The sequence below is a fragment of the Pleurodeles waltl genome, chromosome 1_1 (genome assembly GCF_031143425.1).
Source record: "Pleurodeles waltl isolate 20211129_DDA chromosome 1_1, aPleWal1.hap1.20221129, whole genome shotgun sequence".
NCBI classification, from domain to species: domain Eukaryota; kingdom Metazoa; phylum Chordata; class Amphibia; order Caudata; family Salamandridae; genus Pleurodeles; species Pleurodeles waltl.
Window position 1 is genome coordinate 663,624,229 of NC_090436.1, and position 1,051,434 is coordinate 664,675,662.

Genomic DNA, 1,051,434 nt, shown 5'->3' on the forward strand with positions numbered 1-1,051,434 from the left:
CATCATCCTACATCAGCTATACAAGCTATATAAGCCCCTTTCAGGCTTTTTGTACTATGGGAAGTAGCGTGTGTACATTTTCTTTCATAGTTACCGTATTGTACAAAGATTGTCCTGTAATGAATACTACTTCTCACCACCCAAACATCATCATAGAACTGTAGCCGTCTCTTGGAGAAGGGTTTCATTGGTGCCAATGCTGCCAGAATTAAAACAGTAGGCTTAAAATATATACTCTCTTGCATATGCCTCGGATGTCATGTGTACAGCCTATCAGTGAATAGTACGTGCACCTTGGTTTCCAAATTACAACAGGGGATAAGATTCCAAATGTCATTCACTCTTCAACTATTTTGTGCTTGGAAGTTGTGTTTTCTTAGTCTATCCTCTTTTTTCTACTGTTGTTTATCTAATAAGGATAATCAAGTTTAAAAGATAATACCTTCTTTTTAGGTCTTGCTTCACAGCATAGCTGTCAAAATACCTACTGTTACAATTCCTTCAAAATATACACATTGGATTTTGGTTTCGCTCAGAGAAGGATTTACTTCCTCTCATGCTATTGGCTATTTGGTACATCATCCCTCCTCCTAAAAAGTGGTTACATTTCAATGCACGAAGGACTATTTTACATATCATCAGTACAGTGAATCACCACACATTATGGGGGTCATTACGACTCTGGCGGTCGGTGGTAAAGCGGTAGTAAGACCGCAAACAGGCCGGCGGGAAAAAAAATGGAATTAAGGTCATCCGCCACTTCACCATTCCGACCGCCATGGCGGTGATGACCGCTGGGCTGGAGATTTCGCTCTCCAGCCCGGCTGCCGTCACTAGACCGTCAACGGTATCAGGACCCTGCATACCGCCATGGATTTCGGCTGATTGGAAACCGCCATGAGATCCATGGCGGTAGGCACTATCAGTGCCAGGGAATTACTTTCCTGGCACTGATAGGGATCTCCCCACCCCGCTACCCCCCACGAGTCCTCCCCCCACCTCCACCCCCCTGCCACCCCCCCAAAGGTGGCACAACCCCCCTCTCCACCCTCACCCCAACATGCACATATACACACGCCTACACGCACACACCCCCAACATGCACATACATGTATCCCTACATGCACACATACATCACAACAACACATACCCGCACACATACAAACAGACATGCACACCGACCGACCCGCACACATTTCCCATACACACAGCACCCCCGCACGCATACACGCACCTACACACCCCCTCTACACACTCACACACATACCCCCATGCACGCACACAACACACATCACCCACCCACCCCCTCCCCTAACCGACGATCAACTTACCTTGTCCGTTGGCCCTCCGGGAGGGGACGGGATCCATGGGGGCAGCTCCGCCACCAGCACACCGTCACCAGAACACCGCCACACCGAATCATGGGACGTGATTCTGTGGGCGGTGTTCTGTTGACATGGCGGTGGAGGTTGAGCAGCCTCCACTTTCCCACAGACCGCCAGTATGGCTGCTGGCGGTTTTCCATACGGAAAAGGACGGAGGACTGCCAGCGGTCATAATATGCGGCGGGGAAGACCGCCACCACTGGCGGTCTTCAGCACGGCAGTACCTCGGCGGTCTTGCGAAAAGACCGCCAAGGTCGTAATGAGGGCCTATGTTTTTATCTCATAAATGCATTGTCTACATAAAGCATTATATTTTTTGTACTGCAGATCTACTGCTTATGGCAGTATTTGATAGATAGATAGATAGATAGATAGATAGATAGATAGATAGATAGATAGATAGATAGATAGATAGATAGATAGATAGATAGCTAACCTGGGCTACAAACAAGACAATTCATTTGTGAATTGTCAAGTCCACCTGCCACCCAAAACTTTAAAATATATTTATTTTTTGAAATGTAAAGCTTTTCATGGACTATTTAGAACAAAATGCACTTGGTTATTGAAATTGGTCAAGAGAAAATCACAAATCATGGATGTCATTGTTATCACTACTATCCCACCAAAATCATGTTAAAGAAAAATGATAGTGTAGATTATCTAAGTGTCTTTCTTATTTCTAATAACACTTCTATTAGATATACTATTTAAATATAACCTCAGTAAATGTTTACATCATTATGAGAAACAGTTGGATACTCCTAAATACTTATAAGAAGATAAGAAACATATTCTGCACTTGAATGCTCCTGGATTCCTCCTGGAACCAGGACTAACCCTAGAGTACACATATGTAAATCACAGCAGCACCTTTGTGACTCAGTCATATATATAAATAATCAAATGCATGTGTACCATTTCTGTGTTTGAAGATTGCTGTCTGTGCAGAGAGGTTTAGAAGACTTATTATAGTCCACCTTATCCTGCCAAGTTAGGTGATTTCCTAACTCTGAAAATTATTCTTTTAACAATCACTCTGCATGTATACTGAATTTTAAACACAGACTTCATACCTCTGTTGCTGCGGAAATTAGTGTTGACAAATTTGAAGGAAATTTATTCGATCAAGGATTACAGCAATTGTCATCTACAGTTGGAGGCAACAGATAAACAATGGTTACTGCTTACAAGAATTCTGCAGCCTGTAAGGGGCTATTTATTCACATGGAACTTGACAACCGCTTGTCTCTCATCAAAAAGTGAATAGCACTGGTATATTGCCAGGTTTAAAATGTCAGTGTTTTTTTGGAAAAAAGTAGGCTTGAAGTGATTAAGATGCTTGTTTTAAACATTGTATTTGAGAAACTGCAAAACAGAAAATCTTTCTGCTGCAGTGTATCATAAAGCGCTTGTTGTTTGCAAATAATTATACATATAAATGTACCCTTGTAACACATACTCTACTGAAATGAAAAGGGTGGGAGCAGATTAGTTCGTCTAAATTCTGAAGGACGTAGTCTATATGTAGAGACCAGGACACTTTTGCACACTGTCATGACCACAAATTCATTTCGGGGGAAGTAGTGGAAGTAGGGTATGGTTCCATGTTTATAGATTTTTTTATATTTCCACTGTGATTGTGCTCAAGGGGTAGTATCCATCCGGGGTGTGTCTGAGCTGCTGGATGCAAGTGCTTGTATGGAGCTGAACTGTGCTGCTGCTGATGCCACAACAAAAAGTTCAGTGTGAAGCTGTTTGTGTGATTGAGATTCTTCATAGCCGTAGGGGCGTTGAGGAAGGAGCAGTGCATGCAAAGATGCATAATCTTGTCAGACATCCTCTGCGTTCCTCATTTGCTGAGCCCACATACCAACCATACTCTACACAAATGAGTCTCATAAACCAAGTAGGTGCATCTACATTTCTTAAACATACATTTCAGTTCACTATGACAATAACAGTACCCTTTGGTCCCACATTGGTATGTTATCAATAAATTAATCAAATTGAATTGTATTCAAACTTTTCATCCTTACCATTAACTTTGTCAGCAACAAATTTTGCAGAGAGATTTTGTAGATTAACTCCTGTCTTCAATATGTGGTTTACAGCATATGATAGTCCAGACAAGTCACTCTAAAAAAATAGATGGAATATGTATGGGATACATTGGTGAAATCTAGGGTCCTCTGAATATAATCTAGTTGACCTGTATTCAGCTGCTGATATTTGTACGGCCACCTACTCGAGTTGGAAATAGTTATGGAAAACAGCAAGTCTCTAAACTTTTCTCCCACACATTCAATAGAGCTCCCTTTGTTTGCTTCATTTGATAGAGATCAATAGCTTCACCAATAACGTCTTTTGAATTAAATGGATGGATACTATAGTGTTCATCATTTTTTCTGATTTGGTTCCATCCAATTTTTCAATCTGTCCACATGATGGTAACATATCATCCTCCATACATGTTCCATCTCCAACAACGACATTTTTGTAATAAATATTATTTTGTTTCAGTTATAATGTAGCTTTTTAAACTTTATTAACATGCACTAGCTCCTGACAGATTTTTTTTTTTCGGTAGGCACACCATTCACTAGACTAATAAGTAGTTCATCAATATCTCTTTCTACACCAATAGTTTCAATATTCTGTTTAAAATCTAAAGCTAAGTAGACAACTCTTCCTTTAAGGCCTTTCTGTAGCTCTGTCGGTGGTAGTTTCCCAGTCTTTGGTTCCATACGAACTATTGCTTGAGAAGGGTGTATAGATTGCATGGAAATTGATTCATACATATTTAATTCTCGAACTTCTTCTGGAAATGATACCAATTCTAACTTGCTATGTATTGCTTTGGCTGACATTTTGCTATCCTCCATCTTATCATAAGCAATACTTACATTTAATTTTCTGTGTTGACAAATCAAAGTGTTCCTCCACAAAATGTACATAGCAAATTCTTGCAACTTAGCTCTGTTCTCTTGTTCAGTTTTGAGAACAAAACAACATTGCGAGTTTGGCTTTTGTAGTGAGTGCATCGACAACAAATACAGCTTGGTTTCTCTAAAGAAACTGTGTTAATCTTTGCAATCTTTTGTGTAAAATTATCCATACTAATAGCTGTATCCTGTTCTTCTGCACTAACACATATCAACTCCTATTTTTCCCTAAAAGAAACAAAACTGAACATCTTCACAAACATTTTCTACCTCTGCCATTGTACTATGCAATGGAGCTCTATTAAGTTCTCCTAAACATAAGGCATTAGTTTTCACAAGGTAAAGTCTCCTAACTAAATTTTGCATTTCAGAGTGATGAACAGCTAACATTCTGAAGTGATGAATGGTGCTTGTGTACACTTTCTTGGATAGATGTGCTGGTAAATGTCCCTGTAAATGATTATACTTCCTCATTTTGCACGGATCTAATCCTTGTAAAATTCCAATTTTCTATTTCACACTTTGCATGGAAATTCATATAGGAATGTTCTCAATGTATCAAATTATTCCTGACAAACACTGCAAATACTGCTACAGTTCCATTTGTATACAGGGGCCTGTCTATGTCTTCCTTGTACCTCTTCAGCTACCACTTCCTCTGCATTCATAGGAACCATCTCCTCTTTTACAATGGGAGTACCATCTTTTACCTCATAACAGCGACCAGTTGTATCAACTGCAAGCAGTAATGTGTTCTTTTACAAGTAGCTTTTTTCATTAAAAAGGCTCTGTATTAGGCATGTGGTACCATTCACTTTTAAAAATCTTGCAAAACATTAGTTTTATTAGTAAGCCCTTCTTTAGGATTTTTTCCCCATAGAATCTAGTAGCTTCATTGTGTCTAGTATCAAGATAAATCGTTTCCTCTTCACATCAAACGCTTTGTCAACTACACTCTCAATACATTGCTTTTGCTTAAGTGCAGCACCTCTCCTCTTATACTGCTTCATGTTTCGTAGCAAATTCTGTATTACTCTATTTTGAAACAGTTGAACTTGTATCACTTTAAATTGAATCTGCCTCCATGTCAAATTACCTGTTTTCTTATAACATTTCATACTTTCAAATTCACATGCTCCTTGTCCTTTCTGAATTGATTTCAAACATAGCTTTTTATTTGGAACTTTTCCCTCATTTTTCATTTTTCAACATATGTTTTTCAGAAACTCCTTAGTACTCTTACCAGCTACTCTTTTTTTCTCTGCACATTCTCCACCTTATCTTTCTTTTCACTCTCAGTTTTAAGCAGGTAGTACTGTTGCACATCTGTTTCTTTCTTCTTTGTCTCCTATCAGGCATTGTAATTTTTCTTCTTTAAGTACAAGTGGATATCTGGAGAGCAAATAAAGAATATATTCACCTCTACAGAACATAGTATTAAATTAGGTACTATAAGCAATTAATTAAATAAGTGGTCACTTCAGTAATGTTCTATGAGCCTCTCACTATAGAACTATAAAAGCATATATTAGTTACTGTATATATAAAAGACTGGGGCCATATTTATGATGCAGTTTGCATTGCTCTTGCACCACGCAAACCTTAAGTGAGATTTATGAAGCCACACAAGATCACTTTGCATGGCCCTGCGGGGCTTCATAAATTTCATGTAATGTAATGTAGCACAAATTGCTGCATTACATTACTCTGCATCAGAGAGGCATTTCCATAGGTGTTGCCTGGGTGTTCCCACGCAACATCCATGGATTTTAACACATTCCCAGATTTACAAGAACTTGTGAACCTGGGAATGCACCAAAAAGATATGCATCTCCAGGAGAGGGGCAATACGGAGAAATATGTTTATTTCTTCACATTTTTTCCTCTCGCTGTGTGTGCTGCATGTTGCAGCACATTTAGAAAGAGGAAAAAGCTTCTAAGGATTGTTTTTGTGCAGGAAAGTGCCCCTTCCTGCACAAAACAATCCTGCTTGCAACACAGTCTCCCTTGCATCCTGGCGCATGGGTGCCTGTGTTGTTGCTAGGCTTCTTAAAGGGCACCAGGCAGGGCAAAGGACAGGGATGTGTGGTATTCGTTCAAATAGTACACATTCCTGCTCTTTCACCTGTGCCTCAGGGCTGCGCAGCAAGGTGAATTGCTGTGCTGCCCTGTGCCATAAAGCCTATAAAGCCTATAAATATGGACCTATGTGTTCCAGTACTTAAAAATATATTGAGTCAGGATATCAGTGATTTCCTCAGTGTCTCACTGAATATATAATGAACTATGTTGATCTGTAACTGGCTGTCTTATTAACTAATTGAGTTTGTAAATAGTAGAAGTATGGTTTAAAGATGTCCGCCACCATTTTGAGTTATATTTGTGGTAAGGCATGAATTATTGTCCTTTGTCTATGGTATTAAATGTGTAATGGAATTCCAACTCCATCCGTGAGCAAGGCTACAGCCAAAACACGTTGGAGGGGAAACTGTTTTCTGTGAACAAGGTTCAATAAATACACAGCAGCACAATGGCGTCCCAGCTTTTCTTCGAACAAAAGGATTTGGTATAATATATTAGGAGTTTCCAGAACCCGGCGGAGACTGCTGCATCAGAGGTTTCTCAATCCACATTACGAAGGAAAATATATATATATGTATATCACCTGCTGGTGATAACTACCTACTGGCATTCGCCAGTAGATAATATATATATATATATATATATATATATATATATATATATATATATATATAGAGAGAGAGAGAGAGAGAGAGAGAGAGAGTAGGCAGTTGTAGTTAGGCCCTACTTACAATAGAAAAGGCATTTTTTGTTTTTCCTTAAACCTTGGCGCCTTTTGATGAAGATTCTGACCCTAAGACATTCATGTGGGGATCCAGAGGGGCCAGAAATTATAATTAAAAAAAATGTACAGCAGGTACCATGGTACTCCAGTGGGACCCAACATGGACCTCTTGTGAGGTGCACAGTACTCCAGCAGGACCCCGTACTTCCCTTCTGTGAAGCACCACAGAACTCTTGCGGGTGTTCCACCACAGAACTGAGGTGATGCTTGGTTACAGTACTGTGTGTGTACAGAGGTACTTTGGCAAAACATAAGAAAATAAATAAATGGCAAAAATATGGGTTGGGGTTTTGTAGGGTATCGCGGGGGTCCCTGTGGTCAACCCATAGCTTTGTTGTATAGCCATTTTTATGATGCCTCTGGGAACGTTATTTCAGCAACTAGACCCGCCTCTTGTGCCCCTTAGCCCAGTTACATTTTATTCTGCTTCATTTTTATTATTTCAGAATAGACCCCATTCATGGTGTTGTTTTTTTTTTTTAATCTAGTTGTTCTTTTGCCTAGGAAAGCATTGCGTTTCTTAGCAAGACATTGTTTTAACTTTTTTTTGCTTTTGTCAGGGTTGCAGCAAGATAGAGTTGCATGCACAAGTGGTACCCTGCGTCTCCAATATTCACAGAAACGCACACATCCTTACATGGGGACATTTTCTCAGAACATCAGCTGTTGTATTATAGAAATACTTCCCTGTCCCATGCATGTTAGAGGGAGATTCCAGCCAGTTGACCACAACCGCAAGCTGATTGACTTTGCTACAGCTGCTTGCTGAGACTACCGGTTCCCAGGCCTACATGGGGATGGTGTCTCTATGGACAACAGGCTTCCTTGCTCAGGTATGGGGGATGATGTCTTCCCAGTGGGGAATCCTGAAGGGCGGATTAGGGCTTGTCATGATGTGCTCTAACATAGCTTAGGTAGGAACAGTATATATTACGCATAGTGACAGTATGGTGGGACCTTTCCTGTTTCACTTTTCTTGTCACCATTTTGCTTCTATTATGTTTCATCATTCTAATTATTTCAATTCATGCCATTCTATCTAAGATGCAGTTGTTTCATTAAATCTTTTTGAACCATTTGGTGACTCTGTTTGTCTTTGCATGTGTGAAACTAATGCAACAGAGAGAAAAGGATGAGATCTGATTTCCCTGAGAAGTCATCTTCTCATGCGTCCGGTTGCCACAAATCATCCCGGCTGTTGGCCAGAGATGGGGCACTGTTAGCTGGCCAGAAACAGATTAGGCCAACAGTTGTCACATTGTGGGGGTATGTGATAAAGGCCTCTCAATATTATATACAGAGACATCCATGGTGTTGAGGGTCTCCTCCTCAGCTTGGTAGGTAGTACCTATCCGATGCTGTAGGTTTTTCAAGCTTGAACCTTAAAAGGATCTATCCCCTTTGGTATCCTTATCTCTGAACAGGTTTTTCCACCATGGTGAACCCACAACTGGTGTTAATAGCAGTAAACATGCAACCTCTTCTCACTACTCATTTGCTAGCAAATGGCCTCACAGTCCAGAAGGTCCTGTAACGTTTGTAGTTGAGGCACATCCAGCCCACAGAACAGAAATATTCTATTTTTGGGTCACCTTTCCAGCAGTTGATGGGAACACTAATACATTTCATCACTACACACCTGCGAACACAGCTGCACAATACAGAGCTTATGCATATTTAGAGATACCTCTATCTTTTCAAGGCCATAATAACTGGCTTGATGGCACCATACTACACACAATAGTACACGTTAGGTTAGGTCCTTTAAGCAATGATGGTCCTAATTGGCCTTTATTGGCTACATATACACCGCATACTGAGGCAGCCACCTTGGCGGCAGCTGAGGTACACCACTTGTACACTGAGCTTACAGCAATATACAGACAGGCATTAACCCTGTGACCGTACATTCGATCATGGGTAAAGTACCCGCCAAACAGGAGGAGATTCCATTTTGATTGGCTCAAAAAATAAATGCACTGGAAGCAGTTTTTCCCCATACGGGACCTCAGAATAAATATAGAATACTCACTAATACTTGGAGCATGGTATTTGCCACACTCTATACTACCGCACACGGTACACCAACACTTGCCAATCTTCGGTAAGTGGTAAAACAAATTCAAGATGAATACGGGGCTGCCCCGGCCCTGGATTTGGGGATGCAATTAATGGGCAATTTTGCCATTGTATCTTCAATGATATTAAGTAACCTAAAAGGGGAAGCAGTTAAACTAGCCGTGGGCATGCGTTCCTGTACAGGATCAAGAACACAAGCTGCCAAAGATTATCGCTGAAACTTACGCTAGTAGTGGTCGAGATAGTCTGGGAGCCAGACCAATTAAACCAAAGTTACAGGGTAAATCCAATAAGGATTCTATCAAGCAAGCACCTGAGGGTTCTAAAAACACTGAGATAAACAAACACCTAAAAATGAAATGGGAGAATCTCCGCATTCGGAGACGCCTCAAAATCGCTATTATCTTAGAAATAGAGATAAGAAAAAAAAACGCCTGATAGATATCAATATACTGATACATGCCAATCTTGTTCATTTCAGGACTCACCGGATAAACGCAGTGAGAGAGGTGGGCAGTCAGAGCAGCAAACTGAGTACAGGAAACCGAGAAAGGACTCACAACGCTTGTCAGAAGTTTCTGTTAAAAAAGAAGAGAAACTTTCCCAACAAAAACCCTAATTCAAAAAGAAAAAAATGGTAGCGATTTCTATACGAAATGCCAATCAGGATGAGCGCTTTGCTGAAGAACAGGAAGTGGGCACTGGCACTGCTAGACAGCGCAGTAGAGGTCACAACAGTTCACTGGAATCTTCAAAAGCACGTGGAGGTGAAAGCACCTGATGACTTCTTACAAGATGAGATTGCGGAATGCGCATCTCCACACCCGATAGGGTGTATAAACTAAAAATACAATTAAAAGGAGACATTAAGGGCACAATAGACGCCATCTTTAGGGATCGCGTCGTTATTATTTATGATATCTTATTGGCCGAAAAAGATTGGCCACCAGATTTTGTCCGTAATCTCCCCTATGGGGAAGAGGTAATTGAACCCTATTTCTCACCCCACGTTCTCAGAGAGCTCAGGGAGGCTCACCCCATTGATTGGGCGAAGGCGTAGGCACCCAAGTTATGGTGCAACAATGTAGGGTGGGCTGAAGATTCCACCTATCATATAATACCAATTAGATCCCAAACTCAACCCCAATACTCAATAAAGCATGAAGCTAGGGCCCTTGTGAGGGAAATCCTCACACAGCTAGAGTACCACGGCGTAATTGAACCCTATGTCTGACCAATTAACAATCCATTGTTCCCTGTAGCCAAACCAGACCACTCATATTGGATAGTCTTAGACTACAGATATTTAAATAGTCATACACGCATATTTGCCATTCAAAACGCATACAGTACAGCACTTATTAACAATATAGCGCACAAAAAATAGAAAACAACCTTGGAGATTTCCAATGTTTTTTTCTGCCAAAATATAGTGCCCGAAAGTAGGGACTTAACAAGTTTTAGCATCTTAGACTCACAGAAAAAACAATTCGGACTCCCACAAGGGTATAAAAACAGTCCAGGATTATTTTTAGCTCACGTTACTTCAATTTTACACGACATTGACCTTGAGGCATTGTCCTATGTAGAGGATATCTACCTTACGGATGATGGTGATCTCGTTCAAAATGCAAGACGGGTGGGCCACATTGTTGTGGGATTTGCCCAAAAAAGCCACAAATGTAATTTCAGAGAAACAAAAATAGCCTTCCTCAGTGTCCAGTTTTTGGGATACGAGCTATCAGTTGAAGGCAAGAGCCTAGCGCCCCAATTTTTAGAAAAATGCACACAACTACAAACACCAAACACTATAAAAAAACTCCAGTCATTGTAGGGCTTTTTAAACTTTAGCAGAGCACACATTCCAGAGTATGCACAACACATTAAACCATTATACGACTTAATACGTCCTGACCTTTCAAGCAAATATTGGACAGTCAAACACAAAAGCATTCTCAGGGTATTGCAAAAAGACATGCTTACAGCTAAAACTTACATACAAGAGACAACAAAACACACTTAATCATCAGAGTAATTGCTGGTGCCACTGGCTTCACCTATGTAACATTCAATGAGGGTGATACAGTCACTATTGCATACAAATCACATCTGTATTCCACAGCTGAACAGCACTTTTCTCCCAAAGAAAACATTCTGACTGCTGTTTAGATGGCTGCCATTAAAGAGAGACCTCTGGCCCAGAGGAAAAGCATTATTGTTGTATCTCCGATCCCAGCCTTTGAGGCAGTCACCAAAGCCAGCATTCCAAATGCTAAAGCACTACATCCACATTGGATTCAATGAGCGACGTCTCTGACGGCGACTGATGTTGACTATGTTTTTGACCCGAAATTACAAACTCAAAATTTTTACAATATGAACTTGAATATCCAGTTCCAGCAAACACATTGCCCATTGAACAATATCAAATAATAATGTACATTGATGGCTCAGCCCAGCCCACAGTAGGCACTAAACAGCAATACTCCCCTGCATATGCAGCCACATGAAAAATGGGGAATTCCATCCACTTTACACTTACATGCAGACTTTAGGGGACTGCACTGCACAATTAGCAGAGCTCAAGATTCTGTTGATGGCACTGGAACACACAGATCCAGGACATTATTCATCTGTGATTCGTACTACTGTGTCCAATCCTTCAATTAATATCTCCATTATTAGTGCCAGAATGGGTTCAGAGATTCAAAAGGCAACATGCTCAGACAAAAACTCCTGTGAGGGAAAGTAGCAGATCTGAAAGAAATGCTACCCAATGTCCACGTAGTTCATACATTGGGGCATCAACATGTTGGAATACACGTTACTGGCAATAAGTTGCCTGATGAAGTGGCCAAGTCAGCCGTAGCTATGGTGTCTGTTGCTGCAATAACTCATTCACAGACAAGGGTGGATGATGAAACACTGTCTGCAGTGAAAGCTTCAGCTGAAGGCAAGCCCATGCCAAAGGCATATACTGCTAGATATTCCTACCACATATTTAACCTCAATACTGCCCTAGTAACAATACCAGGGGTGGGTGATCGTGTGATCCCAATGAAGATCAAAGACCAGAGTTGATTAAAGCAGCTCACAAGAGAGTTGCTTCTGCCCATGTTGATGTGGCGGCTACTATTTCATTGTTACTAGCATGCCACTGGTGGCCAGCTCTATACAAACAGACCGAGCAGTATGTCTTTGCTGTGATATCTGTCAGCAAATAAAAAGGTCCACTGTTAAACACCCACTGCAGACACCCCTCTCAATTTCCCACAAACCTTTACAATGTGTGTAACTGGACCACTGTGGTCCCCTGACACCTGATGGTGCATACAAATACATCTTAGTTGCTGTTGACTCATGCTCCAGATTTCTATGGGTATGGCCACAATGCTCTGCTGACACTCGAACTTTTATTAAAGATTTGCAAGTCTTTGTCGGCACATATGCAGTTGCGACTTTCCACTCGGACTAAGGCCCTGCTTTCATCTCAAGGTCATTCAGGGACACTATGGCCCCCTTAGGGGTCAAACTTTTATTATTTGTCTCCATATCTTCCTGAGGGAAGTAGTGGAGTGGAGTGAAGAAACATGGATTTAAAGCAATCCTTAACAGCTAGAGTACTAGGGACGGGGGTAGTTGGTTTAATCACCTGTATGTAGTCCAGAGAGCACTTAATAATCTGCCCAGATGGTCCCTGGGAGGGTGTACCCAATATGAATGCCTATTCAGAACACAAATGTATGATTTAGATCTTGATGGTCATGGCGCAAAGGCACCAGATACCCCTTTTGACAGAAATGAACATGTCACTGTCTTGCAGGACATACAATAGTTCCATGACGACTATGCATCTGCCAGTGCCACCTCCTTGGGAATAGGGGATGCACCACTAGCACCAACCAGCTGGATTCCAAAAGTTCAGGATCTAGTACATGAAAAGATTGCTGTAAAAAAGGAGTTTGGTCCTTCTTATTGTGCACCAGTTCCAGTCCTGGGAATACACGGTACCAGAACTGTGATTCTACTGCTGCTACCTGGCTCTAAAGAAAATTACTTTGTCTCCATCGACAATGTCAAGTTACACCACATGGCCGATCCTCCACAGCAGACCTAGATGACTCCTGGGTAGTATCCAAATCCCTCTAACTACAGACCAGGATGTTCCTCTTCAGGTTTTGAGCAGCAACCCAGACACCTCTCCGAGCTTGGGGAGGGTGGAAAATAATCTTTCATTAGTACCGTTAACTTCTTCTGCGACAAGCAATGTCAACAGTATTGAGCGATTCTATTCAAATTCTACACAAACGGATGGAACAGTCTGCTATGAACCACCAAGGGAGATTTCTGCCAGTTATTTTCTCCTAAACACAGCTCCAGTTTTTGCACAAGCTGCTTCCGGATACTTTGCCGACGTCTATGACACTTTTACCGACTCATCTGCCTCTTCTGCAACAGAACTGTCAAGCGCATGTAAGCTGGCAAATTGGCTCAATATTAACTATTTAATTCTTCCATGGAACTATCTGTGGCTTTTATTAACTGTACTTGCCTTCCTTCTTTGAATTGGGTTTGTCATCATCTTTTTCCTACTAATACATGGTCATTACCTTCCTAAACGTTCTACAGTTGAACTGTTGGATGAGGTCCTAAAACCACATTTTTCTTCCTATAAGGTCCATAAAGTCTTGTGCCTAGTGAACATTTCAGCTATACCAATTCCTGATGGGATTGTTTGGGATAATGTACCCTTTGATAAATAGGTGGTCCAACAAAGGTTATTCGAATTCCATATGTTGTTGAACTTTCCATGAATTATGTAATAACACCTGGAGTTGTTTCTGATGATTAGGATGTAAAAACAGTTGATTCTATGCTAGCTGAATTAGAATAGTTTATTATGTTTGAAAGTGAAGATGTTTATCAATCAAAAGAAAATTATGAAGATATGTTCTGTTATAATTGTTATGGACTCATTGCATTTACAGAGCAAGTACCCCAAATACTCTTTTTAATTACACACAATGGGAACATTGTCCAACTCCCCCAATGGGGAGTTTGAAAACATATTCTGAAAAGTTTGCATATTTTTCTGGGCACAATGTTAAAAATGCTGAGTCATATTATTTTAAATTGCCAGTCATGGAAATGCGACATATCTTATTAACTGTTACCAAAATTATTTATTCTGATTCCTTTGTTTCCCGGTTGGCTTTAGGAGGCTATGAATATTGGCTGAAGTTGATTGATTTGAAAAGCATATGGGGAACTAACAATTAACAAATAAGGGAAAAGTTAGCTTTATTTAGAGCATGCTTGATACCTGTTCAAATTATATTTGTAAATGAAACTGTACAACAGACAAGTTGTTTAGGCTTGGCAAAAATTAATACTTGAATGCTCCCATTTTTCTTCCCTGCTAAATTTGACAAATGTCAAAAATATATCAATGCAAATGAAGATCAGCTCGATGAATGGGTCCAAAATGGAGCATTTAATACATCACTTTCACATCCTGGTGGGTGGTTATTGTGGCCACTAGGCACAAATGGTTGTCCTGCACGTTTTGTAAACTCCACAGGGGTTTTTAGAACAAATAGGCCAGACCCTCGCTATGTGTCATCAGAGCATTCAGGTTTAATGACAACATTTAGTGTAGGGAAATTATGCCAGCAGTGGTTAAAACGTTCCTCACTAGATGCTGTTAAAGAACACCTCAGTCTCATGTCTAACGACAAACATTTGCATGATTTCCTATTAGGTTCCAGAAGACAACGTAAAGAGCCCTTCTTATATGCAGTCTGTAGCAAAATTTAGAAATTTTCCCAACAAGAAGCTGCTGCCCCGGCAAAGGCAAATCGATCAGGAAAATTGACAGAAACCATTAGCCGTCATAGATAATGGGATTAACATCTTGTCCGACCCCATATACACTTTAAACAACACAGTTTCTCCTGTAATAGACATTGTACAAAGTGACATGTAATTCTTACAACATGGACACAGTCCGCTAAGGACCATTATGTAGTTGGGTTGGACACTACAAATGGTGAAATCAGGTCACGTTCCCTGGCAACATGTCAGCAGGAGGGATATATTTTCTGCATTTATTTGACACAACAGCAATAAGTAATGGCTAAGAAGGAAGCAATTTGTGTTATGCTAAGCACTGAGAAGTTACTGTGGCTGAAATACTATCTGCTGAATGGTTAATACACAGGGTTATAATTCTGCCTATATCAATACTGCAATTCATGTTCTGCTTGAAACACATTCCAGAAGGCAGATATGAAAGGCTAGGAGATAGTTACATCCATGAGGTGTGGGAGATTATCTTTTCGCACAAATATTTCACTGGCATAAAAGAGGTCTTTCTTAGCAGCAGTGAATGAGAGACTTCTGTGAGCCATTCGATGGTTTGTAAGTAGCTGTTCTTGCACGGGGCATGTAGAGCTCCGGCAGCAGACTTAGCTTGCTATCTAAAGAGAGTTCCAGTCCCCTTGATTAGAGCTGCGTTCCAGGTGATCTCTAATGGAAGCTATGTGCCTCTTAACAGTGAGAGCTGTTGTGTAATGCGAGCCGAATAGCTTACGTCGTTTCGGTCTCCCAAATTGTTACCTGTAGAGGAAATGCACTTTTTCCTACTACACAACAGACGAAAGTAGCAGATATTTGGCCTCACATTGCTACTTCAAATATGAGTTTTGACAAGTTGAGCAGACTGAAGGCTTTATTGTTTCACAAACATGTGGCGCTGACATCTGCACGTGAGACCTGTGTGCTCCAAGTGGTGAGATCATCTGCAGAAATTCAGTCCCTTTTAAATACAAACTTTCTGAGACACTTTGGTGAACTTGTGGGACAAATATCTAATTCATCCAGTACTACTGGGATTGCAGATTTCTTTAAGGCTGTTGGTTCTGGTTTTGTTCACACTTTCTCCTATATATTTGCCTTAATACCTTCAGCCATTCGATCAATATTTTCAAGTATTTTGGGGGATTTCCAATTACTTTGGTATAATAGGTGGCATCTTGCTGTTGCTATTTTTTGTTTGCAAGGGCTGTCCCTTTACAACAAGGAGGACTGAAAGCGCTTCCACCAGCGCAACTGTGTCATGAACGCATGATGCAGTATTTCAGAGCACTACTTCTGGAAGAACTGGAGAGCAACTGGTCTCTGTCATTTAGACCAGGTTTGGACTGTGTGCACCCAGTGTTTCGATGCCTCTGGTGCCTTTTTGAATGTGCACTGAAAGTTTGTCTTTCCACGTGGCGCTTACTTTTATTGGATGCTGATCTGTTCATGTTCTTGTTGAGGGCTCATTACCAGACATGCGCATTGAGGGTGCATTTGCTACGGGAAGCCGTCTATGAGCCCCCCTTCGTGGATCATGCGGCTCTTGACTCAACATTGGGCACAACATGGAATGCTGCTGCCTCAGCTGGAGCTCAGGCTTTGAAACATGAGTGCTCTTTGGTTTTCCTTGGTGACGATTTGTTCACCTGCCGAAGTGAAATATTTCCTTTCTTCAGTTGTCCTGGCTGTAACTGGAGATTTTAAAAGAGACATTGACTTTTAAATTTAGTTTTATTGGCACCACTGTTGACATTTTTAATTGCGCCTTCCAGTATTTCACATGCTCATGTTTGTTTTAGCTTGTCATCCTTAACATTTATGTATATATATTTTATAGAATAGCATTTAAATTGCTTTTATATTTTTAATGTTAGGCTTCTTAACCACTTCTGAACCGGCGAGGGGAGGGTGTTGTATAGCCATTTTAGTGATGCCTCTGGGCACATTATTTTAGCAACTAGGTCTGCCACCTGTGCCCTTTAGCCCAGTAACATTTTATTCTGCATCATTTTTATTATTTCAGAATAGGCAACATTTGTAGTGTTGTTTTATTTTCTTTATCTAGTTGTTCTTCGCCTAGGAAAGCATTGTGTTTCTTAGCAAGACATTCTTTTCACTTTGTGCTTTCGTCAAGGCTACAGCGAGATAGGGTTGCCAGCACAATTGGTGCACTGCATCCCCAATGTTCACAGAAACACACACACATCCTTACTTGGGGGCATTTTCTCAGAACATCAGCTGTTTTATTATAAAAACACTTCTCTGTCCAATACATGTTAGAGGGTGATTCCAGCCAGATGACCACAACTGCATGCTGATTGACTTTGCTACAGTTGCTAGCTGAGCCTACATGTGGATGGTGTCTCTGTAGACAACAGGCTTCCTTGCTCAGATATCGGGGGTGATGTCTTCCCAGAGGGGAATCCTGAAGGACGTATTAGGGCTTATCACGCTGTGCTCTAACATAGCTTAGGTAGGAACTGCATATATTACGCATAGTGAAAGTATGGTGGGACTTTTCCTGTGTTTCACTTTTCTTGTCACCATTTTGCTTCTATTACATTTCATCATTCTAATTATTGCAATTCATGCCATTCTATCTAAGATTCAGTTGTTTCAATAAATCTTATTGAACCATTTGCTGCCTCTGTTTGTCTTTGTATGTGTGAACCTAATGAAACTAGGAGAAAAGGATGTGATCTGATACACCACAATTTCCCTGGGAAGTCATCTTGTCATGCGCCCGGATGCCACAAATCATCCCTGCTCTTGTGCAGAGATGAGGTGCTGTTAGCTGGCCGGAAACAGATTAGGTCGACAGTTTCATGGTGTGGGATTGGAATCAGTTCCCCACAATTCAGGTGATGCTGCCACCTGAACCCAGCAGCCTCATTAGGATAGCGAGAGCCCACACAACTGCTTCACGTGGCCAAAGGCTACACATGGCAGAGGTTTGGGCCACCCACCCAAGGCCAAAGGGCCTGGTCTCAGGTCAGACCAAATTGCCAACCCCACCCCACATGGTCAAAGGCTTCGCGTGGGTTGCTTGCGAGGGGTTGGGTGAGGACACTGTGGCATAATCCCTCAACTGTGCATGATCAAAGGCTGTGCATGGCAGGGGGTTGTCTGCTCACCAGGGGGGAAGGTTAAGCACAAGGCCAGAGGTCAAGCCCTGCAGCCATCCTCCTGTCATTCATGGGCAAAGGTCGTGCCCGGAATGGGGATGTCATTCCATAGGGGATTGGGCAGCAGGGCCTGGGGTAGGCCAGATCCTGCGGCCAACCCCTGACACACACAGCCAAAGACTGTAAACAGTGGGGGGGGGGTGTGGCCGTCCTCAGAAGGCTGAGCCCAGGGCCTGGCCGCAGGTTAGATCCAAAACAATATACTAAGCATCCAATTACAGGTATAGGTGCTATTTAACACACCTGATAAATAACAATGTCACAGGGTATGTTATTTATTGTGCATTATAATTAGCACCCATTAGGAGGTTCTGGGGAATGATACGTAAACACTGTATGCTTTTCCCCTATCCAATTTCTACAGGTTTAACCGGCTGAAATTGAATGAAGGCTGAGGTAATGAACACGTCTGATAATTATTGGATGTGTTAAATACACTCAACTCATGATTTCAACAGCTGCGCAAACAGGAGTTTACGCAAGGGTCAGAAAATAATGACCCACTCATAATCAAGCCCTTAAAGGTACCCATGGGCAGTATTTAGGGAGGTATAATGTTAAAAATGCAGATCTATACAATGGATCTCAAACAGAATTAGAATATGCAGAAAAACCTAGGATATTTGAATGAAAGTAAAATCCATTATTTCAGAGAAAACAGCATTTCTTCAATTTTTCCGAAGTTAATTTCCAAAAGTATTCTGGTACTTGATAGCAACCTAACACCAGCACATCTTCAATGGCGATTGTGATGAGCTATAAGAAGGAATGTTGCGGTTTACTGTTTGCCCAGGGAACAGAGACCGTGACATCACTCAGGTTTTCTGACATTTATGTAGAGAAGTCGAACCTCACTACATGTAAGTCAATGTTAATAAAAATATTCCATGCATTCCATAAAGCTACATCAGACACATTTTGGCTCAAGCTTCTCTACAACTTCCCCGGTGTTCAAGCTCCAATGCATCGACATTCTATGACATACCTCCCTTTCTTCCTGTATATTCCACATACAACATTAATAAAACAGTTCTTGTTACATATATGAGGAGGAAGGCTCTAACCGCATTCCTCCTCAATGGTTTATCTCTCTAATTCACAGTCTAGAAGATATAACTATGAACACAACACATTGACACGAGATTCAGACGCAACACACCTTCCCCATCACACAAACAACAAACACACCCCCTCACCACTAATTAAAGCAATGCCAATAATACAGTATATAGTAAACAACACTTAACTCCTTAACAGGCACGATCTAGATCATAAAGCTAAATATTTCTTCCAATCAGGATCCTTCTGAGGATGACTGAAGTGAAAAACTTTTGCAAAGCACCTATTGATGCCATACACTCCAGAGGAGAATCCAGTAGTCCACCTTGTTCCACAGTCATCAATTTGTCTGCTGCTGCCATAGGACCTTTTATCTAATACACATTCTATATCTCGCCTCACTCCCCTGTGCTTCCTTCCTGAAACACTTACTCCAACACTTCCACAGCAATTCATTACATACACTTCTCTGCTATTGACCATTAGTTGTTAGCTCTTGTTAGTGCTTGTCAGCACTGTTGAATTAGACACATCCTTTTTCATTTGTGGTGCTCCAAAACCCCAATCTCCTTTACAAGTCAGTCTTCTGGGTAACATCATTCTCATAATATCACCAACACTCCCTTTCAGATCCTTCACTCTCTGTCTCATTATAACGTTGCTTGTTTTTCATTTGCTCCACCTGCACATTCCTTTTGATGTCCTGCGAAACATATGCCTGACAATGCTCAATATTGTAATTGACAGACATGCAAGATGGAACCAACTCTTTCTAACTGTAAGAGCTTGGAATGGCACTATAATAGCTGTAGCTTCTCCTGAATTTCTTTTTTTTCTGTACATTTTATAAGTATTTCTCAAAACATTGTTGTCTCCCCCATTGAGGAGACTAGGTTTCAATGGGTGTAGACCAGCATTTTATTATTTGCAATTTTTCTCGATGCCTGGAGTTTGTTGAGCTCTGGAACATTTGAAAAGAATTGTCATCCTGTATCGTGATTCTTTGATTTTGTTTTAAAACTGTTTTATATTTGTTATGTTATGCAATGGTATTATCAAAGGATGCACTGCATGTTCTTAATTATTATATGAATTATTCTGAACTTTTAAGCACTTGTATTTTTAATTCTTGTATGTACTTTTATCATTATTAGTAATCGAACAAAGTTAATTGAATGCTTGATTGATTGATAGGTGTAAAGTGAGGAGTATTGGTATATGATGTCAGCATTTCCCTCATGCACTCCTCTACCCTCTGTTATATTCAGCCACATATAATGGCCAAACAGCCTATTGGCTCTTTTCATTAACACATTCCCCTGAGGACGATATCAACTACATCTCATATGACCCATAGAATACTTATTAAAAATTGTCCATCTCACTGACAAAAAGTGCACACCATTATCAGATACTAATTCTTTTGAGGGCCCTCATTAGCAGCCAATTTGTCCAAAAATGTTGCCATAGCCCAAGTATTCAGCTCAGAAACAAACGCCATGTGAAGCCACTTGGAAAAATAATCTACTAAGGTAAACTTCTTCCTTTAATCAGGTACCTCCAAATAAACTCATTGACAATTTGATTACTGCACACAAAGCCCTTACCATCTATAGACAAATTCTGACAATTGCCAGACTTTAAACTCCATATCAATGTCTAACAAAACGATTATCTCATTGTATGCTTGCATCAAGTCATGTCTGGGTGACCTGCAGGAACTAAATCTAACATCCACGGGCAGATCAAGATGCTTCAGTGTTACTGATTATACTGGATCTACTAGCAACGTATGACACTGTAGACCACCAGACCTTGTTAGATTAATGGATGCGTTCGGTGTTGGTGACATAGTACAGAGCTGGTCAATAGTTTTCAATCTGAGAGATCCATCCAAGTGGAACTAGATGTGAAACTTTCAGATCTAAGACAACTACCACATGGGGTTCTACAAGATTCTGTTCTGTGCCCTTTATTGTTGTTGGCCAATGTCATTTAAGCATTTGGTTTGTCGACTATTATTATGTATATAGATGATGCTCAAATTATTTTGATAGTTTATGATAAACTAAGAGAGAGTGCACTGAGTTGGTAGATTAAGGTGTAAACCTTGATGACATTGAAAACAAATTTAAAATGAATGGGAACAAAACAAACATTCTCTTATCTTTACATTTACTCAATTCTGGAATTAGACAATGACGATTGTGATGAGCTACAAGAAGGAATTATGTGGTTTACTGTTTGCCCAGGGAACACAGACCGTGACATCACTCAGGTTTTCTGACATTTATGTAGAGAAGTCGAACCTCACTACATGTAAGTCAATGTTGATAAAAATATTCCATGCATTCCATAAAGCTACATCAGACACATTCTGGCTCAAGCTTCTCTACAACTCCCCCGGTGTTCAAGCTCCAATGCATCGACATTCTATGACATACCTCCCTTTCTTCCTGTATATTCCACATACAACATTAATAAAACTGTTCCTGTTACATATATGAGGAGGAAGGCTCTAACCGCCTTCCTCCTCAATGGTTTATCTCTCTAATTCACAGTCTAGAAGATATAACTATGAACACAACACATTGACACGAGATTCAGACCCAACACACCTTCCCCATCACAAAAACAACAAACACACCCCCTCACCACTAATTAAAGCAATGCCAATAATACAGTATACAGTAAACAACACTTAACTCCTTAACAGGCACGATCTAGATCATAAAGCTAAATATTTCTTCCAATCAGGATCCTTCTGAGGATGACTGAAGTGAAAAACTTTTGCAAAGCACCTATTGATGCCATATACTCCAGAGGAGAACCAAGTGGTCCATCTTGTACCACAGTCATCAATTCGTCTGCTGCTGCCATAGGACCTTTTATCTAATGCACATTCTATATCTGGCCTCACTCCCCTGTGCTTCCTTCCTGAAACACTTACTCCAACACTTCCACAGCAATTCATTAAGCACACTTCTCTGCTATTGACCATTAGTTGTTAGCTCTTGTGAGTGCTTGTCAGCACTGTTGATCAAGACACATCCTTTTTCATTTGTGGTGCTCCAAAACCCCAATCTCCTTTAGAAGTCAGTCTTCTGGGTAACATCATTCTCATCATATCACCAACACTCCCTTTCAGATACTTCACTCTCCGTCTCTCATTATAACGTTGCTTGTTTTTCATTTGCTCCACCTGCACATTCCTTTTGATGTCCTGCGAAACATACGCCTGACAATGCTCAATATTGTAATTGACAGACATGCAAGATGGAACCAACTCTTTCTAACCGTAAGAGCTTGGAATGGCACTATTATAGCTGTAGCCTCTCCTCCATTTCTTTTTTTTCTGTACATTTTATAAGTATTTCTCAAAACATTTTTGTCTCCCTCATTGAGGAGACTAGGTTTCAATGGGTGTAGACCAGCATTCTATAATTTACAATTTTTCTCGATGCCTGGAGTTTGTTGAGCTGTGGAACATTTGAAAAAAATTGTCATCCTGTATCATAATTCTTTAATTTTTGTTTCTACTGTTTTATATTTGTTATGTTATGCAATGGTATTATCAAAGGATGCATTGCATTTTCTTAATTATTATATGAATTATTCTGAACTTTTAAGCACTTGTATTTTTAATTCTTGTATGTACTTTTATCATTATTAGTAATCGAATAAAGTTAATTGAATGCTTGATTGATTGATAGGTGTAAAGTGAGGAGTATTGGTGTACGGTGTCAGCATTTCCCTCATGCACTCCTCTACACTCTGTTATATTCAACCACATATAATGGCCAAACAGCCTATTGGCTCTTTTCATTAACACATTCCCCTGAGGATGATATCAACTACATCTCATATGAAACATAGAATACTTACTAAAAATGTCCATCTCACTGACAAAAAGTGCACACCATTATCAGATAATAATTCTTTTGAGGGCCCTCATTAGCAGCCAATTTGTCCAAAAATGTTGCCATAGCCCAAGTATTCAGGTCAGAAACAAACTCCATGTCAAGCCACTTGGAAAAATAATCTACTAAGGTAAACTTCTTCCTTTAATCAGGTACCGCCAAATAAACTCATTGACAATTTGATTACTGCACACAAAGCCCTTACCATCTAGGACACATTCTGACAATTGCCAGACTTTAAACTCCATATCAATGTTTACCAAAACGGTTAACTCATTGTATGCTTGCAACAAGTCATGTCTGGGTGACCTGCAGGAACTAAATCTAACAACCACGGGCAGATCAAGATGCTTCAGTGGTACTGAATATACTGGATCTACTAGCAACGTATGACACTGTAGACCACCAGACCTTGTTAGATTAATGGATGCGTTCAGTGGTGGTGGCATAGTGCAGATCTGGTTCAATAGTTTTCAATCTGAGAGATCCATCCAAGTGGAACTAGATGTGAAACTTTCAGATCTAAAACAACTACCCTATGGGGTTCTACAAGATTCTGTTCTGTGCCCTTTATTGTTGTTAGCCATTGTCATTTAAGCATTTGGTTTGTCTGCTATTATGTATATAGATGATGCTCAAATTATTTTTAGAGTTTATGATAAACTAAGATAGAGTGCACTGAGTATGTAAATTAAGGTTTAAACCTTGATGACATTGAAAACAAATTTAAAATGAATGGGGATAAAACAGACATTCTCTTATCTTCACATTTACTCAATTCTGGAATTAGACCTTTTCGGCTTCTTCAAAAGGAGAGAAACATGTACATGTTTAAAAAGTAAAAAACCTCAGGATCAAAATTGACTCTAGTTGTCATTATATGAGCAAATAATGTATGTGAAGAAATGACTTTTCATCTACGAGCATAGAGGAGAATTTTCCACTTATATAACTTTTTTCAAAGGGCCAAATTCTGAATGTCTTTGTTTCACAAAGCTTAGACTACCCTAAAACAATTTATCCTGGCTTGCCTGTTAAATCTTTAGGGAAATTATAATTAGTCAAAAGTTCTTTGGCCAGGTTAACTGTCAGCCCTAAAAACAATCTGAATCTATTGCCTCTGGTATAGCGAAAATAGACTGCCTGCAGGTTCATCAAAGGATTAAAGACCTTATGCCAAGTTCATAAATGTGTATATGGTGGAAAGATTAGTCCTTTGTCTGGTAAAATTTCATTCTATAATCCATGACATGACCTGAGATTAGCAAATGTCTGTAGGCTCAATGCATCTAGTTTTAAACAATTCACACTAGGAGGCAGATCTTTTTCTGTGGCAGCAGCTAAGTTGTGGAACACACTTCCTTTTGTGCTTAAAAGTGAATCTAAACTGATGGAGTTTAGGAAACAGTTAAACATTTGATAGTTTCTCCTATCATAAGCCTCCAATACAAGACGGACTTAGAGCAGCCTGTTGGAATTACTTTGGTTTCTGATTTCTAATAGCTAGAAACCTTTGGTTGATTGTGCACTTTCAAAATACTACAAAATAAAATACATAAATCTTCCTCTAATTGAACTTAGCACCACCAATTTGTCTGTTCTAACTAATAAATCACCTTCCAAGGACACCTTGGCTAGGCAACCATATGAAATTCTTCAGATAAGTTCCTCTCACTTGGCCACCCAGTAAGAATAAATAAAATAACCTACTTTAAGATGTAATCATCTTTCAATTCCTGTAACTCTTCTTTCTCTGTAAAACAATTTCCATGACATTCCGTTTCACTTGTCTCTCTACATCCTCCATATCCTTATCCACATCCTAGTCATTCCCAAGTGAAAGACAAGACATGCAATGTGCTCTTTATTCTTGTTACCCAAATTGCACTCACCTTCAAAATTGTACTTCAGTAAACTGGTGCTTAAAATAAGAATTCTAGTCGTAGTCTCAGAAGGATGAAAGTTTTTTCCACTTAAAATGTACATAAGCAGACTGTGCTGTTTTGACGGTGAACCTTTTCCTACAGATGTAAAGTTTTAGCCTATTAACAGCCCACATAAAGCTAAAAGCTCTTTTATCAATCACTGATTAATGCACAAGATGCAAACACTACTGTTGCTTCATCACTACAGCAATAATCAGGGTTCAGTGGTCCCTGAAGGCCTTCGGACCCCAGTGCCACTGAACCTTCTGCACTAATGGAAGCTGCGCCCCTTAGCTTTATAGAAAATGTGTACTGTTGAAAAATGCTTAAAGTTGGGTCGTGTAGTACATCTTGCCACAGTAGTCATTGTTCTTGCACGGATAAATGCCAGAACCCTCCCGAGTCCCACGTGGGAGTGATAAACTAGCTCACATTGGTTCCTTGCAAAGTGGAATTCCTGATGGATCGTTTTGACTCACCAATTAAACATTTCAACAGCCGTCACTGGATACCACTATATGGAGATTTGATTCTTAATCATTATTAGTCTCCATAAGTCTCAATACGTAAAATGAGTCTGATCCAGTGACAATTCAGAAAGACAAACTTTTTTTTTTTTTTATTCTTATTCCAGCGCACTTCCGGTGATTTTTGGCACATCTGCATGAATCCTCATTTACTCGCAATGAGACTATTCTGTGTCAGCTCCTGCATCATAGTTTAGTCCTAGCTGCATGGCAGCATCCATGGTAGTGTAGAAAATGGTGAAGTCCACAACATGTGAATTGGTACACTTCCTGTCCCAGCTTGTTCTGGTGATGTCTCATCTCTTGCCTCACGTAGTTGATTAAAAGACTATTTCCGGTGACATTGGTCCTCTCTCTCAAATTACTATCTCTGGTGACGTCAGACCTCCTCCTCCATGCTCTCCTTTTGCTCATCAACAGTAGGCCCCATGGGGTGGTCGCACGGACGTCCACACCCTGGGTTTTTTCGGGTAGGTGAGGCAGTCGAGACCTCGCCTCGTCTGTGATTGGTAAGTTTAGAAGAATGGAGGGGCTGGGTTGTGGAAGCGCACTTTACCTCAGGTGGCAAGTTTCAGTCACAGCAAGTACATTGTGATCCTGTCAGGTAGGGAATTTCACAGCGGGTATTAGTGACATATTTTTGATGAGTGAGGCCGGTATAAAGTAAACTTTGTCTACTGAGGTCAGAGTAAAAATGTCAAGTGACAGTGTAGCGATGAGGGATGCGTTAAAAACATTAATGCAGGCCGGCAGAGAAGATTTAATTTGCCCCGGGGTTTTGTCTGAGGCATGAGTAGGTCTCTAACATCCACGAAGGGAAGCAGCGAGGTGGGGAGTGGAGGGGGATAGCAACGGCTGTCGTAGCCTGCTCAGCCAATGGGGGAAAAGGTTTTAACGTGAACACTGTGAAAGTCAGTTAGAGGGTGGCGAGTACACGTTTGAAAGAGGATTAGCAGAAAAATCATGCACGTTACCTGGTGAAGAGAAGGCCCGGTGAGAGCGTCCCTCCGATGACAAGCTCATAAAACAGCACCGGGAGCAGCTGAGGGACTTCCGAGGAAGACGCTAAGAAGGAGGGTGTAGTTTCGTGCACACACCTCTGGACGGAGCCAGAGCCTGGGAGACGAGGTTCTATCATGGGGTGGGGGCGAGTGAGGGCTATGACACAGTTTAAATCGCCTGGAGCAGGTTTATTATAATAGGGACAGCACACTTCGCCTAAAGTGGTTCAGGCTATTAACATGGTAGGGAAAACGTCTTTTGCAGACTGGGAACATTGTACAAAACACAATGGGTAACCAATTGGGTAACACAGGGTTGCAGGATGCCGCAGACTTATGTAATATGAGAAGAGATGCCCAGCAAGTGTTGGTTCATGGTTTAAGCTATAAGATGTTGGATCTAGAGACAGGGAGGGCAATAGCAGGGCAGCCACATGCTTTGGTTAAGAATAGTAAGGATATGGGGCAATGGGTTTGGGAGCCAGGGGAAAAGGATAGGTCAGGGGACAATGTCAGGAGTATACGGACAGCACAGAGAACCACAGTCATTTCAGGTTCGGGTGACCTGAAGAGCAACAATGGGAAGATGCTGGTTTTGCAAACCAAGTGAAATGAGCAGACACTGGTCAGGCATGAGGTGACCTGTCAGCGCCGGGCTGAAGAGAAGGAGAGGTCTAGCGCAGCTGAGGTTGAGGGAAAAAATAATCACAAAACAGGGCTTTGATGACAAAGCTATTGATTGGAATGAATTTGATGGTGGCATCGGTGATGGTGAAAGACTGAGTGGTATTAAGAGTACGGATTTTGAATGGGATGATGAGGTTGAATTGAATTGCGAAGAGGATGAGGAAGAATTAGAGGAATATTATATCCCACATGGGCAAGAAGTTGAGAATCCTAAGAATCTACTCTCTAAGGGGAGGGGAAGGGATTGGATAACTTGTCCACACAGAATTCTGTCTTGTAGGTAACAGAGCATCCTAGCATTAAGCCTATACAAGAGCATATCTGAAGAAAGTGAAAAGTTGAAATGGGTAAAGGAGATCAGGCAACAGACAAAACACAAAGGAGATATCAACCAGGTGAGCTAGGCTGGTGGAAATGTTGGGATATAGAAGAGAGGTGCAAGGTTGTAAAGACTGTGGACAAAAGTGTGGGTGTAGAGTTGGTGGACAAGGGTGTGGGGCGCAGGGGAACTTGGGTGAACAAATTCAAGAAACAAGTAAGGTTCCTGCTGAAGAAGGCAACAGAGCTGGTAATGATAAAGAAAGCATGAAAGTAAATAACAGAGTAGGTACAAAGGACATGGAAGAGGGGTCATCCACTTCCGGGATTCTCAAACGATTGCCATATATGGGTTTAGCCATGCCTTTCTGTGCACACTTTTCAACAAAAACTAAAGAAAACGTATGGAAGGGTGAATTTGTAGATGTCTATATACTTTTGCTCAGAGAAATACGGGCTAAGAAAGAGTCTTGGGAGTTAGCAAAGCACTCACGAGTGCCTACAATCATCGATATATGGGTGTCTGCTTTTCTTATATACGCAAGTTTCCATTGTGAGAAATATCTGGATAGATCAGTTTCCATATTTAAATACATGGACATTATTAGAAAGGTGAAGGTGGATTTTTGGGGTTGTGCCTGGCTTCACTACAATGAGGAGTTCAGGGCCAGGTGGAGTTTACATATGGATAAGCCATGGGAGGAGGTAGATATTGAGTTGTGGGCCCAATGGATATACCCGGCACATCCCCTACAACATTGCATATGACTAGTGGTTTAGCAGTTCACTGCTGGCCTTTTCCTAACAGACCCACTCCTGGGCCTGTTTGAGTGTTTACAGGGGTTATTGCTAAAAAAACTCTTGGAAATACAAGCACACGTATACTTAATGCCATGGGAAACATGCAGTCCTCCAGTGCTTTGGGGAGCAGGCATCTAATGCAGGCACCTTATGGACTCTGAGGGCAAGGGAGAGGAGGTTACAACCAATCTGGTCAAAAGGGCTTTTATTCCAAGTAAACTAGATGTTTTAAGTGCTTGCTTAGGTGTCCACTCAAACAGGCAAGACACGTCAACGATGGAGTGGGGTGATAAGACAGGCTTCACGTTGGGTTATGAAGGTCCTAGGCAATGCAGATTTGCAGAAATTTGAAATCGGCAAAATAATTCACTCAGGTGATTTGTGAAAAACTGCACGCTGGGGATTGTACCTAAGAAAACCACAGGGGAATACAGAATGATTCATCATTTTTGATGGACAGAAGGCCAGTCTTGGAATGATTTTTTCTCTAGAAAGGATGCAGTAGTACAGTTCACGTCAGTTAATGAAGGCATGCAATTAATCAGACACTGTGGCCTTGACTCTCAATTAGCCAAATGTGATGTAAAATCTGCATTTTGACTCCTTAGGGTTCACCCCCCTTGATTTCTGACTGCTAGAAATACAGTTTGATGGCCAAATTTATATGGTTAGGGTTTTGCCCATGGGCTGTACAGTTTCATGCAGATTGTCTGACTGTTTTAGTACTTTCTTGCAGTGGGGTTTTACAGCCAAGACAAATTCTGAACGAATAACTCACTTTTTGGATGATTTTTTGTTTGTGGGTTCTGCAGGATCTGAGCAATGCAGTTGGTCTCTCCAATAATTTAAAAAATTGGCAATGGCGCTAGGGGTACCGTTAGCACCTGAGAAAACCAAGGGCTCCAGCACCACGTTGGTATTTCTAGAAAATGAACCAGATACAGTCAAAATGGAAGCCAGATTGCCTCAGACTATAATTGAAGAACTACTCCAGTTATTAGATGAATCAATTTTGACAGTTGAGGCAAATTTAAAAGTTGATGGGTCATCTCAACTTTGCGTGCAAAGAAGTATGTGCTGGTAGATCCTTTTGCAGGAGACTTGGTTTTGCCCTGGCTGGAGCCTAGTTACTTCATCCCAGGATCAGGATATCTGCCTCAGTAAGAGCTGACTTGGAGCTATGGCAAATATTGCTAAGAAGTTTTAATGGCCACGTGGTTAGCTGAAGAAGATTTCCATTGGCAAACTGAAATATTTTCAGATGCAGTGTGCGCAGATGGTTTTGGACTTTTTTGGGAAGTACGATGGGGCTCAGAAAGGTGTCCCGCTCATTGGATCCAACAGGGTAGAAGCATTGCATTCTTAGAGTTTTTTCCTCCTTTGGTTGCATTAGCTTTATGGGGGGGGAAGAACTGGTGCACAAAACAGTCACTTTCCAAGTTATTGCTATCACTGTAGTGTCCCTTGAGAATGGTCAGAAAGCAAGACAAAAATTTATTAAAATGCCTACAGCGATTCATATTAGGGTGCCTAATGTTTAATATTGTTTTCAGAGCTACATTTTTCCCAGGAAAGTCTAACTTAATTGCTGATGACCTATCTCATTCACAGTGGCTGAAATTCTGTGGTTTGGTACCCGGAGCAGCTCGACAGAAAACAGAGGTACCCAAGGAGATATGGGAACAAGTAGACAGGGGAGGCTTCTCCATAAGGGTGGACGAGCGTTGCTCCCCCTCCCACCAGCAGCAGAAGTTGAAACACTTTCACCCCAAAGGAATAATAAACCATGTTTATAATTTTTTTGGTGTGAAAGGGGCGGGGCACAGGGGATGACAACCCCAGAGGGGAGTGCACAGAGCACTCCCCTCAGAGCGCATGTGTGCTTGGCCTGCTGTCTGGGGCCAGTCAAACACACATGCACTGTAGGCTCTCTTCAGCCCAGCAACACAGTTGCCTTTCCCCTTGCGCCGCACTTGCTCCGCCCCATCCCACCCTTTTAAATAGGAGTGAGCCGTGACTGCTAGTAGATTGAGAATTTCCAGTTTACTTAAGAAGTCTGTGGCTCAGAGTACAAGATCTGCATATAGACAGGCATGAGTAGAATTCCAAAACAGTGGAGCTGTAAGATGTGCGCAGGAGCTCTGGTATTTGGAAAGGAGACATCAAGATATTATCAATTTCATTACAATCAATATTGACCAGGGGATTTCTCCCACTACCTTTGCTGGGAAACTGGCAGGAATACAATTTTATGGCAAATTCTTTTGGGCATATGAACCGTCTGTCGGGTAAATAGCATGTAAAAGTCTGCAAGGGTGAGCAAAAGAAAAAGATTTGCCCCAGAAAGAGAGAACCTATAAATTATCAGAGGTTAATTGATCTGTTAAGAACCCAACATGATTTCTGTTGGTCAGATTTTGTGTTGCAACTTTTGAAGCTATGTATGTTATGACTATTTTTTGGTGCCTTTCACATTTCTGAGCTCTTGGGCAAAGGTACTAAACAAGGGATGAAAGTAGAAGATGTAAAAGACTGTGTAGATCATTTATGTCTGCGCCTAACATAGTCCAAGACAGACAAGGTAGGAAAAGGAGCAAGCATTCCTCCTCATAAAATATCTAATAGCATCTGCCCGGTTGAGGCTTGGAGAAAATTCAAAGAAATGGGGAAGCGCCAATTTAGTTTTTTCTTTTACACATAGGGATGTAGGAAGCCTATGTGTCATCAAGCAATAATGAGGAAAGGTTTATCTAAAATGGGGGATAAGCAGAGAGAATTTGGAACCCATTCCTTTAAGATTGGTGCTGCATCTGAAACAAACAGGCTGGGTTTCTCAATCAATCAATCAATCAATCAGGGGATTTGTAAAGCGCACTACTCACCCGTGAGGGTCTCAAGGCACTGAGGAGGGCAGGGGGACAAAGAGGGGGGCGTGCTGCTACTCCTCGAACAGCCACGTCTTGAGAAGTTTCTTGAAGGTAAGGTGGTCTTTGGTCTGGTGCAGGTGGGTGGGAAGAGTGTTCCACGTTTTGGCGGCGAGGTGTGAAATGATCTACCACTGGTTGTAGTTCTGCAGACGCGTGGGACGGTTGCGAGGGCGAGCTCAGTGGAATGGAGATGCTGGGTCGGGGTGTAGAAGGAGAGTCATTTGTTGAGGTATTCTGGTCCGGTGTTGTGCAGTGCATTGTGAGCGTGGGTGAGGAGTTTGACAGTGATTCTCTTGTTGACTGGGAGCCAGTGGAGGTCTTTCAGGTGGTCTGTGATGTGGCAGTGGTGGGGGATGTCCAGGATGAGGCGTGCGGAGGCGTTCTGGATGCGTTGCAGCCTCTTCTGTAGTTTGCCCATGGTTCCTGCATAGAGGGCATTGTCGTAGTCCAGTTTGCTGCTTACGAGGGCTTGGGTGACTGTTCTTCTGGTTTCAGTGGGTATCCGTTTGTAGATCTTTCGGAGCATGCAGAGGGTGATGAAGGAGGAGGTGGCGTTGACTTGCTGGGTCATGGATAGTGAGAGGTCCAAGATGAATCCTAGGTTGCGTGCGTGGTCGTGGGAGGCGGAGCAGTTCTGAGAGTGGCAGGCCACCAGGAGTCATCCCATGCGGAGGGGGTGGAGCCGAAGTTAGGACTTCCGTATCACTTCAAGAAGTTGTGAAATTGGGAAGGTGGTCATCTGCCTGCTGTAAACGTTCTATTAGGGACATTGAACTGCAATTTTGCATTACAGGATGTATATCAAAGGCCAGTCTGTCTCCCTTTTCATTGTTGATTACTGGACATTCATTTGAAAAATTGGCAGCTAAATAAGCAGCAAACCATCCCTTTAGTAAAAATTTAGGTTTTCACTCCAAAGAGGTGATGATCTAATAGTGGGGAAGGAGGGATGATAAGGGGACAATTGTTACCATGCCTTTCTTCTTTATTGCTTGGGAGACACTATTCAGATGTGTTACTCATTCACTTTGGGGAAAATGATCTTTTTCAACTTTCAGGCTTGTGGCTATTGAAAGAAATGAAAAAAGATATGGAGCCGATTCAAAACAGGTGGGCTGGCATCAAGAAGAGTGTGGCGGGCCAATGAAATATACAGCAGTTGAAAGAGCAAGGAGGAAGGTATATCAGGAGATGAGGGATTTCTGCATGTAAAACAACTGTGGGATGGTACAGCATAGTGATATAAGAAGCGAGGATTTCATGTTCTGCAGACAAGATGGGGTACATCTTTCTTTCATGGGAAATTAATTGTATCTGTTGACACTGAGAGAAGTTTTGATGGCTACTCTCTCAGAATCTCCTTGGTGCTAACCAAGCTGAATTTATTTTTTGGCTGTTCTAAGTTTTTTAGCCGAACATAAGTAATTTAACCGGTTTCTGAACTTTAGGGCAACAGACCCACACCTTTCTAGTATACAATTTGTTATATCCACAGTGCCATTTTAGTGATGGCGTGTAGATTCTTTTTGCTGAGATCTATGAAAAGATTTTTAAAAATTCTGACATGCACATGTACAGCTGTCTCTCATGAGCAAAAAAGGGGAGATAGGAAAAACGCCTATTCACGTTTTTTTCCTGAGTGGCAGGAAAGCTGAAGGATCACACAATGGGTCGGAAGAGTTGGGTCAGGGCAGGGCGGACCTTGGGTAGAGGGAACACAGGGGAGAGATGGATGGGGCAGGCGTGAGTGTGCGGTGAAATGAGAGGGGATGGTGAGAAATGTTTGGATGATTTGTTGGGTTGTTTATTGTTGGGGGTGCTTGAGGGATGACTGTTTTAACCTTCTTTTAGTGAAGCTGGAGACATTTAACATATGTTAGATGTTTTAAGCTTTGCCTGTTTCACCTTTCCTAATGAAGCTGCATTTTGCTCTAAACTGTATCATGGTCTTTATGCATCATTATTCCCTGAAGGCATACTGAAGCGCACAGAGCCTATCCAATTTGCAGTAAGGCTCATCAATAAGGCAAGGGTTCTGGACACGGCCACAGATGCTTTCAAGCAAAATGTTCCTGAAGACTTGCAGGACTTCTCCCAACACCAAGAATACGCACAAGCAGTTCAGTAAAAAGCACATGCATGAGTCAATATCTCCTCGCCAACCTTAACAAAAAAGAATCAGTCATGTAAGTCAAATTAAATTGAATCTGAACTCACGAGCACAACTAGCTACCAGCAGGGTCAACTGCGTTTCACGCTAATGGCACCTCTCTAACTCCCCCTTAAGAAGTTAGAACTGGTTCTTGTTTTGTCTTGTTTTGTGTTTCATGCCTGTAGTACAATCCTGTGAGGTCATATTTTGGAAAGTGTAATTTATTGTAATATACATTCTGAAATGTGTGGTAGTTTACTGAGAGTGGAACTGTACGTGATACTGTCAGCCGTTTTATATAATGCTATAATGCTATCATTGTGGGCTGCAAAAAAGGAATTTTGACTCACAGTCTCTGGCCCTCATTATGACATTGGCGGTAAATGCCGCTTACCGCTGTGGCGACGGCAGCCAACATACCATCGCGGAGGCGAACATCAGCTTGCCATATTATCACATACACACACACACACACACACACTAAACTGACAGAATACTGCAAGAAACACATACCTGCCAGACCAAAGGTTAGTGTTAGTACGAACACCCATACCATTACGCCAACATAACAACGCCCACCACATTATGACCCACGAATTATCAGAGCGGACATTCAACGGCGGTAAATGATTGGTGGTACACACCGGCCATCCAGAGGACTGGTGGTGGACCCCCACCTCCTTCCCCACAGCTGACAGCATGGGAGGAGCAAGTCTTGGCAATACTGCATCCTGAGGGACTCACTGGAGTAGCCGGAGGACTGGACACTGGTGAGTCAATATTTACAACCTATCACCCCCATACCTGCATGCCATCTCACCCCCTCATCCTGACTCCCATCACTCCACTCCATCCCACACAGTGCACCTGCACATTTGACCAACCCCAATGCCAAGCCCTGCATGCCATACCAATGCATGCACAGCCCTGCATGTACACCCACCACCAATGCATGCACAGCATGGAAAACAAACAATCCCACAGTTCATCACCATACACAAACAAAGGTGGCAGAGCAACAGCAACGATATAGGGGAAGCTAGGGATGTAGAATATGTCACAGACATGAAGCATAATACATCACTTACATCTCCACAGGTGCCCAAGCCAATCCCAGTGGTGAGGAGGTGCCACCAATATCCAGTCCCCAACAGAAGATGCCCCCAGTGATGACAGTAACTCTGGACTTCTGGATCTGGATGAACTACCTGGCCGATCAGGGACCATTGGTAAGTCAGCCACCCCAGCCCACTCCGTGTCCACCACAGAGCCTCCCCCCTCAGTATCCAACACCACAGCACCCACCAAACGTTCCACTCTTCTGTCCCCAGGACACGTCAATCAGCAGTGTGCCCACCTGTACAGGGACCCCAGTCCACACCTCACAGTGAAGACAATCAGGGTTCTGGGGTCAGTGGCAGTGGGCACACTGTTCAGGGGACAGAGGCACAGGGGGACAGAGACACTCGGAGGACAGCTGTGCGCCGGGGAGGACAGGTTCAGGGAACTGACTGTCCAGGAGGCACTCACTAATGTCCTGGGGGCTTACCAACAATCCCAGGTCAAGATGGGCCAGATTCTTAACAACATGCAGGAGAACCAGCAGCTGCAGGAGGTACACCATTATGAGACCAGGAAAGATTTGCAGGCCCACAACACCACCATGGTCTCCGTGGCAGGGGTGCTGGCTGATATGTCCAACATCATGAGGGAATATACAGCACACCAGTGGGCCCCTTCCAGTAGCCAGTCAACTGAACAGCCTACCACATCCGCAGCAGCTAGTGGACAGGAGGCCTTGGAACAGGACCCACAGGCCACCAGCACCCCTCCCCTGCAGAAGGTGAACCACCCCGCAAACATTCCCTGTGACCCAGACAGATGCCAGATACACTTGCCAAGACCAAGACCACCGCCAGGAAATTAGACCCTTCCTGAATGTCCCCCTTATGTTCCACTGTCTCACCTTGTCCACTTTGAACTGCCATTGCTCCCCTTTTTATGTACACTGGACTTGTGCTACAAACAGACTAGACCAATACCCTGGACTTACCTCTACCATCACCCCATCCCATTTCACTATTCCTTCTATAAATTTCACTACAATAAACACCCTTGAATACAACTCGAGTGATAGTGCTTTATGTGATGAAAATGTGCAACTATGTTAACAGTTACATCTTGTGCAATTGACATGAACTTTGGTATAGTATACAAATAATGAGCTGTAGCTGTCTGTAGTCATCACATCAGTACACATTTGTAGTAACACCAACATCTGCAAATAGAGAAGGCATAGCTGACAGTCAGTTGAGATGCAAAGGAAGTGACTGCCATCCTGCCACAGCAACACTGAAAACATAAATAATTAGAGGAATGGTCAGTTCTACTGTCTTACCTGTGCGTCATTGCAAGTACTGACGTATTATTTATGTTTTGTTGTCCACATCTTCATCCTCTGCCTCCTCATCCTCACTGTCCTCAGTGTCCACTGCTGCCACAGGGGCATTTCCATTCTCCTCCTCCTGTAGATAAGGCACATGTCTTCTGAGTGCCAGGTTGTGCAACATGCAGCATACTACAAATATCTGGCAGACCTTCTTAGGGGAGTAGCACAGGGATCCACCTGTCAAATGGAGGAATCTGAACCTGGCCTTCAGGAGGTACGCTCCTTGATCCGCCTGGTTTGCCCATTTGCATCATTATACTGATTCTCAGCCCCTGTCCTGGCATTCCTGACAGGGGTCAGGAGCCACAACAGGTTTGGGTAGCCAGAGTCACCTGCAAGAATTGAGGGACAAACAGTAGCCTTAAACAATGGCTTGGGAATGACTCCAGAAGGCATACACTGACATATATTGGGTAGGGACTCAGGCTCACCTATTAGCCACACCCTGTGCCTCTGTAATTGTGCCATCACATTTGGGATGCTGCTATTCCTCTGTACGAAGGTGTCATGCACTGACCCAGGACACTTGTCAGTGACGTGGGAGATGTACTGGTCCGCCCGGCACACCATTTGCACATTGAGTGAGTGGAAACTCTTCCAATTTCTGAACACCTGTTCATTGTGGCAGATGGGACAAATGCAATATGTGTTCTGTCAATCGCCCCAATAATATTAGGAAAATGTCCCATTGCATAGAATCCAGCCTTCACAGGCGCCAAACCTTCCACTTGGGGGAAAGCTATGTAGCTGCACTTGCCAGCACTATTGGCCTTGCCAAAACCCTTGCCAGCACTATTGAGAACAGTGGTTGTGACATTCCTGCTGCTGCCAAGCCTACTGCCACTTGGAAAGAACCAGTAGCCAGGGGAAATGGAGCACTGATAGAACTTGCACAAGAGGGGGGATCCCAGGGGGATGACGGATAGCTGATATCAAATCAGGCTCCAATTGAGTACACAGCTCTGTGATTGTGGCCCTGTCCAGTCTATAGGTCAGTATTATATGCCTGCCTCCAGTGTAGCCAAGTCCACAAGGGGTCTGTACACAGGGTCTTGCCTCCTCCTCCTATTCCTCCACAGTTGTAGGTATCTAAGGGACACAAGAGTGAGAAGGGTGTCACAAACTGAAAAATGGAACCACCACCCCAGTGTAACTGAGCATGTATGTAATCGGCCTGTGTGAATGGCAATGTATGTACAATTCACAGCAATGACGCAGTTTCCAACTTCTGATTGTTGTCCACCACCATAAAATGGCGACTGCCTGTCCTGTAAGTATGGAAAGGTGGAAGTGATGTAACTCCGCTGGCGTTGGGCATCATTGCGGAAGGCGGTCTTGCACCCCATGCTATTCCTCATTGGCTAAAATGGGGCTTTATGGAGTACAGTGTCCAATGGGGATCACCGGCGGCGGTGACAGTGTATACCGCCGCCGACGTGACCACCATTTTCTATCTATGACCTCACTTGATTCCTGACTTTCCACAGGACAACACCTACACTGCGTGTGCTGCTGTGACCTGTGTCTGGATCCTGCCATGGCCCATGTGACAGAGGAAAGGGCCCCTGCCTTCACTTCGGAGGAGTTAGAGCACCTATTGGATGGGGTCCTACCCCTGTATGAACAGCTGTATGTGCCTCCAGATTAACAGGTGAGTACACCATGGGGACGATGCATGCAACAAGGTTGCATGGAGATGTGTGTGTGCTGGCAATGTGTCATTTGGGTGGGGGGTATGTCTGGTGGTAGTGTATATGCAGGGCTCCGGGTGATGTGTATGCCAATGGAGATGGAAATGTAATTGTGGGCCATACGTGTGACAGGCTGGATTGTATGGTTAATGGTGCTCTCCTGTCTGTTTTACCTCTGCAGGTCAGCACCCATCAGAAGAAGGGATTGTGGCGTGTCTTCGTCAAGGAGGTGCCGACCCTGGGGGTCTATAGCAGGCGGAGCACCCACTGCTGGAAAAGGTGGGAGGACCTGAGATTCTGGGCCTGGAAGACTGCGGAGGCCAGCTGGTGATGGCCTCCCAATGAGGGCGGGGTACCTGTCGGAACCTGATCCCCCTGATAGCACGCATACTGGCGGTGGCCTACCCAGAGCTGGATGGGTGCTTGAGGGCAGCACAGCAGCCACATGGGGGTGCATATAGTGAGCATGACAACCATTTTTGTTGGCTGGCCTGGAATCCTGGTGGTGGGTTTCAATTAGTGGGTGCCGCTTAATGCTAGCTCAGACATTGCTGTGTGGTCCAGCTCAAGGTAAATGGGTGTATAGCAAAATCTTGAAACCTAACTAGGTGGCATTCCATGTCAGACAGGGCTTAGTGGGTTCCAGGAGTGGTGCAGTTGGCGGTGGTTGGCTCACATCTTGCTATGGTACCTAGCCAATGGAATGCCACTGCGATGCTTAGTGCTCAATCCTGATCCCTGGGTGTGATGGTAATATGTATGCCATCTGTGGTGTTGGTGCTGTAATTGACCCAGTGCTCCCTTTCTCCCCCCCCCATTTTCTTTTGTCATCCTGTCCTTGTGTGCATTAGCCTTATCTGGCAGAGGAGCAGGGACACCAGCGACTGAGGGAGCTGCATCCCACAGGACCCAGGAAGCAGAGTCTGCCGACGCCGAGGGGACCAGTGGGACAGAGAATGAGGGGAGCACCACGGTGGAGACAGGAGGTGACAACACGACTCTGATTCCTCCTCCGTTGGGAGTTTCCTGTTGGTGGCAGGCACCTCTGGAACCACCCCAGCTACAGATATAGCCGCTACCTCATACCAGTACCACCCTTCCAGTAGCCCCCCACAGAGTTGCCCGTGCCCGCTCACCCAGGAGGGTGGGCATCTCCTTCACCCCAAGCACCTCAGGCCCTGCCCCAGTGAGCCCTGCTGTCCTCAGTGAGGAGGCTATTAACCTCCTGATATCCATCTCTGTAGGGTAGTCAACCATAGTGAATGCCATCCAGGGGCTGGTATCCCAGATGAAGCAATGCAATGCATACCTGGAGGGCATCCACGGTGGGTTGGCGGCCCTACAGAGATCGTTTCAGACTCTGGCCTTCTCTCTGCTGGCAGCCAGTGTACCAGTTCCTACCGTCCCCCCTCCAACTACCACTTCCCAGTCCCAGTCTCCCCAACCCCAACCCATCCCATGCATACATACAGACAAGCATGCAAACAAAACATCACACAAGAGTAGCAGAGTCAAACACAGGCAGCACACTTCAGGCCACAAGCACTCACACAAACAACAGACAGTTGCACACACAACAACATCCACTGCCTCTAATGTTCCTCCTCCCTCACAGTCACATCTGCACTCACAACTGCATGCACTGCATCAGCAGTCACCATCACCACATCAAGCAGCACACACACCTCACTTGTAGACACCTCCACAACATCCATCCACGCATCCCCTTTGTCCTCTCCCACCCCATCTGCCCCCTCCTAAGAGATACAAACGCACGCACTCAGACTCCTAACAGCCATCCACCTCACAAACGCACACTGCCCATGCACCTGCACCCAAGTCCAGCAGACCTACACCTCCGACAACCACTCCCTCAACCTCTACTCCCATCCTTCCTCCCACATCCCACCCCAATGTCCCTAAGAAGTTTTTCCTTGCACATCTTGACCTCTATCCTACCCCTCTACCCCCCCATCCTGCCCGTAAGTGCAGGGTCCCAACGACCCAGCACAGCACCTCAGCCAGTCTTCCACTGCTCCCATTAAATCATCAGCTGCTGGCACAAAGGGGCCCCAGAGTGTGACGGCTGCCACTCCTACTGTGAGCACACCTCCGCCTCAGAAAGGGAGGACGAGGGTGGTGAAAAGCAAGGGACATGGACGGGGACAGTGGAGGCACCTCCTAGTCCTGGAGGCAACGACACAAGTGACATGTCAAATGCCAAGGGGACACGTCACAAGAGGGGACACATGGATCCCACTCCACCACCAAAGAAAGGTAAGGTTCCCACTCCACCACTAAAGAGAGGCAAGAGGCCCCCTCCACCAGCAGGGAGCAAGGAGCCCCTAACTCCAGCAGAGGCAGCCAGGGTTACACCTCCACCAGCAGTGGGCAAGGAGCCCTCACTTCCAGCAGAGGCACAGCAGCTCTCAACTCCAGCAGAGGCACGGCAGCCCTCACCTCTAGCAGAGAGCATGTAGGCCACCCTCCAGGGACTATTGTGCAAGGAGCCCCCTCCAGAACCAGTGGGCATGTTCCCCACTTCAGAGACTGTGGCCTTACACTCCCCACCAGAGAGAATTTGGCAAGGAGCCCCCTCCAGAACCAGTGGGCATGTTCCCTACTTCGGAGACTGTGGCCTTACACTCCCCACCAGAGAGAATTGGGCAAAGAGCCCCTTCCAGAACCAGTAGGCATGTTCCCCACTTTGGCTGAGGTGCTCCCCCTCCCCCCTGAGGTGCCTGCCCATTTCCAACATGATGCCCCTGCACAATGGATTCCAGATTGTGTCAGGGGTCAAGTTGGGGCTTGTTTGATCTATGCCCTGTGGCCATGTAGGCCTTTTGTACTTTGGAATGGCCATTGGCCCTTCCTGGACATTGACGCCTGCATTTGCTTTCGAATGGACAATATGGTGGTTGTTGGCATCAAATTAGTGTTCGTTAATTCTCAATGTGGTCCTTGTTTTAATTATACTTGGGTCCTGTGACATTGGTTTTACTCTGCAGCTGGTTCTGTGTATGGTGTGTGTGTATGAATGATGTGTGTTGTGCGTGTGTGTGTGTCACTCTCCTTTTCCTCCCTCCCTCAATCCCTGGTGTGGTAGGCGGCTTTACTCACCGTTGTTGTCTTCGGTGTTGTTGTTCCAGGAGGGCCACGGTGTAGAAAAGCATCGGGAAGACTTGAAGTTCTGGTTCCATGGCGGCGGCGGTCTCCTCTATGTCCTTGAAGGCTAGTCTTTTGTCTTGTGTGCAGTGTTTCCACCAGGCTTTCGATGGTGTTGGCACCACCTGGAGATCCTGGCGGTTTGCTATGTCATAATATGTGGGCGGTACCTTGACTTCCGCCTGACTGTTGATGGCTACCGTTGTGGTAAGTGGTGTTAACTCCTTGGCGGTTGGTGTGGTACACTGGCTTACTATGGGTGGTATCACCACCATGGTCATAATTTGGCAGTAATTACCGCCAGACTGTTGGCAGTATTACCGCCACTTTAACAATCACTGCCAATGTCTTAATAAGGGCTTCTGAGTCTTTCCCTTTCCAGAGCAGTACCTTTCCACTGTCACAGATGCAGAGCAAATTCTGCATTAAAATTGACTGAAGAAATATCAGACTGAAGTGTCAGTAGCTTAATTAGTGGCATTGAACATATTTTAACTTTATAAATGAAACAGCTCCTTTTGGATGCATGAATTATTTACTTTCAATAGAGGCTACTGTTGACTTTGAAAGAGCATTATAAATACCTTAACAGAAAACGACCCACTATTTCACGCCTAAGGGGCATGCTTAGAACAATAAGGAAGTCTAAGTCACGGGGAACGAAAGGACCGGATAAATGCATTTGCAGTGATCCAAATTCAAGAGAGATCATGTTCTGCAACACAGAAACTACACTCAAATTGATGACTAGACAACACTCTCGGTTACGTTTTTAAAAAAAAAAGTTGTATTATATTATCTTATAACTGTGTAGTGCACATTTATGTGCTGAAGAGAAATAACACATGAAAAGACCTGCATGCCTAGATCATATGATACCATGAAAACCCAGGTTGTAAGGCTGAGGGTCCGAGGCCTCAGACACAACAGATGTGTCTACAAACCCAGAAGCTAAAGACTGATGTGGAAGGGCACAGATAACCAACGAAGTTCATGCAAGATGGAAATTGTCTTGCATCTAAATTTCATCCTTCTTCAGTAAGGTCAAATTGGTCCTCCACTGCCTTGACTAAGGAAGCTTAAGTCAGATTTTCATTGAATATAGGCTTTAGTGTATGATCAGCACGAAACTGACATCATCTAAATTTTCCCCCGACCAGATAATCTGCCCTGCAGATACCAAGTAATGCACCATTCACCACTGCAGTGATGTCTCCCAGAACAGAGCATTAGCTGCATCCAAGAAAGTGTGGCACTGAGATCTGATTAGGTGTTCTTAAAATGAGCTCCAATGTTAGGGTGGTTGGCGAGCAACTACTACTGAGAAACGGAGGAACGTTGGAAAATATTAGTCCAAAAGCAGAAAAAAAGAAGCATCCTTGTGGAATATTCAGATGGTCACATGAGTATTTCAAAATGTAGCACTAACCCACACTTGGTTTTCCATAACTAAAAAAAAAACTATTCCAGGAAAAGAACTAAAGGCAACCGTATTTACGTGATGAATTCTCGGACCAGTCATATAAAAAAAAATAGCCTAGCGGGCTATGGAAAACATTCTATGTATCCTTTGAAAGCATCTCTCTGCCGTGCATCAAACGATGGTTTGGCTTCAATCCACAACAATGTTTGAGAGAAAACAAACTCTTCTTGTATTTTTTCGCTGTGGTGATGGCACTTGATTTATATTTCCAGCCTCAGTTTTATTTCTTTAAGAAGCTTTTACCGACCTTTAAATCCAGTTTTATGAGTTTCTAATTTTGACACAATAAGCAGAACCTAGAAAGTGACATTGTTACCATTTAGTGCAAATATATACTACATTCATCTTCACAGTGGGAATGGTAAACCACGACTGCAGTAAAGGATTTTAACCCTCGATGGTGGATTTAGGTTTTGCATGTGAGTGCTGTGATTTTTAGCATTCAGTCACCTTTGTGTGCCACTCAGCCCCATGCAGTACCGTCAGCATTAAAAAGCCCCACAGGGTCTTTTCGTGGTTTTCATAAAAGTTGACATTGCACTCTTAAATCCATGTACTCAAGCATGATATAACCCCATGACTGTATAATAAGAAAGATGTTTTTCTTGTTACAACGGCAATGAGTGAAGGCTCTATGGAGTGGGTGGCCTGGAAAATGTGTAAACACTTAACTGGGGTCATTTGTAAACTTTTCAGGACCCATTACCACCCAGGAAACCATCAGAGATTTATTCCGACTAAGGGCAGGAGTAAATCTATTTTCAGGATCGAATTAGGTTTGTAACACCTTCAAAATTAGCAGAGTTTGGGGTAAAGGTTTTCTCCATGGGACACATATTTTTCCCCAAGGTGAAAAAGTGCCATTGCAAATGTGATGGCATTTCCCATTGCACAATTGTGCACTACATACAATTGAGCATGTGGAAATGCCTCTTTGTAATCACACATTAGAATTCACAAACATTTTCCAGGAGCATTCCTGCAAACCTGCGACTGTCGCAGGTATCCGAAACTGTTGTAAATCACTTAAATTCAGCAGTCGGCACCGAAACGAGATCACGAATAAGTAGCTGCAGAGTTCCTATTTTTTCTGTGAACCTGGTGCTTATTGCCTGAGGCCCATTAACCCAGATTTGGGAACGTGTTTTCCAAGCGCTGCTATATTTTAGGTCATGTACACCACTGGGGCAGTTCAGAGCTCCCCGGCTTTTTTCACTTTTGACTCCTTGGAAAAGAGAAATTCTTTAAGTACAGAGAATTTACAAATGATATGAAGCCTGTGTCCGTTTTCAGGCTATAAAACTATGTTTAATGTTTAATAGAAAGCGGGCATGTATTTGTACACGGCGGTTTATGGTCTCCATCAGGCTGATGTTTTAACGAGAAGGGAAATGCCACCAGCTTGCCTCCTGCCAAGCACATATCTCTTGCTAAGACTCGCCTGGACATATTTTGGCTGTACCCATAAACATATCCCTGACACTTCTAGCTCAAACAAGATCAGTTCACTATACAAGGGAAGATGAAGTGGGAATTAAACCGAGTCATTTCAGAACCGAAGAAATGACTGTTATTTGTTGCACCGAATGACAGAAAACTTTTACTTTTCAAGAAATCGAGTTAAGTAAGGTAAATACTTCAGAATTCAAATATACTGTATGTTGTCGCCATATTATCTTCAGGAACTTTATATATTAGCACTCAAGCTAGAAGGCATAAACGGTCATATTTCTGGGTGCTGTGAAATGGTCATCACAACATGGCAAAACTTTTTTATACCACTCAGGGATAACAAGCACTCGCAAAGCCAGTCGGTCTCGCTTGTAAATGTTCAGCGAGAAACGCGACTGGATTTGCCACTGCATGAGCAGATATACCAAAAGCATAGAAACAAATGAAAACATTGCTCTCCTTATTTTCAAGATAGACACCACGTTGCATGAAGCAACATGGATTGTGTCGTCACATGCGTGACAGATTGTGACGATGCAAAGCATGTTGCATCATACAAAGTGGCGGCCACTTTGAAAGTATTTAAAATAATGTTTCATTGCTTTTTATACCTTTACCCTAGCCAGTCACAGTCACATAGCTTTTAGAGGGAGGGAGTGTAATAGGTGATGTATTGATATATTCTGTTCTTAGGTTCTTTTGCTATGTAATCTTAGAATCTCTTTTCATTGGTGGAATGCTGGGGATTCTGGAGCTTCAGTCACGACGGCCATTTGACCGTTGTTCCTGAAGCTGGAGGCAGCAGTTTCTATTGTGGGTCTTTCTTTGTGGGATTAAACTACAATCTGCATAATTTACCTTCCTGTGTCCGAGTTCGCTCTTTTCCCCACACTACAATTTGGTACCAAGTGTGGGGTTGACCTCTGATGACTGGCTACTCAAAGGCCCACTGACAGATTTCTACATGGAGCGGAAGCACGTTTCCAGAAAAGTCTCCATTTTGCTTGGACGCCTCCTTTGGCTTCGCTTCCTGTGCCTGGTGAGCCCGCTTTATGGTTCACTTTATTTATTCGTGGTCAGAGACTCTGCATGCGTTGACGGCGCTCGCTCACGTTGTTTAGCAATGCAACACGTGCTGTTGTTTCGCTTTGGAATTGCACTTTGGACCTCCCGCAAGTTGCTTGGCAATGCGTGCCTCTTCTCACACGCATATCTTGCTACGTATTATGCCTGTTGCCTGGCAACATGTGCTGCGCGCATTGGGCTCCAAGTACTGTTGTTTTTGCTGCTTGGCAACGTGGTGTACGCTGCTGCTTATTGAAATTGAAGGCGCTAGTTTTTTTTTCTCTCTTGGACGTGCCACAGCTACTGTTACGAGCAACTTCAGAGTTTCGCTGGGTGTTTAAATATACCAACTTCTTCAAGCGGAACCGTTTTTTGATTGGTGTTGCTTTTGTAACATCCAAATTAAACGTTCTTTGTCATACTATGAACAAATACGACCACAGCACTCAACAATGTACAGATTAAGAAAGTATAGGTGAAAGCTTGCGTGTAGCAGCTTTGTTAATAAATTGTTTGGTATTCTTCTTGGTGTTCCAGAAGGTCGTTTATTAGGATTAATTTTCGTAAATCCAGAAATACAGTCAAACAGGCACAGCCAACACGTGTTTCGTCACAACAGTGACTTCATCAAGGCTCCAATGGTAGTATAAGGATGGAAAATCCAAAGAAGGTGAGTTACGGTGGCACCTGGGGAACTGTATTGCTTTAAAAGGTAGAAAGAGGGAGTCCGATCCTGTGTGTCAATCCGCAGATAAATGTATATAGATGTGGTATCGTCCAAGAGTACAAGGTGAGTATATTACGGGCACGCAGAAGGTTGGTAGGACCTTGGTAAGTCTGATAGAAGGTGTATGGGAGCTCGTTGCTGTGTTAAAAATGAAGTTCTTTGTCATACTATTGTAACATCCAAATTAAACGTTCTTTGTCATTCTTTTTTTGTTACTACACTTATGGCTGCTGCTCAAGGTATAGTGCAACCTCCAGCATTTTTACAGAAAGCAGAGAAACCAGATATTAAATGGACAGAATGGCTACGCATTTTTGAAAATTATTTAATGGCCGTTGGTGCAAATTATTTTCCTCCTGATAGGAAATTGGCTTTGCTTTTTAATCACCTTGGGCTTGCAGGTCAACGCATCTTTGACAACTTACCAACAATTGCTCCACTGGGCGGAGGTGATATCGCATGGAACTGCTACATCGAAGGAGTGGAAAGAATGAAAAACTGTATTCTGATGAATCCAGTGTTTTACTAGAGAGATTCAACTTTGCGATGTGCAAACAATCATCTGGTGAAACTGTTGAAGAATATGTTGCTAATTTGCGGGTTCTATCATCCAAGTGTGAGTTTGGATCTAATGTTGATGTCTATATTCGTGATCAATTTGTTTTTTACTGTTTTCACACAGAAATACAGGAGAGACTTTTGGCTTGCCGGAATCCCACTCTTGAAGAAGTCATTGACCTGGCGAAAGGTATTGAGAGGTCGATAACTACTTCCAGAGTCCTAGCTAATCAGAGTTCCACTGTTGATTGCAAAGTTAATGATGGAACCATTTGTGCAATTTCTAACAAGCAAGACAAAATGGGTAAATCTTGGTCTCAGGGACGATCAGGAAAGCCTTCACGAATGTGTTTCCGTTGTGGTTCCAAATTACACATTGGTAATGATCCCTCTTGTCCTGCACTTGGTAAAAGGTGCAATTCTTGTCGATAGGTGGGTCATTTCCATAGTTTTTGCTTAGCTCAAAACACTAACAAAAATTTCTCTAACAAAGTTAAAATCCGCAGTGTGGATGTTGATGATGAAATTGTTCAGTGTTCTAGCCAATTTTCAAATGTCTTCTTAACTGTTGATCTCCCGGACGGATTTGGTGGTAAACCTGAGAAGGTCATCAAGGGTGCTTTATGTGACATTTTTGTCCGTTCTAAAAATAATTCTGTATTGGCTGATTCGGGAGCGCTCATTACTATTCTAGCAGATCAGACTTTCTTTAAATTGTGGCAGAGTACCATTAATTTACATACTCCTGACATCACTCCTAAGGCATTTGGGGGTTACGACATAGATTTGCTTGGTGACTTTTGGTCCAATTTACAGTGTTTAGGCAGAAGCATTTACAGAAAGATATATGTGGCTGTCAAAGGATGTGAAATTGTAGGTTGGAGGGACTTAGCTCGTTTAGGTATCATTCTAAGACCTGGACATGAAGTTCCTGTTGCTCTGGACGAATTTCTGTCACTCTCTTCTGACCATATTGCTAATGTCACCGTTCCTAACAATATCATGAACTGCATGATCAGTTTGTTTCCTGAAGTTTTTAGGGATCAAGTGGGCACTGTACGTGGCTATGAACATTGCATTAAATTGAAGAAAGATGCAGTTCCAGTAGTACACAAAGTGAGGCCTGTTCCATTGAGTGTCAGGACAGATTTGAAAGCATTACTGCACAGATTACTAATTGCTCCCACAGATTCCTCGGAGTGGGTTTTTCCCATCATGATCACTAAGAAAAAAGATGAGAGTTTGAGGTTGTGTGTTGACCTGAGATCTGTTAATAAAAATATACTAGTAGACTGTTATCCTCTTTCACATATTCAAGAGATGATTAGTAAGGTGGGAGGTTCAAGGTTTTTTCCTACTATTGATTTATAACCTGCTTACCACCAAATTCCTTTAAGTGGGACTTCTCAGGATATAACTACTTTTGTAACCCCTTTTGGTGCGTATAAGCACTTGCGCTTACCTTTTGGTCTTGCTTCGGCGGCGAGTGTTTTCCAGAAGCTGATGGGTCAATGTTTCTGTAATTTACGACAAGTGCAGGCATTTCAGGATGACATTTTGATTCACACGGATACAGAAGAAAAACATATGGAAGTTTTGAATACCATTCTTTGCATTCTCAGGGACAAAGGTATGACAGTCAACCCAACAAATGCAAATTGATGGTTCAGGAGGTAGAATATTTAGGCCACATTGTTTCAGGGAATGGGATTAAGCCTAAATTTAGCAATTTGGATGCTGTAAGAAATGCATCTCCTCCCACTGACAAGGATGCTTTGAGGTCATTCTTAGGGCTTTGTGAGTACTATGCTAGGTTTGTTCCTGGGTATGCAATGGAGGAACAGCCTTTGAGATCCTTACTCAAGAAGGGCGTCAAGTTTGAGTGGAACAAGAATTTAAATTGTATCTTTGGGAAAGTGAAGGATTTAGTCATCAATGCTCCTGCTTTGCAGCCTTTGAATCCATCTGGTAAATCATTTATTATGGTTGATGCAAGTTTGAGAGGATTAGGTGCTGTTTTCGGTCAGTGGATTGATGGTAAGGAAAATACTATTGCTTTTGCATCCAGGAATTTGTCAGAGGAAGAGACACACTACAGTACGATTGAGAGAGAGGCGTTAGCATGTGCATGGGCTGTTCAGAAATTTAAAACATACATATGGGGAACTTGTTGTGATTTATATACTGATCACAAGCCACTTGTTTTTCTGTTGAATGGTGATGGTCTGGGCAAAGCGTCAGCACGTTTGGTTCGCTTGTTGTCAAAATTATAGGAGTATAACTTAATTGCTAAATATATCCAAGGTGGCAGGAATTTTCGAGCTGATCGTTTGTCTCTCTTACCTTTACCGTATGATGCTTCAATGGATACTGATTCGGAACAGGAATGTGTTGTAGGTCTGGTGGATGTTTTGGCAGTGGCTGGCAATCACATAACGGAACAAGAGTGGGTGACTGCAATGTGTAATGATGAAGTTTTGTCCAAGGTGGTGGTATTTTTGAAGACTAAGTGGCCACCTGAAAAGAAGTTATCAGATCAACTGAGGTGTTTCAGTCAAGTGACCAAATAACTTTCGTGTGAGGATAATATCTGTTTAAGAGGTGATCTTGTAGTTCCTCCTACTAATCTCTGGGACAGAATCATCAGTTTAGCCCATGAGGGTCATTTGGGCATTTCTGCCACCACCAAAACGCTAAAGTTATTCTACTGATGGCCAGGGTTAGACAACAAGTTGTTAACTTTCTTAATAGGTGCCCTGAATGCACGGTTTCTGATAAACACTGGAAGACTTCTACTAAACCTATGTTCCCGGTTCCTTTTCCACAGGATCCCTGGGATAAGATAGCTCTGGATTTTTCAGGGCCTTTTCAGATTTTGCCGAAAGATATGAGGTATCTTTTAGCTGCGTTGACTACTTTTCAAAGTGGGTTTACTATACTTTTGTGTCCAGTCCTGATTCGGATGCTGTTGTCGATTTTTTGAGTAAACTGTTCAAATTAGAAGGTACAGTCAGCACTGTGGTTACTGACAATAGAGTGCATTTTGTCTCAAAAAGATTTTTTGATTTCTTGCTCGTGCACGATGTTGAACACCTTAGGGTAGAGTTATACAGCCCATCTTCTAATGGTTTGGTGGAAAGGGTCAATAGATTTTTTAAGGAAGGAATTCAATCATCATTAGCGTCTAATGCTGATGTTGCTGTTTTTTGCAAGAAAAAGTTTGGGCTTATGTAATCACTCCTCATTCTACTACTGGGGTCTCTCCTTTCAAATTACTTAGGGGAAAGGATCCAAGAACTAAACTTTCTCCGAATTGGATGTCTGACATTTTACACAGGAGATGTCACCTTAATTCTTCTGGTTTGGAAGAAGACAATATTTTATGAAATAGAGTGTTAGACAGACAACTTAAACAAAAGAAGTGCTATGACAATAGAAACAGTGTTAAACAAGTTGAGCTGAAAGTGAATGATTAGGTGCTCGTCAGAAAACCATTCCGAGTGTGTAAAGGGGAATCCAGATTTTCGTTACCTGTGAAAATTAGCAAGGTCTCAAAAGCATCTGTTCTACTAGAGGGGAAGAGGTGGTGGTAGAAGAACAGTGTTATACCCCTCAATTCTGAGCAAGTTAAAATTTATAAAAGCTTGTACTGCTCTAAAGATGGTGGGAGTTCCATGATGGTGACAGATGTTAGTAATTCTGTACCTGTACCTGTAGAGACTAATGTTGAACAGTCAAATGTAAATATGGGGCCTAATGTAAACTCAACATCCTTTCCAGCTGTCATGTTGCCTGGTGCTAATATGTCCATGAATGACAATGTCTCTAATGTAGTGTGGAGTGATAGCTCAGATTCTACTGTAGACATGAATTCTGCTGAGTTTTCTTTGAGACCTATAACTACTCGTAGTTCTAGAGCTGTCAGATTGCCTTCCAAATTTCAAGATTTTGTTCTTATTTAGGATTTGTTTTTCTTTGTATTAAGGAGGGAGGTGATGTAAAAGGTGATGTATTCTCTGCTAAGGTCCTTTTGTTATGTAATCTTAGAATCTCTAGGCAAGGGTCGCTCCCCGGGGGGCAAAATTACTCTTAGGACATATTTAGCCTATTTTTATTAGGCAGATCTGCCCCGAGGGGGGCAGAAACCACTTAGGCACCAGGGATTGGTATGTGTGTATGTGTGTGTTTTGTTTGGGGGGGCATCCCCTTGGGCAAGGGTCCCTCCCCATGAGGGTACATTGCTGTTGGCCATATCTGTCCCATCGGCCTATTTTTGGAAGGCCCACATGCGCCCAAGGGGGACAGAAAGCCCACCAGAGACCTGGGAAGATTTTATTTTTCAAAATAAGAGGGTGGGGTATGGCCATACCCCCACCCCAAATAAATGAGGCCAAAGTTGTTCTGCCCACCAGTGGGCAGATGGGGCAATTACCCCCGATCCAAACCCCGGGGGGCAGAAAGCCTACTAGATGCCAGGGAATTAAAAAAAAAATTGTGGGGTGGCGGCTAGCAACCAGTATGGGCGTGGTTATGCCCCCACCCCAAATGAAGGGGGTAACAGTCTTTCAGCTCTCCCTCGCACACTAAAACATCTTATCCCACGGCAAGCAAGAGGACATTTGATTATTTTGGGTTTTGATTGTACATTTGGGCCATGAGAGCTTGGCTAACTTTAAAAATTGTCCCACTTGGAATGGTGAAGATTGCACGTTTTTGGACTTTGGGACGCTGCCATGTAGAAAAATCCACAAGACCTAGACAGATCTGAAAACTAAACATCTGGGTGAGTCCAGGGTGGTGTGCTCCACATGCACCCCGCACCATTTTCTAACCCAAAATGCCCTGCAAACCTCCAACTTTGCTGGAAATCACACATTTTTCCCACATTTTTGTGATGGAACCTTCCGGAATCTGCAGGAATCTACAAAATTCCTAGCACCCAGCATTGTCTCATCTATAACGATAAACATTATGCTGCACTTATTAGCCTAAAAATGTTTTTTTTTCAAACTGTCCTTTTGGACACGCGTTGGTTCCCCTCAATTTTGACATGTTTTTGGCTCTTCCCTGTCACAGGCACTTGGCCCACCTACACAAGTGAGGTATAATTTTTACCGGGAGACTGAAGGGAACGTTGGGTGGTAGGAAATTTGTCCCGGTGCGGTGATCCCACACAGAAATGTGGGAAAAATTTGATTTGTTAGCTAAATTTGAGGCTTGCTGAGGATTCTGGGTAAGAAAATATTGGGGGATCCACGCAAGTCACACCTCCCTGGACTCCCTCGGGTGTCTAGCTTTCAGAAATGTCTGGGTTCAGTAGGTTACCCTAGATAGCTGCTGAGCCCAGGGCCAAAAACGCAGGTGCCACCCCCGCAAAAAACAGGTTGTTTTGTATTTGATAACACATGTTGTGTTTTGGAGCATTTCCTGTAGCGAGCACTAGGCCTACCCACACAAGTGAGGTACCATTTTTATCGAGAAACTTGGAGGAATGCTGGGTGGAAGGAAATTTGTGGCTCCTCTCACATTCCAGAACTTTCTGTCACCGAAATGTGAGGAAAAAGTGTTATTTTTGGCCAAATGTTGAGGTTTGCAAACGATTCTGGGTAACAGAACCTGGCGAGAGCCCCACAAGTCACCCCATCTTGGATTCCCCTAGGTGTCTAGTTTTCAAAAATGCACAGGTTTGGTAGGTTTCCTTAGGTGCTGGCTGAGCTAGAGGCCAAAATCCACAGCTAGGCACTTTCCAAAAACAGCTCTGTTTTCTTTGGGAAAATGTGATGTGTCCATGTTGTGTTTTGGGGCATTTCCTGTCACGAGCGCTAGGCCTACCGACACAGGTGAGGTACCATTTTTATCAGCAGACTTGGGGGAACGCTGGGCGGAAGAAAATTTGTGGCTCCTCTCATATTCCAGAACTTTCTGTCACCAAAATGTGAGGAAAAAGTGTTATTTTTGGCCAAATGTTGAGGTTTGCAAACGATTCTGGGTAACAGAACCTGGCGAGAGCCCCACAAGTCACCCCATCTTGGATTCCCCTAGGTGTCTAGTTTTCAAACATGCACAGGTTTGGTAGGTTTCCTTAGGTGCTGGCTGAGCTAGAGGCCAAAATCCACAGCTAGGCACTTTCCAAAAACAGCTCTGTTTTCTTTGGGAAAATGTGATGTGTCCATGTTGTGTTTTGGGGCATTTCCTGTCACGAGCGCTAGGCCTACCGACACAGGTGAGGTACCATTTTTATCAGTAGACTTGGGGGAACGCTGGGCGGAAGGAAATTTGTGGCTCCTCTCATATTCCAGAACTTTCTGTCACCAAAATGTGAGGAAAAAGTGTTTTTTTGGCCAAATTATGAGGTTTGCAAAGGATTCTGGGTAACAGAACGTGGTGCGAGCCCCACAAGTCAACCCATCCTGGATTCCCCTAGGTGTCTAGTTTTAAAAAATGCACAGGTTTTATTTCAATGTAAAAATGTGATGTGTTCATGTTGCATTTCCTGTCGCGAGCATTAGGCCTACCCACACAAGTGAGGTACCATTTTCATCGGGAGACTTGGGGGAACGCAGAATAGCAGAACAAGTGTTATTGCCCCATGTCTTTCTCTACATTTTTTTCCTTCAAAAATGTAACACTGTGTAAAAAAGACGTCTATTTGAGAAATGCCCTGTAATTCACATGCTAGTATAAGCACCCCGGAATTCAGAGATGTGCAAATAACCACTGCTTCTCAACATCTTATCTTGTGCTCATTTTGGAAATGCAAAGGTTTTCTTGATACCTATTTTTCACTCTTTGTATTTCAGCAAATGAATTGCCATATACCCGTATACAATGAAAATCCATTGGAAGGTGCAGCTCATTTATTGGCACTGGGTACCTAGGGTTCTTGAAGAACCTACAAGCCCTATATATCCCTGCAACTAGAAGAGCCCAGCAGATGTAATGGTATATTGCTTTCAAAAATCTGACATCGCAGGAAAAAGTTACAGAGTAAAACGTGGAGAGAAATGGCTGTTTTTTTTCACCTCAATTTCAATTTTTTTTTAAATTTCAGCTGTTATTTTCTGTAGGAAAACCTTGTAGGATCTACACAAATGATCCATTGCTGAATTCAGAATTATGTCTACTTTTCAGACATATTTTGCTTTCTGGGATCCAGCATTGGTGTCACACCCATTTCTGTCAGTAACTGGAAGGAAGCTAAAAGCACAGAAAATAGTCAAAATGGGGTATGTCCTAGTAAAATGCCAAAATTGTGTTGAAAAATGTGGTTTTCTGATTCAAGTCTGCCTGTTCCTGAAAGCTGGGAAGCTGGTGATTCTAGCACAGCAAACCCCTTGTTGATGCCATTTTCAGGGAGAAAACCACAAGCCTTCCCATTTAAAAAAAAAAAGAAAGAAAATCTGTATTTTGGCTAAATTCTTGGTCTCCTTCAGGGGAACCCACAAACTCTGGGTACCTCTAGAATCCCTAGGATGTTGGAAAAAAAGGATGCAAATTTTGCGTGGGTAGCTTATGTGGACAAAATGTTATGAGGGCCTAAGCGCAAACTGCTCCAAATAGCCAAAAGAAAAAGACCTGCCACCTGAGGGGGAAAAGGCCTAGCAGCGAAGGGGTTAAGGTTTGATCCATAATGTTCCCTGTTATGTATATTTGTTGCAAAGGTGGATTGTGTTAATCTTTTCCTTTGTGATAACCTGACCTTCATGAACAAGTATTGGCATGTATAGAAACTGCTCCCTTAACATTCGTGCCTCTGGCACATTACCGGGAGTGTGCCATCTCTATGTGCCTCTAGACGTGACATCAGCCCCACCCTGTGTCAAGCAACATGTGAGTCCTATTAATACCACAACCGCGGTCTCTTGCATTGCTTGACTTAGAGAGCCTTCCCTTTATGTGTCACTCCAGGCATCCCAACCTGCTGGTTTCCATTTTTTCTGTGTCTTCTCCCTTCATCTCGACCTTCAAGGAGATTGGCCCAGATGCTTCGATCCTCCTGCAAAAGAACAACAAAGACTAGAAAAAGAACAGTACGCTAACTCATGCGCTCCCACGCCCCTGGACAAAACAGGTGAGTGCACAAAGAACGCAAGCTATTTTATACCTAGAGGCACAAAAGCGATACACAAAGAGATGTTTATATATGCAGATAGGCTATTCTCCTTTGTGACTCTGAACACAGGTGAAGCATAGGAGAGTATGGCCTATGCTTCCCAATAGGTTATAGCATTTTACTCGGATTTTGGCCTACAAAACTCGAGATTTTCACAAAGACATTGATTTGTTTCTAATAGTGCTACTGAGACTAAAATGCATGCACCAAAGACATTGAGTGTTAGAACAGGTGTAAAAGAACGGTGGTACATTTGGCAAAACCACATATTGTATGTTTACAAACTCTTGAATAAGCATCCTTGATTGTGGTATGATTTTGTTGTTGAGCAGTGACAATTCCTGATTATACAGTAAAAGGATGATGGTGTTAAGATGCACCATGAGTAAGTGCTCGGTTTAATTGTGTTTGTTTCTTTCTTGCTGAAGGTATTATACTATTAGCTGTTACCCTGCTGAGCTGTAGACCATCTGACATAGATCCAAATTGCCGGCTGCTAGAAATTGTCTTCTCTCTCCCTCTCCCAAATCCGATCCCTTACCCCTCCCCCCTCTGAGCTATTCACTAACATCTTGTCCCTCAGGTGTGGAAGACTAGTCCATAGGAGTGTGGGTGTCGCTCTTCACTCCTGCAGAAACCTGGATTTCAGTTGAGTGGTCCTGGCCTTGTCAGAAAGCCAAGCCCACAAAATTAAATCCTGCCTGAACGAAGATGACTGCAAGTGAGATCACAATGGCAGACCACATGCAGGCTTTGACCCTAGTACAGGCGGAAGTGGCCGCCCCACAAGAAGAAAACAAATCCCTTTGTAGTGAGTTAGAACGTTATAAACCCAGGACCTGAGCCCTTGGACAAGTTTCCCTGAGTGAATCCAAAACAAGACAAGTCAATGTTAAAACTATCTAGTTTTATACCACATAGGCAAACCACCCCAGGGGAAACAACGAACGTCAGTCGATCTGAGGGTAGTGACTCCAGTGCCCTTTCCTGGAGCACGTCCAGAGAGGTTTACCGGAGACAGAGACAGATACAAGATTTTTCTGAATCAGTGTCATCTTCAGTTTCTTTGTAATCCTTTTCTGACGACAACGCAAAGGTGGCATGGGTTCTCTCTTATGTGGCCGGTAACATGGCTAATTGGTCTGTGCCTTTGGTCCTAAATGATGACCCCCCCACTGTACAATTTCTCCGCCTTTCAGACGCTGATGAAAAAGCTCTTCTCCAACACACCTTTATGCAAGCAAGCGACAAAGAGTTGTTGAATCTTAAACAGGAGAATAAGGAGTTACTAACGTATGTCACCTCTTTCAATAGGATAGTGCTTGAGACACGTTGGCCGGAGGATAAGTGTACCTCTGTAGTAACTTCTACTGATATCTCGGAAAACGAATCCACCCAAATAAAGAGGAGGTTGATTTGTTGGGCCTACAACTGCAAACCTACAAAGATATTAACAGAACCCTTCCTAAAACTCCACGACATTTCACAATTACGACTATGGTTTTAGGTAACCAGGTTAGAAAAACCCGGTCTATTTGATTGGATTCAGGGGAGACATGACATTTTCTCGACATCACCTTGGCCAAGACTTTGAGTACTATGTTTCTACGAAAGCAGGAACCAGAACGAGTCTGAGCTGTGGATGGCTGTGTTATCCTCAGAACTTACCTCATGCTATTCTGAACCAATCACTGTTATCTGCAATAACGGCTACTCTGACGCCATCAGTTTTGATCATTGACACCCCACCTTTTGGAGCCATTTTAGGGGTACACTGGCTTCAACAGCATAATCCCAAGATAAAATGGGAGGCCTGTTCTGTGACCCTGAACTCCAAATAGTGTGTTCAGTACTGCTGCCAAGAAGTCCCCAATTGGCATTCCCCTTTAGTGTGCGCTACCGCACCTTGGAATGAGGTCACTACACTTACGAATAGGTACCAAGAATATACAGATGTCTTTGACTAAATCCTAGCAACTACCTTGCCCCCACACCATAGCTTTGATTGTCAGATACATTTAATACTTGGTGCAACTTTAACTTGTAGTAGAGAGTATGCACTATCGGAGCCAGAGACTCAGCATCTCAAGCAATACATAGACAAACTACTGGCTATAGTGTTCATCCAGCATTCCTCTTCTCCTGTTTCTTCTCCCCTATTTTTCATCCCCAAGAAGAACAGGGAACATGGGGGATACATAGAATATAGGGCTTTGAACAAATACCCTCTACCTCTTATACCAGTATTGTTGGACCAAGTGCGAAAGGCTACCATCTTCATTAAGCTTGATCTTCACAGAGCTCATCATCTCATACAAGTTTATGAAGGTGACAAGTGGAAAACGGCCTTTCGCACAAAGTACGGCCTATTTGAATACTGCGTAATACCATTTGGTTTATGCAACACCCCCGCGGCATTTCAATTTTTAATAAACAAGGTCCTCAGAGAGTTTTTAGATCACTTTGTAATCATCTATATTGACCATATTCTGATTTATTCAGGGTTCAAGCAGGAGTATGAACGTCATGTGTTAACAGTGCTACAAAAATTGTGGAAACATCGGCTGTATGCCAAGCTTGAAAAATGTCTTTTTCATGCTTCACACGTGGAGTACCTGGGTTTTGTTTTATGTCCCCAAGGTGTCCACATGGACAAAAAGAAAATTGAAGCAATACTGCATTGTCCCAACCTTACATGTACCAAAGACATTCAAACCATGTTTGGATTCGCCAATTTCTCTAGGTGGTTTACAACACATTTATTCGATATTGTCACCCAATCACACATTTGTTTAAAAAAAAAAGAGGAGTACTCTTTTATTGGTCACAAGAGGCACAATCTGCATTTGATAAGTTAATATCTGGTTTCATCACTGCTCCAATCCTTGAGCATCCTGACCCGTCTCTACCATTTTATGCAGAAGCAGAAGCTTCTCAGTTTGGTGATGGAGGGGTTTTGTCTCAATGAGACCAGGACATGGGTAACATGCATCCGATAGCCTTTTTCCCTAAAAAACTTCTCCCAGCTGAACAAAACTAAACCATAGCAGAGAGGAAGCTATTGGCCATCACGGTAGCCTTTCAGGAATGGCGTCATCACTTATCGGGGCTCGAAACCCTATCACTATTCAGTCTGATCACAAAAACGATCCATTCTTTTGATCAACAAGAGCTTTAACACCACGCCAAATGAGATGGGGATCTTTATTTAATGAATTTGATTTTGTGATTACCGATAGGCCAGGTGTACAGCAACTAAAAGCTGACGCCCTTTTACGCATTTACATTATTCCTCAAAAAGAGCAAGGAATCCAAAAACCTATTCCTATGATCGCCTCAGAAAGAATGATAGAGTCCGGCTCTAATCCTCCTTTTTTGGACCAATTAAAAGAGGCCTTGTGAGAAGAGGATGCAAAACAATGTCTGAAGCATCCCCAACATTCTATTTGCTGATGAGTTGTTTTACCATGACTTACATTTATTTGTGCCCCAAAGGCTGGAGGAACTCAATGTTACAATGGTGTCATTCATGAGCTCTTGCAGGGCATCTTTGTGAACATAAGATGAAGGCTTTAGTCACATGATGGTTTTGGTGGGAGTCCATGGACAAAGATTTAGGAGCCTTTGTACAATCTTGTCCTGTATGCACTTGTAATAAGCCAACCCACACAGCCCCTGCAGGCCTGTTACTCCCACACACAGTTTCACCAGCACCATGGCATACCCTTAGTATGGACTTTGTACCTGACCTACCAAAAGATCATTGGTCATCCACCATTCTGGTAGTAGTTGACTTGCTCACCAAGATGGCGCATTTTGTCACCCTTGCAAAACTATCATCAGCTTTGGTAGACCATTTCATTCAGGATGTCATTCGTCTCCATGGTTTGCCTTCCATCATAATCTCAGACTGTGATTTGAAATTTGTATCCACATTTTCGCAAGAACTGTGTTTGTCCCTCCACATAGATCACCCTCAGATGGATGGTCAGACAGAGCGGACTAACCAAATCATGGAACAGTATCTTCATTGTCTGTTGGCCACCGTTGGGTGCAAGCGTTACGTCTAGCAGAGTTTGCTTAGAACCACATTCCTCTCACATGTCCCCATTCTTTTGTACATCAGGTTATCACTCACAACTCTTGCCTTTCCACCTATACACAAAGGTACCTGCAGTAAATTCATCTCTTACAACACTACAGGAGATATAGGAAAAGGCTAGGTTACGTTTACAGGACACTAAGGACAGCATGAAAAAACAGGCAGACAAACATCGCAGTCCAGCACCAGACTATCCAGAAGGCGATCTTGTGTGGTTAAGTATAGCAGGGCCAGAGAAATTGCAACCCATGAAATTGACTCTTCCCAATGAATACCAGATTCATGGTATTTCATGTATCCCTCCTTTAACCATTTGTTCCTACCACACAGCCATTGGTTCCCCTACCTCCAGTTATTGTAGATGATCAAGACATATTTGAAGTGCATTGCATCCTTGATTCATGTAGGCAACAAGGGCACCTATTCCATCTCATAGATTGGAAAGGAAAACATCCTGAGGAACGTTCCTGGGAACCTGCAGCCCATGTTCATGGCCTGCAATTAGCGTGAGAATTCCATGTTTGTTTTCCCTCAAAACCACACCAGTGGGAGGCTCTTTAGGGGGGAATACTTTCGCAATGCACACTTCATACGCTGTCTGCACACTCTGGTATTCTGGTAAAAGATGACCGCCTAGGCCCTCCTCCCTTCCTCTTGGGTTACTGTATTGCTTCTTTAAGGTTTTATCCATGATGTTCCCTGTTTTGTATATTCATTGAAAAGGTGGATTGTGTTAATCTTTTCCTTTTTGAAAACCTGACCTTCATGAACAAGTACTGGCACATATAGAAACTGCTCTGGTAACACTCTAGCCTTTGGCACATTACCGGGAGTGTGTTAGCTCCATGTGCCACTTGACGTGACATCAGACCAGCCCCTGTGTCAAGCAAGATGTGAATCCTCCTATTAAAACTGCAACTATGGTCTCTCGCATTGCTTGGCTACGCAATCCTTACCTTCAGGTGTCCCTCCAGGCATCCCATTCGGTTGGTTTACAGTTCTTCTGCGTCTCATCCCATGATCCCGACCTTCAAGGAGACTGGCCTGAGCACCTCTTGCTTTCCGGACGTGAAGACCTAGCCACTTCGGTCCTCTTGCAAAAGAACAACAAAGACTGAAATAGAAAAAGAACAGTGAGCTAACTTATGGGCTCCCCGGGGCAAAACAGATCAGTGCACAAAGAACTTGGGTTATTTTATGGCTAGAGACACAAGAGCAATATCAAAGAGTCGCTAATATATGCTGATGGGCTATTCCCCTTCATGATTCTGGACGTAGGTGAAGCGTATGAGAGTATGACCTATGCTTTCCAATAGGTTGTAGCATTTTACACGGATTTTGGCCTACAAAATTCAAGGCTTTCACAAAGAGATTGAGTGGTTTCCTAATAGTGCTACCAAGACTAAAAAGTGTGCACCAAAGACATTGGCCCTCATTACGAGGCTGGCGATCATCAGAATGCCAGCCTCGCCGTGGCGGTCTTACCGCCTCGGACCCGGTGGTAAAGACCACTGCATTACAAGTTGTGGGGTGTGGCAGAAGCAATCAATATCAAATGGATTGGCATGTATAGAAACTGCTCCCTTAACAGTCGTGCCTCTGGCACATCACTGCCACATTACAAGTTGTGGGGTTTAGCAGAAGCCAAACAGCCACAACGTCGCCTGGCCCACCGGTGCGGTCACACAGACACGGCCAGCGGTGAGCACCTCCAGCCCATCGGCCAGCCCAGCCTGCTGGCCTGATTACAAGGCTGCAGACTGCCAGGCTTTCCGTGTTGGTCACCCTGCCACGAAAACCCTTGCGGTAACGCACCCAGCAACAGGAATCCTCATTCCGGTCACTGGCCCACACATGCACACATGTCCCCACGCCTCCATGCACCCCCCACCGGTTCACACACTTACAAATACCCCCCAACTGTACGCATCCATCCAAACACCCACACCCGCCCACCCCCTGCACCGCATACGTACACTCACCCACTCTCCCTGTTCACTCACACAAACACCTGTCCCTCTCCCCGTCCACTTCCACAAACACATGCACATGCACCCAACAGCCCCGCCTCCCCATCCACAAACACTCACTCACCCCCACCTCTTTCACAATCGCTCACACATGCACCCCATCCACATTCATTCACACCCAACACCCACTCCGTATTCATGCACACGCCATCTCTTCATGCATGCATATATTAACACACTCCCCCTCCGCACACATACATTTGCACACATGCACCCCCACACTCGCAGACTTGCACGCAGACACCCCCACTCAACTCACTCACTTACAAACACACACTCATACACCCCTATTCATACACATACATGCACACACATGCACCCAACACTCCCCACCCCCTTTCAGATGATCGCTTTACCTTATTCGGTGAGCTGGTCGTCCGGGAGGGGATGGGTCCTGGTGGTTTTGCACTGCCAGCACGACTACGCCAGCAGGACCTGCCAAGCCGTATGACGGTTCGTAATGTGGCTGGCGTACTCTTGCTGCCGTGGCAGTGCTGGCGATGCACCCGCCTCTTCAGCTCCATTGGCCAGGCTAACGGAGTTGGACTTCCACCCACAAATGGGCAGAAGTCCTCGTACAACTCCTAATATGGCAGTCAGCATACTGTAAGCATTGGCGGTCTGCTGGCTGCTGCAGCTACTTCGGCGGTCTTTGAAAACGACTGCTGAAGTTGTAATGAGGGCCCTTGCATGTCGAAACTGGTGTAAAAGAACGGTCAAGTGTTGCAGTTAACAAAACCACATGCTGTATGTTTACAAGCTCTTGAATAAGCATCCCTGATTGTGGTATGATTTTGTTTGGTGAGCAATGGCAAATTCTGATTACACAGTAAAAGGATGATGGTGTTAAGTTGCACTGTGAGTAAGTGCTCAGTTTCATTGTGTTTGTTTCTTTCTTGCTGAAGGTATCATATTACTAGCTGTTACCACGCTGACATGTGGACCACCTGACGCAGATCCAATTTGCTGGCTACCAGAAATTGTCTTTGCTCTCCCAACCCCGATCCCGTACCTCTCCCACTTCGGGGCTAATTGCTCACATCCTGTCCCTCAGGCGTGGAGGACTAGTCCACAGGGGTGTGGGTGTCATTCTTCACTCCTGCGGAAACCTGGATTTCAGGTGAGTGGTCCTGGCCTTGTCATGCACACTATCTGTGGTAATACTCTGTGTGCACTTATGAGACTTGAATCTTGACACCTGGAAGGATCAGCATCTGTTGTCTAATAGTGGTGAGATGTGGACGATGCTCAATAGTGTAAGGGTATCTACCACCCATGACCTGTCAGAAGCATAACATCAACTTGTGCTGCATGAAGATTCTAAGGTATTCTTCCCTTTTATTACATCAAAGAGAATGTTAAGGTAAAAAAGTATGTCCTTTGGATTAGTCCGGGCCTTAGCTATGTTGAAAAAGGCTATGAATCACTTACTTAAATGTCTGTTGAAAGTCAGATACTTTCAAGATGAAAAGTATTACGTAGATCATAGAAGACAAATGAATGGAGTGGTTCTCCAAATAAGTTCTAATTAAAGCTATTGTGTAGTCACCAAGCCCATCATAGGCGTGTCAGCTGTAATCATTTAGGGGCTCAGCAGAGTATTTTAACAGATATAACAATGTGTTTGCAAAAAAATAAATATTTGCGAGCTGTGATGTAGAGGTTAGTAACATCAATTAAGTGCAAGTTCTGTGGATGAATATATGAAACTGATGCATGCGATAGATTAAGGCCCCCTGCTCTTAATCCATTTGATATTGCTTACTGGGCTATAATAGATATGGGTGCCTGTAACAAAGGTAACAAAGAGCTGGGAGATGTCTTAAGAAAAGAGTGGAGGAATAGTAGCACTAGGCTGTGCCTTAAGAGCTTTGAGGGGTGTGCAGCCTAATTATTGAAGAAGCGAGAAGTAAGCATTTGCATGGTAATAGGGATGGTATATTGGTTTGTATGAGAGGGGGCTGAATGTTTTGGTGAGAATGGATCACTGTCCGATACATCTTTGCACTACAAAAGACACAGGAAGAGCTAATCCCACCATTCATAAACTGCAAATGAGGCTTCAAGGGTTTTGTTTCCATCTTCAGCAGTGCTTCACAAATGTTTTAGAACTGCATCTCACTTTTAAGAGCAACAAACTTTCACCACCCTCCTAGCTTAAATGGACGGTGGGGGCAATTGTTTTAAATTTAATAGTAGGTGTGCTTTCAAACTGCTGTGAATTACCAAAATAACATAATCATTATACTTGTCTGCATTTCTCTCTAATAGTATTTGTTTGTAAATGACACAACATTGACCAACCCTTTGCTATGTCTTTATCAGACTGGCCAAAATATTGATCTCTCCATAAAAGTGACAGATGGTGAAATGCATTGGAGCTAGAACACTTTTCAGAGTGGGTTGCTGGCATGTCGCATTTGTTCATTAAAATGACAAGGCTTCTGAAAAATCATAGTATAGATACAGATGATTTTGGCAAATGTGAAAAACCTCTTGTGTAGCATAATATAACGGTAAGGCCTCATACTCATATCTATTTTATCCAGGTCAGAATCATTTTGTTTTAAGCACAGGAGATTAAGTGATGTGAGCAGAGCCATGCAGAGGATTTAAACCTGGTTCCCCAGATCCAAAGTCAGCAGCTCTGCCTGCTAGACCACTTCCATATTTCTCAATTCATTTGTGAAAGTCGTACAGAAGTGGGATTATTGTGTAGCTTCACATACAGTGAGCAGAGTCTGTGTTGAAATGGCTGTGTGAAGAAAAAAGCAGCAGCAAAATACTGGAAGGTTCACCCAGAACCTTGCTTGTGAATATTTGCGAGGGTTTATTTCAAAATGGGATTTAGGGGCATAGTTCAGCACCTTTGCACCAGTGGTGCTGTCATGATTTTCAGTTGGGTGCTGACATCAGTGTTACATCACTGAAGTCATAGGGATTGTGAACGATCCTAGCTTCAAACAAAGTCTGGCAAATTTATTCAGCAGGGGGTTGCTATGTGTGTGGTATGTAGCTGGTGGTGCATTTTAGAGCACACTCACTAATATATTACTAAAGCATCATGTGGTTAGTGTTTACAGACAGCACAGTTTCCATTGAAATGGCCACTAAATGTACATAGCCATACAGTTTTGTTAATAAAAGTGTAGAGCACACAAATGATAATGTAAGGAAATTTGGTTTAAGTGAATATTTATCATTTGCACATAACCAGGTAAAAGTGTCTTTCATTTGTTTTGAGCTTTACTTTTTTTTTTTTCTTTTTTGCTTTTCTAACTGCTTATACATAATGAGATATGTTTACAGATATTTAAATATTGTTTTGTTACAAAAAAATAACTTCCTACAGCCTTTCGTTTTACACTCCCTGTATTCCAGCAATATTCTCACATGATTCACTTTAAAAACTCCTCTCACTTTGCAGTCAGAGACAGAAAAGTAAACACCATTCCCCATGTTAAAAGAATAAGCACCAGTTTGTCAGACGACATAGCCTGACATTTGACTACTGTCTCTGAAGCACAGCATATGTGACAAGATAAATAAAAAAAAGTAAAATCGTTTTTTATAGCTCTTTCGCAACCTACTTGACGTCACTGACGACCCCCCAGTGGGTCGCAATTCACAGTTTGGGAAACTCTGATCTAGGGTATGTTCCTAGGGTAAAAAGTGAAGGGGCCTACTGCTTGTCTGGTTTCCAGCGTAAGTGATGGAAGATGAAGTGAAAGATAATAGGTGTGTGAGAGCTGTGGTAGGGGAAGTGAAGGAGAAATGTCAAGAGGAGAGTTGGCAAGTTTGTTTTCTCAAGATGAGGTTTTGAAAAGGGTTGTAAAGAGACTTTTTGTTTGAGTAAAATATTGTTAGATTAAAGTGAGTTTTCATATTTTGGGGTGGCCAGAAAATTGTCAGGGGGATGTACTATGTATCAGTTCCTTGTTGATTGCTCTAGTGGGGTTGCACAGGAAGGCATTAGCCATAACACGTGAAGGGCACTAAGGAAGGATGTCATCATGAGATGGATAAAGATGGAATTTAGGTGTCAGGGACTTGACACGTATAGAGGATAAAAAAAGCAAATTAATTCCTTATCCATGGAGTGTTAAGTCACAAAAACAGTTGTACATCCAAATGTAAAAGTGGAGATTCAGGAATGACCGTGAAAAATGTAGTTCTGGATATTTCTGGTCCTACAGGACACTACTTTACAGAAATATGCTAAGATTGTTATAAACTATTTTCTCACATTGCTTACAGTCGGGAAACACCCGGAACAATGACTCCAAAACCACGAAGTCGTGAAAAACGAAAGCAAAACAACGCTTTCATTTTCCACAACTTCCTGGTTTTCGTACCTTAACCACGCATGTCTGAACCACGTACATGCGTGGTTAAGGTACAGAAGAAGGGAGTCGGAGTCGACGTGGTGAAGGAGGAGATAAGTTGGGCTGGGACTGGGGCTGTTTTTTTGGGGGGGTGGGGTGAGGGCTCGGGGTGATTAGGGTTTGAAGGAGGAGGGGAGGGCTTTAGGTTTAAGGGGTGGGTTGGGGGTTGGGGTGGTTTAGGTTTTAGGGGGGGTTGGGGTTGTGGTAATTTTGGGGGGGGTTGGGGTAGTTGTGGGAATGGGGGGGGTCGCAGTGATTTTTGGGGGTGGGGGTTTGGAGGGGGAGCATGCTGGAATCGTGCATGCTGATCACTAATGCCTTTACCAGGAACGCGTTTACAAAAAAAAATAGTTGTAAACGCATTTGTGGTAAAGGCATTAGTGATAAGAACGAGGTCGTTGTTCCGACCTCGTTGTTGAGCCATGGGTGCTTGAAGCACTCGTGGTTCTGACATATAACCCTTACGGTCATATGAAGAATAAAATGTGGTATTTTTAGAGGAAGTATTTGCTAGAGAATTTCAGCTAAAGCATTAGCAATGGACAATGGAGTCCAGTTGGTTTCGCATGTGATGACAAGATTTTTGCAGAACAGACAGTAAGTTCGTAGTGTATTATCCCCAAAACAGTGATTGGTAAAGACATGGAATAGTAAGGAAGGATGGCAGTTAGCTGTTTGTAATGGGAATAATAAGAAGTGTGTGGTAAAGGGGTTGCCGGATGTCTAACCCACCATTCCACACAGTGGGGAAAAAGAAAAGGCAAGTGTGTTGATGAGTTGAATGAAAATTAATTGGACTGTACTTAGACAGGAGAGGATGATGTACAAACGGGTGAAAAAAGATGAAGTGAAATATGTGGTTGAGAAGTTTGAAGTAGGTGCATGTGTAAGAGTGAAAGGTAGTTGATTGGTAAGAAAAGTTGTGTCTACCTTTTCCAAGACTGTGCACGTGGTTGGGGTAGGAATGTTTGTCATGGAACTTTGTGACGTAAATGCGAGGAACAAAGTTTTTCATCATGTGCACCAAATAGCCTCATCTGAGGATGTCAAGACATCAGTGGATGTTACTGAGGTCTCTTCCCAGTAAGTTTCCAATGCAAAAGGTAACTTTCTCAAGAGAAAGAAACCTCTGTTTTATGGAGATTCAGTTCTTCTCATTACCCAGCCTGGCACTAATCCGAGTGCTGTTGAAAGAACAATAGAGACACTTAAGCCCTCATTTACAGTAGCAGGGTAAGCATAAAAAAGTGAGGTAATGACTTGCCATCTAAAATTTGGCAAGATGGGGAGCCTCTATTGTGTACATTTACGTACTGGACACAGTTCATGGCAGCTGAAGCACTGTGGAATGTGAAATGTGGTTAATTAGTGTATATTTCTCCAGTCACACATCTGCTGTGTATGGCCATGATATTAAAATGGGCAAAGCATATGGTATGGAACAGTAGATACATCATTAGCAAATCTGTTAGCCAAATTATTTTAGAAAATTCGACTGAAAACGAGGAGAGGCCCACAAATGGTCACGGAGATGACTACATTTATTTAGTATGCTTACTCATTTAGTAAAGTTGGGGATACGCATTAAAATATTCCCAGAGTCACTGACAGTGCCCAGACCAGTAAAGGTCGTGGATGCACACACTGGGTCAGCATCCAATCCTATCACTTGGAAGGTCAGTATGCACTGGTCCAGCTTAACTCCTGATATGCTTCACTCAGCAGCAGAATCCTTCTAACTTTCCTGGGTATGTACTAGCTTAGTGTGAAAGCTAAAACGTCGTTTAGACTCACACAAAAATCTGCTATATTGAGAGTTGTTCTACGTTTCTTTGGATCATTTTATGCCAGAGCCAATTCAAATATGCCTTGTATTTTTTAGGAAATCTGATCCATGCAGCAGGTGGCAGCTGAGGTTTGTCAAAAATACTCCATAGAGGGTAGCACTTTCATGACATTTAGAAACATCATGCCTTAAAACGTGTGGTGGTAGTGAAAACATAGCATAGAGGGGGTATTTTGCCAGTTAGCCCGAGCCTACAAAATAACTACCTTTTTGATACAGAATCCCCTAAAACTCGTTTCTTCTGGGATTTCATGCAACGTTTCAGTGCAGGGTCAGCTCAAGGACACCTTTGGGTAAACAGCGTGCTTAACAAACATCAATTGTTCATTCAGTTAAAATCACGTGGATAAACTTTCTAATGTGTTATTTTCTTCATTTTTTTTATTTTTTTTTACTTAATCCGCTCCAGCAAGGTAGGCATACTGCTATCGCCTGAAGATGGGAAGAGATTTCAAATCTCTAAGACCTATTCTTTCGTGATCTACTTTCCCAGGAAACATTAAAATATTTTTTGTCGTATGTCTTCTGTACGTGGATATTAAAGTGAGTGATGTTCCCCTTACCATTGCTATTGAATATTGCAACAGAGGAAAGAGAAACAATTCAATTTCTTTAATGTCTATTATACTATTATCTTCGCCATTACTTCCCGTGCAGCTGCAGCAATAATGGAAAGGCCTCTTGGAACAGACATCTGAAGATCACTAATGACAAAGTACAGAAATATGATAATTACTTGACCCTAATTAATTGCATAAATCACGGATTGTTGGTACGTTTTCTGAGCGTATTGATTTGCCAGGCACACTAGGAGTTATGAATGCTGATCATACTAAACTGAAATTGATTCAATGGACAATGAATTATAATGGACGCAGGTCTCAATTATGCTATGTGCTAACTGAATGTGTTGATTATGTAAAATGATTTGTATTTGCAAGCTTTTTTCCAGATTGAAAATGAGCAAATCAGTCAATTAATTATTTTGATACTTTAATAGGTCTTATGCCTGCTTCCATTCTTAAACGATTTGTTGTTTATATATTGCTACTGTGTTATCTCCCTCGTAGCCGCCACTTAGACCCCCCTCATCTTTTAGCTCTTTGTGATCCTTCCATTGGATCTCAAGGCAGGAGTGGATGTCAAACAGAGGTCGCCAGGGACAGCCACCTCTACCCCTGACTTGCCCTTCGGTACACTTGCCAAGGACCTTGCTGTCTCTGGTCTCAGAGGACAAGAAGGTGTCGACAGGAATAGAAAGTAAACAGAGAGGTAAGATCCCTGCTTATTTTCTATAATTTCTACTCTATTTTAATCCCTTTGACCCTCAGCAGGAAAGATGATTTCATGGGACAAAGAGTGGTGCTAAGGATGAGCCCTGTGATGTATGCATTCATTCATATTTATTTATCAAGTGCAAACCTATCTGGGTAGCAACAGAACATTGTACGGTCGGTTGTAACTTAATAGGGGGATGCACCACTGAATTATGTATAATGTCATTTACAAATGTTAGTGCAGAGGATAAAGAGATTGACCAAAATCAGTTTATTTTCAGGCTAGTGCCGGAGGTAAGTTTAGAACCCAGGCCCGGGATTCCAAAATTGTCAGCAAAGCCACTAGACCACATATCGTCCATTGACAGTCAAAGCGTGAGTGATGTTACTTTCGTTACACTTGGCATTTTAGTGACTCTAAATCCAGTTCAGGGGAAGATGCTACCAAGGCAGCAGGAGAAAAGGTTAATGAGAGTAGCTGGACGGCATAATACTTCCATTGTGGTGAACCACCTTTGCACATTATGCATCTGTCTAGAGTCTGGTGAATTTGAATGTACCTAAAGTGGCAAGGTCTGGCAATAATCCTGAGCCTCTGCACTTAAAGTCTTAAAATATGCGTGGATTATTTGACTAGTGTGATCACATGGCAAGAGCAGCACGTCTTCTCTGCGCATGGCTATCACTTGTGCCACGCGCCATGCAGAAGGATGCAAGGCTCAAAAACCTAGCACTGATTGCAGCCATGACTGACACCAACTTTCTCGTGCAGGGAACACATCTTAAAGTCTCATTGTGAAGAATTAGATTTCTTGCTAGAACTTAAAACAGGATATTTGATATTCCAGTGCTAAAAGTGATCTTACTACTAAATGCATGCCAGTCTTTTCCACAAAGGGTCTCAGCAACTGGGCATTTGTCTCATACTTTAATTTCAGCCTTAAAAGGGTGAAAATAAAAATGTGCATTGTTGACTGTGTGACATCAGTTTTGTATGTTACTTGAGATCTATTTTACCAGGGCTCATTGTTTGATGTGACCCATGGGTGTAACTTACAGGCCAATTGATGATGTGGCTTCACACAATATAAATATGGGACTAGAAGTACCAAGAATATTAGCTTTCCCAAACCCTCATATCTGGAAAATCAGAGGGTTTGCAAATGCTAACACTCTTTTACTGATGCACTCAATGCATTTAGCAATTTGGAAAAGTTTTTCCGAATGCTAAATATGTTTAGAAATGGATACTGATTCAGTAGTTGGAAAGGGCGTGTTGTATACATCATTTCAACATACGGAATCAGTGGCATATATGTCACTGTTTTTCTACCAAAATCCATTTGTAAAACACAGTGGTGTAACGAAACTCGAGGGCCTCCCTGCAAAATATATGGAGGGCAGCCTCTATGCTCTAGTCCCAGTGAGGAGCTCTTAGGTTAGGGGCCGCTGCCCGTGCACAGGCCTCCTGGAGCTCAGGGTCTGTGAGGGCTATTGTTATGCCACTTGCAACACATTGATTATTTACTGACCTCTACGTGGGGGTGGTAACCAGTTTGTTAAAGGAAAAGGGTCCTCTTTCCCATTACTGAATGTACAAAAAGTTTGTTTCGAGGAGGTAGTGGTCCACTGGACTTCTGCCACCTCATAGCAAATGAAAAAGAAACATGCATTTGCAATGCTATAGGTATTGCAGTTTCTTGAGTTAGAGATATTGGCAGTGTAAATTCAGAACTGGACTTTTCTTGCCACATAAATTGGTCAACCTTGCTTCATAATTTCGTCCTTTTCTGACATGTTTTGGTGGTCACTGGTGGCTACTGACATCAGAAATCACAAGCCCTTGAGTGAGGAGAAACGAGAAGATACCTCAAGTAGTGTAAACGTCTGAACAGAAACTGAAAAAGTATTTTTTTTTTTTTTTTAACAAAATGCAAGTCGTGAAGAGTTCTTGCCTCCATTTAAAAAAATCTCTAATGAAGTTTACAATAGCAGAGAAGCCTGGGAAGATTTAGGGCCCCAATAAAGGAGATAAGCAGGGCCCTGTGTGCCATGTCCTGAGTGCTGGCAGGAAGGGGCCCAGGAGAGAGACACTCGAGAGAGGAGGCTAAACAAGCTTCATATCATTGCTTCTAGGTTTAGCTACATTCTACCAGAAAGAATATATTGTGGCTTTTGTGAGCAGTGAGCTAAACAACTGGGTATTTCCTTTTGTAAAATAAGCTTATTTTAGGAGTCAGAGATAAACAAGAACAGCACTGGAACAAAGCCAAAACAAATGTCAGCAACATGGGAGGAGGTGGGAGGAACGGAATGCTGCAATAAAACACAAACAGTTACCAGCCTAAAACACCCACATTGGAAAAGTAGCACCAAAGAAATAACAAAAATAGTCTGTCACAGCAACGGATAAAGAAACCAAAATGGAATAGTACAGTAGTTGGTCACTGGTTTGAAACAGAACAAGTAGGGAGAAAAAGGCAGAACTGATCACTAGCAAGCAAGAATGTTTAAAGGGCACTGCAACCAACAAATGAAATTGCCTTAAGCCATAAGAAGTATACTAAAAGTATACATGAGGTTGAACGCTTAAGCTCGACCTAAAAAAGGAACTTTTCTTTTTAAATGCAGTCCTGTTTCCTTTAAGGAAAATTGACTGGATTTCAAAAACAAGAAAGTGCTTTATTAAAAAATAATCACATACTTGGTGGTCTGCTAATCCAGCAAGCCAACACCCCTGTGATGGTTGGGAATCAGAGTTGGTAGCAATTTGCAATCTATTCATTAATATTAATGAGGCAGGTCAAATTGCGACCCACAATTCAGTACTTTGTGAACTGACCTATTAACACACAGGCCGGTTCGCATAAAATGGCCCTAGTCACAAAAATTCTCACTAGTGTATCTGAATAAATTCACAGACCACCCACCCTGCTAGCTTCCAAGAAGTAACTTGAAACCCAGCAAGAGATGTATGCCAGAAAGCCGCATCTAACAAAGTGCTTTAATGTCACTATAAGAAATCGGGTTATTAGTTGAGAGGGGTGGGAGCCCCACTCAAATAATAGCACAATCCTTATCAGGACGAACCACTAAAGTCACTAAATAAACCTGTGCTGAACCCTCTGGAAGCTTGGCACAAAATCAGGCTTAACTTAGAGGCAATGTGTACAGTACTTATGCAGCACTCAAACAGTAATAAAGTGAAAGCAGGCACAAGGAAATATCAAACTAATTTAGGAAATAGAATGCATTTTAATAAATAAAGTGGCTCCAAAATGACAAACATCCAATTGGTAAAACCGGAGATATGCGTTTTTAAATTTTCAGATGAAAATAGCACTAAAAAAATACAAATCGCCATTCATAGTTATCTGGTCACGCTGGACTGGGGAAAAGTCACAAGTTCAGGCTGACCAATATGGAGCACGGGTCAAATACAGGGATCCGGTTCATCCGCTGAAGAGTTACCTTCTCAAGTTTGTAGGAGGAGCTGCTGTTCGCATTGGTAGGAGGCCAAAAGGAAGTCGCTAGCAGCTATGCTCTCAGTGCCTCAATACCCTTGTGGGTGATTAACTGTGCTGTATTAATCCATATTGTTTAATTGGATGATTGGTTGCTGATGCAAGGAGCAGGTTGAGCGTTACGGACAGTTGGTGCTGTAGCGTGAAGAGACAGTCGTCACTGGATTTTCGCATTGGCAGTCGACGTGGACTCTCACTGTTGGTGCTAAGTGCAGATGTTGCTGGAGATTTGTGCTGGCAGTCATCGCACGGGTCCGATTCTTTGAGTGAAGAGGTCACTTTGCGGTTGCGAGGAGCCCAAAACTTCTGTATTTTCAGCTTTCTTCAGGAAGAGTACACTCTCATGGCAGCAAAGGGTCCAGTCCCTGGTGGCATCTGTTGTGGATCATGACTCTCTCCAGCAAAGGCCAGTAGCAGGACTCAGACAGCTCCAGGCAGGGGCAGTTGCAGGTCAGGCCTCTGGAATCCATTTATGTTCCAGGAGCTTACACAGGAGGTCAGCTAACCAAACCTCGGAGTCACCCTGGCAAGCCTGTGTTAAAAGCAAACAAGTCTAATCATCCTTCTTCAGACAGTAGGACACTTTTTTTTCTGGATCTTCCACAGACACAGCAGTGTTCTGATGAGAGGTTCTGAAGATGCCACATTTATACCTGGTGCCAGTCTGTGTGGGGCATTTCCTGGGCTACCCACAAATCTAGTTCTGGTCAGTTCTTCCACTTGCGCTTGGTTTGACTCCAAAACCCCTAAGGTGACAAAGGCAAGGGCAGGCCTGGTGTCAGGTTCCTTTGTGTGCGCTGCAGGCAGGGCCTTTTGAAGTATAATCAGGGTATGGCACAACTCTGCTTCAGCCATCCTGAGGGGAAGCTTTTTTATCAGGACAAGTTGGAGAACACTAGGTGGTAAGCAGTTTGTGGATCCCTGGATATTCCTGTAGTTTATGTCACAGAAAGGCAAGGACAAATAGTGTTTTTATTCAATGTTTTACCTTTGCAGGGCAATCTGGGGAAAAAAAAAACTTTGGGGAATCCTCACAAGCAATACCTCCCTGGACACCCCTTGATGTCTTTTTTTTCAGGAATGTCTGGGTTTTATAGGTTAGGTTTCTCTAAATGGTTCCTGATCCCAGGACTAATTAGTAAACTCACCTTAGTTATCATTATTGCCACAATATATTTTGGGGCGTTTCCTGTCACAGGCCTTAGGCCTACTGACACAAGTGAGGTACCATTTTGATCAGGAGACTTGGGGAAATGCTGGGTGGAAGGAAGTTTGTGGCTTCCCTCAGATTCCAGAACTTAGCATCACTGAAATGTAAGGTAACTGTGTTTTTTTAGCCAAATTTCGAGGTTTACAAAGGATTCTGGGTGAGAGAATCTGGTGAAAGCCCCACACGTCACCCCATTCTGGATCCCCCTAGGTGTCTAGTTTAAAAAAATGTATAGGTTAGCTAGGTTTTCTTAGGTGCCAGCTGAGCTAGAGGCCACAATCTACAGCTAGGCACTTTGCAAAAAACAAGTCTGTTTTCATTGGAAAAATGTGATGTGTCCACACTGTCATTTGGGGCGTTTCCTGTTGCGGGCACTTGGCCTACCCACACAAGTGAGTTACCAGTTTTATCGGGAGGCTTAGGGGAATGCTGGGTGGAAGGAGGTTTGTGGCTCCCCTCAGATTCCAGAACTTTGCATTGTTGAAATGTGAGGAAAATGTGTTTTTTTAGCCAAACTGTGAGGTTTGCAAAGGATTCTGGGTGTCAGAACCTCGTGAGAGCCCCACAAGCCACCCCATTCTGGATTCCCCTGGATGTCTAGTTTTCAAAAATATATAGGTGTGCTAGGTTTCCCTAAGGGCCGGCCGAGCTAGAGATCAAAATCCACAGCTAGGCACTTTGCAAAAAACGTGTCTATTTTCACTGGAAAAATGTGACGTGTCCATGTTGTGTTTTGGGGCATTTCCTGTTGCGGGCACTAGACCTACCCTCCCAAGTGAGGTACCATTTTTATCGGGAGATTTGGGGGAATGCTGGGTGGAAGGAAGTTTGTGGCTCCCCTCAGATTCCAGCGCTTTGCATGGTTGAAATGTGTTTTTTAGCCAAATTGTGAGGTTTGCAAAGGATTCTGGGTGACAAAAACTGTTTAGAGCCCCACACGTCACCCCATTCTTGATTTCCCTAGGTGTCTAGTTTAAAAAAATGTATAGGTTTGCTAGGTTTCCCCAGGTGCTGGCTGAGCTATAGGACAAAATCCACAGCTAAGCACTTTGCTAAAAACGCATTTGTTTTCATTGGAAAAATGTGATGTGTTCACGCTGTGTTTTGGGGCGTTTCCTGTCGTGGGCACTAGACCAACCCACACAAGTGAGGTATCATTCTTATAGGGAGACTTGGAGGAACACAGAATAGAAGAGCAAATGTTATTACCAATTGTCTTTCTCTACATTTTTGCCTTCCAAATATAAGACAGTGTGTGAGAAAGAAGTCAATTTGAGAAATGTTCCGTAATTCACATGCTAGTATGGGTACCCCTGAGTTCAGAGATGTGCAAATAACCACTGCTTCTAAATTCCAATATCTTGTGCCCATTTCAGAAAAAAATTGATTTCCTTGATACCTGTTTTTCACTCTTTATATTTTACCAAATGATTTGATGTATACTCGGTTTACAATGAAAACCCATTGCAAGGTGCAGCTCAATTATTGTCTCTGGGTACCTTTGGTTCTTGATGAACCTAAAAGTCCTATATATCCCCGCAACCAGAAGGGTTCAGCAGACATAACGGTATATTGCTTTAAAAAATCTGCCATAGTTGAAAAAAAGTTACAGCAGAAAATGTAGACAGAAATGGCTGTTTTGTTCAACTCAATTTCAATATTTTTGTAATTCAACTGTTACTTTCTATATGAAAACCTTGAAGGATCTACACAAATGACTCCTTGCTGTATTCAGATTGTCGCCTGCTTTTCAGAAATGTTTAGCTGTCCAGGATCCACCATTGGTTTCACACCCATTTATGTCACTAACTGGAAGGAGGCTGAAAGCACAAGATATATAAAATATGGGGTACGTCCTAGTAAACTGCCAAAACTGTGTTGAAAAAATGTTATTTTCTGATTTAAGCCTGCCTGTTCCTGAAAGCTGTGAAGATGGTGATTTTAGCACTGCAACCCCTTAATTGATCCCATTTGCAGGGGAAAAACAGATGCTTTCTTCTGCAGCACTTGTTTCCCATTTTTCCCAAAAACCCAAAATTGTAGCTGTATTTTGGCTAATTTCTTAGTCTCCTCGAGGGGACCCCAAAACTCTGGGGACGTTTAGAATCCCCAGAATGTTGGGGAAAAAAGGACACACATTTGGCTTGGATTGCTTATGTGGACAAAAGGTTATGAGGGCCTAAGCGTAAACTACCCAATAGCCAAAAAAGGGCTCAACACTGGAAAAGGGGGGGGGGGGGGAGGAGGAGGTTTGAGAGCAAGCAGCTAAGGGGCTAAAATTCGTACATAAAAAGTAGTTGTTTGTGATTTTTGTTCACAATGTCCTTCCTTTTTTGCTCTGTTTGCATCTTGATCTTTCAGGGGGGGTATGTCTACCTCATCACTACTATCACCCATTGGTTCTAAAGGACAAGTTTTCCTGGTTGCTACATTATGCGTCATAGCACAACATGGCTGATGAGGGGTGAAACCCCGAAACCGGTCCCAGGATGCTTGTTTCCGGTCCAGGGAGGACCTGGCCTGGCAGTTCGGGCTGGACTGTTCCCATGAGGAACAGGGTCAAGACTGATTTGCATATGGCTGGGTCCAAACTGGGGTGGCATGGTGAGCAAAAGAACAATGGATTAAACCCAGATCTGTGACTGGGGGTGAGTGTTTGCATTGTCAGCACTCCGTCCATCATCCTTTTGTGTTGTTAAAGTTGCCCTAAGTGGGAAGGGTATGCCCACATGTGGGTCCCTTGCTCACTGTGCCACTGGAATCAAGCTAGTCTGGCTGATGAGGGGTGAAACCCCGAAACCGGTCCCAGGATGCTTGTTTCCGGTCCAGGGAGGACCTGGCCTGGCAGTTCGGGCTGGACTGTTCCCATGAGGAACAGGGTCAAGACTGATTTGCATATGGCTGGGTCCAAACTGGGGTGGCATGGTGAGCAAAGGAACGATGGATTAAACCCAGATCTGTGACTGGGGGTGAGTGTTTGCATTGTCAGCACTCTGTCCATCATCCTTTTGTGTTGTTAAAGTTGCCCTAAGTGGGAAGGGTATGCCCAGACGTGGGTCCCTTGCTCACTGTGCCACTGGAATCAAGCTAGCCTGGCTGATGAGGGGTGAAACCCCGAAACCGGTCCCAGGATGCTTGTTTCCGATCCAGGGAGGACCTGGCCTGGCAGTTCGGGCTGGACTGTTCCCATGAGGAACAGGGTCAAGACTGATTTGCATATGGCTGGGTCCAAACTGGGGTGGTATGGTGAGCAAAAGAACGATGGATTAAACCCAGATCTGTGACTGGGGGTGAGTGTTTGCATTGTCAGCACTCCGTCCATCATCCTTTTGTGTTGTTATAGCACAACATGCCACCATTTTACAACAAACATTTGGTGCATACTACAATGCTCCTTCACTCTAAAATAAACTTCTGAAATGTCCATTCAGCAATCCAAATGTACTTTCTGTCATAGACCTTGCTTGTCTGTGTTCTACATTATAGCTTTTCTCCCTGGCTGAGTGTGGATTCAGATGTGGTTTCATTATTAATGGGCCAACTGCATATATACTATCACCTAAAATAGGAAATTTTGTGTACATCAGTATGCAAGATATAAACCCCCCGAGAAATATATGCTATACAGACTTAGGGGATCATTCTGACCTCGGCTGTAAAAGGCTCTTACCGCCGGTCAGAAGACCGCCATCATCCCGCCGCGGCCGCGGTAAACCGCCACGGTCATTCTGACCCACAACTGCCAAACCGCCAAAAACCCGACATCCACTGAAGCCCGCCTCATCAGCGGTCAGCGATAAACTGGAGATGACCAAACCTCCACCGTCACACCAACACAAACACGCCCATGCCATTATGACCCACGAATCCACGCGGCGGTCTTTCAACCGCGGTATTCCATTGGCGGTACACACCGCCGAGCTCAAAAAACACACACCTTTACAAAACACAGCCACATTGGACAATTCGAAATACACACACCTGATACACATACACACACCACACCCACACACCCATCACCATATAAAACACACACCCACATCACCCACAAACCCCCACAAATCGAAATTCAGAGACAAGGCGCAATACACAGAGAGAGAGCACAGGGAACGCAAACCACAACACACACAGGAACCCAACATCATCACCCACACCACATCTACGCACAAAACACCACACACCACCACACTCATCACCACAAACACCACCCCACACCTCATCCACACCACCCCATGGCACCCCAAAGACACCCCAGGTTCACGGACCAAGAACTCAGGGTCATGGTGGAGGAAATAATCAGGGTAGAGCCCCAGCTCTTCGGCACACAGGTGCAGCACACCACAATAGCCAGGAAGGCGGAGCTATGGCAAAGGATCGTCGACAGGGTCAACGCTGTGGGACAGCATCCCAGAAATCGGGAAGACATCCGAAAGCGCTGGAACGACCTACGGGGGAAGGTGCGGTCGATGGTGTCAAGACACAACATCGCTGTGCAGAAAACTGGCGGCGGACCCCCACCCACTCCACCCGAATTCACAGCATGGGAGCAAGAGGTCTTGAACATCCTGCATCCTGAGGGCCTCGCTGGAGTAGGCGGAGGAATGGACTCTGGTAAGTCTAATCTCAACTACTTCACCCCCCCCCAACCACCAGCATGCCAACCCACACCCCCACCCTCACCCCAACCCCCCAGCACACATACTCCCTGTTAATGTCTCACCAGCACAACCCACCCAACCCAACCCAAACCCCTGAATGCCAACACAAACCATGGACACACATCACCTAAGCATGACCACTGCACATACCCATCCCCCCCCACAAACCACCCTCACAACTCCTCCCACATGGGACTGCCAGCACTGGGGGACAAGGGCACCCACAAATCGCACGCCACGGCACACACAAAATCAATAACCATATTCTTTTACCCCTGCAGGGCCCGAACGCCAACACACCGGCCAGGAGGGTCCAGATTTGTCCATCCCACCCCCAGAACAGGCCCCCAGTGATGACAGCAGCTCTGTCGACCTAGAACCTGATGACCAGCCCGGACCATCGGGGACCTCTGGACAGTCGGTTACCCTCAGTCAGCCCCAGGCCACAGCAGACCTACCCCCCTCAGGAAACACCAGCACAGCACCCACCCAGCGGGCCCATGCTTCTGTCTCCAGGACAGGTCAAGCAGCGGTGTGTCTACCAGTACAGGGCACCCAGGGTAACCCACAACCCCAACAACAACAGGGACCTGGGGGCAGTGGTAGTGGGCACACCGTCCAGGGGACAGAGGCCCAGGAACAAAGAGGAACTGGGAGGGCTGCTGTGCGACAGAGGGAGGACAGGCCTAGGGAACCCACTGTCCAAGAGGCCCTCACCACCATTATGGGAGCGTACCACCACTCCCAAGAGACGATGGCGACGGTCCTGGCCAGGTTCCAGGAGATCCAGGCCATGCAGGAGGGCCAGTACATGGGGTTCCGGGAAGAACTGCACAGCATCAGTTCCGCAATGGGTACAATCGTGGTGGCACTCAACCAGATTGTCACCACATTGCGGGACCATGTGGCCCCCCCAAAGGGCCCATGCCACTAGCATGGAGGAAGAACAGCCCACCACCTCTGCCGGCGCTAGTGGTCAGGAGGCCCCGACACAACAGCAACGGCCCTCCCGGACCCCACCCCCTGCAGAACAAGAACCACCCCGCAAGAAAGGCCTGAGATCGAGGAAGAAGACAGAGTAGGATGTCAAGACCCCCGCCATGCACGGAAACCCCCGGATGTCATCCCACTGTCCCACTTGTTTACCCTGTCCAACCTTGAACTGCCCCTGCTCCACCTTCCACAGGCATATGGACAATGGACCTGTAGGAACGACAGTCTGGACACTGCCATGGACATGCCTCCACCATCACCCTGTTTGAACTATACACCTATTTTAAAACTTCAATAAACACAATTATTGCACATTAACCAACTGGATTCTGCTATCTATTTATTTAAACCAAATGTATTCGATATAACCAACACAACATTTCTAGTTACATTGTGATGACAACATACCAGTGTCACACAGCGGTAGTCCATGGGGAAAAAAAACAGAGGGCACTCCGTGGGGATCAGATCACTGAAATAGGAAGTGATATACACAACTAAGTTACCATACATTGGGGTGAAAGGTCAGACAGTAGAGAGCCACTACAGTTACAGATATAATACAATGCAGGAGTAGATTATTACCTGTGTGTCACTGGAAATACTGCAGTATCACTCTGTCCCTGTTGTCTGTGTCGTCCTCTTCGTCTTCCTCCTCTTCACTCTCCGCAGGCTCCACAGCGGCCACAACACCACCATCTGGACCATCCTCCTGCAGGAAAGGCACCTGGCGTCGCAAAGCCAGGTTGTGAAGCATGCAGCAGGCCACGATGATATGACACACCTTCCTTGGTGAGTACATTAGGGATCCACCAGTCATATGCAGGCACCTAAACCTGGCCTTCAGGAGGCCGAAGGTCCGCTCAATCACCCTCCTAGTCCGCCCATGGGCCTCATTGTACCGTTCCTCTGCCCTGGTCCTGGGATTCCTCACTGGGGTCAATAGCCAAGGCAGGTTTGGGTAACCAGAGTCACCAATTAGCCACACACGGTGTCTAGCAGTTCCATCACATAAGGGATGCTGCTTTTTCGCATGATGTACGCGTCATGCACAGACCCTGGGAACTTGGCATTTAAATGGGAGATGTACTGGTCAGCCAAACAGACCACCTGGACATTCATCGAATGATCATTTTTACGGTTCCTGTACACCTGCTCATCGTCTTTTGGGGGAACCAAAGCCACATGGGTACCATCAATGGCACCAATGATATTGGGAATGTGTCCAAGGGCATAGAAATCACCCTTCACTGTAGGCAAGTCACCCACCTCAGGGAAAATGATGTAGCTCTGCATGTATTTCATCAGGGCAGACAACACTCTGGACAACACCTTTGAAAACATAGGCTGAGACATCCCAGATGAAATGGCCACGGTAGTTTGAAATGATCCACTTGCCAAAAAATGCAGTACTGACAGCACCTGCACTAGAGGCGGAATCCCTGTGGGTTGGCGGATGGGTGACATCAGGTCTGGCTCCAGCTGGGCACACAGTTCCTGTATAGTGGCACGGTTGAGTCTGTAGGTGAGTATGACGTGTCTTTCTTCCATTGTCGACAGGTCCACCAGCGGTCTGTACACGGGAAGATTCCTCCGTCTCCTCGCAAGTCTCAGCGGACGATGCCTAGGAAGGACAACATGGAGCACAGAGTCAAGCAACCCACAGGTAAGTGCCCACAGCATGCCCAGTACACGAATCTCTCGGGATTGAATGGCTAGTATGATTGTCGGTGCAAGGCCTAGCCATGTGTGACGCAGTAGGAATGAAGCCATGTGGGCCCTTGAAATGGCGGCTGCCTGACCTGTGAAGTGTGACAATGTGAAGTGAGGTCATTGCGCAAGCGTGGCACACCGTGGCAGTAGGCGGTCGCAGTCCGCGGCGCAAAGCCGCATTGGACAACATTGAACCCTATGGGTTTCAGGAGCCAATGGCGGTGAGCACCGGCGGTCGCGGTACGCACCGCCGCGGCACGCACCGCCGCGGCACGCACCGCCGCGGCCGTAACCGCCATTTTCTCTCGGCTTGATCACACGAGACCTGAGCATCCACAGGAGAGGACCTATACTGCAAGTGCTGCTGTGACCTCGGTCTGGAAGTGACAATGGCTGCTGCGACTGGGGAAAGGGCCCCGCCTTCAGTTCCGAGGAGTTGGAGAAGCTCGTGGACGGGGTCCTCCCCCAGTATGCGCTACTCTACGGGCCTCCAGACCAACAGGTGAGTACACGGGGGGCAATGCATAGTGTCCAATGCCTGGGCTGAGTGGGGAGGATGTACGATGGAGGGGAGGGCAGCAAATGATGAATGCATGGCACGACAGATGAGCATGTGCCACATGGCAAGGTTGGGGAGGGGGGGCCACTCACATCGAGCATGCAGAAAAGTGATGATGTTTTTCTTCCCCCCCTGTACATGTCACATAGGTCAGCGCCCATCAGAAGATTGACATTTGGCGTGCCATCGCCAAGGACACCCGGGCCCTGGGGGTCCACACCAGAAGGGGCACCCACTGCTGCAAGAGGTGGGAGGACATCCGCCGCGGGAGCAGGAAGACCGCGGAGGCTCTGCTGGGGATGGCCTCCCAACCTAGGAGTGGGTGCCAGTCGTACCTTGACCCCTCTGATGTCCCGGATCCTGGCGGTGGCCTACCCTGATTTAGATGGGCGCTTGAGGACATCACAGCAGACACAAGGGGGTGAGTACCAGCACATTCAGCTATTGCGCGCAGTGGAGGTGCCTGGGTGGGGGAGGAGGGCTGTGGGTATCCCTAGGCCAAGGCGATTTCTGTAGGATAGGCCCGTCCGTGAAGTATGGTCCTGTGCCCCCGCCCCCCACCTCTGTAGGGTGCCTAGTAACGCGATTCATGGACCAGTGTATACTGTGTGGGCAGTTGTCACCCATAGGCTTGTAGGGCATGTCCCAGTGAATGAGTAGTGTACCCCAAGTGCGCAGCGTAGTGCAGGGGGCTTCTGTGTCTGTCCTCTCCGCCAACGGTGTCCCCAATGCATGCACTCAACTTGTCTTTATGTTTTCCACCCCCCCCCCATTTTCTTTGTTTTACTGTGAATGTGTGCATTAGCATCATCAGGCGGAGGAGAAGTGGCATCAGCGCAAGAGGGAGCTGCATCTCACATGGCCCCGGAGGGCCATGCAACGGACTCCGACATGACCAGTGAGACGGAGGGCGAGGGGGGCTCCACCACGGGGACCCGTGGAGACGGCAGCGACACCGACACGTCCTCGGAAGGGAGCTCCCTTGCGATGGCGGCAACATCCGTGCCCACCGATCCTACAGGTACAGCCGCCACCCAGCGCACCAGCTCCGCCCTCCCAGCAGCCCCTCGGCCTTCGGCCCGTGCCCGCAAGGCCAGGAAGCCGGCCATCTCCTTCGCCCCAGGCACCTCAGGCCCTGCCCCAGTCACCCCTGCTGCCCTCAGTGAGGAGGTCATTGACCTCCTGAGGACCATCATTGTTGGGCAGTCTACCCTTTTGAATGCCATCCAGGGTGTGGAGAGGGAGGTGCATCAAAGCAATGCATACCTGGAGGGCCTTCATTCGGGTCAGGCTGCCCATCAACGATCGTTCAATGCTCTGGCCTCAGCACTGACGGCAGCGATTGTCCCTGTCTCCAGCCTCCCTCTTCTGACTCCCTCCACCCAGTCCCACTCCCCTGTTCCTCTGCCTATCCCATCCACACCTACAGACCAGCCTGCACACACCTCAACACCCAAGGGCAGCTCATCCAGACATAAGCACCACAGGACACACAAGCATTCACCCAAGCAACATCCAGATGCAGACATGCCAACAGCCACTACCTCCTCTGTGTCCCCCACCTCCTCGTCTCCCTCGTCCCTCCCTGTGACGTCTCCACACACACCTGCAAGCACACCACCATCAGCCATTGCACCCATCACCAGCACACCCTCCACACCAGTCCGCACACGTGCAGTCACCACCCCCACTGCCATGTACACGTCCCCTGTGTCCTCTCCCAGTGTGTCTGTCACCCCCGCTTCCCAACCACACAAACGCAGGCAGGCACCCAAACAACAGCCATCCACCTCACGTCAGCCTCCTGCCCAAGCACCTGCACCCAAAGACAGCACACTTGACTCTCCTACAACCACATCCTCTTCCTCCACTCCCATACCCACTCCAGCCACCCTTCCCATGGCTCCAAAGAAAATTTTCCTCTCTAAAGTGGACCTCTTTTCCTCACCTGACCCACCCCCTCCATCCCGTAAGAGTTCCACAAACACCTCAGCCACCACCAGCCCAGCAACTCCAAAGAACGTCGTGCCTGGTTTTTGGAGTCCGCCCTTTCCTTGGGCTGGGACATCGTCTAGCAGCAAAGGCACAGCCAGCCCCCCCCCTGGGAAGAGGAGCAAAAAACTGAAGGGCAGGCGCGACAGGCCTGATACGCCTGCCCCCGAGGAGGGTAGCCTTGCACCGTCACCTGCCACATCGGGTAAGGGAGCCAAGGGCCACGGACAGTCTGCCAAGGAGGGCAAGGGCAGCAAGGAGCAAAAGGCAGGGAGCAGCCGACCTGGCCATGAGGGCCCCACCAGCCCCATTCCGGGGGTATCGAAGGAGAGCCAGGGCCCCAGGACTCCATCACAGGAGGGCCCCGCAACGGAAAGGTCCGATGCAGACTGAGCGGCAAGTATTGGCCAGGTGTGGTTCACTGGAAACACAAGACAGGCACCACTGAACAGGGCCCCGCCGTGAGAAGCACCGCTGAACAGGGCCCCGCCGTGACCAGAACCGCTGAACAGGGCCCCGCCGTGACCAGAACCGCTGAACAGGGCCCGCCGTGAGAAGCACCGCTGAACAGGGCCCTGCCGTGACCAGAACCGCTGAACAGGGCCCCGCCGTGAGAAGCACCGCTGAACAGGGCCCCGCCGTGACCAGAACCGCTGAACAGGGCCCCGCCGTGACCAGAACCGCTGAACAGGGCCCCGCCGTGAGAAGCACCGCTGAACAGGGCCCCGCCGTGAGAAGCACCGCTGAACAGGGCCCCGCCGTGACCAGAACCGCTGAACAGGACCCCGCCGTGACCAGAACCGCTGAACAGGGCCCCGCCGTGAGAAGCACCGCTGAACAGGGCCCCGCCGTGACCAGAACCGCTGAACAGGGCCCCGCCGTGAGAAGCACCGCTGAACAGGGGCCCGCCGTGAGAAGCACCGCTGAACAGGGCCCCGCCGTGAGGAGCACCGCTGAACAGGGCCCCGCCGTGAGGAGCACCGCTGAACAGGGCCCCGCCGTGAGGAGCACCGCTGAACAGGGCCCTTCCTGTCAAGCACTGCTCCGCTGGGCCCTTCCTGTCAAGCACCGCTCCGCTGGGCCCTTCCTTTCAAGCACCGCTCCGCTGGGCCCCGCCATCTCAAGCACCGCTCCGCTGGGCCCTTCATCTCAAGCACCGCTCCGCTGGGCCCCGCCGTCTCAAGCACCGCTCCGCTGGGCCCTTCATCTCAAGCACCGCTCCGCTGGGCCCTTCCTGTCAAGCACCGCTCCGCTGGGCCCTTCCTGTCAAGCACCGCTCCGCTGGGCCCTTCCTGTCAAGCACCGCTCCGCTGGGCCCCGCCGTCTCAAGCACCGCTCCGCTGGGCCCTTCATCTCAAGCACCGCTCCGCTGGGACCCGCTGTCTCAAGCACCGCTCCGCTGGGCCCTTCATCTCAAGCCCCGCTCCGCTGGGCCCTTCCTGTCAAGCACAGCTCCGCTGGGCCCTTCCTGTCAAGCACCGCTCCGCTGGGCCCCTCCTGTCAAGCACCGCTCCGCTGGGCCCTTCCTGTCAAGCACCGCTCCGCTGGGCCCCGCCGTCTCAAGCACCGCTCCGCTGGGCCCTTCCTGTCAAGCACCGCACCGCTGGGCCCCGCCGTCTCAAGCACCGCTCCGCTGGGCCCTTCCTGTCAAGCACCGCTCCGCTGGGCCCCGCCGTCTCAAGCACCGCTCCGCTGGGCCCTTCCTGTCAAGCACCGCTGGCCCATTGGCAGTCCCGGTTCAGTGTCGGGCAGGCCTTCACAACGCACTCTGCCCACCATGCCTCCTCCATGACCAGTGGTCTCTGTAATCCACCTGATGGACTGTGGCTTTGCACTCCCCAGGATGGCACAGTGGGCAACCCACCCACTGTGGAGACTTGTGAGACTGTGGCTTTGCACTCCCCAGGATGGCACAGTGGGCAATCCACCCACTGTGGAGACTTGTGAGACTGTGGCTTTGCACTCCCCAGGATGGCACAGTGGGCAATCCACCCACTGTAGAGACTTGAGAGACTGTGGCTTTGCACTCCCCAGGATGGCACAGTGGGCATGGAGGCCCTTTGTGGATCTGGCGTCGTGGACTCATGTGGCTGAGGTGCCCCCCCTTCCCTTCCCCCTGAGGTGCCTGTCTTTTTATTTTAGTGATGCCCCAGCAGTGTTCTCTCCAATGGACTCGATCTCGTGTGTGGGCTTTGCCCATGTGTTGCTGCACATTGGCCCACGGACATTTGGACTTTGAATGACTGGGCCGGACTTTTGCTACTTGTATGGATAGAGTTCTAGATGTGTATTCATTCTTCATATATTGCTAAGGTCGCTATACTTTATTGTTGCAATAATATGGTTCTACTTTTACATTCATTGCCTTTTGTCTTTGTTTTTGGGGGGGGGGTTGGGGGTGTCACTCTGACTTTTTTATCTGCATAGGTGTGTAGGTATTTCGGTGGGGGTGAGGGTGGGGGTGGGTGTGTGGCGTATGTGTGTGCCCGTAACCTTTCCTCCTCCCCCCTCCCCTGTGTCGTAGGTGCAGTACTCACCGTTGGCGTCTGCGGCGAGGTTCGTGATCCTGGAAGAAGAGCAGGAAGGCAATGGCTGGGAGGATGTGGAGTTCAGGTTCCATGCTGTTCCGATTCTGCGTGGAGTGTGTCGAGGTAAGCGTTTTCCATTGGAGATGTCTGTTTCCGCCGTGTTTTTATCGGCGGGGCTCCCGCCCCGGAAAAGGTGGCGGAGTGGTGGGTCGTGATAGGGTGGGCGGTACATTGTCTGCCGCCTGCCTGTTGGCGGTGACCGCCGCGCTGTTTGTTTGTACCGCCGTGGCGGTCGGAGTGTTAAAGCGGCGGCCTGTGTTGGCGGTTCCCGCCAGGGTCAGAATTCATATTTTTAGGCCGCCAGCCTGTTGGCGGGTTGGCCGCCGCTTTAACACTGACCGCCAGGGTCAGAATGAGGGCCTTAATGTATCCCAATGAAAGCCATTTCCAAGATGCCATGTTGCCAGCCGGTTGTAAATTCTACAGTGGCGGAACAGATACAAATCACGGGTGCTTCATGGATAGCATGTTACACGGTCTGTAATGACACACTCTCTATTATTACACACTATCTGCATATTTAAGGAGAGATCATTTTTCCTATATCTGTACCGAAATTCAGTTCTACATGGTGGACAAATTGCAAGGTGTGTACAATCAATGCATCCAGCTACCTGTGGAAACTGCAGTATAGAAAAAAAGCATCCTTGGTGTCCTGAAGCTCCCCTGGTGTGTTACTATTTAATGCCTTATAACAAGCAACATTGGTTTAAGAACATGCCTAAACTCCATAGAGGGTTACTCTGCTAAATTCTTTTTGCTTCTGCCACAACAGCTTGATAGTTCCATGATGCCAAAAGATGTAAAGTGCACAAAACTTGAATATGTGTCGGTAACTTCCAAATGCATAAAGCCCATTCAGTGACTATTCACTAATTACGAATGGTTTGAACATGTGCATAGGGAATCTCTTTGAGCAGTGTGCAAATCCCTAATTGTGATTTGTTAAATGGTTATGTCGCTAAATAATGAATCGAAAGAAAATTATTTACAAATCAGTTTCAAAACATTCTTAAAATGTTTGCCTTTGTACATATGGAAGCATCATTTTAGCAGTCGCAAATCAGTTTGTGGTTCATTTGTGATCAGAAACATAAGGCCTTTATGGCCAGATGTACAAAGCTTTTTTGAGGTCGCAATTATACCGAGCTGCAGCATCGGGCTGTTTGCGCCCGCAAAAAAGCTTTTTTGGGATGTACAAACATCAAATTGTGATTCAGTAACATAGTACCAAACTCTGTCACTCCTTTGAAACCTTTACTTAGTTTTTCATGCCTAATCTTAACCCTAACCAGAGTCTGACCATTGAATTGATTTTAGTATTAAAGTAGCATTAAGTCCATTTTAATTAATGTAAAATTGAATAATGTACCCCAACTCTACTGCCAACACTAACCCCAACACACAATACATATTTAATTAGAATAATTTAAATAAATGCAATGTACTTACAATAAGTACATTTCAAATCTCTTTTTGTCCCTAACACTTCCTCTTACCAATTAAAAGATTTGAATCTTTTTATTGATTACATTAATTTCAATTACACCAAATCACTTAAGGTCCTCTTACCCTTATATATATGCTAATTAATGTTACGTATTTCATTTTTTAAATTGAATTAATTACAATGTATTTAAGGTCATTTGGTACCCTCACAATAACCTGTCCTGTATTTAGTAAATTAGATATAATCATATGAGAATAATTTGACTGGATTCACTTGATTTTCCAAATAAAGGAACACTTAAAACTAACCATAATCCTAATCCTGTACTCAACACTCTCCAAATCCCTAATTTAATCAAGCCCTAATAGTATCATAGAAAGTTATGGTGGGGGTGTCTATGTTACTGTATGAGAAGGCAGCAGTGCTCCAACCCAGACAGTGCATTTAAAGTCTGTGGTTCAGAGCTCGCAAGAGCTTTTCAGGTCAAAGTACAACTTTCATTATCTTTGTCTTCCGATTATGCTTCAAATTCACTCCCTTCAGGCGGTGCCCAATTTCTACCACCAGAACCGTTTATGCAGTCACCAACATGCCCGAGCTTCAGTACTAGAAAATGCTTCTCACAACATTTTGTGTTCTATATTTGCATTTGAACATGTTGTTCGGAGCTTGGACTTCAGAGATTGGATTTGAGAATGCATTTCCATCTCTTTAGTGATTTAAAAATTGAGGAATTTTAAAGTGACATATATATATGAGCAAAGTTGCCACTGTAATTGTTGAAACATTGTAACACACGTTTTTCTAAACACCAGCATATTTCTGAGAATATGGTTTCAAAATGGTTAATTCTGACATATCTCTAAAGTAAGAACTATTATTATTATTTTAAATAGCTTGTTATTAGATTTTATACATTCACAACCACATAATTTACAGCACCAATACCCAACAATGAAGTACATGGCAAAACAACTCCAACATAGGCCCGGCACAAACTTAACATATTTTATCCTATGTCCACATCCAGAATTAGATTTATGGCGGGAAACACCATCTCTCACGAGTAAAGCTATAACAATAATATACTAACCAAACTTAACAGTGGTCCTTGCATGTATTTGTTATTATGACCAGGCCACTATGCTGCGACAGGATAACCAAGGGGACACCAGCAAAAAAAATGCACTCTCAAGTCCCCTGCCACTGCATGCTGTGATACCTGCCCATCCACACCATAGCAACTTCAAGCAACAACGTGGGTCAGCAATGAGGTCATGCTCTTGAAGACATGCCCTTGCCAATCACCAATCTTTTTTGTCAGTTGCTCACCTCTCCCCCCTCCAACCCAGGGAAGAGTGGCACTCAGGCCCCAAGCACAATGAGTAAATCCACGCTCAAGATGGCCTGCGTCAGATTCTACCTTCAATTTGGTAATATATACATACCTAACACTTATCCTCGTTGCCTGTCCACATTTAGCATGAATGCCAGACCACTTCAGACACAGCCCAGTTTTTCAAATCCCCTTAGCAAAGCTTCACCTGTGAAGATACTGATGCTTTCCAGGTCATCGCAATGTTTTGTTTGTAAATTAAAAGTGTTTAATTGTGGAAGACCCAGACCTGGAGGCCTTTGTAACAGGTCTTTTTTGATATTCTGAAAAGGAGTGGGGAGAGAGGGCATCCTTGTATCATGATGCATCTCTCTCACGGCCTCCCCTTTATGCGTGTACCTCACATATACGAGGGCGCTTCACCTCTTCCAGTTCTAAGTGAGGAGGCCTCACTTGGAACCGCCAAGAACACCCCTAACCAGACCCGCACCTACTGTCCCCCCATCATACATCACTTGCTACACACTAGACTGTGCCAACATCCATGTACCTTGGCTATTAAAGATGATTGTTTGGGGGGCTGGAGGGGTTATTGGGGAAATATAAGGGGACGTCATTGTTTATTGATACAAATTACAAGAATGTGTATTGTCTGTTAGTTGCTTCCCTTTCATGGTAAAACTAGGTAACCTCAATGGCTATCCTGTCATGGGCTAAGGGACTGTGAGAAGTGTCATCTATTGGAATCGAAGATTCATATAAACTAATAAAGACAGTTTTGACAATAAAAAGTGCTAATTCATCAAACCTGCTCTCCTGTTTTTTTTGGTCCTGTGAATCCAGCCCAGTAGACAGACACAATTCCCTACAAGTTTGACAGAATATCCCCCAAGCCTGTACTGTTACTGGACATTCCCATACCAAGTGATCAAAGTGTGCCTCTGGTACCACACCTAGGGCACTTTGGAGGACGGATGTGTCCAATGCATTTCAGAAAGAGATAGGCATTGCGTTTTGCGAGTTTCTAATTGCAAGTCGCAAAAAAACAAAACAATTAGAGACTCGCAAAATGAAACAGTCGTATATCTGACCCTAAGTGTTTTAAAGCCCTCTTCAATATCCACAGACACTGCCACTGCTGTATCCCCCTCTCCACCCCTACATCCATTAAACCAAATAGGCGTCTGACATTCATGAATGTGTTGCTGGTTGGGATGAATCCATTTTGGTCCACATGGATCACAGCTGACAGAATAGGTAGGCGACTATTTGCCAAAATGCAGCTCAGGATATTACAGTCCTTATTCCAGAGAGAAAGATCTATATGAACGAACATTTATGATCAATGATTTATAATAATCAAAAAATGCTCCATTAATGGCCCCCTGAGTGTTGACAACAACATCACTTGGCTATCTAATAGCACTTATCAGTACTTGCTTTAAGTCTCAAGAGCCATGGAAGCATTCTTCCTGCTCTGTGACCCTTAGCACGCTGACCTGCCATAAAGATCAATTTTGTGTAAATAATAGCATGCAAAATTCTATTGAATTTCCTGTTGTGCCTATCCAGTGTTGACTCCATATGGCACAAAGGGTCCATTGTGACGGAGTAACCCGTCCGAGTTCTAGAAAAGTATTTATATAATATTGTTTTAAAGTTATTTTCTTATTTTTTTTTATCTCTAATTAGTGTTGTATGTGAATTCATTCGTAAACTTTTCATTTCTAATTTGTTTATTGTAATTTGCAAATATAATTATTTTTTAAAATTTTTAATTAGACAAACTTTGTGTTTTTATACGTTTTATAATGTTATAGGAGCTCAATGTTGGGTTTATGAGGAAAGGATGTGGACATTTTTAGAATATGTTTGTATTCATTTTTATGTACAATTTGGTTTATCAGTTATAGAATGTTTTTTTAACTTATTTTGTAATTTTAAATGTTAATGTTTCCATTTTATAAGAAACTAGCCTGAAATGTTTTGAAAAAAAAATTAACGTTTTTTTTGTGTTCTTATATTGATTTTTTCTATTTCTCTATTTTGTTTTTATAAATTTGATATATAATTTAGTAAAAATATAAAAATGTAGAATGTTTATTTTGATAAAACATAAAATGTTTGCTTTTGAATCTTTTTTTTTTACATTTGTTAGTGTGATGTTTTTAATATATTTTGGTAGAAATGTTAAATTTATGGTTACATATTTAAAATGCTTCAATTTTGTAAACATTAAAATGAATCACAAAATAAATATTTTGAATTATGTTTATTAAATGTAGACTAATTGCACATTTTATATTATATTGATCAATAATTTTTAGCTTTTTAATCATCATTTTAAATGTACATTTTTTATATTTGATTAATGAAATATATGTTTAATTAATGTTGCTTCTAAGTGTATCGTAGATTAATTATACAATTTTGGTTGTGTGTTATATATAGGTTTTCTGTTATGCTTTATTTACATACTTTAGAAAAACTAGTTTTATATAACTTTTTTTTCCCTTAAGGATGGTTGTAAATTTAACTAAGATGCTACTCTGTGGAGCTGGCACTGATCAACTATTAATAGTAATACTGGGCTAATAACTATATTTTCACTGTCTGATGCATGACTTTTGAAGCTCTACCTGGTCATAGGGGATAAGTTTGCTAAGAAACTAGTATATACATACTATTAACTTTGTGGAATTTAGTTACAGCAAATTGTGCTGCTGTGTAAAGAATCTGCTAAAGTAGCAAAGAAGCTCTATCCATGAATAAAAGCTCCAGTCTCTTTGGTCTCTAAAGTACCTTGAAAGTTGATATAGTTTACTATAGATAGGCACTGACTGATTTAATGGCTGTCTTAATTCCAGAGATGTAGATTTTGTGCACCCAGAGGTGGATTATAACCAGCCAGTACAGGCCAGATAGCTCCTGGGTTACATAAGGAGCCCATTTTAAAATTCTGCACTACATGTGGTAAATGTCTACCAAATCAAGCTTAGTGATCTTGATATCCTATTGAATTTCTAGGTTTTGATATAAATCATAAGTTAGCAGGTATAGGGTCGGCTTTATAAGTAAGAAAGCACCTCATGTCGGATCCACAGAAATGATTTCCACCCATGAGTAAAATATTTCAAAGGGGTTGGCAGCATGTGAATTTAAACAAAAAAAATGTTACTTCACCACCCCATTTCAGTGAGGTGTTATGTTAATGGTGCCCTGACGTTTACGTGCAGCACAACAGGCTGTGTCACCATTGTAAAAGTGATTCAGAATGAGATTCAAAAATTAAATCAAAATGGAGGATACCTTTTGCTAATCAAGCGCCTGACTATCCACAGCAGAGAGGGAAATCCTATCTAAATTGAAGGAGCAAACCAATATTACAAGAAATGTTTCCCCTATTTGTAATTATTAATAATTATTGGTAAAGTCTTGGTATGTGTCAGTATTACTCATTTATCAGCTTTACAGAGAGGTGGCAAATGATGCATTCTTTTAGAATATTATGCCAGATACTGCCCAGTTTCAGTTCTCCTAGAACCTCAGGCCAAGTGCAAGCTTAGTGCCAGTATACCCACTTGAGAACAGCAGGAAACCTGGTGGACTTTAATCCACAAACCACCTGTGCATTACATGAGGATGCTGTATTCTGGGCAGCAATCAGACCTGTGATATAACAGGATTATTTGTTGTTATTCAGTTCCGTTTCTCCTTTCACCACGAACAGACACAACCAGGAATCCACAATATAGGTAAATTTAATCTTTAAGAATTTACTTGACACTCTCATCTAGTGCAGAAAACATGTATTAATGTAACTATGAAAACAAACAATACAGTGGTAAGAAAAGCAATTAATAAGCAAAATATAAAATTATTCCAAAGAATTGCAACAGTGTTTCAAAAGTTCATTGCACTGTATGATGGATCTTGTCTTTGTTCAGTAATGCCTCCTTTCTACTGTCTAGCTAAGCTGTCTTAGCACTAAAAGCGCTTGTATGAGTTCCTTGAGGTGTCTTCTCACCCACAATGTAGAGGCATACAATAGTCCTGTTGGTCTGTACTACAAGAAGGTTGTTCTCTGTTTCAGTTATGGAGTCGCAAGAAGCCTGTGGCCTTCATCAAAAATGGTTCCAGCTGAGCTTACATGAACCAAGTCTTCCAGGAAGTTGAACATTTCTCTCTGCCTAATACCGGTCTGTATCAAGCTTAAATACATGTTGTTGATTCTTTGAAAAAGGGCAGGCCTCACATTGAATTATTTGAAATGTGACAATTAACTTATTAATTGTTTCATCTTCACTCAGTTCTATAACACATGATAAATCATATCGATACATATTTATGAATAACCGAGTCTATCAAACTATTATAAAGCAAATTTTATAATATGCACGTTCAAACAATATTAAATGGAGAATGTGCTTGTTTATGAGAAAAGTACACTTGAATAAATGAATTAATTAAATGCAATGGCAGTATACAAGCACAAAAGATAAAAAATTACATCACCCCTGCACTTGGCCTTAGGCAATATAGCTTCAAGCTTCCATCCACTCAGTTGGACACCACCACTGAGAGCCTCAGAGACTGAAGGGCCCTGTTGGGCAAGGCTGCAGGAAGTACCTCTTGAAGCTTCCACCTACCCAGTAGGCCACCATCGAAGTGAACATCATGGACTGAATGGCCCTGCTGCACATGGCCAAAGGTGGTACCTTTAAGCTCTTCCACCCAGTAAACCAACGTAAGAGTCCCCACTGCACACGGCCAAAGGCTTTGTGCAGCGGGTGTTACACACCCATGGAGCATTGGATGTAGGGTTTGGATAGAAAGCAAGTTGTTCACCCACCCCTGCAATGTACAGCCCTTCGCCCTTAGATTAACCCCCACTGATCAAAGGCCATTCACTGTGGAGGTTGGATGCCTGTGAAGAATGGTTTGCAGGATGTGACCAAAGTTCAGGCCATCTTCCAAATCCTCCGCTGCACACAAGCAAAGTACACCTGGAGCCGTTGGGGCTCAGTTCCTGGCCTGCAATGACCACTGGTCTACCCTACACCATAAAGTTTAAGTAAGTGCACAGTGGAGATTGGCTGTTTGCTTAGGTTTAGAAAAAGGCTCTGCATACACAATCCATGGTATTGTTACAGTACAAGGTCTTCTAACAAATCATGATATTTAGGAAACCCTTACTTCATATGTTTAAACATCATTTCCTGTAAGAGTTAAGCTGTCTACTACAAGTTGTGTACTATGACTGCGGACATTCCTTAATGCACACAGACAAAATGTGTGCACAGTAATGGTTAGCCATAAACAGACACTGTGCTGCAAAAAGCCGGTCCAGGGTGGATATGATAAAAAAAAAAACTAGAAATCGACTGACCTAACCACAGGTTAAGGTGATATTATGGTTAATTTTTAGTGCTGGTGGTGCAGAGTGTGAATCTTTTTGGTGCCCCCCAATGACCTCCTTCTCCATGGACCTCCTCACTACCACCCTCCAACAGTGCACCTCATCTCTCCATAGCCCCATCTCTCACATAGGCATGGCATTTGTTTTATAGAGCTACTCATACCAGTTCACGGTGTCAGAGCACTTTACATCACACAGATATTATTATACAGAAGCAATGACCCATACATATGTAAATCAGTCTATAGGAAATGTTATATAAGATAATGAGGATTATAAGGTGTCATCCATGCTAGTAGGCAGTATATTTTAAGAGTGTTTGGTCTGGAGAAGCACAAACTGAGGATTTAAAATGTACCACAGTGGTTGGGGTTGGCTTTATGAATAAGAATGTATTTCTATTCAAACAAGGCAATTTTAGCAATGCTCTAATCTATACCAAGCAGTTTGCAAGCAGCTCTTTCATGACCGCTCTTAGGTCACCATTCTATATTAGGTGTACAATTTATGAACTGAAAGTAACAAAAGGATCTCTGTGACACAAGCAATAACCCACTGAGCTATCCACATAAAATACAGTTCTGTGTTCTGCATGGTACAAATTCTTTGCAGCAGGCATATTACCCATCTGCGTTACTTTATGATTGGATAAAACTGCCCCCGCCAAGATCTGTACCAGGTGTGGCTGCACTGGTCTCACACCCTAAAGCCAGCCCTGCTCTGAGTATTTGATGAAAATGATAACTTTATGGTTATGCTGGCATTTGCTAGAAATAATATAGATAAGCTTTTCTCATGTGGAATTTAGTTCATTTTCGTATAAAGAAAAGCAGGTGTCTAATCACCAAATATATTTTTGTAAACTGACAAGCTGATATTTGGGGGCCAAATGATCGCATTTCCAAATACATATTTAAAGTAGATATTTCAGGGATGGTCCCTAGCACTGTCCTAATTCCGAATCTGTACCCTTATTCACAGATTAGTGAAGCCCATCTGCTGTCTGGACATGTAAAGTCTCCCTTACAGCACTTCTGTATGTACCTGTGCATTCAGTCAAGCTATACTGTGCTGCATGATTTGTGTATATGTGTTAGTCTTTTCACCCTGTGCCTTCCACGAAGATTCATAGTCATACTATACAATTGAGAATCACCCCTCTCGATCACCCACTGCTTTGTAGACTTTTTAATGTAAAGTGTGCATCATTTTCCCTCCATAAAGTCAAAATGATCTTAACGTAGACAAATGAAACAGGGGAGGGTCAGGCTTGCTTGGTGTATCTTGAAAGTACAGGAATATTTGACAAGAGCCCTTTTAGAGTAATTTGCTTTTTAGGTAGATTTTTTTTTAAATGTATGCTGTAACAATATTGCACTCTTTCACCCCATGTGTTATCAATGTTTTCTCAGGGAAGAGACTCACCCACATCCTCCTCAAAAATCAAGCTTACTCACTTTCTTTGCCCTCTCTATTAAATGGTGATTCTCTAAATGGAATGAAAAAAGAATCAAGATTTAATTAAAGACCTGGAGGCTAACATTATGCATTATTTTTTTCATTGCCACTCCTGCAGCACCTTTAAAGAACTTTGCAACAATAATCTTAAATCTAGAATTAGAACACCATAGTCCATAAATAGTCCACTCATTGAAAATTCTTCCTCTTTAAATGCAGCAAACCATCATCCCTTATTTGAAAAGCTTCTTCTCTTCTGCAAACTTACACCATCAGATTCTTCATTCGTGGTATCTTCTTACTGAACATTTAGAATAACTAACAACCTGTCAACATGAATCCATCACCATGTTACAATTTCTCCTGAAAATCTTTAAGAATGTCAACATATCTTATTTTTTAATTTATATAGTATCAAGACAAAAACATGTATTCTTCCCCTTCTTTTTTTACCATAGGGAAGTGAAGGACAGGATAATGTCAGTGTCCGTGTCTTTAACCCCTTCGCTGCCAGGCCTTTTCCCCCTCCTGTGCCAGGCCTTTTTTTGCCTATTTGGGGCAGTTCGCGCTTAGGCCCTCATAACTTTTTGTTCACATAAGCTAACCAAGCCAAATTTGCGTCCTTTTTTTCCAACATCCTAGGGATTCTAGAGGTACCCAGACTTTGTGGGTTCCCTTGAAGGAGGCCAAGAAATTGGCCAAAATACAGTGAAAATTTCGTTTTTTTTAACAAAAATGGAAAAAGTGGCTGCAGAAGAAGGCTTCTGGATTTCCCCCCGAAAATGGCATCAACAAAGGGTTTGTAGTGCTAAACTCAGCAGCTTCCTAGCTTTCAGGAACAGGCAGACTTGAATCAGAAAACCTAATTTTTCAACACAATTTTGGCATTTTACTGGGGCATACCCCATTTTTGCAATTTTTTGTGCTTTCAGCCTCCTTCCAGTCAGTGACAGGAATGGGCATGAAACCAATGCTGGATCCCAGAAACCTAACCATTTCTGAAAAGTAGACAAAATTCTGAATTCAGCCAGGGGTCATTTGTGTAGATCCTACAAGGGTTTCCTACAGAAAATAACAGCTGAAAAAGAAAAATATTGAAATTGAGGTGAAAAAAACATCAATTTTTCTCTATGTTTTACTCTGTAACTTTTCCCTGCAATGTCAGATTATGGGAAGCAATATACCGTTACGTCTGCTGGACTCCTCTGGTTGCGGGGAAATACAGGGCTTGTAGGTTCATCAAGAACCCGAGGAACCCAGAGCCAATAAATGAGCTGCACCCTGCAGTGCGTTTTCATTCTATACCGGGTATACAGCAATTCATTTGCTGAAATATAAAGAGTAAAAAATTGCTATCAAGAAAACCTTTGCATTTCCAAAAAGGGCACAAGATAAGGTGCTGAGGAGCAGTGGTTATTTGCACATCTCTGAATTCCGGGGTGACCATACAAGCATGTGAATTATAGGGAATTTCTCAAATAGATGTCTTTTTTACACACTCTCCTATATTTGGAAGGAAAAAATGTAGAGAAAGACAAGGGGCAATAGCACTTGTTTTGCTAATCTATGTTCCCCCAAGTCTCCCGATAAAAATGATACCTCACTTGCGTGGGTAGGCCTAGCGCCCGCGACAGGAAACACCCCAAAGCGCAACGTGGACACATCGACAATTTTGGGAGAAAACAGAGGTGTTTTTTGCGAAGTGCCTACCTGTAGATTTTGGCCTCTAGCTCAGCCAGCACCTAGGGAAACCTACCAAACCTGTGCATTTCTGAAAACTAGAGACCTAGGGGAATCCAAGGAGGGGTGACTTGCAGGGCTCGGACCAGGTTCTGTTACCCAGAATCCTTTGCAAACCTCAACATTTGGCTAAAAAAACACATGTCCCTCACATTTCTGTGGCAGAAAGTTCTGGAATCTGAGAGGAGCTACAAATTTCCTTCCACCCAGCGTTCCCCCAAGTCTCCCGATAAAAATGATACCTCACTTGCGTGGGTAGGCCTAGCGCCGGCGACAGGAAACACCCCAAAGCGCAACGTGGACACATCCTAAATTTTGGAAAAAAACAGAGGTGTTTTTTGCGAAGTGCCTACCTGTAGATTTTGGCCTCTAGCTCAGCCGGCACCTAGGGAAACCTACCAAACCTGTGCATTTCTGAAAACTAGAGACCTAGGGGAATCCAAGGAGGGGTGACTTGCGGGGCTCGGACCAGGTTCTGTTACCCAGAATCCTTTGCAAACCTCAAAATTTGGCTAAAAAAACACATGTCCCTCACATTTCTGTGGCAGAAAGTTCTGGAATCTGAGAGGAGCTAAAAATTTCCTTCCACCCAGCGTTCCCCCAAGTCTCCCGATAAAAATGATACCTCACTTGCATGGGTAGGCCTAGCGCCGGCGACAGGAAACACCCCAAAGCGCAACGTGGACACATCCTAAATTTTGGAAAAAAACAGAGGTGTTTTTTGCGAAGTGCCTACCTGTAGATTTTGGCCTCTAGCTCAGCCGGCACCTAGGGAAACCTACCAAACCTGTGCATTTCTGAAAACTAGAGACCTAGGGGAATCCAAGGAGGGGTGACTTGCGGGGCTCGGACCAGGTTCTGTTACCCAGAATCCTTTGCAAACCTCAAAATTTGGCTAAAAAAACACATGTCCCTCACATTTCTGTGGCAGAAAGTTCTGGAATCTGAGAGGAGCTACAAATTTCCTTCCACCCAGCGTTCCCCCAAGTCTCCCGATAAAAATGATACCTCACTTGCGTGGGTAGGCCTAGCGCCGGCGACAGGAAACACCCCAAAGCTCAACGTGGACACATCCTAAATTTTGGAAAAAAACAGAGGTGTTTTTTGCGAAGTGCCTACCTGTAGATTTTGGCCTCTAGCTCAGCCGGCACCTAGGGAAACCTACCAAACCTGTGCATTTCTGAAAACTAGAGACCTAGGGGAATCCAAGGAGGGGTGACTTGCGGGGCTCGGACCAGGTTCTGTTACCCAGAATCCTTTGCAAACCTCAAAATTTGGCTAAAAAAACACATGTCCCTCACATTTCTGTGGCAGAAAGTTCTGGAATCTGAGAGGAGCTACAAATTTCCTTCCACCCAGCGTTCCCCCAAGTCTCCCGATAAAAATGATACCTCACTTGCATGGGTAGGCCTAGCGCCGGCGACAGGAAACACCCCAAAGCGCAACGTGGACACATCCTAAATTTTGGAAAAAAACAGAGGTGTTTTTTGCGAAGTGCCTACCTGTAGATTTTGGCCTCTAGCTCAGCCGGGACCTAGGGAAACCTACCAAACCTGTGCATTTCTGAAAACTAGAGACCTAGGGGAATCCAAGGAGGGGTGACTTGCGGGGCTCGGACCAGGTTCTGTTACCCAGAATCCTTTGCAAACCTCAACATTTGGCTACAAAAACACATGTCCCTCACATTTCTGTGGCAGAAAGTTCTGGAATCTGAGAGGAGCTACAAATTTCCTTCCACCCAGCGTTCCCCCAAGTCTCCCGATAAAAATGATACCTCACTTGCGTGGGTAGGCCTAGCGCTGGCGACAGGAAACACCCCAAAGCTCAACGTGGACACATCCTAAATTTTGGAAAAAAACAGAGGTGTTTTTTGCGAAGTGCCTACCTGTAGATTTTGGCCTCTAGCTCAGCAGGCACCTAGGGAAACCTACCAAACCTGTACATTTCTGAAAACTAGAGACCTAGGGGAATCCAAGGAGGGGTGACTTGCGGGGCTCGGACCAGGTTCTGTTACCCAGAATCCTTTGCAAACCTCAAAATTTGGCTAAAAAAAACACATGTCCCTCACATTTCTGTGGCAGAAAGTTCTGGAATCTGAGAGGAGCTACAAATTTCCTTCCACCCAGCGTTCCCCCAAGTCTCCCGATAAAAATGATACCTCACTTGCATGGGTAGGCCTAGCGCCGGCGACAGGAAACACCCCAAAGCGCAACGTGGACACATCCTAAATTTTGGAAAAAAACAGAGGTGTTTTTTGCGAAGTGCCTACCTGTAGATTTTGGCCTCTAGCTCAGCCGGGACCTAGGGAAACCTACCAAACCTGTGCATTTCTGAAAACTAGAGACCTAGGGGAATCCAAGGAGGGGTGACTTGCGGGGCTCGGACCAGGTTCTGTTACCCAGAATCCTTTGCAAACCTCAACATTTGGCTAAAAAAACACATGTCCCTCACATTTCTGTGGCAGAAAGTTCTGGAATCTGAGAGGAGCTACAAATTTCCTTCCACCCAGCGTTCCCCCAAGTCTCCCGATAAAAATGATACCTCACTTGCATGGGTAGGCCTAGCGCCGGCGACAGGAAACACCCCAAAGCGCAACGTGGACACATCCTAAATTTTGGAAAAAAACAGAGGTGTTTTTTGCGAAGTGCCTACCTGTAGATTTTGGCCTCTAGCTCAGCCGGCACCTAGGGAAACCTACCAAACCTGTGCATTTCTGAAAACTAGAGACCTAGGGGAATCCAAGATGGGGTGACTTGCGGGGCTCTGACCAGGTTATGTTACCCAGAATCCTTTGCAAACATCAAAATTTGGCCCAAAAAACACTTTTTCCTCTCATTTCGGTGACAGAAAGTTCTGGAATCTGAGAGGAGCCACAAATTTCCTTCCAACCTACCGTTCCCCTAAGTCTCTCGATAAAAATGGTACATCACTTTTGTGGGTAGGCCTAGCGCCCACAAAAGGAAATGGCCCAAAACACAACGTGGACACAACATATTTTTTCACAGAAAACAGAGGTGTTTTTTGCAAGGTGCCTACCTGTGGTGTTTGGCCTGTAGCTCAGCCGGCCCCAGGGGGGGGGGCAGAAATGCCCTAAAATAAATTTGCCCCCCCAACCCCCACCCTCCCAGCCGGGAGCGACCCTTGCCTACGGGGTCGCTCCCCCTGCGTGACATTGGCACCAAAAAACAAATCCCCGGTGCCTAGTGGTTTCTGCCCCCTTGGGGGCAGGTTGACCTAAACTCAGCCAATCTGCCCCCAAGGGGGGCAGAAATGGCCTAAATACAATTTGTCCCCCAGGGGAGCGACTTTTGCCTGATGGGTCGCTCCCCATCTCTAAAAAAAAAAAAAAAAAAGAAAAAAAAGAAAAACTCCCCTGGCGCCTAGAGGTTTCTGCCCCCCCCTAATAATAGGCCGGGGGGGCAGAAATGGCCTAAAATAAATTTGCCCCCCCAACACCCACCCCCCCCCTTGCCTACGGGGTCGCTCCCCGTGCGTGACATTGGCGCCAAAAAACAAATCCCCGGTGCCTAGTGGTTTCTGCCCCCTTGGGGGCAGATTGACCTAAAATTGGCCAATCTGCCCCCAGGGGGGCAGAAATGGTCTAAATACAATTTGCCCCCCCAGGGGAGCGACCCTTGCCTGATGGGTCGCTCCCCATCTCTAAAAAAATAAACAACAAAAAAATAAAACACAAAAAAAAAATTGCCCTGGCGCCTAGAGTGTTCTGCCCCCCCCCCGGGGGCAGTTCGGCCTAATAATAGGCCGATCTGTCCCCCGGGGGGGCAGAAATGGCCTAAAATAAATTTGCCCCCCCAACCCCCACCCCCCCCCCGGGAGCGACCCTTGCCTACGGGGTCGCTCCCCCTGCGTGACATTGGCGCCAAAAAACAAATCCCCGGTGCCTAGTGGTTTCTGCCCCCTTGGGGGCAGATTGACCTAAAATTGGCCAATCTGCCGTCCCAGGGGGGCAGAAATGGTCTAAATACAATTTGCCCCCCCCAGGGGAGCGACCCTTGCCTGATGGGTCGCTCCCCATCTCTAAAAAAAGAAACAACAAAAAAAAAAAAACACAAAAAAAATAATTGCCCTGGCGTCTAGAGGGTTCTGCCCCCCCTGGGGGCAGTTCGGCCTAATAATAGGGCGATCTGTCCCCCGGGGGGGCAGAAATGGCCTTAATTAAATTTGCCCCACCAACCCCCCCCCCCCCCCCGGAGCGACCCTTGCCTACGGGGTCGCTCCCCCTGCGTGACATTGGCGCCAAAAAACAAATCGCCGGTGCCTAGTGGTTTCTGCCCCCTTGGGGGCAGATTGACCTAAAATCGGCCAATCTGCCCCCAGGGGGGCAGAAATGGTCTAAATACAATTTGCCCCCCAGGGGAGCGACCCTTGCCTGATGGGTCGCTCCCCATCTCTAAAAAAAAGAAAGAACAAAAAAAAAAAACACAAAAAAAAAATTTGCCCTGGCGCCTAGAGGTTTCTTCCCCCCCTGGGGGCAGATCGGCCTAATAATAGGCCGATCTGCCCCCAGGGGGGGCAGAAATGGCCTAAAATAAATTGCCCTCCCCCAGGGAGCGACCCTTGCCTAAGGGGTCGCTCCCTTTGCGTGAAATTCACGCAAAGAAAAAACTCCCTGGTGTCTAGTGGTTTCTACCCCCCTTGGGGGCAGATTGGCCTCATCAAAATAGGCCAATCTGCCCCCAAGGGGGGCAGAAATGGCCAAAATATAATTTTCCCCCAAGGGGAGCGACCCTTGCCTAAGGGGTCGCTCCCCACCAAAAAAAAAAAAAATGAAACAAAAAAAAAAAATGGTCCCTGGTGCCTAGAGGTTTCTGCCCCCCCTGGGGGCAGATCGGCCTAATAGTAGGCCGATCTGCCCCCAGGGGGGGCAGAAAAGGCCTTCCCGAAAATATGCCCCCCCTGGGAGCGACCCTTGCCCAAGGGGTCGCTCCCTTTTGTCAATAACAATAAAAAAAAAAAAAAATCCCTGGTGTCTAGTGGTTTCTACCCCCCTTGGGGGCAGATTGGCCTCATCAAAATAGGCCAATCTGCCCCCAAGGGGGGCAGAAATGGCCAAAATATAATTTCCCCCCAAGGGGAGCGACCCTTGCCTAAGGGGTCGCTCCCCACCTCAATAAAAAAAATGAAACAAAAAAAAAAAACAAAATGGTCCCTGGTGGCTAGAGGTTTCTGCCCCCCCTGAGGGCAGATCGGCCTAATAAGGCCGATCTGCCCCCAGGGGGGGCAGAAAAGGCCTTTTCAAAAAAATCCCCCCCCCTGGGAGCGACCCTTGCCCAAGGGGTTGCTCCCTTTTGTCAATTTCAATGAAAAAAAAAAAATCCCTGGTGTCTAGTGGGGTTTCAAAAGCCGGATTGCAAGCAATCCGGCTTTTGAAACCCTCGGAGGGACTTCAAAGGGAAGGAAATACTTTTCCTTCCCTTTGAAGCCCCTCCGGGCCTCCCAAGTGATTGAAAAAGAAATGCTTTTGCATTTCTTTTTCAATCGCGCTGGAAGCAGAGCTTCCAGCGCGACGAGGGAGGCCCCTGTGACACATCAGCGCGCGCGCGCTGACGTCACAGAGGGGGGGTGGGGGGGTGTCGGGGGTGGAAGGGGAAGGTCTTCCCCTTCCATCCCCGACTTGGGGGGGGGAGGGGGGTGCACGGGGGGCGCACTAGCGCGCCCCCAAGTTCCCCTGTGCCATGGACGAGATGATCTCGTCCAAGGCACAGGGGAACTGTAGCCTTGGACGAGATCATCTGTCCAAGGCACAGAAGCGGTTAATGAAATCTTTATTCTCTTTTCATTGCAGAGATTCACCATTTCATTTCAAGACCAGAGGCTACCATTACGCATGTTGAAAGACCCTCAACACCACATTTGACACATGCTACACATGCTTCACTAGTCTATCGTAATGTTTAACAAATGTGCTTGCATTTGACCAATCCACTGCTTTAAGTACTTCCTCCAATCTACCCCCAGGTAAGTATTCCTTACTCACCATAGCATCTCACACAGAATGTGCTTTACAAATGCTCCCATCTATACCTGCAAGTTCCATAACTCCGTTAACCCATCTGGGAATTGTAGCAGTACTCACTACACCATGACTTTACATAACATAACAACAACTGTTGTTCATCATGGTTTCTGTACTCCATCCTTCTGCTCTCATACTCAATCATGCATTCTATTACAAATAATTTCCAATTTAATGGAAATTTTGGCTAAAACACAGATTCTGACATTGTCTTTGTTCTTTTTCAGATTTCAAAATGTTCTCCACACGGACCAGAAATCCTGCTACTTACCTCAGAAGCTTTCACATCTGATACTCTTCTACATGAAATTAAACATAATAAAGTTGTCAATGTAGCTGACAAATTCTTCAAATCCAAAAAATATATTTGCATGGCAGGTCTCAAACAGATAAAATTTAATTGTCATCCCACAAAACATCATACCTAGCTTTATGTGGATGTCTCAACCTCATACTCTTAAGTATACTACATACCATTACATTCCTTCCTTTTGTTCTTCCATCAACTAAAACATGACCTGCTGAAATTGCTGATCGATAATAATTCATAGCTCCGTATCCCAAACCTTTCTCAGACTGTTCTACCAAAAAATTAATCATGTCTACAATAGGAGCCTCCACAGGATCCAAACTCCTCTCCCAGCACCAACATGCCCAGATTCTCCACATTCCATTGTATCGCATTCTTGTTCCTGAAGCCCATGACTCCCTCCAGTAACTCAGCAGCCCTGCTTGAAAATCCCTTGACACATTCAGATCTCCTAAGATTTTCCAAATAAGAAGGCTCAACAAACTGTCTTTTACTGAAGAATGTTCTCCTTCGCTGTGATTCAGTAAACCTTCTCTCGCTGGAATCAAATAAGGTATTGGACATGCCAACTCCTTCACTGATATGAACCATACTTGAGACACCCAAAAAAAGAGTTACTAACACAAACTCGCATTCCTCGTTCTCACTTTCAACAGAACCCTCTGAATCATTACAAACAGGGGGAAAAGCATAAGCTCTCAACCCCTTACAAATCTGCTGAAATGCATCCACTGCTAACACTCCTGGATCTGGCATCCAGCCAAAATACTTCTCTATTTGAAATGTCAACCTACTTGCAAACAGATCCACTTCTGATGGACCTCAAATCTTCTGTATGTTTTTTGAAACACCAATTGTCCAGGTTCCAATTGCTGTAATCTGTTAAATTCTGCAAATTCCAATCCGCTATCATAGTCATCTCTGCTGACAAGTTATCTGCTTTCACTTTTATCTTGTGCTGAAGGCAAAAATACCAAAACTCCATTGCCAATTCTGCCAACCTACGTGACCTGTTCCCACCCAAATGGTTGATATAAGTCACTGCTGATACATTGTCCATCTTCATCAACACTGTCCGTCCCTTCAGAATCTCCTTAAAGCTTTTCAAAGCATATAATCCTGCTTTTAACTATAGACAATTTATATAACTCATCATCGCAGCGATAAAGGTGGTGAAATGCTTTGGGAACTTCACAAGGTCTGGGGGAACAACGTAGCAGCCTGAAACTTTGGGGCAGGCAACACTATAATTCGTAGAAGACACTGGACCACCTGGCTTTAGTCAATCCCACGGCAGGCTCAATGGTCAGTGAATCTTTGGATCCTGCGAGTGTTTTTACCTGCATTTTGCAGGAAACTAGTGCCACAAGACCAAGAGAGCCTGAGGGTGCTTCTGACACATCCTGGTTAGGAGTGCCAAGTATGAGCCAAGGACGAGGGTCATTCATGCAGTTCCCTGTCTATTACCTCAGGGACAGAGTATGCCTCTTTTGCTTTGGTGCAGTGGGCAAAGTCTGGTTGTCAGTGACACATTGCTCCTCTTGTTTCTTCTTTGAAGTCAGTTCATCAGATCTGAGGTTCTGGTGTCAAGGGTGGCCCTTAAATCCTGGATTTAGGGGAGTAGGGGTGTGGAGACTAGTGGCCAATGGACTACAAGCTCCTACAGCTAATCTGCCCCTGGGGTGACCATATCTAATGGGGTGGGTCACTTTTTCCTACCCAGAACCCTCTATTCTGCCACTCCTAAGATGGCAGAAATAAAAATGTTGTGCACAGACTGGGCTGCTCACCCTTGAGGTGTGATCAGCCTGTTGGGGGTGTAAACTGCCCTGCATACCTAATTTCCCACCTGACCACAAGGAAATGTGCCTGGGGAGAGAGGAGTGCTGTTTGCTGTACTAGGGAACAGCACAGATGGTGATTAGGGGCAGTAAAGCCTTTGAAGCTTACTGCCCTGAAGTGTCCATTCAGTAGCCCGGGTGGGGTGCGGGAGGTGTGACCTCCTTCCTGCATCAGCCTTTGTTTCTAACCCTCCCTGACAAGAGATCAGAATCCTGTCTTGGCAGCAGCAGGCATGGGAAAAAGCACGGCCAGACCCGCCAGAGCCCAAAGAAGTAGGGCAAGCAGGTAGGCAACCTCCAGGGTGCCACCTGGGCGAATGCCAGTCATCCCTCAACACCAGATTCATGTTAGCGGAAAGAAGGCACATTGACATCAAACTTGACATATCTAATTGGTACCATAATGGAGCTAGCAAACCGTTTTTGGTGCAAATCCCATGTTATCCTATGGACCTGCCTGCACTTATAGGCCCATATTTATACTTTTTAGCACAGCATTTGCGTCATTTTTTGACGCAAAAGCAGCACAAACTTACAAAATATAATTGTATTTTGTAAGTTTGCACCGCTTTTGCGTCAAGAAATGACACAAAAGCTGCGCTAAAAAAGTATAAATATGGGCCATAGTGTACTTTAATGGAAAAGACACTATAGAGACATAAGCTTGTGCTTACATGCCTGCACCTTAAATGTAATGCACCCTGCCTCGTGGGCTGCAGAGGCCTTCCTTAGGGGTGTCTGACATATGTAAGACAATGCATGGGACTTTGCCACTCATAGTGAGAGCACAGTCGAGCTTGAGCTGTTTGCACTGCTCCTGCAGTCTGCAATGGCAGGCCTGTTTTCAGTGGTTTGCATGGGTCACTCAGGTTGGAACAAACTCATGCTGCAGCACTAGGGACCCCTTTACCAACTATGCTCTGTGTAGCATCTATTAGGGACTTATAAGGGGGTAAAGCTTTTGCCAATAAGAGAATCTCCAAGTCAACAATCAATTAAGGGAGAGAATACAGGCACTGAAACCTGCTTAGCAGGTTCTAGTGCACTGTCAAAGTTGAAAAACCTGCATCTAGTCATCTAAATGGGGGCAAAAAGTGGGGATCATCTGCAAAAAGCCTGGTTTTCTTACAGACAGTATAATTTATGTTTTTCCCTGTCTATCACAACCAGGAAAAACACAGCGGTGAGGGAAAGAAAGTATTATTGATCCCCACACCTTGGGAGTTTTCTGTTTTTCAGAAACAAACTCCTGCTTTGGCAGTCTGTTTCCGAAAACTAAAACAAATTTCAAAGTTTGGTGAACTGCTGTCAAAACCGACGACAGCCATACACCAAATTTTTGCACAATGAAAGGAACCGCAGTGACTGCAGTTCTGCCAGTGTAAAAAAATTACCACTGGGCTGCTCGACGTCTCTAAATCTGATGGACGGACGTCCGTCAGAGTGTCGGAGGGAGTGTCCTCAGCCGCCCTGATGGACGGAGTAGTGTCATTCAAACACTATAAAACATCTATGTACAAAAGACTATGAGGGTCATTCTGACCCTGGCGGGCGGCGTCCGCCGCCCGCCTGGCGGGAACCGCCAAATGGCCGCACCGCGGTCAGAAGACCGTGGAGGCCATTCTGACTTTCCGCTGTCTGCATTAAAAGCAAAGCTAAAACCACTTAATTGCACCAGCCTCGGGCTTTTGGGAAAAAGATTTGGGCCTCATTTTCATGCAAATTAAGCACCGAGTAGAGGTAAGATGAACTTAGGTTCATGACAATGGAATACATTGTCTTTTATTGTCTGTTGACTCAAAATATACATTTTCATATGGAATTTCAGAGTGTTTTTATTCTAATCACTCAAATAACTTTGGCCATCAGTGGGAGTGGTTCAGTCCCAGATAGTGCTGCTTCCGAGAGAATGCCCTCTATCTTCATTGTATGAGGACGAACAAGCCTGCTTTTCAGGCAATCCCTAATGGCGAAGCAGTGGGCTCGAGTGTTAAGACTCTAGTTACTTTGTATCTGTAAAAAGAGCTGTGTGTCACAACAGCACAGTATCTGTGAAACAATCATATCATTGAAATAAAGGCCCCATGTATACATTTCAATACCAACCTTGATAGTCAGCATACAGTCGCGAATATACATCTTCCATGTAAAGCACTTTAAAAAGAGGCTCTGTATTTTATTATTAGTAGCAGTAGTAGTAACAATAGTAGATTGTAGATAGTAGCTGAATTACACTTGGTTTCATGGAAATCAGAAAAGACACTACTAAGGAGTACACATCATATTGCACATGAGACCAAACCACACTGGACCCAGGAAACCCTGTTTCAGGCATGCATTCAAAGTAATTTCTTTAGAGCAGTGGTTCCCAACCTGTATTCTGCGGACCCCCAGGGGTCTGTGACACATTCCCAGGGGGACCCCAGGTCTCAAGCGCTTACCCAGGTCTTCTCTCATCATTAAAGGCATTGAGATTGGCTTGTTAAGGAAACACCCATGTGCCCTCATAGCACACAAGAGCTGTAAATGACAGCGCAGGGGCAATATAACTAAAATAAAGTCCGGCCATTCACCATTGAGACATGTGTGAGCTGGTATTCCCTTGTGTGTGAGTGTTTGTGTGTATGCTATGGGCCGAAAGTCGGTAGCTCTTTGGCCCAGAGTATTTTGATGCCCCTGTTCCCTCTCCACCTCTGGCCACGTGCTGCCCGCAGGCCGAAGAGCTGCGCCTCTTAAGTGTCGTGTAGAGACTGAACAGCTTTGGGGCAGCTCAAGGCCTGGGCTGGCAGGAAGACACTTCGCCAGATCAAATGGTGAGCCTCTCCATGTAAACATGTAAGTGTTTTTATATTTCTGTAAAGTGTGTGCTGCTAACATAAACTGTCTCATGCTAAAATGATATCTCCAAAAGATTTTTTTGTGCCACAGAACGCAAACACTTAACTATTGGATGTTTGTGACTGTAGCACTATAGGTGGGCGAGAAACGGATAATGTGACCTCTTTCAGTTGGTGAATATAATCTTTAGTAATTTGAGTATTTGTTTGGTGTGTAGTTGTTTGTGTATTTTTTGCAAATTACTGTTTTAATAGTACACATTGCTTGGGGGTCCCCAGCTTCTAGTAGTGATTCAGTGGGGGTTCTCAGGAGGCATTCAGTGCTCCCACCATTTGATGGCCTAGGTGCACCGGCACAACTTGCACCATTCCATTTAAGCCCATCTATGTAGTATGAGCAGGACAGTGACAGGATTGTGGTCTTGCCATTACTTCTATCTGCAAACCCACACTGACCTGAGGCTGGGGGAAGGTGTAATGGTGCATACACATTGTGCAGCAGCATAGATTCTTCTTTATATCAGTCCCCTGGCGCACTTCTGGACTGGCTTTAGTGGAAAATCTGCCTCCATATCAATGAAGGGGCACCCTGACATCATGCAAACTATTCATCCATTCACCACATTGCCAGGCAGAGCAGAATCAACATCATATGCTCTTTTATCTCCAAATGCATTGAAGGTTCGACATCTATCTCCACTTTTAGGCCCAGGTGTAGGACCTATTGTTTTGTGACTCGCAATTTGCGATCCATTTGGGAATCGCCAATTGCGAGTCGCAAAACGAAATGTACAACAGTGTTAAGAACATTGTTTGCGATTCCCAATGGGGTCTCAAATGACCTACCTCATCAATATTCATAAGGTAGGTTGCAATTTGCGAGCTGATTGGGAATGGCCGCACTCACAGGGATGGTGGCCTGCTGGGGGCAGCAGACCACCATTTCTATGACTGCTTTTTAAATAAAGAGGTTTTTTTGTTTGTTTTTTTTTTTTTAAATGCAGACCGTTTTCCTTACAAGAAAACAGGATTCATTTAAAAAAGAAAAATTATAAGTTTTCTTTCCATTATTTCAGAATAGGCAGTGGTCCATGAGGCCATTGCCTGCTCTGAAAAAATATTTTCGCTACCATTCACAAAGGGTAAGGGGTCCTATGGGGACCCCTTTCGGTTTGCGAATGAGTTACCACCAATTTGAAATTGGTATTAACTGTGATTGTTTTGCGACTGCATTCACAGTCACAAAACAATCATACATACCATTCAGATTCGGTATTAGGAAGGAACGCCCTGAACACACCCCTTCCTAATACCGAATCGCAAAACCCAAATTGCGATTCGGTAACAAGTTACCGATTCACAATTCTACATTCCAAAAAGCATTTTTCTAGTCGCAAATGGCCTGATTTTGCGAATCAGCCCGTTTGCGACTAGAAAAATGCTTTGTATGTGGCCTAAGTCCCTCAATAGAATATGATGCAAACATTTCCTGGCTTCCCCTAGCCTTTTCACATACACACTAAACAACTTGGGCAGTGGGAAGAAAGACATTTACGTGAGGGTATCACCAGATTATACATATAGGTATTCCAAGTGACTGTATGGACACATTCACGTTTCAAAGTGCAGGTACCAATTAAGGTAACACATTTGTTAGGGGCGTAACTGGGCATTAGTCCTAAAGGACTAAGACTGTCATTCCACTGCCATGGTCAGGTGTCTTGAGACCCAGGTAAGGCTAAAGAACAAAGGGAAAGCAAGCGGCAATATGTCACAACAGTGATTACCCCCATTGGCTAGCCACTGATATGACATCAGAGCAGTGAATAACCACATTTTAATCCGGTTATTAAAGACTTCCTGTGGAAGCCATATACAATAAAGCTTTATAATTCTGGAAGAGACTTGCAGTACTGCAAGATGCAGGCTAGCCTGGAGTACAATGTCCATATTTGGTGATATCTTTCAAGGAGTCAATGAAACCACCAATTCCCAAAAATACATTATGTACATGTACCAGATGATCAACACCACAATATCAGACTTTATCAACAGTTGCAATACTGCAGTCATAGGATGAAAGGAACTAAAGAGTAATATCAGAAAAAGTCACACAAGTTATGTTGGCTGACATTGAGCAACAGTTTAAGCCTGAACACTGTTTAGTCAATTGCAGCTGAAAGACATATTGTAAAATATCAAATATTGTTTTGTTTAGGGTTGGCAGAGAGCTATTCATGACTTGTGAGAATGTTGCAATGATAACTCTTAGACCTAGCATCCTTGGAGTGGTTTTCCCCTATTTTTGTTTGCCTTCAACCCTCCTGTTTTGCTGGCTTTGTTTTTACTGACTTTAGAACTCTGAGCACTTTACAACTGCTATCCATGCTAAAGTACTTGTGCTCTCTCCTTAACCCCTTCGCTGCCAGGCCTTTTCCCCCTCCTGTGCCAAGCCTTTTTTTGGCTATTTGGAGCACTTCGCGCTTAGGCCCTCATAACTTTTTGTTCACATAAGCTACCCACGCCAAATTTGCGTCCTTTTTTTCCAACATCCTAGGGATTCTAGAGGTACCCAGACTTTGTGGGTTCCCCAGAAGGAGGCCAAGAAATTAGCCAAAATACCGTGAAAATTTCGTTTTTTTAAAAAAAATGGGAAAAAGGGGCTGCAGAAGAAGGCTTGTGTTTTTTTCCCTGAAAAGGGCATCAACAAAGGGTTTGCGGTGCTAAAATCACCAGCTTCCCAGCTTTCAGGAACAGGCAGACTTGAATCAGAAAACTCAATTTTTCAACACAATTTTGGCATTTTACTGGGACATACCCCATTTTTACGATTTTTTGTACTTTCAGCCTCCTTCCAGTCAGTGACAGAAATGGGCCTGAAACCAACGCTGGATTCCAGAACCCGCAACATTTCTGAAAAGTAGACGAAATTCTGAATTCAGCAAGGGGTAATTTGTGTAATCCTACAAGGGTTTCCTACAGAAAATAACAACTGAAAAAGAAAAATATTGAAATTGAGGTGAAAAAAACATCAATTTTTCTCTACGTTTTACTCTGTAACTTTTTCCTGCAATGTCAGATTTTCGAAAGCAATATACCGTTACGTCTGTTGGACTCTTCTGGTTGCGGGGATATATAGGGCTTGTAGGTTCATCAAGAACTCTAGGTACCCAGAGCCAATAAATGACCTGCACCCTGCAGTGGGTTTTCATTCTATGCCGGGTATACAGCAATTCATTTGCTGAAATATAAAGAGTAAAAAATAGCTATCAAGAAAACCTTTGTATTTCCAAAATGGGCACAGGATAAGGTGTTGAGAAGCAGTGGTTATTTGCACATCTCTGAATTCCGGGCTGCCCATACTAGCATGTGAATTACAGGGCATTTCTCAAATAGATGCCTTTTTTACACACTGTTTTACATTTGGAAGGGAAAAATGTAGAGAAAGACAAGGGGCAATAACACTTGTTTTGCTATTCTATGTTCCCCCAAGTCTCCCGATAAAAATGATACCTCACTTGTGTGGGTAGGCCTAGCGCCCGCGACAGGAAACGCCCCAAAGCGCAACGTGGACACATCCAAAGTGCCTACCTGTAGATTTTGGCCTCTAGCTCAGCCGGCACCTAGGGAAACCTACCAAACCTGTGCATTTCTGAAAACTAGAGACCTAGGGGAATCCAAGATGGGGTGACTTGTGTGGCTCGGACCAGGTTCTGTTACCCAGAATCCTTTGCAAACCTCAAAATTTGGCTAAAAAAACACATGTTCCTCACATTTCTGTGGCAGAAAGTTCTGGAATCTGAGAGGAGCCAAAAATTTCCTTCCACCCAGCGTTCCCCCAAGTCTCCCGATAAAAATGATACCTCACTTGTGTGGGTAGGCCTAGCGCCCGTGACAGGAAACGCCCCAAAGCGCAACGTGGACACATCCAAATTTTTTAAAGAAAACAGAGGTGTTTTTTGCAAAGTGCCTACCTGTAGATTTTGGCCTGTAGCTCAGCCGGCACCTAGGGAAACCTACCAAACCTGTGCATTTCTGAAAACTAGAGACCTAGGGGAATCCAAGATGGGGTGACTTGTGTGGCTCGGACCAGGTTCTGTTACCCAGAATCCTTTGCAAACCTCAAAATTTGGCTAAAAAAACACATGTTCCTCACATTTCTGTGGCAGAAAGTTCTGGAATCTGAGAGGAGCCACAAATTTCCTTCCACCCAGCGTTCCCCCAAGTCTCCCGATAAAAATGATACCTCACTTGTGTGGGTAGGCCTAGCGCCCACGACAGGAAACGCCCCAAAGCGCAACGTGGACACATCAAAATTTTTTAAAGAAAACAAAGGTGTTTTTTGCAAAGTGCAACCTGTAGATTTTGGCCTCTAGCTCAGCCGGCACCTAGGGAAACCTACCAAACCTGTGCATTTCTGAAAACTAGAGACCTAGGGGAATCCAAGATGGGGTGACTTGTGTGGCTCGGACCAGGTTCTGTTACCCAGAATCCTTTGCAAACCTCAAAATTTGGCTAAAAAAACACATGTTCCTCACATTTCTGTGGCAGAAAGTTCTGGAATCTGAGAGGAGCCACAAATTTCCTTCCACCCAGCGTTCCCCCAAGTCTCCCGATAAAAATGATACCTCACTTGTGTGGGTAGGCCTAGCGCCCGCGACAGTAAACGCCCCAAAGCGCAACGTGGACACATCCAAATTTTTGAAAGAAAACAGAGGTGTTTTTTGCAAAGTGCCTACCTGTAGATTTTGGCCTCTAGCTCAGCCGGCACCTAGGGAAACCTACCAAACCTGTGCATTTCTGAAAACTAGAGAACTAGGGGAATCCAAGATGGGGTGACTTGTGTGGCTCGGACCAGGTTCTGTTACCCGGAATCCTTTGCAAACCTCAAAATTTGGCTAAAAAAACACATGTTCCTCACATTTCTGTGGCAGAAAGTTCTGGAATCTGAGAGGAGCCACAAATTTCCTTCCACCCAGCGTTCCCCCAAGTCTCCCGATAAAAATGATACCTCACTTGTGTGGGTAGGCCTAGCGCCCACGACAGGAAACGCCCCAAAGCGCAACGTGGACACATCCAAATTTTTGAACGAAAACAGAGGTGTTTTTTGCAAAGTGCCTACCTGTAGATTTTGGCCTCTAGCTCAGCCGGCACCTGGGGAAACCTAGCAAACCAGCGCATTTTTGAAAACTAGAGACCTAGGGGAATCCAAGATGGGGTGACTTGCGGGGCTCTGACCAGGTTCTGTTACCCAGAATCCTTTGCAAACATCAAAATTTGGCCAAAAAACACTTTTTCCTCTCATTTCGGTGACAGAAAGTTCTGGAATCTGAGAGGAGCCACAAATTTCCTTCCACCCAGCGTTCCCCTAAGTCTCTCGATAAAAATGGTACCTCACTTGTGTGGGTAGGCCTAGCGCCCACAAAAGGAAATGGCCCAAAACAGAACGTGGACACAACATATTTTTTCACAGAAAACAGAGGTGTTTTTTGCAAAGTGCCTACCTGTGGGTTTTGGCCTCTAGCTCAGCCGGCCCCAGGGGGGGGCAGAAATGCCCTAAAATAAATTTGACCCCCACCCTCTCCAAACCCCCCTGCCCGGGAGCGACCCTTGCCTACGGGGTCGGTCCCCCTACGTGACATTGGCGCCTAAAAACAAATCCCCGGTGCATAGTGGTTTCTGCCCCCTTGGGGGCGGATTGACCTAAAATTACAATTTGCCCCCCAGGGGAGCGACTCTTGCCTGATGGGTCGCTCCCCATCTCTAAAAAAACAAACAAACAAACAAACAAAAAACAAAAAAAATGTGCCCTGGCGCCTAGAGGTTTCTGCCCCCCCGGTGGCAGATCGGCCTAATAATAGGCTCAGGGGGGACAGAACTGGCCTAAGTTAAATTTGCCCCCCCAACCCGCACCCCCCCCCCCCCCGGGAGCGACCCTTGCGTGACATTGGTGCCAAAAAACAAATCCCCGGTGTCTAGTGGTTTCTTCCCCCTTGGGGGCAGATTGACCTAAAATCGACCAATCTGCCCCCAAGGGGGGCAGAAATGGTCTAAATACAATTTGCCCCCCAGGGAAGCGACCCTTGCCTGATGGGTCGCTCCCCATCTCTAAAAAAACAAACAAACAAAAAAAAAAAATGTGCCCTGGCGCCTAGAGGTTTCTGCCCCCCCGGGGGCAGATCGGCCTAATAATAGGCTCAGGGGGGGCAGAAATGGCCTAAAATAAATTTGCTCCCCCAATCCGCCCCCCCCCCAGGAGCGACCCTTGCCTACGGGGTCGCTCCCCCTGCGTGATATTGGTGCCAAAAAACAAATCCCCGGTGCCTAGTGGTTTCTGCCCCCTTGGGGGCAGATTGATCTAAAATCGACCAATCTGCCCACAATTTGCCCCCCAGGGGAGCGACCCTTGCCTGATGGGTCGCTCCCCATCTCTAAAAAAACAAACAAACAAAAAAAAAAACACCCAAAAAAAATTTGCCCTGGTTCCTAGAGGTTTCTGCCCCCCCATGGCAGATCGGCCTAATAATAGGCCGATCTGCCCCCACGGGGGCAGAAATGGCCTAAAATAAATTTGCATCCCCAACCCCCACCCCCACCCCCCAGGAGCGACCCTTGCCTACAGGGTCACTCACTCCTGCGTGAAATTGGCGCCAAAAAACAAATCCCCGGTGCCTAGTGGTTTCTGCCCCCTTGGGGGCAGATTGACCTAAGATCGACCAATCTGCCCCCAAGGGGGGCAGAAATGGTCTAAATACAATTTGCCCCCCAGGGGAGCGACCCTTGCCTGATGGGTCGCTCCCCATCTCTAAAAAAACATTTAAAAAAAAAAAAAAAACACAAAAAAAAAAAAAAAAACCCTGGCGCCTACAGGTTTCTGCCCCCCCCCAGGGGCAGATCGGCCTAATAATAGGCTCAGGGGGGGCAGAAATGGCCTAAAATAAATTTGCCCCCCCAACCCGCACCCCCCCTCCCTGGGAGCGACCCTTGCCTACGGGGTCGCTCCCCCTGCGTGACATTGGTGCCAAAAAACAAATCCCCGGTGCCTAGTGGTTTCTGCCCCCTTAGGGGCAGATTGACCTAAAATCGACCAATCTGCCCCCAAGGGGGGCAGAAATGGTCTAAATACAATTTGCCCCCCAGGGGAGCGACCCTTGCCTGATAGGTCGCTCCCCATCTCTAAAAAAACAAACAAAAAAAAAAAAAACACTCAAAAAAAATTTGCCCTGGCGCCTAGAGGTTTCTGCCCCCCCGGTGGCAGATCGGCCTAATAATAGGCCGATCTGCCCCCAGCGGGGCAGAAATGGCCTAAAATAAATTTGCCCCCCGAACTCCCCCCACCCCCCGGGAGCGACCCTTCACTACGGGGTCGCTCCCCCTGCGTGACATTGGCGCCAAAAAACAAATCCCCGGTGCCTAGTGGTTTCTGCCCCCTTGGGGGCAGATTGACCTAAAATCGACCAATCTGCCCCCAAGGGGGGCAGAAATGGTCTAAATACAATTTACCCCCCAGGGGAGCGACCCTTGCCTGATGGGTCGCTCCCCATCTCTAAAAAAACAAACAAAAACAAAAAATACCCAGGGGGGGCAGAGATGGCCTAAAATAATTTTGCCCCCACCTCCCCCGGGGAGCGACCCTTGCCTACAAGGTCGCTCCCCTTGCGTGACGGCGCAAAAAAAAGATCCCTGGTGCCTAGTGGTTTCTGCCCCCCTTGGGGGCAGATTGACCTAAAATCGGCCGATCTGCCCCCAAAGCGGGCAGAAATGGCCTAAATACAATTTGCCTCTCCAGGGGAGCGACCCTTGTCCAAGGGGTCGCTCCCCATCTGTAAAACAAAAAAACAAAAAAATCCCTGGTGCCTAGTGGTTTCTGCCCCCCTTGGGGGCAGATCAGCCTAATCAAAATAGGCTGATCTACCCCCCAGGGGGGCAGAAATGGCCTAAAATAATTACCCCCCCCCCCCAGGGAGCGACCCTTGCCTAAGGGGTCACTCCCCTTGCGTGAAATTCACGCAAAAAAAAAAACTCCCTGGTGTCTAATGGTTTCTGCCCCCTTTGGGGGCAGATTGGCCTCATCAAAATAAGCCAATCTGCCCCCAAGGGGGGCAGAAATGGCCTAAATGTAATTTGCCCCCTAGGGGAGCGACCCTTGCCTAAGGGGTCGCTCCGCCCCCCAAAAAAAAAAGAAAAAAAAAAAGAAATGATCCCTGGTGCCTAGAGGTTTCTGCCCCCAGGGGGGGCAGAAAAGGCCTTCCCAAAAAAATGCCCCCCCGGGAGCGACCCTTGCCCAAGGGGTCGCTCCCGTTGCGTGAAATTCGCGCGCAAAAAAAAAACTCCCTGGTGTCTAATGGTTTCTGCCCCCCTTGGGGGCAGATTGGCCTCATCAAAATAGGCCAATCTGCCCCCAAGGGGGGCAGAAATGGCCTAAATATATATTGCCCCCTAGGGGAGCGACCCTTGCCTAAGGGGTCGCTCCCCACCTAAAAAAAAAAAGAAAACATCACAAAAAGAAAAAAAAAAAAAAAATGATCCCTGGTGCCTAGAGGTTTCTATAGGCCGATCTGCCCCCAGGAGGTCTTCCCAAAAAAATGCCCTCCCTGGGAGCGACCCTTGCCCAAGGAGTCGCTCCCTTTTGACAGTTTCATGAAAAAAAAAAAATCCCTGGTGTCTAGTGGGGTTTCAAAAGCCAGATTGCAAGCAATCCGGCTTTTGAAACCCTGTGAGAGACTTCAAAGGGAAGGAAATACATTTCCTTCCCTTTGAAGCCCCTCCGGGCCTCCCCCATGGGATTGAAAGAGAAATGCAAAGCATTTCTCTTCCAGCGCGATGGGGGAGACCCTGTGACTAATCAGCGCGTGCTCGCGCGCTGACGTCACAGGGGGGTTTGAGGGGGTCGGGGGTGGGAGGGGAAGGGCTTCCCCTTCCATCCCTGACTTTAACCCCACAGAGGGAGCGCTAGCGCTCCCTCTGGGCTCTGTGCACAGGACGTAATGGTTACGTCCTGGGCACAGCAGCACTGTGCCTCAGGACGTAACCATTATGTCCTGGGCACAGAAGGGGTTAAAACATTGTGGAACTGGGTACCTGCAGCACTGATTGCGCTACCCTCTTAAGTAGCCCTTCAACCAAGTCTCCAGCTGGCCATTGCAGCCTGTATGTACAATTCTTTAAACTGCTGTGCAGACCTGGCAAAATAAACCTTCTGTCAAGCCCAAAATCTTTATTTTTAATATATATAAATCACCACTGGGGTAGGCTTTCAACAGCCCAAAGGGCAGGTTGCAGCATATTTAAGAAGTAGGACATGAACTTTATATGTCCTCATAGCAAACAAAATGCTAAATAAGTTATCCACTACTGCAATCCTATCTCCCCCATAGGATAACTTTGATGTTACCTTATTACATTTCATAAGCTGTAACTTCCAATTGGGAGCTGGTAGGCAGGGCGAGTTTGGTGTCAACAGAATTGTAATTAAAAACCCTCTTTTCTGGTAAAGTGAGATTTTTAAAAACAATTCAGAAAATGCTGCTTTTAGAAAGTTGGCATTTTTTTGTCCTAACCTTTTGGTGCCTGCAGCCTGATCCTGGGTCACATGACTAGGTGTAGCTGGCAGGTGGTCTTTGCATATTGCTCTGAGACAGTGAGATAAAGAGAAGATAGGTGTTCGCAAAATGGGGCACTCTGAGTTAAGAAGGGGGACAAGCTGTCATCTACCACACTTCACAAAGGATGTACCTGAGCATTCTCAAAAAGGGTGTGTCACTAGTCTTTTGAGATCCTAGACAAGCTGAGGAAATGAAAGGGACGAAGGGGATGCCTGACACCAAAGCGGGTGGAAACATCTGGAAGCTTCCTCCACTTCAAAGTGAGCACCAAGTATAAATTTTGGACCTCGGACCCAAACTCTTCAGTACACTTCAGGACCTGTGGACCAGGAAGAAGGATTGCTGTGCTGCTGAAAGGGCACTTCTTCAACAAAGGACTTCACATCACACGTCCCCCTCATCACCAGCCTCATCAATGAAAACCCAGGACGTCGCATCATAGGATTGCAGACCTTGGGAACAGACGATTCGTGCACATCTCCAACAAGGATGTTGGATTGCCTTGGCTGCGCAATGCATCCTCGACAGGGCACGCCGCAACTCTTTGCAACCAGGATTTAATGTACTCTTGTTCAGCCAGCTAACTAGGTTCCTGTACCCAGCCTGTGATGCAGCACAGTCAGACATCTAACATGACCAGATTTCCACAGTTGGTGCTTGGTGCTTTTTAAAGCAATTTTCACTTTTTTTTTAACTTTATTATTTTCAACAACATAAACAAAAAGGAATGTGCACAGACTACCTCCAAGCAATTGAAGTGTAACATAGGTCATTTGTAAAGGTAGAGAAGACAGATATTACATTATCCACAGCAGTTTTAGGCAATGCAACATGACAACCACACTAATACAATGCGAGTGTTAAATTCTAGAGTGGTACTTCTGGAGGTAATAGTGCTGGGTCTTATGATGTTGACCAGTCATTACAAAACCCTTGAGGTGTATATGCCTTGTGTCCGTGCTACAGTGTAGCAGCATCAGCAGATGTCAGATAATCTCGGATCCACTGCCAGATGTTCTTGGGGCGAGATGTGGGTGGCTGAAGTTCTGCATACAATTCAATATTGTTGTTACTGTACAGGAGACTACGAATCCAAACCCCCGCCGTTGGCGGGATTTTGCAGCACCATTGTATCGCAAGTTCATGCTTCCATAGTAGCAGGGCAATTGCTGTGTATCGTCTAACGAATTTTGGGATATCTGCAACATGGCCTTGCAGTACAATTAGGGGAATGGGGTTCAATACAGTATCTATCATCAATGATAGGCGGCGGAACACCTCTTGCCAGTAAGTTGGTGGCACAGGGTACGTCCAAGTCATGCATGCAAAGTTGGAATGTGACAGTTGGCATTTAGGGCAGTTCGATGGGCGGGTGGGGTCCATTCTGGCAGTGGCTGTCAGTGTAAGGTATACACATCTCATAAATTTGTAGTGTATGAATTTATGACGATGGTTCATTGAGACTAATCGTGTCTGTGTGCAACAGGCCACCCATATTTTTTCTGAGATCGGACATCCTATTTCTGCCTCCCAAGTAGCACGCAATCTGGCATCCTGTATTGGTAACAAGTCTAGGCATGCGCGATAGAGGCGAGACACCAATCTGTGGCCCGCAGTGTCTGTGATGAGTAAAGTAAGGGGTTGAAAGTTATCTGGCACCAGGGGACATATAGGGAGTCTCACCCTCAGAGTGTTTTGGATATGCCAAGGACAAAGTGGGCTATGTTGGTGGCAGTGGTCAAGCGTGCATCCTCCGACCATGAGAAGACGTGCCCCTCTGGGAAGAGGTCACCAAATGTTTGTAGGGATAAGTTTGCTAATGTACGCTGAACCAGTTTCTCCCTTGTGATGGGGGGCACAAATTGTCAGTAAGTGGCAATGCTGGGGAGTAGAGTGTGTCTGCATGCAACAGTTGAGTCAGTCTGCGCCATGACCAGCATGTAGAGAGTGTTTGTATGTCTTGTGGATCTGATAGAAGCCCTTTAGGGGTAGAGTACACAAGAGGGATGGGCAGATCAAGTTTCACTCTGGTATGCCATAAAACAGTCTTGTATCTGGGTGGTACCAGTGGTGAACAAACTGGCATTGCGCTAGCAGGTACTATAATTGAAAGTGGGGGACACCCAGCCCACTATGTTCATAGGGGAGCGTTAATATATCCAATGGTATTCTGGGGCATCAGTTTGCCCACATTAGCCATGTGAGTGTGCTCCTAACCCTCAGGAAGAACAAGTTGTATAGTGGCACGGGGATATTGGTGAACAGATATAAAAAGCGAAGAAGAACCACCATTTTTATGATGGCTATACAGCCCGTCATTGAGAGGAGGAGTCGGGTCCAACGGTCCACCTGTGTGGTCAATTTATCTATTGACGTCCTGTGATTTAAGCAAATTATCTGTTCTCTTTACCGGTGTATACGCACACCCAGATATTTGATGTGATCATTGCACCAAGATAATGGTAATGAGGAGGGACTGAGAGTGGCCATGTCTGTAAGTTGAAAAATTTCAGACTTTGACCAGTTAATTTGGAGACCAAAATAGGTTCCAAAGCGGGCCGTCTTCTGCAAGACAGGGGTCAGGTTTTCAGCAGGGTGACGCAAAAACAGTAGTATTTTGTCTGCGAACATTGATATGAGCAGTCGGCTGGGTTTGAATTGTAATCCCCTGTGCAAGTGGCTTTCTTGCAGATGGCGCACCAGGGGATTCATTGTAATGGAGAGTAGGGGGGACGGGGCAACCCTGCCATGTGCCCCTGAAACTAGGGAAAGCGGGGGCAGGGTGTTGTTAAATGTAATCCTGGCTGTAGGTTTTGTATTCAGAAGCTTGACCAGGGATATTAATTCATGGGGGAGACCTAGCTTATGAAGAGTTGCCAACAGGAAAGGCCAGACCAGGGAATCAAATGCCTTTTCTGCGTCTAAGAGGGCCACTGCTGGAATTGTGGGTGAGATTCTGTGGGGCACAGCAAATAAGGAATGGAGGGTGTTGGCGGTAGAACAGTACAGGACAAAGCCCAATTGGGCTGGTGAAATGAATCTGTGCAACAACAAGGATAGCCGGGTCACTTTGAGTTTGGTCAGTATTTTGTTATCGATGTTCAACAACAAAAGACAGTGGTGGGAGCCGCACAGCATGTGGTCCTTGTCTGGCTTGGGCAAGAGTGTGAGAGCTCTCATCATCAGTGGTAGTGTAGGAAGCTGGCCTGGTGTGTGGTGGGTATCTGAGGTACTTACACCTTAGCCAGGTCCAGATATCCCCCATTAGTGTAGTGTAGGCAGTGTCTAGAAGCCAGGCTCTCTAGAGGTAGCAGTGGATGAGCAGCCAAGGCTTATCTAGGAGACATACAAAGCTCATGTAATACCACTGTAGTCACACAGCACTTACACACATGAAAGAAAACACTCAGTGTTACAAAAATAAAGGTACTTTATTTTAGTGACACAATTACTGTAAACACTAGGTAGGCTACCCTCCAATAGGAGGTAAGTGAACACACTAAATATGTACACTAATAATCAGAAATAGGCATAGATAGCAGTATAAAACAGTGCAATAGCGATAGACAATTGTGACCCTAGGGGGAGCTCAAACCATATATTCAAAAAATGGAATGCCAATGCAGGACCCTCACCTAGGTAAGGAGAATCTGTAAAGGGGAGTTGGGGGAACTAGTAACCCCCAAAGTTAAGTACAACAATGCCCCTCCAGCGTCCAGGAAGAAAGGAGTAAGTTACTGGATTTCCCCCAAACTATCATAAGGAATGAAAATGAAGATAATGCAACACCCAGACAAGACTGCAAGAAACCAGCGATGGATTCCTGAAGAGGAAGACCTGAAAAAAAAGGGGACCAAGTTCAGAAGTTGCAGGAGTGTCCGGTGGTGGCAGGAGCCACTACCCAGCAGTCTGTGGTTGCAGGAGTTGGTCGACGGTAAGACGAAGATGGTCAGTAATGCAGCCCTGGAGTTGGTCAAGAGTTTCTGGAGGATGCAGTCGATGTCCCACGCTGGATGGAAGATTGCAGTGTGTCTGTGGCATGGAAAAGCCACCAACAAGCCTTGACAAAGGGAAGAGTCGCGGTACAAGAAAAGTGGAGGTACCGGGGACCAGCAAGGAACAGGAGGACTCAACCCATAGAGGGTAGTCTCAGGGGACCCTCAGCAAGGCAGAGAGTCCACAGAAGAAAAGGCAGCGCCCACAGAAGAGGACCCAGGAGTTGCAGAGGAGTCCATGCCGGCATAATTGAAGAAGGTCCCACACTGCAGGAGAAGCATGCAGAGGGCTGTGCATCACAGGGAAGAGTTCTGGGGGCTGCGGCTACACAGAGCCTAAAGATCCCTTGGAAGAAATGCCAGCAAGGCTTGGTAGCTGCAAGAGATGCAGTGCAAGGGGGTACTGTCCTGTGAGGGAAGGCAAGGACTTATCTTCACCAAAGTTGGATAGCTGGTAGAGAGGACCAAGAGGACCACTCCATACCACCACCAGTGATGCAGGATCCACGCAGCTCAGGAGGAGAGGAGATCGACGCAGCCGGTCGTCGTTGCAGTTCGTGCCTGCGGATCAGGGGAGTGACTCCTTCACTCCAAGGGAGATTCCTTCTTCCTTCTCATGCAGACTGAAGGCTTGCCACGCTCAGAGGATGCACAGCCTGGGAAATGTTTCAAAAGCTGAAAGGAGCATTGGAAACAATGTTGCAAGCAGAGTCTTCGTTGTGGATGCAGATGTTCCTGGAGGGTCCAGTTGCAGTTCCAGTGGCCAGAAGTCAAAGTAGAGGTTGCAGAGGAGTCCTGCTGAAATCTTGCAAGCCGTATCTGAGGACCCACCCAAGAGGGAGACCCTAAATAGCCCTGGAAGGGGGATTGACCACCTAGCCAGGTGACCTCCCATCAGGAAGGGGCTCTGACTTCACCTGCCTGACCTAGCCACTCATATGCTCCCAGAGGTCTCTACCCACCTTGGATTCAAGATGGCAGAATCATGGATCCCTCTGGAGGAGATCTAGGCACCACCCCCGGGGTGGTGATGGACAGGGGAGTGGTCATTCCCCTTTCTGCTGTCCAGTTTCGCTCCAGAGCAAGGACTGGAGGTCCCTGAACCAGTGCAGACCCACTTATGCAAGGAGGGCACCAAATGTGCCCTTCAAAGCATACCAGTTGCTTGAGGAGGCTACCCCTCCTAAGCCATGTAACACCTATTTCCAAAGGGAGAGGGTTTTACCCCCTCCCAAAGGAAATCTTTTGTTCTGCCTTCCTGGGCTTGAGCTGATCAGGCAGCAGGAGGGCAGAAACCTGTCTGAGGGGTGGCAGCAGCTTCAGCTACCCAGAAAACCCAAGAAAGCTGGTAGGAGCAATGCTGAGGCTGCACTAAGGAGCCCCCAGAGTGCATGGAATCATACTTCAATACTGGCAACAGTATTGGGGTATGATTCTGACATGTTTAATACCAAACATGCCTAGGTTCGGAGTTATCATTATGTAGCTGGACATAGGTAGTGACCTATGTCCGGTACATGTGTAAAATGGAGTCCCTACACGCACGAAGTCCATGAAAATGGAGCTGGAGTTCATGGGGGCACCTCTGCTCATGCAGGGGTGCCCACACACACAGGTACGTGCACCAGCCCCTCGTCAAGATATTGTGCTATGTCTGCCTTTTTGTCAGATTGGCTTCCTTTAGTGTCAGTTATTTGTGAGCTACTAGTTGCACATACTTCTGGTATGTGTGTGGAGGTTCTAGAGTGTCTTAACATATTCACCAGTGTGTAACCAAGGTGGTCCCCATTTCCCTATATTCAGGCATGAGCATATTTGCCTAAGTAGTGTGTTTCACATTCAGCGAGATCCTTAAATTCCTCCAATAGTGGAGCTCTTTTACCCAAGTCTGAATGTGTACGTTGCTGCGCATCTGTACGGTCCATTTCAGCTAATCTGCCCTCCACCCTGGACAAGCTATTACATATGTCTTGCAGGACTCTCGCATTCTTTGCTATGCAGACCCGTGCAGTAGCCCTTGTTGAGGGCAAAGTATTCTGTGATCACTGTGTAAAGTTCTGTGCAAAATAGTGTGTCCTGGCGCGCCAGTGTGGGAAACCTTCATTGTTGTTCACGGGACATAGGCTGCGGTACTCTACAGGTGAACCGCACTAGGGAGTGGTCTGACAATGTGCGCAGGAGATGCATGACTGGGCCAAACCATGGAGCAGTGGCTGTGGGGACTAAGTAATAATCTATTGTGTCCACGTAATATGTGGGGCGGAATAAAAAGTGTAGACGGGGGGTGGATTTTGCAGACTCCATGGGTCTTTCAGCCCATAAGCATAACAAATGTCCCTCAGAACTCACATGAAATGGGGTTTAGTGGTGGGTTGTACTGCTGTTGTGTCCCACCCGCATCCATTATCATATTGAAATGCCCACCTACTATAATGTGTTCTGCTGCCACTTGGTCAAAACGGGCTAATAGGGTATGGAAGAATTCAGGGTCGTCTGTGTTTGGGGCATATACGTTTACTAATAGCACTTTGTAACCGGACAGAATTCCCGCCACCAGAATGTATCTACCCTGTTTGTCCGATGTTGAATATGGGTGAAATGGTAGGTTTTTATGCACTAGCTTGTATACCCCTCAAAAACACGAGCTATAGCTAGAGAAATCCCTATGTGGGCCCCAATTGGCCGCAAATTTATACGTGTGTTGTGGTGGGAGATGTGTCTCTTGCAACAAGGCGATTTGAGCCCCAAATCAAGCCCGGTACTGTAGGACTTGCTTGCCTTTGTGGGGATTGTTGAGCCCTCTGACATTCCAGGAAATAAAGACAGTGTCTAGTGCAGTCAGCCCTGGGATTGTGAGGTTACTCATCTATGTAGATAAACTTGTATGTGTTTTGTATTGAATGATGAAACAATCTGTGCAGAAAAAAGATAATATGCAACTGATAAGATAAGATAACTATGGGTGCTATTATACTGCCCCCACCCCCACACCAAGCAATAAGATGCCCAGTGAAACCCCAAATATAAACCAAACAGAACAAAAAACACCAAATTGAATGTGCGGTATTTACCATGGGGGGTGAGCAACGCTGTGGACGGCGTTCCATCATGTGATAAAGTAGTTGGTGTAACGGACAAGAAATGAGCCATCCATGGTCAGTGGGAGCATTAGTTCACAGTCTTATTAGGAATGGAGGCCATGCCGGTGTGTGAGGATGGATGCCAATTCAATGGTGGGCAGTATGTCTTGGACGCGGGAAATCTTGCTCAATAATTCCACTGGGAACAGGTCCATACTGTTAAAGGCCTGGGAATCCTGGGCAGGTTGGCTGGGGGGCAGGAGGGTCTCCAGGTTTGATCCACGATCTTTTGCAACTTTCTTGCAGATCTCCTGGCCTAAAGAGGGATTTTCAAGGATTCAGGGCTTGCCATTCATGTCATTTGAAGCCATGCCGGGTTGAGCATTCCACAGCGCACTCCCAGTTTACTTACCAGTACATTAGCGTCCGTGAACTTGCGTAGTGCCTCCTAGACAGTGATTGTGAAATCAGGGAATATTGAAATGGACATGCCTTGGCATTGCCAAGGGCCATTTCCTCTGGACAGTCATAGTGAAGTGTCAAGATCCCTTAAGTTGAGTAAACAGGCCAGAGTGGGTCTAAGCGGCAAACCAGGGTGGACCCAGGGTTCTCTGAGCTTGTTCCACCACGAAAGTGTTAGTGAAGTTGTCCCAGCCAAGTGTCTCTGCTAACAGGGTTTCCACAAAAGAGTCCATACGACCTGTATTTGTAGATTTTGCTATTCCCAGGATATGGATATTGTTCCGACAACTGCGGGCTTCCAAGTCTTCATTTTTTAATCGCACTCAGTTCCATTCTTGATTTGAGGCATTTTTCGGTTGTGCTAGTGTTGTCCTCAAGCTGCAAGATACATTCTTCTTCAGCCATCATTGGTTCTAAGCCACCCCCATTGTGTTCAAAGAATTTCCCAAAATCAATGTTCTAATAAAGCATTATCATTTGCTGCCAGGGGGCTATACTGGTTGTGATAGGACTTGGACCGAAATTATACACCCAAGCAGCATGTAAGAGCCTGTAACGAAGGAGAGGACCTTTAAAAATTGGTAGAGGCCATGGGACAAGAGTTATACTGCTATTAATCCTTAACAATCCGCCTCAACCTCAACATACCCCGCAACAGCCACATCTCCGCCCACCTGAGACACCTGCACTGGCTTCCCGTCAACAAAAGGATCACCTTCCGACTCCTCACCCACGCACACAAAGCCCTCCACAACAAGGGACCCAAACTCCTCAACCGCCGCCTCAGCTTCTACACTCCCACCCGTCCTCTTCGCTCCGCCAACCTCGCTCTCGCCGCCGTCCCTCGCATCCGCCGCACCACGGCGGGTGGGAGGTCCTTCTCCTACCTGGCGGCCAAGACATGGAACTCCCTCCCCACCATCCTCAGGACCACCCAGGACGACTCCGCTTTCTGGAGACTACTCAAGACCTGGCTCTTCGAGCAGCAGTAACCCCTTCCTCCTAGCGCCTTGAGACCCGCACGGGTGAGTAGCGCGCTTTATAAATATTTATGATTTGATTTGATTTGATTAAAACATTCCACCTCTGACAGTCGCTGGAGCAGAAAGTCTATATGAGCCATTATTGATCCTTAGCCCCTCCATTATCTTCAATTCAGCTCTCAACATTCCAGTAATCTAATATGTGTTGTACAATATGTTCTCATAATACAAGGAAAGGAAGAGTACTGCATATTTAAGCCTGTGGACTGGCACCTCATGTAAGTATGGACAGGTGCTGTTTGTGGTTTAGAGAGACAGAAATCCAAATACTTAAGTTTGGGAAGGAAGAGCAGGATGGGCACGAAGAGTAGTATGTGTGGGTGGGTGGCCAATGAGAATATGATTAACAAGGTCAGGTATTGACAGCAAAAACCTAAGCTGAATTTTTAGCAAGAAAAACCTGTAATCAGTGGTTCTTAACCCGTGGCCTGCAGATCCCTGGGTCTGTGACATCTACTCAGGAGATCCACGACTGCTTAGAAAATTAAATAATATTAATAGATTAATAAAGTATATGTAAATAAAGAAGCAAAAGTGAAAACTGAAAATGTTAAAACGTTCTGTAAATGTAACAGAATTGGAAATTGGAGGCTAAAAGGTAGGTTGGTACCCTCAGATTAATTCATGGTGGCAGTGAAAATGCATCGAACAGAATAGAGTATGATGAGTGGCCTCAACTGAATGTAGAAAAGCTCCATCTTTCCTATTAATATTACAATTATGAGGTTTACATGTCCATGTAAATTAAATTAAATATTTCATCATGCCTGCATTTGTTTCATGAATGCTTGTTTCTTTATTTCTGTCCATTGCTTTATGGTTCAAATCATCGAATTGGTTATGTCTAGGCTCAGGTTTCTAGTAATCATTTTTTGAGGGTCCCCGGATTCCAATAATGATTAAGTGGGGGTCCATTGAAGTCAAAAGGTTACAAACCCTGCAGTACATTATTTTACGAAGCAAATTAATAAAACAAATCTACATTTTCATTTATCATCAAAATAAGTAGGGTACTTTGCAAAACTGACAAATATTGGATGAAATTCTTGAACATTTAGTGATAAAATATTAAGGATGCTGAGACAAAACGATTCAAAAGAAAATGAACTGACTTAAAAAAAATTATATATGAAAAAAACATATCAATAATGACAGGACTTGTGACATCAAAGAAACTGTTCAAGAAATTCGAAATGAAAAGAGCATTACCTAAATGTTTTGTCGGATGATGAACAGCTTTGTGGTAAAGAAAAATATACCACTTTGGACAATGTAGTAAAAATGGTAAATCCATGTCCATATTTGTTGTATATGAAGAGGAGAGATGACACTTCTTTTTTGTAATAAGTGTAATGAATATGATCTTGTGCTCAGTGTCAAGGTGGATCCTAAGCGTCAATTTGCTTATGGTGAATTTTCAGAATTTTACAAGAGCAGCTGGAGTTGGTCATGCCATGACAAGGCTATGCAATGAAGCCCTAAAAATCTAGGCCCAAATTTATCAAGGTTTTGCGACATCCTTGCGCAGCACAATGGGTGCAACGGCAAAGCAAAACCTAAGTGAGACTTCTCAGCCACCAAAGCCACCTTGCATGGCCCTGCATGGCTTGATAAATCTAGAGTAACACAAGGCAGTGCAAACCACTGCCTTGCATTACTCTGAGACAGGAAGGCATTCCATAGGTGGAGCGTGGGTGTTCCACCCATGGATTTTGGCGCATTCCTAGATTTACCATTAGTGGTAGACCTGGGAACGAGTCAAAATGCTGTGTCTACCTAGGTGAGGCATAACGAGGAGAAATATCTTTATATCTCCCCGTTTTTTCCTCTTTCCATGTGTGCCGGCAATGCCTCTCAGGATTGAACACCTTTCTGCACAAAACCAACCTGCCTACAACTCAGGCACCCTTGCAATATGGTGCAAGGGTGCCTGCATTGGCGCCAGTCTGCCAAAAGTACACCAGTGCTAGGAAAGGGCAGGAATGCGCTATCAAAGTTAAATATAGCACATTCCTGCCCTTTCTTGCAGCATAGCAGGGCGGCTTGCTGCAGTGCACTGCGTGAATGACTGATAAATGTGCCCCCTAATCTAAATGAATCTTTCATGCAGACTTAACAGCAACCAACAGTGATATTCCATGTCTTACTCTGTAATGAGAGAAGTATCTTGACGACAGTTCTTCCCTAATTTACAAAGGAATGCACCATGCAAATCAGGGAATGCACTTCCACTCTGTAGAGTGGATCTGTCCTCGAGACTAACGCCCCAGTTGCATTAAGCGGTTTCAGCCGTCATCAGTCTTCATTCAGACCCTCACGGTTAGTGCAAACTGTACTTGCACCAGGAGTGTTCTGGCCCCATTTGTACTGACCATATAATAATCAGGTGTGTTTTTCACCCGGTTATTTCATTTGTACAAAAAAAATGGAGAATTACGTGCTATGCACATATTATTTATTTACCTGAGCACAAAGTTTTGCATGGGCAACTATCACTGTTTGGGAGCTTATGGTAAAAGTCTGTAAAAAAAAAAAAAACAGGATTGGGCAGTATTTGCGCTCGAATTCTAATGGGTCAAGTGCAACGGGTGCAAAATCTCTTTGTGGCCAATTATTTACTTTACACCACTTCAGGAGGATCAGGATTGTGTAAAGCAGTAAATACAGTAAATGATGATGGCATACAGAAGCCCTGATGTGCATAAACTGTAACAATCATCACATTATTGTAGAATTAGCCTACAAGGACCAGTAGGTTAATTCATGTCATAAAACTTGTTTTGAATAAAACTCACAACTGAGTCAGAATCAAGTAGGATTCAGACAGGGTCTTGCGAACATTCTTTTTGGAACCGCACATTACTCATATCTCCTAAATAAATTCTTTCTGCTATGCATAAAAATTTAAGATTACCAATGCTTACTTAACGCCAATTAATAAATATCAGCAGGACGTATGAGCCTGCTGTGTACCCCAGAGAGTCCATTTATTTCAGTAAAACTCTGCTGCCTGACAGGAGAAGCGCAGGCCAACTTCAAAGGGCTTTACTGGAACAGACACTAAATAAGATATATTTCTCGAAAGTTGCTTGAAAGGCAAAAATGGAAACACATGCCGTGCTGCCCTCTTTATTGTGGACAAGGGCTGTAAAATGACAAGTTACACAGCGCAGCCCAGGTGGTTTCTAATATTGTCTTTTTTACAAATAGATGTTATTGTTACTTTGACACAAAGCCTACAGGCCTAGGAAAGGTTTGTGCTTAGATGGATGATGCATGGCGCGATAAAAGTGCAACACTGTACTGTGGGTTAAAACAAATACCTTTGGAGTCGCGAAAGAGCACTTCAATCTCAAGAAGTCTGTGCCACCATGCTGTGCACAGTACCAGTTTTATTCCTTGAATTGCAATTTCTTCAGTCAGGTCGAGCTCCAATTCCCCCACCCCAAACAAAAAACATGTTTATTCGTGGTAATTGGTGCATGTAACAGCACCAAGATGGTAATATTTGATACGTCTCTTAACCCAACTTAAAAGGATAAATAAAGATATTCCAATGTGTCTTAGAGTCCGCTATGGATTTTGGCGCCCTGGCAGAGTGGTAAATTGCCATTCCTCCTCCCTTGGAAATGGGGCCTCTTTTGATGCTCCCCGGGGCAATCAAGCACACCATGGCTAGTGGAGCCCTAGGTAAGTGCCTGGAATCTCCCTAGAGCAGCACAGGGCCCGGATGTGAGGTTAGAAGAAGACGGAAATGCTAGTTAGAACTCAACTGCGTCAAGACCCACAAAGGGAAATAAAAGGAACTCCTTCCTCGTCGTGGTAACTCAGATTCATATAACAATGACATTAGGGGTGTTTATTCCCTGTGACTAATAAAGATAAAAATGTTTAAAAACTGTGGTAGTTCAGTACAGAAATCCAAACACTGTAGGCTTCGATACCGTTAATTGGCAATTGGTTAGAATGCAGTGATGTGCGACCTCCTCCAAAGAAGGAAGCCAGATAAAATGGAAGAAAGGGCCTGGAGGAGCTGGCACCTATTGCATGTTCAGATATGCCTCTGCTGATTATCTGCATACCAGCTCTTTCCACTCATGCTGTGCTAGCGATATATTTTTTATTAGTCTTAGTGACATTGGCCAGTGTCTATTTTGTTTCTCATGGAGCTAGATTGTAATAATAACAGACCAGATTGCGACATATATCTTAATTACGTACGTGCTTTAACGACGTTGGCTCTGGCGAGGTCTTGGGGAAGGTGGGAAGGTGTTTTTTCACCGAAATACCCATCCTTAGATATTGCACATTAGATGTTCTGGTCTCACCGCGAAGCTCTTCAGATGTTTATATTTTTATGATAGCAACTCTGCAAATAACTCCTGTAAAATATGCTAAAGCTCGGATTTGTGCAATATCCTTTCACGGTGTGGTGGTCTGCAGGACTGGAAGAGGTAGAGTGTCCAGTACGACAGGTTCATCCGGGTGGCGCGTCTGGCTCATCTGGGTGTGGTCTTCTATTACACATATGGCACATGTTTGTGTGTGGGGAGCACTGCTCGTGCAGGTGTGATACCCCTTCTTTTATAGGTGCAGATATAAGCAGTTGTAAATTACACATCCGTATATATCGCCTCTTTCTGGTCCAGTTGTTTTTATGATTAAGAAAATGAAGAGATCAAATGTAACATTCAATCCAAGTAACCTCAGTATTTTAAACCAATCCTGTAAGACTGCCTAGTATACATTCATTCTCACTAGTACATTCTTATTCGCTATTACCGTATATTGCCCTCCCAGGATGGACCTGGCAGGTCTGGCTGGACTGTTCCCATGGGTAGCAGGGTCAAGACTGATTTGCATATGGCTGGGTCCCAACTGGAATGACATAGAATGGTGTGGCGAGCAAAAACAATGGGTTTAGGCCCAGATGTTGAATGTTTAGCATTGTTCAGCATTCCATCCATCATCTGTTCTTTTTGCATATGTTGCACTACGTGGGAAGGGTATGCCCAGACGTGGGTCCCGTGCTCACTATGCCACTGGATTGAAGCTAGCCTGGCTGATGAGGGGTAATAACCAGAAACCAGTTCCAGGATGCTTGTTTCCAGTCCAGAGAGGACCTGGCCTGACAGTTCAGGCTGGTTTGTTCCCATGGGAGCAGGGTCAAGACTGATTTGCATATGGTTGGGTCCCAACTGGTATGGTGTGGTGAGCAAAAAACTTATGGATTTCGGCCAAGATCTGTGAGTGGGGGTGAATGTTTGACATTGTTCAGCATTCCCTTTTACAAAATACGATTTAACAGTAAGTTTACAGGGCGAGCACTCCACAGATAGATAGGCCTGTCCTATCTTTTATGTATGGAGTTCTCCGCAGTCATAAAGTTATTATCACATTTTAGTCAATGAATACAAAAATAGAGTAAACTTACTCAAAGTGTAAGTTTTCTTTTGTGAATCAGGCCCTGTGATTGGCCTTTCCTGTGCATCCAAGGTCAAGGTGAATAAATAATTGTAATGTTATCAACCCAATTCAGTTTAGCAACAACGCCCCTTGATTGTACTACCTATGAAGTTAGTGGATTGACGCGAACGCGAACGTTGGACGCTGGACGCTGATGCCGGGTGGCTCGCATCTTGGATTTGCTCGGCTGCGGGAGTGCGAGTGCGAGCCGCGGACCGCGCTGCTGCGGCGGTTTGGGGTGTGCCGCTAGCTGGGGAGGACTGCTTTTTTCGCCGGTGTGTGTGCTGAGGCAGACCCCCTGCTCCCTTCCAGCGCCAGTTTAGCTGTTTTGGTGCGGACTGGGCGCCAGAAGGAGCGCCAGAAGGAGTTCTGCTGCCCTGCCCCGCAGACCGGGTAAGCCGGGGGGGGGTCCCGTTGCTCCTGCTGCTCCTGTTGTTTCCGCCGTACCCTGGCCGGATCCTGCCGTGCGGGTCACCTTTTGGGCACTTGGTCATCCCTCGCTTCTGTCCTCTGCTCCAGCTCTGGCTCCAGCCCTGGTGCTGGTGTTTAGTCGCCCTTGCCTCGCCCAACCCCACCCCTGCCTCAGCTCTATCCTCGGACCTGGCGCTGCTGGTGGTGGTCCGGTTGGTGGTTGCCTGGTCTACGTGGCCTCCGAGCCCTGGGGAGGAGTTGGTGTTTAGGAGATTGGAGACAGGAAAATAAATGAAGAACTGGAAAAGAGGTGACTCTAGGTGACTCTAGACCCCGGTGGATCCGGTGATCGCGAGTGGACTGCATAAACCAACGCAAGTAAGCAGCCCTACCAACCTGTCATTCACCTGTTATTTACCTGCTATTTCTCTATTAATCTAACTAAAGACATTTGAGACCAGTAGCTGAGGGGTGGGGGCGGAGAGGATCAGAGGAGGGCCAGAGGAGCTGATGTTAATGGTGCCGGAGGGATAGACACCATTCGTATACTGCGCTTTTGTGTGCAGCATATTGTGTGTATATTGTGTGCCTCCGCAAAAGCATTCTACATCCTAGAGAACAATCTACAGAGACTAAAAACCGCTGAAGCCGCTGAAGTTGCTGAAGTTGCTGGTCTATCCACACAGCAAGAGTTCAAAAAAAAAAAATGATATAGCAATTATAATAAAAGTCATTCCTAAAGATTCAGTAAGGAACCGAGGGGGGCACGGAGGATGGTGAAGCCCCCTAAAATGGTTGGAACAAGAGGAAAAACAAAGAAGGCCAGGGAGGCCAACGAGGTACTCGTTCACCTAGCGAAATCCCAAAGATCAGAGCAGGAACCCAACAGTTCGCAAGATCTGGGGTTAGACCAGGACCAGGACCCTGGAACCACTCAGTTATCCCAAGGGGAATTCATAAATCAAGGAGAGGTCACAGCAGAGGGTGTCCAAATCGGGATTCCCGGCGACGAAAGCGAATCAGGAGAAGAGTTGGGTGGGACACCTGAAATGGCGCCAGGGCCTCTGCTGCTAGCCTATACTGACTCCGATGATATGGGGTGTGTAATACTGAATGCAGGAGAAACTGTGGGGGGCCTTGCAAGTCCTCCGAGTAGGAGACAACAGTATACACCGACGCACCCGGGCCCAGGTGGGACAACTAAACCAAAGTAAGGAAAACGAAACCAAAGATAAACACTATCACTAACTACTATAATCAAGTGAACCTAAACACTGATCGGCTGCAGATGCAAAGCTCCAAAGCTAGTGACCCCCCATTACAGTCATCGGGAGAAAAAGGTGGCAACAACATGGGGGGGGGTGAACTGGAGCTTTCAGAGACCGGGCATCAGGATACTTGCCTATTCCAGCAGCGATCTGCTCGATCATCGCGACCACCCTGTCCAATGAATAGCTCCCTCGGGGATGGCGAAGTGGAGTCAAATAATTTCCCAAAGTGGGGCAATTTTCCGGGAGAGCAAAGAAAAAGCGATGAATCACCTTATCCCGAAGCCCAAATGGGACCATTAAATTCCGGGAGCTCCCCACTAACATTCCCTCCATGATGTGCCCAAGTAGAACTTATAGTACTCCAAAACATAAAGGGTCCTGAAACAGAACAATTACCACCAAAACCACCAAAACAGACCCATAAGCTTTCAGCGCCACAGCTTCATTGCGAAAGCCAAACTGTAAAAACTAATTTAACGCTTTGCAGACTCGATTGTAGTTCCTTTAGTCTGGAGCTTTCCTCACCTGACAACTCCGTAATTGGAAATATAGAGCCCCAATTAAACAGTATAACATCGGAAGATCTAAACTTCCTGGAAGGTAGTATAATACAAGGCCACAGAGGAGAGGACGATAAGAACTCAGAAGGCCAGATAATTAACGACCAAAGTGGGCAAACTTGGGGAAACAGAGATGATCTTTCATTAGATCTTTCATTAGACCAACCAATTATTAGCATCATGAAAGTTATATGTACAGCATTGGACTCAATTGCAACAACGATCATGGTCCAGTCTCAAAAATTCAACGATCAACTTGATCTGACTAAACAATTTACAACCTCAATACAGACTATAGATTACAGGATGGCCTTAGTAGAGGGCGTAATAAGGGAAAACCTGTTGCACCAGGCAGTGGCTGACAAAATGGACAAGATGGATAGGCAAGCCTGTGGCCCACTGCTGGAAAAATTACTGGAAGTCCCGAAAGTAATCAAAGACATAATCGAAGATTGCAAATATAACCTCAAAAGCACACAGGTGTGCAATCACGAGTCAGCAGAAACAGAATCCAGATTAACTGAAAGGCCAATAGACAGAGAAGATAGAGAAGGGCCCTCTGGCCCAGGACGAGAGGATTGCCCAGACGCAAAAACCCATACAGACAAGACGGAGAGAATCAACGGAAGTCCTGTACCTGGAATCAAAGCCTCAAATACAGTAGAAAAAAGGACCCCGAGCAAAAAGGCCTCAACCAATAGGTAGATGGAAAAACACATGGAAAAAAGCTAGAGGAAATAAAAAAGTACCAGCAAAAAAGGCTCCAAATATGCCACAACAGGCAAGCCCAATAGGGCAAACCAGGAACACAGGTGACGAGTCTGCCCAACAGCAGCACAGAGATCAAAACATTAAGCCAGAGAGTCTCGAGAAACCTACTGACAAAGACATTAACTTTATAAATAAAAATCCCGGATTACTGTGCGTCAAAAGCTGCACTCACCATTCCCATATAAACCGTATACCCATTGGCCCCAGGGGATACCAAGCATCTGGGCATGACTTAGATAAAGGAAGGAGGTCAGAAAAAGATCCAGGTTCAAATCATGGGACAAATGAGGCAAACGACTCCCTAGTGAATGGACAACCCAAATGGAGCCCAGAGACATCAAAATTAAGTACCGGCATCGACAAGTACGTCCCAGCTATAAAAATAGAACACTCAGCTCAGGTACATTACTTAAATACAGTTGGAGACCACTATGGAAAACGCCAGCAGCCTCCAAACTCCATTACTGAGGGGGTACAACAAGAAAACAGCAAAAGTGAAAGCAGAAGGGCAGAGAGCCCCGAGTGCATAGTAAGTTAACAAAGTATAATAACAATCATGTGCGTGGACAAAACAATAGCCCCGGTTCCCGCACCTCGGACAAAAGTAAAATACTGCTCTCAGATTAGCCCTGGAAACTACAACCTCAGTAGCCAGCCCAGGTGGGTCACTGATCCGCTTGCCCTACCGCGCCCAGTGCTTGACCTGGAATCTAAAGGAAAAAGGGATAATTGGCCTCCAAAAAGGCAACCTTATGAAGAACATAGGAACAAAGAGTTGCAACTTGGGAGGGAAAAAGGCCAGGTAGAACGAACATTGACTAGTTGGGCAGCTACCACTTATAACAAAGAAAAGGAAGATTATCAACTTCAAGGAAGACGGTCGCAGGGAGGTGGCGGGCATACCGAGATCCGCACTGAAATAACTAAAGAGCTTGAAGCCACGATCACGTTTATCCCCGAGTATTCCTCAAGAGGGAGTCATGACATCCTAAGTAGGACTAATATCCTATATTTGGTCAACTCTCTGCCAGCTTTGCAGAACGTAACAACTAAAGACCTCCTCTCAGTAAGATTCATACAAAGAAAAGAATTAGAGAACGGGGAATCAACAGAAACAGTCTGGGCTTCACCTTGGATAGCAGAACAGATCCTAAAATGTTCTAACATGATGAAGACCTGGGGAATATCTACTGCTATTCCACAAAAGGAACCATATCCAACAATATTTCTTGAAAAAGCTCCAAAGCAAAACGTGTCTGGTAGGCCTGAGGTAAAAGGCAAGTCTGGCTCGATACTCCAGGGAGCAATTCGCTCCAAACAACAACTCACTGAACGAATAAATCTGAGCAATATGAGGTTCTGTCTGTTGGTCAATTCCCCTAGAAACAGCATGGGCAATCCCCCACAGTTGCAGAATTATGAAGATCAACCATCTAGAAGCTTGTAGCAAAAAATGGACGGCTTGAACACAAAAGACAGAACTAGTCCCACATTAAAAATTTTAAGATGGAACATTGCAGGCTTAAAAAGCAAAATGGAGGATAAGGACTGGGTTGAATTCATTAAACAACAAGACATCAGCTGCTTCCAAGAAACTTGGTCTACTAATGCCATTGACCTAGATGGGTTCTCCACTTTCCACTCACCTGCTATCAAACAAAAAAAAGGAAGACCATCGGGAGGCCTGATCATTTGGATCAGAACTTCACTACTGGGAAACTCTGTAGTAACTCATGCTGTATTAAGCAAGGTAATCCAGACGCTTGCAGTAAAATATGAAGAGTGGTCACTCAAAATAGTAAATGTGTATTTCCCTCCTATTAGCCGGGTCCAAGTCATGCCAGGTGTGCGGCTCCTTAAGGAACATATCTTAAACAAAAGAACTAAGGGTTGGAGGAACCCATCACTAGGTCACACAAACAACCGCTCTCCCCAGCTTTGTAAAACCTTTTTACTGATATGCGGTGATTTCAACACTAAACCCCATTCTATCCTCTGGGATGAACAGGTAGTAGAGGAAGATCACGTTTGGAACATTCCAACGCCCCTCATCCAACTTTGTCAAGACTCCAAGAAAGGAGAATTAATCTTTGAAGCATTAATAGAAGGAGGAATCCGCACATTAAACGGAAGAACAAATTCAGATAGAACTTTCAAATCTACCTTTCGATCTGGAAAAAGGCAAAGTATAATCGATTACATGGCAATAAACATCGAAGCCTGGCATTATGTCATCGATATGGAAATAAGGGACAGGATCGAGAGTGACCATGACCCATTGCTAATAGAGATAGTCCATCTGGACACGAGCTCAGGGAAGGCTGAGTCGCCATTTAACGGAAATAGCTTAACAATAACCATGAGACCAAATAGGAAAAACATAGTAGGGTCAAATGTGGATGAATCTTATACGAGTGTACCTAGTCAAACCTGGTTGCTATCACTCAGCACGTTTTTAAACCTACCAGTTAACGAAGCTTTACCCCTCCTGCATAATTTTAATAATCTGCTATTACAAACAACAAAGGAAAGGACCAAGCATCTTCAAACTAATCCTAATACAATGGAGGGCTGGTTCGATGAAGTGTGTTTGAAACTAAAAAAGACCCTATCACAAGCGCTAAAGAATCGGCATTTGAACGACTTTAATGAGCAACATTTTTATGAATGCAGGCAACAGTACAAATAATTACTGAGATACAAAAGGAAGATATTCCCACATAAGCTCTGGAAAATTCTCCTGCAGGCAATATCGGCAGGAAACTGCAAAATGTTTTGGGAGATAGTCAGGTGGGGATGCGAAGGCCCTTCGAAAAACCTAGAACTGAATATCAACCCACAACTCTGGGTAAAGCACTTTACCGCCTTGTATCAGGAAGAGGTCAAGACGGCATCCGGGAGTACTAATAACTTAAACAGTCTTACTCAAGGGCTGGAATGCAGTAATCAAAGATCAAGTAAGGTATTTCCACTTCAAATGAACTATGTAGTACCATCAAAATGGCCTGTTAGATCGATAAATGAAACCCAGAATGAATTAGTCCCTAACAAATTCCCTAGCACAAATTCCATGCAAGTAACCCATGCCATTCCACGTGCAATGGAGTTAATACCGGAATTCAGTGAGAAAGAGATTAAACAAGTTATTCTCCTCCAAAAGCCGTACAAGGCTGCAGGCCCAGACGGTATCCCTTCAGACGTTTATCGTAACCAGCTAACGTTATGGCTACCTGCTCTAGCCCGTCTATTCAACAGTGGTTGGCACCACAAGGTAATCCCTACTTCTTGGAAGAAATCAATAATTGTTCCAATTCACAAAAAAGGGCCTCGGGACATGGTGTGCAATTACAGGCCTATCTCAGTGCTTGATAGTGTTGGATTTTTTTTTGCCAAACTGATTCAGTTGCTCCTAGACCAATGGCTAGAGGATGGAGATTTAATATCGACACATCAAGCTGGTTTTAGGAGAGGCCAAAGCACAACAGATCAACTTTTTAAGTTGAACATGATCTGCGCTAAATACGCCACCCTAAAAGATTGTCCATTATATTTGGTCTTTGTGGATCTTCAAACAGCCTTTGACAGCGTAAATCGCCAAACATTATGGCAGTTATTGTCGGAAATGGGTATACAGGGAAAAATGTTTAGGCTGTTAATTCTACTGCATACAGGAAATACTACCAGGGTCAGATATACTACGAGAAATTATTATACGGCAGAAATTCAAATCCAGCGAGGCGTAAAACAAGGCTGCGTTTTGGCCCCAACCTTATTCAATTGTTATATAAATGAAGTAAGTCAAGACCTGAGGAAATTAAATCTGGATGTGCCAAAACTAGCCAATGAAAGTATACCTATCCTGCTCTTTGCTGATGACGCTGTATTACTGGCAAGAATGGAGATAGCAATGCATTGACTACTTAGGGGTTTTGAATCATTTTGCACCTCAAAGAGCATGGTAATCAATGAGGGGAAAACAAAGTTTATGATTCTTAACCAAAAACAGACGATGCAATCGACTTTTAGGGCAAACAACAAGCCTTTGGCCCGAGTGGCTACTTAGGACTACCTGGGTTGCAGACTGGACGAAAAACTGACATGGAAACCACAAATTTATAAAAGTAACATCTCCTTGGTCCAACAAGCTGGAGCGGTACTCAGATTCGCAAAAGCTACAGGCAACCATTCTGTGAGTTCTGCACTGCTTGTATATAAAACAAAAGCAAGGGCCGCAGCACTTTATAGCGCAGAGATCTGGGGATTTAGAAAGACTCCATCAATACAAGTAACCGAGAATAAATTCTTACGCGATTACTTTGTTTAGGCAACGCCACACCAATGAATGCAATAAGAATTGATCTACAAATGAGAAAGGTTGAGGACTACATTGCACTGGCTCCAATAAGATACTGGATCCGTATTTGGGCAAAAGAGGAACTCAAACCATATAGAGATGTACTTATGGACATCATGAAGCTACATAGTCATCGGAAATTGCCCTGGTTCAAACACATCTCAACCACCCTGGCTGCTATCGGCCAGGAAGACCTCTGGCTCCATCCAGGAAAAATCCGAAGGCCTAGTTTATCTGTCATAAAAAAGGCATACTGGGAGCAAAAGACTCAGAGCATGTGTGAGACACTTAGCCCTTTATTTAAGCGTTACATTTTGTTTAACCAAGGGCTTACACCAGCAATTTTCATAGACAGTATTTATCCGGAAGAAAAAAGGGTTCTCTATTTTAAATTTCGTATGGGCACACTACCAGTGATGGCGGTGACCAATAGATTAGAATGTTGTCCATGTCTTCATGGTGGCCAAGAAACACTATCCCACTTCCTTTTATTATGTCACTTCACGCTCAAACTCCGCAAATTGTATTTACATCCACTTTTTAGATCATACGGAGTTAGGAAGTGCAAAGAGGCGGAAGTGTTATGTATGCGATCACACGAGAAACACATTGTGACAAAGGTCTCAACTTACATACTGGAAGCATGGAAGTTACGTTTATCAATGCACCCACAGTTGGCACAACTATAATTGCCTGTGTTATCCCATAGCTATTATTAGCTTGGGAAATCGGTGCAGGTTGTTGTAAAACGGGGCTAGGTCCTGGGTTACTATTAAACTGTGGGCAGGCACCGTAAGGTCCCAAATGATTAGTGCCAGAATAAGATATCTAAATTTTAGATTTATAATGTTTTTCTAGAATAAGTCAAGAGTTTTATGCAAATTATGGTCATAGACCAAGTTTTATGATAATGTAGGGCAAATTGGATACATTTTGGCACATGTTAAATCAAAAATTCAAGTACAGTTTTTTTCTTTTTATTGAGCTGTTTTATTTAATGCGATTTTTACTAAGTGTGATGGATTGGTATTTATTGTGTGGTATTGTTATGGCTGGATAGGCTGACAACAATTAAATAAATGGTAAATGGCAACAATGTCCCCCCCCTCCCAAAGCATTTATAGGCCCTGGGAAGCCCACCTCAGGGACCAAAACCTGAAAAAACAAGGGAGGGGCCACCTGGCCCCCAAGCCTTTGAAAGCCCCTGAGAGGACCCTATACCCCCAGCACCACAATTTACATTAAAAGGGAGAGGGGCAACACAACCACCCTTCCTGAGCCAACAATGGCCCTATGGACCCCATCCCTGGGGATGGCTCACATGCTGTGTCTTGAGGAGCATTTTCAAAACTAATACCAAACAGGTCCAAACACAAAAGTCTGCTCCCAGCAGGCGGGAGCTTTAAAAATGCTCCTGCCAGCTGGGAGCAGATTTGTGATCTGTTTCCCTGCCCACACTAATGCAGGCAGGGAAACAGGTCAACAGATTGCGCCTGCCTGGAGGCATCAGCATAAATAGCTGCTCCATGTGAGTGGGAGCAATGCCAGATCCTGCAGAAGGTCGGGTGCCACTGGGACCCAAGATGCCAGGGGCTCCCCCCACGGCCCTTAACAAGTTTATGGTGGATGCCTTGGGTAGGCACCCAGGGCACCCACCTGTATTCAATACAGACTCCTATGGATGAGACCTAGGGGCCAAAATAAGCTCAGGGAGGGGCCACACAGCCCCCATTCCTAACAACAACAAAAAATCATGACACTGGGGAATGGGGATCCTCAGTGCCTTTTTTAATGCTCGGGTGACCCAGAGTGGCCCCATCCCCTTAATTAACAGATTGCCTGCCCAGGGGGATTGGGTTCCCCAGGGCCTTTTACAGGCTACGCGGGGGGGAGAAGGGGTTGGGGCTGCATCCCATCCCCTTTAATAAAAAAGTGCCAAATCACCCATAAGCTTCTCCTTTTAGGCCTGCCCATTCCACATTAGTAGTATGCAACTGTGTCCCCACCATTTTCCATTTTCCAAGCTGATGGAGTGTTTTCTCCAAAACTGCACATTGAAAAACGATCTGAAATTCTTGATAGAGGTGAATGCATTGTTGATGTATTGGAGTGCAATCTCTTCGATAGTGACTGTCCAAGGTGAGTGGGATGTTTCTTGTCATCGCCTGGTCTGAGGGCAGAGTCCATGGTTATCCCTTTTAATTGCTGCTGAGTATGAAAACGCATCAAATCACCTACAAGCCCTGCCTGTTTGGCACCGCTCCTTCCCGTTAGTAGTATGCAACGGCGTTCCAGCTATTTTCCAGGCTGATGGACAGTGTGTTTTTGATGGGCTATAAATATGAACCTTGCATTGGGGTTTGCAAAGGGTGTAGCAGAGCCGACATGGACCCACCCCCACTATGTCCTACTTTTCCTCTAAAAGAAAGTTTGTAGTCGTGGTGTTTCCGTCACACCTTTTCCTGTATCTTTAGTTCTTCATTACTTCACCAAATTCTCACAGACAAGCCTAAATTGTTCTTAATTATTACTCTGTTGATTAATTAACTCAAGAATTATTAGTCTGTTATTAGTAAACCTCAAACAACGATTACTGATTAGAGTTAGCGCTAAGAAAACAAACATTGGTTAAATGCTGGCTAGCTTCCAAGGATAAAAATAAGTTATCTATATTTGTAGCATAATACATTGGTAAGCGCTTACTGACTTGGTTCTTGACTTTCTGGTCCTTTTTAAGATGTGTGCTTGATGCAGCACCTGGCAGAGAAGTGAGGTGATGCTGCAGAGTCCCATGATGACAGAAAGTTGGAGCCTGATGCGGAGGCAAGATGCTGCAAGCCGATTCAGCCAGATCAGGTGAGTTCTGTTGCGGGCAGGAGAGCGAACCACACTCTCCAGGAGTCTTGAGCTAAAGCACTCAAGTTCGGTTTGGGCGTGGCTTAAACACCTAGTCGCGCCCAGCCGTGCCCAAGATGGCTGCCGGGGTCTACTGTACTTCCTGAGAGTTCAGCAAATTTCATGCATGTTTCTTAACGGAAGGTACTGCGCACAACAATACCTTTAGAAAGTGCTTGCAAATACAATAATAACAAAGTGAGTGCAAATGCAATATTAATCCCTCATGAAAACAGTGGACACACACTGATAAATACCTGGTGGTGCCGGGGGTATGAAATTCTGTTTCTGGAAGAATGCCATAGGGCACAGTAAAGTACATTAGGACACACTAGAACACATTATATAGGTGGTTTTTGACAGTTTTCTCTACAGTTGCACATTGAAAAAACAGTCTCAAATCCTTGGAGGTGAATGTATTGTTGACTTATTGGAGTGCAATTTCTCCTGAGGTAACTGCCCAAGAAAAGTGGGCTCTTTCTTGTGATCTCCTGGTCTGAGAGCAGAGTCCATTGGTGCCCCTTTATATTGCTGGTAAGTATGCAAAGGTACCAAATTACCTATAAGCTCCGCCTGTTTTGCTCCACCACTTCCACATTAGTAGTATGTAACAGTGCTGGCTACGGGTGGGTTAGCCACAGGGCCGACTGTAGGCCAGGCCCTGTTGCCAAGCCCATCCTATGCATGGTACAGGTCATGTGCAGTGTGTGGTTGGCTGCCTGTGGGAGGGCTGCCACAGGGTCTGGCCACAGACAGGGAGTTGGCTCTACGTATGGTAATAAAATATTACTTAATGTTAAAAAAGAGAAATTCACAAAAAACAAACTATAGTTAGGTGTGATAAAAGAGATTTGTTTTTGTTTAAAAAATCTTAAAAATTCAATAAAAAACAAAAACAAAGTTTAAAGTAACAATAGTTAGGTGAACCATTTCATAGGTTCAGGAACAAAGAAATATAACAGGGCACTCGAGTGCAGTAACTTAGGATGGTTTATTTACAATGCCAAGGACAATTCATTTTGGTTTCCAAAAATCTTTTTCAAGTACAAGCTCAATTTCCCATAAAAACTAAACACTACTCCTTGAGTAAAAATAGAAAACAGGCATAACAATTACATTAAACAAAACTGCATTGATCAGTCTCTGGGTAGTTCCTTGCTGGTTGTGTGTAAAATCATATCTCCATGCACAATTGTACATAACTTGATTCAAGTTTAATTTTATCAACATGGATTTGGTTGGGGACGTGGTCAAGATGGCAGCTGGAACAGACGCTTAAGAAGAAGCTCTGTGCCTGGCCCGCGTTATCTATCCTATTTTACCCTGCCCATCTAGCTCTCTGAACACATTGCTTCACCCCTGTCAAGGCCCTGTACATGGATACTCTGAAATTTGATTTGATTGCATGGCACTACGATCAGACATCACAACGGGCTGAGAGAGGCCTATGACACTTGGTCTCACAGGGCCTTGGAGTTGCGGCCTGACTGATGTGATGATTGTTGCTGCCACTGATGACATGATGTAATCTAGATGGCAGCAAGAAGAGTGCATTCCCTGGTGGTGACACCTGCTTGCTGGGAGCGCTGTGCCGGCTCATGGGGGCCGAGCAGTCTGGAAGGTGTGGTGCCTGAGCGCATCGGGTGGAGTGCTTCCCGCCCCGTCTGTGCATTGTGCTTCTGGCCACGGCTCTGTGGATTGGTGAAAGGAGGGACCTTGCCTCATTGTGGACCGCTCTATTGCCTGCCAGGGGCAATGGCATGTTATCAGAGGTGGGGAATGAGATATTTGAGGTGCTGTGATACCTGAAGGATGACCTTAGATCCCTGCTCCTCCGGAGACAATTGATCTGCTGGGCTGCGGCGGGAGCCTCACAGTACCCAGACTACAGTGCCTGTGCACGGGACCCTCCCTTGTAACATTGCATACCGCAGCTCCTTAGCGGACTTGTATTCTGTCTCAGAAGTAAGTCCCCTGTGGCACGGAACACTAATACACAGCCATGTTATTTCCTTCCCACATTACTTACCATCAACAAATGAGTGAGTGCTGAGCCATCATACCGCATTTGATAAACTCCATGGGCTTGTGATGTCAAAGGGCAGACCTGGGCCTGTGGTGCATGAGATTTGCTGGCAAGATGTTGGGCTCACTGTAGGCCGCAACTGTGCTACCTGGCTCAAAGACTAGGCACCGATTGACTGACCACCCTTCCACTTAGGCGCATAAAATGGCTAGCAGTTGCCAGACCAGAACTTTTGACTGCTGTTAGGACCCAGCTTGGTACAGGTAGTACTGGAGAACACCTGAAAGCTTCTACTACCCTACACATTAAACAGTGCAGCTATTGGAACCATCTGGATTACTCAACGGCTTCCCATAGGAGCACTCATCGGAGTCAGGGTCAGACTCGGGTGGCTCGTCCCTATCAGGGACTGGGATTCACTTGGGCCCAGAGGTCACTCCACAAACTGCAGACAATTTGTAAGATGTCCCCTAAGCTTTACAGGAGTGCTGATCTGGTAGATGTGGCTGTCCGCTGGCGTTCACCCACATAGATGGTAAGCAGCACTGTTCATAGAGGCTGGGTGTTGAACCATCTTGATGCGGGCCTCTATCACAGATGCAGTAAACACTCACATCACCACATCTCAACACTCTAAGACTGAACTTGCTTGCCTGACTTCTTTATTAGCTGTTACTTTGTTTATCAACGAAGGACATGTGGCCAGGGGCTTCTTGTCATCTGACCTGGGAGGCTTAAATTTGTTATGTTTCTATTCTTTTGAAATGTTGTTTGTTCATATACACCCACAACTTGTATATGCAGGACTGCGGGGGTTACAGGCCAGGGTGGTTGAAATTATGGCCTCACTTCTGCCAAGTGATATATAGAAGATGCATATGATTGCATTCTGGGGATCACTGAGAAGAAATGTACTTGTAATTGACTATCATGAGTGTGCACACTTCCCCCCAGTACCAGGTGGTGACGTGGAACGTGCGCATCATGGCGACCCGACCAAGCGATATCGTGTTCATGCCTACCTTAAACATCAGCGCACATATATGGCTATCTTACAGGAGACGCACTTGACTGCATCAGAACTACAGAAGTTACGCACTAAATGGAAAGGACAAGTCTATGGTGCATTTTCTTCTGCATACGCAGGTAGGGGGGCTTATCTGGATTTCACCAGGGGTAGATATGTGATTTTGAAGGGCTGCGTAGATGGTACATGGCTGACACCCGTTGGCTTATATGCACTCGACTCAAACCAATCACATTTTTTGACACACTCACACCTACCCTTTTTCAGGACCCTGCGGCACCTGGCTTGTGGGGCGGAGACTTCAATTGTGTACTTTAGGTCTCGCAGGATCATTCTGCCCCCTACTCCGGGAACTGTCGGGAATTGGACGACACAACACTTTCGTAGCTGGTTTCACAGCGCAGCCTTCACAACATATGGCAATTGGACCACCCCACAGAGTGTAAATATTCATTTCACTTACTGGGACATGACTTACACACCAGACTCAAATTACTCCATTGTAAAGATCAATTAGGGCCCTTGGTTCCTGGATTGGAATACTTGGCTCGTACTCCATCAGACCACTGTGCATTGAAGGTATGCTTGTAGTGGGGCAGGCCACGCATGCATGTCTCCACATGGCAACTACAAACAGAAGCAATATTAGATATCCATTTTGTGGAGGATCTAACTAGAGGCATCACTCAAAATTTCGAAGTGAACAAGGGCTCCACCCAGCTCAGACCCACATAATGGGATGCACACAAGATGGTGGCATGGGGACACTGTATATCTGTTACATGGAGGGTCCGTCATACATTACATAGAGATTTAACTAACATAGAAGTAGAACTACGATCACTTGAAAATGAAGTGGCCCTATATAATACGAACATTGATCACCTTAGATGCTTGCATACACATCATGGGGAGGCGGACACAAAGCTGAGGAGACATGATTACAGATACCATACCACCAGAAAGCATGAAGAGGGGGACTGCTCTTGTAGACTGCTGGCCTGGCTGGTTAGGGATGTTCCACAACATATGACAATTGGTGCTGTGTGTCATGTGGACAGCTCTTTGGCAAAAACTGAATTGGATATTAATGATACTTTATGGGACTATTATGGTACACCGCTGAACCTGTCCTTCTACATGGCTTCCTGTCTGTAGTTTGGTTGCCCAGCTTGTCCCCGCTCCTTAAAGTAGATTTAGATGAACAACTCCAACTAGAAGAGGTCAAAACGGCTATCGCCCTGATAGCCAGAAATAAGACCCGGCTTTTGATACCTTGGGCTGGGATTGCCTGCTGGCAACACTATGACATATGGGTTTCGGGAAGGGATTTATTGGATGTGCACGTCCCCTGTATACAGAACCAGTGCACACTGGACACTTAATACCAGATAGTTTCCCCATTCTGAGGGGCATGGGGCAGGGGTTCCCACTATCCCCTTTATTGTTCACGGTGGTGATGGAACCACTGACCTGCTGCCTGCAACAGTTGGCACAAGACTGGGGTATACAAGAACTTGATGTCTACCACATTATGGCCCTCATTATGACCCTGGTGGGCTTCTGACCATCACATTAGGAGTGTGGTGGGTTGGCCTTTGCCAACCGCCACATCCCCACTCATACCGTCAGGCCGGAGATGAGCATCTCTGACCAGACGGTCAACAGAAGACCGCCAGCAGTATTTTGAGCCAGCTTCCCACCACTGTTTCCGCGGCGGTAGCACCACCACGAAAACCCTGGCGGAAAGGCTACAGGTGACAGGGAATTTCTTCCCTGTCACCAGCAGACAACTGCCCGCCCCCCAGCAAGCACAATACCTTCCTCACACACTCTCCAGGTACAGAAAACACCCATCCCTGCCTCTAGGTACAGCACCCCCCTCCCTGCATACATGCACACATACAACCACACGCACCCTGCATACACTTATTCACCAACACTGACATACACGCATTCACTGCAACACTCATACACGCATTCACTTCAACATTCCTACTCACATACACACACGCACACAAACACCCACTCACACACAACACCCCCCATCCTCCCCCCCCTCCCCTGTTGAACACCCGACTTACCTTATCCAGCGAAGAGGTCGCCCGGCAGGTAACAGGAAGAGGTGCTTCCACCGCCGACAGCGCCCCGCCATCAGGAAACCCCCAGGCCGTATTGCTGCTCGTAGTAAGGCTGGTGGAGTCCTTTTGGAGGGGCGGGCCGGTGGTGGAACGACCCATGCGCCTCCACCCACCAGCACTACTGCTGGATTTCTGCCCAAAATGTGGCAGAAATCCAGCAGTACTCGTAATATGGTGAGTGGAAGACCGCCAGCACTGGTGGTCTTTTGGCGCCCGCGGCTTTGGTGGTCTTTGAGAAAGAACGCCAAAGTAAAAAATGAGGGCCTATGTCTCTCTACGCAGACGATGCGCTCGTTTATCTATGAGATATCAAAGCCTCACTGCCAGACCTTATGCGGTTGCTGGATGAATTTGGGGATGTGTCTGAGGGTTAATTGCCCTAAATCCTGTTTATTTCCACGAACCCTATGCGGGAGTCACACAGAAATGGGACTCTGAAGCATCATTTTCGATGGTACTATGACACATTTAGATGTCTTGTCCAGATTTCTCACACTGATTGAGCTCTAGAAGATGGAAATGTAGGGAGAGCAATGCGATCAATACGAGGCTCCCTCATATTTTGGTGTTCACTCCCCTTATCCCCAATTGGACGCTTGGCAATCGCTAAAATGCTAGTCCTTCCTTGCCTGTGGCACTTCTTTGCCGCCCTACCGATAGTACTTCCCAAACAATGTTTCAAAGAGTAAGGGCCAGATGTACGAAAGGATTTTACCCATTCTGTGTCTATGGGAAAAAGCTTTCGTACATATGTCCCTAAATGGCCTCTTCTTCCAGTTGATATGGGGCATGGGACGCCGGCAACTGGCACTCTTTAGTGAAACAACCACTTACTGAAGGGAGCATGAGCGCCCCTGACTTTGAATTATATTGTGTGCAGCAGCCCAATTACAGTGGCCAATGTGCTGGATGGGCGACCACCCTACTACTGAGAGCAATACAGTTCAATCCAGACTGGGCTGAATAAGTGTGTTCCCCTGGCTCTCTAACCCCACTTGTCTGCCACACAAGGGCCAAATCTAATGTCGGCAGCCTGGGCATATTGGAGATGATTCGTCCATGACCCATGCCTTATTCGCCCACAACTGCATTCTGTAACCTACCCGACGGGAGGGAACTAGCAGGTATACATTGTTATATAATTGGACAAAGCCTGTGGACCAGTTGTCGTCCCTCCTTAGTTGAGTTGGAGCCGTACTAGTTCCCCATGTCACCCTCCCTTTCCCACTTCCCGTAACAGAAATGAATGTTAATGTTTCTTTTTTGTCCTCTAGTCGCCATGTAATGTTACATAAACCGAACCTATGTACTGTACCTCTACTAAATGCGGTGACAATACCTATGTGTACTGCAAGATGTAAAACTGACTCAAGTTTGCTGTTTCAGCAAAACAATAAAACAGATTTACAAAACATGGATCTGGTCATAATATAAATGATATCACAATTTCATCTCACTCCCTTCGTATTAATACTAATTAGGTTTTCTCAAAGATCGCAGTATGTGCTAGGGTGATCCACACCACAGTGTAATGAATTCAGTGATGATTCAAAGGACACCATATTATTATGTATAACCAGCCAAATAATAAATAAATTAAATGTTTTCCATACAACATTTATAAAGACAATTGTATAAATGATCATAATGGTCCTGATAGAAATCATGAGTGCAATCACTTATAATGACAGATCATAAGGCAAATACTTCTCCTAGGTGGGCCAATCATAAGGAAGTAGTCTGTCGATTAGGAAAATGTGTCATTTCTGATCTCATTCGGAATGGGAGGTCGATTATGCATATCACTAGCGTCATCATACAAAATGAAAGGGCCTCAGCTATAAATCTTTCACTTGGATGTACACGATCAAAAACCATACTCAACTCATATCATCCTCTCTTACCTCACCATGTAAACTGAAATCCTCTCCTAATGTTCCTTCAAACTCATATTGCTGGTACACAGAATACACGTGACTGTCTCACAGTGACTTACTCATATCCTCTCATAGCTATCACGTCTTTCAATAGATTGCAAATAGGTAAATGCACACAGAATTGTTATGTATAAAATTCAGATAAAGTTTCAATTGATAATATTTATACTACAGTAATTTAACCACCTAGACACTCCCACTCTGGTCAGATTAACCTAGCGTGATCGTGACCCATTTATAGGCGTCCCCAGGACCGTCCATCTCTCACACTAGGAAACGATATCAGGTTACCCAGCACCAGTGCTTAATTTGTGCTTGTTGTTTCCGGTGCTGAGCACCGGCACTTATTTTTGCGGGCCGGGGCTTAATCTTCTGCCTCAAGCATTTGCTGCGAGCAAAAGACACATATGGGAAAGACGGAGGAAGGGAAAAACGAAAAAGCGTCACAAAGGGAGAAAGTAGAAAGCTGCAAGAGTGAGCTGAGGGGACAGGGGGGGGGCTTTATATGAATTGAAAAGGCCCGAGATGACTTCAAGATTACGTCGCCTCAGTATTCTGTGCTCGCACATTGAATTGCAGCAGCCGCGTGGTTAAGAGGAAAGCTTTGAGCACCGGCACCTTTTTATTTACAAATTAAGCACTGCCCAGCACGTCATTAAAAATAACGCTTGTATCGATGCTGTTGTTCTCAGGCCTCAAGTTTCTCATAGTACAAATATACACTGCACATGAAAGTGACATCACTACCTCCAAATTTAATAAACCCTCGTTCAACTAACATCCATGTCTAACAAGTTGCAGTGTTACCCATAGACGTTACTGCCTGGGTTCTGTCACCATCAGAACAAAGAATCCGACTGAAAACACAAAGCTTCTTATAATCTGTCCTGCTCTAGTACTGCCTCTCACCGCAGCTCCTGTAAGGATGACGCCAGTGTTACCCAGAGGAAGGGACAATATGAATGTATTGAATGATTTATGATACTCTAACGTTTTCTTTTTACATGGTAATCGCAATGATTTTAATTTTAAAATTTTAATTACGCAATAAAGTATAAACAGTGTTACCTACAAGTTTTGGGATGGACAGTACTGCCATGCAGCCTCGCCAGCCTTGGGTTCTTTATCAATATAACAAAATACACTGCAAAAATAGTCCTTAATTAAAATTCGCTCTGTTCCACAGCCACGTTTAGTCTTTTCCAAAACGCGCTATAATCACCAAACAAGTCTCCGGAAGTATTCTCACACTTCTTTCCTCTCTAATATCTACTACCCCAAAGGTTAGTTTAAAACGCCTTGCGCAAATGTATGCAAGCATCGAGTCACTCTTTTGCAGTGCACCACAATTTTGCTTCAATTCACAATGTTTTTTTAAACTAATTACTCTCTATCGGCACCTCCATTTAACTTTTGTTGCAGCTTTCCAATCCTACGAGGTCAACCCCCTTCTAATGATCAACAATTTATACTCCAGAGTAGTCTTATCCATTAAAGTTAACAAATGTATTATGAGCAAAGAGCTACCATCACCAAAGTGGATCCATAGCCAACTAAGATCAGTTTGTAGAAATATAGGGACAGATTTAAGAAGCCTAGCGCCACCTTGCACAATTTTCAACGCAAATGTGGCGTTAAGGTGGCATTTCCTCTATGCCATATTTACAAAGTGGGGCAATGCATGCATTGCCCCACTTTGAAGATCTTGCTCCACATTATGCCTGTGCCAGGCATAATGTATACAAGGAGGGGCGTTCCGTCGCTAGGAGGCCCGAAAAATGGTGCAGTGAAATTCAACGGACTTCACTGCGACATTTTTTCTGTCATTTTTAACGCCTGTTGAAAGTAGACATTAAAATAACACATCCATTTAAATCAATGGGCCTCCTTGCACTTTGCTACACGAGTGTCAACATTTTTGACGCTAGTGTAGCAAAGCGTCACAATAATGTAAAAAATGTGGACGCTATTGTTCTAACTACCACCATGGTGCAGCATATGTTAAATATGGCACAACCATGGTGTTGTTAAGTGCTGGTAGTGGGGCGCAGAAAAAGTGGCGCATCACAGCTGATGTGCCACTTTTTCATAAATCTGGGCCATAGTCTCAAAATATCTGGGTTGCAGACAATCAATTTGTCCATAAACTTTTTTTTTTTTTTTTTATAAAACAGCTTTATTGATTTTTTTTGCAGAACAGAGAAACAACACAGCACAACACCACTGGTCACACTTTTCCTCCTCTGATTGAACACTACACACAAATATCATAATCACAGGACTAATAACCCCATGAAGTCCTGGGTGCGCTTCCCCTGCTCACACCGAGACGTCACGCCCAGCGTCCTCCTGCCAGGATTCCATCCATCTCCCCCACACCCGTTCATACTTGGCAGGACAGCCCCTTGCTTCATAAACAAGTTTTTCTTGGGAGGCACACCATTCCACCCCGCGGCGCCACTTCGCCAGCGCGGGGGGCGACTCCTTGTCCATAAACTTTATACATCAAAGCATCTCCCAAAATATTGACCCACCTTTTAGTCTGACCAGTAGGGCAACTCCTTCATCGCTGGTTAGGTTCGAACCCCTAGCTTGTTCGTATGCAGGAATTAAAACATCACTCATTATTTCAGCACGCTGCAGTTTCATTTCAAACACCATTACTTTCCAATCGACTAATCATCGTAGACACATTCTGTTTTGCATATGCTGCGAGTTCCTAAAGCTACATAGGTAAAAGCCTAATTCAAGTAATCCCCAGTTTGTTAATCATCACCAATCAGATCTCTCAAGATTAATCATTATATTGTTAACAAAACAATAACTACAACATAAACTCATAACCAGTTTAGTTCTGTACGATCCCTATTCCATAGGAATTTGGTCTTATGATAGCTGGGCCAATAATATCGATTGCCTATAGCACCCTGAACAAAAGAAGAATTAACATTTAAGGTCAGACTCACACCTCTAACCACACACCTGGGGGACACATAACAGAGAAGAGGCTCACCACCGTGAAATACGTGTTGGCTGTATGGGCTTTGACGATACTTTCTTTATTTATAGAACAGTTTGTCACAAAATTGTAGGACATGGAAATACTTTAAGTTCCAATGTTATTTGAATGCATACGAAAAAGGAAAGTTATCTGAATATTTTTTTAAAATGTTTTATATCAATTCTGTTTTTATCCAGAATATATTAAAGAAATGATGAGGATAGAAAAAAATGAATTATGAAAAAATAGTAACATTGTTTTTTGCTTATTATGAATAATATATAGGTTGATGTAGAAATAAGTTGGCTCCCCCTAAACCCATATAGTTATGTTAATTTTAATTCAGTAGGGTTACTGACAAAGTGGGTGGTAGTGTGCGCAGGGTCACTTCTGATTAGTGTGATCCTCAGCCTGGTTGGTACTATCATCCCATATGATAAAGAGATCTGTATATATACACAACTGATAATATGACTGATGTTTCTGATCTTGAGTTTTCACATTTCCATGGCAACAGAGTCCTGAAAGATATCTATGGCATCATGTGCTGTGCTAGGGTTGTAGTGGCTCTTGGGTTTTAGAAGTTAAAATGTGTTGTCCTTAAAATCGTAAGTAAACCACCATGAATCACTGCAGTGGAGTGCCCTACCAGTTACTGGCACTGCCACTGACAGGTGGAAGAGTTCAATTTCATGGTGGAATAGCATCAAACACACACACATATGTGTGTATGTACATATATTTATACTCACTTAAAACACCAAAGGTTACAGGGACGTTATACTTAGGATCACATTTTAAACATACAAAACCATAAAAAAAAACAATTAACAAATAAATCACCAGTTATAGTTAGATTACTTCAAGTAACTAAAACTCGTGCCCTAAGGTAACTATAACTCGAGCTCACGCCTTGCAGAGGTATGTGATCAATATTTTTACCTGCAGATGTTAGTGACTTTGTCAATGATTTTATCAAAGATGTCATGAGTGCTGTAATTTGTGGGGTAATTAGCAGTGCATGGCGAGTGCGCGAGTTATAGTAACTATATAACTAGCAAATTTCTAAGGTTTTGTACGTTTAAAATGTGAGCCTAACCATAACATCCCTGTAACCTTTGTTTTTCCTGTGAATTTCTATGTTTAAAAAAAAATATATTTCCTAACTATAAAGTCCCTGTAATCTTTGTTTTTTTTCAGTGAATTTCTATAGTTTTTTTAACGTACAGTAATCCTACCAGGCCCTGTAGCCAACCCGCTATAACCACCCAAACTAACACCACGCACAGCTTTCACCCATGTGGCCCTCATTATGAGTTTGGCGGTCTTTTACTAAGACTGCTGCGCTGGTGGGTGCCAAAAGACTACCGTGATGGCGGTACAGTGACCGCCATATTATGAGTCACAAACTGAAGACCACTCAAATACAGCCACAAATCCCAAACTGCCAGGCAGACCAAGGGCGGGAGAGAGACGGTCCCATCATCAGCAACGCCACGCCAATAACACCCCGCCCTCACTATTACAACCCACAAATCAGCACGGCGGAAAACCATTGGCAGTGCGAATTTGCCACATCAAAAAAATCACCTCCATCAGAACCTCACACCACATTGGATAGACTGAATACCCCACACCTGACACACACCAGCTAACTGCACTATATAACACACCACCACAATCCTTTGCAATCACAGCTACCATCAGAGAGACTGAGGAGCATACCAACGGAGGACACTTCAGTTTGATACCATAGGTACCAACACACTTCCCAACCATCACACACCACACAACTGCACCATCAACACAATACACACATCACCACTGCACACATACCACCAGCACATACAACCAAACATCCCCACTACACCAACCACCCTACACTGCACCCTACACCCCCACCCACAACACAACCACCATGTCCTGTCAGAAGCATCCACATTTCACTGATGAGTTGAGGGTCATGGTAGGTGAAATTATCAGGGTAGAGTCACAACTGTTCGGAGCTCAGGTCCTGCAAAACTCGATATCCAGGAAATTGAAGTTATGGCAGAGGGTGTTTGACAGGTTCAACTCAGTGGGCACCCATCCATGCACAAGGGAGGACATCAGGAAGAGGTGGAACGACCTATGGGGGAAGGTGCGTTCCATGACATCCAGGCACCAGACTGCCATCAACAAGACTGGTGGTGGGCCCCCAACTACTCCCCCTGAGTTCACATCATGAGAGGAGAAGGTCTTGGGCATCATGCATCCTGAGGGTCTGACTGGAATCACCGGAGGACTCGACTCTGGTAAGTCAAAAACACTCCTGCCCAGCATGCATCCCCACCACCCATCACTTGCTAACCCACCCAATCTCACACTTCTGGCACCCAACACTCCAGCCCCTCCTCTGCATGCCACACCACCCCACTGCCACTATCCCCACACAGTCCCTCCCTAATGCACATATATCAATAACAATGCCAAGCAACACAACTCCCACAATGCATCACTCCCTACACATCAAGAATTCACAGTCCCACTTCAGTGGAACACCTGCACTGAAAACCATAGCACATGCCACACCAACTAGATGCTTCGACTGCACTTCAACAAATGGCAAGGACAGCAATGCTATCCACATTCTCCAACCACAATGCAAAAAGGAAACAATGCCACAATATGTCACACGCAAGCAATGTCTGCAGTGCTGCAGCTGTCATTGCCATCACTGTGAAGCAAGTGAAGCTACTCCATGCATCAGACGATAATACGAACAAGTACATCTCCACAATGTAACACCCTCCCTTTCCATCCACAGGTCCTGCTGCCACTGCCACCCGGCAGACAGCCCTCCCTAGGATGAAGGCGCCAGTGGATGTCTGGATATTGACGACTTGCCTTGCCCCTCTGGGACAACTGGCCAGTCCAACACGACCAGCACCACCCTGGACACATCAGAGTCCCCCACCCATGTGGCTACCATAGCACAGCCAACCCTTCATCCCCAAACCTGTGTCGCAAGGACAGGTCAATCAGCAGTGTGCCCCACAGTACAGGAACCAGAGTCAAGGCCACACACCCAAGACCATGAAGGTCCTGGTGCAACTGGCAGTGGGCACACTGTGCCAGGGGCGGAGGGGGCCAGGGGCAGTGGGAGGGCACCTGTGGGCCAAAGGATAGGGCACCCACAACAAATGACTGGTCAAGAGGCAAACTCCCAAATCCTGGGAGCATACCACCAGTCCCAAGACACTATGGACATGATCCTTGCAATCGTCCAAGAGAACCAGAAGCTGCAGAAGGAATACCACTAGGAGGCCATGCAGCAGTGGCAGACCCTCAATGCCACAATGGCCTCCATTGCAGGGGTCCTGAAGGAACTGACCACCATCCTGCGTGTGTCCTCCACTCACCAGCAGGCCCCTTCCGCTAGCCACATTCCAACAGAGCCCTACACTTCTGCAGCAGTTAGTGGAATGGAGGTCCTGACAGAGGACTCACAGACCACCAGCACCCCTCCCCCTGTAGCTGAAGAACCCACACGCAAGTGAGGATGTCCATCCAGACATCCTGCAGGACCTGATGCCAAGGCCACTGCCTGGAAGTGACCTTCCCCTGAACAGTCTCCCTAGTCTTCCACTGACACACCCTGTTGTCTGTCCACTGTCATGTTTCCATTTTCCCATGGCCCCTTAGATACAGGACCTAGATTACCTACAGATGGGACAACTACTCTGATGATAACACCCACCATGACCCCACTCATCACCCATTGCACTTGTAAATACCATTAAACACCTTTGAGCACAGCTACTGCCTATGTGTTATTATTGTAATGCGTAAGGATTCCATTTGAATAACATGTCATTAAAGTCAAACCATTATCCTGCAAATATCTGTGAGATAGACAGAAGGGGGAGCAATATGCAGCAAGGTTGATGGTAGAGCAGACATATTCTGGATACATGTGTCAAGGGAGCCACCAGGAAAGGCAGGAAGCACAGTAGCAACATATGAATGCCCTGCAAATAGACTGAGACAGGGACAATTATCACAACAGGAGTCAGAGTTGGCCCACTCAACACACATGCTGTACAATGTCTCAATCCCAAGTGTGATATGGCAGGTGGAATCCCAAAACATATGCCCATGTCAGATCATTTCCAAGACATCCATACCCAGTTGTCCTTCCCTCACAGCTGGCAAATCTCAACTAAAGGCATGTTCCACAATCAGTAACAGTTGGGTTACACATTCTCCCATTGTGGACTGTGAGGATGAATACCAATACTGATCACACCACTATCTTTGGCACTACAACTGCAGCTGGCAAAGCAGTACAGGGAACATGGCACATGGACAATAAATTACATTAGTGATGCTACAAAACAGCAGAGTGAAAATAGCACACATTTGTACTGTAACACCTCCTCTGATGGGCAAAATATCCCCCCAAACCCACCCAAAGGGTGAGCTGCACTCAACACCTCCACTGATGACAGACACCAGGAGGAGCTTTGTCACAAGGCAGACAGGAGTACAGGTACCATACATAACACATGAGACATACCTGTTTCTCATGGGAAGTATTGTTGAATTAACTCTGCTCTGGAGTCAGCTGCATCCTCATCATCTTCCTCCTCATCCATCACCAACTATGTCCCCTTCATCAGCCACTGGTCCAGCTGCAACCTCCTCTACATCCAGCAATGGGATGTGACGCTTCAGGGCCAGATTGTGCGACATACAACAGGCAACAGCGATATGGCAGAGTTTAACTGGTTTGTAGAGTATGGCACTTCCGGAGTCATGTAGGCAGCGGAATCTGGCCTTCAGTATGACAAAGGTCCTTTCGATGACATGCCTTGTCCTGCCATGGGCCTCATTAAAACGTTTTTTCACCATCTGTTATCGGATATCTCACAGGTGTCAGCAGTCAGGGAAGGGTAGGGTACCCAGAGTCACCTGTGTGCTCAAAGGTAGGACACATCTCAATACCGGTGGTGATGCTCATGTACGCGGCAGACGTGACCACCATTTACTGTGACATAGTTCACTTGACTCCTGACACTCGTGCAAGCAAAACCTCCACTGCGTGTACTGCTGTGTTATGACTCTGGAAGTCAATATACCATGTCCTGCAGGAGATAGGGCCCCAGCCTTCACCTATGAAGAGCTGGACAAGCTTGTGGAAGGGGTCCTACCCCTGTATGGACAGTTGTATGTGGCACCAGAGCAGCGGGTGAGTCTCATGTCACTGTCCTGTGTGATTGTGATGTGTGTGAGGATAAAAGGCGTTGGAACAAGGCAGACGGAGTGGATGCATGTAGATGGGTGAGGAGTCAGAGGACTAGTGGCGTGATGATATGTTAGTGTGACCCCTCTAATGGCATTTGTTTTGGCTGTGGCCTAACCTGAGGTGGATGGGCACTTGAGGGCAGCACATCAGCCACAAGGGGGTAAGTACACACTGATACCTCAATGATATTATGCCTGTATGGCTTTGGGTTAAGTACTAGTGGAAGGATGTAGTGTAAGTCATTGTTAGTAGTATGCTGACTATGAGTATCAGCCACCCTGGCAGGATTGGTACAAATATGTGTGCCCATACCATGCAGAGGGCATTTACTTCCAATTTGGGATTTTTGTGGTCAACCTCAACAAGGTTGAAGAGCCCAGCTCCTAACATTAGCATCAGTACAAGTGAGGTGTCAGGCATTGCCATTAATATCAGCCTACCACTGTGACAGAGGTAATTAGGGAGTCCTCAAACAGCTGCCATGTACTGTATGTGTAGATAGGTACAATAGGGCCAGAGGTCACTGTGCTATGTGTCAATGGATTAGTGTGCATGCTACCTTCCCATGCAGGATTCTTTTGAGTAAGGAGCACAGGAAATGTCTCCACACACGACCATGAGTATGTGCCAGGCACTGGGCAAGTGTGACTACGATATCCCTCATTAAGTACATGAGTGCTACTGTCCCACCATTAGCAGTTTACTAAAGCATTGCTGTAGTATCCCCCTTGGTGTCCTACTGATGTAGCAAGCATAGGTGAGGGCATGGCCTGCCATGGCATATCAGCAGATAATCATGTTGTTACTCTGTGTGTATGTAGGGTTAGTATTGACCAAGTGCACCTTGTCTCTCTGCCACCCTTCCTCCCTCTCCACCTCTGTCTGTGTGCACCAGCATCATCTGGTGAAGGAGAATTGGCACCAGCAAGTGGGGAAGCTGCAGCCAACAGGACCCAGGAGCCGAGCTGACCGGTGGGACAGAGGGCGAGGGGAGTGCCACGGGGAGACAGGATCATCGACTACATCGTCAGATTCCTCCACCGATGGACACTCCCTGGCGGTGGCAGACCCATCTGGGACCATCCCAGCACCATCCTTGTCTGCCACCCCCCTGACCAGCACCGCCCTCCCTGTAGCTCCCCACCCAGTTGCCCGTGCTCGCTCATCCAGAAGGGTGGGCACCTCTGTCCCTGCCCCAGTCAGCCCTCCTGCCCTCAATGGGGAGGCTATTGACCTCTTGAGGTCCATCTCTGTGGGGCAGTCAACCATTGTAGCAGGGGACAGAGATGAAACTTCGGATTTTGCTTTAAAGGTCCCGCTGTCAAAACCCAAAGTGTTTGCTGTGGCTTAGCTGCAGGGAAATTCAAGTTTGTATCTCTCTGGCCGTGAAGTATCTACAAAGACAAGCTAAAGCAGGGAATTTCACAGCTCTGATTGGCTGTCAACACTTCAAACGAGGAAGTGTTGGCAGCCATCTTGGGACTCTGCTGTTGGCAGCCATCTTGAGCCCCAGTAAAAAAAGGAAAAAATAATAAAAGGGGCCAAGGTAAAGTCACCCTGACACCTTTGCTCTGGTGGGGGTGGAGTCCCAGAGAGACCCCCCCACCCCTGAAAGACCAAAGGCATTTTTTTAAATTATGTTTTGGCAGCAAATTCACAGATTTGTGTTTTTAATAGGCCCTGGGGTGGGCCAGGTCCCAGGCGCATTGCTAATTGTGTGGGAGGGGTGGCTGCTGGCCCCCCACAACTCCAGGGACCACCACCTCCATAAGGCTTCAAACTAATATATGCAGGGGGGCACATGGCCCCCCTGCACCCCACGGACCACCACCTCCCCGGGACTTTAATTTTCATATGCGCAAGGAGGCCTGTGGCCCCCACACCCTAGGGACTAACACCTCCTCAGGGCATCCATTTAAAAATATTCTGGGGACTGGCAGCCCCCGCACTCCAGGGACCATCACCTCCCTGTGGCTTCGATTTAAATATATGCGGGGCCCATGCCCCCGTGCCCGGGGGACCACCCCACCCCCCTGGGGCAAAGTGTAATAATAGAAAGGGGAGTCTGTTTCAGATCCCTATTAGCCCCAGGGACCACTACCTCCCCGGGGCTAGGTCCTCATTGGAGGTGGGCTGCACGGCACCCCTCTTGCAGCCACTGATCGTCCTGGGGACCACCACCCCCCTGGGCCTGCTCCTGCTATGTTCTGGGGTGCTCACCCCCCCCAGGACATAGCTGCTTGCTGTGGCTTGACTGCAGCTCTGCAGCCAAGCCACAGCAAACACTCCGCTGTTTGACAGCGGGACCTCTAAAGCAGGCCCCACTGTCAAACAGCAGAAATTTAATTTCTGTCACCCTACAGACGTGCAGGGGACAGAAATGAAATGCTTCAGCATGCAGGGAGCTGCTTTCAAAGTAGCTCCCTGCTTGCTGAAGCAATGACTCCATAGTGCCAGATATCCAGTAAAGGGCATATTGTTAAAGCCCGATATATATACATATATAACCCATAAAGGGCTACATAAATAAAAATAACAAAAGGCAATAGCTCTGTGTGAAGGTCGCAGGCCAGACGGGGCCCTCTGGCCAACCACCACCTTTGGCCGTGCGCGGCTGTTTTCGGATTAACGTATAGTAATGAAAATTACTATATGTTAAAAAAAATTAATTTTACTGAAAAAAAAAAAACAAAGGTTACAGGGACGTTATAGATAAGTTCTGAATTTACTCTTACAAAACCATAGAAATTCAGCCGTTATTGTTAGAGTTCTTTCAAATAACTACAACTCACGCCCTAAAGTAACTATAACTCGCACCTTCGCCATGCACAGCTAAATACTCCACATATTATATCACTGATGACATCTTCTATCCCATCTTTCATATTTTACTGCAACATTTGCAATAAAATTATTGATAAGACAACTGTGCATGGTGAGGGCGCAAGTAAATGCAGAACCCAACTATAACTTCCCTGTAACCTTTGTTTTTTTCATAAAATATATATAACCCCCCAAAATGTACTAAAGCTTGCACACCTCCATACTCCGTGTTATCATTTTAGTAGCTGGACTAAATTAACTGTAACTTGGTCTGCTACCATTCACAGTGTTCCCAGAAATTATGTAATTTGAGATGTTATGAGTGTTGTAATGAATGCTACGACTTAACATGCTGTAAGTGATTTAATATAAAGGGGTATAAGCAGTGCATGGGAAAGGTGCATGTTATACTTAATTTAGTCTGACTAGCAAGTTCTGTGTGCAGAGGTGTGTGAGAGAGTGTAAGTTTTGGGCAGAGCGCAAATTATAACTTTAAGATATAACTATAACTTTCACATTTCTAATGCTTGAGTAGTTTAAGTTGGTTTTGTATAAAAATAATAGCTTACATTTTTCTAACTATAACATCTTAAACCCTTGTTTTTTTATTGAACTTCTACTGTTTTAAATTAGTTCCTAATCATAGGTTGTTTATACTCTTTTCTTTACATTTCAAGAAGTACTGCAGTACTTTAGCTAATTTCGAGAACGTATAGCAGTACATCGTAAACTTTAAAAAAATGAAAGCTATAAAAATAATTTACAATAACCCTACAGAGTTTCCTAAACTGCCTCATGTCTTCCTATACATTACAAATACAGTAATAATCTAGAATTCACATTAGAATACAGAACAAAAGACAAAGTGTGGTCTGAACCATATGGCTGTATTTTTATTTTGCAATGGCTTTGATTAACTAATAATATTGTGTTTCGTCATCACTATGTAAGGCACTATGTTGCAGAGGTACTGTGGTATAGTGGGGCCCAAAATATCACTAAGTTTGTTTCGCTCATTACTTAAAAACAACTGAACAAATTCAGATCAAATACCTAAAAGGACCCTTTTCACATCATAGTCTAAATTTCTGTCAGATAAATCAGTTCAGTCATTTTGTCACTATGTCTTTTGGGACCGTACTTTTTTCTTTGCACCCCTAATCACTATAAAACTTTGCATCATCAACCAATGTAGAAAAAACAATGGGGGTTATTCTAACTTTGGAGGAGTGTTAATCCGTCCCAAAAGTGACGGTAAAGGGATGGATATACCACCAGCCGTAGTACGAGTTCCATAGGATATAATGGACTCATAATACGGCTGGTGGTAAATCCATCACTTTTCCGTCACTTTTGGGACGGATTAACACCTCCTCCAAAGTTAGAATAACCCCCAATGTCTGCAAACTTTCCTGTAGATTCATCAAATGGTGAAAAAGTTATTAACAAGCAAAAATATGAGTAATTCCTATCTCTCGGAATCCTAACTATAACCACAGAATGGCTACCACCACTCTATACTAGATATATATTTCTGGATTGTAGACAAATCAGTCTGGAAGCGCACACTGTGGTGCAAAGGGTTTTATAGCAAACATGACACATTTTGGCTCTTCTGACTCTTATTCACTTGTTACACATCATGCAACAAACCAGCATTTTAAAGTGGTCTAGTGACATGTCAAAAGGTAGACATAGTAAAAGGACTACCATAGACCAAACCTTCATGGAAACTGCAAAAATACACAGTTCAGTTTTGGTTAGATATTCACCTACGGCACATAAGGAAACTATAATATTATCATGAAATAATTATTTTCGGCAATTAGAATCAAATTTCATATTATATTCATGTAACATCATTATTATATTAAATTCAATTCTATTATAAATCATGCACAAATTTCATAAATAATTTTCTTCTTATCCATAACTTTATATGTTATATCTTCAAATTCATCATTAGTAAGGATTGTTTTTTTTCATGGCTCTATCCCACATGGTGTGAACACAAAGTTCTGATGCCTTAGACATTATATTTTATAAGCCATATCCATCTTTCTCCAGTGGGCCACACTTCTGAGTGAAATGAAGGTGTGAATCAAGACAATTGTCATAAACCTAATTTTGTAGCGTTTTGGTGAGACTTTTCAAATATGGACTGCATTTCTTCAATCACATTGAGGCCATCTGGTCTTTTGGTCTGCAAGTCCAGGATGTGCTTCAACTCTAGGACCCTTAGCATTTTTACATTATCTCCCCTTCATTCTTTTAGTAACCTGCCATTGATTCCAAAAAATCTCAACTCATCCCTTTTGCTATAATCTATGTCCTTAAAATGTCAAGCCACAGGGTAGGTACGGCCAATATTCCCTACTGCTCGAGAGAGTTCCACAATTCTTTTCTTTAGTGGGTGTATTTTGCTTCCCACAAACTATCTTCTACACAGAAACACTAGGATGTATACACAATAATGTGAGTTACATTTAATTAATTTATCAATTCCAACTACCAACTTCAAATTCAAATCATTGTTGTTTAATGCTTAAAAACACATTTTAGAATCACTTTCTGATCTGCCTCCATATCAGAAAGAGGTCATCAATATAATGATACCATACTACTACATGGTCCATCCAGTGGGACATAGGAACCAGCGCAACTAACACCAAGGTAGTTTTCAACATAGTTAAGGAATTCTCCAACCAGACTGCCAGCGAAAACATCACAGCCTCACAGAAGCTGTGCAACGACCTCACCCACTTCTTCCGTGGCAAGATCACAACCCTATACAGAAACTTCAAACCACAACCCACACCTATGGACTTCCTCGACAGATACCCCTCCACCTAACCAACATGAACCACACAGACCACCTGGAACATCCTCTCCACCCAAGACATCATCTCCACCATGAAATCTATCCACTCAGGAGCTCCCGCACACCCATGCTCTCAGCACATCTTCAATCTTGGAAACCAAAGGATCGGCCAGGAATTCATCACCCTACTCAACACCTCCAACACCACCGCAACATTTGCAAAGCGTGGAAACACACCAAAGTCAGACCACTATTCAAAAATCCTTTTGCCAACCCCAGCATACCCAAATACTAGACCAATCTCCCTGCTCCCATTCCCAGCAAAAGTACTGGAAAGGATCATCAACAAGCAACTCATAACACATCTGAAGCAGAACCAGGTACTCAACGCCTGCCAATCCGGCTTCCTCAGTAATCACAGCACCAAACCTGCCCTGATCGCTGCCACCAATGGCATCTGAACACTCCTCGACTAAGGAGAAACAGCAGCGTTGATCCTCCTCGACCTCTTGGTACTCTTCAACACCGTATCCCACCACATGCTAATCAAACGACTCCACCACATCGGAATCCAAGGGGATGAACGTCAATGGATCACCTCCTTTCTCATCAGAAGAAAAATAAGGATCCACCTCCCACCTTTCACCTCTGAACCCAAGGAGATCACCTGTGGTGTCCCCCAGGGCTCATCCCGCAGGCCCATGCTCTTCAACACATAAATGACCCGCTGGTAAAATATTGCCAGTTCCCACGGTCTCAGCATAATTTCCTAAGTAGATGACACCAAACTCTCACTCACAGATGATCCCTCCACCACCAGAACCAACTTCCACTGACACATGACAAGCGTCGCGGACTGGATGAAGAACAACTGCCTGCAGCAGAACAGAGTCAAAATGGAAGTACTGATCTTTCGCAACAGTAGCAACACATGGATAGACTCCTGGTGGCCATCAGACCTAGGACCCTCATCCACTCCCTCCACCCATGCCAGAAACCACAGAATCATCATTCACAACAAGTTCACTATAAAATCACAGATCAACACGGTCTCCTCCACCTGCTTCCTCACCTTGCGCATGCTATATGAGATCTTCAAGTGGCTATCCCTACACACGAGACACATTGTAACACAGGCCCTCATCCCCTGCCGACTGTACTACGACATTGTCCTTTATGCAGGAGTTGCAACATACCTCCTACAGAGACTTCAGACCATACAGAACGCCGCAGCCATGCTCATCCTTGGCCTTCCCCAATGAACCCACATCACATCCCACCACAGGAAACTCCACTGGCTCCCTGTACAGAAGAGATGCCAATTCAAGCTGATGACCCATGCACACAAGTCTATGCAACCAAGGACCCGCGTACATTAAGCACCAACTGAACTTTCCCCAACTGTCATGAAGACCATGCTCTGCCTCCCTTTCACTTGTCCATACTCCCTGCATCTACCGAAGCAGAAGTGGAGGACACTCCTGCTCTCACATTGCAGCAAAACTTAAGAACAGCCTCTCCACACACCTTTGGACCATCACCTCACTTCCAGAATTCTGAATGGCCTTCAAGACCTGGCTGTTTAAATAAGCTTTCTGGACTTGCAAGCACCTGGATTCCCTATCTGGTGACTAGCCGTGCTTTATAAATCCTGGTTGATTGATTTTCATAGCTCTGGACATCTACTTTACCCTCCAGCCCCTCGTTTTTGTCTATCAAACAGAATTTCAGCATGGCAAATATCATCAAATTATGCTCATAATAAATTAAAGATCTGGGCTGTAAACATATTTGCATGCCAACATCCTGTCCTCATGCTTTATGCTTGTATATGGGCTGTTAACATCAAATGTTATCAGGAGATAGTCCTCTTCCCAATGTATACCATTGATCTTTCTGATAAAATTCCTGGTGTCCCTTACATATGAACTGAAGGATTTGACATGTACAAACAGTTAATAGTCTAGAAACACTGATGTGTTCCCCAAGAAACTCATCTCAGAGGAAATTATTGGGCACCCTGGGGGTTTGTAGCCTCTTGTATACTTTTGTAGGTGATTGGGGCCTGGGGGTTTCACATTTTAGAAACTCCAATTCTTCCTGTTCCAACATCCCTCTTTCCCACTTACACCTCAGCAGCGTATAATATATTTTGATTACATTTATGTAGATTGTTTTATCAATTAATTCTTAACAGTCAGTGTCCTGCAGTTCCCTCCTGGCTTCTGCCCTTTATTAACACATCTCCTCCTTTATGGTAGAAATTGGGTCCTTAGTAGGCAGAAGTATGCATCCTGTCTCAGTAGGAACCACACTCCTAGTCCAGGTAAGCCAGATACACACCCTAATTTAACCTATGCTCCCACTCTGGTAGCTTGGCACAGACAGTCTGGCTTAACTTAAGAGGCAATGTAAAAGCATTTGTGCAACACTTAAATTACAGTAACACAGTGAAAAGGTCCACAAAATGACTCCACATCAGTTTAGGAAAATAGAGAATATTTGTATGAGTAAATCAAGACCACAACCACAAAAATCCAATAAGTAGAATTCAAGATATGAATTTTTAAAGAATAAATTGCAATAGAGTACTTACAAATTAATAGCACTAAAAGGTTACTTGAAGGGACGGTATACCAGATTATATCAAAGGTTCAGGCTGACTGTGATGGAGGGAAGGCTGGCTACAGGACCCCAAGCAGGGACCGCTGAAATGTAGATTGGATGGAGGGTCGTGTTGGCGTCGTGAAGGTGATGCGTCAGCTCCGGTCTGCCCATTCCGGGATGCATTGTCGTCGAGCCGCACAGTTGTCAAAGTGCTGTCTTCAAGGTGCAGCATTGAAGTCCTTGCAATGTAGGGGATATGTTGTTGATGAGATGTGCAACCAGTGATGCGAAGGTGATGCCTGGGGCTGGTGGTGATAGTTCAATCCTGAGTCGAGCAGTCAGCGATGCAGAATCCTCGACTTCAGCGCCGATGTATTGTATCGAGGGAGGATGGGGAGGTTAGGGGTGGCACAACTGCACTAAAGCATCACATTTTGCAGGAAACAGGTGCAGAGTCCCCTTTCAAGGCCCAGGACTGGATCGGCACCTTTTGGCAGGACAGGACTGACAGGTGGCAGAGTCCATCAGCTGAGCAGAGTAGTAGGAAGTCTTTGATGTCCCTGAGACTTCAGAACAGGAGGAAAGCCAACAAGCCCTTGGAGTCACTTAAGTTCTTTAGTGGATGTAGAGAGGCAAGCCCGTCCTTCTTACTTGCAGACAAGAAGCAGCAGGTCAATACAGCAAAGCAGTTTAGCAGAGTGGTGGTTCCTTCTGGCAGCACTGCAGTCCTTCTTCCTGGCAGAATGTTCTCAGATCCAGAAGTGTACTAATTTGGTGGGGTTAGGGGTCCAGCACGTATACCCAGTTGTGCCTTTGAAGATGGGAAGACTTCAAAGAGACCTTTCAAGAGCACAAGGTCCCTTCCCTTACCTTCCCTGGCTCCAGACACTCGACAGGGGATTCTGCAGCTCGTTGTGTGGGGTCAGGCACAGCACTATTCAGGTGCAAGTGTCAGCTCCTCCCTCCCATCTAGCCAAGGAAAGTTCATCAACCTTGTGATGGGCCATCAGGATGTAAACATCACACCACAGCTCTCTTTGTATGTGACTGTCTAGAGGGAATGCACAAAACCCAGTTGTTACCACCCCAGAAGTTTATTCAGAGGCAGTCAGAGGCACAGAATGGTTGAAGTAAGAAAATGCCAACTTTCTAAAAATGGCATTTTCAGACTTTCAACTTAAAATTTGACTTCACCATCAGTTGTGATTTTAAATTGTGAGTCCAGAGACACCAAACTTCAAATTGTTATCTTTTGTCCATTGGAAATTACACCTAAAAAGGTAGGGGACAGAGCCTGTTTCAAGGTTAATCCGTGGGAGAGATAGGCCTCGCAGTAGTGAAAAACTAATTTAATAGTTTTTCCACTACCGGGACATGTTAAACTTAAAAGTACATGTCCAAATGTTTGAAATACACTGCACCCTGCCCCTGGGGCCAGATAGGGCCTGCCTTAAGGATGAGGTACATGTAATAAAAAGGAAGTTTTGGGCCAGGTTGAAATGGCAGTTTAAAACAGCACACAGCCTCTGCAGTGGCAGGCATGAGACATGTTTAAAGGGCTACTGTAGTCAGTGTCACAATCAGTGCTGCAGGCCAGCTAGCATCATTTAATTTACAGGCTCTAGGCACATACAGCGCACTTTACTAGGAACTTCCAAGTAAATTAAATATGCCAGTTATGGATAGGCTAAAGTCACCATGTTTAGAGTGCAGAGCACCTGCACTTTAGCACTGGTTTGCAGTGGTAAAAGAGCACAGAATCCTAAAGCCAGCAAAAATGAAGTCAGAAGAACAGGCAGTCATAAGGCAACAAGTCAGGAGAAACCATGCCAAGGACGGCAGGTCTACCATGGTTTTATTATTATGCTCGGATCTTTAAATTGTCCAGTGCTTCCCATTGTTCCTGCAACAGGTTATATGTCATCCTATTCCTCTTTTTCCTCTATATTTTGAGTTCTTTTGCCATAACTTTGTGGAGAGTTTCTATGGCATAATGGCCACCCTGTGGGATGTACCTTGATTTTTTACACAGTCTACTACCATCACTCTTTTACTCGTAGCTATTTGCTTTCATCATAGAAATCCCCTCACCGTATTCCGGTTCTCCTGTTACTGGTGTGGGAAGATTGTTGATCAGAGCGTTCATGGTGTAGAGTCTATGCATTTTTTATATTTATGATGTTCTTCTGTGGGGAACGTTTTGTGGTTTCTCCATCTTCAGACTCATTGTAAAGATTTTTTTTAAGCTTCAATTTTCATATTTAAATAGATCAATCCAAGATTTAGCATAGTTAGACCTTCTGGTTGGACAAAAGGAGAGTTCTAGACTGAGTAGTGTAACGTTTTCTTCCATTAGCTCTTATTTAGATAGATTAAACTTTGTTTTGGATGGTACCATGTCCAACTTATTTACTTCTTCTTGGAGTCAAACTTCCCTTGGGACCCTCTTCTCCACGTTTTTCCATCTGTTCTTCTTCTTTCTTCCACTTAGCTTGATTTTGTAATGGAGGCATCTTGCCTGTCTTTTCCTACTTGTTTCATTCCCATGTCCCTAGTGGATGTCCTTTGTGTCTGTTTCAGTAGACAATATTCGTTTAAAAAAATGCTCACTACCATACAACTGCATGGTTCATCTGTCTCATTACTAGAAATCTCAGAATCCAAATGTGCCTTAGTTTGAGCCTTTTTATTCAGCTGATCCTGCTATTCACTATTTGTACCTTTTATTGCTTCTCTCCTTAACTCTTGAAAGCGTCTGGCAAATGTTAGAATCCTTTAATCCTTCCAAAGTGTTAGAAGAATCCATTTCAAGAGGGAGTGTTTATATATCTATTGCAAATTTTGCGAAAGTGAAACAGAATACAACCTAGTGGTTGACGATATGACCAGGAGATTCAAAACCCAGTGGTATCCCACCAAACCAAAGTTCTAGAGTCAGCTAAAGATAATGTGTTTCCTACACAGAGAGAAGAATTGTTATGAGATAAACAAAAGGAAGATGGGATGCCTAAGATCAGGCTTATAGCATATTTTTCAGAGAGTGCATTGAAGGTTTTTCAAATCTTACATAAAAATTGGAACATTTTGAAAATCAGATAATATACTTGACTCCTCTATATCAAATTATCAATTAGTGACATAGAGACAGGGCACCTCACTGAAGAATCGGTGGGTGCATGACTACTTTAATGCAAAAATCAACAAATCTAAAGAAGCTATAGGAGGATTCTTTCCATGACAAGATGCAAAGAGTGCAAATTCAGCCATAAAGTAAAAGAATACAAGATAACAGAGCAGATTAAACCAATAAAAATAAATATACCATAACCTGCAATACGGAATATACTGCATTTTGCCTGGGATGTACATGCAATAAGGTACATAGTCAGCACAACACATCCAGCTAAAAAGTGCATTTTAGAACACATGCATGTTGTCACGAACAAGGATCAGACATATCCAGTAACAAGGCATTTTGAATTAGATCACAATAGTAATAGAGAATTAATTCAATACTTCTGCCTAGACAGAGTGCCTGTAGGAGGAAGGGGAGGCAATAAAATCCTGGCATTAAGACTAGAGTCAAGATATATTATCAATTTAGAGACTAAGATGCCTAGGGGCCTCAACAGTGATGAGGGATTGGCAACAAACGTAGGCAGCTAACTACATCTAGGGCCTGAAACATGCCTTAACTGTGTACAACAATGAGTAACTTTTTTCAATTAATGTAGAGTAACCAGTGGGGACTGATAGCTCATACAGGGCACAACTGAATGATGGGCGTTGGACTTTTTATGTTATTTGTAAATTCTGAATTCCATTTTAAAATGATTGTTTTGTAATATATAATTTGTTTACCTTTTAATTAATTTGGAGATTGAAGATCGAGATAAATGTTGTTAGCCTATCTCAGGCATGAATGTAATTGTTTTTATGGGCAACAATTGCCACTAGCCCTTAATATAAAGATGGCTGCTGTGGCCCGGGACCATGGATTGGATTTTCAATATTCCTTTGTTGATGTCTGTGCTTGATCTAGGCCATATGCATTTCAACAATGTTTTTTACTAATAATAATATTGGTATGAAGAGATATGCATGTGTTGTCTGACACAGGTTAAGGAAAATGTTCAAATGGTTGTCATACGCAACAAGTATTGGCGGTTACGGATATATATATATATATATATATATATATATATATATATATGTGTGTTTATGTATGTATGAATTTGAATATCAACTTATTTCCAATTTAAAAAAAATCCAAAAATGTTAACAGAAAAAAACATACAATTATTTAACCTAATGAAATACTTATAAAACAGTATGGTTTAAATATTTTCCAAAAATATTATAAACCTTAAAAATTTAACTAATTAAAAAATATAAACATACAATCTGACATAGCAATAACAATGACTATACGTGCAAGTTAACAAACATTACATAAAGTTGTTAACTTACAAAATATTATTTTACTATCCACACTCCTTCCAATAAAACAGTAAGATAAGTGTTGGGCTTCAGAGGGATTATATTTACTATCCTGGTTCCCGTCTAAACAATAGTAGAGAAAGTATTTGACTCAGGAGGGGTTAAATTTATGATTCTCACTCCAATCTAAGCAACAGTAGGGAACATGTTCAGCTCTGGAGGGATAAGATTTACCATTCCTACTCCAGTCTACTCAACACTAGGGAAAGTATTGGACTATGGAAGAGTTAAATTAACTATTCTAACCTCAGTCTCAATGTAGGACTTTGGAGAGGCTAGAAATAACATTGCACCTCCTAATCATTTTGTATAAATATGTGTATAAAATATTATTAAAAAATGTGTATTTTGTATAAATTTAAACTACTTTTATATGATATAAATCATCAAATATAAAAACATTCAAATGAACTATAACACTTTAAAAATAATCCAACAAATAAAAAAATAAAACAATTTAAAGAATTAGAAGTCTACTACACAATTCATAAACAATTACAATAATTACTCTTCATATGAAATAATTAGTAATTTAAACAACTTTCCACCCTGTCCTCCAAGTCAACACACTAATACAATAAAAATAAAAAATAATTACAATTAACAAATGTAAATACTCATTAAAAATAACAAAGTAAACTCATACATATAATTCAACCATTTAAATCATTATTAATCTACAATACAAAATGAATACAATTTAATTATAATTTAAATTACTATTCTGCTACAAACCCAACAGCCCACCACTATACTATAGGTTACTAATTTAATGAAAAAATATACCATTTTAACTTACAAGCTATAGCACAATTATACTAACAATAATAACACCTAAAATTTATATTTTGCTACATTTATTAAATTAAACAAGAAATGATAAACAAAAAATGTATTGTTTACAACTATCTTTAAGTAAACAAAAAATGTAAATGATATTATATACCAAAATAGATATTGTCAACAACCTTCTGGGACACAGTATTTCTGTGTTGACCATATTTTTGACTCAAAATGTTGCCCAAAGATCACCATGGGTACAGAAGTCATTGCTAAAGAAATAGTTACAGTCATTGAGATACAAACAAACACATTTTTAAGGCTCTTCCTAATTTTAACAGATTGAGTTCATGGTGACTAGATAATGGGGAGGCAATTTCAGTGCACTGCAGCCACCATTGAATACCCCTAACCCCAACTTTTTCATGTTTGTACTTTGGAATAGACAGAAGGGCCTGATTGACAGACTGCACCGGACGCTAGGGACAGTATTGCTGTGGGCAGGTAGTGGTCTTAGTCTGAAGTTATGGGTAAGTAATAAACCAAGCACATATCTTTAAAAAGGAAATATAATCTTGCCAAAATAACCTCCGAACAATTCTGTCCTCGACATTCTGGTTAAGCTGAAGTCTCACAAAGTTCTAGGTGCATCGCTTTAGTTGTTTCTATGTTTTAAACCAATTTTATTGTTTTGAACTTCATCATTACATTTCCATAGAAAGACAAAAAGGTAGATTCATAGATCTCATATTTATAATTTATTAGCCAGAACGATCATCACAGTCATCGTATCAAAATTGTTTGCCATAATGCATGAACATTCCCCCTTAAAAACAACAATTATTTTAGGTGTAGCGGGCGGCTGTAATAGAATCACAAGATAATTCAGTGTAGTTCCCCCTAAGAAAAAAAGATATTTGTAATGACTAGTTATAATGGGTTATCACCAGTCAACACAGGGGGTAATTTAGGATTACAAGCAGGTGAACTAGGAAATCAGCCAAGATTATCCAGGTAGGGGTCAGTGGGTCAAGGCAGATAGTCATCCTTATGCTCCTGTACAAGCTCCTTCTAGAGGGCTCCATTCGGAAAACAATGAAGGCTGTTCTTCTCTCATAAGCAAGGAGGTGCTGTCAGCTTGTGTCCAGTGCTGCAATTCAATATGCCAGTACATTATCAGAAGAGGGTCAGAGGACTTCCAGCGTCTGGTGATTGCCCTCCTAGCAAGCAGGAGCACCACGTCCAAAAATCTAGTGGTCAATTTGGCCTTCTTTAGTCAATGAAACATCCATCTCTCACAGAACTGCACAGGGGATGCTGGGACTGACCTTTCAGTAGCCTCAGGCAGGGTAGTCAAGACCCCAGACCAAAAGGGTTGCAGTCTCACACAGCACCAAACATATGTCAGGTGTGCTGAGGTATTGCAAGTACACAGGCAGGTATACCCTATGGTGTTACACAGACAGGTGAGTGCTACATAGAGCATCAACAAGTGACAAAGGGATCCTCTACAAGGGGGAAACATAGCGATAGTCAATGCACCAGACTTGGTTGGGTTAACGATAAGCCCATCTCAGCAAGGCAGTGGCAAGCCAACCAGTATGCCGACCACTGTACATGAGCTACGTAATAGTAAGTTTAGTCAGTAATGTGTTTAAATCCCTGAATGTTTTGACAGAGGTTATGACTGGGCGATCATTCCAAAATGTTAAAGCAAGCATGGAAGTATCACTATTTCAGAGAGGGCTATTCATCTCAGCTGAGAAGGGTAGGGTGATCCAAAACACTATCTGGGTGCGGAGCGCACTTATAGTGCCTACAAGTTTGCACGCTAGTATTTCTTTTTGGAAGTGGTGTATAATTGCTAGCAAAAGCTCCCAATGCCATGAATTCTGGCATAGCAGAAATCGGACAGCTGTGCCGGGGTTTTTCTCCGAGCCCAGAGAGTGCATAAAAGTTGTCTAGGATAGTGGTTATGGGTGTCAGGCTGAGGTTGGAAGATCATAGTTAAAGGAGCAGGTCATCGACGTATAGTGAAATGATATGCATTTCATCGATGAGTGGTATGTCCCATGCCCATCCCAATGAATGCATCTTAATTGTCAGAAGTTCCAACACCAGTGCAAACAAAAGTGGGGATAAAGGGTATCTCTCCCTCGATCCCTTGGCAATGGGATAACTGCTGGATATATGTCGACCTGTCTTCACCCTGTCCATAGGGTTAGCGTATAACAGCTTTATCCACTTCAACATTTAAGGGCCTATCCCAAACTTCTCAAGAGCAGCAAACATAATCCCAGATCTAAGTATGAGGTCAATAAATATACATGCTACCTCGGGCCAGGAGGGCATGACCACTTCCTTTATATGATACAGGTGACATATATTCAGTGAAGTAGTGGGGGGCAAACCCATTTTGGTCTACAAGGATTATGAAAGGAAGATGTGGTGACAGCTGCTCTGCCAGGATCTTGCTAAAATTTTGTAGTCCGTATTTAAAATTGATAGTGGACCAGGAGGCTACATTTTCGGAATCACAATTGATGTGACTATCGTTTCACTGGTGGTTAATAGGAGGGATCTACATTGGAGAGCCTCAGCAAACATTTTTACCAATCTAGGGGCTAGTTGAGATTCAAGCATTGCGTAGTATTCCACGGACCGGCAATCTGAGCCTTGCATCTTACCCCCTGCAAAAGCCTGAATTGCCTGACAGATTTTTAGCTCTGTGATTGTACCTGGTAGTCTAGGCCATCGAGTGGAACAAACTGTAGGATGAATCCAGCAATAAACTGTTCTAATGCTCCCAGCACTGGTGTGGATCCTGCCACATGTAGCCTCTCATAATACAGTTTGAATGGGAGGGTCTTTAACTGGAAGAATAAAAGTATGAGTGCCATCATGTTGGATCAAACGTGCGAGCAGCCTACTAGGTCTATCAGCCTCAACATGCGTTTTAGCCATGTAGGAGGCTATATCCAGGCATTGCAAGTGCTCCATTAGACTGTCACGTCTATCTCTAGCCTGCTGCAACTGGTCCTAGAGCTCACGGGTAGGGATTACTGTATTCGCAAGGTCTCGTAAAGCGGTTTCAGTGACTGGTTAATATGGATGTGGGTGTTCCAATCTCGGTGCACTTAGTGGTACTCTAAACAATAACCTAATATACTTCACAGTGTATGACCACCGAAGGAGCCAACCCCACGTTGTCTTGGAAGTAATGTATAGTGTTTTGTGCAGGGTCTCCCTGAACACACAAACCTCCAGCCATGATGGCTGCAATTGCCAGGTAGGGATGGGAGCTACACCAGAATGTGGTCAATTTCAGATGGCTATAATGTTTTATTCATAAACTGCTGTAATTATCAGGAATCAAGGAGGCCATGTTTTTTGTGAAAGGTAAACATGCGTTACATCAACATCACCTCCTTCCTGACTCAGACTAGATATCACCTTTCAGTAGAATGTGCAGTATGGCAGCATCTCTGGCAGACAGGATCTTCTCTGGCAGTATCTAGCACACGATAACCTGAGGCAAAGGACCTCTCTTGACAAGTGGTCAAGTGCAATCCTTTCATACTGTATCAGCTTAGATGGAATTTCAAACACCTTAGGAATGTTTTGATGTGACCAGTGAGCATTGCGATCTTATTCTAAGATGCATTCTTTTAAACCAATAAGATAAACATGCAATTCAGCCTACACTGTTTTGCCTATTGTACTTATTTGACCTTGAAATTGAGATAACAAGGCACTCATTCTAGACTTATTTCGTGTCAGGTGTCTTGTTGAGGTCTATATCTAAATGATTAGACATTTTCACAGATTCATGGAAGGATAAGGACAGATGACATCTGCATCAAAGGGAGACATGTTAATGATTCTGCAAACATGCAGAAAATGGAGTCTCACCCTACTTAAAATGGACTCGCCCTATGCCTTTATGTCAAGGGCAGACCAGGCAATCCAATCAATCTTGGAGAGTGGGGGGAGGTGAATAGAAAGAGTATTCTTTGCCTTAAGATTCTGGCTACCCAGACATCAATAATTTCCCAATGGTGAAGCAATTCAGAGAGTGCAGCAGCGTTTTGTTGCCTAGGAGAGGGTGATGGAGTGATCCAATAAAGTACCCTCCTAAAAGCCAATCAAGGTCAGCCCAGCGTGCCAGCTACATAGAGAGGGATACCTTGTACTGGGCTTCTCAGTAATAGGGGTGTAGAATGCACCAAGCGCAACTGCCAGACCATTCAGCTGGTCCCTGAACAACACAAATCTATCCTCAGGGTCAATCTGCATGCCTTCAGCCGCGAAGGGTGTTCAAGCTTGTAGCCATATAGTGGGGCCCCTAACATAGGTAGAATAGGTCGTGCTAAACACCTGACCCCTCCATTTATGCTGCAATGAGAGTGCCTCCTTCTCATGTAAGTGTGTTTCTTGAAGAAAACCTATATAAGCCCCTCTTTGGACTAGTTGCACTCCGAGATTATAGCACTGCAGTCTCCATGCCACACACATTCCATGTAATTAATAGGAACTTACCCTGTGTAGTTGTGGTAGCCATCTTATTGTGTTCTGCAGGGTAACTTTTAATCTGGTATTAATAGCCTCAGGAAATGGAAGGCAAATTGATGGCAATGAGAAACTGAATTGGCAAAACAGGCCCGCACTAAGGACTATTTAGTAACATCTCAGACAGTGACAAAACAGCCACCTGGCCAAACAGACAATTCCCAACAGTGAAATACAGGCTAACAATGTTATGGAACTAGGTCTTGTAAAAGAAAAGTCAACTGATGGGGATAAATGTACGGCGCAATAATAAGAGTGGGCCAGCCTTCAAAAGCAGATATGAATTTAATGCTAAGTAGATACATTTGGATCAGACGTGTGTTCATCACATGTACATTAGTTGGCCCTTGGAAATTTGTTAACAGGGATTACAGCCCAGAGTGTATTTGATTCAGTAGGCCAGCACTGTTCCCATTATTTTAGGTACTAAAGTCCAGTCTCCCTGGGGCAGAAAGTCAGTTGCAGCCAGCTCAAACTAATTAATTGGGCGGGGTCTGGCCATGAACAAAGATGGCTGCTTAATCGAAAAGCTCCAAGCGCTGGAGTGTCGCAGCAGAGGCAGACTGAGTAATTACGGCCATTGGCGCACCAGTGCTCACCACCTCTCCCCACCCAGTGTAGCAGGAAGGCCAGGATCACAACCCTGAGAATGGTGCGCATCTATACTCTGTTGTTTTTTCTTTTTCTCAGTAACGAAATACAAGACAAACTAGTTTATCAGCTGTCTGTGGGATAATCAGTGGGATGGTTGCTGAGATGAAGATAGAGTTATTATCTTTTGTACCTTCCACTGAGTCCTCCAGCCCCCGGTACTGCGCCAATGCACAAAGTGCGGCAGCAGTTTCAATGGCAGCCCTGTGACCTCCCCACACCTGGGCGTGGGAGGGGAGGACCACCAGAGCTCTATAGCACCACTATCATCTGCGATCACCGTCTCCCAACCAGAACGCTGTCCCAGGCCTCCATATCTGTTGTCTATCCAGGAAGGCCTAGTAAAGAAGAAAACCTTCACATCGACAATCACCATCAGGCTAAAATAAGAGTATGTATTTAAGAGATAGGTCTCTCAACCTTCTTTTGACAGTCAGGAAAGATGGCCAGCAATATTGGACTGCCAGTGTGAAGGCAAGAAAACTGGGTTACTGGTTGACGGCAAGGGGGACCCTACGCAAGCAACAACCACAATCATTATCAGGGTGAAGTGACAAGCAAACCTAAATTAACCTGTGCTCAACCCTCAATTAGCATGGCACAGAGCCGTCACGCCTAACTCTGAAGCAATATGTAAAATATTTGTACAACACTTTAAATAGTAACAGTGAAAACACACCACAAAAGGATCCCACACCAGTTTAGAACAATTGAGTAATGTGTAATAAATAAAATAAGACTAAAATCCAATAAGTAAAACCAGAGATATGCAGATTTGAAGATTTCAGTAAAAAGAGTGCCAAAAAGTACAAGCGTCAACTGTGGTTATCTGGTTGTACCAGACTGGGACAAAGCCACAAATTCAGGCTGATCACAATGGAGCATGGGCTGGCTACAGGGACACAGTTAGGCCCACTGAACAAGAGTACCTGAAGTCCTGACTGCAGAGCAGTGTGAGATCCTGTGGCGAAGATGTGTCACGAAGCAAAGGCCACGCATTGGTTCTGGGGCGCTGATGCAAGGTCCTGCATCAGTGTTGAAGATCCTGTCGACGAGGGCTTGTGATGCGAAGTCTGGTGTTGAGGATATTTCATGCAGTAAAGGTGATGCGTAGGTTTTGAGGAGCTGTGAGGTTGCGATGCCATAGGAGAACCTGCTTTGCAATCGAGGTTACCATTGACAAGAGATTTGTAATGCGAGGGCCTGTGCCAACAAAGCTTTTCACAGATGGTGGTTCCGATGCAGGCTGTGTCAATGTGGAGTCCTCGCAACAGGAGAACTCACAGTAGAAGCGACGTCAGTTCTGCTCGTTGATGCACCACAGAGCAGAGGAGATGTGTTGGTTCTGGTGGAGTCACAGATGGGTCTGGTGGCAGAGCACCTTCAGGCCCACTTCAAAGGGTCCAGGACTGATTTGGCAGGGTAACAGATGGCTGAGTCCAAGTGCTGGGTTCAAGGTTGTCGGAGCCTTCTGTCTCTGATGCTCTAGTCAGGAGCCAACTAGCCTTTGCAGTCACTTTAGGGTCCTGGGTTTTATAGATGCCGGTCCAGTCCTTCTTACCCATGCAAGAGGGCAGCAGGCAGCAGGTCAGCACAGCATGGCAGGAGTCATTCAGAGCAGTAGTCCAGCAGAGTGGCAGACCTTCCAGCAGCACAGCAGTCCTTTCTGGAAGCCACGAGAGGGGATTTTTTCATTACAATTCAAAACGACAGCACACATGAACTGGTTACCTGCTTCCATTTGGAAATTACAGCTTAATAAATGTAATAAGGTAACTCCAATATTATTCTATTGTAGAGGTAGGCCTTGCAGTAGTGAAAAACAAACTTTGGGGTTTTCTACTATTAGGACATGTAAAACCTAAATGTACATGTCTAACTTTTGAAACACATTGCACCTTGCCTGTGGGCTGTTTAGGCCCTACCCTAGGGATTACATACATGTATTAAAAAGGAAGGTTTGAGTCTGGAAAAATGTTTATTTTGCCAGGTCAAAATGGCAGTTCAAAATTGCAAACACAGGCTCCAGTGGCAGGCCTGAGACATTCTATAAGAGCTACTTAACCCGTTCTGTGCCGCGGACGTAATGGTTACGTCCAGCGGCACAGTACTCCTGTGCCGAGGACGTAACCATTATGTCCTGGCAACTGAGCTTGGAGCTCTAGCGCTCCCTCCTTGGGCTTTAGGGCAGGGATGGAAGGGTAAGCCCTTCCTCTTCCACCCCCGCCCCCCTCAGTGACGTCTGATGAAATCAGAGCGCGATCGCGCGCTGACCTCGTCAGAGGCCACCTCCCTGAGCTTCCAGTGTGACCGGAAGAGAAATGCTTTGCATTTCTCTTCCAATCATGTGATGGGGGCCTGAGAGGCTTCAAAGGAAAGGAAAGAATTTCCTTCCCTTTAAAGTCTCTCAGAGCATTTCAGCAGCCGGATCATGTAACAATCTGGCTACTGAAATGCCCACTAGACACCAGGGATTATTTTTGAAAAAGGAAATTGGCATAAGGGGAGCGACCCCTTGGGCAAGGATCGCTCCCTAGGGAGGCAATTATTTTCAAGCCCTTTTCTGCCCCCCCGGGGGCAGATCAGCCTATTGCTATTAGGCAGATCTGCCCCCACGGGGGGCAGAAACCTCTAGGCGCCAGGGATCTTTTTTTTTGTTGTTTATTTTTTTCCGCTTTTTTTACAGGTGGGGAGCTACCCCTTAGGCAATGGTCGCTCCCCTAGGGGGCAAATTATATTTAGGCAATTCCTGACCCCCTTAGGGGCAGACTGGCCTATTTTTATTAGGCCAATCTGCCCCCAAGGTGGGCAGAAACCACTAGACACCAGGGAGTTGTTTTTTTTAAGGCAAATTTCACGCAAGGGTTGCTCCCGGGGGGGGGGGGGAATTTATTTTAGGCCATTTCTGACCTCCTTGGGGGCAGATTGGCCTATTTTAATGACGCCGATCTGCCCTCAAGAGGGGCAGAAACCATTAGGCACCAGTGACTTTTTGTTTTTTTTTGTTTTACAGATGGGGAGCGACCCCTTAGGCAAGGGTCGCTCCCCTGGGGGGAAAATGGTATTTAGGCCATTTCTGCCCCACTTGGGGGCAGATCGGCCTCTTTTTATTAGGCCAATCTATCCCAAAGGGGGGCAGAAACCACTAGACACCAGGGATTTTTTTTTTTAAATACTTGCACATAATGGCAGCGGCCCCTTGGGCAAGGGCCCCTCCTCAGGGGGGCAAAATATTTTTAGGCATCGTCGGCCCCCCGGGGGCAGATCGGCCTATTGTTATAAGGCCGTTCTGCCCCCGGGGGGCAGAAACCCCTAGATATCAGGGGTCTATTTTTGTTTATGTTTACTTTTGTTTTTTATATATGGGGAGCAACCTTTAAGGCAAGGGTCGCTGTCCTGGGGGGCAAATTGTATTTAGACCATTTCTGCTCCCTTGGAGGCAGATCAGATAATTTTTGTTAGGCCAATCTGCTCCCAAGGGGGGCAGAAACCGCAAGACACCAAGGATCTTTATTTTTTGTGTCAATTTCACGCAAGGGGAGCGACCCCTTAAGCAAGGGGTCGTTCCCCTGGGGGGGGGGGGGAATTAATTTTAGGCCATTTCTGCTCCCCTTGGGGGCAGATCAGCCTATTTCTATTAGGACCATCTACCCCGGGGGCAGAAACCACTTAGGCACCAGGGATTGGTGTGTGTGTATCTGTGTGTTTTGTTTGGGGTGCAGCCACTTGGGCAAGGGTGGCTCCCCATGGCGGCACATTATTGTTGGCCATAACTGCCCCCCTTGGCCTATTTTTGGAAGGCCCATCTGCCCCCAAGGGAGGCAGAAAGCCCACCAGAGACCAGGGAAGCTTTTTGTTTTCAAAATAAGAGGGTGGGGGTATGGCCATACCCCCACCCCAAATAAATGGGGCCAAAGTTGTTCTGCCTACCCGTGGCAGATGGGGCAATTGCTCCTTATCCACAGCCCACAGGCAGAAAGTATACTAGATGCCAGGGAATTTTTTAAAAAATTGTGGGTTGGTGGCTACCAACCAGTCTGGGCCTGGTTGTGCCACCACCCCAACTGAAGGGGGTAACAGTCTTTCATCTCTACCCTCGCAAACTAAAAACTCTTATCCCACGGCAAGCAAAGGGAAATTTGAATATTTTGGGTTTACATTTGGGCCATGAGAGCTTGGTTAACTCTCGAAATCGTCCCACTTCGAATGGTGAGGGCTGCACTTTATGGACTTTGGGACATTGCCATGTAGAAAAATCCACAAGACCTAGACACATCTGAAAAACTAAACATCTGCGTGATTCCAGGGTGGTGTGCTCCACATGCACCCCGCACCATTTTCTTACCCACAATGCCCTGCAAACCTCCAACTTTGCATGAAATCACACATTTTCCCCACATTTTTGGGATGGAACCTTCCGGAATCTGCAGGAATCCACAAAATTTCTACCACCCAGCATTGTCTCATCTATACCAATAAAATTTATGCTGCACTTGTCAGCCTAAAATGTTTTTTTACAAACTGCCCTTTTGGACCCGCTTTGGTTCCCCCTCAATTTCAACATGTTTTTGGCTCTTCTCTGTCACAAGCACGTGGTCCACCTACACAAGTGAGGTATCATTTTTACCGGGAGATTGACGGGAACGTTGGGTGGTAGGAACTTTGTCCCGGTGCGGTGATCCCACACAGAGATGTGGGAAAAATTTGATTTTTTAGCTAAATTTGAGGTTTGCTGAGGATTCTGGGTAAGAAAACATTGGGGGATCCATGCAAGTCACACCTTCCTGGACTCCCTCGTTGTCTAGTTTTCAGAAATGTCTGGGTTTGGTAGGTTTCCCTAGATGGCTGCTGAGCCCAGGACCAAATTCGCAGGTGCCTGCTGCAAAAACAGGTTTGTATTTGATCATTTTGATGTGTCCAGATAGTGTTTTGGGGCATTTACATTTGCAGGCAGGAGGCCTACCCACAAAAGTGAGGTACCATTTTTATCGAGAGACTTGGGGGAACACTGGGTGGAATGAAATATGTGGCTCCTCTCAGATTCCAGAACTTTCTGTCACCGAAATGTGAGGAAAAAGTGTTTTTTTTCCAAATATTGAGGTTTGCAAAGGATTCTGGGTAACAGAACCTGGTGAGAGCCCCACAAGTGACCCCATCTTGGATTCCCCTAGGTGTCTAGTTTTAAAAAATGTGCAGGTTTGGTAGGTTTCCCTAGGTGTTGGCTGAGCTAGAGGCCAAAATCCACAGCTAGGCACTTTGCAAGAAACAGCTCTGTTTTCTTTGGGAAAATGTGATGTGTCCACCTTGTGTTTTGGGGCATGTCCTGTTGCGGGCGCTAGGCTTACCTACACTAGTGAGGTACCATTTTTATCATGAGACTTGGGGGGAAACGCTGGGTGGAAGGAAGTTTGTGGCTCCTCTCAGATTCCAGAACTTTCTGTCACTGAAATGGGAGGAAAAAGTTTTTTTTGCCCAAATTTTGAGGTTTGTAAAGGATTCTGGGTAACAGAACTTGGTGAGAGCCCCACAAGTCACCCCATCTTAGATTCCTTTAGGTGTCTAGTTTTCAGTAATGCGCAGGTTTGGTAGGTTTCCCTAGGTGCCGGCTGAGCTAGAGGCCAAAACCTACAGCTAGGCACTTTACAAAAAACACGTCAGATTTCAATGTAAAAATGTGATGTGTCCATGTTGTGTTTCCTGTCGCGAGCATTAGGCCTACCCATGCAGGTGGGGTACCATTTTTATCAGGAGGCTTGGGGGAACACAGAATAGCAAAACAAGTGTTATTGCCCCTTGTCTTTCTCTAAATTTTTTCTTTCCAAATGTAAGACAGTGTGTAAAAAAGAAGTCTACTTGAGAAATGCCTTGCAATTCACATGCTAGTATGGGCACCCCGGAATTCAGAGATGTGCAAATAACCACTGCTTCTCACCTCCTTATCTTGTGCCCATTTTGGAAATACAAAGGTTTTCTTGATACCTATTTCTCACTTTTTATATTTCACCAAATTAATTGCTGTATGCCCGGTATCCAATAAAAACCTGTTGCAAGGAGCAGCTCCTTTATTGTTTCTGGGTACCTAGAGTTCTTGATGAACCTACAAGCCCTATATATCCCCGCAACCAAAAGAGTCTAGCAGACGTAACGGTATATTGGGTTTAAAAATATGACATTGCAGGAAAAAGTTACAAAGTAAATCATGGAAAAAAATGGCTGTTTTTTTAACCTCAATTTCAATATTTGTTTACTTCAGCTATTATTTTCTGTAGGAAACCCTTGTAGGATCTACACAAATTACCCCTTGCTGAATTCAGAATTCTGTTTACTTTCCAGAAATGTTTAGCTTTCTGGGATCCAGCATTGGTTTCACACCCATTTATGTCACTAACTGAAGGAAGCTCAAAGCTCAAAAAATAGTAAAAATGGGGTATGTCCCAGTAAAATGCCAAAATTGTGTTGAAAAATGTGGTTTTCTGATTCAAGTCTGCCTGTTCCTTAAAGCTGGTGAAGATTGTGATTTTAGAACCGCAAATCCTTTGTTGATGCCATTTTCAGGAGAAAAAAACACAATCCTTTTTCTGCAGCCCTTTTCCCCCATTTTCTTTTTAAAAAAATGAAATTTTTGCTGTATTCTGGCTAATTTCTAGGTCTCCTTAAGGGGAACCCACAAACTCTGGGTACCCCTAGAATCCCTTGGATGTTGGAAAAAGAGGACACAAATTTGAGGGGGATAGCTTATGTGGACAAAAAGGTATGGGGCCCTAAGCTCAAACTGCCCCAAATAGCCAAAAAAAAGGATCAGCACAGGAGGGGAAAAGGCCTGGCAGCGAAGGGTTAAATAGGTGGCATTTAATTTGGAGGACTTAGTATCTGTAGTACCATTTTACTAGGGAGTTATAAGTAAATTAAATATGCCAACTGGGGATAAGCCAATGTTACCATGTTTTAAGGAGGGGGGCATGCACTCTAGCACTAGTTAGCAGTGGTAAAGTGTGCAGAGTCCTAAGGACATCACAAATGAGATCAACAAAAATGGAGAAGGAAGGCTAACATTTGGGGGAAGAACACCTTAAAGCTGACAGGTCTAACATGTCCTCAGTAATAGAGCCTTTGTCTCTTGCTTTCTGAAGTATAAGGTCACAGTCTCAAGTCGTTCAAGAGTTTCGCAATGATCGGCCAGGGGGCGCACCAGATAGTTCAGTGGAATGCAGTGCGCTCACGCAACTGCATCCATGCAGGACACGCCTTGAGTGGCTATTTCAGATTGTAGACAATTTTATATGTAGGGGGTGGAGTTAGGGTCTTCTGTGTTGGTGTATGTTATTATGCAGAAAAGGGCCTTCAGAGTCTTCAGTGTGCCCCGCCTGGATACTGATCCTGTCTGCAAGTTCTATTATTAGCTTAGAGGCTTTATCACATGGAGGTCAAAGTTTATTTATAGCGTGTTCATAGGTGAACACTTTCTCTTTTTATTGACGCTGAGAGAATGCTGAAATGGGGATCAAATTATTCTTCATAATCCTGAAGAAAACCAAGATATTGTGTCATTGCCCTTACACATATAACAACAAATTGAGAAGCAGTATGGTTCTAAACTTAAGCAATGGAATTTGCATGCAGCTCCTTGTTAGTTAATAACTCAGAGAGCTACATTGGTAGTTTAAATGCAATTACAATACAATAAAATGCAGCTACAGGGAAATATATCTTATGATCTTATGGCCTGTAGTAAAAACAAGGATCTCTACGTTTGAGGGGTTTTAGATGAATATGTTTTTAAATGCCTCACCTAAAGGACCATCAGAACTCCTTTTGTTCGAGTCTTATCCTGGCTGGAGACCAGCTGGAACACCTTGATACCAATTCAGTTCAAGAAACAACATTCAGTTGATCACTTTACAAGTGATTGAGCTAAACTACGATTTTGAGACAGACTTTTGAGTTTTCCATGGTCTGTATGTAAGAGATATGCATGCAACGTAAAACGGTCAGATATATCTGTCTACAAAAGCAGTTATACATTTATATAGCATTTACTAATAAGTCTTGATTTGTACTCTAGGGAACCCTTTTTTTTAGCAAACGTATAATAAAATATTGAGAAAAAACAAGCAATGTTCTACACCTAGGTCATACAATTTGTATGCAGCATCTTGATGCTGGGTTTTTACTCACAGAGCTACAGTACAAGGCACCAATGCTTGCTGGCCAGTAAGGTAAAAAAGCAAACACGAAAACAGTGTGTGCAATACAAACAGGCTTCTTTTTCCTGAGTGACTGGTTTTGGGCTTTATCTGCAATACAGAAATGCAACATAAGCACAATCAAAAGGTCACAGTGCCAAACATGGGCAACCATAGAAATGCAACATAGGCACAGTGCCAAATATACAGAAATGCAGTGTTAGCATAAATGAACAACCTCATGAGCAAAACTAACATGGAAGTTAGGAAAAAGCAAAGTGACCTCTAGGTGGAATCTGAACAGCTGGTGAAGCTTGTCCAGGCAAGGTCATATTGGAAGCCTTGGCTCAGGGCTTGCTCATGTCAAGAGAAGTGGTCTGCTGAGTGGGTTGAGAAAGTGTGTGTAAGAACTGGAACTGTGTTACCTATGTAATACATATATATGGATATATATATTTTTCTCTAACAATCCCCTCTTTGTGATATTATTAACATACACCAGTGTAAAAATATATATATATATACATATATATATATATATATATATCTTGCAAAACGATGAAATCAGCTCACCGAGCCAGCTGCATCATATCGTAACATGCCATTGATTACCATCCAAAAAAAGGGAAAGAGAAAACTTCTTTCCAAATAATTAATCTGCTTTATTGTATGCATTAAATACAGGGAACGCTATCACCCATGAAAACTGTCAACGTGTTTCAGCAAACGCCTTCAACCGGACATGTTTCCCCCTACACCAACCACCATTTTAAGGATGCCACCCGTGAGCCGTCATCTATTTTCATTGTACCTTCGTATTCACGAAGGTGGCAGCCATCTTTAAATAAGTGTATCAGTCAATCTCTGACCATACAAATCTCACAAATACTATTCAGGTCAGCTGGTTCATTAAGTTTGTGTACATTTCTAATCATAAGATGCAATGATACTCACATATGAGGCCCCTAAAAAGATGATACTAAACATGTATCTTATCACATAATTTAACATATAGAGACTTATTGTATATAAACATCTTTCCAAACATTTATATGTCACCTTAAGAAAATAGATGAATGTATGTTATCATATAAAATCATTTCTCCTTAAGCATCAAGAAAATAATAACATGAATAAATCTATTTCTCTCACATATAAAAACATGATCATATCTGAAAGGTTTAAATAGCAAAACATCATTCTACATTAAAAATGTATATAAATATGTAGAATTCCATAAAACCATATCATAATATATCACGTAATCTAATTTGGCAAAATAATCTTATGTTGATTATAACAGTATATCAATCGCTCTACATCAGGGGTGTCTAAGTTAAATGTTTTGCATAAACTAAAAATCAATATAACACACCATGATTTTGCATCAAAATATTATCAGAAACCACAGCGGCAACAACATTTTTGCTATAGCTGCTATATGCAAAAGAGATCACTACATATTTGTGGATGGACTCGCAGGTAGTACCGAAAGTGCAACATGCAAATAAAGTGCTAGTGTGTGTTGAACTAAAGACACTAGTGCAAAAGAGTGCAAGCGCAGAGACACTGGTTAATGCATCATGGTATTTGAGAATGTATCTGATAGCACCACAGTATCTGCGTCTGTTTCAATACACATCTATTGACCTACTTATACACCTAATGCTGAAATAGGAGATGACAAAAATCTGACTAAACAGTCATAGTTGTAATGTGTCATAAATGTACATGGAGTTCAGCATCGAGATTATGACCCCACGGACTCTCAGAGCCTAATAAAAGGATCATCCTAGATTCTGTTTGTCTCAATTCTGCTAATCTGTTACCAGCTCTGGGGTTTATTTTAATAGATTTAATACCATAAAAGCCCAATGAGCTGCTGTCACCTCCATGTACTTCCCAAAAATGTTTAGCCAAAGGATAGGTTCTGTCCTGATTCTTGATGGCTCTAAAATGTTGTAAGAATCTTATTTTAAGTTTATGGATAGTGCTGCCAACATATTTCTTGTTGCAGCTGCATTCAATCACATATATGACATATTGCATATCACATGTAATTCTTTCTTTAATCTCACATTTTCCCCATCAAATGTGAGATATTCTTGTGTGTTCCATGCAAAATGACATGCCTTGCAATGGCCACATTAAAACAAATCTTAAGCTCTTCTTAGAAAACCAGGACCTGTTATCTTTTGGACTGAATAAACCTATTGTCAAATAATCTCCCAAGGAGTTAGTTTTACGAAAGGTGATTTGAAGATGTTGACCTATCTACCCCTTAATTTCTGGGTCTTGTTGTAGAATATGCCAATTACGCTGTAAGATCTTTCTTAAAGTGGTATGTTGTTGATTGAATTCCAAAAATAGTCTGGGAGGAGACAAATCTGAATCAGGATTATCTAATTTAACTGTGTTCTTAAAAAGTAATTAATCTCTATTCTTGCTCTTAACCCTATTATAGGCATCAATCAAAATCTTATACGGATAACCCCTCTTCATAAATCTTTGAATCATGTCCTCAATAGCTACCTTAAAGCCTTCATCATCGGAACATGTCCTGCGCGCCCGCAGGAATTGACTATAGGGTATGCTCCACTTGAGGGCTTTTGGATGGCCACTATTCCCATGCAGTATAGAATTGCATGATGTCAGTTTACGATAGACAGTAGTTACCAATGTATTATTTTTAATGAACAATTGGACATCCAAAAACTCAATGGATTCTCTGCTACAGACTGTTTGGAGACAAATATTTAACTTGTTGTTTTTAAGCATATCAACATATTCAAATAACTCTTCTTCTTCCCCATCCCAGATCATCATCATCATCAACATTTTCCTTTTATTTGGCATAAGCCTTAAAAGTATAAAATACAATAAAACTTACAATTACATATTACATTAACATACAGAGTTCTTAGATCTTTCTGATTCTTATTAACCAACTCTAATTGCATAATTAATTTGATTAAAAATCAAGTTCTTACAGTTCCTAAAACTGCAGCGTGCCAACTTAAATTATCCCACATACAGTTTTTATAAGACTCTGGTCCTTGCGATCTCCTAAGTACAGTTTCCCATTTTGGAATACTCCACGTTTTATTTTTTTTGCCTTGTTATACGTAGCGAGGTTATATAGAATACCATCAACCAATTTCATTTTAGGTTAAAAAAGCTCTTCTTTTTCTTTACTTCCTCCATAATTCAAGTTCTTATAGGATCATAAAGTACAACATGCCCGGCAATTTAACCCCTATACAGCTCTAAAAGAGCTCCATCCTTACTTTATCATAAAGTGCCCTTTTTTTTTTTTTAATTAAAAAGTGCCCTCCATATTATTTCTTACCTTCTCCTAGCGTAGAAAATTTTACATTTAAAACTCTACATTCCACATTATACCCTACCTTCTATCAACCCTTATAAATCTGAGTATTTCCCTTCTTAAGTCATCTAAAAATTGGCCCAGTGCACAAGTTACATTTAAAAATCTCATATCAATAAGTAGCCTAAGCGCTTGGTCCCGATTGGTAATATGATATTCCTTAAAAATCGGTTTTAAAAACTTCTTGAGCACTCCTAAAAACCATTGACAATCCGCAAGTAAATGTTGCATAGTATATTTCTGTTGTAAGCCACATGTACACAGACCCGGCTATCCTTAAGAAATGCTTTTGCTTTGGGATCCATATATCCAGGGTTCAGCCCAATTCAGAACTGTAACACTAAATTTCTTAATCTTGATTTAGGAAGAGCCTCTATATATGGGAAGTTTTAAGGATTCCTCCATCCAGCTATCATAGCCTGGGTTGATATTTTACTTTCTAAATACTTCAGGTCTGATTCTCTTGCTCTTTCCTTCACTATTATTCTTAAATTATACTTCGAGATTTGCGCACCACACCATTGATTATCAGGTAAACCTAGGAGAACACAGACCTTTTTTAACCGGCCTCTTACTTGCGATGCCCAATGTAACTCACTTATTATAATTTCTTTCTTACACAATCTTGCGATCTTACAGAACCCTTCATCTGTTATGCTTAACCAAAACTTCAGTGTGGCACGTAGGCCCAAATAAGTCCACGCCGTCATTTGACATTCAGCTCTTATAGCTTGTAACATACTCGAGGGGGGCAATGAAAGCATGCGCTTTACGCAAATGGTTTCTTCTATTTCCCAATTTAGCTTCCCTGAGAAAGTTAAAACTTCCACCCCATATTGAAATTGGGGGCAAACCATAGCATTAAAAGCAGAGATAACCGGCTGAAGAGAAGGACTCTGTATTTACTATTAAATTGTTTTAATTCCCAGACTGAAGATAAGGCTTTATTTTTTAAAGTTTCAGTATGTACTTTCCATCTTAAGAGTGAATCGAACCATATGCCCAAATATGTATACTCTTTTACCTTCTCTATTCCCCCCAGAGTGTAATTAAATAGACTTTTCTCTTTCCCTATAGATATTATTTTTGTTTTCTCCATATTTACTATCAATGTTTTCCTTTGACAATAGGTATAAAACATCTCTAGCTTCCTTTGTAGCCCTAACTCTGTCATATCCATTATTACTAAATCATCAGCGTATAGTAGGCAGGAAACATGCACACCATCCATTTTTGGGCATAGCCCATTAAACTTCCGTAACAACCCTGGCAAATCTGACAAGAATAATGAGAATAAAATTGGCGCTAACACACAACCTTGACGGAGACCATTCATTATAGGGATCCTTTTTGAAAGTGAGCCACTCATATCTAAAATTACTTGGGCCCAGTTTTGTGAATGCAGGCCCTGGAGAAGAAATAGTATATCCAAATCAATTCCTAGCTGTTTCAACATATCCCATAGCGATTTCCTGTCTACCAAATCAAATGCGGCACGAAAATCGACAAAACAGCAAAATAGGCTTCCTCGCAATTCAACTGATTTTTTTGCTAATGCCCACAGACTAAAGCAGTGGTCAATTGTCGAATGCCCCTCCTTGAAACCACCTTGCTCTATTGGTATCAAATTTTTGTCATCTGCCCATTCTTTGATTAACCCCAGCAGTAACTTTGTGAAAACCTTTTCCCCTACGTCTAATAAGCTTAGCAGCCGATAGTTTTTTGGTTGAGTTGGATCTTCCTTTTTGTAAATCGGCCTTATCATGGCACCCTTCCAACTCTCTGGAAAACGGCCATAATCAAGAATTTTACAAAACGTAACATAGAAGAATTTAGTCCACCAATCGATATTCTTTTTTATTATTATTGCTGGGAGGTTGTCTGGGCATGCTGCGTTAGTTAATTTCAAGGCCACACTGGGTCTTTTCTTATAATCCCTTAGTAATCTTTGCATCATTTGCTTTCTACACCTACATTCCTGATTAAACCATACTTTACTATTATTAATCATATATGGTTCTCCCTTCCTCTTTCCCTCTCAAGATATTTTTAATTTGCTTTTAAGGCAATTGACCATTAACACAATACCCTTATTATAACCTTTGAATATGTCATTTGGGTCTTCTTCCATATTAAGGGTAGGATAGTTTACAAGCAAATTATTAAGTGCTTCTAAACTGCTATCTGTTAGGAGGGTCGTTACCCTACGGGGATACTCAGCCAACGCTATCAGTGCCTTTTCTCTTTCTTTTTTAATTTTATCAGCTGAGCGTATTGTTATTTGGAGCGGCCAATGATCACTGCCCTCTATATGCCCAACCTCAACATTTTGCACTTCTCCAAAGAACCAGGTGTTTACAAAAGCATAATCAATAGGGCATTCCTGATTACCTGTTCGAAAGGTCTTTTTGGCCGGACAATCGTTCTCCATACGCCCATTTAGGCAAAACATGCCAAAAGATCCTAATGTTCTTGCTAAAAACAAATCACGAGCAGAGCATTCTACGTTTGAAAAGATACTTCTAGGGATTTGTGCTGCTGCCAATAGCTCCTTATATAAATTGTCCCTGCCATTAGGATCAAGTTTATTATTAAAATCTCCCAACAATAAAATCAGACGGTCAGCGTTACCAGTGCATAATAGTTCCAGATCTTGCTCGAACAGTCCTTGCTGTACATTATAATCATACACATTCCCCGGTTGTATATAAACGTTAAGAATCAGAAGCTGTTTAGCGCCACCTATTACATTGTAGAGATCTACCTGGCCTGCCAATAGCCAACGACATTTAGTTTTTATTTCTATGAACTTATCCGCTATTCTTGTAGAGGCTAGGGTTATTAGTCCCCCTGATGCTCGTCCTGACCCTTGCCGGGTAGCTCCCCTAGACAGCCCTATGAACCCATGCACTGGTTCCGGATCATCGCACAGCCAGGTTTCTTGGAAACACATTACATCGTACTCTTCAAGCTCTCCTTTAAACCGCTTTTGTTTTAAATGTTTGTTATAACCTCCCAGATTCCAAGATAAAACCAAATGGCTGTGTGCGGGGCTTAATTCCTAATCCACATCACTCAACTCACCCCTACTATACTTAACACAGGGATTTACAAAGGGTTCAAAACAATTCCTCCATTGTGGGTCGTTACATTCTGAGGCTACAGTCACACTTAAACTACCATTGTTTCCATCCACACGCCAACTGCAATTTTTATTATATGACAGATTATATTGGACTTGATTTGGGAGCATACCTGCATGGCACCTAAGGGCGCGCCTATCGTGTATCAGGTCCTTTATCACGTTTCCCTGCACTACTCTTATACCTTCTTTCATCAGCTCCGCCTCTGCTTGTAATACCAATCGCCTAAAGTAGTCAGAGTAAAAGAGTGTTTTAGTCACCTCTTCCCCCTCCAGACTTAATATAAATCCTATTTGTTTTATATCATCTGACTCGATCTCACATAGGCTTGGACACGAGGCCATGACTTCTAAGAGATGGAAACGATTTAATGGTTTTAACTTCGTTAGGCGATTCCTCCCAATTTCTCCTCTCCACGGCGCCAAATATATCCACCTTCCTTTACGCCCTCCAAAACTTTCTTGCTCTTTCTCTCTCTCTTTCTTATTCTCAATGCCTATAGATGAACAAAGAGCCCTACTTTTCGCTGGGCAGGTTGAGTTAGCTCCTTCTCTGCTCCCCCTCATTCTTTCTAACCTCTTGATAATGTTCTCTCCCCCGATCCACTACTTTGCTCTCTTGATTCTTCTACTATTTCCATATCCACTTCCACTCCTTGTCTACCCTTCTTTTTTTCTCCTCGCCAGTTAACTTCTTTGGACATACTAGCCACTACTTGGAACGTGACCCCTTGCTTTGGGGATATGCCTCCCCTACCTGGCCTTGAGAGGTTGCCCTGAACAACCTGCCCTAACTTCCCCTTCCTCCTTCCTATTGTTTCACACCCAACATTACCTCGCTTGCTTTGCTTTCTATATTTCAATTGGTAGGGTAGCCTATATAAACTATTACCCTTTCTCCTCCATCTCCGATTCCTCTTTATCACTAACATTGGATGTTTGGAAACATATACTGGAGGGTCATTTAATGCCCGTAAAGTCTGAGCTATAGCTATTTCTCTTTCTTCGTTATTTTGTTCGGGGGTATCGAGGTTATCTGTTTCTGTTTCTGTTTCTCAATCCCTCTTCTCCAAAATGGGTCGTGCTAAAGCAGGCATACTACCATTAACACATTTCAACTCTTCAGTAATCCCTTGTAATTGACTTTTATGGGATTTCACCAGACTATTATTTGCCGTCAGTACCTCTAATATTGCTTGCAGGGTCTTTTGCATTAGGAACATTACATCTAATAATGACTCTGCGGGTACGGCGGTGGTAACTAGCGCAGATAAAGACTGCCTACCCAGGGGCGAGGATGGCAAAATTACATCCAGTTTACTCCCCTCTCCGACAGGCCCCCCCCACCTCTTAAGTTATCCTCCCTCTCATCCATTCTCTCAGAACCAAGGCTGGTGCTGGTGCAGGTGCAGGATGGAGGTCCCTCTTCTAATCTTATACTATCCATAACGCGTGGCGGGGGCATGGGGACGAGGACTGCCTGGGCTCCAGTGAGGCCTTATGCCCATCTACCTCTTCGAACTCCTCCCCTAGGAACAGGCCCTATCTGCGATAGGTCTGAAGCTTGAAAATCATTTCTCATAGGACAACCTATTTCACTCTGATTAGAATCCAACATGATATTGCCCTCGGACGCTTGTGACATGTGGCGCATTTTTTTAAAGTACTTCCCAACAAACTCTCTGATTGATACCACCAGAGGGGTCCCGGAGGGTTTTTCACCACTGTCCCCATTGTCTCTAGAATGGTCCTCCTGGTCCAGCAACTGTGGTATATTTCCTCCGCCATCTCCAAAGTCTCCTTCACAGTTTCCATACGTGTCCCCGAATGCTGGTGCTCCCCCAATGTTCCTTTTGTTTTAGCTTCGACCCCTTCTTTGCGCCTCGTGCTCGGGATTTACTCACCGGCATTCTGAACACTATGCACTAAATACTATACTCTATGTCCAGAAGATAATAAATAAATAAAAATAACTACATTTCCGCAATGATCCAAAATTTGCCACTGTATTCCACAGTATTCCACGAAATTCCACTTTTACTCCACCTTACTCCCTTACAACAAATTCAGCAGCTCGTGAGGTTGTAAGGACCTTCAAGAAGCAAAAAGCAGCAGGAGGAATCACTCCCCAAACCCAGAGCTTAATATCTTGTCATCAGGTGTATAGTCAAGGATCAGGTTTGCCTCACTCCTTATGGTCCTTTAAACGCCCACTTGTCTGATGCAGGAGGCCCCTCCCCCCACTGCACAGGCCACTGGACTAAAAAACAATCCGTTTTTTTGGGGGGGGGTTTCCAATAGTCTCTCCAAATCCCACAGGCCCGGCGCTACACAGGGGGGCAGAAGGCGGAAAGCTGGAGGCACACCTACCGCAGGGCTGGACTGATGCCGATGTAGCTTCAGGCAGTAGAAGGGGGTAGGGGGACGGAAGCCCTACAAGCAAGAACGCCACAACCGTCACAACCGTCCCTGCACCCGCACCTCTACTGTCCGATCGCATCCTGCACTCCTCTCCATGACTACGACCGGGAACCACCCTGCACGACTGACGTCCAACGTCTGCAGCGTCTGCCTCCGTCCGTCTCCGTAAGCTCAACTCTCTCTCAGCGCCACTCAACTCTCCAGATCAAAAACAGGTCAGCAATGTAACAAACCCATAGTATTACCTTGTCCATGAACCTATCATATGTGTCTGACCAAGCCATCTCCTTCTCCCACCATCCCATATAGAGATTGGCGTACTTGGGGGCAAAGGAAGCCCCCATAGCTGTACCCTGTTTTTGGAGATAGAATTCGTTGTTAAAAATAAAAACACTATGGGGGTCATTCCGACCCTGGCGGTCCATGACCGCCAGGGCCGGGGACCGCGGAAGCACCGCCATCAGGCTCGCGGTGCTTCCTGGGCCATTCTGACCGCGGCGGTAAAGCCGCGGTCAGAAAAGGGCAACCAGCGGTTTCCCGCCGGTTTACCCCTGGCCCAGGGAATCGCCATGGGGATTCCGACCCCCTTCCCGCCATCCTGTTCCTGGTGGTTTTTACCGCCAGGAACAGGATGGCGGGAACGGGTGTCGTGGGGCCCCTGGGGGCCCCTGCACTGCCCATGCCACTGGCATGGGCAGTGCAGGGGCCCCCTAACAGGGCCCCATAATGATTTTCAGTGTCTGCTTTGCAGACACTGAAAATCGCGACGGGTGCCACTGCACCCGTCGCACCCCTACAACTCCGCCGGCTCCATTCGGAGCCGGCTTCATTGTTGAGGGGGGTTTCCCGCTGGGCCGGCGGGCGGCCTTCTGGCGGTCGCCCGCCGGCCCAGCAGGAAAGCCAGAATGGCCGCCGCGGTCTTTTGACCGCTGTGCGGTCATTCGGCGGTTCCCTCCAGGCAGGCGGCTCCCGCCGCCCGCCGGGGTCAGAATGACCTCCTATGTGTCAAACAGAATGATAACATGGACATCAATATCTCACTGTATTGTAGAAATTCTAAGGGACATGTTTTAAGAAAATATCTGCATGCTTCCAAACCAAACTCAGGCTTAATCGATGTATAAAGCGAGACAACATCCATAGTGATCATCAAGTAGCTTTTCTGCCATGGAATGTTGTAAATCTTTTCCCAAAAATCATTGGTATCACACAGATAAGATGGTAATTCAGTTACATATGAACATAGGAAAAGATCCAAATATCTTGAGGTGTTTTCCAAAAGAGACAAGTTCATGCTCACTATGGGTCGCCCAGGGGGATGTCGTACATTTGTGTGAATTTTGGGCAGGAAGTAAATGCAGGGTATCTTGGGAAAATCCATTTTTAAATACAGATATTCATTTTGATCAATCAAATTATCAGCAAGCCAGTGTTGTGGCAAATCATGATATATCTTCTGATACTGTCCAATAGGACTAAAGAGTAGCTTCTCATAATGAGACTCATTTGTTAATTGTCGCTGCACCTCCTGTATATAGTCATCCATTTCCATAATGACAATATTGCCACCTTTATCGGAGGGTACAATAATGATGGAGTTATTGGCTTTCAAGGAATTTAAATCCCTCCAATCTCTTGAGGTGAAATTGCTGGAACAGTCTCTATTAGATTTGGTGTTATTAATTTTACAATTCATACGGAATTTATCTATATCTCCCACTGTAAGTTCGTGAAATACATCAATCAGATTACCACTGGGTAATTGGGGATTGAATCTACTAGATGGTCTCAACATACTGTTACCAGTCAGATTGGTAGTAAAGCCCATATTTTACAGAACATCTCCATCCACACATTCAGTGTTGCAAGTTCTCAAATTTTCTGTTGTTTCCTCAGCTAGGTCATTAATCAAAACTAACGCTGATGTATCTTCAATAGTAAAACCTGAAAATTCAGGACTTACAATTTTCAAATTGGAACCAGAATCAATAGATTGGCTAAAAAAATGTTTCATAAGCTGTAATTTGCTAACAAATTTTTATAGCTCAATATGTGTTTTATATAATCCCACTTTATTGTGGGACAGAAACTCAATCATAAATTCAAAATACGTTGTTGATTAGATATGAGACTTGTCTTTGAAATGTTCACAATAATATTTGATTTCTCTAGCAAGTTGTCTGATACATTAGATTGATCTAATCTTGATGTTTGTTGCTTTTTCCTCTTCCCCCGCCTCGTCTTGTACCTCCTCGCCCTCGGCCTTTGCTTGGATGTTCCGTGGCCATTTGCATCAATCGCATCTCCCCCTGAAAATCCAACTTGTTCAATGATCCCTCATCAGCTGAGGAACTAAGGTCTGAGCTTACATCAGTGAACTGTACATTCACATTCTCTCTGGTGTCCATTTTGTCCTTTATTCTCAAGGTATCATATTTACGTGCAAAAGTGTAAATTCTGCCATGTTCATAATCCATTTTGTCTCTGTGAAAATTGTGAGCCTTTTCTCCAATAATGCTGAGACTTCTTGCTGATTAGAAATGCCCTCAAGTTCTTTAAGCAAGATTTCTATGCTATTAATTTGTGCCTCCATCCGTCGTTTGGCTTGGGTAATCAACGTACCCATTGGCTTGCGGGAGCATGCAGCAGTATAGGTCCTATATATATACATATGGTACATGAAATTCATTGGGTGGCACGTGGTTTTGGGCCTGGACCCTACAATTCCAGCAATCTTCAAGGCCTAGTACTTGGGCAACTTCTCATTAACTGCAATTAGGGGATGATCAGGTGGTGGTAGTCATAAAGGTAGCATAACTTAACTAAGAGACTAAAACTGTAAGTTGCATTATGCGATATATATATATGTGTGTATATATATATATATATATATATATATATATATATATATATATGTGTGTATATATATATATATATATATATATATATATATATATATATATATATATATATATATACAGTGTCTTTCTTGTCACTCAGTTCCAGGGCAATTTCTCTAAATGTCAATAATGCAAAGGCACCCAGTGTGGTGTCATCTGCTTCTCCTGCTGGTCTGCAGTATTATTGAGGGGCAGTTTTACAGGCCTGCCCTGCGGTGTCCTCTTTAGTGTATTTTTCTGCAGGTGCAGACCTTCACCTTTTTTCAAGACTTTGTTGTGTGCTCCACTGAATAGCATCAGTTGGTGTCCCCATCCATGTGACACTTGGTGATAGGCCCTTGGCGTGGCTCCTGGAACGCTCTTGTCTGTGTTCCCCTTTTCTGGTATGTTGCGCTGCTCCCCTGTTGACAGATGTTCATCAGTTACTGGAGCCTTGGTCTTAGGAGTTGTGGGTGCAGCTCCGCATCCTGTGCCATGAATCCATTCAGTGTCCGTTCACCTTCTGTGGTCCAGTCCATTTAGAACCTAGAAAAAACAATTCTCACCATGACCGTGTCTTCCAGCTTTAAAAGGCTGTGTGGGCTCTGAGGACGGATGAGACAAAGCTTCCTTCATCTGGAGATAGTGATGCCTCAAGACTGCTGACAACTGTACAGCATAGTCAAAAACATGTCATTAGTCCACAGCAGTGCTGCTTGGTAGTAGACTGTGAGAAGCAACCTCACCCCCACTGACATAGACCGCCCAATCAGTACCTCATTGGGGGGACAAAAGAAGTTGTTCTGGACAGCGACAAAACAAATCAAGAAAATCAGGATTTATAGAGCCCAACTACTCACCTGTAAGGGTCTCAAAGCGCTGAGGGGGGTTTGTACTCTGAGATTCAGTTGAAGAGCCAGGTTTTAAGGTCTTTCCGGAATTGAGCTAGAGATGGTGACTGCCTGAGGTGCAGGGGCAGGGTGTTCCAGCTCTTTGCCGCAAGGTACGCATAGGATATTTCACTAGCCGAGGTTTTCCATATGCGGAGTACGGTGGCTAGTGCTTGTTGAGCAGAGCGGAGAGGTCTGGTGGGGAAGTAGAAGGTGATGCGGTGTTTGAGGTAGGCAGATCCTAGGTCGTGGATGGCCTTGTATGCGTGGACGAGGTGTTTGAAGTTAATTCCATTCTTGATAGGAAGCCAGTGGAGGTCTATTAGGTGATTGGAGATGTGTTCACGGTGGGCAATGTCCAGGATGAGTCTGGCAGAGGTGTTTTGGATGTGCTGTAGTTTCTTCAGGTTCTTCTGGTTGGTGCTGGCTTAGAGGGAGTGGTCATAGTTGAGACTCCTGGTAACGAGGGCATGGGTTATGGTTTTGCAGTAGTCCTTTGATATCCATTTGTAGATCTTCCGGAGAATTCACAGTGTGTGAAAACAGGAGGGAGTTAACTTGACGGGTCATGGTGAGCGATGGGTCCAGGATGAAGCTGAGGTTGTGTGAGCGGTTTGTTGGGCGTGGGGGGGGTCCCAAGGGTGGATGGCCACCAGGAGTCATCCCAGGCTGATGTAGATGGTCCCAGGATGAGGATCTTGATCTTGTCACAGTTGAGCTTGAGGCAGCTGTCCTTCATCCAGGAGACAACAGCTTCCGCCCCATTGTGGAAATTCTTCTTGACAGTTGTAGGGTTTTAGGTCAGTGAGATGATCAGCTAGGTATCATCGGTGTAGGAAACGATGTTCAGCCCGTGGTTCCTTACAATGGATGCGAACAGGGCCTTGTAGATGTTGAAGAGTGTGGGGCTCAGGGAGGAACCCTGTGGAACTCCGCAGCTGACCTCCATAGGTTCTTACAGGTAAGGCGAGAGTCTGGAGCAGAGGGTGAGGTGTGAGACCATGTCAAAGGCGGTCGATAGGTCAAGTAGGATGAGGGCTACTGTATGGTCGCAGTCGAGGAGTGAGCGGTTATCATCTGTGACAGCAAGGAGAGTGGTCTTCATGCTGTGGTTGCTCCTGAAACCTGATTGGGAGATGTCCAGGATATTGTTGTCCTCGATGTGCTTACTGAGCTGAGCGTTGTTGGCCTTATCGATAACCTTGGCTGGGAAAGGCAGCAGTGAGATGGGACAGTAATACTTGAGGTCCAGGAAGTCTACCAGGGATTTCTTCAGGAGCGGGCAGATCTCGGCGTTCTTCCAGTCCTCTGGGAAGGTGGCTGTCTCTATGGAACAGTTGAGGGTGTGGCAGAACTCTAGTGAGATGGAGGTGTTGGCTTTGTTGAAAATGTGGTAAGGACAGGGGTCCTTAGGGGCTCTGGAGCGGATGCTGCTCATGATTATGCAGGTCTCGTCCGTGGTGAGGGTGGTTCAGCAGTGCAGGATCGGTGATGGTCTGGTGGGTCAGAGCTGGGGTTTATAGGAAGGCTCGGAGGGACTTGGGATCCAAAGCTGCTATATATGTCTTTGATTTTCTGGTGGAAGAAGTTGGCTAGTCTGTCACAGAGGTCTTGAGATCGAGGGGTGCTTGCTGTTTCCCATCAGGGTTTGAAAAATACTTTGACACCTTTCATGGTGACTCTAATGGGGAGGTGGTGGGATTTGGTGGCAGCTTTGAAGGCCTCGAAGTCTTCCGGGGACTTGCTGTTTTTCCATCTTTTCTCTAGCCCTCTGCAGGTGTGCCTGGAGTCCAGGGGAGAACCAGCTGGCCTTCTTGAGGTGGTGTTTAGCTGAGGTCTTACGGAGAGGTGCTGGGGTGATGGCACATTCGGAGATCCATTGGTGGAAATTCCGTGCTGAGATGTTAGCGTCTGTGGTGAGGGGTTGCCGAGGGTGTTAGTGAGCTGTTCCTGGGTGATCTGGTTCCATTTTTTGCTTGGGGTCCGGAGTGTGTGAAGGTGGATGTTTGGTGAGGTGATGGTAAAATGGATGCAATTTAGCCCAGTGAAGCATGGAGATGTTGTCAATGGTGCTGTAGTTGCCGGTGGAAAAGATGTTGTAGAGTGTGTCCAGCGATGTGTTTTGGAAAGGTGACCAGTTGCGTTATCCCTATAGTGATGCGGTTGTCAAGCAGGGAAGCGGTGTGGGTGTCATTGCTGTTGTCAATGTGGTCGCCGAGGAGGAAGTAGTTTGAGGAGGTGAGAGTGTGTGAGGAGAAATGATGTCGACAATGCAGTTGCTGAAGGCTGGTTGGGGGTCAGGTGGCCTGCAGATGAGGGTGCCGTACAAAGTTGACTTGGGGTGGCGTATATCTGGAAATTGAGGTGCTCCATGAGCGGGGAGTGTTCTTCTGCGTTGGTTGTCAGGCGGAGAGTGGATTTGTGTATGATGGCCAGGCTACCGCCTAGGCAAGAAGGCCACAGTTTGAGAAGCTGTTTATAGTCACTGGGGATGACGATGTCCAGTGAAGATGCTGGGTTTGTCCAGGTTTTGGTGAGAAAGGCTCTGTCCAGGCAGGTGGAGTTTAGTGGGTCCCAGAGTTCCATGGCGTGTTTGTGAAGGGAGCGAATGTTGAGTAGGATGCAGCTGAGGTGCTCTGGGTTGGTGTTCGATGGCTCAGTGGCAGGACAGCCCGGTTCTTGGTGTAGGGTGAGGGTGCGGTGGTAGTACAGGCAAGAGAATCGTGGATGGGTGATGTGAGATGGCAGACGCCAAAGGGTCCTTTTTTCAGCGTGTCGAGGGTCTCCGGATTGTAGCGATGTCTGTGGTGAGGGGTTGCCGAGGGTGTTAGTGAGCTGTTCCTGGGTGATCTGGTTCCATTTTTTGCTTGGGGTCCGGAGTGTGTGAAGGTGGATGTTTGGTGAGGTGATGGTAAAATGGATGCAATTTAGCCCAGTGAAGCATGGAGATGTTGTCAATGGTGATGTAGTTGCCGGTGGAAAAGATGTTGTAGAGTGTGTCCAGCGATGTGTTTTGGAAAGGTGACCAGTTGCGTTATCCCTATAGTGATGCGGTTGTCAAGCAGGGAAGCGGTGTGGGTGTCATTGCTGTTGTCAATGTGGTCGCCGAGGAGGAAGTAGTTTGAGGAGGTGAGAGTGTGTGAGGAGAAATGATGTCGACAATGCAGTTGCTGAAGGCTGGTTGGGGGTCAGGTGGCCTGCAGATGAGGGTGCCGTACAAAGTTGACTTGGGGTGGCGTATATCTGGAAATTGAGGTGCTCCATGAGCGGGGAGTGTTCTTCTGCGTTGGTTGTCAGGCGGAGAGTGGATTTGTGTATGATGGCCAGGCTACCGCCTAGGCAAGAAGGCCACAGTTTGAGAAGCTGTTTATAGTCACTGGGGATGACGATGTCCAGTGAAGATGCTGGGTTTGTCCAGGTTTTGGTGAGAAAGGCTATGTCCAGGCAGGTGGAGTTTAGTGGGTCCCAGAGTTCCATGGCGTGTTTGTGAAGGGAGCGAATGTTGAGTAGGATGCAGCTGAGGTGCTCTGGGTTGGTGTTCGATGGCTCAGTGGCAGGACGGCCCGGTGCTTGGTGTAGGGTGAGGGTGCGGTGGTAGTACAGGCAAGAGAATCGTGGATGGGTGTCTCTGGGTGATGTGAGATGGCAGACGCCAAAGGGTCCTTTTTTCAGCGTGTCGAGGGTCTCCGGATTGTAGCGATGGGAGGTCGGAGGACCAGGGTTCGTGGTGCTGGGCGGGACCCAGGTGCGGAGGGGCACAGATGGGCTTGCCTGTGGCGCACCTTCTTTGCAGCCACACAGCAGCTGTCATTAAGAAGGGGTAGGAGGCGGGGTGGCCGGGCAGCTGGGAGGCAGGAGGGCGGGAAAGCGCTTTGCAGGGAGGGAGGAGGGTAGGGCTGCAGGGGCAGCAGCGGTGGGAAATGGAACACGAGAAACGCAGGGAGTGTGAAAGGCTGAAGGAGAGAGAAAGAGACAAGAAAGAAAGAAAAGAAAAAATAAAGATGACAGAAAAATAAGCAAAAGTAAAGACAGCGTCACCCTAATGGCATGCAGCACTAAAGGCAGAACATCAGGCCAGTTAAGGCCGGTTGAATCAGTTCTTTGCTAATCTAGTTTTGTTATTGTGGAGTTCATCCTTTCTACTTGGCCTGACCTTTGGGGGTTAAGAGGCATGCAGTTTTCACTATATTTCCAAACACACATGTTTTTTGCACAACTGTAGCCACAACTCACCCCCTCTGTCACTATTTATGCGCTGGGGAGCCCAAACCTAGGTATGATGTCTTTCATCAAGCATCATGCAACCAAGGATGCAACATTCTTCATTATGGGAAACACCTCCATCTATTTTGAAAATGTATCCACATGCCTGCAAATATTTCAAATCATTCACTGGGAAGCAAAATATATCTGCAAGTTAGTAAAGGGACCCTGCGGTACCAGCAAGTGATCATGTGTAGCAGGGGACCGACCTTTAGAATGTTGGGCACAGACAAGACAATCGGAGCACTTTCAACTAGGGAATCAGCTGTTGTAATAGCATACTGTCTGTCAGTTTGATGAGAAACCATTAAGGTACTACTCATATTCTGCCTTTTCTAATGGTGTGTGCTGTAAATCTGGTCCTGATGTGGTGCAAGTTTCTACAATCTTAACACAGACATGCTTAGGGGTCTCATAAGAATAACCTATTGTAGGTAGTAATGCTACTAAATCAGGTGGCCACCTTTGAATGTGGCACATAAACAATACAAGGCTAGTCCAACGTGATGGGAGCCGTCCTTTCTGCCATCACAGTTGCTGACGCCCAGTCACTGCTGAAGGCAAAGTCACATAGTAGTATGCCACAGATCTTTTTCAAGCTGTGTCAGCTCACCACTTGCAATGCCATTTTGCTCTTACACATAGCGATGGAAGGGCAGTTTGTAGTCAGGCAGCCCCAATGCTGGCACAGTACACAAGGTCTCTTTCAGTTCCTTGAAACACTCTACAACTTCATTAGTCCATACAAATTTGTCAGGTACATCTCTTAGCCTGCATTGTGTCAAGATGGCATCATAGGGTCTGTACCCATTTATCCACTGGTGGCAGTAGTTCATCATCCCCAGGAACGACATCCTTTCTTGGTGGACAGGGGCTGCATGCCCTGACTCAGTCTTATTCTGTCAGGTGATAGGCGGGGTGCAACTTTGGATACCACAGAGCTACTGTGTCTTTTTCACTGGCCTCAAGTGATGGAGATACCACAAGGAGGTTATCAGCATACTGCAAGACAACGCTAACACCTTCCAGGAATAGGCTGTCCAAGTATCTCTTTACTGCCTGCGCATAGACCGCTGGACTCTCAGTGAAGGCTTGACTGAGTCATGTGAAGTATATTAAGGCCCATATTTATACTTTTTGACGCAAAACTGCGCCAACGCAGTTTTGCGTCAAAAAAATTAGCGCCAGCTAACGCCATTCTGAAGCACCCTGCGGGCGCCGTATTTATTGAATGACGTTAGCCGGCGTTAGCCGCCGGCGCCGTCTGGTGTGCGTTAAAAAAAACGACGTACACCAGGCAGCGCCGGCGTAGGGGGATATGGGGCTTGGGCGTCAAGAAATGGGGCAAGTCAGGTTGAGGCAATTTTTTCGCCTCAACCCGATTTGCGCCATTTTTTTTCACTCCCAACCCCCATAGAAATGACTCCTGTCTTAGCAAAGACAGGAGTCATGCCCCCTTGCCCAATGGCCATGCCCAGGGGACTCCTGTCCCCTGGGCATGGTCATTGGGCATAGTGGCATGTAGGGGGGCACAAATCAGGCCCCCCTATGCCACAATTTTTTTTTTTTTAAAACACTTACCTGAACTTACCTTAATGTCCCTGGGATGGGTCCCTCCAGCCTTGGGTGTCCTCCTGGGGTGGGCATGGGTGACAGGGGATGTCCCTGGGGGCCTGGGGGGCACCTCTGGGCTCCTTCAGAGCCCACAGGTCCCTTAACGCCTGCCTTTTGCAGGTGCTAAAAAACGGCGCAAAAGCGGCCGTACGTCATTTTTTTGGACCCGCCCACTCCCGGGCGTGATTTTTGCCCGGGAGTATAAATCCCACGCACATGCCTCGGAGTCGATTTTTTAGACGGGAACGCCTACCTTGCATATAATTAACGCAAAGTAGGTGTCCACGCTAAAAAATGACGCTAACTCCATGGACTTTGGCGCTAGACGCGTCTAACGCCAAAGTATAAATATGGAGTTAGTTTTGCGTCGAAATTGCGTCAAAAAAAACGACGCAATTTCAGCGCAAACGGAGTATAAATATGCCCCTAAGTCTCTTTTAGAGTGAAGGCAAAAAGGAACTCACTCCCTGGATGAACTCTATTCTGAAAACATTGACGAGAGAAAAGCACTCTGCCTCTACAGGTGTACAAGAAAATGTAGTATTGGTGTCAAGCACAACAAGTACAAAGGGAACCACAATGCTGTTTAACTTGCGTAATCTTGCATGCCCTTTATTGCGTGTGGACAGGTGAATAATAGGCTTAATCACAGGTTTTATTCCCTCCTCTGCCTGAGGTGACAGTCTGTACTGTCAGACATAAAGTAACTCAGCATTCTCCTTAAGCGACACTTTATGGGGAGGACGTGCTTTCAACAATCCTGCCTCATTTTTTGCGTTTTGTCCAACAAAAACCTTTGAGTTCACTACTCCTAGAACCTTGTTTTTAGTTATCTGTAAAGCCATATTCCCTTCAAACCTATCACAACTACAGTCCTGTAGCATACAAAAAACCCAAGACCACCTTTCACCATCTCTCAACTCAGACATAATTCCCAATGGAAATGGAAAATCCTTATTTCTTTGCAAGGCCTGAAGACGTTTGACCATGGGGCCCAAATCTTCATTGTAGAAACCTGGTGCTACAGCTACAGACATGAGTCATTCTGAAGCAGGAACTTGAAATAATCTCTCTCCTGTCATACTAGCTCAATGCTCATAGAAGCAGTTGGCGCGCTATTAGCCCATTCTAACCTGTCTACTTGCATGTAAATCCCATTTAGTGAAAAATATAATTTTGGAAAACTTTTCAGAGGAGGGATCTCCCCAGCAAATTGGTGGGCGCATCTGGTGACAAAAGAAACTGATGGGTCATTTTATAATAAACAGATATGGGTAGGGGTCCAGTTAACTTTTCATTCATCAGTATCCCATTTATAGCCACAGTCATCACTAGACATTGTTCCTCACTGCTGATATTAAAATTAAGAAATTGATCTCTTTACCTCCTGCCTTCATTGGAAACATGGCATTCTCCTTTGGTGTGTCTGATACCTTCATCTTAAAACACTGGGCTGGGTGTTCTACAATTTCAGTCACTCTCTCTCTCTCTCTCTCTATCCACTTTGTCATATGCTAATCCTTGTGGTCCCTGGAAAGTGTTCCTCCTCGAGTGCTGTTTCTTCTGGGTGCCTATGGGCATCAGGGGAGCTGATGGCTGGACCTCATCCCTGTCTATTATTTTCCTCAGCTAACAAAAATGTCCTTCTCAGTCACATACTCCCCGCTATTTACTCACCATTTGTCTCTTCTCCTAGCTTGACATAATGGCCTTGATGTTTGGCTGCACTGAATATGCTACTTGTCTATACATCCATGCCGGGGCGTTATATGTGCCTGGCTATTGGACTTCAAAGAACAGTTGTTCATAGTTGGGCCCTCTGAAATTATTTGGACAAACTCAATTTTATCAGTGACTGTTAACAGACTAGTGTAAAATAAGTACTATGAACATTATTTATTTAAACTTTACAAGTGGCATGAGGTGCACCCTCTCCATTGTCTTTATATTCAATGGCTACACCACACAACCTGCATCTTAACCACTTTATTAATTGCTATCCTCTTCTTTTAAAATTGCAAGGCCAGGAAGGAGCTTTAGCTGCTGTACTGCCAAGCTCTATGTGGCCTTAAGAGTTGTGAATGAGTTGCCATGTGAACAGTTAAATGCATATTAGATGCACACACAGCTATCATATTTGGGGTGCATCAATTTCAGATCCTTGGACTGAAGCATTAATATTTCTGCTGACATCCACATGCTGGCATTGAGAGTTACAAATGAGTTGCCATATAAATAGTTAAATGTATATTACATACACACACAGCTATCATATTTGGGATGCATCAACAGATCATTGGCCTGAATCATTAACATTCCTGCTGACATCCAGTCTTGAAGTAAGTCAGCTTTTCCAACATTTCAAACATACACAAGAGCTGGCATCAAATTATGGGGCCAACCACAAAGGCATCTGAAGTCAGACATAAGCTGCCCTGTACTTGTACAAAAGATGCCTCATCAATTAGGCTTAAGGCTGCCATACTGCACATATACATCATATACTGTACTTCCACATTTATAGGACTACATTTCCCAGAAGCAACCATTGAGTGCGAGAGCAGGGACTAAAAGTGGTCCCAACAGGAAATCCATGTGTTAAAGTACCATGTGGCACTGAACGTTTTTATTATTTGCACTTACACTATAATGCTGAAGGAGGGGTAGTCTCTTTTTAATGCACGTACACAACCTTTGAAGATGGTCTTTTTATTTTTATATCTAGAGCTTTCTATATCTAGAGTCTCTTCTTTGTTATGCTGCAGTCTCTGGGGCGAGTATTCTTAAATGGAACCCAGAAATACTTACTTCTTTGCAAACCTTTCAATAAAAAACATTTTTAAACTACCCATGATGCCAGTTTCGTAACAGCTGTGCTAGTGAGGGCTAAATACAGAACCCAGCACCTGGCACTGACATCTGTTGTATATTAGTGTACCCAGTCCCAGCACAGTCTTTGGTGTGAATTTACATTTTCCCTGGCTTGCGTTTGGCCTATCAGAACTCTACAAGGCCAGAAGTATCTTCCCTCCGAAGAGGCCGCCATGTCGTGCATTTGCATCTCTGGAAAGGTCAGAGGTTTTTACGGTGGGCTACGACAAGGATCTGAACGCGCTGGGGTACTTGGAATGCACTTCAGCCACTAGGCGTAAGGCCACACCGAAAATTAAAACTTACATCTTAATTTTGTCACTAAGTTGGCATCCTATTGCCTGCACATGTTTAAACTTAATATGAAGCCTTTCATTTCCCACCTAACAATGGGGGTCATTCTGACCCCGGCCGGCGGCGGTAGCCGCCGGCCTGGTGGGGACCGCCAGAATACCGCTGCGCGGTCAAAAGACCGCCGCGGTAATTCTGGGTTTCCCGCTGGGCTGGCGGGCGACCGCCAGAAGGCCGCCCGCCAGCCCAGCGGGAAACACCTTCCCACGAGGAAGCCGGCTCCGAATGGAGCCGGCGGAGTGGGAAGTGTGCGACGGGTGCAGTTGCACCCGTCGCGAATTTCAGTGTCTGCTAAGCAGACACTGAAATTCTTTGTGGGGCCCTCTTACGGGGGCCCCTGCAGTGCCCATGCCATTGGCATGGGCACTGCAGGGGCCCCCAGGGGCCCCACGACACCCCTCACCGCCATCCTGTTCCTGGCGGCCGAACCGACAGGGACAGGATGGCGGGATGGGGTGTCGGAATCCCCATGGCGGCGCAGCAAGCTGCGCCGCCATGGAGGATTCCATGGGGCAGCGGAAAACCGGCGGGAGACCGCCGATTTTCCGTTTCTGACCGCGGCCAAACCGCCGTGGTCAGAATGCCCAAAGGAAGACCGCCAGCCTGTTGACGGTGCTCCCGCGGACCCCGGCCCTGGCGGTTTTTACCACCGGGGTCGGAATCAGGGCCAATGTGCCGACTCTTCCTTACTGCTTCAAGCTGCGACGTAGGCTCCATGATGGCACCATGACAGGTGCTGTATTCATTAAGTTGTTGAAATTACTTGGGGTAATTACGTATTTGTCTCATCAGCTCCTTTAATTCATTTTGTCAAAAATAACAAGGGGCCATTTGAGACACAGCACAAATTGCATATTTCCCTTATAACGTATTATCAACAATGTTCTGATAAATTAACAAAAGGTGAGAATGTTTAAAAGCAGTGCTTAATTTGTGCTTGTTGTTTCCGGCGCTGAGCACCGGCACTTATTTTTGAGGGCCGGCGCTTATTCTTCTGCCTCAAGCATTTACTGCGCGCAAAATACACATATATGAAAGACAGAGGAAGAGAAAAACGAAAAAGTGTCACAAAGGGAGAAATTAGAAAGCTGCAAGAGTGAGCTAAAGGGGCAGAGAGTGCCTTTAAATGGATTGAGGAGGCCCGAGATGGCTTCAAAATTACCCGGCTTCAGTATTCCGTGTCCGCACATTTATTTGCAGCAGCCGCGTTTTTAGGAGGAGGGCTTTGAGCACCGGCACCTTTTTATTTACAAATTAAGCACTGTTTAAAAGCGTGTCTGTAGTTGTATATTTATGGCATTCGTTGTCTTTGCATTCTTGGGCCAACCAGAGTGCACATCGCCTTTTCCTGCCAGTTTTTAGGTAACAAAGGCTTTGTGCAGTTGTCATCATAAAAGTTATAAGAGCAAAACTATTTGGCAGGGAAGTCAACCCACTGCCCACTCCGTGTGCTTCTGACCCTATTTTAAGTTAAACACATTTAATATTCCACCTGAATAATAAGCCACCAGGTGTCTCTGGAGTTGCTCTAGTGTTAATTTATCATATTGTATAAGCTATGCATGGGACGCCTTTGCTATGACAGTACATGCCCGTGAAAACAACCCAGGTACAGTATTTCCTGAGCATAGAACTGTAAATGTCACACCATTCAAATGTGCGCATTAGATGAAAACGTTTCCATGTTATATAACTAAAACATGCGAGTGAGCCATGAGCTGCTCCACATAGATAAAAAAAAGAATTAAAATAAGGCCCTCTTATGTTGTTGTCACCTTGTTCAGCACCTAAGTATGAAACATGAAAGTTGTGGCCTTTAATGCGAGTGTGTATGTTTTGCTGAACCTGGGGTGCCATTTTGTATTTACTGATAACCCTGTTGACACAGCTTCGTAGGAAGGAATACATCCCTGGGCTTTCTGTTCCAGGGCTCTGTTTACAGCCAGCACACATGGACTTATTAAATCTGGCTATAAATGACACAGCCATTGGTATCCACGAGAAGCCACACAGCCTTGTGATCATGTTATGCCACCTGTTCTTAAGATCAGACAGGACTGATGGTACACTGTAGCTTGGCAATGGTTCTATATGGAAGTAGAAGCATGCAGCAGTGTCTTCATTATATGGAACGTCCTTGGATATGTGTACTGTATAGTAAGGAAAGTATATTCTCAGATTGCTAGGAGTGCTGAAAGTGCTAAGGGCTGGGGAAACCTCTGTCGCATACAAGTCTATGGCCCTCAATACAAACCTGGCGGTCGGTGATAAAGTGGTGGTAATACTGCCAACAGGCTGGTGGTAATTACCGCCAAATTATGACCATGGCGGAAAGAGCTCAGATAGACAGCCACTTTACAACACCGACCACCAGGGCGGAAACAACAGCCACCACGGCGATAGCAGCCTACAGCCAGGAGGAAGACAATGTTCTGCTCACCGTATTATGACAGCCCAATCCGCCACCTTTTCCGGGGCGGTACCAATGACATCAAAAGCCTGGCGTAAACCCTGCACAGAAGGGAAAGGAGTCCCCATTGGAGACACAGGGAACAACCACACTGCCCTGGAGCCCGAGCTGCAAATATTTCCGATGATCCTTTACGTCCTGCTCCACCACAAACACCAACAATGGCGAAGATGACCACAGTGAGTACAGCCGCCTAGCACACAAGGGAGGGAGGGAGGAAAACAACAGTGACACATACACGCAACACACACACACACACACACACACCCACAACACCATACACACAATCAGATGCATGAAGAAAACATATATACCCCGTATCCCTCAGGAATAATGCAAGGACAACATGAATAGATGAAAGTGAGTGTAATAATATAAATACAGTAGAAATACATACATCCAATCTAAAAGTATATATATATATATGTACAGTTCAAGGGACACTGCCCAGTCCTCAATGTGCGTGGGCCAGAGGGCCACATGACAAAGTCCAAGGCCCCACTTGTCTCCTGCCACAATATGGAGAGAACACTGCAGGGGCATCATTTTGAAAATAGGCAGGCACCTCAGGGGGACGGGGAACGGGGGGCACCTCAGCCGGCAGATAGAACAACACCACTGGTCCTGGAAGGGGCAACATGCCCATTGCTCTGTCCTGGGGAGTGCAAGGCCACAGTCCCACAAGTGGGTGACTTGCCCACTGGTTCTGGAGGGGGCATCGTGCCCTGTGATCCAGATCTTGGGGAGTGCAAGGTCACAGTCTCTCAAGTGGGTGTCATTCCCACAGGATTTGCAGGACACAGGCCGCACAACAGCCCATGGAGGTAGGTCTACAGATGTCCGCGAGTGGTGATGACTGTTCAGTGGTGACAGTGGTGGTGGTGCTGCTGCTGGTGGTTGTGGGGGGAAGCTCCTGCCCATCCCCTGCAGCCTCATACGGCTGCCCACTGCTGGAGGTGGTGGTGCTGCTGCTGGTGGTGGTTGTGGGGGGAAGCTCCTGCGGGCCATCAGAGGGGTCAGGGTTCAACAGGCACCCCTTCCTCATTGGGAGGCCATCCCCAGCTGGGCCCCTCCTTTTTCCATGCCCAGTGTCTCAGGTCCTCCCTCCGTTTCCGACAGTGGGTGCTCCGTCTGCCGTAGACCCCAGGGTCCACACGTCCTTGGCAATGGCACGCCATATACCCTTCTTTTGATGGATGCTGACCTGCAGAGGAAATACATACAGGGAAAGGTATTAGTCAGACCGTCCTGCCTGTTACACTCATGGCCCACCATACCCCTTCCCTTCCCAATTAGCACAGACCTGACCTACTCACCTGTTGGTCTGGAGGCCCATATAGTAGTCGGTACTGGGTTAGGACCCCATCCACCAGTCTCTCCAACTCCGCAGAGGTGAAGGCAGTGGCCCTTTCCCCAGTCAAATGCGCCATTGTAGGTTCCAGACACAGGTCACAGCAGCACTTGCAGTGTAGGTCCTCTACTGTTCAAGGTCAGGTAGCAAGTGAGTGAACAAATAGAAAATGGCAGTGATGTCTGCGGCGGTGCATACCATCACCACCGCCGTACATCACCATTGGCCAATGTACCCAATAGGGCCCTATATTATCCATTGAGGCGTTGCACGGCAGTTCTCAACAGCCTCCCACAACGGCGCACAACTTAGGAGGAATTACCTCCACACAGGACAGGCGGACGCCATTTCAGAGGAGGTGGGGGAGGCCCTGTGTTATAACTGCACCACAGTTCACAATTGTGCATACAGGACAGATGCCACTTATACATTTCAAATGAACTTCATGCATAGCACTGTTGTGGCTACAATGTACAGTTTGTGACCGGCTCCTCACTCTTTTGCCCGATAGATTGCTACTGCTGCGGATGAATAGGAGATGGAGACATACCCCGTGTACAGACCACTGGTGGACTTGGCAACAATGGAGGACAGGCACATTATCCTCACCTGTAGACTTGACAGGGCCACAATCGCAGAGCTGTGTGCCCAATTGGAGCCTGACCTGAGATCTGCTATCTGTCACCCCACTGGGATCCCCCCTCTTGTGCAAGTCCTATCTGTGTTCCATTTCTTGGCAACTGGTTCTTTCCAAGTGACAGTGGGCTTGGCAGCAGGAATGTCACAGCCAATGTTCTCAAACGTGCTGGCAAGAGTACTGGATGCCCTGATTAAACACATGTGCAGCTACATTGTTTTCCCCAGGTGGAAGATTTGGCCACAGTGAAGGCTGACTTCTATGCAATGAGACATAACGCCAACATCATTGGGGCAATTGATGTCTCACATATTGCATTTGTTCCCCCACGGCAAAATGAAGAGGTGTTCAGTTCAGAAATCAAAAGTTTTCACTCAATGAATGTCCAGATGGTGTGCTTGGTGGACCAGTACATCTCCCACGTCAATGCTAAGTATCCTGGGTCTGTGCATGATGTCTTTATCCTGAGGAATAGCAGCATCCCAAATGTGATGGCCCAACTGCAGAGGCACAGGGTGTGGCTAATAGATGAGCCCTGGTTCCCACCCAGTGGATGTTGGTATATGGGTATGGTGTGGGCCATATGGGATAGTGTGTGGCTAAACGTTGTCCCTCAGTCTTTGCAGGTGACTCAGGTTACCCCAACCTATCATGGCTACTGACCCCTGTGAGGAATCCCAGGAGAAGGGCAGAAGAAGGTTACAATGAGGCACATGGGCGAACAAGAAGGATAATTGAACATACCGTTGGCCTCCTGAAGGCCAGGTTTTGGTGCCTCCATCTAACAGGTGGATCCCTGTGCTACTCAACCAAGAAGGTCTGCCAGATAATCGTGGCATGCTGCATGTTGCACAACCTTGCCTTGAGACGCCATGTGCCTTTTCTGCAGGAGGAGGAGGCTGGAGATGGCCGTGTGGCAGCAGTGGACCCTGTGGACAGTGATGATGAGGAGGCAGAGGATGAGGATGAGGACAACAGAACTGCAGTGATTCGACAATACTTCCAGTGACACACAGGTAAGACAGTGTAACTTCACATTTCATTGTCATTTGTTTGTTTCACATTGTCACTGGTAGGCTGTGATTTCCCACTTCTATGCCCACTCACTGTACCCTTTGGACACTCTTTTTGCAGATAGCAGTGCCCCACTATTGCTTCTAGTGTGTTTACTGCAGCCTACTACAGGTCTATCCTATGTGCAAATTACTGTTCAGTTGATTTGCAATGTTTGAACCTTGTTAAACAAATACATACTTAAATCATTTGACATACTCCATACTTGTATTTTTTCAAAGTGTGTTCATTGAAGTGCTATGAAGAAAAGGGGTAGTGCAATGGGCTGGGGTGATGATGGAGGAAAGTCCAGTGTATTGTTCCAGTCTATTTGTAGCATAGGTGCATTGTCCAAGATGACATAGGAAGTGGAGGAATGGCAGTTCAAGGTGGACAGGGTGACAGAGTGGGACACAAGGGTGACAATCAGGAGAGTCTTATTTCCTGGCGGGGTCTTGGCAATAGTCTCTGGCTTCTGCCTGGATCGCAGAGAACGTTTGCAGGGTGGTTCTCCTTCTGCAGGGAGAGGGGTGCTGGTGTCCTGTTCGTCCCGTGACAGGGTCTCCTGTCCACTAGCGGCAGCGGAGGTGGAGGGCAGTTCAGTAGTCTGGCTAGTGGCAGGGGCCTGCTGTTGTAAGACTGCCTCCCTCATGACGTTGGCCATGTCTGCCAGCACCCTTACAATGGAGACCAGGGTGGTGTTGATGGCCTGCAAGTCCTCCCTGATCCCCTGGTACTGTCCCTCCTGCAGCCGCCTGTTCTCCTGCACGTTGTCTAGGATCTGGCCCAGCGTATCCTGGGAATGTTGGTATGCTCCCAGGATCTCGGGAAGTGCCTCCTGGAGAGTCGGTTCCCTGGGCCTGTCCTCCCCAGCACACAGCAGTCCTTCCAGTTTCCCTGTTGTCCTGTGCCTCTGTCCCCTGAACCGTATGCCCACTGCCACTGACCCCAGGTCCCTGATTTTCTTGTGTGCAAGGTGTGTCCTGGGGTTCCCTGCAGTGGTGGACACACTGCTGATTGATGTGTCCTGGGGACAGAGGCATGGGTTCGCTGGGAGGGTGCTGTGGTGGTGTTTCCTGAGGGGGGAGGCTCTGTGGTGGTGTGTGACTGTGGCTGGGTAACTGACTGTCCAGAGATCCCTGATGGGCCAGGTTGGTCATCCAGGCGACCAGAGTTGCTGTCATCACTGTGGGGGGACTGGAAGTTGCTGGCACCTCTTATCCGCTGACATTGGCTGGGATACCTGCGGGATGTAAATTGTGTGTTATTGCTTCTGTGTGTGACATATGGTGCATGGGTGGCTTGCCCTCTTTGGTTGTATTTGCCCTGGCAGCTTTCACTTATGTGAGTTGATATGTGGTGAGCTAGCTGATTATGTTCTAGTGTGCATGCTTTATTGATAGGTCTGTGAGTGATGTCCATGCATTGGTATGTCATGCAGGGCTTGGCACTGGGATGAGTGAGATGTGACGTGGGGTGTGTGGGAGGTGGTGGAGTGATGGGAGTGAGGGTGGGTGTGGGTGTATGTGATGGCATGCAGGTAGTGGAGAGATAATAGTATAGAGTTGACTTACCAGAGTCCAGCCCGCCTGCTACTCCTGCAAGGCCCTCAGGATGCATGATCGCCAAGACTTGCTCCTCCCATGTTGTTAGTTGTGGGGGAGAAGGTGAGGGTACACCGCCAGTCCTCTGTACGGCTACCTGGTGTCTTGCAACCACGGAGCGCACCTTCCCCCGTAGGTCGTTCCACTTCTTCCTGATGTCATCCCTTGTTCTGGGGTGCTGTCCCACGGCATTGACCCTGTCCACGACTCTCCGCCATAGCTCCATCTTCCTTGCAATGGACGTCTGCTGCACCTGTGATCCGAATAGCTGTGGCTCTACACGGATGATTTCCTCCACCATGACCCTTAACTCCTCCTCTGAAAACCTGGGGTGTCTTTGTGGTGCCATGGGTGTAGTGTGAGTGGTATGTGTGAGGGTGTGTGAGGGTGTGTGGGGTGATGCGTTGGGGTGTGTGCTGTGAGGTGTGTGGATGGTGCATGGGTGATAGCGTTATGTGGCTCAGATTGAGTGGGTGCTCCTGGCTTGTCTCTCTGTCAGTTGGCAATATTTTTTTTTTCATTGTCAGGGATTGTGGGGATTGTTGGTGTGTTTTTTATTTTGGATTGGGTGTGTGGGTGTACCTCATGGTTGTATTTGCCAAGGCAGCTTTCACGTTTGCTTGGCTAGCTGATTATTTCTAGTGTGCATGCTTTATTGATAGGTGTCCATGCACGTCTGTGAGTGGTGTCCATGCATTGGTATGGCATGCAGGGCTGGGCATTGGGATGAGTGAGATGTGATGTGGGGTGTGTGGGAGGTGGTGAAGTGGTGAAGTGATGGGCATGAGGGTGAGGGTAGGGGTGGAGACATGTGATGGCATGCGGGTAGGGGGTGATAATAGTATAGAGTTGACTTACCAGAGTCCAGTCCTCCTGCAACTCCGGCCAAACCCTCAGGATGCATGATTGCCAAGACTTGCTCCTCCCATGTTGTTAGTTGGGGAAAGGAGGTGGGGGTCCACCGCCAGTCCTTTGTACAGCGAGTTGTTGTTTTGCTGCAATGGAACACACCTTTCCCGTAGGTCGTTCCACCTCTTCCTGATGCCGTCCCTTGTTCTGGGGTGCTGTCCCACGGCATTGACCCTGTCCACGATTCTCCACCATAGCTACATTTTCCCAGCAATGGATATCTGCTGCACCTGTGCTCCAAATAGCTGTGGTTCTACCCTGATGATTTCCTCCACCATGACACCCAAAGACCACTACAGAGTAGCTGGTTGTCAGCTCATTCAGAGAGAAGTGTTCAGTAGTTGAGTGAGTTTGAGACACAGTATGTGAGAATTGGAGTTAGTCATGTTTTACATATATATTACCTAGTGGCGGTCCCCTCGAGGTAGTTACGGTTAGGACCATGATTCCATAGAAAAATCTATTTTTGACTTGCCTCTATGTTTGGCACGTTTGACGAATCTTCAAGAAACTTTCCAAAAAAAGTGTTGCTGTGATTCTTGTTGCGCACAGAAAATTTTGGGGTGATCCATCAAGCCGGAGCCAAGAAAAAGAGGGGTCACAAAACTTTATGTTTCCCATGTTAATCCACTTAGGACCTTTAGATACAAACCACTGGATGGAATTACACTATATTTGGCAGAAAGCTAACTCGCTACATAGATTACGTTTTCACTTATTTGGTGTAAATCCGTTCAGTAGTTTTAGAGAAATTTAGGGAAATCCAAATTTGCAGGGAAATGCACAGCTCTGATTAGCTGCCAAGACTTCAAACCAGGAAGTGTTGACACCCATTTTGGGACTCGGCTTGAGCTGAGTTCCAGTGAAAAAAGTTTAAAAAAAGACAAGGGGCCAGGGTACAGACTAGCTCTAGTGGGAAGGTCACAGAGGGGCCCCCACACAGCAAAAATCTTTTTCACAGCAAAAAAGACAGGAGCCCGCACTTGTTTTTTAATGGTCCCTTAGGTGGGCCAAGTCCCAGAGGCAATAATATTTTTGAGTGTGGGGGTCCTCTTGGCCCCCAACATACCAAGGGACCACCACCGCCCTGGGGTGATTTTCATGATATATGCGGGGGCCCTTGGCTCCCGCTCCCTGGGGACAACCATCTTCCTGGGACAAGTTGCATTAACTGTGTGGGGAAGGTGTGGTTGGCCTCCCCCACAGCCCCGGGAACTGTCACTTCACTGGGGTGAGTTGCATTAACTGAGCGGGGGAGGCCCGTCAGCCTTCCCCACAACCCCAGGGACAACCACCTCCCCAGGGCTTTAATTATAATAAATGCGGGGGAGCACAACCCCCCCCAACAGCCCTGGGGACCACCATGTCCCCGGGGCCAATAGTACAGTATTTAATGGGGGTCTGTTTCAGAACCCTATTAGCCCCCGGGACCACCTCCCCGGTGCTATCTTCACATTGGAGGGGTGTTGCGCAGCCCTCCTCGTGGAGCCACTGATGGCCCTGGGGACCGCCATACCCCAGGACCAGCTCCTGCTATGTCCTGGATTGCCCACACCCAGGAGCTGTTTGCTGTGGTTTGGCTGCAGCTTTGAAGCTGCAGCCAAGCCACAGCAAACCCTCCACTTTTTAACAGCCAGATCTGTAAAGCAGGTTCCGCTGTCAAAAGCTGGAACTTCCATCTCTGTCCCCTGCACACGTGCAGGGAACAGAGATTAAAGGTTTGCTTCAGCAAGCAGGAAGCTGCTGTTAAAGCAGCTCCCTGCTTGATGAACCAATGGCCCCATGGGATAGGCGTTGAGGCTTACCCCGTGGTGCCAGATAGACCGTAAAGGACATTTCGTATAATAAAAAAATATATATATAGGGGCATATTTATACTCCGTTTGCGCCGAATTTGCGTTGTTTTTTTCGACGCAAATTCGACGCAAAACTAACGCCATATTTCTACTTTGGCGTTAGACGCGTCTAGCGCCAAAGTTCATGGCGTGAGCGTCATTTTTTTGCGTGAACACCTTCCTTGCGTTAATGATATGCAAGGTAGGCGTTCCCGTCTTAAAAAATGACTCCCAGGCATGTGCGTGGGATTTATACTCCTGGGCAAAAATCACGCCCGGGAGTGGGCGGGGCAAAAAAACACGCATTTGCGCCGGATTTTAGCGCCTGGGTCAGGGCAGGCGTTAAGGGACCTGTGGGCTCAGAATGAGCCCAGAGGTGCCCTCCCCTGCCCCCAGGGACACCCCCTGCCACCCTTGCCCACCCCAGGAGGACACCCAAGGATGGAGGGACCCATCCCAGGGAAGAAAAGGTAAGTTGGGGTAAGTATTATTATTTTTTTTTTTTGTGGCATAGGGGGGCCTGATTTGTGCCCCCCTACATGCCACTATGCCCAATGACCATGCCCAGGGGACATAAGTCCCCTGGGCATGGTCATTGGGCAAGGGGGCATGACTCCTGTCTTTGCTAAGACAGGAGTCATTTCAATGGGGGATGGGCGCCTGAAAAAAATGTCGCAAATCGGGTTAAGACGATTTTTTGGACTCAACCTGACTTGCCCCATTTGTGGACGCCCATACGCCATTTTCCCCCTACGCCGGCGCTGCCTGGTGTACGTCGTTTTTTGTCACGCACACCTGGCAGAGCCGGTCGGCTAGCGCCGGCTAACGCCATTCAATAAATACGGCGCCCGCATGGCGCTTCAGAATGGCGTTAGCCGGCGCTAAATTTTTTGACGCAAAACTGCGTTGGCGCAGTTTTGCGTCAAAAAGTATAAATATGGGCCATATTTATTTATTTTTTCTTTTAAATGTAGCAACCTCAGGAGGACTCCCCCATGGTCAGAGATAGCCCATAAAGGACTAAACAAAATAGAAACAAAAAAAAGCTAGTAGCCCAGCGTGAAGGTTACAGACCTTCACACTGGGTACTGAGGATTTGAGTCCAGCTGGACTCGTTTCCTTTTTTTTTTTTATGTAAACTACAACTGTTTAATGGTAAAATAAAAGGTGATTTTATCTTTTTAAATAACAAACAAATGTTTCTATTTAAATTGAGAAGAAATATTTCATTCTAAGTATATCATACATAAAAGCCTTAAAAAGTCTCTATCCCTCTTACTCTCTTTCCCTCTCTCTCTCTCTCTTTCAATCTCCTTTTCCCATTCACACACACCCTGAGACACTTACACACTCACTCACAAACCCACTCAGACACTCACACACACACTCACAGACTCACTGAGATCCTCGTACACCCACACACAGCCCCAGTCAGACCCTCACACATCCACTCACAGAACCACTCAGACAGCCATGCATCCACTTACAGACCCACTGACACCCTCATGCACCCAATCACAGACCAGCACACACACCGACGCACCCACTAAAATACTGATGTATGCACACTCACACCCAGAAATACACTCTCACAGCCACTCTCATCCCAAGATAACCCTCTCACACCTATTCTGACACCCAGAGAGGCTGCAGGCAACTTCCACTGTGCACGGCCAGAAGGCCGTGCACAGCATGGGGTTAGGTGGTTGGGGCGTTGGCCGCAGGGACCGGCTGCAGTCCAGCTCTTGCGGGGAACCCCAACTGCGCATGGGCGAAGGCCGTGCACGGTGTAAAGTTGGGTGCTTATAGAGGGTTGACCTCAGGGCCTGGCTGCAGGCCAGAACCTGTGGCCAACTGCCCCTGCATACGCCCAAAGGCTATGCGCAGCGGTGGTTGGATTAATGTATAGTAATAAAAATTCCCTTTTAAAAAAACAAAGGTTACAGGGACATTATAGTTAGGCTCACATTTTAAATGTACAAAACCTTAGAAATTCACCAGTTATAGTTAGAGTTACCTCAAGTAATTATAACTAGTGCCCTAAGGTAACTATAACTCACGCCTTAACCATGCCCTGCTAATGCATGCCACAAATCATCCCTACTCTTGGGCAGAGATGAGGCGCTGCTAGCTGGCCAGAAATGGATTAGGCCGACAGTTGTCACTTGGTGTGGGATTGGACTCAGTTCCTCACAATTCAGGTGATGCTGCCACCCAAATCCAGCAGCCTCATTGGTGAAATGAGAGCAAATGTGACATGGTTTCACCAACGTTTGGTCAGACACTGATTTTCGGATTCTCTTGAATAGCTCTGTCTCACTATCTGCTAAAGGCACCTCAAAACTATATACAGAGACGTCCGTGGTATTGAGGATGTCCTCCTCAGCTAGGTAGGTAGTTCCTATTCAATGCTGTAGGTTGTTCAAGCTTGAACCTTAAAAGGATCGATCCCAATTTGGTGTCCTTATCTCTGAACAGGTATATCCACCATGGCGAACTCGCAACATGTGGTAATTGCAATAAACATGCAACCTCTCCTCACTGCTCATTTGCTAGCTAATGGCCTTACAACCCGGGGGGTCACGTTACCTTTGTAGCTGAGGCTCAAACAGCCTACAGAACTGAAACATTCTACTCCTGGGTTACCTTTCAAGCAGTTGATGGGAACACTAATACATTTCATCATTGCACACCTGCTTACATGCCTGCACAATACAAAGCATACACATATTTAGAGATACCTCTACCTTTTGCTGACTCCCACACGGATATAGGAACAGTCCAGGATTGTTTTCAGCTCATGTTACTTAAATTTTACACAACATTGACCCTAAGGCATTGCCTTATGTAGATGACATCTACCTTAAGGATGATGATCTCGTTCAACATATAGGACGGGTGAGCCACGTTGTTGTGGGATTTGCCGAATTAAGCTGCAAATTTAATGTCAGAAAAACAAAAGTAGCATTTCTTAGTGTCCTATTTTTGGGATACAAACTATCAGATGACGGTAAGAACCTAGCGCCCCAATTTGTAGAAAAATGCACGCAATTGCAACCACCAAACACCATCAAAAAGCTCCAGTCACGGTTGGGTTTTTTAAACTTGAGCAGAATTTACATTCCAGATTACGGACAATGCATTAAACCATTATATGGCTTAATATGTCCTAACTTTTTAAGCAAATATTGGACACTTGAACACACACGCATTCTTAGAGCATTGCAACAAGACATGCTTGCAGCTAAACACTTACACACAATAGACTACAAAACACATTTGATCATCAGAGTAAATGCTATGTAACATTCAATGAGGGTGATACCGTCCTCATTGCATACAAATTACATTTATATTCCACAGCTGAACAAGGCTTTGCTCCCACAGAAAATAATCTGACTGCTGTTCAAATGGCTGTCATTAAAGAGAGACCTCTGGCCAAGGGGAACCAAATTATTGTCATATCTCCGATATCAGCCCTCGAGGCTGTCACAAAAGGTGGCATTCCTAACGCTAAGGCACTACATCCATGTTGGATTCAATGGGCAATGTCTCTGACGGCCACAGATGTTGATTATGTTTTTGACCCAAAATTACAAACTCAGGAATTTCTCCAATATAAACTAGAATATCCTGTTCCAGCAAACACTTTGCCTATTGAACAATATCAAATAATGATGTACACTGATGTCTCATTCCAACCAGCAGTAGGCACCAAACATCAATACTCTGCCTCATGTATGGTTGTTAGTGGCTACATGAAGGATGGTGAATTCCATCCACAACACACTTACACGCAGACCTTAGGGGACTGAACTGCATAATTGGCAGAGCTAAAGGCTCTGTTGATGGCACTAGAACACATGGATCCCCAACAGTTAACACTGATTGTCTGTGATTTGTTCAACTGAGTTTAGTCCTTCAATGAATACCTGCATTACTGGTGCCAGAATAGGTTCAAAGATTCAAAAGGCAACACCATTCAAACACAGACTACTGTGGGGGAAAGTAACGGATCTGAAAGAAACGCTGCCTAATGTCCATGGAGTTTGTACATTGGGACACCAACATGTTGGAATACACGTTACAGGCAATACCTTGGCTGATGAAGTGGCCAAGTCAGCAGTAGCTATGGTTTCTGTTGCTGCAATAACTCATTCACGGATGAAGTTGGATAATGAAACACTGGCTGCTGTGAAAGCTTTGACTGAAAGGAAGCAAATGCCAAAAGCATGTCCTGCTAAATATTCCTACCTCATATCTAGTGTAAATGCTGCCCTAGTAACAATACTAGGGTGAGTGATTGTGTGATCCCCAACAAAGATCAAAGACCTGAGTTGATTAAAGGAGCGTATGAGGGAGTTGCTTTTGTCCATGCTGGTGTTGCAGCTACTATTTCACTATTACAAGCATGTTACTGGAGGCCAGGTCTATACAAACAGACCAAACAGTATGTCCACCATCAAATGCCCATCGAGACACCCCTTCTAATTTCCAACAAACCTCTACAATGTGTGAACCTAGACCATTGTGGTCCCTTGACACCCGACAGTGCATACAAATATATCCTAGTTGCTGTCGACTCATGCTCCAGATTTCTATTGGTATGGCCACAAGCTCAGATGATGCTCAAACTATTATTAAAGATTTGCAAGTCTTTATCAGCACATACGCAGTTGCTTCTTTCCATTTGGATCAGGGCCCTGCTTTTACCTCAAGGGCATTCAGGGACACCATGGCTTCATAAGTGGTCCAACTATTTTATTTGTCTCCTTATCATCCTGAGGGAAGCAGTGTTGTGGAGTAAAGAAACGGGGACTTAAAAAAATGCTGAACAGCTAGAGTGTTAGGCACAGGTTGTAGTTGGCTTAATCACCTGTATGGAGTCCAGAGAGCACATAATAATCTTTCCAGAAGGTCCCTGGGAGGGCGTACTCCATATGAATGCCTGTTTGTAACACAAATGTATTTTTCCAGATCTTGATGGTTCTGGCGCGGAGGCAGCAGATACACCTTTTGACATAAATGAACGTGTGACTGTCTTGCAGGACTTAACAACAGTTCTGTGACAGCAGTCCATTTGCAAGTGCCACCTCCTTGGGAATAATGTATGCACCAATAACTTCTACCATCTGGATTCCAAAAGTTGGGGATCTAGTGCGTGAAAAGATTGCTGTGAAAGAGTTCAGTCCTTCTTATTGTGTACTGGTTCCAGTCCTGAGAATACATGGTTATTCTACCACCGCTGCCTGGTTCTAAAGAAAACCACTTTGTCTCCATTGATGCTGATTCCTCTCCAACCTTGGGGAGGGTGGAAAATGATCTTTCCTTAGTCACATAAATTTCTTCAGTGACAAGCAATGTCAACAAAATTGAGTAATTTTCCTCAAATTCAACTCAAACGGATGGAAAATGTACAGAAAGCAAGAGCATTAGCCATTGTAGATAATGGGATTAACACCTTGTTCAACCACATTTACACATTAAACAACATTGTTTCATCTGCAATACACACTGTACAAAGTGACATGTAATTTTTACAACTTGAACAGAGTCAGCTAAGGTCCAATATGCAGCTGGGTTGGCCACTACAAACAATGAAATCTGGTCACGTTCCCTGGCAACATGTCAGAGTGAGGGACATTTTTTCAGCATTTAATTTGACGCGACAGCAACAAATAATGGCTAAGAAGGAAGCAACTTATTTTAATCATCGAGAAATTAGAAAAGTTGCCCTTTACCGTGGTTGAAATACCATCTGTTCAATGGTTAATACACAGGTTATTAATCTGCCTATCTCAACACTACAATTCACATTCTGCCTTAAACACATTCCAGGAGGCAGAAATGAAAAACTACGAGACAGTTACATTCATGAGGTGTGGGAGCTACCCTTATCGCACAAATGTCTCAATGGCATGAAAGAGGTCTTTCTTAGCAGCAGTGAATGCAAGACTTCTGTGAGTCATTTGATGGTTTGTAGGCAGGTGTCCTTGCACAGGGCGTGTAACTCTTCGGCAGCAAATTTAGCTTGTTATCTGAAGGGAGTTCCAGGCCCCTTGATTAGACCAGTTTTCCAGGTACTCTCTAATAGAAGCTATGTGTTCCTTAACAGTGAGAGCTATAGTGCAAAGCGAGCCGGTATTGCTTATGTCGTTTCGGCCTCCCAAATTGTCACCTGTTGCAGGAACATCCTTTTTCCTCCTATTTAACAATCGAAAGTAGCCAGTACTTCAAATGTGAATTTTGACAAGTTGAGAAGGCTAAAAGCTTTATTGTTTCAACAACACGTGGCGCTGACAACTGCATGTGAGATCTATGCGCTCCAAGTAACGAGGTCACCTGCAGAAATACAGTCCCTTTTAAATGCAAACTTTCCAAGGCACTTTTGTGAACTCGTAGGCCGAATTGTTAATGCGGCTAGTACTACTTGGATTGTACATTTCTTTAAAGCTGTTGGTTCTGGTTTCGTTAACACCTCCTCTATATTTGGCATAACACCTTCAGCCATACACTCAATATTTTCAAGTATTTTCTGGGGATTTCCAAACACATTGGCTACAATGTGTGGCATCTTGCTGTTGCTGTTTTTTATTCACAATGGCTGTCTCATTGCTACAAGGAGGACTGATGGCAATTCCACTGGCGCAACTGTGTCAGGGACGCACAATTCAGTATTTCGGAGCAACACTCTTAAAAGAACTGGAGTGCAACTGGTCTCTGTCATTCAGACTGGTTTTGAATTGTGTGCAGCTTGTGTTATGATGCCTTTGGTGCATTTTCGAATGTGCACTAAATGCTTGTCTATCTACACACCGCTTACTTTCTTTGGGCGCTGATCTGTTGATGTTCTCGCTGAGGGCTTATTACCAGACATGCATGTTGAGGGTGCGTTTGCTGCGGGAAGCATCTTTGAGCCGCCCTTCATGGATTATGCAGCTCTTGACTCATTATCGGGCACAACATGGAATGCTGCTGCCTCAGTTGGAGTTCAAGCTTTAGAATGAGCGCTCTTTGGTTTTCCTTGGCACAGATGTACATGGGGATTCTTTCTCAGAATATCAGTTATTTCATTATAAAAACATTTTCCTGTCCCATGCACATTAGGGGGAGGTTCCAGCCAGATGTCCACAACTGCATTCTTTCTGACTTCATTACAGCTGCTCGCTGAGACTACCGGTTCCCTGGCCTACATGGGGATGGTGTCTCTATAGATAACAGCTTCTCCACTACTGTCGTACTCAGGTATGGGAGATGATGTCTTGCCAGGGGGGAATACTGAAGGGCAGATCAGGGCTTACTCTGCTGTGCTCTATCGTAGGTTAGGTAGGAATTACATATATTGTGCACAGTGACAGTATGGTGGGAATTTCCTGTGTTCCACTTTTCTTGTCACCACTTTGCAACTAGTATGTTTTATCATTCTAATTAGTACATTTCATGCCATTTTATCTAAGACGCAGCTGCTTCAATAAATCTTATTGAAACATTATCTGCCTCTGATTGTCTTTGCATGTGTGAGACTAATGTAATTGAGGGAAAAGGATGAGATCTGATCCACCATGATTTCCCTGAGAAGTCAAAATGTCATGAGCCCGGTTGCCACAAATCGTCTCTGCTCTTGGGCAGAGATGAGGCGCTGCTAGCTTGGCGGAAACAGATCAGGCCGACAGTTTTCACATGGTGGGGGACTGGACTCAGTTCCTCACAATTCAGGTGATGCTGCTGCCCAAATCCAGCATTCTCATTGGTGCAATAAGAGCCAACGTGACAACTGCAACTCATGAGTTCTGCAGTAATCTCAATGTCTTTATTCATCTAAAATTCAATCAAATGAATACATTATTAATGCTAATTCCACCAAAAGAGTTACATACAGATGTGATTTGTAGCTCGCTCTGTTGTATCCCATTCAAAGAAATCGATGAGGAGCAGCTATTAGTTGGATGGCCAAACTTAAATCTGACTCCCTGATTGGCCATTGCCCCTCCTGCTACTTTAAAACCAATGACAACAGTAATAAAACTCCCCTTCTAAATATTTTGAATACATCTTAAACTCAGTGAATAGTACCAGCCTTATTAAAAAAGCAATGTTTACTGCCTTCTTAACCCCTTCGCTGCCAGGCCTTTTTTTGGCTTTTTGGGGCAGTTCGCTCTTAGGCCCTCATAACTTTTTGTCCACATAACCTAACCACGCCAAATTTGCGTGCTTTTTTCCAACATCCTAGGGATTCTAGAGGTACCCAGACTTTGTGGATATCCTGAAGGAGACCAAGAAAGTAGCCTAAATACATATACTTGGGAAAAAAGGGCTGCAGAAGAAGGCTTGTGGTTTTTTCCCTGAACATTGCATCAACAAAGGGTTTACGGTGCTAAAATCACCATCTTCCCAGCTTTCAGGAACAAGCAGACTTGAATCAGAAAAACACATTTTTCAAAACAATTTTGGCATTTTACTGTGACATACCCCATTTTTACTATTTTTGGTGCTTTCAGCCTCCTTCCAGTTAGTGACAGAAATGGGTGTGAAGCCAATGCTGGATCTCAGACAGCTAAACATTTCTGAAAAGTAGACAAAATTCTGAATTCAGCAAGGGGTAATTTGTGTAGAACCAACAAGGTTTTCCAACAGAAAATAACAGCTGAAATAAAAAAATATTGAAATTGAGGTAAAAAAAAACAGCCATTTTTCTCAACGTTTTACTCTGTAACTTTTTCCTGCAATGTCAGATTTTTTAAAGCAATATACCGTTACGTCTGCTGGACTCTTCTGGTTGCAGGGATATATAGGGCTTGTAGGTTCATCAAGAACCATAGGTTCTCAGAGCCAATAAATGAGCTGCACCCTGCAATGGGTTTTCATTCTCTACCGGGTATACAGCAAATCATTTGCTGAAATATAAAGAGTGAAAAATAGGTATCAAGAAAACCTTTGGATTTTAAAAATGGGCTCAAGATAAGGTGTGGAGAAGCAGTGGTTATTTGCATGTCTCTGAATTCTGGGGTCCCCATAATAGCATGTAAATTACAGGCCATTTCTCAAATAGACTTGCTTTTTACACAATGTCTTACATTTGGAAGGAAAATATTTAGACAAAGACAAGGGGCAATAACACTTGTTTTGCTATTTTGTATTCCCCCAAGTCTCCTGATAAAAATGGTACCTCACTTCCGTGGGTAGGCCTAATTCTCACGACAGGAAACACAACATGGACACATCACATTTTTACATTGAAATCTGACGTGTTTTTTGCAAAATGCATAGCTGTAGATTTTGGCCTGTAGCTCAGCCAGCAACTAGGGAAACCTACCAAACCTGTGCATTTTTTACAACTAGACACCTAGGAGAATCCAGAATGGGGTGACTTGTGGGGCTCTCACCAGGTTGTGTTACACAGAATCCTTTGCAAATCTCAAAATGTGGCTAAAAAAACACTTTTTCCTCGTATTTTGGTGACACAAAGTTCTGGAATCTGAGAGGAGCCACAAATGTCCTTCCACCCAGCGTTTCGCCAAGTCTCCCGATATAAATGGTACCTCACTTGTGTGGGTATTCCTAGCGCCTGCGAAAGGAAATACCCCAAAACACAACGTGGACACATCACATTCTCCCAAAGAAAACAGACCTGTTTTTTGCAAAGTGCCTAGCTGTGGATTTTTACCTCTAGCTCAGCCGGCACTTAGGGAAACCTACCAACCCTGCACATATTTGAAAACTAGACACCTCGTGAAATCCAAAATGGGGTGACTTGTGGGGCTCTCACCAGGTTCTGTTACCCAGAATCCTTTGCAAACCTCAAAATTTGGCCAAAAAAACACTTTTTCTGCACATTTTGGTGACAGAAAATTCTGGAATCTGAGAGGAGCCACAGATTTCCTTCCACCCAACATTCCCCCAAGTCTCCTGATAAAAATGGTACCTCACTTGTGTGGGTAGGCCTAGCGCAACAGGAAATGCCACAAAACACAACATGGACACATCACATTTTCCCAAAGAAAACAGAGCTGTTTTTTGTAAAGTGCCTAGCTGTGGATTTTGGCCTCTACTTCATCTGGCACCTAAGGAAACCGACCAAACCTGCGCATTTTTTAAAACTAGACACCTAGGGGAATCCAAGATGGGGTGACTTGTGGGGCTCTGACTAGGTTCTGTTACCCAGAATCCTTTGCAAGCCTCAAAATTTGTCTAAAGAAAACACTTTTTCCTCACATTTCGGTGACACAAATTTCTGGATACTGAGAGGAGCCACAAATTTCCTTCCACCCAGCACTCCCCCAAGTCTCCCGATAAAAATTGTATCTCATTTGTGTGGTTAGGCCTAGTGCCCGTGAAAGGAAATGCTCCAAAACACTATCTGGACACATCAAAATTATCAAATACAAAACTACCTGTTTTTGTGGGGGGGGTCACCTGAGGTTTTGGTCCTGGACTCACCAACCATCTAGGGAAACCTACCAAACCCAGACATTTCTGAAAACTAGACACCCGCTGGAGTCCAGGGAGGTGTGACTTGTGTGAATCCCCCAATGTTTTCTTACCCAGAATCCTCAGCAAAACTCAAATTTAGCTAAAAAAACAAATCAAATTTTTCCCACATTTCTGTGTTGGATCACCTCACCGGGACAAATTCCTACCACCCAACGTTCCCCTCAGTCTCACAGTAAAAATGATATCTCACTTGTGTAGGTGGGCCAAGTACCTGTGACAGGGAAGAGCCAAAAACATGTCAAAATTGAGGGAGAACCAAAGCGGGTTCAAAAGGGCAGTTTGAAAAAAAACATTTTTAAGCTGACAAGTGCAGCAGAATTTCTATCGGTATAGATGAGACAATGCTGGGTGGTAGGAATTTTGTGGATTCCTGCAGATTCCGAAAGGTTCCATCACAAAAATGTGGGAAAAATTTGTGATTTCCAGCAAAGTTGGAGGTTTGCACAGCATTGTGGGTAAGAAAATGGTGCGGGCTGTATATGAAGCACCCACCCTGGAATCACCCAGATGTTTAGTTTTCAGATGTGTCTAGGGCTTGTGGATTTTTCTACATGGCAGCGTCCCAAAGTCCAAAAAGTGCAGTCCTCACCATTCCAAGTGGGTCGATTTTGAGAGTTAGCCAAGCTCTCATGGCCCAAATGTAAAACCAAAACCCAAAATAATCAACTGTCCTCTTGCTTGCCGTGGGATAAGATGTTTTAGTGTGTGGAGGGAGAGCTGAAAGACTGTTACCCTCTTCAGTTGGGGTGGGGCATAGCCAGGCCCATACTGGTTGGTAGCCACCACCCCACTAATTTATATATTTTTTTAATTCCATGGCATCTAGTATGCTTTCTGCCTGCCCCGGGGAGTGGATCTGGGGTAATTGCCCCATCTGCCCGCCGGTGGGCAGAACAACTTTGGCCCCATTTATTTGGGGTGGGGGTAAATGCTTTTGCATTTCTCCTCCAATCCGCGCAGGAAGCGGAGCTTCCAGCGAGGGGGGGGAATTAGACACCACGGAAGGGTCGGGGGTGTGGTGGAAGGGGAAGCAATTCCCCTTCCACCCCTGCCCAGGGAAGGGGGTGTCAGGCCCCCGGGGGGAGCGCTGGTGCTTCCCCCGTGGGCCCCTGTCTGGACATAACGGTTACGTCCTGGGCACCTGAGTGGTGCTGCCCAGGACGTAAGCGTTACGTCCATGGCACCCGAGACCTATTTCACTGCTTCCTCACCCAAAACTACTCAAAGCATAGGTGGTTCAAGACATTTCTAGACATATGATTATCTTCGCATCCTCCAAGCAGGGTTCTGTTCACCGCATAGTACAAATCTGTGATTTTATCTATGGTGGATTATTTGGGATGGAATACTGATCTAGGACTAAGCTCTGCTTTGGTGCCACTGGGCCTATCTGCTGCCATTTACACGGTTGAACATAAGCTATTGGTTAACCATGTGGAAGTGGCTGGCCTTCAAGTTCACCCTCTGAAATGGATTACATTTTTTCTAACAGAGCAAATTTAGGCAGTGCACTTGTTGCAATTTTCAGTTAACGCATTGCCAATCAATTGTGAGGTTCCTAAGAGTTTATATGTATATGAAGCCCCTTATCGAAAGATTTTAAATACAGAGTATGTAGGCAGAGTGAGTGTCTGAAGTCATTTATACTAGCCTTCTGATTTGAGTTTGGTATACCTGTACCTAGGTAATCCTTAAAAAGCCTTGGAGCACTTATAGATAGCAACCTCATTATGAAAGCACAGGTTGGATCAGTGGCTTTTCAATGCATATCCCTGCTGAATACTTTGACAAAATAGCCTCCCTTCTACCTCTGGAAGCCATGAAAATATTAATGATAGCTGTTGCACTATATATGCTGGACCATGCTAATGCTTTCTATTTCTTACTATGTTATGACACCATCCATAAACTACAGGTGGGCTAGAATGAAGCTGCTTCATTATTTTTTTTTAGATGGGTTCATGTCACACCAATACTAAAGCATTTACATTCACTGCCTATAAAACAGTGAATTCAATTTAAAACTGGCTGATTGGTTTTTAAATCTCTTGTAACTAGAAGGATTCAATAATATGTTCTAGTCCCTAAGATCTACATACTCTAATGTACTTTTTATTCCAATATATTGGAAAAACGGGCAGGTGGCCATTGTTTTTCAGCATAGGTGCCACTACTATTGAAGTCCCTATCAGATCACTTACACCATGAATGGGATTTTAAGTCTTTTAGGAGGAATTAAAAGACTTGGATTTTCAAGCAGGCTTGCCCTGCTAAATACCTTTTCTTAACAGCTGCCCTATAAACTATTGGTGAATTTGCGCTCTACCAAGTAGATTAATAAAACATACCATGATATGACATGATATTTTGTGATGCAGTTTGTTTGTGATGAATTAGGTAAGCCAAAACAGATTTACTACTTCATGTGTCCTTGTTGCCAACATTTTTGGGGGAAAGTTAAAAAACAAAATGTGTGAGTTGACTGACTGTGCTCCTCCACTCCCCACTTATAGTTTTGTTTTGCTAAATTATGTTCTGTCCTGGGTGTCTAGTACTGCAATTATTGTGGCATTCACTGGCCAGTGTCTCCATAATTTATCCAGCAGGCAGGACAGCTAACTTGCAGCTCAATCTAGGATGGAGAGACAGCTGCCCAGGCGCCCCAGGTAGGCGATTGGCTCTGAATGACTAATGATGGGGCCTCAAGCATTTAGCTGCTGCAGTCTGACAAGAATAATCTTGTCAGACTGCAGCAGCTTAATGCTGTAATATCTGGACCGACTAAGAGCCTGATTCAGATATTGGCAAATAGATTACTCCATCATCCATGAGATTTAGATTTCGGCAGATGGGATATCCATCACCATTGTGTCTGAGTAATCCATCCGCCAATATCTAAATCAGGCGCTAAATCCATGATCTGCACGCTCATTTGCTTACTGTGGTTGTTTTGAATGTTAAGTTACTGACATTCCTCAGTGCATATTGTGTGTATGTGCCACTGTGTTGTCATAGTTAGGACCTAGTTACCATAGAAAATAGATTTTTTGTTTTTCTAATAACTTTTGTACCATTTGACAAATCGTCACAAATTTTTTCAAAAACAAAGTTTATTCACCTCACCTATTTCCTTAATGTTTCCAGATGATCCGTCAAGGGGGGCCATGAAAAATGAGGGCCTGAAAATGCAATTTCTTCTTACAATTTCCATAGGGATTGTTTAACAGCGCTACAGCTAAATAGCTGAACGGAATTATCCCAAACTTGGCAGTCAGCTAGATCTTCACTCAGAAAGTGTGTGTTTCATGATTTTGTGTGAATTCGTTCAGTAGTTTAGGAGAAATTAAGGTTAAAAATGTATAGATATCTAGATAGTTGGGTCCGCAATAGTCCTGGGGTATTTTCACAGGCATGCAAATTCAAATAAGAGTGATCTGTTTGGCATAGGGGGCTTTTTTCCATCGGCCACCTTACTCCCACAGGAGCGAGAAGCTTTTACAAGTCCAGAGGGAGAATGCACTTTGTTTGACTGGCTGCAACATGAACAGAAATGTTGCTGTGCCATTACAGGACACAGTGCCTTCCGTTTTGTCCTAAAAAAAAAAGACAAATAAGGTATAAGGGGGCAGCTTAAGGGTACCCCAACTTCTGGATCTTGTGGTTGGTCCATAGGTACCACCCATGAGCCAAATTAACAAAGAATATATATGTTTGGGTCGCCACCATTCTGTGGTCTCTCGCAGGAGCTAATGCAATTCCTCTTCCTCCTGCAAGAATTTAGCGGGATTGAAAAACAACTGAATAAAGATAAGTGAGGTGCGTGGCCCCTGGGGTTGACCAGGCTCTGTGGCCAACCCGACACCACACACAGCCACCCACAGGGTTATTGGAATGATAAGAATATTACTTTGGGTTGAAAAACACAATAAATGCACCAAAAAACAAAGGTTAAAGTTACTTTATAGTTAGGTATGGTAAAAGTATTTTACTTTACATTATAAAGAACCTCAGAAATTCACTGAAAAAAAGGTTAACGTGATGTTGTAGTCAGGTAAACAAAGTAACTATAACTTGTGCACTTCCAATGCACTGCTTATGACCTCACATACAACCTCACATATTACATCACTCATGACGTTCTATGATATCATTAATAACATCACTGATTACACTTAAAATGACATCATTAATGATTGCAAAAAGTTATTTTTACTTGAGGTAATAAGTGAATTTAGTTTGAGAGTTTCATTTGTAACTGTTTTGCTATTGGCTGTTGTTTTGTTTGTGTTTTGTTTGTTTAGTTGGTGGATTACAGTAAGTGTAAGCTATAATTTTGGCATTTCTAGTTAGATTTATGTTTTGTTAATGTTTACTTTCTTTAATTATATATTAATTCCTCGTATATCCTGCATAGATTTTATTGCTCTTTTTTCTTTATTGTTTTTAGTGTGTATTTTTCTTGTGCACTGTGAATCAAATTTTTTTCAATTCTTCTACTACCACGAAGACCGCTGATTTTCTTTTTCTTACAATATCCCTTCAGTAGATATTTTTTTAGTTCTTTTTATTCCTGGCATTCCACTTGGATTTGTTTGTTTTCAGGTTTTTCAGTTTTCCATTTACAGACATGGTTTCACTCAGAATGTCTGCTGCTGCAGAATTGGAGCTGATCAAGGAAACTAGTTCAGAGCCGGAGTAGAAGAATCCTTGAATGAGTCTGATTTATTTGATGATGGCAAAGCATATGTTGTAGCCAAGCCTACATTCTTATTCTATTGAACAAGAAGTGTGGGCTCCAAACTTGTGCCTGCGGAAACTTAGATCAATGATCGGCTAAGGTGAGTTGCTAAGGACAGAGTTCAGCCGGTTCTTCTACCCTGTACTGGAGTTGCTGGTTGTTATGTGAACACAGACAATTCCATGTCCATTGAATTTCCCAATTTATTTGTTGAGGGTGGTTTTCTTAATCAGGTGTTTTATCACACTAGTCCTCATGCCAAGCAGTATTTGAGGGAGTATAGGGGCAATGCTGCCTCATTGGCCAGTGAACTGGGGAACTCCAACCAGTGTGCAGGGGGTGAAGAAGTTGTAGGGTCTTACACTTCTGATGTGGATTTTGTACACGCCATCTGTGTCCTCTTCCTGATCTTGTGAGCCATTGTAGTGCTCACCATTGTTCTCTGCTGCTATTTGTAGAGATCTTTTTTTTTTTTTCAGCAGTGCATGCTGCATTTGAATGATAATGTACAGGCTCTTCCCAGATAACATACCAACTGATCATATGATGAAAGTTGGTCCTGTACTGGATCACTTTGCAGGTCATTTTCCAGACATTTATACTCCTGGGCAGAAAATAGCTGTGGATGAGTCCCTGGTGTTACACAAGGAATGGATGCTGTTTATGCACTACATCAAAAGCAAGAAGGCTTAGTATGCTATCAAATTGTACTTACTTTGTGAAAGTTTCTACTGATTACACCTGCAGTCTAAGTCTACACTAGGAAGGACTCTAGCATTTCACTATCTGGTTGCAATGAGTCTTCAAGTACTAGTGGAAGAATTGCTTGTGATCCTGTCTGTCCTCTATTGAACAAAAAATACCACTAGTACATAGATAATTTATAAACTGCAATTCCACTTTTTAGGGGGGCTGTTTTCTATAGACACTTCTGCTTGTGGTACACTCATGAGTGTCAGAAAAGTGTTTCCCAAAGAGCAGGTGATTAAGAAGCTCACAAGAGGAGGAGAACACTGCTTAATGTTAAAAGAACTGCCAGTCATCAAGTTATGAGCCCATCGGAAAGTGCATCTTTAAACCACTATAAATGATGAGCCAACATCACCAGTGTCTATGAACCGTAAGACAGCCAAACCCAGAAACCTAATTGTGTTTTGGACTTTAACAAACATGAGTGGGATTGACATTCACAACCAGATGTTTCTATTTTACAATGCTGCATATAAGACCTACATCTGTTAGAAGATGCTATCTGTGCACCTGATGCAAATGATACTAAACAACACATAGACTGTATATTGCAATTCATCTCCTGAAAGCAAGATGTGTTTTTTAACTTTGAGAAGACAGTCATCAGCAAACTGGTTTTGATCGAAGCTGAAGATGTGCACACTGAGGCCCTCATTACAACATTGGCGGTAAAAGCCGCTTACCGCCGTGCAGAAGACCACCAAACACAGCCTCGGCCGCAGAATTCCGCCACAGCTATTATGACCCACAGCTCAGAATCCGCCAAAATTCAGACACCCACACAAGTCCGTCACACCAAAGGTCAGTGATAAACTGGCGAAAACAAATCCTCCACCGTCACGCCAACAGAAATACGCCCACACTATCACGACACACGAATCGATGCGGCGGTCTTTCAACCGCGGTATTCCATTGGCGGTACACACCGCCGCGCTCAAAATACACACACTCTTACAAAACACTACCACATTGGACAATTCAAAATACACACACCTGATACACATACACACACCACTCCCGCACACCCATTACAATATAAAACACACACCCACATCACCCACAAACCCCTACGACCACAATTACCAAGAGAAGGCCAGAGAGAGCACAAACAACTACCAAGCATCCACAGGCACACAATACCATCACCCACAGAACTTCCACGCACCTCACACAACACACCACTAAATATCACCCCACTTATCACTATACACACCACCCCACACATCACCCACGCCACCCCATGGCACGGCAAACACACCCCAGGTTCTCTGAGGAGGAGCTCAGGGTCATGGTGGAGGAAATCGTCCGGGTAGAGCCACAGCTATTCGGATCACAGGTGCAGCACACCTCCATAGCTAGGAAGATGGAGCTATGGCGTAGAATAGTGGACAGGGTTAACGCAGTGGGACAGCACCCAAGAAATAAGGATGACATCAGGAAGAGGTGGAACGACCTACGGGGGAAGGTGGATTCCGTGGTCTCAAGACACCACCTTGCGGTTCAGCGACTTGCGGCGGACCCCCACCTCCTCCCCCACAACTAACATCATGGGAGGAGCAGGTCTTGGCGATTCTGCATCCTGAGGGCCTCGCAGGAGTAGATGGAGGAATGGACTCTGGTAAGTCAAAGCTTTACTATTACATCCCCCACCCTACCTGCATGCCATCACATACCCCCACCCTCACCCCATCACTCCTACTCCTCACAAATGTCCCACTATCACAATCCACCCATCCCAACACCAAGGCCTGCATGCAACAACAAAGCATGGACACCCATCACCAAAGCATGGCCACTGCACATACCCATACACCCCCCTAAACCACCATCACACAAGGTCCCACACAGGAGGGCAAGCACTGGGGTACACGGCACCCACCTATTGCACACCATGGCAAACACAGATGTAATAAACATCCTTTTATACCCCTGCGGGACCCCTACCCAACGTCACCGGACAGGAGGGTCCACACATGTCCACACCACCAACAGAAGAGGCCCACAGTGATGACAGCAGCTCTGTCCAACTGGATCTAGATGACCAGCCCGGCCCATCAGGGACCTCGGGACAGTCGGTTCCCGTCACACAGTCACAGGCCACTACAGACCTTCCCCTCTGGAAACACCAGCACACCACCCACCCAGCGGGCCCATACCTTGTCCCCAGGACACGTCAAGCAGCAGTGTGTCCATCACTACAGGGAATCCAGGCTAACCCACCACCCCAACAACAACAGGGACCTGGGGGCAGTGGTAGTGGGCACACGGTCCAGGGGACGGGAGCCCAGGAACACAGGGGAACTGGGAGGGCTGCTGTGCGACAGGGGGAGGACAGGCCAAGGGAACCCACTCTCCACGAGGCCCTCTCCTCCATCATGGGAGCCTACCACCACTCCCAGGAGACGATGGCAACAGGACTGGCCAAGTTTCAGGAGACCCAGCGCCTGCAGGAGGAACAGTATTTGGGCTTCAGGGAGGAACTCAGAGCCATCAATTCCACCCTGGGCACCATCGTAGGGGTGCTGAAGGAAGTACTGAATGCCAGGAGGGACACTGTGGCACAACAAGGGGCCCCTGACACTAGCATGGACGATGAACTGCCCACGACCTCTGCCGGTGCTAGTGGACAGGAGGCACCACCACAGGACCACCACACCAGCACCCCAACCCCTGCAGAGGGAGAACCACCCCGCAAACGGTCCCTGAGATCCAGGACAAAGACAGAGAACGATGCCAAGACCCCCGCCAAGAAATGAGACCACCCTGTATGTCAGCTTACTGTCCCACTTTGTCACCCTGTCCATCCTCAAACTGCCCCAGCTCCATTTCATATGCCCATTTGGGCAATGCACCTGTGAGACTAATAGACTGGACTCTGCCATGGACATTCCTCCACCATCACCCCTCACCATTTTACAACCCCCTCCAATATTGAGCACTTAAATAAACACCCTTGAAGCACAAAACCATCTGGAGTCAGTCTGTGATTTCGAAATAGTGTTTTAGCAATTACAGTGGCAAAATGCTCTTTCAATTGTAATGTCAACATAACTATGTCACACAGCTCTAGTCCATAAGGAAACAAAGCAGATGTCCCACTGTGGGACACACATCTGTGAAATCGTAAGGGAAAGTGACAACTCAGCGACCATACACTGGGTGAAAACGACAGACAGTAGAGAGGTAGTAGTGTTAAAGTATATGTAGTAGGTAGGTTTGTATTCCTACCTGTGTCTCACTGGAAATATTGCAGGATCACCGAGTTCCTGTTGTCCATGTCCTCTTCTTCTGCTTCCTCGTCTTCACTGTCCACAGGCTCCACAGCTGCAACAACAACGCCATCTGGACCATCCTCCTGCAGAAAAAGCACCTGTCGTCGCAAAGCTAAGTTGTGAAGCATACAGCAGGCCACGATGATCTGGCACACCTTCTTTGGTGAGTAGAATAGGGATCCACCTGAACCTGGCCTTCAGGAGGCCGAAGGTCTGCTCTATTACCCGCCGAGTTCGCCCATGTGCCTCATTGTAGAGTTCCTCTGCCCTTGTCCTGGGATTCCTCAATGGGGTCAGTAGCCATGACAGGTTGGGATAACCAGAGTCATCTGCAAATGGTGAGGGACAACTGTTAGACACACACTAACTTGTAGGGATATCCCCAGACCCAGACAACCAATCCCACTGACTTGCTTCCAGGTGCTCACCTATTAGCCACATATGGTGCCTCTGGAGTTGACCCATCACATAAGGGATGCTGCTATTCCGCAGGATGTAGGCGTCATGCACTGAGCCAGGGAACTTGGCATTAACATGGGAGATGTACTGGTCTGCCAAACACACCATCTGCACATTCATGGAATGATAACTCTTCCGGTTTCTGTACACCTGTTCACTCCTGCGGGGGGTACCAAAGTCACATGGGTCCCATCAATGGCACCTATGATGTTGGGGATATGTCCCAGGGCGTAGAAGTCTCCTTTCACTGTAGGCAAATCCTCCACCTGAGGGAAAACGATGTAGCTCTGCATGTGTTTCAGCAGGGCAGACAACACTCTGGACAACACGCTGGAAAACATAGGCTGGGACATCCCTGATGCTATGGCCACTGTTGTTTGAAATGACCCACTTGCAAGGAAATGGAGTACTGACAGCACCTGCACTTGAGGGGGATTCCTGTGGGATGGCGGGTAGCTGACATCAGGTCTGGCTCCAGCTGGGCACACAGTTCCTTGATTGTGGCACGGTCAAGCCTGTAGGTGATGATCACATGTCTTTCCTCCATTGTCAACAGGTCCACCAGTGGTCTGTACACCGGAGGATGCCGCCATCTCCTCACATGTCCCAGCGGACGGGGCCTATGAAGGACAACAGCGAGCACAGAGTCAAACAATTCAGAGGTACGTACCCACAGCTTACACAGAACACAAATCATAATCCAAAAATTGGCCTGTAGGTGTGTTGAGGCTAGGCCTAGGTATGTGTGACGCAGTTAAAAATTAAGCCATGTGGGCCCCTGAAATGGCGGCTGCTTGACCTGTAAAGTGGGACAGTGGGATGTGAGGTAACTGCGCTGGCATTCTACACCGTCGTGGTAGGCGGTCGAAGACCGCGGTGCAATGCTGCATTGGTTAACATTGGACCCTATGGGTCCCAGGAGCCAATGACGATGTATGCCGGTGGTGACAGTATGCACCGCCGCGTACGTGACTGCCATTTTCTATCTGTTCAATCACTCTATACCTGATCTTCGACAGGAGAGGACCTACACTGCAAGTGCTGCTGTGACCTTGGTATGGAAGAGACAATGGCTTGTGCATCTGGGGAAAGGGCCCCTGCCTTCACATCGGAGGAGTTGGAGAAACTCGTGGATGGGGTCCTCCCCCAGTACACGCTACTCTACGGTCCTCCTGACAAACAAGTAAATACACTGTGAGCATGCTGTATGTGCTATGCCTGTGTGGAGTGGATGAAAGATGGGTGGGAGGAGATTGAGGCGTGCATGAAACGACGGTGAGTGCATGTGCATCATGGCAAGGGTAGGGATGGGGGCGAATGACTGTGACGGTGCATTTGGTAATAACTTTTCTTTTCCCCCTGTACAATTCATGTAGGTCAGAGCCCACCAGAAAAAAGATATTTGGCGTGTCATCGTGAAGGACGTCCGGATCCTGGGGGTCTACCACAGACGGAGCACCCACTGCCGTAAGAGATGGGAGGACATTCGCCGCTGGAGCAAGAAGACGGCGGAGGCCCAGCTGGGGATGGCCTCCCAACGTGGGAGGGGTGCCCGTCGCACCATGGCCTCCTTGATGTTCAGGATCCTGGCGGTGGCGTACCTGGAGTTGGATGGGCGCTTGGGGGGATCACAGCAGCCACAAGGGGGTGAGTACACTCGCATTCTGCTGATTTTGCGTGCAGTGGAGGTGTCTGGGTGGGTGAGGTGGGCTGTGGGTTTCCCTGGGCCAGGGCGAGTTTAGTAGACAAGGTCCCCTTGTTCTGACAGACCCTATGGCACCCCACCTGTGTACAGTGCCAAGTACACCTAGTCAGGCTCCTGTGTCATCCATGTGTGCAGATGTCATCCATAGCCTTGTAGGTCATGTCCCAGGGATTGAACAGTGGAGGCCAAGTGCGCGGTGTAGTGCAGGGGGCTTCTGTGTCTGTCGTGTCCGCCAACGGTAGCGGTAATGCATGCACTCAACATGTCTTTTTTCTGTCGTACCCCCACCTTTTTGTGGTCTCACTGTTCTTGTGTGCATTAGCATCATCAGGCATAGGAGCAGTGGCACCGGAGCAGGAGGGAGCTGCATCTCACATGGGCCTGGAGGGCGAGACAATGGACTCGGAGTTCACCAGTGGGACAGAGGGCGAGGGGAGCTCCACGGCGGGGAAGTGAGCTGACACCAGTGACACGGACTCATCCTCTGATGGGAGCTCCCTTGTGGTGGCGGCAACATCTGTGCCCCCGCATCTAGAGGTACAGCCGCCACCCCCCCTACCAGCACCGCCCGCCCAGCAGCCCCTCAGCCTTTGCACTGTGCCCGCTCACCCAGGAGGGTGGGCATCACCTTCGCCCCAGGCACCTCAGCTCCTGCCCCAGTCACCCCTGCTGCCCTCAGTGAGGAAGCCATTGACCTCCTCAGGTCCCTCACTGTTGGGCAGTCTACCATTTTGAATGCCATCCAGGGTGTAGAAAGGCAGTTGCTACAAACAAATGCATTCATGGAGGGCATTCATTCTGGTCAGTCGGCCCTTCAGCAAGCTTTTCAGACTCAGGCCTCAGCACTGATGGCAGCCATTGTCCCTGTGTCTAGCCTCCCCCTCCAACTTCCTCCACCCAGATCCAATCCCCTCTACCTCAGCCTATCCCAAGCACACCTTCAGACCAGCATGCACACACGTCAACACACAAGGGAAGCTCAGGCAAACATAAGCATCACACATCCCACAGGCACTCACGCAAGCATCACACACATGCAGACACACCAACATCCACTGCCTCCACTGTATCCCCCTCCTCCTCATCTCCCTCCTCCTTCCCAGTCTCATCTACACTCACACCTGCATGCACTACATCTACAGCCACTACTGCCATCACCTGCACACATACCATACACACCCGCTTACGTGCAGTCACCACCCCCACTGCCATTCACACGTCCCGTGTCCTCTCCCAGTGTGTCTGTGACGCCACCTCCCAAGATACACAAACGCAGGCACACACCCACCCAACAGCCATCCACCTCACGAGAGCCTCCAGCGCATGCACCTTCACCCAAAGTCATCAAACGAACACCTCCTACAACCACAACCTCTTCCTCCACTCCCAAACCCCCTCCAGCTACCCGTCCCAGTGTTTCCAAAAAGCTTTTCCTGTCCAACCTTGACCTCTTTCCCACACCTCCCCCACCCCGTCCATCTCCTAGGGCCCGACTCTCCAGGTCCCAACCTAGCACCTCAACCACAACATCTCCGGGACCAGTGGTGCCTGTAGTCACCAGAATCTGGAGTGCACCGGCCACCAGGGCAGCCAGTGTGGCACGGAGCCACAGAACGGACAGTCCCCCACCTGTGAAGCATCAAAAGTTGGCCAGTGCCCAGCGGGAGAGGGGGAAGACTCCAGCCACCAAAGCCGCTCCCAGGGGTACAGGTGGGAGTGTGGAGTCAGCTGCGACACCTTCCAAGGTGGGGAAAGGCCACAAGAAAGTCAGCAAGTCTGGGAAGAACAGCACGGCGGAGAAGACCACCATCATCCCCGCTGCCCAGGAGGCCACTACCATCATCCCCGCTGCCCAGGAGGCCACCGCCATCATCCCCGCTGCCCAGGAGGCCAGCGCCATCATTCCCGCTGCCCAGGAGGCCACCGCCATCATCCCGCTGCCCTGCTGCCCAGGAGGCCACCGCCATCATCCCCACTGCCCAGGAGGCCACCGCCAGCACCTGCCCTGCTGCCCAGGAGGCCACCGCCATCATCCCCGCTGCCCAGGAAGCCACCGCCAGCACCTGCCCTGCTGCCCAAGAGGCCACCGCCACCAGCCCCGCTGGGCCAGACAGGACCACCAGCCCCACTGGGCCAGAGAGGACTGCCAGCACCAGCCCCGCTGGGCCAGAGAGGACCGCCAGCACCAGCCCCGCTGGGCCAGACAGGACCGCCAGCACCAGCCCCGCTGGGCCAGACAGGACCGCCAGCACCAGCCCCGCTGGGCACGAGAGGACCGCCAGCACCAGCCCCGCTGGGCACGAGAGGACCGCCAGCACCAGCCCCGCTGGGCCAGACAGGACCGCCAGCACCAGCCCCGCTGGGCCAGACACGACTGCCAGCACCAGCCCCGCTGGGCCAGACACGACCGCCAGCACCAGCCCCGCTGGGCCATGGAGGACCACCAGCAGCTGAGTCACTGCAAAGGACCCCGCTGCAACAAGCACCGCTGAACAGGGCACCCCCGCCACAAGCACCGCTGAACAGGGCACCGCCGCAACAAGCACCGCTGAACAGGGCACCGCCGCAACAAGCACCGCTGAACAGGGCACCACCACCACAAGCACCGCTGAACAGGGCACCGCCGCCACAAGCACCGCCGCCACATGCACCGCTGGCCCATGAGCGCCAAGGGCACTGACGCTACTGAGTCCGTCACAAGCAGGATGAAGCACTCTGGGCACCAAGCCCCCTCCAGAACCAATGGAGAGATACATCCACTACCTCAGTCCTTGGCAGGATGAAGCACTCTGGGCACCAAGCCCACCAGTGGAGAGATACATCCACTACCTCAGTCCTTGGCAGGATGAAGCACTCTGGGCACCAAGCCCCCTCCAGAACCAGTGGAGACTGTCATCCACTTGAGAGACTGTGGCTTTGCACTCCCAGGATAAAGCAGTGGGCAAACCACCCACTGTAGAGACTTGAGAGACTGTGGCTTTGCACTCCCCAGGATGGAACAGTGGGCAAACCACCCACTGTAGAGACTTGAGAGACTGTGGCTTTGCACTCCCCAGGATTGAACAGTGGGCAAACCACCCACTGTAGAGACTTGAGAGACTGTGGCTTTTCACTCCCCAGGATTGAACAGTGGGCAACCCACCCACGGTAGAGACTTGAGAGACTGTGGCTTTGCACGGCCCCAGGATAAAGCAGTGGGCAACCCACCCACTGTAGAGACTTGAGAGACTGTGGCTTTGCACTCCCCAGGATGGAACAGTGGGCAAACCACCCACTGTAGAGACTTGAGAGACTGTGGCTTTGCACTCCCCAGGATAAAGCATAGGGTAACCCACCCACTGTAGAGACTTGAGAGACTGTGGCTTTGCACTCCCCAGGATTGAACAGTGGGCAGTGGCCCCCTCGTGGATTTGACGTTGTGCACTCAACCAGCTGAGGTGCCCCCCCTTTCCCTCCCCCTGAGGTGCCTGTTTTATTGCTATCTGATGCCCCTGCAGTGTTCTCTCCGTCATGGTCGGGGATCTTGTGTGGGCTTCGCCCATACCGTGTGGGCCCAGTGTTCCACGGACTTCAATGGAGGATTACCTGGACTACTATTCTTGGTGTATATTTTGTTTATAGTGTATATTTGCATATGTTTGCATACTGCATTTTCATATATTACAATGGTTAAACTCATTTTCTTTGGTCTATGCTTGCTTCCGGGGGAGTCGGAGGGTGTAACTGTTATGTATCATGCTGTATTAGTGTGTGTGTTGTTGTGGGTGAGGGTGGGGGTGTTGCGTGTGTGTGTGTCTTTGTTTTTTCCCTCCTCCCTCCCCTGTGTCGTAGGTGCTGTACTCACCGTGGTCTTCGCCGCCGGCGTTCGTGCTCCTGGTAGAGGAGCAAGAAGATAAGGGCTGGCAGGATGTGCAGCTCTGGTTCCATGGCATCCTGGTTCCTCGTGGGGTGTGTAGAGGTGAGCGTTTTCCCTTCGTAGTCCTGTTTCCGCCGTGTTTTTGTCCACAGTGAATCCACCCCGGAAAAGGTGGTGGATTGGTAGGTTGTGATACTGTGGGTGGTACTTTGTCCTCCGCCTGTCTGTTGGCGGTGACCGCCGTGCTGTTTGTTTGTGCCGCCCTGGCGGTCGGAGTGTTAAAGTGGCTGTCTTTGTTGGCGGTTTCCGCCACGGTGGTAATTCCAATTTTTTTACCGCCGGCCTGTTGGCGGTCTTACCGCCGCTTTAACACCGTCCGCCAGGGTTGTAATGACCACCTGAGTCTCGTCCCAGTGTTTGTCTTCAGTCGGGCCCATATCCATGATAGACTTGCCCATGAAATGTATGATTGAGGTTGACATATTTAATAGGGGCATACCATACATTTTAGAGGTAGTTTGCACTGATAATTCATCCAGTTACACCCTAACTTCAATAGGAGTATGATCCTGAATATCTTCACCTCTAACCTTGTGGGCAGAGATAGTATCTTGAATCTAAAAATAATTATAGAGTTCTGCCTGTGCCAATTCAACCTTGGCTTGCAGAATGGTAAAGGGCCTGATCCTATTCTATCAAGCAGCCCAAATTGGGAATATTAATCACATTGCACATCCTTCAGCCCAGATACTTTCTTGTGCATGACTCCATTTAAAGGAGTATTTCCTTTGTTATGTTATCAAACCATCCCTCTAGGTTCACTGCACCATTCAACAACTTTATTAGCATAGTCATCACTTGAAGCAAACTATCAATTGCACTGCACTCAAAAAAGGAGGACAGATATGTGTATATACATCCCCGAGCTCACCTATCCAAACACAAATGGCTAGTCTGGGGCGATATGTACGTTCATTCACTATTACATTAAATAATCTCACCAATAGCACCCTTGTATACATGGCAGGAAGATGCCCTCTTGCCCCAGTGCACTAATCAGTAAAAATTGAGCACTAAAATTTGTATGGTTTTGGATCCCCTAAGTAGGCTCTGAAGTAGGGTATCTATTTATTTAAAGTAGATTTGGAGATCCAGTTCAGGTTATTTTGTAGGATGCTTAAAAATCAAGGAAGTGATATCATGTTGAGCAAGGAGGCTTTACCCAGCAGATGTTGGCGGAGGCTGCTCCAGTAACCAGCATATTGCCAAAATCTTGCCCAAGACTGCAAAAAGATTGTGTTTCATGAATTGTTCAATTGTTCATGAATCCTGGAGATCTCATTCTCAAAGCAGCAAATACTGTTATTATTTATGTTGAGATTATATCATGGAATAGGACCGTCTGATCAGTGGCACACTGGGAATAAGGAATACTGAAGTTGCATTACAGTCTGAGCTCAGACACTACAGACTATTATCTAGGCACGAACAACCACGAATTTTCAATGAGCAAAAGAATAACTTCAGAACAACAGCATTCAGCAATGTGCCATCTTCAATATCATCTTTCCATCAAAATTTCCTACGCACGGAGTCACTCTTTCAGAAGGGAATGAAAAGGAAGAAGCATAAATAAATTCACATGTTACTAATAAATTCAGAAGGGGTTTTGAATGCTAAGTACAAAATACAATGCCTACAAGATGTCAGGCAGGTAGTTGGAGTCTGCGTTGCATAATCATGACCCATTGGTTTAAATGTGACTTCACATGAAAACACACCCATGGAAAATGTTTTTACATATTATGAAGCACTCAATTATTTTTCCATACCCTTCCATCTCAATGAGTACTGTGACTTACGCACTGAAGTGAGTACTGTCATTTGGAACCCCACAGGTTCCCTACACTGGTCACTATTCTAGGACTGAGAATACAGACAAGGTATACAGAACAATTTTAAAAAAGAGAGCCCCTTCTGGGGATAAACAACATTTGAAGAAAAAACACACAAACTGAGTGTTTAATATTATGATATAACAATGTATAACAATGTAATTGACTGATTTGCATTCGGCTAGGTCCACTCCAGGGACTTGCAGTGATGACGCCTCTTCCACGCACCATGGAAAACGCTGATCAGACTTCGACCGGCTTCATAACAGGGCGCTCCGCACCAGACCGCTGAAACAAACGGCTGGGAGGGGGCCCAAATAGGTGCTCTAGATGACTGCTCCCTTTGATGAAGTAAGTGCCGGGGGAGAGGGGACGCATTTCAGAGGCACTTGTGGAGCGCTGTAGCCCCGTGCCCCAAGCAGGAGCAAGAAGAGTCTTCCCTCATTTTCAAGTTTGCACTCTAGGTGCCTTGCTACAAACAGGCATGTGTGGGTGAGGATCTTGGGAGGGCGGGGCTGATGTTAGAGCTACTGAGGCTCTATTGCAACCACTCTCCTTCTAGCATGAAGAACAGTGGGTTTCTAGTAAATAATACAATAAGGTTTGAATGTGGGCCCTCTCCTTAGTAACCCAGGCAGACAGCCGGTGTGCGTGTTTGCTTATTTATTTATTTACACTGACAGCTACACCTTTAATGAATTCATAGAGAGACCAGGCGTCTTGCATTTTTCTCCTTTTTCTCTCTTTTTTTCCTCCTGCCAGAGCATACTTGCCACTGCTTCGGAGGAAGTCAAGGAAATTGCTAAGTGTGTAATACCACCTTGTGGAATGTGTTTTTCTCTTTCGCCTTGATTTCTTTTACAGTGTGTGACTATAAGGGGCATCATCCCATCCCCAGACCAGGGACCAGTTGCCCTTAAAGTTTAGGGTCAGACAGAAAAAAAGTTTTTTTAATTACATATGAAGTGGATGCAATAAATAATGGTCCTAGGCACTGCATCCACAACAATGAATAACTGCATGGTTGTGATACCACTATTGGCATGCGTTTTGACACTTCATTTGCAGTGGTTTGCTGTGGTTGTGTGATAGATGTGTTCACGTGCATATAGCCATTTGTGCTTGTCATGTCTAAAGCTTCCTTCCTCTTTCCCTTACAAAGGCCCTCTAGATTTGAGTAAATACTCAGGTAGGCCTTGAATGTGTTTACCGTTAAGTCAGGATAGGCCTTTTATTCACACTATATTTAGGAGGGATCCCAGGCCCTGAAGAATGCCCCAGACCAGTAATGGCTACATGCGTGGCAGAAGCATGTTGGCCGTCAGGTTTAGAGCGACGTAATGAGTCATTACACTAAAAAATCGGCCCTACTTTGCTTTTATTTTACCAGCAGACACCACTATTAAAAGGTGTGATCCACACGGGTGATTTGCTAGGTAATTTTATTCATACAACTGGATCCCCATATTATCCAGAAAAACATAATTTCAGCACTCCCTCAGGGTTCATTTAACCATGAGGTTGAGTCCGCCCAGGTGGTATTGTCCTATCTAGGTGGGGATATGTGGCCAAATGATGGAGCATGACACTATAATGTGTGTGAGACCGCCTATTTCATAAGGAGGAACCCCAGAGATAGGTCCCTAATATATAGGTTATCACAACCATGTGTCATTAGGCTGGATCGCGGTAAAGAGTAGTTCTACCGGAGGTTGATCATGTCCTGTGGGTTTGTTCTTTTGTTCCCCCAATACTTTTTTATGTACATAGTGCAAATTACTTCCAGTCATCATAAAATGTATCTGTACCATAATTCTTGTGGATTCTGCATATTGTTTGTTCAACTACATTACATGAGTTCACACATTTAAGCTCCCTGTATGAAAAGCCACACTTCATTTGTTACCTGTGTATCAGGTACACACATTTGGTGAGTACTGCACTTTGCAAGTTGCCCCACAGCTCGACTAATTGGGCCATCCAGACTCTTGGGTCTCCTATTTGAAGGAACTTTAATTTTTATTTGAACAAGTAGATGCACACTTCAACTACAATGCCAACAGGATGGTTAAGTTTCCCAGCTGTGTCATTCACAAATGTTACGACAGAGGTCATGCTGTGTTTCATAGTACTTATTCTCCTACCCAACATGTTTGTGATATACAACTCATGCAGTTGTACATGCAACATTGAATCCAAGTTACCGGATTCCTGTGAAATATGTGTATCAAGGTCTCCGCAAAATTGATAGATGTATGCAACATCAGCCTTCTGCTTAGCCTTCTAGGTCCTTGATGGCCTGTGTTTGAGGTGGCTCTGGATGTGCCACATTTGACTCCTCACTTTCTTGTTCTGCAGGTGTTATTTTGTCAATATTCATAAAGCCAGCCTCTTCTTCATCCATGGAAGGTGGGAAATCTACATCACCTGTGTACAAATAGTTTCATATCACCATGGCAATATAATGACAAATGTTTAAAAACAAAATGTTAGGGAATGATTTCCAGTTGTCACTTTACGTGGCACCATGCGTAAGATTTTTGTTTAAATAATATATCAGTCACTTGTTTATTGAGGAAGGTAATTTATTATAGTTTATAAATGCATTTCAGGCTGTAATGCTTTGTTGGGTTGTAATATATAATACCTGTTTTCTATAGGACATTAGGTTTACAAGTTGATGGATCTGTATTTACTTTATCTTCTGTACTTTTGGTGACAGCTAGCCTACATTTTGTGTGTATGGGTGTTTTATATGCAACAGGTATTTTGCGACCAGCGTGTGGTATACCTGCCCCTTGGGGTCTTATTTAGAGTTTGGAGGATGTCAAAACATGGAGGATCTCCTGTCCACCATATTACATGCCTTAGGTCTTATTCCCGTAGTACATTGGATAGCATGTTTCTGATGGAGTATCCTATCTTCCAAACCCTAAATAAGGCACTTCATCTCAACATTTAATAGAGAGAGGAGGCAGTAGGAAATGATTACCCACAGGATTTCCCTTGCGTGTGTGTTACAGCGACTGTTACAAGTCACAGATCAGCTGATAATCAGCCCTCTGGCTTCACCCACCTGCCCCTAGCAGTATTTGCAGGGCTTTCGAACTAAGGCCGTCATTTAGACTTTGTGAGACAGGAGCACTGCCATAAATTGGCAATACACTGTACTTGCTAAACGTTTGGTTCCCTTGCTCTTTTGAGAGTTTGGGGAAGCTCTTGCTTTATTCCAAAAGAGCCTTAGCTGTCTCCACTGGCCTAAGCCTTCGAGATGAAAGCCCATCCACCACACAGCCATCAGGTCTTAGCAACAGATGCCAAGTTCTGTGCTTCAAGTTCATTTCTTTTTGTTTTCTATAAACACACTCCTCCTTTTGAGGTTTTTGTAATCAAAACAAAACTACAGCATCTTTTCCACTCCAATGTAGTATGCTTTGGTGGTGTTTGCAAATTATTACCTGTAAATAAAGCCTTTTTATCAGTCAATGAAGAAGATTCACGATCCACAATAGGTTTTTCAGACATACCTTGTCCGCGTAGAACTGACTTGTAGGCTTCCCACAGTGAGATTTGTGAATCAACTCAGTCCTAATTTTCCCGGAAAAACTGAGTGATTGTTGCTGACACTTGTTCTACTACAGCACTATCCCTTAGTCCTTCCCCACTTGCCAATTGATATTTTTTTTAAGTGTTGTTGCAGGCAGATATTCCACTGGAAAGTTATCAGATGGCCCCGTGCACTCGTCACAGTGTGCCTCACTTGTCTCCCTGTAGTTATGAAAATCCAAGGCTATTTACAGATAGGCCTACTTTTGTCTAGAACACTTGGGTGTGGTGTGCTAAGCATAGTCAATTTATTCTCTTTGGCATAGGGTAAAATATACCACAGTGTTGCAGGGTGTAAATTATGACAGCAGACAGAATTACAAGTGGGTATTAAGTGAGGGAATGCCACACATCCAAGATTAGATGTCAGACAAGTCTAACAGTTGTAAAGTAAAGGACCCCTGTTCTCAAGAAGGTTCCTAGTGCAGGGAAAAACTAGAATTAGAATAAACATTTCCCAGCAACTTTTATTTTAATCTCACTCATAATGTACTATATAGACATTTATGTACAGCTCAGAGGATAGTGTGAAAATATATTCATCCTTTCATCACAATAATTACATACATCTTTGTTAGAAATGAGGTCTCTAGTTGGCAGTCGGTTTGCACCCTGTCCAAGTAGGGACCCTCACTCTAGTCAGGATAAGGGAGATACCCGCTCAGCTTACCCCTGCTCACCCTCCTGGCAGCTTGACACAAGCAGTCAGGCTTATCTCAGAAGCAATGTGTAAAGCTTTTGCACATAATACACAGTAATAAGTGAAAACACTACAAAAGGATACCACACCAGTTTTAGAAAAATAGCCAATATTTATCTATATAAAACAAGACCAAATACAATAAAAATCCAACATACAGTAAGAAAAATATTAATTCTGCAAGATTTACTCAAAACTACAGTTCCTTGAAGTCGATAGCTGCACCTGGGGCTATAACGGTGTCGTGATCAACAAAACCAACAATTCAGGCCGGCCGCTGTGTTGCGGGCCAGCTACGGTGTCAGAAAGACCCGCAAACAGTACTTTGGATTTGCAGGGCGTCGTGATCCTCGCGGTGAGCTCCAGAGAGCGGCGTCGCTGGCGTCGGTTCTGGAGTCGGTGCAGGAGTCGTCAGGCCCTTGAAGTCACGCACCTCGGGGATCGAACTCCGGGCTGATGAACTCAGGTGCGCTGGCATGGATGGCGTCGGGCTGCGGTGCGAAGCGGGACGATGCGACATGCGGTGCCCACAGGTCACGGTGCAAGCAGCGGCTTGGTGACGGTGTCCAGCGGCGTCGCGGTGTGAAGCGGGGCGGTGCAATGTGCGGTGTCCACAGGTAACGGTGCAGGCAGCGGCGTCATCGTTGCAGAAGCGCTGTCGTCGGTAGCCCCAAGCCAGCGGTGCAGGATGGGACGGTGCTTCGTGACACTCATGAGCGGTGTCCACAGGCCACGGTGGAGGCAAGGATGCCTGGTGACAACACTGGAGCCAATGGTACTGGCGTTGGTGGACCGGGGCTGCGGCGCAGGACGGGACGGTGCTTCGTGCTCCTCACGAGCGGTGTCCATAGGCCACAGGGCAGGCAGCGGTGCCGGTGTCAGCAGAAGCGACGTCATTGGGGATGCCCAGGCTGCGGTGTGAGCAATTGACGGCAGAGTGCGGGGCTCACAGGTCGCGGTGCGAGCAGCGGCTCGGTGAAGTCGTCCAATGAGGGCGTCGGTGAGACCAGGGTCATGGTGCGAAGCGGGGCAAAGCGACTCCGTGTGGCATCGGCAGGTCACGGTGCAGGCCAGCGGCGTCGTTGGCGGCGTCGCAATGGTTTCTCCTCTTGAGCAGCCCAAAGCACACAGTTCCCAGTGCTGCAGGTCGAGGAAACTGAAGTCTTTGGTGTCCCTGAGACTTCCAACAGGAGGGAAGCTCTACACCAAGCCCTTGGAGAACTTTCTCAAGCAGGACACACAGCAAAGTTCACCCTTTGCACTCTTTCCAGCAACTGCAGGTCAGTCCAGCAAAGCAACACAGCAAAGGGACAGTACTCCTCCCTCAGCTCTTGAGCTTTTCTCCTGGGCAGAGGTTCCTCTTGATTCCAGAAAGATTCTAAAAGTCTTGGGTTTTGGGTCTGCTTCTTATACCCAGTTCTGCCTTTGAAGTTTGCAAACTTCAAAGCAAAGTCTCAAGTGTTTTCAAGATCCTTCCTTGTCCAGGCCAGGCCTCAGACACTCACCAGGGGGTCAGAGACGGCATTGTGTGAGGGCAGGCACAGTCCTTTCAGGTGTGAGTGACCACTCCTCCCCTCCCCTCCAGCACAGATGGCTAATCAAGATATGCAGGCTACACCCTAGCCCCCTTTGTGTCACTGTCTAGAGGAGAGGTGTGAACAGCCCAACTGTCAAACTGACCCAGACAGGGAATCCACAAACAGGCAGAGTCACAGAATGGATTAAGCAAGAAAATGCCTACTTTCTAAAAGTGGCATTTTCAAACGCACAATCTTAAATCAACTTTACTAAAAGATGTATTTTTAAATTGTGAGCTCAGAGACCCCAAACTCCACATGTCCATCCGCTCCCAAAGGGGATCTACACTTTAATCAGATTTAAAGGTAGCCCCCATGTTAACCTATGAGAGGGACAGGCCTTGCAACAGTGAAAACCAAATTTAGCAATATTTCACTGTCAGGACATATAAAACACATTACAAACGTTTGGGGATAACCCTGCAAAAAGGGCCATTTCCAATAATCTTTTTGTACCAATGTTTAAAAATATCTCTTTTGTATTTAACAAATTTGTGTGCTATTGTCCAGTGCATTCACAACAGTCTTGAAACCTCAGGTACTTCAGTCTGGGTTGAATGTGAGAGAGCTCAAGTTTCATTAATACATTAGTGGCATTGAAATTAGTATATGGTGATTAATTAACTTGCATTTAAAAGCCTACTAGAGAAAATAACATGAGTTGTAAAATGTGCACCTTTGAATTATGGTGCACCATGTGGCCACCATTCGCATCAAACACTATGGCTCTCATTATGACTTCAGCAGTCTTCCAGAAGACTGCCAAAGCCATGGGTGCCAGAAGACTGCCAGTGCTGGTGGTCTCCCAATCACCAATTCACGAGTACTGAAGGATTTCTGCCACAATTTGGGCGGAAATCCTCCGCCAGTAGTTGTGCTGGTGGTTGGAGGCACAGGAGTGGTTCCACCACCGGCCTTGCCCCGCCAGAAGTACTCCACCAGCCGTAATGTGACCTGTAATATGGCCTGGTGGTGTCCTGATGGTGGGGAGCTGCCGGTGGTGGAAGCACCTGTTTCCTACCGGACGACCTCCTTACTGGACAAGGTAAGTCGATCGTCTCACAGGGGAGGGGGACGGGAGGGTGTTGTGTGTGCGTGTGTGAGTAGGTGTTGTCTGCGTGTGTGAATGTAAGTGTGTATGCCTGTGTATGAGTGTTTGAATTGTGTGTGTATTGGTGTTTGAATGCATGTATGATTGTTGAAGTGAGTGCGTGTTGGAATGTTTGTGTGAATGTGTGTATGGATGCGTGTGAGTGAATGCGTGTATGGATGCATGTGAGTAAATGTGAGTATGGATGCATGTGAGCGAATGCGTGTATGGATGCATGTGAGTGAATGTGTGTATGTAAGTGTTGGTGAATGAGTGCATGTGAGGTGCGTGTGTATGTGTGTGTGTGTGTGCATGTATGCGGGGAGTGGGGTGATGTACTGGGAGGGGGTGGGGGATGCTATTCTGGGAGATGGGTGCTGTTCTGGAAGGAGGGGGGTTCTGGTATGGAAGGGGGTGTGCGGGGTATTCAGATTGCAGGGGAGGGGTTGGGGAAGTTGTATGCCGGTGACAGGAAAGAAATTTCCTGTCACTAGTAGCCTTGCCGCCAGGGTTTTCATGGTGGTGTTACTGCCACGGAAACCCTGGTGGAAAGCAGATGCCAATCTCCGGCCCAGCTGTCCAACTCCCTGGCTGTACAGGTGGGGATGTGGTGGGTTGGCAGAGGGATTGCATGGGGGCTTGGGAGAGTTGTCTACCGCCACGGAAACCCTGGTGGAAAGCCGACTCGTGATACCGCCGGCAGTCTTCAGTGGACCGCCGGCTCAGAGATGCTAAACTCCAGCCCGCTGTCCAACCGCCCTGGCGGTACAGGTGGGGATGTGGCGGGTTGCCATGAGAGTTTGTATTCATATTAAATAAAGTACTATTGTGAATTAATATAAAATGCAGATTTAGAATTGAAGTGTATTAAATGAATATGAATTACTCCTACTTATTTTTGAATTAATGTATTTTGCAAATTACGTGTGTGCAGAAAAATAAATACACATTTGAAAATGTGTTCTAACGTTATGTATGATGTTTGCGAGTTAAATATTTGCTTTGCATATATGAATTGTTCGGTGTGCAATAGGTTTATTAATGTATTAATGTGTATTAAGGCTTTTTGACTTGACCAGGCCTGAGAAGAGATTCATTTTGCAGCATTAATGGAAAATCGCTTGTTCATTCTGTTCCCTCTAACCTAAATTCTTTCCCTAGGTTGTTAATGTAATATTGAATGTCCTATTGTATTGTAACATTACAAAAGAGGCCCAGCTAAAAGAACTACCACAGGATGGATAGGAAAAAGGGTTTTCCTGTTAGAAAAACCCTCACCCACCAGGGTTACCCCTTGGTGGCATGCTTCATCATTGGGTTTCTTCCTGTTCCGCTATGGAGAGGGGCGTGCTAAGACCTATGGGGGTAAATTCTTCCCAGACCATTTGCACGCCAACTGTCTTGGTAGCAGAGTTATGGTGTTGTCTTGTGAGGAGGAGAGTCAGAATTTGCCCACATTGTGAGTTGTTTTCGGTGTGGTGAAAGGGCTGATGAATTTCCAGTGACGTGTAACAAGTGTACAGTATGTGTTTTGAGTAGGGTTTGCGATTGTGATGCTTTGGCTAAATTGCAGTGAAGTGTGATGTATGAAGTGAAGTAGGGAGTTTTGCATACTCCAAGGTAATTGAGTAGGGAGTTTGCATACTCCAGGTAAGAGAGTATGGAGTTGGTGTACTCCAAGTGAATGTTGCGCTTTGTGCTCAGAAATTGCCCACATTGTTGTTGTTGTAACTAGTCCTGCGAGGCCTAAGACCCCAGGAGTATAGTACAAATGTATGGAAACACTTGGTTAATTTATTGTCTGCAGGTAAGGTGTTGGTCGATTGAGCGCTGTGAACAATACCAGTAGTATTTATCTTGAGTGTGTGTGTTGTTGGTTGGTATTAGGTGAATTCTGAGGGCACATGGGGTATCCGTACCAATCGGAGGGAGGTTTGTGGGTCAAATCTTGCATGCGTTTGTGAGAAAGCCATAGCCAGAAGAGTAGCTGTTTGTGCGAAAGACCACAGTTGAAAGTTGCTTACAGCTTCCAAAACGTTTAAGTTGCACCCAAAGTAAATCAACAGGTTTTGGTTTTGGTGCTAGCAATATTTGCATTTAGCCTTTGCATGAGAGGTGCATGAGACAGCTCTGAAGTCAGTCCCAGCTCGTGAGCGAAGGGAGTGTGACATCATTGGGACTGCACTGGGATAGTTTGGTTGGTGTGAGAAGCCATGCATGGATTGGTGGACAAGACTGCGCTGCCATCGATTGAGAAGAGCTCTTAAAAAGGATTGTTGGATTCAAATGTATTTCCTGGTTTTGTAGAATTTGTATTTGTGAATTAAATTTGTACAAAAATTTGGTTTTTCAAAGCTGTGAGGAGAGCGTTGAGAGGAGATGTCTTTATTCCAGTTAGGGAGGGTGAGCCTACTCTACCTGAAGGTACACCAGCATTTGGGATAATGGAAGAGAGAGAAGTTTCAGAATGTCTTTGGGTAAATCAATGGTGCAAAATAACTGAGAAGGAAAGCGCCTTAGCTTTTCCTAGTTATGGAACATTTAATTTGAGAATTTTGGAGAATCTGAGGAGGGTCATGTATGAATCAAAGCCCCTTCCTAGACCTGCACAATTGGGAATTAGTTGTGAGATAAGAAGAGGCTCAGAAATTTGAAAGGAAGATGAGGAAAGCATAAAAGACATTGGCAGAAGCTAGGTGAGATGCAAAGCAGAGAATGTGGAGAGCAGATACATTACATGCAGTGAAGCTATTTCCAGCAGTAACTCAAGAAAATGATGGAAGTGTTAAGCCTAAAGCCAAAAAGAAATCTGAGGAAGATACAGAACAGAAATTGGGTCAAAATAAAAGGGTAGCAGATCTCCAGAGTGATTCAGATGATGAATTTATACCTCAGTTGTTACAGAATCGCCCCCACCGTATAATGCAGTTGAATCAGTAAACAAGAATGTGGTCCCGAATGTTACCACAGCTCCAGTTGCACAAAGCCAGGTTCAGAGAATTCCAAATGTGACTACTGCTAATACTGCAAAAGTACCAGCGGTTTATCCGTCAGTTCCAAATATTAATACAGTTCAGAACGTTCATGCCCAAGTTATGCCACAGCCAATTCAGAATTCAGGAATGACTCAGTTTGAGTCTACACCTAATGTACAGACACCTGCACAATTTGTGAACCCAAGGCAGACAATGCCAACGTATTCTCCAATGATGACATTGCAGCATGTTGCCCGAATCAGACTTTTGGTACAGTATTAACTGGCCAGAGTAAAGGATTAATGTTCCCGCAAAGTCAATTGAATTTGTCAGGACCAGAAGCATTAACAGTTCCTGTAACCATAGGTCCAATAGTCCCATTGGATGCCCAGGGTAATAATGAGAGTAGTCCCCAGATTTCAAATCCAGTATCAATTATGAATTCACATTTTGGAACTAATGCAGAAATGGAGAGATTGAGCACTACTGTGCCAGCAATAACCCATATGAATTCCTTTGATTCGAACCAGGCACATAATGGAGTTGGTCCATCAATTGGTTGACATGTCCCCCGTGCTCAATGGGATCATCTGTGTTGACCCAAGAGCAGATTGTGAGGGCCCCATACAATGTACCACAGTTTGTGACCCGAAACAATGGTCATAACATTAGTTTACAAGGATTCACAGCCCAACATTTGATTGAGTGGTTAGACAATTTGAGTAGAACTTCAGCTTCAGGAAACATGCCTGAGCAGGAATGGACATTGAACATGGTTAGGTTAAAAGTGGAATTAAATGAGATGATTGAGGGAACACTTGAATTTAAAAGATTAGATTTTTACAGTGAAAAAGAATTGTTCTTCCTGTGCAAAGATGTTAATCTCAAGAACGACATGTTTATGAGAAATTAGCTAATCTGGCTGAGAAATATGAAGTCGCAATGAATAAATCCAAATAGTTGAAGAAAAGTTTCATAATAGAATTTGACTCGAGAAATATTGCAAACATGAGATTACCTTGAATGAACTTTCACATTAAATAGTTGATTCAAAGCATTCAAACATGGGGAGCATTAGATAAATGGGAAGGCAGATGGGTAAAGAAAAGAGATCAAATGAAAAAGACAACTCAATTTTCAAATGATGTATAGGAGGCTGAAGGAGTTGTAAAAATGATGCCAATAAGAGAATTTCTGGGAGGGAATTTTGTTCATGTCCCTTTGATTACCCAAAGTTGAGAGAAAAACTAGTGGAATGGTACAAGCAAACAGCGAGGTTTGTTAAACTTGCTAAGTGTTTGTGGGAAGATCTGAACACTTTGGCCCTCATTACAACATTGGCGGTAAATGCCGCTTACCGCCGTGCAGAAGACCGCCAATACACCGCCGCGGCAGCGGAATACCGCCACAGCTATTACGACCCACACCTCGGAATCCGACAAAATCCAGACACCCACACAAGCCCGCCACACCAAAGGTCAATGATAAACCTGCGATAACAAAACCGACACCGTCAGGCAACAGGAATACGACCACACTATCATGACCCACAAATCCACGCTGCGGTCCTTCAACCGCGGTATTCCATTGGCGGTACACACCGCCGCGCTCAAAATACACACACACTAACAAAACACTACCACATTGGACAAATCGAAATACACACACCTGATACACATACACACACCACTCCCACACACCCAATACAATATAAAACACACACCCATATCACCCACAAAGCCCTACGACCACAATTGCGACAGAAAGCCAGAGAGAGACACCACCATCAACAAATTAGCATCTACAGGCACTCAACACCATCACTCACACAACATCCACGCACCTCACACAACACACACAAACACATCCCCTCACACATCACAACACACACCACCTCACACATCACCCACACCACCCCATGGCACCCCAAAGACACCCCAGGTTTTCTGAGGAGGAGCTCAGGGTCATGGTGGAGGAAATCATCGGGGTAGAGCCACAGCTATTCGGATCACAGGTGCAGCACACCGCCATAGCTAGGAAGATGGAGCTATGGTGCAGAATCGTGGACAGGGTCAACGCAGTGGGACAGCACCCAAGAACTAGGGATGACATCAGGAAGAGGTGGAACGACCTACGGGGGAAGGTACGTTCCGTGGTCTCAAGACACCACATCGCGGTGCAGAGGACTGGCGGCGGACCACCTCCTCCTCCCCCACAACTAACAACATGGGAGGAGCAGGTCTTGGCTATACTGCATCCTGAGGGCCTCACAGGAGTACCAGGAGGAATGGACTCTGGTAAGGCAAATCTTTCACTACTTCCTCCCCCACCCTACCTGCATGCTATCACATACCCCCACCCTCGCCCTCACCCCATCACTCCAACTCCTCACATATGTCCCACTATCACAACCCACCCATCCCAACACCAAGCCCTGCATGCAACAACAAAGCATGGACACCCATCACCAATGCATGGCTACTACACATACCCACACAGACCCCAAACCAATTATCACACAAGGTCCTACACAAGAATGCAAGCACTGGGGTACAGGGCACCCACCCATTGCACACCATGGCAAACACAGATGCAATAATGATGTCTTTACAACCTTGCAGGGCCCCTACCCAACGTCACCGGACAGGAGGTTCCAGACATGTCCACTCCCCTCACAGAAGAGGCCCACAGTGATGACAGCAGCTCTGTCCAACTGGATCTAGATGACCAGCCTGGCCCATCTGGGACCTCGGGACAGTCGGTTCCCCTCACACTGGCACAAGCCACAACAGAGCCTCCCCCCTCTGGAAACACCTGCACAGCACCCACCCAGCGGGCCCATACCTCTTTCCCTAGGACACGTCAAGCAGCAGTGTGTCCACCACTACATGGGAACCCAGGCTAACCCACCACCCCAACAACAGCAGGGACCTGGGGGCAGTGGCAGTGGGCACACGGTTCAGGGGACAGAGGCCCAGGAACACAGGGGAACTGGGAGGGCTGCTGTGCGACAGGGGGAGGACAGGCCCAGGGAACCCACTCTCCACGAGGCCTTTCCAACATCATCATGGGAGCCTACCACCATTCCCAGGAGATGATGGCAATGGTACTGGCCAAGTTCCAGGAGACCCAGCGGCTGTAGGAGGAACAGTATTTGGGGTTCAGGGAGGAACTCAAAGCCATTAATTCCACCCTGGGCACCATTGTAGGGGTACTGAAGGAACTCATCAACACCAGGAGGGACACTGTGGCACAAGAAGGGGCCCCTGACACTAGCCTGGATGATGAACTTCCCACCACCTCTGCCGGCGCTAGTGGACAGGACCCTTAGATCGCAAAACTCTCTGGAGTCAGTCTGTGCTTTCGAAAATGTGTATTTGCAATAACTGCGGAAAAATGCAATATCCATTGTATTGTCAACATACTTATGTCAACAAGCTCTAGTCCATGAGGAAACAAAGCAGATGTCACACAGTGGGACCCACATCTGTGAAATCGAAAGGGAAAGTGACAACTCAGGGTTCATACACTGGGTGAAAGTGACAGACAGATGAGAGGTAGAACAAGTGTATCAGATGTAGCAGGCAGTGATGTCTTCTTACCTGTGTCTCACTGGAAGTATTGATGAATCACTGTGTTTCTGTTGTCGATGTCCTCTTCTTCTGTTTCCTTATCTTCACTCTCCACAGGCTCCACAGCTGCCACAAGACCTCCATCTGGACCATCCTCCTGCAGAAAAGGCACCTGTCGTCGCAAAGCCAAGTTGTGAAGCATACAGCAGGCCACAATGATCCGGCACACCTTCTTTGGTGAGTAGAATAGGGAACCACCTTTCATATGGAGACACCTGAACCTGGCCTTCAGGAGGCCGAAGGTCCTCTCTATAACCCTCGTAATTCGCCCATGGGCCTCATTGTAGCGTTCCTCTGCCCGTGTCCTGGGATTCCTCTCTGGGTCAGTAGCCATGACAGGTTGGGGTAGCCAGAGTCACCTGCAAATGTCGAGGGACAACTGTTAGACACACACTAACCCTTAGGGACAACCCCAGACAACTATTCACACTGTATAGGGTCCATGTCCTCACCTAATAGCTACACACGGTGCCTCTGGAGTTGCCCCATCACATAAGGGATGCTGCTATTCCTCAGAATGTAAGCGTCATGCACTGAGCCAGGAAACCTGGCGTTCACATGGGAGATGTACTAGTCGGCCAAACACACCATCTGCACATTCATTGAATGGTAACTCTTCCGGTTTCTGTACACCTGTTCACTCCTGCGGGGGGGACCAAGGCCACATGTGTACCATCAATGGCACCTATGATGTCGGGGATATGTCCCAGGGCATAGAAGTCACCTTTCACTGTAGGCAAATCCTCCACCTGAGGGAACACAATGTAGCTGCGCATGTGTTTCAGCAGGGCAGACAACACTCTGGACAACACGTTGGAGAACATAGGCTGGGACATCCCTGATGCAATGGCCACTGTTGTTTGAAAAGACCCACTTGCCAGGAAATGGAGTACTGACAGCAACTGCACAAGAGGGGGAATTCCTGTGGGATGGCGCATAGTTGACATCAGGTCCGGATCTAACTGGGCACACAGTTCCAGGATTGTAGCACGGTCCAGTCTGTAGGTGACAATTACATGTCACTCTTCCATTGTCAACAGGTCCACCAGCGGTCTGTACACCTCACCTGCCCCAGCGGACATGCACTATGGACGAGAACAGCGAGCAGAGGGTCAGCCAACACTGAGGTACGAAAACACAACTTTATTGCACACATTTTTCAATCCGCTATGTCCCTGTCGTAATGTGTATGCAAGGCCTAGATATGTGTGACGCATTTAAAATTAATGCCATGTGGCCCCCTGAAATGGCGGCTGCCTGACCTGTAATGTGGGACAAGGGGATATGAGGTAACTGCACTGGCGTTGTAAACCGTCGCGGTGGGCAGTCGAAGACCGCGGCGTAATCCTGCATTGGTTAACATTGGACCCTATGGGTCCCAGGAGCCAATGACGATGTACGCCGGCGGTGACGGTACGCACCGCCGCGGATGTGACCACCATTTTCTGTCTGTTCACTCACTTGATACCTGATCTTCGACAGGATAGTACCTACACTGCAAGTGCTGCTGTGACCTCAGTCTGGAAGAGACAATGGCTCATGTGTCTGGGGAAAGGGCCCCTGCCTTCACCACGGAGGAGTTGGAGAAACTAGTCGATGGGGTCCTCCCCCAGTACACGCTACTCTACGGTCCTCCAGACAAACAGGTAAGTACACTGGTAGCATCTTGTTTGGATGGAAGATGGGGGGGGAGAATGAGGCGTGCATGAAACGACGGTGAGTGCATGTCATCAGGGCAAGGGTGGGAACTTGAGCCAATGACTGTGATGGTCCGGACGGTTATATCTCCTCCTTTTCCCCTGTACCATTCTTGTAGGTCAGCGCCAACCAGAAGAAGGATATTTGGCGTGCCATCGCCAAGGAAGTCCAGACCCTGGGGGTCCACCACAGACGGAACACCCACTGCTGTAAAAGATGAGAGGACATTCGTCGCTGGAGCAAGAAGACTGCGGAGGACCAGCTGGGGATGGCCTCCCAACGTGGGAGGGGTGCCCGTCGCACCATGACCCCCCTGATGTTCTGGATCCTGGCGGTGGCGTATCCGGAGTTGGATGGGCACTTGAGGGCATCCAGCAGCCACAAGGGGGTGAGTACACTCTCATTCAGCTGAATCTGCATGCAATACGAGGTGTCTGGGTGGGGGAGGTGTGCTGTGTGTTCCCCTAGGCCAGGGTGAGTTTAGTAGGCAAGGTCCCTTCGTAAGGCAGGCCATGTGGCACCCCACCCCACCAGTGTTCAGAGGCAACTACACCTAGTGAGGCTCGTGTGACATCCATGTGTGCATCAGTCGGGCATAGGCCTTGTACCCCATGTCCCTGTGAATAATTAGGGAACTCTAAGTGCACGGCGTAGTGTAGAAGTCTTCTGTGTCTGTAGTGTCCGCCAACGGTAGCGGTATTGCATGCACTCAACATGTCTTTCTTCTGTCTTTCCCCCCCTTTTTTTGGTCTCCCTGTTCTTGTGTGCAATAGCATCATCAGGCGGAGGAGCAGTGGCACCGGAGCAGGAGGGAGCTGCATCCCACATGGCCCTGGAGGGCGAGACAACGGAGTCTGAAGCCACCAGTGGGACAGAGGGTGAGGGGAGCTCCACGGCGGGGACAGGAGTTGAGACCAGCGACACGGACTCCTCCTCTGATGTGAGCTCCCTTGCGGAGGCGAGCCCCTCTGTACCCCCGCATCTACAGGTACAGCCACCACCCCCCTACCAGTACCGCCCTCCCAGCAGCCCCTCAGCGTGTGCCCTGTGGTCGCTCACCCAGGAGGGTGGGCATCTCCTTCGCCCCAGGCACCTCAGCCCCTGCCAGCTCTGCTACCCTCAGTGAGGTAGCCATTGACCTCTTCAGATCCCTCACTGTTGGGCAGTCTACCATTCTGAATGCCATCCAGGGTGTAGCGAGGCAGTTGCAACAGACCAATGCTTACCTGGAAGGCATTCATTCTGGTCAGGCAGCCCAACAGCGAGCTTATCAGACTCTGGCCCCAGCACTGATGGCAGCCATTGTCCCTGTGTCCAGCCTACCCCCTCCAACTTCCTCCACCCAGACCCAAACCCCTGTACCTCAGCCTATCCCAAGTACACCATCAGACCAGCATGCATACACCTCAACACACAAGGGAAGCTCTGGCAAACATAAGCACCACACATCCCACAGGTACTCACACAAGCATCATACTCATGCAGACACACCAACAGCCACTGCCTCCACTGTGTCCCCCTCCTCCACGTCCTCCTCCACTCTCCCTGTCTCGTCTCCACTCACACCTGCAAGCACTACATCCTCAGCCACTGCCTCCATCACCAGCACGCCCATCACCACACCCCGCTCACATGCATTCACCAGCCCCACTACCATTCACACATCCCCTGTGTCCTCTCCCAGTGTGTCTGTGAGCCCACCTCCCAAGGTACACAAACGCAGCCACACACCCACCCAACACCCATCCACCTCACGACAGCCTCCAGCCCATGCACCTTCACCCAAACTCAGCAAACGTACACCTCCTACAACCACTACCTCTTCCTCCACTCCCAAACCCCCTCCATCTACCCGTCCCAGTGTGTCTAATAAACTTTTCCTGTCCAACAACCTTGACCTCTTCCCATCACCTCCCCCACCCCTTCAGTCCCCTAGGGCACGCCTTTCCAGGTCCCAACCCAGCACCTAAGCCACCACATCAGCGGGAACAGTGGTACCAGCAGTAACCGGCTTCTGGAGTGCGCCAAGCAGCAGGGCAGCCAGTGTGCCAATGAGCCAGACCACGGACAGTCCCCCACCTCCGAAGCATAAGAAGTTGGCCACTGCCCAGAGGGAGAAGGGTAAAACACCTGCCACCAAGGGCCCTCCCAGGACTACAGTTGGGAGTGGGAAGAAAGCTGCGCCACCATCCAAGGTGGGGAAGGGGCACAGAAAGAAAGGGAAGTCGCCGCCAACCTGCACGGCGGACAAGACCACTATCAGCACCGCTGCCCAGGACACCACCGCCACCAGCACCGCTGGCAAGGACACCGCCGCCACCAGCACTGCTGCCCAGGACACCGTCGCCACCAGCACCGCTGCCCCTGCCCAGGACACCGCTGCCAAGGACACCGCCGCCACCAGCACCGCTGCCCAGGACACCGCCGCCACCAGCACCGCTGCCAAGGACACCGCCACCACCAGCACCGCTACCAAGGACACCACCGCCAGCAGCACGTTCACTGAGCCACCCACCAGCACCGCAGGCCCATGAGCACCGCAAGCACCGCCGCTACTGAGGCCGCCACGAGCAGGATGAAGCACTCTGGGCACAAAGCCAGAACCAGTGGAGATTCACATCCACTACCTCTGTCCTTGGCAGGATGAAGCACTCTGGGCAAAAAGCCCCCTCCAGAACCAGTGAAGAAAGACATCCACTACCTCTGTCCTTGGCAGGATGAAGCACTCTGGGCACAAAGCCCCCTTCTGAACCAGTGGAGACTGTTATCCACTTGAGAGACTGTGGCTTTGCACTCCCCAGGATAAAGCAGTGGGCAACCCACCCACTGGAAAGATTTGAGAGACTGTGGCTTTGCACTCCCCAGGATAAAACAGTGGGCAAACCACCCACTGGAAAGACTTGTGAGACTGTATCTTTGCACTCCCCAGGATAAAGCTGTGGGCAACCCACCCACTGGAAATAATTGAGAGACTGTGGCTTTGCACTCCCCAGGATAAAGCAGTGGGCAAACCACCAACTGGAAAGACTTGAGAGACTGTGGCTTTGCACTCCCCAGGATAAAGCAGTGGGCAACCCACCCACTGGAAAGACTTGTGAGACTGTATCTTTGCACTCCCCAGGATAAAGCTGTGGGCAACCCACCCACTGGAAAGACTTGAGAGACTGTGGCTTTGCACTCCCCAGGATAAAGCAGTGGGCAAACCACCCACTGGAAAGACTTGTGAGACTGTATCTTTGCACTCCCCAGGATAAAGCAGTGGGCAACCCACCCACTGGAAAGACTTGAGAGACTGTGGCTTTGCACTCCCCAGGATAAAGCAGTGGGCAACCCACCCACTGGAAAGACTTGAGAGACTGTGGCTTTGCACTCTCCAGGATAAAGCAGTGGGCAAACCACCCACTGGAAATACTTGAGAGACTGTGGCTTTGCACTCCTCAGGATGAAGCAGTGGGCAAACCACCCACTGGAAAGACTTGAGAGACTGTAGCTTTGCACTCCCCAGGATGAAGCAGTGGGCAAACCACTCACTGGAAAGACTTGAGAGACTGTGGCTTTGCACACCCCAGGATAAAGCAGTGGGCAACCCACCCACTGGAAAGACTTGTGAGACTGTGGGCCTTATTTATACTTTTTGGTGCAAAACTGCACTAAGGCAGTTTTGCCCCCAAAAAGTTTTGCACCGGCTTGCACCATTTTTTAGCACCAGCCGGGCACCATATTTATGGAATGGTGCAAGCCGGTTCAAAGGGTAGGCTAGCTTAAAAAAAATGACGTTAGGCAGTTTTGAGTCAAAATAAATGATTCTGACCAGATTAGCATCATTTTTTGACGCTAAGGGCCATATTTATACTCTGTTTGCACTGAATTAGCGTAATTTTTTTTTTACTCTAATTCAGTGCAAAACTAACTCCATATTTATACTTTGGTGCTAGACCTGTCTAGCACCAAATTTATGGAGTTAAAGTCATTTTTTGGAAGTGGAAACCTACCTTGCCTTAATGAGATGCAAGGTAGGCGTTCCTGTGCAAAAAAATGACTCTATGGCCTTAACACCATATTTATACTCCCATGTAAAAATGGTGCAAGGGAGGGAGGAGGGGTCAAAAAATGGGGCAAAGCTTGCTTTGCCCCATTTTTTAAGACCAGGGTCAGGGTAGGGGTTAAGGGACCTGTGGCCCTATTTCCATGGTGGAACACCATGGAATAAGCACAGAGGTGCCCTCCCTAGGCCCTAGGGGCACCCCCCACCCACACTAGAGGGACTGCGAGGATGGGGGACCCCATCCCAGGTAAGTACAGGTAAGTGCATTTTATTTTTGAAAGTGCCATAGGGGGCACTGAAATGGGCCCCCATACATGGCACAGGGTGCAATGGCCATGCCCAGGGGACCCCTGTCCTCTGTGCTGGCCACTGGGGTGGTGGGCATGACTCCTGCCTTTTCTAAGGCAGGAGTCATGTGGCATGGCAGGTTTAGCACCATAAAATGACGCTAATCTGGTTAGAGTCATTTTTTTTTACTCTAACCTGCCTAAAGCCATTTTTTTGTGCTAAACCCTCTTCTTCTATACTGCCAGCCCCACCCGACTAAAGTCATTTTTTAAAACTCTAGCCTACCCTTTGCACCGGCTTGCAACTTTCCATAAATATGGTGCCCGGCTGGTGCACAGAAATGGTGCAAGCCGGTGCTAAACTTTTTGGTGCAAAACTGAGTTAGTGCAGTTTTGCAGCAAAAAGTATAAATAAGGGCCAATATTTTGTAAATTTGCGCCACTTTTGCGTCATAAAATGACGTTAATGCGGTGCAAAAATAGTTTAAATCAGGGCCTTGGTGCTAGATGAGTCTAGCACCAAAGTATAAATATGGAGTTAGTTTTGCACCGAATTAGAGTTAAAAAAAAATGACACTAATTCGGTGCAAACAGAGTATAAATATGCCGCAGAGTATAAATATGCCCCTAAATATGGCGTTAAGGCCATAGAGTCATTTTTTGCACGGGAACGCCTACCTTGCATCTCATTAAGGCAAAGTAGGTCTCCACTTTCAAAAAATGACTTTAACTCCATAAATTTGGTGCTAGAGGGGTCTAGCACCAAAGTATAAATATGGAGTTAGTTTTGCACCGAATTAGAGTAAAATAAAATGACACTAATTCGGTGCAAACAGAGTATAAATATGCCCCTGTATCTTTGCACTCCCCAGGATAAAGCTGTGGGCAACCCACCCACTGGAAAGACTTGAGACTGTGGCTTTGCACTCCCCAGGATAAAGCAGTGGGCAAACCACCCACTGGAAAGACTTGTGAGACTGTATCTTTGCACTCCCCAGGATAAAGCTGTGGGCAACCCACCCACTGGAAAGACTAGAGAGACTGTGGCTTTGCACTCCCCAGGATAAAGCAGTGGGCAAACCACCCACTGGAAAGACTTGAGAGACTGTGGCTTTGCACTCTCCAGGATAAAGCAGTGGGCAAACCACCCACTGGAAAGACTTGAGAGACTGTGGCTTTGCACTCCCCAGGATAAAGCAGTGGGCAAACCACCCACTGGAAAGACTTGAGAGACTGTGGCTTTGCACTCCCCAGGATAAAGCAGTGGGCAAACCACCCACTGGAAAGACTTGAGAGACTGTGGCTTTGCACTCCCCAGGATAAAGCAGTGGGCAAACCACCCACTGGAAAGACTTGTGAGACTGTATCTTTGCACTCCCCAGGATAAAGCTGTGGGCAACCCACCCACTGGAAAGACTTGAGAGACTGTGGCTTTGCACTCCCCAGGATAAAGCAGTGGGCAAACCACCCACTGGAAAGACTTGAGAGACTGTGGCTTTGCACTCCCCAGGATAAAGCAGTGGGCAAACCACCCACTGGAAAGACTTGAGAGACTGTGGCTTTGCACTCCCCAGGATACAGCAGTGGGCATGGAGCTCCCTCGTGGATCTGGCATCGTGCACTCATCTGGCTGAGGTGCCCCCCCTTCCCTTCCCTTCCCCCTGAGGTGCCTGTTGTATTTCTATCTGATGCCACTGCAGTGTTCTCTCCGTTTTGATCGGGTATTGAGTGTGGGCCTCGCCCATGCATTTTGGGCCTAGTGGTCCAGGGACTTAAATGGTGCAGTACCTGGACTTGTATTCTTGGTGTATATATTTGTTTATAGTGTATATATATTTTTGAGTACTGGATTTTAATAGATTACAAGGGTTACAATCATTTCCTTTTGTCTTTGCATTCTTCCGGGGGGTTGGGGGGTGTAACTGTAATGTATCAACATGTATTAGTGTGTGTGTTGTGGTGGGTGAGGGTGGGGTGGGGGTGTTGCGTGTGTGTGTCACTCTCTTTTCCCTCCCCCCTCCCCTGTGTCGTAGGTGCAGTACTCACCGTGGTCTTTGCCGCCGGCATTCGTGCTCCTGGTAGAGGAGCAGGAAGACAAAGGCAGGGAGAATATGGAGCTCCGGCTCCATGGCGTCCTGGTTCGTCGTGGGATGTATAGAGGTCAGCGTTTTCCCTTCCAAGTCCTGTTTCTACCGTGTTTTTGTTCGCGGTGAATTCGCCCCGGAAAAGGTGGCGGATTGGCCTGTTGTAATACTGTGGGTGGTACATTGTCTTCTGCCTGTCTGTTGGCGGTTACCGCGGCGATGTTTGTTTCTACCGCCGTGGCGGTCGGAGTGTTAAAGTGGCTGTCTTTGTTGGCGGTTTCCGCCATGGTCGTGATTCCATTTTTGTTTCCGCCGGCCTGTTGGCAGTTTTACCGCCGCTTTAACACCAACCGCCAGGGTTGTAATGACCACCTTTATCTGAGTTTGTGGTTGCAGCAGGTATTGGTGGGTGGAGTGTAAGAGGAGCATTGATTGGCCAACACGTGAACCGCCGAGAGATGCTGTAAAAGGCGTGCCATCTGAAGAGGTGATGGAAAACTATTACAAGGTGACTGAGTTTTTGAAACTAGAGTTTCCCCCAAAGATATTGATTAGCAAAGAATTGCAGTACATCACAGGAGACAAAGGAGTCTGTTCATGTTTATTATGAGAGACTGCTGAAAGCATTCAGGCAATACAATGGCACAGGGATTATTGAGCCGAGAGACATGATTAATTTTGTATTTAGATTTGTTTAATGATTGAAGCCTGAAGTCAGTAATATGATTAAGAATCATTTGATTTGCTGGCAAGGAAAGCCGATTGGTGAAGTGTTGCAATACGCAAAATACTGTAGTAATGAAATTTATTTGAAGTAGAAAAGGTTGAAGGTAAAGGCAATGGTGATGCAGATCAAGTCTGCCCAAGCAGCTGGTATCAGGGTCCGCAAGGAGTTATGAGTGTAGGAGGAATTCAGGGAACACAACATCAAGGCAACATGGTGTCTCAGTATAGAGGTAGAGGTCATGGAGTTCGAGTAGATCTGAATGCAAATGTGTCTGATGTTCAGAACATGAAGAAAATGCTTCCTTGTTATGCTTGCGGCAACGTCGGACATTGGAAATGGGAGAGTCCTTTTAGTAATGTAAATAATTTGGTGCAAGGTGGTGGTGTTGGGAAGATGGTTGACAACAGTCAATTTCAAAATCAGAGAGTTCAAAGGCCATGAAATCAAACCATGTATGTCCCTACTGGAGCAGTCCAAATGCAGGCTCCCCAGCAATAAGTAGTTTCCCAAACAACAAATTGCAGATACCACAAGCTCCAATGGCATAGCAACAGGTGAAGGTTCCTCAGCAGAATATGAACCAAAGAACAAATGCAAATGTAAATCAGTTAATCACACAATGCCCCTTGATTGATTTCAGTAGATGAAATGAGTGAAGAATGCGTGAGTGAGAGTTCAGAAGAGGTAGAATGTGTGTTGGCTGCCTCATTGGAGGTAGATCAGCGTGGTCCTTATGTGAATGCGAGTGTGATGGGTCGTGATGTTTCATTCCTGGTTGACAGAGGAGCAACTTGTTCCACTGTCAGATCTGCATAAGTCCTTAATGTGCCCCTTTCAGGAGAAACAGTTCAAGTTGTAAGAGTAGCAAACCAGCACTTGGTAAACCCCATCACAAAGCCAATTCCAGTTAAGATAGGTACCTTTGAGTGTCTACACTGGTTTGTAGTTTATGATTCAAGTACTGTGAGCCTGTTAGGAAGAGACTTGCTTAGTAAATTAAAATGTTCCTTCACTCGTACAAATGAAGAGATAGCAATTCAAACCAATAGTGATGATGAGACCTCTAGTCAGACTGATGAGATGTATCCTCTCATTACATTGTTTCCTGCCATGACAGTTAAAGACTTACCTGATGAATTGCAAGAGACAGTAACGCGGAGAGTTTGGGATCTCTCTGGAAAATATATTGGACTTATTTGAGGTGTTGATCCAGTCAAAGTGACTGTAAAGCCAAATGCAGTTTACCCCAGAATACCACAGTACAACATGACTCCAGAATTGATCGAAGGTATTACCCAAGTAATTGTAGATTTTGTTGAGTAGGGAGTGTTAAAAGAAGTGATGGGCAGCCCATGAAATTCACCAATTATGGGTTTGCGAAAGACAAGTGCGAAATAGTGCACAGTAAAGGATTTGAGAAAGGTGAATGAAATTGTAGTATCCTGTTGTCACATAGTTCCAAATCCAGCAGTGATTTTATTTCCGATTCCATGTGAAGCAGAATGTTTTTCAAGTATTGATTTGTCACAAGCTTAAGCTTTTTTCTTAGTGCCATTGCATGAGGATAGTCAGTTCCTCTTTTGTTTCCAATTCGGCAAACATGTGTATTCATAGTGTCGTACTCCACAGGGGTTTCAGAATCTCCGTTTACTTTTATTATCAGATCCTGAAGAAGAATTTAGAGTCCTTGAACATGCCATATCAGTCTGCTTTAGTGCAGTATATTGATGACCTGATGATTACTTCCAATACACATGAAGCTTGCAGACATGATGCCACATCGTTGTTGAATCATTTGGGTGAGAACGGACACAAGGTTTTCCCTGGTAAGTTACAGTATCGTCAGAAAGAAGTGAGGTATTTGGGTCACAAAATTAAGAAAGGTGCGATAAAAGTGTCCCTAGAGAGAGTTGCAGCAATTATAAAATTGAATACCCCAATTACACAGAGAGATGTCAGAATGTTTTTGGCATGGTGAGGTATTGTTGTCAATAGATCCCAAATTGTTCAGTAATTTCCAAACTGTTGCAGAAATTGACACACAGGGAAGTCATAGATGCAGTCCCTTTCAATAAAGAGTGCATGAAAACTTTCACTGAGCTGAGAGAGAGTTTGTGCCGAGCTCCAGCCTTGGGAATTCCTAATTACACAAAAGATTTTGCATTGTTTTGTCATGAACGGGAAGGTTGTGCTCTTTCTGTTTTGACGCAGTCACATGGAGGAACAAAGAGGCCAGTGGCATATTCATCTGCAATACTGGATCTTTTCGCTGCTGCTTTGTCCGGCTGTTTGAAAGCAGTGGCTTTTGCTGGTGTGAGCTTCAGTCAATGCAAAGGCTTTGTGATGGGACACCCTTTAATTGTTTATGTCTCACACTCCGTTGAAGTTCTCTTGACCAGATCACAAACCCAATATTTGACCAATGCCCGTCTTACACGTTATGAGCTATTGATCCTTCGATCTGCAAATGTAACAGTCAAGAGGTGTGCAGTTTTAAATCCCGCCACGTTAATGCCTGTAAATGTTGATGAATCAAATTATTTAAATGAAATTGAACATGACTGCCTCGATGTTATTGAACTGTGCACCAAACCCAGACCTGACATTCCAGATAATCCTAAAGAGGAGAATGACCAAGTTGACTTTCTAGATGGCTCCTGTTTAAGAGACAGTGAAGGTATGCTGAGAGCAGGATATGCAGTTTGCACTCTCTCAAGAGTTGTCGAAGCCTCAAGGTTCTGCTCAAGTAGCCAAATGGGTTGCTCTTATAAGAGCATGTTGTGTATCATAGCAGCTCAAGGTGACAATATTGACAAATAGTCAATATTGATTTGGTGTTGTCCATGATTTCGGGCAGTTATGGCAACAGAGGAGTTTGATGACCTCTTCTGGATCACTCATTTGAAATGGTGAAAGAATTCATGAATTGTTAAATGCACTGTAGCTACCTGAGAAGATTGCCATTGTTAAGTGTGTGGCCCACCAGAGGTCAAATGACTAGTCACCTTCTATGAAGAGTGGAGTAATGAAAGTGACACCAGTGAGACAAATCAAAATTTCTTGGTGTCAGTGGTTGATACCTGGGGTGAAATCAAGAGTTTACAGGAAGAGGCAACAGAGGAAGAACACAGAGGTTGGATAAAAGCAGGTTGTGCTTAAAGAGAGAGAGTGAGATGATGTTTGGATTTCAAAAGAAGTGAAAGTTGTGTTGCCAAATTGTTTGTTGAATTCAATGTTGAGATATTATCATGGTCAGGTTCATCTCAGCAGAGATGCAATGATGCGCACATTCAAACAGACTTGGTACAACCCCAGATTTAGATTGCTTGCAGAAGCGGTTTGTCACAGATGTGTTATATGCCTGCAATTGAATGTAGGGAAGTTCACAGTGTTTAATTTGAGTCACATAGGCAGATCAGGAGGTCCATTTAACAGAAAGCAACTAGATTTCATTGAAATGCCTTCCTGCAATGGATTGAAGTATGTATTCGTCATTGTACGTGTGTTTTCTAGATAAATGAAGGCTTATCAAACACATAGAAATGATAGTCCCACTGTAGCTAAGCTACTGGTCAGGGAATTAAGTCCAAGGTATGGATTCCCAGTTTCTTTTTACAATCAAATTGAGGAATTCATTTTAATAATGTGATCATAACATTTCTAAACATTGAGCAAAAGTTGCACTGCAGTTACAGACCAGAGGTATCTGGAGAGGTGGATGAAATGAATTGAATACTGAAAGCTCGATTGGCAAAGGTTTGTGCTTCCACAACATTAAAATGGCCTGATGCATTGCCACTTGTCCTGATGAGCATGCGTAGTACCCCTGACAGGAAGACAGGACTGTCTCCCCATGAAATTCTGATGGGCTGTGCAATGAGACTACCAGCAGTACCTGCAAATGCACTTGTAAACATAACAGATGACTTGGTGCTGGATTATTGCAAAGGTCCAGCTGATGTGGTTCGCTCTTTCATCAGGTTGAAGCAACAGCAGTTCAAACGACCCATGAACAGTGTCACAGCTTGAAAGCTGGTGATTGGGTTAGGGTAAAGAAGCATGTGAGGAAGACTTGCTTGGAGCCAAGGTGGAAAGGACTGTTTCAAGTAATCTTGGTGATGACAACAGCTGTGAAGTGTGCTGGTCTTCCAAACTGGATTCATTCAAGCCACACATGCAAAGTTCCGTGTCCTCTTGAAAACACAGAGGGCCTGATTATAACTTTGGAAGAAGGTGTTAATCCATCCCAAATGTGACGGATATACCACCAGCCGTATTACGAGTCCATTATATCCTATGGAACTCGTAATGCGGCTGGTGGTATATCCGTCACAATTGGGACGGATTAACACCTCCTCCAAAGTTGTAATCAGGCCCAGAGTCTGATCCTGCAAGAGCAAATGCAGATGAAAAAGGGGTTCGACTTGACAAAGTTGTGAGGATGGAACCAGTGACTGAAGCAGAAAACGTACAAAGTGGCGAAGGCACAAACAGTCTGGATGCAGATAAAGGCACAGACAAGGTCCAAGCAGCTTGCAAAGAGACAAAAGTGCATGAGAGCAAAGTCAAAGTCAACTGATTCATGCCAGTACAGCAAATGTTGTAAAAGCAGTTGCACCCAAAAGGAGAGCTGTGAAAAGAGACAAATAGCCTGCAGCTGCTTATGAACTGGTTGCTGATAAACTCCCATCAATTTTAGAAGCAGTCAAAGAGTCAAATCAGAGTGAAGATGAAGATGGTGCTGTGAGAAGAACGAAAAGGAAAAGAGTGCCAAGTCGCAGATACTCTTCACCTGAATGGATCTAACTTGTCACAAATTAATAGGAGAGTACGTTTATGGCTTTTTGTTTTGACCGGGAGAATTTAGTTCAATATTCTGGAACTTGAAATTGCATTTGCACTGAGCTTTGAAATAACCTTGCCAATTGATCAACAAATACATTGGACTCTGGAAGTAATCATTAGTGATCATCAGACTGTGGTCTATTGAAACGAACGTTGAACTATTTTTTTGAGCTTTTGGTTGAATCTTGAAGAACCGTCTTTGAGATCGAGAACTGCTGTAAATTTTGCAAAGACTTTGAAAAGCTGTTTTATTTTGATTTTTGCTTGTTTTTATATTTCTATTTTTATTTCCTCCTCTGATTCTACAGGAGCCATGAATAATGGGCAGGACAAACATAGTAGGTATAAATATGTGTGTATTAGGTTAATAATAGTATATATGCATGCATTTTATTAATTGCGGGAATGAGTGTTTCAATGAAAGGAGAGGTGCAAGGTACAGCAACTCCAGTGCTAAACATGATAACATCTAAGCATAATAAGTTTTATAAGGATGAATGATTGCTTCATTTAGATGACACAAAGGGAAACGTATCTTTCAAAATATATTATAATTTGATGTATGAGTATGTGGACACAATTCATGTGCAGGATTGTTATGTGTGTACACAAATTCCTTTGTCAGTAGAAGAAGGAATCACTTATCACACCTTACCATTACTTTATTGGATTAATTGCACCCTATTATTAACACATTTGTACAAATAGGAGTACATTCAGTATTTTTACTCTAATTATAATGTAGTTTTCTCTTTTAATCAGCATTTCAGCAGCATTGCAAAGGCCAGGAACATTGGTATAGTAGGAGGTTTCATTGAGCCTACACTGACTTTGGCACAGCATATGCACACCTGAATAACCTGACATGTATTCTCGCACAGGTAGAAAAGGAGTTTATTGATCAAGTAGATGACAGAAGAAAAGCAATGAAGAAAAGGATACATAGGGGAATAGTAGACAAGAAGAAAACAGTTCACAACACACGAGATACACAGGGAAACAGTTTCAGATTGACAACATGTAGGGAAGCTTTATATATCTAGGCCCGCAGTCAAAAGTTGACAGCAAGTTTGTATGAACAAGTGAATGCAGACATGTGTTCCTATTCAAGAGTGAATGGAATTTTATGCTAAATGGACAAGACCCCGCTGTACCTGGTATCTATTACATCTGTGGTAAGAATGCTTATTACAAACTGACGAAAGGCTGCTATTGTACATGCTATTTGGGAGTGGTTTTCCCGAAAATTTACCAAGTGGACAACATTAATAATCTAGAAGGGATTGAGAGACTTAAAAAGAGATTTGAAAGAGGAGCAAGTAGCTCAGAAATGAGCTATTTTTGGAGAATGTATTACATACATAAAGATAATGATGTTATCAATGATTGTAGAAAAGATGTCAATTGATTTTTCAGGTGAAATGCTCCTAATGGATACAGAAATTATTACAGCAAGATCAATGGCTCTTCAGAATAGCCTTGAATTAGGCATTCTTCTAGAAAAGAGGGTGGAGTCTGCCTTTGTTCTGAAATCACAACACTGTTGCACGTACATACCCAATAACAGTAAGGAGATAAGGAGATACGTATCTAATATGACAAGTCTGAACATGACTTAAATGAACTAAAGGAGACAAATCTTTGGGAGACAACAAGTGAAGGACTCTCTAAGGTAGGATCTTGCTTTGGAAGCTTGGGAAAAGGTTTTGTGAAAATGATCCTGAAACCTTTATTGATTGTGACAGTGTGCATAATTTGTGCACTTCCACTTTACAAAGCTTACAATTTTTTGAGAAAAAAAGAGCAAAAAATAAACAGAGAAAGGAAGAAATGGAAATGGAGAAAATGAGAGACAGATATTATAAGACGATGAAGAGAATTTACAATTTTCACAAACCTAAATCTATGTGTTATCAAACTACAAGGTTTTGACTTTTCTCATTGTATATGAGAATAGTTATTTTGTGATGGCATAGATTGCTGTCAGAGGAGGGACTGAGAGGGATCAAGTTTCATTAATAAATTAGTGGCATAGAAGTTGGCATATGGTGACGAATTAACCTGCATTTAAAAGCCTAACAGAGAAAATAACATGAGTTATAAAATTTGCACGTTTGAATTATGATACACCATATGGCCAACATTCATATTAAACACTATGGCCCTCATTATAAGCTTGGCGTTAAAGAAATATCGCCGTACTGACTGCCGCCAGCATATTGTCGCAGACGCAGACATCCGTCTGCCACATAATGACACATACATTCAAAACCGACAGAAAACAGCCACAACCACAAGTCTGCCAGACCCACTGAACGTGATAAACTGTCGGTGCTACCACCCATACCGTTACGCCACCAACACTACGCCCTCCAAATAATGATCCACAAATCAAAACTCCGGACATTTAACGACGGTAAACCAGTGGTGGTGAACACCGCTGCAGCGGATAAGGCCACTCAAAAAGAAAACAAGATAACATTGGCCTGACACAAATATACACACACAGCCACCAACAGCACTATAAAACACACACCCACATCACCCACAATCCTTTGCTAACTTGACAAGACCGCAATAGCTAGCCACGCAAATCACAGAGACTTCACAAACATACCACAACCACTCATTAATTCATCACGCACCACACACCCCACCACATTACTCTACACCCTCTGCACAACACACACACCACACAACACTGATGTTCCCACAAAGGCACCCCATTTCACTGATGAGGAGATGCGGGTCATGGATGAGGAAATAGTCAGGGTAGAGCCACAGATGTTTGGAGCACAGATTCAGCAGATATCCATTGCCAGGAAGATGGAGCTATGGCGGAGGATCGTGGACTGGGTGAATGCCATGGGACAGCATCCACGAACAAGGGATGACATCAGAAAGAGGTGGAACGACCTACGGGGGAAGATATTTCCATAGCAGCAAGGCACCAGTTCACCATCCAGAGGACTGGTGGACCTCCTTCCCCATGGCTGACAGAATGGGAGGAGCAAGTCTTGGCAATCCTGCATCCTGAGGGACTCACTGGAGTTGCCAGAGGACTGGACACTGGTGAGTCAATTTTACTACCTATCCCCCCTCATACCTGCATTCCACCACCACCACCACCACCACCACCACCCCTCACCCTGAAACCCATCACTCCGCTCCATCCCACACAGTGCACCACCACAATTAACTAACCCAAATGCCAACCCCTGCATGCCATAGCCACTGCATGCACATCCCTTCAAGCCCTGCATGTACACCCACCACCAATGCATGCACATCATGGAGAACTAACAAGCCCACAATACATCACCATACAAAAACAAAGGTGGCAGGGCTATAGCAATGATATAGGGGAAGCTAGGGATACAAAATATGTCGCAGACATGTAGCATAATACACCACTTACATCCCCACAGGTGCCCTAGCCACCATCAGCGGCGAGGAGGTGCCACGGCTACCCAGTCCCCCAGTGATGACAGCAACTCTGGAGCCCTGGATGTGGATGAACTCCCTGGCCCATCAGCAACCACTGGTCAGGTGGATACCCCAGCCCACACCCAGTCCACCACAGAGCCTCCCCTTCAGTATCCAACACCACAGCAGCCACCCAATGTTGCCAGACCTTTGTCCCCAGGAAACATCAATCAGCAGTGTGCCCACCTGTACAGGGACCCCAGTCCACACCTCATAGGCAAGACAATGGGGGTCCCGGGGTCAGTGACAGTGGGCACACCATTCAGGGGCACAGGGGGCCAGGGACACTCAAAGGATAGCTGTGCACCAGGGGGAGGACAGGCCCAGGGAACCAACTGTCCAGGAGGCACTCACCAATGTCCTGGGGGACTTATCAACAATCCCAGGACAAGATGGGTCAAGTGATAGACATCATGAAGGAGAACCAGCAGCTGCAGGAGGAACACCACCAGGTGATCAGTAAAGAATTGCAGGCCCTCAACACCACCATGGTCTCCATAGCAGGGGTGCTGGGTGATATGGCCAACATCATGAGGGGGTACACATCACACCAGCGGGCCCCTTCCACTAGCCAGTCAACTGACCAGCCCTCCACATCTGCTGCAGCTAGTGGACAGGAGGCCATGCCACAGGGCCCACAGGACCCACAGGCCACCAGCACCCCTCCCCCTGCAGAAGGTGAACCACACCGCAAACCTTCCCTGTGACCCAGACAGACACCACAGACACTTGCCAAGACAAAGTCCACTGCTAGGAAATGAGCCCCTCCTGAAAGTCCCCCTTGTGTTCCACTGTGTCACCTTGTCTACTTTGAACTGCCATTGCTCCCCTTCTAATGGCCCCTTGGACACTGGACCTGTGCTACAGACTGGACCACTACCCTGGACTATTCCTACCCATCACCCCACTCTATTGCACTTCACATTGTAGAACAAATTTCAATAAACACCCTTGGACACAACTTGTGTAATAGTGCTTTATTTATAGGTAATGTACAATGTAACAAACTGTAATGAACTGCATGATCCTTTGAAAATGTCCAGTAACATGATGACCCATCCAACAAATGTGTCCTAGCGGTCTGTACACATCACAGCAGCACACTACTATAACACCACCAACATCTTCAATAAGGGAAGATATAGGTGACAGTCAGGTGGGACGCAAAGGGAATAACTGGCATCATGCTGCAGTCACACAGTTCAACACTAAAATGTAGTCTTGCTTAGTTCAACAGTCTTACCTGAGTGTCATTGGAAGTACTGCTGGAACAAATGTGACCTGTTGTCCACATCCTCTTCCTCACTGTCCTCAGTGTCCACTGCTGCCACAGCTGCATTGTCACCACCCTCCTCCTCCTGCAGATAGGGTACATGCCGCCTGAGGGCCAAATTGTGCAACATGCAGCACACAACAATGATTCTGCAGACCTTCTCAGGGGAGTGGCATAGCGATCCACCTGTCAGATGGAGGCACCTGAACCTAGCCTTCAAGAGACCGAAGGTCCTTTCAACAATCCTCCTGGTACACCGTGGGCATCCTTTACCTATTTTCAGCCCCTGTTCTTGGATTCCTAACAGAGGTCATGAGCCAGGACAGGTTTGGGTAGCTAGAAACACCTGCAAGAAGTAAGGAGCACACATTAGCCCAGAGCAATGGCATGGGTCATGACTCCTGAAGGCATACACTCACAAACATTGGGTGGGGGCACATGCTTACCTATCAGCCACACTCTGTGCCTCTGCAGTTGTGCCACCAGCTGTGGGAGACTGCTATTCCTCAGGACAAAGGCATCATGCACCGACCCTGGATACTTGGAAGTGGCAAGGGAGATGCACTGGTCAGCCAGGCACACCATCTGGACACTGAGTGAGTGGAAACTCTTCCGATTCCTGTACGCTTGTTCATTGGCCCTGGGCGGGACTAAGGCAATATGGGTCCCGTTGATGGCCCCAATAACATGAGGTATATGTCCAATTGCATAGAATCCAGCCTTCACTGTGGGTAAGTCATCTACCTGGGGGAATGTGATGTAGCTGCACATGTGTTTGAGCAAGGTAGACAAAACCCTTGCAAGCACAATAGAGAACATTGGCTGTGACATCCCTGCAGCCAAGCCCACTGTCACCTGGAATGAGCCTGTTGCCAGGAAATGGAACACTGAGAGTACCTACACAAGAGGGGAGATTGCTTTTGTGCTACAGATAGCAGACCAGGCTCCAATTGTGCACACATCTCTGTGATTGTGGACATGTCCAGACAATAGGTGAATATGATGTGTCAGTCCTCCAGTGTAGCCAAGCCCACAAGGGGTCAGTACATGGGTGTTTGCCTCCTCCTGGTCCTCCGCAGTGGTTGGTACATAAGGGACACAAAAGTAGAAAAGGAGTGACAACAGGAACCATGAACACACTACTGCAGTGTCCACAGAGCATGTTTGTATGTTGGAAACTGAACTATGTAGATGAGTACATAGGACTACAATGACACACTTATTAATCTGTACATGTGTACCAGCATTAGAAAATGGCACCCACCTGTCCTGTATTCAGGGGCAGGTGGAAGTGACCTCACACCACTGGTGTTGGCGTCATGGCAGAAGGCACTTCGCACCGCCATGCAATTCTTCATTGGCTGATATGGCCATTCATGGAGAATGGGAACCAATGATGTTCAACGCCGGTGGTGACGATGTTCACTGCCATGGACGTGACCGCCATTTCCTTTCTAACACTTCACTGATTCCTGACTTTCCATCTCCACTGCGTGTGCTGCTGTGACCTGTGTCTGGAACCTGCCATGGCACGTGCTACAGGGGAAAGGGCCCCTGCCTTCACGTCAGAGGACTAGAGTGCCTCGTGGACTGGGTCCTACCCCAGTATGGCAAGTTGTATGGGCCTTCAGACCAACAGGTTAGTACACCATGGGTACGTTGCATGCAACATGACTGCATGGAGATGTGTGTTCTGGTAGTGTGCCAGGAGGGGGAAATGGCTGGTGGCAGCATCAATGATGCAGGATTACTGGTCATGTGTGTGCCTGATGAGGAAAAGTGCTTTTTTTGGGCCATATGTGTGACAGGCTGGATTGTCAGGTTCATGGTATACCGCCTTCTGTGTTTCCTCTGCAGGTCAGCGCCCATCAGAAGAAGGGATTGTGGCGTGCCATTGCCACAGATGTGCGGACCCTGGGGGTCTATAGCAGGTGGAGCACCCACTGCAGGAAACGGTGGGAGAACCTGAGACGCTAGGCCCAGAAGACTGCGGAGGCCCAGCTGGGGATGGCCTCCCAACGAGGGAGGGGTGCCCATCGGAACTTGACCCCCCTGATGGCCCGCATACTGGCAGTGGTCTACCCAGAGCTGGATGGGTGCTTGAGGGCATCCCAGCAGCCACAAGGGGGTGAGTACAGTATGTATGTCAACCATCTCTGTTGGCTGGCACAGGATTTGGGAGCAGGGTACTAGAGAGTGGATGCCCTAATATGCCAGTTCAGATATTGCTGCGTGGTCCAGCTCAGGATAATTGGGTGGAAGGCATGTATTAGATAGCTAGGTAGGTGGCTTCCCATGTCAGGTAGGACTTAGCTGGTCCCAGTTGTTGTGTGGCTGGCAGGGTTTGCCTCCTACCTGCTGTGGTACTTAGCCAATGGTATGCCAGTGTGGTCCATACTGCCCATTCTCAGTCTCAGTGTGTGACAGTGATGTGTCTGCCATCTGTGCTGTTGGACCTGAGATTGACCCTGTGCTACCTTTCTCTCTCTCCCCTCTCTCCTTTTGACATCCTGTCCATGTGTGCATTAGCATCATCTGGTGAAGGAGCAGGGGCACTGGCGAATGAGGGAGCTGTAGCCCACGGGACCCTTGGAGGCAGAGTCCACCAACGCCAAGGGGACCAGTGGGACAGAGGATGAGGGGAGCACCTCAGCTGGGACAGGAGGTGACACCACTGACTCTGATTCCCCCTCCGATGGGATCTCCCTGGTGGTGGCTGACCCCTCTGGGACTACCCCAGCTACAGGTTCTACTGCCACCCCGTACCAGCTTCCCTCCCAGTAGACCCCCACCGAGTTGCCCGTGCTCGCTCACCCAGGCGGGTGGGCATCTCCTTCGCCCCAGGCACCTCAGGCCCTGCCCCAGTCAGCCCTGCTGCCCTGAGTGAGGAGGCTATTGACCTCCTGAGATCCATCTCTGTATGGCAGTCAATCATTGTGAATGCCATCCAGAGGCTGGCATCCCAGATGCAGCAATGCAATGCCTTCCTGGAGGGCATCCACGGTGGGCCGGTGGCCCTATAGAAATCGTTTCAGGCTCTGGCCTCTTCACTGACGGCAACCAGTGTTCCTGTTTCATCCATCCATCCCCCTCCTACTACCACTACCCAGTCCCAGTCTCATTACCCCCAACCCATCTCATGCACACATTTTGACAAGCATGCACCCAAAACAACACACAAGACCCACACAGACAAACACAGGCAGCACACTTCAGTCCACAAGCACTTACACAGCCAACAGAAAGATGCACACACAGCATCATCCACTGCCTCCAATGTCTCCCCCTCCTCCCTCACAGTCACATCCTCACTCACACCTGCATGCACTGCAGTAACATTTCCAGATCCTGCCACCTGCACAGCCTTGCCCACAGTCACCACAACAGCAGACCCGCAGACATGCACCCCACACTCCATATGCGCAGTCACCACCACCAGCACCACCACATGCAGCACACCCACCTCACTTGCAGACACCCCCACAACATCCATCCACACGTCATGTTTGTCCTCCCCTCCCTGTCTGCCCGCCTCCAGTAACACAGAGTAGCCCGCACTCAGACTCCCAACAGCCATCCACCTCACACACGCACCCTGTCCATGCACCTGCACCCAAGTCTAGCACACGTCCTCCTCCTCCTCCTACAACCACTCCCTCAACTTCCACTACATCCCTCCTCCCTATTCCCTCCTCCCACCCCACCGTCCCTAAGAATCTTTTTCTTTCCGGCCTTGACCTCTTCCCTTCCCCTTCCCCCGTCCTGCCCGTAAAAGGAAGGTCCCACCACCCCAGGCCAGTACCTCAAGCACCCAGTCTGACACAGCTTCACCCCCAAAGTCTCCAGCTGGCACTATGGGGCACATGGGTGTTGAGCCATGCAACTTGGACACTCCTCCCCCCCAAACGGAGGGCTAAGGTGCAGCCCCCTCCCAAACAGACTGGCAAGACCATAAGACCACCTACAAACCCCAGGGCCAAGGAGGCCCCAACGAAGTCTCTGCCCAAGTAGGCCCCCCAGATATCCTCAGAAATCAAAGGCCAAGGAGGTCCCCCTGGATATCAAAGGCCAAGGAGGCTCCCCAGAAATCAAAGGGCAAGGAGGAGCCCCATACATCCAAGACTAAGGAGCTCCCCAGAAATCAAAGGGCAAGGAGGCCCCCAGATATCAAAGGCCAAGGAGGCTCCCAGAAATCAAAGGGCAAGGAGGAGCCCCAGACATCCTACGCCAAGGAGGCCCCCTAGAAATCAAAGGGCAAGGAGGAGCCCCAGAAATCAAAGGCCAAGGAGGCTCACCAGACATCCAAGGCCAAGAAGGAGCCCCAGAAATCCCTAGAGAAGGAGGCCCCCCAAGAATCCCCAGAGAAGGAGGCCCTCCCAGGATTCCCTGGAGAAGGAGGCCCCCCAGAAATCCCTGGACAAGGATGAGCACACGAAATCCCTGGACAAGGAGGCCCCACAGTTATACCTGGACGAGGAGGCCCACAATATAGTGGCCATCGAGCAGGATCAGGAACCAGAGGCCAAGGAGCAGCACCCATAACCAGAGGCCAAGGGGCACCATCAGTAACCTGTGGGCAGCCAGCCCCCTCCACATACTGTGGGCAGTAAGCCCCCTCCACAAGCCTCCTCCTCATCCTGTGGGCAGGAAGCCCCTCCTCATCCTGTAACAGGAAGCCCACTCCAGACCCAGTGGGCAGCTAGCCCCCTCCTCACCCTGTGGGCAGCCAGCCCCTTCCATATCCTGTGGGCAGGAAGCCCCCTCCTCATCCTGTGGGCAGGAAGCCCCCTTAAGAACCAGTGGGCAGCCAGCCCCCTCCTCATCCTGGGGGCAGGAAGCCCCCTCCTCATCCTGTGGACAGGAAGCCTCCTCCAGGACCAGTGGGCAGCCAGCCCCATCACAATGAATTGCATCCCCCACCCAACCCACCCCCTGCCTCCTGAGGTACCTGCCCATTTCCAACATGATGCCCCTGAACAGCGGAGTCACTATGTTGTCAGGAGTCACGTTGGGGCTTGGACTTTGCCATGTGGGCATTAGTTACTTTGGACTGGCCTTTGGGCCTGCATTTCATTATTTCTGCAGTGCATGTTTTTGTATTTTACATATTCATACAAAAAGAATACAGTGGTTGGAACTGTGTATGTGTCTTGCTTTTATTTACTCTTGGGTTCTGTTGCTGTTTATTCCTGTGCATTTGTTTCTGGGTGTGTGGTGTGTGTTGTTCATGTGTGTTTCACTCTCCCACCTCTCTCCCACCCTTGTGTGCTAGGCAGCTGTAATCACCGTCATCGTCTTCATTGGCGTTGGTGCTCCAGGATGGCCATGGCATGGTACAGCATTGGGAATACTTGCATTTCAGGTTCCATGGCGTATGCAGGCTCCTGTGTGTCCCTGGCGGTAAGTGACTCCTTTTCAGTGATGTGTTTCTGTCAGGCTTTCGGTGTCATTGCTACCTCCCCGGAAATCCTGGCGGTGTGCTATGTCATAATTTGGTGGGTGGATCCTTGTCTTCCACCTGCCGGTAGGTGGCTACCACTGTGTTCGCTGTTTGTACCACGCTGGCAGTTGGTGTGGTACATTGGCTGTCTATGGGAGGTATCACTGCCATGGTCATATTTTGGCGGTTACTACCGCCAGCCTGTTGGCGGTGATACCGCCACGTTAACCCTGGCGGTCTGAGAGTTTGTATTCATATTAAATAAAGTACTAATGTGAATTAATATAAAATGCAGATTTATAATTGAAGTGTATTAAATGAATATGAATTAATCATACTTATATTTGAATAAATGCATTTTTATTATTGCAAATTACGTGGATGCAGAAAAATAAATGCACATTTAAAAATGAGTTCTAACATGTTATGAATGATGTTTGTGAATTAAATAATTTGCGTTGCATATTACGAATTGTAAGGTGCCCAATATGTTTATTAATGTATTAAATGTATTTAAGGTGTATTAAGGCTTTTTAACTTGGCCAGGCCTGAGAAGAGATTCATTTTGCAACATTAATGGGAAAAAAACTTGTTCATTCTGTTCCCTCTGACCTGAATTATTTCCCTAGGTTGCTAGTGTAAAATGAATGTACTACTGTATTGAAGGCAAGAGACATGTTTTAAATGCAACAATGTTATGTTATTTATTTTGGATTACCAAGCACACCGAAGTAGTCTGCAAAGTCTAAAACATGTCAAAAAAAGTTCTGAATAGCTCTGGTGGATGATTAGGATTTATTCTTTCCAAGGCACGATGAATCCAATAACAACAGTGTTTTGTCATTAAGACTTTCGCAAGGCAAATGTTGGAGAAAAGACATTCAAATGTAAGACAAAATTAAATATTATTTTTTTTGTGCTTTTTAGTGTATTCTATAAAGGGTTGTCTTCTTCTTAATAAATGGATTCACGAAATATTCATGAAGAATTGGCCATGATAAGCCTTAAAGTAGTGTTGTGAACAGGTAGGTGTGAAAGTAGCAATCGTGTAAGAAAATGTTTTTTTGTCTTACTTTTGGATGTCTTTTCTCCAGCATTTGCCTTGAGAAAGTCTTGATGACGAAACACATGTCGGCTGTTGTTATTGGATTCATCATGCCTTGAAAATAATAAATCCTAATCATCCATGAGACCTGTTCAGAACTTTTCTTGACATGTTTTACACAATATAGACCTTCAGGACTACTTCGGTGTCCCTTGGTAATCCAAAATAAATTTGTTCAGTCCCCATTGGATTTCCAGTTGGGACAGCCACACCTTTATTGGTTGGGTGTGAATACCAGTGTGGCACCCAACAGACTTCATTTGGAACCATAAGATATAATCTTCCCCACCAATTGTGTGTATTCCTAGGATGTGCGAACCAGGAAGCACAACCACTGTTTCTTTGTAGTTCATTTATATTATATTGTTTGATCCAGCTGTCGAACAGGACAGGAAATCTGTAGTTCTCATGTGAAAAGTATTGGTTTAGTTTATGTGTCATGAGAAAAGATCTTAAGTATCAAATAACTAGAGAATGTAATATTTTGTTAGTAATGTGTAAATCATCCGGTGACAATGTACTTTTGCTGAGAAGACTCAGAGAAGTAAGAGAATTCGGTGGTGCCATCCGCATTGATTGGATGTTGAATCTGACGATTGAAATGCGCCCACCGGAAGGACCAATGAATGGATTGTGCATATTTCTAATTAGTGAAGATCTTTGGAATTGAGTTCTGTCTTTTCCAGTCCATCTTGTCCCCAACTTCGATGCTGTTCAGAAACCTGTTTGAGTCTGGTGTCACACTCTGTCTTCTCTGAGGTTTCTAATGAGTTTCAAATCATCATTGCCTTAACTGCCCTATTCTCTTATGTGGTTCAGTACTAATAAGGCCAAATAATTGTGAACTGCTGATTGTCTTACATGGAGTCCGTTTTCTGCACTGTCCTGATGCTGCTGTCAACTGACGCCAGAAGAATGTGATCGTCCTACCTGATGAACTGCTTCTGTCTGCTGTCCCCTGAGGAGAGATATAACTAAACGTGGTTTCTTGTTTTCTTTGGTTAGTGACTTACACCAGCATATATTTAGTAAGTTGCCCTAGTTAGATGTTTTTCCAAATGATTTTGTCTTTCTTTTATTTTGCTTTTGCTCGCATGTGTTAGCCCATTCCCACACATGCAAGTTCCAGTTCTGGTTAGTGTTAGGAATGGCCCAGCTTCGAAATCTGAAATTGAATGTTGAATTGTATTTTGATGATTTATTGAGGTCACCATAATCTATTTTAAATTCTAACAATAATGTGCATATCCTATTGTTGCTAATCTATATTATTTTTTGGAGTGCCTAACAGCATTGATGTTTAGTGGTTCAATCTTTTCAGACGTTTTGGTCAGCCTATGGTTTTCAGGTATGCTTATAACTTAGTTTTTCGCACAATATATGTGACATTGATTTTGAGATTTCAATAAAACTTTAAAACTTTACTCGGTTTGGGGTTTGATTTAGTGTTAAATTGCTTATGGTGCTCATTATTGTTTATGGCATAATGTCATTGATTCATGAGTGAATGATTCTAACTACTACACTCTTCACCAAGTCCAAAGATTCAGTCGACCTCAGTAGGTGAGATTGGTGATGGTGTCTCACTCGTGCAACGGTGGTTGTTGAACGAAATCAGGGGGTAAATTCTTTCCGGACCGTTTGTGTGCAAACAAATGAATACAGGTTTCCAAAAATAGCATAAATGTAATCACTCCCTCATTCCAATACTCAGTCAACATCCTTATCTTTCCTCATTCATACCCCACTCTACATACATCCACCCAAAAAAGTATAACCCTCTTTTGTTTCTAATATCCACAACAGCTTGTGGTTACAAGATTGTTGCAAATGCTCTGGATAACAGCACATGAATTTGTAAAATAAGACAGAATTATTTTTAAACATTGCCACAAAAAATGAATGTAATTATTGTAATAAAAGGATAGATATATTTTTCACACTATCCTCTCAGCCGTGCATAAATGTCTATATGGTATACGAATGAGTGAGATTTAAATAAAGGTTGCTGAGAAATGTTTACACTAATTCTAGACAAATCTAACAGACCACAAAGTAAGGGCACATGGATGCCTCACAGAGGAAATGGGAACTGTGATACCTATGTATCACCAAGTGCTGAATCAATGGCTTACCACATCTCTTGGGTCACTAGGCCCTATTGCACACCCCAGGAGGCAATCCGGAGGACTGAGGCACATGAATAATGACTGGAAGACCACTTGACTAAGTACCTCCAAGCAGGCTGTTAAACTCCTTTTCATCAACTCCTAGCTTGCTTTGAGTCCCTAAGCCAAAAACACCCTGGATTATGCATGCACTGCTGCAAGAGGACAAGTCAAAACTCACAGTTCTCCATGGGTCTGAGAGTGAGGTAAGGGCAGCAAATTTACGCTGACCTACTGTAGTCCAATAACAGATGTAATGACGTGTGCCCTGTCCCCAGTAGGACCTGCAACAGCCCACCTCAAAAGGGCTGCAGGAGGGTGAATGAATGTTCATAGCACTCTAGGAGTCAGGTAGTGAGGCAAGACCAGAAGAATCAGATCTCCCTTGATGTTTGACACAAACCCCAACCCCAGAAGGTGACAGGATGAGGACAACAGCAACATTAAACCAGGAAGGGTCCCTCATTCCCTGCTGAGGTGCCTGCCAACAGGCAGAGGACTAAGAAGAAGGCTTGGGGTGCACAGGTAAAGGCAAAAGTGGCAGGCACCAGCACCAAAGCATCAGGCAGGTAGACAGATCCCAAAGGGAAGCCAGTTAAGGAAAGGACAAGTAAAGTGGGCTGCAGGGCCATCTCAACCCTGGCCACAGAGTGTCTGAAGCCACAGCAGGCTACTCTGGCCTGTCTTTTGGTCCCACTGGTTAACCCCTCACAAAGGCTCCTGGAGCCAGAGTAGAACAAGTTATGGTTTTGGTCCTAGCCTTTACTGCAGCAGATATGTAGGTCCACTCACATAGCACAGTGCAAGCCGAAACGCACATGGAAGGGAGAAGGTCGGAGGTGGCTCCTTGGCAGGGGCTTCAGGGTGCAGCTCTGACGCATGTGAGGCACCACAACTCCTAATTATTTAACTTAACAGTGCTCCTATAAACAGAACTTTTGTTTTGGATTCAAATATTTTTATTGAGTTAATCAAAATAGGCAGTACAATACAGAACTATCACCTACAACCTCATGCTGGTGATGAACAAAAGGAGAAAATTAACATTAATTAGAAACAGAAAAAGAGGGAGAAAAGTGCCCATATTATTTAGCGACTGTTCATAGTTGTACAGCTATTGTGAGGTTCATGGCATACAGCCTTTCAGGGCCCTCGTCTGAGATATGAAGAGCTAAGCCAATATTGGGTCCGTGGGGTGAGACTGAGTACTCGTAAATATGTCGGGCAAGTAAGTTCTACAAATTCTTGTGAAAGGTATGTCAACCAGGGTTCCCCAGTTTTGTCAAATTGGGGAGTCTTTGTTCAGCTGTGGCTGTCAATTTCTCCATGCTTAACAGGTCCCAGAGTTTGTGAAACCAGTCTAAGTGAGTGAGTATGGTGTCTGTGCCCCATCGTGCCAGTAACACTTGTTTAGCTGCACAAAGGGCTAGCGTAACAGCCTGTCCCTGCAATGATTTCAGTGGGTAGTGTAGGACATCCGGTAGGCCCAGGAGAACGTAACTTAGGTATCTTTGTATCTGTATATTGTACATCTTATCAAGGGTATCTAGGACCTCAGACCAGTACAGATGGAGTTTTGGGCATCTCCAACATAGGTGGGTCAGTGTCCCCTACTGCGTACATTCCCCCCATCTCTCCTCCATTTGGCAACTCTTGGCGGTGTGTAATACTAATAGTGCACAACTTTTAATGGAGTTTCCTTCCCTGTTACATTACAGGTTGAGGAGGTGGCCCACTTAAGGATATCTGACCACTTCCGAGATGTAAAGGGGCGCTCACATTCCTTCTCCCATCGGCGCTGTGCCCAGGATCTGCCAGAAGGCTGCATATTATTGATAAAGGTATGTATATCAGAGAGAATGCGTTTGTCAGTGCCTCTAGTCAGGAGCCATTTTCTCAAATGGAAGCAGAGGACAGCTCGTGTAAGGCTTAATAGATGGTTGTGTAATCCAGTGACTAATAGCAAGATACTGCCAACGGGCATTTTTGGGAAGACCATAGTGCTGTTGGAGTTGAGGAAAAGTCAGTAAGCTTGATTTGTCAAACAAATCACCAACCCTTTTACAATTCACTTGTTTCCATGCTAGCTAACTGGGGCCCTGATGTGCGGGGGCAGTCTGGATTATCCATGATTGGGATGAGGGGGGAGATGTGGGTGGAGAGTCTCTTACTCGTCTTTATTCTGTCCAACACCCACCTTGTGGCTCTCAGAATAGGAGAGATATATACTCCTATGGTCTATGAGATTTAGGAAGCCATGGTATCTTCCATATGTGTATGCCTGCGATGGCCTGATCTATGAAGCACCTGTGTTTTTTGGTGTGGGATCTGCTCCACTCCACTAGGTATCACAGTTGGGCTGCCTGGTAGTAGTGGATAAGGTGAGGGATCCCCAGGCCCCCCATCTCCAGGGGTAGTTAAGCCTGCTTCTTGGCTATACGTGCTTTCTTTCCCTCCCAGATGAACTCTTAAATGGGGAGGTGGAGCTAAAGGCAATGCAGTCCAACAATGAAACTGCGTAGTTCTTCCATTTTTGTAAGTCAGCACATGCTTTTGCTAATAAAGCACCATAGTTAAAGGTTGCAGTCTGAACTGTAGTAGAGTGAATTTGGAGACCCAAGTATCCCACTCCCCCTGTGATCCAGTCAAATGGAAATTGTTGTTGCAGAATAGTCTGCATGGCCACTGAAACTGTTAAATTGAGAATCTGGGGTTTTGTAAGTTAAATCCAGAAGCTCTCCCAAAGACCTCCAGTTCTTCCATCAGTGGAGGCAAGGACTGGTGGGGGGTCGTTAGAATCACCATGACGTCATCTGCATGTAGTGATAGTTTGTGGCCTCAACCTCCCATTGGGATACCCGTTATCAGGGGATTTTGTCTAATTCGCTCGGCCATGGTTTCCATGTATAGCGCAAAAAGTAACAGGGACAGCGGGCAACCCTGTTGAGTGCCTCTAGTCACCGGAAGAGGGGATGACATTAGCATGTTAACCCCAGCCATCGCCTTTGGCCCATTGTAGCTCCATTGTAACCAATCAATAAATCTCTTACCCAGGCCCACCTTCTGCAAAACTGTAATCAAATATGGCCAGTGTACCCAGTCAAATGTCAATGTCAGTAGATGAGAGCGCTGGGTTATCTAGTAGGTGACATAAGCGTGTTGTCACTGCAATTGCGTTCAGGAATGAATTCAGCCTGATCAGGATCTATAATGCCTTGCATATAAGGGGCCAGTCGATTTGCCAAGATAGAGATGAAAATCTTGGCGTTGACATTGAATAATGAATTTGGTCTGTATGATGAGCAGTACAATGGGTCTTTACCTAGCTCAGGCAGGACTGTGATCATAGCAAGTTTCATAGAGTCTGTGAGGGAGCCCGTATCACCAGAAGAATTATATAAACATGTTAGGATTGGGGCCAAGTGATTAGTGAATAATTTATAAAATTCTGTGGGGTATCCATCCCTCCCAGCGGCTGACCTAGAAGGTCGTTGAGAGTACCTCATCTAGCTGTATGTCCTGGTCCAATTGTTGAGCGTCCACCATAGGTACACTCTCTAGTGGCATGTGTTCTAGGTAGGATGTATGGTCTCTTTCTAGTAAAGGTTCAACAGTGTAGAGTTGGGCATAAAATCGTTCAAAAGCGTGAACTATTTTTTCATTGTGGTCAACCAGTTCCCCCTGCCAGCCTATTAATGCCTCCACCCTCTTTCGGATTGTCTGGGCCCGTAGGCGGTCTGCTAGAAGGCGGCCCACTTTGTTGCTTCCTACAAAGTACTTTTGTTTAATGCAGATCAGAGCATATGTTGTTCTATCCATGTCCAGTGCCCATAGTTGTTTACGTGCTATATTTAATTGTCTGCGTATTTTGTGGGATCCTAATTGTTTGTGCTCCACTTCTAGCACTTTCACTTTTCCTTTGAGTACAGCCCTTTTATCCTGCCAATTTCTATGCCAATGCAATTATTCGGCCTCGAAGTACTGATTTTAACGCGTCACAAAGCACTACCATGGGAGCATGAGGGCAGCCATTGTGTTCTAAATAGTCGGTGATGGCACCTGTCAGTTCGGAGGTATGTGTTTCACTGGCAAGTTGGAGATTAAGAAGTCAAGAACGCTGGTCTGTGGTCGGGTCTGGGGAAGATGTAGTGATATGGAGTGGAGTGTGGTCCGAGAGGGCTGCTGTGCCTATATCTACCTGCGTGACTGATTGAAAAAAGAGCAGTTTAGCAAGCTAAAGATCAATTCATACATATGCCTGCCTGGCTGCAGAGTAAAAAGTGTAATCCCTCTCTGTAGGGTGGCGATACCGCCAGACATCTTTTAGCCCATAGTCCGCCAATTTCTCCAGGCTCTGTGTTGAGAATGCCCGTGTCTGTCCCACCCGTTGCATTGACCAATCCAGACTAGTGTGTGGCACTAAGTTGAAGTCCCCGCCAATGAGCACAGTCCTATCTGTAGTGGCCATCACTTTATCTATGGCTTCTAATATAAAAGCCTCCTGATGGTCATTAGGTGCATATAGTGTAGCCATGGTGAAAGTGTGAATGTGATGTAATGTGGAGTGATAGTAATCTGTCAGCAATGACTGCCTGGACCTGGTTCACCTTACCCGGAAAGTGGGTAGCCAGTAGAATAGCCACGCCGGCTTTTTTCCCCTTACTAGAAGAGAAGTATTGTCTGTCAAACCACTTGGATAATAGACATTTCCAATCTGTTTGCACCAGGTGTGTCTCTTGTAACAGACATATCACACCCAGAATCTCGGATCAAGGATAGAAATGCTAACCACTTTGCAGGTGCGTTAAGCTCCCGGATATTGCAACTAATAGTGCATACCATTGTGAGGTCTTGGTGCAGGTGCGTATTTGTGAGGTGTGTCCCTGGTCGCTTGAGGATAGCCAATGAATTTCCCATGTGTAGTTATGTCCTGCCGGTGAGATCCCGTACTGCTTAGTAGGTTGGAAAAAAGGCTTAGAGAGAGAACATAAAAAGTCAAACATATAGACAAAAACAAGAACCAGTGCGTTCTTCCCCAGTACCACTTCCAGCCAATAAGATGGGGTCCATGGCAAGGCATCCCAGTCTGCTCTCGGCTCCCTTCCATTGGGTCAAAGACTCGTCTCATATCTCCTCAACGATTGGAGATGGGCCTCCCCAGCCCATCTTCATGTAGTGCCTGGGGGAGGGGAAGTATGTTCGTGTGGGGGGTCATTGCAAGGTCTGTGTCAATCTGTCATCCCTCACTCATTATCCATATACGAGGATTGCTCTTGAGGCTTCAGCTATCTGAGTAAGGCTGCCCTTTCGTTACGACTCTCCATTGTAGTGGGCCCAACCTTCTTTGTTCTTGTTGGGCGTTTGAGGGGAGCCAATGAGTCCAAATAACTTAATTGCGATGGATGTAGTTCTTCCTCATTTTGGGGTTTGGTTAGGGGTGGCCCCAGCGATAATGTACTCCTCGCTTTTGAAGGAATTCAGAAGCTGTCGTAGTTGGCTGCATCTCTGCAGCATTATGGGCGAGAGGTCTTGATACAGCCAGATTTTACTACCCTCAAAGTCAATATGGTTGCAGTCCTGTGCTGCTGCCATGATGATTTCCTTTTGTGTCAACATCAGGGCAGTGTGCGCTCTATGGGCAACTGGAATGCAAAAACCTAACAATTTCAAGCTAACATAATTTATGCATTGTGCTGATATGATGTTGTTTAACCTTTTGCAATACAGAGTTCAATCCTGAAGACTTATGTTCAGCATGCATATAAATACTGTTCACTTGCAATGTACTGCTGCAGGCTTTCAGACTATGTCAGGGTGTGGTCCCTTTCCAGGGCCTTCTAGAAGCTTTCCCTGCAGCATGCCTGGGTGTGGTTGGTGGGCTAGGCTAAGACTCTATAAAAGGGAGCCAGCCCAGCTCCACGTGCTCACTATTCAGAGGTCCCGGTGCAGAGCAGCAGGAACTTCCTGAGCTCCTGTTCCGGAGGCCTACTTTGATCTTCCAGGCCTTTGCCCTTCATTTACATTGGTGATCCTTGATCAGGGCAATAAGACGGAGGTCGGGCTGGGCCCCGATCCCGTTTTCGAAGGCATCCGAGCTCTTGGGCCTAATTTTCATGTTGAGAGATTTTACCTTGTGCGTGTGAATATGCTCTGGGTTTTTTCTGTCATTTACATGTTGATATTCGAATCGGCAAGATGCGCGATTCGTTCCTCGTGCTTTAACCCTTGATATTCATTGTGCGCTACCATTTCTTGGCAGTTACATGGTGGCATTCGAATCGGCAAGACGCGCGATTCAATTCTTGTGTGTAATTCATATTATTCCTTGTACGCTACCATTTCTTGTTATTCATATGGTAGTCTTCGAATTGGCAAGTCACGCAATTCCTTTTCTTGTGTTTAATTCATGAGATTCAATGTGCGCCACCATTCCTTGGCATTCACATGGTGGGCTTCGAATCGGCAAGAAGCGAAATTCATTTCTTGTGTCTAATTCATGATATTCATTGTGTGTGTTACCATTTCATGACATTTACTGGCTGACATTCAAATCGGCAGAACGCGCAATTCATTTCTTGTGTTGCACTCATGCTATTCAGCAAGCGTTACCATTTCATGGCATTTACTTGGGGGTGCTCGAATCGCCAATAAATCGCAATTCATTTCTTGTGTTTAAAATCACGGTGTTCATTATGTGCTACCACTTCATGGCATTTCTTTGGTGACGCAAGACGCGCAATTTATTTCTCGAGTCTAACTAATGTTATTCATGGTGCACAATCATTCCATGGTATTTACAACCTTTGTGAAAATCTGCAATGTGCGCAATTCATGTTCCTGCAATTTTGAGAAAACAAAAAATGCTAGAGTTCTAGATGTGATGTTGAATGTACATAATAAGTTCCTCAAGCACGATTCATATGATGGATTAGAAATCATTCAGATTATTTCCTGATCCTCATGCAAAAGATAATACTTGAATTTGAAAGTTTCATTTAATCCTTTGTTGATTCCCTCACAGGTATCTAGTCATCTTGAAGCCTAGTTATTTAAGTATATGCTAAGGTTGTCCATGTTATCAGAATGACAATGCTTAGAGTCATAGCCTAGTACTGATTAATATGATATAATCTTGATATTGTGTTTTTAACCTTTCTGCTTCCTACAGGTCTCCTTCCTAGCTGTTCCCTTCCTAATCCCCTTTTCCCCACTTGGACTCTCTTAGACTCTGTGACAATTCTAATCAGAGTATTGGAGCTGTCTTGTGGTGGAAGTGTTGGGAACGTGCACAGACCCTGAGGATCTGGTGACTCTGACAGAATAGTGAGCCCACAAATTATTATCCTCCTGGTTTGTGTATGTTCTCAACATGGCCACACTGGCCGAGCTAGTGAAGGCTATTACTCAGCTCCAAGCAGAGGTGGTATCATCAAAAGATTTGGAAACTAGCCTAACTGAGAGAGTGTGTCAGTTACAGGATAAGCCAGAGAAGAAGGAACAAAATCCCACAGGTGTGTCTTGGCCAGGTCCTTCTTCTCAGACTTCTGGAGGTAATCCGACAAACATTTCCCTCAATGTTCCTTCAGCTATTATTTTAGCTCCCCCAGAACGTTTCTCAGGCGACCCCTTGAAAGCGCAATCTTTCCTGGTTCAAGTAGAATTACACTTCACCTGCAGACCACATACTTTCCCCGATGCCCAGTCCAAAGTAGCTTTCTTGTTATCATATCTGACTGGAGATGCTGCTACCTGGGCTATTCCTCTTGTGCGTAAAGACAGTCCCCTGCTGTACAACTGGAGAAATTTTGTTCACGAGTCTTTGATCGTAGAACTGTAACATTGTCAGCAGATCGAGAATTATTAGACTTACGACAAGGGAATCAGGACTTAGGGCCTGATTCTAACTTTGGAGGACGGTGTTAAACCGTCCCAAAAGTGGCGGATATACCACCTACCGTATTACGAGTTCCATAGGATATAATGGACTCGTAATACGGTAGGTGGTATATCCGCCACTTTTGGGACGGTTTAACACCGTCCTCCAAAGTTAGAATCAGGCCCTTAGTGTCATATTTAGCCAACGTTAATCGGCTGGTCGCCGAGACATCCTGGCCCGAAGAAAAACAAGCGGCCTTGTTCTACAAGGGACTCAAAGAGGAGCTAAAAGATATTCTAGCTCAAATAGATCCGCAGCCTACAGACTGTCAAGAATTGATAAACCTTGTTTTGAGGCTGGATCATCATTTAACAGAACGAAAAGGAACACGCAAAAAGACTGAAAAATATTCCTGGCATGTTCATGATAATAGAGACTCAAGAACTCCGAAAGAAAGAACGCCGGAACCTATGGAAATTGGAACAATCAGGAGACCTTTGACCAAAGACGAAAAGGACCTACGTAGAAAGAATGGACAATGGGGGTCATTCTGACCCCCGCCGGCGGCGGAAGCCGCCGGCCTGGCGGGAACCGCCAGAAGACCGTACCGCGGTCAAAAGACCGCGGCGGTCATTCTGACTTTCCCGCTGGGCTGGCGGGCGACCGCCAAAAGGCCGCCCGCCCGCCCAGCGGGAAAGCACCAGCAACGAGGAAGCCGGCTCCGAATGGAGCCGGCGGAGTTGCTGGTGTGCGATGGGTGCAGTTGCACCCGTCGCGATTTTCAGTGTCTGCCAAGCAGACACTGAAAATCTCAATGGGGCCCTGTTAGGGGGCCCCACGACACCCGTTCCCGCCATCCTGTTTCTGGCGGTGAAAACCGCCAGAAACAGGATGGCGGGAAGGGGGTCGGAATCCCCATGGCGGCACTGCTTGCAGCTCCGCCGTGGAGGATTCCCTGGGGCAGCGGGAAACCAGCGGGAAACCGCCGGTTTCCCTTTTCTGACCGCGGCCTTACCGCCGCGGTCAGAATTGCCCCAGAAGCACCGCCAGCCTGTTGGTGGTGCTTCCGCAGCACTCTGCCCTGGCGGTTTTCAACCGCCAGGGTCAGAATGACCGCCAATGTCTCTATTGTGTGCGCAAGGGTCATTTTGCTAAAGAATGTCCAATCAAACCAAAGAGCAAATGAGGTCTGGTCCAGAAGGTCGCAGCCAATGCACAAGTCGAGTCGGAAAACAAAAGCACCCAAGATGCAGAGAAGGCTTGCTCTTGGGTGTCACCGTGGACCCTTCACACTCTAGACTTCTCAAACTGGGTATAAAAGTTCAGATAAAGAAAAATACCTATTTCAAGAAGGCTCTAGTCAATTCTGGGGCTACCGGGAACTTTGTTGATGCCCAATTGGTTTGTGGATGGGGGATCCCATGTATTGAAAAAAATACCCCAGAAATCATCCAGGCAGTAGATGGAAAACTCTCGACTGGAGGTCCGGTAACTCTTCAGACTGTCCCCTTGTCGGCGATTTGTGAAGATAAGAATCAAAGAAAGAAACATAAAGAGAAACTCATTCTTGACGTGATCCATGCTCCCCAGTATGGAATTATCCTTGGCTTACCATGGTTAACTCATCACAATCCAGAGATTAATTGGGCAGAACGAAAAGTCGTGTTCTCATCTGTGCTATGTAAAGAACAATGCCTCCAAAAGTTTCATGTATAAACAGTTTGCAACTCTTACATAGCCACTGCCGCGGAGAAAGAAGTTAAATTGCCCAAACAGTATTCATCTTACGAAGATGTATTCGATGAGAAAGAAGCAGAGAACTTACCTCCTCATAGATCTTATGACTGTCAAATTGATTTAGTTCCAGGTGCAATACTCCCCATCTATCGTGTATACACCCTGTCAGAACATGAAAACCAACATTTACGAAAGTATCTAGATCAATTCTTGGAGAATGGTTTCATTCGCCCTTCTAAGTCTCCTGCAGCTTCTCCTTTGTTTTTTGTTCTGAAGGCGAATGGAGAACTTCGAAATTGTATCGACTATAGGGGATTGAACAAAGTCACCATCAAGAATAAATATCCTTTGCCCCTAATTCCGGTATTACGATAACAAGTAAAGAAAGCAAAAATCTGCACGAAGCTTGATCTTCGAGGTGCTTATCAGTTGGTCAGAATGAGAGAGGGTGACGAATGGAAAACAGCGTTCAAGACAAGATATGGCCTCTTTGAATACACCGTCATACCGTTTGGTCTGTGTAATGCTCCAGCAGCATTTCAATTTTTCTTGAATGACGTTCTTACAGAGTACCTCAACATATTTGCCATAGTCTACATCGATGACATTTTGATCTACTCAGACAATGAAAATGAACATGTACAACATGTCAAGAAAATTCTTGCAGCCCTTCGAAAGCACCATTTATATTGCAAACTAACCAAGTGTGAGTTTCATGTTACCACAGTTGAGTTTTTAGGGGTTATCCTTACCCCTCAAGGTATGGTGATGTCAGAAAAGAAAGTAAAGGCCGTATCTGATTGGCCCATCCCAAAGACTGTTCGTGATGTACAATGTTTCCTGGGGTTTGCAAATTTTTACCAGAGGTTCATAAATCATTTCTCCCAGACAGTGGCTCCAATCACTAAGCAATTAAGAAAGAAAGAAAAATTTGTATCGTCCCCAGAAGCTGACCAAGCCTTTTCAACTTTGAAGGAAGCTTTCTCCACTGCCCGAGTCTTGACTCATCCTGATGCGGATCGCCCCTTCATAGTGGAAGCTGATGCTTCAGATGAGGCAATAGGAGCAGTCTTGTTGCAACGAAACAAAGACACTGGTCAACTTCATCCTGTAGCTTACATGTCTCAGAAGTTGAACGAAGCCGAACAGAACTATGCCATTGCTGAAAAAGAGCTTCTGGTGATTCGTGACGCCTTTAAAGAATGGAGACATTGTTGGGTGCCAAATACACTGTCACGGTATAAACTGATCATCACAATCTTCAGTTCATGAGTTCCGCCAGACTTTTCACTCCTCAGCAATTACGCTGGATGCTGTTTTTTGCCAAATTTGATTTTGTGGTAACTTTCCGACCTGGTAAAGACAATCGCAAAGCTGACGCCTTGTCCCGCCAAGAGTCTACTACGTTGCCTGCAGTTCAAACCTCCAGAGCTATCATTGCTCCAGACAAAGTCCTATGTATCATAAAAACTGAAGATTTCTTTGAAGACATCTGCAATTCTTTTACTGTTGAGAAATGGCAGACATGGGCCCAAGCAGATCCGAAAAGGTCGATCAAGCAAGGATTACCTTTTCATGACGCTCGTTTGTTCGAGCCCACTACCAAACCTCGCAAGATAGTGTTTCATTGGTTGCATGTTATACCTACGGCAGGTCATCCAGGTACTCCCAAGACTCTTGAATTAATCCAATGCTATTTTTGGTGGTCTACCCTAAGAAAAGATGTAAAAGCGATGGTAAACAACTGCAAAGTCTGTGCTCGCACTAAAACAAGTTATTCAAAACCGAAAGGGTTGTTGCATCCACTCCCAACTCCAAGTCGTCCTTGGGAGCACATTTCGTTAGACTTTATTACAGGGCTACCAGTGGTCCAACAACATTCACTATTCCTGGTGGTAGTAGATAGTCTCACAAAATATGGACATTTCATTGCCTGCAAGAAATTGCCCACCTCCAGTGAACTGGCAACTATGTTATTGAATAGAGTGGTTCGTTATCATGGACTGCCGAAAATGATCCTCTCCGATCGAGGGTCGCAATTTGCCTCCAATTTCTGGAAGATGTGGTGCAAAACACTCCAAGTGACATCCACACTATCTACTAGCCACCATCCTCAAACAGATGGACAAACTGAGAGACTAAATCAGACTTTGAAGCAATACCTGTGTGCTTACGCTGAAAAAGCACTTCATTCTTGGACATCAATGCTCTGGTTAGCTGAGTTAGCCTACAATACCTCATTCCACACTTCTACTGACGTTAAACCCTTTTTTGGCTTGTTTGGCTATCATCCTGACACCTTGCCCATCACAATCTCTCAAGAAAGTTCTCTTACACCAGCTGTGTCAGAAACCATTCAACATCTGCATCAAACCCAGAAATTTATTCAACAGCATTTAGAAAAGGGCAAACAAAAATACAAAAAGCATTATGATAATAAATATTGTGAGGGACCACAATATCAACCCAGGTGATAAAGTGTGGCTTTCCACAAAACATATAGACTTCAAGAAGAAGCACATGTTCAACCCCAAATTCATAGGTCCTTACACTGTCCTTCAGCAAATCAATCCTGTGACCTAGAAACTGCAATTGCCAAGATAATTACGGATTCATCCAGTGTTCCACACTTCCCTCTTAAAAAAGGCTGTCCAGAAGGTCCGCCCTCATCCAGCTCCAGTTCTAGTACAGGGGGAAGTAGAATACGAAGTCGAGAAAGTGTTGGATTCTAAACTGAGAGGGCATAATCTATGGTACTTAATCTCAAGGAAAGTTTATGGTCCTGAAAGTAACTCATGGGTTTCCGCATATGATATCCATGCTCCAGTACTTGTGAGACGTTTTCATCGTCTCAATCCAGATAAACCAGGCCCTAGAGCACGTCTGGAAGAGGGGAGTACTGTCAACATCAGGGCAGTGCGCCCTCTACGGGCGACTAGAATGCAAAAACCTAACAATTTCAAGCTAACATAATTTATGCATTGTGCTGATATGATGTTGTTTAACCTTTTGCATTACAGAGTTCAATCCTGAAGACTTATGTTCAGCATGCATATAAATACTGATCACATGCAATGTACTGCTGCAGGCTTTCAGACTGTGTCAGGGTGTGGTCCCTTTCCAGGGCCTTCTAGAAGCTTTCCCTGCAGCATGCCTGAGTGTGGTTGGTGGGCTGGGCTAAGACTCTATAAAAGGGAGCCAGCCCAGCTCCACGTACTCACTATTCAGAGGTCCCAGTGCAGAGCAGCAGCAACTTTATGAGCTTCTGTTCCAGAGGCCTACTTTGATCTTCCAGGGCTTTGCCCTTCATTTACATTGGTGATCCTTGATCAGGGCGGTAAGACGGAGGTCGGGCTGGGCCCTCGATCCCGTTTTCAAAGGCATCCGAGCTCTTGGGCCTAATTTTCATGTTGAGAGATTTTACCTTGTGCGTGTTAATATGCTCTGTTTTTTTTCTGGCATTTACATGTTAATATTCGAATCAGCAAGACGCGCAATTCGTTCCTTGTGCTTTAACCCTTGATATTCATTGTGCGCTACCATTTCTTGGCAGTTACATGGTGGCATTCGAATCGGCAAGACTCGCAATTCGTTCCTCGTGCTTTAACCCTTGATATTCATTGTGCACTACCATTTCTTGGCAGTTTCATGGTGGCATTCGAATCGGCAAGACGCGCAATTCGTTCCTCGTATTTTAACCCTTGATATTCATTGTGCGCTACCATTTCTTGGCAGTTACATGGTGGCATTCGAATCGGCAAGACGCCCGATTCAATTCTTGTGTGTAATTCATGTTATTCCTTGTACACTACCATTTCTTGTTATTCATGTGGTAGTCTTCGAATCGGCAAGTCGCGCAATTCCTTTTCTTGTGTTTAATTCATGATATTCAATGTGTGCCACCATTCCTTGGCAGTCACATGGTGGGCTTCGAATCGTCAAGACGTGCGATTCATTTCTTGTGTCTAATTCATGATATTCATTGTGTGTTACCATTTCATGACATTTATTGGCTGACATTCGAATCAGCAGAACGCGTGATTCATTTCTTGTGTTGAACTCATGCTATTCAGCGAGCGTTACCATTTAATGGCATTTACTTGGGGGTGCTCGAATCGGCAATACGCGCAATTCATTTCTTGTGTTTAAAATCACGGTGTTCATTATGCACTACCACATCATGGCATTTCCTTGGTGACCTCCGAGTCGGCAAGACACGCAATTTATTTCTCGAGTCTAACTAATGTTATTCATGGTGCACAATCATTCCTTGGTATTTACAAACTTTGTGAAAATCTGCAATGTGCGCAATTCATGTTCCTGCAATTTTGAGAAAACAAAAAATGCTAGAGTTCTAGATGCGAAGTTGTATGTACATAATAAGTTCCTCAAGCACGATTCATATGATGGATTAGAAATCATTCAGAATATTTCCTGATCCTCATGCAAAAGATAATACTTGAATTTGAAAGTTGCATTTAATCCTTTCTTGATTCCATCACAGATATCTAGTCATCTTAAAGCCTAGTTATTTAAGTCTATGATAAGGTTGTCCATGTTTTCAGAATGACAATGTTTAGAGTCATAGCCTAGTACTGATTAATATGATATAATCTTGATATTGTGTGTTTTAACCTTTATGCTTCCTACAGGTCTCCTTCCAAGCTGTTCCCTTCCTAATCCCCTTTTCCCCACTTGGACTGTCTTAGACTCTGTGACAATTCTAATCAGAGTATTGGAGCTGTCTTGTGGTGGAAGCGTTGGGAACGTGCACAGACCCCGAGGATCTGGTGACTCTGACATTTTGCCTGTAGTAATGCATGCAAATTAAAATACTGTATCTTGCGGTTGCCCGGGGATGCAGGTCTCTCAGCTCTATGAACTCTGTCTATAATAATCTCTTGTGGCATGAGGTCCGATGCGATGTGGTGGACCAATCTGCTCATGTACTCTTCAAGATTACCTCCGTCTGCTTGTAATAGGAGACCTTTAATTCATATGTTAGCTCCGCTAGATCAGTTTTCAAGGTCTTCCACCTGATACCAGAGTTACACATTTCTATCCTGCAGCTCCAGTATTTCACACCGGTGGGCATCTAGTTCTTCTCCTTTCATTTCACCAGTTTGTTTGAGAGTCAACATGGTCTCCTAATTCGTTCACGTCCTTTGTGAGGCCCTTAATATCTTTTCTAAGGTCTTGTTTAAGTGTAGCGATATCTGCGCACAGTGCTCCAAAGAGGGACTCCAAGAAAGGAATGTGTAACTGGTTCAGTGTTGTCAGTCTGTTTGGTGGCATCTCTTGTCATGCTAGATTGCAATGACAGATGCCCCAGCTGATTGACCTCCGCTGACTGTCCTTTTCCCCGGCGTCTTCGTAAGTCTCTAATCGAGGGATCTTTCTTGTAAGGTTGTGGGCCCACCATTTTCTCTCCACCGCAGTGCCACTTCGCCGATTTTCCGGGTGAAGTGTCACTGTGCTGTCGCAATGCCTCCGCTACTTCCAATGTGTATAAGAGATCTCTCAGTTGGTTACCTCAGTAGGACTGGCGTACTAAAGACCTGGGCACCGGTGCGTTGGTCTTGGGTTCACTTGTGTGCAGGTCCCTCCAACAGTCTCTGTCAGCTGCACTCCCTAGGTCCAGCTCCCTTCCGCTCACTTGCTTTACAGGCACCTCTTCACGAGACAGTAATGCATGATCCCAGTGGGTTTGTCTGGCGCTTCAACCCTTGCAGGCTTCTCTGCTCTCAATAGTCACTTCTGCACCCAGTAATTCCTTGGGATAGCTGTCTCTGGTCACGTTCTCGTTCCGGGGCTCTGGCTGATCTGCAGTTCTCAGAGTGGGCCCTAGCTCTGCTACGTGGTGCCCACTGCCGCCTGGGGCCTGTGTTATGTATTTCCTGGGGCCTGGTCCGGGTGGGGGGAGGAGCCCTGCCCTTTGTGTGGGGACTCTATTGCACAGCGACAGGATTGTGTCAAGCACACTATGCAGTGATGGCAGCACAGGGGAAGCCTGTCATCACGCTGGAGGGAGCAGGCCTCCTATCGCGCTTACCGCCAGGCGGCTATCATCTTGGAGTCAGGCACAACGTGGAACTCTTCTTCGAGCAGCCTGCCACAGGGACTCGGGGTTCCTCATCTAATGTCCCTAACACTCCCCCTGTAGTCCGTTATGCTTCGTATAGTCCTCCTGCCAATGTGGGAGTGGAGTAGGCCCAATCTCTGGTGGCTTCTTTCACCCGACGGCAGAGCTCGGGGGTTTCACTCCGGCTCGGGCGCCATCTTGGCTACGCCCTCAGAACTTTTGTTTTTTCATGAACACTGCCAGTTTGCAGGTCAGCAATCTGAGTCTACTTTCCAGGCTCCTGATGACAGGAAGGGGGGCTGAGGAATCTGAGGCCCAGTCCGACTTTAGAGTACTGTTTAAAAATATAGCACTCTGTAGGTGAAGGTCTGTATTGCCCATTTCTGAGTGGCAATTCTTTGCCCCAGAAAGGCCAGCCATGACATATTGGTTTTAAGGGGGGCTTCGCTCATTCCACGTGGGTCAAGGCACTGGAGGTGGTAAAAACATCACGTTCGAAAACTATTGTTCTTTACAAATGCTAATGTAGCGTTATAATCAATTGTACTACAGTAAAACACAAGCATTCAAGAAAGCACTTATTTTTAATCTTCATCATTATTATATTTTTACATATTTGCTCTATCAATTATATGCCAAATATTTTCATGGCTCAGCTCTTCCCTTGGATCTAAGAGCCAAGCCAGATCATTGACTCATGTCTAACTTGGGACTCAGTATGAACGTCTTTGCTTGGCCACCTCTATCTAGATAAGCTACAACATATTCCACTTGGCAAGTGAGATAATCTCTTGGCAGGGTGCAGGGATAATTTGTGCACCTTGAAGCAGGGAGCCCAGTCGTCCTGAATCATGAAAGGATGACTGAACATCTTCACCTCAAATTCCCACAGTTGCATACAGTTGATCCCAGCACTTGGGTTTGGGAAATCGTTTTGTGGCCAATGGTACGACGTACCTTTACAGAATTTGAGTTTTTAGGTCAAGTCCGCAAGAAGTTTGACTTGTTTTAAGTGTTGTGGGCGTTTATCCATGCCCACCTCAGACCCATCACTTTCACTTATTCATGGGCTTGCCTTTAAAAAATCACTTGATGTAATTGGTAAATGCTTTATGCTTGTCCCGCCTTGAGGCTGTTTTTGTCACACCTTGCCCCGGTTACATGGATTTTTGCACGATCGCTGTAATACTTCAGTGTGGGTGAACTATTTTTTTTTCTTTTGTCTCTCCCCTTCCTGCTGTATGGCGGCCATGGTGCTCACAACAGAAATAGGCACAACAGCGTGAACTTGATTGGAGGTATTGAAGAGCTGGTCACATTGTTCAGAGTTACCTAATCAGAGTTATTTTTTTGTGGCTCTCCCCCTTAAAACACTTGAAATTGGTAAATGATTTACATAAAACAGAAATCCTCAAAGCGAAATCGGCTCTCCTGGCACAGCAGGAGAGCCGATACTACATTATTCACTGCACTCAACCCATAATGCTTTGCAGGGCAGTACTTTGACAAAACATTTTTACTCATAACTCAGCCTATGGTCCTAGAACTATGGGGCCACCACCTGTCTAGGTCATCTCTGGGTTTTCACACTAGGTTAGTGGGGACCTCAAAATAATAACGCCTCCCACCATTCAGTGTCTCTTAAAGTGCTCTCATGGCTGGAACTTTTGGTTTACAGCTGAGAGTAGTTTATGTTTTAAGGGCCTTATTTGTAATATTATTGCTATAGCCCTGCTACTCCTGAATTGTGTAATGCACTACTCTAGGGCCAAAATATATGGTTACAATATATTATTTAATTCTATTTCTTTTTCTGTGGTTATGCCCTCTGGGGGTTAACTACATAGTTACATGACTATGGGCCTCATTAGGAGTCTGGCGGTCACTAGATCACCAGACTCGCGGTGGTCCGACTGCCATATTATGACCGAGTGGTCATGCCGCGGTCAGACCAGCAGCACCACCAGGACCTGAGATCCAGGCAGTCTGCCGGTTGTGGCGGTCCTAATCCACCTGGGCAGCGTTGCCCTGGGATTACGACCTTGTTCTCTGCCAGCAATCTCATGGCGGTACCATCGCCATGAAAAGGCTGGTAGAGAATCGGTGCAGTGGGCCCCCGGGCGGGCCCTTGCGCTGCCCATGCACTTGGCATGGAGAGTGCAGGGGTCCCCTGGCCAGCACCCTCACAAAGTTCACTGTCTGCCTTGTAGACAGTGAACAGTGCAAGGGTGCTTGTGCACCCTGCGCTCTACAGCATTGCTGCTGGCTCAATTATGAGCCGGAGACAATGCTGTAGGGTGTTTCCCGCTAGGCCAGCAGGCAGAAACTCTGGGTTCCACCCTCTGACCTAGCAGGAAACTCGTAATGGGCCTGGCGTGGAGGTAGCCACTATGGTGGCAACCTCCCAGTCGAAAGTTAGGTGGATGGCTTAAACCATCCACCGAACTCGTAATCAGGCCCTATGTTTCTTACAAATGCTATTTTCATTGTCATATCCTCTAGGGGCTGTTCTACGCATTACAGTTGTATCAACATACTAAAATATTCGTGGCACAATTAAACTTGCCCCATATTGCTTAGCAGGGCATTACTTTGACAAAACATAACTCCGCCATTGTTGGTCCTAGGACAATGGGGCTGCCACCACAACGTTCAGCACAACGTACTCTGTCTACATCATATCTGGGTCCCCACACTATGTTAGTGGGGACCCCAAAATAATAACCCCTCCCACCATTAAGTATCTGTTTAACTGCTCTCATGGCTAGAACTTTTGTTTTACAATTGAGAGTAGTTTATGTTTTAAGGGCCTTGTGTGTGATATCATTGTTATAGGCCAGTTATCCTTGAAAACATGTAAGCACTATGCCCTTGAGAAGCTAAATATATGGCTACATTGCTTTATTTAATGTTATTTTCTTTTTCTGTAGCTATGCCCTCTAGGGATTAATTAAATAGTTGCATGACCATGTTTCTTACAAATGCTATTTTCATTGTGGTGTTCTCTAGGGGCTGTTCTAAGCATTACAGTCATATCAATATACTAAAATATTTGTGCCATAAGGAAACTTGACCTATAATGCTTTGCAGGGCATTTCTTTGTCAAAACATCTTAGCTCATAATTAGCCTGTGGAGGTTCTAGGACAATGGGACCACCACCAAAACATTCAGCATTATGTGCTCTTTCAGTCTACATCGTCTCTGGGTCCCCACACTAGGTTAGTGGGGACCCCAAAATAATACCCACTACCCACCATTCAGTATCTTTTTAAGTGCTCTCATGGTTAGAACTTTTGTTTTACAGCTGACAGTAGTTTATGCTTTAAGGGCCTTGTTTTTAATATTATTTCTATAGCTCTGCTACTCCTGACAATGTGCAATGCTCTATGTCCTCTAAGGGCTAAATATATGGTTACACTACATTGCTTAATGTTGTTTTCTTTTTGTGTGGTTTTGCTCTCTAGGAGTTGACTATATAGTTTCATTACTATGTCCCTCATTACAACCCTGGCGGTTGGTGTTAAAGTGAGGGTAATACTACCAACAGGCTGGCGGTAACTACCGCCAAATTATGACCATGGCGGAAAGATCTCCGAAAGACAGCCAATGTACCACACCGACCGCCAGGGTGGAAACAATAGCCACCACAGCTGTAGCCACCTACAGCCAGGCGGAAGTCAATGTTACGGCCACCATATTATGACCCACGAAACCGCCACCTTTTCCTGGGCGGTACCAATGACATCAAAAGCCTAGTGGAAACTGAGCTCAGAAGGGACTCACCATTGGAGACACAGGGAACAACCATGCTGCCATGGAAGCTAAACTGCATGTCTTCCCCATGATCTTCTACGTTCTGCTCCACCACGAACACCAACGCCAGCGAAGACGACGACAGTGAGTATAGCCACCTAGCACACAAGGGAGGGGGGAGGAAAAAGAAAGTGACACACACACGCACAACACCCCGCCCCCACAACACCATACACACAACCAGCTGCATTACAAAAACAATGTTACCCCGTATCTTGGATGAATAATGCGAGGACAAAACGATTTCGCAAAAGTGAATGTAATGAGATCAACACAGCATGAAAAATAAGTTAGGCAAGATAATAGATATATAAATATGTACAGAAAAAGGGACACAGCCCAGTCCACTATTTGCACAGTCCACATGGCCACAGGCCAAAGTCGAAGGCCAGACATGTCACCTTCAACACGGAGAGAACATTGCAGGGGCATCAGTTGGTAAATTGGCAGGCACCTCAGGGGGACGGGGGAGGGAGGGGCACCTCAGCCGGGAGATGCTACAAGACCACTGGTTCTGGAGGGGGCAACATGCCCTGTGCTTGGTCCTGTGGAGTGCAAGGCCACAGTTTCACAAGTGGGTGGTTTGCCCACTGCTTGGTCCTGGTGTGTGCAAGGCCACAGTCTCTCAAGTGAGAGGTTTGCCCAATGCTTGGTCCTGGGGAGTGCAAGGCCACAGTCTCTCAAGTGGGTGGTTTGCCCACTGCTTGGTCCTGGGGAATGCAAGGCCACAGTCTTTCAAGTAGGTGGTTTTCCCACTGCGTTGTCCTGGGGAGTGCAAGGCCACAGTGTCTCTAGTGGGTGGCTTCTCCACTGGTTCTGGAGGGGGCCTTGTGCCCAGTGTGCTTCATCCTGGGAAGGATGGGGTGAGTGGATGGCTTCTTCCACTGGTTCTGGAGGGGGCCTTGTGCCCAGTGTGCTTTATCCTGGGAAGGATGGGGTGAGTGTATGGCTTCTTCCACTGGTTCTGGAGGTGCATTGTGCCCTGTGATGCAGATCTTGGGGAGTGCAAGGTCACAGTCTCTCATGTTGGTGTCAGACCCACATGCTTTGCAGGGGCCAGGACGCACAACAGCCCATGGAGGCAGAAGTACACACTGTCCGCTGGCGGTGACGGTTGCTCAGTGGTGGGAGTGGCAGTGCTGGTGTCTGGGCTGGCAGTGGTGGAGGGAGGATCCAGGCAATCCCCTGCAGCCTCGGATGGCTGCCCACTGGGGCTGCTGCTGCTGGCAGTGGTTCTGGTGGCGGTGCTGGTGGCAGTGCTGGCAGTGGTGGGGGGAGGCTCCAGCCCATCCCCAGCAGCCTCGGACTGCTGCCCACTGGGGCTGCTGGTGCTGGCAGTGGTGCTGGTGGCGGTGCTGGCAGTGGTGGGGGGAGGCTCCAGCCCATCCCCTACAGCCTCGGATGGCTGAACCACCATGGTTGGTGGTGTGGGCTCCGAATGAGTCCCATCACCAGGCCTACTGTCCTTCCTGCCTGCTGTAGCGGGCCCCTTGCCCTTCCTGTCAGCAGCCGGGGATTGCCCCTTGTCCTTCCCTCCTGCAGCTGGTGGTGCCTCCTTGCCCTTCCTAGACGCTGCTGGTGGTGCCTCCTTGCCCTTCCCTGTTGTAGCTAGTGGTGCCTCCTTGCCCTTCCCTGTCGCAGCTGGTGTTGCCTCCTTCCTTGATGCACCTGGTGCAGGCACCCTGTCAGTGTTGCTGCCTGGTGCCCGGGATCCTCTCCCACCTGCAGCAGCTGTCGACACTACTGTGGCCGTGGACTGGGTGGCTGAGGTGCTCGCTTGGGTTCTGACCACCCTGGCCCGACAAGCAGGACGGGGGGGAGTGGTAGGGAAATGGTCAAGGGTGGAAAGGAAAAACTTCTTAGGGACATTGGGGTGGGAAGGGGGTGAAGGTTTGGGAGTGAAGGAAGTGGTTGCAGGAGGTGTCTGTCTGCTGTGTTTGGGTGCAGGAGCATGAGCTGGATGCTGTTGTGAGGTGGATGGTTGGATGTCTGAATGCTTGCGTTTGTGTACTTTGGGAGGAGGGGGCACAGACACAGAGGGACAGGACATGGGGGATATGTGCATGGATATGGGGGTGGTGACAGCCAGTGAGGGGAGTGTAGTGATAGGCGTTATGGTGGTAGTGGATGAGGATGTAGTGCATGCAGGTGTGTGTGTGTAGACACTACTGGGAGGGAGGTGGACTAGGGGGAGGGAGAAAGTGGAGGCAGTGGATGTTGGTATGTCTACATCTGGATGGTGTTTGTGTGAGTGCCTGTGGAATGATGTGTGGTGCTTGTGTTTGCCTGAACCACTTCTGTGTGTTGTCCTGGGTGCAGAATGGTCTGCCTATGTGGTTGGGATAGGTTGTGGTTGAGGGGAATGGGATTGGGCAGAGGAAGTTGGAGGGGGGAGGCTAGAAACAAGGACAATGGCTGCCATCAGGGAGGAGGCCAGAGCCTGGATTGATCTCTGTTGGGCCACCATGCCAGACTGAATGCCCTCCTGGAATGCATTTGTTTGTTGCAGATGGGCTGCCAGCCCCTTGGCTGCCCAACAGAGATGGGTCGCAGGAGGTCAATAGCCTCCTCACTCAGGGCAGCAGGGCTAACTGGGGCAGGGCCTGAGGTACCTGGGGCGAAGGAGATGCCCACCCTCCTGGGTGAGCGGGCACAGGAAACACACTGAGGGGCTGCTGGGAGGGCTGTGCTGATTCGGGGGTGGCGGCTGTACCTGTAGTTGGGGTGGGCACAGAGGTGTCTGCCACCACCAGGGAGCTTCCGTCAGAGGAGGTATCACTGTCAGAACTGTCCCCTCCAGTCTCCGCTGTGGCGCTCCCCTCACCCTACATCCCACTGGTACCCTCACCGTCAGTGGATTCGGCCTCCTGGGCCCTGTGGGATGCAGCTCTCCCCATCGCCGATGCCTCTGCTCCTCTGCTCCTCTGCCAGATGATGGTAATGCACATAAGGACAGGGTGACAAAACAAAAAGGGGGGCAAGACAAAGGATACCCTTGGTCAATGGCAGCAACAACACCACTGTTAGCGTACACGACACACATACACAGGGAACAGCCCTACGCACTAGGCAATGCACTAACAGTCACAATCCTAGTCACCAGCCCATGGACAGGGATACCTAACGCCAATTGCAGCATACCTGAGACTCACAGACACCCGCCCAGTAGTGGGTGCCTACTAGCTTGGTTGGAGGAGGTGTACATCATACCCTGCCCAACATGGGCCCTACCCTGCAATGTCCGGCCTGGCCTAGGGGTACCCCCAGGCCCACATCCCCCACCCGGAGGCCACCCCACCACACGCAAGTAGCATATTGTGGCACTGTACTCACCCCCTTGTGGCTGCTGTGATGCCCCCAGCGCCCATCCAGCTCTGGATAGGCTATCGCCAGTATGCAGGCCATCGGGGGATCAGAGTTCGACAGGCACCCTTTCCTTATTGGGAGGCCATCCCCAGCTGGGCCTCCACAGTCTTCTGTGCCCAGCATCTCAGGTCCTCCCACCGTTTGTGACAGTGGGTGCTCCGCCTGCCGTAGACTCCCAGGGTCCGCCCGTACTTGGCGATGGCACACCATATGCCCTTTTTTTTTTATGGGCGCTGACCTGCAGAGAAATACACATAGGAAAAGGTATCAGTCAGACCGTCCTGTCTGTTACATTCATGGCCCACCATAGCCCTCACATCCCCTTACGCACAGACATTGCCCACCATATATGCAGTACGCTGCCCAGGGCCCTTCCACCAACCCCTCCCTACACGAGGACCTCACACACAGCACTCCATGCATTCAGGCCCCATGCATCGTGCGCACAGTGTACTCACCTGTTGGTCTGGAGGCCCATACAGCATTCGGTACTGGGGTAGGACCCCATCCACCAGTCTCTCCAACACAGCAGTGGTGAAGGCAGGGGCCATTTCCCCAGTGACACGAGACATGGTCGTTTCCCGACACAGGTCACAGCAGCACTTGCAGTGTAGGTCTTCTCCTGTTGAAGGTCAGGTAGCAAGTGAGTGAACAGATAGAAAATGGCAGTCACATCTGCTGCGGTGGGTACCGTCACTGCTGGCGTGCATCACTGTTGCCCACTGTAACCCATAGTGCCCAATAGTATCCAATGAGGAGTTGCACTGCGGTTCTTGACCGCCTCCCGCAATGGCGCACAACGTCAGTGGAATTACCTCATTTCCACCTGTCCCTTCATAGAGGACAGGCCGATGCCATTTCAGGTGGGGGCAGGCCATGGCACTTAACTGCGTCACAGTACACATAGGCACCATTTGGGCCTATCCAACAATATACTGTTACAGTCACAACATGCAATGCAGTGTAGTGTTTGGAAATATGGAATATTGACCAGCTCCTCACTGTTTGCCCCCTAGATTGCAACTGCTGCAGATGAATAGGAGATGGAGACATCCCCCTGTGTACAGGCCCCTGGTGGACTTGGCAACAATGGAGGACAGGCACATTATCCTCACCTATAGACTGGACATGGCCACAATCACAGAGCTGTGTGCCCAATTGGAACCTGACCTGATATATGCTATCTGTCAGCCCACCACGACCCCCCCTCTTGTGCAAGTCCTATCAGTGCTCCATTTCCTGGCAACTGGCTCCTTCCAAGTAACAGTGGGCTTGGCAGCAGGAATGTCTCAGCCAATGTTCTCAATAGTGCTGACCAGAGTGTTGTCTGCCCTGATTAAACACATGCACAGCTACATCGTTTTCCCCCAGGTGGAGAATTTGCCCACAGTGAAAGCAGATTTCTATGCAATGGGACATACCCCCAACATTATTGGGGCAATAGATGGTACACATATTGCATTTGTCCCCCTCCCCTCCCTGGAGAAATGAACAGGTGTTCAGAAATCGAAAGAGCTTTCACTCCATGAATGTGCAGATAGTGTGCCTGGCGGACCAGTACATCTCCCATTCCAATGCAAAGTATCTTGGGTCTGTGCATGATGCCTTTTATCCTGAAAAAATAGCAGCATTCCATATGTGATGGCTCAGCTCCAGAGGCCCGGGTGTGGCTAATATGTGAACCGTGGTTCCCACCCAGTAGGTGTTGATGTATGGGTATGGTGTGGGCCCTAAGGGTTAGTGTGTGTCTAACAGCTGTCCCTCGATATTTGCAGGTGACTCTGGTTACCCAACCTCTCATGGCTACTGACCCCTGTGAGGAATCCCAGGACAAGGACAGAGTAACGTTACAATGAGGCATATGGGCGAACAAGAAGAATAACAGAAATGACATTCGGCCTCCTGAAGGACAGGTTTTGTTGCCTCCATCTAACAGGTGGAGTCCTGTACTACTCACCCAAGAAGGTGTGCGAGATCATCGTGGCATCCTGTATGTTGCACAACCTTGCCTTACGTCTCCAGGTGCCTTTTCTGCAGGAGGATGAGGCTGCAGATGGGCGTGTGGCAGCAGTGGACCCTGTGGACAGTGAAGATGAGGAGGCAGAGGATGAGGATGAGGACAACAGAAGTGCAATAATACGACAATACTTCCAATGACACACAGGTAAGACACTGTAATTTCACTTTACATTGACAGTTTTGTGTTTGACATTGTCACTGGCAGGCTGATTTTCCCACTTCTATTGCCACTTACTGTACCCTTTGTCATCTCTATTTTCAGATATTTGTGTCCCACTATCACTCCTGGTGTGCTGACTGCAACCAACTGCAGGTCATTCCTATGTATACATTACTGTACAGTTGTATTGCAGTGTTTAAAGCTTGTTAAACAAATACATATTTCAATCATTGACCGTTTGCAGGGTGATTCTCCTTCTGCAGGGGATGGGGTGCTGGTAGCCTGTTGTTCCTGTGGCAGGGCCTCCTGTCCACTAGCAGCAGCGGAGGTGGAAGGCTGTTCATTGGTTTGGCTAGTATCAGGGGCCCGCTGGTGTGGCACTGCCTCCCTCATGGTGTTGGCCATGTCTGCCAGCACCCCTGCAATGGTGACCAGGAAGGTGTTGATATCCTTCAAGTCCTCTCTGATTCCCAGGTACTGTCCCTCCTGCAACCGCTGGGTCTCCTGCAACTTGTCCAGTATCTAGCCCATCGTCTCCTGGGAATGGTGGTATGCTCCCAGGATGTTGGTGAGTACCTCCTGGAGAGTCGGTTCCCTGGGCCTCTCCTCCCCCTGCCACACAGCAGTCCTCCCAGCTTCCCTGTTGTCCTGTGCCTCTGTCCCCTGTTGTCGTGTACCCACTGCCACTGACCCCAGGTCCCTGATCATCCTGTGTTTGTGGGGTGGCCTGTGGTCCCTGTAGTGGTGGACAAACTGCTGATTGGCATGTCTTGGGGACAGAGGTATGGGCCCAATGGGTGGGTACTGTGGTTGTGTTTCTTGAGGGGGGAGGCTCTGTGGTGGTATGGGACTGTGCCTGGGTTACCGACTGTTCGGAGGTCCCTGATGGGCCAGGTTGGTCATCCAGATCCTGGCATCCAGAGCTGCTGTCATCACTGTGGGCATCTTCTAGGGGGGATGGGATGTTGCTGGCACCTCCTCTCTGGTGACTTTGGGTGGGGGACCTGTGGGAATGTAAATGCCTTGTTATTGTTTCTGTGTGTGTGTCATCTTGTGCATGGGTGTGTTGCTCTCTATGATTGTTATTACCCTGTCAGCTTTGCCTTGTGTGAGTAGTTATTTTGTGGGCTAGTTGATTCTCTCTAGTGTGCACTCTTTAGTGATGGGTGTCCATGCAGGTCTGTCATGGGGGTCCGTGCATTGGTGTTACATGCAGGGCTTGCTATTGGGAGAGGTGGGTTGTGATGGTGGGGTGTGTGTGAGGTGGTGGAGTGATGGGAGTGAGGGCAACGGTGGGGGTTTGTGATGGCATGCAGGTAGGGGGTGTGATAGTAATAGAGAGTTGACTTACCAGAGTCCAGCCCTCCTCCTGCTCCTGCCAGGCCCTCAGGATGCATGATTGCCAAGACTTCCTCCTCCCATGTTGTTAGTTGTGGGGGAGGAGGTGGGGGTCCACCGCCAGTCCTCTGTATAGCTATTTGGTGTCTTGCTGCTGTGGAACGCACCGTCCCCCGTAGGTCGTTCCACCTATTCCTGATGTCATCCCTTGTTCTGGGGTGTTGTCCCATGGTGTTGACCCTGTCCACGATTCTCCTCCATAGCTCTATCTTCATAGCAATGGATGTCTGCTGCACCTGTGATCCGAATAGCTGTGGATCTACCCGGATGATTTCCTCCACCATGACCCTTAGCTCCTACTCTGAGAACCTGGGGTATCTTTGTGGTGCCATGGGTGTAGTGTGAGTGGTGTGGGTGAGGGTGTGTGGGGTGATGTGTTGGGATGTGTGATGTAAGGTATGTGGGTGGTGTATAGGTGATGGTGGTGTGTGGCTGTGGTCTTGTCTGTGGTCTTGCTATCTCTCTTGTGGTAATTGTTTGTATTCGTAAAGGGTTGTAGGTGGTATGGGTGTGTGTTTTATAGTGGTGTGGGTGTGGTGTGTGTATGTGTGTCAGGTGTGTGTTATTCAAATTGTCCAATGTGGTGTTATTTTGTTAGGTTGTGTGTATTTTGAGCGCAACGGTATGTACCGCCAATGGTTTACCGCCATTGAATGTCCGCCGTAGTGATTTGTGGGTCATAATGCTGTGGGTGTAGTTCTGTTGGTGTAACGGTGTCGGTTTTGCTACCGCCAGTTTATCACTGACCTTTGGGCTGGCAGACTTGTATGTGTGGCTGTATAGTGATGGATTGCTATGTGTGGGTCATAATATGGGTGGCGGTAATCCACTGCGGCGGCGGTATGTTGGCGGCAATCAGCATGACGGTAAGCAGTACTTACCGCCAATGTCATAATGAGGGCCTATATGTACTTGGCCCATGCTCCATAAAGGAGCTAACACACGAAAGGAATGGAAAGCTATGTGAGCTAAGCAATAACAGATTTCAAATAAGTGTGATGACGAAAACAGCTAGTAGAGTGGCATGCAGTGGAGTGGCATGGATTAGAGTGGAGTGAAGTATAGCAGAGTAAAGTGGCATAGAGTGAAGTGTCATAGAGTGAGTAGAATAGTAGGGCATAGAGTGACCTAGAGAGGCACTGTGAGGAATGGTGCAGAGTGGAGTAAAGTGGCATAGAATGGAATGGAGTGGCATAGAGTGATGTGGCATAGAGTGGAGTGGGTTAACGTAGAACAGACAGGAGTGGCGTAAAGTAGACTGAAGTAGAGTAGAGTGGAAGTAGAGTATAGTAGAGTGGCGTAGATTACGGTAAAGTGGAGTGGCATAGAATGGAGTGGAGTGGCATAGAATGGAGTGACGTGGAGTGGTGTGGGGTAGAGTGGAGTGTAGAGTAGAGTGGTACTGTGTGGAGTAGAGTGGTGTACAAGGGAGTACATTAGTGATGAGTAGAGTCGCAAAGAGAAGGGTAGTGTTGAATAAAGTGGCCTAGAGGGGGGTGGCATAAAGCACAGTAGCATATGGTTGTGTAAAGTACAGTGACAGACTGAAGTAGAGTGGAGTGGGATGAGTAGAGTGGCGAAGAGTAGAGTGGGGTATAGCAGAGTGGTGTGGAGTGGCGTAGAGTGCTGTAGAGTGGCATTGTGTGGAGTGGTGTAGGGTGGAATGGCGTAGAGTAGAGTAAGGTATAGTAGAGTGGCCTAAAGTAGAGTGCTGTGAAGTGGCATTGAGTGGAGTGAAGTGGTGTGGAGGGGAGGGGAGTGGTGAGAGTGGATTGTTGTAGAGTGCCATGGAGTGGTGTACAGTGAGTAGCATAGAGTGGTGTACAGAGGAGTAGAGTAGCGTAAAGGGGCACAGAGTAGTACAGTTGTGGGTGTAGGTAACTAAAGTGTCAATAGAGGTGACAAATATGGTGAAAGCAACATAAATAAGCTGTATGCTTGTGTTAAAAGTAGGAAAGAACATTGCAGGTCCAGGAATAATACCAAAACGGTTACAAAATAAAAAAATATTGTACTACAAAAAGATGAGGGAAAGCAAAGCTGAGACTAAACACAGGTATATAGGTGGTCCATGCTCCAGGGAGGAGCTAACACGAGAAAGGAAGGGAAGCATACAGGAGCTGAGCAATCGAAAGATTGCAAATGAAAGTGACAACGAAAACAACTAAGAGTATGCTGTGGCTGGGCTGCAAGCATACTGAACTGTAAACAATAGCCTGTTGCGCCGCGGTGGACTGTGATGCGAGCCAAGCATTCGGCTCGGGCACGGCTGCGTGTTGCACCCCTGCTGTACTTTACTTTCTCACTCGAGGCCCCAAATTGGGCATGAGGCCTCGGCGAGTTTTGGGCGCAGCACGCCCTCAATATTTCCCTGTGCACCTTCCCCCACACCCCTCACTTACATGGTGAGCCTTTTTTCTTTCCTTCTTTTCTTTTTCTTTCTTTCCTCGTGTATTTATGTGCTTCTTCAGCTACCATGTTCTTTCTTACTCCCAGCATGCCTTCTTTTTCCCTGCATGCTTGCTTTTGGCGTTCCTCCGTAGGCAGCACCGTGGCTACCAGAAAGGGCCGCACCTACCTGGGTCAAGGCAGAACCTGCAAGAATCAAGACCTTTCTGCAGTTCCAGTGGGCCAAAGACACAAACGACGAGTAGCGATAGCCTCGCAGCTCAGTACATGCACTGTTTGGGTTCCGTATAATATGTGCAGAGGAAGGATACAAATCAGCTAATCAGGAGTCTAAAAAGGCTATGCTCCAGGTGAAGGAGAAACACAAGAAGAGGAGACAAGTCATTGAATAAGAAGCAAGCAAACAGTAGTGACATTAAATAGAACCAGTGATAAGCAATGGGCGGTCTATAAGCCCACTATTAGCTCATAATAGGCATTTTACAACTAGAGCTGTCTACTAGGCTTGACCTTAAAAACAAAATCCTCCTTATTTGTTCAATTCTTCAAGTGCCCCTTTACCCCAAGGTAGAATAATGCGTTGCTGTGCATTTGCTCGCTGTCTTCTGGATCCCTATAGTCCCCACAACAAGCTGGTTTAAGTCTTTACTACTTTTTGGGAAGTTTTAAATAGCGCGAACTCGACCCGAAGGTATTGGAGCATTTCACTAAGTACCAGAAACATTACACAGGAACAGTTAGATTTAATACTTCTAAAAAGCTGGTATACAGCTACACCAGAGCTGCACTGCTCAATGGAGGTGCAGATGTGGCATATAGTAGCGCGCATGCGCGGGGTGTTGCTCTCAGAGGTTCACCGCCTCCTCCTTCTGTATCTTTCCTCCGGTATTCCTTGTCTCTGCCGCCGCTTCCTCCAGCTCCTGCAGGAATGGGCTCTTTTCTCCCCAGGAGCAACTGGGCCCCTGTGCTGCTGCTTATCCTGCCGCTCTTCCTACAGCATCCGCGGGGGGCGTGTGGCCTGAAGAAGCGGGGTCCCACCGTCACTAACAAGGTGACTACTTCTGACAGAGTTAGGGCGCCCCCTAAGAGGAGCAGAGGGGTACACCTCTGCCCTGTTCGTTGGACTGAACGTTTCGGATTTCTAGTTTGTAAGGTTGTACTTTCTTTGTAGAATTGTTGCAGTGTTATATCAGTAGTTACTTTATGGCAACTTTTCTATGGCTCTCACGCACACTTATGTGTTTTGTTTTTATTTAATTAATCGAGTCGGCCAATGCATGCATTCGTAGTTGGAGCCTGGCCGTCTGTATGTTCTTAGCTTCATGCGGCTGACTGTGCTTTGCTGGCAAGAAACCCCCGGGCTTCATGTTTTAAGGTTGCTCACAAACCGCCAACACAGCCATTGGCTGCTCGGCGTGCAGAGGTCCTCCCAGCTTCCCAAGCCCTTTTTCAGCGCACAGCTGATCATCATACTGCACCCTTCAAAGTGAATAACAAACAGCATGCATGTTTCTTACATCTTTCTGACAAGGCGTCAGCATTCTGCGTGCAAACGTCTGTGATAATGCCTGGAGCAGAACGTTTGAGTCAAGCTGCGGGCGTGTTTGGAAGGCGGTCTCAAATTCAAACATCTGCTTCCAAGGTGTCGCGCTCGCTACTGACAACTGCTGATGTGGACGAACAGTGTGCCTTGTCGGTGGATGTGAACTGTCGCGTGTGAAAACCCCGGAAATGTGCTGCTTCATCCTGCAATTCGCTGTATTTGCTGTCTGTACCGCACAACGTCCCCAGTACGGTACTATGCTATTTGCTACACAGTTTGTTCCGTTGCAACGGCAGTTAAGGGACCAGACCACAACCGTCACTGTCCCAACAGGCATAATATGTCGAGCAACTATTTTATCATGAAATTCTCTTTCTCTTTCCGCCTCCGGGCATTGCTTCGGAATAAACAGTGTGGGCACTTTATTCTGCACCTAAGCCTCCACTCGTATGTTGCGTCTAGACTTTGCTCTTATGTTTTATTGCTCCAATTTGCTGAGCGAAAGTGGATAGATACTTAGTTCACGTCGTGCATTGAAGGCATTATTTAAAAGCTTCCGTTTGAAGTCGTAACGCGCTTAGACGTTCTCACCGGCTTTTGGCGCCATAAAAATTCTGAGTTGAGTTTATTTGCTTTCAACGAAGACGTTAGGTTGGGATGCAGCCTTGGAGTGGCCGGTAGGGCAGTCAGACAGGGCCCGATGGGCTGGTCTTGAAGCCCGGTATTTGGGCTGTTTGTGGGCCTCTTTTGTGGTCTTTTGGGCCGGCTTTTACTGATGATTTCATTGATATTCAAACAAACATGGCCTGCAGCAAGCTCAAATGCATGCAGTCTTCAATACCTTGCAAAACATTTACACAGCATGTATTTACAAGTTCAAAACTGCCCCGATTAGCAGACAGGGGCCACTTTTTTAGCTACCTAATTCACTAATAAGGGCTACTTTTATTTAGGCGCCCGGCCTATTTTCTATCATAATCGACACTGTTTGAATGTTGACCCATATAGCCACGTGGTCATTGAAATACTTATGTGCTATTCTTACACTTGACCACCTCAATTAAAATATAGTGACATTTAGGCCCATATTTATACTTTTTGGCACAAACCTGCGCTAATGCAAGTTTGCGTAAAAAAGTATAGTGCTGGCTAGCGCCATTTCTAGATGCATATATTTATGGAATGGCGCTAGCTGGTGATAAGGCCCTGTTAATGTCCTAGGAAAGGACGCTAACAGTGCCAGGGAGGCGTAGGGGGAACCAGGGCTTGTGCACCAAATTAAATTATGGCACTACACTGTTTAGAGGCAAAAAAATTGCCTCTAGGCAGAGTAGCGCCATTTTCTGATGCACAAGCCCCATGGACATGGCTTCTGTCTTAGTAAAGACAGGAGCCATGCCCGCCACACCAAAGGCCATGCCCAGGGGACAAATGACTCCTGGGCATGGCTATTGACGCCAGCGCCGTGCAGGGGGCCCCCAGTCAGGGCCCCCGAGCGGTGTTGGGCAAAAAAAAATATATACTTAGCCACCCGGACTTACCTTGGATCAGTCCCCCATCCTTAGGTGACCTGGTGGGAGTAGGGGTGGGTGTGGTGTGTCCCTGGGGACAAGGAAGGGCACCTGTGGGCAATTTCCAGGGTATCTGACCATGGAAATCTGCCTACAGGTCCCCTTAGGCCTGCCCAGACACAGGCATTAAATAAGCAAGCTTAGCACTAATATTTAGGCCTTCATCCCCCAGTGCTGAATTTTAGCACAGGGGATAAATATGGCCCAAAAGCCATATTGTCCTTTTCTGGACGGGAACGCCTATGTTGCATCTCATTGACGCAAGGTAGGTTTTCCTATCCAGAAAATGACGTAAACTCCATAACTTTGGCGCCAAAGTATAAATATGGAGTTAGGTTTGCGCTGAATTAGCAGCAAAAAAATGATGCTAATTCAGCTCAAACCGAGTATAAATATGGGCCTCAGTTCCAAGAATAGTAAAAACAAATGTGTGCCACTGGTGCTGTCCAGTGCGTTTGTGGAATCAATGTGCGTGCAGGTACCTGCTTTGCACCAGCTCTTTACTTATACCAAGCAGGACTTGAAAACCTGCACCTGGTGGACTGTGTCTTTCTGGGCTATGGCCAACATTTCTTTGTACATTTTTCATAGCCTCCTACACTAGTTTCAGTGTTGCAAATTAGGCCTGCTTAGGGATGCCTACTACACAACTAACAGACCTTATTGTTATGCATCTTCTATGCCTGTCAGCTTTCCCTTGTACTTTCTTACGAAATCATGTATTGTTTGGCCACTTGGGTCATCCAGTGAGATATACTGAAAATCCTCTTTTGCTCCCAATGCTTCAACTTCCATGTTGAGCTGCTTTTGTGCCCCCTGTTTGTGATCTTGCTTTTGAGTGTTTTAACCCTCAACCTTCCTTGGCCACTTTTCAAACTTTCCTAAATTCCAATTCCTTTAGATATCAATGCCGCCCCAGTATCATGTTAAAGCCGCACAGAGCAAGAGCTGGAGAATCGATACACAAGGGAAACCCTGGTACCCCTTATGTTCAGAATTTAAACCCACGTGGCAGCTCTCGCCGATAAAAGATCACCCAGTCACTTCAAGTATTGGCTACTACTCTAGCGCCCATCCTCACACTGTGAATGGTTCCATGTATAATCATAATCCCCACACAAAAGCTGTATATGAAGCCTGTACCATGGACCAAACTGCCTGCAGGATCACTCAGTGGAACCAGCAAGGCATCCTTTTTTTCTGACTTAAGCGAGGAGATGGTATTTAAGGAGCTTCTCAACGCTGAGTATTTAAAAAAAGGTCTGTAAACACATTGTGCAGCACGTGCCAGCTGTTGCAGTTAAGGGACAGATAAAACAAAAGAGAAAGACATTGACAAAGCTAATAGGTCTGGTTTTAGCAAACCTACATTTTTTATTTATTTTTTGCAAACTATGCAAGAAGCATTAACTATGTAAAAGAAATGAAAAAGCAAAACATGATGCAGTCTAAAGATGCGGGGCAGTTGTTTCAGGAAAAAGAGTGAAAACGATTGACTGCAAAAAAAAATAAAAAAAAATATGAAATTAAGCCATAAATAAAAGTAGAAATTGGTGTACCAGCCTTGACTCTGAAGTGTACAATGTATTTAGGCAGATGTGCTTAAGCGAAATGGAGTTACTTTGAAGCGAGCCGAAGGCTGAAGTGGGCTGACCTATTCAGTGACCCTAAGTATAGTGGTATGAGGTGCAAACATGAGGCAAAGCAAATAAAATGATATATAGGAGTTGAACATGAGATTATACAGATGCAGGAGAGGGGGAAACAGAAAGACTAAAGTGTACTGCTTTACTGTAGAGACAGAAATGTTAAGGTATGCATCCTAAGAAAGGTGCGGACCTGCCAAAGAATATTGCATGCACATGGAACATAAAAGTGTACAAATGGTTCAAAAGCAAGACAACGATGAAAGCATACTAGTATTAGTTCATATAAGTACTACGAGTGAATGATATAGTAATACGTGTTATTTACACCGCTTAGGAACGACAACAAGTATTGTATGAATCACGATCACCAAAACGTTAACATTACATTTATTATATACACAAACAAAAGTCCACAGCCAAGCATGCGAGCATAGAGCATACAGGAAAACCACAAGTAAAACCTGTATGCAACATCACACTTATAAAAGCACATGTGCTATAGGGATTAGCTAAATCCTCATAATAATGCAATAACACAGAAAGATACAAGCACCAGCGCATTCCACTGAGCTAAATCCTAAAATAATTTAATCGAATTCCCTTCCACACACTGGTCAATAATAGATGAGAAGATGACTAATATGGACCCAATGTGTGACTATTATAAATAGAATCCAAGTCCTACATGGATTTAAAAAAAATGCGCTTAAAAAGCCCGCTCACCTTGGCATTTGTGTACAAGCTATTAAGGCGAACAATGTTTAATGAGCATTTGTGGTATGAGTGAAAAATAACATCTGTACTATATATACAGTGGTTAGAAATGGTGTGTTGTATGAAGTTCTATGTAACCAGACATGTTAAAATACATTTTATTTATTGTCAGAAAATATATGCATACATTAAAATCCACAGCTGAACATTCAAGCACGGAGGAAAACCAAACACTAAGATATATGTAACACAGTGAATAAATAAAAACCTATGCACTACAATCTGCGATACAAGCATGAGCTCAAATTGTCCAAAGAATACAATAGTACGAAAACATAAAAGCCCTAACACATTTCACTTTATTCGTATAAACATTTTTTTAATCTTGCACATGGATGAAAAAAATCGAATATTCTTCTAAAATCACACTGCACTGGGAGAAAAAAACAGCAAGTAAAATAAATCTAAAAAAACACTTCAATGTAAAGCATATATGGACAAAGGAAAAGTAGCCCATGAAGATTAAGAAAACACTTCAAATCTCAACAATCAATATAAATAAAAGCTAGAAATAAATTTAAAGCATAGCGCGGCAACAAAATCAAAGCAGACAAACATTAAAAATTAGAGCATTATGGCTTGAGTGCATAAAAGACTCCCACCAAATCAAGTAAGAGAAAAATAGCTTCTCCAGTAAATCCTTCGTACAGGAATGAAAACTCGCAAAAAAAATAAAAATAAGCAGAAGAACAGTTGTTTATGGCAATACAGCATGTAAATAACAGTTTACAAAATATGTTATGCATACGAACAGAAAAGTACCCCAGCAACCAGCATACATTAACAGTTTTCAGTATTACTGTAAAACTTTTAAATAAATACTTACAAAACACAAATATAATAAACATATACTGCATTAGAGAACAAAGCAAAACAGTCCACATCACAGGTGGCAAGAACACAAACCTTGCTATTCAGAGAAGTACACAGGCACTTAACAGAAGTATCACTGCCAGCTACTAATATACTAATGAAGGCCTTGTGTAGAACCAGGATATGCAAGTAAATACCAGTTGCTGTAGAGAACACATACCTTTAGATAGAAAATTTATGGCTTGGCCCAGTTGTTCATTGACATTGTAAGTAACAAATGACAAACAAAGTTTAGCTGAAAGAGACTATTCTACACATATGTGTGCCTGTTAAAATGTATCAATTTTACTTAAAACACAAGGCTACCTGACAGCCGAAGCTGTGTCTCGGCTAGACCTAAAAATGAGAACTTATTTTTTCCCTCATCTTTTAGAAATAGAATACCAGTTCTGCACGCCCTCAGTTTTAAGATGATAAGATCCGATTGACAGTGTCAGAGGGGGAAGAGTCGCTGTTGTCTTAATTGGGCACCCACCTTAACCTAATACAATTCTGAAGGCAGAACAGAGGCCTGCCACTTTTCCACAGTAGAAGGTTGAGCGTCCCGCTGTGCTTCTACAGTCACAAGGAAGAGCTTTTTTTCGTTTAAGGTGTTTCCTGCTTTTTCTTCACAGCGGTTCCCCAGCATACCCCTGCTCCTTTTCTTAACCTCATCTTCACCTTGCACTGCCTGCTGTATATCTGTAGACATAATAACCAAGACTAGGACTTATATGCAGCCAGTATCCTAACTCAGCATTTCAGTTCTAGAATGAGTTGTGCTGTCAGTTGCACTTTTTGCCTCTGGAACCCCATGTCAAATTCCTCCTGAGGTCTGGAACAATATTTTAAGAAACCTCTGGTTTATTGCCCGTCTTTCCAAGAGACGTCTTGTGTTGTCCTAAATAATACATTGTTTCCTTTTGTTTTGAGATACTAAGTGCTGCAGCTATCAGGTTTCTCCCACAAGGCTCCCAGCCACTTGGACAGAAAATAGCAATGGCGAATGAGGGGTGCACCAGTAACACACATGGTTTTACAATACCAGGAAGCTACATCTTCAGATTGTGGCAACAACCTTCAAGGATTGAGACAAGGGAAAATTGCTAATCTTCCAGTTGGCAGTGACATAAGTTGCCTCAAAAGATTTTAGATTTGTGGCATACAACCTGGTACCATATAGCAGAATCCTATTTTGTGATTTCTGTAACTTTCAAGCTTATTAAGCAGTTATTTGCCCCTCTCCAACCATCTGCAACAAAGTGATCACAAGCAACTATCATTGAATTTGCTTCAAGGGACCTGTAGTGTCATTTCAGAGTTCCTTTACTGATTTGTGTTTATGAATGGTTTTCTGTAAGAAGATTCTTCTAATTCTTACCAGTCATAGTACCCCGATAATGATATGCCTGTACGCCTCCTGTGTTGCATGCTCTGTAATGCCTAATTAAGTAACTTCCATCATAAAAGTACTAGTTAATTTGCTTCTAAATTAACCAAAACCCCTAGCCCTTGAGGCATTTCTCGAGAGAACAGAGCAAATCTGGACAACTTTCACAAACATCACATTATCATTTTTAGATTAGAGTTGCATAAATATGCATTCTTCTTTCAGAAAACTTGCTTTTGGAATATATTCTGAAAAAATGCAATATCAAATTACAGTGTATGTTTTCTTCTACTTCTGTTCTGAATCTATTGCAAGTAAAATACCTTTGATATATTGGTGGTACTACTGTACAAGTAAAAATAAAACCTAAGTCGTGTTTTTTTAATTTTTTTATAGGAAAAAACAAAAAGGAAATGAGTTTAAGTGGAAGTTAAATAATTGCGCATTAGAAAAAGCCACAAAATATTGTTATTGTTACTTGGGGTAACCGTTTCTAGTAATGTGACTTTTAAAACTCATATTGAATCAATGATAAGATGGGCTCATATAGCCGCTGAGCCTCTGTTTAAATTGAATAGTAGTAGGGGGGTACAAGTATATTGAATTTTTTAAAGGATAGCTATGAATTAAATATTGTGGAGCTACTTTATATGCAGAAAGGTTTAAATAAAATACAATGGAAACAAATCTTCATATGGAAATGCTGGTTGAGCCTGACACATTGACTATAGAGAAAAGATTAAGGTTACTTTGGGTCTGACTAGTATGAAAAATATAGATATTTCTTAAGGGTACATCCATTCTGGGGGAAAATAGACCTCTCAAATGAAGTTATGGTTCGGTAGATGATGAAACAATATCTGAATTCACAACAGAAAGGTTTTTGGCAGGAGAACCTAAAATTTATTCTAAAGAAGCTAGAGCTGAATAAAGAATAGATGTTGGAAAATGGGTTATTGGTAGGGCAGGTAGGTACCTACACCTAGCAACAAGCCACAAACCTCCACAAAAGTACAGTTAGGTCTCAGTAAATTAATCCCAGCTCTACCCTTGGTAGCTTGGCATCGAGCGTCAAGGCTTAACTTAGGAGACAAAGTGTAAAGCATTCAGATATCACAAAACAGTAATTAAATAAAACACAGGAAACAGTTTAAAAATCCAAAACCAATTTATAAAAATAGCTTATATTTTTATCTTTAAAATGACACAAAAACGATTAAAATCGGTTCAGGGGAACCGGAGATATGAATTTTTAAAGTATTATTATTTTCTAGCGCTTAGAAACAAAAAGCGCCAATCGGGTCATCTGGTTGCACCAGGACCGGGGCAAAGTCAAACTTTCAGGCCGACCGCGATGGAGCCCTGCTCGGCTACAGGTCGCGGGAGGCCTCGGTTAAAAAGTTACCTTCTGACTTAGTCTTTATTTTGAAGTTTTTCTTCACCGGGACGAACCTGCCAGTTGGATCCGACCTCCTGGAGCCCTTGTCCGGATACGCGAAGTCGGTTTCCTCGGTGGTGATTTTTACCTTCGGACTTAGTCGTTTTTTCGAGATGAAAATCCTTCGACCGGGGTAAACCTGGATCTTGATCCGACGTCCGTGGAGCCCTTCTCGGATACGATGGCTGGAAGGTCCCGGTCAACTTTTTACGTTCGGACTTAGTCTCTTTTTTGGATGTTTTTCTTTACCGGGACGAACCACGAAGTCAGGCCGGGTCGCGGTTGAGGCAAGCCGGCTAGAATTTCCGCGTCGGGTCGGTCACTTTATGGAGCTTTTTTCCAAAAATTCTCCAATCTTTTCCAAACTTCTGGGGCTTCACCCAGATGTTCTTTTAAGGTTCTTTTGGGGTCCACAGCTCACCCCAAGGGTCCAGGAGTTCTGTGATGGTCCTTGGGGGTGCGGACTTCAACTCCCAGAGTGCACCTGGCGCAAACTCCTTTTTGACCACTGGACAGTGGTCAGCTGGTCGCTTCTTTCAGGAGTTGGTGCAGGGGACTCTGGTTAGCAATTTTTCACCTGTAGCAAACAGGGAGTCCCTCCTTGAACCAGTTGAAGCCAGGCAAAGTCCTTCTTGTGGTGAAGCCCAAGTGTGCAGCTGGTGCAGTCCTTCTGAGTGCAGGGTCCAGGTGCAGGCCAGGGGTCCAGCAGGGCAGTCCTTCTTCTTCCTTAGTTCCTTTCTTGTTGAATTCTGGAGGGGATCTGAGGCGTGGGTGCAGGTCTGCCAGTTTTATCCTTGCTCCTGGGTGAAAAGCAGGGGGGCCCTGATTCTCCAATCAGGGACAGGGTCGTCCCCCTGTGATGACCACTTCCTGGGAAGTGTGGCAAAAATCCATCCCAGAAGGCAACAGTCTCTAAAAATCCAAAATGGATGAATCTGATTTTTGGAGGAGAGATCTGGCTGAGCCCACCCACTGGTGTGGCTAAAAATCATAAACACACCCCTCTCCTGCCCTCTCCTAATCTAATCAAGGGGGCACCTAGCTGTCTGGGGTTGCAGGATGTGGGGGTGTTGCTGGGTGCTGCAAATGTCCTTCTCTGCCTTTGAAGACCAGTTTGGCAGCCCTCCCCCTTCCTGCTTCCCCATCTGCTGAGGGGAGATTCTCTCCCCCAAGCACATTCCTTTGTGTGAAGTCAGGCCACTTCACACCTCATTAAAGTAGCCTGGCAGAAGCTGCTGCAGGCTGGCCAATCAGAGCACAGCAGCAAAAACAATGCAGAGCTGAAATTGGCAACTTTTTAGGTAAAGTCTAAACTTTTTACCTGCACTAGTTATATTAAATCCAACAACTGGAAGTTGTGGGATTTATTATAACAATCAATTTGATACCAAATTCTTGGTATGTAACATTTAAGGAGACTTTAAAATTTTAAATAAAGTCTGCCCATTCTAGCCTATGAAGGCCATTTACTTCAATGAGGGAAAAACGAATTTGGCTGTTTTTACCTCACCAGGGCTTATAAATCTATTTTTATAAAGTCCCTGCTTATAGTTACATGGCACCCAGCCCTAGGGGCACATAGGGCACACCTTAGGGGTGACTTATATGTAAAAATAAGGTAGTTTAAGACTTTGGAAGTACCTTTAATTCCAAAGTCGAATTTGCATATAACTTTAATTTAAAAGCAGCCAGCAAGGCAGGCTTGCTTTTAAAATGACACTGGGCACCTCAGCAATGCACCTAGGTGTGCACCACCTATGCTGTGGTCCCTAAACCTACATGCCCTACCATATACTAGGGACTTATAGGTAGGTTAACTTAGCCAATTATAATTAGCCTAATTTGCATATCCATTTTACACAGAGCACAGGCCCTGGGACTGGTTAGCAGTACCCAGGGCACAGCCAAGAGTCAGTAACCACCAGTACCTATCCAGAAAGAGTGGGGGTGATCAGGCAAAAAAAAAGGACTTTCCTACACTGCCCCCCCCCAGATGAAAGGTGATGGGTACTAACCTACACCCTGGTAGTCCTCATCAGCTAAGTGGAAAAACCTGGAAAGGCCATCTGCATTGGCATGAGCAGTCCCAGGTCTGTGCTCCACTGTGAAGTCCATCCCCTGTAGGGAAATGGACCACCTTAACAGTTTTGGGTTCTCCCCCCTCATCTGCATCAACCATCTGAGAGGTCTGTGGTCAGTTTGTACACGGAAGTGAGTGCCAAACAAGTAAGGCCTCAACTTCTTCAGGGACCAAACCACAGCAAAGGCCTCCCTCTCAATGGCACTCCATTTCTTCTCTCTGGGGAGTAGTCGCCTGCTGATGAAGGCAACTGGGTGATCATGGCCCTCTTCATTAACTTGTGCTAACACTGCCCCAATCCCTTCCTCTGAAGCATCTGTTTGCACTACAAACTCCTTGCTATAGTCAGGGGCCAGTAACACTGGTGCTGAACACATAGCCTGTTTTAGGGTGTCAAAAGCTTTTTGACACTCTGGGGTCCAAATGACCTTCTTGGGTTGTTTCTTGGAGGTAAGCTCAGTCAGAGGGGCCACTATGGTCCCAAAATTCTGAACAAACCTCCTGTAATACCCAGTCAGGCCAAGAAAGGCCCTGACCTGAGTCTGGGTTTTTGGAGCCTCCCAATCCAGGATAGTCTGGATCTTGGGCTGGAGAGGTTGTACATGGCCTCCACCAACAAGGTGGCCCAGGTACACAACATAACTTTGCCCTATCTGGCACTTGCTTGCCTTGATAGTCAGGCCTGCTTGAAGCAGGGCCTGAAGCACTTCCTTCAGGTGGACCAGGTGGTCCCTCCAGGTGGAACTAAATACAGCTATATCATCTAGATAAGCTGCACTAAAAGATTCCAACCCAGATAGGACTCTATTCACCAACCGTTGGAAGGTGGCAGGAGCATTTTTCATCCCAAAGGGCATCACCTTGAACTGAAAGTGGCCCTCTGGTGTGGAAAATGCTGACCTCTCCTTGGCTCTTGGACTTAAGGCAATCTGCCAATATCCTGAGGTCAGATCAAATGTGCTCAGGAATTTGGCAGCCCCCAACCTGTCAATGAGCTCATCAGCTCTAGGTATGGGGTGAGCGTCAGTCCTAGTGACTGCATTTAGACCTCTGTAGTCCACACAGAATCTTAATTCTTTCTTCCCACCTTGGGGACTAGCTTTGGGCACCAGTACCACTGGACTGGACCAAGGACTATCAGAGTGCTCAATTACCCTCAGATCCAACATCTTAGCCACTTCAGCTTTGATGTTGGCCTTGACCTGGTCAGACAGCCTGTACAGCTTGTTCTTGACAGGCAAGCTGTCACCAGTGTCAACATCATGGACACACCAATTGGTGAGTCCAGGGGTCAGGGAGAACAGACTAGCAAACTGTCCCAAGACTTGCTTACAGTCTTGTTGTTGCTGATCTGTCAGTTTGGGAGAGAGTACCACTCCCTCCACTGACCCATCTTTTTCTTTTGAGGACAGGAGGTCTGGCAGAGGTTCACCCTCCTCCTCCTTCCCTTCATCAGTGACCATCAGCATGGTCATGTCTGCCCTGTCCTGGTGGGGTTTCATCCTATTAACATGCAGGATCCTGTGAGGATTCCTGGGGGTGCCAAGGTCCACCAAGTAGGTGACCTCACCTTTTTTTTCTAGGATTGGATAGGGCCCAGTCCATTTGGCCTGTAGTGCCCTAGGAGCCATGGGCTCCAAAACCCACACCAGCTGTCCTGGGTGATACTCAGGCATGGTAGCCTTTTGATCATGCCAGAGCTTCATGAGCTCCTGACTGGCCTCCAGGTTCCTGCTTGCCTTCTTCATATACTCAGCCATGCGAGACCGCAGGCCTAGTACATAATCAAGCACATTCTCCTTGGCTTCCTTGAGAGGCTTTTCCCAAGACTCTCTCACCAAGCACAATGGGCCTCTTACAGGGTGCCCAAACAGTAACTCAAAGGGGCTGAATCCAACCCCCTTCTGTGGCACTTCCCTGTAGGCAAACAGCAGGCATGGGAGGAGGACATCCCATCTCCTCCTGAGTTTGTCAGACAAACCCATGATCATGCCCTTCAGGGTCTTATTGAATCTTTCCACTAGACCATTGGTCTGTGGATGGTAGGGTGTGCTGAACTTATAAGTAACACCACACTCCTCCCACATGGCTTTCAGATAGGCTGACATAAAGTTTGTGCCCCTATCTGAGACCACCTCCTTTGGGAATCCCACTCTGGTGAACACACCAAGTAGGGCCCTAGCCACTGTGGGTGCAGTGATTGTCCGGAGGGGTATTGCCTCAGGGTACCTGGTGGCATGGTCCACTACCACCACAATGTACCTGTTACCTGAAGCAGTTGGTGGGTCTAGGGGACCAACAATGTCAATCCCCACCCTCTCAAAGGGAGTCCCAACCACTGGCAGTGGAATTAAGGGAGCCTTTGACTTGCCCCCTGTCTTGCCACTGGCTTGACAGGTGACACAGGAGCTGCAAAACTCCTTGACTTTTTCGGACATTTCTGGCCAAAAAAAATGGTTGACCAGCCTGTTCCAGGTCTTGGTCTGTCCCAAATGACCAGCTAAGGGGATATCATGGCTTAAGGTAAGGAGGAATTCTCTATACTTTTGGGGGACCACTACTCTCCTAGTAGCCCCTTCTTTGAGGGTCCTAGCCTCAGTGTAGAGAACTCCATCCTCCCAGTAAACCTTGTGGGTACCACTGGTATCCCCTTGTTCTTGCCTGGCAGCAGTCTGCCTCAGGCCCTCAAGAGTGGGACACTCTCTTTGTCCCTGGCACAAATCTTCTCTGGTGGGCCCACCTGCCCCTTGCAGTTCTGCCAAGTCAGGCAGAGTTTGCAGGGAAGGTGTCTCTCCCTCAGAGTTCAGATCCTCCCCCTCAGGGTTGGATTCTTCCTGACCCTCTGTACTTGTTGGGGCTGGCAAGCCAGACCCAGTGCTCTTTCTCTTTTTCTTGGAGGCTTGGCCCATTGTTCCAGGGTCCAAGTGTCCAGCATTTCCCTGTTGTGCTGCCTGTGACCTGGTCACAGCACACACCCATTCAGGGAGATCCAGCATCTTTGCATGGACCCTTCTCTCCACTTCTGACCATTCAGATGCTTCAAGATCATTTCCCAGTAGACACTCTACTGGGAGGGCAGGAGCTACAGCTACTTTTTTAGGGCCAGTCACACCTCCCCATTCCAGACTCACCATAGCCATGGGATGGAGTTTGGTTCTGCTATCTGCATAAGTCACCTGGTGGAAGACACCAGGTAAGACCTGCTCTGGAGAAACCAGCTTTTCTGTGACCATTGTCACACTGGCTCCTGTATCTCTCAGAGCTTCCACTTCAGTCCCATTGACTTTAGGCCTCTGCCTATACCTCTGCATGATGGGAGGTAAGGTGGCCATAGTTGCAATGTCCACCCCACCCACGGATACTAAGGTGACTTCAGTGTACCCTGATTCCACCCCTGGGCCAACTTCCACCCCCAACCCTACACTAGCAATCCCCTGGGATTGCCCACCAGTGGGGGGCTTCTTGGTGCAGATAGCATCTCCTCTTTTATGTCCTGGCTGATAACAGTCAAAACACTTGCCGGCCTTAGCAAGCTCCTGAAACCTTCCTGCTTTAGCAGGATCAAAATTCTTTCCCTGATACCCTTTCCCTTTAGAAGTGAATTGGCTCGGGGCTCCCCCTCCCTGAGAAGTTTTTGGGGACTCTTGTGAGGACTCTTTGGGTTTTTTGTCATCTTTCCCCTGGTTCTTCCCCTGAGAAGAACCATGTCCTCCCTTTTTCTGATCACCCCCTGGGGGTCTCTGGTTAACTCTAGTTCTTAACCAGTCATCTGCTGCCTCCCCCAGCTCTCTGGGGTTGGTCAACCTAGAGTCTACTAGATACTGGCGGAGCCTCTCTTGGACACAATTAGTTAGAAGGTGCTCCCTCATAATCAAATTGTACAGCCCCTCAAAGGTACTTACCCTGTTGCCCTGTATCCAGCCCTCCAGTGCTTTCACTGAAATGTCCACAAAGTCCACCCAGGACTGGGTGCTTGTCTTTTGGGTGTCCCTAAACTTAAGCCTATACTGCTCTGGGGTTAGACCAAACTTCTTAGTCAAGCAACTCTTCATACTGGGGTATGAGTCTGCATCCTCCCCACTCATGGTTAGGAGCCTATCCCTCCCAGAGTTGGGAACTAACTCCCAAAGGAGTGAACCCCAGTACTGAGGCTTGACTTTCCTCATCTGGAGGGCCCTCTCAAAGGCCCCCAGCCACTTATCAATGTCATCCCCCTCTACATAGGCAGGAACCACCCCTTTGGGTAATCTGGGGGCAAAACCCCCACCCAGGGACACCTCAGTTTCTTTCTCGCTGCTTCCATCTTTTTTTTCTTTGCTTGCCCACTTCTTTTTTTCTACGGCAAGCTTATCTGCCTCCAAAGCTATGTAGGCTAGCTGGGCTTCCAGCTCTCTCTCCCTGATGGATGGGTTCTCTCCTCCTGAAAGGACCCTCTTTCTACCACTAGCTTTGGGTCTACCCCTAGTGACTGTGTCCAGTGAGGACCGTTCCTCCTCTTCCTCACTTGGGGTCTGATGCCTTTCCTCCCCTGAATGGTTAGAGTTAGCATCATCTTCTTTTGGTTCCTCCTCTGGAGCTTCCTCTGTCTCTACCTCTTGGGCCTCAGCCCATGCTGTCAGGGATTTAATCAGGATTTCCTTCCTGAGATTAGTGGTTGCAGGCAACCCCCTCTCAATACACAACCCCCTAAGCTGGACTACTGTCAGTGTGGGTAGGCTAGCCAGATCAAGCTCCATGGTTCCCTAGTTTTGTGTCAACAAAAAACTTTTTGCAAAAATTGGAAACAAGAATTTAGAAAAATTACAAAAATTCAATAATTGAAATTAATCCAAATTAATTTTTAAAAAAAAATTAAAATTAAAAATTTAAAACAATTTTTGCACTAGGACAATTTAAAGGATTTTTAATTTGTTTTATCTAAAACTGTAACGTGATATTGAACACAAGTACAGGATCCCGTCGCTGCTTCCAATTATGTTGGAAAATGGGTTATTGGTAGGGCAGGTAGGTACCTACACCTAGCAACAAGCCACAAACCTCCACAAAAGTACAGTTAGGTCTCAGTAAATTAATCCCAGCTCTACCCTTGGTAGCTTGGCATCGAGCGTCAAGGCTTAACTTAGGAGACAAAGTGTAAAGCATTCAGATATCACAAAACAGTAATTAAATAAAACACAGGAAACAGTTTAAAAATCCAAAACCAATTTATAAAAATAGCTTATATTTTTATCTTTAAAATGACACAAAAACGATTAAAATCGGTTCAGGGGAACCGGAGATATGAATTTTTAAAGTATTATTATTTTCTAGCGCTTAGAAACAAAAAGCGCCAATCGGGTCATCTGGTTGCACCAGGACCGGGGCAAAGTCAAACTTTCAGGCCGACCGCGATGGAGCCCTGCTCGGCTACAGGTCGCGGGAGGCCTCGGTTAAAAAGTTACCTTCTGACTTAGTCTTTATTTTGAAGTTTTTCTTCACCGGGACGAACCTGCCAGTTGGATCCGACCTCCTGGAGCCCTTGTCCGGATACGCGAAGTCGGTTTCCTCGGTGGTGATTTTTACCTTCGGACTTAGTCGTTTTTTCGAGATGAAAATCCTTCGACCGGGGTAAACCTGGATCTTGATCCGACGTCCGTGGAGCCCTTCTCGGATACGATGGCTGGAAGGTCCCGGTCAACTTTTTACGTTCGGACTTAGTCTCTTTTTTGGATGTTTTTCTTTACCGGGACGAACCACGAAGTCAGGCCGGGTCGCGGTTGAGGCAAGCCGGCTAGAATTTCCGCGTCGGGTCGGTCACTTTATGGAGCTTTTTTCCAAAAATTCTCCAATCTTTTCCAAACTTCTGGGGCTTCACCCAGATGTTCTTTTAAGGTTCTTTTGGGGTCCACAGCTCACCCCAAGGGTCCAGGAGTTCTGTGATGGTCCTTGGGGGTGCGGACTTCAACTCCCAGAGTGCACCTGGCGCAAACTCCTTTTTGACCACTGGACAGTGGTCAGCTGGTCGCTTCTTTCAGGAGTTGGTGCAGGGGACTCTGGTTAGCAATTTTTCACCTGTAGCAAACAGGGAGTCCCTCCTTGAACCAGTTGAAGCCAGGCAAAGTCCTTCTTGTGGTGAAGCCCAAGTGTGCAGCTGGTGCAGTCCTTCTGAGTGCAGGGTCCAGGTGCAGGCCAGGGGTCCAGCAGGGCAGTCCTTCTTCTTCCTTAGTTCCTTTCTTGTTGAATTCTGGAGGGGATCTGAGGCGTGGGTGCAGGTCTGCCAGTTTTATCCTTGCTCCTGGGTGAAAAGCAGGGGGGCCCTGATTCTCCAATCAGGGACAGGGTCGTCCCCCTGTGATGACCACTTCCTGGGAAGTGTGGCAAAAATCCATCCCAGAAGGCAACAGTCTCTAAAAATCCAAAATGGATGAATCTGATTTTTGGAGGAGAGATCTGGCTGAGCCCACCCACTGGTGTGGCTAAAAATCATAAACACACCCCTCTCCTGCCCTCTCCTAATCTAATCAAGGGGGCACCTAGCTGTCTGGGGTTGCAGGATGTGGGGGTGTTGCTGGGTGCTGCAAATGTCCTTCTCTGCCTTTGAAGACCAGTTTGGCAGCCCTCCCCCTTCCTGCTTCCCCATCTGCTGAGGGGAGATTCTCTCCCCCAAGCACATTCCTTTGTGTGAAGTCAGGCCACTTCACACCTCATTAAAGTAGCCTGGCAGAAGCTGCTGCAGGCTGGCCAATCAGAGCACAGCAGCAAAAACAATGCAGAGCTGAAATTGGCAACTTTTTAGGTAAAGTCTAAACTTTTTACCTGCACTAGTTATATTAAATCCAACAACTGGAAGTTGTGGGATTTATTATAACAATCAATTTGATACCAAATTCTTGGTATGTAACATTTAAGGAGACTTTAAAATTTTAAATAAAGTCTGCCCATTCTAGCCTATGAAGGCCATTTACTTCAATGAGGGAAAAACGAATTTGGCTGTTTTTACCTCACCAGGGCTTATAAATCTATTTTTATAAAGTCCCTGCTTATAGTTACATGGCACCCAGCCCTAGGGGCACATAGGGCACACCTTAGGGGTGACTTATATGTAAAAATAAGGTAGTTTAAGACTTTGGAAGTACCTTTAATTCCAAAGTCGAATTTGCATATAACTTTAATTTAAAAGCAGCCAGCAAGGCAGGCTTGCTTTTAAAATGACACTGGGCACCTCAGCAATGCACCTAGGTGTGCACCACCTATGCTGTGGTCCCTAAACCTACATGCCCTACCATATACTAGGGACTTATAGGTAGGTTAACTTAGCCAATTATAATTAGCCTAATTTGCATATCCATTTTACACAGAGCACAGGCCCTGGGACTGGTTAGCAGTACCCAGGGCACAGCCAAGAGTCAGTAACCACCAGTACCTATCCAGAAAGAGTGGGGGTGATCAGGCAAAAAAAAGGACTTTCCTACAATAGAGGTTTGTTTTTAATAATTAGAAAAGATCAAAAGCCCTAATTAAGTTTAGTTGGGGAGCCAAATACATGATAAGGAAACAATTAAGATGAAGGATAAATATGTGGCTATAGGTAACACAGCTATACTAGTGTTACCACAAACATACTTCATAAAAATCCAGTCAGTTGAAAGAAGGAGGCGGGTGCTAAAGTTGAGACTAGGCCAAATAGACTATTGAGTTAAGGGAGCATTGGGGGAGAAAAGTAACAACAGATACTATTTGTCCATTGTGTAAAATGGGACATAGAATGCTTATTCATATTTTATTATTTTGTTCTGTTTTACATTTTTTAATCAGAGATATACTGCTACTATTTTTTTTTTTAAGTGAATATTCAGAGAGTATGTGATTGAAAGGCATATTAATGATGTGGGGTCATGTAGCTATGCAATAAATACACCGGGTACATTTTTCTATAATATTTGAGAAAGTGATGGAAAATGGTGGACATTTATAAAATAGCTGTATTCATTTAATTGAGAAATTTGCTGTTAGCCACTGTTCAAAACATTGATATCTGGGTAAATATATGATTTAAAGAAATATGGGATGAAAGGTGAGGATGTATAACTAGGTAATACGTTGAAAAAGTAATTTTAACAATAGTTGGAAAATGAGGAAAATTGTATATTTATAAGCATTTTGTATATATGTGTCCTTTTATATTTGTATCACCTATTTTGCCAGAACCCACACTTAATAAATTTGACTTAATATGTTAGTTTGATTAGAGTTTTCTAGTATGTACAACACAGACCTCAGGCTCAATTGGTATACATTGCGTGGCTGACAGATTTATAGACACATTGGAAGGATTAATTAAATATTACAGTAGCTTGGCAGTGTGTGTACAGTCACAATACCAGGAAGCTACATCTTCAGATTGTGGCAACAACCTTCAGGGATTGAGACAAGTGAGAAGTGGAGTTTAACTAATTGCACATTAAAAAAGCCACAAAATATTGTTACTTAGGGGAAACCATTTCTAGTAATGTGACTTTTAAAAATCATATTGAATTCAGGGCTCGGAAAAATCGACTGACCTCTCCCTATGGTGAGTTTTATTTTAGGAGGTTGATCTATTTTTAGATTCCACTCCACCCTTCTGGCAAGTGGACAAAGAACAGGTGTTCTGTGCAGTCAGAAACTGAATGAGCAATTATGATGCTTTTAAATAGTATTCTTGTCACATTTGCTCTGTGTTCAGAGACAGAGGTCAAAAGCCAGTTTGTCTTCTTAGGATGCAAATACTTTTCTTTGTAACTGCAGAGTTCCAGGATTGTGTAAGGTGAACTATCTGACCTATGTGAAATGAAAGGCTTTTGGTATCACGTTTTTCCTAATACACAACATTTATATAACTAAGTCAGCTTTACAAACATTTCAAAATATATTTCTGTAGCTGTGAAATAAATTTTTTTGTACTTCTGTGTGATGAAAAAAAATGTGTAATAGGATGAAAAAAAGTCAGGACACTTTACTTGATGATGTGCAAATGATAAATGTTTTCTGAAAGCCAGTTTTCACAGATTATTGTTAATACACTATGAGGGTCATTCTGACCCTGGCGGCCGGTGGCCGCCAGGGCCACCGACCACGGGAGCACCGCCAACAGGCTGGCGGTGCTCCAACGAGCATTCTGACCGCGGCGGTTCAGCCGCGGTCAGAAGCGGAATGTCAGCGGCCTCCCGCCGACTTTCCGCTGCTCGTGTGAATCCTCCATGGCTGACCCCCCCTACCGCCATCCTGTTCATGGTGGGAAAGCCCCCATGAACAGGATGGCGGTAGGGGGGGTCGCGGGGCCCCTGGGGGCCCCTGCCGTGCCCATGCCAACGGCATGGGCACGGCAGGGGCCCCCGTAAAAGGGCCCCGCAAAGTATTTCAGTGACTGCCTTGCAGACACTGAAATACGCGACGGGTGCCACTGCACCCGTCGCACCTTCCCACTCCGCCGGCTCGATTACGAGCCGGCATCCTCGTGGGAAGGTCGTTTTCCCCTGGGCTGGCGGGCAGTTTTTCAGCAACCGCCCGCCAGCCCAGGGGAAAACTTGTAATACCCGCCGCGGTCTTTTGACCGCGGCACGGTATTTCGGAGGGGGGAATTCTGGCGGGCGGCCTCCGCCGCCCGCCAACATTGGAATGACCCCCTATATAGTTTTATCAGTAAAGCTGCAAATTAGTGGGAGGGTTTTTGGACATTTCTTGTAAATTTACTGTCTGTAGATGATCATGCTTTAGTAATATATTTATTAAAAGTGAGTATTCAAACATAAACTGAGAAACACTCCTGCCTTGATGGCAAAGCTGTTAGTAAACTAAGAGGCAAGTCATGCATGGATCATGTGTACCCTATTTGTGGGCTAGATTTATAATATATGGTGCAAACCTTTAGTGTATTTAATCAAACAAAGGAGGATTTTGTTTTACAGCAGAAATGCTGAACTCACACATTTGAAGCTGCACTTATATGTAAGAATAAAGAAAAAGGCGACTGTAAAATTCAATATTTGGCTAGGATCACACAATTTGAGACCCGTTTCAGGGTGAAGTACATTACCGTTAAATCGAGTAGATTATTCAAGCTACACGACGGGCAGATCTAGTAACATTTCAATGATTTTTCGAGGCGTGGAATCTATAATGAGCTAGACTCAAATACTCCCTGAGGCTCTGGGTAAATTAAATAGAGTATGGGATACAAGTATATTGAAGTTTTAAAGGATAGCTATGAATGACATATTGTGGGACTACTTCATATAGCAACATTTTATATTTATAAGTGTTTTGTATATCTCCTTTTATATTTGTATTGCCAGTTTGGAAGGATTAATTAAGTATTACAGTAGGTCAGCAGTGTGTGTGTGTGTGTACAGTTACACTGTACATGTGCAGTGCTAGTTACTGCTGAACTTGAGATGTTTGTTCCATTGACAGGTGTAAATATAAAAAAAGCATTGGCAAAGCTAATAGGTCTCATCTTTCAAAGACCTTTTGGACTTAAGATTGCGTATTTTAGATGCCAAACAGCATCGGCAAAATGAAAAAGCCACAACACCTGTTGCTGCATGATGACATAAATGCCAGCAAGCATCACCAAGCCTCATCGCGTGTGTCATGACGCATTTTGCCTTTTTTTTAATGTACCGTTTCAAGATGGCACATGCACATTTTTAAGTTGTAACTCAAAAACAAGAATAAAAGGTGAAAGCACCCTGGTAGCAAATTGCAACGATTTGGTCCTCATGAAAAAGAAAAAAAAAAGAAAAGAATCAGCAGAGGAATCAAGGAGGGGAGGTGGGGCAACCTTCTGAACATTGTTGACCAGCAATGAGCAACTGTGCCGAACAGGAGCTTGGAGTGTGTGTTGAAAATTTAAAAAAAAAGAAAGAAAGTAAGAAAGAAAGCCTAGTGGCACAGGAGAACTTAGATGGGAAGGAAAATAGCAAAACAGAAAATGTGTCAAGAAGTGTAGGGATGTGAGCACTTACCAAGAAAACACAAGCACTCCCATGGAGAGCCTAAAGAAAAAGAAACCATGTAGAAGCTTGTGCGGGGTGTTGAACATTAAAAAAAATAATTACAAAGTTGAGCAGGACAGGGAAAGCTGAATGGAAGAGCAATGAGGAGAGCGTGTGGGGCAGTGACGGGGTGTTAAGGAGAAGTAGCACATGAGACACAGAGCAAGAAAGCACATGAATTTCCTTGGTGAGATGAAGGAAAATATAGTTTCCTAATGTGAGCCAGGGAACGATACATGTCATCCAGTTAAAAGGACGGTAAAGACGCTTTGCTCAAATGGAGTTATAAACACAAGAAAATGAAGGAAAGCCATCAAATAAGAAGCAAACAAAGATTGACAACAAATCAAGCCAACAACAAGCAATGAGCTGACAAATAGCCAACTCTAAGTATTGATATTGTGCACAATATGTCTTAGACAATCAGCAGCTACAAACCATCTATAGGTGAGTCCTAAAAAACAAGCACTTATACAGACAATAGATCTAGCCTGCATTTTGAGCCTGAATATACCATTAAAAAGCCTGATGCAATGAAAAACGAAACTTCTGTATTCAATTCATCCATTAGATTAAGAATTTAAAACGTGATGAATCAGTATACTAATAAGATGTAAAATAGTGCCTCATGCATGGCAATGCAAGCACTCGGCTGGAGGCGAAAAGAAACACCAAACAGAATGAGGTGAGGAACTAATACTCCTCTGAGCAGTGTCAAATCCTGCAGTGTGTATATTCTGACGAATTGGCAATAGCAGGTCTTGCAGATAGCTGAGCTTTCAATCCAGACATATTTAATTTAATATATCACACTTCAGCCTGAACTACCGGAACTCGGTTAGGTCATTTTCAGAGTACTAGCACATACATATATATATGGAGCACTGTTGAGACACTGAATATACAAGGGTCTAGGTGAAAAATAAAGGGTCAAAACCCTCAACTGATTTCATAAAGCAGTAAAAAAAGAAAAAAATAATTTTGGTGTACAGCAGGGGCTGATGGATCTACTGAACAAAGCATCCTGCCTCCTGAGTGAGTAGAATGTCTAAGGATGTAAACTGTGTGAAGAAGACTAGACCTGAATTGACTGCTTCGGCTCTTGCACTACAGTGCAGGGCAGGGCAAGGAAATCTTTAGGATAATGATTTTACAGCAGTCTGTTCGCTTTGGTGTCAATGAGATCAACATCGGAATATGCAGCGACAGATTTACACTGATGGTGTGACAGTTTATGCACGTCTTCATTTCTTAAATGTTTGTTGTTCCTGCATTGACACAATTTACTTTAACTTCGATCTAGCTCAATTTCTGTTTCTTCGTACCTCACAGAATAGCCCAATTACAAATAGATTGGGGCGGCGGGTATTGTCTTCGGAATTTCACAACAGTAGGGCTAATTATGAGCAAGCTGGTACACCCTCAGATGCCCGGGCTAGAACGCATCTCTTCTGGTGGCAAGGTGCCCAGTCGCTACTGGGGATCTGCAAGAGTCAACATTGCACGGAAAATCACCCCCAAATTATGATGCCAACCATCTGCAACTAAACGTGAAAACAAAAATGAATTAGTGTACTTGATTCGTGTTCAGTAAAATTAACTGAACAAATGTGTAAAAACAATGGACAATACTGTAAATCACTGGCTGCTTGGGTATGGGACTAAAAGTTAGCTTTGCTTCATTACACTCTTGGCCCCACAGTGTTGTCCCATGGGCCATGATATTAACTATGAAAGCAGTTTTAAGTTGTGTTTGTTGGTTAGTTTTGATAGTGCAGTTTAATAGATAGGCCACGCGGAAGTGAGAGTTGGAAGAATTGAATCTGCAATGTAGGTCTTTTTGAATTTTTTTAGAGGGTTTTAACTGCAGGTTAAAGTAATTTGTGAGTAGTCTGTACTACCTAAAATTAAATGATGAACCTGAGATAACTAGTAAGGGTTGAGAGGTGAAAAATCAGTTTTTAATTTCACCAATTGCAGACTGCAAAGAGTTTGAGCAGTTTAACATGTGTCAGGTGACCTTAGTCGGTAATGTCAGTTCAATATATGTAAGTTGTATAGATAATAGAACTCGAACAGTGGCTTTGGAAGATGAGGATCAGGAAGGCCATCAGAGCTGCTAAAAAGACCTAAAGGAGATTTTCATTTGGAAGGGTATATTGTCAAATATTCTTCTGTAAACAAATAAATGAAATCTCCTCAACAGCACCGGTGACAGTTTCCATGCCATGCAAGGATCATAGTTTGAACCCAGCTTGTAGTAACTGGGCAGTTTTTTCTATAAAGCAGAGATCTTTCATCTGTACCAAGCTCATTTGGAGACAGTGTGGGTATAAAGGTGACTACTCAGTGGGTATAAAGGTGACTACTGCTGAGTACTCGTGAGCCACGGCAGTTGTTGACAGACAAGCTAAACCAAGTGGAATGATGGTTTGTGGTGGTGGTCACTGACAGTAATGGTAAATCTGGAAGGTGAAAGGCTGAGCCAACCAGGTGTGGACATTGAGGAGAGAGGTGTGTTTGTTTTTAGATTTTTTTATAATCTTGGAATATGAACTATATGTACACTTGAACTGTGGGGTGTGCAGTTTTGATCTGGGCAACCTATAATCATTGTACCTTATTGAGTATAAATCAAAGACCCAACATTCTGTTACGCAGGAATTCCCCAGTTCCTCGCTGTCTCCTGCAGAGTAGGCAAAGAGGGAATACTGAGTGAGGGGAGATTGTATTCTGGACAATAATAATGTAGTCCGAGCAGAGAGTTGGCTGTGAAGCACAGGTGAACTTTTGCTTAGTATTCAGGCTTATCCATGGCAGCGAGGTTCTCTGCTGCCTTCCCAAAACAGAATTCCTTAGGGAGGCGACTGTAAGATAGGGGCTTCTATGTATCTGCGGTTGGGTCTCTGCGTACCTGTATGACCTTTGTATGGGGGAGTGGCTGGTTGCCATGTTAATGTATATCTGCTCTCATTGACTGAGGTCCTGGAAAGTGCTGAATCTACACCCCTTCAAATGTACCACAGCCCCAATGAGTATTACTCGCTGTTGCACTTGATAATAGGCAGGTTGGTTTTAGACGCTTATGTATTCCAAGTTGGTCTTTTTCCACAAGGGCCTCTTCCGACATTGGGACATCACAATCCCGCCCCGCACGGCCACTAATTATACATTGTAGGGGCTGCGTATTGGGCAGAGGTAACAACACCTGAGGAATCCCGCTACGGCCCAATGCGGCATGGGTTTCCTTTTCACTTGGATTCAGAGTTTAGCACCTTCAGACTCACAATTGGTTACTTTGCAGCTATCTATTTCCAGTGACCTCATTACTTTTTGGGACTAGACCGTATCATTCTAACACATACAATTTCTGCCCGGTCCTTTCGGACGGTTACTTAATTCAGGCAATTGGCTCAGGAAGTAGCGCTTCCGGTTCTTGCTGACATTTTCATAACTTATGTACAATGTCCTTCACTCTCAAGCAAATTCTTGTGTCCTGATGATGATCCTTTATTTACTTATTGATCGAAAAGTCATCGTCTTGAGTACAAAGACTCTATGAAACATCGTGATGTATACATGAGCTTTGGTACTATACATGCAGTCTTTTCGACTATGTTGGCATGATTTTGTCACATATATAAATAAGTCTGAGTATTCATGATTTGAATGTGGATTTTGCCTTTTTTATTGTAATAAATACGGCTGCGTGGACTAACATTAGCTTTTAATGTGCTAATTGTTGTTTTTTGTTTATTTTTTGTTTTGTGGTCCCTACTGTGCATCTCTATAAAATAAATATATATGATTGTCTATTGGTCAAAAATTACACGTCTGAATGCACTACTATTTTCGATGTGTTCTTCTGCCTTTACGACGGGCTAGTGTTTCTTGATAAAAGCACTTTATAATAAAGGCTATCCAACTAAAACTGCTGACTCTGTCCAAAAAAATGAATACTAGTTCAAATGAAACATATTACTGGTAGCCTATAGAATATATAGCAGCCTTACTGACATGTAACAGCATTTGCAGGTTAAGTGTTGATACAAAGTGCTAACTTTAATTTTCTGAGGAGGGCTCCAAGTACAGAGATGGCTCCACCTACCCATTTGGGATTTTGGAAGCATTGGATCAGAAGAAAGAGAGAATGTGAGCCACATAGGTTGTGACAAGAATCTATGATGTGTATTAAAGTAGTAGAGAAGTTACAAATGAAGAATGACTTTTGGAGAAGATAGGCTGCATTTATGTTCTGCAGTCCTCAGATCAGACCGAATACACACACCCCAGTCCTACGAACATTCAGTAACATTTCCTACAATATTGTTCTTACTCCAATGCCCCGTATATAAACTTTTCACTCATATATATTCCTTTTCTAGCCAAATTGTTCTCTAGTTTCACCATGACATCTTTAGACATCGCCCTTTTCCCTGTATATCTGGCAAACCTATGAAAATATGTTGGGTTTCTGAAAAAATAGAATGTGAAAATGTATCATAAGTCCTTCCTACTTAAATGTTTTACCATCACTGACCTTAAAACAGTCAAACACGTCTCCCTCAACTGCACTCAGGGTTACCACGAGTTATTGCAATGATGCACTTACTGGAACCTGCTCCTTTCAAGGCCCCCCATTTTCCAATGTGGTTAAAGATTAATTAGTAGAAAAACAAATGCTTCTCCTCCGAATCAGAGCACTTTAAGACCTGTGGCAACTAGAAAAAAAAACATGAAAGTAGAGTGTCTCACAGATTCCTACTTCAGTCGCTTTTATGGAAAGTGTTTTTCCTCTTAAAACTGTGCTATGCCTGTTGCTTCCCCACATCTACGTCTGTATGACATGTTCAAGGCTGAAACAGTGCTATTTGTGAATGCCCTGCCTTAACTAATGTGCCACCTTCTTGTGGCTGTAACTTCTCATGGCCTCCATCTCCAGGTGCCTCATGTCAACTAGCTCAATCCCCTTCCCTGCTGCTCATGTCTACCAGTGACTCAAGATGACCCCCGTTTTACACCTTGCTCTTGAATGCATAAACACTCATTGTTTCACGTTCATGTCATTTCCATTTGACAAAAGACTCTCCCAGTGAGGTACCTTATGCGTTTTGTGCGCACTCGTGCACACAACGTCAACATGTGGTGGTTGGTGTATCTACAGTCACAATTGTGCCAAGCAACCTGATTACTGAGGCAACGTATGCAAGATGCTTTGCAGCCAGGCACCTAGGAATGGATGAAAGGCTACAGGTTGAGTCAGGCCCCATAATGGCACCAAAAAGTTGGGAACTTGCTTCAGTCATTGCTGCAAACGTAACATCACATTAGCTTCCCTGGCACATACAGTTGAGCATTGCAATCTCCATTGAGAATTAACAAACTAATTTAAATTTGCAGGGAAAATCCTAATTTGGAAGAGCCCTATTGGGCGGCACAGTTCTTTGAAGTTGTCAGCAAGTGTCTTCAGAAGGTGACTCCTTAGTAAAATGTTCTAAAGCACTCATACATGCATTCCCCGTTTTGTGGACAGCTCATACAGCCAACAAAGCAAATTCAGTTACAAACGCCTGTAATCCACAATGGGAACCCTGCTAGGCGTGAATGGTTTTAAAATTGTGAACATCTCCATCACGAGTACAGAGAAATTCACACTTAAATACCACTGGGGATATGAAAAATAGACACTCAGGCCCTCATTAAGAGTTTGGCGGGTGGTGGAGGCCACACGCCAAACTCTTTGGGTCAGAAAACCACCACTCTGGTTTTCTGCCCGTCGGCCCTATTATGATATTTCTTCTGAGCCAGCAGGCGGAAACCGCTGGCCCAGTGGAAAACTCACCACAACAGTGACGCTGGCTCGTAATCAAGCCTGCGGAAATGTTGTGGTGCGTCAGCACCCGTCGTGCTTTTCCCTGCCTGCAAATCTGGGCTGTCCATGGGGCCCCTGCACTGCCCAAGCCAAGTACAAAAGCTGGTGGATAGGGGACTCGTAATCCCCAGGGCAGGGCTGCTTGCAGAACTGCCCAGGCGGATTAAGACGGCTGGCACCGCCAGGCGGTTAACTGGCAGCAACCTGCGGTCGAACCGGGGCAGGTCCACCAGGGTCGTAATGTGGAGGCCGGACCACTGATTTGGCGCCAGTCCGACCTCCACAGGTAGTCTGGCGGTCCCATGACCGCCAGACTCGTAATGAGGGGCTTAATGTGTAGTTTGCCCTTAACGTTTGGAAATGTCTACAAACATGGATGTTTGTGGATATTGCTAGACTCTGATCCAGCCTTTTTCTACCCTCAAAATGATCGCACATTTACTTCAAACAAGAGCTAGAGTACCTCCTTTCCAATGATAGGACGAGGACCAGATCACCATCACGTTTGTGTATGTAGTGTGGCTTTCTCCAGTAGGAAAAATGTTTTGCTTGCAAAGAAAATTGTGCATTTGTACAGAGGGGCTCTATTCTTCCTGAGCAGACTACTACGCTATGAAGAATTTTGGACAGCAGTAATATGACCCAGCGGGAAGTCAGCACCTGGAAACCCAAGCCTTGGGTGTACTATTAGGAATATTGGTGAATACCCAAAAGCAGTAAATCTGCACCCACACATGTTAGTAAATTAACTGGTGCAGATTTCACAATTTCTTTCCAGACTTATGGTGTTGAAAACTCAGGCCCTCATTACGAATCTGGTGGTCCTAGGACCTACAGACTCGCTGTGGCATTCTGACCGCCACTTTATGACCATGGCGAAAGCACCACAGTTGAACCGCCGTCACCGCCAGTTTCCCTCCCCAGGAGGGGCTGGCAGTGCCGACGGTCCTAATCCACCAGGGCAGCACTGCATGCAGCCCACCCTGGGGATTACGAGTCCCCTCTCTGCCAGCTTTTGCATGGCAGTAGCACTGCCATGTAAAAGCTTGTGGAGACGGGGTGCTGGGGGCCCAAAGGGGGCCACTGCACTCCCCATGCACTTAGCATGGGCAGTGCAGGGGCCCCAATGGACAGCCCTGTCACGCTTTGCAGACAGTGAAAAGGGCAACAGGTGCTCTTGCACCCTACGCACTGCAACAATGCCGCCGGCTCAACTACGAGCCGGAATCAATGTGGTGGGATGTTTCCTGCTGGGCCAGCGGGAAATTCGTAATAGGGGCTGCAAGAAGGCCATCGCACTGCCGGTGACCTGACCGCAGGAGTTTGGCGGGCGGCTTTTTCCGCCCACTAAACTTGTAATGAGGGCCTCAATGTAGTCAATGTTACAAACAAGATGAGAAGAGGTTATATATTTGCCAGGGCTTAGGCAGGATACAGCAGCCCAAGCAGGCTGTATTCCATTGCCTTACATCACATACCCAAGTTCACTGAACACTCGTCCAAGTATGTAGGCCTTAATCCACAGATTTTCGTGTTTATTATTGTGCACATACTTTATAGAGAACATGTTCCCTGATTGCACCTCTTTAGCTTCCACAGTTCCCTATGTATGCCACAGAAATAAGGATGCTTTTCACCTCCTACTATCTTCCCAGAACCATCGCCCTACAGCAACACACCAGTCTGCATGCAAGAAGGTCGGCGCCCTTCGGTCTCCCTCGGATGTTAATAAGACACATTTCTGTGGAGCTTTGACAGGCTTGTAACATTTTGTGAAAATTGATGTTGAACATTAAATATCTTATGGCAATTTGACAAGCACTGATGTATATGCAGAAGCTCTAACCATGCATTTGAAGGTGATGGCACAAAGCTTTCTTCACTAGCACAGGTCGACTTGTTGACAACAGTTCCACTTTCATTTCCTGGACTATCATGTATGTTTTTTCCTACTCTCTGTTGCCATTCTTTAAGCAAAGGAGTTTGTGTGGATGGCAGATAAATACATTTCCTGACAGGCAGACCGTTCATGAATCTCTTCCATTATCTTTGGTATCAAGCGCTACAGGTCATAATAGTGATAGAAATCCGCCATGCCAATGCTGATTGCAGACCATAATGGTGCTGACATGTACTACTTAAGCAACAGTGTGTAGTTTTTAACCTTCCATTAATCTTGCCAACTATGAACACTTTTGTTTAGTACACTCTGGCCAACTTCTTTGTCTCTTCTCTTTTTCCCCTGTTACATAAATAAATGAAAAAAACAACAAAAAATTACTCTATCAAAAGCTTTACTCTCTCACCATCACCATATACCTCTATGAATCGATCCTCTATCTCCACTCTCTGACTCACCCCAAAACCATTCTACTACTGTGATCTCCAAAATAACCCCACTCTTCCCTCCGCTCCCCCTCCTGGCTCACCCCAAACCTCAGTTTACTACTATGATCTCCCAAACAGCCCTACTAAATTCTCCCTCATTTATCTCTTTTTTAACTCATCCTAAGCCCCATTTTACTACTATGATCTCCCCAGTCCTTTTCTACAGACTCTTCCCTCCTCCATCTGTCCTTTACTCATCCCAAACCTCATCCTGCTTCTATGATCTCCCAATTAACACTTCTGGATTTTTCCCTCCTCTATACCTCCAGTATTCAATTGAATCCGACTAACAGACTCACGTCCGCAAATTAAATCATACCTCACTATACTAATACTGTGCTCATATTCCCCCATAATAATGCGCCACTAATCCTTTTGGGTTCCACAGTAGTGTGCTACTCGCCGGAAAGCACTTTGACACCTCATCAGGGGTAGTAAGCACTATATAAATACAATTACAAATGCATCTTTGGTGGCTCCCTAATGTTTCTGATCAAGAGACAGTACTGTATATATGACAACGGTTTCTGATATACAGGTGTTTACAAGAAAACCGAAAAGTTTTTATTTTGCAAGAATTATCAGTTTGCACATATTGTGAATAATTATCATTTGGGTTTTGTATAATACAAATATGCTGTATACTAGCAGTGAAAAAACATAAAAGTAAGGATAGATAGTTCAAATGTATTCCTGAGCATGAAGTAACCTTTTTGTCCTTTTCGCACAATCTATTTCCAATCACATGGTTTTCATACCTGTTCCGGAGCTTGGGAAGTGGATCAGCTCGGTGCATGTATGAAAGACTGAGGGCCTCATTTCGAGTTTGGCGGATGGAAAAGTCTGTCCGCCAAACTCCCAACAGAGTGGCTGCTGGCTATGCAGCGACCTCCCCGCCGGAGTCATTAAGAGTATCCCACTAGGTCGGCGGGCAGAAACTTAGGTGTCCACCCGTCAACCTATTGGGAAACAGGCTACAGCATTGTCTCTGGCTCATAACTGAGCCAGCGGCAATGCTGTAGCCAGCAGGGTGCACAGCACCCTCGCAATGTTCACTGTCTGCAAAGCAAAGCAGACAGTGAACATTGCAAGGGTGCTGGGCAGGGGGGTCCCCTGCACCTGTTCTCCGCAAAGGCTTGCGGAGAATGAGTCCATAATCCACAGGACAGCTCTGCATGCAGCGCTGCCCTGGCAGATTAGGATATCTGCCACCACCAAACCTCCGGGATCCAAGATCCTGGTGGAGCTGGCAGTTCTCTGGAGGTGGGACCGCCCCCGTGAGTATGACGGTCGTAAGACCGCAACACTCGTAAGGAGGCCCTATGTTTTGTAGTTCAGAACTAGACCTCCGTTTTGTATCCTGGAACCGCCTGCCAAGCTGACTGCAGATACAGCCAGTGTAAATCACACGCTTGAAATTCCCCCTTTTCTCTCCTCCTTTGAGATTGTTAGATTGTGACTAAAGTAAAACAAGCACTGGTAAACCCAATTGGTCTCACTGTTTGGGTTTGTTAAAGCACACCTTTTAACCTTGGCAATGGGTTTTGCCAATGTTATTCAAAAACTGCAAAAAGAGGAAAAAATGGTCACTAATCAATACTAAACAACATAAGTAAAAATAAATAAAAGTGTAATTATGTGTACACACCGACATATGTTATTACACTGGGGTAGCTGCCACATGATGAGGTATACTTGTGCATGCGTCACCATTCATGGGCAGACATTAGTCATGACACAGCAGACATGTTTTTAAATTTACTTTTTTTTATATAAAGCAGTGACCCACCACCAAATTGCAGCTGCTAACCACCCCTCCCCCACCAACTGTTAAAAAAAAAAAGCAGTGGGGGCCAACAAAGGAGCTGAGGGTTTAGGGGAGGACTGCTGCCTGCAAACAGAGAGGATCGCAGGAGTAACAAAGGGGAGGGGTAGAAAAAATAAAGCAAGAAAGCATATGTACTCCAAAAGACTGCTAAATGAAAAAGAAGATGATTAGTTCCCCAAATGTAAGCAGTGGAAGTACACAAGTGATCCAATCAAACATGGTAAAAAAGAAATGTTCCATAGGTGGGAAAAACAAGAAAAATTAGATGGACAAGAATCTCTAAAATAGTCCTAAATAATTGGCTTATTTTTGGAAGATTAAGAATTTTTGCTGCCTCCTGTGGACATACAGTGTATATATATATGTACATTTGTTCTCTTCTATATTTTAATTTGTTATGCTTAAAATGACAGCCTGCCCTTGATGTAATGTAACTCTAGGCTATCTTGAGCAAAATTACTAGTGGTCATTTTGATTTATGTTAATCCATTGACTTAGTGACGTCCTATGTCTGCATGCTCAAGTGCCAGATAAACTTTGTCAAAGTTTACGTAGCCCTTGTCCAAACATGTGAGGTGCACTTCTCTTGCAATTTGTGGCTTATGCCACGAGTTAAACGACGTGGATTGGAAACACTTTTGAAGGCTCATAGAAAATGTGTTCTTATTTTAGCTTTCTGGATCACCAACCGCCATTTCTATGACAAAATGGCCCCCTCATTTTGTTAATTTCTAAAGGAAATGATTTAAGGTTTAAAGCTTTGATTCCATCAGGTGTCCCACAGAGTTGTCATAAATACAGAATGTCAGTACTCTAGTTTTTCATTAACTCACAATGGGAAGCTGCATCAGAACAACGGGGGAATCAACTGTTAGGCTGCTACTGCTGTTGGAAGTACATTTTACTAAGAATATCAGACTGTATACTCATATAGCTGAGGAAGATAATGTGAATTTGGAGAAAATGTGCTTTTCTATTAGCTTCTGGACCAACTCACATAACGTTTATAAGAAAACGGGCATCTCTTAATTATGAGTCATTAAATCCCAGAAAGAGGATCAGCTCTTTTCACAGGGTAGAGCACATCATAATGCCTAAAATTAATATGGCACCACTAACAATGTGAGTAGAAACTGTTATCACGATTTAGATGTGGTACTTTTTGTGACCCTCAAAAACAAGCTTTCACTACATACATTTCCATGGTGCCCATGTCCCCAACTCTTGTAAGAGTTGTCAGAACATGCTGTGACCAGACAATTAAGGAAGGTCTCCCTGGCCCCTTTAATGTATATTTCTTTATGTACTTTTCAAATTCATTTTCAGGACATGGGGACCATGTCTCTGAGTTCTGTATTGGCCACAACAACGTATTGTTTAGGTTGTGATCAGCCTATCAGATTGACTAGTCCCCTTTAAATTTACCAATCGGAGCACATCTGGATACCAACAGTCCAGATATGCCACACTTTTTAACCCTTCATGCCCAACTGTGCTCCTCTTCAAATGTTAATGTATCAAAAATGGCTGAAATGAGTTATGCCAAATCACCAAAACATGCTTGTTAAGTAAAGCTATAACTTTTTGCCAGATTGTAGTTCCGCTCAGCCATTTCTTCTACAACTGCAACCAAAGTTTCAGTTGGGAATTAACGCGGAAAATAAATGTTTTGTAATCCCCTATTTTTAGCCCTGCTTGACTAATTGGCACAAACCTTTCCAGGAAAGAGCTGAGGTGAATGAACCTTTCTTTTCAGAAAGCTTCATGAAGATTCATCAAACGGCACCAGAGTTATCAGCAAAACAATAAGCGCTCTTCCTATGGCACCTCTATATACAGACAAATACAGTAACATTTATATATACATATGTAATGTGGTGGTTGCCACAGTGTAGTTTTAGTTAGGTCCTAGATGCCATAGAAGAGTGTTTTTTGGTTTGCTAAAAACTTGGACGCTGCTTGATGAATCCTCACAAAACCTTCCAAAAAAGGTTCATCCACCTCAGCTCCTTCCTGGAAAGTTTTGGGATGATGCATCAAGCAGAGGCCGAGAAAAGAGGGGGGATCCTAAAACACAATTTCCATATGGATTTTTGAACAGCGCTACAGTCCAATTGGCTGAAAGAAATTACAGCAAATTTGGCCATGAACAAAAGCTAGATCTTTATCCACAAAGAGTGCTTATGTGATATGGTGTAAATCCATTTAGTAGTTTTTAAGAAATTAAGGTTCACAATCTATGTATATCTGTACAATTGGGATCGTGAGAGTCTTGCAGGCATGCATCTTCAAAGAATAGTGCAATGTGATTGGCCGAGGGGACTATTTTCACCAACCAGCTGTTGGCTCCCGTGGGAGTGAGAGGCTCCTTCAAGATCCACTGTAGCTCACATTGTGATTTGCTGGCTGCAACATGAGGAGAAATGTTCCACCTGCCATTTCAGTACATGGGGTCCCTGTGTCCTTAAAATAATTTGAAAAAAAAGAATAAGGTATACTGTGGCAGGAACCTTGTACACACCACCCGGACCTTGTGAGCGAGGCATCCCAGAGAGAAGCTTCTAGCGCCAAATTAAAGAATATATGTATTATGGTTGACATGCTCCACAAGGACAAAGGCCACATGTAAGCGGGAGGTTGGCAATGTTACGTATGATAAAATATTACTTTGTTACAAAAACGCTAGAAATTCACTGAAAAACTAAGGTTAAAGTGACTGTATAGTTAGATGAAAATGTCAATTTACGCGTAACATTTTAAACTAGAACACTGAGATTCACCAGTTTTAGTTATTTCAAGTGACTATATCTCGGCCCCTCGCCATGCACTGTTTATGAATTCACATATTACATCACTCATGCCTTCTTCTGTAACATTGTTGATAACATCAATACGGCCTGTGGCCAACCCCTCTGCATGCATCAAACCCCACAGCAAGGGTATGTTCTGAGTTTCTTTTTCCCTTGGGCTTCGGATCCATTGGGATTTACACTGGTGGTTGTGCTATGCGCTGTAGTAGATCTACGGTTCGGCCAACCAAAAAAAAGGTGGACATTTTTTGCTCATGGGAGGTTCCTCAGAGACCCTACATGTGTCCTATGAGGTCAGGAGAAATCTATCATGACCCCATACGTGTATTTTTATTTGTTTTCTCCACAGGGGCTCAGCCAAATAAACAAAATGGCGGCCGCAAATTTCCTTTCAGGTTGTGGTCAGCCAATCATGACCTTGCTTCTTCCCCAGATTGTCAAGTACCGGTGGAACCGTGAAGGATACACATCCCCAGATATCTTTATATATTTTTCCTTTAATAACTCTGAAACTACTGAACAGATTTCCACCAAATTCCAAAAAGGGCTCTTTCTACACCAAGATCTCGCTTTCTGCCAAATTTGATGTAATTCCGTTCAGCAGTTAGGGCTGTAGCTGTGTAAAAAAATTGCAAAATCCCCATTGACACTGCATGGGGGAAAAGCATTTTGAGGCAGCCCCTTTTTTCAGCCCCCACTTGACGAATCACCCCGAAACGTTCCAGACAGTAGCTTACCTAACTTGCACACTAGTCTTCTTGAAATTTTGGGAAGATTCGTCAAACGGTACCAACGTTACTAGCAAAAAAAAAGAACACTTTGTCTATGGGAAAAGTTGGCCCTAACTAAAATTACTATATAATTCCATACACACACACAATATGCACAGCATGAGGAATGTTGATAACATACCTTTCAAGACATTCAACGTAAGCAAATCATCACGCAGATCAGGGACTATGGGCCTGATTTAGAGTTCGGCGGAGGGGCACTCCATTCCATCTGCCGTATTACGATCTCCATAGTTTGTAATGCAATCGTATTACAGCGGATTGGATATCCGTCATGTTTGTGATGAAGTAACCCCCTCCGCTAGAGTCTAAATCAGGCCCTTAGTCTTTCTAGACAGTGCAGCATTTAGCTGCTGCATTCTGACAAGAATAGATCTGAGGCCCCATTAGGCAGTTGATAGAACATTATATGATTGAATAGTCAAAGGTTTAACCCCCCTCCGACGTACAGAAAGTACATGTTCAGTGAGACTTTTGGAACTGTTACATGCGCTAAAAATGCATTAAATACAAAATACAGGGCAGGATCTTCATTTGGCCAGTAGTTTAAGGCAACAAAATGGAAATTAATCGTATTCCATTTAAGCTTATACATGCAAATACCTTTCAAACTGGTGCACTGGTCCTGAAAAAATGGTAACTATGTTATGCTAGAATTAGGCAGAATCATACCCTAAATAATGTAATTCAATGCGCCACTTGAAGAATGCTGGTTGATCCCCGCTTACATGAAAAAACACTGTCTCATTGGGGTTGATCTTAAATCCCAAAATCATATGGTACTCCAGACTAAAGGCAGAAAATGTAGTGTTGGTACACAGAAACACCATTAGACAGGGTAGTAAACCCCTGTAGGTCAAAAAACCAGTTCATCACAAACTACTGTGTCTGGCCCCCTACTCTGCATATATACAGGATCAGCTCAGTAAGCCCTAGTGATTGAATATTTTACTGGTTTTCCAGACATCATCAAAGAAGTGTGTACCAGAGGGAGAATTGTAGTTATGGTAGGACCAGGTTACACTAATGCGTGTTCCTAAACCCTACGGTCTATGCTCACCAGATGAATTTCTGTTGTTGAAGTATACCTGAAGGATACCTGTTAAACGAAGAGGAAAGTGGTTTGGTAGACTGTTGTACGGAGAGATTTTAAGCACTTTTTTTCCTGGCGTGCTCTCTTCCCAGGCTGAATGATAGCTCTTTGATTAGCACATTGCACAGCCAAAATGGTTGGGGAATCTTTTGGGAACCTACTTTATGTCCAGAAAAGTGATCCTATTAATATCTAACGGCTCATAACTCACTGAGTGCAGAGAAGATGCATTTAACACAATAGCCATCATCTAATTCTTGACAGTACTCTTTCCTCTTATTACTGATGAGAAAAATGAATTACTGTTTTGGAGAACCTGCTCTCAAAGAAAACCTTAATTCCACCCCAGTGTATCGGTTTAGCAACTCCTGATAAATGTGTCATTGTTTAATGTACTTGAGTTACAGGTTTCTGGATCACGTATGAAAGACATCATGCCAAAATAATGTTAAAAAGTATTTTCTGTAAAGCTTTGAAAGACACGGACTACTTAATACTCCACAATAGGAAAGAGATTAGTCTGGGTTTATTTCTATATCACAATATCAATTACATAAATATTGCAGTAAAAATATTATAGTGAAAACATGGTGTAGAAAAATATCAACAGCACATGTTATGAAAGCAACCATAATATTGACAACACAAATATTGACATAAATATGCTGTCTAAACAACATTGTAAAAGAAAATATTCACAAAAATATAATAATTGGGAAAATGCATTAAAAATAACCAAAATATTGGCTAAATATATTGTACCACAAAATCTTCACAATAAGCCTTTCAAAATAAATCAAAAACAAGATGAATACATTGATAAAACAGATTATGAAACAATAAAATAAAGGTAAAAGTAAATACAGGTTATCTTGAAAAGTGCTTAGCAACTATAGTGTTTAGTTGTACTGCGTTCTGGGATTTATACTCTACCTATGTAAGAGCTTAATTAATCTCAAAAATTAGTTAACAATAAAATCTAAAAAGTAAATATTATGAACATAATGAATATACGCTAACCTTTCATTAAATTAAGAAGTAACTAAATAAATATACTAATTTCAAAGTATTGGTTAACTCTACCTCCCCAGAAATATTCAAAATCATTAATTTACCACTGAGATTCACACTAGAAATGGTTAGAAAACAAAACTTAAAAATGAAACGCTATAAACACAAACCATACCTACGGAATTAAAACTTGATTGATGAAAGACAGACATTATGCAGCAGAAAGCATTACTGACGGGAGGAAATACACCTACTGAACAAATTGGAGTAATTTAGTATTCTTACACATGACCTTAAATAAAAGAAATTGAATAGAACATAGATATTCCCAAACAACTACTACAGATGCATCACCTACTACTGTTAAAATTGTGAAAAACAACTCAGCAAGAGAAGAAATAGGTAGATCCCTAGCGACGTACCTATTGGCCATCTTCCCAAAAACGAAACCTAATATGATCACCTCGAGATATGCGTATCTAGCCCTGATCCTTGCACGATGCTAGATAACCTTGTTTTGGAAGTTTCCTTACAGGACCCATATATCAAGGGTGGGGAAAACAATAGTCCAAATGGGCTTCTTGTGAGGGGGTGATACTAAAAGCTTGAGATGTGGAAAGCGCTGCACTAGCATGGGGCACGATTCTCCAGATTTGCCCCACATAGACGATACAGGGCAATTACTCCTGATGTTGGACGATGATTCGACTGAGAAGGACTAGCTCAAAACACCCAGGACAGGATGGTCTAGAGTATCTGACCCAGGGGCTCTTCCCACACTCACAAATCACATCCAACCATTTCCCCACTGCCCTGTCCTACTTCAAAATATGCTTTGCACCCAATATTCCCCAGTTCACTTGTCCACCTCGCTTCATCCCCAATGACATATACTTTTCACCCCAAATGCCGTGTCACCTCTTCTTTTATGTACCCATTCCTATGTGATATGACAGATTGCCTGTCTTTGGACTGGTATTTGTACTGAAGCTGAACTTGTACTAATTTGACCTGGGGTGCTGTGACATTATTACTCTTTGATGAGCCTAGTTTGCCGGATCCCAACCCATATTGCTCTGCTCGTATTGCCATAAAGTTAATAATACTTGTTTAAAAAAAATAAAAACACAGAAAGAGAAGAAGAAATAGTGTGGATAGTATTATAGACAAAACATAATAATCTCTCTGTAAAAGAAATAACAAATAAGGTAAACATTGTTTCCTATATTATAAAATAAAATGTTAATAATACCATTTTGTTTTGTACAAACCAAATAAGCATTCAAATAATTATTATTTCTTAATATATAACCAGAATATTAAAAATGTTTACAGATGACCTCAAATACATGACCTCACAAAAAAAGAAAACACTCTTAACCTATATTGGACAATGCATATTAAATGAATAGAGCACAGGAGAGCTGGACAGTCCCTCCAGTATTTAGAGAATTGCAAAACAATATCACTAAAATCACTAAATTGCCAGTGATTTTTACAAAAGTGTGCACAAAATTCAAAGGATGCAAAACCCCCCTTTTATTAGTCCACTGCTGACTATTGGGGAGAATAAAAGGAGCATACAAGGTGTTTTTATTTACTCCTCACCTGCCTGCTGTCTCAAATTCATCTGGCAATCCATATTGCCACCTGATCTGGACGTGCCTGGTCACTTCATTCTGCACACTACCTGAATCCAACAAAAGGAAGAGAGAAGAGAAGACTGGTCAGAATAGATCAGGTAATTTTAAATCTGGCTTAGCCTCCGTTGCCACAAGCACCAGTGTCTGGCCCGCAGTGAGCCCTCCTCATTAGTCCTCCCCAATCCCTGGGCTTAAAAAACTATGAGATCAGTTCCAGGGAGGTAAAAAACAAATAGAAATTGGGTCCGTTGTCCATGGGACATGATGAAGACTCTGGAGGGGAGGGGCTGGTAAAAACAATTTAGATCCGCCTTACTGCCCTTGGGGCTTTGCACGGACCAGAGATGGTAAAACAAAATTAGGAGATTGGGCCTGCCACCTGTGGGGCATCTAGTGGGGAAGGAGGTAAAATATTAGATCGGGCCTACCATTTGTGGAGCATGCAGCGAGACCACGGGGGGCTAGAAATGTTGAAAATCACATTCACCTCCCATTTAGCATGCAATATGCCTAAAGGGGACTTAAAATAAGGGGACTAAAAATATAGAAAATTAGGCCCACCAACCTCTCCGCCAATCCCTGTTCAACACCGTGGGCACTATATATAAAAAAAAAAAAAAACTCAGGCCCATGGGTCATGCAGCTGGCCTCCATTCACCCCTCCTACACTGTTAGCACCACTGCTTTCTGCACGTGGCAGGCCCTAGTTGCCCCTCCAACCCCCCTAAAGCACCAGTGTTCCCTCCAACACTCGACCATAAAATATGTTGGGCCTACACTGAGATTCCAGTCACCCCTCACCCAAACCATCGGTACCCTTCTGCTACCAAAAAGTTGGGCCCGCACCCAGTGTCCCCAATCATTCCTACTGCACCCTTACCATCCAGAAGTAAGCTGGGCTTGTAGCAGGCCCCCTGGTGTCACCTCCTCCATCCAAAGCACTACTGTCTACTTCACCTCTCCACCAAAATGTAAGTTGGACCTGTGGCAAGCTACCAGTCACCTCTCCCCCACCCAAAGTACAAGTCCCCTATCCACCAAGAATTAAGTTTGGGCTATGAGACACATGGCGGGCCATAGCCACCCCTCCCCTATCCAAAGCATTATAGGCCACCCCACCCCACCCGCCTCACCAAAAAACAACCTGGGACTGCTGCGGGCTCCCTGTTGCCCATCCCCTATCAAATACACCACTATTTTGGGGAAGGGTGGCACGGTAGGAGGCAGTGTCTTGAAAGAAGAGGTTGCTATTTTGGGGGTAGAATGGCAGGGCTGTGTTTAAGGAGAAGTTGGTTGGGTAAGGGCCAGTGTTTAGGGGGTAATGACAGTGTTTTGGGGGAAGGAACTGTGGTTTGGGGTAGGGTGGCAGGGTGGCAGGGAAAATGGCTAGCCTGTTCTTACTTACCTTGTTCTTTTGCAGAGTCCTAGAGGGAAAAATATGCTGGTTTTGAAGCTGTTGGACATCATAGTAACCAAACAATGTATTTTTTACTAGAGAGACAACAGCACATCTCACTCTGATGTTATGTGCACTTTTTGGGAGTTTGTGCATTTCAAGACCTAGAATTGTAAGGTCTGTTTTTTTGAAGCGGTACTTTCAATTGGCTGGAGTAACCTAGGTCTTTCCCACAAATTTTGTACTTTTGTGGTTCTAGACATTCCTTGTCTGGATGAAAATGGGATCCCTCTTACGTGAGCAATGCAACTTCAGCTTGTGTTTTTGGTTTGAAATTCTGTAGTTTCTTTTTCTTGTTTTTGTAAAAGGTTTTACATTTTCTGGGATGTTTACTGACTCAAGATTACTTTTCTCTTCTGATTTTGTCCAGTTGTGATCTTGAGTTCATGCATTCATATTTTATGCTTTCTTTACTTCAGTTCTTTTGCGTCAACACCATTCCTTTTTTACACTGCATTCTTTTTAAACTGCCCTCCAGTACATCTTGGATATAAAATAGTTAATGTTTTCTACTTGGGAGACATTCTGTTTTTAACCAGAATTTGTGGATTTGTTGAGAATGGTTCTATGTTTACCATTCAACAGAGACACCAGTGTTCCATTACAATTTTGTTTTAGTTTTTACTTCCCTTTTTTGTTGCAGTAGTTTAGAACAGACTTCAGTGCGTGTGACGTTGGATTGTCTTTACACACTTTTAACAGACTTTGTATTTTAAACATTGTTGTATGACCTTCTATTGGTCCATATTTTGGGTATCTAATAATGTACAACTTCTGCCAATGTACGTGTCTAGTTTCCCCAGGCTAAATGAGAGGCACAGAGGCTTGAAGTGTCTAAGGGGTACGCTTCTTCTTTTATTTTTAAGTTACCAGTGTTGGAAATAGAGAACGAGCAAAAACATATTAACAAAAAAAACAGTTTCCTCTACTTTCTTAGTCGTCCTTAAAGTTAGCTTGAAACTTCTTCTTTTTGACAATCCTGTCCCCTCCTTGCAGACCTAATTTGGGAGTATGGTGGCCCTCGGAAAAAACAACAAAACAAGACATCAGTTTCACACCCTACCAGGGTCTCTGGTCTGATTTAGGGTCCCCATCACCTGTAGTGGTCAAGAGTGCTGTGCCACCCAATACCTGTAGTGTGTGGTTTACTCACTCGTGCCCATGCTTGTCCACAACCCTGCCCACCACCTCTGTAACCCCTCTCCCCCTGTTTTTCCCATTAGCTGCCTTGGACCACGACCCTCCTGGGCTGTGGTGTAAGGTCCCACAGGGTCATCCTCAACACTGGGGCCACTGGGGTTAAAGGCACCAATGTGGTCATCCTTCTCGGTGTCCATGTTCCTCTTGGAGGACTGGTCCGATGTCCCTCCTAAACCATCTCCTCCGCTCTGGTCTCCACTTGCTTCTCCTGGTATTTCCTCGCGTCGTCCCTTTACACACTCAGTTCCTCTCGCTGACGCTTCCATAGTTCCTGACCTGGGTTTTGAGAGGGGCAGTATCCCATACACGACGTCGCCGTAAGAGACTGGTGCGCTGGATACAACATCATCATGGGAGGATGCTGCAGCCTTCTTGGAAGTCCTGAGGTCCATAACGGCGTGACCACGTTGCCTCCCTTCCTGGAACGGACAGGAGGGCCATTCACGAACAGGAAAACAGGAAGGGAAGTCCGCAGTGCCCTGGAGCTTCCCAGGGGCATGGACAGTCTGAAAGGAAAAAGGCTGCAATGACATGAAGCAGCACTGGACCTTTGAGTTAGTATCCTTATTCTGGGCTAGCCAAGTAAGAGAAGCATTATCAGGAAAAGGCAGAAAGTGTGTTCCAGGAGATAGTAATGAAGGGCCTCAACGGCCCACTTAATAGCAAGGCATTCCTCTTCAATAGTAGGATAATGAGTCTTCCTAGGGAACAGCTTGCGACTGAGGTATAATACAGGATGTAGTTCCCCTACTGAGTCAGATTGTGATAAAACTCCACTCAAGCCATGGCCTGAGGCATCAGTTTGGAGGACAAATTGTTTATTAAAATCAGAGCAAACCAAGAGGGGATGACTGCACAGTAATTCATTCGAACAAGAGAAGGCAACTTCTTGCATCTGGGTCCATTCAATGTAGTTCTTTGCATTTTTGGCTGTCAATAGATCAGTAAGAGGACATACTATGTCAGAAAAGTGTGGGTCAAACCTACAATAATAGCCCATAAGTCCCAGGAATGAACTTATATCCTTTTTTGTTCATGAGTTGGGGAATTTGTTGAATCGCTTTCACTTTATCCAGTTGGGGCTGTATTCTTCCATCCCAGATGGAATACCCTAAAAATTCAATATGGTCTGTAGCAAATGTTGTTTTTGTAGGATTTATTGTGAGCCCTGCAATTTTGAGAGTCAGCAATACCTGATCCAAATGGAGTAGGTGAATCTCCGAATCAGGACTGTATACTACAATGTCATCTAGGTAGGCCTGGGTGTATGCTGTGAGTTCTGTTGGCAAACTATCCTCACACATTGAAAGGTTACGGATGCCCTATGAAGACCAAAGTGCAACACCCAGAACTGGTATAGGCCTGTAGGAGTTGCAAAGCTTGTTTTTCCTTTGCTTCAGGACTCAAGGGAATCTGCCAATATCCCTTAGTTAGATCAAGGATAGACATCGCCTTTGCTTTACCTAGCTTCTCTACCAGCTCATCCACCCGAGGCATGGGGTATGTATCAAAATGGGAGATGGCATTCAGTTGTCTAAAATCTATACATAACCTCAGGCTACCATTAGGGTTTGGTACTAAAACAACTGGGGAGCACCACTCACTATGTGATGGCTCTATTATCTCCGCATCTAGCATTGCTTTGATCTCTTGCTCCATAGCCTGTCGCCTACCCTCTGGAATTCGGTAAGGTTCCAGGCATATCACACAGTTACCCTCAGTGATTATATTGTTGGTGACTAGAGTGGTGTGACCTGGTTTATTGGGCAAGAAACCTGGATACTTCTGGAGAAGGGTGGTTAACTGTTCCTTCTGTTGTTCAGATAGATTGTTCCCTATGTTTACTATAGCTTGTTCTGGATGTATACATGGATGTAACGGGATGTCCAAGAAAAGGCTGGTGTTGATAAGATTAACAGAGGTTAAGGGACCCTGTGGGTTAGGTGTTTGTTCTTCCCATTAATTTAACAGATTTACATGATATACTTATCATACTCCCCAACCATGAGGCACATCTACTCAATATGTAACAGAGGTTATCCTTTCCAATATGGAAAAGGGCCCCTGCCAGGTGGCCAACAGTTTTGTCCCTGTTGTGGGGAGTAGTATTACCCCTTTATCTCCAACCTGGAATTCTTGTAACTTGGTCCCTTAGTCAAATACTCGTTTTTGCTTCTCCTGAGCCCGGGACAAGTTAGAATGTACTTTCTCCCAAAGGGTAGTTAGAGTTTCCCTTAACCATGTACAATACTGCAATAGTGGTACTCCCTCTTCCTCTTCCTCCACCCATTGCTCCATTGCCATGTCCAGAAGAGTACATGGTCTCCTCCCAAACAACAGTTCAAAGGGAGAAAATCCTGCAGACTTCTGCTCATGAGTTTGAATTCCGAACAGCTCTTTCCTGTTCTAATTTTTTCCAGGCTCATTTATAATTGACTTCAACATGGTCTTAATGGTTCTGTTATAGCGTTCTACCAACCCATCTGTCTGAGGGTGGTAGACAGTCGTACACATGTATTGTATGCCTAAGAGTTTACATACTAAAGATATTATTGATGTTATCTGGTAGAAGGGGGTCTGTGGTTCCACCAGATCCATTCCCACCCTTTTAAATGGGACCTCAATAATAGGAAGGGGTTATAGTGGGCTTTAGGTAATCCCCGGATTCACCAACTGACAGCGGGGACAGGATGAACAGAACTTTATGACTTCTTTATACACTCCTGGCTAGTAAACGTTTTCTAGAATGTACTTCAGAGTATGCTCTTGCCCATAGTGCCCCCTTCTCCCTGACTATGAGCAAGGTATAAAATCTGCTCCCGAAAGGCTTAGGGCACCACCAGTTGTACAATGTCTCTCTGGCCATTCTTAGCTTGTCTATACAACAATTCATTATGGACAAAAAACCCTGGACTTACCTGATCTGGCCTCTGTTCTGTGGCTTGTTCCCAAGCATTTATAAGTGACCCATCATCTTCTGGGCTAACCAGAAGCTCCAAGGGGGAGTTTGTACGATATCTGGTGAAGAAAGGACACAAACATTTACGGGGGTTGTACTTGAGCAGAAATTTGCTCTCTCCCTCCTCTTCTCCTTTCTGGTTGTCTGTGGTCTGGGTGTGGGAGAACATTTATTTCTACAAGACTAAAAGGAGCTTCTTGCAACCAAGAGGTGTGGACTGAGGAATGGGCTATATTCCACAAGTATTGATCAAAGTTGAGCAAGTCTTGTCCTAAAATTACTTGTTAGGGTATAGTAGGAACCACGTCTACTTTACGTAATTGGGGGCCACCCTCCACTTCTAACAATGCTTCTGCTAGAGAGTACATTTTGATGTTAACATGTATACAGGCGACTTGTACAAATTCTCCTGGCTTAATCTGTTTTGAGCATGTAAGTTCAGCACTAACTACAGTGCAGTAACACCCTGTGTCTAAAGGTTTCCATTTATATGTATTGTTTTCCTGTACTTCTTCACTTTTTCCCGGGTGCACAGTACTCTGTGCAGACTATACCCTATTACATGGGCTCATCCTTGTTTGCTTTCTGAGGACAATGTCGAGCTATATGGCCCCACTCACTAAAATGGAAGAGCTGTGGTACTTGGGTCCCACCACCCCCGTCATAGGCAATAACGCTAGATATCTGGGTGGCCTAACCCCCTGGCTTCTACAGCTGTACCACCTCCCCTAATTTCACCCTTTGGGCTCCTGTGGCCAGAACGAGGAGGTTGTGATCTCAACTCAGGGGACCAGTGGAATGCGCCAGCTAAATCAATGTCGGATGCAACCATTAAGTTGGGATGCTATTTCATCCAGGCTCTAGTATGGGTAGGTAGGGCCTCAAGGTATTGTTCCAGATATACCCTTTCTGTGACCTCCTCCATTGTGGAAGTAGTAGGCTGTAACCACCTATTTCCTAGATCCTAATTCTGTAGTATAATGCCCTTGGATTGTCCTCTGCTCCCCTCTTCTCTTTCTGGAACTTTCCCCTGTAATATTCAGGATCACAACCCAGGCATTCTAAAATAGCATGCTTAATATCCAGGTAGGAGGTAATTCCATCAGGATTCACCAACTGATATGCCGCCTGTAGCTCCCCAGATAGTAATGGAGCTATGTAGTGTCCCCCACGTTCTTGTGGCCAAGCAGCAGTAGTTGCCACCCATTCAAAGTTAACAAAACAAAAATCCTAGTCATCCCCATCCTGAAATTTCTGTAGCACAGACCCAGGGGTGTTGGGGTGTACTCTTACCCTAGAAATAGCATTGTTAACTTCAATATTGCAGTATCCTGAACGCTCTGATTTGTAGTCAGCAAGGATGCCTGCTCTTTCAGGGCCGTCTGATATATCTCTCTCCTTTTGGGCCTCAAGAGCCTGTTTCTCCATCACCAACTGGAGATATCTCTGCCCCTCTGCTAGCTGTGTTATCTCCTCCATGGTAACAGGTTTTGTCATTGTGGCAGACACAGTGATGATCCCCCTTCTGACACCACTTGTAATAATGGACAGCTTCTGCCAGGGTAGGTGTCTAGTTTCCCCAGGCTAAATAGAGAGGCACATAGGCTTGAATTGTCTAAGGGGTACGCTTCTTTATTTTTTAGGTTACCAGGGTTGGAAATAGAGAACGAGCAAAAACATAGTAACAAAATAAAACGTGTTTTCCTCTTCTATTTTAGTCCTCCTCAAGATTAGCTTGAAACTTCTCCTTTTGGACAGTCCTGTCCCCTCCTTGCAGACCCGGTACAGAAGTAAGGTGGCCCTCGGAAAAAATAACAAGGCAGGACATCAGTTTTAAGCCCTACAGGGGTCTCTGGTATGATTTAGTACCCGTCACCTTTAGTACTCAACAGTGCAGTGCAACCCAATACTTGTGGTGGGTGGTTTACTCACTCAGGCCCATGCTTGTCCACAACCTTGCCACCACCTCCGTACCCCTCCCTGTTTCCCCCTTACCTGCCTTGGACCACGACCCTCCTGGGCCATGGCATAAGGTTCTGCAGCATCCTCCTCCACTCTGGGACCACTGGGGTTAAAGGCGCCAACATGGTCCTCCTTTTCGATGTCCATGTTCCTCTCGGAGGACTGGTCTGATATCCCTCCTACACCGTTGTCTCCGCTCCGGTCTGCGTTTGCTTCTCCCAGTATTTTCTTGTGTTGTCACACTCCACATTAGATTCCTCTTGCTGATGCTTCTGAAGTTACTGGCCTGTGTTTGAGAGCAGTGGTGTCCCATACGTGACGTTGCTGTAACAGACTGGTGCACAGAATATGTCATCGTCTTGGGAGAACACAGTGGCCATCCTGGAAGGCCCAAGGTCCGTAACGGCGTGAGCACAGGGTATCTGTAATAACATGAAATATAAGTGTAAGCCCAGATGCAGTGTACCAACCTCCAAAACATTCTTAGAGTGATCCAGACTGGAAAGGACTTGTGTTCCTGTATATAAACATTTCTCATGTAACTTTGTTTCAAAGGGTCTCAGATTTTCCTTTCTTTGCAGTTGGCTGATCATGTTGTTAAACTGCATTCTTTCAACCCTGTTTCTAAAAAGAATCCATATTTTTTTGTTTTTAATTTCATGATATTTTTAAGATCTCACTACTTTAGATTAGTTGCATCTTACAATCATATTTTCATTAACTTTGTACTTTTTTCTGACTTTGTTTCCTTTGGACTATGTAAAGTAATACTCAATACATTTGCAGATGAGTTGAATGACAGTACACCACAACCCCAGAGAGGACTCCAATCTGCTGAGTGTGATACAACAAGTGTGCCACCATACTGCAAAGGGCTTCTGTATTCCTGTATTTGAACTGTGCATTTGCAACTTTTTCAGAGGTTTTTAGGTTTTCCTCTTTGTCGCAAGTGTTCTAGAAGACTTTAGGGCAATTTGAAATTGTGTTTTTTTCGTGAAAATGTTCAGAGGACTTTGAAGAGTGACAACAGGAACTGTATAAAACAAATGTTAAAAAATTGTACGTCTGATGAACCTATTCCTGAGTCAGACACCAGTGACAATGAAGGTGTGTAACTATCTGAGGACCTCCATGTGAACTTGGCAAACAATTCATATCAAGTCATTCCCGGTTTTTGAAGGAGATCCTGATCAAGAGCTTGGCGTCCCATGTAGGCCCAGAAGCAGGCCAGGCTTCTGTTTTCGGGACAATTAGCACAAACCTCTTTTGGCATGGAATGGTTGACCGAATGCCAGGCCTTCAGAGGTGGCAGCTGTTGTGCAATTATTTGATTGGCCAAACGTCACTCCCTCTTTGTGCAATCAATCTGTACATTCTTGTTTTACACTATAATCAGCAGCAGGATATTGGACAAGATGTGGGCTGCTCAGAACAAAAAAAGATTCCAGATGAAGACCTGTCTTGTCTTGGCATAAACATTTATGTTTTGACACACCTTACAAAAACACATTTCCTGTGTTCAGTGTCAAAAGTATGCTCCAATAAAGAATTTCAGGAAATGCAACATAAATGCTGCAGAATGTCCATGTTAGTGTTGCTAGATTTGATAAGCTGTGCCCCAGTTTTCTGGGAGGTCTGGAAGTATACCAAGATCTATTCCAGCACATGCTATGGAAAGGTAATTACAGTTAATGACTCGGTAGAAAACAAAAAGGAGTCCATCTATCCACCTTCAACAGCAGAAATTGAAGTGAAAGGTGTAGCAGATAATTTAAAAGTAATGATACCTGTCTCTAATGCCCACGCAGACAGTATATTTAAAAACTATACTCCACAAATACATGAGCACATACCTTGACAATTGCCCTCATCACAAATCTAAAAAGAACAATTACCAGAAAATGAAAACAGCAGCAATTACGAGCAGCATCCAAAACCTATTACCTTATAGCTATTCATCCAACCTAACCCACAATAAATAATCCCTCTGATTTATGTGACAGTTATAACAATGCTAAAAGGTGTATAATTTTCAATACAGAAAAAATCTTCAAACTTGAATAAAATCTCCATCATCATTGATGGCAGGCACTTTAAAATCGTGACCTTCCCATTGCTCAAGTGTACTGCATACATGGCAAATATCTAAACACCAACAGGTGATTAAGTTATGCCCTTATGCCCAATAAATACAGTTACATATAACAAGTATTAGTTATAAGTCAAAAACCAAGAAGCACTCACAACAACAAATATTTATATATTTTCACTATGCAGTGATTAATAGCATTTACAAAGCCTACCCAGAAAGCCAAATGCAAGGATGCTGCTTCAAGTTTACCCAAGCCACATGGCTCAAAACAGAAAAACCTACTCCAACCATAGACTAACTTACGAATACAAAGTTTCCTTTTGAAGTAAAAAAAGCTAATCAGCCTTGCTTCTATCCCTCTAACAAAGACATTCTTACATACTGCACCGCTTGCAAAACTAATGATATAAAATGCTTACCACGCTTAGTTTACTTAGATGCCTGGGTGGGTCACAAACACCCAAGTTGCCTGGGTGGGTCACAATCACCCATGTTTCACATCTCAAGGAGGAACATTTACAATAGCATAAAAACAAATCATGACTAAGACACTATGAAGGGCAGTAAAACCAGCATCCTTGGGACACTAAACATAATCCACCCCACTCTCTACTAATTCATTGTGCTACTTACTAAAAAAATAAATCTATCAATCCCTAGTAAAAACTCTGAACTTTAGAAACTCGAACTGAACACGTTGATGCCATGTTTTCAGAACAGTTCTGGTTTGAGAACGTTCATTGCATCAACTATCTTGCTAGCCTAACACTACTCAAAGACCACCAGTAAAGAAACCTAGTTAAGCTACAACATAAAACATCTATTAAATACATTAAATACTTTAAAATACAAACCAATTCATAAGTAACTGAAAAAAGAACAAGCGAACCTAAACATAAATGATTAAACACAGTGCAATACGACCTATCTGCATTAACCCACAGAAGTAAAAATAAATTAAACAAAGTAAGCACTACATTTTAAAAATATACATATGACTTATCATTAAATACATGACATGACAACTTCATTTTAAACATAACACTTATAATAAGGCAATTAAAAACAAATCTTAATAAAAATAGAAATATGTATATTACATTTTTGTTACAGTTCTGATAACCATATACATCCCATAAAGATGTTAATGCTAAGAATCTAGTAATGCACAAAAATGCATCCAGAAAAAAACAATGATGGTGTACAAATAAACAGAAACAATAACACATCCATATCAAAATCCAAAGATACCCTCCAAAATCCCAAAAATAGAAAAGTAGAAGATAAATGTCAAAATTCTGTGAACAATAAAAAATCCAGAACATTATCTTAAAAAAAATACAAAATCCTCCAGCAACGCAACCCAAAGGAATACTTCCTAATCTGTACATGTAAGAACTGTGAATTATACTGTTCAATTAAAAACCAAACAAACTTTAAAAAAGCACCTCAAACACTAATCTAACAAGAAAGTAGAACTGCACTTCCCGAATACATTATAAACGCAAGAAACACATTAAGACAAAATGAAGCACTCCCACATATCTCTGCATATCATATGCGCAAAAACAACTCCATAATGCAACTAATGGCTAAATTACACAAAGCTGCACAAGCTAAAAATAACCAACATAAAATATCCATAAATTCTCTAAAAATAATAAATCATAAAAAGAGTAATCTTATCAAATCTGAGTAGGCTGCATGTGCATCCTTAAACACCCAAATTAAAACACTACCCCATATGTAATAAAACAATACATCTTAGTTTAAATGAAAAAGGATTAAAATACATTGTTTTCATTTAAAAAAAAAAAAAAATGATTTATTATTTTCCTGTGAAAAATGTACAGTTTTATAATTTGAAGAAAAATAGAAAGAATGTTGAAAAATATACTAATTATGGAAATAATACATTAAATGTTTGTTTTTACCTAAACATCTGATAATGTGTAACTTTGTACCATACAGTACAAAAATAAATATCTTTACTTACCTAAATATGGAAAACTATTTATTAAAAATACATGTGTAATGTTTGCAAATATGTTTTCAATGGTGAATTATAATCATGAAAAACACGAACAAATGTTCATATTTCATCCCCTTTTTTCTTTCAGTGAATTGTGTAAACTGTTTTATGTGTAACTAAATATGTTTAGTAAAAGTCAGATAAATCATTCTAAAAAAGTATGAAGATACCTGTATTATATTTTAAGGGCCTCATTATGACTTTGGCGGTCTTTTGGGAAGTCTGCTGTGGTGGCAGCTGCTAAAAGACTGCCATGTTGGTGGTCATCCCACCACCATATTATGAGTCACACTGTGAAGGCTGCCGGACAACAGCCAAAATTCTGACACCACCAGGATACAGGAGGGTGGGGGGGGGGGGGGGGGTTTAAGGGTCCCACCACCAAATCAACACAAACCCGCCCACCAGATTACGAGCCACAAATTAGCACAGCAGTTCTTCCATGGCAGAAAACCATTGGCAGTGCGAACTGCTGCACACAGGACCCACTACTGTCAGAACACAACACCACATTGGACAGTTTGAATACCCCACACCTGACAAACATACACACACCAAACACACCTACTCACTGCACTATATACCACATCCCCACTGAACCCACAATTCTTTGCAACAAAAAGTACATACAGAGATACAGAGAGCAGGCAAATACACATATATAGCACCTTTACATTATAGGCATACATACACATCTCACTCAGCACACACCACACAACTTCACTACCAACACAATACACACATAATGAGCACACACAAACACCATAAGCATCCATCACTCACAACGCACCACCTGCACCCCATCAATCACCCAACACTGCACACTTACACACACAACCCCCCACCGTCAACACAACCACTCCATGTCCCCACAAAAGCACCCACATTCACAGAGGAGTTGAGGGTCATGGTGGATGAAATTCTCTGGGTACAGCCGCAACTGTTTGGAGCACAGGTCCAGCAAACGTTGATTGCCAGGAAAATTGAGTTGTGGCAGAGAATAGTCGACCCGGTCAACTCAGTAGGCAACCATCCACGCACAAGGGAGGACATCAGGAAGAGGTGGAACTACCTTAGGGGGAAGGTGCGTTCCATGGCATCACAAAACCAGATCGCTGTGCACAAGAAAGGCAGTGGGCCCCCAGTTACTCCCCCACAATTCAAATCATGAGAGCAGAAGGTCTTGGACATTCTGCATCCCGAGTGCCTAACTGGAATACCTGGGGGACTGGACTTTGATAAGTACCCACAACTTCCATGTCACACAAATGCCAGGTCCTGCATGCTTCCTCACCACCCAAATACTCCCCAATTCACTGTATGTCTCACTACACCTCCCACCTATTCACCTAATGCCCCTCTCCTGCATGCCACATCTCCACCCAGCCCAACTGCCAAAGGCACTGATACCATCAGACAATACCAGCACTACAACTCCCACAATGTACCAGCCCATCTGCGTGAAAACCTGCAATGTGCACATCACATCACATCTCTTGCATGTATGACTATTGTAATAGCTACACCAACTAGATGGTATGACTGAGGACCACTACATGGCAATGACAGCAATGCAACGGCACACCACAATGGCAACCAACGCAAAACACAGCGACAGCTCTGTGACAAATTCAAATGCCCACTAATTCAGATCCCCAACCCTGGAATGGACTCACCATGGTATGCAATGTAAGATGGCAGACTCCATGCACAACATGCACAGGCAGGACATTTATCCTTGCGTACTCAAATACTCTCCTCCCACTGGGACACCATTGTGCAATGTACAGCTATTTCGCGTCACATCTAGCAAGCCTGACTAGTCACTAGGTAACAGTGCTGAACAGTCATGTGAAGTATCAGACAGTACCTGAACCCATCCGCAGTGCCATATGTACCAAACCTGAATGACACTACCCAACATGGAGTATGGTACACATGTCACAGACTACTATGTACCGCCAATAGTATGCTGTGCAGCATCTGTCATTGTCATTGCTGGGAATCATATTAAGCCATTGTATGCATCTGATGAAGAGATTACAAAACACACTTTCAATATTTAACTCTGTCTCTCACTCCATCCACAGGTACCCCTGCCAGTGCCACCATGGAGAGGATACCAGAGACTGCCAGCCCTCCTCAGGATTGAGGCCCCAGTAAAGACAACATGCCTTGATGTCTGCACACTAACAACCTACCTGGCCCATCTGGGATGCCTGGTCAGTCTACCACTCCCTGCCTCAACCTGCCCACATCTATCCCCCAGCCCTGTGGCATCAACATCACATCCAACCCTTCATCCCCAAACCTATGTCCCAAGGACTGTCCAAACTATTATGTGCCCCACAGTACAGGGACCTGAGTCGACCCCTCACACCCCAGACAATGAAGGTCCTTCTAACACTGGGAGTGGGCATATCGTGCCTGGGGCATAGACACGGGCAGGGGGCATGGGAGGGAAGCTGTAGGCCACAAGAAGGGGCCCGAGGGACTCAACTGACCAGGAAACCATCTCCCATGTCCTGGGAGCATGGCAACAATCCCAGGACAGGATGGGCCAGATTATCACCATTTGGGGGGAAAACCAAAGGCTGCAGAGGGAATACCACCAGGAGGTCATGCAGCAGTGGCAGGTCCACAATGCCAACATGGCGTCAATTGCAGTGGTGCTAAAGGACATCAACACCACCCTGTGTGCTTCCTCCACCCACCATCAGGCCCCTTCCGCTAGCAACCTAACATCTGAGACATCTACATCAGCAGCAGCTAGTGGAATGGAGGCCTGCCAGGGGACCCACAAGCCTCAGACACCCCTCCCTCTGCAGCAGAAGAACGCCCTACCAGATGTGGACATCCACCCAAACATCCAGCTGGAGCAGAATGCCAAGACCAACCCCAATGCCAGGAAGTGAACCTCACCTGATTTTTCTCCATTGTGTGCCACTGAGACACCCTTTTGACTGTTGAGAGACATTACTCAATTGTCCAAAGGCACGTGGACACGAACTGTGCAACCAACTGCTGTAGTACCTACTCTGATGATTCCATCTACCACGACCTCACTCATCACCTGTTGGACAAATTATGCACCTTTATTTTGCCTTTAACTATCATGATATGCAAAATAAACACCATGGAACACAGCTACTGTATATATGTCTTTAAGGAACATCGCCAAATGTCATGCTTGCCAGTTGTGTCAGACAGTGTAATGGACAGCAGAGGGAGCCACGCCCAACAGGAGACACAGTACAACAGATATGTCCCAGGACAGATGTCAGAGAGGTAGAAATCCAGGGCCACACAAGAGTGTAGTCAGTATTCCAACCTTCAAACAGACCATGACAGAGTACCATCAGGATGGAAGGCATGGTGCCACACAAACCACATATGCAGTGCTGTGCCCACTATAGTATACCTCCTAAGCAGGGGCCCCTAGATATTACCTACACATCACATGTAACTGATTATTCACACAAATTACTTTACCTGCCAACTGTTATGTACAACCCACATTTCAGTAAAAATCTATCAATGCTAATGACCATGAATGCCACAAGCCATAGATAGCAGAGGCACATATCAAAATACCACAGTCAGTGGGTAGAGTGACATAAGAACAGGAGAATGCAGCTAACAGAGCACAATACTCTGTCCATTTGAAAAGTGAATGTAGGAAACTGCAGTGAGAACACATGTTAGATCTGAAACACTTTAACTGTGCACCTAATAGTCTAACAGTCGGCTTCCACAACTCACACATTAGGATAGGACCACATTACACCCCACTGATGAAACAAGTCAGCAGGACTATTATCACCAATGATTGTGCACATACAAGACTTGAAAAACCACACTTAATATACCTGTATGTCACTGGAAGTACTGATTGATGCGCTCAGTCCTAGAGTCAGCTGCACCTTCCTCCTCTGGCTCCCCATCACTTGCCATTTCAGCATTACCAGCCACTGATCCAGCTGCCTCCCCCTCATCAGCTAGCAATGGTACTTAACGTCTCAGGGCTAGATTGTGGAGCACGCAGCAGGCAACGATGATTTGGCATACCTTTTGGGGCGAGTAGAGGAGGGCACCTCCAGATAGGTCCAGGCACCTGAATATGGCTTTCAGGAGGCCAAATGTCCTTTCGATTCCACGTCTCGTCCTCCTGTGGGCCTCATTGAAGCAGAGTTCACCTTCCGTGGCAGGGTACCTCACTGGTGTCAACAGCCAAGGAAGGTTAGGATAGCCAGAGTCACGTGTGTGCACAAATGTAGGATCAGTGAAATAACAGGTACAGTGACTGGACACGATGTGATGACAGGTGCCATAATAGTGAAACACCTTATTATGCATACATACTAAGGGGGCAGGCCTTCTTTGTGTGTAGTCGTGCCATCATGTGTGGGACATTCCTGTTCCTCAAAATGTAGGAGTCATGCACAGATCCTGGAAACCTGCATGTGACTTGTGATATGTACTGGTCTGCCAGACACACCACCTGAACATTTATGGGGTGATAGTTCTTTCTGTTCCTATACACCTGTTCACTGGCACTAGGAGGGACCAGGGCAACTTGGGTGCCATCAGTGGCTCCTACCACATGACGAATGTGTCCCATATCATAAAAGTACAGGCCAAGTCCACACGTTGTGGGAACCTGATGTAGCTGTCCAGGTGCTTTAACAAAGCATACAGTACATCCTTCAACACCATACGGAACATGTGCTGAGAAATCCCTGCTGTTAAGCCCACTGTATTCCTAAAGGAGCCTGTGGCAAAACGTGTAGCACTGACAAGACTTGTACTGTGAGAGGGATGCAATAGGGATTGTGTATGGCTGGCAACAGATCTGGCTCCAACTGTGTACATAGATCCATGATGGTCTGACTGGGGCCACTAGCAATGACCGCCGGTGGTGACGGTCCTGTATGTGGTGGCCATGACCACCATTTTCTGCAGACTTGCCTGACATTAACGCCTGACATTGTTGGTAGCAAGACCTCCACGACCTGAGCTGTTGCCTACTGCCTCTGGGAGCCATCATGCCACATCCTGCAGGTGATAAGGCTCTGCCCTCATGCCAGAGAAACTGGTGGAGGAGGTCTTACCCCTGTATGAACAGCTATATAGGGCACCAGAGGAACAGGTGAGTCCTATGCCATAGTCATGTGTGATAGGGCTTGCGTGTTACGTTGATTCGGGCAGGTGCACTGGTGAGGGAGTATATGATTGCAGAGGACATAAAGTGAAGGTGTGTGAGCAGAGAGGATGGGTATGTGTGGGCACTTCCAGTGACATGTTTTGTCCACTCCTGTTGGTATGGTGCCAGTGTACATGACTTTCTCCTTATGTCTGTGTCATCCATGCAGGTGAACGCCGATCAGAAGAAGAGGATCTGGCGTGCTATCGCTAAGCAAGTGCAGACCCTGAGGGTCCACTGCCGGCAGACCACCCATTGTCTCAAGTGGTGGGAGGACCTGAGATGCTGGGCCCAGAAGACCACAGAGCCCCAGCTGGGTATGTCCTCCCAACGAGGAAGGGGTGCCCGTCAGACCATGACCCCCCTAATGGCCCACATTTTGGCAGTGGCCTACCCTGAGGTGGATGGGCTTTTGAGGGCAGCACAACAGCCACAAGGGAGTGAGTACTGACTGTATCCTGGTAATTGGCTCTGGTTGTATGATGTGTGCTGCCTCACTGTAGCTTCAATGTAGTAAGTGCAACATGTATGTAGACTAGTGGACATGGGTAGTTCCCACCAGTCCTGAGTATTAGTTGTAAATGTGGCTTCATGGTTTGCTATCAGTGGATTAACATCTCCTGTATCAAGACATCTCCATGCCTGCATATGGAGATGGTAAAATGATAATGCCACATGTGTGACTCCATCCTGCCTTTTCCATGGATGTGAGCTTGTGTTTCACCCTAGCCATTGTGTATGACCTGGTCCATCCATCTGCATGTGAGCCTTAGTGGCCCTAAGGTGTCTGTCCACTCGCATCTGTATTGATCACCTGTATTTCCAACTGGGTGACTCTCAATTTTTAATACAGGGACCATAGACATGTAGTACTGGTACAGGTATAGACTCCATGTGAGGCAGTCATTTCATTTACACCACAGATATGGCCGGTATAGGCTTGATAGTTGTATCCCCATTGTCTCTTCATCTTCTAAATATGGGGTATGTGAAGGTAGCAAAAGTAGGACAAATAGATTGTGGTGTCTGATTTGGTATAAATGGACTTATCATGCATTTCAATGTGTTTGGCATTTTTGGATATGACCCTGAACCCAATGGGATTGTACTAGAGGTGGTAAGTGCCTAGGCAGACCTCACCTTTGACAATATGTAATGTATTTGTCATGTATGCCAATTTCCTACCAATTACAGTACAACATTGCTTAGTTGCAGCCTACATTATGTCTCAATGGTTACTTGGGGCCACATCTCATGGAGTGGGACAAAGACTGCTGCCTTTGGCCTAGCTGGTGTGTATGATTTGGACAGTATTAGGTTTTGTATAACTTATGAGATGTTGTTGTAATTCTTTTGTTGTTTCATCATTCCTGAAACTGCCTTATGAAGTAGTGGGATCTGTTGTCAGTGCAATGGCAGTCATGTAGGTCCATGTGTGCATAATGCATACATATCATTTCCGTCTGACATTTGTTGTCTGGACTTAGGTACAGGAATACCATCCAGGGACTGGGAACTCAAGACCAGCAGAGTAATGTGTTTCTGGAGAGCATTCACGGTGGACTGGCTGGCCTACAGAGATCCTTTCAGGCTCTGGCCTCCACACTGATGGCAGCAAGTCACCCTTCATCTTCCGTCCCCCCTCCACCTACCTTTTCCCCAATCTGAAACCCCTCTTTCCAAACCCAGCCAAAGCACACAGACAGACAAGCATGCACCCACCTCAACATCCAAGGCAACTGCTAATGGACACAAGCACCACCACTGGCATGCACATAAAACAACACCCACCTGCAGACACACCAACATCCACTACCTGCACAGACTACCCCACCACCCCCATCTTCACAGACACTACACCGGTCACACCTGCAGACACGACACAAACATTCACTGATTCAGCCAATACACCTATCTTATCCACAGTCAGTACAATAGCAGACCCTCAGACATCCACCCCACTCACCACATCTGCAGACACCACAGCAATTGACACACCCACATGCAGCACATCGTCCATACCTGCAGACACCACCCCAACAGACAGTCACTGATCCAGCATGGCATCTCCCAACACCTCCTCCCTCCCTCCTCCCAAGACACATAAACACCCACACTCACCCACCCAAAAGACACCTAGCATCCACAAACATTCCTAGCACACACCTGCACCCAAGACACCTCCTACAACCACTCCATCTACCTCCACTCATAAACCCTTTTGCCATGACCGCCCCGTGTGTCTCAAAAAGGTGTTGCTTTCTGAGTTTTCCCTCTTACATATTCCTCTCCCACCCTGTGATACCCCCAGTCTGTGCCCCTCTCCAAGTCCTCCCCTGTGCCCCTCTGCTAGTGCCCATGCTCCTCCCCCTGCCAAGAAGTCAACCCCTCCCAATAGTTCCCAGCCCTCCCCTAAAACTCAATCGTAAGCCCCCCTCCGAAGCTCAATGACCCCCCTCCTAAGCCCAAATCCTCCCCTCCACCCCCCTTTAATCCTTGATGCCCCTACCCCGTAGGGGTCATATAGCATATAGGGGCACAGATAAGTGCCATTTGTGTATTGTGCACATTGCTGTTTGGACTGGCCTATGGCCTTTTATCTTGCACAAAGTTATTTATTTATTGGCATATTTAACTTTTCTAATATATCTGGGCCAACCAGTTGTTGGTTTCATGGTCACATATTTGTCCTGCCTTTCTTTCCACATGGTTGTTTTGGTCTTGCCTGCTTTGGTTTGTGTGTGAGAGACTTGTGTGTTTGTTGTGCTAGCAGTTTTGTCTGGGCAGGATGTATGGGTGTGGCCCTGGCATCTGTCCCGCAGTAATGGCTGTGTATTGTGTGTCAGACATACTTGTGTTTGGAACATGCATGTACATTGATATTGTGTGTATTGCTTGTGTTGACAAGTGTTATTCATAGTGTTGTGTGCCCTCATGTGGTTGTACTGTGTGTGTGGTGAATGGTATATCAAAAGTGTTGGGTGGTGTGTTTGCGTGATATGACGTATGCTTCATTGTATGGCTGTGTGATTGTATTGGTTGTCAGGTGTTACGTGTTGTATGTATGTAGTGTCAGGTTGAGGTGTTTATTGCGATTGCTTGCTGAAGCATTTGAGGTGTTGTGTAGTTGTGTGATTTGGTGGTGTTGTGTAATGTTGTGTTCGACTGTGCAGGTGCTGTGTGTCTGTGGGTTGGTATGTTTTGGGAGTGTGTGTTGGGCGTGGAGTGTGTAGTATGTGTGTGCGTATGTGTATGTGGCTGTATGTGAATGTGCATATCAGTGTGGGGGTACGTGTGGGTCACCCTCGCCACCCGTACCGGATGTGTATAGTATGTGTGCACACGTACTTTCACAAATTACAACAGTGGCAGGTAAGTGTGTGTACTTAACGTTTATGTCATCGTCATAGGTTCGGGAGTCATTGGGCAAGCAGGAAGAGCATGAAGATGTGTAGTTTTGGTTCCATGGCGGCTCCAGTCGAGTATGGGTTCCTGAAGGTGAGTGTCTCCTTTTATGCTGTTGGTTTCCACCAGGGTTTCCATGGTGGTGCGACTGCGGCATAATCCTTGGCGGTGTGCAGCTTTGTAGTCTGTCCTGTGGGAACATGCTTTTCGCCATCCATGGTGAGCTGAATGCACTGGTGACGCCGGCAGTGGACTGGCTGTATTCAGTTGTGAATACCACCATGGTCATAATTTGGTGGTCTTCTCCGCCAGCCTGTTGGTGGTACGACCGCTGCTATCAACATGGCGGTCCTGTGACCGCCAAACTCATAATGACCCCCTAAATGTGTTTTTCTTTTCATGTATTAAAATAAGTAAAATATTGCAATAAAGGTGTAAAATATTTTAAACTAAAAATACATGTGTTTTAAGACGTCTTAAATTGCAGTAATGATTAATAGTTGTTTATGAAAAACGGAATGAAGTCCAGCAAACATTTGAGAGTGTATAAATTCAGGGAGGCAGATTTACTATTCTTATTTATTTCCACAAGCATAGGGGAATATGCATATATTCAGGGAGGCTTTACTGTTTTACTTTCAATGCCACAAATATTGGGGAATAGTGCATAAGTTCAGGGGAGGCTAAATTACTATTGTAACAAATTCCTCAAACATTTGGGAATGTGCATAAATTCATTGGGTTTTAATTTACTATTCTAACAGTGGACCGAACATTATGGAAAGTGCAGAAATTTAGGGAGGCAGATTTACTATACAATTAAGGGGCTGTGAGGTTTACTATTCTAACTCCAGTCCAACAAACACTAAAGAAAAGACATAAACTAAAGGGGCTAGCTTAGTATTGTAACTCCATTACCACACCATTGTTGAAAGTGATTGAAACTTAGGGATCAAATGTAGTTATCTAAATCCAGTCCCTCAAACAAATTAAAATATAAATAAATCTTGGGGAGTCACTTACTATTTTATTTTGAGGCATAATTCTTAAATTGCAATAAATAATGAATAACACTACACTACAGCCAATAAACACAAAGTTGGCATGATAAGTATTCAAAAATATCACCTGCACACATACAATTGGCGCACCCAAATTTAAAAAAGTTAAAAGTACATGTTTTTAAAATGTTTTACATAATACCCCACAAAACCCAATATAGCCCATGAACCTGTAAATCATTTACTATAATAATATTAGCTTATTTAAAAATTAAATTTAAAGGATGTGAATCCCAGCTTTTACAGTACAACCTCCTCTCCCCCCCCAGAATTTAAAATGTATTGCATAGTATAATAATTACCATACACCGAAAGAGGAACCCCCTCAAAAAGTAAATAAAAAATGAACTATAATAACTAACACTACTCTCTCAATCCCCTAATATAACTCATTACCCATAAAGCATGAATTAAACTTAGACCAAAACTTGCTCTCCTCAGAAACAGAAAGCCTTATTTTACTATTAACCCCTCCAAAAATAAAACGATCAAATTAAAACACAACATACCCAAAACCCAAATATAACCCACAGCATCTTAAAAATAGATAACATTACTACAAAAAATACTGAATCAAATCAAAATTAAAATCAAAGTACATATGGCACATAATTATAACATACATATATATGTACACACACATATATATCATTATTATATATATACGTACATATATATTCGGAGATTAGTGCACAAACTATATTCACAACAAAAATATATTTGTATATAATAGTTTAGGAAATAATATTGTTTATCAAAGTATGCTTACCCATAATACTGTGACTCAACATTTTTGTCATCATAATATTTTGATCACAATTGTATTGCACCACGATACTAAAAACTTTATATTCTGGCACCATATCTTTGGGTCCACGGTAGTGGGTCCATGGAAGTGGGGCTAACCATGAACCCACACATTTTCAGGTTTTTTCCCGCAAGGTCTCAAGCACACAATCACTCACACGTAAGCAGAACACACTTATTGCACGATGCAGATCGTGGGCATACTTGAATTTGTCCAGAGCAGAATATGTAATATGAGAGCAGTGGACACCCGGCTGCATAACTTACAGGTGGGGCTAGGGTCACTGGAGCATGTCAGCAAAGAAAGGAAATATTCGCAAAAATCAAGAATACTTCTATGTTGAGAATAATATTAGAAGATATTAAGAAATGAATGCACCATAGTAACTATATATCTAATCAGGTCGCAAGAGTTTTAAAGTACAGTTACTTTAAGACATTTCCCTAAATTACCATGTTCGCATTTAAATAAAAAACCTCATCCGCCTCATCACCTCATCCTTGCATGTTTCAGAATATCTGGGAAACATCTTATTGCAAGAGACGTTATATTCTCGAATTTCCCAACACTTCCAAAAGAAAGTTAATAATTTTCTTTTTTTCTGACATACAAGCATGAGTGACGCTTGAGCTCATTTATACATATGAATCTCTGGGAGATATCGTGTACTTTCAAAAAACAGGACACATCAAGGGAGTTAAACTAGTCTAATTAATGTTAGTCCTCAGCACAAGCAGAAGCTCTTAATTTCAAAATACAAACAGAGGATGAAGTAAAGAGTTAATGTCTCGTGAAAGTGGGATATGGGTAAGTATTGATCTGTGGGTGCATTCAGCACAAGGGTGGCTGCACAATTGCTTTGTTTGTGCCCTGCTTCATGGGGTAGCTTCCGGAGGTTGTGGGTGGGGCGTTGGATGCCACCCAGGAGTGATATGGGGGGATTGGGCAGGGAAGAATGCCAAGTAATTTGTGAAGGACCTAACCATGGAGTGGGAATTGAACAGTGAATATTAAAAATGCTACATAAGCCTGCTGTATTGACTTGGTGGGTGAGGATGTGAAAAATATTTATTTCTGTGTATTCAAATTGTGTTTTGCAACCTCGCAAATGGTTCAATATTCTTGATTTTGTTTTTGTATCAGAATAAAGTTAATATAGTGCTTATCGGGGAGTTTGACAAGCACTTTACCACACCAAGCTCCCTGTAATGACTTCGTTTCCTTAAATACAGAAAACTATCTGTAGTTCTGATTTCTCTCTGTTTAGATGTCTGCGTTCTTCATAATCAACAATTCTGCATTTATTTTAGGGGCTTTTGGAAAGCTTTTGACTACCTTTCTGCATTAGGGGAAATATTTGCAAAGATAATATTTATGCATTCTTCTTTTAAACTTCCTTTTCTACCATTGCGCTTTTTTATCTGTTTACAGGTGTTTTTTGACATTAACATAGGAGACAAAGAAATTGGCAGAATCGTAATCGGTTTGTTTGGAAAAGTTGTACCGAAAACGGTAGAGAACTTCCTTGCACTGGCGACTGGAGAGGTAAGCTTTATCTGTATCACCTGCAAAGTATTAAAACCACATTTTACTGGAACAAATGCAGATTTCTTCTAAGGTGGAGACACCGCACGCTGATATTATGTCTGTTATATGTTCTCTGAGTCTTTGATCTTATGCATTTCATTGCCTCATCTCTTTTTCTTGGTGCTGCCACTGCTCCTCTTCAAATCTGTGTCGATCCACATCTTGTTCTAGCTCCAGTCTCTCAGCGATTCCTTCCCCAGTTTCTTGAAAGGTTCCTCTTCCTAGATCACGTACTTAATGTTGTTGTGGAATTCTCTCATTCGTCTTGTGTATGGCTTCCGTCTTTTTCATGGGTGCTTGGAGAAAACCAGTCTATATCCTGTAACTACGGATTCATGTATCTTTACACTTATAAAAAACATATATCTTTACAATTGCCACAGAGCCAGTAAATACATTTTAAGTACTATGATTCCTTTGAAAAATCAATATGTTGCTTGTAGTGGAATTAACAAGTATCTTTGAGTACAATACGAGACAACAAAAGTTGTCAGTGTATTATACAAGTCAGTGATTTCAGAGGAATTGCCTTCATATGCCCATATGCGACATGGTCGACTTGAAGCTCTCTTATGAGTATCAAGTCCAAAATATGCCCTTTCAATTGATTGGCAAAGGGAGAGGCTTGTTTGAATGGCCTTCAAAGGTGCTCAACAACCCTAGTGGAATCTTGTCCTGTTGATCGCCATACTATGAATTAAAACTGTCCATATTTATTCATTTAAAATATAGCAACGTTAACGGACTGCAGAGTTCTAAAAGAACATTTTTAAAATGCAATGCCTGGTTGGGAGGTCGGTAAATGAGTACAAATACCACCAACTCAAAGACTGAAACTCAATCCTGATCATATTTTCTAATAGTTTATAGACCCACATACCTAAAATAGAGTTTATTTTGTTTTTGCTAAAACTGATACCGAGTCCACCGTCCTGCCACATTGGCTTATCTATCCCTCTCAGAGCCTCACAGTCAGGATTGGAAAATAAGTGATCTAGCGCAGAGCCTTTATCGGGCATATTTGTATAACAGAAACACAACTAGAGCACTGATTAACATCATGTCATAATCCTCAATGGTGAGCGTTGAACTTGAGCCTGCATTAATTAGTGCAGGCTTCTACTTGTCTGGTCATTGTCTTCTTTCAGGGAACAGACTCTGGCCAGTAGGTTAGACACTGACAACTCCTCCCAGGTCATTAGTGCATCATAATTATACTTTTAAGGGCACCACTGACGCTCTGAAAGTCTAGAAACTATAGAAAGGAGTGCCTTAAAGTTATCACAGTCCAAAAGGCTACCAATTTCAGTTTCAGTTGAGGGATTAGATCACCACTACACTCATTAATAGTGACAGTACTATTCTCTACCATTTGCCTAATTTAATATCTACTCCACCATTACTAACAGACAAGAAAGCACTGACAACAGTAACTTCAGAACTATTGACTAAATAATGATACTGCCAGCTTTAGATGTGTCTCTCATCCTAGCATAAAAAATGGGACAGTGCACCAGGAAACCGTAATTGATGTGGTTATTTCCACAACACTGCATGCACTACAGCAGACATGTATCAGAATGTTAATATCTTACATTGAACTTGATGACAGGAGACATGTAGAAAAAAAGATAATGAACTCAATCCTTAACATAACTAGAGACGTTTTGGAAACTAACTGCCTCATTACGATTTTGGTGGTCCTAAAAGCGACTGCCAAAGCTGTGGGGAGGATGCCACCATCATACCAGTGGTGCCCCCTCCCACCCCCCAAGCGTATTACAATGTTCCCCCCTTTAAGGGAGCCGAGGCCAATATCCTAGCACTGCAGACAGTGCGAATTTCCGACGGTGCTGGGCAGGAGGGGGCCCCCTCAGAGGCCCCACCATGGCTCCCGGCACTGGCTTTCCACCAGCCTCTTCATGGCGGGGTCCCCACCATGAAAAGGCTGGCAAAAAGTGGGGTTGTAATCAGCCAGGCAGTGCAGAGTTCAGCACCGACTTGGCTGGTTACAACTCTGACTGCCGTCACCACATCGGGAACCATGTTCCCGGCAGGGATCGCGGTCCCCTGGTGGGTCAGGCCACCAGGGTCATAAAGTGGCACTCAGGCCGCCACAGTTACAGCAGTCCGACTATCACCGCAAGTCTGGTGGTCCTTAGACTGCCAGACTCGTAATGACCACCTAAATCTGGCTGTTTTTAATCTAAGATGCAACAAAAGATTCAGGGGTCAGAACCTGCCTGTTAATCTGCCTGATCTTAGATGAGGCATAGTCCGGTACCTCTTAATACTCCAGTAGAGTCAAACTTTACAGGAAAACCAGGTAAATGCTAACTTATGAGAAAAATAGTTCAACAAATCGCCGTATGAATTTGTTTAAATATTTTTAAAAGTGTTTTCAAATAGAGCCACTGAGGTTTCAAATAGTGATAGCCCAAAATATCAAACAAATAAGGCCCAGAACCTGTGTTTTATAGGGATCACAGCACAGAAAAGGTTGTGTCTAATTACGTGATCAGACAGGTATGTACACTTTGTGCTCTAATACAGATGTGCTCAACAATGGCCAGATCCAAAACAGATATACAGAATTGATGTCTGACTATATAAATGATTTGCAGTTAGATTATTTGCAGAATTGATCCTAGGATGATCTCTTGACATCCTGGCACGGATCTAGTACTAATAGACCCATGTTGGGCATTCCTGAAGTATGAAATGACATATGCTGCCTTACAATATGGCTCACAAATGCTCCACATTCAAAAGCAAAATATATTTGCATCTTTTCAGAAAGGATATGGCTACAAGGGATCCAAATTTCACAGAGTGATCAAAGATTTTATGATTCAAGGAGGAGACTATGAAGCTGGAGATGGAACTGGAGGTAAATTATTTCTACTGTTTTGCAGTTTTTATTGTCGGATTGCCTTCTGCATCCTTTACAGTCTTAATTTCTTCTTGAGCACATCTCAGAGCTTTTTGGCATCGGCAAGACAGGCAGTGAAAAGTTATTTGTGAGTTAGATATCAGAAGGCCCTTCTGTTCTACTTATAGGTACTTCAGATCAGAGTTTTGCTTTCTGGAAGGTAATGCAGGTGGCTTTAAGGGTGAACCTCTTAGTTATAGGAAATCATTGAAGCCTTGTAGCAACAGCTAATATAGACTTGTGTTGGTTCAATGTGAGTCCTACATTTAAGGTGCTCTGGATAAATTGAATTTCATAGTTTAGGGAGGTAATATTACTGCATTTAGTACAGTTGTCTGTGTCATGATGGAGGAGAGGAACAACACCATAAGAGTTAAAAACATAACTGTAATTTCCCTGTAAAGTGGGAAATAGTGAAGATTCACTATTTAAAATCCAAATAACAGATGGAACTTGAGCATTTAGTGTGCCCAATGAATGGGGCCAGAATTGAGGTATGGCTAGAGGATGGACTTTCCAGAATCACAGTTGAGTTATTTGTCTCATCCTAAGCAAGGGAGATATTGTTGCCTTATTCAATTTTGCTGGGCCAATCCTGGCATGAGGTTATTGATCAAGACATGTTGGAGACCACATCTTTTAGAAAGTATTTATTTTGGCTGGGATTCTAGAAAGGAACTAGTGAGAGGCAATTAGTGACATCACATATATTAAGAATAACACATCTAGAAAGGTAGTGAAAGGCACAAAAGGTGCAAACGTTTCTTGCAAACAAAGAATATAAGACTTGCTGTTTTCGAGTCCACTGCTAGCAGGTCAGAAAGCCAAACAAATTGAAAGAGAAAAGGGGCAATAAATTCAACACCATCACATTGTATATAACCCAGCTAATTTTACACTTGTCAAGAAGAGAAACACAATCCATCACAGGATATTTGGTGTATTGACAGTGGATCAAATACACTGATTTTAGCCAGAGAGCCTTGTAGAGTTCAGAAAAAGGGCATACATTTATTCTGGATGCCCTTAAGGTGAAAAGAGTTATTTAGTGTTAGGATAAAAATGAGCTTCAAAAGATTAGGTGCAGTAGTAATCCTTGTCAAGTAAGTTTCTTGTACACCTTGTGTGATGTTCAATTAAGTTTCTTCAACTTGGGAAGATATTCCTCCCTCCACCAGCGTTCTGCTTTTTCCCATTATTTCGCCAAGCATACAGATATTACTGTAGGTATTTAAATATTGCACTAAAGCACATGTTGAAAGACAATGTTGTATGTTAAGGACTAAAATGCGTTTTTAAGAGAGTGATTCTTTAATCTCCATTCATTAAAGTGTAGTTTGAATATTGTTTACAGTCAAACTAGTTAAAAATGGATTAGGAAGGACTTTAACAGTGACACAAATAAAGTAACTGATCATTTATTATGCATAACCCATGTTTGTGGATAGTGTTCATGCTGCCTAAATGTGGCTTCAGAGCACTTTTAATGGAGAGAGAAATGGCTATCAACCATAGACTGAAAACCTAGCTGCAAAAAAGTAAGGAGGTAGGCTGCTGGGGTACAGTCCATTTGTCTGTTGTAACTGCCATTTTTCAGGCCTGCCCAGTATTTTGCAGTCTGATTGGAGTCAGTGGTGATTTTGATTTTGATTGTAGAGAGCCATGTACATATAGGCATCGACCCTACGTGGTGACAGTTTAATGAGTACTGTCGGTCAACATTAAATTAAAAGCAGTTTGGAAGCAGTACATGGAAAAGTTGCCAAAGGTAAAGTATGATGAGTCATGGAAATCAATCTACTCAGTGCTGTAAAGAGTCAGGGCTAGTCAATGGCAATCAATAACAATAAAACAAGTAGTGCACTTCTGTTGGTCAGGGACATAACTCAGTCCACAAGTTGGTAAGAGCAGAAACCTTGCAGGAATGGCAACATGCACCACTGACAGATTGGTTACTTTGTCCAAGGTGTCTCATCATTGGTACTCATTCCATATGTAAGGGAAGCCTCGTCAAGCAAGGCAGTATAGTGTTTAGCATTATACCACTTATGCTTCAAGAAAGAGGGGGAATGAAAGCAGGCCTACTGCTGTCTCTTTCCTTATCGCTGTATATCTATGTGAAAGAGAAGAAAAGGGAGTTCAGCGATTGATATGTCATCAGTGTAGACAGGTACTTCCTAGTAATCAGTACATAAAAACCTCTCAGGGAGATGTTTGGTATTTGATCTTTATTGCATCACCTGCCCATATTAAAACCAAATGTACAGTGGTAGGCCTAGTACCCTGAGAGTTAAGTGGGGTGGAGTGCATTTGGCCCACTCTGCAGCGCCATAGTAAGAAGGATCTCAGGACAGCAATAGTAAACAACCCCAAATTGGGGCCCAGTAATCTCTACATGCCCTGTGGCCCTTTGCCCCAGAAATGTTCTAACATTTGGTGGCAGTGGTGTAGAATAATAAGTTGGAAAAGAACAATAAGCTGAGCTTGAACACATCATTACCTGTACGTATGAATGGTTGATACCAGGTTTGTGGAAGTGGGGCTTGATACCCTGTCTTAGATCAGTTAAGGAACCTGTGCTTGGAAAGAGGGTAGAAGGCTTCCAAAATCAAGGATAGGGAAGTGCTTGTGAGTTTTGTCTGGGTCCAGGTTGATAAACTGGGTGGTAAGCAAGAAGTGGTGATGGACTCTTGGTAAGGTACCATGCTTGGAACCCTGGCTCACCCAACCCCTTAGGGCAGGTTTTCCTCTGATACAGTGTGATTGTTTCTTAAATTAGCTTTCTCTGGTTTCCCTAAAATAGCCTCCAACCATGATTTCCAGAGTACAACTGACACCAACTCCGGGAGCTATTGTCTTGGGAAAAGTCAGACTAGCAGAGGAACTATGGGTGAAGACAATAAGAAGGTCAGGTAATTTAAGAAGGAGAAGCTGAGGTTGGCTCTCCAGAGCAGAAGAGACAGGAGGCATGGGGCTGAGAGGAAAAGAAAAGAGAGGTGAGCGATAAAGGCAGAAAAAAGAAAAGGGCAGATAATTTGAGGGACACAGAGGAGGGCCTTAGAAAAGAAGAGACTCTGGATTGAGGCAGAAAAAGATACTTCTTGAAAAGGTGATTTTGATTTTACCTTCAATTTTGCAGAAAGGTCTTGCGCTCATGTATGTGGAAGGCAGGGCTATTTTGGAGCAGTTTGTAAGCTTTCTGATCACTTGTAGTGAACTGACCTAGTTTTTCGGTCTATCTTTATAATTTCCAGTTCATTGTTACTGCCAGAGGTAGGCCTTTTTTCAGTTTTTTTCTTCTTTTTGTGTTCACCAGTTCCAGGCTGCTCAGGGCCTGGCTCTTTTATCAACCCTGGATTGGCCCATCCAGGAAGGCTGATGGCAGCCAGGTGAAGAGTTTCGAGGTAATTATGCTTGTGTTATGGGATCTCTTGCTTGGGACCAGCATCATTCCTACCTCCTGGGAGCTTATCACCCCACACAAAGAATAGTCTGCACTGCAAAAAAGATGAGTTTATAAAAAGGAAGCATCCCAACTGGTTCCTGAACTGTAGACAGTTGACCCACAGCTGTGCACTCAAAGTGGGACCCAAACCTTCCGATTTTGTTCAAGTTCCAAGCTGCTTGACTGACCAAGGATGAGGGTACTCCACAGATTACTCGAGGAGCTGCTGTGTTCCAGAGCTGGTATCACTGACAACTAGTCTTCCAGAAGGGGCAGAACACTTCTTGAAACTGCACATCTTGTTAGAGAAGCTGTTGGTCTGCAGAGAACTGGGTGCCTACCTTTCTGCTGAGAAAAGAGAAGGAGCACCTTTGTCCCACACAAGCTGTCTGCTTGAGAAGAAGGCCAGTCACCTAGTTCGGGAAATCAGGGTCCCAAAAGAAACTGTTTTCCTTATGGGGTATACCAGAGCTGAGCTGAGTGAACCAAGAAGCCCCCGACCTTCCTATTTAACCAAAGAACTTGTTTGTCAGCAAAGATTCACCTATGCACCTGCTTTTATGACTGCCAAAGAGGAAAACAGAGAGCATGTGCAGACTCTTTTTCCATACCAGAGGACCTCATCTCAGTGCCTGAATTGAAGGGAACAGATTCCCCACCACATGTGCAAGCTCTCTTTACCCAGCTTGTGCATTGGGGCCAGCTGATATGGAGAAAAGTAGCTAGAGCTGCCTGGAGAACCAAAAGGATAACTGCTTGATCCCTGCAGAGAACAACTAGACATCCTCACATGTAGGATTCAAGTGCTCACCCGCAAACAGGTAAAGCAAATGCCTGAGAAAATACTGACTGTAAACTGGCAAAACAGAACTGTTGGTGGGTCTTTAAGTAATACCTGAAACCTGCATACAGAACTGCCTATTCAAGTGACAAACTGACCAATGGGTCACAGACTACCAGAAAGCTGCTCTACTGTAGACATAGTGGGCCTGCACCTGTGATTACTCGAGAACTTTCTGTTTTTGCTGTGTAGTGAACCTGGTAGACTACCTAGTGTTTATCCAAGGAGTACCTCTTCTTTTTTCTTTGTGTACCATGTTATGTTTTGGTACGATTAAAGTGCCTATTTCTAAAAGAAAATCACTGGGGAGGGACATTTGGGCCCCAAAATATATCTTGCCTGGGGCCCTAAAAATCCTTAAGATAACTCTGGAATTCTAACTTTGTTCTGTTTTGTCAAGCAGTGATTTAATGAACTCAGTTCCTGGGACCAAACCTGGATTGGCATTTCAGTCAGTATGCAGACAGTATAGAAACAGCTTAGCCCGGTTATCAGCCCTCTGCTTTGATTCGGACTAAATTGCTCCTTGGAAAAATGAATGGTTCCTTCTTTCAAAGATTGCATCATTGTTACACTGTTGAAGAAACCAGAAGCCAATCCTGTGATTTTGAAAACTACTGCCCCATTTGATTACTGCTTACTGGATTTGGGGTACACCAATGTACTTGTTTTTCTGGACCTATGTGCTGTTTCGACATGCTCAACAGCCCGATCCTTTTAGACTGTGTTGATGCACTAGAATCTAGTCAAAGTATTTTGTTTGGTTGTATGATGGAACCACACATGCTGGATCCACGAATGCCTTAACAACGGGGTCGGAACAAAGGCCGTGTTGTTTCCACACATGCCTTTACCACACATGCCTTTACAACAAATTTTCATTGTAAAAGCATGCCTAGTAAGAGCATGTGTGGAAACCGCATGTAAAACGGCATGCGTGGTTCTATCATACCGCCTGCCCGGAGGCCCAAAACTACCCCAAATACCTAAACTACCCCCTGACCATCCCCCCCACCCTAAAGAAAATACTATCCGAACACCCCAATCCTCCCCCTTTAAAATAAAGTACCAGACCCCCCCACCCGCCCTAAACCTAAAAAAAAAAAACTATCCCGACCCCCACCCCATAAAAGTAAACTACCCCAACACCCACTACCTGCCCTGAGCCATAAAACCTTGCCCCCTAGTAAGTAAACTACCCCGAGCCACCCCACTCACCCCAAGCCCTAAAAAATTAAACAAATAAACTATCCCGACCCAGCCCCTACGAACTAAATTACCCCAAACCCCCTCACTGTGAGCCGTAAAAAAAAATATCCCGACCCCACACCCCTAAAAACTAAAGCTAAAGTACCCCAACACACACCCCCAACATAAGCCCTAAATCCACCCCACCACTAAAAACTACCAACCAACCCTGCCGCAGCCCCACTTACCTCACCACATCCTCTCCCGATCCTTTCTCCTCTTCTCTCCTCCCTCCTCCCTCCCTTCTTTAAACCTTCCCCCAGCCCTTTAAACTTTAAAAATAAACTACCCCGCCGCACCCTAAATAAAAAAAAAAAATACCCAAACCTCCCACTCCCTCCCCTAAAAATAAAAAAATAGCCCTCCCCAGCCACCCACCCCAATCCCTTAATCCACCCCCTACCCCTGCCCCACTTACCACACCACGTCACTCCCACCCCTATCCCAACCCCCAACCTAATTCCTTAAAAAAAATACCCAAACCCCCACCCCTTAAAAGGATAGCCCTTCCCACCCACCCCAATCCCTTAATCCACCCCCACCCTTCCCCATCCCCACTTACCTCACTGCGTCAATCCTGCCCCTAGTCCAACCCCCACTCTAATTCCTTAAAAAATACTTAAACCCCCAACTCCCACCCCTTAAAAAAACCGACCCCAGCCCCTCACCTACCCCAATCCCTTAATCCAGCCCCACCCCCAACCCCTGCCCCACTTACCTCACTGCATCCTCTCCCGAACAAAGCATGGCTGTTTCTGTGCCTTAACCACGCATATGTGTAGCTCAGCACATGCGTGATAAAGGCACAGAAACAGCCATGCGTTGTTTAGGCAAGCGTGGTTACTCTTCCGTGGGAAACGTCTGCATTGTTTATAATGCGTGGTTGAGGACATATCCCCTTTTGTATTCGGCTCTATGGACATTTGTCTCTAAGGTAATTAAGTTGGGCGTAGGGGTGTCTGGTGAGACTGCAGGAGTATTATGGCCTTCAGTAGCTCACAATTAATTACACTGATCAGAAGTAGCTCTCTCAATAGGAAAGGTTGGAGACCCCTGCGCTAGGCATTGAAAGAACTGCACACCAGTGGATCTAATCTTTTCTATAACACTGCTCTCAGGCAGTAAAGCCTGGTGCTTTCTCATCACAGAATGTACCAGTACCTTTTGGAGCTCCTCACGGTCCCCCCACTAACTCTACAGTTGTTCAACATTTATGTTGTCCCATAAGCAAAAGCTCTTATTGAGAATGGTGTAAAACGTTATATGTATGCTGATGACGTAGATCCTACTTCGCCGAATTCCAGCAAGCTATGTGTTTCATACGGATCACAGAGAAATATTGGAAACAAAAATATTGTGTGGGGAGAATATCATGTTAAAAATATCAAGGACCAAAATATCAAGAAGGCAAGTGCAAATAGGTAAGAATACATTTATTATTAACTCCACATCTACATACCTTGAATATATATTGTCACGGTACATAAATGCGTAAAACCTTGCCTATCTATAGAAACTTACCTTCACAATATTTTTGCCCTCAATATTTTTGACACAATATTTTATCCCACTATATTTTTGTTTGGGATATTTTGTCTAACTACTGTTTCATATGTCAGTTGATGGGCAGTAACAATCTTAAATTGGACACTAAAAAGACTAAGGGCCTGATTTAAGAAAAGTGGTGCTGCACCCAGTGCAGCAACACTTTTCTTGTGTCCCTTAGCACCCCCCAAACTCCACCATGTGTGAGCCGTATCTGAGATATGACACACCATCGCAGTAGTTAGGGAACTAGCGTCAACATTTTTTATGCTAGTTTGGAGCTTTGCAAGATTAGTGTCAAAACATTCTGATGCTAATCCTGCAAAGCCCATTGTAAACAATGATGTTCCTCCTTTTAGCGCCTGCTCTAAGCAGGCGTTAAGTCCCCAAAAAATGACAGAAAGAAATCTCTTAGATTTCTTTGAACCATTTTTTCGGGCCCCCTAACTGGTGCAGGCATAATGTAGCGCAAAGGGTTACGAAGTGGCGCAATGCATTTATTGCGCCACTTTGTAAACTTGGTGTGGTGATTTTGGCCTTGTTGGGCCACATTAGCGTAAAAAACAAAAATTATGCTAATGTGGCCCAAGGAGGCACTAAGGGCTCTTAAATCTGCCCCTAGATTTCTTAATACAGATGGGCACAGCAACTAAAGTGGGAAATATACCATCACTGATCTAAATGTGTAAAGAGGCTGGGGGTAAGCTTAAATTGAATGATGAAAAGACAAAATTCCTTATTGTAAATGGGCGCACATAATGGACTTTAAGTGGCCAACTGATTTGTGAAGTCTATCATCAGTGGCTAAATATAGAACGAGTCTGGGGATAAAGACAGATAGCCAACTATCTATGTAAGCTAAAGTTTCCAAAGTTGTTCCTATATACATCTTTTACATTAAAATCCTAAGAAAGATCTTTCCTTACCTATGATTTGAAGGCACGCATGCCTTAATTTTGTCTCGCCCAGACTATGCAAACTTTATTTATTTGGAGCTACTCCAACATTTGCTCCACAAGTTTCAAATGGTCCAAAATACGGAATCCAGGCTAGTAGTGGGTGCAACTTGTGCTCGCACAAGTCCTACTTTGAAGAAATTAAACTAGACTCCAATGAAACAACAAATTAATTTCAAGGCGCTGTGCACAAGTCATCAGATGATGAAGAGCTATTTTCCCCAAGAAGACCTTGCACTCTTTGTCAGTTAATTTATTTACTGTTTCAAAATTTCCTAGGCACAAAATGGATTTTCAGTAGGAAACTATTTCAACCAGATTTCACAGCCTTACGGGCAACTGTTCTCGGTCTTTGACCTATTCTTCACATATGAAAACCACCCAGAACCTATTATTGATAGCGTGCTCTACAGTATAAACGTATATTAACATAACTAGACAGCTTCCATCCAAGTGCCAAATCAACCTCCGCAGTGAAGGAACCTTAGCCACAAAAAATATCTTGTGTTATCCAGCTCAGAACCTTTGGTGCTAAGAACTGCAGGCTTGAGAAGGAGGTCGATAACAACCTATGCAACTTCGATGGACCTTTGCTCGCTTGAGCTGCTTGCCTTGCCCCACTGGAAGACTTAGGCCCGTGTTTATACTTTTTTAGCACCGCATTTGGGTTGTTTTTTGACGCAAAATCGACGCAAACTTACAAAATACAATTGTATTTTAGAAGTATGTGTTGCTTTTGCTTCAAAAAAACAACGCAAATGCGGCGCTAAAAAAGTATAAATATGGGCCTGAGTGAGAATACCGAGAAGGTGATCAATGTGACCCACTTGACCTACCTGACCTCTGCTCCATTGCAGTCAGCCTGAAATGTCACCTAGGTCCAAGTCAACTGTGACTCTACACTGATGCTTTGCTTTTTTGCATATTTTCCCTCAACCTTTTAAAAACTGATATCTTCTGCTCCACGTATCCAATTTTGATTGTTTAGTTATTTTTTGCCTGTTATTGTGTTCTTGATTTTTCTAAATTGGTTTATGAATTTTATTGCATTTGAAAATGAAGTTGCAACACACTTCTCTTGAGAATTGCTTGCTGCCTGTACAAGTGCCAAGATTTTCTTAGAAATGGCATATGATCTAAACCAATCGTGTTTATTAAGTTGCTACGGGCACACAACACTCAAATTATTAGCACCATGTCTGAAAGATTTGACTTATTTTGAAACTTTACGGAGCACACACAGATGATACACATGATTTATGGCCCTTCTGCTTTTCTCAGGCTTAGTTCACCGAAGGCCAAGCATTGCATTTTGAACTGGTGATCCACCACCTCTGCTGTGGAGTAAGTAACAGAAAGAGAACTTATTGATATCAGGCCTTTCCATTTCTATCAGCAGGAGAGGCCTCGATACAAAGACTCTCATTCTTTTATGCTCATGTCTGAAGGGTCGTGACATAGGTAAGGGAATTCAACTCACTATTTCCATTTTCATAAGTTTGCTTTTATTCTTGGCTGTTGCAAGAGACAGACTAAAGCCTTCTTGCACTAAAACACACCTATGCTCCCTCTATTGTCCGCCGGCAGACATTTATACACAATTTAGTCAACTGTTAAGTAGTAAAGATGACATTAAGTAGAATCCAGAAACCCATCACTCTCCTTTCCATTGTGGATTGGATCAAATACGGGTCTCTTCTCTCTGTTCTCAATTAAGACAGGCCTTAAGGGTGTGTAACCAATCTAGTGTGAGCCATCGATTTCTCACCAAATAAGATGACCTGAAAAGCCCACAGTTCAAATGCATCATTTCTCCTCTATATGCAGTTATTTCCTTCAACCAATCGAAGCATTAACTAGCTGTTCTGTCAACATCATGAACATCTTCCCTCTTTTTCTTCTGGTTTGCCAGTGGACTAATACCATGGAGAGTTTCAAGCTCAATTTATTGTTCAACAAAAAAGTTCATCATAGTAACCGCAGAATTGTCCTTTGACATCCATGTTCATGTAGTAAACACAGTATTGAAGTCAGTATCCATGTAGCACATACAGCCACAGCCAACACGTGTTTCGTCCTATGAGAACAGTACTCTCACGGACTTCATCAGGGCTAAAGTCTGAATCTATTAGGAAATCCAAGAAATATCTGGAGATATGTAGGTAATTGAGTCAGCATGAGTCTTTAAGTTGTAATAGCAAATCCGAAGAAAAATGTACACCAATCGGTGTCCACGGCATTGATAAGCCGTGTGGTGTTCGTCACATATGTACAGTATAAAGTCCAGTGTACGGTATAAATTGAGCTTGAAACTCTCCATGGTATTAATGCCATTATACATTACATATTGATATATTACTTACTTGGAATTATAGATTCATGGGTGCCCTGACAGCTGTGTTTTGTCATTGTGAGTTTCCCTGGAAACATTAGAGGAGTTAGGAAGATCCTCTTGCCAGGAGCACCATGTTAAAATTGGAATGTTAATGCTATTATATTGACTCACTGTGAGCGCCCATATCCTATGACTTGCTTCCTATGTGCTCTCAATTTTCCTTGCCAGTGGACTAATATGTAGAAAGACGGGCAGAATTTCATATGTTTTTCTTAATTCCTGAGATGATATCCAACATTGACCATTCCTCACTTTTAGGGAAGAAGTTGAATCAGTCGAAAATAAACCAAGTCACATTATATCCTAAATATATATTTCCCTTAAGTTACTGTAACTCTTCTCTTTCAGTTTGGCTTAGAAACCTTTTCTGTTGGCATCCAACAAGCATAGACATAATTTGACAAGGGCAAAATAAAGTGTGGCTGGTCAAGGAAAATGATCGTCTAGTCATCCTTAAAGTTTCAATCAACGCATTTCTGTCTACTGTGACAGCCTCTGTGGGTTATGAGGCTTTCGATAGGATTGTAAGATCCCTTTGGTATACATTGTGTTTCACTTCTTAGTGATATCCCAATTTGGCAGTAAACACATACAACAAACAAACAACAACAAAACATGCACATATTCTTGCTTCTAATTTCTGTGGGATTTCCCTCTAGAAATAGACAAGGACACACACATTAATTATATATATAATGATGAAAACAAATTTGGCCTGCAGATGCATGGAACATTTTACAAAAGGTTCAACTTGTAAACTATTTTAATACTGGCTGTTATCTGCTATAGTGATACTGGAGTAAATTTCCAACTAATATGTTTTCCTCTGTTGAATAAAACACAATTTTAAGGTCCAAGAAAGAATTTATGCAACTTGAACTGATTTTCGTTCCCCAGGTGGCAGCATCTATGGAAAAACATTCCCAGATGAGAACTTCAAGCTGAAACATTATGGGATTGGCTGGGTCAGCATGGCTAATGCCGGGCCAGATACCAACGGTTCACAGTTCTTTATAACTACATCTAAACCTTCTTGGCTCAACGGGAAACACGTGGTGTTTGGCAAAATCCTTGAGGGCATGGTGGGTATATCTTGAAATAAGCATACTCTTAAAATGTTTTTGACTCATTTGTAATTGTTGTTTATCTTTTCCACGCTGTAGGAGATACAGATGGTCTAAATAGTACCCATGTATTGAATGTGCTTTACTATGGATTTTCACATATATGCATAAAATGATAATTGTGCCTGAAATTAACAAGATTTCACCACCCGTGCTTTAAAAAGTGATGAATTCATAATGAACAGATGATGGACGGAATCCAGAACAAATCAAACGTTCACCCCCAGTCACACATCTGGGTTTAATCCGTTGTTTTCTACCATGTCACTCCAGGTTGGACCCAGCCATATACAAATCACTATTGACCCTGCTCCCTGTGGGAACAGCCCAGCCCGAACTGCCAGGCCAGGTCCTCCTTGGACCAGAAACAAGCTTCCTGGGACTGGTTTAGATTCATTACCCCTCACAAGCCAGGCTAGCCTGAATCCAGTGACACAGTGAGCACTGGACCCACGCCTGGGCAAACCCTTCCCACTTGCAGCGACATAGGCAAAAAGGACAGATGATGGACGAAATGCAGAACAAATCAAACATTCACCCCCAGTCACAGATCTAGGTTTAATCTATTTTGTTTTGCTCACCAATCCACCCTAGTTTGGACCCAGCTATATGTAAACCAGTCTTGACCCTGTTCTGCATGGTAACAGTCCAGCCTGAACTGCCAGGCCAGGTCATCCCTGGACTGGAAGCAAGCATCCTAGGACCGCTTTCAGGTATCACCCCTCATCAGCCAGGCTAGCTTGAATCCAGTGGCACAGTGAGCACAGGACCCACGTCAGGGCATACCCTTCACACTTAGGGTAGCAAAAGCAAAAAGACCAGATGATGGATGGAATGCAGAACAAATCAAACATTCACCCCTAGTCACAGATCTGGGTTTAATCCAATGATGAGGCACTATTGCATGTATATCTTTTGTTGCAAAACATTCTCATCAAAAAACTTTTGAACATGTTTTTTCCCCCTGCTCTGATTACTGTTTCTGATGTTGAAAAGAGGTTTTAACACTTTTGTGTCTAAGTTACAATGGGCCATTGGCCAAGCATATCTATTCACAATATTTAAATACTAAGGGCCACATTGACAAATATCAGGTTTTGCGAGTCGCAATTTGCGAATCGCAAAACCTAATGTACAATAGTTTCAATGGCACTATTTGTGATTCCCAATGGGGTCGCAAATGACCTACCTCATAAATATTCATGAGGTAGGTCGCCATTTGTGACCCCATTGGGAATGCCCCGCCTCCCCCAGGGATGGTGACCTGCCCAGCAGACCACCATGTCTGTGACTGCTTTTAAATAAAGCAGTGTTTTGTTTTTTTAACGCATCATGGGATGCATTTAAAAACAAAAAATGAAAAAGTTTTCTATTCATTTTTTCAGAGCAGGCAGTGGTCCATAAGACCACTGCTACTCTGTAAAAATATTTTCGCTTCTATTCACAAAGGGGAAGAGGTCTTCTGGGAACACCTTCCCATTTGTGAATGGGTTAGCACCAATTTGAAACTGGTGACAACTGTGTTTTTTTGTGACCGTATTCACGGCCACAAAACAATTATACATCACACTGCGACTCGCAATTCGGAAGGAAACGGCCTTTCCTGTTTTTGGCTTACAAACCCTATTTGCAATTCGGTGAAGAGATTACTGAATCGCAAAATTGGGTTTGTGCATCACCAAATGCTTTTTTCTTGCCGAAAAGGCCCGAGTGAATCGGGCCCTTGCGGCAAGAAAAAAGCTTTGTACATGTGGCCCTAACTGCCTTCCATACATACTGCCTGCAAGCAGAAAACTTTGGGTTTCACTTGAAGACTTTTTGGGTACCTAAGGTGATAGGTGTGCAAAAAATCCCATATTGTAATAACAAGATTCTGTGGACATTTCCCATTCTTTCACATTTGTTTTTTTAGTGTCAGAATGTGAGGTCCCACAAGACACCACTTTTTGTTTTTGTTAACACATACCTTTTAGCACTGATTACGGGTATTCAGCTATGTCAGAGTCATTCACCTTGTTCGCAGGTTTGCTGAAAGTTCAAACCATATTGAATGGAAACAATTTAACAAATGATTTCAAACAATTGATCACTGGGTAGCCACTAGCATATTTAAATAAAAAACAAAGCTGAAATTATAATTCGTGCAGAAATGTCCAGCTGGCCCAACGAGATAAAGCTACAGGGTTAAAAAAGTGGGTATCTATATTGATTACCATTTCTTAATTATTCTTCTGTCAAGTACCATCACTAACAATTGGTTTTATTATGAAACTTTGGCAGACGTTTTCCTCTTGACTACTCCACAGAAAGTTTTCATTGCTAGGCCTATTGGTCTCATGATGAGTTACACAAATATTGCGTATCTTGGCCTTCCAAAATCTTTAATGGCACTGCACCAGAGTCTGTGTCTGTTCTCTGGTGACTGTTCGTAACATTTTACTGATCATTAACGGGTTTATTTATTTGATAGTTAGCTGATGCATCTCCACTTGTTTTTAAGCACAGCAGTAGTTTCTATTTTGAACCCCAAAGAAACCGTGGGAATTTACGTTTAGAAACAAATCCCTGTCACATTCCGACATCCACTTCTGGATAAGCCATTGACACACTTTTTGATTATTATTTTAAAATGTATAACTTAGTTCACTCCATGCCAATGTCAGTTTGGTTGATGAAGTATCCAAGATTGTTTATACATGACATTTTTAAATCCATCATTTGTCATCTTCTGATTTTACGTTGTAACAACAGGGGAAAGGAAGGGTTCTTCAGCCGTTAAAAAAAGATAATTGTCCATTTATGTGCCTGTAACTATAAAGATCGCAACTTCCCCTACATCCATTTATCCTTAATTCTTACCTGCAATGGCCTTAAACCCAATACCCTTATCCAGGCTTATACTGTTGGTCGAGAGATTAAGGAATATGGTTGGCAACAAAGAATACTTAATAAATTTAATTTATCTCGGTTATCTATGGATTTACTGGGAACACGATAATGGGGTTTAGTTCCAGTGGAGCCTTTAGGGTTAAACATCCTTCCTTAAATATTGATATGTAATGCCTGTCTATGAAAGAAGAGGTAACCGGGCTTTTTCTAACTGAAAAGCTTGACTGGCCTATGTTCTTCTATTTTACCAGTGCCCTAGTGGGGCATACCCCGCACGGTTCTGCAAACTGGGCCACGTACAGGCATCTCAGGGAGGTTTGTGTGGAGGGGGAGGTATCTCAGTTAGCAATACTATCCCCCAAGCAGAGCAATGCGATTAATGTCCAGTCCAGTGGTTCTTTTTAAAGAAAGGCAAGTACTTTATGACACGGAAAACATAGATTTCCACTACACATTCAATGCACAAATACCTGGCTCACCGGTGGGACTCTGTTCTAGGGCCCTCTGCTGTCTAGGCCTCCACATGTCTCTATTGGGCTGCCACTTCCACTAGTTTTTCCCTTTTCAGGTTCAGAGTTTAATTTAGGTCTATGTGTGCTGCTGGTGTTGCCCGCCAACCCCTTGCATTGAATTAGCAATCAGTCTCTCGGCCCACTGCTCATTCAGTCTCTCACTAAGATCATAGCAGAAATCCTGGGCAGAATTCAGGCCTCTTGTAGCAAGTCTCTCTCACCATCAGAAGGAAGCCTCCTCGTGGCATGTGGCAGTCTTCTGTAGGGCTGTACGGATGCTCGCTATGCAGCTTTTTGCTCGATGTGTCACGAGCATAGGCACGCAATGTTGCTTTCAGGATTCTGGATTCATCATGAACAGCAGAATTTTAGATTAATTGGCCTGTAAGCGTGCATTCATGTCTTTCAGGAAAGAGCTTGTCACTATATTTCACTACCATGGTACACTGCCACCACTGCGCCCCATGCATGAAACCCGCAACAAGGGCGGTATTCCCTTGTTACTATGAGGTTGCACTTGGTGTGCCCGTTCCAGCTCAGGACTAGGTCCAGAACCCATACTTCTCAAAAGACCGGGCCTAGGTCAATGCGTACATATGAGATTTGTGTGTGGCATGACCAAATAAAAAAGAGGATCATTGGCATGCAGTTCAAGAAAACAGGACAGGAGACACAACTGTACATCAGATAGGAGACATTCCTGTCTCAATGAATGTAGACATAATATATGGAAAATTAGGAAACACCAAAATAAACTTCACAGAAAAATAAACTCATAGCAGTACAGTTGTGCTCCTAATATTACTGACAATACAGAGTAAAGTACTGTAGAGTTAAATTAATATGAATGCAATAATACAAATTCATTAGTAATTAAGCTTTGTAGTTGTTCTCTTTACATATCGTTTCATATATGCTATCGTTACAAAAATTGAATGGATGTGTTTGAAGATATATGTAATAAACACCAATCTACAACTTTGTCGCATTGAATTGACTGATGCTTACTATGACAAAAACATCTCAACCAAACCCCACAACCCCTAATATGTTAGGAATAAAGGGCAGTATCGCAGTACATTTTAACTAACCTATAATTATCTCTGAGGTCTCCTATTTTTGGGGCCTCGTTCCAAAGTCAGTCATGCCCATCTTTTTGCACTGATCCAAGAGTTTATTTAGAAATCTGATCCAGGTCAAATCAAAAGTAAACATGTTGGTGTTTGATTGGATAATGGAGTAGCCATGAAATTCCACATAGAGGCTAGTGTGAAGTGGTTTTTCTGCCCATTTAGACTCGACAGAATGCTACCCCTGATTCCCATAGGTGAAGACAGCCTGGAAGAGGTCAGATGTTTTATTTATACTTTAATTTACTCCTGATTACCAAGGGAGCGTCAGATAGCACTGTCTTACCTTTCCAGCCCATACTAGTAAAAACGGCTGCTTAAAGTTGTGAGTAGATTGCTTCCTACCTCACTGACAGATAAATTCTCTTACTCATTCAATGGTTGCTTATGGTTCCAGGAGCTCAGGGAAACTTGTGGGGATCTAGCATTCCACAAATCTATATAAGTATGTATAAATAGAATGTATTTCTGGAAGTCTTTGAAACTATGCTAGTGCAGTTCTTTCCTCCATGATGCTCTTTGCTGTCAGGCAGTTAAGGCAATATCGCAATATGAAAGTCTTCTTCAGTCACACTTGCACTTATCAAAGTTTCAGGGATCTAATACACTAAAGGAGCAAAAGTCAACACATTCATCTTTATACCTTTGACAAGATTAAGACAAATTTACGATGTACAATTTTAGAGCTATGGTTTTTATGCCTAACCATTAACTGTGTTTTTAATTGGCACACTACAAATGTTATTGGCTTTAGTCTCCAAAGATAAATTAAATAAAGGTAAGACATTAATCCAGCTAATTTATGAACTCTAATAATTGCAGAAATGGATATGTTTTAAAAACTTCTGTGTTGCTCCACAAATTGAGCTGTTCTTTTATGTTAGCCAGGAGTGTATTAAATCTGTGGTCCCAGTACTCCAAATCTACAGTCTACCTTCCACTGGCATAGAGTTCTTGGAACTGATTAGACCATTCGACTATATGGCTTTAGTTTGGAACATATACTATAGTCTGAGATTTTGTCATGGAGATATCAATTGTCGGATCCTTTGAGATATTTGAAGGCTAAACCATCTAGCTTAAACATCATGTTAAAGGTTTTGACCCGGCAGCCAGTGAAGAAAATTAAGCACGTTGTTGACGTCATCAAATTTACCAAGGCCCAGCACCGCCCTGTGGTCAGTTTTGCAAATGTTGCAAACTGACTGTTTAGTTTACCTAATAGAATCACCTTGGCTTTGTCTAACCAAGACCTGCTAAAGGATCCAGCTATGCTTTTATGCCATGGGTAGGCGTTAAAAATGATGGAAAGAATAGTGCAGTGAAATCTTGTAAATTTCACTGCCTCATTTTTTTTCGACCTCCCTGCGGGGGAACGCCCCCCTTTGCATACATTATACCTGGTGCAGGCATAATGTGGCCCAAGGGGTTGCAAAGTGGCGCAATGCATGCATTGAGCCACTTTGTAAATATGGTGCAGGGGAATGGCCTACTTAGTGCCACCTTAGCTAAAAATAATGCCGCTAAGAGGCGCTAGGGGCTTGTAAATCTGCCCCTTTGTCTCTGCACGACAGAATGTTCAGCTGACAATGATATATTTGATTACAGGTCTATATGTTTCTAGGTTTAATGTAAAACAGTATACTAACAAAGAGGGAGAAGGAGGTTTTTGTAGGGCTGAGTCTGCCTTCCTTATAGCCTATATATAACATTACAAAAAGGCCCAGCTCAAAGGAACTTCCACAGGGTGGGAAAAAAAAAGGGTTTTTTTGTGTGAAAAACGCTCACCCACCAAGGTTACCCATTGGTGGCATGCTTCATCATTGGGTTTCCTCCTGTTCTGCTGCGGAACGGGGCGTGCTACGCCCAACGGAATATGTGGGAGCACTGTTGTAGTTTCATCAGTGTGAATTTTGAGAGGGATAGGAGTGGTGGGGTCTTAGGTGAGTTACAAATACCTGCCTCTGGGTGGTTCTGGGAGGGTTTTTCACAAAAAGAAATCCCTTTTTTTTCCACCCTGTGGAAGTTCCTTTGGGCTGGGCCTTTTTGTAATGTTATAATGTATAACAAGACACCAAGGTAGGATTCTCCTTGTGTTGTCATTCACTGGTTATAATGGTGATTAGGCCAGTCCATTAAGGATCCTCTGCCCTGGTGAATGCCCGTGACCCATATAGGCAACAATTAGGGGCAGAAACATGTTGACAGAATAGAGATTGATTATGCCACTGAGCTCACGGCCCAGCCTGTCTTTGTTTTTAGGCATACCTGAGGATTCCATGAATATAGGCGATAGCCTGGGCACCTCTAGGTATTTTTTGTTTGATCTGGATCAAAGGTTGCCTATGATGAGGCTTTCTCTTCTAAAAGAATTGGTCTCTGTTGATTCCCATCCCCAAGCAAATGTAGTCTTGGGGAGTCATTCAAAAACACTAAGGGATACTCTCCCATAATAGCAACCACACTTTTGTGATTTGCTATTTAATTTTGGGGGGAACATGCATTTTTGGTTTCTGGCTCCCTCTCCACTTGTGATTATAAATGTTTGTATATGAGAGACCAACTATTTACCTAATACTACATTATTTCTGCTTTTAATTGTTTTTATATTGTCTTTGGGTATTCTTAGCATCACTCAATTGTATAAACTTCAACATTGCAATTTCGAAGCTGATTGACAATATGTGAAATTGTGTAAAATAACTCAGTCGTAGCCCCAAAATAGGTCAATCAATTATAAGAGAGGAGACATTTGTATATAAGGTATCACTAAGATCCACACAACATCTATATAAAGCACAATATAATGAAAAGCCTTCCACTAAGCGGTTCTGATGTTATTTATTTAATAACTGCAGCTGTACAAAATAGCTGATTTTGTCCAGCTATATTGATTTAAGGTGCGAGTGGGAACACCATAGGGAGAAAAGGGAAAAGTTAGACGATTTGTTTCACACTATGAGCCCTGGTAAACGGAGACTAATAAGGGGCTCCCTCTATGAGTAAGCACGTTTCTGTCCTGGTCCACTCTGTTAAATGAATTCACAGATAATATGATTAAACTGTGTAATTAACTATTTTTCCCTTTGTTGAATTTGGATTAAAATACATAGGTCCATATTTATACTTTTTTAGCGCCGCATTTGCGTCGTTTTTTGATGCACAATCGGCGCAAACTTACAAAATACAATTGTATTTTTTATGTTTGCGCCGTTTTTGCGTAAAAAAGCGGCGCAAATGCGGCGCTAAAAAAGTATAAATACGGGCCATAGACTTTGATTTAAAAAATTACACAAAACAGTCTAACTTGTTTTATTATTTTTGATCAGTCTGTGGTGCATACAATAGAACTTCAACCGACAGATGAAAATGATCATCCCTTGCAAGAATGCGTCATTGTTAACAGTGGAAAAATCAATGTGAGAGAACCTTTCGTTGTTGAAATTGACGAATGGCAGCACTAGCACGCTGGAAGACAAGAAGCTTCACTTCCGGTGGCAGAACTGATTGCTGCTTTTGCACAGTGCATACATCCTCAAGTTTCCCAAACAAATGGATCCCATGATAAAAAAAAAAAGCAATAAAATGTTATAAAAAAGATTCTCTTGAAAAGAGATTTTGGTAAATGCAAGCATTTTGTTTTGTGACACATGTAATATTGGGTGTAAATGTCACTGAATTATTATTCTTTCGCAGCTCTTCAGTTGTTTGATTGCTGCTAAAGCAAAATGTACCTTATGTATTTTTTTTCTTAATATAGTGCATTCCATGTAAACAAAATATTCAAGGCAAGTTCGGATCTAGAAAAGTGAGCAGTGCAAATCTGCCACCTATGGTATAAGGTACTTTTTAGAGCTTTGTGATTTTTCGGTCATGGAGGACTCCTATTGTAGAGGGAAGTGATCCCAGAGTTTGGGGAGGGGGGGGGGGGAGAGGGGAGGGGTTTGGGGGGTGGATGTTGAACCTAGCACAATGGCTCATGAATCAAGGGATAGGATTAGGCAATCTGAGGTGATTTTGGCCTAGTGTAGAGAATGTGATTTTGCATCAAGCTAGGGGTGGACACCTACAGGCAACTACTTTTCGTTTGAATGCACTTCTGCCATGATTCAAGGAACCAGAGGTAATCTGCAGCAAAGAGAAAATAAATTGATGGTTCTGGTTGAAGGAATTCAATAAATTATTTTTGGTGAGTCTGAATGCCAGCGGCGATGGATGGCATGGAGTCGCTTAAATGGCACAAGACTGTGAAGAGTAAGTGGGATCAGTAGATAAAAAGCATAAGACACAGTATTGGGTACTGTGAGGCCATTTGGGACAGTCTTGGGCAATCAAGTGTAGTGTAGTTCTGCCCCTTCATTTACCTAAATCAAGCAATAAAGGCACCACTAGCTCCAGCTGCTGCCTTTTATGAAGAATCTACTTAAGAGAATACTAGTCTTTATATAAATGGTGAATATCTTTGATCATAAAATTCAAATACAGCTATATTGTAAACTGTGTTTTGGGACACAAGGAGTGGCCTAGACAGTGTCTTTAATGGGGCATGGAAAGGTTCCAGTGGCGGCTCACGGGATGGTGAAGGGGCGGAGGGAGGGGGGATTAACAGGAGGGTGAGGGAATTACATTTTTAAAAAATTGTAAAAATGTACCTGTGCCGTCGCCGCCTTCCGAACTGCGCTGCTCCTCTGCCTGCAGGCACAGGCTCCCAGCCTGCCCGGCGCCAATCCTGACGCTGCTCAGAGCAGTGTCCAGATTGGCTGGGAGCGCGTTCCCAGGCAGACTAGGAGCCTGTGCAGGGTCTCTCAAGCAACGAAAGTGAGTTGCTCGTCACCCCTGTAGTCCTGCTCCTTTTCCACAAAAATTATAATAACCAAAGTTTATTATAGTTTTTTGTGGAAAAGGTTTGCAGCTGTTGCTGCTGGTGGGGGGCAACGCTCCTCCGCCCTTACGGAGGAGCCACCCCTGAAAAGTTCAATTACAAGGACAGGCCGTAAGGACAGCTAAAAGTGAATGCAGTTTTTGAAAGGGTCTAGTGTAATGAATATAGTATTGGGGTGACCAGAATGGGATCATTTGTCAGTCATATTTTGAATGAGTTGCAAGACATTTGTTGAAGATTTACAAAGACTTGATAAGAAAAGTTTTGCATAATACAGGAGGGATACACTATAATAAGATGATTGTAACAAGGGCATGACTTCAGGAAAAAAGCAAATTGAGGGTGAGGAACGTGGAAGATTTGAGACAATGAATAAATGACCTAAACATGGGGTGAAAGTAAATGCAGTCACAGCTTCAGTGGCTTCAGCCTGGTAAAGAACACTAGGCAAATGCATGTATTAGGGGCACCAAGTGTAATGACTGACTGTCATGGGAATGTGCTACTTTTGGATGGAAATTTAGCAGCACTTGTTGACACATTTATAGTAAACCAAAAAACTCAATAGGAAAAAATGAATAAGAAAATAACTACACAACAGGGTCAAAACGACAGAACACAATAACCACAGTACAAAAAAAATCAAAATAACATCACCACAGCAAATGTGTTAAACATTCTGTTTACGCACAACTACCAGCGCAAATCTGCTTTCATAATCCGATAGTGAAAGATGTTTGGACGATGCACCGCCTTACTTACCACCAACAATATGTAACATAAGTAGTCGAGATTGTTTTGTGATCAGGTCGCAGATCTCCAGAAATAGCAGTGACCTGGGCTGCTAAGAACCAGCTTACTCGTGCATCCCAGTGAACACACAGTACTAAGCAAGACTTGTGACTCAGTGAGTGCACTGACTGCAGGCACAATCATGTTACAATGGCCGACTTCCACATAGTGTTATTGTAAAGTGGAATTTGTCCTTATAGGTTCCGTCAGCTGCTCACACCTGAAAACAAAAGTAACTCTCCTGTACAGCTGTGTTGGCCACCATTACACCACTTGTGTACAGCCACAGACCCTGCTATCGCCCTGGTTTTTTTTAACCTTTTATATGAAGACTGATTTCTACCCAACCTAGCCCCAAATTTATTAGAAATTCCAGTGTCGTAATATTGGATATATGCTGTGTTCCCCTGTACATAATGTAAAGCATTTTGCAGCAATATATTTACCAAGGGTTGCTCGCTGATATCGTAGGGTACGTCTGAAATTTCGAAAAAACATTTCAGCATAGTGCTTAGCATTTTGTGAAAAATGAATCACTGAGTTTTTGAACAACTGAGATACACAGACTACCTTGATTTGGCTTACAATAAATCTAACTACAAAGGTAGGTGTATCACAACAATTACCTTAAGAAACACTCTTCTCCACAACAAGTACTAAAACAATATAATTGAAATGAATGTAGCGTCTTGGCAGTGGAAGTGACAGGATGTGCAAAATTGTGTATTTTTGCAATTTTTTGTGCAAAATTGTGTATTTTTGCAATATTCTGTGTTATTTCATGAAATATACACAGAATTAATTTTATAATACGAACAGTGATTTTTTGGCGTCACGCATTTTTTTTTTTTTTTTTTAACATCTACCACTTAACTTGCATAAAACGTCTTTTGGTATACTAGCAGGCAACGGGGTCAAGAAGCCTATGTCTCTCTGTGAGACCCTGTCTGTACAAGCCCCTCCGGGGAAAGAGAACACAACATTTTATATAACGAAATTTAGGAGGTTTGCTTATGTGATTAAAATGTCCCATGAATCCAGAAGTGACACCATATACTGCTTCTTTCAGTGAAGGTGCGCCTTTCGGAAAACAGATGGCTTGCTCAGTGGTGCGATTTGCCAGCACCCCAATATCCACTGCTTTCCCCTTCTGAATACTGTCATTCCTAATGTCATGAAACAAGTGATAGGTTTGGTGTCCCTATGTGCGTAGTCAAGATAACAATGAATGCATCACAGGTGGGTGGCCAGTGACGGGGCCAGGGAGCTGTTAATCCATGGCAGCACTGACCTTCACTGCAGGGTGAACTGCTTTGTGAGGGTGCTACCAGGAAGCACAAGCAAAATCAGGAAATGGATGCAAGACCAAGTTCCAAGAAGAAGACAATAAAAATTCCCCGGACAAAAGTATTTTCAGCAACCTAAGGCCCAGATTTGTACTTTTTGATGCAAACCTGCATTAGCACAGGTCTGCGTCAAAAAGTATAGCGCCGGCTAGTGCCATTCCAGGACGCCAGCTGGGCGGCATATTTAAGGAATGGTGCAAGCTGGCACTAAAGCCCAGTTAGTGTCAAAATGAATGACGCTAACCGGGTAGGAGAGGCATAGAGCAAACTGGAGGTTGTGCGGGAAAGAATGGCGCTAGTCAAGTTAGAGTCGAAAAAATTATTCTAACCTGACTAGTGTCATTTTTTTGACACACAACCCCCATGGACATGACTCCTGTCAATCAAATCAATCAATCAGATAATTGTAAAGTGCGCTACTCACCCGCTAGGGTCTCAAGGCGCTAAAGGGGGGGAGGAAGGAAGGACTGCTACTGCTTGAATAACCACGTCTTGACGTGTTTTCTGAAGGTCAGGAGGGCCTGGGTCTATCGAAGGTGGGCAGGGAGGGTGCTCCAGGTCTTGGCGGCGAGGTGGGGGAAGGTCTTAGTAAAGACAGGAGTCATGCCCCCTGGGCATTGCGATTTGGGACAGTGCCATGTAGGGGGGGTCTAAGTTAGGCCCCTAATGCCTGCCCTGACCCAGGCGTTAAATAATGGTGCAAGCAGGCTTAGGGTCATTATGTAAGGCCCTCCTCCTCCCATGTGTGATTTTTGCATGGGAGGATAAATAAGGCCCAAGGGCCTTAGAGTCATTTTTTGCCTGGGAATGCCTACCTTGCATCTCATTGACACAAGGTAGTTTTCCGCAGGCACAAAATGACATTAACTCCAATATTTTGACGCTAGATGGGTCTAACGTCAAAATATAAATTTGGAGTTAAGTTTGCGCCGTATTTGCGTAAAATAAATGACGCAAATCTGGCGCAAACAGGGTATAAATATGCCCTTAAATGTCCCTGATTGTCTGCCACTAAACAAAACCTTGGTGAAACCAATGATAAATGAAATGTCCTCCAACTGTTTGTCTAGATGTCTTGCAGTGCTGACAAAACAAAAGGTAAATCCCAGTAAGGAACCAGGGATCTATCAGGAATGTGGAAAAGCTCAAAACTCCTTAACGCGGTGAGTAGCAGAAGGACCGGCACAAAATAAAACAGAACACCGATCCAGTGAAGAAAAAAACTGTGGGCCTTTGAATCCTCAAAATACACCATCCTGCTAAAAACACAGGCTAACAAACGGTGATATTGCTAAGACAAGCAGGCTGATAGGACTCTCACTGGTTAGAAGTAGAGGCCAGTATGGAATGACATCCTGACAAAGGACAGCTCCTACCTCCTCTCTGCCGAAGGAACTACAATAACTTGTCTTTTTGGAGCAGCTCCTGAATGCCCTATGAAAACGCCTCTCTTTTCACTATAGTCCTAATGGACAAAACTCTTTTCAACCACTAACCCCCTGATTGAGATTGCAACAATAAAAAGTATGTCACTTTCCAACCTGCAGGTATTATTGTGACTCATTACACATCGCAAAGAGACGGTAGAATGAAAAGGGCATCTCACTTATTGTGATTGTAAATTAAATGCATCAATAGCTTGCAATTGCAGTTGCATTGCACTGAGCAGATAACCAACACCAATGAGGTGGTATCCGATTCGCAAAGTGAAAGATGTTCCTGTGCACCACCTTACACATTGTGAGTACTGGCTGCTGGCCTTAGAAGAGTTTGTGGGATCACTACCATGATGCCTGTCCCTTCCTGCCGACTTTTAAAAGCAACCCTTGACCTTTGAGTGACAGCTGCTGCTTTAAAAATATGTTTACTTGAAAAGGGGGTCTGCTGTAAATAGTCCTCCATCCATCCATTCAAAGCCATTCACTGGGTTGCAAAATACTATCTACTCGTTTAAGTTAATGGAGCAGAAATTTGTTACGACCTCCTACGAATGGGCATTTTGTGATGCAACTGATTATCCTCTACATCACAAAATAAAGCCTACGTCGCAGACCAGTCTGGGCTAAAAACAAAGAGTGGATTGGGACCTGGTCTTTGTACATCAGGCACAAGATCTTTTTCCCTTGATGAAGATTTCTCCAAGATCTGAAGCCTTCCTAGAGTTTCTGGCAAACCACCAATAGGAAATTAGCACACCTACATATTGATATAAAGCTGAACGAGAACACCAACTTCCAGAAGAGCCCTGTGGTGACATGAATTGGTATAGCCCAGACAGCTAGTTGTTATGAAGGTGAGGCACAAGCGAAGACACTGGAAGGGAGGGTCCTGGAATTTCTCTGCAACGGCAACAGACATCACCTGCAATAAAATGCATCAAAAATATCCAGTCTAAATCTTATTTATGTGATAGTGGTTACTGATAAGGCATGGCAAAAAACAGGTCTACACAGGTTTCAGTAATCTAAGTCACTTCTTGATTGAAAGAAACAGTTTCCTATTGTCAAAGTATCTTTTATGGATGTATAAAGATTGTACCTCACTACTTCTGCCTGGGGACGGGAAGCTATAGAAGCAAAACTCTCAGGAAATAATGCATATTTTAATATAAGCCTGTACTGCCTTCTGGCTCCAAACAAGAGTCTAAGGTAAGTGCAGCTGTATGCAAACTGTCAAGTACAATTCAGATAACTATGTATGAGTTTACATAGGATCTGAAACCAACACTATCCTGATCCATCACACAAAGGTTTGCTATTCATCAAGCGATACTAGGCAGTGCATGCCAAGTATGGCACTGACCTAAATGTAATCTCCATTACAAGCTATGCCTTCATGGCACTTTCCAACTTCATCAATTTTATTTCAATGAGTATCGTTCCATGAAGCTGCTGAATGATGCGTGAAAGGAATCAGTCTGTACTAAAAATCAAGAGGAACCTATAACCACTAGGGACCATGGGTGTCAATTCAAGAAGAGAGAACACTGGTCCCTTATACCAACGAAAGGTCATGGAAATCAAGCATTCATTTTTTATTATAAAATAACTGTATGTGTACATACGTATGATTATTTAATCATAAAACATAATGACTATTTGATTTCCATGACCTTTTGTTGGTATTAGGGACCCTTGTTTTCTCTTCTTTCCAATGAATCACTATTCAGCACACATAAAAAGTCCATGTTCATGATTACAGGGTACTTATCCGATCAGGGAATTTTAAAGCTGTACCAGTAGCTCCTGTCTTGCAGGATAGTCTCTCTTAAAGTTTAGTAAATATGAATTTTAGAAGGCCTGATGGGATCATAATGCTGGAGCTGAGTATCTTATTGAGATGAAATTACGCTTTAAGAGGATGGACTAAATTTCAAAACACAGTTTTGGGACAACTAGTTTGCCACTCAGCTGACAGTGGGATTAGAACCAAGCCACAAACAGTCAGGCCCTTACTTGGACTTTGGCGGTCAATTTCCCTGACCTCAAAAGCCTAACCCGCCAGACGATTGCCAGTGCTGGCGGTCAGCAGACCGCCATATTATGACTGCTGGCTGCTTCTGCCATCATTGAGGCGGAAAGCAGCCAGCAGTCGTGATGGCCGTCAGAGCTGCAGAAGCAGGTCCCTCGTCGGCACTGCCACGCCAGCAGGACTCCCCCCGCCGTATTACAAGCCGTAATACGGCTTGGCGGAGTCCTGCTGGTGTGGTAGTGGCGGCAAGGGAAGACCGCCAGGACCCATTCCCTCCTGAACTTCCCCTTTGACTGAGGAGGTAAGTAGGCGTCCGAAGGGAGGGGTGCGTGTGTGCATGTTTGTGGAGGAGGGTGTTGAATGCGTGCATGTATGTGCGCATGAATGGAGGTGTCTGTGTTGATGGATGTGAGTGAATGGGTGTGTCTGAGTGCAAGTATGCGTAAGCTGAATAGGTGTGAATGTGTATGCATGCATGTGTAAAGGGGTGGGGGGTGTGAGTGTGTAGATGGGTGGGGGGGATGTGTGTGGACGTGTGTGCCGGCGACAGGAATGTCACAAGGTACATGACCGCCAGGATTTTCGTGGCAGGGTGACTGCCACGGAAAGCCTGGCGGTTCGCAGCCTCATAATCTGGGGCCTGCCGCTGGATTGGAGGTGCTCACCATCGGCTGCAGTGCTGCGACCACACCAGTGGTCCAGGCAGAGTTGTGGAGGCTTGGCGTCTGCCAAGCTTCACAATTCGGAATGTGGCGGTCCTTACTGCCGGCTCCGCGACAGCAGGAACACCATGGCAAGGCTGGCAGTCTCATGACCGCCAGTCTCGTAATGAGGGCCTCATTGTGTTTTGCATACCAATTTTCAGGCCTTACTGTTACACAAAGGAGGAAAATAATAGAAGATATGATGGTTGCATATGGTGACATTAGGACTGAATCTACCCACCAGGTCCAAACTCTAATATCTTTCATTTGGTTGCCAAAGAACTACAACAGACAGATGTTCTTGTGCAAGGACCTCACCTTACGTATTCATCCCTGTATGCTAATCATTCATAACATGTTTCCTAGTTGCTCCATAATGGATTAAGTGTTCTGTCTTTCTATTCTGCACATATGGCCACCAAGCATTACCGCCTCCCATACCGTGCCTGCTGCATCACTGGCAAATGCAGAGGAAAAGCAGACACAAAGAAGCCACAATCTTTACATATGCAGGAAAGAATGAGGAGCAGCCACAAGAGGAGAGTGAAACAACCACAAAACTATTGGATAGGCTGATACTCACTGTGTATTTTAAGGTTATGCACCAGAGGCTGCTAAACAACTCCTCCATGCTCCAGGCTGAGGACAACAAACACTTATGACTACAACTGCCCTCAGGTTAGCAACTAACAAAATTTGTTAGGATGATGTGTTCTAGGCAAGTGAATATGTATAAGTTAAGTACTTGACTTTACTCACTTAAATCAAATACTTCAAGAATGACCTAGTACACAGACATACCAATAGAGAACCTACCTACAAACAAAAGACCGACAAAATGAGCAATTGTGGGTGAAGGGGGTGGGCTAGTTTGCAGAAACCTATGGCTGTGGGTGAAGTTCAAAAATCAATATGTTTTTCTTCAGCAATCTCACAGAGCCACCTAGACTTTATACGGTGGGCCTCCCAGCCCACTGGGGTGGAAGAGGCCCTGCCACGATCTTCACCTTGGCAGAAAAACAACTATATTTAAATTCCTCGTTGATCTGATGGAGTTTTATGAGGAAAGTGCTCCTGCTGACACAGCAGAAGCACTTTCATCACCAATGTAATACTGGGCAGGCCATCACGGCCAATGAGCACAAAGCAGGCACATAATTTACAAGCTACTAAAGAGGGGCAGGTCCCTGAAAAATGCAAAGTAAACCAAAAATTATAGCAAAAGTGTTCCGAGATATACTCATGTCTTAAAAGAAAACTAAGACGCTTTCAGGGGGGAAAAGAAGTACAAGATCATCAAACTCCTCTGGATCAAAGTTCAAATATCAAAATGGTTCTCAATCTTTATAGGTTTCTATATCCAGACCCATTTATTTTTTTACTTTAGCAATTCTCAATTAACCTGATTGTGCTTTAGGGTCCCGGGACCTCAAGCAAGCCAAATACATTGGATAAAGGCAAGGGTTTTATGTATTCCATCCTTTCAATTCCTCTCTGTTTGATAATTCGGGAGAAGATTCAATGACCAAGACTGTGTTTTCCCATGTGTCTAGTTAGGACTGAGTACAGCGGGTACCTGTAGTGTCTCCAACGTGGGTCAACCTGCATGACGTGCGATGTTCATACCATAAGACATCTATCACGCCACACTGCTAACTACAATGCTGCGAGAAAATGTTAGAAAAATAGAGGGCTTTCCTCACAAGATAGAAGGAGATCAGGAGTTCAATATGTGCTGATATATATCAACGATCTGGGAGTACCATTACATCTTTGAGTATATGTCAAATTTTAGACAGACTGGGTAGTTAAACTATTTCTTGGTGGTATTTAGAAGTGCAAGTTTGTAAATGTAGTTAGTTAAATTACAGGATCAAACTATCATACTAAGTGGTCTATCTTGTACATGTATAAATCATGGTATAAGGCTATACTAAGTGTTTACTCATTCTTACAATACGAATAAGACTGTATGCTGGCATCAGTGGTCAGGAAAGGAACCACCTACCCTCGACTATATTACATCCATTATTACATGTGACAATCATAATAGATTCTCAGTAGCCACGTCATAGATGGTGCCTTGTCGTTCAGAGGTGTTTTACTCAGAGGCTAGTGGCATTGTGGGCAAAATGACAAGGGCAGTGCTGGAAAGTCCAGACAGTATAAACATTTATGCATTACTGAAAACCTGATGCCAGTATCTAAAACGAGGGATCAATTGGTAGACAGGTTCTGCAATGTTTCTGCCTTTGATATTTTATAAGGCTATTGTTTCCAATTTCCATCAGATACGGGGAAATAGTTTTGTTGAAGTATTTTTGTTACATTATTGAGTAATATGCCTTAAAATATGCTTCAATATCACTCAAGGAAAAGGGATTATGGTAATGCAGCAGAATTTTGATTAGTTACTTGTAATCCCCATCAGCCCAGTTGCTCCACATCACAGTTATTAAGAATATCTTTTTGACTACCTAAGAAAGTACTGCAAATGCTAACTTTAGATATTGTTCCATATTCAAGAGCCCTGGCTCTGGAGCGAGTTCCCCTATCCACAGCAAAGCAGCCCACCTCATTGTTCGGGCCATGAAACAGCCTTTTGCCACTAGAAAGCTTTTCAAGCTGCTTTTGTTCAAGGTCCTGAGCTACAGGAGCCCCTAGTTCACGTACATAAATCAGCAACTGCTCTCCATATTCGCTAAAGACTCCTGCCATGGACAGGTGTGTTTGGGTCCGAACAATTTGTCCAGTCCTACGCCTGGCACTCTGATGGCATTACAGTATTCCTGTTGCATAGTAAGCATGTAATGACTGGGACAGAAGACGATGCAATCCCTCCTCATGTGCCCTTAAACTAAAGAGGCGATGATGAAGAGCAGGGTTCGTGGGATGAAGATTATCCATCAGGAATCTCAGTGGAGCTCAAAATCACTCCACAGTTCACTCATGAAAAATAAGATGTGCTTCACCCAATTCCAACCGCCTTCCCAGGCCTACTTTCAAAGGACACGACAAAGTGTGTGTGGAGGAGTAGGAAATGGCTCACATTTATGAAGATTACACAAAAATAGTACACTGTTCCATGAAAGAGCGTATTTTGAATATTTGTATTGTTGGTCCTGATGAAGCGTCACGGATCCGAGAGGACCACACGACGCGAAACATGTTGACCTTGTCTAAGGAGGACTCCTAATGGGCTTCTCCTCTGAGTTTACTGCTCATTGAAAGTAATTTGAGCATTGACACTCATTGTATTACTTTCTCTTGTTTTTAATCTTGGAGGCATCCCTGACTATTGATTAAAATTATGATATATGTAGGGTTGCTATACCAATTTTAACCCTTTTTTGCTTCTGTTCTCTCCTTTGGGTATAAGTGCTTGAATGGAAGTACTTACCTTGTTCAGTTAGTTAGTATCCATCTACAACTATCAGAACAATACGGTTCAGTGCTCCTTCTTGTGGGGAGCCCGTCAGGCGTTGCACTGCCGGTCTGGCATGGAGTATTACCCAATGATGATACCAGTCATCTATCATGATGCTTGAGGGTTTTACTCCTGATACCTCAGGTCTCTCTGGGTTTTTTCGCCCGTCTTTTTCTTTCATGGAACAGTGTACTATTTTTGTGTAATTATCATTGTAGGGAGAGTGTACACTGGACCATTTAATCTCCCGGTCCCCCCCCCCTTCTTATAGTATTCACATTTATGAAGAACAACAAAAAGCAGATTTGCAAACAATGTTAACTTTTATGTTCTGCACATTAAGTTAATTCAACATTTCAAGCACAATAATACAATGCAAATATGAAATCATGCAGTAGTACTTTGTTGCAAATTATAAGAACGGTTATTTTTATCATGGTTTACAGAAGTTCCCCTTTATTACATGGTTATATCTGTTTCAACCACAAAATCAGGTTTCACAATACATCTAGATCTTTAAAAAGCATAAGATGTGCAAATAGGCAGCAAGGTTATACATACCAAACATGTAAACCTTGAAAATACACCATTTTCATGAAATGGAATGCCTGAGTGAGGGTTATCAACGTCCTTGCTAACCATTCTGGTGTAACAGTGCCACGGAAAGAGTTTAACCACATGCAGATTGTTGAACTTTGACCTGGTCTTGTCAAGGCTCGTGATCTCACCAGCCACTGAGGGCCAACCGCTACCAAGTCCACTCAGTGCATATATTCCACCATTTTGTCCAGCTAATATATTAATCTGTCTGCGACATTTTGAAGCAGCTGTACAGTAGTAAACTTGCCGAAGTTCCCGCCAATCACTTACAAATAGTTTAGAGTTGATTCGGGTTCGATCAAATTAAGCTTTTTTCATCTTTTCAGCTGTTAAAAATAACATTCCAAATTATGCCCTGAAAATGATTACTTGTTTGTAGCATAACATATTGGTTTCTAATGGTATTTTTTTTAACCTGTAGAATTTGTGGGTTCACATGTGTGGTGTAATGGCCAAAAAACAGTTTGCTGCAATCGAATCTAGTCGAAACTATTTGTAACTGGCCAGTTGAAAATTCCACCGGAGTGATGTAATTTCCAATTAAAGCACTTCATTTAGCAGCAGCGTCAAACAATCTCTCCATAATGTATGGCTTTGTTTCTTTTGTACAATTCACTGTTCTTGTTTTTTTCCCAATTCAAACCACATCCTTCCCTTTAGTTGACAATAAATGGAGCGCCTATTTTCATAAGAACTCCAGTCTATATTTACCCCAGAATATCTATGTCCCCCAAGTGACCCCACAATGTATGTTCAATGATTTTTTTTCAGATGTAAAAACATATGAATAGTGGAAATGACATGATGGGTCAAAACATGTATACATTGGAACATCTCTGTTACAGAAAGTAACAACATTACTGTAACACACAAGTTTACACTAGCAAGGTAAACACTGCAAGACAGTAGACGGGTCTTTTTGCACAATGTCCACTTATTTTTAAGCCTGTCCAAAAACATAACCACAGAGCACAGTAAAAAAACACACGTATGTCGTGAAAGGGTAGTGTGGTGGGTAGCGGATATTTTTCCATTCTATGTTTTCGTTTTTAACTACTATGCATAATGTTAAACAGTAATGTTACAGTTAAATAACCGTTTGTTCGTTCTCCTCCCTGTCAGTATCATTGTTCGAGGCTCAGGTAAAGTACGTCGTGCACAGAGTGTAACCGGGCATGGACGCTGCCACCAGAGGCTGCCCGAGCGCTGGTTTAGTATTTTTAAATGTCAATAGTGTTTATCCCATCCTTAAACTTCTCCTCGCCTCTCGTCTTGGGGCTCGCGGCTTCTAGCTGGGCTGCAGATGAGGGTAAAAGATTCCGTGAAGAACGCCTTCAATAATTACATCTGGAAAATCACCTGAAAAAAAAGAGAGCGGGAAAAAAACTGCTGGTTATGTGGCATCAATAACAAGAAAATGATTTTATGGGATTTAACAAATGGGGGCTGCTGTGATTTAGGCCACTGCATCACTTTGCTGTTTACCCACGGCGGAGGTGAGCTGCTAGCCTCGCTGCTGTGGCACCGCTGGGCCCCGCATGCACGCGCTGCCAGGTCTACAGCCTATTGATTTAGAGGGATGCTCTCATACTTAATGCTGCTGGCCTCCCTCTCTTTATCTGAATCTGTTCTCGCAAGGAAGATGGATTACTCCGGCAATTCAATTTCTAACCAAATCTCAATATACTTGTAAGGCTTTTCTACCGGGAATACTTTCGGCCAGACTGCCCTCCTGTCGCCGCGGACCGGTCTCCAAGCCCCCTTTGAAGAAACATGTTTTAATAGACAAGTCTCTGCCTCCGTCCTCCCTTGCAGGCGATGGCTAAAAACATGCTTGAGGGAAAACACATGCACCTTGTCTGAAAAGACCAAATTATACCTCTGAGAAACGATGGGTTGCTGGGTTGTGCTGTTGTGCCAATTGAAACGTCAGAAACCCAGACATTCTTTACTTTTAAGCATTCAAACAGTGTTAGGAGAAGTGTATTGTGTGTTTGGGCATAAGTACAGGTTTTGCAGAACATGCCATTGTGCAAACCTGGTGCTGTATCTCCAGGAAGTGATCGGAAGATGATGCCAAGACTGATCACAAAGAAGTGTTCACGAAGAGCCACACATGGTATGCCCTTCAGCACTACTGCCAGGCACCCTTTTGGGGAGTTCAAACATACTCTAAAACCTGTCTCCCAGGATGTCTGCCACAATCTATGGAAAATTGGCCTACTACCAATCATGCAACAATCGGCTGTTTCTCCAGTTCAGTTTCAGAATGTTTATTTTTAGGTGGTTGTGGCTGTGTCACTATATCAATGTGTGAGCGGGTGTCTGAGTGGCTGTATGGGTGTCGGTATGTATCTGTCAGTGGGTGTATGAGTGGCTGTCTAGGTGTGTCAAAGGGTATGTGAGTGGCTGTATGGGTCTGTGACTGGATTTGTGAGTGGTTCTGAAGATATGTGAGTGGCTGTATGGGTCTGTGAATGGGTTTGAGAGTGGTTCTATAGGTGTGTGAGAAGTTATATGGGTGTGAGAGGTTGTATGGGTATGTGAGTGATTCTATGGGCATGTGCATGGGTGTGTGAGTAGCTGGGAGTGGTTGTATGGGTCTGTGTGGATGTGAGAGTGGTTTTGTGGGTGTCTGAGTGGGTGTGTGAGTGGTTGTATGGGTGTGCGACTGGGGGGGTGAGTGGTTATATGGATCTGTGAGTGGGTGTGAGTGGTTGTGTGAGTGTGTGAGTGCTTGTATGGGTGTGTGGGTGTGTGAGTGATTCTGTGGATGATGTCATCAGTGATGTCATCGGTGATGTCATCGGTGATGTCACTGGCCATGTCATGAGAGATGTGATATGTGAGGTCATAAGCAGTGCATTGAACTGCTGAATTTCAAAAGTTGTGTGTGTGAAATCTCAGCCTAACTATAGAGTCCCTGTAACCTTTGTTTTTTTCAGTGAATTTGTAAGTTTTTTTTTTTTTTTTTTAAATTCTATTTCCTAACATATAACATCCCTGTAACCAGGGCTCGAAAAATCTACTGGACCACTTGCATTGGCTTGGCATTTTATTTTATGAGGGTGAGCTATTTTTAGATTCCACTCGAGATCCTTCTGGTGAGTGGGGCAAAGAACATGTGTTCTGTTCAGTCAAAAACTGAATTAGCAATTAAGATGCCTTTAAATATTATTCTTGTCACAATTGCTCTGTGTTCAGAGAGAGGTCAAAAGTCAGTTTGTCTTCTTGCAATGCAAATACTTTTCCTTATCACTGCAGAGTTCTAGGATTTTGTAAGGTGAACTGTCGGACCTATGTGAAATGGAAGGCTTTTGGTATCAGGTTTTTCCTAACACACACCATTTATTTAACTAACTCAACTTTACAAACATTTCAAAATATATTTCAGTAGCTGTGAAAGACCATTTTTTCTACTTCTGTGTGATGAAAAAATATTTTGATCGAATGAAAAAAAGTCAGAACACTTACTTGATGATGTGCAAATGATAAATGTTTTCTGAAACCCAATTTTCACAGATTACTGTTAATACATTATATAGTTTTATCAGTAAAGCTTCAAGTTAGTGGGAAGTTTTTTGGACATTTCTTGGAAATTTTCTGTCTGTAAATGACAGTGCACTTCCATATCATGCTTTAGTAATATATTTATTAAAAGTGAGTTTTTAAACACAAACTGAAAAACACTCCTGCCCTGATTGCAAAGCTATTAGTAAACTAAGAGGCAAATCATGCATGGATCATGTGTACCCTATATGTGGGCTAGATTTATTATACATGGAGCAAATGTTTAGTGTATTTAATCAAACAAAAGAGGATTTTTCTTTTACAGCAGAAATGCTGAGATCACATATTTGAAGGTGCACTTATATATGAGAATGGAAAAAAAGGTGACTGTAAAATACAATATTTGCCTGGGATCTCACAATTTGAGACCTGTTTTTGGGTCAAGTACATTACAATCAGGTTGAGTAGATTATTCAAGCTACTCGACCTGCAGGTCTAATGATATATTTATGATTTTTCGAGGCCTGCCTGTAACCTTTGGTTTTTCTGTGAATTTCTAGAGGTTTTTTTAATGTTATTTCCTAAATATAATGTCCCTGTAACCTTTGAATATTTTGTGAATTTCAAAGGTTTTTAACATTTTTATTTCCTAACTGTAACCTGTAACCTTTCAGAATGGGTGCATGAGTGGCTGTATAGGTCGTGAGTGGCTGTATGGGTCTGTGACTGGGTGTGTGAGTGGTTATGTGGGTGTGTGAGTGGGTTTGTGAGTAGCTGTATGGGGGTGTGAGTGGGTGTATGTGTTTGTGAGTGGGTGTGTGAGTGGCTGTATAGGTCTGTGAGTGGGTGTGTGAGAAGCTGAGTGGGTGTGTGTATAGATGTGTGGGTGTGTGAGTGGCTGTATGGGTCTGTGAGTGGCTGTATGGGTCTGTATGGTGGGTGGAGAAAGCGTGTGGGGCCTCTGACAAGCTCTGACAAACTCTCAGCAATCCAGCTGTGTGGAACTTACTGGTGGTAACAGGAGAGGTTTTTGACCCCGACAACCCTCAGCAGCCAGAGACTTCACCCACCAATGAGTAGTGCACCAGGAGGTACATTTGCAGAGTAGTGGGGCCTCCAATGAGCTGTCAGCAATACAGCTGTGTGGGACTTATTGGTAGTAAAAGGAGGGTTTTTTGGCCCCCAGTGACTCTCAGTAGCCAAAAGGACTTCACCCCCCAACCAGTAGTGTTCCAAGAGTCGCCTTTGCAGACTGGTTGAGAAAGGAGGCAGGGCCTCCAAGGAGCTCTCAACAATCATGCTGTGTGTGAGTTACTGGTGGTAACAGGAGGGACGACCCTCAGCATCCAAGGGAACTTTATCCCCAAACGATTAGTGCACCAAGAAGCGCGTTTGCAAAGTGTTTGAGAAAGGGGAGGGGCCTCCAACGAGCTCTAAGCAATACCGCTGTGTGGGAGTTACTGGTACTAACAGGACATGTTTTGGCCCCTAACGACCCTCAACATCCAAGGGGACTTCATCCCCCAAAGAGTAGCGCACCAGGAGGCACACTTGCAGAGTGGTGGAGAAAGGCTGCGGAGCCTTCAACGAGCTGTCCGTAATCCTACTGTCTGGGAGTTCCTGGTGGTAACAGGAGGGGTTCTTGGCCCTCGGCAGCCAAGGGGACTTCATCCCCCAACCAGCAGTGTGCGAGGATGCTGGTCTGCATACTGGTTGAGAAAGGGGGCAGGGCCTCCAAAGAGCTCTCAGTAATCCCAGTGTGGGAGTCACTGGTGGTAACAGGGGGGGTTCTTGCCCCCACCCATGACACTCAGCATCCAGAACAACTTAATTCCCAAATGAGTAGTTTGCAGGAGGTGCGTTTGCAGAGTGGCGCAGAAAAGGGACAGGGCCTCTGACGAGCTCTCAGCAATCCCGATGTGGGGGGCTTGCTAGTGGTAAAAGGAGGGGTTCTTGGCCCCGATCGACCCTCAGCAGCCAAGAGGACTTCATCCTCTAACCGCTAGTGCACCAGGAGGTGAGTTTGCAGAGTGTTTGAGAAAGCAGGCAGGGCCTCTGATAATCTCTCAGCAATCTGGCTGTGTGGGACTTACTGGTGGCAACAGGAGGGGTTCTTGGCCCCCAAACCCTCAGGAGCCAAGGAGACTTCATCCCCCAATGAGTAGTGCACCAGGAGGCGCATTTGCAGAGTGGCTCAGAAAAGGGGCAGGGCCTCCAACGAGCTCGCAGCAATATGGCTGTGTGGGACTTACTGGTGATATCAGGAGGGGTTCTTGGCCCTCAGCGACCCTCAGTAGCCAAAGGATTTAGGGCCTGATTCTGACCCCGGCGGTTCCTTACCGCCGGGGCCAGGGTCGGCGGGAGCACCGCCAACAGGCTGGCGGTGCCCCGCAGGGCATTCTGACCGCGGCGGTTTTGCCGCGGTCAGAAGTGGAAAACCGGCGGTCTCCCGCCGGTTTTCCGCTGCCCATCAGAATCCTCCATGGCGGCGCAGCTCGCTGCGCCGCCATTGGGATTCTGACAACCCATGCCGCCATCCTGTTCCTGGCGGTTCTCCCGCCAGGAACAGGATGGCGGTATGGGTTGTCGTGGGGCCCCTGGGGGCCCCTGCAGTGCCCATGCCAATGGCATGGGCACTGCAGGGGCCCCCGTAAGAGGGCCCCACAAAGAATTTCACTGTCTGCATTGCAGACAGTGAAATTCGCGACGGGTGCAACTGCACCCGTCGCACCTTCCTACTCCGCCGGCTCAATTCTGAGCCGGCGTCCTCGTGGGAAGGGAGTTTTACACTGGGCTGGCGGGTGGCCTTTTGGCGGTCGCCCGCCAGCCCAGTGTAAAACTAAGAATAGCCGCAGCGGTCTTCCGACCGCGGTGCGGTATTCTGGAGGGAGGAAGTCTGGCGGGCGGCCTCCGCCGCCCGCCAGACTTAGAATGAGGCCCTTAATTCCTTAACCAGTAGTGCGTCAGGAGGTGCGTTTGCAGACTGTAGGAGAAAGGGGCAGGATCTTCAAGGACCTCTCAGCAATAGCACTGTGTGGGACTTACTGGTGGCAACAGGAGGGGTTCTTGTCCCCTACTGACCCTCAGCACAAAAAGGACCTCCCCGCCCAATCAGTAGTGTGCCAGGAGGTGCTTTTGCAGAGGAGTGGTGGAGAAAGGGGCGGGGCCTCCAATGGGCTCTCAGCAATACCGCTATTTGGGACTTACAGGTGGTAACAGGAGGGGTTCTGGGCCCCCAACGAGCCTCAGCATCCAAGGGGATTTCGTCCCCCAACCAGCAGGAAGTGTGTTTGTAGAGTGGTGGAGAAAAGGGGTGGAGCCTCCAAAGAGGTCTCAGCGATATCGCTGTGTGGAATTACTGGTTGTAACAGGAGGAGTTTTTGGCCCCCAACGAACCTCAGCAGCCTAAGGGACTTCATCCCCCAACCAGTAATTTGCCAGGAGGCATGTTTGCAGACTGTTTGAGAAAGGGGGCAGGACCTCCGTGGAGCTCTCAGCAATCCAGCTGTGTGGGACTTACTGGTGGTGATAGGAGGGGTTATTGGCCTCCAATGACCCTCAACATCCAAGGGAACTTCATTCCCCAATGAGTAATGCACCAGGAGGGTAGTTTGCAGAGTGGTGGAGAAAGGGGGCGGGCCTCTAATAATGTCTCAGCAATATCGCTGTGTGGGACTTACTGGTAATAATAGGAAGGGTTCTTGGCCCCCAATGACACTCAGCAGCGAAGGGGACTTCATCCTCTAACCAGTACTGCGCCAGGAGGCACGATTGCAGGCTGTTTGAGAAAGGGGCAGGGCCTCCAACAAGCTCTCAGCAATACCGCAGTGTGGGACTTACTGGTGGTAACAGGAGGGGTTCTTGGCCTCCAACGACCCTATGCATCCAAGAGGACTTCATCGCCCAACGAGTAGTGCACCAGGATACGCTTTGTATTGTGGTTGAGAAAGGGGGCGGGCCTCTGACAAGCTCTCAGCAATACCACTGTGTGGGACTTACTGGCGGTAATAGGAGGGGTTCTTGGCCCCCAATGGCCCTCAGCAGCCAAGGGAGCTTCATCCCGCAACGAGCAGTGCGCAAGGAGGCATGTTTGTAGAGTGGTGGAGAAAGGGGGAAGGCGTCCAACGAATTCCCACTTTACTGCTGTGTGGGACTTACAGATGGTAACAGGAGGGGTTCTTAGCCTCCAACAACTGTCAGCAGCCAAAGGGACTTGATCCCCCAATGAGCAGTGTGCCAGAAGGCGTGTTTGCAGAGTGGTAGAGAAAGGGGGTAGGGCCTCTGATGAGCTCTCCGTAACCTTTCTGTGTGGGACTTACTGTTGGTAACAGGAGGGGTTCTTGGCCCCCAACGGCCCTTAGCATCGAAGGGGACTTCATCCACCAATGGCCTAAAAATGCAGATGAACTTTTTTTTTTTACGTTTCCCGAAATCCGCGGATCCACCCGCAGATTTACACCAGGGACCGTGCTGAGGCCTGCGGGTGGATTTGCGTATCTCGGAAACCATCCAAAAAGAGGTTTCTAGCCATTTTGAGCCCATTAATTACTGCATTTCTATCACCCCCATTGGGTCAGTGAACACCTACGCTGACCCCTTCATGTCCATTGCAGCCCACATTTCAACCCCTCGGACCGTTTCAAGATAAAACTAAATGGTGGCTGCAACTTCCCTGTCAGATTGCGGCCAGCCAATCAGATTGTTTCATTGCTGCGTGAATTTGTGGTGGATCTGCGGAGGATCCGTGTCCCTAGATATCTTTATTTCTTTTTTCTTTAATATCTCAAAAGCTGGAAACCGGATTTACATCAAATCACAAAAAAGCACACTTTCTGGTCCAAAAGCTAGCTTTCGGCCAAATTTGGTATAATTCCGTCCAGCGGTTCAGGCTGTAGTCATGTTCAAAATCCCTATGGGAAAATGCTTGGGGAACATGTGTTTTGGGACCCCCCCCCCTTTTCTTAGTCCCCGTTTGACGTATCTCCCTGAAACATTCAAGACAGCAGCTGAACTGTTGTATTCGTTTCGAAAATTTTGTATTGATTCGTCAAAGAGCGCCAAAGTTATCAGCAAAACAAAAAACGCTTTTCCTATGGAAACTAGGTTCTAACTATAAATACCTACTGGTGACAATCATTAGGTGATTATACAAATATGCATAGATAGATAGATAGTTTCTGTGCCCTAAGGTAACTATTATTTGCGCCTTTGCCATGCACTGCCAATTACCCCAGATATTACATCCCTTGTGACATCTTCTATGACATCATCGATAATATCACTGTAGCATTTGCAGTAAAATTACTGATGAGAAAACTGTATGGCAGGAGCGCAAGTTATAGTTACCTTAGAGCACGAGTTATAGTTACTTCAAATAACTCTAACAGCTCAAGTATCTATGGTTTTTATGCGTGTAAAATCTGAACCTAACTATAACATCCCTGTAACCTTTGGTTTTTGAGTGAATATATATATATATATATATATATATATATATATATTTATATATATATACAAATACCTCCTCATGAGATTATGAGTCATTGGATAGATCTATAATTGTTCCCAATTTGGAGTTTGTTGATGATAATTAGAAAGTAAAGCAGTGCTTATAATATAATAAGATGCAACGCGTTATGGTCACTATCTTTTCTAGGTTCTACTAAACAAGCTTTCATTTTGACCAATATTGCAACATCCAATCAATACTAATCAATCCTGCATCTGTACTTCCCCCAGACAAAAGTGTGTAGTCTGGCTTTGTCTGATTGGGATCACCCATTACATTCACTTAGCCATGGGTAAATGTTAACAGAGCAAGCTGTGAGGCACCCATCATGCACGAAATTGGAGAAGCAGGCTAAAGTGATGGACTTCCCTCGCTTCATCCTCCTCCTCGGTCACCAGATGCATACATGCATTCCAGTGGCTCAAATTTATTATTAAAATCACATCCACTCATTAACAAGGACTTCACGTTTAACCTGGACAAATGGTGATCCAAGATGGCAAGAGTCAGTGATTCTTTACTGCGTGGGATCAGGCAACTGGAGATATTATATACTTTAAAGATAGCCCATTTGACACAGACAAATTTAATCCAAAAAAGTCTAGAGAATCAATGGGCAATATATTGATGTTACAATCCAGGGTGATCTTCGCCCAAAGGATTAACCACCAGAGGCCCTTTAAGCAGCTTACGGTAGTGCACTAATGTAATAAGTTTTAAAACCTGGCCTATAAGCAGGTTTGCTCAACCAAGTTTCCTGAAACATAGAAATACAGTATTGATCAATATAGTCAAGCTATAGTCAAGTTACAATGGATCTACCAATTTTTGCTGTAATCCTGCTACGCACTAGGACAAGAAATGCAAGGAGTGCATCCTCTGAGTGTTCATGTTCCACCAAGTTAGAACATCTAAACCTTCCCTCACTTAAGCACTCTCTCCCTTGGGACCTCCAGAAAAAGAGAATTAGACACATTTGTGGACCTGCCCTTATGGCTGTTAATAAATAATTATTCAGAGATAGTACTAATGCTAGAGCTGTTTGATCTTGAAATTTTGAAGTCAGTCAGGTGACATCTCTTAGGTTTAGGGCCATTTGACCTTGCCTCCAGGAAGAGTCACAATGCCATGGAGCCAACAAAGTTGCAGGATCAGCTGGGTCCAACTGTGCTAAGGGAAAATAAACTATTTTACTTCCAGCCATGCTGCACAGAGGCTGTGCTGCTAGGAAAAATGGCTAAATAAACTGACCAGGCCAATAGATCTCAGATAGGGATTACCTATTGGCTTTGCCAATGCTAGTTTGAATTCAACATTCATTTTGCATTGCCTGCTTACTGTGCCCTTACTCTGCATGAGGGTCAGGCAAAGTCATTGCACTTTTCAATGGCACATGCAATAGTGTTCATATATTAGGCATCTCAGATCTGCAGGGCTTACCTGATTCCAGAACTATTGTAGCTCGCCTACCTTACTGTAGGAGCACACTCCACTTTGATGCTCTCCGCTCTTGGCTATTTGGTACAACCTGGGCGTTTTAGCTTAAATCCCAGTGCTGCCAGGGTCTGTCTGTCAGTCATTGAGGATGCACTTTTCCAAACTCACCATACAGAGGGGTGAGATGAACAAGCCTCACTGACCTCACCTCTCCCTGTGATAAGTTGGGAAAGACATGGGGTTCACACAAGACTGCTGAAGAAGGAGTGCGGACCAATGTGCATATGACTGGCATCATCAGCTATGCCAGTCATATGCTGTAAACAAATACACTGCACATGCTTTAGTACAACTGAATCATGCACAGCTTATCTGGTCCCTCTTCCTGCTAACTAGCTTGCCACCAGCGTCCATTTTACTGGCCCCATTGCTGCTCTGAGGCTTCTGCCAGTACTCACTAAATGCTGGTTGGCGCGACTTCCCTGACCACCAGCTGAAATTTAGCTGAGAAGAGGAAGATGTTCGTTCATGCTCGAAAACTGTGGCTCTCCATACTTGGGCTCACTTGCTACTCTGTCTGTGCAAAAGTCCTAAAAGGTATTTCTCTAGCAAGTCTCAATGGCAGACAGAGCACAGTTTGCTGTTAGAAGTAAACGTTAACTATCATGTTAGTTGATAAAGTGAGACCTTGTTGTCCCTTATGTGGAAACGTGACCAATCAGTGCCTTCTGCATTAGAAGGAATATATTAGAGTGTTTCTAAATACAGAGACAGCACAGGGGTAATTGCTTGGGTGTCCAAGCGAGCCCCATTAATTGTGCTAGCAGACACAAACGCACACATAGTTTTCTTATATCTAACTATAGAATTCCTCAATTTTCCTTCTAGACTTCTATAACAGGACTTAATCTTACAAAGTTTTAATGTGTACTGTCTTGGGGAGCTCAGAATCTAAGGTTTAAGTAACAACCTGTCCACTGAGTGCTTAGGTGTCTGTTCTGGGACTTCTTGCTCTGCAATGAAAAAGAAGCACACAGCTGTAGCTATGAAATTCAAAAAAGGTTAAGACCTTTGTGTGGGGAATTCAATGCTCATTAGGATGTGACCATAAGCCTTTGTGGTATATGTTTCTGGAAAGGAAATACACACACTATCTCCAGACCCTTCAACCGGATGACTAATTATGATTTCAGGAGATATAAAGTAATAGTGAATTGTTTGGCCAGGTTAGTGGAAGCGAAGATGATAGTAAAGGTGTAAGTTATCTACGTCAGAAGAGGTAGTTACTTAAAAGAGACAGGCAGGAGAGCGAAAAACATAACTACCACTGAGAAAAGACAGGGATAAAGTACTGGACAGATAGCAATAGAAACAGAAACAATCAATGAAGAAAGAATACCTAGCAAGTAGATTATGCTTTTAACCCATACAAACGGGCTACTCAGGTGTAAGTATAAGTTAGGTATGTCTCATAATGTGCGTAAACAAATTATTTATTTAACTCATGATGGACATTTTAAAGTGGCACATATCACGCATAGGATCCCTGTGCACTATACGTGGGTAGTTGTAGACTAAATAGTTGAACAGGGCATAAGGGATTGTTTAGAAGGTACACCAATGATAAAACAGGATATAATTTCATACCACCTACTAGCCCCATCAGAGCACTGCATGAAGCACGCCTGAGCTTCATGCAGTGCTCTGATGGGGCCAGGCATAATTTGATCATTTGGAGTTCATAGAACATTACTCAAATCTGTGATGGTTTTTTTGGATACTTCTTTTTCGAGTGCCTTAGTTAACGAGGGGGCAACGTCAATATGCAAACAGTAATATGATTCATTGAAAACAGATTTCAGAAGAAGCGTTAATCTGAGTTACTAATGGAACTTGAGATCCAGTGGATGTCTATACAGATGTCTTTGAAAAGAGGCTATAATGTTAAAATGTCTAGGAACGCCGCCCTTTAACACCCCCCCACTCAAAGACCTTGGTGAGCTGCACGCCAGAATGACAAAAGCGAACAAGCAATTTGCATAGCTATGTAACAGATGAATCTGGTCCTTTGTTCATGGCTGCAGGTGGGGTGTGAAGGTGCGTGTCTGTCCGTGCATGTGCCCATGTGGGTGAAAGTCAGCATGAGTGTATGAGATGCAGAGCATAGCCTGACACTGCTGGGCACAGAATTGCATTTTTTTTTACTGATGGCTTTGCTTGGGATAGGGCTGCATGACAAGGCATATACCATACAAGTAGCATCAAGGCCTAGGATGGTGAACCTGGAAATACAAAACTCTATGGAGAAGTATAGGGCGGCAGCTACCGATGTTGGGCAGTAGTAACCAATGATACATGATGAAGTAAAAGGTTGAACTCTGGGAACAAAAGCAATGCCTTTTCAAACAACTTACAGGCTAATTTTGGGGACAATTATGTTTATTTCCTGTAAATGAAAACTGGTACATTTTCAGAACTGCTATCCATGGGACATATTATGCTGGTATTACAGCACGCTTTTCTTGTCAAAAAGAGCACTACCTACTTACCTTGATGGCTGTTTCGTTACCCATTGCTGAAGCAGATGTCTTAATTAGAAATGTATTAATGAGTGTTTACGTATCTTGAATAATAAATTCTGTAGAAAATAAATAAGGCATAGAAAAATAATGTGCACGTTGGAAAATGTAACCTCGAAGAATGGCCACCAGTGTTCACGAAATGTACTAATTGTAATTAATTCATATGAAATATTGAAAATGTATTAGATTAATGTAGTAATATGTCATATTAAGTATTATGAATTCTGTTTTTGCTTATTAATTGTAGGCCTTAATTTAGCGAGTGTCTTGGCCTAGTTTGCCAGGCCTCATGCAGAAGCTGTATCTTTTAGCATTTAATGCAAAAATACTGACAGAGTGAACTGTGAAATGCTCATTGTTTTAATAAAATGCTTAGCAGAAGCTTTCTATGGGAACCGACGGGCAGGAGATAATGGCTCTCGTAATGTATCCAAATGTGTGTAATGTGCATGAGATGTACTTTCCCAGGACTCGAACAATGAAGACACTGACAAAGATGCAACAAAATTGATACCTGACGAGCCGGATGATGAGAACATCGTAAAGCAGACCAATCAACGAAGTGTGAAGTGTGAAATATTAGAATTCATAGATTTGGTACAAGAAAATTACTGGACAGAGTAATAATGTACAATTAATTGACCAATTGGAAATTAGGGGATAGTTTGGGGAACTTTGATATAACAACGTGACAGAGGAAAAGACTTCAGATTTTTAGGAGAGAGGCTACAGATTAGACCATATTCCGATTTGTGATGCGATATTGAGGAGAAGAAGAGATTCGAGATTCTGTCATTGGGCTCATAGTCTCTGACTGAGAGCCTGATGTTTTGCTGATCGAGTGATGACCTGTGGACGAACACTAATTCTGCTTGCTGACCCATACCGTGGATAGGTAGATATGACAATGACTGAATTGCTATTTTATGCCTTTTCCTTATAGGTACCAACTGCGCTGTCTAAATACTTTCTTTAGGTAGATGTTTTCCAAATTCGTGTTCTAAATTGTTTTGCATGAAGCCCCACATGCTGATGCTAATCTGGGTTAGTTAAGGTTAGTTAAGGTTCTTCACATGACTGACGAATTGCAGAGACAAATCGTTGACGGACTAGTTTGCTGAACTTTATGGATATCTTAGCCTTGCTGAAATTAGTTTTATTAATGTTTTGTGCTGATGCTTTGGAATGTCTTTTGATTCAAGCTTTGATTAGATCATGTTTCTTGCGATTTGTTGATTACCAAGCATTATTATTTTTGTTTGATTGATTTGGTGATTAAGAATCATGACTTTAGAATTGTTAATAATAGGGAAATAAACTTACTAAACTTTTACTAAAGGTGTGGTTATCCATGGCCGAAGAGTCATGGTGTGTGAATTTTATTGACTCCATTGATTATTATGCATTGATTATTGTCTCTGTACCGAAACTATGGCAAGAACACCTGAAACAAACCAAAAGGTTCATCGACCTATACGCGCCCCCTTGTAAGTTTACTTATTAAGGATCGACACCGTACAGTTATGGTAGCAGACTGATGGTTTGTTTCTTTAGGGGCTTGCCATAGGTGTTTGGTACAGAGTGACAGGAGTTAGCAGTTGTGGTAGGAGACTGAAGGACGGGTACTCCTAATTATGGTAATAGTTTAAAGATGTATCCGTTCAAAAATTATTATTGAAATTCAGATTTTTTTTTTCAAAATTGCATTTGTAGAGATAATGATGTTCCCTTAAGCCCAGAAATGACTTTCCCAGATCATGAATCCTGCTAGGTGTGTTGGGTATGTTCCTGGCGTTCTAGTGATAGGGTGAGACAGAAAGGTTGCACTTGCACAGCTTATGCAAACTGCAGGTGAATCGTGACGTATGTGAGGGAATTTAACGAGTCTGCGTACTCCTGATAAAGTTTTAGTAGGAGTGTGCGCACTCTGCAGTATGAGAGTAGGGAAGTTGTTGGGGGGCGTGGCCTGCAGCTGATGCAGCAACACGCTTAGTGTGGCGCTCCCGGGCCACGAACTGGGCCAGAACATCATACTAGCAATAATTGGACCCCTATTGCTGCCGAAAATAACAGGGATAGCGATCGGAAGACCTGTAGCACATAGTGGACCTGCCGCCAGTCCGGAACACAGAAGAAATCGGAGAGATAGGCTCTGCTCTCCCCGTGGCTGTGAGGCACAAGATGGCGGACGCGACCGAGCGATACCCCGGCTGAGGAGCTGCAAAGACAGGAAGGGACCATGTGCGACACCGAGGAGGAGAAACACCCCTGACTTAAAGAGGTGCCCTCCGGCAGACATCGAACCGCTTACCTACCACGCACAGTGGTAGTGATCGACGGAAAGAGTGCGGACCGAGTGGCGGCGGAGAGCGGGAAGAGAGCGGCGAAAAATCCGACATCAAGTCGCACTGGATAAAAGCGGCCCGACCGCTGATGAGTACCATGAGGTTCGCTGAAGATCGCAGACAGGGGGAGAGGCCCACGCGTGATGTGCGCGACTCCGGTAAGGCGAACGAAGCGCATCAGGGAACCGGCACTTAAACACCAGCGCTGAGCTAGGCCGCGACAAGAGGAACGGTCGGGAAAAACTTGGCACCCCTAGTAGGAAGAGGGATTACCCTACACAGACAGACCTGCTGGAAAGAGGCGCCCCCCGCAGATATAGAACCGCTTAATTGACACGCACAGTGATAGTGATTGGCGGTGAGAACACAGACCGAGTGGCGGCGGAGGGCGAGCAGAGAGAACCCAGCATCAAGCCGCACTGGATGAAAGCGGCCCGCCCTCGAGGGAGTACCATGAGAGTCACAGAAGTTTGTAGACGGAGGGGAAGGCCCACTCGGTGAAGCGCGTAACTCCGGCAGCGCAGACTGAGCACACTGGGGAACCGGCACTTAAACACCAACACTGGGCTGAGCCACTCGGTGATGAGCGCGACCCCGGCAGTATCAACGGAGTGCATCAGAGATCTGGCATTTAAACACTAGTGCTGAGCTGGACCGCGACGGAAAGAGCAGTCGGGAAAATCTTGGCATCTCCAGAGGGAAGAGGGATTGCTCTACACAGACAGACCTGCAGGAGATAGGGGAGAGTCGATCTCCTGGGTGTTTGAACACTTTGTCCAAGAAGCGACCCCATTGAAATTGTATGAATAAACCCGCTCTAGAACAACAGATCTCCCAGCTCTAACAATGGGAAAGCCTAAAAAGCGAGAAGAGTATCAACAAGATGGAACCTCAACTACCGGACAGCAGGGACAGTCACAGCACACAAGCTCACAAGAAAACCAAGAAGCACAAGTGAAAACCCTAGACACTGTAGTCCTAGCCATTAAGGAGTCACGGTAAGCGCTGGAACTCAAAATAGTCAACTTAACAATAGACCTCTCTCTACTACGAGACGACCATAAGAAATTAGCAGAAAGAGTAGGAGCGAATGAAAAAACTATTGCCATCATGGCCACAATGCAAAAAAGCACATCATCAGAGTTTATGGACCTCACATCAAGGGTTAAAACACTGGAAACCAGGGCTGAAGATACCGAAAACCAAGCCCGCCGGAACAACCTCAGAATAATTGGCATTCCAGAAGGAGCGGAATCATCAGCAATTAACATGGAAGCCTTCTTAGAACAGTGGCTCAGAAATGAAGTAGCACCAGAGGGCCTCACGGCGTTCTTTGCAGTAGAGAGAGCCCACAGAATACCCAACAAACTACCTCCTCCCGGAGCCCAAACGAGGATAATACTGGCAAAACTACTACATTATAAAGACAGAGACCATATTCTAGCCCAGTCCCGCCTACGTGGCGAAATCCTATATGAGAACCAAAGAATCATGAGCTTCCCTGACTTTACCAGGGGAACACAAGCGCAAAGGGCTTCCTTCAACTGGTCCAAGCGGGTCTTGCGGGAGAACGGTATAAAATACGCGATGCTCTTCCCGGCCAAGCTTAGAGTAGAATACGACAATACAACACACTTCTTTCTATCTCCACAATCAGTAGAGGACTGGCTAGAGTCCCGGAACGTAACCAAACCGACAACCGGCACTCGATTCTCCCGTGCACACAAAGGAAAACGCATCAGATCCAGGAGACGGATCACTGAGCTCGCACCTCCACGGCACCAACCCCTGCAGGAAATGAGAGAAGCCATAAACACAGCAGCGACACTGAGTGCGGGGGATCCCACCTTTATCTCCTACCTCTGGTAATATCTTGGATATAGACTAGTGCAGTGGGGGTTCCTCGAGGTGCTCACAGGACACCCTTGTTATCCTGCCTCCGGTGACGCCGAGAACAGCAGATGAGATTATCTGACCTCTCTCTTGAAAGGAAGAACCGCTCTGTGAATACTGTCCTACCTCACAAAACACCAAAACAAGTACTAAGTAAAAAAGCACACGACGCAGACCCTAATGAAACTATTTAAACACACTAGTCTGGGCAATGGGGATAACACGAAAGGGCCCGGGGCGACGGCTCTCGGCCATTGACACGCCACCCACCAATAGGACGCTAAGTAAGACAGTTAATATGGTTTGGACGGGAGGAGTTGTAAGTGCCGGTCCTGGGGAATGGGAGTTGGGAAACAAGTTAATTAAGTTAGTTCTAGGGGTACTAAAAACACAAGTAAGTAACGACCTGAGCAATTCACGATCCAAAACATTGAAACTATTATTACGGTTCCAAACACGGCGACAGGAACAAGGAATCTACCAACATTACACCACTAAAATAGACCATGACTACACTATCTAAAATTCTAACCTGGAATGTTAGAGGCCTAAATAATATGTCTAAAAGATACAAAGTACACAATTACCTTAAACGGAGGGGTATCCATATAGCTATCTTACAGGAGACACACTTAATAGAACAAGAAGTTAATGCCCTGAAAAAAAGGTGGAGAGGTAAAATCTTTGCAACTACGTGCTCAGCATTCGCGAGGGGAGTATTATTATGGATCCGGCCAGGGGTGCCCTTCCAAGTATTACACAAGATCATAAACAACGAGGGGAGGTATGTGGTGATCACAGGGAGACTGGAAGGGAAAGAGATAACTGTCACTGGAATATATGCCCCAAACCAAGACCAAGGGAAATTCTTCGACAGAATATCATGTAACATAGGCCCACTCATGACAGGCCCAAAGTTAGTTGCATAACCAACATTGACCTAGCTATCTATGTCCTATCTGTTAGGATCTATATCACACCCACCCCTCCCACAGTCCCCGATATGTAAAATGGCCCAAATATTCAAAAAATGGCAGCTACACTGGCACCTCACAGACTGCTGGAGACACCTCAACCCACACACTAGGGATTATTCATATTATTTGGCAGCACACGCCCTACATGTAAGGCTTGACACCATACTGGTGTCACCAGAAGTGTATAGTAGAGTGGAAACAGCTGAGTATCTTAGCCGCACCATATCAGACCACAACCCACTGACGATCTCCTTGGCTTGGACTGGAGAGAGACCCTTAATACCAACTCGGCATTTGAGGGCAGGCACCTTAGAAGACGAATCATTTAGACAAGTCCTACACAAGAACATTAAAGATTTTTTTAAACAAAACGCTGGAACTGTCACAGAAGGGGAACTCCAGCGACTAGAAGAATACCTCAGAGAACTCGAACGTAAATACCCTATGCAACCTGACCTGACCTCCCTAATACTCAAAACTAAAAATAAGATAGCTGAAGCGAATATTAAACTGTACCGATTTGATTACAAACTCTATTTAAGCAGACAACACGCAGAGGAGGACAAGTCAGGAGCTCTACTGGCTTGGTTAGCCAGACCCCACTCGCAACAAACAATTATATTAGAAATTGAAGACACCCCTGGTCATAGAGTATTTGGACAGAAGGAAATAAACACAAGTTTCGTTAATTATTACTCAGCATTATACGCACCCCCTAAAGATGGGATAACCGAGATCCAAATGAGGGAACTGGAGACCCTCAATCTCTCAAAACTAGGGGCTGAGGGCTGTCAGACTCTGGCAGCTCCCATTTCGATCGCAGAAGTCAAATCAGCAATCCAAAATATGGCAAGAGGTAAAGTACCAGGGGCGGATGGACTTCCAATGGAGTTCTATCTACGATTCCAAGATTTACTAGCACCACAACTTTGCATTCTATATACAGAAGCATGGAATAATAATAACTTACCCCAATCAACCTCTGAAGCCATAATGATCCCATTATTGAAACCTGATAGACCCCCCGCGGTTGTCCGATCATACCGCCCGCTATCCATGCTAAACCTTGATTATAAGATTCTCAGTAGAATATTAGCAGATAGGTTATTACCGCACATGACCTCACTGATCCATCAAGATCAGTCAGGCTTTATACCATCACGCAGCACAGCACAAAACATTAGGCGCCTTCTATTGGTCCTTAATAACATTCCCCAACTACACCACAGGCAGCGATCATATCGGTATATATCGAGAAAGCCTTTGATAGCTTGAGATGGGACTACCTGGAACAGGTCATGTTGCGAATGGGGCTAGGAGACGGCTTCGTCCGTTGGACTAAATTATTGTACACCAACCCCACGGCGCCAGTACGAACGGGTCGAACAGTATCCGATTCCTTCCCCATAGGTAGAGGTACCAGACAGGGTTGCCCACTATCACCCCTTCTATTTGCAGTAGCGGTAGAACCAAATGGCCAGAACCAGAGGATACTATGAGGGTATCCTAGTAAATTGCTGGACACATCATATTGCTCTCTACGCGGATGACATGCTGCTTTTCCTTAAGAATCTGGAGGCAGATCTTCCGGGAGCAATGAGCATGTTAGAGGCATATGGAGCAGCATCCGGCCTCCGCATCAACTGGAGGAAGTCCTCCATTTTCCCAGCAATTAAGGGCACTGTAGAACCCACAGACACCAAAGGTCTACCCTGGACCCCGAACACGTTTAAATATCTGGGGGTAAATATATACCATAACACAATTGACTTATTAGACGGGAACATACATAGTGCACTCGGGAAGATCAGAGCGAACATGCAGTTTTGGAGGACACTCCCACTGACAGTTTCCGGTAGAGTCGCTCTACTTAAAATGAGAGTGTTACCCAGACTGCTCTACTACTTCTCCACCATTCCACTATTAATACCGAAATCGGTGTTTAAAAATATAGAATCTATGGTCACAAGTTTCATATGGGGCTCGAGCAGACACAGAATCGCGCTACATACCCTCCAGAGGCCCACGGCTGAAGGAGGCCTGGCGGTCCCAAACCTGGAAACTTACTACTGTGCAGGGCAACTACAATGGCTAGCAAAAATAATTGTTAAACCTTCAATACCCGGGGACTTACAGATCCCATTGAACTGCCCACAAGCGCAAATCCTGGGGATATTAATGAATCCGAAAAAACAGAAAAGACCCCTTCCTATGGAATGGGAGCCATCTAGATATTGCTGGGAGCAATATTTAAAACGCACCCGTAACATGACACCATATACACCTGAAGCCCCCATAACAAGCCCGATATACATTACTGGAGATCATACGATAACAGGCATCGCTAAACTAATGACACATAATATTACAAAATTGGGCGCCATGTATGAAAATGGGAAACTTCGAACATATGCGGAACTTCAAGAACAATTTGCACTCCCACCTGGAATGTTCCTAATACATAATACCATCACCAGAGCCACTAATAAGAGATGGCGAACAGGTATACTCGAGCCACCTACACATGAGAGCTGTAACCTACTCTGCTCAATAGGGGGACAGAAAGGAGTGATCTCAGGAATATATAAATCCCTATCGAGCAAGGCATGCTTACCCCTAGACAAACTTAAAAGCAAATGGCAGATGGAGTTAGGAACTACCATAGAGGATGAGCAATGGACCAGGATAACCTCCCACATATAGACTGTGTCGCGAAACGCAAGATTTAAGCTGATAAATTTATATATATATCATAGGGCATACTTAACCCCTCATATGATATCCAAAATGTATGGTACAACCAATGCCAACTGCCCTACATGTACTGAACCAACAGCAGACCTACTACACATGCTATGGGGTTGTCCCTCAATCAGAAATTATTGGATGGAGATTTTTAAGAAAATTACTTCTTGTACTGGGAGACATTTATCCCCCTCCCCAATCGTGGCAATGCTGGGAGACTTCACCCGACCACCAGCTCGTAAAATAACCAGCAAATTCATGGACCTCGCTTTAATTTTAGCCAGAAGAGAGATAACCTCACTTTGGAAGGACTCAGTGGGCCCTCAAGTGACTAGATGGCAAAATGCAATGGAGAAATGGGCAGAAGCCGAGGGAACAGTGTTGTTAAAAGAAGCCGTACATGGGGAAAAACCCAGAGACGATATTTCACAATGGAATACGATCCTAGAAAACTTAAGAAATATAGGGCCAGATGTAGCAAACGTTTGCGACTCGCAAACGGGCCGATTCGCAATTTGCGACAGTGCAAAATCGGAAATGGGATGCAAAAAGCCCATTTCCGAGTCGCAAAAAGCGATGGGACCCGTTTGCGAGTCGCATCCGTTGCGACCCCATTTTGCGACCCGCAAATTGCAAGTCGCAATTTGCGAGTCGCAAACCTTATGCAATTGCAACTCGCAAATTGCGACTAGTCGCAAAAAGCCCATTTTGCAAGTCGCATTTACCACTAACTCAGAGCAGGTGGTAACCATTACCAAAGTATAAAAGGAGACCCAGAAGGCATCTGGGTCACTCAAGATGGCGGACATATACCTGATAGCAGTGAGGAGGAGAGTCTACGCAGCCCAGCAGAGGAGGAGGAGGGGCCACAGACAGGAGAAGATATATAGAACAAGGCAGACCCTTTTCCAGCAAACTGAAGAGGAGATCTATGATAAATACCGCCTTAGCAGCGCTGCCATTCTAGAATTAATAGATTTACTAAAACCACAGCTAGAACACAAGACTCTGCGTGGCTGCGCCATCCCTACGCATGTGCAAGTACTATGCGCACTGCAACTCTTGGCCTCAGGAAGCTATCAGGGGGTCATTGCCGTGGCAGGTGGGGTATCCCAAAGTGCAGTGTCAAGGTTCCTCAGGGCATTCCTAGATGCCTTAGTAGCGCACAGGTCTCAGTTCATATACTTACCAAGGAATGAGGCAGAAATAAACAGCACGAAGCTGGACTTTTACCGCATTGCCCACTTCCCCCATGTCATTGGATGTGTAGATGGGACACACATTCAAATATGCCCCCCGCTAATCTGGAACATATTTTCCGCAACAGAAAGTGTACCCACTCACTCAACATACAGGTTGTTTGTGATGCCCATTACGTCATCACGGACATCGTAGCTAAGTTTCCAGGCAGTACCCATGACTCATACATTTTTAGACATAGTGGGATACATCAACGCCTGGAATGTGGGGAGTTTGGAGACGGATACCTCCTAGGTAGAGCTGCATACACCTTGCAGACATACACACAGGTCACTGTGCACGACTATCTGGACTTACTAACAGTGTACTTTTGTGCCCAACAGGTGACAGTGCATATGCTCTAAGGCCATGGATCATGACTCCATTGTTACCACCCAGCAATGATTCAGAGAGGCAATACAACAGTGCGCATAAGAGGACCAGGAACCTCATAGAGCGCACCTTCGGACTCCTGAAGGCAAGATTCCGATGCCTCCACCGCAGCGGAGGCGCCCTCCAATACACCCCCATTACCGCTTTCAAAATTGTGGTCGCATGCGCCATCCTCCACAACATAGCCACCCGACGTGGGCTACCTCTCACCCCTGCAGACCCAGATCCTGATGATGAAGAGCAAGAACAACCACATCGCCATCATGGGGATTGGAGTCTAGCTAATCAAGGCAGACTGAGACGGGACCACATTGCAACGCAATATTCTGGACGGTACGTGTCAACTCCCACCATACTCACCTATTAACCATTTGTTAAGTGGAACAAAAATAACTGTTTTATTAATGTCATGAAGAAGCTATATACAAGCTGAAATTGTCCATGGTCAGGAAAATGCCAACCAGTCATGTGGCACATTAACACCATGTGCCACATGAATCTGTCCTGGCTGTTATCTATGATCTCCTGCCCCTCCTGCCAGCCTGGCTGGTCCCTGCTGCGTCCATGGTGCTGTGCCTACCACTCCTCAGCACCCTACTGTGAGTGGCAGAGACACTGCTCACTGTTGAGCCCTCCTCCCAGGTGTATTTGTTAACTTCCTGGCTGTGATGCCATCATCATGTGCCAGGAAGTGTTTCCAGAGTGTTCTGGTATGCTTTCTGGAGTGTTCTGCTGCATCTGCAAGCAATTTTGAAGGTATTCGCAATTTGCGACACCCACTCGCTAATTGCGAGTTCGTTTTTGCACACTCGCAAACAGCGACCTCGCAAACTGCGGACTCGCACACAGCGTTGCGAGTCCGGCTGCGAGTCGCAAAATCGGATCGCTTTTTTTTCTGGCATTCCAATTTGCGACTCGCATTTTGCGAGTCGCATCAACTCGCAAAATGCGAGTCGCAATTTTTATTTTTGCTACATCTGGCCCATAGACGCATTCATAACGAAAGAAGAAAACACCTCAGAATCTGAAACTGAACAGTCTTCTATCCCCATACCTTAAACGTCACATGCACTGGAATCAACTGTTTACGCATGTGAATTGCTAATCAAAAATCCGTCATGAACAATCTTGTGTCAAAAAGGGGGGAGGAGGGGTCAAGTTAAGTTGGGGATTTCAGTACACTATGTTATTAAGTGTATATCATTGCACTATTATTAAAAGCAAAAAAACTATTTAAAAAAAAAAAGAGAGTAGGGAAGTTGTTGAACTTCACATGAGTGTGGCGCTTTGTGCTCAAAAATTGTCCACGTGGTTGTTGATGTGGTCAAAGACTCCGGAGTATATTGAAAAGTGTATGAGACATTTGGTTATATGTTGTAACCTGTCTAGTTTAGTAGGTTGATTGGGCGTGGTCAACGAGTCAGTGTGTGAGTGAAAGTAGGTGAGGGAAAATTTCGACCGAGATTTGGCGAGTAGTATGTACACCAGGACAGACCCATTGATCAGTTGAAAGTAAAATCTGTGGGTCAGATTTTGCTTGCAAATCTGGGAGACCAAGAAAGAGGAATAGCTGCATGAGCGAAAGGGCCATCAGTGAAAATCCATAAGGTCACTGAAGCGATTGTGTTACCTTCCTGTAGTAAACCAGCAGATTTGTTTTCTGGATTACTGGATTTTGATTAGTGCTTGTAATAATTTGCATTAGTTTTGTGTGAATTGAACTTTTGAAGGACGAGCCGTAAGACTTTGTCAGCCGTAAGTGTGTGTGAGTGTGACGTCATTGGAGCCGCGCTGGGATAGGTTGCTAAGTGAGAAGGGTCGCGCACGGATTGGCAGCCGTCCGTGAGAGGCAATTGGTTGAGAACATGGGTGAAAGGAATCTTGGGAGTAAAAGTTATTTCCTGATTTGATCTGAATAAACAAAAGGTAGAAAAGATTAAGTTTTTGAAGGCTTTAAAGAGTGCCCTAAGGGGAGATACATACATTAGAGCGAGTGTAGGAGAGCCTACCCCGCCAGAGAATTCACCGGCTTACATTGTGATGGAGGAGCAAGGTGCTTCACCATGTCTTTGGTTGAAGCAGTGGTGCAAGTTGACAGAGAAAAATGGGAGCTTACAGTTTCCTGAGAATGGGACGTTTAATTTGAGGATTCTGGAGCAATTGCTGATGGCGCCATATGAATCGAAGCCCCTTCCGAGACCAGCACAGTTTGAGGCATTAGCAGTCTGGGAGCTGGTAGCTAGGCAGCAACAGCAAATGAAATTCGAAAGAAGAGTAAGAAAAGTAGAAAAGTCACTAGCAGAGGCAAGATGGGATTGGGAGCAGAAGAAATGGAGAGCAATGACATTGCAGGATGTTAAATTGTTTCCAACAATTACGCAGGAAGATGAGACGGAAGGAAAGAAAGCGACTAGAAATTCTAATAAAGGTCTGTCTGAAAGTAAGGAAGCAAGAAAGTCTTCCATAGTAGAGGAGGACTCTGATGCTGAGGATCTTGTCACACAGATACTGAGAGATCGACAACCACCGTATGCGGTGCATGACGATGGTCCAAGTACTAGTGCTGATCCAACAGCCCTGGCACAGGCAATGGGGACAGTGAGTCCGATACAGGTTAATACTAGCCAGACACAGGGTGTAGTGTAAGTACCTAATGTGTTGACTACTCCAGTAGTTCAGGCACAGATGCATCTGCCACTGATACAGAGAATCTACCCTGATGTGCCTGTCTTAGAGACAACTTCTAACTTAGTGGTACCTACTGAGCAAGTGGTTCCAAGACCACTGTTGGTTCAGACTGAGCCAACTCCGATTTTGTTACCACAGGTGCAGCCGCAAGTGATGCCGAGATTTACGCCAATGACAGGGACACAGTCAGACTTGACTCTGGTAATGAATCAAAGTATGGGAGTTAATCTCCCACAATGTTCGGGTGCTAGAGCAGCCCCAGATGCAATATCGCTGCCAAATTACTGTTGGTCCAGCGGGACCATTATATGCGCAGAAGAAACCAAGCATGAGTGAGCAAGGAGAGATGTCCCAGAGTCCAGTGAGGAGGGTACCAAATGAACAAGTGCAGGTAGTCTCTTCTATGGGTCAGACCTTTGATGTGTCAAGATCATTGTTAGATCTTAGTCCACTCGATGCACTTGCAGATGCTGTGAATGGACCTAGTGCAGGTCAGAGCTTGAAATTATTGACACGGCAGACATCAAGTGCAGTGGCACAGCAGGTGCCACCGGTGAACTCAAGTAACCTTTTGTTACAGGGCTTGACAGCTCAGCAGTTGACTGACTGGTTGGACAAGCTGAATACTCCACAGAATGCTGCTAAGGGAGAAGAGCAGATCAATTGTGTCAGACTAAGTATTGAAGCAGGTGAACTGGTTGAGAGAACAATCGGGGTGAATAGATTAGAGTCTTACACAGAGGCAGGGTTGAGATACTTATGCCCGAGAATCACAAGGGAAGTGAGCAAGGTACATCAGAGATTAGCAGATTTGGCAGAGAAACATGGCATAGAAATTGAGAAAATTAAGCATTTGAAGAGAAGTCACAGATTGGGCTTTGGGGGAAAGGATTTTGAACACATGAGGTCAGCCGGAATGAAGGTGCATCTTAAAGAATTATTGCAGAGTGCTCAGGTTTGGGGAGCATTAGAGAAGTGGGAGGGCAGATGGGCAAAGAAAAGAGATAAAAGGAAACAAGATTCTCTAGAGGTGCCTGAGAATGTACAACAGGGCAAGGATCCAGTAAAGATTTTACCAATGAGAGAAATCCCAGGGGGGCAGTTTTTTCTTGTCCCTTGGCATAGGAGTGATATTCTGTCATTCACAAATGATTATCCAAAATTGAGAGAGAAGCCGGCCGAGTTGTATCAGCAGACAGATGGGTTTGTGAAGATCTCAAAATGTCTTTGGGAAGACCTGAATGCCTTACTGAAAATAGTGGTCCCAGCTGATTTATGGGTTGATTGTAAGAGAGCAGTAGATTGGCCGTCAAGTGAGCCAGAGAGAGATAAGAGTACAGGTGCACCATCTCCTGAGGTAATGAAACATTATTATAAGGTGAGTGAGTTCCTGAAGATGAAAATTTCACCTAAAAATATTGATTGGCAAAGGACTAACAGAACAGTGCAGGAAGTAAAGGACTCGATACATGCGTACTATGAGAGATTGTTGAAGGTATTCAAGGAGTACAGTGGCAAGGAAGCAGTTGAGCCGAAAGACATGCTGCATTTCGTGTTTAGATTTGTAAGAGGGTTAAGACCAGAAGTAGGTCAGATGATTAAGAGTCATCCGATTTGCTGGAAGGCGAAGCCAATTGATGATGTGTTGCAGTATGCGAAATACTGTAGTGACGAGATCGAGTTGAAGCAGAAAAAGTTGAAAGAGAGGCAATGGTGATGCAGATTAAGGCAGCTAAAACAGGGGCGCAGGGAACTTTTTACAGCAGATGGCGCAACAGCAGGGAAATGTCATGTTCCAGCTTCAGATGAGCGGTAGGGGTTGCAGAGGCAACATGAATCGCGGTCCAGATTTGAATACTGTTGTGGTTCAGAATGACGTGCAGGGAATGAAGAAGCTATTACTGTGTCACATTTGTGGAGCCGTGACACTGGAAGCGGCAGTTTCCGATGTTGGTGCAAGAGGGTGTTGTTCAGAAAAATAACAACGTCAATACATTTCAAAATATGAGAAGATCACGAATGAGAGGTCTGAATCCGAATTTTCAGAATAATGTGAATCAAATGCAGAATTTTCAGCCCATGCAACAGGTACAATTGCCTTGTGCACAAGTGTAACAGTTGTAGCCAATGCAGCAGCAGGTTCCTATGGTACCTAGACAGTAAATGCATATACCTCAAGCCCTGATGGAGCAGCAACAGATGATGCTTTCTCAACAGGTCATAGGTCAGAGACAAGACAGAAATAGTAACACAGTGCACCAATTCCCATTATACAGTGAGAATGAAATAAATGGTGAATGGATGAGTGATAATTCTGATGAGGAGCCATGTGTGCTTGCGACTTCTCTAGAAGTAGATCAGAGAGGACCCTATGTGAGAGGAAATGTGATGGGTCACTGAGTCTCATTTCTAGTGGACACAGGAGCTACCCGCTCTACAGTAAGAAGTGCAGAAGTTCCGAATTTACCCCTTTCAGGTCGAACAGTTCAAGTTGTGGGAGTAGCAAATCAATATTTGACAAATCCGATTACAAATCCAGTGCAAATTGAGATTGGTAATTTCCAGGGACTGCATAAATTTGTAGTCTGTGATTCAAATCCAGTATCCCTACTGGGAAGGGACTTGCTGTGTAAGACAAGGTGTCTGATTACTTGTTCAACCAATGGAATTGAGACTCAGACAAATAGTGATGATGAGGAACAGCCAGCCCCAGAAACCAAGTGTGAAGCTACAAATGAGGAGTACACCTTGATTGAGGTTTTCCCGATGTTCACAGTGAGAGAGCTCCATTCCGATTTGCAGGGAACAGTGCAAGAGAACATGTGGGATTTGACAGGGAAAGAAGTGGGACTGATCAAAGGAGTGGAGCCGATTAAGGCCACCATAAATCCGAATGCAGTGTTTCCGCAGCTTCCCTAGTACATGACACAAGAGTTCTGATGAAAGTGGCTCAGATAATTGCAGATTTCGTGAAGCAGGGAGTTTTGAAGGAGGTGTTGAGCAGCCCATGTAATTCACCAATAATGGGTTTGAAGAAGCCATGTGGGAAGGTTCGAATTGTTCAGGATTTGAGAAAAATAAATGACATTGTGGTTAAGTGTAGTCCCGTAGTGCCCAACCCAGCTGTAATAATGTTGCAGATTCCATGTGATGCAGAGTGGTCCACAGTGGTTGATTTGTCACAAGCATTCTTTTCTGTGCCTCTTCATGAGGATAGTAAATTTTCTTCAGTTTCAAATTCTTAGATCGGGTCTACTGATGGTGTTGACTTCCTCAGGAGTACGCAGAGTCACCTTCCTTGTTCAATCAGATCTTGAAAAAGAATTTGGAGTCATTAGCGTTACCTTTCCAATCGACTCTGGTGCAATACATTGATGACTTGTTGATTGCACCCAGGACAAGGGACGAGTGGAAGTACGACTTGATTGGCCTGTTGAATCATTTGGGAAAGTATAGTCATAATGTGTCACCATTGAAATTGCAGTACTGTCAGAAGGTAGTGAAGTATTTGGGACACCAAATTGAGAAAGGGTCGAGAAAAATATCCAGAGAAGGGATCACAATGATACTGCAAATATATCCCCCGATTTCGCAGAGAGATGTTAGGATGTTCCTGGTAATGGTAGGGTATTGTCGCCAATGGATCCCGAATTTTTCCAGAACTATCAAAACCATTACAGAAGTTGACCCATAAGGATGTCACAGACCCCATAGCGCTAGATGAAGATCAGATGAAAGCGTTCACTGAATTGAGATAGAGTTTATGCAGATCTTCAGCGTTGCGTATGCCAGACTACACAAAGCCATTCACATTGTTTTGTCATGAGCGTGATGCATGTTCATTGACTGTCTTGACGCAGGTCCACGGAGGTGCTCATCGCCCAGTAGCATATTTTTCAGCTACCTTGTAACCGGTTGCAGCAGCCTTACCAGATTGTTTGCATGCAGTTGCCGCAGTTGGTCAGAGTCTTTCACAGTGCAAAGGCGTAGTGATGGGATATCCCCTGACTGTAATGGTTCCTCATTCGATTGAGATTTTACTGACAAGAACGAAAACTCAATACTTGACTGGTTATAGGCGCCTAGATATGGGACGAGTATCTTGGGTGCTCCAAACGTGACACTGAAAAGATTCCAGTGCTGAACCCGGCAACTTTACTTCCAAGTGATACTACTGATTTTGAGAAAGAGGAAGGTGTTGAACATGATAGTCTTGAAGTAACTGAGGTGTGCACAAAACCGAGACCTGACATTAGAGATACCTGATTGGAAGAAAATGACCAAATTGTTTTTGTTGATGGTTCTTGTCTAAGAGACAGCACAGGGACACTGAGAACAGGATATGCAGTGTGCACAATTACAGGTCATCTAGAAGCTTCCTGGCTTCGAGGAGTGTATTCTGCTCAGGTAGCAGAGTTGTTCGCTCTTACTAGAGCGTGCCATGTTTCTGCTCGATTGAGAGTCACTAACTACACAGATAGCAAATATGGATTCGGAATAGTTCATGATTTCGGTCAATTGTGGTCACAGAGAGGTTTCCTGACCTCTACTGGATCACCAGTAAGAAATGGTGAGCGAATAAAGGAGTTGTTATATGTAATTCAGCTGCCTGAAGAAATTGCTGAAGTGAAATGCAGTGCACATCTAAAGTCACAGGACTGCGTTTCACTAGGGAATGAATATGCGGATCAAGTCACAGGGTTTTGCGCATTGAACTGTATATCATTCAAAGACAAGTGGGAATTGTTACCGGAAGAAGACACAACATGTACAAGTTTTGCATTAAAAGTAGTTGATACTTTAGAAGAGTTAAAAACTTTGCAGAGTAATGTCGACAAGGAAGAGAAACAGTCATGGAGCAAAATGAAATGTGTTAAAAAACGGGATGAATTGTGGGTTTCAGGAGAGGGTCAGATGGTTTTGTCAGATAGCCTGTTGTCTCAGATGGCGAGGTACTATCATGGTCAGGCACACATTGGGAGGGATGCCATGGTTCGTTTGTTTAAAATTGATTGGTTTAACCCAAGTTTAAGACAATGAATGAGTGCACTGTTCCAGAGAGTGGAGGGTATTGAAACACCTCTCAATGGAACACATGCATTAGCAAGCAGTAGCCCTCATGCATCATCATCGGGTTCTGCTCCACATCAGACTCGCGCTGCAATTTCTGACGGGGTCCTGCATTGGACCATCTAGCCATTAAAAAAGGTGTATATCTTAGTACCAAAAATCTTCGGTTACTAAGAAACAGCTGGAGAAACAAAAAATAAAATTGACTTGAGTACCTCCTCAGTGTAAAAATATATTTACTAGACGAGCGGGGACCCGGTCAAGGTTAAAAACACAGAAAAAGTGAAGGGAAAGCAATGATCCCACACTTTACACGCTGAAAAGGTAAAGCACAATGACTATAACCTCTACAAGAAGTCAACATGTTTTGCGCCTACAAATTGTCCAAAAAGGATCCACTGGCGCTTCATCAGGACTAGAACAATAATCTTCCTCCAGAACGTCAAAGATATAAATGCAATCTGTTCATTCAAAAAACGAAAATAAGGAGAGAGTAAAATTTATTTATTTTTACTCACTACAGGTCTGTGTCTATTAGCACAAGACTACTGGTAACCTGTAGAAACAAAAGACATGTATGCCAAAATAATCATTAATCACATTAATCACATAATAAGGAGAAAATTAAAGATGACTTGGACATAACTGGAAGTGCAATACCACAACAAGGTTCAGCTTGATATTGATGACACAATGAAATGGAATAAATGCTTACCAGCCATGGTTAAACGAAGAACTACTTCCAAGGAAAACATATGTCCAGAATCCTTCTGGATATCTCGATAGACACAATTTATCCAAGTAGAATATACATGAATGAGAACTATGTCAAAGTATATTAGGGTATTGTACTTCTGCAGGAAACAATACTCTTGTTATGTTGTGACACGAATTATATGGGTGTACTGTCCAACATAGAACAATTACTTAGTAAGAAGAGAGAAGAAACTTCAGGTAACTGTACCCCATTTGACTCACATGCAACATTTTTTAAATTTCTGTACTGAACAATTAATGTGGGGTATAGGAATTTAACAACATACCAAGTTAGACGAACCGCCAGAAATGGGCTAATACGCCATTGCCACTATCAGAAGGAATGATTTGATTATAAAAGTGAGTCCGATCTCATCACATGCATTCGAGCGCACTTAAACAATAAAAGGAAGAAGAAAAATCAATGGAAGCAGACTTACTGAAACGCCGTATTAATCACCAGCGTAACATAGTTCATGACCGCGTTCTCGAACATCGAGAAATGAAAGCGGTCCGGACGCAGTACATGAAGGAAGGCTTTGAAGACAATCAGCCAATCAGAGAGGCCAACCAGGACTTCCTGGTGACACCCTCTGAAAACGTGTCGAAAAAAGTAAAACAAGAAAACTGACATGATAATGCATGTTCGTTTTCCGACTTGGAATGAAAACACCAACGCCGCCCAGAAATCTAATCGAGCATCTGGGAAAGTACCCCTCGCTGTTAAGAGATAAAGAATGGACAACTTCTCTAATATAAAAGAAAGAGGGGAAAAAGGAAAAGCAAACAAATGCCAACACACGCCAATGCGTGTTTATATACTTAAGAAATTATTAAGCAAAAAATGATGAAATCAGTAATGCAAGATTTGAAAAACACAAGCAAAAATATAGACTACTCTTAAGTTGTATACACCGAGTACATACTCATTTGGATTAACCAGAAGAGGGGAACAAATCAAAAAATAAAGAAGAAGATAAAGATAAAGGAGATTATTGGACTTGGTTAGACTCACCTATAGTCCATGAACCAGGATAGTTTACAATTTGCAAACATTAAAAATTAATTTGAAAAGGAAGAGTAGCACTGAATATGCAGAATCACTCCAATAGTTTTGGGGGAAGCCTGACCGACCCACCATAAAGAAAAATGTACTGAAAATTATCTCGAATGAGATGCAATATTCATCCAGGGTATATCATCATTCAACCCCTGGATGTGGGTGCCCAATTTGAAAACCCACCGTTGTTCAACTTCAAATAAAGACACGTTCGAAGACTTCAAAATCTGCAGTACAATGCACCAGATATCATCTGGGGTATGCTATACCTCTCGATAATGGCTACTCAATTTTGTTGTCATCCGTCCACATCTAATGTTGCTCCGATGTTCGTTAATTCTATTCTTAACTGGTCTCGATGTCATACCTATATACCATAAGCCACACGGACAGCTGATCATATGAATGCAATTGCGAGAATTACAATTAGTGTGGCTGGATAGGTGTCAAAGATCAATTGGTTCAAGAGCAATGGTACTCATGCGTCTGGTTTAGAAAAGCAGCTGAAGCAGTATGTCATCGCTGTGTCATTTGTCAGAAATTAAATGAGGGGAAAGGGAAAGTGGTAAATTTGATCCACATTGGAAGAGCAGGAGGTCCATTCAGCAGAATGCAATTGGATTTCATTGAGATGCCTGCATGTGGAGGTCTGAGATATGTGTTGGTGATTGTGTGCATCTTTAGTCATTGGATTGAAGCGTACCCTACACAGAGAAATGATAGCCTCACAGTAGAAAAATTGTTGCTTAGGGAACTGATACCACATTTCGGATATCCGATCTCTTTTGATTCAGAAAGGGGAATGCACTTCAATAATGAGGTGATTAAACTATATTGTGCAGCATTGAACATTGAGCAGAAGTTGCATTGTAGTTACCACCCTGAAGCATCAGGACTAGTGGAGCAGATGAATGGTACTTTGAAATTAAGAATTGCAAAGATGTGTGCAGCTACGAATCTGAAATGGCCAGATGCTTTGTCTTTGGTGTTTATGTCAATGAGAAATACACCTGACAGAAAGACAGGATTGTCACCCGATGAGATTCTTGTGGGTAGATAAATGAGGTTGCCAGCAGTTCCAGCCAATGCACTTGTCAACATTATAGATGATATGATGTTGGATTAATGCAAGGGTCTGGCTGATGTAGTCCGCTCTTTCTCTCAGCAGGAGGAGGCCATCACACTGCCACCGATCCATGATCCAGGGCACAACCTGAGAGCAGGTGACTGGTTTGTTGTCCGAAAACATGTATGCACGACCTGCTTGGAACCTCGTTGGAAGGGTTCATACCAAGTGGTTCTAACGACTACGACTGCTGTGAAGTGTGCTGGGATTCCGAATTGGATTCACGCGAGTCACAGGAAGAAAGTGGCATGCCCATTGGATCATGAAGAAGCGTTGTTGAGAGTGAGACAAATTACAGCACCAAAACAGGAAAAGGAGCAAGGAGGAGCTGAAGCTGAACCTGAGCTCGTTGAGGACGGTTCCATCACCACTGTGAGTGACGAAGGTGGAGATCTCCAGGAGGGTGCTGGGGAACCTATCGCAACTGAACCAGCAGGAGAGCCTAGCACAGGGAGGGTTCTCCCAGAAGCAGACAAATCAGAGAGACAGTCAGAGCAAGTGCCAGATCCAGAAAGGGAAGGAGTTGAGGTGGATCAGAGTCAAAGTGATCTGACTCCTCCTGAACCTGTTGCAGGACCGTCAAGAGAAAACACCATAGAGAAAGAAAAGGATTCAAGTTCAGTCCTGAAGAGAATATCGACGTAAGGTGCACGAAAAGAAGACTAGTGGCCGAGTTTGCAAGTGGAGAAAAGGAAAGAGGTGATTGTTGATCAAACAATAGAAGAAGAAGTAGATACTACGAGAAAAGAAGAATTAAGTGAAGGAGAGTTGAATGGTGATCGGAAGTTGAAAACAAAGAAAAAGAAAGAGAATAGCAAGTCGAAGATACACAGGTCCTGAATAGGCGTATGCAACTACAAACGAATGGCAACAAGAGTTTATGTCTTTTTGTTTTGATAGGGAAGTTCTGAGTCAATATTTTGAAGTGACCTGAAGAAGATTGATGAACTGAACTGCTGAAACAATCTGAGAAATATTTTTGAGAAAGAGACTGATGAAAGTAACCGGAAAAGACATTGATAACCTGATTTAACTTTTGAAACCTGATTTTGACAAGTTGTTAACCGATTTTGTCAAGGAAGAGGGTTCCTGGAAGTGAAACTGAACTGCTGAAAGAGTTGTCTATTTTTGATTTTGATGCATGTTTTTCTAAGTTAATTCTGCTTTCTGATTCTTTACAGATCACGGCTGATGTAGATAAGCAAATTAGGGATGTGAGGCGGTGTAAATATATGAGCACTAGTTTGGCAATTATGTGTGGGATTTTGTCTATAGGGGTGAATGTAGGTATGTTTGTTCTTGATGCAAAAGTAGCCAACCATACTTCTGCTTCTGAGACTACTACACTAATGGCTTTAGAAAGGTTAAAGTTAGATGAAGAATATTTGCATGACTTTACTAATGCTCAAGGAGAACTTTCTTCTAATGCTTTCTATCGCTTGTTGAGTATGTCGAGACGATGGATGGTAAGGATTGTCTTGTGTGTACGCAGATTCCTTCATCAGTCGAGGAAGGAGTCACCTATCATAGTCTTCCACTAACATACGTAATAAGTTGTAGTGTGTTACTAACAAGGTTCTACAACCAGGAGTACATCCAGTATTTTTACTCCAATCATGACCTCGTGTTTTTGTTTCTTCCTATAATTAGGTATTTGAGTAAAGTAGCTAAGGATAATGACATAGTACTAGTTAGAGGATTCTTTGAACCTACACTAAGGTTTGGGACAGTTTATGCTCACAAAAATAATCTTACATGCTTGCTTACACCATTAGAGAAGAGCTTTTTAGATCATACTCATGACAGGAGAAAGGCACTGAAAGAGAAATTAGAAAAAGGCTTAGAAAAAAGGACTTATAGAAATGATTATGCTTTGACTGCAATTAAGACACAAGGGAAATTAGCTTTAGATGCATTACACGTAGGGAAGCTTTGTGTATATAGGCCAAAGTGGCGCACTGACACTTTATTTGTGGGTACGAGTGAATATAGGCATGTGTTTTTGTTTCAGAGTAAATGGACATTTATGTTGAATGGGCAGGAACCTGCGATTCAGGGGATATATTATATTTGTGGACTTAATGCTTATTACTGTCTTCCGTGAGGATGGTATGGGACATGTTATTTGGGGATAGTATTCCCAAAGATTTACCAGATGAAGGATTTGAAAAGGTTTCCGAAATTGACAGAATTACATCAACAGAGACAGAAGAGGGAGTCCTCTTCTGTAATAGTGGGAGATATATTTGGTGCGGTGATTCCTTCAGTGGGAATCATCCTGAATTCAATAAAGATTCGAAAGTTGTCTACTATTGTGGATAAATGTTTCAGGGGCTATACTCCTGATAGATACTGAATTGGCTGCTGATAAAGCTATGGCTTCAAAATCGTCTTGCTTTAGACATTCTTTTAGCGAAAAATGGCAGAGTCTGTAAAATGATTAACTCTAGACATTGCTGCTTTTACATTCCTAATAACAGTAAGGAGATAAGAGACTTACTTACTAATCTGACTAACTCAAGTAGTGATTTGAAGGAGCTGAAAAAAACAGGTGTTTCATTCAGTGGGAAATTGGCTGAGTAGTATTTGGAATGGGGTGTTGTTAAACATTATACAGGGAATATTAATTGTTATAGGGTGTTTATTAGGTATATTGGGATTATGCAATTTATGCAAAAGGATCAAATTAAAATGGTCTGAAAATAATCTGAGGAGGGAAGAAAAGAAAAGGGAAAGAATTTATAGGGAAAATTCAAGAAGAAGACAAAATGTTGAAGAAATTGCACTGTAAATTTGTGGGTGGTAAATTTGGTGTGATGACACATTTTGTCATCATAGGAGGGACTGCTGAAGCAGATGTCTTAATTAGAAATTTATTAATGAGTGTTTACGTATCTTGAATAATAAATTCTGTAGAAAATAAATACCGTAGAGAAATATAATGTGCACGTTGGAAAATGTGATCTCGAAGAATGGCCACCAGTATTCACGAAATGTACTAATTGTAATTAATTCATATGAAATATTGAAAATGTATTAGATTAATGTAGTAATATGTCATATTAAGTGTTATGAATTATGTTTTTGCTTATTAATTGTAGGCCTTAATTTAGCGAGTGAAAATAAGCCAGATACACTGTTCCAGAAATAAAATAAAATAAAAATTAGTAAAGGGATATAAAGGAGTCCTAAATTTTAGGAGCAAGAAACCTCACACACCCAACTGGGTGTCATGCTTCATCATCGGAGTTGCTCCTCGTCAGACCGGCGCTGCAATGTCTGACGGGAACCCCCCGAAGGGGGGCTCTTTGACGGAGATCTTTTCTCGATGACGCCAAGACCCCAAGAGTGAGTTTGGAAAAAGGGAAATCTAGGACAGTCACACTACAGGATAAAATTAGCTCACAATCCCGAAACCAAGGGTAACAAATTTATTAATCCAAACGAGGGGCTGAGGCCAAGATTAAAAAACGATCAGGAGAGTGAAACAGAGACAATGGTCTGACACTCTATCCAAAAAGTATTGAGAAGAAGGGGAAGGGAACTTCCAACCATCCCTAACAGAGGGTCAACATGTTTCGCGTCTCTACGGTCCAGCCGGATCCAAAAACGTTTCTTCAGGCTCTAATGGCAACAGACTTCTCCTATAAGTAAGCTATAAGGACTACTAACATCTGAAATTATCAGTTATAATGTATCCAGTCACTTGCACTCGTCCGACTATAAGCTCGAACGTACTATTCCTAAAAGTCACCCCTCCCTGTCGAGGAACGTGCTTCATGGGACCACATCGGCCGATGGCCGGGCGCAAAACACTTTCAAAGCGCTCCTAGCTGCAACGGGGAACCTACTGGCGGCGGTGCTCCTGAATCACAAGTTTTTGCTTATTAATTGTAGGCCTTAATTTAGCGAGTGTCTTGGCCTAGCTTGCCAGGCCTCATGCAGAAGCTGTATTTCTTAGCGTTTAATGAAAAAGTGCTGACAGAGTGAACTAACTGTGAAATGCTCATTGGTTTAATAAAATGCTTAGCAGAAGCTTTCTATGGTGAACTGACGGACAGGAGATGGTGACTTTTTAATGTATCCAAATGTGTGTAATGTGCACGAGATGTACTTTCCCAGGACGCGAACAATGAAGACACTGACTGGAGGCGAAGATGCAACAAAACTGATACCTGACGAGCCGAATGATGAGAACATTGTAAAGCAGACCAATCAACGACGTGTGAAATATTAGAATTCATAGATCTGGTATAAGAAAATTACTGGACAGAGTAATAATGTATGATTAATTGACCAATTGGAAATTAGGGGATAGTTTGGGAACTTTGATATAACAACGTGACAGAGGAAAATACTTCAGATTTTTGGGAGAGAGACTACAGATTAGACCATTTTCCGATTTGTGATGCGATATTGAGGAGAAGAAGAGATTTGAGATTCTGTCATTGGGCTCATACTCTCTGACTGAGAGCCTGATGTTTTGCTGATCGATTGATGACCTGAGGACGAAGACTAATTCTGCTTGCTGACCCATACCGTGGATAGGTAGATATGACAATGACTGAATTGCAATTTTATGCCTTTTCTTTCTAGGTACCAACTGCGCTGTTAAAATACTTTCTTTAGGTAGATGTTTTCCAAATTTGTGTTCTAAATTGTTTTGCATGAAGCCCCACATGCTGATGCTAATGTGGGTTAGTTGAGGTTATTCACATGACAACTGACGAATTGTAGAGACAAATGGTTGATGGACTATTTTGCTGAACTTTATGGATATCTTAGCTTTGCTGAAATTAGTTTTATTAATGTTTTGTGCTGATGCTTTGGAAAGTCTTTTGATTCAAGCTTTGATTAGATCATGTTTCTTGCAATTTGTTTATTATCAAGCATTATTAATTTTGTTTTATTGATTTGGTGATTAAGATTCATGACTTTAGAATTGTTAATAATAGGGAAATAAACTTACTAAACTTTTACTAAAGGTGTGGTGTGTGAATTTTACTGACTCTACTGATTATTGATTTTGACTAATGATTATTGATTATTATGCATTGATTACTGTCTCTGTACCGAAACTATGGTAAGAACACCTTAAACGAATCAAAAGGTTCATCGACCTATACGTGTTCCCTTGTAAGTTTACTTATTAAGGATCGATGCGCTAACACCATCAATTAAGTAATACATGCATAACTTTTCTTAAGATTATCACAACTCAGAACCTCTAACTGAGGCCAATGTAGTCTAGCTCTGTTGACTAAGCATGCACATTCTATAATTACTTGTTTTTGTATATATATATTTTACCATCATTTCTAAGTGTTTCAAATAATCAATGTTTCTTTTAATGGTACGCAATTGACTGACCTTAGAAAGATGAAAGGATGACTCACCATCTTGCCAAATTGTCTACCCTGGGAACATGGCTGTCATCTAAGGCCAGGGGTTACGAGATCTGTACAGTGTATCATTTTGTATTCTAGAAAGGCACAACAGAAGCATATTTCTCTCTTTCTATACCTGTATACGTGCCTCAAAGCATTGTTCAATTAATCTGTTCACGCACCTGCAACATAATCGTCACTTCAGAATCTGTACTCATGAATCCAGGTTTTTAACTATATTTTAATTTCTCAAAATGCATTACACAATGGGGTTTGAAAAAGCTTTCCCCCATTGCTTTAATGCATTTTGGGGAGTGGTCTTATTCAGAAGATATGCTGTATTTTTATGTGCATGTATATGTTCTTAGTGGTTTGATTTTAATTCATCTATGAGGGTGTCTGAAAGCATCTCAATAAAGTTGATTGCCTTTGTATTTTGAACTTCTTCCCCTTCTAAGAAGAGTCTCAGTCATATTGTATGACAGATAAATAATCTACTGGGGTGGCAAGATGTAAAATGAAAGGAATGGAAATGTGTGCATGAGGAAAGTGGTAGGTACAAGTGAAGAAAGGTTCCTTAAGCATATTAAAATGATTTTATGAGATGTCAGAGTGTTTAACCAGATTAATCAAACTGCTTCAAAGCCCCATTGCTCTTTAGCAAATTTATTTGCGGTACTATGCTTTAGATTTCACAATTTGTCCATATTCTTTTACAACCCTCCAGGGTGGAGCACAGTACCAGCCTGCCACCTACTTCCGGGATCTATTAGATAAATGGGCTCAGTTGATTTGTCCCACTGGTGGAAGGTGGCCAGGTGAATTATCCCACACAACTCGAATTGAACAAAAAATACAGCGTATGAAGATCAAACTTCTATTGGGTAGTAATGTCTGTCAGTGATCGACTTAAAATAAAGGTATAAAAATACAAAGAAAGAGGTTAACAGCGTCCTCAGCATACTAGGGTTAAGAAAATGTATTCACATTGAGAACAGCAAAGTAAGTTTGTGTTCTGAGTTGCAAGGTAAACAGGTGACAGGAGAAACTTTGAACCGAGGTTGACAAGGAAAATATCACAAATAAAGAAAAGTTGTCTAAAGTAAGTACAAGTTAGGTGGATGAGCAATCCGCTGAAGAGTGAACCAGGACAACTTCAGACTTTTTCAGGTGAAAATACCATCGCTCCTTATTTAGCATATGCTCTCTTTTTATTCTGGGTGGATGAAATATCTAAAAGCATCTGAAGCAGGCTGCAAATGTTAGAATTCTGGAAACGATGGGAAAGTGGTTATTTCGTAGTCATGAAAAACATGTATGTGTCATTTTGCAAGTCTGTGGATGCTTTGCTTGTAGATGGGAACTCATGGCAGTGGACACCATAAATACTTCTACCCCGTGGTTAGGTTTGCGATATAAAAATATGTCACAACATACATTTCTTGCATTGTCTGCTTAGTGGTTTTATAATGCCTACATAAAAACTACTCCATAACCTTACACAAACTGCCTCCACAAAACTGAGGGCCAGAGTTACAAAAATGTTGAAGTCTATACATTGTACATCTCCTCGCTATGTTGCACATTTGTATGCAACCTCTAGAGTACACATGGAAGTTTAAAAAATCTCAACTTCCATGTATTTTCCTAATGCCCCACACTAAGAACTGTCCGTATTGTGGTCAATTCAATGCAGTAAATGTGGCAAAAGTGTGCATTTACCAGTTTTCACATTTTCTATCCACATGGATTTTTTTCATGTGGAGAACAGCCTTACTCTGAACCCTCAAAAAATGAGCGTTTGGGGGAACTCTTCCACCATATTTCTACATGTATTCACACCTTAATTAGAACTAAAGTTATGTGTACAAATGTGGTTAGGAAACCACTGAATATCCATCAAGGTAACCCTTCGAAGGTGTTCAGCACATGGGAACATGTTTCCCCACCAACCCTTAATCTTATAACAGTAGAAAATCCATCATACTTGTGGATTGTGCCCAGTGGTGAGCTCTTTAACTGTAAATCAAACTATTTGTGATCGAAGATGGCTCTATTTGCACAACTACATTAACCTTTGCTCCACAAAATAAATGCATTTTAAATTATGTTCCTTGCACTGAAGAGTCTGCTCCTTATGCAATTTGCTCATTCCCAGCCAGTTGAATCAGCGTCCCATTAAATCGATCTTGAGGCATTAGAATTGTAAAAACGGTGGTTCAAGGCAAAATTATGCTCCCCTCCCCCCGCAAAATATGAGTGGCCCCTCAGACTTCCTAATCGCACCGATATTCATTGACCTTGGGCTGAACAGAGTCCCCTGAATTGTTGGGGGCCCTCCTGCACCGCAGGAACTGCAGGGGCCCGCATTACACCCCTACGGAAAAATACATAGAGCTTCATCTTCACCATGGAAACAGACATTATAATATATACAACATCATATGGAAAGGGGGCGGGGGAAGTGCTTAATATCACAATAACACAACAAAACATATTAAAGCAGGCCTAGCATGGAGCAATATCAGGAAATAATTATAAAATACAATCAAACATGGAGTTTCTTGGAAACTGCCTGCTTATGACAACGTAGTGGTTTACACAGACTGTAAATTACAATTCAAATATCCCCGATCAGGGTTTCCTGCGGCGCTGCAGCAGCCTCGCGCCCCCTGCACGCGCGCCCCGTATGAATGGTAACCTGGCTGATGCGGGGAGGGCGGGATCAGTGGAAGGCTGTTAACAGATGACAGGTTTGATTACCGTTGGCCGTAGGCAAGACATATGGATCCCTCAGGAACAGCAGCACAGGCTGGTGGGACAGTTTGCTGGAAAGGTCAAGACAGTTGTATGAGTATCAAGGGAGGGTAGGCACAGAAAATCCTACAAACTAGCTTTGATAAAGAGAGGCGGTCAAACAGTGTTAAAAAAAGCTGACATTACAGTAATTTAACCCAGACAGATGGCAATAAAGAGACTTTTGTCACGGTGTTCGGACGTAAAACACTCTTCACTCTGGTGACTGTCGGAGGGTTAGGCGCATAAATGATGGTTATCCATGTAGGTAATGCACACAACATTACCTTTTGCGGCCTGTTTGTATGGGTCTGAAGGAACATATCACTCAAATACATACCTCGCTTTGAGTTGTGGGATTTTTCAATGAAGAATGTCCAATTTTAAAATAATAAACTGTTATAAAAGTGTTTGCAACACAGTTCCGGACTTACCTTTCCGAGGGTTTTGATAGCGCTGATCAAATGCATTTACTCAGCCACTTGCAACAACACTCAATTTCCTGTCCTCGTTTGGTTACATTGGCTTCCCAGAAACTTTGCAAATCTAACTACTTGTTACTTCGTAGTTTTTCTATATATTCACAATTCTATCCATTTCACCATGTTTCTCTGTTAACCTGTAGCACAAGTTCAGTATAACAAAGTGATGGAAGTGTTATCCTGACCGAGCTAAACACACAATATGGAGTCGCCAAGGGAGAAGAAACATGAGGGCCCAAGGAGATGTGAAAGGAAAATATTTGGAAGATGAGTTTGGTCCATGGGGTTTATGAGGTAGGCATGAAAGCAGAAAGGGAGGCTTGAGTGGCACTTGTGAGTCATTTGGATCTGGTGGAGAGGCATGGGATTTGATGGTGAGGAATGTACGTCATGGGGACTCATGTATATAGATAGAGGCTCCTGGAAACACAAGAACTGAGTGAGAGACACGGTGGCTATGTGAGAAAAAAACAATAAGACATTGGTGCTGTGAGGAATGTGGATCTGATGTTGAAGCATGGAAAGTTATGTTAGGTACTGATAGGGAGACACTGGTTTGATGGTAAGAAATTGAGAATATGAGGAATATATGCATAGACTTGGGGACTAATGGAAATGCGCAGAAACTGAATGAGAGACACAGTGATGTTGTGCAGAGCATAGGTTGATGTTGAAATATGCAAAACAGTTGAGCGACCATTATAAGAGGATGATGGGCTCACATTGTTTTACTTTGTTGAGAGTGGGTGATATTGTGGGAGACATAGGTAAATTAGGGGAGACCAACTGGCTAGATAGGGATTGTGGAGTAAAAGGAGCCTCTGAGAGGACATTAGGGCTGCTGGAGATATATGTGAGACTGGAGCCAATGAAGAGAAGTGCTGCTGTGGAAAAAAAAAAGGACCGGGCAAGCCAGGAGTTCAGGTGGGGGGTGAAAAGGCAGCTGGTGGGTAGGCCTAGACTTGGAGGGGAGACAGTAGAAGGCCAAAAGTGTTTTATCCAGCACAGCAATACCCAATAGCCTGAAGTCAGATATAGAGAACTAGTTCTGCACAATCCAAAAAACTACAAATACATTCAGGCTGCTAGCTCCCACTGTATTAGAATGTTCTGGATGCAGTGAGCTATCCAAGCCATGTAACACACTCACAACTGCTGACTGGAAGGTATTAAAGATTCATGAAAGTTAACTGGGCAACAAAGTGGTACAGTGGTGAATTTGGCAAATGGGGAAACATGTGTGGCCATGTAAGACACACTGGGGGCTGACTGATGCATTGTTACGGAATGCAGACTCTCCATTTACCCTGGAACATCCTTCACAGCTTTCCTGCTGCAGTACTGGAAAACCAGTTCGGCAGCCAGGAAACATTACATATAGGAACAACTAATACAGTATTTTCAATAAACAGCACAGTAATGTGGCTGTGCTGTAGGACGATAAATGTATGTGGGTGATGTCTAACAGAGGGTGAAATGAGAAAGACGTGGTGACCTACTGTGATGTGAAATATGTGACAACAGAATCCCACAGCTCATGTACTGTATATTTAGTTGAACTTTTCTGGCACAAACAATTTGCCATAACATTGTCAACAAAGTCGGCTTGTGTACCACACTGGACCACTTGCTAACTTCTTTAACCCAACAATTTTAAAATGTGTACTGAAGTTAGTATTGTTTCTTGGGACAAACATATTCAGAAGGGTTTAAGATAACATCCATTTGAGGTATTCTTATCACCTTTTGAAATATGTGTATTAATTGTTCACCTAATGTAGGATCCTTTACGTACATTATGGAATGCCCTCTGAGGTCATCAAGGGTTATGAGATGTAACTTCTCATGAGCGTCATGTCATGTCACTTCTAGCATATTCATTTTAAATCAGTATGTGATGTCATTTCCTCTACTGTAATTTAAACGACAGTACTACTAATCCCACTGTCCTTTATTTCAGTCTCATCACTAATAAGGCAATGAGGTTGACCCATTTGGGCCAAAAAGGAAATTATTTTATTACTGGCATCAGGAAATGGAAAGCAGGTTATCACAGATCAAGGATGTTCTACAGGCACAAAATGGTAATTCCGTTGGGTCTGTCCCTACTATGGAAGCTTTGATATATTCTAATATGAGATTTGTTAATTTCATGACTCTAGAGAGAGGCATAGTTATTCACATGTCCACTTTTCAGTGTCCACATATGTATATGAATGTTGGGGTGACCATTAGGCAGAGGCCTCAGACAAGAACATCTAATGGCTGTAATAGTCTTGGTGATCCTGAAGCAACTGGTTTTATTGAGACCATCACCTCCAAAGAGCCTGTTCACCAAAAAGCTGGCGAGGTAAGCTTTTGATGCCGTTCCCCAGCCCCATGGATGATGCTTGCCATCCCAAAGCTATGTGAGAATCCTCTGGACTGCCATCTCCTCGAAACCTTAGGTACAAGCAGCATTTTACTGATTTACAAACAGTCCTGCTGACACCTGCACAGCACTGGGATATTCTTGCACCCGTATGCAAGCAACAGTATGCAAGGCCTAGAGCTTAGCTTTTAGTGCTATCAGTTGCAACCAATAACATTCATTTATGCCCAAAAGGCCCATCACAAAGCTATAAGTGTAAGCCGCAGACTGATAGTGGTTGTGACAAAAAAAACTGCCGAAAGTTCCCAGTAGCAGGATGGAATTGTCTGGGCTTGAAAGCGCTTGATTCGATGCATGTGTCAAGCCTGTATCAGAGAAAAGGAGATCATCTGTGATGGGAAAAGTGATTTTATATGACAAAATTCTTGGACATATCACAGTCAGCCTTGACTAAATCCCCTGGAGACAGAGTGAAGGGAACAGGAGGGGAGGCAGACACAGAAGGCGTTATCATTTGCCAGTAGGAATGGATCTCAGAGGGAAGATGGTGTTGGACTGTTAAACCACAAGCACTAACTGATGAATGCCCTTTTCCTTTCCTTCTTCTGATCAGGAATCCCAAAAACCCAAGCACGCTATTACAATCACTCATGTACCACCAGACCCATTGTAGATATAAAAGAAAGAAGCCCAAACAACTATACAGAGCCACACAGCCTATAGTCAGGGCCCCAGAATATCTGAGCATGTGCATCTTTGCACTTAAATACGTTAAATAGAACCCTTCACCACCAGAACTCCCAGAAGAAACAAGTATTCTAGTGTTTATCACACACTGACCTGCAGAGAAACAGGAAATCAGTTTGTGCAAGGTTGCCTTGCCTTAATGAGTGACATACACTGTGCCCATTTTATGTGTAGCAATGGTATTATAAAGTATGCATAAGTAAGCTACAGTTGATGGTGTGCATATGCATCATTGTCTCGGGAATATAATCTATTTGCACATTGTAAACAATATATGGACACAAGAATTTTCTGTGAAACATGCACGGATAAATCAAGATAGCTGTCTATTCGTTCGCCTTCTCACCTTGATTCTTCCGACTCCGTTTCATCAAAGGAGCTAACAAGAAAAAACAAAAAAGAGAGTGATCACTGTTTTCCACTGAAACATGGACCTTTATTCGATACATACATGAAGTCTTATCAACCTCCTTCTTCCTTCAGCGAAGATGTAGGTTTGAGCCAAGAGGTAACAACAGTATAGTAGATATGTGTTGTGCAAAAGTCACTTAGTTAATGTAAACTAACAATTTACTCTTAAAGTGTCGGTATCTGCATCATACAGCCATTACTTTTAAAAGCATTAGAAGTACGAACATGAGGTGTCAAGCAACCAGTGCTTTGGTCAGCGGCTCCGAAACGTAACTCGTAGCAGCTTCCGGCAACAACTTCGGAGCAACCAGTTATCTGACCTGTGAGAAGTGTTCTGGGCCTAACCGCCTAAAAGACTAAACTGTGCTTACTACTACATTACATTCCAAGAACCGCCTACACCATCCACCTTTATTAAGGGTGGACTTAGAAGTATGGACACCACTGGATTTCTCAGGAGCCTTCAAAATGCAAGGTCTAAGGGTGTTCAGCCCGGAAATGCTGCAAAGTGCACTGCTGGCCCTCTTTTGAAATCTCTCTTGAAATGTCTCTGCTCGGAGGGTTGAAGCAATATGCTTAGATGTTTTTTTGATGAACGGCAGGCTACTTGTTATCCTTGGCAACATGATTTTGAGCTATGCTCTTGCTGAGTCTATTTGAAAAAAAAACACCATTCTGATCAAATACATTTCAGGGATGATTAAAACAATTTTTAGGCAAATTTCTTCTTTTATCAACCTGAAAGTGATAGTGTAAAGGGGAACTTTCCTTAAAGATAAGACATAAAGTAGATGACGGTGTGTATAGTTTAATCCTTCCAAGAGAGGCCCCATCCATCCAGATCAACCACCTCCAGCCTTCTCCCTTTACATTCTACTGGTCATTCAACAATGACCTCATTACATTCTATAACCACTGCATCACAATTCATAGTAGAAGACATATAGATGGTCAAAGGCGTTCAGTACAAACCTCTGTGTATAATACATAAATGACACACATCTCCCTTCTTATACTAATAAATAATAAAAGGACACATATGTGATAAAGTCGAAACTACATAACTTATTTACATACAACTCTAGTTACTCCAAAATTCTAAGATGTAAAGAATTCACACAATGAATGATATGTGAATGGTTAATTACTAAGAAAGTAAAAATGAGTTACACAACATAATCTTCCAAAAATGCAGGTATTCTTTTCATTCTCTTTGACTGTCTTGAGGTATTACCATCAGTGGTGTTACTTTTATTTTGTTGAGACTTTAACACCCTGTTCTCGGTTTCATCAGACACACTTCGTAACCTCTCTATCAACATTTTCATTGACGCACCTCCCTTTGTGGATAACAACTCTGTTTAAATTCAACACTCAATGACCCTGTGTTCTGACTGCATTTGTGAAAACTTTTATGACTTTCAGTAGCTTTGAGAATTTACAGGCACCATTATTGCTCACCGGTCTCCTTATCAACACCCAGTTACCCACAGACACATTTGTTCATTTGCCTGACTTTCTCCTGTCAAAATGTGCTTTACTGCAACTCATTGTCTTCTCTTCCTTCAACTGCTAATCATCATCCATTGAATTTTTACCAAATTGTATTGAAAACCATTCACCCAAAACGGTTCCAGAACTGTGTTGGGGTACCTTCCCCGAAAAAGTTAAAAAGGAGATTTGCCTGTGGTGGAATGCAGAGTGAACCTATCTATACACTTCCATCCGACCTGTTGGCCTCCAGGCACTGCTGAAGCCGGGGAACGGAGCTGTCACTGAAGGAAGATGCACACATGGCCTGGAGAGAGTGCGGCACATGACTGAAGATGACATGTGGGCTGCCTGGGAGCTGTAGCTGAGACTCCCATGGACCCATGAGGTAAGGTCGCCTGATTCCTACCTACCTCCGCACACCGGCGACAGAACATCCCTTGCAGGGCCACCATGAAACGGACCATAATGCCCGCATCCTTGCCGAGATGTGATCAGAGCGGGGCTCACTCACCACCACACTAACACAGCTTGTGCTTGTTGAAGACCCTGTGATCGATGCAATGGAGCAATGGCTCTGCGTGCTGGGACTGATCGTACCCGCCAACCAGGGTCACACTGGGCCTTGTGACATCCCCACCAGGGTGCCATCCACCACTACTGAGGCCAAGAAAGCGGGCTGACAGGCGGGGGCCTCATGAGCATATGGAGCACACCCGTGGGGAGGCTTGTAGGTTTAAATGAGAGCCATGAGACACCAGCGGAGAGACGCCCGTTTCCTGCCTAAGCCACCTTGCCTGCGCCACCCCTCCCCTTCGGCTCCCAGTGCTCGGTTAGCTGATTCCCTCGCATAGGGCCACAGCGCAGCCCAGAACTTGATAGCAGTTTCACGGCTAGGACCGCAATCGCAATACTGGAGCACCTCTCTTGGGGTGATGAGGAGCTGCCCGTGGCCTAACGGTTGTCTTCTCAGATCATCTGACTTACAGGGAGTGCAGAATTATTAGGCAAATGAGTATTTTGACCACATCATCCTCTTTATGCATGTTGTCTTACTCCAAGCTGTATAGGCTCGAATGCCTACTACCAATTAAGCATATTAGGTGATGTGCATCTCTGTAATGAGAAGGGGTGTGGTCTAATGACATCAACACCCTATATCAGGTGTGCATAATTATTAGGCAACTTCCTTTCCTTTGGCAAAATGGGTCAAAAGAAGGACTTGACAGGCTCAGAAAAGTCAAAAATAGTGAGATATCTTGCAGAGGGATGCAGCACTCTTAAAATTGCAAAACTTCTGAAGCGTGATCATCGAACAATCAAGCGTTTCATTCAAAATAGTCAACAGGGTCGCAAGAAGCGTGTGGAAAAACCAAGGCGCAAAATAAATGCCCATGAACTGAGAAAAGTCAAGCGTGCAGCTGCCACGATGCCACTTGCCACCAGTTTGGCCATATTTCAGAGCTGCAACATCACTGGAGTGCCCAAAAGCACAAGGTGTGCAATACTCAGAGACATGGCCAAGGTAAGAAAGGCTGAAAGACGACCACCACTGAACAAGACACACAAGCTGAAACGTCAAGACTGGGCCAAGAAATATCTCAAGACTGATTTTCCTAAGGTTTTATGGACTGATGAAATGAGAGTGAGTCTTGATGGGCCAGATGGATGGGCCCGTGGCTGGATTGGTAAAGGGCAGAGAGCTCCAGTCCGACTCAGACGCCAGCAAGGTGGAGGTGGAGTACTGGTTTGGGCTGGTATCATCAAAGATGAGCTTGTGGGGCCTTTTCAGGTTGAGGATGGAGTCAAGCTCAACTCCCAGTCCTACTGCCAGTTCCTGGAAGACACCTTCTTCAAGCAGTGGTACAGGAAGAAGTCTGCATCCTTCAAGAAAAACATGATTTTCATGCAGGACAATGCTCCATCACACGCGTCCAAGTACTCCACAGCGTGGCTGGCACAAAAGGGTATAAAAGAAGGAAATCTAATGACATGGCCTCCTTGTTCATCTGATCTGAACCCCATTGAGAACCTGTGGTCCATCATCAAATGTGAGATTTACAAGGAGGGAAAACAGTACACCTCTCTGAACAGTGTCTGGGAGGCTGTGGTTGCTGCTGCACGCAATGTTGATGGTGAACAGATCAAAACACTGACAGAATCCATGGATGGCAGGCTTTTGAGTGTCCTTGCAAAGAAAGGTGGCTATATTGGTCACGGATTTGTTTTTGTTTTGTTTTTGAATGTCAGAAATGTATATTTGTGCATGTTGAGATGTTATATTGGTTTCACTGGTAATAATAAATAATTGAAATGGGTATATATTTGTTTTTTGTTAAGTTGCCTAATAATTATGCACACCTGATATAGGGTGTTGATGTCATTAGACCACACCCCTTCTCATTACAGAGATGCACATCACCTAATATGCTTAATTGGTAGTGGGCTTTCGAGCCTATACAGCTTGGAGTAAGACAACATGCATAAAGAGGATGATGTGGTCAAAATACTCATTTGCCTAATAATTCTGCACTCCCTGTATATGTGGTGTGAAACAACCGCATATCCTGGTCACCATTGAGAGGATTCATCATCTATACCCAGAGCTCTTGGGCAAATACGTAGATAGCCCTCAGAGTGCACAGTGATTTCTTCTCACACATGTACTTCAAATTAACCTGGCAAGGATCTAGTGCATCTGTGATAGTCCTGTTCTGCTGAGACCTCGAACCTGTGACACCTCTCTCTTGGGATCACCTACATGGCTGCTTCCTTCCCTCCCTGAAGCACTCCACCCTGCGCTTCATGGCAGAGTGTTCTGTGTCAATGCTTCCTAGACCTGGTAGCTCCAAAGACAGTCCTGTATTGATATCGACTGCCTATACTCCATCACCTGCTGCTGTGAGGTTAACCTGAAGTGGAGTTAAGTGATAATCGGGCACCGCACATTCTATTCTGGTTCGCCATGATAGTCAAACCTAAAACCCATAAATCCCAATCGTATGACCCAATGCCCTACTCCTCTATGGGCCGCACTACAGAGACCTTGACTCACCTGGAGAACACTCTCCAAGCGCACTCTGCTCAATTCAAAAAGATCCTCCAAGCCACTCTTTAAACAATTTCCGTGGATGTTACTTTACTGCGCGTAGATCACCCAAACTTATCAGACCGAGTGTCTGCAATGGAATCTTTACTCACCTCACTGTGATCTACAATGCAAGATCTACAAACACAAATTAAACAGCTGCGGGCACTGATAGCAACTAAACACTTCCAAATGCTGACTCGGTCTTTGGACTTACATGATATTTGGTGCTTGGGTCACCCTGGAGAGCGGGAATACTTCTATTACGCACCACGACATCAAATTCACACACTGCTAGATTACTTATTCTGCACCACAGCTTGCTGGCCCCTTATACAGTACTCTGAGTATTTGGGCAGAACCCTATCAGACCACAACCCACTCAAGGTCACATTTCACTGGGGGGGGGGGACAGGCACACATCCCAATGTGGCAGATCTGGGAGGAAGCCCTATAAGATACAGCCTATAACGATACGCTAGCTATGTACATCTCCACATATTTTAAGGAAAGTACGGGATCTGTAGGAACCTTTGGGACCGAATGGGACGCCTTGAAGGTGGTTATGAGAGGACACTGTATACCACGTAATGGGGAGCTAAATCCTCACTCACACGCAGTATTACAGAGCTAGAGACACAACTATGAACTATGGAATGGGAGGCAGTATCGGATCCTAAGGCACACCCTCCCCCTAACAGACCTGGGACACCAATATTGGGAGGAGATCAAATGACTTTGTGACCTAGACTATAAGTCCTTCCTACTCCAACAACACACAGGTGGGAACAAACCGGGGTGTACATTGGCATGGCTGCTCCTTTCGAGACCCCCAGAACCCTTTTAATTGCAACATGTGATAATGCAGGCAAGGCGAGGAACACCCAGGCAGATATTAACAAAATATTTGCTCGTTATTATGAGCAGCTGTATTCCTCCCTCCAGGTACAATCCCCAGCACAGGTCGGAGCTTATTTGAAATCAGTGACATTCCCCCAACTTGATCCACTGCAGCTCTTATACCTGGAACAACCCATAAAGATTGAGGAGATTAATCTAACAATCCATCAAATGGCCTGTAGCAAGACCCCGGGCACAGACAGGTTTCTGGTCGAATACAATACTGTCTTTAGGGCTACCCTTGCTCCTAGGTTGCCGGAGGTATACATGGAAGCTCATCGGCAGGCCATTGTGCCATGTTCAATACAGGAGGCACTTATAGGGGTGCTACCGAAACCGGGTAGGGATCCTCTTCAAGTGAGCTCAGACCAGCCACTGTCAATGTTGAACACTGACTATAAACTACTGAGTAAGATCCTCACAAACAGACTGCTGTCGATGCTTGGCTCCCTTGTTCACCTGGACCAGTGTGGGTTTGTGCCCCTGAGAGCGACACACTTTAATATTTAACGTCTGAGCTACATAATGGATACAGTGTCTAGGTGGGGTCGGAGGGGGGTCTGGGGTTATAAGGGGGGCAATCTACTGATGGCGGTCTCGTTGGACTTCGAGAAGGCGTTTGACACCCTAAGCTGGCCCGATCTGTTGCAGGTCTTAGAGAAGTTCAGGGTAGGACCCAACTTCTTAGGGTGGGTTAAGCTTCTATATACTGCCCCGCAAGCGTGGGTCCACACTGGCCTCCAGGTCTCAGACCCTTTCCCCATCCAAAGAGGACCCAGCAAGGGTGCTCCCTCTCACCAGCGCTCTTCGTATTAGCCATACAGCCCCTGGTGCCTCTGCTACATATCAACGGCGCTGACTGAGGTATTCATGTGAGACCAGATTGGCACTTCGTATCCCTATATGCAGATGATGTGCTGGTTTACCTCCGAGACTAATCATCCACACTACCAGTCTTATATGACTTGCTTGACTGATTTGGGGAAATAGCTGGCCTCAAGGTGAACTGGGGTAAATCCTGTCTTTTTTCTCTTCGTAAAATAGACCTGGAACACTGAATGATTCCTGTGGAAGGATGCCTTCCTCGGTCCTTTGAGACCTTCCGTTAACTCGGCGTGAATATTTATCACTCTCACGCTGATTTGCTTAATGGTAATCATGGCAAAGCCCTGACCTCGCTCCGTCAATCTATACACTTCTGGACTCAACTCCTCGTCTCCCCTATAGGGACAGCATCAGTAGCTGAAATGATAGATCTCCCTAGGCTCTTATATTTTTTGCGTCCCTACCAGTGGTACCTGCTAGATCTTTTTTTTAAGTCCTTGCGAAGCCTGGAAGCTGCCCTCGTCTGGGGCCCTACTAGGAAGCGGGTATCAATTTCCACACTATATCAGCCCATGCTTGAAAGGGGACTTGCATTCCTGGACCTGGAGCAATATTTTACAGCGGCTCAACTGCAATGGCCCTTGCGCTAGCTAGCCGTGGATGTGATAAAGGAAGGCAACCTGGTCAGACCTGATCTAGGAGGCAGGGATATACCCAAGTGGCTTTTCTCCCCTGGATTGTGCTCCAAGACTCTGTGCAAACTTGTGTGAACTGTGAAGCTTCTTTGGACTCGATATATACATCTCAGACGGGCACCAACCCCTTACACACCACAGCTGCCTCTACAGAGCGTTCTTGTCATAAAGCTTCTCCTAAGAGCACCCAACTATACTCCATGGAGGGAGGCTGGGCTCACTCATGTGGGTACTTTATATAGTGATGGCACTTTATTGTCCTTTCAGGACCTACAAAATCTGTATGATCTTGGTGCAGGCCTCTTTCTCTCACACACAGCCCTCAGTACAGTAGTTGGGGAAATCTGGGAAGCCGGCGTGGTTGAACTGCTGATACACAAGGGTCAACATTATTTTAAACACATGTGCTGAACCGAAGGGCCGTCTCAGCCGTGTATGCAGCCCTGCAAGGGGGATACGGCTCTCCTCAACCTCAAAGCAAGTCCAGGTGGGACAACTGCTTGGGCATCGCCCTCGGTGCCAAGCAATAGATTATGGCTCTGGAGTAGGAGAAGCAAATCTCATGTAATGCTGGCCGACAATTTACACACTTCAACTACATACATCAAACTTATCTCACACTACATTGATTACACAAGATGTTCCCGGGAGTATCCCCAACCGGTTCCAGATGTGAACACACAGAAGCAACATTTATTCACATGGTCTGGGAGTGCCCACCACTGCTGTGCAGTTGGACCCAAGTGATGGAACATGTGTCATCGGTAGTCGATGTCCAACTCTCCCCAGATCCGCTTTTTGGTTTACTGGGGGTAACGAAGCGCACTAAACATAATAAACATTATTTGAGATTTGTAGACCTAGAACTGGTATTATTTAAACATCTAATTGCCATGTCCTGGAAAGTCACTCAAATACCCACGATTGAATGTTGGCTCTAAGCGACCTATAGATGGATCCCCTACTCACTGAATGGAGCAGAGCTTCAACCTCTATAGCCCTCCTGTAGCCACCCATAACCATCACCAACTGCTTCCGCACTGCAGGGAATTACCGAACTGTGTTAGACCTCCTGCTCCACCCCACTCTCCACTTCTGCTCCTTACCCCCATCCATGTCACTAAAGTTATAGGCCCAACAATACAGAAATATTTGATTATTTAAGTTCTTGTAAGACCAAATAGGTACAAGCATTACAGCCAGCCAGGACAGTTTGGAGTTACTTTTAGTTATTTTGTTTATCACAATCTGTAATGGCCACCCTTTGGCAAAACAGGTTGTGTCATGATGGTCTATTTATTTATTTGTCGCATCTATCTTTCATGCTTAATTACTATACCCATCAGGTTAATGTATACCCTGCTACTGACTTGCCATTAATGCTGACATATTGAGAGATGTGCCTGTGTTTTCATCATCTAATCATATTGATCAATGTATTTTCAATACTCTTGACGGTATAACCTATAAATGCCAATAAAGATATTTGAAAGGAAAAAAACAGTTAGCAGAGTTTCTGGGAACCCTCTCTACTCGTCAAATCTTTAAAAAAATTCACTACATGTTTAGTGTCAATGTCTCTGGAGAAACACACTTCAGGCCACCTACAAAATAAGTCAACCAGCACTGTGACATACGAGTCCTGACCTTCTCCATAAATCGGTCCCAAAATGTCCAATGCAACATCCTCTTACGGTCCAAAGCGATGATTTACGATCACCACAGGCTGCACCCTAGGCTTCAAAGCCTGTTCGCTCACTGCACAATGCATAAATTCTCGAAATAATCTCTCTGCTTGGAAATCCATATCTGGCCACCAAAACGAAGTACGTAATCTTTCTTCAGTGTTCGTGATACCTTGATGGCAGCTGTGAGCCAGATTCAGCAACTCTTCCCTAAGTTTATAAGGAGGGACTAAACTGGTACCTCTGAACAAAAGACCTTTGTTAGAGGCCAATTCATCTTTCCCCCACCAAAAAATGTGTGCACCCTATGCTTCCTTGTTCCTCCAATGAGTACACATTAAAACCATTATTTCTTGCAACACAACATCTTCTTTCATCTGTTCATGCCATTTCTCATCAGAATTAATTTCATGTCCCACCTCACACACAAATTCAGACTCATCATCAGCTGCCACTTCCTCTTTTTGCTCAATGTCCACTTTAGGTACTAACCTGTATAAAGCATCCACCAATTTTCCGCTCCCCAAATATATTGAACTACAAAATTGTATTCTAATACCCATTTCTACTACCCATTTCACATTTCTGCCTGACACTGAATCAACACCCTTAGTCCTGAAGACTTCACACAACGACTTGTGATCTGTTCTTATCTCAAATACACCTCCCTAAAAAAACGTTTTAAGTCTCTTGACTGCCCAGTGCACAGATAGGGCCTCCCTTTCAATTACAGAATATCTAGTTTCTGCATCTTTCAAACTTCGGTAGATAAGCATGATAGCATTAGCCGCACCAACACCACCTTGCTGGAGGACAGTACCCAAACCATTAAGACTTGCATCTTGTAAAAAAAAATGTCAATACTGGTCGCTGACTCAATTTTTCTTCAGTTCTACGAATTATTGTTCACACTCAGGACTCTCTTTACAGATGTCTCATATTTGCACTTGATTCTGCAAAATTCTGCACAAACGTCGTAGTTTTTGGTCATGCCCAAAAAAACAATCACATTTTCCTAAGTGGCAGGGGAGGCCATGTTATGAATAGTGTTAGTGAAATCTGCTTTGGATCCACATCATCACCAGAGACAGTGTGACCCAGATAATCAATAGTGTTGGTTCCAAACTTGCACTTTTCAACTTTAATGGTGAGATTATAATCACTTAACCTCCTTAAAATCTCATCTCATCCTGGAATCAAGTTCAGCTTCATTCACCCCAAACACAAGAACATCATCCTGGAATGCATGTACGCCTTCCAACGCATGCAAAACCTTTTTCATAGCTCATTGGAAGGCTGCAGAGACTAACCAAAATGGTAATCTTGTGTATCTACAAATTCTGAAAGATGTCATGAATGTTGTTACGTCCTTAGAAGACTCGTCTAATTTGATCTGATGATAGGCAGCTATGCATACATGGCCACTAAATTGTGGTACTAAACACTCACACCTCATCGAACATCATTTCTAGTTCAGAGATATTCGGAAGTGGATACCTGTCAACAATCACATTTTTATTTTGATGTCTAAGGTACACTCATAATCTTAAATTTCCGTTAGATTTACTGGCCACAACTACTGGAGCCAGCTATTCTGTTCCTTCAACTGCCTCAATAATCCCTTGAGCCTTTAATTTAACAAGTTCAGCTTGCATTTCATCCCTAATGGCAATAGGGACATTCCTCACCTTACTGCAAAAAAGTTTGCACTCCTGGAATCAAATGTATCTTGTGACTAAAGTCTTTCATACAACCAAGAGTATAACTAAAGACCTGAGGAAATTCCGTCTGCAATTCATCAAGGAACATCCTTTTGGACTGTTTAGGAACTCCTAGTTGGTTTACACCATGATTTTCTTTCAAAATAATGGGAGGATTGCTATTAGGATCTAGCATCATGCCCTAGTCTCTTTGGTGAAACAAACTAATAACACTGTCACCGTTTTCTGAAACCTACACCTTTCCCAGATGTATATCGCTGTGTTTATAGTCAACCAAACCAATAAAATACCCACACAGCTTGATGGGTTCACCACCGTATGCAAAAGATCTAATGTCAGACCTCAACAGTTTCACTTTCTTCTTGAAAGTTTCTCCTCATAAAATGTGTTAGCAACAATGGTAATGATTACCCAGGAGTCAAATAAAACTCTAGTCTCTTCTCCATCAATGAGAAGATTATCAATAGGGCCCAATCTGCCCTTATTTCCCACTTGTAATACAATTTGACCACATTCAAAATTAACATCATCTTTATCCTCTTTTTCACTCACATGCACTTCCTTAACCCTTTGCTTAGATTGCTTCATTTGTTTCAACTTGCATACAGATGCAAAATGTACCCTTTTCTTACAAGACATACAAACTGTCTTTAGAGCAGGACATGTTTTATCATTTGCAAGATGTCCATCCCTATCACACCTGAAAAACCTTTTAACCAACTCATTCATTTTGTCTATCTCTCTGGTATTCTTAGTGTCTCACTTTCCACACCCATCTTTGACAATATGTATAACTAACTTCTTAGCTGCACCGCTCTCCATTATTTCAACACATTTCATGGAGTGCTCAATTTTCTCGGACACCAATAATACCTCAGCTAATGTGGGTTCATCCCTTAGCCAGAGTTCCTCTCGTACTTTTTCAACATTGCACCCCAACATGAACTGGTCTTGAATCCTCACATCTAGCAGAGCGCCACACTTGCAGGATGATGCTAAACGTCTGAAATAAATAACATAGTTGCCTACAGACTCCCCCTCAGTCTGAATCCTCCACTCAAAGTGATACCTTTCAAGAATAGTACTCATTTTAGGCAAATAGTGTCTGTCTAATTCCCTAATGCAAGTCTCATACTCATAAAGATTCACAGCCTTATTATGTGGAACATAAGGGAGATGATCATATACCTCCTGTCCCTCATGACCTAGACAATACAAAAGAAGAGCTGTTTTTTGTTCTACGGTAAGGAATGATCCACAAACCCTAGCTTACCTCTCGTAAAATGGGGGAACAGTAAAGTTCTGCATATTAAGAATATGCAAGTTCAATTGTAAACACTATCAAAACTGTAACTATTACAGACATGTGATAATGTGCCTGAAATCCTACCTGTGAAAGAAATTGGTTGCTTAAATCCACCTGTTTTCCTAAAATAAAAACATTGCTAATCACATCTATATTGACCTACTAAATGTCCTATAAATTATGCAAAATATAAAATCATCACAATAAAGAGTGAGGCATTCCAAGGTTATAATCACCTCTTCATACAGTTAACGGAAAAAAAACACTTCCAATAAAAATGCAGTTAGCAGCTAGAGACTTAAGATCTTGCCTTTAAACCACTCAGCCAATGAGAATCCACGAGACTGAAGCCAATGAAAATCTTTAGGGGTTTTCTGTCACCACCACTTCTCCACAGCCTATGTGAAGGAGACTGAGCTAGTCAGGTGAGCTTGACCTCAATCGTCAGGTAACGTCTCCTTTTTAATTAAATAATAGATAATTAGGTTGTAGTGTAGAACAGTATGCCACTGCTCTTTGTAGAAGACTGCAGGCTCCCTTCAGAAGAAACTGAAGGCAGGATACACTTTAAACAAAACTGCAGGCACTCAGCAAAGAACAGAAGTAGATTTACAGTTTCATTTTCACAGCCGACTTCAATACAGCTGAGCGCGCCTTTAGGTCGGCGGAAGTTACACATGCATAGCTAACTTGGCAAAAGACTGCAACTAGGAAATGGGTGAGAGTGCGGCTAGATTCAAAGACGGCTTTACATGCGACTTCACCACAAGTCAGCCTGTGAGTGCACAGCTCACTGAAGGACTAACAGTAATTGAGTGTCTGTCCAATTCAATACAGTTGAGCACAGCTTCTCTTGGGCAGAAGCTACACATGCAAAGCTAACTTGGCAAAAGATTGCAGCCACAAAGCTAGGAAATGGGTGAGCACGCAGCTAGATTCGAAGACAGATTCACGTGCAACTTCACTATGAGTCAGCCTGTAAGCACTCAGCTCACTGAAGAACGAACAGCAGTTGAGTCATGTGCCTCACATGGAGTAAAACGCACTTAACAGCACCTCAGTTTCCCAAAGCGCACAGCCTCGAAGTAGCATTTAAATCAAACAAAAATTTAAAGAAATATTGGAAAGACAACTTTAAGCCCACAAACCGTTGATATCTCTCTTCTTTGTATCCAATCATCCTCATTGCCAGTGTAATGGGGAACTTCCCTTAAAGATGAGATGTAGAGCAGATGATGATGTGTATAGTTTAATCCTTTCAAGAGAGATCCCACCCATCCAGCTCAACCGCCTCCAGCTTTCTCCCTTTACAAGCTACTGGTCATTCAAGAATGATCTCAGTATATTCTATAATAATAATGACTGCTCCTCATTCCTCATTCCATAGAAGAAGACATACAGATGGCAGAAGTCATACAGTACAAACCTCTGTGTTTAATACATAAATGCCACAGATATTTGGTCTCTTATGGAGAGGAATGAGATCACCCACTCTTGCCTTCACCATTTGGGGCTGTCCCTTAGCACCTGTTCCCCTAAGCCCCTGGCTAAGCCACACTGCATGCTACATTTTACACCCTTTCTATGCACACAGCCCACAACCATGTCTCCTTTTCAGCGCATGAAAGCACAACGCAACCTATCTCTCCACTATACTATATTTATTATTTTATTTATTATTATTAAATGGGAGGTTCCCAAAAAAGTGATACCAATCTCCTCACCACACCTAACTCTAGTTTTGTTTTAAAATCTTGAAACATCCCACCAAAAAAGTGTACCCCTATGGCCTTTTTTTGGACTATGGGACAACACGTCCTGACAGTAACATTATGTCTGAGAGTCCTATACTTAGCTGAAACAGCTTTTCCCTGTTTTAGACCCTGACTTTTTACATTTCACTGCGGAGGACTTTGATTGTGAATTTGCTGTTAGAATCTGCAAACAGGGGGCAATGTGCTTGCTGAGTGCTGGATATGAGCAACACAAGTTTTCTTGCATGACAGTGCCTTACATTTGCTGCTTTTGTAGCTTTTTTCCCATTAGTCACTCTGGTTCTCACGTCAGTTAAGAACTGGGCCTACAAGGCCCCCTAGTTCGCTTCCACTGATATCACTGAAATATTTCTTCTTTCAATTTAATTATATTCTCACGTTAAGAGCAAATCACATATTATATTTAGGGGTATGCAATCTGGACCAGTAAGCCTTATTGAGCAGTGCTGTAAATCTATGATAACACACTGAGGTAATTTTCAAAGAACCCCCCTCAAGGATGCATACACCTTTGGGAAAGGTGGGTATATTCACCTCGGCAAAACACTAGCTCCTTTCAATAACACAACCATTAGTGGGATAGGTGGCCTTGTAGTAAGCTGTATACGTATGCATTGTGGTTAAGGAAAGTAAGGTCCATTACTAAAAAAAAAAAAAAAAAAAAAAAAAAAACCTGAGACGAAACTTCAAGGTAACAATTTGGGCAGAGGGAGACTTACAACTACAACACATCTTTAGAGATAAAACGCTAAAGAGGGAGAGTTCTTCTGCTTATTTTAAGTACATCTGCATTTTGACATTTAACAAAGAAATGTTAAGTATGGCTACTTCACATAGTGGTATGCTCCTATCTATGTTTTTACAGTGCCCGCACAGACCACTAATCAGATCGAAATAGTGGCCTATGACTTTTGAAAACTACACAGGGGTTACTGATATCAGGCGATTGTTAAGTGAAAGGAAATTTGCACTTTTGTTCAATGTGGGGCGGATGGACCAAGGTGTTTGATTACCTCCTGGACTGAACCCAAACTGGAGGAATTCAGAACCTGAAATGTTTACAATGAGGCTATGAAGAGGTTAGAACAACAATTTTCTGAGGAGGCTAAGGTAGTGGGACAACAACACAATTTTTATTCCAGAAAACAAGGCTCAAATGAGATGATAGATAATAATGTTGCAGAGTTCAGGACCTTGGCAGTAAAGTGAATTAGAAAATTCTATATATCAGAACATATGTGATCAAACTGTGATCGACTGTTATAAAAAAAATCCATGAAAACCTACATTGCTGTAGGAATCCTACCCCAAAAGAAACTATTAGCATAGCAATGGGTAAACAAGTGATGACTGGAAATCAGTATGTCGAGTTTAAGGCAGATTCCAGATCTCTTGGAACCATTTGAGATGAGCAAACATTTAACAAAAGATGAAAAATGAGAGATAAAAACAATCAGATATAAAAGCTGTTGCATATAGGAGACACAGTATAAACATGGTGTTTTTTTTTAGCACAATCTCCATTTCAACGACAGAAGCATATTTACTAAAAATTCCCATTACCTATAAAGGGAAGAGATATAGTGATAATGAGGTGGGTGGATCAGGGCATGCTTGATATCACGCTAAAACCTGGTCAGGGAAACCTGTTTTGTTAGTTGTACGTATGAATGAGGAAATAGCAAGCATTCTGGTAATGTTTGGTGATATTTTTTTCTGATAGGATTGACTAAGTCAAAGGATTATTTGGAAGAAATCTAATAAAATCCAGAATGTTCGATTAAGCATGAGAATCGAATTAAGGGTCGTATTTGATTGACAATGTGTGCAGGGTATCATCTAACTGTAGATGCTGCTGTGTGGGTTGCTGCAATAGTAATTAAATAAAGAAATGTGACCAGGGGAGTATGTGTGCCGACCTGCGCTCTCTAAATAAAAATATTGTAGTTGAATGTTATTTGTTACCATGTATTATTACCATGTTAGATGCACCCTTATTTATAACTAGTGACTTAAAAGGCATCTTATTATCAGATTCTGCTGGTCATAGAATCACAAAATGTAACTATGCTTATAACTTTTTATTCTAGAAACTGATGAAGTCATTGTTTAAAGAGAGAGATGGTGTCTTAGCATTTTGGTACGACATCTTCATTTATGCAGATGGAGCTGAAAAGCTCAAAAAAGTTTGAAGACTACCCTGAAAACCTCTAGTGGGCAAAGGAATGACAGTGGCAAAGGACAAACGTAAGTTCCTGACTTAAACAGTAGACACCTAGTCACACCATCATGAATGGAGCCAAAAATATAACTTGTGGAAGCAGTGCTGAAAGCCACCCAGACCAACTGACAAAGTTCAAATGATATCATTTATTGGCCTTTGTGACTATTATTCCCACTTCATTAAGTGGTATGCAACAAAAACGTAACCTTTAAAATATGTTAAAAGACAATGTGATGTTTGAATGGGATGGAGCAGAAAGGGCATTCAATTTATCAATTTAGCAAAAGAACAAACTGTACAAGCCTCTGCATTTAAACCTTATGTACCAGATTGTGTATGCATAGTAAAAGCAGATGCTAGCAGTGTTAGTGTAGCAGGATATTTTGAGTCAATAGGTGAATGGTAAGACTCACATTCAATTCATTAGGTGATATTAAAAAGGTGAAGTACAATTGAAAGCGAAGCAGTTGCATGTTCTTGGGCAGTTGGCAAATTTGATGTTTACCTTTTGGGAATGCATTTTCAACTGTAAACGGATCATAAGCCCTTACGTAATATGATGAATGAGCAAAGATCAGGTCATGCAGGTTTGATGTACCTGATTTCTAAGCTACAGCGATACAACTTCGATGTAGAACACTTTGCAGGTAAACTTAATCTAAGAGCCAACTGTTTGTCAAGATTACAGATTAAGACCAAGGATTCCATTGATGAGTAGATGAATAAGGAATATCATATGGCAACTGTTGATGTTTTCGTACTTATGTATTGGCATTATTTCAGGAGACTAATGGAGGGAAAACATGCAGAATGAGCATGTCTTACAAAAGGTTAAGAACATAAAAAGAGGGTGGCGAAGTTCTTTGCACATTTCTGCAAAATTGAGTAAGATTTCAGTGTTTTGTTCAAGGGTGACAAATTTATTCCACTAGAACGTTTGTGACAAAAAATGAACTACAGCTCATGAGGGGCACTTGGGGTGCACTTCTACTAAGAAAATTCTGTGGAAAAAATTCTGGAGACCTGCAATAAATAGGCCAGTAGATGAGAATAAAAGTGTGTGTAATGAATGTATTGGGTTGAATAAACAATGAAAGATAAAAAATACACCTTTGATCACTGTTCCGCTTGAAAGTAGGCTGTGGGAGAAGGTTGCTGTGGATTTTGCCGGGTCCATTAATTCAATACCTGAATAAAAACAGTATTTCATTGTACTTTTTGCTTACTATTTCAAATGGTTTTACCATGAATTTGTGGGACTTGCCAATGCTGGTATGATTTTAAGGCCCATATGTATGGGCTTTGTGGCGCAGGGCAGAGCACATTTACCTTGCTGCACTGCCCTGAGTCACAGGGAAAGGGCAAGAATGTGCCGTATTCATCCAATATTGTGCAATCTTGTCTTTACTCCCTGCCCCGACGCCCTTTCGGGAGCCTCACGCCACCGCAGATACCCTTGCACAATTCACCAGACTATGGCCCTCATTTTGACTGCACATTTGCTGCAGCCAGCAGACCACCAGTGCTGGCGGTCTGCTGACCACCATATCAGGAGTCATTGGAGGACTTCTGCCCATTTATGGGTGGAAGTGCGACTCAGAAGAGGCGGTTGCATCACCAGCACCGACACGGCAGCAAGACTCTGCACGTATGACTTGGTGGAGTCTTGCTGGCGTGGTGGTGCTGGCGATGCAAGACCGCCAGGACCCATCCCCTCCCGGATGACCTCCTCGACGGAGAAGGTAAGTGATTGTCCGAAAGGGGGAGGAGGGTGTTGGGTGCATGTGTGTGGTGTGTGTGTTTATGTGTGCGAATGGGGGTGTACGAGTGCATGTATGTGTGCGAATGGGGGTGTATGAATGCGCGTATGTGAGCGAGTGAGGGGTCAACTGGATTAGAGCAGGGTTGTGTGGATTGAGGTGGGGTGGGTTGGACTGGGTTGGTTTGGAGTGGGGTGGACTGGAGGGGGTGGACAGGAGTGGATTAGATTGAGTGGGGTGGATTGGACTGATTGGGGTGGATTAGGATGGGGTGGACTGGATTGAGTGTGGTGGATTGGATTGGGAGGACTGGAGAGTGGTGGGGTGGAATGGAGTGGGGTGGAATGGAGTGGATTGTGGCAGACTGGAATGGAGTGGGGTGCATTGGATTGGATTGGTTTTGATTGGAGTGGGGTGGATTGGATTGGACTGGATTGGAGTGGGGTGGATTGGATTTGTGTGGGGTGGATAAGATTGGTGTGGGGTGGATTGTTTGGAGAGGGGTTGACCAGAGTAGAGTGGGGTAAATTAAGGTGGTTGGGAGTGGGGTGGATTGTACTGGAGTAGGGTGGATTAATGTAGATTGGATTGTACTGGAGTGGATTAAAGTAGATTGTATTGGGTGGAATGGACTGGGGTAGTGTGTGGACTAGATTGGAGTGAGGTGGACTGGGAGGCAGTGGACCTGAGTGGGGTGATTGGAGTGGGTGGATTGGATTGGAGTGAGGTGGGTTATATTGGAATGGGTTGGATTGGAGTGGGTTGATTGCAGTGGGGTTGATTGGGCTGGAGTGGGGGGATTCAACAGGAGTGGGTGGTTTGGAGTGGATTGGGGTGGACTGGATTGGGGTGAGGGGTACTGGATTGGAGTGAGGAAGATTGGGGTAGATTGGATTGGTTTTGTGTGGACTGGACTGGATTGGTGTGGACTTGACTATAGTGGAGTGGATTGTGGTGGACTGCAGTGGGGTAAATTGGGATGGCGTGAGGTGGATTGGACTGGGGTGAGGTGGACTGCATTGGAGTGGGGCAGACTGTTTTGCATTGGAGTGGGTTGTTTGGGACTGGAGTGGGGCAGGGTGGAGTGGAGCAGGTTGCAGTGGAGCAGATTGTTTTGGATTAAAGTGGGGCAGATTGGAGTGGGACAGACTGAAACAGATTGGGGTGGTGCAGGTGGTTTTTTAATGAAGTGGGGCAGATTGGACTGGGGCAGATTGTTCTGGATGAAGTGGGGCAGATTGTTTAGGAATGTAGAGTGGGCAGATTTTCAGTGGGGCAAATTGTACTGGAGTGGGGCAAATTGTTCTGTATTGGAGTGGGGCAGAGTGGGGTGGATTGGAGTGGGACAAACTGGAGAGGGGCAGATTGTTTTGGACTGAAGTGGGGCAGACTGGATTAGGGTGGGTTGGTGTGGGGTCTATTGGATAGGTGTGGTGTGGATTGGAGTGTGGTGAATTGGGATGGAGTGGGGTGGATTGGATTGAGGTGACATGGATTGGATTCAAGTGGTGCATATTGTTTTGGAATGGAGTGGGGCAGATTGGAGTGAGGTGAACTGGAGTGGGACAGATTGGTTTGGATTTGAGTGGGGAAGACTAGAGTCGGTGGACTGGAGTGGACATTTTGTTTTGAATTTGAGTGGGGCAGATTCGACTGGGACAGGTTGTTTTGGGTTGGGGTAAGGCAGATTGGAGGGGGGCAGACTGTACTGGAGTAAAGTGAGGCAGATAGGAATGAGGCTGACTGGAGTGGGGAAGATTGTTTTGGATTGGAGTGGGGACGATTGTTTTGGATTGGAGTAGGGCAGATTGGAATGGGGTAGAAGGGAGTGGGGGATATTGTTTTGGATTGAAGTGGGCCATTTTGTTTGTGATTAGAGTAGGGCAGATTGGAGTGGGGCCGATTGTTTTGGACGAGAGTGGGGCAGATTGTTTTGGATTTGAGTGGGCCGAATTGGAGTGGAGCAGATTAGATGTAGTGGGTGGACTGAATTGGGGTGCGTGGTCTGGAGTGGGGTGGACTGGTGTGGGGTGAGGTGGGATGGATTGGGGTGGAATGTAGTGGGGCTGATTGCAGTGTACTGCACGATTATCAAAGCATAATGTCAGAAATTACACACAATAAAGAAACAATGTTGCTTTGCAATATTTAGGGTAAGATAATCATCTTTTGAGAACAGCGCTCACAAGCAAAAGGAAACATGAGTGCAAAGTGTGAAAAGACAACTTGGCAAAACAAAAGAAAGTTAGCTATAAAAAAATAAAAAACTTTGCAGTTTGTTTGTCCTGCTGGGCACGTTTTTGCCAGTCACAAGCCTTCCGTTTGCAGGGCACTAGAAGTTAAAAAGAACAAAATAGTACCTGCATCACATCGGGAGCAGCGGGCAGCACTGATTAAGTTGAACCAATCAGTGCTTGGTCTCTGTACCACAAGGAGGAACGGAAATTATGAAATGATGTAAAGAAGAGTACCATGCCAACGAACAAATGGTAAGCAACAGGCAGGCTCCAAGCCCTTTACTATACACCACAGGGCCTTGCAAGCAAGATGCATGCAGTAGCACATGCATTCGCAGGCTTGACTTTCAAAATTAGAACTTAATTCAATAAATAAAACAAGACCAAAACGACAAAAGTCCAAAAAGTAAAATTTGAGGCATGAATTTTTCAAGAATAGACTGTAATATAGTGCTTTGAAAGAAGAAAAGCCAACTGGGGATATCTGGTTACACCTGGCCGTGAAAAAAGTTCACGTTGACAGCAATGGTGCGAGGCCGGATACAGGGACCTCCTTGGGTCCGCTGAACAAAGTTACCTTAATCCTGGTTGCATAGATGTCGAAATATGGGGAGCAGGCTGAAACGAGGCGTCGGTGTCGATCCCCACAGTGGCGGTGATGGGTCAATCTTTCCCACGCAGTAGCAAAGAAGCATAAATTTTTTGCATGCAACAGCGGCGGTGTGTCAAGTCTGAAATGCGGTGGGTCCGAAGTGATGCACCAAGACCGATCAGCGCTGGTGAGGTAATGTGTCGACAACCCATGCAAGGGGGCTGATGCGGTGATTCCAATTCTCACAGCAGAGGCGATGTGCCAGTTCCGAACACCGCAGCAGCAGCAAAGCATTGTCTCAGCTGCAGCAAACACCTTAAGCCCAATTCCAAAGGACCAGGAATGGGGTGGGACCACTTCCCAGGGTAGAATCATAGATGGCAGAGTCCAGGTGTAGATGTAGGTGGGTTGGATGTGTCCCTGAACCTTCAATCAGGAGACCAGTCAGCTGGCCCTTGGAGTCAATCTGGGTTGTGAGTTGGAGAGATGCAAGTCCAGTCCTTCTCAATCCCAGGCATGAGTGCAGATGGTCAGCACATCAAAGCAGGAGTTCAGCAGAGTAGCAGAACAGGAGAGTGGGACTCTTTTTAGCAGCACAGCAGTCCTTCTTCCTGGCAGCGTATCCACAGGTCCAGAAGTGTAATGAGTTGGTGGTGTCAGAGGTCCAGTACTTATATGCAGTTTGGCCTTTGAAGTGGTGGGGACTTCAAAGACTGGCATTTGAAGTGAACAGAGGTCCTGCCCTTTCTGCCCTGGCTGCAGAGTCACTGCAGGCGGTTAAGCAGCACTTTGTGTGCTGGCAGGATACATCCTATTCAGGTGTAAGTGTGAGGCTGTGGTCAGCTCCTCCTACCCATCCTGTTCAGGACAGCCCATCAGGATGTGGGTGGCCCATTCAAGTCACACCTAAGCTCCCATTTTGTGTGGCTGTCTAGGGGAAATACGCAAAGCCCAGCTATCACCCACCCCAGACAGGTGACCAGAGAAAAGGAGCAGGCACCAAATGGCTACAGTAAGAAAATGGCAACTTTATAAAAGTGTAATTTTCAGAATTACTATTTAAAATCCGACTTCACCATAAGTTGCGATTTTAAATTGTGATTCCAGAGACACCAAACTTGAAAAACTTATCTCTTCCAGATTGTGAATTACACTTATAAAATGGAATAAGGTAATCTTAATGTTATCCTATGGTAGAGCTAGACCTTGCAGTAGAGAAAAACGACTTTGGGAGTGTGCACTACCAGGACATGTAAAACTTAAAATTATACGTCCAGTCTTTAAAAAACAGTTGCACCCTGCCCTCTGGGTTGTCAAGGGCCTACCTTAGGGGTGACCTTTATGCATAAAAAGGGAAGGTTTGGGTCTGACAAAAGGGTTATTTTGCCAGGTCGGCATGGTAGTGTAAAAGTGCATACACAGACTGCAATGGCAGGCCTGAGACATGGTTGGAGGGCTACTTAGGTGGGTGGCACAACCAGTGCTACAGGATGCCAAGCAGCATTTCATTTACAAGCCCTGGATACATGCAATGCACTTCACTAGGGTCTTATCAGTAAATTAAATATGCCAATTGGGTATAAGCCAGTGTTACTATGTTTTAAGAGAGAGCGTACAAGCACTTTAGCATTGGTTAGCAGTGGTAAAGCGCACAGAGCAAAAACGAGGAGAGAAAAGTGGAGGAGGAAGGTATAACGTTTGGGGGTTACCCTGCAGAAAAGGCCATTTCTAACATGACCACACTCCAGCCTAAAGACAGAGTAGACTTATCAATACCATGATGGACTTCCATGCTTATGTGATAGAATGGGGCAATGGCCCGCTACTGTAAGGGCACTTGTCAGCTCTACGCCTCTCTGTCGTCAGTTGGTTCCCTCAGTCTATACTCGCCTGAGCCACTGAACTGACCCAATGGGAACACTTCTTCTCACCTGTAGACCTTATCTGTGCAGCACCTATCCTGAATTTGCCCAAAGATGCATCCCAGTAGCCAGACAGTACCATCATTGCCAACAAATTGATGTGACCCATTCCAACCCTTCGATTAGACTTCTGTTTCCAACCCAGGGAAAATTCTGTCCATAAGAACAACACTCAACAGAGGCCGCTGACAGTTGTCAGTGTCAAGAGCCAGGCCCTAGATCATCCACTGCCAGGTGTGGGCCCTGAGTGGGGACACTGGGTAAGCTTCACTTCCACCCTTTGGGCTGACAAGGAGTTTCCTATTGGCTCCTGAAGGCTCCCTGACCTTTGTGTTGGGGGCAGAAGCCCGGGGGTTTTGCACCCTACTTCCACTGTACCTGCCACCAATTCAGTGGTGGTATCCTGACAATGGTAATTCAACACAGGGTATGTATCCTTAGGCTGAACAGGGGGTTGGATCTCCCCCACCCTGATCCTCCATCTGGGTTCTTGTACCATCCATGTGGGAGTGCTACACCCGGAAAACTCAACTGTCAGGACGCCCTAGGGGGGCCACCTTCTCAGTTCTCTTCCACTCTGGGGCAACTCATTTACCAGAATGCAGTCAATGCACATCTGGGAACTCACTATGACCCTCCTCTGGGTCACCTCCCCACCCCACTCCAGCGATACCTGGGCAACAGGGCAGAAAAAGTCTTGCCCGTGGGCCGGATTTACCGTACACACACAGCCGATGTACTGCTCTGTGAAAGCTAGCTTTTCCACTGTCATGGTCTCGATAACCCCGGTGTCCCTCAGAGCATTGACTGGGGCTCTATTCACTTTCACGTGGTGGAAGTGACAACTCCTACCCTCAGAGAGTCTATCTCCCAACTGAGGGAGATTATGGCATATTCTATGACCTGTCCATGTGGATTACTTACCCCTAAGGCCACACTAGCCACCCCGTGTAAGGTCCCACAATGGGTGGTTTCTTTGGATAGATAGAGTCCTCCTGCTTGTGTCCTAACTGGGAGCACTCAAAACATCGGGGTTGGGAATGGGGCACCCTGGGCCATCGCCCACCAGAACCACCACCCTGTCCCTCAGATGGTGCATGGGATCCCTCGCCCCCCCAACTTTGGGACTTGTCTGGATCATCCTTAAACTCTCCCTCTCTCTGCTGGAGGGAACCAGAACCACCCTTCTTGGGGTCACTCGCAGGTACCTTCTTAGACATTCTAGTGCTAGCCCAGAGGACGACTTCCTCAGCAAGCTTCCTGGGGTCACCCAGCTTAGTGTCAACTTGGTGCTGGCACAATTCTGTAAAACAGACACTGAGCATGTACTGTGCATGATTAAATTGTACAACCCAATATAATCAATAACTTTGCCGCCCCGCAACCCAACCATTCAGTTCCTTACTGGAGTAGTCCACAAAATCTTCCCAGGACTGGTTAGGGAGCGCCTGGCTGTTCCTGAATCTTTGGCGATACTTCTCAGGGGTAAGCCCACATTTGAAAAGGAAAATGGCCTTCATAGGGGTGTACTTGGTTTGGAACCCAACCTCTAGTGTTAGGAGTGTGTCCCTTCCCACAGCAGGCATGTGTTTCCACCGACCATCCACACAGTGCTCCTCAGGAACCTTGTGAACTCATAAGCAGAAAACCATTTATAAATGTCTCCCACCACATAACTGGACACCAACTTCTTGGGAATGAGACCCCTTTTCTCTCTTTCGGGTACTGCAATTATTCTGGCACCATCACTGCTGGAATCATCCACCTATCTGACCTTGATATCCAGCTCTTTTAGACTCAGTTCTTGAGTCAGTAAGGTTTTCTTCTCTGCTAAGCCTCTGCCTTTTCCCCTCTATCTCCATTTTTTATTTTGCCATCTGTAGTCTAAACTCTCCTCCCTCCTCTCAAACAGCTCCTTCTGGGGAGAGACCACAGGAAGAGACACTGCTCTCTGATCTGACAATGAGCTCCAGTTCAGGGGTCATTGCTTCCCCCTCTGCAGTCTGTAAGGTGGAAGATCATCTGATCAGTTGATGCCTGGCCTGTGCTGCCTCTGGATGGGGTTTTCTTATCTTATCTCCTATTCCGAACATAAAACAAGTCTGTTACTTGATCTCCCTAAATGGTGTTTATTATAGGACTTTGTGGCAACTGTTATTCAGTCCTCTTAATTGGATGATGCTTTTTTCCTAGACCCCTTTTCTGTGAATATGTACGCTCTAGAATGTAAGGCAGCCAGGTTAGTTTATGTCTGGCAATATATCTTTGATGGTGCAATTATTTTCACTGTTAGAATACAAGTGGTTCCAATAACTGGCCTCTATTCTGTACATGCACTCATCTGGCACAATGACACCCAGTCTGGTTCTCCTTCATTGTTTAAACAAGAACATGGATAATATTTCTTATGCCTTGGCACATGTAGCACTTTGGTTTGGCAAAAAGAAGTCAGGCTTAACTGAGAGGCAATGTGTAGAGTATTTCTGCAACACTTCAAACCGTAATAACGTGAAAATACAAGACATGAAAAATCCAACACCAAATTAAAAAAATAGAGTAAAATGTCATTAATAAATCAAGACCAAAATGACAACAATCCAAATCAGCAAAACCGGAGATATGCAAGTTTAAAATTTCAGTGAAAATAAAGCCAAAAAGCACCAAGCGGCAACTGTGGTTACCTGGTCACTGTGGACTGGGACAAAGTCATAAGTTTAAGCCAACAGCGATGGAAGGCGGGCTGGCTACAGGGCTGAACAAAGTACCTTAATGCTGGTTACAAAGAGATGTGGAGTCCCACGCCGAGGATGCATCGTTAGCAGAGGCGATGTGAGATCCAAGCGAGGAGATGCGCTACGAAATGGTATTTCAGTGGAGCTGTGGTGGGCGAGGTGATGTCCTTGTGTGGAGATTTATTTGCGGTTCTGATTGGCTGCTGTAGGCGATGCAGAATCCTTGCCGTGGGGATGTCTGTGCATTAGAGGCTATGCATCAGCTCAGAGGGCCGATGCGTCGAGCAGCAGAGGTAATAAGCCGGTTATGCGGGAGATGCACCACAACACAAAGGAGTTGCGTTGGTTCTGCTGAATCCATGGATGGGCTGGCAGAGCACTTTCAGGTTCACTTCAATGGGTACAGGACTAGGGTGGCACCACTTGGGAGGGCAAGATTCACAGATGACTGAGTTCAAGGTTGTTTGAAATCTGTCTGACCCTGTGGCTTCTGATCAGGAAGCCAGTCAACTAGCTCTTGGAGTCACTCTGGGGCCTTTGTTTAGAGATTCAGGTCCAGTTCTTCTCACCCAGGCAAAAGGGCAACAGAGCAACAGGTCAGCACAGCAAGGCAGCAGCCCTTTCAGCAGCACTGCAATCCTTCTTCCTGGCACAGTCCACTGGTCAAGAAGTGTACTGAAGAGTTGAGTATAAAGGTCTCCCTCAGGAGCTCTCAGGCTAGGGTAATCTGCTGAGAGGGCCCCCTGGATCTTGGGGTCCCCAGCACAGCGGGGGCTGCGGGGGCCTTTGTTACAGTATTGTAGTGGCACTTATAGGAATTCTTACATTCTTATGTGGAAATTCCATTTATGCTCCATCTTCATCTTTCTAACCCCTGTTGCTAATGGCCATCTTATTAGGGCAGCTGCGCTGAAAGGATAAAAATGGTCTTTTATACTTAGAGATGTTTGCGTCTCACTGGGAACAAAGCATACTTCTGCAGTGAGGAACTGGTAATTGGGAGATGTTATTCTCGGGATGAAAAAGAACAGATGTGACTTCTGGTCTTTTATGAGTGTAACCAGACACCCAAATACATATAGGTGGTTTAATCTGCACCTCTTCTAAAGGTCTTTATGATCTGGTTGTAGATATGTTCATTATCTGTATCAAATGTTCAGATAGATGGACTGGCCTCTTCTCATTATACTGCAAAAAACTGGCCATGTAAAGTATACAACCTGTGTATGTGCCTTCGGTTAACTTCTGAAACGTTGCTCAGCATAATCCACAGGTTTTTTAAATATTCATAGTGATATTGTAACTATATTTCTGTAGCATGATTCAGTGTAATACTATTGCAAATATATTTAGAAATGTTGAAGGTCTTCAGATGAAGTGTGCAGAGCGCTACAACTCTGTTGTAAGTATTAAGCAGTAGGTGGAAACCAAATTGTGAGCAAAAGTCACATTTGTTGTGCAGCTAACGCTGAAGTGCACACAAATGCAATTTACTAGCATGAATGCAAAGTTTTTGGTTAACATGTTCAGGATATGTGGACGTTCGAGCTTGCAGATGAAGATTAGTACTTTGGGCAACCGCTGAAATGGAGGATTACCTGTAGTGTGATATTCAGCGGCAGAGCATGATAGGTAACTATCAGATGTTTTAGCCATTAAAAATACCGTAAACATTCACACAAAGGTTTATGTGGAGTCACAAACTCATGCAAAACTGCTCTAGCAAATAAGCATGGTGTAGATGAGTTTCTAGGATTGGAATGAAAGGGGTTCTACATGGGGAAAACATTTCCCTACGAAGAAATAAGAGATGTTTTTCCTGCCAACAAACAAGTTCGCTAAACTTATACTAATTTTAGTCTTATGAATTCCCAAAATGTCAGACATCTGTGAAAAACACAGAGAGAAATCTACAATGCTTAAACTTTCAATTTCTCCTTAATATGTTGCAATCAAGGCTTCTTGTTTTTCAGAGAGGCCTTATTGTGCGGATTCTTTCATGAACCAAAATGCTGTGTGACACTATGGATCCATAGGTTGTGCACTGATTTATAAAGAGTGAATACTTTTTCACATTATCAGTGTCTTCACCTACCCAAATCTGTGATTTAGGGGAGGATGAGCCTAGGCCGCAGGCGGGTATGGATGCGATACAGCGCATAACAAGAGGATTTTTTACTGCCCTATGCTCCTCCACCCACTCGCTTGGCACAGAGTAGTTCACCGCTTATTTTGAGACAATCTGTTTTCCGTGGTTGGAAGAGGAACATAGACAATACTTAGACTCCCCATTCATAGAAGAAGACATTATTGAAGTTATTTGCAGCCTCCTGGGTGACAAAGCCCCAGGCCTTGACGGCCAGTCGGCACCATTTTATAAAGAGTACGCAGAATTATTCACCCTGCATCTCCTTGAGATGTATTCTGAGTCCATTGAGAAGGGAGTGCTGCTCCCCTCCATGAGAGGCTCGCGGCGGGGGCAGTGTCAGGGGTGAGGGGTGTGAAAAATTAATAATAAAACAAAAAAAAATGTACCTGAATCTGCCGCCTCCGCCACCACCACGCAGCTCCTCTTTCCTTCACCGCAGGCACAGGCTCCCAGCCTGCCCTGCAGCCAATGTGAACACTGCTGTCATGCTGCTGGCAGCATGACAGCAGCATTCTGATTGGTGGGAGCGCCCAGCCAATGCACTCCCAGGAAGACTGGGAGTCTTCCTGCTCTCTCCAACCCGGCACTTCGGTGCTGTGTTGCACAGAGTTTATTGCACATGTATGATTGGCCGGCTTGAGACGGCCGGCCAAACATACATGCGCACTGTGGGGGAGTGCTGAGCACTCACCCTCTGTGCTTGTCAGCCCCGTGGCCCCACCCCTTGTACTGTTGTGTAGCCATTTTAGTTATAGCTCCATATAGATATTATTTTAGCAAACTAGGCCTGCCGCTGTGCACTTTAACCTAGATATATTTTATTCAGCTCCGTTTATTATTTTAACAACAGCCGCATTTGCGGTCTTGTTTTATTTCTCTCTATCTAGCTGTTCTTTGCCTAGGTCAGCACTGCATTCTTAAATAAGACATTTCTTTCACTCTGTGCTTTTCTCAAGGCTTCATTAAGATAGGTTGCCGGTAAACGTGGTAACGGTTTGTCTCTAGTGTTCATAGAAACATACACATCGTTACGTAGGGACATTTTCTCAGAACATCAGCTGTTTTATTATAAAAACACTTCTCTGTCCAATACACGTTAGAGGGAGATTCCAGCCAGATGACTACGACTGTATGGTGATTGCTGAACGCTTCGCTACAGCTGCTTATGTAGACTACAGGCTTCTTGCTCAGAGGGATGATGTCTTCCTAGGGGAGCCTGAAGGGCAGAACTAGAGCTTAACATGCTGTGCTCTAACACAGCCTAGGTAGGAATTGTTTTAATGATTTTAGTGACAATATGGTAGCGTTATTTTTATGCCTTACTCTCCTTGTCCCAATTTTAATCCTGTCATGCTTCATCATCCTGGTTATTGCAATACATGCCTTATTATATAAGATGCAGTTGCTTCATTAAAACCTTATTGAAACATATACTGCCTCTGATTGACCTTGTATATATGAGACCAATGTAACTAAGAGAAATGGATGGAATCTGAGTGACCACGATTTCCCTGAGGAGTCAATTGTGTCATGCGCTCGGCTGCCCAATCATCCCTGCTCTTGAGATGGGGCACTGCTAGTTAGCCGGAGCAAAACCTGGATTAGGCCGACAGGTGTCACCAGTGGTGGGTTCAGACTCAGTCCCCCACACCGCAAGTGATTCTGCCGCTCAAATCCAGTAGTCTCATTAGAATAATGAGAGCCCACGCAACAGTACAACACAACGATAATAAACATAGTTTATCATTGTTGTATTGCAGATGTTTGGCAGCTGCTGCTGCTGGCGGAGGTGGGGATTGGGGGCCAGGGGCGATTAGACCAACCAAAGCGTTCAGTTCTTTAGAATGGTCCTTCCCATTTGCATTATTAGGCTGATTGGGCCTTAGCCCCAAATTTATCTGCTTAATCAGGCTGCTTTACACGGAACGGACAGCCTGGTTGCATATCAATGGCTTCATCACCGACCCTTTCCCAATCTATTGGGGCACTCGGCACGCTTGCCCCCTGTTGCTGCTACTATTTACGGTTGCAATGGAGCTCCTCGCTGCAGATCTTCGATAGCATCACAATCACCATGGTTTTGCATTTCGGAAACACCCAATTCTAGTATCTATGTACACTGATGATGTCACGCTCTACATTCAGGACACGGACACTAACTTAGACCCTATTACACATGAATTTATCCGGTTTGCAGAACTATCTGGCATTAACATAAACTGGGCCAAGTCTGTTATATTACCTCTCTCGGATGCCACAACTCCACACAAGTCTGAATTCTCTCCGAGCTGGGCCAATGAACCAGTTAAGTACTTGGGGATCTGGCTCAGTAGGAACCTGGACGAGTTATGGGCCGCAAACTATGGCTGAGCAATGTCCTGGCTGGAGGACAGGGTGGCTTCCTGGCGGTCGCTTCCTTTGTCACTCACTGGCAGAATTGCTGTCGCTAAGATTGTGGTTCTCCCCAAGTTCCTCTACCTATCTATTAATCTCCCTATAACGCTCACATGTCATTTTAAGAGCAAACTCCGCTCTCTGCTGATTTCCCTGGTCTGGGCGGGCAAACAGTCTGGTGTATCGTGGGATCTACCCACGCAGCCCTATGGGCAGGGTAGCCTAGCAGCACCTGATATGGAATTATATTACAACTGTGCCCAGGCACGTTTCACCCGCTTCTGGATTCACCCTATCCATTATTTACCTCATGCAGCCCCAGAGCACGACTTGATATGGCCTGGTAAGTTGTCTAGAGCATTGTATCTCGCCCCTGGCATCTGCCCTCGGTCATATACACTGTGGCTTGCACTACTCTGGTGCGGCATGCATTACAACGATGGACTCGTACACACACCCTTCATGCCCCGTCGATGCCACTGCTTGAACAATCAACTATGCCGTTAACATGCACAACCAAGGTGCACATTAGGCTGCAAAACATGCAGCTGACTAATATGGGCTCCCTATACCCTGACGGCCAATTAATTTGCCCCTGAGCAAGCCATACAAGCGCCCTACAACACCCCGGTGGTCAGACTCACTTACTTTTAAGTCCATCCTGCAGCGCACGCCCAGAACGTTGACTTTCCCATGGCCCCACTGGTGTTTCAGGCCTTAGAAGTACTATACTCTATCCAATCTCCGCGTCGGCTCATTACACTTTTATACTTTACTACGCAGAACGCGAACCCGTCTGGTCACCCAGAGAGTGATGGGAACACGATTTAACTATGGCTCTTCCTGATGATAAAAGGAGGTACTAATGTGCTCACATACATGCTGTCTCCCCCAACTACTGCTTGCGTCTGATTCATTTAAAATTCTTACATCGGATTTACCTTACCCCGGTGCGCCTTCAACCGCACTGGGCTTTGTGCGAACACGTGCTGCCCACATTGCCATGTTGCCCACGTGGACTTCCTACATTCCAACTGGGGGTGCCAGGAATCCAGGAATAGTGGTGTCATAGATGCTGTGATGAGCCAGGTTCTCCCTCGCAAATCCCTCATCGCCCAGTTAGGTTACGTTAAGGATGTGAGGGCAGAAGTCAGTAAATTAGTGGGGATGCTGCTGCTACTGGCTAAATGTAGGACTGCAATCTGCTGGGGGCGGAAACGAGTCCTGTGGGTGGTAGACTGGTTAAAAGTTGTTGCCTATTGTCAGAAACAGCTACATTTATTCTGGGAAATGATGCCAGTAAACAAGCGTCCCCTTGATATATGATTTCCATTTCAAAATGTCTTAAAAGCATAGGTGACAGCGACACAAACACAGACTATAAATTGAAGTGACAGTGTTGTAAGTGATCTATGCAGAGTGAAGTAGGGTAAAGGCCACGACCACTTGCCATGGATGTTTGGAATTCGCGCGACAGGGAGGAGTGTACTGTATTTCCCCCATTCCCCTCCCTTATTTTAATTTCACCCACTCCCCACTTTCTAGAAGCTGGCCCATGATCCTATCAGCTTTCGCGCTACATAGAACCTGACACCTCTATATAAGCAGCATACTGTTATTTATCTACTTACCGGTGTGATAACTTTGAAATGTAAGGTTACTGTAGTGGTGTGCTGTACTCTTGATGGGCTAGATCCTGTTTTTTTGCATTGGCTGTTGTGTTACTATGCAAACTTAATTATAATTTTTTTTTTTTTTTAAATAGCCACTAATTAATGCAGATGATGTAGGATGGTTCCCAAGGTAAGTTTGAAACCACAGTCAATAGTTGATTAGGATCTGAAATGCATCAATAATTATTTTCAGTTTATTTCTTATGTGGACAATTCCCAATACCAGTAGTATACAAGAAAGAAAGTTACATACGTGGTCTAGCTGGGAGTCCCACAGTAACATTACAACAGCAGATCCAATGCAAACTGTAACAATGGCTCCTGAGTAGCTTGTTCACTTGATTTGAAAAAAAAACACTTCAGCCAATCAGAAACAATCAGATTGAAGCCCACACCCTGGGAGGTCAGATTTCAAAGCACTTGTGTGAAGGACTAACTCCAGGAGCGTAGGCTGCATGTAAATCTTAGAAATAATTCACTCGAGAACACTACTGGTAAGTAACGTTTTTCTTCTCCAATATTGGAAGTCATGGATTCACATGCTTGAACCAGAGCAACAAAAGTACCGAACATCACTGGATGGGGAAATTCTTGTAAGGCTCACCTTATTGAAAAAGATGATGTAACACAACCTGGCAACGCCTCTTTCAATCAATAATACCGTATAACAGTGAGTGCACTCTTACATGTCTGTTAAAGATAATCCACGAAACAGAGTAATGAATGCCACAACACTTCTGGTAAAACGAGCTATCACGCTGCTGTACAGTGGCCGGCCCGCTTTTGCGCTGCAAAATGAAACAGTCGCTACAACTCACTTAGCGATACCATCTTTGGAAATGGCTTCTCCTTTGCATGGTTTGCCAAAGGTGATTAAAAGGGGAAACGACTTTCTAAAGTTCTTAATTCTGTCCAGTAGAATATCAGACACTTTTTTTTATATCTAGAGAATGTACGGGTCTCTCTGGTATATTGTTTGGATTTGGAAAAATGTCTTTAGTATGACTGGTTCATAAGTGGGAGTCGGAAGCACTTTTAGTGGAAACTTCAGAATAATTCTCAGTGTTACCCTGTGACTGCGAAATTGGAGAAAACGCCCTTTAATTTTGAAGGCCTGTATTTCGCTGGTCCTGCATGCTGATGTCAATGCTAGACGCAAGGCTACCTTCCGTGAAAGGAACCTAATCACTGTTTTATGAGTCGATTCAGATACTGGATGTATACACTGCAAGAGGACTGCCTTGAGCTACCAAGTCACTGGAGTTTTTTTATCAGAGGAAAAGATCTGAAGAGCGCTTTCATGACTTCCTTATCAGTCTGTTAGTACATAGAGGTTTGTTGACTCACTTGAAATGGGAAATAGCCTCTACATTAACTTTGAATGACGCAAGAGCCAGGCATGATTAGTTGAGACTAAGCAAATAGAGAAAAAGTTGACGTGGCATTGCCGATATAGGATGTAGATACTGTTGTTCGCATCAGAAACAAAACATTTTTCATTTTGCACAATAGGTTCTATTTTCTAGTAGAGATCTTGTCTGTGCAAAACATTTTCTGCACTTTCTATGATGTTTAGAATGGAAAATTAATTGGGGTCAGGAGCAAAGTGTGCATCTTCACTGATGCTGGATGTGACTGTTGACTCTGGTCAGAAGGCCCTGGCCTGGCATTAACAGGAACTGTGGAGCTTCAGAGAACAGTAGGAGTTTAGTAAAACAAAGCTGTTTAATGCTGACACAATCTTTATTATTCTGCATGGTTCTCATTTCTCTCAGTACCTGGGGAATTAGGAGGAAATCTGAAAATGCGTTTGTAAATGACCCTGACTATGCAATCGGTTGGACATTCCCCACAATCCTGGCAACATTTGCCTGCTTGCATAGTACTGGCATTTATAATTGATGTATGTTGTGAAGATATTAATAGTCACTTTGCCCCACTTTCTTAACACTTTGTTTACTTGGGATTGTTTTAGTTCCCACTTGTGACAATCATGTATACTGCAACTCGGGAGACCTGTCCACTTGTCGTTTTGCCCTGATAGATGGCCTGCTGTTAAGAAAATCTTATATTCGATTGCGCAATTCCAGACAGGTTGAGCTACCTCTGACAGTTATTTTTTATCCCGACCCTCCTTGCTTTTTTATGGAAAATATAGTGGAAGTATTGTTGGTACACATCAACACTGATGATATTCTTACTTCTGGAATTAAGGATTGAAGAGCCAAGCACACTGCTTGAAGCTCTAGAAGATGTCCATGTAATTGCCTTTCCACAGATACCCAAGTCTTGGAAATGAGCTCCCTATCCTTCCATCGAAGTATATGTTTTCATTATAAAATCTGCAGATTCGAATGAGAAACCAGAGGCCCTTTGCTGTACTGGACATCTTCATCCACCATGACAACTAATCTCTCATCTTTGAAGAATCCGTCTTCTTGTACCTTTGACAGTCCAGATCCTCTTGGAGCAGCCTCATCTGCAGACAACAGAATGGTATACCTAAGGAAATCATTGCTAAAAGGCATCTGAATTGACATACTGTGATGATCCACTGTTTGGATCAAGTCCAAGCAGATATATCTTGCAATGTATGCATTCTCCCCTTGGAATGAATTGTTTTCCTTGTCTTGAGTCCAGGATCACCCCCAGAACAGATTCGGACATATCTAGGTTCAGCTGTTTACCAAACTGTATGTTGGATCTTTTATCTGCTCGTCATCCAAACCAGGAAACACTTGACGGCTTTCTTTCCTTAATTGTGCCTCAACAGGGGATATGCATTTTGTGGAGTTCCTTGTGGGCGACTTTAGTCTGAATTGTGACACCAAAGAAGGAGGAGGAAGCCTGAGTAAACCTATTCGACTCTGGGCATAGAATTATAGGGGGTGCTCGATAGGAAGCGTTTCACTATACCTCAAAAGGGTTTGAACAATAGTGGTATTGCTCACTATTGGAATGAACAATATTTGTGAGTGCATCTTAATTTACTTTTACTCTACCAGTCATAGTATCACACCATTCCAAATCATTTGCAACAAATCATTAATTACACTTATATAGACAAACGTAGATAAGGGCACAAATAAAGTATTTTGTACAAACAATTTTATTCCATACGGTAAACGTCCTTATGATTTATTAAAACATTATTAAAGGGATTCTCTTCATACACAACCTGTCGTAGAAATCTGAAGGATGGTAGCCTCTCAGGGTGTGTTTCCATTGATTGTCTCCAACTGGCTGAAGTTTGGTTCTTTTCAAATGATGTGACTAGGCTACTCAACAGCCAATTTACAGCCTCTAGCTTATGTTTATAATGGGATTACTAATGTAATTTTACCTTAGGACTCGTAGCATCACAACAGGGATGATTCAAGCATGTGAATCAATGAAAGATTCAGTACTGGAAAAATTATATTTCCAAGTAAATGCCATAAATGGAATGACGTACATTGTAAATTGTAAATTTATACTCACTGCCCCCGGTCAGAGTACAAAAGTAGCTTAAGATGTATAGCACAGATATTAAACACAGTCCACTTTTGCATGGACAGTGCCTTTTAAATATAATATTAGATTTTTTCCAATTTAAACTGTTTCCGCCGGTGAAAAGGTAATTCAGCGGGCCCTTCAGGTGGCTTCAGATAATTTAGATATCCTTAGTATGGTACTAGGCATCTGTGTTTCTAGAGGTGGCATAATACCAGTTTGAATAGTGTATGCGTGAAATCGATGGAATGAGCAGCACTTTCCTGATATACAAACAAGAGCACTGTATGTTTCAATAAATAGCCCATATAAGGCTAGACAGTGTCATAGGTACTCAGGACATTTGGTACTCTCTATTTGTTTCTATCGTTGCATTAAATGTTTACTGCAATGTTCACTTCCATGATCAGGACACATTCGCATCTCGCTTTACTGCTACTTGAACCTAGATCTGTCTAGTTAAGCATAATAAATAAATGCAATATGTAATCAGTTCTTGGATACCCTAAGTCCAATCAGAATGCCATAATGTGACTGACACACACGAAATGAAAGGAAAGGGGCAGATCTTTCTTTGATAGTTTAGGACTAATGTAATGAAAAGGCTGAATGTATATCCTACAGCACACCAATGGATTTCTAAAGCTTTCACCTCCATTTCAAGTCTGCTATTTTTAGCAGGGCTCTCTTTGACCCTCTATGGGGGTTATTAGGTGAACATGGATTGTTCTCTCTATTCTCTCCGAGCCAATTATGGATCACGGCCAAGGAACACCTAGTGTGTACTCCACTAAGAAATGTCTAAACAGCCCACAATCACCCAGTACCGAAAGTTAAAAAACACAAGTAAAAATGCAGCTGTTGTGACCATGACAAAATATACAAATACAGGAACTGATCTCACCACGTATAGGTGAGCATGTTGTTCATAAACACTTAAGATACAAATACAGCATTAAAGTATTTAATTATAAGGGGTGAAAAGGTCTGGCATTGTTTTTGTAGGATAGATATGCAGTTTGCCTTTCTCTGAGTGCATTTTGCTTTCATACTCTGATTTCTAGCACGAATACACATTTACTCTGTAGACTGTTAACTTTTATTGTGTGTTTTTTAAGTGAAAAATACTACCCCAAAATCTTTACCGAGGGTACGCTTTCCCAACATAATTACATGTGGCTGCACGGCTGCTGAATGAGAGAAAAGGTTCATACGATTACAAAGGTCCTTTCAGTTTTGATAAGGATTTCTGAATAACTATTGAGGAAGATTAAACAAACATCAACATAAAACCATCATCAATCCAATAGTTTGGCTATCTACTACTGCCACACAATTAACTTTCTTGGCCTACATTACGTTGAGAAAACATTTCTTTAAAGAGACACACAACCTGACAGGTGGCATCATGTTGACTGTTTATGGTAACTGGTCCCATCCCTTTGTCTAAATCAGCTTTTTAATAAAAACCTCCATCATTTATTTTAAGCATATGTTGTTCAAATGCTTTGTCTCTGATATGGCAGCCAACTGAATGACCTCTTCCCCCAAATATAGAAAAAAGCCTTGTTTTCATGTCAGAACTGGGTCTTTGATGAGGATATTTCCTACACACTACAGCCAGCATACCTAGGGAAGGTTTTCAATTTTAAGTTGAGGTTGGCTAGAATTATCACACCCTATTTCTAGCAATGGAGCAAGGGTTATTTGGTGTCCAAGCTCTCAATATTTCTGGAACTGATTACTGCAACTTCAAAAATAAAAATCTCGGAAGAGAATAACAAAAGTATCAAATGTGTTAGATAACAGAATGTCAAGAGAAGTTGTAAAGAAAGAAAATGTTAAAAACAACCATTAAAAGAAAAGAAGACGTTTGTGGAAAGGTGAATGGAAGAGGGTGCTGGTTCAAGGAGGCAAGACTGCATGAACAAAAGAGCCTCTAAAACAGAAAAATGGAACTGAGCTTACCAAAAGCACATATATTACGAGGCAAGCACATGAGAAAAAATGTAATGAAAAACAGTAGTCACGTAAAGGGATGCTTTTGAAAGGTTGGTACCCTAACAATTATGAACACTGTAGTAATCATCACCTGGTATAACAGTCCAAAGATTTGTATCTCAAAATTGTATTGTAATTTTTATCAACAAACAGAAGAAGCATGCTTACCCATAACTTTCTGTTTTTGGAAGTGACGGCAAATGTCGAATGTTCAGGAAATCAAGGAAAATCTTAGGAAGTTCTTCGTTTTCCATGATGATGCTCTGAAACATATATGAAAGCAATCAGTCAAATTAAACATTTACTTCATTCATTGAAAATTCATAATCATCCATGCCCCTTGACTGTGGATTATTAAGAGTGGATAGAAATTGCTGGCATTTAAGCATAGGGTCACTTCATGTTTTCTACTCCATCTATATCTGCTTACCAATTATTTGTTAACCACATTACGAGCAGAGACCAAATCTTCTTGTCTAAGAAATCTCTGTGTGCACTATAAAAAGAATATCTAACTATACGTAGTAGAAATACGCCCAAATCTGGTGTACGCAAAAAATGCAAATCAAAAAACATAAGAGACATACCTTGAAAGACAGACATGCTGATCAATTTCTATTTTCACTCAAGATACTCAGCTACTACTAATACAAAGGTGGGCTTTATCAGGGATTTTTTGTGGACTAATCAAAACATTCTAAGCTTAAGCAGACTGCTTCATCTCTGGAACAATAACGTTCAGTTATTTGCCTTGGTTCAGATTTAGCGAATTGGATTTTAAAGAAACATCAGTGGATAGTTTAGTTTTCCCTAGGTGCCGACAACCCTCTTGGCAATTTTCTAATATTTCTCCTCTCCAATATTATGCTTGGTATGATCATGCTTTTGATCATTTCCTCTCACATATGATGGGCCCACCTACACCGTATTTTGAATAAGACAAAGTTGTGTGATCTATGCAAAAATCTCCTTGAATTCTTCTTGAATTCAGGAAAGTATGATTCAAGGGGTTATGACTTCAGGAATTATACCAACCTGAAGTCACTCCTCCTTGAAATTATATCTGCATTGTTAGAAATGGGGTCTCAAGTTGGCAGTCGGTTTGCACCCTGTCCAATTAGGGACCCTCACTCTAGTCAGGATAAGGGAGATACCTGCTCAGATAACTCCTGCTCACCCCCTCGGTAGCTTGGCACGAGCAGTCAGGCTTATCTCAGAAGCAATGTGTAAAGCATTTGAGCATAACACACAGTAATAAGTGAAAAGACTACAAAAGGACACCACACCAGTTTTAGAAAAATAGCCAATACTTATCTAAAGAAGACAAGACCAAATACGATAAAAATCGAACGTACAGTAATAAAAATATGAATTCTGCAAGATTTACTTAAAAATGCAGTTTCTTGAAGTCGATAGCTCCACCTAGTGCTATCACGGCGTTGCAATCAACAAAACCAACAGTTCAGGCCGGCCGCAGCGTTGCGGGCCAGCTATGGTGTTGGGAAGACCCACAAACAGTACCTTGGATTTGCAGGGCGTCGTGATCCTCGCGGTGAGCTCCGGAGAGCGGCGTCAGTTCCGGAGTCGGTGCAGGAGTCGTCGGGCCCTTGAGGTCACACACGTTGCGGATCGAACTCCAAGCTGATGAAGTCATGTGCGCCGGCATGGATGGCGTCGGGGCTGCAGTGCGAAGCGGGACAATGCGTCGCGCGGTGCCCTCAGGTCACAGTGCAGGCAGCGGCTCGGTGACGGCATCCAGCGGCGTCGGTGAGACCAGGTCTGCGGAGTAAAGCAGGGCTGTGCGACGTGCGTCATCCACAGGTCACAGTGCAGGCAGCGACGTTGTTGTTGCTGAAGCACTGTCGTCGGTAGGCCCAAGCCACCGGTGCGGGACGGGACGGTGCTTCGTGACCCTCACGAGTGGTGTCCACAGGCCACTGTACAGGCAGGATGCCTGGTGACGACACAGGAGTCGATGGTGCTGGCATCGGAGGACCGGGGCTGCAGTGCGGGACAGGATGGTGCTTTGTGTACCTCACAAGCGGTGTCCACAGGCCACTGTGCAGGCAGCGGCATCAGTGTCAGCAGGAGCGTCGTCGTCGGGGATGCCCAGGCTGCAGTGTGAGCAGGCGATGCCGGAGTGCGGGGCCCACAGGTCGCGGTGTGAGCAGCGGCTTGGTGACGTCATCCGATGACGGCGTTGAGGAGACCAGGGTTGTGGTGCAAAGCGGGGCAATGCGACTCCATGTGGCGTCAGCAGGTCACGGTGCAGGCCAGTGGTGTCGTTGGCGGCGTCACAGTGGTTTTTCCTTTTGAACAGCACAAAACACACAGTTCCCAGTGCTGCACGTCGAGGAAACTGAAGTCTTTGGTGTCCCTGAGACTTCCAACAGGAGGCAAGCTCTACTCCAAGTCCTTGGAGAATTTTCTCAAGCAGAACACACAGCAATGTTCCCCTTTGCACTCTTTTCAGGCAGAAGCAGTAACTCCAGGCCAGTCCAGCAAAGCAGCACAGCAAAGGGACAGTACTCATCCTTCAGCTCTTCAGCCATTCTCCTTGCAGAGGTTCCTCTTGATTCCAGAAAGATTCTAAAAGTCTGGGGTTTTGGGTCTTTTTCTTATACCCAGTTCTGCCTTTGAAGTTGGCAAACTTCATAGCAAAGTCTCAAGTGTTTGCAAGATCCTTCCTTGTCCAGGCCAGGCCAGGCCCAAAACACTCACCATTAGGTCGGAGATGGCATTGTGTGAGGGCAGGCACAGTCCTTTCAGGTGTGAGTGACCACTCCTCCCCTCCCCTCCAGCACAGATGGCTAATCAAGATATCCAGGCTACACCCCAGCCCCCTTTGTGTCTAGAGGAGAGGTGTGAACAGCCCAACTGTCAAATTGACCCAGACGGGGAATCCACAAACAGGCAGAGCCACAGGATGGATTAAGCAAGAAAATGCCTACTTTCTAAAAGTGGTATTTTCAAACTACCAATCTAAAAACCAACTTCACTAAAAGATGTATTTTTAAATTGTGAGCTCAGAGACCCTGAATTCCACATTTTTTCGGCTCTCAAAGAGAATCTGTGCTTTAAAGATATTTAAAGGCAGCCCCCAAGTTAACCTATGAGAGAGATAGGCCTTGCACAGTGAAAACCAAATTTGGCAGTATTTCACTGTTAGGACATATACAACACACTAGTATATGTCCTACCTTAAACATACACTGCACCCTGACCATGGGGCTATCTAGGGCCTACCTTAGTGGTGCCTTACATGTAGTAAAAGGGAAGGTTTAGGCCTGGCAAGTGTGTACACTTGCCAAGTCGAATTGGCAGTTTAAAACTGCACACAGACACTGCAGTGGCAGGTCTAAGCCATGTTTACAGGGCTGCCAATGTGGGTGGCACAGCCAGTGCTGCAGGCCCACTAGTAGCATTTGATTTGCAGGCCCTGGGCACCTCTAGTGCACTTTACTAGGGACTTACCAGCTAATCAAATATGCCTATCATGGATAAATCAATCAACAGTACACTTTACACAGAGAGCATATGCACTTTAGCACTGGTTACCAGTGGTAAAGTGACCAGAGTCCTAAAGCCAACAAAAACAGGTCAGAAAAAATAGGAGGAAGGAGGCAAAAAGACTGGGGATGACCCTGCAAAAAGGGCCATTTCCAACATCCATGAATTCAGGCCTCTTCAGATATGGTTGGAGTACGTATAGACCTGGATGACAAATGACCCTGGTACTATTGGTACTATTTCTGCTCCTAAAAATGACACTTGGCAACATCAGGGTATTTTTCTTCACTTTTCCATTTGATACGTCTATGGGATACCATTTTTATCAGGCGAAGGGCGGGAATGCAAAATGGTAGTAGATTTTCTACCATCCATTGATTTGCTTTGAGTTTTCTTACACTCAGAAATGGATGTCGGGTTTGGAAATGTTTTGAGATGTGCAACTCATTGTAGTATCTTAAAATCTCTTTATTATACTGCATTTCATTGCCACAAATGGTTTGGAATCCAGAAAAAGATTTAGTAGCCAGTACTCTTATTCCTTTATAACAACATATTCAACCCACAATGCAACATGCCACATTTGTAATTGATGGCAGGAATACCAGACACAAGGTCTATTGTCACATGAGAAGTGAGCTGTAATTTGTAACATGTATTAGGACAGAAATAACTGAAAACCTTCATGTGGCATCTCCACCCTGCCTCTTTCAAATTTTACTATTTTTCTGTCACCTTTCTGGCTTATGGTTAGGGGATATCCAAATGATAAGCAGAGAAAACAACATCAAAATCACATTTGTTTCCTTCAAAATAGTAAAGACTGGTAAAATACGGCCAAACTCTCTTCTGTATTCAATTAATGCCACAATTCATTAAATAATGAATTGCCCCAGGTACAGTGTCCACTTTCTGTGTTTAAAAAATAAAGTGATACCTACTTCTCTCAAGACATAGAGATAGTCACAAATAAAAAGCATGTGGTGAGAAGACTCAGTTTCTAGTCCTCTAAAAATATAATAATTGCCCAGATCAAAAGAGCATAATGGTCCCATCACCTCTAAATGAATAACCATCAAGGAAATATTTCTGGATTGATCCTGTTTTTTCACGCATACCTTCATATATTTTATAGTTTTATATGACTTCTTGATATATAGATATGTAATAGATCCTGCTCAGATACCCAACAAGCAGTCCTTTCTTTTTCCTGCTTTTTAAAGTACTGTTTAGTAAATACCATGCTAGTAAATGAGACCTAAAGACAATCTTTCTACGCAGCTTATTGTTGAAGTCAACAAACTGATTTTGGATACGTCTTTAAATATTAAGCCCAATTAAGTCCAGAAGGATGTTAGCATTAACACGCAGGATGCCAAAAAGGACTCGAAGCAGTTTTTGACCTAATCACTGAAATAGCAATAGATTTTCTCAGGTCAGAGGAGTCACTGCACAGGAAACCTACAAATATTTCTAAACCTTTACAAGAATGGTGTACCATATCTTTGCCTGAAATGCAGCTAACAAAACAAACAGGGACGTCCCAATATCCCTAGAAAATGTGACAGCAGACGTCTCAGTATCATTTAAAAAAAAATGCTTGACTAGTTAGGGCACACAAGAATAGTATCCTGGTGAAATAAATTATTCAATTGGTGCATAACACACAAACACTATCCATGGTAGGACATGTCTCCAAAAACTGTTTACCTTCCTTTTTAAGTCTCGACAACACAGCACATGCACAGTGCTGATAGACCTATTGTCCGGAATAGTGTAATGGGGGATTGGGGTTTGGGAAATTATGTGGCAGAGTTGAGTTAATTATACAGCAAGAAAAAGCAAATTATGCAGCATAATGCGTCACATTTTGCAGTAATAGAACTTCATTTTTTTGTCATTTTTAAGTTTGGTAACATTCTCTGGGCACTGGTTGCATTACATTAGTGCCAATTCAATACCCAAATATAGCAATAAGCAACAGAAAGGCAACCAGTCAAGCTTTGCAAAGGTCCTTCTACTGCGCAGCAACAGCTGTCTTCATAGTTTTAGTAACTTTTGAATTGTTAGAGCTAGAAACAATATTTTTTTAGAATCTGCAGTTTATGTGGCATATGATGGAGTATGTGGCAAATGCGGCAAATCTATAACTAAGCAAAAATAACCGAGGCCACACAATCACATAATTCCAGTGGCCCTGCCTATTGTTTACAATTCAGGTGACTTACAACCCGCCCACAACATACCATTAGTTGCTTTTATTGTTAATCTCATTTGCAATTTTTAAATTGCCTAGCTTCTGTAGATTTCCCTTCCTTTCTTGTGTGAGCTCCTCCCTGGAGCAGGGACCACAGATGTGTGTTCTTCCTCATCTTTGTTCTTCGTTTTTTTTTTTTTTGCAATGCCCTATTTTTTCTATTTTAAAAGGGTTTTAGTATTATTCCTGGACTTGCAACGTGCTTTCTACTTTTAGCACAGGCAAACAGCTACATATTGATGTTGCTTTCACCATATATACCGTCTCTATTGACACTTTAGGTACTTACATCCACAACTGTACTACTCTACACCACTCTACTCTATGCCACTCCACCCTACTCTATGCCACCCCACTCCACACCCCACACAAGGTCACTCTAGTCTATGCCATGCTACTCTATTATATTTCACTCTATGCCACTCTACACCACTCCATGACACTCCACACCACTCAACTCCCGCCATGCCACCCTATTCTGTCACTTCAAGCCATTCCACTCTATGCCACTCTATTCTATGCTGCTCTACTCCGCTCCATACAATGCCGCTCTGCACCATGCCACTCTACCCCTGTCTTCTCCATATTGATCTACTCTACACCACTCCATTCTATACCAGTCTACTCTACGCCACTCTATTCCAAGCCACTCTACGTCACTGTAAGCCACTCCACTTTTTGCCATTTCACTCCACTCTAGGTCACTCCAATCTATGCCACTCTACAACACTCAATGCCACTCCTCTCAACTATACCTTTACTCTATGCTATTCTGCTCCATACTAATCTCCTCTACGCCACTCCACTCTATAGCAATCTACTCTATGCCCCTCTACTCTATTCCACGCCAGTCTATGTAACTTCGCTCTATACCAATATACACCACCACACTCGGCTGTGATATTCTCTTATGCTGATAGATCATACAGAAGTTAAATGATCTGCTTCTGCTATACAGGCTGAATTAGAGAATTTAATTGACTTGGGACTAGGATCCGACAAAGATGCACAACATGTACAGATCAAATGTGTATGCCCTGAAGACGTTGCACAAAAAAACAAGCATTAGCATAGCCAACAGGTTTCACCTCTGCACAATCTATTGGTTTTGTCATTGTTTTTTTATGTATTTTACACAGCAGTGTGAGCTGCTGCGCAACATGGCTTGAAGTAAAAAAAAAAAGAGCTATGACGTGATCAAGACATGCCACATCATAGTGTCTTTCTTTTTAAAAATAAATTAACAAAACCACTTGATTTTGCAGAGGCAAAACCTATTGGTTTTGCCAATGTTTGTTTTACATTTCTGCCAAGAGACCAGCAGAAGGGGATTTCAGATACCTCTTTGGTTTGCTTGCTTCTTTTCAACAGAATCTCTTTAATAGCACTTGAAACCGAATCTGAGGCCGTAGAAAGACTGACCAGACTGCCTATTTGTAGCTCTGGCTACCCCTCTGGTGCTTTGTGACACCAGGAAGTAGTAGGGTTTCCCGCAAACAGCAACGATTGCTAATTTGTGAATAAAAGGTCACATTTAGTAGTCTAGTGCAAAATCAGAAAATGTTCCTGTTGGAGTCCAGTCACATGAAGAGCAGAAGGTGGATCACTAACAACCTGATACTGCACACTGGCTTTAGTGTGTGTATATCAATTGGTCAACATCAGACAGTATTCGAGCTCGAGACTGCGTACCACTGCTTGTGAGGCTGTGCACTTCTGCACAGCAAACAGAAAGATATGTGTGAGTAAGGGGTAATTTAAAGTACATTTCACATAAGGACACCACATACGCACATTTGTAGCCACGCAGCAGAAAACTGAAGGGGAGCTTCATGTCTCACAGGCAGACAGCACAGGAAAGAACACACCAAGTTTGTAATTAAAATTAATTTTAAAAAAGTACCTCCAGAGGCATGCAGTCAGTGGAAGGACACTGGCCACTGGAAGCAGTACATGGTCCAGGGTTCATGGCACACAATGGAGGCAAGGAGGAGGAGACGCAGACCAGCAAAGAAATGAGAGTGAAGTGGGACTCAAACAGTGGTAAGTAAAGTGACATAAAAGCCACATGGGAGCCCGCCAATAGTAAGTAAAGTGACAAAGGAGCCACATGGGAGCCAGCCAATGGTAAGTAAAGTGATGCGGGAACCACACAGGAGCCAGCAAATGGTAAGTAATGGGTGGTTTCTAAGCCTGTTTTAAGTTTTTAGTTTTTTTACTACAAGAGATTTTTGAAGCACAGCGCACACACTGTGCAGGCAAAACCTAAAAATATTACTCTCCTTGGATGCTATTACCTGTGTACTAAATTCGTAAATGAGTTTTTAGGAGACTCAAAGTAGTCATTACTCTGATCAAACAGTGATGTCAGAGTCTTTTAAGTGTGTGTATATTCATAACACACACTAATAACTTTCCTCAAAAGCCTTGTTTTATTAACAGCTTAAATGAAACTACACACAGAAAGAAGATAGCAACACTGTTATATATGAGGGAAAATGGTGAAAACCAATGAATGAACAAAATCCAAAGCAGATCTCTTCCAGATAACATTACTACACATCTGGATAAACTAAAGAAACATATTACAACAAATGGCTAAATAGTAACAAGCGCTGGCGAAGTCAGGTCTCTCCTTTTGAGCCCACTGACATTTCCAAGGCTATTTGCTGATGCTGTATAGCCTTGTCGAAAAACAATCTTTGACAATGCTTTTGTATGCCACACAAAAAAAAGACTTGATGACGCTTCATTTTGCAGACACACACATGCCTCAATCACCATGCCTTTCCGTGTCTACGATATGACGCAGGTGCCATTTTTTAAAATTTATCAATCCAAAATGTATCAGTAAATACCAAAAAATCATATTTCACTAGTAAAGCGCTTTTTAAATTTCAAAGGAAAGGACTGCATGGGGTGAGGGCAATGGGCAGCAAAAGAAGCAGTTCTCTAAAATTCAGTAGTTGAAGGATACCAGCCAACCAGTCAAAAAGACGTAAATAGGCGATGCTAGGGGTGGGGCCAAAGACAAGAAGAGGAAGCCACTAAATAAGAAGCAAGCAACTGAAAGTGAAAATAGAGTCAACTAATACTAAGCAATAGGAGAGCTGTAACCCCACTGTAAGTTTTTGATAAGCTCACAAAGGTCTTTTGCAACCCAGACAGATTGAGTGGCGTAGTAGGCAAAATCTATAAAGGGAAGCGTGCACTGACCCTCTGCAAGTATTAGCAGTCATAAATAAAATACAGCCGCTGTTTTTAACGAAAGAAAAAAGAAAACCAAAAGCCAAGGAAATGACACATAAATTCTGCCCTGAAATTATGGATCATGAAAAATCTTGCCATATTGATTTTATCTGCCCTGAAGCATCATCAACTAGTGGTGAACCAGGAACTAATCATTAAGCAAAAAATGCATGTGGACCGACAGCTGATCTGACAATAGAAGCGTGCTTTAGCAAAGCATATCTGACAGTGTGGAACTACAAAAGTTGAGGGGTTTATTCATTCACCAATATACATATGATCTCAGTGATTCACCTAAGCTAATGGAATAAACAAATGTACAACTTGACTGATTTATTCTCCTTTTTTCTAACTTTACTTATGCTTTTATTGTATAACAAAGACCACTTAGTGCAGCAACGTGATGTGAGACACAAATAAGCCACTGACCTTGCCCACAGCGACACTCCTCACCACCCCACTACACATTCGTATTGAGTACATGTTGATCGTCATCCTTGTGTGCTTCTCTTTGAGTCTCATGATTAATATCTGGTTCCTTCATCCATATGTCCAACATTTCCGACCACTCATGCAGGTCTTCAGCCATCCTCTCGCCTGTGTGGTACCATTCTCATGTGTATTGCCTCTGCAGCTGTCCAATCTTAAGCATCTCCCATGCTTTCACTACTGGGGCCTGTGAGAGTGTCCAACAAATTCACCAATACCAATACCAAAGAGATGAACTGGTACCACAACCTCAATTCCTGAAGTCGAGGGATGATATTCAGCAAGCAATGTCATATACTATGGTCAGGCCAAAGTCTAACTATATGTCAAAGCTTATCTGTCACTCTTTGCTAGTATTCTAGCTGTGTGGCACTTCTCCATGTCGTAGGGAGCAGGTCATCTACTCCCTTCCGCACTTGAGGCACTATGATGATCTAGTGAGAAATATTCTATGCAATCGTGAAGGGGGCAAGTATAATCGACGTAGTAAGTGAAAATGCACTAATTTGAACCTGGCATTGCTGGATAGGGATCGGATCCGGCTGCATGTTGACTACCATTTGTTATCTGTGAGTGGTGTATACAATTGGGTATCTTTTTCCTAAGTGCTATAAAGGTTTGATACAGCATGTGACGAATGTCCCAACAGCAGTAGGGTGTCCAGCAATGTGGTTGTCAGAGGTGCGTCAGGGAAGTCTGTCCAGACCTCTTTGACAGTTTTTACTATTTTAGCGTATTGCAGGAAATGCCCCCACCCTACCCAAAGTTAAAATGTGCATCTTCAAACGTTAAGAATGTCGTCCCAGAGTATAATTCACCCAGTGTTTCACAGCCTCACTCTCTCCACTGAGTCAGTGGCACTGCATTCAAAATAACTCGGAACGACTGTAGCCACCATATATTCAAAGATCTACAGAATGGAGGTTTGGGGTGTTTTAGTATCCTCTTAACCCTGATATCCCATGCTGTAGCAACATTCAGAATTAGGAACGGGCAGTGTGCGGGTGTGTCTCCGCCCCTTAAATGCATGATAGGCAGTAGTTCCTCCTCCCAACAACCCTTCAGTAGTCTCAGTTTCCTGTTATTGTCCTCCCCGCACCACTGTGCTGCATGCAGTTGCTGCACTGCCAGCTAGTATAACTCTAAGTCTGGAAGTCCTAGACCTCCCTCCACTGGGTCGAGCTTCACCACCTCCAGTTTGATTTTGGCCCTTTTTCCTGCCCATACCAATGTGGTCACTAGTGTGTCCAGTGTAATAAATGTGTGTCTGGGGACTGTGGCAAATGCATTCTGCAAATGATAAAGGCATATTGGCAAAAAGATCATCTTTGCAACCGCAATGCACCCAGCCAGAGAGTGGGAGTATTGTTCAGAATTCAATAGATTTACATATGCCTTGCAATATCCTACCCATGCTGCTGTTGTGGAGAGTGTGTAACCTGCACCCTGAGATAACAGAAAATGTCCAATATACAGCACTATCCAATATATGGTAACCCATCAGTTCTGGCGTTAGCTAGTGAACGCAGTGGGAACACCACAGTCTTGTCTCGTTTCACCCGTAACTTTGCACTAATTCAGAATGTCTCTATGGTGTCAAAACTATCAAAGAAGAGTTCTGAGGCTATTTGAGACATACATCTATAACTTGTATTCCAAATTTCCACAATATCCTGCGCAGAGTTATTGTCAGTGGCTCCATTATAAGTGCAGACAAGAGAGGTGACAAAGGGCACCCTTGACATGTAACCCTTTCGATGGGCCGGGTAGGTGATACTATATTTCTCAGTAGCACCCGGGCAGTGGGTAGAGTATATAAAAGGCGCACCCAACCCATAAACTCAAATCCAAAGGCCATCTGCTGCAATAGCCCAAATATATAGCCCCAGCTAACCATATCGAAGGATTTCTCTATATCTAGCACCATCAATGCTTCAGCTACCTCTATTTTCTATGTCTCATGCAGGACATGGTCAAGTCTCCTAAAATTCATTAGTGTGCTCCTCCCCAGTATATATCCACACTGGTCTATGTGTATGAGTGTGCCCACAACCTGCTTCAGCCTATTGACCAGTACTTTTGCCAGGAATTTAATAACTGTGCTAATCGTATAGAGGATTGTACGAACCAAGCAGAGCCGGGTCTCATGACGATGACTGCCTCCCTCATAGACACCGGCAGGACGCTCAGGTTTTTTCCCCCTGCATAACTTCCAAAAGCTTATCAGGAATAAGAGCCCCAAATGACTGATATAGTTCGGATGGGATGCCGTCCAGTCACGGAGACCTATATCACAGAAGCCCTTTTAGAGTCTTAAGCATTTTCTCTTGTGCAATGTCTGCCTCTAACAGTTCTAGTTGGTCCCTATCTGATCTTGGGAGGTGTACCCAATCCAGGAATAATTGACTACCTCGGTATCATTTTGTAACAGGGGTCGTCTGTATACCTGTTCGAGAGTGTCTGTGTAGCTCATGTAACATACCTATTTAGTTGGAAATCATGGCTCTATCTATGTGTGCAGCATCAGAATCTAGGGGTGGGGGTGCTCCCTATTCATCACCCAGCCTAATACTCTACCAGATGTATCTCCCTCCGTTTAGTCTCTGCCTTTATTCTTTCAGTGTGAGAGCATCAAGAGTGTCTCACTTGTCTGTAAGTGTTTGGTGAGCTCGCACCACATGTACCCTTTAATGGGCAGTGTGTCACCCTCAACTGATGCTCTATCCAGACTTTTTACTAAAACACCCCCCCTTAAAACCCCTTTAAATGCCAAAGAATCATTGCTCCTTGAGGTTGTGGGGCCCCAGTTCATAGTAACATATCGGTGGTGAAGCTTTGAATTTCTGTGTGAAGGATTGTGTTTTGCAGTGCCTCCGAACAGAGCCACCAGAGGGGAAGGAAGCACTGTGTGTGTCGTAGCATAATCTATATATTTACAGGTGCTCAATCAAAGAGAAATCAGTAATAATATTCCATGGTATCAACCTTATTTGTATTGTCTTGCGTCACCAACACTCTGTAGAACCTACTATAGGTGTTGAGGGTTGGTGAGTGATATCAGGATGTGCAAGTCTCGGGGTGAGTGACCCGCCATATGTCTACAGAGTTTATTCTGTCCATAACTTCCCATAGCACTTGCACCATGGCCAGTTTCACTCATTGTCGCATACATAATCTGTCTAGTGTGGTATCTAATGGGCCATTAACATCCCCTGCCCCAGACTGTGGGTACTTGTATACAAGGTGGTGAAAGATTTGATATAGTCCAATAAAAGGCATAGTTGTCCATACTTGGGGCGTAAACTTTAAGCAGACACATTTCGGTCCCATTTACCATGCTGTGAATCAGTATATACCAAACTTCTATGTCAGCTTTGCTGTTTAATACGTTAAGGGGACCCCTGGTGCACCCATGTAGTCACCCCCCTAGAATAAGAGGAGTATGTATTTGAATAGATCTGTCCCCTCGATTCTGTTATGCTGCTTCTTGGCTTCTGTATACATCAAGTAAGTCTCCTCGAGTACGATCATCTGAATCCTAACATAAGAGTGCACCCTGCCTCACTTAACATGAACAGTCAGGCCTTGCATGTTTCATGTGTCTATCCTAATCTTTCCTGATGTAATAGTGGGTGAAGTCAGAGGCTCTCATCATTCCAGGCAGTAAAGTGTGGGCTGGTTCTGTGTACCCTGCATGTGGCTGGTGTGTCCCCGCTGGTAGCTGTCATCAACATCTTGTATACAATTATGGCCGTAATACAAAAACAGACAGAAGAGGTGCCAATTCAAGCTGCTAACCCACGCACTCAGGGCTCTATGCAACCAAAAACCCACCTACATTAACCACTGCCTGAACTTCCACCAATCGTCGAGAAGTCTACACTTCGCCTCCCTGTCTTTTGCCCATACTCCCCACGTCTACCGTGGCAGAAGTGAAAGACGCTCCTTCTCCCATATCGCAGCAAGGACCTGGAACAGCTTCCCCACGCAACTCCAGACTATCACATCACTCCTGGAATTCCGAAAGGTCCTCAAGACCTGGCTGTTCGAATGAGCTGCAGGGACCTGCTCATACCCAGTTGGGTGATCAGCCGCACTCTATAAACCCTGATAGATTGATTTCAGCCCCCCAAAAAAGAAGAAGCACTCATGTTCTCCTCCAACATCCCCCTTCCCTGGGTAAACACATATTTAACTATACTTGTGTTTCCCTATTTCGCCTAACCCAGAACTCAACTTTTATTAGAACAACTCCTACTCTAACACCTACGTTCATGGTTGAAGGCATCCCCCGGTGTGAACATGCCGTTAAAGGCTACTAGGTAACAACAGATGGGGAAGAAAAAAAAAACAGCCACACTCCTGTAAGAAATAATGAGAAGATAGAGAAGGAATAAGAAACAAGAGGAGGGGACTATGTAGGTTGAAAGAAGTGAGACAAATGAGGAGAATGAGAAAGTAAGGGTCTGGGCTTGTTCCTGGTCTATTTAAAACAACAATGATAAAGCCTAAGGGAGGCAGAGCTGTCCTGTAGTACCAATATGGTTGAGAAATTTTCAAAATAGGCACCTCCTTCTCTTACATTCAGCTGTCCACCCAGCATCCTCGCTGAGTAAATATTGCCAAACCACCAATAACCCGTTGAATCCTGGGTAACATTTGGAATCCCTGATAACCATGACGGAATCCACTCAGGGAAAACCATCAGGGGTGAGTTTATGTTGCGTTCACTCGTCAATGCTTCGGTTGTGGATGACTCCAGTGCATCCTCATCCTGCCCTACAATCCAAGCTATAGCCATATTTGACCCAGCAACCCGCCAGCTGATCTCATGGCACTGCGTGTTTGTCAGCTAGTCTGAAGGCATTTGGTGTGCTGGATGCCTCTGTATTCCCAGCCGCAGGATTCCACTTGCCCAACCAATCCCAAGCATCAGTTAGGTCAGTAAAGAAGTGTGACTTTCTATCATGAAGTACTTGCAGCTTGGCTGGGTACAGCAGTATGTATTTGAGTCCCATGGTAAGCAGCTTTTGTTTTACAGTGTCAAAAAGCTTGCAAAGTCTCTGCGCTTGCTGTGTGTAGTCTGGAAATGTTCTAAATGTATGGCCCTCATATTTCATGTCATTATTATTCTGGCGAGCCTGCTGCAAAATAATATCCCTGTCCCTGCAATTAAGGACATGTGCTATCATTGCACATATGGGGAGCTCGGGTAGGGCGGGCTAGCGCCCTGTCTGCCCACTCCAGGACGAAAAAACCTGAAGGGTTTTCAGACTTCATCACAGTGGTAATCCAGCGCTTAAAGAACTGCTCTGGGGCACTGCCATTAGCCCTCGTGGGGAAGCCCACAAATGACAGACTATTGCGGAGGGGTCTCCCTTTTACATCCTCCACCAGGGCATTAAGTCAGTGGGCAAGACCTGAATGGCAGCAAACCCTGTTTTGCAGTTCTTTTACCCTGGCTCGCAGTGTCAGTAGTGACCGTTCTGTTAGTAAGAAAACAGGGGGAGGGGGAGATTTGGCTGTGAGGCAGGACTTATTGGCCCTTACCAGGGCCAGCCAATGGAAGCCCTCTATTACTCCAGCCTGCGATGGTGTCGCAACCGCTCTCTGCACCCCACCTGGTAGGCAGTCTGGGCCCAGACCCTGCTCTTCTTCAGCCTCAGGGCTAACCCATAGTACTTACCTTTCCGCACACGCCAATGGGCCACAGGGATAATCCCTGTTATTTCCTTCATGCAGACTCCCCGAGGGAAAGGGGTCCATCAGTTCCCACCATGGGCAAAGGAGTGGAAAGCCCTTCTATTCTCTAGACCCCGGTGCTTCCTCAAGCATCGCCACAGTCTGCCGAGGACCAGTTCTCGGTCCCCAGCTGGGAGTCTAGGCTACACAGTTTACAGGTTGCTGGGCTCAGGGGAATATTCTCAGATATGAATCCCCTCCAGCATGATGGAGCAATTCAAGCTGTTCAAAATGCACTGCGATTATACTCCCATGCAGGGATGACCATAGGGACACTGAGTGCCTCTTGGGGGCCAGGGTTGGGAAGGGTTGGGCAGGGTTAAGGCTTGGTGCAGTGGAGCTCATCTCTAACGCTTGCTGTCGGCCATGTTGGTAGACTACACCCCTATTCATTCTCTACACTAAGGTAGAATACAGAGGTAAGTTCCATAGAGCTTCATTGAATGTATTCACACTCCTCCTCTGAGCAAGCAGCATTCAAATCACTACAGGGCTTTACAATTATTGCATGCTGTATTTCTGCTAAGACCGACAGCTTTTGCAGCTATGAAACTTTTTGTAGGAAACTTTTTGTTAAGTTAAAGCATGCACCTCAAGAAGCACCCAAATAATCTATAAATGGTAAAGGTTGAAAAGCTTTGTTAACAACGATACTTTCCAACACTCACTAATTTTGCTATACAGTATTGTAGAAGGGATTAAAAATAAATTATTATGAGAATCTGTATCAATTATTGTCTTTAGAATGATAGTGCTTAAGGTTGTCCTACTCTCAATAGTAAACTATAATTTTAGCACTATTCCATTGTTACGCAAGAACAAAATGACAAATGGAGTGAATCTAACCTACTGTTGCTTGCTGGGGCACTTAATACTAAGCTGCTGTTAAAAACTTGATGATACCCATAAGCGCCTTACTTTCATCTCATGGAGCTAAAAGGGAGTTGCTTAAATATGAGAAGATGTAATTCTAATGTAAATTTGGGATCATACTGCTACAAGAAGCAAGTCTACAGACAACATCTAACTTAAGGGGTTTTGAGTCTTTCAATAATGTCATAACAGAGGCCAGACGGCGGACACGTTAATTACTTCTCCCAAATACAGAATAGTGGTGCTGAATTACTGTCAGTTGAAATAGGTTTCTCTTCCTTGGCTGTCCGTGGCAACACTACTAATGAATTGGTTATGATTAAAAAAAAAAGAAATAAGGTGATTGAACTGCTGGAATTCAATCTACAGAGAATCCAGTCCCTATATGAAAACAAGTCATTTCCATTCACGGTTGGCATTCAAGGTAGCTATAATGGGAATGGGAGGTTCCAGATACAGTATTTTTGACTTCCACAATAGCCTTGAAAAAGTATTGACGGTACTGACCTCCGTTTCTAAATTGAGAATATAGAACTGCAGTTTAGCAAGAGACATTCAGGAGTAGGGTTCTTCATTATTTTTACTATTTGTCTATTAGGTGGAAGTACCTTGGGTTTAATCTCCGTTTCTTTAATTGTTACTATCTGAAAAATGATAATTCTCCACAATATGTACTATAGATTGTATTCCTACTAGCTGTGTCATGAAGGTGACAGTTAAGGATAATATTCCCCACGGGACAGAATATATTAGATGCAGGATTCTAGATGCTGATACAGTACAAACTAATTGGGCGAAGATTACTGAGTTTCCTCACAGGGGATAAGAAAGTTACTGAACAATTACAGGAACTTTCTGATCGCTAAACATGACATATACGCTTTAACGGTAACAGGTGGAAAAAAAGGTGGAAAACTTAATCCAGAAAGGGCAGATAAGCACATGGTCTAAAGTGGAAAGGAATGGCAAAACAGATCAAGCTTAGAAAACGAGTTATCCCACATGTTAATATTCTCTTTGAAAACACATGCTTCACCAAAGAATTACACCAAGCATAGAATGCAAGCTCACCTGCTCAAACGTGGCTTAAAGAGATATTGAGAATCCGAAGAGGTGATGCAAACACATTCCGACAAAGAATTGCAGAGGGTCTAACCACTGAATTATGGAGGGGTGCCAGTATTCAAAGAGGGTAAGTGGCATCATCCTGAAAATGAGAGACTATTCGCCATCTTAAGTGCTTAAGCAAAGTTTTAGAAAAGGCATTGCACTGGCAGCTACTTAGCTAGGAGACAGTAAATAGCAGAGTGCTGTTATCACATACCAAGTTCTGAAGAGGACATCCTACCAACCATAACGGTTTGAGTCGTGCTAACGTGGCCAACTTATCCTTGACAAAAGAGATATCCAATATTTTGTGCATATATACTTTGAAATCGCCCTTCAACACCTTAGATTGCTACTCCAGGCAAAGCTGAAATGGCTACGAATACTGGCCACACTGTTTTTTTTTCAAACCAATTTTGTTTGTGTTCAGCGTATGCAGTAGTTTTCCTTTCAACAGACAATTTCAGGTACCCTGTTGATCATAGTTCCTCCAAATCACCTTACTGCATACATTGTGTCTCACATCTATATTTTAGCTGTCATGCCAATAGTCCAATTTACTTATTAACTATTAAATTGAAACATATGGATGAGGTTGCTTGGTACGTACCACTGTGAAAGTACTATGAGCCCCATGCCAACGAGATTGCAAGGGAGAATTCAGCCACACGCCTTGGCATTGCATTTAAGCATGGCTCACTTCCCGCTGTGCAGGGACATATTGCTGTGAAGGGACTGTGAGTCCCATGTTGATGCCCCTGGAGGCGCCATCAAGACTGCAGGAGAGAAGGTGGCCACACCCCTTGACACCACATTTAAGTGTGGCTGGGTTCCCGCTACACGGGGACATACAACTGTGAGGGGACTGCGACTCCCATGCTGACACAAGCCCGGAGGAACCAACAAGCCTGCAGTGGATAGGGTGGCCACACCGGAGGACCCGTCCTGCACCCAACAGCACCAGGAAAAGGTAGGGCAGGCCCACCCCCCTGGGTCCTGTTCTTTGAGAGACACACCAGAGACGATCTCTGCAGCAGCAATAGTGAGTGCCTCTGTACCTTTCATAATTATAATGGACAAGAGGAAAGCACTGGGCTTGTTGGAAAATCTGCTAAAAGACATGCTGCAGAGAATTGCACATTAGGTGCCATCGATGATTTGATAGAAGAGGTGGAGGATATAATAAATAAAGGAAAACAAAAAGAGGCTGCTAGCACCAAGCCAAAAGTTACTCATTATTTTAAACAGTGGCGGCCCATCCTTTAGGGCGGAAGGGCCACGCCCGCCCCCCACCTTTTGCCCCCCTTGAAGAGTGTCTGTCAGGCTGAACAAAGGTCAGCCTGACAGACACTCTCAATGTTCAGGTCAGGCAGCCAGGAGCAGACATGCGCAATTTGAGCAGACTCCTGGCTGCCTGAGCTGAACTTTACTGGGCTGAGGAGATCACAGCTCCTATGGGCGTGACCTCCTCAGCCCAGCAAAGGTGCCTCGAGGCCCTCCCCTGGGTGACTAGGAAAGCGTCACCAATTGACACTCTCCCTGGGCGCTTCAGTTTAAGCCCTGAAGTGCCCAGAGCAAGTGTCAATCAGTGACACTTTGTCACAGAGTAGGGTGGGGTCAGCAGTCTCACTGACCCCATCCCACTCTGTGACGAGGCTGGGACTGCTGCCTTCCTAGGTCAGGCAATGAGGGAAGGCAGCAGTCCCAACCCTCCTGGGACCTGGAGGCCGAAGGTAAGTGTGTGTGTATGTGTGTGATGTTTCAAATTGAATGTTTGGTGCGTGCGTGCATGTTTGAATGGTATGAATGTTGTTAATGGATGTGCGTGCGTACGTGTGCGAAAGAATGAGTGTGTGTGATGTTTTAAAATGAATGTTTGGTGCGTGCGTGAATGTTTGAATGGTATGAGTGTTGTTAATGGATGTGCGTGCGTGTCTGTGTGTGAAAGAATGAGTGTGTGTGTGTGTGTGTGTGTGCCCCGCCCGTCCCCCTCCCTCCTAAAGCTGCCGGCCGCCACTGATTTTAAAGGCGGAGGGTGTAACAAATAGTACACTCCCAAACCGGGAAGTCACGGTCCAGATACAATCAAGGGTTCCAGAGCTATTGATAAAATAAATGATTGCTGTGTAACAACTGTTGCCAATCATTCACCATCTGCTGCCAGTAATCACGAAGAATAACGCAAATGTTCTAAGACCAGAAGGGAGGAAAGCAGTGCATTTTTATCCTTCCACAGATCTTCTATCCCAGTGTCCAGAAAACAGGCAAGCTGCGTACCAGACAAGACTAGATCATAGAGTCAATGCATTTGCGCCCCTTAACAGGATACCCACAGCACCATGAAGGGCTGCAAAGGACATCAGCATTTATATGACAAAGTCCCTAGACGGGAGAAAGGGAGTCAACAGAGTAATTCGTAAAGAAGGCGAAGAACTGGATCCGCCAGAAGCGTAAATGTTTTTCATTAATTCAATTGGATATTACCTTTGAGAAACGCTTGTCTAACTCTCATAGTATCTATGACAACATTAAACTACCTAAAAAATCAGGATATCGTTGATGACTCATTGGCACTGGAGGTTAGAATGCTAGCCCTGACAGACTCGAGCATCCAATTCAAAAGTGTACAGGATTCTTACATGAGCCTGCAATGGGCGAGTTAAGTCTGATAACCTCACCAGTTTTACCTGTAAGAGTGGTAATCAACAGAGCGCATTCTTTTCGATCTTGATCTGTGGAAACACCCAATAGATTTTGAGACTGTGCCTAGACAAGGCACTGACCACAATGCTCTCAAATTAACTTGGATTACTGACAAAAACCAGGGTAGATATTCTGAAATGGTACTAACCTTAGGTAACACGAAAGACATCAAAATGGTCAAAATTAATTCGAAATGGTGCTATACAAACACACATTTATACTAAATTTAGTACCATATTGGATCCCTGTACACATGCCTCTTTTGTCATGTCCTTGTTTATGGATTAGCGTAGCGAGTTATTTAAGATGTTAAATCTAGAGTTCACCAGAGAACCCCCAAGAAGTACAAATATGACTCCCTCTGCACTTTCTTGGTACACAATTGAGTGTTAAGGTCATTAAACAGGAAAATCGAGAGCCAATCAGCATCCTGTATGCCCAATACAAGTCAATTACTTATGCCTCCAAGAAGAAGTGGATTGATTCTAACAGGCTAGTTATGATAGAGGCACCTAAAAGTAGGGATTATCAATCATTTAGCACATTTTTTCATGCGGCAGGCCCAAATCGTCTAGTCCACTAGAATTGTCTGTACGGCCACAACAAGGGGTGGGCCATTTCAAACAAATGTATGCACCTTATGACCCAGAACCTATTTTTAGTAAAGAATCCTCAAACGACATTCTTGACCCAGTAATTACAAAGGACTACGCGTTACAATGTAATTCACATTAGATGAGACACTGAGGCCCATTAAGTCCTTGAATTCCGGGGAAGGCCCGAGGACCAGACAAGGTCCCTGGAGATCTGTTCGGTCTGAACTAACTGTGTGGGGACGTTATTTAAATGTTTTGTCTAAAAGGGTTATGGCAGGAGACAGAATATCTGAGTCATGGCGTGGAGCCAAAATAATTTTCTTGTACAAGAAGAGAGATAGGTCATCCCTAGTAATTATTGTCCTGTAAGTTTGATTGACAGGCTGCAAAAGGTGTTTTGTCAACAGGTTCTAGAAAAACTTTTCGATTGGATGGATGAATCAAAAAAATGTATCCTCACTACAAGTAGGGTTTGTAAAAAGTAAGTACAGTAGGCCATATCGTCAGATTAAATCTTGTTGTTTGGAAGTACTTGAAGCTCTCAAAAGCCCACATGTATATGGCATTTGCACATCTGAGGGCGTCCTTCAATCTGGCCCCTGGAGGGCAATTATGGTATAACTTTGCTTTTATGGTAATCAATAGCGAACTGTTAGATATCCTAAAAAGATTACACACAAATAACTATGCACATGTTAGGTGGGATGCAGGAGGCGGGCTTACACGGGGATACCAACAGGGGTGCATGCTTTTCAACCATTATTTGCGCTCTACATGAATGATGTGATCAACCATTTGGGTTCATGCGTTCATGATGCACTTAAATTGGGGGGCATATTATCCCCAGTATTGTTACTTGCAGATGATACCTTACTGTTATCCCGCACAATAATAGGGCTCCAAAATCTGCCCAATAAATGTTCTGACGAGGTGTAGAGTGAGCTTGTACTGCAACACCCGGCACCAATAAACAACAATACCAGATTAAAGATTGAGGAGGCATTTTGGAAAAAGAAAAAAATGCTCGCCAATGCACCACAAAGTTTGGAGGTCTGGTTGATTATTTTTTAACTTTCAAACTAGTTCCAGCTCTGGAATCTTACATGCGAGTGTATGTACCTCCTTATTTACGAACCATATATATATTAATGTTAGCTTGGGCATATTGCAAGTGAATACATTTACAAACAAGTGGAAGACCAATTTAGCTAGATCAACACACAGAATATCTGGCCCAAAAAACAGGTTCCTGGCTTTAGCATCTGTCATCTTTCTATTGTGCATTCCAATGTGTCAGCGACTCCCCAGCAAACTCTTATGCCAGTCTATACGACAGAAACATGCATCCGGTTGATTGGCAAAGCGCAGTAAGAAAACCACTAGATAACCATGTGGAGGTGAGGTATGTTGCACTCAGAATCTCATACCTCCAGATAACTTAGGGGTTTGCAGCAGAATAAAAGTGCAGTCAGCATCCATCAAGTCCAATCCCATGTTTTGTGACAATTTGTTCTTTTAGTCTAGTAAGTCAGTCTTTGCATTGTCGAGTGGCGCTTTATAAACTAGTGTCAATGACTCCCCTCCTGTGTTCATTGTATGAATTATTTGCAAGAAATTATTAGTGGGTGGTGGAACTATCACTATCACCTCTTATCTCCATAATGAGTGAATATGTTTTAACAGACTGTCGTAAATCGAAAACTATCCCACCTGGATTCCAGCATCGAGTGTTATATTCCAGAAAACTCAGTGTTCAGGAAACATAGAGGTCTCTCATTTTCTGCAAATGCACACGAGCCCCAGCAAATTGTCCCTTTCCCAGCCAATCTAAATATCGTGTGGGGTGGGATAGCAGTGGCAGCTATATTTTCTCAATAAACACCCTCTTCAAGATGCATGCCGCAAAGTACTCCACCATTTAATACTTGACTCAAAGTCCTGATGTGTGCAGCTGCTTTATACATACATCTGAGCCCCAATTCGAATGTGTAATAAGAAGCCTTCCCTAAAATGTGTTTAATCATAGGAAGCAGTTAGCCAGGGTGTACACTGCATACTTCCTTGTTCAATATTTTTAAAGCTGATTCAGATAAAGACCCCTTTTTTAACCACATGGTTTGGGGGAAGACGGTCTTCTGGATGGACATACAATTTATTTTTTGTTATTCCAAAAAGTAATTTGTCTAGACTATACTATTAAAATATTGAAATGTTATTAATATAATTAGAATTTTTTTTACACTGAACTAAATGCCTAAATTGGCATATAATTATGTAATAGGTGAGAAGAAAATATTAATATATTATTTTCTGAAAAATAACAATCTACTCATATACTCGTAAATCATATGGAAGGATCACTCACTTTCTTACCTGATCTGGTAAATATCTGAAACAATGAGAAAAGGGGAATCCATCCACCAGACACCCTCCTCTCATACTTACAGACTCCCAACTCATCTCAATTATATAATTCAGTTTAAAAAATGTTTTCTTTGCATACCTTGCTCTATTTGTATTAACATTACTGAGAAAGTCTTGTTTATTTAGTCTGAAACCTGTCTTTTTTGAGAACGAAACCAGTTTCAATGTGCTTATTTATTTTGCTCAATGAAATGTCTAAAAATTATTTCTTATTTGCCAGGAACATAAAATTAAGATTTTAATCCTTTTCTCCAGTCAATTATTTTTTAAATTACCAAACATAATTCACTTTTACATTACACTATTTTATGGCACACTAAATCTGGGCTTAAAGTTAAATGGCCCTCAAACAGGCACACACTTCATGCACTATGATATATATGTACATTAAGTACTCATTTTCTATGTGAAATATGATATTAGTTGGCAGAGCCGTTTTGAGAGCTATAAAAAACAAATCCAAAATATGGCTACAATCACAATTCTATGTCAAACGTACATCAGCAAAATAACATCAAACATTTAATTGATACACTGTAAAAAGTGATTGAAGTGAACAATTTAGGATTTTAACTTTGGCATACTTACTGAGAACTGGCAAAGAAAGACTGATACCACACCTGAGTTAAATGCTTACCAACACAGTGGCTCCCAAATGGCACATGTCTACACTGCATGTTTAGACCTATGATGTTACCAATTAACAGTCACTATGTAGTCAGATTCAATTTAGGTTTCTATTACAAGCTACAACTTAAATCGTCTTAATTTACATTTTGCAAGAAAAATAAATGACTGTAACTCACTTGGTTATAAATGTTATAAACGTCTGATATGCTGTATAGGTGAATTGGGAAAGAAGGTGATTAGGGTGATTAGAACTGGATTTGCCTCATCTTGAATATAATTTAGAAAATACAGTTAAGGTTATGTTGATGGTGCTGAGTTTGTTATAGAGATAAAAATCGTTAAGTGTGTTTAGTACTGGAAGTTTGTACAGAGCCACAGACTACTGATGAGTGTTATGCAAAATCCCATAAGAGGTTAAAATGCTTTATCAAGGAATGCGCTTTTAAAAAATTGTGTTTGAATACTCCTTTTGAAAGGTTGTGTTCATCTAATTTCTACAGGTATAGTCAGATAAGCCATTGACTGAATGTATACTCCTGCAGACAGAAGGCCCTTTCCTAAAATGTCAGTATCATGATGTAAGGGATTACACAGAGTACCAGGATGGCTCAAGATCAAGTAAGACTGTATTAAAGGGTTTGGGTCATATCCACCATAATTATGATGAACAATGGAAAGAATGCGAACCTGGATCCCAGGCAGGATTTAAGTAAAATTTCCAGGGTGAGGATCACAGGAACTTTCTATGATTTTTTAAATGTTGGCGTAAACTAAACAATATCAGGATAGGATCACACAGAGCAAAACTAATAGATACAATCCAATGTTTTATGTAACATACTGCTCTGCTGCCTGGTTCTATTATTCCATTTTAAGACACTCAATTTATCTATGTCTCTAGATGTCAGAGGTGAGCATCTGACTCAATGTGTCAATTTACTTGTAGGACTAAAATCTAACATTTACTAAAGAACTGCACTGTCTTCCATTATTAGGAGGAGAAGGAACTTTTCACAGCCATGCGATCCAGTAATTACCAAGCAAAGCCCACAGCAGATCCTTGTAGTTTGTATACCACAGTTGCTTTTCCAACTGCCAACAATTTTGGCAAAAGACAGACATTTTATCCAACTATTCTAAGCAGCATTACAGAGACAATCACACATTGGGTATAGAAAAAGCCTGCTAGGTTAACCTTATCTGTCCATTACTTGTCCAGAAATGTTGCCCAGCAAAGACAAGATGCCAATTTAATGTGTAGGAAAAGACTGATTTCTGTGCCTAGCATTATTGAGTGATTTTTAAATATACACAAATGTATTTTCCCAAATTTCACCTTGTCAATTAGTGCAGTAATTTTGTTAACCAGACTGTTTCTCTTAACTGACACTAAATAGTCATAAGAAGCGTAATTCACGCTGGTATGAATTTCACTTACATCCTTCATGGAGCTGAGAAATGACTCATAGCATGAGTCACATGCAGATGTTATCCCATTACTCTAAATAAAAGTCAACTTTTTCCATTTCCTTATTAACCTATAATCCGGTCTGTGATTAATTTTGTTTTTATTTTATGCAGTTCGGGGTGGTCCAGAGCTCTTAAGCAAGGTATTGTGACTTAAATTATTCCTATGCAGACACAGCTTCTTAGTGGCATGCGTGTAGATTGAGTATATGAGACTGGCTGATATTAAATCAGTTTTTTTTATTTTGTATTTATTATCATGTAGCTAAATGAAAGGAAGCTCACTTTACTCACATGTTGGTTTGCAAATTATCGTTACTGAAAACACTGCTTTATTTATATGTGTTGTCTAAAACCTAAGACTAAAATAAGATATTGTAACAGCACAGATTCTGCTTAGTCTCAAGCTCTCTCTTTTCTCTTAACACAGAATGATCCTTTTTCCTATCAAATACATTTAACACATTTCCTACGAGGTAATTTCTCTCTAATTCCTAGGCCTTTTTCCTGAACAGTCTTTTGCTCAATACTCCTCACTTCAAGGCCATCATTTTACTAGATTATGCTCACTTCCACTTCTGCATATTTTTGTGGATTTATAGTTTACTGATATTTGCATAATAATATAACACTACCAACAGTAACACATTATAACACCAATGTAGAAAAAAAGGGAAATAATATATTCAGAATAAATCACAAAAGGAATAGAAAATTGCTATATTATACTTGTATATCCGTAACAAAAGCTTGAGTATAAAATAACAGTCTCACCAGGATAGTAATTGCTGACCTACTAATACCACCAATACAAACGCAACATGAAACCACACAAAATAAGGGAGTACATGGTGAGGTAATACAGAAAACATTGTGAGCATCAAAGCCACAGGTGCTCACGCAGCAATGGAAGGGCTTATTTCCCAATCACAAAAATCACCTTCTTCTGACACTGCAACGATTTATAGTAAAATCAAATTCTTCATATTGTCCTCAAACCATGAATTCCTTCTTGACTTAGACACCTTTAAATTTTGATTTGTAATCAGTGTAACCCAGTATAATCTCAGTTCTGAACCCAACACAGTAATGTGACATAGTTGTCAGTGTGTAATGACCTTATGGTGAATAATAAAAATATTTTACCATACATATGGTGGTCCAAAATATAGGGGGCCATAATATAGAGGGTAAGAATGCTGTTTGTGTGTGTGTGTGTGTGTGTGTGTGTGTGTATATATATATATATATATATATATATATATATATATATATATATATATATATATATAAGATAGAGTATGTAATATAATTCACTTTAATATAGTTGTAATAATAGTAGCATTATTATAATTGTTTTTGCTAGCTTGTATGTTTTAAAGTGTAATTTCATTTTTTTTAGATTTATTCAGTAATTTATAGTTAAGTATCAGGTTGTTGGGTTTACAGCGCAACAGGTTTGGAAATTATTTAATGACTGTTTTGAAATTATTTTTATAAATATATTAATTTGGTAATTAATTATGTGATTATTTTTTTTGTTATTTCAATTATTTACAAGTATTTTTTGATGTTTAAAGAGTAGTTAGTTATAAATTACTAATTTATCATTTAGTGGAATTGTACTTGGGTTTGTACTGGAATAGGGTGGGAAGATATTTTATTTATAAGTTATTGTTTTTATTTTTACACTCATTTTAAATAAACTATATATATAGTGGGGACTTTGTGTGTATTTAAGTGTATTTTGTGATTTTTCTATACTTTATTTACTGATTTATGATGTATTAGCACGTTTGTTGCGTTTGTAGGGGAATATTGTGGGTAAATAATTTCAATGATAAATTATTGCATTTTATTGTAATTATTTTTTTGTTAATTAGATAGCAAATTGGAAAGGAGTTGTGTTTATTATTTCATTGGGTAATGATTATTTTAACTATTTACATGTATTTTGTTATTTGTAATGTGTACTTTAAATTTCCTACATTTTAATTACTACCTCGTAGTTTGGTGATAGGATGTTGGGTTTGTAGGAGATTAGTGTGGAACGTTATTGAAAATATTACTTATTGTTTTTTATTTGTAATTAGTTTTTTAGGATTAATTAAAAGATTACTTGATAATTACGCAAATTGTTTAATTGATTGTCTGTTAGGTTAATTATTTGTTGTGTTTTAATTAATTGTTAATTCATTGATAAGTATATTTTACAGTAAACCTTTTTTTAAATTTATTTTATATTTATTATTTGTTTTATGTTTTTGTTTAATGACTATTTTAATCTTAATAAAGTGTTAGCTATACTTTATTTTAGATTTGTATGTGTTTGTTGGTGGTTTTATTTGAGTTGTATGGAGGGAAGTGTATTTATTCTAAATAACTCCAACACTTTCTAAATTTTTTTTACAAGGGTTTAGGAATCGTAAATCTAATCCCCTCAAAGTCCAACACATTACCTGATTTTGCTTACGTTGAAATAGGAATAGTATATTTAACCCTTCAAAAGCCCAACACTTTACCTGGGTTTGCTTAAACTGGAGTTAGAATAGTAGATTGTATTCCCCTGAAGTCCAAAAATTTTGCTAGTGTTATTTTGAATTGCTTTTTCTTTAATGTTTATATTATTTATAAAAAAAGAATCACATTGTTGTATTTAAATGCCATTTATGTTTATATATTAGTTTTATTTTTTATTAAGAACCAGATTAGGAGTTGGGTGGTTGAACCACCACAACTCCAATACTTGTGGAGTATAGTATTACAATGTTTCCACCGGGCTGACCAGCAAAAACAATGTATCACGATGTTTCTGCCAGTCAGTCCGGTGGAAACAGTGCGACAGCATTTGCCTCGGCCCCCTTGGGTAGCCGAGGCCAATGCTGCCGCACACAGCACTCTTGGAATGCGCACTGTCTGCATAGGGACAGTGCGTGTTCCAAGGGTGCTAACAGGTGGCCCATGCACTGCCTTTTTGCCAGCCTTTTCATGGTGGAGACCCCGCCATGAAAAGGCTGGCGGAAAGGGAAGTCGTGATCAGCATGGTGGTGCTGAACTCAGCACCACTGTGGCTGACCACAACTTTGATCGCCGCCAACCCGTCGGGATCCCTGACCCTGGCGGAGGCGGCAGTCTCCTGGTGGTCTGACCACCAGGATCATAATCTGGCAGTCAGTAAGTGTGTGTCGTGATAACTGAATTTGTTGACATTTCTTACTACCCTTACATGCTTTGCACATTCCACAAACAAAAAAACCTTGAATTGAAAATAATTTTTAAGTGAAGGTTTTTGTATATAATTTAAGGTGATATAAATCATAGCATGTATTACATTTAGGAGCTACATGATGTTTACATATCCTCAGCATGAGTATTGAGTTTTATTTAGTATGTTCTTTTATGGTTGAAATTGAAAAAGTCTTTATTTATGTAATTTATAATGTAGAATCTTTCAGCAATGTGTTTAGAAATTGATAATTATGTTGTTTTATTCTTAATGCTGAGTGAATAACAATAAGAAAACAAGAATGGTCGACACTTTCACATATAAGATTAAGGCTCTTATTAGTCTGTTGTCCTTGTTTATGCTGAGAATGTAGTATTGTGTGGATATTCAATCACTGAATGTGCATGGTACACTTGTAACCTGTGAACAAGGAGCGGTGGCTCCGAAACGAGTCATGATTTGTTTTTTGTTTTGGAAGTTTAATAAACACGCTCGTGCATTTGAGACACGATACGTTGTTTCTTTAGACACTGAGGGCTTACGTGTGTTTTTTTAGACACACGGTACGTCGTTTCATTTAGACACTGAGGTCTCGCGTGTGTTTTTTTAGACAACGCGCTACTGGGATATATAAAAAAACAAATATATATATATATATATATATATATATAAGGCACGTATTTGTAAGTTCGATCTGATCTTATGCAAAAAAAAAAATAGTATTTCTTTTATGTTAATGCACCAGGCTATATAGGTCAAAGGGAGGAGAAACTTTTGTAATGACTTGGGCTGTTGACAAAGACCTTAAAGGTCGAAACGCGTCCAAACCGGATGGTGAAATGGTTTTGAAGACTTAATTAAACTTCGCCGTTATTCAGCAATTGTTGGGAGTGCCGTTTGCCTATTTTTCAATTTGATACAATTATATATGGGTCCTGCACCCATAATTGTGCACCAGCTCCGGAAGGCCAGCACTCGAAGAACAGCAGGAGCAGTTTGATATTGATATATATAAATAAATACACATAACCTTCTGGCGGTCACCGGTAGGTAGTTATAGTTAGGACCTAGTTTCAATTCAAAAAGCAGTTTTTGACTTGGCTATATCTTTGGCGCCATTTGATGACTTTTCACAAACCTTTCCTTAAAAAAGTGTGCCCATGGGTCCTTTTCAGTGTGGATAGTTTGAGGGTGATCCGTCAATTGGGGGCCGAGAAAAAGGAGGGCTGAGGGTTCAAAAAAAGTGTTTTCCATGTTAATTCCCTTAGACTCTTTAGTCACGCCTGCAGCCCGAACTGCTGGATGGAATTACACCACATTTGGCAAAAAAGGTAGCTTTTGGTCTGCAGATCACCCTTATTTTTTATTTGGTGTAGATTTGTTCAGTAATTTAAGAGAAATTAAAGGAAATCCAAATGTGTACATCTAAGGTTGCAACAACTTCTCAAATACTGCTGATCTTTTGCAGTGATCCAATAGGCTGTCAAACAGAAAGCGTTGGCAGCCATTTTGAGACTCAGCTTCTGCCGATTCTCACAAACAATGAAAAAAAAAAGAAAAGGGAGTCAGGTACGTTTACCCTAACACCCTCCACACACACACAAAATTTGGAAACTGTTTGCCATAAGTAATAGCTTTTCAGGTGGTGATAACTGTAGCAAGTGCCACTAAGAGCAATGTTGTCCGAGTCTGAAGGGGAGAAAACAACTATGGGCCTGATTATGACCTTGGCGGATGGGATACTCCGTCACAAGCGTGACAGATATCCCATCCGCCAAACTACAAGTTCCATTATAACCTATAGAACTTGTAAAATGGCGGGAGGGATATCCGTCACATGTGTGGCGGAGTATCCCATCCGCCAAGGTCGTAATCATGCCCTATATCTCTCTCATGTGCAAAAGACTTCCAAAAAAATATTTTTAAACAAGCTGTCTACACAGTACAGGCACACAAACACACTTAAACTGCTCAGAGGAATGAAAATATTTTTAAAGGGTAACAAAGGAGTTTGTTCTCATCTATAAGACACAGCCCCACAGTGAAATACTGATGTTTTCCATGACCTAACATAGAAATGCATATCAGAGCTTGTGATGAGCACCTCCCACGGCATACTTTAGTGCACAGGGTACAACTATTGTTCCATTTCATAACTTTAGAGACATATATACCCAATATTAGTTTGATATCATGGGACATAATTCACAATAACCACTCCAGGTAACAATGGCAAAAAGAAATAACAAATAAAAACAGGGCATATTGGTGCCAACTATTTAAGGACAACTGCTCAACATATATATGAAAATCAAACTAATGACTATTCAAAAAACCTTTGGTATACTCCAAAAATTAAATAGAGAAAGCCTCTCTCCCATTATCGACTTTGCCACAGTCCTAAATATTAAATCACCAGTGACGGAGTAAGAAAATAAACTGATGGTGTGGCACCACATGGGTTGTGTGATAAGCACATTGTTAAATGTAGGAATGTGCATTTCTGTAAAAATATCAAAATACACAATGACAACCTGTGATGAGATAGCATGTTCGAAATTGTCATACTATTTTAATTTATCTGGGGCGTTTTTCGGGTTTGTAAAATGTTGCTTTTGTAGAAAGGTATCTGCAAATAACTACACACAAACTGACGACTACCCTAACAAACTGCAGTACGGAAATATGCTTCAGTGAGCTAAGCGGCCTCCGTCCTGCTGAACACATTTTTAAATGTATGCAAGACAGAAGCAACATTTCATTCTACAAATGTAAATATATAGAGTATCTTCAAACTGTAAACTATTTGCAGCACTTTGAATAGGTAAACCTGCAGGAGCACATTAATGTAAATTAAACCTATAATGAAAAAAAAACTCGACGTTTCCTATCCTTTGTTAAATATTTAAAAAGCTGCGCAAAAGCATTTTCAAAGGCCAAAGTCACTTCTTTTCCAGAACTTGAAGTAAGCCATCCATCACTGCAGTCAGGAGGAGGAAATCTCCTGTGTGTTCCAGAGCCTCTTTGGATGCATGAATGCAAGAGTTAGGAGATGTTAACAAGGTAGGTTGACTGAGTGATGAGTTTACAATGCACTGGTCACATCTATATAATAACTATGATTATGACAAACAACTATCTAAATAACCTCTAGAGTGCCACGCGTACGTTGATGAAACTGGAGAATACAAAATGTGCAGTAAACAAATGCAGAACAAGGTAACATTAACATTACCCACAATGTAATTTATGATCAGCCACCTAGGAAGTACCAACGGTGTCAGAAATAACAGACGTTTAGGGCAGCTGGGTAAGGTCTGCCAATATGGTGTGTTGCAACAGAAGCACATAACAGTTCTCGAATACATTTTTATAGCCTTCAAATAATGTGCATGGTGCTTCCATTATCAAAAAACATATTTTGTATTTGGCTCCTAAAATATGAATATGCGAAAAAAGCTTCATACATTTACATTATCATAATTTAGACTTATTAAAAGAGCTATATATCCAGATAAATGTACGCGTTTGCACCCTTTCAAAAATCAGTACATAGTCTCTTTGGTGAAATGAGCATGTGGCCGGTTTTCCCATATAAAAAGCAAATTTCTGGGCCTCTGTAAAATATCTGAAACAGTTTTCACTATCTGATTTTCTTATTTACAACCACAGAGCTACCCATAATATTAGTTACAATTTGGAGGTGATTCCAATTTATTACTAAAACTTGGAGTACAAAAAATACTTTTTTGATGTTCTGGCCAAAATGCAAACCCTGCAGTTTGATAAATAATTGTTAGACTTACAAATATGTATTTTTTAAACTTTAATAAGCAATCCCCGAGCTACAATAGAAAAGAGCAACAAAGTAAGAGAAAAACATAGCATTAAGAAGTTTGTTTTTGCTGAACCAGTAAAGTCCCTTTGTGCAGAAGCTCTTTACTATTATTTTCATGTTGCAGGAATTGTGAAAAGACCTTATTTTTCTACCTTATCAGCTCCATAAAATTATGTTCCCACACAACTTATTGATTAGTGGCGCATGTTCCTTCAAGTGACATTCCAAATATTTAATTGTCAGTTATCTTTTCTACTTCAGTAAGTAAAATACAGTCACAACATTACAGAGGGACTTGTTCTTCCTTAACCTTAGCGAGATGCCATCATGCAGCAGAAAACAGTGTTAAAATATCACAGGATAATGCTGTCCAACAAGGGAGACGTATAAACACTCTAATGATTTCCCTCGAGTTTCCTTTTTAGAAAATTGTCACTAAAGCCAGCATAAATGGTGACATCTCTTCGCAGAGGACACCGGGAAATCGAACACTGGCATTCTCGTTAGGGCCAAACCTACTCATCAGCCAATTATAACAGCAGCAGAACATCTTGCTGAAAACTTAGACAGGGCCACTTGGCTAACCTTCTCAGGCTATTGTGCAAAGGATTGCATTGTTTTCGATATACGACAGAAAGATCTTTTGTACAAAAAACATTTACATTAGTTTTTTGTAAATTACTCTACTCCAATTACCTGTTACAACCAGGTTTATTTTAAGATGAAAATAGGTACTCTTTTAAAGACCTCTAAACCACTTAATGCTCGGTTTGGTCTGAAAGTGGCCTATTGCTAAGGTGTAAAAGTTCATGACAGTTTTCCTGTCTTCTGCACGAACAGTATGCTTAGCGAAGGCTTAGTTCACGGGTGCAGTTAAAAACGGGGAGAAAAAAAATCAATATTCTCTAGCTATGTATGCTGGAGTGTCACATCTCTACTGGGACTGACACTAACTAACAGGCTCCTTGAGGCTACCCATCTTAAATTTATCTACTTTACCTATGGGAAATGATAAAAGGAAAGGTGGAATGAAGATACATTTGGAACAAATAAAGAGAATAGATGAAATAACCCCACAAACACTGGCCATACTTCGTCTGGACTATTAGACTAAGGCAGAATAGCTGAACATGGAAGGCACTATTATAGTTGTGTTTTGCTGTTTTACATAGCACCAACATGGCCCAAGAGCATTAAAGCCATTCGCATGAGCACTAGATTACATTACACAATGTTAGAATTTTTTTATTTTATTTTTATTTTAGGCAAGGAGAGATTAGAGTGTACACACAGCTTAACTGGATATAAAACTAAAATATAACATCTCAACACTGATGACATCCACAGAGTCAATACAGTGAAAGTTGTGCCTTCAGCATAGATTTTGTATTCACTGGATATCTCCAGCTAAGCACATTGAAACATCCTAGCACGAAATGTGGTGAAAATTAAAATTCATAAAAACCTGTTTTGTCTAGGGAACTCCAAAGAATATAAATATTAGTGACTGAGAAAAGCTCCTGGGAAATATGGTGGTGGCATTCTCCCTGCAAGTTTGGCGGTCCCATGTTGGGACCGCCAAAATTGTAATGAACCCCTTAGATCCATCTGCTTGATCACAGTGCCTCACTATTGCATAGGCCCTTGAAGCCTCTGTTGTAGGCTCTTACCTTTAAAAGGAGGTCTCACAGCTTGGTACCTCTCAGGCCATGGACAGTAAGAATTCATGAAGTGAAAAACAGCTGAACTCCCTTCTACAGTCAAGACTGTCTGTGAATATAGGTGAGAATTTACAAGGAAGTGAAACAGTTACTAAACAAATGATAATGCTGCGTGCATGGCCTGGGTTACAAGATACTATTGAGCAATACCAGCTTCTATGAGGCAACATCAAAGCCCCTTTCCAGAGGAGACCTTGCGGATTTAAAAAAAATGTTTCCCTTGTATTCTTTAATGAGCAGTTCAGTGGCGGGGCAGTTTTAAGTGCATTTGAATGAAACATTTACAAAGTGGATACCATGTTCAGTGATGCCTGGTAGCTTTTAATACTGACTCACTGTAAAAACTCACTATGTTGTACCACACAGGGTGGTGGGTTTGTTAGGGCTCTCTCTCCTAAACAAAACACGGAGAATGATGAGGGAAATCATACCATTTTACAGAACAATGTTTGAAACAAATTGTTTAAAAAACACTTTCTTTTACACAAGATTCTTAAGGTGCATTATTAATTAAAAACTGTAAAAGTTCCATCATGAATTATCTGCTATATAAGTAGGTGCCTTCTAACATCAAGTAAATTATGTCATAACATGAGCAATAACCACCTCCAATCTGATATGAATTCTCAATGTTATTACACCTTGAAACATTTTGCAAATATATTAGTTCAGTCAGTGTTGCACAAAAATAGGCCTACTCGCTAGTCCTAAAAGGGTAGTGGATTACTGAAGATCTGAAAGAAGAAAATATTTCCCTAGAAATTGTTGTATAACCTTAGTCTAGTCACTGGCTCAAAGGATCACGAGAAGTATCTGGATCACATGTAAATGTGTTTTTAACATCTGGGGCAAAAACGGTTGGCTATTTTGCATGCAAATGACAAACCCTAAATGAACACAGTAGGCAAGCAAAGACAGAGAGGAATGCAAGTCCAACAGCATACAATACATAGATTAATTTGAGAGTCATGATACATTTTCTAATCCTTGGGAGGAATTGGCAAAAATTAACAAGCAGATAAAACAAACCCAAGGCTCAGTTCCTAAAATAAAGGGCCTGATTTAGAGTCAGCAGAGGGGGTTACTGCGTCACAAACGTGACGGATAGCCTGTCTGCCGTATTTCAATCCCATATTAGCCTACGGAGATCGAAATACGGTGGACAAGATATTGGTCATGTTTGTGATGGAGTAATCTGTCCGCAAAACTCTGCGAGTCGAAAGGCAAACAATACCCCATGAGAAATAGATTAGAGTCTCAAGAATCAGTCCTTCTGTTCCCTAACATTCTCTTATATAGGTGAAGAAGGAAAAAGTCTAATCTTGATGATTAAATGCTGACTGAATCTAAGGGGGTGAAAATTTGACTTGATCCACATGGACAGAATCTTCAATCACACTTTTTTGGATCACATGACACTGTATCCCTTGAAGTCCTGGGACACAAAGAGCTCATACAGGGGTGTATTTTTATGCATGGTGATTTTTGCACAGATATTTTTTCTATTTTCACTTCGCACAGTGTTACTAAGGGCCCAATTACGAGTCTGGCAGTCCAAAGACTGCCAGACTCACGTGGAGGTCGACCACTGCAGCTGTGGCGGTCCGACCACCATACTACAAGATTGGCAGTCCATGCCACCAAAAGACTGCTGTTTCTGCCAGTATCTCTGATCCCAACAGGATGACTGCAGTCATGGTTGTAATCAGCCACATCGGCAAAGAAGTCAGCACCGCTGTAAGTATTACAACCATGGTCTCGGCCAGCCTTTTCACGACGGTTCAATGGCCATGAAAAGGCTAGCGAAGAACAAGTGCAGGGGGCCCCCTCCACAGACTGTGCGCATCCAGAGGGTGCTAGAAGGGCCCCCTGTGTCACGGCATTGGACTTGGCTCCATGTGGAGCAGAGTCCAACGCCACCGCACGCTTCCCACTGGGCTGACAAGCGGTCAACCCAGTGGAAAACTCGTAATGGGGCTGGTGGGGAGACCACCAGCTTCGCGGTGGTCCCCTCACCACAGGTCTGGTGGTCGAGTTTTCAACTTCCAAACTCGTAACCAAGCCCTCAATGTGCCATTTGCACCAAGTAGACCTGGTGGTTTCTTCAAACTGTACTACTTTTACATTTCTCTTGCTCATTGCACATGGACCTTGGATACTAAATCAGGAAATATTCAATTGTTTATTCATGGTAACACACCAAAAGGCTTACATTTCATTTAAACTCTAAACATAGATCTACATAAGGACTAGCACTATCCCACAGATCAGAGATTCAACGACAAGTATATGGAACAATTTGAGGAAACCACTTTCTACTTTCATGTCTTGGTCTATCAGCGTCATAATGTCACTTCAATATAAATTCAGTTTTTCCCCACAAAACATTTATTTTAGTGAATAACAAATTTTATTCCAAAAACGTTTGTATGTAATTTTCTGAAAACACAATATTTTTGTTTCCAAATGGTTGCTTTTTATTTCTTATAAAAATGAAGTTCATCCCTATTCTTATACCAAAGCGATGAGGGGTTCTATCCAATAGAGTTCTTTTTTTTAATGGTTCATTGTATCAAATATTGAGGTACTAGCAGCTAGAACTGGCTAAGATTTAAAATCACCTGCACAGATGTGTTGAAAGTATCTCATACCCCCAGGTGATATTTTTCAAATATTTGTGGCTGATTGGGCCTTTAGAACCTCTTTAGGAAATAAGAATACATGAACCAGATATGGTACACAGGTAGGTCTAAAAGAGCCTTTGCCTTAACTGGTAAACATCATTGCCAAATTCTACAGTGGGGTCTCACACTGAGTGCTAGCAATCACTAATATGTTGGCCAGAAACACTAAAATAAACAGTGAAAGTCCTCTAGTGACCCTAATATCGGTGGCAAAAAGTGAAATGAGTACCCGTAAATGTAAGCATACGCCCAAGGTTAGCATGGCAATGAGGAATGAAGGCTTATTATTAGCACAACAGGTGAGTCTAAAGTGCCTTCCTGAAAGGCTGTGTGGTTATCAGTCTGGTGTAGATGGAAGGGCAGTTAATTACAGAGAAAATAAATAATAGTGAACAAAAAGCAACTTCCACACTCAGCTAGCGATACTCACAGACCAATAGGTAAAAGTAAATAACTTGAATAGGGAGTGTGTTTGGTATTGTATATGTAGCGTCCTCCCCAGCCCCGTAGGATGTAAATGAATACACCAAACACGGAGCTCTGTAACAGTGGTCTTTATTTTTCAACATACTATCGCACTCTACATGCATTGCGTCATAACTTTTATAACCACACCTTAACATCTCACATCAAATTACACAATTCCTGTCCAGAGTCCACACAGCATCCCGGGGGCTCTAGCACGCACGATATCAAAGACACTACATCTCCGGCTTTGTTAAATAAAAAGTACAAGCAAGATTAGTATTATATATCCTGAATGAGTCACCAAGGTGCTCACATTGGTTTTCCAGATCAGGTGGTATGATTTAGGTGTAGTGCACCATCATTATTCATTGATGACATAGGTGCGATGTGTCATCAGGACTTTCAGGCAGGGTCGCCTCACTTGTGTTTAAAGTGTGACAAGTCCCATGTGATGGATTTTCCAGGACAAAACGCTGTCACCATGTGTCCTTTGTATGCCACGACCAACAAAGGATCGACAGCAAACAAGAGTGTCAGTTTTCCACTTCAGTTTCTGTTTGACCAGTACCAAGTCCCCTTTCTCAAAACAGTTTCTTGGGCACATCGGAGCTGATCAGCATATATTTTCATTTTGTGCTTTTGAGGAGTACCTGTGACATGAAACTTATCGGCATTCATCGATTGGTCCAATGTCCACTGTGGTAGTTTGGTCCAATGTCCACTGTGGTAGTTTGGTTCCGATGGCTCTTCCAAATAGCAAGGTGGCAGGGCTCGAAGACACGAAGGGCGAGCACAGGGCTCAGTTTAGATCGATTCCCTCCATCAACGCTTGCTGAATTACCATCTTAATGGTGCCCATAAATTGTTTCACAACACCATTGGCTTGTGGCCAGACAGGTGTACGTTTCTGATGTTTGACATCAAATCAAACAAGAAACTCTTTTAATTCTTTGCTATTGAAAGGCGGGCCATTGTCAGATTTGAGAATAGCGGGGATGCTATATAATTTTTTTCATTTTTGCAAGCTTGCAACACTCAGTCTATTAGGGCTCTTTTGGTGGCTACAATGCCACAATGTCCTTCATGGGCTAGCTCAATGACTTGCTGTTTCAGGCTCTCAGATATGACAATCCTCAAGCATCTCAATATGATACCCTCTCAGGTGATGGATAACTCATCTTGTGCATTTTTTTATTTCTGGAATTCATCACCAAACGTTCGAATACTTGTCTTCCAAGACTGTGGTTTAATGAGATCTTTGAGGGTGAGCATGTCTTTATCTGCTTTGGTAGCAGCAATAATCTGTTCAATAGATATAGCTGCTGGCATGCTGGACAGCACAATGAAGTTGATATACTCTTCAGTCACTTTGGATGTCAAACTGTGGTGATGTAGTGGCACTCATGAAAAGTAATCTGGCAGGTTTTTGTCTTTCCCCAGGTTGTGTACAATCACATAGTTACTCTTGCAGTTGCAACCCCCACCTATTGATGTAAGGCGGCATCTTAGCTTTCGGGTGTCCAAAGATAGTGAGCAATGCCTGGTGGTGTGTGATGATAGTGAAACGGCTCCCATTTAAAAAAACATGAAAATGTTTGCAGGTCCACAATACAGCCAGACTCTCCTTCTCTTGCTAAGAGTAGGCACTTTCTGTTTCAGACAGGCTCCTGCTAGCATAAGTCACAATGTGTCTCAGGGCATTTGGATGCCCATTGTGTTGAGCAAGGATTGCCTCCACGCCCACAAGGCTCGCATCTACTGTGATCTCAGTATGTAACTTGGGGTCAAAATAAGCACTTACAGTTGCATTCTCAATCACTTGTTTTACTTCCTTGAAACTGTGATCGCATTCAGAAGACCAGTGAAACGGGACATTCTGCTTTGTTAAGACTCTCAATGGGGCACTCACTGTAGCAAAGTCATGAAAGTACCTTAAGCAATAACTAGCCATGCCTAAGAAGTATTGTAGCATGGTTGCATCTTGTGTGGGAAGGGTAGATGACAGTGCTTGCAACTTATCCAGCTCAGGGGTCATTCCCACATCAGAGAATATGTGCCCAAAGAATTTACGTTTGGCTTTGTGGGAGTTCACACTTTGCTGCATTCAAAGTGAAACCTGCATTACCAAGTAATTGATACCCTTGCTTAAGAGCCTTTCCATGCTGGCTTTGTGTTGCCCCAAATACCAGTATGTCATCACTGTAATTGAAAGCATGCGTAACAGGTTGAATAATTCGGCAAATAACATCCTGAAATATCTCTGCAGCTGAAGATTCTCCAAAAAACTCAATCTTTTGTATCTGAGCAAACCAGCATGCGTTGAAAAAGTAGTAATGTACCTAATGTTTTCTTCCAACTCGAGTTGATGATAGCCTTTGTTCAGGTCAAGACGAGAGAAGATTTTAGCTCAGTTCAGCTGTGTAGTCATGTCCGCTATGTTGGGGACAAGGATGTCTTTCTCTTGTGATTGCTTTGTTGGCCTGGCACATTTCAACACAAATACTTACTGCACCTTCACTGTCCTTTTTTGGCACCACAGCTATGGGTGAAACCCAAGGCGCAGGAGCTGTGAAGCATTGAATGATGTCATGTTTCAACAGTGTTTCTAGCTCTTTCTCAATGGCTGTTTGTAGGTTAAAAGTGACTCCGCTGTGCTGTTGGGCAACAGGGCGAATATCCTCATTAATATGAAGTTGCACTTTCATCTTTTTGAGTCTTCCTAAGCCATAAATCAATGACAGGAACTGACCCACAATTTCAGCCTGAGCATGGATGCTGTAGTTGAGAGATATTAGTCCCATGTCAGCAGCAGTGGCAAAGCTAAGTAAGCACGTACAAGATAAAGTTCCTTGAAAGACATGAATTGGCACTTGCACTTGATGTTGTCTTGTGTCGCAAAGTTGCTGTAAATGACCCTTGACTCTCTAATAATCGAGAAGCAGCCCAAGTGTATAGCTTGGTGTTTGATGGAGTAAGGCATGGAACAGGAAACAGATTCTTGAACTTTTCTACTGGCATAATGTTAATTGACACACCTGCGTCTATAATGAAGGTTATGGGGCAACCACTCACATTTAATGAGATTTTAGGATAATGTCAATTTTCTCTTCTTGCTGTGAGGCATTTGGTTTCTCTTTCACTTTGCAAGTCTGTCCTATGGCTGGAAATTTACCTTCATGGGGAAATGAAAACCCACATCAGAAGCATAACGTTTTCTTCTTCAGAGACATTGACTTGTGTGCATCTATTTTGTGTTTTTGTTTGCTTTTCATGATCAACACTGATTCATTAAGTGCTGTTCCTGCTTCTATATGAAGCCATTAGAATGTTCTGTAAACTGAGTGCTCTCTCAACATGCGCCTTCTGAAGGAATCTGAAAGGTAGCCAACAATGACTCTGAGACGTATGGCATCTTCATCACAGAACTTGCAGTGTTTGAGAAGTGCAGCAAGTCTCTCAACAAATTCACCGATCTTTTCACCGCTTTGTTGTGCTTGGTTAAAGATGCACCTCTCATAGTCGACATTCGGCATTAGATTGAACTTGGCATCCAACACTTCTTTTATCTTTTGGTATGATGGTGCATCAGCTTGTGGGTCTTTATTTAGCACTTTTTCACTCCATCACCAGCAAGGTTTTTCAGTTATGTAATGATTTTCTTAGCATTTTCTTCTCCTACTGCATCCATAAAGTCATTGAACGTCTCGATCCATGCAGTCCACCTGGCACCAATGTTCAGTTTCTTTGCTGTATCAAACAACGGTGGTGGCTTTGTCATAATTTGCACTTCCTTCTGCCGTCATTGAGAGCATGTGCTGTTTTAGAGCATGTGCTGTTCAGGCACTGTTCTTCTCACAAAGCAGGACCAGCAACCTCTGCAAGCAACACCACATTGCTTGGGCCTGGTCATCATGCCCTATTTTTGAGGTCATATTCCACTTCACTCGCTTGTGCCAGTAAGTAAGTTTCTGTTTTCGCACCTGATCGTCACTGCCTTAGCGTTTGCTTCGTATTGATGATGGCTCTGTGTTATGGCGCAGCACAGTATCTCTCCTTTCAGCCTTACCCACCGGTTTTTAGCGGCTTTCTGTATGTACTCCTCTGCAGGGCCTTCCACTTTTTTGATGGCTGCGTATGGGCTGGAGTAGGGCTTTGACTCCATATACACCAATCGCAGACTGCTCTGCATCGATTTGGGGCATGTATGGTACACACGGGCAGTTTGCTGCACCTTTGCAATCTCTTTGGGAGAGCAGCTTTGTTTCTTTGGGGCGCGAATCCCCTAGTCGTCGCCAGTTGTAGCTTCCTCCCGAGCCCGGGAGCGTGTAAATGAATACACCACACAAGGAGCCCTGTAATAGACGTCTTTATTCTTAAACATACTATCATGCTCTGCATGCACTGAGTCACAACTTTTATAATCAGGACTTAACACCTCCCATCCAATTATGTAATTCCTGCCTAGAGTCCACCCAGGAACACGCGGGCCCTAGCACGCATGATATAAAAGACACTACAGTATTTACTCAGTTTACTTCAACAGATATTATGGCCAGACCCATTAAAAAAATTATGACAACATAGAGTTTTGAATTGGATATGCTGGAGAACCACAATCAAATCAGATCAAATGTCCCACAATTGCCAACAATGCATACCACCACGTGCTGCACTCCCAGAAGCTTGTGGAACGAGCAGACAAAAAGACCAAGATAACAAGAATTAGCTTAATAATGTCTGGACATATCCTCACATTTACAACCAAAGCTCTAAGATGAGGAGAAATACATGGAATAATTTTTGTATCTCTCAGTCTCATCAGTGGTATCAGAAAGAAACAACTGCATTAACTTATAGGGAGACCAAGGGCCTCATTTAAAGTTTGGTGGATGGGTTATTCCATCACAAATGTCACAGACATCCCATACCCCTTATTACAAGCGTATTATATTCAATAGCATTTGAAACAAGGCAGATGGGATATCTGTCATATTATGTTGGAGTAACCCTTCCGCCAAATTCTTAATAAGCCCCTAAGATTGTTTTCAATGAGCAAGCTGATGATTTTTGCAGTATCAGACGGCTTACGAGTCACTCCCAGTAGACTGGGCTAGAGACAAAATTTCCATATGGACTCGACCTAGAATCTAGACTCTGTCTTGGTGCATTTAGCTTCATGTAGCATCGGTTGGCAGAGAGACAAATGTTGATGGTATCCTGAATTTTGGAGGCATGTTTGCTGAATTTCAGAATTAACTGAGCCTAACACACTTCCTTCACCCTGCAAAGCAAGATCACATATGTAGGTGTTAAAAAAAAAACTGGGGATAGCAATGATCCCTTGGGGACTCCACAAGTGACTACTAACATGTCCGAGTTGTGAGGTAATAAGTCAAGGTATTTGCTTCTGTCAGCAAGAAACATGGCAAGCTAAGCTATGGATGCCGTTTGAGGACCCAACAGCACAATATGCTAAAAGCGGAATGGTTACCATATCAAAGGTAGTGGATAGGTTGAGCAGGATGAGGCAGGGTAAAGACACCCTCATCCAATCACTATTTAAAGTCTCATCTAAGTTAGCAACTAAAGTTGTTTCAGTCCTAGTTCCTGGTTTAAAAAACACATCTGATTGGAATCTACATGATAGTGCTCTTCCTAATATAAGAAAAGGTGAAGCAACCAGAAGGGTTTTCTCACCATTTTTGACAGGTGCAGGGAGATGCTAAATTGGTCTATAATTGGCTTTCTAAGTTTGGCTTTCTCAACAAGGATTTAATAATAATTCAATCTTTCGACCCTTTAGGGACATTAACACAGGAAAAGGAGGCATTTAAAAAGGAGGCTGTTGTAGGGGTAATTACAGAAGCTAATGTTTTAAGAATGGCTCATAGACAAATGCCATTCGGTGAGCCAGATTTTAAAGGCAAAAACAAGGCCTTCAGTTTCTTTGAAATATAGAGACACCAGCACAGGGAGGCACGAGAGAAGGAAAATCATGATCTCCAGAGTGTTTGGGATTGGAATTACCAAACATCTGGGCAATATTACCATAAATTGGTAAGACTGCCTCATGAAAAAAAAGTTATCCAACTGCCACACAAGGCATGTGAAAGGGGTTGGCTTTTTTAGCACTGTCTAGACAAACAAGAGCTGACACAATCTCCAGAAGAGCTCAATAAGAGCTAACGGGTTGTGTAATAGAATCACTAAAATGTGGTTTCTGCAAGAATGGGCACCATTTATAGTACCTGAGATGGCTCGAATAGGCCACACAGGTGATGTTGAAAAAGATGAATGCCACACCCATCCGTTTTAATGCATCTTAACCCTCTCTAGTTTACGTTTAGAGTTTAACCAAGGACTCTTAGGCTGACAGGATAAAATGTTCATTTTTTTTCATTGGCAGGAACTGGTCAAATGTGTGTAGTAGGCATTGCTTGAAATTGTGGTATAGATGATCAGAGAAGTTGACAGAGACACTGCTCATCACTGATCCCCTATCTATGCATCTTACATTCAAATGTGCACCTGGTCCTATCCTCACATCCCTTCAATATCAGCAATTAATTTAGCATATGTGATCAGTCAATTATAACAAGTCTAAATTTCAGTGTGTTATTCCCCCCACGATATTAGTGCTCACAGCACATTAGCTCAAATATAACATGACCATAACCACAAATTACTGATCAAATCTGCATAATGCCCTCCAGTGAACTTCTTAAGTTTTCACAATGCTCACTTAAAGTAGAATTATATGTTTGCACAATGCCTCCATAATTACCATATCTATCCTATTACCACAGTTCCACAGTAATGCATACAAATGTTTCAGTTTCCATGATCTAACAGCAATACACATATTTGATCAGTTTGTACAATGCCAGAGTAATGCAGTTCAATAAGTACATCAGCAATGTAGATTTTTGCCCAATTTCCAAAATGGTTTACTAATACATGTTTGTTCAGTTTCCTCAACACTGCCCCACACATTTGCCCTATTTCCACAGTAACAAATATATTGGTCCAATTCCAGCATGCTGCAGTACCAGCATATTATTTCCCACTTCCTCTAGTGCTGCTAACACCAGGACTACGCTCCCACACAGGTTCCCAACTCATTCCCAATTCATTTGCATCCTTCCTTCAGCTCATGCTCTTCACTAGAGAATAGCACCCTCATCTATGACTAAGCTCAAATGTCCTCCTCCTGGTTACCCTCCATATTTACTCCTGATGCCACCTGGTAGCCCAACCAAGGACATACATCCAGAACAGTTTTCTTAAAGCAAGAAATTAGAGTTAACAACAACTGTAGCTTACTTCACACCATCCCTTGTTCAACACACACAACATAATTCCCCCTCTTTCCTTCATGGAGAGAGCCCTTAGAGCCAAATCAGAAAGAACAATCCCCACTTTTATTTATCCTGGGTACTCTGCTACAAACTTTCGGGCAATCAAATGAGGTGGCATTGTAGAACAGCCTGCTTGCCAAGAAAAACCTGACCTGGCAAGCATTCCAGGATTGCCCCCAAGGAAATACTAACCCACCACACAGATTCTTGCTCCCGGACAACCTGACCTCCTTGTGAGACGTGGGTGTGGAGTCTTTTTTAAAACTGATAAACCAAGATACTGTTTCAGTGGCCTTTTCTCTGATTTTATTTAGAAGTCTATTCTGACCAGACAAACTATACAGTATCATAGAGTGATAATCGCTATACGTCCCTAATATGTAGCTCTTGTCTTCTTATTAGGCTCTCTCTTTTCCCAGGATTGTAACTGTTTTCCACTTCTTACCCAGATTACATCTTTGGAGTGCAAGGTGAACCCTCGCCCCTCTTATCGGACCCCCAGAACAACTAAATGGTACATACCAGTCAGGACGGGGGGAAAAATGTAGAAAGGAAAAAAACAAAAACAAAAGTAGTTCTCCACTTTGTCTTTTGATTGTTCAAGTTCCCTACTCGTTTGCCTTTAACTTTTATGTTTTTATTTTCTCGTTTGCTTCCAATTCATATCTTAGGCTTCGGATTCTTCTTTTTCCACTAATCCTTTTTATGCTCCGTTGTGCTCACCTCTCTCTTCACAATGTTATTTGGGTCCTCCTCTCCGCCATAATGTCTACCTCACAGCTCTCCCTTAAGGTTGCCTCTTTTTTTTTCTTTATGCAACAATTTAAATCCTGCTATACAGCAAATAAGCCAACAAAAAATAAAACACACTGAATTATTGTCACCCATTAGCAAATCTGCCTCCATAGTAATACATATGAATGTTTGTATTGTTTATGGTACAGGTTATGGCCTCCTTTCGCACCCTCTCCCCATTCTGCTTTCATGTTGCCCAATCCCTCCTTTTATAGGCCTGTTAAAAGGCAAATTAAAGAAGAAAAATGAAAACAATATGGCAGGGAGAAGGGTTAGAGAGGTAAAATGATGTGTCAGCAATGCAAGACTCACCAGGGGAGCCACCATGCTTCCCTGGACAAGGATCAATGAGGTGGCCCTCCTGACCTGCATCCTCATTTCATTTGAGTGATGTAGGTTCCGAAATATACAGCCTCTTTTTGCTGCATCAGATTTGGTCCCTGTTCGTGCTGCGGTTGGCATGTTCAGCGGCATCCTCTTCCTCCGGTGTTGCCCTTCTCCTGCCTCCTCCTTCATTCCTGGGACATAACTCCTGATTTCCAAAATTCTGTGCTTGAAGAAATCATGCATGTGGGAATCGTGTGTCTTTTGTTTCCTTTGCACTTCCTCTTCCTTGTCCTCTTTCTATGTTGTTGTTTTTTTGTCTGTTCTCTTTGTCTAATGCTTCTTTCTTTTTTTCTCCAGTTTTTTGCTGTGGTGACTAGGTGGCTGCTCTCAAGGTACTCCTGACTCACCCCAGGTGAGTATGTTTCACACTCCTTAGATCAGTTCCACATAAAAGAGTCAATAATTTCACACAATCTCTTATGACAGTGGTTGTATGTATTCTAATTAGCCTCTGCACAGTGGGAAGAGGTAGGTCAGCACTTATTGATATATATTGTATTAGTTACTTTTTAGCATATTAATTTATCACTAACGTTTTAGAGTACACTTAAATGTAGAGCTTGTTTGATGTGAGGCTCGAGACATGTTGTGATGATGATGAGCCTTATTATGTCATAATCGAATGTTGTAGGAGAGATTCGATGAGAGTTTGACAGTTATAAAGGCACTAGAGGCTGTAAGGCTGCGGAACGTTACCGTGCCAGGTTATCAATAAATAACTTCATTTTAAAACACTATTGTGTAGATGTTACTACAAAAATATTGACGTTGAGCTGACCTAGCATGCGGACCAGCGTGCTGTGAAGGGACGGTGAATCTAATTCCAAAATAGATGGTAATATAACATTGCAAACCGCCTTGAAGTTGTGGTGCTGACAGAGGATTAGAGCCGCTACACTGCTTGTGAGAAACTTTACTCCCGCAGCCGAAAAGCGGCACGTGGAAAATTGAGCCGGCGTGTTACTGTCAAGGTGAGCAACAGGATTGCCTCACTTCGAGGCCGGTGGTGAGCGGATGTCACACACTGTGCTGAACCTCGGTGCGGAGTTTAGGCGACTGTTACGATAATGCACACATAGCAGTCTGAGTGCCGGAAGCGCTGTGCAACTAGAGCGTATCCTTGTATCTACAAAGGTGGGCAGAATTTGTGCTACATTTCTAAAGTCGAAAACTAGAACACCACAGTATGTACCACGCTGTGCTGCGATTTTGAATTGAGCATTAATCCTTCATTTCATGCAAGCACCGCACAGCCAGTAGAAACTGAAGGCCGTGTCAATGATTATTTATGCACAATTATCAACAGGAGTGGGCATTTTTGAACAAGTTTGACATATTATGACTAGGGATCTCAGTTTTATGGTATTTATGTTTTTAACATTTTCATCTGTATTTATCCATATTTATTTTTTGCTCATTTTATCTGTATTTATCCACATTTATTTTTGTCGCAAGCAAAGGAAGGCGCTGCAGCTAGTATTTTTCCACATTTATTTAAACAGACAATGCACACTTACACTCAGTTGTTATAGGTTTATATATATTTAAATATACCCCAAATTAAGTAAACACAATATATTCACCTGAAAACTTTGCTATTGTGATACAAGCACATGTGCATTTCAAGAGACTTTGCAGACATTGAAGCTCTTTCTGGTTTGTTGATGAAATTAAGGCAACTGAATACCCATTGAATATTTGCTGATGATACTGGAATGGCCGTAAGATTCAAGGCAAGATTACACAGTGTTGGCCATTCTTGCTCCTGAGAATGTCAGTATGTCATTGCACTGATCTCATTGTGTGGAATAGTGTGGAATAAATATTTGTTGAATTCTTCTTCAACAACATTCATTATGTCATCAGAAGCTCCAACCAACAAGAATACATCTTTGTAATCGTTAAATTCATGACTATACTGCACTTTCTTGAATGGATCCAGGATTGTGAACCATTTCCAAAAAGAGTTGTAAGTCATTAGCCCTATATGTTCCTAGTCAAGACACCATTCCACTTGCTTTTCAGGGCATCTTTACAAGTAATCATCTCTTTTAAAAGGGCTTGTTCTTTTGTTGGTGGTAACATTTGCAATAAAGTGAAGATCATTGGGTCTTGCGTACAGTCTTGCTCCAATGCCAAAGCCATTTCAACATCTATGGCTGCATATATTTGATGAACATGTGTTTCTTCTGACTACAGATTCTTCTGAATGTTGATGATGGCAATGAGAATTTTAATAATGAAACATAACTTCACATAGAAAGGTTGGTGGTTTCCTCTATTGGGGCCCAGTAGTTTTCATAGCTGATCCACTTTGGATCCAGTGGCGTCTTCATTGTTTACAAAAGCAAGGAAGTAGTGCCATATTTCCAAAAGTCTTACTGCTCCCTCATACCAGCTGAACCATCGGATCACAACAACCTGCCTTGGATATTTCATTCTCCAGTATACTTTTCCTTGAGAATAAATGCATTTTAAGTTTTGTGCATACTTAAATACTGCGCCTGCTTTTATTACAAATTCATACATTCTCAGGCTGAGACAAAGCATGGGAAACTACAGCATGGATAAGATGACATGGATCTTTTATGTGATTGACTCTGTGCAGCGTGCAAATCATTTACTGCCTTTGTCATGTAGGATGCAGAATCAGAACATATATCAACAAGGTCACACCATGATTTACCCATTTTCTGAAGCACATTGTTTACAATTAAGGCAATGTTAGCAGAATTACACTCATCAGATACAGTGATGTCAACTAAGACTGAGCGATGACCCTCTTCTGCATCATCAGTGTAATATAAGACCAATGTTCCAATTGCTGGGTCACCATGCACCTAACACTTCAAAGTGGAAGATATTTCTCATACATTTGGCTGGGTTTGCACATTGTCCGTGCTGCAGGGCACAGCTGCCTAATCAGCTCTCCAATTGGACCATCAGTCTGGTGAAGTGGAACAACAGCTTTACACAGAGCTTTTACAACCTTGTGTGGGATATCAGCAGCCTCTTCAATATTTTGGCGTGCACGAGTAGTGCATTGCTCCATGGTTATTTGCTCCGTACGAGCCTTCTTTATGACTGGAGAAGAAAGTCTCTCATGTATTTTATTCCTCGGGTGAGCTTTAATATCTGCTGCCCTGGGTTCAATGTCAACAGTTGTTCTGCATGATTTGTAGGTGAACATATTCATGCCTTTAAGGGACACAGCTTAAAATTCTGAATACTCCAGTACGTAATCATCAATGTCCTTATGTATACAGCCCATCTTGAAAAATTTAAGGATTCAATAAGTAAGCAGCCATTGGGTATGGGTTGATGTTTAAAAAACTGAATGTGACCAGGATGAAAGACTCAGCCATTATCAACACAGTAGAATTGGATACAGATATGTAGAAATTTTGCCTCAAAGGAATTTGATATATATCATTGTTGCTCTTTGACATTTGTTAATTTGTATATCTTTAGTTGTAAATAATTTCATTTTATCTTCTTTATCCCTTTTTTGGGCTAATGGCAGGGATATGTTGGTCAAAACAAGAAGTCCACAAATTCAACACTGGGTAGATGAATAATTAATTAGTTAGATGGCAAAGTAGTTTTCCACTCAAATAGGCTCGCTTTGGAAGTTTAAGAAAACATGTAAACACCTTTCAAGATAATTAATTTGGTTTCTGGTTTTCGAAAGGAGGCAGAAACCAACTCAAGTTTTAATCTTGTCTCATTTGCTCCCACTTCAAAGGCAGAAGTCAGGTATCAGACTTGTCTTACAACAAGCTGCTGCTTTTTTAACACAGAGTTTAGTGTTTATCCTCCATTTTGCTGTTTGCAATAATCTAGGGATGTGCTGGTAGTTACATCTTAAGGATTTTGGGGGCCCTAGGTCAAATGTATTTTGCGGCCCTGTTAAAACAACTTTGAATTTATGATCAGATTTCTGCTCTTTCATGCCCTGCTTGGCCATGTCACTGACAGTGCACAAGTCACTGGTCAAAATTCCTAATGTGTTTACATCTAATATTCAGAGATAGTGATGTGTGTTTTCAGTATTGCAACACAGCAGCAGCTCACTAATATTACAGCAAATGATATATGTGACACCCTCCCATTTATCACATGGGAGCTTTTATTATATGGATGGTGCATGCAGCATAAACATATTTTCCCACAAATTGTCTCTGATATATTCTCACACATCACATACATTAAAATAAATGAAAGGAAAACGATATCTAAAACAATCTGTTTATGAATTGTTCAAGGTCATCAGAGTAGGACTCTGCAGAACAGAGCTGGCTCTATCAGTGGCCCCCTGAAAGGCTGGGGCCCTGGTCCAAAGCCCTCTTTACCCATGCCTTAAACATCTGTGTGCTGGAGAGGTGAGTGATCCTTCGCTCCTATGTGAATCCAGAGCAAAGGACCGCTCGCCTCTCATTGAAACTCTGATTTTTATTGCCTCATTTCAGATTTTCTGAGTCGTTTTTCTTTACCTCTGAAAGAAGTATTAATGAGTGAATAGGAAGAATATTGTATTGCTGATGTACATAAGGAAATTAAAGGCATTACACAATAAGAATGTGTGAGTGTGCAGAATAATGACCTTTTTTTTAAAGAAGCAGGAAAGTGGATAATTGAAGGGTGACCTGAAAAAAGAGTTCTGAATAAGGATGTGTGTAAAGTTTGGGAACTAAGGCACGAACTCTCCTTATTACAAGGTACGATTTTCAGATATGGCAGATTAATACCACCCAGTGATCTCAGGAATAGACTATTTATAATGTGCCATGAGGGCCATTTGAGAGTTGTAAAAACGTAATTGAGAATGATGCTGGCCAGGCATGGACAAGGACATTGAAGTTATGGTGAGAGAATGTGTGTCATGCAATGAGGCTGCTAAAACCAAAATCACCCTAAAACCTACCTTATGTCCTGTTAGTGCACCGAACATGCCTTGGAAAAATTGGCACAGACAATATAGGTCCCATAAAGGGGGAAGACACATAAAAGTTTATTGTGGCCATAATTGACTAATACTCAAAGTGGACAGAAATAGAAATTGTTTCTAGGTCTGATTCGGAAAGGATAGTAAAATTCTTAAATAAGGTCTTGTTAAGAGAAGGTTTGCCTAAAACTATTCTTAGTTAAAATGGGCCAGAATTCTTATCCAATGCTTTCAAAGTGTTTGTGAAAATAAATAGAATTTACACATAAAACCACTGCTGTATATCGTCCAGCAGGAAATGCAGCAGCTGAGACATTCAACAGAGTAATAAAAGGTACTGTGCAATTATCTACCAAAGCTGGAGTTAACTGGGAAAAGGAGGTTGTGCATATCGTATGGGCATATTGGCTCACTCTTTGCAGCACGACAGGACATATCCCTTTTGAGCTCATGAAAGAAAGGGTGGCTATTGCAAAAGATAATTTGGGATGGATGACAAAGTCAAGAAAGGTAGACTGGTCACCCGGTGAAGTAAAAAACAGACTGGACAAAGCCCAGAATTAATAGAAGTGTATCATGATTGTAAAAATCATTGCAAACTAGCCAGTGTGGTAGTGGGTAATTCTGTGATAGTGAAAAGACTAGGAATAATTGCTAAAGGAGAAAACACATTTTCAAAATCTTTGAAAGTAGAAAAAATATTTTCTAATTCGCTCATCCTGAGCGATTCTAAGTTCTGACTTGAGTCATATTTCTCGGTGCAAAGAGGGGAAATGTGAGCTGAATTTACTTTCAGGTCCCAGTTATGGTTGGTTAGCACAAGAAAACTATAATGCAGAAGAAGATAATTCTGTGGTATGGGGTAATGAAGATGTATCTTCTCACATGCCCCTATCACCCTCTACTACTACTATTTCACATGCTGAGACAAGCACAGAAGACCAACACAATGTCAATCAGGGAGACTCGAGAGGGAGGTCTGGAAGATTCGGTATGAAGGTGAACCAACCACTGCGACTAAATGATTATACTTGTAAGTGATTCTGTTGGGTTTAGTATCATTTGGATCCTTCTTCAGTCTGATTGTAATGTTATTTTATATGTTAATTGTATGTCTGTGTTTTTACTTCTTAAAGTTGTTTAATTTAAATTGCATTTATGTATTAGCAATTTATGTATTTATAACCACATAAGGGGATGTGGTATATATTGTATTAGTTACTTTAGTTAAGAATATTAGTTTAACACTACAGCTTTAGATCACACGCAAATGTTCAGCTTGTTTGGCGTGTAGCGCAAGACATTGTCAGGATGATGAGCATTATTTTGTCATATTGGAAAGCTGTGTAGGAGAGATCTGATGAGCGTTTGACAGCTGTAAGTACTAGAGGCTGTAAGGCTGCAGATCATTACAGTGCCAGATTAACAATACATGACTTCATTTTAAAACACTATTGTGTACAAGTTACTACACCTATCCTCAGTTGCACTGTTAGTAGCATAAATTATATCATCATTCAGTACCAACAACCACATGATACTGTTGGAAATCATTCACTAGTTGTAGGTACAGCTGTAAATGATGTATGAATTTGTGACTGTGTCGCTCTTTAGCAGGCAGAGGGTGAGGCTGGGATTTTGCATCTTATATCACTGGAAGTAGTTGTATGGAGTTGCTTGAGTTTTGCCCTTATTTCACCTTTTCTTATTTATACCAACTGTCCACTTGAAATTATAAGCCATATGTATTTTAATTATGTTACAAACAGCCTTCCAATTTGAAAGTGGACTTTGGGTAATTGCTTAGAGACGTTAAAGTTTGAATTTGTGCCAAATGACTATATTGAATGGCTAAAATACAAAGATATAAAACTTGAAAATATCTGGCACTGTTTTGAAAGACATCCAAGGATATTCAGCACTTGTGAAATCTGAGGTAGAAGTTGATTTAATCAACTGTGCCTTCTAAACCTACTTTATTTTCTACATTTTTCTTCACTAGTTGACTGTCTTCATTGCCACATTCTTTCCACACTCCAGAACTGCAATATCCTTTGTCATTGCTTGCTACAATAATTAGTTAAGGTATGCATTGAGCAGTCAACCATTTAGCCTCCTTTTTTCTCAGAAATATGACTATCATGTATCAACTGCCTTGAAATATGTCCACTGGTACTCAGACATGAACTGGACTAATTCTAAGGTTTTTTGTCTCAGTCAGGTGTCCAAATACTCATAAATTCTTTAATACTGAGCAAGGCAAATGAAAAAGTACACATCAACAATAACTTTGGGACTAAATATTGCGTTTCGTTTGAAGATGCTTCTTCATGAGAAAATTTGTAATAATTTCAGTCATTTGTTTGCATCTGTGGAAAGAGCTTCCCATTACTTTGGAATTATAACATTCATTTGCTAAGATACATTCATTGATGAATAATACATTATGGAAGCATTCCACCATCTTCTGTGAGGTGCTGCTGCTACATAGCTAGAACACTATTTGCTTAAGCTATACATTAATTGAGTATGACCCTATATTCGGTGATAAAAAAATGATGAATCATCTATTAAAATGTGCAGTAGGCAAAGAATCGATTATAACAAATACCTTGGAACTTCCTGTCTAGGAACATTCATTAATAACATTTGTGTAGCTCTTCCCATGGGTATCTAAGAACTTTCCTTACTTTACCACCGTTTTCAAACCTTCTTGCAACCCCTGATAAAAGAAAAAAACAAGTTCTGTACAAGAAAATAGTTGTTTTGTATGATTTCTTAAGAAAATATAACTTCTTTCTTTTTTAATTTTATTAGCCTAGCCGTTTAGACTTTACACAATTATTCCATTCCAAAAATGGCATGGAAGATGTAGAGTGGCACTACAAAAGAGAGATGTTGTCAATGCAACTGGCACCTATATATTTCAATGTCACTTTTATGTATGGTGTTAGTGTGGTTGTGTCCATGAAAGCCATGTCTACTACAGCACATGTGTATTCGCTGCTCTAACATACAAGAAGAAAGACCAGGTCCAAGTAGCGCAACTTGGCTCTGCAAAACAATGTTTCAGTTTCTTCAAGAAATAATTAAACTGTGTTGTTTCTCAATCAATAAATAAGAATACAAGTCTGATATTTCTCTATATCTAATGAATAATACACATTGCCTATGTGCTTCATTTGAACAGAATCTATCATTAGGAAGTGATAAAACATTATGGCCCTCATTCCGACTCCGGCTGGCCCAGCGGGAATGGGGGCCGCAACACAGGAGCCGGCGGTGTTGCGGCGGTGCGACGGGTGCAGTTGCACCCGTCGCGCTTTTCAATGTCTGCTACACAGACAGTGAAAAGCTTCATGGGGCCCTGTTAGGGGGCCCCTGCACTGCCCTTGCCAGTGGCAGGGGCAGTGCAGGGGCCCCCAGGGGACCCAGGACACCCCTTACCGCCAGCCTCTTCCTGGCGGTGAAAACCGCCAGAAACAGGCTGGCGGTAAGGGGGTCAGAATCCCCAGGGCAGCGCTGCTTGCAGCGCTGCCCTGGCAGATTCGCCCAGCCGGGGCAAAAACGGCGGGAAACCGCGGCCCCGGTTTTCTGACCGCGTCAGAATGGGCTTGGAAGCACCGCCAGCCTGTTGGCGGTGCTTCCGTCATTCGTGGCCCTGGCGGTCTTGGACCGCCAGGGTCAGAATGACCCCCTATATGTACTTTTGTTGTACAGAAGAAAACCTAATTTTCAAAAATAACATTTTCATGTAAATCATGGTGTTTCACCACAGTGACTGTGGATTGTAAACCACACTCTATGATATTAAACAAGATAAAATGTTCTGTCTCGATGGGCGGTCTTAAATGACCTATAGAACTTCAAGTTTAAAGAAACCTACCTGATATCAGGATAGAATATATTCCAATATGTAGCTGCCTTTGCTTAGATGTCTCTCTCCCTACCATCTACGCTAGTGGATCAAACAGTAATGAAAACTTGGTTTTAAAAAGTGAGGGACTTCCTGAACAATAGGCTATGTGTTCACTGCACACATATTGAAACAGAAGGTGTATTGTCTTAGAAAAAAAAAAGAATTGATATCAGAGTAGGTGAAATGTGTTTTTTACTTCTCCAGGTTTAAAAATGGAAGAACTACAGTATTTTGTACGCTCTTTAATTTTTCTAAGCCACATTACTACCAAATATACTTGCAGACTATTCCAGTAGTCTAATAATTTTATGTTAACCTTCCAATCAGAGTAATGATGATAGGGGAACTAATGTTTACTCCAGTATTGGAAGCTTTGATAGATTCACATGCTTGAATACTTCCCCGTCGTCGAGATGGGAGTCCCAATATATTGGAATATACAACCTAGGCCTAAAAATGTACCTATACAATACATGGTCTAGGCCTCAACAGAATAACCTGTCATAGTCGTTTTGTAAAATAAACCCACACTCAAATTTGAACCAATCAGATTGCCTCACCCCCTTAGAACCTCCTGTGAGGAGCTGCCTTCCCTCAGATTTTCCACCACACATTGTGCTGAGGAGTCTCCTTTGAGCTCTGCTCAATATTTTCTCTCAGAAGATCTACTACTTCAGTTCTAGGACATTTCTTTTCTTCTTTGGTGCTTCAAACTGGCAGCCATGTCAGAGACACCAAGGGAAGGCCTTTTTGGATCATGTGCCTCTTGCTTGAAGAAAAGATTATATGTGGATGATCCACATGAGGAATGCACTTACTGCTTATATCCTAGCCACAAAACGAAGGACTGGAAAATATGTTGAAAATTCTCTTCAAAAACTTTGAAAGACAGAGAGGGTTGCCTGCTGTTGTGGCTTCAGTGAGGTAAGACTGGCCGCTCAGCCTCTGATGAGGACAGTGCCTCCTCCTCTATTTCTGTACCTAAAACACCTGTGAAGAGAAATCAGGAGGGCTCGGATACTCAAGAGCCACCTAAGAAAATGGCACAAAAATCAGCTGGGACATCTGCTAAAAGTCATAGCTCTCCTCAGAGGAAGAAAACAGGCACAGAAACCCTAAAAAAAAATCAACAAAAAAGACTGTTTCTGAACCGGCTACTCCACCTCCTAAGGTTCTCCACAAGTTCAAGAAGCCAAGTTCAGCACCGTTGATGGCGCCAACGTCAACGGTACTCTTGTCGATGACTATTTCATCACTAACACCGTTTATAGTCACTCTTTCAGTGTCGACGGCAGCGGTTGCAAGATCCTCGTCGACGATGCTATCATCCTCGTCGACGTAACGCCCTATTTTGTCAACGCTACTTCGTCGACGACACTCCCGATGCCTCCGTCGACGGTACTAATGTCGCCGTCCACACCGTCGACGATGTTTCCAGTGACGAAGATATCGTCGACGCCTCCGTCGACGACAACAGGTTTTTTCTCGTCGACTATCAAAACGTTTCGAGCAAAGCGGCAAAGACCATCAACATTGCCATTATATCAATCTGTAGAGCATACTCCTCTCAAGAGGCTTTCCAAGTCTCATTTGACGCCGTCTGTCACATCACCAAGCAAGGTGTCAAGACTTTTGCCATCTCGGTTTTTAGATGGCGACAATGATGGTGATGAATCAGATCAGGACACATTGTTTGGAGTAGCCAGGAGTCCTTCCCAGTTGATTGTTAAATGCCAGGAGTACTCTGATGATGACTCCTATTATGATCAGCATTATTATGATCCAGTCCCACAGCAACAACAAGGAAAGGTGTGCTTGCCTTCTGGTCGGTCTTGTTTCCGACCTACAGACCATGCTGGCAGATTATAGGGAGCGCTTCCATCCTCAGTTGGCAAAAGATCCTACACCAGTGGTGACTGCACCATGTACTCCAGTACCTCTACCAGTTCTTCCTGCTGCGCCGTAAATTCCTCCTCAAGCTCTACATAGTCCTCAAGTCCAAGCCTTGTCAGACGAAGCGGCTAAAGGAGAAGTTCTTTCAGACCAGGATGAATGGGATGATTATGTACTCCCGGCACCCCCTTCACCGGAGCCAACAGCAGTTGAATCCCCTCCAGAGGATATTGGATCTTTTCACAATCTGTTAGAAAAAAACGGCTGCGTGTTTTGAGCTCCAAATGCCATCCACACAGAAGGATTGCTTTTTATATGACTTTAAGGAGCCGCATAGGAAAGTAGTCAGAGCAATTCCTATAATAGATCATGTATGGAAACAGGGATTAAAAATTATGCGGAACCCAGCAACGGTGCCAGCGGTATTGCCAAAGCTGGACAAGAAATATAAAGCAACAGAGAACGCCCCTGCTTCCCTGGTGGGTCATCCAAAACCAGATTCGGTGGTTTTTCAGGGTGCCCAGCGACGCTCCAGAAACCCTTCAGCACCTCTATCTGCACCTTCAGACAAAGATGGTAGGCGCCTTGAGAACATTGGTAAAATATTTTCTTCTATGTCTGCCATTGTGGTCCATGCCGCCAACTCCCTCGTGCTCCTGGGCAGATATGACAGGCAGCTATGGTGGGACATTTCGCACTCTGTCGTCGATCTTCCAGATTCCAACGGAATTGAGAAGATTCTCATGGAGGGTCAACGCACATCTGCAGAGGTTATTGACTGTGCTTTGGACATTGCCGCTATGGGGTTTCGGCTACTGGCTGGTTCAGCTGTCCTAAGGCGCCAAGGGTGGCTTAAGCCACAAATTTTAGACCGGATGTCCAAACCGAGATCCTTGACCTCCCTTATGATGGGCAAGACCTTTTTAGTAAACATGTGGACGAGGCTGTTCAAGCAATCAAAGAAGACACGGATACTGCCAGGTCTTTAGGATCACTGCAGTATAAGCGCACACCCTTTCGAGGAGCACGGGGTAGAGGACACTCTTCCTTTCGAGGTGGATACCAATCATTCAGGTTCCCAACTTATTCCTCTCAATACCAATCTTCCAGATCTCAATACCACCAGAGACTACCTATGGCTGTGGCATACAACAGACCTCTTCCTAGGGGGAAGTCGGGAAAACAATCTAAGGACACCTCCCACATGCAATGATAGCCTCCAGGGGCCGGCTGCCTCTCCTTCTTTGACACATCACCTGCAATGTTGGTGTCAGATCACAAACGACAAGTGGGTTCTTGACAAAATAACTTATGGTAATCTGCTAGAGTTCCCTTGCATCCCCCCCGAGACTCCGCCTTCATAGGAACGTCAATAGCATCTGCATCTTCTCCTTCTGGAAATAGATGTCATGTTATCCAAAGGGACGATAGAGGTAGTCCCTTATTCTCAAAGAGAAAGTGGTTTCTATTCTCGCTTCTTCCTCATCAGGAAGAAGTCTTGTTTGTGGAGACCCATCCTGGATCTGAAGCAGCTGAACAAATATCTAAAGAAGCAATCCTTCCGCATGGTGACATTGAAGGATGTTTTGCAACTTCTCAACAGAGGGGATTTCAAGGCATCCCAAGATCTGCAGGATGCCTACTTCCACATACCCATTCACCCCAAACACAGGAAATTCTTAAGATTCATGGTAGCTGGCTGGCACTTTCAATTCAAAGTGCTACCTTTCGGACTCAAATCCGCTCCCCGGATTTTCACAAAATGCTTAGCCCCTGTTGCAGCATATCTGAGGCATTTCAAACACCAGATATTCCCGTATCTGGACAACTGGTTACTGAAGGCTCCAGACATCTACTCTCTGCGCCAGTCTCTCAAGACCACGTTACACCTATTCCATCAACTAGGTCTCACTCTCAACCGAGACAAGTCCCATCTTCAGCCTACCAGAAGATTCGTTTACCTGGCAGCTATAGTGATCACGACTCAAGTAAAGGCATTCCCAGCAGAGGAACAACAACTCAAACTCATTACCCTAGCAGATACAATTCAGAAAATAAAGTTTCTTTCAGTTCGAAAGTTCAAATCGTTACTGGGGATGATGTCCTCCTGTGTCAATCTAGTTCCCCAATGTCGCTTTCGGATGCGCCCTCTTCAAGAAGAGCTCGACAAACAGTGGAAACAGATGCAAGGTTCCTTCGGGGACATCATACAGATAACAGCAAGGATCGTTGTCTCCCTCGAGTGGTGGTCAACACCGACAAACATCTCCAAGGGTTTAGGATTCTTAGCTTAGGTCCCTCCGTTTACGATAACAACGGATGCTTCAATGGAGGGATGGGGTGCATGCCTTCAAGATCTTCAAGTGAGTGGAAGGTGGACCCCCTCTCATGCTACTCTTCACATCAACCTCCTCGAGCTTAGAGCTGTGTACCTGGCATTGCAGGCATTTCTGCCAAGAATCCGAGGCTCATCAGTTTTTGTCTTGACGGAACATACGACCACGATGCACTACATCAACAAACAAGGAGGAACTCGGTCTCATCTGCTGTCCAGAGTAGCTCAAACCATTTGGACCTGGTGCATTAAACATTCAGTGCACATACGAGCAGAACATCTTCCGGGAGTGAGCAACACCACAGCAGACTCACTAAGCAGGATCGGCACATTTTCCCACGAATGGGAGCTGAATAAGAGGATGCTGGATGAAATATTTCTCAAGTGGGGAAAACCAAACCTGGACCTATTCGCGACGTCCCAAAACGCGAAATGCCGGTTTTATGCAAGCTGGCATCACCAACCAGGGTTGTGGGGAAATGCCCTTTCAATAGCATGGTCAGGGATTTATGCTTACGCTTTTCCTCCAATACCTCTTCTTCCGTGGGTAATCAGCAAGATCAAATCAGAACCCTACCAGATACTCCTAATTGCTCCAGCCTGGCCACATCAACCGTGGTACACAGAACGTCTATTGCTGTCCTCGTGTCCTCCCATCAGGTTAGCACCTATACCGGAGCTACTAACCATCAGCCAGGGCCAAGTGAGGCATCCAGATCCCAAGTCTCTCAGATTATGTGCATGGCTCCTGAGTTCAATGAGTTCGGCCATTTGAATATTCCCAATGACTGTCAAACTATTTTAGCTAAAGCACGTACTGATAGCACTAGTAAAACATACAAATTAAAATGGAAATGGTTTTGTTTATGGTGTGTTCCTAATGATATCATCCGCTTACATCTGCTCCAGAGCAGGTTTTACCGTATCTTCTTCATCTGGCGCGCTCTGGTCTCACGCATGCATCTATTAAGGTTCACCTAGATGCTATCTCCAGATATAGACAGCTTTCTGAAGGACCATCCCTCTGGTCTCATCGGCTTATCAAGCAATTCATTAAAGGGCTGTTCCGATCTTTTCCTCCAAAGTACCACCTCCAGCTTAGCAGCTACATACAGTCCTGGGTCAACTAATGAAGGAACCATTCGAGCCCATTCATAAGTCAGACATTAAGTATCTCACCTGGAAGGTAGCGCTCCTCTTGGCTTTAACATCTGCTCATCGAGTAAGCGAGATCCAAGCATTTACCATCCAGGAACCCTTCATGAGATTTGCAGACAATAAAGTAATCCTGCGGACAAACCCTAAGTTTATCCCCAAAGTGCCGTCAGACGTCCATATTAATGAGCCAGTGGTGATAAAGACTTTCTTTCCACAGCCTGGGGCAGAAAGATCGCTGCATTCCCTCAACGTCAATTTTATCTGCAGCGAACATCCTCGATCCAGAAATCAAATCAACTATTTGTGCCATTTAGTGCACCCAGAAGAGGACATCCTGTTACTAAACAGACTATTTCTAGATGGATCTCAAGCGCAATAGCCTTTGCCATCAAAGGGCTGGACGACCCCTGGGCGCCAGAGTATGTGCGCATTCTACCAGAGCAGTCTCTACATCTTGTGCGCTCTTCTCTGGGGTGTCACTGCCGGACATCTGTCGAGCAGCGACCTGGAGAATGACACATGCCTTCACGAAGCATTACTGTCTGGATGCTGAGGTGCTCCAAGATACAGCGGTGGGTCAAGCAGTCCTTAGACGTTTGTTCCGATAAGGTGAGCCGTTTGTTTTCCCACCATCCGCTTCTGATATAATATCACATTTTCTGTTCAGTATTAACGTACCTCTCATGCATATTCATTTATGTTTCAGAAGGTTAACTTTGTTGCTTTGCATTTACCTGTTTAATGCAAACAATATTTTATGATGAGATGAACAGTGTTTGTCAGTACAGAAAATGTGTTGGTTACTGCTTGCTAGTCTTATTCAAGCATGTGAATCTATGAATGTTCCAATACTGGAGTAAGAAATAAGTTACTTACCTGAACTGTAGTTCTCCAGTATTGGAAGCTTTCATAGATTCACATGCAACCCATCCACCTCCCCGGGGGAGCTCACCTTCTCTCTTTTCTCAGTTTTCTTCTTTATTACAGCACTTATGCTCAGAAAATCTGAGGGAAGGCAGCTCCTTCCAGGAGGTTCTAAGGGGTGAGGCAATCTGATTGGTTCAAATTTGAGTTTGGGTCTATTTTACAAAACGACTGTGATAGGTTATCCTATTGAGGCCTAGACCATGTATTGTATATGTACATTTTCAGGCCTAGGTTGTAAATTCCACCGGGGACTCCCATTTCAACGACGGGGAAGTATTCAAGCATGTGAATCTATGAAAGCTTCCAATACTGGAGAACTACAGTTACAGGTAAGTAACTTATTTCTTGTTAAATGTTCATGGGGTTCAGTTCATCGTCAAACACCATTTAAACTACGACGCAGATGATAAAACACCCTTAGAGGACAACAACGAGAACATCATAAAATGATTGAGGGTAGAAAATACATAATTTTTTTCCCTTTTGACGAGTGGGTGCCACCTTTGTTGATCTGGCTTTGTGTTAAGAAGGCTGTGGAATTGCATTCATAGTAGTTGGCGTGACTTCACCAGCCAACCCTGGTTTTGGAGACAGATTCACATTTCAAATAACTCATCACTTCTCTAACTTATGCCAGGTAAGTACTACCAGCAGCCATTCCTGATCAGTCTTTTTCATCTTTGTACATAAGCAATTAAACATAACTTCCTTGTGGTGAGGAAGGGATCCCCATTACCACAAATTTCCTAAAGAGCTTACCTAAAGCACTCAAATGATTATGACAGCAGAAGGTCTTCTTAAGGTTTTACATGGTATGTACAGTTGGGCCGGTGTTATCACCATAGGCTTGTGAGCTAGGTACAAGAAATGCATGTACATACATAATGAGGACAACAGGTTCACTGCCTGCGCCACGGGTGTAGAAATAAGGGTGGAAAGTGTTTACAACCTCATTATCAGTGCTTTTCACTAAGGCACTACTTGCACGCTAAGTCTTAAAATTTGAGAACACAAAGTCTAGCATTCAAAAATTTAAATATTACAGTATAGAACAGTACAGAAAAGATGCAATTATGTGAGTGTCAGGAAATAATATCAAGCATCTTTGCCTAAGCAACAGCCGGGGATAAAACGATATTAGCAAGAGAGAGATAGTTATTGGTTATAAAGTTGTCCTCATATTTATCTCAAACCATATGAGCAACAAAACAAAAGTGGGCTTATCAAACCCCAGTGAAAATAATTAGATAACTATTAAGTGTATCCTTACTCAATGAGCACCCAAATGCTGGTACATTAATCAACTAAAAGATAGCAGTGACCCATGTTGACTAAACGGAAACAGATATTTAAGAACAAGGAAACTCTTCAAAAGGCAAATTAAAGCAGCACTCCTAGTCATAAACAATATATAGACCACTGGTCCTGAAAGGACCAGTGGTCTCCTTAAAACTTAAATGATGGCATGAGTACTTGTCATATTGAAAAAAGGAGCATACTGTCACAGTAGACTCTGAAATGTCTAAGCTTAGTGAGGGTGGAGGGGCAATGTTATGCTCCCCACCATAACGAGGGAGGCTTTCTCTAAGCAAATCTGTGAGAGACCATCCATTACATCCACATAAGACCTTACAAAATAAGATCAGGAAGACACCTTTTCCAACACCTGCAATGTAAAAGTAAAAGTTTCACATGACCAGCTCTGGAAGGAGCAACCCGATCAACTTAGTCAAAAATATAGTTAAAACATGGCCATCCACTGTAAGTGACTTAAAAATCACGTACAACAAAGGTTTGTTCATAAATATAAAAACAGGTCCTGATTTGTAGATACACACGGAATCCTGGCAGAATGGCCACTGGCAAAAGGTTACTAGCAGTGCAGCACTAGTTACTGGAAACCCTAATGTAAAAGTGAATTATCTTATTGTATGATTAATTGAAATCTTTACAATATTTGAACGGAACGAAAAATGTAAGGTAAACAGTCTGAACAAGGATCAAGTACACTAAAATAAATAATTATTGAAGAGAACGGGGAGCTTTGCCTTAGGCTAAAAGTTAGCATCAGGCATATAAAGTGCTTATCAGTGGCCAAGACAGTCCTAAAGTGCCAGTGCAAAAGGTTACACATTCAGCATAACAGACACAATAAAAGTCTGTAATTAGAAAAAGAGAATAGCAGCAGTAGTGTGAGATAAACAGGTTCATGGGATAAACACTGCTTGCCCTGGAGGAGGAGAATCTAGCCAGCCTCGCAGAAGTCTTTGAGCAGTTCATGTATAAGGCGGATATATTTGCTACATTTGACTAGGTCGGTTGGCTCTGTCATTGTGAAAACAAAATTCATGGCCTGATTTCAAGTTCTTATTCCATGTATTTAAAAAAAAAGGGTTTTAGCAGGGTGCACTGGGCATTCAGCAACGGGGGTAACAGCATAGTAGATGGTTGAATGACTCATTTTTATAGTCACAGAGCGTGCAATTAACAAGCGTGGAAAGGGAGAGCCATATTGGGTTCATTTCCTTGATCTGAAGGCCTATCAACCTTGCAGTCATGATTTGTTTGAGGCAAGCGTTCCTGAATCGAACACTGAAAGTATGGTTGTGGGATCAGACAATGTGGACGGTTGTTGTTGGAAAGCGCCACTGCTTCTAAAACTGGTGTGCTTTATAGTTTTGCCATGTTGTTTATCTGTTTTCTCAAGATGTTTTTAACTGTAACATGCAAGAGTAAGGATTTATTCAGTACAGACTGATCTATTTCAAGAGTATCAATTGAATTATTAAAATAATTGAACCAGGAGCTCATCTTCGAATCAAAGGTGGGTCGCAGGGCCAATTTCAGGGTGTTGGACGGAGCCTTAATGATACTATAGAAATATTTTCCAAAGGTGCCTACGATAGCCCACGTTTGACCCTCCAAGCCGAGTTCCAGTCTGATCAAGCAGCCTCTATTATATCGGGGTAGCCTGAATACCCTCTTGCATGCTTCAAGCTGCAGTTTTTCCATTGTTTTGGCGAGTAGCTTTAGTCTGTAATTTGTTGACGGTAGGAGGGATGCTCTAAGTACTTGTCGAATTGGAACTGAGGAGGGGCTATCTAATACGTTGTTGAGTTGACAAATTCTGGTGATAGTCAATTTGGCTTTTGCTTTGAGGTGGCTCAAATGAATTTTGTTTCCACCATTTGGGGACAGCCATACCCCCAAATAGTTATATGATTTTCACCGTTTGATTTTTAGTGGGGTCAGGTTCCACTCATAGTTTAATTTCTTGATCGCACTCCTAAAAGTTATGACTTTTTTTTATTAGTTTGCCATCATTTTGTTCATCTCATTGTATTTGTGGAGAGCATTTACTTCTTTCTGGATCCACATTCTGGAATTATTTTAAAACAACACTGTCATCTGTGTATTGTAGAATTGTGATCTTAATGTTTCCAATTTTTGGTGGGATCAAGTTGCCATTTTTTAGAGCCAGACACATATCTGCGGTATACAAGTTCAATAACAGGGGGCAAGGACACAGACTTGCTTTAGGCTGTTACCTGTTGGACTTTTTCTTGTTATAACCATTTGAGACAGCTTAACCCTCAACCAGGTAGAGGGGTATATGGATAATATTGCCTGGATAAACCTGTTCGGGATAGCCCAGCCCTTAAGTTTCCTCCATAGGTTTTCCTCTCCACCGAGTCAAATGCAACTGAATAAACAACAAAACAAGCCTACAGGGGGGTGACTTCTGGTCAGGAGCCTGGTATATTAAATACGAGAGAGCAACTATGTTATCCGTGGTCGAAGAGTTTGCCCTAAAGCCTGTCTTGCAGATTGGAACTATCGTGTTTGCCTCTGCCCAACTCTTCAGTTCATCTAGAAGGATGGAGGCATGTGCCTTAGCTTCAATATCAAGAAGGGCAATGAGGCTATAGTTGGTCATGACCTGCCCGTCTCCCTTATATTGGATGTACTTTATAGTCCCTTCAGGTATCCAGTACCTGCCATGTCACTCAGCATCTTTGATATGGTGGGAAACTATTAAGGACCATAGCTCAATGTCGTCCTTGAAAACTTCGGCTGGGACGCCATTTGGGCCAGGAGTGCCCACTGATCTGATTTTACTCAAGATGTTTGCGATAGCATTGACTGTAAACATCGGCTCTTGATTCGAGATGTCAACTAGGGCTCCTGGATTTCTCAGGGGAGAAGCAAGTGTGGGTGATGCAACATATAGCTTGTTCATGTGCTGCGTCTACTGGAGTTCATCAATCACGTTGGTTCTTGGGCCTTTTTAGCACATTTTGTTTTTGACGTATCTCCATAGGCTGGCCTGACTGCATCTGCCTAATAATGAATATACATGTATCCACTTTTTGTCCATTTGTGTACGTTTTGTGAGCCAGACCAGCTGCTTGATATGTTTTGTTAGGGCCTGAAACTATCACTAGAGCTCTGACTTGTGTTGGGGATTTTCAGTTTTTTGGAATAATTTCCGAAGTCTACGAATGCTCTGCTTACTCTCCGTTATAAGGCACATTTGAGAGGATTTAACAGGCGGCATCTGAGGGGTAGAACCGGAGCCAAGATTTAGATGAATGGCTTTTAGAATGGCATCGCAACTGAACACCCGATATTCGCCTATTTGAGTCTTAAGAAAGGGACCTCTGGTAGATTTCCAAACTACCAGTTTATGCTGATTCCAATATTATTGGGCTGGTTATTTGTACATTTTCATCACCTTTTGATGTGCTCACTATCTTATGACATTTGTGCTTAATAAAGAGTAATTTCAGCACTGTGCAGAGTGACAGGTGGCCACTCTCTTGTGATGGAAGAATTTCAAAGGTCTCCAAGTGCTCAAACATTTTATCTGAGGTGAACATGAAGTTGAGAGTGCTTTTTCCCCTGAATGTCTTTGGGAATTTTAAAGCCACATAATTTTGTCTCTAGTGGGTGCTGAATGGACTTGAGGCCATATTTATTAAGCAAGCTATGAAGCACTTTGGTAGGTGCGCAGACTGACGGATGGTCAGTCTGCGTTTCTCCCAAGTAGTGAAGGTTATAATCCTCACAGATTATGGTGTCACTGATTGACATGATCACAAAGAACGGTGTCTAGAGTATCACAAATTTTGGTCATCCTATCCTCATGCTTGGGGGCAGAGCTGTTGAAGTAAAGGTTGACCAGTAAAATCTTTGTCTGGAGGTTGTTTGTTCTTAGGCCTTCCAAGGCGAGCCGTTGTAGGATTGTCAAGCAGTGATTTCTTTCACTTTCAGGTCTGGGCCAATGTTGAGATATACTGAGGGGCCATCTGAAGGCCTCCCAAAAATATATTTGTTTTTTTTGCTGATTGATGTATTTCGTAGAAACCATGGATTATTGTAGGACTTATCGATCATGTTTCTTGAAAACAAAGGATATCAGCATTTGTTAAGGGTAAACTTGCAAGGTGAGATTTAAGTAGCCTGGATAACCCGGCCACATTACAGGATATTATATGTAAAGAATGTTTTCTTTCTGAGGCTGAGTTGCAGGTGCTAGGAATAGTACTGTAAGTCGCTAGATATAGTGGACGATAGCAAGCTCCAATCTGCTTTACACTCTGCCTCAGTAGATTCCAGGGCGACCCTCCTAATTGGGCCCGTAACATTTGAGTAGCATTGAGATATGCATATTTTATTAAGGGCAAGTTTTGTTTTGAGTGCCCTTCCCCCTTCAGGATGGAGTGAGTGGGATCTTGATGGGTCAGTGGTTAACTTTGGGTTTTCAATGAGAGTGGATACTTGGGAACCCTAATTTTTGAAATCCCGATGCCCCATTCATCGAAAATCGGTTTACGAGCCAGATTTTCTTCTGCCAATTAGGGTGATTTCAGTGTCAATATTGTTGATTCGCTTCCGTTGTTGCACTCTGGCAGTGTTTCAAACTCTGCACTCAGGATGTCTTCACAGTTTATATTGAGTGAGTCTGGAATGGCCTTGAATAATCGTAATAAATCTGAATGATTCAAAACTTTACCTTCGGATAAGTACTGTACTGTGAGCACCAACTTGGGTAGCATGGGGCCACACGGGGGTTCACTAGGTAAGAAGACACTGCTTGCTTGTACAGTCCTGGCTAGGCCAGGGGAAAGCCACCGTGTTTGGTGGTTCTTCTGTTTTTTGCGGGTTATTTGATGCACAATGATGTTTCTGACTGACCTCAAGGCCTGGTAGCTGCTGATTGTGTGATTTCCAAGTGGGCACAGGGCGCAAGGAGAGCTACTGAAGTGTGTTGTGCAGTTTCAGGAGGACTCAAGGCATCAAAGATGTCACTGAAGTACATCACCCTGAAGGGAGACCTGCTCCATGGTCGGGTGCACAGTGCACTGGTAACTGAGGGAATGTGGAATGAGTTGCTTTTGGAGGTCCGACCTCCTTGCTTTCCTTGAAGATGAGGTATACAATAATTGGGTTGCAGTTTGTTATCCTTTGTGTATTTTGGTGCTGGGATTGCACTTGCTCTTTTGCTGGTTTATTTTTGGCCTTTTCTAGTTTATTTTTCAGTATCTTTGAAAGCGCCCTTGTCTATTGATTCTCCAGGAGATATATGTCAGCATTGTTATTTAAGGGGACTGCTGGGAGAGAGGGCGCTGTGACAGCTTGGGGTGCAGCGTTGTAGACAGGGTTAGTTGACAGGACCTGTTGTGGGGGAGCAGAAGGAAGCCATGTAGTTGGCTCAGGGTATACCATGCCTTCTCGTGCAGTTGCAAGATTACCTGTGACCAGTAGGGACATACTTGCAGTGATTGGTGGTGTGGAGTGGAATGACTGAGGACTGGTTCTCTGTGGAAATTGAATAGCGAGTTTCCAGTCCAAGATCACTGTGGTTAAAATATCCGGTAAAGTACATCGTTTTTCCACTATTAGGTTGCAGGTGCAGGTTGGTCTGTCTTTTCCAGCCGAGCTGGCGTTTCACTCCCTTTGCTCCAAGGCATTCAATTTTGCCTCCATTCTGGTGATCAATGTTGCTATGGCTTGTATTAGGTCGAGTTGTAATTGCAGTTTATCTGATGGCCAGGTCAGACCATTCATTGTAGCTACCAGAGTCGAGTTGCTTGAGGCTAGTAGAATGCTCTGCTGACTGGGATTTTGAAGGGTGAGCGGGGCCCATTATAATTACTGAAACTCCCTGTAAGGCTGTGGTACTGTGCCCCAGATGATTGAGTATGTTGCTGCAGAGTGTCTGGGACATTTAATCTACAGTCACTGTCTTTCCTCCAATGTACGGTAAAATGTGGAGCCTGGCTATCTTCATGGGACCCCCCCCAATCCCATGCAGTACCAGCTAGCTCCAATGGCTTTGTTGGCTCAGGAGTCCCTGCAAAGGAGCCCTGCTTGTGGGTGCCACCCACTTGCCCACCCAAACTGTGGATCTGCGCAGTTGTGGAAATTACCGCCATCAGTAGAGTAGGTAGTTTATGATACTGAGGATCGGCACTGGAGGGGCAGAAGCTATGAGTTCTAGATGTTAAGGTGTTAATGGTATTGGCGCTCTTTGTTTTCATCCCTCTGCCTTTTTTGCGTCTCTGCTAGCAGGCTATCTGAAGGACTGTCTGAAGAAATTTCAATGATTAAGTTGTCTTCCCTCAGCTGGGGGGCGGGGAGGTTATATTAAAAGGTGATGTTGAATGGTCGTTTTGTTGATTCTGGTGCTTGGGCATGCTGTAAAGCCTGCAAGATCTTCTGATGGGATTGAACCTGAGGGATTAGATACAGGCGTTTTTTTCCCCAAAGACTTTCTTACCGGTGACTGCCTTGCTGCTCATTTGGGTGAGGCTGTTTTTTTTTGCTGTGCGCAGGTGTAAGTGGCAAGGCCAAGCTTCCTGTGGTTATGTGGGTTGGTGGTGTTGTTTTGCCTATGAATCTTACAGACTGCCCTCGTTGCGCTTGATACACTTAGGGGGTGATTCCGACTCTGGCGGGCGGCTAATGCCGCCCGCCAGGCGGAAACCGCCATTTGGCCGCCACGCGGCCAAAATTGCGCAGCCCCCATTCTGACATTCCCGATGGGCCGGCGGGAATGAGGCCGCAACACAGAATGACCCCCTTAGTGTCCGATCTGCTTGTGAACTTTGTACTTAGTCTGCACTGCCCTCTGTTCTACCATGGCAGCACTGACTGGCCGTGTGCTGGCATGAGGTCCTCTCCTTCTGGCCATTGCGCTAACTTGAAGCTGAAGTAACAGTCTGAGAGACAATTTCCACCTCAATAGAAAATATAGCTTTGCTTGCTTGGACCTTTGGTTAGGGCTTTGGATAACCTTTGTGTCAACCAGCCACCTAAGTTAGGTTGAGACGCTGCCGAAGACATTTGTAAGCAAACGTAGATGAGCGCGGTGAGCACAGAGGCCTATCAGGTTATTATGCCACCGATTTGGCATTGCGTTTTGCCCTATTTATTATGGTAACTTCAAGCTTTGAAGATTTTGAAGACTTCTGAGTTATTACCAGCAGAGCAGAACACCACCACAATGCTTCACCAGAGCGCTGCCAGTGCGGGCTCTTCCGCCTCCTGACCACCTCATGCTAGGCAGATAATTGAAATTCACTCAAGATTGAGGGATTATGCTGGAGACCCTGAGGGCCTTGAGGCATGGCTAAGTTGGAAACAAAGGCTGGAGTGTTAAGCTCGCAAGCAATCCTGTTTGATTGGTTGGTTGCGATGACAGGGCACCCAGTGGTGCTGTTTGCAAATACAGGCGGCACAACAAGGCAATAATGCAGCAATTAAGACAGCTGTTGGTTGGTTAAATAATGCCACTAGGGCTCGCAGTAGGAAGGAGCCAGTGGGGGAGGCCCGAGGGGCACCTGTTGTGTGTGTTAGTCTCAGCTTTTTCCTCCCTCGACCGTTTCACTGTTATCACTTTGCCAATTTTGCCATACGCGTCCAGGCCCACAGCCAGGGAGGAGCAGGGCAGCAAGTCGCACTGTGGCCTAGCACGGCTGCTTCCGCTGCACGCCGTAACCGTCGCTGGCAGCGGTAGTCCTAATGGCAAGCATGCTGGGCCGGCTGCAGGCTGCTTACACCATTCTACTATGAGCTAGGAGTGAAGTGGGAGGAGTTTGGCAGAGACTCCAGCAGCGAGGCAGCCAGCAGCAGCGAGGGGCATCATCGTCAGCAGCATCAGTAGCACAGAGTGTGTAGAAAATCCCCACTGGGTAACTCGAATTACTATCCAAAGATATACTACCATCTATTCCGTAACTTGGATCAACTCCAATATTTTTTGCAGCTTTATGATCAATTTTGTCAAGCTTCACAAACCCTTCTGAAAGAGAGCGGGACTAAGAAGAGCAATGGCGATGCTTGATTTCATACTCATAAGCCCATCAGTAAAGTGGCCTAACTCCTATTTTTTTTCCTAATGCACAGCAGGAATATAGGAATTTTCTTTCACAACCAAAACATTAATTGATTAGCGATTAGCAATTTGTGGCCACCGACCTTAAGCAGTGCTATCTTGGTAAATAGTTTCATGTTTTATGCTGTACTGTACAATACTTACATACTATGTGTAGTGTATTTTTATGCACGTTCATAGGTGGCTTTAGTTTATAACTAAAAAGAACTGATTACAACTGATAACAACAAAAATAATAATTTTGAATTCTATGACATTTGAGGATTTGTTTCTATTGCAGACATGAATGAGGTAAGGAGGAGTTTTACAGAAACTGCTAGTGAAAATGAGGCAGGTGTGCATCACAGTTGATTGAGACCTCTGCAGAGCAGTATGAAAGAAATTATGTTAGCTCTGATTTTTTAAATCTTTTTATTAAGTTTCCAACAAGTATGAATGGAAGCAGAGGTCAGACTTTTTCTGGATCTTTTCAGGGTGTTGTGGGACAAAAGAGTTCACATTTACAATTCTGTGAAGCCCATTTGGTTATACATTTGGTTATACAAAAAGGACTAGGAATCAATATTAAACTTCAATAGATTTATTACAAATCAGTTATTGCTCCATTATATGAGCATATCAAAATCAAATTATAAAGGTATGAAATCACGATCAGCAAGCTGAAGTACCAAAACAGGTTCTCTCTTCTTAGTGTAAGGCATATGAGAATTACAGTAACAGCAATGCAAAAACTAAGAAATAAGAAGTCAAATATCTTCCATTCCATAAGAATAAAAGTAAAGACTTCCAGCTAGGTTCTACACTACACATGGCTAGATTCAAGGGTCTCGGGCAGAGCAAGGTAGGAGTCAGCTTTGCAAAGATTTCAGTAGAAGTCTTCAGGAAATAATCCAGTGTTAGCATAAAGCTATGCACTGTAAGGACAAGGGGTTTTAGGGGTCTTCACCTCTCTGAGTCTAAAGGTATTTTGCTGTTCCTCTAACTGTTTGAACACTAAATTAATGTGGATCGTTCCAGGCACATCCCTATTTTCTGAACATGTCATTAGAAACCCAAGTACTTCTCCTTCTCACCAAGTGCACTTTGCAACATGGAGTGATTCTCCCATGGAACACTAATGACCAGGTCGACCTTGAGTTGCTTCTCAACAAAAAGACAATGAACAGGAGGCACACCAAATCATCCAGTCAATGCCAAGGTCTTCCTGCTCAGCCTTTCTATCTTTAAACCCTTCTGTGCAATGGACGTAATGGTTACATCTCGGAGCACAGCGCTCCTGTGCCGAGGACGTAACCCTTATGTCCTGGCACTGGCCCACGAGGGAGCGCTAGTGCTCCATCCATGGGCTTAGGGCAGGGATGGAACGGGAATCGCTTCCCCTTCCGCCCCCCCCCCCAAGTGACATCTGGTGACATCAATGCACGATTGCGTGCTGAACTCATCACAGGCCACCTCCTTCGCGTTGGAATCTCAGCTTCCAGCACGATCACAAGAGAAATGAAAGCATTTCTCTTCTGATCGAGGGGTGGAGACAGGCAGAGAGACATGAAAGGAAAGGACTTTCCTTTCCTTTCATGTCTTTCTGAGCATTTTTTTTAAAAACTTATTTACACGTGGGGAGCAATCCCTTAGGCAAGGGTCCCTCCCTCCTGGGGGGGGCAAATTGTTTTAGGCCATCGGCTTATTTTTCTTAGGCCAATCTGCCCCCAGGGGGTCCGAAACCACTAGACACCAGGGATTTGTTTCTTTACGTCAGTTAGACGCAAGGGGAGCGACCCCTTAGGCAAGGGTCGCTCCGCTAGGGGGGAATTTTATTTTAAGCCATTTCTGCCCCCTTTAGGGGCAGATCAGCCTATTTTAATTAGGCCTCTCTACCCCAAAAGGTGGCAGAAACCACTAAGCACCAGGGATTTTTTATTTATTTTTTTACAGATGGGGAGCGATCCCTTAGGCAAGGGTCGCACCCCTGGGGGGGGCAATTTTATTTTAGGCCATTTCTTCCCACCTTCAGGGCAGATCGGCCTATTTTTCTTAGACAAGTCTGCGCCCAAGTGGGGTAGAAACAACTAGACACAGAGATTTTTTTTTTGTTCCAATTTCACCCTAGGGTGCAAATTTATTTTAGGTTATTTCTGCCCCCCTTGGGGGCAGATCGGCTTATTTCTATTAGGCCGATCTGCCCCTTTGGAGGGGGGGGGGGCAGAATCCACTTAGGCACCAGGGATTGGTGTGTGTGTGTTTTGTTTGGGGGGGGCAACCCCTTGAGCAAGGGTTTCTCCCCACGGGGGCACTTTACTGTTGCCCATTTCAGCCCCCCTTGGAGGCAGATTGACCTATTTTTTTAAGGTCCATCTGCCCCCAAGGGGGCCAGACAGCCCACCAGACACCACAGAAGATTATTATTTTTTTTTTTAAAAGAGGGTCGGTGTATGGTCATACCCCCACCCCAAATAAATGGGGACAAAGTTGCTCTGCCCACCGGTGGGAAGATGGGGCAATTACCTCCAATCCACTCCCCGGGGGGGCAGAAAGCCTACCAGATGCCAGGGAATTAAGAAAAAAAAAAGTAGTGGGGTGGTGGCTACCAACCAGTATGAGCATGGTTATGCCCCCACGCCAACTGAAGGGGCTAACGGTCTTTCAGCTCTCCCCCAGCAAACTAAAAGATCTATCTCAACAGCCCGACTCCCTCGGGTGTCAAGCAAGAGGACATTTGATTATTTTGGGTTTTGATTTTACATTTGGGCCATGAGAGCTTGGCTAACTCTCAAAATCGTCCCACTTGGAATGGTGAGGGTTGCACTTTTTGGACATTGGGACACTGCCACGTAGAAAAATCTATGAGAACTAGACACATCTGAAAACTAAACATCTGGGTGAGTCCAGGGTGGTGTGCTTCACATGCATCCCGCACCATTTTCTTATCCACAATGCCCTGCAAACCTCCAACTTTGCTTGAAATCACACATTTTCACCACATTTTTGTGATGGAACTTTCCGGAATCTGCAAGAGTCCACAAAAGTCCTACCACCCAGCATTGTCACACCTATACTGATAAAAATTCTGCCCCACGTGTCAGCCTGAAAACATTTTTTTTCAAACTGCCCTTTTGGACCCGCTTTGGTTCCCCCTCAATTTTGACATGTTTTTGTCTCTGCAAAGTCACAGGCACTTGGCCCACCTGCACAAGTGAGGTATAATTTTTATCGGGAGACTGAGGTGAACGTTGGGTGGTAGTAAATTTGGGCCGGTGCTGTGACCCCCACACACAGAAATGTGGGACAAATGTGATTTGTTTAGCTAAATTTGAGGTTTGCTGAGGATTCTGGGTAAGAGAACACTGGGGAACCAAGCAAGTCACACCTCTCTAGACTCCCTCGGGTGTCTAGTTTTTAGAAATGTCTGGGTTTGGTAGGTTTCCCAAGATGGCTGCTGAGCCGAGGACCAAAAACGCAGGTGCCCCCACCCAAAAAAAAACTGGTAGTTTTGTATTTGATAATTTTGATGTGTCCACATAGTGTTTTGGGGCATTTCCTGTCACTGGCACTAGGCCTACCCACACAGGTGAGGTACCATTTATATCGGAAGATGTGGGGGAATGCTGAGTGGAAGGAAGTTTGTGGTTCCCCTCAGATTCCAGAACTTTGCAGCACCGAAATGTGAGGAAAAAGTGTTTTTTGCCAAATTTTTAGGTTTGCTAAGGATTCTGAGTAACAGAACCTGGTGAGAATGCCACAAGTTACCCCATCCTGGGTTCCCCTTGGCATCTAGTTTTCAGAAATGTCCAGGTTTGCTAGGTTTCCCTAGGTGCTGGCTCAGCTAGAGGCCAAAATCCACAGCTAGGCACTTTCCAAAAAACACATCAGATTTCAATATAAAAATTTGATGTTTCCATGTTGCGTTTCCTGTCGCGGGCATTAGGCCTACCCACACAAGTGAGGTACCATTTTTATCATGAGACTTGGGGGAATACAGAATAGAAGAACAAGTTTTATTGCCCCTTGTACTTCTCTACATTTTTCCCTTCCAAATGTAAGACAGTGTGTAAAAATAAAAAAGATTTTTATATGAGTAATGCCCTGTAATTCACATGCTAGTATGGGGACCCTGGAAATCAGTGATGTGCATATATCCCCTGCAACACCTTATCTTGTGCCCATTTTGGAAATATGAAGGTTTCCTTGATACCTATTTTTCACTCTTTATATTTCACCAAATGAATATACCCTATATACAATGAAAACCCATTACAATTGGCTCTGGGTACCTAGAGTTCTTGATGAACCTACAAGCACTATATATCCCCGCAACCAGAAGAGTCCAGCAGACTTAACCGTATATTCCTTTTGAAAATCTGACATAACAGAACAAAGTTACAGAGTTAAACGTGGAGAGAAATTGCTGTTTTTTTCAGCTCAATTTCAATTTTTTTTTTATTTCAGGTGTTATTTTCTGTAGGAAAACCTTGTAGGATCTACACAAATGACCCCTTGCTGAATTCAGAATGTTGTCTACTTTTCCTAAATGTTTAGCTGTGTGGGATCCAGCATTGATTTCACACCCATTTCTGTCACTAACTGGAAGGAGGCTAAAAGCACAAAAAAATGTAAAAAATGGGGTATGTCCCACTAAAATGCCAAAATTGTATTGAAAAATGTGGTTTTCTGATTCAAGTCTGCCTGTTCCTGAATGCTGGGAAGATAGTGACTGTACCACAGCAAACCCTTTGTTGATGCAATTTCTTCGGCAGCACTTTTTACCCCATTTTTGCAAAAAAACAAAATTTTAGCTGTATTTTGGCTAATTTCTTGGTCTCCTCCAAGGGAACCCACAAACTCTGGGTACCTTTAGACACCCTAGAATGTTGGGAAAAAAAGGACGCAAATTTGGCATGGTTAGCCTATGTGGACAAAAAGTCATGAGGGCATAAGCGCGAACTGCCCCAAATAGCCAAAAAAAGGCTCAGCACAGGAGGGGAAAAAGCCTGGCAGCGAAGGGGTAAATACACAATACTCCTTTCACTAGCTAAACAATCAAGAAATTTCACCTGCACAGGAAAACCTTACAAAATAAAGAGAATACATTTCGCACACTAAAATGTAGGCCTGTTTATACCAACTTAACAACCCACAGCCAATATGCACTTTTAAACACTCTGTTATGATTGCAAACATAATATTAGAATAATTGCAAAACATGAGCAACAAATCATGAACACATGAGCATGGCACTTTTCAATAAATGCAATACTTCGAAATACACGTGTAAGTATGAATGAGAACTACAATTCTCCCCTTAGAGCTAAACATTAGAGCTCACACAAATGAAAACACTAATTTCTATAGTGAATGCACTTTCAATAATGCGAGTTGATGCTTCACTTTATTAATAATTTCAAGGCACACTTGTATATATAATAATATTGATTAGACTGTCAAGTAACCTCTGTAACGTGTAAAGGGTGCAGCCAAAATTACGCTGCTCCGTAAACAAACAAACATGACAGACTGTTGCCACCTACATGGCCGGAATAGAAGGGCCCCACGTCAATAGGAACAGATCCATTGTTCCCTCTCGCGCCCCTCCCATCCACACCCACCCGTCTGGCTCACATTCCGTTCTGCCTCTTATGTTAGCACTGATTTGACGCCTGGCAGTGCCAGCTACTGGAGGGATAAAAGGGAACTCTCCAAACCATTAAGACATTCTTCAGTATAATCCACTTTTTTTTTACCAGTTCTAAACACAAGCCGCACAATCTGCTTGTTCCCAATTCTACAACTTTTCTTGTTGCGCCTCATTTATAACTGTTCCTCACAAACCTTGAGCGCTGGAGTAAACTCCCGAGGCCTGACCTGACATTCCCTGTGAAACTAATTACCTTAAACAGCAGGTGCCGCTGCCACCTCCGAGCATGAGCGCCGAGAACACGCAGGGAATTCGGTGCGCCGGGGGTTAATTCGCTCATTTCTTTGACTCTTCTCCCAATTTAGATGTCCGCAGCGCCACTAATTGTCACTTGTGCACCGATGATGGGAGTACTCGGCAAAACAAATAAGGGCATTATGAAAAGCGGCAATGCCGATTGCTGTGAGCGCCCTTGGCTTGCAACACAGGCCTGGGTCAGTCGCACTGTACATCAATCGCCTTACCGAGGCCCCTCAACCAGTAGCCGCTGCGGGGAAAAGAAAAGTGTCGTCAATTCCCCAGTTGGCCAGTTCCAAATAGCTTTATAATGGATCCAGTTGTTAGCATATGCGGTTTTAGACATGTTTTTAACTCGTCTGATGACATTTTCACTTGATTCCGGATGCATCTCACAGGGATTTATCGGTATCCACCGGTTTCAACTGGCGCTAATTAAGCACAAGAACCTTTATACTCCATGCAAACGTCCAAGAGCTGATGTAAGGCACTCAGGGCCAGATGTAAGAAGCCGTTTGCATGGTGCAAACTGCGAAAAACGCAGTTTTCCCCATGCAAACAGCCTAACGCGATGCTCATTCACAACTCGCAATTTGTGAATGCGACTCGCAAATAGGAAGGGGTGTTCCCGCATCTCAATGTAGAACTGCTTTGTGACCGCGAATGCGGTCGCAAAGCAATTCGCAGTTACCACCAGTGTCACACTGGTGGTAACTCTTTCGCAAAAAAGGGTCCCCATGGGACCCCTTCCCCTTTGTGAACGTGAGCATAAAGGTTTTTTCAGAGCAGGCAGTGGTCCAATGGACCACTGCCTACACTGAAAAAACGAAACCATATGGTTTCGTAATTTTTTTCATTTTGCAACTCGTTTTCCTTTAAGGAAAACAGGCTGCAAAATTTTTTTAAAAACTGCTTTATTGAAAAAGCAGTCACAGACATGGAGGTCTGCTGACTTCAGCAGGCCACCCTCCCTGTGAGTGCAGGGACTCGCTATGGGGTCGCAAAAAGTGACCCACCTCATTAATATTAATGAGGTGGGTCTTTGCGACCCCATAGCGAGTCGCAGACGGTGTCTGAGACACCGTTCTTCATCCAAATTTGCGATTCAAAAATTGCGAGTCGGACAGACTCGCATTTCCGAATCGCAAATTCGGACCTTACTACATCTGGCTCTCAGATCCAGAAGGGACCGTTCATATCAGAAACACGACGATGTTCATTAAAGCTAGCAAACACGTGATATAGCAGAAGCAAGGTATACGTCACTTTCACGCATAACGCAGCAATCGGAAAAGGACATTGTGACCAAACGTAAAGATCAAACTACGATGAAAAAAACAGGGTTCTTCGAAAACGACGGTTTTCTAACAACTCTGCATTTGAAACCAGATTTGTGAGAAACACGTAGAGTTGTATAATTTGATTTAGCTTTTTAAGTAATTTTACTTTTGAATGCATAACTGCACATATAATAAGTCACCCGGTTTAGAAAGGAACACAATACTCTTTGTTTAGATGCACTCATCTTTTAAAATACAGTTTTTGTGACATGAGCCTTGACTTGCAGTTATCTGTGTCCGAATCTGCATTTATTACGATGCTCACTCCAAATAACATGTTCTATGGTGCCAATAACGCCCAATTTAAAATAAATGCTCTAATAGCTTATTTCCTCTGCACTTCTGTAGGAGAGTGATAGAAGAGAGAGAAAGAGACGAGAGAAAGAGACGAGAAAAAGAGAAAGTGTGTGAGTGAGTGAGAGAGAGAAATTAAAACAGTGGCAGTCGCCATAGGAATTGCATTTTTTGTTTCTTTAATAACTCTGGCACCGTTTGACGAATCTGCGCCAAACATTCTAAAAAATGTCGATCCACTGTGGCTCTTTGACGGTAACATCACACAAGGGCCAAGACAAAGGGTGTGACTGACCCAAAGCCTTGAGTTACCATTTGCTCCCCAATATAAAAAATACAGCTGAAACAAAATTGCAGTAAAGTTCGCAGACAGAACTTTCACAGAAAGCAAATTTGTAGTTATTTAGTGTAAATCCTTTAGTAATTCTTGAGAGATTAGCATTAAAAAAAAGGTACCCAATGAGCACGAAGGAGTTAACCACCAACAAAAGATAGTGATATCTGGACAGTTGGTGTCCAGGTATGCTCTGGTAAGTCAATTGAAAGGGAAATTATCAGTCTTGATTGGCTGGCCACAACATGACCAATATATTGTGGCAGCAATTACAGGACTAAGCAGCATTGTTCCTGCATCCTGAAAATGAATTTAAAAAAACATGAACAGCAGCCTGTCATTTAATTCCTTGTTGTTCTACTGCAGCTTCACCACAGTGGTCTAATGAACGGCTAGAGCATTAAAAATCTGTATTTATGACAAAAGTGTGGAACACCTAAACACCATGTTAAAGGAATCAAAGCTGTACAACCTAAAGCATTACCTTCAGAAATTAACAAAATGAGGAAGTTCATTTTGTCATATGAATTATGGTTAAAAAGCTAAAACGAGGAAACATTTTTCTATAAACTCTCAATTATTTTCTTCATCAACATCAGAAAAGAAAGTCTGGTATGCTAAGTGAAGCTGCAGAATGATCCACAGCACAATTGAAGGCAGCCCAACCTGACACTTCCTGTCTAGCCACCATCTTGTTTCCCTCTACCATGGAGAGCGGCCAGAGTGAAACTGCAGAAGGCTGCAGAATGATCCAAAACACAATTGAAGGCAGCCCAAATTGACACTTCCTGTCTAGCCACCATCTTGTTTCCCTCTACCATGGAGCGCGACCTCGAAGGAAAGTAGGACGAGGTCTTGAGCGTGCGACCGCTATACACCCTGCACTGAGCAACAGACAAATATGAGTTCATTTCGACCCGAACTGCAACTATAGCAACCACTTGCTTCCCTACTGGATAGCTGCCAAAGGGACTGAGTTAAACAGAGCTGTGGGACCTCAGTGGAGGGTGAGAGGGGGGCCTTTAGTGTCAGGCATTGCAGCCATTTCACAATCACCAGCTGCAAACTCAGGAGAAGAACCATGGCAGGCAAACCATGCCCGCTCCACATCATGTGATACGCATTGGTGGCTCAAGCTGTAGCTGTGGAGCGGATAGCATCCCTGCATGTTCTCCACCAATAAATGATGAAAAAGGTGAGTGGAGGAGTCTGGCCACGGGTGAGAGCAACAGCAGGGCTTGGGCAGACTCTTGCACCATCCATCTCGTAGTGGGGCCCCTTCCCATCAACTATCTGCCCAAACAGCAGTTGGACCAACTCATTACGATTCACCACAATTGCAGCAAAAGGTGGCGCTCAACAAGGTAAGAGGGGTCATAGATTTTTACAAACCCAACTACACACCTTAGCTGGGGAATAGAGGAACAGAGGCCCGAGGACACAAATGTGGCAGTGAAGCCCAACCGGAGCCTGAGTACAATAGCGAATGGCTTCTTCCCTGTTACAGCAACCTCTCCGTTCTGCCTAGGAGCCGGTCCTGAAACAGAAGGAGCCGGACATACTGCTACGTGAGCAAAGACCATCACAGGGGAGAGGATTCTCAGGCGTAATTAGATACTTTCCGCACATAAAGGCACTGGACAGTGAGGGAGGACAGAGCAATTAACTAGGCATTACAAAACGTTCAGTAAATCCAACAGAGAAGCTTACTGGTCCTCCATTGGCTCCTAATTCTATCTTTTTGATCAGTTTCACAGCTACCCTCAGTGTCCACTTAGGCATCGGATACCCTAGGGGCCTTTCTTGAGAAACCTGGTCTTGAAGGAATCGTTCTTTAACTAGATGGTAAGTATTAAGTTGATCCATTTAAGAGCTCTACCACTATGTACAATTTACATTTCTATACAAGTAATAAGGAGCCCATGATCAACTGCATCAAACATGGCTAATACATCGAAATAAACCAAAGTGGCACTCTATCTGTTGTTTATGCTGGGTCTCTCTTGGACGCCACACACTACTTTTTCAGAGCCCCATTTGGGCCTAAATCATGACTGAAGTCCGGAATTTAAATGTCGATATCTGAGTGTACATGGTGCTGAGATGTATATAGACTCCTTTATCTGGTTAAGAGAGGTTAGTTAGTAGTAATTGATCTATAAACTGCTAGAGTATTAGGATCCAGGATACGCTTTTTCAATAAGGGGAATACAATGGTTAATTTCAGGCTACCTTGGTTTATCCCCCAACTGCAATGAAGCATTATTTGCCAGGAATATAATGCACCTGTTAAAGTTTTGATGTTTTCCTTCACTAGAAAGGCTAGTAAAAAAATCAGCATGGAGCCCCATGGATGTAGCTTAGAAGATTAATAACATCAAAAGGGAACAGATGTTCAAATTGTTAAAACTCTGATGTTAGCGAAAGCTTGACAGTGCATATCATACTGTTCAATATAAGAGCTCCCTTTTGATTTTCACTCAAAGATCGTTTATCACTTGGCAGATGAAGTTGCATAGACAACTGCATAAGTCTTCACTGAGGGATCCTCTCCAGAGAAAGTTTAGAGCTATTTTTAGATCTTGATTAGCTCTTGTGTGGAGTTTTGCTCTTCTGTGATACATTACTTATAGAAGGTGCTTTTAGCATCAACAATCAATGTTTTGCATAAGCAATTATGAGTCCTACATTTTTTGTTTACAACCAAAAAAGGGATTATCTCATCATTTTTACTCCAATTGGAAACTTCTGTGTTTCAGATGGCAAAGTCCCTAGCACAATCAAGCAGTCAATACGAAACAATTATTTTCTTTTTAATTGGGCCATTATATAAGCTCACTTTACCTTTTTTAGAATTGATGTAAGACCTCAGATTGAGCAATATTTAGATCAATATAGTACCAAAGAATTTGTCATGAACACAACTCAACTCAATCTGAGTTTCCTAGTGGAGGTACACATTTTTGTTTTTACTATGACGATAGACCAAATGGGGTAGAGATTCAAAATGCGATCATAGCTGGGACTGTCCAGGATACTACAGCGATCACACTGTAGGTTAAAACCAAGTATAAGGAACAGCAAATGTTTGTTGTCACACATCGGCCTCTGAGAATGTTGGGTAAAAACACAATATATCCAAAATCAATGCAATTTATAAGCTAATGTGTAATTCTTCCTCCAACTGAACATTACAATCATAACAAATTAATGTTTTCTTATTCAGGCCTGACAATCTTCATAGAACACTTGAAAGGCTGCTGGAAACCTATTATAGTAATGCGGGTAAGCTATACATGAGCTATAATGCATGAAATGTCAGTCCCTGCAGTGCCTTTTACTGTGAGTTGTTTATAAGATGAAGAAGAATTATACCAAAGCATAGTGCAGGGAAATCGACTTGACCACATTATAGTAATTCCCCCCACTTCTCCCCTGACAACTAGAATACCTGGAATAGTAGTGGTAGCAGGTGATTCAATATGACAGCTGGGCGTTGAGAAAACAAACCACATCTCTGTAACAGTAAACTAGAACACATTTTCTACAGTCAGTAAGCTATGAAGGAGTCAAGCATGCATCTTTCCATAACATCATATTCTAAGATGTATATCACATTATGTGTGGCTATGACACCAATAAAATATGTAGGAAAAAATAGATGCACAAATAGTGCTTGAATCTCACAAATACATTCAGTTTTCACTTTAACTTGAAATCTTGCAAGCAATGGAACCATGCTTGAAATCTCACCAAACCTCAAGGATCTCAATCAACACCTCACATACAAGTCTTACCATACCCAACACCCTTTCAATCATACATCTCTGAAAGGACACCCAGGAGCTGATCCAATGAAATTTGGAAAGCCTTCCAGCCCAGTCAGAGATATGATTGCAGTTAATACAATACTACTGTGTTGGGTAGCAATAACATCTATTAGTGGAAAGTTTGTGATGTCTGTAGGCTCCGTGAATAAAAGCATGAACTCAAGGGATCTGTGTTGACCTCATGGCCATAGGTTCCAATTCTACTGGTACCACCCTGCCTCCCACCATTCTGAGATTGATAAAATGAATTGCACTGAGTTCAGTAAAAATGCCCATCTGCTATCCTGCGCCAAAATGCATTAAAGGCTGGATGTGTCCTTTACATATGCGCACTATTTTATCTTATATTACAAAACTGAGGCTCCCATTCCTAGTTCCCGGTTAATGATTCCAGGAAGTCTTTCCTCATTCGTTAACTAAAATCATGAGTTATACTCCCCAGAATGATGACTAACCTGCTGGACATGAAACTACTGGACCCTTTTCTGCAGATCTGTATCGATTCCAAGGAGTTGAACACTGTTAATTACCACCTGCTTTGAGCAGGTGCTAAATATCCGCAGGCAGTCTGTGCGGGTTGGGGTGTTACCAGGGGTAGAGGCGGCTTCTTGGATTGTGGGGAGCTGTAGCCCCTGTGGGAGGAATACGGTAATGCTGGGGCGGAGCTGGGCAGGTCGGGCTGTGCCTCTGTCTGCAGCTATTGCCTTTCTCCGTGCCATGTTTTTTCCAGGTGCAGACCTACACCCGAAAAGCCAGGTCTGGACTAATTCTTGACTAGGAGCCAAGAGCCGTTGGACCACTCAGCGCTGCCAATAGCTGTATTCACTCCAGGCATCTAGTAATTGAACCAAAAACACAAATCAGTGTGCGCTGTATAAGATAGTGAAAGCACAACAGATGGAAGCTTGTGGAAAAGCATGGAAGCATAGGAATACGTTACAAAACTTTGTCCTAGTCCTAGGAAACCCATGGGAATGTGAGAACTGGGTACCTCCAGAAAATGCTTCCATTATTACAGAGTATGAAATCAGATTTGTATTCTCACATTGCATCCTTTCTTTGATTGAGACTTCCAGGAAACTAGTGATTCTATCCCATCCTTGATTATTACGGCTATCGGAGCAGCCATCCAATTTAACATTGCTGCTTCTCCCCCTTCAGGCTCACACGAGTACATCTCCAAAAGCCTAAGTCAGGTGTAATTGTTGGTGGGTCTGATGTTTTGTTTCTCAGGAAAAGGGCTAGTGACTGAAAAGGCGCTACAAGATGTTGAAAAAGTAGCGTGTGGCATGGCCAGCCATGGTCGAAGGCAGAGACATAGGTAAATGTGCCTGCATCCCTATAAAGAAATCCAGTTGTCATACTCTGATTTGACATGATATAACATAAACCGAGTGCAGCATTCAAAAGTAGAAGCCAGTAGCAGCATGTTTGTGTAGTAGGTGACTGTGTCTAACTGAGAGGTCTGAGAGCTCTCTCAACAACGATACCTGCAGTGGTCACAGATTAGAAAGGAAGCCATGGAGACTCGGCCCTCGACTTTTCTACTGGGATGTAAATCTGCTATGTCCTGGACATGGTCCCACCTACCTTCCTCAGTGAGCAGAAGGAAGAGCGCCAACTGGGCCCGAGTCCATGAAAGAGAGCAGAGGTGCCAGACGGACAGATCAGGTGGATGCACCTTGTCACACCTCTGCCCACGAGTGCTGAAGATGGCTGTTTTTAAGGCACTGAGTTTGCATCCATCTAAGCTAACTCCAGTGCCTGTGGACCAGCTACCTTTTGAAGTTAGGCTAGCAGTATAAAGCAACTACAGATTTATAATGGTTTCTAGATACATGAATCCACTAGTGATGATGACTGAATAAACGCATTGCCCTCGGACTCCTCCCCTGTTTTATAGATATAGGGTGTGAAAAACCCATTCATCTTTCAGGATGTTAAATTCATGTCCTTGGATAGGTTGACCCACTCCATTGGTTCTAATCTGCAGTATCTAATTGTACTACTTAAATGTGAGGCATGTGTTAAAAAAATTTATTTCCACATATTTAAAGGAGCCGCCCGATAATGGAGTATAAGTCAACATCTGGAAAAGCTCCGGTTGTAGAAAGAGAAAAATTCATACAATGATTTGGGATAATATTGGTTTCAAATTGAAAGGTGGGCTTCTGAATAAATGTCAACACAGGCCAGGGCGGTGCCAATATATGCCAAACTTAACTTTATGTCATTTCAATATTTATTTAGGGTGCAACTGACTTAAGCTGGAACGTATACATTTATTGATAATAAAAGGTATTTTGTCATATTTTTCAGAGTTCAAGAGTTAAAAATGCCTAAGGATAGAGTTGCGAACTACTTTTTGAAAAGAGGTCTGTGGACAAATAAGCAACTTCATAAGATGAAAATTCTAATGTGAAATAAGGATTTGAAAACAAGATTGATAATTTATATGACACCTATGGGGAAAATGAGATCACGTGCGTTTGAAGCCGATGCACAGGCCCGCACCGGTTCAGATGTTCCCGCGTTCCAGGGGGATGACATTTCGAATGACCGATATCTACCACTGGAGATGGATTTTTCAAAGCTCACATGATGCGCTGGAAGATTTAAAGGGCTGAAACCTGCTTCCATGGTATGGACTCCCCTTCTACGCATCAAAAAATAAAGCAAATGCACATTTAGTAAATTGAACATCATATTCTTGATCTTCCAATAACATTTTCTGGAGAAAAAAATATTTTCTAATCGGAGGGTTTTAACAGAATCTGGGGCCGATTAATGAAAGCATGTATGAGTAAGGGAAGCAGGAAGCAACACTCCAGGAGTATACTCTTTGATACCCTCTTCCACGGCATTCTGAATTTGCCCTGAAATTACCAATTCCCACAAGTAAAAGTGCACAGAGTTCATAGTCCTTTCTCTTTGCAGACATTCTATATGAATATTATTATAATTGTATTCCCATTTTAGATATATTGGGAAAAAATCATAAAAGGCACTAAGAGTGAACTAGTGAAACAGGAGAAATTTTACATTCACCAAACTGCCTTTGTGACTAGGCCACTTTATTTTTATAGTATTGTATTAATATATATGCCGTTTTCCCTAAATACAAACACTGGATCCCCTGGAAGAGAGTAGGGAACATGCCGCACTCAGTCGTGCTGCTTCAGCTTCTCAGACCCTTGCTGTCACTGTTTTCACAGAGACTTCATCTCCGATCCACATGTAAGCAAGGTGTCTATCTACCGGACGAATCAGGAGAAGACAAAGCAGGCTATCGCAAAAGACAAAGACGTACCTCTCCACCAACCCTAACAAACACCACAAACTCTACTGCAAGGCGACAGCGCAGCGTGTCATCCAAGGTCATGCGTAACTTGCATTAACAAACACCTCCTTGTCAATCACTGGACAGCAGGGCACCAGAAGCACAGCCCCTTTTCGCAGTTAGAAGTTTTTCTGCGGTCACAGCCAAGATTTTATGTGGCAGCCTGTCCCTCCTTCGGGAGGCAAGGGTTTGAGTCAGCATCCTGTCTGTGGTGCCCGACGCCCCCGCCCCGACAGAAAAGGCCCGCTTGAAACGCCGAGCCGCGACTGCGGGGAGCAGATCGATAGCAGCTGAATGCCATCTGCTGCGGGCAGCAGAACAGCACCAAAAGTGTGGGCCATGCATCTTCTCTTATTGAAAGGTTATTTTTATGCAAGTAAACAATTCATCGTCCTCTTGCACGCTTGATGCTCATTTACCACTTGGGATCAATAAAATATGCAAAACAGAAAAAATGGTATCCTAAGAGTAGTTGTGATGCCGCGGTGATAGCTAATCAATAGCAGGTCACTGTTCAGGAAGGCGAGCAGCGGGGGTGATCTCAATAGAAGGCCCATGAAATCTGCGGAGCCGCGCGTCAAACGTCGGGGTCTCTCCTTTTTTTAAAGACTCGTAGACCTTAAAGACATGATAATGTTAGCTGTAATAAGTAAAGCAGAACAAATTGCAAAGGACAAAAGCCTGCACGCGAAAGGGCATGTCGATTTTTTCTGCCAAAAATCTATGGGGAGAAATTTAGTTTTAAAATAGCTACGAAAACGGAATACACGCAAACCTGTTTTATATTCAAAGTGTGTGTTTGGCTATCTCATTCCAGGGTTTCTTTTACTTATTTATTTGGTCCTACTTGTAGATACTTGGGTAAGAAAAAACACAAATAAAAACAAAACATACGGGTCCGATCCGTGGGAATTCTCTATGCGCAACCTAGCCATGATCCACACCACAATCTGCCTTACTGAGGTAGAAACCTCTCCACACAAATCAGCAACAGCGTCGCTGTTAGAATTGCATTTCATGGGGAAAAATAACGTCTCCTTTCAAAGCCAGTTTAGGATAAAACGCGAACTTTCCTTATTAAAGGCCCATGATCAGAAGAAATGTCGTAACTTCCAGAAAACGCTTACAGTTCTATAAACCATGTAAAGGGCTCAAGGGCAGCACAGAACAAGAGATAAAATATCAGGAAACAACTGTTTAATTACTATCATATTTTGCATTTAATGATGTATTGTACACCGTGGGTGTAAGGAGCACTTTACACATTGGATCTAGTGTGGCAGCCCTACACAAAACGCATTTTTGATTTTGTATTGCGAGCTTGTATGTCTTTAGTATTTCTTTTATCTGTGTCTGTTATTTTGCCTTACCCTTGACACCCTTTACTAAAATGTAAACAAAGCTGTATGAAATGCCATACCTTTTTATAGTGTTTCAGTCAGTGGTGTCTCTAGTCATCATTGTTAAGGGCCATGGGGGAGCAGGAGCGTCTCGCAAGGCTTTGTCAGGGGTGGGGTGGGGGGGGGGGTGGGGGGGGGCACGGGAGAAAATTAATACATTTTGCTTAAAAAAAGCACTTAACTGCTTTGCTCCCGCACAGCTCCTCTCCCATCGTTGCTGCAGGCACAGGCTTCCAGCCTGCCCTGTGCCCAATCCTGACGCTGCTAAGAGCAGCATCAGGATAGGCTGGGAACACCTAGCTAGGGCGCTCCCAGGCAGACTAGGAGTCTGTGTAGGCTCACTCCAGTCGAGCAACAAGGTTGGAGAGAGCCCTGTGCACATGTGTGTTTGGCCGGCCCAAGACCGCCGGCCAAACACACATGCGCTCTGAGGGGAGTGCACAGTGCACTCCCCTCAGCTCGTCACACGCAATGCCCCGCACCTTTCACATGGAAAGGATAATAAACAGAGTTTATTTTCTACAGTCAGTAAGCTATGAAGGAGTCAGGCATGCATCATTCCATAACATCATATTCTAAGATGTATATCACATTATGTGTGGCTATGACACCAATAAAATATGTTGGAAAAAATAGATGCACAGATAGTGCTTGAATCTCAAAGAGTTTATTATCCTTTCAATGTAAAAAAGGATTTGCAGCGGTTGCTGCTGGGGGGGTGGGGGGGGGGGCGACGTTCCTCCATCCAAACATAGGAGCCTCACCTGTGGGGGAGTCTAGCAGGGTGGGGCAAACACAAGAGGCCACAGCACAGATACAATGGTGTGTGTGTGTGTGCTATTACCTAGTGGCAGTCGCCACTAGATAGTTACAGTTAGGACTATGTTTCCATACACTTGACTTGCCTATATCTTTGGCGTTGTTTGATGAACCTTCACATTTTCCCCCAAAAAGTGTGCCAGTGATTATTGTTGCGCATGGAAAGTTTTGGGGTGATCCGTCAAGCTTATTTGGTGTAAATCCGTTCAGTAGTTTTTTTTTTAGAAATTTAGGGAAATCCAAATTTGTATCTCTCTGGCCATGGCGACTTCGTGATTATTTCACAAGTACTTAGTGGAAATTTGAGAATCTTTGCAAATGTGCGTGTGAAAAGAAGCTCTGTAATTGGCTGACCCCAACCTTGCTAGAAAGTTACGGCTGACATTTTATTTCACGGGACACAGTCCCAGGGGCGAAAATCCTAATTGGAAGTGGCGTAAGGAGTCAGGGTGAAGGCATCCTGACCCCAGGGATGTGATAAAGGTGTGATTTAGTGGCAAATTATGGGTTTAAAATAATTTTGCTTCACCATGCGCGATAATTGCAAAAATTCAGGAATTTTGGCTAATTATTTGCAAAATATTCACAAATGTGGAAAAATTTGAAAAAACCATAGACTCATTCATACACTGATTCATCCACTCATACATGCACTCAGAAATTCATGCACCCACTAACACACCTACTCAGACACTCACGCACCCACTCACAGATCCACTGAGAGAGACATGCTCTGTGGCCAACCTGCGCTACACACGACCAAAGGACATGCGTGGCACAGGGTTGGATGGTTATAAGGGTTTGGCTGCAAGGCCTGTGCGGCGAGGGTAGGAATAACGGATAGTAATTAAAATTACTTTATGTTAAAAAACCATAGAAATTCATTGAAAAAAACCAAAGGTTACAGAGACCTTTTAGTTAGTTTCTGAATTTACTCGTACAAAGCCACAGAAATTCAGCAGTTATAGTTAGAGTTCTTTCAAGTAACTATATCCCGCGTCCTAAGATAACTATAAGTCACGTCCCACCATGCACTGCTAATTACTCCACATATTATATAATTGATGACATATTCTATGGCATCTTTGATATTATCACTGCAACATTTACAAAAAAATTATTGATAAGAAAACTGTACATGGCAAGGGCGCAAGTTATAGTTACCTTAGGGCGCAAGTTACAGTTACCTGAAATAACTCCAACTATAACTGCTGTATATATATATATATACGTTAGGTAGGTGTGATAAAAATATCTGTTTTTGTTTAAAGAAAATACCATACAAATTGTCACATTGAGAGATCTTCCCAGCAAGTTCATTAATAATCTAATGTCAGACTTTGCAAGGGATTTGTATGTGTTTTTCTATCAAAGAGGTAATTCTACTTCTCAAAAAGTCATCACTGTTTGCATTGTTGTTCACTATTAGTTTTGAACATGTAAATCTATTTTTAAAGTGTTTTATTACTCTCTCGTGGTAGAGTGTGTCGAGTGACGGGCCTCTCCTTTGAAACCTCTCTCTCAGAGGACAGGTGTGCATAGGAGGGTGTATGAAGGGATTGCCCTTTCCACTGAGACCTGTCTCTGGGCTGACAGGTGTAAATATCAGGGTGTGTGGAGATATTGGCTTCTCCACTGAAATATCTCTCACAATGTTGCAGGCAAGCATAATAGGGTGTGGAGAGGGACTGGCCTTTTATGTGGGACCTTTCTCTTTGATGATGGGTATGCAAAGTAGGGTGGGGGAAGGAACTGGTCTCTCTGCTGACAGCTCCCTCTTGGATGAACAGTGTGCATTGTAGGGTGTGGAAAGGGACTGTCCTCTAGCTGAAACCTTCCTCTTTCACAACAGTAGGGTGTGTAGCATTTGGGGAGGGATTGACATCCACTCAGTCCTTTCTCTTGGATGACTGGTGTGAGGACTAGAATGTGGGAGCGAATGCCTATCCGCTATGACCTCTCCCAAAGATTACAGGTGTACATTCTAGGGTGTAGAGACAGAGTCGCCTTTTACATGAGACCTCTCTCTTGGATGAAGGGTGTGCATAGTAGGGTGGGGAAGAACAAGCCTCTCCGCTGAGATCCCGTCTTGGATGAACGGCATGCGGAGTAGGGTGTGGGGAGGGACTAGCCTCTATGTTGAAACCTCTTTCTTGGACAAAAGAAGTGTTTAGGAGGGTTTGGGGTGGGGTGCGGGCCACTCCACTGAGACCTTTCTTTTGGATGACAGGAGTGTGTAGTAGTGTGTGTAGATGGACTGACCTCTTCTTTGAGACCTCGCTTTAAAATGAAGAGTGTACATTATAGGATGTGGGGAGGCAAGGGCTGCCCACTCTTTTCATTCGTCTCTCCTGGAAAACAAGTGAGCGTAGTACAATGTATGGAGGGCCTGACATATCGGAGGAGACCGCTCCCTAATATGACAGGTGTCCATAGTAGGGTGTGTGGAGGGACTTGCCTTTCCACTAACACCCCTCTATTGTAAGATGGCTGTACACAGTAGGGTGTGGGAAAAGTCATAACTCTGTACTCAGAACTCTTCCCAAGCCAATATGTGTAAGTAGTAGACTCTTAAAAACACCATCTCCACTAACATTCCTTCCTACAGTGTGTATTCCAGAGTGTATTCAAAGAACACCTGCTCCTTTCTATTTTTCATGATCCTGCAAGTCTCGCAAGATTGTAACATTAAAAAAAAAAAAAAACATTCTATTCTTCACAATACTTACACATCTTATCTCCATGATAAGGGGCACAATATCCATTTCCCCTAGTAGAGTGTATTGATATCTCACCTACTCCTTTTTTCTAATCATGATTCCGCAAGACTGTTGCAAGATTCCAAGTAAAAAAAAAAACAATATACATTTATTTTCATCACATCAGTTATGCTACAGACCTCCTCTCCGAGTCTGGGTTAACAGGATCGTTTTCTCCAGTTCCCATACATAGCTTTTTTACTTCATTTCCACCACACCTGCAATTTTTCTCAGTAAATAGTAATTCCAGCCATTTCATTTCTAATCCTCCAAAAGCCAGCCAATCAGAGCACTTGCCTGACTCATGGGAGCCTCTTGCTCCCGCAAGAGCGTGAAGGCTCACAGGATAAACAGGCCTCTCGACCAATCACAGGGCTCCATTTTTGAATTTGTGCTCTCACAGGACTCTTGCGAGACTTGCGCACCTAAACGTCGAGATATACAATTATTTTCCTAACTCAATTTCTTAAGAACTAATGAATGGATTTACACCAAATCACAATAAGCACAATCTACAGATTGTGGTTTAGCCATTTTTTTATGTAGCCTTTGCGCGTTTGCTTAAAGCATTAGGCCTCTGTGCACTTTGTTCTAGATGCATTTTATTCAGCCTCGTACTGTTATTTTTCAATAACCAGTTTCACGGTCTTGTTTTATTTTTTTCTATCACACTGTTTAGCTTACTTCAGCACCGGAGTTCTCAAACATTACATTCTTGCTTGCTCTGTGCTTCAGTCAAGGATACAGTCTGGTACATTGCCGATAGACGTGGTAGGAGTTTAGTCTTTAGGGTTCGTAGAAAGTACACATTCTTACGTAGGGACGTTTCTCAGAACACCGGCGTGTTGATTATAAAAACACTTCCTAGTCCTAGTACACGTAAGAGGGAGATTCCGACCAGGGAACCACAACTAGACGCTGACTGCCCTGTTGCAGATGCTGATCAAGATCACAGGCCTTTGCTCAGCTATGAGGGTTGATGTCCTCCCGGGGAACCTGAAAGGCAAGCTTAGAGCTTAACATGCTGTGCTCAAAATAGAACTTAGAAGAGCGAACGTAGTCTGATAGCACTATGATAGCTTTATTCTTATGTTTTACTCTCCTCGTTACTATTTCAATCCTACTGTGTTGTATGGTTCTTGTTATTGCGGCTCACGCCTTGTTATCTAAAATGCAGTCGTTTTATTAAATCAATCTATAAAACTTAAACTGCCTCTGTCATTTGTATATGAGACCATACTGTGTATGAGAGAACTGGTTGGGATCTGAGTGACCACGATTTCCCTGAGAAGCTCTAAGATGTCATGCGCTCGGCTGCCCAATCATCCCTTCCCTTTGGGAGAGATGAGGCACTGCTAGTTAGCCGGAGCAAAACCGGATTGAGGGTGGCAAAGGTCCTTCTACGTGGGTTAGACTTAGTCCCCCGCACTGAGAACGACCCTGTCACCCAAAAATCCAGAAGTCTCATTAGGATAATTTGAGCCAACGCGACATGGCGCCACCAACGATTGGTCTGGCTCTGATTTTCGGGTCCACCAGTCTCTCTCGGTCTCATATATTATAATGATCCCTCGTTCCTTTAACGGAGACGTTCGTGGCACTGAGGATTTCCACCACTGTGATATCGGTTATCCTAGATATAGCGGGTGGTTGTTCAAGCTTGAACCTTAAAAGGAAAGACCCCGTTTCTTGGTGTGCCTTCTCTGAACCATCGCTGTTTTTTATTGGCGAATCCTCAGGTAACACAAATAGCTCTTAATATGAGACAACCACTCACAGCTTGCACATGGTCTTACGAACCAGGGGGGTCCAGTCACGTTTGTGGTGGCCGCCAATGCAGCCTATAGAACAGAACTTTTTTACTCTTGGGTCACATTTCCGGCAGCTGATGGGAATTCTAATACATTTCACACATATACGATCGCGAACGCGCCTGGACAATACAGGGCGTACGCATATTTAGAGATACCTCTATCTTATCAAGAACATAATAATTGGCTTGATGGTGCCCTACCCCATACAATACTACCGGTGAGGTTAGGTCCACGGAGTAATGATGGTCCGACCTGGCCTTTATTGGCCACATATTCACCACATCCTGCGGTTGCAAATATGCCGGTGGCTGAAGTTCGTCGTTTATATACAGACTTAACGGCTACATATAGACGCTTAGTACAATTTGTGATGTAGACATTAAATACAAGCCCAGCGCGTGCTGCTCCAGTTCAACAACATGCAGTGGCTCCAGGTATAAACCCGGCGACTGTACACTCTATTATGGGTAAGGTTCCAGCCAAACGGGAAGAGACTCCATTTTGGCTGGCACAAAAAATTAATACGCTGGAGACGGTATTTCCCCATACGGGACCTCGGATAAAAATAGGATATTAACAATGTGTTTACCGTTTGGAGTGGTTCCCACAGTGGAACATTGTAATACATGAGGCACGGTGTTTGCCGCGCTCTACACAACGGCACACGGTACACCAACATTGGCAAATCTGCCGGAAGTGCTTAAACAGATTCAGGATGAATACGGGGCTGCCCCAGCCTTGGATTTGGGAATGCAACTGATGGGCAATGTTGCCACAGTTTCTTCTACTGTATAATACTAAGTAATCTTAAAGGGGAGGCAGTTGCATTAGCGGTGCGCATGCGCCTCCGCGAAGTCCCGTAACTAGATCAGGAGCGGGAACTGCCCAAAATAATAGCGGAAACATATTCCAGTATCGATCGAGATAGCCTAGGGGCTAGACCACAGAAACCACAGTTTCAAGGAAAAATTAGTAAAGATAATACTAAACAGCAACCTGAGGGTAATAAGAAGCGCTGGAAAAAGAAACAATAAACACCTAAAAAAGAAAGGGGAGAATCTCCGAGGGCGGAGACCCCGCAGACTAGGTATAATCTCAGAAATAGGGATAGCTTGAAAGCGCCTGATAGATTTCAATACACTGATAAACGCCAATCTCGTTCCTTTCAGGACGCATCGGAAAAGAGAAATGAGAGAGGTGGGCGGTCAGAGCGAAGAACAGAGTACGTGAAACCAAGACAGGTATCACAACGCTCTTCAGAGGTTTCTGTCAAGAAGGGAGAGAAACCGATACAACAAAAACAACAGTTTAAAAAGAAGAAGGTGGCGGCAGTCTCAATTAGACATGCCACACAGGAAGAGAGTTCTCTTGAAGAACAAGACGTGGGCGCTAGCACTGTTAGACAGTGCAGCAGAGGTCACAATAGTTCGCCGGAATCTTGTAGAGCATCTGGAGGTGAAAGCAACTGATGACTTCATACAGGTTGAAACAGCAGATATGTGTGTCTCTGATCCCGATAGGGTATATACAGTGACTTTACAATTGGAAGGAGACATTGAACGCACTATAAATGCAATCTTTTGGGATCGTGTAGTCAAAATATATGACATTTTGCTGGCTGAACAGGATTGGCCGTCTGACTTTGTCCCCTCATGCCCAGTTGGCATTAAACCTTCGTTCTCCCCACTTGTTCCGGGGGAACTCGTAGAATCATATAGCATCGAATGGGCTCTAGCACAGGCACCTGCCTTATATAGAAATCACGTAGGGTGGGATAGGGATTCTCCATATCATGTAATTCCGATTAAAGGCAAACCTCAGCCACAACCGCAATATCCTATAAACATGACGCAAGGGCACCGGTGAGAGAAATACTTATACAATTAGAGTACCAGGGAGTGATTGAACCCTGTGTCTCGCCGATGAAAAATCCCTTATTCCCTGTAGCTAAACCGGACCATTCATATAGAATAGTCTTAGACTACAGACATTTGAACGGACATACACGTACATATGCTATACAAAATGCACATAGTGCAGCACTAATGAACAATATTGTGCGGAAAAAGTACAAAACGACTTTAGATATCTCGAATGGTTTCTTCTGCCAAAATATAGCACCCGAAAGCAGGGACCTTACAAGTTTAGGGTGCGTGAGGCTCCCAGAAAAAATTCTGTCATTTGCCTCAGGGGTATAAGAATAGCCCAGGACTATTTTCGGCTCGTGTGACTGAAATATTGCACGAGTTGGACCCTGAAGCACTGTCATATGTAGACGATATATATCTCACAGATGACGAATTTCTACAACATTTAAGACGGGTAGCCCGCATTGTTGTAGGGTTTGCCAACATTGGCTACAAATTTAACTTTAGAAAGTCGAAAATTGCCTTCCTCAGTGTCATATTTCTGGGATATGAGCTGTCAAACAAAGGTAAGAGCCTAGCGCCTCAATTTTTAGAAAAATGTGCACAATTGCAACCTCCTAATACATTTAGGAAACTCCAATCATTGTTGGGTTTTCTAAATTTTGGCAGAACATACATTCCTGATTATGCTTCACGCATAAAACCATTATATGAATTAATACGTCCTAATTTTTCAAGTAAATTTTGGACGATTGAGCATACACACACTCTTCGAGAGTTGCAAGCAGATCTGCTAGCTGCAAAACATCTACATACGCGAGACAATAAGACACAGTTGGTCATCAGGGTAATAGCTGGGGCCATTGGGTTTACGTATGTCACCTTTAATGAAGGTGAGACAGTCCCTGTTAAATACGAACTTTCCGAGCCACTTTGGTGAACTCGTGGGACATATATTGAATGCGTCCAGCACAGCTGGATTGGCACATTTCTTTAAAGCCGTGGGTGCTGGTTTTGTTCACACCTTCTCTTCCATATTCAGTTTGATACCTTTGGCTATTCATTCAATTTACGGAAGCCTTTATGGGCGTTTTGCTGTTGCTGTTGTTTTTCCGCAATGGCTGTCCCACCGCAACACGAACGAATGTGGGCACTCCCAACAGCGCAGCTGTGTCATGAACGCATGATGCAGCGCTTCGGAGCAACGCTCCTGGAACACTTGGGGTGTGACTGGTCTCTGTCATTCAGACCGGTTTTGGATTGTGTGCAGCCCGTGTTTCGGTGCCGTTGATGCTCATTTGAACAGGCACTTGTCATCTGTCTCTCACGGCAACGCCCCCCAGTGGTTGATGCTGATCTGTTGATGTTCCCGATGAGGGCTCATTCCCAGACATGCGCGCAGCGGCTGCGTTTGCTTCGAGAGACTGATTACGAATTACCCTTCCTGGAGGAAGTTGATATCAATTCATTCACAGGCCCTGCACGGGATGCCGCCTTGGTTGATTCGGAGGCTCTGGAACACACCTGCTCCTTAATAGTCTTTGGCGTGGATTTTCCGGTCTTGTCATCTGCCGAAGTGGAGAACCTCCTGCTTTCACTGACCACCGTTTGAATTGGATTTGGTTTAAATTGACAATGTTATATAAATATGGCTCTTAGCCGCATGCTTATTTTTAAATTTAGGATTATTGTGCTTTAATGTCCTCTTAACTTGTTGAAATTATATAAGGTTTTAGTAGTTTTTTTTTTAACATAAGGCATTTTTTGAAATTCGATTAGAACCACTTTCTACCGACAAGGGGAGGGTGTGGTGTAGCCATTTTTTAATGTAGCCTTTGTGCGTTTGCTTAAAGCATTAGGCCTCTGTGCACTTTGTTCTAGATGCATTTTATTCAGCCTCGTACTGTTATTTTTCAATAACTAGTTTCACAGTCTTGTTTTATTTTTTTTCTATCACACTGTTTAGCTTACTTCAGCACCGGAGTTCTCAAACAATACATTCTTGCTCGCTCTGTGCTTCAGTCAAGGATACAGTCTGGTACATTGCTGATAGACGTGGTAGGAGTTTAGTCTTTAGGGTTCGTAGAAAGTACACATTCTTACGTAGGGACGTTTCTCAGAACACCGGCGTGTTGATTGTAAAAACATTTCCTAGTCCTAGTACACGTAAGAGGGAGATTCCGACCAGGGAACCACAACTAGACGCTGACTGCCCTGTTGCAGATGCTGATCCAGATCACAGGCCTTTGCTCAGGTATGAGGGTTGATGTCCTCCCAGGGAACCTGAAAGGCAAGCTTAGAGCTTAACATGCTGTGCTCAAGATAGAACTTAGAAGAGAGAACGTAGTCTGATAGCACTATGATAGCTTTATTCTTATGTTTTACTCTCCTCGTTACTATTTCAATCCTACTGTGTTGTATGGTTCTGGTTATTGCGGCTCACACCTTGTTATCGAAAATGCAGTTGTTTTATTAAATCAATCTATAAAACTTAAACTGCCTCTGTCATTTGTATATGAGACCACACTGTGTATGAGAGAACTGGTTGGGATCTGAGTGACCATGACTTCCCTGAGAAGCTCTAAGATGTCATGCGCTCGGCTGCCCAATCATCCCTTCCCTTTGGGAGAGATGAGGCACTGCTAGTTAGCCGGAGCAAAACTGGATTGAGGGCGGCAAAGGTCCTTCTACGTGGGTTAGACTTAGTCCCCCACACTGAGAACGACCCTGTCACCCAAAAATCCAGTAGTCGCATTAGGATAATGAGAGCCAACGCGACAAGATGAAGATGTAGCTTCCTGCCAAATTTGGTGTAATCCTGTTCAGCAGTTTGTGCTGTAGCATTGTCTAAAGGAGGCTATGGAAAATACATGGGGATACCCTTTTTTCATGGTCCCTGCTTGACAGACCACCCTGCAGCTTTCGGTTGGTTGAAAGAACAGGAAGGCTTTTACAAGTATGGAAAATGCAAAGCTTGCAAAGGGAGCAGAAACAAAAAGATACATTAGTGACCCACAGGGAAAACAGTCAACATTAACAAATGTATCACTTGCAGCAGTGACTACTGTGTGTATATTTGTTATGCCCATGTGGTCACCAATATGTCGGCAGCACTACCTTCCCAGTGGATGTTGGAACACCTCAGGTCAATTAAGAATTGTGACCAGAATAACGCCAGAGCTAGACACTAGTCCAAGGAACATGAACAGAACCCTGACTTCTTGTCCTTTTTTGGGATTGAAAGGATTGGCATTATCCCCTATGGTGGAGACAGAGAGAGCAGGCTTAAACTACTTTAATCGCAGTATATTGTACTCCTCAATAGCAAATCTCCTGGGGGCCTGAATGTAGACAAAGAGCTTTTTGGGCACATCAGTTGATTTCATTTTTTGTAGAGCACATGTCCTGTGAACTTGTATTCCGGTTCTCTCCACTGCCGCCGGTGGCATTTTGTCTTTGTTTTTGATTTTTTGAGGTGAATCGTGCATTTAATTAGCTTGTTAGGACTAACACATAAGGGGATTCCCAAATATATTCATATGCATTTTTGTTGCACCATGATTTGTTTTCTGTGCAATTTTGTTTTTGTTTGTTTCTTCGTTTTGACAGGTGATGTGCATTGAGAACATGTTAAGAACGTTTGAACGCCTTACTTCTGATTTTTGTGATGGGTAGTTCCTAGAGCAATAATGTGATTTTGATTCTTCTGCCATGAAGTTTCATGTTCATGTTAAAATTTAACTATGTAGATTATGTGTAAGACTAAATAATACTGTGATGTGCTGATGTAAATAGGCACTTGGCTAAATACGAGTAATGAGTTTGGGAGCGTCTATTTCACTTCACTGTTATAACATATCAAGTACGAGAAATGAGCATGGGAGCATTTATTTCACTATGCTGTTATATATGTGGTTTATTTTTATGGATGCAGGCCACTTGGCCTAAATGTTTTGTGTGTTCCACATTCGTAAATTTGATCAGCATAACTCAAATGGAACCTTTATGACAACAATGTATATATTTTTTAATATGTATCTGTATGAGTCATATATTAGCAATCCGTAAATTATGAACAGAATTTTTTCTCGCATTATTTAAATGATGGATTTTTGTTTGACAATATTGTAACAAAAAAGGAGTTAGGAATAAGTCTGTTTCCTTGAACATTTAAGGAAGACATTTATATGGGCAACTTAAAAGTGTTTATCTTTTTTCTAGGGTTGTCGTGATTTTCTTGAGGGGATGGTGTACAATTGGTTTCAGGCAGTGAAGAGACCATCAGGTGGAAACACGTTGCCAATAAACTATCTTTTTGAAACTTAACAGTGGAGTTCAAGGCTTTTGTATCATTATCAGCTGGCAAGTTACTTGATGGATTATATATGCTTTTTGAGCAAACTGTGACTTAAACATTATTAAAACATTGGAATGTTGTGAAGTCCACTGAAGACAATGGAGCATCAGCAGCCTAAATGAACTAGTATAGGCCTGCTGAAAATTGTAATGTCCTAATACACAGCCACTGCCTTTCTCTTTTCCTTGACTCTCAAAAATATATTAATTAGGCAGAGGGAAGCTAAAGGCATGGGTCATGGAGGAGGACACACACAACCTTCACCCTTCCCTCCTCCTGTAGCTCAGTTCTACTAGCGTTTAAGACTGAGGGAGAGGTGAATGCTACTCAGCTTCTGGGTCTCCCTGGCTCGGCTGAACTACAAAGAGAAGTTCGGCCAAGCCAAGAAGAAGCAGGGGCTGACTTCAGCACCCTTTCAAGGCTCTTGCGTGAATGTTCAAAGTTAACAGTCATGGCCTTGAGTGCGCCTGTTAACTGATAAACACTCACAGCAAAAGTTCCTAGAGGCCTTTGTTTTTCTAAGTAGACCATTCTACCCTCATGGGGCGGAATGCTCTGCTAGCTTTATAGGCCGCTGCAGCTTGGCTATGCCAGCCATTAAAGGCCCACTCCCTTGTTGGAGTTATAGCCTGCTATGGCAGGCTATAAAATTATATAATGGTTTGTGGAGAGGGCAAAGTAATCTTTTTGCTTTTCAGCACCTTTTTAACATTGTGTCATGCATGTACTTCCTTGCATCTCCTTCACTTCACTAATACCCTCACAAAAACAATGCATATACTTACCTGCACGCACTAAATTTTCTTTAGCTTTTGCTGTGTCGGTATTTTGACAGCTGTGTACCCCCATCATAAGCTTCGCATATAGTCGCATTTACAACTGGCACACCTGACTATTGCGCTGTGTGCTCTGCAGAGAGGCCAATTTAGGAGTATGTATTCCGACCGCCTACATTAACTAACTGACAAGCACTCTGAGAAATTCACACTGCCTTCGGCCTGAACTTCAAAGCCCTCAATCATGGCTCACCCACAACCTGAACTCACCTGAGCTAATTAGAAGCAGCTCTTTTTACACAGTGCATTCTATGTAGCTAATATGTTGTGTAAAAAACTACAGAAACATCCCATCCTGGAAAAAGCAAATACTCTTAGGGAATGCAAGAGTAAGTGAAATGTGAAATATAAACAGAAACAACATTCCTCTTCCTAGCTAAGAGAGCAGTGTCGACTTTCAGTGGCTGCAGCGGTCTCTAGAAGAGGGGTCCATCGGAGGCCAGGCCATTTACAGTTAACCTCCAAACCACCCCGAGCAATACAACTGGTTTCACTATTCGTTCTCTTTCTTTATGACCAGCATCATGAGCAAATCCTGTTTGCTTGTTGCTGTAAGTCCACGAATGAACACTGTGTAAAAGCACTTTTTGGAGAACGGGCGAAAGACACTGATGAACGCATTGCACCGAAACACAATACTTAGAAAATGTTTGTGCGGTAGAATAGTGGTGCTTATTCTTCTGACTCATGTGGAACCTCACAAAATCATAAGTGGGACGTAGGGACCCCTCACTGAATAGTTTGTGCAACCCCCCTACGGAGTCTTCACTGGACGCTCAGGACCACAGTGTAAGCAATTTTGATGATTTGAACCACCAAACAGTACACAAAAAATACAGAAACAAGCATTTGTCAAACTACACAAATGAAATATTTTAATGCATAAACAAATAAAAAAAAGAATCAAACTTGAATGTTAATGGGAAGGTTGGAGTTTTTATGAATTCCATTGATGTCACTCATTGCCCAAACTATAATCTCTTTGATGCACTTGCACTGCTCACAGGATTCAATATGAGGAAACTAACTTAATTTTTAGCCTCTAATTTCAAATGTCTTCACATTTTCAGAATGTTTTAAAATTGTCAATTTTATCTGTTATTATTATTTCATTTTCTGAGGAGTTAAGTAGACTTTGTAGACCCCCTGGGGTCCTCAGACCACAGGTTAAGAACTACTGCTGTTGAAGAAACACAACACTGGAGCGGATTTACAAGGAATGGCACAAAATTGTGATCAAGTTCCATTTCCCATTTTGCCTTCCACAAGATTCTTTGCTCTTCGATACAGAAAAAATGGTTGAACAGAATTACATAACATGTGGCATGAAAACAGAACTTCACTCAAGGACTGTGCTTTTGCTTGTTTGGTGTAAATCCATTCAGTAGTTTTCAAGAAAATTGCATTTAAAAAGGTGCTCAGGCTGGACATGAAGAAGTTACAATTTAGAGATATCTGGACCTTTAATTCACTGATTCGCTGTTGATTCACGATTCCACGTGCCATTCGCAACTTCATTTAAAAACCTAGGGAATCTTTTTTCTCCATTCCTGCATTGGAGATTGGGGACTCCAGCTCCAGATTTGTGAACTTGCCATGCTCTGTTTAGCTAGCAGTGAAAGAAACATTTCTGTTGCAGCCACCATTACACAACACAGTGCACTGAGCTTTGTGTCGGTTAAAATGAAAAGAAAAAGGGTATAACGGGGCAGGGGAAACCACCCCTGACCTCCAGGCCCGAATGGATGGGACGGGTGGCAAAAAGGCCCTCTTTATTAACACGAATGATTTTTATTTCAGGATTTGCAGATCCTATGCTGACTTCTTGAATAATGAACTCCTGGGCCTCAGGACCCACAACTCTAGCAAGGAAGAATATGTTACTTGTCTTCGGTAACCCCTTATCTGGTAGAGACTCTATCTAGCTGCAGATTCTTTACCTCTGAATTCTCTCCAGGTGTCAAACAAAATCCAGAAGATTTTTCGTGAGCAGTACCCCTGCGCGCCAGTAGGTGGCGTCAATCAGTTCCTTGATCGTGGTCGGCCTCGCCCGTGCCAGACACAAGATCACAGTATTTATATAGGTGCCACCCTGGTGCGCTGTTGTCAGTTTCCTTTTACGAGTTTCCACACCAGAATCACAGACCCCTGAAGAACACTGACCACTCGTGTATCAAATCTAGGGCCCTGAAAGGGAAGTACCTGTCCCTAAAAATCAGTTCGCAGAACGGGGAGGATGGATTGGTCGGTAAGGAATCTGCAGCTGGATATAGGGCCAAATAAATGAAATTCAGTTGTTGTATTTCCCAAATAGCAAATCCTAAGAAATCGCTATTTAGGAAATGCATAATGGAATATACCAAAAAAGAGATTCCCTAATGGTGATTCCAACAGAGTAGGAATCGCTTCAGAGTAGGAATTGCTATTAGGATACTGCTATTTAGGAAATGGCATAGGTACGAATGGTTTTACATTTCCAAATTACTATTTCCTAATGGGAAATCGCAAATTAGGAAATGCAAAACCAAGGGTGCCTATGGGCCTACAGCTCTCCCTTGATGCACCCCCCCAAAAAATGGTGCACATGTAAAGCCCACAACTGCCCTAGGGGCATGTGCTCACTACATGTCACTTTAAAAAATGTATTTTGGATGCATTTTTTAAAATTGCACATTGTAACCATCGACTTGGAGTTGATGATATTAGCACTTCCTAAAATCCCATTTCACATTTAGGAAATGCTTTGTACAGGGGCTTAGGAAATCGCAACTAGGAAATCCCTATTTGCATTTTCATATTTAGGGAATCGCAAAAATGCGATTTCTACTGAGGAGAAATCGCATTTTGCAACCGCATTTAGGCCTTTGTATGTGGACCGAAACTGGGATTCAGTCCGTTAAGAAATGCAATTTCCTTTCACACATCTGGCTCATAGTCTTTACCAGATAAGACATTACCGAAGGTAAGTAACTTCCCCAACTAACCCATCCCTAGAGGTGGGACTGCAAACCAATTTCAAACGAGAAAGTCCTGCAGGACTGAACAGGCAAAGTGCCCACCCCTAAGGACTTGACTGTCCAGACAGTAGTATTTGGTAAACAAGTGCAGAAATGCCCATGTTGCTGCCTGGTAGATGTCCAGGAGCAGAACTCCACATGCTAACACAGTGGTCGCAGCTTTAGCTCAGGTGGAATGAGCCCACAAGCCTTCAGGAGTTTGCTTTTTGGCCAGTACATAGCAGATCTTGATGCACAGCACAACTCAGAGAGATGGTTTGGACTGCCCGACATTTGTTCGCACCCACATACCCCATGAAGAGCTGGTCATCCACCTGGAACTCACAGGTACAATCAAGGTAGAACGCCAATGCTCTTTTTGGGTTCAGGCAGCGGAGCCTCTCCTCTTCCTCAGAAGGATGTTGGGGTGAGTAAAAAGTAGGCAGGGTTATTGACTGGCCTACATGAAAAGGTGTCGCGTAGGCTCTCATTATTCTAATGAGACTACTGGATTTTGAGCTGCAAGATCGTCCACTGTGTGGGAGACTGAGTCTGACCCACTGTGGGTGACACCTATCACCCTAAATCCAGATTTTGCTCCGGCTAACTAGCAGTGCCTCATCGCTACCAGAAGATAGGGATGATTGGGCAGCCAAGCGCATGACATGTTAGGCTTCTCAGAGAAGTCGTGGTCACTCAGGTCGCATCCGGTTCTCTCACTCACAATTCGGTCTCATATACAAATGACAATAAGAAGCAGTATAAGTTTTAATGACTGGTTTAATAAAACAACTGCATTTTAGGTAGCAAAGCGTGAGCTGCAATAACCAGGACGACACAACATGACAATATTAAAAAGGTGACAAGGAGAGTGAAGCATATGAATAACGCTATCATATTGTCACTAGGATTTATGAACTATTTCCTATCTAAGTCATAATCTGAGCACAGCATGTTAAGCTCTAATTCTGCCTTTCAGGTTCCCCCGGGAGGATATCAACCCTCATACCTGAGCAAAGGCCTGTAGTCTGCGTTAGCATCTCCAGCGAAGCATTCAGCAATCAGCATACAGTTGTGGTTCCCTGGCTGGAATCTCCCTCTTAACGTGTAATGGGACTAGGAAGTGTTTTTATATTAACACAGCTGATGTTCTAAGAAAATGTCTCTACGTAAGGATGTGTATTTTCTGCCAAAGTTGGAGACTAAACTTCTACCACGTTCACCGGCAATGTACCAAACTGTAGTCTTCACTGAAGCACAAAGTGATCAAGAATGTCTTGCTTGAGAACACAGTGCTGGGCTAATCAAAAACAGTTAGATAGATGAAAATAAAACAAGAACGTAAAACTGGTTATTGTAAAAATAACAATGCGAAGCCGAATAAAATATATCTAGGTTAAAGTGCACAGCGGCCTAGTGTGTTAAACTAACGTGCATGGAACTATTACTAAAATGGCTACATAACAAAGGCATGACCACTTTTGGCAGAAAAAAGACCCTAGTGTGCAGCACCACTTTGTCAGGATAGAGAGGTAGGGCGGCTTATATGATAAAGCCTGCAGCTCACTCACTCTGCTGGCAGACGTAATTGCCACAAGGAAGGCTGTTTTCAATGTGAGAAGCCTGAGGGGACAGTTGTAAAGAGGCTCACAAGGAGCACACATCAAAAAGGTCAGAACCAAATTAAGATCCCACTGGGGCATAATAAATGAGGAAGGAGGGAAGTTAGAAGTAAGACCTTTGGGGAACCTATGTACAACAGAAGACCTAAACAAAGAGGGTTGATCAGGCAACTGCAAGAAGGCACAAATGGCAGATAGTCCTTAAAAGCTCCCAAGGTAGAGCCCTGCTCAGCAAGGAAAAAATTAACAGCAGAACCTCAGAAAGAGGGGCAGAAAGGGGATCAACAGACTTGTCTGTACACCATGCTACACATTTCTTCCAATGACAGGTGTATACCATTTTGGTGGAGGGATGCCTGGCTTCCAATAGGACGTTACCGACTTCGGAAGGAAGGTCAATTCTGTAAACTGCCGCCGCTCAATCTCCACTCAAGAAGGTGAAGAGTGAACAGGTTCGGGTGGGGACCCCTCCCCTGCAGCTGCAACAGAAGAGCTTCCCAAAGGGGCAGTCTGATATGAGGATATATAGACATGATCAGCAGCTCGGGATACCAGACTCTCTGTGCCCAGTCCAGAGCCAGAAGGATTACTTGGGCCCAGTTGTTCCTGATCTTCCTGAGTTCTTTGGGCAGGAGTGATATGGGCAGAAAGGCGTATCGGAGGCCTGAATTTCACTTGAGACAAACAAAAGGCTCTGAGCGAGAGACGCCTTGGAAACTCCAGCACACAAAACTGCTGACATTGCATGTTCTCAGCGGAGGCAAACAGATCTAACCACAATTCTCCCCACTGCTAAAACAGACCTTGTGCCACATCTAGGTGGAGATGCCATTTGTGATCTGATAGGTATTTTTGGCTGAGTTTGTCTGAGAGAGCCCACCAGAGTTGAACCACCAGGGATATGCCCTGCTGTTCCAGCCATGTCCAGAGGCATAAGCATAGAGCCCCACCCCACCCCACCCTGTTTGTTGCAGTACCACATGGCAGTGGTGTTGTCTGTGAACACCTCCAGTAGCCTTCCATTGATGGAGAACAGAAAGCCCTTAAAAGGGAGTTGGATCGCTCAGAGCTCCAGCATGTTGATGTGGAGTCCTGCTTCCACCAAAGACAAAGATTCCTCTGATCTTCACCTCTCCCAGATGGCTGCCCCATCCCAGGAATAAGACATCTGTCACTACTCTCAGATCTGGTCCAGGAAGGGAGAGGGATCTGCCTCTCACCGAATCGTGGTTTGTTAGCCACCACTCTTTGCAGATCCCTTCGTGATCTGGACCATGTCGGAGAGATTCCCCTGATGCTAAACCCACTGGAACTCCAGGTTCCACTGCAGAGCCTACATAAGTCATCTGGCATGTGTCACCAGCAGGATGCAGAAGGCCATGAGTCCCAACTGCCTCAGAGTCAGTCTCACTGAAATCCAGGACAGAGGCTGAAACATCGGTATCAAAGCCTGAATATCCTGGACTTTGCTGTTTCAAAGGATAAGCCCGAAAATGCACTGTGTTATGAAAGGGAGCATCTGAGCGGGACTCAGGTGTGACTTTGGCACATTTATAGTGAGCCCCAGCAAATGCAGGAGGTTTGCCATTTTCTGAAGGTGGGAGACAACAGCCTGGGGTGAGCCAGCCTTCAATAGTCAGCCACTGAGATAGGGGAAGAATGAGACCCCTGATCATCACAGATGAGCTGCAACCACTGTCCTCACCTTGGTGAACACTTGAGGACCGCTGGTAAGGCCAAAGGGAAGCACAGTGAACTGAAAGCACTTGTGGACTAACGTCTGCGGGCAAATAAGAGTCCTGCAAGTACAACGCTACCATCCAGTCTCCTGGACAAAGGCAGAAAAGACCTGAGTGAATGTGAGAATCTTGAATTTCTCCTTTCTGAGGAAGAGATTGAGAGCTCATAAGTCTAGAATAGGAAAAAGACTCTTGTCCTTTTTGTGAACCAGAAAGTAGCGGGAATAACAACCACAGCCTACGTCTGGCACCAGAACCCTCTCTATGGCTCACTTGGCCAAGAGAGCTGCAACTTCCTTGCGGAGAAGGGATAGATGATCCTCTGTCATTCAGTCTTGAGATGGTGGAATGGATGGAGGGGTAGTCTCGAAGGGGAGGGCATAGCCCCTTCGGGCAATCTACAAAACCCACCTGTCTGAGGTACTGGACTGCCAGTGGGGCAGGTGATGGCGAATTCTACCGCCAACTTGGTGCCCATGATGGTAAAGAGGCAGACTAGGAGGGTTTAGAGGCTGCTGCAGGGGGGTGGATGGTGAACTACTGACCAGACCTCTGGCCACCTGACCCACAAGGTTGGTGGTACCCAGCCCTCTCCCAAGCAGAGGCTGGGCAGCATGCCCAAAACAGTAGGTGGGGAGGAACTGGCATGGTTGGAAGTGCCTTCCATAGCCACCAAAAAGAGTGAAAGATGACTTGTAGGGGATGGGAGGGCCCCGCAAGGCCCAATGACCTGGCCACAGAGAATCCTTGAAATGCTTGTGTGCCGAATCGGCCTTGTCTCCAAAGAGACGAGTGCCATCGAAGGGAATGTCCATAAGGGAAACTTGAACATCCCCCAAAAAGCTAGACGTCCTCAGGCAGGTGTGGCGCCTCAGGGCCACTGTTGTTGAAACTGCTTTGCCTAGCGAGTCAGTCCAGTCTGCAAGGAATTGTGAACTTTGCTGCATCTCTCATGTCAGCAATAGCCTGAGAGAGTACAGTTCGGACCTCCTCCAGGACCAGTGACAGCACTTGCACAACTGTGTTCCGCAGAGTATGGGAATAACGGCCCAAAAGGTATGCGGTGTTCACAGACCCCCAATACCAGGCTGGTGGAGGAAAACAACTTCTTCCCAAGTTAGTCCAGTCTCTTGGATTCCTTATCCGGGAGAGCTGTAGGGAACACGTCCTGGGAAGTTGAGGCTTGGCCACCAAGCTCTCAGGGGTGGGGGTTTTGCGTGAGAAAGGTTGTCTCTCTAGGTGCGCGACGATGGTGGCGAGCAAACATCCTATTGATAGGAGCCCCTGTGCTGTATTTGGACCAGGTACCCAAAAAGACATCCATGAGGGCATCATTGAACAGGAGCAGGAGTTCAGATGTGGAAGCTCCGGGTTGCAGCACCTCTGCTAAGAGATTAGTCTTGACTAGTCTTGACTGCCACTGACAGAAGCTGACGGTCCAGGACCTCCCTTGTGTAAGATGCTCCCTCTTCCGTAACCACGGCAGAGGGAGAAAGCATACCAGTATCAGGAGATGTGTCCAGTCCACTGGCTTCACCCAAGTCCTCACGCCAGTCCACACACACACAACAGCCCCCAGCCCCCCTCCCCTCTCGGAAGCCCAACTTACCTGCATCCAGGTGGTCTTCTGTAAGGGAACAGGACGGGGCGCTGCTACCGCCAGCAGCGCCCACCAGCAGAACACGCCAGGCCGTATCATATGTCATGACACGGCTGGCGGCGGTCTACTAGTGTGGCGGCGCTGGTGGTAGCACCGCCACCTTATCGCCATCCGCCAGGATGGCCACGGACGGATTTCTGCCCTTCTTGTGGCAGAAGTCTGGCTGTGGTCATAATCTGGCGGACAGATGGTAGCTGCGGTGATTTCGGCGCCCGTCACCACAGCCGTAGGTGGTTTATACCGCCAATGTCATAATGTGGGCCTAAGTGTCTAATGGAAATTGTATGATTCAAGGTTGTGATCACTGCCAACTGTAGTTGCACACAGTTGATAATGTTGAGGGTTACATTTCTGTCAAATTTGGAGGAGGTCATGAGCACTGCATTTGGTATGGTGGCTATGGCTAAGAATGTTTTTTTTTATTTCATAAAAATAATTGCACTTTAACCGTACCTCATAAGTGTGGCAAGCTTTGCCCCTCATCAGGTATACAACTGACTTTTGCCCTGGAAGACTATGCTTTGGGAACTCCAGAGTGTCTAGTAACAAAATCCCCTCCAAATGACTGGCTTTTTCGAAGGAGTTCAAAAAGGTCCTCAGCGTGTGCCTCTTTCTCTCCCACACCCTTCTCCAGCTTTCCCTGATGTATGTAATTTCCTGCTATCCAATAGAATTACTCAAAATTTAATGAGTTAATCAAAAGATTGTGCGTGGAGACAAAGCTGATGCAAAAAATTCTGGACTCCAACCACAATAAAATTATCAAAGCATTGTTCTCAACATGGCATAGTCAGCAACCTAATACTGGCTTCACCTCTTCACCTAGGCTCTCAGGATTCTTTGTCTTTAAAGCTTTATCATCTTGCTAAGTGGCATATTCATTGCACTTTCTGTACAGGTACTATCCATTGGTGGTGGAAGATTGACTAGCTCTAGCAATATATTATAATGCAACCCATGACTTACACACCTCAAAGCTCCGTGATACCACTTGAAGGTGATAAAAAATGCTTTACAAAAAACAGATATTGAATATCCTGGTGCCCAATGGATCGAGGAGTGTCATGTTACCTTCTCTGTGCACTCCATAGGTAACTTACCCAGAGTGCACCATTATTTAAGATACTTGTATTCAAGGCTTATTTAAGCATACTGTTGGTTCTCTCTACCACACCGTTTGAACTAGGTCTAGAGATATATGAGAATTGAGGGAGTCCCCCGACTTCAATAATTACCTCTGTTAACACTGTAGAGGTGTAAGCTGGCCATTGGTCCGGGTAAATAGTACATACTGCACTCATCACTGCCATATCAGTTTCAAGTTTTGCCCAATGAGTACTAAGAGTTGGATACTAGCACAGGGCATGAGCTAGGTCAGTCCTTGTGACTACTGTGTGTTTGACATGGTAGCAGGCAGCAGTAAATTGGCTTAAGGTCATATCTGAAGTATAAGAGGTCTGAATTCTAGGTGCGTTGAGCTGGTTCTTTGTCCAAGGACACTAACTTCCAAGCAAGTCTAACAGCTGTATCAGATTGGATATCAGTCACAATTAACATATTAGAAACGCATTTTAGAGTACTGGTTATGCAGCAAACCCTCCTCCTCTATCTGGACTTCTGCTTGTTGGCCCAGGATAGATGGTCTGTACCTATGCAGATGAAAGAGTATGAAACTTAGGCATTTGTCCTACCAGGTTTAACTTTTATTTACGCAGTGAGGTAAGCTGGTTTTTCATCCATTATACTTTAAGGAAAATTCTAAAGCTTCTCCCCATGAGTGTTAAAAGACTTGAAATTAAAGTAATAGTTTGGATGCGTTAAGGTCCCTCTGGTTTTCCAGCTTTAGGGTGATCTGAATGCTGTCAGCATAGATGTAACCATCATCAGACATTTATATCTCATACAGTCATCCACTTATAATACATCCACGGCTTCACTCAACATCACTTATTTACCTACAGATGCTCATAGTACCACACATCCAAAATTACGCAAAAGTCCCCTCACACTGTTCATTGTTCAGTGTCCCTTACTTGCACATCATATAGCTATAGTGACACATATCTCCTTGATAGACATACCCAACTATCCTCAGAATGCCACCAACCTACACATACACCACTTAAACCACTCACATGGCATATCAGTCACTAATACCTCTCATCCAGGCGCCACCAATTACCGACTACCAAAACCTGTCATAGCTTTTTATAATATCCCTCAATCACACCATCATCTAACTGAAACAACACACTCAGTCATGGAGAAAACAACTTAGTGGCTTGTTTATATAAAGTCAAGTCATGCCATGTCATGTTAAAGACATTTATAAAGCGCAACATTCACTATAGGGTTTCTTGCCGCTGTCAGATCAGGAGAGTAGTGTTAAAGATGGAAATAAGATACACCTGTCAAACGTCTACTTAAAATCTGCTTAACAAACTGCTTAAGCAGCCACATCTTTAGAACTTTCCTAAATGGGGCAATTTCGTTATTATATTAATCTCCACTGGGAGAGCTTTCTATTACTTAGGGGCAAGGATTGAGAATCTGTGTACTGCAGTCCTGATTCTCCAAAATCTGGGCATCACTCGAAGGTTGACGGACAGCGAGAAGAGAACCCTCCCAAAGGAATGTCTAACTATTCAGTTTCTTAAAAAGCTTGGGGCCAGTCCCTTTAATTCCTTGAAAATTAGACAGCAAATTTTAAGTTTGATCTGCTGTTTAATTGGTAGAAAATGAAGCATCTTCAGGTAAGGTGCAATCAGAGTTCTCTAGGGGGATTCTGAAGATTAACCTGGCTGCAGCATTCTGAACCATTTGAAGACTTTTTAGTTCACATTCAGGAAGATCAAAATATATACATTGGCATAATCCAGTGACCGCAACCATAATGATCTTCATCGCTACAAAAGAAAGAAATGGTTGGATCTTCCTGATAGTTCTCAAAATGAATACACATTTTGAGACAACTGCATTGATTTGAGGCTTAAAAGAAAGATACTGATCAACTAGAACTCCAATGCTTTTTACTGCTGACTTTGGGGGTGGTAATGTACCCATTTCTAAAGGCCAGTAGGAGACGGTCCACAGTGAGGGAATTTTTTGTAATACAACTATTTCAGACTTTTTCACATTTTACTTTAGAGGGTTGTGTCTCATCCATCTACTGATGAAGCACAACATATTTCTAAAATTAACTTGTACAGGTTCCGGAGTGTCAAGCCGAAGAAAGATGATGACAATTTTCAGCATAATTAGAGCTCCAACAACATTTTTTAGGCAGCTCCTTAATAAGGGGATGGATGTAAATGTTAAAGAGATGGGAGGAAAGATAGTAGGAAGGTGGAACACAGCAATTGATATTTAGTTCTGGTGCTCTAAAAGGGGTAAAGGGAGCACTACACGGGTCCTAGTCTCCAAGAAGGAGGCAAGCCCTTCCAATAAAACCAGCTGTTTGCAGATGGTCCAATAATATGTTATGGTCTATCATGTCAAAAGCCACGGATATGTCAAGTAATATCAATGCTGGAGAATAGCCATCATCCAAATTCATTTTCAAATCATTTATGACTTCTAAATTCACTACTTCAGTGCCATGCTTATGCCATCAAGACATGCTTCCTCAACAGCCAAACACAACAAGGTTCAACCCGCAACTATTCTCCAGTATTGGTGGTTAACACTTACACCCGCAATTACCCACTTACCCTTAGAATTCCCCAGTTAGATTAGATTGTGAAAACACTCATGATCCCTTGACCTAAACAATTCCTAGAGCAACAGGCTTCAAATAGTTAGGTGCATCTGAAAGGCCTGCAAATCAGGCACACTCTGTTTAGAAAGCCGCGTTTTTATCTTATACAGGAACAGTGTTCTTGACGCACTCCATCTGTTATTGTGTGTAAATTAAGATCTGCCATCATTTTGCAATAAATTCACAACCAATCTATTTAGAGTCTTCAATTGCCAGGATACCATTAGTAGCAATGCATCAAATACATTTAAATTCAATAATTAATCGCTTTTGAAGCACACATTTCTCAAAGCTGTTTCCAATATGACTTGCACATATGATCTACATGGCCAGCATCCACATTAATAAATGGTAAAAACTTGTGTATAGGTTGGGTATGCACAGAAATCTTTCAACAGGAGTTAAGAGTACAACGGATGCATACTATAATAGTTGTGAAATATATCTCAAATGTAACAATTACGGTCAATAATTACAAATGATCACGTATATATACACAAGACATTGCTTATATTAATAAGGAACAGCTGCAATACTTGATTAGTGATATGATGTGCTTTCTTTTAAAAAAGCACTTTACTTCAGATGTTACAGGACAGTTTAGACTTGTTTTCTTATGTGTTGATGCAAACACCTGTTGCAACTTCAATTTCCATTGAAACCTTTGTTTTCATTTAAACAATAACAACATGTGTTCTTGGCACATTTTTACTGCATATTTTGCCACTCTGTAGCACAGAAGATTACAAATGTTCTGATTGATCAACTCAGTGACACCCATTTAATCAAACTCAAAAGGATGAAATGCTGAGATATCACTTGCTACAAATCAGTGCCATCATGTTACATATAAATTCCATCACAAGGCATCATGCTAGAAAATATACCATTTATATACCCATGAAGATCAAGTGAATTAAGTAACCATGACCTATAAAATCTCTTTTTTTTTTAAATCAAAGTCAGGAGGTAACATTTCTTTTGTTCATTTTGTTTTCCACGGAATCAGCCTTCCATCCGTTTCAAGTGGGTTAATTGAGTACCATAAACAGTGCTTATAAATGGCTTAGGTGTGACACTCAGAACTGTATGAAAATGTATTACTTAACTTATTGTACTTATTGTTAGTTAGAAATGGTATTATATCAAGAAACAAAAAAGTAAACCACTATATACATATTTCTTTTTTTTAATTTGGCCTGAGGTGTTCCTCTCCGCCATCACATGGCTCAAGTGGTCACTTTATTCCTACCTTGCTCTCTTATAACTTATTTTAATTCATTTTGTAGAACTTATGGACTGAATTCCTAAGATGGCGGCCACAAATTTCCCTTCAGGTTGTGGCCAGCCAATCAGAATGATTGTTTGAGCTTGTGGATCCTCAACAGTAGATTTGCAGTATAAAATAAACATACATTTTGAGACTTAATTTCTCAATAACTTCTAAATGGATTTAAACTAAATCACAAATGGCACACTCTCTGCATCAGGATCCAGCTTTCTACCAAATGTGGTGTAATTCCATCCAGCTGCTTTTACTGTACCTCTGTTCAATTTTCCTACAGACAATTGTATTAGGAAATCGCACTTTTTGGACCCACATTTTCCTCAGAATTTATTGCACTGCTCCTGTCTGGTGGGAGTAGTCAAATAATGCTGCTCCCACCCAGGCAGAAGCAAAGAAAAGTTGCCAGCTCCTGCAAGAACCCAGTATGCTGCTGACTGAGGAGCTAGCAGGGGCCACGCATGCTGAGGGGCACCCTGCCAGCCCCAAACAATCTCTTACATTGTGAGTGCCTCTGGTGGACACCAGGGACACCCACTTCTGAAAACAAAGTGGCCCACTCCTGCAAGGGGAGCCAGCTGGGGCCACAGGGGCCCTAGGACTCCCCATACCCCCCTGTAATCCCTAACTATAAAAGCAGTTGTGGAGGCACTGCTTAATTATAAATATGCTGGATCCTGCTGGCACACACTATACGTGCCAGCTGGCTGGGACTCCCCCCATGGGCCCCAAATAAAAATAAAAACATGTGGGTGTACTAGTTGGCCATGCGCACCGTTGGGTTGCTTGCCTGCGAGGGGTTGAAACTGACCCTCAGCAATCCCACAGAGGCCATGTGTGGCAGCGTTTGGCTTTATGTATGGTTATAAAATATGACTTTACAATTAAAAAACAAATCTGAAATTCAATGAAAAAAATAAAGGATTAAGTGACTGTCAAGTCACGTGAAAATTTCAGTGACAACATATCATTTTAAACCGAAAATATACAGTACAATTCACAGTAACCTTAACTCTTGTCCTAAGGTAACTATAACTCCTGCTCCCGCTAGTGTACAGATGATGGATGATAATTGTATATATGATATCAGCAGATTACATCCCTGTCAACTTCACACCTGCCGTAATTCCTTAAAGTGATCCACATAATTCCAGGCTCTCATGAAAGCTAAAGGTTTATGAGGAACAAGTGAAGATGCAGGCAGCACATAAAGCATTAGAAAATAAATAAAACATGTCTTCCTTCATGTGGATGGGCACTGGATATGCAAACCATCACCTGTAGAGTATCCACCTCTAGATTCATGCCTGAGGATAATTTCAGGATTTCTTTTCCCAGAATCCATCCCAGGTTTCCAAATCGTCACCGTGAGATCGTTGTGAGTACTATTACTTTTCTTTTGGATTTGTTGCATTTCCTGAGTAGGGTATTAATAGAGGTATTTTTAAACATCAGTTACAGCTTTTATTTCAATCCATGAACAGAATAACAGTGTTATACAATTGGGCCTGTTCCAGACGTCAACAAGATTTTGCCCCTCCCCCCAGACAATGGAAATCACCTTACTTTCAGATGCATAGTAGGGGTAGGCCCACGTTTTCTGGGATAGCTCCTGTTTCTCCCCTCAATAGCAAACTGGGCAGATCCCTTTAACTGCTAAATTGCAGACACCATTCTTAATACAGAAGAGGACCATAAAATACCTATCTGTGTGTGTACAATGTATTTTTGTTGTGTATGGCCCTCACATGCCAGGTCCCACATTGGGTACAATGTTGTGTTATCCCCAAATTATTGCCATCACATCTGCTAAGCCTCAGATAATAGAACTACAACCTTTTCAGGGAAGAGGGAAACTGGCAGGTCTCTCACTCCTCCCGTAGTGAGTTATTCTCATGTAGACAAGTGTGGTGGAAGTCAGCCCAAAACCTGTCAGAAAATCTGTCCTCTGCAGGTGCTACATAAAGCCACTCCCTGAATCCCAAAATCATTACACACAATTTATGTTTGGTATCTTACACTACATTATTATTTATTACAGACTATTCATCTACAAATTGTGTGCATCTGAATGACTGTATGTATTATAAGCAATTCAGCAATTATTACACATTTAACTAGAGCAAAGTTTAGGGACGGTTCAATCACGTCATCGCATATCCCTACTCAATTAGCCTAAACCCTACCCAACTAATAGCTAGCAGTTGAACAGCATAAGCACTGCTTGCAATAACAAACAAGCTTCCCCGCAAAACACATTGTTCCATCAGGCCTGAAGTCAGAACTCTATGTTTCAGCATCCCTGCAGCAACCGGTCCATGTGTGTAACCCTGCCACCTCCATCATTACCTTACACACCTTTTGTATACCTGGTACTCGAAGGAGTGTGGAGAAGTTAGCTCATGCGTGGCTCTTAATTTGTTACACATTCTAGTAAACAATAGTTCTTGTCAAAAAAACGGAACTACACAGAAGCTTACTGCTGTTTGTCTCCTGTCTACTATCAGACAGAACTTATGATCAGCTCTCACTGCAGTCACAGTTCAGCTGCTGTGTTTATGAAAGTACATTAGAGAATGGCAATCTTCCTTCTCAACTTGGTAACTTATAGCTCAAACAACATGGCATTCGAACACACAGAGGTATTTGGTTTGATTGCATTAGTCTTTTTATATTGTCGATTTTCTCCAGGAGGGGGTCTCAGAATGGGCTTGAAGTGTAGTTCCAGTTTCGTCAGTTTCCCACTCAGAAAAAAAGCTACGTATCAGTGGCGCAACGCTAGAACGTCTGTAAATTCATATTGCTAAAACATTGGAATGAACAGTTCTACCAATGTTAACCTTTAAAGGACTAGCTACTATGACTGTTCCAATACACTTGGCCACAAGAGCTATGTCAACTTCAATTAGGATGTTACAGCGGTTAGTGGGGTTTCTCACCGAAACGCCATTTCTGGAGTACTTCATAAGAGAGTTATGGTTTTGTCTTCCAGAGAGGCATTGTTATGTATGGCTAACAGCTTTTCCTGACTGTTCTCCCAGTCTAAAAGGTTTTTGGGCTCTCTATTTTAGCTCTCCTTTCACCTCTCATGCACTGGGGAATTGGATGAGACCCAAGGCCACTTTCTGCTTCTACAAATTTGGAACCCATCCTTGAGTTTAAACTGTCTTCCTTGTCCTTTGCCAGTCTGCCATTACTCCCAGGCAGCTGTTGGATGGGGTCCTTCTTTCATGTAGGTCTCTCTTGTATGTGATGGAAATCTCTTTGTTCCAGCCTGGATCTCTTCAGTCGCAGGATCAGATTTGTGTGAGCTCAGGCTCCTTCTGCAGCTGTGTCACCCTTGATTGGTTGCCCTTTGCTTGTATTTCGTTGTACAGCAACACAGCAGGTATTTGCCCTCATTGTTGCTAAAGGCGATAGGAAGATATCGGTGATGCCACTGATGATGTAATTTGTGATGTTAACTTGAACATCTTATGTAAAGTCATAAGCAGTGTATTTCACAGAGGTGTTCTTTTTTTTTTCTATAAACATATTTTATTGTTTTTTAAGAAAATATAGCAAAAAGGAAATAAAAATAAGATTAAAGACAAAGAACAATAATGTAACGAGCAGAGAGCAATTACAGTTCCATATGACATTACAATAGATATCAATGACCGTAGTAAATTCCAAACAGTCACAATGTGGGGATGGAAGTCTAGACCGGTGGGGGTGGGCCATAGTCCTATTTTCAATACGGCCATCTTGGCCAGTCTCTTATCTTTTATTATGACAGCAAGTATATCCATTTTCCCCATATCTTTTCAAATTTCCAGGGGCAACCCCTAGAGTCGTAGACCACTTTCTCCTGGGTTGCGCGCCAATCTACCCCTTTTCTCCATTTTCGGAGTGATGGGCCCTCGGGGGAGATCCAGGTTGCTGCTATATCTCTCTTGGCTATCAACAGGGCTGTGGCCACCAGAGCCCGATGAGCCTGTGTTCCTCTCATGTCCTCCATCACTCCTAGTAGGACCAGTTTGGCAGATCTTTGTATTTCACAACCCAAGACTTTCCCCAGCACTTGGAGCACCGAGTCCAAGTAGGGCTGAATCACTCAACAGGACCAAACCATGTGGAAAAAATCGGCAGGCTCGATCAAGCATCGTGGGCATTGGGCAGAGGGTCGAAGGCCTGCGCGGTGTAGCCTAGCAGGAGATAAATATGCACTGTGTAGACAGTAGAATTGCACTGTGCGGAGTTTAGCCGACACCGCTAATGACCTGGGTGCCATCATGGCTTCTTTCCATTCTGTGTCTTCTAGGGCACCCAACCATGCCTCCCATCTAGATCTAGTGAGGTTCAGATCCCCGGGAGCATTGTTGATCAACGTTTTGTAAATTTGGGAAACACCCTTCCCCCCTAGGTTTCCCATGAGTAATTTGTCTTCTAGCGGGTTAAACTCTGGCAGAGAGCCTATTGTCGGTATGTGGGTTCTTAAAGCATGTCCAAGTTGGAGATATCGGAAGAATTGTGTTTGGGCTATCTGTAAGTCCTCCCTTAAGTCTTGGAAAGATTTCATAGAGTCCCCTGACCACACGTCTCCCACCAGCGAGATGCCCACCAAGTCCCATTCCACAAATCCCTCCAGAGCCGCAGTTGCACTTAGCCATTTCCCTCTCCATAATGGTGTCTGGTGGGTGACAATGGCGTTCCAGTGGGTGTACCTTAGGGCAGCACGCCATGCCTGAAAAATCACTTTGGTGACCTCCCCAATTCCTCGGGCAGGGGATTCCTAAACATATCTAGAAGGCAAGGGAACCCAAGGAGTTCCAACTCCACCCGGTAAGCTGGGTCTCCCCATCCCCCGTTAAACCAGTCGTGTATCACTATTAGTTGGGAGGCTAGATAGTATAGGTAGGGGTCTGAGGCGCCCAGGCCTCCATCATATACCCCTTTTCGGCTGTTTTGGGCCACCACACGGTGTCTGGTGCCTCTCCAGAGGAACAACCCCGTGGCACTTTCAATGGCTCTAAACCACGAACGGGGGATGAGTAAAGCGAAGTTTTGAAAGGTGTAGAGGAGCCTCGGCAGAATCATCATCTTATACAGAGCCACTCGGCCCATTACGTTTAGCGGCAGAGTCTGCCATTTCTAAAGGTCAGCTTTTATGCCTGACAACAATGGAGTCAAGTTTTTGGCCCAGGTCAGTTCCGGCAGCAGTGACACCCAGATTCCCAGGTATTTAAAGCTTAGTCTGCGCAGTGGTATCTGCTCTTGCCAATCGAAGCAGTCTCGTGAGTGTACAAGTGGGATTAGTATGGATTTGACAGGTTTCATTTTCAGACCTGACGCCACTTCATAGCGATCTAGCAGCTTGAGGCATCTTGGGCCTGTCACGCTGGGCTCTTCCATGTACAGCAGGACATCGTAGGCATAAAGCGCTATTCTATCTTCCTGGGAGTGGTACCAATGCCAGCCGCGATATATTGGGTCGGATCTGACCATCTGGGCCATAGGTTCAATGGCTAGGGTGAATAGAATGGGAGACAGAGGGCATCCCTGCCGTGTGCCCCGGTGAATCGCTAGGGTCGATGACAGGGAACCATTAACCTGCACCCGGGCAGTGGGGTTAACGTATAATACCTGAACCAAGCAACAGAATCTCGGGGCGAGGCCCGTGCGTCGGAGTACCAAACAAAGAAATCCCCAATCTACGGAATCAAAGGCCTTTTCTAAATCAATGAGTAAAAGGGCAAGGTCTCGGGTTAAACGGCTACGTTCAGCTAATGCTATGTGCAACCGACGGATACAATGCCGTGTGCTGCGAGTGGCCATGAAGCCACATTGATCTGGGTTTATTAGTTGAGGTAGAACCCTTTTGAGACAGGCGGCAAGGATGGCTGCAAAGATTTTAATCTCGGTGTTGATCAGTGAGATCGGCCTGTAATCGGCACAATGTGTTGAGGGGGGTTGGGTCTTGGGGAGCACCACAATGGTAGCTGTATCTAGTTCTCTGGGGAAGACACCACTGCTATCTACGTCTGTAAAGAGGTTCAATAGGTGTGGTATTAATTCTTCTCTAAAGGCCTTGCAGTATTCTGAGGGGAGTCCGTCGGGTCCTGGGGTTTTCCCAGTGCACAAAGCTGAGATGGCCGCTTGGATTTCTTCTGTGTCAATGGGTTCATCCAAGGCCCTTGCCTCTGGTACCAACAACCGTGGGAGGGGGGTTTCATCCAGTAACTGTCTGGCTACACTCATATTGACCCGTCCTAACGCCTGATAAAGTGTTCGGTAGTACGTAGTAAAGGCATTTGCGATTTCTGCGTGGTTTACGACGATATTACCCTCCCCATCCCGAATTTCAGGGACTATCCTGGAAGCCTGGTGGTGAGACACCAGCCAATGTAGCATTTTTCCGGTCTTGTCCCCCAATCCATAGAGTTTTGCAGTGCTTGCTCTCCATAAGTGCTTAGCTGCCTCTAGGGATTGGTCTCTTATGTCCTCTCGGATTAAGAATAGTTGTCGCGTCGTTTTGTCGCTCGGGCTTATTTCGATTTAGTTTTCAAGGACCTTGGCCCGGAGTTCCTACTTTTCGATATGTTGGGCTCGAGGGCGCTCCTGGATCCGTACCAGGGTTTTGGCCCCTCAGTACCGCCTTGCCCGCCGCCCATAAAGTACCCATGGATGACACCGACCCCTCGTTCAGTTCAAAGTAATCTTGTATTTCCTCGCGCATCTGTTCCACATAGCTTTGGACCTGGAGATACCATGCGTTTAGTCGCCACATTGGGCGAACCTGAGGTTGTGTGTGACCTACAATGAAACGGAGTGGAGCATGGTCGGAGATTTCCCTTGTCAATATTTCAATGTGGGAGAGGGTTGTGCAGTCTGTGCTTGGAAGTAGAACCAGGTCTACCCTGGATTGTGAACCATGAGCAGCTGATGTGTGGGTAAATTGACGCCGTCTTGGGTGCCATACTCGCCAAGCGTCACAGAGCCCTGTCGCCAAAAACCAACCCCTGAGTCCCGCTGCTATTGCGTGTCTATGTGCGGAGATTGGGCCGGTCACGTCTGTTGTTGGGTCTGGGGCGGAGTTAAAGTCTCCTCCCATCATTGTGAGCCCTGGTGGCAGGTTTAAGAGTAGCTGGGAGAGGTCATCTAAAGTTTTGCGAAATAATGTGGGGGGGACATAGGCTCTGACCATACTAATCGTATTCCCTTCAACTTTGCCTGTAATGGCTATGTATCGCCTCCGTTGATCTCTTCGTACCTGAATATTTGTCATGGGGAATGACCGATGAAGCAGTATGGATACTCCCCTTGAGCCACAAGTGAACCCAGCATGGTAAACTCTGTCAAAGCCCCTGCGGGCCAGGAAGGGACATTTGCTTCCCAGGAGGTGAGTTTCCTGCAACAGGAGTACGTCTGGCCTGTGTCTGTGTATGTAAGTAAACACAGCGGTGTGTTTTATCTTAGCCAGGAGACCACTGACGTTCCATGAGATGATCTGTGTTTGGTTCATGGGGGGTGAGTGTGTAAGAGGTGTTCGTTATGGCCGCCTGGGCCTCTTTTTATTGGACCCGGGAATATTGGGGAGCCCTCATCTGGTCTTTGACTGTGGGGTGTGTGTTTTCCCAAGATCTGTGGAATCCCTGTATTTCCTGCTCTGTCTGCTAGACCTAAAAGTTAAACATTGTGGTGACCTAAACGCGGTACCAGTGGTCTTTGGAACCCGGCCTGAACTCCCTTGCCCCCCAACTCCCACCCAACCCCATACTTCCCCCCAGAAGCATCTGTCGCCCATATAATTACCTCCCTTCTAGAACTGGTGAGGTGAACTATAAACTGATAAAGTAGTGGTAACGGTAGTGATGGACCCCTCCATTTTCCGGATTAAGTCTAAAATTACAGTGAATATCGATAAGATTGTCTTGACATATATCCCGTTGATCCATTAGTAACCTCTCATCAAGTGGTCTTTGGCGCCAGTGGCATCACAGCATTGGGCTGCGTGACAAGTCTGTGTCTTCCAGGGGCCCGGAGTGGGCCTGTCCCCACCTGGCGTTACGAGGCTGTCTTCGGAGCTCCCAGGGCCTCGGTCCGGGCGCAGGCTCTGTGGTTTTGCCCGATGGGTTCTGGAAGGTGATCGTGAAGGGGATCTGATCGGCGCGCCGCTGAGACCGTGTGCGACGGCACCGGTTGGGCCGCCGCTCCCCCGGCCGATTCGGCCGTGGACCCTGAAGGGGTCTGGCATTGTCTTTGAAGAGGCCCAGTGGGATCTCTTCTGTCAACGAGGTCCAGGCCGTAGTCGGGTGATCGAAGAATTGGGTTTGGTTTTTGTAGACTACATGGAGTCGCGCCAGGAACAGAAGTCGGTATTGGATATCCATGGCTTTAAGTTTTTGTTTCACCTCAGTGAATGAGCGGCGTTGTTGTTGAACTTCTTGCGTGTAGTCCGGGAAAAGAAGGACTTTTACTCCATTGCAAAGGAGGTCCCCTTTTGTACGCGCCTCTTGCAGTATCACATCTCTGTCTTTGAAGTTAAAGCGATGTAGTATTACTAACCTGGGTGAGGATCCCAGAGGGGGTTTTGCCTGTAGGGACCTGTGGGCTCGCTCGATTGCGAACCACGGTGTGAGGCGGGCTGCAGGGACCCAGGAGCGGAGCCAATCCTCCAGGTATTAGACTACAGTTGTTTCTGCTGTGTTTTTGGGAAGGCCCACCAAGCGGAGGTTGTTGCGTCTCGATCTGTCCTCGGCGTCTTCGGCTTTCCTATGCAGCTCCGAGGTGCGAGCTGTCAGCGCGGAAACCTGGGCTTTGAGGGTGGCCACGTCGTCTTCTACCGTGGAGATCCTCGATTCGGCCTAGATTGGCCGTGGCGTTGCGGAGGTCTTGTCTATCCAGGGCCACGTCCACTCTAACCTCACCAATTTTAGATTCGACGGCTGCCTGGGAGGCTTGGATTGCCTGGAGTATCGTCGCCAACTCCCCGGATGTTGCCTGTGGTCGTTACCCCCGCCTGGGGTTCAATCCTCCGTCCGAGGCCCAACAGCACCCGGAGTAAATTGGTCCATGCGGGTCTGCGCCGCCGCTTGTCGTGCCGGTTTGTCTTTGCCCATGGCAGGTCTGGTGCGGTTTTCCGGTCAGGGCTTCAGTATCCGGGGACGCGGTGTGATCCAGTGGGGGCTCGCCGTGAGGGATTAGCAGGATTTAAGGTTGGTGCTCCACGGGGCCTCGGTCCCCAGGCTTGTCTGTTGTCCTTGGATTATCAGGTCTGTCTAGGGCCTCAGGGGGTCCCAGCTCCCAGCCCCGGCCCGTCGGCCACCCCCAAGGGGGGGTCCCCGGTTCGGCCAAGGTCCCAGGTGCCTCTTGGGGTTAACCCCAAGATCCAGCTGCGTGTCCGGGGGGGGGCACGACCCAGGTCTGTTTGTCCCACGTCAGGAATCCATGGCCTCGGAGACGCTCCCTGCCGCAGCGCTTTGGTTCTGTGTGGTTCTGCGCCCAGGCCACCACATTAGTCCATAGTGTAGCTCCAAGTAGTGGGTATGGGTTGCCTGCCGGTTGGCCGTGCGCACTGATCCCCACCTATGGACCCGGTGGGTGTGCGCAGATCTCGCAGAGCTCTTGGTTCTTGCCCGCTTAGGGCCTGTCTCCTTCCACGGGCCAGGTCAGCAAAGGTCCCACAGTTCGCCCCCTGGTGGGGTGTCTCGCCAGTCTCCCCCCCACCAACCACGCCCCCAGGGGGGAGGAGGGGTCATGGGGGGAGAACCGGAGGAAGGGGGTGGGGGGAGGGACTCCCGTCCCATCAAGCGTCGCGGGCCACGGCCCGTCTCGGGCCCAGTCCCGGCTCCGCCGGGTCTTCGCCAGGCACTTTTGGAGGGGGCCACGCACTAATCAGGGCCTCCTTAAGCGCGGCGCGCGGCTCACCTGCAGCGTCTGTCCGGAGGGGGGGGGCCGCCAAGGATCCCCGGCTCAGTCCCGGGCCAGCCGCCCGCGTCCCCAGCCCCCGATCTGGTCTGTGCCCTGGAGACGAGGAGGGCGGCGGGAAGGGGGAGTGGGGGGAGAAGGTCCACCCCCCCCCCCGGCGTTGTGGGTCCCGGTTTGCAGTGGGCCGCGGGGGCCGAGGGTCGCTCCCAGCGGCACGACTCCCCGCCCTCAGCCCTAGGCTCCGCAGTCGACCCGCGGTGAGCGGCTGCAGCCGCGCGTCTCTTCCTGGCGGCTCGGAGCGCAGCCTCAGCCGTACTCCGCCATTTTGGGCACAGCCGGCTCCAGTCCTGTGGCGTGCGAAAGTCGAGCCGAAACGCTCAACGGCTCGACAGGGGGAGCGGCGATTCCACGTCGGAGAGGCTGCAGGGTCTCAGGGGGTCAGTCTTAGGCTCCGATGGAGCTGGATGGCATGTCGGCTAGAGGCGGATGACAGAGGGGTCCGAAGCACTACGAAAGTGCGTCCGCAATCTTGACGCCACTGCCAAGCCCCTCTCGAGGTGTTCTTTTATATAGCTAACGTTAACTGGCACATTTTAGTGGGTGTTTGTTTTCAGATTTTGGATTTCAACCAAAATATGTGTCAGGTCATGAAATATGCTAAGGGGGCATGGTTCACCAAAAATGGTGACTTTCTATGGTGTTTGGCTAATAGTCATAACACTCTATCAACTGCAATGTTTCTAAGAGAATGTTCTTTTTTAATTTAAGGTTTTTACATTTATAATCAAACAGTAATGCCACTGTAGAGAATAGCAATACGCATTTTATCTTCTATTACTCAATTACGTATATTATAGAAATACCTACTGGACGTTCAGTCACAAGATGAGATATAAATAATAAAAATGAATTTTTCCATTGCATTTAAGATGCTTCTCAAAATGTACACAGGGGGAACAGCAGGAGTAGTGACAAATTTCAAGACAGGTTAAAACAGCTAATGAAAAAAGGTATGTGGTAGGAAAAGTGGAGCAGCTAATACAAGTACCCCAGTCCTTGTGATCTGGCTGAAAACGTTTGGTTCTTGGACGCAACCTCAAACTCAGTAGAAGGCTTTCTCCGGGCTTGCCAGAGACCATACCGTTTAGCCTTGCAGCTACTGTAGCTTTCCTAATATTCTTTCAATGCTGAAGAATTTAGCCCTTTGTGAATGTCACAGTTCTCAGTACCAGTATTTTCTCACCTTCTGTCAGACTCAAGAGTTTATTCATACATCCTAACATAGCTAATCATTTATCTACATTAACCTGCTTACCTAAAATAACTTCCATTCAATTCCTTCCAGTAAATATAAACTTTGGAGTATGACCAAACCGTAATTCTAACCAACATGTGAGTATATACCAATCATACCTTTTGCATTATTTGGTGACCAGTATACAGTACCTTATTTGTAAAAGAAAGAGTGCCGGTGTCTGAAGCTCCTGTGCAGAAGTCCAATTAAACACTGGTGTGCTAAATACCAAAGCTGTTTAGATGTAGTCTAGAATCCATCCCGTGCCTCTTTAATTCACAACCCGACACCCCTGGTGTTTTTATCTCACTCTTTCACGTTTCTGCTTTCTCTCTTTGTGATGGTTTCCCATCCCTGTCTTCCTCCGTATTTCCGATTCGTGCACTTTTTCTTCTCTTTCTCTCAAGATATCAGATGCAAAAAAATAAGTGCTGGCTGTCAAAAACAAGTGCCAGCGGCCACCATGGGCAACCACCAGCTCAAATTAAGAACTGCTAGTATATCATAAAAACATTTTGTTTTCATCTAACAAATCTTGAGATGCTAAACACACCTATATATTAGGAGCAATACGTAACCAATCATTCAAACTAATGTTATAATCTAGTTCTTCTCTTGATTTATCCATAGGAATCTCAGTTTCAGTTCAGGCCATGTTCCTGATTTTACCATATGGCTATATAGCTTTTTTTATTGCCTCTGATACTTTCATGTATGGTTTCCTGAGTGGTGCAACAACATTTGTCTCCTTTAATGCATTAAGAGTGAGAGCTACCTACAATTGACACACATCTTAGTCAATAAGCAGAATCAGCTATTTAAGTTCTTCAAGGGTCTTGATCCCCTGAGGGGAAAGAATATTGGTCTAAAGTAAGCATATTAGCATATCTGGGTTGAAGCCACTACTTAATCTCACTAGCTAATCGAAAATGTATATTACTTAAGAGATGAGCTGTACTGTTGAAAGTGTTGTAGTGGGTGGGATAAAGCCACTGGCATGTTAAGAACCAGTCCTTCTAGGTGCATTGTGTTATAGGCAATTCACTTGAGTGTTTGTACTTACACTTAAAAATGTTCCCCCCTCTGCCTAGTATTGAACATCTCATGAAACGTGTTAGACAGTATTTGCCATTGCTCAGCAGAGAGTAGTCCTTTGTTTTGGGGGAGTTAGTATGCTGGTTTCAGTCAAGCACTTCTCCAAGCACAGGGGCATCACAAATGGCTGGCTAGCCACACTTAGCTGACTCTGGGGGAGCCTAACAATTTCAGTAAGTGGGAGCACACTGATGACCTGGTTGCACTTGTCCTCCCAAGTGCACTGTGACATATATAGTTCACTGCAGTGCTTGTACTCACTATTAAAAGTGTTCCCCCTCCAACAGAAGAAAAGCAACTGCTGGGCATCGGTGGACACGTTTTCTATGGTATCTCACATTCACCAGCAGAGACCAGTCCTTCTAAAAGTGTAGCTATGCCTATAGATTCTATAGTCTTTTCTGCCTCAAACAACAGCTGGGAATGTGTTTTGTAGATTTTTACATTGCTTTAGTACATGGTATTGATCTATCTTCTGTGCCTTACATGGCATTTCTAATTCTACCCATAATGACATCTTCATTACCCTCCTCTCACCCCCTTCATTTAACAAAGAGAAAGTTGCTTATTAGCTTGTCGATCCTTTCCCAACAACCTTGTGAAAATTTAAATTGATAATGGAATTTCTGGACTTATATTATGTTTTTCTATTCACTTTTCCCAAAATTGTAAGCATCAGAAAATAAATCAGGATGTACGGATTACTACGAATGCAAAAGTGATCAGTTGTCCAGTAGATAAGATACATTTTAAACCAATCAATAACAGAAGGTACTTATTGTGTAGTTTTTGCAATAGAGAAAGAGGATTAGTGAGCTTAAGCTTGTTACTTAAATCTTTTTATGCTTCAGTTTCAGGAAATCAGCTTCCTATCAAGAACACAGATATCTTCGCAGCATATTCTTTCACTGTTAAAGTTAGATTCAGAATATCCAAGGCAGATTAATAAGATACCCGCTCCGACCTGCAGACATCAGTGTCCAGCAGAGCAACAAGTCAGCGTTAACTATCCAATGCCTCTGTTTTCTCTCTTATCCCATTTCCCTTTACCTAGTTCTACTGTTGTCCAAAACACTATATTGTATGTTGCCAGAGGTGGGAAAATGCTTTGCTCCCCATTGGTTCCACAGCACAAAGTAACCACAAAGTTAGTGCTTTCTGACAATGTGATGCATAATCTCACCTAGGTTTAGCAAATCGTCTACATCAGGGGCTACATGTCAGTTTGTATAATTGTAGTGGCACCCGGGCTGTGCAAAATGAGCATTGTACAGACCTTTGATAAGGGTAGCACTTCTGTTTGTGAGCAATTCATTTTATAGCCTGGCAATTTTCAACACTTTTTGGCGAGATCTAATCAAAAAGGTATTGCACATTCTATGAGATAAGTATCATCTGCAAACACTATTGTATTCTTTGTTATATATAAAATGATACAGCTGTTATCCCAGCAATCATATTTGCAAACGTTTCTAAAACTACTAAGAAGCAAGGGTGCTAATGGGTACCCTTTTCTAACACCTCTGTGTAATTTCAATTTATTTGTGATTATTTAATTTGTCATTAAACACGCCTATGCAAGCTTTAGTTTATTAAAGACCTGCCAATAACTTCCCAATTAGCCCAATCAAATCCTTCTGCATCAATTTACATGCCTGAGATTGGCTCATTCGGATCGCCAGGTAAACACTGACAACTATTTAATAGCAGCCTAGCATTTTGTACTATTTCCCTCTCTTTAATAAACCCCATTTGATGACAGTTTAGCATTTCTGGCATTGGGTATCTAATCTGATGGACAATACTTTAGCAAAGTCTCTTTCATCACGGTTTTCAAGAATGCAGGCCTGTAGTTCTTAAAATCGCCTCTAGGTTTTCCCTTCCCATGTATTAAAATAGTTAAAGCTACAACTGATTCGGACATTTTACAGTTCAACACACTGTCTTCACATATTTGTAATCACATATCTTTAAACTTGTGGAATCTTAGAAAACATCTTGGAAAGATTCCTTTTATAATGTTGGACAAATCTGATCTGAGTAGAAGGCCATTATCCGCCTTGCTGAAAGCGTTTTTAAGTGATACATTTGAATTATGTTACAAAATACTTGAACTGAACACATGCCTAGAAATTAACTGTGTTTCTGCGTAAGTCCCTTCTCATGCCGCTGGAGCCTGCTGGACTTCAGCGAAGCCCAACAGGCTTTGGTTGCCAGGCGTGGCTGCAGACGATACGCTGCACTCAATGCACATGCTCCCATAGTCCCTTGGTAATAGATCATGACCATACAGTGCGAGCTTTGGGGTGGTCAAAGGTCATGCCCAATGGGCTTTGGTAACAGGGTGCACCCATCAGATGCTTACTCACACAACACATCCTTAGACCATACCCAGCAGCATCTGAGCATAAGATATTAAAAAAGTCTCTATATCCACTCTGAGCAAACAGGTGTATAAAAGGGAAAACATGTGTGTCTTCATCCATGTCATTAAACATGTAAATGGTAATGACTGTGATGTCAACTGAGATTACATCAGTGATTTCACTTGTGATTCCTCCAGTGTACACAGAAAAAGGCACTGCCATTAGACACATCAACAAGGCAGATCCTCACAGCAATTACCTGTTGTTGGGAGGCTGGAGTACAACAAACATGTGCCCTTCAATGTACATACAAAAAACACGAAGGCTGTAGTTCTACTTTAAAAATAATTGATGTTGGAAAGAGCAATCATTTGTACGTTTTCTAAAATTATTTTCCTGCAGGCCCCTACAAAGTTTCCACCCACTATTGATGCATGTGGAGCGTAACGGAGCAGCTGGCAATTATGCCAGCTTTAAAGTATCTTCAGCAGGCTCTCATCCTCCCAATATTATTGGGACGTTAGGAACTTCCGGATCAGATGAGCAAGAGCTAACAGCAGCACAACTGTAATTCCACAAAAGCTCTAGACATAAACTCACATGATGTCACAGTGTCATCACAAATGACACCATCACATATATCACAGTTCAAGCCACAAGTATTTTTAACGCAACTGTTTTAGGGTGTTGTACTGCTGTCATCAAGCAGATGGCGCTGAATAGAATATATAAAGAAAAAAGCTGCTGCTGTTAAGTGCACTAGCAATACATAAACTCGAAAACACTACTTGTAGTTGAAGGGCTCTGGTACCACAGTCAACATACACATCTTCTTACACTGAGCAAGGCAATTATTTGCAGCCTTAATGACCTCGTGACCTTAATGATGATATATGTGCAGTCACCTGCTATGGCATCAATATAATTTCTGAGGTCATCTGTATACAGCAATAACTAAGGACGCTGCAATTACATTAAACAACAGTGTATACCCTCATAAATATTAATGGCAATTAGAAGCCTGTCAAACTAGTGCCAACAGACTGAAATACTTACCATGGATGCATATTGAAACAAGGAAGTATTTTTGGTCACCACAGATATATGAAAGTAGACATAGTGTGGCTTCAGTCAGTGGTTTCAATAGTAATACAATCTCAGATGTCACTAGCAATATTAGCGCTTTCATTTAGGATGCTCCGTCTATACAAATGCACAAGAATGCAGTTATTAGACTAAACAGCAAGCCACATCCTTCCAGATATTAACTGCAGCAGGAAGACCTTCACTATATATAGAATGTCATTACAGTGGAGGTGCCTTATAGCAACTAGGCAGTATTTCCACAGTAAGTAAACAAATGTAAAAACAAATTATAATTTGTGGCTTCAGGGATATTATTATTGAAGTCAATTGTAATATGAAATGTGATCAGCGTCATCATTTGAAATAAGTGCTGTCACTGTGAAAGGTTGGGAGTGGTCACCGGTGGAAATGATGGATGCATAGCTCACAAAAACCAGTGACTCACACAGTGTTAGGGTTTTTAGATCATAATCTGGCAGTCCTTTCAAGAATTTGTTTTTAGATTTTTGCAGTCTATTGACAGTTACATGCCATTTTTACAACTATGTCCCTTGGGACATAGGCCACGTTATTTTGCAGTGTAGAAATAATATAACATATGCACATACAAGCATACACAGCCACTCCTTATAAACCATTTTCACAAATAAACCACGGGTTTATAACTGATTAACTAGCACAATTTCTCTGCTTAGGCCATCATTCAAAGTCTAGTGTGAATCCTGATTTATGGCCAAACTCCTGCCGCCGTCCTGTGTTAATTAGGAATGTTTTCTAAAGAAATACTTCTATACACATAATCTAGTTCATTCAAATGAATTCATCAAATAAATCAAGAACAGGTATGAGTTTGTAAATTATGTTTAACATTAATAAACTTCCTGATGCTTGTTGCCAAGATATTAATGTATTGCTGTGGTGAAACCATATGCCAGACAGAGACTTGCTGTCAAAGTAAGCAATGAATACAAATGTATAGCTAAGCAATAGGTTACGGTAACAGGCACATATGCATCATCGACAGTGTCCTGGTGGGCTGAGCACTATGTGCATTAAGAGGATCGAAACATCAACAGTTGTTTCTTGGTTTGGTTTTACATTGTAGTAATTAAGATATGGAAACTATACTTTAAATACTAAATGCACTTTTTGTTTCTAATACATTCGGCAAATTTACATCTATTTCTCTAATCTATATTTTGCATAGAGTACACTGTAGGTTTGGGATTTACAACTTAATCCTTGCATACTACACCGTTAATTATATTTAAGGATTGTTTTCCCAATTTAATTAATAAGATCTTTAAAATCTATGACTGACTTTTGTGGTAATGAAATCATTACATTTATGCATAAATACAATGAGAGCCTGGTACGTGGACTGGAAGGAATGATATCCAAGGGCAGATTATATACTGAAACAGCACTCTATAAACACATTTTTTTTCTTGGAAGTATAACTTGTTATCTCCCAGTGGGGACACAACTTAAAATACACATTTCTGTTGTGACATGTTATATTTAAAACATTTTAGCTAAAGATGTTGGATGTAAAAAAGCTTAGGATTAGATTCACAAAGCTACTTGCACATCCAAGTCAAAATGCTGGGACATATTACAGCATTACACATTAAAATCCAACATTGTTATTCACAATGAAAATGTTTCGCAATGAACGGTCTGAAACAAACTGGTGAGCACCCACAAACATGCAAGCGTGTGGTTAGGCACAACAAATGTGCACTTAGTGTCTCACCCTGCTAACTGCCAGGGAAGTCTTTATGTTAAAGGCACCAGTTCATCCTTTTTCAAGGTGGGGAGGAAACAGCTCCAAAATAGGTGGGGGGTGCAGGAACAGGTTTAAAAAAAAAAAAAAAAAAAGTTTTCTTTTTTACAAGGGAATACATATTTTACCTGCTAAAGAAAACGTACACTTATTAGTCACTCCAATAACTAGTGTTGAATTGCAATCATTTATTCCAGATGTCTCCAGTATAATGAAGTTTATGTCGTTCTACTTTATCCAGTTTCAACACTGTTGAGTCAGAGCCTCAAACTGGGAACAAAGTAATGATAAAATATTTTACATTTCAGATACAGAAATTCAGCATGCTAATACAGTGAGACCCGCAGACTGTGAATATACATCCTCCAGTACCTCAACAAAGAGTATAGAAGGTAAAATGGCACTGATCAACTGACAGTTTGATGTATACCATCATGCTCCTCCGGAAGACCTTGCATATTATTTTAAATGTAATACAGATTATATTCAGAAATGTACTACCTTCAGTGCACAATAGGTGGCACAGGTTTAACTAACTAGAGCTAATAAATATATTTATTATTGTGGTTCTACTCTGCAAACTAAAGTTCTAAAAAGATTGTTAAAATAAAAGGAAAATTAACACCCAACAATATGTGTAAAGGATTTTGACAAACACATTAATCGAAAAGTAGGCCTTCAGTGCCTGGTAAAAGCATAAACATTAATTGCCACATGCAGTGGAGTCTCTTACTAAAGTTAGAAAATAACTTCCAAAGTTTCATTAAAGAAATCGAGTGCCAATGAATTTGACACATGGTCGCATTACTTCATTTGATTTATCATACCATTCAATTTCCACGCACCATTTAAAAATGATATAAAATATTAATGACCTACAATAGGCTTGATTCACATACACTTTGCACACCTCTCCATCACAGAGTCATGCCTACAATTTTATACATTCATACACTTCAGAGAATTCACAAACCTCCTCAGGAGTATACCAGGAAATCCATACAAATCACAGATTTATGGCCTACTCTTTCTCCGCCTATATTTTCTACAGGAAACATAGTGAAAAGTCTGCAGGAATAACAATTATGAAAATGTGTATTTGTACATTTCACACTTTAATTTTTTGTCCCTCTAATGAAAAATATGTTTTCCGTTCTGGTAAAAGCTTTCCCTGCACCCCATGACAATACAGAAACACTCGGGCTTTTCAACAGTCATTTTACAGATTTAATCCAGCATATTAGCACTAGAGTTAAGTGTGTGCTGTGGGTGAAAAACTATTGGGAATGTCTGTAATTAATAACAAAGTTGCCACTCTGTTGGTATCCATCGCACTCCCAACAGCTGCTCCCCTAGGATCACTCGTGCATAACCCTAACCCTACACTTGCAATAATGGTGAATTTGCTATACTTCTGTATTTTCAGAAGTTTCATGTGAGAATTAATGTCCATAAATCCAATTCTAGGCACCAGGGTTTATCATTTACATTTGCATATGCCACCTTTTGCACCACTAACTTAGAAGTACAAAGTTTTGTTGTGCATCGAGCCAAATGTGTCTTCCGCCTTGGTCGACAGACTGTGGGATGAACTATTTTCTATATGAATTGATCAACAAACTAAAGTGGTGTTCATTTAATTTCGACAAGAAAGCTCGAAAATGTACTTACCCGCTAAGATGTTAACGTGGTCCCTCAGACTGCATTCCTTTTGCAGTAAAAACTTCAGGTAGGTGTGGGGTGCAATGAGATGATGTTCCTTCGCCCCTCCTTTCCCCCGCCTACCAGCAGCATCCTCAAACCTTTGGGATACCACACTAGAAGATTAACCAATGTTGCTTTGCCTTTATTTTTGATCAAAGTAACAACTGCCCCTTCTCCAACTGAGAACACTCGATTTCTATCTCAGACTTTTAAAATATAAACCAAATTTTCATGACGCTTTTCACCAAAGTACTGTTCCAATTTTCATTTTTAAATCATTTCATGAAAAACATTGTAAAGAAAACTGCAGCACTGCTGTAGTTGTCTACAGTGATCAAAACAGAAATAAAGAATCCAAATAATGAAATACCTAACAATTAAAATGCAGATGGAAATATTTGTAATGACACGTTTTGAATTATATTATTTCACCGTGTTTCAATGTGTATTTTTCCTCGTATAATAAATACTACGAAGGTTTACTTTTGTTTCTTCCGTATCTTCGTGACTTCCAGGTCTTGGACCAAAACACCCACCTGCACAACTTGTTTTTCCATTTTTTTTTTTTTTTTAAAGATTCTAATCCACTAGAGCCTATACAATATTTTGTCCAGTTCTTACTTCCATGTACCGTAACGCTTACTGTATCGGCCTAAGAAAACAGAACGTTTTAAAGAGGAGCGCAGAAATACCCCCACCCTAATGTAACTTAAATGGTTCCAATCAAATCAATGGTGTTCTTGCGCGCGCGCGCGGTTGGGGATGTGCGGTAGCTTGGAGTCAATGACCCTACTGCGGCAGGGGTTTAATTTGAAGACTGAAGTTTCCAGAGCATGCACCGTTAACCACGCCGAACGTGTTACAGCTCTGAAGGGAATTATTTGGCTCGCATTAGATTTTCTACCGCGCAGCCATAAGTGATAAATGTACTGCTGTACTCACTGTCAAGTTAATCAATGCTGCCAAAGTTTTGTTGACCTAACTGTAATCCATAAAATCAAAGTATTTTATCCATTCGTGTGACAACTCAGTCCACAGTGGGGAGAGCAAACCAGATTCTACTACCCAAAAGTGAAAACGTTTCTTTCACTAAATATCAACCTAAAAACAAAGAACAGTCCGTTGCCTGCCTCAGAGACTGTTCTGAAATGGGAGATGCTAAAAAGAATGCAGTGAGAGGGTGAAACTAAAGTGAAAATAAAAATGTAAGTTTTGCACTGAAATAGAATGGTATTTCTTCATACAGAAAATAGATAATTTTCCATGTCCAGTGTACTGGTAAACATGGCCGTGCTCGTCGGGCTATCACATACTCAGGTTTGAAATGGCCAACAATCCTGTAAATAATTTCCATTTGAAGCATACACGTGTAATTTCGACTCTTGTACATGAACTATCTATATCCAGGAACTGTGACTAGATTCCATTATTCAGTGAATCGAGCAGCCCACTTCCGCTGCTAAAACCCAGGGGTGCTCAAACGGGGTTAAAAGAAACAAGGAAATGTTGTTTTTATAAAACAGACTAGAGGCAACAGTAACAATGCTGCACTCACGTTCAGTCTTGCATCAATCTTGCTAAGGCCTATTTATGTGGAGATACTTCTGCATCCAGGGAGCAGCAAAAAATTAAGAAAATGGATGGTTGTCCTGCCCATATATTGAGTGTTCGAATTTTTAGAAGGTTTGAATTTCTTTCTTGGTGCTCACTGCACTATGTGCTTATAAATGAAGTTGAATGTCTAATTGTTGTGACTGTACCGTGACATAAAATCGCCATATCCTTTGATTGAGACAGACAGCATTCAGTTGAATAGACACGACCAAGACAAGCAGAAAAAAGAGAAAACAGAAAAAAGAGAACATAGCGAGCGCTCTCACAGGCAATTACAGACATATGAAATATGGATGGTGAAAGATTTTTCCTGCCGGGGGTCATCCGCCTCTGTGTTTTACGCACTCAAGGCATTTATTTAAGCTCCACAGCCTGACATGTTTTCTGAGAATAACGTACGCGCCCTCACCAGGTCCCAATCACCAGCCACTTCACTACCATTTCCAAGTACCTGACACTTGTCCCTCCCAAAACAATCCTAACATTGGAGTCCTTGGAAAAGACAGAGAACAATGCAATTACTGCTGAAGAGAGCAACACAACTTGACCGGTGAGTACTTATTAACCTTTAGAGTGTCTGTGCGCATGATGACAAATGAACAGCATCAAGCGGTGCGGATCACATTTATCACAGCGGCGGTCCCACAGCAGAGTTTTACTTGATACAATACTCTACACTCTCATTACTGAGATCCTGTGCCTTGTTCTCCTGAAAGGACAGCTTCAATAGAAAATTGCAGGTCCGCCATAATAAATAAACATTGGTATGTCACAATGAATGGCAGATGATGAAGAGTGTCGCCACTGGAATTTCCATAAGCATAAGGCATTCACCACGTCACTGTAAACTGGATGATACTTTGGATAATGCCTACCCAGTCAACAAAATATGTGTTAGTGTTTGGCAAGAAAATCCATACGATTTGCAAGTCCCTCATTTCTTTGGATGCCAGTATCACTTACAATGCTCCACATTTAAGTGTAAATTCAATCCCTTCTGCGGTGTATGCATTACATCTTAACTCCACACTCGTTTTGCCAGTCTAATATGAACATGGAGCGTTTGCTTTCTGAGACTGAACAAACATGGTGACAAACCTATCTTTAGAATTCTGTTTCAGTGTTAGACATGTGTACGTTTACACTTGTGGCCAAGACGTAAAGTCTTGCAAACTGCACTTGTGAATTAATTCTAATACCAGCATTGGTGGAAACGAGCGCCTCCTATTTTCAATTTCCTTATAATATCGTCAGTAAAAGAACAAGTACTTTATTTGTATTGGTTAGTTTCCTGACCCTTGGTCGGAGAATCTGCGAGGCAGACATAGCAACAGCGTTCACTTCACTTCTCATTTACTACCTCAGCTTTTTTGTTGCTGCATTATAGTTCCGTGAGGCAAGGTAACAATGAGGTTTATTTAGACTTTCCTAAGCTGAATTGAACGACAATACAGTTAATTTTTTATCTGGACCTTTCAGCCTGGAAGAGCTACACCTGAAGGCTTGGTGAAATCATGGAGTCACAGAGTTCACTCTAATAGACATTACAGACATAAGCAGTGATATTGTAATGGCTGCATCTGGGAGCTGAGACACTGCATGCTATTCTGAAGGACATCTTCAGGGTTTAGAGATCATACACACCAAAATCAGACTTTGGAGCAGTTTTTATCAAGGATTAAGGCAAGTTTAGAAACAACATATCTATCTCCTCAGAAATCCATCACCACCTTAGAGGAAGAGATAAGTGGGCAAGCAAGCAGTAGATGATTCAATTAACAGGAGTTTACAAATTTAAAAGGTCTATGTAGAAAAAGTGGATCAGCCAGTATGATAGTTGGACTGCAACATAGAATACACCATATTAAATGCCCTATCAGTCATTTGTAGGCAAGGAAAAATATTATATTATATTACTTGAGGTTAGAAAAGTACCCCTTCCCAGGAGATTATCTGTCAAGAAAAACATGTTTCTTAACAGCCTGTGTGGGCATGTCCAGCCTTATATTTCATTTGATAATTTATTTATAAGGTGTCACGTATAGGTTAACTCTCAATTACCCTTAGAAGGTGACACAAACCTTTGGACTCAGACAGAAGTGTGATAACATCCTAACAATATCAAATCAATAACCATAATTTTCAATTTAGAGTCAGTAACGTTATTCGCACCATGACCTATGTAGCCATGAATCACCACACCAGTTTAATAAAATTCAAGCATTTATAGCCCTTTTTAGATTAACAATGCTAAATTCACATAAATCAAATGCAAGACCAAATTATATAAGTACAGAATCAATACCGGCTGGCCAAATCTTCTAAAGAATCTTAGCCTCAACAGGATATGTCTCATTAAACATTCAAATACCACCATGTAGAAATACAACAATACCAGATGAATGACAGAAATTGAATACATTTAGTTATCACAGATGAATCGTTTACAATCAATTTATATGAAACAGTTGAATTTAGATTTTGACATCCTTAACTATTACTCTAATTCAATAAGCGTGTTTGGACTTCATGAAAAAAGGAAAGAAACAATTAATTTGGAAAGCATCTGGCTATGGCGCTAACCAAAAATAGAGGTTGGGTTTTCTAAAAAGAGAATACATAAACATCTGCAAGAAAGACAAATGGATATTTGGTTATACCTCTCCTAAATGGATCTGCAAGCAGCAATGTCTTCATCAGTTGAGCATCTTCTGGTCTTCTTCATTGGGCAACGACATAATAGGGAGCAGTTCAGTAAAGTTTGGCCTTAATACATCTGAATTGATAGAGTCGTAGGTAAAGAGCTAAGAAACATGAACACATCATTTCACTAGCTTAGTAAAAGGAAAATCTGTACTTCCATAACCTAAGTTTGCTATATTAAATCCTTAGAAAGCAACTAACTAAGCTTCTATTGGTCAGTCTGGTGGTTTAGGTCACAAACCACTGCATTTACTCCATGTTTCAGAAGTATCTTTTCTTCATTTTATGCATTCACAATTGGCTCATCTTCTCTCACTGCAGTCACCAGTTTCCGCAGTAGAATACAATTGCTGCAGGTTATACATGAGCATTGAAGACTATTGTTCCTGGGTACACATTATCTCATCCCAGTAAGAGACAAATGTTACAATAAAAAAATATAACTTTTTCAAAGTGAGCAAGCTACACAGGATGCTTAGAGAAACATCATTTGCAGAGATAACACTTTAAAAACATTGCCTCTGGAAAATTACTAAATCGTGAGGCCTTTCAAAATCAATGCTAAAACATGAAGAATAAAACATTTAATAATATTTAAACTATTTATCCTTTTAGTACATATTACTATTCATCTTTCAGTACATTTAATTATGAATAAACAAAATATATTTTTATTAGACAGTTATTTATTACGTTGAACCATATTGTGGCTGGCACCAGGGTGATCATATTTTCCAAAACACGTTTTCAGTTTAACTTTTTAATACATGTTATTTCCTTATGTTTTAGTGACATAATTTTTATTAATAGTGTTTGCACTTCAACAATCCCTCCTCTGACTATACGTGCTGTCACAAATACTCTTATTAATACTTGTATTACTACTTGTGAGTCAGTTTAAAATTTTGTTTGTCTAAAATATCTATTGTTTCCCAGTTTTCTCCAGTTTTCAGTTTTTCGCAAATCATGAAAGTATCTGCTTCTCATCTTCTCTAGTTTAATTTCGTCCCTCCTCTGTTCATTTTTCAACCTTTGTCTTTTTATCAGTATGTACAACTTATAAAATCCTATTATACAGATGACACATACCACCACAATTAATAATAGTTTCAATATTTTTACCACAATACCCTGACCAGGATTACCCAGCCATTTTTTCACTTTAGCAACACCTTTGCCATTATTTTCCCATACCCCTGGTTCTTTCAGATCATTTAAGTCTGAATTTGAATCGGTCAGGTTCTAAATAACATTTCTAACTCCTTTACTATTGTCAGGTATGTATGTGCAACAATGTTTCCCTTTCATCATCTGGCAGACTTTGCCTTCCTTTGCTAAAAGTATATCTAACGCAAGTCTGTTCTGGAGAACCATAGAACGGAACACAGCCATTTCAGTCTCCATAAAGGTTATGGCTCCAGAATAATCAGTTAGCATGTTATCCACAATAGTAGACACCTTTCTAATTTTCATGGCATTCAGAACAACTCCTACAGAAGGAATATTTGCTCCAAATATATCCCCATTTATTTCAGAATAAGTTGCTCTTTTTGATCTTGGTCTTTGCTATTCATTCGTGTTATGCGTGTCATCTATATTGTCAATCTGATAAATCTTTAGGAATACCACTCCCAAATAACAAGTCCCATACCATTCCCTGGGGAGACGATAATAGGCATTCTTTCCACATATGTAATATACCTCAGGAATCTTAAAAAGAAATACATGTCTGCACTCACTCGTTCCCCCAAACGTAGTATCAGTTCTGGATTGAGGTCTATATGTGCAAAGCTTTCCTACATGTTGAAAATCTAAAGCAAGCTTCCCTTGTGTTTGAGTCTCACTAAATGCATAATCATTCCTAAATGTCCTCTTCACTGACGCTTTCTCTATTTTCTCCTTCAATGCTTTTCTCCTGTCATCATTTTAATCTAGAAAATATTTTTCTACTGATAAAAGCAAGTATGCAAGATTGTTTTATGAGAGTACCAAATGTTAGAGGGGGTTCAAAGAAACTTCCCAAAATATCAATATTTCTTTCTTTAGTTATGCTACTGAAGTGTTGGTTAAATGGAACAAAAGAAAACACAAGATCAAAGTTTGAATAGAAATACTGTATGTACTCTTGGTTATAGAGCCTTGTTAGTAAAACACTGCAAGTAATGCCATATGTTAGTGGAAAGCTATGGTAAGTAATGCCTTCCTGCACTGATGAAGGAATATGTGAACAAACATAACATTCTCTCACACTCATCGTCTCAACATATTCATACAGCAAGCAATAGAAAACATTAGGAGAAAGATCTCCCTGTGAGTTGTCTAAGTGCAAATATTTCTCATCCCTATTAAACATATCTAACGTTGAAAGTGTAGCAGTATATGAAGGTGTATAATTAGTTGCAGCTTTGCTAGAAATACTCATACTCACAATCAATAACAAAATTACTATCAGACATACAATTCCCAAACCGATACACATACATTTGCAACACCTATTGTTTTTAACGAGATTGTGATTGTTATCCATGGCCTGTAAATAATGAGAAAGTAGAAGGAAAAGAAAAATATTTAACTATGCAGCCAAAAATCAAAAACAAAAATAATCTTAGTGTTCTTTGTAGTTATTTACAGCAACTTTCAGATTTCACAAGAACTTTGTCAAAAATCGATTTACCAGCTTGTCAAAAAATCAGCTTTCAAAGTCTCTTTCAGTAGATCATATTCTATTGGACAGTGATTATCACTTGTAGCATACAATATCTCTCTTGTTCAGTTGGCAATGTAGTTTCAAATGTCAGTTCAAGAGTAATTTCAAGTTCCAAAATTTGGAGCTGGAAATTTATGATCAAAACAAAAGGACAAAAATTCATGTTGCCATTCATCTGTTGTAAAATATGGCCATTCAGGACCTGAGTATCTTCGACTTGCGACTCTATTCCTCTTAGCACTGATTTGCACTTATTTTTCCTTCACTCAGAGCTTCATCTGCATCTGCTGTTGTTGTTGTTTCTGGCTCTTCATTTATGGTTGTTAGCACATCTGGAGCCTTTTCATTTGTTTGCAGTTTGGACCACTTGTCTTCTTTCACAGCGTTCTTTGACAGTGTCATTTGCAAAACTCAACTTACAACTCTTGTTGGTTCTGCAAGATTTTGACTTTGACTTGATGTACCTGCAACATTAGCTAATTCAGGAGGAGTCAAATATGCATGACTTGGATTCAATTCAGCTCCCTCCTCAGCTACTTCAGGAAACGTAATTTGTTTCAACTGATCTTCCCAATCGTCTGCTTCTGGGAGAGTCCTCCTCTGACTTGACTCACCTGCTATGATTGATGATGCTTGAACAATTTCAGAAACCTCTTTTTCATTTTTTAGAGGTGTACCTGGATCTTCACCAGTTTGCACTGTCTCTGTCTCCGCAGACTCTCTTCTTGCTTGTTGAGACTGTACAATAGTTGTTGGTGCTCTCAACAACTCTTCTTCATGTTCCAAAGGATAAGGCACTTTTCAAGTGTGGCTGGCATGAATCCACATCGGAAACCCAGCACACTTCACAGTAGTCGTCATAACAAGTGCTACCTGGTAAGGCCCCTTCCACCAAGGTTCCTGACAAGTTTTTCTCATGTGCTTCTTGACGATCATCCAATCACCAGGTCGCAGACTGTGAGACTGGTCCTGGGATGGTGGTGTGGTTTTAGCTTCCACCTGGTGAGAGAAAGAGCTAACCATATCAGCCAGACTCTTGCAGCAATCCAGCACAATATCATCTGTTGTATTCACCAGAGCATTTGCAGGAACAGCTGGCAATCTCATTGTTCTGCCCATGAGGATTTCATTAAAAGAGTCCAGTCTTTCTCTGAGGTGTGTTTCTCATGCTCATCAAACCAAAGGCAACGCATCTGGCCACTTCAGATTTGTAGATGCACACATTTTTGCACGTCGTGCCGTCAGAGTACCATTCATTTGCTCTACTAATCCAGAAGCTTCAGGGCGATAGCTACAATGCAACTTCTGCTCAATGTTTAAGACTGACCATAGTCATTTTATCATCTCCTTATTGAAGTGACTTCCTCGGTCTGATTCTAAAGAGGCCGGAAACCCAAATCAAGGCATTAACTTCCTAAGTAAAAGCTTCACTACTTTACGACAATAATTTCTACGGGTGGCTAAGCTTTAATCCAGTGACTAAAAATACAATCACCAACATGTATCTCAGACCACCACATACAGGTATTTCAATAAAATCTATTTGCATCCTGTTGAATGGACCTCCTGCTCTTCCAATGTGACTCAAGTTGACAAATGTTCTTTTACCCACATTCATTTTTGGCATGTCACACATCTGTGACAAATTGCTTTGACAACCTGTCTAAACTTTGGATTAAACAAGGACTGTTTAAATGTTCGAATCATTGCATCTCTGCCAATGTGTGCTTGACCATGACAGTATCTTGCCATTTGCGTCAGCAGACAGTTCGGCAAAACCACTTCCCCTTCATTTGAAATCCATATGTCATCAGCCTCACTTTGAAAACATTTCATTTTTATCCAGACTTTCTTTTCCTCTTCAGAAACATGATCTTGTAAACCTTTGATTTCTTCCGATGTATCAATTACTGTTAACGTATAACTTGGGTTTACTTCATCAACATTTAGTTCTTTCCATTCTTCATTAAAAGAGATGCAGTTCAATGCGCAAAACCTTGCAACTTGATCTACATAAACATTTCCCATTGAAAACAAATCATCTGATTTCTGGTATGCACTGCATTTAATTACAGCAATCCTCTCAGGTAATTTTAGGGCTTGTAACAAGTCATGAATTCTATCACCATTTCTAATTGGTGAGCCAGAAGATGTTTTGAAACCTCTCTGCGACCACAACTGCCCAAAGTTGTGCACTACACCAAATCCATATTTACTGTCTGTAAAAATGTAACTTTAAGCTGTACCGAAATATAGCATGCTTTAGTAAGAGCCAACAATTCAGCCACTTGTGCAGAAAATACTCTTGAAAGCCATGAAGCTTTGAGTATACCAGAAATCGTGCACACAGCATATTCATATTTTAAAGTTCCCACATTATCTCTTAGACAAGAACCATCAACATAAACAATCTGATCATTTTCATCTAATGGGGTATCCTGAATATCCAGTCTGGGTTTTGTGCACAATTCAGTAACCTCCAGACACTCATGTTCAACTTCTATCAGTTTCTCAATTTCAACATTGTCTACTGGGAGCAAGGTTGCTGGGTTAAGCACTATACACCTTTTCAAGGTAACATTTGGAGAGCCTAAAATCAACAACTCGTACTTCGTGAGCCTTGCATTTGTCAAATATTGGGTGAGTAAAACTTCCACAGAATGAGGGGAAAGGACAGTTAAAGGATGTCTCATCACAATGCTCTCACACTGAGTGAGTGACAAACCAACCGCAGACGCAGTCTGCAAACAGCCAGGCAGAGCAGCTGCGACTGGGTCCAAAGTAGCAGAAAAATATGCTACAGGGCGATTTACACCACCATGTACCTGTACAAGAACCAAAAGATCACAGAAATCATGTTCATGACAAAACAAAATAAATGGTTTCGTGTAATCGGGCATTTTCTATGCTGGTGCTTTATACAAACTCTGTCTAAGCTCAGTAAAAGCTTTCATACAACCCTCATCAAAGGGCACAAGGTCAGAAATATCTTTGTGGGTCAGTCTCAGTAATGGCTTTGAAATAACAGAAAAATTGGGAATCCATTGCTGACAGTAGCTTACCATTCCCAAAAACATCCTGACATCTTTTTGTGTAACTGGAGGATTAATTAGCAAAATAGCAGTAATTATTTCTCTGGACACTTTCTTTGCACCTTTATCTATTTGATGGCCCAAGTATTTCACTTCTTTCTGACAGTACTGTAATTTCGATGGAGACACTTTATGTCCATTCTTACCCAAATGATTCAATAAAGCAATAGTATCTTGCCTGCATACTTCCTTCGTCTTTGAAGCAACCAAAAGATCATCAATATACTGAATTAATAAATGGGTAATGCTGGTTGGAAAGGCATTCACAATGATTCCAAATTCCTATTCAACACATGATTAAATATGGACGGAGACTCTGAAAAGCCTTGTGGAATTCTATACCAGGAATATACACGATTGCAGAATTTAAAACAGAAAATAAATTGGCTATCCTCATGCAGAGGCACTGAGAAAAATGCTTGTGATAAGTCCACCACTGTGAACCATTCTGCATCACATGAATCACTGCTGGATTTGGTACCACTGGACAACATTTGACTACTATGTTATTAATTTTCTTCAAATCTTGAACAATTCTAAATTTCCCACTTGGTTTTTGCAAACCCATAATAGTAGAATTACATGGGCTACTCGGTACTTCTTTTAGAACTCCCTGCTTCACAAAATCTGCAATTACAGGAGTAACTCCTTCAATTACATCTGGGGCCATATGATACTGTGGAATTTGCATAAAAACTGCATTAGGTTTGACTGTGACTTTACTTGGTTCAGCTCCTCTGATCAGACCAATGTTTTTCCTAGAAAGATCCCAAACCTTTAATGTAACTGTACCTTGTAAATCAGTTGGCAGATCGTGTACTGTAAATGCAGGATAGAAACTAATCAGTCAACACTATTTTTGCATTCCACCCACAAATCAGCAGGAACCACTATTTCTAACAAAGTATCCAAATCCTCCCACTGACATTTTGTGAGCTTCACAAATTTCTCTCTAGGTCTTGCGCAGTCATTTGTAAGTGACAAAATATCACTCCTGCTCCAAGGGACATGAACATAATTCCCTCCAGAAATTTCTTTCATTGGTAATATCTCTACTGGATTACCAGTCTGCTGTGCATCAACATTTGAATTTGCAGACTCCTTTTTCTTCTGATTTCTTTTTTTATCCATCTACCTTCCCGTTTATCTAATGCTCCCCATGTTTGATTATTCTGAATTAATTCTTTAATATGAATTTTCATTCCCAGTATTCTCGTATTCTTAATATCTTTTGAATCCAATTCTAATCTATAACTTCTTTTCAGTGGCTTTGATTTCTCAATTTCTATTTCATATTTCTCTGCAAGGTCTGATAATTTCTGATGTAACAATCCTACTCTGTAACATTTTTACACATGAAGTGTAATTGTTTTTCATTATATGAGTCAATTCTATTTAACTCAAGTGTTCCTTCAATCATTTCATTTAATTCTAATTTAAGTCTTGCCAGGTTCAATTAATTTTCTCCTTCAGCATTTGATTTTTCTCCACTCATTTTTCTAGCCAGTCTGTTAACTGCTGAGCTGTCAATCTTTGTAATGAGACATTATTATTTACCTTGGGCACACTCTGTGGAGTAACACATGGAGTTTCAGGAGTTAACAGAAACAAATTTGAATTGAAATCTGATTTTCCCAAATTTTGGGAAGTTCTAGGATAATTTAAGTCAATCAGAGGACCTGTCTTGTCAAAAGTCTGATTCATCGGAGGTATGACTCCCGCAGTAACATTGAATCTCTCCATTTCTGCATTTCAATCAAAAAGATTGTGTACTTTGCTCTCATTATTTCCCTGGGAAAACAATGCTACCACAGGACCAATAGTAACAGGTACTGTTTATGCTTCTGGACTTGATTGAATATTCTGATTTCTCGAGTATATTACTCTAGAACTCTGACCCGACAGCACTGAAGACCTCAATTGTGATATTGTAAAGGGTGTTTATCTCAACACTGTCTGAACCTGTCCTGGAGCCATTGAACTAGGTGTAGACTCCATCTGAACCATTACTGGTTTCTGGTAAATCTGTGATATCTGTAATGAATGTACCACTGTACTGTCACGCTTGGTGCAGAACTTACAACTGGAATTGTAGGATAAACTACATATAGCTCAACCTGAGTCACAGGTGTCTGAGTAACTGTGACAGCAGGAACATTAGTTGCAACCTGTACTTGACTTGAGGTTACTACAACTGGTACTGGAGCACTTGGACCAGTACTAGTTCCTGGACTTATTTCTTGTGCTGCATATGGTGGAGGACGACTTCTAAGTAACTGCATTATAAAGTCATCATCATCTGAGTTATCATTATCACAAGTTAACAATTTTCTGGCCTCATATGATTTTGACTCATCTTCTTCAGGAGAGTCCCTATTCTTTTTCTTTGTCTTTTTCTTGTCACTGCTCTCTTTCTCTTGTGAATTGCAGGAAACATTCCAACTCTCTGTAAAGTTTGAGTTCTCCAGAATTTTTGTTCATTATCCCACATTGCCTCTAATAATGTCTTCTCAACTTTTCAAATTCTCCTCTCAAATTTGAATTTCTCTTGTTGTCTTGGCACTAACTCCCAAATAGCCAAGGCTTCAAACTGTGCTGGTCTCAGAGGAGGTTTTAATTCGTACAGCACTTTGCTCATATTTTTAAAATTCTCATATTAAAATTTCCATTGGCAGGAAACCCTAAGCTCCCTTCCCTCTCTGTAAGATTACACCACTGTTTCAACCAAATACATGCTGCAGTACATTTCTCTTCAGTTATGATATATGCAGATGTACCTTCTGGCGGGGCTATTTCTCCTAATCTAACTGGAATTAATGCATCTCCCTTACGAGCACTCCTCAACACTTTAAAAAAATTAATTTCTTACTTGGATCAGGCTTAAAACTACAATTTAAATTCAAAACAGGAAGTAATTAAATCCCCAAATCTCTTTTGCTTGTCTCTTTCAACAGCCCTTCATGGTTGTCCACCAATCCGTTCGCAGCTCCTTCTCACCTACCGACCTATCCCAATGCAGACTAGTGACGTCACACTCACAAGGTCTTGTGGCTTGTCCTCCAAAACTTGATTCACACTAAACTAAATGAAAAATATTGCGAGCACTTAACCCTTTCGGTACCATGGATGAGCTGGTCTTGTTCTCGGCCACGGCGCTCGTGTGCTAAGGACAAGACCAGCTCCTCCTGCACCTGGACCACAGGGAAAGCCTTAGCCCTCTCCCCTGGCTCCCCTGTAGGCCACCCACCCTCCCACCTCTGGGCAGGGATGGCAGGGGAAGCGCTTTCCCTGCCACCCCAGACCCCACCCCTGTGATGTCTAATGACGTCAGCACGCGATCGAGCACTGATCTCATCTGAGGTCGCCCCATCGTGCTGGAAGCTCAGCTTCCACTGCAATTTGAAGAGAAAAGCTTTTGTTTCTCTACCGATCAGGGGGAGGGGGCGATAGGAGAGGCATGAAAGGAAAGGAAAGGCTTTTCCTTTCATGTCTCTCTGAGCATTCCTGCAGCCTGATCGCACAGCGAATGCCCACTAGACACCAGGGACTTTGTTTACTTTTGGTAAACAAAGAAGGGGTGAGGCGCAATGATCGCTCTCTAAGGGCCTATTTTGATTAGGCAGGGCAGAAGCCACTAGGCATCAGGGATAATTTTTATTTTTTCCAGGTGGCGAGCGACGCCTTAGGCAAGGGTCGCTCCCCTGGGGGCAAAATTTATTTTAGGCCACAAATGCCCCCCTCAGGAGCAGATTGGCCTATTTTTATTTGGCCAATCTGCTCCCCAGGGGGCAGAAACCACTAGATACCAGGGATTTTGTTTTTATGCAGATTTAACGCAATGGGACCAACCCCCTAGGCAAGGGTCGCTCCCATGGGGGGAATTTTTTAAGGCCTTTTCTGCCTTCCCCCTTGGGGCAGATCGGCCTATTTTAATTAGGTCACTCTGTCCCCAAGAGGGGCAGAAACCACTAGGCACCAAGAATCTTTTAAAAAAATAAATGTTTTTACAGATGGGGAGGCAATTTTATTTCAGGCCATTTCTGCCCACCTTGGGGGCAAATCGGCCTATTTTTAGTACGCCAATCTGCCCCCAAAACCACACGACACCAGGGATTGCCATCCCCCCACCCCAAATAAATGGAGACAAAGTTGTTCTGCCCACCGGTGGGCAGATGGGGCACATACCCTCGATCCACTCCCTGGTGGGGGGTGGGGGGGGGGGCTACTAGATGCCAGGGAATAAAAAAATAAATAAAACATAGTGGGGTGGTGGCTACCAACCAGTAGAGGCATGGTTATGACTCCACCCCAACTGAAGGGGGTAACAGTCTTTCAGCTCTCCCCGCACACTAAAAGATCTGATCCCAACGGCAAGCAAGAGGACATTTGACTATTTTGGGCTGTGAGAGCTTGGCTAACTCTCAAAATCCTACCACTTGGAATAGTGAGGGCTGCACTTTTTGGACTTTGCAACACTGCCATCTAGAATAATCTACATGACCTAGACACATCTGAAAACTAAACATATGGGTGAGTCCAGGGTGATGTGCTTCACATGCACTCTGCACCATTTTCTTACCCACAATGCCTTGCAAACCTCCAACTTTGCTTGAAATCACATATTTTCCCCACATTTTTGTGATGGAACCTTCCGGAATCTGCAGGAATCCACAAAATTCCTACCACCCAGCATTGTCGCATATATACCGATAAAAATTCTGGCCCACGTGACAGCCTAAAAACATATTTTTCAAACTGCCCTTTTGGACCCGCTTTGGCTCACCCTAAATTTCGACATGTTTTTGGCTCTTCCCTGTCACAGACACAAGTGAGGTATAATTTTTATCAGGAGACTGAGGGGAACGTTGGGTGGTAGGAAATTTGTGCTGGTGCAGTGATCCCACAAAGAAATGTGGGAAAAATGTGATTTTTTAGATAAATTCGAGGTTTGCTCAGGATTCTGGGTAAGAAAACCCTGGGGGATCCATGCAAGTCACACCTCCCTGGATGCCCTCGGTGTCTAGTTTTCAGAAATGTCTGGGTTCAGTAGGTTACCCTAGATGGCTGCTGAGCCCAGGGCCAAAAACGCAGGTGTCCCCCCCCCCCTTTGAAAAAACAGGTAGTGTTGTAATTAATAATTTTGATGTGTCTATGTTGTGTTTTAGACCCTTCCCTGTCGTGGGCACTAGGCCTACCCACAAAAGTGAAGTACCATTTTTATCAGGAGACTTGAGGGAATGCTGGGTGGAAGGAAATTTCGGGCTTCTCTCAGATTCCAGAACTTTCCATCACCGAAATGTGAGGAAAAAGTGTTTTTATTGCCAAATTTTGAGGTTTACAAAGGATTCTGGGTAACAGAACCTGGTGAGAGCGTCACAAGTTACCCCATCCTGGGTTCCCCTTGGTGTCAAGTTTCCAGAGATGTCCAGGTCTGCTAGGTTTCCCCAGCTGCCGGCTGAGCTAGAGGCCAAAATACACAGCTAGGCACTTTCCAAAAAACACAGCAGTTTTCAAAGTAAAAATTTGATGTGACCATGTTGCGTTTTGGGGCGTTTCCTGTCACGGGCACTATGCCTTCCAACACAAATGAGGTACCATTTTTGTCGGGAGACTTGGGGGAATGCTGGGTGGAAGGAAGTTTGTGGCTCCTCCCAGATTACAGAACTTTGCAGCACCCAAATGGGAGGGAAACAAGTTTTTTTGTCCAAATTCTGAGGTTTTTAAAGGATTCTGGGTAACGGAAACTGGTGAAAGTCCCACAAGTTACCACGTTCTGGGTTCCCATAGGTGTCTAGCTTTCAGATATGGCCAGGTTTGCTAGGTTTCCCTTGGTGCCGGCTGAGCTAGAAGCCAAAATGAACAGCTAGGCACTTCCCAAAAAACGGATTTCAATGTAAAAATGTTGTGTGTCCATGTTTTTTTTGGGGGGTGTTTCCTGTTGTGGGCATTAGGCCCACCCACACAAGTGAGGTAACATTTTATCGGGAGACTTGGGGAGACACAGAATAGAAGAACAAATGTTATTGCCCCTTGTCTTTCTCTACATTTTTTCCTTCCAAATGTAAGGCAGTGTGTAAGAAAGGAGTATATTTGAGAAATGCCCTGTAATTCACATGCTAGTATGGGGACCCATAAATTCAGAGACGTGCAAATAACCACTGCTTCTCAACACCTTATCTTGTGCCCATTTTGGAAATACAAAGGTTTCCTTGATACCTATTTTTCAGTATTTATATTTTACCAAATGAATTCCTGTATAGCCAGTATACAATGAAAACCCATTGCAAGGTGCAGCTCATTTATTGGCTCTGGGTATCTAGGGTTCTTGATGAACCTATAAGTCCTATATAACCCCACAACCAGAAGAGTCCAGCAACCCAAACAGTATATTGCTTTAAAAAATCTGCTGTAGCAGGAAAAAGTTACAGAAGAAAACGTGGACAGAAATGGCTGTTTTTTTCACCTCAATTTCAATTTTCTTTTTTTATTTCAGCTGTTATTTTCTGTAGGAAAACCTTGTGGAATCTACCTAGATGACCCCTTGCCGAATTCAGAATTTTGTCTACTTTTCAGAAATGCTTAGCTGTTCGGGATCCACCATTGGTTTCACACCCATTTCTGTCACTAACTGGAAGGAGGCTGAAAGCACAAACAATAGTAACAAGCATTTGCAATGCAACAGGTCGCGCGTTTGCTCATGTTAGAGCTGATAGCGTTGTAAACTCATAACCTGGCTTTTCACCTATCGGCAAAAGTGCATTTATGCACGTAACCCGAAAAAGTGGAATTAACTATGGAAAGCGCTCGACTTCTGCCAAGCGAAATCACGCTAGTAAATTAGAGAAAAAGTAGTCCACGAGCCGGACAGAAAACAGAGAGCCTCGCATGTTTTCTGTACTTGGTCGAAGCGCTCGAGGAGGGCTAGCCACCGGAAAAGGCATGACATATGCATGCCTTAGACTAATGAAAGCAAGCAGATTTTAATAGGCAAGCATACGAACCAATGAAAAACACGGACCTGATGTCGACAGGGCTTCGAGCCCTTTTCTAAACACTAAAGCGTCTCGCTGCAATACGCATGTGCGAGCGCATGCAACGCAGGCTCGACCCTAAAAATGGGGTATGTCCCAGTAAAATGCCAAAATTGTGTTGAAAAATGTGGTTTTCTGATTCAAGTCTGGCTGTTCCTGAAAGCTGGGAAGATGGTGATTGTGGCACTGCAAACCCTTTGTTGATGCCATTTACAGGAAAAAAACACACACTTTCTTCTGCAGCCCTTTTTCCTATTTTTCTGGGGGGGAAACAAAATTTTAGCTGTATTTTGGCTAATTTCGTGGTCTCCTCCATGGGAACCCACAAACTCTGGGTACCTTTAGAATCCCTAGGATGTTAGAAAACAAGGACGCAAATTTGGCAAGGATAGCTTACATAGACAAAACGTTATGAGGGCGTAAGCGCGATCTACCCCAAATAGCCAAAAAAAGGATCGGCACAGGAGGGGGAAAAGGCCTGGCAGCGAAGGGGTTAAAGAAAAATCAACACACCAACTTGTCTGCTTTCTACAGGTAGGGAACACAATCACTTTGGAAGCTTCACGAATATTTCGCAGCTTTTAGCTCTGACAACTACTCATTCGATCTTTGCTTTCTCTGATTCGCAGGTAAAATTTGACCAGCAAATTTCACCCTTGACTAATATTAGATCCTCCTTGTGCACTCAGGAATCACCAATATCTGTCAAACTAACACTCCTTTAGACATACACTGTAGGAATACGATTTGTCAACAACTCCCGTTTGACTAACTAAACAGACAAGCTACAACAACAAAGTGTCTTTTACACTTGTACAATACTCCAGTCTTACACCATGCAGGGTCCGTATACCGGCAACCATGTGGGCAATTTTGAGCACAAAGCGTCACTCTCAATTGGAGTACAACGACTTCCCTACATGCACCCTTTGGTGTACGCACATTCCCTAACAATCTACATTGGAGTATACAAACTTCCTAATCCTCACAAACATCACAATTCACTTGTGATTTGCTAAACCACTGCAAGCGTAAACCCTATCCCAAACCACACTAGGAACACTGGGAACATCTCCAAACAAGCATTGGCAAAACCATATTTCATCCAAGTAAGCATTGGCAAAACCCATCAGATGATACCCTCCTATTTAGAAACAACCATCCTCTGCTGCTTCCAAAATTGTGGGTGTATCCAGCCTTATATTTCTTTTGATAATGTATTTATAAGGTGACACGTATAGGGTAACCATCAATTTCCCTTAGAGGTCAACACAAATCTTTGGACTCGGATAGGAGTGTGACAACGTTCTAACAAATACCATACCCAATATCAAATCAATAAACATCACTTTAAATTTGGATTCAGTAACTTTATATGCACCATGACCTATGTGGCCATGAATCACCACACCAGTTTAATAAAGTTCAAACATTTATTGTCCTTTAGATTAACAATGCTAAGATCACGTAAATCAAGTGCTAGACAAAATGATATCAGTACAGAAACAATACCGGCTGACCAAATCTTCTAAAGAATCTTAGCCTAGACATGATATTTCTTATTAAACATTCAAATACCACCATGCAGAAATACGACAATAGCAGATGAATGACAGAAATGGAATACATTGAGTTATCGTAGATGAATTGTTTACAATCAAGTTATATGAAACAGTAGAATTTAGAGTTTGACATCCTTAACTAATACTCTAATTCAATAAGCATGTTTGGACTTCATGCAAAAAGGAAAGAAAACAAAACATTTGGAAAACATCTGGCTATGACGCTAACCAAAAATAGCGGTTGGATTTTCTAAAAAGAGAGTACATAAAAAATCTGCAAGAAAGACAAATGGACATTTGGTTATACCTCTCCTAAGTGGATCAGCAAGCAGCAATGTCTTTATCAGTTGAGCATCTTCTGGTCTTCATTGGGCCATGACATAATAATGAACAGTTCAGTAAAGTTTGGCCTTAATGCATCTGAACTGACAGAGTCGGAGGTAAAGAGCTAAGAAACATGAACACATAATTTCACTAGCTTAGTAAAAGGAACATCTGTACTTCCATCACCTAAGTCTGCTAGATTAAATTCCTAGAAAGCAACCAACTAAGCTTCTTTTGGCCACTCAATGGGGTGGTTTAGGTCAGAACCAATTGAATTTATTCCACGTTTCAGAAGTATTTTTTCTTCATTCACGATTGCCTCATCTTCTCTCACTGCAATCACCAGTTTCCGCAGTAGAATACAATTGTTGCAGGTTACACATGAGCACTGAAGACTATTGTTCCTGGGTACACATTATCTCATCCCAGTAAGAGAGACAAATGTTACAATATAAAAACACAATTTTTCCACAGTGAGCAAGTTACACAGGATGCTTAGAGAAACATCATTTGCAGAGTCAACAATCTTAGAACCTTGCCTCTGGAAAAATACTAAAATGTGAGGCCTTTTAAAACCCATGCTAAAAGATAAAGAATAAAACATTTAATAATATTTAAACTATTAATCCTTTTAGTACATATTCATCTTTCAGTACATTTAATTATGAATAAACAAAATATATTTTCATTAGACAGTTATTTATTATTGTGTCGAACCACATTGTGGCTGACACCACGGTGCCCAAAACACATGTTTTCAGTTTAACTTTTTAATACATGTTATTTCATTATGTTTGTGACATACTTTTCATTAATAATGTTTGCACTCCAACACCTGCAGCTGGCACTGCTGAATGACAGAAATGGCAAATATTAAACCTGCTTAGGCTTCATTCTATCTCATGGCTTTTTCTTCAGCCACCTTACACTTTCATCTCTTTAGCTTTCTTTTGGAGGTTCTTTTTCATTCCTGTTTTCTCCCATTGCCATTGTTTCCCCATCTTTTGCTCTGGGACGAAGCCATATGAAGAAAAATAAATCGTTGCCTTTAAAAAACGGTGTCAGTGCACAACACCATTCACCATCACAAATTAAGCACCAGTACAAACTGTGACTCCGCTACCAAAAAGATTATCTAAGTCTTGAAGGAAAACAAAGAGCAGAAAAGATTATCTTTTAAGGAAACTAACAACCAAGTATTTTTGCAACTAAAATCTGCAAAGATCACCAAAACATAATATGACCATCAGCTTAGGCTGCACAACCACGCGTGCATTGAAAACTAATGGTACTGGAATCAGTCTATACGGTATTTGTCCTTATCGTCAACCCAGCCAGTAGCCTGGATATCCGTTTCCCTTTAAGAAACATTAGTGAAATAACTACAAATAATGATAAAAATTTAGATTGCTTATTTTGACTCACCCTCGTACACAGTACCTTCTAAACACTGTCGCGATTCCCCTTCTGCTGGGTTTACTTATTCAAAGTCTGGGCGTTTCGGTACTAGCAACATTCACAAGAGGCAGCAGAGCAACATCCCCACCAGAAGATATGAATGAGCCTTCCCTTTAGAAAATACTAAATGGAATTTCATTTTAACCTAGTCTATACTATTCATAGATGTTTCGGAAAGTGCTAAACTGCAAGAAATGGGTGCTATCCCACAGTGCTGCATGTCTGGAAAACTAAGGTTGTAATTCATTACGGTCATTGAGGCAATGGAGCAGGAATTAGTCACTATATTTAAACATGACTCAGAAAGGAAATTTGGCAAGAGCATTTGCTCATTTTACAGTTTTCTTAACTTATGGCTTGTAGCGCAGCCATTTTAGGTGACACCCATACCCTCAGACACGGAGGTTCCAAACAGCACTCCCTTCAAGAGGATGGGATCTGACTTTTTAGTTTTAAGCGGAATCTCATGGATGTGAAATAATATATATGAGTGCGAGAAAAAGTGGGCACTGACTGCTGCCGTGTAGTGAAATACTGGCATGGAAATCACTCAAGGCTAGCAAGATGTAATAAAAGTGGTAGCAACAAACAGTAAATGGTAATATTAGGCTGTTTATGTCAGCATAACTCAAAATATTATGGCACTATAAAGTTATTATTGATTAATTGTGCTGATTTGCTTCGTATATCATCTACTACTCAGTCCCAATGATACCTATGGCTGTGACTAACACAATTTTTTTGCTTATATATATTGCAGCCAATCGAACAGTATGACAAATTAACCACTTGCTATTCTATTATGCAATCAACCTTTTTTCCATTGTAGAACTTGATATGCCTACTATAAGACAATCTCCGATTAAATCAATACAGCTCATATATGCGTGGTTAACCGACTTCAAAAACAAAATTTATGGTGTACGCGGTCAAAATATCAAAAATAGGTACTATTTGCATAAAGAGGCGCCCTACTGAAACGGTCAAAACCTTCCCCTACCTGGGGAATGCATGGATGTCAACATTATTAACAAGCAGTATAAGCGCTTTTTTAATTTCCCAAAAGAGTGAGAAAAAAAACTGTTGTGTCCCTCTTAGAGGTTTATGAGCGTACGTTTCTAACCAAGTGGAGAAGTGTGGCACAATGGTTAGAGTGGCAGACCCTGATGCAGAAATCTGGCCTGGGACCAGGGTTCAATTCCCACCTCGGCGGGTCTTGGGCTCAATTCCCTTGGACCAGATAATTCTAGCCTTGGTGCCTAATCTAATTGATGGGTCCCACTCTGTAACTCTGGGCAATAGCTTGCTTAAACGGCTCTCACAGCGCTTGGATACCTGGCTTCACCCTGGGGCTGTCCAGGAGTAGGCGCCTCACAGGGAAAAGCCAGGAGGGGTTCCACAGCGGTATGCATACAGCGCCTTGAGACCCTAACGGGTGAGTAGTGCGCTATACAAGTGCAAAGTTTACCATTCTAATGTATGGGGCTGGGATCTGGGGGTACAGGTATGTCTCTAATCTGCAAGCCAATAAAAACAGATTTTGTACACAATTGTTAGGCCTCCCCCATTTGACCCCTCATTTGTTTCTGCATGAGGAACTTGGTATGCTATACGTGTAAGATATGATTAAAGTAGTACCCTTTCTACTCTGCGTCTCTGTGTGATCCAATAGACATACAAGTCTTAACAGGACTATTGTTTTAGATTCCTTGGCATGTGAAAAGGGTCATATAATTCCATGGCTTACATATATTGAGTTCTCTGTGAAAGCAATAGGTAAACCTAATTTGTTTACATCCCCCAACCTGTAGTCTAGGATAGACATTGTTTAAGTTAAGAAACTGTTTTTATCATTTTGTATGACCTATAAAGGACAAGTGGAATTGGGTAAAGTGATCCTGGGAATTACGTCATTGTTTAGACATCTCCAAAATTGGAACAGTTTTTAGCATGGACTAAGAACTCTTGGGAAAGGCAACTGTTGCTTAAATTCCGTCTGGGGACCATCAGATCTTAGCTCTCTTTCCATACTGGTCTATTTAGTACTACCTGTATTTTAATTTGTCCATATGATGAGTCTTCAGCACAAACATTGACACACTTTTGTCTTTTTCTTCTCTTATTACAAGCCACTGACACTGAAATTTGTCAAGCCAGTTCGTCAACTGTATGACTTCCACCAGTACAAACCAGCCTTGTACTTCCTGTGCATGCTCCCTAATTAATTTGCATGTTTTTATGTAGGATTTTTTTTTTAAACAGCCACCCTAAAGCATTTCTGATTTAATTCTCTTCTTAACGATTTAACATTCTTTTCTGTGTCGTATTTTTTAAATCTGATGATGCTTTTTAATTATTTCTTTTTGTGATACTTTATGATTGTTTTTTAATAATCACATGAAGTTGTTTATTATTAATATTAACTACTTGCTGATCTATTACGCGGTCAATCTTTTTTTCTTTGTAAAGCTTGATATTTCTACTACGAAACAATCTTTGATTTCATCAATAGGGTTGATGTATGTGTGGTCTACCGACTAAAAAAGTTGAATATTTGTTTTTATTTTTGAAACTATTACCTTGGGGATAACTTACAGTATAGACCTACATCTGCCCAGATTCCCCAGTGGATATGAGATTGCCATACTAAAATATATTAGGGGATGATTTGCAGATGTTTGTCACTTCCATCATTTCAGTAGTCGAAGTGCATTAAAGAAATATGGGAACTGTGATGCTGGGTGCAGTGGGGGTGGGGTTAGTGAGCCAGCGGGCGTGGTGAAAGGTGTGGCTAAAAAAAATATATTCTGCAACTTTTTTGGTCTTTCACCTTCTGGTAACTACACATAAAATAATGAACTATTAAATGAAAATTAAATGCAAGTTATGTTAATCAGTGGGAAATGCGTTATCGTACATTATGAAACCTCTATTAGTCAAAGCACAGCACCAGAGATTAGTGATTTGCGCATGTTTAATGCTACCAAGGTCCCAGTCTGTGAGAGAAAGCACTGTGAACATGCAAGTCATTAATTTAAACTTGCAATAAACACAGCATACGATAGGCTGCTACAAAATGTGCAAAAAAGGTTCAAGATAAAAATAGTGCTTATGAAATACAGATTTTAATAATACCCAGACTACACATAGTGAGGCTTTGTTGTTATTACAGTCTTTTAAAAGCACACGCGTCACAGCTAAGCTGGCAGTTCCCTTACAAAGCCTCTCAAAAAGAATAAATATATGTCATCAGGAAGCTTCAAGTGAGATGAATCAATTAAAGCCAATGCCAGCTTCAAGCACCCTTTACATTTACAGATTGACTAGTTGCGCACTTTTACATTTCTTTCAGGGAAGCAGGCACCCGGGCAAGAAGGCTTGTTTAGCTGTCTGCTCCTCCCTTGGTTTTACAGCACAGGAGCCTCCCTGCTTCACACCAGAGCCGAATCATTTCAACTGTCAGAATGTACTGCACTGGGACGGCTTACTTTTCACAAACAGTACGGGAACTTTTTTTCTAAAATTAACATTGCCTGGACATGTAGTGCCCCGCAGATCCCCGCCATTTCAACCACTGCATCATTTATTTTCAAAGTGATCACCAGTACTCCTTTTTAGGTGACAGTGAGCGTTTTATAAATAACGTTAATAAAAAGAAGCTTGTGTTCTGCGGTTATTTCAGCCCCAACTTGTTGACTTTGAAGAATTCAGAGACCCTCAGAGCACCAAAGAGCTTTCATTAGAAATTGTAATCTTCAGAAAAACATAATCTCTAAAACATTCTCAGGCTGTGGCCAAATCTCAAACGGTATGCCAATCAAACTGTGATTTTCCAAATTCTTCAATATCATCCGAAAATATCGGAAATTGACACTCTTTCTAAATTACCAAAGAGGCGTGCTGTGGCCCTCTGCCTTCGGACTGCCACCTCACCTGCGTTTACCTTGACAAATATGATACATGTACAAGCATATTAGTATAATATTACTTTCTGTCAACCCCTCACTCAGCTACCATAAACAGCAAATCACCAGTGAATACCACCATCTCAGATTAATGCTGCTTGATTTAAAGCACAGTTACCACTGCACAAAAAGTTACCTAGACCTCTGGACTTTTAAGGTCAAGCGTGCAAGCGCTCTGGCCTGTTGTAATCTACCTGTGGTCTTTTAACCACACCCACCGCACGCCCATCACTATCACTCGTTCATGGTTTTTCCTTTCAAAAATCCTTTGTTATCATTGGTAAATGCTTTACGTTTGTCGCTCCTTGGGGCAGTGTTGTTACCGCCTCGGCCATCGACCCTGTTACATGGATAATTGCACGTTTGCCGATACGTCTGACTGTGAGCAAACTTCTTTTGTGACTCTCCTTCGCGCTCATGGCGACCATGATGCTTTGAATCGGCTTGCTTATGTCAACTGTACTTTTCATTTATGTGGCAAGAACAGTCCAGTTAGGAATTTACAACACTAATAGCTTTAACTCGAGCAAATGTGAGACTCATTGCATTGCGAATGCTTGCTCTATTTTACCATTGTAAATAATCTGACTCCTGTCTAGCATTTTTTAATGTTCAACGTGACTCTTATGTGTGACTATGTCACTCCTGGTTTCCACTCAATGATGAACATATTATTTTCTTTCTTTTTTGTCTTTTCCTTTTGTTTTCTACACAGTTATTTGTTTTGTCGGGATTCTTTCAAAAGCTGCACAATGAAGTAATGGTTTTAGGAGATTAGCTGTAGTTTAAACATCCGTGCAAATTAAATAAGAACCACAGATATAAAAACAATAAATTGGAAAAACTCTACGGTAGGAATATTTTGTGGTAACTTGCTCTTTCATTCAAGGGATGGTGTCCTGAATGTAATCACAAGCGGTACTCCAGTGGCACCACCAGGTAGCTGCCATCAGAGCACATCTGAAAATGACTCCTGCGGTTACGCCATAAAAGAAATACACATAAGCATGAGACAGACAAAACAGCCTTCTTGTGAGTCTTATGCTATTTCGGAAACCTCAATCAGGCATCTTCCGAAGAAAATACTAATTATCCATGCTGGATGAGAAATGAAGGGCCAACTTGGAGAACGGAAAAGCTTGAGCAATCAGTCCCTGGAAAGACTATCATTGCATAGATTGAAATACGGAGGTTGCCCTGGCGAAATCATCAGCCATCACCAAATAATTTGTGCTCTTAATCTATATCCATTTTCCATTACACCTACCACTAAGAATAAAGAGCAGTTGCTCACATTGAAGATACAAAATATATGCAGACCAGGCGGTACTGAGCAACTTGACTGTTGGTCCAGTTTTTAACCCCCAATACCCATGGAGAGCGCTACGGATTAACATCTGAAGTCTAACACAACTGCCACCAAAATTCAACATCCTATTTGTGTACCATTCAAATGGGACACATCTCACTCTAATATGGCAGTAGCTTTTGCCTGTGAGATTCACTTTTGTAGGGTTCAAGATTTCGAAGATGTCCACAGTGCAGATGTCTGAAACTTGACTAGCAAGACAGTATATAATGAGAACAAATGGGTTTAAGGTACCTCATTTATATAATTTGGAAATCACTAACAAACATGTGTCAGAGGAGATCTCAAATCAGTAACTCAAATAAAAAAATCTTTCAAAAAGGTGGCAAAAGAATGACTTGGAAAATATAGTATGCCAAATAAACCTGAAATAGTCAAGCAAAATATAGACCATAGTGAGAAACTAGTATTAAAGGGGCAGCCGACATGCTGGCTTTAGATACATTTACAATATTAGTATAAAAGTGGTCTGACCACAAATTCCTCATATCCTGCTTCCATTACACCTACTACTATGAACAAAGAGCAGTTGCTCACATTGAAGTAACAACATATATGTAGACCGGGCAGTACTGAGCAGTGGCAGTTCACAGCTGAGCATCCCCTGCCCAGAAATTCATGTGGGCAGTACTGTGAGTTCTTCTGCACCACTATTATGTTTGGGTGCAGCCTAAGTTCCTGTGCTTTGCAGCTTTGCAGGGGATTGTGTATGCTAAATGGTCTATAACAATATCCACCCTAAAATGAAACCTCTGCCCGCCGGAAAAAAGAACATTCTTTCTCGGAGAATTCTCAGAATGAGCTTTCTACAGCCCCCTTTATATTTATTTCGTATATAAATAAACTTAATCAGGTTTTAGTGAATGAGGGAATACACTGCCCACAAGTTAAGGGCCAGCCCCTACCCGTTCTGCTGTATGCAAATGACTCTGTTTTAATAGCCAAAAAAAAGGTCAAAGGCCTGTAAGCACTTATAAATGTGTTTGTGGGATTTATGGATGAATTGTTTCTTAACACTAACATCAGCAAGTCGCACACTATGGTAGTTGGCACAAGAAACACAAAAAGATGAATCTTTAAGATAGGGTCCTGTGCTCTTAAGCATGTTAAAGCCTTTCCGTATTTAGGAGTGTTATTTGACGCAAAATAATGATGGACAAACCTGCTTTCTGATAAGATGTCTGTTGCCAACAGGTCCAATGCTGCGCTCTGGAAATGTGCTTCTATACTGTGGAGGAGGCCAGTTAGTGCCTTGTTACAAGCCCATTGAGCTAAAACCGTTCATAAAGTAACCTATGGGAGCGAGATCTGGGGTTATGTTAGATATGACTCCATCCTGGTAGTGGAAAACAAGTTTCTAGAACGGTCTGTGTTCCACAAAGTACCCCCTCCTATACCGTGCATGAAGAACTAGGGACTCGTTAGTTAGTGACACCATTGCCCTCGACACTTTTTATGCTGGGTTGATCTGATGACCAAAGGAGCACAACTGAATAGGGAGATATTACAAGACTGCTTATTCTTTGATTTTGCTTGGCAAATTCCCTGGTTTAAGTATATCAATAAGGAGCTTCAACACCTAGGGAGGGGGGGAATCTATTTACCTGTCCTGATACAAATGTAAAGGCAGATCGTGCTTGGTTGAAAGATAACTTTGTAAGAAATAAAATGTTCGCCAAAGAATCAGAAGCTCTACAGAAGGTCTTGGTCAGAAGTACTTACTGTTGAAAACCAGCCTATTTACAGAGCTGGTAAGGCTCTACAAAGGTAACTTATAATCATGCTTGTTGCCTGTTAACTAGATTTAGGTTGAATATGTTGCCGTCGCTTTTAGCATTTCCCCGGGGGTGGCATGTATTTTCATCCCTAGCACCCTGCAGGACACCATGCACTTTGTCCTTTTCTGCAAATACTATGAGCTCCAGAGAAAGACGTACTTGATCCCACCCTCATAAAGAGGGTGGTTTTAGTCAGATACGCCCAGCCCTTTTATTTCTGTAAATGCTTTCAGAAGACGTTGTCTTTCATGTTGCCAGTTTTTTAAAAGCTGCTGTACGCGCAAGGGATTCGATGAGGGACTGGTTCAGTTTTATTCTATTGTATGAACTGTTGGCTTTTTAATGCATTTTTATCAATCTTAACCACTATATGGCTTATTATTTTTATGTGTTGTATGCTTTTATTGTTGTTATACTACTATTCAATAACGTTTTCTTTAACTGACTTGTGCCTTCTATGGAGGAAGCAAACGCTCTGATCGCCTTGGCTATCAAGGTCTTTCCACTGATGATACCCACATCAAAGACTGAAAATTAACAAATGTTCATTTAAATCTAACACCACATTAGCAGACAAGGTAAGATGACAGTTTTCACAACTGTCCCACCAGACCAGTATCTGTTTTTTCTCTCTAGCACAGGGGTCTTCAAGCAGGAGGCGGGCCCTCCTAGGGGGGCCTCAAGTGATCCCAGGGATGGGGGGAACCAGGCTATGACCAAAAGAAACATTATGTTAATAACAAGGCTTTGTTCTGAGCTGAAAAAAATGAGCAGCAGCAAACCGCTCTGTAATGGGCCATCACTAACATGTCATTTATAACCAAGCTGGGAGTATGTGTCAAAAGGGAAGGGATTCCAAATACTCTTCAAAACCCCCACTTCTAACAGTCACGATGGGGATATTTTTACACGTTAGTAGGGCCTGCCTGACCAGAATAGTATGGTTGGCATCATGTATTTGGTGCACTCTCCTAAAAAATAACAGAAGTGCAAGGGCATACTGTGGAGCTGCTACCACGCTCCAGAGTAGTGGATGCTAATTTGGCTCAGAGAAATAAGACAGGGAAGACTGGGGGAATCCTCATGATGTGAGTAAAAGCTGAAAAAGCTCCAAAAGGAAACAACTCACCGGAAAACACAAAATAAATGATTTGTGCAATTACTGGCCCACATGAATCTATAGGGATACAACCCCTACCTAGAAGGACGGAGCAGACTACAGGAGAGGCGATTTGACAAGGTAGAGGGAAGTACAGAACAGTAGACTCTAGGGTTTTGTAACACAGAGCTGAGGGATGGAAGCAATATTCGAACCCTAGCTGAAATCACTACTCCTTGGAAACTGTTCAACAAGAAGGAACCAAGAGTACCACAATTAAACAGAACCATCATCATCATATGATACCATAGTATCATCTGCAAAAAGATTAGGCAGTAAACTTTAATCCAGATCAGTCAATGATGGGAGGGTGAGAATATAACTGCAAACCCTACAGTGCTTTAATCTGAGACCATTAGCTTGATGGTGCTATGGGGCTTGGTTAGACTCTGGATAAATCAGCATAATAATTTATCTGGAGGGAAACACACAAGGTATTTCCCGAATACAAATTAGATAGCAAATGAGAGTAGGGACAATAAAGTAAGCATAAAAAACAATAAAGGCTCAATTAAGCAGCGTGTGAATGAAAATTTTAATTATTTTATTTATTTGAGGTTGAGTGCGTACAAGGTCCTAGAGCATCAAAGGGACTCATGTAATATATTCTACAGTTTAACAACTCCAGTCCGAAATTAACATAAATAACAATTTGTTAGTGCACAAAAGCATAAATCATAGTTTTAGAAGTTATATGTTATGTATTTTTGTGTAGTGCACTGTCACCCACAAGGGTATCCTGGTGCTGAGCTGGTGTGTGCGCATGGCCCTGCCTATGGTAGGTTGCTGAATTGAAATGAAAGGTCTGCAGCTTATTGCAGAGTACAAGAAGAGGGGAGGAGAATCTAAATAGGAGTGGGAGTTCGTTCCATGCTTTAGGTGCAATTAAAGAGAACATCTGTCTTCCTGGTCTGGTTCTGTGTATGTAGGAATCCTGCGGAGTTGAGGCGTCTGGGTGGTTGGTGGAAGGAAATGCAACTGTTCAGGTAGGTGCGGACTAAGTTGAATAGTGCCTTGAATGTATGTGTGAGAAATTTTGAATGGGTGTGTTTATGCATTGGGAGCAGTGGAGCTCCCTAAGGTGTGGTGTGTTGCGGGTTCTATGTGGGAAGTTGCGGATGAGGCGGGCTGCCAAGTTCTGGATGTTTGTTGTCTTCTAGTAAGTTGCTTGCTGTGCTCCTGGTGTACAGGGAGTTCCCACAGTACAAGCTCCTGGTGACTATGGTGTGACAGGTTTTCTAGTGTTTTGCTTGGGAGGCAGTTGATGATCTTCCTCAGCATTTTCAGGGTTTGGAAGCAGGGTGCAGTGATGCACTGACTTGTGCCATCATGTCCAGTTTGCTGGTGATGATTATTTCAAGATTCCTGGCATGGATTCTGGGATGTGTTTCTGCCAAAGATCACTACTTCTGTCTTGTTGATGTTGAGCTTGAGACAGTAGCCTTTCATTCAATTAACATGTTTGGTCATGTAGGCAGTGAACTTGCTTCTTGGGTTTGGGGTTTTGTCCAAGGAGGAGTGCATGAGCTGTGCGTCTTCTGTGTGTGTATGACGTTGGCTCATGTATCATGTAAGCATTGAAAATGGTGGGCTGAGCGATGAATCTTGAGGCTCTCCGTACATGAGTATGGGGTTTCCAAAAAGTAAGGTACCAGGCTGACCGCTTGTGTTCTATGCATTAAGAATGAGCAGATCCAGATGACTGTGGGTCCTTGGATGCAATTCTTGTGCAGGTGCCTGATGAGGATGGAGTGAAACACCATGCCCAATGCTGCAGAGAGGTCCAGGGGAATGAGGCTGCTGTGTCTCCTCTGACTGGGATCATCTGGATGTGGTCTGTGGCAGTGGTAAGTGCTGTTTCTGTATTGTGGTTGGGCTTGAATCTCCATGGAGTTGAGGAGTCAGTGGTTGCTGAGGTAGCCGGTGAGTTATCAGTTGATTAGTTTCTCTAAAACCTTTACCGGGTATTGTAGGAATATAAGTCTGTAAACGAAAGCATGGCTGGGTCAACAGATGGTTTCTTGAGCAGGGGAGTGATGGCTGCATGATTCCAGGTGTCTGGGAATGTGGATGAGCTGATGGCGGCATTAATGATGGGTGATCGGTAGGACCCCTTTGTTGAAGGCATGGTGGGGGCAAGGGTCAGGTGAGGCCCTCGAGTGGGTGGTCTTCATGGTAGCAGCAATTTCAATGGTGGTGACAGCGGGCCACACATTCAGTGTTTGTTCTATGGCCATGATGAGAAGTTAAGTTGCAACAGTGACGGTATCCGATTGAGGATCGAAGTAGCTGTATAAGGAGGTGATTTACAGAAGAATTCTGAGAGCTTGTTGCAGAGGTATTGTGAAGGGTTGATGTTGCTGGGGATGGCAGGAGGCACAGAGAAATCTTTGATGATGGCAAAGATTTCCTAGCTGCTGTTAATGCCTACATCAATACAATCTGCAAGAGCTGTGCACGTGGGATTTTGTATCTGCTGGTGGCAGCATCCTAGGTCTGATTTAGAAATGTCTTTATCTGTGGGATCTTGACTTGTTCTCCATTTGTGCTCTAGTTGATTGCAGTGGGGTTGCATTAACCTGAGTTGCTCTGTGAACCAAATGTCCTGTGGTCTGGCTCCTGCCATTGGGATGCACTTAAGGGAAGCCAAAATGTTGGCACGTGTAGATTTAACTGTTGAGGTTCTTGATGGCTTTTGGAAAGTTGCTGGCTCAGGTCGATGCACAGAGAAGGCAGAAACCCACTCCTTTTCTGTGGTGCTTGTCCATCTGCAGCAGTTGGTTTGAGTGCTGGTAGGTCTATGGTGGTACGAGATGTATATGCTGAAACTGACGAGGGCCTGGCCAGGTCATGGTTGCTGGCTTGTCGACTGTGATGTTGCTGATTGAGGAGAAAATCCAGGTCCAATAGGTGTCCGGTAGTGTGGGTGGGTCCCATAACATGTTGAGTGAGTCAGAGTTTTTTTTTAGAAAGGCCTTAGAGTTAGGGTGAGTGCGGTCTTCTAGGTGAGTGTTAAGGTCTCTGGGGAGGTTGAAGGTGCTGGCAATGTTGAAGAGGGATGTGTCAAAGTCCACAATGAGGTTGGAACACTTGGTGCGGGCTCCTGGTGGTCTGTATATGAGGGTTCTGCCCAGGGAGAAGATGGTTGTGGTGCATATTTTGAATGTGAGGTGTTCCATGTAGCTGATCAGGGTGTGGGGGTGTCTGTGCAGGTGGTGCAGTTGATGGTATCTGTGAATATGATGGTGACTCCACTTCTGGGCTTCTGCTGACAGTCTCCCCTGCTGATCTTGTAGCAGGCGTGAATGGCTATAGGGATCTGGTGCAGAGGCTGAATTTAGCCATGCCATGAGGAACAGCATATCTGCAAGGTCCAGACAGAGACGGGCTTGTCTTTGGCCATTAAGTAGGGCCTAGGAGGAGGGAGGAGTGTAGGGTGCCATGAGTGGGAAACCAGTGATGTCACTTCCTGTGAAGATGAGTAATAGGAAATGAAGACATCTTGCTAAGCTTCTTCTTCTATAGACGTTTTTGGTGGAGACCAGAGATTTCACTTCCTGTGTATATGATGATGGGATAAAGTCCCCTTGCTTGGTGTCTTCTTTAATTATATATAATTGTGGCACATAAACAATTTTGCTTCAATAACATGTTGAAGCAAATGTAACATACATAATAAATTGTAACATAACTAGTAAGTCTGTGCGTTATACAACGTGTCCACATCTATATTGATAAAGTACTACTGGTAGCTCTCCAACTACTTCTAAGTATCTCTCCTTTGAACAGCCCGGCCTACTAAATTAGAAGCTTGTGCTTGGATGAATTAATATATATGTTTCGAAATTAAAAGATTGTATTTTTCAGAACCCATAATCTGATGTTTGGAGACAGGTTTGAATTTCCAAAATATATTTAAAGCTGATATTTGAGTGATAAGTAATGGTCGTAAATTAGGCTTATGTATATTATTACCTTGGTTTCAGGGCCACTGCAGTTATGGCTGATGTGTTAGACATGTAGAGGCATTTCTACAATGACAAAATCTGGTTTACATTAATGCTGGCAACACTGTCTGATGCACTGAGCACTGCTGCTGGTAATCTTACCTAGGGTGGAATCTAATGTAATCATGACTGGTCACTTTTACAACACTAATAATATTAGCAGCTTGGTATGAGTTTCATGGAACATATGTAGCTCTTATTACAGAAAAGGTTGGAAACCCCTTTCTGAACCCTACTATAATATGCAAAGTCATCTAAAGCTTAACAGCATACCTTATTATACCATAAGGTCTAAAGTTGGACCATACTTCAGCATCCATCTAGCACACAGTCTGTTTGTCTAACCCTACACCTGCATCATCACCTCATACCTTTTTTAATCATGGTGCTCTATGGAGCGGAGAAGTGCCAACTCATGCTTGACTCCTGTTTATTTTTATTTTTTTTTATTTTTTTACACAGGTAGTTTACACTGCTTTTTCTTTAAAATATAGGCAGGACACGAAGCTTACTGCTACGTTTTCCCCTCTTCAACCAGGCTAAAACTGCAAGTGCAAGGTCATCTTTCCTTGTACCCATAGTTTAGCTATTCCAAAAAAACAACAAAGGGGGGACCAGGAGCGCTTAAAGGTCCAGCATGCATGCTCCTATGGACACTATGTTTATAACCAAGGTATGGAGTTCCTTTCCCGTGCGTTGTGCTCACTTTATGACCTTTTCTACTGTCTCTTTTACAAGACGCTAAGTCAGCGTCTGCTCTGCTCCCCAAAGAGGAGTGGGTGAGTGCCCATCCATAATCTGCAACATAGTGTTTGAAATCTTTGTTTGTTGTGAAGCCTGTGTGTGTCACTTTTCTTACGTGTTGAGTGTTGTTTCAAATTCACTGTGCTAGAGGCATTTATAATTGGTAGCAGCATGCTGCATATTTGAGACACCTGTTGCACGCATACCATTGCTTCAATGATAAGCAGGTGGCCTATGTGATCTCTTTGTTTTTACTTTTACAGGTCGGCTGGTCCTTCACAAAGACCTTTGTGTAGGTACCATCACACTATAGAGAAGTTAACCTTTAAGATTCCAACCATTGTGCAGATTAGGGCTATTTCGGTCCTGACCAATTGCCACTTGATTACTGACTAAATTGAAGCAGGAAACATGTTGACCTAGTTTTCCCACATGTCTATCATTGACTATTGCATCTTATGATAGCCACTACATTTTTAACCTGACAAGTATACTCAGTGAATAAAATTGCATTTAGAGGTCTATTTAGCTATTTTAGCAATTCACCTAGCTGCACATCACAAATACATAACAATCTACTCTAGAGGCCCTATGCACACATACACTTCACATACCGCTTTGAATAAAAGATCTCAGCCAAGGAGCCCCCTTGTTGGTGCCAGTCGAACATTGCAGGGTCAGCTAAACGAGGAGCAGGCCCTATGATGAAGCATGACACCTATCTGGGTGTGTGAGTACTTTTCTTCCTAAAGGAACAGTTCCCTGTTCCTTTATTGTGCCCTATTCCGACCTGTTTTCTTTGTCTTTTTTTCATTTTGCTCTCTTCTCCATGGCCTAATATTGGCCTGGAAAGAACTGCAAGCCACATTTTAGCTGCCGTGCTTACAAAAATCATCAAAGAATGGAAATGTTCCTTCTCTGGCCTGTCAGTGCAAGTTTCAGAAAAACAAAGCAATCCAGCACACATCTTATTAAGTCTGCCATTTAAATAAGCAAGCTTGCTTCATAGGTTCAATACCTGCACCACATACTCTAGAGCATTTAATGCACAAACAGGGACCATGTTAGCATACAAACAGGCCTACACTGTATGCATCATTAAGCAATGCGTATAGAAGCCTTGCCATACACGTTTTTACTCATGAACAAGTACTCTATGTGGACCAGAGTAGAGGCCAGTAGAGATATTTTAGTGAGAAATTAAACTTTTAGGTAGAGCTGGGTATTGTTGACTTATTGATAATACGGTATGGATGATTTATTTACGATATCACTTAGAGCTTCCAGATGTACATTGAAGAAGGAATGGCTAATACAGACCCTTAATGGACCTCTGGAGGTACAGCTACCAGAGCAGACAGCGAGCGGGCCAAATTAATAACTTATGAGTAGTTAGCTGAATAATATTTGAACAGTCGAAGACTGTTCCTTTAATAGTCATAGGGTCGTTTAATGTATAGATAAAAAGGTTGTGGTTTGTGGTTAATGTCACTGAGAGATCAAGTAAAATAAAAAATAAAAAAAGACGCCCTTTGCCAAAATGCAAATAGCATTATCAATGATTTGTGGAATAACTGCACTTAAATGCTGCACTTGCGCTGAAACTAGACTAGACGTTGTAGAGTAGATTGTTGTCCGTAGCAAAGTGCCTAGATCCACACAGCTTTTCACAATTCTGGCAAGGAAGGTAAGAGCAGAAATAGGGCAGTAGTTCTTTAATTCCTCAGGTCTGCTGTAAATTTGTTTAGGAGGAGGCATTTTGGATATGGTTCTTGTTTTAGTCAGAGATGGACGAGGCTAGAACAAAACGTAACTAAGTCACATCTCATCCCTTTGACCAAGCTGTTGTGTGAAGGATCAGCAAAGTGATTGTAAACGTTAAGCTTGGAAATTATGGTGAAAGGTTTAGTCGGTCACATTTCTCTGAATTAAAATCAGTTTTTAGGTAACATTCTAATTGGAGCTGAAATAGACGACTTGGCATAAGGGATGATTCAATCCTTTTTCACATTAGTTTAAAAAAACAGGCGTATTCTTACAATTTCTTGTCTAGATGGTCGAGATGAGGTCTGAAATTTATTGCAGCTTTCACTATTCTAAAGAGCTTTTTAGACCTATTTTTGGCCAAATCAAGATCTGAGATGTGCTTTTTTTTTGTAAAATCTTCTCATGTAACAGAGGTTTTCCAAATTATTCCTCTGTGTTTTATCGACATGATTGTGCAATCAGTGGGAAAAGATTTTTTTCCATTTTGGGTTCTTTTGAAAAACAAAAAACTCGATTTATCTTACAGCCAGTATCCAACATAGCTGGTATGGTATACATCAGGGGTTTCCCATCTTTTCTGTAAAAACAGCTACTGATTTTCAATGAAATTTGCACCGAGCTACTAATATTTAGATTCTCACAGGAGAGCTACTTACAAGTAGTTGGAGAGCTACCAGTAGATCGCAGTCTACTGGGTGGGAAAGCTTGGGATACGTCAAGTAACATCATAAATACACTGTGCATCGCTACATAGTTCGTCACAGACAGACCTTTTACACAGACCACAGTTGAGAAGTGGTATAAATGAATCTAAGAGAAGAGAAAATGTGATAACTAGGACGTTCCAGGCCCCTGTTGGCTTGATGTCTTGTCAGCCAAGGCATTTTTTAGAGGATCCCAAATGTTCATTGGTCATGACGATGTAGGCAACTATTTGCTATACATTTCTGCATGGACATTGCACGTTACTATGCATTTTATCCATTCTGCAATTGTGGGGGTGTTCACTCTGCCCCAGTGCAAGGCTATTCCACGTTTTCCCAACATCAATGCGAGTCCCACAAATTCCCTCTCACTTTTGGGGATCTTTTTCACATACTCTAGCTGCACCAGCAGTGGATCTGGGACTGGGGTCAGCCCTGTCCTTTTGTTGCGGGTTCAGAAAAGCTTTCCCCAAGAGTAACTGATTTGTGGGCATACACTTGCTAGGTTGATAAAGTCTGCTCCAGTAGCATGGCACCTCAAACACTGTGTGTTTTCATGCCCACCAAATTGTGTTAGTGTGACTGGTGTATAGCACATGCGGTGTAAGAATTTGTAGTGAACTAGCCTATGTTTACCATTCATGGATACCTCTTTAGTGTGCTCGGAGCAATATACCCATTCCTCATCCGATTTGTCAGTTACCAAGTCATGTAACCATTGTGCCCTGGCCTGGCTTGGCTCGACCTCATATCCCCCACACATTACAGCAACTAATTTCCTCTGGGAGAACCCTGTGGGCACCAGTTATAGGAGACCCCAGGTCCTGGGCGGGAGTATGTGGAGAATCCCTTTTTAACCATCTCTCACAATCTACAATAAAGAAACCCATCTAGTGGTGAAATTCAGCCCCTACCAATGTAGTATGACAGCGAACTAAATTTGCTGTTTGTATAAATCCCCCAGAGTATGGAGTTTCCAGTCTCTCAGGTGTTCGGCGGCTAGAGGTTCAAATGTAATCTCAAGTTTAGGGTTCCTAGCTAGTGGCATGTGTGGGGAGGATATAACGTCAACAGCACATCATTTAGCCAGCCTTTGCCATGCCCAAACTGTGCAGTTGACTGTGTCTATTTCATCGTTGGGCTGTATCAGAGTTTTCATTAAAAGAGTGTTTGCTCATTTGGGTTTGAGATCTCCCTTTCCAGGCCACAATGTGGTATAGGTCAGAAGTTGTAAAACCAATGTGAAGCAATTTGTGTTTGGGCTATTAAGTAATACAATTCGAAGTTCGGTGCAGTAAACTCGACTTGCATATACAGCTTTTGTACAGGTTATTCGGGCGAGATGCTAAATCGACGCAGTTCAGCCCACAACATTTGAGCCCAGACAGAAATCTGTCCTGGAGGACTTGCCATGGACTGCCGAGTGTAAAGTGTATTTGCATTTGTCAGTATATATCGCTCTCCATATATCTAAGAGGCTATATTGGTGCATAATCCCAGTTAGTGCTACTCTCAATTGGTTGCCCTTTTCTAGTGTTATCTAGTGTGCCATCTCGACATTGTGATCTCCACCCCATATTATTGTTTATGGTTTCAGCGTTTCACATGATGCCAAAATCTGGGGGGGAAAGTGTGGATCGTCATGATTTGGGCTATATGTGTTCACTGTGGTAATAGGAGTCTGATTCAGGATTCCTTGTACTATCAAATATCGTCCCTCTGTATCTGCAGGAGTATTTACCTGTTGGTACGCTACACTTCTCCAAAGCATTGCCACACCCATGGAGTATCCTGAGTACACTGCAAAATATCTATGTGGACCCCAACATCTGACCACCCTATCACACCAGTCTTTCACCAAGTGAATCTTTTGTAATAGTCGCAGGTCTATGCAGTGTTTGGCGGAGAGCAATGAGAAATACATTTTCTTCGTTTCCAACCCCCACCTCCACTACCCACACTGGTTTGCAACTTCCCAGCAAATACCCTGTTGCATCTCTTCACCCAACATTAACTCACCATCTGTCACTCTCCTTCCTTGCAAGTTTACTCACAAGCAACTTTGCTCAGGAGGCGACCAGAGGTGTTATACTTAGTGCTAAATGCCCCTACCTTATTGTCTTTCCCACGTAACTGTCAAAACGTATACCCTGCACGTTCCTGCTCCTCTCTTAAGTGTCTAATCCTTTATGGTTAAGTGCAGCACATGTGTGATCATCATTCAAATCGCTGGATGCATATCGTCTTCACCCCACCTGGGACTGGCCTACATTTGGTACGTATGTCTCTCCATCATCTGTCTGATACCATTGCCACATGTCTCACCCGCCATATCTCCATCTTCCAAGCATAGAACTCTCGTGAAATCAAAATCACACATTGTACAATCCTTAAACTAAATATCACTACACGTAACTTAGGGCCATATGTACAAACACTTTTTCCCATAGACAGAGAATGGGTAAAAACCTTTGCTACATCTGGCCCTTAGTGCCTGATCGGGACTAAGGTCTGCTCCTCGGTAGCCCTTGATGCATCTCCTGGAGAATTCAAACTAGACAAAACTCTACTGCACTATTATAAAAGACAAGAGTTAAGTCTGGTATGGAGCATCCACACCAGATTGCTAGTTCCTACTCTGGAACCCTGCTTCCGCTTCCTACTCTTTCCTCCTTGCACCTGCCTAATGCACGCAAATATCTGAATATGATCAAAACCAGTCAATACACTAGTTGATGACATTTTCATACATTATCGTTTGTGTGCTGTATCCCTTTATCAGTAAACTGTATGTCTGTGCAAATGTAATAATCATTTCAATTGAAGATGTGTTGCCTGTAATGGCAGTACACTTCCACACCATGCATACTTTATCACACTCCATTGTGCACCACTCTACACCACCACAGTCTACTTTGCACCACTCCACACTGCTTCACTGCACTCTACTCTGCACACTCCACACATTGGTTGAAGGGAATTAAAAAAAGTATGGGAACTGTGATGCTGCCCGCAAATGGAGACAGGGTGAGTGGGCAATGTAGTGGGGTCAAGGGCATGGCTAGAAACAAACTAGTTGGTAACTTTTTTTTGGACTTTCACATTCAGGTAACTCATGCACAGCTTAAATGAAAAATACATCTAAGTTATCAGATAACTAACGCACAGCCTAAAGGAAAAATACATCTAAGTTAAGTTAATCAGTGGGAAATGGACTATGCACATTATGAAACCTTTATTAGTAAATGCACTGCAGAGGTTCTGTACAAGCAACAAGAGAGCCACAGAATTGAACCCTAGTCATTGCAATGGAGAATACAGACTTGTGTATGTTTAGTGCTACAGTGTTCTAATCTGTGACTTAAAGCACTGTGAATATGTAAGTCATTATTTTAAACTTGCATCACACTCAGCAGAAGATAGGCTGCAAATGTGCAAAAGGTTTAATATGCAAAGGACATCCAAAATATAGATTTTAGTAATACCCAGACTACACATAGTGTTATTTTCAAAATAACTGTCCTTAAAAGCACATACTTCACAGCTCAGCTTGTAACCCCTGGCAATACCATTCCAAAAAAATAAATGTGCATTATCTGGAATCTTTAAGTGATTCCATCAACTAAAGCAATATCGGCTTCCAAGCACCCTTTTCTTTCAGGCAAGCAGGTAACCTGGCAAGAAGGCCTGTTTAGCTGTCTGCCCCTTCCTCAGTTTCAGAACACAGGAGGCTCGCCGCCTTACACTCTAGTTGGAGCACTTCAACTGTCAGGGGACAGTTGCCTTTTCATAAAAAGTAGAGGAAATTAAAATAGTATGGGCATGTTGTGCCACTCAGATCCCGCCCACTTCGACCACTGACTCAACGCCAACGTATGACTCTCTACTTTACACCACTGTACTCTATGCTAATGCACTCTTCCCCACATTACTCTACTATGCACCGCTGTACCCTTTGCCACTGCACTCTACACCACTCCCCTCTGCTCCACGACACTCTGCAACACTACACTCTATGCCACTGCACTTTCGCCAATGCACTCTATTCTGTACCACTCCACGTTATGCCAGTGCATGCCATGCCAAATCACTCTTCACTACCCTACTCTACCGTGCGCACCCCACTCTTCTCTGAAACAATCTACTCTACACCACTCCACTTGGCGTGAAAGCACTCACTGCCACTGTACTCTATGCTTCCTCACTGCACTCTACGCCAATCTACTCTGCAGCACTGTACTACACAACACTTTATGCCACTGCACTATACATCACTGCACTCCATGTCACTCAATTCTACTGTGCACCACTCTACTCTTTGTCATTGCACTCTGCTCCACTGTACGCCACTGCACCCTACACCAATGCACTCTACTCCAAACAACTGCACTCTACAACTCTCTACTCTTCCAAAACAGCACCCTCTGCCTCTGAATTCTATGCCAATCTTCTCTGCACCACTGCACTCAATGCCGCTGCAGTCTATCCGGCATCACTTCATTCTATGCCACTCTACTCTGCAACACTGCACTCTCCGCCAGTGAACTCACTGCCAATTTTCCCTGCAGCACTGCACTCTGAGCCAATGCACTCTATGTCACTGCACTGAACTCTGCACCACTCTACTTAATGCCATTCTACTGCACTCTACGTCAATGCAGACTACAACACTCTAATCTTCTGTGCACCAGTGTTCTCTGACACTGCACTCTGCGCCACCTCACTCTATGTTGCTCTACCCTGCACCACCCATCTGTGTCAGTGCACTCTATCCCACTCTACTATACACTACTGCACTCTTTGCTACTCTGCAGTCTGCATCACTGAACGCTACACCACTGTACTCTGCAACACTCTATTCTGCAACACTGCACTCTCTGCCACTAAACTTGATGCCACTCTTCTCTGCACCACTGCACTCTGCACCACTCCACTCTACAACACTGCACTCTCCACCACTCAACACTACGCCAATCTTGTTGGCACCACTGCACTCTACTCTGCACCACTTTACACCAATTTACTGCACTCTATGCCAATGCACTCTACACCACTCTTATCTGCTGTGCATCGCTGCACTCCACGCCACTTCACTCTACACCCCTCTACTCTGCACCATTCTACTCTGTGCCAGTGCACTCTACGCCACTCTACTATGACCAATGTACTCTTTGCTACTGCACTCTTTACCACTCCAGTCTAGGCCACTCCACTGTACTCTGCATCACTCCACTCTATGCCACTCCAGTCTGTGCCATTCTATTCTGCAACACTGCACTCTCTGCCTATGCACTCTATGCCACTGCACTGCACTACTCCACTTTATCCTGCACTACTCCACTCTATGCCACTTCACTCTACTCTGAAACAATCTACCTTACATCACTCTACATAACTCTATACCACTGCACTCTACACGTCACTCTTCTCTCCTCTGCGCCACTCTAATCTATGCCACTGCACTATGCCCTAAACCACTACACTCAGCTCTTCAACACTCCACACCATTTCCCTCTACTCTGAAACAATCTACTCTACCCCACTGCACTCTACTCTACACCACTACATGCTACGCCACTCTGGGCCACTCCACTCTGTGCAACTGCACTCTATGTGCCACTCTACTCTGCAGCACTCTATGCCACTCTACGCTACCCCACAGCACTCTACACCAGTGCACTCAACACCACATTATTCAAAACCAATGCACTTCATGCCACTGCACTCTACACAAGCTATTCTGAACTTTACGCCAAAATACTCTACAACACTCTATGCCACTGCACTCCACGCCAGTGCACGCTACACCACTCTCCACCTTTGTCCTCTAAGTCACTGTCCTCTACACTACTCTATTCTACGCTGCACCACTGTACTCTACGCCACTGCTCTCTGCACCACTCTAACCTGCACCACTGTCCTCTGCACCACTCTACTCTACCATACTCTCTACAACACTCTACTCTGCAAAATTGCACATTCTGCCACTGAACTCAATACCACTCTACTCTGCACCACTGCACTGTAAGCCAGTGCCTGGTATGCCACTCTACACCACTGCGTTCTATATCACTGCACTCTACGCCACTCTATTCTCCTCTGCAACACTGTACTCTACGCCACTGATCTCAGCACCACTCTAGTCTGCACCACTCTACGCCACGCCAATGCACTCTATGCCATTGGACTCTACTCTGCACCCCTCAACTCTATGCCACTCTACTGCAGTCTACTGCAATGCACTCTATGCCACTACACTCTGCATCACTCCATGTCACTCTAATCTATTCTGCACCAATGCACTCCATGCCACTCTACTCTATGCCACTGGACTCTATGCCACTCTAATCTACACCTATGCACTCTACGCTTCACCACTCCACTGTACGCCACTTCACTCTACTCTGAAACAATCTACTCTACAGCACTGCACTCTGCACCACTGAAATCTACTCTGCACCACTCTACTCTAAACAACTGCACTCTATGCTACTCTACGTCACTGCACTCTACGCCAATGCACTTTTCACCACTTTACTCAAAACCAATGCACCCTATGTCAATCTACTCTGCATCACTGTACTTTATGCGACTTCACTCTACTCCACTCTACTCCACTCTATGACACTACTCTCTACGATACTCCCCTCCACGAAGGTCTACTCTATTAAACTTTACTCCATTATACTCCACTCTATGACATTCCCCTCTACAGCACTCTACTCCACTCTATTCCAATCTACAATACTATGCCACTCTACGATGCTCTACGCAACTCCCTCTATACTACTCCATGCCACTTTACTCCAATCTATTCTTTGACACACTATTCCACTTTACTCCACTCCACTCCACTCTGCTTTATGGCATTCAATTCCCCTACACTATTCCATTCCATGCCACTATACTCTATGACAAGCTACTCCACTATATGACAATCTATTCTAGAACACTCTACTCTACCCAACACCCTCATTGCCACTCCACTCTGCTCTACACCACTCTACAACACGCTATGCCAATTCACTCTATGACACTCTACTCCAATCTGACACGCTACGCCACTCAACTCTACGACACTCTACTCCCTCCACGACACTCCATTTCACTCCACTCCTCGCCACTTAAGTCTACCCCACTCCATGCCACTCCATAACACTCCACTCTACTCTACTCCATTTTACGACACTCCATAACACTCTCCTTTACCCCATTATTTTTTAGCCAAGCTGAACAGTAGTCACACTGGTGTACAACATGGCCAAAACATATCAGCAAAGACAATAGCTCTTGCTTGGATGAGACCTATTGGCTTTGCCAATGATAATTAAATGTGTACAAATGCCATTATACATTCAACAGGCCTGTGGAGGAAGGGAGTGATGCAAATAGATGGTGGATGTATGGGGATAAGTGTTTGTCTATAAATACAAACGAAACATAAATAGATGAGTATACTAATTCAACTATTAACAAAGTTACAAAATGCAGCACTTCATGAATGAGCAACAAAAAACCTGTATCTCTACACAACCATTGTGCTACTAAGCATTCCCATCTTTGGGATTTTTTTAGTTTCTCAAGCCTTTTGTTGTTATGGGCAGCTGCAGGCAGAACCATTGGTTTAGTAGCCACAGATGGTGATTGCACACCACTGAAGACAGATGAAATTTCCTGAATCCAAAACTGTAGATAAGGAAAGTGCCAGATGAAACCCTCGTGCTTGCCACGGACTGCAGTAGGATTCCTTGGGTTGTACTGCTAAGCACCGCCAACGAGTGACATCCTGAGGAACTCAAAGCGGCTCAAAGTGGGGTGCGAGAAATCCATTCTGACTGGCTGCAACCAACTACTAATTCTGAATGGTGAAAAGGCAGAAAACCAGTATGGGTGGAACAGAAAATAATGCAGTACAGAACTGAATTGGAAAAAACACAATCTATACAGCTAGGGGAATGCTAAAAGGTGTAGATTCCACTGATTGAGGATTTCGGGAAAATGTTCACCTACCCCTTCTTTGGAAAAGAAACTTTTAGCGTTTCAAAAGAATTAGAAGTTCTAGAATTAGATTTACTTAGGTGCATACAACTAATCTGTTCTAGTATGTTCAAAGGCTAGTGAGACAGACTACATGTTTGTAACTTGCATCTCTAGCGGACACCTGAACTGACCATTCCATGTCTGAACTTTTTCACTAGCTTTTAATGCAGGCCCAGAAGAATTTTCAATTATGTCCTTATAGGTGGGAAAATTCAAGCAATTTGGTACTTTCTGTAGACGTGCAAAATTTCTTAAGTTCACCCCACACAGGTACATAAATTCACAAAGTCCCGTCAAACAATGATGAGACATCAGGTTGCACTCTTCTACCTCTCCTTGATCCCAGGGGGCTGCGGGAGACCCCCCTTCTGGTGTACTTTTCCAGTCCCAGAGGTCCACACCAGAGACTTCTGGATTTGGGGATCCATGCAACAAAGAAAGGCCAAAACAAGTTAGGAGGCTGCTGCTCTTGGCCCCGTGGCAGGCATGCATATTCTGGTGCAACACTTGGCCTTTCTTCACCAGCTTTGTCTTTGGCAAAGGACTTTTAGAGCCACACCAGGATGCGAATAATCAGGCTTTGTAACTATCCCTGGCCCTAGTTTCATCTCTAACTGTACTCCTTTAACCCTCAAGACCATCACCTAGTCTACCTGCATTTTGTTTTTTCACAAACTGAGTTTCAAATATTCTCTTGCTGCCATCACTCTTTTATTAGATCCTTGTCCGGAGCAGGTCAGAAAAAAGGTGAAATGACCACAAGTTGTTGCTCAATTTCTAGACTACAGAGCCTTTGCATAAATTAGACTATTAAGGCCTTAAGGGAATAGAAAGATGCAAGCACACCGGGTATAAACTGCGATGCATAGTAGGCTTTTATCATGACATACTGTTGAAATCATAGGTCAGAAACTCAAAGCAGGCCAAAGAAGAACAGGAACATTCAGAAATATTGGGAAACTGGGGTGAGAATTTGGAAGCAGAGTAGCACTCTGTTATTACCTCAGCAACTGCGAATCTGCATTCAAACAGACTTGAGAATAATAAAGTCAGAATACAAGGACATTTATGATAACATCATTTCAGTAAAATGTGGTCCCTCCATTACCAACATAATAGTGAAATGCTCACATGGAACATTATAGACAAATAAAGTAAAAACTATTTAAACAGTTACGCCTATGGAATGTGCGTCTTTCCCACACATATGCCTTTACCATGCTTATTAAGCATAGTTAAGTTCAACTCACACACACATAACTTTAAATTCGTTTAGTTTCTTATTTTGGGGCGGAGACTCCACCTTTTAATTTTTTTATTAATTATACATTTATTTTCTTTATGGCCCCCCACCCCCTAACCTCTATAAATACCTTTCCAACTCTATACCCCTACCCACCCCTAAACCCAATAAATCAGTCGCCACTAGGTAGCTATAGTCAGTTCTGCTGGAAAAGTGTTTTTTGTTTTGCAAAAAACATTGGCACTGTTTGACGAATCTGCAACAAACTTTCTGAAAGCGTGCTACTAGGAACTATCTTGGTCTGAAGATTGTATTGTTTGTGATTTGGTGTAAATCTGATCAGTAGTTTAAAAAAAAATTAAGGTTGAAAAAATCTTGTATATCGGGATGACTCTCACGGGAGCAGCAATTTAAGAATAGAGTACTGTGATTGGCCCAGGGAGCTTTATTTCTCTTGGGTCATCTTGCTCCCACGGGAGTCAGATTCCCGCATGAGCACGCACCCTGATTGGCTGCCAGCAACAGGAGAAAAATGTTGCTGGCCGTCATTGTAGGGCTCGGGGACTAAGTCCCCTGTCCTGAAGTGAGGTAAAAGTAATTATAATAATGTAAGAGGGCAGGATAGAGATACCAAGTCCCGCCCTCCCCACGGGACTAAAATGGAGAAAAAAAATGCCAAGATCCCAGGAGACTCTTGCGGGATTTGGGGAAAATGGTGGCCATGCCTCATTTACTGTATTATAGAGGGGAGTGGGCTGTGTGGCCACCCTCCCTGTCCTCTAGAAGTCTCAGGGAACACACCCCCAGGGTCGAAATTAATTTATATGGGGAGGTGGGGGCCGCACTGCCGACCTCTGAGCTTCCAGGAGTCGTTGGTGAGCCCACCCCAGGAATTAAATTATATTATATGAAGAGGGGGGACACACAGCCCATCCTTGAGCCTCCTGAGGTCCTGCAGAGTCCTCCACTTGGACTAGAGATACTTTATAAGGGAAGGTGGGGGTCACAGACCCCCTCTCTGAGCTTCAGAAGTCCCCAGTGTGCCCACCCCCAGCGCCAAAGTGTAAGAAAATAGGGAGGGGTCCCCGTGCAGCTCCCTCTTTGCGAGCCTCACAATGCACCAGGGGGGCACACCCCTGGGGCTGAAATGTAAAAACATGGGGAGGGGACCCACGCAGCTCCCTACCTGTACATCAAAAGGCCCCAGGGAGTCCAGTACCGGAGGCTGATTACTTAAAGGGAGTGGGGAAACGCGCCCCTCCTCCCTGAGCACTCAAAGGCCATAGGGACCCCATCCTATGGGACCAGGTCACAAGGTATGTCTTGGGGAGCTCACCCCCAGGGACACAGCTGTTTCCCTGTCCACACAAGTATGGGCAGGGAAATCGCTTCGAGGTAGCATTTTTTAATTTCCTGCCAAGCCTGAGCAAACCTCAGGTCGGCAGCAAAGGCATATACGGGGATTGTACCAGCCCCTCACTGCATCATCATCAAACCCCCTCAAAGTAAACGTTTTTAAAAGTTTGGGCAGCCACTGGTCAAAGTGTACCGCTCTCATGGTATTTAGACTGTTGGTGGTTACATGTTGTGTTTTATGTGTTCAGTGTTTCTGCCAGCTGGTTTGCAGCCAGGCCAGAATTGCTATAGGGTGATTAAGATGTCTAATACTCCATTGTTTCTGCTTATAACACTGGTTATGGGGTGGATTGGGAACCTGTCTGTATGGTACAAACAATTGTATGACTCCCACTAAAATACTGACCTGGAATGTGTGGGAAATTCATACACCCAGTAGACAATATGCAATCAACTCCTACCTTCGAAGGCATGCAATACAAATAGCGTTGTTGCAAGAGTCCCATCTGACAGCCCTAGAAGCAGACACACTATGTTGATGGTGGCGTGGGCAGATACACTCTACTAGTTACTCCTCCTATGCTCAATGAGCTCTGATCTAGATCCGAGCCGGGGTCTCATTCATAACTGAAGTAGTAGTAATGGACCCAGAGGGCACATATGTGTTCGTGAAAGGCCGCGTGGACGGCAGATATGTCCTCATCGGTAGCATTTATGCCCCTAACACTGGCCTGATTCCTAAGACAATTATCAGAGGTTATGTCTCACTAGGGGGGCATGCCATGGTTACCAGGTGGGGACTTCAACAGCGTCATAGATGTAACACTTGATCGCTCCTTTCCACCACTCCCTGGCACCATAGCGACCTCTAACGCACATAAGCCTAACTAAATGGCTACATAACTGGGGTCTCCTTGATATATGGTGAGCCCGTAATGCCACTACTAGTCTACTCTTTCTATTCAGCTCCACATAGATTACATGTGCATATTGATAAGTTGCTATGCACTTCTAACCTACCACAATATGTCCAACACACAGAATATATGGGCCGAACACACTCAGACCATAACCCCCCCAATATCTCCAACTACACTGGGATCTAGATCCTACACCAGTGCCTACCTGGCACCTACAACTAGCAGCCCTAGAAGACCCTGCATAAGGGAGTCAGTCAGTCACATGATAACGGACTATTTTGATAGAAATAAGGGTTCTGTCAACACAACTGCCATGGAGTGGGATGCCTTTAAGGTAACTCTGCATGGTCATTGCATGGGGTAACCTCGAACATGCGAAAGCAGTTAGATAAGGAGGCAACCCTGTTAGAACAAAAGTTGATAAACCTAGAAAATTAGGCTGTACACAACATTGACAACCGAGCTCCACTTATTGCGGCACAGAGGGAACAACTGTCTCTCTTAGAAAAATCACGTTGCTTAAACTATGCAGCACAATCAGCTAGAACTCACACTACAGCAAATAGGGCTAGTCCCCTACTGGCTTGGTTAATAAAGCAAGACAGGCCGTAGCGCCCAATCGAAGTACTGCGTGATTCCATAGAAACATTACTGTATACTCAATACGAAATCCATACAGAGTTGACCCACCATTTCATTACACTATATCACACTTCTAACACTCCCCCTGCGGGAGACATAGACTCATTCCTGCTGGGTCTCCAATTACCGCAGGTGCCATTAGAACACCGAGCAGCATTGAACGAACCCATCTCGCTATCCGAAGTTCAGTCCACCATTAAAGCCCTGTCTACCAATAAAACCTCTGGCCCAGATGGGCTGCCCTCTGAATTTTACAAGACATATGTCCCTCAGCTAGCGCCCCACTTGCTTCTTCTATATGAGGAGGCGCTGGGCTTAGCGCAGGTCCCACCACACTCATAGACGCCTTTCTCATTACCCTAACGAAACCACAGAAGGACCCAACACAAACCGGCACCTTTAGGCCACTAGCACTCCTCAACACTGGCTATAAGATACTGGCTAAGATCCTAGCTGACTGATTACCACCCCTGATACCAGACTCGGTCCACAGAGATCAGAATGTCTTTGTACCAATCCTAACAACGTCATTCAATATCCGCAGGTTTTATCGGTTCCTAAGGCACGTACCGATGTGGTGGCCATTAGCCGGCTGTCTGGTACATGACTTGGAGAGAGCCTTTGATTCCCTCGAATGGCCGTAACAATTTCAGGTATTACAACAAATGGGGTTGGGCACAATATAGTGTGGCTACTTTATATATCACCAATGACCAGAGTGCGCACAGGATCTGTGATCTCTCCTCCCATCTCTACAGAGAGAGGCATATGCGAGGGATGCCCCCTCCTATTTGCCCTGGCGGTCGAACCCTTAGCAGTGGCACTCAGGGTGCGGGGACAGGAATAGGGAATACCCCAAGGAGATGGCATGCATGCATTATCGTTTTATGTGGATGACATCCTCATTTACCTACGGGATATCACACATCTGCCTATCTCTATCACAGAAAAATGTACCACCTTTGCGGAACTATCAGGGCTCTGGGTCAATTGGACCAAGTCTTGTATTGCCCCATTCTTGTCTACCAAACAAGATCCCGGACCTCCCCTGTTGGCAGCGCCATTGGTATGGCAACCACAAACATTTAGATATTTGGGGATACAGATATACCGCACAGAAGATCACCTACTAGAAGGCAACATAACGTGTGCAGTGACCTCTTTAAAGACACAAATGACCTTCTGGAAGTCCCTTCCACTCTCTATGGCAGACCAGGTTGCACTGATAAAAATAGTTGCATTACCTTGCTTATTATATTACTTTACAAATATCCCAATATATATCCCGGCATCATATTTTTGTTCAATAGAACGTTTACTTTGGAAGTTCCTATGGCACGGTACACGTTGTTGGTTGGCGCTCCCAAAACTTTACAGAGATACTGACTACGGCGGAATGGCACTCCCTTAGAACTTTATTATCACGCTGCCCAACTTCAATGGGTGTCAAACTGGTGAGCTGGCAGGAATCTGGTAGACACTGCAACCCTCACCCCAGCATGGACACTTCCCAACTTGCTCCACTTATTCCACCCATGCACAAAACATCCTACACCAGAGGCCCCTCTACTGCGAACAGCGTATTGCTGCTATCGCCGGAGTCTATTCCTTACGAAGGGAGTGATCCCTTACACACCAGCAATAGCACTAGTGGGAACGCCACGTGGAACACATATCACGTCAACTTCGGAACCGGCCTCTTGGAGTGCAGCTGGGATACATACACTTGGGGAACTATATGATAACGGTGCTCTCCTCCCACATGCCACATTACAGGAAGATACTAATATACCTCCTGGTGGCTTCCTCCTACACCGCTCCCTCACTGGAGCATTGCAACAGTCCGGGGGGGGGACATCAATCAAGCATCCACACACCTGAGATTACAATATTTGCATGCACTTGGTGCAGGAACACACCTGGTGCATTGGCTAGCAGAATCCATGAGACACCACACCTCCCCTCCACTCCACACCCCTCATGCGGTTACTCGAGCATTGGGAGGCTCATAAGTGTGCACCGTACACAGATAATAAATGGTCTCAAATATTGGAGAGCCCACTGAGAGTGCCACGTAATGCTAGATTCTGCCTCATCCAATACTATATTATCCATTGAGTTTATCTGACACCACAGCAAATTAATCACTTCTTCTGCAGAACTGACGTGATCTGCCCCCGATGTCAATTTCTGGACGCAGATATACTGCACGTTATAGTCTTGCCCCATGCTGAAGGACTATTGAAGGGTAGTGATGGATCGACTGCAGCATTGTACCGGCCGATCAATCACTAACAGCTGGGAAACATGTATACTAGGACTACTCCACCGTACTAAACATAACCGTGCCACCTCCAAGGTTTCATGACCTAGGATTTACCCTATCCAAAAAATTTATTACCCAGAGATGGAAGAAAACTGAAGTGCCATGTTATGAAGCCTGGTCCCGATCCGTGACGGTTTGAGCACAGGCGGAAACCGTAGTGCTTCGCAGGGAGGATAAGCTGGGTCTCCGCAAATACCCCATAGCGAGCCAGTGGATGCAGTACTAGCAACCTTACACACACCTCTCACTGACAATGCACAGGAGGATCAGTTGCTTCAAAAACAAAATGTCAAGGATGAGAAAGCTTTCAATTATGCTCAATTATGCTCACCTGATCAAACACAACATGCAACTGCAGATGGTATTGGTTAATATAAGATAGCACCGCCCCAAACTGCACACCACACACCATACTAAACCATCGGAATGGGATCCCTAAGACCCCCGCTTTACTCAAACTGTGGATGTACTTGTAAAACTGAAAATCTGTCTCTTAATGGTCAAGGTAATCACATACCCTCATACTTGGCAGAACCTAGTTTGCTCCAGAGCCAGCTTATTTACCTTTTAGTTCGCTTTATTATATTAAAATAGAAATGTATGATCTGTTAACTGAGGATACACGCAGAGAATGGTCATTAATCAGAAGAGACACGGCGTGCACCTGCCATGTAAAACATTACTCTTGCTGAAGGGGATTCAATAACTTTTACTTATGGTGATGTGCACAATGTAAACTATTGAAAAACATGTATCATAATGAAAAATACCATTGTATACACCTTTTCGCTGTAATTTCAACCACGAAAATTGAAAACAATAAAACAGATTCAAACAAAAAAAAAAAGAAAGAGAATTATAATCCTTGACTCCGTGTCCTTAATAGAACTGAAAATACTTGAGGTGTAAACTAGAAAAAATGTTATTCCTTCAAACCTTTATAAAACAATTGCAGGGATGCTGGCAACAGGTTTGCTGGGACGGAAATATAGCATCAGCACACCAAGTTGATTCAATTGGTCTTTGCAAATTGACAGTGAGGAATAATCCTCAATGTGAAGGACTCAAATTAATTTTATTTTGAATATGAATTTAAAGATTTTTCTACAATAGTTTCAAAACTCTTGGTAACTCATCAGGTGTTGAAAATTCTTTCTAATTCTGAAACGGAATCTACATTTTATCTCTCTTCCAAAAAGTTATAGATGTGATACTAAGAGGTAATAATTACAACAATATGGATGATATGATTTTGGCAATTAAAAAAAGTATTATTTAAAACTACCACATACGTGGTTGAGTAATTCCATATGAGTGGACATGCAGCATGGCAAGGCAATCTTCTCTTGACCCACTGACAAGCAGTGAGAGAACATTTCTAAGACCAGCTAGCCACCGAGCCACTCTTCCATGCAAACATTCATAACATGTTCAATATGCCTACAGACCTATGATGCATTAGAAGTATGTACGTTTTGTAAACACTAACACCCATTAGCTTGACCCAGGCTGTACAAAATTAGGTGATAAAGTAAGATGGTAGTTACACGCCACTCAAGTTCTTCATAAGAAATCCACTGATTCCCTTGACACATTTTTCTCCAGTGATCCCAGAACAGGGATTGCAGGTGACCACAGCTTTCTCTACAGCTATCAGTCAGGAAATCCACCAAGGAGCATGAACATGGCAGAAAATAAACTTTTTCTGCCTATCATGCCACTATAATGGAAAACACAGTCCCCTCCCCACTGTCAATAATATGGTACCCATCCAAGGAAGAGGGACTCCAGATAGCACATCCTTGCCAAGGGACAGGGTGCATTATACCAGAATTATGAGATTACTCCACCCAGAGTAGTTAGGCTAAGTGGGAAAATCTTTTGTTGGTTTATTTATATAGATAAGCTTGTGCCAGAGGGGCATTTTTCTTCGCCCTGGTGGTTAAATTGTAGAACTTACTTCCCGGTCATGTCCTTAACATGTAGGGTTACTGGCGTTTAAATGTCTGACCAAGACCATCCTTCCTTGAGCCAAATCGCTTTCAAACTAGAACATAAGCATGCTTCAAATGAGAGTGAATACTCTACAAATGCTAACCCACTATTTTGGTACTCACAAAATGTCTACAAATCTAAAGCGGCAGAGCTTATCCTCATTTGAAGAACCCTTTACTGAAAATACCTTCTTTACATTTTGGTCTGCGTACTGACCTTCAAATAAGCGTGCAAAATGAAATACAGGAAAAGTACACATAAGAATGAATGCAAAAAAGATGTCGCTTGAGTACAATTAAATTACAATTAAATACCCGTATTTTAAAAGAACTAAGTCGCCACTTGATGAAAAGGAAATCAAGTGCTTTCGTTTCCTGGATGGTGTAAGCAGAGCAAAGTGCACTAGGGTCGTGAGTATGCCCCTGTCTGCTCTTTAAACACTACTAGTAAAGGCAGCTTTTGACAGGCGCAGTGATGTAACACAATAATACAAAATGACAGAGAACCCCTGAACAACTGAGGGAAAATTTCATATAAATGCTCCCAATCTGAAGGGTAATGGCAAAGCTTTCAACACTGATCATAGTGGTATACCATGGCACTAACTGAAGCAAAGAAAATGGGTTGTGTAATGGGACATAGCCATAGCTGAGATGTAGAGGCCCATCATGCCTCAAGGCCCTGGTGCCACTGCACCTGCTGTCTTAACGAGAGCTACAGTCTTGAATGAGCACTACGTTAGCCTCTTCACATACAAAATTCATGAATCTTGACATGAGAAGATGCCTTGTGCCTGGTGGTGATCCCTTCTGCCTCACAAAGCCGCAGAGGCCCAAAACATGCCTGTGGTTTCTCCACATCGATACATGAACAGCTGTGTTACACACGATTTTCCCCTCCTTCTGAAATTCTTGCCGCATTCAACCAAAGTTATTATTGGAATGCTGCCACCCATTATATAGAGTTCCTTACATTAAAGTATCCTTACATACTGGCCATTATATCAACATCTACTCAACTAGGAATACCACCACAGCTACATTCGCTACGTTGAGAATGATGGGGCTAGGATAAGTGTTAGAAATTGGACAACAGTGAGGATAAGAGTTAGTGCTGGGTTTAGGACAAAGATGTGGGTTATGCATAGGGCTATGCTTAAAGTTAGACTCCGTGTTCGAATTAAGGCAAGGGGAATGCAAAGGATACACCAATGCTTAGGTTCAGGGTTAGAGCATGGTTGAATTTTAGGGTGGGGCACAGGTTTAGACTGACTGCGGGGATTAGCCTTAGTTTTGGTGTTCGGGAAAAGCCTAGTGTTGAGTGTAAGATTAGGGTGGGGTGTAGGGTTAGGAAGAGGATGGCAGTGAGTGTTAGTTGTAGGTTGAAGTAGGATTAAGGTTGTGTTAGGATGGACATAAAAGTACTTTTGTTATAGGACGTAATTAAAACCTATACACATTTGCTTGATGTAGGGACTTCTGAGTAGTGGTATCCGGCTTTAGTTTCACTCTGTGCTGCAACGTACAACCAGTGGTATCAAGTCAGAAACTGAGTCCAGGAACTCTTGATACGCAGGATGTTCTAGGAATTGGGCAAATTTACAACTGCATTGAAGTGTGCCTACGGTGTCATTCACTTTCGGTTCACAACTTATTTTTAACCATTTTCGGGAAGAGACCTGCACTAGAGCTGCCCTTTGTGAATGTGTTTGGGTTTCCTAGATCATGGGTGCTCTGCCCCACAGCTTGTGAACCTTTGCGTTTTAGGAAATTCATGCTGTTGCGTATCATTTGCATTCATCGATATGGGTGCCGGCCTTCTGTATTTTATGCTAAACCTGAAACTAATTGCTCTCAATTAATCCACTTCACTTTGATAGCTTATTTATCAGATCAGGAGTGGGAGAATTAATGGCGCTCGGTCCAAGCAGGTTCCTTAATTGGAAACATCGTAGTGTTTAGCTCACTGCGTACTCTGGCAATTAGGAACAATTTGGAAAAGTGTTTTTTTACTATTGTCTCCTTGATTAAATTTCCTTAAGCAGACAAAACAAATGACAATACTACTAACAGTATCGGCCCAGGCACAAACCCAGAAGCCGAATTACTTACCATGAGAAATGTGAACAACTCCCATCAATTCCACTGTTTTGTAACATTTATTTCACTGTAGCCCTGTCTCTTGTGGAGGTAAATGGCAATATTTCTTACCAAAGGCATCGCTCTGGCCCTGTCCCGAATACAATTATCCCTTCTCCAAATAAGCCAAATCAACAGAAGAAGAAATTATTTTTCTTGATTAAGCTCCCACATTTCCCTGGGGAGGGAGAAAAACAAACAATTAATCTTCCCTTATTTGTTGTCCGAAGGACCCGCTTTCCGTGAGCGGGAGATGGCCAGGCTACCCCTGGCAGGCAGTCGGCAGCAATTAGGCTTGAGGTGAAAATGAATGGACTCCAGTCAGAGGCCCTAATCTGCTGAGGGTTTGCGCGGGAGGGCAAGGTTACACGGCTGAAATCCCCCGCTGCGGCCCGGGCGTCGTTAAAAATTACTACTGGACCTCGGCATAATTAACAAGGCCTGCGAATTTACATCAGCCAAGTAATTGGAAAGAATTAGCAAGAGATATATGTGCATTAATCTTTACCGGTTGCACGGGGTTTAATGAAATTAAGCTTAGAGCAATGCTTCATGCTTGGCTTCCCTTCCTCAAAACTTCAATTTCACCTGTTAAAACGCCGAAGTAAAAAGAGCAAAGCATGGGCGTTAAACAAAACCATGTAGGAATACCTAAAATCACGGCACGTACATTGGTAGCATCTGAACCCAACTTTTGAATCTCCTGAAAAAAAAACCAAAATATTGATACACGCTTATGAATTAACCTCATCCCAAATCAAAGAACTTTGGAAAGAGGTGTGGACTCTATCGTAATGTTGCATTGTCTTCACCCCCTTCAAGCGCTCCGAAGTAACTGAAAAGAGACATAAAACGTCCCAATAAGTAAATCATTTTATATTCCACGAGGAAGAAGTCTATGAAAAAATTAAAATATTACTCAGCCCTGGAATAACTTTGATTATAAGAAGCATTGTAAAGCACAATTTTATAGACATGTTTTTTTTTTTTTTAGAAAAGCATCACATTATAGCCCTATCCCTTCTCTACCATTTCTCCAAGAGTCCTCCTTACTGTGAAACCTGATCTTAGATATTTCACCAGCATACACCAAGTTCAAATTTTCCACTGCACATAAATGATGGGTTCCCATCAAATGCCTCCTCACACTAATACTTAGTTAGCCACTCAAACTGGCATAACAAAAATGAAAGAGAATAAGGGCTGGAAAATATGGTGATGGCCTTGTGAGATTTCCGCCACCAGCGGTGTATCTGCTTAAGTGCTTCAGAGTGTGTGGTTACACCGAGTGGTGGCCTCAGTAACTGATGGCCTTCTACCCCACCACAGCAAGAGCAATAGCCTTAGCCACACAGGTTGAAAGAGAAGCCTTGATCTGGAAAAATGTTATCTTTTTTAGAACTCGCCAACAGACAGATTTTAGCATTTTGTTGTCGAAAGACGTATTTTGGGCTATAGCAAAACTTATAGTGGGCTCCTCACTTGTTGGCTTTCTTGTCGCTACCATTTGCTTGCATCTTACTCAACAGCTTTCCTTCTTCTTGTGCCTATCGATCTACTGTAGTACAGCTTTTCACCATACTTTTGATTGGATGACGTGTATCCTTCCACTTCTCACGTTAAGGAACTGCTTTTATATTTTTCTCTCAGCATTCCATGATAGTGAATTTTCTTATTCTCTACTTAGTGTGCTGGCTCCTCTCTCAAATATCTGTCCCACAGCTCGCTCTGTGTTACTCCCGCCCTGCCGGCCCCAGCTCATCTATTAATTTTAGCAACCCTGCCTTTCTTGCTTTTTATTTCCTCAGGCCTGCAATGACTTCTCCCCCACTAGCTCCTTGATGCCTTTTGTAGTAGTCCTTCAAAAAAAATTAAAAAAAATTTTTTTTTGGGATCAGCTCCCATTTGCTGTCAGACTGCTCTATTTTTAAAAAGCGTTTCTGCACTTGTTTACATTTTTTTATTCACCACTCCACCTGGTGGCGCCATCTATGTTTATTGTTTTGTTGATGCTACACAGCTTGTTCTATCCTTTGCTTTCTTCTTATATGACTATGCCTCCTTATAAGTTCATTATTTGTGCATAGTTGAAAACGTTTCACAGTACAGAAATATAGTACCTTTTTATGTTGCCATTTTGTTTTGCCAATGTTTTTGAGTGTCATGTTTTATAATGACTTTATGGAATGAACGGATTTAAATTTTGAAATTGACTCTACAAGGACAAACATGCCATTGTTATCCATTGTGTGGAAACTTTTAAGAAACAACAACTGTACACCAGAAAATGACAGCGATGCGGCTAAGAATCAATTATCAACGTCATCGCAGAATTAAGACTTTCACAGGGTATCCGAGATCTCACAGCTGTTCTAATACCGATAATGATAGTACTTGTCATTTAGAGATACTACACAATATTAGGCTGGATCCAGGTAAACCCCAAGCGAAAAGGACAAAGAAAGCTTTTTCACTTAGTACTAACCATAGCACAGGGACCAATATAATCACACAAGCATCACACTATGTTACATAGTTTCTATAGTGCATATTTGTCATTCACAAAGCTCTTGGTGCTGGCAGATATCTCAGTTATCGCTGTGAGCTAGGAAGGCTGTGCTATCCTTACTAACGTACATGTGTAATACTGATGTATGGACCCAACATAAGGTTCTTACGTTACAGTGATGGTAGTGCGTGCCCTTAAGTGTCTGGCCTGTAGCTCCGTGTACCTATGAAAGTCCTGTTCTTTTGCTGTACCAAACTTTGTGACCTTCAATACCAGAGCCAACGTTTGTATAACCCAATGTCAGATCATGCATATGTATCTCACATTGTTGTTGTACATGTCTTTGTCTCTCGTCAACGTGTTTATCTTCCTGTACCAACATTAGTGTGGCCCTGCTGTCTCTGTCACCACCGCCTCACCAGTGTAGCAATGTTCACAATTTCCTGTATGCCTGTATCACCTACTTCTCTTCAGTTTCTAAGTCTGCTTTTTACAGTTTTAGTCTTGTCCTGGAAATAAAGTCTGTATCTTCTGGTCTCCATGTACCTGTGTCCAGTTAATTTGTAAATAAAAACGTGCCGGTGCTCAACGCCCTCCTTGCAAACATGCGGCTGGTGCAATTAAATGTAGGAACACGGAATCCTGAGGCAGCGTAATCTTGAGGCCATCTCGGGCCTCTTCAAACCACTTAAAGCCACTACCTGCCCCTTCAGCTCACTTTTGCAGCTTTCTGCTTTCTCCTATTGTGACGCTTTTTCGTTTTTCTCTTCCTCTGTCTTTCCCACATGTCTTTTGTTTGCAAGAAATGCTTGGGGCAGAAGACTAAGCACTGGCCCTCAAAAATAAGTGGCGGTGCTTTGCACCGGAAACAAGAAGCACAAATTGAGCACTGCCTGTGTCTGTGCCCAGTGTCAGAGTTGTTCTTTCTTATTTTAAATTTTTTTTCTTCATTATTTTCCATAAATTGCAATGGACACAAACAATATTATCAACAGGCAAGGATCATAAACATACATTCCACATTGACGCGCTCTCAGAAATCTCAAATCAACTCATCTGATTCACGTAATGTACACTTGGAGCCTGAAAGTTACCCACACCGCTGTCTTGTTGACATCAACAGAGGTCAAGAACAACAAGAGAATTATGCATGAATGTCAAGAAACTAGTGTATTCTGGGCTTTCCTTCCATAAAGATAGTAACTAGTCCTGGCTCCTGGTACGAAAATAAGAACTAATAGAGATTACTGGACACAATTATCAAGGCAAATTTTAGACTTTCAAAAAACTCTAATTCGAAGCCCAGTAACCTGAAAGTGGTGTTCACTCTGCCAAGGGTGGCATCCAGTACGCTAGCTGTGCTGCATAATATGGCAGTGGCCGGGCCTGCCACGTTACCTCCTGGCCCCAAAGTGAGAAAAGACAGCCTCTGCTGCTGTTACACTCTCTAGAGAAAGAGCAGGGAGGATTGATGCTCTTGTGTGGGACCCCTTTTAGGGGCAGGGGAGAGGCACCTCCAACCACTCTTCTCATGCTCTGTTGATGCCCAATGTATCAGACGACAGGGGTACTCTTGGCATCGGCAGGAATGAAGAAAGTAATAATACTCCTCAGTCCCGCAAGCCATGCTCTTGGCCAGCTCTTGCCTTTTTACTCCACTTCTGGTCTGGCAGAGCAGTAACGAGACAAGTAGGTCTAATACTGGCCCAGTTCCTCAGTCTCTTGTGTAGTCAACAGAAGGCTGCTTAGAGGGTGGAGGAAACTACCTGTAGGAAGCAGCCAGGGTGAATAAATAACCATGCCGGATTCCAACCACTGACGGCAAAGCAGCACCCCTTGTTACCACATCCTTGGTGAGGGGGTGGAAGAGCTCTCAGCTGTGCGCTGAGGTGGAACCCTCCCACACAGATAGGTTGGAGGCCAAATGGATGCTTGAGAACAGTGATACTCATAGGGCGGCCCTCCTGACCACTACACGCGGCCCCTGCTCAACAGCAGCACAAGGAAGCTGTGTACTCGACTGCGCTCTAACATTAAGAAGATGTTATCTAAGTAGGCAAACAATTAAAATTAGAGAAAGTACTTGGGTGTCCTGCACTGCTTAACGGTAGGAACACATTCATTTTTAAAGACAACTTGCAGCAAACGTCTAAAAACACAATAACGTCTCTTCAAAGTTCAACAAGTGTATTTCATTAACATGCAGAACCCAAGTATTTGTTTTAAAAATGAAAGTTTTCAAAGTTGAATGTAGAAGCATAAATCCCCTCCTAAGCCCCCACCCCGAGAACACAGCTAAATGTGAACCGAAAGTCGTCAGTTACCTGCACACTTTGGATAGCCTCAGTTCCTATCTTACAAGAACAACATTAAATCAAACACAGATGAACGTTTTCTAAAGCACACATCCTGAAGCCTTGTATTGAAAAGTCCTATATGTGTTTAAAAAGAAATCAATTGGGTAGGATCACACAATTTGGTAAACTGGGGAGGCCAGAATTAAGCCCAGGTTTTCTGGTTTCACATTCTGCATTTCAGCCACTAGATGTATATGCTTCTCTTCCCCTGCACCCACCTTACCGTCAAGCCCCCCAAACCCTCCTCCGCCACTCTGCTGCCATCAAGGCGGCCCTCGGTCATATCACACACCCAACATTTGGCCCCCAGGAAAATGTTTGTGAGTGCCCGTGGTTCAGAATGACCTCGGTAGGGGTGTAAAGCAGGCCTCTGCGGTGCAGAAAGGGCCCCAACACCTCAGGGGGCCCCCATTCAGCCCAAGGCCAATGAATATCTTTGAGCTATGGGAGACTCAAGGGCCCCCTCACTTTGCATTATGTCATTGCACCTAGGGTCGCAAAAATGTTAAACTGAGAATGCACACAACTGCAAAAAAACACGCACAAATATCGCAAAGTAGTAATCTATCATTCACGGACGAATGGAGTAAACGTGTTCGGTAACATTCAAGCAGCTGGATAAAAAGTCCCTGTAAAACATGGGGCAGTATTTGCAATCTACACGCAGACAGGCATGAAAAAGCCTTTTTTGAAATAGGGAGAAAATGAAATGCAAACCTTTTCTGAACAGAGCAATTATCCATTGGGCTTATACATCAATGGTCTGGGGGGTGTTTTCACCTTTGCAAGATGCATTTGAAAGAAAAATGTGATGTTTTAAATGCGTACATTAGAACCTTGAGTACCTCACTAGCACATTGGATTTAACAATTTAAAACAAAGCAGTAAAGGATTACATTTTCGTAGACCGGTTAGTAACCCCCCCCCCCCCCCCCCCCCGACTTCCCTTTTCTCCTCAAACGTAGAAATGTAGGTTATCCAACACATACACGTGTGCAAGGGAGGGCCTGAGCGCTGCAGATAGAAGCCATGATGGATTTAAGTTATTAACAGATCAAAAAAGACGGATGGCGCTCTGCTTCCCTTAATCTACATCATCATCTCGATCTATTTAAAGATACTTTGTGCACTAACAAACTTAGTTAAAGGCTTCGATAAAATCAGCAGAATAATCTGCGCCATTACACCGAGTCTGTATCAATCAATACAATCACTTGTCCTGGGAAGGCACTGTTAGGCGCGGGCACTCCGGGCCATTAATATTATTTAACACACTCTTCCCAATCCATAAGGAGGGCAACAAACATTTTGTCTCCTTCAGTCGGGCTGTCAACAGCAAAGCTGCCTTTCGATAGCATTTTGAGATATTTTACAAGATGCAGCAGATACAACGTTTTTACACAGCTATTTTAAGATATTGTGAGGAAAAGTCTTGGCATAAAAACTGTAGAGCACAATGGCGCTTATGGATTGGACATGAATCGCGGACAAGAGGAGGAGGAGGCAAAGCTTTTCATCCCTACTAAGAATCTAAGATGTTGCTGAGTTATTCCTCTGGCATGAGTCAGGACTTGTCCTCCTCTTGCTAGAATGGGTTGGGTTTCTCTCTAAACCGGAGTCCCAAAGAGGGCGGGAAGGCAGAAGGAGGAGTTAGCAGGAGGGAGTGGGGTGAGAGGCAGATGGCTCAGATGCATAAAAAAAATACATTTTTGAAGGCCTCCTGTTAAATTCTGCGGTGATGTTAACAGATGATAGCCTTGTTTTTGGGTGACTTTCAATCTTCCATTTTTTAATGATTTGCATTAGCAATATATAGATGAACAGAATGGATCATAAAGATTGTCATTGAGTCCAAAAATATTTCACTATAAATTAGGATGGTTAAAGTAATCCATTATTTACCATTTGAGTGTCTCCTTGTAAACATTTTGGGATTTAGGAGTGCTTCATTTGTATATGTTGTATTTATTGATACACTCAATAAAACCCGCCATCTTCCATACAAGGCAAGTAGCCAATGTATACTGAAAAACAATGAACACAATATCAACCACAACACAGTTAAAAAAATAAAATAAAAAAATACAATAAACATTACAATAGTGTTTAGAATCAAAGTTGGATCACTCCATCAGCCAATTAGCCAGTGCCAAAGACAGGAGAAGCCAGTGAAGACAGGTACATTTGAAAAGTTTATAAAACAAGAGGATAGGGGCACTGTGAATATGAAATGGGACAGCAGTAGAGAAAGCCAAATTAAAATATGTGACGAGTCAGAGAATTTCCAGTTGCACATAAGACTTGCTGCATTTTTCTGAATCCCTGGAAGCTTGAGTTTCTTTGCCAGGTAAGTAGGTTTTCTCTATGTAAGAAACTTAAAAGTAATGCTGGCCAATATGGAAAGTAACCAAAAGTGCAAAGAAAGCCATTCCAAAGAAATCATAGTGCGAATGAAGTCATCCAGTTTTTCAGCATCCACTGCCAAACGCGCAGCAGCATTAAACAAAGGCTTCACGCATGCTGGCTTGGCAGTGAGTAAGCTTGCAGAGAGGGTATTCTCCCCGTTCAACTTTGAAATCACCAGGGCTTGCATGTCTGAACGAAAATTAGCAAAGGAAATACAGTAGATGTAAATGTAGCAAGAAAGATGAGTACATTTGGAGCTTTCAGATCCAGTGCCAAATCAATGAGGACGTTTCAGCTCATAAATTCTGAAAACATCAGTCTCATTGATCTGGGCTAAGGACCTGGGTGCCTGCTAACAGGGTTCACAAAACATGTATCTCAGGGTGGAGGGCATCTCTTGTGACTTCTGGGGCCCATGAGGTTTAGAAAGCCATCTGATCATGACCCAAAGGAATGGGGACACAGACTGTCCCATTGTGATACATTTTTTATCTAGCCTAAGGACAGATCATTCCAGTGCCATTCTCAATTTTATGACAAGACCGGAGGCTCTTATTATGCCTTCTTTTCTTGCTTTATTTAAAACAGCAGCAAAAAAGAAAAACTACAAATCCCATGAGCGTGGTGAATACCAGCCAATGGGAAACAAACAATAGTCCATAACCAATAACCAATGGATAACCACTTGAACCCTTATGACGTAACTGGACTACGAACAGCCCTCTTTTCTTGCTGCTCGTAATCCAGTTAAGTCGACTTTTTATTTTCTCTTACATTGTATAATACTTTCACGGTTAATGCGCACGGCGTAATGTTTACTTGATACTAACTTCATGTCTGTCCTAGTCGGCATGTTGCCGCATTTCAGTGGTGCCTTCACGCTCTCCGGCGCGCGCTAATTTCATTAACGGATTTAACCGTTTCTCGCTGCGCGCCATTATCTCGACGACGCGCGAGGAACGGTTCTATCTCGTTTTGCCTCCTGTTATTCGCACAGCGTTTGCCTCGCTCACCGCCGCTCCTACGTTGGAAATTCATACCGTTTCTCAAGTAGTTTTTCCGGAAACGTCATCCCCTTCCAGTCCTGCCGACGTTATCAGGGATTTCAGTAGGCAGAGTTAAACACGCCCTGGGGCGGAGCTGTGGCTTAGTTTCCATTTTCTTTTTCATTAACCCCTTATTAACCAGTTTGCTCCAAACATGGATTCAGGCAGTTCAACCTCACATCAGGAGGATCCTGAGGAGGTTTCTGCTATTAAGCAAGACATCAGTCATTTTATTCAAAATACAGTTCAACAAGCTGTGAATAATTCAATGAATAATTTGTCAAAGACACTGGAATCTTCCGTTTTAAAAATGTTTAATAATACATTTAATGCCCAGTCTGCAGGGGAATGCAGACAGCGCCCTTCACTTACTTCTCATAAATTGGCGCAGAAAGTTTGTGAGGTTCCCTCACCCATGGCAGAGGACGCGGCTCCTCAAAAGGCTCCAATTAAGGAGAAAAGAGTCACGGAGAGCATTGCTCAAAAATGCAAGACAAAATCCAAGAACATTTCGACTCCTGTAGTCATCACCTCCATTCCAGACACAGATGACGAGGTTCCAGATGTGAACTCAGATGTTGACCCATCTGATCAGGACGATTGTGACTCGACCCCTGCTCCTAAAAGAATTAAAACGTCTTCTGATAATATTACTCCTCTGCTAGACTCGGAAGGTTTGCCTATGTTTGATCCCTCGTTCATATTGCATCCCAACTCAACTGAATGGTTTCCGGCTCCTCACGTTGGAGAATACATTTCAACCAAGTTATTTTGTCCTTTAGATAAACAAACTCGTTCCAAACTTAAATCCGAGTGTCCTCGGCCCTCTCTAGAGCATAAGGCATCCGTTACTCCCTCTATCGACCAACCCATCCTCACCTTTTTCACTAAATTTGGCAAGGACCCCAGGAAAGGGGTAGATAAAGCCTGGTCTTCTTGCCAAGACAAATTATTAGACATCATTGGACCACTCACACGTATTTTTGACATGGCGGAGTCCGCCAGAATCGATGGTTCCACGATGGATCCCGAAGAACTTTCGCTGTGGGTCCAAAGAGCTGTATGTCTGTTAGGCAATGCAAATGCTGCGATTTCGCAAGAACGCCGCAAAGGAATTTTGCTCAAACTGGATCCCAAGTTAGTCCATTTGGCTTCACTTCAAGCGCTTTCCAACACAGAAGGTTGCCTTTTCGGCAATAACTTTATCAAGGAACTAGGCAAGTACGTGGCAACTTTTACGTCAATCGACAAGGCGCAACAATCCTTAAAGAAAATGTTCCACCAACGGGTTTTCAACAGGGCCGGCAGAGGCAGGAGCCGCTTTGCCGGCCGTTCATATTACAACCAAGGCTCCCGTGGTAACCAATCCTACAATTCTTCTTACCAAGACTTCAGGCCCCAGTTTTATCCACAACGAACCAGAGGTTTCCGTTACAGAGGCTTCAGGAACAACAGAAATGCCACCCAGTCAGGTAATTCCTTTTCCGTCTTCCGTCCATGTGGGCGGTCGGCTTTGTCATTTTCTCCCAAATTGGCTAATGATTTCTTCAGACCCTTGGGTTCTCAATACTGTTCGAGGTTACACAATGGAATTCTATTCCACTCCAATACAATCAGGGACTCCATCTCTTCCACGGTTTTCTACAGATATGTCCGCTCTTATTTCCTCAGAAGTTCAGATACTCCTTCAAAAAAGAGCTATTGCCCCCACTTTTCCTCATCCGCTAGGCTTCACCAGTTCCATTTTCTTAGTTCAGAAGAAGAACAAGAAAATGAGGCCGGTGATCAATCTCAAGTCGTTCAATCAATTTGTGGTTTATCGCCACTTCAAGATGGAAACCATTCTCCATCTCAGAGATTCTCTTCTTCAAAACGACTGGATGGTTCGTTTGGATTTACAGGACGCTTACCTGGTAGTCCCAATTCACCCGGAACACAGGAAGTTTCTTCAGTTTCAGTGGCTAGACCAATTTTATCACTTTACATCTCTTCCTTTCGGTCTGTCGTCAGCTCCATGGTGTTTCACCAAGCTCATGAAGCCAGTGACTGCACACCTCAGAGCACAAGGAGTCAGACTCCTTATTTACCTAGACGATATAATTCTCATGAATCAATCCCCTCATCTCCTCTCGTCCCATCTCAACCTCACTTGTTCTCTTTTGACAGACCTTGGCTTCATCATAAACAAAGAGAAATCTATTCTTCTTCCTACCCAAACTATAGAATTCTTAGGTTTCCTTATAAATTCAGTTTCGGCCACGTTGCTTCTTCCTTCTGCAAAAATCAAGTCCATAAAGTCAGAGATTCTTCAAATTCTTCGTCATGCTTCCATTTCCCTGAGAACCCTTGCCCGGGTCGTCGGTCTCCTCTCCTCGTCCATTCAAGCCATTTTTCCAGGCCCTTTGCATTACAGAGCTCTCCAAAGGTTAAAGATTCAACATCTCCGCAGAGGGCTTTCTTACGCAGACGTTATTCCCCTAGATCACGATTCCCGCATAGAACTGCAATGGTGGATAGACCATTTAGATGCATGGAACGGAAGGACTATCTTTCCATCAGCCCCAGATCTTGTATTAGAATCCGATGCAAGCCTAACAGGTTGGGGGGCCCGATGTGGACCAATCTCGACTGGAGGTCCATGGTCTGCGAAGGAGTCCAAATTGCATATCAACTGTTTAGAGATGCTTGCAGGCTCCTTTGCGATAAGAAGCCTAGCAAAGAACAGGGTACGCTGCGCTATTCTTTTAAGGATGGACAACATTTCCGCGGTCCGCTATATCAACCATCTAGGGGGTACGAAATCCAAACCCTTAGCAGAACTGGCCAAAAGTTTTTGGGAGTTTTGTCTCGCAAATCAAATCTCAGTCCAAGCAGAGTATCTTCCAGGATCTCTAAACTCCATCGCCGACTGGCATTCACGTCATCTTCACGATTCAAGCGACTGGAAGCTTCACCCCGCAATTTTCCAATTTCTCCAAAACAGATGGGGTCCCATGGGGATAGATTTATTCGCGTCACGACTCAACACACAACTTCCCCATTTTTACAGTTGGAGACCGGACCCCTCAGCTCTGGCCTGCGATGCTTTCCTTCAGGACTGGTCCAAGTTCCTTTCGTACGCTTTCCCTCCCTTCGTTATGATCAGCAGAGTTCTTGCCCAAGCCCGACGTCAACAAGCTACCTTAATTCTTATCGTTCCTTTTTGGCAATCCCAAATTTGGTTTCCAACTCTTCTGGAACTAGCAATAGATTTTCCTTTTCTCATTCCTTCTTTCCCGGATCTTCTTCTAGATCCCCTTCAACGACCTCACAACCTCATTATCGACAACCTTCTTGCCCTGTCAGCCTGGAAAATTTCGGGAATTTCCAGTCTTTCCCTTGCATTTCGTCACAAGCTTCGGAATATATCAAACAGTCCTGGGCCCCCGGCACTAGGAATGCATACAAGTCAGCCTGGTCTTTATGGCACAGCTGGTGTTTGGGAAAACACATCGATCCCCTTTCAGCAGATGTTACTTTCCTAGTGAATTTCCTTGCAGCAGAGGCTAGCAAGGGCAAAGCGTTCCGTACTATTAATCTGTACAGGTCTGCCATCTCATCGAATCACTGTTTCATCAATGGAAGACCAGCGGGGGAACACCCGCTTGTTTGCCGACTTTTAAAGGGAGTAAAATTTTCTAATCCTCCTCTTCCCAAATATAGAACTTTGTGGGATGTTAACATTGTACTGAATTTCTTTCTTTCCTGGCCCGATAACTCGGCTCTTTCTTTAAAGATGTTATCGGCTAAACTTGCCATGTTATTGTGCCTAGTATCACTTAAACGTATTTCTGATGTCAAAGCTTTAGATATTTCTTCTCGTCAGTTTACTCCTTCGGGAGTATTATTTACTATTTCTAGAAGAACAAAAACTAACTTGCAATCTGTGTTTTACCCTTATTTCCCTAATCATCCCAAATTGTGTGTAGCACAATGTTTGAAAGCATATGAGAATATGACTGCACATCTAAGAACGTCCTCTTCCTCCCAATTGCTCATTTCCTTTCAAAAACCTCACAAGCCCGTATCCGCAGCTACTTTGGCTCGTTGGGTCAAGTGGATTATGTCTTTGGCTGGCATTGACACTTCCATATTTGGAGCCCATTCTTCCAGGGGTGCAATGGCGTCTAAAGCTTTCTGGGCGGGTTCCCGTCTGGAGGACATTCTTAGATCTGCAGATTGGTCCAATGACAATGTGTTTAAAGTATTTTATTGTAAACCAATTGATAATACGATTATGAATGTTATTAATTCGCTTTAAACATGCATAATAAGAGCCTCCGGTCTTGTCATAAAATGTAGATTTTCCTAGTGTTAATGACGGAAAGTCTTAATTTTATTAAAGACACGGAGGCGAGTATTATCCCACCCGTTGTTTTCCTGATAACTACTGTTCTTTATTTATCTTCCCTCCCTTTAGTGCCATCGGCGGTTCAACCTTCCACTTAAACCAATTTCCTATGGTTCGGAGGGATCGTCATCGTCAGCGTTTTCTCCATATCCTCTGCTCTGTTTGGCGGATCATCAGTGTGCTTCCCTTCATCAGCAGTTTCCTGGTCTCATGAACTTTTGTACTGAGTTGTTGTCTTTCATCATGGCCCTGTTAATTTTGGCAGCTATATTTCCTTTGTTTCGTAACAGCTGATTTTAGCGCAAGAAAAGAGGGCTGTTCGTAGTCCAGTTACGTCATAAGGGTTCAAGTGGTTATCCATTGGTTATTGGTTATGGACTATTGTTTGTTTCCCATTGGCTGGTATTCACCACGCTCATGGGATTTGTAGTTTTTCTTTTTTGCTGCTGTTTTAAATAAAGCAAGAAAAGAAGGCATAATACTCGCCTCCGTGTCTTTAATAAAATTAAGACTTTCCGTCATTAACACTAGGAAAATCTACATTGTACTAGCAAGGTATAGCTACACAGGCCAGAAGCTCCCAAGCCTCAATAAAGTTCCCGCATGAGAGACCCGCTGAAGACTGTTGGATGTTAATGAATCCACATGTTTCATTTTTTTATTTGCGACAGGACATGTTTAAGAAGTGAGTGATCCAGAACAAGGTATCTCAAGAGAAAATACATATTTACAGTTAATTCTACCAAATCCATGAAATCTAGAGTATCCCCATCTACCCATATTTATTTTGTGCAGGATTGTTCCAGGTCGGTTGGGACATTATGTTTATAGAGTGTTTTATTTTGTGCTTAGTCCCAACAAACCAACAGTTCGGGATAGCCCCATGAACCATACACTTCAATATGGAAATTGTCAGGGCTTTCTGTTTCTGTAAATTCACCTTAAACACTTAATTCAATTGAGACAGTACCTGAATTTAACTCTGAACTCTCTGTGGGTCTGTGGAGTTATTTTATCTCATAAGGTATATGATGCTGCCAGAATATAGTGCCACTTTTGCCTGACAGTCATTAAGTGACAGGCCCTGGACATGAAGGATTTCCCTATGGCCTGAGACAAAGAGTGCAAAGATTAGGGAGATATTTGGGCAATCATGGGGAGTGTCCCGTGCCAGAATCATTCTGGATGAAAGAAATTTACTGATACGTGTCAGTGTTGATGGTTAACTGGTCAGCATCAGACTAATAAACCTAGGGCCAAACCCAATTTTCCAACAGATTCTGGGGACAAAGAAAATCGAGCCCATTTTGAGTTGGAAACTAAGAAATGCAAAATTGCCAGGGAAATTAGTTATTAATGGTAAGATTCCCCCCAGTAACTCCTCATCTTCCCCATACTTTAACACAGAGATTTTGGCTATTTTCAGCAGTCAAAATCTGTGTGAAAACAGAGATCTATGGTGCTTCCACAGATTTCATAATTCGAAAAGGGATACTCTCAAAGATGGCTTAAATGTATTTAGTGCCAATTAACGTGGTCAAACGCTTTTTCATGTCCAAGGGTCAGCAGATCAAAAGGAGTCATTTACCTATTGGGTTAATATATTGCACTTAACATATTTCTGATGAACTTTATGAAAGCAGTCTGACCCAGTATAATCAAGTGGAGTAGCAAAACCTCCAAATGTGAGGTCCAGAAATACAAATATATTTTGCTATTACAATCTTGGAAGGCTCTTGAGTGTTAGGAGCAGTAATGATTACAGTCTTTGTAAGCCTTGGTTTTCAAGGTGATTTTGGATTTTGGCATGGTGGGAGCAACCTGGACATATCAAGGAAGGAATTATTGAGCAAAACCAATGGCACTGCTAGGACATTGGTAAGTATTTTATGGTTAAATGGGGGAGAGGAATCAAGGCTAGGAGCTTTGTTACTAGTAAGATCCTTAATGGGAGAGCACACCTTGGCATGCGTAATAGGTTGTTCTAGGACACCTCTGTCCCCATCTGAGATTGTTGAAAGTGTAACCCCATTCAGAAAGGATGCCCGAGACTGTGGCAAAGGGCATCAGAGGCCAATAAAACACTATGAAAATCTGTGCATGAAACGATCCTGCCAGATTCAGAGATGAGTAGTTGCGCTCTCTAATCAGGTTACAAAGACTGGAGTCAAACAATCTACTGGCCTTGCTCCCTTTATGGTTAGTATACAAGAGGCAGCATTCCACATTTCAAGTATCAAGTGGCAGGTGACCTCTGATAGGTCATAGGAGTCAGAGTATGTGGAAGGAGGGTCTACTTGTACTCTTGTTCAGGTAGCTGGAGCTGTTGCTCTAGGTCCAACCACCTGAAGGTAGTGTCCTCCTAAAGTAGAGACGAAAGAACTATGACCTTGCCTGGGACCATAACCTTCAAGGCCTCCCATAGGGGCTCCCATTGTGTGTTCTGAGGATTACCAAGCATGAAATATTCTGTAATGATGTCCGTGGTCTTGAATCACAATAGTTTGCTAGTCAACAGCTCCATGTGTGCGGGATAATATTTAATTCCATTATAACTGAGGCATGAGCAGAAAGCACTCTGGAACCTATTACAACAAATGCATGGGCATCAGCCACTACTTGGCCGACTGAAAGAAAATATTCTAGAGTAGCCCAGAAGAACACTGGAATCATGTGTGTGATGCCTCTCTTTGCTAAGTTGCTTTTTCACAGAATTAACAGAGATGGGTATCTTAGTCATTAGGGCTTCTGGTGGTGTCAGAGACAGTGGTTTGGGCTGCTCACTTATCCAGATGCAAGTCGTCCAGGAATGAGTTAAATCTCTACCCACTATAAGAGTACTGTTGGAAAAGCAGGGGGAAGACCGACACAAAAACTGGTCTGGAGTGTCATTCGTGTATGCTGCACTTAAACAAGACCTCCACAGCATTCACTAATGTATGGTGACCGGAAAACTCACCTCAGCATTCTTATAGATTCTCACCACACTAAACATTTTTGGGCCAGCAAGGCCACCACTCAACTTCGAAGAACAGCAGCTATGAATACGATTGCAGAAAGTCCCTAAAACTCAATCGAGGGATGTCTTTGGTTAACAAGTTCATCTCCTGAGAGCTATGTCGTATTTCACAGGGGATTTGAGACCCTGTGTATTGACAATCATGAGCCTAACTACTGCTGTTAATGGTTAAGCATTTCACAATGTTGAATCCCCTGTGTTGACAGTGGGGTTAATGTGTTTCGCCTTTTGAAGTTTGCAAACACCTCCCTATTCACAGCAATAAGAATATTCAAGCATGCAGATTCCAGAGCACTGTGCTGGATTTAAGACCAAGCATTGGGGTTAGGTTTGTGATGAAGGAAATAAAAGTTATCCCATCTTTCACCCTGTGATTTTAGTTTTCTCAAAAATCCCTATACCTTCTCTCAATATGAGCCTCTTATCAGGACAGAAGCACAAACTTTCAGCCCAATGTGCGCGGCAATACTATAGGGATACAGTGCAGAACACATATACTGTTAGAGAAAAACAATCAAACATAATCAAACATTTAAAAAGAATGGACCATAAAACTGTCTCAAACACCTGCAAGGAGCTGTGGAAATGTCTAAGTTCAGTTGCATAGATCATGTGCGCATGGAACTTTAATCAGAGTCAACAGGAGTCACTGCCTTCCTCTTACGTCGATCACCTTTCGTTGTTGTCTTTTTCTGCTATGTGAATGAGAACTAGAAACACCTGAAAATGACAGTCTGATAACAGAAAATATGCAAGCAATAAGCTCTGGAGAGATATTACCGAAACATCTCTTTCAGGTCAGGCAACAGTAGTTTTTGGTTAGCTAAAGTATGGTCGGCCACCTGTGCAGAAAGCTAAAAGACTTGAGAGCTGAGCAGAAGCAACTAACATATCTATGAACTTTTCTCAAAAACCAAGACCAAAAAGAGACAAAGCTATGACTCTGGTGTTGTGGTGGTGGCGCTGCCCTCAGGATATTAATCCTATAGAACAACGCTGGATACAACTTTGGTGAATATTATAAATGACTGCTTAAGAAATAATATTTCCCAGATCAGGTTAAAAGGGGATGGAATTGTAGATTACCTGGGAGAACGCTGTTGTAGTACAGGGTAGCAGAACAGAATCCGTTTAATTTTCGGGCAAAATAGAGTTTATCTCAGATTTAAAAATGACTGCAGCTCCTAGTCCTGCTGCATTACAGGAAGATCTCAGCGCACCGCAGCGTCAATGCACCCGGAAGTCCACCCCTGAGTGCAGAGGTCAATTTCAGCCAACATTCGTGCCAAGAAGTGAATCCACAGGAGCAGTAGGAATTAAGGGCCATATGTATGAACACTTTTTCCCATAGACACAGAATGGGGAAAAACCTTTGCTACATCTGGCCCTAAATCACACAGTTCAGATCCCTTTTTACGATGATTATGTGTTAAAACAACGAACTGAGAGGGAGCGACATGAGTAGTCGAACAAGTTAAAAATAAAACCTAGAATCTTTCTGAGCACAAACTAAGTACATGGGCTGACTCAGTAGTAAACTGCTGTCGATTTCCGACTAGAGAAGCGAAATACAAAATAAGGAAGTCAGTTGGTTAAAGTAGTGACCACCACCCCCAACAGATCTTGTTAATGTTAATCATCTTCAACATGTCGCATAACAAACAGTTAACACTGCTTTAAAGAATCCACTGGCAACACACCCTGGGCAACGAACTGAAAATGCTAGATGTGGTATCCTGATAAGGAAAATGTATAGTTCTCAATATGTCTCACAAACACTCATGTGGTACTCTATTTTGCAGTTTTCTTTAATTTGTTATTATTTGTTATACATAAAACTGACCAAACTCAGTTTCCCATAGCCATTCTGCGAGACAACATTGGGGCGAAGTCACTCCACGGCATCAAAAATCATCGTTCGGTGTTAGTCCTCCCTAGGTCAACACTTTGGAACAATGTACCTTTTTTGCAAGAAGCAAAACTGGCAGGCAAGATTTATTTGCTGTCGTTATGTACCGTCTGTGTACCTAAGTGCTTTCCCTTGGTCAAGGTCTTTTTGCAGCAGGGTATTTGAGTAGCGAGTTAAGCATGCTGTAATTGGACAAAAAACGATGTATTTATCCATAACATATAGATGAGAAAGGTTGCATCCAAAGACGATGGGAACCCATTTAAAAATAAATAAATTCCCATTCTACTTACTGACCTTGATATACAAAAGGACTAAAGCTCAAAGGTGACAGAGTTTTACACACGTAATTAATACTCCTTCCTTGGACAACGAGGTAGTATCAGGTCATCTTCTGTTCTTTAACAATTTTATTTAACATTCAGTAGGAATCACATTTGATCATTGTAAACTATGATCATTTTCCAGGGGCGTAGCGCTCCTTTTGTTTTGAATACAAGCATAATTATACTAGCTGTAGCACCCATCAGTATCTTTATTTCTTTTCAGGCTTCTACATTAGTGGATCACATGTGGCAATAAAAGTGTATATTTTCTGCTTGCCCACTAGCTGCGACTGGCCCAGCTTTAGCAGCGCCTTTCTTACCCTTCACATCCGTACCTTTCTTTTAAGTCTGAGCAGGGGGGCACTGATGGTGATGGGTTCATGCCTGCTGGCAACAGTAGCTGAGGTGGGTGGTGTGACAACACTAGTCATACCTGTCTCTTAGTGCAAGTCTGGAAGGGGGTCCAGATCTTTTCGAAGCCGGACATTCAGCCTTTCACTGTTGCTACTAGTTTAGCCATAGCTTAACAATTACACGCACTCGTCCACCAGGACACCAAGTCCGGTGTCCAGGAGCTTTCAATCTGTGTGCGACTGTCAGTTTGTCCGCCAGTAATTATTGGAAGATGAGTTTGCTTGTGGTGGATGATAAAGAGAATAACCCTTCTTCATCTCTCACTCCCAGCAATACCACCAGCGGACCTACTGGCACCTGGATACTGGCCGCTTCTTCAACATCTGACAGAAGTCATGAAGATGCCGTCAAGACAATCACATATGAATGCAAGTGCCTTGTCCATCACATCCTCGCCACCAAAGATCCGACCTCCCCATAGTGATCTTAATCTGACAGGTATCAGATACCATCTTATTGTTATTTTATAAGCATCTGCCTTGTATGTGGTGCATACAGAAGCAGTAGCCACCCTCTGCCAGATAAACATCTACACGTTCTCGGACAGCTCACTCTGTGGTTTGGATTGCCAACTCTTACCATATCTATGTGCATTGTGGGGCTCAGTAATTTATGGCGCGAGGCCATCTTTTTTAGCGTATCAACTCACAAAAGACTGACCTGCAGGTATTGCTCCAAGCCTTGCCGTCGGTGATCTAGTACCTTCGGAACCCAGTTTCTCACATGTTTTGAAGGAATTTCTGGCGTTCTGATAAATTTCTTCAGCTAAAAGGATAAGACAATATTTCATTTTAATTATTAGTAAAAAAAAAAAAAAAAAAAAGAGCTATAACATGAAAACTGCTGAGTATAAACTAAATTTAGGATATATGTGGAACTACATCAGTGCTCAATTTGAGACAGTGGTTGCTGGGGGGGGGGGGAGGGCTCTGGCACTTATACTTGGGGACCAGCACTTTGTTTCCATCTCAGATATCTGAGGATGCAGATCGGAAAGACGGAAGAAAGCAAAACAGGTACGAAGGGAGAAAGCAGGAACCTGCAAGAGCAAGACAACCACCAGCCTAGGTATTCTGCCACCAGTTTCTCAGCAGATCTTCAATTGCCGGCACTCCTTCCTTCACATTAATTAAGCAGTGAACTACATTATAGTATCATGTGGCTAAATGAAACTGGTGTTTTGCAGAATAAAATGGATTGCACCAACCCAGACATAAAGCCATTAAAATTAACAGAGAGAAGAAAGTCCTTGTTGGATGTGGAAAATATTTAACAAACAGACTCATTCTTACTGCTCCAGATATATATATATATTTTTAGAGTGAACAGCACTCTCAGTAAACTCTGATACTTCAGAATGCATAATTGACCGGGTGTGGTATCACGGTACCTTCCCTTTCCAAGTTCCATACCTCAGAATGGGCAATAATGCTCGTTTCGAGCTGCACAACTTGGTGTTTGTGGTATTTAACTCATACAAATTCTGCCAGTTTGTACCTGTCAAAATTACTAAGAAAATGTGTGGTATTACTTCACCATTTGTAATTCTAATTCAAGCAAAATCCAATTCAAACACAAATAAAGATTAAAGCAGCTCTGAGCATAAGGAAGGTATTTTGGGGGAAGGGAAACAGAGAAATAGCACCTTCTGGTGGCTGAAGTATTTAAACAGATAGTCTGTTTACTTTAAACGAGTGACCTGTTGCGCCACTCTCTTGCCTTTTTGCTCCATCTGTTTAGCTAAAACCGAAGTTCGTCTTCATAGCATCAAGCTAGTACTGAGCAGGATTATATACCATCCTTCTTGTGAGGAAACAAGCACACAATGTCGACTCTAATCTCACTGAACCTACTCAGAAGAGATTGACAACCAAACATAGTCAGTGTCACACTTGTGAAAACTAACCACTGCCACACCTCCACATACATAAGTAAATGCCATAGCACATACCTAATGAATTAACAAATCTGGGAACACCTTGAAGAACTTAATGCAAGAGGGTAAATGTATTGGCATATTCCCCCCTAGCGTAGACTACCTTAAATCAGCAGAGTGGAAAACATCTTCAGCTACCATTGGTCATTGTAGTCAACACTGTACTTGGCATCTCGTGGAGATAGGTTTGCGGGTATAAGTAGGTCTCCTTCAGTAAAACTAATAAGTGTATATGGAAAGCTGTCAAATATATCTGTTAATGTGTTTCATTAATCATACACTGCTTACACAATAGTTTAAAAATGTGATTAAAACAAATCTGCACCAGCTACTTGGGGTCAACCCAGTATGCACTGATATCATTTATTTTTACACATATTTAACAGAAAAGGCTGAGAAATGGCATTTCATCTGGTATCATTTAAAGTGCTAAAATATACTGAGACAAAGGATCAATATATGTGAACTTCATTTTACATGTTCTATGTCCAGGGTTTTAAAAAAGCCACAAACACAATTATTGACATACCACAGAATTCACACAGTGACTTACCGAAAACAGTCACAGAGCCTTTATAAGTAACATGGTTTGGGAATTCTCAAGAGCACGGCCACAAACAAAAACCCGAGTGAAACAAGATGAGAATTGATACTTGTCGCAATTGAAATTGCTTGCTGTCAGCTACAGCTTCCTGAAAATGAAGCCCTATGCACTGGTAGATGGACTGAGATGTAATCAACTGATTTGGTACTGACAGGAAAAGCGTAATATACGATCAGTACTGATGTTTCCTTGTAGAAAAATATACCTTCTTCAACCCACTGTGGGAAGACCACAAGTAATAATCTAAATAATCCCCTAATTCTCTCAACAGATGCATTCATTGGAACAGAGGCAAAAAACAGAAAGCTCCATGAAGATGCAACGAAACACAATATATGCGTTGTGACTATATCCTCATGGCGACTTCTCCAAATGGTTCAGAAGTTGTAGGATGTAGAATTTTTCCGCAACACACATATTGAAGTCCAAAGATCTTTACACCGCTCTAGACAGTTGTCACGAGCTTACATCTCTCTAGAAATGTAAATACTTGGAGGAGAAGCAGATACTGCTGGAGGCTAAATGAGACTTTCTTGAACAGATGCACTTGCATCGTTTCATGGCGTGTTTTCACAACAGCGGGCTCCTTACAAAGGTCTTGTTCCTTCATGTTATCATTTGTGTTTTTCCTATTTTACGGAGTGTATAGGAAACACTTAGAATGGCCACAGTTGCAACATTCACAGGGAGTCAACCATTACAGTTTGAGAAGAAGTACTTAAATACTTCAATCTAAATAGAAGTACTTAAATACTACAAACTTAATATGCAATTGTGCATCTTACTTCAAGATTAAAAAAACATTACACAAAAACATCAACTCTTCTTGGGTAGAGAGACCAATAGTTCAGGCGTTTGCTCAAAGACGCGGGGGCTGTTGCTTCTATTTCCACAGCAAAAATCCCAATAAAAATGCTTACTTATGAACTAAACCTAACACGCTGCCCTGGGTGGCTCCATGACCCCACTACTCACACGAATTACTCACCTGCATATCAACAGCGATCTTGTTCAGAGTAGTTGACCCCTAAGGATGACGTCAATATACTGAAACCCAAATCAACAGACTTGCTAAGAGAGAACGGGTTAAAAAACATTTGTTCCACACGCTGCGACTAATTAGGGTCCGCCATAAAAACTAGCTGTCTTTAATGACCGCACGTGAAACACAAACATACATCCTGCTGGCAGAGTCAGAAACTAGTATCAGTACAGTGTGAGAATAATTAACCATTGTAAAAAGTCCCGCCAAAAAGGCCAACTGGCTTTAATGCTACTGTAGAAGCGGCCAATGACCCAAATGATGACATCCTTAGATGATGTGTACAAGCCATCTGGGCAGGTGCTTGGTTGTCTGTCAGAATGTGTTGCTTCTTGCGTTTAAAAAGCTGATGGACCAAAATATCCTATTGCGTGGGTTCCACGTGTTCCTAGAACCAGCACATCTGATTGATACGTCCAGACAAGTTCATCGAATGATGCCTGCAAGAAGCTTTAAAGGGTGATGTGAACTTAATTCAGAGTGGAGAACCACACCTCACCTGTGCGTAGATTAATGCAGAATGTATTGTATACCAGTCCCAAAGGCTATTTTGGTTAGAGCGGAACAGAGAGAGGCAAGGAAGGGGAACAGACAGTTAGAGGAGTGATGGAGGAATTAAATATTGGAAGAAGGTAGAATTGGCTGCTGAATTGAATAGACAGACCTCCGCAAAATAATTTTTCAGGTCTAAAATAGATTATTTAATGACCAAGTTGAAGAGGCAGGGCACAACAACCTTGTCTTGTTCAAAACATTAAGACAGCTTACATCCCGTAGTTGCATCCAGTTGATGCCACGTGCCTCCCCCACCGGAGACAATAGCCAAATAATTTGAGGTATAAGGAATCCCCCGGCTTTGCAGCTCTCAGAATAGTGCCTGCAGAGGAACACTTGGAGCGGCTGCTGAAGACACTGGCTTGCTCTGCATTTCTGTTCGACTGTCTGCCCAGCTTCCATCTTTAAAACCCATTGGGCACTACTGAGACTGTTTCAAGCAAAAGGGGGTACAATTGGGTCCTGATCATATGATACATCAGTTAGAGTTTAAGAGAGACTTTGGTTACACTACAGCTAAAGAAAGCCAAATTTTCATCGAAGCATCCTAGCTTTTGTCAAATCTACACCTTGGTTACTGAAACTGTGTCAGGAATATCACGAAGTCCATCACATGCTGGACAATGACCAGTCAGGTTTTGCCCTGATGGGCATTTATTAATCAGCTTCTCTGGGCTAGGGATGCAGCCAGCTCTGTAGTCATAATTTTATTGGACTGGTCATTATTGTGGACCCCGACTAACTTTTGGGAACAATGGAGATGTGGGAAAATGTGGAAGGGCCAGCAAAGGCTTGGTCTTGCTCAATCTTTATGAATCAATGTAAGGGGCTTGGCTGGGAGATCACTGCTCCACCTCAACAAAGGTGATCTGTGGGGTGCCTCAGGGTTCATCACCGCCCCCCCCTTTTAATATTAATCTGCTACTGCTAAGCACTGTTACTGACGAGGCACGAGGTGCTTTAGTAGCTGGATGCTCATGACACCCAGTTAGTGGCATTGGTAGGTGGTGGCTGTAACAGTTGCATTACAAAGGGAATTGAAACCTGGAAGCCGCACAGCAGATTGTCACTGAACATAGGTGTTTTAATGAGTATGGGTTTCTGGCCCTCTTCAATTACACTGGTAAGCCTTGTTAGTGACTGCTCTTTTTGTGTCCCTGCAGTAAAGAGTCTGGCTTGATAATGATTTATCTATGGAGAAAAAAATAAGGGAAAATCAATAAAACATTCAACTGATGCTGGCAAAAAAACCTGCTATTTGTAGGTCTCGCCTACAGATAGCTTGAACTGTCTTCAGCTGAAAGATCTATGGGGTACAGTACCAGCATTTAAAGTGAGGGTTGAATCAGCCCACTGCATCTCACTGGTTGGCTAACTTGTCAGTCACATTTGCTAGCTTCTTATTCTTTGGCTTCCTTTACTCTGTCTGCCCCTTCCTTGAAGCACAGTATCTTTACTATCCTTAAGACTGGACGAGTTGTATGCTTCAACGGCTGACATCAGGGATCCAACTTTTTCTTCTTTATTTCAGCATTTCATTGGAATCCATGCACTTTCATACTCTCTCTCCCCCATGTGCCTCTTCCACTCTCATAGCTCACCACACTCTTGCTCTTCGTATTGCACCCATCAAGTTCCTCTGCTGCTTCCTCGGCACGTCCCAGCATCCCTGTTGCCTCCCTGTCCAACCCCATCCCATTCAGGATTAAAAAATAGATATATTTTCAACTCTCCCAGCTCCTCTGTAGCTCTGTCCCCGCATCAGACTGGCCGTTATTCCCGCTGCTCAGTAGGGTTAAGTTTTTCAGCATCACAACAAACATCAAGGTTACCACCTTTCAAAGGCACGACCTTTGGGCTTTGCCAGTTCTTGCAAACACACCAGGCCAGAGCAGCAGTGGTTACGGCAAAAGTACTCAGAAGGATCAACTACTGTTTCTCTTTGTATGTCAGTTGTCTAACATATGTTAATCTACAATTACAAAGGGTTCACAATTTGACAGTAAGGATGACCTGTAGAAGAAAAGCAATTCACTGGTAGTCATCACATATGGCACAACTGAACTGGTTACAAGTTATCTGCTACAGCCAAATTTATTTATTTTGCTCTGGTCCCCAGGATAATCCAAATAAAAGGCCTGGTACACCTCAGAAGACATTTGCCAATTTACAATCCAACCCACAGCATCACATCACATACAGCCCTGGTCATCTCACATTGGAAGGGAGTTGAAATTGAGATTTCTCCTTGGGTGTTAGGGAGGCACTAGAATGTTGAGTTGGCCACGATGAGACAAACAGCAAAGAACTGGGCCATTCAAAGAGGAGTACAGAAGCACCTGTTATGGGAATGTTTTAGTTAGGTGAGATAGACTTTAACTGTGCTCAATGCTGTTGTCTGCCTAAGTCACTCTTAGTAAAACCTTTGGGTTTTCTATCAATGCACCCTGAGGCAGAATATGGGCCGTGTGTGCTACAAATCAAAAATAGCATAACCTGTTCATTATGTAGTTATTGGGATTAAGCAGAAGCCCAAACAATAGGATTCTGAAGACGTACATCTCTCGCATTTGCAATTAAAATAAATATTCTGCAGTGGTTACACTACGTACAAAAGTGATGTTAAATGCACAATTATTTATGGGTGACAACTACTTTAAGAGAACCATGCCACAAATGCTGCCTACCTCTGTTACATGCTCTCCCTCTATGCAGCCGTAATTCCGCCATGTATCAAATCGAGGGGGGCGTCAGCCAAAACTGGACGGGGCCCTCCATACAAATTATTCCACCGCCCGTCACTGCGGTGTGTGAACAAGGCTGTTAACGTGGCTGAAACGCTTTACAACAGCCTGCAAATAAATTCAAAATTGATGCAGCTTCTATGTGTTGGTGCCTGTCTGAACCAGTGACGGGAGATGGAGTGCTTCTGCAAACATAAATACACAAACAGCACACTTTTTAAGTATATAATCTGATGGGTGATACTAGGAAGTATTGACTGTCCACAATCTTTTTGAAGGGCTGTAAAACCTGCTTCAATGTTTAAATTGCCCATGATATACCTGGATCATTCTGGCTTTATGACCGGTGGATCCACCCCATTGAATGCCTGCAGGAATATTACCTCCAATAATAAGACTGTGTACAGTAAAGCATCCTTGGGGATCTGGTTATTGCATGCAGAAAAGGTGTTTGACTCAATGGAATTGCACATTATGTTGAAGACTTTGCCAGAAAGGGGTCTACAGGGGATCTGTAAATAGAATTGACTGATGTGGTAAGGGTAAACAAGCATTATTCCCAGATGTTAAGCTTGGGCAAGGGGACACTGTAGAGGATGTGCTCCTTCTTCTCAGCCTTGCACTGAGTGTGGAGCCATTGGCACACTGGATCTGGCGAGGACATTTGGTAAATGTGCTCAGATGTGATCACAGACAAGAAGACTACATCTCACTTTATGCAGATAACATCCTCATTTACATTGCAGATCCTTAACTCACAACTGCAATGTTACTGCCAGTGTACCGCAAATGTGGACACAACTTTGGGTTTCATGTTATCTGGACCAAATCCATGTTCTTCCTGTTTCAGCCATGGTGTGTTAAACCGTTGACCTGATGTAATGTGAATATCTATGAGGAGCGGCTCTGGCATTTGGGCACAGATACTTCTGGAATTTATGGATGTGGCCAACATCCAGCAGAGATGCTCACCAGATTCAACGATAATGTGCAGCATGGAGAGGGCTTTGATTTTCATTAATCAGTAGGCTAGGCTGTATAAAATGATTTCTATGCTGCAGCTCTTAGTGGTCTCAAAATGTCAAATTTTCAATACCCATAAACTCCTTTAGCAACACTGAGGCCACATGCAGGGCCTTTCTGCCCAGGTATGCAGGCTGATGTATGAAAGGGGTATATCCATGCTGCTCTTTAGGAACCATTGCTGGTGTTCCCTCTATTAGTGAACAATGAGTGGGGCCACTGCCAGAAAGACAAAACCTAATTTTGCTTGGACCCTGACGCCATAAGCAGCAAGCACTATTTACATTTCTTTTATGGGGAAAAGGGAAAAGTAACCTTGTGCAGGAGACATGAACAGATACTAATGCTTGGCAGGGAGTCACGATCATGACTGAATAAAAAAAGTAAGCTGCTAAAAAGGCTCCCATGTGAGTAGGTAAGGCACAGGGGGAGGTGTCTAGAGTTGGAGGCTTCAGGGAATAGGATAATATGCATATGTTTAAAACTTGGAAAACAACAGAAGAAAACATTTGGATAACTCTAGAGAGAATTTAACTTCGAAAAGGGTGAATAACTCAAATAATTGAGATTTTGTAATGTATTAATAACATACCACATCAGATGGCTCGAACCTCCAAACTACTCTACGGTGGAGGTCGGATTGCTCATCAGCGAATTACACAATAGGGATCTAAAAAATGTACAAGGTTTTCATGTATAGGGTCATACTATGTAAGCTCAGACAAAGGTGGGACACACACAAAGGCCATCTTCAAGATGAGGAATGGGAAGAGTAAAAATCACTCCCCCCCCCCAACCACAAGGTGGCCATCCAATGTAGTCTCAAACTGGTGCAACACAACTCAAAATAATTCATAGCGTTGATTGGACTAGTGCATCAGCTGCAACGACAGTGAGGGAGTCGACCTTAGAAGGATGAAAGGCTGACAGTACTTACCAGGATTCAAACCCGCTCCCACCAGGTTAGGTTTCATGAGTGGATACATTTCTCCAGTGAGCCACCAGACACAGCTAATACAGTGAACTTACCAGGATTTTAAGATTACAGCCTACCTTCTTCTCTTCGCAGGGGACTGCTGGGAGTGTGTGATGACCTGGATTTACGGAGGCTTAATCTGACCCTTATTTGCATTAGGACTGATGACGATTTGTGTGATATTGCTTGGGAATGAGGAATAATGAATCAACTGACCCTTGAGCAGAGATGACGGGTTAGAATGGTGCATGTCCATGGAGAAAGAGGTATACAAAGGCCATAGGTACCTTAAAATATACTCAAGATATGTTCTTTTGGGAAGCATAGTATAAACCTGTTGTGAGAAAGCTATAAACAAGTCTATTTATCTACTAAATTATGTTCACAATGCTGGGGATTTTGGTTGGGTCAAACTCATTTCCTCATTGTCCTCGGCAACACAAATGTTACAACATGATTCAAATATTGTCACCTACCTGCTGCCCAGGATTGCCCACCCTTCTTGGTTTCTTCTTTCTGAGCTTATGATCTTCTTCGTTTTGATGAACAGTAATGTCTTGTATTTCCGCACAAAATAATTTACTTGATGGTCTTTTGGAGTATTAAACAGGGGCATAACAGACAATGGAGCTAATGGAGCTACCAGTGGTGCTGCTGATGCAGTGACCCATGAGACCAGGGTTAGGCAGTCCCTTTCAGCACTGCACTCCCTACTATTCCTCGTTGCATGTAAAGTGCTGATTTGCTCAAAGTAGTCTAGGTGAGATGTGCCAGTTCCTCCTGATGTCTCATCTCTGCATCCCGCCTGGCTGGGAAGATGGAGGGGGCTGGACGTGTACGTCCTCGGAGGCAGATTTAAATGACACTGGCCCGACAAATCGCAAGGACATGCTTCGGTTGTGGATGATGGTGATGGTGGCCTCAATACCAGCTGGTCACGCGAGTTGCCAATCATGCAAAAAAGACACTTGGGTATTGGATGACTAGTGTGCACCATGTTAAAGCACTTCGTGTCATTCTCATGCGACTACTGGGCCAGGATTCTGGTAGACTGGCTGGAACAGCAGTATACGTGGCACTCTCTTCAGCACTAATGCAGCCAATGGAGAACTGCACAGCACGCAAGGCGCACTGATCTTCTGTCTGCATTCCCCACAGCGCTTGAAAAGTGCACTTCAGTTAGTAGTGTTATATGAATGTACATACAAAAAGATGCACTAGATACAGAGGCACTGAATATGAGAGGTGGACAAGTGAAACGAGAGGGAGAATAAATACACAGGAAAGTGAATAATTAGAAAGGAAAATGTACAAGAGGGCTAGTTTAAGGATGAAAGGGTGAATGTGTAGGTGGGCTAATGGATGAACTGGAGAGTAAGTTAAAGGGTGTTAAATGGAAGGGGTTAATAGAATGAGCATCCACACGGGTGAGCTAATGGTAAACGGAGTAAATTAAATGAAAAGTGAGAATTTGGTGGATCAAATGGGAGGGATAAAGATTGCATGCTAGAGTGACTGATGGGAGACACTTCAAATGCAAACGTGATTTTGTGAGATTGTGAATGAAAAAGTAGGTGAGTCAACGACTGGGAATGTGAATGAAAGAATGGATGAGCACAGAATGGGAGAGGAAATGAAAGACCGATTGAGCCAAAAATTGTACCACAATTGATGAGAAGTAGGGCTCCTGCCACCAAGTTTGTGAGGCACATGCCCACGGGAGACAAGTAAACTTAAGGATGTCAGATCAAGATTGTGTATGCGACAAAACTCACGTGCATAAGAACCCTACAGTGCTTTATTCTCAGGGTCCGTAGTCAATTTCAGTTCAATTTATTTTATTATCATGATATGGAACTCCAAAGAGATCCACATGTACAATGATACAACCATATAAATACATAATAAATGAATACACTTTCTAAAAATGAATAAAACTCCCGACCATCAATTTGTTCCAAAATACTTCACACATTACAAAACTACCAATAAATGGCGGTATTTAATCTTGATATGACATAAATTTAACCTCCTATTACAGACACAAATTCTTAAATTAAAGTATTCCCTGCTCAATGAAATTGAGAGACGTGCCCCTCCCTTCCTTCTTCCGGAGAATCTCTCTTTATAAACAGGACAACATAAAATTTCATGGGTAATCAAGAGAACCCACCTCCCTCAAAAACCCCTGGAAAACTAAAAAAGACCCCTACAATCCCTGCGATATTTCATTTCCACGCCTGGGCCCAAGAGGCGATCTAATAATAAAAGATCAATATAACTGCAAGAAAGTTTGAAAAAAAAGTAAAAGTCCTTGTGGCAGTGGGTGAGGCGATAGTAAGGACTACGATACTCAGTTGGGGTGTAAAATGAACGTCTTTATTGTTAGTCTAGTTATCTGTGACAATGCTCCAATGGATATAAACTATTAATCCTTAATCCTATGCTGTTTCTTCTTTCCAGGACTCCTCTTGACAGGCGAAGGTGGTCTCCGAGGGTCTCCCAGATGGACCGGAAAACAAGAGAAATGGAAATATGGGTAAGTGTGTTTTTTTTTTTAGGATGGTAAGAGTTCTTGTTGATAGGATAGAGGGGAAGAGAGAGAGAGTCCACTCCCTAGAAGCCAGTGATATTCTAAGGGTCAGAGCAAAAAGGGGAAGTCACCTCCGTGTGCTTTATTTATATATGTTGGTATAAGTCCTTTATAGTACTCTATCTCTCCTAGTTCTTCTTTATAGTGCACCTATTTTGGAGTCCTCCTCCCCTCTCCTCTTGCCTGTCGTCCCCCTTCTCCACTCCCCTCACTCCCCTGTTCCCCTCTCCCACAGCCCTATCCCCTCCCGAGTTTAGTTTGAAACTGTCCTTTAGAAAGGACCGTACCTGGTGATGCCACGTCCCTACTGGGACGTGGCGGAATTCTCGACCTTCTGCACCCTCTTCCTTTGTTGTAGTGTCTTTGACACTGCAGCTCTTCGGGTTCGCTGTCGTCATTCGTTCGTCTTCTTGTTGGTTTCTGTCTTCGTCTCCTTTTTCTCCTCATCCGGCGTCTTCCTTATTTGGAACTCCCCTTCTTTGTAGTCCTTCGTCACTTCTTATTATCTCGGGAACCCGGACATCCGTGTTCCCCGTGTGAGCGTCCGCGTTGTCTTGGCAACCTCGTAGTGGCTCGGGAATCCGCCCACCAGGACTCCCGACGCCTTCGCGTTTGTTGCACAGGTGAGGAAATCGGGACACCGCTCCCAATTTCTCCTGTGTTGTAGCCGGAACTGCCAACTGCCGGCTACACACCCCATCCCAAGACCGGGACTGATCCCGTTCCGAAGACTCGGGAAACCGAGACACATAGTCTGCGGGACCCTGCAGAGAGCCTGGAATATGGCGAACCTGAAAAGAAAAGGGTTGTAGCTCCATAAACCATCTGAGGATACGGGAGTTGGAGTCTTTATCAGACGCCAACCAAGTGAGGGGAGCATGGTCTGTGAACAAGACGAAAGGGTGTCCCAAGAGGTAGTACCTCAGGTTCTCAATAGCCCATTTAATAGCTAAACATTCCTGTTCGATAACAGGGTAATGACATTCCCTGGGTAGCAGTTTCCTACTAATGAAGACGATGGGGTGATCATGTCCATCGTCGTCAGGTTGGGAAAGTACAGCCCCAAGCCCCACGTCCGAGGCATCAGCTTGAAGATGGAAAACCTTAGTAAAATCAGGACACCGCAGGACAGGTTCTGTAGTGAGACATGTTTTCAACTGTTGGAAACTGGCGTGTTGGGCGGCTGTCAGGCAGGATATCTTGGACGGCAAGGTTTTTTTAAGGAGATCTGTGGGGGGGCAGCTAAAGTGGAATAATGTGGTATAAATTGGCGATAATACCCTATCAGTCCTAAAAAAGAACGGAGTTCTTTTTTTGTCGTGGGAGTAGGAACCTGCTGTATAGCTTCTATTTTGCTTTTCTGGGGTCGGAGCTGGCCCCTCCCTATAAAGTACCCCAGATAAGCGATGTGGTCATGACCCAGATGACTCTTTCTTGGATTGGCTATGAGACCGGCTGAGTGTAAGGCATGGAAAATGTCATTGAGATGGACCAGATGGTCTTCCCATGTCTCACTGAAGATCACAATATCGTCTAAATAGGCGGCAGCAAACTTTACGAAAGGTCGTAAGAGGTAGTCCATTAACCTTTGAAAAGTGGCCGGGGCCCCATGGAGGCTAAAGGGGAGTTACAGTGAAGTGGTAAAGTCCTGAATGTGTGGAGAAGGCGTTTTTTTCCCGATCGGCTGGCGCTAGTGGTATTTGCCAGTAACCTTTTGTTAGGTCAATTGTAGACATATATCAGGCTTTGCCTAACCGTTCAAGTAGGTCGTCTACTCTGGGAATAGGATAAGTATCAAATAGGGAAATTTCATTTAGACGGCGGAAATCAATACAGAATCTTACAGAACCATCCGGTTTTGGGACAAGCACTACTGGAGAACACCAGGGGCTTGTAGATGGTTCTATTACTTTTATTTTTAGCATCGATTGTACCTCCTGTTCAATTAAGTGTCTGCGGGCCTCGGGAATGTGATACAGACGTAGACGTACCACCTGCCCTTCTGGGGTTCTTATGTGATGTTGGATTAAGTGTGTTTTACCGGGTTTGGGCAAAAAAAATTTATTATGTAGTCTTAAAAGGTCCTTTAAGTGTTTTAGCTGCCCTTCTGTAAGATCTGGGTTAATATGGGGTGTCTCTACGTTTATATCTATACTGGTGGGATACAATTCAATGTCTAAGGGTTTCTCAGGAGTTATTAAGAATCCTGTAGCCGACAAATTTGGGGTGTTATCGGGTTCTTCCCATTTTTTTAGTAGGTTGATGTGGTAAATTTGGGTTCTTTTTGGGTTCTTGGATATTTCTACCAGGTAAGTAACAGGGGAGACCACTTTTAATATAGTATATGGGCCTTGCCATTTGGCAAGGATTTTGTTATCTGAACAGGGTCGTAATATCAGAACTTTATCGTCGGGTTGTAAGTATAGTGGTTTTGACCCTCGGTCATAATATCTTTTTTGGGTATCTTGGGCTTTTTCCATATGTTTGCGGACATCCTTCCAGAGTGTCTGTAGGTGGTGTTTCAGCTCGTGTACATAATCAAATAAGGGTTTTTCTTCTTCTCCCTCTTCCTTCCATATCTCAGCTGCCATATCTAATAGGCTCCAGGGTTGTCGACCAAAGACGAGCTCGAAGGGACTATGTCCGGTAGATGCCTGTTCATGTGATCTTATGGCATACAGGACCAAGGGAAGTTTTCGGTCCCAATCACGGCCGGATTCTGAGACCGTCTTTTTTAATAATGTCTTTATAGTACGGTTGTACCGTTCCACCAGACCGTCCGTTTGGGGATGGTATAAAGAGGTCTTCATTTGTTTCACTCCTAAAGCCTTACAGATATTGGCCATTAAAGCGGACATAAATGGGGTCCCTTGGTCCGTTAGAATTTAGTTGGGAAACCCTACCCGGGCAAAGAAGGTGATCATGGCTTGGGCTACGTTTTTGGTTGTCATGCTTGTAAGGGGTATAGCCTCAGGATACTGGGTGGCATAGTCTATGAGCACAAGGATATAAGTGTGTCCTTTGGTGGATGGGAGAAGGGGGCCTACCAGGTCCATGCCAATTCTAGAAAAGGGTACCTCAATGATAGATAAGGGTTGGAGGGGAGCTTTCCTTTGGGGTCCTGGATCTATGAGCTGACATCGGGGACATTGGGCACAGTATCGACGTAAGTGTGCATATACCCCTGGCCAATAAAATCTTCATAATAGATATTCTTCAGTCTTTTCCCTCCCATAATGTCCCCCTCCCGGTTGATTGTGGGCTAAAAAGAGTACCTGTGGGCGGAAGGGTTCTGGTACTACTAGTTGTCCTTTCTCCCTTTTGTCCCGTTTGATGACCCAGTACAGGAGATTTTTTTGGACAAGGAAGTACGGACCCACCCCGTTAGTACTCTCAGTTTTAGCCGTTTTCCAAGTGTTACGGAGGGTGGGATCTTCCCGTTCACTAACCCGGAAGGATGGTGAGGGAGCTGGTATAGTGGCTACAACTTTTTCTGTAAAGTTTTCCTTTCCGGTATTTCTATATTGTTGTTTTATGTATCTTCTCTCCCTTCTGGTGGGTTTATGGAGGTAGGGTTTTTCCTCAATATGGCTGCCAGAAAAAGAGGCTTCAGCCCACCAGGAGTCTTCTGTGATTCGAGATCTTACCCTATTAGCAATTCTGGGAAGTGTATATAATCAGTCCCTAATATACAGTCTTCTACCAAACGGTCCATGATACCCACAGGTAGTGGATCCTTTCGTCCTTCCCATTCTATTTGTACTATGGATAATGGGTAGTTATCTTTATCCCCATGTATACAGCAGATAGAGACACATTGTTGGGTCTGTTGATCCGATAGATCCACCACATTGGTTCTGATGATGGATTGACTACATCCTGAATCTATCAGAGCTTGGAGAGTTTTCCCATTAACTTTTATTTCCTGTCTGTATCTTGAGTCCCCCTCTCCTGTGCATAAGACTCTTCCCCTTGTGACTCCTATCTGCATAGGTTCGGGTTTATCGCCTTTCCGGGGACACATTCAAGCTATATGTCCCCACTCACCACAGCTTTAACACTGTGGCTGTTGCATAGGTGGGTGGTCTCCCACTTTGGGGAGTCCCACGTCTTCTGAGATTTTCCTGGGAAGAGTTCGTAGAGGTACGAGGGATGACCGGGGAGTCGGTTTGAGCATTCCGCTCTTAAATTCGGTTGAGCGATGGTAGGCACAGGCTAAGTCTACCGCCATAGCCGCATCGACATTCGGGTGTTGACGTATCCAATTTCGGGTGGAGAGAGGGAGGGATTCTAAACATTGTTCCAAGATTACTGCTTTTATAACGTCCTCCCTCTCTGTTCCTATAGGCCCCAACCACTTCAGTCCCAAGTCCTTTACTTTGAAATACAGTGTCCGAGGGTCTTCCGTGGGTTCCCATTTAATTTTCCTAAAGCGGAGACGGTAATATTCTGCGTCATGTCCCACTCTCTTTAATATGCTCTTTTTTATTTCTTTATATGGTGTAGTACCATCTGGATTTGCAGCCTGATAGGCAGTTTGGAGGATACCAGTCAGTAAGGGGGCCACATATTGGCTCCAGCGTTCTTCGGGCCACTGGGCTGATGAGGCAACTCTTTCAAAGTTGGTAAAGAAAGCATCAGGGTCCTCCCCATCCTGATATTTTCGGAGGACCGAGCTAGGCACATTAGGATGCACCTTGCTGGCTGAGACTGTGTCCGTGAGCTTTAGGAGAGCCGTTTCATGCACTAATTGATTATTGCCCATAATAGTGGCCTGGCTCTTCAACGCGCTCTGTAGGGCCTCTCTATCCTCTTTCTCCTCCATCTGATGAGGCTCCCATACTAGCTGAAGATGGCCCTGTCCTTCGGCTAGCTGCTGGATCATATCCTCCAAAGTGGGTTTTTCCCCCATTCTTGCTGTTGGGTTTGTCCACTATCGCACTCTGAAATATCCCACTTCTGACACCTCTGTGGCAGTGGGTGAGGCGATAGTAAGGACTACGATACTCAGTTGGGGTGTGAAATGAACGTCTTAATTGTTAGTTAGTTTATATGTTGGTATAAGTCCTTTATAATACTCTATCTCTCCTAGTTCTTCTTTATAGTGCACCTATTTTGGAGTCCTCCTCCCCTCTCCTCTTGCCTGTCGTCCCCCTTCTCCACTCCCCTCACTCCCCTGTTCCCCTCTCCCACAGCCCTCTCCCCTCCCGAGTTTAGTTTGAAACTGTCCTTTAGAAAGGACCGTACCTGGTGTAGCCACGTCCCTCCTGGGACGTGGCAGAATTCTCGACCTTCTGCACCCTCTTCCTTTGTTGTAGTGTCTTTGACACTCCAGCTCTTCGGGTTCGCTGTTGTCGTCGTTCGTTCGTCTTCTCCTTGGTTTCTGTCTTTGTCTCCTTTTTCTCCTTCTCCGGCGTCTTCCTTATTTGAAACTCCCCTTCTTTGTAGTCCTTTGTCACTTCCTATTATCTCGGGAACCTGGACATCCGGGTTCCCCGTGTGATCGTCCACGTTCCCCGTGTGATCGTCCGCGTTGTCTTGGCAACCTCGTAGTGGGTCGGGAATCCGCCCACCAGGACTCCTGACGCCTTCGCGTTTGTTGCACGGGTGAGGAAATCGGGACTCCGCTCCCGATTTCTCCTGTGTTGTAGCCGGAACTGCCAACTGCCGGCTACAGTCCAGTAGCACAATTTTTCATTAGGATTATAACATGCGTCTTGAGCCTCTCTATGAGATCTAATATCTAACCGCAAGTAGAGGGGTTTCAACCATAGTTTCCTCTGAGCGGCTAAAACTGGACAGACAAATAAAATATGTTTAATATTCTGAACTCCACCTTGACACAAGTCACAAGAATTAGTAGCACCATCCCATTTGGAAGTTAGATCCCTAAGAGGTACTCTATGAAGTCTAATCAGTATTAAAAAAAGCCTCACACCGTATGGAAGATTCCAAGTCAGGTAAGGTTGAACCACTTTCATAGACACTGTCTTGATTAAATTCTCGAGTCCTCTTTTAGGGCAGCACGACTCAAGATCCATTGAAAAACCTTTGGACCATGTCACTTCCTTCAAGATTTTTTTTAGGATTATAAGAGGTGCGGTAGTGATAAAATCCGGATCCAGCTCTAGAAGCTGAGTATCATATTTGTAATTTCTAAAGAACCTGAATTTTTCTCTCAAATTGGTGAAAATTTCATTAAAAGCCAGGTTTCTCAGAGTAGATTCCTCACTGTGTATGAGGCAATGTGCCCTTTGGATCACTGCCACAAGCCCCTGCACAAAAATATTCTTGATTCCAAATTCAAGCCTTAGAGCTGCCCCCGAAGCTGTTATTGCAGGAAGCCAAGCGTCTTAGGATCCAGCCTTCTGTCTTATCAAGAAAGCCCCATTTATCTATATCTATGCATTCTATCGCATACAGAAGCGTAGCTGGGATCTTAACCTGATAGGCAGACAATAGATGTGAAAAATGGCGTTCACCATTTGCATTATAAAAGGCCGCTAAACCTTGAGCATGTGAGAGAGCCTTACTAATATTATTACGAATATGATCTTGATCATTTATTGTAACCACATTTTTTTTCCCCCAAAAAGTATATGCATCTACCCGCTCCAAATTATGTTGACCCAAAACCCAGGAGGTACAAATTTTCCTTCTGTTTATTTCCCCGTGAAGCATACAACCTGTGACTTAGATGTATTAATTCTCAAGTGGTGCTTCACAGAGAAAGTTTAGAGCTGACAGGCGATGATTTAGGCCCTTCAGGGTGAGATCAAAGACGACTATATCATCCGCGTACAACTGGAAGGCGATTGGTCGGCCACCCACGCAGGGGCGTACCCATTTACACTCATAAGAATTTTGGGGAGGTCATAGATGTAAAGGGGAAAATAGCACTGGAGCCAATAAACATCCCAGTTTCAGGCCATTTTTGGTTAAAATTTTTGAAGACAAGCCCTGCTCTCCCCCATAAGGATTTTACACCACGTCAATGAGCGCAGGGCTATCACCAATCACAACAGGTGAGGCGGAAACCCTAGCTCCTGAAGTTTCCTCCATAGGATCTTCCTGTCCACCCTATCAAATGCGGTGGAATAATCAATGAACGCTGCATACACTACACCCCCCCCCCCTTCTGGACATATTTGTCAATTATTGTTTGCATTATTAAGTTATTATCTAAGGTATTATGGGCCTTTCTAAAGCTTGCGTGTTCCACCGTAAGAATATCATTTTCCTCTATCCATTCAGTTAATTGCGTTAGGATACTTTTCGCAAAAATCTTGCCAGTTGCGTCTAACAAGGCAATTTGTTGATAGTTTAATGGTATTGTACTGTCTCCCTTTTTGTATAAAGGGAGTACAATACTACCTGTCCAAGATTACGGGATGTTACCTTGAGAGTAGCAGGTGCAAAATACTGGGTGAAGAAATCTTTCCCAAAGTGAAGGCTCCCTTATAATTAGTGTCATCTCTACCTCATCAGGACACGGAGGGTGTGCGTGTATTGTCCATTTCCCCCTCCCAATTTAATGCTGTCACCTCTTTCCCAGGGTCTGTGACCTGGTTATTAGCATAAAGGGCCCGAATGTACAGCCTCTAGTCATCCTCTGCTATTGGGGGGGGGGAGCAAAGAGAGTTTTGCGATTTCCGCACCCCTCAGAAATAATAGCCCAAAATTTACTAGGGTTTCTCATTGCAGCTGCTTCCCTCAGTGCGATCCACCTGTAATCCGCTTCTTTCCTTCGGATGGCCAGTTTCACCCACGATCTTCTTCTCTTGAGTAGTGATATTTTCCTACTCCATTTCCTAAACTTGCACTCCAACTGACGCCTTACCAATTTATTAATTTCTCTATTCAGATTCACAATGGATAGCTGTTTTTTTCTTCTTCCAGGTATGCTGTGCTTGGGCTGATTACACGTAATAATATATCTCATTAATTTAGGAAAATATATTAAGGCGTCCTTCCCCCAATCCTCCATGTTTCCCACCATTTTTTCCAACAGTGGCTTCAACGATGTAATTTTAGCTGTAGACCAGTACGTTTTCCTAATTTTCCCATTAATGCTAGGTTTTACGTCTTTTATAGACCAAAGATCCACCGTAGCTAGCTGGATTTTTAAGGTGAGTTTTAGAATCATGTGGTCACTATAATTGGTATCTATTATTACCATATCCTCAACTGTTTGAGCGATATTATATGAGGTGCAGATATAGTCTATAATAGAGCTACTCATAGGAGACTTATGAGTATAGGCTGCGGGTGAGTCTGAACAGAAACGCCCATTCAGTATAATACCACTAAAGGACCTCAGACCTTTCAATAAGGTAAGTCCTCTATTATTTGTCCTGATTCTGAGAGGAAATATGATGGGTGGGATATTCATCGCTTTGTCCCTTTCTGAGTCACAATAGATATGGAGCGTGGAATTCATGAATTTGCAATTTAAATCCCCCATTATAATTAAATCGGAGAAATTTCCTAAAGCAAAAACTTGGTTAAGCATCTGTTGAAGGATAATGTCAAATTCCTTTTCAGGGGGAATATATGCATTTACAATAATCAAGGGGAATTTCCTACCCTTATCCCCCACTCACCTGGACTCACACTATTTGAAAAAAAAATTGTAGTCACAGGAAGACTAACGAATTCCCAATTGTATCTATCGCTTAAAAGCAAGGCTATACACCCTCTAACGCGCCTTTTTTGTTGTTGAGGGAAGTGCTTTTTTACTTAAAACCGTATAACCGGGGCATGAAAAATCATTTAAACACCAGGTCCTTTGAATGCATATCAAATCAGTCTTCAATGAACAAATTACATTTAATTTTCCTATTTGTTTTCCTAATCCTGCAGCATTTCAAGAAACCAGTGAGAGGTCAGTGTTAGTAACTCGACTATATCAACTTGCTCTTCGTCTGGGACCTATTCCAAGCCCCCGGTAGCCAATTCCAATTTTAAGTTTTAGGACTGGTGATCTGATGTAGGGGATCTTCCAACACCTTTACCACCCTGGCACCCTGGAATAGAGAAACGTGCACAATTTCACCAGAGGTTGATGAACATTCCCCCGCCCCCCAGTGCAAATTACTATTTGGGGAGCCTAGGCCATGAATAGAATATTGCCTACCTAAGTATGTTAACTTATCCCAGACTGGAATAACATCTATACCTATGCGTTGAAGCTGTGCACCGTTGACCAAAATTAATTTCAAGTCAGTTTTAGAGGTAAACCAAACCTTTCCTTACACACACCTATAATGTGGTCAAGAAAGACCCTCATAATATCGTTACTCTCAATTAGTTTGAGTTCCTCTATTTCCAGAAAACACAACAATAGAAAGAATCGATTTAAACTTATAGTGTCAAATATAGTCAATAACTTCAGGCTATCTGGTAACTCTGTATGCCTAAAAAGGTCATTCTCCCTTCTAGGTTTTTCTCCCATATTCTGTATGTCCATTATAGAGCTGGAGACCGGAGCTCTTAATGAGGCGGTGTCAGGCAAGATTGAAGCAGTTGGGTCAAATACACCACACGGCATCACCGGATAATCTGTCTGTTGGAGATCTCACGATGACCCCATATCTGGTATTTGCTGTAAAACAAGAAACACCTCCTCAGTCCCGTTCTTGGGGTTTTCCGTTATGGGGACCTGATCCTGCACTTCCAGAGATCCCACATACTCCCTTTCCTCAAACTTGATCTTCCTCACCTTCTTTTTAGTGATTCATTGATTCCTTTCCCCCCCCCCCCGCCCTTCTCCCTCTTATCTTGATTGATTTACTGGCCCTTTCCATCTCGTTTCCATTCAGTTCAATCGACTTTAAGGAGGCATGATCTTTAGGGAGGAATTAGGGCGAACTCCTTTTACTGAACGCCTTGGCCCACAGGTGGAGTATTACGCACTGAACTCATGCTGGAGAAAAGATTGTCCAGGGAATATACCACACTTTCTTGAGAAGTAGGATTTGCTAGCGTTGGAACTGCTTTGTCCAGTTGTGATTTTCCCGCTTGAGTTCCTTTATTGGAATGGGTGAACAAATCACCTATATTTGTTGAATCCCCAACAACTGAGGCGTGCCGACAGGTAACATTTATGTTTAATCCCAATGATTGACATACATCCTTTACAGTCGTCTTTACTGACTCTTCAGAAGGGTGGCTCACCTCTTGTTTTACTAATAAAACCTTAAATATGGAAACTAGAATGCCCTGGGTGTGATCAGAATTTTTTGTGGATTTTTCAATGAGTTCCAGGATCAACTAAAAGATTCTTTCAAGGCACTTAAAAGATTCAGAAAGGACTCTGTGCTGATCCGGTGGACAATTGGAAAAGTTCCCTGTGCAGACCAGATCTGGTGTTTCTGAAAACCTTATATCTGAAAGGAAGCGGTCCAAAGGAGTACTACTAAAAAGTTTTAACATGGGAGAACAGGGATTGGATTGAGCTACTGCGGGCGTCGCTGGAAAGGATGAAGGAACAATTCTAGGGCCGAGCCCTTCATCCGAGTCAATGTCAATATCGGGAAGGGTAAATTCCCGAATTTCAGCTTGGTTAGCCCTACTAAGGAGAGGGGAGGGGAGGCGAGGACATCAACTAGACCCCCCTATCAGCAGCGCCCTGATCCATCAAGAGATTTAAGTCATTACCCTGATCGGAAAATTGGGAGAGATTATTGTTGGTGCCGGGATAAATTCCCACCTTACTGACCGATGTCTTGCATGGGTCCTTTTGGAGAAATGGGAGGATAGAGTTCAAACTTTTTACGTTCAAATGCTGAATATCCTTATTTCTTAAGGGGCTCGATTTTGTTTTTTTACAGGCCCAACTGAGGAAAGACCTGCTCCTTCTCAAGTGTTTAGAAGTTATTTTTATTAATTCTGATCCTTACCTTCTTTTTATTCTACTTTGCTCTTGAGCCTACTGTTCAGCAGACCAGTGTTTACTTTCAAAAGATTTATTTGGCGTTCCACCAGGACCTAGTATAGAACTAAATGCAGTTTTTCCAGCTGCACCTTGCTGCTGCACTCATTACAGTTGCCCCGTGGATCTCCAAAAATCGCAGTCCATGGGCCTCAAATCACTCACTCTATAGCGATGCAAACTGGCTGAAGCTCAAGAGCCGAGTTAAGCAGGGCCAGGTAGAGAAGAGTAAGGGAAAGAGGGATAAGCCAGGAACCAGCACCAACCACAGTGTCTCAAATGTCTCAATGTCTGATATACAAGCTGCCTCAATTCCCGGCTCACCCAACTCTCTTCCGCCCACTGCTCAGGGCGACCTGCTATCCTGTATCCTCTGCGCAGGCCGGTTCTTTAATGCTTATTCAGTGCTGTTCGAATGCTTCCCCTGTGGGTTTGCAGAGGGGGTCTCTTCCTCTTTTCCCCTCTGCCTATGGTTATTTTGCTGTCTCAAGAAAAATGCTGCAGCCTTGTCCTATCGTCTCGACTCCACAGGCCTCTCTGACCCTTCCCTTTCTTGGCGAAGACTTCCTTCGACTGACTGCCTGAGTCTGCCCAATTCGACTCACTGAGTCCCCACCTTAGGGGGAGGACCGGGCTCGCTCTTGCTGCCTTACGAGCCTCCGCCTCCCCCTCTCCACACCACGGGCCCCAGCGGACACCAGGAGCCTCTCCACTGTGGGCCCTGTGTTTGCGGGCTGTTGGCTGTAGAGAAAGGAGCACACTCTGCCGTGCTATCACTTGGCCTGCACAGTAGCTTCGCCTCTCTTCGCTTCTCTCTCCACGACTCTCCACGTTATTGTCTGGGTCTTTCCGGTGTTTTCCCGGCCAGGAGTGAGAAAAGAGCGCACTCTGCTGCGCTGCCGTGCTACCTTCCTGCCCGGCAGCTCTCCACGTCTCCTTTGCGACTTCTTCTTGGCTTCTTCCCCCTGTGCCCAGCTCTTCCCAGCCTGGCCCGGAGGGGAAAAGGAGCGCACTCTGCAGCACTACCGCGCTGCCTTGCTGCACAGCAGCTCCTTCGCGGCTCCCCCAACTTTCGGTTCTTCCCGGCCGGCCAGGAGTGAAGAACTCTGCCACGTTACGGCTGCTGCAGCGTCTTCCTGCTGCCTGCTTGCTTGTGTGGCAGCTCTGCCTCTCCGTGTCACAGCTCTCCCCAACAGGCAGCGCACACACAGTAACTTAATGAAAAGTCTGCTTACACTGCTTGACAGACTGAACTATAGTGGAATCTTATGATGAGACACATCAGACGCTATTCAGCGGATGTGAACTATGCTATATTATGTCGACAGACTTTATAAAGCACTCACACACCAAAGGTTTCTTGGCACTAAGTGGACCACTTTAATAATGACAATGCTTGGGGCAGGGGATGTTCGGCATTTTAGAAAGCTTCAGGAAATGCACCAAGATTGGCAATTGATTGCAGATTGTGGGAAAGTCATTCCACAGCTTAGAAGACAGGAGATCTGTAATGGGATAATATCTCTCTAAACCCTGCACCACATATCGGGGAGAGTGTCCAGATAGTGCTCTGAGAAAGAAGCAGCCTCTACCACAATGGCCGAACCATGCGCTGCAGTTACAACATAGCCCTTATATCGAATGTGTCTTTACCATGCATTCCTTTAACAGTATGTTGTTACAGCAACATCTGTTGTACAGACTGGAGTTGGAATAGTAAATTATACCGCTCCAAAGTCCAGCGCTTTTCCTAAGGCATGTGGCTGTAGCGATATGCATGGTAAAGTAATACGTGGTAGAGATGCATTTGTTGTAAAGACTGTGGGGTAACGGCATGCATGTTAAAAGCATGCGTTGTTCCAACATACAACCCTCTGAGAACGGTGCAAAGAAACCCTCACCTTGGACGCATTCCCTGACTGGGAGCCAATGAAGTTGTTAAAGAAGAGGAACAAAAGTGAGCGAAGCTTCAACTAAGAACCAGCCATGCTGCATTGTGGGTAACTGGATTCTTTGTAGAAGGCAAGTCAGTAAACCCAAGAAAAGAGTTGGCATAGTCTAGTCTGGAACCAATAACTGCCGAAATGGCCTATCTTTTACCACTCTCATTAACAAACAGAGCTTTTTTCCTACCCAGCTTGAGGGGAAATGAGCAAGGGTTTACCTGCGAAAAGAAATGTTTCTATGTTTTGAATGTTTGTGTTCAGGTGTGTTTAAATGCTTGTGTGTCGTTGGGTGAGTGTGGGCATGTGTTTTTGTTCACGTTTGTGTGCTTTCATTCTTGTGTGTGTTTTTTATGCATTTGTGTCTAAGTGTTGGGATATACAGGTGCTTAATGTGTTAAGTAGGTGCAAGAACAGTAATATGTGCAAATCTTTGCAGAAACATTTATTATTGTTCACGAGTTTGGGAATACATGGATTAGTTTTTTTGGGGGGGGGGTGTTATTTGTGCATGTATTTGTGTTTTCATGTTTGTTTCTACATATGTGATAGTGTAGGTTTGAGTGCCTGCAGGTGTTTTTTCGGTATTTAGACAGAACATTGAAAACACAAATATCGTGAGACAAAATATGATGTCAAAACTATCGAGGACACGATATTCTGTCCACACGATATGTATGTTTTCCATGATCTGTCTAAATACCGAATAAGCACATGCAAAACAGACAAACCTGCACTAACACACAAACAGTCTGTTCTCAATGTTGAGCTGCCTCTTTTGTGGCCGGTGGAGGAAAGCCTCCCAGGAAGGCTCCTTTGAGTCTCGCTCAATGCTGTGCCACTGCTGCATTCAAAATGGAAGAGTTAACACAGGCTAGCATCAGACAGAGAGACTGTGGTGGCTTTACCGCTCTCTTGGATGCAGCAACGCCCTCCACTTACAAGATGGAAGCCAGTGTTCTGGGGTTACAGGAACACAGTAACAATATACAAAAGTAATGTGTTTAGTGGGGATGAGTCCCGTTCTCGTCTGTTCTTTCTGAACCGTAGCAGTACAATCTGTGACAGACATAGCAGATGGACTAGGAGAACTGTAACTGGCCCACAGGAGAGGGTATAGGAGTTCCGCCCAGCGATAACGTACAAGGATGCTGAATGAAGAGTCTTGAAAAGTGAAAACAAAGCTTCCAAATGACCCCATGGCATGGGCGAACTTGTTGCTAAGTCAGGCCTTTTAATTAACAGCACTTTGCATGCTGGGTCTTACATCTAGGTGGTGTTCGCGCCTGGTCCTTAATAAGTAAACTTACAAGGGGACGCGCATAGGTCAATGAACCTTTTGATTTGCATGGAGTATCCTAGCTAGGGTATGGTTGGTACTCTAATGATTAATACACAACTCAATAAACATTAGTCATCATCAGCAATGAATCAAAGAACACAACACCCCATGACCCACCAGTCATGAATAAAACACAACTTGTTATACATTTTTGTGATTTTATTTCCATATTTGTTACAATTCTAATTAATAAGATTAATTCAACGCAATTCAAATCAAATCAGAAAGAATTCCATATTAGATTATAAACTGCCAAAAACATAATCTAACCAAAACCTGCATCAAACCATATTCTAATGCATTAGTAAGATTCAATAGAAAGATCAAAGGTAATATGTTTTTCCCCATTCATAAAGTTCAGCAAAACAGTCCGTCAATCAATTGTCTCTTAAGTCAGTCAGCTGTCATGTAAGGGAAACCTCATCTAGTCCAGATTAGCATTAGCATGTGGGGCTTCATGCAAACAATTTAGAACAAGAATTTTGGTAAATCCATCTAGCTTAGAAAAACTAATTAGACAGCGCAGTTGGTACCGAAAAAGGAAAGGCATAAAGTTATATTCAGTCATATTTTCATATCTACCTATCCTCGGTATGGATCAGATCAGCATCACATCAGACTCACAAAAGTATGAGCCCAATGACAGAATCTCGAATCGCCTTAAAAACATCTAGCATCTGTGGCTGGCATCTGACATCTCTCTCCATCCGTCTGTCTCTCATCTCTCTGTCACGTTGTTATATCGAAGTTACCTAGACTATCCCCCAATTTCCAATTGGTCAATTAATCACCAGTTATGACTCTACCCAATAGTTGTTTTATTCCAAATCTATGAATTCTAATATTCCACAGTTCTCATGTTGTTGATTGGTCCGCTTTACGATGTCCTCATCGTCCGGCCTGTCAGGTATCGAAAATGCTGCATCTTCTTCACCAGTCAGTGACTTCATTGTTCAAGTCCTGGGAAAGTACACTCAGTGTGCTTTACACTCTTAATCGCTACAATTCTAGTTCTATCATCTCCGGTCTGACGGTTCACGTAGAGGTTCCAGCTAAGCAAATTTTATTAAACAATGAGCAATTCACGGTTAGTTCAGCTTGTCAGCATTTTCCATTAAACGCAAAGACATACAGCTTCTGCATGAGGCCTGGCAACTCTAGGCCAAGTCATTAGCTAAGGTAAGGTCTACCATCATTGCAAAACATAGGTGATATCTCTGAATATGACACATTACTACATTATTTTATACGTTTTTCTCTATATTTCATGTATGCTAGTCATTTTATTACTACATTTGTGAATCTTGAAGGACAATCTCCGAGGTCACAATTTCCAACGTGCACATTAATTTTCCTACGTTAATCATTTTCTAACAATTCATTATTTGAACACATAAACACTCATTAATAATTTTTTGTTAAGTCATTGTGCATTAACGGTGGGAATCCAAAACTGCAAGTTCCATGAGTCAAAATGCAGTTGTCAAATATCTGCATTGGCCTACGACGCCTATAATGTCGATTACTCTCTGGATATCTCGGGAAAGAATCCTTCCCAAGGTAGGAGTCAACCTTATTAGAACCTAGCATTGCGCTTTATGAAAGTGAACCCACTCCAGATAATATGCACGAGCAGGGAACAAAACGTTTACACAGGCACTCCAAAACCTTCACAACATACACACATTTACCCTCAAGGTGCACCTGTTCAGCACCTGGCATTCCATTCATGCGCACTTCATCAGTTTTCCTTCCAGACACAGGGACAGCTCAGGGAGTGTAAGTCTGAAGACCATACACTTAGGGGAATAGGACCGGCGTAACACGAACGAATGTGAAAGAGACACGCTCTGAACCTGCAGAATAGGCTTTCAGAATCACTGCCTTCACACGCATAAAGCTATCAGAAGCGAGCTAATATAGGACATTATTTATAGCAATACATCTCGGGTCACGAGGTGCATTTATTAGCTTACACAAAGCCTGGTGGATGATAAAGATTCTAGTGCCACAGTCGGAGGAGGCACTATATATCCATACTGGCTTCTGGTGACTCTGAAGAGATAAATGCGCGGATTTCAACTCCCAAATGGCTTTGACAAGTTTGCACGTGGGGTTTTAAAGAATTTATATTTCATCTTTGAGCAGAAAAAATACTATCACCATAACAACGTCCTGCTGATATTGATGTACACCTCCCTAGAAGGAATTCTCAAATAATCACAGTACGTTCTAATGGATTATGTGTTAAGTTACAAAAACAGATGCATTAAACAAAACACCTTTATTTTCAGGTATGAGAGCAAAATATTGAAATAGCAGTTTCCCCACAGACTTGTCAAGAGTACTGAAGAAGCTATGATTACAGCTGCTGGGGTTCCTGACATCCCTCGCAGGTGAGTAATGAATTGCTCTCGATGCATGAAGACAAATCTGAGACAATACAAGTTTGGAGTAGCGTTCAGCTGCTCACAAGATAAATTCCCCACCGCTGCCACTTTAACCGATGATTAACTATCCTGTCGGCTCGGAGCCCTGTGTAGCACCATCTCAACTGGAAAAGGCAGTTTAGAGATAGGGGCTGGAGAACTTGTACATATATATATATATATATACACATATACATACACACATATATACACACACATATATATACACAGGGATGTTATAGGTAGGTTCTGAATTTTCTTGCACAAAACCTTAGAAACTCAGCAGTTATCGTCAGTTATTTCAAGTAACTATAACTCGCATCCTAAGGTAACTGTAACTCACACCCTCGACAAGCACTCCTAATTACCTCACATATTACAGCATTCATGACAACTTATTTAACATCATTATACATATAAATAAAATATTGGCAGTCAAATTATTGAAGGAAAAAACTGTGCATGGCAGAGGCATGAGTTATAGTTACCTTAGGGTACAAGTTATAGTTACTTGAAATAACTAATTATATCTCCTGAATTTCTAAGGTTTCGTGTGAGTAAATTCAGAACGTAACTATAAATTCCCTGTAACCTTTGTTTTTTTCAGTGAATTTCTATGTTTTTTTAGCATGCACAGATGGAAATATAAGCAGCGCCACGTTCGGCCGAAGGGGCCTATGGCGAGGCCCAGCTGCCAACCCTCCTGTATGCACCCAAACCCAAGCTGCACAAGGCTTTTGGCAGTGCGCAGTATGAGTTTGGATACAGTGGGTGTTTTTTTTTTTCTTCAATTTTTCTCTCCATTCGTGAATCTGGGATCCGTGGCTCCAACCGTGGACCCGCGGATCGGATGAAAAAATAAATAATCGGACAATCTTTTGCTCACGAGCGGTCCTTAAGGTACCCCTCAATGTGTCTTATGGGGTCAGGATACCCGTGGTTTTTCACTCATCTTCTACAACCCCCGAGCCAATGAGACAAATACAATGGCGGCCACAACTTTCTGTCAGGTTGCAGCCAGCCAATCAGCGCCTTGCTTTTCCCCCAAATCCGCGAATCCAAATCAGCGGTGCTAGATATCTATATATTTTTTTAACTCTAACATCTCAGAAACTACTGACCAGATTCATACCAAATCACAAAAAGCACAATCTGCGGACTAGGATATAGCTTTCTGCCAAATTTGGTGCAAGTCTGTTCAGTGGTTCAGGCTGTGAGCTTGTCTAAATGTCCAATGGAAAAATGAATGGGGAAAACGTGTTTTGGGACCCCACCTCTGTCTCTGCTTCATGGATCACCCCAAAACTTTCAAGACAGCATCTGAATTGACCAAAGTATAAGGTTTGAAAATTTAGTGAAGATTCGTCAAGCGGCACCAAAGTTATGTGCAAAACAAAAAATTTAGTGCCGACCACTATATATATATATATATATATATATATATATATATATATAGCCAGAAATGGTCATCTAGAGCTAGCAGGAGGATTATGATCTACTGTCCAAGAACATTAAAATAGACGTCAGTCGAAATAGGGGCTGCAACTACACATTATACAGATATTTTTCTTTCAAATGTTCATGCGCATTTTTGAGTCCCTGTATGATTTAAAATAAATGATGGGAGGTAAAATTAGAAAAATACACATACAACATGAGTATTTACAGCACTGCACTGGATTAATCAACCAAATTTAAATTTCACTGAATATTAACCATAAGAGGGGTTATTACCATGTAGGGCCTCTATTCATATTTTCTGCCATTTCTCCATCAATCAAACATGGAACCCATTTGCCCCACTCCTCTTCTACTTCCTTTTCCCCTATCACATATTTTTTGTTACTCTGAAAATATAATACAATTTACGTTTTTTGTCATAAGGCACATTATACTATATCCTTATATTACATGGTGACAACATCATCAGTATTGTATAAGATGTCATGTCATGCAAACTGGTGTAGTTTTAGGTGCTGTTGTTTTACAAATATTGGACATGCTTCTTGATGCCCTCAAACATCCTTCTTAAAAACTCAATTAATTAACAAGCATTGGCAAAGCCAATATGACCGGTCTTTTGGACCTACTGGCAGAGGTACTGCTGTTTGCCGATGCTGTTCAGCAGCATTAAAAAAAAGAAGAAAAAAGATGAGGTGACATGGCAAAGTCCTTATGTAAGCATGCACATGCGTGATGACAAATACAGTGCATGCATTAACTGCATATGCGTGCACCTACAAAATGACATGGGCATCCTCACCCCTCCCGCTATCCTGGCCATTTACTTTCTTCCCTTGCTACACTTTCTCTTGGCTCCCTGGATTAGGGGTGCTGGGATCTATTGTGGCTTGATTTCCGATTATGGGTTTTGCTATTATTGGCAACTTCCCAGCCTTCTGTCTTGTTTTGCTCAGATGAGCCTATGTTCTGTATTGTTTGTGTTGAATTTTTAAAGTAAAGACTACATAAAAATGACACAGGCACCTTTATTTTTGTTTACCCATCTGCGATGGTAACTACCACTTGGATTAGTAAGTACAAAAATTCAATCTGACTTGTGTGAAAGCACTTTTGGTAAGGCCGAGTGGATCTGCAGCTCCAGCCACCAAAAAAAATCAAATAAAAAAATTAAAGGACCACGGGGTGGGGACCACTGAGGACTAGGGTGAGAGAGAAGAAGCAACATACAGTGGAGGGAGTAAGGGAGCAATGGGGGTGCTTGAGGTTGAGCCTGAGATGGAGGAGCAAAAAAATGTTAAAAAGAAAAGATAAGGCAGGGGTGGGGGTGGGGAAAGAAATGGACGAGCTTGGGTAGGGGTTGAGAGAACAGCAAGCAGCACCAATGAGGTGCAGTTATTTGGAAAGGAGAAAGCAGCACACATGAAGAAGAGAGTTAGAAAATGTGAACTCTCCTGGAGTGCTGAAGTAAAAAGAAAAATATAGTTCCCTTATTGTGAGTGGTGGAAGAATACAAGCAATCCAATCAAAAAGGGTGATAAAGAAAATATGTTCATGGGAGGGACAAACACAATAAAAGGAAGGCAAGTCATCAAACAAGAAGCAAACAAATGAGAGTGAGAGTCAAACCAACCAGAAGCAAGCAAGGGGCGGGCTCTAAGCCCACTGTACGTTTTTGGTATGGTCCGCCTACAGACAACTAAAATCTGACTGGTACATGACACCTACAAATGGCACAGGAGAACCCGCAGTCGATACTAGCGGGAGCAGGAAGAAGGGCACAGCATTGCCAGTAAGAGCAAAATTCACCATGGCTCCTTCCCTCAACCATTTAACTGTCCGCCTTTAGAAAAATATATTTTACAGCCTCTGTCTTCTACTCAAAACTTAGGAGAATTAGAAACAGCAATGATAATACCTAACCTTAGGCCCATTGGTGCAGTAATAATTCTTTCCAAATGGGTTCTTTTAAATAGCACAAAAACATGCAGACATTAGCTTGTTCATTCAGTAGTCCCCAGCATAGCTGATCTGACTTTTCATTCTCTTTATTTATATTAAGGTCACAATTAGAGAGGGGTTTTAATCTACAGGTTCACTGCATACTTTTCATCACGAGGGCTAGGATTCTGGTCCCAGTTTTAGGCATTTGATAAAAGATAATGGGCCTGATTAGAAACTTTGGAGGAGGTGTTAATCCGTCCCAAATGTGACGGATATACCACCAGCCGTATTACGAGTTCCATAGGATATAATGGACTCGTAATACGGCTGGTGGTATATCCGTCACTTTACCGTCACTTTTGGGACGGATTAAAACCTCCTTCAAAGTTGTAATTAGGCCCCATGTGTTTCTGGGCAAACCATTTTATCTACCTGTGTCTCATTTGTAAAAAGCGTGATATAATGTAAATAGGCATATGTGAGGTAAAAATGACGGTGTTATCAAGTACGGTTTCAATTATTTATCAACTCCTCAACATATCTTAGTTTCAGGAACCTAATCTGATGTCACTTGGACATCACACACCCACAGGCACACAAGAGCTCTAATATTACTTACAGCACCATGTGTTTGATATGCTTTGAATTAAAAGTCTCCCCCAAAATCGTTTTCCACAGATATGACTAACTAGCGCTCTGCTTTCAAGTTCCATGCCTGTAGCGAATACCTGCAAGATGCACTGGCTAAGCGCCTCTGAACATGGCTGAAAAATCTTGCATATTTTACCAAAGCCTGGACCAGAAGTTCACAAAGCTAACATTCCACTCCACAGTTTTCATTGAAGCAGCATTTTCAGGCTTTAAACCAGTACTTCCTCCTAAGAAAGAGAGAAGCGTTCATACAACACTGCCTGGGAAAGGCTCTTTAGAAGATATATTGCCAATCTGAATGTACCATTACAGCCAATCATCTTTATTGCAAGAAAAAGACATTTGTGGAATGTGGCCCAGCAGAAGATGGTCAATCACAAACCGAAATCGTGAGTGGCAGAAGGGGGTTAGTAAAACTGTTAAAACAAGGAAAAACTTTGTGGAATCAGGACAGAGAGGTGCCCTGATATCAGAGACGTTCCCAATCGAATGTGGTACTCGGCAAGGTTGTCCCTTTTTGCCATTGATTTTTGCAATGGCCATGGAACCCTTGGCAATCCGCTCCTCATGGACAGCGAACACAGGTGTATCCCCTCGAGGACGGGACACATGCGGTGTCACTCTAAGCAGATGAACTCCTCCTGTTCCTTTGTGACTCTCAGACAACTCCAACTCCCACTCCCATCCACACCACGCTACAGTCATTGCGAAGGTGTTCGGACTCGGAGTCAATTGGGATAAATCCTCCATCTACGCACCGCAAACTCATTAAAGATGTCACACCCCTTGCTTGGCAAGACTCCGCTGTGCATTAGCTGGGGATAACCTTATTTCACTCTTCAGGGTACCTTTTCGAAGGTAACCTACACCCGGTGCTGGCCTCACTTAAATCCCTAGTATCCTTTTGGATAAAACTGCCACTGGCCACCACGGGGAGAATCACACTATCAAAGATGGTTATCCTACCTTGCCTTCTCTATTATTTTACTAATCTCACCATAATCACACCCAGTTCTTTTTTTAAAGATCTTTATTCTTTGCTCATCTAACTAATTTGGGGCGCTTAGTAGCCACACCGGTATTTCATTGGGTCCATTCAGTATTAAGTGTGAGGACAACATCGGGAGGGTGTTCACCAATAAGGAATGAGCTCGGGCACTGGCATTCCCACACATCTTGAGAAACGCAAGATTTAAAAACATACAGTTTCATATCTTACACTGTGCTTACTTCATCACAGCGAAACTCAACAGATACTTCCCCACAGTAAATCTAACCTGTCCCCATTGTAGATCGGACGAGGCAGATCTCCAACACACGTTGCGGTTGTGCCCTGCTATTTGGCAGAATATACACACCATCCTATGAGATGTCACCAAACTAACTGACCTTGACACCTGGGAGGCCTGCGCCTTGGACATTTTGAAATGCAGGATACATCATGTGGTTTGTATCCAATTCGCTAGTCTGGCCTTATTTTCAGCTAAACGAACAATTACCTTACATTGGAAGGCAACCTCCACCTCATCGGCAGGGGCATGGTATGAAGCGGTCCAAAGGTGGGGAACCGCAGAGGGTACAGCTCTCCGTTATGAGGAGGCTAGGTGCATTTGCAGGTGTCCCATATCCCCTGCGTGGGACACCTTACTCTATCAATTCCTACAACACTCCACTCCAGTTGACCGTACTCTGAGCTCCACCTCATAAATTGCATCCTTGTAATCTCCCTGGGCACCTGCCCCGTTCACACTCCTACACACCAGCTGAGCCTTCGTGAGGGAGGCGCACTGTCTCTCCTACATCCCAATGCAATGTCCCCTTGCCACACCTCACCCTGAATATGTCCTCCACATCAACCCCCTTGCCCCTAACGCCATCATTAATCCTCACCATCTGCTGTGTAGCTTCCGACCCCTCCTCATTACCTGTTTATCTAATTGTATTTCTTATTATGTTTTTGGGTCATGAGTCTTGCTTTAAAGGGACTTCAATTGTTCATTATACTTCATGTATCACTTGCTAAGTGTGGTACTGGATGTTAATATTTATGACTTCAATGGATGTATCATCCGACGTTGTTATTCCCTGTATTTCTTTCTTATACCAAATAATCTCAATAAAAAGAATATTCTAAAAAAGGAGAGTGGTGGCCTGGGCCATCTGAGAAGTGGTGGGCTAGATAACAAAGTAAAGGGTAGACCTTTGTTCTGGACACTGGCTTAAGGAAGGGCTATTGAGGGAGGAGGGACACTTTAAACGGTACAAGGGTAAACAGTCAAGACCTCAGCCAATGAACACATTGACAAGGTGACTGAAGATACCGGTTTGAACATGACATCTGGTTCCATTTCCTAAAAGGAACATAGAAGGACCCTCACTGGCAGTAACTATGCACACATTTATGCAAGGGAACTTGGGGGATACTATTGGCTGAGTCAGTAGAACGCTTACTTTCGCTAGGTTTCTGAGAACATAAACAAGGGTCTAAATATTTGCTGCTGTTGATTAGTTTTTAGGCGTGGTTTGACAGAACAGCTGTCTTCTATATGAACAAGCTACTGTCAGGTAATTTTTTAACAAATGGCTAGGGAGGGCTTCTCTCTCTCCTTTTATATAATTCGATTTGAGATTTACTCTACAGACACTGTTGCATTTAGCACATCCTTTGTATATCACAAACGTCCTTTCACTGGAGGTGGTTCCACGACTTTGTAATCCTTACAAAGGTTCTTGCGGTTCTGGCATGGACTGGCGTGGCCTGGGACATGTCCTGTCATTTGGTGCTGGAAGTGAGTAGTCTCCTCTCCCTGTGGCAAGTATCTGTCAAAGGGTTACACCTACAGTATAATGAATGTAGTTGTCCTTCACAATAAAGTACAATGATTACTAATTTAACAGGTGCGTTAGGTGGTATATGGTACATCTTTAATCAATGCACAGACATTGTGCACCTGGCGTTCCTCAAACAAAATGAAAAGTGCTTGGTGAGAATTGCACCATTAAATAAATAACACTCACAAGTAAAACCATGTGAAGTAAAATTTCCCAGCTTATCGCTGGGCTGCTACATTGCTTCTACTGCTAATTTGTGCACTTATTTCAGAACCAGTAATCCTTAGAGTGTTTGTTTTACAGGAGCAGCATACACAACTAAAATATAAAAATTTAAAAGTATTTTTTTGTGGTATGGTCTGTTTCTGTGCTTATACGCTTAACACTGGATGTGGGAACCCAGAAATACATGATGTTCAGAACCAAGTCACTTCAGCCACAGGACCAGGTTGAGGCATGTTTAAGGGTTATGTTCAATATGTTGCCATTTTTTAAAATAAGGTTCATCTAGACAGGATTGCTGGCTGAGCATCATAATATGACACTGTGGACGACAGTGGGGTTAGAGAGCTTAGGAAAGCTTTTTCATGAGGGGACTCTTATGCGGACATTAGGGACACATGCCACTTCCTGACTTAATATGCCATTCAACATGTGGCAAGAACCACCTAGGAAGTTAGTGACATGAAGCTACCCCATTCACCCATCCTACAGGTTCTCTTTTCACAGGGTGGACTGCATCGAGCTATCTAAATGTTATACAAGGCACTGTCCGCAAATGCCCTGGTGGATGTGGGGAAATCAATGACTTGCTGGAATGGCGTTCTTCTACAACCATTGATGGTTAAGGCTTGGACACTGGCTCTCCAACATATGAAAGAGGTGTCTAGGAATGCCAGATTTAATTTCACCCAATTTAGTTACATACACGACACATATCTTTCCCCCCAATGCATCAAACATATGTTCACTACATACACACCTGAGTGCCTGCATTGTAAGATTGTAGACACAGGGTTCTATAATATGGGTTGGACTGCCTCCCTCCCCCCCACTACAAAAGACGTGGATAGAGATTATGGCCACCACGGCTGAACAGGCAGACCATGCATTGACCTGCACCCCAAATACTGCTTCCTTGAACTCCGCCCCTAAGGGCATAAGCATCTACAGAGATTTACCGACCTTGAGCTTGTGTTATTCAAACACCAAATAGCAATGCAATGGAAAGCACCTGCAGTACCAGACACTACTAAATTGCTAAATACATTACTTCCACAGGCATGTGGGGAAGCAACTGTATTGCGTTCCCTCCATGATGGAGGGATGACAAGAGTGGGAGCTGGGAACTGGGACACCTACATTGTGAACACTGAGGCCACAAATGACACCCGCCGACCCTGAAGGGGACATTCCATGATCACAGTGTGTTAAATTATATGGTGCCCGCTTATCAGAACCAGTGTTCCCCCGCAATGATGAACCCTAATGAATATGTGTCACGGGATGCAACTCTAGAGCCCTGAGAAATATGCCTATCACCTACCACTATTTGGATTAATGTGTACCACCCATCTTTCTTGATCCCTCTTGTCTCCTTCACACATACATTGACGGGCAACTCTTACCCCTCCTCGATCTCACAAAATCCTATGTCTCAATCACATGCCTTTGTTTCTGCTTACTATTTTATTTCTCCTTTACTATTACTGTGACTACTATGATTATGTATAATGTGAGCATAACTTTGAACTGAGTTCCTTTTTTATGGCTTCACTGTTGTTTTTGTAAAATAATAAAAATAGATTTTTAATCCAGAGAGGCAGCTGCGATATAAATACACAAAGTAAAACTACTTCTTGTGTTTGTCCTTCTCCTTGAGCGCAGCTTCTTTACCATCATTTTGTCTACATTTCTTCTATCCTCCCACTACTTACGTTCAGGGAACTACTTTTGCCTTTTCCGTTCAGCACTCCTCAGGAGTGCAAGTGTTTTCTTGCTCTCTCCCACATGTGCTAGTTCCCCACTCAACTTTTTCCGTTCCTGTCCCTGTTTCATCACATCTTATACTTTCACAGCTCTCCCTGTCCTACCATTTTTAAAATGTTAAACTATACGATGTACATTGCTGCCAACCGGTGCTATAGTCACTTCTCTGTGTTTCATTCAACCCACAGTGCCCCAACTTCCTGCTCTATTGTTTCCGTCCACAACACTTTTTTAAAATTATTTTTGGAGGGCCCAGCAGCTGCCCCTTGCTGCCTGTTTTCCCCTTTACAGTACTTTTTAAGTTTTTGTTTACTTTACTACTCTAAGATGGGCATTCACCAACAAAGTAAACAAAACAGCTACCACATCATGATATATAGGCATGGCTTCGTGGGGACACATATAAATATCACAGGCTATGGCAGCCCCAGAATGTTCAATGCATATGTGCGCATACAATTTATCACGTTTTTTTTTAATTTGAAAACATTTTTGCTGATGCTGGCTAGCATTTGAAAAACATTTTTTTTTGTTCCAACAACTTCTACAAACAGCACTGGGAAAGCCAACTGATCTGCACTGGAGAAGCCAAAAGACGATGCTTATGAGCTTTGACAAAGCTTGCTTGTTTTTGTAAATTCCCACTAGAAAAATAAGGCCAACTGCAAAATGTAGGGGTCAGAGGCCAACTGCAAAATGTAGGGGTCATAGGGATGTGTTCCAAGGAAGACCTTCAACTCAGCACCCCACCCCAAATCAGCACCCCACAAATGGTGTTACATAATACAGTACAATCAAGACAATATAATGAACTCTGACTCTGATCCCATGTAAGGTTTGGCTGAGGCAAAAGGGAATCACTGCGATACAATAAACTGTAAATCATGGAAATGTGTGACGATTTTCTGGATCATCTGATCATAAATATAAGCCCTACACTGAAATGAGGAAGGACCACTTTTCACACCATTCCGTTTAAAACTATGGTTAAGAGAAGAACATTAAATTAAGTTCCTTTCACATAACCTCCTAAAACTGATATGAGGTTGGGAAAACAATTGTGAACTACTGGTACCTGCTTAAATCAAAATAAGTTCTGGATCAGCTATCAAAAACAAATTAGCGTTTCCCATAAAAAAAATAAACAGCATGCTTTACTATCATGTCAAATGTGATACTTGCTAGATCAAATGTGCCCATTCTTTAAGTAAATTTAGCCCTTTTCCAATATTCTGCTGTAATAATCTTATCCAACCAGGAGAGTCATCTTCAAAAAGTTATTTTCAGAGTGCAAAACCATCGTCATCTGCTCCCAAGGCAACAACGGTTGGTTCTTCAGGGTAGGCAGCGTATGTGAGGTCCCTTAATTTCACCATATCCTCCTTCCTAAATCCCTGCTGTCTATTGTTGCTCAACCACTCGTGACCCGTCTAACCCTCAGCCTGCATTTCCTTTAGGAGGAGTATGTGGCATCACTCAAAGGTGACGCCCAGAGTAATACATACTGCCTGGATTTCATTGTAGATGGCGGATACATATTGTTCTGTCCTTCTGAGGACTTATGATTCCAGAGAGAACTAAGGACAAAAAAGAAGGTGCCACAGTCCAAAGACTGCACCAGAAATAAAGTTTCCTCTGTGTAATTTTGTGTAGTGACTGCTGGTATTCCCTCAAGTAATCATGCTAGTTACTAAAATTCCTATAATTTGTGGCTTCACGTGGGGTCTCACTTTTTACAGTGTATTAGTTTACTTAATTGTATTCTATCAAAGTTCTCATCCTTAGTAAGATCTGCTGCAGTTTAATTTCAACATGCTACTGCAGTTTACTACTTTATAACAGTGGTTCTTAACTTGGGTGTCCACTAAGCTTGCTCAGAGGGTCAGCAAATGTTTTGAAAAGATATTTTTTTGCAGATTGTCAAAGTATATAGTAATAAAAAGTAAAAAATAACTAGATTTTTTTTTAAAATGCTCTGTTAATGTGAAGGAATCTGAAAACTGGAGGATAAGTACTAAGTTGGTATTTTTAGCTTGATTTGTGGAAGCAGAACAAGTACAGCAAAGAGAACCTGGTATAGACAACTGTTGGCCTCAGTTGAAACACTCGTATGAGCTTACAAAAAGAGAATATACACTAAAAGCAAACAAGCATTTGCAATGCAATGGGTCTCGTGTTTGCTCAATGTAGAGCTATTAGCTTTGTAAATCCCTAACCAGACTTTTCTTGCCACACAAACTGAAAATAAAAAAATAAAACCATTGACATACGCGAGCTGATTCAAAGTGCCACAGCCGCTATGAGCGTGAGCGCAAAGGAGAGACACAAAAGGAAAAAGAAGTTGTTGACAAAGGTGCAATTAGCCATGTAACGGGGTCGATGGCCAAGGTGGTAACAAAACTGCCCCAAAGAGGGACAAACGTAAAGCATTTACCAATGATAACAAACGATTTTTAAAAGGCAAGCCCACAAACGAGTGAAAGCAATGGGCATGAGGTGGGCGTGGTTAAAAGCCCAGATTCCTACCAACATGTGGGAAAAGCAGCGCTTGCGCACTGCTATGCTCAACCTAAAAAAGAAAGTAATATGCAACAGTCTAGCATTTTGTTTCGTCTTTTAGAAATCAGTGCAAACTTTGAAAAGTTCCAATGTTCCCAATAAAAGAGTTCTATATTTTTTGTTTGTGAATTAAATAAAATACTTCATTATTTGTGTACTTGTTTGACAAATGTATGCTTCTGTATTTTTGTGCTTAGGTTCAAACTGTAATCAATTGATTACGACAGGGTCTGAAACTTCAAGGAGTGATTTGGTGGGGGGGGGTCCACAGAAGTTCAACGCTGACTTACACTGTTGTAGATTTCCTGTGTTGATCACAACATTTTGGGGGGTTTATTTTTACAATTAGCTATTTTTACTTCAACACATAGGAAACATTACTCTGCTGTTTATTCTATGCGACCTTGTAGTTCTGCTTTCATAATACGTGTTAACTACCTCATTCCAAAAAGTATCCAAGGGTTTGGTGGTAAACTGTACATGGGTGGGGACGTGTCCTAGTCTGATATGCAACGTTTATTTCAGGGACCTAAACCATCATACATAGCCATACAAAATGCCTCCATCATGGTCACCATCGTCTAGGAAATTCTTCAAGTGAGTATCACAATGGCAAAAGGACAACACAATCAGACTAGGTGTAGTACCCTGTAAGTTAATCACCTGTCAAAGCAGAGCATAAGGACAATTGTAAACAGTTGCTGATTTTGTGAAAATCTGATTAACATACCCACTCATCTGGAAAAACATATTCACCTCCTTATCTCTCACACTCAAGCCAATGTGGCTTCCTGACCCACCCACACACCAAATCACACACACACACACACAAACACATACACGGAACAAGAGCTCTAAACTGCCTCTCCACACAACCATTACCTCACTCTCACATTCTCCTGCTCTATGTCCACTGGGACAGTTGTGAAGAGCATAAGTACAATGTTGAAGAGTGACTAATATTAAGTACATGGTAGATCCAAAGAATCCTGTTCCCATGAAGCAAGTAGCACAGAAGCTCATCTCCGGTTTGTAGTCAAAAATAGGTATGACACCACAGAAAAGAGCTGTAAATTTCATGTCATAGGGGTCTAATATTGTTGTGTCCTGATGAACGCCTAAGTCTAGTGTCTGATTCTATGTTATAGGGGAAAAAACATGTAGTCTCTGTAGTTTAGACCACATAAGGTACTAACATCCCACAATAGGTCTTTTGGATACCTCTTCCATTGACAAATGTTTAACCGGCCTCCCCATAGTCTGAGTTATTTCCATACATTCATAAATGCTCTTGCAATAGAGCATACGCGCGCACACAGGATAAGCTGCCCATAGCAAGGAGCAGACTCGATGAGGCATGCTACCCAACAGTGAATGACAGTACAGCGTCTTTCAAAAAAGATTTCCACTATTCCAGAAAACTTTGCCTGGACACCATGCCTCATTAAATAACAACCAAAATGGAAAATAATCTTAGGATAAGAGTGGTGGGACCAGAATATATTTTGTGATAAATATGTAAAGATGGGATGGAACCTTGGCCAGTACTAATGAAAAGTTGATAAGGGTGTCCCCTCAATAAAGGAAACCCAAATAGCTTCATCTATTCCTTGAAAACCCTTTTGGAAAGCATAATATTGCAGTGGTTGTGGGCAAATGGGTAGTTTAAAAACTACTCCACAAGTACCCTCAACTCTGGGTAGTTTAAAAACGACTCCACAAGTACCCTCAACTCTTCACCGACCATTGGGCACAAGGCTTTTTTGAGGCTGCAGGCTCCTCACCCTTCAGTCTGACAATAAGGCCTTCTAATTTTCATTTCATTGCTTTCACAGCATTTTCAATATTGGATGACTTTTTACTTTAACAACTACTGAACTGGAGTTGATTGCCTTACAGTGTTGAAGCACCCCAAGACACTGCTCACTTTCTGGTAAAAAATTGAAATAAGCAGATCTGGGTTCAACTCCTCTGCGTCCTGCACTTGGTGAAGAAGTGTTCCAACATGGGTGGACCCAGGGAATCTGCCCGTTGGTAGGTAAAATGAGTGCCCAACCACGCAGCCCTTCTACCGCTAGAGGCCTGGTTCATCTTCCAGAAAGGAGCCTGTTACAGTCATAGTTCTTGTGAAGGGAGATCATCTTGGCACTCTGCCACCACCGCCTGGCTTATTGGGGCAAAGACCTTTAGGATTGCATTGCAGGCACTGGTCCTCAAAGACATTTCCTCCCATCTTCTCTGAGACAGGAGCTCGATTAACATCTCTGGAACATTTCAGAATTTACATACAATCACACACCTGTAAAACACTCCATTTGGAACACAGCTCATTCTGCAATCTGTCTCCGGCAAAACTGCTAGACATACAGTGGTAAGATACATTGTTCCTCCTGGGGATCCCCACTGCTGTTTGCCCAGAGATCTCCTGAGCATTGAACATGCTGCAATTTTTCTTAGCGTGTTACAGTCACACTTACAGAGTAGATAAAACAACCATACATAGCTATTTCACTTTCTTTTCTTACAATGTTACAGTTTCCTTTTCTATGCAGATCATGTTTTCTGTTGTTTGTTACATTTTATTTAGGTTTGAATTATCAACTTACTTTTCCCCCATCATCTGTAGCTGTACACTAGTCAATTTCTATCCATTTTCCTCTACGCCATTACTCATTGTTTGTGGCTTGTTTTTTCTAATTGCCTAGGGATTGTCTCTCTAGAATGAATAGGGTTTTGCTTATGTGAGATGACAAGAATGAGTGGAGTGAGCTTTTATATACATTTGTTGACAGGAGAGAATAAATCAAGCTAGAACGGTCCAACAGATAAGAAACATAGGGGGTTATTCTAACTTTGGAGGAGGTGTTAATCCGTCCCAAAAGTGACTGAAAAGTGACGGATTTACCACCAGCCGTATTACGAGTCCATTATATCCTATGGAACTCGTAATACGGCTGGTGGTATATCCGTCACTTTACCGTCACTTTTGGGACGGATTAACACTCCTCCAAAGTTAGAATAACCCCCATAATCCACTCTCAAACCAGTGTTGAGTTTTCGTAAGTCTAGTTTAGATACTACCCAGGCACAGCAAATAATTCAATGGGGTACATTGTTTTTCTCTTGCAACACCTAAAAACAAACACATGTGATTCTAACAGCTCCTCCATTCCTATACTTATGGGAAGGACTACCTCAGATAGAGGTAAACAGCCATGTCCACTATTTTGTCTCTGATGAACAAAACACGTTTCCAAAAGGTGCGATTGTATTCTTTCACTGAAATAAAATATTGTTTTTCGAACACCATGCTCAACTGAAACCATTTTCCTCACCAATAACCGTATCTTATTCCAGATCTGCATAACAGATGACAGCTTTGAGGCATGCTATGCCTGAAATACAGATTAACAATGTTAAGAGTATGTCTCTAAGGTGAAATACTGCCCACCAAAGTGAATTCTTCACTTTACTCCTGAGTTACAAATGTCTGTATAAACAATACACTTGTGCAGTCCATTTTCCTTCCACCAATAGGATGCCCAGACATCCCGATAAAGGCAATGTAATGCACTGAAATAGCAAAAACAATTGTAGAGGTAACATACACATTCCTGTCCTAATGTTAATTTCAGTGATTATGTCTCCTTGAATATTTCTACTGTGTATTACTGGTGGAAACTTTGTACCACACTATCTTACATTTTTGCATGTCAGTACAACCAAATCAATGTTGTTCTTGAACAATTACCACATGATTAAATCATGCCTATTTTCAGTGGTGGCTGCTAACTACGGAGAGTGGCAGGTGGGCAAATGGGTGGTGGGTGCCTGCACGCGCAAGGCGTAAATTTACATTAACTAAATTGCTGAATGCCGACATGAATTACGGTTTCATTTTAAAGTTAAAATGTTTAACTTTAAAACGGTGATGTAACGCATGACGGTGATTCAGTGCACATTTGCGTAAACATAAAATACATTAAAAAAGGAAATAAAATAGTCACTTACCTTGCTGCACGTCCTCGCTCTGGTCCCAGTGGTGTTCTCTCCTCCGGTGCAGTCCCCAGCCGACTCCCCTAACCAATCCTGGTGCTGCTCTCATTCTGTTAACCAGAATGAGAGACGCGCCATAATTGGATAAAGGGGGGTCTCAGCGCTCTCAAGGGCACTGGCGGCCTGTGCTTGCTCTCAACTTAGCTGTCTAAGACAGCTGGGTTGAGAGGTTTAAAGTGTGCATGTCTGGCTCTCTGGTGCAAGACAGTCGGACAAAAAGACACGCACACTTTAAACTTAAGTGTTCAGCCCACCACTCCTCCCTGCTGTAGTAGCAGCAGTCCTGCCTCTTCCTGACACTCGGGTAAGGATGCGGGTCAGTGAAAAATAAAATGGTAATAAATTCCCTTTATTACCATTTTATTTTTCATTTAAGGGGTATGGAGGCATTTTAATTAGTTGGGTGACACGCCTCCGCCCTAACGGAGGAGCTGCTTCTGCCTATTTTTACTTTTACCTGTGATTTTATTACTTTTAAAATACATTTTCATTAGAGACTTGCACATTTTCCATTATTGTTAATACATATTAATACATCTTTTGCAAAATGTGTCCTCATTAAACCTGCCCTGAACGCACTTCCCGAGCTCCTAATACACCCCCAGATGACAGTTAAGTTATTGACCACCACTGATAAAGCATAACGTGCAAGGGCCGCAAATACCCAGCCCAAACCAGAGCCCTCCGTTCAGCATCCACCCATCAGCTTAAACAAGATTTCTTTAAAAGAATGTATCACAGAGGTACATGACTGTGTGTGTGCAATGACCAGAATTCCCAAATGCCCTCAATCTACATCTCACACCCGAGCCCAACTATTTCAGGACACTCTTAAAAAAAGGAACGTTCTATAGCTTATGTGCTATAAAATGTCTGCCAGCTTTAAGATGGAATACCCATATGGACATTTTAGTGGCATGTCTTCTTTTTTTGATCAGCGAGTGAACTAGTATGGCGAGTTCTACTTATTAGAATAATGGTGATAAATTGATAACGGATAGTGGTTTGTGTGGTCCCCAAATTCAGCTCTTTGTTTTTCAAGCAAAGGTGTAAATATGGGATTATTCAACAAGCGGAGAATGAACCTCGATTACAACAACCTACTTAAAATTTCCAGAGAGTAGAGGCTTGCACCAGTTTAAGTCCGTGTAAGATAAAGAATACACACAGTGAAGGATGGAATGCCTGAATTAATCTCAGCCACTGGTAATTACTTGGACCGCATCTCTATCCAATGGCACCTAAGTTTGGGTCCAGGCATATGCAAATCAGTCAGACCCTTCTAAAATGGGAACAGTCCAGCCTAAACTGCCATTTCAGGTCCTCCCTGCACCAGAAGACAAGCAATCCAGGACCGGTTCCCCCTAGTTAGCACTGTTCAGCCAGATATAGCTTAGTTCCAATGTCCCAGTGGGCACAGTACTCACGTTTGGTTATACCTGTCCCATTTAGGGTGACGGACTGTGTCACTGGACCCAAACTATACCAGTCTGATGAGTCCTAACTACGGTGAAACCGGTCCTGGCTTGCTAGTGTTCTGGTACAGGAAGGACCTGACCTAGCAGTTCGGCCTGTACAATTCCCTTGGAGCAGGGTCAAGACTAATTTGCATATGGCTGAAACCAAACTAAGGTGGCATAGTGTGCAAAATAACAATGGACTGGGATTCAGCCCCAAGTAATTACCAGAGGCTAAGATTAATTCAAGGATCACATTTATCACTTTCTTCAATACTTTAGTTCTTTAGTTCTTTTTGAGATGGCAGCTGAACACTGGTGCCATGAGCAGGATGAGCTTTCAGTTATATTAGACAGCCTAGCTTTAGGTCGGAAATGCATTGCGTAAGATGGTGCAGGGAAGATCGAGGTTTATATTAACAGAGAAGTCCTGGATGATTTCTTGCATATAACCATGCTCCTTGCCCAAGGTCTAGCACACCACTGAGCATATCTAGTACATGGCAGGCAGCCTCTGTGCATGGAAATATGCAGTGGAAACATTAGATTGTGTGGCTGCCCTGAAAATTGGGATGCAGGTCTAACAACAAAAGGGGGAGGGGGTGGATTCTTGGAAGTCTCAGAAAAAAGGTCAGAAGTTGGAGTATCGACCAGACCCAGGGCACGGAAATGACCAGAGGCCCTGCAGTTCACAAAGGTACATTAGAAGGCCAGTGGTTCATGCAGCTGATGGGCAGTCTCGAACAACATACATGCCCAGGTGGCATTGCTGCTGGGGTAAGTCACATCATGTGAAAGTGAACCACCTCTTGGAGAAGATTATGAGAAGACTGCATTGTCCATCTATCTTTCTATCTCAGTCCAGCAGCCACTGGACTGGCTGGCCCTAAGCTACATGGCTCACTAACATAAGAGTGACAATATTGTGTTGGTGAAAGGAGTTCAGGCAGGCTGAGAACATGAGAGTTAAGCTGAAAAGCGGACATTTTCAAAAGAGAATCCGAAAGAAACAACCATGAAATAAATGAAATAGGGAGGCAGTTATGACGAGATACAAAGCCAATGTATGCTTTAATGCTGAAAATGGCTTTCTGTTAAAGCAGACTGCTGCTTTGAAGACTTCTGCTCTTGCAAACGCTACCAATCTCATTACCAGCCATTGGAACAAGCATTGTGCAAATGTAATGGTCATTTCAACTGAAAATGTGCAAATATAATGGTCATTTCAATTGAAAATGTGTTGTCTTTGATAGTGACTCTATGCCCCTCCAATCTATGCCACTCTATGGTACTCCACAACACTCTAGGCTACTTCTCTCTACTCCACTCCACTCTATGCCACGCCATTCTTTGCCTCTCCATTCTATGCCACTCCACTCTATGACACACTTCTCCACTCCACTCCTACTCTACACTACTCCATACCACTCTACACCACTCCACTCTATGACAGTGTACGAGACTCTATGCCACTTCACTCTAGGCCACTATACTCCTGTCTACATCACTCCATGACACCCTATGCCACTTCACTCTACGACATTTTATGCCACTCCATGCAACTCCACTCTACGCACTCCACTCTTCAACATTCCACGCAACAACTCTATGCCACTCTATGTCACTCCACACCACTTTATTGCACTCTACGACACTCCACACTGTCCAGGCCACTCTACGACACTATACTCCTTACTATGCTATGCCATTCCACAACACTTTACTCCACTCTATTCTATGACACTCCTCTCTTTGACACTCCACATCACTCTACACCACTTAACCCCTAGGCCACTCTACTCCACTTTAGGCCACTCTATGCCAATCCACTTTACAACACTTTATGACAGTCATAAAAAATAATTACTTATATTACTGGGAAAACACATCTGATAAAAAGGACTAGTGTTATGGTGGTACAATAGGACTACAATGACCTTTACCCCAAAGGAAATCCAGAAGAGGAATCAGAGAGGGGTGAAATATTAGATCAGAAGATATCCTCTACCCATTAACCTCTTACTGAATTCTGACAACAATTGGTGGTCTACCTTAAGAAAAACCTAAGCATTCCACTAGACAGGCAGAAAGATGAAAGGTGCAAGACACAACATCAGGCACAAAGTGTCATTGACACCAGAGAAAGAATTTGAGCTGACAACATCCTGCCCAGATCTTCAAGATGCCAAATCAAAAATGTACTGAGAAATCCTGGTGAACCTGCCAAGAAAGACTGCTAGATCGATTTGTCATACTCACAAAGATTCTGGACATGGCCATAAAATATAGAATCTGTGGCACTAGTGGATCCTGATGGTTTGGGCACAACAAATAATTTACCTCCTGAGAACACCAACTGCACCAGCACCATTTACATAAAAGGACCCAAGATTTGCTTTTGAAAATACAGACAAGGATAAGGGATCAGAAATGATTCAGAAGCTGCATGGTTCTCTTTAGTATCATTGTTAAGGTAACAGTGTTGTGTGTGTGTTCCCCTCCAATGTTTTCCCCATAGTCAGCTGTGGTAGGAATGCTCAGCTGGCCATTTCGTATACAATACTCTAAAGTTTAAGGAGACCAAATTCCTTCAATCCGTGACATGCTCAGCATCATCCAGCACCTTGTTCTCCACGAGACGTCACATACAAAGGAATAGGGAATAGAAGGACAGAAAAGTCTCCTTTTTTGGTAACTGAGGTAATGGTCTGATCCAATCCCTCTAGCAATGGAAAAGGATGGTATGATTTGCACACAGCTGATTTAACATTCTCAACAATGCTTGGATGTTGAAGACAGTGTAATGCTTATAATTAGACTTTTTGGAACCCTGTGAGTCCTGCCACTTCTCCTGAACATTTTGGTTCACTCTTTTTTTTTTTTTTTTAAAGAAAAAGTTTGCTCAGGAAGCCTCCTGGATATTGAGAGAAGGGGCTTAGGAAGGGCTTATTGATTGCTTTGCAATGCGATTCTGCACTCTGTGTACGGTTTGGGCATCTCCCTCACTAATAAGGACAGGAAAACCTTCTGACCAACTACTATTCCTTCCACACTGGCATGTGATCTCTGGCTAGACGTCAACCTAAGAAAATGTAATTCATAGCTTCTATACGGACCTTTCAAGATATAGAACCACCCCCTTTATGATCTCATTACTTCAGTACTGTCTGGAAAAATTAAATATAGGGGTGCTTGTTTAATCCCATTTTTCTCTGCAAAGTCGATTTCTACAGTTCTGCTAGAGAGAGAAAATCTGAAACTTTCCCGTTCTGCACTTCAGTTTGCCTCTGTCCTTTAGCGCTTTAATGTGTTAATTAATCTTTTAATGATGCGTTTGAGGATAGAGACATGTACCTGACATGATTTTCATGTTGCACAGCACAAAGGCTCTCAAAACACTTGATTCTTTCAGGATCTGGGTTTATGATTAACTTGAAGAAGTTATATGTGAGCCCAATCTAGCATAGAGACTTGCAGGAATTCACAGTAGACATAACAGCATCTATTATATGCCTCTCTTTAAAAAACTCCACTCTATAAAGGAATGGCGAATAGCAGTGTGAAAAAATAAACTCGGAATGTGACGGATTCACAAAGAGCCTTGGAACAAATCCATCAGATCGTCTTATGGAATAAGATGCCAGCATAACCTACAGATTTTTTTATTGAACTAATGTTAATGTCGGCAAGTGGGCCAAACAGGAACGTAAATATAAATAGTATCAAACTGCATTTAATGAAATGTCCGTTGGGGTTATGGTCTGTTGCTATCTCCTATTGATGAGAGAATATGTGTTCCAGTCCACCATATATGTTATTTGGGTGGCAAGCAATCCACAGCTTTTGTGGGTCTGTTGAAGGATTCATTGAATTACTGACTGATCAGGGAGCTTATTATTTAGATGAAATATATGCTGGTGCCTGCCAATGCAGTGGCTGACTACTGGGCTACAGAGAAGTTGGATCTTAATGAAAAATTGTTGCAATGAAGGGATTTGTGGTTGTACCTATATCCCTTGACATGTTGGTTGCCACAGTGTTAGCTAAAATTATGGATAGGGTACATTAATGAGAGACAGTTGAGTGACTGGCAGCTGCTGATAGAGGAGAGGCAAGGGACAGAATGTGAGAATAAACATTGGACTGCCTGGACATTGGTGTATCAAGTCAGGTGTTTGCTTTTAAAACACTATTGTAACTGCTCAGGTTCAAGTGACTGTCATGAGGACCCTTTTATTACCGAGGATGGGCACCCCTGTCTTAGCTTGGTATTGTAGCTTATGACTTAATTGACATTTACATATGTTTTATTCATGTTTTAATGAGGTCTGCTTTTTAGCAACTGTTTGTACATAGTTTATCAGTTGCTTCATTTTTAGAAGGCAAGGTTCACACTGCACATTTTAATTAGCCGTTTTACCACATATAATCTGTACTTCTTGTCCAAGGCTATCACATGCAGTACATGATGTGCTAACTCATATTGCCAGTCCAGGAGACAGCTTCTATCTTTGAGACACAGCATTGCATCAGAACTGTGATTCCAATGTAGTATGAGTTATTAGATAGACTACACACTGACCCAAGGAGGGTAGAGGGCATTCTGGTCATGTCCATCCTGGAATGCATACTACATGACAGACAGCTTTGCTGGTGCTGATTTCTCTCAAGAGGATTGCCAGCTACACAACAGGCACACCCCTGATATCATATCCAGGTATGAGGCTGCAGCTAATCCCTTAGTTCGGGCCGGACAGAGGGTTACAACTATTTTGTCTCAGATGTAGACATAGGGTTACGTAGGAGCGTCTAGAAACTCCAGAACCTCCAGAAATTCAAAACATGGTGGGGTTGTTCATCTTCATCACTTTGACTGTAATGTTGATCACCTTGCTTTGTTTCATCTGCCTAATTATCGCAGCACATGCTTTTGATATCAGAACACGATTGCTTCAATAAACGCATTGAAATACATTTTGCATCTTGTGTTCGCATGCGTGATTCACCGAGTGAAACAGGTATGATCTGTTTCTACGACTTCCCTGAGCAGTCAGAGTGTCATGTTGAGGTTGCCGTAATCACCTTCCACCCCCAAAAAAAGGTTTGGAGGTCTGGGTGAAGGACTGTGAGCTAGCCAGGAGTTAGGCCACAACTACCAAGTGACGTGGGTTGCACTCAGTAGCCCACGCTTGGTGGTGTTACCGTCTTAAACATGCAGTCCTATAACCAAAGTAGAAATTGCATAACAAGTTCTGCTTTTAAGTTTTACACCAAAGAACAATGAGCCTGATACTTACCTCTGTGCCTCTAATAGAATACAGTCTTTCTGATATCTTAAGGTAGGGAATTATTATTTTACCATGATGAATCTATTTTTTTAACAAAGGATATCTGCTTTCTATTCCCTGTAGCCTGTTTTTCACAATAATTTGGCAATGGGTCCTTTTGTATTTATTTGTGGTTTCTTTAGGTATCTGATTTGCGAATTTAGTGCAAAGGCCATGATGTCCATCCAGGTATCTAACAATTTTTGTGTTTCCATCTTACGTAGATATAGAGAGATGTGATGAATGGGGGTCAGATGAAAAACTGGGATGCAGATTTATGGTGTAACTCATTGTGTAAGTTTCATTTAAATTTTAACAAGGAGAGGTCTATCCAAGGCTTATCGTACCGAATACATTTTGATTAAAACTGAGCGTCCATCAAGGGATGGGGTCTACAGAACCAGTGGATTAAGCCCTTGTTGGCAAAGCCAACAGTGTACAGCTGTGCTTGAGCAAGCTGTTGTCCTACAGGATCCTGGAACTAGCTGGCATTCAGAATTTCAGAAAGAAAGATACTGTAGCGCTGGGAATAGAGTAGGGGAGTGCACAAGCTTTCAAATTAATTCAAAAACACAGTGCTGTGGTGGTAGGTTGGCTGATAATGGTTATAAGACTTTATTAATGTTCAAGGACTTACAATGAATAAAGCAGGTGCTCAGTAAAATTAAAAACAATGCAGTGTCACTATTTTAGAACAGTATTTCTGACCCATTCAATGCTCTTGGATTGTGTCTCTGAGGATGTTTAGAATCCTAAAAGTTCAAAATTCTGAAGGAACAAGACAGAATTACCATGGTTGTGGGAGTATGTGCAAAGAGCCATGCGTGGGTTAACCATATGATTCATATTAATAATGAACAATGATAACTCATATTAGAACATTGGAATGTTGAGAGCTCCATTGGAGACAATGTAGTGCTCAGGGCTTTTAGTGGCTGGTAAAAGCCCAGAGCGTCAACATTCCCATGTTCTTTGTTCACAGCAACAGCTGTGAACAAAGGCCTCACGGAGCCCAAGGGGATTGAAATCCCCTAGGGCTCCATGAGGACTTTGTTTTATTTATTAGAACATTCTGCCCTCTAGTTTTGGAATGTTCTAATAGCCTTATAGCCCATCGTAGCTGGGCTATACCAGCAATTAAAGTCATGCTCCCTTGTTAAAGGCCAGAGCCAAAGGCTATATTAGAATATTGGAATGATGAGCGCTCCATTGAAGACAATGGAGTAGCTCCTGGCTTATAATGGCTGATATATGCAAAGAGCACCAATAGTCCAATGTTTGCCTTCTTGTTTCTTATTAGAAATGAGGTCTCTAGTTGGCAGAAGTATGCACCCCGTTGAAGTAGGGACATCAATTCTAGTCAGGGCAAGTCAATTACATGACTTAAGTTAGCCTGTGCTCACCCACTGGTAGCTTGGCGCAGAGCAGGAAGGCCTAACTTAGAGGGCAATGTGTGAAGTATTTGTGCAGCACACACACAATAATCACAGGAGGTACACCACAAAAAGAGACTCCACACGGATGTAGAAAAAAAGGCTTATTTATCTGGTTAATTTAAGTTCAACACAACACAGAACCAACTTTGTAAATAGCAAAATTTTTACTGTGCAGGTTCAGAAAATAAAGCAAGGTTAATGACCAAATGTAGAGAACTGAGAGGTGGTGCCGGAGTACTTCTCAAGACCCATGCGTGATATCTTTATGGACTCTGGTACTATCTGGGTTGAGCTCTTCTCAGGAAGCTGTGCGCAGCTCACTTGAAAGGAGCGAGCAGCAAAGAAAAGCGGGGCCGTTCCAGACGGTTCACAAGTGTAAGCAGCACAGTTTGGAAAAGTGGCTCAGGTTGACTTGAAAGGAGCGTGTGGCAAAGTGAAGCAGGGCTGCTCCCGATAGTCCACAGATGCGAGTGGCGATGTTTGTCAAGGCCGCTCATGTTGAAGAAAAGTAGCAAGTGGCAAAGGAAAGCAGGGCTGCAGTGGCAGACCTGAGACATGCTTGCAGGGCTACTTAGGTGGGTGGCACAATCAGTGCTGCAGCCCACTGGCAGCATTTAATTTTAGCAACACAAAAGGGTGATGGACGGAGTGTTGAAACTTTTCAAAATCTCACCCCCAGTCACAGATCTGTGAGAATAAACCTGGATCTGTGACCTAGGGTGTGTGTGTTGAAAAGTTTCAGCACTCCGCCCATCATCCTATTGTGTTGCTGAAATTGCCTTAAGTAGGAAGGGTATGCCCAGAAATGGGTCCCATGCTCACTGTGCCACTGAATTCAAGCTAGCCTGGCTGATGAAGGGTGATACCCTGCAACCGGTCCCAGGATGCTTGTTTCCGGTCCAGGGAGGACCTGGCCTGGCAGAACGGGCTGGACTGTTCCCATGGGGAACAGGGTCAAGACTGATTTGCATATGGCTGGGTTCCAACTTGGGTGGCATGGTAGGCAAAAGAACTATGAATTAAACCTAGATCTGTGACTGGGGGTGAGTGTTTGAAACATTTCAGCACTCCGTCCATCATCCTTTTGTGTTGCCACTGGCAGCATTAAACTGACAGGCCCTGGGTATGTGGTATACCACTTTACAAGGGACTTACATGCAAAAGTAATATGCCAATAGTGGACACACCAATGTTACCATGATTTAGGGGAGAAACACATGCAGTTTAGCACTGGTTAGCAGTGCTAAAGAGTTCGGAGTCCTAAGGCCAACAAAAAGAGTGTAAGACAAATAAGTGAATAAGGCCGAAAATCTGGGGTAAGACCACCCTAATGATGTCAGGTCTAACATTTCTCATTTTTTTAATTTAGAATATTCTACTTTTAGTGGGAGGAATGTTCTAATAGCTTTATAGTCCTTCTGCCTCAGGCTATACCGGTTGTTAAAGGCCCTCTCCCTCATTATAGGAACTCGGGTTTAGGGCCAGCAGCAGGCTATAAGGCTACATTATAACAGTGAACATATGAGGACCTGTCTCACATGAAACAGTGGTAAAACAACATTTCAAAAGTAGACAGCCACCTTCCTTCTCCAACTTTAATCAAAACTGAGCCATCTTGTTCTAGATCACTGCCTCACATAAGACAGACGAGTCAGCTTCAGCCACATAAAATGGGGCGGGGAGTATCAGCAGTGGAATGGGGCTTAGCTGCTCAGAAAGGGCAAAGGTGGAGCCAAGTGGTACTCAGCAGACAGCCAATAACATTTCGATGACGTGAAGCCACAGCGGTCCTCTGCAAGCATTAGAGGAGAATACTTTCGCATGATTAGCAGGGATGAACGATATCTGGCGTAGAGTTCCTGTGAGCCACATTGGGACTACAGTTACAAGGCAGGGGGGTCTTGCTTCTTCAAAGTGGGTTAAGGTTATCTGAAATTCATTAGCAAACATGACCTACTCAGGTGCTATCTGTACACAGCTATAACATTGGAGGCTGGGCACAATCATTAGCATTTAGCTTAGCTGACAACGTTTCAGCAAAGAAGCACATTCCACCTCAAAAAAGAGAAAGACAGCAACACAACTCTGCAAAGACAGGCACCAGAACATACCTTTTTATGAAGAGCGTGAAATTCACTGTATCTTTTTTCGACAAAATGTTTCCTTCCACTTACAAGGACCTCAATTTTAAATACCTGAAACATAAAAGAAGAAAAAAAAATATTTATCATCAGCATTCATTCACAAACCCCTGTTTCTGGCGTGTTACTTTTGTGACCATGATGTATCTCGACCCTTTAATTATGGTGGATGATCCAGAAAAAAAAAAACAGTGGGCTCAGAGGCCCAGGAGAACAGCATTGATTAATGATGACTGACTAAACTCTGGCCTAACAAGTATGTTCAGCAAATATGGGAATACAAGGGGGGGGGGGGGGCTCTCTCACATGCATGACCTTTGCTTTTAAACCACCACAATATGTCCTCATTCTATTATAGTTCTTTTCATAAACAGCTATTCAAACGGCGTAGGCGGTGAAACAGGAAGATGTACGGTGTGTCTTCTACGAGGCAATGAATACAAAGGGTGCAGGCGCAGGTTAATTTCCGCCTAACCTGCATATTCATCTCTGGCTCAGCTGGGAGCGCGCTGCCTCCTCACTAGGGGGAGGATGTGGTACGGGCCCGTTTTCTTAGCATGATGCCTATGACAGCTCGCGCTGCTGCTCCGGCCAGCAGCCTGATAGAGGTTGAAAGGCCAGAGCAGGGAAACTCCCAGCATGCTCTAATTAGTGGCCTCTAACATGACCCTTTCGTGACTCCAATGTCGCAGGGTCAGGGCCAAAAAACAGGTGTGCAACAATACAGCAAGGAGCTCCTAAACCCATGAAATGAATATTATTGGCTCTTGCATCGTTAATTGTGTTAAAAAAAAAAGGCGTGATGGGTACTTAATTTCCTGTAGATGTGCTGATCCCCTGTGTTCTAATTGAAATTCACAATTAAAAACTGTGCTATCCATACACTACAAAATAATTCGCTGCAACTAAAGAACAGTTTGGAAAAAAGGGACAGTAAATTGGGGACGTATCGTAGGGTAATCGTGAAATTGCAATGACAAAAAGCAGTACCTTATAAATATACGTTGATAAAATATTTGGTTACAAACAACCAATACCACTGCAGGGACCGCGTCACAAAGATGAGAGACAGCAGCGATGCGAGGATTACAGAGGCCAAAAGTAAACATTAATTTTTGTCCATATGCGTTCTCTGCCGTCCAGCAAAGTACCACATTTGCATTTGTCTTGTGCACAGCAAAGCTCTTTCATGCCTCCTGCGGGTGGCTCTTTACTGTGGCTGCAACACCGGTCTATGGACACAACAGTCCCTGGTCTGGGCGGGAATATAGGACATTTCTACCTCTAACAGTCTGCCTATGAGCTGCACAAATGTCAGACTTGCATGGAAATCTCTGTAGTAATTTTAGAAAAACATAACTATTGTAAAGTCCCAGGCGTCTTCACTCGCCTAGACATTTACACAAATCTACAATTCTGTACGTGGAAATCTAACACATATGTACAATTGCACGGTTTAAGTTTTTATTTTTGTTCCTTCGGAACTACTCATAATCATGGGAGTTTGCGGGTGACCAGCGGCTTTGTCATGTGCCCCGAACTAGAATGCCCAAAATCAACCAATGTGCGCAGATTTACTCTCATGGACAACCTGCCACACGAGCACCCATTTAAGTATGAATTAATCCATTCACAAGTTAAAAATCACACCTTGGTAATCACTGGTGGGAATCTGCATTTGTAAATTATAGAATTTGCGCACCAACCGGTCCCTTACATAATTAGATACAAACCTTAAAGAATTAAGCTCGAAAAAAAGAAAAGAAGCGACCTGGAAGGACGTTCTATTTAGAATTCATTCTCTACACAGCTAAGTAACGTTAGAATTCCTTTGTATAGACGAAGTGGAACGTAAGTGATCAGCTTTTAAATACACCTTTTTTAATATATAATTCACTAAGGTGAAAGAGGGGATGGAGTAATATGTCACCTTCACATAATGAGATTAGAACTCAGGTCTCTTGGTTCCACCACAAACAGTGGAACTACCAGAATACATTTGCCACACAAAGTAACTCATCGAGGGTATCTCTGACGCCCCAATGATTGGCAAAAAACTCTGACAACGCCAACTATACTGTCTGTATGAGGAAGGTGGAGTGTAAATGAGGAAACCGCACCAGCTGATCAAATGAGCGCACCTCTTGTGTTCTCTTAAGTTGAGTAGCAGAATCTGAGCCATTTTGGGAGTCAATGAGTACAAGTTGGATTGGGCTCTTGTGAAAAGTTAAATATGCTGTGCACACTAGCTCTAGATCTTAGAGGCCTAGGCAGTGGCTAGATGGGCCATCAGAGCAAAGACACAGGCTTGGTAGTGCCAGTGTCAAAATCTCTTCATAACTCTGGATCTTTGGGAGGATAGAATCGAACACTGGAACTTCCTGGGTTACTCGACAAGGAGGGCATCTACGAGGGAACATGATCTCAGTGTCAAATAATTCAATTTGAAATATGTTCATCAAATGCTGAAGATCCACGTGGAACTGTGATGAAGATATCCTACCACTGAAATCACACATAATGGTTTCTGTGCCACAGTATTTACTCACAGAGAAAGTGGATGGCGAAAAGGAAGTTTCTGTGTCTTCGAAATGTTTGCAGGATCCCAAAGGAATTACTTTTACATGGATTAGGACAGCCAAGGATAACTTGATCCAAGACTCTCTGGCACTTTGGTGCGTTAAGTGGGTCTCAGCCAGTGAAGTGACAAGCAGGACATATGTTATTACTTTTCACACCAATTCCAGGACAACAGCAGGGATCAGTGTGTTGTACTAGCTTCCTTCACAATCCGTGGAATTTGTCTGATGCATCAAAAAGTAACTGATTATGTTATACTTAATTTGTAAGTGATTAGTACCGACACACACCTTCGTGGAAACAAATGTATACATTATTTTTGTTTTCCTGACATTCAAAGTTTACAGCGCATTTACCCACGTCCCACAAAACATGTCGCCCTCTTTAAGTTATTTTGGCTGAAGGGTCATTCTGTTTATTGGGACCTTTTATCTGGTCCCAGTAGTGTTATAAAAAGGATCTATTGCCCTGGCAATCTTTAAACCCCCTCTAAAACAGGATTATATTTAGGCCTGTAGCTTATTATCTGATTTGGCTCAAGCCCCGGCCTGGGTCATGTAAGTGACATGCGCCTCGCGGGGCGTGTATTGTACAGCCAGCCCTTTCCATTCAGAAACCATGTCCACTGCTTCAGATTTCAGCATTGATTGCAGGGCCACTTACCGAGATCCCAGCACTCAAGATGTCGGCGCGGGCTTTGGTGTCACAGGGTGAGGAGAACTGAGTGACGGGCCTTCCCCACTGACACGAATTTGCATTTACAAAATTGGGTTCAGTCCCGCACTAATTAAACTGAGCTACTGCAGGCACCGACGCAACAACAATAGCAGGAAATTGGTTCACCTCGACAAAACTGCCAAAGTAAAGAGGAAAGAATGGGGGATAAAACATGAGAATGAGCAGGGGAATAGTGTAACAATACTATCTAGCCTGTCCCTACAGATAATACTAAAACGTATATGTATGTAGTCAATGGCACTAGAATGTGTGCTTACTAAATTAATAATGTTACAGTTATTTAAACATCGCAACCCTCAGATATGATAGACACTATTGACATAAGGCTGGCTCCCCATGGGCAGTTGTTTCACAGACGAACAATTTTCAGACTTAGCAACATACTCAAATGTTTGCTCAGACTATCACAGAGAACAGCTTTCCATTCCTCGTTAGTGGGCACTGTAACTTCCCTCACTCTCTCCAAACGTCAACATAACCTACTCTAAGCTATGTGATGTCCAAATTCTATTTATAGTAGCAGAAACGGGTTACCACCCTTTGTGACAAGTGCAGCTTGAACACAAGATGGAGACGATAAGTGCATTTTTAATGTGTTCAAGGAAAGAACAAGATGGCTGCCCAGTAACGGTAGGTCTTCCAACCAGTTTATCAGTTGTACGTCGGTGTCCCTATCACCAACGTGAAGTAAATTAAATACAGTTTCTATGCATGGAAACCTCAGAGTCAATTTCTAAGTTGGAAAGTTGTGAGAAAGCCAATAACGCTATGAAGCCATCGAGTTGGAAAAATGTGAGTTTCCAATTGCACCATTATAATGTGAAAAACGTTTGGTAACAAATTATCTTTTTATACAATTACAAATATAAGCCTAGTCAGGGCAAAAAACAAATTAGGTTGCCTGGTCAAAGGATTAATTAAACTAATTTTTCCAAATAGGCTTGAAGACGACAGTACTGCTAATTACCACGCCATCATAAGAACAAGCTCTTAAGCTGAATAGTAGCTGCGAGCCACAAAAAAACATAGGTTCTGACCAGAAACCTTAGACCTAATAAATACAAAGCGTAAGTCTGTGGTGTTCTTATCACGCACATGTTAGGCACACAAACTGCCAAAATGTAAATCTCTATGGATTTAAATCTTGATAGCTCATTTCATAATATCATTGCTAGTGACCTCAAACCCCCATTGCCACCAGGGTTTCTACAGCGAGTTAGGCTGAAGATTTGTCAGGATACAGAAGAAGGTCAGATATGACATTTCTCATATAGTAATTTCACTGAAGCAGTCACAAGTTATAGTTAGCTCAGTAAACTAAAACTGGCTCTGCTTATGACCTTGTAGATTGCATCACTCATGACAAGTTCAATTACATCATTGATGATCTCACTGATAACATCTCAAATTACATTACTGATTACAAGACTTGGCATGGTGGGGAAACAAGTTCTAGTTAGCGCAGTAAACTATCACTGGTGAATGTCAGTTAAGTGAAAATGTTAGTTAAAACTGAACATTTTTAACTTACAAAAACACTATGTCACTTTAACCTTTTTTTCAATGAATCTTGGAGGTTCTTTTTTTATTGTGAACTAATATATTATTACCATATCTAACTATAATATCACTTCAACCTTATTTAGCAATACTGTCTTCTTCAAGCCTTTTTTGGCCTTGTGTGGTGGGGATCGCCCGCAGTGCCTGCGGCCAACCCCCTATAACTGCTCAACCTTGTGCTGCGCACGACCTTAGGCCGTGAACAGCAGGAGTTGGCTGCAGGGCCTCACCTGCGTCCAGCCTCTGCGGCCAATCCCCCTAACCACACAACCTCACACTGCGTATGGCCAAAGACCATGTGCAACAGGAGTTGGCCACAGAGCCTGTCTCTCTGCGTGTGAGAATAGGTGTGAGAGTTTGGGTGTGAGAGTGGTTGTGAGAGTGTCTGTGTGTGAGCGGGATCTATGTGGGTGGGGAGTGTCTGTGTGCACTCCAATAGATGAAAGATGCATTCACCGCCACAGAGGATTTCAGATCGTTTTTCAACATGGAATTGCAGAGCAAGCACACTTGCTTTGCAAAGCCAATGAGTTAGGAACATATGTTCGTTCCAGAAGTGGAGCTTAAACTGGGGCACCTGCCATGTTTATATTTGTATGTGCTTCCTGTTGAGGTTTAATTTCTGTGAAATGAGCATCGTGGCCAGAATGAAAGCTCACCTGCTCCTTTATTCAACAAGAGTCCACAGTTTGCACAAAATTGCTATATAACTGGAGCACCTTCTACTATTCTACTGGTTAGTTAGTAAGTGCTACCTTGTTGGGTAAATGTCTAGTGTAGAGGAGAGAGGCTGCGTGCCCCCCCAGCTGATTTTGGCCCTGGGGACCCTTTCACCCGGGGCCCACTACGATTCCACGGGGGGGTGGCCCCCCTCCCTGGGCCGATCTCTTCCCCGGGATGCCATACCCTGGGGCCAGGCCTTCAATAAATGGAGGAAATGCTGGCACGGCCCCCCTCTGCCAGCTGATTTCAGCCCTGGGGACCCCATCCCCCGGAGTTCAGCCATATAAAACATTCTTTTTTGAGTGGAAGGGGGTATCGCGGGCCCCTTCCCTGGGCTGATCTCAGCCCTGGGAACCCCTTGTACTGGGGCCCAACAACAGTCCACAGATTGCACAAAACATGTATCTAACTGGAGCACTTTTTACTGGTTAGTTAGCAAGTGCTTTCTTGCTAGGTAAATGTCCAGTGTGGGGGAGGGGGTCCCTTGATGCTGGTTTCCGGTACAGGGAGGACCTAGCCTGGCAGTTCGGCCTGGACTGGTCCCATGGAGAATAGGGTCAAGACTGATTTGCATATGGCTGAGTCCAAACTAGGGTGGCATAGTGAGCAAAATAATGATGGATTTAACCCGGATCTGTGACAGGGGGGTGAGTGTTTTAAAGGTTTCAGCACACCATGCATCATCTTGTTCGGTTTCTATGTCTGCCCTAAGTGGTAAAGGTATGCCCAGATGTGGGTCCCTTGCCCACTGTCACTGGATTCAAGGTACCTTGGCTGATGAGGGGTGATACCCCAAAAGCGGTCCCAGGATGCTTGTTTCTGGTCCAGGGAGGACCTGACTTGGCAGTTCGGGGTGGACTGTTCCCCTGGGGAGCAGAGTTAAGACTGATATGCATATGGGTGGGTCCAAACTGGGGTGACCTGGGGTGACTTGTTGAGCAAAATAAAGTTGTTTTAAACCTAGATCTGTGACTGGCTGACTGGGGGTGAGTGTCTGAAAAGTTTCACCACTCCATCCATCATTTTATTTTGTGATGTTGCTACGTCTTGAGAGTACCATGAGGCAGAGACCTTAGCTCTGACTAATAGAAAAGCAAAGAAGAGAGCATTTCCATAAATTCTGATGGTATTGTGTTGAACCTGGCGGTGAATTCATGCATGTTGAACTCAGCGATTAATTTGTCCTCAGATTTGTGGTGCAAGCTGTCTGGACGGATAAGCAGGACTTTGTTGAAGAGTGGCAACCAGACCATAATTAAGCGGATGAGTTTGTATGTTAATAGGTTTTGTGTTGCATGAAATTAAAAGCAGCAGCAGAAGAGTTCTAGGAAGGATTATTAAGTGGTCTGAAAAGACACCTTGGAATCAGTGCTGGATTTTTGTGATGGAATTCGATCAGATATGATGGGCTGGATGCAGTGTTGATTGAAGTTATAAAGGCTACACATTACCAAAAACGTCACCTGGCTAGTGAAGTCACAGAGGAAGACATTTTGAGCATAAATTATTATTGACAATTATTCATTCTTTGACTTGAGCCACATTTAAGTTCACAGACTCATCATAAACTATTGTGATATGGATCTTGGATTTCCGAAAATGTCTATTACCGCGCCTATGTACAGATCAGACAGCGTTATTACAGCTCGTTGCTGCTGACTGGAGTCTTGCTTTCATTTCTGGTGGATGGGTGCACTACTTTCTGCACATATGGTAAAAGTAGCTGCGTGAGTAGCTGCACGCGAGTATAAACAAATCCTTGCAATCTACAGCAGGGGTGCATCCCGGATGCTTGTAGAGCAGTGGTTCCCAACCTTTTGACTTCTGTGGACCCCCACTTTATCAGTACTGGAACCCGGGGACCCCCACTGAATCATTATTGGAATCCAGGGACCCCTCACTGAGTCATTACTGAAAGATGGGTACCTAATCTGTTAATAATATTTAATTTTGTAAGCAGTCGCGGACCCCCTGAGGAGGCTTCGCGGACCCCCAGGGGTCCCCGGACCACAGGTTGGGAACCACTGTTGTAGAGCACAGGATGTAACAGCAGGGATGCATCAGTGATGTGCCAAGGCCTTGCACCCACTAAAAGCAAAAGCAGCAACGAACAGTGTGCAAAAACAATTAGTAAGAAGAGCTCTGCTGTGACCCGAAGATGACACGTGTGGTGCCAACTGCATCTCGCGGCCTTCCTGCTGCAGCTTTTGAGAATTTTAGTAATCACCTTTCTGTTTCTGGAAGATTTGTTTTAAGCGCATTCTAAAAATTGGAATGTAAGGCCGAAGAGGAAAACGAACAGAAGATAAACAATGCGCTCAATATGTTGTTCTTGTAGCCTTTGAGTTGTGGATAATAAAGCACAACAGACTCTTCCAATGCCACTGGGAAATGTCAAAGTCTGCCACCATCAATCAGGAGAATAAAAACTCCACTTGCAAATGAATTCCCACTACAACAATTGTGGAAGCAATGAGCAAATGAAATAGAGAGTACATGCAATAAAAGGATGCAGCAGCAGAACACACCTGCCTATGAGGTCTTTCAGATGTGTCAAGAGGAATAAAGCGAGCCGATTGCCCCGGAGTACCGGTATCAAAGGTGGAGCATTTGTGAGGAAGGTGATATGAATAACAAGCATTAGCAATGGAATGGGTCTTGCGTTTGCTTGAGTTAGAGCTGTTAGCATTGTAAATTCCTAACTGGACTTTTCTTGCCACATAAACTGAAAATGAAAAGTAAAACAGTTGACATAAGAGAGATGATTCAAAGCGCCATGGCCGACATGAGCGCGAAGGAGAGACACAAAAGGAAAAAGAAGTTTGCTCAAAGTCAAACATATCAGCAAAAGTGCAATTATCCATGAAAGAGGGTTGATGTCCAAGGCGGTAACCAAATCGCCCCAAGGTGGGACAAATGTAAAGCAATGTCATCAAAAGATTTATGAAAGGCAAGCCCACGTACGAGTGAAAGTGATGGGCGTGAGGTAGGCGTGGTTAAAAGCCAACATAGACACCAACATGTCAGAAAAGCAGTGCTTGTGCGCTGCTATGCTCAACTTAAAAAGAGATGGTGAGAGAAACAAGCAGTGAAAGAACCAGGGCATGTATGTACTGACACATTTCCCACATACACAGAATGGGAAAACCCCTTTGACGCTTTGGGTCCTGACAAGTAACTTGTGGCTTCCACATACAGATGGCTAAGAATAGATTTAATTGGTCCCCCATGTCCTCAGACAGAAATTAGAGTGTGGAACAGCAGGGGGCACTGCAGAACAGCAGGAGGTGCATTAGCAGAGTTGCATGTGAACCCCAATAAAGCAATATTGGGGCGCTTTAGATCAGGTTTCGGGGTATAGAGAGAGCTGTGTCCCGGCCTGGTGCTGGAATAACAGAAAGGCAGCGGGTGAGGAATGAGAAACCGAGCACCATGTATTTCCTGGTATTAAAATAATGGGTCGCTGCCGGTTAGGGTTGAGTTGTACTGACAGAGTTGCATGTGTGCTGCAGTACTGTAATAGTAACTGGCACACAAGGTCAGAAGTGAGGTATGTTAGTGGAACTATGTGTGGAACCTAGTATTGGCGTGCCAGTGTTGCTGAGTGTTATTCTAGAAGTGCCCTGGTGAAGATGTGCAGGGGGGGGGCCCAGCATGGGAGTGGCTTTGTCTCAGAACCACAAAAGTGAGGGGCGTGTGTGAGCCTTAGTATAGAGAAGAAACGTGCACTGAATGTTAGAATTGATGGATTCTGGCGTAGCTGTGGTGGTTCTTATCAACAGGGGCGTTGGATGTTAGACTTAAGAGCCACTGGCTGAGCTGTGTTTTTCTCTTTTGAGTCCAGTATTGGCTTGGCAGTGGGACGTAATATTAGGATTGAGCTGCTGTAATGGAACTGTATGTGAGTGGGGTCCCAGTATAAGAAAGGAAGTTACTTCTCTGGGGTAGACTTCAGGTGCACTGATGGAGCTGCGCCCAAGGTCCCAGTACTGAAACAGAAGTGTGTACTGATTGTAAGGACTGAGGTGCTATGGCAGACAGCATGTGTGGGGTACTGGCATGGCTGAGGGGCTTGGAGTGTGTGAACTGAGGTGCACTGATGGAGCTGCACCTGAGGTCCCACTAGTGGAGCAGCAGTGCACTGACTGCAAGAACTGAGGTGCTCTGGCAGACAGCGTGTGTGGGGCTCCTGGCACTGGCACGGCTGAGGGCTTGGAGTGTGTGAACTGTAGTGCACTGATGGAGCTGCGCCCTAGGTGCCACTCCTGGAGCAGCAGAGTGTACTGAATGAGATAACTGAGGTGCTCTGGCAGACAGCGTGTGTGGGGTTCCCAGCATTGGCACGGCTGAGGGCTTCCAGTGTGTGAACTGCGGTGCACTGATGAAGTTGTGCCCGAGGTCCCAGTACTGGAGCAGCAGAGTGTAATGATTGCGAGAACTGAAGTGCTCTGGCAGACAGCATGTGTGGGGGACCTGACACTGGCACGGCTGAGAGCTCAAAGTGTGTGAACCTCAGTGCACTGATGGAGCTGCAAGTGGGATCCCAGTATCGAGCGTAAGTGGTCACTGTCTCGAAGGTTTGCGGAGCCCTGGTAGAGACGGGTGTCTAGGCTATAAGCAATTACAAGTGATCCTCTGCCCTTGCTCTCAGCACACAGGCAGGCACACTTGGTATAGAAAATCTAAGCCATGAAAGGGCAGGAGCCAGGCAGCTGGGAGAGGGTGCAGAGAACCCACAAAGACCAAATGTGACCAAGATAACAGCCTGATTTATAGCCTTGTTCACAGCTAAGCTCGGAGGAAGAATGTTCTGATAATTAAAATGCATATTCCTAAGCAGGCAAGATAGAGAAATGTTCAATATTATTGCTACTGATCGGAGCTATTTATATCTGAAGATACGATCAACAGTGACCAGGAAATATGTCTGACGATTCAGTTTGGGATTTTTGTTTTTCAATTTGATTTCCTCGTGCATATTTAAATCTCTTTAAACCTCAGTAAATTTGCTACTCACACTGCAAAAGATTATGCACATTTCTTTTCTCAATATCGATCACTGAACTAACAAAACAAAAAAAAAGCCTCTCTTTCTCTTCTTCCCCTCCAGATCCCTCCAAAACATCAGTTCTTATCACTCTGAGTCATACTTCACTGTCCATCGTTCCCTGCTCATACCCACTACTGGTGTGAATGCTTAATTTAACCCTAACTGCAGGCTGCGAGAGCGAGTGTTCTGTAGCAGCACTGGCCCACTTCCTACAGTAGATATGGTAAGTATCATGCCCCCGCACTTTTGACTGGCACCAATGGGCATTGTATCACTTTTCAAGAGTAATCATCTTTTTCACAGACAATCCCTCAGAAACAGACCCCCCTGTCCGTAACCGAATGAAGCACTGCTACGTGATCAATACATTCGAAACTGTTTGCATATTCTGACATTACAACATGTAAGTAATTGAATTTCCTAGGTCATCTTTTCTGTTTTGAAGTCTGTAAAATAAACATTAAAGTGTTATATCATGAGTTGCCTTATGTTTGGTGACCATATGTCCACTTTAGTATCCTGGGCAAGGATCACCATGACTCGAACAAAACACTCTTCATTGTTTTCAATGGAAGCCTTGCAAACGTGTAGAAAGGTAAACCCCATACAACAAACAGCCTTATGAGGCCATATTCATATCAGACTGAGGGTTACGTAGATATCAACAACAATAACCTCTGGCTAACCATGGTCTGAGGCAAAGTCATGTTCCCAGCACCCATGTTCGCAGTACCCATAAGACAACTCGTGCCATGCCTGTTCTAGGAGCACTGTATGGCCCTAGCCAATGCCCTTTGGTCAGTAACCGTGCCCACAGTACACACTGGGCCCCATTTAAAAAAAAAAAATGTTTCATCATCTGCAAGCCCAAACCATGGTCAGCAGAATTCTGACATCTCATTTTTAAAATCTATAGCATTTTGTGGCCATCATCACTGTAGCAAGTGCCTAAAATCCACATATTTGGTTCATATACCACATATCTTGCAACTATAATTAGACTTATTTTATGGGGAGGGAGATGCCATCTTACCCTTACACGAGTGTTTCACGATTCTCAGTAGGGGTGATGTTTCACACTGCCACACCGAGCTCAAGATATATATGTTTCTGGAAGGAGGTCTGTCAACCAGCTGCTTAGTCAACCTCAAAAATTTGATTTCGGGGAGAGTTCTGCACAAACATACCAGTTTTTGTTTACAAATATATATAAAAAATATTTAATTACTTTTTCAAAAGCATCTAGCATATAAAAACATTGTCCTTGCAATCATGCTGTCTAGTAAAGGGGTCTAGAAATATGTGCAAAAGGTCATAGTATAAACGTCTATTGAGTTATAGACCTTCTAGCTCGAATGTCTGTGGTGAGCCGAAGTTTAGAATGGCTGAAGACTTTCGACACATGGCACTTTGAACCTGTTTGCAGTAAGGCAAACAGGAACTACTGAAAAGGTGAGTAGGGTTAGAACCAGGAACTTTTACCCCATTAGTTAGGAGGTACACAGGAGTCACTCCCACTCCCTAGCTGGTGCCAAGCATACATGTGGCACCACTTTCTGGACCTGCAGAAGATCAGAAGAGGACTGGGCCTGCTGTCTGTGACCTGAAAGGAACCCTGAAGGACAGGCCACACCCACTCGTACCCAGGACAAAGGCAGGATTCTAGGGGTCAGTTGGCCTACCTCCTATGTGGATACAGGGAGACAACAAGCTGCAAGATGTTTTTTCCTGAAAGTACCCAGCTGAAAAGTGACAACTGGATATTGTCCTTACTTTGCTGTTGGCCTCGGCCTGATGCCTAAAAGTCTCTAAATGCCCTTCTCTGAGGGCCTCAGAAGAGCACTTCTGTGGTTTACTGGGACTTAAACGACTAATGGCATCATTACAACTTTGGCGGACTCAACGCAGGACTGCCAAACTCACGGGGAGGATGCCACTGCCCCCGCCCTATTACAATGTTCCTGCCAGTCTGACTGGCGGGAACAGTGCTACGAGATAGCACTTGGCTCCTTTAAGTGAGCCCTCGGAATGCAGAGTCTGCACAGCAGACAGTGCACATTCCAATGGTGCTGGGCATTCTATTTTTATTTCATTTTTATAGAAGGGAACCCCCTAACACCCCTTTTACTAATTACCCTTAATACTCTACGCCTTTACCCACATCTAAACCCTAAAAACACCCTTGCAACCCAATAGCCGTACCCATCCCTAATCCCTATAAATACCCTTACAACCCACTACCCTTACCGCTCCAAAACTCTAAAAATACCCTATCCACCCAATACCCTTACCCACTCCTAAGCCCTACAAACACCCTTATAACCCAATACCCTTACCCGCTCCTAATCCCTACTAAAACTTTACAACCTTAAACCTCTATCACCCCTAAACCCTAAAAATACCCTTACCACTCAATACTCTTACCTTGCCTTAAATCCACCTATAAACTCTTAAATATATCTATGCATGTATATATTTGCTGAAAAACCAAAGATTAAAGTAACGTTAAAGTTAGGAGCATTTGTCAGTGATAACATTAACGTTTTGAACAAAAAAAAAAACATTAGTTCACCAGTTAGAGTTAGCAGAGCTAACTATAACTTGCGCTCCACCATACACTGCTTATGATATCAAATCACTCATGACATGTTCTATGATATCAATTATGACATTACGGATGACATCTCAGTGAACTTCTTGATTTTTTATAACGTGACATAACACTTAATTACCATGCATAAAAGAGGCCAGGCCCTGCAGTCAATACCCTCTCATTCAGCCAAACTGACAACGGGGGCTGCACGCAGTGCGGGGCTGACCACAGGGCCTGGCCATTTTTTTTAAATTAAAGGGGAGGGGCACTTTGCATCCCCCTCCCCGATACATTATTGGTCCTTGGGATCCCATCCTCCAGACCACTTATTTAAAAAAAGGGGAGGGGGGCTGTATGCCCCCTCCCCAAGCCTTCTTAGGCCCTGGGGGTGCCAGGGCCAATCTACGTCCCCATCCACAGGGGCCAGGCATGCTTGTTTGGAGGAGGGGCACATGGCCTGTTCAGGCCGATTTTGGCCCTGCGGACCCCATCACCCAGGATCTGAAGTGCTTGTTTGGGGAGCAAGACATGCAGCCCCCCCACCCCAGGTCAATTTCAGCCCAGCGGACCCGATCCCCAAGGGCCAGCCACAATTTATATGGCGAGAGAGGCATGTGACCCCCCGGGCTAATTTTGGCCTTGGCTATATTTGTAGGGGGAGGGGGCAAGCGCCCCCCTCCCAGGGCAGATTTCGGCCACAAGGATCCTATCCCCCAGAGCCTGCGCAATTTATATGAGGAGGAGGGTAGGCGGTACCCTCTTTGGGCAGATTACAGTCCTGGGGACCCCACCCCCTAGCACAATTTTGAAGGGGAAGGGAGACACACGGGCCCCTCCCTGTGCTGATTTCAGTGCCGGGGGCCCCATCCCAAGCCCAGCTCCCTCAAGCTAGAGCAATATTCAGATCTGTTTCCATGCCTGCATCACTGTGGGCAGGGAAACAAATCTTAAGTCTGCTCCGAGCTGGCGGGAGCCTTTTTGAAGCTCCTGCTAGTTGAAATTGGCCTTGGTGCTTGCTCCTGCTTGGCAAGAGATTGAAAAAGGCTCCTGCAAACAGGAACAAAGACAGTTTCCCTGCCCGTACCACTGCGGGCAGTAAACCACAATGTCCCAGGGAAGGGCTCCCTGGAACATACCCTGTGAACTGGCCCTGGGAGATGAGGACCCCTAAGGCCAATAATACCTAAGAGAGGGGTGCTCACAGCCCCCCACTCTTATAAGAATCCGCCCTGGGTGTGGACTCCCTTTTCAGGCTCACAGAGGGGGGTCCCTGTGGTCTCCTCTCCATTTTGTGAATTTTCTACTCTGGGGGTGGCATTCTTGGGGCCTTCAGAGGCTTAGATTAGGGAGCTATGCGTCCCTCCACCCAACAGAAACTATATTTGGCACTGGGGTGGGCTCCCTGCTGCCTCCTTAAGACACACAGCTCCCCTCCCCATAAATATTAAGGTCAGCCCTGTGGACGAGGTCCCTGGGGCCTCATATTGCTCGGGGTGGGGTGGGGCACACATCACCTTTTCCCTTAAAACTGTTTTTGCCCTGGGATGGGCTTCCCGGGGCCTGTGGAGGCTTGAGGCGGGCCATGCAACCTCCCCTCCCATTTATAAACTTAGCCTCAGGGGTAGGCTCCCCCAACTAAATGGAGTCCAGCCACTATTTTGTTTTGTTTTTTGTTTTCGATACCCTGAGAGTCTTGTGGGATTACAAGATTTTGTTACCACTTTTTTTTTCTTTTTCGGATGCAGGGGGGGGGGGCTCTGGGTCTCCCCCATGGGCCTAGGGACATAGGTTATTCCTACGTTGCCCCTATATCTCTTCAAGACAGGGGACTAAGACACCAAGGGCCTGATTCTAACTTTGGAGGACGGTGTTAAACCGTCCCAAAAGTGGCGGATATACCACCTACCGTATTACGAGTCCATTATATCCTATGGAACTCGTAATACGGTAGGTGGTATATCCGCCACTTTTGGGACGGTTTAACACCGTCCTCCAAAGTTAGAATCAGGCCCCAAGTCCTGTAATGGCTGCCAGCATCATGTTGCTGGCAACTAATCAGAGCGCTCGCTCTTGTGGGAGTCTGACTCCTGTGGGAGCAAGATGGCCCAAAGAAAGCTCCTGGGGTCAATCAGAACGCTCTATTTTTAAACTGGTGCTCCTACAAGAGTTTCGGAGACTCTTCCGAGGACAACTTCTAAAATATACAATTATTTTTTACCCTTAATTTCTCAAAAACTACTGGACCGACTTACACCAAATCACAAAGTGCGGATTAAGATCTAGCTTCCTGCTGAATTTGGTGTAATTCAGTTCAGCAGTTTTTGCTGTAGCCTGTCTTAAAGAAGTCTATGGAAAATGCATGGGGATTTTGAGCTTTGGGACACCCCTTTATTTTTTGCCCCCACACTTGATGCATCATCCTGAAACTTGCTGTGCACAAATTAGTCAAAAAGTAGCACCTTTTCAGAAATTTTCATGGAGATTCATCAAACGGTGCCAAAGTTATCAACAAAAGAACAAAACGTGTTTCCTATGGAAAAGATGACCGAAATATAACTATCTAGTGGTGATTGCTACTAGGTTTTCAACAGTCGCGGCTCCCCATGGTTACAGGAGGTAGGGCAGGGTAGCGTTCGCGGGTGGGGTGTGGTGGCGGGAAAAGGAATTTAAATTGAAAATAAAAATTAACTTACCGCCGGGCTGCTCCTCTCTCCCGCATCGACGCTGCATGCAGGCACAGGCTCCAAGCCTGCCCTGTGGCCAATCCTGACGCTGCACAGGCAGACTGGGAGCCTGTGCAGGCTCTCTCCAGCCCAGAGACGGCTGGCCAAACATACATGCGCAGTGAGGGGAGTGCACAGTGCACTCACCTCACTGGTCATCACCCCATGACCCTGCCCCTTTTTTATCTGTGGAAAACATAAGGGTTAGAAATGGGGTCTCTAGTTGGCAGTCGGTTTGCACCATGTCCAAGTAGGGACCCTGACTCTATTCAGGATAAGGGAGATACCCGCTCAGATAACCTCTGTTCACCCCATTGGTAGCTTGGCACTAGCAGTCGGACTTATCTCAGAAGCAATGTGTAAAGCATTTGCACATAACACACAGTAATTGGTGAAAACACTGCAAAAGGACACCACACCAGTTTTAGAATAATAGCCAATATTTATATGTGCAAAACAAGACCAAAACGATAAAAATCCAACATACAGTGTTAATTATATGAATTTTGCAAGATTTACTCAAACATACAGTTCCTTGAAGTTGATAGCTCAACTTGGGTCAGCAAAGTAACACAGCAAAGGGACATTTACTCCTCCTTCAGCTCTTTAGCTCTTCTCCTGGGCAGAGGTTCCTCTTGATTCCAGAAAGATTCTAAAAGTCTGGGCTTTTGGGTCCATTACTTATACCCAGTTCTGCCTTTGAAGTAGGCATACTTCAAAGGGAAGTCTCTGTTGTTCACAAGATCCTGCCTTGCCCAGGCCTAGCCCCGGACACACTCTAGGGAGTCGGAGACTGCATTGTGTGAGGGCACGCACAGCCCTTTCAGGTGTAAGTGACCACTCCTCCCTCCACTCTAGACTAGATGGCTCATCAGGATATGCAGGCTGCACCCCAGCTCCCTTTGTGTCACTGTCTAGAGGAGAGGTGCGAACAGCCCAACTGTCAAACTGGCCCAGACAGGAAATCCACAAACAGGCAGAGTGGCAGGATGGTTTAAGAAAGAAATTGCCCACTTTCTAAAAGTGGCATTTTCAAACTCACAATCCAAAAACCAACTTCACTAAAAGATGCGTTTTAAAATTGTGAGTCCAGAGACCCGAAACTCCATATTTCTATCTGCCCTCAAAGGGAAACTGTGCTTTAAAGTTATTTAAAGGCAGCCTCCATGTTAACCTATGAGGGAGATAGGCCGTGCAACAGTGAAAAACGAATTTGGCAGTATTTCACTGTTAAAACACACCAGTACATGCCCTACCATTTAAATACACTGCACCCTGCCCACGGGGCTACTTAGAGCCTACCTTAGGGGTGCCTTACATGTAGTAAAGGGGAAGGTTTAGGCCTGGCAAGTGGGTACATTTGCCAAGTTGAATTGGCAGTTTAAAACTGCACACACAGACACTGCAGTGGCAGACCTGAGCCATGTTTACAGAGCTACTTATGTGGGTGGCACAATCAGTGCTGCAGACCCACTAGTAGCATTTGATTTACAGTCTCTGGGCACCTCTGGAGCACTTTACTAGGGACTTACCAGTAAATCAAATATGCCAATCATGGATAAACCAAAATTTCCGTAAGGAGCACTTGCACTTTAGCACTGATCAGCAGTGGTAAAGTGCACAGAGATAATAAACCAGCACAAACAGACCTGAAAAAATAGGAGGAAGGCAGCAAAAAGTTTGGGGATAACCCTGCAAAAAGGGCCATTTCCAACAATAAGCTTTTATCTCTGAAATGGCAGCATTTCCTGATGCGTTTCGGCTATTAAAATTCAGCCTTATTCATAGGTGAGGCAGTTCGTAATGTAAAATGGCCAGCTCTTTAATCCAAACTACTGTGTGACTCTGTGCATAGTCATACAAATCACACTATACACCCGAAACGTAATCACATTCTCAGGACTGCAGAGCATATCTAAATAATGCTTAATAGCGTCAGAACACCACAGTCTCATAGTAAATCATATTATTCAGGTGAGTGTTTGAAACGTTTTTCAATAGCAAAATAGCCACATGTATTTCAAAAGTAAATTTGATATGCAGTTCCTACAATCCTCGCTCATCATATTTGCTGCCACAACCACATGAATGTCTCTTAAAACTTCAGTAGACCAGAATGGTTGAGAGGAGATAAAATCTCCTCCTGTCTTTCTTGTTCACCTCTACGCATAATAGTGCCAGGTTTAATCCACTCTGTTGCATGGGGGCTAGGGGGTCATACTCCCTAATTAAATCCACAGCAAAAGTCTCCATCAAAGGGAGCCTCCAACCCTGCAGGGCAGCTTCAGCAAATGGGGACGGAGCCTCCTGCTTAAAAAAATATATATATAACTAGACTTACCACGTGTGGTAAATGCATGTGTGGTAAAAGCTGCATGGAAAGGGCACTGTGTGGTTAGTACTGTATTATAAAGGATGTTTCCCATCTAATGCGTTATTATCAGTCACTTTGTGCGTTTTTGTACGATTTTTAATTAAAACTTTAAAAGTGCATATCTCTGTTTCCCCTTATTGGATTTTGTCGTTTTGGTGTCATGTTGTTTATTATAATATACCCTAAAACTTTCTAATTCAGTTTGATATATTTATTGTTTTGCATTTTGACTGCTTTGTTTTGGTACTGCATACAGGCTTTACACATTGTCAGAAGTTAACTCTGCTCTGTGCCAAGCTACCGGGGGTTCAGCTCAGTTTAGTTACTTTAAGGGATCACTCTGACAAGAGCTGTGACTGCTCCTGGTGGAGGACAGTCGACCATTACAAATAATCGATTTCTTACACTAATATTAAAAAAGTAAGGCATGGCATTAAAAATCATACATTTTACTATGAAAAACTTCAGATAACGAACTGGTATGGCATGGTCGAAACCCTAAAAAACACCAGAATGTGCCACCTATAGTGAGCTACGCCGTAGAGCTCCCTCAAAGCACCGCTCATGACCTCGCATATTGCGCACATTACATCATCAATGAGATCACTGGTGAGATCACATGGCAAATGAGCCTTAACCAAATGAATGACTTCACAAAAACTGCAAAGTATTGCTTTTTGTGCGTATTTGCTCACTGCAACTGTAAATACAACCCTGCTTCTACATATGCATCAACTACAAAGATATCTATATTTTTAAAGACCAAAGCTAGTGAAGTGGCAAAGGTGCTGGCTGTGGCCTGGCTCCATCCTAAGGCAGATGTGAAACAGCCTCTGGAGAGTTTAGAGGCATGTTCGGGTGAATAATGCAGACTTGGTGGGAATGTATAGCTCGGCATCTCCAGTAAGCCCAGTGCTGAAAATTTAACGGCACATGAGATTCTCATAGTTCCACGTTAAGGAACCGATGCCACGCCCATGCCATTTACACAGTTTGCAACACATGGGACTCCCACCTGTATGTTTATGGTATTTGCGAACAACCTTTTACTTCTTTTTGTTGCAGAAAACTATCTCATGACAGTGGGAGGCGAGAACTGCTATGAAGGATCTATGACCCTGTTCTTTCAATCCAGCCATCTTTCATGAGAGACATGCCGTAAATATAGAGTTAATGTTTTCTTCAAAGCACTCAATCCATCAGTCCAGAAACTTTGGCCTGCGTGCGCCTAATTCAGCTTCACAGCGTGCTCTATCCATAACAATCCATACAATGTTCACAGCTGTACACAAAGCAATGTGCAATCCCTCGCTCACCCCTTCTGATATTGCTGATAACTACTGCCCCCTAAAGGTCCGTTAGTGCCAAGCAAGACCGGCTTTAGCGCTGGTGCGCCCTGTGTGACAGACTTTTTTGGCGCCCCACCCCATGACCACCGTCTTGGATTCACTCACTACGACCTAGCAAAGGTGCCCCACATCTTTCCATAGCTCCTCTCTTACATACATTACTTCGTTTAAAAGCGCTTGTAAAGGCTGGCTCTACTAATCCACTCAGCTATCCACCTAAAATATAGTTCTGTTCTTTGCTGCAGGCATATCAACCCCCTACTTTATGGCGAGTCAAAGCTGCCAGTAGACAAAACTCCCATCTTTCTTCCTAACAGGAACATTAATCACAAGAGGTATCTGGACATTTTAATTGTTTCTTGAAGGCTGGAAGCACAAGGAACTTTTCATCAGGTGCTTTTAAATCGCAAGTTTCGTGAGTCATTGTTAAACAAAGCGCCGCCCTGAGGTCAGTGCCCCCAATCCAAGCCAGCACCCGGTGCGGCCGCACCGCTCGCACCGCTCTAAAGCCGGTCCTGGTGCCAAGCCAGCACAGTACCGATCCAAGTTCGTGTGCCACTGTCCCCTGTGCCTCAGACGGTGGAGGCCCATGTTATCGATATTACTTCAAGAGAACACATCACACCAGCTCACTGACCACATATCGAGCTAACGGTGATTTCGAGATCCCACTGCACCCCTTGCAGGCAGGATAAATGACAATTCAATGTTGTTATTTTAATTGGGTTTCTTTTCATTGTTTAACACTCGGTGCGACACGAAAAGCCATCGTCTAGCTTTCAGGTACACACTTTGCAAATGTATTGAAAGGCAAAGAGAAACTAAAGCTTTATTGATCTTATCGGGGATCTAGTTACCAATTATGGACTTCCAAAGATAACTTTGATTAATTCCAGAAACAAAAATTGCCAGAACACAGATACTATAGGACTATCTGATATATGAAATGAGGTGCCATAAGTGCTAAAATGGTAGTGTAGTCTCATGTACGATTACGATTTTAAGCAAACGGAAATGTGGGAGTAATAAGTCAATATATGCGGGGATTTTCTTGAAATATTGAGTTGTGTAAACACCTATACAAAATCTGAAATAGTTCTTGACTCGTTTCCACTAGCAAGCTAAAAGAGAAGATATGGAGTTATGTGAGGGATCTCAGGGTTGTATTTTTTGACTGGACGATTCTTTAATATTTTTATTGTAGAATATATTTGTCAAAAAGAAAGAAAGAAACAAGCATTGGCAAAACCAATAGGTCTCAGCAATCCAATAGCTATTGGTGTTGTCAATGTCTTTTGACCATGTGTTATGGAGTGGAGTTGATGTATGTGGCGTGGAATTATGTGAGTTGGTTTGGAATTTTTTGTTGTGGAATTGTGTGGTGTTCAGTGGAGTTACATGTAATCGATTTATTTGGCATAGTGTGAAGTGAAAATATGTGGATATTAATTATGTGGTACTGAGTGTACTGGAATTGTATAAAATGGTATCATGGAGTGTAATTATGTGGAGTGGTATTGTGTGTTGTAAAATGGCATGTAGAGGAGTGGAATTATGTGCTGTTATGTTGAATTTTGTGGCATGATGTGGAATTTGATAGTGTGGATTGGATGTACGCGGTGTGTATTGGAATTGTGTTGTGAAGTGGAAATATGTGGTGTGGAATGGAAATGTGTAGAGTTTGAATTGAGGGAAGATTGAAATGTGTTTCACAGATGGCAGTTCATGCAATAGATTATAAAAAAACAAAACTGGAACTGCGCCAACTCAGCTGACTACCAATCAGACTATTAGGGGAAAAAACGCTAATTGAAGATTTAAACAAGACCAGGGGCAGCAAGAGGGAGGTATCCAACAACACCCCATGAAAGTTGGAGAGATATGGGCCAAGCAGCCACGGGGGCACAGGAGGGAGCAAGCGAAGTGCGAAGAGCCCTTGCAGTCGAAGGTACGGGACAGGAGGAGAGGATGTGGCATTAAGGGCAGAGCTACCGACTATGGAGCTGGGAAACTGGGTTAGAGTTTCAGTGTCTGCACAACATCCTGTGATCTTGGGCAAATCACGTAAACTCTCTGTTCCCATAAAAACTAAAATGTCAGTAAAGCACACTTTGGGAGGTGTTCACGCTCTATAAAATTGCATTAGAAAAAAAAAAGAGACGGAGAACAAATGAACTGAAAACACGAGCACTATATAGAGTCCTCCAAGGCACAGAAAAAAAGTAGTTCCCAGTGGATGCTAACAAGTACTTGATCAGTGCTCTGGAGGGAGGGCCAAACACAGGAGATGCATGATGCAATCATGCCCTGGACAAATGGGGGGGGCAAAGGATTTGAGAGCAACGACAGAGTAAGCAAATGGAAAGACTAAGGGTGGACTGAAGCCCACAGATTGAACACTGCATGTCTCTTCAAGACAGCACATGCGCTGTCAAGCCGAGACCTAAAAAAGGAATCCAACCTACTTGTAGTCATGAGCTGTCATGAGCTGTGCAGATCTGATATGCTGATGGCATGCTCTTCTAACCAAGACATACTGCACATTACTCAAAGCAGATCTTTCTTTTTGATTTTTTCATTTGTCACGTAGTTTTTCGTTAATCTACTGAACCTGCTTTAGATAAGCCTGTTTGATTCCACCTAATTTAAAATCTACACCATTCCAACTATGCCAACGTCATTGGTATGGTGATGTTGTAAGGGCATTTTGTAATCAGTTCATCGAGGGAAACGTCAGAACTGATATCTCTGCCAAACTGAAGATGGCAACTTTGAAGTATATTGGCACATTAAGGTGGTCATTACGACCCTGGCGGATTACTTCCGCCAGGGCCGCGGGACGCGGTGGCACCGCCGACAGGCCGGCGGTGCCCCGCGGGGCATTCTGACCGCGGCGGCTTAGCCGCGGTCAGAGAAGGGAAACCGGCGGTCTCCCGCCGGTTTCCCGCTGCCCCCAAGGAATCCTCCAAGCCGGCGCAGCTTGCTGCGGGTTCTCCCGCCGGGAACCGGATGGCGGGAGGGGGAGTCGCGGGGCCCCTGGGGGCCCCTGCAGTGCCCATGCCAGCAGCATGGGCACTGCAGGGGCCCCCGTAAGAGGGCCCCAAAATGTATTTCACTGTCTGCCTTGCAGACAGTGAAATACGCGACGGGTGCAACAGCACCCGTCGCACCTTCCCACTCCGCCGGCTCGATTACGAGCCGGCTTCATGGTGGGAAGGTCGTTTTCCCCTGGGCTGGCGGGCGGCCTTTCGGCGGCCGCCCGCCAGCCCAGGGGAAAACTTGGAATACCCTCCGCGGTCTCTGGACCGCGGAGCGGTATTCCTGACGCGCAACATTGACGGGCGGCCTCCGCCGCCCGTCAATGTTGGAATGAGGGCCTAAGTGTTGATCAGTAAGAGTACGTAAACAGCAACAGTTGTCACCATACTAGGTTCGACATGATGGACTTTACAGCTTTACACAAATTATGTTTTTTGATCGATCTTTGGAAATATATGATATACAAGCACAAAAGTTGAGAGAAACACTGTTCAATACGAGGTAAAGGGGAGCTCCAAGGACGAGAAATGTTAAAAGACTTATAGGCCCCAGGTAGGGAGGAATAACAGAAGCAATCTACTTTCTAAAGTACATCCCTTCTTCTGTTCCGCCATCCGTAGGGCTTACATTTCTTTTAAGAATTTGGTAAAAATAAGTGGTGATAACAAACAGGAAATATTGGTAATAAACTGGAAGTGATGATAAAGCAGAAATGTGAATGTAATGTGATCGGCAGGCAAATACAGTTAGTGACGTCATTATGTGGGTTTTGCCAGGAATATCAGCATTAGAGTGAAAGATTTAGCTAACTACTGGTTAAACTTTTACTCGATCTTCCCAAGCCTGAGTAATCCAGACCGATCTGGCTTGACTATCATTGCGGGTGCCAGTGTGGGCAGAGTCGGAGGTCAACAGGTTAACCAGTACATAGGACTCAGAACACAACAACTTAACCTAGCTCATGGCAGGAAAGGGATAGATCCCAAGAAGTTTTCTGAAGATTTACTTTACCCATGCAAAACTACCAAACATTTTCTAAGAAGCAGCACAGCTACTGTTTTAGTATTAAAGGTCTTTGCACAGCAGCGCATTACATTCTTTAGCATATCACATTCACCCACAACAAGCACGCCCACAACCGAAGGAAAGACACAGCATCCCTATTGTTGGACATGGGAAGATTCCAAACAGGAAAAATCCCTCATGCAGGAGCAACACTGAATAGCAAATGGCACATGTTTTAGGGACCATGGGACTTCCCAAAGTGCAAGAAACCTCTTAAGCTGAGTCTACCCTGGAGTGTAAGACACTGCTGTGGCGTACAGGGCAAACTAGTTGTTTTGTGTCCTCACAAGAGAAAATACTGGTCAATTGGGACAAATATAACTAGAATGAGTCCAAACTTCCTTGACACCCATCACACACCAGATGACATACACTGGACAGTCCTTGAAGCATACCCACAAGTGTCCAAATACATTTTATTCAAAAGTAGCAGAGGTGGATTTTTCCTTCTCTCCACTTATAGAACAAGGCTAAAAGGTGACATTCCCTGGACTGAACTAACAACTTGAACCACCATAGTAGGGTTGGAGATTATTGCTAGTAAACTCATCACTCTCACCACCACTCCCTCCTCAAAATAAGAGCACCATCTGGGCACAGAGGTCCTCCCTGCAGGCTGTTTATCTGGGTATGATACGGTGATGGGGGTATGGTTGCCCCTTTTCTTTCATGTCTCTCCGTTTTTACACATTAGAACAAGTGCCCGCTTTTTCTGACATTACTGACAAGTTGTTGGGGGAACCCCATTTCTTGCTGATTTTTTCTGTACTTATTTGCTTGACCAGTTACCTGCAATTAACCTCTTCATTGTCTTTCCTTTTTGTTATAGAGATTCTGGTGATTTTAATGGCGAAAAATCAACTAGAACTACGTTTGTTGTTAAGGATATGAGTTTAGTACCAAAAAGGCTTGGGTCTGTGTTTGTATTTTCATCTTTTAAGATGGACTCTGATTAGATTTTCATGGTTGAAAGGGCCAGAGTACGTGGTTCCTCACTTAAGATGGCCACCGATCGCCCTGGAAATAGAAGTAGTCCTAAGATGATGGGCCTCTCTACGATACCCGCTGTCTAAAATTTAACTTACAGCCCAGCTTTTTTAGGCAAGCCCCTAACACACCTGTGCAGCATTAGACTGTGGTCCTGCACTCAAAAACCGTCCAATGGTATTGCATTTTCACTCTGGCAAGGGCTGAAGATGAGGTAGGTCTCGGGTTAGACACGCTCCTGAACACCTGTGATTAACTGCCTTTTGATATACGAGGCGAATGATTGATTTTTCTTCCAGAAATTATGCATAATCAGTGTATCCTCTGTCACTCAATTGAGGCTAATGAAGCTACCCAATTTGTAAGCAAATATATATTCTCATAAAACACGGGTGCTTGCTCTTTTTCAAGCACTGCATGATTATTGATGTTATATATGTTTTTGTTTGTCACAGTTGTGTCTGTGTTTCCTGATACAGGAAGCTGATGAATCCTGATGCTCTTTGACAGGTGCCCAGATATTCTTTGTTATGCATTATTTTTATGTATTTCTCTCTATTACAGGTCAGCTTTTTAATGCACAAGAACACAATACCTTCTTTTTCACAATAGGGGTAGGATCTCACATTTATGATTAGAGTAGGATAACTTAGGGATCTGGTCCTGAAGAATTGCCCTGATCCTTGTGGACATTAAACAGGTAAGAAACATGTTGACCTCCCTCTTGACTACACATTTTTATTGCCAGTAGGATCATTGTACCGAACTCTGGCCTATTCTTGTTTTTAATCATAGCAAGGGTTCCTGGACAGTAAATAAATTAGGGATAACTCTTAGTTAATTTAAACCTCACTTGCAGCAATCTACTCACCTTTCCAGATATAACAACACCCCTTGCACATCATTCCTCACATCAGCAGTTATAAAAGATCTCCAGCAAAGAGCTCCCTCATGAGACCAGATGGGCACTGCCATGCTGACCCAATGAGGAGCTGCCCGATGATGAAGCATGACAACCTGCGGTGTGTGTGAGGGCTCTTGCTCCTGAAAGGCAAACCCCTCAGTTTGTTAGTTTGAGGATAACTCAACCTGTTTAGAGTCTCATTTCCTTTATCCAATAGGAACTGCATACTTATTTTGTGTTACATGTTTTAGGGAACCATAGGACTTGCCAAAGTTAAGGAAACCTCTTGAGCTGACTCCACTATGGGGTGTAAGACATTGCTGTGGAGTATGGGGCAAACTATTTATTTTGGGTTCTCACAAGACAAAATACTGGTCAAGTGGCTTAAGGGAATCTTCTGAGTATAGGATGTTAATGTGGGAGGTACAGATCTGGTCAATCTTCCCTTCAACCACGTTTTCCAGTTCCCTGATAACTAGTTCCACTCTATGTTTATATATACTCTACAACCTTGCAGATATCCATAAAACAAAATTATGCGACACTGATAGCAACGAAATCAATATTTGAATCTTTGAGTCTCAGAAGAACAACTCAAGGGCAGGCATGAACTCTAGGATCTAGTCACCAGCTAAGCATGTCTGGTAGTTTTGTGCCAATGATAGTGTTGCCCTTAATGGCATCCTTCCTGTAAATAGAAGAGAAGTAAAACAAATAAACTGCTCTTTGTTGTCCTTTTTTTGTTGTTCTTCACTGTGCAGGATGCCTACAGCTTTTCAGCTTCAAAGGCAAGACTTTCTATGCAAATTAGGCCAGTGGAGACTAGCTCCTTCCTGGTCCACCTGGCCAGTGGTAGCCCGTTGGCAAGATTGTGGCCTCTTTCTTTTTCAGCATGTAACTTCATAGTTCTGTTATGGTTCTTTTCAGATAACAGCCCCACTATGAAGACACCTAAGTAAATTATAGACCTTGGTATAAGATAACTTTAACATGCTATTGTTTATTTCTTAACATGGTTTTATCCAGGGACTGGGGCACGGGCAAGACAAGTGCATAGCGCAAGTAGCAGCAGCAACTTGGCTCCAAAAAATAAACTAATTTCAATGGTTTTGTAGGTCTTCTGCGGTTAAATATCAGTTCAACAAATGAAAACATTCAACCTGGTAGGCAAAAGAAATCTACTGGTAACCGCATTTCAGGGTCTGTGTATACTCCTAGAAAAGATGACGCAGAGGTTCCGTCAAAACAGCTGTAAAAGCGAAGAGCTTATACATGGGAAAATAGTGGTCCAACTATCTGTGTCTTTCTAAGTTTAATGTAGAGGATTCCAATTTGGCATAATTCTTTTTATAGAATAGTTCATATTCTAATGTGGGTTGCTAAATTGGTCTAAGTAGGAGCATAGGTTATCCCTCAGGATAATTAGCAATTGGTTTATGAACCTTAAAAGGATGAAAAGCTGAATCAATTTAGGTGGTAATGTCTTGTAAAAGCAGATTAATTTAGCCGTATAGCCCACAATAGCGGGCTATACAGGCCTTAAAGCCCCGCTCCAGCGTTAAAGGCCCAAGCCAAAGGCGAGGGCCTTTAACAAGGGAGCAGGACTTTAATGCCGATATAGCCCAGCTATGGAGGGCTATACGGCTATTAGAACATTCTGCCACTACAGGGCAGAATGTTCTAATAAAAAAAACAAAGGTATCACAGAGCCCGATGAGAACGAAATCCACTTGAGCTCCATGAGGTCTTTGTTCACAGCAACAGCTGTGAACGAAAACATTCGAATGTTGGTGCTCCGGACTTCTATCGGCCATTAGAAGGATGGAGAACCCCATTGTTTTCAACAGAGTGCCCAACATTCCAATATTCTTGTTAGAAATGGGGTCTCTGGTTGGCAGCCAGTTTGCACTCTGTCCAAGAAGGGACCATCACTCTAGTCAGGGGAATGGAGTTACACACTTAAGATAACCCCTGCTCACCTCCTTGGTAACTTGGCACAAGCAGTCAGGCTTATCTCAAAGGCAATGTGCAAAGTATTTGTACCAAATCACACAGTAATAAAGTAAAAACACTACAAGATAAACACCACACCAGTTTAGAAATTAGCCAATATTTAGCTAAATCAAACAAGACCAAAACAACAAAAATCCAACATACACAAGTAAAGTTACACATTTTTACATTAAAAAGTCTTACTCCATAGAAAACAACAGATGCTTTGATGTTACACAAACTACCTGGTGTGCATAAAAAAAAAAGCTGCGTACGTCGAACAGTCAGCGATGCGTCGATTCCTTGCTCGCAACTGAGGCCATGTGTCTATTTCTACTCCGGTCGGGTAAGCGATGCGTAGTTTTTTTTCTCTCCCGCAAGAGAGTGATGATGTCGATTTCCGGATGGACACCTTGGGTCTGGGCTTGTTCACGTTGATTTCGACGCCCAGTGTCGATATGTGTGAAATCCGGTCGCACATTGATGAGGAACCGCGTTGGTGGGGCTTCCGTCAATTTCAGCAGCGGCAAGCGGGTGTTGCGTTATTTCTCCAGCCGTGATGCAGGCAATGCATCGATTTCCCAGCCATGATGCAGGAGGTGCGTAGATTTCTCAGCTGCGATGCAGGTGGTGCGTTGTTTTTACAGCCACGTTGCAGGTGGTGCGTCAAATTTTTCATCACACGGCTCCTGTGCGTGGATTTCTACCTTGGGTCCACCAGCTTCACCTTTCAAGTGCCCAGGGACTGGAGTGGGCACCACTTGCCAGGGTAGGAGTCTCAACAGAGAGTCCAGGTGATGGCAGAGGAAGCCTTTGATGGCCCGAGACTTCAAAACAGGAGACAAGCTCAGTCCAAACCTTCGGAGACACTTCACAAGCAGAAATATACCACAAGGTCGAGTCTTTGTCCTCTTTTGCTCAGAAGCAGCAACTGCAGGCCAACCCAGCAAAGCACAGTCACAGGCAAAAGGGCAGTACTCCTCCTCCAGCTCTACTCTTTGGCAGAGGTTCCACTTGAGTCCCGAAGTAATATAAAAATCTGGGGGTTTGGGTCCACTACTTGTACCCCTTTCTGCCTTTGAAATTGGCAAACTTCAAAGGAAAGTCTCTGTTGTTCACAAGATCCTGCCTTGCACCCAGGCCTGGTTCCAGACTTACACCAGGGGGTTGGAGACTGCGTTGTGTGAGGGCAGGCACAGGCCATTCAGGTGGAAGTGTTAGCTCCTCCCTCCACTCTAGCCCAAATGACCCATCAGGATATGTAGGCTACACCCCAGTTCCCTTTGTGTCACTGTCTAGTGGAGATTCGAAAACAGCCCAACTGTCAGTCTGACCCAGACAGAGAATACACAAGCAGGCAGTCACAGAATGATTTAAACAAGAAAATTCACATTTTCAAACTGATAATCTAAAAACCAACATTACCAAAAGATGTGTTTTTAGACTGTGAGTTCAGAGACCACAAACTCCACATCTCCATTTGCTCCCAAGGGGAAACTGCACTTAAAAGTTATTTAAATGCAACCCCCATGCTAACCTATGAGAGAGATGGACCATGCAACAGTGAAAACCGGACTTGGCAGTATTTCACTGTCAAGACATGAAAAACACACTAGTACATGTCCTACCTTTAACATACACTGCAACCTGCCCATGGGGCTACGTAGGGCCTACCTTAGGGGTGCCTTACATGTATTAAAAGTGAAGGTTTGGGGTTGGTAAGTGAGTACACTTGCCAAGCCGAATTGGCAGTTTAAAACTACACACACACGGACACTGCAATGGCAGGTCTGAGTGATGTTTACAGGGCTACTCATGTGGGTGGAACAATCAACCAGTGCTGCAGGCCCACTAGTAGCATTTGATTTACAAGTCTTGGGCACCTCAAGTGCACTTTACTAGGGAGATACTAGTAAAACAAATATGCCAATCATGGAAACACCAATTATACCTACAATTCACACAGGATGCACTTGCACTTTAGCACTGGTCAGCAGTGGTAAAGTGTCCAGAGTACCAAAACCAGCAAAAACAAAGTCCTGCACAAAGTCAAAACATGGGAAGCAGAGGCAAAAAAGACCACGCCAAGGATGCCAGGTCTAACAATTCGAAATAAGGTTCTTAGATCTTACCCTTAGGCAGTTGAGCAGCAAAACAAACAATAGAAGGAATGACAGGCGAGGGCCATATTATGGAAATACTTTTAAGACTGAGCAAACAAGAATAATAGCTTGACCCTAAAAGGATTTTTGCAAAGATTTTTAAAACCACGTTCTAATATCTGTACATATATCTCATCTGGTGCCACTGATTTTCCATCTTAGGGTATGGTCGTTTCCAAGGTATCCTCTCTTTTAAAAATGCCTTTCCTCCATTCATTCTACAGCAGCTTATTTACGGAACCTAGTCATTACTTGCTGTAAATCTATTCTGCTTTTCTTCACTCTCCATTTCCCCACTCCTCCAATTAGGGATTCCACCAATGCTGCCATCGTTTGAAATATTGAACGAGGGGTCAACGTTCTCCCGTTGGTGTATGCTCCTGATAGGTCTATGCTTCATTTACTTAAGAAAAACAGTTTTTCAAGTTTTACTTCACAGGTAGTGGAGCTAGAACTAGAGGTGCTGAGGGAGCTCCTGCACCCACAGCATCCTCGTCTTTAAGGGCTTTGTTTGCTGATCTACATGTTGCGCTCTGAGATCAAGGTTTCGCCGCAGACACCATTAAAATAGATCCTTCAACACCACACAGCCTGTTTAATGACTCAGTTACCTGCCCATAAGGGCTGTTAAACCCAGGAAAATGAGAGATAGAGTGAAATAAAAATGCATTAATTTATTTACAAGGGCAGGTATTGGTCTACTTGTATAACTTGCCACGTGACTGGAACTGTGGTTACCAAAGAGAAAGAGTTAAAAAGCAATGAACCAGTGCTCCACACAAAAACATCACCTGAGCACATGCCCAAGACAACAGCATGGTACTTCTAGGTTACGCAGCATATACTACTCCGAGAACAAATCTGCAAATGAAATACTATTCAATGGTGATTTATTAGGGGATGCAAATACAATTCTAAGCTATACATGGCAAACAGTAACATGAAGAAGGTATTTCAGGAGGCAAAATCTATGATCAACATTATGAATATCATGTACATGGGAAAAATAATTAAATCACAAAAAGTTTTCCAAACAAATGTATTCCATGTTCTAGATGATGTTTTCGCCCCTAGCGCTGACGGTAAACATGAACGAAGACCCTCATACGCAGACGTCTTTGATTCGAAAAATCCTACCAAAAAGAACACATCTCCGGTTAAGCTGCTATATTTTTACAAGACACGTTCCACCAGTGAGCCTGCAATACATATATTGTTCAATCTAGCTCTCATTACGCAGCTACACTCCGGAAGCACATAACCTTGTGACCTCTTCCGAAGGTGCACTCGCGGTGTCAGTGCTAGGCTCTGTGGTGTGTGGACGGGGCCGGACCGGACAGCGCTGCGGTATGAATCAATGTCTTTCTAAATGTGGAATCAGCATTTCCCGACCCCTTCCACTCGGACATGGCATGGGGGAAAAAGCTGTTTCAAGAGGTTTTGTATTGATTTTTGTCCCCTGAACAAAGAGGCTTCCTCAGTTACATTATACATCATAATCATGTGATTTGTTCTGGTGCTTTAGGAATGGAACAATGGGCTCAAGAAAAGGTGTTGACTTGCAAAAGGACGACTTCAAACTTGGCTCTTAGTTTTTCGTGCTTTTCTTTTATAACAGGTCTTTTTTTCTAAAGTAAATAACACAACGTTCAATAATAAAAAAAAAAACATTATTCAGTGACTATATACATACAGTCGTCCTCTGATGTCACATCAACAGAAAATTTATTTTCTGAACATGTCTGCGATGATGTTTCTACTGTTCGGTTTTCTATTTTGTAGTAGAATTTGCTAAACAAATTATTCGTTCCGTTACCTTGGTATCAGAAGCAGATGTTCGGTTTCTACGTGAGAAAAGGGCACATAAAAAAGACAAGCAATAGGTTTTCAGTCTCAGACGGTAAGGTTTGCTTGGCTCCTGTACACCCAATGGACATTAGGCTAAAAGAGCTTGCAGCATTAACTTGGAACTCAATGCCCTCCCCTCACACGTGGCAAAAAGATGCAAAAATGAAATAGGGACTATTAACAGACCATTTTACTGGGAACAATAAAAAGCAGCCAAGCCCGAAAGAAAACAGTGAAGGAAACACGAGAAGATGGGCCATGGGGCTTTGCTATAAGCGTTGACACGGATAACAAGCATTTACAATGCAACGGGTCTCGCGTTTGCTCATGTTAGAGCTGATCGCGTTGTAAACTCCTAACCCGACTTTTCACCTATCGGGCAAAAGTGCATTTATGTACATAACCCAAAAAAGTGAAATTAACTATGTAAAGCGTTCAACTTCTGCCAAGCGAGATCGCGCTCGTAAATTAGAGAAAAAGAAGTCCACGAGCCCGATGGAAAACAGAGAGCCTCACATGTTTTCTGTACTTGGTCGCTGCGCTCGAGGAGGGCTAGCCACCGGAAAAGGCATGACGTATGCGTGCCTTCGACTAATGAAAGCAAGCAGATTTTATTAGGCCAGCCCACGAACCAATAAAAAACACTGATGAGAAGTTGACAGGGCTCCGAGTCCTTTTCTAAATACTAAAGCGTCTCGCTGCGATACGCATGCGCGAGCGCATGCAACGCAGGCTCGACCCTAAAAAGGGCGTAACATACAATAGCTGTGAGAAATCGGGTTGATGGTTGAATGGGGAGTGACCCTGTTCAAGCAATTGCCACAATCCCTGAACCATAAGTCACTAAATTAACCTCTCATGAACCCTCTTGTAGCTTGACACAACAGTAGCCGGGCTTAACTTAGAGGCAATGTGTAAAGTATTTGTGCAGCACAGAAACACAAGAAAAATCTCACATCAATTTAGAAAAATGAAGTACAGTTTAATAAATTAATTGACACCAAAATGACAAAAACCCTATCATTAGAACCGGAGTTATGTTTAAAGTTTAAGGTAAAAAAAATAGCGCCTAAAATAGCAAAGCACAAACCGCAGACATCTAGGGGTGTCTTATCCAGGTGACTGGTTGACATCTGTTCGGTATAAGTCAATAAGGACGCTCAATGAAGGACCACACGCCAATTATGAATACAATTTAGCTTTACTAGAATTTCAGGTAAATGTAGGCATTTAGCATATTAACAATAGTGGAATAAGAATAGCAATGAAAAGCATCTATTTATATATAAGTACACTACAAAGAGCATCTATGTATACATATGAGCAAAGAGTTCATTGACAGATATAAGTTTGGAATAACTGTATACCAAAATGTGTTACACTACGATGTTCAGGAAGTAAAATATAAACAAGCTGAATACTTCAGATAAGCTTTGATTTACTGCACACCAAAATGAATGTTTCAGTTACTGCTGCAGGCTCACACTATGATGTTTAGAAAGCAAAATATAAACGAGCTGAATACTTCATGTTATAAACACAGTGCAAGCATAAATAATCAATCATAATAATAGAGAAGAGAAACAAAGGCCCTTCATCCCTGTGTGGAACTTAACTTAGTCCACGAAATGCTGGGAAGCCCTCTACCGCCTGCTTGGACCTCTCTCCCCCTCAAGCATCACGGTCAGCAAAACAGGGAGGCAGCGCTGGGCCATGGAAGCTTTCACAACTCCATCTGCGAGCTTCAAATCCCTCACCCACACTTCAGTGCTTAAATAACTCGAAGCTTGGATCCTATCTCATTCTGGCATTTTCTAGCTATGTTATCAGCACTTGGCTGCTCTGCCCTTCTCCAGCCTTTGTTTTCATTCCATCTTCTCCCTGTACTCTCGTTCTCAAGGTTGAGACGGAGTCTTCTACACAAACAAGCTTGAAAATAATATCATTAACTTTTCCACGTTGTTTTGGAGGGGGGGGGTTCAGCAGGCATCACACTCATCTACACTGCTCAAGCTAATTAACCCTTCGCGTCACAATGTCTTCCGCATCTTTCCCTATACTGATCATGGGGTTAATTAAGAGTTTGGTGGATGGAAACACCTGTCCGCCAAACTCCATATGGGGTGGTCGCCGCTATGCGGTCGACCTCCCCGCCGGCCCCATTACAACTTTCCCACTGGGCTGACCAGCCAGGGGGAAAGGCAGCATTGTCACCGGCTCATAATAGAGCTGGCACCAATGCTGCCGCACGCAGGGGGCATCAGCACCCTCAAAATGCATACTGTCTGCACAGCAGACAGTGCACATTTGAAGGGTAATGGGCAGGCGGAACCCTCACTGCACATGCTAAGGGCATGGGCAGTGAGGGGCCCCCTATGGCCCCCTGCACCTGTTCTCTGCCAGCCTTTTCAAGGCGGTGGTACTGCCATGAAAAGGCTGGCAGAGAGCAAGGTTGTAATCAGCAGGGCGGCGCTGAGTTCAGCGCCTCCCTGGCTGATTGCAAGCTGCACTGTCTTAATTCTGTCAGAAACTGAGATACCTTGCAGGGACTGCGGGAGGTTGGCGGATCTGCCTGCCAACCTTGTAATGAGGTGGTCGGACAGCCGCGGCAGTCCGACAGCCATCGCGAGTCTGGCGGTCTTTGGACTGCCAGCCTCATACTCTGGCCCTTAGTCGTGTAACACCCCCTGCCAATGTTGAAAAATAAGGCTGACCGCGATGGAGCGCATGTCAGATACAAAGAGTAGACTGGGTCCGGTCAGCGCTTGCCTTCGGACTTAGAAACAATTCTAAAGAACATGTTCTGAGACGGTAAAGTTCAGTGCGTTATGGCTGCTGACGGTGTCTGAGGCAGAAGTATTGTCGCCGGGGATGGTGGACAAAGTCTCACTGAAGATTCCTACGTTCAGAGTCCAACCACGGGAATGCCAAACTCATGGGGAGAAGGCCACCACAATGGCAGTGGCATCCCCCACCCTATTACAATGTTCCCGCCGGTCTGGGCGGGAATATGACAATAGAGCGTTCCCACCGGTCAGATCGGCAGAATAGTGCTATGAGATAGCACTCTGCTCCTTTAAGGGAACCGAGTGCTATCTCGTAGCACAGAGGGGGCCAACCAGCACCCTCGGAATGCACACTGTCTGCAGACAGTGTGCATTCTGATGGTGCTGGGCAGGGGGGCAGTGCAGAGGTCCCCTGTGGCCCATGGAGCACCCTCACCACCAGCCTTTCCATGCTTGTCAGACCGCCATGGAAAGGCTGGTGGTGAGGGCAGTTGCAATCATCTAGGAGGTGCTGAGTTCAGTGCCGCCCTGGCTGACTGCAGTCATATCCTCGGGAACTATGTTCCCCTGGTGGATCTTCCTCCAGGATTGTAATTGGGCAGTCTGACCGCCTAGAGTGTGGCGGTGTGTCTGTCAATTTAAGTGTGGCAGTCTGAGGACCACCACACTCTCAATGAGGCCTTTAATCCCTATTTTAGAAGTCAGAAATCTCCAGCAGCACGAAACAGGAGGCTGTACCCCTTTGGTGAGGGACCGCTGAACATGGTTTGCTGCTGTGGACAAGAACATAGCAGGTGCTGCCGTGAAGTGAGGCCGACGGGCGATGCACCTTGGGCCAACAGATGAGCAGGTTGGTCCCTTTCTTCTTTTGGTTGACAGAGCATTTTTTAGCCAAACATTTTCTAAGTCCCAAGCTTTGGATTTCAGCTATGTGGGCACCTTTAACACCACCACCAAGGGTCCAGTACTAGAGGGCACCACTTGGGGTCTAGGGACTCACTCAGACAGGGTCCAGATTCAAAATGGTTGGAGCCGTTTCTGTCCCAGAGGCTCCGGTCAGGTAGGTCAACTAGCCCTTGGATTCACTCTGGTAGTCCTGGGTTCAAGTGTAAAAACAGAGCTCAAGCAGCAGGGCAGGCCTCTGAGTGTTTAAGGCAGGTTCCAGGCAGCACAACAGTCCTTCCAGGTACAGAGCAGGCCACAGCAGCAGGCAATCCTCAGAGTAGTTCTGCAGGCCCAGAAAGTGTACCGAAGAGTGGGACTCAGCGTCCCATTTTTATACCTGGTGCATTCTTTCAGGTAGGAGAAGTTTCTAGACAATTACCGTAAAAGTGCTTGAAGTTTCCTGACTCCCCTACCCTGGCTGCAAGTTGGCTGCATGAACAATGCAAGGGTGACAAGTCCTTTGTGTGAAAGCAGAGCACAGCCTATTCAGTGGCAAGTGGGGCAGTGCCCAGCTCCAATCTCCCCACCCAATCCAGCCAATTGATGGCCCATCCTGGTAAAAGTGGAATCCTGCTGTCCCATCTATTGTGTGGCTGTTTGGGAGGAATAAACAAAGTCCAACTGCCAACTACACCCAGTAACATGACCCACTAACAGGCAGCAGGCACCAAATAGGGAAGGAAAATGCCAACTTTCTACAAGTGTCATTTTCAAAATTGTAACTTAAAATCCAAACTTCACCATTAAAGAAGATTTTAAATACATTTTCTCAGACACTAAACATAAAATGCTTACCTGTTCCCAATCAAATGTATTAAACATGATAAGGCAACCCAGTGTTATCTTTTGGAAGAGGTAGGCCTCACAGTAATGAAAAACAAACAGGAGTTTTTGACTACCAGGACATATAAAACTTAAAACTACATGTAAAACCTTGTAATGACAATGCACCCTTCCTTTTGGCTACCTAGGGCCTACCTTCGGATGACCTATAAGTAATATAAAGGGAGTTTAAGACTTGGCAAGTGGGTTATATTGCCAAGTGAAAATATACATAGGCTGCAACGGCAGGCCTGGGACATGTTTTAAGGGACGCATAAGTGGGTGGCACAATAGGTGCTGCAGGCCCACTAGTAGCGTTTAATTTACAAAACCAAGGTGTATGGTATACCACCCTACAAGTGACTTATATAGAAATAAAATCTGCCAATGAGGGGTGCACCAATGTTACCATGTTTAAAGGAGAGTGCACAATCACTTTAGCACTGGTTAGCAGTGGTAAAGGGCACAAAGACCTAGAGGCAACAATAATGAATTTCAGAAAAAAGTGGAGAGGAAAGGCAAAAAGTTTGGGGGTGACCCTTCAGAGAGGGCCAAGTAGAACAATAGGTCTCCTGAATTAAAAGTTTATTCCATAAGAGTATATTTTAAACTTTGAATATAAATGCGCTCTGCACTGTAGTGAGCATTGCTTTGTGAAAGAGCAGTGGCCTCACACTGGATATCCAGGCACAGGCGTGATTGCAGAAGCCTATACTGGTAGGCCGTGCAAACAGCCTCACTCTTGTGCCTGTGATACATTCTCTAGCTCCCTCCTTTTCTTCTGTGTGGTATTTCACCCTCATCCTCAGCTCCTACTGGGACGACTCACTCATCCACACTGTTATCAATCCAGTCTCTTCTGAGGCATGATGGGAAAGATAAGAGTGTTGAATTTAATTAGTTTAATTATTTCATGTAGTACTGCCTCATCCATGAAAAACCGTATCAGCCACTTCGAATCACTTCAACCCTGCATTACTTGCACCAACTCCTTGGGCTGCTATTACTAGATAACAGAGAAATGTTATGATATCAGGCAAGCCTACTACAATGCCCACTTAAATATCGAAACCTGAGAACCATTTCAATTAACAGTTTATATTTACAGCTTAAAGATTCATCAAAAGTGTTACTTTGATTTGGTAACTGAGCCACACACAACTCTGGCACCACCACAGCCTAAAGATAAGCCATGATCAAGATCAAGCATGTTGTTTCTACCTGGTAATCATGTTACCAGAAAACGAGTTCTTGTGTGCATTGGAATGTTGGTTAACCAGGCGGACCATCAACTGACTACAAGCAACTGCATACATTAAATTATCAGTGTTCATAATATAAAAGTCTTTCATGTGACATCCAAACTGAAGCTCGACCTGGTTGGGGCATGAAGATTATGGTCTACTCAAATGAGGAAGCAGCACTTCTACTATTGGACCTTTCTTCCTCTTTCAGTATAATTCATCATTCCACTTTGCGCCAGAGAGTAATTTCTAAAGGAATAAATTGTTCTGTTCTGTGCTGGATTGGCTGCTTTCTCATAAAGATATCAATCATCCTGTGCTTTTATAATTTCTGCTTCTCTCTTTTTCCATCTAAGGTTATATCTCCCCCATAGGATCCACTATCCCCCTGTTTGTAAAGCGTACAGTACAACTTGACACAATGATGAAAAACAAAGGAACTCTTTCCCTTTTTTTAAACCATGTTTTTAATATTGTAGTTTGATCTCAACATAAAAGTCAATTTGAGCATGCCCATCTCTGCCTTTAATATCAGCTGCGACAAACCTGCCAATAGCATGTAACTTGAACTTGGGACACCATTAGATGTTGATTCTTGTGGCACTGGGCAAAGATTCTTTGCTGTTACCCACTGGATGCTACCGAGTCACTTCAAACGAAAGGCATTAAAAACCAAGCTCTTGGCTTTGTAATGGGTATACCAACAGCCCTGGCCATCATCTGGGTGTAAGAGAGTGGCCCATCTTCTAATATATCACTCCAAGTAAGGGATCTTCCCCAAGTGAATCAAGGTATAAATGGACCATTTGCTTTCCCTTAAAGGGGGCAGACTACCATCAACCTAGCACTCTCCTACATAGAATATGCCTTTTGTATGTACTTTGGAGCATCCCTCCATGTAAACCAATAGCAACAGACAGGGGTGTGGAATTCCTATAGCCCGACGACCAGGACATTGTGTTTGGGGTCACGGACAATAAGTTCTCAAGTTTATTTTGTCCTTGGGACAAGTAGGCCCAACCCCCTGCAGCACAAAGCCTGTAGCTAGCAATTAACTGCACCACATTATGAAGCAGGGAACGGAACCTTAAGCAATTGAGGTAATATTTGTGCCCATATGTTAATACCGTTTGAACTTGTACTGATGGTTCATTGATGCGAAGCCTTTATTGTCAAGGTGAGCGATCTAAATAAATTTTGTAAGCTCGGCCTGCACTACAGACAGTAGTTTCAGTAAAAAAAAAAAAGTGTTCACAAGTTTGTATGGTTTAACAATATGAGGCTATGTGTAATGCTCTCAGAATGCTCTCTGAATAGATGCAAATATTTGCAGAAGCTTGAAAGCAAGATTGATGACTCTTTGCTTTCAAAATAAAATGTTCAAAAAAATGCAACTAGGATACAAAAACTTTTTTCTATACTGTTACATTTTAGGTAGCACTTCTTTGAAGCCTCATTTGGTAAAAATATGTGAATCCATGCTAGTATTTCCTAAAAATATTCATAATGGAAAGTCTCTGTAACCAGTTTCAACAAGATTATGGGAAACATGAAAATAAACAAGCATTGGCAAAGCCAATAGGTCGGACATTGGTGGCCAGTCTTTTGGTTTTGTCAATGGGTGTCTTTTTGACATGGCTTTTGTAATACTTTATTTTTGTGGGAGCTTCTGGGCCCTCACTATTGTAACAAACATTGGCGAAAAGCCAAAGTATTTTTTGGTCTCATAAACACATATTGCCATAGTATTTCCTGGCATGAACAAAACTACTTTGTGTGTCGAAATACCACTTGACAAAAAGCAGGTTGCAATCATTCACAGTGAAGCCAGCCGACAGATGGATAAAGAGAGAGACAGAATTTTAATAAAAACTAAAAAGGTCTTGGTTAACACCAGATCTAATTAGGGGTTCAATTCTTAAAGAAAGTCACAAACGTGCACACATGGTATGTCTTCGCATGACTACAGATTTACATATTTCATGAATTCACAAGAATTTACAGAGGTAGACCAGGAAATTGTACTACTAGAACATATCTGTATTTTAGCACGAGCAAAATATGCATGTGTACATTTGTTCATGCAAAAATCTGTTTAGTATTTACTATGCTTTTTCACCAACCACTTTTTCCCAACCCTGAAAGAAGTTTTACTTCTGACCATTGTCGAGTAAATTTCCAACCTTTCTCAGTATGGGAAAAGATTAGAGAAGAGCTGGTGAAAACCCACACAACATGTAAGTTGGTAGGTTTGCACAGACTCAAAAGGGCATTCCAACCCTGGAGCTATTGCTTACAGGTACCACCACCACCATTATGTAGATCTGCAGAAAGGAGGACAAATAAGGAAATTACTAGTATTCAAGCCCTATTACAGTATTAGCCCTGGCATAGGCAGAGAGGCTATTATCAGAACTTATATAATGAGACTGCTGCCATAGGTTGGGGCCACAATACAAGGCATCAAAGGGATAAGTAGATTTTTTTCAGGGCAAGTGGATTTATGAAGCAACCTGTCACATCGACAAGTAGATATTTTATTAAATTCCACCTCCCTGTGCAGAGAATTCATAATGCAGCTGCAAGGCAAGTTCTTGACCTTATTATCTGGAGTCTCATTTCACCTGTCCTTCAGTCGCTATACTGGTTATTAGTAACTAGGTGTATCACTTTCAGTGTGTATAGCTTATGATGTTGTTTGTGGCTCTGGACCTCCCTTCCTTCTCCACAACCTCCGTATCTACCACCAAATTGGAGAATGACCAAAATCTCGGATTTAAAATCTTGTTTGACATGAATATAGTGTCCAAAATATTGTGACTACCCAGATATTGTGGTACAGAGTATCCAAGGTAAAACTATAGTTTAATTGTGTATGATATTGTTTTTAACAATATTGTTGTATTTAAAATTATTTACTTTTATATAGTTGTAATAAATATCAGGTTGTATTTAATATATATTGATTAGAATGTTAATTTTAACTGCTAATATTGTTATTATAATTAACAGTTTGTCATTTCAAATTTGTAATTTAATTAAATGTAATAATAATATATAATGTCATAGCAGGTTGTTAGGTTTGTAGAGGAATAGGTGGAAAGTTAATTACTTTATAATTAATTTAACAAATGTTAAATATTGTTTGTTAATTAAATATTTAATGTATTATTAAGTATGTACATTTCTTAATTGTTATTTAAGTTTAATTTGATAATTTTTATTTTTATTTTCAATTTATGTTAGTAATGAACAAGTTACTTACCTTCTGTAAATATTTAATGTATTATTAAGTATGTACATTTCTTAATTGTTATTTGAGTTTAATTTGATAATTTTTATTTTTATTTTCAATTTATGTTAGTAATGAACAAGTTACTTACCTTCTGTAACAATTTTTCTGGTAGAGACATATTCTAGATGCAGACTCCTTACCTTAGAATTTCCTCCAGGCTTCAGACTGGATACTGAGATTTTCTTCGAGCAGTACCCTTGATGTGTGCTCCTTTAGGTGGCATTGGTCGACTCCGCGGGCGTCGTGGTCCCTGTGATGACATCGGGAGGCATATATAGACACCGCCTGAGCACGGTGACGTCAGTTTCTTTTGACAACTTTCCACGCAAAAGCACAGAACCATGAAGAACACTGAAAATGGTGCGCCAGAACTAAGGCCCTAAATGGGGAATCCCTGTCCTTAGAACTCAGTTCGCAAGCAGGGAGGATGGGTGGGTCGGTAAGGAATCTGCAACTAGAATATGTCTCTACCAGATAAATCGTTACCGAAGGTAAGTAACTTGTTCATCTGAAAGAGAATTCTAGTTGCAGATTCCTTACCTTAAATTAGACACCCAAGCAATGCCATCTTCGGTGGTAGGCTGCAAACCAAGATCATACTAGAAAGTCCTGCAGGACCGAAAAACCAAAGTAGCCGTCCCTGTCTCGGCAGTAATGTTTAGTCAACGTGTGCAGGGATGCCCACGTTGCTGCCAGGAAGATATCCAGGAAAGGAACTCCACGTGCTAACACTGTGGTAGCAGCAGATACTCTGGTGGAATGAGCGCGCAAGCACTCAGTGGGTTGCTTCTTTGCCAAAATGTAGCACATTTTGATGCAAAGTAGTACCCATCGTGAGATGGTACGCTTTTGCACCACCTTCCCTTTCTTCGCACCCACATATCCAACAAGGAGTTGATCATTCACCCGGAAATCTTTAGTATGATTAAGGTAGAACTCCAAAGCTTTTTTTTAGATCAAGGTGGTGGACGCTCTCCTCTTCATGAGAAGGATGTGGAGGTGCGTAAAAAAGTAGGCAAAGTGATGGACTGGCCTACATGAAAAGGTGTAACTACTTTGGGAAGGAATGAGGCCCTAGTGCGTAACACCACTTTGTCAAGATGCCCAGACAAAAATGGGGGCTTTGAAGAAAGAGCCTGAAGCTCACTCACTGCGAGCAGAGGTGATGGCAACAAGAAAAACAGTTTTGAACGTAAGGAGCTGTAAGGGACAATTGTGTAACGGCTCAAAAGGAGCACACGTTAAGTAAGTAAAGACAAGATTGAGGTCTCAATGAGGCATGATAAACGGAGTGGGAGGAAACAAATGGGTGAGACCCTTAAGGAATCTAAAAACAATAGGAGACTTAGAAAGTGAAAGTTGATCAGGCAATCTAAGAAAGGCTGAGCTAGCCAGTAAGTAACCTTTAAGGGTGCCCAAAGCAGAGCCATACTGGGCCAAAGAAAGAATGAACAAAAGAACCTGAGAGAGAGGAGCAGAGAGGGGATCAACCGACTTCTTGGTACACCATGCCACAAATTTATCCCAACAACAGGCATATAATGTTTTGATGGAGGGACGCATGGCTGGCAAAATAACATCACAGACTTCGGATGGAAGGTCAAAATCTGTCAACTGCCGCCACTCAATCTCCACACATGAAGGCGAAGATTGGACAGGTTTGGGTCGAGAACCATCCCCTACTGCTGCGACAAAGATCCTCCTGAAGGGGCCTTCTGAGTGGAGGATCAGTGGCCATGCTCAGTAGCTCTGGATACCATACTCTCCGTTCCCAGTCCAGAGCCACCAAGATTACTTGAGCCCAATCGTTCTTGATCTTCTTCAGAACCCTCAACAGAAGTGGTATAGGCGGAGAGGCATAAAGGAGGCCGGACTTCCACTCGAGACTAAAAGAGTCGCCGAGCTAGTGCCGCCTTGGAAACTCCAAAGTGCAAAACAGCTGACAGTGCGCGTTCTCTGCGGAGGTGAACAGTTCTAACCAAGGCTCTTCCCACTGCTGAAAGATACCTTGTGCCACCTCCGGATGGAGGCGCCGTTCGTGATCGGCTATGCGGCGATGGCGGAGTTCATCTGCTCTGGCGTTTAGAGAGCCCACTAGATGTTGAACCACCAGGGAAATGCCCTGATATGTCAGCCATGTCAAGAGGCATAGAGCCTCCTGACAAAGGCCCAAGATCCCACTCCGTCCTGTTTGTTGCAGTACCACATGGCAGAGTGATGTCCATGAATACCTGCACCACTTTCCCTTTGAGAGAGGGAAGGAATGCTTTCAATGCAAGCCTAATCGCCCAGCACTCCAAAAGATTGATGTGGAGTCCAGACTCCGCCAGAGATTAGAGACCTCTGATCTCCACCTTTCCCATGTGGCCTCCCCATCCCAGGAGTGCTGTGTCTAGCACTGCCAACTGATCTGGTTGGGGAAGGGAGGGGGATCTGCCGTTGACCCAATCCTGATTCAAAAGCCACCACTGCAGGTCTTTTGCAGTCCCCTCCGAGATCCAGACCATATTGGAGAAATTTCCCTGATACTGAGCCCACTGGAACTTCAAGTCCCACTGCAATGCCCGCATATGCCTTCTGGCATGTCAATAGCAGGAGGCCATGAGGCCCAGCAGCCTCAGAGTCATTCTCACCAAAACACTGGATGCTGGCTGAAAGATCGGAATCATAGCCTGAATATCCTGGACTCGCTTTTCGGGAGGATAGACCTGAAAGTGCACTGTGTCTAGAACAGCTCAGATGAAAGGGAGCATCTCAGAGGGAGTCAGGTGTGACTTCTGAACGTTTATAGTGAACCCCAGTGTGTGCGGAAGGTTCACCGTAGTCTGAAGGTCGGAGACAATTTTCTGGGGCCTGTCCGCCTTCAGCAGCCAGCCATTGAGTTAGGGGAAGACTGAAACCCCCAACCTGCACAGATGAGCTGCAATCAAAGCTATTACTTTTGGGAACACCCAAGGGGCATTGGTAAGGCCAAAGGGAAGCACAGTAAATTAAAAGTGCTCATGACCTACCATGAATCGTAGGTAACGTCGGTGGGAAGGCAAGACTGGGATATGCAAGTAAGCATCCTGCAAGTCCAACCCTACCATCCAGTCTCCTGAGTCCAAGGCAGACAGGACCTGAGCCAGGGTGAGCATTTTGAACTTCTCCTTTTTGAGGAAGAGACTGAGGGCCCAAAGGTCTAGAATAGGACGTAAGTCCTTGTTCTTTTTGGGCACCAGAAAGTAGCGGGAATAACAACCACAACCTACTTCTGGCTCAGGGACCCTCTCTATGGCTCCCTTGACAAAGAAAGCCGTGACTTCTTTGCGGAGAAGTGCCAGATGATCCTCCGGTAAGCGGACATAAGATGGAAGCATGGCCGGAGGGGCAGTTTCAAAGGGGAGGGAGTAGCCCCTTTGGATGATCTGCAAAACCCACCTGTAAATAGCGATGGATTCCCAGTGGGGCAGGTGATGTCAAATCCTGTTGCCAACTGGTCTGGAATGGGGGAACAGACTAGGAAGGCTTGGAGGCTGCAGCACGGGCAGGGGGCACAGTGGCTGGGAAAGGGACGTGACAGGGAACCCCTTCTGTGGCCATAAAAGGGGCTAAAGGCAGACTGCTGGGGACGAGGGGCAGTCGTAAGGCAGAGGGACAGAGCCGTAGCCCGGGAGTCCTTGAACCTTTCAGGCGCCGAATCTGCCTTGTCTCCAAAGAGACAGGTGCCATCAAAGGGCATGCCCATAAGGGTCTGTTGGACTTCCCTCGAGAAACCCCTTCTCCTCAACCAGGTGTGGCACCTCAAGGCCACCGTCGATGCACCCAGAGAGTTGGTCAATTCCAACTCACATCGAATAATGAACTTTGCCGCATCTCTCCCATCAGCAACTGCTTGGGAGATGATAGTCCGGGCCTCATCCAGTATCTGCGGCAAGACATGCGCAACCGTATCCCACAGGGATTATAACGGCCCAAAAGGCATACGGTGTTCACTGACTGTAACGCCAGACAGGAGGAAGAAAACATCTTCTTCCCAAGTTGGTCCAGTCTCTGATTCCCAATCCGGAGGTGCGGAAGGAAATGCACCAGATGACGAGGATGCCTGGATAACAAGGCTCTCAGGCATGAGGTGTTGGGACAGGAATTTAGAGTTGTTCGGGGCAGGCCACTGGTGGCAAGCGATCGTCCTGATCACAATAGCCCCTATGCTTGGTCTGGACCAAGTACCCATAAGGACATCAGTGAGGGCTTTATTGAAAGGAAGGAGAGGCTCAGATATGGAGGCCCCTGGCTGAAGTACCTTCATCAGGAGATTGAAACTGACTTCAACAGTAGGTAGTTTGAGGCCAAGGACCTCAGCCGCCCTACTGACCACCGTAGAATAAGTGGCTCCCTCTGCCGTAGCCAGAGTAGGAGGAGAAAGAATGCCAGCATCTGAAGAAGTATCCAGACCACTGGCCTTGCCCAATTCCTGCCCCCAGTCCATATTAGGATCATCCTGGTATTCATAAGGGTCCAGGGACCCCTCCAGTCCTTACCCGTATTCATACCCATAAGAATAAGGGTCTGAATCCAACCTGGGGTGAAGAGACCCCATCGAAGAAGAGGAAGGCGTCGCCCAACGCCGCTCCGACTCCTCAGAGATTAGACTCGGGGGAACGTCCATCGTGGGCACAACTGACATAGGGAGCCTCAACAGTCGAACTGGCGCCTGGGAAGGCCTTGAAGGTACGACCGGCGTCGGTACGGATCCGGTAGTGGATCTGCAAGGGGTCTCAGTGGCCGGAGCCACCGGCTGAATCCCCAGGGCCCGAAGGTACCGAAGGGGTGTCGGACTGCCCAAAAATAAGATGCATGACTTCATAGAATTCTTTAAATCGGGCAGGCGTTGCTCGGATTCCCGGAAAGTCGGAGAGGTGGGGAGCAGACCCAGAAGTAGCCCCCGAGGATGGAGGCCTAAAGCGTCGACACACCTTCCGCATCGCATCAGCCGAATTAAGGGGTGAAGTTGAAGGATGCCTTGCCTTCTTGGACTTCTTCTTCTTCTTAGCTGAGTGACCCGAAGACTTGGAGGACGACGAGTGGTGGTGATTCCGCAAGCGGTCTCGAGACCTTCCTCTCGAGCAAGACCGGGACTGATGCGGAGTCAAGCGCGGGCCCCCATAAGCTTGTGGGAGCGCACTCTCAAGGCCTTTGGATGCATGCCCCGGCACTCGGAGCATGACTTCGTGTAGTGATCGTGCTCCCGGTACCACACGGTACAGACTGGGTGTGGATCCGTCACGAACATCATGCAGTGGCAGGCGTCGCAAGGCTTGAAACTGGTCTTTGTGGACATCCTCAACGCAGCAAAAACTTCACCAAAAACATGACAAAAGTGTTGAAGTCGGTCAAAAATTGACCAGGGTAGCTCTCTCCGGATCAGCGCGTGGCGTGGAAAGAGAAGAACTGACATCACCACGCTCAGGCAGCTTCTGTATACGACTCCCAATGTCATCAAGGCGACCATGGCGCCCGCGGAGTCAACCGACGCCACCTAGTGACACGGAAGGGTACTGCTCTGAGAAAAATCTCTGGATCCAGTCTGACGCCTGGGGAAATTCTAATGTAAGGAATCTACAACTAGAAGTCTCTATCAGATTTATGTTTTAGTAGCAGGTTTTTGCGTTTGTAGTGGAACTGGGTGAGAAGTTAATTAAATGATATTTAATTTAATATATGGTCATTCATTTTTATCACAAATTAAATATTTAACAGATTAATATTTTCGTATTGTTTAATTATTTGGTATTTTAAGTTAAATTTGTGAATTATAATGTATATTTTGTGTTTTATACGTTTGTTAGTAATTTACATTTTAGAAGCGGGTTGTGGGGTTTGTAGAGGAACAGGGTGGAAAGTTACTGAAAATATATATTTTAAAATCAATTCTTAATAATAATTATTTTATTGGTAATTAATTTAATGTATTTTAATTGATTAGTATTAACATTGTCTGATTTTAATATTAATGTTTTAAAATGTATTTCAATGTTTTATTTTATTTGCTTAATTTAAGTAATATTTTAATTTAGAATTTTCTATTTAATTTCTGTGTTTGTGATGTTTGTGCATTGCCAGGGAGGGAAGTGACTAATTTTGATTTTTTTTAAAAATTATTTTGTATTTTTATATTTTCTAAATTTTATAGTGTATGCAGTTTTAATACAAAATATGATTTTTAAATGTACAGTTGCTAGGTATTTCACTGTTTTCTAAATAATTCTGAGTTGGAATGTTACATGTAAATCCTATGAAGTTAAATACTTTCCCTACTATTATATACATTTGAGTGGGAATAATAAAGTCCAAACGTTTCCAGACTACTGCGTAGACTTGAGTGGGAATAGTAAATCCCCTTCCGAAGTCAAGCACTTTCCCTATTGTTGCTTAGACCTGAGTAGGAATAGTAAATCTAGCCACTCTAAAGTCAAACACTTTCCCTACTGTTGATTAGACAGGAGTGGAAATAGTAAATCTAAACTCCGTGAAGTCCAACACTTTCCCTACCGTTCCATAGACTTGAGTGGGGCTAGTGAACTGAACACCTCCGAAGGACAACACTTTCCCTACTGTTGCTTAGACTGGTGTGGAAGTAGTAAACGTAACCCATCCAAAGTCCAACATTTTCCCTACTGTTGGTTAGACTGAAGTGAGAACACTAAATGTAACCCCTCCAAAGCCCAACACTTTTCCTACTGTTGCTCAGGCTGGAACAGGAATTGTAAATCTAACCCTTCCAATCTCCAACCATATCCCTATTGTTGGTAAGAAAGGAGTGGGATTAGTAAATCCATACTTTTTAGTGTACAATATTAAGTGAAACTATTTTATTTGTTTGTTTTAATATTTAAATTGGGTTGTATATTTCTGTTTATTGTATAAATGTTTGCTAATTTTCACTTTATATTATGGTCAATATTTTAATCTAAATGTTTCAAAAACTGTATCCATTTTTTAAAAGTATTTAAATATATATATATATATCATGAAAACTATTTAACAGTATGTTGTTTTTAACTATTAAAAAAAGACTTTAAAGTAGAAATTTAGTTTAAAAAAAATATATATATATATATATATTCTCACCGGTTTCTGGCTGATATTCTCCTCCATGATACGTTTGACACAACGTTGGTTGTTCCCATTATAAGTGTAGGAATGCAATATTATTGCAAGTGATATTTGTAACACAATGTTTGTGCCTCTCAATATTTTTGTTCACAATATTTTGTCAGACAACCAGCTAACTAGAACCCTTCAATACAGGATATCTTCATGTCTGACCATTATTTTCTTCCAAAAATTAAAAAAATGAAGGGACTACGTACTAAGTCAAATAGCTAAGATATTGAATGCAATTCTAGATACAGCAGGAAAATCGTACAACCTTCTTATAGTCCACAGAGCATTAAAAACCGGCCCTTTCACATGCACTGTTTATCTAAGTAAAATAGTGTGTATCCTTATGCCCCACTGTGTCTAGTCTCACATTCTTCTTCCTAACCTCACGCTTATTTGCAGCAAAGTGACTAAACCTTGTTTAGAGCACATCAGCCATGCACACCAAAAGGGCACAGGGAACCAGATGCAAATGGGTGAGCGTTGCAACCATGGCAGATGCATAAAATGCTAAGTAAGTTGCACAACACGATACATTTTAAAATGATTTTGTTTTTGCAAAAAAAAAAAATATATATGTTATTCTCAATGTCAGCAAAATGTGGGGAGCAGTACCAAAAAAGATTTTATTTTTTTCAGCAAACACATTTGAGCTTCACATGTCCCATGGTACAAAAGGCAATCTGCCTGCCTCTAAAAGGGTTCAGTGTGAGAATGCTTCCCATTCAGATGTTTGGGATTTGGCCAACTATGCCTGTTAACTGCTCTAACAGACAGCAAGCTAGCAATCCTTTATTGTACTCTTATTCTGAGTGAAGTCGTGTCTGAAGGGGTCAGACTTTGGGGTTTTCCAGAAAACTCCTATCGCTTGGCATAAAAGTCAATTACTGCTGGATAATGCTTATGAGGTGGTTAGCAGAGCTCAAGTGCAATAAAAGACGAAAATACAAGTCAGAAACGAAGGGCAGTTTTCCGACAATGTTGATGAAAGAATTCGACAGCGGCTGCAAACCTCCTACATCACGTTGAGTGCAGCCCCATTTGTTTTTCTGAAGTCTCAGCCCTCAAGTTGCGGCTCACAACAGCTGGTTGGTAATGGAGACATATTGCTTTCACTTACACTCACACCGTAACACCTTCTTATTCGGTCAGCAGCTTTCTTTCTTAAGGTATCCCAGGGAGTATAAGCTACGACTCTTCCCTTTCAAAAACAAGGAATGCATCTACATCCTACTTGGAAGTGGGAAATTAAGGAAGCCTGAAATGCCAAGAGGAACAATCCATCAGAGAGCCCTTTGGATGCCCACCAAACATCTCCAGCAAGCTCTTTCCATGCTTTTAGTGTCATACTTTCAGTATTAGTGAAGAAGTTCCATGCAGCACCTTGATCTTTTAATCAATTTGTAGGAATATTTGCTTTACAACCGCTTTATATGAAAAAAAACATTTGGTCGCGTCATGCACTTTATTTCAATTAAGCAATAACATTGGATTAATTTCTGAATTTGGTGAAGAATATGTCCTGAATAGTGACTGTACTGCCTTAAGTGGCCCAGTAGGAGGACGATTGTCCCAGAAGGAAGACGGTTCCCCATTTCATGTGAATGAGGTAGTCGTAACGTGGCTCCATTATTGCAATCTAAATGAGAATGGGCATTGGCGTTAGTCTGTATTAGAGGTCAGATTACGTAATATATGTTAATGCTGCTTATAGTTCAGCTAGGATATGATATGGTGTTACTACCAGGCCTGAGATAAACATAGTTCCAGAAGGCAGCTTTGGTCAAGATACTAAATTTACCCCAATTCTCTGGAAGCATGCTCCAAGGTGTTATCTGGTTCTCATCCCCCTGGAATCTCTACTATGAAATCAGAGTTCATCAGACTGAGTTGTGCGACAAAGAATAGACGCGATTTAGGCAGAACTCGCAGAACTACTGCACTTCTAGCAGTGTACCTAACAAGTGTGGGTTCTTGGGGTGAGATTGCTTTAGGTCTGGAGTAGGAAAATGTATGAACCTGGCGAAAAAGTGGTAGGGATGAATTTTAGTCATTCAGTGACTGGCGTTATGTGGACTTTTGGATCACTTTTGCCAACCCAGCCCCCCTATATGTACTACTCGACTCAGGACACCTGAAGTTCTGCTATATGCTTACAAACCAGGCCCTGTGGCAGGAATGCAAGATTTTTTACACTTCTGACTCTTTTTAAAAGGTAGATCCTTCACTCCGATACAACTGCACAGGGGAGATAATCGGTTAAATATTTTTCACACACGGTTAATCTTCCCCACAAAGCAGACTATTAAAATTCTGGAATGTTTCATAAGAGCCCTTTTCAAGTATTTTTCCAGACTGCTTTACCCAATTTGAGTGAAAACTGGGCTCTAAAATGCAATCTTTGATCTACATTTTTCAAAACTGTCCCTACTGAGAGAGACAAGCTCACTTGTTTTTCTCACTTGCTGCTATCTATCTTTTAGCACTGCTCATACAGGCAGTGGGCGTTGTCAGTTGGTGAGGTGGGAGGTCCACCGAGCAGAAAAGGCCTTGGAGAGTCGCAAAACATCTGAATCATTTGTCACTTCTGGCACCAAGCATTTTACAAAAACAAAAAAACCTCACTGATTGTGGATATTTCAGCCATGCAGTTAAGTGGCACAGGACACTATGGGCTTCATTAGAAATCTGGTGGTCTTCAGACCCGCAAACTTGTGGTGGCGGTCAGACTGCTGCAGCTTTGACGGTCCACCACTAAATTATGACTTTGGCAGTCGTACCACCAAAGGACCGCCATCCCAGCTGGGAACATAGTTCCAGATGGCATGACAGTAGTCAGGCTTGTAATCAGCCATGGCAGCTCTTAACTCAGCGCCGCCATGCTGATTACAACCCCCCTTTCCACCAGCTTTTTCATGGCTGGGACCCTGCCATGAAAAGACTGTCGGAAAGGTAGTGCCGGGGATACAGGGGTGCCTCTGCACTGCCCACAACCATGTTGTGGGCAGTGCAGGGGTCCCACTGCCCAACACTGTCAGAATGCGCACTGTCTGCTATGCAGACAGTGCATATTCTAAGGGTGCTGGTGGGCCCCCTCTGTGCTACGAGATGGCACTCGGCTCAGAGTGCTTTCTCGTACCACTTTTCCCACCGGACTGACCAGAGGGAACGCTCTATTTCAAGTCAGCCAGGTCAGGCCAGTGGAAACTTCGTAATAGGGCGGGGGACGCCACTGCCATAGCAGTGGTGTCCTCCCCGCGAGTTTGGTGCTCCTGAGTTGGGACCGCCAAACTCGTAATGAGCCCCATTGTTCAGTGAATGGGCTGCCACGAAGTACTTCCTTTAAAAAAAAAAAAAAAAGTCAAATCCTATTTTAATCCGCAGATATATTACCTTTATAAAAGGAGTGCATTCAAAGATGGCTCACACAATGTGGAGGGAATGGCATAAAACAAGCACTAGCAAAGCCAAAAGTCTGGCTTTGTACTCATGCTAGCAAACTGCATTTCTACATGCCTTTTTAAGTGTTGCCACATTAAAACCAGAGCTGTTGTCTTTGTCAATGTTTGTTTCGTTTCAAGCAGATGGACTGAATGTCCTAATGTGTGTTTATGTCTCTGTGTAAGCATGTATTCATGTGTGTGTAACGTGCACAAGATTACTTACTAAAACAATAAAGAAGTCAGATGCAATTATTTTTTTTTTTTTTTAAGTATAGCTATCAGTATACCATACATGTAGGAGATAAAGAATATAATGTATCATATGACCTGATGCAATTGCTATTCAATAGGATAAACTTATTTAATGGAGTTTTCTTTAGAATCAGAGATTCCTGCAGATATCCTTAACAAAATGCTTCAAGTCCACTTATGAAGGGGGGATTGCAGCAGCTGACATTTAGTCCTACTACAAGGCCCCCGCTTGTTGATCATAAATTAACTGTGGGGCGATACACACCATGACCCAGATACACCTCAGAAAAATGGGCACTACAGAGTGTTCTCATATTGCATTTGCTGTATGGAAGAAGAGCAGATTACTCACTTCCAGTGGCAACTAGACTGGTCCTCAAGATCCAGACCGATACTTTAAAGGGGATGGGCTGGGTCCGTTGCCTGATCAAAGAAGCACTGTTATGGGTAGCAATGACACTGAAGCAAGTAATGGCATTGAAAAGGGTTCCAGAAATTGGCCGTCAAAAGGATCATCAATCTGTGAGATGTAATGACACTTTCTTTTTCTCTTTTCTTTACCCCTTCCTTGCATCTCTTTTACTTTCTAGATTTTTTCCCCATCTTTATTCACATTTTGCCCCTCTTTCTCACCCTTCTCTTTCTCCTTACTTTTTCCTTCTGTCCTGCCTTCCTTTTTGCTTTTTCTTCCTTACTTTATCGTTCTTGCTGTTTACTTTTGTCTTTTTCCTAGCTTTTCCTTCTTTCTGTACTTATTATTCTTTGTCTTCTTTTCTTATTCCTCGCCTTTCATTCAATCCATTTTGTTTAGTTTTTCTTGTTTTCACTTCTTCCTTTTATTTCTTTTGCTGCTGCCTTTTTTCTTTACTTCTTTCCTTTCCTCCCTCTTCCGTCCTTTCCTTTAATTCCCTTTTGCATTCATTTTTATTTATATGTTTCTTAATTTCTTTTGCCCTTTTTATTTTTGCTTCTTTCTTTTTCTTTCTTAATTTCTTTCTATTTTTCCTCTTCTCTTTTCCAGTTTCTTCATTTCTCTTTCTTCATTCCTTCCATTTCTTTCATTTTCTTTTATATGCCCCTTCCCTTTCCCTTTTTTCTTTTTTTACTTATGTCTCCTCTTTTGTGATACGGTTATTTTAACAGTGCTGTAATGCTCACTGGAGCATAACTGGGGGTTTTCGAGTCATGGTGTTTACATTGTGTACCCTTTGCAGAATCCTTATGTTGGACAGTGGCTCAGGAAAGCTTTCAGTGATCTAAAGTAGCTCTCTCTACAGGAGACCAATGATTAACATCATGCTCAATTCTTCTGCTACCTCCAATTGAGACATGCGAACTTCCAGACTTTAACCCCTTCTTCTTTAGAAGCCAAACTTTTGCTAGGGGAACCATAAAACGATTGAGGTGTACTAACCCTGAAAAATAATATGGCAGACGTCTTTGGTGCACTGCATTCAGCTTGGAAGTTGGACCTGAGACTTCTCACAGACTAGGAGTAGGGAAGGCCAGGGCATCCCTATGGGGGGTTGCTGTAGGAACTAGGTTTCACCTCATTCAGTTTAAGTATCTACATAGTGTTCACCTCATGAGATGCAGATTGTGGAAACTTGGCATGGTGGCTACCCCTTCCTGTCTCTGCTGTGCTTCACAAAATAGTGACTTACCTTATATAATATGGGGTTGTAGTAGAATTGTCTCTTATTTGGATGCAGTACTTGCCCGTTTACGCTCTCTACTGGGATGGAAGTTACAGCTGGACTCCAAACTGATTACCCCACATCTAAGAACAGGCATAGATGCTGATAGATATAAATTGCCTTTGATTTGGTTGGGGTTGATGAATGCGAAAAGAATCAGTTCCTCGATTAAGATGCTGGACAAAGAAGTGTGTTTTTAAAAGGACAAGGAGACCGAACCCCTTGGCTTGAAGAGAGATGCTGCGGCTAATGGTCAAGAGCTGGTTGTGAATATTCTTCATGAATATGTTTTAGTTCGCAGGGGAAAAGGATGTGGGAGGTGGTTAAGGCAAGTATGGCACTAATCTTACGATTTAAATAAAATGTGTTGTAAGAGTATGTGTGATAATTTAGTGTATACCTTTAAGATGTAAAATAATCAATCCCTCATGCTTTGCAATGCAAACACACAGAAGACGGAATAATACAACAAACAGCCAATAGCATGAAGTAGCAGAAACAATGTCCACTGTATGTATATTTTAAAGAACTGGTAACAATAGGTATAATTCAACTTAGCTATCAAGCTAGACCTAAAAAGTAAAAAAAAAACTTTGATGACCACCTTTTAAACTGGGAACAGTGCATCTCATTGGACAGGAAGAAAGAGTAGGGGAGAGAATGTGGCGTTACATCCAGAGCTGCTGAATTTTAAACTGGGGAATCAGGTTCGAGTCTCAGCATTGGCTGAGCATCCTGTGGATCTGGGCAAATCAGTTAGGGCCTGATTATGAGTTCGGCGGAGGAGATGACTTGTCTGTCGAACTTCCCTCAGGGAGGTTGCCGCCACAGTGGCTACCTCCCTGATGGGGCCATTATGACTTTCCAGCTGGGCCAAGGTTTCCGCCCATCAGCCCAGCGGGAAAGTGGCAGCAGCATTGTCGCCAGCTCATAATAGAGCAGGTGGCAATGCTGCTGCCACCAGAGAAGGAACCCCTGAATTTCTCATGCCAAGTGCATTGACAGTGCAGGGCCCACACTCTGGCCCACTGCTCCTGTTCTCCACCAGCCTTTTCATGGCAGTGAAACCACCACGAAAAGGCTTGCGGAGAACCAGGTCGTAATCCGCAGGGCCTGGAAGATTCTGACTGCCTTCAGCCCATCAGGAACATTGCTCCTGGTGGAGACTGTGGTCGTTTGGCGGTCCGACGGCCAAAGTCTAATTTTGGCGGTCTTACCGCCAAACTGCCAGCGGTCAAGACCACCACCGCGAGGCTGGCAGTCCCCAGACCGCCAGCCTCGTAATGTGCCCCTTAATCTCTCTGTGACTAAAAAAAATAATGTGACCTTGAGTGATGCAATTGGTGTTCATGTATAGTGCTAAAATACCTTTGGGTCGAGTTCGCACTATATAAAACAGTTATATAAAATAAAAAAAAGATTTGCAGTTTCTTATGTGAAGCAACAAAGAGCAAAAAGAAACATGTAAATATCATTAGAATGGTGTAAAATGACTTCTTGTGATTTGCTGCATTGACTTCACTATAGTAGAACAAGGATGTGTTAAATTGAATAGGAGTGTGGGCGAGAGCTCACAGCCGTAAAACACAGATGCTGTGTGGGCTGTAGTGGATAGAGGAACTTGAGACAGGCTCAGAAAGTGTTTACTAAAAGTGGATTTTTATATTCAGCTAGAACACATCACATGAATTCATTTCACAGCTTCTTTAACAAAATTGTTCGGCTCTTGTTTGCAGCAATAGTCGTTTAGTTTGAAAAGTCCACGCTGCTCGGAGCCCTGCCAAACTCGTAGTGCTCTTTTTCAAGACATATCTTTACATGGACTTCCTCCTAGCGAGGAGACCCCTTGCAATGCAGATGCCACTGCACATCAGCCATATGTTTGCCTTCTAGTACAGACAGTCCAAAACGGTTTTCCTGATCTCTTTCAACTTGAGATGTTGTCAATATATGGATTGTCTTGCTTTCTAATTCAGTGAAAAATCTAGTTTTCCATTAGTCTCTGCCTTTCTAATTTTCGGTACAGCTTTACTAAATGTAATTATTAAAGGCAGATTCAAGAAAGCAATTACTGGCATTCTGGCTTGTATCTCTGAAGTCTTAATAAGCCGCAGGGGTTTGCAGAGCCAGGCAAGCAGCAGAAAGATACGCCTTTCATTGGAAGTGAATGGGCACATGTAACTTCCTATTACAGGGGCGCGAGCTTGGAAAGCATCCGCCCCCCTGACAATAAAGGTGCATCTTGGTGATCTGAAATGGGCTATCAGAGCAAGTACCTAACTCGGGCGGCGAGAATCCATGGTGCAACGAAGCACCTACATTGTTCAGCTCGCATGAGTTCTGCTTATGTGAGCTAAAACAACTCACTGCTTGACTTCAGCAATTAAAGACTACAACCTGCAAATAACAGGTCAACGTAGAGGGGACTTTCATCAGTCTGATATCATCACAATGCTGCTGTTTTATGCCGAATGGGAAGTCATTTTGCATTTTATGGATGGAAAATACCTCACTTGGGCGATATTACCTGTACCCCAAATGCACAACCTAAACAAATGTGAAGATATTTTGCTTACTCCTCGGTCCTCTTTCATGTACACCTACATTTGTTTTGTTCCGTACAGTTATCTCACTAAAATAATTAATATAAAGATATTAAAATATGTTTTAACTAGATGATCAACACTAGTTATCTTACCAGAAGCTTCCAAATAACAAATGTATAAGCCTTGAGAAGTGGCATCAAAGAATCACTGAATTTGATGAAAGTGCTAGGCAATGCTTTGTGCTGTCTCTTTCACAAACGCACACAGAAAGGGTGAATGAGGTGTGGCCTAAAGCGGGAGCCAATACACCTGCCCTCCTTTTGAGTAAACATTAGTCTCACTGTTTTGAGGTAATAAAAAAAATACAAGGATGGATGAAATACATAACCTTGCTACAGCTCCAGACCCGCCAGTTTTGTATGTGTTGGTTATACCTGGAACCCTGAGGCTTTGAAAAAGAGCAGCGACGAGGCACATCAACCTACACCTATGTCAATCCCACCTTAGGTAGCCAAATCCTACCGCCTCGATGGACAATGTTGCACTCAGACTGCAGTTGTCTCCACATCATGTGCACCACGCCCATGGATCATAACAAATGCTCCATTGACTTACGAGTGTCGCCTCAGTGTATGTGTGGGGGATGCAAATGTCCTAGAGATAATGGGGTGAATCTGAGGTAGGCTTTACAGTTTGGGCTACAAGCAGAGAAAGAGCCTGTGAAGAATACAGGGTGAGAGGAGCAGAGCTGTTCCCAGTGCACCAAAGAAGGTGCAGCAAGGGTAAGCGATGGGGCTCAGAAGTGTAGCAGATTGCAGAGTAGGTAGCCTCAATGAAGAAATAAGTGAAGTGCAAGACAGACACTTTGAGTAGATGCCCTAAACCTAATATCAACATTGGTCTATGTGTGAAAGCAAAGAGTGTGTTGGAGCTGGGACCATAAAGAAACTGCCATTGATAGCTGCAGAGAGTCTTGGGCCTGGGGAATAAAAGAGAAAGCCTCCAAAGCACACAATTTAGATGTTGCTGTGGAATTTCGCTGTGGTGAATAGCTGATCCCTGTGGGGGTGGAGTATGATGTAAAATTACAACATCAAACCTCAGCTTTAAGATTAATAACCAGGATTTAGGAATCACATCACATTCAAACATTGCTATCATTTATCTAAATGCTTACTTGAATTAAAACATCTGAAATAACAAACATCTATAGCCAACCCCTTAAACAGGAACAATTTTCAACAAGCATTAGCAAAGCCAATAGGTTTGGCATTGTCTGCAAGCTTTTTGGCTTTGTCAATGATAGTTTGCTTTTTATATGTTTTTTGCAAAACCTTGTTAGGGAAGTTGCTGACCTGTTGCCAATCCCAAAGAATGGCTGAAAGCAAAAATAATTTTTGGCCTCAAAAAGCACACATTGCTATAGGAGTCCCTGGCACTGAAGGACTATGTTATGTGTTGATGTGCTGCTTGTGAAACGGCAGAATGCAGTCCGTCACTGCGAAGTTAGCTAATTGCTGATGCATGCTGACCCACTGCCCCATGCTCTGTGATATAGTGAGCAAAGGAGCATGTGAATGACAATAACTAGTCGATGGATGAAGGAGGGCTGTCTAAAAGCCATATCAAATATAGTATACATATAATTTTATTATCCTCAATAGGTCTTGGTTAACATCAGACCTAAAACGGAGACAATTTAGTACATCAGAACAAATATTTAGTGTGACAGACATTTAAGGATATTTTTGGAAATCTCTTAAAATCATTTTTGGTCACTTTTGTTACTCAGTCTCTTTTTAAGTCTCACACTGTATACTCATCATCCACCGGGAAAGTATTTACAGCGAGCAGGTTGAATGAGACTAGTGATGTTTTTTAAATGGTGTGTGTATGTGTCATGTAATGCTATCCATCCTCAAGATTTGTATATTGTTTGGTAATTTATAACCCAAACTATGAATGGAAAGTGGTTTTAAGGGCCAGATTTATTAAGGTTTTGCGTGGTTCTTGCACCATGCAAGGGGGCGCAAAACCTAAGTGAGATTTATCAAGCCATGCAAGCCACCTTGCATGGGCCTGCATGAATTGTTACATGTGGAGTAACGCAAGGCAGCATCAACACCCGAAAACATCTTCATACCATGAAGAACATGATTTATTTAGCCGTAAATACTGTATATCAGTAAAACAGGTGTTTTTTTTTAAAGTTATCGCAATCAAGGGGTTTAATTTTTCAAGGTTAGCAGTGCGACCGAGAAAGACTTCCAGCCATGATTTTCTTCTTATGGTGAGGGAGTAGGGTCCTTCTGTTATTGTTTGTAGTCAACTTTTCTGCTAAAGACAGAGGTTTGGACAAATTGGCTGCTTTATATGGAAATCAACATGCCAATAATTATTTGGTTCAATGGTTACCACTGAGAATCTTTGCAACATTTAGATATACAATACAATTTCTACACCATAGCACTGATTTGTTTTAATCGGTGAGTTTGAAACTTAATATAATGTGGATATGGTTCCCTTTCACTGATGTAGGCCAAAATAAGTCTTACCACATTTTTCCTCTGACCACCATAGACTCTGTTTTATCTGTAATTAACTTGGGGAAGTTGAAACTCATTCATTCATGAACAGTGTGAAGACATTTTTAAAATGGTGATCCAGTTTTTGACTCGAAATTATAATTGAGTCTTGGGGTAATTTGTGTATCATCAGCATGTACGCCACGATTCCTTACCGGTAATCCTGAATACTCATAGTCCTTACGTCATGAGGGTTATCCCCTACCCGAACAGGAAACAAAACAGGAAACACTCCTTTTCCCCACCCACCCTTCAGGTCAGGCATAAAACTACCTACCAATAGGAAGACGTCCTGACATACCAAGCACACAAAGGCCTGAACCGGGAGTGTGGGAGGGAAATGATGATTGTGTCGAGGACGAGTAGGACTAAGAGTAATGAGGATTACCGGTAAGTAATCAGGGCATTACCTCTACGCCCCTCGTCCTTGACCCAGTCCTCACGTCATGAGGCATACCAAAGCAACAAGCATACCCACCAGACTGGCCACCACAGAATCCACTTGCACAGAATCAGGTACCTTCTACCCCATATCCACCAAGGGGTAAAGTTTGGCCATGAAACAAGGTCAAGCAATACGGTCAAGATCTTTCCATTCCTACAAAATCACATCCATGACAAAATGATGCAGTGGGAGGCCCACACTAGGCAGTCTCTTAAACTGTCATGAGAGGTCCCAGGAGCAGCGCTGTCCGGGAAACCCATTTTAATACGGACATGACTTAATAAGGCAGGCAGCATTTCCTTAGAAATATACTTCCCTCTCTGGTCAGTGCAGTGCAATGAGCCCTCTGAGGAAGAGGAACTAGAAATAGCCAAGTACACGTCCCTCACCAGACGGGAACCAGACTTCTTCTTTGTCCAAGAGAACAACGTATTTACAATCAACCATCTCAGTTTCTCCTCCTTGTCCATCTTCATCTTTCTAGGAGGACGGGAAGAAGGCAACCCCACTGCAGAGAAGGAAGAAGTGGAGCTGGGGGAATAATGTCGCCTCTTAGCAGAATGCTTCCCCATCACAGCACCAGGCCCAGCCAATACCGAACAAAAATACAAGCATCAACAACAACAGTGCCCAAGCATCAGTAACTCTTATACCACTGTTGCGCTTAACTAAAACAGCTGAGCAGTCACGTGCTCCTCCCAGGAATGCGTAAGCAGCGACCATGCAACCGCTACCACTGGTGCGGTATGCCAAGAAACAAGGACAAGAAATGACTTCGTAAACAACTGTAGCAGAACCCCAACTCTCAACATTTTGGTCCGCGACAGGAACCATGCAGCTAAAGGGGAATACTTAAGAGAAGTGCCAAGGAAACAACACAACCTGTGCCCTGCAGCACAATGCCAGGAAGGGGGCACCACCACACAGGACATAACCGAGCGTAAACCGTCCAATGCACAGGGACGGAACGCCCGAGCAGCCATGGGACAAACTAGAAGGAGCCCCCAGTCACCACTAAGCAGCACTGAGACATACCTGCAGACAAGACAGGAAGCCAGCGCTATCTCGCAGTCATTTGTTGCTCCCACAAAGGTCACAGGTTCCCCTAGAGCCGCACAAAAGGGGAGCCCGGCAACAAGATAGAGGCGAATTTTGGCAGTCACCTCAGCATCACCTGTGAACCCGTTCCGAACAGGAAACAAAACAGGACGTCTTCCTTTTGGTAGGTAGTTTTATGTGTGACCTAGGGGGTGGGTGGGGCAAAAGAGTGTTTTCTGCTTCGGATAGGGGATAACCCTCATGACGTAAGGAAAGGGTCGAGGACGAGAGACACAGAGGTAATGCAAGTTACAAAGCTGAGTGATTGGATAAGGGCTGCTAAAGACCGGATGTGGATGATAAATAATACCAACGTAAAAAGAATCCCTGGGGAACTCCATAATTATTTCAGTGGATACTTTGATGTAAATTGGACACTGAGAATGAACAGACCTTTCATTAAGGTAGAAAAGGAACCAAAGTCAACATTCTTCCTTCTGTTCCTGTAATTACCAGCTAACCTATAATTTCCCATGATCCACAGAACTGAAAACATACAGTTCTAACAAGTCCAAAGCAACTACTCAAATTCCCTTGGTCATGAAGATGGCTGTCTCTCAATAAACACAGTTCTCAAGCAACCGATGACAGATCTAAATTACCCTGTGCAGCTTCCCGTTTCTGATTGCTCCATTTTCTAGGCCCTCCTCACCGGTGTTCACTACCTCACAGATTTGAGTCTGCAACTCACTCAAGGAACATAAAACTAGACTGAAGAGTTGGTTCATGCCGTTGGCACAAAAGGACAACAAAACACAACAAAGGAGGTACATTGCATCAGAAATGTAACTAGGTCTATCACAATATTATTTGGTACAAAGTAACAATCACCAGACAACATCTTTGTAATGTACTCATTCAGCAACTCTGGCTTGTGTTTTTTACCCTCTCTGGGTACTGTGCCATATACAGCTTATGTCCTTTTATACAACAGTTCTAATAGAAACGTTAGCGTACTGATGTCAAATAAATAAAACAAACAAACAAATAAATACATAAATAAATAAAACAAGGGACCTCAAAATTAGCGTAAAGTTTAATTCAAGGGTTGGGTCCAGCCAAAATGTTTTCAATAGGGGGAATTCTATTGTTTGTTTCAATTTGGTTAGAACAAGTTTCCTTCAAAAAGAGATATGTTATATTTCTAAAAGTCTGGGTTATCAAAGCAGCTACCCGAATCCAAATGTGGGCACAGCACGGACTGGAGAACATTCCTTTAGATGTTGACTGAGCTGTCGCATTTTCCGATGAAATGGGAAATCAGGTTAAAGTGTGTCATGGAGTATGTGTATTCTCTGAGATAATGTGGAGCAGCAAAGATAGTATTACTACTATAATGTGTCTGAATTGGTACTCTTTGTGTATTAAAAAGTTCAGTTGTTCCATTACACAGATCTTCAAATGTTGTAAGGTCTGAACAAATGGAGTCCGGATGTGTAATAGCTCTGAGCACAGAAAATACATCTGTAGATTTGCTTGGACTTGGCTGTTTTCGTTACGTTAATGTTATTTGATTGTATAATAGGTGTGTTGCATTCAAATAGTCCCTGCGCCACATTCACTGTGATTGGTCCATGTTCCTTTTGCCTTCTACTATGGACAACACAAAAACACTGCTTTGATCCTTGGAACTGGTTGGAGGTCCGAGGCCCAACTGAATACAGGAGGATAATAACTGATGAGAATCAGTTCTTGCGGGGAGAATATGTGTAATTTTATTTTGACTCCTCTACTGTGGTTTGTTTTTCATCTTTGCACTCATTTGTATGTCTAGTATTACCCAAACCCTTAAGTTTATAATACAAATATATATTTTACATACTTACAGGGGCTTTCTTCAGCTCTCTTCATCCATCAGTCTACTGCTGTACCATTCGCATTTTGCCTCCACCCACCACTGCATATGGCATGGGGCGTAGAGCCGGTTCACTGCAGTCACTGGATTCCCTGAATCTGAGTGACGGCATTCTGCTTTTGCACAGTGTGCACAGCCACCCAATAAGTAGTCCCTTTTAGGGAGAGAGCAAGAGAGAGTGTGTGTGTGTGTGTGTGTGTATATATATATATACATACATGTATGTATATATGCATATATAAGTATATATATGCATATATTTATATGTTCAGTGAAAAAAACAAAGGTTATAGGGATGTTATGGTTAGGTTCTGCATTTCCTTACACAAAACCATAGAAATTCAGCAGTTATAGTTATTGTTAACTCAAGTAACTGTAACTCGCACCCAAAGGTAACTATAACTTGCACCTGCGCCATGCACAGTTTTCTCATCAATACTTTTATTGCAAATGCTGCAGTAATAATATCAATGATGCCACAGAAGTTGTCATCAATGATGTAATATGTGTAGTAATTAACTGTGCATGACCACCCGTTCTTATGCAGCTAGAGGGTGAATTAGCCAGATTATTGCGCCATAATAGTGACCTGAAACAACAATTTACTTATTAAATCCACTAATGCCCACAAAAGGTGGTATGTATTCAAGGACAGCACTCTTTAATACAGAATACCCCGAGTAGCAGGACAAGCAACACCTTGGAAAATACATTAATATTCTAAGCCACTGGAGCACACTTAGCTTGTGTTAAAGATGATAGAATCACAAAAAGACAATCCATGCATTTTCGATCTCCTTTATTTTCACTACTTCAGGCATTGTGGACGATCTTGATTGGACAGTGCAGTCCACACTGACATATCTGGCAGTCAGCTATGTCGGTGTGAACTGTACTTTCCAATCAATAAACTCCAGTGGCTAAGATTATTAATATGTTTTGACTGTAGTTCATTATCAAGTGGTACACCTTAAGTCGTAGCCAGGCATATGGACACTGTTTGTAGCCTCAGCTTTTATGAAGCTATGTTGGATGTTGGACTTGGAGCATGAGTTGGATTAACTTAACCCTTACTTTGGATTATACTAGATGTATGATTGTTTCACAACCACTGCTACCAATATATGTGTTATTTATCTTGGAAAACACAACTGTGGCTATATGCATATTGTGTATGCCACCCCTCATCTATAGGAGGGCTATATAGTAATACAGAGCTCAGTATTGTCTCAGTCGTATATGTTAAAATCATAATTAAAAAGATTGGTCGAGCCTAGAACTCAAGGATATGACAGGTCTTTTGCCTACTTGATGAATACTACTCATGCACCACTAGATGGCTGCTAAGTGAATAGTTCTTCCTATTAAGAAATTCACCCACACTTGATCCAAATTACAATGGAACGAGCAATACAAGTATTAACATTCAATTACATGTCAAAGACGTTTCGAAGCACAGCCTCACAAAACAGATATTAGATACTGACCCCCTTGTCAGGATAATGTATAACAAGCACTATCTGTTTTCTTGTAATATTGCCCCATATTGGTGTCATAATTCCATGTATTCTGAATTATGAGCTGGAAATGTAGTTGCTTTACAAGCAACATAATGAGGTCAATAAAACAGTGAACAAATCTGAGATACAGTGTGCATTAGTATTAAGGGATCATTAGCTTGCCAAAAAAGAGCTGAAGCTGTTCGTAGGCAGGCCTTAACAAGCAATTGAAATGCAATGTTTCACATTTGCTTGAGTTAGAGCTATTGGCATTGTAAATGCATAACTGGACTTTTCTTGCAACATAAATTGGTCAACCCTGTCGCATAATTTTGTCCTCTCTGCCACATAATTCCAGTGGTCCTGCATATAATTAAAGCACTTAATTTGCCTTCTTCCTCCAGCTACAGCAAAAAATGAAAATATGCCACTATTTATTATATTTTTTATATTATTATTTTGGGGTTCCTCCCAACCTAGTGTGAGGACCCAGGGATGACTTAGACGGAAAGAGCATGTTGTGCTGACCGTTCGTTCGTTCAACTTTATTTCGGCAAATATTGCCATAAAAGTCAAGACAAAAGATAAATACAACATACATATATACATTTCACAATTAAGTATAAGATACAATACATACAGTTGGCAAGAAATATATGGATGTCTCCATGAATAAGCAGTACCGCGTATAAAAATATAAATAACAACTTATAAATTAGTTAAAAGCCAGAACTAAAAAATTAATTAACTTGGATCGAAGAAACAGTGCAACATATACCTTTACAAGGAAGGGGAAGAACGGGCCACCTAACAAAATATTACAGTTTGTGACCAAGTCGTTTTCTGATAAGGTACACATTAAATAAAAATCTACTCGTGCCAAACACCACTAATTGTGAAGTATTAGACTGAAATATGCGCTCTGCTTCTTTGTAGGATCTGACCCCCACATATTTACAAACGGGTTTGATCCAACAATCCCTTGGTTTCTTGTATACTGGGCAAAAGAAGAGTAGATGAGCAACATCTTCTTTAGCCCCAAAAGTACAGAGAGTGCACAATTCACAACCTTTTACCCCACCCCAATTGCATGTATAAGCATTAATCTGTAGGACCCCATACCTAAACTGTAGATATAGTGTTTTTGCCAGTGGAGGACCGACCTCATCCACAAATTGTTCGAATTTAGGTGTATCTTTTATGTTCAAAAAATTCAAAGTCAGAATACCGATCGATGAACTATGCAATAGCTCCCCGTTGACATAGGACCAAAAAGTGTCCTTTACAAATTTCCTGGTACATGTTGTCATATTCTGAGGAACTTCCCATAGGTGTGATAAACCTAATCTCTCATACCACTTAGATACATATTTTAACCAAGGGGTATTCATATGACCATCTATCTGAGTTAATTCAGTCAATCCACTCTTGTAATCACTCAACTCCGGGGTTACCCATAACCTGACCCAATACAGCAGTGGTCTTAATAATGCTTGATAGTCTGCTCTTTTAAGATTAATATCAAGGAAAACAGGGACTAAAGGAGTTCTTGTCGGTATTTTAAGTAGCCTTCGTACAAAGTAGTTTTCAGTTTTTCCAAAGTTGTTGTTACAATAGTAGCCCCAGAGTTCAGCACCATAAAGGGCGGCCGATTGGGCCTTCGCTTTATATACTTCAAGTGCCGGTGAGACTGCTTTAGAATAACTAGCTCCGTGTACTTTTAAAATAGGCATTGAGTTTTGTTTAAGGGATAAGATGCTTTTATCCATCTGTCCTTTCCAGGACAGGTTACTATCCAGCATTAACCCCAAATAATTAAAACTCCCTACCTGTTCCAGTTTTTTATTCTCCAAGGACAGATTATTCCTGAGGGATTTCTTGGGGTTTATGGACATATACTTTGTTTTGGTAGGGTTTATTTCTAGCCCCTTCCCTACACAATACTTCTGAAAAGAATCCATCAAATTTTGCAAACCTCTCGGAGTTTGGGAAATAAGGATGGTATCATCGGCAAATAGTAATGCCGTAACCGGCTCACCACCTAGCTTCGGGGAGTCATGTACACAATTCCTTAAATAGCTCGGAATATCATTAACATATAATGAGAAGAGTGTAGGTGCTAACACGCAACCTTGGCGCACACCACGGTCTACAGGTATGGCCCTTGAGGTTTCACCTTCTTTTCCCCATCTGATTTTTGCATAGTTCCCTGTGTGAAGCTTGATAAGTTCTTTAAGTAGTTCCCCAGGAACCGCCATGTTCCTTAATGTAATCCACAACAAATTGCGCGGAACAAGATCAAAGGCGGCCCTTAGATCCACGAATGCCACATAAAGACTACCCTTCCTTATGTTTATATACTTCCAACAGATGCACATAAACCTAAACACCTGGTCAACCGTACTGATTTTTATTCTAAAACCAGCCTGATATTTGGTTAATATTTTAGTCTCTTCAATCCAATCTAAAAGCCTATTTAAAATATGTCTGGCATATATCTTTTGAAAAATGTCTATTAAACTTATTGGGCGGTAATTACTTGGATCATAGCGATCACCTTTTTAAAAAATTGTTATGATTTCTGCCCCTTTCCATGAATCGGGGATCGGTGTGCCTGCCACAATGGAATTACTCAGGTAATTTATATAAGGCCCCCACACATCCACATCATATTTTAGTAGATCGCCGGGAATTTTATCGGGGCCTGGGGCTTTGCCCATTTTCACAGCTAATAAAGCCTTGTTAGTTTCTTCTAAACTAAAAGTTAATGGAGCAATACTCATTTCTAAATTTGTCTCATAATCCCCCAAGGGCAAACTCTCCTTTTTGTTAGCATAGAGCTTAGTGAAGTGATCACACCAAGTATTTTCATCTAGGAAAATATCCTTTGTTGATCTACCCTGCTTATTTCCCTTGGCAATTAAATTCCAGAACTTGCTCTGGTCCCGTAACTTAGCTGCATTCAAGAGATCCTCCCAAAAACTTTCATCCCATGCTTTTTTAGCTTGGGCCATAGTGTTTTTATAGGCTAGTCTACCGCTTTTTATATCCAGACAATTCCCGGATTTTACTGCCTGGATCAGTCTTGATTTTGCTATTCGACAATCTTTATTATACCATGGGTTCGCTGTCTCAAGATGGTTCCTTATCCTATTACCATCTTTTTTATAGATTTTACTCAATAGTGGAGTTAGTGCATCTACCAGCTTAAGATGTAAATCAAGAACACCTTGTGTTCCCACTAATGCGGACTGTAAGTCTCCTACCGTTTCAGTAAATACATTGTAAATATTTATCAGCGTCTTTTCTGTTCCCAAGATATATGGCCATCTGTTATTGGTTACCTCTAGCTCCGTGACCGTGGTATCTAATAGGGTCTCTTCTTCAGATCTAATAATAAATGATTGAGAGTCTAGCCATAGTTGGAGGGGGAAATGATCACTCTCCGTCCTATGGTCTATCTTGAAATCGGTTAATTGGTCCCATATATTCCGGGTAGCCATTACAAAATCTATATGTGACCTGGACTTTCCCTTAAAATAGGTTGGAGCTGCTGGTCTGTCTGATCGGAATCGACCATTACAAGCCCTTAGATCATGTACCACAGTCAACTGTAAAATCTGTAAGGCGGCTTTTGTACTTTTAGCTGAATTTGCAGATTCTAAGGGCAAGATATCATTAGCAGCATCTTGTTCATCTAGTAATTTTTCCAACCCCAAGACAGGCTCATATTTACAGTTAAAATCCCCACCAACTAACACCTTTACATTATCTCCTAATGAATCTAAAAAGGAATCCAGGAGTTCTACCACCTCTGATTCCTTGTTAGAAGGGGACGGTCTATTATATATATTTATTAAATGTATAGTTTCTTTCCCTCTTGTATCAATTTTAAGGCCTAGTAGGTCCGGAGAGGGGATGGATAACTGGGTGACATCTATTTCTAGAGTCACTTTAACCCAGATAACCAGTCCCCCTGAGGCTCTACCTCTAGTTGATGGAATAGCATAAGAACAGTATGTTTTATACCCCAACCTATGGGGGGTTTCTACCACCCAAGTTTCCTGTAGGAATATGATATCGTAATTCTCAATATAGGAACACCATACCACATCCTCAAGGTTCCTGGCTAAGCCAGCTATATTCCAAGAGATCAGTCTAATATTTGTTTTCCCTTTTACACAGGGTGAATCTAATACTATAGGTAAGTTGTCTTTTTCTGTAACATCCTCTAGTTCAGCTAAAGGATTTAACTCTTTGTCTTGATTATAATCTTTACTATCGTCATTACCCTCCCTGTTCACTGTGAGGCACTTATCAGGTACGCCCAAACTGATTGCCTCACTCAAAATAGAATAAGGGGATTTAACGCTGTTTACCGTTTTTACTGTCCTTGAATTTCTGGGGCTCAAAGGTACTATAAGTTTCGGTTCTAAATATTCTATACTCTGTTTTTGTTCCCACGTCTTGGTATATACTACAATTTCTGTGATAAATTCCCCTGCTCGTGGGAGTCAATCGTTTTCATCCAAAGTACTCAGTACCGAAAATCTATTTTCAATTGGAGTATAAAAATTTGTGTTTCTTCTATTAGTCAAGAGTCTGTGTTTTTTAGAAAATTCTGATGTACCGGCTAAATATCTATAAAAATAACCCAGAGGGTGCACACCCACGTCAGACTCCTCTACATCCAAAGAAGCTGCTCTAAGAAGAACAGTCGCAACATGTTGAGGGTGCCTAAAATGAACAATTACACAATCCCCCTTACATTTTTTCCTCGCGTTTCCGATCCATGGTACCCGTCTAGTAGACAGTATATGATCGGATAGATGTGGGGGGAAACCACAATTTTTGTTTAACCAAGCAACTGATTTCCGTTTGAGAGAATCATGTGATTCCTCACGGAAATTTGTTGCTGTTGGGTCTAAGGGAGGAACATTCGAAAGGACTATGACATATGGTTCACAATCAGGTGGAAGATTAATATGATTTGGTCTGTTCACGGGAGTAGTGTACCTCGCAATATTAGATGCAGCTGCTTTCATATGAGAGGTACTATCCACCATACATGGTGGCTCCCTAGGTTCTGGTAAACATGACCTCTGTGCTACAACCAATTGTGCAGAGTTACCGAATTGAGCGGGTAGCTCAGACTGTTTCATAGTCTGTTCCTTACACATCTTATCTAAAAGACCACCCAACCTAGATACCTCCGTAGATAACAATTCAATTTTTTCCATAAGAGGTTTAATCATATGGTCTAGTTTTTCCTCAAATAGCTTAGCGATGTGACCCAAGAGATCACAGTTCTCATCGTCCTTATTAATTGTAATCTCATTATTAGCTACATTACTTCTATGGTCATATTCTATTGTTGGTTTAAGATGTATGTTCCCACGCTTAATTTGCGTTTTTCTGCATTTTCTAACAGCTCTCTTAGGAGGAGAGTGAGACAATACAGACTCACTCGGGGGCTCCAGTGGGTCTTGAATTGGTGGTTCTAGAACTAAGGGTAAAATGGCTGAGTTTTCCAAAGGGAAAGCTTCAGTATTAAGGGGATCCACCATAATAGAACCGCTACCATCGTTGACAGAAGAAAAAATTTCTGAGGTGGACTCCTTCCCTAAGGATTTCCTTCTATCAATGTTTATCTTGCTCACCATTTTAACCAAGTAATTATCCAGGGTGGAAATATTTTTAGCCATTCTACACCACCCTCACATATATAACAACCACTTCTAGTATTGATAAAACACTCGATGGACTGTCTAATTTTATAGCCCTGCCCTACACAGAGCTTTTATATCGTAACAAAGTATAGGGCACCTACATATATCAGCAATAACACAGAACAACGAGTGTATATGACCCAGAAGACACTATAACTCAATTAAATAGAGCCCAAGTATACAGCTTACAAAAGCGCTATCGGATTAAATAGAAGCAATTAACAGCTTAGCGAATTGGCCCAACCCGACCCCTTCCGGCCCCCTAACGGCCACACAACGGCCCGCCCTTTGCCCGGTGTAATGGGTTCTTTATCCCGAAACAAATAAAGGGGATATTGGAATAATATGACAGGCGCAGAAGGTGAGGGTTTAGCTAATTTATTCGTGCTTTGGTTTTAAGGATGGAGCTTTTTTATCCCATGTTTCTTGTTCACAAGGATAACGCACTTATAGTCCAAAGAAATTAACAAAGTTCCCTTTTTCTTCTCTTTCAGGGTTTTGGTGATAGTCCATAAGTGACCGGGTCCAGCTTTAGGAAGGTCTCCGATCTTCCTCTACGTCAGTGGGCCAGGTTCTCAAAAAAAAATAGAAGAAGGACAACAAAACAGGTAAGTGGGATATATATAATGTCAGTATATAGGGTTAGTAGGGTGGTGGGGGAATAGGTATGAGTGACGGAAAGTGAGGGTATAACCGTCCTTTAGGTTGTGGTTTTCCCTATAGGTGTTCTCAGACATTCCCTTCTTTGCAGAAATCCTCTGGCTGTCGGTTTCTTTGTGAGGTTAGATTTACTTTAGGGCTCTCTGTCATATGGTCTCCCCTTCCCTGCAGGACCTCCCTCTCTTTCCCTTATCCCCCCCTATTCCCAATAACCACCCTCTCGCAAACCCCCAGCTGTGGTACGAACGTACCTGAGGTGGCCACGCCCCTCCGGGGACGCGGCCGGCACTTTGGCAGTCCCCCGGCTTTTCTCTGACGGGGGCGGGAGGGCCCCAGTGCTTTTCTTTCTCCTTCGGATCTTCCGATCCTTCGACGGGCTCCTTCCTCTCCGTTCTCGGTGTCCGGGTTTCCTTTTCTTCGGGTCGCGCTCGCCGAGCGTCTTCCTCCGTCTCGCTCTCTCCGTTTCCTTTTGGTCCGTCTTTTCTTTCGGTCGTCGTCCAGACGCCGAAGGCGTCTGACGTCATAGGCTTGCGTCCCTCTCAAGTTTGTCGGGCCCCATTAATGGCGGCCGTCACAATATTTTGAAGACCGGTGTCCGGAGACGTCCGGTTACACCCGGGCTTGGCCCGGCGTGGTCCCGCTCAGCCAGGGGCAGGATCAGTTTAGTAGCGCCTTCGGGCGCGCAAAATGCGTTGGCTCCGCTTCCGGGGTGCAAGGGGACCTGGGTAATATAGTCCCGTCCTGTCCCGTCAAACGCTCCCCCCACACAGCGGTTGCGATGTCAGGCGACGGCGGGGGGGAGACGTGGAGGCCAGCAAAAGGAACAGCAGCCCCGAGGACCACAGGAGCACACAGGTATGCAACACGATGCGGGCGTAGGTAAATTCACTGAAATCTCTGACATGGCCTCGTGACGTAATGACCAACCAAGACGTTTCCAGTTCCGTTGCTTACAAAAAGGAGAAGCGTGAAAGGAGACTTGGGGTTTTAGGTAACCAAAAATGAGGATGGAGACAGTTCCAAATGAGTAAGAACGACAAGCTGATAGGCTGTAGTTTCAACCAGACTCCACCTTTTGGCAGACGTGGTAATCGCTCCTCCTATAGGACAGTAAATGTCTTGCTTACATATGTGGCAATTTTCAACAAATACGCACGGTCTAAGGCTTTTAGTTAGAGAAATTATAGTCCTGACTATTGTTTTCTCGCAATCACATTCACAGAGTACTATATAAAAGGGGCGGCACCCAATTACCCCCAAGTTTGAAAGTTGAAGGTAAGGTTTACCGATCAAGGTTATATACCAAAAATATTGATGTTAATTTTATGTCCCCCTCAGTACTATCTCCAGTAAATTGTATGAAGGGAGATAATTGAGATTACTATATGGCCGCCTATGTAAGAGTGACAGTGCTAAGGGGGTTGGGATCACAGTCCCTCGGATGATGGGGAGTTAGGGTGCAGGTAGAGAGCAGAGAGCAGAGCAGAGAGCAAAAGCAGAAGCCAACTCCGTCACGGCTGTCGGTGAAGTCCAGCGCGCCCGGGTCCGGGTAAGGCAGCCTCCTCACCTCTAGTATCGCTGGTGGAGCTGATGGTACTTATTGCCAGGGTGTTGTTCCTCTGAATGCTTGGTTTCTCTGTGCCTTTGTTAGGTTCCTGCCGCTCGGGTTTCTCGAGCTCCACCTCCGGCCTCCTTGGTGTCGCCCGCTCCCCGCTCCTCGACCTCCAGCAGCACCAGCAGCTCCGGCGGCGTCCCCGGCACCGCCACCTCGAACACGGCGGCCGCCTCCGAGACCTCCCCTCCGGCGCTCGCCGTCCGCGCCCGCCCGGTCCTCGGGAGCCTCTGCGGATGGGGAGTTATCTCTGCAGGGGTCCGACCTGCCGGGGGGTAGGCTGGGCGGCTCCGGGCGCTGCAGTGTAGATGACAAAGGACCCCCGCCGCGACGCTCGGTGCGCGGCCCAAACAACCCGCCAAGGATCGCCCGAGACCGCGGGAAGCCGATCCACAGAGGCAACGGAGTCCTCCGCAGAGAAACGCTGGCCGCGAAACGTCCCCACTCGGCAGAGCTCCCGCTACTAGAAAGGGGCGTGGCAATGAGAGAGTCACCAGGTGTGCTGACCGTTTTGATGATAGTCCCATTGTCCTAGAACCACCACACGGTAAGTTATGGGCAAAAATGTTTTATAAAAGGAATGCCCTGCAAAGCATTATGGGGTGAGTTTCCGAACGCAGTGAATATTGTAGTAGCTTCACTGTTGCTCAGAACAGCCCCAGCCCCTAGAGGCACCACGATAAAAATTGCATTTGTAAGAAACCTGGTCATGTAACCATATAGTCAGTCCCTACAGAGCATAACCACATGTAAACAGAATGGCAGAACGTAATGCAGTGCAACCATATATTTAGCCTCTCGAGGGCACAGTACATTACACATTTTTAGGTCTAGCAAGCCTACTAGAATAACATTACTAACAAGGCCCTTAAACCACAAACTACTCCCAACTGTAAAACAAAACTTCCAGCCTTGAGAACTTAAAGAGACATTGAATTGTGGGAGGGGTTATTATTATGCCCCCCTACCTAGTGTGGGGACCCAGACATGACCCAGACAGAAAGAGCGCACTGTACTGAATGATTTGATGGTGGTCCAATTGTCCCAGAACTGCCACACCGTGAGTTATGGTCAAAAATGTTTTGTAAAAGGAATGCCCCACAAAGCATTATGGGGCGAGTTTCAGAGTGCAGCGAATATTGTAGTATCTTGACGATAATGCTTAGAGCAGCCCCTAAAGGGCATCAGAATAAAAACAGCATTTGTAACAAATATGGTCATGTAACCATATCGTCGACCCCTAGAGAGCAAAATCACCTGAAAAGAGAATGTCAAAAGGTAATACATTTTAACCATATATTTAGCACATAGAGAGCAAAGCGCACTACACATTCTCAGGTCTATTAGAATAATATTACAAACAAGGCCCTTAAAACAAAAACTACTCCCAGCTGTAAAACAAAAGTACCAGTCACGAGAGAGCTTAAAAAGACACTGAATGGTGGGAGGGGTTATTATTTACAACCTGTGTGGGGGCCCAGAGATGACCTAGACAGAAAGAGTGTGTTGTGTTGTGCTGACGTTTTGATGGTGGTCCCATTGTCCTTTTGGAGTGCAGCAAACATTGTGGCATCTTGACTGTAATGCTCAGAACAGCCTATAGAAGACACCACAACAAAAATAGCATTTGTAAGAAACATGGTCATGTAACCATATAGTCAGCCCCTAGAGGGCATAACCACATGAAATGAGAATGGCAGAAAGTAATGCAGTGTAACCATGTATTTAACCCCCAGAGGGTGTGGTGCCTTACACATTTCCAAGCCTAGCAGGCCCATTGCAATAATATTAAAAACAAGGACCTTAATAATACAAGCTACTCCCAGCTGTAAAACAATATTTCCAGCCATGAGAGCTTAAAAAGACACTGAATGATGGGAGAGGTTACTATTTTAGGGTCCCTCCCTAACCTAGTGTGGGGATCCAGGGATGACCTAGACAGAAAGAGTGTGTCATGCTGAATAGTTTGTTTGTGGTCCCTTTGTCGTAGGACCACCACTGGCTGAGTTATGGGCCAAAATGTTTTGAAAAAGAAATGCCCTGCAAAGCATTATGGGGTGAATTTCCTGAGTGCAGTGACTATTGTAGTATCGGCTCGCCCACTGTGCCGGGAGGCCCGTATTGAGGATTTCTGTGTTTTTTTCTGTCTTAAATGAACCAGTTTGTATATTTTTCAACTGCTAAACTTACATGCAAGTGATACTCATGTAAAGCACTCCTCTGATCGAGTTCTCGCTCCATGAAATGCAAAAGAAATGTATATAAATAAGAATTAACCCCTCTCCAGCTTGCTGGCTTTGGGTGCAGACACCACAAAGAAACAGCAGCTTGCCCAAAAACAAGGAAGAGGGAGAAACAACATACAACCACGGATTGCGAAGCAAAAAGGCAAACGAAAAAAGTAGTGCGCCACACTAAGGTATATGGCCGATCGTGCAATAATCCATGTAACAGGGTCAGTCTCCAAGGTGGTAACAAAGAAGCTTTAAGGAGGGACTAATGTAAAGCATTTACCAACAAAATCAAGGGAATTTTGAAAGGCAGGCCAAGGAACGAATGAAAGCGATGGGCATGAGATGTGCATGGTGAAAGTCCACAGAAGTAGATCACAACACGTTGAGAGCGCCTGCGCGCTGCCTAGGCTTCACCTACAAATGTGGTGATCTCAGTAGCTCACAGCTCTGCAGATTTCCACATTTAGGTGATGTCACAAGAAACAACATGCCCTAAACAAAATTTTCTTTGATGTCTTCAGTGAAGAGTTTAACAAAATTATAGCCCAAACAAATTAAATTCAAGTCATGGCAGTGGTAGAAATATCAGAGGTGGTCTCTTAACAACCAGAACTAACAAAGAAGAACTTTTGAACCATTTGTATATGTGAAATAAAATTACAACGCTATTCTAGCTATCAGTTTGTGAACCACCTTTTGAACATAGGAGATGATTATGCTGGTCATATTATTAACTCAAATGATAGCACAATACAATTTTAAACCCGAAACGAGGATGTATCTATAGGACCACCTACTTGTGGAGAGTATAGGTATAATGTTCATTGCTGTAGGAAGCTTGGTTCTCACGGATTCTCTATACAAACATATTTTTATGATTTTGCCGGTGTATGGCTTCACACGTATAACTACTTAGAAAGCATCACCATCTTGTGTAATTCCTGTTTTAATATTACTAACAAAAGTTAGCTTTGCCCATACTATCAGAGAGTGTCATAGTACCTCAACAGTTTATGCTGCACTAAAATTGATCCACTGGGAAGTAATGCACAATTATTCAGAAGAGAATAAATGATTATCTGGCCGCAATAATGAAAACGTCAGTGATTCCTACTTATTTGCACACATCAGTCAACCTACTGGAACCTAACTAAGCTTGTTCCATCTGATCTTAAGACCCAACACCAACCCACAATTGTATAGCATCCCATAAGTCCAAACCACCATCAGAATAAATGTAATTAATGTTCTTGCATGTCTTCCCAATTATGGTTTGTTAATTAGAAAGCTATTCTCAGGTTCATTGTGGTTCAACGTCATTATGGATGGGCTTATTTTATTATGTATTGCAGTATTCCATTTTCTAAATGTTGCTTAAAATGAAAAGGTCAAAATGGATGTATTACAGTTGGATAACCTACCTCACAAGATGTGTATTGAGAAGACTGGGATATTGAACAGAGGGGAACATACTGTGTGCTTAATCCAGCTGCTTTCTGAGGAGGCAACAGTACATGTAGACCAATGTGTGATTGTTAAGACCCTAATAGATAAATACTGGCAAGCCAGGAAAGGACATATTTGTCACACCTTTTCCAAGACAGCAAAGATATTGACCACTTTCATCACTCATGTTCTAGGGCAGTGGTTCCCAACCAGTGGGCCGGGAACCCCTGGGGGTCCGCGAAGCCTCCTCAGGGGGTCCGCGGCTGCTTAAAATATTTTATAATATTAGGTCCCAGCTATCAGTAATGACTCCTTGGGGGTCCCCGTGTTCCAATAATGATTCAGTGGGGGTCCCCGGCCTCCAGTATTGATAAAATGGGGGTAAACAGAAGTCAAAAGGTTGGGAACCACTGTTCTAGGGCAAAACTAGTAAAACATCAAATACAGAGAAATCTCCAGCCAATTCATGTTGACCAAGGGACTAAAACAAGCCTGAGTGCAATATTGTCTGGTGCTGTAACAGGTGAATGTAGATCTAACAAGACACTACACAAAGGGTGTTCCCGGGCCCTACCTTGATTATTCCATTCCTTTCAGACTTTCATACTGAAGGTTAAACGATGGAAACCACAATACCTGCTTGGGGACAAATCCACCAATGAATGCTATATGCAGAGAAAATTGCAGCAAAGGGCCAGAAGGTGACAGGCATGCAAATAGCTAATTTACTGACTACAAGGAACTTTTGTGATGAGAAGCTCAGAATTGATTAGTATGAAACATAAATTGTCAATCACTGAACGTATAAGCATATGTTTACATGCAACATAAATGAAACTGTAGTTTAGACCATCGAACTCTAGAACAACACATCAATGACATTTGAGAGCTCAAGATGGCACACAGCATGCATAAAAGGGGCAGTCAGTGTCTAAGCTAAACTTTAAGTAAGGTGGACAAACTCTAGCTCAATGATTAAAACTTTTGAAGCAAAAATGATATCCTTGTAGGCATAAAGTAGCGACAAATGGTGTAGTGTCAAAGTTGATATCTTGGAAAAGGTGCTCCATGGCCCTCTAATACCCAGATTTGGGAAAGGGGGATTGGAGGGGAGAGATGAGGGCGGGGCATCAGCAGGGTGTGACTTGTGAAAAATCTTTTGATTGGGTAGAGCTAGGTCACGTAGGTCTGAGCAGAGGTGGAACACCTCATGTGAGTAAATATTGGTACCAGAAACAGGGTATTTGGAGTAATGAGGATTATCGGTAAGTAATTAAATCATTTTCTATTCACAAATAAAAAATATGCAAACATCGGCATTTTAATAGAATTGTTTGATGTTTTCAACATTTAGTGTTATTTCTAAAAGACAAAGTATTATGCCAGACTCTGGTCTATCATTTTGTTTTTTCTGCTCCTAGCGCAAGCTCTCTTTGTCAACACATACCAGTTCTGCCACTAATCGTACATATTAGATTCCGTTTGCTGTACCTCTGCTGCTCCCACAGACCAAGGTGACAAGACCAACTAAAATGTTGGCTTCCCATATCAGATTCAGAGCATTTTACAGCTTTGATTGCCATTTTATGTAAAACCCCTTTGTCATGCATGAAGCGCGATGTGGTGTGGGGGCTCGAGTTAAAGGAGCAGTTACAAACACGCTCTTCGAAAGGACGCCCTCATCTATGCATCTTCCACAAAAGCGTGTCTGCCCCCACATGGAGTCAGAACATGTCACCCGTCATCTTCCTCTTCAGTAACCCCCGCTCTGATTTTACTCGTTCGAGCGGACGGCCCTTGAGAGCTGTCAAGCTACTAGTTTCTGACGCGCGCGCGCACATCACTCGATGACACCTGACAGCAGTGAAAGGCCACAGAAAACTGCTTATTGATCAGAGCAAAACTGTTTGACGGAGCAGATGAGACGGAATCACGGAAAGGCAGCCGCGCTCAGGTGATGGCATTTTGCTCTCCTGTATACAAGTGCTTAATGGAATACAACTTCATTATATCACGCCACTAGTGCTTAAATCATCGCACACACCCGTCAGGCCGCTTTGTCTGCCAGCCGATGAAGACAATCTATTTGTACTGTTATCAATGTGGTACTAACCTGAAAAGGCTCGCGGGCGCGTGCAAACTACTAGGTTATGTGTCTTTATAAATGGAAGACTTGACACTGAAGTCTCAATCTTGACGGAATCCTTCACAGTTGCCCTTCTTCTCTTCATCTTTCAAGATAAGTACCTGCCGCCTGCCAGGGAACACTTCAGGGCTAATTTGCACAGTAGCTTGTAAATGAGTTCTGGATGTCTGTTCCACTGAACATGCAAAGATGCTTAAACTTCCGGTGACCTCATTGGCACAGTTCCGTGCTCTACCGCTATACTGCCAACTCACCCGAAGCCCGGTGCTTGGCTGGCAACAAGGTGCTGCCATTCTGAAACAAGCATCTGCAATGCAATGGGTCTCGCGTTTGCTCGAGTTAGAGCTATTAGGAAGTAAATTCCTAACTGGACTTTTCCGGCAACATAAATTGAAAATGTAAAGTAAAACAGTTGACATAAGCAAGCCAATTCAAAGCACCACGGCCGCCATGAGCACGAAGGAGAGACACAAAAGGAAAAAAAGAAGTTTGCATGCAGTCAGACATATCGGCAAAGGTGCAAATATCCATGTAACAGGGTCGATGGCCAAGGCGGTAACCAAACCGCCCCAAGGACGGACAAGCGTAAAGCATTTACCAATGTCAAAGGATTTTTAAAAGGCGAGCCCACGAACAAGTGAAAGTGATGGGCGTGGTTAAAAGCCCACATAGATACAAACACATCAGAAAAGCAGCGCTTGTGTGCTGCTATGTTAAACCTAAAAAAATAGGTAAAAGTGGCATTTAAGGCCAGGCAATCTTATTACAGACAATGCCTAACGTGAAACAAGCATTGGCAATGCAATTAGGTCTGGCTTATAACAAACTGCCTCTTCAGTCAATCATGAGTTTAGGCACTCAAATCATCACACATGCACTGTCACTCACCTTTTCATCCGCCCACTAACTCATTATTGCACTTACAAACTTCCCCATCTACAATAAAACAGACACACAAACTTAACAAGCATATGCAACATAAATTAAAAGAAAAAAAGCAGAGAGCTGTTCAGTAGTACTGTGTGGGAAGTTGCGGGATGCTCTAAGGAAAAAGAAGATGGAAAGACATGAAAGGGAAATGATAAAAAGAAAACATGGAAAACAAAATGACTGGTCCACCATCCAAGGCACTAATACGCACTCATTTTCAGGAGGATGTACATGTGATCAGACATAATAGGTAACTCACAGGGCAATAGAGACAATGGAAGAAATGGCATAACTCACTGCCCAGTGCAATACACTGTCATGGGAGAAACAGGATGTGAATGACACTCAGACAGACATAAGAGGGGTGTCCGGCTTACCATCTATATATGTGTATGTATGTATGTAGAGTTTTATGTTTTTTTCTAATTAAAATAGTCTGGCAGACAACTACACCTGCCAGGTCCTCTTAAGACAGCCTACTAAGGACTGCCCAGCTCCCTCCAGGATTAATTTAGGAAAGTAACCAACACCAAAATCCTTGACTACTGCAGTAACCAGTGACGTTCCATGTAACAAAATACCCGTCTAAAGACATTAACACCGTGTAATAACAATTGCCCTTAAAGGCATAGGGGCTTTAACATATGATTATCACAATAAACAAGTCAGGCCTCTTGCCTTTGTTGTAACTTTTATAATACATAAATCAGACGCAACTATAGGCTATGCCGTATTTTAAATAACACAAGGCCTACTACTGAAACCCGTCAGACACACAGGCTTGTCACTTGTAACTATAAAACGTCCTTCCTTGTCATCATTTTGAAGCTGTCCTAAAGTGGCCAAATAGTGAAAACAGGGTTTTTGCTGAAGATGCAAGGGCAGAGTATGCTTGTTTGCTGGCAAGTTGTTTAAACTGCTTTTGGTATCAAGGATTTTGGATAAAAGTCATTTTGATTCTGCTTACAGAAATCAGTAAAGAGGGATATTTGAAGATCTATACGTTTATGCATCACAAATGTGTTACTTTTTATATAATTTGAGTATTTCAATCATGTACAAATCCATAACTGCAGTGTGTATTAAGATACCTAATGAAGTATCAACCATCATTTAATTAATACAATTTACATTAAAAATGATCTCCAACTGGAGTACATACAAAGCTGAGTGGTGCGCTTAATCAATAACTACAAACGATAGAATGCAAACCAAATCGTTGTATTTAACAAATATCTCTTCAGTGCATTTCACCAAGAAATCAAGTGAATGATAGTGCAGTGCTCAAAACCTGCGCAAAAGGGGGATAGGGATAAGGGCACGTAGGACTACCTATAAGTGGCAAGAGAAATATTTACAGAGAACAAGAACAATTCTGTTTTTGTGAGGTCAATTAGTGGTCGAATGTTCAGTAGTCCACTTGTCCATACAAGCTTTTGTTTTACAGTCTCCCTTTTGTAGGTCTTTGATATCCACAGTACACAGTCATCTAAGCACTTCAACCTGAAACAGCTGTAATGTAACTTTTATTTTTTGAATGATGATGGATCCATAATTAATGTGGTTCCTGAATTCATATTGCAGTCTGTTTTTGAAGCACACACTAATGAACGTCACAAGATACTTTATTTAGGCTCATTCAGCTCTCAGGGTAGCCCTGAATGCTGCCAGGTGATTGGCAGAAGCCTCTTTCACTCAAAGGAGATGCTTGGAGTTTCCTGTTGTGCTTCGCAGTTCTCATTAATAACATATAGTTTAAGCAGAGCAATCTACACTGTTTACTAAACCAGCTTCATCCTGTCATCCTCATGGACCTGGAACAAATGTGAAGTAGAACACTTATTTGGTCCTTTGTGCGTTTTCCCTGTAGACAGACACATTTGCTCACACTTTACATGTACTCAAAATAGGCTCGGAGTACGCCCCTTGCTTCTGATCTGGTGATGTTCTCTCATCAATATCAGTTGCCTGCTCCTCATTTTCTCCTCCAGACTTTTGTGTTTATCTCGCCCCTAGGGTGTTTGGTTTCACCAAGTTTTGGCTGAAAGAACTGTATTCTTCCATTGCTGAAATTAGGGAAATATTTTCCATATGCATGTCTATACCATCCGACTTTTGGCACCAATGCGAGTGTATGGCCCTTCCTCTTTCCACTTGTGTATTCACACCTGGTTTCTCCCTCTCGACCTTCCCTCTTTCCCCTGTGTGAGCTTTCCTCATTCATTTGATAGTCTTTCCCCAGCCTCCGACGTCAGTGGTTCCTGCTTTCCTGCTCGTCTCTTTTCAACCCCAAACTGTGCCCCTTCCCCTACATATTCCTCTCTGTCCCCCCACCACTAGATTTCTCGCTTTCTCGCCTCACCTACCACCCTACCAGCGTACTCAATTCTCTCTCCATCCTCCCACCTTGCTTCCTGCCCACTGCCTCCCTAGATGTAACTAAGAACAAGCATGAGTTTAGAAGGAAAAAATGATTTGCACTGCCAGTGCTTGTTGATCCATATAGTGCCAAACTAACCAAGCACTTGAAAAGCCAGAGGATTTCACTTTAGAGTGCAGACAAAAACAATGGAAAATGTGTCCTGCAAGGCATGAAATAGATAAAGAAACACATGTGCAACAGAGTGTAATGTGCAGCAGTAAAGTAGCCCCTCATGCATTCCAATAGTTATGGAAGTATACACCCAAACAGCCCAAAGAAAGGAGTGTCAAATACTTTTATGGGCTGATCCAAGATGTGACTGACATAGTCTCAAACCAATAGCTGAAAGCTGCTTAGTGTATGAATAGAATACAATGAATTTACCAAGAATGGCCACTGCACTTCAAACCAAACAAGCACTGGCAAAGCCAATAGCTTTCGCCTATGTGAAATATATTGGCTTTGTCAACGTGTTTTAAATGTTTTATATTATGCCTTAAAGTAAAATGAAAAGTGCTATGACATGGCCATCATTGACCATGCCATAGTGTTTTTTTTTTTTTTTTTTAACTTTAAGCCATGTTGCACGCCAGCTCAAATTCTGTGCAATATGTAAAAAAACATTGACACAAATGGATTTTGCACAGATAAAACCTATTGGCTTTATCAATGATTGTTTCCCTTTGTTCTCTTGCGGTCTGCTTCTTCATTTATTTGGGCCACCATGGCCACTGGATAAACAATATGCAATGGCACATTTAAATATATTTTATCATTTGAATTCTTTCTAGAGTTCTTGGTACTGGCACTTTATAGTGCCTTTACACACTCGGCGAATCTTACATAAGACAGGCACCATATTAGTCCAGTGGACGCCTCCGTGAATTGTGTAACTTTCATCTCTGCCTCCTGCTGCTAATAAACAGAAGACAAGCATTTATTTGTCCAACAAAAATCAAATAGGTATTTTCCGTTGTTAAAGTTGAAGCTATAAATTTGTTGGATCCAGTATCTGCCAGGAAGAGTACATTAGTTTTGCCAACCTATCTTTCAGAATGTAATATTTTGTGTCCAATTGTAATCGTTTTTAAATATATTTTATTAACGTTGCCACTAACAAATTTGGCTTAAGGTATTGAATGTATTTTTAACATGACTTGTAATGTGCAGCACGATAGCTAGCAGTTCATTTAACAAGTAAAACTGTAAGAGGATGTGGCACTATGGTCAGGGCTGCAGACCTTGCTACTGGGGAACTGGTTCGAATCTTGGCGTCTGCTCAATATCCTGTGATTCTAGGCAAAGAATGATAGGAGCTGTGCTTTGAAATCACAAGCATGTCCTTTGGGTAGAGTTTGAGCTACATAAATGTGCGATAAACATAAATAAATAAACGGCAATGCTGTGCAAGAAGACGACGGAGTACAAACACATGCATTTGTATAAAGTGTGGGGAAGATAGCAAAAATAAGGTACCTCAGAAGAGAATGGCCAGGAGAAGAGCACTGGCCATCACTCACTAGCCACCAGCTGGAAACAGTACTCCAGGAAACAGGAAGTGAAAGATAATGATGTGACCCTGATGCTGCTGACCAGTGAGAAGCAAGAAAACAAGAGTGGCAGCGAAACGTATGAATGGAATGTAATGGGCGGGCTGTAAGCCCCTTTTACGTTTTTTTCGTTTTTTTTAATCACAGGAGATTTTGCCTCCACAGCACAAGCGCTGTGCAGGCAAAACCTAAAAATGACTTTCACCAATAGAAATCACTCAATCATACAGGTTCATCAAGCAGCAATATTTTCCACTCATGTTGAGAGGGATCTACTTACTATTCTGAGCACAAACATAAGATAATATAATTGGATCATGTCATAAACGCCTTATTTCAAAGTATAATGAGTGAAACAGTGTTTTTTACACATTTTTGTGACGTATGAAGGTGGTACATCTCTAGGAGTGCTATCGCTCACCACTGAGGAAGCTGAATACATGGTATGAATCTTTAGTAAGATTTAGAATTGCTCTACTCATTGTTTGAATGCTGCTAATAATTAAGGCAGGCCTGTTATCCCATGGATGCCTTTACACGCACAGGAAAAACTTTTTTATTTTCGTTGCCTGAAATCCAGCATCTGAAACCCAGCGCCAGTTGTGTTTCAATCTGAAAAACGGAACCACTTTTATCGCTCAGATAAAGACTTAAGCGGTACCTTGATCTGCATGCGTTTTATTGCTGCACCCCCGTGGCTTGACAAATAGATCACTGGATCCTCCCATCAGGAACAGTTTAACATCCCAAAAAATCAATAGCAGTGGCACTGTAATTCATGGTAAATTGCAGGTTCAAATTATTGCTATTGATCTTAGACACAAATTCAGTCACAGACTGCACATCTCCCTGTCGGATTACGAATAAATCATCAATAAATCTTGTCCGTAAGACACCAAAAGGATGGAACTGTTCAAAATTATCACTAAAAATTACTTTCTTCTCCCTTCAAATGTATGAATGTTGAAAGGGGGAGGAAACTTGCATGATCTGCTGTCTCTTTCGTTACAACAAGGAATTAATATAGAGGTAGTCATCAGCCAGTGGAAAGAAAAGCATATTCTGGAACACTAGCTTCATGTTCCTTTAATGGACCTGGATTTAAAGACAGATTACATAGAGACAATATGCATTCAAAGTCGACTGGCAATACATAACATTACACTGGTATTCCGCCCCTTACCACTATCTTCACTGGAAATTAAATCACTATTGTATCTTAAATAAGAAGGCATATTACACTCTACTAGAACAGGAATTAAACGATATATCGTGAAAGATATTCTGCAAGGAAGCATTTCTGAAAATGATGGTATTATTATTTCAGTACCATGAAATCCTTGTGAATTTTATGAAAAGCACATTGATGACAAAAAAAATGATCAATTACATTAAATAATGTATTTGACAGGAGAGGGGGTTAGGACATGTAAAGATGTGGGATTTGGATGGTGTCTAATGTTGATGATGGGTGTACCAAATAGCCCATGGGCAGACTGCAGTTCGGGTTATAAACTTGGCGATTCGCACACAAGCAAATTAGTTTGCATTTGAAAGCAAGCAAGAATATGAGCAGGGAAACAATCACTTTGCTGCTACACCATTCTCCGACTAAACTGGTGCAAACAAGACCTAGAGTCAGAAGTAAGACAGCAAGGTTTCTCTCCTTCCGCAGTGGTCTCAGACTTCCATCAGCTCCTGAAGATTCAGCCAGCTGGGTTTTATATAGGCAGAGCAGAAGGGATGGATAAATTAGTGTGGACAGACAGAAATAAGTAATGTTGTAAAAGTACGAGACCAGTGAAACAAGCGGATCTAAGAGAACAAGCATTTGCAATTGAAAAGGTCTCGTGTTTGCTCGAGTTAGAGCTATTAGCGTTGTAAACTTCTAACTGGAACTTTCTTGCCACACAAACTGAAAATAAAAAGTTTAACAGTTGACATAAGCGAGCCGATTCAAAGCACCGCCGTGAGAGCGAAGGATAGAGACAAAAGGAAAAAGAAGTTCGCTTGCAGTCAAAGTTATCGGCAATAGTGCAATTATCCATGTAACAGGGTCGATGGCCAAGGCGGTAACAATACCGCCCTAAGGAGGGACAAAGGTAAGGCAGTTACCAACAAACACAAAGGATTTTTGAAAGGCAAACCTATGAACGAGTGATAGTGATGGGCGTGCGGTGGGCGTGGTTAAAAGCCCAGATACATACCAACATGTCGGAAAAGCAGCACTTGCGTGCTGCTGTGCTCGACCTAAAAAACACTGTGCTTGTGGAAAAATGTATAGAACACTAAATTACTGTACCTAATTTTAAGAAATTAAAACTAAATGGTGCACATTTTAGAATGGGTTCTAATGTAGGTATCTGAAACGAAACACATGAAAACCATTATGAAATAATACATGAGGAAATAAAGTATTTACCATAGCAATGTAATTCAAACTCTGTAATTTCTCCCATTGTGCATTATTCCTTTACTTGACCGTAGTGCTGAAACAAAACAATGGTATCTAGATAATGCTACAGTTTATCGTGTTTCTACACATGTTAAATGACATTTGTAAGCAGAAAATGGGCTTTCCGCTTGTTGGCAACTGTTGGCAAACAAACATACAGATTTATGGCATACTTTGCATCTACCCCTTACTCTGTTTGGGCACCTTTCTCTTCTTTTTCACTTTTCTTCTCTTAATTTGATGGCTTTCTACCCTATACTTGTGTTTATACCACCCAAGCAGCTTTTCGGGCTTAGTGTGTTTTGAATGGATGGCGGGCATCTTTCCACTGCTTAAGTCACACTTTGCATTGCAGTGCATATGGAAAACTACTTTATCCCCCTCGCCTACATCCGTGCCTACACTCCACACTTGTTATTGAAATCATTATGCTCTCCAGTGCATCCTCACTCCCTGTGCCACGTCAGCCTCTTGTACGCAATCAACAGGCAGCCACCTCTAAATGCTTTAGAAACCATCTCAAGCTGCCCATCAATAGAAGTGCAGTGAGCATCTTGGGATGATTTTCCTCAAGGCAAAAGACTCCAGTGCATACAGACACACACTGCTGCCATCCTGTGGGTTATTTATTTTCTTTTAGAAAAATCGCTCCACTGCAGTCACCTGAAAAAAAAAAAGCACTGGCAAAGCCAATAGGTGGTAAAGGCAAGACAACTGGATTTGCCAATGCTTGTTAATTTCTTACAAGACAATTCTCATGACAACAGATAAGGTATTGATCAGAATGGCCTTCTGATGCCATTTCTAAACTATAGAAAACTTGGTTGGAGCGACATTCAGCGCAACCAGATATGTTATATGCTTTAAAAAAATCTATCTATGTATCTATCTATATATATATATATATATATATATTTTACCTAGTGGCGGTCGCCAATAGGTAATTATAGTTTGACCTAGTTTCTATTTAAAAAGCGTTTTTTTTTAACTTGCCTATATCTTTGGCGCCACTTGACGAATCTTCACGAAACTTTTTTTTAAAAAATTGCCAATCCCATCAGATGCTGCCTGGAAAGTTTTAGGGTGATCCGTTCGAGGGAGGGGAGGGTGTGAAAAAAAAGGGGGTCCCAAAACATGTTTTCCCCATTCATTTTTCCATAGGGATTTTGAACAGCGATAGTGCAAAAACTATTGGACAGAATTACACCAAATTTCGCAAGAAGGTAGGTCCTGGTCCAGAAAAAGTGCTTTTTGTGTTTTGGTGTAATTACATTAAGTCATTTTTGAGAAATTAAAGGGAAAACAAATTTGTATATCTAAGGACGCAAAGGATTTGCGACCCCTAACGATCTTGTGCTAAAATCTAATGGCTGGTAACACTTCAACAACAGAAGCTGTTGAAGTGTTGGCAGACATCTTGGGACTCGGCTTCTTCAGCCGAGTCCCAAAAAAAATGTTTTTAAAAAAGAGGGGCCAGGGTACAAACACCCTGACCCCTTAGCTCTGGTGGTGGGATCCCAAAGGGACCATCCTCCTGGGCTAAAAAGCATTTTTTTAACTTTTTCGAGCGGAGACCGTGTGGATCAGTGACTCCGCATGTAAAAATAAAAAAACCAACGAAGTGCGGTCTCCTATGCTTAGTTAGCCAAATGCCCCCAGGTGGGCCAAGTCCTGAGTCTTTTTTTTTTTTTTATAAAAGAAAAGCGGAGGGGCCTCCTGGCCCCCTTCTGATGCCTTGAGACCGCCAACTCCCTGGGGCTTATTTTTTTGTATGCGAGGGGGTGCTGTGGCACTATGGACCATCACCTCCCAACGGCTCTTCTAGTATGCGGAAGGGGCCTTCTGGGCCCGTCTTGCTGCCTCAGGGACGATCTCGTAATTAATGTGGGGGGCCACAGATGACCCTGGGGACCACCACCCCCCAGGGCCGGCTCCTGCTATGTTCCGGGGTGCCCACCCCCAGAACATAGCTGTTTGCTGTGGCATAGTTGCAGCTCTGCAGCCACGCCAAAGCAAACACTTCATGTTTTGACAGCGAGACCTTTAAAGTAAAGTCCCGCTGTCAAAATCTAAAGTTTCATCTCTGTCCCCTGCACATGTGCAGGGAACAGAGATCAAATACTTCAGCAAGCAGGGAGCTGCTGTCAAGCTGTGAAGCAATGGCACGCGAGGGAAGCGTTAAGGCTTTCCCCTCAATGCCAGGTAGCCCATTAGGGCTTCAGAATAAAAAAATACAAAAAATGTAGGGACCACGGGGGGTCCCACATAGCCAAAAGAGGTAAAAAAAAATAAATAAAAAATAGATAACCCCCATAGCTCGAGCTTCACACTGAGCTATAGTGGTTCAAGTCGAACTAGACTCATTTCCTTTTTTTTTTTTAATATAAACACCCACTTAGACACTTACGCACCCACTCACAGTCCCACTCAGACACTACCGCACCCACTCAGACACTCACACACCCACTCACAGACCCACTGACACCCTCATGCAGCCACTCACAGACCCGTGCACACACGGAGGCACCCACTAAAACACTGATGTATGCACTCTCAGACCCAGAGAAACAATCTGACAACCACTCTGATACACCCTTTCACACCTATTCTCACACCCAGTGAACCTGCGGCTAACTCCTGCCACACACTGCGAAAGGGCTATGCACAGCGTGGGTTTGGGTGGTTAGGGGTGTTGGACGCAGTGTCTGGCTGCAGGCTAGGTCTCGCGGGCAACCTCCCCGGCGCATGGGTGAAGGACGTGCACAGTTGGGTGCTTATAGGGGGTTAACCTATAGGCCTGGCCAGAGGCCAGGCTCTGTGGCCAACCGCCACTGTGGTTTGATTAATGTATAGTAATTATAATTACTATAAATAAAAAAACCATAGAAAGTCACTGAAAAAAATAAAGGTTACAGGGACGTTATAGTTAGTAAATATAATTTTTTTAAAACCATAGGACTTCACTTAAAAAAAAAATAGTTACAGGGACGTTATAGTTAAGCACATATTTGTAGTTAAAAAAAAAAAAAAAAATACTGTGCATGGCGGGGGCGTGAGTAATAGTTACCTTAGGGCACAGGTTATAGTTACTTGAGTTAACTAACTGTAACTGGTGAATATTTATATATACATATATATATATATATATATATATATATGAATACGTATTACTCTGCAAGAATCGGCAGCGTTTCCGTAAAAAAACCTCACACAGCATTGTTAAATCAAGAAGATATAGTAGTGTAAAGCATTCCGGGAGGGTCTACAAATTTGCCACGTTTCTAGGAAAGCAATTGATTTACACATTTCCAAGCCCTTACTAGTTTCTTTTGCCTCCTGGAAAATAGGATACATAAATAACGAACCTATTCATGTACCAGATTATGGTTAAAATGACAGAATAAATGAAAAGTACGTTATTCTATTGCTTGCCTTTGGCGATGTCAAAGGAAGAAACTGTATAAAAACAGTATGACAAGAAGCAGGTTTTTTTTGCTCCTTAAACAACAAACGGGTGCATTATAGGAAACAATTTTCATTAAATCTGGTCAACCAGTTGCTAAAATTATTAATTATACAGGTATCACCCAAACAACGTTTGCTTGGAATCACACACATGCTAAGTAGCTGTTTTAAACATAAACCTTGCTGACAAATGACATTTACTTTACTTTTCTGTGATGATGAAATATTCCATTCTACTACAGGAGAGAAAAAGAAGTGAATATATACTTTTTCCTAACATTGTTGGCAGATTGTTGTTCACCTTCGTAAAAGATAGAACGTTGAAACATTCGAGGGGACAGTTGCCCTTGTACTCTTTCTGAATGACTAAGACAGAGCCCAGCTCACTGGTTGAGGCGTCAAAGGGACAGAAACTGACGCTTTATGACAGGCCTCTGTGAACTGGGTAAATGCCTGGGCAGTTGCTCAAAGCATGCCTGTAGCACACGGACTCCTTCCCTCTAGGTAGGCACACTTGCTCAAGCAATTACTTGTTACAGCCAAGGGCTCCAAGGCAAAGTTAGGTGAAAAACGGAAGTCTGAATACACAGCACAAGAAATGGCACAAATTGTGCGTTCTGTGGAAAGGTGTTGCGTTTGCAGAAAAAACACTTCAGTAAATTTTGTGCAGTAAACGCTGACTATTTTATCCTGCCCTGGCCATTTTCCATTTCTGAAAAATTATTGGCATGCATTATTAGTTGGTTATAAATAGATCCATATGCTACAATTCTGAATTTTTCAAAAATAGAAAACAGCAATTGTAAAGCCGCTGATGTTGGAATAGGGCAAACAGATGCGATACACAGAGAGACAAAGTTGCCCTTTATTCCGCATGAAGTCTACTACTGTCACCATAGAAAATCCCCTTTTAACCTTACGTCACGTCTTGTACTCCCGCAATGTGAATTTGCACTCATAAACTGATTTTTACAAATCATATTAAGCTAGAATTTAGAATAGTGTAATATTATTTATGAGTGCTTTTCACATTGCGAGGTAAATTCCTATACCTCGAAGCCCAGGACATAATGCTTATGGTCTAGGAGTACAAGATTTTAATATTTAATTTGTCCAATGGACAAGCAGGCCAGACCCAACCTCCACAACACAAACCCTTTGGCTACAAGTTTATAGTGCCACAGGATGGCCTGCCCACCACTAAGGCAAGATGTGTATCCAAATGTATAGTTTTTTTTTTTTTAATTGTACATATGTTTCATTAACAATTAAGCTTTTGATAGGATGGGAGTTCTAAGGAAATGCAGTGAGCTGTACATTCTACTCTTGTTGCTGTCAGTGCTTCCAATGTTATATATGATGCTCCCAGGGCGTTCCATGACTATAATCAAACACATGCGGAAGCACCAAAGCAAGATTAGTGGTTTTCCGCTTTGAAAACAAAATGAACTACCAAATTCAACTTGAAAAATCAGTTTTGGTAAAGTTTAATTACCATTTCTCCGAGGCATCAGTTAAGAAAACATGTTTGATACATGCTACTATTTCAGAAAAAGATTAGCATTCAAAAATCAGCGTAAAACTATTATGTTTAACATGCATGGCTTGAAAATAAATTAGGGGCTCCAGTCTTAAAGAATATCACGTGAGCCAATATGTCTCTGATTTTTCATTGGTGCATATTTACAACTTTCAGGAAGTCACAAGAGTTTGCAGAAGTAAGCCTGGAAACTGTATTCCCAGCAAACATTTGTGAATTCCATTGTAGCTTGAGCAAATATTCACGATTATTTTTGCTGAACAATTGCAAATCCACCTTTTATTTTTTCTATTTTCTTTCAAGAAAAAATATTTTTTACGAGAGAGAAACCCCTTTCCTCACAAGTCTATATCTTTTCCCGCCCTGAAAAAGGCTTTGCTGCTGGTCTTGTGAGGAGTAAATGTCATCCTTTTGTAGTGTGTGAAGGGATTGGAGAGATGTTGGTGAGTACTCTTAAACATGTACGTTTGCAGGTGTGCACTACGTTGCTTTGCATTGCAGACCTAAAACTGATGCCTACCTCCTACTTGCAGTCCCTGTATGCAGATTTTTAAAACAGCAGCAAAATCAGAGCCTTCCAAGAACCCCAATCCTAATATATTATGAGAAGGGGAACTAATATCGGAGCTTTGACATAAAGAGAACACTGCTATCAATTCTCACCTTACCGGATAGCACCAAAAGGAACAAGGTGATTTTCTGTTCTACAGGACAAATCGATTTCTGAAGCATCCTGCCCCAATAAACATGAAGATATTTAATAAACTTCCACATCCCTAGAGATGTTTACACACAATTCAAAATAGAAATAGAAACATTCCTGCGTAGTGTAGTAGAGTAAAACTCTAAAATATATTTTCTAAATTTCTTTAAAACTCTTAATGATTTTTTCTAACATTCCCTTTGTTAATACAAGAGCCTCAGTCTTGCTCTAAAATTCAGTTTTTTCTTTACAATAGTATATTAAAGGTTGTGAGTGCTGACAACAAAATAAACCATTTACTTTCCAGTAATTATGGTTTTGCAGCTTGACGAGCGTCTACAATCACATCCTGTGCATAATTCCGTCATCAAGTAGTTGTGTCCGGAAATGTGAGTTTTCAAACGTTTTTCTCCCTATACTTTGTGGGTGTCGACATAGGCGGAGCCTGATTATGACATCTACCATATGCCCACAATGCACCTCTACGTTCTCACCATTTAGATTTGTTTTTTACTTTTTGTTTCTTCCACTACATGCATGCAATCTACAAGACCTTCAAGCTACAAAACCATAATTGCAAACAAGTAGCTAGATTCTTTTGCAGCATGAACACACTCCTAGATTTGCAAGTTGTGCACAAATTACACAGTGGAGTTGGGTTAGAAAGTCGTGGCTCGCATCATGAATGAGGAGGGGACGGGGGCACAAAATTAATTAAAGGAAAGGAAAATAAAATTAAAACGTACCCGCTCCTCGCTGCACCTCTCCTCCGTCTTCTCAGGCTGCATGCAGGCACAGGCCCCCAGCCTGCCCTGCAGCCAATCCTGATGCTGCTTAAAGCAGCATCGTGATTGGCTGGGAGTGCCCTGGCTGGGTGCTCCCAGGCAGACTGGGAGCCTGTGCAGGCTCTGTCCAGAGAGAGCCTACAGCGCATGTGTGTTTGAAAACACACATGTGCTCTGAGGGGAGTGCACAGTGCACTCCCCTCTGTGCTCCTCACCCCCGTGGCCCCGCCCCCTATGCCACGGCGGGATAATAAACCTAGTTCATTATCCCTTCGTGGTGAAAGGTTTGCAGCTTCTGCTGCTGGCTGGGGGGATGCTCCTCCGCCCTAATAGAGGAGCCACCCCTGGGGTTAGAAGAAGGAATGAAAGAGAACAAGAGTCTCGGTATTGATTATTCACTGCCACCTCCTTATGTGCCTATGTGCGTCCGCAAGGGAGGGTCATGATGGTGTGTTCTGAAGACCTTGTACCTGCCCTGCATAGATGCTGTTGTGATACATTGGCTACAAACACAAGTGTAGTCCCTTTTATCTTGGTCGAATGAGCTCCAAGTCTCACTTCCAAAGTCTTGTTAGCCATACCATACCAGTGATCAATGGTCTGAACTATCCATCTTGCAATCGTTCTCTTTGTGAACGGTGTGCTCAAAGCCTGCAGTCAGTGTCTAATGAAGATCTGAGTGGTGCTTCTGATGCTTTGTGTTTTTTTATACATAGTACTTCACTGCTCCCCTTACGTCTAATGTGTGTAGTGCCCTTTCTACTGTCTTTTTAGGCTTCTGAAAGAAAGCCGAGTGGGTTATAATGTGGTTGATATGAAATGGGGTTACTACCTTAGGTAAAAACGTAGGGTGGGTTATTGTTATAACCTTGTCTTAGCAAACAGTTAGGTGTGGTTCCTGCAGTGTCAGTGCCTCCTCGGGAGTGTAAGTACAACTAGAAATGCAGTCTTTAATGTATTTAAGTGAAGCCTTGTCAACAGACACCAAGGGTGCTTTCATGAGTCCCACTAGTAAGTATTAAGATGTCGCGTATTGTTATCTGTGCAAACAAAACATTAACGGAAAAGTGAGGTTCTTAAAAAATATGGAATATCGGTAACGTTTTTTTTCAACTTCAGACAGCTTTGGAATATTTAAAAGTACGAAACCACGGAAACGTTTTTTTCCAACACACGATTTAATTTCTTAAATAAAAGGACCCTATATTTAGTGATTTTTCTATTTATTAAAGCACTACTGAAATGCCAGTATCAGTTTTTATATTTTTGCCTTCCGTTTTTTATACACCTACATCTTTGACTCTGTCGAGGTGACGTGCAGTGATTCAGCTACACTTTGTAACTTCGGTGCCGAAGAGAGGTTTCGTTGTCCCAGAAAACATAAGAGGGCCAGATGTAACAAAGGGTTTTACCCATACTGTGTCTATGGGAACATGTGTTCGTACATATGGCGCTGAATGCTTTATTTTGGAAATGGAAAGTGCAGGTGACGTCACTTTTAAAGGTACCGTGGCTTCAGGTAATGAGAATCATTATTTTCCAGTGCACGACGATCGCATTTGACCCGCGCGCCTCCGGAGCAGGACATGCCCTGTTATGTTGACGTTTTCACTTCCACCTCTGGGAAGAGCGAGGCCACAGATGGTTCCACTATAATGAGCCCTGTCCCTGCCAGAGGCTGGCACCTCGTTACGCACGCACACGGGCTCGCGCACATCCAAACACGTGCGCGCCGCGCTGCCTCCAGTGTCCCTCAAGTGAGTGGGAAGGTGCAGGGTACTTCTGTCTTGCTATCTTCCTCATGAGTTCAGGCTCCTCCCCGGGGTCCAGGCTGACCTACAGGAAGCCCATCGGGGAGGGAGTTGTGAAGGAGGAAGGAGGCATCTTACAGCTAGAGGGAAGGCTGCTGCAGTAGCGGTTCTAGGGTGACCACCTGGCATTGAAGCAAATTCTGGACAGGACTATAAAAAATTCATGACAAAGGGTCAAAATTCATGACAAAGGGTCAAAATTCAGGACAAAAATTCAAGAACAAACGTCAGTTTTACAGACACACGCAAGAGAGGCCATGCCTCACTATGCGGTCAGTGCATTTATGTACTCTTTTTTTAACATAGCACTATTTATTCACTGTGGACCTTTTGTGATTGCCTCCTGGTATGCTACATTCAGGTGTCACATTACGTCCTTTTTCAGTAGTAAATTAATGCCCTTCACGGCAAGGCCATCACCCCTACCCAAATCTACCCGATCTTTCCTGAAGAGAAAGTAACAGCAACATTTTGATTATGTTTCTGAACATTTCAAAACCCCTGGCAAACAGTTTGGGAAACATTAAGGTAATTAACCTTATGCTAGTTTAAACAAATTGAACAAAAACATCTGGCTTACCCCAACCGCCCATGGACTTTCAACCTATTTTTTTTTTTAAGAGGCAGGGCAGATGGTGTGGGTGACAGTCTCACACCTAATGACAGGATGTGATGTACCCATAACTTGTCTGTAGTCTCACTGCACTAGAGTGTATGTTTGGGACTACATGTATCTCAGAAATGGGAGCCCGGACTACCAATCAAAGATAATAAAAGAGTAGGATGAAATCGAGATCAAACTGGATAAATAAAGAAGAGAAGAACAAGGTGGGACAATTCCTAAAATCAGACAAGATGGGTCCACCAAGACTATTTGAAGGTATTGGGTACCTGGGGAGTTGTCTGCACACAGGAGCGAAACAGAAGGGGCACTGTCAAGTGGTTGAACAATCAACACCCAGCCACCTTGGCAAACTCTTCTGGTGCAATGGTTCGCTGTTAGTGCCTGTGAAGGGTGAGCAGGGGCCAGACCCCTTGCAAGGTTGTGCAAGGCAATTGCCCGCTTAGTCCATGTCTTTATATGGTTTTGAAATTGAGCAAAAGCCAAACTAGAGATCTGGGTTATCCCTAAGTGTCAAGTACACATAGAATCTTCAAAATATTTGGGATGTAAATTGCACAAACAAAATGTAAAAATTTTAAAATGTAATTATTGTTTCATTAACATATGGCACTGTTTTCGCCTTCATACACAATTAGATCTCAGATTGAACTGGGAACCAGTTACCTTTTGATACCTAGTGATTAATATCTACCATTCTTACACTGATTTCCAGGATGAAAATCTCGGCAGAGCGAACGGTCCCTCCAAGCCCAGTTTGCTTTTTGGTCTTCTCTTCTGCTTTCTGTAGAGGCCATGTGGCACTAGCGAAGATGGTGTGCTACCCCAATGATAGTATTATTTTGCAAACCTTCCCCTGCTCGTCCTTCATTCCTTCTTCAGACAGGCCACACATCTGATTTGGTCGCTGCAGTGCCATCGGGAGCTCTTTCCACTCTAAAGCTAACTGTGACTGCGGTGGATTAGATCTTCTGGACTTAGAATGCTTTTATTCAGCTGCAGATGTCCAATGGGTGGCTCACTGGCTTTCTGCCCACCTCCCTGCATGAGATGGGGTTTACCAGTAAAGACTTTTAAGGAAGGCTTATGGCACTGCTCATCGTTTCCTACTGACCATTCTATGCATCACCATCCGGGGTTATCATGCATGGCTTTCTCTTGCCTTGCCAGAACCTGTAAACTCACTGACACGAAGAAACCCTATGCTCCTGCACTACCTTTGCTAAGCCTTCCCACTCGCACAGGATGGCTGTGCTCAGAGCAACTCCATCAGTGGCATGTTGCAGGTGTCTTAAAATTGGGGACTTTGTTTCTGAACAGTGAGCTACTAAATTTCCAAACCCTTGTGGCAGACTACCATCTTCACCCCGGTCAACTCCTTACTTACAACCACCTTAAATAATCATTAAATGCCCTATTTCATGTCTGCTACCTAGCAATAACCCTACAAGAGGTGTGCCAGAAGCTCTGTACCATAGGAAATGGTGGCAAACTGATAGAATGGGTGTACAGACCTATCCTGCAACATGGAAACCACTCCAGGTCTTCTTGTCATACTACCTGGGTGATTGATGTAGCCAAACCTCTGCAAGATATGGACTAAAATACTGGACTTTCCCCACAAAGTATCCCACAGCTGTCACTTTAAGTAAATTCATAGTGCTTCCTTGTGAATGCATTCTGCCCGTTGCTTGCCATTGGCCTTGTGGTTTGAAGCTCACAATTTGTTGCTTTCAATTTGCTGGCTTTATTTGTTTTACGCTATGTAGCTTGAATTCGTCCCTTCCCTTGCCAAAACCTTATTTACAGTGTCCTGCCGAGTGCTCCCTTTCTGTAAACAGGCCTGTAAATCTTGTTCTTATCTTATCATATTTGCTGTGCATTCAAAGAACAAAGTCAAATGTCAGGCTCTGTCTTCGGTGGGAACTTAGTGTTTACTTTCTTTTTTCTGACTTCAAAGTGAGAGGATTTATGCAACAATCTTGCTGGATACTGGGGTTAGGAAAGAGTTTTTTCTATCACATGACAACATTTAAATAGACTTCAGAATATATCAGAATCGCACCCTACTCTGTATCACTCCACTTTACGCCACTCCATGCCACTGTTCTCTTCTCCATTCGGAACCACTCCACATTATGCACTGCTCTCTATGCTACTTCACACTATGCCTCTCTACTCTACTCTGTACTACTCTACTCTAAGCCACCGCACTTTGCGCCTCTCTACACCACTGCGCTCTGCTCGTCTGCACGCCATACCACTCCAGTCTAGGCAACACCAATCTAATCCACACAACTCCACTCTCTGCCACTCTGCAACGCTGCACTGTACGCCACTGCACTCTAAGCTAATACACTCTATGCTAATGCACTTTACTCTGTAACACTCAACTCTATGCCCCTGCACTCTACATCAATACACTGTACATCATTCTAATCTACTCTGTACCTCTGCACTCTATGCCACGGCACTCTACACTACTTTACTCTATGCCATCACACTCTATGCCACTTTATGCAACTCCACTCCAACCTGCACTTCTCCACTCTAAGCCACCTCACTCTACAGTGAAATAATCTACTTTATGCCACTGCACTCTGTGCCACTGCATTCTATGCCACTGCACTCTACCCTGCACCTCTCCACTCTATGCAGCTGCACTGTACTCTGAAACAATCTATTCTACGCCACTGTACTCTATACCACTCTGACCACTGCACTCTAGTTTAATGCACTCTACACCACTGCAAGCTGACACTCTGCAACACTGCTCTGGCCGCCACTATACTCTACACCACTCTGCCCTGTACTACTGTATTTTGCACCAATATACTCTATTCCACTGCATTCTATGCCACTCTACTCTGCCCAATGCCACTCTATGCAACTGCACTCTACACCAGTGCACTCTAAACAACTGCACTGCCCTTTACTCTGCACCACTGTACTCTATGCCACTGTTCTCTGTACCACTCTACACCACTGCACTGACACTCTACTCTGAAACTCTGCTCTCTACACCACTCTACTCTATGCCACTGCACTCTAGGCACTATACTCTACTCTACACCACTCTACAATACTCCACTCTGCACCACTCTACACCACTACACTCTATGCCACATAAGTCTACTCTGCACTCTAGGACACTGCACCCCTCTGCATTACTGCACTATCTGCTACTCTATTGTATGCCACTCTACTCCACTGCACTCTATGTAACTCTATCCCATGCCACTCTATGCCACTGCACTCTGCGCCAATGCACTCTAAACCACTGCCCTCTACTCTGTACCACTGTACTCTACGCCACTGCTCTGTGCCACTCTACTCCACTCTACATCACTGCACTGACGCTCTACTCTACAGTGTTGCACTCTCCACCACCGTACTATACACCAATGTACTATGTACTGCTGCATTCTATGCCACTGCACTCTATGCCACTCTACTCTGCATCACTCCACTGTACAGCACTTTGCCCCACTCTGCACCACTCTACACTACACCACTGCACTCCCTGCAATGTGAGTCTACTCTGCAATCTATGCCACTGCACCACTCTACACTACTGCTCTCTCTGCTACTCTATTGTATGCCACTCTACTCCACTGCACTCTATGCCACTCTACTCTGTCCCATGCCACTCCATGCCACTGCACTCTACGCTAACGCACTCTAAACAACTGCACTGTACCCCACTGCACTGTACTTTGCACCACTGGGCTCTACGCCACTGCTCCTATGCTACTCTACTCCACTCCACACCACTATGCCACTAGCTTTAAGCCATGCTGAACAGCAGCTACTCTGGTGTATAACAGGGCTAATGGCTAAAACACATTAGCAAAGCCAATAACTCTTTCGTAGATGAGACCTATTGGCTTTGCCAATGTTTGTTAGTACTATGAGGTACCGAGGTACCTGAAAGAACTGTGAAAAATACAATTACATCATAATAAAGGCTTCTACAAAATGCACAAATACATTTCGGTTAAATAAAAAAAAAGTGCTTCTCAAATACAGATTTGAATAATATACAGTTTATACCGAGGATAAAAAAAAATTATAACACTCCATTAAAACCACACACTCCACAGCTCACCTTGGAACACCATTACAATACCTCTCTGAAAGAAATATCTTTGCCACCAGAAAACTTCAAGTGATTCCTTTTAGTAAAGTCAATGCAGGTTTTCAAGCCCCTTTGTATTTGCAGATTTACCAGTTGCCCACATTTGCATGTCTTTAGGGAAGGAGACCCCCTGGCAAGAAGGCCTTTTCTTATCTGTCTGCCCCTCCCTCCCTCAGAGCACAGGAGACCCCCTGCCTCCAGCCCAGCTGGGGAAACTCCTCTGCCAGTAATTTCGCCCTGCCTCCGTTGTCCTTTAGGTGAAAGGCAAAAATTACGGACAAATGCCGTCCGTTAAAGCTTTCATCACGGACAACGGGACAGCAGGGCGAAATTACGGACAGTCCGTGAAATTTACGGACGGGTGGTCACCCTAAGCGGTTCCAGTGTCGCTGTTGTGTCAAACAGCACTGCAAACTGCTCCGAATTAACATTCATCGTCCTGGGACCTGCAGCTGCGACTTCATCACGCCGTGTAGACGAAGTAGCGCTAGTAAAAGAGGCAACGTGCCAGCACTGGTCCTACCTGGGGCCCACCCCCCGCGGGGCCCACCCCCCGCTGAAGATTGCTTGCTGCACTTCACGCAACTAACTGTTACTCGGTTGTGACCTTTGTCCTTCATGGAAAAGGAAACGAATCGGTAAATGCAGGAAACGGGGCGCTTTGTTATCTGTGACACTACTGCAGATTTTTTTTCAGAATAACTGACATCATAAGATCCAGTTTTAAAACTAGGCCTCGCTGTTTTTTCTGGATCTTATACAGTGATAACATTGTACAGTACTGTGTGCCCCATCAATACAAACCATTGATCAACCCCCTTTAATCTTTACATCGATGCCACTTCCCATCAAACATATGAAATAAACTTGACATTCATGGTTTCCATTGACATTTGAAATGTATGGATACATGACTGTATGACATCCCTTGAATATGTGCTGCATTGTCATTGGTCTAGAGCCAGCACCGTGAAACGAAGAGAGTAACGGTGTAACGGTTTTAAAATTGCGAACATTTTTAAATATCTACTCTATTCTTTTCTGGACTACCTCCAAACAATACACTTCACAATTCATAACTTACATTTTAAATAAAAGAGGCCAACCACTATTTTCATTTACACATATAATTAATATCTCAGACACTTGTTACATTTATGCAATTTTAAGCCTACGTCACACATTATGGGCGTTTTCCAAATTTGGGGTGCTCTGGGCGGATTGACCCCTCTGCTGTTCCTATACATTTCACAGTACAGGTGCAAGAGTAAAATTCCCACAGAATAACAGTCGACCATTACCCCTTGCTCTGCTTGCGATTGAATTTCTGGGTAATCATCCAAGCAGATTAGTTATAAGAGGCCACTGCGACATAGATCAATAATTCTTGTAACACAGGGGCACACCATGTGAGTGGTTAATGCAGCCATAACTCTTAATCAAGGACACAAACGCTATCCTCCGTGCACGATAGGATTCTATACAAAAAAGCTTAAACTGAAAGATTGCCTCCCTAAAACCCAGAGTAGAGACTGTGCCAGTTTTAATTTGTTTTCCAGTTAGAATGCTCTTTGTAACATCCATGTGACACTTTTCTGCCAGGGGCCTTTCTAGAATATCTCTCATATCATTCAGTCATGGGTCCACAATACTCTGACCAGCCAAATTTGACTGCGGGAAATAACAAAGTAATGGCGGACAATAAAAAGCAACCCGACATGCTTCTGTGCACATTAACCTAAAATAAAAAAAACAATTCAAAATTCCGCAGCGTATTTCAACTCCCATATATATCCAAAGTAATTGAAAAGAAAACAACAACCAGCTCTATTAAAATAAGCACTTTTAGGAGTGAGTCCCATGCAGTCTCAACATCGAACAGCGTGACCCTGAGGATGGCGCCAGAAAGTGTTTTGAAATTCACGTAGTGAGGCCGAACAAACATTCATTGGCCTTCCAAATGTGTTCCATGCCTTCCAGTCGACACAGGTCCTTAGCAATTTGTTGCATGATGAGCTCTTGGAATGGGTGGAGATTTAAGCATGGATTTGTGGGTCACCGAGAGCACCCAACTTCAATCCAGGGTAGTGCTTAATTTGAGCCAGTGGTAGCAGGCGGGGCCCACCGGCACTAATTTTATTACACCAGGACGCCTTTTGATCATTAGGTTTTGACCGAGAACAAAAGAGAGAAATGAAGAAAAAAGGAGAACGGAAAGATAAAAGGAAAGCAGTGAATTAGAAAGAAAGGGAAGATTAAAAAGAATCTGCAAGAGCGAGCTGCAGGGGCAGGGAGTGTACGGTGGCGGATGAAAGAGGCTTGAGGTGGAATCAAGATTAGCAGCCTCGGTATCCTGCAACCCAGATATTTGGCAGCGCAGGGACGGGATTCTGAGAACAACTTTGGGCCCTGGTACTTATTCGTTTACAAATTAACCTCTGATCTAGGGAAACATAATAGACATTAACAGAGAAATAACTTTTTTTACCGGAACAGACATGAAGCAAATTATAGGCTGCCAGTTGGGTCAAGCACTGTGAATTAAGAAAACCGGTTTCTACTGACCTTTATAGTCAAAACCAAGTGCTTAGCATGAGGCACATTACCCGATGTCATATTTAAGAGGCCTACCCCCCCTCCGCAATATCTATCTTCAATGAGCAGCAGCTCTCATGCTGCAAGCACATCGTCTCAGGGTGGCAAATCCCCCTGAAATGCCAACACTTCTCTAGAACACGTTGACAACTCTGTGCTTGTACTCACAATAAAATTGTGCCAAAGCACAACAAAGTGTCCCTAACAACCTGAATAAAGCCCCCCCCCCAAAAAAAAAAAAACAAGGACAATGCTTACACATGGAACAACGTGATGCCCTATGAGTTATTATCTATAAAACAACGGTTCCATTGGCTTAAACTTCAACAATTGTGAAGATAATGTTCGATACAATGAATGCTATGACAAGTATTCAATACACAAAAGTAAAGTCCGTTAATTGCGCGGAAGCAAAACATTTTATACTGAATCATAAACCAAACTGAAGATTGCCCACGAGTATTGTTCATGCAGCAGCAGGGACTTGCAGCCAACTTCAGGGGCCTGTACATAGTCCACACGTCTCTTCATACCACTGGTCCATGTTCCCTATTTCAGAAATTGGTTGGATGTTAAAGGTCTTTTAATAGTTTAGAGACTCAATAGCCACTATATTGTGGAATGCTCCTCACCATCATTTACAACAGAAAAATGACACACGTTTAATGAAGTAACTGAAGACGTGGTCGTTCCCCAAGACACAACAGAAATATTTTATTTCACCAATCTCACCACCAATAGGCCTTTATGCAGTTGAGAACTCTATAACACATAGCATGACAGTAGCCTAAGATGCACAATTCACCTCATTTTGTTATATAACATTTTGGGATGCTTGAAAACTCCAAGACTCCATTTGACCTTGACCTGTTTTATACTAATAACACGTTTCAAAGAATAATACTCTGGGTTTTCAACACTGGGTTTACAACACTCTGGGTTTTCTTATTTTTAAATATGCTGTGGAGCGGTCACCACCAATTCCCAGCCCCTCCCGCATCAAATTCCTGTAGGAGAATACTCTTCTGGCTAAAAAAATACATGAAACATGGACTATTTTGAAAGTTTCAGTGAAATACGGTAGAGAGATACCCATTTTTCCCTTCAAAGGGACACCAAAATCTCTGTAAATTACATATGAGCATTGCTCCATTTCCACAACATTCTCTTATGGATCACATCAACTTTTGTGGACTTGAAAACATTCTGCTTCAGCAGTGTCAAGGCTTCATTGGCCATAGGCACTATGCCTAGAATGTAGTGCTGCAGAATCCCAGGCGTCTGTGTCCTTACAAAGCAAATGGTTCTGTTTAGGTTTGAAGAATTCATATGCCTTCCTAGGTAATGCCCTATGAAAGACTGAAGGCGATAAGCTTGAACATGTTCTTGTTAAAAAATCGTAATTCTAAAATATTTGACAGAAATAATATGCAGGGAACCCCACATTCTCACTTTATCCATTCCTTCTCAAATCAAAATTGCATAAGGTAAGTCTGTGTCATCCTATTTTTTTGGATCACTGATGCCCCGTCTCCTCTCTATGCATCTCAGTATAACAGAAGTAAATTAATTTGCTGCAAACGGTGCTGGGCTTTGGCTGCATTCTGGATACCACTTTGCCCCCTGGCCTGAATCACAAGGGGTTGTGTGACAAACTTGGAAATGTGCTACAATGGCAATATTCCTGGATTTGTTTAAAATGTCTGATGTTTACTGCAATACGTGTAGTTATCTATATGTAATCACATGTATAACATTTAAGTTGGTTGGATTTAATTTAAAGGGAATTTACCACAAATGTTTATTAACATCAATAACTTTTTCGGTAATTTTTTTTGGGGAAAATATTCCTAACATATTCCCACTCTAAATACACACTTTCCTCTGACTTTGACAGGAGCACGTATGTGTGCTTTTTAACCTATGTGCAAATTGCTGGCTCATAGCCATTAACTCCATGTGCCAAGTGTATACCTAAATTCAGTTTTGGTGCGAAAAATAATCTGTGAATAATAGGCTTCCATCTTCAGTTGATCAAGTACAGTATAATTGGCAAAGTTTGTGTGATTTATTGCAAGAAACGCAGCAACCTTTGTTTTAATTGTGACACCCAGTGCTTTATGAGAAATTGCAAAATAACAATATTTGTCTTAAAATACAAGACAACAAGGCGAGTAACCAAGCATTGGCAAAATAAAAGTCCTTGTTTTAATTTGCCAAGGTTTGAAAACCCAGGCATCGACAACTGCTGCTTACCTGTGTTTTATCCACAAATGTTGCTCATCACATTAAAGCCTGCCAGTGTTGAATTTGCCACTGCTGGGAGAACACGCATTTGCAATGCAATGGGTCTCACGTTTGCTCGAGCTAGAGCTATTAGTGTTGTAAATTCCTAATTGGACTTTTCTTGCCACATAAATTGAAGAAAAAAAAAGTAAAATAGTTGACATAAGCAAGCCAATTCAAAAAGCCACGGCCGCCATGAGCATGAACGCGAAGGAGAGACACAAAAGGAAAAAAGAAGTTCGGTCGCATCAAACGTATTGGCAAAAGTGTGATTATCCAAGTAACAGGGTCGATGGCTAAGGCGGTAACAAAACTGCCCCAAGGAGGAACAAACGTAAAGCATTTACCAATTATAACAAAGGATTTTTGAAAGGTAAGCCCATAAACGAGTGATAGTGATGGGCGTGCAGTGGGTGTGGTTAAAAGCCCACAGATAGATTACAACACAGCAGATCGCTTGCACGCCCAACCTAAACAGTAGTAAAGACATATTGCTTTCTGTATATAATACAAAGAGGAGATAGTGAACTAAATTCAACAAACACCGTGATGATTGAGTTTACTGTCACATGTAAACAAGCATTGGCAAATCTAATAGCTGTCGCCTATATGGAAGCTATTGGCTTTGCCAATGTCTTTTAGCCATGCTGTACAGCAGCATGGCTGCTGTTCTGCATGGCTACAAGTTAGTGGCGTGATGTAGACTAGAATGGCATAGAGGAGAGCAGTGTGGAGAAGAGCAGTTGCACAGGGTAGAGTGGCATAGGATAGAGTGGTGTCGTGTACAGTGCAGTGGAGTGGTGTAGACCGTAGTGGCTTAGGATATAGTGGAGTGTTGTGGAGTAGAGTGGCATAGAGTGGAGTGGAATCAAGTGGCACGGCAAAGGGTAGCGCAGACTGCCATAGTGTGGCATGAGTGGAGTGTGGTGGTGGTTTAGAGTAAAGTGGCATATAGTGGAGTGGCACAGAGTAGAGTGGGTTAGCAGAGAATGGAGTAGAGCTGAGTGGCGTAGAGAAGAGAGGACTGGCAGAGTACAGTTAAGGTGTAGAGTGGAGTGAAGTAGAGTAGAATGTCAGAGTGGAGTAGAGTGACAAATAACAGAGAGGCATAAGGTGGTTGAGAGTGGAGTGGCATAAAGAAGAGTGGCATTGAGTGGCGTAGAGTGGAGTGGAGTGGTGCGGTATAAGGTGGCTTAGAGTAGAGTAGAATAGAGTGGCACAGAGTAGAGTGATGTAGAGTAGAGTGGCGCAGAGCGAAGTGGAGTGGCGCAGAGTGGAGTTGCCAAGAGTGCCCTACAGTGGCACTGCGTGAAGCATTGTGGAGTGTTAGAGTAGAATCCCTAGAGTAGAGTGGAGCAGGGCAGCACAGAGAGGCTTAGAGTAGAGTTGGGTGCTGTAGCATGGCATAGAGTGGAATGGAATGGTATGGTACAGTATAGAGTGGCATAGAAAGGAGTGGCGTAGAATACAGTAGCATACAGTAAAGTGGCACAGAGCAGAGTAGCGAAGAGTGGCATAGAGTAGAGTGGAGTGGCGCAGAGTGGCATAGAATGGAGTGGCACAGAGTAGAGTGGCATAGAGTAGAGGGGGGCAAAGTGGAGGAGCATAGTGGCATACAGTAGCATTGTGTGAAGTGGTGTAGAGCATAGAGTAGAGTGGCATTGTGTGGAATGGCATAGAATAGAGTGGAATGATATAGAGTGGCTTAGGGTAAAGTGGCTTAGAGAAAAGTAGAGTGACTTAGAGAAGATTAGAGTAGAGCAGAGTGGTGTAGAGTAGAGTGAAGTGGAGTGCCATCGAGTAGAGTGTCCGAGTGATGTTGAGTGGTATGGAGTGCAGTGGTAAAGAGTAGAGTAGAAAGGCAAAGAGTATAGTGTTGTAAAGTGACATGAGGTGGAGTGGTGTAGAGTGGAGTGGTGAAGAGCAGATAGTATAGAATATAATGGCGCAAAGTGGCAAGGAGTGCAACTGAGTGCCATTGTGTAGAGTGGCAAAGAGTAGAGTGGCCTGGAGTAGAGTAGAGTGGAGTGGCATAGGCTGGTGCAGTGGCTTAAGGTAGAGTACATTGCAGTAGAATGCCACAGAGGGAATTGAATAGCATAGAGTAGAGAGGCATAGAGTGGAGTGGCGTAAAGAACTGTAGAGTAGAGTGGAGTGGCGTAGAATGGAGTGATGCAGAGTAGAGTGGCACTAAGTGGAGTGGCACAGAGTAGAATGGTGTACAGTAGAGTGGTGTGGAGTGGCGTAGAGTAGTGTGGAGTGGCGTAGAGTGGTGTGGAGTGGCGTAGAGTGGTGTGGAGTGGCGTAGAGTGGTGTGGAGTGGCACAGAGCAGTGTGGAGTGACACAGAGCAGAGTGATGTAGAGTGGAGAGGCAGAGAGTGGAGCAGAGTGGAGTGGTGTGAAATGGTGTTAAATGATGTGGAGTGGCATACCGTAGAGTGGCACAGAGTAGAGTTGAGTGGCACAGAGTAAAGTAGAATAGAACAGAGAAGAGTTGAGCAGCGTAGAGTGGAGTGGAATGGCATGCCATGCCATAGAGTGGAGTTTCAGAGAGCAGAGTAAAGTGGAGTGGCAGAGAGTGGCTTTGGTGTGGAGTGGCTTATAGTAAAGTGGCCTAGAGTGGAGTTGTGTAGAGTGCAGTGGTGCAGCGTAGAGTGGAGTGGCATAGACGGGAGTGGTGTAGAGTGGAGTAGCATAGCACAGAGTAGTACCATCGTGGGGGTAAGTAACTAAAGCGTGAATAGTGATGACAGATAGGGCAAAAGCAACATAAATAAGCGGTATGCTTGTGTTACATGTAAAAAAGCACACTGCACGACCATGAATAATAACCGAAACACTCATAAAATTTTAAAAAATAGTGCATTGCAAAAAGGCAAGGAAGGATAAAGACGAGGACGAACACATGCACATTGTCCATGCTCCATGGAGGAGCTAACACAACAAAGGAAGGGAAGCCTACTGGAGCTAAGCCATCAAAGATTGCAAATGAGAGTGACAACAAAAACAACTAATGGTATGCTGTGGGCAGGTTATAAGCCCACTGAATAGTAAACATTAGGTTTCGCAGCACAGCACATGCTCTGGGTAGGCAAGACTTAAGAAGTGCCTCAAGCATTCCAATGGAAGCTCTTCCTGGAAAGTGGAATGACAGACCAAATAGCCAACAGCATGAGGTGAGAAAATAAATGTTTCTTGGGTGGAGCCAGACCCAACAAACATACTAACAGGAAACCACGGGCCCTAAATCAGAGATTCAGCGTTAAACTGAAGCAGTTTTGATGAGTGAGCCAACCTTCACTGCACCCAATATTTATCCCAGCACCAATTGCATCTATATGTTTGGTGTGGTATTTGCTTTTTCTGAAGCAGTACAAAATTAGTTTACCACAAATAAAAAAACTTGCCTTCAGCAACTGAGACGAGAACATTTTAATAAAAACCGTGTTCTTCCTGCGGTGGCAGGTTATGAGGTAGCTGGCACCAGAACGTCAGATTAAGTTCCTATGATTATTGTGTGATAGGTGGAATCTTTATTCTCCTCGGTGAAACCATCTGTGGCAATAAATACGAGAAAATTGACTTTTTTCTCTTTTAAATTCAAATTACGTCCTAAGTGTTCCTGGAACAAAATTAATATTTTTTTTTAATGCACTGGGCTTCTAGAAGATACTTGTAATTTACGATCAGGGTCTGGATGCAGATGATATTCCTATTTGTAACTTCATATTCTTTCGGTGTATACGAAGTGTCTGTATATATATATATATATATATATATATATATATATATATATATATATATATATATATATCAGAGATACTTCGTATACACCGAAAGAAAATGAAGTTACACAAATAGGAATTATATATAAATTGTTTTTACAAGGACACACTTTGGTGTTGGTGTAAATGGCTTCGGATTGTCGCACGAGCCCCGAAGAACCATGAAGGCATAGCACGAAATGCACACACTGACCCCTACTGGCGTACGCAAGGCGCGACTCGAAAATGGAATTAATTGGCTTTCGTTTTAGGTTATATGTATCCTGCTCGAGTCAATCAGTGTCCTTTTACAAGTTCCACCTGTTAAGGCCCACGTAGACTCACCAGTCAAAAGAGCCTACCTGCAAATATTCACAAAGGCAAACATAGGAAAACAGACGGCGTAGGAAGAAACACAGCGAGCGGCCTCTGCTCCATTACACGATTCTGGGATGAAACCCAGCCAGCAGCCCACGATTCTGGGGAGTTTGTAACGTTTGAGAGGGTCCTTGCAAGCTCATTGCTTCCACCAGGACATGGTAGTATTGTACACAGAGGCCGAAAGAAATCGGGAACGTTAATGTAAACGTATCTGAGCTCTATGTAACCTGAGTCACAGGAACAAATACCGGTGGGTTGTCAGTCTCTTCCTTCCTTAAGACACTGGTTTTGCCTAGTAAGGTGATAGTAACTTGGGGTATTCTGAAACGACACGATGATAGAAGTAAACGCTACAGATTGTATAGTTATTATAAATAAATAGCTGTTACGTAAGACTAGGATACGTATCTGCGGTACTCTGGCCTTTAATACAGTGGAGACCACAGACCGGGGATTGGCTGTTTCACTGGGGGAGGAACTGGGCGATTCCTCGACGGGGTGGTGCCACGGAAAGGCCAGAAGGGCTGGGCAGTATCTGTTGCATGCCAAGTTCTGTATTGGCCAGTTTATCTAGAGTCCGGCACCGGTGCTTCGAGGACTCGTGGGAAGTAGTAATGCCTGTTTCGGGAAGAGCTGTAAAACATCAACTAGGGTTGTACAATGAGGCCTGCATTCATAGCGCTATGGCCGAACCTTTCAACTCAACTTCCAGTAAGATCAGACCAAGTAAGCAAAGCGCGTAATTCATATTCTTAAGCTACACGTGGCTATAAAAGGAACTCATATTTGCAAAGGTATTTTCGACAGCTCGAGTCCAGGATGGAAAACAAATCATACATTAAAACCGGAGAAATAAATAAGTAATTCAGAAGGAAAGGAACTGCAAGCCCGTTCAGTGCTGTCACCCGCCATTCACATCCAGGGAAACCATTCCTAAAATGCAACACACCCCTTCCCTTGTTTGCGACTAAACCCGCCAGTACTGAGTGCATCGGGCAAGGACCAGGGCCAATCACTCCGCTAGGAATAAAGACATTATGTTCTGCACATGGAGGTGCTCTTAACTGCTATCGAAAGCCCCAAAGAATGAGTTGTGTTTCACCTGATGCGCTATACTGAGGTGCTCTCCCCTGACCATCAAGAGGCCTCCAAATGAAAACTAAATGTAACCCTTATTCAAATATGATATTAACCCAGTGCTCTTCTTCTAGTTGACTGCAAATGAACCAATCAGATTCGCGTTTCACCCCTTGCATTTCTTTCACCATTATTTCCAGTTCGAATCACTTTTTTGTAGGCAATGTTTTGGGAATTGGTGAGGACATTTTTGAGGCTGTATGTGCTACGCCACTTTCATTGTCCCCACCTTGCCAGATCCACGTTTGACCCATTTGCACAAGCAGCTTTTTTTGCTCTCTGCAGCCTACTTCCTACGTGGATAGTCACAGTCCCAACAGAACTATTAAAACTATCTGCTGACGCATTATAATCTTCGTGTACAAACTCCTCCTAGATCCTGATAGCAATGGACCCATTTTGCCCCGCAGGGTCTCTCAGCATATTCTGACACTGTGGCCATGAGGCGTGGCTCTATATAAACAGCTGATATCATTTTTTGGGGGGTGAAGGGTAGAGTACTCGATTGATACAGCCTTTTCTGTCTTGCACGATGAGCTCGTTGAGGTGCATCAGCAAACTGCACACTTTAGGCTCTGTTTTGTCAATGAGTATCTTCAGTGTGCACATCTATCCATTGACAGATATGGAGACCAGTTCTGGGAGGAACCTGTATCAACAGGATGATGAGACTCCGATATATCTCCAAGTGTCATCTGATGTGGCTCTCTAGAAACTGTCAAGTTGCTCTCCGCGATTGAGAGACTGAACTAAGGTTGCCCGCTTAAAACTGAGTGTGTCCAAGACAGGGCTTTTGCTAGCTTCACTAGGAAAAGAAAATATTTTCCTTGATTCCAGGCTGCCCATTCTTGCTTACTGCAGCCCATCTTACAGTCGGCGTGAAACAGTGCGACAAAATAACTCCAACAGTGTGATGCCTTCATTGACTGCCTCTGGGCTTTAGTTTCCAATTTAAGATGGGCTGTTTGATTTTTAAAGCTCCCTTTTAGAGGTAGCCTGCCTCAAACTTGTGCTAGCTAGTTGCTCTTGCGAAACCCAACGTAAGGCACTTTTGTCTTTGTCATTCCTAGGTTTTCTAAAAGCTATTTTAATGTTTTGCACCTCAATTTGGAATTTCCCCCCTTAAAGTACATGTTGCTCTATCGCTGCTTCTTTCGAGAAAGGAGCATAAAATGTATCCTTCGTGATTTTATTGTGACTACCACTTTTTGTAGTTATTGAAAGCTTGTTGCGTTTAGTTCATATATTCTTTATTTCTGTAATCCAGTTGTTAGGTTAGTTTTTCCTATAACGCTGTCTTGTTACAGAAAATGCCTCCTTAGTCAAGAGTGAAATAATGCACTCTATAAATCATAATACATGCCCCTTGTCACCCATCCTAGCATTCACGCATCCATTCGTTCACTCCCTGACTCATTCTTGCAGTCACTCTCTCACTCATGCCGAAGAAAACATGCAAACACAAAACACATATACCATGCATGAAATTACAAAAGTACATAATTATAGTTGGCAAACCAATATACAACGGTCTATGAGGGACTAACAAGGATTCTCACTATGCAAATATTCCACCAATAGGGCATGTAAGAGGACATAAGTAGCACCCAAACCTTTGATAACTGTGGTAATCTGTGACATTTCATGCAACAAAATAACTGTTGACAGGCTTCAGACAGCAAATAAACAACCCACTCCCAAGGGCTGACAGCTTCTTACAAATGTCTTTCACAATAAATATGCCCAGCCTACTGACTACGTTGTACATTTTTTTTTTAAATCAGCAAGTCACACCTATGGCACCAGACATAACTTTTCCCAATAAACCAACTAGGCCAATAGCTACGTTCACTTCACTGTCACCATAGCCAACTGCGGGCTACTCCACTGAGCACAGTCTATACAGCACAAGCACCCTTTTTCAGTGGAAGACAGCATCTTCTGCCTAATCAATTTCTGTAGGAAAGGTCATCTAGGTGGAGCCAAAGCTCTACCAGAAGTGCTCCTTACATCTATTTTTTCTGTAAACAGTGTATGGTCAGGAGACAACTATGCTGTCAAGCCAGACCTATAAATGGACTTTCTCTTATATGACCTCTATCAGTGAAAAAGTCATGTGCATGTAACTGTGTTTTTTTCCTTTTCACATCATTCTATCTCAATCATGTCAGTCTCTTTGCTTTTCAAAACATACTCACTCTGGTTTCTACAACTCTCCATAATCTCTATTTTGAGGGGCACCATGTTCTTACCACATATTCTGTGCTCTGTATTGCATCTATAATGGTATTAAGTTCCCATAAAGGCTCTCATTGAAAGCCATCGTTCCTCAGTCAATTCTTATCCGATTTCCCATAGAATTTATTTTGCATGGTTTATACTCTGGCTGTTTAACAGTGCTTCCATAGGTGGTTCTCTGTCGCTTTTTGGTTGGCACCACCGATCCAAATGCTATGCATACTATCACAGTCTCAACGTTAGGTTACTGGCTACCCCTAAATTGGTACGTATGTGCTGCTCCATCTCTTCTCACGTTCTCTGCAACTTCTCTTGCTTATGAATAGCAATGGTCACCACACCATGTTTAGAGAACACCTTTGAGTCACATGCACCTCAGCCCATACCTCTCATACAGGCCAAACTACATGCCGCACCCTATCAACCAATCACTCCTAAAGGGTGCAAGTAACCTGATGCAGAGCAGAGCATTTCATGGCCTCACCAGAAGCATGAAGAACTATATAAATGCTGCAATACAATACTAATGCATATTCTTGGGATATACCGAGGTTTGCTTGCCCTTATGAGGCAACAGCAGCGTGAGCTATTTTTTAGGACAAACATGAGCAGAAGCAAACCAGTTCTGCTGTTCTGATTGGAGGGTGAAACTAACTTGGTGCGTCGGAATTTCTAAATTTGTGAAACCATCTTTCACACAATTGTCTGAATATACCTTCTGAATGTCACATATGAATGTTGGGTGACGCTGTTGACCACAAGCCGTTTTCATGTGTGATGTCCTGATTTTAAAAATGAATACAAAAATCTTGGAGAAAATACGGGAAGTTAACAGTACAGGATGAAAAAAGAGATCACCAGATGACAGGTGAGTAGTAAGGCATAATGGTAATGGCTAAGGTAAAGAGTGTGTGGGTCAATGGCAGCATTAGGTGATTAAAAAAATCATGTACCACCTCTCTAAATATAAACATTAAAAAAAGCAGGAAATACATTGAGAATTCCTTCCGGGGTGAATAACGCAAAATTAACCAACCAAGGTGAATCGCAGGGTTAAAATGTAGCCCGAAATAAACACATGGAACCATCTTTATGTATGTGATGATGCGAATGTGGGCTGTTATTTCGTATGATCTTATCCTTTTACCATGTATTATGTAGATGGGCCTAGTACTAGCTTGACTTCAGTCTCTGTATTGTAGATCTGGTGGCACTTAAAAAGGCTTGTTTTGACTATAAATGTACATAGACTTTGGAAGCTGAACAATAAATTGCCAACTACACAGCACTAGAGTCCTGCTCATCCACACATGCTTGTAAAACCTCCTGCACTTTGTGTGTCATAAGTAGCTTTCAAATATGGCTTGTTTACTGCTCCTCTCACTAAGTCTCGCTAGAAGCGCCTTCTAATTTCCTACATACCCTACAACTTTTTTCGTTACTATGATAAATTAGGAAGCTCCTATGGAAGTTTGTACCCTCAATATTCCCTATCCACCTATGGTCCACTGTATAATTCTTCTCTGTTCTATTCCCACTCTTTCAGCCTATCATTTTGCACTATACGATGCACCCACTCCACTCATAAAATCTCATGTTTTATTGTGGATGATGCACCAATGTATGATGAATGGAGGTTCCTGGTTTAATGTGATGGATGTGTCTGAAATCTGGTACAAAATGATCAAACAGACCTTCTCTCAAGAGAATGACTAGCCTGCAGATGCTTGCTTGAGGGGACATGCGTGCATGGAAGTGTGCTGAGTTTGGTATCATGAATGTGACATAACTTCTGTGAAAACTGTTGATGCAGCAGAATAATTATTAAAGTACAAAAGAGCACAAGTCAAACCCATTTGACCATTCCAAAGGGAACTCATGGATCCAGATTAGGTGACAAGGCCAGCCTGAGACAGAAGGAGACAGGAGTGTGCCCATGATGAGAAAATGTTATGTTGGAGGTTTTTTTGAGGACCACAACTATCGCCGAGAGGCTTTACAGCACCAAGATGACGAGAACTAATGAAGCAAGTAAAACCTTTCTCAGTGGGAGAGAGGAAGATCTTTCACCACTGCCTGGAGGCAAGATGACCATCAAGAAGCTTTAGCGTAATAGTTGGATATGTCCTTAGCTGGGTTCTCAAACCCCAAAAGGCACCTACGGCTCACTGCCTTAAAACTGGAGTTTGCATACTGTAGCAGAAGTTTCTCCTTCTACACACAGGTGCTGTCCCCACAAACATGGGTCCGTATGATTTTTAAGCAGGAACATATATCACATCAAATCAAATCAAATCATTAACATTTATAAAGCGCGCTACTCACCCGTGCGGGTCTCAAGGCGCTAGGGGGAAGGGGGTTACTGCTGCTCGAAGAGCCAAGTCTTGAGGAGTCTCCGGAATACGGCGTGGTCCTGGGTGGTCCTGAGGCTGGTGGGGAGGGTGTTCCAAGTCTTGGCCGCCAGGTAGGAGAAGGACCTCCCACCCGCCGTGGAGCGGCGGATGCGAGGGACGATGAAGAAAGAAAGACAAGTCTGATTTGAAACCCTTTAGAAACGGAGCTGTGTATCAAACACTACCAAATGCTTCTCTACCTTCAGGGGTGAGACCAGAGAAGTGCTAGATTGGGCAGGTCAGATGTCAAATGCACAGCCCTCAAACAACCATGCTGCTGTTATGCTTTGGTTAAGCGTTCGGCTGTTATGACTCACACATGCAGCCACTCTGAGAAAATGTTCTTGTAACTCTTGAGGCGATGGGAAGGTATTCAAACCAGGTGCATATTAAAATGAACTTCTAAGGAAGCAGATCAACTTGGTAAATTGAAGCATGTAGGATTAAAAAACCAAAGGCAAACTGGCTGAAAATTAGAGAACCCCACACACTGAGATTACCTTTGTGTTCTACCAGACCCAGTTTAATGTCAAACCATTTTATCTGTGGAGGAGGACCGAATGGTCACTGGTGATGGCTGACGAGTCATGTAGAATATGAGAATGTGAGAATATGATCTCACAAAAGCCAGTATTAATCATGGAATTAGTATTTTGAAGTGGGAGAATACAACCCTGTGCTGGATCCAAGCTATCACTGTTGGCATTTAAAGGCTGGAGCTGAAAGATAACCGTTTGGTCCAGGAGTTTGGCTTGTAGTAAAGGTTAGGAATGAAATGGACATTAGTCTAGCTGAAGGTTTCGGCTTCGTATTTCTTCTCAGAAATGGCATGATACAGTCTTAACATACGGGTGACAACATACAAACAGAATGATAGGATAATGCAATCTCTCATTGTATTTGCTACAACAGGAAAGACTACAGACACTTCGCTATTCAGGGATGTGAGTACATCTTTGGGCAAACTTGAGATCATGCTGGACTGGATGAAGGCAGAAAATGATTAAAAAGAAAAGGGATTAAATATACTAAAACTGCATACCAGTAATCTTATCAGTAAGATGACTGGTGCAGGTACGAAACCGATATGTAAAGGGCAGTGCAGATGTTATGACAAGTGAGGCATATGGACAAGGGGGAGATGAGCTGGGCAAGGAGCTGTTGAGATCATTTCATCACCTGATAGGTTTCTGATGTGATTATCCTATAAAGTCCAAATATTCAAGGATTAACAAATTCCCCTGCATATGTCAGTTGTCGCTCACACCTATTCACCCTCTTTTATTCGTCGGATGCCAACCCAAGAATAATCCCATAAGGAGGGCAATATTCCTTAACTAAACTCAAAATGGAAGCAGCAGATATTTTAAAAAAACTGAGAAACTTTGTTGACACCCTTCAAAGTTAGGATAATCCTTCTCTGCCTATAAATGTAGAAACAAGATATTAACATATGTGGGAAAGGCCATTCATCAAATGTATAATTGTTTCACTTTGACAAAAAACTGAATACTCACATTAACCAATGAAAAGTGACAAGCACATGGTACTGTCCCAGAATATCTCACCAAGTAACTTGACCTGACATGAGAGAGAAAAAAATAATTATAAAACGGGTTTCTATGTTTTCTCTACTTTAACAGGGGCTGGAGGCAGTAAAACACTCTACAACCCAAAATATTGGGCCACCTGAAATGTGGCACTTTAAAGTAGTTAATATATACATAATTATAGGTTCTCTATCTGAGCCAGCAATGTGGATCTCTGGTCATTAAAACCCAGTATAATGGATCGCACTGAAACATGGGCAAGACGTCGCCTATTCATCAAAGTGCCAAACAAACAATTGGGCATAACCTGACACAAAGGAATACCCTTACATTATCACTACCTGACCCATATCATGTGCCACTCTCTCCTTGCCTACCTACCCTCTTTCAATTAGACCATGCATTTCCACGCACTTAACAACTACCATACTTTGCCTTCCAAAGCCCTATTCAAAAACTACATTTTGTGGTGCGTTTAGTAGTTACTAAACGTAGTACAAAATATTAATCACAAACCTACAAGTGAGGAATTTCCTCTTCTAGCTCCCCTATATTTTCTATTGGGAGAGCTCCACGTTTACTACTTTTTTAACCATTCCACTGACCCCTCCCACGTTTACTACTTAGTAGTAAACGTGGGAGAGGTCAGTGGAATGGTTAAAAAAGTGACATACTTACTACAAAATAGGGAGTGCTTAGGGAGGGGTAATGAGTGGTTAATGAATTAGTAAGGAGGGGTTTAAGGAGAAACAGAGGCCAATGCACAAAAAGAGTAAGCCCACTGATTAAAAGCTGCAGTTTTAAATCTACTACAGTTAAAATGTCCAAAAACGTAGTTAACGTACTCTAGGTCAGACATCGAGTACGTCCGGCACCACACAAGGCTGCTCACAGATACTGCCACATTCTTCCACAGAAAATATTGGAGACAGAGACTTAAAATTAAGCCCTACAGTAATTTCAAGTGTGTGTGTAGTTTAATGTTAAAATATAAGCAATTTAAAAAGTAATATTTCAATAATATAAATTGTATTTAACTTTTTAAATTTCAAAAATATTTTATTTTTAATTATATGTTAAAATAATTAAAACTATTTGGTAACAATTCTATGCATCAGATTTCATTTTTTTAAACAGTAAATGCACGTTAAATTGCTTAAAAATACATTTAAACTTAACTATATTCAAATTAATTCAATATTTAATCTACAACTTAAAAATAATATAACACTTAATTTGCTCTAGGTTTAGAATACATTTATACATTTATTTTACATTCATAGCTAATATAAAAGTATTTTTACTATTTACTATTTCTTTTTTTAAGTTTAATAAATGTTTAAACATTTCCCTGTATTATACAGAGATATCCGTCAAGGGTATGGAATTTTAAAATAAGACTGTGATGGCATAAATTAGGCTTGACTTCTTGGTTTTTGGAGGGGCAAACCTATAAGTCTATATGTTTGAGTAAATTTACATTCGGATATGGAGAACAGCAAATGTAGTACATTTGCTCGAATGTTTAAGGGTACATTTACACGCGTAGATTTACTCACATGTAGGCTTACCTTTGTAAATAGGCCCTCAGATTATTTGCTGCTATCAAGCTCCCTGACATTTTCTAGCATCTCATGCTCTCTTTTTTATTCTCATATTCTCCTTTATTCATTTGCTCATTTTATTACACTACAATTCCCAGTCTCGTTTAACACAATACCACTCTCCTGTCTTACAATCCCTCCATTATTCAGTGTAAGAAAAAAAGTAGACTGGTAATGGAGCTTTATTAGCATTGGCAAAAAGGGCCAATAAAAGAAAGCTACTGGCAAGTAGTTTGGAAAGGCGATAGACCCACATAAGCAGGCTATTGGAAGGTAATGAAAAAAGACACAACACTGGAAAAATAAAGGTAGGGTGAATACCAAAAGCAAGGACAAGCAAAGTACGGGGCCTCAGACTCAAAGCATTTTCTGTGAGTAGGTGTGTAATACTCATCTTTTAGACGCAAGATACAGCGTAATATGAAGGACTGATTTCACTAAACATTCTGGGTGTTTTTCAGGACTAAGACATGCTTACTCACAGACAGGGCCGGCTTTAGGGCGGTGCAGGCAGTGCGGCTGCACCGGGTGCTGACCTCAGGGGGGCGCTGTGTTTAGCAATAACTTGCAAAACGTGCAGTTTAAAAGCAGCTGCTGAAAAGTTCCTTGTGCGTCCAGCCTTCAAGAAATAATTAAAATGTCAAGATACCTCTAGTGATTAACGTTCCTGCTAGGAAGAGAGATGGGTGTTTTGTCTTGTGGCAGCTTTGACTTGCAATAAAGTAGCACAGAGGGTTAATATTCTGTTGCAAAAAAACAGAACCATATTTTATGTAGATATCTGAGTCGATTAGTAAAGCCAGCCTTTACAATCGCTTTAAAACAAATGAATGTATGTGAAAGGGGGGCTGTGAGATGAGGGGAACATTTGCCGGGTGGTAGTGAGTGAATCCGAGGAGGAGGTCATCGGGTTTGGGGGGGGCACAAAAAGCTGTTGCACAGGGCGCCACCAGCGCTAAAGCCGGCCCCGCTCATAGAAACCATGAGTAAACATATCTCACACCGAAAATGTCGTGAGTAAGTTTGGCATAGTACGCATCTACTCATACAAAAAGCTTTGTGAAACAGGTCAAAGGATTTCAATCAAAGCGTAACCACAATTACAGCTGAGGGAAAAGGAGAGAATAGAGATGAGAGAAAAGGATGGATGTTTTTCCCCGTTGGTCTACAAGCCACGGGTGTGGACCGGTGAATTGGATAGAGAGAGGAGATGAGAATACGACAGGGTAGGGGAGACGCTTACAAGGAAGGGTGAGAACATAGAGGAGTTTCAACAATGATCTTCAGAGGTCATAGCTAGGAAGAGGCGGAAAAAGTTGAAGCAAGAGATGCCAAAATGGTAGGTGCAGGGAAAAAATCAGAAGATGAAAGTACAAACGAATAAAAGTAAGAGAGAATCTAGATTGAAAAGACAAGGCAGGAGCCAGGATGAGTTTTAAAAAAGGTTAAAATTACACAAACCAGAGGTAGGATGAGGAGGTGAAAGGGGACGTTTTAAAGGTAGGCAATGCAGGCTAGGGCATAAACTAAGAAGGCTGGAGTAAAAGATTGCACAGAAGCACTCAGAGTGCAGGAGAAGCTAGCTGCTGAGTAGTAAAGGAAAAGGCAAGAGCATTAAAAAAACAGAGGCAGGCTGCTGCACGGCGGAGTTCAAAGTTAGAAGGATCTAAAAAGGCAGAAGAGATGAGCATCTGATAAGGTAAGAGTAAGTACGATCGAGAAGGGGTGTATCTGCAATTGTGCTAGAGAGAACTAACAATGGGTATTAATAAGCGAGTAGGTGAAAAGGTAGAGGGGCGGGAAAGAGACTTGTTATGGGACTTGTGGCTGAACAGTTCCACGGGCGCTCGCACTAGTAGAGCGCTGTGAAGTCAATCTTGTGGCTGCTCTGCTCGTCGCTGTCTGCTTTCACAACTGTTGTAGGGTTCTCGCGGTTTGTGCCCACGTATTCCCCTCTGAGTAGCCTTTCATTAACGAAGTTGTGCACTTCCTCAACAAAAAACCGCTCTGTGTGTGCAAACAAACAAGCCTTTCACGGCTGCGGAGATTACCTGTGAGCAGACAGACTTCCTGGTCCGCTTCGCCCAAGCAAGAAAGCTTAACAGATGTGCTATTGTTTCAGCAGGGACAATATAGTCCTGACCTCAAACCTTCATGATTCGCTATTGGTCTAATTCACACTTTGTCGTGTATAACAAAATAACATGTTTCTTGGCTGCATGGACGACTGTGTTTTCTACTTCAAAAGTTACTAGGCCGCAACCGAGTGCTATCATTTGTCTCTGGCTGGCAGGGAAAGGGGGGGTCAAGTGAGGTCACCAGCCGAGCAGAGCTTTGATTGCATTACACGAGGGGGCCGCTCCGAAGTCCAAATAACCACGGGTTAATAGTAATTTATAGCCTAGATACAATTTTGTCCAGTACATTCGCTTGGCAAACTGTGTTACTGCAGAGGTTTTCCCTAATAGTCACTCCTTGTTAGCGGGCTGTCCCGGCCTTTGGTCCAGTTGTCAGTCAGCCTCTTAGCATTCCCGCCTGCCCCCTCCCGAACTCCCGCCTCCAAGAATGAGGCCTAGCCCAGTTTTTGTCTATAGCGCTCCCCTGTTATTAGCTCGTGTTTATCACAACAGATCTGTGCAACTGCTTCCCACCAAAGATAATTTACAAAAAAAATAAGCAATTAATTACCTGACTGTATATGATGTAAATACTTGACTATTGGCTTATTCTAGCTAAAACCAGCAATCGTCTACTCCCTGAGCATTGTCACAAACAGCAACTTCCCAGAGGTTTACCTTTTATGAGTCCAAACCCCGGTTATCGACACCGCCACAATCGCCACTGAATATAGTTTGCAGCAACTCAATGAAATTGTATTTTTTAAAATATAATTATTTTTTTATTCCAGGCCATTGCTATAGAATGGGTCTACCTCAAAGAGCAGAGTGGCGAGTCACAAAGTACATTTTGTAATATGCATACAACAATACTTTTTGAGGGGTCCAGGTGATCCCAAATGACAGACACAATAAAGTTACAGTAAAAACCTTTAACTGCTGCGAACCTCATACAGCGTGAAATATTTGTACATAACATGCCACTTTCAGGTACATATTCATTCATCTAGCATTCATTCGGCAAGCACCAGAAGCGGTATAAGGACCCAGGTCTATGAGTTCCAAACCCAGCCCAGAGTCCTGTGGTTAGCCACTGAGCTACAGTTAGGGAAGTTTTATAAAAACCAAGTACAGATGTTAACTATTTTTTGCTTAAAAATATTAAATATATCAAGTAGACGAACAAGTTCAGGCAGTTTGTAAAACTGGAGTACCTCCTTAGAACCCAAATGGCAGATATTCCTTCCTCTTCGAACAGCTTCGGTAGTAGCATTTTGAGATGTCCTTTTTTTTTTTTTTTTACTAATTTCAGAAGTTTCAAGACAGAATGAAATTACAGTATTGTGGCTGATGAGAGTAATATGAACATAAAACCTATTCTAACTCATTGCCAGAGACAATGTGTAACATAAAAGGTGCAGAGTTTATGCATTTAGTGTGGCGTGGGTAAATCCCTTTTTAGTTCTGCAGTGCGAAAGGAAGCATGGCGTGGAGAACAGGATGTGCAGTAATAGAAAGATGCCACATGTTAGAGGCATGGGATATGTGGCATTTCGGTAATGCCACATGTTAGAGGCATGGGATATGTGGCATTTCGGTAATGCCACATGTTAGAGGCATGGGATATGTGGCATTTCGGTAACATGCTGGTTGACACATAGCACTTGCTGGGACGAGAGTCCCCCCCATAGGATGCAGACATGTTCCCCTGCTTCATGAGCCTAACCACAGGTGTACCTGGTATCCTGATTTCATCGTTAGTCTTGACATACCGCCAGTCTAGCATGCAAGCAGAGACCTACACCTGTCCTTGGACTACACAAGGTCCAGGGCCTTCCCCGTGATCTGAAGGGGTATAGTGCAAAGAGTACGACTGTCAATGTCCTAGAAGTAGTACATAAATCACTGGTTACAGCTTGCCATGTGTTGTGATTGATGGTGTGACCAGGCATCATTTATTTCAGTCACTCAGAGTGTAGCCTACTGGCCCTCTCATATAACGTTCTGTTGTTAATTAAATGCCCAGAAACTTGTGCTGGCATTTTGTGTGTCTGTCAAACGTGTGTGCATGCGTAGGGTCCATTCTATAAGTCTAAGTACTGAAGCCAATGGGAAGCATTTTGAAATGGCACAAGATGGAGGATAAGGTTAGCTTTTCCAGACAGTGAAAGTGTATTGACTGTAATAATGTGGCTGGACGTTAGCGACACAAACACTGAAGCGAGAATGATAGAGACAGTGCTTAATTTAGAAATTCCAGGAGGACTTAACAAGTGGGTACTGATTAGTTCTTCATGACCACTGCGTTTTGGTGGACAGTAGGGATGAAGGGTAGCACTGCAGTTTCTGCTATCCCAAGTGAGGAAGCCTCTGGCCTGCCCTTTGGTCTATCTCTGATTACAGATTCAAAGAGCCTGATGCTAGCCAGATGCAGAAACCTCATATTTCATTCTGCTTATGTTGTAGGCACTCCATTTTAGAGACAGACTCAGTGCTACCTGCTGTGAGAAGCATTACGTTACACAAGGCAGTCTCTGGAGAGCAGCCTGAGGAGGCCACTTTAAAAAGAACAACCCCCAACCAGTCTGAAGTTTGAGACAATGAACTCCACATCCGTGCTGAGTTCAGCGCCACCCTGGCTGAGTACAACTCAGAGCGCCATCACCACATCGGGAGCCATGTTCCCAGCAGGGACGGCAGTCACCTGGCAGGTCCGCCCGCCAGGGTTGTAATTGGGTGGGCGGACTGCTTGGAGTGCAGCAGTCCGACTGACAATGTGAGTATTCATAATGAGGCCTGAGTATTTCCAGTGATTACCAGTTTTGGCTGCTAATGTCTCAATCTACTGATTGATCCAGTCGGGGCAGAAACTGTCTCAATGCACTCACCAGCCTGCAACATAGCAGAAACTGCTATGATGACCACACACGCTGTGGTGCCAGGGCCTGCTGATCAACACCAGCTAAGGCCAGGTAGCTAGGTTAGAGCAGACTTAGGCACGGCCCTCCCTCCCTGGTGGCTGCCACTGAACTACACGTTTATTACAGGCCTTGCCTCCAGTGGGTGTTCATACTAGAAGAGCACAAAGGACTAAAAAAAACTCATTTATTACCTGCTACACCACCAGAGGTAAAACATTTAGCAAAAGAAGAGTGAAATTACTGCACATTTGACTTGTGAGGAACCAAAATCTGCACATGAACCTTATTCCTGCTTCTGCCATAACTGCTGAGAATGCGGGTCACATGGATGGGAGACAGCAAGTAGAGGGGTGGGGGAGCAGCACCCACAAGAGAGTCATGACAAGTTTCACCAACCTGTTAACTGGATTAAACTGTGTAGTACAGAGCACTGTTGTGAAATAAAAAAATACCTGAATTCTAAAAGAGAAGCACTGGTTTGGACATTGAAGTTACTATGATTGTTAATTTCTGAGTTCGTGTCAAAACTGGTTTTGGGCCAGTGGCCCCAGTCTGCAAGGTCGATCCCCGAAAGGGTCTGACAGCACTCCTCAGTTACAGACAGCTCAAAGACGGCCAATGTGACTGGAATTTGAATCTGCAAGAAAATGTGGGAGCAGGAAAGGGTGCATTGGCAAGACGTGTAGCATGTGAAGATAAGGCACTAAAGAAAAGCATGATGGGTAGCCTATGTGTATCATGCAAAGAGAGAGCTAGCGATCCACAATAATACAATACTGCAAACATGCAACAAGATGAGTAACAGGCACACCCTGCAACAAGATGAGTAACAGGCACACCCTGCGATAACTTCACAGGGCTAGATCATTGATCCAAGCACAACAAATAAGGCTCCTTTAACTGCTTAGTCAAAGGGCTCTACCCTACAAAGACAGCTATCAGAACAGAAAATGTAGCAAATTATCAGTACAAGGTGAATTGGCTGTGTGGTATTCAAGAGGAGACATATCTAGTAAATGTAGTGAAAAAAGAGAATATTGATGTAATCGTCAATTTTCATACTTTTTGCCACCACTGCCCAGTTTTGCCTCCTAAAATCCCTGCACTGTCTTTGAACAGCATCTGCCTCAGACCTAAAGCAGTATTATGATGAAATCGGACCCACTGGATTGACCAGAGCATGGTGCCCCTCTCCCAAACTATTCTGAGGTTGCAGTCCCCAGAGCCTTCCCTGCATGTATGCAGACACTGCGCGCATCTCACAGAATGCACAGAAATAGCACAGCATCATCCATGACCTTACAGGATCTTGCATTATCCATAATTGCAAATTTTGACTTTTTTAATGTGTTTTTCATGAGGTGTTTTATGGTTCTGGCCTGGAGACAGAAACATTTAATGTGTCCACCTGCTTGCGCTGCACGTGCAAGAGCAGTGCAAGCACACCCATAGTTCTGACTGTGTAAACTTTAAACAAAAAGGCATCTTTAATACCGTTTGAGATAACGCTATTAAGGGACGTATAATCGCAAGTCTCTAGCAGCACAGAAATACAGTATATATAATAAGGATGAAATAAAACTCACTACAATGCATCAAAACTGAGGTCGGCAGCCCAGTGTCTTGGGGACTTCACAGCTAAGCCACCAATCAGTATCCATCTTTGAATATAACTCTCTCTTCAGAGCAGTAATCCGCCTCTTTATTGCAACTGAAGGATGAGCCACATAAACGTGTTAGAAAGCAAACCACAGTAAACAGTCTCTTAAAAGTTGAAAGGAGCAATTAAGTTGAAAACTGGAGGAGAAAACATAATTGTGATGAAGGGGGAGGTGAGAGAGATGATCTTCACCTCTGTGTCCTAGCAGGGAAGACTTCCATTTTATTACAAAGACAGGAGGCTCTATAATGACAAATGCAAAGCTGTGCAATTACATTGTGAAAAACGTGAGAAATTTGCTTGAAACAAAAAGTTCCAAAGATAGGTTCTCTTGACCAATCTGCTGATTTAAAAATGCCTCCAGGCGACCAGCTGGTAATAAATGCTTTAAATACCACAGCTCATCGAACAGGAAGAACAGACACCAAAAACAGAAACACAAATGCCCATTTCAGACAAGATCCATCTGACCCATCTAGCCAAAGTAAATGGGGAAACTGGTTTAAATGCATTTTGTAGGATAGAAGTAACTGAGAAGTGGGAGGACAAAAAACAGAAGTTTGATTTTCATAACACCCCAAACATAAAATAATGCATTACTTTTTGCAGTAACGAAAAGCAGGATAAGACACTGAAGACGAATTTGTAATAGTTTGTTCAGTAAAACAGAACGTGACACCACATGGAAAAATAGATCTGTTATTCACATCTTGAGCTCTAACATTAGACTTTCCTTTAAATGAAAGCTAGCACAAGAGCATGGTTAACTTTGCTGACAGTTATTCTAGAGAATGAATCTTGTTCCTGAGCCAAGAGAGTAAGAAATCTAATACTACCTTAAAAGCCCACAGACCTAAATACTTCTGTTTTGGTTGAATATTAAGGCAGATTGACTACAGTGCTCTACAGAGTATGAAATGCGTTCCACTGGTTCTAATTTCAGTAAGATATGAACTGGAGAAATAGCTTATCTACACGAAAAGTGATACCAAAAAATGTACTACTTCTACAGGAGGTGCAAATATGGAATCATGCGGCAGGTCCACACAGCAGCTGACCGAGGTTGCACAGGCATATTTATAACCTGATTAAGTTGAAGGAGCCCAGGAATCATGAATAACCGACAGTGTAACAGGCAAAAGTCATGGGAAATGCCAGGCTGACCTGAAATTATCCATATCTTAAGATGTAGATGGCCATGGGAATCAAAATATAAGGTTGTACCTGAGGATCTGTGAGCAGAAGGGTAAAGAATGATAGAAATGTTGGAAAATCTACAGAGAGTTCTACAAGTTGAGGGAACTACACTTGAGCTAGCCAAAGGGTGATTGTGGGAGTGTAGAGACCAATCGCTCTTGTCCTGCAGAAACCTGGAACCCCAATCTGCCACAGAGTTGGACATCCCCGGGAGATACTCTACCTTAACTAGATCTCCTAGACCCTTGAATCTTGCTCCTCCAAGTTTGTTTATATAGCAGACAGAGGGAAATCTGTCCATACGGAGGAGATTGAAACAATTTATGTGGGGAAGGAGCTAAACGTTTTTCAGTGAAGGAACGTACGAGCAATTCCAATCAATATATGACTGTGTTTTTCCAAACACCACATTTTTCCTGGGAGAAGTTGTCTCTATCTTGCCCCCGCGTCCATCTTTCTATTGTCTGACTACTAAGATATGTAGGGACCATCCAAAAATTGATTTTTCATTTCAGGCCTCCATCTGTGAGAGACACCACTTTAACTCCTCCCTTGGCTCTAGGGAAAGGGAAATTAATGCTTAGCTAGGTAGACCTTTGCAAAGATAAAGAGCTTTCAGGTACTGCAGTGCTCAATATTAAAGCGGAGAAGGAAAGATTGCTTGAATGGATCCACAAAAGGCCAACTATCCCCGCTAACGTTCAAACACATTTAATTTTAGGATTGATTGAATCTCTTTCTTCATTAACTTGATTTTTTTGCATGGGAGAAAGAGTTGATTTCTGGGAATCTATTGTGAAACCTGGCAAATTAATGATCTGGAAAGAAATCAAGACTGATTTCTTTTTTCCTCCTTAACTGTATGCATGACTATATGTGGTGCACTTGTTTCTTTACTGCTTGCTGTAAGCTTAATAAAAAGATGTTTAAAAAAAAGAATGATTTATTTTGGTCTACCACAAAACGATTGATTTGGATTGGAGTGGGTCAGATTGTTTGGATTGCTGTACTGCAGTGAGGCAGATTGTTTTGGATTGAAGGGGGGCAGATTGGAGTGTGGTGGCTTGCGACGGAGTGGGGTGGATTGGGCTGGATTTAATTGGAGTGTGGCGGATTGGACTGCAGTGTGGCGCACTGGACTGGAATGTGGCAGATTGGAGTGGGGCAGATTGTTTTGGAGTGGGGAAGATTGTTTTTAATTGGAGTGAGGCAGTTTGAAGAGGGGCAGATTATTTTGGGTTGAATAGGGGTAAGTAGTTTTGGGCTGGAGTGGGGCACGTAGTAATGGGGCAGATTGTTTTGGATTGGAGTGGGCACATCCTTTTGGATTGGAGTGGGGCAGACTGGATTGGGGTAGATTGTTTTGGTTTGTACCTGGACAGATTGGAGTGGCTAAGATTGTTTTAAACTGAAGTGAGGCATTTGGTTTTGGATTGGGGTGGGACAGATTGTATGGGATTGAAGTGGGGCAGACTGTTTTGAATTGAGTGGGGCAGACTGTTTTGGATTGGAATGGGGCAGATTGTTTTGGATTGGAGTGGGGCACATTGGAGTGGGGCCAACTGGAGGAGGGTGGATTGTGATGAGGTGGACTTGATTGCAGTGGGGTGGATTAGAGTGGGGTGGATTAAACTGGAGTGGGGGATTGGAGTGAGGCAGATTGTTTTGGATTGGAATGGGGCAGATTGGTTTGGAGTGAAGTGGGGCAGATTGTTTTGGATTGGGGTGGGGCAGGTTGGAGTGGGGCAGATTGTTTTGGATTTAGATGGGGCAGGTAGTTGTGGACTGAAGTGAGGCAAATTGTTTTGGATTGAAGGGGTAGATCAGAGTGGGTGGGTTGGGAGTACTGGAGTATGGTGGATTGGGATGGGGTGGGCTGGACTGCACTGGAGTGTGGAGGATTGAAATGGGGCACACTGTTTTGGATTGGAGTGGGGCAGACTGAAGTAAGGCACATTGTTCTGGGTTAGAGTATGGCAGATTGATTTGGACTGGAGTGGGGCAGATTGCTTTGGATTGGGGTGGGGGCAGGTTGGTGTGGGGCAGATTGCTTTGGATTTTGAGTGGGGCACGTTGAAGTGGGGCACATTGTTTTGGGTTAGAGTATGGCAGAGTGTTTTGGACTGGAGTGGGGCAGATTATTTTGGGTTGGAGTGGGGCAGATTCCTTTGGATTGGAGTGGGACCCCTTGTTTTGGATTGGGGTGGGTCAGATTTTTGTAGATTGTAGTATGGCAGATTATTTTGGATTGCTGTATTGGAGTGGACAGTATTTCGGATTGGAGTGGGGCACATTGTTGTGGATTGGATTGGGGCAGATTGGTGTTGTGTGGGTTGGGAGGATGGAGAGTGGTGGACTGAGTGGGTCAGGCTGGATTGGAGGGGGGGTGATTTGGGGTGTACTGCACGATTATGTTTTAAGGTACAATTTTGAAAATTACACGTAAGAAAGAAACAACATTGCTTTGCAATATTTAGAAAGAGATATTAGGCATAATTTGAGTACAGCACCCACAAGCAAAAAACAAAACATGAGTGCAAAGTGAAAAATGAAGACTTGGCAAAATAAAAAAAGTTGACTATAGAAAATACAACTGTTCATTTTTTTGTCCTGCTATGCTTGAAGTTTTAAAAAATACAGGCAAAATAAAAAAAGTGAACTATAGAAAATAAAACTTCACAAATTTGCTTCTCCTGTTGGCCACATTTTAGCTATTCATGAGTCTTCTGTTTGCAGGGCACTAGAAGTTACAAAAAGAACACAGTACCTCAATCACGTCTGGAGCAGCGGACAACACTGATTAAGTCGAATCAATCAGTGCTTGGCCCCTGCTCCACGGACAGGAACAGAAATGATGATATGGCCTCCAAAGACGAATTACCAGGCTGTATAGAAGAGTGCCACACAAGCCAAAACAAACGGTAAGCCATGAGCAGGCTCCAAGCTCTTTTTAACTACAACAGCGTTGTGCTAACGATACACATGCGCTAGTGCATACTATCGCAAGCTTGACTCTAAAAATGAAATAAACTCCTTATTTATAAATTATTAAGTTTGTCTTTCTCTAAGTATGTGCCAAGTACTGAAAATATCTTGCAGTTAGAAAAATAGTGTTAGCAATAGGCACCTAAAAGCAAGCCCACTAGACTCACTGAAAAAATGCCCACGTTTGGATCTAAAATTAGTGTGAACCGTTTGTTCATGAAAACTTACAGGAAGAAAATGTTTTTTGAAGAAGAAGCAGCCTCAAAGGCAAGCAGACGTCTGAGGGGCAAACCGAAGCTCCGACTGACAGGACATTCTCTACAATGTAACACCATGTATCTGTCAGAGAGTAAATACGGTGAGGTACAGGCGGCCATCACTGACAAAAGAGACAAGAGTCTCTCTATCAACCGTGAGAAAGCTAAAAACAGCGCTGTGGAGACAGCATGTACTTCTAAGAAACAATCATCATAGTACCTAAAAGCATGAGTAAAATTAAACAACACAGACATATAAGAATATGTTATTAGCAATATATCGAAATGGCTTTAACCTACATAAAGCATTACTGAAAAAAGCACACAATACTTATTTCTGTTACAGCAGCAAAGAAAAAGTATGATTGCTGCTCCGAAAACGTAAGGATGACTACTGATTGGTGGCTTGGCTGTGAGGTCGCTAGGACACTAGACCGCTAACCTCTGCTTCTGTGTATCACAATGAGTTTTATTTCTTCCAGTTATGTATATTTTATTTCTTTGCTGATAGAGATCTACCAGTAAAGAATAACAGTCATAATCGATCTTCCGGTCTTGTGATTATATTCACCAACAGAACTCAGAGAAGTAAGCTGTGTCCTGGCCTATGCCCAAGTTTTCTCGCTTTCAACTGCCATGTCGAAGATTACCCATTTTGTCTCTTACTGTAGTATTGTCATTCCTGCATTAACAAATGAGACTTCGTCTCTAGTCTCTCAAGCTGCTCTCTAAAAGTCCTCTACCATGTTTGGCATTAATACACTTGTAAAAGTCACATTCAATGCCATGCAACAATCTCAAACATTCTGTTAGTGTTTGATTATAGAAACAACCTCTATTGAAGGCTCTATTTTCTATATTTTTGTTGTGATATTAAATCTGATACTGCATTGAACTTTTGGAGTGAGACCTCCGTTTGACTATGCTAACAGGTAGATGTTTGTCAGCAGGAAACTAGAACTACAGGAAAGAGTACTCTTTTTTCACATAATCCTGTCCTTGGCTCCGTCGCAAAAAAAAAATATTTATTATTTGCCGGTTCAGATTCCTACCCTTCCACGAAGCTAACCGAAGTTACACCACTAAAGATGCTACAACTATCCACCGACCCTGATTTTACAGACTTGTTATGTCCAAAACTCTAGACTATTGTTGGTGAACAGGTAGCACAATCAGAGCTTGCAACAGTGACATTTTCACCAGTAAAAGTTTACATTTCATTTTCTAAGAACTTCCACAGTGCATATATATACACTCTGGTTTAGTGAATTTCGAGAACTCAATCGCCATCTGGTACTCTGCAGTGCACCTCTTCCACGTCATCATCAAACTGGACCTGTAAAAAATATAAATCCCAGGCCTACAGCTCTTTCACTGCATCACAGTTTCAGTGCAGTACAAGAGGGCAGAGCATAAAACACCAACAGCTCAGCAAGGACCTTCATCTAGCCTGGAATCCACTGGGCTAATGAGAAACTACAAAACATAGAACAAGCGCACGTCAACACCTGGCTGCCATTCTAAGGGCTTGTACACAGAGAAGTCAATTAGGGGTAATGGTGGTCTTACCATGTGATGTCACCAAGTTCAAACAGTGTGTTACGTTTCTTATGCTGCCCCTGGCATTCATGCTCCTGCATAACAAATAGAAAAAACTTGCTCTGACAAGATAGAGAAGGATATTCCTACTGCTTGTGGCAAACTACTAAAGTATCCTCACCGTTACAATCGTTCTTCATTTTGTGCCTCTTTTAGCCAATAATCTTATTATTATGTATATGTGTGCTTGCGCAATAGTTCCATGCAGTGCTCCTTAGACGATATTTGGGTGCAAAGTCAGCGATATTGGAGGGACTGTGTCTTTATGGATACGTCTAACAAACACCATACAAAATCAACGGTAGTGTGGTATCTTGTATGCATATTCCAGGAATCGCCTTAATTGAAGACATCTGCATGTGAAGGGCTGTGGACGAGGTGCCATCTGATAAAGGTACCAACATTACTTTACCAATTGAGACCCATTATCATTCTTACAAGATGCTTCCAGCAGCCAAGCTGATTTTGTGGGAAATTGGAAATAACTGTAATGATTCAATCAAACTGTAAATAAGATGCATTCAGTTGAGAAATATTTAGGCTTTGATATTTTTGGGAGTTATATTACTAATTGCATGTTTATTGTGGGTCTTTGGAACGCCTCCCTGTTAATTTACTCCTGTGACATCACCCAACGAATCCCATTAGTAATGTGGGTCAAATAAAATGCTGTGTTTCTACAGCACTGCGAAGCACGTTTTTTTAGTAAAGTCTGTGGCGCGTGGCTAGATGTTGCACTTTCATTGTCCTTGGTATTTTTCGCACTCACTTGAAATAGCGGTTTTCGTGTACGGAAGCCTGGAAACAGCAGCCACCGCACAAACTCTGAAACTTGCTGTGGGGAAGCCCGGGGACAATGTACAGTCAGCGCCGTCCCCAGGGGGAGGCGAAAAAATAAACAGAAGAAACTGTCGGTGTCTGATCATTTGCAACGTGTGAATTCCACAGAGGTACAAGGGACGGAAAAAAACAACAATTAAATATTAACACATTGGCATGGAGGCCCGGGTGGTACACAGTGAAGAGGGGCTCGGAAGGCGCCTCGGCACGACAGCGGCCGGAAGTGTGTGTTACTGTCAGACAAACGCTTGTTAATCAGAGCCAGTCTGTTAAAAATAACAAGAGGCAATGATCTGACAGTTTTGGCAACAGATTACTTGACACGGTTTTGATTGTCTCTCGGATGAAATCAGCATTTTAACACCGCCTTAGAAATCAATTGTTGTCAGCAGAAATTCTGGGACGCAGCGCTGCGGGCGCGAACACCACACAGCTAATCAATGCGGTAAGTCAGGTGAGAAAAATAAATGCTGCAAAGATCAGAGTTGTCAACAGTGAAATAATTTCGCCCACCGAGAAGCAGCGCATGATCAAGATATACAAATGTCCAATTTTTTTCAAGAAGGATTTGTGTTTCTTGTGTCAAAATGCGCTTTCTAACTCTCCCTGTCAAGGCCATGGGCACTTCTAAGCCGACCTAAAGGCGTGTTTGCTTTCACAATACCAAAATCTGACCAACAGGGAAGCGCAAACTCCTTTTATTCTGTTTTCCGTAGGGTAATTACTGATTAAAGGTATTGATTTTTCCACTCCCTCTACTTGCTAGACCCCATTTTCAGTCCTTAAATGGATGATGAAAACGTTTCTGAATATGGAAATCCTTCTGCGCAGTTTTGAAGAGGAATTGGAAATGGGGGGTGCCTGGGGGAACATCGTCATGTTCTGTTCTCCCCCGGGGCGCTCCAGGCAGTTGGGGCCAGCAGTAGGGCAGGGAAGCCGACTGACTCGGGTACGGGAGGAGCTGGAGGGGGTTTGAGAGGGCCACCCCTACCAAAAGCGGAATGTGGCAGGCGGAGGGGAGTATATGAGGCAGAGATGTGGCCACATAAGGAGGGCAGAGGCTATAGGGATCTGTATGCTCCAGGTGAGATGGGTGGCCTTGGCACCGTGAGTGCAGTGGTGGGGGCAGCCCAGCAGAGGGCGCCCATACGAGAGGTGCAGCATGTGGCTGGACAGGGGAGAGAATGCCAGTAGGAGTGAAGGCCTGCTAGGCAAGGCAGGGAGTGGCAAGTGGTTAAGGAACCTCGAACAGGTTACAAGGAGGTTTGCTGTGGGAAGGAAAGAGGCGGCCCTTGATGGGGTGCAGGGGCTGTGGGATAGGAGCTGAAAGGGGGAAATGGCAGAGGTGAGTGGTGCTGGGTGGAAAGCGTGTAGAGTGGAAAAGAGGGCAACATAGGTCTGTGATGGTCCTAGGAGTGTCAGGGTGCACAGGCTTACAGAGCCCTGACTGGGCCCTTATGTCTGGACCACAAGAAGCAAGTCTGTAGCAGCTGCTGCACCTGTCCGTCGAAGAAGGGCCAGGTCTGTGGTGGGCTGCGCGATAGTGGCATAGGAGTAGTCAGACACTGGAGGTATGAGTGAAAGTGAGCAGCCAGGGACCAGGGCGGGGCAACGGACTTCGGGATATTTTGGGGGCAAGGATGGAGTATGATTATGATGTAGAGAGGGGAGTCATGGTGAGCGTGGACATGGAGAAAGGGGAAGTGAGGGAAGAATGACGACTGGGAAGTGATGTTCAAAGTGGGGTGAGGAATGGCAGTAGGCCAACAACTGCTGGATTTGGGGAGTGCAGGCGAAGACAGGGTTAAAAGGCCAGAGTGTGGTGTCTTTCAGAGTCCGGGGAAGCAGAAGCTCACGTGGGCCAAAAAATTGGAGATTCACCAGGAAATAGGAAGAGTACAGCTTCAGGGTGCAAGAGCTGCTCACCTTCACCAGGGCAAGCTAGAGAAGCGCACATGTGAAGGAGGAACAGGAGTATGTGAGTGCAGGGTGAGGGGGTGGGGCAGCTGACAATACAATAAAGACAGCCACAGGCTGAGAAGGTGCTATGGGGTGCTCTAGATCAGAATATGCGATTGCAGTTGACGGTGCCTACGAGGACAGGACCACTGGCCCATACTGCCAGTGAACTGCTGTTACCCTACCGGTCCATTTTAGATGGACGCTGTACAGAGGGGGTAAGCTACGGGAAGTAGGCTGGCAGGGGCTTGAAGGGCGTTTCATAAGAGAATCTGCAACATGTCCTTTTGCAGATTCAAGCACACCTGTTCAAGGTGAGGGAGACACGTCCAGTATTACAGTATGGAGGGGTGTTTGGGGGTGCTATGGGGGAGGGAAGACTAATACTTACAATGGACAAGCTGGAAATCTAGCTTGGGGCTATCCAGATGCATCAGCTAGGACTCAAGCATGTCATTGTACATTATGGTACAGTGGCTCTAGAGTTGGGGGTGGGTAGCGATTTTTATTTCTGTGAAGTAGAGGGGCGACGTGGGGTGGTTAGCCAATTCACAGAATGGCCTTCTGTAAATTTGACAGTATCACTACTGGGGGAAGTACAAAATAAGGCAGTAGGCGAATTTCACATCATATATCACTGGCTTGGCCAGAGGGGCAGTTTGTGAATTATTTTATTGTTGAGCAAGACCGTTGTGTTAAATATGTAAGTGTAGATAACGCCATGGTACTGGTGAAAGGGGCAGGAAGTTCAGTTTGAGTGTGGAGAGGGTGAGAGTAGGTTGTGGGGTGAAGGGAGTAAAGGGTCCATTATTGCCCAGTTGTAGGATAGAAGGGTTTGCCAGATTGCCTAGTCTTGTATTTAGATGAGAATGATCTGGTGCAGTTGCCAGGGGTGGTGATCCTTAAAAGGTCAAACGGTGATTTGAGAGAGCTGATGCACCAAAAACACCTGTGAGGCACAATGTAGCCCACAAAGTAACTGTGGGAGGCAATTACCAAAGACCATATTGTCATGGCTCCTGAGGCCATGATAAGCCTGCAGCAGTATATCGGGACGCGAAGTAGAAAATGTATGGAAGACCATATATTGTGCTTCACCGGGCCACTTCATTGCCACGTCCAAGAGATTACATCCATTTGCATCCTGATATTCTGAAAAAAACGCATTAGACTTGGCATTTTAGCCCTGATAAAGTCCAGGAGGTTGAAACACGTGTCAGCTGCTGATCAGTTAATTGCTGTGGATTACATGGTTTAACCTTCTATGAAATAAATCATCTTACATAGGACACAACATCTATATGAACTATAGCATTACCTTTACAGTGTGCATTGGTCTTTTGTTATACGATTTCCCGATCTGGAGTTCCAGACCGCTTATCTACTGTGGGACAGGGCAGTCTAACCTATCTTACACCTGTTTCATGTTATTTCTTTATTCATTTGTATGAAATTTGATACTACAATTTAGGGCTACAATTGGATGAGCAGTTTATTAGAGCATTGCCACCATTTTCATTGTTATATGGATTTTAGCAGGTGGGCAGTGCCAATCCTGACGCCTCTATTGTGTTTTCAGGAGTTGAGACCAATCCAGGGGGGTGTACTGAACTTGAAGATGTTCCTTCCATTTATGTTGAAGGAGAGGTTTTGAGGATCTTGTGAGGCCTGGGGGCCGGCATATAGAACAGAGAGTCCACGTGTAATGTTCTGTAATTGTCTATGAATTGTAACCCACATGGGTGTTTCTCTATACAAGCTAAAGTGGCAAGTCATTTGCGATGTGTTGAGCCCTGTAATAAGTTTTGAAGTGGGGCAATCGAAGGCCATTGAATGCTGTTGCTGCTTATAGTCTGTCAGAAGCTAGTCTTGGACGGGTGGGGCCCCAAACGTATCAGCAGGATTCCAGTTGGAATTTTTAAATGGAAGCATTCTGAATGTGGGGGCCGTGACAGTTTTGACGGTCTGGACCCTGCACCAAAGCGACAATTGGTCAGCAGACCATTTAGCGAAGTCAATTTTCTTTCGAGTATGGCTAAAACATTGTCTTTGATCACAGTAGTAAAGCCAGTGCTCACCAGAATACTCAAGTACTTCAGTCCCTTTGGTATCTATTTAGCAGGTAAACCGAACAGAAAGTGCCTGGAAATGTTGTGTGTCAAAGACATGGATTCCGTCTTATTCCAGTTTATTTTACATCCTGCAAAATAGGAAAAGTTATTAATGAGGTCAGGTATGGAAGTTAGAGGCTTGCTCAGCATCAGGAGCATGTTGTTGGCATAGAGCAGCAATTTCAGATTACCAGCAAAGGTGTTCACTTCTGCCACTTGTGCTGAGGTTAACGGCTCCAGGGCAAGGAGGAAGAGGAACAGTGTCAATGGACAACCCTGCCTCATGTCTTCGGTGATGGGAATCTTATCCAAAAGGAGGCATTGCAGTCGATCTGCTCTTTTATGATACTATAGAGCCAGCAGACCATCTGGATAAAATTCTGACCAATACTAAATCGGGTCACAGTACAGAAGAACGTAGATTATACAACACTGTCAAACATTTTTTCAGCGCTGAGAGAGAGAAGAAGTTTATTGTCTATGTCAGATCTGGTGGACCACAGCAGATAGGCCAGGGTCCGCATGTGGTTGCTTAGAGGACCTACAGGGTGCAAAACTTGCTTGGTTATCATGAATCATTAAGTGAATGACCTTGCTGAACCTAGTGGCCAAGGTTGTGGCCAGAATCTTCATATCACAGTTTAATAGCGAAACAGGATGATAACTGGAACAAAAGTGTGGGTCCTTGCACAGTTTGGGAATGAGCAACAAGAGCAAGATGTATGCTCTATTACATTAAGGTCATAAAAAGCCTTGGATTTAGCCTCCTGGAACATCCACCATGTAAGAATCTGGACTTTTTGCACCCGCAGGATTTTATAAAATTCTAAAGGGAAACAGTCAGGTTGTTATCTCCATAGCTATAGCTTTTACTGCCTCTGTAATTTCCTCTTCGGTTATGTCCTATACCAACTCCTCCTGAAAATGGGCAGGGAGGGTAGACAAGCAGATTTGTGCCACAAATGAATTTTCATGGGCAGTGCCCTCCAGATACCCACGTGTAGAGCGCCAAGTAGAAAAAGTAAACTCTTTAATAAATTCCAAGGGTTGGGTTAGAATCTCACCGGAGGTCTTACAAACGGTCAATAGAACGGACTGGGCTTCCCTCTATTTCAGATGCATTGCCAAAAGCCTCCCCACATCCTTGCTATGTTCATAAGTGTTCTGTTTAATGCAAGAAATAACTTTCTCTGCTGTCAGAGTAGAGACACAGTTGAATTCGAACTTCTTGGTCATCAAGGCTCTCAGGTGATCCAGGGTAGTATGGACATGATAGTCGCCCTACAAGGACTTCAGGTCAGTTACTTTGCTTTGGCGGTAGACCTCACTATGCTGGAATCTCTTATTAGCATCCCTCACAAGTAAGCCTTCCCCACTGTGGATGGAAGTTGCATAGATTCAGTAGTGGGCACATTAAGATACGGATAGTCATTAGAAAGAGCTATCAGTGTTCTCTTCTGGAGTTCTGAGTCTGACGGTGTTTAGTCTCCACGTACCGGCCCTAGGGAGTGTCAGTTGGCGGTCCAGGGAGAGCAGGACAGGCGCATGATTGTATAGGACACCCACTTCCATTTCATAGGTTCGAATCTTCGGCAGAGCCACAGTATTTGTTAGGAAGAAGTCCAATCTGGATTCAGAACCATACACTGGGTAGAAGGAGGTATACTCTTGATCTGTAGGTTGCAGTAAACACTAGAAATCATGAAGTGAATAATCCAGCAAGACATCACACAGAATGGCACTGTCATTGTATCTTCTAATATCATGCCGTCCAGTTTTATCCAGGAAAGTGTTCATGACTAGGTTCCAGTTGCCCCTTTACAATAACGTTATGTGATACAAATTCTGTCAGTAACTGGTTACATACCAAAAACCAGTCCCACTTAGATCTCATGGTGAGTTAGAATTGGGCATTCTGGTTGACTAGGGTATGCACCTAAGCCAGGCAGAACCCACCACTATAGTCAGGGCAAGGGAGTTACACACCCAAGATAACCCCTACTCACCTGCTTGGTAGCTTGGCAGGCGCAGTCAGGCTTATCCCAGAGGCAATGTGAAAAGCGTTTGTACAACACATGCAACACGTGTGACACAATAAATACATCAAAAAGGAAACATAACAACAATTCATATAAAAATAAACTGTATTGTATCAAACATCATTAAACCCTGCTACACAAGCAGTTGTCAGAACATTACACAGGTTACTAGCACTCTGCAAAAATAAGCAGTAGTCAGGTAAACATACAGGTTACTGGTATTCTGCAACAGCAGCAGTAGCTAGTTTGTCATTACCACCAAAAAGGCATATGTCAGAATAAACACATTATCAGGAATGCCAGGACATCCTCATGAAGGCACATAAAATGAAACATTCCTATATGGCAGATTATTATTAGCCCCAAAAGAAATGCACATCTCATGGAAACATGGCATAAACAGAACATTACTGCGCAAATGTGAAAACCCCTGACAACAGTAACGGTGCTATAATCAGAAGAAAGACAACATGTAGGGTGACGTCAGATCATGGGACAAAATGGAGGAATCATGAGGGCAGAAATGCTGTGGTAAAATGTTACATTTACAACCATCGCTGACAACCACTTTCTACAAGATAGTCGTAGCACCTCGGTGCTCCTTTTGCCAGGTATATGGTAACACATCCAGCCCAGCTTGGGAGCTCCTGCGTTCCCCTTACATCTTATATGGTGATCCTCAGTGGCTGGGCAGGCATGGGACCCTCCATGAGGTTTTTCTTCCTGACCTGCCAGCTGGAATGCACTGCCACAGAGCGATGTCACTCAAACAGAGGGGCTTACCCTCCAAAATCACGTAGCCAAACAGCACACGATTCCCGTGGGCATAGGAAGGCCTCCACCAGTCAGCCAGTTGTCCTCGTCTGGAATAATAAAGAAAGGCCGGTTTTGTACTCTTGGGACACCTCCACCCTCCCCTGTGTGCAGGCTGTCTGAAAAGTATGCACAAAGCCCAGCTGTCACTCTGCTCCAGATGTGGACTGGAGTCAAGCTGCAAAACACAGACTCATAAGCACAGAGAAATGCCCACTTTTTTAAAGTAGCATTTCTATAAAGGTAATAAAAAAATCTACCTACGCCAATAAGCAGCATTTCTCACTACCATTCCAACCATACCAAACATGCCTGCACCATGCCTCATAGATTAGACATTACCACTTAGACATATGTTAGGGCATTTTCCAATGCAATCCTATGAGAGGGGCAGTGCTCACAGTGGTGAGAAACTACATGGGTTGTTTGTCACTACTAGGACATAAAGACATATGTCCTACCTTTTACGTACACAGCACCCTGCCTATAGGGCTAGCTAGGACTGACCTTAGGGGTGACTTATATGTAGTAAAAGGGGGAGATCCAGGCCTGGGAAGTAAATTTAGATGCCAGGCCCCTGGGGTGTTCCAGGCCTCGGAAGTAAATTTAGGTGCCAGGTCCCTGTGGCAGTAAACTGTGCACACAGGCCCTGCAGAGGCAGGCCTGAGACAGGTTTGAAAGGCTACTTTTGTGGGTGGCACAAGCTGCGCTGCAGGCCGACTAATAGCATTTAATTTACAGGCCCTGGCCCTGGGTATAGGGATACCACTGTACAAGGGACTTACAGATAAATTAAGTAAGCCAATTAGGTGTAATCTAATCATACCAAGTTTAGAAGGGAGAGCACATGTACTTTAGCACTGATCAGCAGTGGTAAAGTGCCCAGAGCCCTAACGTCAACAAAAAGGGTCAGAAAAAAATTGAACTGATACAGCCCATATTTCCATGTCTCTGAGAGAGCTGACCTCACTTGCTCGTGTCGGACGAGGCAAGCAATAATCAGGCGAGGTGCCTATCGGGTGGTAACGGAGCATGCCGTGGTCCTATGAGCCCATTTGATGTTCAGGGAATAAAAGTTTGAAGGAAGAGTGGAACACTTTAGGTGTCTTCCATCTTTGGGACACCAAAGATTCCTGCAATCTAAGTCTGCAAGTTTCTTCTGGGTGTTCCAAAGCTCAGTGCTCTATGTCATGATTTCCGTCCCCTTCAGGTCCAGGTATTCTACAATCCGGTCAGTGGGATCCATCCACTTCCGCAATAGAACCATGTCGCCGTTCAATAGTTTGTTTGTTATTTGTCTCGGCCTTGGAATGTTCCACTGTGGCTATTGATGCTTGGATGGCTTTCAATTCCGACATGAAGGTAGCCTCAGCGAAAGTCAATTGTCTGACCGCCTTAGTACTGAGCATGAGGGTAAAAGGCAGACCAGTTGAGGCAAAATGAGTATATGGCCTTGGCAAGTGCGCCTTTGTAGCGCCTAGGGCACAACAAAGTTAACCATGCTAATAGGGAATTTAAAGTAATGCCCACTTGATGGCAGCAATGAAAATGATTAGGCTACAGCAGAGGTCTTCAAACTGGGGGGCGGGCCCCCCTAGGGGGGCCTGAAGTGATCCCAGGGGGGGCCCCAGACTCTGGCCAAAATAAATATTATACAGATAACAGGCCTTTGTTTCAAGCAAAAGCATGTTATTGCAGTTTTAAAAAGGTAACAGTACTTAACTGCAATGTTTAAATAGGTTTAGACATATTTAAACATTGCCATGTTTATAAAATAATTGTGAAAAATTCTGAGGGGGGGCCCAATGATTTTTATTTTTCAACTGAGGGGGCGCGGTATTAAAAAGTTTGGAGACCCCTGGGCTACAGTGACCATGTACGGTGTAGAAAGAAGGGAAAGATCATACAGCGCTTGCCAAGCTTCCCAATCTATAATGGAGGCCGCCTGAAATTCTCCAATAGACGTCGGTGGTCAGGCGTGGTGGCAGTGCAGGGGATGGACACCCTAGGTAGAGACAGGTGCAACAGTGTTATTCATGTGGCAGGATATCCCCAACGGCAAATGAATATGCAATGCAGGCGGTAGCGCAGCAAATATGGAGAGCAACCTCATACGAGAGGCAGCTTACCATCAAAGAAGCGAATGGAAGCACCAGCAGGTCTTGAGAGGGCCAGACAGGTACCGGACAGGAGCAGAGTGGCGCACCGACGATCTGTCTATGTTGTGATGTTCAATCCTGTTGTGTAAGGCCGCAGTGATGTTTGTGCCAAGGACACACTACAGGGATCTCAAGGCTGCAGCCTACCGGCCATGTTGCAGTCCCTGTTTATAACAGTTAAAATAGAATAGAGCCTCGGTTTGGCACCGGTTGAGGATGATAGAAGTTGTTGGTAGGCTCCTGAACGTGTGAGCCTGCTCTCAGGGGAAGATTGGGTGGGGAACAGTATTGAACCATGAACTTCTGAAAGTTTAGAGAAGATGAAGATGCTATAAAAGGATAGGTAGAAGAAAAGGTGATAGAAGGCCTCCTAGGTTCCGTACAATGTTATGACGCCGGAAAAAGGGTGGGGGATGACTGATGGTAATTGTATTAATGTAGAAGGTTTCACGTAGTTTGAGTCATTTTGCCAGGTCAACGAGTAAGGAGTGTGACTTGTTCTGATTAAAGCTGCTATTACCACACCATAAAAAGTCTGTATGTTTGCCCAGTGCCACCAGAAAGCACTTTTTAACGTCTCCAGCTTTTTGTGATACAATTCACTCTTCTCTGCCTAATCATAAAACGTGATGTTCTTTATATATTGTTTAACTAGATGTATTGTGCGCGATCTGTTGGTTTTAACCTCCTTACCCACCATACAACTGAGACTGCAGAGGCAAGACCTCTCCCACCACAGTCAGCGCACTAAACTCTTTTTCCACTTAGCAACTTTCGCCTACAATGGGGGTAGGACAATAAAACTATGTCCGCCATGGCGGAACAGAACGAACTGTCTGCATTTTCGATGTTCCAAAGCCAGACTGCCAAGGTGGAGATCCTTCTTTAGTAAAAATAAAATGAATGTCTCCAAGCACTGGGAATTTACTGACAGAACACGGGGGAGGAGGTGAGATCGGTTCTGGGTGGCTGCTGCCGAGTACCACCCATGCTTGACATGGTGGTTCCAGATATATCGGAGACGATCAGGAATGGAGTTATAAGGTGCCCTCTGAATAGATCTGGCACCCTGATGTCATTTCCGGTACCACTGGGTTCACCCAAGAGTATTCCATCCGCAGCTACTGTCCATCATCAGAGAAACTGGGTTCCCCCAGCCTCTAAAAGGGGAACAGGAAATAAGAGGCAGGCAGACAGGAGGAATGCCAGCCTGTTTTGCCGAAGGTCTGGTTTCCGCCCTGCTCTAAATCGGGCAGTTTGTTGTTTTCCTGACCACCTCTTTGCCCTCCATAGCTATTAATTGTTGCCGGCGATCAGTAATAGAACACACTGGTGGTGCACATTGTGCACTGCATGGTGAAATCTGCACATTCCTCAGGGGCTCATGAACACGTTCCACAGTTGTAAATTAGGTTCATGATTGCTGAAAATTTGATTTAGTTATGAAGTTTCCAAATACTAACTCACATAATCTGGATTTCGGGTATTTTCTGGTGCTACATTCCAATTACAACTACGGAAACCCTTACATTTAGGGCATTTGCATTGCTGTAAGAATGGCGTTGGAAGTGGGAACACGGGCATTCCTGAGGGACGGGAAGAGGGTGATCCCAGCCTATTAGAACGTTATGAGTGTTCACGCAAACTCAATGTGACCACTTACTGTTGTACCCTGGTGCTCTGAATAGCCACTTACATAAATTATATTTTTATCAGATTTATCCTGTGAAATGGATGTCCAGCAATGCATCTAGGATTTCTTGACAACCCACTTCTTTTATTTTCTTTGTCCTTCAAGGGCTGACTGTATTATTTATTGTGTCCCGGAGAAGAATTATCATGCAGCCGCCACTGCTTTCATATGCGAGATCTGGAATTTGTAGAAACACTGCTACTGTGTCACATGTCCACTAAACGTACCCCCACCCCCTCCAACTGTCCCAACATAAGAATTAGGCCCACCTCCCAGAGACACAAACCCTACAGATACCTCGACCGTCTTTCCATGAATCCCGCTATGAAGGGTTTGCATTCCAGAATCAGGGAATCTGCAGAGGCTTTTGCTACGGGCGTACCCACAGCTTCAGCACGCACAAGTGAAAGCCCAGAATTAAGGCACAGAAAACTTTTTTTTTGTTATTCATAGAAATTAACGGTTTGACCCTAGGAACATGTGTGGTACTCTACACCTGCAAAGTTTTATAGAACAGCCTGAAAAAATTCTTGCACAAAAAAACAAAACCGATTATGTGGAAGATGATGGATTATGTGGCAAACACAAATCTACAATTATTTTTTTTAATTTCGAAATTATTTTTATTGAGAATTTTTAAGACAAGAAATATAGATATAGTACAGAAAAGAGCTGAGCAATCGTTTGGTGGGGTGTTACAATAGTACAAGGTATAATCCCATGTCCTCTGTAATGGTAGCATCAAGGTGTCGAGGTGGTCTAGTGTAGTACGTAATATGGTAGTATCCATTCCTATTACCTTAGGATGACTATAGGAGGGAGTAAAGAGAGACTATGAAGGTGGATAGTTGGGGTTCTCCATAGCAGTATCGAGGACTGGATCTGAAGAAGGAAAGAGAGAGAGGATAGACAGAAGGGGGACTGCAGGGGAGCAAAGAAGAAATAGAAGATTGAAACTGAGGGCGGGGTGACAGGGTGGGGGAAGGTATGTGAAGAGGGGTATAAGGGGAGGTGGACCTGGATAGAGGGATCAGGTAGGGTGTGGGGAGTGGGGCCGCAACACCGGTGGTGTGAGTTAGTCATGAATGTGCCTAGATTAGCCCAGAGAATTATCTGCTCCCCTGGTAAACTGTACCCATTCCAGGCACGGATCGAAAGTTTAGAAGGGTCTTCCTATACAGACAGAATGGATTTTAGGCCAGTTGAGATGAGGATATTCCACAAAATGCATTGTTCCCTGCCCAGTTTAGAAGATGAACTAGAGGGCAAAACACCAAGAGCCATGGAGGGAAGGCTAGAGGTCCAGTCTAACTGTAGTATTTGCGAGATGGTAGCACTGATTTCAAACTAGAAATTCTTAGCAAAGGGGCAGCTGAATAGCATGTGTCGTAGGTCACCTGATTCTTTCCTGCAACTCCAGCATATGTCGGAGTCATGGAGACGTAGTTCAAGAAGTTTGGACGGAGTCCAGTGGGCCATATAGACTGTCCAGTACCTGCATTGTGCTGGGGTGGGGAGGTGTAATTGTGTTAGCACTGAGATTAGCCCAGATTGTAAACCAGTTTGATATCATATTGTGACCATTATTTGTATCTTTTACTTGCGATTCCCATTTGCTCTGCAAAGATTTGGTGAGAGTAGAGGATGTGGGAGTGAGGATGGAGAAAAGTTTGGAGGCCATGTGATACCCATTAGCCAGGGATTTCAAAGGGAGGTTGGGCGGTCTCAGAGGATTGTGTCTAGAGATGATGACCTTAATGTTTACAAAATGGTAAAAGTCTATCTCTTCAAGATCATATTTGGATATAAGGTGGGAGAAAGGATTTGGACTGGAGGGAGATTCTAAGTCCCTTACTAGCAGGATGCCTTTTTTGTGCCCATTTTTCAAGAAAGATTGTCCTGCCCTCCGATTTCTGGTAGTCAGTATGCTATAGCGAGGCTATGAGAGAGCAACCCATCCCATTAGGGAGTTTGTAATTTATTTTCCAAAGGGCCTATGCTGTGTTTGACAGAATAATTGAGGTGTGTTCCGATTTTATTTTCTTAATGGTGATCAGTGAGAGGAGGGAGAGTGGTCTAGCGAGACTGTTTTCGATAGTGAGCCAGGAGGGAGGAGCACTGTGAGGAGGGGAGAACCAGAAATAGCCTTGTCTCCCAAAGTAAGTGTTTTGATATCTCTTGTAGTCTGGGGAGTTCAAGCCTCCAAGTTTCTTTGGTAGTCTTAGTTTCTTTAGTGCGATTGTTGTTTTTTTTGGATTTTCATAAGAACGTAGTGACCAATAAAGCCAATCTGGTGAGAAAGGCATCTGAGAGGTATATAGGTGACATGCTGATCAGAAATTTGATTAGAGTGGGATCATCATATTGATAGTTTCCATGCGGCCCCACAAGGTGATGAATCTGCAGGGCCAATTATCTAGAATATCTTTTTTTTTTCTTTTTTTTTTACTGTTGTCAAATGATTCTTTGAGGTTTCGGCTGAACCATATCTCTAGGTATTATTATTATATTTTATCTGAGGCCCATTTAAGACCATAATCCCCAATGACTGTGCTGTTACAGTAAACACTGAGGGAAAGAACCTCCGTTTTTTGCTCTGTTAAGATTAGAGCCTGACACTTGGGCATAGTCATCGATGGATGACATGATGTTAGGTAAGGCCGAATCCGCTTGAGTAGTGATGAGAAGGATGTAGTATGCATAAGCTGCCACTTTTTGTGGGCCTGCAGAAAAAAACATACCTTGGATGGAGGAGTCTCTTAATTTTAATAATACGTGGTTCCCGGGTTAGTAGGAACAGAAGAGGAGAAAGGGGCAGCCTTGTCTGGTGCCTTCTTGTAGGTTGAAGGTATTGGATAAAGTTCAGTTAATATTTATTCTAGCTCTGGGTTCTTTGTAGAGGAAAAATAATCATTTTAGTGAAGTTAAGGCCTGAATTGAAAGCTTTGAAGGAGGCTTATAAGGAAAGAGCAAAAAACCTTGTTGAGGGCCTTTTTTTTCTAATGCGATCACGCAGGTAGGGTCTTTAATAAGACGGACTTTCTCAATGATGTGACTGAAGAGTCTGATATTTTCTTAGCTGAACCTGCCTTTTATGAATCCTAATTGTAATGGGTGTATAATTGTTTTTAGGATGAGTTCCAACCTAAGTGCCAGGATTTTAATGTAGATTTTGCAATCTAAGTTTATTAGGGAAATTGGTCTGTAGTTTTTATGGTTTGAAGAGCACTGCCCTCTTTAGGAATTACTATTATGGTGGCTTCTGCTGCAGTTCCAGAGACCATGCCAGTGGAGGAGAAGTGATGGAAGAGACTCTCTAAGAAGGTGATTTGAGAAGGCCCCCAAGTTTGAAAAAGGGGTTGCAGGGAATGCGCCTGGGCCCATAGCCTTCCTTGCTTTGAGAGGTTTAATTGCAATGGGTTTTTCAAGTAGGGATTTAGTATAATTGTCTAAGTTGGTGAAAAGGATCTTGTTAAGATATTCTAGGCAAGTCTCATATGAGTTGTTGTCACTTTGGGAGTAAAGGTATAGGTAGAAACTTTCAAAAGTGGAGAGAATATCCTCTTCTTTAGTAGATGGTATGCCGTGTTCGTTAGTGATGGAAGTCATCCTAGGTTTACGGAATGTTTGCTTCAGATAAGAGGCTAGACTTTCTCCACGTTTATTCCATCCACAAAACTTTTCCGTCTTTGGACAATTAAGTGTGGTTTGCTACTCACAACTTTATTCATTCACATTTTAGTTTTGTTAGGAGACTCACTTGTGATTGGTCTCGAATAGATTTTTTCCAAAGGATTTTATTTGTTGTTCCGAGATGTCTAAAGAATGGTTATCTTGTTTGTTTTTCCATGTCATCAGTTTAATCACATGCCCGCAGATGGTCGATTTGAGTGCGTCCCACAAAATTTGAGGGTTTGGGCCTGAGTTCCTATTAAATTCTACGAACTGACTAATTTCGTTTCTAATTTTGTCACAAGAGATGGGGTCTTCTGAGAGAAGGTCATTAATTCTCACGTTTTAGGTTTAAGAGTATTATGGGAAATATTGCATGGTCTGACACTACAATCGGTTCAATTGTAGGCCTTCAGGTGGCTGGGATATGGGTTTTATCAATTAAAATATAATCTATTTAAGAGAAGGAGTTATGGGAGTGACAGAAGAATCTGCAGTCTTTGCCTGTAGGGTTAAAAAGTCTTCATACATCTTTCAGTTTATGGTTGATGCAAATATTTAGCATTTGCTTGGGAGATCTGTTAGGTCTAAATGGATAGGAGAAGTTCCTATCGAGGACACAGTCCCAATGCAGGTTGAAGTTTCCACCCAAAATATTTTTGCCTTAAGGGGTTAGGAGAATTAGTTTTTTGTTTGACACCAAAATGCAGGAAGGTCACTATTTGGAGTGTAGAAGTTCACTACAAAAATTTCGGTGTTGTCTTTTAGGAGACTGGTTATGAGCCATATGCCTGCAGGGTTTACTTCAGAGGAAGTGATTTTAGGGCCGATGAGATGGCGATAAGGGTAATGAGGCCGTTTTTTTTTTTTATTGATAGCGGTGCGCAAGACAGGTCGTTCACGACAAGTTTCTTCAGAAGGTTAGTTTTTTTCAGAGGTACTTTTGTCTCCTGTTGGAGTATTAGGTCATCCTTGAACATATGGATGTATTCTAGGATTTCCCAGTGTTTCGTCGGGTGGTTTAGTCTCTTAACGTTAAAAGATAATATCTTTATATTATTCATATTTAGGTATTGTGTCCTGTGTATGATGTCCCTAGGTAGATACTGGAGAGGGTTGAGGGGGAGATATGGTGAATCCAGCGGGGGATGGAGGAGGGTCGAGTCAGAAAGGAAGTGGGTGGGGTAATAGTAGAGGGGGAGGGTAAAGGAGGTGGTGGGGTGATAACAAGGGAGAGGTGGGAACCGAGGAGGGTCGGGGTGAGTGACAAGAGGATAGGGAAGAGGAAGAGAATAGTAGAAGAGAAAGACAGAGAAAAGAGAGGACTCTAAGAGGAGTGTGAACAGGAACCATTGTACCAAGGAGGGGTACAGAAGAGATCTCACACTACGGACAGGCGGTGGAGGCCACAAGAGGTCAAGCCTAGACAACTAAGGCTAGCGACTGTGCCCATGTTGCAGTGTACAGAGGAATGGTAAAGATATAGGGCTTAACCTGTGGGGAAGATATACAGAGAATAGTGCATTAATCACGGCACGTTATAGATTTCTAGCCAATAGGTTTATTGATCTCACCTTAGGGAATATGACATCAGATCAAATAGTAATGTACATAGAAAGCAATCGGTATTGAAAAGGAGACCTTATTGGGGGATAGTTGTACTTAGTAGGTATCAGATTATTGAACAAGGGGTCGGGCAATGAACTATGTGAACAGTAATTAACAATAATTAACAGGACTTTGCAAAGTTGATACACCAAAAGAACCTCAATAGGTCGTGTCATAGGAGGGTGCAAGCATTAATAAGCTATGGAAGTAATATTATACTTCATACTTGAGAGGGTTAGTGGAGAGATACAACATGGTAATTGTTGAGTGTCATACAAGGAATAATACTACTACAAAGAATACAGAGAAAATTAAAACTGTGTGAGCATCAAGAGGCATCAAGTCAAACATTTCAAGCATTTGTCATGACTTCAAGTTAAAGCTGTCAGGCACTGCTGTCATGAGGGTTAATAGGGTTAAAGGGGTTAGGGGGCAAACCTGTAGGGGGTGAGTCTGTGAATGCAAGTCTTAAGGGCATCCTTAGGGTTATTAGAGCTTGCAAATGTATATGACATGCAGGCAAATTGCTAAGTAATCATGTCACTGGGTACTCATGTTCAAACCCTGAATCTCTCTGATGAATGAGTCCAATTCGTTGGGGTCCTCAAAGATGGATGTTTTCTTATAGTCAGGCAAGCTCGTCCTATGAATGTGAATTGTATTGCTAGGTCTTTAAGAGTTTTCCGCTGGTAAAGGAAGGTTTTCCTGACTGTGTCCTTGGAGTAGTCTTTAAGAGAGTACAGTGTAGGAGCCTTCCCAGTCGATTCTTTTATCTGTGAGAGGATTTCTTCTGTGTGTGGGTATCGAAGAGGTCTGGAGATAAGAGCTCTGGTAAGGGTGTTTTTCTTTGGTTTGAAAGAGGGAATCCTGTGGGTATGTATTATACACTTTTCCACAAAGGCAGCGCAGAATGATGCCTGTCCTCAAGACTTCTTTCTAGTCGGGACAGCTTTGCATTGGTTGTAGACAAGGTTTTTGATGAGTTCTGCTGGTGGTCTTCCAGTAAGCTAATGCGCAATCCTGCTGCAGTGACTTTCCCCCTTAGTGATTGAGAGTCTTGTTTTATGGAGAGTCAATCATTCTGCATGGATTCTGTGGTAGCCTTCATCGACTGGGTAAGGGCATGCACTGTGTCAAGTTTCTGCATAATTAGGTCCAGAGATGGGTTAGTCTCCACTTTCAATTTGATAGGGGAGTCAGGGATTTGGGGGGGTCATGTTTGGATCTTTTTGGTGCCTGTTTAGTGTCCTGTGGTTTGAGGTCAACCATGTTGGTGAAGAGTACAGACTGTTTTTAGAATAATGGTGCAGAGCCTCAAGATCTGATAAAACAAATTAGCCCAATTTGCGGAGTTGAGCAGAGGCCGAAAATAGTCTTAGATCAGGGAGTGGAGAGAAGGTCAGTTGTGCTGGGGTGATCACTCACATTGAGTTAACTGGCGAATGAAGTTGAAGATATGTCTACTTCGCTCCCTTTTTGAGTGATGTGGTCAGGGATGAGCACCCATTATCAAAGTGTATATGGAGGCCCGCTTAGAGTGATGGGGGGATTCAGGTAGTTACTCTGATAGTTAGTCAATTAGTTACTCTGACTGGAGGAGGAATTCATTGGGTGTGATCGGTCCCATTGTCAGCCATTTTAAAGTCAGGCACCATCTTAGAGCCTTGTCAAAATGCTGGGTTGATTACTAGAGGCCGGGAGTGTGCAGGATTAAGGTAGGGGACCACCCACCTTAAAGCAATCGGTTGGATCCAGTCAGGTCTTGTTTAGGACCATTGGGGGGTCCAAGTAGCTTCCTGTGTCCTCATTGATGGCGCTGTGTCTCAGCAGTGGCCATCTTATGGTCAGGCGCATCACCCTCAGGCGCCAGGCAGTGAGGAGCCAAAAGTTGGAGGGCACGAAGCAGGGATTCGTGTGGCAAGTCATGCAGTGCCTCAGATAGAGCACATTGTTGCTGTACTGCTGGTTGTCCTGTGAAAGAGGAATTGTCCTTCTAAGTTGCTGGAAAAGCCATCAGATCTTTCAGGTGGCGGCAGGGTGGTGAGTCTACGCGGCCATCTTTTCCGGCAAAAAACACAGCGGCCGGACAATGGTATAATACCAGTGGCCCTGACTTCACCACACCATCACCGGTTGTATGGGAGCTGTCCCAGCATAGTTCAGAATCCCACCACTGGGAGAGAATGGATAGTGATTTAAAAAAAAAAAAACACCCTGCAACTCATATACTATCTCTTCAATGGAGATTAAATTCTACAATGGATGCAACTGGCAGACAGTAAGGGCTATGAAACCTCTCTATACAAAGTTCTGCTTTTAAAGTGAAAAACTGATTATAATTGGTCCCCCTTCTTCTTAAAATTCCTCTCAGCTTCATGCACTGCATTGAAAAATAGGAGTAGATCCCACTTTGGAGGGATGGATTGGTGTATTGATTTCTGCGTGTGGGGTACAGAAGAAACACGCCAAAATATGGAGCTCATGCTGGAATTATTTTAATGAGGAGGATGTCATGCTCTAGTCCCTTTTTGTGTTTAGCTGCCACCATAATACCAATCTGGGTACATGACAATACTGTGATCTGTTGTTCTGCTGAGTGCTATAATCATTGTGACAAGCCTGTATGACTCGTTCCCCCTTTCTTTCTTTGTATTATTTGGCTATAACTTATAAAATTTGATAAAAAAAAGTATTAACAAAAATAGGACCCAAACTTCTTTCTTGGTCCAAATGAAATTACAATACTCTGTTGTTCGACAGGGCTTCAGACACAGTTGTGTTGCATATATATACTAAAATATAATGGCACCCAATGTATTGTCCTAAGAAAGATGAAAGGCTGGGTTGGCCTTGCTAGAAATTAAACGCATCATTACCTGCAAGTCACTCTAGATACCAAAAGAATGCTGAACTCACTGGCCTATTTCCTTGCAAACGCCTGACTTTCTAATAATGTCAGTCAAAGAATGCACAGTTAAATATACAAAACAACAAAGAAGCAACTCTACATAGAAAATGCTCCAAACGATTCAGCTGAAGTTTGAATAATGACAAGCGTTGGCAAAGCTAATAGGTCTTGTCTATGCAAGAGCTATTGGCTTTGGCAATGTGTTTTAGCCATGTTGTAACCAGTGTGGCTGCTGTTCAGCATGGCTAAATGTTAGCATGCAGTGTGGTGGGGTAAACTGGTGTAGATTGGAATGCAGTAGACTGAAGTGTGGTAGAGCGGGTAGAGTGGAATGGGTTAGACTGGAGTTGAGTGGACTGAGGCAGATTGGGATAGAGTGGATTCGGGTAGAGTGGGGTAGAATAAGGTAGATTGTGGTGGAGTAGGTTAGGGTAGAATGAGGTGGAATGGAGTGTGGTAGTCTGCAGTGGAGTAGGGTGGGATAGACTGGAGTGAGGTAGATTGGAATGGATTGGGGGTAGACTGGAGTTGAGAAGTTGCAGATTGGAGTTGAGCTGGGGTAGATTAGAGTAGAGTGGGGTAGATTAGAGTGGAGTGGGGTAGATTCGAGTTGAGAGGGCTGGAGTTAGGTAGACGGGGTAGCTTGGAGTGTGGTAGACTATAGTGGGACAGACTGGACTAGGGGAGTGTTGTAGATTAATTCAGTAGATTGGAGTGGGGTAGACTGAACTGGGGTAAACTGTGGTGAATTGGGGTATACTGAAGAGGGGTGGTGTAGACTGCAGTGGAGTGTGGTAGATGGGGTTGATTGGGGTAGATTGCAGTGGAGGTTATAGGAGTGAGATAGATCAGAGTAGACCGGGGAAGGGGGAAGTGGGCTATAGGAGGGTAGATTGAAGTGGAGTGGGGTAGATTGGGGACAAGTGGAGTGGGGAAGATTGCAGTGGAGTGGGACATACTGCAGTGAAGTGGGGTTGACTGTATTGGAGTGGGGTAGAGTGGAGTAGATTCTGTGGATTGGAGTAGGGTAGATTGGAAAGAAATTAGGTAGGCTGGGGTAGACTGGAGTGGGGCAGATTGGAATAGATTGGAGTGAGGTAGACTGGGACAGAGTAGGGTAGAGTGGAGTAGATTGGAGAGGGCATCATGGAGATTAGGGTGGAGTAGACTAGAGTATGTTACACTGGGGTGGGTGGATGGAGTATGGTGGATTTGGGTGGGTAGGTTGTAATGCGTTAGTTTGCAATGGATTAGGGTAGATGTAGGTGGAGTGTGGTAGACTGTATTGAAGCAGAGTTGGGTAGATTGGGGTAGATTGTAGACTGGAATGGCGTGGGGTAGACTGGGTGGATTGGAATAGGGTGCACTAGAGGGTAGTGGTGTAGATAGGGGTGGAGTGGAGTGGGGTAGACTGAGGTAGATTGAAATTGGGTAGACTGTAGTGGGGTGGATTGGGGTAGAGTGGAGTGGGGCAGATTGGAGTGGCGTTGGATAGATTTGAGTGAAGCAGAAATGGGATCGGAGTTGGACAGACTGGAGTGGACTGGAGATTGTAGTGGAGGGGGTAGACTGGAGTAGGGTGGTGTGGAGTGGATTTGGGTAGATTGGACTGGAGTGGGGTAGAATGGTCTGGAGTGGGGTAGAGTTGTATGGGGTAGACTGGGATGTAGTGGGGTAGATTGGAGTGGAGTGGGGTAGGTTGGGGGTAGAGTGGAGTAGAGTGGAGTAGATCGGGTTACACTGGAATAAAGTAGATTGGATGGGTGGAGTGGGTTAGACTGGCCTGGAGTTGGGTAGATTTGAGTGGAGTGTGGTAGATTGGAGTGAAGGAGAGTGAGGTAGATTGGGGTAGAGTGGAATGTGGTAGATTGGCGTGGAGTGGGGTAGATTGAAGTGGATTACAGTGGGGTAGAGTGGAGTGCAGTGAAGTGAAGCGGGATAGGCTGTGATAGATTTGAGTGAAGTAAATTGGGGCAGATTGGAGCGGAATGGAGTTGTATAGATTGCAATGGAATGGATATTGGAGTGGAGTGTGGTACATGGTGACGAGCGGCATGGATTGAGGTAGAATGGAGTCAAGTGCAGTAGATTAGGGTGGAGTGAGGTAGAAGGGAGTGGGGTAGATTAGAGAGGAATGGAGTTGGACAGATTGGAGTAGAATGGAGATTGGGGTGGAGCGTAGTAGATGGGGACGAGGTGCGTGGATTGAGGTGAAATGGAGTCAAGTGCAGAGGATTAAGGTGCAGTGGGGTAGACTGGAGTGGGGTGGATTAGAGTAGGTTAGATTGGAGTGGGGTGAGGTAGATTAGAGTGGAATGGGTGCTTGGAGTGGGGTGAGGTAAACTGAGGTAGACTGGAGTGGGATAGATTAGAGTAGAGTGGGGTACTATGGGTGGAGTGGTGTAGACTGTAGAGTAGCGGGGTACACAGGGTGGAGTGGAGTGGGGTAGAATGCAGTAGATCAGAGTAGGCTAGATTGTGGTAGATTGGTGTAGAGTGGAGCGGGGTACATTGGAGAGAATTGGAGCTGGATAGATTGGAGTGATGGAAGTGGAGTGGGGTTGGATAGACTGTACTAGACTGTAGTGGAGTGGGGTAGTTTGGGGCAGAGTGGGATGGATTGGGGTAGACTGGACTGAAGTGGGTTAGACTGTAGTGGAGTGAGGTAGATTGGGGCAGAGTGGAATGGGTTGGGGTAGACTGGACTGAAGTGGGTTAGAGTGGGGTAGCTTGGGTGGATTAGAGCAGGGCAGATTAGAAAGAAGTGGGCTAGACTGGGGTGGAGTGGGGCCGCTTGGAGTGGGATAGACTGGGGTAGACAGGAGTGGGGCAGAATAAAGGGAGGTTGGGTAGATTGGACTAGGGTAAAGTAAGGTGGGTAGATAGGGATGGGGTAGACTAGAGTGGGGTTGATTGGGATAGAGTGGGATAGAGTAGAGTGGAGTATATCAGGGTAGACTGAAGTGGGGTGGATTGGGGTGGGGTGGAGAGGGTTAAACTGGCTTGGGCTGGGGTAGATTTGAGTGGAGTGAGGTAGACTGGAGTGACGTGGAGTGGGGTTGATTGGGGAGAGTGGAATGGGGAAGAGTGCGATGGAGTGTGGTAGATTGAAATGGAGTGGCGGTGGGGTAGACTGGAGTAGAGTGGAGTAGAATTAAAAGGATTGGTGTGGGGTAGACTGGAGTGGAGTGGGGTAGATAGGGATGAAGATTGTGATATATTGGAGGGAGGAGATTGTGATGGAGTGGAGTGGGTAGATTGGGGTGGAGTGGAGTTGAATAGAGTGGGGTGGAGATTGGAGTGAAGTGGGGTAGGTTGGGGAAGCGTGGGGTCGGTTGAGGTAGACTTGAATGGAGTGCAGTAGATTGGGGTGGGGTGAAGTGGGGTAGATTGGAGAGGGGTAGAATGGAATGCAGTGGGGTAGACTGGAGTGGAGTGCGGTAGACTGAAGTGGGATAGATTGGAGTGGGGTAGAATATGGTGGGGTGGATGGGGTGGTGTCGACTAGAGTGAGGTGGAGTGGGGTAAATTAGGGCAGAGTGGGGTAGATTGGAGTGGAGTAGTTTGGAGTGGGGTAGACTGAAGTACAGTATGCTGGGGTGAAGTGGGGTGGGATATACTGAAGTGGGGTGGACTGCGATGGAATGGGTTAGATTGGAGTTGAGTGGGGTGGATCTGAGTTGAGTGTGGTAGATTGGAGTGGGGTATACTGGAGTTGGGTATGGTAGATTGGAGTAGAGGGCAGTGGAATGAGGTGAAGTGGAGTGTCTTACAGTGGAGAGGGGTAGAGTGGAGTGTGGTGGGTTAGAGTGGAGAAATGTGAATTGGAGAAGAGTAGAGTGGGGTAGATTGGAGTGGAGTAGGATAGATTGTGGAAGATTGGAGTGGGATACACTGTGGTAGATTGGAGTGGGGTAGAATGGAATGTGGTAGATTGAAGTGGGGTTGGATAGACTGAAAAGGAGAATGGAGTGGAGTGAGGGAGACTGCAGTAGAGAGGAGTGGGGTAGATTGTGGTACAATGAAGTGGGACAGTAGATTGGAGTGGGATATATTGAAGTAGAGCAAAGACTGTAGTGTAGTAAATTGAAATGGGGTGGGATAGACTGAGTTGGAGTGAGTTGGATTGGGGAGAATTGGGGTGGGGTGTATTGAGGTAGACTTGAGTGGAGTGGGAAATACTGAAGTGAGGTAGAGTGGAGTAGTTTTGGGGCTTATTGGAGCAGAGTGGGGTAAATTTGAGTGGAGTGCAGTAAATTGGGGCAGAGTGGAAAGGGTGGGGTTGATTGGGTTAGACTAAGTGGACTGTATTAGATTTGCAGAGGAGTGGGGTACATTGGTGTGGAGTGGAGAAGATTGGAATAGAGTGGATAGGATAGATTGTAGTGTAGTGGAGTAAACTGGGGTAGATTGTACTGGAGCGGATTGGATTGGGGTAGACTGGACTAGGGTAGACTGGAGTAGGGTGGGGTGGACTGGGGTGGATTGGACTGGATTAAAGTGGGGTAGATTGGGATAGATTGAGTGGAATGGAGTGGAGTGGAGTGAAGTAGACTGGAATTGAGTGGAGTAGATTGGAGTGGAGTAAATTTTACTGAAGTGGAGTGAACTGATGCAGACTGAAGTGGACTGGGATAAACTGGGATACATAGGAGTGAAGGAGGTAGACTGGAGTTGGGTAGGTTGGGGTAAAGTAGAGTGGGGTAAGTGGTGTGGAGGGGCATAGAGTGGAGGAACGTAGAGTAGAGTGGCGTGCTGTGGAGTGAGTGGCATAGCTGAGTGGAGTGGCGTGTCATAGAATGGAAGGGAGTAGTGGGAAGGGCAGAGAGTGGAGAAGAGTGTTAGAGTGGAGTGCTATAAAGTGAAATAGGGTATTGTGGAGTATGCATGGAGTGGTACTGCACCACCATTACAGACAACACAAGTTCAATTGAAATGATCATTATGGTTGCATCGACATACAGTTTTACTGTGTACAAACGATAATGTGTATTGATGTGTTTTGATCGTATTCAAATATTTATTTCCGCCACAATTTCAGAATTACAAAAAAAGTACTTCATATTGTACTTTCCTAATTCTGATATAATCTGAAACATCAGCATAGTTAATTTTTGTTGTGTTCTAGGAAAAAAACATCCAACACCCTCACTTCTCACATGAGTACTCAGCAGTATTGCCACATAAATTCTCTCACTTTGAAGTCAGAGAAGGAAAACAGAACCTGACACATATGACCTCTGTCTTTGAATGATCCGCAAATGTGGAAAGAAAAGAACAAGATTTAAAGGCCTGTTTACAGAAAGTGAGTGCTCAAAAGGATACAGTAAACAATTATTCAATCGATCGATCAAACAAGATTTATAAGGTGCTTCTAATCACCTGGTAGTGGGTCCAGGTGCTTCCAGGTCCCGGAAATCTTTGAACAGCCAGGTCTTGAGGGGCCTTCAGACTTCCGGAAGAGAGGTGATGGTCCGGAGCTGCATAGGAATGCTGTTCCAGGTCTTTTCTGCAATGTAGGAGAAGAAGCGTTCTCTACTTCTGCTTCTGTGGATGCAGGGCATGAGGGCAAGTGATGAGTCCTTGGTTGTGTACCGCCTTGTGTGCATGGGCCAGCAGGTTGAATTGGCATATCTTCTGAATGGGGAGCCCGGGGAGTTGCTTGAGGTGAGGTGTGATGTGGGTTCATTGGGGGAGGGCGAGGACCAGTCTGGCTGTGCCGTTCAGTATGGTTTGCAGCCTCTATATGAGGTGTGCGGTGATTCCTACATATAGAGCATTGCCGTAGTCCAGTCAGCTGGTGATGAGGGCCAGTGTCACAGTGTGTCTCTTGTGAAGGGGTAGCCACATGAAGATCTTACATAGCATGCACAGAGTGAGGAAGCAGGCAGAGGAGGTAGCACTGATCTGTGATTTCATAGAGAGCTTGTTGTTGATGACAATTTCGAGGTTTCTGCTGTGGTTGGCAGGTGTGGGTCCCAGGTCTGGGGGCCACCAGGAGTCGTTCCTGGAGTTGCTGTTGTTGCTGGAGATCAGAACTTCTATCTTATCTGTGTTCAGCTTCAGACAGTTGTTTTTCATCCAGTCGTTGATGCTTGTTATGCAACTGTGGAAGTTGTTCCTTGTGGTGGTGGTGGGGTTGTCAGTGAGGGAGAGGATGAGCTGGGTGTTATCTGTGTAGGATATTATGTTGAGACTGTGTGCTCTGACAATGTTGGCCAGTGGGATCATGTAAATTTTGAAGAGAGTAGGGCTGAGAGATGAGCTCATGGTGACTCCACAGAAGATATCCTTAGTTTCAGAGGTGAAAGGTGGTAGGTGGACCCTCTGGGTTCTTCCAGTGAGGAAGGATGTGATCCTTAGATGCCAATGTGATGGAGTCTTTTGACGAGCATGTTGTGATAAACTGTGCCGGAAGCTGCTGAGAGGCCGAGGAGGATTAGAACACCTGTTTCTCCTTGTTTGAGGAGGGTCCAGATGTCATCTGTGGCTGCAATCATGGTGGTCTTGTGCTGTGGTTGCTGCAGAATCTGGATTGGGAGGCATCGAGTAGCTGATTCTCCTCCAGGTAAGTCATGATTTGCCCGTTTATTTATTTTTACAGTACCTTGGTTGGGAATAGGAGCAAGGAGATAGGATGGCAGCTTTTTAGTTCACTGGGGTCTGCAGAGGGTTCTTTGAGGAGCGGTCTTCGGCATGGAAGAAGTCGGTGAGGTGACCATAGAGATCTTGAAAGGGTGTGATATGGTTTTCACAGGCAGCAGGGTTGGAGAACTCCTTAACTATTTTGAAAACGTCCTTGCTGTTGCTGGTGTGTTTTTGGTGTGGGTGGCTAGGGCTGTCTTCAGCAAGTGGTGGTAGAAGTTGTGGGAGGTCTTGAAGACTGCCCTGTCAGAGGTGGCCTTGCTGCCACGTCATCTCCCCTTTAGCTGCTTGCTATCTCGTTTCACTTTTTCTGAGTTCTTAGGTCTTCCTGGCCTTCCTGAAGGATCCACTGTGCTTGTTGCTTTTGACGGGGTGATGCTGTTGGGGCATTTGGTGATCCAGGCATTGAAGTTATTGATTCCTTGTTCCAGATTGGTGGCAGTGGTTGGGTTAGAGGTGGTGAGGGCGTCTGTCCAGTGGGTCTCTGAAATTTTGCTCCAGCTGCGGTGGGGGACGCTGGCTATCTGGGGGAGACGGTAAGAGGACTGGAGATGCTGAAGTTGACGATGGAGTGGTCAGGTCCATGTAAGTTCTGTGACGTGCCTGTATTTGACACGGTTGCTGGAGGTGAAGATGGGGTCTATCGTCCTGCTGAGTCCATGGTGAGGAGAGCAATGAAGTCTTCCATTGTTGCCTCCATTTTGTATGGCCTTGTAGTGCCTTTTCCCATTTTTTGCCTTTGTTTTCTATTGCCTTTCTAGTATCTTTTTGCATTGTTGCCCCCATTTCTATTGCCTTTCTAGTGCCTTTTTCTATGTGCTTGCCTTCATTTTCTATTGCCTCTCTAGTACTTTTTCCATTGTTGTCCCCATTTCTATTGCATGTTTAGTGTCTTTTTCCATTGTTGCCTTTGTTTTTCTACTTACCTTTTGTTTTTACACTTACCTTTCTAGTGTATTTTTCTATTATTGCCTTAGTTTTTCTAATCAGCCTTCCGCCTTCCCCCCCTCGCTTTCTCCCCTCCCGCACCTCTGTTGCCCATTTCCCGCCTCCCGCCAAGCCCAGCCCACCACTTCCCAGAGCCCCTCCCTACTCCGAGGACCTATTTGATGGAGGATGCAGTGCGGCTGCACCGAAGGCAAGCCCATCTTGCGCCTGTATGCGCCTAGACAGCTCAACATCAGGACCACTGGTCCCTGGCCCACAAGCACTCACAGCACCGCCTTCCTCCAGGCCCTGAGAACTCTACGCCCCCGAAAACACTGCTGCCAGACCACAAAGCAATCTAATGTAGGACCATTTGCCTCTGCCGACTGCACCTTCTCCTGCACCAGCACACCCACCATCACATCACAGAACACTGCCATGCTGTAGCGCACCCCACCGACCTCTCGAAACCCCACAACAGAAGCGACCCACCAATGCCACTGCCTACTCCTCAACACACACTCCATCTGCAAACACTCCACCGAGTTATGGGACCTCATCACCACCCTTGCACCAGACATAGTCTTCCTCACTGAGACCTGGCTCAACCATGCATCCTCAGCAACACAAAAGGATGATGGACCGAGTGCCGAAACTTTTCAACCACTCACCCCCAGTCACAGATCTGGGTTTAATCCATTGTTCTTTTGCTCACCATGCCACCCCAGTTTGGACCAAGCCATTTACAAATCAGTCTTGACCCTGTTCCCCATGGGAACAGTCCAGCCCAAACTGCCAGGCCAGGTCCTCCCTGGACCGGAAACAAGCATCCTAGGACCGGTCTCAGGGTATCACCCTTCATCAGCCAAGCTAGCTTGAATCCAGTAGCACAGTGAGCAAGGGACCCACGTTTGGGCATGCCCTTCCCACTTGGGGAAACCTTAGCAACACAAAAGGATGATGGACGGAGTGCTGAAACTTTTCAACCACTCACCCCCACTCACAGATATGCTCCTTACACTGCAAAAGGAATCCACAACGGATATAAACAAAGGTTGCTCTAGGGAGGGACGAATTCAAGCTGAACAGCTTAAAACAAATAAAAAGCAAGCAATTGTGTGTTACAACCCATAAAGCCATTAGTAAGCAATGGAAGAAAAGCATTTCTATGGAATCTTTCAGAATGCCCAAAAGAAGTTGTAAGCAAACTAGACAGCTGCACTGTCTGGAATGCTTCCACTTAAAAGTTACCCACAGCAAAACTTAGAAAGGTGTCTTCTTACTCAAAAAAAAGTACGTATTCATGAAGCACTCATTTTGTTTCAATACAGAAGTGGTGACTAATTGAACGCGACGATCTGTTTGGGTGAATAAATAAGACATGTTTACTGAGAAACGACGAAACCAAAAAGAATAAGTTTCACCACATATATCTCTTTTGTACAGGCGGATTGGCTAGCACCAGCAGAGCCAGTGCCACACAAGGTGACTGGCATAGATACCAGACACAATCTACACGGTTCACATTCTTGGCTTCCCCCAAGAAAAGCGTCAGAATCTATTAAAATTACTGGCTGCTGATAGCAACAGAGACATGACAAATCACAGGCCAAGAGACAAGATACCGTCGAATGTATCGTGGCCTATGGGGGCCAGGCCCATTTGCAAGCAAATGATATTGTGCGGATCTGGCCTGCCCCGCGCGCATGACAAACTGATGCAATTTCAGCCATGGCGCGCGCGACACGGCGCCAGATGCCACTGATGCAGGCTGGGTTTCCTCTGTCGAACTGTGCAGAGCTCCCAGATTGGAATCACCAGGGGTCTTAACAGGGCGTCTCCTGACAAGCCACAAATAATTGCAGCCCACTCACCCCACTGTACTCGATTATTCTGCACTCCTTATCTCCACTGTCCGGGCACCAGCAAACAGGGAGACTTGCTTGGTTTGTGACCACCGCGGAGGCACAACAGCGTTCTTTCCTGATATAACTAAACCAAGACCCGGGGGCCGCGCAATCTTTTTATCAGCCCTGTTATACTTTTAAGGGAAAAATTAACTTTTGAGATTTTTGGTGAGCTGAACTGGGATCAGGCATCGCAGCAAGTTCATGTACCCTGCTGCTAAGGGCACTGATATAGCTATCTAGGAAACTATTGTAAAACCTCATCTGAAAAATGGGAAGTTAAAATCGCAAGACCTGCAGCTAAAAACTATAATCCGGAATGTTCTGGCGCAGGGTGATTTAAATGAGCTGGGTCTGCTGACTTGGTTTACCAGTAGCAGAGATTGACTCAACCTGCCTCGTGTCAGCTGCGCCTTAGCAACTTTGCATTTTTAGCGACACAAGCGAAATATGTTGCGTGCTGTTCATTAGGAGAGGCTATGTGCCTACGCCTCCCACACTCAGGCAGCCTGGAAGAATTCAGCGCTTTCAGTGGACATAACGTACCAAGCTTGTCTTTTTTGCTCGTATTCAACAAAAAAATGCAAAGAATGTTGTTTTATGAGGCCCATTCCATACCAGAGGTCTGTCACCCGTTCAATATTCTAAAATTTGCTCTGCTGGGAGCTGAGAGGCGGAAATTCAAACCAGGCCTGCTCGGGATTCGGGCCATTTGACATTTTAAAACCAAGCCAGAAATATATTTATTAAACAACAGTACAATTACTGAAGAGTGTTTCCTAGAGATGGAGGGTCTACACCATGAGTGCTCAATATAGGCCCAGGAGGACTGTGTCCGTGCCAGATTTTCCTAACAACCAATATGACATTTAGCGTTACTGAGAGCTATTAAATTTATATTTATTTTATCGATTTTATTTGAATACCAGTTCATACTATGAATTGCCCGAAGCACAGTATCCAAAAAGTAGCAATCTACACCAGGAGGAAACGATTGGCTTAAAAGGTGTTGCAAGGATATTTTAATTGGCAATGATATCAATGAGGGAAGCATTTAGGTGTTGTGTGTCAGGGCCCAGAGCGGTGCTCCAATCAGGACTTCGGTCGCAGAGATTAAACGTTTGAGGGCAAGTGAGAGACAGATCATGTGTCATTTACATTAGTCAGTTAATATGAATCCTAGTCTTTAGGTCTTCATTTCTCTCCTGAACTTCTGATGATCTTGAATGAACTGTACTTTGCCCCCCAATCCGTTCCTCAGTTGTGCAGTCTGCACTAAAAGTCAACCACATCATCCCTGTCAGTCCTTGTGGTACTTTGAGCAAAGTGTTGCGTTCTGGCCACATTTGTCGGCTGGCTTTGTGGTGCGAGGACAGGGCCTTGCTTCTGCTCCTTTATTCCGGATGTAACCTGGTCTTTACTTGCTTCCTGAATTTCTGATGGTTTTGAAATTAGAAGCAACCTCTTCCCTCGACTGATTACCTTGCGGGTTTTTCTTTCAGAAACCCTTAAGTGGACCCCATTGCTCTCTCAGCTGTCCTCTTTTTAGCACACCCGGGGTAATCAGGAAAATGTGTGCCAAGGCAACCGTGAGCTAAAGTTACCAGCGGAGGCAGTTCTTTAAAGCGCATTCTATTGCTCTCATTTTCTTTTATTTCGTCCATATAAAATTCAATCTTCTTAGTTTTTATGTGGTTTTGATATGTTTAAAGCTTTGTTCTACTATTACAATACCTTTTTTTTATTTCTTTTGTGTCCTTACCTTTTGTGGTTGTTACGGAGTGCCGGACGGCTAGCTCCAACCTAACTTTGCACTCATCACCCGGGTATTTATTTATGCCACTCCACCCCCTTGAGGGCTTTATATGCCACTTTCTAGTTTGTTTAGCCTCCATATTGCGAGGAGCCAGGTTGATCTTGTAGTGTTGGAGAGGTTATATGGTCAGACTCTCTAGGCTATGTAAGGTGCATGTCAGCACATCTGCGGAGCGGGGCACACCAAAGGCAAGTCCATATTTGTCAGTCTGTGTTCTGGGTGCAAACTGCCATGTCACAAGTTCCTCGCAAGGCCCTCATGACACCGGCCCGCAGGTCAGGTCCTCCTTGATTTGCCGGGCAACTATGAGCAGGGGAGCACTTCAAACCTTGCTTGTCTGACTCTCTACAATCAGTGTTGCCAACCAGGTGCTTGCCTGGATTTCTTCTTATTTGATAGGCAGATGTCAAGCTTCTTATCCTCCCCCTCACAGATCCTCCACCGAAGCCTATCACTCATTGCATCCCACAAGAATACTCCCTCAGTTCTACAATGTTCAATCTGGAATTTTCATGTTTCCGTTCAACCAATCTTATTCAACCATGCACCGTCACCTTTATTAACTATGCTGGCAACTTTAGGATTCTGGTCTACCTCAATTCCGCAATGATGGTCTCATGTGCAATTTTGATTTTCTTCCTCTCTACATGGCCCATTGGATACAACTTAATTTACTTACAATAAACAATGATAACATTTATATTTTGATCATGGGCAAAGATTTATTTATTTTTTCTAAAAAATGGTGGATTGCAGACCTGATCCCTCCCCTCTCTCGGGTGGCCTTGGTTAGGAATTTAGGTTTTCTTTCTAATAACTCTCTTCTTTTTTCCTGCTAGATTAGTCAAGTCTCCACTTCTGGTTTTCATCATATTCGTTTGCTTCGCAAATTGAAACATGTGAGAAATGGGGTCTTTGGTTGACAGCCAGGTTACACTCTGTTCAAGCAAGGACCCTCACTCTAGTCAGGGTAAAAGAGAATCACCCTCAGCTAACCCCTGCTTACCCCCTTGGTAGCTTGGCAGAGCAGTAGGCTTAACTTCAGAGTGCTAGGTGTAAAGTATTTGTACCAACACACACAGTAACTTAATGAAAACACTACAAAATGACACAACACCAGTTTAGAAAAATAGGAAATATTTATCTAAACAAAACAAGACCAAAACGACAAAAATCCGACATACACAAGTCAAGTTATGAATTTTTAAAGATTAAACTCAAAAATAGCGCTTAGAAACACAAAATGCTTTGATGAGGTGTTAACACGGCGTTGTGACGGAATCGTTCCCAACAAGCCGATACCGGCGGCGCCGGACACGGAGTCGCGTAGACCCCCAAGTACAGTACCTTTGGTGAAGAGTGAAAACAAGTTGACGCGCGAAATCGGGGATCGCGGCGTCTGTGCGAAATTCCTGATGTCCCTCCTATGTATTAGGCTGAGACCCAGCAGATAGGTGATGCAGTCATACTTGCAAAGGAAACCTTTAATACAAGGATGCTCTGACGCATCAAAGGATCACACTCTGCTGCCTTATGGCTTGAAACCTATTGCGCTAGAGGAGCATGAAGCCCTCAGTAAAGGGAAATACTATCAGCTTCGAGTCTTTCAAGAGACACTTTGGAACCTCCACGCTTATATTGCCCAATAAACGTGATGCACTGCTTGTTAGGATAGCCTAGTTACTACCATGAGAGGCATTGTTTGGCCTACTTTATTTATTTTGCATTTTAAAAAAGCTCAAGATGTCAGCTCGCTACACAAAGTCCAACGTTGGAAATGGGAAATCCATTTACAAAGATTCTGTGTAAATAGCTAGTGACTTACATAAAAACGGAAGAAAGGAAACTACAGAATTCAAAGGTTTTAAGAATTTCTTGTAGCATCTCTCCTTCTGATTGGTGGAGGATGCATGTGCTCCAGACGAAGACCACAGGGCATAAAAGGCAACCAAGGTGTGCTCCGGGGGCACTCTGGAACAGGTGCCACTGCACTGATATCTACTATGCAGTCTGAGGGATCAGCAGATCGTCTCTTTAATGCTGGCTTCACCGATAATGCCCAGCTCTGACGAGTGAAGAGAAACACACGTTACCTTCTGTTGTACAGGCTGGGCTGTGCAGGCATGTCTATCGATGAGAGGCACTCCTCCGACTCAAGTACTTTGAAACTAATCAGATATACCTGCAGTCATCTAGCACATTCATCTTAGGATTCTCTTAAGCAGAATGTTTTTTATTGCATTATTATGGCTCCATTTTGCCCCTGCTTGGGCCAGTTTGTCTTTGGCTGGCCAGCATCACCAGAGTGCCTATGATTTTGACTGTGCAGGTACTACCCGCACACCAGTAAAGGCTTTGTCATTCTATGTTTAGGTCCCTCATTGATACAGTTTTAGCTGTCGTGCTAAATGCGTTGAGTGTCCTTGGGTCATCTGTCTTTATCCATTGGCCGGTTCAAATGTCATTCCCATATTTCTTCCGCCCACCACAGCTTGCAGCAGGGCAGTGGCTCAGACCAGTTCTGCCCACTCACATACACACAGCCTAAACAGAAGTCTGGTGCTAATACTTTGTTTTCTCCTTTTAATTATTCATCTCTTTTTCAATTGTTTTAGTCAATCCTGGGTATTTACACAATACCTCTTGGTTACCGTAGTTCAAAATCAATAGTACCTTTTGTATGCACCAATATGGATGATATTTTTCTTCAATGTGCATTAAAGCTAAAAAGGGCGAGTCCGGTGCACACCGTGCTACAGCACTCAATAGGTCGGAACTGGTGGGTGTGGATTCTTGTGCTCCCTCTCAGAGGGGACTTGACTGAACTGTTCATGTTGGACCAAGACAAAGCCTGAGCTGCAGTCTCTCGAGAGTGTCGTAAGTGGCAAATTGGAGGGAAAAACAATGGGGTGCAGCTTGACCAATGTTAAGTTGCTGAAACTTTCTGCCTGCATTCCAACCTCCACCTTGGTGTTTTCCAGATAAATTAGAAATAGACCTACATGGAACGCAAAAGAAAAAAGAGGAGAAAGAGAACCGGCTGCCAGTCTACCCTCCTTTCTCTCCTGACAGAGAAAACTAACGTCGCTTCAGTTTTTTAACATTCCTGATGTAATGGAAGTACAGGAAGGGAGGGTCTTAGTGGCAGGAATAGTTTGGAGGAATTGGAAGGAAAAGAAGGACAAGACGACTTGCAGAAAATGGCTTGGCGCACCAGCCTGACTTCTCTCCCTCCAAGTTTCGTCAGTCTAGTAACACTTCTAAAAGGACAAGGAGAGAAATAGGAGTGAATATGCCGAGGTGGAGTGGCAGCTGATTGGAGGGGGGGGGGGGAATGAATGGGTGTACTAGTGAGTCCATGAGAGTAAACCTGGCCAATGAAGACACATTAGAGACCTTCACATGTGTATCACACAACTTACTGCCATGTGATGTGGGGACTATGAACTGGAAACACATGCAGCCAAGGACACAGTTCTTCCTCCCGCTGTCACACCTCCCCCTCTAATGAAAGAATATAATAATGTATATATAATAACAAAAACTCCACTGTCATGTCCATATTCATGGTCTGTTTAGACAGACTTTGTTGGGCCCTGCTCTCGTGAATGTTAAGTGTTCCACCATATATACATTTTGTGACAGAGGAGCTTTAGTAATTACTAATCAAATACAGAAAAGTAATTGTCTGCATATAGTATTAATCAAAGTAGCAACAAATGATAACAAACATATTGCAATGTATTTGCTCGTTCATTATACAGGTACATGTTCCCAATAAAGTAGCTTTAAGAAACAGATACTGAACAGTGCTTCATTTCCACCATTCCTTGTTCCTTCTCCCTAAAAGTGATGACCACAGATGTGAATACTGTGATGTAAATCTAAAAAACACACGGATACGAAATAAGCAGTTCCCTTATCTTGCCTTCTGCAACACTGTAGACTATGTACACTCAACCACTGCCTTCCCGCTTACATTAGTAATGATGAGGCTTAGCCTGAAATCCATTGTCATGATTAAGAACACAAAATTCTCTGGGTGCAACAAAGAACAACTAAATACACCGCATTTCTAGTGTCGCTGTCTTTTTACCAGTAGCAGCCTATCCCACCAAGATTAACATTTCATAAAACCAAACACAGCCCTGTGCTCAACATAATTTTTTTTTTAGTGAAAAACAACAAATTGATATCAATGTCCAATAATGAATCCTGCAAACCCTTCTTATCTGACCCTTCTTGGATATGCTTTTTTGTTTTTGCTACTACCTCCTCCAATTCCCAGAGAACTACATGACACGCACTAGATGTTCCCCTCCTTCCAGTACTATATGTTTCTTCACGTTAGGTAAATGTTTTTATAAACTATGGGAAATTGAGCATCTTCAATACAACGAGCAGCACAGGCATCAAGAGGCAAACAAGTGCATTTATGTTCTGGTATAACATGGAACGCTATAACCGAGGTCACAGCTGCCACACCAGCTTATGTGCAGCTCTGTTGATATGGCAATACCAACTAATTCTCAAACCTCATGGCTTACTATCACCCTTGGCTTGGTGAGTGCAATGAAATATGCAATTTATTTGGGTGGCTACACAAGTGTGACGTTCATTCCTTCAAAAGCACTATGCCATCAAAAGCATTTTGAGCACATGTCAGGTTGTGGAACTTTCTTAGAACAGCAGATTGGTCGAATAATTACATGCTTGATGAATGTTATTGTAAACCAACTGTTCAAGCCTCAGTGATGGTAGCTGTGATTCTTGCAAATGCCATTATACAAGCCAGCGATCTTGCCTTAAAATGCACAGTGATGAAATATAACAATTTTCTTCAAGATGTAGAAACTGGTATTATCTGTCTGCTATCATGACTGTGGCTCATAACCTCTTGCGTCTTGCCTGAAGTGGGGATCTGGGTGTGCTACATGATATAGCTGTGGGGCCTTATCATGCAGTACACTCACAAATACCGAGTTGGGTCCAGTCAGACTAGTTTCCTTTCACTTAACCTCAAGCTCAACCCTGGGAAGCTGTGGCGAACAGCAATAAGGCTTAGCAAAGGAAGTATGTGTAAAGCATGTAACAACACCAAACAACGAAATAAGAAAGCAACAAAACATGAAAGAAAGAATACATCAATTTATAAAAATAGATTATATTTGTATACATTTTTAGAGACCCTGATAAACAAAATCCACTGAAGGGTTCTGTAGATACAGATTTTAGAAGATATTATCACTTTTAAATGCAACAGCAAACAAGCATTGGTCAACAAAAACTTTGGAAACTTCTGACAAGATTAAAACAGTTAGTTCGGCTACTTTGGCCCGGGTTGGGTGACCAGTTCTAGCAGGACAGAGGTCTAGGGGGCCAAAGTGGACACTTTGAACAGCTACCTGGCCACCACAGTGTTTTTGAAGCAAAATCCAAACTTTTCAGGACAACCACCATAGACGATAATGGAGAAGTCCTGATGCTGAGGGATGCATGCAAAAGATGCTCCAAGGATGCTCCAGTCGTGGTGCAGTCGACAAGAATGTCTTCGTGGGTGCCCCTCAGTCGAAGGGTAAAGTGGGCCAAACTTGGCCACAGAGACTGCGGTCCCTTGAAGTCCTATATGTTGCAGTATTAGGCCAGCCGATGCTGGGCTATTGGTCAGTCTGTACTGCAGTTGCTGCAAAATCCTTAATCCTTAAGTGGGGGCTCGTGTCCCTTGAATGCGATGAGTCTGGACTTGGATAGCACTCCTGGATCAGGCAGACTCGGGTGCAACTTTTGGCTATCTCAGATTTGTCCTTTTGGGTGCCCGGCGACTGGTAGCTGCAAAACGTCTGCGGTGGCTACCAACTTGTAGATTTGGGCAAGTTCAGCTCTTGTGTCCCTGGAGCTGGTTCCAGATCAGCAGACTGATTCTTGGAGTCACTGCTGTAGGTTGGGGCTGGGAATCAACTTTCCCTTGGGCCAGGAGCCGCAGGCACAGTTCAAACTTTACTAACCCAAAGTACAGCAGGTGAGGTCCTTCCAGTGATGCAGCCTCTCTCCTTCTTCGGTCCTCTCTCCAATGTCAGCATGATTTGAGGGTCAGAGTGCCAGCGGTGCCATATTTATCCCAGGAAAGTGCCCTGAGGGGACCACACAGTCACTAGCCAATGGGTTACTGAGTCCTCTCCTATCTAGTGACAACATTCCTGTGATGTGTGGCATCAGAGTGCCACACTCTTGCCCCTTTCAAAATGGCACAAACCTTCCTCAGTCGTTAAGAGCTTGGTAACCCACACTAGAGCTGTGGCTACTAGAGGGCTATAAGCCCATGGGAGAACTGGTTTGGGTGAGTTTTCCATCCTCGACCACGTCCCCACTTTGTCTGCAGAAGTAAAAGCCATCCTGCTCAGGGATGTTGGTGCTAATTCCCTCACAAAGGCGGATTTACATCGGAAGCTCACCTTTGATTTAACATCCCGAATAGCCATCTTAGGAAGGGGGAAGTGACGCCTCTCCTTGCGGCAATTGCCTTTTTTTCTGTGCCGGGTGTCGTTCACACATTTCCCCAAGGGGTAAAAAAGCTGTCTGTCTGCCAGGGTCTTTGTGAGGCCGCTAGGCTAGCCAGAGCACAGACTGGCAACTCTCCTAAATCTGCTTACCTTTAATAGTGGTATTACATTTGGTTTAGGCATCAGGTCGGGTCTAATGCCACAATTAATTTGATACCTTACATGACCCAGTTAGGAAGTCACATTCAGGAGTTAGCTGGGTTGGAATGCCAACCAGTAACCCTGTGTTAGCCAATGGGGCTACTAACTGTATCCACAGTAAAACCAACATTTGAAAGTGTTGCTGTTAAAACATATAAAAATGCATGTTTTAACAAAATACAACTCCCTGCCATAGGGTTCTATTGGCCTTCCTTAGTGGAGACTTACATATAGTGTTAAGGGGTGGGGTGGCTTTGCCATTGGTATGAATGGCAAAGTCGAAATGGTGGTGAAAAGACTGTCCTTTCAGACTGTAGCGGCAGGCTGGGGGACATTTTGTAACACACAGTGTGGCACAAACAGTGCTGGAGCCCTGGTTGGACACTCTGACTTACATTCCCTGGGTATTCTGTGTACCAGACACTTGCGACTTATAAGTAAGCCAGTCCGTGACAATTGGGGATCCAAATCGGCATGCAAATTGTATAGGGTCAGAACATTGGCACTGAGGTCTCATTAGCAGGCCTCAATGCACTCTCGGAGTCAAAAAAATCTGCAGCATCAGTCCATACATTTTTGAGGGGGGGGGGGTGTGAACATGCAAAAAGAGGCATTTCCATGCACCTGACATGTTTTTCATTTCTCAGCTCCAGTCCCCCATGTGCCCAGAACTATAAAATCAATTGTGGGATGATCCAAGACCAAAAAACAGTAGTGGTTTGCCTGTTCAGAGTTTTTAAGTAGATCTTTTGTTGTCCTTTTCTTTGGTATTATATTACTGGAGATGCATCATCAAAAACAATGTCATTGTGTAAGCAGGGGCGAGTTAAAATAAACGCTGCTGCACCTGATCTGTTGGTATTATTTCTGTTTGTAGTTCTCAGAGATTTGTGTAAAGTGCTATGTACGTCTTTTATTACTTGACGGCCAACTCTGATAAATAAGAAAGCATGGCATGAGACTTGCATAGATGTTTTTATTAAAATTGAGTTTCCAACAGGAAATAGTTTGCAATTTTCATTTACATTCAGCATGGCTGCAGTAGAATGGCAAGTACAACTATTTCAATCCCCACAAATGAAACATCATGCTAGCCTCAGTGGCAAGTGCGAGAAGCTGTGTACGGCATGCTTAAACAAATCAACATAAACAAGTTCTCTAAACATTTGTGTTGAGTTTAGAAAAGAAACACTTAACTAATTACTTATTTGTCCACATCATAATTACAATTAAACAGATTCTTTTGGTCTCATTCTCATTTGCTCGCCATGTGTTCTTTTTTTGTTCTTTTTTTATGGCGATATGCAGAAATCTAAAACTGGATATTTTAACTTGAGTCTTGCTAGTCCAGTGAACTAGTTTAGAAACAAGTACAGCATAAACCCAGGAGCATTCCGTTTTCGTTCACAGCACAGAAAATGAATCCTTGCCAGTGATAACATGTTGGGTATTCAGTCAATATCTTTATGGGCTCGATTGGACAGTTGTCCACCCTCTCACCACATGTCATCATACATATGAATGGCGAGCTGACACTGCCTCACAATGTAAACAAATTATGAAGAATTTACAATATGATGTTAATTTTGGGTTTATTATGGTCATAAAACATACCAGTGATTTTTGGTGGTATGTGTTAGACATAGTGGTGTTCAGCAGCATGCTAACATCCACAGTATGTCTGCAGAATATCTCAGTGCTCAAAGAAAAAAGCAGCTACAACTCCAGGATCTCAAACTCCAGCTAAATCCAGAAAATCCAAAGCGGGCATCTAAACCATCAAAGGAACTGACAGAGCTGAAGCTAAACCAATCAGACACTGGAATGGCAATACCAAAAGTCCCAATCTGAAAAAGACAAAAGCCACAGAATGAGTGAAACATATGTGTGAGGTACACAATTACCCACAATATTATTGACAGCTATAAATAATTTTATTACAATAATGCTGGCACCTTAAAAATCAACTCATGATTACCTCAGTACCAGTTCTAAGACCACAACTTCTTTGAACCTAAAATTGATAAAACTCCTCGATTCCATTAACTTGGATTGCCTTAGAACACCCCACCTAGCACCTACGACCCACCTTGACTGCAATTGGACTCCTGGAATCAACCAAGACCCTAAACGTGGCCCTTAAACCCCAAGCATCCAACACACCTTCCAACCCATGCTCAGCCACATACTCCAAACAGCTCCCCCCCAACCCTTGTGGTGATGAATAAGAGAACTGATCAACTTGTTACTCCTTTCAGGTACTCTTTACAACATTCTGATATATACCATCACCACTCCTCTCCTTAAAAAAAAAAACGCTATGACCCAAAAGTACTATCCCACTGCCAGCCTCTTCCTTACCTCCCTTCTTTCAGTGAAATCATATAAAGGGAATTAACAAGACAGCTTCAGGAGCACATAGGACTTGATCCCATTCTCTACAACTACATATCTGGGTTCTGACAGACGAGCTGTGCCAAAACTACACTAGTCATAAAAGGATGAAGATAAAAAACCTGCCAGAGTATAATACACCTGTTCATTGTCTGTGGCACCGTGGACCAGGCAATACTTTTGGAAACGCAAGAACTCTGGACAGGTAGCTACAGACCCGAACTGCAAAGGGGTCAATCATGCCGTATTGGTTGCAGCCATATGTTAGAACTGAATCACTCAAATCCTCCAAATTCCCAGTGATGTGCGCCTTTCTCAATGATCTTCCCTTTTTGTCAACATCAACATATTCACCATGGCAGTTTTACCAGCTGAACTTGCAAATATACACTGACAATAATCATATCTGACTACACTTTAAAACAGACCCGAGAATTCAACAAATACCTCCAAGTGCCTGGACCATGTTTTCCATTACCTGAAAGAGAGCTTCCTGTATAAGATTGTTGCCAAGAAAATTGTTGGCCAAGCAAATGGTGGTGCAGGGGTCTTGGATCTCAGATCACTAGGATCTCTGATTGTAGTGAACCGTGATCCTAAATCCTGTTCAGGCAACACCATCTGCCTGGTTTACTTCCCTTGGAATAGCTTCATCGACCTTACCACAAGAGGAACACGCGATTCTCTCTCTAAACATTCTGGTAAAGGGTGTGAATAAGCAGCTCTTCCTTCCATGGAAAAGTCCCCTACGCCCACTGAGCACAGAATCAGAAACAAGGGTTCTGCTGAAGAATGGCAGACCTGGTTACTCACCACTCTCGATTATATGTCACGTTTCCTTCGGTCTGCTCATCTTACCTGTCACCACTATGATATTATGGAAATAAAATGTGTAGCATTATGGAATACACCTTAATAAATATCTATGTTCTAAGAATTACTGATGGGTTGTTGAGGTATTAGTGCAAATTTCATTTTGAGTGTATACAGGGTGATATGCTTCACTGTCTAGGAATGAATGGCGACATTTGATTAAACTGTGCTCTTTGTTTTGTTTGACTAGAATACAATTCAGTATTTTAAAAACGTTGTAAATTTGGCTTTTAATGTCTTTCACTTTTAGTTTGGCAGAGGATTTCCAGAGGAATGATTAAATATGTTGTTTTTACACCATTATGTTTATTGCCATTTTTTTGTTTTGCATTTGAAGTGGCAAAGCCTTTTAACTGATAAAAGGTTATGTCTATGTTAACTTTTCGAAATAATAAGTTGATGAAGGCTACTGAACAGAAACAAAAGGAAAACATATTGCATCTGCAAATGTTTTCTTTTTCCATTTTTATAACGCTCTTGAGGTGTTCCTGCGCTGTACATTTACAATTACTCATCTGTAATTTGTAAGTATATTAAACATCAGTCATCTTGAAGTGCACAAGTACATAATAGAGAACCCAAGCTGTAACCTCCAACTGGACCTATTCACTATAAAAAGAAACTCAACTGAATGATTCACATTGCTCATTACTCTTATTAAACACTCTCTCCAATTCATTCATTTCTCTTGTAAATCCATTACTGTACAGAGGGATGACTCTTCCAAAATCAAGTCCTGAATTATAAGGGATTTAGCCACTGAAGAGCAGAATTCACCGGAAAAGTGCAGAACTATTGTGCAGACAAGGCTGTGTATCAAAAATCACCTCTGGTTTTCAGAGGAAAAATCTAGAAAGATCTTTTTCCAATAAGGATCCAATATAGCCTTATAGCCTGCTGCAGCAGGTTATACCAGCCATTAAAGACCCGTTCAAGTGTTAATGGCCGAAGGTGAGGACCTTTAACAAGGGAGCGGGACTTAAATCCTGGTTTAGCCCAGCTACGAAGGGTTGTACGGCTATTAGAACATTCTGCCACCAGAGGGCAGAATGTTCTAATAAATAAAATAAAGGCTTCACTAAGCCCCAGGGGACTGAAATCTCCTTGGGCTCCCTGAGGCCTTTATTCACAGCAACAGCTGTGAACAAAAACATTGGAATGTTGGAGCTCCGGGCTTCCAACGGGGATTAGAAGCCAGGAGCACACGGTTTTCAATGACGTTCCCAACATTCCAATGTTCTAATATAGCCTTAGAACCCGCCGTAGCGGGCTCTACCGGCTATTAAAGGCCCGCTCCTGAGTTAAATGCCCGAGCCGAAGGCGAGGGCATTTAACAAGGGAAAGGGCCTTTAATAGCCGGTAGAGCCCGCTACGGCGGGTTCTAAGGCTATTAGAACATTCTGCCACTCAGGGCAGAATGTTCTCTTAAAAAAAACAAATTGCTCACGGAGCCGGAGGGGATTAGAATCCCCTCGGGCTCCGTGAGGCTTTGTTCACAGCTGCTGCTGTGAACAAAGCCCATTGGAATGTTGGCGCTGCGGGCTTTTACCGGCCAGTAAAAGCCCGCAGCACTCCATTGTTTTCAATGGAGCTGCCAACTTCCAATGTTCTAATACGGGGTATATATATGAAACTTGTGTCAGTACACAGGTTTAGCAGGAGATAGTCTATGTTTTATAATTTAGATCATAGCTTTAATCAATTTTAATTGAAACCTAGGTTCCCAGGCTCTGGATGGGGTTAAACTAGTTCTTTGCATTTTATTCATCTGCAATTATCCCTGCATTACTCTCTGTTTTAGAAGTATTAAATTATGTAACCTGAAACTCAAACAATATTTGTTTTGTGTAATTTAATCAGCTTGGACATCACACGCCTTAGATGGCTACACCATCTGCTTATAACTGCACTACGCCTTCGAAAGTCCCTGGGAGCTCAGTGGCACATGTATCTAGTTATTCACTAGAGATGGAAACAAAAACAGATTCAGCGAACAGAAGGCTCATTTAATTGTTTATTCACCTACAATATCCAAATTCAAAAACTAGATTCAATGAGACAGTCAAGGATGTTTTTTCTATTAACCTAGTGCGGCAGAGAAATTGACAAGCAGTGCTTGTAATGTGTTTAATTGTACCAGGTCAAAAGATGTCTCTGCATCAACTATTACCCTTGCCAGAGGAGTATGCAAAGTTTCAGCAGAGTAAAGTTTAAAAAAGTAGAACACGTTTACTAAAAACAAGGTATCGGGATTAACAGAGTGTGATCAAAGAAAGTAACTTGTTGGTTTTCTGGAAAATGCATTAGATAACATTTTCGCACAGCTCTTTTAATAGATGGGATTCTGCAATCCCTGTATAAATGCCCGTGTATAATTTCTTTATAATCGGTGACCTGCGACGCACTCAGTCGCGGATTATAAAGAAAAGATGTCAGAACTCAACTGTAATAAGTTATAACAGTCAGTTCCGACCACACAATGTTTGCTGCCATTGCCAGCTGCCCAAGTGAAAGGCAGGCCAAGTCAGAGAGAAGATGTTCAAGAGCAATGAAAACCAAACATAGCTTTTCTTTTTTCTGCTCGACTTTACTATCTTACAGTGACAAGTGGAAAGAATGTGTATATTTTTTCCACCCCTTAGATAATGATAGAAAGGGTAGACTTGTATGTTTCTACACATTCTGAAAACTGCAGCATTGTTTTTTGTTAAACTCACTTGTATTGAACTGTTTCCCATATCCTTTTTGCAACAAATATCTAACAGGTTTTTGATGTGTTTTGTTTTGCACCAGAGGTTCTATTTTTATTCTTTGTGTTAGCAAACCTGTGCTCTATTTCATTTGTAAGTGCTATGCACCAAGGTTTTAAGTGGTTTATGGTAAAGGTAATGGTGCGACCATGTATTATATGGGATATAGTACCCCCATGTCATAGATGATACGGATACTGCAAATCACCTCAGTATTCCATAACCTTATAAAAGAACTCGTCCTTCAGCCTTGTTCCTCTATATGGTTTTGGAACTCCTTGGTGACTTCCATATCCTTACATTGTATGACAAGGGGTACTTTATTCCTCATATGATCTATAGTTAGCATGGTAATAGGGTGATGTACCCACCCCTGTATGTATTACTCTTTTGCTGAAGAAAGATCACTAGAGTATTACACACAACGGAGGGCAAAGATGAACAAATTTGTTATTGCAACAGTTTTAACATTGGAGGAACAGATGAATAAATGTTTTGTAAAGTTTAATTCTGGGCGATCATCCTCATCAGGGGCATTTCTACCAAGGAGTTGGTGTAATGCTTTTTCATTAAAGGAATAAAAATAGCCTCCTGATGACACAGGTTCAGCCACAGAGGAGTTGCTTTAGATAAAAAAATATTGTGAATGAGAGCATGTTATTGAAACACTGCCGATTAAATCAGAAACTGTTCTAAAATATGCTGAGAGCAACAACTCGGCTGCTATTTCCAACTGTAAACCACAAATGGTAAAATAAAATAAAAAAATATTTTTAAATACATTTCAATTTCTTCAAGTGGAGCACTTATTGCTTAAGTTGAATTGGTATTCTGTTCATTTTGACATCAATATCACCAAACTATGTAGGTGTTTTCTAATCTTGTGATAACTTTGTGGCACTTTTGCACAAATATTTAAGTGTAGCAAACAATACACAGTAAACGATGCGTTGTGAGTGAGCAGAAAGGTGAAAACTATCAGCCCTCATTCTCTGACTGTCATTAAGAGGGAAACTGATTTTCAGGTACATGATTTATTGAAGAGTTCAGTTTTAAATTTCCTTAATATGAAGTAGCTGTATTCATTTCCGACTTTGAAATTTAAGGCAGTTCACAGTTTGTGGCTCAATCCTCCAAAGGATCGACGACAGTATTTTTGCCACTTAAATGAGCCAAGTGAGAGTAGGTGTTCCAGGTGGGATTGAAATATGGGCCCTTTTTGTAGATACATCAGGACTCGGTTCCAGGAGTTATATAAACACAATGAGTACTTCCTATTCAAAGACCAACAACAAACCTGACCATCTTGTGCCAATTTAACTGACATATGGCTCATGGTATGTGCCTGTCCAAAGATAAAAGGGTGACAGCCCCATCACTGGGTCAATGCCTGTTTGATGGGCAGTTTGAATTTCAGGAACACTTTCAGAGCATGACGATTTTCAAGTTAACACTCTTTGCATCAGTCTTGAATTGGCCAGTGAATTAAAGGTCAGAATCAAAAGATCAATCCTCCGTTTTTGGCTTTGTGAGAGCAAGAGTGCTAGGTGAGAGTGCAAGTTTAGGGGGAGAAGTGCTGTATTACCCTTTCAGAAGTAAAATGTAATTTGTTTTTATTATTTGTGCAGCTGAAGCGTTCACTCATCCAATGATGACTGTTATCCAGGCAACTGGTCAAGCATTTAATTACTTTTGAGATGGATATAGGGTTGAATCTCAACTCCATACATCAGGCAATGCATTTGATAAGAGACATGTAAAGGTTAAACAGTAGCAGGGATACTGCGGCACCTTGGGAGACACTGCATTGTAGTTGACAAGAGGAAGGGTCTAAAGATCCTGGAGAAAGCTCTTCAGTTGAGAGGCAGGATCTAGAATCTTCCCTTCTTCACAGATCTTCACAGATCTTCCAATACCCAGTTCTAAGGTCTTAAATTTCCTTTTTGCATTATTGTAATTCAATTAATCCAAGCTCTTTCTCCAGACATCCTGGAGTATTACTTTGACATGTCCACTTTCTGCCACCATACCTAAGTCCACGTCCATAGAGAAATGGGCCACATGGCACCTCACCAGATACACTTTCATTACTGGGTTTCAAAGGTATGTCAGTCCATGAAACCGTAATCACAGCTGGCTATTACCCATTTCTAGGATACAATTTAATGTAATTGAAAAATGATCAGAAAGCACAATAGGATGGATAACTGAGCCATAGATCTGTTGCTTTTGGATGAAAGAGAGCAACGTAATCTCATCTGATGGAGATAGCTTGTGCATAAGTATGTTCATGGATTTTTGATTATGGATTGCAGCTGTCAAACATCTTGCAGATCACGCTAATCCACGTAAATGGAGGGTGGACTGCATGTGGACACCCTCATGCCTAATTTGATATAGGAAGCCTGGTATGAGCTGTGGCCACCAGAGATTCAAGCAGATTAAACTAGTCCCAAATTACCAACAAGTAAGAAAAGATCCCCAATTCCTTTCCAAAGTGATGCATAATATACAAACCATGATCAGATGATCCTATATTTCCCTTAGCTTCCGTTTAGTTTGACTAGCCTCTTTTTTAACCTCCCCTCTTCTTAGATGAGGGGGTTGCAACAGTGAAGTCTTTGCACCAACACTTCCTCCAAGGATGAAACAGTCAGACTGAATGCAAGAATTAAGAAAATCTAATTTTACAAATTGTGAACAAACAGCAAGGGTAACTTATGGTTGAGAATTAGCGATGCAGGGGGACCTCCATGCTCAAGTACCCAGTGATGCTGTACAAATAGCCTGCTGTGGGCATCTGCACCGCCAACGTGTTTTACAAAGAGCTTCTTTGCTGTTTTCAGGACAAAATGATTGCTAAAGGATGTAGAACCATTTAACATTTAAAAAAAAACACTCACAGGGCTATCTTATTAACTAAACAAAAGAATAGGAACCATGTTCACACTTCAGAAAAGAGCAGGTGCAAATAATTAGCAATTTCTCCACCGCAGATTAGGGAGTGCACTTTTTCTAAATGTTAGTCCCAATCAGTGGATGAAGAGGGCAGGATCTAAGGGGCATGATGTGCCCATATGTTTTTAATTTAAGAACAGTTTTATTCCCGTTTTTTAAAAAGAGAATCATCCAGGGATGGTTAATTCCGCCAGTTGAGATTCTTCAGGTGAAGTGTAAGGCAGGGAGTCTCCTGTGCTGTGAAACCGAGGGAGGGGCGATCAGCTAAACAAACTTCCTTGCCAGGGTGCCTGCTTGCCTGAAAGAAATGTAAATGTGCAAAACTGGTTAATCTGCAAACGTAAAGGGTGCCTGGAAGACGATATAAGCTTCAATTAATTAAATCACTGAAGCTTCCTGATGACACAATTGCTTCTTTTGAGTGGTATTGTATGAGCACTGCCAGCTGATGTGCAAAGTGTGTGCTTTTAAAAGGCAGTTCTAAAAAAAATGCACTAGGTACAGTGTTAGTATTGCTAAAATCTATATGTTGGAAGCAATTTTTAATTTCAAACCTTTTTGAGCATTGTGTTACAGCCTATCTCATACCATTATAATGCAAGTTTCAAACAATGATGTACATATTAACAGTGCTTTCTGCCACAGACTGGTACCTCGTAGTACTACACGTACACAAGTCACTATTCTGCACTGCAACAAGATTCAGTTTTGTGTTCTTCGGTTACACTCACAGACTGCTGCAGTGCATCAACCAATAGAGGTTTCATATGGTACGATAATGCTTTGCCTTCTCATTAACTTAACTTGCATTTATTTTTCATTTAACTTGGTCATTATTTTATATGTATTAACCTGAAGGTGAAACATTGAAAAAAGTTAAAGAATATTTTGTTTTTTAGCCACGTCTTTAACCCTGCACCCTCGCTGACTCACCCTGCCCCCACTGTGCGCAGCTTCACAGTTCACATACTTTTTAGGGTCGAACGCGCAAGCTCTCTGGCCTGTTGTAATCTCTCTGTGGGCTTTTAACTACGCCCATCACTGCTATTCATTCTTTGTTGTGCTTGTCTTAAATGCTTCATTTTTATTGGTGCATTTTGTGAAATGTCCCACCTTTGTGTGCCGAGTTCCCTCCCAGGCGATTTCACTAAGTGAACATTTTTGTTGGCCATCACACTACATCATGATTTGTCCTGTTACAGCGTGTGATGGTCCTTCCTACGGTTTTGGTTTGCCTTTCATCCCAGATGCGATCCTTTCTAGACATTCACACAGGGAGCCAATAACTCTTGCGTTCACGCTCATGGCGGCCGTGGCGCTTTGAAGTGACTTGCTTATGTTAACTGTTTTACTTTTCATTTTCAATTTATGTGGCAAGAAAAGTCCAGTTAGGAATTTACAAAGCTAATAGCTCTGACTCGAGCAAACGCGAGACCCATTGTATTGCAAATGCTTGTTTTTTAATGCACTTCGACCACTGGTCATCCATTTCACAAAGAGGACCTGCCTGTAGTGGGAGGCAATCAAAAGGCTGCACAGTCATCACAACACAGCTCGTTGTGTATAAAAACTGGATTATGCCCACTTCTTTTGTATGCACTGGTCCATAATCCATGAATAGGGATTTGGTCAGGCAAGAAAATCCAGGCTCTTTCACCCAGGTGGCACAGGGTGTACACAACTGTGTCTGGGCCTAAAAGGCTGGGTCAGAATTTTGATGAATACCCCTCCCTAAAAGTATAGAAAGGAACAGGTGTGGATGAACACTTATGCACGGCATCAGCGGGGGTGTACATTGGTGCACATTGCATTGTTCCTTCCCGTGTGTCAGTTCCAGACGCTTTCAGGTGAAGGAAAGGGGGGAGTCGACTGTCGGGCCTTGTGCATATGTCTCTAAAGAGGATATTCGCCGGCCTCTGCGTCTGCAAGACCTTTTGGCCACCTCCACAGATGTTTTGCAAACGACAGGTCGGTACAAGTGCAATTTATTTTACCTGCTTGAAAATGAAATAAACGCACAAGCACATTTATTTTGATTATTCGGACATGTGCACAGTGCACACTGGGAAAAAGCTTGACAGCATTGCCAAGATGTACTCCACCTCAGCAGCCTCCGGGTAAAGCACTGTTGCAAGCTATATTCTTGACTGCTTTCCATAAACAGTGTCTCTGTTTTCAATAACACTCATAGCCCACTAATGGATTGGCTCACCGCACAATCAAAATTATCGCTTCGTGGTGATGTATGAGACAAATGGGACACATTAGATGTATTTATTCCACAACATTAAGCTGCTGAATGAAGTCATAAATGCTTCTGAAGACGGCTTGAAATAAGATATCCATTTCAACAGTCAATTGGCTATGAAGTGGGGTCAAGGGGAGTATGGAATTCAGCAGTTTGTTCATATTGACACACAGCAAGGGTGGCAATCAGCACCGACCGGCAAGACCACAGCCTCTCAAACGTTTCAAATATTGTTTCAGAGTGTTTACGAGCGTTTTTCTGCTATGAAGTAAAAGCCACAGGCCAGCAACCTCCAAAAACTATTTCTGCCCTCACTGGCTCTGTCTATTTCCTCTCACTGAGGAGGATTACCCAGCATTCCTCGCACCGATATCAGGCCATTGATCACTAGCGACGCAATACAACTATTCACAAATCCAAAGGTGCCCGCGTGACAGTTTGGATTTTTACCCCAAAAACTACCTCCCCGTGACTTCTGAAACAGAAACAATACGGAAGTTACAACAATATATGACAAATACAATTCAGGTCTGAGGAAAGCTGCTGTCTGGTCTATCATAGACTACAAAGGCTGGGGGGGTTTACGCTTTTGGAACCTCGCGCGCTTTCCCGGGCTCTTCCTCCTCGTCCAGGTGTACAAACACCGTCGTGCCTGCACCTCGGCAGGGCCAGCCCGCAAGCCCCGCTGTGGGATTTTGTGAGTATGGGCATTTATCAACATTACAGGATAAGAGGTGTGTTGTGCCGGTGTCACGCGGCCATCTAACATGTCAGGCTGGACTAGATGAGTTGAGCCGAGGGTAATTTCTCTAACACCACCGCCACAACACAGGACGCATTTTGCCACTTATTTCCAGCTCCACGTGCTAAACGAGGGATATGTCCACTGGCGCGCACATCAATCCATCATCATCAAATTGCAACAGGAAATGAAAACAACGAAACAGTGCTGTTCGTTTCCTTTCCTGGTATTAATTCTCATTAGAAGTTTGGTTTCCATTGACTCTGAACAGAATGGAGAAACTCCTTTATTGTTACACCACCATAACATGTGGCGCAGCAGCAGCTCGTGGGGTATAACACTGTAGTATTTGTTACCCTCGGGAAACGGGGCTTTATCTGGGGGTATAAAATATACAAAGGACCCAACCAACACACAGGAGTTAGTCTGAGCCAAGACAATCTACTTTGAGCATCAGAGTACAGATCAAAATAACCCTCATCGAAAAAGGGAGGAAAAAGTACAAGGTATATATATATTTAGGTAAATATAAAAATATACTGGACTTTAAAGAAAAAAGAGTTCTGGTTGGGAAAATAACATTTAAAAAGGAACAAACATGAACTAAGCCACTTGGTTTGACTTTTGAACAGAGCATAAATGCTTATCCATAAATCAAGCAACACAGTTCGACATACAAAAGAACACACATGTATATGTACATACAGAGCAAAATACACATGCAGACATCTATGAATATAGGGTGGGACCGGGCTGGGGAAAACGAGGCGCTCATATACAAATCATGATTCAAGACTATTTTCGACTATGTTTTGACAAAAGAATTGTGGCAGGTGGTTAATTTTAAAGTACAGACCTGAAACAGCAAAGGAATATTGGGGTAAAAAATTGTGAATTGTGCTCTGGAAAACAGAGTCAGCTCGTGCAGAGCACAAATTGTAGGAGCTTCTTTTACAGTAATAACGCACAAGCCTTCTTTAAGAAACAATGCCACCAAGGTCACAAAAACAGCCCATATTCGCACAAAAACAACTACGTGGGTCTTTTCGTGCCAGCCTTTCTGGCCTTGCCCTGTTTCCAAAAGGCCAATCCCCAACATGCATGTACCCACAACACCACATTTGCAGGCATTCATAAACCCTCAAGCAATCAATCAATCAGGATTTATAAAGTACGGTTAATCACCCAATAGGGTATACAGGCGCTTGCAGGTCTTGGAGGCTTATTAGAACAGCCAGGTCGTGAGGGAATTCCAGAAGTGAGGTGATGGTCCGGGGGTGTGTGGGGAGGCTGTTCCATGTTTTTTGATGCAACATGAGAGAAAGAGTGTCCTACACTTCTGCTTTGTTAGATGTGGGGAGTATGGGCAACTGAAAGGGAGGCAGAGCATAGTCTTCTCGACCGTTGGTGGAAGTTCAGGCGGTGGTTACTGTATGCAGGTCCTTGGTTGTGCAGAGCCTTGTGTGTGTGTGTCAGCAGCTTGAATTGGTATCTCTTCTGTACGGGGATCCAGTTGAGTTGCCTGAGGCGGGGTGTGATGTGTGATCGTCGGAGAAGGCCAAGGATGAGTCTGGCTGCAGCTTTCTATATGGTCTAAAGTCTCTGTAGGAGGTGCACAGCGATTCCTACGTACAGGGCATTGTCGTAGTCCAGTCAGCTGGTGATGAGGGCCTGTGTAACAGTGCATCTTGTGTGTAGAGGTAGCCACTTGAAGATCTTAAGTAGCATGCATAAAGTGAGGAAGCAGGTGGAGGAGACAGCGCTGATCTGTGATTTCATGGTGAATTTCTAGTCGATGATGATTCTAAGGTTTCTGGCATAGTCGGAGGGAGTCGGTGTGGGTCCTAGGTCTGATGGCCACCAGGAGTTGTTACATGTGTTGCTGCTGTTGCCAAAGATCAGTACTTCCGTCTTGTCTCTGTTCAGTTGCAGGCAGTTGTTCTTCATCCAATCAGCGACGCTTGTCATGCATTTGTGGAAGCTGGTTCTGGTAGTGGAGGGGTCGTCGGTGAGTGAGAGGATGAGTTGGGTGTCGTCTGCATAGGAAATGACGTTGAGACCATGGGATCTAACGACGTTGGCCAGCGGGGTCATATATGCATTGAAGAGCGTGGGGCTGAGGGATGAGCCCTGGGGGACACCGCAGGTGATCTCCTTGGGTTCAAAGATGAAAGGTGGGAGATAGATTTTCTGGGTTCTTCCGGTGAGGAAGGAGGTGATCCATCTGAATGCATCCCCTTGGATGCCGATGTGGTGGAGTCTTTCGATCAGCATGTGGTGGGATATGGTGTTGAAGGCTGCCAAGAGGTCACGGAGGATCAAAGCTGCCGTTTGTCCTCGGTCGGGGAGGGTTCAGATGTTGTGTTGTTGGTGTTTGCGATCAGGGCAATTTTGGTGCTGTAATTGCTGCGGAAGCCAGGTTGGGAGGCATCGAGTAGTTTGTTCTGCTCCAGGTATGTCATGAGCTGCTTGTTGAGGATCTTTTTCAGTACCTTTGCTGGGGATGGGAGCACGGAGACTGGCCAGTAGTTTTTGGGTACGTTGGGGTCGGCGGAGTTGTGGTCTGACTTTGCCATGTTTCCAGGCATCGGGAATTATTGCGGTGTTGATAGAGGTGTTGAACAGGGTAGTGAGTTCCTGGCCAACCCTTTGGTTTCCAAGGTGAAAGATGTAGTGTGGCATGGGTCTATGGGAGCTCCCGAGTGGATGGATTTCATAGTGGAGGTGATGTCCTGGGTGGACAGGATGTTCCAGATGGTCAGTATATGGTTTGTGTCAATTACGGTGTTGGCATATCTATCAAGGAAGTCCATAGGCGTGGGTTAGGGGTTCAAAGTTTCTGTATACGGTTGCAATGTTGTCTTGAAAGAAGTGGGGAAGGTTGTCACACAACTCCTGTGAGGGTGTGATGTTTCTTTTGCTGACAGCCGGGTTGGAGAATTCCTTAACTATGTTGAAAAGTTACTTGGTGTTGTTGGTGCTGGTTTTGATGTGTGTGGTAAGGGCTGTCTTCTTTGTTGCCCTCAGCAGGCAATGGTACAGGTTGAGGGAGATCTTGAAGGCTGCTCTTTTGGAGGTGTATTTGCTGGTGCACCATCTCCTCTCCAGCTGTTTGCTGTCTCGTTTTGCTGTTCTGAGTTCTTGGGTGTACAGCTGGCTTTTTTGGAGGATTTTCTCTGGATGTTGCTGGATGGGGGCGATGATGTTGGCGCAATTGTTGATCCAGGTTTTGAAGTTTTTCACTCTCTGTTCGAGGTTGGCGTCGGTGGCGAGGTTGGAGGTGTTAAGGGTGTCTGCCCAGCTGGTCTCTGAGATTTTGTTCCACCTCCGGGTGGGGGGCGCTGGTCATCTTGAGTGTGGAGGTGCCGGGGCGGGAGATGCTGAAGTAGGCGAAGGAGTGATGGGTCCATGTGAGTTCTGCAACATGGCTGTATTTGACGCAGTTGCTGGAGGTGAAAATGGGGTCCGGCGTGTGTCCTGCGATGTGTATAGGGTCGTGGACAATCTGGGTCAATCCAAGGCTACTCTTACTTTGAGGAGGTAGGCAGTGTTGTTGTTGTTGGGGTTGTCAATGTGGGCCAGGGGGTTAGTATGCAAGGTAGTCTCTGATGGTTGTTTTGTCATCCATGTGGAGCTTGAAGTTGAGATCTTCCATGAGGGTGGTGGTGGTGTCGGTGGTAGTGGTGCACTGAATTCTATATTAGAGACCTATGCACATGCTGGCCAACACATTTTCAGGCCTGGATACAAGTACCTGTTTAAGTACTACACTAAACAAGCATTGGCAAAGCCTATAGGCCTCACCCATACAAGAGCAATTGGCTTTGGCAATGCGTTTTTGCCATGTTGTACTCCAGTGTGGACACTGTTAAGCATGGCTAAAAGTTAGTGGAGTGGAATATCCTAGAATGGAGTTGGGGGAGTAGAGTTTTGCAAACTGGATGTGTTGGAGTACCGTGTCCTATAGTGAAGATGGGGGAGTAGAGTGTCGCAGACTGGATTTGTTGGAGTAGAGTGTCACTGTGGAGTAGGGGGAGTAGAGTGCCACAGAGCTGAGTAGAGGACAGTAGAGTTCAGCGGTTCAGAGGAAGACAGTGTCATAGAGCGGTGTCGTACAGCCCAGTGTCGTAGAGTGGCTTTGACTGGGGTGGAATAAAGTTGAGTGGGTTGAAGTTGATTGAGGAAGTGGGGTGGATTAGACCGGAGTATATTAGTGTGGATTGGATTGGGGTAGAGTGATTTGAATTGAGTGGAGTTGGATAGAGTGGGTGGACTAGTTGGGGTGGGCTGGACTGGAGTGGGGTGCATTGAAATGAGGTTAGGTGGATTGGAATGGGTGGATTAGATGGGGTGGATTAGACTGGTTTGGGATGGGTGGATTGGAGTGTGGTGGATTGGATTACAGTAAGGTGATTTGGACTAGGGTGAATTAGAGTGGAGTGGGGTGGATTGGACTGGATAGGAGGGGGTGGACTGGACTTGACTGGGGTGATGGGATTGGACTGGGTGGCGTGGACTAGATTGGATTAGGGTGGATTAGAGTAGGGTGGACTGGATAGCAGTGAAGTGGGGTTGATAGGATTGGGTTGGATGGGATGGGATGGAGTGGATTGGATGGGGTGGGCTAGATTGTAGTGCGGTGGAGTGAAATTGAGCAGGGTGGCCTGAAGTGGGGTGGGGTGGAATGGGGTGAGTGGATTGGAGTGGAGTGGGTTAGAGTTGACTGCACAAAGGTGGGGTGGACTGGATTCAAGTGGGGTAGAACTGAGTGAGGTACAACGCACTGAGGTGAATTGAAGTGGTGTGGATTGGAGTGGAGTGGGGTGGACTGGAGTGAGTGCAGTGGATTGGAGTGGGGTGGCAAGGATTGGACTGGGTGGGGTGAACTGGATTGGGGGTGAGATGGATTGAAGTAGACTGGATTGGGGTGGGGTGTGTTGGAGGGGTAGATTGGACTTGACTGGATTGGGGTGGCCTGGATTTCTGTGGAGCAGACTGGCCCGGGTGAGGTGGATTGGGTTGGGGTGGGGCAGATTGTTTTGGATTGGAGTGGTGCAGATTGGAGTGGGCAGACTGTTTTGGATTGGACTGGGGCAGATTGTTTTGGATTGAAGTGGGGCAGATTGGTGTGGGGCAGATTGTTTGGGATTTATGTGGGGTGGATTGTGGTGGGTTGGATTGGGGAGGAAGTTTGGTGGATTGGATTGGGGTGAGGTGAATTGGACTGGAGTGGGGTGAATTGGATTGTGCTAGATTGGGATGGATTGGACTGGTGTGGGTTGGATTGAATGGGAGTTTGGTGGATTGAAGTGGGGTGAATGGGGATGAAGTGGGGAGGACTGGAGTGGGGTGGATTGTTTTGGATTGGAGTATGATAAATTGGAGTGGGATAGACTGAAGTGGGGACAAATGTTTTGGATTGGAGTGGGGCAGATTGGAGTGAGGAAGAATCTTTTGTATTGGAATGGTGTGGACTGGAGTGGGACGGCATGGAGGGAGAAGATTGGAGGGGGAAGACTGGTTTAGAATGGACTGAGGCAGATTGTTTTAGACTTGAGGGAAGCAGATTGGAGGCTGGCAGATTGTTTTAAACTGGAGTGGAGAAAATTGGAATGGGTCAGATTGGAGGGAAGGAGATTGGAGTGGGGTAGACTGTTTTGGATAGGAGTGGGGCAAATTGTTTTGGACGGGAGCGGAAGAGTTTGTTTTGGACTGGAGTGGGGAAGATTGTTTTGGACTGGAGTGGTGACGACTGTTTTGGATTGGAGTGGGGTGTGTTGCAGCGAGGTGGTTTGGGAGGACTGAAGTGTGGGGGGTTGGATTGGATTGGAATGGTCTTAGGCGAACTGAAGTGGTGTAGATTGCAGTGGGGGAGTTGGGAGGATTGGAGTGGGGTAGATTGGGGTATACCGCACGATTATGTGTTGAAGCATAATTTTTAGAACTTACACTTACGAAAGAAACAATGCTGATTTGCAATATTTAGAACAAGATAATCCTCATCTTTTGAGAACAGAGAACACAAGCAAAAACAAAAGAAAACATGAGTGTAATGTGAGAAAAGAAGACTAAAATGAAAGAAAGTTAACTATAGAAATATACATTTTTGCAGTTTTATTTGTCATGCTGGGCACGCTTTTGCCAGTCACACACCTCCACTGTTTGTATTGCACTAAAAGTTAAAAAGAACAAAATAGTACCTCTATCATGTAGGGAACAAGAGATGGGTACTGATTAAGGTGAATCAATCAGTTCCTGGTCTCTGCTCCATTGAGAGGAACGGACAAATTATGAGGCTGTAAAGAAGAGTGCCACACAAGCCAACAAATGGTAAGCAACGGGAGGCTGCAAACCCTTTTTTGTTAACAACAGTGTCCTGCATACCCTCGCAGGCTCGACCCTGAAAACAGACGTATAACTTAACGCGCATATTAGCTGACATCTCAGTTTATCATAAGAGTGTTATTAAGGTAACTTCAGCTCAAATTTTGGCAATTATAAACTTTGTCCACTTACACAATGTGGTGGCCCAAAGATGCATGGAAAAAGTCTCTAGTTTGGACAGCAATTAGTAAATGATAGTACTTAAAGTGTTCAGTACACAAAACTGTTATCACAGATTGTGCTTTTTGCACTTTATTTTTTGTGTACTAAACAATTTCTGAAGTACCATTAACTAACTGTATAAGCTGTGCTGCCCAAACTAGAAGCATACATGCACGCTCAACCCAACATCCCCTACGTGAACCTGTGCTGAAACAGGGCAACATAAAAGTGAAAGAGAGACATGTGCAAAAGGAAGGAATGGATGTACGAATGGTAGCTTGAAGAACTGATGGATGTGAAAAGTACATGCCAACAGTAAAAAAATAAAACTTTCACCTTTTAATAAACAGATTTGCAAACATATTTGTTACTAGCCAAAACTGAGTGCACCCAACATAATGGTTTATGTCATCCACAGTACATGCATATATTGTCTGGGCTACAGTGTAAAACGTAGTTCCATCAAAGGAATAATAAAGTTATATGAGAAACGGGTTACTAAAAGTAGCATGTTTGATTCACATATTTTAATTACATAGATACCTCGTTCTACAGGGTAACCTGGTTCTAAATGAAAGGCCTATATTTGAACCAGCACAAAACTATTTTCAATGAGATCTGGGTGCAGAATATATTAGATATACCAGCACTGACAATGAGCATACCAATAGTTTGCACACATAGAGATAAAAGGACATGTTTTTAAAAACACACATTTGGCTCAACAGAAACCTTTGACAAGAACTCGTGAAATGATCCAAACCAGCAAGCAATTATTCTTGCAACACTGTAAATTTGTGCCAAATGTAGCATGGCGAAGTCACCACTGAAACAGGAAATGCAACTTGAGATCTAAAAAAGGGAGCCAAATTCTTTTCTAGTCCTCTGATCAGTGAGAAGTTGTTTCGTGGCAAGATAAATATGCCCTCAAAACAGCATAAAATACCCCTAAAATTAGCAACATATTTCTTGCAGGAGTAAATGAAATTACCTAAACTTTAAACTTCTTTAATACGGCCATACAATTCCCTTCCTGTGAACTTTTCTTAAAATCCATTATGTAATTTCCCTCCTTTCACCCCTGTAGTCTCATTGCCACTAATTTGACACCTCTCACACTACCTTAATTATCTTCCATTCTTTTGGTGATGCCGACTTTGTTAAAACAAATACTGTTTTGATTTTTTGCCCCTCGCTGAATTGACTGTACTTATTCCCCACTGGCTAAGTGACCATACCCTGCCACATAGTTAGCCTTGCTTGTACATTGCTCATCCCCTCTGACGATCCTCTTCTTTGCACTTATGTAACTGCTTTTGCTAATCCATTCCTAAGTATTGCTGCTATTTCACAATCTTATAAATATGAACAATGTACCTGCACCCAAAAAAAACCTTGGGTCCTTTTTTTGGATTCACAAACTTTGTTCTCTTCTCTGTAATTCGGGTTTTGCTCCACCATTCCAAAAATGACCAAATGATTGATTTGTCATCTTTTAATTCGCACAGTTAAATACCGAAGTCTTGGTGCTAGACCTTAAAAACGAAGAGGACACAACTTTGTGAGCAAAGAGATGGGAGCTTAATTCTTAGTGTAAAGAAAAGATGACTGGTGGTGTATCGTAAGCTCACAAGGAGCAAAACGAAGAAGACAGCTGCACAGTGAGAAAAAAGTGACCATCAAGACAAGCTGATCGAAACAGGGGACCTGCAATGAGGTCGTAGATGCAGAGCACTGAGACCACACAGAAATGTAAGGAGTACATTTCCTTTAATCATAGACTAGGTCTAGAGTATTGATAGCCCAATGCACCAAGCAAAGTGGTTTGAAGGTAAATGTTTTAGTGACAGCATGATCACAGCACCTCTGAGTATTCAGCAGACAACTTGCTTCTATGATCGGAACTGGAAAAAGGTGGGACGGCTCGGATCCCATCCTTATACTCACTTTATAGACAGTAGATGTGGATCTGATGTCTGGAAAGCTGTATCTGGCCTGCATCTTTTGCCATGCTAAACCAGGGCCAACCCAAAATGAATCCCACAGATCCCAGCCGTCAAAATCTCAACACACATGGGGTATTTCTACCATATATGTGCACAATGCATACACACACTCTTGACACACACGCGGAAGGTCAGAGCAAGAGTTTGGGTGGTACATCTAAGCGGAACTTTACATAAGTGGTGCCAGCAAACTGCACTCCTCACTGGCCCCTATAGTTAGAAAAAAGGTCTGCTGACGACTATTAATTAACAAAAATATGGTACACTGCTGAAACTGCGCCATGTTAGTAACTCAGAAAATGGACAATAGTCCCATGTTGATAAAAGAGGTCACACATGGTGCCCCCTCCAAGTCACACAACAGGTTCTGGACCCTAGCTTTACTATGGACAGGCCTGGACCTTAAGGACATATGAGAGATAAACATGTTGGCGGGACCAAAGAAAATTCAAGATACCAATTTCACATGCAGTCAGGTCACACGGGGTAGGTATACAATTAGGTTTACCATGCAAGGGGGTTCTTGTCCCAACAGGAGGCCAGAAGGTTCACTTTCAAAATGACTTAATAGTCAATTAAATAAAGCATCCCAATCACTGTTAAAACATATTTTAAGGCTTTGATCCTACCAAGGGATCGATGTCAAGAACAAAGACAACTCATTGCACTCAACAGTTATATCCAACCTCTACAAGAGTGAAACTGTTGACAAACCAACAAACCTAATACACCCCTACAAAGAGCTACTTCACAACAACCAATTTCAAGCAAGTGGAATAAGGGCTGCCTTTTCTATGAGCAAGGAAAAATATCAAGTGCACTATGGGCAAATACCATTTGGCAAAAAGATGTGTCCAGACATATCTCTACAACAGTACTCACTAGAAGAGTGATCATTACTGACTAAATTACAAAGAGAGAGTACGTATTTCAATAGATTTAGCAACTATGTACGTTTAACAAGACGTCTTTTGATAACAGGAAGCTAACAGATATCTCTTCATTGAGACCTAAAGAGAAGTAGGTAAAATAAGTAATCAAAACACCAGTCCAGGATGGAATCAAGGCAAAATACTTAATAACATACTAGTATACCCCCTTGTTTATCAGAGCAAAACAGATAAAATGCTAATCGATTGAGTCTTATACTTGACGTGAAATATTACATCACAATTACAATAATATATACATTGCATAAAGATTCAAAACTATATCATTTCCAGCTGAGAACTTAAACATTTTGGTAGCATTCACAGACAAAACACAACCAAATAAGTGAGCATTAATACTTCAAAAGGGGATCTCATACATTCTAAAAAAGGAATGCAAGTAATAGGATAAAAGTAAGTCATTTGAGTCTTATAGATGGAGAAAAGGATTTAAATAACATTCAATGACCATAATTGTTAAGTGTGCTGAACGAGCTTTGAAATAGGGCAACAAATGATGGAGGGTTCTTTTCCAAGAGATAAAGAAATGGATTTTCAGAAAGCTGAACTGCTGCATTGTAGTTTGGTTGCTTGAAGAACTAGTAAACATCCCAGGGCTCTACGTGGGATGAAAAAAAGTGGGTGGACTCTCAAAGGGGTATGGGCTGTATAATTAAGGGCATGGCATAAACATTTAAGTTAAAAATCTGTGCTTAGTATTGTGTGGCACCCAACTGGTATTGTGTTGCTTCTTTCTGTCACTGGATCCAGATATATATAATACAACTGACATTACACATAAAATAAGTCAGAACTATTGGCTTTGTCAATGCCTGTTAGTTGCACAAACAAGTACAACAATAGCTTTGTTGAATATAATATTAAAAATACTTCTGTTCTCAAGAGATGAAACTATGAAATAACTTTAACGAGTCTGTTTGAAGTTCCATAAAAGGCAGTGAAGGATGGTACTGCTGCTTAGTTAAGACTGTTTCTTCATTTTGAGGTTGAGGGCAATAATAGGGAGCCTGACAGAGACCCGTCTCAGCACCTGCTTTCTAGAATTATTGGTGCTTGGCACCGGCAGGACCCGGCCCACTTAAAGCCCTGAAACACCCAGCAACTCCTATTTTTTGCCAGATTACACCATGAGTGACACAAAGCTGTACGAAGCACAGAGGTAAACCCATCAACCTAGTAGTGGTTTTTAACGTTGCGTGTTCTTCTTACAAAGCGTGATGCGTAGGTTTCAGTGTTAAGAGGGAAAACATAGCCACAGCTGTGAATCTAAGTCGTTCGTGGCATTCGATTACTCAGGTCTATGTCAGTAACTGGTAGAGACTGTGGGCGCGTTTCTCATGATCAGTCAACATTTAGGAATGAATGTTTGTAAAACTCATCATGTCACCCATTGAAACTGCTGGTTGGTGTCCATTTATAGTTAAGAAACTGAAGAAGAGAAAAAGGTGTCTCACCCAAGCGACCCTGGGTAACAGAGTCAGGAGTAGATTATATGATCTATCCAAGCCAATCCTGCACACTTGATACGGCGTTAAAAAGCATCGGCTCACAGAACAAGAGCAAACAAGCCTGCTTGCTTTTTTTACACGACTCCTGTCGGGGGAACAACACGAAGCTTGCCCAGCTATTCGGTGACCAATGAAATGATCAGGGAAAAAAGAAAGAGGTGGGAAGTTGTAGCTAACAGGTGAAGAAATCCGAACGACTCTGCCAGCAACTCGCCGCACTGCAGAAAATACTAAACAGCTAAGTGTGTAGTTCACACGCACGTCTGATGCTGATGTGTCGTTTTAGTGGCCGGTAAACCGCGCCACGGACAGCTGCGCAGTTATAGTGCGGCCCTCTCTAGCTTCTCACTCTGGCTGACTCAGACTGATGTTCTCCCCTAGTGATACTTGCACCCTACGTCTATGTGCTCTTCCAGAATTTTCTTGCACACTCGCCTCACCTCATTTACATTTTACCACATTTCCTTTTATGAAGTTATATCGGTAAACATGGACCAACGTTAACTTTCACGAATCGGCGAAAGGGTCTCTGTTTCTCACAACAGCGACTGGTGCAGGGTCCGCCCCGGCAGGCCGACCACCAGGCCACCGCGCCTCATGCTGCCGGTCACGGGGAACCGGGAATAAACATAGTGGAACGACATTCTCTAGTGGGAGATGAACGAAATAAAAGTGATACAGATGACATGGCCTGTGAAAAGCCAAGTGACACAGCCGCCAGTGTCCCGGCTGTACATTTACTCATCCGCGTGATCTTTGTATTGTCAGCTGAAGACAGCGCCAAGAGGCCGGTCATCGACGGCCGCTCTGCCTTATACACTCTGTGACGTGCGGGCCCTGCCCTCTTCAGTACCTCGCTGGACAAAATGGAGCAGCAATTAACAGTTCGTCAATAATGGTATTTATGAGACAGCTCGCGCTCCATACATTTTAAATACAGTCCCCGCCCCGAGGTTCACCTCTACTCCCCCGATTAAGGTTATGTGCTCTTCCTGGATAATGTCTCCTGAATTCGTTGCGATTTAAGACTGTATTCCAGGGCAGTTCTAAAACGGTAATTAAAAACCGCTGTAAGCATATATGTCAGTCAAGAGTGACCTTTGCTCTCGGGTGCATTTGAAATTCATGTCACCTTGACCTGTAAAACCAATGTAAAAATTGTTGCTCAACATAAATCAAATGTGAAGTAATTTATTCGGCAGGTTTTCCAGTGTGTGACTCGGGCTTACAAAACCAACCTGAATTTGTTATTCTGCTATTGACGTTGTGAGAATATTTAAATGATAACAAGTGTTCCCGATTGTCACTTTGAAGTTAAATTGTTCCCCAAGGAGCACCTCGGTAAACGTCGACGCTTAAAGGTCATTTGCAGCCAAATTATTAACAACTGTTGCATTTATTAAAGCAGGCTCAATAGTTTCCAAGCCACGGCCATCCATTTAACCTGACAATGAAGTCTAGTTGTTCAGAGTTATTAAATGACAGAGACCTTTCAGGCACACATTTCTTTTAATTTATATTTATTTTTGTACGATCAGGATTAATGTCATTCATGGACTTCTGACACAAGAAACTGAACATTTTATCAAGGTGCAACATTGCAATGCTTGCAGTTAGACTTAGCCTGAGCTAACTCCAAAAAGACGGAACGGTGAGGAATATACTTATTTATTAGGAGCTACTTTCCCCGAATAAGAGACAGTTAATATATAAGCAGTCGAGTTTCGACAATAGAGGAAATGACACCTACATTTGTATTGTACCACGTCCTGTTTTCGGTCCAGGAACCTGTTCTTCGCTCTGGCGAAATATGCAGGGCTCCCACAGTCGTAAGAAAACCAGTGGCACTGCACGGTGCATCCCCGATGAAGCAATGCATGACGGTAAAGGTGGCGATGGTGGTGCTTCTCAAGATCCGTAGGGTGCTTCTGCTTTTCTTCCTCTACAGCCACCCAAGTACCGAGATCAGGCTCTTTTGTGTTCCTTAAGTGTCCTGAACATCGGGCGCAGCAGCTGAGAAGCTGTGGAGCCCCCGCGAGTACGGGGTTCTGAAGAGCGAGACACACCACAGATCTCCACTTCGTTTCAGGAAGCAAGATGGCAGTTCCCAGCCACCATGCTAGAGATTACCAGGATCCAGAGCTTAATTTGTCAATAAAAACGTGCCGGTGCCCAAAGCCCTCCTCTTAGACACGCGGCTGCCGCAATCAAATCTGCCAATACGGAATACTGAGGCAGCGTAATCCTGAAGCCATCTCGGGCCTTTTCAATCCATTTAAAACCACTCCTTACCCCTTCAGACCACTCTTACAGTTTCCTGCTTTTCACCTTTGTGACGCCTTTTCGTTTTTCTCTTCCTCCCTCATTCCCATAGGTGTCTTTTGCTCGCAGTAAATGCTTGAGGCAGAAAAATAAGTGCCGGCCCTCCACACCGGAAACAACAAGCATAAATTAAGCACTGCCAGGAACTCAACCTGTGGGAGAATCTCAGCCACAATCAGGCCGGGGAAGAGAATAAATAGTTTGAGAGTAAACTTCAACCAAACGGGTGATGGAAGGTTCGCTCCTGGTTGGTACACCGGAGAGGCAGAATCAACCGAAACTCTTGGTGATAGTGGCCTCAAGACCATGCAGTGGATTGACCATACAGGATTGGAGTTTCTCAGTGGTGGAAATCTGAAACGCAGCATTAGAGTGTAGGAGACAGATCCCTCCACTGGCCTATCCTGACTGTGTTGAGGGACGCCCTAAGGCAGAATTCAAAGGAGACATGATGCTACAGCAACACTGGCAAAAAAAGGCCTGCCACAGATGGAGTCACAACCCGCACTCCAGAGAGAAAAAACAAGCGATCATGTGCTTTGTATATCCATTTTTATATGTCAGTTAATCTGTAACCCTTGAGTGTCTGACAGAGGAGGGAGAAAATCTCTCTCTGCCCTCACAAAAGCTGAGCGGATCATATTGGCTCTATAGGCAGGGTACATTATAACCTGGCCACAATGGAACAAAAACATACCGCTTGTGACCCTAGAATTAGATCTGTCGAACAGCAATTTGGGGAAGTTGAGTGGGGTTGGGCCCCAGAGTACCAAATATGAAAGGTTTACAAAACGGTGCACAATAGATGGATACACACATGCGAGGGACCTCATTCCTGTGCATCAACCTCAACTGTGCACTAAGAGAACCAAGTAGAGTACCTAGAAAATGTGTGGAAGCCCAGGGATATTTGCGAAACCTCCGGAGGGTGAAGAAATAGTCCTGATAGCAGCGCTGTAAATGCTTCTAGGCCAAGAAGTTTTAACATAGGAGAATGCTGTCCCCGCACGGCTAGCAAGTAAGGTTAAAAAGATACCCACAAAAAGAAGAGAATAGATGAAAATCGGGTTGAATGGGACTTGTGACCTTGACTGAAGATGATCTGCGGGAGAGAGGTTCAAGAGCTGCGGCAACCAGAAAGACGCTACACCACTGAAGGAACTTACTACTGTTTCCTCATTTAAACCTGAGGAACACTAAAAGGAAACAGAATGCAGGAACTTTGCAGATGGCTCACAGCGAGGTTGTTAGGCATCAATGTTGCTCCAGACAAGCCTGAGGATACATTTTGGAGATAAATTATCTCTTTTCACTCTGCTAAAGGCATCACATGATCTGCGAGATCATTCAATCAGGCATATGGAGAAACCTGACAGAAGCCAGTCTCCCAGATCACTGTCTGTGGGACCCTGTAAGTAGAGGCTCTAGTACTGACACCCCAGAGGGAAGGCTGTTGGTTTTCTGACCCTGTATTGTCCTTAAAATCCACTCGTTTAAAAGCAAAAAGGATGTATATGCATTATCTTCCAAACCGTTCCCACAGCTGGTCTGTGACCCTTCTCACCCACGTAGTGGCTATGACTGATGTGGAGGTTAATTTCTTTTTCATACAGTCCCCAAATTTCTCCCTATGCACTCTCCACATTTAAAAGCTGGTCTAGCCCTCAGGGACCATCTTGCTTTTAATTCGCTCACCAACCATTCACCGAAATCTCCACTTGTTTCTCCCTTCCCTCTTACTCTGTCCTACAAATTTGGTTTATCACCTCCCCGCATTCAAGGCAGAGGACCATAACAGACCCTGGGCTAGTTGCAGACAGCATCTCCTTAATTAATAGGATAGTTTTGTGGGTGCAATAGAGCTACTTTCCATGCTGGTGACTACTCAATGGGATGATTTAGCAGCTACAATTTGCTGGGGACAGCTGTCTTCGTTCTAATAGAATTACTCAGTGGTTATAGTTAATGCTTTTGGTTGTTTTCTTTATTATGCTGGTCAACAGATGCAGTAAACATAAAATTAGAAAATATAGAACAGTATACTGTTGAGGAAATCTGCTGCCTGCTGGATAAGCAGGAGAAGATCAAGCTGTTTGAAGCCAACGCAGGTAAGAACATCTAGGCATAGAAACACCCACACCAGGTTACAGTAATTAAAGGGTGACTATTTTGGCATTTTCGTGTGGATTATTCCTACCAAATAGAGGCCACTGTCAAGCAACTCTCATGGGACTAAATAGAAGGAGTCCAAACCCCCCAAATCGTTGCAACTTCACCACTGACTGTAATAACCCCTGTGAGCTCCGGGGGAGCTGAAGTTTGGTGCGTAACTGACCAGCTTTCCATTGGCAAAGTAAAACCCCCGGTTGCATGGAAGATGTTTTCCTGTAGCCATTCGCCTGTCAAAGGCTCCTATGTGGAGTTATAGAAAAAGGGAGAAAGAGCACCTTTGACTGAAGCCATAGCGAGACATAGAAGCGCTATAATGCTATCAGAACAATCATCCACTGTGGCTACTATGTTCTCAAATAAACAGGAAGAAATACAAAGACAAGCATCCAATGATGGAGCAGACAATCTAGGCCAGCCACTATTTAACCTGACCCACTTCATTGACTTTAGAGAAGCTCTCAATAGTATAGTGTGAGTATACTAATAATAGTAATAATCTTAACTACTACTACTACTAATAATAATGTTTTATAGATCGTTTGTTAAAACATTTCTGCTGCCTCTAACTGCTGTAAGCAAACGGTGTTGCTATTATCCATTTTAATGGTACATAATTTTCCAGTTGAGAGAAAGATCGAAGGTTGAGTTAGCACTGCTGAGATCAGAACTTGTGACGTGGAGCCTACAGTTTGTTTAGTTAAGAGCATCCATCTTAATGAGCCATCCTGGCTGCTCTGATCAGTCCACTACACCACCTCCTAAATCTTTTGGTGAGTGTTAAGGGATTATAGCAGATACCTTGTAGAGCTCAATCTATCTCTACAGATGGAAGTGATTTTCTACCATCAACAGTACCAAAGCCATTATAATGGCATGATGTGTTTTTTCAATACCAATGAGGTTATACAACACTACCAGAAAATGAAATGTTGCTGGTTATTGTGCCTTGATTCAATTCAGTTGACGTATGAAGCACTAATGGTGTCAGGAATTAATTAATGTTCTGTTGTGAGGAACGGAGACCCTTTCGCCGGTTCATGCAAGTTAACGTTGGTCCATATTTACTGATATAACCTTGCAAAATGAAATGTGGCAAAATGTAAATGAGGTGATGCGAGTGTGCAAGAAAATTCTGGAAAAGCACATAGACGTAGGATGCAAGTATCACTAGGGGAGAAACATCAGTCTGAGTCAGCCAGAGTGAGAAGCTAGAGAAGACCTCACTATAACTGCACAGCTGTTCATGTTGCGGTTTATCGGCTACTAAAACGACACATCAGCAGCAGACGTGCGTGTGGACTACACACTTAGCTGTTTTATATTTTGTGCAGTGAGGTGAGTTGCTGGCAGAGTCATTCGGATTTCTTCACCTGTTAGCTACAACTTTCACACAAGCAGTCAGGCTTATCGCAGAGGCAATGTGTAAAATATTTGTGTGTACACACAGACACACACACACACACACCACCCCCTCCAAAAAAGAACTCCACACCAAAAATAGCCAATATTTATCTTAGTAAAACAAGACCAAAACAAAAAAATCAAAACATACACAAGCAAAGATACACATTTTTAAAGATTAAGTCTCAGTAAAGCACTTAGGGCCAGATGTACCAAAGGATTTTACCCATTCTGTGTCTATGGGAAAATGCTTTAGTACATATGGCCCTTAGAAACCTAATAGCTCCAACTGGGGCTATCACGACATAGTGACGGAGTCATTCCCAACAGTCCGAATCCACTTGCAAAGGAGTGCGAGCCGGTCACAGAGTCGCACGGACCCCAGACACAGTATCTTTGAAAACGATGAGGAAACAACAAGATTGCATGAGGACGGGGATGTGAGGTGTCACTGGAGCAGATGCAGCGTCAGTTCCTTACTGCCACCGGGGATGTGAGGTGTGGGTTCTTTATGGTTGCAGGTATCAGTAGCGAGGCGTCGGTTCCTTACAATCCGGCGAGGTCGATGAATCCAGTATGTCAAGACGTGAGGAGTCGACTTTGTGGTGTTGCAACCGCACCACGGAGCCACAGTTGCTGTGGTGGAGTCAGAGTCGGGTGTCCCAGACGTCGAGGACATGGCATTCTGGACTCACAGTGTGGTGGGACTTCGGAGGGGCTGTGGCTGCGCCAGGCCTGCGGTGTTGCTTGTGGTCATTGCAATTAGCGGGGGCAATGGCTCAAGTGCAGGCAGAGGAGCAGAGTCGGATAGCGGAGCTGGTTCCGAAGCCGCTCTGGAGTCGATGTACTTGGTTTCTTCTTGGTGATACCAGAATTCACGCCCAAGGGACCAGGAACTGGATTTGGCACCACCTGGTGAGTCAGGACTCTCAGCAAGAGAGCCCAGGTACTGGCAGCTAAAGTCTTTTGATGCTCTTGAGACTTCTAACATGAGACAAGCTCAGTCCAAGCCCTTGGAGGACCTTTGGCAGCAGGACGTAGAAAGCAAAGTCCAGTCCTTTCACTCCCATGGCAGAAGCAGCAGGCCAGCACAGCAAAGCAACAGGCAGAGCGGTAGTCCCTCCAACAGCATCTAGCTCGTCTTCCTGGCAGAATGTCGTCAGTCCAGGAGGAATCTAAAGTTGTGGTCTCAGAGGTACAATACTTATACTCATTTCTACCTTTGAAGTAAGCAAACTTCAAACAGAAAACCTTTGTAGTGCACAAGCCTACAGTGCAGAGAATTTCCTGCCCTGGCCCCAGACACACTCCAGGGAGTTGGACACTGCTTTGTGTAAGGACAGGCACAGTACTATTGAGGTGTAAGAGTCAACTCCTCCCATCACTATAGCTCAGGAAGACCCATCACCAATATCATTTAGACAGAGATCTCTTGCACTTTAGCACTGGTCAGCAGTGGTAAGGTGCCCAGAGTGCTAAAGCAAGCAAAAATGAAACTCAGCGCAGGATCAAAAACTGGAGGTCAGAAGCCAAAATGACAAGGAAAACCCTGCAGCAAGGGACATTTCCAACACAGTTATTATGTGTACCTATTTTGTGTGCCTTGAGAAAGTTCCCAAGGTTAGGTCTTTTAGGTTTCATTTGGATGTTCCTACTGTTAGACCACAAAGGCATGTACCTTAGGATGTTTTTCTTAGCAAGAACCCTAAAAATGTACAGAAACACATATCTTAAGGTATGTCAAAGCTGTATACTGAATGCAACAATTTCACTCTTTATAAATGCTTTGTTTTATTTGTAAAATACTTTTCACTTGGGAAACTCTGATCAGAAATTAGAAAATAATAAGTAAGTAATAAATAAGTAAACAATTACTAAGGTCTGATTCACTTTCCATGGCCTCCGGACTTAAACAAGCTTCAGCCATTTGGATCTCTGCAGTAGCATAGGGAGTAGTTTCATGGGTCTCTTTTTCGAGTCATGTTAAATACAACTGCTCTCTCAAGCATTAGTTGAATGACTGCAGCAGGTAACTCCTCCCACAGCACCGGAAAAGCCATAGTGTGCCAAGGCCCGAACATTTGTGCAACACATGGAATGCAGGAGATAAAACTGAACCAACCATTTAGGTCTGCTGATAAGTCATGTCCTAGCAACAATATATTAGTTTTTGTGTTTTTAAAGACAAGTTGAGAGGGTGGGAAACAACACAGAGTGCTGGGCAGATATGTAAGGGGAGGAAGCAACACACACAGGAGAGAGCAAGAAAATGCAAGCACTCTCATGGAGTGCTGCATCCTAACAAAAAAAGTAATTCTCTAATTGTGTGTGTGTATACAAGTCAGATAATCAAAGGGATAGAAAAGAGAGGCAATGTTCCAAGGTAGGGACTAAGAAAAAAAGAGTAAGGCAAGATACAGAATTGGAATCAAACAAATGAGAGTGACAATAAAGTTAACCAGTGGTAAGTGGGCCACAAGAGGCTTTTGTCTATGAACAGTTAAAAGCAGTCTGCTAGGCAAGGCGTAAAATAAGCACTTACAAACCTAATGCTCAATTTCCATTGCGCTCAACACTCATAGGAAACAAGAGATCCAAATGCATTTCACCAACTCTAACACACATTATTCAAAGTCTTTCCAGAAAGACAATCATGGGCACAACTTGTGGACATAATTTTCCTAATATTGTGACCTGTTGTTTAAAGCAATAAACAGGCATGCACAATTTTGAGAGAAGCAGGTGATAAGCAACCAGAAAAAGCACAGGGAAATGTCCAAGAGCGAACAAGCAAATGCCCAGCTTCCAGAACAAAACAAACAGGTCTGATTAGAGAGAAAGTTGCACGTATATATAGTTGTGTTTGGCCTGGGCACAGAAAGGTTTGCACACATAGGCATCTATCAGAAGGATTTTTTCACTATTGTGGACAATACTTGAAATTCCTAGACTACTGGGAGGATGCCTCTTGAGTATGGAAGAGTCAATGAGAATCAGGCTTACCTTTCAGAGTACAGTTACCACAAGACCACAAACGGACATTTAACTAGGTTGTGAAAATTCAATGAATGTGTCTTCAATGGCTTACAGTAAATGAGTGTTACTAAGCCTATGGTAAATGTTCATATAGAGGATTATGTGACAGCCTTTCTTTCTAGTTCTACGTGCAATGGACGTAAAAACTTAGCAACGTCCTTAGATCTTCCAGCACACTTCAGCTTGTGATGTCAAGGTTGAATTGAACAAGAGTGGGATAAGACAACATCTAGTGCGGGGACGGATAAATATTGGAATTGCCCGACAACCTCTCTGAAAAAAGAATAACAGTGTCTGACATTTAGAAAAGGGCTTCAAACTTGGCTTTCTCACTAGTTTTTTGTGGAGAAAGTTGGTGTGGTTATGTCAGTGTGATGCAAACTGCCAAAACCTTGAAAAAAGTACTGCTAACTGGCTAATGAGAAGGATATACCTTATTAACGAACCAATGCAAGCATGTTATCACGCTATGTGCTGTTATATAATTTGAAAGTAGTTTAAAAAAAAACAAAAGTAAACCACTAACAAATCAGTATGACTAATTATGTCAACTGCCTTTATGCTTACGATTTCACTTTTTGATTTAGTTGGGGGATAGCAAAGTTCATAGGAACACACTGAATTGTTCCCAGACACTCAATCAGAACTATAGATTTCTATATCAAAGTCTTTTTAACTGCCTCCTGAGATCTGCAGTAGGTTTCAAAATATACCACTTAGGAAGATCCCAATGGGTAATTTAGTGTGACAGTTGAGAGCTACAATTGGAAAGCAAATCAAAGCCAATAAAATACCACAGGTAAGCAACTGCGCAACATTTTTGTGAGCAACATGGAGATAGTAAAAGATCTGAAATATCTAGTTGTAGACACCCATAATCAGACGAGGCGATAGGGAGTTGACATTAAGGCCGAAAGAAAAATAGTTGTATTAACAGTCTTCGGTGTACAAAGTTAATGTCAGAAATTCGACTAAGCAAGAAGGCAACACTTGCAAACACGAATAAAGATTACACAACTTTGCATTTCGGAGAACCGAAATGAAGATTTTTCCTTAATATTCAGTTCCACAATTATGACAGTTTCATCTTATGGTTCTACGTTTCCAAATAAGAGCTCTGTGTTGTTAAACAACTTCTGAAAATTGTGTGTCTCTGGCTGCAGTATGTTAGCTGTAATTAAAAGAACAAAGGCCCTTAAAAAGAATTAGAAGACGTTCAAATGATTTGATTACGCTATAGGCTGTATCAGTCACAATGAGGTTTTGATTGAATGTTTGATTTATGCTGCTGATCCCAAAACTGAAAAAAGTACAGCTGTCAATCCTACTTTTGGAGGCTTTCACAGGATATAATATCATATAGTAATGGCGTTTATGTATTTGGTACTTGAAAGGTAACAACTGCAATTACCAACTGGTGCAAAATTTGCAAAGGTTTAAGGCTCTCACATGATAGGAATTCTGTGAAACTGACGAAGAAAGTCTTCTGCCCAAAACAAGGCATATTTTTAACGTGTTGCCCTATTATTGGGCAATGGTTATCTTTGGCAGAATTAAGAGAAAAAAATCAAATGAAACATTATTGCTGCCTTGGCACCAAATACATTTTTGTAGTTGGAAAAAAGCAGCAATGATAAATCTAAATATTACAGCTGCATCTCTCATAATGAATTAACAATTATATTAATGAAGCACATACTAGTTAGCAAAATGTCTATTTAATTTGCTGGCAAAAATTGCTATAGCTGTTAATCTGTAGTTAAGAAGGTTAAAATCTACTTCTAGCCCATGTCAAAAGTTCGATCAAGCAGGAAGGCAAAACCTGGAAACAAAAAGAGCAGTAACCGATACAGAAAAAGTTTAAACACCACCAAGATGGGGGTCAAGTCCCTTACCTATAAGGCTAAGTAAAATAAACAAGTTAAAATTAACCATGAAGAGTGAAAAAATGCATGCACCAGAGCACACCAACGAGAAAAAGTAGTCATGCAGACCAGTGGCGACAAGCTGCTGATGGAACCAACTTCCAAGTACTGATTTTCACCATCCACACATATCTGGTGGGCTGTTAATATTTTGAAGCGGATGTTAGGAAAAACCGTAGTGCTCTATAAACGACTTTAATGAATAATTAAACATGGACTACTATAATCACTATAAAGCTTTTCAAAGCATGCTCAATATTTGAGATAGCCTAAACTTGTTAGTTTTACTGAGCATTAGAAATTACTTTTGCTTATACTAACATCAAAGCAAATATGTGTCTAGTTCTTCTCTCAAGTGACACAGGAAACATTAAACTATAATATGAAATAAATCTAAAACGGCCTTCAAAACATTGTGATGGCATTTAATTTTGAGAAGTTCATAATAAACGTATATTGGTTACCTTTTATTTATATTTTTCAAATTGGCAGAGGCCGCTGTGTAGTTTTACGTAAGTTAGAGTTTCCACAGCAAGAGTATTTTTTTGTTTTTCTACTAACTTTGATGCCATTTGACAAATCCTCATGGAACTTTCCAAAAAAGAGTGCCTTCCCTGAAAGCTTTAGGGTAATCAATTACAGCAGTGGGAGGGGGGTGGAGGGAGCTCAGAAAAAAACAAGGGGAGAGCAAAACCCTTTTTACTCCCCACACAATTTTCGTAGGGAATTTTAGACAGTGTTACAGAACAAAATGACTGAAGAGAATTAGAACAAATTTGGCAGAAAGTGAGACCTTTACTTAGAAAGCGTGCTTTTTGTGATTTGGTGTAAACCTGTTCAGGCCTTTTCAATAAAGTAAGGTTAAAAAGATAGAGCAATCTGGATGGTTGGTCCTGAAGACTGCAAATATAAAAAAATAAAGCATTTTGATTGGTGGCAAGGGTTTTTTCCCATATTGGCGGTCTCTGTATTGTGGGACCCAGCAGTATGCTCACCTCTGGGCCTCTTGCGGAGGTCTCTAACCCCCTGGCCTCAAGATTAAAAAATAAAACATTTTGCCTCGCCGGTCTCGCAGTGCTCTCTTGGACGTTTTTGACAGATCCCAAGGGAGTCTCACAAGACCCAACGCAGCCTCCTGTGTGGTGTCACACTAGGGTGGGACCCAGCATGACCACCTGTGTGACTCTTGCAGGACCCAGCACAGACCCTGTGATTCCACCAGAGTCCTGTGGGACTGAAAAAAAGCAATTGTATGGTAGAGGACTACAGCAAGTTGGCATCTCACAGGGTGTGGCCATCTGTGGCAGAGTATGACTCCACTTTAACGTTTGCTATTTTCAGTTAATATAAGCAAAAGTTACCAGAAAAAGAAAATTTTCTTTATGAGAGCATCAGTAAAAATCGTTTTGACATATCCTCTAATCCACTTGTGAAAGGCCTTGACAGACAGCATATGCTCGGGTTAGTATATAGGTTTTCCTGTTTGAAAAAAAATGTCTAAGCTTCGCTGGATGTCAAATGGTATTGTGTAAAGTCCACCCAAATTGATTCTTAAGGTCTGCAGTGCCTTTCTTCCTAGAAATAGATTACTTAGCTAGAGCCAAGGAATAAGGCAGAATTATGTTCCACGTAACAGAAAAAATCATGTCCTTCCTAATGATAACCATTCCAGTTTCGCCTTCACTAGTTTCCCAGTCAACACCCTTATTACGAGTCTCAAGCCCTTTGACAGCTTCTGGTTGTAAGCCATCTAGAGGCATGTTAGAAGTGTTTCACCAAAATATCCTCATCTGCATAGCCCCTGGTATCTCAAAAATGCTGATGCCTTTCATCCTGATCAAGTTTTCAATGACACTGTTGGAACTGTGAGCATGATCTTTGGCTTTATCAGCCATGCACACGGAGCTCTCAGGAGTAGCACCTTTATCATCCAGCGCATATTTTCCATCTCTTACAAGTCACATTAGACAAGGCATGCAATCGTTAGTGCAATCTGGTGACTGCATCTTCAGTATAATAAATCTTATTTAGTTATTAAGGCCTTTTTCCCCAGGAAATTCCAACTCCTCAGAGGTGTAACTAGGCCTGAGAAGCAGCAGTTTGAAAAGACAAAATCAGACCATTTTCTTTGTCTCTTTGTCGTAGTGCAATTTGGAGAGAATCTAGTAAAACATATTTGTGCCAACCAGTGGTCCCACACCTGGTTCACTTCTTCAAAATACACCACACTTCCTGCAAACATTCAAATACTTTGAAATCAATGATGGCTTGTGCTACATACTCTCCTACCTAAAAAAGGCCTAAGTACAGATTCCCTTTCATCAGCAGCCCAGAGTACAGAGCTCTGTCACAGATCTGCCCAAGAGGAAGTGTGGGTCATGAAGACTGACATGCTCTGCCATTTCCACTGAGCTTTAAAATGAATGAATAAGTAAATATTTCTTTTCACGTGCGTTATGCATTTAAAGCAGCACATCTTTCATACAGTCGTTGGCTCAGTGGCTTACTATATAGTCAGCGACCTGGGCACATCAACTGGGAAGTTCACAAAAGATAGTGCCAGCAAGCAGACACCAGGCTCTGACCACTCAACCGTGTGACTGATAGCCCTGACTCAAATCCTGGGTCATAAAAGAAGGTGCTGGTCAAGCTTCTGAAGGACTCCATACTTCTGCCAGTGTGACAACGAGCAACTAGACCTTTTACTCGGGTTTGCAGCCTGAACATACCAACAGAGAATCAGTCTGTACACCCTATGCGTGTACATGGGCTGCACCACTCTTAGCCACAGCTCATGTAATGTCTTTTTTTATTCTTAAGTGCAATACGATGCATGTAGGCCATTTCGGGGCTAAATATTGCCTTTATAGCACAACCAGACATTTAAGTTACAAAGAAAGATGACAACCACACTGACGCAAATTATCTACCCAAGATTGTGGCTGAGCTGGTGTTTTCTGTATGTCTTCTAAATATCTGTAGTTGAGCTCCTTCTCAACCAGCAGTTGTGCCCCTACAGTATACCACGCAGCACTCTGGCAAGGCATCCGTGTAAAAGTCAGCCACATGGTCAATTGATCTACAGATATAACTTCCCTTAAAACAAGGTAATAAAAGGAGGGCAGAGACCGAATTTTCTCACAAACCTTGACTGCAATCTTCCCTGGTCTGAGAGGGTTTAATTAACACATGGTATTTCCCTGTGCTTTCAAATTGTGTGTTTTTCTAATTCTGGAAATGTCACCTTAAGCAACCACTACTGTATTGGCTTCACAAAAGAAGTTTCAGGTTTCAGGGTAAACAAGAGCACTTCAACCACAAAATGTTCCAATGACCTTGGCACACGTTTAAGAGTCACACTTTGATTAAGTTGCTGAGTCATCCAGCATTTTACACTTAACATACCTGTCATACAGTAAAGATGTTCTGTTTCACCCCACTGAAGGAAAGGATGTACAAATAGAGGTACCGCAGAACATTCCCTCAAGGATATAACATTCCACACAGGCAATAACATTATAACCTCTCATACAAGATCAGGACTGATGACTCGTGATCTATTTTGGAATAATGGAAAACTGCCTCTTTCGGACTGCAATCACCACAAATTTCAGGCTAGTCATGGTTTGGTTCTCATTTCTATCACAGACAACAATAAGAATAAAGAAAACTATCTCAAGATAAGCTGATTTTCTATCTCGTCCTGGCTGCAAAACCTGGAACCACCAAGTGAGGACCAATAAATATTTGTCACCAAACAACAGATGACCCTTCAGTGCCTAAACGTCCTACTCGAGGGGACTTCCAGTGATGTTTCAAGCTCCAGCAAAAAGGATCATCATTCCTTTTTTTGTACTCCATTTATTCAACACATCACAGGAAACCCAGATCAATTAAACTGTTCCCTGATCTCATATCCAGGCGAAGAGGTGTATTACAATACCTCTTGGGATATTTATCTATACCAGTTTCAGAACAATGATTCAACTTAGAGCACAATCATTGAATTCATTTCTTCATAGGCAGCTTGCTTAGAATTTTCCTGGGTCCCCCAAGCAACTGATTGTGCAAAAAAATGTGCCAAACAAGGAAAAAGAGTGACCACGAATAGTTTTGGCCATCGGCATTGCACACATTTCAGGCTGAAATGATTCATGACAATACAGGAAGCTCTGGCAATGTATAGGACCACAGTTAGCATTTTTGCAACAATTCTAAAAAAAACAGTAGTGTGCTAGCCAGCAGTTCCCTAAAGTCAACTGCTGTTTCCGTCTAAGTTACTTTTGCTTGGCAAGTGATCTGTATATATGTTTTAAAAAAACTCTGAGTTTATTTCTATATGCTGCTTATAATCCGCATCTTTAAATCTCCATGCCTCATGCAAAGGCGCTTTTTTCATTTGTATTTTTTAAAGAATGTATTTAATCAAAACCAGTTTGCTAAGGCTTACATTTGTAAAGTGGGGTAAGTCAGAAGTAGGCTCAAGACACCTACGTATTTTCTGGCTGCAACGTTTGTGACTGACCGGAAAAAAATATATTTAAAAAAAAGACAGCCTAATTTACTTAAAAGAAACAGGACGGCTTAAAAAAATCCTTGTTTTAAAAAAAGTTTATTTGACAATTGCCAATGGTGCGCTGGATTTCACAAAATTCACAAAGGGGAAGGGGAGAGCGCCCCTCATTGGCAAAAGGTTACCGCCTCTTTTGAGAAGTCAGTATCTTTTCAATGGTTTGCAACCAGAATTAAGGTGCAAAATGACTATTTGAAAAAGGCACCCACAACACGCCCCTCCTAAAAAGCGACTTGTAAACCATTTCTAAACTGATTTGCAGAATGACAGGCATTTTTGTGACTTGGCAAATGGGTTTGCTACAAAGGTAAAAAAACGTTTTAGTGGTTTCACTAAACTTTAGTGGTGTGCGACCACTAAAAGATTTAGTACATCTGGCCCCACTGTGACTATTAGCAGAGCTGTTTCTTTGTGCACAGTTCAGTGTTATGTAACCTGAAGGCACTACGTTTTTTTTTCATGTCAATGTCTGTGGTAATAAGATGAACTGACCTTCGCATTGTAACGATAACTGTGTTTTTATTATATGTACAGTTGCTTTAGATTTGATATTAGGCACCTTAGTTTACATACTTGTTATATTTGTTTGGGTGAATTTTATTGCAGAATTTGGCGGCATAAAAATAAGTCTTTTTCAAGGAACAGTGAAATGTGGATAATTCATTTTACGGGTCCATGTAAAACACTGGTGTCCTGTTTTCCAGATCCGTGTTTTTCAGTACTCTATATCAGTCAATCAAACACCTTATCGGCAAGTTGAGTGTTCTTCTTTTGGAGCACCGACAATTTGAAATTCATTCTTATTACTATTTTGTATACCTGGGGCATATACCGAAATCTAAACAAAATGTTTACAGAGGTATTTTATTGTTTGTGTTTAGGCTGAGATTGAGGGTTGATCTAGTGAATCAGGAAAAAAAAGAATGCCCAGTTTTCACTCTGATCTAAATCACACCCACCTCTGTTGTACAGAAGAGATAAATCTACTACATCTGAGAACAACGTGGGTGTAGCATTCTCCAATGTTGTGACTGGCCCATATGTCCAGTCACTTGTTGGAGACGAATTTGCTGACATCTGTGTACAGGGGCTGTCATTTCATCACTACGAGACACAAGGGCGTGTGTATTATATACACTGAAAAGCACCCGCACATTGCCCTCTTTTTTAAGGATTGGGAGACTCCCATCTGAGGTTGACTGGAAGTTTGGACTAACTATAGTTTAGCAGAATGTGACGTCCCCAGTTTTGGGGACTGCTGGAAGAGCAAAAAAACGAAGTCCAGAAGGTGAAACACTGCAACTTTTTCTCTCGTTTTTACAAATGAGATTTAAAATTCTTACTAAAAAGGTGGAAGTAGCTAAATTTTGCCCAAAAAGTTTCTGCTATAATGAGGATGTCCAATCACTACCTAATTCAAGATACATGGTTGTATGTGGAGCTGTAGCTCTGTCCATGGGCTGTTGCTAAGCAGACTGGTAGATTTAATTGTAGGAAAGTCTACACACACAGGATAACTTTCCTGGTCTTTATTACCAGGATGTTCCCCAACCCTCTCTTTACTCCCCCGTCTTTTGCTGTTCTTCTATTTGAATGTTATCTCAAGTCAAACACTTGTAGCATAATGATGTGTCCCCACACCCTACAAAGAGCTGCTTATTCAGTTTTACAAACTTTCTTAATGCTACTTAGATGTAACTTGAGGTGCTATTGCCACCTGACATATAACATTAGGATGTGGTCTACTCATATATTGAAGTGTTACTGGCCGAGTCCTGTTTGCGTTGCTTATGCCAACACAATTCAAACCTTTTGCACTAAAGAGTGCCTCCTTTGTTAAAGGCTGAAACACCCTGCTATACCCAACAGGAATGCCCTTCTTCATTTCCTACCCTCCGGAGCCCAGCACCTCAAGGACAAGTGAGAATCATTTATTTATGTCCACTACCGTCCCAGCTACCAGACCTTACCTGCTCAGAATCATGGAGATGTACGCTTACCTCACATTCAAGAAGACCACATACTAATTAGCATGCATATTATATTTAGGTAACACTATTGCAACATCCTGCTTACGGACTCCCAAAGTACTCCTTCTGCCCTTGTGACAAGAGTTTTACATTTTGCTCTAAGATCTCCCTCGCTACCAAATCATTTCATTTTAGCAGGAGTCTATCGGTCAATAACAAAGTCAATCTCAATGCCATGGGTTTGGGTTTTAAGAAAATCCACTGACTATCTCCACCATTCCTTCTTAATTCTGCTTCACTGTTTTCCTGCTTGTTCACTGCATTTGACCAGACTTTGCCTATGCTCTGAGCTCCAACTCTCTGCATACCTGCCCCCCTAATGGATCCTCTACTCTTTAATACTCTCTCAGCTGAACTCAGGGTAACCCCACTGCTGCCATTTTCAAAACACTATTTACTTACCCAAATCTGAACTCCATACATCCACTCACAAACGACATAAGTATCTTTTCACAAAATGCACTGTCTCTACCATTACCCTCTTATCTTTCCTTTTCAAGCATCATCTAGCTATGTGCTAGCATGCAGCTCACTTGTTTTTGTTGTTAACTGACTTGTTAGCTAACATTTATGGTTTTAAATACATTGTTTATGTATGATTAATTAAAATCTTACAAAGTAAAACCATTTTTGAGCAGCATCCATCCTACTGCATTTACATATAATTTGAAATTGTTGTTAAGATTTACAATTTAAAACAAGCATTTGCAATACAATAGGTCTTGCATTTCCTTGAGTTAGAGCTATTGGCATTGTAAATTCAGAACTGGACTTTTCTTGCCACATAAATTGTTCAACCCTCCCTCATAATTTCATCTTTTGCTGCCATGTTTTGGTGGTCACTGACAGCCACTGACATCAGAAATCATAAGCCCTCGAGGAGAGACAAAAAGATGACTGCACTACCTAGAGTTGTGTAAATGTCTGAACGGAAATTGGAAAATAAGGCTGAAAAAGTATTTTTCTTTTATGTTAACAGAATGACAAGTATTGCAAGCATTTTTGCCTCCCATTTCAACAGAGCTCCAATGAAGTTAACAATAGCAGAGCAGCATGAGAAGATTTATGGCCCCAATAAAGGAGATAAGCAATGCCCTGTGTGCGGATGTCTCTGAGGGCTGGCAGGGAGGGGGCCTGGAGAGAGAGAGACTCCGGATGAGGCTCTGCAAGTTTCACATCATTGCTTCTAGGTTTACCTACATTCTACCAGAAAGGGCACATTGTGGCTTTCGTGAGCAGTGAGTTAAATGTTTAAGCATTGGGTGTTTCTTTTGTAAAATAAGCTTATTTTAAGAGCCAGAGGCAAACGAGGACAGCACTGGAATAAAGCCAAAACAAATGTCAGCGACATGGGAGGAGGTGGGAGAAATGGAATGCTGTAATAAAACGCAGGTAGCTACCAGCCTAAAACACCCACAGTGAAAAGTGAGCAACAAAGAAATGACAATAGTAGTCTGTCACAGCAACAGATAAAGAAACCAAAGCGCAATACTACAATAGGTGGTCATTGCTCTGAAACAGAAAAAAAGGGGGAGAAAAAGGCAGAACGGATCACTAGCGAGCAAGAATGTCTAAAGGGCACTACAACCAACAAAGGAAATCGCTTTAAGCCATAAGAAGTGCACTAAAAGTATACACTAGGTCGAATGCTTACGCTCAACCTAAAAACAACATTAAACAAAGAAATGTCATTCAGTCTTAGTGTCCATCCAGCAGTCCTGGTGTATATAAGCTGAAAAGATGCTAGTTCAGGCCGGATGGGCAACATTCTAGTAGATGCGATTGGCCACTCAGAATATCAGCGTACACAAATAATACTATCCTTACGTCTGAGTTAAAGAGACTACAGAAGGCCTGTTAAACTGATGGCCTGTAACAAATAAGGCCATGGGCTTCATTTAACTGGAGTACCTAATACATGCATTTATTTTGCAACTGTTCTGCAAAATTAACTAACAATTTCATCCAAAAATGAGTTCTAATGAGATGTTTAAAAATGGGGAATGAGTCTTTGACTTGCCAGACAACCATTATGTCCAGCTCCTCTAGTGAAGTTTTAAATCATCGTACCCAGGTTTCTGACAGTACCACTGCTCCAGTAAAGATTTCCCATTAAAATCCCTTTCACTGATCCCTGCTGGGCAGACCTAATTCGGTGACATAGTTTTGCAAAGAGTGCCATGAATGTGTCAGATCCTTATCAAACCAAACTCCAGTTGTATTAGAGACAGTGCTTAATTTCAGTCTGTGTTTGCCGGTGCAGGACACAGGCACTAGTTTATGGGGACTAGCACTAATTTTTTCCTCATCGAACATTTCCCAAGAGCAAGAGAGGGAAAATAAACACACAGGGTAAACGAGGAGGGAGGAAAGTCGGGAAAACAGCCACGAAAGAAGGAACCTGCAAAAGTAGGATAAAAGGAAAAGGAGGGAGTGTCAAGTACAGGACTAAAGAGGCATGAGGTGGACTTAAGACTGTGCATTCGTGGTATTTGGCGCACCGATATTTCATAGCATTGGCTTCAGTCTTCAGAGCAGATGTTTGGGCACCAGCACTTTTCATTTTACAAATTAAGCACTGTAAATGTTTGTAGATTGGTTAGCACTCTTTGGCAGGTTGATGATCTCCCTTAATACTGAGCACTGTATGGTTTCAATAAAAGTGGATCTCCAACTGCATATTCAGCTAGCCAAATTATACTGCTGTGTTCTACGTGAGGTGTTCCTGTTACAAATGCTCTAAATTTCTAGACACACACAAAGCTTAATAAAAAAAACAAAAAAAACGCTGCTTCAGTTCAGTCATCAAGTCCCAGTACTCTATAGATTTGTCCAGCTGAATATATTGGGAAGTAGTTTAATTTGGCAAGTAATGCAGACTCAAGTTTCTTCAAATTTGGTCTCACCACGGAGTCGAGACACAAACAAATGCTTGGGATTTTTACATTCTAAATGTGAGAATCAAATTTAGCATCAATAGTATCAAGAGAAAGTTTGTGATAAGTCCATAATCTAAAAGACCTTCATCTAACAGATTTATGTTTAAGCACAAACATAAAGCAATGAGAATCAAAAATCTAGTTAGTAAATGAAGGAGGAAGCCAGCAGTGAAAGCTGGGGAAAGGGAAGCAGCATACAGCACAGTGAGAAGGATGAAGTGTGCCCGAGAACAGACATAGCAGACACACTGCTTGCAGTAATGGTCTTTTCAGCAACTTGATTAGGATGTACTGAAATGCGGCCAAAATACATTATTACCACAGCGTAAGCTACTTCTACTTCTTTTTTCCTTTAACTGACCAAATGTAAAAACAAACATTGCAAAAGTTGTAAAAAAAACGTACAATTAGTTCATCAACACAGTGACAGCAGTTCCTCTGAAGGTACAGAGATCACCACTGGATCTGCAATTATCCCTAAATATAGGGGGCTGCAGTCCATCAGGGCAGCGGATGTAATGTTCCCTGCCCCCCTCAGAGAGGGACACCTACCAAACTACCAAGCCCTAGATATGAAATGAAAGGAATTTAAAAATCTAAAGGGATTGATGAAGAAAAGGATGTCTCTCCTGAAAGTCTTAGCCAGGATGGAGGAAAAACAAAGTCAAACTAGGGAAAATGTTGCTGGAAGAATGGGTGCAACAGTTGTAGAAGACAAGAGAACTACCAGAAATGTGTCTGACGATGTTCCAGATAGAAACTGTACACAGGCTGTACAAGTAAGATCTAAGGGTGGACAGAGAAGGCATTAGCAAATGAGAAGTCAGCAAGGTCAACAGACAGGCCTGTGTGTTTATCAGACCTCATTTGGATGGGGTCACAGAGCAGAGAGGGGCTACTGAGCCCAAACTGTGGAGTTTAGATTGTTGAGTGGTTTGTTGGTTGAGTTACTTTGCCACTGGTGCCCTTGGGTCTAATCTTCAATAATTTGGGGCAAATGTATGAATTATGCACAAATACAGATTATGTTACTCTTATTTAACTTGCGTTTAGTTTGGGGGGAAAAGTCTTAAGCCTGCATGCTTGATTTCCTCGGAGTGCATCTCAGTCATTTGTTCCGGTCGCAGATAAAGCCTTGCAGTGCCTGACAAATGGTCTCATCATTTGGGTGGATGTGACAAGCAGAGCCCACGCCTTCCATCTTTGCTGCAGCCTCACCTCATCATTAGCACTGATGGATGATTACAGCAAAACTGGTCAAAAGTAACAGTACAGCTTCTTCTGCAACGGTGGCCCGCCAGACTGAGCGGGCTCCACTCAGCATTGACTGTAATTACAGTACAGTGGTAGGTAGAGGCCAAACAAGTCTGATCTTCCATTTATAAGTCTTTTGTTAATATTGTGAATAGCCTTACAAACTGGAATTCATAAGCGAGATATGAGCGGACAGATTTCTAGGGGCGACTAAAATGTGCGGAGATGAAATGCTCATCAAAGGAGCATAATGTTAGACACACACAAGGCCCAAAAGTCAAGAGCTGCAGCAGCTGTGTGTTTTCAAAGAGTGAGTTGTTTCAGAATGTAACGACTATAGGAGTTGCAAGAGAAAATGAGGCTGTTTCAATCAGTTTGCGGAAACAAGGTTAACTCCATGAACTAAGGGCCTGATTTAGAATTCGGTGGATGGGTTACTCCATTCCAAAGGTGACGGATATCCCTTCCAACATATTACAAGCGTATTATATCCAATGGCACTTGTAACATGGCACACAGGATACCTGTCACACTTGTGATGGGGTAACCTGTCAGGCAAAACATAAATCAGGTCCTAAAGGCCGGTAATGTGAAGTAGGAAACCAGTGTGCTTACTGAAAGAGAAAAAGCATTGTAGGGGTGGTGCAGAACACTAGATGGTATGTATACAAGGCTTTTCAAAGGGCATTCTGGCTGTAATGTGCCCTCTGGACACCATCATCATCACAAATGTATGGAAATGCATCCATCCTTTTTTGTGCTCTGGTCAGTTAAAAGACTGAATTATGTACTGACTGATATAATATCAGAACACTGAGTATTAAATATCGTGCCACGAAAGTGCTGCGGCCAGAATCTCGACTATAAAACTATTTTTAAAGTAGCTATATATAGGTAAGTTTACAGTAATACATTCCACTTCTACTTAAACTATATATACAACTATTATGTATTACTGCAGACCTTGGAGCAGGTAAATATATTCTGGAAGGAGGAAAACCTGAAATATGAGCCAGTTCTTGATTAGCAGCACAGCTGACACGAGTGGAGATGGTAGGCCCATCCCAGTACACAATACAGGGATTAACAAGAACCGCCCTCATTCTGAAAAGATTACCTGTCAGCCAATTCCACTCTGTCCCCATACAGCAAGAACAACAATATGAGCATGGCGGGAGCAGTCTGCTACCATCCTTGTCTGGAAACCCGACTGATGTAACGTCAGTGTGAAGCTGAGGTTTGACTGGTCTAGACTGCAGGGGATGCCCAGACACCCAGGACATCATAAGCAAACCCCCACACCCTTTATAGGCAAGTCTCCATTCAAAGATACTGAACGGTGGAGTGGGCTGCAAGATCTGGCATGACCCTTCGACAGGGCGGCTGAAAAACTCCCTCTTCTACCAGAATAGACCACTAGGATTAAGAGCCAGCACCACCGGGGCACTTTAATCAATCAAACAATCCTGGGATGCCGTGACAGGCCTGTCAGACCAAAACTTTCCTCTTGAGACACTCCTGAGAGTAACCCCCTTCCCCCTTTTTTCTGCCAAAAAGGTCAAGGATAAGACAGCAGGGGTAGCCAGCAGAGAATGACAGACACATTTCCAATCCTTCCATAGCTGTGCAGGGCCAGGCACATAACAGCAAAGAAACTGACTCACAGGAGATCACCCCAGCAATGACCCTCCAAGCTATCAATGATACGCTGCACTAGAAAGCAAGCTAGCAGGAGTGGGGAAGAAGGTCTTGCTGCTACGTCATGATAATGTAGAATTACCCTCAGATGGCATGGAAATCAATAGGAAGAAGAGTGCACAGGATCAGAACCACTCCTGATCAAGTAGCTTCAAATCCTGGATTCTGTACAAGATAGTTATCCTGTTTCAGGACCAAAGGAGCTCACAGGACCATGACCTAGAAAACCCCTCTTGGCCCCATTCCCCGGACCCTTAACCACAAGATTTCTGGATTATCTAGAACTGGGTGCTATCCTGGGAAAAATGCATAGTAAATGGGAAGTACAATTTCATTCTTCAAAAATTACCAAATTATATGTCGCTCACACAAACAGCAATGAAAGTTGTTCATGGACCTCAAAAAAACGTAAAGCAATGTTAATTTAGGCAGTAAAATTGAAAACGAATACCAGGCAATGCCTTTTTTCACTGAAACTCCATAAGAGGGCTGAGACTGAGCCACAGAAATGCCTCTGAAGCAGATCCAAAATGGGGATACCACCATCTCACTGAAGGCCTTGAGGTCTGGTTCAGTGGGCACCAGGGGAAGGCCAACAGGGGAGGTGGCACCAGAAAAGAGGAATGCTGGGAGAACAAGAGAAAGAGCAAGAAATCGACATCTATTCCATCAGCAAAGATGGTGAAGCATGATCATCCAGGCAAAAACCAAGAAACATAATGTATCTCTATCAAAGGAGGGAACTTAGGGCTTATCGAATTGTTATAAAAATTGCAAGACTTTTAATGAAGGTGCTACATAGCGATAACACTTCCCAGAATACTTGATTGATTGGCTGGTTTTATTTCTTGGCACTATCAGGGAACCATTCTTCAAGTAGCACAATATAAATACTCGTGGGCCAAGGTCAGTCAGTGGTCCCTGCCTACTCCCCAAGAGTCACTTAACGGTTGTAAGGGCAACAGATACTTCACAGGTAGAGGTATGGGTGAGGGTAGTTGGGGGGAGTGATTTTATCCATTTGATAGGTTTTTAATGTTATAAGCAAAAGTCAGTACTGCTCCCACCCCCCCACCCCATACTGGAGGCACAACAAAGGTCCTTGTTAAATGGCTTTACTGACAAAATTGAAAAAGTGTCAGTGCTGCAACATGCTAAAAGAAAACTCCTGCTACAGGAAACGCACTTGCTAGGTATCGAACGTCGATCTTTGAGAAGAAACAGATTCACAGTTGTGTAACACTCCCATTTTACTGAAGGGTCTGGGTGAGTATTAATTTTGAGCCACAAAACATACCCACGGTCTGTTAACACAAGACATAGTGATCCTACGGGGCAATCTGTAATGATCTCAGAACAACCTGAGGGCCGACCTTGTAGGACTGCTTGCATACATGACCCAGCCAGGCCTTCGCAGACCAGTTAACCACTTTCACATCAAGAATAATAACATGAGGCAGGGAGTTTGACAGTGATGGACCCCAAACTTGATACAAATAGCAGTACGAACTCACACAGGGCCCATCCTTATCCAACAAAGCCCCAGTGACGGACCATTGTGAAATATGGTGCTCAAGGCATATAGTTGACAGGGCCTGCGCTCATTATTCCATCCCCCACTGCACACACACAAGAATAGACTATGCTTTCCTGCCAGCAGTCAAACTGAGGGAAGCAACAGCAGTAACTATCTTTCCCAGGTACCTCTGTAACCACTCCCCCATGGCACTGCACTTACACCAATCAGGGGTAAGTTCTAAAGGCATCTGGCATTTGAAAGCCTTGTGGTTCCTACATGAAAATTCAAGGATTTCCTACGAGAGGAAATAAAGTTACACATTATAGTCCAAGATACTCTATGGGCAGATTTCAAGGTAACCATTTGGGAAAAGGAGCAGGCTTACTTAACAGGTAGTGCCAAGGACAAAGAAAACAAGGTCTTGTCCCATGGAAACGTGATATTAGAACTAGAATGAAAATTAATCACAACGTACGATGACAAAACTTACTCTAAACTTGATGGTGCCAGATAGTCTCTTAAACAGTTCCTACAGAATTCAGTGAAGATGGCCTGAGCAGCATCACAGTGTAGAATCTACAAGGACGGAGAGACAAAGCAGGCAAGATGCTATACTGGCAAGCTAATAGGGATCTACAATGATGCTTTTCCCACTGAAATGCAATCAGGGACAGAGTTACATAATTTTATTTAATAAGATGAACCATGTACATTCTCACCAATGTTTTAAAAAAACATTTAAAAAATGATAGAAAATGTTGTACATGGTAGTGAGTAGTTTAAAACAGAATATCCAAATGGTTAACATATAAAAGGGTGAGGTTCTGCTGTAGCATTTGTAATTCCAGTATGAAGTGGTGGCATGTCATGCCAATACTGGAAGAAGCAACCTTGAGAATATGTGCAGTGATGGAGGAAAGGCAGAAGGACAAAACTGCTTGCAGTTGGCAATAAACTGACCCACGATTCCCGACATGGGTTACTACTGTTGCATATGACAATAAATTGGTTAACTGGTGCTATTTGTTTCCTGTGGGGGTGGCTGGTAGGGCACAGCCCTGATTTTAGGAGACTGAGACTTAGTTTTCATCATAAGACTTTGACCTATAACAAAAGGAAACAAGCATTTGCAATGTAATGGGTCTCGTGTTTGCTCAAGTTAGCGCTTTTAGCGTTGTAAAACGCTAACTGGACTTTTCTTGCCACATAAACTGAAAATGAAAAGTAAAACAGTTTCACATAAGCGATTCATCGTCACCAGGAGCGCGAAGCAGACACACAAAAAGAAACAGAAGTGTGTTTGCAGTCAAATTTATCGGCAAAAGTGCAATTACCCATGTAACAGGCAAAAATGCAAGTATCCATGTAACCGGCAACAGTGCAATTATCCATGTAACAGGGTCAATGTCATGCAAAGCGCACGACTACTGCCCAGCGAGATCACACTGCCTACAAAATAAAATAAAAAAAGTAGTCCAGAAACCATACAGAAAACATGGAGCCTCTTATGTTTTCAGTATTTGACCGGTGCGCTTGAGGAGAGCTAAACACCGGAAAAGGGATGACGTATTCATGCCTTTCACTAATGAAATCAAGCGATTTTAAAAGGCAAGCCCACGAACCTACCAAACTGATGGGTGTGACATGGATGTGGTTAAAAGCCCACAAAGAGATTACAACAGGGACAGAGCACTGTGCGTGCTCAACCTTAAAAAAGCTTAAAAGGAAGAAAGAAGAGTAAAATAGAAAAAAGCAACCAAGGGAAAAAAGTCAGTGATGAAAAAGAACTTGCAAGAGTAACAAAGAGAGAGGAAGTTTAGAGTGGTGTAAAAGAGGCATGTAGAGGACTCAAGGCCAGGAAGCAGTGGTATTTAGCAACTTGCCATTCAGCAGTGGGCTATAAACAAAAACGTTGAACCTTGCGTTTTTTTTTAATGAACTAGGCAAACGGCCTAACAACCACTTAAATTAGAAGGTAAAGCAACGTATTTAAAGCAAGTCGCTAATTCATTCTAACCCATGTGATACTGCATAATGGCTCAAGTGGTAAACAATAATAATATGCATAATTGTAGCACAAAGCATCTCAAAGTGGCTACAGAGCAAGACACTGTGGTACTGTGGGAATAGCCTGAAATAAACATGTAAGGAGGACCCTCTGGCATATTTATGCTGACCCAGCATGAACCTTTCACTGGGTTTGTGGCACAGCACAAGCAAAAACAATCCTACGAAAGGGTGAGTTGCCCAGCTTGTGTGGTAGTATTAAATGATGTGACTGTAATTCAATAGTAATTTCTTCCCACTGTGTGCATTTGTACAGTGGGGTGACCATGAAAACAAATTACAAACATCTGAATTTTAGACCACCCTACTTCTGATGTATGAAGGTTGGTCTAATACAATGTTCAGAGCAGCATGTCCCACGCTGTTCGTTGCAACCCAATGGTGGGTTGCCAGACTATTTTTGGTGGGTTGCGAAATGGCAATAAAAAAAGATGCCTTTACATTTTGCATTTATCTTGACAAATTTGCTGTGCTTCAGAGACAGAGGTTAAATGTCAGGCTATGCTTTCTGGTAAATTGAAGCTTATTCTTTTAACATTAGGACTGGTGTTTTCTTTCTCTAACTGCAAAGTAAGAAGAGTTTCTAAAGTGAACTACGTGACAATGTTGCTGGGCTGCACGAACTGAGAAAGGAAAGGATGTAGGATGCCTTTTTTGTGACACAAAACAAAATATAAATACTTGTAAATGAACTGTATACCAATTTCAGAGTATATCAGCAGTTAGGAAAGCAAAAACGAAGCACTTTTTTTTGTAATTCTGATGTATGATGGAAACAAAGATTTTAATAGGGTCAAAACAAATCGAGATACTTTTACTTGTGATGTGCAAATGCTAAATATTCACTGAAACCTAATGTACACACATTACCATTCTGTGTGTTGTATAGTTTTATCAGTTAACACTGTATGCCTTGCAAATGTAGGGGTCATTTCAACGGAAAAGCTGCCCTCTGTAAATGACAGTGCACTAATGCATGATGCTTTAGTGATATATTTGAGACAGTGTACTCCAAAATGCACCACCAGTTACATACTACACACTTAGCATACTCCTGCTAAAACTATTTGCTACACTTTGTGTGAAGCTAGGGTTTATCACAATCCTTATGACTTTAATGATGTAACATTGCTGTCGCTCTGAAAATCGTTCTTGCATCAATGATGCAAATGTGCTGAACTACTTCCCTAAGGCAAAACACTTTGTCCCAATGTGGATGGCACTGTGCTAATACTATGCTTAAAAAGTTTGACGTGGACTAAAAGAGCTTAATTAGAGAAACGTGTGCTGGAAAAGTAAAACATGCCTGTTTGAAATGTGGCTGACATGGTGTCCGTCACCTCAAGTTCTGTGTGAAATAATAAATAAGTTTGAAAATGTATTTCGAGGAATCATAACCATTTGCACTGACAAAAGTGTCAACATGGGCCTATCTCGTAGAAGAATGAAGAAAGCTACAAAATGGAGAAAGAATGAAATTAAATTGGCTGCTCATTATCACACCTCATAGCCTTGTCCAGTAGAAGTCTAGCTAGTGATTTTTTGGACATTAGTTAGGCAAAGTTCTAGATGATGTAAGTTCAGTTTCTGTCTAGTTATGTCCCAGTTGACAACAATTGTGTCCAGTTACTTTTAATTCTAACAGTTCAGATAACTTAAGCCCAACTTTACTAAATTGTTGTCTTTTCATGTTCCTGATGATGATCACTGAAGACCTGCTATTCCTGTGCTCTGCTGACGAAGACTCTGCTAGCTGCTGTCTCATTTAGGAGAGGTATAACCAATGTGCATTTGTTTTGCCTTTTGCACGATTCCTTTAGAAATCCAACCGCATTATTTTTGTTAGCACCATAGTTTATATGTTTTCCAAATAAATTTGTCTTATTTTAAATTTTGCATTTGACAAAGCCTGGCACGACACATGCGTTTTGAATTAGAATTTGGTAGTAAGGATGACCTACCCAATCATTGAATTGAATGTTTATTAACTGATTATGATTGATTAAACTGCACAATTAATGAAATCTGTTGCTCAAATAATTATGTTGTTATTTTGTATAATTCTTTGGGAGTATTTAATGGTGATTGCTCTTACTAGATTGAGATTCGGGAAATGTTTTGGACAACCTGTGTTGTTTCTCTATTGCTGTCATGTTTAAGTGACTTTAGCACTGTTAATAAAAGGGCAATAAATGTTTAAACTTTACTAAATTTGTGTGGTGATTCATGGCCACATAGGTCACGGTGAGTGTAAATTACTGACTCCATATTGCACATTGTTGTAGTTTATGGATATTAGTTATTATTGTTGGATTTGATGCTCTATTTCTCCTGTCTGAGTCAAAAGATTTGAGTGGAGCACTGAGGGTAGTAGATATCACTGTCCTATTACGTGTCACCTTAGCCTAATTTAGGTCACACTTCCACAAGAGTATGCTATTTTGGTAATTCAAAGCATTTTAAAAGCATGTCTGTTGGTACATTACAATATCACACCCGCCTCATGTCTGTTAAAGCAAGGTGGGTCACAAAAATGTGTGGTTCTAAACATTGGGTTGTGGTTCTAAAAAGTTTTGGGACCACTGTCTTTGAGGTTCACAGCAAAACAGCGACCATACTTTTAAAGAAAAATTGACAAAATGAGGATATAACCTTAAGAGACATGCAGATGTGTAGCTCAGCTCTAATCAATGAGCAAGCAGGTCACACAGGCAAGACAGTTTTTTTTTTTGCATTCTTGCTGCTCTGTTCATAACTTTATAAAATCAATATATCTACCAGAATCCGAAGAAATACATCTGATCTGGAAGCCCTATTAATTCCCGCCTGGGAAACAAGAGAGAAAGAGAGTGAAATGAAGAAAGAGAGAATATGCTCATGCGAGTCACTGGTAGATGTGAGACATATTAGAACAGGTATGGCTATTCACTGAAAAACATGAGTCGAACTTATTCCTACCTTACTGTCTGCACAGATGGACACATCTGCTAAAAACTGTAAAATGTTCCTACAGATACAGAACTGAAAGCTGCACCTTCATCTAAAGTGATAAAAAAGTAAACACATCACCCTCAAAAAGAGGATTTGCGAGCTGTTCTAACTGCGTTTTCTCCACCTTCTCCTTGTATTAGCAGATAAACAAAAACGGTGTTGCAGTAAGTAAACAAAAAAACTTTTGTAACAGGTAGAGGAATGGGAACCCTGTACGAAAGCAATACATTTCCCGGATCACCTTCAAAAACACAGTTGCTCCTAGAAACAAAATATTTTGATCAGACGATATAACGTTCCCAACCCTCAAAGCCTCGTTATCAAGAATCAACGATGTAACTGTGAAATGCTAGTTCGAGCTCAATAAGGATGTCACAGTAACTCAGCCTCATCGTCAGTAAATCATGATGATATAGTGTCTAATTATCGCACGTGTAACGTCACAAAGCGTCGCTGAAAACCCGCTATAAAATAACTGTAATAAAAGCGTATATTGTCAAAGTTTCATAGCCATTTCATAATAATAATCGTCACATCATGATGATATTGCCATGACAGAAGCAGGATTTAAAAACCTCGTCGCCACACACTCATGGTGGCGCCAAAGATCGCTATCATCAAGCGTTGCTGATGTCTGAAAAGCAGAGAATGCCAAAGATACGTGTAAAGCATATCTTACGAAGTCACAAATTATAACAACCAAGGATATCAACGCAGGCATTTCTTTAATTGGATGCAACTACGCTTCAATCCATACTGCGGCGCAGCCTCACGCGCTGATGCTCCCAAAGCTGCATGACCCGACCCAAAGTGATGCTCTTTGCATCATGCAATGATGCTGTCACATCTTCACTCAGTTGCGCTCGCAGAGAATTGCAGTGATGCAATACGTGAGCTTGTGGTGTGCACGCAGATGGTGTTGGTGGTGGTTGCTTGGCAGTTTAATGTTTCTTTCATGTGCCCTGAAGCCCTACCCGGGCACTGCTTCTTACCGTGTACCCTTTGGGCTCCAGATCACTCTCCTCGTACCGAAAGGAAGGGATAAGCACCTCCATGGTAGCAGAGAGCGGGGCGCCGGGCACCCCACGACCTGACGTCACAATTCACCAAGAACAGCAACAAGCGTACATCAGTGACGTCACTGCTGAGCCAGCAAACCACATTAGGTAGGAGGGAGCAAGTGTGCAAGGAAAGTTACCACTCAAGGCGGTGGGAACCTTGGGTAAGGACTGTATCTATTAAAGGAAGGTACCTTAGCAACGCCGCTTGCGCTTACCCCACGTGACAAGCACGTCTAAGCACGTCCTGCGGAGAGTTTCCTGCACGTACTGGTAACCGAGGAGCGGGCTGTTTTGTTGCTGGGAACTAGCGCCGGCGGTGGCGCTTTGGGATCGCTAGTCACGGTTTGGGAGAACAGGGCTTCTTTAGCACACGATCTGGGGATGGTGCATAGCTCATAATTGAAATAGGGGATAGAAACAATGTCTGAGGGACAAAATCAAAAGTGGGGATGGCCAACTCTATGATATGACTTAGCAGGTACTGTTATGGCGTTCTTTAGGAAAAAAAATAGTCTATTTACGTTTTGCTACTGTCAGCCAAGAGTTTTTAAGTAAAAACGAAATGTAAAGTTACCAGGATTTGATTTTGTGACGGCAATTATGCCCCTGGTCAGCACATAAGTCCTAAAATAAGGAAGTGTGTTGGGGAGGGGGGAACTAACGAAGTTAGGTAGTATGTAAGTGACATCAAGGCGTGTGACATGGCACGGGGCATTACAGGAAGTGGCATCACAACCCATGACTTAACAGGAAGTGGCATCATATGAAGTGACATCTGATCCTACAACCTTACGCATATGTTTAGCAGGTCTATCATGTACATTTGAACACATTACGAGTATACACGCAAACACTCCTAATTTAGACACGACTCACGTTTTTGCAAGGCGCACATACATTTTTTGGGTTATTGTCAGCTTACAGCTTTCTTTACCCAGGGACTGAACAGACTATCTCCACCAGTAAATCTCTTCCGCTTAATTGGTTGCAAAATCTGAATTTGAAACTATCTTATAGGGATAAGGCATCTGCTGTAGAGATGTTTGAGTTCCCAGTAAATTAAAGGGAATAATAATAATGGTAAGATAACCTTGATGGTTAACGCATTTGTTGAAAGATCTGTGTTTTGTCTAGTGCTCGTTTTGACTCGAAGTAGCATAGAGGGTTAATATGTTTCCTGCAAAGGCACATCATGTAACATGCGCATGACAGATGTTTATTTTATGTAGAAAGCCAAGTGAGTTACTGCTTGTAATAGAGTTACTTTTGTTACTTGCAGTTCATAAATTGTAATCCTAATACAGTGCAGTGAGCTACGAAGGGCCATATGTGAGACTCAACCACCTTGTAACTTTCTCTTATGTAACATATCCTGAACATTGATGCACAAACTTACATGATTTGTCAATGTAATGAGTATTTGTGATGTAAAGTGTTTTGACACCCTGCATTTTGATGAATAGGTCTATAACTTAAATAAAAAATAGTGTATTTAAATTGTTATTTTGTGTAAATACTGGGACCAACACATCTGACATTCTTACAGTGCATGCCTATCTCTCATTTATAGGGACTGAACAAAGACAAAAGTGTGACTCTCAAGAATGTGTAAAGTGCTGAACAAGCTGTGTGCCTTTGTTTCCCCTCCACTGCATTTTCATCTAGGTGTGAGGCTCCAGGTAGCTGGCAGGCCAAAGTTACTTCAATAAAAAGAAGCCTGATGGCCCGTTAAATTTTACCTTTGTTATGGGCCCAGCTGGAGTCTCAAATTGGAAAGACCTCTCGCCACCTGCACGTTGTTACTCAGATCAAAAGCAGACAACATGCAGGCGCTTCTGAATGTGTTCTGGAGTCTGAAAATTACACCTGGACAAGTTCAGCATTTTATATTGGGGCCAAACCTCTTGGCAGGGTAGACGGCATCATCCCTGTGAAAATAGTGGGAGGACGCTGTCCACCAGTGTGTACCCCCGACTTGTGCTTACCTTATTGTTAGAAATTGGGTTTCTGGTGGGCTGGGGTAGACACGTTAGCCAGGCAGAACCTACCACTCTAGTCAGGGTAAGGGAGCTACACACCCAAAATAACCCCTGCTCACCCCTTTGGTAGGTTGGCCAGAGCAGTCAGACTTATCCCAGAGGCAATGTGTAAAGAGTTTGCACAACACACACACCAGTGACACAATAAATACACCACAAAAGAGACTCTACACCACATTATATGAAAATAAACTGTATTGCATATAAAACATAGACCAATAATTATTTTGCCAACTAGGCAGTTGTCAAGCCATCATAGTGCAATATGATAAAGGCTTATAGGTAGCACACTTCATGACAAACCACCCTTCCTATGCATACAATGAAGATCCTGTTATCCTGACAAAGCCAAGGAAACATGTAATAAAACATCAGGACATGGAATGTAGCAAAAACACTGAGGGCATGAAATACAGGACATAGAGGAATCACCCCAAACACCTTCCACATGAAGGCCACAGTGCGCTTGCTCTCCTTTTATAAGTTACACAGTATGTGAAATGCTCCAAATGTACAGGAATCCCCAAAAATACCTTATACACAAAGACCGCAGCGCATCTGCTCTCCTTTTATAAGAGTTGCAGTACATAAACACCCACCGCATCAGGCGCAGGCGCTCCTGCACTCCTACCACCGTAATTGTGGACCGGGCAGGCTTGGCCGGAACAGGACCTCTGTCGAGGATTCCTTCCTGTCCTGCAAACCATGTTATGAATGCCCCCATAACAGGTATGCTGCCACGTCGGCAGGGACAACCTGTCCCGATCTCCACTGTGTGCAGTGTTTACAGTGTGGCTGTCCGTGAGCACGCTGTGCAGACTCTGAAGAGCCAATGTGACCCTCCTCCACAGGTTGAGAGGGTCCTCTGGGCCTTCTGTGGTCCGTGCAGAGCGTTGTCGAGCTGCCCCCGCCAACAACACAGCCCTACTAGCCCTGGCAGGTTTCTGGACCGCATTGACAGTGTGGCTGTCCGCAAGCACGCAGCGCACCACTGAGGATGCAGCACAACTCTCTTCCACCAGTCAAGAGGGTCCTCCGGGCCACCTATCGCCCATGCAGAGTGCCATTCAGCCGCCCCTGCCCATCAACACAGCCCGAGCACTCCTGCCTGATCCTGGCAGGTTTCCATGCCACTGGGGAGCCGAGGCAGCCACGCTACTGACGCCCTCAGCGCCACCCAAATGAAGCCCTCGCATGCTGCCGGGTGTCGTGGTGGTCGGTCCGGGTGGTTCCTCACCATGACGGCTTCCTCTCACCTCTAGCAGCACAGTGGAGGCAATGGGAGCAGTAGCCTAGTGCTTCCTGTAGGCCAGAAAGAGAAGAACACTGGTGCTCACCAGTACAACACATAGCGCTCACCAGGTGCTATAATTGCAGGGTCAGAGGTACAATTTGTATCAGAGAAATCCTATGCTGGCCCCTTGGAGATCACTGGGGGCACACAGAAACAAGGCACCAGCAGCAGGCCAGTACATCAGGGTCATGGGGATGAAGTGGCAGTCCTTCTTGTGACCCAGCATGCCACGGGTCAGCACAACAAGCAGGTCAGTCCTAATGGCGGTTCCTCCTAGCAGCATGATAGTTCCTTTCTGGCAGTGTGCAGAACCAGCAGCATCTGGTTACAAGTCCACACTGTGTCTAAAAACATGGGGCTGCAGCCCTTGTACTTCTACTCAAAATGTTTTTGATCTAGGGGGGCATTTCAAAAGAAACTTAAAAGTGCACAACACCCCCTTTGAACCTCAGCCCTGGCTTCAGACATCGGTAGGGGGTAAACAAGCCTTTTGTGTGAGGGCAGGACACAGCCTATACAAATGTAAGTGCGCCCTACCTCCCACTCTCCCCGCCTAGGAAGACCATTCCGTATGCATATGTAATCTTGTTACACCCACCCTTCCTGTGTGATGGCTGTCTAGGTAGTATGCACAAAGCCCAGCTGTCACTCTACCCTAGATGTGGATTGGAGTCAGGCTGCAAAGCACAAGAGTCATAAACACAGTGAAATGCCCACTTTGTAAAAGTCACATTTCCTCAATAGTAATAAAAAGTCCACCTACACCAATAAGTAGGATTTGTCACTACTATTGCAAACATGCCCAAGCTACTCCTCACAGATCGTAAATTACCACGGAAGTACCTTTACGGTAATTCCCAATTCTAGCCTATGAGATGAGCAGGCCTCACAGCAGTGAGGCCCCAAATAGGCTGTTTATCTGTCACAACTAAGACATGCCACACAGTGAAGGCACATACCCTAGCTTTTACCTACACAGCACCCTGCCCATAGGCCTACCTTAGGGGTGACCAAATGTAGTAAAAAGGGGAGTTTCAGGCTTAGCAAGTAACTTTAAATGCTAAGTCAATGTGGCAGTAAACTGCACATGCAGGCCTGATATGGGTTTGAAAGGCTACTTCTGTTGGTGGCGAAAGCTGCACTGCAGATCCACTAGTAGCATTTAATTTCCAAGCCCTAGGTATATGGGATACCACTGTACAAGGGACTTGTAAGTAAATCAAATTTGTGGATAACCCTGCAAAAAGGGCTAGGTCCAGCACTTATGGGTTTGCTATTTTAGGTTTAAGTTTCTGAAGGGGAACAAATACCAGATTTAATCGGCTTTCCTACTATTTTTACCAGGCTGGACTTAAAAATACAGACATGCCAGTAAAAAATTTAAAAAGGCTATTTTCAACCCAATTATTGCCAGACACTGTGCATGGAGACAATTTATTGAGAGATTGGAAGATGCTTGTTGGGAAGCAGGGTACTGTGCATCACATAGCACATTACCTCCTTGTTGCAGACCTCACAGCTGGAAAGTTTCCTAGGTCAATGCATGATGTGCTGCTCCAGTCCAGGTTTTTTCCTTTGAACTATGGGGCTTGTAGTCCTGTTTTATAATGGGTTAGACAAGACTGTAAGTCTTAGAATTCAAAGAAAAGACCTGGACTGGAGCAACACATGAAGTATGAGCCTTTTGAGGGGGGCGTGACCGAGCCGGCGACCAAGATGGTTGCACGGCATTGAAGCTCGGGGACCTTGCCCAAACACTTCTGTCTACAGGAGAATATCGCTTGCACAATGTGCCCCAACAACTGACTCTTGGAATGTGGTTAGCGATGTGCCCCAAATTACAATCCCCATGCCTCCAACCCTCCCAGATTGGCTGCTAACTCATCCACTCTCCACCGCAGCCTTTGGAGGCCTCACAGAGACAGGTTCTGTGGGTGAGCCTAAGGGCAGGGCCGTGATGAGCGTGGCCTGAACCGGTGGCCCAGCAGCCTCATCGATCATCAGCGATGCGTTCCTTGCAGCGCACACTTCATCGCTGCACCGCTCTAGTGAGTCGAGGGAGTGCCCAGACTGAACACATATTCCAGCGCACACTAACAATGCTGGATGGAACAGCCAGCGGGGTGCAGCTAGGGCCTTGCACTTCCTCGCTTCCATCAGAGCCTCCTGTGCCTGCACTGCTGGACCAGGTAGTTGGCAGAGACGCAGGGTGCGCTCCTACCCCTCTCTGCTGCTGATCAGATACAACCTCAAGCGGATCGCCTACAGGCCATGAGCATTAGTGGTGAGTTGCCATGAATGCATTTTACAACCGGAGATCTTGGCCCGTAGTGCTCGCCTACTTCTGACCCACTAGCTTTAGCATTACCCTGGGGCCATCGCAGGCCTGTATCCCCTCTGCTCACACGCAGCATATTTTTTTTTTTAATGGAATGGGCTGCCTCACTTCACACGTTATACCCTGACTGTTGGCAAAACCTGCCTTCCGTCGGAACCACATCTGGTGCAATTTGGGGACCGCTGTCATAAATACCTCTGAGTCCGTGATGTGTCTTTACAGATTACTGTGCTGCTTCCCTAAGACGCGACACTCGAGGGTTTGCATACATCGTTGCCTTGTGACATTCAGCTCCGTAGAAATTCTCCTCCCCCTGCATTGGGCCAGGCAGCCTCTGAATTTCATTGCCGGGTGTGAGGCTACCATATAAGCATAGTGAGTCAAGGAGACCCCAAACAGAAACAGTTATCCTTTGAGTCCACAAAGACTCCACAGCGGCAACATCATGACACCTGGTGACGATTACCCCCTTTCAAATGCTGCCCCTGGTCCCGTGCTTGAGGTTATGCCTTCGGTTATGGCTGAGCTGCGAACAGGTTTTAGGGCCATAGAAACCCGATTCAACACCCTGACAACTCGCTTAGACCTCATGAATGAGCGCCTTGATCAACACTGTACCAGAGTGGATGCTGCAGACTGCAGTATATCAGAGATGGAAGATGAAAACATAGACACCCTTAAGCGACTTGAGAAAGTGTAGCGCCTGCTAATAACTACTGTTGGCAAAAATGAGGATTTGGAGGCACCATCTTGTCGCAATAACTTATGTATTGAGGGAATTGCAGATACTACTAACACAAGGCAAATGGACATCTTTGTAGAAAAACTAGTGGTGGAACTGTTTGGTGGGGAAGACTTCACTGCTACCTTTGTTGCTGAGAGGGCCTGAAGATCACTTGGTCCACGTTCCATACCAGGTGCACCTCTGCGCCTAGCTCTTGCTCGGCTCCTTAATATCCGGGGACAGTGACAACCTGCTCCGCATAGCTTGCAAAAAGGGGCCACTCCAATATAAAGGCGCAGCGCTTTCACTGTTCCCAGACTTCACACAGTCAGTCCAGGAGGCACAACGTAAATTCACTGATGCACAAAATACTCTTCAGAAGTGTGCTCTCCGGTATGGTATGCTGTATCTAGCAAGATTGCGGGTTGAGATTGATGGGTGGGACTTTGTATTCAATACCCCTCTGGATGCTGTCCAGTTCTGCAATCAACAAAGTCAGAGCGACCTCACCAGGACAGCCTTCATCCGTTGGCTCTCCAGCTGCCTCTCTATCAGGGACACCACGCGATAACCCCCCCCCCACAACTCCACCCTGAACGTTAATCGCGGGCAGTGCCTAGTGCTGTGGATCTTGCTTGACAGTTGTCTTGATGCCCTGGCACATGTGGATGTTATGTTAAAGATAAAGACTATCCTTGATATACCTGTTTGACAGAACTTGAGAACTTGACTCTATGCATACCCATGATAAAATTGGGTGATGCCCTCCTTGAGTGTTGCCACACCCCTAGGTGTATACCACCATGTTTGTTTATCTGATTTGTTTGGGAGTTAGTGGGATTCGCCGGCAGTTGTCAGCACTGGTGTGGGTGGGAGGAATGGGTTTTACTGTTTTTGCTCTGTATGTTTGTAGATGCTACTCTGTTATTATCTTAAACAACATTCCCCACACCTGCTAGATGTACCCTCTAAATTACATGATGTCACAACCACGTGGGGATAGGACAATTGCCCTTTAATGTATGACATGGAACACTGGAGGGCTCAATAACCCAAGGAAAGGGAAGCACGTCCTTTCATACTTAAATAGGCATGGAATTAAATTGTCATTTTTGCAAGAGACTCACTTATCACAATACTCTACATCATGGGGCGCTAATCATTTCTTCTCACTGTACAGTTCTTATTCGCCAAGTATGTATTTTATTGAATAAAAGCTTCCACTTTGTGAGTCATGGAAGCGTCTCGGACCCAGAGGGGAGATATCTCCTGGTGACCGGAGTATTGGCAGGCAAAACCATCTTGATAGTAAATATGTACACACCCAACGTCGATTCCCCAGAGTTTTTCCATGAACTCTCAGCCCATATCAGTCGATCCCAGACTGATTATATCCCCCTGGGCGGTGATTTCAACATTACATGTCAACCCAGTCTCAACTCAATGGGTTCCACATCGATCTCTAAGCCACATTCCCTGCAAGCGTTCAATGACCTCTTTGATACCTTTCATCTCACTGACACATGGAGCTCTTGTCAACCACAAATGAAGGATTACTCCTTTTACTCTGCCCCACACGTTTCGACCCACATAGATCACTGGTACCTGTCCCCTGGGTTGCTCCTATAGCTCACTGATATTACACATTACCCGGTCACTCTTCCAAGTCACTACCCATGGACTGCAAAGCTACACATCACATGTCAAAGCCCCTTATTCAGACATTGGCTCTTCCCCGTGAATGCGTTACATGATGAAGTCTACTGTATGGAAATCCGGGATGCCATAAACAAATATTTTACAACTAACACAGGATTTGTCCAGAAACACTCCGTCCTCTGGGAGGCCTTCAAGGCTTATATCAGGGGTGTGTGTATAGCTAAACATGCAGAAGTATTCCGCAGTTTTAGAAATTACCTAGCTAAAGTAGAGGATAAACTATGGGGAGTGGATCAACAGAGCATGTCCACTACACATACATCACACTTACACAGCAGCTCCACACTATTACAGGAGTTTTCATATGCCACAGCACGCAGATACGGAGAAGACAAGTGGCCGGGCAGGGCACACTTTGGCTCAACTGTTGCGAACACCCTATCATGCCACGTATGTGACTAGCCTACTATTATAAACTACTGTATACCTCCTGTATGGGCGAAAATGCTTCGGCCTTGACAGAATATTTATCTGAGATTGCCTTTGTACGGCTTGAGGGCGGCCAACAACAATTCCTGGCTGCTCCCATCACTTGTGAAGAGATATCCCAGGCCATAGATGCCCTTAGTGGCTCCAAGGCCCCAGGATTTATACTGTTTAGGAGACTTCTATAAGGCGTATAAGACTATTTTGGCACCGCACCCATTAGAGGTCTATGCTGAATCTCTTGACCTGGGCATACTAACCCCCCACCCCCTACAAGAAGCCATCATTACTTCTGCTTCTCCAGCCTGGTAAACCCCCTCATCTCTGCACTTCATATAGGCCCATATCTATAACTACTAAACCACCATAACAAAATACTGGCTACAGTAATAGCTACTCGCCTCTCTCTCTTAATGGATCATATCATTTCTCACATGCAGTCGGGATTTGCCCCCACACCGCTCGACCTACCTCCACATGATATTCGCAGTACTTAACCAGATCTCTCACACTACCCCTGCGACGGTTGCTCTATTAGGTGCTGAAAAAGCTTTTGACTCCCTTGAATGGTAATTCCTTCATGCCACAGTACCTAAACTGGGCATTCCCAAAAGATTTAGAGAGCTAACCAAGTTGCTTTATGAGGCCCTATTGGCACCCTTCAAAATAAATGACACGCTACCAGAGACTTTCCCCCTAACAAGGGGCACCTGACAAGGTTGCCCACTCACCCCGCTTTTATTTATTATTGCCATGGACCTCTGTTAGAAATGGGGTCTCTAGTTGACAGTCGGTTTGCACCCTGTCCAAGTAGGGACCCTCACTCTAGTCAGGATGAGGGAGATACCCGGTCAGATAACCCCTGCTCAACCCCTTGGTAGCTTGGCACGAGCAGTAAGGCTTATCTCAGAAGCAATGTGTAAAGCATTTGCACATAACACGCAGTAATAAGTGAAAACACTACAAAAGGACACCACACCAGTTTTAGAAAAATAGCCAATATTTATCTATATAAACAAGACCAAATATGATAAAAATCCAACATACAGTAATAAAAATATGAATTCTGCAAGATTTACTCAAATGCAGTTCCTTGAAGTCGATAGCTCCACCTGTGTCTATCACGGCGTTGTGATCAGCAAAACCAACAGTTCAGGCTGGCCGCGGTGTTGCGAGCCAGCTACAATGTCAGGAAGACCTTGGATTTGCAGGGCGTCGTGATCCTCGCGGTGAGCTCTGGAGCATGGCGTTGCGGTGTCGGTTCCGAAGTCGTCGGGCCCTTGAGGTCACATGTTTCAGATCGAACTCCAGGCTGATGAAGTCAGGTGAGCCGGCATGGATGGCGTCGGGGCTGCGGTGCAAAGCGGGATGATGCGACATGCGGTGCCCACAGGTCATGGTGCAGGCAGCGGCTCGGTGACGGCGTCCAGTGGCGTCGGTGAGACCAGGGCTGCGGTGTGAAGCGGGCCGGTGCGACGTGCGGTGTCCACAGGCAGCGGCGTCATCGTTGCTGAAGCGCTGTCGTCGGTAGGCTGAAGCCAGCGGTGCGGGACGGGACGGTGCTTCGTGACCCTCACGAGTGTTGTCCACAGGCCACGATGCAGGCTGGATGCCTGGTGACTGCACAGGAGTTGATGGTGCTGGCATCGGTGGACCGGGGCTGCTGTGCGGGACGCGACGGTGCTTCGCGTACCTCATGAGCGGTGTCCACAGTGCAGGCAGCGGTGCCGGTGTCAGCAGGAGCGTCGTCGTCGGGATGCCCAGGCTGCGGTGTGAGCAGACGATGCTGGAGTGCGGGGCCCACAGGTCGCGGTGCGAGCAGCGGCTCGGTGAAGTTGTCCGATGACTGCGTCGGGGAGACCAGGGTTGCTGTGCGAAACGGGTCAATGCGACTCAGTGTGCCGTCGGCATGTCACGGTGCAGGCCAGCGCCGGCGTTGCAGTGGTTTCTCCTCTTGAACAGCACAAAACACAGAGTTCACAGTGCTGCAGGTCGAGGTGACTGAAGTTTTTGTTATCCCTGAGACTTCCAATAAGAGGCAAGCTCTACTCCAAGCCCTTGGAGAATTTTCTCAAGCAGGACACCCAGCAAAGTTCACCCTTTGTACTCTTTTCAGGCAGAAGCAGCAACTGCAGGCCAGTCCAGCAAAGCAACACAGCAAAGGGACAGTACTCCTCCTTCAGCTCTTCAGTTCTTCTCCTGGGCAGAGGTTCCTCTTGATTCTAGAAGTCTCTGGTTTTGGGCCTTCTTCTTATATCCAGTTCTGCCTTTGAAGTTGGCAAACTTCAAAGCAAAGTCTCAAGTGTTTGCAAGATCCTTCCTTGTCCAGGTCAGGCCCCAGACACTCACCAGGGGGTCGGAGACCGCATTGTGTGAGGGCAGGCACAGTCCTTTCAGGTGCGAGTGACCACTCCTCCCCTCCAGCACAGATGGCTAATCAAGATATGCAGGCTACACCCCAGCCCCCTTTGTGTCACTGTCTAGAGGAGAGATGTGAACAGCCCAACTGTCAAACTGACCCCGACGGGAAATCCACAAACAGGTAAAGTCACAGAATAGTTTAAGCAAGAAAATGCCTACTTTCTAAAAGGGGCACTTTCAAACAGACAATTTAAAAACCAACTTCACTAAAAGATGTATTTTAAAATTGTGAGTTCAGAGACCCTAAACTCTACTTTTTTATCTGCTCTCAAAGGGAATCTGCGCTTTAAGGATATTTAAAGGCAGCCCCCATGTTAACCTATGAGAGATATAGGCCTTGCACAGTGAAAACCAAATTTGGCAGTATTTTGCTGTTAGGACATATACAACACACTAGTATATGTCCTACCTTAAACATACACTGCACCCTGCCGCTGGGGCTACCTAGGGGTGCTTGACATTGAGTAGAAGTGAAGGTTTAGGCCTTCCAAGTGGGTACACTTGGCAAGTCAAATTGGCAGTTTAAAACTGCACACACAGACACTGCAGTGGCAGGTCTGAGCCATGTTTACAGGGCTACTAATGTGGGCGGCACAACCAATGGTGCAGGCCCTCTAGTATCATTTGATTTACAGGCCCTGGGCACCTCTAGTGCACTTTACTACGGACTTACCAGTAAATCAAATATGCCAATCATGGATAAACCAATCAACAGTACACTTTACACAGAGAGCCTATGCTCTTTAGCACTGGTTAGCAGTGGTAAAGTGCCCAGAGTCCTAAAGCCAACAAAAACAGGTCAGAAAAAATAGGAGGAAGGAGACAAAAAGACTAGAGATGACCCTGCATAAAGGGCCATGTCCAACAACCCCCTTGTCTGGCACCTTCAAGAACGCCATTTAGATAGGGACCTCAGGTTTCATTATGACCCCGTATTGGCCTTGCTCTATGTGAATGATATACTATTCTTCATTCGTGATCCACCAGTCAACCTCCCCCCTTTCATAAGAGAAGTGATATGCTTTGGGACTTTTTCTGGTTTGTCTATCAACTGGAAAAAATCGGAGCTCTCCCATAGACAGACGCCACGGTTCTGTGTGTTCTTGATTATCCCTTACAGTGGGACACGGAATCCCCAAAATACCTTGGAATCTACCTTCACACAGACAGCTCTGAGATGATCCATCGTAACTACGGCCTCGCTGTAGACAAACTTGCAACTCCAATCGAGCGCTGAATCAAACTACCTATGGTGAGACGCATTTCCTTTAAATGGTGGTTCTTCTGCACTTCCTATATCTTTTTTAAAACATTCCTATTGCTCTGACTAACAATTTGTTTGCCATGCTATGCGGCATGCTAATTCGACTCATATGGTCTGGCCGCTACCCCATATACAATTAGACACTCTCACTCTACCCTGTGATCAAGGCGGCCTTGGGGCTCCTGATCAACATCTCTGCTACTTAGTGGCTCAATCCCACTTTGCTTATTATTGGTACCACCCCAATGCCAGGATACCTTATCCTCCCTTCTCCTCCCCTCCCCCCCTTTCTTCCATCCTGTCTGAGGGAATGCCTAGAAACCCTACCGAAATATAGATATTTCCTACTACTTTCTGGGCCTGATCCATATTTCTACCTTATTTAGGCCGTCACCCTATACTCTCCACATATCCCTCACAAATAACCCATTGTAGGAAGGTGGCTCTGTATATACTATCTCAAAGTGAGAGATAGTGTGCACAGAGTCCAAGGGTTCCACTTAGAGGTTGATAGTGGCAACATTAGATAATACCAATGCTCTATTTCGTCATAGTGTGGTCAAGCAGTAGGCTTATCAGAGGGTAGTGTTAAGCATTTGTTGTACACACAGGCAATAAATGAGAACACACGCTCAAAGGCTTAACTCCAGACCAATAGGTTTTTATATAGAAAAATATTATTTCCTTTATTTTAGAACTACAAGATTCAGAATTCAAGTAAGTACATACATTTTAAGGTACTTTGCATAGGTAAATGAAAACAGTGATGTACACAGTTTTGAAAAAAAATGGCAATAAGCTATTTTAAAAGTGAACTCAGTGCAAAAATCAAGAGTTCCTGGGGAGGTAAGTAATGGTTGTTTTTCAGGTAAGTAAAGCACTTACAAGTTCAGCCTCCGGGGCATAGGCAGCCCACTGTTGGGTGTTCAAGTTAACACCAAACACCCAGCACCAGCAACACAGGGCCAGTCAGGTGCAGAGGTCAAAGTAGGACTCAAATAGCATAGGCGCCTATGGAGACCAGGGGTGCTCCGGGTCCAGTCTGCAAGCAAGTAAGTACCTGCGTCCTTAGGGAGCAGCCCAGGGGGGGGTTTTGTAGAGCACTGGGGGGGGTCACAAACAGGCACACAAAATACACCCTCAGCGGCACAGGGGTGGACGGGTGCAGTGTGTGAAGTAGGTGTCGGGTTTTAGGTAGAAATCAATGGAGAGACCCGGGGGTCACTCTGGCGATGCAGGCAGGGTACAGGGGGGCTTCTCGGGCCAGTCACTGACTGGGCAAGAATGAGGGCCGCCTGCTGGTCACTTCTGCACCAGTAGTTGGTTTCTCTCTGGCCTGGGGGCTGCGGATGCAGTGCTTCTTCCAGGCGTCGGGTTCCTTTGTTACCGGGCAGTCGCGGTCAGGGGGAGCCTCTGGTTCCTCTATGCAGGCGTCGCTGTGGGGGTGCAGGGAGGTTGTCTCAGGGTGTCCACGTCATTGGAGTCGCGTGGGGGTCCTCTCTGTAGTGTTGGTTCTTCTGGGCTGAGCCGGGGCGTCAGGTGCAGAGTGTTGGGGGCTTCTGGAGTGAGGCTGGAGTCCCTTTAAAGGTGGTTTCTTTGTTGCTGTCTGGACAGAGCCGCTGTCCACAGGAGTTTCTTGGTCCTTTGGGTGCAGGTCAGTCCTCTGGGTTCTCAGAGGTCGCTGGTCCCGCTGGATGCATTGCTGTGCAGGTTCTTTGAGTCTGGAGACAGGCCGGTAATACTGGGGCCAAGTCAGTTGTCGTCTCTGTCGTCACTGCGGGGCTTTCAGGCCAGCAGTCCTTCTTGTTTCAGGTCGACAGGAATCTGATTTCCTGGGTTCAGGGTTTCCCCTAAATACTAGATTTAAGGGTGTGTTTAGGTCTGGGGGGCAGTAGCCAATGGCTACTGTCCTGGAGTGTCGCTAAACCCTCTTTGTGCCTCCTCCCTGTGGGGAGGGGAGCACATCCCTAATCCTATTGGGAGGGATCCTCCAAAACAAGATGGAGGATTTCCTAAGGCAGGGGTCACCTCCGCTCAGGACACCTTATGGGCTGTCCAGACTGGAGGGTGGTGACTCCTTGTTTTTCTCATTATCTCCTCCGGACCCGCTGCCAAAAGTGGGGGCTGTGTCTAGAGGGGTGGGCATCTCCACTAGCTGGAGTGCCGAGGGGTGCTGTCACACTGGGCTTGAGCCTTTGAGGCTCACTGCCAGGTGTTACAGTTCCTGCAGGAGGAGGTGTGAAGCACCTCCATTCAGTACAGGTTTTGTTCCTGGCCACAGAGTGACAAAGGCACTCACCCCATATGGCCAGAAACACATCTGAATGTGGCAGGCTGGTAGAAACTGGTCAGCCTAGCACTAGTAGTTGGACTGGTATACAGGGGGCATCTCTAAGATGCCCTCTGTGTGCATTTCTCAATAAATCCCACACTGGCACCAGTGTGGATGTATTGTGCTGAGAAATTTGATACCAAACTTCCCAGTATTCAGTGTAGCCATTATGGAAGTGTGGAGTTTGTGTTTGACAAACTCCCAGACCATAAACTCTTTATGGCTACCCTCCATTTACAATGTCTAAGGATTGGCTTAGACACTGTAGGGGAATAGTGCCCATGCAGCTATGCCCTCACCTGTGGTATAGTGCACCATGCCTTAAGGCTGTAAGGCCTGCTAGAGGGGTGACTTATCTATGCCACAGGCAGTGAGTTGTGGGCATGGCACTCTGAGGGGAGAGTCATGTTGACTTAATCATTTTCTCCCCACCAGCACACACAAGCTGTGAGGCAGTGTGCATGTGCAGAGTGAGGTGTCCCAGGGGTGGCATAATACACTCTGCAGCCCTTAGAGACCTTCCCTGGCCACAGGGCCCTTGGTACCAGGGGTAACATTTACAAGGGACTTATCTATGCGCCAGGGCTGTGCCAATTGTGGAGACAAAGGTACAGTTTAGGGAAAGAACACTGGTGCTGGGGCCTGGTAAGCAGGGTCACAGCACACTTTCAATCATAACTAGCATCAACAAAAGGCAAAAGGTTAGGGGTAACCATGCCAAGAGAGGCATTTTCCTACACAACACCCCCCAAACGAAAGAGGATGAGACTAACCTTTCCCAAGAGAGTCTTCATTTTCTAAGTGGAAGAACCTGGAAAAGCCATCTGCATTGGCATGGGCAGTCCCAAGTCTGTGTTCCACTACAAAGTCCATTCCTTGTAGAGATATGGACCACCTCAACAGTTTAGGGTTCTGTCCTTTCATTTGCATAAGTCATCTTAGAGGTCTGTGGTCAGTTTGAACTGTGAAGTGAGTACCAAACAGGTATGTTCTCAACTTCTTCAGAGACCAAACCACAGCAAAGGCCTCCCTCTCAATGGCACTCCAACGCTGCTCCCTGGGGAGTAACCTCCTGCTAATATAAGGAACAGGCTAGTCAAGGCCATCATCATTGGTTGGCGACAGAACTGCCCCTAGCCCATGCTCAGAGGCATCATTCAGCACAATGAACTGTTTAGAATAGTCTGGAGCTTTCAAAACTGGTGCTGAGCATATAGCTTCTTTCAGGGTGTCAAAGGCCTTTTGACAGTCCAAGGTCCAGTTAACTTTCCTGGGCATCTTCTTGGAGGTAAGTTCTGTGAGGGGTGTCACTATGGATACATATCCCTTCACAAGCCTCCTATAGTAGCCAGGCAAGCCAAGGAATGCCTTGACTTGAGTCTGAGTTTGTGGAGCTTCCCATTCCAGAATAGTCTGGATCCTGGGTTGTAATGGCTGAACTTGGCCTCCACCTACAAGGTGTCCCAAGTAAACCACTGTACCCTGCCCTATCTGACATTTGGATGCCTTAATAGAGAGGTCTGCTGCTTGCAGGGCATGCAAAACCTTCTTCAGGAGGACCAGGTGATCCTGCCAGTTAGAGCTAAAGACAGCAATATCATCTAGATATGCTGCACTAAAGGACTCCAAGCCAGCAAGGACTTGATTCACCAACCTTTGGAAGGTGGCAGGGGCATTCTTTAAGCCAAAGGGCATAATGGTGAACTGGTAATGCACATCAGGTGTAGAGAATGCTGTCTTTTCTTTTGCTCTAGGTGCCATTTGGATTTGCCAGTACCCTGCTGTCAAGTCAAAGGTACTTAAGAATTTGGCTGCACCTACTTTATTAATTAATTCATCTGCCCTTGGTATGGGGTGAGCATCTGTTTTGGTGATAGAGTTGAGCCCTCTGTAGTCCACACAAATCCTCATCTCTCTCTTAACATCCTTGGTGTGAGGTTTGGGGACCAAGACCACTTGGCTAGCACAGGGACTGTCAGTGCTCTATCACTCCCAATTCCAGCATCTTGTGGACTTCCACTTTGATGCTTTCCTTGATTTGGTCAGACTGTCTGAATAGTTTATTTTTGATAGGTAAACTGTTTCCTATGTCCACATCATGGGTTCACAGGTGTGTCTGACCAGGGGTCAAAGAAAAGAGTTCAGCAAACTGCTGGAGGACTTTCCTGCAGTCAGCTTGCAGTTGGCAAGAGAGGGTGTCTGAGTAGACAACTCCAATCACTGAGCCATCTTTAGGGTCAGTTGAGAGGAGGTCAGGGAGAGGTTCACTCTGCTTCCTGATCCTCATCGGTAACCATCAGCCTGGTTACATCTGCCCTATCATTATAGAGCTTAAGGCAGTTAACGTGGATCACCCTCTTGGGTGTCCTGCTGGTGCCCAGGTCTACTAAGTAAGTGACCGGGCGCTCTTTCTCTAGCACTGGATAAGGGCCACTCCATCTGTCTTCAAGTGCCTTGGGAGCCACACGCTCCAGAACCCAGACTTGCTGTCCTGGCTGAAACTCAATCATAACAGCCTTCTGGTCATACCACAACTTCTGGAGTTGTTGGCTGGCCTCAATGTTTTTCCTTGCCTTTTCCATGTTTGCTGCCATCTTTGAGCGTAGGCCTAGTACATAGTCTACTACATCTTGCTTAGGCTCATGGAGAGGTCTCTCCCAGCCTTCTTTCACAAGTGCCAGTGGTCCCCTTACAGGATAGCCAAACAGAAGCTCAAAGGGGGGAAACCCTACTCCCTTCTACGGCACCTCTCTGTAGGCAAAAAGCAGGCATGGCAAAAGGACATCCGATCTCCTTTTGAGTTTTTCAGGGAGCCCTATGGTCATGCCCTTCAATGTCTTGTTAAATCTCTCCACAAGACCATTAGTTTGTGAATGGTATGGTGTGGTGAACTTGTAAGTCACCCCACACTCATTCCACATATGCTTTAGGTAAGCTGACATGAAGTTGGTATCTCTGTCGGGAATCCTACTCTGGTAAAAAAAAATACCTATGAGTGCTTTGGCTACTGCAGGGGCAGTAGTGGACCTAAGGGGAATTGCCTCAGGGTACCTGGTAGCATGATCCACTACTACCAGTATATATTGGTTCCCTGATGCTGTGGGAGGTTCCAATGGACCCACTAGCCCACTCCCACTCTCTCAAAGGGGACCCCCACTTCTGGAAGTGGAATGAGGGGGCCTTTGGTGGCCACCTGTCTTGCCACTGGCTTGACAGGTGACACAGGAGCTGCAAAACTACTTTACCCTCTGGGGCATATTGGGTCAATAGAAATGGTTGACTAATCTCTCCCAAGTCTTGGTTTGTCCAAAATGCCCAGCAAGGGGAATGTTATAGGCTAAGGTCAGAATGAACTCCCTAAACTCCTGAGGCACTACCACTCTCCTAGTGGCACTAGGTTTGAGATGTCTTGCCTCAGTGTAAAAGAGTCCATCTTCCCAATAGAACCTGTGGGTTCCACTGACATTACCTTTTTCTTGCTCAGCTGCTTGCTGTCTTAGGCCTTCAAGAGTGGGACAAGACTTTTATACCTGACACAGCTGTTCCCTTGAGGGTCCTCCTGGGCCCAAGAGCTTTACCTGATAAGGCTCCAGCTCCATGGACTCCTCGATTCCCTCAGGGGATAGAACATCTTCCTGAGAAGAGAGGTTCTGTTTCTTGTGCTGTGCAGAAGCTGGCCCCCCAGTCTTCTTTCCCTTCTTCCTGGGAAGTTGGACCATTATTCCAGACTCCAACACCTCTTTTTCACCCCGTGCTCTGCATTGTGCTCTAGTCTTGACACACACCAGTTCAGGAATACCCAGCATGGGTGCATGGGTCTTAAGCTCTCCAGATCATTTCCTAGCAGACACTCTACTGGAATTGTAGAGGAGACTACCACCTATTTCAGGCCAGTGACCCTTCCCCATTCTGAAGTTACCATTGCCATGGGATGGACTTTAGTTTCATTGTCAGCATTTGTGACTGGATATGTTATCCAGCCAGGTCCTGCCAGGGGGAAACCAGTTTGTCTGTCACCATGGTGACACTGGCACCTGTATCCCTCAGGGCTTCTACTCTATTCCCATTTATCAAGAGCTGCTGCCTGTATTTTTGCATGTTAGGCGGCCAGGCAGCAAGTGTGGCTAAATCCACTCCACCCTCTGAGACTAAAGTAGCTTCAGTGTGGACCCTGATTTGCTCTGGGCACACTGTTGATCCCACCTGGAGACTGGCTATTCCAGTACTAACTGAAGTAGTAGTTGTGGGACTTTTCTGTGGACCGGCCTTGCCTCCAGTTTGGTGTCCATGCTGTCTACAGTTGTAACACCAGGCCTTCTTCGGATCAAAGCTTTTACCCTGATACCCATTTGTGGACTGTGAAGAGGCTCGGGCCCACCGTCCTGAGCAGGTTTTTGGGGCCCTGTAGAAGACTCTTTGTTTTTGTCCTTGGATGTCTCACCATCCTTCCCATGGGAGGCTTTGTGACCCCTTTCTTTTGGTCACCCCCGTGGAAGACTTGGTCACCCTTGTCTTGACCCAGTGGTCTGCCTTCTTTCCCAATTCTTGGGGAGAAATAGGACCTAGGTCTACCAGATGTTGATGCAATTTGTCATTGAAGCACTCACTTAACAGATGTTCTTTCATAAATAAACTATACACCCCAACATAATCACTTACACCACTGCCAGTTATCCAACCATCTAGTGTTTTGACTGAGAAGTCAACAAAATCAACCTAGGTCTGGCTTGAGGATTTTTTTAGCCCTGAATCTAATCCTGTACTCCTCAGTTGAGAATCCAAAGCCCTCACTCAGGGTAGCCTTCATGAGGTCATAGGATTCTGCATCTTTACCAGAGTGTGAGGAGTCTATCCCTACACATTCCAGTGAACATTTCTCAAAGGAGAGCTCCCTAGTGAGATCTGCTTACTTTTCTGGTTGCACAAGCCCTCTCAAAAGCTGTGATCCATTTGGTGATGTCATCACCTTCTTCATATTTAGTTACAATCCCTTTGGGGATTTTTAGTTTGTCAGTATTCTCTCTGACCCTGTTTAAGTTGCTGCCACCATCTGGGAGTTAAACCCATTTCTCTTCTTTCCCTTTCTATGGCTAGGATCTGCTTCTCCAAAGCCAATCTCTGGGCCATCCTTGCTAAAAGGATGTCCTCTTCATTGAGGCTGCCCTCAATGCTTACAGAGGTACTGGTCTCCCCTGTGGAAGAACCAGACTCTCCGACTATGACTTGTGGGGACAGGGTTCTAGAAAGACTATCTTTTAACAATGGCTTCTGCGGTGGAATCTGATGACTCGGACTGACCTTTCCTACCATGGATGGCGCTTTCTGTGGTATTTGAAATGCCTACTTTCCAGATCATATGACATTGTGATAATGTATATTCTTTGCCACCATTTGCTCCATCAAATGTGTAACCTTTACTTGTCACAACCCCTCTCCTTATCTTTCTGATTCTCTCCCACCCTTACTTTTTCTTATTGCTCTGCTCCTTTTATGGAATGTCTCATATTATTCTGTTGCTTACAAATGTGTACCCCTTGTGTTATTTCTTTTTTCTAACCAAAACACACTAAATAATGTTTAAAACAAATGCATTGCTTAATTTGGATCGTTCTTTCCAGCGTGTGGAATGGAGGTTTCTTAAGTATCATCAATGCAGACAGACAAGTGAGTAAAAGCCGAGATGCTATTCGTGCTTGAGAGTGAACTCTCTGAAAATGGAGCTGCCTGAATCTTTTCTTTCTCAGTCTCTTCATTATCTTTTGCTTCAGATGGGGTCCATCGTATCCTGTCCTTTCTCCAATTTCAAACCAGTTCAGTGCTGTTCTTGGCATAACATACCTCTCGTAGTATGGCGGTGCACAATGTCTGCTTCGTCCAGTTCAACTTAATGATTCCAGCACATCTCACATTTGGTCCTTTTACTCTGTCCACCCCAGCAATGTGCTGGTGTGATCTTGCAGAATCCACGTTCTTAGTAGCAGGGTTTCCTCAGTGCCATATGATTAGCACATCCTGTGCGCTTTAAAAATAAAATAAAAAATTAATAAAACATGCTTTATTAAGTTGTGCACGATTATAGTTTTATAAATACTTTTTTTAAGTGCCCTAATTTAACACGGATTCATATTATTTTTCTAATGTTGGCTAATGCGTCTGAAATAAAAATTTTAATCACACGAAAAAGTGTAGAGAAACTAATCTGTATTCTACTGTGAAAAATAACCTTGTATGCTTAAAATCCATAACTGAACGTGTGGGAGGTGAAAAAGCAGCCCCAGCCACCATGAGAGAAGCATCTTCCTCTGCTTCACCACCACTATCATGGCTTGCCGCTTGATCCCATTGTTGTGCCGGTACCTCCGTGAGGGACCAGGGGACCTGCAGCAGGAATGTGCACAGAGAGAGTGGGGTGAGAGGTGGAACCAAGCCGGGCCCAGCAGCCATCTTGTGACGTGAGAGGTTAGGATGAGCCATTGCCTCAACTCGGTCACAGGCTGCCAAGATTTGCTCGAACCGTGTATCGGTGCCTAATACAACACACAGAAAGATTGTCAGTGTGGCCCTGGCATGTGAGCATTGCTGGTTCCAAGGTCTGAGGCTCCAAGCCACAAACAACAGTGAGTCATTGAGAACGAATGTAACTCCTGAATATGCAAATCACTTATTTTATTGTCAACACATTTAGTGCTTGCGGCATTTAGGATTATGTGTCTTTGGATGGACACATTTTGTGGCAAGAAAAGGAAATTTGCTAACAAGTAGGGAGGCAACATTATGGAGCAATTTGGTATTTCTAACACATTGAAATGTAAATAAACAAAGGAGTAAGACTGCACGGAGGAGGGATGAAAGTCTTGGAATGCACAGCAAATGTGACCAGATAAGATTTACAATCCTGTTTACAGCAGAGCTCAGAAAGACGAGCACTCCTCTCCAGTGCCCCAGATGAAAGATCAAAATAATCCCTGACACATCTTAAAATGGTGAGCAATATATTTAAATAGTAGTTGGTCCGATCTCTTGGGAGGAGACAAAAAAGAAAAAATATGGGACAAAAAAGAAAACATGATGGGACAGAGTATGATTACCCAGTAGCAAGCAAGGATTTTTAAAGGACACTGGCATACGCACATCACAATGGCTGGGTGGAGCTGAACCTCACAAACCATCTACAGCAGGTTGCTAAGCATCAGCGCAAGTGCTGTCTATGCACGGCCTAAACAGGGAAATTTAAGGAAGGGACAGAGCAGCATGTCAGTATTTCCCCCTCCATATCAATATATACATTAAACAGAGAATATAAGAAAGCACTTTAAAATATGCTCTAGAGCTGCCATAATGATCCCTGGCTGATACGTATAGTAAACAAAAGCAGAAAGGTCATGTTACAAGTTAATGCAGCATTTATATGAAGTTCTATTCAAGCATACCACAGTGACTTTGCAGACTCTTAAAGCATGAACAAATGGCCAATATTTCTCTTTTAGAAAGGTGGCAACCTCTAAAAGCCATGGGTTGGGGTGTGGAGAGGAGGGGAGTTGAGGGATCCGTTGAATTTTCAAATACTTCCTTGATCCCCACGTTCTTATGCCTGGACTGTGAAAATTGTCAGTCTTGCGCATCAATAGGGCAATTACATTTTCACCTAAAGGAAGTCTTAGACAAAAAAAGTAATGGCTTTTGCAGAGCAGGAAACTTAATGAGTGTATAATATGCCAGCCGCTATCTCGATTTCCCCACTATAATCAGCACATTTAAAGCTGCTGGAATTATGCATTTGGCAACTCTCCCAGTAGTCACCTGAAATGGTTGCTCTCCATTTTATGTCATTTTCTGGCGGCGACTGCTGTTTTTTATTGTATTTATTTATTTTTTGCTCGAAATTAGAGCCAAGCCAGACCCCCGATTTAGCTCTGGCTCAGCAATTCTCATTAATTTTGTGGCTCGCCCACCTCTACTTTATTTTCCTGATCCACAAAGTCTGATTAACCCATGTCGTTTTCGTTTTTTTCCTGTTTATGATGTATGGTGTCTCCAAAACAGATGTGAATTATTTGTGTGTTCATTTTAATGCTTTTGTCATTATTAAAGATTTATTCAGTGCACAGATAGGCAAAGGGGGGTTAGTTATGCAGAGCTTTTATGTATAAATATATCTCCGTAATGTGTGTGAATGTACTGTCTGAGATCGCATGCCTGACCTTAAAATAGTGGCCAGCTTGTGGTATTCCGGACACTTCACTTCCTAGAAAGAGGGCGATGTTGGAAGCATTACTTGTTCTTTAGAGCCCTGTTTGGTTGAGTACAAAACGGAGCAGACCTGGAAGCGTGCTTCTAAAAGGTAGCATTTTGAAACTGTCTCTTCTGAAGAAAATTATTATGAACTGAAATAGATGAACTAGTAAAGAAGTCATAGAGACTGCACATTGTTAGCGTCTGTTCATCCAGGTTTTAGAGGCAGGACATTCTCATTTTGTCGATCTTTTACTACTGTGTCTGACACTTCTATAGGTTCTGGTCAGCCCTTTTGAGGCATGGGTCATAGCTGGGAAATTCCTCCTCATAAGCAAGCCTGGATATTGTCTTCTATCGCTGCTTCAGTCTCAACATTTCATAAATCCTGGCCAGGTTGGAGGGAGACTTCAATTTTTTTTTTTCAATATGGCATACATGAATCCGAGACTCCCGGGTACTTCAGATAATAAAAAAGTGTTCCCAAGTAGAGGTTCACAGTCTCCCACAGGAGTTTTTCATGGCAACTCTTATTCTCAAATGTCCCCTGCAAAGAAAAACCCTTCTGAAAAGTATGCAGGATTTGCTATCAAAGGGGGCAGTTGGTCCAGTACTGCTGGGAGAACTCAAGCCCAGCTGCTGTTCCTTCCTGTTGTTCTAGACCTAAAAAAGCCGAAGAAGTTAGTAGTGTACCAAAAGTTGTAAAAAGTAACTCTCAAACATCAGGTCGCCGAGTCATCCTGGAATGTTCCTCACGTTTTCAGAAATGCAAGACGCATATTTCCGTGTCCCAATACATCCAGACTCAAAGAAGTATCTTAGCTTCTGTATCCTGGGAGATCATTACCATTTCAGAACCCATTCGGCTTGGGATCTACCGTGACAGTACTCACTAAGGTGCTAGGTCGTCTTGTGGGTGTGTGCTTCACCCATATCTGGATGACTGGCTAATCTTTGCTTCTTTCTCAAAGGGTGTGGAAGTGGTTCAGCAAGACTGCCTCCTGAGCAAGAAGTAAGTGTGTTCCATCTCAGGCTGTTCAATTCATTGGAACGTTGTCCAGGACAGATGTCAAGAGAGTATTTTTAACCCCTCAGTGGCAAGAGAAGTTAATGAACCTTCTCAGAACTTTCATTCAAGGACAAGAGGCTCCATCCAGAGCTTAAGGTCCCAGGGGGAACATGGCAACTTCTCTCCTGCTAGTGCCTCCAGTGTGTCTTCACGTGCATTCCCTTACTATCTCACTCGGATCCAATGTCACAGCATTACAAGATGGTGGTACCTGTGTCTCTAGAAATCTCGAGCAAGCTCCAGTGGTGGCTAAAACCTACCAGTCTGGACAAGAGATGATGCCTAGCTCCTCCTTAAGCAGGTCTGGGTTAGGGGCACCCTGTTAGCCCAGTCAGTTTAAGATCAGCAGTCAGGAGAAGAACAGAAAATGTCATCCAACTGGAAGGAATTGAAAGCAGTTTTCAAAGCCCTTTTGTCTTTTACTTTATTGATTCACAACTAGAGCATGCCGGTTTGCTCAGATAAGTAAACCACTTGTGCATTTGTGAATCATTTGGGCATCACAAGTGTCCAGTCCCTGTCATCTAGCAGAAGAGGCGGGGTCTTGGGCAGAGAGAAATGTTATCTCTGATCTATCTTCTGGAGGAGAAAGAATATGGTTGTGAACAGGTTGAGTCTAATATTTCTGTCCCCCGGTGTTGTCACCTTTCTGTAGAAAAGCCCATTCAAGAAAGGTTTTCATGAACAGCAGTGGTCTGTCTGTTTTTGTGTTTTCTCCTGCCAGACCAGAGTGTGTGGAGAGTGAATGCTTTGAGCTTCAAATGGGCAGAAGGGCTTCTATGTGTGCTCCCTTCATTTGCTATTACTCGCCAGGTTCTCTTAAACAAACTGGCAGAGATTTTGCTTGTGTTTCTAACATAGATCAGAGACTGATTTCCGATGTTTTCACAACTGGCGGTATAGGCTCCTTGGAAACAATTTCTCATAGCTATATAAACCATCAATTCACTTCATGTTGCTTCAGCCTTATGCTCCTTCCACACAATGAAGATTCCAACCCCAGGATTCTTGCTATTTTCTGCCGTTTACATGCCATCTTGTTGCCCTGCACTTCACTGGCATGACCATGCAGTTTTCTTCATTCCCGTCTTCAGTCTTAATATTTGGAGGCTGAGTCTCAGGAATTATTTGTGCACATTGTTTAACCGTTTCTATGAACACCTCTCCCTCTTAGGTTTCTGGGCCTCCCTCAGTCAGCCCTAACGCATCTTACTTTGGGGAGAGGAGGTCTGGATACGATTGGAGCCTTTGGGTTGTTCAGCAGAAGTGAATCTTTTTTATAAAAAATCGGATTTGGATAAAATACATTGAAAACACTTTCATGATTGGTGTCTTTCTAGTAGCTGTTGGGCACACCTTGTGATGCAGTGAAAAGTATTGCGTTTCTGCCGAGTAGTTTACTCCTAGGTCTGCAAGTATCTACATTGCATAGCCAGTGGGCCGCAATTAGAGCAATAAGGGATCCTTCTTTAGTCTCTTTTGACTCTTGTGTCTCGTTTGCTGAAGAGGTTTTTTTCTGAAGTGTCCAGTGGTTCACTCTTTGGTACGTAATGCCTTACAGAAAGAGCTATTTGTACCACTAGATCCTATTCATTGAAATTCATGACATTGAAGGGTTTTCTTTGTAGCTGTTTGTTCAGGAAGAAGGGTAGGAAAAATAGGAGCTTTACTTGTGGATGACCCATTTTTAGGGTTCTTGGCAGATAAAATATTGTTAAAGACAGATCCTAAATTATTGCCTAAAATTACATCTCTATTCCCTCCCTTGCATGTTCTAGAGCTGTCAGTTTTTTTCGCTTCTCCGTCTGCTCTACAGGAGTGTTCCTGGCACAGATGAGCTCTGCATAGACCTTTGGCTATCTATCTTGCCAGGACTGCCAGAACGTTCTAAAGCCGACTTTCTATTTGTAACTTTTGACTTATCTGACAGAGAAGTCATGGGCCTACTACAGCGACCTTAAGCAAATGGATTGTTTCCTTGGTTTATCACAATTGAGTTATTCCTCTACCTTCTGTATTTCACAGCCGCACTACTAGAAGTGTATAGCCTCTTCTTGGGCAGCTCTCAAAGAAGCTACATTAAAAGACTTTAGCTGCAGATGCAACCTGGGCCTCTTCAAATGCTCCATATTAATTAATGTATTGAGGAGGTTTGGCTTCTCTGCAAAACTCAAACCTTATTTGCTTCACAGAATTTGATTATTTTTGTTATCAAATCACATTGTGGTGTAGCATTTCAAAAATGACTTTTTTCCTCTTTTTTTTTTTTTTTTTTTTACCTGCTTGGGTACATGGTCACTTGCTAGCACTGAGTCGAAGAGGATGGGCGAGGAGACTTACGAGTAACCCTCATTACTCTGAACCCTATCCTCGTCATCGCAGTCCTACCTTAACTTTCTCCGACTTGAAAGTCCAATGAGAACGACTAAAAAAACAAAAAAGTGAAATTGATAATAAGGTTAATGTTGGTATTTACATGAAGTGATATGGGCCAATCCGACCTTTATGGCCCAGGAAAAGGAAATATTCCATATTGGGGGTATTGATTCACGTGTTTTTCAATTTTAAGCTTGGAGAGGTCTGTGCCTATGTCTTCCTGCAGCTTACTTGTTAGGATTGTGGTGAGGAGAACTAGGACTCAGAGTAATTAAGAATACCAATAAGTAGTCTAAACATTTTGATTCTCAGTCCTACTCCTCCAAATCAGGCCATCTTGAGTTTGATTGTAACTACTGTGCATACTGTATGAGTTTCAATCCCTTTATCACCTCCCTAAGCTAAGTTGTGGCTGCTCAATATTGCTACTTTTGAGAGACAACTTAACAAAATGAACAATTCCTTTGTCTAAATGGAACGAAATAGTATTAAGCCCTGGAACCAATGATAAATAACAGAATATACCATGGATGCTCCCCAGTAACCGTCTACTGCCACAGGACCCAAACAAAGGTCCCACAATCTACTCAAGTTTTTGCCTTACTATATGAAAGTATTGGTTGAGCTTCTAAACAGGCTTAACATAAGAAGTAAGGCTTATTTATTTAAAAAAAAAAAAAAACCTCGCGGGACTCCTAACAAGGTATGCTACTCATAACTGTCCTCACAACTGAACTAGATGTGGCTACATTTTACTAGTGCAACTAGAATACTTGACATTGAATCTATCATTTCATCTACATATCCTGAAAATAAACACTACTTTTCATTTTTCTGGGAGTGACGTCCTCGGGCCTTGCCACCAGAATCCCTGTCACTCCAGCGGGGATCTAGTTGGAAACTGTGGAACTAGGAGACATGGTTTTTAATCCAGACCTCCCTATTTGGCCCAGTTGTGTGTTGCTTGGCAATCCCTTTTTTAACATATTCCTCTATTCCATTTTTGGCTTGATTAGGAATATTTAGAATCAGGGTAAAACTTGTAGCAATTGTATTTTAAAATAACGGGACTGGATGTTACCTAGGTGAGGGGAGACAGTGCCAGGTCTCTTGGTCTATTCATGGTACACTTCTAGCCTTTGGAACAAGGAGCAGGCGTCTCGGTCTCCTATTTTAGCTGTTTGGTCTTGGGCAAACGGTGTTCTTTCTTTGCCTCTGTACCAGATAATATGAAAGCACTTTGAAAGTAGCTTATTGGAAACAAAACACCAAATTTCTATTCCCAGTACAGCGCCCAACATGTTTTTCATACACACATTAAGGGCTGTTTAATAGCAAGTGTCTTTATCAGTAGCCCTATAAGTGAACATTCTCCGGAAGATAGGCACCTCTTTGACGTCTCATAACGGGCCGAAAGAAAAAACAAAATGTGGCCCCCCACAGTGTTTCTGTGCGGCCAGCAGGCCAGGAGAGACAATGGATGGATAGCTGCAAAATGCAGGAGAATTTGCAGCCTTAAATGAGAAAACAAATACTAGCAGAGAAGGGTTTAAGGTTGTGGAGAGTTTGACAAATGTTTACTGAGGGGCTCTGAGCATTCGCTGAGGGTATCTCCTGTAGAGTGTATGCTTAAACTTTGATTTTCTGTTGGAGAAAATGGTAGATGGTATTTGGGTTTAGGTAAGGGAAGATGAGGAGCTCCTTTGATGAAAAGTGAGGGTCTTGAGGCTGTGAGAGGAGATTTGAGGGTCTCCGAATTTAAGATTTTCGGTCAGAGAGGATGTGAATTCCATAGGGGTAAGCTGAGGACTGGGAAGGGACAATGCAGCCTAGAGGCAAAAGGAGGGGGAGTTTAGGGCCCCGTGGAGCAAACAGCCTAGTGAAGGGTGGCACCGAGGGCTCAATAATGGAGAGTCTACTTGCTTGGTAAGTGGGAAATCCTTCTAGTTTGCATTTCCTGTGCCACAAAAGAGTCTGTCATCTATCCCTTTTGCTGTGAGGTTACAATTACCTGGCCTTGTCTAATGTTGCACTTCCTCCACTTTTACCCTTTGGTCTCTGAGATCACGTATTCTGCTTCCGTCCATCCAAATTTATGCGGGTTGACCATAGAATCCCTTTATTCGATGCAACCCACATCTCCTCTGTTCAAATTCCAGGACACAGATAAGTCACTGGATATTAAACATCAAGGATCTGCCTGATATTTCAATACTGAAAATAATATTGACCTTTTTTCTCATGAGTTGCTTATCTCACGTAATTAGTGGCCATATTTATTACAGCATTATTGTTCGCAAATACTTTCTAGAAACCTCTTGAAAAATGGATCAATTGAGGTCACTGAATCACATTTTATAGGGCCTGTGACTTTAATTAGTGCGGATGGGCTCAACTTTTCACTACTTATTTGATCAATCAATCAATCAATCATAACATTTGTAAAGCGCACTATGTACCCGTCAGGGTTTCGAGGCGCTGGTGGTGGGGGGGGGGGGGGTGTGAGCTGTTAGCGGTCGAAGAGCCAGGTCTTGAGGAGTCTCCTGAAGGCGAGGAGGTCCTGGGTCTGGCGCAGTGAGGTGGGGAGAGAGTTCCAGGTCTTGGCGGCGAGGAAGGAGAAGGATCTGCCGCCGGCGGTCTTGCGCTGGATCCTGGGGACGATGGCGAGGGCGAGATTGGCAGAGCGGAGTTGACGAGTGGGGGCGTAAAAGTTGAGTCTGGAGTTGAGGTAGGTAGGTCCGGTGTTGTGTAGAGCCTTGTGAGCGTGGGTGAGGAGTTTAAAGGTGATCCTCTTGTCCACGGGGAGCCAGTGGAGGTCCTTCAGGTGAGGGGAGATGTGGCATCGGCGGGGTATGTCAAGGATCAGGCGGGCGGATGCATTTTGGATACGCTGGAGTCGTTTGATGTCTTTTGTTGGGATGCCTGTGTAGAGTGCGTTGCCGTAGTCAAGTCTGCTACTGACGAGGGCTTGGGTCACCGTCTTTCTGGTTCCTGTTGGGATCCACTTGAAAATTCTGCGGAGCATTCGAAGGGTGTTAAAGCAGGAAGAGGAGACGGCGCTGACCTGTTTGGACATGGTGAGGGCTGAGTCCAGGATGAAGCCGAGGTTTCTTGCGTGGCTGGCTGGGGTGGGTGGGGGTCCGAAACCGGTGGGCCACCAGGAGTCGTTCCAGGCCGAAGGGGTGCGCCCGAGAATGAGGACTTCCGTCTTGTCGGAGTTGAGCTTCAGGCGGCTGTCGTTCATCCACTCGGCGATGGCTTTTAGTCCCTCGTGGAGGTTGGTTTTGGCGGTGAGTGGGTCTTTGGTCAGGGAGAGGACGAGCTGGGTGTCGTCGGCGTAGGAGATGATGCTGAGGTGATGTTGGCGGGCCAGTTTGGCGAGGGGGGTCATGTAGACGTTGAACAACGTAGGGCTGAGGGAGGATCCTTGGGGGACGCCGCAGATGAGGTTGGTGGCTTTGGAGCGGAAAGAGGAGAGTCGGACTCTCTGGGTTCTGTCGGTGAGGAAGGATGAGATCCAGTTGAGGGCTTTATCCTGGATGCCGGCTCCATGGAGGCGGGTCAGTAGGGTGCGGTGGCAGACTGTGTCAAAAGCGGCTGATAGGTCGAGGAGGATGAGGGCCGAGGTTTCGCCGTTGTCCATTTGGGTTCTGATGTCATCTGTGGCGGCGAGGAGAGCAGTCTCGGTGCTGTGATTTCGTCTGAAACCGGATTGAGAGGGGTCTAGGATGGAGTTGTCTTCGAGGAAGTGGGCGAGCTGTGTGTTGACGATCTTCTCGATGACTTTTGCTGGAAAAGGGAGGAGAGAGATCGGTCGGAAGTTTTTGAGGTCGTTGGGGTCAGCCTTGGGTTTCTTGAGGAGGGGTTGGATTTCTGCGTGTTTCCAGCTGTCTGGGAAGGTGGCGGAGTCGAAGGAGAGGTTGATGATCTCGCGGAGTTTGGGGGCGATGATGGCGTTGGCTTTGTTGAACACGTGATGAGGGCATGGGTCCGTGGGGGAGCCTGAGTGGATGGTGTTCATGGTTGTTATTGTTTCGGTGTCGTCCACGTGGGTCCAGGCGGTGAGGCGGCAGGGGTCTGTGGAGATGTCAGGGGTGGGGTCTGGCGGCGGAGTGGCGTTGAAGCTGTTGTGGATGGTTGTGATTTTCTGGTGGAAGAAGGTGGAGAGGTCGTCGCAGAGTTTCTGGGAGGGCGGGATGTCGTTGGAGTTGGCGTTGGGGTTTGAGAGTTCCTTCACGATGCCGAAGAGTTCTTTGCAGTCGTGGGCGTTGTTGTTGATGCGTTCAGTGAAGTGGGCGCGCTTGGCGACTCGGATCCGTTGGTGGTGTTCACGGTTGGCGTTTTTGAGGGAGGCGAGGTTGTCGGGTGTGCGCTCTAAGATCCACTTCTTCTTGAGCTTCTGGCAGAGGCTTTTGGAGGCGGTCAGTTCGTCTGTGAACCAGGCTGGTTTTTTCTTTCCTTGGTTGGCGGTGGGTTTCTTGAGTGGGGCTAAGGTGTTGGCACAGTCGAGGATCCATTGATGGAGGTTGATGGCGGCAGTGCTTGGGTCGGTTGAGCCGGGTGGAGGGTCTTTGACGAGGGTGCTGGTTAGTTGGTCTTGGTTGATTTTTCCCCAGCGGCGGTGAGGAGGTCGAGGGATGCGGTGGTGTTCGGTGATTTTTGTATAAGAGAAGTGGACGCAGTGATGGTCGGTCCAGTGGAGTTCGGAGGTGTGGCTGAAAGAGATGTGGTTGCTTGAGGTGAAGAGGGGGTCCAGAGTGTGTCCGGCGATGTGGGTGGGAGTGTTGACCAGTTGACGGAGTCCGAGGTTGAGGAGGTTGGAGGTCAGAGATGCGGTGTTGACGTTGTTGTTATTTTCCAGGTGGTAGTTTAGATCTCCCAGGAGGATGTAGTCTGGGGAAGCGAGGGCGTGGGTGCTCGCGAGGTCGGCGACGGTGTCGCTGAAGGGGGCTCTTGGTCCTGGAGGGCGGTATATGAGGGTTCCTCTGAGGGTCGTGTTGGGGTCCGTGTGGATCTGGAAGTGGAGGTGTTCGGCTGTCTTGAGGGTGTCGTCCGTGTGGGTGTGGATTTTGAGGGTAGATTTGTGGGCGATGGCTATTCTGCCGCCGATTCCGTTGGTTCGATCTCTTCTGGTGATTTTGTATCCCTCCGGTATGGCGATTGCGATGTCCGGGGCCGAGGAGTCGTTCCACCAGGTTTCGGTCAGGAAGGCCACGTCAGGGGCGGTGGTGTCGAGTAAGTCCCAGAGTTCAATGGCGTGTTTTCGTGCGGAGCGTGTGTTGATGAGGATGCAGTTCAGGTGGTTGGTGTTGGGAGTTCTTGTTGTTGGCTTCGCCGTTCTGTCGCAGGAGAAGTTGCAGGTGCGGCAGGAGAAAGGTCCTTTTGTGTGCTTCGGGGTTGCAAGGAAGCACTCTGCGGAGGGGCCGGGGTTGAGTGCGCGGAGTTCGTTGGTTGAGTAGCGGACGCGGGTGATGCGGGGGGCGTGAGGACCAGGGGGGGGTGGCGCTGGGCGCGGTCCAGGCGTGGACGGGCTTGCCTCTGGCGCGCCAGCGGCGCGGACGCGCAGCGCCAGCCATTAAGAAGGGAGGGGGGAGGGAGGAGCAGCTGGGAGGCGGGAGGGAGCGGCGAATGGGGGCGCGAGGGGGGCGGGGCCGCAGGGAGGCAGTCACAGGGAGGCAATCACAATAGAAAACACACAGTCTGAAATACAGTAATGGCACAGTACACGATCGGGGAGACAGCAATTAGGGGGGCACAACGGGGGCAGAAGCGCCGGCGGCAGGCGCAGAAAAATCGGAAAAACAATCAGAAAAACAACTTACAGGACGTCGGAAGCGGCACACGGGTCAAGTGGAGCTAGGCAGAGGCCACTAGACACCAGGGATGAGGCGCAGGAGGATGCCTGCGGGTGGAGGAGGGCCTCGAACACGCAAACAGCAGCGTGGTCGGGGGACAGAGGCAGGAGGCAGCAGGTTGGTGCTGCGGTCGTGGGGGGCGAGCTCAGGACCTGAAACAGGTCAGAGGTCGCTCACTCGCGACGCGCAGCGCCAGCCATTAAGAAGGGAGGGGGGAGGGAGGAGCAGCTGGGAGGCGGGAGGGAGCGGCGAATGGGGGCGCGAGGGGGGCGGGGCCGCAGGGAGGCAGCGGCAGGGATCGGAACGCTTGGGGGAGCGCACAAGGGGCAAAAGCACAAAAAACGAGCAAAATTAAAGGCAATCACAATACAAAACACACAGTCTGAAATACAGTAATGGCACAGTACACGATCGGGGAGACAGCAATCAGGGGGGCACAACGGGGGCAGAAGCGCCGGCGGCGAGGCGCAGAAAAATCGGAAAAACAATCAGAAAAACAACTTACAGGACGTCTGAAGCGGCACACGGGTCAAGTGGAGCTAGGCAGAGCCCACTAGACACCAGGGATGAGGCGCAGGAGGATGCCTGCGGGTGGAGGAGGGCCTCGAACACGCAAACAGCAGCGTGGTCGGGGGACAGAGGCAGGAGGCAGCAGGTTGGTGCTGCGGTCGTGGGGGGCGAGCTCAGGACCTGAAACAGTATTTGATTTATCTTGGTCTTATTTTGCTAGTGAATGGAAACGATTGAAAACCCTTTTGGTGAAATAGTACATTTGGAAATGTAACCTTCACATTACTCTATACTATTTGTCAAAATTACAATGTGGTGACTGGCGTGACGGTTCCACCCTGCACAGCCAGCGAACCAGAGTTGATCTGTGCTATTGTAGGGCACTTAACACCAATGTGTTGCATGTGTGTGTGTGTGTGAGAGCGATAGAGAGATCAAGTCTCTTGGTGTCTGAGGGCTGCAGGAGCGAATGTACTTGGGTAGGGCACCAGGAAGTGCTGCAGGCAGTAAGCATGGGTGGAAGCCAGTGAGTAACAGAATGTCTGGACACCTGCATGGCAGAGCCACCTGCTCAAATTATACTTTGGATCTTTGGCTTTCTAGGAGTCGGATATTCTCTGGAAAAAAACAGGAAGGAGCCAGCCAAACGGCGTTGTGGGGACTTTGCTGGTACTACTGGAGAGTTCTAAGAGTTGGATATACCCACACTAGACCCTCCAGTCACCTCCAGGCAATTTTTCTGTTATTACTCTTTCCAAGACCTGTCCTTGCAGCAGCCACACTGAAGACACTGGTCTCCAAATACAGCAGTTAGTGTGTGATGCAGGTCGTTCTAGGGCAGGTATGCTAGGTTGCGACACTGTGGGATATACTCTGTGAGAACCTCTCATGTGAAAGATGAACAATTTTGGCCAGCTCTCAAATTCCTGGCCCAGTCATTTTTCTCCACTGTCTCCTTACTCATGTAACATGTGTCCCATCTCTAGAGCAGCTTGGCATCAAACCCTGTTTTTCACTGCAACCAGCCACCGTGGGTGTTCAGGCAGGGTGTCAGATGGGCCATTTTCTTTAAGGTGTGGTTGTCTGATTTGTGGTATGTTGTGGGCCAGTTTTGAGGGCCCATGTGGGCAAATTTTGTGACCTCAACCTCATTATATTTATAATGCAGCACCAGAACTGTGACTAGGTGATGGGCAGGTCATCCGCTGCTCATATGCCTAGATCAGCAGAGGCCAGGTGGACTGAGAATAGGAGCTGTATCACGTAGGGGCAATACGCTGAGGCATGTGTGTAGTTAAGTTGGAAACAAATTGGTTGAAGTGTTGTCAGTCATGCCTACTGCTGCTTTATTTTCCCCACTTCAGCCCCACTATTCTTGTGTCTCAAGACACACTCCAAGGCTCCAGTCCACTGCTACTGTCCCTCCGACTGAACATGCCTCCATCAGGATGCCATTTATTAAATCAGCTACCATTATGGGTGTGGAGGATGGGGGAAGAATTCACTGCCTAGCGTGAACCACCCACCAGGTGCTCTGCCTTCTTAGTTTAAAATAGCAGCTGTGACTCTAACCAATTCTTTTGCTGAATTTTAATGCCAGTTTTTAGACTGCAGACTGGGGTACTGCTGCCCAGTCCCCAGTGTATGCACTCTGACTGCTAAAGCATGGTACAACATGCTAACTCATAAATGGCATACCTAATGTTCAGAAGGGCCATAGTATATGACGTAGCAAGCACATTCGCTGCATGATAATTTAAATGTCACCTGTGAACTACAGCACTTATTGTGCCATTCACTAATGTGACAAGGAAAACAGCTGGAGAAATGGTTCAATCGTTAATTTTAGTATTTATTAAAACCCCAAATCAGTGATGAATATGGATATTTAGTAAATATATAGGAAAAGTAACTTGTAGAAGGTTATCATCTCCCTGTCTGAATTTGGATTAGCCTGTTAGCATCTGCCCCTGCTTGAAGTTAATAAGGTTTGAAAACTCCCCCAGAGTAGGACAGTTCTAATGCCTGTTAGGCAGGCTGGGTGCGAGGTGTATGACCCTGTGGGCCAAGGAAGAGCAGCTGGAAGGGATCAGGACTTTATTTACTTAAAATGGACAAAGATGAGACCTGTTCATTCATAGTAAAGGGAATCTTGAGGAAGGAAAGCCTTTGATCCTTAGGACTTACATAGATGATAGGCCACATGTCCAGTGGAGGTGGATCTAGCCCCAGCACCTGTTTCGTGCAGCTGAGGAGAAAGAGTGCTCATTTTCCTGGCTGGCACACGTGCTCCCTTCAGGGCAGCGGCCTGTGCCATCTTGGATTCCCCTTATAAGGGTCCAATTTGGGATAGTGGCAGTAAGACAAACAAGGTGTGCTGCAAAAGTGGGAGGGTTTTCTAACATTGGTTAGGAGGGTCCAGGAGTCACCCCCACCATTGGCTAGTAAATCTAACAAATGTGGCACCTCACCCACAGCTCAGCAGAACACTTTCTGGGCCTGCGGAAGAAGAGAAGAAGGACTACACCTGATGTTTGAGATCCTTGTGGAGATGCTTGGTGTACCCAACTCGCACTCCATGACGTCCGGCCTGAAATGACAGCTAAGCCCAGCTCACACACGTACAGTACTTTCCTATTGACAACTTACTTTTTCTTGGTGCTTTTTACCTTAAATCTTTCAAAATTCATATCTACAAGGGTTCAGCGTGCAGGGAGTTCCATTTTGTGTTGGTTCTTGTGTTCATTGTATACTTGCACAAAGAAGCAGTGCTCCATCAAAATCTTTTTATAAAAAAAAAAAATTCTATTGCCCCCCTCATTAGATTGGTGTTATTGTGTTCATTAAATTATTCACTACTTTGATCAATTGGAGAGGGATTTTTTTAAAACTGTTTTGGTACTTCTAAGTACTATACTCATTTTCTCCGAATTAAGCCTGTCTCCGCCTTACAGCAGCTACTGGGAGTTGAGCTCAGCCTTAAGTTATCTTGTTGGACCTAAACAGCTTGGTGACTATTAATTGTGGTGTTCCACCATCCACCTAATTTAACTAATCACTTTCCTACAAAGTACTACAGTAAAACTAGTTGACACTGATGTGGTGAGGCCTGCAAAACATTATATGACAATCTCCATGCAGCGCTCTGATGGTGTAATTGCTTCATTGCAGCGTCACTAGCCCACCTCACCCCCATTACTCCACTTTCAAGTGTTTCTCCGCGGGAAAACGGGACGTTCTCAAACTGTACGGGCTCTGGGTAAAAATATTTCTTTGAATTTATATTCAACTGCAGTGGCGTGTAACTTAAATTGAGTTAATCACAATACAATAACAGCATCAAAAGCTAAAACAGTTCATTTTACCTCATGTTAAAAAGTAGTTTTCATTAGCACTCTGGTGCTTAGAGTTCGAAGTCAATAATGCTGAAAACATCATTTCAAGAACCGGATTGGAAAGGAAGAGCCAGGGCTAGATGAACTACACCTGACATGAGATAACTTGAGATCTGGGAAAATTAGGTTCCTCAGTGACACCGTCAAGTAAATGGTTGCCAGTGGTGTAAAATGCTGATGTTTTCAATTAAAACTGATTTGTTTTAACATGTACAAAATACAGTGTTTTTTAACATAAAAGTAAGACAAGAATCACAATATTTGGATGTCGTAACATGTTTCTTTTTTCTCTTGGTGTTCTTCATTCTGCTTTTAAATACATCATCAGAAACCTATTAATAAATCTTGTTTTGCAATGTATATTATCCTCACAAAATGCACATTCTCGTTCCTGACCAGTCTTGAAAAAAAGAGGGAAGTTCAAAGTTTTCCAATTGTTTGTGCATGTCCGGTTTCCTCTCAAGCCTTCTGTTCCATTAAAAACTGCAGTGCTTTACCTGGCCTTCTATTGGTTTTACAGATATCATTTTACCTTTATAGCGTCTCGTGAGTTTACTTGCAGCGCACTGGCGAATGTTAAAGCCAAATCTGAATCAGTAAACTGTACATGTCACTTAAATCTTTCCATTTTGTTTGTTATATTATTACGTCATTCCTTTAACTATGGGTGGCACACTAACATCATTTTGAACTTTTCAGATTTAATGTATGAATAATTCTTTTTTTTTTAACATTCTGTTGTATGTCCTGTTTTGTGGACAACAAGCGTCTGAATTCAAACCTTCAAGTACCTGGGTGTCCAAGTGTATCACTCTATGGCAGATCTAAGAGAAGGTAACCTAGATAGGCTTCTCCGCTCCACCCGAGGCTCCTTGACATTCTGGAGTTCCTTGCCCCTATCGCCCATGGGCCGGATAGCAATAGTCAAGATGCTAATATTACCGAGATTCTTGTATTATTTCTCGGCACTCCTGTTGGCCTTACCGCGCTCGTTATTCCATAAAGCACATTCACTACTAACTGACTTACTCTGGGGCAGAGACAGACGCAGAGTAGCTCTAAACACCACGCAATACCCACAAGAGGAAGGTGGCTTGGGTATGCCGAACCTTGAGCTATATTATTCAGCAGCCCAACTTCAATGGGTCACCAAATGGCTAAACGAGCCATCCAACACAAAGGTTACAGCAATAATGGACTACATAACCCCTACACAGATATTGGCATGGTTACTAACAGGTCTCCCTCATTTACGACATAATACCCCCCTGCTTAGCTCGGCCAGGCATTGTTGGAAGAGATATGTACAAGGCAAAATGTCACCCCTCCCCTATTCTCCCTTAATCCCAGTACCACAGCTCCCGGGCTTCCACGCCTTATCCTCTCATCATGACTTACGAACGGTTAATACCCTCTATACAGGAGACCTATATAATGAATCCAGAGCAATCAAGTTCGCAGATCTGACGGCTGCGGGGGCAATGCAGCCACGAGCCTTTCTGACATTCAATGCCATTAATAATCTCCTACGCAACATATGGGGCTGTGGACAAAACGAACCAAACAAATCCCTCCTACTTTCTGCAATACTTTCTATGAGAGAGGCAAAACATACTGTTACTAAATTATACAAAATACTCCTATCAAGAAGTTGTAAAGCTCTAACCCAGGTCAAACTTCGATGGGATTCCGCTCTTCCTACACCAATAGCACAAAAATCCTGGGACACAGCCCTCACTTCGATCAAGTCCGTATCACGCAACTTTAGACTAAGATACACGCAATTTAATTATGTGCATCAGGCTTATCTCTCCCCAGCTCATATTCATAAAATATATCCAGGATCTAACTCCATATGTCCAAGATGCGCTGCCCCCGCAGCAACCTTCTACCATATGGTCTGGGAATGTCGCACGATCAACACTGGCTGGAACCAAATCGTCAACACAACCATAGACCTATCAGGCCAACTGCTTACCCAGACTCCAGAATCCTGTCTACTTAATATACAATACCGAAAAAAAAAAGATAAACATACCCACAAGTTTGTAGATTTAGCATTTGTGACATACAAACGCCTGATAGCCACACATTGGAAGGCCCCAAATGCCCCTCCCCATTCCATCTGGCTACGTGACCTGCACGATTACACATTGGCGGAAGCTCAAACTCTGAGGCAATCACAGCATAGAGGTCAGATACAAGGTGGGATTGAAAATTGGGATCTCTTTGTAGTTAGAATTGAATCTAGAGATGACAAATACCCCCCATGAAGTATACCCTTTAATAACCTTAAAACACGCTATCCCTAGATCTACACACATTAACTGAATCTGCCAAGAATAGATCCAAATTATTGCATCACTAGGCCTAGCCCACACCACATTTATCCAACGACCGACCCATGACACAACTATCCCCCTATACTAAAGAGCACACACAGAAATGTAGCCCTCGGAGCCTGTACAACTGCACGCTCCCACTATCATAATGGACGCCAAAGGACATACCTAAGAATATTAATCATCATGTCATATGTTATTAGTTATAGAATGTTTATGGAAAGCCAGTACACTGAAATGTACCTAAGCTGTGTAACGTATAAACGTTGGTAGATAGGTGACTTTTCACCAAAATATATGTAGTGTACTGCTATGTCCAGACCTTGTTTGACTTTAAGTTTAATAAACAGATTTAAAAAAAAAAAAAACAAGCGTCTGAATTCAAAGAAAACATCTAGCCTGGATGTGATATTCATGCTTGGAGTCAGGAAACTTGAGAAGCCTGTGTGCAGTCTCCACATGTTATCCTGCTTCATCCTTGTCTAGCCAGGACTTTGGTCAGAGGTACAGGTCTCACCTCCGTTTAATGCATTTCTGCTGGGAGATTGTCCTATTAATTCACTGCCTTAACAAGTAGTTGTAACTTTACTCCTGATCCTTCCCGATACCATTCAGACTCACCATGACACGTTTCTAAAACTGAAAGATAAAGCTCTGCCTTATTATTTTTTGTTGCTTGAATGTCTTTCATTTGCTTCCTTATCCGATTGTTTCATCCTCATTGTATACATGTTGTGCCTGGTGTTCATGTTTGGGAAACGTTCATATGTTGTGTAACTGGGATAAGTAGCATTATCAGATTAATGTAGCTTCCTAAGAGTAGATCTATTGATCTCTTCACTATGATCCATTTTCAGGTACACAGTAGTTTCCCTGTCTTGCTGGACGAGATCAGTCACGAGGTTCATGTAACAAAAGTATCATGAACTAATCAGATTAAAGTATTTAATGATACATAAATGTACGTCTGTTCACTAGAAAACATGCTGCCTTACTGAGTTAGTCAAGTCTCCCCTGTCATGGGACTCAAACATAATAAGTGGTATTTTATGCAATGGTCCCGGAATGGGCACGTTTACTGCTGGTACCGTTTGAATATCTGGAAGAGTAATGGACTAGTGTGGACTTAAAGCATACCAGTTTAAACCTAGCATTTTGCAGGGCTATAGAAGAGGCCAATAAAAGCTGTATGTGCATGATAGTCTTAGCAGGAATTAACACATCTTTTGGATTGTTTGTTGACATATTTTTAAACATATTTTGGTAGAGATGGTAGAGTGATAATAGGGATTTTATCTGGTACGGTATATTCACCACAGATCAACTGAAGAACAGTTGGGTTGCTGCATTACCGTGTCCGTCTTTTTATCACAGTTCTAACAAAGTTTGCCTTGTGCACTCAACCATGTCCACAAGCTGCGTTGAAGAATGTGCTCAATGTGCCTGAACATTTTGAAAAAGCCCGAGACCTCCTCCATGTGAACCAGGTGGCTGTCCATGGCCCCCGCCATGACATAGTAAGTGCAGTGCACAAGTTTTGACCGGACCAACATGTTGACCCGCAGGAGGGTCCTGAGCCATATATTTCCCCAGAGCTCCCTGCACTCTTTCGGGATTACTTCCCCAGTGTCCAAACAGCGTTTCATTTGATTAGAACTAAAGGGCTCTGCAGTAGCTTAAGAACTAATGGGGGTCCAGAGAAGGGCAGGGAGACCTCTAAGGCAGGACCTAGGCCCAATGCTGGGTAAAAGACAGACATCCTGCACTGACAAACGCAGAGACAGGTCCAGTCAGAGAGCCACCTTTGGTAATAGTAAATGGCAATAGTCTTGCCGTGAGACTGACAAAAAAAACTTCAGGAGGGGCACACTAACATATTATAGAGGAACATGTAGGAGAGGAACCATGCATTGTTGTCGGTTAAAGGGGAACAGTAGTTTTATTTTTAGGCTTGGTAAAGACAATTCTGCCTTATGGACGAGGCAAATCTTACTTCATTAGGACTGATAAGAGAGACCTGTACTCGAAGTAATGAAGATTACCCCTGGGGCATTCCTAGGCTTCAGCTTTTTCAACTACCGGTGGTCTCGTCTTCTGAGTTTGAATCTTCTTGAAAGCTCTATAGATTAGACAAGAGACACAAATTAATTAGATGACCCACAAAAAAGGTGTGTGATTGGTTTTGCCAGGGTTTCTGGTGGAGCATGGTTTAACAGTACAACACAAATTCAGGTCTTATGTTGTAATGTCTTCTTTGAAATGAAATGCTTCACAGAGCTTGTAGAGGGCTTGAAAATATTTAAAATCCAGTCCATATAAAATTCAGTAAAACGCCCTTCAAAGAAGCCTCATTACCCCCACAGATTAACATTTTCAGCTTGTATCCATAATGTTGGATAGTTGGCATTTAAATACAAAAATAATCACTTGACCACCTAAGAGACCTGATTGCGAGTGGGTTGGTGTGTTCTGATCCCTGTGCCAACCCCTGTTTATTCAGGGGTCGTAATTCTGAATTGTGGTATTTACTGAACTCTGCAATTACAAAGTTCACTAAATAACTTACCCTTTGTTAAATTATGACAGGTCAATTCTACCGAAATTTAACCATGGAAAACTACAGTAATTACCATAACGGGTACATTTTGGTGTGTTAAGCACCAAAATCCACATGTAAAAACTCGGAATTGGCAGTATTTATTGCACCCTATGATAAATTCCAAACCGGAGGAGTCAGATTTTATTGAGCGTTACAAAAAGCTTCCACTCCTCCGAAACCATTCTAATGAGTGCATAAGAGACCCATGCATGAACAGACGATTTTACATCTGCCAAAAGGTGTGTCTGTGTACCCGAGGAATATTGACCAGGGGACTTGGAAACTACGAGGACAAACCAAAAATCCTTTTCAATGTCAAAAATAATCCTGATCCATGAATCCAGTCATTTCTCAGACCTGACAAAAGAGGTAATTTCTTGGCAAATAAATTTGAACGAAACCATTAATTTACTTTTATGAAATTCATTTGACAACTAGTCCGAGCTAGACAAAGACGTATCCCAATCAGAGACAGACCAGACACATCAAAATATCATACGCAACTCAACTAGCAAACTGCTTTTGATATGCAGTTAAGCTAAACCGGGCTGATCCATGGTTCATCGTGGTGTTATATAGTTATGCACTAACTTAGCAGACTATATCAAATGAAATACCATAAAGGGACCTGCAGAGCTTTTCAAAGCCACTAGCGTACTGAAAACCATAAAATTGTGTGCCTGTTTCTCACACTTCATCATCCAGCACACTGCGTCCTATGACACAATAACCGCACTTCAGCAGTCATCATGCACGAAATGGAAACACTTCCCACATAGGAACAAAACGAAGACAATATCTTTCCAACCACACACCCTAGAAAGTGTAGCATACTGCTCATATAGGAAGATGCTTCACTTCCCCACAAAGCACTATAAAAATGCTGCAATACCATTAATCCTGGAAAGCGTATGTAGAAATTACTGAAATCTATGTATGGAACAAACATGACTATTCTGTAGTTTCACACTTGTGAGTAAGTATCATCAGGGGCCATATTACTTGGAGTAACACATTTCTGCATCCCAGGACTCTTTTGTGCTACAGAAGTGATTGCACACTTATGGACCCCTTGTGTAATATGGATCGTGAGTGTACATTGTGACCATGTAATTAAAGTTCCTGTTTCCTTATTAGCATGGGGCATGGCACCCTACAATGAAAGGACGCCTTTGCCCCTGTTCTGTATGGCAGATGTGGACACAAAGGCAAACAAGCCATCGGGGAATCCTTGGCCCTTCTTGAAATTCAGTCTGGGTCTTGTTTCAATGAGAAAGACCTACAAACTATAGCTCTATCTCATAGAGTGCTGTGCTCTCCACAGCAGAAGTACTTTATTTCAGTGGCTGGTTTCCTGTTAAAGATCCAGGGTTACACCCCTTTGTTATACCAAGAGTGAATAATGGCTCTTCTCAGTGCAGGACGTCAAAGCATTGAGAGGCAGAGAAGTGGTTTGAAACCATCTGTCCACTTTTCAGTGCAAGGGGACAAACCTGCTTTTGCAGAGAATTTAAAGATCTCCTTGCAGATTGTTATAGTGTGACTGCACCGGACTGTGGGCGTGATACCTGAGGGGTTCCAAAAAGAGCAACTGTGGTGTGCACTGACTGCATTATTTCATATGTGATGCACAGTCATGATGTGGTCACCATAATCCGCACTTTCACTTGAATTTAAACCAAGTGGCAACACTGACAGTCCGCATGCTTTGTTTGAGATTTCCATGCAGAGTTTGCACTGAAGAAGGCACAAACTGCAATGTGTATGGACAATCAATACTGTAGGGAGTGAGTTGCTTTGTCCCACACTACACAGTAAGTGAAAACTTTTGGCCTAATATCAGTTTCTGTGAGTAGTCGCTTTTGAGTGAATTACTCCTCAACTACATAATTTCCCCGTGAGTAGTTGCGTCTTTATTGGGTGAAAAATCCAACAGCAAGACACACTTCTAAACACGTTTTGTCATTTTTTTTTTTTAGCCTACCGTTGTTTATTAATCTGCGAAAGTTTATTTGATTGTTAGCACTATAATGAAAGTATTCTTGCATTAGTGAATCTAAGAACGTTGCCCACAATGCAAAACGGGCAGTTTTGAACTTGTAAAGGAACTGTACAGCGTTTCGTAAAGTCTGAGAGACTGCACGCATTTGTGTTTGCTGCTGGCAAAGTTTGTGGCAGAATTAAGGGAATCAACAGTAAAAACCCTCACAGCCCGCACACTGACCAAAGACCAGCCCTTCTAGTACTGCCTGATTTCCCGAATGGCGAGTCCGACTCTGAAATGGGCATACTTTAAACCGTTTTGCCTCAACATTAAAAAAAGGTTTTATAACAACCGAGGTCCGAATCCCAGATACTGCTGCCTCCATCCTAAGCAATATCCCACAGTTCAGTGTGTGAAAGCAGTTGACAAATCAACAAGTTTAAGAAAACTGTCGCGTCAGTAAAATCAGCTAATACATCAGGAGAGACCAGACTGTCTCAGTACAATGTGGTCGCTTTCCAGTTTCCAAAAGCAAGATAGATAGGCCATTAATAGGAATTCTACAGCTCTCTCAAGAACTGCAAACCCCCAAGGAAGAGTCATTGTCGGAAGATTGGTTTTACAACATGTAAGGATCCAGGGATGCCAGGATTCCTTCTTTATAATGTGGTGTGCATTACTCGAGGGGTTGATCCAGTTGGCTACACATGGAGAGATGATTTTAGCCAACTTATTGGTGACAATTAAGGGAATTGTCTCATAATCAGAGCAAGTAGCTCTAGTCCTTGTTAAAGAGTATTTCAGTTTCCTTTGGTGTTAGTTGTAACTCAATTAGATTATGTTTGTCCAACAGGTTTATCAACCCTACTTTCCAGGACACATTAATATCTCCACAGTAACTAGGGATGTGCTTTAGCTCTCTTTATGGCCCACTGATCCATGGGTGTACTTGATCCTTTTCCGTAAAAAATGTATTAAATGCCTCCACTATTACCTAATATGGACTAAGACAAGAAGGTGAGCAACCTGGATTAACAAATGATTGTACAACCTGGGACAAGTTTTTAGCTTAATTGTTGGCGCCCTCAATTTATTCAGTTAGATACGTCGACCACAGAAAGATAGATTTTTTTTTTTTTTTTTTTTTTTTAAGTCCAAAGTTTTCCAGCTCAATATGATGATCCTTGAGTCTACCTTTTCCCAATGTTTCGTTATAGTAAGTGAATGAGCGAACCACGGTAGATAAGACTTCCTTGCTCTTTTAGTCATTAATGGTGTACTTTTATAGCAAATTCCTAAATGCTGTTGAATACATTTGCCACAATCAGCCCTGCTTCCATACTAGCAAAGACCAGTAAGTTATTTGCTGACAGTTATTTGAATCCTACCTGGGCTGTAGTTTTGGACTGAGGAGTCTAGATGCGAGCAGCGTCAATGTCAGCAGGACATTATCATACCATTCTACTTAGCAGTTGTCTGTCCCCACCCTTATGTTCCTGAATAGGATAATGTCCAGTGTCCTTTAAATGTTATGGAGCCTTACAGTAAGACCATAACGTGGGCATCTGTGATTCCTCCCAACGTTTTTGTGTGTGGTTGCCTGGAGTCATTGAAACATATACTAACAACTATTACAAGCAAGAGTTTTTGAAAACTATGATGCAACTTATTCCTTGACAGGATCCATAAACAGATCGTCACCTGACAACCAATACACCTCCACTGACTTGACAACAGTAAGTAACGTATGGGCATGTCCAAATGAACTGTCAAGGATTGTTCAGTCCTTTGATAAGCTTTTTTTTAACAAATGTACAGCAGTGGATGTTAGTGCAGTTTAAATGCTAAATCTGTATTCAAGTCGTATTTTTTAATTTGAAATTGTTACTTTTATAACCTAACTTTAACAGAGCATATGACAAACCCCACTCTTCAAATGCTTCCCCCATCCTCTCAGCGTGGCTGGCACTTTTCTGCATGGTTTGTAAGAATTGACTGTTTTGTAGCAATCTATCTGCTGACGCTGTAATTGTCTTGATATCTGTAATAGGTAATGTACATCCAAAGCAGACATCATAAAACTATTAACTCTGATTCAATAGCAGTCCACACCACTTACGTAAACAAGCACAAGGTTCTTATTCGTATTTTGGTGTTTATGTTGCTTCTGTAGGCACCGTAATTTTCATTAAACCTTTACGTACTCCCGATGCAGTCACAGCAAGTACCTGCACATGCTATCACATCAATCAGATGCATACATCATGTCCTCTGCTGCCCTCATCTGTAATCTTGGGCAAGATTAAGTCACTAATTTGGACTTTCCTGCTGCATGCATTAGTACCTTGTTGTATGTTAGAGCCATTAAGAGTTGACTACTTTAAAATTATTCACTTGGAATGTGGGGGAGATAAACACATGAAGTGAAAGATTCTGGAAGATCTGCAGAGGCCTAACATTAATGGCCACAATACTGTCACTAAGCAAATTAGGTATGTATGATATACACACATGGTAGAAGTCACATACTGATTCTGAAATCCATTGAATGCTAAGTGATTAATGCAATAGCCGATGCTGGAGCACGAGTTGTGTCATTGGATACTGGCTTGGATCACACTCACTTTAATATTTATGGTCTAAACCTGAACCAAAGTGGTAAGCCCCTAAACGGAAATACTACAAAGGCTAAATCATACAAGATACTGGGAAAGAGTTCCTTGGAATAGTTAGATTGATATAAATATGGACTCATTAGATAGTGAGATGCAAAACCAATAAGAAGTGAATTTCCAATAACACCCTTATACATTTTTACACCAATTTAAGCAAAAACATTAGTGAAACAATTTAACTAATTACAATGCTAAAAACAGCTGCAAGAATATTATCCACACCGCCGTAATTTAATCATTTTCATGTTTTCAAAGCAAATGGAAAGGGGCTAAGTTAGTTTGTCTCCAACCAGTGATGTGACCCAACGTGGAAGAGATCTGGGTACAGATATCCCAGGAAGAATGGCAATACCATTTATCAATCCCATAAATAATTTGGAGCACGCCAAGACCAACCTGCTACTCAAGAAACCTACCGCCAACTCAGAGCTGAAGAATTACAGACCCATCTCTCTGCTCCCTTTCCCAGCTAAAGTAACCGAAAAGGCCGTCAACCAGCAACTCACTAGTTCCCCGAATCATCCCAATCTGGATTTAGGAGCAACAACAGCACCGAAACAGCACTCCTAGTAGCCACAGACGACATACGTGCCATACTAGACCACGGAGACATGGCCGCATTCAACAAAGTCTCCCACTCCACATACTGCGCCAGACTCCATAACACCGACATCCGCAATGAAGTACTGGAATGGATCAGATCCTTCCTCACCGGAAGCACACAGTGTCAGACTACCACTATTCACATCATAACCCAAGGAAACATGCTGGGGAGTCCCCCAAAGATCATCACTCAGCCCGACACTCTTCAACATCTACATGGACCCGCTCTCCAAGACCATCAGACAACACGGTCTACACATTGTCTCCTATGCCGACAACACCCAAATGATCATCTCCCTGACCGACGAACCAGTAAAGGCCTAGAGAAATATCCACAACGGGATGAGAGCAGTTGCCGCCTGGATGGAAACCAGCTGCCTCAAAGTCAACTTGGATAAGACGGAGATCTTCGTAATCTCCACCCCCTCTGCCTGGAACGACTCCTGGTGGCCTACCACACTGGTAAACACTCCTGCTCCCACAGATCACTCGTGCAATCTGGGCATCATCTTGGACTCCTCTCTAATCATGACCCGCCAAGTCAATGTGGTCTCATTGTTGTGCTCCCACACCCTTTGATTCCTTCAAAAGATCTTCAAGTGGATCCCCACTGAGACGAGGAGGACAGTCACCCACGCACTTGTCAGTAGCAAGCTGGACTACGGCAACACACTCTATGCCGGCATCATCAAGAAACTGCAATCAAGACTACAAAGAATCCAGAATGCAGCAGGCAGGCTCATCTTGGACATCCCCTAACACAGTCACATCTCCTCCCGCCTCAGAGACCTACACTGGCTCCCAGTCAACAAGCGTATCACCTTTGAACATCTGAGATACACCTACAAGGCACTACACAACATAGGACTGGCCTACTTCAACCACCGCCTCACTTTCTACGTACCCAACAGAGAACTCTGTTCTTCCCAGCTCACCCTCGGAGCCATTCCCAAGATCCGAAAAAGCACAGCAGGAGGAAGATCCCTTACCTACCTTGCAGCCCGTACATGGAACACGCTACCTCTCAAACTCAGACAGACTGCATCACTGAAGCAGTTCAGGACGGACCTCAAGACCTGGCTATTCGATTAAGCAGCACACCTGCAACAGCACCTTGATACACTACGGGTGATTAGCCGCGCTAAAGAAGTACTGATTGATTGATTGGAGCATAAATTATACCATTACAATAAACATAATTTCAAACTACCATACAATCTTGACATTTCGGCACATCCACTAGTAACAGCTGCCTGCCTCAGTACCGCACAATGAACCATGCTATGCTGATGGGCAACCAACTGCTGCAATTGGCATAAACTAGACGATCAATACACACATTTGAAAAGCATTCATGCTAGAACACCATATCATATGGATAATAAGAGGTATAGTTGGACATAAAAACTTTATAAATTATGACAGACAACAGTGACTACTGACAAATCTTAAACTTAAATAAAAATGGTTTTGCCATATCCCACAAAACAGCTGAACGGGGTCCACTAGCTAGTGCTCCAGGCAGGTAAATGAAGGGCAATGTTATGCTGACTGGACTAGAGGAATCACTATGTTATGGGAAAGGAAATGTATTCATTGTTCAAAACAGAGAGGTGAGTTAGCGAAAACGCAAGAATCCCACACAGCACACTCTAAGATTGCCCAAGTTAATCAAGGTGATTACAGGCTTATTCTGCGAAATGCATAACACCCGATTCCAAAGAATTTCAGGATCACGATCACTAATAAATAACAAAGTCATATTAGAGTTTGGTATATAGTGAAGACCACTGGAAGTATGCAACAATGTTTGACCAAAATACACAGCTTGGTATGCTGTATAATGTGGCATGGAAACATCTATGTAGTAAATTGTGTAATTTTATGCGATGTATGTAACATACTCTCCATGATCATCTAATCATGTAACCAAATACACTTTTTATTGATGCCTATCAGACTACAATATTTGCAAAATACAGATGTTTACATTTAGAGTTGAAACTATATACATACAGTTGACAGCATACAAAATATTACTCAACAGCAATGGTTGATCGTGACTTGGTTTTAGGAATGAGAACATCCCTTTTTCTACTTGTATTAGTTTTTTTCAGGTTTGAACATAAGCAATTTACTATTTGTTACAGGTTTGTATAGTGCTACCTAACTTTAGGCAAGCCAAGTGATTTGCAATGATAAGTAACACATTCTATTTAAAAAGGTGAAAGAATGAGGCTGGAAACTCATCAGTGAGAGAACTTTAGTAAATCAGGATTGCAGGTAGCAATGCGGAGTGAATAGCACCAAGCTGAGGATCAATGTAGCAACAATGAGCACTACTGCTGGAAAACACAAGTAATTTAGCAAGCACCTGAAAGAACAAGTTGAGGGACAGGCGACATCAGGCAATGTAGAATTCCAAAATGTTAATGCTGTGTCGGAGAATGTTCATGCCAAAGTTTGTTTTCTTATACAAAGTAACAATCAGAAGAAGAATGTCTTTTGTGTGGGTATATATGATCCTGTCTGAAGCAGAGAGTTTAGTTTCAAAGTAAGTACGTCAGTTTTTGAACGTTATTAGTCCTGAGGGTTATGTATGCCCCAGCATGAAGCCACTGGAGCCTCTTAATGTTTAGATAACATGGTTGAATTTACCAAGACCAGCAATAAGATTAAGTGGAGTGGAAAATACTTTTACAGGAGCAAGAGAACAGCCATGAATACCTATGAAAAGTGAGTTGACTTAGTCAAGTCTGAAGATAATCTTGCCCTGAACTATGGTGTGGTAGTCAAAAGGAAGATAGAAATGTCATCTTTTCTAAGGAAGTTACGATTTTAAGAGGCAGATTTGCACATTTTGTCAATGTGGCTTTAACATTCAGAGAAGAGTTTTAAATTGTGCCAATGGGAATTGGTACAGTACAGAGGAGAATTAGACATTTTGCTTTAAGAACTAAGGAAAGCCCAGTCCTGAATATAAGAATGAAAAGATACCGGAGAGAAAAGTAAGACTTATGTTGTGGAAAATTACTACTGAGGAATTTGGAGGACATAATTTATCATTTTAATATATTAGATTCACATCATCATATCTGATCTAACAACAAAAATCTACACTCCAACAATGAAATATGTCTTTATTTACCAAAAAATGCTCAACCCAGAGGGGTTCTGGAGCACATGTTTCTTTGGAGTCAAATACATGTCTTCACTAGATATGTAGTGTTTACCTTCACCTAATATTTATGTAAGCTATGTACCTCAATCCTGTTAGATACAATCTCACTAACATTCAGACCTCACACATAACCCCAAGCACTCCCTTTGAGACTCAAGCTCATCTTCATGTTTCCCAGGCAGGTGACACTGAATCACACCCTTGTTCAACTGTATATGCATGCTCCAGCCAGAAATCAATTTAGACAATGGAAAGAAAACGTATTGTTGGATAGAACTAGTGGTAGAAGAATGCCACTCAAATGCCAATTCCATTGTAGACCAGGGGTCATATATGTTGCCTGCAATGTTAAACATCAATTTGAAACTTCTGGGAGACATTTTAAGTGTCATTAGTGTAATCATTTATCAATATGCAGATTACACCATCCTTTTTCTTCAGGTGTCTGCAATAAGGAATGCTTATTGCCTGGATGAGAGCCATAAAATGGATGTGGCTGTGGGACAAGCAGGCAGTTTTACAACATCTCTTTAAATAAGGTCTTTCTTTTTCCCTCAATCCACTAGTTGTGTTTTACAATGACGACCATATGTTTTTTTCTTGCTGTATTGCTTGTTACTGTAATTCAAGCATGTGAATCTATGAAAGATCCTTAAGAAGCTTCAAACAAATCTTTTTTAAACATTTCGGGTGACCAAGCTTATATAAAAAATAAAATAAAATAAACTACCAGTCGCTAAAACCTCTTGAGTCACTGCGCCCCAAAAGAAAGTATATTCCGACCTATCCCATAGCAAGATCCTAACAATTTTCAAGTGAAAGGCTAAGTAGTATATAAAGAAATCTGGAGCTGAGATCCCCCCCTTCCCCTTGGGCCTAGACAATTTTTGCCAAGCAATCCTAACACCTTTAGAAGACCATACAAACTAGGTTAAATCAGCTTGCATCTTCTGAAACCAGCTCTTCTTGAATTCCAAAGGGATCGTATTAAACAGGAATGTAAATTTTAGAAGAATAACCATCTTAAGAATATTTACTCTACCTATAAAAGACAGAGGGAGCCCGGCCCAAGTCTTAAGTAAGGTACGACTCTCCTTACAAAGCTTATCAAAATTAACCCTAGCCAATTCATTAAGGTTGGGAATAACTTGAATTCCCAGGTATCTAATCTGTTGCTTAACCAGCGGGCTATCAAAAGTTGTATTCCAACACATAATTTCAGTTTTCTCGGGGTTAACAGAATAACCAGAGACTTCTCCAAACTCCTCTAAACGTAGTAGAATTCTAGAAAAAGCATGTGTCAAATCCCCCGTATATATCATAAGGTCATCAGCATACAAAGCAATCTTCTTCTCCCAGCCCATACATTGAAAAGGAGGGATCTCTCTATCCACCCTAATTATGGCTCCTAAAGGTTCAATATATAAATCAAAAAGAAGAGGGGACAACGGACAACCCTGCTGCGCCCCTCTCTGAATGCTAAATCTAGAAGATAACTTATCGTTGATCAAAATGCAGGCAGATCGATCTTTATAATTAACCTGAATTGCCTCAATAAATTTCGGACCCAACCTAAAGGCCTCCATTACACATTGTAAAAAACGCCAATTTACCCGGTCAAAAGCTTTGGCTGCATCAAATGTAAGGACCGATAGAGGAACTTTTTCAGAGGTCGCCAGATCCACTGCACCCAACAAATCACGAGTCAACTCATGCAAATATCTACCTCTAACAAACCCTTTCTGGTCCTCATGAATCAAATTACAAATCACACTCTGGGGCCTGTTAGACAAAATATGGATGTAAAGCTTATAATCTGAATTCAACAGAGTTATTGGCCTGTATGAACTACAGAGGGCCGGATCTTTCCCTGGTTCAAAAAGATGCTAATAACTGCCTCACCCCAAGACACGGGCATATCAACCCCTTCCTGTAAAAGAAGGTTAAACAATTCTGTCAAAATAGTTACCAACTCCTCGCAAAGGTTACCATATAATTCATTAGGCAAACCATCTGGACCCGGAGCCTTCCTCTTCTTTAGATTCTGAATTCCTGCTCTCACCTCCCTAGGATCTATTTCCCTAGCGAGTTGGTTCTGATTCACTGAGGAAGATGAAGCGCATCCAAATACACCTTTACAGACGTTTCAGAAGAATGCTGATCTGTGTACAAACTCTGAAAAAAACCCACAAAGGCCTCCTCTATCTCAGAATTGGTTGTGAATACAGCTCCCGTAACCTCTGATTTAACAAGCAAAATAGCATTCTGGGAACGGTCGGATTTGGTTTTCCAGGCTAAAAGCTTCCCACAGCCTTCCCCATATTCATAGTGGGCAAACCTGCTGCATTCCCATGCCCTTCTCATTTTCCCCTCTAAAAATAAGCCCAACTCAAGTCTTGCAGATTCTAACTGAGCATAGAAATTCCCCTTCTGTCTCTCCTCCTCCCTTAAAGTAGCCTCCTGCAAGGAAGCCACTTTAAGCTCAAGTTTTTTTAATTGATCCCTCTCCACCCTATATCTATAAGTGGCCAACCGCACAAGCCTACCTCTAATAAGCGACCTCTGACCCTGCATCCTTGCAGGCAGGTCGCTTCCTCCTCACCACTGCTCCAGTAAGTGCTGCCATTGTTTTGGGCTTGTCTGGGCTTGTTTGGGCTTCTTGGCTTCTCCTCTCCCGGAAGGTTTGTGCCGCTGCTTCCCCGCGGCCCGCCCCCTCCCTCCTCCTCAGAGCTCTTCCCGTTCCTGATTCCTGCTGCCCCCACCCCCGCACTCCCATTGGAGGTTTCCCTCCCTCCTGCCCTCTTATGCTGGCCGCAGCGCGAGGCTAGAAGCGACCTCTGACCCTGCATCCTTGCAGGCAGGTCGCTTCCTCCTCACCACTGCTCTGGTAAGTGCTGCCATTGTTTTGGGCTTGTTTGGGCATGTTTGGGCTCCTTAGCTTCTCCTCTCCCGGAAGGTTCGCGCCGCTGCTTCCCCGTGGCCCCACCCCTCCCTCCTCCTCTGAGCTCTTCCTGCTCCTGACTCCTGCTGCCCCTGCCTCCGCACTCCCATTGGAGGTTTCCCTCCCTCCTCCCAGCTGCCACTCCCTCCCACCTCCCCTCTTATGCCAGCTGCAGCGCGAGGTTAGAAGCAACCTCTGAACCTGCATCCTTGCAGGCAGGTCGCTTCCTCCTCACCACTGCTCCGGTAAGTGCTGCCATTGGTCTGGGCTTGTTTGGGCTTCTTGGCTTCTCCTCTCCTGGAATGTTCGCGCCGCTGCTTCTCCGCGGCCCCACGCCCCTCCCTCCTCCTCTGAGCTCTTCCCGCTCCTGACTCCTGCTGCCCCGCCCCCCTGCACTCCTATTGGAGGTTTCCCTCCCTCCTCCAAGCTGCCACTCCCTCCCACCTCCCCTCTTATGCTGGCCGCAGCGCGAGGTTAGAAGTGAACTCTGACCCTGCATCCTTGCAGGCAGGTCGCTTCCTCCTCACCACTGCTCCGGTAAGTGCTGCCATTGTTTTGGGCTGGTCTGGGCTTGTTTGGGCTTCTTGGCTTCTCCTCTCCCGGAAGGTTTGCGCTGCTGCTTCTCCACGGCGCGCCCCCCTCCCTCCTCCTCTCAGCTCTTCCCGCTCCCGACTCCTGTTGCCCCCGCACTCCCACTGGAGGTTTCCCTCCCTCCTCCCAGCTGCCACTCCCTCCCACCTCCCCTCTTATGCCGGCCGCAGCGCGGACGTGCCGCTTACGCGCCAAAGGCAAGCCCGTCTACTCCCGTTTGCGTAAAGACCTCGCCCAGCGCCAGACCCCCTGGCCAACACGCCTCCCGCGCCACCGAACACCTTTACACTGCCAATGAACTCCACGCCCTTAATCCAGGACGCTTCTCCATCTGCTTCCAGTCCACACCGACGCGCACCAAAGGACCCTTCTCCTGCAAAGCCTGCGATTTCACCTGCAACCTAACCTTCAAACTCCAAATCAAAACAGACAACCGCCTAAGATGCATCCTACTTAACACCCGCTCCGTCCACAAACATGCAATTGAACTCAGGGACCTCCTGACCACATACTCGCCCGACGTCGCATTCCTCACTGAAACCTGGATGAATTCGGCCTTGGAACCAGACGTAGCCATAGCCATACCAGAAAACTACAAGATCACCAGAAGAGACCGAATCAACAGACCAGGAGGAGGAATCGCCATAGTCCACAAAAACACCATAAGAGTCTCCACCAACTCCCACGACACCATCAGCTCCGGCGAGCACCTCCACATCAATGCCAACAACACACTCAGAGGAACACTGGTCTACAGACCCCCTGGACCCAGACCGCAGTTCTGCGACGACATCGCCGACACCATCAGCTCCCAAGCCCTCGCCTCAACAGACTACATCCTCCTCGGTGACCTAAACTTCCACCTAGAAAATAACAATGATATCAACACCACCAACCTAATCGCCAACTTCGGCCTCAAGCAACTCGTCACTTCACCCACCCACTCCGCAGGCCACACACTCGACCCCATCTTCTCAGCCAGCAACCACGTCTCTTTCAGCCACACCACCTAACTCAGCTGGACAGACCACCGCTGCATCCACTTCTCCTACCAGAAACCAGTCACTCACCACCACTGCACACAACCCCCCCGACGCAAATGGAGCAAAATATCAACGGATCAACTGATCTCCACTCTCGCTCGGGACCCACCCCCTGGGACTCCGGACCCCAACACAGCCGCCACCAACCTGCATTGCTGGATAGAAGATTGCGCCAACACCCTCGCACCGCTCAAAAAAAACCCAAACACCTCCCACAGAATCAAGGCCAGCTGGTTCACCCCAGAACTACAGGAATCCAAATGGCTTTGTCACAGAATGGAAAAAACCTGGCACCTTGACCCTACCAACTCCAGCCACATCGCTTTTAAGGATGCCCTACGCAAACATCACCAACTGATCCGCACCACCAAAAGGACCCACTTAAAAAACCGCAATGACGCCAATGCTCACAGCAGTAAAGAGCTCTTCGGCATCATCAATGAGCTCTCTACCCCAGGACCTACTCCAACGAACCCCCGCCATCACAGGAGTTCTGCAACTCACTTCCTTCCAAAGATAGAAGAAATACACAATAGCTTCAAACCCCAGACCCACCAGCTGACTACACACACTCAAGAACCGAACGCTCCAAGCAACACCCACCTCCTCCACACCTTGACCCCCGTCAACATAGAGGACACTGCCACCACCATGGCCTCCATCCACTCCGGATCACCATCGGACCCCTGCCCACACCATATCTTCAATAAGGCAAACATCATCATCGCCCCCCCCACCTCTGCAAAACCATCAACAGCTCCTTCGAGTCAGCCACATTCCCAGAAAGATGGAAGTACGCAGAAATCAACGCCCTGCTGAAGAAACCAAAGGCAGACCCAGATGACCCCAAGAACTACCGGATGATCTCCCGCCTCCCCTTCCCAGCCAAGGTCATCAAAAAAATCGTAAACAACCAACTATCCAGGTTCCTGGAAGACAGCAAGGTACTTGACACCTCCCAATCCGGATTCCGCAGAAACCACAGCACCGAGACTGCACTCATTGCTGCCACAGATGACATTAGGACCATGCAGCACTTATCCTCCTGGACCTCTCCGCAGCTTTCGACACGGTATGTCATGACACTCTCCGCACATGCCTCCACAACCCTGGAATCCGCGACAAGGCACTCAACTGGATCTCGTCATTTCTCTCAGGCAGAACCCAGAGAGTCCGCCTCCCACCGTTCCTGTCAGAAGCCTCCAGAATCATCTGTGGCGTTCCCAAAGGATCCTCGCTCAGCCCCATGCTTTTCAACGTTTACATAGCCCCCCTCGCCAATATCGCACAAACCCACCACATCAACATAGTTTCCTACGCAGATGACACTCAGCTCATCCTCTCCCTCACGAAAGACCCTACAACTGCAAAGAACAACCTCCACAACGGACTTCACGCCATCGCCAGCTGGATGGAAGCAAACCACCTCAAGCTAAACACAGACAAGACAGAAATCATCATCTTTGGCACCAACCCCTCAGCTTGGAATGACTCCTGGTGGCCCACCTCCCTAGGAAACGCGCCCTCACCCACCACCCACGCACGCACACACGAAACCTAGGCTTCATCTTGGACTCCACACTCAGCATGACTCAGCAGGTCAATGCCATCTCCTTTTCCTGCTACAACACTCTCCGCATGCTCCGCAAAATCTTCAAGTGGATTCCCGTCGAAACCAGGGAAACTGTCACCTACGCCCTGGTCAGCAGCCGATTGGACTACGGAAACGCCCTATATGCAGAAATAACAACCTAACTCCTAACAAAGCTGCAAAGAATCCAGAACGCATCCGCCCGCCTCATTCTGGACATCCCACGTCGCAACCACATTTCCCCCACCTCAGAGACCTTCACTGGCTACCAGTATCAAAGAGGATCACCTTCAAACTCCTCATCCACGCAGACAAGGCCCTCCACGACACAGGCCCAGCCTACCTCAACAACACTCCCCTTCCACACCCTCACCCGCAATCTTCGCTCCGCCAGCCTCGCCCTCACCTCCATCCCCCGCATCCGCTGCACCACCGCCGGAGGAAGATCCTTCTCTCACCTAGCCGCCAAAACCTGAAACTCCCTATCCCCCTTGACATTCAGGAAACGCCTCAAGACATGGCTCTACGACCAGTAGCCCCCCCCAGCACCTTGAGACCCTAACGGGTGATTAGTGCGCTGTATAAATCCTTGATTGATTGATAAATCCTTGAGCGATTGAATAAAGGCTTTATATGTGTCCCACAGTATCTGCAATGTGGTGGATCCATAATTCAGTAAAAATAATTCATTAGTCTCCTTCCTCAAACTATCCACAATTAACTCATCCAAAAAAAAACAATAAAAAAGAGTTCGATTAACTGTCCACCTGGGAGTAGACACTTGGCTATTAAGGGAGACTTGCATTATTACTGCTGAGTGATCTGAAAGATGTGCCAGGGCATGGCAAACAGATATTACCATGTCCCTTAGCTGATGTTGAATTAAAAAAAAAAAGTCTATCCTTGAATGATGACCATATTTCTTATTATTGAATGTGTACCTGGGGCCCACCCCACCCTTCTGGTGCCAAATATCTATTAAACCAAGATCCGACATTCCTTGTTTTATCCTTGACTGAGTTTTGGGTGAATTAACCGTTGGTCTTGGTGTAGACTTATCTAAAATAGGGTTCAATAAACATTAAAACCCCCACCAATTATAATCGGGTGTTTAGCAACCAATAAATGGGTAAAGAGATCTCGAAAGGGTGATGGGTCGACATTATGACCATAAAACCCGGTGATCGTAAACCAGGTACCGCGCAAGGTGGCATCCACAACCAGCCACCTACCCCTAGGATCTTTCTTAACATTAGCAACCTTCACACCTACCGATTTCTTTATCAAAATTGCCACCACCTTAATCGCACATGATTGATTAGTATATGCACAATAGCCCACCCAGTTCAGATGTCTAAGATATACATTCCATTCAGTCTCTAACAAATGAGTTTCTTGTAAAATAATCACTTCCTCCTCTGCCCTCTTTAAGAATTCAAAAATTCTCCTCCTCCTCCTCCTCCCAGGAACCCTTAGACCATTAACATTCCATGATAAAAACTTCAGCGGGGCCCCCTTCAAGGTAACCATTGTTGATTAAAGAAAAGTTATCACAAGAGAACCATAAACTCAACAAAAAGTAGAAACCCCTCATAAAAGTACATACCACACTGCCAAGGACATTTTCAAACATTGCATAACTTTCCATCCTCCCAACCATTCCCCCACCCACCACCCACCACCCTTCCCATGTGAGAAAAAACACCACCTGACCTATATCCCAAACACACCCAGTACCTCCTCCACCCATGGGAACCCTCCCTCGTCGTTCAAAGGGTGACTTTACCACCGATATGAGCTCGAACCGGCCGGCTCTTCTCAAAGAAATTACAGTCAACATGGAGTTTTCATTTTCTCAATTAATGCCTGGACTTCCGTGGGTTCCCTAATATTGTACATGGTATTGTTCCACATAATCTTCAAGGCGGCCAGGAACCTCATCTGGACTGTGGCGCCATAGAACCTGAGATCCTGCATATACTTCCCCAATTCCCACTGCCTATCTAGAGTTGTTTTAGAAAGATCTGAAAAGACCAATCGCCCATTGAAAAACTGCCCGCCTTGAGAGCATCAGACAAAATCCTCTCTTTTACAGAGTAAGTACCAAAGTTAACAAGAATCTTCCTGGGGGTCTTCCTATCAGGCTTCCTCCTGAAGGGATCATGATGAACTCTTTGTATATCCTCTTTCAACCTTATCTGGTCCATAGCGGGGAAAAATTTCTTAAACAGGGTTAATACAAAGGCCTTAACATCATCCCCTTCCAGCCCTTCAGGAACATTCAGTAACCTAATGTTATTCCTCCGTAAGTTATTCTCCAAAGACTTTAGCTTTTCCTGAACCATCTTGCCGTCACGTGTCAACTGAGACATATCCTGGGAGTTAGACAGTACTCGAGCTTCCTGCTCTGAAACTACCATCTCCAATTTACTTATCTTCTCAGCCAGTGCATTAAGTTTAGTTTCCAATGCCGCACAGGACACTCTGATTTTTCCTTGGCTATACTCAGATACCTCAAATTTACCTCTGATCTCCTCAGATAAGGAAATCAAGAGGTTCTGTACCACAGAGTCATGAGGAGGTAGACTAGACTCGAAGGCCTTCGTATCCAAAGGGCCCTGCGCCCCACCACACTCAACAGATTGAAATTGCACAGACTCATTCTTGCCAGCCTGCTCCCCATACCCAAGGGAAGAGGCTGAGGGGGTCAAGGAGCGAGGAGAGTTCTCTAAGGATTGTGAGGGCTGCATCTCTACACGGCATAAAGTATTCCTCAAAAAGGGTGCAAGGGGAGATGCCAACTCGCCTCCCTCAGATAATAAACATTGAGAGCACAAAACTTTACTGATTTTGCTAAGCTTGTTACTGTGCCTCTTTCTTGGCACCAAATCACATGGAAGGAGTGCAGAAAAACTCTCCTTATTAGATTTTACAGTCCCCTTCACTTGCGTGCTCTTATTACCAGACCCCCCTTTACTGGGAACTAGCAAGCTGTTAATTACACCTTTTTGAAGGGCCTCCTCGCCCTTCCCAATACTGCAAAAAGCTTTCTGACTCTGCAGCAATGGGGGGGCCCCCAAGAAGACGCCCTCACACTTAGTTTCACTGGCATCATAAAAACACTGCCTCCCACTGAAATGGCAGAAAAATACTTGCTGTGATCCTTGGGTTCCTCCCCTGACTCCTTCCTGAAGATGTTAAAAGCTTCTTCCAAACGTGGCCCCCTGAAACAGCTGAGACAAAGAAAACGTTTTCCTCGATGGAAAATATAAGCTGCCTCTGGCCTGAATCCGGTAGTGTGTGGGACGCTGAGCGTTGGCGTCTCCACGAAGAAATTTGACTCCCTGCCTTGCCCTGGCTCACACGGGGCAGAGACGTAGTACAAGGCTCATCGGCCTTGCAGCATCTCAGTCTCGAGCGCCGGCCGGGGAGAGCTCGCAACCGCAACGCTTACGCGCCCGCCATGTTCCCTCCTCTCATTTATTATTTCACTATGTGAGGTTCCTGAAAAGAGATTAGCATGTTGAAAGCACACTTTTAAAAATAGTCACAGCGATGAAAGGAAAACATACCAAAATGATTCTCCATTGCAATATACACAGCAAATATATTTATCTATATTATAATGCAAAGCAAATTATGAATTAAAAATGCATCACCGTAGGGCCTATCAGGTGGTTCATCTTTCTCATGCCAGCAAGCCGATGACCCCGTTCGACTGAGAGAAAGAGAGGTCTCCGCTCTCACGGGAACTCTATATCAGGCATTCGACGGCTGAATCCTGATTGAGGCCACTCCAACCCTCACTGTCACACTGGATCTTTTTATATCTTAAAAAACCAAATGAGCTTTCTGGAAAACCCCCTCATTTTGCGATTCAAACATGCTGGCTACTTTAAGTATGCTTTGAAAATAACACGTTGGGCTTTGGCCACAATCACAGGATGTCAAGTCAAAACAAGGCCGTTCCCTGCTGTCTGAGTACATCCTTATCAACCAAAGAGAAAAAGCACGAAAACAAGACAGAATGCACAGTTTACAATGTGGAAAATTACGGCCAGCCTTTAACATGGCAGTGTCTAATGCTATGATAAAGTCAATAGGCAGAATTAATCTAAGGCTAAACTGAATACAAAACGTAGTCTGTAACTGATGAAGACTGGACAGCTAATCCAGGTGCAAAGTGGTGCAACAAAGTCAGAGGTCAAAACACATATTTCAGTACACAAAGTAAACAAATATTGGCCAAGCCAATAAGCCCAGTTTTTAACTTCAAGGTAACTCTTGATTGGTGAGATTGTGTGTTTGTGGGGGGGTTATAAGCCAGACCCTATTATTTTTTGGATGCTTGTTTCAGTGACAAGCATTGAATGCTTTGCAACTTGGGGTAGAGCTCCAGATTGAAATTTGTTGCGGCAGGACGGTTTAGCCATTTTTAAAAATACATTGACTCTCTTGCTGTTGTCTAGTAGCCTTATTTGAAAGTCTGGTCCTGCCATAGTCAAAGAAAGAAAACATGCTGACATAAAAGTCTTAGGACGTAAAGCCATCATGTAACATGCTTAACTCCTCACATGTAACAGCTTTTATTTAAGATTGTGCAGTTCCTCACTGCCTCTTAATGCGAATCAAAATGTGAACAATTGACAGTATTTGAAGGTGTCCCTCTGTTATCCTATGTCAATTATAACTTACAAGCCAATCTTTGTAGGCCAGTATGTGGTTGTTGGGCCAGAAATGTCCCATGCATGACTCGAGTGTGCATCCCAGCTTTATGTTGTTTCTAGAGTAATAATAATTTTCTTTTTTTTTTTTATTTCCCGCAGTGATCTTGGCTGCCTTGCATGCTAATCGTGGGACCTCCCTATTCTACAGAATGAGACTTGAAAGCACTGCACTAAGTCCAGGGGCACGCTGGGTATGCTACTGTTTGACACAGTAGCTATTAAACTTTCTACCCAAGCTTTGAGGAACTGATAGTGGTGGCAGCACAGAGTATATTGAGGGTAAAGGCCTTTTTAACCGTCTTCTTCAGGTAGAGATTCAGGGACAGGGCTACCCTAAATGAAAGACTCTCCTTGTTCTCCTTTTCTGGGTTATTTGAGCTCCAAATAGGAGTGAAAGGTATAAGCCCCATTGTGTGTGTCACAAGATAAGCGTGGAGCCTGTGTATGTTTGGCACGATACAACAGGGAACCCATTTTGGATTTCCTGCCTGTATATGACAATACAAGTTGGAGTAGGCTTTGTGAAAGACTGTTCAGGTCTCTGCTCACCTGGAAGCAGTGCCCTTGTAATCCTTTCTCCAGTGTCTTAATAGAAGGGATAGGCCATCACATTTCTACTTTTTTGATTGAGCTGCAGCTCCCCTGTCCCTGCCGAAGCATAAATAGCTTACCCTCTTCTTCCTTCCTCATCTATGTCACATAGACGCTTGTGATTGGAGTACTCCCATGCCCTCCTAAAAAAAGATAATATGAACTATGCTCCAGAGCTGATTGGTCAGATAGGTGGATTAAGAACTGGTCTTTAGACAGTTGAGAATTCCAGGCATTTTCACTGTTCAAGGAGGAACTGTACAACAGTACAGTTGACAAGCAACTGATTGAAGATCTGCTGATTTATGGCTTGCTACCACCCAGGGTACTGAGATGAAACCAAGGACCTTGCCAAAAGCACTCATTTCACAGAAGGAGCCTACCTGCTGTAGAGAAGTGCATTGAATTGTGCCCTACAGAGGAAGAGACTGCCTTAAAAGGGAGACATGAGAGGTCTGCAGAGCTCCAAAGAATGATTTCACTATCTGCTGTGCAGGGCGAACCATCTACTGACTGCCCCACTTAATGACACAAGGAAAAAGGCATCATCATCTGCTGCTGTGTGTATTGATAATCCGTTGTCCTGATTCACTGGTGTTCCCCTAAATGCCTACACACAACTTTGATGAATCTCTTGGTCCCTTCTCTTGGTCTGTAGATTGCCACAGAAGTAGTTGGTACGCCTGTTTGGAATCTAGTGCCAGAAATCCAGTCCAGATCTTTTGAGCAGTTGCAAAGTTAACAACACTTGAAACCCCGGTCCGTAGGCTGGGTCTCTCTGCCGCTGAGGTCCATGTTTCTAGGACCTTAAGTACCCCCAGAGTTGAAAGATTTCAGTTTCAACCAGCATTCTTGAAGATATTGGCCCTCATTATGGCGGTGAGTGATAAAGTGGCGGTAATACTGGCAACAGCCTGGTGGCAATTACCGCCAAATTATGACCACTGCGGTGATAACTCCAATAGACAGCCAATGTACCACACCAACCGCCAGGGCACAAAAAACACTCATCACGTCGGCAGCCGCCAACAGCAAGGTGGAAGACAAAGTACTGCCCACCATATTATGACACAAGAAACTGCCACGTTTTCTGGGGCGGTACCAACGCCATCAAAAGCCTGGCAGAAACACATCACTGAAGAGCAAAGATTCACTATTGGAGACACAGGGCCGAACGCCACTGCCATGGAACCCGAACTTGCAAGTTTTCCCGGTGATCTTCTATGTTATGCTCCAGCTGGAACACCAACACCGATGAAGATGACGACGGTGAGTACAGCTGCCTAGCACAAAAGGGAGTGAGGGAGGGAGAAAAACGAGAGTGACACACACCACACACACCCAGCTGCACACGAAAAACAATTGTCACCCGATACACGGCAGAATAATGCAAGGACAACAGGAATGCACAAAGGTGAATGAAGTAATATCAACAGCTAATAAATTATCGAATTGTCAGTGAAACAGATATGTTCACATGTACACACAGGGACACTGCCCAGTCCAATGTTCAAGGGGCCCACATGGCCACAAGGCACAGTCCAAGGCCCAACTCGAATCCTGACTTCATCCTGATAGAACACTGCAGGGGCATCAGTTTGCAAGTGGGCAGGCACCTCAGGGTGAGGGGGAGGGACACCTCAGCCGGAGTCAGAAACAAGCCCACTGGTTCTGGAGGGGGCTCCATGGCCATTTCCCTGTCCTGGGGAGTGCAAGGCCACAGTCTCTGGAGTGGGTGACTTGCCCACTGCTTCTAGAAGGGGCTCCATCCCCATTACTCTGTGCTGGAGAGTGCAAGGCCACAGTCTCTCAGGTGGGTGACCTTCCCACTGGTTCTGGAGGGGATCCCTCATACAGCAGCCCCTGAAGGCTGGCCTACATGGCTTCCAGTGGTGGTGATGTTTGCAGTGTGGTGGCAGATGGAGGTGCCTCCTGGGCAGCCTCTGCAGGCAGTGATGGCTGCAGTGTGGTGGCAGGTGGAGGTGCCTCCTGGGCAGCCTCTGCAGGTGGTGATGGCTGCAGTGTGGTGGCAGATGGAGGTGCCTCCTGGGCAGCCTCTGCAGGTGGTGTCGGCTGCACTTCCACAGCTGGCAGTGGGGGCCCCGTGACCGCTGGTGGTGGTGGAGGTGTCACCCTGACAGCCTCCGCTGGAATAGAGGTCTTCGTCCACTCCATGACATGGGGTGTGGATTCCTTACCCTTCCTGGCAGGGGTTAATGGTTTCTTCCCCTTCATGGCAGGTTGTACGTGGTCCTTAGCCTTCCGGGCAGGAGTCTAGGGCTTCTTCCCCTTCAAAGCAGGAGGTGCAGGCTCCTTCCCCTTCTTGCCTGGAGGTGTGGTATCCTTCCCACCACGACTAGGCAGTGCCACCACTGTCTCCGTAGACTGTTTAGCTGAGGTGCTGGGCTGGGTTGTTGGGACCCTGCTCTTATGGGCAGAACGGGGGGGGTAAGAGGATAGAGGTAAACTTGGCCAAGGAAAAGCTTCTTAGGGATGGTGGGATGGGAGGAGTGATTGTAGGAGGTGTATGTTTGCTGGATTTGGGTGCAGGTGCATGGGCTGTATGCTGATGTGAGGTGGATGGCTGTTGGGTGTGTGAGTGCTTGTGTTTGTGTCCTTTAGGAGGCGGGGGACAGACAGGGTGGCATAGGACACAGGGGTCACATGCATGGATGTTGTGGAGGTGTCTGCCAGTGAGGTGTGTGTGTGCTGCTTGGTGTGGTGATTCTGTTGGTGGATGTTGTCAGGATACTTCTATTCGATTTCCTCAGAAGCAGAAGACAACTCCTCAGTCCCGACCCGAGCTACTCACAACGAATATTAATCCTTTGTGCTGAGTACCCCGGAGGGGGAAAGGGGAATGGGGTGGTAGAGAGACTGCCAAAGAGATGATGAACGCCAGTACTCAGTCTGCCTCTTCACATCTAAGATTGGATACAGCACCTGCAAGAGTCACAGTCGCAATTACTAGGGACATACAACATCAGTTTTTTCACTTTCTACTCTCAACACTTAATTCTTGTGGAATAATCAATTCTTTTTCTGGAGGCTCTTTAACTGCACCGGTATCGATTCGAGATAGAGCATCTGCCTTCCCATTTACTTTTCCTGGTCTGAAAATGATAACAAAATCAAAGTCTGCAAAATATAGGGACCAACGCAGTTGTCTAGCTGTTAGAGTTCGAGCTGATTTTAAAAACTGTAAATTTTGGTGGTCCGTGTAAACGGTCACTTTATGCTTAGCTCCCAAAATGTAATGCCTCCACTCACGAAAAGTTTCTTTGACTGCCAATAGCTCCTTATCCGCAATTGAATAATTTATCTCTGGTGGTGTTAATTTTCGAGAGAAATAGGCCACTGGATGTAATTGACCTGTATCTTTATGACGCTGGGAAAGGATACCTCCTATGGCAACATCTGAAGCATCTGCCTCCGCATAATATGGCTCATCTGGATTGGGGTGAAGCAAGATTGGAGGTGAGACGGAGGAATTCTTCAAAAATTTAAAAGCATTTTCAGCTTCTTTTGTCCACTCAAACTTCACTCCTTTCTTCAACAATCGAGTAATGGGTGTAACTGTTTGAGAAAAATTGGATATGAATCTTCGATAAAAATTAGCGAACCCCAAGAAACTCTGGATCTCTTTGACATTGCAAGGAGAAGGCCAATGTTGCACTGTCTTTATCTTGGCAGGATCCATACTAACGCCTTCTGGTGACAAAATGAATCCTAAGAACTCAACTCGTTCCACATGAAATGCACACTTCTCCAATTTTACATAGAGATGGTTTTCTTGCAACCTTGTGAGGATGGATCGAACATGGGAAATGTGCTCCTGTAGATTGTCGGAAAAGATTAAAATGTAATCTATATAAACCACGGCAATCCGGTCGAGGAATTCTCGTAATATATCATTAACGAAATGCTTTGCATAACCCATAAGGCATCACTCGATATTCAAATAATCCGTATAGAGTCCGAAAAGCGGTTTTCCATTCATCCCCTGAAGCCACTCGAATCAAATGATATGCTCCTCGCAGGTCCAATTTGGTGTAGATTCTAGCATTCTTTACTTGATCTAATAAAACTGACACTAAAGGCAGTGGGTATCGATTCTTGATGGTAACCTGATTGAGGGCTCGATAATCAATGCAAGTTCGAAGACTCCCATCCTTCTTTGGTATGAAAAATAGTGGGGATGACACTGGAGATTCAGAAGGACGAATAAAACCATTAGCAAGATATTGATCCAAATACTCCTTTAAATGTTGATTCTCTGCTTCAGTCAATGCGTATATTCTGCTACATGGCAATATCGCACCTGGCTCCAGTTCAATTTTGCAGTCATAGGGTCGATGTGGTGGCAATTTCTCAGCCTCCTTTTCATCAAAAACGGCGACTAAATCCTCATATTCTTTTGGGATTTCTGCTGTCTTTAGTGCACAGATCATTGAAGAGTGTGATGATAAACAGGCCGCTTGGGACTTGGTGGACACTTCCACTCCATCATGAAAGCAATTCTCTTTGCAGTAAGAGGAATTCATCTTGATCGTTCTTTTGCTCCAATCAATTTGTGGATTATGTTCTGTAATCCAGGGCAGACCCAAAATGAGTTGAAATTGTGGAGCATCTATCAAATTAAAGATTATCTGCTCCTGATGTCCACCAAAACCTTGCATCTGAATTGGTTCGGTCTCATGGGAAATGGGTCCTGAAGAAAGATTGGTTCCATCCACAGCTCTTACTACTTCCAAAGTAGATTTCTTGATAAATCGAATACCCATTTTACGAGCGTATTTGATATCACAGAAGTTGCCCGTAGCTCCAGAGTCTATCATAACTGAGATCCCTTGAATTTCCTTCTCATGGGTCTTAACTGATACTGTTTGTACCAAATGTGGCGCGGCGATTTGTAAGGTTTTCGCCACTCGTTGATCTAAAGGAGTTGTCTTGGGTTCTGCTTTCATCAGGGCAACTCCCTCTACTGATGAAGCTGGCCTTTTCCCGACTGAAGAGCTTTGGGTTTCTTGGGCCAGTTTTTAACAAAATGCCCAGATGCACCACAATATAAACATAGTTGATTCACTCTTCTTTTCTCTTTTTCTTCCTTAGATAAAGGACCTCGGATGGAACCAATTTGCATTGGTTCTTCTATCGTTATCCCTTCTCCGGCTCTCGTATGATCATTTCTTACACGATCAATTCTCAGGGGAAATGGTCGATACTCTCTTCTCTTTTCTGCTCTTCGTTCAGTTAACCGGTGGTCAATCTGTAACACAAGATCAATTAACTCCGAAATTTTGGTGGGTCTATTTGGAACTTGTGCTAAGGCATCTTTCAATTCATCTCTCAGTCCACGATAAAATATGGCGGCTTTTTTTGACTCCGGCCAGGCAGTCTCTACAATGAGTTTATTGAAATGAGCCAGATAGGCTACTAGATCTTTTTTACCTTGCCTGATTTCCAGTAGTTCATTGTCAATGGCTTGAGCTGCAGTTCGCCGATCAAATATTCTTAAGAACTCTTCCTTGAAATTTTGGAAATTATATAAAACAGGATCATTTCTGGAAATTATTGGCATGGACCATGCGGCCGCATCTCCTGTCAGATAAGACACTATAAATGCCACTTTGGACTGGTCTTCGGAAAAAATGACTGGTCTACATAAAAAATGCAATGAGCATTGGGTCAGAAAAATCTGCGCCTTATTTGGATCCCCACCGAAGCGCTCCGGTTGAGCCAAAGGAATAATAGGGGAAACCGCATGAATTACTTGAGTGGATATACCTGCAGACTGTGAAGGGCTAGGGATTTGTGAAAACACAGATTCAATGGATTTAGCGGTGTTCCCTAACTCATTTATTCGCTGTTTTATTTGGACTGTTTCTTCAATGGTGTTATTTAATTGTTTCTGTAACCCTTCCAAAACGGTGGCTAATGCTTTTATATCAATTCCTTCTGCCATTCTGCTCAGGAGGAAATCTGTTTTTTTCCCTAAAATGAGGGTGACGGCACTTCAATCAGTCAGGATACTTCTATTCGATTTCCTCAGAAGCAGAAGACAACTCCTCAGTCCCGACCCGAGCTACTCACAACTAATATTAATCCTTCGTGCTGAGTACCCCGGAGGGGGAAAGGGGAATGGGATGGTAGAGAGACTGCCACAGAGATGATGAACGCCAGTACTCAGTATGCCTCTTCACATCTAAGATTGGATACAGCACCTGCAAGAGTCACAGTCGCAATTACTAGGGACATACAACATCAGTTTTTTCACTTTCTACTCTCAACACTTAATTCTCTTTAATTCTATTATTTCTTCACTCACCCTGAGTTCTCTGTAGCCTTGCTTCTCTCTATAAATGATAGCTCTTCTTAAAAAAATGCTTATTACTGATTCTGGAAGAACTTCTCAACCTTTGTTAGAGATTGGTTTTAAGTTGATATATATATATATATATATATATATATATATACAGTTGGTGATAATGCGTTCTTCAAATCAGCTGATGTTATTTAATTTCTCCTGTCTTATTGTGACTTCTGTCAATACTTGTATTTGTAAATGCTTGTTTATTACAGTTAGTTTCTCCTTCCTTACTTCGACATCTGTCGATAACTTGTAGTTGTAAATGCTTGTTTATTTAAGTTCGTTTCTCTTTTAAACTCGGTTTTGGTTTATTACCATTGAATTTGTAAATGCTTATTTGTTAAAAGTTCGTTTCTCCTTTAAACTTGGCCTTTGTTTATAACCTTGACATTTTGTAGATACTTGCTCTTTTAAAGTTCGTTTTTTCTTTGACTTTAATATCTTAAACAAGAACCTTGTAAACATAAAGTTAATTCATACATTAACTCTGTAGCCTTGCCGACTTCCACGGGAACGGTCTACTATCAAACTCTTTGAAATAACCTTCACAATATTTATATTTTTTCTGTAATATAATCTTCAAATGTAATTTTACCTCACAGGAGTTTCTGTTCTGAAGCGCGCTCTCTCTCCACACAGCTGATTCCTGTCAGACCTCAGTTGAAGTGCAAGGCTTCCAGCTGGAGAGCTCGTAACCTAGCAACCAACCGATTGCAAGACTAGAACTGTAACTAACCTTCAGGACTCACAGCGGCCATCTTGGATCTTCTCTTCTTGATTCTTCTTTTGAAATAAGCGCAAGATTACTCTGCAAACCTTCTTCCAGTTTGGGCTTTGCTGTCTCCACTGAGGATATCTCTTTGCTTTTCTCATGCACTTCTTTGTTTTGACTTGGCATGTTTGTGTGGTCATGACAGATGTTGATGTAGTGTATGCAGGTGTGAGTGTGGACGTGACTGGGAGGGAGGTGGAGGGGGAGGCAGTGGATGTTGTCGTGTTTGCAACTGTCTGGTATTTGCATGAGTGCTTGTGGGATGAAGTGTGGTGCTTGTATTTGCCTGTGCCACTCTTGGGTGTTGTCTTGTGTGCATGCTCATCTGTATGTGTGCCCGGGATGGGTTGTGGTTGAGGAAAATGGGACTGTGAAGTGGTAGTTGGAGGGGAGACAGTAGAAACAGGGACAATGGCTGCCATCAGAGAGGAGGCCACAGCCTGAATCGATGTCTGTTGGGCCACAAATCCACCGTAAATGCCCTCCAGTAATGCATTGCATTGCTGTATCTGGGATGCAAACCCTGGATGGCAGTCACAATGGTTGACTGCCCTACAGAGATGGATCTCAGGAGGTCAACAGCCTCCTCATTCAGTGCAGCAGGGCTCTCTGGGACAGGGCCTGAGGTGCCTGGGGCGAAGGAGATGCCCACCCTCCTGGAGCAACTCGCTGAGGGGCCCACTAAGAGGGTGGGACTGGTATGGGGGCGGTGGCTGTACCTGCATCTGGGGTGGTCACCGAGGTGTCTGCCACCACCACTGTGCTTCCATCGGAGGAGGTATCTGAGTCTGTGTTGTCACCTCCTGTCTCCGCCGTGGTGCTCCACTTGCCCTCCGTCCCACTGGTTCCCTCAGCGTCGGTGGACTCTGCCTCCTGGGCCCTGTGGGATGCAGCTCTCTGTCACCGGTGCCCCTGCTCCTTTGCCAGATGATGCTAATGCACACAAGGACAGGATGACAGAACAAAAAAAGGGGGGGGAGGGGGGAGAGACAAAGGAAACACTGGGTCAATGACTGCACCAACACCACATTTGGCATACACAGCACCTTCACACACAGGGAACAGGCTTAACCACTATGCATTGCACTGCCAGCAATATGTCTAGATGCTAAGGCAAGATGAGGGCCACACACTGCCAACTGCACCCCTCCTGGGACCCACGATGCCCTGCCTGAAATGGACTGCTAACAAGCTAGGTTACCTGTCTTTGATATACACCCATTACCCTAGAGATGACCCAGGCTGCAATGTATGGCCTGGTCTTAGGGCACCCACCCATTAACTCCAAACCACCACCCGGATCCCACCCCACCTGCCGAAATTTGTAATGATACCCACTGTACTCACCCCCTTGTGGCTGATGTGATTCCCTCAAGAGCCCATCCAGCTCAGGGTAGGCCACCGCCAGTATACAGGCCATCAGGGGGGTCAGGTTCCGACGTGCACCCTTTCCTCGTTGGGAGGCCATCCCCAGCTGGGCCTCCGCGGTCTTCCGTGCCCAGCGTCTCAGGTCCTCCCCACAGTTTCTGACAGTGGGTGCTCTGCCTGCCACAGACTCCGCACGTCCATGGTGATGGCACACCATAGTCCCTTCTTTTGATGGGCGCTAACCTTCAGAGGCAATACAGACAGGAGAACACCATTAAACAAACAGTCCAGCCTGTCACACAAATGGCCCACCATACCTGTTTCCATCACCATTGGCACACACCACAAGACATTCTCCCCACCTCCCAACCCCCGATGACACGATGCTTGCACACAAATCTCCATGCATCCTTCCCACATGCATCGTGCCCAAAGTGTACTCGCCTGTTGGTCTGGAGGCCCACACAGCAGTCCGTACTGGGGTAGGACCTCATCCACCAGTCGCTCCAACTCCTCCAAAGTGAAGGCAGGGGCCCTTTCCCCGGTCACACAGGCCAGGATAGGTTCCAGACACAGGTCACAGCAGCACATACAGTGTAGGTTTTCTCCTGTTGAAGTTCAGGAAACAATTGAGGAATCAGATAGAAAATGGTGGTCACGTCCGCAGCAGTGTACACCGTCACCGCCTGCGCAGATCCCCATTGGCCACTGTACTCCATAGAGCCCCATATTATCCAATGAGGAACTGGACGGCGGTGCGATACCGCCTTCCTCCACGACACCCAACATCGGCAGAATTACCTCACTTCCACCTGTTCCTACATACAGGACTACGGTCGCCATTTCAGGGGTGGTGGTGAGGGGGAACAGTCATATTGACATAAACTGCATCACAGATTAAACTGGCACAATACCTCGCCATTTCCACTGTCCCATTACATAAGTGCACCAAGTAGACTGAATTTGTGGTTCCATTGTTCCAATTGTGACAGCCTACTCACTCGTGTCCCTTAGATACCTACCGCTGCGGATGAATAGGAGGTGGGGACATAACCCCGTATACAGACACATGGACTTAGCTACACAGGACAGGCACATTATCCTCACCTACAGACTGGACAGGGCCACAATCACAGAGCTATATGCCAAATTGGAGCCAGACCTGATCTCATCTATCTGTCATCTAACTGGGATCCCACCCTCTTGTACAAGTGCTATCAGTGCTCCATTTCTTGGCAACAGGTTCTTTCCAAGTGACAGTGGGCTTGGCAGCAGGAATGTCACAGCCAGTGTTCTCAACTGTGCTGGGAAGAGTGTTGTCTGCCCTGGCAAAACACATGTGCAGCTACATTTCTTTCCCCCAGGTGGAAGAATTGGCCACTGTGAAGGCCGGATTCTATGCAATGGGACATATCCCCAATATTATTAGGGCAATTGACAGCACACATAGCGTTTGTGTCCCCCCGCCAGAATGAACAGGTGTTCAGGAATCATAAGAGTTTCCACTCACTGAATGTGCAGATGGTGTGCCTGGCGGACCAGTACATCTCCCACATCAACGCTAAGTATCCTGAGTCGGTGCATGATGCCTTTGTTCTGAGGAATAGCAGTATCCCAAATGTGATGGCCCAACTACAGAGGCACAGGGTGTGGCTAATAGGTCAGCCTTGGTCCCCACCCACTGTATGTTAGTGTATGCCTTCTGGTGTTAACCCCATAGGATTGTGTGAGGCTAAATGTGCTCCCTCAATACTTGCAGGTGGCTTTGGCTACCCAAACCTATCCTGGCTGGTAACCGCTGTGAGGCATGCCAGGACAGGGGTTAAGGAACATTATAATGAGGCACATGGGTGAACCAGACTGGTCATCAAAAGGACCTTCGGCCTCCTGGAGGCCAGGTTCAGGTGCCTCCATCTGACAGGTGGATCCCTGTGCTACTCACCCGAGAAGGTCTGGCAGATAGCAGTGGCATGCTGCATGTTGCACAACCTGGCCCTCAGACGCCATGTACCTTTTCTGCAGGAGACTGGAGATGCCCCTGTGGCACCAGTAGACCCTGATGACAGTGAGGATGAAGAGGATGAGGATGAGGACAACAGAACATCAGTGATCAGTCAGTACTTCTAGTGACAGTGCAACTGCACATTCCTATGACTTTTGGTGTATTCTGTGTGTCTGTAGCATGATGGCATTAACGTCCTTTGCATCTCAACTTACTGTCACCTATGGTTTGTCATTTTACAGATGTTGGTGATAAAACAACTGTGTACTGATGTGCTGACCTCAGCCAGCTACAGGTCATTATTTCTGTGCTCTCACAGTGTAAAGTTCATTTGCACTAGATGTGACTGTTTCCATAAATACACATTTTCAATCCATAAAATAATAGTAGTCAAGTTGTGTTCAAGGGTGTTTATTTTAGTGCTAACAAATTGAGGGAAAACTGCAATGGAATGGGTTGATGATGGAGGAAAGTCCAGGGCACTGTTCCAGTCTGATTGTAGCACAGGTGCAGTGTCCAAGGGGCCATAGGAAGGGGGGCAATGGCAGTTCAAAGTGGACAAGGTGACTGAGTGAGACACAAGGGGGATCAGGAGAGTCTAATTTCCTGGCGGGGTCTTGGCAAGTGTCTCTGGCTTCTGTCAGGGTTGCAGGGAACGTTTGCGGGGTGGTTCACCTTCTGCAGGCGGAGGGGTGCTGATGGCCTGTGGGTCCTGTGGCGGGGCCACCTGCCCACTAGATGAAGTGGAGGGCTGGTCAATGGACTGGCTAGTGGTAGGGCCCCACTGGTGTGCTGTTGCCTCCCTCATGTTGTTGGCCATGTCTGCCATCACCCCGTGCTATGGAGACAAGGGTGGTGTTAATGGCCTGCAAGTCATCCATGATCCCCTGATACTGTCCCTCCTGCATCCGCCTGTTCTCCTGTACATTGTAATAAATCTGGCCCATCGTGTCCCAGGAATGTTGGTAGGCTCCCAGGATCTCGAAGAGTGCCTCCTGGAGAGTTGGTTCCCTGGTGCTGTCCTTCACCTGGCACACAGCAGGCCTCCCAGTGTCCCTGTTGGCCTGTGCCTCTGTCCCCTGAACGGTGTGCCCACTGCCACTGAGCCCAGGTCCCTGATTGTCTTGGATATGAAGTGTGGCCTAGGGTCCCTGTACAGGTGGGCACACTGCTGATTGACGTGTCCTGGGGACAGAGGTGTGGGTACGTGCTGTGGTGTTGGATACTGAAGGGGGAGGCTCTGTGGTGGACTGTGAGTGGGCTTGGGTGATCGGCTGTCCAGTGGTCCCTGATGGTCCAGGTAGTTCATCCAGTCCAGAGTTACTGTCATCACTGGCAGTATCTTCTGTTAGGGGACTGCATTGTTGTGGCACCTCCTCTCCGCTGACATTGGCTGGGGATACCTGTGGGGATGTAAGTGATGTATCATGCTTCATGTGTGTGACATATTGTACATCCCTGGCTTCCCCTCTATCGTTGCTGTTGCCCTGCACCCTTTTGCTTTTGTATGGTGATGTATGTATGATTGTTAGTTTCCCTGTGCTGTGCATGCTTTGGTGATGGGTGTCCATGCAGTGCTGGGAGGGTTGTCCATACATTGGTATAGCATGCAGGGCTTGACATTGTGATTGATCATATGTGTAGGTGCAGTATATGGGATGGAGTGGAGTGATGGGAGTGAGGGTGTGAGATGGCATGCAGGTATGGGAGGTGATAAGTGGTATATGTTGACTTACCAGTGTCCAGTCCTGCGGCTATTCCAGCGAGTCCCTCAGGATGCAGTATTGCCAAGACTTGCTCCTCCCATGCTGTGAGCTGTGGGGGAGGAGATGAGTCCACCGCCAGTCCTCTGTATGGCAAGCTGGTGCCTTGCTGCTAGGGAACATACCTTCCCCCGTAGGTCGTTCCACCTCTTCCTGATGTCGTCCCTTGTTCTTGGATGCTGTCCCACGGCGTTCACCCTGTACACTATTCTCCACCATAGCTCCATCTTCCTTGCAATCGATATCTGCTGTACCTGTGCGCCAAACAGCTGTGGCTCTACCCTGACAAATCCCTACACCATGATCCTTAACTCATCAGTGAAACGGGGGTGGCTTTGTGGGGACCTGGGTGTTGTGTGGTGTGTGTTGGTGAGAGTGTGTTGAGTAATGTGGTGGGGTGTGTGATGTGGGGTGCGTGAGGGATATCTATGGGTGTAAGTGGTGTGTGTCTAGCTGTCGCAGCGGTCTTGGTGTCATTCTTGTGGCAATGATTTGTATTCGTAAAGGATTGTAGGCAATGTGGGTGTGTTTTATGGCGGTGTGGGTGTGGTGTGTGTATGAATGTCAGGTGTGTGTTTTTCGTATTGGCCAATGTATTGTTTTGTACGTGGGTGTCCATTCTGAGTACGGCGGTATGTACTGCCAATGGTTTACCGCCGTTGAATGTCCGCCATAGTGATTTGTGGGTCATAATGTTATGGGCGTTGTTTTGTTGGCGTAACGATATGGGTGTTGGGACTGCCACTTTAGCACTGACCTTTAGGCTGGCGGATTTGTGTATGTGGCTGTATTCTGTCAGATTGGTGTGGGGGTGTGTGTGTGATAATATGGCGAACGGATATTCGCCACCCCAGCAGTATGTTGGCGGCCGTCACCGTGGCGGGATTTACCACCAATGTCATAATGAGGGCATAGTGCCTTATCAGAAAAGCTGTCAAGCACACGTATGCCACTGCATGAGCACTGGAACCAACTTTAGTCTTCGTGATCAAGGACTCCTGTATCTGTCTCATACATTTGCTCCTTAAGCCTCTAACTTTAAGATGAAGACTGTGGTAGCACAGAATCTCTCATAATCTTTCTCTTCAGCCTTTAGAACTGGTGCCAAGCATGAAGAGAAACCCTGATACAGTTTCCCTCCGACGATTTGCGACTACAGTGTGCAGCGCATGGACTATTTCTCTAGAGAAACATGCTTGTACTGAAATTGTTAACTGCTGGGGCCATCCCTAGTGAGGTAAGGAAGTTTACAGAGGACTTGAGGAGGGGAAGTAGTAAGGAACTGATTTGTTACCATGTTACATATTCAAGTTGCTGTTAGATTTCATTTAGCCAACATTAAATTAACTGTAACAAAGTCCATAGCACAAAGTTATGCTGAAATTATGCTCGGAAACCTGACAATGATCCCTTGCTATGCTACTGATACCGACCTACGTCACACGTAGGGTACAATATTGTTAATTATACAGAGCTTTCTACCTGTGATGAGTTATTGACACACTTTCCCAACAGGTAGCATGTTCCTCTGTTACAAGCTCACAAAATTGGAGACTTAGGGCTTGATTTAGACTTTAGCTGAGGTGTTACTCTGTTGCAAATGTGACATAGTACCCTCTCCGCCAAAGCGAGGCTCCACCCGTCTCATTTAGTCGGGTGAAACTTCATTATGTAGCTGGTGGAGACTACTCCCCATCTCCGTACATACATCTCTAACGGCGTAAGTGCCTTCAGGGGTTTGGCCATGGGTCTGCCCACCCTATTTAGAGTGGGCTAACAGATGGCCAGTTTTTGCTTTCACATACCATCATACAAAAAGTGGCAGTATGTGAAAGCAAATATCTTTAAATAACCACACCGTGACACATCATGATCAGGACATGGCTGAGGTGGTGCCGGCTCCAAGTCGGACATCATAATGGGTTGCAAGTTGTTCTCCAGTGCTGCCGAAATCTGTGGCGTACATGTGTAGGAAAGTACCATCTTGCCTGGCATGTTACCCCCATTTTTTCACTGTATATATGTTGTTTTAGTTGTATGTGTCACTGGGACCCTGTCAGCCAGGGCCCCAGTGCTCATAAGTGTGCCTGAATGTGTTACCTGTGTAGTGACTAACTGTCTCACTGAGGCTCTGCTAATCAGAACCTCAGTGGTTATGCTCTCTCATTTCTTTCAAATTGTCACTAACAGGCTAGTGACCAATTTTACCAATTTACATTGGCTTACTGGAACACCCTTATAATTCCCTAGTATATGGTACTGAGGTACCCAGGGTATTGGGGTTCCAGGAGATCCCTATGGGCTGCAGCATTTCTTTTGCCACCCATAGGGGGCTCTGACAATTCTTACACAGGCCTGCCACTGCAGCCTGAGTAAAATAACGTCCACGTTATTTCACAGCCATTTTACACTGCACTTAAGTAACTTATAAGTCACCTATATGTCTAACCTTTACCTGGTAAAGGTTAGGTGCAAAGTTACTTAGTGTGAGGGCACCCTGGCACTAGCCAAGGTGCCCCCACATTGTTCAGGGCCAATCCCCCGGACTTTGTGAGTGCGGGGACACCATTACACATGTGCACTACATATAGGTCACTACCTATATGTAGCTTCACAATGGTAACTCCGAATATGGCCATGTAACATGTCTATGATCATGGAATTGCCCCCTCTATGCCATCCTGGCATAGGTGGCACAATCCCATGATCCCAGTGGTCTGTAGCACAGACCCTGGTACTGCCAAACTGCCTTTCCTGGGGTTTCACTGCAGCAGCTGCTGCTGCCAACCCCTCAGACAGGTTTCTGCCCTCCTGGGGTCCAGCCTGGCCTGGCCCAGGATGGCAGAACAAAGGACTTCCTCTGAGAGAGGGTGTTACACCCTCTCCCTTTGGAAAATGGTGTGAAGGCAGGGGAGGAGTAGCCTCCCCCAGCCTCTGGAAATGCTTTCATGGGCACAGATGGTGCCCATTTCTGCATAAGCCAGTCTACACCGGTTCAGGGACCCCTTAGCCCTGCTCTGGCGTGAAACTGGACAAAAGAAAGGGGAGTGACCACTCCCCTGACCTGCACCTCCCCTGGGAGGTGTCCAGAGCTCCTCCAGTGTGCTCCAGACCTCTGCCATCTTGGAAACAGAGGTGCTGCTGGCACACTGGACTGCTCTGAGTGGCCAGTGCCACCAGGTGACGTCAGAGACTCCTTCTGATAGGCTCCTTCAGGTGTTGCTAGCCTATCCTCTCTCCTAGGTAGCCAAACCCTCTTTTCTGGCTATTTAGGGTCTCTGTCTCTGGGGATTCCTTAGATAACAAATGCAAGAGCTCATCAGAGTTCCTCTGCATCTCTCTCTTCACCTTCTGCCAAGGAATCGACTGCTGACCGCGCTGGAAGCCTGCAAAACTGCAACATAGTAGCTAAGACGACTACTGCAACTCTGTAACGCTGATCCTGCCGCCTTCTCGACTGTTTTCCTGGTGGTGCATGCTGTGGGGGTAGTCTGCCTCCTCTCTGCACTAGAAGCTCCGAAGAAATCTCCCGTGGGTCGACGGAATCTTCCCCCTGCAACCGCAGGCACCAAAGAACTGCATTACCGGTCCCTTGGGTCTCCTCTCAGCACGACGAGCGAGGTCCCTTGAATCCAGCAACTCTGTCCAAGTGACTCCCACAGTCCAGTGACTCTTCAGTCCAAGTTTGGTGGAGGTAAGTCCTTGCCTCCCCACGCCAGACTGCATTGCTGGGAACCGCGACTTTTGCAGCAACTCCGGCCTCTGTGCACTTCCGGCGGAAATCCTTTGTGCACAGCCAAGCCTGGGTCCACGGCACTCTAACCTGCATTGCATGACTTTCTAAGTTGGTCTCCGGCGACGTGGGACTCCTTTGTGCAACTTCGGGTGAGCACCGTTTCACTCTTCTTCGTAGTGCCTGTTCCGGCACCTCTGCGGGTGCTGCCTGCTTCTGAGAGGGCTCCTTGTCTTGCTCGACGCCCCCTCTGTCCCCAGACGCAATTGGCGATATCCTGGTCCTTCCTGGGCCACAGCAGCATCCAAAAACGCTAACCGCACGACTTGCAGCTAGCAAGGCTTGTTGGCGTCCTTTCGGCGGGAAAACAGTTCTGCACGACTCTCCACGGCGTGGGGGATCCATCCTCCAAAGGGAAGTCTCTAGCCCTTGTCGTTCCTGCAGAATCCTCAGCTTCTTCTGTCCAGTAGAAGCTTCTTTGCACCCACAGCTGGCATTTCCTGGGCATCTGCCCATCTCCGACTTGCTTGTGACTTTTGGACTTGGTCCCCCTTGTTCCACAGGTACCCTCGACTGGAAATCCATCGTTGTTGCATTGCTGGTTTGTGTCTTTCCTGCAGAATTCCCCTATCACAACTTCTATGTCCTTTGGGGAACTTTAGTGCACTTTGCACTCACTTTTCAGGGTCTTGGGGTGGGCTATTTTTCTAACCCTCACTATTTTCTAATAGTCCCATCGACCCTCTACAAGGTCACATAGGTTTGGGGTCCATTCGTGGTTCGCATTCCACTTTTGGAGTATATGGTTTGTGTTGCCCCTATCCCTATGTGCTCCCATTGCATCCTATTGTAACTATACATTGTTTGCACTGTTTTCTAAGACTATACTGCATATTTTTGGTATTGTGTACATATATCTTGTGTATATTTGCTATCCTCATACAGAGGGTACACTCTGAGATACTTTGGCATATTGTCATAAAAATAAAGTACCTTTATTTTTAGTATATCTGTGTATTGTGTTTTCTTATGATATTGTGCAAGTGACACTAGTGGTACTGTAGGAGCTTCACTCGTCTCCTAGTTCAGCCTAAGCTGCTCTGCTAAGCTACCATTATCTATCAGCCTATGCTGCTAGACACCCTATACACTAATAAGGGATAACTGGGCCTGGTGCAAGGTGCAAGTACCCCTTGGTACTCACTACAAGCCAGTCCAGCCTCCTACAACATGCTGGTGGTATCAACACTTAAACGAACTGGCACAAATGTTACTTCCGGTCCCAATGTCAGCACGGAATCCAATCGGGTTCAAGGGTGCAGACAGCATAAACGGCAAATCTGCCAGTGGCAACCCGAATGAGAGTCAAAGGCACACCAGAGGGAGTCATAAGCATGTTATTGATGCGCAGTATGGCCTCTTGAAAGGCCTCAACCTGCTGTGATTTTGCTGATGGACCAGGGTGCATAGGGACCAGGAACGGAATAGTCTTCTTGGTGGATTGGAAGCGAGACCTGGAGGCACAGTGACACCCTTGTGCCTCCTGTGGAGAATGAGAGTGACAGGAAGGGCAAAGTCTTACTTCAACTTCTTAAATGTCTTCTTTCATTTACCCAATGTCTTCAGCCATGAGGAAGATCTGCCTTGGACGACTTCACGAGTAGTCCCTCAGTTTTCACTTCAATTTGGAGCAGTACTAGAACAAATCCTGCTAGTGTTTCACCACAGCTTCACCACATGTTCTCGGATGGTCTAGGATTTATCTGGCCGCAGTTGTTACAGGCCTTCGATCATGCAAAAAACCTGAGCACCAGAGACACACCTCAAGGAGACCAAACCAAGAAAATCTCTTCCCAGACTGAAGGACTGGAGCAAGAAAGAAAATTACGTTAGAGTGCATGGGTGGCACTTATGTGCAGCTCTATTCGTCACTTCGGGAGTCGAATGACGCAATATATCAGCATTTAGGATCACTTCTTTTAAATTTGCAGATCCCGTCTGGTGCCTGGAGAAATACACAAGGTGAGGAATCTGCAGTTGGAAGTATCTCTCAGAAACAGGACAAATCAAGTTGTTGAGATGTCAGGTTAGAACGACACATGGGCGAGTTCTTGCAAGTCTGCTTTACTTCCTGTGTTTCTTCACTTTTGGCAAGCTGTGTGGCGATGCAAGTAGCTTGCGCTTTTCAACAAATTACATTAATTTAAATATTTTTATTTTACTTACTGTACACATGACAATTTAAGAGGCAAAAAAAAACTTCAAGAGTAAAGATGTATTTACATTGTAAATCACAATAACAAAAAAATATGAAAACGAAAAGCTCAACATGATGTTAAATTGTGGTACAACATTAAAAACAGTGAGGGAAAGATTACTTGGCAGATAACAAAAGCTTACTAAATCTGATGTCTTGCAACATGCTCAATAAAATAATATGGACTAATCCTCATGGGTCCAGAATTGCTCTAAAATACCACAGATATTTGCAAGAAACCCACCAGCCATCAAATACATCTAAGTAGTTATTCTTAATAGACAGACTGTTTTATTAGATTTAGAAAAGGTACTGTCAAATGAGACAAAAGCAGGTAAGTCAGGTGTCTGTTCCTTCATGCTGAGCTTCATCAGGCTATACAATTGTCTCAAAATGATCCCCTTCCCAATCAGCAATGATGTTCAAATTATGTCTAATGATCACAGACATGCACATGTGTTAAAGATGATAGCTTTTCACCATATATACATTTTTCTTGCAAAGTAGTCCTTACCTCATCAAACTGACGGGTTTTGTCCTCCTCACCTCTTATCTACACAGAGCCAGAGCTGAACCAGCCAGCTCATGAGGAAAAGGATTCTAGAGAAAGATGGAATCTTTGAGGGGTATCAACACAATGAAGATGGCTTAACTCACTTAGTGATCCCTCAGTTTCTGAACCGGATGAAATTTGATTCCCCAAGAAACATACAGTCACTTGACAAGATTTCTTTCACCCACCAAAATAAGGGGTAAACATATTTGGAGCCATTCCTGAGACGAGCGGCACTAGCGGTGCAGACTTTACACAGATGGGTAATAATTTCAACTCATTAGGTTTTAGACAAGTTGGGATCTGCAGGTGCTTTACATGCTTGTGATGTAGTGGGATGTGGAAGGATGTGCCTATTAATGACAATGAAATTGTTTTCTTCTAAAAGTGGCATGAATCTTTCAGTTTGGTAATTTTGAACTTGTGTTCTATTCCCCTTCCTCTACTGAACACAGCAGTTATACATTAGGAGGAAGAATGCGAACTATGCTCTTTCAATACAGTTCTATTGGATATTTCAAGATTTGTGACATCTGCACAGGTGGATGTCCTGAGAATAATTGTTAGCGTCTTTTTTGGTAAAATGGATAACGGGTACAGTATATTCCTCTAATAAACTGTCCAAAGTAATTTCTTTACATTGATATGGAAATAATTACATAGCTAGAGAAAGCAAACATTGCTAACAGCATCGGTTAAACAAAGGACATCTTGCATGATAAAACCTAATGGGAGTTCCCTCAGCACAAGGCGGGGGAAGGTGGTTTGGTGGAAAAAAGTCAAACTGAAAATATCCTTAAAATGTACACAAAAGAAATCACTTGCTTGAATACAACCTGTCCAGAGTGTGGTCCCAAAATAATAACTCTCAAATTGGCCATACTTTAGCTCCATTGTTCTAAAACTTGAAACATCTTCTGTTGTACTGTCTTTAAGACAGTAATGGAAAAGGTAATCTGGAGATCGCACTGGGGCTTTATGGGAATTTGGTCAAAACCCAACCGGCACCCCACTGAATAACACTTAACACAACACAATATTGCGCAGCCTGTGACCTTAAATGCTCCTCACTCCACAACTGATTTCTTTTGTGAAAATACTCACTCCTCGTAACTGGATC

At 43.9% G+C, this 1,051,434-nt stretch overlaps 2 protein-coding genes across 2 annotated transcripts; one reads left to right on the forward strand and one right to left on the reverse strand.

Moving 5' to 3' along the window:
• The first annotated feature begins 313,207 nt into the window (after positions 1 to 313,207).
• Positions 313,208 to 398,480, forward strand: PPIC (peptidylprolyl isomerase C). Its single transcript, XM_069226918.1, has 5 exons — positions 313,208 to 313,401; positions 375,708 to 375,821; positions 378,660 to 378,753; positions 390,123 to 390,307; positions 398,210 to 398,480. Exons 1-5 carry the CDS (start codon positions 313,279 to 313,281, stop codon positions 398,342 to 398,344), a joined length of 651 nt encoding a protein of 216 aa, XP_069083019.1. The 5' UTR covers positions 313,208 to 313,278; the 3' UTR covers positions 398,345 to 398,480.
• Positions 398,481 to 409,809: 11,329 nt separating this feature from the next.
• On the reverse strand, positions 409,810 to 970,806 carry SNX24 (sorting nexin 24). The gene is made up of 7 exons (XM_069226930.1): positions 970,566 to 970,806; positions 750,569 to 750,652; positions 697,286 to 697,390; positions 492,457 to 492,551; positions 455,562 to 455,594; positions 451,583 to 451,647; positions 409,810 to 411,461 (listed from the first exon to the last, which is right to left on the reverse strand). The coding sequence occupies exons 1-7, from the start codon at positions 970,626 to 970,628 to the stop codon at positions 411,391 to 411,393; spliced, it is 516 nt and encodes a 171-aa protein (XP_069083031.1). The 5' UTR covers positions 970,629 to 970,806; the 3' UTR covers positions 409,810 to 411,390.
• Positions 970,807 to 1,051,434: the final 80,628 nt, after the last annotated feature.

Bases quoted from the DNA above. Each gene is read 5' to 3' on its own strand.
- PPIC (XM_069226918.1), top strand. From the start codon at position 313,279: ATGGGCTCTTTTCTCCCCAGGAGCAACTGGGCCCCTGTGCTGCTGCTT. The intron at 313,402-375,707 runs GTGACTACTTCT...ATCTGTTTACAG, and splicing joins GTCCCACCGTCACTAACAAG to GTGTTTTTTGACATTAACAT. The intron at 375,822-378,659 runs GTAAGCTTTATC...GCATCTTTTCAG, and splicing joins TTGCACTGGCGACTGGAGAG to AAAGGATATGGCTACAAGGG.
- SNX24 (XM_069226930.1), bottom strand. From the start codon at position 970,628: ATGGAGGTGCTTATCCCTTCCTTTCGGTACGAGGAGAGTGATCTGGAG. The intron at 492,552-697,285 runs GTCAGTCTTTTG...TATATGTTTCAG, and splicing joins GCTTGGAGCAATACCTGCAG to AGCATCATCATGGAAAACGA. The intron at 455,595-492,456 runs GTAAGCATGCTT...TTTTCTTGTTAG, and splicing joins CCAAAAACAGAAAGTTATGG to CTCCTTTGATGAAACGGAGT.